The sequence below is a fragment of the Ambystoma mexicanum genome, chromosome 12 (genome assembly GCF_040938575.1).
Source record: "Ambystoma mexicanum isolate Mex_15411 chromosome 12, UKY_AmexF1_1, whole genome shotgun sequence".
NCBI classification, from domain to species: domain Eukaryota; kingdom Metazoa; phylum Chordata; class Amphibia; order Caudata; family Ambystomatidae; genus Ambystoma; species Ambystoma mexicanum.
Window position 1 is genome coordinate 1009471744 of NC_090936.1, and position 1153433 is coordinate 1010625176.

The window sequence follows — 1153433 nt, forward strand, 5'->3', positions numbered from 1 at the left end:
GCACTTAACTGATCTGGAATGTTCCAAGGCTATGAATGGTGAGATCCTTCCTTTTGGGGTGCTGAAAAGCGTCTGTATTCCCAGTTAGCGCCATATGAACTACTAATAAATACATATTTCCTGGGTCTGGAGATTGAATGCCTGCCAAGGCATCTCACCATTCAGCTATAGGCTTCCGAGTGCCCTCCATCTTGGAAAGTGAGGTGTACCTGGGATTGCGAGTGATGTATGTGTGATTGGACGCCTGAATGTCTCTGCACCGAACAATGGGAACTGATTTCCGGAATTTATGCTTGCAGCGATCTGAAGCAAAACAGCTCTTAGGAAAATAAATGCATGCATGAATAGATTGAGACTGCACAATGCTTGTGAAATTCATCTACAGCGTCTGTGCCCCTTTGGGACCATTGCATAAGGCAAACATGAAATATATACCTTGTGCGATTAAACACCCAGAGTCCAGCAGATTACCAGGCTAGTTTAGCGTGAAGCCTACAATATATCTGATTATTAATATAACAGAAGGGTCTGATGCATGGGCCTACTAAGCTATACGAAACCTGGTGAATAGGATACATCGGCTGCAAAGGGGTTCCATTAAATAGTAAAGTCCAATAGTAAAGGATTTACCTTGGTTTAAGCCAAGCTTGACCAGGCACAGAAATGATCACACATACTTTCTGCTGCAGATTGTAGGTGTGAAGAAAGGAAAATGCAGAGGGAAGATGCCAGCTCACATCTTGTGGCCTCATTCGTAGTTTCTGACGATGATTGATAAACAGTAAACTGGGAGCCCCCTCTTCTCCTCCATACACCCCCACACACAGTTTCTTGTAGAAAGCAACTAGTGTAGGTTGAACGTTTTAATTAGTCCAATTCATGGGACGACTTCACTATTAGATATCGGTATTGATATTTATTTTGTATCGTACTCGTACACAAGTGTTTCAGAGCGCAACAAGGCAAGGGGGGGCGGGGAGGGGAACAAGGGAGAACAAAAACAACGATCTTACTAGGCCCAGTGACATTGAGAACGCGCAAGTGCAGGGGAGAGGGCAAGGGGAAAAGTGCATGGGAGGGGGGAGAAGTGGCGAGTGTGGAGCAAAGGTAAAACGAGATAAATAATACAAATAAATACATAATAAAAGGCAAAAAATAGTAGTAGTGCATCCAGCAAGTGGCAAGTTCTGGGTTTAAGGCAGCAGACAGGGTATGTCTAATAAGTGCAGGAAAATTGACCTTTAAGTTCGTCCAGAGTTAGCAGCGCTTTGCTGATTGCACTCCTCACAAGGGATCGTCTCAAGGATCTCTCTGACTTCGGGTTACTAAGATGCTAAGACTCTATTTAGATTGGTGAAAACTCTGAGATGCCTACCCACAGTGGTCCTTGCAGGGGGCGACAGAGTCCTTCTGCCGCCGAAACGTACCCTTCCGAAGCTAATATACAGAGCAGTCCTAGGTCATGGTAGACGGCAGTTTCACACACCGGGATCTATGTCTAGGGCTCCCAAACGGCCGGAACACCTAGTACAGGGGATACCAACCTGTCACCATCCAAGTGTTTTTATCCTATAACTCTTATCAGCCTCAACCTGCTAATTCAGTAGTGAGGGACCATGGGAGTTGTAGGCCAAAACGTCCGGAGGGTGAAGATTGCCATCCCCTTTCCTTGGTGTCCCTACCTGTTGGGAGCCCTTGATGTAGATATCAGTTTGTGAGGCTGCCTTCCCTTGGCATACATCTCATTTGTGAGGCTTCTTTCACTAAGCATAGACCTCGGTTTGTGGGGCTACCTTCCCTTGGCATAGACCTCTGTTTGTGAGGCTGCCTTCCCTTGGTATAGACCTCAGTGTGTGAGGCTGCCTTCTCTTGGCATAGACCTCAATTTGTGAGGCTGCCTTCCCTTGGTATAGATCTCGGTTTGTGAGGCTGCCTTCCCTTGACATAGACCTCGGTTTGTGAGGTTGCCTTCCCTTGACATAGACCTCGGTTTGTGAGGCTGCCTTCCCTTGGCACAGACCCTGGTTTGTGAGGCAGCCTTCCCCTGACATAGACCTCGTTTGTGAGGCTGCCCTCCCTTGGTATAGACCTTGGTTTGTGAAGCTGCCTTCCCTTGGTATAGACCTCGGTTTGTGAGGCTGCCTTCCCTTGGCACAGACCCTGGTTTGTGAGGCAGCCTTCCCCTGACATAGACCTCGTTTGTGAGGCTACCCTCCCTTGGCAAAGACCTCTGTTTGTGAGGCTGCCTTCCCTTGGTATAGACCTCGTTTGTGAGGCTGCCCTCCCTTGGGATAGACCTCGGTTTGTGAGGCTGTCTTCCCTTGGTATAGACCTTGGTTTGTGAGGCTGTCTTCCCTTGGTATAGACTTTGGTTTGTGAGGCTGTCTTCCCTTGGTATAGACCTTGGTTTGTGAGGCTGCCCTCCCTTGGTATAGACCTTGGTTTGTGAAGCTGCCTTCCCTTGGTATAGACCTTGGTTTGTCAGGCTGTCTTCCCTTGGGATAGACCTTGGTTTGTGAGGCTGTCTTCCCTTGGTATAGACCTTGGTTTGTGAGGCTGTCTTCCCTTGGTATAGACCTTGGTTTGTGAGGCTGTCTTCCCTTGGTATAGACCTTGGTTTGTGAAGCTGCCTTCCCTTGGTATAGACCTTGGTTTGTGAGGCTGCCCTCCCTTGGGATAGACCTTGGTTTGTGAAGCTGCCTTCCCTTGGTATAGACCTTGGTTTGTGAGGCTGCCCTCCCTTGGGATAGACCTTGGTTTGTGAAGCTGCCTTCCTTTGGTATAGACCTTGGTTTGTGAGGCTGTCTTCCCTTGGTATAGACCTTGGTTTGTGAGGCTGTCTTCCCTTGGGATAGACCTTGGTTTGTGAGGCTGTCTTCCCTTGGTATAGACCTTGGTTTGTGAGGCTGTCTTCCCTTGGTATAGACCTTGGTTTGTGAGGCTGCCCTCCCTTGGTATAGACCTTGGTTTGTGAAGCTGCCTTCCCTTGGTATAGACCTTGGTTTGTGAGGCTGCCCTCCCTTGGTATAGACCTTGGTTTGTGAGGCTGTCTTCCCTTGGTATAGACCTTGGTTTGTGAGGCTGCCCTCCCTTGGTATAGACCTTGGTTTGTGAAGCTGCCTTCCCTTGGTATAGACCTTGGTTTGTGAGGCTGCCCTCCCTTGGTATAGACCTTGGTTTGTGAGGCTGCCCTCCCTTGGGATAGACCTTGGTTTGTGAAGCTGTCTTCCCTTGGTATAGACCTTGGCTTGTGAAGCTGCCTTCCCTTGGTATAGACCTTGGTTTGTGAGGCTGCCCTCCCTTGGTATAGACCTTGGTTTGTGAAGCTGCCTTCCCTTGGCACAGACCCTGGTTTGTGAGGCAGCCTTCCCCTGACATAGATCTCGTTTGTGAGGCTGCCCTCCCTTGGGATAGACCTCGGTTTGTGAGGCTGCCCTCCCTTGGGATAGACCTCGGTTTGTGAGGCTGTCTTCCCTTGGTATAGACCTTGGTTTGTGAGGCTGTCTTCCCTTGGTATAGACTTTGGTTTGTGAGGCTGTCTTCCCTTGGTATAGACCTTGGTTTGTGAGGCTGCCCTCCCTTGGTATAGACCTTGGTTTGTGAAGCTGCCTTCCCTTTGTATAGACCTTGGTTTGTGAGGCTGTCTTCCCTTGGGATAGACCTTGGTTTGTGAGGCTGTCTTCCCTTGGTATAGACCTTGGTTTGTGAGGCTGTCTTCCCTTGGTATAGACCTTGGTTTGTGAGGCTGCCCTCCCTTGGTATAGACCTTGGTTTGTGAAGCTGCCTTCCCTTGGTATAGACCTTGGTTTGTGAGGCTGCCCTCCCTTGGGATAGACCTTGGTTTGTGAAGCTGCCTTCCTTTGGTATTGACCTTGGTTTGTGAGGCTGTCTTCCCTTGGTATAGACCTTGGTTTGTGAGGCTGTCTTCCCTTGGGATAGACCTTGGTTTGTGAGGCTGTCTTCCCTTGGTATAGACCTTGGTTTGTGAGGCTGTCTTCCCTTGGTATAGACCTTGGTTTGTGAGGCTGCCCTCCCTTGGTATAGACCTTGGTTTGTGAAGCTGCCTTCCCTTGGTATAGACCTTGGTTTGTGAGGCTGCCCTCCCTTGGTATAGACCTTGGTTTGTGAGGCTGCCCTCCCTTGGGATAGACCTTGGTTTGTGAAGCTGTCTTCCCTTGGTATAGACCTTGGCTTGTGAAGCTGCCTTCCCTTGGTATAGACCTTGGTTTGTGAGGCTGCCCTCCCTTGGTATAGACCTTGGTTTGTGAGGCTGCCCTCCCTTGGGATAGACCTTGGTTTGTGAAGCTGTCTTCCCTTGGTATAGACCTTGGTTTGTGAAGCTGTCTTCCCTTGGTATAGACCTTGGTTTGTGAGGCTGCCCTCCCTTGGTATAGACCTTGGCTTGTGAAGCTGCCTTCCCTTGGTATAGACCTTGGTTTGTGAAGCTGCCTTCCCTTGGTATAGACCTTGGTTTGTGAGGCTGCCCTCCCTTGGTATAGACCTTGGTTTGTGAAGCTGCCTTCCCTTGGCACAGACCCTGGTTTGTGAGGCAGCCTTCCCCTGACATAGACCTCGTTTGTGAGGCTGCCCTCCCTTGGTATAGACCTTGGTTTGTGAGGCTGTCCTCCCTTGGTATAGACCTTGGTTTGTGAGGCTGCCTTCCCCTGGTATAGACCTTGGTTTGTGAGGCTGCCCTCCCTTGGTATAGACCTTGGTTTGTGAAGCTGCCTTCCCTTGGTATAGACCTTGGTTTGTGCAGCTGCCTTCCCTTGGTATAGACCTTGGTTTGTGAGGCTGTCTTCCCTTGGTATAGACCTTGGTTTGTGAGGCTGCCCTCCCTTGGTATAGACCTTGGTTTGTAAAGCTGCCTTCCCTTGGTATAGACCTTGGTTTGTGAGGCTGCCCTCCCTTGGTATAGACCTTGGTTTGTGAGGCTGTCTTCCCTTGGTATAGACCTTGGTTTGTGAGGCTGCCCTCCCTTGGTATAGACCTTGGTTTGTGAAGCTGCCTTCCCTTGGTATAGACCTTGGTTTGTGAGGCTGCCCTCCCTTGGTATAGACCTTGGTTTGTGAGGCTGCCCTCCCTTGGGATAGACCTTGGTTTGTGAAGCTGTCTTCCCTTGGCATAGACCTTGGTTTGTGAAGATGCTTTCCCTTGGTATAGACCTTGGTTTGTGAGGCTGCCCACCCTTGGTATAGACCTTGGTTTGTGAAGCTGCCTTCCCTTGGCACAGACCATGGTTTGTGAGGCAGCCTTCCCCTGAAATAGACCTCGTTTGTGAGGCGGCCCTCCCTTGGTATAGACCTTGGTTTGTGGGGCTGCCTTCCCTTGGTATAGACCTCGTTTGTGAGGCTGCCCTCCCTTGGGATAGACCTCGGTTTGTGAGGCTGTCTTCCCTTGGTATAGACCTTGGTTTGTGAGGCTGTCTTCACTTGGTATAGACTTTGGTTTGTGAGGCTGTCTTCCCTTGGTATAGACCTTGGTTTGTGAGGCTGCCCTCCCTTGGTATAGACCTTGGTTTGTGAAGCTGCCTTCCCTTGGTATAGACCTTGGTTTGTGAGGCTGCCTTCCCCTGGTATAGACCTTGGTTTGTGAGGCTGCCCTCCCTTGGTATAGACCTTGGTTTGTGAAGCTGCCTTCCCTTGGTATAGACCTTGGTTTGTGCAGCTGCCTTCCCTTGGTATAGACCTTGGTTTGTGAGGCTGTCTTCCCTTGGTATAGACCTTGGTTTGTGAGGCTGCCCTCCCTTGGTATAGACCTTGGTTTGTAAAGCTGCCTTCCCTTGGTATAGACCTTGGTTTGTGAGGCTGCCCTCCCTTGGTATAGACCTTGGTTTGTGAAGCTGCCTTCCCTTGGCACAGACCCTGGTTTGTGAGGCAGCCTTCCCCTGACATAGACCTCGTTTGTGAGGCTGCCCTCCCTTGGTATAGACCTTGGTTTGTGAGGCTGCCCTCCCTTGGGATAGACCTCGGTTTGTGAGGCTGTCTTCCCTTGGTATAGACCTTGGTTTGTGAGGCTGTCTTCCCTTGGTATAGACTTTGGTTTGTGAGGCTGTCTTCCCTTGGTATAGACCTTGGTTTGTGAGGCTGCCCTCCCTTGGTATAGACCTTGGTTTGTGAAGCTGCCTTCCCTTTGTATAGACCTTGGTTTGTGAGGCTGTCTTCCCTTGGGATAGACCTTGGTTTGTGAGGCTGTCTTCCCTTGGTATAGACCTTGGTTTGTGAGGCTGTCTTCCCTTGGTATAGACCTTGGTTTGTGAGGCTGCCCTCCCTTGGTATAGACCTTGGTTTGTGAAGCTGCCTTCCCTTGGTATAGACCTTGGTTTGTGAGGCTGCCCTCCCTTGGGATAGACCTTGGTTTGTGAAGCTGCCTCCCTTTGGTATTGACCTTGGTTTGTGAGGCTGTCTTCCCTTGGTATAGACCTTGGTTTGTGAGGCTGTCTTCCCTTGGGATAGACCTTGGTTTGTGAGGCTGTCTTCCCTTGGTATAGACCTTGGTTTGTGAGGCTGTCTTCCCTTGGTATAGACCTTGGTTTGTGAGGCTGCCCTCCCTTGGTATAGACCTTGGTTTGTGAAGCTGCCTTCCCTTGGTATAGACCTTGGTTTGTGAGGCTGCCCTCCCTTGGTATAGACCTTGGTTTGTGAGGCTGCCCTCCCTTGGGATAGACCTTGGTTTGTGAAGCTGTCTTCCCTTGGTATAGACCTTGGCTTGTGAAGCTGCCTTCCCTTGGTATAGACCTTGGTTTGTGAGGCTGCCCTCCCTTGGTATAGACCTTGGTTTGTGAAGCTGCCTTCCCTTGGCACAGACCCTGGTTTGTGAGGCAGCCTTCCCCTGACATAGACCTCGTTTGTGAGGCTGCCCTCCCTTGGTATAGACCTTGGTTTGTGAGGCTGTCCTCCCTTGGTATAGACCTTGGTTTGTGAGGCTGCCTTCCCCTGGTATAGACCTTGGTTTGTGAGGCTGCCCTCCCTTGGTATAGACCTTGGTTTGTGAAGCTGCCTTCCCTTGGTATAGACCTTGGTTTGTGAGGCTGTCTTCCCTTGGTATAGACCTTGGTTTGTGAGGCTGCCCTCCCTTGGGATAGACCTTGGTTTGTGAAGCTGCCTTCCTTTGGTATTGACCTTGGTTTGTGAGGCTGTCTTCCCTTGGTATAGACCTTGGTTTGTGAGGCTGTCTTCCCTTGGGATAGACCTTGGTTTGTGAGGCTGTCTTCCCTTGGTATAGACCTTGGTTTGTGAGGCTGTCTTCCCTTGGTATAGACCTTGGTTTGTGAGGCTGCCCTCCCTTGGTATAGACCTTGGTTTGTGAAGCTGCCTTCCCTTGGTATAGACCTTGGTTTGTGAGGCTGCCCTCCCTTGGTATAGACCTTGGTTTGTGAGGCTGCCCTCCCTTGGGATAGACCTTGGTTTGTGAAGCTGTCTTCCCTTGGTATAGACCTTGGCTTGTGAAGCTGCCTTCCCTTGGTATAGACCTTGGTTTGTGAGGCTGCCCTCCCTTGGTATAGACCTTGGTTTGTGAAGCTGCCTTCCCTTGGCACAGACCCTGGTTTGTGAGGCAGCCTTCCCCTGACATAGACCTCGTTTGTGAGGCTGCCCTCCCTTGGTATAGACCTTGGTTTGTGAGGCTGTCCTCCCTTGGTATAGACCTTGGTTTGTGAGGCTGCCTTCCCCTGGTATAGACCTTGGTTTGTGAGGCTGCCCTCCCTTGGTATAGACCTTGGTTTGTGAAGCTGCCTTCCCTTGGTATAGACCTTGGTTTGTGCAGCTGCCTTCCCTTGGTATAGACCTTGGTTTGTGAGGCTGTCTTCCCTTGGTATAGACCTTGGTTTGTGAGGCTGCCCTCCCTTGGTATAGACCTTGGTTTGTAAAGCTGCCTTCCCTTGGTATAGACCTTGGTTTGTGAGGCTGCCCTCCCTTGGTATAGACCTTGGTTTGTGAGGCTGTCTTCCCTTGGTATAGACCTTGGTTTGTGAGGCTGCCCTCCCTTGGTATAGACCTTGGTTTGTGAAGCTGCCTTCCCTTGGTATAGACCTTGGTTTGTGAGGCTGCCCTCCCTTGGTATAGACCTTGGTTTGTGAGGCTGCCCTCCCTTGGGATAGACCTTGGTTTGTGAAGCTGTCTTCCCTTGGCATAGACCTTGGTTTGTGAAGATGCTTTCCCTTGGTATAGACCTTGGTTTGTGAGGCTGCCCTCCCTTGGTATAGACCTTGGTTTGTGAAGCTGCCTTCCCTTGGCACAGACCATGGTTTGTGAGGCAGCCTTCCCCTGAAATAGACCTCGTTTGTGAGGCGGCCCTCCCTTGGTATAGACCTTGGTTTGTGGGGCTGCCTTCCCTTGGTATAGACCTCGTTTGTGAGGCTGCCCTCCCTTGGGATAGACCTCGGTTTGTGAGGCTGTCTTCCCTTGGTATAGACCTTGGTTTGTGAGGCTGTCTTCACTTGGTATAGACTTTGGTTTGTGAGGCTGTCTTCCCTTGGTATAGACCTTGGTTTGTGAGGCTGCCCTCCCTTGGTATAGACCTTGGTTTGTGAAGCTGCCTTCCCTTGGTATAGACCTTGGTTTGTGAGGCTGCCTTCCCCTGGTATAGACCTTGGTTTGTGAGGCTGCCCTCCCTTGGTATAGACCTTGGTTTGTGAAGCTGCCTTCCCTTGGTATAGACCTTGGTTTGTGCAGCTGCCTTCCCTTGGTATAGACCTTGGTTTGTGAGGCTGTCTTCCCTTGGTATAGACCTTGGTTTGTGAGGCTGCCCTCCCTTGGTATAGACCTTGGTTTGTAAAGCTGCCTTCCCTTGGTATAGACCTTGGTTTGTGAGGCTGCCCTCCCTTGGTATAGATCTTGGTTTGTGAGGCTGTCTTCCCTTGGTATAGACCTTGGTTTGTGAGGCTGCCCTCCCTTGGTATAGACCTTGGTTTGTGAAGCTGCCTTCCCTTGGTATAGACCTTGGTTTGTGAGGCTGCCCTCCCTTGGTATAGACCTTGGTTTGTGAGGCTGCCCTCCCTTGGGATAGACCTTGGTTTGTGAAGCTGTCTTCCCTTGGTATAGACCTTGGTTTGTGAAGCTGCCTTCCCTTGGTATAGACCTTGGTTTGTGAGGCTGCCCTCCCTTGGTATAGACCTTGGTTTGTGAAGCTGCCTTCCCTTGGCACAGACCATGGTTTGTGAGGCAGCCTTCCCCTGACATAGACCTCGTTTGTGAGGCGGCCCTCCCTTGGTATAGACCTTGGTTTGTGGGGCTGCCTTCCCTTGGTATAGACCTCGTTTGTGAGGCTGCCCTCCCTTGGGATAGACCTCGGTTTGTGAGGCTGTCTTCCCTTGGTATAGACCTTGGTTTGTGAGGCTGTCTTCCCTTGGTATAGACTTTGGTTTGTGAGGCTGTCTTCCCTTGGTATAGACCTTGGTTTGTGAGGCTGCCCTCCCTTGGTATAGACCTTGGTTTGTGAAGCTGCCTTCCCTTGGTATAGAGCTTGGTTGTGAGGCTGTCGTCCCTTGGGATAGACCTTGGTTTGTGAGGCTGTCTTCCCTTGGTATAGACCTTGGTTTGTGAGGCTGTCTTCCCTTGGTATAGACCTTGGTTTGTGAGGCTGCCCTCCCTTGGTTTGTGAAGCTGCCTTCCCTTGGTATAGACCTTGGTTTGTGAGGCTGCCCTCCCTTGGGATAGACCTTGGTTTGTGAAGCTGTCTTCCCTTGGTATAGACCTTGGTTTGTGAAGCTGCCTTCCCTTGGTATAGACCTTGGTTTGTGAGGCTGCCCTCCCTTGGTATAGACCTTGGTTTGTGAAGCTGCCTTCCCTTGGCACAGACCCTGGTTTGTGAGGCAGCCTTCCCCTGACATAGACCTCCTTTGTGAGGCTGCCCTCCCTTGGTATAGACCTTGGTTTGTGAGGCTGTCTTCCCTTGGTATAGACCTTGGTTTGTGAGGCTGCCTTCCCCTGGTATAGACCTTGGTTTGTGAGGCTGCCCTCCCTTGGTATAGACCTTGGTTTGTGAAGCTGCCTTCCCTTGGTATAGACCTTGGTTTGTGAAGCTACCTTCCCCTGGTATAGACCTTGGTTTGTGAGGCTGCCTTCCCTTGGTATAGACCTTGGTTTGTGAGGCTGCCCTCCCTTGGTATAGACCTTGGTTTGTAAAGCTGCCTTCCCTTGGTATAGACCTTGGTTTGTGAGGCTGCCCTCCCTTGGTATAGACCTTGGTTTGTGAGGCTGCCTTCCCTTGGTATAGACCTTGGTTTGTGAGGCTGCCCTCCCTTGGTATAGACCTTGGTTTGTGAAGCTGCCTTCCCTTGGTATAGACCTTGGTTTGTGAGGCTGCCCTCCCTTGGTATAGACCTTGGTTTGTGAGGCTGCCCTCCCTTGGGATAGACCTTGGTTTGTGAAGCTGTCTTCCCTTGGTATAGACCTTGGTTTGTGAAGCTGCCTTCCCTTGGTATAGACCTTGGTTTGTGAGGCTGCCCTCCCTTGGTATAGACCTTGGTTTGTGAAGCTGCCTTCCCTTGGCACAGACCATGGTTTGTGAGGCAGGCTTCCCCTGACATAGACCTCGTTTGTGAGGCGGCCCTCCGTTGGTATAGACCTTGGTTTGTGAGGCTACCTTCCCTTGGTATAGACCTTGGTTTGTGAGGCTGCCTTCCCTTGGTATAGACCTTGGTTTGTGAGGCTGTCTTCCCTTGGTATAGACCTTGGTTTGTGAGGCTGTCTTCCCTTGGGATAGACCTTGGTTTGTGAGGCTGTCTTCCCTTGGTATAGACCTTGGTTTGTGAGGCTGTCTTCCCCTGGTATAGACCTTGGTTTGTGAGGCTGTCTTCCCTTGGTATAGACCTTAGTTTGTGAGGCTGTCTTCCCTTGGTATAGACCTTGGTTTGTGAAGCTGCCTTCCCTTGGTATAGACCTTGGATTGTGAGGCTGCCCTCCCTTGGTATAGACCTTGGTTTGTGAAGCTGCCTTCCCTTGGTATAGACCTTGGTTTGTGAAGCTGCCTTCCCTTGGCACAGACCCTGGTTTGTGAGGCAGCCTTCCCCTGACATAGACCTCGTTTGTGAGGCTGCCCTCCCTTGGTATAGACCTTGGTTTGTGAGGCTGCCTTCCCTTGGTATAGACCTTGGTTTGTGAGGCTGTCTTCCCTTGGTATAGACCTTGGTTTGTGAGGCTGTCTTCCCTTGGGATAGACCTTGGTTTGTGAGGCTGTCTTCCCTTGGTATGGACCTTGGTTTGTGAGGCTGCCTTCCCTTGGTATAGACCTTGGTTTGTGAGGCTGCCTTCCCTTGGTATAGACCTTGGTTTGTGAGGCTGTCTTCCCTTGGTATAGACCTTGGTTTGTGAGGCTGTCTTCCCTTGGGATAGACCTTGGTTTGTGAGGCTGTCTTCCCTTGGTATAGACCTTGGTTTGTGAAGCTGCTTTCCCTTGGTATAGACCTTGGTTTGTGAGGCTGCCCTCCCTTGGTATAGACCTTGGTTTGTGAGGCTGTCTTCCCTTGGGATAGACCTTGGTTTGTGCGGCTGTCTTCCCTTGGGATAGACCTTGGTTTGTGAGGCTGTCTTCCCTTGGTATAGACCTTGGTTTGTGAGGCTGTCTTCCCTTGGTATAGACCTTGGTTTGTGAGGCTGTCTTCCCTTGGTATAGACCTTGCTTTGTGAGGCTGTCTTCCATTGGTATAGACCTTGGTTTGAGAGGCTGTTTTCGAGATGAGAAGAATAAAATCACTTCTCTCCGTCAGGGACTGGTATAAGCTTTGTCCCCTCCATCGAGCTTTTTCTGCAGTGAAGTCTTTAATGTGGGTAAGTCCTGGGGTCTTCGGAAGAAATCCAGGGTGTACCCTTGACACTACTTTCTCCATAAGGGAGATGGCTAACATAGTTAATTTAATTTGTGACATTAAGGGTTACAGTAGGCAACGTTCACTGTTTACCCTCCTTCCTTCTGGCTAGTGTGCGTGTGTGTTTTAGTTTTCTGTGCTATTACAGCGACGAGTGACTTGGCTAACATAGGCTATCCTGACTTCTTGGCCCAGTTTTCCACTGGCAAAGAGAGGATGTCAAACCACTATTCAAACTTCAGATTAATGAATAGCAGAGTTGTATGGTTGTCACTTAGTAGGGGCAGGCGAAATAAATTCAAGCAAAACGAAATTGGCCAATTTTACCTAACATTTCACTTTCAACATTTCTGATGTAGTAAAAGGATTTCACACAGCAAAACTATTAAATATTGCCAAATCACAAATAATTCATGAAAATGGGTGGAATTGGGAAGGTGGTTGAATTCGCTACACATTTCCACAAAAACTCCAAAGAGAAAATTCACAGGATGTAACCGACAGCTAGTTGTCAAGCAATGATAATAAATTCATGATTTTGGTTGGCTCGAGTGACTCACTCCTGTCTTCCTACAATCATCAGCAGCTCTCTAAATCAAGGTACCTTCCCCCCGACCTCCAACACCGGACAAATTCTCCCACTTCTCAAGAAAACAGAACTGGGTGTAGATGACCTCAGTAACTAGCGCCCCATCATCCATATTCCCTTCCTAGGTAATATCCTTGATAAAACAGTAGTCACGCAACTCCTCCAACACATGAAAGCCAACAACGTCCTTTAATCCTAGCAATTTGGCTTCAAACACAGATGCAGCACAGAAACGGCTACAATCAAGGTGATGAATGATGCCCTTAAAATTCTCGATGATGGCCCATCCTTGACCTCTGGTTCTCCTTGACCTCTCAGCAGTATTCAACACAGTAGACCACCAGACACTCACTGACTCAGCAATATCATCCTCCGCTGGTGCAAATCATACCTTGCTAATCGCCCCCACTTAGTTCAAACAGATTCCTCTAGATCACCAGCTTTACCCATCACCTGTGGAGTCCTGCAAGGATCCATCCTCTCCCCTGTGATCTTCAATCTTTACATGGAACCACTCGGAACCCTCCACACTTGACACAACGTCCACATCCACCAATGCGCTGATGACACACAGCTCTATCTCAAGATATCCTCCATTGAAGACATCCAGAGGCTCAAGGCCTGCCTCACATTGATCCAGTTGTGTATGTTCAGTGCTTACCTGAAGGTCAACCCCTGCCAGACTGAATTCATACTGTTGACCAACAACACAGGCTACCCCTACATTCAGACCCAACTCTGTGCTATAAACATTGAGGGCTTCTTATCCCAGCTGGCCACCAGCGCCAAGTCCCTTAGGTTCGACAACGCCAGACATAACTCCTTCAGACAGCACAAAGGAAGAAAGACAAACAGCTTTGCATCAGCTTTCTTTCCTGCAGACAATTAAGCCCTTCATCCCAGAAAACAACTTCAGATCTGCTGCCCAAGCCTAGGTCCTCTCCCACTTGGATGGTGGCAATGCCTGTTTGGAAGGTCTTCTAGCAACTATCCTGGCACCCCAGAGATGTATCCTGCATGCTAGAGCATGTCTCATCAAAAGACAATTTCAACCATATCACCCCGATTCTCATCAAACTGCACTGGCTCCTGATGCAAGCCGTATCATCTTAAATACCTGCTGCATCATCTACAAGACTGTCACCCTGAAGTCCCCAAGTTACCTCACAGAAAAATTTAGCATCTCGGGAGGCCGACAATCCACCAGAAGTATGGCATGCACAGACTTGAACTCTTCTGGTAAGGGAAGGAAAGAACCAAAAGACAGGCATACACTGTCTACACCCCAAGACTCTGGAACCACCTCCCCATCAACATCAGACTCAGCCCCTCGCTTCTACAGTTCCGGAAGGAACTCAAGACCTTCCTCTACAATGAATAACTCTTCCCTATCACCTAGGTCCACACACCCCCAATCGCTAACCTACCCGAGATTGGGTAATCTGTTCCCCTCGGTTTCCTCCCCTGATTGCTTGTAGATCCCTTGCTACCAAACTGCCTGCCCTCCCCTCCATTGTTAGATCCCCATTCCCTTGTGTCTCTGATTCCCTCACTATGTTCTTCTCCCTATGATTGTAAAGTCCTCTGTTGCATCCTGAAGTGAGATCTGTTCTCAATAAATGTCCTTATAATAATAAAATAATAATACAGACTGTCCCAGGGCACTGCTGACTTGGTCCCGACAGCTGCCTGTAAGCAAAGAGTACGACAAAGTGGTTTGGCTTCAAGGGGCACTGAAATATAATGCAATCGCAACGTTTGCTTATTCCCAAAACACAATATGATTTTATTGTTTGATTTGATTTTTTAAGTAACTGCCATGTATTTCCTTTATCTGCCCTTTCTGGATTGGATGTGAAAGGTCTGAGAGTGCTCTGTAAGGGGAGGCCAGTGACTTATAACTGAAAAAAACACTAGCCTGATGAAGTTGCATAAGTGTGTCGACTGTGATGGCACCAAGGGTGACATCGATGGCGAGAAAAAAGAAAATGTTGACGAGCCTGTTAGGAGTATTTTGATAGACCCTATGTGTAGAGTTCAGGACGATCCAGCCACTCCCAGGTTGCAGAACTTTCCTGCATATGCCAGACTCTCCAGGGCTAGTTGCAGCAAAGCAGACAATGCTATATTTTCAAGAGGGGGGTAAGGTGGTAAAAAGGTACAGGTAACACAGAATAACACACAATAAGGGAATGGAAACACAGTGTATGGGTTGAAATATACCCTTTGTAGATTCATTAGAAACTGATATGCAGTATGTTACAGGTGAGTAGCTTTATATGATAAAGTATTTAGGACAGCGACTAAGAAGTCACTAAACATACGTCAGGGTTCATAATTGAATGTTTTAGATAGAGTGCTTAGAACGGAGTGAAAACCTAATGTTATCCCATTGGATAAAAACAAGAAGAGGGCTGTGTTTATTGGGAAAAGGGGCTGTTATTGAGAGTCAACGTTTAAGTAGAGCCAGCACAAGTCGCAGTTGCACCCAACTTGTTCCTAGGGGTCAATGTTCTTCACTATAACAACTTTGAGAGTCAAACCACGAGTTGGAGAAAAATTGAGCCATCGAATTCACAATGTGAAGGAGCAGGGTGTGTAGTCAGCAGCCCCCAAGAAAGGAGGGCGGCACAAGGGCCCTGGACGATGTCGCTGGAGCCAAGAAAGCAGAGTCAGATTGTGGGGATCAGTGTTAGTATCCCAGTGGCCAATACTGCAGCCTCAGTGGACAAAGTGATGCAGTCAGATGGCCAGTAGTTCACAAAAGGTAAGATGAGGTGTGGGATGTTTTGACCCACTAGGCTCTGCCCTGCCATATCCCTGTGTGCTGATGGGGAAAGAATCATCAAAATGGCTGCAAAAGCCCTATGCGCACAAAACCTATGAAGATTGCGCTTTGAAACACGGAAAGATGGCTGCCAAATCTACTTTGCCTGTTGTCAGTAGTGGAAAGGAGACCTCACTTCTGAAACATGTTACTGGCTGCCTACCAAGAAGAAATGGAAACTGCATGAAAGGCAGTGCTTTACTGAGAGAAACCCAGAAATTGCTCTGAAATCCCCTTTTCTTAGTTGCTGAAAATACAAATTACCGGTCCAAAAGACCACAAAACATCCAATATCCTTGCTAGGTGTTAACCGCCACTTCATTTAAGGAATCAATATGAACACACAATGTCAGGAAAAGTGGAATCCATCATCAAAATAACCACAGTGTTAGGCAGAAACCTGTGCAGTTCCCTTGGGGAACACTGCAAAAGATTTAAGACTACAGGTATAGCAGTAAACCCCTTTGGTAGCAGTCCGCACCACCCAGATTTACCTGGTAGCTGTGGCTGAGCAGTCAGACTTCTCTCAAGAAGAGTTAGGTAGTATGCAAAGTATACACAATAGGTACCAAAACACAATAGCACAAGCAAACACTGACCAGAGCTTGGTTTCAAAAGAATATAGTTATTTATTTAAAAACACACATAAGTAAAAACACTCTAGCAAAGAATAGGGTAAAAACACTTCAACACAGTTATAATGAAAGTAGATTCAATCCTTTCTCCTATCTAGACAACTCTAGGTTAACACCACTTAATTAAAACAGAGGTGAGTGCTTAACGTTAGATGACACTCTAGTAGTTTCCAAGAAAGGGAGAGAAAAAGCAGAAATAGGTTAAACACACCACTCTAAGGTCCAGAACACTTGCAATAGGCTTAAAGAAGGATAAAGTCACAGGTGAGCAAAAGTCACTAGGCAGGGCCCACTCTTAGAGTAGCCGGAGCGAAAATGTGCCCAAGATCACACTGTTAGTTAGAGATTCAAAGTCTTGCAAAGAGTCAAAAAGAGTTTAGAGTGGCTCAGAAAGTTTAGCCAAAGTGTCCCAGGCACTCCCAGGTTCGAAAGCCGGGGACTCAATCTACCCCGTACAGTCGGTGGCAAGGGAAGCCAGGCGGAACACAGTACCTTAAGCGGAAAGGATCCTCCAGCGGGGGCAGTTGTTCCAGGCAGTGACAGCAAGGCTCGACGTCGGTCAGGGGAGAAGAATATCTCGCTGAAGAGCAGAAGAGAAAGGTCGTAGCACTGCCCGGGAAGAAACCAGCCGCGGAGTCCTCCGGTTAAAGGGTTGGTACCGACTTTCGCGGTATGGGGGTAAAGTGTGGTATTCCGGTTGCCGGGGTGCTTGGCACAGGCAAGGCGGCCACGAGATACCTCAAAGAACGGAAAGAAGGCGAAAACTGGTTGTCCCCACCAGTCAAGGGAAGGAGCCACTCCGTTAAGAGTTCTCCTCGGTCGTCGGGAAAAAGTGGTGAGACGGTTCAGCAGGGCTCCACCGGGTGGTGTCGTCGAAGCAGGTCGGCTCAGCTCTTCCCTCGTCGGATTCTTGGTCCTGTGGCGACTTCTGAAGTTCCAGTCCCCAAAGCCCTGCTTTTATGCAGCAAACCCCCATTCACCCAGCCTAGCTGTCACTCAAACATGCTAAGTGGTGAGCCGGGCGGCTCACCACTTGGGCCAATCAGGACGGAGTGCGACTTGAGTTACCAAGGTAACTCAGTCCAGGGTGCCTAAATCCCCCTCCACCCCTCCTAAGTACCCCAGACAGAGTGGCACCACTTTGGAGGGCTTCTGTGGAGAAGCCCGCCAAAAGTGGAACAAAGGGCTCCACTTTGGGTCAGAGTTACAGAGGCGAACACCAACGCCATTTTAGAATCAAGTTTTGGCAAAAAGTCCCAACCGGAGTTATAAAAATAAATATATAAACCGGCGGTATGTTTAAGGCTACCGTAAATAAATAATTAAATGTGTTAGCCTAAAACAATGGGAAATCCCATAGGAAAATATTCGCGGTCGAATATAAAACGTAGTTTCCACTGCCACCAGCCAAAACTCGATCAGGGGGGACGGAGACGTGCCCCCTCGACTAACAGACCCTGGGGCAATCGAATTGCCCCAGCCAGTACGTCCACAATATGATGGTTTGTACTGGTTCTGTTCAGGATTCAAGACTAGTAAAGTCTTTGGTGACTTTACATGCCCTGGGAGACAGTAGTCAGTCCCAGGGTATGGAGTCTATGTTGGGGAGTCCCTAGGACACCCCTGGGTCACGGCACAGAGGGTGCTGTGTAACCCACATCACAAAAATACATGAGGCCCTATGGAGTAAAAGACCCCATAGCCCATTCAACACAAGGTTTGTCCAAGATAACACAGTTCAACATGTCCAAGAGTGAGGGTAAAAGAGTCTCACTCTTGGCAGGAGAAAAAATTAAACCCCAGAAATCCAGCAAAGCTGCTGGGGGACTCACTAGGGAGGGAAATTCAGCCTAAACAGAGAATTCTCCCTAACACTCGCCCCCCCCAGACTAAGGGACAGGAGGATTTAATCCACTCCTGGATGAACCTCATACCTCTAGTCGATGATATACATCCTAGAGAGTCCATCAGCATTTTGATGGTGACACCCTGACCTGTGCTCAATGGTGAAATCAAACCCTTGCAGGCAGATTGACCATCTCAATAGTTTTGGATTTTCCCCTTTCATTTGCATTAACCATCTCAAGGGTTGGTGGTCAGTCTGAATAACAAAAGTAGAACCATACAAGTATGGCCTAAACTTCTTCAGTGCCCACACAATAGCAAAGCATTCTCTTTCGATAGTTGCCCACCTTGTCTCAGGATCCTTCAGTTTCCTACTGATGAAGCAAATGGGGTGCTCCCTACCCTTCTCATCCAGTTGGCTTAGAACTGCACCTATACCTACATTGGAAGCATCAGTTTGTACAATGAAAGGTTGGTGGTAGTCAGGAGCTCTCAATACTGGAGCTTGGCAAAGAGCTCTCTTCAGTTTTTCAAAGGCCTGATTGCACTCCTCATTCCATTTTACCTTTTTAGGGAATTTGGGAGAGGAGATTACATTCAGTGGAGAAGCTATGGTCCCATAGTTCTCAATGAAATTCCTGTAATATCCAGTGAGGCCTAGAAAAGCTCTCACTTGGGTTTGAGTAGTTGGTGTTGTCCAATTTTGCACAGCTTCAATCTTGCTGGGCAAAGGCCTTATTTCTCCACCTCCTACCTCATGTCCAAGGTAGACCACTTTACTTTGACCAATCTGGCACTTACTGGCTTTGATTGTCAAATGGGCCTGTTCCAGAGCCTGCAACACATGTCCTAGGTGGTTCACATGTTCTTCCCAGGAGTGGCTGAAGACTGCAATGTCATCCAAGTATGCCATGCAGAAATCTTCCATCCCAGCCAGAACTTGGTTCACCATCCTTTGGAATGTGGCAGGTGCATTTTTTAGTCCAAAAGGCATGACCTTAAACTGGTACAAGCCAACTGGGGTTGAAAATGCAGTTTTCTCCTTGGCATGGTCTGTCAGGGCTATTTGCCAATAGCCTGACGTCAGGTCAAATGTGCTGAGGTACTTGGCTGCACCAAGTTTATCCACCAACTCATCTGTCCTGGGCAAAGGGTGGGCATCAGTCTTGGTGACTGCATTTAGAGCTCTATAGTCCACACAGAATCTCAAGTCTTTGGATCCTGCCTTTGGTACTAACACAACTGGGCTAGACCATGGACTAGTAGAGGGCTCTATTACCCCGAGATCAAGCATCTTCTTGACCTCTCCTTTGATGTGGGCTCTGATATGTTCTGACATTCTGTATCCTCTGCTTTTGACTGGCAGACAGTCACCAGTGAGTATCTCATGCTGGCCCCAAGGGGTCAAGCCTGGTGACAGTGAGAACAGGGAGGCAAACTGATTTAACATAGATTTGCACTCCTCTTGTTGCTCAGGTGTCAGGTCTGAAGAGAGATTGACTCCTTCAACTTTTTCATCTAAAGGTACACCTCTGAGGAGATCAGGGAGAGATTCACTCTCTTCCTCCTCGGCAGCTGAAGCTAGAAGCAAGGCTCCTACATCAGGTCTGGAGATGTATGCTTTTAGTCGGTTGGTGTGGAAGACTCTAGGAGCTTCCCTGGGTCTGCCCAGATCCACCAGATAGTTGACCTCTCCAAGTTTTCCCACAACCTTGAAGGGTCCCATCCATTTGTCTTGCAAGGCCCTCTGCCTTGTTGGGAGCATAACTAGAACTAGCTGGTCTTGAGTAAACTCAACCATGTTAGCCTTCTGGTCGTGCCAATGTTTGACCAGGGCTTGACCAGCTTTCAAGTTGTCACTTGCTTCTGCCATCATGTGTGACATTCTCCTCCGGAGACCTATCACATAGTCAGTCACTCTGACTGGCTTGAGGGGAGGAGCACCTTCCAACCCCTCCTTAATCAGGGCCAATGGACCTCTGACTGGATGGCCATAGAGAAGCTCAAAGGGAGAATAACCTACTCCCTCCTGAGGGACTTCTCTATAAGCAAAGAGAAGGCATGGCAGTAGAAGGTCCCACTTTTTCTTAAGGGGTTCTTCCAAAGCACCTATCATGCTCTTCATGGTTCTGTTAAACCTTTCAACCAACCCGTTTGTCTGAGGGTGGTAGGCGGTTGAGAACTTGTAGGTAACTCCACAGGTTTTCCACATGGCCTTCATGTAGTGGGACATAAAGTTTGACCCCCTGTCAGAGATTACCTCCTTAGGAAACCCAACCCTGGTAAAAATACCAAGGAGGGCCTTAGCCACAGCCGGAGCTGTAACAGTCCTCATAGGAATGGCCTCAGGGTACCTAGTAGCATGGTCTACTACAACAAGGATAAACCTGTTGCCTGAGGAGGTTGGAGGATCAAGGGGACCAACAATGTCAATCCCTACCCTCTCAAATGGGACTCCCACAACTGGGAGAGGCACTAAAGGTGCCACATTCTTGGAACCAACCTTACCAGAAGTCTGGCAGGTATGGCAGCTCTTACAATATCTATCTACTTCAGCCCCCATTTTTGGCCAATAAAAGTAGAGTGAGAGCCTTTCCTTGGTCTTCTTGAAACTCAAGTGGCCAGCCAAAGGTATCTCATGGGCTAGTTGTAAGAACTGTTGTCTGTTTTCTTGTGGGACTACAAGGCGTTTGTAGTCTCCAGGTTCAGACTCAGTGGGTTCACTGTAGAAGAGGCCATCTTCCCAGTGCAACCTATACTTCCCAGGCTCTTGCCCATCAGCTTGAGAAGCTGCCTGGTGGCGGAGACCTTCCAGAGTTGGACATTCTCTTTGCCCCTTACGAAAAGCTGCCCTGCTAGGCCCACCTTCTGCCAGTAAAGACTGCAGCTCAGGATGGTCCTCAGGGTCCAAATCTCCAATAAGGTTGGGGCCTCCTTCTAGCTCTTCCTCAGAGTCTAGCTCAACCACACAGGGTTGTACCTCCCTCTCAGCCTCAGCTGGAGGTGGAGTTACAGGTGTAACTTTGGACAACCTAGGGGAAGTCCTTGTTGGAAGCACTGGAGTGCTTGCTGCTGGCTTTTTCCTAGGAGTCTTGGGTTGCCCCTTTGCTCCTGATCTGGTAGTTACTGCAGTAAGTTGCTCCAGTGGTAGAGGAGTGATTTCTGTCATCATCTCCTGAGATAACCCTCTCAGGGTTTTCTCCCTTGCAGGTTTTGTGAGTTCCTGGAACCTTTTGCTAGGAGGTCTGGGGGTATGAGATACAACTCCAAGAGTTTTGAGGTCATTACCCAACAGAACCCTACCTGGCACTTCACATTGTACACTGACAGGTATTTTTACAGCCATATCATTACATTGGATGAGAACTGGTAACTGGGGACACATCTGCACAGGCCCACCAGCTAACTTGGTGAGGCATTTGGGTGCCTTAGCAACATCCTCTGCCTTGAAAAATGATTCATCCACCACAGTTATGCTGGCTCCAGTGTCCCTAATGGCAGGAGTCTCCTGACCATTCACCTGGACACTGTCCTTATAATACTCTTTAGTATTATCTGGGATAGAGTTATAGACATCTAAATTCTGTTGCTCCCACAACCCCAGAGAGACTAAAGAAACACTAGCTGAGACTCCAGTGGGTTCATCAGCTAGTAATAGAAAGTTTCCACTTGCCATATGTACTTCCTCTTCTGGAGCGAAGGCTAAGGAGGCAAGCTGGACCCCTGAAGGTTTACCCTTACATCTGGGATCTCCTTTCACATGGTCAGTAGCCTTACAAACAAAGCATGAGCCAAAGGCTCGCTGGAATGGAGGCTTGTTCTGACCTCCTTCTGGTCTGGGACCAGAAGGTACACTAGCCTGATTTGGTTTCCCTTGTGGCTTACCCTTATAGTTTTGTTTGGGGCCCTCTTTGGAATTTGTAGTATTAGAATTCTCTTTGGAGTCCTTTTTAGACTGTTTTTCCCCATCCTTCTTCTGAGTTACCCCAGAATCCTTGTGAGTGGCCCTGTTGGCAACCCACAAGTCAGCAGCCTTAGCTAGCCTCCGGGAATCTAATTCCCTGGAATCAGCCAAGTGTTGTCTGAGCTCAGGAGAGCAGGCATCATAAATAGTCTCCAACATAAACAAATTCTTCATACCTTCATAAGTGTTCACCTTGTAACCCTTAATCCATCCCTCTAAGTTTCTCAAACATTCACTCACCCAGGTAGCCCAAGGGGTACCATCATGCTTTTTGAGGTTCCTAAACCTCTTAAGATACTGGGAAGGGGTCTTCCCAAACCTAGCTATCAAAGCTAGTTTCACACATTCATAGTCCTTCCTATCCTCCTCCCCCATCTCCATTACTACATCAGTTGCAACAGGGGGAAGCCTAGAGAACAACCAGGTGAGTAAGTCATTTCCTGTGATGTTCTGGAGCCCATGATTATATTCAAACAGAGACAACCAATCCAACACATCCAACTTAGGCTCATACATACCAACCAATTCTTTAGGCATCCGGGGTCTTTTAGGACTGGAACTTCTAGAGGAGCCAGAGAGAGAAACATTCTCAACAGATAATTTCTTCATTTCTAAGTCATACTTGAGCTCCATTTCCCTTAGCCTTAGTTCTTTGTCAGTTTGAGCATTAAGTTTCTTATACTCCAATTCTAGCTTCATTTTCTCCAGTTCAAAGTACTGAGGACTAAATGTGGGACCTGGTAAAGGTCCAGTAGGCACAGCAGGTAGAGCAGGCAGAGGCCTAGGGGGGATAGTTACAACAGCCTCACCCTCCTCTTCTGACTCTTCCTCAGAAACATCAACATTTTGCTCCATGTTAACTTCAACACTGTCATCTACAGTTGCTGGAGTGGTAGGTTCCTCTGAACCATCACCCAGACTTTGGTTAGCTAACAATCTTTCAATCAGCTCCATTTTCTTGCCCTTAGTCAGGAGATCCTTATGTTTACAGAGCACTCTTAAACAATCAGCAGTTTTGGCTGCAAGGGACTCTTGACTATAGCTTTCTATAACTGACATGTTAGAGGTTTTACTTTTTCAGTGCTAAGCTTTGTGGTTAGTTGCACTAAGGTATCTAAAGCACAATAAAATGTATACTCAATACAAATCCCACCGCTGTACACCAGTGTTAGGCAGAAACCTGTGCAGTTCCCTTGGGGAACACTGCAAAAGATTTAAGACTACAGGTATAGCAGTAAACCCCTTTGGTAGCAGTCCGCACCACCCAGATTTACCTGGTAGCTGTGGCTGAGCAGTCAGACTTCTCTCAAGAAGAGTTAGGTAGTATGCAAAGTATACACAATAGGTACCAAAACACAATAGCACAAGCAAACACTGACCAGAGCTTGGTTTCAAAAGAATATAGTTATTTATTTAAAAACACACATAAGTAAAAACACTCTAGCAAAGAATAGGGTAAAAACACTTCAACACAGTTATAATGAAAGTAGATTCAATCCTTTCTCCTATCTAGACAACTCTAGGTTAACACCACTTAATTAAAACAGAGGTGAGTGCTTAACGTTAGATGACACTCTAGTAGTTTCCAAGAAAGGGAGAGAAAAAGCAGAAATAGGTTAAACACACCACTCTAAGGTCCAGAACACTTGCAATAGGCTTAAAGAAGGATAAAGTCACAGGTGAGCAAAAGTCACTAGGCAGGGCCCACTCTTAGAGTAGCCGGAGCGAAAATGTGCCCAAGATCACACTGTTAGTTAGAGATTCAAAGTCTTGCAAAGAGTCAAAAAGAGTTTAGAGTGGCTCAGAAAGTTTAGCCAAAGTGTCCCAGGCACTCCCAGGTTCGAAAGCCGGGGACTCAATCTACCCCGTACAGTCGGTGGCAAGGGAAGCCAGGCGGAACACAGTACCTTAAGCGGAAAGGATCCTCCAGCGGGGGCAGTTGTTCCAGGCAGTGACAGCAAGGCTCGACGTCGGTCAGGGGAGAAGAATATCTCGCTGAAGAGCAGAAGAGAAAGGTCGTAGCACTGCCCGGGAAGAAACCAGCCGCGGAGTCCTCCGGTTAAAGGGTTGGTACCGACTTTCGCGGTATGGGGGTAAAGTGTGGTATTCCGGTTGCCGGGGTGCTTGGCACAGGCAAGGCGGCCACGAGATACCTCAAAGAACGGAAAGAAGGCGAAAACTGGTTGTCCCCACCAGTCAAGGGAAGGAGCCACTCCGTTAAGAGTTCTCCTCGGTCGTCGGGAAAAAGTGGTGAGACGGTTCAGCAGGGCTCCACCGGGTGGTGTCGTCGAAGCAGGTCGGCTCAGCTCTTCCCTCGTCGGATTCTTGGTCCTGTGGCGACTTCTGAAGTTCCAGTCCCCAAAGCCCTGCTTTTATGCAGCAAACCCCCATTCACCCAGCCTAGCTGTCACTCAAACATGCTAAGTGGTGAGCCGGGCGGCTCACCACTTGGGCCAATCAGGACGGAGTGCGACTTGAGTTACCAAGGTAACTCAGTCCAGGGTGCCTAAATCCCCCTCCACCCCTCCTAAGTACCCCAGACAGAGTGGCACCACTTTGGAGGGCTTCTGTGGAGAAGCCCGCCAAAAGTGGAACAAAGGGCTCCACTTTGGGTCAGAGTTACAGAGGCGAACACCAACGCCATTTTAGAATCAAGTTTTGGCAAAAAGTCCCAACCGGAGTTATAAAAATAAATATATAAACCGGCGGTATGTTTAAGGCTACCGTAAATAAATAATTAAATGTGTTAGCCTAAAACAATGGGAAATCCCATAGGAAAATATTCGCGGTCGAATATAAAACGTAGTTTCCACTGCCACCAGCCAAAACTCGATCAGGGGGGACGGAGACGTGCCCCCTCGACTAACAGACCCTGGGGCAATCGAATTGCCCCAGCCAGTACGTCCACAATATGATGGTTTGTACTGGTTCTGTTCAGGATTCAAGACTAGTAAAGTCTTTGGTGACTTTACATGCCCTGGGAGACAGTAGTCAGTCCCAGGGTATGGAGTCTATGTTGGGGAGTCCCTAGGACACCCCTGGGTCACGGCACAGAGGGTGCTGTGTAACCCACATCACAAAAATACATGAGGCCCTATGAAGTAAAAGACCCCATAGCCCATTCAACACAAGGTTTGTCCAAGATAACACAGTTCAACATGTCCAAGAGTGAGGGTAAAAGAGTCTCACTCTTGGCAGGAGAAAAAATTAAACCCCAGAAATCCAGCAAAGCTGCTGGGGGACTCACTAGGGAGGGAAATTCAGCCTAAACAGAGAATTCTCCCTAACACACAGTAAAAAGTGTGCTTGCCTGTGAAAATCTGTCAAAATATGGGCGCAGAACCAGCGGCCACCTGTATGACAGCTGTCAGTAATTGCATCAGAAGCTTAAACTTGTACAAGTGAAATCAAATGTTTGGAATTAAGTGACCTGTTATCAAAAGTAATATAGGTTGTAACTATTTAATCTTCATGGTTTAGAGATTGGAATTAGAGTTCTAGTTGCCTGATTAAAAATTGCAAGTTTTATATTAAACAAAGAAAAATGTAAGAAATTGACAGTGAATTTAAGCTGAACTCAGAGTCACCAAACCAGTTCCCCCCCAGCTTTCCCCAACAAAAGGTATCTCTCATGCTTCCCACCAAGGCCAGGAACTTATACCTTTGTGTTGATTAAATCAGGGGAGGAGATTTTGGGCTGCTCCTGGAAGAGACAATGGACCCTCCTTGGCTGAAAAGATATGCAGATTGTGAAGTGTCAAAAAGTGCCCTCTCCCAGAAGGAAGGGGGAGGATTGCTTCAGACCTGCCAGGAGGAAAGGAAGCGGGGATAGACATTTTGGTTGATTCTCAATGGACAGAAAGCATATTTTTGAAAAAGACTGATATAGGACTGTGCGAATTTGTAAAAATTATAGAATTAACAGCATTGTGAATGTGATTTCTGTGCACATTTTAAAAGGAGCCAGAACTCTGTGCGATGTTCTGGGAAGGTACAGTGAAAAATCGGGTTTTGTAGCAATTGTATTTACGTCAGAAGCATGAAACTTCATACGATTATGCCCAGATATCATGCTGCCATATGTACAACATTTTTTGACAAATTAGACATTGTGTCCCGGATAGAAAGTACGAAAATGTGTCAAATCCAGACCCAAGATCTAACAGCAACGAGGCTTGGAAGAGGGTGTGCGCCACAAAATATGTGATCTATGTATGTTATTGGTATAAAGATTGTACACATGTAAAGATGTATTATATCAAAAATAGATTTTATGTGCAAATGCAGAGGGGAGGATGTGTTGATTCATAAAACTGCATCATCATGATGACACACTGTTTTCTCCTCCAATCAAGGGAGAGAGCAGACTTTAGCCATTAGACTACCTAGGAGGTACGCCTAGGATAATTCAGCATACACACCCCTTTAGCAAACACAAAGAGAGACAGCTGAGGACCTAGGAGGACACACTGATCCACCCACCATCCCGAATTTGGCGAAGCACTCTGAAGGAGATCCATCCATACTCCTTGTTCCAGACTCCAAAAACTTTGCAAGCAGAAAGGCTCAGAGCATAGCTGAACCACTTTCAGCTGGGCCTTACTTCCCAGAACCCATTCCTCAACTTAAAGGGGAAACCAAAGAAGCTGCCAGGCTGTGCTGTAACTGCTTGCCTGCCAAAGAATCATCTTCATAACCAGAATGGCAGATTAAATCCCAATCTGGTGCCGTGCCGTGCTGTGCAGACCAGAGAGCCATTGCAGATCCAGTCCAGTCGTGCTGTGCAGTGTAGACCAGAGCGCCTTGCTGTCCAGTCCTGCCGTGCGGTGTCCAGAGCGCCTTGCTGATCGCTGAACCAGACCAGTCCAGTGTGCCCAGCAGACTGCCCCAGAAAGTATCCCTGACCAGAATCGCTGATGGTTCCATTCAAAACATTGGTAGTGAGTATCCATAGTATAGGATTGCCACTAGCCTATGTACTGTCCATAGTCATCCCTATCCAAATCAAATCTATCTTATATCCAGAACTGTATTGCTACAAATCCTTTTTTTGTCGTGCCTGAATTCTCTCTCTTATCCTATAGTCCTTCTGTAATAATATTGTTAAAATCATCTTTGCGTTGATATAGTTGATCTGAAGAAGGCAAGCGTCTCGGCGGGCAAAAACCTGATCAGAGACATCCTGGTCTGGTGGTTGTGCTGTCGTGTAGTTTGTTTCTTCATAGTCCATCCCTAGTGCAAAGAAATCTTGTGTCATTTTAAAGCGCATCCTTGTTTTCTCAAAATTGCCTCCATCTAAAAAACCGACCTCCACGAAAACATCCATAACTTCTTCATATGTTATGCTAGAAACGAAATTTAAGTGTCTGCTTGTAGCTAACATCCTACGCTTTCTACTGAACCCAACCCCTGTAGTTTTCCCACAATCACGTTTAACACACGTGGAAAAGTTTGCCGCAAACTTTTCATTTGGCTAAAATCTATAACGTGTAAAATAGATTTTCATTGCTCCTGACCTCAAAATTCAGTTTTCAACTTGCTTATTACTCTCAAATCATTGCTAGTGTTTGTCTGAAACCATACAAAGTGGCTCCCATTAGTATTTAAATCATTTCAGTGAAATAAATCCAGATTTAGTGTTTTATCAATTAATTCAAAGCCAACTTTAAAACCGTTTTTACAGTTTGCAATCATTCCTGTTTCTCTTTTGTGTTTGCTGGGGGGAAATTGGGATTGATATATTTGCTTGAATTCTGCATGCCTAAAACCTGTTCTATCTCTTTATATTGAATATTTGGGGGATTGAAGATTGTCCAGGGGGGAATAGTAATCACATTGCCATTCGACTGAACATACCCAAAGTATTATTTCTGTGCTGCATTGTTTTTTCCCATCATTACTCCTTGTGATTAAAGAGATTGTTTAGTGTGACATCACCCCATTGGTGATCATTGTATACCCATTAAAATAGTGGGATATATATTGTGCAATACATAAATAAATATTTTAACTTTGCAAACCAGCCCGATTCCTGTTTCAGTGTGACCGGGGAGCGGGAGGGGGGGAATTAAAAGAGAGGGGTGTGATATAAGTGGTACATTGTTCAGAATAAAAGAACTTATAGACACAAATAAATAATTAAGGGTTTCAGTTGTGCATCACACGCTAGGCATTGACTTAGGTGAAGTGCCGGATTGAAATCACTTACAAGCTTGGGGGCTCGTGCTGGGATTTCTGAATTAGACATACCACTTGTGACAGTCTAGTACAGCGTGCTAACTAACGGGGTACATAAACCCCGTTGGGCTACCACACTGTGCTACACTGTGAAAAGCAAACCTCAATTGGAACGCTCTAAGGAATTTAGCCTGTTTTGCAAAAATAAAATAACTCCTGTAAGTCAGAAAGGAAATTAATATTTCCGGAATGGCAACCTTGGTAGAAATCAATATGGCAAAAGAACACCTACTGCACAAACTATTTGTCAGGGGTGAATGGACAGAGCAGGATCAGAATGTTTGGTTGCAGGAAATCAAAGAACAGGCCACTGCTACAGGATTAAATATATGGCAGGATCAGGGTCCATTACATATGGCACTGAGTGAACTGTATATGGCCCCTAAGGTAAAATAAGAGCAAAGTAAGATTGCCAAAATAGCAGCATATCTGTACCTCCACATTGGAGCAATACAGGAGAAATATGCCGAGAACCTAGATCTGGCAAACAAGCAACTACAATCATTAGAAAAAGCCCAAACTGATCTGGGAGCTGCAGAGCTAAGGCTACAAAAGAGCCATGAATCAGAAAATGAAACCAGGCAGTACCTGATAAAAATAAAAGAAGATATGGATATCCTGCAGCAGGAGAAGGTAGAGCAGGATACCAAAGTGCTGGCGCTGCAGAAAGAGTGCCAAGAAAGTTTGGACTCTACTGCATAGCCAGAAAAAGCTGGAACAGCAAATATATTTTAACAGAGTATGCGCAGAACAGGTAGTCACCCTGCAAAACCACCTAGACCAAGAAAAACAAGAAAATAATAAATAATTTCTCAAAGACCTGGACACCCAGGCAGAATTTGATTAGGAGCGCCAGAAAGGTGGTGTACTCCAAAAACAAAGGGATGACCTGGCTGCACAGAGGGGTACTCTCATTCATCAAAGGAACACCTTAGGCCAGTTCTTTAAAAGATAAGATGGAAGAAAATCACCTGGCCCACCAGGGACTGGGTGAGCTCCAAAAAGATTACACATAACTGTTAGAGCACGCCAGAAGGATGGAAGATGCTCTTGCAAGGAAGGACCAGGCCAGTAAGGACAGGACTCAGGAGGTAACCCTCCTGCAACAAAGACTGGCCCAGTACTCTCAAATGACACAGGAAGCACAGAGAGACAATGAGGCTCTCTGTTAGAAAAATAACAGGCTCCACAGACATGTAGCTATGCAGGAACAACTGATAGAGACTAGCAAGGCCTTGATAGAAGAATAAAAAGGTCAGGTTCTTGCATGGAAACAGGGAGCAGGGGCTGAGTGAGAGTAGGTCCGCTGGGAAAGGGAAACACCTGAGCATAACCTCAGGAACCCTAGTACCAGAGGCCTTCATCTCTTCCACTCCATGGACTCTGCCACCCCCATGTCCACTAGCGCACATAAGCCAAGGGCCACAGGGATGGCAGACTTCAATCCAATGAGGATTATGGGGCTCATAGATCAGCACCTCCCAGGAATGGTTGGGCGGGCATCTGGGTATGGGTTCCCAAGTAAAAGGGCCATATTCTCTGATCAAGGAGACTCCAATGAGGGGAGGGTCAGAGAAATGGATTATCAAAAATACAATTTACCCAGAGACCAGATGGTAAAATTTAGTGGGGAACTCCATGAGAGTAGGCCCACTAAGGGCATCCTTAAAACCTCTGCCCAGCTAGGACAGTGGGTGCCGGGGGTACTCAGCAAATCCTGGGAGCAAGGAGGAATCAGAAGACTCCTCTGAGCACCACAGGACTCAAGAAACTAGGCCCCCACATTCTGTCAGCCATTCCCAAGGTTGCAGAATCTTGGAGAGCCTAGAAGACCAGACGGGCCCCTCTGGTAGCAGTGCCTCTGAGTCAGAGGATGAGTGGACCAGGGCCACCCGAACCAAAAAAGCCAACAAGGTCAAGAGGGCCTTGCTCAAGGATCCCCTAAAACAAAAAGGCCATTAGGAGCGTCATCACGCTCTATCATAAGAATGCAAAATATTCGGTTTGGGAGCACCTTGAGCTCTTTGAACAAATGATGGAGACTTGCCATTTGAAGGATAGCCAAAGCTGTATTCAATATGTAAAGTGGACCTTCTCTCCCGAGTACTCCAGCTTCTTTGCGGGGCTGGAGGATGACAATCATTCCAGATGGTCCACCTATATGGCGGCCATCTTGAAACATTTTTCTGTGCACAGGAATTCTCAGGAGGCTCTCAAGGCAGCCTATAACTTGCAATGTGGGGAAGATCAGGCCCCAGAAGAATTTGTTCAAGAGTTGAAACGTGCCTTTGTGCATACCACTAGAAGGGTGCGCACTGACAGAAAAGAGTTTGTAAATACGTTTCTTCCATGTTCTCCCCAAGGACATCATGACCCAGCTAGTAGAGACTTTCACGAGAAAAGATCACTAGACTGGGTCATTAAACAAGCCACGTGCATTAATGAGGTACAAAAACCAGTGCAAAACAAAAATAATCCAAAAAGCCCCAAAACAACCAACACCCCTGCTGCTGCCAAAGTAGCAGAGGTGAAGGTTGCCCCCATTTTAGATTTAGAGATGGGGGGGCCTAAAAACCTGCCTGCACAGAATCAAAACAACCCCAAAACCAGAAGGCCCTCGGGCCAATCACAAACAGGGAGCCAGGGAGGCAACCCCACCAATGGGATCCCTAACTCCCCTGACTACACCAGCCCATGCTACAAAGGCAATAGACCCATCCTGGTTATGTATGGATTCCTCCATCCCAAGGGGGTGGGGGATGCAACCAGACAGCAGCTAACCCAGGGAACTTCCCTCCTCACTTCCCCCAGGAGGGCAGTAATCCCCCAAATACTGGACAGAATTTCTTTCCAAGGTACACACCAAACTTTAACCCCCAAAACAAATGATCCTTCTTTCCCCACTTTCCTGAGCCCAGACAGCCCAATCCGGGAGAGGGGAGGCCAGGGGTGGAGGAGTACCCAAACTTTCCAAACCCGGGGTATTTTGGGAGAAGGGATAGCTACCCTTCCCGGGATCAGCCCAGGGGAGACATGAGGACTCTGTACCAGCCAGAGCGGGTGTCCCAACTAGAGCGCCAGGTCCAAAACATTTCACAGGATCTGGGTCGCATCCTGAGGGCTAAACAGAACCTTCAGATGAGCATGGCGGCGCAGAATGCCTCAAACCCAGGACCTGGTGCTCCAGAGCAATGGCGGGGTTCCCAGTTCCCAGGGAGGAGGCACAAGGGGAAGGGGGGTGGGGGGTGTAAAGCCTTGGAGGAAGCTTCCTTCCCAACTTGTAAAAATCCCCTGGAAACCCAGGAGCCGGAACCAAAATCTCCTGCCCCCCAAAGTCTGCCACCCAAGGAGCGGGGGGGGGGGGAGGCTACAGGAGAAATAAAGAGCCCAAAAAGACCCATTTTGAGGAGGAGGTACAAATCTTCCAGTTTGAAGGAGAGGAATCCTCAGAGGATCCTGGGAAAAGGATCTTCTCCTTCAGAGATGGGGGAACTCCTCCCAAAGAAAAATGGGTCCCAAAGGATCCAAATCTAGACTGGGTAGATGTGGGGACTGAGTTAGCACTGCCGTCATCAAACCCCAGAATCATCAGCTTGAAAAGCCGCTGGTTCAAACTGGTTCCCAAGACATCAAACAGAATCCTGCCCAAATCACCTTCCTGTCAGTGTCCAAAACCAAGAACCTAACCCACCAGTTGTCCAAAAATGTACATTATCTTTGCCCCCTTGAGGAAAGGGAGGGAAGATTTTATGCCACGGTCCAAATACAGGGGCAGTGTACAATTTTGCCACTGGTGGACACTGGATCCCAAGCTGCCCTTCTGTCAAAAAGGGCCTTTGACCAACTGAATTCGGGAAGGGGGGAGAAATACCAAATTCCTCTCACCCCTCTTCCTGGACAACTTCAGAACTTCGACGGGAAGGAAATTCCCGTCGAGGGGACTGCGGATTTGGTTATTAAAATTGGGCGACACAAGGTGGAGCACCCGGTCATAGGTGTGACTCCAGAGGGCACACCTTGTTTACTAGGGAATGACGTCCTGCGTAGGCTGTCACCCCTAATAGATTGTGTAAACAAGGTCCTCTGGACCCAGACTAACCGACCAATAAAATTGAAACATAGTGTCAACCATGTTAGTTTAAACTGCACATGCCACATGGTTGAACAAAAATCTGACCAAATAGAATTTCACTTCCAGAATAATCAAATCCCAGACGTGACAGTAATTGCAGTAGGACAACAAATTGGTGATGGGGGGTCCTCTCTATTTCTGAAATAAACCTTCCTTCCAGTCTAAGGTGGCATTTCACACTGGAAGGAAACACTCTGAAATTCTTTACAAACTCACAATCAGACAATCCCACTCCTATAGTCCAGAAAGATGAAAAATCAGCTTGAAGCTTGGCTGATATTCAGCAAATTGGGGAGCAGTTGTTCATCCCTATTCAGTTAAATGAAGGGAAGGACTCTGTTCTCGCCAGAGTATGTGTGAACAACAGTAAGAGCTTAATCAGCGAAGCCATGTTCCGCAAACTCCCAAAAGATCCAGCCATTCCCACATTTAAACTGACAGACAAATGGGAAATGGACCTGGAAACACCCAATTCCCAACATCTCCTGCTTAGCACGTGTATGCTCAAAATTTCCATAGGCAATAAGAGCATAGTCCATAATTGTTGGGTCGTGCAAGGTGTCCCTGCCACTTTCTACTTAGGCAGTGACATTCTCAATCGCTTTGCCATTAGTTTGAACATAATAAACTTCAAAGCTTGGTCCCGATTAGCAGGTAATCCCACGGGCTTTGAAGACCCAGAGAAAGCATTTAGGTCAGCTCAGCTGCTGCCTTATGCAGTTGAAATTCAGATTGGAGAGGAAGTCACCATCCCAGAAAGGACCCGACAATTCTCACTGGAAGTGAAAGTTAAAAGAGGACAGAAACTGAAAAACCCTGACGCCTATATTCATCTTAATGCTCACTTCCAACAGCAAAGGTTGGGGGTAAACCCAACACCACTAGTCATTATAGAACACAACACCATTCCAATAGAGGTGGATAACAGCGACTTAAAGAGGATCACTCTGGCCGCAGGCACCATTATTGGAATGGTGGTTGATGACCAACATTTTTCCATAGATTTAGGTAATGACTGTTAGGACCAATCCCCAAGGTCTGTTTTGACAGTGATAGTGACGATGACACAACACCAGACAGGATCTTCACCCAGCATGGGGGGAATTTCCGGGTGTACACTTCCTGCCCTTGTGGTAAGGAAGAGGTGACCTGTGACTTCAGGAGGGATGAGGTGATATTCCAAGTCCGTGAGGACTGCCTTCCCCACCTGAAGCCACCAGTCCAAATCAGCACTCTGACCAGGGACTTCTCCACCCAGCTGGAGGAGGCCGCTGAGATAGCAAAACCGGAAGTCTTTCCAGGCTTCAGGGAGATGGTTGAGGAGAGAGTCAACCTAGCTGATGCCTTTGAGACTCTGGAGCAAAAGCAAAAATTGAAACAAGTTTTCTTAGATTTTCAAGATCTCTTTGCTGTGGACTCATATGACTGTGGTCGCACCGACATCCACACAATAACAATTCCCACGGACCCTGGCATGACTCCAGTGTTTGTGAAGCAGTATCGGTTGCCTCTCGCATCAATGGAGTCCCTTACTGAAATAATTAAGAACCTTGAGTCCCGTGGGATAATTCGTCCAGTCCACAGCACCTTCAATAATCCGGTGCTGGGGATTTTGAAGCCAAAAGGCCAGTGGAGACTCTGTGCCGAACTAAGGGAGCTCAACAAACGTGTCCATACTTCCCGATGGCCTCTTCCCTACATTGACCAAGGGCTGGCCCAAATCCAGGGGTCAAGGGTATTCACTGCCATTGACCTGACCAATGGGTACTGGACTGTACCTGTCAGTAGGGATGACCAATACAAGCTGGCTTTCACCTTCGGGGGGCAGCAATACACATGGACCCGGACTCCCTTCGGATACATCAACTCTGGCAATGAATTCAACATTTTTCTACACAAGGCCATGCCCGACCTGGGTGAAAGGGGTAACCTGGCCTATGTAGATGATGTTCTCATCAAAAGCTCAACTGTGGAGGAACACATAGCAGAGATCCGTTATGTTTCGACACAGTTGAGGGCTGCTGGAGCAAAACTCTCCTTTCAAAAGGCACAGTGGTGCAGAACCCATGTCAATTTCTTGGGGCATGAGATTACTCCTCAGGGTCTCTGTCCCCAGGAAAAGAAAGTGGAAGCACTCCAGAAATTAAAAGACCCCACAACTCTGCGGGAACTAAGGAGCCTCCTTGGACTGACTAATTACAGCAGAAAGTTCATTGAGGACTACACAGAGATCAAAAGACCCCTGATCCATCTTTTGAAGGGGGGGGTCAAGTGGGAGTGGGGTCCAGAACAAGCCGAGGCAGTAAGACAACTCAAAAGAAGCCTCTCACAAGCACCTTGCCTAGCTTAGCCTGTCAAAAACAAGGAGTTCTTTTTGGAGATAGGGTTCTCAAATACATGCTTGACTCTAGTATTATATCAAAAGCATGACAAGGTCAATAAAGTAATCTCCTATGCGAGTAAGACTTTATCCTCTGTGGAGGAAAAATTGAACGATTGTGAGAAGGCACTCCTGGCAATGGTGTGGGCATTGAAGAATTACTGCCCGTTTATCCAGGGGGAACACATCATAGTGGAGACTCCACACCAGCCTCTGGAATATCTCTGGAGTGACAGAATCCGGCCCGGAAATGTGAGTAATTCCCAAATTACTTCCTGGATTCTGTCAATGCAAGGCTTTCCTGTGGAGGTCAGATATGCCCAAAACAAGAAGATTCCCCTCGCGCAAGGTCTGGCTGACTTGCATGATTGTGCCAGAGAAAACTGTCTCGAGGACGAAAGTCTTAAAATCAAGGACAACATGGAGGCATACCTCAATTCCCCACAGAAGGTCTTTGACGTAGGGAATGCATGGGTGAATGATGGCCCAGAACCCTCGGCTGGGTACAAAATCGGTCCCCGAAGTAGTCAAGTGTCAGAGTTGATGGCTCTGCCATCCTCACTGCTGTCCAACACCAATTCCACAAACTGGTCATAATCACTGATTCGGATTATGTACGGAACGGGTTTGTGGAGCACCTGGTTAACTGGAAAACCAGAGGCATGCTATGTGCGAATAACAAACCATTGAAACATGGGAAGTTAATTCAAAATATTGATGATCTGGTCACCTCGAATGGGATGACCATCTACTAGAAAAAGATGAAGGGCCATTCTAAAGTAGAGGGACCAGACAAAACTGGAAATGACCTAGCTGGCCAAAACCGGAGCCATCCAAGGGGATCTACTTGTGATCGAGTCCCTGTTGGGAGAAATCCAGGTCACTGCTATCACTAGGCCCCAGACAAATGCTCACAATGAACTCTCAACTGCACAAAGGAGTAGGGAGACCCCAGATGCTGATTTGATTATGGCTCAAAAAGGGGATCCGATAATTGGTAAGTTTTATCAACACATTGAGGAACCTGAGAACTTTCCCCTGACGGATACTGATTACATAGGGAAAGAGGACCTCAGAGTGTTGGTGAAATGTCCAAAAATGTTCCGAATCCAAGACGGTTTGTTGGTGAGGAGATCCCTAGCGGGCCATGATCAGTGGATGGTCCCTATCTCATTCCGAAGCCTGATGCTAAGTCACGCCCATGAGGCGGCCACAGCCGGTCATTGGGGGTTTCATACAACACTTGAAATCTTAAGAGAGGTTGCATACTGGCCACACATGGGGCAGGACCTCGACCAATACTTGAAGGGGTGTCTTGTGTGTGCACAATTTCAGCCAACATCCCTCACACACCGTGCGCCTCTCCAAAAGAGGGGGATGACACTGCCTTGGTCAGATTTACAAGTCGATTTTATCAGACCCGTGATTCGCTCCTCTAGGGGGAACAAGTACATGTTGACCGTGACATGCTTGTTCACTAAATGGGTGGAATGTCTCCTGGCCCCAAATTGCAAGGCAGAGACAGCAGCTGCCCTGATGATCAACCAAAATTTTCTCGTGTTTTGGACGACCCCAAAGGATCGAGTCAGACCGAGGTAGCCACTTCACTAGCGAAGTAATGACAAAGATGTGGGAGATACTTGGGGTCAAAAGGAAACTACTCATTGCCTACCGGCAAGCCTCTAGTGGTGGAGTTGAGAGATACACCAAGACAATTGTGAGCATATTAAAAAAGTTTGTGGCAGATTCTGGGCCAAGTTGGGACATTCGATTACCTCTTGTCCTGATGGCCATCAGATCTACCCCTTCTTCTGCAACTAAAATGTCACCGTTTGAGCTGATGACTGGACGAAGGATGGTGCTTCCCCAGCATCTGCTCTAGAGAACCCAAGAGCAGACCTTGATAAATGCCTCCACAACTCATGAGTATGTTGAAAATCTGAGAAAACACTTTTGCCTATGCTCAGCGAAATCTAGAAAGATCTGCAGACAGTATGAAGACCCGCTATTACCTTAAGACTACTAGAAAAGAATACCAAGTAGGAGACCGGGTCTACTTGTACAATTTCCAAAGGAACCAGGCCAAACAGCGCAAATTTCTTCCTAGCTGGCGGGGACCTTTTGAAATTGTAGACAAAATCTCACCAGTCGCCTACAAAATCGGTATCCCCAAAGGCAGTTTGGCAGAGTGGGAAGATAAGTGGGGAAGATAAGTGTTGCCATCCTAGGCACCCTCTGCAGCAACTAGAGGATTCATCTTGAAACCCAGAGGGGGGCACTCTGGATCCCTAGAATTCCAACTATGAAACTATTCCATCTGTTATAATTAGGAATAATTGCAAACAGAAAAGATTGTCATTGAATGTCAAATGTAGGTGTCTACCACACTACATGAATAGTGGTGGGGAAAGTTTCTACAAATATGCTCTGTTTTGTCAACCTAGAATTTGAAACCATGGTGCCTAAGTACCAAGGAGGACAACTCTGGGACCGGAAGGAAAGATCCAAGGGGCCTGGGGTATCGTTCCATACTGTCACCCGGAACCGGCAAGGAGAACCTGTCGATCCAGCACTGATGGGAGAAGCAGATGAATTTTTCCATTTGGACCAGAAAGAAAAAAACTGCACATCCCAGCTCCTGACTTCCCCCTGACAAGCGGTCAAGAGTGTCAAGACTTGATGGTCGTGTAGCCGATGAAACCTCCGTCCCCAAGTACCACTCGAGCAAACAAGAAATTACTGCCCGAGCGGTCCTTGAGGCCACAGGTGGTGATCTTCGTCAGCCGCAACCAGGAGTGCCTGAAGATGCCGGAAGGTGCCCCCTATGACCACTGTAAGGCAAACACGAAGTTAGGTCATAAACACAGAACCCCAGACTTGTATATGAATGTGTAATAAGTCTAGAATAAGGCTTACCCTTAGGAGTTAGTCGTGACTTAATAATGGTGTAAAGATGTTTGTCGGAGGCAGCCGGCAAGGGTGACGACCAGATGACAGGTTGGTAAAGCACTTAGTATGAATGAAGTCACCACCTTACGCAGAAGCCAGAAAACATAAGTCAATCAGTTGAAAAGTGCGTAATCCAAAAACTGTAGTTCCAAACAACGGTACCGTGAAGGAAGAAGCCAAAATCAGAGTCCAAGATCAATCCGAGGTCAGTGGTAGTAATCTGTAGTCCGTAATGCGCCCAACAGGATCAGCTGTGAAGCGCTGAAGGGCAGTCAGCGCGTCCCTTTTGAACACTGACTAATGATCACATGACTCTCATCATCCGTCACATGATCGAACGTGCTGAAGGAGGAGCTCTCAGGTGCCGGCAACAGAGACGACGTAGAATGCCCGTGGCGCGTCTCCATGGTAACTGCCAACGCCGGAATGGAAAACAACGCTGAGATGGCAAGAACCGGCGTCGCTGACCTTGTCCCATTCCTTGCCGGCAAGCCTGCAGGGGAGAGTGTGTTTTGGCATGTATTTTGGTGGAAATAGTGGGAGCTGTATTGTGAGATGTGTTAATGGAACGTAGGGGCGTGACAAGAGTCAAATCGCGAGGGGGGGCTTTGTGGGATGTTTTGACCCACTAGGCTCTGCCCTGCGATATCCCTGTGTGCTGATGGGGAAAGAATCATCAAAATGGCTGCAAAAGCCCTATGCGTGCCAAAACCTATGAAGATTGCGCTTTGAAACATGGAAAGATGGCTGCCAAATCTACCTTGCCTGTTGTCAGTAGTGAAAAGGAGACCTCACTGCTGAAACATGTTATTGGGCTGCCTACCAAGGAAAAATGGAAACTGCATGAAAGGCAGTGCTTTACTGAGAGAAACCCAGAAATTGCTCTGAAATCCCTTTTTCTTGGTTTCTGATAATACAAATTACCGGTCCAAAACACCACAAAACATCCAATATCCTTGCTTTGTCTTACCCGCCACTTCATTTAAGGAATCAATATGAACACACAATGTCAGGAAAAGTGGAATCCATCATCAAAATATCCATAGTAGAAAGTGTGCTTGCCTGTGAAAATCTGTCAAAATATGGGCGCAGTAGCAGCGGCCACCTGTATGACAGCTGTCAGTAATTGCATCAAAAGCTTAAACTTCTACAATTGAAATCAAATGTTTGGAATTAAGTGACCTGTTATCAAAAGTAATATAGGTTGTAACTATTTAATCTTCCTGGTTTAGTGATTGGAATTAGAGTTCTAGTTGCCTGATTAAAAATTGCAAGTTTTATTTTAAACAAAGAAAAATGTAAGAAATTGACAGTGAATTTAAACTGAACTCAGAGTCACCAAACCAGTTCCCCCCAGCTTTCCCCAACAAAAGGCATCTCTCATGCTTCCCACCAAGGCCAGGAACTTACACCTTTGTGTTGATTAAATCAGGGGAGGAGATTTTGGGCTGCTCCTGGAAGAGACAATGTACCCTCCTTGGCTGAAAGGATATGCAGATTATGAAGTGTCAAAAAGTGGCCTCTCCCAGAAGGAAGGGGGCGGATTGCTTCAGACCTGCCAGGAGGAAAGGAGGCAGGGATAGAAATTTTTGTTGATTCTCAATGGACAGAAAGCATATTTTTGAAAAAGACTGATAAAGGACTGTGCGAATTTGTAAAAACTATAGAATTAACAGCATTGCGAATGGGATTTTTGTGTACATTTTAAAAGGAGCCAGAACTCTGTGCGATGTCCTGGGAAGGCACAGTGAAAAATCGGGTTTTGTAGCAATTGTATTTACGTCAGAAGCATAAAACTTCATACGATTATGGCCAGATATCCTGCGCACATATGTACACAATTTTGGACAAATTAGACATTGTGTCCTGGATAAAAAGTGCGAAAATGTGTCAAATCCAGGCACAAGATCTCACAGCAACGAGGCTTGGAAGAGGGTTTGCTCCACAAAATATGTGATCTATGTATGTTATTGGTATAAAGATTGTACACATGTAAAGATGTATTATATCAAAAATAGATTTTATGTGCAAAAGGCAAAGGGGAGGATGTGTTGCCTCATAAAACCGCATCATCATGATGACACACTGTTTTCCCCTCCAATCAAGGGAGAGAGCAGACTTTAGCCAATAGACTACCTAGGGGGTGCGCCTAGGATAATTCAGCATACCCATCCCTTTATCAAACACATAAGTAGAGACAGCTGAGGACCTAGAAGGACACACTGATCCACCCACCATCCCGAATTTGGCAAAGCACTCTGAAGGAGATCCATCCATACTCCTTGTTGCAGACTCCAAAAACATTGCAAGCAGAAAGGCTCAGAGCATAGCTGAACCACTTTCAGCTGAGCCTAACTTCCAGAACTCATCCCTCAACTTAAAGGGGAAACCAAAGAAGCAGCCAGGCTGTGCTGTAACTGCTTGCCTGCCAAAGAATCATCTTCATAACCAGAAAGGCAGATTAAATCCCAATCTCGTGCTGTGCCGTGCTGCTCTCTTTCTATCTCTTTATATTGCATATTGGGGGGATTGAGAAGTGTGCAGGGGGAAATAGTAATCACATTGCCATTCGACTGAACATACCCAAAGTATTATTTCTGTGCTGCATTGTTTTTTTCCCATCATTATTCCTTATGATTTAAGAGATTGTTTAGTGTGACATCACTCCATTGGTGATCATTGTATGCCCATTAAAATAGTGCGATATATATTGTGCAATACATAAATAAATATTTTAACTTTGCAAACCAGCCTGATTCCTGGTTCAGTGTGACCGGGGGGGGGGAGGGGAGTCGGGGAGGAGGGGCTTAAAAGAGAGGGGCGTGATATAAGTGGTACATCGTTCAGAATAAAAGAATTTATAGACACAAATAAATAATTAAGGGTTTCAGTTGTGCATCCCACGCTAGGCATTGACTTAGGTGAAGTGCCAGATTGAAATCGCTTACAGATGTCTTCGGTAGTAGCAGGTCAGGGTTCTATCAATCACTATAATGTGCTATTCAATGGAACCCAGAGTACAGGAAAAATGTAAACGGACTGTAGCCACTGCGTCCAGGCAAGGGAGCACTGTTGTCCTTCGCTCATGTCTTGCATGGAGGCTTGCAGTGCGTGGAACCCAGCTCTGCGCTGCTATAAGATTGCAGTGTGCAGGAGAAGTGTCTCTCTTCCTTGGGTAAGTTGCTCATCCAGCCTCATTGGAACAGGTCCTACCGTAAAGTAATGGTGCAGATACAGCCGTCCTCATATAGTTCTTAAAGGCTAATCAGGCACACCGAACAGTTTTACCATTTGGCAGCCACCCAATCCGGTGTGGTCACAACACGCGAACCTTGCTGGGCTTTCTCCTGCGCAAACACTCAGGAAGTGGATTCAAGAGTGATGCCCTGTCAAGGGCTGCCTGAGCTCCCAACCTGTAGCCTCAAGGATAGCTAGGACCATATATGGAATGTGTTTGTTTCCATGCTTAGCAGGTAAATAGCTTCATTGTGGAGTCTCACTGGACTTGCAAAACTGGACCAGGTCTTCATTTTAATTGGGAACTACAGGGAACAAATACCTGTTGCTAAACGCTAAAAGTCTAAAACATATATGAAACCTCCAGAATCCATCAGATTTTGGGACCAGGTTAATGGGGTTGATCACAGATTATGGGATCGTTCGATCACTCCAATCCTCTGCATTTTCTCAACTTCCACTTAAATGAAGAACTTGACAGGGGTTGAGTAGCCAGTCGGGTTTTTGGCATACAGCCCTTCCTGGGGGTGTACAGATCCAATAACTGAGAACACTAGATTGCCCAGGGCTATTAGAAAGAATGTTCAGAAACCCAGCCAAACCTTCTTTTTGGAGTTTGATCAGACATCCAGGGATCTTTGGAATATCCTCTCTTTGTGGTATCCATAACTCTTCCTGGACTACTTCTTCGCTTGTTATATAAGCAAGGGTTGGCATTTTCCTCTCATTTTGGCAATGCCATCAGTCAGTTGACATGTTACAATTCATATTTCCCACAGTTTCTGTCACTCGATAGGGAGCATGCAATTGGGCAAGCAATTCGTTTTCACTGGAGAGCCATACGACCTGCACCAGATCTCCTAACTTGACGGAATGTAGGCTGTTCTTGTTAGACAGTGTTTGTATAATCCATTTCACGTCTCATAGAATTCAGTTATTCAATTACGTAATGTTTGTCAGTACGGAGAATTTCTCAGTCTCTCTTGAGACTTCGGAATTTAAGTCCCAGTGGTCCGCCTTTCACTATAAATCCAATTTTTCAGTGCCCTCAGTGGCTTTAGGAATTTGGACCACAACTTTCAACAAGCAGCACTTTTGGTTGCCCTCTATTTCTAGAAGGCTAGAGGAACCTCTCCTCCTGGCTCTAGCCTGCAGGCTCTCATCTCTCAAACTCTTTCTTCACATTCCTTACTGGGGACTTGGGTTCTGCTCACCTCATTCTGTTCTCCCGGTAAAGAAGTATTTACAGTGGTTCCACATGGGTGCAGTGTCCAAGGTTTCACCTGTACTTCACTCTCGGCTCTTCTTTGTGGTGACCCATTTGCAAGCTCTATCTGGCGGCTTCTCAGGATGTCGTCCAACCAATATTTCACCTTCTAAGGTACCCGTTTTCCTGCTTTGTAATGACTCTCTCTATGCATTTGCTAGGCCATGAGATAGCCGGTTGTGTCAGATGTCAATGCACGTGATAGAAAAAGACTGCATATTCTGCATTCGCCTCACTGTTGTCAAGTGCACTTTACCACAGTCCCCACAGTCCCCACATGCACGCCATAATTAAAGATTCCAGTTTCTGAAAGAACTGTTTTGAGACATAAATAGGCAAAAGCCAAATAGAAATCTGAGTACCACTGCTGTCTTGATGTGGTTTCCTTTTCTTGGACCTGTCAATAAATGATTTATGATACTGAGTCATTTTTCCGAACCACTGTGTCAGAATGAAGGTAGAAGGTGTGGCTGGGGTCATTACTGATTGTGAAACCTAATTATTGATTCTCCTAAGCCCAATTACGACCTAGAAACCGTATAAAACGAACTATGCAGAGTCATTTTATGGTGGAGTTCAGAAGGAGAGGTGGATAACCAGTGTAGCTGAGAAAGCAAGAGCACAGAGCCATTTCCTGAGTAGGGCACCTCAGTACTAGAAGTACCTTTCCGGGAGACTACTCAGTTTAGCCGGAGCCAGAAGTGCAAAAAAGAGGGGGAAGTTGATCATGGAACCCATTATGGACTATTGCTCTCAGACAGGGAGTCTAGGACGGAAGACACTGGCAGCAAACCTGCTGCCGGCTACAGCCAGAGGATCAGGATCAACCGTGCCTGTTGTGGGCTCAAGCCTAGGAAAGCAACACTTGGCTGATGGGTGGGAATAACTTGGCTGAAAAACACCAGGGTGCAGGGGGATTACTCCTGCAGCTTGCTATCGATTTGTGTATATCTTGGGGCAAAGGGAAATCACAAGTTCTTGCCGGGTAGGGGTGTACTGAGTTTACTTTCCCCTTTGGCCACGTATGCATTAATCCAATCTATCGTGGACCTCCTACCTGGTGTGTCAATTGCTGTGTTGGTCCACAAAGTAACAAAATTGTGTTAGGTGTGGGACCAATAAGATCGGACACAGAGGTCCAACCCAGAAAATTGCAGTTCTCTCTAAAAATAACCAGAATATCCCCAGAAGGCACGGATGTTTTCCAGCCACACCCTGAGGCTGTGGGACTCAACTTGTACAGTGCAGAGAATTGTCTGGCTCCATCCGGGGACTGTTATTGGTAAAACCAACCTTCAAACACACGTTGCCCGAGACACCTATGGATGAATTGCTCCTAAGATGGAGTTGGCAGCAAACCGCTGTGTCAGTGTGGTGATTGATTAACCATAGACCACATCCCTATCCGATACAGATATGGGATGCCATCCCCCAGTTAATCTGTGAGCTCATATTCATGATAGAGTGTCACCCATATGTGGAAGCAACAGAAGTGTGGGTCCACACACCCCAACTAGGCTCAGGTGAAATCCCCTCCACTTGAAGACTTGGAGGACTCCCCTGACTTTGCCATCTTGCAGCAGAATGACCCAGCTCTTCGGAGCACCTTTGTATGGGTCAAACTGGAGGCCACCGGAGGAGGCAAGATAGGGCCATTCTTATTGAAAGAAAGTGGTTACTTTATGATATGTGAGTAATGCAACTGTGGGTGGAAAACAGGGGTGTTGCTAGGTCTGGAAAAGATCTGGGGCTACACTAATGTCGGGACTCGGGCTAGCTAGCCTTTTGGTTGTAGCCCCTGAGCTTCTATCCAGGGTTACAACCAAAATACCCAGGGCCATAGCTCCTTCAGCCCCACCCCCTAGCAACGCCTCTGGTGAACAACAAGGTACGAGCTATTGGTCACCAAGACTTGAAAAGAGAATTATAGCGATGGCTAGTACCCCTTTGAGAGATGAACATCTGGTGAGGGCTAAGATTCAGGATATGCATTATCCCATTTCGTTTGGCTGGAGATTATATATATATATATATATATATATATATATATATATATATATATATATATATATATATATATATATATATATATGTATACACCATGAGTTCAAACAAACTATTGCACCACTTTCCCTCTCTGCCAAATGACCTCCCAGGCCCATATTCTGAGGGCACCCTTCCAAGCCTACCCTATTATAAACATTCCATTCTCCCATGCAGACATGGACATCTTAGGATCTTTGGAACCCTCCGAGTGAGGTGACCAATAGGTAGAGTCTTGATATATATTTGAGTGTGTCACTTGTTTCCCAGAGGTATTTGCCTTTAGAGCCATTAAAACGCCAGAGATTCTTAAACATTTGGTTCCTTACAGAGCAAGTGTCTAGTTTCATGTCAAAACCGACAGATGCATGTAAAGGCCCTCCTTTGCATTTAAACCCTGTACAAATCTATATATCGACACAAAACTGACAGTGAAGTTCAGAGGTTCAACCAAATTCTGAGGAACATATTTAGGAAGCTACTTGATAAAGGTAAGAACTGTAATGAGTTTGTCCTCTTGGCATTTTTTGCTGTCCCGAAATCCTGGCAGTCTTCTACATGCGACACCCCCTTTGTGAATATGAAGCCAAAAGGGAGCGCATGTAGCTGCGCTCTTAGTTAGCTATCGATGACTGCAGTCTTGCAGGGACCCCTTTCTCCCTACATAAGGTCATAAACTATAGTTCGAGGGATTGTGTCCTCCGACGTATTCCACATCTATGACAGATAATGTCCACAGCTGTGCTGCTTTGGAAACATTTTCGGCAGAGGACGTCCTGCGTCGATGGCGTTGATCCGTTGTCCCGCGAGGGCCTCTGTCGAGGGTCGATGTCACCAGATGTTTATATAGGATGCGCCGTCACCGGTCACTTTCCCCGTCCTCGTCGGAGTAGGACTCCTCGAGGCGGTTGACTTGTCCCACCAAGTCTTCATCGCCGGCCGAATGGGATGCATTCCGCCAGCAGATGATGGCGATTTTCGAATTGCAAGGCACAGCTCCGTCCGCGCCTTCGAAAGAAGCCAGCAGGGAACAGGCTTGGTCCACCACTCGCACGCCTTCGTGCTCAGGTGGTCGTTGCAATCATCGGGAGCCGTCGCGGTCCCGATCGGACAAGGATGATCGTCATAGCCGTCCTCGACGCCGTCGAGACCGTCGAAACCCGTGAAGCCTTTGAAGAAGGCGTCGACTCTATGGTCGCTGTGCCCGTCGAAGGACTCTCTCGGGGCTCCACCCTCAAAGAAGTCATTGACGCCGTCGGGGCCTCGGTCGACATCGATTCCATCGGTGCCCTCGACGCCGTTTGTGGATGTTTTGCCAGAGGTGCCCCTGAGGGCTGTGGAAGCTCTGAGGAAGGCTACCAGTAAGTCTACGAGGCCTGTTTTTGAGCCCTATATGGTTCCTCCTCCTAGATTGATGGACATCCTGGATCAAGGTCTTCCCACTGATCCGGTGTTGCCGTTTCACATGGCTTTGGAAAGGAGGGTGGCAGCCGCTTGGACTGCTCCGGAGAGTCTACCGGCAGTTAATAAGTTCCTCCCGAAAAAAAAATGCCCATCCAGTAGTGACCCCTGCTACTTATCAACGCACCCTACTCCAGAGAGTTTGGTGGTGCAGGCGGCTACGGCCACCTCGAAGCAGGCTGCGTACCCTACCATCCCTCCTGATAGGGACGATAAGCGCTTTGATGGTTGGGCGAAGAAGGTATTTTAGGCTGGGGGTATGGCGTTGAAGTCGGCCAACTCCACTTGTGCCTTAGCGAGATTTACACACACTCTGTGGAACTGTGCGTCCTTGGCGGCGGAGCATATTCCCAAAGGGGAAGAAAGGGATGGTTTTCTAGCCCTCGTGCAGGACGGCAAGGATGCAATGTTCGAATCCCTTCAGTCGGGTTTGATCACGGCAGACTGTGTCAACCGGTCCATGGGTGCGAGCACCGTGATACGCAGGTTTGCGTGGTTGTGGAAGTTGGGGTTTGCTCCTGATGTGCTCCTGATGTGCAATCCCGTCTTCTGAACATGCCCTTTGATGGTGTTCATCTGTTGGGCAGCAAGGCTGATGAGAGCCTTGTGAGGTTGCAGCAAAGTATTTGAGCGCTGCAGTACGTCAACCTCCGCCTTTTCGTCATAGTGGACAGCAATGGAGGGGAGGTTCCTTTCGGTACTACTCTTCCTTTGGTAGATCGAGAGGAGCTGCCAGTCAACGGGGCCACCGTAGGAGTACCCGGGATGGAAAGCAAGGTACTTGGGGTGTCCTCAGGCACTGCCGTCCGCTGAGTCATGAGGCCATGTCCAATGGTTCGCCGGTTGGGGGCAGACTTGCACAGCATCTTGGAGAATGGCGTGCCATTACTTCGGATGTGTGGGTTCTGGAGATCATAGCGCACGGTTACTGTCTTCCTTTCCGGCAGCAGCCTCACGACAATCCACCGGGGAAGCTCTCTTTAAAACGTCTGGATCCGCTCCTTGCACAGGAAATCCTATCCCTGCTGGAGAAAGGCACCATAGAACTGGTGCCTGTAGCGGAGAGGAACAAGGGATGGTATTCCCCTTATTTTTTGATCCCGAAAAAAGACGGGGGATTGAGACCCATCATGGACTTGCGTTGGTTGAACAAGCTCCTCAGGAAGGACAAGTTCAAGATGGTAACTCTTTCTCAAGCCCTGGATCACCTGGATCATCTGTCCTTCACCTGCCACTCCCTCCACAAGCTGGGCTTCCCCCTCAATTTAAAGAAGTCACATTTGACACCTACCTAGCGGCTCCAATACATCGGGGCAGTGTTCGCCTCCCCAGGTGAGGGCTCATCACATTCTGCAGATGGTGGACAAGTTTCAACGTGCCCAGAGTCTCCCCGGCGTTCGAATTCTTGAGGTTGCTCGGCCTCATGGCATCCCGCATTTTCCTGGTGCCAGAGGTCAGGCTGCGGATGAGATCCCTGCAGTGGGATCTCAAGATGCAGTGGTCGCAGTTCTCCGGCAGGATGTCGGATCCTGTTCAGATTCCGACCTCAGTCAGCCAGGATCTTCTATGGTGGGCCAACGAAGGCAATCTGATGAAGGGCGCACCATTTTGGCAACCATGGCCGAGGTGACGATCGTGACGGACGCATCCCTCACAGATTGGGGCGCCCATGCCAACGAGTTGACAGCCAGAGGACGTTAGTCTCTGTCGGAGTCCAGACTCCACATCAATCTGTTATAGCTGAGGACCATCAGGCTAGCCGTGAAGGCTTTTCTGCCATCTGTGCGGGTGAAGAATGTCCTGATTATGATGGACTATACAGTGACCATGCACTACCTCAACAAAAATGGGGGGGCATGGTCACTCCCGTTGTGCATGGAGGCGGTGCAGCTCTGGTTCTGGGACACCCAGCAGGAAATTTCGATCTCGGCAGTTCATCTGGCTGGAGACGAAAACGCGGCGGCGGAAGTTCTGAGCAGGCAGAGCACGGTCTCTCACGAGTGGGAGCTGGCTCAGGAAGTTCTTTTGGAGATCTTCGCCCTTTGGGGAACCCCACAAGTGGATCTCTTCGCCACCTGTATCAACTGGAAGTGCCAGAGATTCTGCTTGTGGGAATTTCCCCCAAAAGGAGCCATAGGGGACGCGTTCGTAGTGGAGTGGTCCTTCCCACTGCTCTATGCGTTTCCTCCAGTCCCAGTCATTCCGCAAGTGTTGCAGAGGTTCGGTTCCCGAATGATGCTCATTGCTCCGGCATGGGCCAGGAGAGAGTGGTACCCGGACCTTCTAGACATGTCCATCTGCCCTCCACGCCATCTTCCCTACCGTGACGATCTGCTCTCACGGGAGGGGAGTCGGGTTCTTCATCCAGAGTTCAAGTCTCTCAGCCTTCATGCTTGGTACCCGAAGATGTGATGGAGTTGTTGCTTTCAGCCAGAAGGCCCGCAACGAAATCCCTGTACCGTTGCCGTTGGAGAAAGTTCTGTGACTGGTGCAGGGTACAGAATGTGGATACTCGACAATGTTCCATTCCTTTGGTTTTGTCTTTTTTGCTTTCTTTAGCCCACAAGGGCTTGCAAGTGGGTACCATTAAGGGTTAACTGGCAGCGCGGTCTATATTTAAGTGCTCGTCTGAGGAATGTTCTTATTTTAAGATTCCTTTAATTTCCCAATTTCTGAAAGGGCTAACTAATGTGTTTCCACCTTCACCTTTCCAGGTGGCGGGTTGGGATTTGAATTTGGTTTTAAAGTTCCTAATGGGAGCTCCGTTTGAGCCCTTACATTTGTTTCCGTTGCGACTGTTGTCCTTTAAAACTGTGTTTTTAGTTGCGGTTACTTCCGCACGCAGAGTGAGTGAATTGCAGGCACTTTCCGCCAAGACACTCTTTACTGTTTTCCATAAGGACAGGGTTGTCCTGTGGGTATGGCCATCTTTTCTTCCGAAGGTTGTGTCGGAATTCCATTTGTGCCAGAAGTTGATTCTTCTGGCGTTTTATCCTCCTCCACATCCTGGTAAGGAAGAGGAGAGGCACCATAGGTTGGATCCTAGGAGAGCTTTAAGTTTCTATCTCTCACGGATGTCCATGGTCAGAGTGGACGATCAGCTCTTTGTTGGTTATGCTGGAAGGCACTTGGGTCAGGCTGTTTCCAAACAGACCTTGTCCAGATGGATCATTTTGACGATCTCTGAGTGTTACCGTTTGGCGGGAAAAGACCCTCCAGTAGGCTTACGGGCTCACTTTACTAGGGGTGTGGCTGCCTCCATAGGGGCGCCGCCAAGGGGTGGCCACGGCCACCCTTATAAAAATGCTGGCCCCCCTATCGGCCACCCCGGCGAAAAAGAAACCAAAAACATTTTTTTTTTTTTTTGCACTGAACTGTGTATTCTAGCGACCTGCACCCACTTGGAGATCAATGTGAGCCTGATGCACAAAGCATTTTTCAATGAGATATTCCCATTGCAAAACGCACTGTGAACCATCCCATCTGCTTAACGTATGTCACACATGCGGCGTACGCCTTTGAGCTAAAAGTATATACTGGCTGGACCAGCTCGAAGCGTTACTCTGTTAAAGTAAGAAATCTGCTTAGTGCAATGCAATGAACAGCATAAATCCGATCTGATGAATACACAGCAACCTTTGAAAGATGAGGGATGTTCAGGCAGTGTTATGTGGTATTCGACAGTCTCTGCTTCAATGCATTTTTCAGAAATGTGCCTTTCCCATGGAAGAGATGTGCAGAGTGCGCGGTTTCAAATGACCCTCCGCCGACCTTCAACGCAAGCGATGTATATGTTCCAAAAAGTGCAGCCACATGTGATCAGTTGCATCAAGCGTACAAGGAACACATTAAGCAGGTACTTCCCGATACTCGCGTATACTGGAGGCTGTATCCTTCCGGATGTCCATCGCTATGTCCAGACAATCAAGTAAAATGTGTTTTATTTTGGCGTGCTGTGCCCGGAGTGTGGGGGACAAAAGTGACGAGAGGGTCCTTACTATTCATACATACATTTTCTGATCTGCAGACCTGTCCGTAAACATCAAACTTACTTTTAGAAGCATAATTTAGGCTATCCTCAATAACGGACGGGTGTATTAAATGGTGCCACTTGCACCATAACATTCTTTTTGGGGAGTGTTCCCTGTAATAACGTGTAACATGTGCAGTGCTCGGATTACATATAGACTAAGTGGCAGCTCTGGCATGTTATTTAAATGTCCTGTTATGCTATGATATTGAGTCTTTCATTTCACACCATCAGCCATTTTCACACTTTCTACGAGCTTCAGAATCTGTAAGTAATAGGGTAGGGGGCTAATGCGGTAGGAGAGGGATCAGGCCAAGACTGCTTTGTTACAACATTGATGAGTGCAGATCTTAAAAGATATGGCTCTGTACGGTGACCATTTTAGATATTTTGTCAGCTGTGTGCAGCACTTGTTATGTGTGTTTCGGGTAGCTAAGGTACTTGTTTGTATGATTAACAGAAAATTGAAGCGTTTTGCTTCTTGGTTTTGCCACCAACTCACCAGAGAGCCAAAAACCAAAGGAGTGATGGACCAAAGGCGCACCTACAAGTGAGCCAAGGACCAAAGGAGAGTTCACCAGACCAACCAAGGACCAGAGGGGCAAATGACCAAAGAGGTTCACTTTTACCTTAGTTTTACTTCATTCTATTTTAAATTTTAGCTGTAAGCTGAAACTATTGGAATAGAGTACAATTAGGAAGAACAGGACTTGTGAGGAGGGACACTTGAGGGCGTTTTATTTTCCAGCCCACTGACTGCCCATGGCCATGCTAATTCCTATGGCCAATCCCACCCACTACCTGAAGAATAAGAGTATTCCTAAGAAAGTCTAACTTTTGAATGGCCTGGGTTTTTTTTATGCACACTGGCAGGTGGTGACTTTACCTGGTTTGTGTTCTCAGTGAAACTGAAAATAGTAAAGGAAAGATGTGTTGCTCAAACTTACAGGTAACATTCTGAAAACTAAATTGGGGATAGCAGAAGAGCTGCCATTTCAGAAACTGAAAATAAGCCTTTAGGTAGACCCTCATCTTACCATCAACCTGACTTCCCTAAGATTCTTTTGTGGCGACCAATGCGTAAAATGTACCATGGGGTGCATTCCCATCGTAAATGCAGTACAATGGCAAGATACATCTAGTATTCTATTCCTACATAAGTCAAACCCTGCTGAGTGCACCATATTCGATAGACATGTTCGCAATTAAAAACGTGTGAGTGAGGATTTAGAGGATTCTCTGGCTATGATATGATATTTTATTTGTATCGCGCCCATACACAAGTGTTTCAGAGCGCGACGAGGCACGGGAGGGGAACAAGGGAAGACCAAACAACGATCTTACTCGGCCCAGTGACATTGAGAATGTGCAAATGCAGGGGGGACGGAAGTGGGGAAAGTGTAAAGGAGAGGGGAAGGGGGGAAGTGCAAGGGAGAGGGGAAAAGTGGAAAGTGCTGAGCAAGGGGTACAACAATACAAAATATAGTGCAGCCAGCAAGGTGGCAAGCTCAGGTTTTGGGCGCAGACAAGGGGTGTCTGGTAAGTTCAGGTAAGGGGACTGTAGGGTAACAGATACAGACCCAAGTGCAGGTGTTGCCAGGGGCAGTGCGTGTGAGTGGCTGGGTGGGCATGGACCTGGGCCCGAAAGCAGTGGGAAACCAGGTGCTTTGTGCCAAAGCAGACAGATCAGCAGGGGAGAGGGGAAGCGAAGGTAGAAGCAAAGAGGAAGGTCTTGAGGTGCTGCCGGAACCAGAGATGGTTCGCCTCAAGTTTCAGAGTGGCAGGGAGGCTGTTCCAGAGGAAGGCCCCTGCTTAGGAAAGAGATCTGCCACAAACTCGTTGCTTGGAGAGGCAACAGACCCTGAGGGTGTTGGAGGTGGAGGAGCGAAGAGCTCAAGTGGGAAGGTATTTAAGGAAGGAAAGTTGAAGGTATTTTGGACCCAGGTCCAAGAAATTCAGTTATGTGTTTGTTTTGGTGTGCCACCCCAAAATTTCCTGTGGCCTCATCAGGCCACCCCTATAAATGATTTCTGGAGGCACCACTGTGCCTCCACTGCTCTACGGAGGGGCGTTCCTATTCGCAATATTTGCAAAGCAGCCACATGGGCCTCTTTCCATACTTTTGTGAGACACTATTCCTTGGACTCCATACATGGGCAGGATTTGGCCTTTGGTAAGGCAGTCCTCTATTCAGCCATTTGATTGGGCATTCTAAAATTGTAAATTCTTTTCCCACCTCCATTAGTTGGTACTCCTTTGGGAGTCTGTCATAGATGTGGAATACGTTGGTAACGTTCTTTCGATTGGATGTTCCTCCGATGTATTCCATATCGCCCTCCCAGCCTGCCCCTCTTCTGAATTTCCTATTCGATTGCAGCTTACGTTTCCGCAAGGTTTTCTGCAGTCATACTGGCAGGAGATTGGTGCCAAACGTTCTGGGAAAAAACTATAACTGAGGCTACAGGCGCCGTGCATGCTATATATAACATCCAGTGACATCGACCCTCGACGGAGGGCCTCGAAGGACAACGGATCGATGCAAGACGCCCTCTGTTGAAAATGTTCAGAAGCAGCACATCTGTGGACATTACCTGTCATAGATGTGGAATACGTCGGAGGAACATCCCATCGAAAGAACGTTACCAGATATGGTAAGTAACTTGTTCTTTTCAGTTTCACAATTGTGCCACTTCTTCATTGGTCTCTCTCCACAGGGGTTACAATTTGGCGAGATGTGGCACACAGCACTACTGCTCTTTCCCTCGCCAATACACCATTTCTCACAGGGAGGGCAAAGTTGGGTGGTGGCTCTCTACATTCGGCAACTTCATGCTCTTTGGAATACTGAGAAAGAGTTCATGAGCGTCTTGTGATTCCCATTGGGTTAAGTCATTGATCCCCCAGTTTTGACTTTTCTTTGTGGATGAGTGGTGGTTATTATGCAGCATGGAAATAACAGGACTCCTTTACATTTCATTGTTTGTACTCCAAGAGGAAGCCATTTAACTTTGTCAAATATATATAGCCAGTTTCTCATCTGGCAATTAAAAATGTCCTGTACTCCGAGGCGCTCCATTGGATAACATTTGCATATATAAACTATGTGACTACTTCCAGACGACAGATGACCAGCCTTACATAAACAGATGGGTGAGAGAGCTTGGAGTTCATATCTCAGTGCAGGATTTGTCCCAAATATGGCTGAGGGCCCATAAATCTTTCAAATGTCTAACAAATGTGTTACAATCAATTCATGGGCCTATAAAATATTCCATTAATCTTTATTCCTGCTCAAAGCAGGGTAAAATACAATATGATAAGAAGAATTAAAATACAATACAAATCAGTTACATAAATAGAGCATCATCAAGGGTACAACAAATCTTAGAGCCAGATGTAATGTAATGGACTGCGAATTCATTCATAAAAACAGTATGGATGACAAAATAACCATCTGAATTAAGAGGAGAGCATGCTCCCAGCCCCTGTTAGAACCTGTGGTTTTACAACATCCTTGGGTTGAAGCCGCCTTGCTATAAAGTGGTAATTGTGATGGAAGTTCTCTCCAATAGTTAAGTTCTAAGCAACCGAGCCCAATGAATAGATCGGCCTACGGCAAATACAACAGTTTCTGCAAAGTTTTAGGGCTTCAGACGTTAGCCGTATTCTAGAAGCTTTAAACAGAGGTCTTAAATAACAACGCTTTAGATCCCCTGGTTTTGGGCAAATGGACAGGAAATGGATACTAGTTTCCATCGGCATTCCAAAGAGGAGACAAGTTCCTGTGCTTCCTTGATTTGCTAAATAAATGCAAGTGTAAGTGTGCCCAGCCTAAATCTGATGTACAGGGATCTCTCATAAGGTGGATACATATTATCCAAGTAGTGTTCAAAGCGGAAAGTTGATTTGGTTCATGGTTTCTCCCTTCGCTTTCCATATTTTTGTTATTTCTAAAACTAATAAAGCTTGAGGGTTCAGGGGGAGGATGCGAGAAGCAGAACAGTAAGACCTTAACTCTGCCCAGTGGGTACAAATAAATAAGAGATAGGATGACTTTTGCCAGCGAGCTGAAACAACACGTGACTCCGGTCCAAAGCAAGTCAAACTGGTGGCATTAATGGAATGCCACATTAACACGGTTTTATGTTTTGGGATCAGGTGATGGAATTGTTACCCACCACTGTCAACATACTCCTAGCCCAACGGCATAACTCCTATGTAGGTTCTAGGCGATATCAACTACAAGGTTCAACAATCGTAACAATGGAAAAGTGTGCTCATTGTCACGTTACCTGGCCATGGAATGAAAATAGTAAACTCACTCATGGCCTCCACCATGAATGAAGATGCAGGTCATCCTCCTCTTAATGCAATCACTATGCTAGTGCCTGAAAACCTGCCACCCAACTAAAAGGGGTATCTACAAGATTTCCTGCAACACTTCCAAGATGTCTTCTCTCAGGTTAAATCGTTTCCTTCACCATGTTCACTGCACCCTTCCCCCCAGGGAAGTCCAACCATCTCAGGCCCTATACATTCCCAGAGGCATGCCACTGAAGAGTATAAAAAGAGATAAATAATACACTATATCCAAAAGCGATAGAAAGATCCTACACTCAGTGGCCACCTCCATTGGTAGTAGCGAGATAGCTGGATGGGAGTTGGCGTTCTGTATCGATTTTTATAAAAGTCAATATGCAATTCCAGTTTGACACATACTCATTGATAATTTGAAAGAGGAAAATAGGGTCCTCCGCCATCATTTCCACATTTTACAGCATAAAGGGATATTAGCAAGACAGACAGGCTCCTAAAGAAAAGGAGGATCATGCAGTTTCAACCCCTGATGGGCCATGGACTTCATCCTGAGGCCACCTATGGAGGTTTCAGGGGTTTAGATTGATGACATTGTGATCACGGGAGGAGCACACCCACCACTGATGCCCAGTCAGCCAAACCCTGTATCAGGCCAGGCTAACCTCAAGCCTGCACAATATCACCTGGGCCAGTACAGGTAAAGTACCTAGCATTCTGCTTAGGGGATCGTGTGGTCCAATCTCAAGCAAGAAAGGTAGAATCTCTCCAAACAATCCCTCACCTGTGCACCAAGAACGTGCTAAGGGCGTTCCTCAGTCTGACTGGAAATCACTAGAACGTTATCCCCAATTTCTCGACAGTAGCCACACCTCCCCACCACAGACAAACCTAAAACAACCCAACCCTCATACCCGACCTGGAACCTGCATGAAGTGGGGGGCTTGCCAGTCCTAACAGACTTCACTGCGCAGCCCCCCTTCCCTCTGCTCATCTTCCCAGGCATTTCACAACCCCTTTTACTACAATCCAATTCATCAAAGATTGTGCAAGAGGCAATGTTGTCACATGAACAACAAGGTCTCGAGCACCCCCTTTATATACGAGTTGGAAATGGCATGGAGTTATTCGATCAGCGAATTAGAGTGCTAAGCAATGAAACAAGACAGAGATGCCTTGAAGTACTAACTGACAAAACATATATTACGCCTGATAACAGACCATGGCCCACTGGCATGGCAGGCCCGTAACAAAGATAGCAACCATGAATCAAAGGATGTTTTAAGCTTGTAACACCAAGTATTTTCAGTGGAACACAGGGAAGGGAAACTCCAAACCAATGTCGACTTCCTTAGTAGATATCTCACCCCCTCCAATGACGTGCCAAGAGAGGGCAAGTTGGAAGCGGGAGGACCTGATGACGTCATTAGTGAGGGGTAGAAGAGGGGAGCCAAGGAGGCTCAGGGGCAAGGGGAAGCGGTCTGATGTGGGAAGTGAGCCCTGGGGTGGAATCTGGGGGATGCCCCATAGCCTCTCCTGCCACTACAAGGGATATCTACAGAACATGAGAAGCTCAGACATAGACCTGGTTTGAGACATCACACACAGACTAGGGCAGTTTGGGGGATGCACTGTATGGAAAGCACAGAACACAGACTACAGACATGAAGAACAGCACACAACGGCAAGTTCATGCCTGCTCTTATGCTACTACACTACTGCATTTTCATATGCAGAGTAGATCCTGAGAAGGGGAAGGGCTTGGAGACCACAGCCCACTCATCTGGAGCCAGTGTTCAGACAAGTGAACATCAGGGAGGAAGAACAGAGACTCACAGAAATGCCATGATGGGGATGACTGGCTTTAAAATGAGTGCCACTAGCTTTAAGCCCTGGACACACGATCTGGAAATGACCAATAAGAATGAGGGCCTCCTGAACCTGCGGGCAAATGGGTAAAAAGAGAGAACAAATGGGCAGATGGTGTGGTCAGGAGGCCAAAGTCAATCACAGTCACAAAGGTTAAGTTCCTGGTGATTGAGGAAGTCTGTGTCTCCCTCATTCGCAACTTGTTGGGAAGCTCCATAGATGGTGGATTAAAGGCAGCAATAGAACTCAAAATAGAGAATACGGGTACACAAACCGCCCCTTAAGCACCAAGGTACCTATGCTCCCCTGTATAAAGATCTGGTCGCCTACGCCTAAACGGACAGTTCAGAAAAAAAGCACTGGCATTCGCTTCAGGGGATGTGAGGCCGGAAGTTGTGAAGGAGGGAGAGCTACTGACAAAGAGTACCCAAATCAACATTAAGGTAATATTGTGTTACTCTTTCGTCCATTGGGTCTTTCTCCTTCCCAATTTGTTGGGAAACCATTAAACAGCAAAGCATGGATGGGGAGGAAGTGCAGCATATGACGAGAGTTTTTAAGCACAGAGGTTAGCAGCATCTTCAGACTGAATGAGCCATCTCACATGGAGGGTCCATCCAGAGACTAGTGCTTACATAACACATCGGGGGAGGGGTAAGGGATAGCCCTAATGGCGGTCCGACAGATCTCTCAGATGGGCACATGCCTCTGCAAAGCTACTAATGCTGTTTTAGATTTGGTGGAATGCACGAGGAGACTCTCTACAAGGGTGTACACCTTGGCCATGGATGACATTTCAACTTGCAACGGTGGCCTGGGCCACCTTGAGTCCAGGTGAAACCCCACCGTGAGTGATAAACGGATTATCTAAACTGAAAGATGTATATTTCTGCCCAAATAGAAGTTCAGAAATATGGCTGCATCCAGATTGTGGAGGGCTTCGTCAGCCAGAGACTCATGAGGAAGAGGCTAAAACACAGGCAACTAACTCTCCTGGTTCAAATGAAAATCAGAGAGGACTTTAGTGATTAAGACTGAACTGACCCAAGAACCCGCTTGTCTGCATGCAAGACCATGTGTGGCTGCTCACAGGATAGGGCCTGCCTCTTGCTCACCTTCCAAGCGCAGGTGACAGCAACTACAAAGTCAATGTTCCTGGAGCGGTGGTGAACATCGCAGAAAGTCATAGGCTCAAAGGGTTTCTTTATTAGAGAATCTGCGCCCAAGTTCAAGTCCCATTGAAGTGGAGAGTTTCTCACAAGGGGTAACGATGAAGGAGGTCATCCCAGTGCTGTCTAATGGCCTCATCCTGCAGTGAAACAAGCCCCCCTCCTCTCCTGTTCAAGTAGACGGCAATAGCAGAACGATAATCCTTGCAAGAATTAACGTTAATGCTTGTACCGACAGAGCACAACATAAAGGACATGCCTTTGTCTATGGATGGCGTCAGAGGATTAATGCTTTGCTCTAGAGCCTAATGACAGGTGCGCCTAAACCTGCATTTTCATTGATTCATTGTTCATCCTCACTGGCCTAGAATCCCAGGATAAGCTCCTCAGCCCCTTGGTGAGCAGGAGAAAAGGTTATTGCGCGAGTCTGGTATAGGACACATGAAGATCCTGTATGATAGATAGCAGCAGAAGATCTGGCCAGTTTGTGGAGATTAGAATCGGAGTCACATTCACACGCTGCCTGAACCTTTATAGTGCCTTGTGGATCAATTTTTTATTTTTTTTAATTTTATTATTGAATATAGTTGAAGTTATATCAACTTTTTCAATTTACAATTTATAAAAATAGAAAAATCCATAAACATCAAATCCAAGTAACACAAGTATTCATTAAGGTTTAAAAGATGCAAAAATATCAACAAGTAAAGAACTCTTAATTTCATTCCATGTTTAGGGCTTTTAAAAAGTTGATGGTTGCAATTCTTATACTCATACATTCAGTGGCTGCCATGGCGATCCATCTATTTCTTGGGTCAATTTGTGCAAAATACGCAAAGTGGTTAGCAAAGTGCAGTTTTCTCAAGGTACATAGCGCAGGACAGTTCAGTAACAAATGTTGTAGAGTTTCAACGATCGTTATATTTTTGCAAAACCTACACCAGTTCAGGTCAGAGGGAATTTGCTTTCTTTTTGTTTTAACCTCCCGAGTGGGCCAGATGTTAAGCCGCAACCGCAGAATGGCCATTCTTGTAGCAGCAGATGGTGCCAAACGTAAATACGCAGCTATATCCTTATAACGCTTGGGACCAAAGATTGCAGGATCAAAGTCTTTGTAGGTTAAGCACTGAGTTCTTGTATCAATCCAGTCTGTCATGTATACCTTTTTCTTGGCTTGCTCTGGGTGAAGTACCAGAAGTTCAAGTGATATATCAGCGTTCACCATAATAGATAATATTTTAGAAGACCAATGTCTCGGAAATTTTTCTGCAGAGCTAAGCAAATAGCTAGAAATAGAAGATAACGTGGAGTTATCACATGGGGCTAATATACATTTACGAAATAGGGCACATAGACGCCAGTTATATATGGCAGTTAGAGAGGTTAATCCCAATTCATAGCGTATCAGCACTCCAGGAATACACTGTGGAAGATGTAAAATTGCACGCCAAAACTTGGCTTCTAATACATTAAGAAAGCCTGAGGGAACAATTAATGTCTCTAAACCATAAAGGATAGTTGCCACAACATTCTGATTCCAGTATGTAATGGCAGCTTTGATAGAGAATTTGCCATATTTAGAAACAATTATTCGAGTTTGACAGATTGCCGTGACTAGCTTATGTTTAATTTTATTCAAATGTGAGTCTAGCGTTGGACAACCATCAAAAATTAGGCCCAAGTACACGTAATTTGGTACTATCATTATAGGCATTCCCTCAATTTGCCATTCTAACAAGTGTTTACGTAACCCCTTCGGGACGTATGTAACAATTTGTGTTTTTCCAGTGTTTACTACTAGTTCATTTTCTTTAAAATATGAGCATAGTGCTGCCAAAAGGTTACGTAAACCACTGGGAGTTTTAGACACTAAAACCAGATCATCTGCATACCATAAGGCACAAATTTTTACACCATTCAGTTTGGGAGCATCAGTTGTTATTTTGCTAAAGATCCAACGTACGTCGTTAATGAAAAAATTAAACAGGGCGGATGCTAAAATGCACCCCTGTTTCAATCCTCTAGATGTTGGAATTGGGGATGAAAGCAAGCCCTCAAAATTCAATCTCACATAGACTTTAGTGTGTGAATGAAGGGCAAAGATAATATCAATAAGAGTTGGAGGACACTCCGCTTTGCGTAATTTATCTATGAGTTTTGGTCTTGAGACCGAGTCAAAAGCGGAGTGAAGATCTATGAAAGCAAAATATCTGGCTTGTCTCTTATTAACTGCTTGTTGTCTTATAGCATTTAAAGTAATTAAATTAATGCCAGTACCTAATCCTGCAACAAAACCAGTTTGTGCTGGGTCACGTTGATATGCTTTATTTGACCAAGCATTAAAATCTCTTAATACCAACCTAGAGAATATTTTGCCTGGAACATCCAATAACGTTATTGGACGATAGCTCTTCGGGTCCATGCGATCACCCTTTTTATAGATCGGAATGATCACAGAAGAGCACCATGAGTCAGGAATATTTTTGGTTTGTATGATGTGATGGAAGGTATTGTTCAAGATTAGTGCCCATTCTGTTATATTTTGTTTGAGCATTAAATTAGTAAGGCCATCCAGACCCGCTGCTCTAGATGAGGAAGATGATTTGATAAAATCTTGAATAATAGATCTTGTGCAGTACAGGGCCCACCCGTTCCCAGAGCTACTGTTGTACCTATAACCATTCATCTTATAATCATCATATAGAGCAGCAAAATGTGTGACCCATACCGATTCAGATACTCCATTGAGTTGTGTATGCCCTTGAGGTGATGTATTACATTTGTTCAACAAATCCCAAACCAGTGCAGAATTTTTGTTACGACAGGCTACCAAGAAGTGTTCGCTGTCTATTTGATACATAGTTGCTCGCCTCAAACGCACCCAATTTCTATATCTCAATGCAGCAACTTTAACTGCCTTAATTTGATCAATCATGGGGAGTTTGCGACATTTTCTGATCTCTCTTCTGTAAGCCTTTTTTCTTTCGCAGAGAGCTATGTCAAACCTGTGCACATGACTTTTAGGAGATTTACTATGAGTGGGATTGAGATTCGCAAAGGTGCTTAACACGTCTATATACGAGCCAGTCTTATGTAGACGGTGGTTGTCTAGTATAGCTCCATTCAGGGCTAGTAATTTATTAACCGACCATTTGAAGCGGTTTTTACCTCTATTAACAAATACAGATTGATTATAATAAGATGCAGTTTTTAAATGATTTTCAATTTTGATCGTCCAAAATAGTGCTAAAAGATGGTGATCACTGGATGGCTGTTTTACTATGATAAATTTGGTGGTATTCATGAAAATGCTATTTGACATACAGATGTAGTCAATTATAGATTTTGAGTTGCCTCTCTCCCAGGTGTTCATTGGGGGTATATCACCTATAATTGCACCATTTGCCATCTTTAAATCGTGATCTTCCATAAAGGAGATCCATCTTGCACCCTCATGATTCAACTTTCTAGTGTGCGAATCAAAACAAGAAAGGTTCAGATCACCCATAAGTAGGGTTCCAGAGATATTTTTTTGTGCGGAAATATACTCGAAGAAAAGGGAAAGCGTATCATAAAAACAGTCATCATTAATTTCTGCCGGATTCCTGTAAAGGTTAATAAGTGCGTATGTGTGTGATTTAAGAGAGATTTTAACCAATTGCATAAATTTGTTTGGGGCTTTCCAAGGAGATATCTTTAAACCTCTACTCACTTTCACCGCAACCAAAAGTCCAGCTGTAGGTCTACCTTTATCAGCTTGAACTGCTGGTAGCAGAATAATCTCATGGTCATCCCATATAGGGGGATTTACTAGCCACGTTTCTTGTAATGCCACTATATCATAAGTGTTTAATTCGTTGTTTAAAGTCCACTGCAAATGAGAATGGCCTCTAGTATTCCAGCTAGCAAGCGAAAGATCAGTAGTGGGCGTGACTGCTCGTGGTTATGAAGGATAATTACAAGATGCTCTGGGGTCTGATGAAGAGTCTTTAGTGCAGAAATTGCAGACACAAGATGGTGCAAGGCTGGTACCTACGACAGATTTGTTATCACCAATCTCCTCAGATTGCTTACGTGCAGGATCAAGGGCTAATAAAAAGCCAAGATTGAATAGATCCATTCTGGCGTTCCACAAGGTATTACGGACAAGTCCAGACTTTATCCATAATCTAACAATGGAGAGATTTTTGTCACACAGAAACTCAACTTGATCCACATCAGTGGAAGAGATGGCCTCTAACCCCTCAATATCTCCAAATATATTTAGAACACTAGCACGACATAAGTCGTATTTCGGAAAGGAGCCATCACGACACTTCAAAATAAGAGTGTGGAATTGATTAAGTTTCTTTGAAAATGCAATATTCTCTTCATTTATGCAAGGTTTAGTATCATCATTACATACATCAGAGTATCTCTTAATGCTTTGTTTTGCACAAACTTGAGGCCAATTCCTTTTACAATGAGCAGATTTAGAATTCATGCAAGTGTCTGATCTACTTAAGAGTAGTGAAGCTTCGGTTTGGATAATTTGAGGGGGGTTATATATTTGAGAGGGTTGATCAATGGTATGTGAAGCTTCGGGCAACACCTCTGAGATTTTTTTTAGGAGATAGGAGTCTACCGCAGCTCTTAAGGAGCTTAAACGGTCTTCAACTCCCACTGTAGAAGCAACAGAGGGAGGTAAGCTTAAACGGTCTTCAACTCCCACTGTAGAAGCAACAGAGGGAAGTAACCTACTATCAGTTGTATTAATGACATCACAATGAGTAGGTAATGATGTTTGTGCAGCAGGAAGGGATTCTTTTATTTGTGTGTTATCAGGCTTAAATGTTAACAGATGTACCAACTCATTCAAGGGATCATACATAGGGGGTGACCTTGAAACTTTCTTTAAAGCAGATTGAGATGTTGGACAATTGTCTAACATAGCTTTAGCAACAGGAAGATTTTCGGCTGTAGTGGCTACTTCGCTATTCGTAACTACATCGCGACTATCCATAGGGGCAGTAACACTGTGAACATCAGTTTCCTTCACCGCCAAGGTTTTTTTATTTCTTTGTGTGGCTTTGAATGAGACAGAATTTGTCTTTTTGTTGTTCACTAGTGAAGACCCTATTTTTCGTAGGTTTTGATTAGCGCCACCCTTTTGTTTACCGGCGGCAAATTGAGCATCACTCTTCACAGGAGAATCCACACTAATCCAAGACTCATTATTTTTTGAGGACACAATTTCCTCCACGCATTCAATTGGGCGGATAATTTTAGGAAATGTTGGCAAAGCTGGGGGAATGGTCAAAGGATTTTGAATTAAATTTTCTAGATGTGAGAGACGTTGTGTAATGGGTACCCCAGAGTATTCCTTTGAACCTTGATGGGATAATATATGTGATTCTAGATGAATTACTCTTTGTTCTAGGTTTCCTAATGAAAGACTTTTAGCACATTTAAGTGAGGTGTCCTTCATCCAATCACTTATATGGTCTAGTTTAACAGATTGAACAGCTATCTTCTGATCTAAAGAGTTGAAAAGCTTAAATAACGTGGACATAGTAGTGTTAATGGGGGGAAAGGGCGCGGGGTGTTGGCGACCCGCTGCTGATTTCTTTGTCCCTGGAGGGACGCCGTACTCCTGGCCACGCCCCCTCACCTACTTCTGCCGCGGACCCCAGCCCGAACGGGTGAAGCCCGCGGGGAAAGGGCGCGGGGTGTTGGCGGCCCGCTGCTGATTTCTTTGTCCCTGGAGGGACGCCGTACTCCTGGCCACGCCCCCTCACCTACTTCTGCCGCGGACCCCAGCCCGAACGGGTGAAGCCCGCGGGGAAAGGGCGCGGGGTGTTGGCGGCTCCGCTCCGCGGGGGATCTGACCCACTAGACTGGACTGGACCAGCCTGGATTGGATTGGGCTTGGCTTTTGTGGTGAGTCTGCTGTTGGGGTGAGCCTTAGGTAGGCCTCAGCGTTGGGGGAGCTGCACAGCTACGAAACAAACTTTGAGTGCCTTGGAACTTTTCTGTTCTTCTTGGAGCGGTCACGCAGGGCTTTCCACTATTCAATTCACATGATGGTTGGCCCTCCTAGGGACCCCTCCCTAGGAGCTTCGGACGAAGGAGAAATCTCTTCCCCTTTCTCCCCCCACCATCTGCTTCAATCCACTCTTCTTTCGAGACTCCAGGGTACTCCGGTCCCTCAGGCAGATCGCAAACCTATTGTGGGAAGAAGAATGAAAAGGGGTTTGCAGTGCACGGCTCCGGGGGCTGTGCAGGGAAGCGGAGCGTGTAACGGGAGTCTCTGTGGGAGCGGAGCACCTTTGGACACTGCCTGTGGGATAAAGAGTGCCGTAGAAGGAGCCTTTGGGGAGCCTTTACCTTTATATGCCCCCATCCACAGCCTGTTGGCAGGCCCTCTATCTCGGCCCTTTGGGACTTGTGGCACCATGCTGCCCCCTCCCCCAACTATCAGCTCGGCATGTTCCGCCCGGGAGGGATCTGCTTCTCCCTTAAACCTGCTTACTCCCGGCGGGGGTTTTGACTGTGTGGCCTCTGCTGATCTTCTGAATAATCTGGCTAATGGCTGTAAGAGAATCTCAATGGGCATAATGAAGTTGACCAGTGGTCCTGCTGGTGGTCCTGCCCCTGTGCCGCTGAACCTGCTGACCCCACCCTTGGTCCCTTGCAGCATTCCCTTTTTGGAACTGGCCCCCCTTCATTCAACCTCTGGCCCAGGCCCTGATACCCAAGTTCTGCACCCGACACTGGTTTTTCCCGAAGTATACTCATGTCCGCCTCCCGTGCCCATGACTCTGGATGCCGGCGGTGTGGCTATTGATGGTTTGGGGCCGGGCGTGGAGGTGAAGCCCAGCTCTCCACCCTGCCCTGGGAGCCAGCATATGCGCGGGGCTAGCTCTCTGTCTTGTCTTAGCCCTCTTAGGTCTTCCAAACCCCCCTTGAAAGGAGTACACTCCCCTTCAGTTCCACCTTCCATCGACTCCACCAAGCCGCAAAGTTGTCCCTGTCACCTCCTGCTCCCTGAGCTGGCTGAGGTCAAAAACCTTCTTCTTGTCCTGATTAAGAGGTTGTTGGGGGACAAAGGGGAAGGAGGTGTGGGAAGGGAAGGAATGGGTTCTCCAGGGGTCGGCCCAGGCCGAACGACTCCTGGCTTTGCAAAAGGAAACCACTCCTCGTACCCTGGACTGCCCCATGCCTATGTGGTTAGGCCTCCCTCTACTTTGAGGAGCCGACCAGAGGCAGCCCTCTCCCTAGCACCCCCCGAACGAAGGGAGACCAGTGAATGCACCGGATGTACAGACTTGGGGACCGAGTCCACACCATTGCGGAAATCCGTTAGGAGAGCCCAGGGCTCTTCACGCCGAGCGGGGAGGGAGGCCGGTGCCACAACCCCTGGCCTCTTTAAGCCTCTGTCTGGGCACCATTTACGTAAAGGTTGCAGTAGTTATAGGCTGTTCCTCCATGGTGTCCCAAAACTATCCATCGATTCAAGAGAACCAAGGGATGCCCTTCGGAATAAATGTCTTCATTGGCTGTGGACAGTGGGGGAATGTGGGTTTGTGTCCGGGGGCTCTTTGTTGGAGTGTATCAGACTGCCCAACTCCTCAGGAAAGTTGGATACTGTTAAATTAGTCTTTGGGGACAGCCAAATGGCAAGGGCCGTCTTGGAAAAGTGTAATGGTCACAGGCAGTCTTGGAAAAGTGGCATTACAGCCAGTTTATCTCCCATTCACGCCCACGTGTGGCTCACCGTGGACACTCCTGGCAACAAGCCCCTCTCAGGGGCTAACCTGACCACCTTGGGTCTGAGGCGGTCTAGAAACCACCAGGGGTTAGGGGCGGGCGGGGCCTGACCACCTGTTTAGCAATCTGTTTGGGGCCTTTATTAGGGGGGCGGTCTTTTGCAATGCCAGAGGTGCCATGGGAAATGGTTGAAGTAAGGGGTTGGTGGGTTTAGACCATTGTCTCAAAGATCTGTCTAGGGTCTCTTTTGGAGGGGGTGGCATGTTCATATTGCCCTATTGTTTTCCTTAATGTTGTTTCCCTGTAACTCTGTTCCCGATTTGCATCTTTATTTCTAGAATTGTTTTTGCAGGATGTACTTTGATGGTCTTTTTTTTGGCCGAATAAAGGTGTTTGACTGACTGTTAATGGCCCCCAAGGTAATTTCCAATAAGGCAGGATTAGTCGATGTGGCATAAGATTGTTGATTTCTGTCATATGCCTGACAGCGGCGGGGGGTCGGATGCAAAAAGGACACCTCCTCGTCGAGTCTTATTGAGTCCGTGGCGCCTGGTTGTGCACAATCAGTCATTATAGAAGCTCTTGAGCTTTCTAAATCCCTGCAATTAGGAGAATTTTGACAGGGAGAAGGTGTGGATTTGTTTGGGCTGGCATATCCCACGTCTTCAATAATTACTGAGGGCAGCGAGACATTCCTGGTCAGGATATCACATGCTACATTATGGCTTTCAATTGTCGTGTCTTCTATACGAGAAGTCGACTCTTCTACTACAGTAGCAATGGATTGAACAGCTCTGATAGATTTAATAGGAAAATGAGGAACAGTTAATATAGTTTGATCCGAAATAGTAGAACTCAACGGGCAAATAGAAGCCTCGTTGTTAATGGAGGGATATTGATTTGGAGGTTCATTACCTGGACAACAATTCAGAGGCTGTGGATTCGTAGCAATCTTAACCAGAGATGCCAAGTTAATCGGATCAGACATTGCTATACCACCTGGCTTTAAGTCATAGAACTTGCGAATGTCAGGTTGAGTGGGAGTTTTATTAATAGGGGTTAAAACAATATTTTTCTTAGAAATACGAGTTCGACTTTTGGACTTTTCCTGTGATTTTGGGATATTTTGGTTGACTGGAGTCTTGGAAAGCAAGGCTAGATCCGATGAACTAGGCATAGAGCTTGGGGAAGTAACCATAGGGTCTCTGGTTATCTCCGATGGCATGCCTGTTTTTAAGGTATACATGTAATGATTTATTACAAAAGCGTTAAAAGCGATGTGATTTTCTCAATTACATGTAAAATAAAACAAGGCACCAACTCAATTAAAAATAAATGCTGATAAGATTCAACCGTACAGCTATTTGCGAAATAACCGATTAATGTTAGTAGGTGCAGCTGTAATACACAGTACCTGGGGGAGGATGGTGTTAAGCCACCATCCGCCAAACAGCCGCACAACAGCTGATGGGCTTTTCACCGTCGGGCTTAACGCCGCAAGGGTGGGTTGGGCGTAGTTTTCTGCTCGCGGCCAGTCACGTGATCACACACGTGGTCCGGGTGACTCCGCCCCCTCCAGGAAGCAGTCCGGGCCAGGCAAGAGTAGCACTCGCAGTGCCTGGATCCTGGCAGATAAATTGCAGATTCAGATGCAGTACTTCGCTGCTCACACGCTCCTTGATCCAACAGTAATGCGCCGCTCAGGCGGCTCGAGCGCAGTTTTCTGCTCGCGGCCAGTCACGTGATCACACACGTGGTCCGGGTGACTCCGCCCCCTCCAGGAAGCAGTCCGGGCCAGGCAAGAGTAGCACTCGCAGTGCCTGGATCCTGGCAGATAAATTGCAGATTCAGATGCAGTACTTCGCTGCTCACACGCTCCTTGATCCAACAGTAATGCGCCGCTCAGGCGGCTCGAGCGCAGTTTTCTGCTCGCGGCCAGTCACGTGATCACACACGTGGTCCGGGTGACTCCGCCCCCTCCAGGAAGCAGTCCGGGCCAGGCAAGAGTAGCACTCGCAGTGCCTGGATCCTGGCAGATAAATTGCAGATTCAGATGCAGTACTTCGCTGCTCACACGCTCCTTGATCCAACAGTAATGCGCCGCTCAGGCGGCTCGAGCGCAGTTTTCTGCTCGCGGCCAGTCACGTGATCACACACGTGGTCCGGGTGACTCCGCCCCCTCCAGGAAGCAGTCCGGGCCAGGCAAGAGTAGCACTCGCAGTGCCTGGATCCTGGCAGATAAATTGCAGATTCAGATGCAGTACTTCGCTGCTCACACGCTCCTTGATCCAACAGTAATGCGCCGCTCAGGCGGCTCGAGCGCAGTTTTCTGCTCGCGGCCAGTCACGTGATCACACACGTGGTCCGGGTGACTCCGCCCCCTCCAGGAAGCAGTCCGGGCCAGGCAAGAGTAGCACTCGCAGTGCCTGGATCCTGGCAGATAAATTGCAGATTCAGATGCAGTACTTCGCTGCTCACACGCTCCTTGATCCAACAGTAATGCGCCGCTCAGGCGGCTCGAGCGCAGTTTTCTGCTCGCGGCCAGTCACGTGATCACACACGTGGTCCGGGTGACTCCGCCCCCTCCAGGAAGCAGTCCGGGCCAGGCAAGAGTAGCACTCGCAGTGCCTGGATCCTGGCAGATAAATTGCAGATTCAGATGCAGTACTTCGCTGCTCACACGCTCCTTGATCCAACAGTAATGCGCCGCTCAGGCGGCTCGAGCGCAGTTTTCTGCTCGCGGCCAGTCACGTGATCACACACGTGGTCCGGGTGACTCCGCCCCCTCCAGGAAGCAGTCCGGGCCAGGCAAGAGTAGCACTCGCAGTGCCTGGATCCTGGCAGATAAATTGCAGATTCAGATGCAGTACTTCGCTGCTCACACGCTCCTTGGTCCAACAGTAATGCGCCGCTCAGGCGGCTCGAGCGCAGTTTTCTGCTCGCGGCCAGTCACGTGATCACACACGTGGTCCGGGTGACTCCGCCCCCTCCAGGAAGCAGTCCGGGCCAGGCAAGAGTAGCACTCGCAGTGCCTGGATCCTGGCAGATAAATTGCAGATTCAGATGCAGTACTTCGCTGCTCACACGCTCCTTGATCCAACAGTAATGCGCCGCTCAGGCGGCTCGAGCGCAGTTTTCTGCTCGCGGCCAGTCACGTGATCACACACGTGGTCCGGGTGACTCCGCCCCCTCCAGGAAGCAGTCCGGGCCAGGCAAGAGTAGCACTCGCAGTGCCTGGATCCTGGCAGATAAATTGCAGATTCAGATGCAGTACTTCGCTGCTCACACGCTCCTTGATCCAACAGTAATGTCAATAGCTTCTGTGGAAAGTCATAGAGAAGCTTGCTCGAAAAATCCAGATGAAAGGCGTCCCCATAGGGAATTCCAGCCTTTCATCATCCAGTGTGTAGGACTGACATTTGTGTGGAGTGAAAAGGTCTTCTTCAGTTTATTGAAAATGAAATAGACCGATTTAGAAAAAGCACACTAACCACTCATAGTGGTCTTTCTAAATCTGTCATGCCGCTGCCGCACACGAGTGCATGGAGGGGTTGTCAGACACGGCCTGCCCGGAAGACGGGAGATGCGGGTGAACACGCCATGTGGGGGGCATGTTTGTAGGTGGAAGGGAGTGGGTGGGGAGCATGTTTGTAGGTGGAAGGGACTGGGTGTGAGGCATGTTTGTAGGTGGAAGGGAGTGGCGGGGCTGAAAGGAAATGTAAGTGGGTTTGAGCGGTGGTGAGGAGTGTTTGTTGCATGGAAGGGAGGGGCAGGTGGGCGAGTAAGTGTGTGTTTTGTTTGTGTGTGTGCCTGTGAGGGCAGGGCAAGGGGTGGATAGAAATGGTAACGGCGGGGATGCGGCAGAGGGGCTAAATGGGTACTGGGGGGGGGTGAAACCCCACAAATTAAAAAGCAAGAGTTAGTGGGGTATCACTGGAGAGTGGGTTTGGTGGCGTAAAACCCCACCCCACCCCACCACGCCCGAAATAGAGATAAGTCCCAATATTAAAGGCTGCGCCAATTTGGCCATAATAAAATAGGTCTTTTTTTGGGCGGCCTTCAATAGCTGGAAAATCCCATAGAAACCAGACATTTCCTCTTGCGTCTTGCAGCAAGTAAGTCTAGCGGAAGAATGCCTTGCCACCGAAAAATATTCGGAGCCACTTCTTGGTGGTGTTTCCATCGTGAGGAGTGTGAAGCTATCTGAACTCGTCTGCTTCCTTGTCGATGTGGATGACACACCGAACATGAATAGCCAGTGGCAAAATACTGCAAGCTGTAGCCCCTGAGCCTAAGCTGCACCACGCACAGTGGGCCGATCACATAAGACACAGCAGTGGCATTGGCACTGTAAAAACAACCGGGCGCAGGCTTTCAAGGACAGAAGCACAGCCCTTCCAGTGCATTCATGTGGGTTTTCTTTCCTTGTGCAGGCCAAAGGCTGTGACCTGTACCGTGCCACAGTGGCCCTCCAACTAATGAAGCCCTGATGCCCCTTGTGATTTCACTAAAGTAGAGCATGAAGCAGCTTCTGCTGAGAGCCCCAGGGCGGATCCCACTACCTGCCCATCTAGAACTGAACCTCCTGCACCCCGAGCCACACAATGGGCAGCACATGGACACAACAGGCCACAAGGCCTAGGAACATTTAGACCCAGATCACTTGAAAAAGGTTCTTGACTGGACATTCTGATGGGGTCCTTGAGGGCGACAACCCTTTCCAACCAAGGAAATGCCCTCCCCAGTGAAGTGTCAAGAATTGCATAAAGGAAACAAATCCTCTGCACAGGAGGTTAGAAGAGGTAGAATTTGAGGCGGGACAGCCCATTTTGGAGCAAGACCAATCCTGATTTGCATATTGTCTTTACCTTCTGTAATGGCTTGGCAGGCTGAGAAAGTATGGTCTGCAGGGCTGCACAGACCTATGCCAGTGGTTATGATTGATTCAAAACCTTTCAGCCAACCCTTTTTGGTTTTGCTAAAGTCACCCTGAGTGGGGCGGGTATACCCAGACATGGGCCCTGAGCCTGCTGGGCTCAGCGACTCAAGCTACTCCTTGCTGTTGATGCCCAGCAATACCGAAACAGGTGGTCTCGTGCAGAAAGGATGTGATCTGGCAGTTCAGGCCGGACTGTCCTTTTTGGGGTGGGACCAAGCCTAATTTGCATATCTGTGAAACGTTGGCCTTTCTCCCACTCTCTAGGAATCTAAAGTCTAGGTGTGTTTTCTCATCGAGTGCCATTCTGTGAAGCTTGGGCATTTCTCCCACTATCTAGGACTCTCCAATCTAGATGGGCTTTTAAATCATAGATCTTGAGAAAGAAACACAAAGTTAAAGAGACAAGAAAAACCCACTAGCCCAACTCTAAAACCTCAACCTTCTGCATAAACTTCTCATACAGAAACTCACACAACCACTTCTCTGCACAGCAACCCACACATACTTCACCACATTGCAACAACAGAGAAACAACACATACCTCACCACAGCCGCACACTGGGACGTTGCACCAACACGATAAACCGCACTTCAGCTCAGCAAATGGTGCAAACTGAACTAAAGCTGCCAACAGGGCATCACATCTCTCACCTCCTTTTCCCACTACACCCTACTAACTCACCTCCTCCCCCCTCTTTCAGATCCAACAGAGCACCAGTGGACCACTCTGGTGGTGACAGTGCACGTGACAGATACCTTTAACATTAACATTAACACATGTTCTTTGCCCTTCTGCAATGGCTTGGAAGGCTGAAAGAAGATGGTCTGGGGAGTTTCCCAGAGCTGAGCCAGTGGTTATGATTAATTCACAACCTTCCAGCCATCACTTTTTGGTTTTCAAAGTGTCTAGACTCATAAGCCTTTAGGGCTTGTGAAGAATATGAAGAAGCCTTGTACATCTTCGTTGTCATGGACATAAGAGGACAGAGACCAAATATAAGTATTGGGCTCAGAACGCATCTTTCTGTCAAAACGAAGTCTTGGGACCTTTTCATGAACCTCAGATTTCAAATTAAAAGCATTTAAATATGCATGGTGCTGCATGACAACTCCGGGGGAAATGCCTCTGGCCACGAAGTCAATGTCACTTCCAACTGACATCAATGAAAGAACATTGCTCAGATGCTTCCTCGGGTTAAAGCAAGGGAGTGTGAAACCTAGGTGGCAGGTAATACCTAGGTCTGCAGAAACAAAAGCAGACTCGATGACAATGGCCTTGTATAACAACTGCCTCCATTTTAGAATACTTTTACTTTCTGTCCAAATATTTTAATAAGGCTTGCACCTAAAAAAGGGCTTTTTCCAAGAAGCCCCAGTTGACTCGAGCACAGAAACGTCGAAGGGAATAAACGTGGAGGACTCCCATGGCTGAAGGCCAAAGACTTCTTTCAGTGGGGGGGAGAGGCCTATGTCCCAGGCTCAGGCTCTCCTATGGGGCAATGCCAGAATTCCATGCCCAACATGCTAGTGTGGGTCCGTTTTTGTTTGGTCAAAATGGGACCATTTTATTGGCCAAAGTGGGCCTCTTTGATTAGGTAATGCACTATGCGGCTAGTAGTTTTGAACAGTTTTACTGAACACAAATCCTTAGAAATGCAGAAATTGCAACATATTTGGCCAAAAAACAGCGGTGCATCCAGACTCTTGACTGGGTGGCCCAGGTGTGGCACTGATTTATGAAGGGTGGCATGAAGTCCAAGCGCACACACAGATAATGATCATAGTTTAGGATAATGATGTGGCACCTCGGCTGGCCAATCAGATTCCAGGGGTAGCACATGCCACCCTAGGCCACACCTTGGACATACCTCTGCCGAAAAACGCACTGTGGGAACTACTCAGTCAGTCACAAAAGGAATGAATTGCTATGCACAACTGTGGGCCACTTTTTCCATTGGTGCACGGGGCCGTTTTGGGCCGCAGGCCGACCCTGCTTAGACTTCCAAGGTTTTAAACATAATGCCCCTGAACTCTCTCTTCGTTGGAAGGGGAGTGGGTGATGTAGGTAATATCAGTGCCGCAAAGAGGGTCTTCAGCTACAATTGGCACTAGAGAAGCTGGAGGAAGGTGTGGCAGAGTACCAATGGGCACAGACTCCTGAGAGTAGGCCTGGCAGGAAGGACACTGTCACTGTCCACAAGAGGTACAGAAACGTGTCCAAATACAGTAACTTCAACAAAGAAGCAGGCAAAGCACCCTGCCCTTTCCTCCAATGCCCTGCGGACGGCCATGTGCAAGCGGGAAATGTCCACCAACCGATGCTTAGGACTAGTAATTTACTTACGTCAGGACCTCTTGCTCCCCTGAAAATAAACCAGCTTTAACAACCCTGAAGTCCCCCACCGCCCCCACACAATTCCCACAATTGTTCTGGGTTTCTCAGAGCCTTCTCAATTGCTTCAGGATCTCATACCCCAAGTCTGTTACAGAGTCCCTGCACCGTTCTCAGTTCCTTCAGGGTTCTGCCTTTTATTTTACCAGTTACACTCTGCCTGGTCGCCTGGTGCCTTGTTTCCTGCTTCTTCCCTTCTTCCAAGGACTGTAGATACTGTTGGAACTTAGCCTGCAGGCTTCAGAAAAGTCAACTGGGGATTTTCACCACAGTACCCTCGGAGGATGGTGGTGTTGGAGCAGCACACTGGGCACAAGCTTGACCCAGTTCCTCTGCACCTTCCCCTAACACCTCATGCTGAACCCCCTTCCTCGTACAAGGGCCTTTTTTTCTGGCCTCCAGTTCTTACCCAGCTCCCATGCTCATCGTCCTGTCTCTTGATTTTCTCCTCCTCCTCTCTTACACCAACTCCTTCCTCTGATGTTACACTTCCACATGCTCCATTCTCTCGCCAACCTCCTTCGCTTGAATTTTCTTTCAGACCTCATTCCTATCGTCAACCTCCTATTCCCAATGCTTTTCTTCCAGCTTCTCCTTTCTCTCACCAACCTTCTTCGCTTGCTGCTTCCTTCCAACCTCCTCCATCCAATCACCAACTTCCTTCTACCACCTTCTGTATTGCATCAACCTCCTTAATCTGGTGTTAGTCTCCCACCAACTCCTGTATTTCACCAACCTTCCTTACACTGATCTTCTCCCACATACCATGCTATGGCTAGGTTCTCACATAGGTATCCAACTGTCAGTCTCCCCTGCAGAGCACTGCATCGTGGCTCTTCCATGACCATCTTCCTGGAGAGCTATAGTGAGTTGGTGGCAAACTGTTGTTAGGCCTGCGCATGTTGCTAGGCCAGACAGGTTTTCCGTCTAGTCCATGAACCATGACAAGTGGACATGGGCTTCCACTTTGTCCACTGTACATTCTATGTTGCTAAGGCTTGCACAGTAAATCGGTCCACCTGGGACTCTGGTCCATGGAGTGCTTATTGAGTTGTAACATTTTCGCCTGTGAATAATTTCCGGCTTCTGCGTCACATTCACCTTGCATAAGGGAGCGGGAGTTAATTGCAATATCTTGATTTTCTGCATGGCAACAGCTTGCAGATCTACAGCCATGGACCCGCGTGCTAGAATCAGTATCTCTTCTAGGGTCCTTGTTTTCTGTAATAACATTTTACGGAATGCAGAGGATTCACATCCTGCAATGTTTTGTGAGCAGAGGGCCTAATCATTTGAATAGTAGTCAAAGTCACAATTCTTTATTCTTATCTAGTGTTTCCACTTTTGTCTGAATGGTAGTGTGGAACACATGTCTTTCATAATCTATATTTCCATGAGGAGTGAAGTATTTATTCAGATAGTCTATCAGCCCTATGAATGTATTTGTAGCTTCCTTCCACATCTCATCCCTGGCATTTACTGGCCATGGGAAGGATGGGGACCTTAATTTGGTGGCATCTGTAGGTACACAACTCTTGAATCACCTTGTACGCCCTTTCTTTAAGAGGCCAGAATTTGAGGGTTTATGAGGTCGAGATCAAGTTATGGAAGGGGAAAGGACAATAAGGGATGGTAGGGGGAGGAATTCGACAATCTCGGAGGTCCCAAAGTTGTGGCTCCCTATTACTGTACCCTGCCCTGTGATGGGGACTCTGCAAGAGTCGCATTGGGGTCCTTCCCAAACCAACTTTGGGCTCATCATCCAGTAGTACGAGGGAAGCAACCAACCACCCTACCAAAGGTCCCCAGAGCCAGACACAGGACTTCATCACTGGACATATGCTAAATTCCTTGCATGCATGGTAAACACCTGTGCAGCTGCTTACCAATACGCAAAGAGGTGCCATCAGCCTGTGCCCCACACACCAAACTGAGCATGGCCACCTGCTCAAAGAAAGACTACAGCGCACCTTTGGAGTATCATGTCATGTGAGTCATAGCCACCACAAGGGCACAGTACGTGGAGTTACAACACCAACAAGGCAATGAATGTGGGAGGAAAACAAAGTCAGTCAACTAGTAGATCAATTAATTATTTTAGGTTATTAACCTAATGTCGCAGAGTAGGACTTTTGAACTAAAAGTAACTTAAATGTTTATTTTGGGCACAGCAATTGATATCTTGATTTTGATGAGTTAGGCATGCAGCTCCGCTAACATCCAGTGACTCAGCTGAAACAATGTTTGATAAAGTAGTTTTGGACTGGGCATGTGCATTTGGTCAGGTGATCAACATTTGGCAAAACTTTGATCTGTGCAAGTCTGGTGGTCGCTGTTACTGCATCCTGATATTAAGACTTTATTGAGAAATGCCTCAACACATCAAGCAGAGATCTGAGGTGACAGAAATTAACCCCAAAGTGGGCGTCTCTTGATCCTCAAAGGGTCTGACATTCTACACTTACAGCTACCCATGCAGTGGATGACTAATGCAACCATTTAACCCAAAGATATAGTTCTGACAAAGGCCATTCAGCTGAAGATGCTGCCACATAAACCGCAAGGAAACGCAGCTGGATTATATTTGTTGTCTATCTACATAACTGTAGTTCTTCCTCGTGAGTTTCAGCAATATCGACAACGCTGCCAGAGTGTGGACATGCTCTCAACAGTCCCCCTTACTTGGTAAACAACCATGTTGGCATTGAGTGGTGAACTCTGTCATACTTTTGGACAGTTGGCTGGCATTGGAAAGAAAATATGTATCCAAATTTAACAATGAGATTTTGTCTATAAATGCCAGATCTACTTTAGGTTTTATGTTCAGAAATATTATAAAGTTATGATGCTTGTTCTTGCCAGGATGGTAGAGTCAACCCAGTCTCCATTAGCTCATCTGTTAACAAGAACAATAGCTATGGCAGCTTATTATGGAATTTATGGTTAAAATCATATGGGATGCCACCAGTGCCTGATACTTTGTTATGAGTAGGGCTTTCAGCTAGTCTGTCATTTTGTTCTTCGACTGCCTTAGTTTCTAAGGAACCTTCTCCTGTCTGAGATAACATAGAGTTGAATCGCATGCAGATATTCCTGGGGTGTCTTCCAAGTACTCTTGTTCAACTTGATATCATTTCGGATAGATTTAATTTAAGGCTGTGATTATCTTTTCTGGCTTTGAACAGGCTTGACCCTGAATGTTCTTAACCTGCTTGAACTAAGCTTTGACCTCCATTTCCAGTGTCCAAAGGGCCAGTTCTTTGCCCATTTTTATCATCCCATTCATAAAGTGCATACTTACCACAGCAGTCATCAATTCTGATGTCTAGTGCGACTCATTTCTGCCTACAAAGTTTGCCTACTGCCTGTGCTTTTTGGGCTGTATTGTCATTTCTTTTAACAATAGCCATTAGCCAACCTTTTTTCACAGACCTTTATAGCTGTGTTAAGTGCATCCCAAATCATGAATGTTCTACTTATACTGCCCCTAATGAATTTACTTTTTTAATCATTAGCCTGGTTAAGCCATAACCTAATATCCATTTTTAAAAAAAAATGTTTAATTTAAAATGTTATAGTTTACATAGAAACTTTTCATTGGAGTTATCTTGTATTACTAATTCATTTTACAAAGTTAAGATATACATTTCAACTCATTCATCGAAGGAGATCTTCCATTCTATTCTAAATGTTTATGAATGTTCTGAATTCATTATCTTAGTCCAAAATTGGATCACGATAAATGCCAACTTTTTGTCCTGACCCAGCAGTATTGTTGCCAATCTATCTTTTGTACTGACATTTGCTGATATTAAAGAAGGTCTGACAAAGGTCTCGTTCTTGTTGTAAGTTTGGGCATATCATGAATCTATGAAAAAAAGTCTCAATGGTTTCTTCATTTTTGCAGAATCTGCAGTATTGTACTGTTGGATCATGTTGTTTCATTATTGCCAGTCTGGATCTGGTGGGCAAAATGTTGAGCCGTAGTCTCATAAAAAGCGACCTGAGTTGTCTGGAAAGATCTTCAGATATGTAGGCAGTTCATTAATTGCTCTTCTCGCCATGTCGCATGTTACATTTTCCTGATATCTAGCTTTCTCGTCCATAGTAGTTATCCAATCATTCCGCATTATTTTTTGTTTTGCGTTTTGGGGACAATTAATTAGTATTTCTGCTGTGATGTCCTCTTGATCGAGGAGTCGGGTCATCTGGTTTTTCCATGCTGTTAATACTGTGGCACAGATGGGGTTCAATTTAGGCCTTAATATGTCAATTGCCGGGATCTTCTCTTCTGAGATAATCTTTCGATAGAGGTCCAGTTTCCTCCATCTTATTATAGAGGCAAAAGATTAAATGGCCATCTCAAAACGGATTCTTGCTATAGGAAAAGACAGAGGGAGCAGCATTATTTTTCCCCAAAAGATCACTTCCAGTTTTGGCCAGATGGACACACGAAGGTTTATCAGCGTTTCACTTCCATACACCAGGCATGGAATTACTTTGCTCCTGTAGAATGTTACAATGGGGCTATATGAACATTTTCCACATTTTCCATGCAGAACATAACCTTGACCAAGCTTTTTTTGCAGCTGTAATGCCCATTCTTGCTCGGTGGGGGCTTGATTTATTCTGATGCCTAGGTATTTGAAAGACGATTCCACAGTTAGAGGAAAGTTGTTTATGCCGAACGCTGGAATCTTGGCTTTTTGATTCAGTCTTGTTATTGCCATAACTTTAGTTTTAAGTGTGTTAATCGTTAACTCGTTTTTGTCCATATATAAGCCCATCAGGTCCAGGGTCTGTTGGAGTCCTCGTGGGATTTTATCAAGAAGAATGATGTCTGCATACATCATTAACAGCAGTGTAGTTGAGTTAATTCTATGAGGGTTGGTTATGGGTGAAGACATTTCCAGGGCTAAATCGGCCATAAACAAGATAAAAAGCGTGGCAGCAATAGGACAGCCCTTCTTGAGGACGTTCCATGTCTCAATATAGGCAGTTTGCACTCCCTCTTCGGTAAGCCTTACTCGTATCTTCGTGTTTTAATAAAGTAGTTTGATTGGTTCCAATATGTGTGCTGGACATTTCCATTTGTGTAGTTTATTCCAGAGTAATTGGTGATTCACTGTATCAAAGGCTAAATGAAGATCAACAAAAGCAATCCAGACTGTTAATTTGTTTGCAATAGCTTCTTGTTTGATGATATTTAGGAGAAAAAGATTTATATTTGTTCCCACATTCTGGACAAAGCCTGTTTGTCTTTTTGGAAACCGGTTTCTGTAATTGCCCAGACAGTTAGATTTTTCATCAGCATTGCCGCAACAGTTTTCCCAAGGTGTTCTAGCAGAGCTCTGGGCCTGTAATATCCATTTAGTTTTGATCATAACGCTGTAAGACTTCGGGATAAGATATGCATTTGCCATGTGGTGAATAGCAGTTTACAAGAGGCAGCAAGAGCCAGGCTGTCATCAATACGGCAGTATTCCTTGTGGGCTTTTGAGAGAACATCTTACTGACTTGAGTCAATGTGTAGCATTCCCCAGATGTCCGTTAAAGGGAGTGTTTAACGGGCTCATGAGCATGCACCCCTGATCTATATACATTTCTGTTACTTTAGATGAAGTGTGGTGCCACCTCTAAGATCAGATCAAAGTCATTGGTATGAATTATAGGCCTGGGCCAATCTGTGAGTGAATCCAGCAGTTATTGGGATTCATTGGTACTTGGGATATAGAGTGAATGGGGCGGGTCCTTTGAGATAGATCTCTATGATTGCTGTGATGGCACAACTTCCCTGGCAACCGCACTTGCTAAAGCTCCAGTTATAGTTGCAAGACATACTGGTCTTTCCTCTTAACAGGGCAGATGGAGAGGTCATTTTCCGCTGAACCTCTCTGGGTTATTAGTTGGTAGTCTATCTTTATGGGTAAAGTGGGACTCCTGAATGCATGCAATACCTAGTTGCAACAGATTGTTTCATGGGGTAATTGTCTCTTCGATTTATTGCTCAGGTCATTGATTTTAAAACAAATGACTGTTCCCATTTTAAATGAAATAAGCTGCTACATGTAAACCTCTCACCTTTGTTTGTGCCTGTTCTCTCTCCCATTACATACCTTACAATCACATCTTCCCTCATTTCTTTTCTGTCTTTTACGTTTTTGATACCCTCCCTGCTCAGCCATCTCCCAGACCCACCTGTCATTCTAATCCCCTTATCCAAAACCCACCACTACCTTAGTAGCTGTTGTCTTCTATGGTGGCTGCTCCAAAACTCCTCTTCCGTCCCACTTGCTTGCATCCAGAAATGCACTATATCCTTTAAACCACCAGATAAAGCATTATAAAGAAATGTAACTATGGTCACAGACACTTGTGCTGAGAACGCTACATTTACAAGTGAAAAATAAAAAACTATGGGTTGTGACATTGAATCCACCATACGGGGCAGAAACGCATCAGCTGTGGGCAAACCAGATTATACTGAAGCGATGGAGCAATGCGCCCCAAGAGAATCACACCACGTTACTCAGTTGAGTTTTGCCTCAGAACGAACAGTATGCTCTCAGTGATGTAATCAAATGTAAGTGATATACAATAAGAGCACAACATAGCCTAAGTAAAGAAACAAAACACAAAGCATGGTATCGCACCTAGAAACACTTGTGCACAGGCGCGTTATAAATGACATCATATCATGGTGTAGTTTAAAACTCATCTCTTACTATTACACATCATGCATTCACGATTAGATGCAAATAAGTAATCTCGAGAATCCCCATCGCAGCCTGGATGCCCTCGACCTTGCCTCGTGTCAATTTAAAAAGAGTCAAGCATAACATACCTCTAACCTGACTTACAGCTTTAATTCAATTTAAAACACAGATCTTGTATTTGAAATCAAGAAGAAGCCTTCCATGAGATCTGAGATCCTTACCTGGATCTCTATGACTTAAGACAGACCTGAATATGTACTAAACAAGATATGTTATAAATTACCAATATTAATGTTTTCTACCACCCCTGGCGTCATCAGATCTGGTGAGCGGTTCACCAGACAACTCTTGTTTAAGGATGTTTGTATCAATGATGTGTACATCTGATTGACACCTTTAAGATGTTGACAATTTATGATTTCTATCATTGTAACAAATCATTCGACCCACGTGGTTCCCACCCTCCATCACTCTTTCTACTGGTTGACCAGGGCCCCATGGCTCAGGTTACCATTTCTTCTAATGTCAGTCCAAACTATGTTGCTGCTTGTGCTGACCCTCCACATCATAAGTAGTAGTACAGGATTATGTGGACCCACATGGCAAGTAGAAGTCTTTTGTTATATTTGTTTGTGGAATATTATTGCCTTAGTAGGAAAAGGTACTGTGAAAAGTTCAAGAAATATCCTTCTCATAGATTGAATTAGGGAGGAGAAGGGGATAGCATGTATGTAATATGTGTGTGACCGTGTTGGAAGACTTCTTTTTCAATGCCACTTGAGATCGACTCTACAGCAATTGTCTCTTTGCTCATTAATATAGCTGTCTTGGTGTAATTGTTATTGTTTTAATTGGGAATTCGACAAAAGAATTGTATTTTACACATGATTTATAGTAGATATATTGTGTGTCTACTTACCAGCGAAGCCGAACATCAGACCTAGACTGACACAAAAGAAAATGCATATCAAAGCAAAAGACCATTTGTGACTGGCCCAACTGCTACCTATAAAGTGAGATATCCACTATGTTGTGCCAGTCAAATAGATCTAGAATGGAAGCCAGATCATTTGGAAACACTCTAATTTGTTCATAAGGTTGTAGTTTACCTGTTCCTTTTGTGTTGGGTAATGCACGTTTTCTATTCAGCAGTCCGTTTGGTTGATCTTATGAATGAACATCGTACCAGACCAGGTATAGGGGTGGTGGTGTCTGGCAGCCATGACCAGGAGGACCAACCAGACATCCAGAGAAATTCTGTGCATACCCAGAAAAACACAGACAATGAAGATGTTCTCGATCACTGGAAAGTCTCAGACCGAGTCTTTAACCGAACCTAGGAAGAGAGAAGGACTGATGTGCAAGGTCCTAAAGATCATAGTTAGGGCAGTTTTTGTAAATAATCTCCCACACTATTATTTGTTTCACGACCTTACAAGAATAAAGAAGTTAGAGAACATAAACTTAGGGATGTATGGATTCTTTAGGAGCACATCAGAATTCACATTTCGCAAATAACTATCAAAAAGGGCTTTACCTTTTATTGAGCGTTAGCCTGCACAAGGCCAAATATGTTTCCTTCCGTCAAACCAGTGAAGCTAGCAAAATTGTAGCCTCAAACTGAAAGGAAGTGGGCAAAATTCCAGTGCTAGAAAGCAGATGATAAATTTTGGAGATTATAGGGGGCATTTCTTTCACAACACTTAATAGGGCGATTGGTTGGCACAGGCTATGGAGTTAAGGATTGCCCTAACGGGGGATTCTGATGTTAGACATGTCTACAGAGAGGCATATAGAACTATTTATATAATATTCTTGAAAGTGAGACACTTAATTGCCCTCAATTGGATTTTAGTTTTGCCGCCTACTTGCTTGGAATGGCACAGGCAGGTTTAGGGGATTATGGCAACGGAACATTTTCTTTATTTAAGTAATGATAGACAAAAGATGTTTAGAATATGGAGGGGGTGTTATGTCCAACCATGAGCAGCGTGTATCAGTGTAATTCCAAAACCAGGCAAGAACCAAACTAAGTGCAGTAAATATAGGCCGATTTTGCTTCTTAATGTGGATGCTAAAATCTTTACAATGGTTCCAACTAATCGGTTGGACGAATACATTAGTGGCTTGATTGATCACTCCCAGGTTGAGTTTATGCGGGAGATGACCACATCAGAACCATCATAAACATCTTGGGTCTCCCAAAGAATGAGGTGGAGAGATTCTATTAATGTTTATGGATGCAGAGAAAGCATTTGATCGTGTTAATTGAAACTTCTTAGACTATATATTAATCCAGATGGAGTTTGGAAAAAACACTCGAGTGGTTAGAGCCTTCCACTCATCAATCAGTGCCAGGGTATGGGTGAATGGGGCACTTTCAGCTCCCTTCCCTTTATCTAGGAGGTACTAGGCAGGGATGCCCACTTTCCCTCTTGCTCTTTAATCTGGAACTAGAACCCCTTGTGGCTTATATTAAAAAAAAAAGAACAGGGACTTCGAGGTCTAAGGGTGGGAGATGGTGAAATCAAAGTTCTGTGCTATGCGGATGACATGACCATAATTATGGCCAAACCGAAAGAGGGAGGGGGGGCGTTGGGGAGGGAGACTAAATAGCATGTTTGAGGAAGTAGGTCTCCCATCAAGCCACAAAATTAACTGGGAGAAGTCGGTGGTCTTTCCACTTGATACCTCGCATCCAGGTGGAGACTTGACTACTTGGAACCGTCAATGCGCTAATAAAAGTGTGAAGTACTTGGGAGTTTACCTTATCCGGGATCTGAAGAGGATAGTGGACTTTAATATAGTTAAATAGAGGTTCTTGTACAGGATGTGCAAAAATGGATTCGCTTAACAGTTGGGCAAAAATGTATGCAATTAAGATGGTGCTTTTACCCAAAGTTCCATACATTATTCCATTGCTCCCTTTGAGGTTGCCAAAGAAGGTGCTTCGACGTATTGCTAAAGTCTTTCAGAATTTCCTATGGGGAGAGAGCAAGAGGCCTGGGATTCCGCAATACGTTTTAATGCATACACAGTGCGATGGGGGGGTTGGGGTTTGGATATCCTAATCTGGAGCATTATTAACAAGGGGTTTATATTGAAAAAGACAGCACTTTATTTTACTGACAGGGATAATTACATGCCATTGTGGATGTGTAGAGAAAAAGCTAACTTTTCACCATATTCCTTGCAAGATGTATATTCTATGGGAAAAATGCCCAACTTAACCACAAAATTACCCACTACAGCGTCAGCTAGAGATGCACTTATTTCATGGATGGCAGGTTGTGGCGAGAATGTATGGATCCATTATGGAGCGCCCCAGTGGTACAACCCAGGACTACAAATTGAGAATAAGACTTTGTGCTGGTGGAGTTGGTTGATGAAAGGAGTTTTAAGAGTGTGTGATGTTTGGAATGAAGGGCGGATGATTCCCTTTGACTCTCTTATAATCAACTTTGGTCTAGGGAAGACGGAACTAAGGAGGTATACAGAGTTGGAGTTTCTTCTTACGCAGACACAGGGGATGCTGAACGGACCAATGCGGGACAAACCGATGACCTGTAATAAATTTAAATCACCACCTCGTATGGTTTCAACATTCCTGAAAATGATGCCTATGGAGGTTTCATGTACTGCCTCCTGGAAAAGATCGTGGTAAGCATGGATGAAAGAGCTAGGCAGGGACATAACTGTAAAGGAATGGGATATTATGTTAAGGCAGGTACGAGATCAAAGATGGATTTGAACCTGCAATTCATTCGTCAGAGGATTCTGTGTCATCTGTCTTGGACCCCAGTACGGATGCTGGATTAGGTATGACAAATGAGGAATCCTGCTGGGGATGTGGCCCGAAGGGGAGGTTCCCTGTTACACATCTTATGGGAATGCATGAGAATGATCAATTTTTAGGGGGGCTTGGGGAGTTCTGGACAGACTGGATACAATTTTGGGATTGGTGTTTCCTAGATCACCTTATCCAGTAATCCTGCTCTTAGATACTGGGAGTTGTAATGTGGCGCGAGACTATGGTAGCTGGATGAATAAGGCACTGGTGATGGCAACTAAACACATTTTTAGGGTTTGTAAAACAAGAAAAAAGCCAAAAGGTAGAGAGATGGTTGTCTGATTTGCAGACACTGTCCAGCTATGAGAAACTCATGCTGCAAAAATAGAAACGAGAGGACGAATATTTGGCGATATGGGGGGCCATTTAATGAACTGTATGTTTGAACCATTGCAACAGTTGGAAGAGTTGAGTCGAGTTCATGATTTGTGAAGATGTGTGATAACTGTGTGAGCGGAGTTGTGTTGTATTGTCTATAAATGTCTGTGTAAGTCTTTGTTTTGTATTGTTGTTTCTCTTTTTCATATCTAATAATATTGCATAGGGATAGTTGATGGTTCTATGATATATGACTTCAAAAAGAAGAATGGAACTATTCTACGTCTTTCCTCCTTGGGAAAGAATCATATGATTTGTTAGATGTAACCCACTGACCTTATTTTGATGTTTGTGATGTGTTCAATACTTTGGAATGACAAATAGTTACATTTCTTTAAAGAAGAATATGGTGAAATGTGGACAATTTATTTTTCTCAGAATGTAAACTCAGATATGTTGCTGGATTAAATATGCTATGGTCATTATTTGCTTTTGTACTATGTGAACACTCAAAAAGAAGTTGTTTAAAAAAAAATAATAAAGTAGCCCAATGTGATCTGTGATCACAGCTCATCAGGGAAAACCATTAAAGGAAAAAGTCAATACTTGCAGAGACAATGCCTTTCGCTGGCACCTTTTTTCTCACAGATCCCTCTAGCTCATGGTTTGGGAGACCACATCACAGAAAAGCAAAGCCACCTCCCCTGACATGACCAGCGTGCACTCACCTAACTCTTTTGTTGCTGTTAATGTATTGAAGTCTTGGATGCAGACAAGTCCTTTAATCTGCATAAAATATTTTTAAGACTAGCATGTTTGCCAGTGGTGCATCCTGGACACTACCTCCACCAGCTTGGGGCCCTGTCAATTTGAGCCTTTCCCACAACACGGCTCTTGTATATACACAATCATCACGGTGCTAGAACAGTTGCTGCTCTGTGCACTTGAGGACCGCTCTCTGTCAGCAGCCATGCCTTTGCTACGCTAAACCCGAGAGCCACTTTGCCTGAAATGGATGGCTAGCTACAGTAGGATAGGCTGTGCCTGATAAAGGATGCAACTACACTGACATTTACTAAAGACCAACTCATCTGTGAGGACATTCTTTCTAGCTATATTTTTGTACACATTTCAGAAACCGTAAGCTTGGCTTGAATACTATTTTGTTCTTGTTGTACACCTCTGCTATATTTTACCTCACAATGCGTACACAGATACTTAGGATATAAGACTGTCTGTTCAACCTCTCTACTCATGCACTTCAAGCTCCTAGTTAGACCTTAAATTAAGGGCAGAGAAGCTGAGTTGTCAGGGAAAAAAGAAAACAATTGGATTTTGAATGCATGTGCGGTCTAAGAATTCTTTAGGCCAGGTGCATGCTTCCATAAAAAGCCACTCAACTCGAAGAAAGAGGATCTGAAGTGTAGAATTGACAATAATAGCTTAGTCAAAGTTTATGTTTAGTTTAACCATTAGGCAGGAAAGTTTGCTACTACACATGCAGAACACATAAACCCAGGCTGAAAAGACCACAATTAAAGCCTGAATGTAATTACAAGCATGGAAGATATAGATTCTAATAGATTTATATTTTATGTCACTGAAAAACATTTGGTCATGAAGGTGGAGGCAAGACCACGAGGCGTGGCTTTACCAGCCTGTGCACCTACTCTTACTCTGACCAACTAAATTGTCAATTTACTTCAAGATCCACCTGCAGGTTGTACCCCTTATGCGTGGTCTTACACTTTTGTAAATGTAATTTCGCACTTACTGTAACAAGCGCCTAGATGCCTAAGGGTTTTGCACGCAGCTATGAATACAAACAAAAAAAATTGTTTTATTTCCGACTAAACATATAATGAAGCGTTAAGAGACTACCAGCTCTAAGTGTGGAAAGTGAATGGAGCCCAAGTTAAAGGTCCCGAGTCAAAGTCCCCTAGCAAGAACAAAGGTCAGCAACCACACGTTAGACCCCTGCCGGTAAGGTGTTTAACACTACTACACAATGTGCCATGAAAAAATAGGAGTCATTTAAAGCCACTTCAATTTAGCCCGGGCCATATGAGCCGCAACAGCAGTGGCGAAGGCCAAACAAACAAGTATGGCGATTGTGCGCTTCGTGTAAATATGGCTCCATGCCTGGCAACTATGGAGCGAGGCAGCACGCTATTGGCCGCCGAATGGAGGCGGGATGTACACAGCGAAATTGAAGCATTTTTGAGGAAAGAACAAAAGATGGGTGAAATCAACAGGGGGCAAGACCTGGCACAGAACAGCACAGCAGATCTGGGGGTGGAGTGTCGCTTTGAATGGGCCATGGAAATAAAAAGGCAGTGGAAGCGTGCTTCAAAGAACAAAGGGTAACTTGGAATGTGGGCTTTTACAAGTGGTTAAGGCCCTCATTGCTAGCTGCCTGACTGGCTGCGGTGCTGACTACATGCTCTAATACGCGCCGCCATTCAGTTATGGTTAGCAAAGGACGGTCCAAAGCATTAGTCGGCTCGACCCGCTGCACCTATCGGTATGCAGGCTGAATCTACTACTAAACGCCTGCGTTCCCAGTTCCACTGCTTTCTGTCCTTACTGACATTTCTGACCAAAGCTCTGCCGCCCTCACTGCCTCATCTGGTCTTGCTGTGTCGCCCTGATGGGTGTGCTGGTCTTCCAAGACTGGTGGAGCTGGGCACCCTCTCAACAGTATCCCCCTTTAATTTCCAGGTCTCCCTAACCTGTCCCTCTTTTTTGTTTTCATATATTCCATCATCATTGTTCCATACTTGACTCCTGCATGGCATCTGTGGGGCGGAGGCTACCTCTACACGCCGTGCACGTTACTTATGTCTCTCAGTCCCCATTGAAGGCCGAGCAAAGCAAGGGCCTATCAACACTCGTGTCTTCAGTTACTGGTTGGTACTGCCTCCTGTGATCACCGTTTTCGCCTTATACCCGTGTACATGCTTTGCAGTAAGTAACAGAGAGCAGGATCCTGCTTAATGTCTAAAAGCGGTAAGGCCAGCAGCCTTGCCATTTGGGTACTGCACACAAGCCGTGGGCTTTGGCCACATGCAGTGTATTAGATGGCCTCTGGATACTTTGCCCAGAGAATAAGTTGAGCCATGCTGCCGCTGTGGCAATGCTGCCGCTGTGGCAATCCTGCCCACTGTACTGATGACTGATGTCACTGGTATCAGAATTGAAGACATTGTGAACAATGTCAAAGGCAGTGCTTGGCAGTGAAGGGCTGGGGAAATACGGTGCCTTATCCAACTAGAATTGGTTATTTTCATTGTTCTTTTTAGGTTTTGGCTCATACCCAGAACAGACGTTCAACTTTCAGGGTTCAGGGACTTTGTAAGAATTGTGCACAGCAAAAGCAAATATGCCCGACAGTGGAAAGTCATTTATCCAAGTGGCAGGGACAGTTCGAGATCAAAAGGCCAGATAACAAAACTGCCTGGTTTATTTGCTAGGGTTATTGTCACTCAACCATCCAGGGGTTCAATTATCCAGCACCTTTTTAAAAAATAACGATTCAATTACTGGCCACAGGAGATGCCGGATAATAGAACATACTAGTTACTAAAGTGCTGGATAACAAAGCCTTGACTGTATGAGATTATTAAATCTTAGTAGATAACATAAATGACAGCTGTTCAAGTAAACAACGTTTTGTATTAACAATTTGCGACCATGTAGTCTTGCAAGAGGCACTCAGTACGGGTCCATGCTATAAGCATCTCACTGCAGTATCCCTTGGTACCATGGAAGGAGAATAGCAATGTCCTTGCTGCAGTGCCTCGTGGGTACTGCTCATGAAGTGAGACCTGCATTACATAGTGCCCACAGAACAGTGAGTGACCTTTACCACACTTGGCATTCTGTGGCTAGCTGGGGAGCTTTTAATGTGTCTTGAGGAGCATGGACCAGAACGGAGCTCTGCAGACTCTGTGGAGACATTTTCTAATCCAACTATAACTTCTGTAGGAGCCTAGACAAAAAATACAACTTCGGAGACAAGCCCACTCCCCCTCCTCCCTTTTGCCAAACTGCTCAAAAACGTCCCATGATGGAACTTCAGTAAATGTATAATTTTTCTAGAAGGTTCTGTACGAAGTAACAAAAGGCAACCAAAGATGTGAGCGATATGAAAACACTGCAGCAGGGATATTTGCTCCTTTGGATTAATGGACCCCGGTCCAGATGTGTGATCTCAGAACAGAATTTGCAATATTTGGTTTACTAGGAAAGAGTACTTTACATCCCTCTGTGAAGTCAGATTCCCAAATGTTTTTCCACAGCATGGTCTACAGACCCAGCGGTGCAGAGCCAACTTGGCTTCTGAATCTGCAATGTTTAGCTTCCCCCAGAGAATGGAATGACCAGCTCAGACTAAAATGTATGTATACAATATATGTGGATATATTTTTTCATTAAACGACTAGAAGGATTTTTACAAAATAATTTATAAAAACTATTTCTAATTGAAGTAATCACTATCATTTGATGCAAGTATGGGGTCGATCAGGTCAGCTATGATTGTGCGGTCGTAAAGCAAATCATTCCAGGCAGAGCTGAATGTGAAATTAAGCTTTTAGGGCGCCTGCCATAACTTTGTCCGCACTGCTTCACCCAAAATCGCACAACACGTTCCCAAAAAATTCACAGTGAATTGAAGAGTTTCAGGAAATGCTGGTTTTGATACATGATAAAGCACCAGGTTGTGTGTTTCAAATACCACTCTTTCAATGAGGCAGCAGATGAGAACATAACTACACACTTTGTATCACCAATTGTTCTACACTTGCTAACAGTACTTCACACGTTTTGATATGACCTGGATGTAGCAATATTGGTTAATAGATGGGCTCACAGGTCCCACAGCTGAGGGGGTCGGTGGTTAGGCAGGCAAAGAGGAATGTCATAGCTTGGCTGGGCAAAAGCAAGGATAGCACAGATCTGCAGCAGACACTCGGATGAAGCAACAAAGTAACCAGATGCCTAAACATGGATACAAAGCAAGCCAAGTGTTCAAAGGTTTGCGCTAAAACCATGCCAATAGTGGACCTCCCTGCAGGGTAAGCAGGAGCAAACCAGTTTTAAATGGAACAGCTCCAGAAAAGACATTTCTGATTCTGGCAATGCCACTGTGAGTCCCAGTAGATGGCATCAGTAAGAAAGCCTTTAGTCTGAAAATACTATCGTTTTTGTAAGGATAAATCCAAGCTTTCAAAGTGGGTTTAGCCGGAAGACAATACGAGCAACCTAAACATTTTTAGTTCGCCAATCTTTTTTGCCAGATTTCATTTACAAAAGCACATCATAAGTATTTAATAACATAATTTAGCTGGCCAATAGGTAAAAGCTTACGAAAAGTTATTCACATTGTAGTCACTGATCCAGTAATAAAAATATGAAAGAGTGTGTATATATATAATCTGCTGTTAGAAGATGAACAGAGTCAAGAACCTTAAGACATTGCAACATATGAGCAACACAAAAAAAAGTATACCATGTTGCGGTTTTACAAAAAGTAAAAAATATAGTATTTTATAAAAACGTAAGCATAATATATATATATACACAAATTGCACCACAAATCTGTCAATTGGATTAATAAATATAAAAAACTGCATAAAATGAAGCTGTCTGATACAGTACAATGTGTACGTTCCAAGAGAACAGTTTTGTGCAATCAGAGGTCACACTTGTTAGTCAGGCTAAAATGTGTCTTCTTCCTTAGACCTTTTTTTCACTAGTGGGCCTAGGACTGGAATGGACTTCCACCAAACGGAAGGCACGAATCACAATGGCAATCTGAAGGCTGACACTCTTCAGAACATCGATGAATGGGTAAGTGAGGTTCTGCAGGCTTCTCAAGATATTCTGAAGAAAGATCAGGATAGGCTGTAGCACACTGTTAAACAATGCCACCAAGAAGGGCTTAATAATATGATCTCCAATAACAGTCAGCAGTCCCACAGCCAGCACCTGTATAGACAAAAAACATGTTAAACAGGGTTATTGGACAGTAAACAAATAGTCAACTGGTCTGGGGCATGGTGGAAAGAAACTTGATTTGTGTCTTTACACGCAAATTAATAGCTGAAAAAGACCCTCCCTCCCCCAAAGCCAATCTACTCCCTCAATTTCCCTACCTATTACAACGCAGAGACCCTCCTGCAGATTTACTCCAGAATTTGCTGAACGCTTTCCTCACTCTGCACCCTCATTTTTTTAAAGTCCTTTTGTGCACTAAACACTATGAGAAGTTCCAATTATTTACAAAGGCTGCTTTCATTTTTCGACAGTTTCCCTTCAAGCAAATAAAGGTATGATGCCCTCTAAATGACTAGACGTACCATTACATTTACCTACGTGGTTACAACATCAGAATGATACATTGGATATGAAAACATTTACATGGGGAACAAGAGCCATATGAATTTTTGGGAATCCTCAAGTTTTCATTTTCTGATCGCCAGGGATTTTCAAAGAACGATAGTTTATGAAAGATCCAATGCTGGACAAGTTGCAATTACCTTTGGAATTTGCCAGGACTCTCAGAAGGAGACAGCCAGTGAATGTTCCTCTGCAACATTATCCTAGATAGTAAGTAGGGTGGTATTCGGTCACTAGTTTCCCACACTGGAGAACTATATGCCCAATTACTATTCACAAAAAGGTCAGGGAGATCACAGAAACAATCCTGCACACACTACTCTGAAAAGCAAAGGAAAAAAGCCCTCTGTTCAAGGAAACGTGTTCAAAAGACACTGCACAGAGAGAAAATGTGCCTACATATATCTCAACCTGGGACTACAGTCACACAGAACTATGATACAAATGCAGTACTGTAGGAGATGAGTTAACCTAAAAAAATGAAAAAAGACAATATTGTACAAAAGATGATAAAACAATAAAAAAGATGCATGTAATTGCAGGGTTGATGTAATTGCTTCACGATACAAAGTGAAGAAGAAGGATACATGACTGTGCTGCCGCACCAACAATATTTGCAACCCAGTGCAACTGAAGTTTGTAACATAAAAAAGTGTATTTATCGGTTTGACTCCCAAAAACACGTTGCACAGGACGACACAGGGATACATGCAAAGGACAGGGTGGTTGCCAGATTGCGCCAGGCAACGCCACTTATTCTATATAGATCCTAAAATGTTTATTTTTTTAGAGAGCTGCTCAACTAAGGGTAGGCCCACAACCAGTGGCCTTACTGTAAAGTTTAAGAACAATACCCGTTATGAGCACATCTCACAAACGTAAAGACAAATTCACAGTATTTCTTATCCAACCTTTTTGTATTAACACATTTAATACACGTTTTAGTGAGATGGAAAATCTGGTGCGTTAGTAAAATGGCGATTTCATATCCTGACAATTGTGACAAATATGCTAACTCTATGGCCATTAGTTTCGCCCGCTGGGCGTTTCCTAGGCAAATTGAATGAATTACATTGTTTGCTAGTTGTAAACAAGAAGAGAATGTTCAAAAGTGTTCCCTGCAAGCTAATCCGATAGCTAAAATGTAAAAGATCCTTATTCAATTATAAGATAAGCTCATAACTAAACACAATATTAATAAAATACAGTCTCTTCAAGAAATGAATCGTAGTGTTTAAAACAGCAATGCAAGGGATTCCAACATGGCGGCCGCGACAAACAGACGTGCGTAGGAGTGCTCCACCGGGCCGCGAATATAAAGCACCTAAAAATAAGCATTGGGAAATCTGAAGAGCAGTTTCCCCATACTCTCGGTAGCTGCTTGGCACGGAGACACCGAGTTCGAGTGGGGACATGGAATCAAGGGGTGAGCGCACTCCCCCCCCCCATCGGATCCCTGTCACCGGACAAACTCTGGGATACACTTGGTGCGCAACTCTGTCCAGAGACAACCTGTGGCCGGATCCCGAGGCATTTTACGGGATCGGAGGAAACACTGAGCCTGGGAGCAACAGGAGCCCCCGCCAATACGACTCCAGATACCCAGATACTGCAGAATCAGAGAGTCATCCATCCTCACAGGGATACAAATGGCAGGAAGGCAGCATAAGGCAGTAGCGTACGCGGATGATATGCTGGTTGCCCTTACAGACCCAGCATGCACCCTCCCCGAAGCAATACAAGAATAGGATAAATTCGGGGCAATTTACGAGGCATTTTACGGGATCGGAGGAAACACTGAGCCTGGGAGCAACAGGAGCCCCCGCCAATACGACTCCAGATACCCAGATACTGCAGAATCAGAGAGTCATCCATCCTCACAGGGATACAAATGGCAGGAAGGCAGCATAAGGCAGTAGCGTACGCGGATGATATGCTGGTTGCCCTTACAGATCCAGCATGCACCCTCCCCGAAGCAATACAAGAATAGGATAAATTCGGGGCAATTTACGGGCTGAAAATTAACAGACATAAATCGGAAATACTAATTTTGGCAGGGCATAAGAGGAGGCGAGATAAAACGTAAAGCGACCTCCCTAAATTTAAAGATAACAGATAAGGGGATAAAATATTTAGGCATAACCCTTACCGACAGGGTGGACCTCCTATTTGGGGAAAACTATCCAGAATTGTTGGCGAAAATTAAGAGGGACTTAGAGCGTTGGAACACCCTAGCGATATCATGCTGGGAACGCATTACATGGATAAAGATGACCATTCTACCTAGGTTGGTTTACTATTTTCAGGCTATCCCAATAAGTGTCCCCAAGTCCTTTTTCAGAGCACTGACAAAAGTTATTACTTCCTTCATGTGGAAAAAGAAACCCCCAAGGGTAGCTAGAACAGTACTAACAGCTCTGATTCAAGAGGGGGGAATGACTCTCCCATATTTTTATAAGCACGAGCAAGCAACGCAACTGTGTGTTTTAAAGGAATGGATGGTGGAGAACCAGCAACAAAAATCTGGCCGTTGCAGGGCAGGGCGAGATCCTCTCTGGCCGTGACTGTGGAAAGGGAAACAATTCAGACACCCTAATCTTTGAATTAGCGAAGTCTTGAGGGCTCCACTGGAAGCCTGGGACGAACAAACACAGAAGGACATCTTAACAGAAGAGTACGCCCCGTTCACACCCATGTTCAGGAACCCAGAATTCCTGCCAGGAATGGAGAAGGGGGCGTTCAATAAATGAGAGATAGCAGGGTGCACGAAAATTGGGGATATGATACAAGACCATGGCATTAGATCGTTTGAGGCCTGTAAAATACACCTGAACCTTAAGGAGTCGGACAGATACAAATATAAAGAGCTTAGGCACTGGCTAGCGACTCCGACCATCAAACTTGCTGCCACAAGGGATCTCACACCATTCGAAAAATTCACACTGCCTGAGGATACACGAAACTAGTTTCATCACTGTATAGGTTTATCAATCTGCAGAAAGAGGACCTCAGGTGGAGTTACATACTGAAATGGGAAAACACCCTGGGGGAAACCATCAGTAAACCACAGTGGGAGGAGCTCTGGAAAAACATTCCCAAACTGACACGTTCGGTCCAAATGAGGGAAATGTGGTTAAAAATCGTAACTCAATGTACCCGCACACATCCAAACTATGCTGGAGAGGCTGTTCGGGGGAGGGCAACTGGAGGCATATATGGTGGGACTGCCAAGGGATTCAGGGATTCTTGGCCGAAGTGAAGAAACAGATGCAGGGGATGTTTCCAAACACTGGCCAACTGGGAGAGAGGGTATGGTTATGTGGGTTAAAGGACCAGATCGCAAAGAAATTCTCAAAACCACAATGGAGAAGCTTTATCGGCCTAGTGATAGCAGTATGGTTAGCAAAAGCCGAGTATTGGAAACAACGGGACCCACCTTAGGTGTTTGGCTGGCTACAGAAGGTGTGGACATTAGTGACATTGGAAAGACTAACTCATACACACAGGGGGTTCTTCAGGAAGGAATGAGGTGCAGTGTTGGAATATCTCCAATCAGACTATATGGAACAATGGTGCCCAAATAAAATAAGAATATTGGACTTATTCACGGCATGAGAGATATCCGAATAGGAACCGAGGAGAGATCTTCCAGGCAGAGGGGAGATGGGAGGAGGGGTGGAAGTTGGGGCTGAGTTAATGTTTGATATTCATGTATGTGAAAACCATAAAAATGTATTTAAAAAAAATAGCAATGCAAATATTATATTGAAATCTTTTTTTCTAGAATCCATATTTATATCATTTTTCCCCATGTCGTATCAAGGTCTGAACTAATACGATCTTCTTTACACATATTATGGTTGCTTCTCGTATTAGGATCTGTGTTGTAGTCTGATTCGTTTCTTGAACTCATCTATGTCATTCCTGCAATAGTAATTCCCATTTTAGAAAAGCCCAGCACTTAGATCTTTGGATACTTCATGTGAACTAGGAGGGCTCAATCGAGCCGGTCCAGGGGGCCCGTTATCCATTTCACCTTATTATCGAAGGTGGGCAGATCTAATTGGGCGGGAGCTTCTTACCTCAACAGTGCGTCTTGTTTCGCTCGCAGTGTTTTTCAAATGGCAGTGGCATTCTGCTACTTCCTGTTGCCGCTTACATCTTGGCCCAGGCTTCTATTGCTCCATCCAATCCTGTGCCAGTTGACATCGGCACATTGCGTGTAGACTTAATTCGTTTACACATGACTGCGTGCCGGATGCAAATGCACCACGCTGCTCAGAATAAATGGATTCTTTATATAGATCTCGTCCTCTGCCACATATACCCTTTGTGGTTTTCATATAAAGATGTGCTCATAAGATCGTATGGCTTCTTACAAATATCCTTCTCTGCTATTTTCTAATAAAAATGTGCACTCATAATGGTATACGTGTGTGAGGGCACTTCCATTGTCACTAACTTAGGCTGGTGGATGGCAAGTTATTCCTTAGTTATAGTTATATAGTATAACATAGTTGTGTTTGTCCGGTGTGCAATCATAATAATTTGGTCGTTTCATCACACCCCCAGGGAGTTATGGGGGTCTTGTTAAGGAATATTCCTGCAATGGAACAGTTGTGGTCTGTAGGTGGTCTTTGAAATGACTAGGGTTGGGTTACCCAGGAGCAGTAGAGTTCTGTCCAGGGGCAATCTTATATGGGTTAAGATATTGTTCATTGGGTCTCTGGGTATATATGGGGTTCCTGCCTTTGGAAAAAGGCAGCATACCCAAAGTTTCAGAGAGTATGTGATCTCTCAGTCGGTACATTTTAGGTGAGGGTGGATAGCTCAGGGGCAATGCGTTTGACTTGGAAGCATGACAACGCAGGTTTGAATCCCGATCCTGCGCTTAGGAACCAATCTCTGGTATTAAGCATTGTATAAAAGAACAATTATAAGTTGGGGTTGTACTGGATCCTATTCAGTTTCCATCGGTCCTGTTTAGGTGAATGTGTTATGTGTTTACTAGTTAGGTGGTTGCAGTTAGAACCCTACTGTTTGTCTACTTGAAGGCTTATATGTTTGATCGTTATTGCCTCAAGCCGCACAAGCCATACCTAACTTTCCTCATATGCTATATTTATTTGTTGTTTGGCGCTTGTACAGCAAGTACATTCTTTTAAAGGCTCCCACAGGGCAACAGGGAGGGGGCATGGGAATGAGACGCATTAAAATACAAAGCATATTAAATACAGTAGCGGTGCAGAAGGGAGGGGGCATTGGGGGTAGGTGCTGAGGTGCTTAAGGTGAGCAACAGATGAAGTGCAAGGTATAGTAAGTGCGAGCCTCGAGGACGGAGGGTGTGCCAAGGCAAGTGTTGAGGATAGATAGAAGCTGGGGGCGATTCAGTGTGGGAGGTCAGGGACACAGGGATGCATAAGGGCCCTCGCCACCAATCAAAGCAACTGAGAATTAGCAGAGGAGGAGAAGCGGGGGGAAGGAAGGAAAGGTGATAAAGAGCAAAGTCTTGAGGAGCTTCTGGAATTTAAGAAAGCTCTGCTCAAGACGCAGAGGGAGGGGCTGTTCCATAGAAGAGAGCCAGCTGAGGAAAGCGATCTACCTCCTGCCCTCTGTTCAGCGAGAAACGCTTTGCACACACATTGTTGGCGCCAGAGGAACTCATAGGTCTAGAGGGAGAATTTTTAGTAAGAGTTGCAGATAGTGTGGTACCCGGCCACAGACAGCCTTGTGGATGATACAGAGGGATTTGAATTTAATCCGTGAAGCAACCGGGAGCCAGTCAAGACTTTTTAGGGCAGGAGAAATGCAGTGCCTGGGCTTGAGGCCAACGATAAGTCTTGCTGCCCTATTCTGGATTAGCTGAAGTGGTTGCAGAGTGAAAGAAGGTAGATTCAGGAGGAGGCTATTGTAATAGTCAAGCCTAGGGAGAACCAGGGCTTGGGTAAAATTGAGCTTCTGGGGGAAAGTGAGAAAAGGTAGAATTCCTTTGAGAAGGGCGAGCTGAAAGGGGGACTTCTTGGCAATGTCCCGAGTGTGAGTGAGGGAGGAAGGAAACAGAGGAGTCGAAGATGACTCCAAGTGGCTTCAGAAGACTAAGCAGGGGGAGAGCCCATGGAGGAAGACCAGAGTGAAGGGAAGAAGGCGGGAGCAAGGGTCCCAATGGGAAGTAGCTCGGTTTTGCTTGCATTGAGGCAGAGATCATTGGAAGTGCACCATGCCTGGATGGCAGATAGACAATCAGGGATGATGGAAGGTGCAAGAGGGTCAGGAGGAAGTTGAAAAAGAGTTGTGCGTCATCTGCATAACACTGGAAGTTGGGGGGAAGGAGGACATGAGGAGTGCCAGCTGAATAATGTAGATGGTAAAGAGCCAATGGGAGAGGATAGAACCCTGGAGGACACCACAGGTGTAGAAGGAAGTAGGAGAGGAGACTATGCCCAGGATAACCTGGGAAGGATAACCTGGGAAGAGTGGGCAGTTAGGAAGGTCAGCCAGTCCAGTGCCCGTTCCGAGATACCAAGGGTGTTGGGCGAGCCTTTGTATAAGGATTGAGTGGTTGACCGTGTCAAAGGCAGAGGAGAGTCAACTTGTACGAGGACAGCTGGGGAGTTGGAATCCTGGGATGCAAGCAGTTCTTCACGGGTGTTCAGAAGAGCAGTTTCAGTGCCTATGGAGGCTCAGAATCCAAGTTCATGGTCGTGGAGGCCACCAACAAGTTCAGTGTGAGAGTTGAGTTGGGGCAAGGCCAACTTCTCCAGCACGTTCCCCATGAAGGGGGTGATGGAACTAGGGCAGTAGTTGGCTGGTGCTTCTGGATGCTCGGCCATTTGTTGATCTCAAGCATATTTGCATTAGTGCTGTTATTTTGTCTCTAAGTGATACATTTCTAGTGGGGTGAGCGATTGTGCTGCCGAATTGCTGGTGCATGATAAGTCATAGGAATACCTGCAAGTCATCTTCCTTATTGAGACCTGTTAGGGTGCTTTATAGTTTGCAAATTATTCTTGCTTCCTCTGGTCTTAGGATGAGTTCCCGATTCCCAATTTGGACATCTTGTTGGATATGTTTGATCCCTGCAAGTTTGATTCAGTCTTTGTGGTCCATTGGTGTTTGCTTGCCCAGTATTCTTGCAAGAGGAGTTTCCTTTCTGTTGTGTTCATTTCATTCGTATTCAGATTTTCTTGTATTCTCATTCACAATTCTAGAATTGTCGCGCCCACATAAAGTTTGTCACACACACAGGCAACGGTGTACACAACAAATATTGTTCTACAGTTTATCAAATCTTCAATTACTAATTTCTTTCTTTCGTTTAAAATATTTTTATGTTAAGTGTGCGTTTACACATTGTACAGGTCATACATTTGTCGAAACACTTTAGTTGGCGTCCTTTTAGAACAGTGGATTGTACCTGTGTATTGGTTTCCCCTCATAAAACTTGGATTCGGCTTGGTCTTGAGTGTGGGTGCTTTGGTGTGCACAAAGTCTGGGCTTTTAGATATATAATCATTAGGGTCCTCATCTAAAAGTATCATGTGCCAGTATTTCTGGAAGATTTTCTGTATTTCCTGGTTGTTTCTGCCGTACCCGATGACCATACGTGTTCTGTTGTCAGATTGTGTCCATCTCTCTTTTGGGGTGAGTAATATGGACCTGTCCAGCTAGTCAACCTGCTTCCTAGCATCCCCTATGCATTTGGTGGACTACCCTCTCTCTGTGAATCGTTGTTCTACAATTTGTGCCTCTTCCCGATAGTTGATGTCCAAACTGTAATTTCTTCTTGCTCTAATCATTGCCTCTTTTGGGAAGTTGGTTAGTATAGTTTTATTGTGGCAGCTGGGTGAATGTAAAAAACTGTTGACCTCAGTTGGTTTTCTGAAGGTGCTTGTGACAATTTTGACCTCCATAATATCAATGTTAAGATATAGAAAGGTGATGTGTCTGTTCTTTTCTAACATCAATTCTAAGCCAAAAGCATTCTGGTTTAAGTACGGATTGAAACTGCATAATTCATCCACTGTACCCTTCCAGATCATGAATATATCTATGCATCTGATCCCGGTGTGGGTCTTGTCGAAAAAGCCAGGATAGGAAGAAACATGTTCTGCTTCATATACACCCATGAACAGGTTGGCAAGGGAGGGGCATAACTCACTCCCATTGCCACTCTGCTTGTCTGTACATGCCTGTATTGAATAGGAAGATATTTTTTTCCAGTGTGAATGCTAAGAATTCTTTCAGCATATCCATTTGTATTGCGAAGGAGGCGGATTTATTTCTAAAGTAGTAGTCAATTGTGGCCAGTGCCAGAGGGTAGTTGATGGAGGTGTACAGTGCTTTCACGTCCATGGTACATAGCGAGTAATTCTTGTCCCATACAATTTTGGTCAAGATGTCCAAGACATGCATTGTGTCTCTTAAATAGGACGGGATTTTGTAAACCTCTGGTCTTAACACTGTGTCTATGTATATGGACATATTCTTTGTTAGCCAGCCGTTCCAGCTAACAATAGGATGTACCTCTGGTAGGGTTTCATATTTTTTATGCACTTTTGGCAGAAAATATATGGTCAGAATCTAGGGACTTAAAGGCTCAAGAAGTCGTTTTCATCATCCGTGAACAATGCTGACCTAAGCCATTTAGCAATTGCTTTGGGCATTCTCTATTGACATAATTAGTAGTGTTCTTTTCGTAACAGTCTGGTAATGCCAGATGTCTCTCAGCATTAAGATGTAACCTGATTTGACTAGGACAACAATATTTCCCCCCCCCCTTGTCTGCTTATGTGATCATAATGTCGTCATACTTCTCGATTCGTTGTAGAGCGTTGCGTTCTTGGTAGTTAAGATTAGTGGTGTGGAATAGATTCTTACTGGAATACACTCTGCTGAGTTTGTGTAGGTCTTAACCATAGCCTGATGGACAGAATCTATCAAATTGTTCTGTGCTTGTGGTGGCATAAATGTGGGTTTCAAATTAGTCTCTCTCATGATTGTGCTCACTATACCAAGTTCATTGGTCAGTTGGCATTACTTGTCTGTTTTCCAATGACATAAGTAATCTGGTATCGTTAAAATCTGACAGAGGTGTGATTTCAGGATGAAATCTTTCATTCGGTCGTCTCCAGTTACTATTGCGGAAGAATGTTTTCAATTTTAATTTTCACAAATTTGTAAGTGTGTACTTGGGTGGTGTCATTCGCTATGGTTGGTGCAAAGGATAATCCCATCTAAAGGAATGCTAGCTCATGGATGCCCAATATCCTATTTGATAGATTAATGACCAAATTGGGTTGTTCCATGGTTGGCTTCATCTCCCTCTTCTGGTGTCTGCTCAGGTTATCATTCCTGTTCTTATGTCGTCTCCTCCAATTGGTGTTCCCCCTCCCCTTCTTATCTCTGGGGTGTTTCTTTGTCTTGTTAAATCTATTTGTTCAGGATCTTGGAAACGTATCTGTTTTGTTGTTGGCCGATTCCCTTTGCGGTACCTCAGTTTTTGGTTAAAAAAAACCTTTGCCTCCTGCTATTCAGGTGCTTCCTGTCAGTTGCGTGTTTAGGTGTCTTTCATTTTCATTATCTGCGTCTGAGCTAGCAGGGGAGTTTCCTGGTGTGCTCTCCCTTGAATGATTACTGTTTTTTTTCATCATATTTTGGCTGCTAGGTGTATACAATGTCCAGCCTGTAATCTTTGCAGTCTCGCAACACTTTCCTGGCTTTGCATAGTTTGACCTTGCCCTGGTGTCATTTGATTATTCTGTCCATGGTCTTCAACAAAAAGTGTTTGGTCGTTTCGGGAGCTTCCATGTCTTGAATCTCTTATTCTACTACTACTATCTTGCGCTCTACTCTCTTAAGTCCCCCTCTCTGCATGTTCTGATAAGGGTTCGATAATTTTTTTAGAGTTTAGATTTAGATTGATTTCCCACTGGTCGGCAAGACCTGAATCTTCCATGTTATTGAAGTTGAGAAAGGTCTGTATCCTAAGTCCCCTTGGAATTTGGTCTGTCTAGATAGTTCATCATTGTTGCTTTTTCGTAATATTTCTAACTTCTTTGAGCGATAGGCATTCCAATTTAACACATTTTTCTGTAAGTGTTTTGTCACTGGGCCTTCTGTTGACGAAGGGATTGGAGGCATCTCCTCCTAGGGTGAAGAGTGTTTTAGTGTCCTAGTCCCTATTGAGTCTATTTCTAGTCATGTTGAGGAGGTGGTCAGCAGTTACACCTTGGTTCTGTGGCCATCCTAAATTGAGTATTGGTGTTGCCAAGATGGTTGCGCCAACCCTTATGAGACTGTATTCATGTTGTGTTCTGCAATGGCTGCCCCACGTGGAGAGATGACTAACACCTTACCAGTCAGATAAACAAAGTACATGCAAACATTTATCTCCCCACAGTTGTGCCCTCAATACCTGTATTATTTCAAGAAAGGGTATACACTTGCTTATGTGTCACCAATTATTAGTTTAATGGTATCAATGCACCTGGAATATTGCGTTTTATTCTGTACTTTACAGACCTTATAGTATGTGACTTGGGTGACACAGTTTACAAGTTACATTCAATTAGTGTGAATGAGCCAACAATAACCTTTGGCGCACGTGTCTTGTTTCACCAATCAAATGGCTTCCTCTAGACTAAGTTACAGATTTCTGGTAAGTACAGCAATATTGATGTTTAAAACGTTGCTGAATTCAATCGGGTTACTCTAATAGTCTGGGGGGCAGGGGGACTTTAATGTGTCTATTGAACATAAGCTTAATTAAGTATCCAGTCATGGTATTATTTCATACATAAACCATCAACAAAGAAATGCAATGCTATTCCATCTGTAGAGGAGTAAAAAGCTCAGAACTATTCTTCAATTACAACCTCTTATAATTAGATTGCGAACTTATCAATGCTATATTCTTGAGCCTATGTTCATTGTGCTTCTTATGCAATAAGGTTCCTGATTGAAGATGCCATTGGTCCTTACAACTACTTAAAAGGCTATTTGCTTGATTTGATTATAGATTTGTTTTGTATACATTACTTCAAATTAATTTTGGTCTTTCAGCAAAACTCTCAAAGAGGAGTGCAGGGGGGGATATAAGAAAAGTTTGCATAAGAGCAGCTATTTCCAAATCAATCTCTCATTCAGTGAACCTAATTCAAAGCGGATAGTGCTAATCTGAATGCATTTAGGCAGTGATAATACATTTCTCCATATGTATCCTTCCAATACAGAGAGATCCAAATCATACAGAATGTGGTATATTTCTAAGTCATATATGAGAGCCAGAACTAGCTTTCCTTCATATAATTGTATTACTAGAAGGAGTGAACATGTTCGGTTATTTACTGTTAAAGTGTTTCATTTTACCCAAGAGTTGTATGGCTTTAGGTTTTTTACTAATCAATAACTTATTTTTATTTGGTTTATATATTTTTATGAATCCAAGGTATTTTACGTCATTCACAATCTCTAGCTTCTGTTTATTTAGCCAACCGCTGCAACTGATCATGTATCTGCTTGCTGAGAAGTGTATGATTTGGGATGTTTTACTATTTATTAGTAAGTCATTGGCAGATGTGTAAATCTGGGATGCCATCAACATTTTTTGGAGTCCAACACTAGCGCAATCCAATAAGATAAGATCATCTACATAGAAAATAAACAATAGCTTAGTTCCTTCTACTATAGGGGAAATTAATGCAGCCTTTTCTAGTGCACTGCACAGATCTGAAAGATATAAATTAAAAATAGTTATAAGGCCCTATCACTTAAAAAGTCCTTCCCTGCTAAAGGAGATGGGCCTTGCGCCTTAAAATTCACAAGTCCCAAAGTTAACCCTTTAGAGGGAGTTTGGAGTGTTAAGAAGGCTGAACAAGTGTTGGCAAAGTAGAAGACACTCAAAAGAGGGCGGTGTACACGCTAATAGGGATCTGCCCCAGCTCCAAAGTTTTATCATACTAGAAAATGTGCAGAGACCCTTTATGATTCAATTATGTGTAATACATCGCATACAATCATTCCAAAGGGTGGTGATGGTACAATTCTCTAAATTAGATGCCAGAGGTGCAGAAGGTAAGGGAGAAAAGAAGACAGAGCAGCAGCTAACTTGCCCTACTTTACCCCACCTGGCGCTAGGGGATGCTGGTGCGCTGGCTATCTAAAAGTGGATAGGTTTAGAAAAATCAAGGGACGACGAACGGTTTCCTCGACGATGTGTCTATATTACCTCATCATCTACTCTGTACCATCAATTCACCTCTTTTCAGCCTCACTCCCACGCTTTAAATCAGATTCAAATTTATGTTTGTGGGACCCAGAATTCTATCTATGGCAACTCCTTAAATTTAATGGCTGATAGTCTGGGGGGACAAGCTTCTTAAAACAATATTTCAATCTTGCAATTTAATTAATACTTAAAAAAGACCAGCTTGTCTGCTTGCAGAGTCTAGTGCACCTATCTCCCCAAGAGTTAAGTTTACTGTGAATCGTGGCTTTTATTCAGAGGCCATCACCAGAAATGTTGACCAGTTTCAGTGGGGTGATATTTCTTTCACCCTTTGGAATGATTGTATACAACTTTTTGCACATAATTTAAACATGAAGGGTCTCTGCCCAAGTGTTGGCAAAGCCAACATGTAGGTGTAAGTGTTCCAGGATTTGTAGAACAAGGCAAGCAAAAGTTATTTTTGGAGTCATCCCACCCCCTTAGGAAAATCCCACGAGGGAAATCCCTGGCCAGAATTCCACCGATCATGAACAGGCAAGGGAGAGGTAGGGTCCTCAGTGGGGAGACTTCGGGACAATGCATCAGCATCTATGTTGTCGACTCCTTGGCGGTATTCCAATTGGAAGTTGTACATGTACAAAGCTGCCAAACATCTATGACCGGTAGCGTCCAATTTGGCGGACTTGAGTATTGTTAGTGGATTGTTGTCTGTTCTTACGGTGAACGTAGCTCCGCACAGGTATTCATGCAGCTTTTCAGACACTGCCCACTTCAGTGCCAAAAACTCCAGCTTGTGGGTGGGGTAGTTCAATTCGCAGGGGTTCAGCCGCCTGCTGACGAAGGCCACAGGTCGGATAGTTCCCCGTTGCTCTTGATAGAGTACGGCACCCATCCCATCAGAGCTGGCATCCACAAGTAGAATGCAGGGTAGGTGTGGATCAGCGTACGGGTGCTGCGGTAAGAGTTTTTTTTTTTAACTGAGCAAAGGCTTGTTCACACTACTCACTCCATCACAGACCAAAGTTCTCTTTAGGATGGACTGATTTTCCTTGCCAGCCGCCGTCTTCTGCTGGGCTGGGCAACCCTTGGTCAATTCCGTGAGTCGCCGAGCTATGTTGGCAAAGCCGGGCACGAACCTTCGATAATAATTGCAGACCCCAGGAAACTTTTCATCCCTTGCAGGTTGTGCGGGCGGGGACAAGTCTCCACGGCTTCCCTCTTGGCTGGGTCCACCCTCGCTGCTTCAGCAGACACCACATGGCCAATATACTTCACACTGGTGCGGTAAAACTGGCATTTATCTAGTGATACCTCCAGCCTCTGTTGCTGGAGACGATCCAAAACATTCTGTAACATTTGGTGATGTTCTTCCAAGGACCTCCCAAATACGATCACATTGTCTAGGTAAACAAGCACCTCAAGTAGGTTTATGTCCCCACCTGTTCGTTCCATCAAACGTTGAAATGTGGCAGGCACTCCTGATATCCGCTGAGGCATTCGAGGAAACTGGTAGAATCCTAAAGGGCAGATGAAAGCAGTCTTCTCCTGATCCTCTGGGAACATGGGGATCTAGTAATACCCACTTTGGAGATACAATACAGAAAGGTACTGGCTCCCAACCAGACAGTCAAGGGCCTCTTCCACTCGGGGGTGGTATATTGGTCTGGCACAGTTCTGCTGTTAAGCCGCCGGTAGTCGCTGCACAGCCGCACATCCTGGTTCTTCTTTCACGCCACCACTATGGGGGTGGCATAAAGGTTTCGCGACTCCTGGATTATACCTGCCTGCAGCAATTCTTCAAGATGACGCCGGACATCCGCAAGTGCCAACCTTTGCAATCTTTCTCTAAAGGGGGTGGTATCGTTCAGGCAGATGTGGTTCTGCACTCTCTTGGCTTCCCCCAAATCACAATCACTGGTTGAAAACACATCTGCCCTCAGGGCCAGTTGGTCTTGTAGATTATTTTCTTTCACGCTCCGACAACGGAGAGTCCCCAAAGTTTATCTTTCCCACCTCCAGAGGCGGATAAGAGCTTTGGGTTCCGGCCGTCCGTGCCACTGAGTCAGCAATGTGAAACTGCGATTTTCAGGACTCCGGGTAGATGGAGTCATATCAGTTACATTAGTGATAGGGACTCTAATGTGGGTCACTCCTAGGCCAGTATCACTGATCAGCGTGTGCTGGACCAAAAGGCCTCCAGGCAGTTCTTCACCTTCAGGAGTCTCCATCCCTCATCTCCTTTAACGGTTTTGACCTTGGAGTTGTACATGGCCAGGCATCATGATCGTCTGACCAGGCAGTATGTCAAGATGACTGTGGTTAGTGGTTGTCACTCTTCCCACAGGCCCGTTGGGTGGCGCCGCCTTCTCCATACTTTTCTTAAGGTAGGCCTGTTGGCAAGCAGGGTGCATCGCCAAAGAATGTGCGAACTGCGGACCTGCCATCTCCATACACATCCTGGCTAGGGTACCAAACAAGGCAGAGTTGGTGCCCATGACCAGGGGTACCTCTGGATACAGGTTCTTGGTGGTGAACACTAATGCCAGGGCGGTCAATGTGGTACTTACTCCAGCCACCTTTTGATCTAGGTGTATCTTCACGCAAAAGTATCCCAGATATCGACAGGCGACATCTCCGACTCCCATCAGATTTAGCCCCCTCCAACAGTTCTAAGGGTAGATGAGACATATGTTGGCGATAGTATGGCTCAGACAATGGTGACCTGCGAGCCACTGTCCAGTAGTGATGTAGTCCTTCAAGTTCAACTGATTGTCATGGGTGGCCCAATCAGGCCTGCAGGAATGTCTCTGGGAAAAGGTGCATGAGTCCGTAGCCTGTTGCAGGTTGCTGGTGACATCTTTGAGTTGCAGAGCTCATGGACTAGATGGAGATGGTCAGGTGTGGGACCCCTCCTGAGCCTTAACTTGGTGCTTGGCAGCTGGTATGTCGGGATTTCGTGCCCTTATGGGTATACAGGAATTATTGCCAGAGGAGCTTACTCCTGTGCTCAAGGTTCTAGCTGCTCCTCCGCTACAACCTCCTGTGCGTTTCCCGGCAATGCTCGAGCTGGAGTTGGTTTCAGGGCAGTAAATCAAGCAGCTACACGGGCTTAGTCCTTGGTCACACAGACGAGTTGAGCAGCTGCCATCCCCACATCGATGGCAAAATCTCCATGGTGGTAGAGGTGCAGATGATTGGGTAACATATTTGAGGCTCTTGAGCTCGTCTAAATACCTGGTGTTCTCTTTCACGTGATGAGTGAAAAAAGTCTCTGCTTCGCTGTTGGTTTACATTCGGGTTTTCCCTGGGTAGTAACTGGGTCTGTAGTTTCCTTACCAGTTGTTGCAGCTCCTCAATCTGTTTCTGGTGAGAAATGTCATGGTTGGGAGCTGGGAACTTGCTTTGCACAGGGTGACTCTGGGCATTGACATCGCCGGTTTCCTCTTCCAAAGCTCTTATTGACCTAAGTAGATCTTCATAGAGGGAGGGGTGTCCAGTTTTTCACGCATTCTCAGTTGGAGGATGGGTATGGCAGCGTCTATGGCCCCTGTGAGTATCTGCTTCAAGTGAAAACGGTTCAATTGAGAAGTCTCTACTCCTCCTCTATGATGCGTCTGGTGCAAAATGTGTTCAATCCTCACCAGGAACTTGGATGACTTCTCCCCCGGCGTCAGAGAGGTGGCATGGAACCTCATTGTCAAATCTTCCCTGGGTTCGGTAGTGCCGAATGCTCCTTCCAGTGCGCCCATCACTTGCATGGAAGTCGGATCAGGGGTCATTGTTCGCAGGGAGTGTAATAATAATAATTTTAATGTCTGCAGTGCCGGTCCTCGAAATGACTCCATCACGCGTCTCCTCTCTTCTTGATCTGACACTTTCCAGTCGTGTAACATAAGTTGAGCGAGATCGGCCCATACTTCATAGCCCTCTTCTCCTTTGGGCACAGGTTTTTCACCTGAAAAGGGGCTCAAACGGGTGTAGGCTCCATGTTCGCTACTCGAGGGAGACAGTGTTTTGTGCTCCATTGTTACTCTAACTGCTTCCGCCACCGCAGCAGTAATGACAACGGCATCATTGGTGGAGGTCGTAGCTTCTGGGCAGAGAGGTATTCCGGGCCAAGCATCTAAGTGCCACACTGGGCAGGTAAACACTGGTCCCAGGCCTTGGATTTCTCTGGGCAGGGTTTTACCTGTAAGTGAAACTTCACCACAATATTCCATATAACATTTGGTATCTTGCCCAGGTATACGGCCCACACTTTTCACTTAACCAGTGAGATTTTCTAAGAGCCTAATCATGGCTAATAGTTCACCTATGATGAAACGGGCCTCGGGGCTAAGCCCTTCAGCTCGTATCCAGTGCAACACATATTCCTGCGCCATCTTGTCTATGTGTAAGTAACCACTAAGTTTAGTTTTTACCCTTTTCTTTTTTTTATTTTTTAACTCCTGTGTGTTCACCCCCCTGGGATCTCAGCAGTGCCTCCAAAAGTGTAAGGCGTTTCTCCCCTTTAGTCAGTAGGAATGAGTGAGTTGTAACCCGTAGGAGTCCTTACCATAGGAAAACAACACCTTACTGCACACATGTGCAAAATATGAACAACCCAGGGGAATGATAGATTGACCCTATGCGGGCCTAGAGTAGGTCAGCCCAGATGATTGACTGCGGTACTGCTGCCCATAATTAAAAACACAAACACAGTCTTACTTCTTTTTTTAACAAGCGTGAACCGCTTTTGGTTTACGTAATATAACTGACAAACCAATCCTCAGTACATAGTGCTCCTAGAAGAGGCTCCCTCAGCTAATACATGACAGGACTATACTTTACAGTTCTCATTCCATCCCTCTCCTTAGCATCTATGACACATTTGCTGCATAATGTTTAAGTCAGTCCTGTGGTGGTTCCTGAGAACCAGTATATTCACATTTGATAAATAACGAATCAATATATCAGTGGGATGACCTTAAAACGTGCGCATTCACACTTGTGAAATAAATAATCCAACACGTCAGTAGGATAACCTTAGACCGTGTGTATTCACATTTGATAAATAAATAGTCCGATATCTCTATAGGATTACATGAGGATGTGCACTTTCACATGTTATAAATAATCAGATATCTCTATGGGATTACCTGAGAATCTGCACACTCACATTTGATAAATATTTACTTTGATCCAACCAGCATCCCACTCACTACAGGTAGCTGCAGACTACCACAGGGACATACATTTATTTTTGTATTTTATTGAATTTATATAGCCCTTTACTCCAAAGTGCTTATCACAACCATCATACATCAATCACCCAGTCAGGCTACTGGGCTAATAAACACCACAGGACATGCTCTGCGAGGCCCCTCGGAATAGATCCCAGAGGGAATGCTCAACTTCCCCAGTAAGCTGGCGAAGTGCCTAACTCCGCTGGTTAATTCATGGTCCCGACCCAAATTGGGGATATAACCAAGAGGTCAGAGCGATCTTGAACATAAAAGGCAGGCCAGACTGGCCTCAGACGATAAAAGTAAACCTCCCCTACAAGGGTGATCCAACCCCCAGAGTCAGCCCAAACACACCTCAGAGGGGCTACTGCTTGTGTACCGCCCCTCGGTGTCCTTGGGACAGGGGAGGCTATTTCTTACCGTCCAGTCTTACACGGTCCACGTGGTAGCGGTATGATGGCACACACAGGGTGCTAACTTCCCTTTCTCACTCATTCCCTTTCCTACCTGGCGTTTGTTACTCAGTGAGTTTAACCGCTACTGCTCTATGTATCAGGAGTCAAGGCGGGCAGGGCCTGAGCTCCTTCAGCTCAACCTCTGCCCCACTCCCTCGACCCCGGGTGGGGGGGACTTCTGGCCTAGACAGGCAGACGGCCTACGGTTGGGGGCCATCCCTGACACTACAAAGGGCCTGGAGGCCCTCTGTGGAAGACTGGAGCTCCCTTTTCTCTCGTCTCACCCAGCGATCTCCCCCTATCTGAATCCCACAGGTGCTTATCCACCTGGGACATCTCCACTTGTTCCCAACAGCAGGGGGGGGATCGCGCCTGTCCTGAGGTGAAATCACCTCACAGACGGCACCGCTCCCCCTGCTGGTGGACAGTACCAATATTGCTTGGTCACACACATCACGCCAAAACCCTGCAACAAGGCGAACTGACAACAAAAAGGAAAACAAACATTCCCAACAAACAACATGACACATAGCCCCGTGCACACAAAATAAAAAACTCAGGCAATGCAGGTTTACACAAGAATCACCTGCAAACCCTAACTAGGTTGCCTGGAGGCTGCAGAACTATCATTATTGGTAACAATTACTTCTGTATTCTTGGTGTGAATTCTTACTAGCATGCAATTCCTTTTCTTTTTAGTAACTGAACTCACTCTGCTCTAGATCTACTACTGGCTTTCTACCAACATGTACCTGGTCGTAAGAAATCCTGAGCTTTCGTCATAAAATCTTCTGGTCACCAAGTTTTTGTTTCTTTTCATGTAGTTGTTAAAATATGTATTCTACTAATATTAATATCTACCTCCCAAAACACCTGGAACCTACCTAAATTCAATTTCCCTACTATTCCCAAATGTAAGAGATAATCAGACTACTGAAAGGCCTACACCACTTGAGGTGCCTAAAAATCCTATAGAAAACTATTTTAAAAAATGTAATCATTCTCAGCCACTATTCTGCCTTAGAGATCTGTTAATTTCACTCTGAAATCAAGCATTTATTTTTACACCAGCCTTAGTCTAAAAATGCTACTCCGGGCTAACCTGAGGGTAGAAATGCTGTGCATGATTAAAACCTGCCCACTTTCCTAAAGCGCTACAGATATGGAGACTAGCGGCTCGCGAATGGAACTTTGCATTGACTTAACTGCCAGAGATGCAGGGACACAGTGTGCCAGAAACTGGACTTACACTGTTGGGGGTTGCAGCCATGTAATTACGTAAGGACTTGAACAAGAAAACATGAGCCGAGGAATAATGCTTTTCAGAGGCTCTGGTTCCTGGGCCTACAGAGGATATGGACCAGATACGGATTAAAGCAGTGAGTTGGATGCTGCTACAGGGTAGGTGCGGACAGCATTTAGAACTTCGAAGCGGGATATCTGTAGTGTATTATTATTTATTTTATTTGTTTATTTGTATATTTGTATTGCGCCTGTAGCTCGCAAGCTTCGGGGCGCAGAGACATGAACACGAAGGACAAAAAATAGAAAATTTAGCAGAACATGTAACACAGGACATTAAAATAATAAAAAAGAGCAGAAAAAGAATGGATTCTTGGCTTTATTTAAAGATTGTATTTTCAATAGTTTGGGAAAACGTTGATAGTTTGATTCCAATCTTAACTGAACTGGGAGGTTGTTACATATGCCAGCCACTGAAAGGGGGAATGATTCACCTGCACCGTTTGTGTCTGAAAGGGGCCACAGCAATCAAGCCTTGATCCGCTGATCTTAGCTTTCTGATGGGCGCGTATGGAATGAGTTTGGATTTAAGGTATGCGGGGGTTTTACCATAAATGCATCTGTGTGTCAGTAAGAGATTTAAACTGGACCCTTTCCTCAATTTTTAACCAATGCAGTTCTTTTCTCGCTTCGTTGATATGCTGGTTTCTGGTTTTGTTTGATGATTCTTACTGCATTGTTTTGTAAAACCTGGTAGCTATGATAGCATTGTTTGTTGGAACCTAGGATGAGCGTGTTGCCGTAGTACAGGCAACATAAGATGGTGGCTCTTGCAATCGTTGCGCAGTTTTCTTCTGATAGGCAAGGTCTTATGGCTTTTAGTAGGTGGAGATGGTAAGAGCAAGTTTTTCTGATGTATTGGGTTTGGGCTTCAGGTCCCAGTGATGCTTCCAACATCATCCCAAGGGCTTTGACCTTGTTTAAAACTTGAATTTGGATATCTTTTATTGTGAAGGCGCTGTATGAGGGATGGAGCTTTGTTCTGGCTAGGTTAGTGCCAAAAACCATAAGCTCCGTTTTATTGCCATTGAGGCACATCCAGTTCGTGTCCATCCACTGCTCTACTGCATTGTATACCAGGCATAGTTTCTCGTTGTCTTTCTGATGGTCTCCGCTTAATTCAATTACCAGCTGAGTGTCATCAACATAATTGGTAAAGAATGTATCGATGTTATCCAGGAATGTACAGAGAAACCTTAGGTATAGATTGAAGAGGAGCTGGGACATACTAGCACCCTGTGGAACTCCACAGGTGATTTCTTTTTCTAGTGAGAACAGGTTTCCCCAGTGCACTCTAGAAGTTCTATTTTGGAGGAAGGACATAATCCACCCTATCGCTTCGTCTGAGCAATTTGCTGTTTTCTTTAGTGCTGTCTTGAGTAGATTATGGTCTAGTAGGTCGAAAGCTGCGCTCAGGTCTAGAAGGATGAGGAGACAAGCTTTCCCCTGATGTATGATGTTGAGCATCTTGGTCTGAAGATCCAGCATAGCCGTCTGTGCTGTGGGCTGGGCGAAAGCCTGACAGTTGGTGGTGAAGGGATTCTGAGCTTTCTACATTGTCTTGGTGTTGCATAGTGGCAATCTTATCCATGATTTTAAGCAAAAGGTTGCAGGTGGTAATGGGTCTAAGATTGTTTGGGTCCCTCTGATCAAGATTTTTTTTTTTTTTTTTTTTTTTTTTTTTTTTTACCAGTGGTGTGACTCTGACCCTCTATGCTTTTGGGCACCATTTGATCTCTGAAGGAGGTGTTAATCACTCTTGTCAGGGCTGGTGCGAAAATATCAGGATGGTCTAGAATAATGTTGGCTGGGAGTATATTTTTGGCACAGGAGGTAGGTTTATGGATGTAAGGGCTTTCATCATATCACTGGTAGTGATTGGCATGAACCTAAACTGGGTCATGGAATGAATAGGTTCCTCAGTTATTGTTGAGGGAGGCGACTTTGTCGCAGCTTGAGATTTAGCTATGATATCCCTGGCCTTGGCGATTTTGTTGAAGAAAGCTGTCCGAGTTGCATCGCACTCTTCTTGAGTAGGGGAGAAAATAGGGGTGATCCCTTTAGGTTTTTCAACTGATTTCAGTATGCTAAAACGTTTGCTAGTGGAGTTGGCTGCTGAGGAAATCTGTTTGTTGTAATAGTTCTTTTTTGCCTCAATTATCATATCTTTATCAGTTTTCTTGCTATTTTTCCAAAGTGTTTTGTTGTCTAGAGTAGGCTTTTTTTGTCACTCGTTTTCCCTTTTCCTCTTGTTTTTTTTTCTGTTCCAGGAGTTCCTCTGTGAACCACTGTTGTTTTTTTCCTATTGATCTAACAGTTTTAGTTGTGAGTGGTGCCTTCTGATCGACTAGTGTATGTAGGTGGTTAAGTAGGTTAGACAGGGTGGTCTCACATGTGTCTTCATTATTTCCCTTGATTTCGAAATCGTCTAGACTTTGTTTCAGGTGTTCTTTGCTAATATTTTTAAAATTCCACTGTGATATTTTGATTGGGAGGTTGGGAGATTTAGGTTTTTGTGTAGGTGGGGAGATATGGAAGGTGACGCTGTAGTGGTCCGACCAAATGCAAGGGTCAGTTTTGTAGTTTTGGGATACAAGGTTGTTGGTAACAACCCAATCCAGTAAATGTCCATTGTCCATAGTGGGTTTAGTATTCATCACCATGTAGTCGATGTTGTTAAAGAGTTTCTCCAGTTTAATGTCCTCTCTATCTTTGGGGTCTCCCTGCCAAAGATCTCCCAAGAATAGGGTGGCAGTGTTTGGTCCTTTGATCATGTTTAAAGGAATGGTTCGGTCAAAAATTTTTAATTGCCCCTACGGGTCGGCCATGTGTTTTTAAGCCTAAGTCACTTGATTTTGGAAAAATTTCCTATGGACCTTACCCGAGTTTTCGTCCATTAAACGCACGCGAAAAAAGGCATCAGGGATCTACCATTTTGTGATAATCCTATCATTTCCCCCATCGCCCTGGCTGACCTGCTTTTGCGGCACTAAATAATATCCCCCGCCCCTGAGCCTGTCATCAGCAGACGCGTACCGCCCATTTCACAACGCCAAAGCATGCCTCGTGTCAACATTCGCTGCGCTTCAGCTAATGATGTGTCGCCATGGAAATGGCAGGACGCCTCTTTCCTCAATAAGTATAAACAGACTGTTTCACAACACACAGCAGCAGATTTTTGATTCCATTCCTCCCTCTGTGTTACTTTGAGTATTCTGTGACTCGTTTCTGTGCTCTGGTCAGCTACCTTCATTGCTTGTAGCCCGTGTGAACAGATACCAGTACCACCGCTGTCAATTATTTTAGTTTGTTTAACACACAATGGCTACAATAATGCCCTACATGTACGAGCCCGAGTATACCGAGGAGGAACTACTGGAAATGGAAACGCGTGAAAACGATGGGTCTTCGGACGGCAGTTGGGAGGACGATTCAACAGTTGAAGAGCCTAGGACCTAGTTGCATGGACGGTGTTTCCACCTGGTGCACATGCAATCGGTGCAAGCTAATGCCAACCGAGGACGAGAACTGCTGCTGCTGTGAAAACTCGGGATGCGTGGCCTACATTTCGGAAAGGCGAGCCACGACCGCAATGCATCAGCGAGCTGCCAGACTTCAGGGCAGCCTGCCTCACACGGTCCGTGTTGAGGATAAGGATGGTGCTTCTGCACGAACTTCGCACAACTGTTCGTCCTCGTAATCCGAGTAACAAGTAAGTATACTCTGCATGTCATGCCACTCCTATTTCATGGTCTTCTACTATATCCAAAATTACATATACATATTGTAACGCACGAAAGTCTTTCAATAGTGTGCAGTATCTAGATAGCATTTTTCCGAGCAGAATGCCATTTGTTACAAGAATTGTCATTGACAACAAACGTTTATTAAACTTATCTTGGTCATTTAAAAACAGTTTGTTTCATTCCTTTTCACAGGTGGTACAGGCTGATGGCCTATCGTTCCTTTACATGGTGGCTTCATGGGAGGCTTGGACACCGCGTTCGAAGAGTGATACCCACCTGTGCCGTTCGTGCCATAAGCGAAACGTTCCCGAGTGACAGCGGTCAGTACAGGGGATTTTCTCTCGCTGTGCTGCAACCTGAACTGTACAATGTGTAAAGTTCTGTATTTTTGTGTCATCAAAATAAGATACAAAATAAAACACCACATATATTTTAACAACGGTTGTTTCAATTTTTTAAATCAATCAAGTGTGTCTCCATTCAAGGATGGACGTCGGACATCTGTGCTCGGAATGGGTGAAGTTCAGGTCGCTGTGAAGCGGGGTGGTCACTATCTAAGCTAACATAATATATTATCAATAATGCATGCACTAATTAACACTTGTTCAAAGTCTTTCAGTCGGTTATGTCTCTATAAAAGTCACACATATATCTATACTATCAATTAACATTGGATTATAAAGGCTTTAGGTCAATGGTCTTGACCACTATAATACACTGTTTGAAGTGTGGGTCTGTGCTCACAAGAATCTCTGGTATGTGGCATTTGTTATTGATAGGCAATGATATACTGCAGTAGGGGTCTAATGTTAGTTGGGGATCTGCTAGGTGGGCATCATGGTGTGGTCAGTGGGCTGGCACATGAAGAGAATAACTTGCAGGGACACAGGGTCAGAATGGCAGTAAGTTTCCACTGGCGAGGGTGCGTGGGCAAGGACACGTTTATGGAGATGAACGAGCCATGTGCTTGGTTCAGGCCGGTTCACATGCAGGACCGTGATCTCAGAGAGTGATGTGTTACATTCATTAGCTGCTGCAAATACCACTGGAGTTTTCCAGTCAAAGTGGGAACGAGGGTGTGGGCCACATGCTCTGCACGGTGTACTACCGCAGTGAGGCCTGGTCACCAAGATGGAGTGGAAAGGGGGTACAAAAAATGGATGCCCCGTGTCCTGCTCAGTGTTCCCATCTACGCGAATGTCATCCAAAGTTAACATCACATAAGGGCAAGGGGCGAACCCACTACTGGAGGCACTTGGTACAAGTTTCTACTGAGAAGTAAAGGATGAGAGGGGCCTGATGGCCCCTCGCTCCCACACACTTGCCTGCACGCCAAAAGGCGTTTCGCACCCGGGGATGAGCGACAGCATGTACACTTCAAAAGGTATCCCACGCCCAGGGGCCATCGCTCACATGGCCTCCTCAGACCCCGTGTCTCCAGGCAGGCCACCCCGAGGCAGGCCACCCCGAGACAGTCCGCCCCCCTGCAATAAACATAATACCACGACATACACATGTCATTCATTCACAAACACACCCCTGTTTCTAATACTTTATAAACCACTTGATATGTCTCATGAGAACATCTTTGCAAGTCAACTTCTGAACCTTCTACCTGAGAAGCACTGAGATCTATGCTAATCTGCTCGTCGCCGTGCTATCTGTGACCGCTTCGAGCAAACTCGTCAGTGTGCTACCTGTGGCCATCTACCTGTTCTCCTGCAACATACTGCTCGGCCTGCTGAATCCAACTGTTTGTTGGTCAAGGTAAGGCCATGTATCCTAGTCATATTTTGGTCAGTTTTACATTTCAATCTATTTGCTATTACAGTACCCAATAGAGCTGTGGTCATTGTTATCATTGCTATTGACTTGAGTTTCAATTGTTATGCTATCAATAGATCTATTTATTTTCATCTGTGTCAATTGTCATCGAATGGCATCCTTCGGGGGTCCAGTCTATAATGTAAGCATGTTTCATTTTCGTGCAAGACAGAACATCCAAGGGACGAGTCACATGTTCAGAGTTTAGTCACATAATTTAAAACATTTCTGTAACTTATGGAAATACTAAGCCGCACATGATGAACTGGTATGGTTCCGGCGACCAAAACAAACCTTGCATTGAGCATGGTATGGTTCATTTACTTTATGAAATTTTTATTCATCAAGGTTTTATAATAATCTTGATATTTAATTTTCAGAATTTTCAACAATGCCTGCCTGTTCGATTAGCGGTTGCCCTTCGAAGACCCATGCTAAATCTGAAGGCACTACAATGCATGTTTTCCCGAAAACTGTTGATCGAATAAGAGAATGGGTCAGACATTGCGGATATCCACTGGATGAGCTAGAAAGTAGAGTCCAACAAGTCTTTGAGGACAAGAGGGGTGATCGATACCGCATCTGCAGCCGGCACTTTCCCTCGAACATGTACACCACATCTTGGGTAACAAAGAAGAATAAACGGCGATCGACACGAAAATTGCTCGCAAATGCTATTCCCACTCTATTCGTCCACAATCCGTCACTGGTGAGTCAAGTGTCCGTTTTTAGCTTTAGGCCTTGCGGTAGTGTGTAGGTAGCCGAATGGTTTCATTGATATTTTAGGTATGGTTTCCAATTTGTAATACTTTTGACATTAATATGAGTGTATAGCTTTTTGAATAATGACATTTATCAATACATTATTTTTAGATTTCATAACGCACAAACGAAATCTATATATGGGCACAGACAACTGTGCTATATTGCACATTACTCAAGTATTCTGTCTCCTTACATGGCAATTTTAAATATTGGCATTTCATTATCAAACAATTTACCTTTACAACTTCTTGACTATCCCTTGAATCTGAAGCAAGAACATTCTACTTCCATCACGTGCTCGCAGTTATCAACCACTTCTAGCACGTATCAGGTAATCATACTTGGCTATTCCGCTACAGACTTGTTTTATGCATGTCAAGTAATAGTTTTTATGTATCGTGTGATTATTTTACCAATTGTTTGGTTTGTGCTTTCCAATTGATATACACCTTAGTTGTCATCCCCCAGTGTTTGTTTTCAGTTATAATTAGTGTTATCCATACGAATGCAAGTACTGTCTTTCAGGGAGATGCTGAAGCGTCCACCACATTGACAACAGCCCTAGATGTTCTTCAACAGCACGAGGTATGGATACTGACAGCTCCATCGACTGTGATCGTCAGGACTGGAACACTTGCCGTTTGATTGTTCTACACCATGTTTCATTTGTGGTTAGCCGTTGATATGTACCTGTGCGGTTGACCCCAAGCGTGTGTTGTGTTTTCAAAATTGTAATCCTTACTAATGCAAATACTATTTTTCAGGCAGTTGTTGAATCGTCAACCCACGCAGTTGATGCGGAGCCTGACATTCAAGTAATTCTGGTGGAAGCGGGAACATGCGGATACGAATCGGCGCAACAGCTTTCGGAAATGCGCACCACATTGACAACAGCCCTAGATATTCTTCAGCAGCACGAGGTATGGATACTGACAGCTCCATCGAGCGTGATCATATAACGCGACTCCATTTGCTATACTTTCTTCCCTATTAACGCAAGTACTGTGTTTCAGGGAGACGATGGAGCTTCCACTACAATCACAAGATCCCATTTAGATGATGCAGATGTTAAGAAATCGGAGAAATAAGTCGATTAAATCTGATCATATTTAAATATTCCTTGATTCTTTTAGACAATGCAACATTTGTGGTTATCTCTTTAGATGTACCTGGGCCGTCGACCCCAAGTGTGTGTTATGTTTACAATATTGAAAACCATGCTAACGCAAGTACTGTGCTTCAGGGAGTTGCTGATGCCTCTTCTTCAATATAATCATTCGTGGGAGTCCATTCAGAGCCAGAGGTATGGATACTGACAGCTCCATCGAACTAGGTCATCAGAGCTCGAATACTTGTCGTTTGATTGTTCCACACAATGTTTAAATCGTGTTTGGCTATTGAGATGTACATGTGTGTTCATCCTCACGTGCGTTTTATGCTAACAATATTTTGATACACAGTAATGAAAATACTATGTTTCAGGGAGTCGATGGAGCCTCATTCCGTGCTGTCTATGCGGATACAGAAAATATAGTTGTTGCAGCGCAAGAGGAAGGGGAGACATGCAGATACGTATCGGAGCAACAGCGTGCAGATGTTGAAGGTCGAGTCAAAAAAGTTGCAAAGAAAAGAAACAAAAATAAGGTTAGTTACAAACAGTTCATAACTTTAGAATTTATTTTGTGCTGGGGACTATTTTATGTTTTTTTCAAGTCAATTGTACTATACTTTATCTTGTGTTTAAACTGAACATCCCTTTTCCAATCTATCCTCCAGTTACCCGTGGGTGTCCGAACTATACATACACAGACATTGAAGCGAATGAGAGATGTTGCTTGCCAGACAATTTACACTATGGTGGAACTATTAATTCAGACGCCGCGTGTTGAGACTAGAGATGCTCATGTCCAATGGCCAGAACATGAAATGAATGTGTCCGGAGAATCCAGTAAAGTTGTAAAGGATCATTGCTACAGTACGACCGCACCACTGCAACAACATGATAATGGATGTATTGAAGATAGCTCTGAAGTAGTCGCAGATCAATTTACACAATCTACACCCGCCAAAAAATTGCCACCAAAAAAGCTGTCGACATTGTTGTGTTCTCCCATCAATGTTGAAGTAGCAGATGTTGAAATGACAGAATGAACCAGCAGCAGCATTCACCGATGCATCAGAACTTGATAGCAGCGATATTTCTTCCAAATGTGGCGAAATGTCCTCAACATCACAGGCCGAAACAACTTTGACGCAGGATGACAGTCTAATGAAAGAGGGCAAATACATAGCATTCGACAGTTGTTTGATGGATATTATAAGTATGCTGAAATGTGGGCATTCCGTCAGAGGGAAAGTATGTGGGAAGCCATTGATTCATGTGACTCGTCAAAAACAAGGCAGTAACGTCACAATACATGCCGCCTGTAGATTACATCATACGTTCTCATGGTCTGCACAACCGATGCTGGGGAAACTGCCAGCAGGCAATCTACTGTGTGCAGCTGCATCACTTTTTAGTGGCTCCAGTTTTAGAAAGTTAAAGTCTTTCAGTTTGTGGGACTCCATTTCATTTAAAAACGCAGTACTACAAATACCAACATAATTATCTGTTTCCGGCCATTAGTGATGCTTGGAAAATTGAACAATTGTCTCTAGCAAGTATATTCGAAGGCAAACGATCTGGCTAGCCGGCGATGGACAGTGCAACAGCACTGAATTTTCAGCCAAGTACTGCACCTACCACTTTCAGGACATGGATAGTAAGAAAATTGTGAGTTTGGTGGTCGTGCAGGTAACACAATGTACATCCTCAGCCATGGAGAAACTAGGATTTATAAAATCAGTGGAATATCTGCAATCGAGGGGAATGCACATCGACCTCATAGCCACGGACAGACATGTTTCAATTGCCAAGACAATGAGCGAGCAGTTCCCACATATTAAACATCAATTTGACGTATGGCATCTTGCTAAATCAATAAGGAAATCTCGGCTGCAGGGAAAAAAAAGGTTTGGAAAGTATTCCAGAGTGGTCCCAGTCTATCAGCAACCGTCTTTGGTGGAGCTCCAAAACTTGTGAAGGGTCAGTGGAAATACTACTTGAAAAATGGCGGTCATTGATGCACCACTGTACCAACGTGCACTGCTGGTCAGAAAACCTACATTTCCACCAATGTGAACATGGGCCTTTGTCCCCAGTCGAGGCACGGAAGAAGAAGTGGTTGAATCCATCTTCACCGACACACAAAGCCATTGAGAAGATTGTTTTCGATAAAACTCCATCAAGAGATTTGAGGGGACTGACAGCATTCTCTCACACAGGAGGTTTGGAGGTGTTCCACAATATGTGCCTGAAGTACAGGCCAAAGCGCTTGCATTTCAGCATACAGGGCATGAGACATAGGACTCTACTTGCCGTCTTGGCCCATAACGAGAATCTCGGCCGTGAACAATCTAGGACTACGGGCAATGTAAGGATGCCTTGCTACACTAAGGCCTTTTCAAAAAGAAGGAAGCAATGGATGATCAAACCAGTCTATGAGGAAATGGAGTTCGACTTTGTCAAAAGCCTTATTGTTGCTGTATTAGAGAAGAACAAGTTATTTCTTACCTGGTAACGTTCTTTCGATGGGATGGTCCGACGACATATTCCATATCTATGACAGGTAATGTCCACAGCTATGCTGCTCCAGAAAAATCTTTGGCGTCTGCGTCCTGCGTCGATGCGCCGTCCCCGAGGACCTCCTCCGACGGGCGACGTCACCCGATGTGATAAGTAGGACGCACGATGCCCATAGCCTCAGTTATAGTTTTTTCCCCAGAACGTGTGCCACCAGTTTTCTGCCAGTCAGACACACAAGGCCTTGCAGAACGCAAGCTGCAATCGCAAAAGAAATTCTGCAGCGGGGAAGGCAGGGAGGGAGCGATATGGAATACGTCGTCGGACCATCCCATCGAAAGAACGTTACCAGGTAAGAAAGTAACTTGTTCTTCGAGGGGATTGGGTCCTCCAACGTATTCCATATCTATGACAGACTCCCAAAGCAGTACCAAACAAGGAGGTGGGAAAGAATTTAGAATACAATTTTAGCATGCCCAATCAAATTGCGGAATAGAGAACTGCCTTGCCAAAGGCCAGATCTTGCCCTCTGATGGAATCGAGGGAGTAGTGACATACAAAAGTATGTACTGAAGCCCAGGTGGCTGCATCACAGATGTGACGAATAGGAACTCCCCTCTGCAGGGCAGTAGACGCAGCCACTCCCCTGGTAGAATGGGCCCGCAAGCCAGCCGGAGGATCCTTACCCGCCAAGCGGTAACAATCGGACATAGCTAAAATAATCCAACGAGACAAAGTTTGTTTCGTCACAGCTTGTCCCAAACGCTTTCCAGCATAACCAATGAAAAATTGATCGTCCACTCTGACCCGGGACATGCGCGAAATATAAAAGCTCAACGCTCTCCTAGGATCAAGCCTATGGAGCCGCTCCCCTTCCTTACCAGGATGTGGAGGAGGATAGAACGCCGGAAGAACCACCTTCTGGCTCAAATGAAATTCCGAAACCACCTTCAGAAGAAAAGACGGACGAACTCTAAGGACAACCCTGTCCTTATGAAACACAGTGAAGGGTGGCTTAACTGAAAGTGCCTGTAACTCACTCACACTGTGAGCAGAAGTAACCTGCAACCAAAAACACAGTTTTCAGAGTTAACAGCATCAAAGGGCAAGAATGTAAAGGCTCAAACGGAGCGCCCATAAGAAACTTAAGAACAAGGTTCAAATCCCACCCGGGCACCAGAAACGGTGACGGAGGGAACACATTAGTGAGCCCTTTCAAAAACTGCAAAATTAAAGGAATCTTAAAATAGGAACACTTCAGACGAGTGCATAAATATGGACAGTGCCGCCAGGTAACCTTTAATGGTCCCCACTTGCAAGCCCCTGTGGGCCAAGGAAAGCAAAAAAGACAGAACCATGGGAATGTCACATTCAAAAGGATCCACATTCTTAACTCTGCACCAGTCGCAGAACTTTCTCCAACGGCACAGAGACTTTGTTGCCGGCCGCCTGGCCGAGAGCAGCACCTCCATCACGTCTCCAGGGAGGTCCCAATCCTTATACCTCAACCTTTCAGAAGCCAAGCGTGAAGGTTGCGGGATCTGACCTCTGGATGGAGAACCTGACCCCCCCCCTCCCGTGAGAGCAGATCGTCTCGGTAGGGAAGACGACGTGGAGGTCAGATGGACAAGTCGAGAAGGTCCGGGTACCACGTCCTCCGGGCCCACGCCGGAGCAATGAGGATCATCCCGGAACCGAACCTCCGCAGCACTTGCGGGATGACGGGGACTGGAGGAAACGCGTACAGCAGTGGGAATGACCACTCCACCACGAACGCGTCTCCTAAGGTTCCTTTTGGAGGAAATTCCCGCAAGCAAAACTTTTCGCACTTCCGGTTGACACTGGAGGCGAAGAGATCCACTTGAGGGGTCCCCCAAAAGGCGAAGATCTCCAGGAGAATCTCCTGAGCCAGCTCCCACTTGTGAGAGAGCGTGCTCTGCCTGCTCAGAGAGTCCGCCGTCTCGTTGTCTCCGGCCAGATGAACAGCCGAGATCGAAACTTCCTGCTGGATGGCCCAGAACTCGAGCTGCATCGCCTCCCTGCACAGCGGAAGTGACCCTGCCCCCCCTTTTTGTTGAGGTAGTGCATGGCCACCGTGTTGTCTGTTAGAATCAGGACACTCTTTCCACGCACAGTTGGCAGAAAAGCCTTCAGGGCTAGCCTGACGGCCCTCAGCTCCAACAGATTGATATGGAGTCTGGACTCCGACAGAGACCAACGACCGCTGACTGTCAACTCTTTGGCATGAGCTCCCCATCCCGTGAGGGATGCGTCCGTCACGATCGTCACCTCTGGCCAGGGCAGCCAAAATGGGGCCCCCCTTCATCAGATTGCCCTCGACGGCCCACCACAGAAGGTCCCAGGCTACCGAGGGCGGCACCTGAACAGGGTCCGACTGCCTGCCGGAGGACAGACCACTGGAGCTTGAGTGCCCACTGCAAAGATCTTATCCGCAGACGAGCCTCTGGCACCAGAAGAATGCAGGATGCCATAAGGCCGAGCAGTCTCAAGAACTCGGACGCTGGGAGATCCTGGGCAAATTGAAACTTGTTCACCATCTGCTGAATGTGAAGAGCCCTCACCTGAGAAGGAAAACACTGCCCCAGGGACGTGTCGAGCACTGCTCCGATGTACTGGAGCCGCTGCGTTGAAATTGCGTTGAAATTGAGGGAGAAGCCCAGTCTGTGAAGGGAGTGGCAGGTGACGGACAGATGATCCAGGACTTGCTCGGGAGAGCTGCCCCTGATCAACCAATCGTCCAGGTAGGGGTAGACGTGAATCCCCCTTTCCTGAGATGCGCTGCCACCACCACCATGAGCTTGGTGAAAACCCTCGGGCGGAGGTCAATCCGAACGGCAGGACCCGAAACTGAAAGTGCGAGTTGCCAACTGCGAACCTCAGGTACTTCTTGTGCTTGGAATGGATCGGCACATGGAAGTAAGCATCCTTGAGGTCGAGAGACACCAACCAGTCCTGAAGTTCAAGGGCCTGGAGGACTTGAGAAAGAGTCACCATCTTGAACTTGTCCTTCCTGAGGAGTTTGTTCAAACCGCACAAGTCCATGATGGGTCTCAAACCCCGTCTTTCTTCGAAATCAAAAAATAAGGAGAATACCATCCCTCTCCGCTACAGGCACCAGTTCTATGGCGCCTTTCTCCAGCAGGGCTTGAATTTCCTGCGCAAGGAGCGGATCCGGACACTTCAAAGAGAGGTTCCCTGGTGGATTGTCGTGAGGCCTCTGCCGAAAAGGAAGACAGTAGCCGTGGGTTATGATCTCCAGAACCCACACATCCGAAGTAATGGCTTGCCACTCTACAAGATGCTGCGCCAGCCTTCCCCCAACCGGCGAACCATGGGACCTGGCCTCATGACTGAGTGGTAGCGGCTGCGGCGTTGCCTGAGGGCAAAGAGGCAACTGCCCGAGCGGCCTTGGCACCTCGAGTACCTTTGTTTCCACCTCTGGCACTCTTACGATGGCCTCTTTGACTGCTAGCTCCCCTCGCTTTACTGAAGGACAAGTAATAGCGAAAGGAACCTCCCCTCCATTGCTGTCCTCTAGGACAAAAAGGCAGAGGTTGGCGAACTGCAGCGCCCAACGACTTCGCTGCAGCTTTGGAGGTCTGCAACCTCTCAAGGCTCTCTCAAGGCTCTCGTCAGCCTTGCTGCCAAAAAGGTGTTCACCATCAAAGGGCACATTGAGAAGCCAGGACTGCACATCAGGAGCGAACCCAGACTTCTGCAACCACGCAAACCTGCGCATTACGATGCTTGCCGCCATGGACCGGCTGACACAATCTGACACAATCTGCCAAGTCCAAACCCGACTGAACGGCCTCACACATGGCATCCTTGCCATCCTGAACCATAGCAAGGAAACCCTCCCGTTCGTCCCCTTCGGGAATATGTTCAGCCGCTAATGCAACACAGTTCCACAGAGTGTGTGTGAAACGAGACAAAGCACATATGGAGTAGGCCGCCTGAAGCGCCATAACCCCCCGAAGAAAACACTTTCTTCGCCCAGCCGTCAAAACGTTTGTCGTCCCTATCCGGAGGGATGGTAGGATACGACACCTGCTTTGCCGGGGCCGTAGCCGCCTGCACCACCAAACTCTCCGGAGTGGGGTGCCTGGACAAGTAGCAGGGGTCGCTACTGGCTGGACGGTATTTTCGCGCACTGCCGGGAGACTCTCCGGAGCAGTCCAAGCCGCCGCCATCCTTCTCTGCAGAGCCATATGAAACGGCAAAACCGGGTCAGTAAACGAACACCCCTGGGGGAGCTGACCAACCCAAATACTCAGTGACCCGAGACATAAGGCGCCGATATGAAGAATCGGCATGAGTGCCAGGCTCTGGCCTACAAAACTCCACCTCCGGAGATGTGTCCAATCCACTGGCATCATGCAGTGACTGCCTCAGGTCATCAAACTGGCTATGGCCCGAGATAAGCTCATCTGGAACCGTAACCGGAACCAAGCCGACATCAGAGCCTTCATCACCCTCTGAAATGTACTCCAGGCGTGGAGAGGAAGACCTCTGGGGACCAAAGCAGTGCCTGACCTTAGCCAGAGCCTTTCTGGGGGCAAACCCCGTGCCACGGGGCCCCTCCGACACCACCGCCTCGAAAGGCGTCAAGGGCGCCGAACGAGTCAGCGCCGGTGTCGACAGAAAAGGCGCAGACGTCGAGCGAATCGGCGTTGACGTCAGCTGCAGCGCCGCCAGCATCGGCGGCGTCGACAAAGGCCTCGAAGCCGGAGCTCCGAGCGTGTCTCTCGACGACCCCCTCAGAGGCAGAGCCTCAAGAGAAATCGTCGACAACCTCGGCGCCACAGGTGTCGACGTCTTCTTTGAAGACGGCACAGGATCACGCGGTCTCGAGCGCGTCGAGGACCGGGACCTGGAACGGGCATGGCGAGAACGGCTACCCTTGTCCGAGCGGGACCTCTCCCGCGAGCCGTGCCGACCACCCGAGCCCGAAGGCGTACGAGCGGTGTCTCTCGACTGGTGCTGACCGACCCCACTCGGAGGCGCGGACGTACCGGTGCCCTGCGATTCAAGAATCGTTAACATTTGCTTCCCGAAGGAAGCCCATTCCTCCGGTGTCGCTTGCATGGAGGGATAAGCGACCCGCCGACAGGCGGAGTCCTCGGAAGAGGACGGGGAAGGCGACCTATGCCGGCGCTTCCAGGAATGCCTCGAAGAGGCGGAGGAGTGGTGAGACCGACTCCTGGAAGGAGACCCACTGGACTTCCGACGATGACGCGGAGAGTCGCCCCTCGAGTCATCCGTCGAACGCCCTGTAGACCTTGACTTCTGGGGCTTAGACACCCAGCCTACCGACAGCTTCTTCTTGCGTTCCCGCAAGGCCTTTGCCGTGAGCGACTGGCAGTCGACACATTCGTCCGTATCGTGGGCCTCCCCGAGGCACAAGAGGCAGGCGCTGTGCGAGTCCGTGACCGACATCTTGGACCCACAGTCCCCACATTTCTTGAAGCCCGGACGCGGGGTTGAAGACGAAGTAGACATCGCCACGAACAGGTCTTCACAAAAAACCGAACAGGTTCAACGAACCGAGAATTCGAAAACAGCAAACTCCAAAGAGTCGAGGCGTACCGAGATTCACGAAGTGAACACGTTCGCGGAAAAAACAGAACTGAGGCTATGGGCGTCGTGCGTCCTACTTATCACATCGGGTGAAGTCGGCCATCGGAGGAGGTCCTCAGGGACGGCGCATCAACGTCATCGATGCAGGACGCAGACGCCAAAGATTTTCCGGTGCAGCACAGCTGTGGACATTACCTGTCATAGATATGGAATACGTCGGAGGACCCAATCCCCTCGAAGCACAGATATGGAATTTTGAACGTTTCTGTGCAGAGCACTGATCCATTGCCACCCAACATTGCCACTGTGCCATGTCCACCCAAAGAAGAGCTGGTTGTGAAGTACAAATCCTGGTTTAAAAATTGTAATACGATTGTCTTTTTGTAAATAAATGTTATTGTACAGTGTGCATACAAAGTACGCTAACCCTAACCCCTACCTTCACCATCCTGAGTGCCGAACAACCTGGGTGTCATCTTTGAATTCTCTCTCTATTCACCTCATATTGCTGACCTTGTCTATATGTGTATGTATATATTTTTGTAGATGTAACTCATTTTTGCAATCTCTTCTAAATGCTGGGCACTGTTAACCGAGGGGAGGCTTGCGTATTGCAAATAATAAAACAAACAATAAATCTCACTTTCAACTCAACTCCTCAGGTACTTTATACTTTCCCTGACCTTCCCCAAAAAATTAAAAGTCTCAATAGTTATGGTTCTTTGGGGCTTCAAAGCTCGCAGACAACGAGGACAAAATTGGGGGCCTTAGAGCCGTTGCAGATGGGAGAGAAGCCAGTTCGCATTTGCACATTGAGGCGCACTACATAGATGGATTCGAAACTTCAAGTTCTCACAGATGGCTTTACTACGGGATGTTGCAAAGAAAGAATGTATGCTCATTTCTAGTGAAGGTCAGCGGCTTTGATTTTCAGCTCGCGCCCTGAAGAGGCCCACAACTCGCACTGGCAGTATAAGGTTCTATTGTTTTTTGACCTTGAGAGTTACAGGGACCATGCTGAAAGAACATCATTTGAAGGTGGTGTGGGGGATGCAATAACGTAAGAGACGATAAGGCAGAAAATTCTTAAACTAGACCGAGTTTCATGTTAGTTCAGTATACGAAAAATCATTGTCAAGAGCACATTGGAATTTACGGACTGCATTACGCAGAGACACAATGGAAATTGCAAATATAATGTAAGTAACTCTTTAGACGCTTTTATAACGGAATGAAGAATTAATGAATGGATGCATGAATAAATTAATGAATGAGGAGCTTTGAAAACGTTTGTGGGATCGTCCTTGTAGCGGGCACATGGGCATGCAGGTCCACATTCCACACGCATGTAGACAAAGTCGTTTCTCATTGTGTACTAACCTCGATTTATTTCTTTAGTTTTCGCATTGACTTTAGAGCCGAACATACTCCATTGCACTATCCTTGAAAGCAAATAGTTTCAGCCCGGCCGTAATAAATAAAATGAATAATATTAATAAAGATCGGCTGGCGAGACTAATTATAAATGTTATGTTTTCAAAACAGGTATATACTTCCCTTTTGCCACTGCCACCAGTTCCAGACCCCGGCAGATGGTTTCTTCAACTGCCAGCTACAGCTTAATACCGTGTTGCTGTTTGATTTTAAAGTACAGTTTCATATTCCGAATTGTGGCGCACTGTGTTGTGAGCTGATCTGTGTTGGTTTCCGGATTCTGTGTGAAGTCGCGTCGAAGACAACTGGGCACGTTTGCCTACGCAGCACAGAAACGTCACGGAGAGAGGTGGGGAATATGAATGTTTTGATAATGTCAGGCTCGTTGGCGGGGTATGTGATTTAGTGCCGCAAAAGCAGGTCAGCCAGGGCGATGGGGGAAATGATAGGATTATCACAAAATGGCAGCTCCCTGATGCCTGTTTTCGCGTGCGTTTAATGGACGAAAACTCGGGTAAGGTCCATAGGAAGTTTTTCTAAAATCGAGCGACTTAGGCTTAAAAACACATGGCCGACCCGTAGGGGCAATAACAAATTTTGACCGAACCATTCCTTTAACTGGTGGGTTATTTCCTCATTGAATTCAGGCATAATAGAAGGTGGCCTATAGACTACAATTATGTTTAGACTACTATTGTTAGTTTGAAGGTGTTTGAAAATGTAGGATTTCGGTGCCATTACATAGTATTTTAGAAGGGAACAGTTCTATGGTGTCTTTGGCAATTACTGCCATGCCACCCCCCTGTCCTGTTTCTCTATTTGTGTAATAGATGGTATAGCCCTCTGGAACTGCTAAGTCACATGTGGGACCGATTGGCTCTTTTAACCATGTCTCCGTGATGCACATGATGTCGATGTTTTCTGCGATTATCTTATCGTTGGTTCATATTATTATTACAGATCTTTAGGTCTGGAGTGGAATGTAGATGCACTTTCATCGTGTTTGAATTTTTTTTGCCCATCTCAGTCGTAAGTGTTTCTTTTATTGGACTTTTTTCAAGGCTAATTCTGTCAAGAATTGTGTCGCAAGCCGCTTTGGCTAAGTTAGCATTTTGGTAATTGCGTAAGGTGGAACATATAGTATCAATGGGTAGTAGCCCCATAGTTACCTTTTATTCTGCTGGTGCCGTTCGTTAAATTTCCGGGCAGCGTAGCGTGCCCCGGACGCCATGGACGGCGAGGACCGGCTTGACTCTGAAGCGCCTGACGTTTCGGAATATAGCCCGCAAGTGCTCTTGGGAAGTCTAGTTCCCGATTACAGAGTACAAACAAAGTAGGTCAAAATACGAGTGCTTACTCGTTGCCACTCTTAATCAAATTAACGTTAGATAATTACAACAGTAATTGCCAGCAGGCACCAGGAGCGCTGCCTCCAAGCTTTCACATCTCCTGCCACGTTCGTTTGTGTCCTGGGAACACAGCTCAATGACCAATCATTAGAACAGTTTTCAGTACAATTTACAATTTCACTAGTAATATCCATCTAGAGAGAGAGAAAGATAGAAAGAGAGAAGCGGGAGAGCAAGTGTATGAGAGGTAGAGAGAGGGGGCCAGAGAAGGAGAATGATAGAATCAGTGAAAACACTGAAAAGCATTAGTTGAGACAAGGTTAAGGTGAAACAATTTGTGGGACGTAGCTAGGAGCAGAGTGAGATGGCGGCACTGGGAGAGAGCTGTCCTTGAATCCTTAGGCCTTACAAAGCACGTCTGACCACAGCTTATTGCTCGGTCTGGTCTTCTGCCAATTAACTAGTAGGTATGTAGGACCTTAGGTAATGACCCAAGGAACAATTCGAACAATTTATCCCTTGAATACATTTATTTCAGCATCAGTGTGTGCACTCTACACCCCGGATGGCTGTAGAACCATATTAGCATGTCAATATTTAGGATTTCACCAGTACATCTCTACAAGTTGAAACCTCCTTTGATAGTTTAACAAATCAAAATGCTGATTTACTCACATACCGGAATTGGCCAGGACCACCAACGGTGAGGGTTCTGTGACTGGACAAAGTCTGTGGCGGCACATGGTCTGGATGTTGGTGGTTCGGATCCCAATTAAGAACAGCATGCCACCACTCTGGCATGAGAATAGGCGTGAAATAAACTGGGACATAGATCTGTGGGCGCAATTTTCCATGTCCAGGAAAGGTACCATGAAATATTAAACACAGATCGAGAGATATGAAAAAGAGGCACTCCAATACTGATGAGCTGCTTGTTAACAGGGGGGCCATCTTTGAAAGGATTCTGAGTCAACTTATATTACTTACACCTGTAACTGTACTACTTTGTATAATGCACCAACATGAACCAAACATTTTGTGTAAGGACCTCACAACTCACAGCAAACTAGCACCTTCCACTCCCCTTCCATGTTTTTCTCCCCGCCTGGTGTCCCGCCCCCTCACCTGATTGGCTACCGCCATCAACAACTTGAACGGGGACCTAGTCCTTTGCTGAGCCACCTGTACACACCACTTTGCTTCCTAGCAACGTTAAGGTGAGGCCCCCTGCACCCCTCTTGCAATCTATGTTCCGGCCCCCACCCGATTGGCTCATAGGATCCCATTAATAGTGTGTAGCAGCCCTGCGGCTAAGGATCCAAGGCAAAGGGTAGCTCCTACAGGGCAGCTCCATACTGTGTCTGCAGGTGTCAGCAGGGGAAGCAGCCACCCACTAACATTAAACAAGCCTATAGCAGAAACTAACCCCCAATGGCTTAACAATGCATATAACCAAACTGATCCACTGTGTCCCATCACCTAGCTCGTTCCCCACACTGAGCTCAAGGGAAAGGACCTGCGGTGCTGCCACCTGAGTCCCACTGTGCAATGTCAAACCCTACTGTTCCCTCTAACAGCTACCACACCCTCGCTGCAACCGCATTCAGCGAGGTGGTCCCAAAGGCATAATCTCACTTTCGAACAAGCAGCACCAACCAGCTGCAGTACCCAGATACGTCAAACATAGAACAGACTGCCATCAACCAGCACCAGTAAGGTAGGCCAATTTCTCGCACAATCAGACTAGTACCAATAGCCACTTTAGCATTCTCCCCACCATACAACACTACCAGCAGAATTAAGTGCACCAACCACTCACACCCATCACCTACAACGGGGAATCCACTGTAAAGAAATAATTAAAAAAACTATTGTATCGTGAAATTCAAGCCTCTCACAATTTACAGAATTCTCTAATCTAGATGCTGTATTACAGCCTGCTATTCTGTGAAACCCAGGCCTTTTTTCCCCCGTTATATAGGTGTCTCAAATCTAGGTGTATTTAATTTACTCCAATAAGCAAATAAATGGACCAGACACCTGTGTGCTGTGGATTCTTTTAATTAAAAAAGAAGACAGTAATGTTTTCATAATACACCCTCTATACAATGATCTTGTACAAATGTCAATTATGATGTACATTTATCCAAAAGAAACCCTTCGTCAAAATTTCCTTGACATAGCAAACAGCCCATGTTTGGTAAGATAAACAATAAGAACCACATATTCACCCAGACTGGATTCCTCTAAACAGAACACACCCAACAATAACTCATTGGACAGCACGTGACAATGTTTCCCCCTCCCAGGCTTTGTCTAAGTTGTTAGCATAACTCATTATTTACAGTAAATTACATATAACATTCCTCTGATAAATTAACCAGACGATTATCTAACTATCGTCATATCAGAATTCGTTATATTATCCAGATGGTTATATTGGAGAAATCGGGGAGAGAGTGAGAGAAAAAACTAAAGGAAAAAATATAAATAAGCATGCATTTAAAGTAATTACATCATTAAGCATGTTGTTACAAAAAGACCCCGCAAACACCCGAATATGTGTACGTCATATTTTAACATTACTAGTTGGATACATCTACCTTTACACTGTCATTTGCTTGTGAGGATCAAGGTTTGGACAGTAGCCCCAGGCCCATCTCCATCAACGGTTGCCCAGAGAGTAGGTTTATCCTAAGGTTTTGCCACCAATAGGATCGCCATTAGCAATCTATTTCTCAATAAGATGGCTCATATAATTAGGTTCTTACCTAGTACTCCTCCTATTAGAGTTCTCACTTGTAGGCTTATCTCAGTATGCCATTCAAGAACTTTCTGAACCTACACAAATAACTTATATTAAAGATATGGGCAATCCCAAACTTTTTTTGTGATGCATATTTAAGTGCTAAGTATATGTAAATTACCTCCATCTGTGGGTTTAGCACAGTATGGATAACTTTTCAAAATATTGTTTTTGTCAGTTGCTTCTTGGGGCGTTATGCTCCTTATCAGTTAGTATGTTGTATTCCCTAATCTGAGTAACTGCAACCAACAAAATCCAATGTAAGTATTCAGGGTAGATCCCCGATATCTAGTCTATCACATTGGTTTCTTACATAATGATTACCTGTCATTAACTGGTTTCAGTTTAACCAAAGGTTTTGTATCTGTAACAGTGTTTCTTCCACTCCAAATATTTAACATCCACTGAGTTAGTGTAATAATGCACTGTTCAGGCTGCTTTAAGTTGTTTCTTGATAAGTTTACTTCAGCTTTTAAGTTACAGTTGCAAGACTATCACATCAGGTATAAGACATAAATAACACCGGCACCCATCACCCAGGAAGGGAGGGCCCAACTGATTCAACATAGAACACTCACCACAGCATTCTCCCACATCAACATTCCACAGGCACTCCGGTGACATCATAAATCACATGACAAACCACATCAGACTAAACAAGCACTTCACAGCACATCTCCCTCCTTACCAAACCCACTCACAAACAAGTACTTCACAACAGTTAGTATTTCTCTTTTCTCCTGATTAGGATGGCTAAGAGAAATAAAATTGCTTGTACTTGCACGCATGTTTGGCCTTCAGGGGCAGGTCGCACACCCTTCCCTGTGCCTTGGTCTTCTCCGGCTTCTCCCGCAGCTTCTCTGGGTTAGCAGATTTCCTCTTCAAGGAGGAGCTGGAGTGATGACTGTAGATGAGGCAGATGGCGAAGATTAATGCGCACTGCCTGTCGCGGGTCCCGCTTGTGCGGCGACCCCCGACAGAAACAGACTTGCAGTGCACGGATGGAGCGCACTCAAAGGACTTAGAAGCCTGCTGTTTGGACCGGCGGGTCCTGGGTGCGGCATGCCCCTGCTTGCAAGGGGTAGAGGCCTTGGCGTTGAGCCACGCCACCAACCTACTGTGATGATACTGGACGGTGTGCTTGGAGAACCCAATGCAGATTTCACAATCCGCTTCCCTGTGGTCCGGATGGAGACAGTAGAGGCACTGGGAGTGTTAGTCCTGCACAAACACGTTCCTCAATCCGCAGCTGTAGCAGAGCGAGCTTCCTTCCTTCTCCTCCGACATGGTCCGATGTGCGGTGTAGGCTCGATGGCCTTTGGGAATCTTCGATGAAACTCGTGACGATTCTTGCCCTTGAGGGGTGTTAAAAGATGCCAACAAACTGATGCCTGCTTGCCGGTCAAAGGAACGAAAGAGCACACAGATTATTTGACAAAAATAGAAACCTTTTTTTATCGAAAATGCACAAACATGCAGAAAAGCTCTCAGAGCAAAACACGAGGACTCCCAACACTTGAATGTGCGAAAAAAATCTGAAGATGGCGGCCAGAGGAGGGGCTTAGGGAGAGGGCTATCATTGGCTGGGGGCACTATGACCCAGAGCTCAGTGATTGGTTTATATGAGAAATACAGTAAGTGAAAATGAAACAGTTTTTTCTTTTACCAAGTATTCCCGGTCTGACAACAGGGAATATTCATGAGCATGTGAATCCATGCCAGACCCCATGCTGGATAAGTGTGATTAGTCAAAAAAGAACTAATCCATTAAGCGCAGAGCCACCAAAGTCCAGATCAGAAAGGGAGAAGAGGAGAATTGTCGACCCTGTCAAAAGCAGCAAAGAGATCAAGTAAGACTAGAAGTAAGACTAGAAGTGAGGATTGCAGAGAAAAGCAAGCAGAAAGAAGAGCAGTTTCAGTAGATTGAAGAGGGCGAAAACCCGATTGGTAGATCGGGAGAAGAGGTGTTACCATAAGAAGAAATTTGAGAATAGACGATACATTCAAGGAGTTTAAAGAGAAAAGGTAGTAATGAAATAGGACGATAATTAGAGGGGAGAGATGGGTCAAGAGAGGGTTTCTTAAGAACTGGAAGAACAGAAGCATGTTTAACTATAGATAGAAAAGTAGATGACTGAAGAGAAAGATTAAAGAGAAAAGCCAAATAAGGAGAAAGGGAGGAATAGGCCTCATGAATAAGAGTGGAGGCAAGAGAATCTGAAGGAGAGGCTGTAGGATGTGCATTAAAAAGAAAGCAAGAAATATCCAAAGAGAAGAGAGGAAGAAAAGAGGTAAGCGAAGAGTAGGCAGGAGGACAAGTACACACTTTAGAAGAAAAGTAAGAGGCAAGATCCGATGCAGAAAGAGTGGATGAAATAGAAGAATAGTCAATTAAAGGAGAAAGAATACAGTTAAGAGTCTGAAATAAATTACGAGGGGAGGCTGAGAGAATCCAAAACGTTAGACAAGAAGTGTTTGGCCAAGATGTGAGCCACCACATAGTCCAAGTGAAGGCATTGATGCTGAACCAATTAGCCAATGAACTTGAGATTGTACCTGAAACGGAGAGTGATAAACTCCTTAAACTGGGTTAAAATTGTTATGCTTACTTGCTGGCTCAATGATCCCCATACTTTGTCCAAAAGTGGGAAAAATGTTAGTGTTCTTTGTGTTTGGCTTAACATTTTGCATGTCTGCAGGTTAGCCTTAAGCAACAGATTTTTGGAAGAACAAAACAAGCCTTTGACAGCATTCAGAAATTGAGGCCCAATTCAGAAACTTAGAGCCCATATGCCAATGCTATTGGGAATGCTGGACTGAGTGGGTCCAGAGTGCAATCTACTGAGGAACTGGAGAAGCGATGATGTTTCAAATGCACCTGTGCTAGCTGTTACAATAATAGTCAGAGGATAATTTGCTATTCTTGTGGAATTTGCTGAATCTGGAAAGCTAAGGCTAATGCATCTTGATGGCCTTATCAATGTGCACCCATAAGGGAGAGACTGTCCTCGTATAGGGAGAGACTGTCATTGTGTGTGGTAGTGGTGTCTAAAGCAAGCTTAGATTATGTTGCCAATATAGAAAGGCAATTGCTCAAGCATCTCTACAAGTGATCTCTAAATAATGACCTTCCGAGTGCTCAGACAACAGGTTCTAGGTACAACACTATGAAAATATTTCCCCATGAACTTTCACTCTATTCAAAAGTATTTTGTGAGACCATCTTAAAAACATGGAGAAGATATGGCTCATCTTGGAAACCCTTAGCCTATAGCTGAAGGACTTTTCAGTGTTGGATCATGTTGACAGTTCAGGACTCCCCCAGTGGGTGCGTCTTAACAGGGCACCCAATTAGGTATGAAAGGCACCATGAAGTAAGATATACATTTTGCTGGTCCAGCACATCAGGAAAGCCCTTGTGAAAAGGAGACGATTAATTCCATACACTGGTTCAGAGAACCCTTCTCGGACAACAGGACTTGTTTGGGAAACGCAAGACATCAGAAAGCAGGATGTTATCAAAAAGGTGTGCACTTTCCCAATGCAAAGACTTCAAATCCAGTGGGGAGGACAACTAAAGAAGCTTTCCCAGTGCTTCTGCCTGTTCAGAGCTTGAACTAAAGGAAAAGAAAAATGAATCGCAGAGTGGGGAAGTGAGCATGGGATACTTGGGGGTGGTGGGGAGCAAAGAAATCACAATCTTTATATCACATCTACTGTGAACTGTAGAAGCTGGTGACTGCGTTTTCCTGGACTCCCTTGAATGTTGCCAGTCAGGTAGGTTCTGAAGGACACAAGTGTACCCAGGTTCTAGAAGCAAATGCCCTCACAAAACACACCACGCAAACTATCCAAAAACATCCTTCCTTCTTGGCCTGAAAAACCTTAGCGGACATGTAAAATAGCAGGCATGTTAAGGGCCAAATGCAGGGCTAAGTATGTGTAGGACTTCCAATTACATTCTTTTTGGATGTCCAAAAAAAGAGCTCCGGTTTCTTGCCTATTTATGCTGGCATACCACGAGCCTGCCGGAAAGCGAATTGGAATATAAAATTCATAGGAAACAAAGACTATTTGGATAATTATAAAATGTGGGAGGGACTATAAAAACATGAAGAGTTCAATGGATTACATTATTACTTTGGAAAAACATACTGTTCTTGATAGAAAAGCAATTGCAGGTCATTAATCCTCCTGATCCATGTAACAGCACTAAGAAAGTTGTTGTTTCACAACACCCATTTAATATGAGTGTCATGGGTTTATATAGCTTGTGAATAGAAAGTAAAAACAAAATTAAAAATCCCAAACTGGTTTGCGTCTTGGAAAGGTTCAGGTTTAGTAGTCCATCAAAATGAGACCATCACAAGTGACTTGATATAAGTGTCAAATCAGCCAGATAAGATCTACAATACTTCACCTGAATACCTATGTTAGTAGGATGGGAGAATTTACATTTATCGGAAAGTCCAGTAAAGTCATCCAAGCCATTTTCTCCTATAGTGGCGTCTGGTACAGCTCTTACAGATGGCACTATACGAGATGGAAGAAACCTTGCACCTTTTGGACATCAAGAATCCCCACTGTGAAGCTTTGCATCCCTGATGACTAGAAGGAAAAGTGTTTGACGTCTCTTAACCTGGATCCAGCGGGAACGGATGTCTCAGTTGGCCTGAAGACATTGTGTCTCTCCAACTTCTAAGACTCACCTGTGCTTCTTGAAGCCCTGAAATTGAGCACTGCATCCTTATGAATTTGTAGCAAGACTGTTGCCTTTGGTGGGCCTCTGTTCAACACTTCGACAGGGTAGCAAGACATTGGTACTGTTCTTCCAACAGAGACCTCCAGTAGCAGACCCTGCTGCACACAAACTCCTATGATAACTGGCTAGGGTTGCTAGTGCTCCAATAAGCATCTCAAGTCCATGAGCCTATGCTTCCTCACCAGCATGTCTCCAGGGAGTCTCAATGACCTCCACTAGGCGTGCCAGTCCACTCCCAAGGTCCAGTGTCTTTTTTTGCTGACCATGACATCCTGATGGGCAACCACAACCATTCATGTTACTCCCCCAAGAATTCCACTCTGCAGGCTTCCCAATGGTGTGCACCAACTTCAGGTCTTCACTGCGATCCATTCTGGGGGGCAGGGTGCAGGGTAAGGTGGAGCGAGGCACCTTACCTCTGGGCATTGGTTCCATTCTACTGTGGCTCTAGGTCTCCTGTTAATCATGCCAGGCCAAAACTGAACAGCGAACGTCCCTACTAGTGACATTAATACTCACATCTACAATCTCTCATCCTGAAGAATGGGGAGTGAAATCATGACTGGACTTCACCTCCTCTGGGTCCTCACACACCACTGGAAGTCTTTTTTGGATCATTCTTGCCTGTGTGGATTGATGTTAAGACGTTCGACTTGCCTGCAGTTATCCTTGATGCATTGATTCCTTTTAGCACATACTATCTTTGGAACTTATTTATTCTAATTTTATATTTGAAACTTTTACAAAGCGCTGGCCCTACCCAGTGGATCTCGGAGTGCTTTACAAAGTTCAAAGGGAGGAAGTAAGAAAGAAGTTACTACTTTACAGTACGGGATATTGAGCTCAGGATAGACAAAGGCTAGCAGAGTAGAAGCTCTGACTGGATCAAGTGGGGTCACAGAGGATTCTGTGGAAAGTGGTGATGGAAGGGGCAGCACAGATGTTGGATGGGAGGGTGTTCCAGGCTTTGGGTGCCCATTAGGTGAAGGCCTGCAGGTTAGCTTGCAGTATGGACTATGTTGGGTTTGCTTGTTTCATGTTTGTGTGGGTGATAGGCTCAAATTTATTGTAGAGGAAGGATGAGGTTTTGTATTCAAAGCAGAATCCCACTGAAAGTAATTCTCTATGGTTTGGAGAAGCAGTAGGTCTGGGAGAGAGCTGAGATGATGTGTGAGTGCTTGGGTAAGTGTAGAGTGAGTATTGTTGCAGCATTCCGTATGGCTTGCAGTGGAGGGGGCAAGTGTTGGGAGGGGTGCATTGAGGATAGCATTAGTGTAGTCCAGCTTGGAGAGGACAAATGTCTGGAGTGCGGAGGGGAAGATGTGTCTTATCATGCATAGTATATGTAGCTGTAGGTTGCATGCTTTGGAGCTGGCAGTTAGGTGGTCTGTGAAAAATAGGCAGGGGTCTGTGGGGAAGCCTAGAGCCTTTACTGGTGTGGCGAGGGAAATGTGCAAGTGGTCTGTGATGGTCCAATGATCCAAGGGGGTTAGGATGGGTTTATGTCTGGAGAAGAAGGGACAGATGAGGAGGTATTCAGTTTTGGATGAGTTCAGTTTTAAGAAGTGGGTGGACACCCAGGTGACTATGGTGGAAAGAGTTGTTGATGGTGTGACATTCTGTGGGGGAAGGGATCTTGATGTATAGTTATGGGTCATCTACCTATTGGTAAACGTGGATGCTACGGCTGCTTAGAATCTGTCCAAGAAATTCAACATATAGGATGAACATGAGGAACATTGTGAACATCTTTTTGGTACACTATATTTGACTATGGTGGAGTTGATAAATAAGGGAGCACACAGAAAAGGTGTGTCCCGTCAGTAAAGGAGTAAAACCACTTGATAACAGTGCCTGAGAGTTTTATCTGCAGAGATGTCAAAGAGGACTAGATGTGCTGTCTGCCCTTTGTCAGTGATGTTATGATTGTTGTCCAAGATCTCACTGATGTGGCGAAAACCTGATTGGAATGGGACGAACCAGTGGTTTGCTGTGATGAGGTGTTTGAGAGGACTTGCTACAAAGTGTTCCATTATGGTATGGTGGTAGTATGATGGGATGATGCTGTTCAGGAAGTGTTGAGTCAAGGGCTGTTTCCTTCAGGAACGGGTAAGATTTGTCCCGTTTATAGTGCCAGGGTTATATTGCGATGTGAGAGATGAAGTTCATAATGACGAACAAGTGTGAAGCCAGGGTGGTGATGCAGCATGAAACAGCTTGAGATGGGCAGGAGTATTAGGGAGATTTATATTTTTATGCTTCATCCCCTCTCCTAGCGAGACCCGAGCCCTTTCGGTGGACTTCTGGACCTTTTTCTGAAGTCCTGAATGAGTGGAGCCTGTTTCCACTCATTCATTCCTACGGGCTCTGTCTTTTTTAACTCTATTCTTTATATTTTAGCTGTCCTATGGAGTCTATTTTAATCCATAACTCTTAAAGGCATCTGTATTTTACTACTGCAGCACACAGCTCCTTATGGACAGTGTTGCTGGGGACCCTCAGGGTCTTACTTTGAGAATAATTCCCTTATCCTAGAGTAACTACAGTTCTTAAGTATAGATATTTAGGATCTCTCCTAAAACTTTATAGTCTAAGAGATTGGAACACACCATCGTATGTGGAGTACCAAAAGGATACCTAGTTTCCCCTTCTCTCTGCTTCTGTGACAAACTCCTAGTTATGGCTGGTGGCAGTGGACGTGTTCTACCAACTAGTGTGTGATGTTTCTACCGCAGGCTAAGTGCATAGCCTCGGTAGTGCAAAATAGGGGCACCGAAGTACCACATTTTTCACCATTCCATGTGTGATTGTTCTTCGTTAGCCCTTCTTCTTCCATTCTGGGAGGGGGGAGGCCCGTGTGTGTGTATTTTGGCTTCGGCAGGAACCTTGGGTGCCCCTGCCTAGACTCCAGAGTGTCTGGGCAGGCAGGAAGTGGGGGAGCAGTTTTCCACCCCCTGTCCTTTGTCTGCCAGAGTTCTTGAATAGAACCAGCTCCCACTGAGGGTCTGGCTGTCTTCATTGGATAGCCAAACGCCCCTTTCTGTAAATTGCTTAGAGACATTGCAGAGGAGTGTATGCTGGAACTGTATAAAAGGTGTGGCTCCTGGAGTGAAAAGCAAGTTGACCACTGGAAGCTGAAGTAACTGAAAATGCCCGACGCCTGCAGAACCTTTGCAATACCGTGAAGCGACCACTGCTGTCCTGACCCAGTTTACTGTGTGACAAAGGAACTCTCAATAGGAGTACTCCTTCCCTTTGTCTGGTGGGAACAACCAGCGAAGCAAAGAAGATCAACCGAGCAAATCCTGTCCTTTGTTGGTGCTGCAGAAAAGGTGCCAAAACCACAGTGTGACCGAAGAAGTTGATGAAAGCCATGCCAAAGGTCCTCCCTCGAGACTGGTGCCGAGTGATCCCATCCATTGTCTTGCGTTTCGTCATCACACCAAAGAATCCGGAGGTCGGGCCCAGAGCTGCAACATTGTGGACATCCACCGCAAACTTTTTTTCAAACCTAAGGTACTGTGGGGAAAAGGGTATTGCTTACCTTATTCCAGAAAGTCGCTCCAAAGAATTGGAGTGCACGTAGAGGTGTTCAGGACAAACCCCTCTTAACGCAGACTCAAGCCGCTGCTTGTGTCCCTTTAACAAGTCCTTTCCCAGGGTCTCCAAACATTGGTTATGCCTTCTTGTATCTATCACCTACATGGCCCTCAAGGGCCTCTCCATCCTTCCAAAGACCCACTTGGAGTCAGACTTGGCGCTTGTGGCACCAGACACACTCACTCCCGTAGGATAACATTGGGGATTGGACTTGTAGTGCATTGATGGGGACAAGATGGATGCCCCCACATAGTTCGGTTCCCAGAACTGCATGTGCAGTCTAGTCTTTTGGGTGTGGTTCTGCCCATAGACACCTGGGATACCCAGAGACTATTTAAGCCACGCCCAGGCTGAGAAACATGCTTTGTGTTTTATGCACCTGCAGCGTGACACTCACCGTGTTCGGATCGGTCTCCAGTAGGCCTGCATCTTTCTTCTGCCCATCATTCATCGCTCCTTCTGTTCTGCAGGCATCTTCGGCGGTGTCATTCCCATCCCGGCACGCCGCTTCCTAAGGAAAAGGGAAAAGAACAGAAAAAAGGCATTAGTAAGCATTCAGCAAATCTTTGCTTATTTTTTAAAGACTGTACGAGCTTCAAATGCTTATCCCAGTCGCTCTGGGGGAACTCTGTCTCTGGAACTTCTTATCCATCTGCAAGAGGTAAAAGACACTCCAGGTTAGCGTGGAAACATCTAGAGGCCCCGCATACCGCGCTTACTCACCGCATTTCTTCTTCATAACCGGCATCCATGCTGAAAACGTCGCGGCACCTAAAAGACACAGAAAAAGAACTCAGTTCAATACAAATACAAATACAAAAGGGTCGCATCGCGCGCTCACTCACCTTCAGCGATACTCATCTCAGCAGCACGTCGCCATCCCCGGACACCGGCCATCATCTAAGGAAGGAAAGGAATGAAGTTAGAGAACTGTTCAAAAGACTCATACTTACCTGTCGGACTCTTGCCATTGAAGTAACTAGGCAGCAACGAGCATGCATCAATCAACGCGCCCCTGCGCTGAAAGCAGGACGGAGAGCACACTTTCTAAGAAAACAAGGTGAGCTGTGGATCAAGAAAGGGGTTGGACTGCAGGGAAGAAGGGGTTCAAGCACACAGACAATAGGGAGTTAAACTCTGCCAATCCTATGTTTCAGACCCAGTCTCCAGTCGAGTAGACTCCAGGGAAGGGTTTGAGGTCGTAAGAGGTCAGAACAGGCTGAGTGATGTCCCCGTGGATACCAGGTGAGCAATATACCCTGCCATGCTCATTCATATCCTCATTGTGCCTCAGCAAAACCAAGCATGAGCCCTGAATGACAGGCTCTATCAAACCAAATCTGAGGAAAATCAACAAAGAAACTTCATTTTCCGCTGCACGGGAAAAAGCTTCACTTTTAAGTTACAAAGTGTCAAGGATCAGTAATTCAAAGAAACTCCAGCTCTGGGCTATGTCAATTTCAGTGCATAGGTGGTTCAAATAAACTACTGCCTAAAAGAAAATAACTATAGCTGCAAAACAGTGCGGGAATCCAGATGGAAAGTCAAAAACCGAATTTAAAAGCAAAGTGCTAGCAGCTTGCTCCACATGTGTAGAAATGGGCTTTGCAAACTAAAGAAGAAAAATGCTTGTTTGAGAGTACCATGTTGAACAAAAACCTCTTCTTGCATAGCAACGTGAAAGGGGATTGTGCTGTGAAAATACAATGTATGAGAGGGTCCTATTCAGCATATTTTCTTCCAATTCAGAACAAAAATAAATACAAGTAAATGAAACTTCAATGGCTGCAACGGGGGAGGAATGAGCCCAAGACAGGTTTCTGCTGAGAGGATGACAGAAACAAAAGGGGCCTTCTCAGTAGATACTAACACCCGAGTGATAATTACTATGTTGGACAGAATCTGGGCTGAGCCCTCTACAATGGAATGTCCAGGACACGGATGTGTGAAGTGGAGAAGGGGCAATAAACCTTCACTCAAACATGGAAAGCCCCATCCTCCCTCTGGGGGAAGTAACAGTTGGTGGCAGCTGAAATGAAAAAAATGGGCCAGTGTAGGACAAAGGATGCCCATTTGTTTCAAAAGACTATTTTATTAAGAAACTTTGAAGACGGTTATCTTTGCAACAGGACTTTGGAAAAATGTAAAAATGTAGTAGTTTAAATGTGATTTTTGTGGCTTTCAAATAAGAGGTCTTGGCTATCAATAGCATGTATGGGACACGAACGCCAGAAGAATGCGAATCATGGGGAAAGGACACAAGATGGAATGTTACAAATTAACAGAAATAGGCCCCATGATAGTATGTACCCACGTGTAAAGTCACAGAATTTTAGGCCGAACATTTCACACTAAAAATGACCAAAGATTATTAAACGTACAAAACAATGTTTCACATATTGCAGAGTTGGACTGCAATGGTCTGCATAAAATATGTAACCTGTTTATGAAATTTGCTAAGAGACTTCAACTGTATAAATGTACCATTTGTGGCAACATCGGATTTTAGCTAAAGTAACCGTGGGAGGTTTTTGAACATTGTAAAACTCACATCATAAATCCGACATCCTGCCCTTGAAATCCAACCAGCTGAGAACGAGGTGAGGACTATCACCCCTGGCAAATCCAGTGTTTTAGAGGTGTGCTTAGCTAAGCCTGCCCAGCCATATACTTATAAGATGTCACGATGCATTATAAATAAGAGTCTTTGACAGGACTCTAGAGAGGAACACTCTTCTTGGAGTTCCTGCGCTGCTCCATTCATCTTGCTGATTCCAACTACAAGGCCAAAGCATTGCTGACCCTACTCCAGAGCCCACTGCAAAACCCAAGCATAGCCGATTCCTATCCCATCAAGGCCAGCGATCCAGAATCAACCCACTAATTTCCCATTAAAAAGGGGAAAGTTGTAGTACCTTTTGCATCCTGAAATCAGACCGGCTTTCTGCCCACTAACTGCTTGCCCGCTGACTGCATCCAGCGGTACCTGTGCCATCCAGTGACCCGAATTGCCCAGCTGTTCGCTACCCGGTGACCAGACCTTGACCAGCTGACTTTTGCCAGGCGCACCGCTGTGTGGTGACCAGACCCTGTTGACTGTCCAAAAATCCCAAAACCAAAAAGTGGACTGTGAGTATAATCCCTACCCCATAGAGACACATAGCCTATCTTGTCTTGCCTATGTCCTTATCCCACTCTCTAAGTAGTCATGTATACACCCTGGTAACTGGTTGAAACTGTTAGAATTATCCTTGTATCCTGTCCTTAATGTTTAAGTGCTAGCGCCATCTCTTTTCAATTTTGTCTGGTGTAAATTATAAGCCCTTAGTTATATTTGGAGTAATCAAACTAATTTCCATATATTTTATTGTTGTGATTGAGCACTGGGGTTGACCTCGCAAATCAACCTTGGAGCTTACTGTGTTCCTCCTTAACAATATAGCCTAGATCATTTAGTTTAAGTAACATTTTCCTTTCTTTCAAAACCAATTCTCTCTTTTAACTGCTCTATTTTCCTGAAAACAAACCTCACTACCTTCCAAATCACTCAATTCACCAGCTAGAGGCCTATTTTCACTTCTATATTGTCCCTGTGATATATATCTACTCCCCAGCCCAGAAACTGCACTACAAATCAGAGTTTTTCACCCGTTTTTATTAAAAACCGTTTGGGTAATTTAAAGCGGGAATTGACAAAATTGCAAGTTTTCCAACGTGTCATTTGACTGTAGCATGCTCTAAACTTTCCACTCATTTTCGAATTGTATGCCTTTTGCTGATCCATTGCTGTGTGATTGCCAGTGATATAACATACCTGCTATTGTAATAAAACATATGTATATTATGATTTAACTACACATTAATTATTTGTAAAATTCGAGGGTTATTTTAGGCCTTTGCTAAGGTTTTTGCCTCTTATTCTGTGAGGGAAGGTCAGATTGTGATTGTTATCTCCCTCTTATTCCGGACTACCTGCTGCTTCTTTCTATCCACTCAGAATACAATAATGTTTGGGTAGAGGGAACATTGCAGGGGGAAACCTTAACTTGGGTGCTATCTTTCCTAAATCAAAAAGTGTTCCTATTCAATTGTGCAGTGTATATGTTCTAGGAGAAGGTTAATTAAGTGCATTGCTTACATTTATATGTTAAGTATCACCCCATTGGTGATTGCTGCCCCATATTAAAATTGTCTGATTTCATTTCATTTTAAAAATAAATATTGCATTTTCACGAACCTGCCTGCTTCATGGTCCATTGTGACCCGGAGTATTTGAAAAAGGGGGTGTGATACGAGTTGTATACCATCTAAAATTGAATTTGCATAAAATAAAGAAAGGCATATCAATTGACGCTCCATCCTAGGCTGAGACCAAGGTGTACGTCGCCTGATTGAAATCCTTAAACTTATTTAAAGTTTACGCCAGGTGCCACATCCATTTGCTCGCTTTATTAAGGCTATCATTCTGGCACTGTTGGAAGTTAGACCCAATTATTGCTGTGTTGGCTGCAGCTGAGAATTGTAGGCCCATCCATTAAATACTAGATCAGGCGTACATTAGCAGAGACCTTGTGGCTCCATGCAGCAGTGCGGTATCTCTCACAGAGAAAGGGGCCTTGAAAGTAGAAGTACAGACCTTTACAAGTGTGGGGTTCGAACAAACAAAAGGAAAATACAATGTGACAAAAAGACATTTCAGGGCACAAATACACAGATTGGCAGGTATAGCAGATTTATGACTGATGATCTGAAGCCATTTTAGATGATTAAAGTAATTCCAGGTATATGGCTGCAAAAATGCTTTTGCAAGCTTGGGGGCTGGTCATTTTGAAATACGAGATTAAACGTCAAGGGACTTACTGACCGCATGAATCAAAGATTTAGAACAGGTTTAATTTACACACACTTTATTGTGAGTGGATTTTAAACATGTGAAAAAAGGATAAGAACAATGGGTTATCTGATAGGCTGTCATTTTATGACAGTACATAATTACCGTAAAGACCCACTGCAATTTATGCCATTTTGAACCTACCCAAGTCCACCTACCAACAAACATCCTACATGTATGACAGACAAATGAACCACTCTCAGGATTCTGAGCCGAGTTCAAGCTTTGTATTGAGCTGTTGCCCAGGACAATGTTATGAAAGGACGCCCTATTCGTAGGACCGCAGGTGTTGGGACGTAAACATCGAACTGTCAAAGCCACCTTTTTATTTAATGCTTTAGAGAATTCGGTCCAGGGCTTACCTGAAAAACTGTTTTGCTGAGAAAACTGATCAGCTCTATGAGAAAAACTGTCATCAGATTAGCGAAGATCCCAAGTAGGCCAAACACTTCCCTAAAGCCTCGTCGAATCAACTTCTCCGATCTATAAAAAAGGACAAACGTAGGTTAAGACTTCTCTCTGGACACCAGTGATTATCATTCAAAGACTTCAACTATGAAAGGAAGATGTTATCATCGGATGTGTTCAAGTTTCTTGGCAGCCATCAACTTCTAAATGCTTTTATATACAGACAACTTTGACAATTGTCTATGTGACCTCCATAATGAAAGAAGAGACTCTTTCAGACAGAGGAAAAAAGCACTTATACCGTCAAACCCTTAGCACTAAAATCAACTTCGTAATCCGAGTCTGCAACCGTTCCAGGTGCATGAACATTTATAAAAAAAAAAGTGAATTTACAGTCTTCAATGTGCCAGACAACAAGTGCCCTTTTGCATCAAAAGCACCTGAATTCAGACCAGAATCAGTTGTAGTGAACACATATACAACCTGAATCGATGGTTTCTTAATGGCTGTGAATTTTTAACTGACCAACGATTCTAAAACAGTTCTAAAAGCAGCTGCCCCTTCAATGACCTACAGAGCCATTCATTTCGATTTCCCCTCACTGGCAGAGCATTTGTCCGTAGCACTATTTTCTCACTCATCACCATTGTGCTTATTTATAGTCTTTGTGCGTATGCGAGTAAGCAAACAGTCCGTCTATGCTGAGAAAAGCAAGGTGGGGTACCTGTTAGGTTGTGCGCCAAGGTCCACAAAGTATGATACGACTGTGTTGGATGGGGGTTGAAGCAGCGGTTTGTAGGGAATAGTGGATACCCCAAACCCACTAACTTAAATGAACTTGAAAAGGCATTCCCCAGCCCGCGCTAAAAAACCACTCATGTAATTAGGACAAACTACACTCACTCAAAAGGGTTTGATGATGGGCAGTGTCAACATTTGTTAAACCTAGTAGTTATTAGGGACACAAAATTAGATAACCACCATTAGGCACTTCGTTCCACACTGGGGGGCGTGGCCTGATGTCCGAGGAGTGAGGACGCAGGCTCCCTGAGCTCCGGCTAACCCACGGCAGTCAGATCCTTTGCTGGGTGCCTTGGCCCACAGACATTACAGACACAGAGACCCACCGACAAACGAGGCGAAGAACTCTGCTTTCCGCCTTACTCCGACGAAAATCGGACCCCGAGAAGCCTCTGCCACGACTCGGCCCGGCTCCCCCTCCTCCCCGTGCGAGGCGCACAAGATGGCGGCCGCCTCGAGCTGACGGACCCGCCGCGCGCATCGGGGCCGGGGACTGGCGGGCGCAGACCCAGGCGGACCCGGGCTGCTCGCGAGTGCCCCCCTGCTGATGTCCCTCCCTGGGGGCACAGGGCGAACCCACGGCCTGACAGCCAGAGCCCGCTAAATCCCCATCAAGGACCGGTGGTGCCCCCTCCCCCCACGGCTTGGGTTCCCCGGGCGACCGCCGAGGACCGGCGCCACGCAAGATCTCTGTGCGAAGGGGACGCCCGGAGGCGCCGGAGCCGGTGGTGCCTAGGGCCCATTTCAGAGGAGCTGCACGACGCGGAGTGGCGCCGACCCACGCCGGAGGAGCTGCGCCTGCCGGCCCGTCTGGTGAGTGTTCTCACCGATCGTCGGGCCTGCTGTGCCCGCTGGAGGGGCGCTGCACTCCACTCCGGGGAGGTGTGCCGACTGACTCCGCCGGGGCCGCTTACCCCGCCACCCAATGGACACTCCAACATCGGGGGCCTGCTGCCCGGCTCCCCAACCCACAGCAGCATAATTCCGGACTCCCGGACAGCCACCTCGACATAGGGGGGCCGACCCCCTGCTCCCCGAAGCGGATCCTGCCTCGCCGACGGGGACCGGGTCATCACCCAACCACCCGGCCCCGCGACCCTACATTGTAGCCCATCCGTGGTGCTCACGGAAAATCCCCCCCAGGGGCTGGCGACCCAACCTTCCTCACCTATCAAGTGAGTCTACGGCCACACCACACTGGACGAATCAATCAATCGAACTCTGTCGATTCGCTCTGGGGAAGCCTCCACTACCGCTCCAGCCACATACCACACCACTTAAACGGTGCCATCTCAGGAGCCCCCTCAGAGGCCCTATCACATCATAGACCACCCCATGGTCCCAAGAGACGCTACCACTCCCTGAGGCCCAGAATATCAAGGTGAGCGGCGGAACCACACAGTGGTACACTGGGCTGAGACAGCCTCTGAGTGCCTACACAAGATATTTCCCTCAAGGGGAACCACAGACACGCTGCATCACTTGCTGAGACCAAGCTAAAAAGAGATGGCCGCTGCCAGGAACAAAGCCAAGAACGCCACACTAGACCCCTTCATGACACCCAAGCCTCTCCCCACTGCCCAATCCACCCCGAAGAACCCAACAAATCGCGATGGCCCAGAAGAGGAGGCCAGGCATAACCAACTGCTCGAGGCGATCGCAGCCCTGAGAACATTCATCGACACGAAAATAGGAGAGGTTAAGGCTGATATCCAACTCATAAGGCAAGATGCCCGCAACTTAACAGAGCGCCTAACCATCATTGAATCTTCCCAGAAAGACATCTCAGACGGGACATCGTCGTTACAGAAAGAGGTTGCAGACCTAAAACACAAAGTGAGCTTCCTGGAGGCAAGGTCCGAGGAAGCAGAAGGGCGGGCCAGATGAAATAATATCAGGATCCTGGGCATACCGGAAGGGACAGAGAACATCGACCCGACAGCCTACGTAGAAGCCCTAATACAGCAGGAAATAGGGGCATTGAACCTCTCACAGGGTTTTGCCATAGAGAGAGCCCACAGATCACTTCAGAAGAGGCCTCCTCCCGGATCCTATCCCCGCCCCATCATCGCTAAGGTTCTCAACTTCCGCGATCGTGAGGTGATCTTGAAATTCTCAAGAGACGGAGGAGAAATAGAGCGGGGCAATTCAAAGATCACCATATACCCCGACTACACCCAATCAGTACAGAGAGCAAGGAATTCCTTTGTTCCGATCAAGGCCAGGCTGAGGAAACTAAACCTGAAATATATGCTCCTATACCCCTCACGACTAAAAGTAATCCATAAAGGGCGTGCGATATTCTTAGAATCACCAGAGGCGGCCACCATGTGGATGGAACACAACAACATGGCTGAGATTCCTACAGAATCCGCACCTGAGAATCACAAAGAAAGCACCCAGGGTTGATCGCTTACTACCACGGCCGGGGCACCCAAGCCCCTCACATCGCACCCTAACCCAGAACGAAGCTACACTACCACTGAAGCAAAACTACCAAGAGAGAATGCTGAATGACTGCGGGACTTGCCTGGCCTCTCACCCATGGACACAGACCGCGCACCCACTGATGACCAGTGCAGGCCAGTTGCCTGCACGCACCCACTCGCGCCAGAGACCCGGATTAGGTCAGACAGCGCGAGAGCTCCCGAGCACTGCACTCCGGTGACAGAAGCTGGGCGCGTCAGTTACAGTTACTTTTTTCAAGTTATTATCGTTTCGACTGTCCTACCTCAGATGAACAATGACTGGCCTGGTCTGGACCCCGATCCAGGGGCTAGCTCCACCCAACCCACACAAGCGAGGCAACATGCATCTCACGATGCACCACATTCGACAAATGAGGAAGGGGAAGTGCTCCCCACAATGAGGAACCCACTCACGCAATGGCAGCAAAACTCAAGTTAATCACATGGAACGTCAGAGGGATGGGAACATACATACGGAGAAACCGAATATACTCATACCTGAAGAGGAAAAGAATATCCCTGGCCCTCCTTCAAGAAACACACCTAACCAAGGAGGACACAGACAAGATGGCGGACTACTGGGGGGGCCAGGGCAACGGCTCATCCTTCTCAAAATACGCAAGAGGAGTCTACACGTGGGTGAGTCCGGAAATACCTTTTCAACAAATGGGGGTTGAACTGGACAAGGAAGGAAGGTATGCAATAGTGTGGGGCATGCTCGAGAACTCCCCCCTATGCATAGTAAACTCGTACTTTCCTCATCACAGCATACCCTCTCACATCAAGGAACTATGCGCCAGACTGCTGCACTACAGAGAATACACGTTCATATGGGGGGGGGGACTTCAACTCCGTCATGAATGCTGAACTAGACAGATCAATAATCCCACGCACACCCAACAGCCCTTCCCCAGGGCCCCTCTCCAAGATGGTGGCAGACCTACACTTAACAGATATTTGGAGGGACCTCCACCCCTATGACAGATCATACTCATTCTATTCGGCTCCCCATAGCCTCCACACCAGGCTAGACTATTTCTTCATCGCCAATGAGCTAACCCCACAAGTAGAACTCGTGGAATACATGGGCAGATCAATATCGGACCACTCCCCCCTACTGCTACAGCTCTGCTTCAAGGGCCCTCGCCCACCCATCCCGATGTGGCGCATGCCAGTAGATGCCCTGACCGACCCAGCGTTCAAGGACACCCTAGGAGAAAAGTTGGAAGAATACTTACTGATAAACAATGGCTCAGTTGAGAAGTGGAGCACACTCTGGGAGGCGATGAAAGTGGTGACAAGGGGAGAGATAATCGCCGAAGCTGGCGGGGTCAGGAGACAACTACGCAGGGATCTAGAGGCAGTGGAGGAGAAAATTAAACAACTCGAAGGGGATGGTCCACTGACTACTGAAAAGGAATCGGAACTGAAACTGATCAGGGAAGACTGCAGAGAAGCATGGGAGAGACTCTCAAAGTTCGACTTTTCTGTCCGCACCCTGAAGGCCCACAGGGAAGCAGATAAGCCGGGCAGAATACTCGCATGGTTGTGTAGAAAGGAACACCCGAGACAAGTCCTCAAGGAGATCAAAGATAGCATGGATGTGACCCGCAGGACACAACAAGAGATCGACACCTTCACGGATTTCTATAATGACCTGTACGCTCACAAGATAGAGATTCCTGCGGCAGACATAAGAGACACCCTGGCTGAAGTAGGACTGCCCAGATTGAACCAAGAACAACGGGACAAACTGGGAGAAGCCATCACGATTGAGGACGTCACGGATGCGATCAGATCCCTATCCACAGGCAAGGCCCCCGGAACAGATGGCCTCATCCCAGAATTCTACAAGGCCTACGAGGAGACCTTGTCCCCTGTACTGCATGCAGTATACATGGAGGCATATGAGTTGGGCACTCTCCCCAACACCATGAGAGAAACTCTTATCGCCCCAATGCTTAAGCCAGGCAAACCAGCTGACAGGTGCGATTCGTATCGCCCACTGGCGCTCCTAAACTATGACGCCAAAATATTGACAACCATATTGGCTAAGAGGCTTTCGAGGGTGATTGGATCTCTGGTGCACGAGGACCAGAATGGCTTTGTTCCAGGACGAAACACCACTGCCAACCTCAGGAGGCTCCAACACATAATAGCACACACGACCGAAAGCGAGGAGGACCTAGCAGTACTTTCACTGGATGCCATAAAAGCCTTTGATTCTATTTATTGGGAATGGCTGATAGAGACCCTGAGGGAATTTGGACTCGGAGAGCACTTCATCCGCTGGATCAAGGTCCTCTACACCGACCCAGTAGCAAGAGTCAAAACAGGTACAATGGTATCTAGGGCCTGGCCCATCCAAAGGGGCACCAGGCAGGGATGCCCGCTCTCACCAATGCTGTATATCCTAGGACTGGAACCAGTGGCAATATACTTTAGGAAACAGTTCTTCGACGCTGGCATCAGCATTGGTGGGTCGGACAACATTATCTCCCTATACGCAGATGACGTCCTTCTATACCTGCGCGACCCCCTCGAAAATGCCCCGATAGTACTGAATGTTTTGGACAACTTCGCAAAATATTCGGGGATCAGATTCAGTAGACAGAAGTCATGCTCGTTCCCACTTGCAAGGCTAAAGGATAAACCTGTGGAAGAGCTTCCAGAGATCGGGATCCGTTGGCAGGTCGACACCTTTCGATATCTAGGCCTTGATATCACACACACACCAATAACCACCCACAAGTACAACACCGAGGCGACAATGACTGGAGTGCGTAGATCCATGCAATTCTGGTCGAAGCTCCCGCTCTCCATGATGGGCCGAGCTGCAATATCCAAAATGATAATTCTCCCCAGGTTCCTCTACTACTTCATCAACGTGATATACTACATCCCCCCACCTTTCTTCAAGAAGCTAGAATCCATGATGAGACTTTCTTTGGGGACGAGCCAGGCACAGACTCACTCTAAACGTCCTCACACTCGCCTATGCCGAAGGCGGTATCCAACTCCCCGATTTCCAAAGGTACTTCTTGGCGGCTCAATCGACACACCTAGCAAAATGGCTATCGGATGAACCCACAGCAGAGCTAAATCTGATATCCCAATCCTCCTCACCACTACACCCCAAAGAGCTAATTTGGAACACTCGAGCAGGGCCACCCAATCCACCCATGATACTGGAGGTGGGGAGACAGGTATGGAGCAAGGTGAAATCCATAGTCGGACTACATCACTCATACACACCCGACATTCCCATGCTGGCGGACACCTGTAAAACCTCCAGTGACCTAGCAACGATGAGAAGATGGGAGAGCTATGGCCTTTACACATGGGGGGACATGTTCCACGAGGGACTATTCAGGGACTTCGATTCACTCCAAGAAAGGGAGGGGCTTCCACCAGGCCAATTCCTCTGGTACCAAAGAGTGAAACATGCAGCCAAAGAGAAATGGGACGAATGGCCCGAGGAGCCAGAGACACACCCCCTCCTGAGAGAAATATACGAACTTCGTGATGGATGGAGACCGACATCCAGGCTGTACACCCAAATAAACAACAGACCCAGCCCAAAGAGCACAAAGCTGAAAGAAAAATGGGAGACAGACCTGGGAACTGAAATCACGGAGACCGAGTGGTCAAGAGCCCTGATATACCCAAAGGAGGTATCTAGAAATGCCAGGTTTAGACTGATCCAACTGAACATACTCTACAGAACATACATGACCCCGCACAGGATATCCACGTTCAACAACATAGCCGACCCAAAATGTCCCTGGTGCTCCTCAGACCCGGCAGACATGATCCACATGTTCTGGACCTGCCCCAAATCTCAGAAACTATGGCAAGCCGCCGAACAAACCTGCAGGAACGCTGGCCTAGAGACATAAGAGTGGACACCCAAGGAATGCCTACTGGGCACTTACCCAAGACTATCTAAAATCAAACACCTAACAAAGATCATGGATATGGCCTGCGTGCTAATCAAGAGGACAATTGCCATGGCCTGGAAATCCCCAGCAGGCCCCAGATATGAGCCCTGGATCAAAGAGATGGAGAGGTGGACCACGGCTGAGACCGAAGCCTATGGAGGAGGGGAACAGACGGGGAGGTGATGACGTGAGCAACACACTAGAGGCTTGGAGGGCCCTCCTCAGAAACATGATCTTTTCAACAACCTATAAACCTCCCTGAGCCTGTCCCCCCCCCCGAACCCCAGGAGACGACAGCCAGCAAAAAATGGCCCATCAAACCTAACTATCCAACTTTGTCCCCGCCCTGAGTGGACAAATACAGAGAACTGGCTCCAGACCCATGCCCCTAACCTAGAAATGATGAATACGAGCCCTTAATACACGGTGGGACAGTCAACGTTGTTGTTTTGTTGGTTTGTTTATTTGTTGTTGCATCGTTATAAGACTAATTGGCACACAACATATGCATCAGACGATATGACCCAGTGAAGTTGCTTAACAGATATTCTTTTCTTATGTATGTACATTTACAAATGCCAATAAAAACATTTAAAAATCAAAAATTAGTTCCACACTGACTCAAAAGGTAATGATACACTAATCTCAAGTTGACACAGTATACCAAGAAAACACAAGAAATGCTTATACAATTAGTTCTTCACATACTGGAAAGTGGTTTTAGACCCCATTGAATACTTTGTGTCGTACAGACTGCCATATATGGTACTCAATTCTCATATTGATGCATTATACCAAAGAAATCGTGAAAAGTGCCAACACGTGTTTCGAACTTCTATCGGGTCCTCCTCAGGGGATGCACTAAATAATAATTGTCTGAATACTGAAAGTGATTGAGCCAACAGATAACTTTATGCATTGTTAGAATATTGTTGCACAACTGTAACATTTGTATTGCTGCATCCAGAGATAATATGGTGCAACTAGACACACATTATATGAGCCCTTAGTTGAAAAAAATACCAAGTGTTGATTCTGATGAGATGTCAAAGAACAGGGAAAGAAGAGGGGAAGAAAAACCGTCTACAATGCCGTCTTCATAAGTCATCATTTGCACTACAAACAATCGAAACATGGTATGCCACTGATTTCTTAACTGTTTAAACCCCATAGAACTTCTCATCGGATAATAATTGATTCATGAAACAAAAACCATTCTAAGCTCGGGAATGCTCGAGACATTCTAAGTCAGACGCTGACACAATTTTTCTTCATTATGAGGCTGGGAACAGCAGATACAATGATCATTAGGATCCTCTCCCGACTCTCAGGCACATTGTCAACTAGCTCTAAACATTCCCATATTTAAACTTGCCCATATGGCTCAAATCCGCAGCCTCCTAAAAGATACAAAATCCTGCACTCCTGCATTCAGTAGGTCGGCTATAAAATGTTAGCACAGCGACTGAAGCAAAAGCTAAATATTTCCAAAAATAACAGTTTTCATTGAAGAAAAAGCAAATCCCATCAGGAACTCACTCCAGGGTTTCGTTTCCTAAACGGAGAAAAGGTATAAAGTGAATGATGCACCACCACCGTGCACTGCTAAGACTAACACCCAGGACATCAAAGATGACATCACAAATGTCATTGATGACATCACTGATGACATCACGTGTATGTACTTTTCATGAAATATGTGTACAAGGGATTCTTATTATAATGTTGCGAAACAAGTGTCAAGGATCATTGCAATAAATATCATACCCTAATTAGTGCATTGAACGATGCATTGATATAAATAGCATTCTATTATGGGGTTCTATCTAGTATACTAAGCCACTCATACAGAAACATAACATTGTGTGCAGCGTACAAGATGAAGGTATAATATTTGTAATGTTAATATGTTGAATAATGAAATGCTAATTGTTTTCTTAATAGATTTTTGTGTACTGTGAAATATGTAATATGTAGCTAACAAAACACATGTATTACATAATTGCATTACTATAGACAAAGACACAGACACAAGAACACATACCAATATGGGTATATACAGGGAAAGTGAAGTCAGCAAAAAAGCACAAGTAGGAGCAGAAACAATTCATAACTTAACTGATTATTTTCATGCAAATAAATGATTGCTCTGTTTCAAAGCTGCTATTTACCCTATGTATATGTATCACTTGATGTGATTGGACCCACAGGGAAAGTACAGCCATAAAAAAAAACAAATGAACTATCAGAAAGTGCTCATAAGTCTATTGATTATCTTTATGCACAAAAAGGATTGCTGTCTTTCAAGCTTGTGTCTTCCCGTATGTATAAGTTTCATATGATGCGACTTGACTCTAAGGAAATTACTGTAAGAACCTACTTGAAGGATACGTCTACAAATAAAATACAATTTTTAGTTTCTGACTGTTACTGAAGAAAACCATGTGGCTTAGATATGTCAGCAAAAGAAAAAAGAGTGAGCCATACATGTGATGTCATCAATGACATTTGTGATGTCATCTTTGATGTCCTGGGTGTTAGTCTTAGCAGTGCACGGTGGTGGCGCGAGTTATGGTTGCTTAGCTTACCATAACTGGCGAATTTCAAGGGTTTTTCGGTTTTACTTGGAACCACAACGTCCCTTTGACAAAGTTTTTTCACTGAATTTCATAGGTTTTTAGTAGCGCAACTTAACCATAACGTCCCTTTAACAAAGTTTTTTCACTGAATTTCATAGGTTTTTAGTAGCGCAACTTAACCATAACGTCCCTTTAACAAAGTTTTTTCACTGAATTTCATAGGTTTTTAGTAGCGCAACTTAACCATAACGTCCCTTTAACATTTTTTTTTTTACTACATTTTAAAGGTTTTTATTAGTGCAACGTCACCATAACATCCTTTTCAATAGATGAAGACCACTAACATCTTATGTCCTCAAAGTGGGAACGCCAGGTGGTAAAAAAAAAAACAAAGATTTTCCTTCCTACACCGGGACGCCTGTGGCATCCCGGTGTAGGAAGGAAAATCATTTACTAAGATGGCCACCATGGAAAGGGAAGGCGGGGTGTATAAAGAACACAACAGGGCATGAGCGGGGGGGGTGAGAGGAAACAGGGTACAAACGGGGCATGAGCAGGGGGTGGGGGGAACAGGAGAGACATGGGGCACGAGCGGGGGGGTGGAGGGGGTACAGGAGACAGACACGGGGCATGAGCAGGGGGTGGGGGGCAACAGGAGAGACACACGGGACATGAGCGGGTGGGGGGAACAGGAGACAGACACGGGGCATGAGCGGGGGTGGGGGCAACATGAGACACGGGGCATGAGCGGGGGGGTGGGGGAACAGGAGACACGGGGCATGAGCGGGGGGTGGGGGGAACAGGAGACACACGGGGCATGAGCGGGGGTGGGGGGGAACAACAGACACGGGGCATGAGCGGGGGCAACAGGAGACAGACACGGGGCATGAGTGGGGGGTGGGGGATACAGGAGACAGACATGGGGCATGAGCGGGGGGGCAACAGGAGAGAGACACGGGGCATGAACGGGGGGTGGGGGGCACAACAGACACGGGGCATGAGCAGGGGGTGCGGGGGACAACAGACACGGGGCATGAGCGGGGGGTGCGGGGGACAACAGACACGGGGCATGAGCGGGGGGTGGGGAGAACAGACACAGGGCATGAGCGGGGGGCAACAGGAGACAGACACGGGGCATGAGCGGGGGTGGGAGGAACAGGAGAGACAGACACGGGGCATGAGCGGGGGGTGGGAGGAGAACAGACAGGGCATGAGCGGGGGTGGGGGGCAACATGAGAGAGACACGGGGCATGAGCGGAGGGTGGGGGGAACAGGAGAGACAGACACGGGGCATGAGCGGGGGTGGGGGGAACAGGAGAGACAGACACGGGGCATGAGCGGGGGGTGGGGGAAGGGGAGAGACACATGGGGCATGGGTGGGGGGAGGGGGAGAGAGACACACGGGGTGGGCGGGAGGGGGAGAGACACACGGGGTGGGCGGGAGGGGGAGAGAGACACACGGGGTGGGCGGGAGGGGGAGAGAGACACACGGGGCGGGCGGGAGGGGGAGAGAGACACACGGGGCGGGCGGGAGGGGGAGAGAGACACGGGGTGGGCGGGAGGGGGAGAGAGACACGGGGTGGGCGGGAGGGGGAGAGAGAGAGACACGGGGGTGGACGGGAGGGGGAGAGACACGGGACATGAGCGGGGGTGGGCGGGAGGGGGAAAGAGACACGGGGCAAGAGCAGGGGTGGGCGGGAGGGGGAAAGAGACACGGGGCAAGAGCAGGGGTGGGCGGGAGGGGGAAAGAGACACGGGGCAAGAGCGGGGGTGGGCGGGAGGGGGAAAGAGACACGGGGCAAGAGCAGGGGTGGGCGGGAGGGGGAAAGAGACACGGGGCAAGAGCAGGGGTGGGCGGGAGAGGGAAAGAGACACGGGGCAAGAGCGGGAAAGAGACACGGGGCAAGAGCGGGAAAGAGACACGGGGCAAGAGCGGGGGTGGGCGGGAGGGGGGAAAGAGACACGGGGCAAGAGCGGGGGTGGGCGGGAGGGGGAAAGAGACACGGGGCAAGAGCGGGGGTGGGCGGGAGGGGGAAGAGACACGGGGCAAGAGCGGGGGTGGGCAGGAGGGGGAAGAAACACGGGGCAAGAGCGGGGGTGGGCGGGAGGGGGAAGAGACACGGGGCAAGAGCGGGGGAAGAGACACGGGGCAAGAGCGGGGGTGGGCGGGAGGGGGAAGAGACACGGGGCAAGAGCGGGGGTGGGCGGGAGGGGGAAAGACACGGGGCAAGAGCGGGGGTGGGCGGGAGGGGGAAAGACAAGGGGCAAGAGCGGGGGTGGGTGGGAGGGGGAAAGACACGGGGCAAGAGCGGGGGTGGGTGGGAGGGGGAAGACAGAGCAAGAGCGGGGGTGGGGGCAACAGGAGAGAGACACGGGGCATTAGCGGGGGGGTGGGGGGCACAGGAGACACACGGGGCATGAGCGGGGGGTGGGAGGAACAACAGACACGGGGCATGAGCGGGGGTGGGGAGAACAGACACAGGGCATGAGCGGGGGGTGGGGGGCAACAGGAGACAAACACAGGGCATGAGAGGGGGGCAACAGGAGACAGACACGGGGCATGAGCGGGGGGGCAACAAGAGAGATACACGGGGCATGAGCGGGGAGGGGGAAGACAGAGCAAGAGCGGGGGTGGGGGCAACAGGAGAGATACACGGGGCATGAGCGGGGGGTGGGGGGGAACAGGAGACACACAGGGCATGAGCGGGGGGTGGGAGGAACAGGAGAGAGGAGAGAGACACGGGGCATGAGCGGGGGGTGGGGGGAACAGGAGAGACAGACACGGGGCATGAGCGGGGGGTGGGGGGGAACAGGAGAGAGACACGGGGCACGAGCGGGGGGTGGGGGGGAACAACAGAGACAGACATGGGGCATGAGCGGGGGGTGGGGGGCAACAGGAGACAGACACGGAGCATGAGCAGGGGGTGGGGAGAACAGGAGACAGACACGGGGCATGAGCGGGGGGTGAGGGGAACAGGAGACACAGGGCATGAGCAGGGGGTCGGGGGAACAATAGACACGGGGCATGAGCGGGGGGTGGGGGAAGGGGAGAGAGAGACACTTGGCATGAGCGGGGGGTGGGGGGAGGGAGAGAGACACATGGGGCATGAGCGGGGGGCTGGAGGGGGAGAGAGACAGGGGGTGGACGGGAGGGGGAGAGAGACACGGGACGTGAGCGGGGGTGGGCGGGAGGGGGAAAGAGACACGGGGCAAGAGCGGGGGTGGGCGGGAGGGGGAAAGAGACACGGGGCAAGAGCGGGGGTGGGCGGGAGGGGGAAAGAGACACAGGGCAAGAGCGGGGGTGGGCGGGGGAAAGAGACACAGGGCAAGAGCGGGGGTGGGCGGGGGAAAGAGACACGGGGCAAGAGCGGGGGTGGGCGGGAGGGGGAAAGAGACACGGGGCAAGAGCGGGGGACTGTGCAGGCGGGATACAAAGCCTCTCATGCAAGGAACAAAGATGGCGGGCGTCTCTGAAGCCAGACGCACTGCACGCTTTCACCGCATCCAATGAAAGAGCACGTCAGATGTCCGCGGACATCACGCAAGCGGCTTGCCCAATCACCGTCCTGTCCGCGGAGCGAACAGGGAAGTGTGTCTGCGAAGCGAACACAGATATCACAAATTTTTTTCACTTACATTTTTGTCATTTTTTAAAAAACTACTGGACGGATTTACACCAAATAAAGCAAAGCACGCTTTCGGGACCAAGCCGCCGCTCCTGCCACAAATTTGGTGTAAATCCGTCCAGCGGTTTGGGCTGTAGGCATGAGCAAAGTTTTTTCCCATTATGTCTATGGGGAAAAAAAATAGTTTTGGGACCCCCCCCTATAACTTTGCCCCCCCTGGACGAATCCTCACCAAACTTTGCAAAAAAATTCAGAGTGACCCAAATACTTGTTTTGCAAAGTTTGGTGAGGGAGAGCGAAGTTATAAGCCGCCCAAAAAGTGCTCTTCCTATGGAAACAGCAACTTAACCATAACTACATGGCCACTAACGTGGCCATGTTATTTGATAGAACAGACCCGTTCCAAAATGGCCGACACGGTTTTCCGACAGATAGATTGGGTAGTCCTCTCTCTATGTCTGTCCCTCTACAATGTTTGGGTCACTAGTTGTGAACAAGCGGTCAGTGGACCGTGAAACGCCTAGACTCCATCTACTATGCGCCAGCTACCTTGGGAGGGCCACAATGTGTGGCTTGTGAAAACTTTCTCGCCACAAGGATGTGCAATGATTTTATGGATTCTTTTTTGATACTTCAATAAATGGCCTTATGAAGTTCAAATTTGAGGTGCAGTCATGATGGCTGCACAATGACTATATGCAGCTTGGAAGTTTTTGCATGGTAAACCCTCCTTGATTTCTACTAAGTTATCTGCAGATGTCTTCTTGCAGCTTTGCTGTGGCATAGGGGTCCGCTCCTGAGCTTTGTGTGCCATTGTTAAGAATGCTGCCGGTCTTTCCTCTGTACCAATACACTTGAGGGGGCTCCATTACTTACCCAGGACCGGATGGCAACATGCCAAAAGGGATGCCAAGGGAATGGGAGAGCAAGTGCACACTTTTCTTTTATCTGAACTACTTTTCAGAGGTTACATATGTCCCTCTCTCTTGCTCTTCACCCTGATGCAAGGGGTCACCGTCTCATCACATAACCCAATCATCTTGGTCCTAGGACAATTACAAATGCCTGATGGTCTTCCAGTAGACCACACTAACAGTCGTATATCAACATAATATGTCCGATGTCAGTCAGGAAGGGCAGGCTCTAAAGCTATCCATCTGATCGGTTGCACCGCCCTCCTCATTCACCTGCCACACTGGCTCCAGGATTGCACAACACCTTTATCCCCTCAACCGAAACCTCTGGAGGACAGCACAGCAATGATGAAAATGAGGACCCGCAAAGGAGTAAGCAAGTCATCACAACATCACTGGAAAAAACATTGAAGGGTACTCAATATTTCTTTTAACCCACTAAACATCCTTCCCAAAATATTTTAGGACTGGCGCAATTAGATAAACTCCAGTCCTAGAATATTTGGTGAAAGTGTTGTATAGTGGGTTAACAAATATAATGAGTACCCCCTCAAGAGGGCGCTAGTGAGCTCACCAAGATGGCGGCTCCTCTTTGAGCTCTGGGATGAGCTCCTATTAATCCTGAAATAATTGTCGTTTACAGTGGAAAAAGCATCCAACTGTCAGTGGAGAGTGGTGCAGCGCGACCCGCTGATCGCATCGGTGTGGGTGCTGTGCCGGATCGGACTGGCAGAGGAGGAGAGCCGGAGCGGCTGGGAGTGTGGAGGAGGAGGCCTTGCCGAGTCGCCCTCCGCGATCCCGCGCAATCACCCTCGAGCACATGGCAGGGCGGGCACACCGGGACGCCAACCCACCAGTGCACCAGACAAAAATCGGACATTGGTGACCTGACCTCCAGGGGGCGCGACTGCTGTGGGTCAGGGGGAGCGACTTGCCCCGCTATAAACGGTGGGGGCTGGAGGCTGTGGTCCGGCCCGGTTCCGGGCTTTCCGGAGCGCTCGGCCAGAGGCAGTGGCTGCGAGCATTGGAGTGGAAGCGTGGCGTCGTCCCTGCGAAGCGGGCACAGAGACCGAGGACAGTACCATTGCTGCCAGCTGAGGCGACGACCATCATGGCGGATGTCCCCAGCGCTGGGAGGTAGTGCGTGCTGTGGCGTCCTGGAAGCTGGAGGACGGGGGAGGCGTGTCAGCCGACAACTCGCGCTGCAACCATACCCCTTGGAGCGGGGCTGTGGTGTGTCGGTGACCTGCCCTGCGCTTCTACAAAACAACAACGCTGAGGGAGCGAGCTGAGATCAATCAACTCAACAGAGCTTTGCGAGTCCTGCAGCACCATCACCTATTTTGCGCATTGCAGGGTGGCTATACAGTGCTTCGGCGCACTGCATGCTTGAAAACAACCACAGCAGTCCCTTACAACCAGGCAAGATCAGGGGGAAGAGAACGCCACAAACAGCACAAAAAGGAAAGGGCCCAGAAGACAACTGTGTCCCCCAGGATATCAGCCCTGGCCTGCACACGTGGAACTTAAGCCCTGAGATTGTGTAAATGCTATAGTGGGGCACAACCGTAGGCAAGAGGCTGACGGCGGCTGTCGCGTCCTGCTCGGAGGGCTCCCTCGGGTGCAGCGCCGGCTGGGTCGCTCATTCGAGGGTCCCTCTGTGGGGCTCCTTCGCCCGACGACTAGATCCCTCACGCTCCCGGCGGTCGAGAATGGGGAAAACTGATAAAGCCCAGAGAAAGCGATCATTCGAGCCAGGCGTCGTGGCTAGGGCGCCGAAACAGCACCTACAGGCGATGGAACTCGAAGCGGAAGTGCCTCAGGCACCAGCTCTGGACATTCGGGAGATACTTCTAGAACTAAAGGCCGGCATTGGTAACCTCTATTCCAAACTGGACTCCCTTTCCTCTAAAGTCGACCTCTTACAGCATCGGCTCGACAAACACAGCGATAGACCCGACGCGGTGGAGCAAAGAGTCTCAGATCTTGATGACAGCAGTGTGTTGCTGGGAACCAGGGTGATGGCCCTGGAGAGTCAAATGAAAGTGATGAGCGCCAAAAATGAAGATCTTGAGGGCAGGGCTCGGAGCAAAAATATTAGGCTGATGGGGGTCAGAGATAAGCAGATCCCTGGCAAAATGGAGGACTTCATCGAGGGCCTTTGCAAGGAGATATTCGGAGCGACCGTTTTTTCCAGATTTTCGTTGTTGAAAGAGCCCACAGGGTGCCGTCCAGCACCACGGCCGATCATCGCCGGGATCCTCAATTTTAAGGACCGCAACCCGATACTGAAGTTAGCGAGTGACAAAGGTGAATTACATTATGATGGCAACAGCATTCAAATTTACCCTGACTTTTCTCAAACGGTCCAAGCATCTCGGAGATCCTTTTCAGTAGTGAAATGTTGACTACGAGACAGTGAAATTAAATACTCGATGTTATTCCCAGCTAAACTGAGAATTCGGCATGCCGAAACAACCAAGTTTTTCACAACACCGGAGAAAGATATGTTTCTGGACAGTATTGGCTGCAGATCTACACATAATAACAACCAGAGACCTCCTAGAAATGATTGTGCAAGGAGAATCCAGACCTGAAATCCTGGAAAATTGTCTTACCCACTCGCTGTGCTGGTGGAATCACTCCGCGTGAAGGGACGGCAAAAACGTTCTATCCTTAGGTGATGGGAGCGGTCGTCCTTGAGTGAGCACTGGTGCACCTAGCACAGCTTCTAGTTCAAGTTAATCGGTTGTAGTAACATGGGGAGGGATCCTTGACGGGCGGGTTGGGGGTGGCCCGTGTACTGGTGGGAAGAATAATGCTATGGCTGCGGCCCCGCCCAGAAGTGGTTGGTTGTTGGGTTCCAGGGCGCACCTGGCGAAACGAGACACCACAGGGAAACCTGGTAGAAAGTATTGCGAGAGTTTTAATGGTAAGGTGGCAACACCGACACTGAAGTTGGGGTTCTGTTCATTGTTAGAGAGGCAAGCTGGAAAAGGCACCACGGGTGAGATGGCCCACACTGTCCAGGGTCACACGGGGGGATCACAAACAACGACTCTAGCCTAATGCCAATTCAGATGGGCTGCAGAGTACACCATATCTACACCTGACCACTGGCCCATTCAAGGTAGCAACGTGGAATATTAGGGGTGGCAACAATCCCGCCAAAGCCTGTAGGGTGTCACAGTACCTCAGGAGGCATAAGACCGATGTAGCATTGATCCAAGGAACGCACCTCACCCCCTACCACCTCCAAAAGCAGATGGGCAACGGACTGGGGTTGCCATAGGTATTTATCCTCTTACTCGTCATACGCACGGGGGGGGTGGCCATCCTCATCAGTAAAAGGTAAAGGTTTAGGTTAAAATCAACTAAGAGCGACAGAGCAGGTAGGTCCCTTCTAGTATGTAGAACCCTGGAGGGAGTGGATGTGAACCTGATGAACTCCTACGGCCCGAATGTTGATGGGACTAACAGTTTTGACTGGGTCATGACTAATCTGGCAGGTACGGGACAACCACAATCATTTGGGTGGCGATTTGAATACCACGCTAAATCCGATCATTGATAAGTCACAGTCAATTGGCGCAGCGCATTCCAAAGCTAGTCTACAGATACATGACATCTGCAGGGTGTACAATCTTGAAGATGCGTGGAGGGTTAGGAACACCACAATGCGCGATTATACATTCCACTCATGGGTACACAACACCAGCTCCAGACTGGATTACCTCTTTGTGTCCAAACAATCCAACATATGGTGGGGTGACTGCCAAATACTTCCACAAACACTTTGACCATTCCCCGGTTACTCTTGAGGGCACTCCGGCGGGAATAGGGGCGACAGGCCTCCCTGGAGGTTTAAACATGGGGCCCTGCAAGATAAGGTGTTCGCTCAGGAGCTCCACGCTGAAATAACATCCTTTCTCGATACTAATATGAATTCTGTCGACTCAATGGGGACCCTGTGGGAAACACTTAAATGCTTTGTAAGGGGAGTATGCCTCGCCAAGGAGAATGTTTTACTAAAATTGATTAGATCGGAACTGGCAGCCACCGAAGCACGCTTGAAAGATCTTGAACGTGCTTATGACGCACAAAAAGACAACCTTACTCTTGCCTCCTTGAAAAAAGAACTCGATAAATTCAGGGCTGGCGCAGACCGGGAGGCCAAGTTTCTAGTACAGGGTCACAGGATACATCAGTATGGAGAGGGCCAAAAACTGGGAGCACTGCTGGCAAGGCTGTTGGTGGCAGATAGGAGCCCCCCCCCCCAGATAGAATACATTAGGAAACCCGATGGCAATCTGGTCTTCACCGAAGACGAAATAGTTGTGTCTTTCCGAACCTTCTATACAATTCAAAATGCGACTGCGGACGTGACTCCCTCATCCAGTACTTGGATCAGATAGAAAATCTTTGGACAGATCAAACACAGAGAGCCACTAAGCAACCCCATCTCTCTGGACGAGGTTAAAGAGGCCACAAAAACGCTTCCGAGCTCCAAAGCACATGGACCCGACAACCTGACAGGAGAGTTTTACAAATCGTTTGCCCAGATTGTGGCTCCCATCTTGCTGCTGGTCTTTCAAGAGGCGATTGAGAAGGGTTGTCTCCCTCCGACGATCCGGGAGGCAAACCTAATTCTCCTGCATAAGAATGGTAAACCCTCTCCCCCCCCGCACGAGGAATGCGGATCGTACAGGCCGATTTCCCTAATCAATTTAGATAATACAATTCTAGCAAAAATCCTCGCCACAAGGCACTCCCGCTAATGCCTGTGCTGGTGTTGGCCATCCAGGTGGGATTCGTCCCGGGGCGCAACGCAACCTATGGTACAAGATGCCTATTTGGCGCTATTGAAGCCGTTGACCAGTCGGCCCAAGCAGCAGCGATTTTTCTCAATGCCGAAAAGGCGTTAGATTCTGTTGAATGGCCCTACCTTTTCACAGTCTTGGAGAGAATGGGCCTGGGAAATCAATTCTTAAAATTAGTCGCACTCCTGTACGAAAAACCTGTGTCAAAGATACTAATGGGGAGGCTGAAGTCTGCGAGCATTACGCTACACAGAGGCACTAGACAGGGCTGCCCCCAGTCGGCCCTGCTATTTGCATTGGCTATGGAGCCCCTTGCGGCCAGTCTGCAGGCACAACAGCTGCACAGGGGTCTAAAGCTCGGCCCACATACGATGAGTCTCACACTATGCAGACGACGTGGCCCTTTTTATAAAAGACCCGTCTACGAATTTAAACCCTGTAATGCGTGAGGTGATCAGATTCGGGGAGCTCTCAGATGTCACCAGGGAATTTAGAGACGATTTTGGGCTCAAATGGTAGTGGTCGGGGGTGAGATACCTGGGCATCCTATGTCATGATCTCTGCTTCCAAAAGGTCAGGGTTTTCCCAACTCCCTTGGAAGCAGATCCATAACCCAGGTTCCGAGTGCCAACCAGTCCCAATTGGGACCTTTTGGACCCAGTCCTGGCACCAGGCTCATAAATATGCCCAGTCCCAGCGCTGGAAGCGCCGGGCTCATAATGCTTGGGTGGACTTACCTGCAGCAGACCATGCTGCTTACTTGCCTGCCAGTTGAGCCTCTGATCCTCTTCTGTTTGGAACTACTTTTCCTGTTGGGCGGGGCAGGAGCCACTCCCTAGATTCAGAACACTGGAACTCTTCTGGAAAGCAGGAACTCTTTTCTTACCTAGGCGTGGCTGTGGAAGGAGACACCTAAGCACTACAGGAGGCTATTTAAACCACACCCGATGGATGAATCTTGCTTTGCGTTATTCTGCATCCTCTGCAGCAGAACGCTCATTGTGTCTTCTGCATCTGATCCTGGGCCTAAGGAAAAAGGCTTACCATCCTGAATCCAGTCTTCAGCAACACCTATAAAGACAAGAAAGAACAGGATAGCATTACGGTCTTCAGTGACAGCTCTTCACTTACCTGGTCCATCGGCTGTCACCAACGCCTCGCGCTGCATTCCGGCATCTGAAAGACAAAGGCTTACCTACTCTTCGTGCGCTCCGGAGGTCTTCACACTGCATTCCGGCATCTGGAAGACAAAAGCTTACCAACTCTTCGCACGCTCCGGAGGCCTTCGGCGCTGCATCCGCATCTGAAAGACAAAACAAGGTGCGTTTAAAGACATTGGGGAACTTTAATACTCACGTGCCATTACTCATTTCCACATCTAACCCAGTGGGTATTCCGGCACCCTGCAGCCGCTCCGAACTTGTACCTGCAAAATAAAAAGACAGTTACAGCGCATCGTGAAGCAGGCAACAAGCGCTTACTTACGTGCTTCCAGGCGCTTCTATTCATCACACGAGCTCCATCTTCAACTCACTTCAGCCCGTCATCCGCCATCGCCGGAACCCTGCAAAACAAGAAACATCATTACTAAAGACTTTAAAGACATTAGAATTACTCGAAACTTACCGTTCGTGCAGTAAACGACGGACAGCAGTCCTCTGAAGTCAAGAGGCCTCCCCTTATCCAGTGAAGAAACTGGTTACAGCACCCCGCCCCGAGGCAGATGGAGAGCACGGCGTTCACTTACCTAAGGTGAGAGCGTTAACCTTTGGGGTTCTACAGGAGAAGAGAAAGGGAAGAAGGAAGAGACATTCAATAACCCAGTTCCTTAATCCCATATTTTCTATCTGCAGACATCTTACCCTTCAAGTCAGACATACAGTGCACAGAGGTCCAGCCCAAAGAGCCAGCCGTGTGTTACACATCACCTTTGAAGATACGGTATACGCCCAGTCAAGACCGGCGCCTCTACGGGAATCAGGTGAGCGTTACAGAACGCAAAGCCTACCACAAAACTCCCGTCCAGGCGCTATGGAAACCTCGGATACCGACCAGCTAGCCCAGTTACTTGGGGAACTAAGGGCAGAAGTGCATGCAGCCCGTCAGGAAACGAACGCTCTAAGAAGGGAACTGATTATTTCTAAGGAGCGAACAGATGATCTCGCTAGACAATTGCTACAGTCACAAGCCGGACAGACCCCGTTACCCGCATCTGGGGGAAATCTTCCTTCTACATCCTCTATGAATCCAGTGCAGATCAACCTACCTGGGAATGTACCTCTGGCTCCGCCCGAACGATTTTCTGGTGACCCAAAGAGGTTTGCAGTATTTATCAATCAGTGCCGGTTGCATTTCTTATGCCGGCCAGCAGCCTTTCCAACTGATCAAGCTAAAGTAGCTTTCGTGCTTTCGTACCTTAGTGGCAATGCGGCAGACTGGTCGATCCCTCTAGTAAATCAAGATGATCCGGTCCTCCATGATTTTCAAGCTTTTCAGCTCAGTATGCAAAAACTGTTCGCAAGACATTCACAGGGGCAGGCCTTGGACAATGAGCTTCTTTCGTTGCGACAAGGTAATCAAGACCTTTTGGCTTATATTTCGTCTTTCAACAGACTGATAGTGGAAACTCAATGGCCTGAGGACAAAAGGATTACGCTGTTTTATAGAGGTCTACGTGGAGAGCTCAAAGATGTGTTAGCCCAAGTAGTGAATCCCCCACAAGATTGTTCGGACTATAAGGACTTAGTCGTTCAAATAGATCACAGACTGCAGAACAGGAAGGCCGATCGTTCCAAGTTTGATGCTCGAGTATTTTCCAAACCGCCAACTCCTTCCAAAGGAGTAGACTCCGGGGAACCCATGCAAATAGGGGGTCTGAAAGGTCCTCTAACACAAAAGGAGCGGGAAAGGAGAAAACAGTTGCAATTATGCCTCTATTGCGGAAACTCAGGGCACTTTCTTCGAGACTGTCCGGTGAAACCTGCCAAGAAGGCAGTAGGAGCTGCAGTTACCAAAGTTACAAACTCTGAGCAGGGAAACGACCTTGCCCGACAAGAATAGAGGTCCTCTTGCCGAGCGTGAAAACCAGTTCCGTGACCTCGCATTTCGTGATACCTATGGTCCTCATTAGCCCTGATAATCCGGATCGATTACATGCAATTGAAGCTTACGTCGACAGCGGTGCCATCGGCAATTATGTGGATCATGAAATGGTTTTGAGGATGAATCTAACTCTTTGTCCCAAGGCTGTAAAGGACGTCATTACTACGGTGGATGGTACGGAGATAGCCTCCGGGCCAGTAACGCATACCACTCAAGAGGTGACGCTAGTAAGTCAAGATGGACACCATGAGAAGATCGTGTTCGATGTGATCAAGGCAGTTTCAGATTATTCTAGGAATACCTTGGTTAGAGAAACACAATCCTCTGATCGATTGGCGAGCAAGAACGGTCCATTTTCCAGAATGTGTCTCTACTTGTCACCCTCCACCTGGTGTTGCACTGGCAGCAATTTCTTCAGAGACTCCCCAGTTACCTCCCGAAAACCTAGAATACCAAGATGTTTTCCGGAAGGATCAGGCTAACTCTCTACCTCCTCATAGGTCTTATGACTGCCAGATAGACCTGATACCTGGATCTACTCCTCCTTGTAGTAGAATTTATGCCCTCACCGAGCCGGAGAACCTTCACCTTCGACAATACCTGGATCAATACCTGGCAAATGGGTTTATTCGTCCTTCCAAGTCCCCTGCTTCTTCAGCTTTGTTCTTCGTTCCAAAAAAGGAAGGAGACCTTAGAACTTGTATAGATTATCGCTCCCTGAACCAGATCACCGTTAAGAATAGATATCTGTTACCTTTGATCCCTGAACTCCTGGACCAAGTCAGAAAAGCATGCATATATACAAAGCTGGATCTTAGAGGAGCTTACCACTTGGTACGAGTAAAAGAGGGCGATGAATGGAAGACGGCCTTCCGCACCAAGTATGGGCTATTTGAATATCAGGTCATGCCCTTCGGACTTTGCAATGCCCCGGCCGCCTTTCAATATTTTATGAACGATGTCCTCAGAGAGCTCATAGATGTGTGTGTTGTTGGTTACATTGACGACATCCTCGTTTATTCTTCATCGGAATCTGAACATCGGAAACACGTGAAAATGGTCCTCGAAAGATTGCGTCAACACAAACTTTTCGCTAAGTTGGAAAAATGTGTTTTCAACGTGACTGAAGTTGAATTCTTGGGATTCATATCACCTGGCGGAGTGCGTATGGATTCAAAGAAGGTCGATGCAGTTCTCAAATGGCCATCACCATCCTCCGTAAAAGGTGTGCAAAGCATGTTAGGCTTCGCTAACTTTTACAGCAGGTTTATCCCCGAATTCTCTCGAATAGTCCAGCCCATCACTGCCTTGTTAAAGAAAAACAAACGTTTTGAATGGTCTACCGAGGTGGAACAAGCTTTCCAGGATTTGAAGACTAAATTTATCTCTGCACCAATCTTAAAACACCCTCGCCCCGAACTCCCCTACATGTGTCACACATCACCTTTGAAGATACGGTATACGCCCAGTCAAGACCGGCGCCTCTACGGGAATCAGGTGAGCGTTACATCCTAATAGCGAGAGATTACCACACTCTCCTACAAGACAACTACGGAAGTGGTTGCAACACTCCGGGACAAAAATCTCTAGATGGAAGCGGCTCCCTCTTACTCTCTAGGGACACGTTTCCATAGTCAAGATGATAGTCCTCCCCAGACTTCTTTATTTGTTCACGAATATTCCCATCATTCTTCCACAGAAATGTCTTCTTTCACTGTGCAGCATGATACTCAAATTGATTTGGGCCGACAAGCCCGCAAGAGTGGCTTTTACAACATTAATTCAACCAGTAGCGAAGGGGGGCATGGCACTTCCTGACCCAGAACGTCATTTTTGGGCGGCCCAGGCTTCGTTTTTAAGTCACTGGTATGCAACTCAGTTTGTCCGGCCCCATGTTCAGGTCGAACGAGCCCTAATGTCCCCTCACATGCTGCGCACTGCCATAATGGGCACGATACGGACTCTACCAAAAACACTGAACATAGTCCATTCCACGTACACTATATGGAAAAAAATGGCGGTGAAATACAAGATCGAAGTCCGCTACTCTCTGCTCATTCCTGCGAAATGTATTCCTGGGTACCACTCACCAACGAACAAGTTTACATTTGTTGGGCTAGTAAACTGCAAATTAACATGCTAGGAGATTTGTTCGTCGAGGGGTCCTTTATAACACTTCAGCAAGCCCACGACCGTGGGCCTGACACTGCGTTAGACATATTCATCTATTTCCGACTACGTCAGACTATGCAATCACTCTTCTCCACCTTCCCTACCCAACCACAGACGTGGCAACCACTAGACAGTGCGATCCAGGCTCAGGGAGAGGGCAAACTAGTGTCATGGTTATACAAATGCCTTCTCAACGATACCCTAGTTAATACTACGGTCCGAAAAAACTTAGATGGGAAAGATCCCTGGGGAAATACATCCCGGATGAGGATTGGGCATTTATTCTAGGACTAATCCAGAAAGTGGCGCTAAACTCACCATTTAAACAAATACATTTTAATTACATACATCAAACCTATGATACTCCGTCCAGGCTCCATGGACAACGGACTGAGATATCTGGAGCATGTGCGCAATGTGGTGCTCTCGATGCTGACTTCCTGCACCTGGCATGGAACTGTCCAGCGGTAAACAGCTACTGGGGAGAAACCTTGAAGAAGATATCAGAAATTGCGGGAGAGACAATCAAGCTGGACCCTATAACTGCACTCCTAAGCCTCACCAGCGGGGTCCCGACTCATGTACGGAAATTGGTGGGTCTCCTCCTGGTTCTTGCCAAGAGGAGAGTGGCGATGACTGACAATTTATTAAAACTCTACCACTCCATGCAAGACCACCCAACATATGGGGCCCCTATGTGAACTACTTAATCTCCTCCTCATCAGGAGTCTACTCACCTGCCTCGATTCATTAACTTATTCTCTTCCATTGCAGTATGTCCCTGTGACACTGGATAACGTGGTTCTCTATGTTTGTTAGTATATTTTATGCGGTAAAGATGACTCTGGGGGGGGAGGGGTCCACTTGGTGCACAGTTTGTTTCTCTTTTTCTTCTATATGTTAAATGAAAATGTTTAAATAAAGTTTTAAAAAATATATATAATGAGTGCCCCTCAATATTTTTATCAGCGACGAAATCACTGAGTACCCACACTGCCTTCCACTTGCTTCCTGCCATACCAACACACAAGACGATGACTATTTGGAATTGGAAACCCTGGTTACCAGGCCTCACGTTGCTCAAGCACATTCGCACAGGTTGCAAGGAATGAATAGGTGCGATTTCTTTTTAGATTCAACCACACATAAAAGGTACATACTTTCACAGGTTGGGGGTACAGGGGCAGTACATGGATAGCATCAGGTGAACACATACATGAAGCAAACGCTGGTTACCTGTCTGCTACCTTCATCATGTAGGCTTCTTCCACTTCTTCTCGAGCCTGGTAATAGTCCTTGTGCCCATAGTCAAACTGATACATGTGCCTGAAATATGCCCATGTAAACAATTGAGATATTAAAATAAGACTGGATTACACAGTAACAAAAGGGTACATACGTTTGCTTAATGAAAACATGAGCCATTAATGTCACTGGTGTGCCTATGAAGCAGCTCAATTTCTTCGGTTAATCTAGTTATTTAGGTGTAAAACAAACAGTTATTCAAAATATTGAAAATGAAAAATCAGGTTTGATGTGATAAGAAATGGAAAGGAGACAATTCTCAATTACAATAATATTGATATGATGTTATGGTATTTGATATTTGTATAACCCCTACTGCCATTGGTATGGCCTCAAAGCGCTGTGGTGGATGAACACCCTTCGGAAGACCGTGGTCTAAGCACACATGTAAATGACTGGAGCTGTACAATGAGAGCTAACATTTATTGCCAAAACAGTGATAAGCAGAGAGGACTACGAAAAGGAAATGTTTCCATGCAGCAAAGCTTGCAAAGGTATAAGGAAGAGTGGTGCATCAGTGACTACATAACAGCTGGACCAAATTCTTTGTGGGACTCCATTGTATTCCATGGGTTGCAGAGCGAGAGGGTGATGGTGATGTAAAAGCCTGTCAAACCCCAAGGCAACTGTTTACAGTTGAGGGCTCTGCTGTAGGTTATGTGCAGGACACCTGCTTCGATGGCCAACATGCAGTTGACATTCAAATTACATGCACAATTGTGAGATAAAACACAGATACCAACCAGCGCAAGTCCTGCTGTCTGCACTATCTTTGTAGAGTAAAAAAAACTAGGTTGGCTTCAAGCGTGTTGGTGATAATGTGTAGTCACCTAAGGATAATGGAGCTCATCCATACCATTGCCGTCTCCTGGAGTGCTCAGTCTTCTATAGAGACACCACTCGCTAATCCCCCTTCATCCCTCACCTACCTCAGTCCTGCGAGTGTCCAATTTCCTGCATGGGAGAGTTCTGAATGCCTAGTGCATATTGCTTGGTGAGGTAGAAAGGCAGATGGATGGGTTGTGTGGGGGCAGCACTGATCATTTGTAGGGTGGAAGAGGTAGACAGGGAGGTTGTTTGTTGTGTTGGGCAAGTGCCTCAGAGTACGTGGGTAGTGGGTAAGAGACAGGTTTTGAGAGCTTTCCTGAAGGCGAGGTGGTTCTCTCTGCGGCGGATGATTATAGGGAGACAGTTCCAAATTGTTGGTTCTTGTACGAAGATGAGGGGCCCATCACACGAGTTCATTGGGTCACTGGAAGTATAAAAGTAGAAGTGCTGAGACCAATCTGAGGTTTCCTTTCGGCCTGTAGCGAGTACATTTTTGCTGCAGGTATTCAGGTCCTTTGTTGTAGAAGTCTCAATGAGTGATGCACATCGCCTTGAGAGAGATCGCACATGAACCGGAAGCCAGTGGAGAACTCGGAGGGTGGAAGAGATTAGTTTCTCTAGGGACTAAAACTAAGAGGAGTCTTGTGGTAGGATTTTGCAATCCTAGTTTTCTCAAATGTGATGCGAGTGCTCCTAAGGATAGTGAGTTGGCATAATCTATGAGAAAAGAGGATGGGAAAGATAGCAGTGACTGTGTGCAAAGGATAGGAAAGTAAAGACGTGGCGAAGGATGCCTATGCGGAGAAAACAGCTTTTCATCACTGAGTTGATATGAAAGTGGCATTTCGGAGTCCATAATGCAACCAAGTTATTTACTGTGTTGAAGGTGGGAGGTGGGGGAGAGCCCCACACTCTTCTCAAACACACCTCTAACCCACGCCTCCTCCACTCCCTACAACTGCAGGTATCATCACCTCAGTATTTTTTTCACTCAGTCTAAACCAAAGCATACTCATAGCAGAGGTGGTGGGTTCATGAACTCAATCCAGGCGACTAAGATCTAGAGGCACAAGAGTACTATTTACTCCCATGAATGTCACCGTCCCCCAATCTTTTAAAGCATCCAAACATCCTGATGCAGGGGCAGTCAGTTGTAACAATCTCCAGATGTCTTTCCAAAAATGTTGTTCAATATGCTTTGACCAAACAGCTTCTAATTTGGAATTCGCATGCAAAGCATAATGCATAAAACGCAAACCCGGAAAATCCCGTATGGCCGATTTGCAGACCATGACCAGCTGAATGCTACCTGTGAATGCAACAGAAGTTACATTGAATTGGCAAGAACGGGGTGGGGGAGGTGTTCCCTATGATGCCATAAAATTGTGAAATAAAACACAATCTAGCATACATATTGTATAATTCGCTTTACACAAACCCTTTATTCATAGTTAATAAATATAAGAGAATTGATAGTACATATTTAAGTCTATTACATCACAACTCCATTCACATGGTTATACCAATGTCCTCAATAATTCCCAGAAGCCAGGAAATATACCCAAGTTCATTAGGTAGGCTTGTTTCAATATGGTTACAAGTATTCAAAAAGGCCAATATATGCAAATAAGGAGCCTGTACTATAGGTCATTATCATTCAAAACATTGGAGTTACGTTCCTATATATTCAAATACTTCACCCAAAATGAACCAATGGGCTAACATTCTAAAAGCATGTGCTGTAGAGTTTCAATGTATCTCTCTTCAGATTGAGGCGATATGTGGTTCTCCGTTTATTTTCATCCATGCACCTTCAATCTCAAAAGTGGGCATTATGGTGTACCTCATTCTTAAGCATTGTTGCAATTTTCCCCACATATGGGGAAATTGTTTATACAGGTATTTGTGGTTCCAAATTATGGATATACCCTAGAATCTGTATTTTACTTCAAATACTTCCAGTTGTTTTAACAATCTTGTTCTCTTAAGCTAGGTTTAGCTGCTGAAACGCACGTTGTTCCAACACTTCATTTTACCCAACATTCAATTTCTCCAAACCCTGGTAATTTCAGTTTCTTTTTTGGCTCGGGTACTTGTAGAACTTCCTTGATTAAACAAAGTAATGTGTTACATTCTGCATTCATAATATTAATTTAAAAATTCAGGACATGACATTTGGCCTTCTCCGCAAGCAATGTCAAGTCTAAACCTGCCTGTTCAAATTCTATTGATTTTGCCAACAGAAGGCCAAACTCCCATTTCCAGCATAGGCTTGTAATTAAAATGCAAGTTCAATGCAGTAAAATGGAACATACTTTTCAACTGCGAGAGTAGCACTGTAAAAGGGGAGGGGGCTCCTTCTCCACGGGTCTGACATAAAAACTATAAACAAATGAATATAGAAATGCAGTAGCACTGGTAAGTACAATTAAAACTAGTAGTAGGATGGAACACTGTAAATAAAAAGCTTGCTTTTGTAGAAAACGTATGTGAGCTTTTTAATGCGCGACAAAGTCAGAGAGGCTGGTAATGATTGCAAATTCCACAATCCCAGGCTAGCAGTGTATGAAGCAAACAAGTTTGTTACTTTTCGAGGTCACAGATTAGAGCTCACAGGTTTCGCTAGCAAACAAAGAATGCTTGACAGGATTATAATTCAAAATAACATGTAAAACGCGATTTTCTAATGGAGCCAAACATAACCACTGTGGTTTCAAATTGCTCTGTATTACATTTTACCTGGGAAAAGGGTTAGAGTGTCCGCAATACGCAACATCTTTATAACAATGAAACCGTGGTTTAAGGCTCTGGCGGGGACATGGTGAGTAGGTCTTCCCATGAGAATCAGGATGAGGCAACCAGGGCAGTTGAATAAAGATCTGCTGGTTGTCAGAAATGTGTCAATTAATTGATTTTGTGTTGTGGAAATTGGGGTGGATTGTGATGTCACATGATGTAATTGCGAGCAGTCTGGGAAGGATTGTGGATCCAATTATTAAATGTGTGCTTTTATACAGGGGTCCAATGTGTAGGAGCCAATCGGCTCGGTGTGGGGAGATTCATGTCACACGATTAAGAATACCAATTACTTTGCATTGTACAAAAATCCTAACTTTAGGGGCACCTTTTCATGCAGTTCTATTCCGTGTTCTGTTTGAATTTGCTGTCCCAGCTGCATCTGGGGCCCTGAATAAAACGGTGTTACTTCTTGCACCGATGTACACTGCTTTTTTGACTACTTTTGCAGTTCTTCTTGGTGGGCTACAAAGTGACACCCGATAAATTTTTGGAGGCCCCAGCGAGATCTCTGCTATTCGACCGAGGCATGGGAATTCCAGCCGTACTCGGAGAGTAGTGCGCGACAGCGTCCGTTGGCCAGTACAAAGAGCTCGAGCCAAGAGGTCCGTGGACACCCCTTCCCAAAAGTCTGCCTGGTCCAGTGCGGCCTTCACTCTGACTGAAGTGCATATATGGTATAGTTGCACCATTTTATTTTCCTTTGGGGAAGAATTGTTTTAAGGGCTATGCGCACACATGTTTTGTAAGTAGCAACAGTCTGTCTTGTGAGAAGTGATTGTATTATTTGTTTGATGTGGCTGTTGAAAATACGAGCAAGTGATGCAGTCGATCGAAGGGGGGGTAATGAATTTTTTTAACCTACTAACATAAGGCATTGTTCTTAATAGGGGTGTTGCTAGGTCTGGAAAAGATCTGGGACTATGCAATTTTGGGATTGTCGTGACTGGGGGCTAGCAAGCCTTTTTGGTTTTAACCCCGGAGCTTCTATCCAGGGCTACAACCAAAAGACCCGGGGTCTATAGCCCCCTCATCCTGACCTAGCAATGCCTCTGGTTGTTAAGGTGGTGGGCCTGGGGAGAAGGCCACTGTGTGCAATTACTGAGTGCAAGGTGTGAAAGCCTGGGGCCTGTGGAGAAGGCCGGAGTGAATGAAAATGGGGAGTTCGAGTGAAGTGGTAAGTAAAACATTGAGCAAGTGGGTTTCATTGAAGAAGTAAAAGTGTAAAAGTTTAAAATTAAAAAGAAAAAGAGGGAAAAGGGAGAGATAAATATTTTTAAAGGCAGGGACAATGACTTCCTAGCAGAAGGATGCCCCACTTAATCATGTGTTGCGAAAAACGCCCCAAGTACCATTTTCAATGGATGCACAACACAGTGGGAAAGTGCTATAAAGCATGGCCAGGAGAGGGAACATGTGATAAAGATTTTATCAAAAGTATGTATTCATGTTTGTCAGCTACATACAAAGGAGAAAAGCTCATAAATAAGCAGGACATTTTAGTGCTTTGAAAAGTGTACGAAGAAAAAGAAAAAAGACAGGTAAGGAGGAGGAGCGGGGAAGGCCAACACCCCCTTCCTATATGATATATCCATTGTTAAAACCAGCTGCAGGTTATACGAATCCTAAACGAGTGCCTCAAGATAAGGAAGGAACACATAAAAGTAAAGGAGGATAACACAGGCACTATTAGCAAGTATGAGAAGGAGAGGCGGAAATATTTAAACGACATTAAAAAGAGCACACAGCAGCAACTCGGCAGTGTGGTCAAGGAAGCAGAAAAGGCCATGGAAAGGGAGATGGAGGGAAAAGGAAAAGAAAACGAGAAGGGAGCAAATCAACAGGGGTGGACAGCCGGACGCATACAATTTAAAATAGACAATAGGGGACAGGACTTGAACAATAACCAAACTGACACGGCAGAAGAAGAGCACACCATATAAGATTGGGAAGACATTGTTAACAGTGATCAGGGGATGACGAAATAGATGCACACAATTTGATGAACAGGAGACGGGAAAGGGGGCAAAGTGAAAGAGAAGAGGAGGAAAGAAGAGTCACTGGGAGACTGGGGAAATAGGTTTTGGAGCAGGAAAACAAGGATAGCAGTGGCCAAACGTCCCCAAAGCGGTAATAAACGCAGAGCATGCACACAGGAAACAAGTTACTTACCTGTAACTACTGTTCTCCAGCATGGGTCTGGCATGGATTCACATGCTCATGAATATTGCCTGTCATCAGGCCGAGAATCCTCAGTAAAAGAAAAACCAGTTTCACTTTCACGTACAAACTGTCTTTCTCCTAGAAACCGAGCTCTGGGTCATACTGCCCCAGCCAATGACTGCCCTCTCCCTAAGCACCTCCTCTGGCAGCCATCTTCAGATTTGGTGGCACGTAAAGTGGCAGTATGACTCAGAAGAGCCACAGAGAGGCAGGAGGGAGGGTTCGCATGTGAATCCATGCCAGACCCATGCTGGAAAACAATAGTTACAGGTAAGTAAGAAACAAGTTACTTACCTTTAACTGTTGCTCTCCAGCATGGGTCTGGCATGGATTCACATGCTCATGAATATTCCCCGTCAGGCTGGGAATCCTCGGTAAAGAAAAAATCAATTTCAGTTTCATTTCTGAACAGTCTTTCTACTAATAACCAATCACTGGTCTCTGCGTCATACTGCCCCCAGCCAATGACTGCCCTCTACCTAAGCCCCTCCTCTGGCAGCCATCTTCAGATTTGGTACCACGTAAAGTGGCAGTAAGACCAATAGAAGAGCCGCAAAGGGGTAGGAGGGAGGGTTTGCATGTGAATCCATGCCAGACCCATGCTAGAGAACAACAGTTACAGGTAAGTAACTTATTCCTTCTCCAGCATGGTGTCTAGCATGGATTCACATGCTCATGAATACATAGCAGTACACACATGCACAACCGCAGGAGGTGGCAAGGCTGAATATTAAGCATTTCAACAACTCAACATTAAGCATCTCCTACCTCCTCACCAGGCTCACCTTCAAGCGAACAGGTTGCGCAGCACTGCCTGGCAAGCTCTGGACTCCTCACTGGAATCCCGGTCGACACAGTACAATCTCATGAAGGTGTGTGTCGACCTCCACGTAGCAGCCCTGCAGATGTTCAGCAGGGGCACACCAGACAGGAACGCCATAGTAGCAGCGATCGCTCTGGTCGAATGGGCTCTCGGGCGCCCGGGCAACGGTCGGTTTGCCAACCGGTACCAGTGCATGATGCAGACGGAGAGCCTTCCTTTGGTTCACAGGGCCAAAGTTTGCAAACAGCTGTGATGTCTTCCGAAAACTTTTTGTGCAGTCCACGTAGAACTTCAGCGCTCTAGCCACATCCTGCAATTGCAAAGTCCTCTCAGCCTGCGACAAACGCGACGAGAAGAAAACAGTTAACACCAAGGGCTCGTTGAGATGGAAGTCCAATGGCACCTTGGGCATGAAGGAGGGGTGTGTCCTCAGCACTACCCTCGGCTCGTGGAATGTCAGATGAACAAGTTACTCTCTTACCTGGTAACGTTCTTTCGATGGGATGGTCTGACGACATATTCCATATCTATGACAGATAATCACCACAGCTACACTGCTTTGGAAAATGTTCAATGTCTGCGTCAATGACCTCGATACACTGTCCTCGAGGGTCTCCGTCGAGCCGACGTCACCGGATGTTACAAGTAGGAAGTAGGACGCACGACGCATGTAGCCTCAGATGTAGTTTTTTCCCGGAACGTGTGGCACCAATCTTCTGCCAGTATGACCACAGAAAGCCTTGCGGAAACGTAAGCTGAAATCGCAAAAGAAATTCTGTAGCGGGGCAGGGAGCAATATGGAATAAGTCGTCAGACCATCCCATCGAAAGAATATTACCAGGTAAGAGAGTAACTTGTTCTTCGAGGGGATTGGGTCCTCTGACGTATTCCATATCTATGACAGACTCCCAAAGCAGTACCAACGTATGGAGGAGGGAAAAGAATTTAGAATTTAGAAATTTAGAATAGCCAATCAAATTGCAGAGTAAAGGACCGCCTTGCCAAAGGCCAGATCCTGGCCATGGATAGAATCTAGGGAGTAGTGTCTTACAAATGTATGGACCGAAGACCAAGTGGCTGCTTCACAGATGTTACGAATAGGAACACCCCTCTGCAGGGCAGTAGAGGCAGCCATACCCCTAGTAGAATGGGCCCGTAAGCCTACCGGAGGGACCTTACCCACCAAGCGGTAACATTCAGAAATTGCCAGGATCATCCATCTAGACAAAGTCTGCTTAGTAACAGCTTGTCTCAAACGCCTTCCAGCGTAACCTATGAAGAGCTGATCGTCCACTCTGACCCGGGACATGCCTGAAATGTAGAAACTTAAAGCTCTCCTAGGATCCAACCTATGGAGCCTCTCCTCTTCCTTACCAGGATGCGGAGGAGGATAAAATGCCGGAAGAATGACCTTCTGGCTTAAATTAAATTCCAACACCACTTTCAGAAGAAAGGAAGGAAAAACCCTCTGCGAGTGGAAGTAACTGCTACTAAAAATACAGTTTTAAGGGTCAACAGTCTAAAAGGACAGGAATGTAAAGGTTCAAATGGAGCACCCATCAGGAATTTTAGAACAAGGTTCAAATCCCAACCGGGCACCTGGAAACGTGACGGTGAAACACATTAGTGAGCCCTTTCGGAAAATGAGATATTAAAGGAATTTTGAAATAAGAACACTCCTCAGACGAGTGCTTAAATATGGACAGCGCCGCCAGGTAACCTTTAATGGTACCCACTTGCAGGCCCTTGTGGGCTAACGAAAGCAAAAATGACAGAACCACAGGAATGTCGCATGAAAAAGGATCCACATTCTTGACCCTGCACCAGTCGCAGAACTTTCTCCAATGGCAACGGTACAGGGACTTTGTTGCAGGCCGTCTGGCTGAAAGCAACACCTCCATCACGTCTTCAGGGAGGTCCCAATCCTTATACCTCTACCTTTCGGAAGCCAAGCGTGAAGGTTGAGGGATCTGACCTCAGGATGGAGAACCTGACCCCCCTCCTGTGAGAGCAGATCGTCTCGGTAGGGAAGACGGCGTGGAGGGCAGATGGACAAGTCAAGAAGGTCCGGGTACCACATTCTCCGGGCCCATGCCAAAGCAATGAGGAACATCCGGGAACCGAACCTCCGTAACCTCCGCAGCACTTGCGGCATGACCAGGACTGGAGGAAACGCGTACAGCAGTGGAAAGGACCACTCCACCATGAACGCGTCCCCTAAGGCTCCTCTTGGAGGAAATTCCAGCAAGCAGAACCTTTCGCACTTCCTGTTGATACTGGAGGCGAAGAGACCCACTTGTGGGGTGCCCCAAAAGGCGAAGATCTCCAGGAGAATCTCCTGAGCCAGCTCCCACTCGTAAGAGATCGCGCTCTGCCTCCTCAGAGCGTCCGCCGTCTCGTTTTCGTCTCCGGCCAGATGAACTCACGGGATCGAAATTTCACAGAGGAAGTGACCCTGCCTCCTACCCCCCCTTTTTTGTTGAGGTAGTGCATGGCCACTGTGTTGTCCGTCAGAATCAGGACATCCTTTTCTCGCACAGTCGGCAGAAAAGCCTTCAGGGCAAGCCTGACGGCCCTCAGCTCCAACAGATTGATATGGAATCTGGACTCAGACGGAGACCAACAACCACTGACTGTCAACTCGTTGGCATGAGCTCCCCATCCCGTGAAGGATGCATCCGTCACGATCGTCACCTCCGGCCAAGGTTGCCAAAATGGAGCCCCCCCCTCATCAGATTGCCTTCAACGGCCCTCCACAGAAGGTCCTGGGCGACCGAGGCCGGCACCTGAATGGGGTCAGACATCCTGCCGGAGGACTGTGCTCTGAATCTTGAGAGCCCATTGCAGAGATCGCATCCGCAACCTGGCCTCTGGCACCAGAAGAATGCAGGATGCCATGAGGCCAAGCAACCTCAAGAACTCGAACGCCGGGAGACTCTTGGCATGTTACAACTTGTGCACCATCTGCTGAATGTGATGAGCCCTCACCTGGGGACGGAAACACTGCCCCAGGGACGTGTTGAGCACTGCTCCGATGTACTGGAGCTGCTGAGTTGGCGTCAAGTGGGACTTCTCTAAGTTGAGGGAGAAGCCCAGCTTGTGAACGGAGTGGCAGGTGACTGACAGATGATCCAGTCCTTGCTCAGGAGAGTGCGCCCTGATCAACCAATCGTCCAGGTAGGGGTAGACGTGAATCCCCCCTTTCCTGAGATATGCTGCCACCACCACCACGAGCTTGGTGAAAACCCTCGGGGCGGAGGTCAATACGAACGGCAGGACCCGAAACTGAAAGTGCGAGTCGCCAACTGCGAACCTCAGGTACTTCTTGTGCTTGGGATGGATCGGCACATGAAAGTAAACGTCCTTGAGGTCGAGAGACACCAACCAGTCCTGAAGTTGAAGGGCCTGGAGGACTCGAGAGAGAGAGCAACCATTTGAACTTGTTCAAACCACGCTAGTCCATGATGGGTCTCAAACCTCCGTCTTTCTTCGAAATCAAAAAATAAGGGTTCTATGGTGCCTTTCTCCAGCAGGGATTGTATTTCCAGCGCAAGGAGCGGATCCAGACCCTTCAAAGAGAGATTCCCTGGTGGATTGTCGTGAGGCCTCTGCCGGAAAGCAAGACAGTAGCCGTGGGCTATGATCTCCAGAACCCACACATCTGAAGTAATGGCACGCCATCCTACAAGATGCTGTGCCAGCCTTCCCCCAACCGGCGAACCATGGGACATGGCCTCATGACTGAGCTGATGCGGCTGCGGCATTGCCTGAGGGTAAAGAGGCAACTGCCCGAGCGGCCTTGGCACTTTGAGTACCTGGTTTTCCACCTCTGGTACTCCTACGGTGGCCCCTTTGACTTGCAGCTCCTTTCGATCTACCAAAGGATGAGTAATATCGAAAGGAACCTCCCCTCCATTGCTGTCCCCTAGGACAAAAAGGCAGAGGTTGGCGAACTGCAACGCTCAACGACTTCGCTGCAGCTTTGGAGGTCTGCAACCTATCAAGGCTCTCGTCAGCCTTGCTGCCAAAAAGATGTTCACCATCAAAGGGCATGTTGAGAAGCCAGGCTTGTACATCAGGAGCAAACCCTGACTTCCTCAACCACGCAAATCTCCACATTACGGTGCTCGCTGCCATGGACCGGCTGACGCAATCTGCCATTTCCAGACCCGACCGAATGGGTTGACACATGGCATCCTTGCCATCTTGAACAAGAGCAAGAAAACCATCCCGTTCCTCCCCTTCGGGAATATGTTCAGCCGCCAAAGAGACAATTCCACAGAGTATGAGTGAAACGTGCTAAGGCACACACAGAGTTGGCTGCCTGTAAAGCCATACCCCCTGAAGAAAACACTTTCTTCGTCCAGCCATCAAAACGTTTGTCGTCCCTATCAGGAGGGATGGTAGGGTACGATGCCCATTTTGCCGGGGCCGTAGCCGCCTGCACCACCAAACTCTCCGGAGTGGGGTGCGTAGTCAAGTAGCTGGGGTCGCTACTGGCTGGACGGTATTTCTGCGGCAAAGACTTGCTCACTGCCGGGAGACTCTCCGGAGCAGTCCAAGCCGCTGCCACCCTTCTTTGCAAAGCCATATGGAATGGCAGTAGCGGGTCAGTTGGTGGATCTTGGTCAAGGATATCCATCAGGCATCCTGCAGAAAACCCACTGGTGGCGCAGACCACCCCAAGTATTCCGTCACCCTCGACATAAGGCGCTGGTATGAGGACTCAGCGTGCATGCCAGGCTCAGGCCTACCGAACTCAACCTCCGGCGAGGTGTCCAGACCACTGGCGTCATGCAAAGACTGATGCAGGTCTTCCAGCCGGCTATGACCAGACAAGAGTTCATCAGGAACCTCTACAGGAACCATACCTTCATCATACCCTTCATCCACCTCAGATGTAATCCAGAGGCTGGAACAAATCCCTGGATGAGGGCACTGAAAAAGGCTGAAATACACACCTCACTGACTTCTACAGGGCCTTTCTCGGAGATTCCACCGGTCTCCGGGGCACCTCCTCAAAAGGCGTTGAGGGCGTTGATGGCGAGCATGGCACAGATGGCTTCTACACAGGCCTCGAGGGCAGAGCCCCGAGCGTGTCCTTCAACAGCCTTGGCGCCGATGGCGTTGACGGCCTCCTCGGAGGCAGAGCCTCGAGGGAGTCCTTCGATGCCTCGGCGTGGAAGGCGTCGATGTCTTCTTTGAAGACCTCACAGGCTCTGACGGTCTCGAGGACCGGGACCTAGAGTGGGCATGGCTAGAGCGATCCACCTTGTCTGACCGGGACCTCGAAGGCGCCCGGTGATCGCGACGACTGCTCGAGCCCAAGGCATGCAAACAGCGTCTCTAGCACGTTCCCTGCCGGCGTCCTTCGACGGCGCGGACGAAACGGAGCCCTGTGATTGAAAAATCGCCATCATCTCCTTACGAAATATATCCCATTCCGCAGGAGTGGAATGCTTGTTGGGACACGCAACCTGCCGACGGGCGTAGTCCTCGCTTCCGTGAATGCCTCGAAGAGGCAGAGGAATGGCGGGACCCACTCCAGGACCGAGACCCCCTGGACTTATGCCGACGATGCAGAGAGTCGCCCCTCGAATCGTCAGTCGAAAGCCCAGTGGATTTCGACGTCTGAGGCTTGGCCACCTTACCAACAGAAAGCTTCTTCTTATGCTCCCGCAAGGCCTTCGATGTTAACGACTGGCACTCGTCACAATCGTCCGCGGCGTGGTCCTCACAGAGGCAGGCATCATGCGGGTCCATCAGCAACATCTTGGAACCGCAGTCCCAACACTACTTGAAACCCGGCCGCGGGGTAGAAGAAGACGAAGACATCATGGACATCTTCACAAACGAACAGGTTCGAAGAACCGAAAGAATAGAACTCAGAAGAACCGAGGTGCGCCGAGATCTCCGAAGCGAACACGTTCGCGGAAAAAACAGAACTGAGGCTACAGGCGTTGTGCATCCTACTTGCAACATCCGGTGACGTCTGCTCGATGGAGGCCCTCGAGGACAGCGTATCGACGCAGCACGCCGAAAATATTCCGAAGCAGCACAGCTGTGGTGATTATCTGTCATAGATATGGAATACGTCAGAGGACCCAATCCCCTCGAAATGGAGGTTTACGGAAGAGGGCAAGGATCGCTCCCACTCGTCGTGCGGAGGTGATGGCCACAAGAAATGCTGTCTTCCATGATAGAATCTTCAATGGTGCCGAATGCAGCGGCTCGAATGGCGGACACATGAGCCTGGTCAGCACCACGTTAAGCTCCCCCACCGGGGCCAGAGCCTTCACCGGCAGGAACGAGCAGAACAGTCCTTTCATGAACTCCTTCAGCTATGAGACCACAGCGACGACCGCCCCGGAGTTCTGGTGTAGCGGGAGATCGTTGCCAGATGGATTTTGATGGAGGCATGAGCCAGCCTCGCCTTGGCCAGCGACAGTAAGTACGGCAGCACTTGAGGCGCCGTGATCTGCAAAGGGATGATCCTGTGTGCACGGCACCAGACAGAGAACCTCTTCCATTTATGCCCATAGCATTTAAGAGTCGAGTACGCCCTGGCCTTTGCAAGCACCTCCTTGCAGTCCGCCAGGATATCGTACCCATGGAATTCTAGTGCTGCAGGTGCCAGGCCTGCAGGTTCAGCGATCCTTGGTCGTGATGTAGGATGGCGCCTCCTTCCCTGGCGAGAAGATCCGCATCCCTCAGTAGTTTGACTGGGGGGCAGAGGGGGGGGGGGGGACGCTGACATGTTCAGAAGGTCCGGGAACCAAATCTGCCTCAGCCACGCCGGTGCACCGGGACGGTCTGAGTTGACTGATGAGTCGCAGCAGCATCAGCAACGGCTGGAACGCATGCAGGAACAGGCCGTCCCAGAGGAATGAGAATGCTTTTTTTTTGTTATTATTTATTTGTTTTTGGTTTTACAAAGAAAACCTTTACAAAAATTAAAAGAAAGAAAAACGGTAACCCTTATTTGCCAGGAACAATACAAAAACAGAGTGTAAAGGACCACCCAAGTGACTAGGCAAGACAGGTCAAACTTATAAGTCATGCACACTGTGCCACATTTTAACTGTAGTTTTCTATTATCAAACATTTTTCCAGAACCTTTACGATTGCTGTAGTGAGCATGACTTCTTGGCCAGAAATAAGTCTGTCCCAGAAGGAGTCCTGTGTTAAACTCTCCTCTCCAGAAACAAATCTTCCAAGCAACTGCAGTCTTGTAATCCAGGTACCCTCGCACTCTAACAAGTGTCTAAGAGATTGTAGGTTCGGGGGATCGCAAGACCTGCAGAGCTTTGTTGCTTTGTCACCTTGGTTTCTTTGGAACAAAATTTCCCCAGTATGCGCGAGGTTTAATCTTAACCTAAGGAAATTATTTCTAATGTTTTGATCAGGGAACTTTTGGAGATAACGTGGCAGTGTGCCGACTTTTCTCTCTGCTTTCAGAAAGAGATTCGGTGGATTGAGAATCCTGACTCCTTCGATCGTTCGAATCCAGTCACACATTTCGAGTTGTTTTTTGACCTTCGAGGGATTGTGAATAAGTATTTCTGTTAAGTTCAACCTCAGCAGAATGTCTTCCACTTTTCCCTCCAGACCGAGATGTTGCTTTGATTTTGCCTTTTTGCAGTGTTCATTTACGTCGAAGTATAGAGTGGTCACTCTGGCTGTAATAATATCGCGATAAAGCGATGAGAGCTTCCAATCCGCACGATAACCCAGGGAAATCAGATGAGAATACGTCGCCCATGCTGCGCGGCTGGGGAAACCTGCTGGCGAATCTCTGGCACTTGGTGTTCGCCGCTGTCGCGAATAGATCGATATGGGGATTTCCCCATCGTCGGAATAGGAGATCCACCTGGTCCTGCTGAAGCTCCTACTCGTGGCAAGAGCGCAGCTCCCTGCTGAGTGAGTCTGTGATGGTGTTCTTTATTCCTGCCAGATGGAAGGGTATCAGGAACATCCCCTGGGCAACGGCCCAGTGCCACAGATCCTGCGCTTCCTTGGATAGGGCTGGGGATCTGGTGCCCCCCTGATTCCGGATGTAGAACATCGTGGTGGTGTTGTCGGTGAAGACCCTTACCACTTTGCCCTTGAGGGATGGAAGGAAAGACCTTAGGGCCCAGAACATGGCCCAGAGCTCCAGGACGTTGATGTGCAGGGACCTCTCCTCCGGGAGCCAAAGGCCTCTTGCGTGGAGATCTCTGGTATGCACTCCCCATCCCTCCAGGGAGGTGTCCGTCATGACAGTTTCCTGATGCGCTGTGGTCTGGAAGTCCATGTCCGCCGCGAGATGCGCACGGGTGCCCCACCACCAGATCGCTTGACGGAAAGTCTTGTTGAGGGAGATCTCGTCTTCGAAGATGCCCGCCGCTTGCATCCAACGGGCATCGAGGAACTCCTGCAGTGGCCGCATCCGCAACCTGCGCAGACGCACGAGGTAGATGCACAATGACATCATGCCGAGTAGGGACTTGATGGACCTCACCCTGGCCACTTCCATGGTCAACAGCCATTGTACCTTGCCCAGGATGGCCTTCGTCCTCTCCTCTGACGGTGAAGCCAACCTTGCCACTGTGTCGAGTCTGGCTCCCAGGAACAGGGCATCCTGCGACGGTACCAAGTGGGACTTTGCAAAGTTGATCAACAATCCCAGATCCATGAGCAGGCGGACAGTCTTCCCTGTGTGATCGACGGCGAGGTCTCGTGACTTTGCTCGATGAGCCAATCGTCCAAGAAGGGTTATACGTGGATCCCCTGCAGGCGCAACCAAGCTGCCACCGGTGCCAGGCACTTGAAGACCCGTGGCGCCGACTTCAACCCAAAGGGCAGGACCTTGAACTGGTAGTGCCGCTCTTGGACCACGAATCGTAGGAACTTTTGATGCCCCTTGTGTATGGGAATGTGTAAGTAGGCATCCGCCAAGTCCTGCACCGACAGGAAGTCGCCCTCCTCCAGTTGTCCCAGCACGTGCTGAATGGTGACCATCCAGAACTTCTGGGACTTGATTTATTTGTTGAGGCAGCGAAGGTCTAGGATGGGCCGCCAGTAGTCTTTCGGATGAGGAAGTACCACGAGTATACTCCGAAGCCCCGGAGCCTCCAATCCGCACGAAGCTCCAGAAGCAGCTGTGGCACGTGGTTTTCCTTCCTGGCCACAGGTGGTAAACGGGGACACTTTCTTTGGAACTCCAGAGTGTGCCCATGGGCCAGGGCATCTAGCACCCAACAGTCGGTGGAGATGGACTCCCACACGCTGATGAAATTCGCCAGCCGGCCTCCCGCTGGGGTGCTCGGATAGGGGCCCGACGTCACGGCCAGTTCAATCTTGTTTCGGCGAGGCCTTCCCACCTTGGCAACGACAACAGTGTCCTCCGGTATTGTTGCGGCCTCGGTAGGCTTCCTGCGACGAGGAGCAGGCCGCCTGGCGGTACGACGAGGAACTGCCGCTGAATCCTTTGGAGGCACCTTGAGACTTTCCTCCAGAGGTCCGAAAGGGCGGCCGTCGTTGATGAAGAGAACCCAAGGCCCGGGCTGTCTCGGTGTCCGCCTTGATGCCCTGCAGTGACTCGTCCACTGCCTTGCCGAACAGGTTGTTCCTGCCGAAGGGCATGTCCAGTACCCTTGTCTGCACGTCTTGATGGAAATCGGTGGCCCTGAGCCAACCGCACCGGTGAAGGCAAACGATGTTGCCCATCTGGCAAAAGCCGGTGTCGGCGATGTCCGTGGCCACCGTGATGGCGTGGTCCGAAGCCACCTCAGCTTCCTGCAGAATTTCAAGGGCCTCCGCTCTGTCTGGGAGGAAGTCTAGGAGTGGAGCGATCTTGAACCACAGCTCCCTGTCGTAGCATGCCACGATCTTGAGGGCTTTGGCCACCTTGATAGTGCCTGCCGACGAGATGACCCGTCGTCCCATGGCATCCAGCTTCTTCCCCTCGCCGTCAGGTTAGTCAGTGGAAGTTGATGCCGTCGTCCCTGCCAATTTCTTGTTGGCTGATGCGGAGACCACCGAATCCGGGGACGGCTGTGCCATGAGGCACATAGGAGCTGAGTCTGGGGCTCGGTACTTCTTCTCGTACCGGTCCCTCTTCGCAGGGGCCGTGGACGGGTTCTTCAGTAGGGACAGGCCTACGTCCCAGATGTCATCCAGTAACGGGACTGAGAGGACGGTCTTCCTCTTGGTCTCCCGTCGTTGGTAGAGCAAACCTTCCTTCTGCTCTTCAGGGCATAGCTGGAAAAGCTCAGATGCAATGCGATCATGGCGTGAAAGGACCCAATTTCGTCGGGAGGGGTGGCCTGGGGAGGGGGTGATGGGAGATCTATCCCGTCGTCACCACCGTCTTCCGTCCACGTTGTCGCAGACTCCGTTCCCGGGTTATCCCTCGGTGGAGGGGATGGAGGTGAGGGATGGAAGGGAGGGGGAGGCTGGATTCGCCTCTGCTTGCTCGGTGGGCTCCCCAACGGTCCAGGCGCCACTGGACCGTTTGCTGGGGGTAAGGGCAACCTTGTCCTTATCTCCGTAGACAGGGTCTGCAAAGCCATCAAGATTTCTCCTGAATTGTCCTGTGGCGTAGGCTTCAGTTGCAATGGGAGCGACGGCTGGGGTGCGGGGTCCTCCGTTTCCTCCAAGTCCTGCGGCTCCTCGTCGGCTCCACTGTTGCTCTCCACATCCACCTCGTCGGGATCCCTCCCATAGGCCTCAAACTTATCCAGGATAGCTTTGACGCCAGCCAGCTCATCCTCCCAGGTGGTATCTGTCTGTTATGGCTACCGTGCCCCCCCTTTTTCTCGTCCCGGGGTTTCACAGGGGTCTTCTCGATAGGCTGGAAAGATGATTCCCCCTCTGGGGTGGCAGGGAAACTCTAGGGCCGGAAGTAGTCTCCACTGGGGTAAGCCTCCACAGGCTTTGCCAGGGCTGCCACGACTCCTTCAATCGAGGCCTTCGCCGGGTGAATCAGGGCTTTCACGACCTCAGGCGCGTCTGAGGCCTTCACCTTAGGGGGAGGGTCACTGCGCCTCGCCCCCCACCCCCGCTGGCTTTCTCTGTCAGGATCGACCGGGGCTTCTCCCGAAGCTTACCCGGGTTCTCAGACTTCCTTTTCCCAGAGCCAGAGCGTAGGCTCGTGGACGATTGTTTCGGTGACATCGCACCCTGCCTGGCAGCCGAGGAGCCCAAACCAACAGTGCTCCCGGTGCCCGCGGACTCTCAGTGCTTTGCCTTTTGTTGGGCCCCCATTGCCCGAGCGCCCTCAAAGGTCTTAGAAGACAGAACTGACCTCTTCTCACCTGCTGCTGGGCTCTTCGCCTCCAGCCAGTCAGCGAGTCATTTACGACTGTCCGTCATGGTCCGGACGGACATGTTCTTGCAGAATGCACAGTCCTCCTCCACATGCAACTTGTCGGCGTGTAGGCAGTAGAGGCACCGGGAGTGCTCATCCTCCTTAAAGACGTTCTGTAGTACACATCCTGGGCAGTTCCTGAACAGTTTGGATCCAGTAGGTGTCGAATCTCCTTTGTCCTGGGTCATGTCCCAATCAGGGTAGGCCTCAAATGTCTTCCGGAATCCTCTAAGAAGTGTAATTCGACGAAAATCCTCCCTTGAGGGGCGAAAGACATTCCGAAACGGGTCCCCGTTGATCAGAAGAAGAATCGTTGGAGCTTGAGGCTCGAATTGACTGAAAAAATAAGAGTAAACTCTTTGAAAAAAAGCAATACGCAGTAAAAGCTCGAGAGCTACAGCACGAGAACTCCCAACACTTGAACGTGCGGTAAAAATCTGAAGCTGGTTGTCAGAGGAGGGGCTTAGATAGAGGCCAGTCATTGGCTGGGGGCAGTATGACCCAGAGATCAGTGATTGGTTATTAGTAGAAAGACAGTTCAGAAACAAAACTGAAACTGATTTTTTCTTTACCGAAGATTCCCAGCCTGACGACAGGGAATATTCATGAGCATGTGAATCCATGACAGACCCCATGCTGGAGAACTTGTTCCTTCTCAAGCATAGGGTCTGGCATGCATTCACATGCTCATGAATAAAGAATACATAGCAGTACAATATTACACAACCACGGGAGGTGGCAAGGCTAAACAGAAGCAAATACTCTTACCTCCGCAACAGGCTGGCCTTCAAGCGAACAGGTTGCATAGCACTGCTTGGGCGATCCTGGACTCTCTCTCTGGAATCCTTTTCGATGCAGTAGAATCATGTGACGGTGTGCGTGGACCTCCACGGAGCAGCCCTGCAGATGTCCAGTAGGCGCACACCACACAGCAACGCAGTCGCCGCAGCAGTCGGTTTGCAAAACGGTCACACTGTGATATGCAGCCAGAGAGCCACCTGGAGATGGAAGCCTTGGACATGGCCTTCTCATGGTTAACAGGAACAAAGTTCCCGAATAGTTGAGATGGCTTCCGGAAACTGTACGTGCCACATAGAACTTCAGTGCATGAGCCACATCCAGCGAGTGCAAAGTCCATTCAGCCGGCGACAAAGATTTGGAAAAAACACAGGCAACACCAAAGGCTCATTGAGATGGAATTCTGACGGAACCTTTGGCATGAAGGAGTGGTGCGTCCGCAGCACCACCCTTGTGTCGTGAAAAGTCAGATAAGGTTGCTTGCAGGAAAGAACCTGGATCTAACATATCTTCCTGGCAGATGAGAATGCCACGAGAAAAGCTATCTTCCACGAAAGGAACTTGAGAGGGGCCCGATACATAGGCTTGAAGGGAGCCCCCATGAGCCGCGTCAGCACCACGTTGAATTCCCACGCCGGGGCAGGGGCCGTCACCGACGGGAACAATCGAAACAGTCCTTTGAGGAACTCCTTGACTAGATGGTGGGATCAAAGAGAAGACTGTCGTGGTGACCTGGTGTAGCGGGAGATGGTCGCCAGATGCACCTTGATAGAGGCATGCACCAGCCACGTCTTGGCCAAGGACAAGTACGGAATAATCTGCAGAGCCAATACCCACGCAGGGTCGATCTTCTGCATCCGGCACCACGTTGCAAACGTTTCCACTTGTGCCCAGAGCACTGAAGAGTCGACGACGCTCTGGCAAGGACCTCCCTGCAATCCTCCAGCAGCTCATACCCTCGGAACTCTAAGGCTGCAGGAGCTAAGCCTTCAGGTTCAGCGATCCTGGGTCGCGATGTAGGATTGCGCCTCCTTCTCTGGCGAGCAGATCCGCGACCACCGGCAGCTTGACCGGGGGCAACGCTGACAGGCTGAGAAGATCTGGGTACCAAATCTGCCCCGGCCATGCCGGGGCCACGAGGATCATCCTCCATCGGCACCGTTGGAGTTGCTTGATGACTCGCAGCAGGAGAGGCAATGGGGGAGAACGCATACAGGAACAGGCCACAGGAAAGAAAACGCGTCCCCCATGCTACTTGGCTGGTGGAACCTGCTGGTGAATCTCTGGCATTTGGAATTCGTCACCATCGCAAACAGATCGATCTGGGGTCTGCCCCATTTGAGGAACAGGCTGTCCACTTGCTCCTGTCGAAGTTGAAGAGTGCAGCTGCCTGCGGAGGGAGTCAGCAATGGTGGTCTTGACTCCCGCCAGGTGAAAAGGAATGAGGAGCATCTCTTGGGCGATGGCCCAGTGCCACAGGTCCTGCACCTCCCTGGAGAGCACCGGGGATCCGCTACCCCCTTGCTTCCTGATGTAGAACATTGTGGTGGTATTGTCCGCGAAGACCCTCACCACCTTGCCCTTGAAGAACGGAAGGAATGACTTGGGGGCCCAGAACACTGTCTGCAGCTCCAGGACATTGATGTGGAGACCCCTCTCCTCTGGTAGCCACAGGCCTCTGGCGTGGAGATGTCTGTTGTGGGCTCTCCAGCCCTCCAGGGAAGCATCCATGGTGACCGTCTCCTAGTATATGGGGGGCTCTGGAAATCCGTATCACCAGCGATGCTGGAGCACACGCCCCACCACCTTATCGCTCAACGGAACTCCTCTTTGTGAACAATCTTGTCTGCTAAACTTCCGGACTCCTGGATCCACCGAGCGTCCAGGAATTCCTGAAGGGGCTGCATCCGCAACCTGCAGAGTCGGATCAGGTAAATGCACAGCGACATCATGCCGAGCAGCGACTTGATGGTCTGCACCGTGGGGGTCTTCAGTGCCAACAGCTGTTGCACCTTGCCCAGCATGGCCGCTATCCTCCCTTCCGAGGGGGCCGCCAGGCATGAGACCGTATTGAGCCTGGCCCCCAGGAACGGCGCGTTCTGCAATGGTATCAAGCAGGATTTTGGATTTTGATGGAGAACCCCAGATCCGTCAGCAGCCGGACAGTCATCTCGGTGTGTTCGACGGCTACTTCCCTGGACTTGGCGCGGATGAGCCAGTTGTCATGATACGGGTACAGAGGTATCCCTGCCGCCACTGGCACAGAGCACTTTGCGAACACCCTGGGCGCTGACTTCACTCAGAAGGGAAGGGCCTTGAACTGGGATTGCCTTCCATGTACCATGAAGCACAGGAACCTCAGATGCTTCGTGTGAATGGGGACGTGGAAGTATGCATCCTACAGATCCAGCGACGACAAGAAGTCTCCTTCCTCCAGTTGGCCGAGCATGTGATGCAACGTTTCCATCCTGAATTTTTGGGACTTGCAGTATTTGTTGAGGCGCTTCAGGTCTATAATGGGCCTCTGCTAGGGAGAATTCTCATTTCATGGCTAATTTCCCTTACCTAGTGAGTCCCTCAGCAGCTTTGCTGGATCTCTGGAGTTATTTCTTTCCACTTGGTAAGAGTGTGAGATTTTCTCCCACTCTTACCCAGGTTTGCTATGTGTCTTACCTGTTTTTAGGATTGTGGGTTCTGGAGTACACCATTTCAGTGGCCCGCTTCTTTCGTCTGTTACACAGCACCTTCAGTGCAGTGACACAGGGATGTCGTTCAGACTTCCCACCAACTCCATTTTCTGAGGATGACTACTGTCCCCCAGAAAAGAGTAAAGTTGCCATTAACTTTACTTAGTCAAATTAACCACAGATCCAGTACACCCTATCTTACATGGAGTACAGGAAGGGTCAACTCTTAGCCCTTTTTATCTGTACCTCCTTACCGAGCATAGTTTAGCTCTTTTAACCTTTAGAATTGGGTATCTACCCGAAACTTTTCTACTGCGGTTATCTTATATAAACGTGGTAGTATTGTAGGCTATTGTATTAGCCTCTGTATGGGAGGACTGGTCCAGGAGACCCCCCCTCCCCTGCCTCTTCTCCCCCGGTGAGGTTCATGGTTCATCAATTGTCCTCCCTGCCACCAGGGCCCAGGTGGTGGGTGGGGCACTGGCTGAAGACATTGACCAAACCTGCTCAATTTAGCTAGGCCCTGGAAGCCATTTTGTCTAAGAAAAATGGCTTGAGCCCTGTGCACCGCAGCGCAGCCCCCACCCATGGAGAGTGTCACTTATCCCTGTGGCCACAGCTCCCGGGCAGATCCGCTAAGAGCCCGTTCCCACGAACAGACGGACATGAGCTAGTGTTAGATACCGACACTGTAACATTTCACCTTCCGCAGTGTATCGCTGTTTCCAGCATGACCCGGCCAGCAGGGCTGAGTGGAAAAGAACTGTACAATGGTCCCCTGACAAAAGCAAAGTCCCCAAATACTAATGAGCAAACCACCTGTGATGAAAGCGTTCTCTCCACAACCTTTCTGTCTAAAAAACCTGTAAAATATATGAAAATGGCAGAATGGGTGCTCATATGACATTAAGGATGAAGCACCCACATCCCTGTAGTTATGCGCAAATGGTAAATGCGTCCCGGTGGCTTTTTATGTTATGTGTGTTATCGAGAAGACTGCACCCCACGGTCCCGCGCCAAAACTGAACTAATGCTGCTAGAGTGCAAAGGAAGACAAATGCAACCATATTGAGGGCTCATGCAAGGGGTGCACGAAAATGCACCATATGTGTGTCCAAGCCCACTATGTGCCACTGCTGCCAGTCTCAGTGGCGGGTTGTTCCTGCATGCTCCACCAACCTTACTACTACCTCACTTACCGTGTATGTATAAGCATATAACAAAATGTTGTAGTTGTTAAAAACGTAGTGTACAAGTAATATGCTCAAATTGGCCATATGGATGGCACCAGCAATGTCAAAAACGTGAGCTTTGGAAAGACTCAATGAGTATTGTATATTATGTGAATGTTTATGTCTCTTCCACCTAAAGTCTGCAACACACGAGGAAAATACCTTTGTGAGCACACGCAAGGCCATTTCCCCCTTCCTCCCAGTGAAGCCGGCCAGACGAAAAAGCAGAGGCCTGTGCTGCCCTGCTCCACCTCCCCCAACTCGGCTGGAGCCGCTTCAAGCATTCACATTCCCCCGCAGCACCCAAGGCCACGGCCTGCCACCTGAATTATTTACAACCCAGCAGTAAACCCCGGCCTTAAAACACAGATCCAGAGGCGCCCTTTCTTAGGCTCCACGACCCACCGGCTCACCTTAGGTTAATGGCCCCTGTAAAATTAGGACACCCAATATTATGGCAACATTACAGGAACACATCCATAATGACTTCTAACAAGACATGATAACACGGACCGCCTGTCCCATGCCCCGAGACCCAACCCCACGACCTCCGATACCCGGTCAACTGGACGATGGTAAACATGTATTGATGAATCGCCAACCGACCCCACTCTAGGTGCATTCCTCCTGTGTTGCGTTAACCTGTAGAATAACCTATTGGAAGATTTACCAGGAAAGATAATAATGCAATGTGTTACGCTCACCTGGTTCCCACGGGGGCGTCGACCGGAACCGGGCCGCTGTTTCCACCAGCGTGACGTGTAGCGCCGAGATGACTGACTGGACTGGCCCGCTCAGCCTAGTTTGTCTGGCTCGCAAGAATATTTTTCTGCAAAGGAGAAGAGGAATTAACCACCCGTGGAATTGAGTGTCAACCCACCTTCCCCACCCCCGTTGTTTTCCCACAGATCACTCTTGGTGTCCCCTCCTTAGTCTCACCTGATGGTTTGGAAGGATGAGCTCTCCAACCTGCGTCGACCGCAGGGGCGCGTTGATGACCAGTTACTTCACTGGCGTAGAGGAATTGGTGAGTTCCAGTATTGACTCTAAAGTCCAATTGTTCATAAGAGTTCAAATGTCTGATCTTCACTCTGTCCGATTCCTTGCAGGTTGCCGATTAATCCACTTGAAGATTTCCAAATGGCAATTGGTAAGATTCAGGTAAGTCTATTGTGGTTTTCCCCTTAGGGGCCGGGGTACGGCGATGAAGCAAAGTGGACTGTGCCGACCCGAGATGAGGTGAGACCCCTGTGGTAAATCAGGTAAGTTTTGTGGGGGGTAACTGGTATTGTCTTTGCTTTCTCCCCTTAGGGGCCAGGGTACGGCGATGAAGCAGAGTTGACTGCGCCGACACGAGATGAGGTGAGTACCTCCCGTGGTAATTCAGGTAAGTCCTTGGGGGTAGCTTGTATAGCCTTAGAGAGTCCCCTTGCTCACCTTGCTGTCTTTGTCTCCTTAGGTGTCGGAGGGCGGCCGCGAGATGGCGAGAGCGTGATGGAATGCTGAAGTACCGCCAAGCAGGTGAGTTCAGCGCGGACCGTATGAATGCGAAGCGATGCTTCAAAGACTTCCGTCTTTCAGCTCCGTGGCGAAATGGATCAGGATTCAGGTAAGGATTAAAGTTAAAACTCCTGTTCTAACCTTTATCCTTCTTTTCTAATTGTTTCAGGAGTCCCAGGACTGAAGCGGGCGTGGCTGAAGACTGGAGCTGCTGAAAACACGGTGACCGTTACGCTGCAGCAAGCAGAATAACGCAAAGCACGTGTGGCTGTCCGGGCGTGGTTTAAATAGCCTTGGAAGAAGATCCAGGTAAGTATTCTTCCACAGCCCCACCCAAGTAACAAAATAGTCCCTTCAGTAAAATAGTCCCTCCTAAGCCTCATTTGGCATGAGTCTTCATGCAGCATGGTCTGCCTCAGGTGAGTATGCAGCATGGTCTGCTTCAGGTAAGTTATCAATAATGAGCCTGGCACCCATGGCGCCAGGACTGACTATCTTTATGAGCCTGGCGCCATAGGTGCCAGGACTACACCCAAACAGCCCCTAACTGGGGCTTTTGGGCATGCTCCAAGTGGCATGATGCCTGCTTCCGGGGCAGCTGGGCCTGGTCTGGTCTTCCGGGGGCAGGCAGGCATGACACAATGTTGAATGACTGCGGTGTGCGTGGCCCTAGGGCAGAAAGTCAGGAAAGACATTCATCTCTGATACGGATCACGGTTGGCACAACAACACCGCCCGGATGAGCCCAGCTGACCTGCCAGGCCCAGCCCAACCCACGAGGGTAACCAGTGACATCCTCCAGCCGCGGCAAACCACATCGCAGCAGCACCTATAGCTAGTCGTCGCCACCCAATCCCCACAAACTTGTGCCCCCCATAGCATGTAGGTTCTTATGACGTTTTTTGTAAATATATACGCCTGTCTTTGCTATTGTCAGACAGAGCGCTCTCGGAGTTTGCAGAGTTCTTTGCATGCCCTGACTGATAAACTCCCATTTAAGCTCACCTGCACTTTGTCCTGGCCTTATTCCCATCCTGGAAGAGTCCATTATTGTCTCTCATTGTGGGGAGGATCGTGCTATCTGGGGACGCTTGCCTTCAGTGGTGACCCCGAAAGCGTGATTTTAACTTCTCTCCTAATACATATGTATCCCTACCGTCCCCTTTGGCACGAAAATCTCCGGTCGAAAAGGGATACGCACAATGCGCCGGCTCCGGGAGGCTGCCCGCCAACGGCGACCGGTACGCTCAGAAGTGCGCACTCACCAGAGAGAGGGTACGGGATCCCGGTTGAAAAATCCCCTTTGATTATCGCTCGCCGGAGCCGGGGCTGACCGTTGAGCAAACGGCAAAACTGCCTGGACGGACCCAGTTTCGGAGACTCTCGGTTCAAGACGGGCACGTGAGTATTGAGTGCGAGCGACCATAAAAGGAGAAGGGGAGGAAATATAGGACAGGGAACGAGGCTGGTTGAAAGGGGGCACTTTGGGTCTACTAAAGACCATCCTAAACTTTCTTTGCATATGGCCATTAGGATTAAGAGGTGAACAGAAATAAAGAGACGGGAACCTAGCTCCGCAAGGGGGTGGAAGGCGGCGCCGCATAGTGCTATCTTGACTAGTACTGGGAATATATGAAGAAGTGGAATATGAGATAAAGGTGTCTGGTAAAGGAAGACACGGAAAATACATTAGTGACTGCTACTATTTCTATTTTTCTCTCTGGGTTGACGGGAAAATAAAAGCGGGTTAGTACAAACAAAGATGTAATGCAAGTAGAAAAATAATTTTACATCAAAATTAGGAGACGAATATATATATATATATATCAGATCAAGACGGACAGGGACAGGTGGCAAGGGAGGAAAGGGAGGACAAACTGGGCTGTGAATAGAGTGCTGCTTATGAGTGTGCATGCATCGTATATGTCAGAACCTATTTGATATAATAAGTGTGTAAAGGTGGTTAGAAATACGTAATTGTGGTATGGTTACAGTAAGTGTGACCAGGGGAAATATCAGAAAGAAGAGTGTAATGTGGTAAAGTGAGTGTAAATTTCTTTGATCTGCTGGGTTCAATTGCCACAGTTATTGATGGTTTGCTCTTGTACGTGCCCCCTAAAGAGTATAGAATAGAGGCTGTGTGCAGCCATTCTCATACTGTACAGGTGGCGGGAAAACACGCCCATGCTCAATAAGACATAAGTGCGTGAATTCATATGGTGATACGTCCATATTAAGAGACAGACATACATCGAGAGGTACACTAGTATCCAGTAAGTACGAAGTATGGGGGCAGAAACACCCTTATCACATATTTGTTAGAGCCTACCTGGGTACGCAGAATGGATTAAGAAATATCATGACCAGTGGATCACAGAGTTGAAGGGGGAAGGATTACCTCAGATATGGCCCGAAAGGGGATCATTTGACAAGGGCGTCTTAGATATGGTAGCCACATGCATTTGTTTGAAATATAAGGGGAAGCAGCTACACAATAGGAGAGAAATATTAGACTTATGGAGACTGAGGAAATACCCCCACCTAAGAAAAGGGAATTAGATACTGACCTACCATCTACTACTGACAACCCATTACTGATACCAAAAGATGACAAGGTATTTCCAGAAGGGAAGCCACCGATAGAGGTAACTAGGCTGTACCCAATACTAAATAAACCAGTGCCCGCAGAGGGATATAGTGACCCAACTTATGTACCACCAACGACAACCACTACCACTCAAGGGCCAACTGCACCCCCACCATATGAGAGTCATAGGGAACGAGAGCAGGTAAGTACACCAAGGATGGATATTGAGAAATTGACAGGAGATCTAGAATCCAGACTCTCTATAGCCAAAGACGAGTTCTCGAGAATAAAAAGTACATGTGAGCGGACTGCAATCAATGCCGCTAGATCAGAGCCTTCATCAGGAGCGCAGAGTGAGAATAGGACATTTGGAGAAGGATGGAAAAAAGGAGAGATACTGTTTAGGATAGAAGAACCACCAACACGGATAATTGAACTAGGGGGAAGAGAGGGGTGTAGTGGTGATGAGGAAAGGACAGGAGGCAGAGAGGAGCTATTGTGTGATATAGGGGATGACTTAGAAGAAGGTAAAAGGCTAAGTGTGGCAATGGGTGGGGGAAGCGAGGAGTTGGATGGCGCATGCTCAATGAGAAAGATGGACGAGGAGTGGACAGGGCGACTAAGGAACAGGTTGGGAAAAATTGCGCCATTAGGAAAATCAGGAGTAAAGGTGAGTGCAGATACAACGGCAAAGGGGAGGTTACAACTCCCATTAATACATAGAGGAGGAGGGAGGCCGAATTACATACCCTGGGCTCAGATGGATAAGGCCAATTTGTTAAAATGATTGCCCCCGCTGTCAGGAGGGGCAAGCAAGTGGATATATGCCTTTGAGAAACACACAGCCGGGGTACCTCTAGCAATAGGCGACGTGAAGAGTTTGCTAGTATCAGCAGTTGGGGATCAAGCTGACAGAGTATGGGTAAAAGCTGGCTTCCCGGGAGTAACAGACTGCGATCGTCATGATGGTGCCTCTTTCAATACAGTACACGCCAGGGTGTGGGATGCCTTGCGGGAAAAGTTTCCAGATACCCCAGATTTGCAGTCAGTAATGCAATGTACAATGAATGACGGGGAAGATGCTATGGATTACATTTTTCGGGTCCAAGAGATGTGGAGAGCCGAAACGGGCACGCCCTGGTATCAATCAACATCATTATTCTACTTTATAATAAAGAGGGGGCTCCCAAAAGAGGTGCAAAAAGCACTTGACAAAATAGCAGGTATTGAAGCAAAAGGTTGGCCCGAAATTCAGAGCATAATAGTTCACCACTGCAAACGAATAAAAGAAAGGGAAAAGGAGGTGGCGCAGAGAAGATTGGCAGACAAAGCAAAACTAGTACAAACAAAGCTGGTGAAGGTCGCCGCAGTAGTAGCCGCGCTCCCACACAGCAGGGAGGGAGATGAGGAGGAGGGGCTGGTAGCAATACAAGGGAGGATGGCAACGAATTGGACAGGAGCAGGGCAGAGGCAGTGGAATGAGCAGGAACAGAGTGGAGGTCCGCAGTGGCAAGAGTGGGCCCCTCGAGGGGGGCGAGGTGGGTACAGGGGTCGAAGAGGGGGTGGACACAGGTATGGGGGAATGGGAGGAAACGGATGGCAGGGTCCCAGGGGTGCACAAGGAAGTTGTTGGAACTGCGGGAGGTGGGGGCACTTTTCCAGAGAGTGCAGGAGTAGACCAAACAACGGGTTTCCAGAGGTAGAACACTATGGCCATCCTCATCCGGGGAGCCCATATGGTCTCCCAATGGGACAACAACAAAGGGACCCAGGGCAGGGGTACCCTGAGCAACGGCCGGGACAACAATACAGAACACAGAATCACCCACAGAACAATGACACAATGCACTACACCCCAGGCAACCCTTTTGCGACAACAGCAAATGGAGCCCCAACACCAGCCCCCTATAGTGGGGTATCAGTAGTTTCAGGTAGCGTGTTCAACCGGGGGGGGGGGGGGAATGAGACACCCCGCATAGGACAGCCCACAGAGAACACTTGCGTGTCCTGTCCTATCTACCACCTATGATGCAGCAGAGGAACCATTGGTGGGGGCGCAGATAGGAGACAAGCAGTTCATATTCATGGTGGATTCGGGAGCGGAGAAATCATGCATTAGAGAGGGCCGGTTTCCGTTATCTAACCGGAAGTTAGAGACGCAAGGGTTCTCTGGGGCTGTAATTGAAGTTCCTTATACAGAAGCTTTGGATGTGACAGTGGGGGGTAAAACTGTAAAAACACCCTTACTGTATTACGAACAATCGCCAATAAACGTGCTAGGGAGGGACCTTCTTAGCAAGTTTAACATGACAATATCATTCACAGAAAGAGGAATAGTGTGTTCGACACCAGGAATATGTTCATTACGTGTAATGCTGGTAGTGCAGGCTCACACAACTGCTCCGGAAATACTCGGCCTTCCAGTGGACGAAAGAATGTTCATCGAGGGTTTGAAAACACTGGCCCAAGTAGTCCCTGAGCTAAAAAAGCTGAAGTGGAGAATACCGGCAGAATTCATCTTCCGCCCAATAGTACACCCAGACATAACACCAGGGTCAGTGGTATCCTTAGACTTACATGCTGTACAGGTGTCAGCGAAAAGGATTGCTGTAATTGGGATGGACATAGACGGGTGTGAATGGCGTACAGTCCTGTGCATCAACGCTAACATTGCCCTACGAAACCTATCTGATGAGGATCTTTTCTCTGATTCAGACAATGATGGTGAAATAATAATGGAAATAGTAGTGCCCTGTGACATTTTGATTCAGGCTAGGCAAATTCCCGTTCAGTTGATGGCAGTAGTGGGAACACCACCGTCATTCTTCGACGATGACATGCGACTGGTGCCAGGCAATCTGTGGACAACAGGCCCCTATGATGTGGGGTTGTTGCATGGAGTGACGCCAGTGGTCATAAAACTCAAACAAGGGGCAATCCTGCCCCGAGTAAAGCAATATCCATTGTCCCGTGAAGCTAAGGAAGGGATAAAAGAGACAATAAATGCATTATTAGCTCAGGGAATAATAGTGCCTTCAAACTCACCATGCAACACCTTTATCTACCCGATTAAAAAAGCAAAGGGAGGGGCCTGGGGGATGATCCAGGATTTACGCCACTTAGGGCGTAATATAGAAAGAGTTCCCTTTGGTCCCGAACCCTGCTTCAATATTATGCAGTACCCCAAAAACGGCATCACATTTTACAGTGGTCGATTTGAAAAACGCATTCTTCTCCATCCCCTTGGCTGAAGAAAGCATATACCTGACGGCATTCACATTAGGGGGAAAGAGATACGAACATTGCAGATTACCACAGGGATAGTGTGAGAGCCCAAGTATATTCAACCGCATATTACACGAAGACCTGGGTAATTTATCAGTTGAAAGCACAATCATTCAGTATGTAGACGATCTGCTCGTCTGCGCACAGAATGTAGAAACGTGCAGAAAAGACTCAGTAACACTCCTGTCACTGCTGGCAACCAAGGGGTACAAAGTGGACAAGGAAAAGCTACAATACTGTCAGGAAGAGGTCTTATACTTGGGACAGCTGATATCAAAAGACAGAAAGAGAATAATACCTGACAGGGTAGAAGCCATAAGATCAGTAAGAGAACCCACAACAGTGAAGGAGATGCAGAAATTCTTGGGAATGTGCAATTATTGCAGAGCATGGATATTAGATTATGCAGCCTACACGAGACCATTACTGCAAGCACTCAAGGAGGCACAACAAGAGAACAGGAAAATAGAATGGTCAGAAGAGATGAGGGACTCATTCAAGTCACTAAAATAATTGATTGAGTGCTCCAGTACTCGCCAACCCTGATTATGAACGCAAGTTTTCCTATTCTCACATTGTAAGGGAACACTCATGACAGCTGTACTGACGCAAAAGACTTTTCTAGGACACAAACCGCTGGCTTACTATAGTGGCACCTTGGATGCGGTGATGCAAGGACACTTCGCTTGCGAACAATCTCTCGCCGCCGCCGCGTTCGCCATTAAGAAAAGTGCCACAATAGTAATGGGATGCCCTGTCACATTGTTTGTGGAACACTCATTATTTGCAATACTTGAGAGATCAAAAAGTACACTGACCACACAGCAAGCAACTGCCTATGAGATAATATTGTCGAGCGCCAATATCCATGTGGTACGATGCAGGACAGTGAATCCGGCAACATTCATTACAGAAGCATGCACACTGGAGGACATGCAGGAACACAATTGTGCGACTTACACAGGGGAAACAGGGGAGGACACGGTGGTGTGCGAGAATGCCCTGAGCGAGGGGGAGGTGTACTTTGTGGATGGGTCAGCATCAATTGACATGGACACGGGAGAGAAACATGTGGGGTTGGCAGTGGTGAGGTTAGAAGAAGGTGAGTACGAGACACTGGTGCAGTATCGCCTTCCATCCCATTTCTCAGCACAGGCAGCGGAACTCATTGCCTTAATAGAAGCACTACATGCAGCTAAAGGTTGTGCAGTAACAATATACACAGATTCAGCTTACATGATGACAACAGTACATGGAGGTCTGGCAAGATGGGGGCGGAGGGGGTTTCGAAGAGCAGATGGGACTCCAGTGCAACATGCAGAATTGCTGAAGGAGTTAATTGAGGCGCTAAAAGACCCAACAGTGGTAGCAATAGTGAAGTGCCAAGCACATACGTCAAACACAGACGTTGTGTCTTTGGGGAACGCGGCAGCAGACGCTGCCGCCAAGGAAGCTTCATACTTTGAAAAACATGAAACAGGTGAGTACATGCTACAGCACAATACAAACGAAGAGCTCCCAGAAAGATATGTGTTGCCCATATCACAAATACTAGAGCTACAGGAAGGAGCAAGTGGCGATGAAAAGATGTGGGTAAAACGAGGGTGCAGCCAATCAACAACAGACTTACTATGGCGACAAAATAACTCAGGAAAAGTGGTAATGCCAGTAAAGCTATTAGAAATAGCGTTTCAGCAATTACACTTTCCAGCACACAACACCAAACAACACACTGCAGCAGAAATACAAGAGGACTGGTTCGTGCCCTGCCTCCAGGAGCACATATCAAGATTGACAATGGAGTGCACAACGTGCAGATATACAATTCTGGAATGACGTTACGTACAATCAGGGGAACAATTCCAAAACCAGTAGGACCCTTCAGGGAGTTGCATATTGACTACGCAGATATGGGAGAAAGGTGTAATGGGGCACGCTACATGATTATGGTTGTATGCCCATTCTCGAGGTGGGTGGAAGCAGGCCCATGTGTACGACCTGATGCTAAAAGCGCTGCAAAGTTACTAGTAAGGGAAGTATTCCCGCGCTGGGGAATTTGCGACGTAATTCGCTCAGACAACGGCACTCACTTCGTGAACGAGCTCTTCAAAGAAGTGATGACATTATTGGGAATAAAACATAAATTGTGCTCGATTTATCAACCTCAAAGTAATAGTGTGGTAGAAAAGATGAACGGACTGCTAAAAGGGAGATTGTCCAAATTGTGTTTCTCATTAAAGAAAAACTGGATTTACTGTCTGCCCCTTGTGCTGTTTGAGCTGAGGAATCAGCCAAGCAAGGACCACCATTTGTCCCCGCTCGAAATCGTGACCGGGAGACGAATGCACACAGCACACTCCCCACTGCGCCAACACTCAGACGTGCACAGAAGCGCCGCGATATTGGGAGATGAGTTCACAGAATACCTGAAAAAGCTAACTAGGGCAGCGCGCGCAATATCAAAGCAGCTCTCACCACCATTCACAAGGGAAGAAGGGAACACAACGGAGTCCCTTACGGAACCTGAAACACCGGTACAACTGATGCCGGGAGAGTTCATTTATGTCCGGAGCTTTGTGCACCGGTGGAATGCACCACGGTTCTACGGACCATATGAAGTGGTATTTTGCACCCCTACGGCTGTAAAAGTCAAGGGCCTCAAGTACTGGATACATTTGACGGATGTACGAAAAGCATATAATAGCGTGCAGGAAGAGGTGGACGAGGAGGCACAGACAACAGCAAACAATGCTAATGAAAAAGATGAGTGAATACAAAAATGTGTGTGGATGAAGTATACATGCCAGAGAAAATTGTTAACGAAAAACATTATAGGTTATCTATAATGATGAAGGATTGCAAAAAAAAAATAATAATAATAATGGGTTTATGTGTAAGATAATAATGTGAAGATTACGTATGTCGTATGCTCCCTTCTCTGTACATCCCAACCCCCCGCCCCTACCCAATCCTATTCCCCTTCCATGATATCTTGGCACTGGTAGTGCCAACAAAATGTTTACATGCATGCACTTAATGCACTTTTATATCTCAAACAGGAACTACCATGGCAACTAACGGGCGGCCTGCAACGGATAGATTTATTAGATATAGAGAGTTTTTAGCTGAGAGATGTAGATATTCGTATGAGTGTGGATTGTCTGTATGCATATGCAAATTAACAAGGGGGGTCCTAGGAGTCCCTCTGCCAGACCGTAGTCCTGGTTGCGAGACACTTACCCAGAGTCTTGAGCTCGCTATCTTTCACAGAGAAGAAATATCCTAAACATATCAGTCTTTGTCCTGACCTGGGGCAGTCCAGCACCGAAATGCTAGGCAATTCTCCTCTGAACAAGAGTACCAACAGCATCCCCAGACACGTGTTTCGGTATGCATTACATTATTTTTTACAATTATGTTTGGCCTGGTTACGTATTGGTTAATAGCGTTCATCTCTATCGAGATGAACGAGGGGGGAGGGATTAACGGGACTAATGTGACAAATGAAACAGCAATTGTAAATACTAAAGAAGGTGATTTTTTGGTATTGGATGGAACTAAACTGGTATGGGAATATTACACAACACCATCCAATGTTGCTATCAAGCAAAATGAAGATTTGAAGGAAAAAAGGCAAAACAGTACAACTCCCCCACCAAAAGTGTCCAATTACAATGCCCGCAGTCTGAATGATCGTAACCCCTCTGCTATATCCTGGTTATATAACACCCCCACCAGCCGGCCCGCTCCCGTAACCAAAAACACACTGATAGATAGCATAAAGAAAGAGAATGAAGACATGACAGCGAGATATGAAATATTATATGATAATTGGGCAAAGGGGGGCGAGAGGGAGAAAGGGGGGCCCACACTGACCATCGCCCATGAGGCCGGGAAATACCTTAGAAAAAGGAATAGCAGACGGAGAAGAGGAAATATGATGAATATTATGGGTTAGGATTAGACAAAATGGAAGACCCACGACACCCCCACCAGACAAATAAATGGTATGCGGACATGAGTGCAACGGCTAACCAAACAACAAATGAGAGCTGTTATGTCTGCTCCCTCATTCCCCATGCTTCAGGTACACCCAAAGTATTGTTACCGAAAGAGTTGCCTTTTGTCGATGCCCAGTGTCTCCTTCATCTCACCTTGTGCAGAATTAAGAACACCTTCCAGGCACATGAGGTAACTTTTAGGATGCTGCAGAGCGAAAAGACCGGTTACCAAAAGGCAGTAGGAGTGGTATGTTTGGAGGAGGCATTTTTTATAATACAAGGGACACTTTTTTCGGACAAGTGGAAATAATATAATAATGTGCAAGGCTGAAGCACTGCGGGGTGTGGCACCAGAGAAACTGCAATGGATAGAAAAGACATGCACACCCATATGGAAGGAACACATCTCAAAATTGACTTGGGTAAGGGCCATCGAAAAACCCTTCAAGCTGCGGAAAGAAATAAACTATGTACTGTGTTTCAAGGGAGACGGGAGAACCATCATGGGGGCAAACAAGAACTGTAACAAGACCCTCACCATCCCAGATATGAGAAAAGGGACAGCGGCCCTAATGGATACCTATTGGGTATGTGGCAACCAGGCATACCAACACCTCCCACAATCATGGGGTGGCAGTTGTTCATTGGCCACCCTGCACTCCGCGCTAATGGTAATCCCGGAAAGCCACATTGATGGGGGCAAGGAGACGCGAGGAAAATCTCAACAGAGTGGGGCCCAACCAACTGCAGAATCACAAGTATATGTCCAGGCACGAGCAAATGCAAAGTGGCTCCAAATCACACGTTGGGAACTGATCCAACTAGCAAATGATACTGAAGAAGGGTTTAACATAATAAAAGTGGAACTGCGAGCACTAGGGCTAATGACCATGCAGAACAGGTATGTCTTGGACCTGCTGACAGCAATGGACGGAGGTGTTTGCCGAAAAATCGGAAGTGCCTGCTGCACTTTCGTACCTTCTGAAGACGCAGATAACGGCTCCCTGTCCCATGTGATCGAAGCAGTACATAACCTAGGAGAAAGAATGAGAATGGAAGGTGGAGCAGAAGAAAGTACATGGTTCGACAAGATCTTCTCCTGGGTCCCATCATGGCTGGGAATGACTGTCAAGTTTTTGATGCCGGCTGTAGTGTTCCTCCTTTTCATTTTTTGCCTATGCCAGGTGGGTCTTCGATGTTGTGCCAACGCAGTGCCGAATGGCGCAATGATGATGGTGACAATGGGCAACGCCCCTGGTACAATACAAACTATGCAGGAAGCACAGGTACAAACGGGAACAGATTACACGTCAAGATTCCAGATGGTGCCCATGTACCACAACAATGATATAGTAGATAAGTTATGGCACACTACAATTAAAGAGCCCTGTGTACTTGAATGGTATGAGGAAGTGTGGGTGGACCTGCAAGTGGAGAGCGGTTGTATATACCGGACCTGTACCCCAGATGAATATGCTAGGAGAGGTGAAAGCCTGCGAGGGGTGTGCAGGGCATGGGTGCCCATAAAAGGCACCCCTGCATGGGATGACGCTATAGCTGACGAGGAAGAGTGCAGGAGGTTGGAGGATTTAAAGTATTTGTTACTTAAGTAATGAAAGGGGGGAAATGTATGGGAGGACTGGTCCAGGAGATCCCCCTCCCCTGCCTCTTCTCCCCCGGTGAGGTTCATGGTTCATCAATTGTCCTCCCTGCCACCAGGGCCCAGGTGGTGGGTGGGGGACTGGCTGAAGACATTGACCAAACCTGCTCAATTTAGCTAGGCCCTGGAAGCCATTTTGTCTAAGAAAAATGGCTTGAGCCCTGTGCACCGCAGCGCGGCCCCCACCCATGGAGAGTGTCACTTATCCCTGTGGCCACAGCTCCATGGCAGATCCGCTAAGAGCCCGTTCCCACGAACAGATGGACATCAGCTAGTGTTAGATACAACACTAACATTTCACCTTCCGCAGTGTATCGCTGTTTCCAGCATGACCTGGCCAGCAGGGCTGAGTGGAAAAGAACTGTACAATGGTCCCCTGACAAAAGCAAAGTCCCCAAATACTAATGAGCAAACCACCTGTGATGAAAGCGTTCTCTCCACAACCTTTCTGACTAAAAAAACCTGTAAAATATATGAAAATGGCAGAATGGGTGCTCATATGACATTAGGGATGAAGCACCCACATCCCTGTAGTTATGCGCAAATGGTAAATGTGTCCCGGTGGTTTTTTATGTTGTGTGTTATCGAGAAGACTGCACCCCACGGTCCCGCGCCAAAACTGAACTAATGCTGCTAGAGTGCAAAGGAAGACAAATGCAACCATATTGAGGGCTCATGTAAGGGGTGCACGAAAATGCACCATATGTGTGTCCAAGCCCACTATGTGCCACTGCCGCCAGTCTCAGTGGCGGGTTGTTCCTGCGTGCTCCACCAACCTTACTCCTACCTCTCTTACCGTGTATGTATAAGCATATAACAAAATGTTGTAGTTGTTAAAAACATAGTGTACAAGTAATATGCTCAAATTGGCCATATGGATGGCACCAGCAATGTCAAAAACGTGAGCTTTGGAAAGACTCAATGAGTATTGTATATTATGTGAATGTTTATGTCTCTTCCACCTAAAGTCTGCAACACACGAGGAAAATACTTTGTGAGCACACGCAAGGCCATTCCCCCTTCCTCCCAGTGAAGCCGGCCAGACGAAAAAGCAGAGGCCTGTGCTGCCCTGCTCCACCTCCCCCCAACTCGACTGGAGCCGCTTCAAGCATTCACATTCCCCCGCAGCACCCAAGGCCACGGCCTGCCACCTGAATTATTTACAACCCAGCAGTAAACCCCGGCCTTAAAACACAGATCCAAAGGCGCCCTTTCTTAGGCTCCACGACCCACCGGCTCACCTTAGGTTAATGGCCCCTGTAAAATTAGGACACCCAATATTATGGCAACATTACAGGAACACATCCATAATGACTTCTAACAAGAAATGATAACACGGACCGCCTGTCCCATGCCCAGAGACCCAACCCCACGACCTCCGATACCCGGTCAACAGGACGATGGTAAACATGTATTGATGAATAGCCAACAGACCCCACTCTAGGTGCATTCCTCCTGTGTTGCGTTAACATGTAGAATAACCTATTGGAAGATTTACCAGGGAAGATAATAATGCAATGTTGAATGACTGTGGTGTGCGTGGCCCTAGGGCAGAAAGTCAGGAAAGACATTCGTCTCTGACACTGATCACGGTTGGCACAACAACACCGCCCGGATGAGCCCAGCTGACCTGCCAGGCCCAGCCCAACCCACGAGGATAACCAGTGACGTCCTCCAGCCGCGGCAAACCACATTGCAGCAGCACCTATAGCTAGTCGTCACCACCCAATCCCCACGAACTTGTGCCCCCTATAGCATGTAGGTTCTTATGACGTTTTTTGTAAATATATACGCCTGTCTTTGCTATTGTCAGACAGAGCGCTCTCGGAGTTTGCAGAGTTCTTTGCATGCCCTATTTTGACTGATAAACTCATTTAAGCTCACCCGCACTTTGTCCTGGCCTTATCCCCATCCTGGGAGAGTCCATTATTGTCTCTCATTGTGGGGAGGATCGTGCTATCTGTGGACGCTTGCCTTCACCTCGAACTTAAACCCGCTTGACCAAATGCCTTTTCTTTTGGCTCCGGTGCGGTTTATTCACCATTTCTGTTAAATTCCTTGTGTTTTACTTTGCGCGGCAAACCAGGTTTGCCTTCTTTGTTCACTGTCTTTTGTCGGGGTTCTGCCAAGAAGCCCTCCTCTAGGCACCTGGGTGTCTAGGTGGGCTGAATATGAGGGAGGGGTGTAGTCAATCCCTGCACAGAGTATCCTAGGAAACCCAAGTCGTACTTTTTCATGATTGGCTGAGGTGGTTGTCCGGGCTGGACAACCCCCCTGCTGTGTGATGGACAGCCAGGTTGTGTGAATGGGGGATTTTTGCATAAAAGGCAGGTCTCTTGGGCCTGAAGTCAGAGAGTTGCCACTGGAACTACAAGGAACCGAAGAGAAGCGGGGGAGAGGCCGACTGTTGCAACTATCCCGTACCGGTGAAGCCATGCTGCAGTCCTGAGCCATCTACCCTTAAATGACTAAGAAGATCCAGTCTGGAGTCTTCTTAACTTGAGCCTGGTGGGGATAACCAGCTCGTCTTCTTCAGTCAGAGGAATCCCTTTTGCTGTCGAAATCGCTGCACACTGCTGTAGTGGTCCGGATAACCACCTGAAGAGCCTCTCCTGTTTTTAAGGAGTGCACCTTTTATTCATCGTCACTGCTGCCGGCCTCTTGCCTGTGTGGTGCAGACCCCCTCATCATCCTCCTTTGTGCTGAAGCTCCAAGAATCGTGGGTCTGCAGGAAACTACCAGGAACAACTGCCGTGGCACCAGCTTCATCCTTTGAGAAATGTACTGTGTCCTGCTTGATGAATTTGGGTGAATCCCCATTTCTCTTCCTTAAGGCTTGTCCTTACTTTTCCCTCCTTCTTATAACTTATGCTTCCGAACATTTGACAATATCGAAAGTACTCTTGGCAACTTTGAATCGCAAACTATCCGACGTGTGATCCCCGACACAGGAACCCGGTTCCACTTGACACTGGCTCCGGCCCCTCGACTCTTGCATTTCCTTCCATGAGTGTTCTTCGATTCTGCTTGCCTAACTAACATATTGCCTATGATTTTTGCCCCCAACTCTCTCTGGGTATCTCAGGTGCTAAGTGTGTTTTTGCCCTTGCACCATTTCTTGCCACGGATACGCGTTTATTTAGTAGACCGAACGGTCAAAAAGTGATCGCAATCGTATTCACGGTAACGCGTCTTGTTTCGGTCCCTTCAAACACAGGGTACTTACCTTGATTTATACCGTACAAGGTGAATTGGTTAGTTGTAGTGTATTTTACGTGTGGTTTTGAATTTAATAGAAGTGTTGTGTTGATAACAAATGTTTTAAAAATAAATGTACTTATATTTTTCTACCTGAACCCTTGAGTCAGTGTTTGCTTGAGTCACAGTAATTGTGGTCCCTTTGTGTAATCTCTTCTACTGCTCATATACTCTTGAGATAAGCTTGGCTGCTCCGCTACTACTACCACTTTAACATAGTAGTACAGGCTTGTACCAAAAGGTAAAACTTGTATTGCCACCTGTAGTCTTAATTGAGTGTAGTGGTCCCTAAGGGCACTGCACAGGATTCTGCCTAACAGCCTCCAGCCACCGGTCTTCTTTACCAAGAAGTATCTGGAGTAGACACTAGAGTCCCAGAGTCGCTTTGGAACCAGCTCTATCGCCCCCTTTTTTAACATTGCCCGTACTTCCTGCACGAGCTGAGGGATGTGCTGCAACTGCCGGGCCACCAGTGGTATCCGCTGACACTTCTGCTGGAACTAACGCGTGTCCGTGGACGAGAGCATCCAGCACCCATTGGTCGGTGGAGATCTTTTCCCACTCGCTGACGAAGCCCGCCATCTGGCCGCCCACCGGGGTGCCTGGGTGGGGGCCCGATGTCCTGACTGGTTCAAGCTAAATCCCTGTACAGTCAAAAGCTTTTGACCTAAGAACTATAACGGAGTAAGGGATGTGAATCCCTTGAACATTGAAAGTATAAGTGAATGTGAAATTGGCAAGAGTGAAGAGGGATGCTGACAAGAAGGGGGCAAGTCTAAGGCCACAAGAAACAGTGCGTTGACAAAAGTGAACCGGCTAAGAGATGTTCACAGGAACTGTTTAAAAAGACATTAAGATTTGTGAAGGAAGGAAAAATCCATAGTGAACCCGTGGAGGGAGGCTGAAAGTTAAGAGGGGTCTGCGCCCGGAAGAGGGGGACCCAGCGGTGAAGAACCCTCACCCTAAATGAAACCAAGAAACAAACTCATTTTGTTGAAGGAACTATTGCTTTGTTGTTTGTAAACATCAGGACCTCGAAGGCAAGAGACTTTCAAGGGAAACGAGACTTGGCCATCGAGGCTCCTGATAAACTGGAACAGAACGGTCGACTTGTGCTGAGGACGCTCAAGTGTGCACTGTGCTCCAAGATCCCACCTTCCCCCTGTGGTCAAAACGTGGGGAAGGGAGACCCAAACTACCGCATCCTGACAGATTTGTGAACACTTCATTTCCTTGAAAACTATCCCACACCACATTTGTGTATTAGTTGTAAGGTTTGGCAATAGGTTTCTTATTTATTTGAATTTATAAAACGCACAAAGCGTCCCTAGGGCATCGTGGCGCTGTTACAAGCGTACTTAGGTTACACAGACAAAGCGAAGAGCACCTGTGTGTGGTTCTTGGTTACATAGAACCTGCTGTCCGATAGGTGAGCAGTACAATGACAAAAGAGGGCAAAAAAAGTGTTGAAATACAGTCAATAAGATTGAGGTAACAGATCTAAAGATGGAGAGGGCAGAGTCTTGAAGAGTATGCTTTAACTGGAAGCCAGTGTGCTTTTCGTCTGGCGCTTGTAATGTGCTCTCTTTTGGGAATGCTGAGGGCAGCCCTTAGCGCATTGTTTTTAATGACTTGGAGTCTGTTCAAGTTTTTGGAAGGGGTGCGGGCAAATAAGATGTTACAGTAGTCTAATTTGGCTCCAATGGTGGCCCTGGCTGGGAGAGGCAGTTTATCTCTGACAAGTAAGGCTTGACCACATTTATTAGTTTAGTTGTGAAGGAGGCTAAGGACGCAATGGCACGGACTTGGCGTGTCATTAAGAGCGTGGAGTCAATGTACACCCCAAGGGTTTTGACTTCTGCTGAGACATGAATTAGGGAGTTGTCAATGCTAAAGGAGTTGTACTGTTTGTCAAGCTTGTTGAGCGTTTCCTTGGGGCCTACTAAGAGGAGCTCAGTTTTATCCCTGTTGAGGCATAATCCATTGGCTGCCATCCAGGTTTGGATAGTGGAGTAGATTTTGCATAGTGCTTCTGCATCGGTTTCATGAGAGTCAGTGAGGGGAAGGAGGACCTGGTATCGTCGGCATAGTTTGTGTATGCTATGCTGAGATTGTCCAGATCGTTGAAGAGCGGTAGAGTAAAGAGATTATACAGGGTAGGAGAAGTGGATGAGCCCTGTTGGACTCCACAAGTATAGTGGTGGGAGCTGACCAAACCTGCTCTGAGAATACCTTCATGGCTCTCCCTTCAAGGGAGGAGGTAACCCAGGCAGTAGCTTCCTGGGAGAATTGGGCTGAATTAATGAGTCGTCTGCAGAGTGTCGGATGGTCCACCAGGTAAAATGCTGCACACAGGTCGAGGAGGAGGAGAAGAGCAGGCTTTCCCTCATCTATTATTTTGCCTAGTTGGTTCTTAAGGTCCAGAAGGGTGGTATCAGTCCCGTGACCTGGGCGGAAACCTGATTGCCTCTTCCCTAGGATGTTGTTAGATTCCAGGAAGAGTTGGATTTTATTGTATGCAGCTTTATCAAGGATTTTTAACAGAAAGGGCGCGGTGGTGATGGATCTGTAGTTTGGCGAGGCCGGGTCTAGGGATGGTTTCTTAAGGAGAGGGCGAACCAGGCATGACGGGACAATGATGAAGGCGAAAGAGGCATTTATGAATGCTGTTATAAAGGGTGTTAGAATGTCTGCGCAATCTTTGATGAGATTGGCCGGGCAGACATCACCCTTACAATTGGATGGTTTTCTGTTTTTTAGGATGGCTAGTACTTCCGTTTCAGACACATCTCTGAAAATGAAGAGTCTTTCCTTCTGTGGAATGAGGGTTGTCAGATGGATTTTGGCAAGGCAGTGAAGTGGGATTTGATTTTGCTCTGTAGAGTTCAATTTTATTGAGCATGGCAGCCTAGATGCTTGAGCACCAGGATTCAACTATAACAAGATCTTGGATGCTAGTGTCTGGGGTAGCTAGTTCCTTAAAAATGGCAAATAGTTCTTTTGATTCAGATTTGGCATTAGTAATTCTAGAGTTATAAGAAGCAGATTTAGCTGATGTGATGTCTATTTTGTAATGGGCGGCAAGTTTCTTGTAAGCCAATAGGGTGCTGTCCTGTGGGTTAGCTTGCCAGTTGCTAAGAGCCATGCGTTTGAGGGAGCGTAGTTCTTTAAGTTCAGTCGTGAACCAGGAATTGGCGTGTCATTTTCTTTTAGATTTCTCTTTTTCCAAGAGGGGCAATAGCATCGATTGCTTCTTTGATTGTCCAATTGAAGAGTCCTGCCAAGGCAATGGGGTCCTTAGCGAACGGGGGCTTGAGGGCAGAGATCTCTAGGAAGGGCAGCATGTTTTTTGTCAGTTTACGCGCGCTTCTAGCTAAAGCAGATGGAAGGAGTGATAGGTGTAGCAGTTTTAGGGTTGGCGGGGATGGAGAAGTGGATAAGGTGGTGGTCTGTCCAGAGATAGGGGGTGTTGGAGCTGATGCCAGCGTTGCAGTTGTGATCCGCTACACAGTCTAGGGTGCGTCCTTTGGAGTGAGTGGGGCTAGAGATTTGTTGTACGAATCCCAGGTCCTGAAGCGCTTTGGACAGAGATTTTGCTCGTTTGTCCTTTGAGTCATTGAGGTCAAGGTTTAGGTCACCCAGTAGTAAGGATTTAGTGGTATTTTTCAGGTTGTTGCCTAGTAGATGGAGGTTTTCTTGAAAGTCAAGTAGGAGGCCGGGCAGCCGGTAGATGATGTGGATGGCAATCGTGCAGTTTGGCAATAGGGATAGTTTCACGGTCGAGGCTTCTGCATTGTCCCCTATTGGGGAGTTAATTTGTCTGATTGAAAGGGTATCCTTAACTATGAGAGCCACTCTCCCTCCTTTAGAGAGCAGTCTGTCCTGTCGGAGTAGGGAGTATCATGGGAGGGCTAGAGAGATAGCTGGCCCACTGCTTCATGGAGCCAAGATTCTGTGATAGCGAGGGCATCAAGATCTAAGTTTATGATTAGGTCACGGATCTCACAGACATGTGCAGTGAACGAGCGTACGTTTAAAAGGGCAAATTGGATGGAGATGGGCATGGTGTTATGTTTGGGCTTGTGTCGGGTGGTGGGGCAGGAGGGCAGAATGTCGCTGAATAGAACGATAAATGGGGTGAATAAGAAATGTGAATGTCTTAGGTATGAGCAGACAAAGGCGGTGATGTGAGCACAGGTAGGAAGAACGTGCTTAGTGGACGCCAGAGGCGGACCCCATACTTTAGGGGGTGCATTGCGTCCTAGGTATCAGGTAGAGTCTTGGCAGCGAGACTGTGCAGCGGAGGTAGGATCACTTCAAATCTGAATGAGTGCGGAATTTGGTGCGACACGTGGATATGCAGAAGCAGCGTTTGTCTGCAGTGCGTGGGGTGCCAGGAAGGTGCGAGTGGTCCGCGTAACAGTGCAGTCTGTTGTAGGCAGTAGGTTAGTATAAGCTGCACCAGAGTGAGTGCGCACAGATGGCACGTAGTTTAGAGGATGACGAGTTAAGATGCGAGGGCTCCGGGGTGATGGGAATACTTAATGAAGGGTTGCCCAGCAACATGAAGACGAGTGGAGACATACTTCAATGTGGTAGGGCGCGTGGTCAAGGCCTTACGTCTGCCACGGACAGCGACAGACAGTGAGGGGCCCCCCCAGTGTGAGCCTGCGTTTGCCGGCCGGCTCCTGATTGGTGGCTTTAAAACGGTCAGATGCCCAATAACAGCAGCTGCGAGGAGGAAGTAGGCCAGGCAACTCCAGTGCTGCATGCCTTTGCAGCCATTTATGGAAGATTTCCTAGTATAGTACCAGCGTCGGCACAGAAACGAAAGTAGAACAGTGAAAGGAATAGCCAGTTCTTTCAGTGAGCTAAATTCTACACGTCGTAGCGCACCTCTTGACTAGATGACAGTGCGGGTTGCAGCAAATTCTGCAAATAAGTCAATATCAGACATGGCACGATGGAAATAACACACGCAGCCCGAGTGAGTTTACATCGTGGCGAACTGGTGTGTGTTTTCTCTGGTGGCAAACCCTATCCCACATTCAGTGCTCTCATGAGGTTTCTCACCTGTACGTGCTTTCTGGTGTCTAGTAAGATGTCCCTTCTGAGCAAACCCTTTCCCACATTCAGTGCACTCATGGGGTTTTTCACCGGTATGGTTCTCTGGTGGGTAATAAGACATTCTAGACAATAAAAATGTTATCCTACAATGGAGTTACGTAGCCAATAAGTGTGGCAGAGATTGGATCATTTTAATAATTGATACAGCAACCGAAATGACTGAAAAAATCTTAATCGACTTAAAAACCCTCGAAGAGGAAATCCAAAAAGCTGTCCCCCTTGAACTCTATAAAAAGAGATTGGATACACTTTTACTAGAGATGACTAACTTTAAAGAGGAGACGCTAAGGGAAAGGGTTCGCAGAATGAATCGAGACCTAACAAACTTCACACATGAGAAGGCTTTTGCCTACACACAAGAGAATTATCACCAAACTGGACAGAATGATCCATCTACTGGAGGGACAAAAAAGGTCGCTTTTAAGAATACATCTTTCAGTTCAAGTGATGGTAACCCGAGTGGTGACGCAAATTTCACTCGAGGAAGCCCTAATAGACGCCCTGCGGAAAACGGAACTGTAGAGGCAGGAATATGCCTAACCGCGGTAACCAACATAACAGAGCCAACATGCCACAAAAACCTTTTTTAGAAAGGGGCCAGGACGAATGGGGCTTCGAACCACATGTGACGCGAAGCATGCAAGCATTGTGGTGAACCTTTCAGACTATTCACCCACACCGACAGAATGTACAATACTTGAAAAAGGAATGGGATTTGTATCGACGAATTATCATGATAGATTTGTCTTCCGTCAAGAATTTGCCCAGTTTATGAGAAAGATCCATTTGTTCCAACATTTCCAAGGAAGTGAATATGAACCTGAAGAATCTGACTCTGGGCTGCATAACAAATCAGTTTTCTGTGTACCAACTCAACTACAGAGTGCCGAGGCTAAAACATATGAGAATTGCATCTTACATGACATGGGTAAACTAGAACTTAACCTAAAAAACAGGAAAACCTATAACACCACCAGTAAGAAAGAAGACAAAGCTATGAGAAATCTCCTAAACGAACAGATTGTCATCCGCAAAGCAGACAAAGGGGGAGCAATTGTCCTACTAAATCGTGAAGATTACATAATTGAGTGTAATAGACAACTCCTGGACCTTAGTTGTTACAGACATCTTGACCAGGACCCGACTTCCACACTACAGAGGCTATTCAGCATCAAAGTCGAGAAAGCAGAATAAAGGGGATGGATTACGAAGAAAGAGGCCAACTTCCTGATAAAGGAAAAACCACATATACCACAATTCTACACACTCCCCAAAATACACAAATCAATGACTAAACCACCGGGCCGTCCAATTGTTTCAGGGGTGAATTCTGTACTAGAACCCCTGTCAAAATTTGCAGACGCTTTTCTCCAACCTATGGTTCGCAAAATGACATCGTTTGTCCAGGACACTACACAGATAATCAAGAAAATTGAAGGATTACCCTTTGATCCCACTACCAAAATTCTTTTAGGGTTAGTTGTGGTAGCGTTATACACAAGCATTCCGCAGAGAGCATCCATCGAAATATTGGAAGAAAAACTCCTCTCGGACCATCAAGATGGCTCTACACTGACCTCCTTCATCCTGTGATGTGCTGAAATGAGAATTCTTTCAACAGATGCACGGCACGGCTATGGGAGCCACTTTGGCCCCGAGTGTAGCAAACCTGTACATGGAAGCTTTTGAAACCAGCAAAATTATGCACATGTCCAATCCTTTTTTCAAATATGTGCGCACCTGGCGGAGGTATATTGATGATATTCTCATAATATGGAGCGGTCCAGAAACAGTACATGAAGAGTTCCTCGTCTGGATTAATACTCAAGACAGATATCTGAAATTCACATCTAATTACAGCACCATCAAACTGGAATTTCTAGATATTAAGATTATGGTAGATCCCACTAAGAAAAGCATCTTTGTGAAACCATACAATAAACCGACAGACAGGAACTCTTTGCTACACTACAGTAGCTCACACCCAAAAAAGGTAAGGGATAACCTCCCTTTGGGCCAATTTCTGAGGCTTAAAAGAAATAGCTCCAAGAAAGACGACGTCACTGAAGAAGCAGGCAAGATGCAGACTAAGTTACTCCAAAGAGGCTACCCGAAAAGAATAGTTAGGAAAGCACTCAAACGTGCCAATAACAACAATCGTGAGCCTCTATTGGAATATAAAGAACACTCAAACCAAAAAGATTCTAAATTGATTTTCGTAAATACTTTCAGTAATATGTCGAATGGCATTAAGAAAATGATCTTGAAGAATTGGCCAATCTTGGAAAAAGGAGAGGTACCAGTCCCCAGACAGGTCGTCGCGTTTAAACATAGCAAAAACCTAAAAGAACAAGTCACAAGGAATGACGTGATGTTAAAATCTCGATCAACAACGAGCTTGACTCAGATATGGGGCCTTCCAAAAATTGTGGGTCATTATCCATGTGGACAGTGTGTATATTGCAAATACACCACAAAGAGCACTGAACTAGGCATAGGCCTGCAATTCAAATGGCAACAAAGATTACACACCAACTGTAACTCAACCATGTTAATTTATGCAGTATGGTGCCCCTGTGACAAAATATATATTGGAAAAACAGACCGCAAAGTGAAACTCCGCATTGGGGAACACAAAAGCTGCCTTAAAAACCGGACCACAAATGCACCAATGGTTGAACACTGGGTGGAATACAACCACTCATGGGAAGATCTAAAATGGACTGTACTTTACAAACTAATACCGAGTATGGATACTAACAGAGACAGAACGATTTTATAGAGGAAAGAACAACTCATTTTCCTAACCAATAGCTCCAGGACTGGCCTTAATGAAAAAATTGATTGGAATTTGTAAACATACGAGTCCGTCCGTTGTTAAGCAACATGAAGAATAACGAAATTTAATTCAATAAGGTAAATAAACTTACACAGCATTGTACACGGCGTGCAATTTTGACCACAGTCCCCAACCCAGGTTGCTTCGTATTATTCCAGACATAGGATAAATAACAAACGGGAGTACTACACTACGAAACATCAGCTGACCGACTATGCGTTCATGTGACTCGTGCTCCAATCACAAGGCGCGCACGACGTCGAGAAATGCACGCATCAGCACATAAAAATCAGGTGACCACGGTAACATTTCAGCAACTGCACTGGAAGCATAGACGAAGGAGACTGGAGGACGCTACCCCGGTAAGACTAGGAACTGGAAAAGACAACACGTAACTATTAGAATTTCCTGCTGTCTCTGGCATCCGGACACGGGCACTCTTAACTTTAACTCAGTATCTTGCCACAGAGTTATAGAAATGTCTACTTTCCTCGCAAGACCGACACGGCCAATTTCGCATAGATTCGATCCAGACACGGTTTGCAATTGCGTGCGATATCGTATTTCCTTACTGACCCATTAATGTCACGTTTGCAAGTCAATCACCGAGAAATAGTCCGTGTGCACCCATGAGGAACTTAAATAGGGACTTTCGGACATCATGGGTTTACTTTTGTTAATCGTATCCCAACCTATTTGTACTCCCATACCACACAGGCCACGAATTAGCATCAGCAGCCCACCTGCAGCTAATATTAGCTCAAGGAGCACCACGGAGCGTCTAATCTGGATCCGTTCAATTATCAACCGAACAAGAGACGAACACGTCTGTGCGGAACGGGACGGCATTATACTGTCCTACCGACGATGGGCAGTTAAACGCATTAATAGTGGTAAGCAGCACAATCATAAACGATATGTAAACGCTCAATGAACACTAGACAGACATCTCAAGAGGTGATACGTTTTGTTCTCCTGTATACCCTCTAGGCTAAACAGCCAGTTGTATCTGGTTTGGTGCTAGACTGCAGCTATACAGGATCTAAGACCGTGAATTCTGGGAGATTGTACCTTGGAATACCTCGGGACCCAGTGGCGTACTACTCACCAAGCTCAAAAACACGCTTTGGCAAATGCACAATTTGGCCATTTCATTCATCCTTTTTGCTCTCTAGACCACATGGTGACGGTAATTTGGGCATTGAGTCTATCCCTTTACAGAATAGACAACAATAAGAAAAGTCACTGTTATCTTGTTAACCACTACAGTGATGCACCTACCAGTTAGGGTTGGTGCATTATTTTCTTAACCAGTATTTGAAGACAAGGTCATGTTAATGCTTATTCAATTCTATATGCAGAGAATGAATAATCAGGGCATCCTTTATTTATACCCTGATCTGTTCCCTTTTCAGATATGGAGTCCTTGGATGCCGTTGAGTCCCAAAACGAATCTTGGACCATTTAACGGACTTGTTAAGTTTGGACAATCCATTCGTATAAATCTGTGCGCTAAGCCCATGTAATTGTAATTTGGCTTCACTTTATTTGTTTTGCTTGTCGAATTCATAATATTCAAATTGTGGAAGACACTAGAATAATTGTACCCTGATAAGTACCATCATTAGGTTATTATTGGTTTGGTAGACAGCAGACTACCCCTGATGAATTTCTGTTTACCCTACCTACACACACGATCAGAAAGAAACATGTTGGCAATGTGATGAAAGAATGAGTATGCCTGAATGAGTATTGGTATGAATGTAGTGAGCGATTAAGTTTACTTTTGGTTACACTTGAACAACACTACCCCAGAGTGACCCCAATCCTGAATCACTTTTGGTTTATACACAACTCGGTAGTATTTGTTACATTTTGTGGTTTTCTGTTTATTCTGCTGGTTTACCGCCTAAGTTTTAGGGGTACATATTATTGGTATTTGCACTTTACTCCAAATGTCTGGGTAATGAAGTTTTTTGGCATTTGTTGACTTTGTGAACACATTTTTTAGCTTTTGCTGAACATAAAAAATAATAAATGATATATATTTTTGTAAATCTGTTTTTGAATCTCATTTGGAAGCGCTGATTGATGCCCTAGGCATCTGGAGGCATACTGAGAAGGGAACAAATAAGCCCGTTGGCACGGTTTTGTTTGCAATTCTAGGCTTCGCCTATAAATTTGAGGATGTGCTAAGAAGAGGGCTAATAATCCTCTTACCTCTCTTAAGATGTCTTTTGTGGGTAATAAGACATCCCTTACGAGCAAACCCTTTTCCACATTAAGTACACACGACATTTCTCACCTGTATGCGTTTTTTGGTGGCAGACGAGTGTATTGTAGTAGTCATTTATATCGCTCCTTTTCCCATTTGTATGGCCTCAACACACTTTGTGGTAGGAACGCACTCAGGGAGCGAACTCCAGGTAAATTTAAGGGAAAGTTCTAAGAGGAGGCTTAAGATAAGTGTGTATTTGGCCAGGATTAGGACTTAAGAGGGCTAGCTATGCTCCAATAAGCAACCCAAGAAGTCAGGCACGTGGGCGGGTGATGAGGGAGGTCACGACAGAGCGCTAGTGTAGGAGACTCGATATGTACCCAGCTAGACCGAATTTGAATGTGTAAGCTTTCTCATCAGTTAATTGTGTCAGATGCTTAATAAGAGGACACTTTCCACTGAATCTTTTCCCAAATTCAGAGCAAAAATGAGCTCTCTCGTGTGAAGATCATTTCTGGTGACAAACACGATTTTGCCTCTGAATGAAGCTTTCCAAATATTCAGTGCAAGGATACGCTTTATCCATTCACATTTACAAGTGTTTCACAAAATGCTTTCAAGAAACTACTTTTACATTCAGAATGCCAGATAACCCTCTACTCCAGGATTGACAGAAAGAACAAAACTTGGTTACTGGATGTTACCAGGAAGGAAATGCATGGACAGAAGGCATCTGGTATCAAATAAGCTTCTCAATCTCAGTTCCTGAATACTCTGAAAAGACAACTGGACCGCAAACTTGCACACTTCTAAAATGCTTAGAAATTGCATATTCTAATAATGATGCTTTTCACTGCATTAGTCCAGAGAACCTAACAATCACTGTTGTAGTTCTGGGGCATCAATCACCTTGGGTAGCTTTTTCTCCTTACTCTTTTCTGAACACGACCAAACACCAAAAATGTACTCAGGTCTACAGTAAATTATGTCATTATTGCTTGATCCTTTGGGAGCCGTCTTTCATTCAAAAATATAGGATTTGAGATGTAAACGAGCAGGAGACAGGGAAGGGATCCCAGGAACACAACCCCCACTGCTCAGAGCCTCAGAGTGACCGAGGATGGCTGATCTGTCAGTATTCTTAGTATAGGCCCTTTTGTTTGCCAGAACGCCACTAGGACTGCCTCCTTTTCATTTGATGGTCGACGCTTGCTCCCATCTTTGATTTAGGTTTAGTTTAGGCATTTTTCCACCCTGCAATCATTGTTCAATCAACACCCTTTGGCTGTGATCACTTATGTCTGTCTTTACTGTTGCCACCATGTATTCCTTACATATGTTATCGGGAGTGGGATGTGACTCAATTGAAATTGGGGAACCCTACAATTTCAAAAACTTAGTCAGAGAGCTTCTAACCCTTCCATCGCCACCAAGGAATCAATAGGGAGAAAAGAGGAACGATTCCTACAGACTTGGTTTTGATATCCTCTCCAGGGTGTTACATACAACTAGCCCCAAAATCTGGCTTAGCATGTACATTCGGGATAGATGTCTTAGTGGGTGTTATTGACCCCCCGACTTCAGGGGAGACGTGAAGGTTCTCTTACAGAATCATAGTGAAGTCCCTTCTGAGGTACGTCGGAGAGACCAAATTGTGCAGGGAATTTTGGAAAGAGCTTTGTTCCCCCCGTTCAAAGAAAGCGAATCAGATAAAACAGAAAGAGGTAGCTTAGGTTTTGGCAGAGCTGATAAATCTCTTAACATCGAAGAAAGGCAAGGAGAAGAACCCACCATCTATCCCGACCTAGCCTTTGCCCATCGAAATGATCCAGCCCTCGCTTAAGCTTTTTTACAAGCAATCCCAGAAGAGGAAGGCATAGAGAAGGGAAGTCCTTTTCTTCTTAAAACTTGGGTTTTGAAGAGAAACATCCCCAGAAGGTTTTCATAAAGACCCAACTAGTAATACCTAAAAGCCACTGAAAGGTTGTGCTAGAAATCGCACATTCCCAACTCACAGGAGGGCATTTTGGACACGTTAAAACCCAGGCACATATTAGTGGAAGGTTTTACTGGCCAGGTATCCACGCTGATCTAAAATCTTTCATACAAACCTGCGAAATATGTCAGAAGACCAGTCCGCACATCCTCAAAAAGATGGTCTAGTAGAAAGATTCAATAAGACCCTGAAACTAATTCTATGCAAATTGGGAGACAAGGACGGGAAAGACTGGGATCAAATGTCCCCATGGGCACCATTTGTCGTGAGGAAACCCCCCCCCCCCCCACCTTCTCCCAGGAGAGAAATGGTGTTCTCTCCATTTGAGCTACTCTATGGAAGAGAACCGAGAGATGTCCTGGACATGCTCCGGGAAACCTGGAAAGAACGAGAGGAGGCACCCATTACCATATCACAAACCGCCACTAGAATGCGAGAACACCTGAAGTTGGTTCGGGACTTAGTTTGTACTCATATAGGAAAGACCCAGAGCCAACAGAAGGCTAATTATGATAAAAACATAAATTTAAGATCTTTTTCTGTTGGACAGAAAGTACTAGTCCTCTTACCCACCACAGAAAACAAACTTGTTTCTAAGTGGCAAAGACCTTACGAGGTAATAGAACGAACAGGAACATGAAGATATAAAATAGCCCAACCAGACCGAAAACAGAAAGTCCACTTGTATCACATCAATATCTTAAAAGAGAGGAAGGAGAACCCGTCGGCGACCCATGCCAAAGTACTAGCCTGCATGGTTCCGGAAGATATAGATAACTGACTTAATTCCTTCAGAGTTATCGATCACACAACGAGAAGAACTAAAAGATGTAGTTGTCTCATTCCCTGATGTTTTCTCAGAAAAACCAGGAAGAGTAAAAAGGTACACACCATTATATTCGAACCCCTAAAGGCAAAGTGGTTCATCAAAAACCCCATCATCTACCAGAGACACGGAAACAGATAGTGATCGAGAAAGTTAACAAAATGTTGAAGGCCAATATCATTGAGCCTTCCTCAAGTCCATGGTCCTCTCCTATCGTGTTGGTCACTAAACCAGACTGTTCCTGGAGATTCTGCATAGATTTCCGTCAAGTGAATGCCATCTAAGACCTCGATGCCTATCCCATGCCACGCATCGATAACCTAATTAATAAACTCTGAACAGCCACCTTTCTATCCAACTTAGATTTAACTAAGTGGTACTGGCAAGTCCTCGTCTATGGGCCAGATAAGGAAAGAACTGTGTTTCCAACGCCTTTAGGATTATTCCAGTTTAAAGTCCTGCCTTTCGGCCTACACGGTGCACCAGCTACGTCCCAACGCCTCATGGATAACATCCTGCACCCCTATTCAGATTTCTGTGGAGCTTACATTAACAATATCGTCATTTATAGTAAAACCTGGGAGGACCATCTCTTCCATCTTTATACCATCATGAAAGTCCTCAGGAATGCTGGCCTAAGTGCTAATCCAGCTAAATGCAGATTGGCCCAATCAGCCGTGAAATATATTGGCTTTTTTCGTAGGGAATGGGACTGTACAACCCCAACATGAAAAAGGTAAAAGCCATCTTGGGTAGTCCAACTCCCAAGTCCAAAAGAGATCTTAGGGCTTTCCTTGGTCTAATAGGATATTACCATAGGTTTATCCCTAACTTTTTGGACAAAACGTGCTGGCCGACAGATCAACTTGAAAATGCCGAACCCTAGAAACTTCAGTGGATCTATGATGACGAGATATGCTATAACATCTTAAAGCAGATGTTATGTCAAAAACCCAATCCTAAAGGGAGTCTACTTCTCAAAGGAGTTTGTGTTACAGACAGACACATCTCTGAAAGGGTTAGGAGCCGTCCTGTCCCAAATTTGCGACGGACTAGAACACCCCATAAAATACACCAGCCGCAAGTTGTTCTCACGTGAAAATAATTACTCCGTGGTAGAATTAGAAGCCCTGGCCATCAAGTGGGACATTATCCATTTTATGTATTACCTATTGGGATGAAAGTTCACACGGATTACAGACCACTCACCATTAGTTTGGATTAGCCAACGCAAATAGTGCAACCATCGGTTCATGTGATGGTTTCTAAACCTACAACCCTATTGTTTCACAGTGGAACACCGGAAGGGAAAAGACCAGGGAAACGTGGATTTTCTTTCCCAGTTCCTCTGTGAAGCAAATGTGGATACATCGCATTAAGGAAGGGCATGTGAGAAACCTGAAGTGTCTCCCTAGCTAGTCCCCGGGGATCTGTCATCCAGATGGCCAGGACACAGCCATTGCTATTGGGTCCAGTTCCTGGGGGTGGACCAGTGATGGAGGATCACCTAGATGGGAGTTCCTCGGGGAGTGGGACACAGACGGCTGAGATGCTGTATCCCCCTTCCTTCAATACCTCTTCCCCATCCTACCACGTAGGACATTCGAAAACACTGTCCCCGCCCTTTCCTAACACGAACACTTGCGCACAACAGACTAACACCAGAGCCGTTTACCTGATATGTCCCAATACAAGGGTCAGGCAAAGTCAGACAATTGACGAGAATTATGCACACCTGATGGCCCTTTCCCTTCCCACAGGGATAAAAGGTGGAGCAAGCGAGCACAGTACGAGCAAGGCAGACCGCACAACGAGACAGCAATCCAGAACCGGCAGTTCAAGAGGAGGAGAAAGACGGCAAATATCGAAAGGCTGAGGAGAGCCACGACCTTGCCCTTTGACAAAACCTTGCAAACCTTCCGCCGAAAGAAACATAAGACCGAGGAATATAGCCCAAGTGTGCTGCAACAGGTGTCAACGGTACACAGAGCGTATCAACGCCGATAAGCCGGAGCGAGGGAGACTCCTGCTTCCGTTGTACTTGCCTCCAGTAAAGAGGAACACCAAGCGGTTCATCATAGCTGGTGAAGCGAGGGGAGAGCCAATAAGAACCGGGCTGTGGTGAATTAAGTCGCAAAGTGGCTAAGTGAAAGAAGTTTAAAAGAACTAACATTGTGAAGTGGAGACCAGCTGCAAAACGGGACCGGTACCACGGGGGTGCTGCTCCAGGAAACACTGGTCAATCCCAGTCTGAGGGAAACTGCAGATACCAGAAGGCCGTAGGAGAGCCGCCAAGATAGGTCAAAGCAGTGATACAGGTCAAGCAAAATCCCTGTACAGTCGAAAGCCTTACACCCACGAACGATAACGGAAGTAAGGGAAGTGAATCCTGCGAACATTGAAAGTATACGTGAATGTGAAGTTGGCAAGAGTGAACCCGGCCGATGGATGTCCACAGGACTGTTTAAAAAGACATTAAAGTTTGTAAAGGAAGGAAAAATCCATAGTGAACCCGGTGGAGGGAAGCTGAAAGTTAAGAGGGTGTCTTGGCCCAGAAGAGGGGGTCCCAGGGGTAAAGAACCCTCACCCTAAGTGAAACCAAGAAACTTTTGTTTTGTTATTTGAACACATCAGGCCCTTGAAGGCATGAGACTTTCAAGAGAAACAAGACTTGGCCATCGAGGCACCTGATAAATTGGAACAGAACTGTTGACTCATGCTGAGGAAGCTTGAGTGTGTGCTGTGCTTCAAGATCCCACCTTAACCCATGCTCAAAACGTGAAGAGGGGAGACCCAAGATACTGCATCCTGACATATTATTTGTGAACACTTCTTTCTTTTCTTGAAAACAATCCCACACCCCTTTTTTGTATTAGTTGTAAGGTTTGGCAATAAGCTTCTTAATATAGGCCCTTTTGTTTGACACAAAGCCACTAGGACTGCCTTATTTTGATTTGATGGTCGACACTTGCTCCCATCTTAGATTTAGGTTTAGTTGTTTTCCACTCTGCAATCATTGTTCAATAAACACCCTTGGACTGTGATCACTTGTGTCTGTCTTTACATAACCCAGAAAACATCTATGTGCCTTCTACTCCAATAGGGGAGGAAGGGTGGGCGCATGAGAATCTAAGCAGATACGAGCACCAGAAATACGATTACGGTGAATAATGTATCCCTTCTGGAGCTTATGGATCTGCTTAGATCACATGCTCTGCATAGATTAGCGAGCAATATCTGGAGAAGGAGGTGGGAGGTTAGAAGGTACAGTGGGAAAGATGTTTTGGGACAGCTTGTCCCACTTGTGAATCTGCTTTAGAGTGTGTCAATGCAATAATGCTGTGTGAACGTATGGATGAAACTCCATGTAGCAGCCTTGCAGATGGCGTGTAGAGGGACGTTTGCAATGAAAGCTAAGGTAGCTCCTGTTCCTCTGGTAGAGTGTGTCCTAGGGGTGAAAGGTAAGACTTTCCTGGCATGGGAATAGCAGAGCTGTATGCATTTGACAATCCATCTGGAGATGGCGTTTTTTTTTATATGTGATCACCCTCTCTACAAGGCGCTATAGAAACAGTTGGTAAGTTTTCCTTGGGGGCTTTGTTTTGTTCACATAGTACTAGACCACCCTCCGCACATCAAGTGTATGGAGGCTTCTTTCTGCTGAGTTTGATGGATTTTGAAAGAAGGTAGGAAGTTCTAAGGATTGGTTTACAAAGACTTTAAAATTAACTTAGGTGAGAACCTAGGATGTGTTCTGAAGACAACCTTGTCTTTGTGTATAATGAAAAAGGCAGACCTGTACAGACAAAGCCTATAGCTCACTGACTCGTTTTATGGAGGTGATAGCTACTAGGAATGCAGTCTTGTAAGTAAGATGTTTTAGGCTGGCCTTGTGCATAGGCTCGAAAGGATGGACCCATGAGGTTGGAGAGCACAACACTGAGATCCCAACCCGGAGTAGGGTTGGAAATTGGGGGGTATAGCCTCTTTACCCCTTCCATGAATGCCTAAATGACAGGGACTTTCCACCAGGACACCTTGTACTGTGAAGTGGTGTAAGCCAACAGCGCCGCCAGATGCACCTTTATGGAATGAAATACTAGGCCGGGCGGGGGCGCTAAAGAGCCCGAAGCCAAGATGGCTGCGTCTCTGTAAGCTCGTCACCACACCTGGAATGAGGGTAGGCCGAAACACGCCCATCGAAGACCCAGCTGATCCAGAATGTGTGGGAGCCTTGCTTAATTAACCGACACCCAGCAGTCAATATTTGGCGACCATCAAGGCGCTGTGAGAGCCGCACTAAAACAGCGATGAACATGGGTGAGAGGTTAGATCTGTAGCTTGGAACAAGTTGGCTCCACAGCAGCTACTGTGGCCTATAAGAGGAGGGGCATGGGCGATCTCCCATTGAATATTGGACACCCACCTGGTAGCTTGAGAAACACTGCGCATCTGTATTGATTTCTCTGCGCCCCACAAGAGCCCCATCCTCGGATGCGACACCCGGAGTGCGGACCCTTGTCTGCCCAGGACAACAGGGCTTTTCTTGGACTTTGCACAGAGACCTGGGGACTGGCTGCAACCCAGCCCAAGCCGGCACCGAAACAAACATAGCGGGGGACAACTGAAAGTGCTGTGACAGAGACCGGTCACCCAGTGTGTGACTGGGTCACCACCGAGAAGCCTAGGACACAGGCTCGGAAGGACTGGACCACCAACAAATCTGAATGGGCCTAGCTGACGACCTAAGGGTAACCATTGAGACATTTTGCACACATAAAGGACAAACTGTGCTGGCACGCAGAGGGGGAATCCAGTGGGAGCTGTTGCAGCAGTGGGGCAAGAACCATGAGGGCATGCAATAGCGTTTCAAGGGGAGGCTCAACCAGCAGGAATCGGTCACAGCTGTGCTAATATCCAACCCAAGTATAAGAACGTGAGAAGAGGCTCCCCCCAGCCTAGTCAACGCCCTAAAGAAGGTCAGAAGCCACCTGTGGGAGCGGAGGCAAATAGCCAGGTGGATAGGGGATGTCCACCCAGAGAATAATTATCATTGCACAGGACCCACGCTGAGAAGGCATAACAGAGATCCCCACAGAAAGCTAGATGGCTAAGGAAAATAGGTGCCAGTCCCGATTGCCATTCACCCAGAAAGAAGGACTGCACAGGGAGAGTGACAAGATGATGGCGCCCCGAGATGCGTCAGACAAGGCGTCCCCAGCAATTCAAGTGGAGTCACCGGCGGGGGAGAGTGTGAACGCTCCAACATTAGAGGTGGGTCAAGTCCTGGCTGAGATGAGGTTGGGCTTTGCATCCATCAATACTAAGCTAGATTGAATGGCATACAAAGTCGACAGGAGCGTATAGACACAGAGCAGTAGAACCTCCTAAATCGAGCTCCGGGTGAGCGCACTAGAGGATACCAGCAATGAGACAATGCAGGCAATCCGGGAGTTGCAGAGGGAGGTTAAAGACCAGAATGAAGACCTTGAGGCAAGGGCAAGGAGAAACAATATCCGGGTGGTGGGAGTTCCAGAGTCGATCTCCCAACAGTACATGGAGGTCTTCCATCAAGGAGGTGCTGCAAGGTCCCCTATTGTCCTCTCAATTTCTGGTGGAGAGGACGCACCATTTCTCACAGGTCGCACCAAGACCAGGCCAGAACCCCCGCTCGATAATTGCCTGAGCCCTAAACTATCGAGACCGAGACACTATACTCCAAAAAGGGTGCTTCGGGATCGTGGGATGCAGTACTCTATGATGTATCTGTCCAAACTACTTGTCCAACATGGGGGCCAAACACATTTCTTCACCGATCCCAGAGCAGTGCCCGACTTTCTTGAATCCTTGCCGAAGTGAACTGTTGGGATCTATGAACCTGGAACAGGCAGCGGGCTGGTGAAGGGGTATCACTCAACCTCTCAAAAACTGGGTCAACATGATTTATGATCATACTGATGTTGCGTGCATGGTCTCTCTGATGGGTTTTGAATCTGTTTGCTGAAAATGTAATGAATAAGACCAGGTGCGTGATAAAGAAATATTTTGAGGTCCTCCCCTCGAGGTCTGGAGTGGTGGAGGTCGCTTGAGTGGCGGTGTCCGGCGCCCCCGGTCTATGGCCCATAGTAGAGTGGTTGTTGGGGGAAGTTGAGTGGGGGTACAGGTCACTGCAAGTTTGGGGTGGGCAGTGTGGGTGGTGTGGGCGGAAGGGAAGGAGAGAGGGATGGGGAAGGTTGCCATTTGGGAGGTAGGCCTAAGTTGGTTCAAAAGGATTCACCTTTCATGGAACTGCATATTAGCTGCTGTATGATCAGGAGGAATGGATGGGCTAGATCTGCCTGCATTTATAGTCCACACCCCAGCAATGCCAAGTAAGGTGATCAGCTGGATCGTGCGGGGACTCAACAACCCGCGCAAGACCCGCAAAGAACGTCACGGTGCCAAAAGGTATTCTACTACAAAAAACCCACCTAGTGGGAAAAGGGAACAAGGGGGTAACCATAAGCTGGGGGACCTGTAAGCACTACACCTCATACTCTGCATATTCGCCAGGGGTAATGACGTTGATACACAAGTCAGTGGGATTCCGCACGAACGACACTGATTGACCGGCAAGGGAGATATGTCAGTCTCGGGATGCTGGTGTAACATGCTAATTACATTTGTCAACACATTGAGACCCTGGTGAATAGATGTCAAATACTTGAATACAAACATTGTGTGGGAGAGGGATCTCAATATAGTGCTCGACCCAGGGAGAGACCGATCGACTGGGGGAGGGAGACGGCGATCCAAAGCAGCAGAGGCAGTATGGGACAGCATGCGCGAGCTAGAGCTGGGGGATGTGTGGAGGTTGCTAAGGCCAGATGGGACGGAGTACGCACACCACTCGATGGTACATGGCACCTCATCCCAGCTAGACTATATCCTTGCTTGCCCCCACCTAGTGCACCGGACTGTCGAGCGTGTCCTGCTCCCGAGAACACTCTGACCACTCCCCAGTCCTATGGTCCCTAGGCATAGACTAGGAAAGGTCTCGTCCCTCCTTGAAGTTCAAATAGGCGGCAATGTCTGATATAGTGTTTAGGAGCGAGGTCCACAGCTTGGTCAAGGACTACTTATGTGAAAACATGGGCACAGTGCCCGAGATGAGCTCTATGTGGGAGGCGTTCAAGGTGGTTCTCAGGGAGAGGGTTTGGGGGGAGAGGCGTCTCTGGAACTGGAGTACTGAAGCAAATACAGAGGCAGTTGCAAGACACTAAGCTAGAAGAAGTTAAGAGATGGGAGTTGGAGGTGGAGGTGGATGGGGGGGACTCAGACCCGAGTGCTGAACTAAGGGAGGCTCTTGACCGCTTCAATGATTTAGCGAAATGGGAGGTCAAATACCTGACCCGACCGGCAATGGCCCGAAGGTACGGTGAGGAGGTCAGGCCAGGTAGACTCCTAGCTGCAATGGTAAGGCACGAAAGGGGCTGCAGGGAAATATCAGATGAGAACGGCTGAGGGGGAGGTTGCGGTTAAAACGGATACGATAACGGATGCCTTCCATCACTATTACGAGTCCTTATATGCCTCGCGGGGCCACTATATGGACTATATTGGAGAAGCAAACCTGCCAAAGCTTAGCGAGGAGGCAGTAGAGGCCCTGGCAAGGCATGTCACAGTTGATGAGATCCTCACTGCAGTGCAGGCCCAGCCATCTTCCAAAGCGCCAGGTACAGACGGGATCACTGCAGAATTTTATAAGGAGTGGGGCCCCGAAGTAGCCCAACATATGCTAGCGGTATGGGAAGAAGGGTTGAGGGTAGGGCCCCCCCCCCCCAACAATGATCGAGGCGGTAATGACGTTAATTCCTAAATCAGATAAGGACCCCCTCGACTGCTCCTTGTACCGCCCGATATCCTTGCTGAACTTTGACACAAAAATATTCGCCACGGTGCTGGTGGACCAGCTGCTCCTGCATTTCTCGCGTATTATAGATACAGACCAGTCCGAGTTTATCACAGGGAGGTCGACCTCATTAAATCTACGCCGGCTGTTGGCAATACTAGCTCAGATCGATCCCAAGGTACAAGCAGTGGCGGCACTGCTTGACATGGAAAAAGCATTTTACTCTGTAGAATGGCACTACCGATTTCGGGTATTGCATCAGTGGGCGGTCCCAGAGTATTCTCTCTGCGGTGTGGTTCCTGTACGCTGGGTCATGTGCCCAGATTGGCATTGGCGACACACAATCCTGCCTCTTCAGGCTAGGGCGTGGAGCCAGGTAGTGCTGCCCGCTCTCGCCGCTATTATTTGCCATGGCCATTGAGGTGATGGCAGCCGGGCTTCGCAGATTTCATGGAAATAGGGGACTGGGGATGGGGGGGTTAGCGAGCCGATATCGCTGTATGCGGATGACACAATCCTATATATCAAGGGCCTGTTACTAATCTGATCCCGCTGACGCAGGAGGTGGCGATGTTTGGCGAGGCCTCGGGCCTCGGGATCAACAGAACTAAATCCACTTTATTTCCCCTAAACACGGCCACTATGCAGCCTTTAAACAATGAAGGATATAGCTGGGAGCAGGTAGCAGGCACATAACCGGGGATGCAAATAAGCAGAGATGCCCGAACACTGCTAGAAGACAATCATGTTAAATATTATACCCGGAGGACAAATGTGGAACAGTGGTGTGGGCTCCCCTCTCACTATTGGGTAGGATTGCGGTTGCTAAAATGATAGTGATCCCCAAGCTTCTATATATTTTTCAGAATATCCCAGTGTGGCCGGGGATGGGTTACTTTACAGAGGTACGAGCCCTGCTGGTCAGACTAGCGTGGCACTGGAAAAGCCCTCGCATTAGCTGGGAGACACAGACACTGCCCAGGATAAAGGATCAGTGGGCGTCCGGACGTGGAACTATACTTTCTGGCGCCCCAGCTGTTCTTTGCATCACTGTGGAATACCGGGGCCCGGAAGCCCCCTCATGTGCGCATAGACCAGGGCTCAGTGTACCTCCAAGGGGTGTAAATTTCAGGCAAGGTAACAGACCAATGTAAATTCGACCCAGTCACCTGTACACTGCATGTCTGGAAAAGAGGCTTGAAGAGGCTGGGGGTGGACCGCCCCTTCGACCCGGGTATCTCACTCTGGAACATAGAGTCCCTGACCCCAACATGTGATGAAGCTATTATTCAGGACTGGCGGGAGGCGGGAATTCGCTTTATGGAGGATATGTATCCAGGTGGGATCTTTGTCATGCAGGAGAAATTTGCTGAAAAGATGGGAGGGGGATTTCAGCTAAGGTTACAGTACTTTAGAATGAGAGCTGTGTTCAGGGACTGGTCCCCCGAGTTCCCTGAAATCCCGCGCACTACCCTGCTGCTGAGATATATTAGGTGTTCCCCCGGGAGTAAGGGGGTTTGTATCTGCACTTTACAAGCTAATCCAGACAGAATCTCCTCGGGCGGCATTAAAGTGTAAACAGAAATGGGAGGAAGACGCAGAAGCACCCTTTACAGACAAACAGTGGGAGGTGCCATGCGCCAGTACACACAGTCGGGCATTCAACACCCGGCTACAACTGATTCAGTTCAAGACGCTGCACAGAGTGTACATGTCCCCGGCCTGCATACAGCAGTTTGACGACACTAGAGTCGCTACCTGTCAGAGATTCAAGGCACATGATATGGGCTTGTATCAAACTGCGTCCATTCTGGGAGGGAGTGGCAAATACCATGTCTGAAATGTTAGGGCAGGCTGTACCCCAAGAATTGCTGTGCTGTATGTTTGGGTGGCTCCCGGGGCTACCAACACAGTATTGTAAGCTACTCTCGACCTGTATGATTGCTGCCAGACAATGCCTTTTGATGAAGTGGACGAACACTTCCGCCCCAGGGTTGAACGTGTCGCTGAAGGACCTTGTCTGGTTTAGTGATACGGACAAGGAATATGCCAATCTATTTGGGCTGCAGAACCGGGCCAAAAATATCTGGAATCCTTTCACTGCCAATTTGTTGTCCGGGAATAATGATACAGACTAGAATATTGACCGGGCGGGAGGAAGGATACAGTCTGCTCATGGTGCTCTACGGGGGTGGGGGGTTAGATCCGATGAAATGGGAGGGCAGGGGAATCCCCATTGTGTTTACGGTGCTTTGCTGAACAATGTTTGTCCTCGAAATGTTCATAGGCTTAAATGTAACCTTTGCTTGACAATGTATGAGTCCTAAGGTCCCACCCATCAGGACTCCAATGATACACCATAGTGTATTTATGTTCGATTAATGTTGATGAAACATGAATCGTTCAATAAAGAGTTTATAAAAATAAAAAAAATACTAGGCCGGAGTCTAGTAGGTAAAGCATGTAGTGTAGAATGTTAGCTGGAGAACATTCTATTAGGTTTAGTGATTGTGATGTATACCATAGCACAAATCTCTTCCACTTATCAAAATAGCAGTGCCTGGTGTTAGGTTTCCATGCCTCCTTAAGGATAAGGCTGTCTCGACCACATAGGAGCAATCAGGATCAGAGTTACTTGTTCCTTGTGCATCTTGTGCAATATTTTGCTCAAGAGTGGTGAAGCGTAAGCACATTTCCCTTAACAGTTCATCCACAGGGCGTTCCCATTGGACCCTGGTTTGGGAAACCTGGACGCGAAGTCTGGACATTGTGCGTTTAGGTTTGTAGCGAACAAGTCTAGTCGGGGGGTGACCACATAGTGAGAATATTCTGCCTAGGATATCTGTTGAGTTGCCACCGTGCTCTTCTGGTAGAGGCTGTCTGCTTAGAGTGTCTGCCAGAGAATTGTGTGCCCTTAAAACATGTTAAGATGTTAAGAACATGTTCCGCTTCAGTACCCACTTCCATATTTTTTGGGGATATCTTGGACAGACAGTATGTGTGCCTCCTTGGTTGTTCAGATAGAACATGGCCGTGGTACTGTCTGTGAGGACCTGTACGTCTGGCCTTTGGAATATTGCTGAAAGGAGCGAGCCTTGAGGACTGCCAAGAGTTCTAGGAAGTTGATATGTCTTTGGGCAGTAGCATGTGCCCACTGGCAGTGCGCTGTGTGGTGGAGGTAGTGGGCCCCCAATCCAGTGTGTGAGGCGTCTGTAGTTAGGATTGCTTGTGCTGGTGGAGCGCAAAAAGGTTTTTCTTGGACCACCAGCGAAGAGCCTGAACCAGGGTTAGCAAAACCACTAGATTGTCCCACTGTCCGCTTGCCTGAGACCACTGTTTAGCTAACCATTCCTGCATTGGACGCAGGCACGCATGTGGAACCAAGTAAATGCAAGGGGCCAGCATCCTGAGCAAGCGCATTGTTTGCGTCCAGTTATCTGGCGACCAACCTTGTAGTGAGGTACCTGCAACAGCATATCTTGCACTCTCTCGTTTGAGGGGGAAAGCCAGCTCCTCCTTTGTGTTTAGGAAAGCCCCCCGCTAGAAATTGTTTTATTTGGCTGGGGACTAGACATTATTTCTTCTCGTTGATGGAGAAACCCAGATTGAAGAGAAGGTTTATGGTCTTTTGCTTATTTAATTTGCAAATTAGAGTAGATTCTCTGGTGATTAGCCAGTCATCCAGATAAGGGTATACTGAGATGGACTTTCTGCGCAGGTGTGAGCAGAAGCACCTTTGTGAATACTCTTGGTGCTGAGGCAATGCCGAATGGGAGCACTCTGAACTGGTAGTGTACTCCTGCCATCCTGAAACGCAGGTATTTTATGTGCACAGGGTGCATTGAAATATGAAAGTATGCCTCTTTCATATCCAACGTCACCATGTAGTCGCCCCGTTTCAGGAGTGGAATCACTACTTGGAGCGTGGTCATACGAAACGTTTGGGGTTTGACATATGTGTTTGCAGGGCGCAAATTTAGTGCTGGGCATATGGTAAGATCTTTCTTTGGCACAAGGAAGTACGTTGAATAGCAACCCTGGTTTACTTCGTTTGCCGTGGCGATCTCTATGGTGCCCTTCTCGAGCAGCGCCTTTCTTTCCTCCAGCAGTATGCTTTGTTCTTCTGCTGTCATTTTCTTCCGTCTCAGCAGGTGGTAAGGTGGTTTTCGTAGCAACTCGATACAATTTGAGCCTGTCATGGTGGACAACACCCACTTGTCGGACGTTATCCCCTCCCATGCGTGGGTGAAGTGAGAAATTTCGGCCTCCTACTGGAGTGGCATGGGAGGGGACCTGAAACGGCGTGTCATTGTTTGGGAGGGGTTGAGCCTTTCCCAGATGAGTTTCTGGCACTTTTATTTCCTCTTTAAAAATTGGACGAGGAACCTTGGCCTTGTGACTGGCTCCAAGACGAGGACTGTCCGCCTTGAGAGTAGTCCGAGGAACGTTGTGCACCCTGGCCCCGAAATCTCCTAGAGTTTGGGTAGCGCCGTTATGAATAGGGATTTAAGAGTGTTGTACACCTCCTTGGCACTATAGAGGGGGTCTTCTGCGGTCTTCCCAAATAACACATTTGGCACCACCAGCATGTTTAAGAGGGTTGCTCGAGTCTCTGCTTGAAGCCTGACTGTCTAAGCCAGGCATGGCGCTTGATGAGCGTTCCCCTCTGCTATGATGCGTCCTACATTATCTGCTGCATCAAGGTTATTCTTTAGGATGCAGGTTGAAATCTGCTTGCCTTCTGAGATGGTCTTCAGTAATTGAGCCTTTAGTGGTTCTGGGACAGCTTCTATTTGGTGTTCCAGATCATCCCATTTGTGGCAGCCGTAACTAGCTAACAGCGTAGTGTTAGCTATTCTGGTCTGGTATGCTGCATAGGAAGAAATCTTTCTCCCGCAAGTATACATCTTTCTGCTCTCCTTGTCTAGAGTGCCTGCCCTCTTACTGGTGGTGGTGACCACTAGGGAATCTGGTTTGAGCTGACCCCTAATATTGAGGGGGTCTGTGGCCGCGGGTCTGAATTGCTTCTCTATTCTAGGGTTCATCGCCCTCGATGAGACTAGCGCCAGTAGGGATGGTTGGCTATGTCTTTGGACAGACTGCAGGAGTGGTATAAACTGGGTGGCAGACCTTTTGTCCCCCAGAATATCGTCCACAAAGTCCTTGTCAACCTGTGCCTCCCGAGTGTCGATATTAAAATGCTGTGCCGCCTTTACTAGCAGTTCATTGTACTGAAGTTGATTGTCAATAGGCAAATCTGCTACCGGCTGGTCCTGGTGGTCTGGCGACTGGATCACGTAAATGTCATCGTAGTCATAAAACTGGTCCACCTCAGACCCTGGGTCTGCTTGGTCGTCATAAAACAAGTCCTGAGAGGGGTCTTGGTATGTCAAAGAGGTGTCTTGGAAAGTCAAGGCCGGAGTGCCTAGAGCAGAGGTGCCAGGCTGTGGCTCAAGATGCGCCTTTTTGGCATGCGGTGGCTGTGCTGATTTCCCGGGCTGTGAGGCATCCTTAAGAATTGTCAATTGGTCAGGATGTCTGTTAGGGAGAATTCTCTTATAAGGTTAATTTCCCAAACCTAGTGAGCCCCCCAGCAGCTTTGCTGGATTTTTGGGGTTTGTTTTTTTCTCCTGCTAAGGGTGAGACTCTTTTACTCCCACTCTTAGGCATGATTTGAGATATGTCTCTGACTATTTGTATGATTTTGGGCTATGGAGTTTTCTTTTTACTCCATAGGGTATCATCTACTTTTTATGTGTGTGTTACACAGCACCCTCAGTGCAGTAACACAGGGGTGACATAGTGACCCCCAAACATAGACTCCATACCCTGGGACTGATTACGGTCTCCCAGGGCATGTAAAGTGACCATTGACTTTACTACTCCTAAATTGTGAACAGAACCAGTACAAACCATCATATTGTGGAAGTACTGGAAGGGGTTAATTATATTGCCCCTGGGTCTGTTTTCAAGGAGGCACTGTCCAGTCCCCCCTTGTCGAGTTTCTGGCTGGTGGCAGTGGTTACCACGCAAAATATTCCACCAGAATATTTCCTATGGGATTTTCCCATTGATTTTAAATGCACCACTTTTTGGTGCAGTGTTAAAGATACCGCCGGTTTATTTATTTAATATTAAATCCACGGTTGGGTCTTTTTGCCGGAACTCTTTTCTAAAAGGGCGTTTGTGTCTGTCTCTGTAACTCTGACCAAGGTCGAGCCCTTTGTTCCACTTTTTGGCGGGCTTCTCCACAGAAGCCCTCCAAATGGTGCCACTCTGTCTGGGTTCCAGAGGATGTGTGGGGAGGGGAATTGGCACCCTGGACTGCGTTGCCTTAGCAACCCAAGTCACACTCTATTCCGATTGGCCCAGTGGTAGCATGTTTGAGTGACAGCTAGGCAGTTGAATGGGGGTTTTCTGCATAAAAGCAAGGCTTTTGGGACTGGAACTTCAGAAGTCGCCACAGGACCCAAGAATCCAAAGAGGGAAGAAGCTGAGCCATCTGCAACGACGACACCACCGGTGAAGTCCTGCTGCAACTACCTCACCACTTTCCGACAAGAGAAGATCTCATGCTGGACGAGTCTTCTTCCTCTGAGCTGGTGGGACCAACCAGTTCGCCCTTTTCGCCTTCCAAAGACGTCTCTTGGTCGAATTGCCCGTGCCAAGCACCCCGGCGGCTGGATAGCCAAGCTTCACCACTTTGACCGTGAATAAAACGAACGCACCTTTTATCGACAAACTCCGCGGCTGGTTTCATCCCTGTGCAGTGCAACGACTCCACGTTTCCTCCTCGACAAGATCCTCTCTTCCCCTGGTCGCAACAACAAACTGCAACCACTGCAAGGAACAACTGCCACCGCTGGAGCTTCCTCTCTGTTTAAGGTAGTGTCCTGCCTGGCCTCCCTTTCTTCGGGTTGGCCGAGGGTGACCCTTAAATCCTTGGCTTGCCATTTGGGTTGGCCCCAGACCTTCTAACATCACCTTCTTGAATCACCACAACCTGTTTTGAACATTCTGCAAAGACTTTTAGTGCATTTTAAAAAGTGTGATCCTGGGCACATTTCGCTTTGCTCCCTTTAAAGTGGGCCTGGCCTATGAACTTTGGCTCTACAGTATCTACTGCCTCTTATTCTCTTGCTGAGACCTCCTAAAAGTGTTGGGACCGGTTTTATTTCTATGCTCTGTCTTTTTCTCTCTTAAGAACTAAGAAACTGTACTTATCTGCATTTGTTAAATGAACTATTACTTGTACTCTACTGCGCGGGTAACTTATGAAAGAAAACAAATGTACGTTTATTTTTTCTCTCGGCTGTGTGTGCAGAAAATTATAGTAAAGTGTTTGTTTTGGATCGTGTAATTAAGATAGGATTATTTAGAACGCAATATTTAGTATTGTATTAGTTTAATATCTTTTGGATATCATACGCGTGTAATTCTAACTTCTATTCAGTAGTATTTATTAGATTGCACGCGCGTCTCTTTCATATTCGTTTTAATGTTGGAGTTCAGTTCGAGCAAAGGACCTCTTTGCGTAAGTTGCGTACGTCCCAATTTTAGTGTTCTTCACTTCCTGGTTTGGCGTACTAGCGTTTTCTAGTGGCGTTGTGTCGGAGTTCCGGCATTTTCTGTAAATTCGTTTCTTAAGTTTCCTAATGTGGAGCGGCTGAACGTCGTAACGTGTAACCAGTAACTTCCTGAGAGCGCGGTTCTATTTTTGCTTCGTGCCCCAGTTTTCAACTCCGTCCTGTTTGCGCGTAACGTCGCGTTCTACAGATCAGCTATTTTGTTTGCAGAGCGTCGAGTCATCAAATTCCTTCGGAGCATCGGAAGCCTACAGAATGGAACTAAATGTATATGCAGATACATTTTTTCCTTCAAAGGAATACAAATAAGTAAGAAAGCTGAAAGTAATTCTATCAGAAGAGCTTTTGTATTTAGTGACTTAGGAACTTTTATTTGAACAAATATTTTTCCATATTTTGTTTATCTGCAAAGAAAAGAAAAGTGAAAAGACTACAAGTGACTAAATAAAATCTTCATCAGAAGGTTATTAGAACTTAAATCTTCAAGCAAGTCAATTCTGAGTTACAGCAACATTTAAGCCAAGGGAAAACCAAAGTTTCCAAGAATATAAGAATATTGAATTACACTTAATAGATATTTATTTGAAGAAAAATAAGAAGAGTATCTTAAGACTATTAATGCCCATCAGCAATCAAGCATAGGTAGCAGGTACAAGATCATAGTTTGCAATCATATAAATAGAAGTAGTCTACATACATAATAGAGTAATTTTAATCGGAGTATTCTTGTGCTTAGATTTCACAGACACATCATACTGATGAAACTTCATCAATCCAGTTCCAGAGAGAGTAAACCATCTACTGAGTCTAATTATTCTGGGAGCCTGTGTCGTGTCTTGAGAACCAGTGAAGATCTTCAGTTATTTTCTCCTCCATTCCCCTTTCCCCTCGGGTTTGCCAGTGTGGTAGTTTTATTTTAAAAGATATTGAGCAGGCACATCAAGGGGGTCTGGTGGGCCAGCATCACTCCTGCAAGAAGATTCAAGACTGGACCCGACACCCTTTAACTGAACTATTGGAGTGCCATCAGGTTATGCGCTCACATCTGTTTAACAAATCGTGGTGTTTTAATCCCGACTTGTCGAATAGTTATTAAGGGAGGGATTTACGGGGGTGGCCTGGGAGGGAGTGACATCCTTGTGGTGCATAGCCCCTGAGAGTGTCCAAGGGAATGGAAAACCCTGTCTGTGTCTCTTTTGGGGCCAAGGGCATCGAAAAATATTTCGGCAACACCGCCTTAAGCAGAGAAGCACGAACGTGTTTCTTAATTAGTTCTTCAATTTTCGATGTTTGCTTGGGGGATGCCAAAACTCCTTTCGCTGCCAGTTTTTCTGCGCGCAAATGAGGACCTTTTTACGTGCAGTGTCCGCACCCACTTTCACTTTTGAGGAACTGTCATAAGCTAAAGCTTGCACAATGGCCCACAGGACAGTGAAAAACCTGAGGCTTTATCCCTGGACACCCCATGGGCCTTGACACTCGATGGTACAGTCGAGAGTCGGCCGTGGGTTATGTTTTTAGTGTGTTTGAGTGTGCCTTGGCCGCCGGGTGTCTTCTCCATCACCGAACCGCCGGCCTGCTTCTTGGAGTCGGGGGCCCATACCTGGGGTTCCGACGAACCCTACTCGCCCTCAGCATCATTCATGACCCCAATACTGCCCTTGCTGGAGTCGTCCGTCAAGTCGATGGAGGCCTTCAGCCAGCATGGCGTGAGCGACCCAGCGTTTGATCCGCCGATCCTTTAGGGTCTTAGGCCGAAAAAGTTTACAAGATTTACATTTGGCGTGATCCCTCAGAAGACAGTGATTGCACACTCTGAGTGTCCTTCCGCAGGGAGATGAGTGAGAAAAGAAAAAAATAAGGATGATGGAATAAGCATTCTATACAGAGATCAGTATGAAGAATCCCCCCTCTCCCTACTGTGATGGGCCAAAGCCCGAAGAGGCCCGTGAAGGCCACATCTGGTCGTCAGTCAGTCGTCGACGAGTAGAGTGTTCGTCGGGAGCCGTCAAGGTGAACAACCAAGGAAAGAAAGTCTATAAGTACAACTTTAGCTAATCAAAAGTATCCTGGAAGAGAACTCCACGTTTGCGACCGACTTTGATGGTGGAAAAACCAATCTAAGGGACCTCAACGCGTGAAGGACCGCGGGTACAGTACATGTCGCACTAGGGATAGTATTACTAAACACGCCCTGTCTACATTGAGTTTTGAAGCAAATCGTGTAATACTCTGCGACTTCCACAAATGTCGGACTATGCAGAGCATGTGATCTAAGCAGATCCGCAAGCTCAAGAAATATCATTACAGTTACAGCCTAAAACACAAAAAGGAACAATATGGTGAAGAAAAAGGACAGTTCCCAGAAGCAGCACTCTTTATCCGGGAGACAAGAATCTCATCAAGAACCACAAAGTGGAAAGAGAAACGCTTCATCGGCCCGCACACCGTCATCTATATAACACCAACAGCAGTAAAAGTCCAGGGCGGCGAGTATGGGTTCACATTACCGATGTCTGTAAAGACAAGAGCAAAGCCTCCACAAGCACAACATAAGGGAGAGCATTTCTGAGATTTTTCAATTTATTTTACAGCTTTCAGACTATATAAGAAACCAGCAAAGGAGGGTGATGAAGTTGTTAATGGCAAAAAGCATAACCAAGAAAAATAACACTTCAGTTTTTGGAAGCGTAATGATGTTAATATGTCTTAGTGCAGTACTAATAAAGGTTTATAAGCCGGTCAAGTGGCACAGCGAGTAGAGCGCTCACTTTGACATCCGTGCAGAGCCTGCTAACGCAGGTTCGAATCCCGGCAGGGCCAAACTCAGCCTTTCATCCTTCCGAGGTCGATAAATGGGCACCACACACCGTGGGTAATAAGCAGCAGCGCTCAGATATCCGAGGGTTCGTAGCGCTATATAAATGCCAAATTATTATTATTATTATTATTATTATTATTAATAGGTTGGTTGTATTTGATTTTTAAAGAAAAGAATGAAGCACACGTAAATGAAAAAAGAGATGGGGAAAAAGAAGTGTGATGAATGGGGAGGGCATTCAACATGGCACAGAGGAAGATCATAGTTCATTAACCGGTAATTGCTGGTACGAAGGAATGATGCGTGTGAGGAGCGTGAGAAGTAAATGGCACAGGGTGTGCATGGGTGGGGGAAGACAAATGGCTGGGAAGAGATTGGGGGAAGACATGACAAGACTAGAAAAAATATGGACCCATAAAGATGAAGTTGCTAAAAAGGAACGAAAGGCCCAAAAAGATTTAGTTATTAATAAATTAATAAAAGAGGGGAATAATGTAATAAAAATGCAAGTGCAACACAGTAAAATAGAATGTACGTTTCAGCTGGCAGAGAAGCACTGTAAAAGGGGAGGGGGCTGCTCCTCCACGGGTCTGACATAAAACCTATAACCAAATTAATATAGAGATGCAGTAGCACTGGTAAGTACAATGAAAACTAGTAGTAGGATGGTACGCGGTAAATGGGCCTTAAAAGCGTATTTTTGTCGAAAAACGTGGGTTAGCTTTTCAATGCGCGACAAAGCCTCAGAGGCTGGTAATGCATTGCAGATTCCATGATCCCAGGCTAGCAGTGTGTGAAGCGAACAAGATTGTTAATTTTCGAGGTCATAGATTAGAGCTCACGGGTTTCGCTAGCAAACAATGAATGAGTTGAAAACAACCACAGTGGTTCCAAATTGTCCTGTATAATATTTTGCCTGGGAAAAGGGTTCGAGCATCCCTGATATGCAACATCTTTGTAACAGTGCGTCCTAGGTTCAAGGCTCAGGCGGGGACATGGCGAGTAGCTCTTGCCATGAGAATCAGGATGAGGTGACCAGGGCAGTTGAATAAAGATCTGCTCGTTTCAAATGTTTCAATGATTTGATTTTGTGTTGTGGGAGTCGGGGGAGGGGTTAGGGGGTGGGCGCTGGGGGGATTGTGACATCACATGTCGTAATTGAGGGCGGTGTGGGAAGGATCGTGGTGCCAATTATTAAAAGAAAAGTATGCTTTTCTATAGGGGTCAAATGTGCGGGAACCAATCAGCTCTGTGTGGGGAGATTTTTTTCATGTCACACCTAATTACTTTGCATTGTATAAAAATCCTAACTTTAGGGCGTTTCTTTGACAGCGCCTTTTCATGCAGTTCTGTTCCGTGTTGTTTGAATTTTCTGTCCCAGCTGCGTCTGGGGCCCTGAATAAAACTTACTTCTTGCACCGGCATACACTCCTTTTTAGACTACTTTTGCAATTGTTCCTGGTGGGCTACGAGGCGACCCCCGATACAGGCTTTCCACTCTTTTAAGCCAATAATGATCTTTATGTTCCAGGGGATTAACGTGGCACTCCCCCGTTGGCCAATTTCTGAGCCATACGAGCAGGTCTGGCTGTGAAACCTCATATAGCCGGGAAATTGGTCAATAGAAAGCCCCACCATTCTCCCAGCTTGCCGTCAGTATGGCACCCTCTCTTATGATGGCAGCTCTGTGCTGCTAGGCATGCTGAGAGCGCAGCAGGTCTCTCAGCACAGTGCTCCCTCTCTTCACAGGAGCGTCTGACAGCCATGCTCGTCAGTGCTGCTCCCCTACTTGCCCAGGCTCCACCCGATGGACACAGCCCAGGCACCTAAATCTACTGTCCAATGCCCCTTTCCTGCTTAGGGTGGGGGCAGAGGCTCCCTTCCAGCGCTGCTCATCTCCTCACCAGGCCACACCTGATAGACGCTGCCCGGGCACATGAAATGCCGTGCCCCACTCTTTGCCCTTGCGCTGCCCCCCCAATTTTATTACAATTTACAAATGACACATTCACTTGCGGTTCTCATAAAACACTTGATACCAGGTTTCAAAGTTATTAGGGTATTTCTTTAGCGCGGTCCTGGCTTTGGTGAGCAACAGTGTGCTTTGTAAGTCATGGGGGAGGTGGGGTAGTTTCTTACCAGTAAGCAGAAATTGGACCAGTAGAACAAGGATGACAGGATAATGTATAATTATGATCAACTCTTAGCAATACAAAATATTTATTTCAAATTCTGAACATAATTCTTTTGCATCTTACAGCACGATAAAAAGGCTCAACAAAACTTTTGCCATCATTCACAATTCATTCATATCTCATATATACCATCTTCATACCAAACAAGTATTCCTGAACTGGTTATTTATTGTTCCCATGACATAATAAGAAACCATGAATTCAAACTCAAAACTCGTATAATTTATAGATCTATCTCTCTGTATGTGTTACAGGAATTGTATGTCTGTCAAAGGCCTGTAGTTTCTTACCAGCAACTCCATTTCTCCAGCGTTGGTAATCTTTCATAGATTCACATGCTGTGAATATTCCAAATTGTCAGGCTGGGAATCCCTGGTTACTTAGATTTTAATACCTTTCCTAAGGAAAAACTTGTGTCACCTTGAGTGTCCTACCCACATCGTTGTGGGTGCCTTTGGTCCATATGGTCCATACAAATAGGACAGCGAGTGTTTAGCTCCGCCCCAACTGCTTCCCCTCAGATTTTAACCACTCCTGCTGGAGGAATAACACATACAGATGGTGTTTGCCAGGAGGGGAAGGCTGGAGGGTGCATGTGACTCTGAAAGATACCAATGCTGAGAAATGGAGCTACAGGTAAGAAACGACTCCCTTCTCCAGCATTGGAGCTTTCATAGATTCACATGCTGTGAATAGATTTTATAGTAGTATACATGACAGGAGGAGAAAGACAGTAAAACAGATCAGATGTATGCCTCTGTAAGAAGTATACATACGCAAAGATAACCCCAGAAGTTGTGGGGCTTCGCTTATTGGAACAGCCGTTGAAGTACTGCCCATCGCATTTGTGCTTCCTTTGCATGCTGCTGCTGTAGGCAGTAGGGCCTTGTGAAGGTGTGGGGCACTGCCCACGTTGCTGCCTGACAAATGTCTTTGATGGGAAAGCCAAAGCACAGAGCTACTGAGGCCGCAGCGGCCCTTGTGGAATGTGCCCTGGCTGTTGTCTGCAGTAGCCGGTTGGCCTTTGCCTGGCACAAGGAGATGGTAGAGGATATCCACCTTGCGATACCCTGCTTCGTGATAGTTTTCCCTTTGTTTGAAGGTCCGAAAGCGATAAAGAGCTGTCTTGCTGCTCTGAAGGATTTGGTCCTGTCCATGTAATACTTCAGCACCCTTTTGACGTCCATGAAGTGTAATGTTCTCCCCGCTGGGGTGGTGGCATTTTGAAAGGAGGTGGCAATGTGATATTTGCGTTTTTTAGAAAAGCCAACTTCCAAGTGACAATCTTGATTTGAGCTGAGGAGAGGGGCTCAAATGGGGGCTTCATGAGGCCAGTTAGGAGCAGGTTTAAGCTCCATACCGGTGGTATCCTTTTCTTTGAGGGAAAGGAGCGGTAAAGTCCCTTTAGAAAATGTTTTAATAGTAGATGGGTGGTCTCCCTCTTTCTGGTGAACATGGAAATTGCTGCCAGATGTACTTTTATGGAGGAAATCGCAAGACCATCCAGCGCTAGCTTCACCGGGTCTGGAAGGACCGGTTGTGGTTGTATAGCCAGTGCTTGCAGGTTGGACTGTTGTGAACACCATGTGCAAAACCTTTTCCACTTTTGGTTGTACGGGCTGTTAGTGGAAGGGGCCCTAGGTCCCACCAGTATGCATTGGCATACCTGCGGGATGTCTAGGTGGCTGAATTCGGAGTGATCAGGAGCCCCGCTGTCAGCTTGAGGTAGTGTGGGTCGTGATGCAGGATTGCGCCATTGCTCTGCGACAGAAGATCGACCTGGGCTCCCAGGTTGATTGGGTTGTCCGCCGATAGCTGGAGGGGGTCAGAGAGCCAGGTTTGTCTTGGACAGTACGATGCCACTAAGATGATTTTGCAAGGGTATCTCCGGATCATCTGGATTGTTCTGATCAACAGTATGGGGGGAAATGCGTATGCGAAGACGTTGGTCCAAGGGAATCAGAATGCGCCCCCATGCGAGCTTGGCTGCGGGAGCCTGCTTGCACATTTGTTGCACTCTTTGTTGGATATTGTGGCGAAGAGGTCCAGTGGAGGCTGACCCCATGTTGTGAAGACTGATTTGGCTGCTGTGAAGCTGCCATTTGTGGGATTGCATAGTGTCTCTGCTGAGGCTGTCTGGCCGCTGGTTGTGTATCCCCGGCAGGTGGAACACTTGTAGAGTGATGATGTGAATGTCCCAATAGCAGATGGTTTGAGCCTCTTGAGACAGGGAGCTTGACCCGTTTCCTCCCTGTTTGCAGAGGTAAAACATTGTGGCGGTCTTGTCTGTGAGGCCAGCACTACTGAGTTTCGAATTAACCTAAGGAAGGATTTTAGGGCCCAATGCACCGCTCGCAGCTCCAGGATATTGATGTGCAGGGACGATTCGTTGGGAGTCCATAGGCCTTTGATTTGATGTTGGCCCAAGTGGTCACCCCATCCCGCCAAGGAGGCATCGGTCACCAGCGTGAACTGGTCAGCGTGAACTAGTCAGCTCGAGCTGTGGCATCCCACTTGAGGTGTTGCTGCGTATTGTCCACCATTGCAGTGAACGTGAGAGCGCAGGTGTAATGGTGATTTTGTCTCCCCAGGAGCCTTGGGATTCGGGACCATCTGGCTGCCAGGAACTGCTGGAACTGCTGTGCCTGTTGCATGTGCAGCCTGCAATAGTGTATTAATGGTATGCAAGATGACATGGTTCAGAGCAGTAGGAAGAGTGGAAAAGAGGTGGGCGCTACTATCAGTTCGGCTTGCCTCTATATCAGTTACTTCATATGTGTTTCTTAGTACACTGTTGCTTATATGTGGAGCTACCAGTTTGAGAATAGCCAAATGACACTAGGGCTACGTGCAAACTAATCAACCGAAAAACAGAGTGGAATCCACCCCGAGGAGTGAGCACTGGGTCTTACAGGGTGGATTCCACTCTGTTTTTCAGTTGAATGGTTCAGAGCAGTACCATGTATTTGCGCACTGGGAGCGGTTTGTTTGGGGTGAATGAGCATGCCAGAGACATTAACCTGTGAATTCTGTCGGCCGAGGGTTTGACCAGGCTTTGTGCCGTTGAGAATAGTGCCCCCAGGAACACCAAGCTTTTTGAGGGAATGACGCAGGATTTCGTGAAGTTAATTGTAAATCCTAACTGTTGGAGTAGAGTCTGTTTGCACTAGTGAGGCCGATGTTTCTTGGTGTGGTGGGCCCCATACCAACCAATCGTCTAGATATGGATAGATGTGGTGGCCTTGTTTTCTGAGGAATGCTAACACTGGAGCAAGGCATTTGGTGAAAGACTTGGGGGCTGATTTGAGGGCGAAAGTTATGACTCAAAATTGGTAATGTCTCTCCGCAGCCTTGAACCGGAAGTACTGCCGGTGAGTGGCGCCAGATGTTCATGAGGTTGAACTGCTTTTATGACGTCTTGTAGCGTGACCATTTTCAATTTGTGTTTGATGTTTTTGTTTAATTTCCTCAAGTCCAGCATGGGACGGCACTTTCCGTCGGGCTTCTTTACCACAAAGTACCTTGAGTATACTCCTTTTCCCACCAAGTGTGGTGGAACCCTTTCTATAGCTCTTTTGGCTAACATCTGACGCACCTCTTGTTGACAGATCCGTTGATGCAGATTTGACACAGTTACGGGAGGTATGGGTTTCTGTTTGCGCTTGAACTCTAACAGATGGCTGTGTTGGATGACATCTAACCCCCATCTGTCTTTGGTTATTGATCGCCACCCACCACCGTAAAGCGCTACATTTCTTCCCACTGGTGCACACTTGGGGCAGTCATTGTTGAGATTTGTTCAGCCTACCCCTTTGAGAGGTGACAGAGCAGAGTTTACATTGTGGTTGGCGTTAGTCTCTGGAGCGTTGGAATGACCGATAGTTCCTTTTATAGCACTCGGAGTAACAGCCGGATCTAGCATATTGGAGCCTTTAGTTGAAGAAAGGGACGAAAAGACGTTCTGACGTTCTGCCTTGTAAGGAAGTTAGTGACTGCGCGGTATCAGAATCTGCCTTCCTGGCCTTAAGAGCCACGTCGATTTTGTCACCAAAGACGTTTTCGCCCTCGAATAGCAGGTGCACGCACTTACGTTGCACCTCCTGCCTGAAGTCAATACAGAGTAGCCAGCCTTGTCTTCGTAGGACAAACCTGTCCCAGGGAGGTCCACAGCAATATTTATGCTATGGGTGGAGGTTTCTTCACCCTCATGTACAATTGTCATGGCTTCCTTCCATTGTTGCTCTGTCCATGGCAAGGATCTCCCTGCAGTCCGCCGGCAGCTCATACCCTCTGAACTCTAAAGCTGCAGGAGCCAACCTTCAGGTTCAGTGATACTGGGTTGTGATGCAGGATTGCGCCTCAAACCCTGGCGAGCAGATCTGTGACCACTGGTAGCTTGACCGCAGGTGACATTTACAAGCTACGGGTACCAAATCTGTCTCAGCCACGCCGGGGCGATGAGGATCATCCTGCATCGGCACCGTTTGAGTTGATTGATAACTCGCAGCAGGAGAGGCAACAGCGGGAACATGTACAGAAAGAGGCCTTCCCACAGGAAGGAAAACGCGCGCCCCCCATGCTCCTCGGCTGGTGGAACCTGCTGGAGAAGCTCTGGCATTCGGAATTCATCACCGTTGCAAACAGATCGATCTGGGGTCTGCCCCATTTCAGGAAGAGGCTGTCCACTTGATACTATCGAAGCTCCCACTCGTGGCAAGCGCGCAGCTCCGTGCTGAGGGAGTCGGCAATGGTGTTCTTGACTCCCGCCAGGTGGAATGGAATGAGGAACATTCCCTGGGCGATGGCCCAGTTCCACAAGTCCAGTGCCTCTCCGGAGAGCACTGGGGACCTGGTTCCTCCTACTTCCTGATGTAGAACATTGTGGTGCTATTGTCCCTGAAGACCCTCTCCACCTTGCGCTTGAGGGATGGAAGGAGCCTGCAGCTCCAGGACATTGATGTGCCAATCCCTCTCCTCCAGTAGCCATAGGCCTCTGGCATGGAGACGTCCAGTGTGGGCTCCCCAGCCGTCCAGGGAAGCGTCCGTGCTGACCGGCGACTAGTATGGGGGGGCTCTGGAAATAGATGCCTCTGGCGATGTTGGAGTGCACGCCCCACCACCTTATCGCTTGATGGAACTCCTCGTTGAGAACAATCTCGTCTGCGAAGCTTCCGGACACCTGGATCCACCGAGCATCCAGGAATTCCTGAAGTGGTTGCATCCGCAACCTGCCGAGTTGGATGAGGCAAATGCACAACGACATCATGCTGAGCAGCGACTTGATGGTCCGTAGCGTGACGGTCTTCAGTGCCAACATCTGTTGCACCTTGCCCAGCATGGCCGATATCCTTTACTCCAAAGGAGCCGCCAGGCAGGAGACCGTGTTGAACCTGGCCCCCAGGAGCCGCATGTTCTGCGATGGAATCAAGCAGGACTTTGGATAGTTCACAGAGAATCCCAAATCCGTCAGCAGCCGGACGGTCCTCCATGTGTGTTCGACAGCTACGTCTCTTGACTTTGCCCGGATGAGCCAGTCGTCGAGGTACGGGTACACATGTATCCCTTGTAGACGCAGATGGGCCGCCGCCGGAGCCAGGCACTTCGAGAACACCCTGGGCAATTACTTCAGTAGGAAGGGAAGGGCCTTGAATTGGTAGTGCCTTCCCTGCCCCACGAAGCACAGGAACATCTGATGCTTCTCGTGAATGGGGACGTGGAAATATGCGCCCTCCAGATCCAGCAACAAGACGACTCCTCCCTCCAGTTGGCCGAGCACGTGCTGCAACGTGACTATCCTGAATGTTTGGGCCTTTAGGTACTTGTTGAGGCGCTGCAGGTCTAGAATGTGCCTCCAGCCCCTAGTCTTCTTTATCAAGAAATATCTTGAGTATACTCCGGAGCCCCGGAGTCGTCCTGGGGCCAACTCTATTGCCACCTTTTTAGCATGGCCCGTACTTCCTGCAGGAGCTGAAGGATGTGCTGCTCCTGCCAGGCAACCGGTGGTATCTGCTGACACTTCTGCTGGGACTCTAGAGTGTGTCCGTGGGTGAGAGTCCACCACCCATCGGCCAGTGGAGATCTTTTCCCACTCGCTGACGAAGCCCGCCAGCCGTCCTCCCACTGGTGTGCAAGGGTGGGGGCCCGACATCCCGGCCAGTTCAATCTTGCTTCTGGGCTTGCATGCCACCTTGGGAGCGACGTCAGCCGCCTCTGAAAGCCTTGGAACGGCCCCTGTAAACCTCCTGGGTCGGGGAACGGAGGGCTGGTGGTATGATGATGATCCCCGCCGAATCCCTTCGACGACCTGCCGGATTTCCCTCCGGAGGCACGAAAGGAAGGCCAATGTTGCTGAAGTGTGCCATGGGCACGGGCTGTCTCAGTGTCGGCCTTAATGGCTTGCAACGATTGGTCGACGGCCTTTCCAAAGAGGTTGTCCCCGTCGAAGGGCATGTCCAGAACCCTCGTTTGGACCTCCTGCCGAAAGTTGGTGGCTTTCAACCAGCCATGACGACTGAGGCAGACAGTTCCCCATCTGTCAGAACCCTGTGTCCACGATGTCTAGGGCCACGGTGATTGCATGGTCCAATGCCACCTCGCCCTACTGGAGCATCTCAAGCACCTCGACCAGTTTGTCATTGGGGAGAAATTCCAGCAGCAGGGCCATCTTATACCACAGCTCCCTGTCATATCTGGCCAGGATCGCAAGCACATTCGCTGCCTTGGGTAGATCACCTTCCTACCCACAGCGTCCAACTTCTTCCCCTCGCTGCCCGGGGGAACGGAGGCTGAAGATGAGGGATTCGATTACTTCTTCCTCACAGCCACGGAGACCACAGAGTCTGGGGAGTGCTGCAACCGTAGGCACTCGAGTACGGACTCCGGCACCCAGTACTTCTTTTCCATCCTGTCCCTCTTCGCAGTGGCTGAGGCCAGGATTCTCATCAGAGCCAGGCCCTCATCCCAAACGACATCCAGGAGAGGCACCACCAGAATGGTCTTCCTCTTGGCTTCACATCGTTGATAAAGGAAACCTTCCTTCTTGGTCTCTTCTGGCATCAGCTGGAAGAGCTCAGATGCGCGGGTGACCATGGCGTGGAACGACCCCACTTTGTCCGGGGGAGAAACCCTCGGCAACGGAGACATGCTGACATTGTCCGTAGTCGCTGTGTCCGTCCCCGTATCCCTGGAGGTGGCTGGGGGTATTGGGGGTGAGTGGGGCATGTGCGGCGGTTGATGTTTTCTCTTCTTCGCCGGTGGCGGGTCCAGTGCCGGGGGTGTCGGCATCCTCTTCTGGATTTCCGACACCAGTGTGTGGAGAGTTGAAAGGATGTCCAGCGATACATCCCTGGGAGGTGTCAGGGGAGTAGGCTTGCTGGGCCCAGCGCCCACTTCGTCAACGGTGGCAGCATTCCCACTGTCGTCCCCCTCAGAGTTTGTCATCGTTCTCCATCTCCTTCGGCGTTCCCCACGTCCTCCGGGGCCGTGTGAACGGACATCAGGTCCTCCTCCTCCAAGGAAGAAATATCCGTGCCCTGGAGCACGGTTCAGCCCCCCCCCCCTTATTTGCGTCCTGAGGGGTCGGATTCAGGCTTAGAGATGGCATCCTCTTCTCCAGTGTTTTCTCCACTGGTTTGGCCAAGGCATCCCCGCCTCAGGGTAGGGCCCCTCTGGGTGCCGCTGAGGTCCCCTGGACCAGGTCAGGCCCTTTCGCCTTCAAGAGAGCAGCCGCCACCAGCTTGATCATCGAGGATGACTTTGTCTGGACCACCTGGGCCTTCAATGGCAGGGCAGCCTTGGTCTTCTCCGGTTTCTCCCGCAGCTTCCCTGGGTTAGCCGGTTTCCTCTTCGAGGAGGAGGTGGAGCAATGACTGGAGATGGAGACAGACTGAAGAAGAGCGCGCCCTGCCTGATGTGGGACGAGCTTGCGCGGCAGCCCCGACTGAAAACTGACTCGCAGTGCTTGGCCTTATCGTGGACCCCCCCTAGATGGAGCACCCTCAAAAAGGACTAAGAAGCCCGCTCCTCAGACAGGCCGGTCCTGGGTGAGGCATGCACCTGCTTGCCGCACGGGGTAGAGGCATTGGCGTTGAGCTATGCCGCCAACCTACTGTGACGATCCTTGACGGTGCGCTTGGAGAAACCCAGGCAAATTTCACAATCTGCTTCCCTGTGGTGGGGATGGAGACAGTAGAGGCACTGGGAGGGTTTGTCCTCCACAAACACGTTACTCAATCCGCAGCTGGAGCAGAGCTTGAAGAGGGATCCTCCTTCCTTCTCCTTCGACATGGTCCAGGGTGCGGTGTAGGCCCGATAATCTTCTGGAATCTTTGATGAAACTCACGACAATTCTTGCCCTTGAGGGGCATTGAAAGATGCTGACAAATGGATCCCTGCTTGCCGAGCAAAGGATGAAAGAGCACACAGGTTCTATTTGACAAAAATAGGAACTTTATCGAAAAAAGCACTAAAAATTTTAAAAAGCTCTCGGAGCGAAACACGAGGACTCCCGACACTTGAACATGCGGTAAAAATCTGAAGATGGCTGCCAAAGGAGGGTGTTAGGGAGGGGCCAGTCATTGGCTGGGGGCAGTAGGACCCAGAGCTTAGTGATTGGTTTATAGGAGAAAGAGAAACTATTTTTTTCTTTTACCGAGGATTCCTGGCCTGACAGGGAATATTCATGAGCATGTGAATCCATGCCAGACCCCATGCTTGAAAATGTTTATTACAGCAATGCAAATTCTAATATGGTACTCCCTTTATGTAGTAGAAGGTATAAGCTCTGGTGTTAGATTGGAACATTCTTACATCTAAACAATCTATCGTAAGTACAATTCAGAGCAGTGCTAACGACTGAACTAGGACAGTATGCCGGAAGTTAAAATTTGAGTCACCAAATTCTGCCTTATTTTCAGAGTCCAAAGGCCAAGCTTCTTGAGAAGGCAGGATTCAGTTGTCATAACAGTTCTATTGAGCTGTGTTACAATGAACAAAGAGAAGAACAACGGGAAAGCATACAGAGCACCTCTTACTCGTCTTGTGGTCATTAGTTGAATGAAAAAGCTCTAGCATCTTAGGGACTTTACAATAGGACCCCTCAGTAAGGTTCTGCAAGTCTTGTGATCGGTTGCATGGATCCGCCAGATCACAGATCGTGTTAGGTTCTCATGTGACCCCCCCACACCTCCCCATCTAAGGTCTACTCTCTTAAGCACCTAACACCATACTCCCAAGTCACTGGGCAAGTAGGAACCGGAATGGTAGATTCAGGGTTCATGTGGGTATACCGGATGGAGTCCTCTGGAACGAGGGACTGATGTCACCCGAATATTCTTGATGCTAAGGTGGTCGAAACACAGGTCACACAGCCACTGAGCTAATGATAGAAAACAGACCTAGTCTCCTATGGAACACCTGGTTGCCAGGATGCAAATACATCCATCCAATAATGAACCTTGATCCCAAGAAACTGACCTGTAAGGAAATCAAAAAAAAAAAAAAAAAAAAAAAAAAAAACACCTGCATGGGCTATTTACCTACTCTCACAAATCAGCTCCCCGCCAACCCTCCCACAACACATGTCAAAAGCACGACCAGCATAGCTCAATTAAAAGCTTTGGGGGTGAGGGGGGGTCTTGTAAAAAGGGAAACCACCCAGCACCATCACTCAGAGCATATTTGGTCTCCAATGTGCTTGTATACTGAAGAGCAAAGAAAAGTCCAGGACCTTATCTTAGTCAGGTTCTAAAATCACACAAAATACAGGTGTGGACACCTCTTATTGGGATACTGTGCAGAGATGGAACAGTGCATTAGCTGTAGCCTTCCCTTACAGACAGCCTCACAAGGCTTGCAATCCTGGAGTTCTCTTCGAACATTGACGGAGGACTTCATCGGTTCATTATAGCTGCTGACACGGCTGCGCAACTCAACCTTCTCAACATGAAGAAAATCTGTGACAATCTCGACCACCACTTGGCCAACATGCTAATGTCACTTTGGTGCTTAGCAAAGTTAATTATTGCTTGAGCGTACTCCTGTCTCCCCCTCTACTTTTTTCTCCCCATTAAGTCCTCAACTTCGCCACACACATTTTCTATAACATTATCTATTACCTAGCTCGAACCCACCCACTCCAACATACCATCACCTTGCTGGATGAAATAAAAAAATCCTTTACAGCCTTGAGTAAAGAAGTATTCCCTTGGCGACTGCTAATTTATGGTGTAAAACAAAATTAACCAAATGCACAATTCAGAGTGATTGTGCTAGGTTGTCAGCATGAGTCTTTCTCCAAAACTGTATGGCTGCTACACAGATGCAAATTAAGTAAAAAAACAAAAGGTTTAGAGAAAGTACTCACATGCGCCAACCTTATTCAAAAAATTGTTCAAAGGTGAGTCAGTTATGTCATTTTATTTTTCACAATTGGTAAAAGAATGTACAAACAAAAAGTATTCCAAATCAGTGTTTACTTCACACCATTTCTTTTTATATTTCTCAATTTGTTGATATCCACATAAAGTGCTCACAGATCCCTAGGCCAAACAAACGTGAAATGTCCACGTAAATTGTTAAATCCTTAATGCAACTTTAATATGAGGTGTTTCCTCTACCTTTTGTATAGTAGCTCTTCGAAAAAATGGATTGTATTATCCTTCGTTTAAGCTGATTTTCAATGCAACTTAATATGAGGTGTTTCCTCCACACCTTTTGTTTAGTAGCTCTTCAAAGAAAATGGTTTGTATTATCCTTAGTTTAAGCTGATTTTACTGTGTCTCTCAACACGTGTTTCCCCATTGTTACTAACAATGGTTCATCCGGAGAGGAAATGTATTTCTAAAAGAAAGAAAACACCAAAAATTGCACTTTAAAAATGATGCTACATCGCATATGTTAGAGTTAACTGTTTTTTTCATACCCAAAATGCATTTTTTAATGTTTGCCATGACTCACTCAATTTAAGATTTTAGCATTCATCCAACTTATCTTGACAGGTTTAAATGGATGAACAATGAAGCTTGGGGGGGCGTGGCTAGGAGGCCATTGACTAGGACGTGCTTGGTGCTGGGCTCCTGGAGATCCGACAGTGATTTGCTGAATTACGCTTGAAAAATGACATATGTGCCTGGAAACTGAAAGATCGAGCGTCGGAACACATACATTGTGTAAATCCTGAAGGGTGGATTATTCAAGCTCTTAGTTCAAATGATAAATGGACTTTTGCGAGGAGCGGCCGTGAAGATACTTTGTTGCCAAGATGGCGGCGAACAAAGGAAGAGTGGTCGCAACCGTGAAACGAAACTCATTTCCCTGAACTGCACGGAGCGTTCTCAGATGGCTGCCTATGGGGAAGTATCACATTACAGAATTGGACCGTGTTAACAGAGTAACACTCCCGGGCCCGTGTGACTGTAGTGGCCTGATACTGTTGCCGGACTGAAGAGATTAGACGGCTCGTGGCTGTATGCAGCAGCGGCCGGATCCTGCCGCTCAAGCGAAGTGAAGACGCCGGCTGCCAGCACTATTAAAGTGTGTCTCTGCCCTGAATTGACGAAGCGGCACTCCGGGAACCTGACACGGAGCGTTCCCAAACGAATACAGTAGAAGTGGAGGGACGCGAGGCGCAGGCGCGGCTCCCAGCTGCTCATTAGGGTAGCCGTGCCTGCGGTACGGAATACGAGACAAAGGAAGAGCGGGCTGTGGCGCCGAATGGAGGCTGGATGTGCGTGCGGGCAGAATGCCCTTGACAAAGCGGATGGCAGCGGATCACATTGAAGCGATCCGTGTGGACGCCGGGCCGCGCTGAGGACGCTAGAAGACGTCGGGCTCTGCAGAGAGCAGGCCAGTGTAGTGCGACCATAAGCTGGGACCCAGGGAGCGGGTCGGATTGCGTGGGGCGGGCGCCACTAGCCACGGAAGTACCCAGCTATAACATTAAATTGCACACGGAGAGCTGCTGTCAAGGGATAAGACCCACATTAGGCCCGCGCATGCATACTGCCATATGAGTCAGCTGGTAGATGCGCAGGGCACATAGCAAAAGACGGTGGTTAAGACAGATGTGGATGCAACTGAACACCTGCAGAAACACGACATGGGGGCCGTTAATGGCCTGTGTAGTGCAACGCTAACATACCCCTTACAGTGGCACATGGTGGCTACTGGGAGGGAACCAAGGAACGATAAATGAGTGTGCTTAAAACAACTGCATAAGGGCACCCAAACTCTGTGTACACTACAGGTGCCTAGGCAACCTGACCACAGGGGAAGGTGTCAGTGGACACGGGCGTCGACAAGAAGTATATGTGGAAAGTACAACGTGGGAGGCTACAATCCATCTGAATAACAACTTCAAGCGCCATAGCAAATGGGCGTTGGAAGATAGCAACCCCAACGACTGAAAGGACGGGGAGTGTCACAACAACAGCCCCGAGCCGGAGCTAGATACGTGTGAAAGGGGGCGCTATGTCGGTGAAAGGACTAAGAGCCAAGACCAAACAATCCTCAATGGAGGTCTTTGCGAAAACGCAGAGGACCCCTACAACATCGGCACAATGCACGGCCACGACTCCTGCGGAAGAGGCCCCAGAAGGAGACAAGCATCAGATCCTGGAGGCTATAGCGGACTTGAGCACCAAATGGTGCTCGGCAATGGCGGACCTACGTACTGCCCTAGAGAACAAAATTGATGCGGTAGGGACTGAACTTACCCTGCTACGACAAGACGTCAGGGCGCTGGCAGAGAGAACGAGTGGTCTGGAAAGCACAGTGAAGACCAATACAGATGTCAGCGCGAACAATGCAAAAGAGGTCCACGTGCTAAAACAGCAGGTTGCCAATCTCGAAAATCGGGTGGAAGAAGCGGAAGGAAGGGCAAGAAGAAATAACATACAGGAGAGGAGGGCCAGGATCCCACAAACTACGTGGAGAACATGATCCTCCAGGAGATAGGAGCAGACAAGCTCTGCCAGGGGTTCATGGTGGAGTGGGCACATCGCGCCCTAATGAGGAATCCGCGACCGCGGTCTCCGCCAAGACCGATCATCGCGAGGATCCTGAACTATAAAGACAGAGAAAATCCTGGAATATTTTCGTAAAGGCGGAACAATGAAAAGAGCATCCACCAATATAACTGCATACCCGGATTACACGATGCTGGTGCAGAGGCAGAGGTACAGCTACGTGGCCGTCAAGAGGAGGCTGCATACAGCAGGCATCAAGTACATGCTCCTGTACCCGGAGAGGCTGAAGGTGCTATATAAGAGCAGAGCGCTTTTCTTCGACACTTCGTCATGGCTGGACCTGCAGGGTTGCCCGGAACTTGAGGCGGACAGCGACCTAGCACGAGCATGACAATTGAAGAGTTGGTGTCATGGACATCGAGGGGGTAAGTGGGAGGTTGACCCTGGTTGTACTGCGAAAAGGTAGATCGGATGAACAATGCGTAGCTTTCGGGCCTTGTGCTCGGCATGGACTGGAATATAGTGGGTAAAATGCGAGTGGGAGCTGCATAGCATTGACAAAGTGTAATAAACTTGAAAATAGGAGCAACGGGATGGAAGCAACCCACCCCGAAATATTAGTAGCTGAGTGGCCATTAGGGCGGCTTCACCCTATTGGGCCCTGAGCATAGGCTTGTGCTAGACAGGGCTAGATGTGGGGGTGCCTGAGATCCAGGAATGGAGCTGGGCAACAGTTGGGAGGGGTGTTGTTGGGGAAGAGCTGGGAGGGGGGAGGGAGGGAGGACGAGAAGTTTGGGGTGTACATAGTTATGGGGAGTTTAAGTTCGAACATGAGCCTACATAGAAAATTCGGATGGTTGTATTTGCTTTGCGCGGGCGGAAGGGATCTGCTGAAGGTAGGGGAGAGGAGGATCAACGTGCCATGGAGGATCTTAAAATAATCTCGTGGAATGTCAGGGAACTTAACAGCTACTTGAAAAGGAATAAGGTCATGCTGTATCTAAGAAGGCAAAAGATAGATATTGCACTGTTGCAGGAGACGCATCTGACGCGGGAAAAGATGGAGTTGGTAAGGAAGAAATGGAGAGGGATAGTGGTGGGCTTGTCATACTCTGCCTATGCTAGAGGGGTGCTTATCTGGGTGGTGCCACAAGTCCTGTTCCAACTATTGCAGGAAGTGGTGGAGGCGGATGGGAGGATGGTTATAGTAAGGGGGCTGGTGGAGAATAAAGAGGTAAGCATCGTAAATACACATGCCCCCAACCAAAACACGGCGGCATACTTTAGAACTGTGTGCACCAACCTTAGTATGTGTGTAGGTAGCGCAGTGATCTGGGGCGGGGACTTTAATTGTGTGATAAACCCCAAGGTAGACAGATCAGATGGCAAGATTGAAAAGCCCACCCCAGCGTCCAAAGCACTAAAGACATTGTTAGATGATTTTGGCTTGGTAGATGTGTGGAGAACAAAATATCCCCAGGGGAAACAATAATCACACTACTCCGCCCCGCAGCAGCTGCATACAAGGCTTGATTACATCTTTGCCACGCCAGATGTGATGGCAGAGGCCATTCAGATAGAATATAAGGCGAGGGTCCTCTCGGATCACTCGCCTCAGGTCCTCGGGTGGCAATACTGCCCCCCCGAGGGCACAGATTCCACTATGCCGCCTCCGAGCAGAGGCGCTCAAAGACCCAGTTTTTAGAGAAGATATAAGAAGAGATTACTAATTATTTCGAGTTGAATACCGGTAGTGTTGATTTGGCGGGCACATTGTGGGAAGCCTTTAAGGTAGTGATGCGGGGTGGTGGCCATTGCTAAAACAAAGGGCCTGCAGGGTGGGGTCCTGGCGGACCTACAAAGAGCAGAAGAGGAACTGGAAAGAGCATTAAAAAGTGGAAGTGTAGACATGGAACTAGTACTTAAACTACAGCAGGAGTGCGCGGAACACTGGGAAAGGCTCTGCAACCTCAATTACAAGAAGTATATAGAGAGACAGCATTCGGGAGGGGACAAAACAGGGCGGCTTTTAGCGTGGCTATACAAGAGTGATACTCCCAGACCCCCGATCAGAACGATAAAGAGGGAAGATGGTGGGGTAGCGGAAACCCAAGAAGGAGTTAACAAGGAGTTTGCGGATTACTACAGGGTGCTATACGGGGATAAGGAGGGAAGCAGCCACGAAGAGATAGCTGAAACACTAGAAGGGAGTAGTTTCTTACCTGTAACTCCATTTCTCCAGCGTTGGTATCTTTCATGGATTCACATGCTTAGAATATTCCCCGTCGTCAGACTGGGAACCCTCGGTACACATATATAGTCGTTTCCAATAGGAAAAAACTTCCGACACTTGTGTGTCCTATCCCCGTCTACGTCCTCTCCGGGGCCGCCCACGCACGCCCCGTTGGACGCAATGGTATACAAGCCACGCCCCCGCGGGTCCCGTCAGATTTCAGCCCCTCCAAAGAGAAAAAGGGGGGGGGGCGGCTTACATACATATCTCGCACATTGCATTCCGGGGAGGCCGGTGGGCGCATGTGAATCCATGAAAGATACCAACGCTGGAGAAATGGAGTTACAGTTAAGAAACTACTCCCTTCTCCAGCATTGGATCTTTCATGGATTCACATGCTTAGACGTATCATCGAAGAAGGAGGTGAGAGTGCAATGTAATTTACATTCACAAAGAAAAAAAACACCCCCAGTTCAAATATGTATGTAAGCCGCAACTTATTTTCTGATATAAGCATTTCCAGAATACATAGTTATGCATCTATACACAATTATCCACCCATATATATATATATATATTAGGCAAAGTAAGCGACAACAGTTTCACCGTACTTGGCTTACCTCATTGAAACAGATGGCTTAGCACTGCCCGTCCCATCTGTACCTCATCCGCGTGCTGCCTTTCCAGGCAGTAATGGCGTGTAAACGTGTGTGGGACAGACCATGCCGCCTGGCAGATGTCTGTCAGAGGAATTCCTGCCCATAGAGCCGCGGAGGAGGCTGTCGATCTCGTGGAATGGGCTCTAGGGCGTCCTTGTAGGGGTCTCCCAGCCTTGGAGTGACTAAAAGTAATTGTCGAAGAGACCCAACGAGCCAGGCCTTGCTTGGAGATTGCCCTTCCTCTCGTCGACGGACCGTAGGCAATGAACAACTGTCTGGTAGTTCTGATATCTTGCGTCCTTTGCAGGTAAAATTTTAACGCCCTTTTGACGTCCAGAGTATGAAGGGCTTTTTCCGCCGTCGACGACGGGGACGCAAAGAAAGTAGGAAGGACCAGGGTCGAGTGCTTGTGATAGACTGTCGGTACTTTCGGGATGAAAGTAGGGTTAGTTGATAAAATTACTTTGTCCTTAAAGAATCTCATATATGGAGGATCTATGACCAATGCCTGTAATTCCGACATTCTTCTAGCCGATGTAATGGCAATTAAGAAAGCCAGTTTCCAAGATAGGAACTGCATGGATGAAGAGGACATTGGCTCAAATGGAGGCTTCATTAAGGCAGCCAACACCACATTTAAACTCCACGACGGTGGGAACCGTTTCGTAGGGGGGAAAGTTCTAAAGAGACCCCTCATGAAATGTTTCACCAGTCTGTCACTGAATAATGGTGAAGACTGTCTCCTCCTCGTAAACCTTGTAATGGCCGCCAAGTGCACTTTGATGGACGATGATGACAGCCCACTCTCAGCTAGGTGAAGAAGATACGGAAGAATTTGTTCAGGGGTTACTTCTAAAGGCTGAATTTCGTGCTGTGTTTGACACCACGTACAGAACCTTCGCCATTTGCATATGTATGATTTGTTAGTCGAAGGGGCCCTAGCCGCCTGCAGAATTCTCCGGCAATCCGACAAGACTTTCAAGCTGCCAAACTCTGAAAAGTCAGGAGCCATGCTGTTAAGTTGAGGCTGTCCGGATTGTGGTGCCACACCGTTTCCTTGTCCCTGGACAGTAGGTTCGGCACTTTCTGGAGAGTTATAGGCTGTTCCAACGACAGATGTAGGAGGTCGCAAAACCATGGTTTTTCTCGGTCAATACGGAGCCACAAGAATAACCCGGCATTTGTACCTGCGAATCCCCTGGATTGTCCTCCGTATAAGGGGGAACGGAGGGAAAGCGTACAGGAATTTGTCCGTCCAAGGAAACGAGAACGCTTCCCCCAGGGATCCTTTTTGAGGCCATCTGCTCGCGAACTGTTCGCATTTCCTGTTTTCTTTCGTTGCGAAGAGGTCGATTGAGGGGGTCCCCCACCTTTCGAAGATTATTTGTAGCTGACCGGTGTCCAGCTCCCACTCGTGTATTTGAGCCATTGTCCTGCTCAGGGAATCCGCTTACACATTCTTCACACACGGGAGATGGTAAGCCACTAAGGATATGTTGTGTTTCAACGCCCAGTGCCAGATCTTTTGAGCTTCCGCCGAAAGGGTCCTGGATCTGGTGCCGCCTTGCTTTATCAAGTAGAACATGGCTGTCGTGTTGTCTGTCAGCACTCTTATTTTTGATCCTTTGATATGTGTATGTGGAAGGAATGATTTCAAGGCCCATCTCACTGCCCTCAGTTCCAGCACGTTGATGTGTAGGTGCGATTCGGTCGAAGACCATCTGCCCTGGGTTTGATGATCGTTCATGTGTGCTCCCCAGCCCGTCAGGGAGGCATCCGTGATGATGGTGTTCTGAAATTCCGGCTCTTGTAGAGGAACCCCTCTGTCCAGGTTGTGAAAGATTTTCCACCATTGTAGGGATCTGATGACACCCTCGTCGTCGACGGTTATCCTGTCTAACCACCGGCCCGTGGCCTGCTTCCATCTGTTCGACAGGAACTCCTGTAGAGGCCTCATGAACAATCGGCAGTTTGCTACTAGGTGGATGCACGAAGCCATGGAACCCAGGATTGCCACATATTTTCTCACGGAAAATGTGCTCTGTAGGCGAAGTTGACTCGTCAGTTGTTCGATCTTCAATATTCTGTCTAGGGACGGTTTCACTATTCCCGAGTGGGTTTCGAATTGAGCTCCCAAGAACTTCAAGCTCCTTGAGGGCTTTAGAGAAGACTTTTCGAAGTTCACTGCGAACCCCAGTCGTTGCAGAAGTTGTAAGGTGGCTTGTACGCTGTCGTTGGTCGACGCTGGGGAGGATCCCCTCACAAGCCAGTCGTCGAGGTACGGGTATACATGATGCCCTCCCTTTCGCAGCCAGGCTGCCACAGGTGCCAAACATTTTGTAAACGTTCTTGGGGAGGACTTTAGACCAAATGGGAGCACTGCAAATTGGTAGTGTGTCTGACCTACCATGAACCTCAGAAACCTCCTGTGTTTTTGACACACCGGAATGTGGAAGTACGCGTCCTGTAGATCTAGTGACGCCAAAAAATCATCCCTTTGGACGGATCTGATCACCTCCTGCAGTGTAAGCATTTTGAATTTTTGACTCTGTAGGGTCTTGTTGAGGTCTCGCAGGTCGAGAATAGGGCGCCATTTTCCGCTTGGCTTCTTTACCACAAAACACCGTGAGTATACCCCTAGGCCTTTCTGCGATGCAGGGACTAATTCGATGGCGCCTTTCTGTAACATGAGTGTTACTTCCTGCCGCAAGATGTTTAGATGTGGCTGGGATAGGTGTATTGGTGGGCATTTTGGAGGTTTGCATTTGAATAGTAGGGAATGTCCGTACCTCACAGTGTCCAAAACCCACTGATCTGTTGTGATGGTCTCCCATTCCTCGATGTAGCTTGACACTCTTCCTCCCAGAACGGTACGCTTCCCGTCATTGCTGGTCTTTCTGTTTGCTCGTCGACGACGAATAAGTTGGTCGTCTCTTGGAAGACTGGAAGTTTCTGCGCCGGCTTGAGGTCTGAGAGGCGCGTCTATATCCTTGGGAAGGATACGCTGATCTACCAAAAGATCTATCCCTGGTTGCTGAGAATCTTGAGTTTCCAGATGCTCCTCTAAAGGGACGAAAAGAACAAAGGGCTTACCACTCTGGAGAGAACCCAACGAGCGTGCTGTATCTGAGTCCTCCTTCATGCCCTTCAAGGCCTCGTCCACCTTTTCTCCGAAAAGAAGATCACCTTCGAAGGGCATGTCCAAAACTTTATACTGTACTTCGGGTCTGAAGTTGGTGCACTTAAGCCAAGCCTGGCGTCTTAGAACAACTCCGTTATTTATTTGTTTAAAACCCCAATCTGCCAGGTCCACCGCTATGTTAATAGCATGATTCGATGCTTCTTCGCCTTCTCGAACCAGGGACATCGCCGTTCTTCTATGTTCTTCCGGGAGGTGGTCCAGGATAGGTGCCAGTCTGTGCCACATCTCCCTGTCATATCTGGCCACAATCGCCAGGGAGTTAGCTGCTTTCACCGTTGAGGCCCCCACAGAAAGAACCTTCTTACCAAACACGTCTTGGCGCCTCGCCTCATTATCTGGAGGGGTAGAGCATTTATGTTGGGCCTTTGCTTTTCTCGTCGCCGCCGACACCACCGAGTCCGGTGCAGGTTGAGCCGAAAGACACTTCGGTGTAGAGTCTGGTACTTTAAATTTCTTTTCAATGCGGCCTTTGACAGCCGGCTCAGAAAATGGGTGACGCATGGTTTGAACACCTTTCCAGACATGGTCTAAAATGGGTATTGAGAATATTGAGCGTCTACTCTTGCCCATATGGTCAAAAAGAAAACAGTCCTTTTTCTCCTCCTGTTGGACCAGGCCAAACTCCTTGCACGCTTTTTCCATCATAGAATGAAAGGCACCTATATCGTCCGGTGGTGACGGGTGAGTGGGACTCTTTGGTGTTTCCATTTCCACATCCGACACCCAGGATGGATCCCTAGATGGTGAGAGGGATATATCTGACGCTGACCCGTGGTCAGATAGGGAGTCCGAAAGCTCACCTTCCTCCTGGACTGCTGGAGTAGTTGGAACCCCGATCGATCTGGTCGGGCGGTGTGAAGGGCCGGGCTCGTCGACGGGGGGTGTCGACGGTACAGGTGAAAGCCTTTCGTCCAGCGATTTCAGCAGCGAGTGTAAGGAGGACAGTACCTCCATGGACAGGGTCGCCTGAGAGCTTGGAGGTTGGGTAAACACCTGAGAGCAGGTTGCTCCTGATGGAAACCTGGCTCGTAGACCGAGGTCCTCCGGGCTCACAATTCTGAAGCCGTCGTCTTCTTTCGAGGCAATTGACGCTGCCTGTTCCTGTAGCAATGTGTCAGGCAACCCCATATCAAATACTTCTGGTCTCCAGGCCAGAACTTCCGTCGACGAGGACATCGTCGCCGAGGTCGTCGCTGGGTTGATGACGGGTGAAATCGACTGCGTCAGCTGCAGTGAGGACACCGACTGGTTAGTCGTCGTCGACGTTGTGCCTGCAGGTGGTTTAGGCGGTCCCGCCTTCACAGCGCTCTCCCTGCGTTTATCCGAATCTCTACTCGTGGCTGATCTGTGTTGATCGCCCGAGGAGGATTTAGGCCTCTCCTTTCCTTTCTTCGACGAAGTTGTCTTTCTTGCAGAGTCTTTAGAAGAGTCCTTAGAAGAGTGACTTCGTGGAACGTCCTTTTCCGCAGGTCGTGACTTCTTAGCCGGAGGTTCCGACGAAGTTGAGCGTCGAGGGGCTCCTGATGTTTTCGCAGAGGCCACGCTGCGCACATAGCCCACCTCTGACTGAGGGTACGCTCCCGCACCGTCATTTACCCAGGATACCAGCCGTCGATTTCGATCCTTCAGGGTTTTCTGGGAAAAACCTTTACATATTTCACACTGGTCAGCCGAGTGGTGAGGGTGGAGGCAATAAATACAGTCTAAATGGCCGTCCCCCTCGTAAACCTTCTTCAATCCGCACGTGGCACACGGGCGAAATAGAGGTTTTCCCGACATTCCGATAAAATTAACAAACTCACAGGAGTTCGACAATTCGAAAAATCTAGCAGTAGAGACTACGCGAGGAGATCCCACTATCTTTGGAGACGGTTGAAATCTGACGGGACCCGCGGGGGCGTGGCTTGTATACCATTGCGTCCAACGGGGCGTGCGTGGGCGGCCCCGGAGAGGACGTTGACGGGGATAGGACACACAAGTGTCGGAAGTTTTTTCCTATTGGAAACGACTATATATGTGTACCGAGGGTTCCCAGTCTGACGACGGGGAATATTCTAAGCATGTGAATCCATGAAAGATCCAATGCTGGAGAAGATATAGGACTGCCCAAGATAAGTGAAGAGGAAAGAGAGGAGCTAGATGCACCAATCACTTTGGAAGAGTTAGAAGAAGTGGTGAGGCAGTTGCCTACTAGTAAGACCCTGGGGGAAGATGGGTTCCCTAGTGAATTTTATAAAGTATATGGAGAAGAAGTGCTCCCCCCAATGTTAGAAATGAAGCATCTGAGGTAGGAAGGCTGTCGGAATCGCTCAGAGAGGCGATTATAATACCGCTTCCCAAGCCCAACAAACCGGGGCATAGTTGTGGTTCCTACAGACCTTTGTCGATGCTGAACCAGGACAGTAAGATATTGACGGCTGTCCTGGCAAATAGATTGCGAAGAGTAATTAGCAAATTAATACACCCAGACCAAACTGGCTATGTCCCGAATAGGAACATAACTCACAACCACAGGCGGCTCCACCGGGTGGTCGAATGGGGTGGAAGGATTGAAGGCGAGATGGCGATTGTGTCTCTAGACGCAGTAAAAGCTTTTGACTCCGTCAAGTGGCCATGGCTGCTGGCGGCCCTGGGAGGGTATGGAGAGGGGCCCGGTTACATTAGGTGGGCGAAGATGCTATACAGTGAGCCACTAGCCAGAGTTCGAACAGGATCAGTGATATCTGAGAGATGGCAATTGAGTAGAATCACCAGGCAGGGGTGCCCTTGGTCCCCGATGCTTTACATTCTAGCGCTGGAGCCTCTGGCAATATACCTCAAGCAACAATATGATACAATAGGTATTGAGGTGGGGGGGAAACGACACCAGATATCCTTGTATGCGGATGATTTACTACTATACTTGAAATACCCGGAAGAAAATCTTCAGTATATCCTGGAAGTGATGGAGGTATGCGGGGCTGTCTGGGATAGCGGTGAATCCTCAAAAATCTAGCATTTTCCCTCTGGGTAGCTATAGGGGAACCCCTGAGGGAAGATTACCGGTGCTACAAATACCATGGGCGGTTGGTACTTTCCGTTACCTTGGAATAGACGTGTACCACACGGCAGAAGGGAAACATATGCATAGAAGTTGCCCCTAGCAATGATGGGAAGAGAGGCGATGCTTAAAATGGTGGTCCTGCCTAGGCTTTTACATTATTTTAGTAATATTCCATACATGATACCCAAGAAGTTCTTTGTTAAATTGAACAGTATGTGTAGGGACTTCCTGTGGCATGGTACCCGAAACAGAGTGGCACTATGGAAGTTGCAGAACTTCTATGAAAAGGGGGAATCAAACTGCCTAATTTCGAGGTTTATTATGTAGCGAGCCAGCTACAATATGTGGCCAAATGGCTCTCTGAGGAAGCGACCCCTGAACTAAGGTTGTTTGGGCATGATTGTACCCCGTTTTACTTGAGGGAAATTATCTGGCTGCCTGAGTCAGAAATGAATGAGCGCCCGAAGATGATGTTGCTTGGGTGGAAAATGTGGCGTCGAGCATGCCGGATGATGGAAGTTGTTCTGCTTTGCCAAAAATTCTCAAATTAGAAATGTCAAAATCTGGGTGATTTGTGATAATATGTACTGAGAAACCATACTATGATAGTTTAACACAAGTTAATAAAAAACAGAATTTATTCACATATAACATGTCTATGCGAAAATATTAACAGAGAAACACTAGTGAACCAGCTACAAAACAAAATCATTAGAAAAGTAACCTTTGTTTTTTTTTTATGTTTAACATCAAATCAACAAAGCAGAACAACTTCCAGGCAAAATGACCAACTTGTAATAATAACAAAAATAATCAATACTATCTGGAAGTAACAGTCAATTTTCAGGAAGGCTGGAGTTAAGTGGTAAATTTACCAATTTAAAATGGCCGCCGGCACGTAAAAACGTGTGCGATGACGCCATCGGGTCACGTTAAATCACGTGGACGTGGCGTGATGACGTCATCACAACACGATTGCGGCATAAATAGCAGGAATAAGCCAAAGAAAGCCATCCATTGAATCGGATGCTTATCATGGCAGAGGATCGCTGATTAAAGAACAAGGTAAGAGCACTAAATTTTGCAGACCTTTAAAAAACTAAGTAGTGTTAGGTAATTAATATTTAAACCGGCACCCTTTCTCCAAGCACGCTAACAGGAAATACCTTTTCCTCTTTGTTGTTTTTTCTTTACCTTCTTCCCTCCAGTTACAACATTGGACTTTATCCATAAATTGGGAAAAGAGGCAAACTCTATAAAAATATAACTATCAAGCTTAATTGTTCATCCATTTGAACCTGTCAAAATAAGTTGGATGAATGCTAAAATCTTAAATTGGGTGAGTCATGGCAAACATTTAAAAATGCATTTTCGGTATGAAAAAAACTGTTAACATGCGATATGGCATCATTTTTAAAATGCAATTTTTGGTGTTTTCTTTCTTTTAGGAATACATTTCATCTCCTGATGAACCATTGTTAGTAACAATGGGGAAACACGTGTTGAGAGACGCAGTAAAATCAGCTTAAACCAAGGATAATACAAACCATTTTTTTGAAGAGCTACTATACTATTTTCGGAGGGAATTGGTTAAAATGTATACTGGCTGAAACAAAGGTTGTCAATTATGTAAAAAAGTGTTTGCTAGTATATTTGGAGCGTAGAGAGAATAAAAGTTAGGCCAGTAAAACTTTTAGACTATCTCGGCATCACCTTTTCTAAAAACGGTTCATAAAACGTGCATAAACTAAGAGCTGTAAAAGTCCTACAACACCACAGATTGGATGCAAAGTATGACACCCAAATGATCATGAAGTGCATCAAGACTATAGAATTAAAGTTACGTCTGCCATGTTACATGAAGCAGAAATTTAAGAACAAACAAAACTAAATGATCTTTAAATGTTGCAGAACTCATTTTTGTTTATTAGTCCTGCGACTCTCCAATGGCACGCATGTGGTTTACATATGGAAATTGGGGTCGCCTGGTTGACGCACAGTTTTTTTTTAACAAACATCTAGATCATGCATATTAGACACCCGCATATTTATTAATATCGTGGTTAAGATTATGGGAAATATTTATTTATATGTATGGCACATATTGAGCGTGGACCTGGCTCCAGGAAGCAACTGAGCACTTTACAATCGTAGGGGGAATAACACTCGACTTGAGAGAGCTGTTGATAACTAAACAAAGCTCTTGTGCAGTCACTTCACCGACTGCTTTCAAGATTATTGCAGGGCATGATCATTGATAGAGACACAGGGTGTGCATTTCGCCATCACCTCCAGCAGGTTTGCTTGGCAAATCTGAGAAAAGACCGTACATTTCTCCCCCACAATTGTCGAATCCAGGCAACTCTCCCGCCTATCAGAAGATGGCGCCACAGAATTGGATTCCCAGAATTCTTCCTGGATTTTGTTGATCATGTCCAATTTCCCCCCACAAGAATGTTGGGAAGGCATCATTGGTTTTTGATGGCAGCAGGTTCACATAGTACATATATTGGGGCTCGAGAAGATCCGATAAGAATAATAACTCCTCTTTACTCTTCTAATCATTTTCTTATATGAAAAGAGTGCCCCTTTGTTATTCAATTTTAGCAATTTCTTCCTACTTTTTCTGCCAAATTCTCTCTTTGGCCCTTACTTTCTGTTTTTCAACCCTTAAACTAGAAAACCATTCTTTATTTTTGGCTCTGTTTTTCCTTTTCTTCAAAGAGGCCAGCGCCAGCTGCTCCACAGCCTTGGAGAGTTTAATAAAACTTCTCCAATAACACCCCTGTTTCTGCCAAGAACCCTACTTGACTTTCACCATCAGAAAATTGTCTAAGTTGCTCTATATAAAATCAAAGGGGGGGTCTGGGAGTCTCTATAACCCCTGGGAGAGACTCTACCAAGTCTTTAGCTCACTGTCCCTTTCACAGAGAAGAGATTTCCCTGCATATCAGCCTTTGTCCTGCCCTGGGGCAGTCCAGCGCCGAAATGCTAGGCAATTCTCCTCTGAACAAGAGTACCAACAATACATGTGTTTCAGCCTTGTTGGGCATCATTAGTGAGGTGAAACTGTGCCTCTCTAAGAACAGTGAGCAAGGGAGAGTTTCCCAGACCCCCCTCTGTTTTGCATACCAAGTAACTTTGGGTCTCACCCTAAGTTACAAGGGGAATCCAGACGTGGACCCCTTGCTCACTGCTCTTAGAGAGGCACAGCTTCACCTCACCGATGATGCCCAACTAGGCTGAAACACGTGTATGGGGTTGCTGTGGTACTCTTGTTCAGAGGAGAATTACTTAGCATTTCGGTGCTGGACTGCCCCTGGGCAGGACAAACACTGATATGTGGGGAAATGTCTTCTCGGTGAAAAGAGCAGTGAGCTAAAGACTTGGTTGAGACTCTCCCAGGGGCCATCCACCCAAGAACAAGTCAATGGGCTGTGTTTGTGCTGGTAGAGAGTTTCGCAGACACCCCTCTGTCTCTAGATCAATATTGTCCCAGTAATAAAATCCGTACAGCTCCCCTCCCACCCGTTCAGGTGCGGTGTCAGACTCCATTCGTATTGTAAAAAAAAAAATCCCAGCATGATCAGACCATAGGAGAGGCAACCACTACCGCATTTGAATTCAAAAATGCAGTCCAGTGTGTGGCCAGCTGAATGAGTTGGTCCCACCATCAATTGGAGCAACCCTAACATTTCAAGGGAGTCCAAAAAAGCCTGAGCCCGCACATTTTCCTCATCTTCAACCAAAATATTCAAGTCTCCCAGCACAATCAATCGTGGGCAGAGTGGAATTATTTGAGCCAACACATCCGCCAACTAATCTGTGAAAGGTACAGTGAGCAAAAAACGTGTGCTGCAAACTCATCTCAGAACAGGTTATCATGCCATGTTCTTTCTGGAGAGGAGCGCCTGCTACCTTTTTTGAAACATCTGCCAACTATAAATGAAATTATTGATTTGTCTCTGGAGGATGATATACCAATAAAACTTACACTTAAGAAGCAGTGACCAAACATTTTACATGTAAAAAGCTCTGAACCCTTGATGCCAATAATTTTCGTATCCAACATTTTAAAACCAGCTCTAGAAATTATTGCAACGCCTCCCCCTATGCTTGACGGGCGGATTCCGGCAACTGCAGAATAACCATGGGGCACTATGTCATTCAAGGCTGCCATGGTGTGGTCCCTACACCAGTTACTTGCATATTCTCCCAAACCCCATCCACAGCTACCCACGATAGACATATTAGTTCGAAGCCAAAGAGGGCTTAGGATCCTGGCTTCACAGTATAAACAAGACTCCAATGGTATGCAGTTATTCTTTAAATTTCCACTGCGATTGTAGCATTTCAGACCACACAAAAAGGACTTCAATATTTCTTTAACAAACCAAAAAAGGACAAGGCAAAAAAGATGGGGAAAGGGAGAAGGAGGGGACATGTCCTTACCGATCATCCTTGTAGCTGGCAAGATCAGTTGCAATTCTTACTTCAACAGGTTTCTTTTCCAAGTCTGCGTCTGGCTCGTAATACACTGGTTCCAAGTTAAATCCATAGTTCACATGGCCATACTGTCATAAATAAGAGAAACAGATCCTGAGTTAATGGGAAAGGTGACCAGAAGAGCAGATCAAATATTGGTTCCATTAAAACCGAAAGACAGTTTTGAACTATAAGGACGTAAACAGGACATAAAAAGGGAAGGTAAAAGGAGGCCACTTGATCGAGGACCAGCATTTGAAGTAATACGTTTGCATACAACACTCTGCCAGGATGGTGAATGAAGCCCATTCATACACCCTCTGGGTCAGTTAATACCTTCACGCAGTTGTTCCAGGACAGACAACAAATGATTATCCACTAATGGAGATTGTCCAACAAGTGTGTAATGAGCAAAGCTGTGTGCTTGGCATATCCACCTGTGCATGGTTGGGGGGTGTTTCAGGAAAAGTGTTCAAAGTAGCAAAAATAAATATATCCACAGTCCATTCAAAATAATCACTGTCAGACACCTTGAGTTTACTTTGGGTCAGAATCAGGGATTATGCATCAGTGGGCATAAACAACAATTACTTACCTGTTGCAACAGTTCTTGAAAAACACTCTCCCCTTCACCTCCATGTTTTCCTTGTTGAAACCGTACATTCTTCATCTCCAGCTGGATCCCATTTGGATTACAAAATGTTACAGCAGAAATAATACACAAATACTGCTTGCTTACAATAGCTTAGCCATAAGTACCTTCCCTTCACTATATGGCACAAAGGGCTGCATCAGCAGAATAAGATGGTTTGTATGCAGACTACTTCACATAGTTCCCTTCTGAATAGGCCAATGCTATGCAAAAGCCAATGAGCAGACACTGGAGAGATAAAACTGGATTATACATACCAACGGGTTAGGATAAACACTTTAATTACTTTAGGTAATAGTCATGTAGAAGCAAGGAATATCATATCCGTCGAAATCTATTAAGGGCTGATCAGCTTAAAAGTAAAAGTGTCACACCATGAATTATTATATTAATGTAAAAAGACGAAAGAATAAACTAAATTGTGGGTCATCTATAGGTCGTACCCATCTGTCCAGCAAGTGTGTGCAGGGGTTTGAAGGTATTTAGACTTGATCAGCTCCCCGCTTGCTTGCTCCCTATATATAAAATTCAGGCTATGTCAATAGAACCTGCCATATCGTACCAAAGTGTGGGATAGAGCTAGAGATGCCATGTCTGGTATGTGGATTGGCAAAGGAATCCATAATCCACTTCTTGTTCTTTTGCCCGGCCTACAGTGGGTCTAGGAATAAATATGTGAAGACGATCTGTAACACCCATGCAATACGTCGCACGAGTGAAGCCATTGTGCTGTTCGGGTGTTGTGATGATATAAATGTAATTTTTTTTGTAGCAAGCAATATTCATCAGGCCTGGCAAATAAGATCCAAAGCTCTAAAAGTCAGAGGCAGTAGGACCTAAACCCGGACCCCTACAAATAGTACTCATTTCTCCTATTGATTCTCAATTATGAAATTGTAATCATTGTAATATAGCTGAAAAAGCACTTTACTGATTTTCATATGTAATGATGCTGCTAGAAGAGTTGCAAATGCTTTTTTTCTAAAAACAAAAAACTGCACACACTAAGAGGTTAGATAATAAATATTTTAACATCTCTGCCGAACGATATACTTAGTAGGTTGGCGGAAAATTGTCAAAGCACTGATAGTTGTAGATGTCGTAATTAATTTGTACCATTTTTTATGAACAAGGATTAAACAATATAATGAAATTGATTTTAGATGCTGAAATGACTGTCCATTTTGTATGATCAAGTATGCACTTTATTGCCGTTTTGCACATCGCTATGTTGTTGGCTGCCAAATGAATGCACTTGTCGTAATACACAAGCATAGTACGACCTTACATCTTAAAAGACAGGTTTTATATAATTATATCAGGTCAGTTCTTTCTTAATTACTCTTTGGAAATGTGCCAGACCCATTAAAGCATACATTATTGGTATTGAGTTTTTATCTTGTATCCAAGTACTGAACTGTTCTTTTTTGTAACTACGCTTTTGGCAAATGACTAAATAGTCGAATAAAAGCTATATGTTGATGATGATTTAGCTAAGGTTTTTAGGAGGAGTGGAACTAAAGGGAATACAAAATTAAGCCCGTCACTAAACAGGGAGCCCGTTGAACAGGTTAGGAAATATGATTACCTGGGCATGCGTTTTATTGAAAATTGTAAATGGTCCTCCCAAGTGGCCATGGCGGAAGTCACTCTAAACCATTATGGTGGTGCTATTTCTAAGTTTACACGTGATTTTGGCAATGTGGTGGTGAAAGTTTCTTTGGAAGTATACTCGGCCCAGGCCAGACAAGCAGCTCTTTATTGAGCAGAGCGTTGGGGAGACCCCAATTGCGATCACCTTACTATCAGTGAAAATAAATTAGTAAAAAATCTGCTGGGACTCCCCAAAATCGATCTTCCTATTTTTACATAGAGGCTGACCATGGGAGGATTGGGTCTATTTGCAAATCCCTCTATGATATTGTATTAGGATTTGGTCTGCCCCAAGTTAATTGTGTATAGACTAGCTTTGGAAGACATCCCAAGAGGGTGGGCGCTCCTTACCTTGAATGAGGTATTTGAAGGAAACTTTCACCTCATTGAGATACTATGAAAGCTGGTCCGAACCTCTGCTTATTAATGCACATTTTAAAACGATCGTCAAAAAAAGTCCATCTTGCATAATGAAGTTTGCAGAGTTCTTGTTGATATTGCAAGTAGTGAGGGTGGAAGGTGATACTGCGAGTTGAAACATGGTTTCGGTTATGAAAGATACCTGGACGTTGTAGCTCCCAAAAATTCCAGAGCATTGCGCCTGAAGCTCCACCTAGGTATACTAGCACTTGCGTTATCAAGTAACTAGGGATAAGTATCTTAAGGTCTTATTTAGATGCAGAGCAGCGCGTAATGTGAAGCAAGCCTTGGCTGGGTGCACCAACTCCAAGGATGATCTTGCAATACATTGAACAGTTAACTATTTGGCTAGGGCTTGGAGGGTGAGATGCCATTGCATTGCTCAATGAGGCCTTCAGTAGTTCATTAGGGCCGGGTAGTAATCTGCCCACATTTATAACAATGAGCTCATTTTGATAGGTTGGCACCTTTTTTACGAAAATTACCATCAATTATATTAAGCATGACGTTTTTATATGAATTTTTATGAATGTTTTTAACATGTTATTTGTCTTTATATCAACTTTTATGACAGTGTGTGTTAACTATGCTGAACTATGTATATAGCTGAACTATGTATATAGTTTGTAATGTACCAAGTTATGAACTGTTTGTGAATGTGCTTCATTTGTGATATTACTTTTATGGTCTGACCGAAATAATTCAAATCGAATTAATTGTAAGCATGCATAATGCCGGCCATCCTTTCCTTTTAAGGAAAGTGCCAGGAGTAAATGCCTTTGCACTTATGCCTGTGTTAGGGAGAATTTTCATTTCTGTGCTAAATTCCCTTCAACCTTAGAGAACCCCAGCTCTTTTGCTGGACTTTGGGCTTGTGATTCTTTCCTCCTGAGCGAGTGGGACCTTTCTCATTCCCTCATGTATTTTTCCTGATTGGCCATTTTGTGTTTTACTGTCTTATGGAGTCGGACAAACTCTATAGGCATCTACTTTTTGTATAGTGACACACAGCACCTTAGGTGCAGTGCCACTTAGAAGTCCCTTGGACTTATCTAAATGTAGTACATTTTCTTGTTTGAACTACCGGTCCCAAGAATAGTAAGATGATCCCCGTCTTACTTACCTTTCTCTTTGTGGGACCAGCGCACACACTACCCTATGTGGAGTGGGGAGTTACTTAGTAATTCCCTCTCCCACTTCTCATGTAATGTTTTTTGTTACACTAACTTACTTTAAATGGCTGGTGGCAGTGATTTACTTTTACTACCAGTGTGCATTTTTACCGCAGGCTGAACCCTGAGCTGCAGTACAGCACCCATGGGTGTCCATTTTCCCAAGATGGCCCCAGTCTTATTTTTTCAGTATTTTCTGTTCGTTAATTTCTTCTGGGCTTTTACTCTGCTAGTTAAAACACGTTTGAGCCCTTTGTGCGTTTTTTTTTACCTTTGGCACGCTTCAGCACTAAAGCCCACCCAGGCTCCAGTGTTTCTGGAAAGGCAGGAAGTGGGGGAGGGTCCTGAAACGTCCCTGTGCTTTGTCTCTAGGTGTGCCTGAGTGAAACCAGTCCTGATTGGCCAGCTGGATGTCCTCAAAGGACAGCCACAATGCTGTGTGATTGACAGCCTAGGCTGTGAATGAATGGGAAATCCCATAAAAAGTAAGGTTTTTGGGACTAGAGGCAGAGTCGACCACTGGAGAGGAACATCCAAAGAAGAAGACGTGATGAGAGACCAACAGCTCCAACCTGGACCGTGTAGTGCCTGTTGAAGGAGAGTTTTCCTCCCTTGGGCTGGTGGGACCAACTAGCCTCAAGACAAGCTTCCATTTGGCAAATCTCCCGACTTGCGGTGCCTCACCAGAGTTGCAGAAGCCCAATGCAAGGGGTCCTGTGAACATTGACGAGTGCACCGTCTTGCGAAGTCCGAATCCATCCAGATAGTCATGGGCATCCAGAGGACCCTACAGGAGCTGGAAATCTTGATCCAGAGTCCCCTCACCAAAGTTCAGGACTGAGAGCGCAAGCTTCTTCCAACCAGAGTTTTCGTTCTTCATTTGCCACTTAGGAAAAGGCGCCAAAACACTGAAGTGTCGCTGAAACAAAGGAAATCCATTGCTGAGGAGTCCCTCTCCCGAGTACTGCTGCAGGAGCCCGCCAGACGTCCTTCCTTTCATCACCATGACCAAAGTCCAGGAACAAGTTTCTGAAAAGCTGTAGCCAGGAGGAATCCAGCTGGAAAAATCTTCTTCGAATCACAGGTACTGTGGGGCTTGCACCTTTTAGCCATAAGTTGTGCTTCCTATCTTGCAGAGTACTTTTTGGAGTTGATCTCAACTCACCTGCACTGGCCTAACAGCTTGTGCTCTCTACAAAGTAGTTCACTTGAGTTACTATGATTTCTTCTGAAATTACTTACTTTGTCGAGGCTTTATCTAAGAAGAAGTGCATCCGAACTATTGACTGTCCCAATGGCTGTTCCAGCTCCCAAAAGGCACTCATCTGAACCTACTGGCTTTGGCAGTACATGTTCCCACAGAGGTTATAATTGTGGACACTATTATTGCTGGGATACAAGTTTACTTGCCTCACTTTAGGAGATTGTAATTGTTTTACGAACTGCTAAAAGTATGCTCTAAATCTTATTCTAACATTTTCATCCTTAACTCAATAACTGAATTGGTAACTGAAAATAAGTGCAATACTGACCTTTACTGAAGTCATTCCGTGTGCTGGAAAATGTGTTCGTATAAGAAAAGTAATTACCTACTTTTGTTGTCTTTTAAAACTGAATCCAAAGGTGATTGATTATTTTTTTTTTTTAGAGAAACGGTTTTTATTTTTTGTTAAGATAACTAATTTGTGACAACACAACATTTCCAAATTAGAACTAGCCCTCCCGCCCCCTCCCCCAAACCACTTCTCAAAATTCAATCACTACACTTAAGCATTATGAATAGTATCACTTGGGCGCTCCATCACAAGGAGGGTCTGAGCCGTCTTCCTTGGCAGCATCGCCTTCGGCCTCTTCCCGAGACTCGGGTTCCTCCTCATCCTCCTCTTTCTCATTCTCCTCCTGCTCATCCTCCTCTACCATCTCCTCGTCCTCACCTTGGCCCTCGGTCTCCTCGTCCTCCTCCTCGAGGGCCTCGGTCTCGGCGAGGACCTCGGCCTCCTCGAGAATGTCCTTCTGCTGCGCCGTGGAGGCGGCCGGCCAGGACATTGGGGAGCTGCGCGACTTGATGGCTAAGAAGGCCAAGGATGAAGCGCAAATGGGAGAGTTAACCGAGGAGGAGCATCTCATGGTGGCCGAGGCCAGCGATGAGGAGGAGGGGCCCAAGGTCGCGGAGGCCAGCGACGAGGGCAGTCAAGAGGAGGACGAGGAGGAAGAGGAAGAGGAGGACGCCCAGATAGACACTGCACGAGGACGTCGAGGTCCTCGACGAGACCAAATGTTGATTGAATGTTACTAGTAGATAAAGCTTTTTAAAGAATGCTTATTTAAACCTTGCGTATATTATAAATAAATATGTATATATAACTTTAAGTGTGTAAGTGTTACTTGGCTACTTGTACTTACTGATTTCAATTGTACAGCTCTGCAGCCCACATCACCCCTCTTAAGGTAAGCCTGGCTGCTCAGTCAACACTACCAACGTGTGTAGTACAGGCCTATATTAAAAGGTTGGTTACCTAATACCAAGCAGATAAGTCTTGTGTAGTCCTCACCAGTTGGACTGCACTAATTGTTACCCAACAGCCTCGACAACTAAAAAAAAATGAAAACAGCGAGAATCCTTTCTTCGCCTCTATTGCCCTGCCTACATTTTCCTTCATCTATTCCAGAGACATAATCCTAAAGGTAAAAAATAAAGGAGAACATAGGCGGGCTGTGTAACAGAACAGCAGAAGTTACTTCAGCAATTAATATGCAAGTTCCAAAAATAGAAAACAGCAAAACCTACCTTTATTATGACTCGATACTCTCCTTTGGTTCCATCACATCCAAAGCTTTGGTTGCCAATTCTAGCCACCTAGACACAAGCACTTAAACTGCTTTTGAATGGTCCAATAGTAGGTGGAGGGCAGGGCGAGGCTAGATGAATGGGTCCCTATGCACAACTGTCCATACCTCAACCTGTAGATCCTTTGCACACCACCACAGTTCTAAATACTGCAAGAAGCAGGAAAACGTTAAGCCAAACAAGTGGGGACTGATGGTTCGGAGCTGTGATCATAAAAGGATGAGCAATGGAGTCAAAATGATAGCATCTACTTACTTTTGTATCAAGTATCTTAATATGACCAAATTTGTGAAACAATTGCCTAGAGATCGATAAGGAAGGAAATAGAATTGCTCAGAGCCAAGTTCAAGCAAACAAGTACCAGTTTGACCAAGGAGTCTGCTCTGGGCTATGAATCCTAAAGGTACACTGCAGTCCCACCACCAAGCAGTTACTCTGCAGATCTTGGAAAGAAGGCCTATGATGGCAAAGCTCTGGTAGCACCACTGTGATCTCCAGCAGCAGGATTAAACCCTCAGGTGTATAGCAAGACCTGCATGCCATATGTCAATGGAGGCCTTGGAGCCAGGAGAATGGACCCGGTAGGGGATGGCATTTGAAGGTTCTGTATGCATATTTTTGATGCAGTAGCAGCTCTGCTCTGTTTTGCTGGTTTAAAAAGATGTGGAAACTAAAGGAAAAGCAAAATGAGTGCAAAGCCACAATCATTTAGCCAAGGACTCGGAAAAAGAAAGATGTGGCATCTCACTAATAAATCTTGCACATATAATACTTCACTTTCAAAACACTTTATTCGGATCAAAAAGTCCATAAACCAGTACTCCTATCCAAATATGCGCAATCCATTGTGAAAATACGGTTTGCATAATCAATCTTGAAATAAGCAGAATTAAAAGTACACAGTCCATGCTAATAACATACAATTTGCCAAAAACGCTATAAAACGAGCAGTGGTATAAAGTATTGTATCTAGATAGAAGAAGATTAGCTTTTGAGATAAAGCAATTTGTTATAGGGCATCCACAATACACTTCCGGCTATTACATGCCTTCCTCAAATAGTCTGACAGGCCCCAGGCAACGATAAGTGGTTCGGCACATAGCAGAAACAGAAGTGGCGGGCGACACGAAGTAAAATGTGTTTCTCTCGAGAGTGGGGAGGCAGTCTGTTTCCTAATATCATGATAACATGGACAAAACAAAACTAAACGTTCTTCTGTACTATCCCTTGTTCTGCTCCTGCCATTTCTTCATAATATCCCTGAACATCAATAAATTAAAGCGCGCACTAGTAGGTGCCCATCGATCAGCCTGTTTGTTGCTGTGTGTCAAATATGGTTAAATGGTATCCCATTTCATGATGGACGAATGTTGCCTGTTGGACTTAAGAGCGAGGCCAATGGATTCACGTTTAATTATGGTGAGCGAGCAAAAAGCCCTCTTTTACGCATTCTTCTCTACTATTGCGAAAATGTGGGCCGGGCATTGTAACGATGGTGCATGCATCCGAGACAGGCAAACAAAAATGTGTTTCAGCCATGGTATTTTTTGCCTGTGGGAGCCCCGCAACATAGATCTAATGATGTTGTTTGTCAGGGTCGCTCTCAAATTTGACCAAATCCCCAACCAGTGCAGAAAAGGTGCTTTGTACCAATCACCAATGTGGGTAATGCCCAGGGTATCACTACATATTATCCACACCAAAAATATTGTCATATATATGGTCGTCATGAACGGCCATAGGTGAAATTTATGGGGGGGACAAATTTGGTTTTTTTTGGAGGGGGGGTATGGGGGTGTCCCCCGCTCCTTTAAAAATAATGCATGGGTTGCGGGGGTATCCCCCGCAGGTACCATGCCTTAATATCGCTGCAATAATATGGTGATATTTTTGTATGCCGATATTTTTGCGGGGATATGAACACATGGAACCATGCCCATTTCTATGTGCACGGCATAATTACGGGAGGAGCTTTGAAGGCCCAATAGTTTTTTTCAGAAAATGGTTCTCTGACTTCAATAGTCCATGTATTTTCCACCCCACACAGTGCTGCCCCGTAGTTGGTCACAGCCAATTGGAAAACAGCTTTCCAGGTAAGGAGATTTGAAGACCAAAAACTGAGCCAGGGCCAATTTGAAATCAGATGATTTATTGTAATGGGAACAGGTGGATGAAGGGTCTCCTTACATCCTTTAAGGTAATGCTGCATGTTTTACCACACACCTCAGTACAGGCATGTAAGTATTTACCACTCGATGCCAAGAGAATACCACCAGAGCAAAACGCATATTACAAAGGTGCATTTCAACTGGAAGAAAAAAAAAACATTTTATCTCCACCCCAGATACGGAGGTAACAACTGTAAGCCCCAGGAGACACACTTCCCTTCAATTCAGGGTAAAACATTTTTGGAATGGGAACACTGACAAGGGGATTAATGTTAATGTGGATGTGTGTGCATTTTAAAAGAATGCACAGTATTGGAATGAACCACTATGAACCAAACAAAATAAATAAATACTAACTGGATTGTCTGGAACACCACTGGAAGTATTCAATGAAAATCACTCCCATTTCCACCGTTTGTCCATCGCCACCCACGTTCAAAGACAATGATTTATCCACAATGGCAAACATGTGAAAGCCACGTATGATAAAGAGGCCAGGGACAGACTGCATAATCGAGATCTGATGGGGTCCATAGTAATGTGGACATATATGGTTGTCCCTGGTCCTGAAGAATTGGGATGATCCAGGATCGACATGAACATTTACCAAGTATGGCATGTTCTTTTACCCCTTTTTGATTTTTGCTTTGGATTGTCAACAATTTGTAGATTCAAATTAAAAACAGGTCTGATCATGGTAAGGAACACTTGCCCCACAGCAGCACTGTTCCATGAGCTGATAAATGACTGAAACAACTATTCCTGCTGAAACATGTTCAAGTCTGCAATTTCAGATTATCACTTTCAGATGATAACAGAGATCCCAGACACTGCAAACATATCATGGAAAGCACATCGTTTAAGAGACAAACGTTCAGGATGGCTTGAATGGATTGTATAGTGAAAAGGCCTCAACAACGTTGGACAAAAAGAAACCTTTAGAAGTACATTGCACACTAGTATGCATAGATTAATGTGAGAATTAAAATATAAAATACCACTAACTGTGCACATGTTTGTGTGTATTGAAATAGGATGTGCCCCAGGGGCACGAACTGGTAGCAGAGGCCCCTGTTCTGCCCTCCACTTCCTCATTTATGGAAACTGCACACATTTGTCACTATTTGTGCCAAGAACATTGTTTAGAGTCACTGCTATTTAGGAGGTGAAGGGTCAAATGAATTAAATGGACTGGCTGAAATGGATTTTAATTTCAGAAATATGGGATTTTAGAGTTGGGGTTTCTTTTGAAAGAGTGCGCGAAAATAGTTGCTTGAATGTTATTGTAAATAGGAATACACATGTTCTTCCTAAACATTAGCACCCCTTACTTAAATTAGCAACAAAAACATAACCGAAATCAAAAATCCATGTACATGGATCACAGTGCTTGGTCAAATTACATGAAACACAACCAAGGCTGACCATTGATGACAATGGACAACCATGGTTGGCCGTCCTTCTATACCCCTGTTAGCATGACAGAGACCATGGACATAATGACCATGATTCATGGACAAACCATGAACAAAAATACAATGGGCAAAATTCAGGGATGGAACAGGGATTACACGGTTACACCAGGACAACTCTGTTCATCGATAATTCCATAGACAACCAAAGAATGGATATGGCTGTACTTGGTTGGGACTACTCGGATCATCTCCAGGTGGTAGAGCTATTTTCCTACAGCTGATTTTCTGGACGACTACCTCCAAGGTGGTAACGAGGCCCTAAATAAGAAATGTATGGACCTAGAATTGACAAAGGCCTTTGTTGTGAGGGATTTCGCCTTTGCCCTGGGCAAGTACACGGAATACAGCACACAAGGATACATGTAGATAAGCCTCAGCCAGCTTCATGATGTGCATTATGTCCCCAAAAACAGCATCCCTCGTTTAGTAGCTTGGCGCTGACCATTCAGCTTTTCTCAGGAAGTGCAGGGGACCAATACGCACATTTAGTACCAGCCAATTAAGTGAAATACAATTATGTAATTAATATGGAAGTAAATACATTACAATAAAAATACATCCATAAAAATGTATCTACATGTAACGGTAACAGACTGATAGGGCTATGCACTGAGAAAAGAAAGCGACAGGTAACTAAACAAAAAGCACCAAGAACTTAAAGCAATCTTGCTAAGTTTAAAGTGTGTTAAAAGTTCTCGCTCACCAGTATCCGTGCATGAGCCATGAAAACAAACCCACAAACCCGGGCTCGCCCAGATGCTCCCACATAACATCACTCTTCAACACCCACCACATAATCAACAGACGAAAACAATGTTAACAAAAGGTTCGGTTTCTTTCAGTAAGCCCAAATACATTTTCCAATGTGATGCTCTCATTGAATAAACTGCTGCCGACGACTTGCAGACATCAAAGACCATAGGTGTGTTCTGGGCACTTCTGCACCAGGCTACAACAGCAATGCCTAGGACTATCCGTGGATCGTTCAGAGTGGCTGGAGCCCAAGACGTTACTTTCTGATGATTTGCGTTCTAGGGACATTTCTCCTGCCAGGGAAACAAGAAATAATGTCTTGCGGTTTTCTGCATTGGTCCATTTGGTTCCCTCAATGGAAATGCATAGAGGCTGACTGCACTATGGCTGTGCAATCCCTGACTCAATCTACCAACAGGAACCACAAACTGATTCAGCACCTTTGCATCTCAATGCTCTGTTCCAGCTCAAACGGCAAATGGAAACCAATATCTGGAGTGGACATGAGACCTCCATGGGGTATGGAGATTCCTGCATTCCTCTTGGAACAACATAGTTTTTACCAGTTCAGCGAAGGAGCCGGATCAGAGGAGGACAAACACCTGCCAGTGGGAAGCTTACAAATGAAGTAGTCATACCTTTCGTACAATGCTTAAGATTTCTTGAAGAACAGTAGCACAAACTCACATGATTTATGGGGGATCTAGGATACCAAATCTTTCGCTGGCCTCCTGGGGAGCCAGTACACAGTTCTTCAGCTGACAACACACTGTAATGAGCTTAAGAAATACGAAAGAATTGGGCATGCCCAGGGGAATGTAGTAACACGGAAGTCCAAAGGGGACAACAGGCAACTATGTACACGCATTTCAGACACGCTTCCTCTGCAATTGATCCACTTGCAGACGTTCTTAGGAAAATAACTTGATTCACACAATCTCTTGTGCTGACTGGACCCATTCTTTGCACAGTTAGCAATTTTGTGTATCGATATCACAATGCTGCTGTTGCAAACATAGTTAAGATTAAATGACACTTTATATAGGAAGCTAAGAAAACAAGTTCCTCTAACTTTTAAATAAGTCCATGACAGCTCACCATATTTAGCAAAAAAACGTGTTTTGCCACATACAAACATGCATGCCAGAAGATTTGGTGAACTTACGTTGGTGGTGTCAGGCACAAAAAACAATGTGAAAAATGCTTTTTTTAATTGGGATTCTAGGAGTAACAAAAACAACAGAAAATGCTTGTCGGATGCATACCACGAGATTATCTGCATTGACTTTCGAAATACAAGCTCTTACCTGGAACATGAGCATGCAGCAACAAATTGTAAAATCTGAACAGCAAAAGTTATTTACAACCGATGTGACGATCCACTAGGTCTCGTCACTTCTCCCTCGGGGGGATCCCTTTCCTCTGAGGCTAAAGAGGGGAGGGGCAATATTTCCCTTAGGGGTGGTTTAACGTGGGATGAACCTCAAGGGGAGGGACTCACCCTCTGAATATAAGGATGGTCACCTGGGATACAGCCTATTGAGTAGGGTCACTCAAGGACATTCCCTAGCCCTTCTCACTGTTCAGAACCATTTTATCAATAGTAAACCTGTGTATTGTTGTAACGCAGTGGATAAAAACAAAGTCAAAAGTACTAGGACGAAAAAGAGCACAGGAGACATGAAGGTCATGGACTGTGCTAGTACTGGTATTAAGTGACCCGAGGTTCCATGTGGATCAGTCGAAACAAAGGACTTTTACAATCCACCAGGGCGGGACTGGCAACATTGTAGACGTATAGACTGTGGACTAACAAGCTTATCAAACCCAGCCGAATGACGCAACGGGTGCGGAAACCAGCTGGAGTTCGAATGCTATGGGCTGACCAGAGTCAGAGAAGAGCAGAGGACGCCGGCGAAGCGTGGAAGGAGTTCTCCGAGGGCCCTGCTAAAGCAGACCCAAACGCGAAGCAGGAGAGAAGAGCCGATCAGCTTAACACAGAATGCAGAGCCACGCGGTGCTGTGGAAACCGAGGAGAGCCGCCTGGTGCATTTGAGAGAAGAACCCTAGTCCCAGGAAGTCCCAGTGGCGTGCCACAATCCCTCAGAAGATAATGGTAGGTGCAAGAGACCCAGAGGTGACACAGGAGTGGAAGATAAACGGGTCAGAGACCCTAACAACTTGTATACTCAGAATCCAAGGAGAGCCTCCTGGTCACATGAGATGAGTCAGAGACACTAACCAGTACAAAGCCCGCATCTGAGGAGAACTTCCTCATCGCAGTGGCAACAATAAGCCCACTGAATACCAGAGACGGGTCGGAAACCCCAGCGATTGTAAAATCAGCGTCAGAGGAGAGTTTCCTCATTGCAGCGGCGACAATAAGCCCACTGAACACCAGAGAAGGGTCTGGGACCCCAACAAAAGGGAACTGAGCAAGCAGGAGGAACTTCCAAGTCGCAGTGATGGCACTAAGCCCAGTGAACAACAAACAAAGATTTGGGACTTTGCTAACACCAAAACAGAGTGGCAAAGTGTACATCAAACTGAAAATTGCGAGAGAAAAATTTTTAGACACCAGGAGAAGGGAGTCATTCTCTTGGGGAAGGGCTAAAGCTCTTGGAACATACTATAAAGACTACAGGGGAAGGGAGCCATTCCCCCTGGTTTTATTGGAATCTGTATCGATCTACACCAGGAGAAGGGAGCCATTCTCTTGGACGTGTAATTTTATAAAGGCTGTGTGAAACCCGCAAGCCAAAGGAAGGGAGTAATTCCCCCTGGAATTTCTGTTGCAAGAGAGCATTCTTTCGAGCACAATCCGAGCATCAGATGAAGGGAGACAGTCTCCTGGAGAAGGAACCTTCAAGTAGGTTGTGACACAGGTTGGTGGAGTTTGTTTTGACAGACATTTTGACAGACCCTGTAGTATTAGTTTTGAGGCAGGGAAACCCCTGTTAGAAGATGGGGATAGTGAGGGGCCTTTTATGCACAAATAGAAGCCTATAACCACCACCATGCCCACCTTTGTGTCAGCTTCCTTCTTCAACACACTTACAACGCATACTTGTTGATTATGCATGCACATTCTCACTCCTTTACACGCACCACTAGAACCCCGGCAAGGCTGAATACACATGGATGCAAAAGCATTCATACACAATACACGCACACCATTGCTTTTTCGAAAAATTAGACTTTTTGAAAAATGACTGGTAGATGACTGCATTGAAGATGTACAACACTTTATAGACTTCTTTGATATGTGATTAAGTGGTGAAGACGCGAGGAAGCCTTTTCTTGAAAAATAATCACTGGGATAACAGTTATATTCATTCAGGATGAAAATCTGTCATTAGTCAAGAGGTACATACCAATACAGAATGTGTGATGTCATGTTTTTTTAAAATGGAGCACTATGCACTTTAGTCCACTGTATCATGGTGTACTCATTTGGCGTATTTTATTATGCACTGCACAGATTTCTGTTTATTCACATTTGTATTTTGAATAAAATGGTTGTACTGCTTGTGCAGCCTCCACTAAGCATCATTCATTCTTTAGTATACATGAACATTGATTGATTTGTGTTATAAAATCCCCAATTTCACTTTAAAAATACAGACGCACAGGTGAGAAAATACAAACTAACGGTAATTTTTAGATTTGTGAGGAGCTCACAGTTGAAGTCTGGAGCCAAAGAAAAAAGCGAGGACTTTTGTTACTTCACTATACTTGTGAGGATGCAGTTGATGCACAACCTAATAGGGAGAACAAAGGCATTCACTAAGCTATGAAAACCTTGGGCATGTGTCTGAGCATGGTGCATCTAATTTACCATTATCTACTTACTCTTCGGTGTGTGCATTAACTCTAGGGATCTTCTGGACCTAAAGACCTACCCAAGCTATACAAACCTTTTCGACAATGTTTTCAGTCAATGTTAAAGTCATGCTCTCAAAAATAGAGAAATGGCAGCATATTCCTGAACACACGCATAAACAGCACGAGAAACACACATCAAAAATACTCACAAACATTCACAAAAAGGAGGTAATTACATAAAAACTTTTTTTGAATAAACAAAATCAATTACACTTAAAAAAATAAACCCTGATGTGACAGGGCATTCCAGTCAGGTAATGGCCCCAGGCCCGAATTGCAAGCACGAGGTAGCGCAGTTGCCTCTTCTCAACTTAAAAACAAAAAATAATTGGCGCATGGACATGGGAGAATGGTAGTAAATGTAGTCCCATGGCCATCATTGCCTAGAAGTGAGCCTGAGGTTTGTCGTCTAGTGAGAGGTACATGGTTTATATTGGGTTTTAATATTAACTGTAACACTATGTCCAATGTTTGTAAACTTTGTATGTTATAGGCAATAACCTTAATTGTTCAAATATATGATCAGTGAAAAAAAATGCTTTAAAAAGGAAGTAAAGTAATAACCTGCAAAAATGTGACGCCTACAATGTTTGGCAAGGATGAGGAACTCTGTGGCTAGGGGAAGCCACCTGCTCCAGGATGCAACCCCTGGAACCGGCATAACGAACCCTAGCCATTTTCGGATTACATGAGGGATACAACCGATGCCTAAAGCAGAGAAAAGACCGCATTCCCTCAACCCCCCCCCCAGCCGTACCTCCCCGCCCCCGGCCTACATCCCTCCGAATTCAAATCAGACGGATGTTTACTTCATGGGTGGGGAATGCAAGGCAACGTCCTTAGTCCCAAATTCCATCCCAATGTCATCGGGGACAAATACCGAGGAAAAATCAATCATATAAACAGTGTTTTAAAATATACAGCATTAGCTATTGAATTTGCACATCTTTCAGTGCTCAACTTTGAGTACAGTAAGGTGTCATTGTTACTTGCTGGCACCATGCTTAGATTGGCACGGGACCATTGTTTTAACATCTTTTTTAGATTTTGACCTATATTGCCTAAATGGTTTTGATGGGGGATGGACAGATTGGTCTTGCAGCTCTGCATTTTGTTGCTGGACTCACTTTTCCAAAAGGTATGGACTGCCTGCCTTTTTGGGTGATTCTCCGCCTTTCCATTTTCTCCTGTTGTGTTTGGCTATCATATCATTTATTGTACTACTTCTTGGCGAAGGTGCTATAGATATAAACAAACAGAAGGCCAAGTAGGAGAAAAGGGGAGAGCGAGAACCTGCTTTGGCCAAGCCAAGAAGTCAACTAGAGTCGGGAGTGGGACAAGTGATTGGATAAACCAGCAGAGTCAGAGTTTAGAAGAAGGCAGGCTGAGGGGACAGAATATGAGAGGTCTGCTGAGAACCTAGGGCCAGACACTGGCAGCCCGTCCCACATAAGAATCCTGAAACAAGCAGAGGGAATTTAGCAGGGAGTCCTATCCCAGATCTTGGTGGGAGTTGCAAGACCACCAGCCCATATTAAGACACCTTGTTAACTATTTGGAAAACGGAATTCTCATCTCTTGGCATCTATTAGGCAGCCACATGGCTGACCCCTTTCTATTTTCAAACACCTTGCCCTTGATATTTCTCTAGGCAAGGAAATGACTTTTCGGTCATGGGGCACATTTTATGGCAGGGACCGTAGGTGCTGAAAAGCGTAAAGGAGGTTGCGTGCACAGAGATCCTACAAATTCTATTGTTGCTGTGGCCTTCCGTAGCAGTGACCAGTTGCCTGCGTGGTTCACCCGTCCTCCCCACACGCACACATGCAATGTTCTGTGTTAAAGGACATTGAGGATCCCACCAGCTTTGCTTTAGACCAGACAACCAATGAGAGAAGCGCAGCAGATCTAGTTTGTTTTCGAACCTCTGTGCACCTGGTCCACCTTAGACTCCCAGCAAGCAGCCTCCTCTGTTTGTGCACGAGGCAGACTAAGGGCCTCATTACGGGTCCGGCGGGTTGCCGCCAGACCCGTAATATTTTACCGGCACCTGACTTCCCGGTGCCATCGGTTCATTACGAGTCGGCTGGCCCGGGAAGTCAGGCGCCAGCACACTGTAAGCCCCATTCTCATAGAGTCCTATGGGACTGAGGACACTGAAGCACCGGCACTGCCAGGAACGGTGCCGGTGCTTCCGTGACCAGTGTGCCTACCGTGACATCTGCACCGGGCAGGGTCAGACCTGTCGGGCACAGAAGCCACGGCAAGCAGACACAGTTTGCCGATCCAGAAACAAGGGTGCCGGTGAGCTTACCGGGACCCTTGTTTCCGGACTGGCAAACTCTTAAGAGTCTTCTGCACCTTTATGCAGCCTCTAAAACTCAGTGCTTAATGGGGTGTGGGAATTCACATGGGGACAGGGAAGGGGTGACAGCCAGAAATGTCCTCTCTCTATTGCTGCTTAGAGAGGGGCTTTAGATGCAGTTGGGCCGCCGCAGTGAGGCATGTGCTCCCTCTTAAGTTCATGCTCTGTGGTACGGTGGCCTGTGGGGTGTGCGCATGTCGGTGCAGTCAGGAGTATCCTCATCCCTGTCACGGTGACCCGCAGGGTATGGTGAAAGCTCTTTACAGGACCTTGAACCAGAGAATGGTATGCCTGGCAGTTGCCAGGGGGATAGGGTCAATGCAACCCCTACCGCATGAGTGGTACCCCAGGCGGTGTCCCCCATGCAAGGTGCTCATGAGAATAAAAGTGCTGTGGTAAGTCGCAGATAGGAGACAGTCACAAAGGCATGATTCAATGGTCTTTATTGAGAAAACCGCAGCTATCCCTAGCTTGATGATGAAGGTTCCCTTAGTCTTAAAAAAGAAACAACAAGCGGGTGCTTATCAGGATGTCTCGTAGAAAGTCATCATCTGTCCAAAACCTATTCTCTCCTATGCTAGCCCTACCACAAAAACTAAACAAAGTAAATGGTCCAAGTAAGTTACTTTCACTATACTTTGGCTTGGATGGTTGGTTTCTGACCCCCACCCAGTTCTCTGGTTCTTCTCTTTCTCTCAGGCTCCCGACTGGTGTTAATGTCCATACCATAATGGACCATAATGGTCATACCATATCTTGTCTCTTTAACACTTGTCTCTGTACTTCTGTCTTTCCTACGGCCTTTAAACATGCAACTATCATCCCCATCTTGAGAAGAAAAAAAACACAGCAAATCCTTTTATTGTTTCTAATTTCCATTCCATCTCCCACCTACCCTACCTCTCTAAACTCTTAGAGAGTCTTGTATATTCTCAGATTTCATACTTTGTCACTGATCTATATTTCCTCGCTTTCAGTCTGGTTTTCGTCCTCTTCACTCGACTGAGACTGCTCGGATCTGTGTGCTTAACTCTCTTCTCACTATTCCAAACTCTCTTTTCTTATTCTTCTTGACGTATCTGCTGCTTTTGACACTGTGGATCATTCTTTGCTCTTGGAATCTCTCTTCCTTTGGTCTTGCAGGTTCTGTCCTTTCCTGGTTCTCCTCTTATCTGTCTAACAGAACTTTTTCCGTCTCTTAGACTGACAAGACCTTCTCGCCTTTCCCCCCTCGAGCATGGAGTTCTCCAAGGATCTGTCTTGGGTCCTTTTCTATTTGTACACTTCCCAACTTGCTGCCATGATCTCTTCTTTTGGTCTTTCTCATCACGCCTATGCTGATGATAAACAACTTTTTATATCCGTTTCGTCCTTCACTCACGAAATCCACCACACTCTTACAGCCTGTCTTTCCGCCATCAAATCCTGGATGGACTCTCACTTTCTCACTCTAAAGGCAGGGAAGACTGAGGTCTTATTCTTCCCTGCTAACACTCTTCCCCTGCATCCTCCACCCTCCTCTCATATCCTTTCCTCCCTCTACTCTCTCTATTCCTCCCACAACTTGCAATCTTGGCCTCTAATCTCTCTTTTGCTCACCACATTTCTCTTACCTCTCGTTCCTGTTGTTTCCATCTCTATAATATTCATAAAGTTCATCCTTTCCTCACTTTTCAAGCTACTAAACTTCTCATCTCTTCCCTAATCTTCTCTCGACTCTTTTACTGATCTACCACTCTTTTTGGTCTCCCAAGCTCTCGTCTTGCTCCCTTAATATCAAACTAATTCTTCTTTTCGTCTACTTTGTCTTCTCTCTTATCAAGACCATTTCCTCTTCACTTGGCGGGTTGCCCTTTCACTGGCAACTCAAATTTCATTTCCTTTGCTTAGTCTTTAAATCTCTCTATGGGCTCGCACCGGACGATCATTCTGTACTATTATCTTTCTATACTCCCTCCCATGTTCTCCACTCCTCTTGTCTCTTTAGACTGAACGTTACACATCCTCTATGCGCCCAGTCCTGTTTCCGATCTTTTCAGCTTCTTTCACCCTTACACTGGAATGCTCTCCCACTCTCTCTCGCTCTATCACTGTTTACTCACTCTCATCTCTCTGAAATCTTCTTCATTGCTCCCGATTCCTTGCTACCAGAATTGATTGATGTCTGATCTGTATTATTATTTTGTACCGTGCCCTGTTTTGAATTTTTGTAGCACTTTGGATTAAGGCACTATATAAAATACAAAACTACAAATGTTCAAGTTCAAAATTCGGTCCTTTGATTCTTTTCCCCCTCCCTGGGGAATGTTACTCAGGACACCCAGATAAATTGTCCCAAAAGTTTAACAAGTTCTGTTCTGCCGATAACTAGCTGGCACTTGCTACTTTGCTTACTTAGACACTCGGATTTCCCTCAGATAGAAAGGGAGATCTTGTTTCTCTCTCCTGGTTCTACGTGAGCTAACAGACCCTTCAAGCCAGTGGTTTCTTCTTCTTCCACACCCGTGAGAGGTGTTCTCACTCTCTGCTCCTCGTAGGCTTGTTGGCCTCTCTGGCCTAATTGTGCATTACTGGTATTCCCCCCGTCCTGGGATGTTCTTCTCCTTAGTCCCTCGCAGATGCTTTTTCTGTGTTTCAGTGTCCAGTGGGGTATTTTAACTCTCTGCCCCTTGTAGGTTTCTGGTTCTGTCCTCTATGCTTTCTGGTATATTTCTAATACCCACCACTCACTGGTTATGCTCATGTTCAGTTCCTCATTTGATATTCTCACTATCAGCCTCTCATGTGCTTCTTTGGGGTGCCCTCCTCCCCCTCCCCCGGTTGTGTACTTTTATTCCTGCAGTGGTTTGTGCCGGGGGAGCTGGTGGCTTCAGTTGCTGCGGAACCGCAATGCCAGACTTCCTCGCCGTCAGGTTTCCACGTTCGGTTCCTCTGGTCTCTCTGGGACTTTGGCTTCAAAATATGTACAGTCAGTTTCCGGTTTTACCCCTGCAGAAACCCACCAATATATCCAATACGGGTAAACCAGGCACTGGCTGCATAGTCAGGTTGATTTCCATACAGCTGGGCAGAAATAAACAGAAACCAGCAGAGTAACCCCGTCCCAGAAATGAGACCCCCAAATATAGAATTCCCTCGGGTATTATATGGTTTGACACCACAAGGTTCATACAGACAGAGCAATATATATTTAGTAGATTACATAAATGAGATTCCTAACAGAACATTCTCTGACCTTTAGGGGAATGGCTGAATAGCACCATGCTAAGCAAGTCTGCTTGTCCTAGCCAAGTGATGCAGTTTCTGCCTGCAGCGGATCCCATCATCACACACAATGCTCCTCGCTCGGGTGAGTATTACCCACGTGATACATTTTCAGGTTGTCGGGCACGTATCCCTCAACTTCATGTGTACCGTAGCATGCGTCACTGGGTGAGCCTGAACCTCGGGCAGCGACTCAGTCACAGGCCCACAGCCTTATGGGCTTGTCGATTTCTGTCAGCCAACTATGTTACTGTGTGGTTCTTGCCATGTCATAGTTCTAGTCATAGCTGCTTGATACGTGCATGGTCACTGCTGTTGAAAAAATAAAATCCTGTCAATTTATGCATCTCCCCCCAACCTCACCCCCGTCCAGATACCCTTTTTGTGATCTCAAGCACAACTTCATTCATATTTTAGTTTTCCCTTTAGATCTTCCCTCTTTGCAATCATACATTTCTCTTCCCTGAGAGCTGGGTCCGTTACTGTTAACTATTTCATTGTAGTATTACAATTATTTTCTTATAACATGTTAATGTATTAGGAAAGATTTGCTGTTTGCAACTTACCATCCATATATTTCTCAGGGACATCCTTTCTTTTTGATTCGTTTGAACCCAGTCCTGACTTACTTTTGGGTGGCTTTACTTCCCTTGCCTGCTTTGCTTATTCCTATGGGGAAACAGACTAGTCCCCAAGACCATCAGTACAGAGCATTTTCCAATGGGATAGCACCATTATGAAATGCTTCTGTGAATCAGGCCCTTTGCCTCTCTCTTTATAAATTCTTGTATTTTTTCTTTCAGTGAAGCGCAGTTAGGATACTTTTTATACTTGTATATTTGTATATAATGGCTTTTTAGTTACTTTTACAATGTGCCCAAGACAAGCTGTTGGCAGCTGTGAGGTTTTCATAATTTATTGTGTTATTTTACTGGTGCACTTTTGCATTTACAGCAAATGGCTACTAAAACGTGGCTAGTACACCAAGAGGTCTGTGCCACAAGATTTTCACGGGTTCTATGGCCATATTGTTCTTTGGCCTTCTTGGGTCAGAAAATGCCTTGTATGGAAATCCCCTTTCCAGGGAAAGCTGTGGCCTTCACAGGCCGGGGGGGGGGGGATTGGGGTGTGTGATATATATATATATGGAGCTGGGACTGTCTAGTCCCATCTCTGGTGCCTGAATGTCTGTTGCTCTGCATATGTGATGACCAGTTTCTATTCGTGATTGGACAGCCACTGGCTGTTTGAATGGTGCAGATCCTTACCATTGGTGGGCTGCCTCCCAGCCTAAATCTATTAAAATGAGGACTGCTGTGACTGTACGGCAGATCATCGTTGTAATCAAGACTTCTGCGAAGAACAGCCAACTGACGAAGAGAGGACTACCCCTGCAACTGACAAGCATCGACTGCAGTGTTGTCCCAGCGAAGCGCTGCTCCTCTGGCCTGGTCTCAATAAGGCCTTAGTTGTTGCTTCGACCCATGGACCAGTGGGAATAACCAGTCTCAACTCCTGCTTGAGGATCCATGCCTGCTGAGCCTTGGGAAGTATCCCTGGATCAACCAGTGCACTCAGCAGCTCTCTCCTGGGCTACCTCGCTGCAGCCATCTTCGTCCAAGCAGAGCCTTAAAACGTCAGTGATGCCACAAGTCACCTGCTCCTGCATTTTCAGCTGTCTCACTCCAAAGGAAGCTGTGCAGGGGCTGCTCCCATGTTCACAGCTGGAGCATCGCCTGTCGTCGCTTGATCGTGGCGCCCTTCATTGGATGTGGTGGTCTTCATGTCTCCGAGGTGTAACGTGGCCGTCTCTCCCACAGAAGTCATCACCAACTGGAAGCGGTCTGGGACCGATTTCTAAGTACCGCAGCTGGCCGAAACTAAATTCCACAAAACAAAGTATTTCCTCTGTCTAGACATCTAGACGACCCTCGTGGTAGACCCAGAGACAGAAGAACAAGCCAGGAACCAAGTCTGGAACCTCCACTCGTGGTATCCGAAGAATTCTAAGCCAGGTGGGTAACTCCACATATCTGTTGCATACCCCGTCCCATGTCTCCCACAGGGTAACTAGGGTGTAAAGTCTGGATCCTAACTCCCTATTACCCAACCCTTTTGTGGTGCAACCTGGGTTAAGGATCCTTCTGTAGGCCTCCCCTAGTGTGTTGGTATTGAGTAGAGTACTCATCTGAAGTTTACTTTGAACTTTATGTAACGTTGTGACTCTTTAATCACAACCACTGGCACTACCATACTTATATAAACTTACCTGAAGGAGTATATGCTTTGGAACTGGCGATTGTTAAGCACAAGGCCCCACCCATCTGAGGGCTAGACTTTATAGGAATTAGGGAGCCGTTTTGTGTTGATTCTAAATAGTACTGCCTATTCCTATGCATCTGAACTACTTACCTGTGTTCCACTGGTCATTGTATCAAATGCTAATCTATCTCTCCTAAGCGTGAATGTATTAATCTGTTTTATACCCGCTATTTATATCTGCTTAGTGTGTAAACTAAAGACCTAATAAATAATTTTATTTCCATGTACTTACCGGCCTTACTGGAATTACTGGTGTTGCTCTGTGTGGACTCATTGAAACCCTAGACCACTCTCACACCCTTCCCGAGACAAAGCCTTGACACTTTCTACCTTACATTGATTGAGTTTGGCTAACCTCTCAATGTCTTCCCTGTTCACCGTAATAGGATGGCCTCCCAAAATCTTCCACCAGGGCTGATTTTGAAAATGCATCTCAACAATGCGTATTAGTCATTAATTCCTGATTTGTTTAGGTGTAATGAAAGCAGCATTACATTTTGTATTTCATCTACTACAATTTCATCACTATCGACCTTTCCAAAACTTACATTTTCACACTAATTTTGTTAGCATTTTTACTGTAGCATGTTACTGTAGCATGTGAAGATTATTTTAACACCTTTTCGGACAGCAATACAAAAATAAGGCAATTGTGGTGACAAGAATTATGGCAATAAGTACTTTCCACATATAAGAGGCTTTAAAATTTAATAATGACATGACACATTAATCATCATGCAAAAATGCAACCTCTGTTGCACAGCGTATGACCACAATGATATCACTGATGGCATCACTGGTGACATCACGAATTACATCAGCGATGAGATCAATAATTGCATAAAATGTCACATTAAGTTTTTACTTCTTTATATATTTTACATTTTTTACACTTAATAACATGACATGGAACAATACACTAATACAGAAGCATGATATAATTACTTGTGGCGCATTCATTTGTAATACTTATCAAAATTATAAACTTCAAAATAAGAATATGTAACGTTATACAAATGGTTTACATTTCATGTATTAGTAAACAATTACAATACTTTATTGCAGGGAAAGTACCTGATTCTGGTAAATCTATTTCAGGTATTTCAAACATAATATAAGTATATGTAGTAGTAAAAAAACATAAGGATCGAAGTAAAATTGTTAATAAGTGTTATGAAAATACTACATGTCATGTTCACTTAAATGTACAATTCTCCTCACTGTAGTAACATTACATGAACACATTTTCTAAAAAATAATCACATATTTCATTTAATTGGATTTATAGAGCGCCTTTCGCTAAAGGTGCTGAACAAAATATATCAAGAAACAGCACAATCATGATAAAATGTAAACCGGGGTAAAAACAGAAGGGAAAGCAAGAGGATTAACAGACAAGAGAAGATAAATGATGGGTTTTAAGGTTTAATTGGAAAATACAGAGATGAGGCAGAACAAAGAGTAGAAGGGAGTTCCAATGTTTGGGAGCTAGTAAAGCAAAGGAACAGAAACTAGAAGCACAGGGAGGTTTGGGAAAAGTTAAAAGAAATACATTCTGTGATCTGAGAGGGTGAGATGGGACGTAGAACGAGAGTAAGGCAGAGAGATAGGGTGGGGGGGGCAGACCATGGGTACATTTGAAGACAATTGAGAGAAAGGGGTAGAGAAGACAGGATTCAAAAGGGAGTAGTGAAATAGAAAGTAGGGACAGTGTAACCGAAGACTGAGCGGGTAAAGAAAAAAAGACGAATCAAGGAATTATAAACAGAGTGAAGAGAAAGAAGATGGAGGTAGGAAGACCAAACAATAGAGATGAGCAGTAATCCATACAAGGAAAAAAAGGGAACAAAAGAAGACGTTTCGTGGCATGATAACAAAGATGGAGCGAGCACGATGGATGTTGAAAAGTGCATAACGACAAGAGCGAGCAATAGAAGAAATGTGAAAAGAAAACGAGAGAGGAGGATCAAAGATAACACCCAGGTTATGCGCGGATAGTGAGAAAGAGAAGATTAGGAAAAGAGAGACATAGGGGGAAGACTAGGGGGAATAGCCGAAGCAGCAAAGAACAGAGCCTCTGTTTTATAAGGGTTGAGATGTAAAATAAAATAAGACATCCTTCAGAAAGACAGTTTGAACAATAGAGTGGAGAGAAAAATCAAAGAAAGAAAAAGAGAAGATCTGACTGTCATCGGCGTACAGATGAAAAAAGAAAGATGGAAAGAGGAGATAAGAGTATAAAAAGGAGCAGTATAACGAGAGCAGAGAAGAGGACCAAGTACAGAGCCTTGAGGAACACCATATAAAAGAGGATGAGAAGAAGAGTGCCCAGCCCAAGTTACAAAGTAGGACCGTTGGGAGAGATCGGAGTGGAACCATTCAAGAACGACCCCGAGATGCCTGGAAAAAAGAAGGGGGACACATGTTGAGTGCCTGTGAGGACATGGAAGACTAGTTCTGAGCAGGAATCGGCGATCCGCCACTCTACCGAAGGAATTACCATTATTGGAAAATATTACTGTGAAATTATCCATGGAATAAGGAGTTCGAAAAAAAAGGCTTAGCATCTACAGTGCCTACATCTACTGGGCAGGGAGAAATGGGTGTTTGGTAACAAATTGATAGTGACACATGGCCAGCAGGCCCAAAAGAAAGATATTGGTGCAACATGTACAGAGGCTATAGCTAGTGAGACTGCAAGAAACTATGCAACATGTTCAGCCTTGGCCACTGGCCATTGCTAGAGGGCCTAAAAGAAAGCTATTGGAACAACATTTACAGTGGCCAGAGCAGAAGGCCATTGCTAGTGGGCCAGAAGGAAACTAAGGTAAAGCAAAAGCTTTGAAAGACTGTGAAAAACCATTTGTTAAGAGAGATTTAAGGTGATCAGATTTAATGCAACAAAACCCCTGAAATTCAGCTCTCGCATTTCAAGCAAGTCCACCTCGGAGAAGAACATTTATGACATGAACCAAACAGTGACGGGGGAACAGGGGGTGGGGGGTAATGGCCCGAAAAGGCCATGGAGAAAAAATGAAACTGAGGGGAGTGGGAGGACATTGGAAAGAGGAGGGGGGGGCACTTGGTGAGCGCGTGCGAGGACAGGGAAGAGTTTGGGATTTTCAAGAGTCATCGGGAGAATCCCACAGCCATAGGTAGGTCAATACCACTGTATGTGTAGTTTGTTGACATTATGAGGGGTATATTGGGGGAATCCCGCAGGAATGTGGAGTGAAATAAAAGAAATTAATTTTACACCTGCAGTGATCTCAGCTCCTAGGCAGGGGATAATGGGTCTCTGTGCCGAAGGTCATGGCTAGTGGGCCGCAAAGAAACCTATTGGTGCAACATGTACAGAGGCCACGGCCAAAAGCCTTGTCCACTGGCCACGGCCAAAGGCCATTGCTTGTGGGCCCCACAGAAACCTATTGCTGCAACATGTACAGTGGCATTGGCTAAAGTACCCCGAAGAAACTATAGTATAACAAAATCCTTGAAATTCAGTAAAAAAAAACTTTAGTTGGGAGCGTGTAGGTGATCAGTTTTAACGCAACAAAACCTCTGAAATTTAGAATTTGCGTTTGAACAAGTCCACCTTAACGATGGGCCCTCTGTTATGGAGCATATCACCACAATGACGACATCACTGGTGATCATCACTAATTTCAGTCAATCCATATACTTTTATTCGGGATGCGCCATTAAGTAGAACAAATTACATACATCCATTTACAAAGAATACAGAAACTACATAGCAGATACACAGATATAGCCAGCTACATACATAAAGAAATTGATACAAAGAAAGATCATTGTGAGTAGAAGCTAAAAAACTGTTGAATTTGTACTAAACAGTAGGCAATAAAAACACTGAGGGGAGCACTACTTGCAACCTCATAAAACAATAAAACCAAGGTGTTAAAAAAAATGTGGGTGTGTCTGCTGAATAAGATACACAGATATAGCCAGGTACACGAATAAAAAAGGGAATACAAAATTCATAGAGAATAAGAGCAAAAAAACTGTTGAGTTTGTACTGAACAGTAGCTAATAGAATCTACTGAGGAGAGCACTGCTCGCTACCTCAGGAAACAATTAGGCCATGATGTTAAAAATATGGGAATGTCTTCTTAATTAAAGGTATAAACAATACAGGGAAATATGTAGATTAATACCGCGAAACTAGGGTACTTTGTCCTTTCTGTTCTCTTCTTCAATATTAACACACAAAACAGAAATCGGAAAAAGCTTCTTTTGAGCTAGTTAGTTGAAAGCCCATCAATATGTGGCCCTAACACTCTCCTTAAACGGAAGAACACCCTTTCCCTTCATGGTGCTTACTGGCCCTAGAAAGCGCTGTAGCACCGCCTGCCTAAAAAGAGAGATGGAAGGAAACTCGCCCTACTCCTACAATGAATGGGATAACTTTAGGGCAAAATACTGGCACTTAGTTGTCCTTTTCAAAAACACCAATGCTGGCAACATTAGTTAAAAATTGCAGTTGGGATTTTGGTCTCCACAAAGCTGCATGCTTTGGTCAAACAGGCAGTTTGCGTGGGACTAGGTGTCACACAATGTACACTTTAATTGCCCTCTGCGAAGTAGGTCCGATCTTCTCAAAGGCAATAGTAATAAAACAATTAAGAATATAAATAACACTCAAATTGTTATACTACTCCTTTCTTAATTAAGGGTACACACAAACCAAACCTTTAGGTCTAATGTAGTGCCAGGGGGTGAGTTGCACTATCAGTTGCCCCCAATTTCAACCCTTTGTTCCTTGGAAGCCATGTTCTATGGATATAGCGCGCACACCCAAAACCACGAAAGGGTCTGGGCTCATTTTTAACAAAATCAGTGCATATCTTGCGACCCAAACCCCCATTTTCCGTAATACTGGCCTCAGGTACAATCGCCTAAGGTGTAAGGAATTTTGACACAATAACAAAATGTAAATTTGATTCTTTTGGATTCCCACACACCGGACATTGTGCTGTATTAGAGACATGCCATAATTGGGTCACAACTGCCACTGGTAAGGTGCCAGGTCTTAAGCATAGGTATAGCGACCTTTCAAACGCTGGTTGGATGTAATCCAAATAGGCTTTGTGGCCAAAGGGCGACATCGAGATATTCCAGGACCTTTTTTTGTTCTATGGCCAGATACAATATTCAGCTTGCGCTATATTAACCAAGGCCACTTTAATTCTTCTCTTGGCACCTACACATTGACTCAAGGTTGGACCACAGATCAATTTCGCAAGCTTCTTTCAAAACTTTAAATGACGAAGCCAAGCTATAGAGCTCCCACCGTCACTAATTGCATCAAACATGACACATGCATTGAGATCCATAATTACATGATATGTGACATTACTGACTAAATAAGTTAGAATATTTTTGTTGACCTCTTGATACATTTATTACACTTAATACCAACATGACATGGAACAATACACTGATACAGAAGTATGATATGGTTGGTGTGGCGGATACATTTGTAATACTTGTAGGGGAGGACTGGTCCAGGAGACCCCTCTCGCCTGCGTTTTCTCCCCAGGTGAGGGCTATGGCTCATTGGGCGTTCCCTCGTGCCACCCGGGCCCAGGTGGTGGAGGGCTCACCCGCTGGAGACATTGCCCACACGTATCGAGTGCCCACACGTATTGATTGCCACACAAATTTAGCCAGGCCCAGAAACCATTTTTTGCCCGGTAAAGATGGTGTGAGCTCAGCGCACTGTAGCGCGGCCCCCACCCTTGGAGAGTCGCATCCCTGTTGCCGCAGCACCCTGGTAGATCCGCTGCGAGCACGTTCCCACGAACAAGACGGACATGAGCTAGCGAAATACGCTGACATTGTAACAGTTCACCTCCCGCAGTGTATTATCACTATCAGCATGACCCGGCCAGCAGGCCTGAACAATGAGAAGAACGGTAACATGGTCATTTGATGGCAGACAGTCTTTATACATATGTATATATTAATGTGAAGACCACTTGCAAAGTATGCTTTCTTCCACAAAATCTCGTACATTACAAACGCCTGTAGAATGTATTAAAATGAGAGAGCATGCTCTCATGATATAAGCAATGACGAGCCCACACCACTGCAGGTGGATACTAATAATAAAGGCACTGGGCAACCTACCTCCCATGGTTTTGCGCCATAACTAAGCTAATGCTGCTAGAGTACACGAGAAAGCGAATGCAACTATACTATGAACTCATGTAAAGGATGCGCGAGAATGCACTTATCATGTGTGTATGTCTAAGCCCCTTATGTGCCACCACCGTCACGTACAGTGACGGGTCGTTTTCTATGTACTCCACCGACCCAACTACTACCTCATTTACTGCGAATGTATATGCATGTAACTAAAATACTGTAGCTGCTAGAACATAATATACAAATATGGTGCTCGGACTGGGTATAATCGAGACACATCCAGCAAAGTTAAATGCATGTTTTAAAGTGATTTTGAATAAGTATTATAGAAAGTGTTCAAATGTTTGTGATGTCTTTACCTACATTCGGCAACACACGAGGGAGATACCTTTGTGAATGCGTACAAGGCCATTCCCCCTCCCACCCTGCGAAGGCTGCCAAGACATGAGAACAGAGGCCGCTCTGCGCTACCCCACCTCCCCCGACTAGACTGGAGCCACTTCAAAGATTTGTAGCCCCCACTGCAGCACCCAAGGCCGCGGCCAGCCACCTGCATTATTTACAGCACAGCAGTAAACCTTTGTCTAAACTCAAGCGCCCCCTCGTAAACCCCACAACCCACCGGACCATCTTAGACTTATGGCCCTGTGCAATCAGGACACCCAACACTTTGACAACACGCAGCGGAACATCCATAACAACTTCTAACAAGGCAGAAAGACCTGTACCGCCCGTCCCAGGCCCCGAAGCTTAGCCCCTCGACCTATGGCCCCGGTCAACAGGACACGGGTAACCAGGCCTCGATATATTACCTCCAGACCCCTCACAAGGTGCATTCCTCCTGTGTTGCATTAACCTGTAAAATAATCTATTGGAAGATTTACTAAAGAGAATAACACTGTAAATGACTGAATGACTGCGGTGTGCATGGCCGAGGGCAAGTAAGTCAGGAAAGGCATTCATCTCTGCCACAGGCCGCATTGGCACACCAACACCGCCCGGATGAACTCAAGCCGACCTGCCAGGCCCAGCCCAACCCACAAGGGTGCCCAGTGACGTCCTTCAGCCAAGACCAACCACGCCGCAGCAGCACCTATAGTTAGTCGTCGCCACCCAATCCCAATGAACTTGTGCCCCCTATAGTATGTAGGTTTTGATGACGTTTTTTGTAAATATATACGCCTGTCTTTGCTATTGTCAGACAGAGCGCTCTCGGAGGTTGCAGAGTTCTTTGCATGCCCTATTCTGATTGATAAACTCCCATTTACGCTCACCCGCACTCTGTCTTGGCCTTATTCCCATCCTGGGAGAGTCCTTCATTGTCTCTCATTGCGGGGAGGATCGTGCTGTTTGGGGACGCTTGCTTTCAGTGGTGACCCCGACGTGATTTTTATTTCTTCCTAAACTCCTTATAACCGTCCCCTTTTGGCACGAGAATCTCCGGTCGAAAAGGGATACGCACGGTGAGCCGGCTCCGGGAGGCTGCCCGCCAACGGCGACCGGTACACTAAGAAGTGCGCACTCAATAGAGAGAGGGTACGGGATCCCGGTTGAAAAATCCCCTTTGAGTACCGCTCGCCGGAGCCGGGGCTGACTGTTGAGCTGACGGCGACACTGCCTGGACGGACCCAGTTTCGGAGACTATCGGTTCAAGACGGGCACGTGAGTACTGAGTGCGAGCGATTGTAAGGGGAGCGGGGAGAGAAGTGTAGGACAGGTAACGGAGAGGGGGGTACGCAGATCTACTAAGGATCATCTTGAACTTTCCTTGCTTTTTCTTTGCATATGGCCATTAGGATTACGAGGTGAATAAGAGATAAAAGTGACGGGAACCTAGCTCCGAAAGGGGGTGGAAGGCGGCGCCGCATAGTGCTATCTTGACTAGTACTGGGTATATATGAAGAAGTGGAATATAAAATAAAAGTGTTCAGCAAAAGGGGACACAGAGTACATTAGTGACCGCTATTACTTTTTTCCTTCTTTTTCTTTAAGGGTAGGGGGAGAATAAAGAACTGTGATTAGCACAAACTTAGGGAGACAGTAAGAGAAGAAGAGTCCTATTAGAAAGGGGGGAAAGCAGGTTAATATCTATATATATATGCGCATCCAGATATTCAAATAAGACGAACAGGGACAGCCGGCTAGGGAGGAAAGGGAGGGCAGCTTGAATGGTGAATTGAGTGGTGCCAAGAGGTGTGTGCACCTCGTATGTGCTAGAAGACATTTTGATGTTGTGAATGTGTGAAGCGGTTATAAATGTGTAATAATTAAATGGTCATGGTGAGTGTGGTCGGATAAAAGTTTTTTTTTTTTCTTTCCTTCTAAGACAACGTCAATATAGTGAAGTGAGTGAGTACCTTTTTGATTTCCAGGCCGACATTGTCAAAATAAAGGATGGGTTGCTCTTGTATGTGCCCCCCAAAGAGAACAGAATAGACATTGTGTACGGCCAGTTTTGTATTGTGCAGTGAGGGAGGAGGAAAGCCCAAAGGGAGCCAACATTGAATGTGAAGTAAAATATAAAGAATAACATTGATACTGCATTTACATTGTAGTTGCAAACACACGGAGACACACCAGCACTAGGAGGGCACAGAGATGGGGGCTGAAACACCCTTATCACATATTTGTAAGAATCTTCCGGGATACGTGGAGCGGATTAAAAAATATCACGACCAATGGGTGACCGAGCTAAAGGGGGAGGGGTTACCTCAGATTTGGCCCGAGGGAGGGTCATTTGATAAGTGTTCTGGATACGGTGGCCACATGCATTTTTCTAAAATATAAAGGAAAGCAGCTGCAGAATAGGAGGGAAATATTAGATCTTTGGAGGTTATTTGAAGAGATACCACCGCCTAAAACACCAGCATTAAATCCTGATCTCCCGTCCACCACTGACAATCCACTACTAATACAGAGAGATGTCAAAGAAGTGTCAAGTGTAGCGCCACCAGTAGAGGTAATAAGTTTGTACCCGATATTAATTACAGTGACCCCACTTACATACCTCCCCCAAAAGATACTACACCCCACCGGCCCACGGCACCTCCGCCATATGAAAGCACGAGGGAGCGAGCCCAGGCAGGCACACAAAGGGTAGATATAGAGAAGCTCACAGATGATTTAGAGTCAAGACTGTCGATAGCAAAAGATGAGCTCTCAAGGATAAAAGACATATGCGAACGAACAGCACTAGATGCAACTAGATCAGGGCGTACGTCCAGAGCACCAGGTGAACATAGAAAGCCCGAAGAAGGGTGGAAAAAGGGCGAGATCCTGTTCAGAATTGAGGAAGAACCAACGCGAATAATAGAAGTAGGGTCCCGAGAGGGAGATGTTGTAAACAAAGAAAGGCTTGGGGGAATTAGAGAGGAATTGCTGTGTGATATAAGGGACGAGTTAGAAGAAAGCGACAGGTTGAGTATGGCGATGGGAGGGGGAAGCGAGGGGGAGGAAGGTACGTGTTCAATGAGAACACTGGACGATGAATGGACGGGGCGATTAAGGAACAGAGTGGGGAAAATGGCATCACTGGGAACATCAGCAGCCAAAACGGGCCCGGATGGGACGACGAAAGGAAAGCTACAGCTCCCGTTGATACACAGGGGAGGAGGGAGGCCCAACTATATCCCATGGGCGCAGATGGATAAAGCCAATTTATTAAAGCTATTGCCCCCGTTATCAGGAGGGGCAAGTAAGTGGATATATGCCTTTGAGAAACATACTGCTGGGGTACCCCTAGCTATAGGAGATGTGAAAAGTCTGCTTGTGTCAGCAGTGGGCGATCAGGCTGAAAGAGTATGGGTAAAAGCCGGTTTCCCGGGAGTAACGTTAGACTGTGACCGCCATGATGGGGCATCCTTTAACACAGTGCGTGCCAGGGTGTGGGATGCCTTACGCGAAACATTCCCAGACACCCCGGACTTACAGTCAGTGATGCAGTGTACAATGAATGACGGGGAGGAGGCTATGGATTACATTTTTCGGGTCCAAGAGATGTGGAGAGCAGAAACGGGCACGCCCTGGTATCAATCGACATCTTTATTTTATTATAAAGAGAGGGCTCCCAAAGGAAGTGCAGAAGGCGCTTGACAAGATAGCAGGTATTGAAGCAAAGGGATGGCCAGAAATTCAGAGCATAATAGTACACCATTGTAAACGAATTAAGGAGAGGGAGAAGGAGGTGGCGCAGAAAAGATTGGCAGACGAGGCGAAGTTAGTACAGACAAAGTTAGTGAAGGTTGCAGCAGCAGTAGCCGCGCTCCCACACAGTAGGGAGGGAGATGATGAGGAGGAGGGGCTGATAGCACTCCAAGGAAGGGTGGCAACCAATTGGGCGGGAACAGCACAGCGGCAGTGGACTGAGCAGGAGCAAGGTGGAGGTCCGCAGTGGCAAGAGTGGACCCCTCGAGGGGGACGAGGTGGGTACAGGGGCCGGAGAGGAGGCGGACAAGGGTACGGGGGAATGGGAGGAAATGGATGGCAGGGTCCCAGGGGCCCCCAGGGGAGTTGCTGGAACTGTGGACGATGGGGGCATTACTCTAGGGAGTGTAGAAGTAGACAAAACAATGGGTTCCAAGAGGAGGAGAATTATGGCCATCCACACCCAGGGAGCCCATATGGTCTCCCAATGGGACAGCAGCAACTAAGAAACCCCGGCCAGGGTACCACGGGCCAGCAACAGGGACCCCAGTATAGGACACAGAACCACCCACAAAACAATGACAGTATGCAATACACACCAGGTAACCCTTTCGCGACAACAGCAAACGGGGCCCCCGCACCAGCACCTTACAGTGGCATGTCAGTGGTTTCAGGGAGTGTTTTTAATGAGGGAGGGGCGATGAGATACCCCGCATAGGACAGCCCACAGAGAACACTTGCGTGTCCAGTTCTATCCACCACCTACAATGCAGCAGAGGAACCATTGGTAGGGGCGCAGATAGGAGACAAGCAGTTTATATTCATGGTTGATTCGGGAGCGGAGAAATCATGTGTCAGAGAGGGCCGATTTCCGTTATCTAACAGGAAGTTAGAGACGCAGGGGTTCTCTGGGGCTGTAATTGAAGTTCCTTACACAGAAGCTTTGGATGTAACAGTGGGGGGTAAGACTGTGAAGGCACCCTTATTGTATTACGAACATTCCCCAATAAACTTGCTAGGGAGGGATCTTCTGAGCAAACTCAACATGACCATATCATTTACCGAGAGAGGAATAGTGTGCTCTACACCAGGGATATGCCCCTTGCGTGCGATGTTGGTAGTGCAAGCCTACACAACCACACAGGAAATACGAGGGCTGCCACAAAACGAGGAAATGTTTATCAAAGGGCTAAAGACTCTGGCCCTCATAATTCCCGAGCTAGGAGGCATGGACTGGAGGATTCCGGCGGAGTTCCTCTTCCGCCCCATAGTGTGTCCCAACACAGCACCGCGATCAGTGGTATCATTAGACTTGCACGCTGTACAAGTGTCAGCAAAAAGGATCGCTGTGATTGGAGTGGACGAGGAAGGGTGTGAGTGGCGCACAGTGCTGTGCACAAACGCCAACATCGCCCTACGAGAGGTAACCGATGAGGATCTCTTTTCAGACACGGAAGGGGATGGTGAGATAGTAATGGAAATAGCGATGCCCTGTGATATTTTAATACAAGCAAGGGAGACCCCCGTCCAATTGATGACAGTGGTAGGAGCACCACCGTCATTTTTTGATGACGACATGAGGCTCGTACCAAACAACTTATGGACAACAGGCCCCCATGATGTGGGACTGTTGCATGGAGTACAACCTGTGGTAATAAAACTAAAGCAAGGAGCAATTTTACCGCGAGTTAAACAGTATCCTTTGTCTCGTGAAGCTGAAGAAGGGATAAAAGAGACAATAAATGCCCTACTAGCACAAGGGATAATAGTGCCTTCAAACTCCCCATGTAACACCTGTATCTATCCAATCAAAAAAGCAAAAGGGGGGTCTTGGAGGATGATACAGGACTTACGCCCCCTCAATGATGTAATTCAGAAGGAGTTCCCTCTAGTCCCGAACCCTGCGTCAATACTATGCAGCATCCCGAAAGAGGCATCACATTTCACAGTAGTATACTTGAAGAACGCATTTTTCTCTATACCCCTGGCTGAAGAGAGTAGATACCTTACCGCCTTCACACTGGGGGGTAAAAGATATGAACATTGCAGATTACCACAGGGATACTGCGAGAGCCCAAGCATCTTCAACCGCGTATTACATGAAGACCTAGGAAACCTATCAGTTGAGAGCACCATTATTCAGTACGTAGACGATTTACTAGTATGCGCACAAAACGAAGAGAAATGCAGAACAGATTCCATAACATTACTGACTTTGCTGGCCAACAAGGGGTACAAAGTGGACAAGGGAAAGCTACAGTACTGTCTGACAGAGGTCCTGTACCTAGGACAGCTGATTTCAAGAGATGGGAAAAGAATAATACCAGACAGAGTAGAAGCCATAAGATCAGTAGGAGAACCCACAACAGTAAAAGACATGCAAAAATTCCTGGGAATGTGCAATTACTGCCGAGCATGGATATTAGATTATGCGGCATACACCAGGCCCCTATTACAAGCATTAAAGGTGGCCCAACAGGAGAACAGGAAGATGGAATGGACGGAAGAGATGAGCTCCTCTTTCCAAACATTAAAAGATTTGATTTCAAGCGCCCCAGTACTCGCAAACCCTGATTATGGACGCGAATTTTACCTATTCTCACACTGCAAGGAAACACTCATGACAGCAGTTCTGACACAAAAAACATCCTTAGGACACAAGCCATTGGCTTACTATAGTGGTACTTTAGATGCCGTGATGCAGGGCCATTTCGCGTGCGAGCAATCACTCGCTGCAGCCGCGTTCGCGATTGAGAAAAGTGCCACAATAGTAATGGGTTGCCCTGTGACATTGTTTGTGGAACATTCATTATTTGCAATACTCGAGAGATCAAAAAGCACACTGACCACGCAGCGGGCGACCGCCTACGAGATTATATTGTCCAGTGCCAACATCCATATAGTGAGATGCAAGACAGTGAACCCCGCCACATTCATTACAGAAGCGTGCACACTGGAAGACATGCAGAGCCACGATTGCGCAACCTACGCAGGAGAAAGAGGGGAGGAGACAGTGGTGTGTGAGAACGCTCTAAGCGAGGGGGAAGTGTACTTTGTGGATGGATCCGCATCAATTGATGTGGACACGGGAGAAAAACACGTTGGCATGGCAGTAGTGAGGTTAGACGACAGTGAGTATGAAACACTGGTACAATACCGCCTCCCATCACATTACTCCACACAGGCAGCAGAACTGATTGCGCTCATAGAAGCACTACATGCAGCAAAGGGTTGTGCAGTGACAATATACACAGACTCAGCTTACATGACAACTACAGTACATGGAGGCCTAGCAAGATGGGGGCGTAGGGGATTTAGGAGGGCAGACGGAACACCAGTACAGCATGCAGAATTGTTGAAAGAGTTAATTGAGGCCCTGCAAAACCCTACAGCAGTAGCAATAGTAAAGTGCCAAGCACATACATCCAACACAGATGTTGTGTCTTTAGGGAACGCGGCAGCGGACGCTGCCGCCAAGGAGGCTTCCTATTTTCAGAAAAATGACACAGGTGAATACATGCTTAAGCACAAGACGAACGAAGAGCCCCCAGAGGGATATAATATGATGCCCATACCACAAATAATAGAATTGCAGGAAGGAGCCAGTGCAGAGGAAAAACTAATGTGGACAAAGCGAGGGTGCAGCAAGTCAGGAACAGACCTGCTGTGGCGGCAAAATAACTCGGGGAAAGTGGTAATGCCAATACAGCTATTAGAGATTGCATTTCAACAGCTACACTTCCCTGCACATAACACCAAACAGCACATCGCAGCAGAAATACAGGAAGAATGGTTCGTGCCCTGTCTCCAGGAGCATGTGTCTCGATTGGCAATGGAATGTACAACATGCCAAATATACAATTCAGGAATGACATTACGCACTCTCCGGGGAACAATTCCTAAACCCATTGGCCCATTCAAGGAACTGCATATAGATTACGCAGACATGGGGGAAAGGTGTAATGGCGCACGGTACATGATCGTGGTTGTGTGCCCATTTTCAAGGTGGGTGGAAGCAGGACCTTGCGCACGACCTGATGCCAAGAGCGCCGCCAAGTTCCTAGTAAGGGAAGTGTTCCCGCGCTGGGGAATTTGTGACGTGATTCGCTCAGACAACGGCACTCATTTTGTGAATGAGCTTTTTAAGGAAGTCACTACATTATTGGGAATAAAACAAATTATGTTCAATTTATCATCCTCAAAGTAATGGCGTAGTGGAAAAGATGAACGGACTGTTGAAGGGCAGGTTATCAAAGCTATGCTTCTCATTAAAGAAGAATTGGATTTACTGCCTACCCCTTGCGCTATTTGAATTAAGAAATCAGCCAAGCAAAGACCACCATTTGTCCCCGCACGAGATCGTGACTGGGAGACGGATGAACACAGCACACTCGCCACTGCGCGAACACTCAGACGCTCACAGAAGCGCCGCGATATTGGGAGATGAGTTCACAGATTATTTAAGGAAATTGACAAGGGCAGCGCGCGTGATATCAAAGCAACTCTCCCCACCCTTCACTAGAGAAGAGGGAAATGTAACAGGCGCCGTCACGGAGCCAGGGCAACAGCTACAGCTAATGCCAGGCGACTGGATTTATGTCAGAAGCTTTGTGCGTCGGTGGAATGCACCACGATTCCATGGCCCATACGAAGTAATATTTTGCACGCCCACGGCAGTAAAGGTCAAAGGCTTGAGGTACTGGGTGCACTTGACCGACGTACGGAAGGCATATAGCAACGTACAAGAGGAGGTAGATGAGGAGGCACAGACAACAGCAAACGATGCAACTGAGCAGAATGTCTGAATATGAATTTGTGTGTGTGTGTGGTGGTACTGGACTTGAATAAGAGAATAACTGATAAGGATACTTAAATAAAAAAAAAAAAAATGTGTTCTCTTTTTATCTTGTTGATTTGTATATACTTAATGAAATGACCAAATTATGGCCTGTATAAACCCTTGTCTGTGGATACCCATCCCTGTATCCCCACCCGCTTCCATTCCCCGTCAAATATATATATTGGCACTGATGGTGCTAGCAAAATGTTTACATGCATGCACTTAATGCACTTTTATATCTCAAAACAGGAGCTTCCATGGCATCTAACGGGCAGCCTGCAACGGATAGAATTAGTAGAATGAGAGAATTAGTACATGAGAGATGCAGATATTCGTATGAGTGTGGATTATCTGTATGCATCACATTTTTTTATGCTAATGTTTGGTCTGGTTACATATTGGTTTGTAGCGTTCATCTCTATCGAGATGAACGAGGGGGGAGGGATTAACAGCACTAACTACAAGGGCCAATACAGGGGAAGGTGATTTTTTGAGATGGGACGGAACTAAACTTGTATGGGGGTATCATACCACACCATCCAGTGCTGTCATCATACAAAGAAAACAGCCACAAGGTGGAATACAGAACAACACAGTGTCTCCACCAGGGGTATCTAATTACAATGCCCACAGTTTAAATGACCGAAACCTGTCTGCCATATCGTGGTTGTATAACACCCCCACCAGCCAGCCTGCCCCCATACGCAACAACTACCTGCCAGATAACGTCAGGAAGGAAGAGGAAAAGCTGCTAGCCATACACGAAATATTATATGATGCATGGGCCAAGGGGGGCGGGAATGAGAAAGGGGGGTCTAGTTTGTCCCTTGCCCAGGGAGTTGGGAAGTATATGAGGAATAAGAACAACAGACGGAAGAGGGAAGCAGGGAGGAGGAAGTATGATGAGTACTATGGGCTAGGTCTAGATAAGATGGAAGACCCACGACACCCCCACCAAACAAATAAGTGGTATGCAGATATGAGTGCCACAGCTAAACAAACAACAAACGAGAGCTGTTATGTTTGCTCCCTCATCCCTCACGCATCAGGTACACCCAAAGTACTGTTACCCAAAGAGTTGCCAATTATAGATGCCCAATGTCTCCTTCATCTCATGTTATGCAGAATTAAAAACACCTTCCAGGCACATGAAGTGACTTTTCAAATGCTGCAGAACGAGAAAACGTGCTACCCAAAACCGTCAGGGGTTGTATGTCTGAAAGAACCATTTTTTATAATTGAAGGGACACTTTTTTCTGATAACAAGCGGAAGGATGAAGAAGTGGTGTGCAAAGCGGAAGCACTGAGAGGTGTGGCACCGGAAAAATTGCAGTGGATAGAAGAAACATGTACACCAGTATGGAAGGAACACATTTCAAAACTAACTTGGGTAACTGCCATCGAAAAACCTTTCAAACTACAGAGCGAAATGGACTATGAACTGTGTTTTAAAGGAGAAGGGAGGACCCCCATGGGAACAAACAAGAGCTGTAACAAGACCCTCACCATCCCAGATCTAAGAAAAGGGACTGCGGCCCTTATGGACACATACTGGGTATGCGGCAACCAGGCATACCTACACCTCCCCCCGTCATGGAGTGGCAGCTGCTCAATGGCCACTCTGCACTCAGCCCTAATGGTGATACCCGAAAGCCACATCGATGGGAGCAAAAGGACACAGGAAAGCATGCAGCAAAGTGTGGCTCAACCAACTTCAGAGTCACAAATGTATGTCCTGTCTTCCGGAAGCAAGGGAGAGGTGCTGACCCGTAACAGACTAGCATCAAATTATATATCAAAGGCATCATCAGAACTATTGGCTCAGATCCCAGACAAATATCGATTATTCAGCTCAGCAGAAACATTTTTTGCCTCGCTCGTATCAAGTGTCCAAGCAAGGGCTAACGCAAAATGGCTCCAGATAACCCGTTGGGAATTAATTCAGCTGGCAAACGACACTGAAGAAGGTTTTAACATAATAAAGGTCGAACTAAGAGCCTTGCGACTGATGACCATGCAAAACAGGTATGTCCTGGACCTGTTGACGGCGATAGACGGCGGTGTTTGCCGAAAAATAGGAAGTGCCTGCTGCACTTTCGTACCTTCTGAAGATGCAGAGAACGGCTCCCTGTCCCATGTGATCGAAGCAGTCCACAACCTAGGAGAAAAAATGAAGATGGAAGGCGGAGCAGAAGATAGTACATGGTTCGATAACATCTTTTCCTGGGTCCCCTCATGGCTTGGAACAACTGTGAAATTTTTGATGCCAGCTGTGGTGTTCCTCCTTTTAATTTTTTGCCTGTGCCAGGTGGGTCTTCGAGTCTGTGCTAACGCAGTGCCAAATGGTGCAATGATGGTGACAATGGGCAACTCACACGGTACAATAAAAACGATGCAAGAAGCACAAGTACAAACAGGGGTAGATAACACACCCAGGTACCAACTGGTGCCCATGTACCACGACAAGGATATTGTAGATAAGCTGTGGCACACCACCATCAAAGAGCCCCGCATACTAGAATGGTACGAGGAAGTTTGGGTAGATTTGGAGGGAGATGGTGGGTGTATATATCTCACGTGTACGCCAGATGAATACGCCAGGAGAGGTGAGAGCTTAAGGGGGGTGTGCAGAGCATGGATGCCTATCAAAGGAACTCCTGCATGGGATGAGGCGGTTATGGACGAAGCAGAATGTAGGAGGATAGAAGAGCTAAAGAATTCGTTACTTAAGTAACGAAAGGGGGGAAATGTAGGGGAGGACTGGTCCAGGAGACCCCTCTCGCCTGCGTTTTCTCCCCAGGTGAGGGCTATGGCTCATTGGGCGTTCCCTCGTGCCACCCGGGCCCAGGTGGTGGAGGGCTCACCCGCTGGAGACATTGCCCACACGTATCGAGTGCCCACACGTATTGATTGCCACACAAATTTAGCCAGGCCCAGAAACCATTTTTTGCCTGGTAAAGATGGTGTGAGCTCAGCGCACTGTAGCGCGGCCCCCACCCTTGGAGAGTCACATCCCTGTTGCCGCAGCACCCTGGTAGATCCGCTGCGAGCACGTTCCCACGAACAAGACGGACATGAGCTAGCGAAATACGCTGACATTGTAACAGTTCACCTCCCGCAGTGTATTATCACTATCAGCATGACCCGGCCAGCAGGCCTGAACAATGAGAAGAACGGTAAAATGGTCATTTGATGGCAGACAGTCTTTATACATATGTATATATTAATGTGAAGACCACTTGCAAAGTATGCTTTCTTCCACAAAATCTCGTACATTACAAACGCCTGTAGAATGTATTAAAATGAGAGAGCATGCTCTCATGATATAAGCAATGACGAGCCCACACCACTGCAGGTGGATACTAATAATAAAGGCACTAGGCAACCTACCTCCCATGGTTTTGCGCCATAACTAAGCTAATGCTGCTAGAGTACACGAGAAAGCGAATGCAACTATACTATGAACTCATGTAAAGGATGCGCGAGAATGCACTTATCATGTGTGTATGTCTAAGCCCCTTATGTGCCACCACCGTCACGTACAGTGACGGGTCGTTTTCTATGTACTCCACCGACCCAACTACTACCTCATTTACTGCGAATGTATATGCATGTAACTAAAATACTGTAGCTGCTAGAACATAATATACAAATATGGTGCTCGGACTGGGTATAATCGAGACACATCCAGCAAAGTTAAATGCATGTTTTAAAGTGATTTTGAATAAGTATTATAGAAAGTGTTCAAATGTTTGTGATGTCTTTACCTACATTCGGCAACACACGAGGGAGATACCTTTGTGAATGCGTACAAGGCCATTCCCCCTCCCACCCTGCGAAGGCTGCCAAGACATGAGAACAGAGGCCGCTCTGCACTACCCCACCTCCCCCGACTAGACTGGAGCCACTTCAAAGATTTGTAGCCCCCACTGCAGCACCCAAGGCCGCGGCCAGCCACCTGCATTATTTACAGCACAGCAGTAAACCTTTGTCTAAACTCAAGCGCCCCCTCGTAAACCCCACAACCCACCGGACCATCTTAGACTTATGGCCCTGTGCAATCAGGACACCCAACACTTTGACAACACGCAGCGGAACATCCATAACAACTTCTAACAAGGCAGAAAGACCTGTACCGCCCGTCCCAGGCCCCGAAGCTTAGCCCCTCGACCTATGGCCCCGGTCAACAGGACACGGGTAACCAGGCCTCGATATATTACCTCCAGACCCCTCACAAGGTGCATTCCTCCTGTGTTGCATTAACCTGTAAAATAACCTATTGGAAGATTTACTAAAGAGAATAACACTGTAAATGACTGAATGACTGCGGTGTGCATGGCCGAGGGCAAGTAAGTCAGGAAAGGCATTCATCTCTGCCACAGGCCGCATTGGCACACCAACACCGCCCGGATGAACTCAAGCCGACCTGCCAGGCCCAGCCCAACCCACAAGGGTGCCCAGTGACGTCCTTCAGCCAAGACCAACCACGCCGCAGCAGCACCTATAGTTAGTCGTCGCCACCCAATCCCAATGAACTTGTGCCCCCTATAGTATGTAGGTTTTGATGACGTTTTTTGTAAATATATACGCCTGTCTTTGCTATTGTCAGACAGAGCGCTCTCGGAGGTTGCAGAGTTCTTTGCATGCCCTATTCTGATTGATAAACTCCCATTTACGCTCACCCGCACTCTGTCTTGGCCTTATTCCCATCCTGGGAGAGTCCTTCATTGTCTCTCATTGCGGGGAGGATCGTGCTGTTTGGGGACGCTTGCTTTCATACTTCACATATAAACTTCAAAATAAAAATATTTAAAATTATACAAATGGTTTGAATTTCATGCATCATTGTGGTGAAACGCTGCGTAACAGGGGGTGTATAGTTAAGGTGGACTTGCTCGAAAATGAGTTTGCTGAATTTCAGGGGCTTTGTTGCATTAAATCTGAACACCTTAACTCCCTTAAACCGCACCTCGAGGTAAAACAGAGAAAACACCCAAGCCACTCGATCTATAATGTGCAAAAAGTGGCAATCTATTCAGGTTTTCTCAGGCATTCTGAGTATCACATTTTAAAACATGGACTTCCAAAAGAACATGATCCAGGAGCCAACGTTCCACAACAGGCGACCAGCTAATGCTATCCATGCAAGAAATGTATTGTTATTTGTAGTGAAGTTTTGTTTCTCTGTCTCTATAAATCAATGGTGGCACATCCTCGGATAGAGTGGAGTGACTAATGATCTAGGATCACGAGTGGTATTAATACATCATGCTAATTGAAATTGTATTAGTAGCATTTTATAGGATACATTAGCCCACTGAGGCTACACTCCAATACAGTAAATACAGCTAAGACAATTCCAATTTGTCAGCATCGCCCAGTATCAGTGAACCACGATCACTCGGGCGGAGAAACTAGAACAATGTTAATGCAAACCGAAAATATATTAGATGTAATCCATTAGATACATTAGCTCAATGGGGCGATATTTCGATACAGTTGTGAATTGTCAGCACTAGATGGTACCTCTGAGCTATGGTCACCCTTTTCGGTCTGCACCATGTCCTTGAACCAACCACTAGTAGCTGTACATGCATTAAGCATATGATTGATAGTGTTGAGAGCGATCTGTTCAGAATTTTCTTTTTTTAGGCTGATTTAAAATCACACATTTGTAGTTTTTACTATTGGTAAAAGGGAGGTGGATTGTAACACCACTCGACATTCTATTTGGAGTCCATGAGGTTATACTTTATAAGGAGTTTATGAGGATATAATCATTCAAAAATGGCACTAATAGTCCCATTTATTAAGTGACGGCCTATTTTGTTGATCACATGATCTGAATGAGAAATCCTGTGTAACCAACCGAACTCAGAGTATGCCTAACTTGTTTGAATGCATTTGACCTGACAACGTTTCTGAAGGGACGAAACGCGTGGTGTGGAGCGTTGGCTCCACAATCATGTTCTTTTGTAAACCCATGTTTTAAAATGTGCTACTCAAAATGACTGAAAACTTGAATAAATTGCAACTTTTAGCACATTATAGATCTAGTGCCATGGGTGTTTTCTCTTGTTACCTCGAGGTGTGTTCCATTCAGTTTAACTGCACTAAAGGAAAAAACTGGTTTGTTTTTGTATGTGTGGCTTTTTTTTCTCTAGTGTAAGAAGGCAATGTTATTGTAATTGTTTATTTGTAAAGCGCTTATACACAAGTGAAATGCTTCAAAGCGCTTCAAGGCAGGAGTGGAACAAGGGAAAAAGTAGACAATTCTTAGGCCTTTACGTTTCCGAATGATCTAACAAAATTATCAACAACATTAACTAGAATACTAGGCCAGTGGCATTTCTACTAGTGCATCATAGAAGGGAAGGAGAGAAAGGAGGGGGAAAAAGGGACGAGCATCAAAAAGCTGCTGTGCTAGGTCTAATGACTTGCCAGATAGTGCAAGTGCATAACAAGGAGTGTGGAGAGAAGGCGGGTGCGTTAGGAGGACAAGGACATACAGAACAATAAGCTACAGTGCAAGGCTTGGCGACGTTCATATTGAATGATCATCGTCAATAAAGCGCCTATGCACAAGTGTTTCAGGTGCAATCAAGCTAGGGAGGGAAGACAGAGACAGGACAGGACAAAACGATCTTGCTAGGCATAGTGCATTTAAGGTCGTGCAAGTGTGCAGACAGGAAGTGCAAGGGGGGGGGGGGGAACAAGCGCGCCCAATCCATCAGGGGCCTGGGTGAAGTGCAGCATAGGTTGCCTCTCACATGGAACGTGTTCAGAGTGCAGAAGTGTGAGGCAGAGTGCAGAGGCCCGGAGACAAGAGTAGGACTGGCGGGGGAGCCTGGGACCTGTGTGGCTCTGGAGGTGCACCAGGCGACCTGGCGACCAGTCAGCGAAACGGAGCAGATTTGGGGAGGAAGCAAGAGAGAGGAGAAAGGGGTTAGCAGGGGAGAGGGAGAGAGAAAGAGAAAGAGAAAGAGGAAGATAATGTCTTGAGGAGAGGCAGGGAGGCTGTTCCAGAGAGGCGCCTGCAGAGAATAAAGTTCTATCCCCAAATATCTGTTTGGAGAAACAGCTCACCCACAGAGAGTTGGAAGAGGCCACGCGCAGGACTCTAGAAGAGGAGTATTTAGGGAGAGAGAGTTGTAGGTAGTGCGGGCCCCGTCCCCAGAAAGCCTTGTGGGCTATTCAGAGGGACTTGAAATTGATCCGTGCAGCCACTGGGAGCCAGTGAAGAGATTTCAGCGCCAGAAAGATGCGGTCCGTGGGCTTGAGGCCAAGGATAAGTCTTACGGTTCTGTTCTGGATAAGCTGAAGAGGTTGGAGAGTAGAAGTAGGAAGATTGAGAGACTGCTGCAGTAGTCCAGTCTAGTGAGAACCAGGGCTCTGGAGAAGGTGAGCCTCTGGGGGAAGTGAGAAAAGGTAGAATGACTCTGATGAGGTGCATCTGTTAGTGGGACTTTTTAGAGATATCGGAGATGTGAGAAGAGAAGTAAAGAATGGAGTCGAAGATGACCATCAGATCTTTTGCCTCACTGGTGGTTGAAGGCATAGGACCAAGGGAGGCTGGCCAGAGTGCAAGTGGGAAAGCAGGGGTCACAATGAGGACGATCTTGGTCTCACTGGCATTAGGACAGAGATCATTGGCAGCACACCAGGACTGAATTGTGGACAGACAAGGATGAGCGAGGAATAAGCAGAGGGTGGCCTGAAAGAGAGCTGTGTGTCATATGCATAACACAAAGATGGAGGTGAAAGAAGAGATCATGTGGGCCAAAGGGGCCATGTAGACATTGAAGAACCAGGGGGATAGATTAGATCCCTGGGGAACACCACAAGTAGAGATAGTGATAGTGGTATCAATAGTAAAACAGACAAGTGAGCCTAGTTCAAGGGTGTTTATTGACCTTCGAAAAGGGCGTGATAAACACCCATCTAATCCTAAATCCGCTGATGGGAGCAAGCTACGACCATCAAATAATAATAATGTAGTCCTAGTGGAGTCTCGTCAAAATAAAAAGGGCCTATACTAAAACAAAACTATTGCCAATCCTTACTGCTAAATACAAATAGTGTGGGGGTAGTGTTCATAAAAAAAGAAATGTGTTCACAAAATGATATGCCGGAATGTTCAGGCCATTGGCTTCCCTTCCCCATGTTTTCAGCACGGGACAAGGCGGTTCACTCGAGCAAAGCACACTCTCTGGCTTCTTCGGCACGAGGATACAGTTCCCTTCCCAGCATCACGGCCTTCTGTGCCCAAGTCTCTTCATACATAAAAGTCTCTTCATTCAGAGGGCCTGATGTACCAAAACAAAAACACAAAGTTCCTTGCCTCTTCCTTTTATAGCACGCTTGTTACGGTGGACCCCCTCTTCCGGGCTCAATTCCTCTTTTTACAATGTTCAGAGAATATTCTTTCTCGGGTGACTCACAGTTCACCCTGGATCCCCCTCAGCTGGGCTCAGATCCTTCCTCTTACACAATTATTCTCCCTCAGCCGAGCTCAGAACAATATCAGTTCACTTTAAACTGTTGAAAACTTTCGAATGTGCACAGGGTTTACCTTGACCCGTTGCAGGACCACTTTGATCTCAAAATTCAAGTTCTTTTCACAGTTGCCAACCAGTTGGATACATAACGGACCTTTGAATGAGCACCCACGTGGTGCCGGACCACTGTCTAAGATATCTTTCTTGACTTCCAAAGTTAAACACTCCTCTGGTTTTCAATTATATTTGCGTTGTTCGTCACATACATTTCACACAATGTTCTCTTTAGATTTCTTCATACATTGTTGCCGCTTGCAACCTTGGTTCAAACACAGAGTGGTCTGGTATCGGCCTCTCCAACTCACTGGCTGTGCTGTCTTTACTGGTGCCGCTTTGTTGTAGGAGCCAAGGACAGTACCATAGCAGCAACCACTCCTCCCTGCCTGGGTTATCGAAGCAGGATAGCCCTGGGTACCTCCAACACACAATGCAGGTTTCTTCAGCTTTAGTCCCAGGTCTTAGGTTTCTTATTTTCCAAGGTTTGTAAAAGTAACAGTCTGAAAACGTCAAGTGCACTTCCCTCCTTGCAATCCTTTCTGGTCTCGCCGTCTTTCCCTTCGTATTAAACTGCCATCTTGGAACTGCTGCTTCTTTGTGGGCTTTGCCTTGCTCAGAGTGTGCTTTCATGGTCCGCCTTTTATCTGTGTGGGGAAGTGTGATGGAAGTCAGTTGTGTGTATTGATCAGTAATTGCCTGACCACTGTATTGGGACAGGTCAGGTATACGGCTCTGGTGTTAGTCCGTTTTCGCTCAGTGAGCAGTCCATGAGAAAGTGCGTGTCGGGAAAGGGGAGGAGGGGTTGAGTACCTCAGTATCCAACCTGGTAGGATGAGGAAAAGGTGTTACAGGGATGAGGGTTACCACGTCCCACTATCCGGTGTGTGAGAAACCTGACTATCTCAGCCGCTAGTCCCCGGGTATCCGTCATCCAGGTGGCCAGGACACACCCATCGCTTTTGGATCCAGTTGGTGGGGGTGGACCAGTGCGGAAAGATCACCTGGATGATGGGTCTTTGGGGAGTGGAAGTGGGGCGCCGGATGGGCCTCCATGGCCTTGTCCTGCACTCCCTTATGTGTGTTCTGTGTTGTTTTCTGTACAGGTCTCCATTTGGAACCCCTGGCAGTGCAGCTCTTCCTCTTTTTGGTCATGGTGAACAGAGACCCTTGGGATACCCCAATGGCACCCATGGGTGTAAAACTCTGTACCCCTAGTGTATGTTTTTGGACACCTGTGTGTTGCCCACAGTGCAGCGTATGGGCTGGTGGCAGCTTCATGCTGATATGACAGGAGCTCTGAGTATCATCCATGTTTGGATACCCAGGCCCTGCCATAGTAATCAGTGGATTCCTAATAGAAGCAAGATGGCCCCTGGGGCCTCTTGGTTTCTATTGTCCATTACCTTGAATTCCCAAAGTCCTGGGAAGCCCTGACTCGGTCCCTACCCCTGACTGGCTGTTGGGTAGAAGAACCATATACGGTATTGCAGGTAATTCCAGGCCAGACTGGCTGCAGCACTCCCAGTGACTATGTTGTGGGTACACCCTTGGGGTGGGACCTGTGTGAATAGTGTGTGTGACCAATATGCATTCTATGTTATGGGTGTCTGGTTTATGTGTGTGTGTGAAACAATGAATGAGACAGCCCTGCCTAAATCTGCCATGCATGCAGTGTGGTGTGCTGAAAGGCTGGGTGTTAGGGAGAATTCTCATTTTATGGCTAATTTCCCTCACCTAGCGAGTCCCCCAGCAGCTTTGCTGGATTTCTGGAGTTTACTTTTTCCACTTGGTAAGAGTGTGAGTTTTTTTCCCCACTCTTACATGCGTTGTGCCATGTGAATTTCTACTTTTTGTGCGATCGTGGGCTCTGGAGTACACCACTCCATGAACCCCACTTTTATGTGCGTTACACAGCACCTTCAGTGCAGTGACACAGGGTTGTCTTTGAGACTTCCCACTGACTCCATTTTTCTGGGGCTGACTACTGTCCCCCAGAAAACAGGTAAAGTTGCCATTTACTTTACGTAGTCATTTAAAACTTCAGACCCAGTCCACCCCATCTTGCATGGAGTACTGGAAAGGGTTAACGCCTATCCCTTTTTGTCTGTGCCTCTGAGCTTTGTTTTGCTCTTTTAACATTTAGACTTGGCTGGTGGCAGTGGTACCTACCCTAACTTTTCGACCGCGATTATACTATATATACGTGGTACTGTTCCAGGCTATTATATTAGCCTCGAACTTAAACCCACTTGACCAAATACTCTTTCTTTTGGCTCCGGTCGGGTTTATTCGCCATTTCTTTTTGTTAAAGTCCTTCTTGTTTTTACTTTGTGCGGAAAACCAGGTATGCCTTCTTCGTTCACCGTCTTTTGGCGGGCTTCTCCCAAGAAGCCCTCCTTTTGGCACCTGGCTGTCTAGGTGGGCTGAATTGTGAGGGAGGGGTGTAGTCACCCCCTGCACAGGGTATCCTTTGAAACCCAAGTTGCACTTTGTCGTGATTGGCTGAGGTGGTTGTCCAGGCCGGACAACCCCCCTGCTGTGTGATTGACAGCCAAGCTGTGTGAATGGGGGATTTTCGCATAAAAGGCAGGACTCTTGGGCTAGAAGTCAGAGTCGCCACTGGAACTGCAAGGAACCGAAGAGAAGCGGAGAAGAAGACTGCTGATGCAACTACCGGGTCCCGGTGTAGCCCTGCTACAGTCCTGAGCTATCTACCCTTCAACGAAAAGAGAAGATCCAGTCCAGAGTCTTCTTCGGATCAACCAGCTCATCTTCCACAGGCAGAGGATCCTCTTCTTGGTCGAAATCTCTGCACACAGCTGTAGTGGTCCAGATAGCCACCAGAAGAACCTCTCCTGTTTTAAAGGAGCGCACCTTTTATTCACCGTTGCTTTTGCTGCTGCTGGCTTCATCCCTGGGTAGTGCAGATAGCTCCAGACGTCGTCCTTGTTTCCACGACTGAAGCCACAGGAACCGTGAGTCTGCTGGAAATACCAGGCACAACTGCCGTAGCACCAGCTCTTCTTCACTTTGAATGAGGTACTGTGTCTGACCTCGAGGAACTGGGGTGAACCCCTTTCTCCTCACTAAAGGCTTGTCCTCATCTTCCTTCCCTCTTATAACCTTTCCTTCCTCTTTTGACAATATCTAAGTACTCCTGGCAATCTCGAATCATGAACTATGCTAACCGTGTGATCCACGACAACAGGAACCCTGTTCCACTTGACACTGGCGCAGGCCTATTGACTTTTATTAACTTGTAGGAAATTGTCCTCTGATTTTATCTGCCTTGACAAAAGTATTGCCTATGATTTTTATCCCCAACTCTCGTGTGTTGATTCATGTGCTAAGTGTGGTTTAACTCCGGTAACATTTCTTCCCATGGGTACGCGTATTTTTAGTAAGACCGAACTGTCATTACTGTCAAAAAGTGTTCGCATCTGTACCCCTGGTAACGTCTCTGTTTCACAACACAGGTCTGTCAAATCCAAAAGGTACTTACTTGAATTGTGCTGCACAAAGTGAATTGGTTGTGTGTAGTGTATTTTACGTGTGATTTTAAATTAATAGAAGTGAAGTGTTTTGCGAACAGATGGTCTAGAAATAAATGTACTTTTGCTTTTTAAACCAAAAACCTTGGGTCAGTGTTTGCTTGAGTCACAGTAATTGTAGTCCTTTGTGTAATCTCTACTACTGCTCATTTGCTCTTGAGTAAGTCTGGCTGCTCCGCTACTGTCACCACTTTAACAGTGTAGTACAGGCTTGTACCAAGAGTGTGTAGAGCGGACGGAACGGGTGACGTATGTGGATGGAACGGGTGAAATATGTGGATGGAACGGGTGAAATATGTGGATGGAATGGGTGAAATATGTGGAAGGTACTGGTGTAATATGTGAAAGGTACTGGTGTAATATGTGAAAGGTACCGGAAAGTATATGGATGGTACGGGTGAAATACGTGGATGGAGCGCTTAAAACAATGTACAATACACAGAACGGATCTGAATACATGGAACAGATTGGAGTGCGTGGAGCGGGCTGGAGTGCGTGGAGCGGGCCGAAATGCATGGAACGGACTGGAACGCATAGAATTGCGTGAATAGTTTGGAGTGCACGGAACGCTTGAAATAACATGTAACCCATCATATTACATCACCACGCTTACTCTATTCTTCACACCACCATTCAACTAGAACACAGAGATACTAGGACACCATTCGGTATAGCTGTTCTCATACAAACATCTGCCTCATACTCCCCATCACTCCCACTAAACATTGCTGGTTACACACCCCCCAGCTAGGTGTTCTCCTCAGGCTTAACGCAGCCACAATCGGTCTGGATAAATCCTGCCAGAACGAACACATACTCTATCTCTTAACCACCACACCTACCGCTAAGAAGCAGCTACTACATGAATGCCACACCAGCTGCACACATATCCGGTGCACACATGCACCTTTGACTCTTTACTCTCTCTACTGACTTGAACTTCGGTTCGCAAGGGCGTTCAAACTACCAGTGCCTTCAGACCATACCAATGGTATATAAGGCGCTATATAAATGCAAAGTAACATAACATAACAAAGGTGAACTTGTATTGCCACTTGTAGTCTTAATTGTGTGTAGTGGTCCCTAAGGGCACTGCACAGGATTCTGCCTAACACTGGGTACTTGCTCCAATCCACATTCCTTGATATGGGTGTCTGGGTGGAAGTGAATGTCCTGAATGCCTGTGATCCTGATTGGCTGCCTACCTGCATGAATGCCCTTCTGTGTGATTGGCTGACGGAGCTCAGAGTGAATGAGGGTCAGATGTGTATATCTGGGGGGACTCTCACTTACCAATTTGTTCAGAAGCTGAAGTTGAAACTTGAAGCTCATCCTTGAAGCTCAGCTGGAAGAAGAATTGGTGCTGCATTTCCTTCGATGAAATCTAAAAGCTGTTGAGTCTGTTGAGGACTGATCCGAGAGGACCTGGCTAGGAGACCTCTGCCCGAGCTACGAGGGACCATTGTGCAAAACCTGCTGTTCATCGAGGCACCCTGTAAGCCAGTCCCGAAAGGCTGTCAACTAGAGAAGGGATCCGTGGAGAATGCGAAAGAGTAGCGCCGGGATATCGAGGCCATCGAAGTCCATTGCCGTCAACCGGGGCTCATAAGATTTCCGTGACCGTTGGAAGCCAGTTGAAGCGTGTCGCCCAGAAGCGAGGACACCTTGACGCTGTGCTGCTCGACGAATGGAGCCGAGAAAGCTCCACCTTTGCCTAAGAACATTTGACAGAGGGCTCCCTTGCCATCACTGTTGACCACTTTGTCCCGCCGGAGAAAGTTGAGGTCGCCGGCTACCGAGGAAAGTCTGCCGGTGGGGTTCCTGCCACCCAAAGCCGACAAAGACATCCCAAGGACACTGACGGTGTGAAGATCCGAGGACCAGCCCGTGGTCGAGTCCTGATCGCTGAAGCTATCCCGAGGCAAGTGCTGTGGCTGTGGATGCCAGAGGACCGTCGAAGCAACTCCCGACGCCAGCTGCAAGGCCTACATCCATCACTGATACGATATATGAAATGATATTTTATTTATAGAGCGCCTAGACACAAGTGTTTCAAGGCACGGCGAGCAAGGGAGGGGAACATAGGGGACAAGACAACGATCTTACTAGGCCCAGTGACATTGAGATTGTGCAAGGGAAGGGGAGAGTACCAGGGGAAGGGGAGGAGGAGCAATTGCAAGACATAGGATCAAACATTGAAAACAAGAAGTGCAGCCAGCAGGTGGCAGTGCAGGGTTAAGTGCACAGAACAAGTGATTAAATAAGTACAGGTAGAGGGGTTGTAGGATTGCAGATACAGCCCAATTGCAGGGTTGCCAGGAGGCAGTGCAAGTCTGCGACTGGGAGGGCAGGGACCTGGGCCTGTGATTCAGTGGGTAGCCAGGTAACCAGTGCATTATCAGATAGAAGATCAGCAAGGTAGCGGAAAAGAGAAGGCAGAAGCAAAGAGGAAACTCTTGAGCTGCTTCCGGAACCGGAGGTGGTTCTGCTCAAGTTTCAGAGAGGCAGGGAGGCTGTTCCAGAGGGAGGTGCCAGCCGAAGAGAGAGATCTTCCCCCAACTCGTTGCCTGGAAAAGCGACTGACCCTCAAGGAGTTGGAGGAGCAAAGAGCTTGAGTAAGAAGATACTTCAGAAGAGAAGGCTGGAGATATTTTGGCCCCAGGCCCCAGAAGGCCTTGCGGACAATGCAAAGGGTCTTGAACTTGATCCTTGCAGCCAGAGGGAGCCAATGGAGAGATGTCAGTGCTGGAGAGATACTATCCATGTGCTTGAAGTCAAGGACTAGTCTCGCAGTCTTGTTCTGGATGAGTTGCAAAGGACGGAGAGTAGAGGCAGGCAGATTTATAAAGAGGCTGTTACAGTAGTCAAGCCTAGAGGGAACCAGAGCTCTAGATACAGTAAGCTTCTGGGGGAAGGAAGAATACCTCTGAGGAGGTGCAGTTGGTAGTTTGACTTTTAGAGACGTCGGAAATATGAGGAGAGAAGGAGAGTGAGTACTCAAAGATGGCCAAGGTTCTTAGCGACACAGGTGGGAGCAGGAGGAGGGCCAAGGGAGGCCAGGCAGAGAGTGGCAGGAAAGAGGGGTGCAGGTATGGCGATGAGGAGGATCTCGAGGCAAAACAAAATAAAAATCCAGGGACTCAGCATTCATCTTGGCAGCCCCTTTGAAGTGGCATTCGCTAGCACCTACACGGAGGATCACCTCTTCCACGGAATTATTTAAGAAGAGGCTGAAAACCGTACTTTTCGTATAAAATACTACTGCCTCACGCTTGTTCCTGTTCCCGATTGATTCCCTTCCGGAGTCAATCTCAGATTTAGTTCCGTTTTTTCTGGCTTTGTTCTGTTTGTCTGTTTTTACATTTTACAGCGCCCTTAAGCCTTAGAGTACCTGGTTGCGCTATATAAATGTTAAACATAAACAGAGATCAATGGCGGCACACCACTCCTGGATTGCGGACAGACAATCTGGGATGAGAGAGGGAGAAGAGGCGGCAGAGGGGAGCCTGAAAGCGAGGTGGGTGTCATCTGCATAGCACTGGAAGTTGGAGCAGAGAGCAGCAATGCGGTGAGCGAGAGGTGCCAGGTATTGGTTGAACAGCCAGGGAGAAAGGTTAGACACCTGGGGAATACTTCAAGTGGAGCGTGAAATAAAGGAGAGGAAGGAGTTGGACTTGGGAGGGTCGGTCAGCGAGGAAAGAAGTCAGCCAGGCCAGAGCCTGGTCAGTGATACACAGGTTATCACAGAGCCGGTTGAGCAGGATGGTGTTAGGGAGAATTCTCTGTTTAGGCTGAATTTCCCTACCTAGTGAGTCCCCCAGCAGCTTTGCTGGATTTCTGGGGTTTAATTTTTTTCTCCTGCCAAGAGTGAGACTCTTTTACCCTCACTCTTGGACATGTTGAAGTGTGTTTTCTTGGTTAAACCTTGTGTTGAATGGGCTATGGGGTCTTTTACTCCATAGGGCCTCATGTATTTTTGTGATGTGGGTCACACAGCACCCTCGGTGCCGTGACCCAGGGGTGTCCTAGGGACTCCCCAACATAGACTCCATACCCTGGGACTGACTACTGTCTCCCAGGGCATGTAAAGTCACCAAAGACTTTGCTAGTCTTGAATCCTGAACAGAACCAGTACAAACCATCATATTGTGGACGTACTGGCTGGGGCAATTCGATTGCCCCAGGGTCTGTTAGTCGAGGGGGCACGTCTCCGTCCCCCCTGATCGAGTTTTGGCTGGTGGCAGTGGAAACTACTTTTTATATTCGACCGCGAATATTTCCCTATGGGATTTCCCATTGTTTTAGGCTAACACATTTAATTATTTATTTACGGTAGCCTTAAACATACCGCCGGTTTATATATTTATTTTTATAACTCCGGTTGGGACTTTTTGCCAAAACTTGATTCTAAAATGGCGTTGGTGTTCGCCTCTGTAACTCTGACCCAAAGTGGAGCCCTTTGTTCCACTTTTGGCGGGCTTCTCCACAGAAGCCCTCCAAAGTGGTGCCACTCTGTCTGGGGTACTTAGGAGGGGTGGAGGGGGATTTAGGCACCCTGGACTGAGTTACCTTGGTAACTCAAGTCGCACTCCGTCCTGATTGGCCCAAGTGGTGAGCCGCCCGGCTCACCACTTAGCATGTTTGAGTGACAGCTAGGCTGGGTGAATGGGGGCTTGCTGCATAAAAGCAGGGCTTTGGGGACTGGGACTTCAGAAGTCGCCACAGGACCAAGAATCCGACGAGGGAAGAGCTGAGCCGACCTGCTTCGACGACACCACCCGGTGGAGCCCTGCTGAACCGTCTCACCACTTTTTCCCGACGACCGAGGAGAACTCTTAACGGAGTGGCTCCTTCCCTTGACTGGTGGGGACAACCAGTTTTCGCCTTCTTTCCGTTCTTTGAGGTATCTCGTGGCCGCCTTGCCTGTGCCAAGCACCCCGGCAACCGGAATACCACACTTTACCCCCATACCGCGAAAGTCGGTACCAACCCTTTAACCGGAGGACTCCGCGGCTGGTTTCTTCCCGGGCAGTGCAACGACCCTCCTCTTCTGCGCTTCAGCGAGAACTTCTTCTCCCCTGACCGACGTCGAGCCCTGCTGCCACTGCCTGGAACAACTGCCCCCGCTGGAGGATCCTTTCCGCTTAAGGTACTGTGTTCCGCCTGGCTTCCCTTGCTACCGACTGTACGGGGTAGATTTAGTCCCCGGCTTTCGAACCTGGGAGTGCCTGGGACACTTTTGCTAAACTTTCTGAGCCACTCTAAACTCTTTTTGACTCTTTGCAAGACTTTGAATCTCTAACTAACAGTGTGATCTTGAGCACATTTTCGCTCCGGCTACTCTAAGAGTGGGCCCTGCCTAGTGACTTTTGCTCACCTGTGACTTTGTGCTTCTTTAAGCCTATTGCAAGTGTTCTGGACCTGAGAGTGGTGTGTTTAACCCATTTCTGCTTTTTCTCTCCCTTTCTTGGAAACTACTAGAGTGTCATCTAACGTTAAGCACTCACCTCTGTTTTAATTAAGTGGTGTTAACCTAGAGTTGTCTAGATAGGAGAAAGGATTGAATCTACTTTCAGTATAACTGTGTTTGAAGTTTTTACTATATTTTTGCTAGAGTGTTTTTAACTTATGTGTATTTTAAATAAATAACTATATACTTTTGAAACCAAGCTCTGGTCAGTGTTTGCTTGTGCTATTGTATTTTGGTACATATTGTGTATACTTTACATACTGCCTAACTCTTCTTGAGAGAAGTCTGACTGCTCAGCCACAGCTACCAGGTAAATCTGGGTGGTACAGACTGCTACCAAAGGGGTTTACTGCTCTACCTGTAGTCTTAAATCTTTTGCAGTGTTCCCCAAGGGAACTGCACAGGTTTCTGCCTAACACTGGTGTACAGCGGTGGGATTTGTATTGAGTATACATTTTATTGTGCTTTAGATACCTTAGTGCAACTAACCACAAAGCTTAGCACTGAAAAAGTAAAACCTCTAACATGTCAGTTATAGAAAGCTATAGTCAAGAGTCCCTTGCAGCCAAAACTGCTGATTGTTTAAGAGTGCTCTGTAAACATAAGGATCTCCTGACTAAGGGCAAGAAAATGGAGCTGATTGAAAGATTGTTAGCTAACCAAAGTCTGGGTGATGGTTCAGAGGAACCTACCACTCCAGCAACTGTAGATGACAGTATTGAAGTTAACATGGAGCAAAATGTTGATGATTCTGAGGAAGAGTCAGAAGAGGAGGGTGAGGCTGTTGTAACTGTCCCCCCTAGACCTCTGCCTGCTCTACCTGCTGTACCTACTGGACCTTTACCAGGTCCCACATTTAGTCCTCAGTACTTTGAACTGGAGAAAATGAAGCTAGAATTAGAGTATAAGAAACTTAATGCTCAAACTGACAAAGAACTAAGGCTAAGGGAAATGGAGCTCAAGTATGACTTAGAAATGAAGAAATTATCTGTTGAGAATGTTTCTCTCTCTGGCTCCTCTAGAAGTTCCAGTCCTAAAAGACCCCGGATGCCTAAAGAATTGGTTGGTATGTATGAGCCTAAGTTGGATGTGTTGGATTGGTTGTCTCTGTTTGAATATAATCATGGGCTCCAGAACATCACAGGAAATGACTTACTCACCTGGTTGTTCTCTAGGCTTCCCCCTGTTGCAACTGATGTGGTAATGGAGATGGGGGAGGAGGATAGGAAGGACTATGAATGTGTGAAACTAGCTTTGATAGCTAGGTTTGGGAAGACCCCTTCCCAGTATCTTAAGAGGTTTAGGAGCCTCAAAAAGCATGATGGTACCCCTTGGGCTACCTGGGTGAATGAATGTTTGAAAAACTTAGAGGGATGGATTAAGGGTTACAAGGTGAACACTTATGAAGGTATGAAGAATTTGTTTATGTTGGAGACTATTTATGATGCCTGCTCTCCTGAGCTCAGACAACACTTGGCTGATTCCAGGGAATTGGATTCCCGGAAACTAGCTAAGGCTGCTGACTTGTGGGTTGCCAACAGGGCCACTCACAAGGATTCTGGGGTAACTCAGAAGAAGGATGGGGAAAAACAGTCTAAAAAGGACTCCAAAGAGAATTCTAATACTACAAATTCCAAAGAGGGCCCCAAACCAAACTATAAGGGTAAGCCACAAGGGAAACCAAATCAGGCTAGTGTACCTTCTGGTCCCAGACCAGAAGGAGGTCAGAACAAGCCTCCATTCCAGCGAGCCTTTGGCTCATGCTTTGTTTGTAAGGCTACTGACCATGTGAAAGGAGACCCCAGATGTAAGGGTAAACCTTCAGGGGTCCAGCTTGCCTCCTTAGCCTTCGCTCCAGAAGAGGAAGTACATATGGCAAGTGGAAACTTTCTATTACTAGCTGATGAACCCACTGGAGTCTCAGCTAGTGTTTCTTTAGTCTCTCTGGGGTTGTGGGAACAACAGAATTTAGATGTCTATAACTCTATCCCAGATAATACTAAAGAGTATTATAAGGACAGTGTCCAGGTGAATGGTCAGGAGACTCCTGCCATTAGGGACACTGGAGCCAGCATAACTGTGGTGGATGAATCATTTTTCAAGGCAGAGGATGTTGCTAAGGCACCCAAATGCCTCACCAAGTTAGCTGGTGGGCCTGTGCAGATGTGCCCCCAGTTACCAGTTCTCATCCAATGTAATGATATGGCTGTAAAAATACCTGTCAGTGTACAATGTGAAGTGCCAGGTAGGGTTCTGTTGGGTAATGACCTCAAAGCTCTTGGAGTTGTATCTCATACCCCCAGACCTCCTAGCAAAAGGTTTCAGGAACTCACAAAACCTGCAAGGGAGAAAACCCTGAGAGGGTTATCTCAGGAGATGATGACAGAAATCACTCCTCTACCACTGGAGCAACTTACTGCAGTAACTACCAGATCAGGAGCAAAGGGGCAACCCAAGACTCCTAGGAAAAAGCCAGCAGCAAGCACTCCAGTGCTTCCAACAAGGACTTCCCCTAGGTTGTCCAAAGTTACACCTGTAACTCCACCTCCAGCTGAGGCTGAGAGGGAGGTACAACCCTGTGTGGTTGAGCTAGACTCTGAGGAAGAGCTAGAAGGAGGCCCCAACCTTATTGGAGATTTGGACCCTGAGGACCATCCTGAGCTGCAGTCTTTACTGGCAGAAGGTGGGCCTAGCAGGGCAGCTTTTCGTAAGGGGCAAAGAGAATGTCCAACTCTGGAAGGTCTCCGCCACCAGGCAGCTTCTCAAGCTGATGGGCAAGAGCCTGGGAAGTATAGGTTGCACTGGGAAGATGGCCTCTTCTACAGTGAACCCACTGAGTCTGAACCTGGAGACTACAAACGCCTTGTAGTCCCACAAGAGAACAGACAACAGTTCTTACAACTAGCCCATGAGATACCTTTGGCTGGTCACTTGAGTTTCAAGAAGACCAAGGAAAGGCTCTCACTCTACTTTTATTGGCCAAAGATGGGGGCTGAAGTAGATAGATATTGTAAGAGCTGCCATACCTGCCAGACTTCTGGTAAGGTTGGTTCCAAGAATGTGGCACCTTTAGTGCCTCTCCCAGTTGTGGGAGTCCCATTTGAGAGGGTAGGGATTGACATTGTTGGTCCCCTTGATCCCCCAACCTCCTCAGGCAACAGGTTTATCCTTGTTGTAGTAGACCATGCTACTAGGTACCCTGAGGCAATTCCTATGAGGACTGTTACAGCTCCGGCTGTGGCTAAGGCCCTCCTTGGTATTTTTACCAGGGTTGGGTTTCCTAAGGAGGTAATCTCTGACAGGGGGTCAAACTTTATGTCCCACTACATGAAGGCCATGTGGAAAACCTGTGGAGTTACCTACAAGTTCTCAACCGCCTACCACCCTCAGACAAACGGGTTGGTTGAAAGGTTTAACAGAACCATGAAGAGCATGATAGGTGCTTTGGAAGAACCCCTTAAGAAAAAGTGGGACCTTCTACTGCCATGCCTTCTCTTTGCTTATAGAGAAGTCCCTCAGGAGGGAGTAGGTTATTCTCCCTTGGAGCTTCTCTATGGCCATCCAGTCAGAGGTCCATTGGCCCTGATTAAGGAGGGGTTGGAAGGTGCTCCTCCCCTCAAGCCAGTCAGAGTGACTGACTATGTGATAGGTCTCCGGAGGAGAATGTCACACATGATGGCAGAAGCAAGTGACAACTTGAAAGCTGGTCAAGCCCTGGTCAAACATTGGCACGACCAGAAGGCTAACATGGTTGAGTTTACTCAAGACCAGCTAGTTCTAGTTATGCTCCCAACAAGGCAGAGGGCCTTGCAAGACAAATGGATGGGACCCTTCAAGGTTGTGGGAAAACTTGGAGAGGTCAACTATCTGGTAGATCTGGGCAGACCCAGGGAAGCTCCTAGAGTCTTCCACACCAACCGACTAAAAGCATACATCTCCAGACCTGATGTAGGAGCCTTGCTTCTAGCTTCAGCTGCAGAGGAGGAAGAGAGTGAATCTCTCCCTGATCTCCTCAGAGGTGTGCCTTTAGATGAAAAAGTTGAAGGAGTCAATCTCTCTTCAGACCTGACACCTGAGCAACAAGAGGAGTGCAAATCTATGTTAAATCAGTTTGCCTCCCTGTTCTCACTGTCACCAGGCTTGACCCCTTGGGGCCAGCATGAGATACTCACTGGTGACTGTCTGCCAGTCAAAAGCAGAGGATACAGAATGTCAGAACATATCAGAGCCCACATCAAAGGAGAGGTCAAGAAGATGCTTGATCTCGGGGTAATAGAGCCCTCTACTAGTCCATGGTCTAGCCCAGTTGTGTTAGTACCAAAGGCAGGATCCAAAGACTTGAGATTCTGTGTGGACTATAGAGCTCTAAATGCAGTCACCAAGACTGATGCCCATCCTTTGCCCCGGACAGATGAGTTGGTGGATAAACTTGGTGCAGCCAAGTACCTCAGCACATTTGACCTGACGTCAGGCTATTGGCAAATAGCCCTGACAGACCATGCCAAGGAGAAAACTGCATTTTCAACCCCAGTTGGCTTGTACCAGTTTAAGGTCATGCCTTTTGGACTAAAAAATGCTCCTGCCACATTCCAAAGGATGGTGAACCAAGTTCTGGCTGGGATGGAAGATTTCTGCATGGCATACTTGGATGACATTGCAGTCTTCAGCCACTCCTGGGAAGAACATGTGAACCACCTAGGACATGTGTTGCAGGCTCTGAAACAGGCCCATTTGACAATCAAAGCCAGTAAGTGCCAGATTGGTCAAAGTAAAGTGGTCTACCTTGGACATGAGGTAGGAGGTGGAGAAATAAGGCCTTTGCCCAGCAAGATTGAAGCTGTGCAAAATTGGACAACACCAACTACTCAAACCCAAGTGAGAGCTTTTCTAGGCCTCACTGGGTATTACAGGAATTTCATTGAGAACTATGGGACCATAGCTTCTCCACTGAATGTAATCTCCTCTCCCAAATTCCCTAAAAAGGTAAAATGGAATGAGGAGTGCAATCAGGCCTTTGAAAAACTGAAGAGAGCTCTTTGCCAGGCTCCAGTATTGAGAGCTCCTGACTACCACCAACCTTTCATTGTACAAACTGATGCTTCCAATGTAGGTATAGGTGCAGTTCTAAGCCAACTGGATGAGAAGGGTAGGGAGCACCCCATTTGCTTCATCAGTAGGAAACTGAAGGATCCTGAGACAAGGTGGGCAACTATCGAAAGAGAATGCTTTGCTATTGTGTGGGCACTGAAGAAGTTTAGGCCATACTTGTATGGTTCTACTTTTGTTATTCAGACTGACCACCAACCCTTGAGATGGTTAATGCAAATGAAAGGGGAAAATCCAAAACTATTGAGATGGTCAATCTGCCTGCAAGGGTTTGATTTCACCATTGAGCACAGGTCAGGGTGTCACCATCAAAATGCTGATGGACTCTCTAGGATGTATATCATCGACTAGAGGTATGAGGTTCATCCAGGAGTGGATTAAATCCTCCTGTCCCTTAGTCTGGGGGGGGCGAGTGTTAGGGAGAATTCTCTGTTTAGGCTGAATTTCCCTACCTAGTGAGTCCCCCAGCAGCTTTGCTGGATTTCTGGGGTTTAATTTTTTTCTCCTGCCAAGAGTGAGACTCTTTTACCCTCACTCTTGGACATGTTGAAGTGTGTTTTCTTGGTTAAACCTTGTGTTGAATGGGCTATGGGGTCTTTTACTCCATAGGGCCTCATGTATTTTTGTGATGTGGGTCACACAGCACCCTCGGTGCCGTGACCCAGGGGTGTCCTAGGGACTCCCCAACATAGACTCCATACCCTGGGACTGACTACTGTCTCCCAGGGCATGTAAAGTCACCAAAGACTTTGCTAGTCTTGAATCCTGAACAGAACCAGTACAAACCATCATATTGTGGACGTACTGGCTGGGGCAATTCGATTGCCCCAGGGTCTGTTAGTCGAGGGGGCACGTCTCCGTCCCCCCTGATCGAGTTTTGGCTGGTGGCAGTGGAAACTACTTTTTATATTCGACCGCGAATATTTCCCTATGGGATTTCCCATTGTTTTAGGCTAACACATTTAATTATTTATTTACGGTAGCCTTAAACATACCGCCGGTTTATATATTTATTTTTATAACTCCGGTTGGGACTTTTTGCCAAAACTTGATTCTAAAATGGCGTTGGTGTTCGCCTCTGTAACTCTGACCCAAAGTGGAGCCCTTTGTTCCACTTTTGGCGGGCTTCTCCACAGAAGCCCTCCAAAGTGGTGCCACTCTGTCTGGGGTACTTAGGAGGGGTGGAGGGGGATTTAGGCACCCTGGACTGAGTTACCTTGGTAACTCAAGTCGCACTCCGTCCTGATTGGCCCAAGTGGTGAGCCGCCCGGCTCACCACTTAGCATGTTTGAGTGACAGCTAGGCTGGGTGAATGGGGGCTTGCTGCATAAAAGCAGGGCTTTGGGGACTGGGACTTCAGAAGTCGCCACAGGACCAAGAATCCGACGAGGGAAGAGCTGAGCCGACCTGCTTCGACGACACCACCCGGTGGAGCCCTGCTGAACCGTCTCACCACTTTTTCCCGACGACCGAGGAGAACTCTTAACGGAGTGGCTCCTTCCCTTGACTGGTGGGGACAACCAGTTTTCGCCTTCTTTCCGTTCTTTGAGGTATCTCGTGGCCGCCTTGCCTGTGCCAAGCACCCCGGCAACCGGAATACCACACTTTACCCCCATACCGCGAAAGTCGGTACCAACCCTTTAACCGGAGGACTCCGCGGCTGGTTTCTTCCCGGGCAGTGCAACGACCCTCCTCTTCTGCGCTTCAGCGAGAACTTCTTCTCCCCTGACCGACGTCGAGCCCTGCTGCCACTGCCTGGAACAACTGCCCCCGCTGGAGGATCCTTTCCGCTTAAGGTACTGTGTTCCGCCTGGCTTCCCTTGCTACCGACTGTACGGGGTAGATTTAGTCCCCGGCTTTCGAACCTGGGAGTGCCTGGGACACTTTTGCTAAACTTTCTGAGCCACTCTAAACTCTTTTTGACTCTTTGCAAGACTTTGAATCTCTAACTAACAGTGTGATCTTGAGCACATTTTCGCTCCGGCTACTCTAAGAGTGGGCCCTGCCTAGTGACTTTTGCTCACCTGTGACTTTGTGCTTCTTTAAGCCTATTGCAAGTGTTCTGGACCTGAGAGTGGTGTGTTTAACCCATTTCTGCTTTTTCTCTCCCTTTCTTGGAAACTACTAGAGTGTCATCTAACGTTAAGCACTCACCTCTGTTTTAATTAAGTGGTGTTAACCTAGAGTTGTCTAGATAGGAGAAAGGATTGAATCTACTTTCAGTATAACTGTGTTTGAAGTTTTTACTATATTTTTGCTAGAGTGTTTTTAACTTATGTGTATTTTAAATAAATAACTATATACTTTTGAAACCAAGCTCTGGTCAGTGTTTGCTTGTGCTATTGTATTTTGGTACATATTGTGTATACTTTACATACTGCCTAACTCTTCTTGAGAGAAGTCTGACTGCTCAGCCACAGCTACCAGGTAAATCTGGGTGGTACAGACTGCTACCAAAGGGGTTTACTGCTCTACCTGTAGTCTTAAATCTTTTGCAGTGTTCCCCAAGGGAACTGCACAGGTTTCTGCCTAACAGATGGCATGGTTGACCGTGTCGAAGGCAGGAGAGTAGTATGAGGACAGAGGGGAGATTAGCATAAAGGTTGGAGAGCAGGTCTTCACGGATGTTCAGGAGAGCAGTTTGTATTTATTATGTTTATATAGCGCTTTACTCCAAAACGCTAGTTTCCGTACTTTTGGCTACTCTGAAGCTAGACTGATGATCATGGAGACAACCAACAGATTCAGTGTGAAGATTAAGATGGGAGATGTGGCGATAGTAAGGATATCAGTGTGGTCCATGATGGTTTTGGAAGAACAGGGAAGAACCTGTTTTGATGAGGATTTCATAGACCGGACTGGTCTAGAAACCTCATCAGGGGAGAAGAGAGAAGGGGGGCACAGAGGGGCTGGGAGAAGAGGAGGGACTGAGGGGGAGGAGAAGCTGAGAGGGTGGACAGGTTGTCCTGGGTTTTACTGATAAGTGAGAAGCCAGGGCCGAACAGAGGACCTGGGAAGGGACAGGAGAGGTAGATACTGCGGCAGGATTGGCCAGCTCCTTGCAGATTTTAAAGAGTTTGGCTGAGATGTTAGATGCCGCAGAAACACAGGCTTGGGTGTGTGCTGTCTTCTTAGTGAGGACAAAGTCGGTATTGCGTTTGGAGCAGGCAGCAGGCCAGTTTTTCAGAGGATGTACAAGATGCTAACCATTTCCTCTCGGCCACTACACTTACGTTTGAGGGTGACTAGGTCTCAGTCGTACCAGGCGTTGCATTTAAATTTTAGGCTTCATGCGGATCCCCATGACAGGAGCAAGTACGTCGAGAGTATCTGAGAGACAGACTTCTTTTGCGGCACCGAACACTTTGCATCGAGGTGGACTGCACGCCTCATCGCCCCAGGACTTAGACAATTGAGGTGTTCCACTTTTTTTCGAGGATCTCAACGCCATGTGGTTCCCGCTTTGAAGTGAGTCCAAGAAACCCTTCCATCTCTTCTCATCCATCAGTGGGGTGGTTGAACTTTTGGACCAGTAAGCAAGACTTGTTAAACATTTATGGACTGGGCTTGTTAATACTTTTATTACTGGTTGCCCCGGGGTGAGGGGATCCTCACTGAGAATTGTGTCTGTATGGCTAAAGAAAGCATTCGGCCATTGTTTTACACTTAACCTGCCTGCCTTCATTCCTTGTGATCCATGTTGATACACCTTGCTGCATGATTTGAATGCTACATAATGACGGTCAGCAGTTGATGCATTTTAAAGGAATCTTAAGATGTGTGGTACCACATAGAAACTGTATATGTTTGTCATATTAGAATTACCAGAGCAAAGTGTGTTTTTGAATTGTGTATAGATCTCTGAACCTTAATTTTATATGAAGAACTGTGTTAGCACATAACAGTGTGTGGACATTGTGGGGGCTTGGGGACTCACTGTACTTAAGAACCAGCCTGCATCACCTCCTTAGAGTTTAAGCCTTGGCTGCTGGTCCATAGCTACCATATAGAGACCCTTGGTTGGGGTGCTCTGTGCCTCTACTCTGCCATATAGACGTGCGAGGTAAAGATGTGCCCCTCAAGTCTTAGATACCAAACTAGCTTGTGTTTGAACCAAGACAGCAAGCAGCAACATTTTATGAAGAAATCCAACGACAGTGTGTGAAGCACATGTTATGAGCGACGCAAATATAATTGGAAACCAAAAAGGAATTAATTAACTTTGGTAGGCCAAGTGAGATACCCATATACAGAGTGGTCTGGCGCCACATGGGTGCTCATTCAAAGGTCTCTGTTATGTATCCTGTTATGTAGCCAACGGAATTGCGACTGTATTGTGAAACAGAAGTTTGTATCGAAGTGGCCCTGCAACGCGTCAAGTTAAATCCTGTGCACATTCGAAAGTCTTTGATAAACCAAGGTGAACTACAACTGGTCCGAGCCCGGCTGAGGAAGACTAATTGAAAAGGGGAAGGATCTGAGCCGGGCTAAAAAGGATCCGGGGTGACCCGTGAGTCACTCGAGAAAACAAATATTCTCTAACTATGTAGCAATAGGTATCTGAGCCCGGAAGAGGGGGATCCAGGGTGAAGCAACCGAGTTGAATATGTGAACTGCGAAAAGAACGGTGTATCTTAATTTTGTGTACACTGAATCAAGAGACTTTGATGAGAAGAGAGACTTGGGCACAGAAGGCCCCGTTGCTGGAAATCGAACTGTATCCTTGTGTCAAAGAAGCCACAGTGTGTGCTTTGCTCGAGTGAACTGCTTTGCCCCATGCTGAAAACATAGGGAAGGGAGGCCAACGGCCCGAACATTCTGACATAACACTTTGTGAAAACTTCTTTCTCATGAACACTACCCCACCTTATTTGTAAATTAGTGGTAATGACGGGCAATAGTTTTTCTTAAAATATGCCATTTTACTTTGACAACACTCCACTAGGACTGCATTATTATTATTCATAGCTTGCTCCCATATGTAGATTTAGGTTTAGATAGGCGTTTATCTCAACCATGTGAAATTTCAATAAACACCCTTGAACTGTGGTTACTTGTGTCTGTTTTACTGTTGATACCATGCCTTCCTTACAAGTGTCCCACTCCCTGAAGACCCCTCATCCAGGTGACCCTCCCACACTGGTCCACGCCAGGAACAAGATCCAAAAGTGATGGCCGTGTCCTGGCCACCTGGATGACATATCCCCAGGGACTAGTGGGTGAGACACCTTCTGGCTTCTCGTACTAGCCACTCCAGAAGGAACTAGCTCAATAGAGGCAGAGCGCTGCAGTTTGCACATTATTGTAGGTAAGGAGTTAACCGTCATGTGGATTTTTAGTTACCACCCCCAATGTGTCATCTTGCATGGGTGTTGGGAAACTTTTCTTTTTGCTGTTTTCATTCCATAGACGTTCAGAGGAGACCCTTTCTTTTTGCTTTGTTTTGGATGCTGACAGTTAAGTAAAGTCTTAGGCTTTACTTCCATTGCTTTGTGCTCATTTGTATGGGGAAACTGACCAGTCCATAGGACTATCAGCACTGGGAGACTATGGGCCTCATTAGAATTGTGCTGGTCCGGAAACAGTGCCGGTAACCCTACCGACACCACTGTTTCCGGACCGGCACACTACAAATCTGCAGGCTGATGCCGTCCTGCTCGCCAGTGTCAGAACTGCCGGATGGGACGGCACCCACTCGCAGAGTTCTCACAGAATCACTGGCACTGTTAACGGTGCCGGTGCTCCCGTGTCCCCATTCCCTTAAGTGTCCTATGGGACTCCATGGGAATGGGGACTAACAAAATTTACCGGCACCTGACTTCCTGGCCACCAGACTTGGAATAGCCCAGCAGCAGTGGTAATTCATTACGGGTCCGGCAGCTACCTGACTGTTTTACCGGCACAGTAACCGCCGGACCCATAATGAGGCCTCATGTCTCCCTTAGTGAATTTCTTATGATTTTAAAGATGCACACATCCCCCTAACTCACCTCTACTCTGTATCCGTATACCTTTCTTTTGTAGGTTTTGACTTTTTACACCTAAACCTTTGCATTTTACCGCATAATGCCGTAAAGAGGATCATACTCCAAAATGCTATGCTTTCCAGGGCAAAGGAGCAGTCTTTGTGAGTGGCCGCATATGGAGGCTGGGACTGCCTGGTACCAGTCCACATCCGGGTCACACGAGGTTTCTTGCTGGGAAGAACGTGTGGCCAGTAGCTATTCATGATTGGATAACCACTGCCAGTTAAAATGGTGCAGATCTGTACCACTGGTGGACCTCCTGGTGACTCCAGTCCCAATCCTGGATAGAAAAGGACACATGGCGGAAGAATCAATACTTTAAACCCCGGGCTCTTAGAAACATCCATATCAGATAAAGGCAGCAGAAGATATGGCAAGGGTCTATCTCTTGGAACTGTTCAGGTTACAACCATGGTTTTGATTGGTTCAATTAATAAAAGGAAGGGGGAGCGGGTGGGGAGGAGGGGGGGAGGGGTGGGGAAAAGTATGAAGACACTACTAGACTCTACAAGAAAGTTCAAGGGAGTTGAATAAAAGGTTCATGTTGATAACAATGTTCTTAACATATGTTGTGACGAAAGCCCAACTATTGTCTTAAGTGAAAAAATGAAAATAAAGTTGGTTAAAAAAAAAAAAAGAAAAGGACACACGCAGCCATTCAATAAATCATTGTTGGAGCCAAGGCTCCTACAAAGAAGTGCAACCTGCTGAAGACCCGTGGACCACCATTGTAGCAGACCAGCATCAACTCCAGTGCAGTCTAGGTGAAGCCCTGCTGCTTTGTCTTGTAATCAAGGTAGCCCTTATCGCTGCTTCAACTCCTGGACCGGTGGGAACACAACCAGTCTCGACCCCTGCTCGAGGATACATGCCTGCTGAGCCTTCCGAAGTGTCGGTGTACAACCCGGTGGACTGACCAGCTCTCTCCTGCGCTACCTCGCTGCAGTCCGTGCTGTCCCTAGTGCATCCTTAGAACTTGGAAGATATTCAACTTGTGCTACAAGATGCCTGCTTCTGCAGTTCTAGCTTTCTAATCCAACAGTCACTGTGCAGGACCTTCTTTGTTCACCAACTGAAGATAGCCTGTCGCCGCCTGACTTTGGTGACTGTCACTGAATCAGTATTACCCAAACTGACCTTTTCAAATTGACCTTTTGTCCCAATTGACCCAATAATAGTGGTCCTAATTGACATTCTGCACAATTGACCTTTACCTGTATCTTAGTTCTTTTATATATGTGTGGGGTGGGTGGTTTTGCGGGGTTTCCCCCCCCACATTTATGTCCTAATTGACCTAATAAATTAGATCAAATTTCCCACGAGCAATTCTCCTACGATCAATTGCGATTAGAGAAATTTGTTTACATCCACTGAATCCAGTCTTCTTCGCTCCCTGGGGGTCTCTTGAGCTCCCCTGCTCCTCAGAAGTCTTCTCCTTTTCGTTGCAAAGGGGATCGGATGGACAGACCCTCGAACAGCAATAAAGGAACCGCATTCGACCAAAAGAAAATCCCGTTTCCAAAACAAACCTCTGCAAATGTGACCCTGGGTCTCCCTCAACCGGATCACGCACAGAATTACACATGGAATTACGTGGCCCCAATGGATTCCAGAACCCCTGAAGTGGTCTCTGGAAAAATCAAAGTAAGTTTTCATATCTGTTTTGCCCTCCCCACCATCCATAGAGTTACATAGGCGTGCTGGGCATAGATTGTGGTAGTCTTTGTCGAGGATCCTTCCCTGGGCATTGCCTAAGGTGGTGGGATTGAGAGAGAGACACTTACCTGAACTTTTGGGGCACTTAATCAAAACCACTGGCATTGCAAATCCAATAGTAAACCGACCTGAACAGTGATCTTGTGGAATTGGTGGCTTTAGGGCACTAGGCCCCATCCTATCTCAGGGATGTACATACTAATAGTTAATGGAACTAATTCAAGGTTTGATTTGCAGAATTGATTACTTACCTGTCTTTTACTCGTTTTGAATCAACTGTTTACAACAAAGAGTTACTGAGCATGCTCTGTGCGTGTCTCTCATTGTAGCCCTAGACTCGCACACCTCTCCCGAGTCCAAGCCTTGCTGCTTTGCTACCTACCATGGCTGAGCTTGGCTATACTGCAGTGCCTTTCCTGTTCACCAAAATCCAACCCACGTTTGATTTTAGAAATCCATTTTGCCAAAATGGATGTAAGATTTTTTTCAGATTAGGAGGTAATCTGAACTCTGCCACCCCTTTATTTAAGGTCAAGCGCTCTGCTTTAGGAGCTCCAAGCTAGAGGCAATGAACGAACTGAACTTTATTGAGTAAATCTTCCTTCTACATATATTGGTGCAAAAAGAGTGGTAGAGACCCAAATAACCAGTCTTCTAAGAGGGGATAAGGCCAAAATCACAAGCATATGAGGTTCCGCCGCTGGTGGAGCATGAAACTGAATAGATAAGCATCGATTAACCTAATTAGGTAGAGAGGGCACATCTCTGTAATTAGATCTTTGAAGAATTCCGTCATAATATGGAAGCTATACATGTTATGAGTATTTTCCCTATATCGGAAAGGACATTCTTTTATTAGTGCACAGAGCCCATCAGTCTACCCGTCCTGTGTCAGATAAGGCCACATGCCAGGAATAATGGAAATCCATGAAGGTTTCTTGTAGAAGATCAAAACAAGCAAGTCTGAGTGCTCTAGACATAGAGAGCTGGGACCAATTCAAAACACAGACAGTGGAATTACAGAGGATGGAGTAGTGGGTAATCCAGAAACTAAAAAGAAAGCTAGATGTCCGCCAGCCAATTCTCTGAGCGTGCTCTCAGGAGAGGTCTGAATAGATGCCACTTTGCTCAAGGTCTCCTCATCAAGGAATGTAGACATTTTGTTACAGCCATCCGACTCGCTATCAGCAGCATGCCAGCCAGGAAGAACTCTCTCTTAGGAACCTGAACGTATACACCACAACTTGAATGGCATGCCCTACCCTTGGTTGATACCACAGAGAAAGCAGAGGCCCACAAAAAGGAAGGAGTATTCTTAGACTGCAGCTGAGTTCCAGAAGAGACAGTGGCGCCATGACAAAGGAGCTACAGGGGGAAATAAAGTACCTATAGTGAGATCACCCCCTCCACACTAAGACCCCAATTAAAATGGGGCAAGTACATGGAGGATTACTGGCTTTGGCTTAAAACCAGCAATCTTGACATTTATGAATCAATAACGTTCTTCTAGCAGGAACTGGTTGTTTGCTAGAACTCGGCATCTCACTGCCTATTATCCTGGCCGCTTCCTGGTTATGGACCTGTGATGTTGTCAATGCACCTTCCTATTATGGCACTAAAGGGCTGTGTGATGAATCCCAGGCATGTGTCCCATCTCTCAAGGGGGAGCCACCCACTTTGGGATTAGGAAGGTGAGCCTGTTATGCAATACGCTCCCTAGGGGACATTGGGAATTGACAACGTTAACAATGTTCAGGACATCTTTACCACCTCCTGGAGAAACCGTTACCAATGGACTTCTCTCCTTTACTCCAGGGAAGAAGTTAAAACCAGTAGGAAACCAACTGATGGGGAGAGCATCCTCTGGAGAACACCCAGAGACAGGACGCAGTCCCTCTGACAAAGAGGGAGCCACGCAGAGGACATGGTGGGCAGAGATTGAGGGCTCTGCAATGAACACTGCCACTTTGAAGATGAGTAGGGGGTCACTGAGGCAAGAAGTGACCAGAGTAGCTCCCAGAAGTACCACCATCCCATTGCATAAATGCCAAAGTCCTGAACAGGAAGAAGAACCGAAAAACCGACTGCACATCCAAGAGGAAACTATGGTGCAGGTCCGCAGGACCCAGTGACGCTGATTCCAGTACAGAGTCCTGCCACTGGAAAGGAGGAATGTGGCTTCCATAGGGGACTGGTTGGATGTTGGAGAAACCAGAGACCATGCAAGACGAGGCCGTGGCCCAGTGTGGCTGGCAAACTGAAAACCCTGCGCCAGGGGGTAAAAGAGACAGATTAGCAGTGCTGAATGAGCCTGTAGCCCACCTGGGGCTGAGAAACCGAATACCCGCAAGGGGGTGAAAGAAAAATACGAAACAGGGCTGAACGTGCAATTTGCCTAATGTTGTTGAGGAACTGAAGACCTCACGAGGGGGTGAAAGTGATAGATTAAGCGGGGTTGAGCAAGCCCTTCGCCCAGCTGGGGCTGAGAAACAGAAGAACCTGTGAAGGGGTGAAAGAGTCGCATGGATCAGGGCAGAACAAGCACGTAGGGCTCAGAGATTAGAAACCCCATGAGGGGACGAGAGACAAAATAAAGCATGCAGGGTGGAACAGGTCCACAGCCCACCTGGTGCTCGCCATTGGAAACAGTACCAGAATGACAGTGTGTGAACTATTTTCTTTCGCTGTGAACAATTTTCTACCAAAGTCAGGAGAATATATCCCTGAAGGAGGGATAAGTGGGACACTTTTCAGAATACCAAACATTTGTATTAGCCAAAACCAAGACATCTATCTTATTTCTTTTCTTTAACTAGATTTCTTTGTAATTGGTCTACAAAACCAGAAGCTGGAAGAGACCAAGGACATTGTGGGTTGGGGGGGGGGGTCAGAAAATCAGCCAGCACTAATTTTCCAAAGACAGGTAATCTTGAGGATAAGCTGAGATTCTCGCTTTCTTGCTTTCTTTTCTTACTTTATTTTCTTTCCTTCCTTCCTTGTAGGGCAGAGATAGGTTAGCATAGCTTTAAAAGAGTAAAGTTACTTTTTGTAAGATTTCCTGACTAGCACTCGTTTATTGTTTTCTAGCATAGGGAATTTATCTTACGAACAGGGCCCAGAGTAGGCTTTAAGATGGCTAATAAAGTAATTTGTTCAACAATGTCCTCTTGTCCTTCTCCTTTGTCTGACTTAACACTTTTGTAGCATGGCCCAGCTGAAGAACAGGAGAGGATTCAGAGTGGATTGCACCTGTCTTAAGGGCCTCTGCCTGGGTGAGGAACAACAGTCCTGACTCTGGGTCCAGTAAGGCCTACACAGCTTTCCTTAGGAGGCTGTGTTGGCTGCTATACTGGAGCCCGGCAGGATACACATGCAGCCCTCCGCACCAGTCATGATCCCAGCTTGAGGTCAGAACGCCATGTTTCTAATGCCTGAACAAGGCTGTCAAACTCTTCACTCATGAATAGCCCATGCCAGTGCACCTTGGTAGATTCAATGGAACAGGGGGATTTCTTAAGATTTAACCACAGGATCAAATTATAAAATGTGTGCTGTGCCAACGGGATGCTCTTTATGGAATGATTGTGCCAAGGCATCTTTACTCTCTCTCTACAATTCCTTGCCCACATTTCTTGCACCAACGGGCCCCAAGTGTGCCCTAGGTTGATCTGAAGGGGCGGCCTCAAGTTCAGGCACACATACACACAGTATTAGTTGTGAGGAATTGGCAAAATAACTGTTAACCTCTCAGAGAATCAAAAGGCATGGACACTTAAGCCTCCATCTAGAGTGGACATGGGAGCACTTTGAAATGGTACCTGCTGTTAGGTTAAAACTGCACATTAAAGACCGTTCCATTGTTAGGTTACATTGGCATCCCAGGAACATTCCAAGTATTAGTGTTCTCCGGCACTTGGATTTACTACAGTGAAGGAAATTACTGAATGGTCTGCAATCTGACTGTGAACCCAACACAAGTGGCATGTCCAGTAATAGCAGGCCTGTGTGAAATAGCATGCTTCAAAATAGCATGCTTCAAAAATGTGCTGCAACAGTTGTAAGGAGCCATTCAAAGTGTTTCTTAGAAGTGATTCAGAAACACTCGAAGTGTTCGCAGAGCGATTAGACCCAAGATATCGCAAATTACAATCAAGCGTTCCCTCCCCTTGCTTAGCTTCAACCTTATGGGGAATCCGGAGGAAGCTGGAAGCCATTTATACATCTAACACAATCTCAATTGAAAGAAACACTTGCTTAAAAACACTGCAAGAGAGCTCACTTACAAGTGACTGTGCAAAGGGGCCTAGCTCTTTTGGCCTGGGTGGCATGACTATGTGGAAGGGAATCTGGGTTCAGAATGCATGTGTGGCTACAACCGCTGTACTGACTTTGAACGCTCAGAGAGGGTGCACAGTATCACTATAAACGGAGTGGGGAGGGGATGGTGAATGAAGGAATATACTCTTCTAATTTGTATCTTCCTCTGCAAACAAGGTATTTGTCAGGGTAAGATGGCCATATCAGGGCAGGCAAAGTGCTGGAAGACTGCCATAGGCTGGAAGAACAGAGAAGCTACTCATAAAACACTGTCAGGGCCTGGATTAGTGGAACTCGATTGATATTGTGAACCAGTGTGTGCGGTACAGACCCAATAAGGGGTCAGTGAGCAATTACCTCTTTCAGTTCCTCTTCATGTTCAGGAAATCCGGAAAACTTTACTTCTGTTTCATTCAGCACAAGACTAGAGTTCCTCTTTTTCGGCTGTAAACTGTTACCTTCACCGCCACCACCACTTGAAGTGCTAAGCAGCTGGGTTTGCTTTACAGGAGTCTCTAAACAAAACCATGCAAGAGAGGAAAAGTTTCAACCGTAGGTATTGCAAGCGACTAAAAAAGTCAGCAGCGTTAGAATGAAAAAGTCCCTTACCTGTAAAGCTAGTTCTCCAGGACTGCTGTCTTTCATAGATTCACCTGCTGCAACTACCCTCTAACGTCTGGCATGAATGCACCCAATGATGGAGGATTTTCAAAGCATGTTAATCGTTTAAAAAGTGCTGGAGAACTCCAGATATTAGGAGGGGGAAATCTCACGAGGCTGTTAAAATCGCTCCCAAGGACTAGCAACCAAGGACTAGCCTCTAAACTAACAACAACAAACAAAAACACCCATTACAGATCATTTAGTTGAGACCCAGAAATAAGAGAAATGTCTGCATCACGGGAGACTACATTTGCCTCTGGGGTACATATGAGCCTAACCTCACAACGTTTTAGGATGAACCACAGACCTTTGTTATAGCTCAGTCGGATTTACGTTAAAAGAAAGTATCCCAAAAGTTCCAATTACAAAATTACGGACCCCACTTGCCCGCATTTTGCAATTGGATCTTTTGGGATTTTAACCGTGTGTCCCATGCACTACCTTTAATGCATGCGGGGGGACACCCTGGCAATCCCTGCAGCCCATAATACCGGACTGGGGAGCAGGGACAACCCCCCCCCACCCGCAACCCTGCTCCCCTGTTCTATATTAAGGGCTTCAGTCTAATCTACTATGCCGAATGCACACTAAATGTGCATTAAGCATTTTAGATTCGATATTTTCTTCCATTTCCCCCATAGTCAGTATGGGCTCTAATCTCCTGAAGATGCAACTACGAGAACTAATTACAATACCCTGCATGTGGTCCCCACTAATGATGTGTATAGTTGTAACAACTTCTCCTTTTCGGTGGCTCTGCCTACACATTACAACATTCATTTTCCCTTGACTTTGGCATACTGTTTACTCGCTATGATGTTGGCAGACATGACAACTCCGAAAGGTCCTGCTCCTGTTTGACTACCTGGAACGTCACCACACATTTACTGCTAAGGGTATCTGCATCCTAAAATGCATGCATTGTTATGTGGTTGCATTAGGCCCCATTTCTGTTTTTGTTTTTCTACTTCAAATAGTATCCTTTAAGACTAGACAAGTATATAAAAGGTCACTGGTTTAGGTGCTAGGGATATTCATATCCTCTGCAAAGAGGTCTACCAAACAAACAGTTCCACTGTATTGTCACTTAGAAATCAATGGAACAGCATCGAACCAAGGGCCGAATATTGTGGCTTGCCTCTTGTCACTTCCTTGTTCTTGCAACAGACTGTTTACCAGCGCTCTCTGCAGCCCACCTAGGCAGTTTGTAATGCAGTTTTGTAGTGTGCATCCACACGAAAGCCTGTCACTTTTAATGTAATCTTTTTATTGAAAATACTTGCAACAACATGGCATATCAGTCAGGATCAAAATATTGTACAGTGTACACCAACGTATGTTCAGGGATTACAAAGCAATCAACCAGTGCCCTCCACCCCCAACAATCCCTCCCACCCATTAGTGCGAACTATCATCATTAAGATAAAGGAAAAACATGAAAGCATGCGACATGTTTAACATATCGACATGCTATTCATATGTTATGTTATTTGGAATTCATATAGCGCTCTATATATCATTGGTATGACCGCAAAGTGCTGGTAGGTTGAACGCCCTGGGGGGCCGTAGTCCAGATCAGTTTAGAGAATAAGGTGTTGTAGGTTGCTTGGGTACACCAGTTATGGGTGCAGGTGGTATAATTGCCTGATGGTAGCTACATCCTAGTATTTAGGTGTTGTGTTATTGATATCAGTTGAATGTGTGCAGTCTGGCGGGCTGACACCAAGACTGGGTTTTGGCTGCGTTTGGCCTGCTTATGTGTGCAGCTAGGCCGGTTTGTCATGGGATAACAGCTACGTTTTATTAGAATGATGAGGCGTTTATGGGGTAGTGTTCGTATATGAGCAGCTAGGCCAAATTTGATTGAGGGGTATAGCTGTACTCTAATGAGTGATGGTGTAAAGTAGAGAGTAAGCATAGTGATATAGGGGTGAGTTTGGGTCGAGTTCTGATCTAAACATAGGTAAGTAACTTCTAGAACTATCTCAGGCTGCCCTTTCTAGTTGCGAGTCGAGCAAGAGCAATTCTAATTGAGTAGCGCATGCAAGTGGGTCGCAGTGCTAACTCAGTGGTACTTCAATATGTGAGTTAAAGTTGCTTTCAAGAAGTGAATCAATCTAACAAGAACAGTTCCTAAGCGTGTTAATAATGACAGTATCACAGTGTGCATCCTCCAGATTTGAATCAATGTAGCGAGACCAATGTAAAAGGTTACAGTGTGTGTGACGCAGACTAGTAAATACACAGTTCTATCACAGTGGACACTTTCTAGGTTTGAGTCACGCGGGTTGATGTGAGCCAGAATTCACAGTTCCATCTAAATGTGGGAAAGGTTAACATTCACAATCCGGGCCTGGTAAGATGCAGGTCAATATTCACAGAACTGTCCAAGTGTAGCAGTGGCTTGTGTACATAATTATATCTAGTTGTGGCATTGGGTAACAATCACAGTTCTTACTAGGTGCAGGGCAAGCTAGCATCCACAATCTTGTCGGGAGGACACATTCTAACTAAATGTTGTCATTGCTATCATTCACAACTGCGTCTAGATGCGACGCAGGCCAATGTTCACAATTCCATCTCAAATGTGGCACCTGCCAGCATCCACAATTCCAAGTGTGGCACTTGCCATCACTCAGAAATCTGTCTAGGGGTGACAAAGGCTAATGCTTATAATTCTAACCAAATGTGGGCATTGCTATCATTCGTAATTCAGTCCAGATGCGACGCAGGCTAATGTTCACAATTCCACCGAGAAGCGACTCAGGCTAATGTTCAGAATTCCATCTAGGTGTGGCACATGCTAATAATTGTGATTCAATCCAAGTGTGGCACATGCTAATATTCACATTACTATCTAGATGCAACTCAGGCTAGTGTTCAGAATTCCATCTAGGTGTGGCACATGCTAATAATCACAATTCGATCTAGTCTGGTACCTACTACCCCTCAGAATTCTATGTAAGTGTGGAACTTGCTAACATGCACATATATGTCTAGATGCGACGTAAGGCAAAATTACAATCCTATCTCGAGTAGACGTAGGGAGACGGTCACAATTTTATCTGGGAATGAATGTTGTGGGTGATGTTTGCCTGGCAGTCTATGATTTTGGTAAGGTAACGTAGAGTGGCAGGGCTTTGTGGAGTAGAGTGGCAGGGCTTTGTGGAGTAGAGTGATTGCTCTACTCCCCACCCATGCCACACTTACTTTTTTAGTTGGTCGGTTGGCGGATGGCTTCACTAGCTTCCCCCTGCTGACACCTGCAGGCACGATATGGAGCCGCCTCTCTGGGAGCCGCCCTTTGCCTGGGGCCCTTAGCCGCAGGGGCTGTCCTGGGCGGAGGTATTAAGAGGGGGGGATAGGTCAATCAAGGGGAGGTGGGCGGGAAAGGAGAGGACATAGTGGGGATGCAGGAAGTGGGAAGAAAGTGTTAGCAAGGGGGAACAGAGCGCTATATTGATATGTTATGTTAGCAGAATTTGAAACGAGCATGTTCACCCGAGTGCATCTTGGCGCAAGGATACAAACGACAGGCTACAGCAGACAGTAATTTTAGCAAAAAGCAGCAGTTTTAAGCAGATGGCGGAAATGCAGATGATTCTCAGTCAATTTAAGTTTAAGCGGAAGGTCATTCCAAAGCTTGCCAGCCACCACAGAAAAGGCCCAACCACCAACTCTCTGAAGCCGGAATTTAGGGACCAAGACCAGGTGTTCATTTCCAAACGAAGGCTCTGACAAGGAACATAAAGGTTGGAACTTATCTCAGAGGAAGTCTGCCCCAATCTGATAATAGACCCGATGGACGAGATACTTGAAAACTATACGCTGTTTTACCGGCAGCCTATGCAAGCGACGCAGAACCGGAATGATATGGGAACCATAAGGTGTCTCAGTGGCAACCCGGGTAGCCCAGTTCTGCAGTAGTTGCAGCCGATGGATGAGACCCGCTGGCTGAACCAGGTAGATAGCGTTACAGTAGTCAAGCCTACTGGAAACAAGAGAAGCCACGACTAAAGGCCGAAGTGAAAGTTGGAGAAACGGTAGAATCTTGCGGAAGACTGTCAGCAGAAAGTGCCCCGCCTGGCATACTGCACTAACCTGCGAAGCCATACCCAAAGAATCAGTCAGATAAACCCCTATGTTTTTCACCTCCGTCACCGGAGTGGTGAACACACCCAGTGAAGGCGGCCAGAAGGAGACAAGGAGTCAGATACAAGGGGGGGGGGGGGCAACAATCAGGACCTCCGTCTTGCACCCATTAGGATTGAGCCAACTGGAGCCCATCCAGTCTCCCACGGCTGACAGGCAGTCACATATAGGAGTCTACCAAATCCCAAAACGTACTTCCTTGCTGGGTGTTTGCTAACTGTTAAAGGCTGCTTCTCTCTAGCACACCTAACTAAGATAGCATAGTTGTCTACTCATTTTTTGTAGTTTGATTTGGGGCTTTCCATTGTATCAAGATAATTTTTCTAGCTGCAAATAGCATGAGGTGCACAAGCTTTCTAGTCATTGCATCATCATGCCATTCTTCTGCCTCAGATCCAAACAGCATTGACAAAGGGGACAGTGAGACTTTAGACCCGTGTATATGTGAAATCTGCCTATGAACATTAGACCAGAAGGTGGTTATCTTGGGGCAAGTCCAGAATATGTGGCCCATCGTGCCGAGTCGTCCACATTTCCTCCAGCAAGCAGCGGTGTGAGCCAATTTCATAATATACAAGCGTGTAATGGTGAAATATACATGTAGGATCTTGTATTGTATCTATTGTGTATATTGAGCGAAACCTCTTTAACCTCTCCCCCCCCTGAGAAAAAGCCATACATATCCCCTGCATCTAAGGCGATATTTAAGTCTTCTGCCCAACAATTTGCTAATGTTGAGTTTCTGTTTGGGTCATTCGAAACGCAGAGTCCATAGAATGTTTTAATTTTAGGGTATGTTGTAAAATCTCGGCCGAATTCTGCTTTGCAGGCCATGGGTTCCAGACTACGTGGCTCAGCTGTAGTGTGTACATTGATAACTGATCGTAAGGACGCATATCAGAGTCAGTCCTTCTCTGCAAGACCTAGTACTTGTTTGCTTCATTGAGCCCAAAGGGTTCGGAATCCTCAAATGGATCCATGACCCGTATATATGCTGCCAATTTGAGATTTGGCTTTGGTGTAGTGTGTATTCTAAGCTGAACGATAATAGTGCTCTAATGCTAGTCCACAGCAGTGAAGTACACACATCAGTTCCCATCAGTGAACACATCCTGTGGCATTGGGTGAGAGTAGGTACTATAAGTGTTTTTTTTTTTTAAAGCCCTTGGTAGCTTAGATGGTGGAAAGGCTAACATTTCCTGCAGAGTATATGGTTGCAACGTATTCAGTTCCAGAGCTTGCCAGCACAATGTATCCTCTGCATTTAGCCAGCATTTAGCCAACAAACTTGTGCGGCATGGTAGTTGAGCTTCCAAGAGGGAAGCGCAAGGCCTCCATCTGCTTTAGTCGCCTGTAAAATAGATCTGTGAATGCGTGCCTTTTTCCCCTCACCATATGAACTTGGTGAAGCGTTTATGCAACTCACTAAACACTGATGTTGTTGGGGATGTAGGGTTCATGGAGGCTAGGTATGTTAGTTTGGGCATGCCGTTCATTTTGACAGTTCATATTGACCGTTTATGCTGCCACTAGTGAGTTCCATTTGGCCATCTACAGTTTGATTATTTATTTTTTTAAAGTCAAATGTTTATTCGGAAGTTGCACAGAAGGGGGGCGCTGTTGGATGCGTACAAGATGGCTTCCTGATATTGCGTCTCCGCAGCTTGCTGAACCTCCGCAGCAGATCAAACATCCTTCCTGGGCACGTATCCACTTGCTAACGACCTATAAAGATCCTGCTGAGACGCAGCATCCCTGCTACCGACGCCTGAGCCTGTGCGTTGTGTCTAGAGCATTGGATCCCAGTTTCCGTTCTGGACGGACTGTGTGGTGGCTGCTGTGACACGTCTGCCGGGTGCGGCCTTCTGCGGTCTGGACTGCTAGTGGTGGTGCCTGCAAAGCTTCTCCTTTGAACTGGTGGTGGGAGATCCCTAGGGACAGCATCCGCTGTCATTGTGCACCAGCACATTGTGTTGCGTACCTGGTGGCAGGTCCCATGTTGGGACTGCTTATCCTGGGCCACGCCCCCCAGGCGCCTGGGGACGGCACTGGCAGTGCCTCACTGCTGTGGTTCGTGGGCAGAGTGTGGCGACTCAGTGCCGGCTCCCCTTGTGGTGCGGATTGGAAGCTGGAGGTGTACCTACGCCAGACTGGAATCCGGCACGCTGGGGCTACCGGTTGGATGTGCCCCGACCTGTGCAAGGGTTCTTTTTCTGAGTTGGCCATCGGAGGAAGCAGCTATTGCCGCCCCTACACTGCATAGACTCGCACCCTGCGCTCTGGCCCCCTTGAGGTGGTCCTCCCCGCTGCTGGGTCTCAGGGGCTTAACTGGCTTGCGTGGACCCTGAGATCTGAGGGATTCACTTTTATGAGCCGTTGCTTCAGAGTGGCACTGGCGCTCTCGGGCTGTTAGTTGGTGGTCTGGGTGGACCCCGGGCCCCTCCTTTTCACTCCATCCGCCAAGCTGTGTTGAACATCACAGAACTGCCTGACTTACACCAATTACCATCCAGGCCCGGCCGAGTGCTGCAGGAGCGCCTAAGAGCGCGAGGTGAGGCTAAGACAGCACGGAAGAGGTCCCTGAGCTGGTACCGCGCATCCCCAATCTATACTTGCACCAGCTTGACTGGGGTATAGCGCGCCAGACATGCGATAGCCAACCTGGACAGTAGTAGATCGAGCCGTGGACACTTGACTGGAGTTAAGATAGTATTCGCTACAACTGGTGGCGAAACTGCTGTATGCTGGCTCCACTTGTTGTCCGACTGGGGTAAACCGGGCCGAGGTGGGGCCCTCACTCTGCTCATACTGGTGTCCGATTTGGATGCATGGGGTGTCCCGCTGCTGCTCTCTTGTGCGTGCTAGCTCCCGGAACGCTGCATGGTTCTTTCTGCCTTGACTTTTGGATGCAGATTTACTTGCTGAGCACCCAGATATCCTGCTTGCTCCCCCGCGGAGGAGCGCAACTGCCAGAGTAAGCCCCCTGTCCTTCCCCAAGCCAGAGGCACTTCTATCTCTCTGCCCTCAGGACACATGTGCTGTATGCTGCTGACCCCAGGCTGCTCTTGGTGGCTGTTGCATGGTGCTACAGCCCTGAATACTGGATTCTGTATACTGAATGACCAATGCACCCCATTGATATCCGCTGGTGGTAGTGGATTAGCCCAAGATACGACTGGGGTGTGACCCCCGCACACCAATACATAGTCGCCACAGCCTCCTTGGCTACGCGCTGCAGTGTGTTGGACTTGACCTCTCACTGCCGTCCCACTGCTCATTGCTTAACTTACCCTCTGCCTGGCTTGCTCTTGCACCGACAATCACTTCCTCCCTGATATTAATGGTACAGCCATGGCTAAAGGAGAAGGCAAAAAGCAAAGCTCCATAAACATGTTTGCAAAGACCAGTCCTAAGAACTCCGGGGACATAGGTTACACTGCCGCCCTCCCTTCCCCTCATTCCAGCGGCGAGCCCACGGAGCTACTGAAAATGATGGACTCACTAAACACAAAGCTAGATGACTTGAGTGGTACGATCAGTGCCAAAAAGGGCAGCATGGAGAAAACAGACACCTGGGTAACGGAGGTCGAGACCAGGGTCAGAGCTGCAGAGGACGACATGAGTGCACTAAGAACCTACCTGACTGCGCTCACAAGGCAAGTGCAAATTGTTAGCAAAAAGAATGAAGACTTGGCGTCTCGGTCAAGGCGTAATATACGCATTGTTGGGATCCCTCAGGACACTATCACTGGCCCCATGGAAAATTTTGTCGAGCGCACTCACCTCTCCCTGCTTGATGGTCCCAAGCTCTCACCCCACTTTGCGGTCGAGCGTGCCACCTATCACCGAACGTGCAGCCCAAACCTGTGGTTCCTCCCCGCCCAATCATCGCAAGGGTCCTGAACCACTGACAGGGACATGCAGCGAGGGCCAAGGGGGAGCTAATGCTGGGATAAAACAAAATCCATCTCTATCCAGACTTCTCCATCGCAGTACAGCAGGAGCGGAAATCCTTTCTTGCAGTGAAAAAGACTGAGACCTGGGGTCAACTATGCCATGCTGTTTCCCGCCAGACTCTGCGTGGAACCCTCTGTGAGGACCGACTTTTTCAAAATTCCTGAAGAGGCAAAGAAGTTCCTTGAACAACACTTCCCAGGATGATCTTCACTGCCCTACTGCTAAGTGCTTGTTGGTTAATATGGTCATAGTTAGGGCGCTGAGGCAGATGTTCGACTGCATTCTTGTAATGGGCCTTCATAGGCTGTTACTCTTCTATTCTCTGCCCCGGTGCAGCACATAGGTTATGGTGTCAGTCTACTACTACTGTAGCTAATACACCGTTGAGGACGGATGACTGCTCTCCTGTGGAATCCTTGAGAGGCCTCCAATTTCTGTCCTCTGTCTTGTTGTTCATGTTATATGGTGCCTATTACACTAGCTATACAGTTCACTGCGGTGTTGAGAAGAGGGCTGCTCGCGACAAACAGCCCCCCCCCCATGCTATGTTGCAATAGTTTGGTTCATCTACGTTTTGGGGTTTTCATCCCCCATGTTGGAAGGGGACTGGGAGTAGTGGGAGGCGAGCTGGGTTACGAGTTACTGAAAATGCTTGGCGAGGGTGGCGAGACTGTCGGATTGTATAGCTCCTTCATTGATTGCTTCATGGGGTGCCACTCCTGTGGTCTCCTTGTTCACGATGCCTTTTTTCCAAAGGTACTAGATGGGGGCTAACACACTAGGGTGCAGGAGCTGGAACATAATAGGGCAAGGCAATTATACTAAAAGGCAGAAGCTTCCGCTATATGCGGAGCAACACAAAGTCCGCATCCTCTTTCTGCAAGACACACTTGCTTGCAGCAGGCTGTGAAAAATTTGCTAAGAACTGGGGCCCGTAGCGCTACTACACACAATACTCGACCCAAAGTAGAGGCGTCATGACTTTGATTCACACATCTATCCAATTTGTACCGAAAGCCACACAGGTAGACCCCTTGGGGTGTTATGTGTAGATTCAAGGTGTTTTGACAGGCCTGGAGGTGGTGTTGCTTAATATATACGTGCCCAACATAGATGACCCGGATTTCGACATGCAGAATATGGACATGCTTGCATTGGATCCTCTTATTCTGATTCTGTGGGGGGTACTTTAATACTATTGTGGACCTCTGCATAGATAGATTCGGGAGCAGGGCCTATCAATTAACTAGAGCCGCACGGGTTATCTGTGATAAACAGGTGGGGTTGGTCATGGTGGATGCGTGGAGAACGTTACACCCGCAAGCACGCAACTAAACTTTTTTTGGGGAAAATCATATTTTATTGGCATTTTTAGGTCATCACATCATGCATTGTGTTTCAACATTATTCACCTTAAGAACATAACAATAACCCTTACCCACAGCCCTCCCCCCAACCCCACCCACAGCCATGGGTCGAGCACTGGTATCTTCGGCCAAACAGCTCACAGAGAACGTTTCAAGGCAGTCTATCAGTCCCTTGCACACTGGAGTCTTGGGCTCAGCTTTTTGCAGCGGCTCATGCATGTGGGGCATCATTCCCGATGGCCATTAATGTCTGGGTTGGTCCCCAGGTGTGCTTGACTACACATTTTACTCAAGTGTGCACGACTCACACTCCAGAATTAACCACTGGCTTGTGTCTGGGGCCCTGGTAAATCGCATGGGTGAGACTGGCATACTCCCACCGACGTATTCAGAACATTCCCCAGTTACACTGACCCTAATCTGGAACGATAGAAAATCCCCTGGGCGCTCATGGAGGCTCAAACCACAGGCACTCTTAGACCCTGTTTGGATTACATCACTGAGTACAATGTAGACAATGATATACAATGATGATTTCCTAATTAGGTAGAAGTCTCATTTCTAAGAAATCTGGTCTGAACATAGTGGAAGTATAGGTCTTGATTATGATTAAAAGTTGATTTCTTTATTCTGTCTAAAATCCTAAGTAGAGTGCAGAAATAAGGATAACCTTCCTGCCAAACGATGAGATCTTCTCTGTGATTACTCGAAACATTCATCAAAGATTCATCAAACTGAAACTCACTGTTGCCAGTACAGATGTGACATACGAGATGAATTATTTTGAGGTCATTAGTACTATCATCATATTCTATGAATTATTTTAATCTTTCCCAATGTGAAATGATGGTCACCAACGATAGGCCCAATTGATTTATCATCTACCGCCAGATGGCGTAGTACGCAATGGCATATGCCATACACAGAGACTTGCACGTGTAATTTCGACATCTAATATTGCTGATCTAAGAATGAGAACATCCTTTAATTTATAACAATGTGTATACCCACACACACTTCTACTCCCACAAAGCAGTGCCGCATACGCGAGCACGTTCCTTGATTAGACACGCCGCTCATCTGACGGCGGTCTCTTAGCAACCGACACTCGGCAAGACACGCCCGCGGCTGCAACGTGGAATTCGATCTCAGGAGTATATGCGGAACACAATCGTAAGTGAAGCCTTATTACTTTTCATGACGGAGTATTTAATGCAAATACAACAACCGATAATATATATAACAAATCACCTACTACACGCTAGTCCGTAAGTACTATTGTTCCACTGACTTACTTTTGTGCAACTCTCGCTACCGTAACGCCGGGCCGCACTCACACTAACTTTCACAAGCAGCAAACCAAAGACTATGCCGGGTTAATCCTCAATAACCAAGGTGTACGGATTGTGTTCTCCTGCCAGCCTCTAGCGGCCTTGCCAATGTGTTGCTAATGCCATGGTGTTCTCCTGCCAGCCTCTAGCGGCCTTGCCACTGTATTGCTAATGCCATGTGTTCTCCTGCGAGCCTCTAGCGGCCTTGCCACTGTGTTGCTAATGCCATTGTGTTCTCCTGCCAGCCTCTAGCGGCCTTGCCACTGTGTTGCCAATGCCATTGTGTTCTCCTGCCAGCCTCTAGCGGCCTTGCCACTGTGTTGCTAATGCCATTGTGTTCTCCTGCCAGCCTCTAGCAGCCTTGCCACTACGCACGCCACCACCAGCCCATAGCTGCCTGCCCTACCAGGGCCACTACACCACGACCAGCCCCTAGCACTAGCACTATACCGCATAGCACCATCCAGCTCAGTGCTCTAATGCATCCCCTTGCCACCCACCTCACAGCGCCCACTCCCCTCCTCTCCTTCTCTCCTTCTCCTCTATCTCGCTCATTACTCTCTCTGGGCCATTGGCAGCTTGCTGCCTGCTTACCCAGACCTCTCGCCTCCATCCTCCGCCATGCCTCTCTCCTCCCTATTCACTTCACCACACACCACTCTCAACCACTGCATTACCAACCCCCCCTGAACACCTTCTTAGGCGCTACAGACTAAGAACCCGCACTAAACCCTCATTTTTGCTCTGCAGCTCGCCACCGTCTACACACAGTAGGAACCAAAAGCTCAGCTATCGCACCCACATAACATCTTTACGCTCACACCCTCCAGTCCACACACATACCCACCACCTACATGTGCTCAAACATGCACCCCTCCCTCCATCACTCACAAGTGCTCCCACCACCTCGCTCCCACTGAACACCAGCGCTCATGACCCACTACCTACCAACCGCATCCTAAAAGGCGCACTCATTAATGCACGCTCCGTCCATGCCCATGCCATAGAGATCAATGACCTCATCACTACCCACAAACTAGACATATTAGCAGTATCCGAAACCTGGCTCCATGAGGCATCCAAACCCATCCATACACCTTGCCCTCCCCAAGATTACACCATCCTTAGACAGGACCGCAAAACCTCTAAAGGTGGGTGCGTCGCCCTCATCCATAGAAACTCACTTGCCATCAGGCAGTGTAACCAACACTGGCACAACAACGCTGACCTTCTCTACGCCAAACTAGCTCTCTCCCCTAATTGCACCATCAAACTCCTAGTCACATACAGACCACCAGGCTCCCCTCTGGACGTCCAAAAGCATATCCTCCAAATCATTAGTAACAATCTGAAAAGCTCCACCAAAACCATTCTACTTGGTGACCTGAACCTTGGCCTAGATGACCCCAAGGACAAATCTGCCACACACCTGGACAACGATCTTTCCAACATGGGATTCATCCACAAAATCAACAAACCTACTCACTCCAAAGGCCGGTCCATCGAATGGGTAGCAGATCATAACTGTTCATCATCCATCACCTCCATCTCAGCTCTCCCCTGGACAGATCACCATCTCATCCACCGCCAAAGTCAGAAGCTCCAAAAAGCTCACAGCGACCAATCTCGCCCCTCTTCTTGATATCCCTGAACTCAAGCATCCCTTCATCCAAGACCCCAGCTCTCTCGCTAACATCTACAACAACGCCCTCGCCCAAGCCACTGACTCTATTGCTCCGCTAGAAGACAAAAAAGGAAAAAAATCCATGCACTCCAATTCTTGGTTCTCAGAAGAACCATCTGTCTTGCGCACCTTGAAGCATAAAGCCCTAAACCAACTGGCAATCTACGCCCAACCAATCCTCTCTCAACGAGTTCAAAGAAATCTCATGGGCCTACAAAATTGCCATCTTCAAAGATAAATCCGATTCATACAATAACCAAGTCCAGCTCCAAAACCAGAGAAATATTCTCCATCTTTAAAGAACTCACCACTTCCGAGTCCAGCCCACACGAAATCATCAAGGCTGAAGCTTGGTGCACAGGCATCTAGACTGCCCTCCTAAATAAAGTCAAAACGCTTCAAGACAAAATTGCATCCCAACGTAAAGCACTCAATACCTCCGCCACGCCTCTCTCTCTCTCCCCCCTCACAATCTTAACCCGCAAACACCCCTCTTTGCCTTCAGAGAAGTCACAGAACTAGAAACCGCCGCTCTACTCAAAAACATCAAACCCTCCACTTGCAAGGGGGACATATGTCCTCCCACTATCATCAAAGAGTGCTCATAAACCCTCACCCCCATCATCACAGCTTTCATTAATGCTTCCTTCTCCTCAGGAAGCATACCTCAGTGCCTAAAAGAAGCCTGGGCTCGCCCACTCTTAAAAAAAACCCTCCTTAGATCCCACCTCCCCCAGCAACTATCGCCCCATCACCACCGTACCCTTCCTCCTCAAAATCCTCGATAAAGCAGCCCACAACCAAATTCAGCAATACATAGAGACACATGCTATCCTAGGCAGAAGACAATCGAGCTTTCGCAAAGGCCATGGGACCGAAATTGCCCTACTAGATTTAAAAAATCACCAAAATAATGGACACAGGCAAACCTGCTCTACTCCTGCTACTCGACCTCTCTGCAGCATTTGACCTAGTGGACCATGACATCCTCACATCTCACCTTTTCAATGCAGCACACTTCTCCCTTAAAGCAACCTCTTGGATCACCTCCTTTCTAGAAGGTCGAGCCATGAAGGTGTATTCTGACCAGGCCAATGCTCCTCCGACCACCATAAGCTGTGGAGTTCCACAAGGGTCATGCACTGCACCGACGCTATACAACCTCTTCACTAAACCCCTCTTCGACCTACTGGACTCCCTCGGCATAGCTTACACAAACTATGCCGATGACACACAAGTCCTCCTCCCCCTCACTGGAGACTATGCCCGAGACACAGAAGCCCTCCTTAACATTTACTCCACGATCCAAGCATGGATGGCGATCAATGGCCTCTGCCTTAACGGAGACAAAACAGAGATCATCATCCTGGCCCCCAGCGAAATCCTTTCCAAGCTCAGCCAAGACTACTCACACATAACCATTGACAACACCAACATAACTGTCTCCACTGCTGTGAAGACCCTAGGAGTATACTTAGACGCTACTCTCTCCATGACAAGACAACGCCATCTCCTCCTCCTCCTCCGCACTGACCACCAAACTCATCTTCGCCATAAAACCCTATCTTACCACTCCCAACTGCCTCTCCATCGCTAGAGCCACCATAGGAGCCAGGCTAGACTATTGCAACGTCCTCAGAGCCGGCACTTCAACAAAAAATCTAAACAAGCTCCAAACAGTGCAAAACCATGCGCTCCGCGCTGCCCTGCACATCCCCAAATTCGATCATGTGTCGCAGGCCAGAAGAAATGCTCACTGGCTCCCAGTTAAAGAAAGAATTAACTTCAAAGTACTCTCCCTTACACACAAATGCATCAATCACACACGCTCCCTCCTACCTAGCAGAAACCATCATCAGGAAATCCTCACTTCGTCCTATAAGAACCCCCCCCCCATGACAACCAACTCCGAGTTCCCACCATAAGAAGAGCTAAAGCTGAAGGCATTTGCTTCCCACACATAGCACCTAAGCTCAGGAACAAACTCCCTAACTCTGAGCGGAAACCTTGCTGCTTTCCTTTCGGAAATCCCTCAAAACCATGCTCTTCACATAACCACCTCCCACCCCCCCCCCCCATCCGACTTGAACGACACATATTCCCTGATGTCTGCACTGCTTATGTATGTAACTAAAACATGATACTGTAATTCTAAATGCCTTGTAAAAGTATTTATCTAAAACATGATACCGCAAATCAAAATGTCTGTAAACTTAACCTTCCTTCTGTAACCAGCCAAATGATTATATGTAACAGCGCCACGATGCCCACGGGCTGAGCGTGCGCTTTAAAAATACAAATAAATAACTATAAGGCTGCGAACACCAAGACATCATTGTCTTTACTAGATCGCGATCAGACACGTTGATTGACTGGATTCCAGCTCCATGAGTACACATTCTACAAATCAAACTCAGCCGCACACGCAGCACAAGCACAGAAGGTGAGCCATGAATGGTGGTAGCAACAGACAATCCCCAGTTCACACACACAGCACTGCAAATGTGCAACTTGTTTTCGTTTTCTAAATGAATACAGATCCACATCAAACATATCCTCTACCTGTATTGCAGGTCACAACCTACCCCAGATAGGGTGAAGTGCTCACAGACCACAAGTCTGATATTAACATATTCAAAGGATCGGTACATCAAGTACCGGACATCTATACTGGACATCTATTGAATCTACTACAGGTAAACAGTCACAGACCAATTACGAGATCTAGGTATTGTAAGTAATCTATTAAGTTAGGCATAGCAATAACTACATCTACATTATAATTTTAGGATATATTGGATGGCATCTGAGTAACCATCACTCCACACGGGGACCACACGTGACTGAGAAGCTAAGTTTGATCACTGATGTTATGAGTGAATAACATCTGCAGATTACACCACAGAAGAACTAATAGCACTTTGATTGTAAGATTGGACTTGAATTAGCTTGCTCCTGAAGAAGAGAGTTGATCTCTCGAAACGCATTGAGCTTTTTCTGTTATTTGATGGATTGTAATGAACCTGTGAAAATTCACACTTATAATTTTACTATTTTTAATTGTTGAACCCTGCATGAAACGGTTTTCACATAATTTCTTAATGAAATAATCCATGTATGAGACTAACACAGTGGATACAAAAAACCTTGATGAGTAACAGTTTTTTTCATGGGTTTTTCTCATGAATTAGACAGCCAAAGAAATTAGCAAAGCCAGTATGTACTGAACATATAAGCAACAAATACTGACTGGACATAATTGCCAGCACTAACAGGTGTCCAGGGGACGGGAAGACTCATGCCTTAAGGGTTCTCCATCTTTCTATGTCACTCTTAGACCCCGTGTACAGGTCCGAACTAGGTGAATGCTTGAGTGGTTACTTTGACATCAACACAGGCACAGTCGACTCCCCTGCCACATTTTGGGATGCCTTCAAAGCCTACATTAGGGGCACAGGCTTGGCCAAGGAAGCAGGGATCCTCAAAGCAATACGCAGGAACATTCGGAGTAGTGAGGCTTCTCTGAAATGCCTTGAAACAACATATGCTACAGGACCGTTCCCTGTAATCCTTGAAATAAAAGAGGCACTTGACGCATTTAGAGACGCAGCTGATAGAGAGCCAAAGTTTCTTGATAACCCATCAAGGACCTAATATACATAACAGCGAAAAGACGCATAGCCATGGGATGGAAAAGCATGAAAAATCCAAGTGTGACACAGTGGTGGGGACCTCCTGCGGTGGGTGACTGCCGAAACTGGAGTGTGGGAGACCGCGCTACAGGAACAGAGGCTGGACAACAGCGGAGATCTGCACCAATGGGTGACGCCAACGGTGCCTCTGCTCCATCCTGGTGGGGAAGACACTATCCCAGAGGACCCAGACAACCCTAACTCGAACGCTGGCACAGCAAGGTCTGATGCAGACTGTGGTCTTGGGGGGAGCAGGAGGGAAGGGAGGGAGAGAGGGAATTAATGATGGTTGCATTTGATTGAATGCACTGATATTACTGGATGTTTGTTTATATTGTTAAACCAATAAAGAAATTAAAAAAAAAAGTTGATAACCCAATAGCTGTGCATCAGTATGGTGAGGGTAAAAGGCTGGGCGGGTTGCTGGCTAGATTGGTCCGTCAGGAAGAGTGCAAGTGGCATATTCCATTAATCCAAGACCCCAATAGGTCCCTGGTGCATTGTTCCGCTCTTTCCCTTAGACTCTATACACCAATAATGACAAGGTGTCTGTCTCTGTTGAAGCGTTCCTCGATGGGATACAGTTGTCGGTGCTCTCGTCCAAGACTAAGGAGGTCCTGGACCTCATGCTCGGCGTTGGAGAAACAACATGTGCGATTGACACACTGCTGTCCGGGAAAGCCCCTGGCCCCAACGGGCTCCCCATGGACTTTTAAGTGTTACAAATCCATCCTATCACCCTGTTTGGCAGCCTTATGGGAAGAGTCCTGTGCTCGTATAGAGTTGCCCCCCACACTTAGGGAGGCAGTGATAACGGTCCTTCTTAAGCCTGGCAAGTCACCCGTTCATTGTGGTTCATATCGACCCCTATCATTAATTAATAGTGATGTCAAGATATTTGCTCTTCGACTTGCCCCATATATGACGGACTTGATACACACCGATAAATCCGGCTTTGTCCCCGGCCACTTTACCGCCCTAAATTTGAGACTATTTAACATCTCGTCTCAGGCCGACCCAGATGTGCAGGCGGTGGCTGCACTCTTAGATATACAAAAGGCATTCAACTCTGTGTCTTGGCAGTTCCTTTGGTCGGTACTTGAGAAATACAACTTCAGCCCCTGCTTTATCTCATGGATACAGCTACTCTATGCGCAGTCTGTAGCCGCCGTGTGCAGTCACGGCCGGCTCTCGCGGCCATTCGATATATGAAGAGGTACTAGGCAGGGTTGCCCACTTCCACAATAGCTATGGAGCCCATCGCGGATTGGCTTCTCAAAATTGTCTCATATGCCGATGACCCGCTTCTATACATCAGAGACCCAGAGCTTAACATTGAACCAGTCACCTATTTCAGTCAGTTGTCCGGCCTTCGGGTCAATCGTGCAAAATACAAACCTTCCCCCCCCCCCCCCCCCACGACGGACGCTAAAACAGCCCCTGCTGATCTCATAGCATTTGCCTAGGCTTCCACAGAAATAAAGTACCTCAGGGTCATGGTCACGAGGCACCGGGACTCGCTATATGAGCAGAACTATGGCTCCCACTTACTACAACTTGGGCCCAAGTTGCGCATATGGACGAAGCTGCCCATCACTCCTGTCGGCAAGGTGTCCCTGCTCAAGACGATCATATTGCCGCAATTGTTGTACTGCTTTCTGAACGTCCCTCTGTGGCCCGGTGCAACGATGTTCGCGGAGCTACGATCAGCGGTGAACAATTTCCTGTGGCACTCTGGTGCTGTAAAACTTAAATGGTCCACACTGGTCAGACCCTGCACCCAGGGGGGCCTAGTGGCCCCATGACTGAGAAGTACTGGCTTGCTGCGCAGACTCAGTATGCTGCATACTGGCTTACGGATGGTCCTCAATTACCGCATGTAAGAATTGAGTAGCATGCTCCGGGATCCAGAGATCTCAGCTCGTTGGTGCTGCCCCCGCTCTGGCTACTACTGCTCTGGCCTGGGACAAGATAAGCAGGCAAACCAGCAATTCTCACCCATTCTACAGGGACCTACCGCTGTGAAATATCATGCCAGGGTTCTCCATGGTGGTTAAGACTGCAACTGCTCTGTGGGCCGCGGACAACTTCTCTACTCTGGGACACATGTATGGGACTGGCTCCTTTGTGCCTTGGGCCGATCTGTGCAGCGGCCCTGGTGGCTACATCGAGCAGTTAAGCCGTAATGGCCTGGATTTCCCTCTCAGCCCCCCTGATGATCCACTACTAGCTTTTGTGATAGGAAGCACAGTACCTTCAGGAGCCGTTTCAGGCCTGTACAGACCACTGCAGAAGAGAATTAAACGAGCCACTTACCAAGCTCCATGAGGCGTGGGGTAGGGACCTTATGGTAAACATAACTGGCGAGAGTTGGGAGGCCATGTGTTTGCAGACCGACAGGTTTAACGCAAGATTTTGCTTGATCCAATTTAATGTACTTCACAGGTTTCATTATACCCCCGCCAGGCTCCATATCATGTCCCACGATTACACCTCACAATGCCCAAGATGCCACACTGAAAAAAGCAGACTACCTTCAGATGCTCTGGGCCTGCCCCGGAATTACCCAATACTGGGTGAATGTCTATGCTGCTATATCTACCATGCTAGAGCAAACGATTGATCCTGAATCCATGATTTGCTTATTCCATGAACTCCCGTCACTTGTAGGCAGCGCCCGTAAACTCGCTAGTCTATGTCTGCTCCTTGCAATGCGCTGCATATTACATTTTGGCTCAGACCCACCAGCCCCACCATAAAGCAATGGCTCAGGAATGTCACTTGGGCATCGGGCACTGAGGAACACTGAACTAGTCTGCACCCAGCAGGCTGTAGGCCTCGAGACATATGGACCCCCATCAGCGCATACTCACAAACATTGAATGCTGATCCTATAGATGGGCCACAGGCGTTGCCTCCTTCAAGCCTCTAATTGTCAGTCATCTTTTTTACAGATTGTAGCTGCACCATATCAAAGAGCTAGTACTGTCCATGTTGTACCATGTATCCATTGTTGTAGTCCATTCTGTACCTTCTAATGCCTTATCTGACTGTCGTGTTGCCTTGCCAAGCAAACAAAGTTTCAACAACAACAAAAAAAAGAAGGTGAACAGAAAATAACTTCAGAATACAGTTACAAACAAACATTTCTAGAGACCTGACCAAAGCTCAGATAATACCAGATAGGCAGCATCCAATTATTCTATATACACACTTGTTCAAAGTGCACCCACACCTCAAAGCCATCACAACTCTCATGCTCCGAGGAGAAAATAGAGACCAGGCCAAGTTGAAACCATAAAACAAAAATTCAAAAGGTTGCCAAAAAAACAACAGATCTCCTGAACTTTTTTTTTTAAAATAACCATTTTCCCTCCCCCCCGCTGTGATGGTTGAGCTAAAACATGGCGCTGGTGCGCAGTGCATTCTGGGAGCACTCAGAGCCATGATGGATATTTATCCATGCCTCAGTGGAAAGCTACACTTGCTTTGCGAAACAACATGTTTTCAACGTTATTTGCTGATGGGCTTGGAATGTAGGCCTTCCCAGCCAAGGACACGGCACTGGGAAAGCTAAGATCCGCAGGTGCCGGCTGGTACCTGATAGCGAAGTTTGTTTTGGGTTTGCTCGGCCTGTGCCAAGGTTTTGAGATGAGTTATGGAATTGTTTCCCGGGGCGTTTAGGAGAGAGAAGTGCTTTGCTCCTTGAGGTTACTGTCGGTTGATTCAGCTGGCAACCAACGGTCACCCATCAATGCGCAAGCGCACTGCCAGAAGGTTCGAGAAGTTGCCACCCCTTGTTGATTAGGGCATATATGCGGAAGCCCACAACAGTCAGGGGGATTAACAGCAAAGACTTCAGTCGGAGGGGAGACGCTTCGGTCCGACACTCCTGTGGGTTGTTGTGCTCTTGGCCTAGCTGTTATCGGGGTCTTTCAGCCGCTTCTGGCCAGAAGAAGTTCCATCAAGCTACGCCCACGGTGATGTATTTCTCTCTTTGACTTCTTTATGTTTTCTGTGATCTATGCCCATGTGAGTTGTATGAGCTATTTCTATGTACCTGTAAGCTTTGAATAAATAGCCGTTAAGAGCTGATTATCTTCTAAAGTGTGCGTGGCTGTGAATTATTGTGTCTGTTTTTGGGTTGAAGTATTTGCTCTATAATTGCACTGGTGATTTATGGTAGTTCCGTGCACTTTTCAGAGGAGAGCAATACATTTTTGGCAACGGTCAGACGGGATATGCACAAAGACCTCAGTCGGAGGGGGGATGCCCTGGTCCGATATACCTGTGGGCTGTTGTGCTCTTGGCCTGGCTGTTATCGGGGTCTTTCACCCGCTTCTGGCGAGATGAGGTTTTGTCAAGTTACGCCCATGGTGATGTATTCCTGCTAATTTCCTATGATTTATCTGATTTATGCTTGTATTGTATATATGCCTAACTACGAATAAATAGCCGTATAAGTGCTACTTACTCTCTAAGCGTGCGTGTGGTTGTAAGTTATTGCATTGTCTACCTGCGTTCAAAGTATTGGCTCTGCGGCTGCACTGGTGATGAATTACTGTCTGTGCACTATTGGCGAGCAATACATGTTTTGGCTCTGCGGCTGTACCGGTGATGAATTACTGTCCGTGCACTATTGGCGAGCAATACATGTTTTGGCTCTGCGGCTGTACTGGTGATAAATTGCTGTCCGTGCATTTGGCGAGCAATACACCCGCCCTTCCCCGGAGCACTCCCTCTTCCCCTCTCCCCCTCTCCCCCAATCATGCAAAACATGTTTACCGAATCCGCAAACAGAAACATATCCGTTATGTAGCATATCCATGCCATTCGAATGCTCTATTGCTTTATGCAGAGTGAATTGCTTTATACAGAGTGAAGGCTCTCTCGAAATGTATGTCACATACATACTTGTAGACAACATAATAAACCAGGGCCAATCAAGGGAGGGACATGGTCACATAGAACAATAAGATTTACAGACATCAAACCTCGCCCTGGGAGGACCCCGCCGAGGGTAACAGCTTCTGACGTTCATTGTAAGACAAAAAAGGGACCCATTCCATTTCCCTTGCATTATGTAATTTAGATGGTCACTTTAAGGCTCTCCATATCATAAATGATGGATGCCTTACGCAGCGAATCCTTATACGTGGGAAGGTGAAGTTGCTTCCAATACATCGTTCGTTGAACATGCTGTGATGGCCAAAACAGATTGGCTACTGCATGTTTTATTTTAGTACAAGCCACTCCATCATCTGACAATCCAAAAAGGAGTAACAAAGACCTCGCTATACCATCTACGGCCTTCACCCAAACCAGCACCTTCTTGCAGAAAGTCTGCATATACAGACAATCCCATCAGACATGCCAGTAAGTGTGAACACTACTACACCCCAGCCAACATAAAGGGCTAGCACCTGTAAACATCTTGGAGAGCCTTTCCAGCGAGAATTGCCATTGTTGCAATAATCTGTATCCAGGCAACTTCTATTGCATGGCTATTGAAGTCGACCATAGGGTTCAACACATGTATGGCCAGGGATCTCTCTCCTCTGGGAAGGGAATGTCATGTGCCCAATGTTGTCTGGCATCAGCGGGTGTTCTACTCCGGCTTCCAACAATCAAGCCCCTGGAACCCACATGAGTATCCAGCACTTGTTCAAAAACCATCAAAGAACGACCCAAGAGGTTATTCCAAGAATAATATGTGAGAAATCCCTTTAGCTGTAAATACATAAAATTTGACATTGGGCCCTCACCAATATCTCATCTAAAACAAGATAAAAGAGCCCTCCTTCCATAGCTGGCACACTCTTATCAACCCTCTCTCATAACATAGCAGAAATCAGAGAGGTTCATGATCTGGTCTCGAATCAGGGGAGCTCAAAGACAACTCAAGGGGGAAGGCCAAGTCGTTATACTTTGATGGCAGTGCAATTTTCCGCCATAATCCCCCACAAACTTGCGAGCACTGGGTGTTTCCTGACTCTCTGTGCAAGGTGATGTCCTAGGACCCACAACCTAGGACCCTATCGTGATCGGGGCCATCAAATCATTCTCAAGGGTAACCCACTGCTTATCACTAGAACCCCAAAAGGTGGTCTAGCAAAACCTGTAACCGAGCTTCCCAATAGTAGTTCCATAAAACCTGGAGGCCCACCTCGCCTCTCTTTCGGCTGTATCAATGTGGCACTCATGGTTTTGCAGAGTTACACACAAAATGCTTCGCCTCCACAAAAAACATTTGAGGGACCTCCATCGGTAGAGCTTGAAACAGAACCAATAGACGAGGGAGAATATTCATTTTAATGGTAGTGAGACACCCCGCCCAAGAACAAATACATTTTGTCCAGCTCCCCAAATCCGACTTAATGGTGGCCCATAAAGGCGAATAATTAGCTTTATAAACACTCGTCAAATCCCTAGTAAGAGTGACTCCAAAATAACGTAGTGGCTCTGACTGCAGGTGAAAACCGCGCTCGGTTATACAATGAAAAAGATTTGATGCAAGATCTGTCAGAGGCAACACCTCCGATGTATCATAATTTAATTTGAAGCCAGAGCACACTATGTAAACCCCTAGCACCTCTTTCAGTTCCATCTGCGAAGTCTCCGATTTTGTGACATACAGCAATATGTCATCAGCAAAAAGTGCTAATTTAGATTCCATGCCCCGCCCTGTTAGCCCACAAATGTTTCCATTTCTACGAATCCTGTCTTTGACTGGCTCCAGGTTGAAAGCAAAAAGCAGTGGGGAGAGATGGCAGCCCTGCCTGGTGCCCCTTTGCAATGGGAATAAATAAGATGAGACCATTCACAGACACCTGTGCCTTCAATGTCTTATACAAGGCCATAACACCTTCTCTCCTGCGAGAATTAAACCCCAACCTTGCCAAAACTACCCTGAGAAAAGGCCATTTGACGAGGCTATCTCTGCGTCCAGCGAAACTAAGAGCGGGTCCCTATCAGCAAAGTCAATGGATGCTATTAAATCAAGGGTTTCGCGAATATGGTCTGTATCCTGTCTACCACGCACAAAACTCACCTGGTCACTAAGTATCAGGTTAGGCAAGAACCTTCCCAGGCACTCTGCCAGGATACATTCAGAAGAGATATAGGGCAGTAAGAGCCACAATAAAGGCTGTCTGCCTTCTTTTTGGATCACGCCAATCCTAGCCTGGGCGAATGTTGGGTACCAATTATCCATCCATTATCCTATTGAACAGAGGATAAATACAGTGCTAACAAAGACTCAAATCTCTTGTAAAACACCCCTGTGCAACGGTGAGGGCCCGGAGCCGAGCCCAGTTTCGTTCTAGCAATAGCTTGCAAAACCTTCTTGGGTTCTATTGATGCATTCAAAGTATCTAAATCGGTAATCCCCACTCTAAGAAGGCTAGCATCTGCAAGTTATTCAACAATTATGTGGGCTGGGCGTTGCTAGAGTACATAACCCTGTAGTTCTGTCGTAGTCCGAATGTCACAACTGTGGATTCTGTCGTAGACCGAACCCCCAAGAAATGAGGATACGAGGCCTCCTACTATAGGGAGACATACCTCCTGAGAGCACAGTCCACCGTGATATAAACAACCGATGGACTAAGGGCTCAGGTGAAAAGCAGGCGCGTGGTCAAATGCCACAAAAAGCAACGCAAACCGTGCAAGTATATATTCGTGACACAAGTATAATAATCCTACACTTCCCCAATGTCCCCAGTCTACCTGAGATACATGCATGAATGGTAGTAAACCTATAGTAGACCCCTTCCACTATTGTGCGACTCAGTCTAGCAGTCAATGGCTTCAACACAGTCACCAATACAGGCGATAGGAAATCCAAACAATAGAAACTGATGGCACGAGGATGCACTGAGTTGTCTACACCCAGGCGGAACGAGGATGTGTCTAACAATGTATTTCCGAGTTCACACAAATCCAAAAGAAGCCAACAAGGGTCCATGAAAGTTCTTGAAACACAGTCTGATGGTTAATCCAAAAGTTACTCCAAGAAAAAGGAATGTTCCAATATACTGTTGAATAGGTCCAACAACGTGGGGGCAACCAAAATAGTACAGGGAGAACCGCAAACAATTTAGTATTCAGGGAAAACGCAGGTCCAGTAACCAGGAGATCAGTCCAGTATTATAAAGCGACCACCACCAAAAGGGTCAGGCAAAAGCAGTCCAAAGTAACATAGCAGAGGTTCGAAATCCAGAAATACCAACAAGAAGTGACAAAACAGCAAAATGTGCTCACCGTATAAGGTTTTCGGAGCACCAGTATCAGGGACTCTGTAGCTTCTTATGCTGGATTCGTAGAGACGAAGGACACAGCCTGCCGTGCACGTGTGGACGTCGCATGCTGCAGCGCTACACGGTATGGAAATCTGGGTAATGTAGTGCGATGTCTCAGGGGTTGAGAATGCCATTTTTCCCGCCTCCAGGGGAGTCGCCAGTCCAAACCCCTGAACAATGCTTTCAGAGGTCACCAATCTATCTCCCTGGGGGGCGGGGGGGGACTTATTTCTGTAACCGATCTTTACACCAGCTGCTTAGAGAGCCTTGCCACTAATAAGGTGTGTGCTTTATCCCCTTTCTGCACCCTTCCAAATTTCGTGTAATTCCGGTCTAAGGCCAGCAATCACTTTTCGATTCTCTTCCTGATCAGATAGTTGATCGTACACTGCAGTCTCCCAGGATCTAATCTGTTCCCTCAACTGAGCATAGCGCAAGGCCCGGATCCTCTTTTCCGACCCATCTGTTATAAGCAAACCTCGAAAAGTCAACTTTGCCGCCTCCCACACCATAAATTTACTAACCTCCCCTGTATCATTATTTTAAAAAAAGCTGACGAATTTCTCCCCGGATCCGGTCACAAAACAATACATCTTTAAACAATACATCATTGCAGGTACAACATTTATCAGCAAATGGCTGATGACCCAAACCTATTATCGCCAATGCAATGTCATAGCCCGTCCATGCCACTGCTCCGATAGAGAATCCTGATATATCTTGGGCCCTACTAGAATCCAAAAGGATGTAATCGATCAGAGTATAAGTTTTACATGGGGCTGAGTAAAAGGAGTGTGACCAGAGTTCTGGATGCAAAAACCTAAACATATCAATTAAGTGATAATTAAGAAAGAGGCCCCTCAATTATTGGCCGATGTCCTGGGCTTGTTGCCTCGCCCCCTTCCTCGAGGAAAACCTCTCTTGAAGAATCTGCTAACGCATAAGTCACCACCACAGATAGTAAGATGCCCTACTCCATTGCTCGAGCGAGGAAAAAGACTCCTCACAGAATGTCAGTTGTTGTTGGTTAGGGGCATATAACACACATAATGTTACTCTCTACCCCATTCAACTTGCCCCTAACAGCCAGAAAACGCGCTTCATAGATTTCTTTTCTCTGTAACATTTGGAAGCCAAGTGACTTCTTAAATAAGATCCCCACACCAGCCTAACGTCCCAAGCCAGATGCCCAAACCACCTCCCCATACCATTACCCCCAAAGGGAAACTCTTCAACACTTTTACATTTTATTTCCTGGGCAAACAGTATATCGACGGCAGATTGCCGAAACTCTCTCCCCAGCATGGACCTCTTTTGCAGCGAGTTGAGACCCTTAACATTAAGGGACCCAATCATCAAAGATGTTGCGCTTGCCATGAGTGTTCACAATAAGAGCAACCTTGAAACCAACAATACGAAATCTAATTATAGCCAGAGCATCACAGTTTCACATCACACTTCAACGGTATCCACTGTCAAACAGAAATGCATGGCCCAGACAGCTGGTTCATTTCTACAGGTTCCCTCCCCAGACTTCCCTCCGCTCGCACCCCACTCCCAACCTAACTCCCTCCAAATCCCCAAGGAGACTCATCCCACACCATGCAGGACCTTGCATGCAGGGTATTTCAGAGAGAAAATCATTAATGATCAAAAATATTAAAGGAATAATTCCTGGTTGTGCAGTTGAACATTACCAACAGTCCACACCAGGGCTTTAAAATCGAACACACTCCCTAGAGTCGGTATACAGACCAATAACCATTAATGACATAACCATTAATGACATATCACCTTCCTCTTTGTGACAATGGTTGACAAATGCTGGCAGTCGACGGCGGACCATTCAGAGGCTTAGCAGCACCCTCAACCGAAGATCCATTCCACAAATGTTCCAATGCACATTCCGCCTCGGCCAATGTAGTGATACAATAGTGCTCCTGACCAAGTTCAAAAGATGAGAAGGGAAAACCCCACATATACCCCACGCGATTCTCTCTGAGTCACTGTCAGCGGGTGGTACTCCTGCTTAGTCAAGCTGAGAGCCGAGAGATGTTGATATATTTGCAGAACAATCGTTTTCTGATCAAATTCGTGGCATTTGACCAGGAATGAATGTGGGCCTCCAGGGGCACCTTCTCCTCTATGCACTCTGTGCGAGGAACTCAAGGGCATCCTCACTTCCTTCTCCCCAATATCCTCTGCTCAGGTGGCCAGGGAAGGGCCATCACTTTTGGATCCTGTCCCTGGGGGTGGATATGCGAGGGTTAATCACCTGGGTACAGGAGACTTGAGGAATGGAAAGGGGATGTTCTTGGGTGCGAAGCAGTATCCCCATTTCCCTTCCATGACGAACCTCCAGTCCCAGCAGCCTTTATGCAATATTGTGACCCTTTTTTTCCTTCTAGTCTTACCCTAGGAAATGCCATTGATATAGTAACACTAGGAAGAGGGTGAATAGGTGGATGTCGAGGAGCATGCCAGGATGTCACCTTCTCCTTGTGAGAGCAAACCTTACCCTCCCGCTGCCTTTATAGGTTGCCGCCAATCACTTCCTTTCATTTTCCATCATGCATGCTACTCTAGTACTGGGACGAGGAAGAGGCGACTACACACTAACATGTCAATACACCACTCTGGTACTGTGATGAGGAAGAGGCCTGAAGACTGTTGTGAGGGCTAAGCATGTCCAGAGAACACCAGTAACTATGGTATGGCAAACAGACATACACCTGCAACCTATTAAGTGGTTGCAGGTGCATAAAAGGTGGTGCTGACAATCAGGAGGGGGAGTAAGCAGGAGAGAGGTTGTGCTGGGTCTTTCAAGGCTGCGAGGAGAGAAATCCTCGCAAGGAGGAGGCTGCCGAGGAGGGTCCTGCTTGGAGGCCAGGATGCTGGAAAATACCCAGGAGAGACTGCCATGCCGAGGCCCGAGCGGGCCGCGAACGGATCACTGTTACGGTTCAGAGGCTACTTATGCTCTGCAGGGTGCATACAGGCTCACACACTGCTATCCAAATTAAAAACAAAGGGTTACGCTCTCCCTTCCGATGCGGATTACAGCGCGTTTCAGCCCCTTACCTTAGGCATTGGAAATTGCCATGGAGACGGGCTGTTGAGTCTCCCCCATCAACTCGGACATCAACTCTGACTACAATTCCCATCACGCCCGTTCCACGTGTCTGGAGTAGCCAATGGCCGTCTAGAGCCTCGTTTCCATCATGACAAAAAGGTATGCGTATTGCAGAACGCTGCTTCCAATTAAGGTTGTTACCGGCATTCTAAGTCTCGCCTTCACTCCTTCTTACAAACCCTGAACTATCCCGTGTACCGAATTCCTGCATTTGCTCCCGGTCTGCTTTGAGATTACGTTCTGCTTTCTTTGAAATTTCTGTGTACCAATCTACTCCTCTTAACACGGACTGTGCTGAAATCTTTCTAATTTCTCTTTAACCTCCTCTGTACCATACCACGGCTACCTAACCTGATCCACAGTCCTCCTCTGGTGTTATTTTGGACACATCAAGATAACTGTAGCTTCTTCTACCCCAATCCTTTGCACCGCTACTGGAGGATTATTGCACTCACATGTGCACATTTGAACGCTCTGCTGTACGTGCAGCTCCCGGCACTAAAGTGCTCCTCGTGCCGCCCGGTTCATGTTTCCATACTAACCTTCCCTTTTTTGTTATTTTATCCTTTTGTTGTTGGTACTGTCACAACTCATGTACATTAACTTCAGCAGAAACACGGTAAGAACCCCTGTTCTTATTCTTGACTGTATCCAGTTAGCTCTATCTCTCCTTCTTGTCTTTCATAGAGAGAACCGGGGCTGTTTCTCCATAAAGAGAAAGGGAACTGATGGTACAGCTGGTTTTGTGGCGGTGTGTGGGTTTTGTGGCGGTGTGTGCTCCCTGCTTTTTTAGGGGATATGCCCCTTTGCTGGTCTAACCGGATCAGCAAAGGGGCACAGCATTGAAAAGAGTTCTTCCCTCAAAGGAGGAGGCGGCTCGAGTTTAGGCCTAACCCGGGCTCTACAATTAAGTCAGGACCGAAGCTCGAATCGGACTCCTGTACCACCCTTCATCCATCCGGTGAGTGACAGTCATAGATGATAAAGGCTTCTTGGTCGGGTGCCCACAGCCACAGCTGTGGAGCATGGAAGAGACACCAGTGCTGCAAGCTACCGGCAGCGTCCGCGATAGGAGAGAGGAGCTGCCGGCAACCCAGAGAGATGTCCAAAATGCGAGCACAGTTTAGGTAGGGATATACCACCTTAGCATAGGGAAAGTTAGGCCTTACACCATCCTGCCATTTTTTTTTAACCAACTTTATTTTCACTTTTACTGAAACAATAACTGGTCATTGGTTACAACTTGCATTATAAACCATTGCTACCCTCATAAAGCCCTTATTCATTGTGCTTGAAGCCTGTGCATTATCTCCAGTGATTGTCTTCTTGAACTTTCCCTTATCGTATTTTCTTTACGACCGCCCCCCCACCCTCTCCCACCCTACCCACCCTCCCTCCCTCCCTCCCTCGTTGTGGTCCTTACCAAAAAACCTTGGTTCATGACCAGTTCAGTTCCGTGAGCCAAACCACCTGCTGTAGTCCCTTCTGTCTTATCTGATGTGAATGTTTGAGGATACGTGGTTTGAAATAGTGAGCCTCTCTTTCTCCCACATAGTCCTGGAGGGGTTCCCATATAGCCAAGAATTTCAGATAGCTCCCAGACTTCGTGGCGCAGATGTTTTCCATTGCCATGAGTCCCCACACTTTAACACACCACCACGGTGCTGTGGGGCCCTCCACTGTCTTCCACCATTGGGCCACCGTCATTCTCGCTGCTGTCAATAGGTGGGTTATGAGGGCAGCTCTATTCCCTGAGGCTGCATATTTCCCTTCTGCTACTATACCTAGCAAAATTACTTTTGGCGACCATGGTAGGTCGGAGCCTGTTAGGTCTCTGATGTGGCCCAGGATTTCTTTCCAATACACTTTCATCTTTGGGCATGACCACCACATTTGAAACATGTCTCCTCTTTCCCCACACTGTCGCCAACATTCCGGGGGATACGTTGTATCATTGTGTGTAATTTATTCGGGGCATATACCAGCGCTAACAGAGTTTGTATGCCGATTCTTTGATTGCTGTGGATTTGGATATCTTATGTGCCCTCCTCCAGATTTGACTCCATTCTTCCTGCGTGATCTCCTCCCCTATGTCCCACTCCCAGTCCTTCATGTATTGGAGGATATCCTCTGTTTGCGCCCTGTCCAGGAGTTTGTATAGTCTGGTTATCCCCTTTGTGGGTGTCCCCTCCCGTATTGTTAATTCTAGGCCCTCTGGAGGTCTTAGCCCGGCCTTTTTTACCGCTGGATGTGAGATCCAATGGCACAGTTGTATGTATTCGAATCTGTGGTTTTCGCGAATGCCAAATATGAGGTTGCAATTTTCAAATGATATTGGGGCTCCATCCTGGTACATATCTTGTAAAGACACTGCGTCCTTACACCCTACCCAAAATGTTTTATGAAGTCCGGGTGAGAAGTCTGTGTTATGCACTATGGGGGATGGCGGACCCAGACCTTGTCTGACCTTACTGCCCCGGATTGCTCTATCCCAGCTATGTAGGGTCGTCTTAGTGGCCTCCAATAGGGACCCCCCCCCCTTTTCTCGGGCGCTTAGCTTTAGGAATTATCTGTCGCCGTTTGTTCCATTTTCCCCCATCCAGGAAGAGGATCCCTAAACCGCCTATTTCAACATTGGTGTCAGTTGGGCAGCTAATATATACCTCCCTACGTCTGGAACTCCCAGCCCTCCGAGAAGCATTGGTGCATCAGGATCCTTCTTTGAATACTCGGTTTCTTATTTCCCCAGATAAATTTGAACACTGCCCTCTGAAGTTCCTTAATTAGCTTTGGGGTATCTCCACCAGGATTGAGCTCACTACATACAGTAGCCTGGGAAGCAAGGTCATTTTTATTGCCGCTATTCTTGCGAACCATGATAGATCCTGAACATCCCACCTTTGCAAGTCTTCCTTGAGGCGCTTCCATAGAGGGGTGATGTTTGCCTTAAGTAAATTCTTTACTTCTCTGGTGATTTGAATCCCTAGATACTCCAGGGAGATTGCTTTCCCCACTTTAGGGGGTAGCATTCCTCCATGAGAGCTGTGTCCCCCCTTTTCTCTGTAATGTTCAGCGCTTTGGATTTTTGAGTAGTTTATTGTAAACCCTGATGTCTTTGCAAACCGCTATAGTTCGTTGATAATCCTGGGTAATGTGTGTGTGGTATCTACCATGTAGAGCATGACATCGTCTGCATAGAGCGCCATCTTATTTTGGGACTCCCCACTACATACCCCTTTAATACTTGGATCTTCCCTTATTCTAGTTGCAAATGGCTCCATTGCCATGGCAAATATGAGCGGGGAAAGAGGGCATCCCTGTCGAGTACCTCTCCTAATGACGATTCTTTCTGAGGTGTAGCCATTCACCAGACGTTGCGTGGACGGGTGTTGGTAGTTTGCCAATACCATCTTAATAAATGTCGGACCACAGCCAAACCCCTCCAGTAGCAGTCTTAGGTACTCCCAATCTATGCTATTGAATGCTCTCCTGGCATCCAGCGCTGCAATCGAGAATTTTTGGTTTCCTCTCACACCCCAATCGATGATGTCAATTACTCGCCTGACGTTATCCTGTGTGTGCCTCCCCTTACGAAGCCTGCTTGATCCTCATGTATTATCTCTGGCAGCACTGTTGCCATAAGATTTGCTAATATTTTTGCATTCAATTTTGCATCCATATTTAGGAGTACTATGGGGCGGTACCTAGTGCGTTCTACTGGGTCTTTTCCTGGTTTCAAGGGTAATATCGTGGCTGAGTGTCCCATATCCTTTGAGACTGACCCCCTGTCTCTGATCACATTAAAAAGCCGGGTGAGGGGGGCTAGCAACTGTGTGTGGAACATTTTGTAGTACCCATTTCCTAAACCATCTGGGCCCAGTGCCTTCCCTCTGGGTAGGGCTGCTATCGCATCGCTCACCTCCTGCGCTGTGATTCATTCTCCTAACATTGCTCTGTGTTGTTCTGTGATCTGTGGCAATTGTATTGCCGACATATAAGATGTCTGTTCTGCTGTGTTCAGGTTATCGTCAGTCTGCAGGTTCTTATGGAATTGGATCATTGTTTCTAATTTCTCTTCGTCCCCTGTTTGCAATTCCCCCCTGCTATTTCTGAGCCGGGTAATGTTGCGCGCCTTCTGTTTACGTAGTTTGGCTGCTAGAAATTTGTTCGCCGTCCCCCCCGTGTATGTAGTATGATTGTTTAGTGTTCAGTAATGCTTGCGCGGTTCTATCTACGGTGTGATTTTCTAATTTGGCTCTAGCCTACTTGAGTTCCCGCCAGGTTCTGGGCGTCTGACGAGACTTATGGAGTTTTTCAGCGTATGCCACTTCTACCTCAAGTTTATGTGTTATAAGGGATTTTTCCCTGTAATATTGCGTTGCTTGTGCAATAAATTCCCCTCCAACTACTACTTTCCCAGCGTCGCACAACACCCTCCAATCAACTTCACCGTTATCATTTTCCTGAAAATAATTTTTAATTACTTCCTCCATGTGTGCCCCAAGTGCGATATCCCTTAAGATTGTTTCATTTAGCCACCATTGTGGTCGGGGTCTGTTTTCGGTCCCTTTCAGTTCTATGTAGATCAAAACTGGGGCATGATCGGAGAGGTATTGGACTCCGATTTCTATCTTCTTGATGCAGGGGATTAATGTGGAGGAGACCAATATCATGTCTATTCTAGAATATCCCTTTTGCACTGCTAAGTAGTGTGTGTATTCCCGGTTTTCCCCTTGAAAAAAATCGCCACGTTTCCACCACCCCCAAATCTCTAAAGAGTTTTCCCAGGGCCTGTCTGTTCCTCTGATCCGCAGCAGTCGGGGGGGGGGGGGGGGGGGGGGGGAGTGTTTTATCCAATGTTGGGTCTGTCACACAATTGAAGTCCCCTCCCATAATCACCTGACCCTCACACCACCCTCCCACCTTCTGGAGCAATTTGGGGATGTACTGGTCTTGTTTTTTTCCGTTGGGGACAGACTGCTATGATTGTGTATGTTTGGCCTTTAATTGTACTCTTTACACCCACATATCTACCATCCTCATCCTTTATCATTTGTTGTTTGTGGAAGCCTAGGTCTCTGCTGCATAGAATTGCCACCCCTTTTGTTTTTGTCAGGCTTGAGGCAAAATATTGGCGAGGGTATGTTCTGCTTCACATCCTTTTTTCATCTTTCTGGAGGTGGTGCGTCTCCTGTAAGATTGCTATTGCCGCATGCATCGCCTCTAATCTGCCCAGGATCGCCCTTCTTTTAGCGGGGGGAGTTCAGACCCTGTACATTAATCAAGACAATGTTCACTTCCTCCATTGTACCCTGGGTTAGGGTTATCTACAGGTCTCACCCCTCGCTCTATTTGCTGGGTCTTTCTTCATTCTGATTTTGCTTCCGTTTTACCCCCTTGAAGTGTTGGCTCAACTTTCTTTGTGGTTTTTTGGTTCTTCGCTTTCCCTTCTCTCGTTCCATTTCCCGCCCCTACCAACCCCCTCCCCCATTTCTGGGAGTACATGAGGCCTGGGCTCCTGGAGAGCCCCCCGCTAGTCAAGAACGGGCTTTGGGCCCCTATATTTCCCCCCCAGTTCACCAACTGTCAGGAATTACCAGACTCTGCTTCCAAGATGTGTGACCTCCTACCTCTGTGCAGACGCTTCTACTCGTGCTGTGCGGTCTATTCAGGTGCGGCCGGCACTTCATGCATTGTCCATGTTATGGGACTTGTTCGGCAGCATTGTTCCTCTCCTTCCTCAGTCTTGGCTCTGTTGTGAGCTTCCAGCTTTTCCTCTCCTTCCCAGTCTTTGCTTTCTCTCTGTTGACCATTCCCATGGTCTGCTAGGTGGGCCTGCCATGTTGCGCCACAGGCGCACGGCTGCCTCTGGTTGATCTTCTTCGAGGTGTAGTAATGCTAGTCCCCCAGCACAGTTCCCAATTCTACCGTTTTCCTTCCCATGTAAATGATAGGCCAAATGGGTGCGTCCATCTGTATTGTATTTGCTGTGTTTGGAGGGCTTTCATTAGCCTTCTTGTTTTGGAGAGTGACCAGAGCCAGGTCCTGATATAGGTGTATGCAGGCGCCATTAATCGTAAGGTCCCCATGTGTTGTTGCTGCTCGTAGTATGTCTTCTTTCAGACAATATGATGTCATCACTATCAGGACATCCCTGGGTCTCGACCCTGGTTCATTTCGTTTTGGGCCCACTCAATGTATTCTGTCGAATCCGATCGCCTCAGGGTTAGGTATCGTTTAGCAAGTTGCTAAAGCAGTGTTGCATGGTGTCTTTTAGATCCTTGTCCAGCACTTACTCTACCAAACCTTTGAGCCTAATGTTGGATATTTTTGAGCGATTTTCAAGGTCCTCCGCCTGGAGATCCAGATTGTTTGTCGTGTTCGCCAACTGATCCAACAGCACACTGTTTTGATTGGTTTCTTCCGCCACGTTCGAAAGTCCGCTTCCGACGATGTCCACTCTTTCTCCTATCTCCGCCATTTCTTTGTTGACCTCCTGGAGGGAGGATTTCAGGTCCTCCTTCAGTTGTTCCATTTGGCTGTGGAAAGCTTTTGTCAATCTGGCATCCATTCCCTTTAAGCAATTCAGGAGTTCTTCTTTATCTGATGCCATTGTGCTCGGAGGAAGGTCTTCTGTTCCAATGGTCAGAGTTGGCGGGGGGGATGGTGATTCGACGTGTTTGGCGTCTCTGCCTCCAACACTTCTCCATTTGCCCTTCCTGAGCTCTCGCTGGGGTTCTTGCTCTTGTTGGGACAGTTTTGGATTTAGTGCCTGGCATCTGGGTCGCTCTGGCCATTGTCGGCTAGCGTTGTTCTGTGGTGTGAAGTGTATGCTACTGATGTTGCCAGCCCCACTTTTGCTGTGGTTTTAATGAACCCTGCTGTTGATTGCCTGTTGTGGTTTCCCAACTCTGGTCCCCTACTGCGGGGCGGTTTCCTTTCATTTTAGCCTTGTTTGGGCTATCGGGCTTCGTTCACCTCCTTGCTTTGGGACTGGGTGTCAGGCGGCAACACTCGCGTTGTATTTTCGTCTTGGGGGTCCCTTCTGCCAGCTCATATGTTTCTCGCTGTGTGGGCACTAGAAATCAGCCACCCTCTCGACCAGCTCTGTGCTCCCGAGCCAATGCTTTGTCCTTGCGGGGGACGGGGGGGTGTGGGGGAAGAGAGGGAGAGGAACACCCCAGAGGTATACCCCACCTCCGGTCCCCCCTCTACTGGGTATGTCCAGATGCCTTTGTGCGCTCCCATTTATGAAGTGAATTCTCCGTAGCTCCCCTCTTTACTGTTGGGCTTCACTGATGCAGGTCTTAAAATTTCAAACCATGTGCTATAGGTGTTCAGCCTTTCCTTTATATGCGAAGACTCCAGGATTATAAGATCTGGATCGACAGTTCTGAGTAGTTCACTTTATCCCCCGGCGGGAGGGAACATTTGTTAAGTGCTGGACCATGCGCGCCCCACCTGCCGGATCAGCTATACGCTTGTTGCCATTCTCGTGGGAGCTACGCGGGCCCTATGCCAGTATGTGTTTGCTGCAGCCTGCGGCTCACCAGAGGCCTGCCTCCTGCCTGGGATGGTCAGAGGGCCTTTGTAATACCCGTGTGGGTCTCTTTGGTTCAACTCACTGTTTCAGTACCGCAATAAGGCCATGACAGGCGGTCCGCCAGCCGATCCGCTTCTCCTCTCCTCATCCCCCAGGGTCCGGTATACTCCTGGGCTCTCCCCTCCGCACTTTCTTCCCGTTGTCCTGTGAGGTGTAGTTCTGCAGGAAGTGTCACGGCGTGTTGCTGGGAGGCTCCGCCTGGGCTCAATTGGGTGACTGGGGGGATGGCGGGCTCAGATCCGTCCCCCCCGGGATCCACCTCCCCTTGCGCTCGGAGCTCGGAATACTTTTGCACGTTTGTCGCTTGTTTCAGGACTTCGATCCGGGTGCATCTGCCCTTCACTTCTCCCTCTTCTCACGCTTTTGAGCCAGGTCGAATTTCACTTGTATATCGCCTCTTCGATTGTGTCCCGGATTGCGGCCAACACTCTGCTCACTCATGGCGTCTCCCACACGGCGCTCTTCTGGGCCTGTGGGGCGCATTGCAAATTCCGTCCCAGGGTCGGACTTCCCTGCCTATCCACTCCTTGGTCCGCCCCGGCCTGGGAAGTGTCTTTGCCCCAGTGGTCTGGGCCGGTTGTGCTTTTCCTACGGGCCGGTTTGCGTGGATCCCGCCTGGCCTTAGTAAATGTAAGGGCATCTGTACTTGCCAGCATTCAGGGTGAATCGGTTCGCTGTGCTCTCCTGAGGGCGGATCGAGTTACTTGCGCCCCAGCTGCTTGCATCGATACGGGTATAGTGTGTCTCCCTTTTGAGTCACTGACGCCGCCTCCGTAGTGTGCTCACCACCTCACGTAGGGGGTCTCCACGGTGTATGTAGGGTGCCTTCCTCGCTGCAGTCGATGACTGTGTCCGCTCTAGCTCCACCGCAGGGGTACAGTCCTATACCTGGGCACCCTCGACGTCCCACAGATGACGGGCATCAAGACACCTCGCTCGTACGTTGCGGCCCGCGTGGATTTCCGCCTGCAGCGCACTGTCCGCTCGGCATCTCCTGCCGGCTCCTGGTGGACCCGGCCAAGCCCCCTTCCCTCTGCCAGAGGAGCGCCAGGCCCTCAGCGGGATCCTCTGTACCCCGCGTGTCTTGGTTCTGCGAGGTGCGTAATGATGTTTCTGCAGTCTGGGAATGTCGGCTCCATTTGTTCCGGGTGCTATGAGCTGAACCAACGCAGGGATTAGACACTATTTCTGTACGCTTGGGCCGCTTGGTTGCTTCTTTCATGGCTGTCTGCACGGAGGACCCGAGATGTACCTCCTCAGAGTCCGGCGGCCATCTTGGAATCTGACCCATCCTGACATTTAAGTTAATAAATATTTTTATTTGAACTTTTAATCTGTTGTCTGTGTCAAGCTTCATGATGCCTTCACAACTGTCAAAAACAAAGTCTGGCAGGGCAGACCCTTCAAACAAGGAGGCTAACAGACGTCGCACAGTGTTTCAGAGAAGACATTGATTCTACTTGGTTTTCCCGTAGGCCCATTATTCGTAAAATACATCATCTCTCTCTAGTCTCATGGTAATCAATTGTTTTGGCCAAGTCCATCCCTCTGAATTCTAGGTCCCAGAGCCTCACATCTATCTTCATGTCAACGAGGGCCTCCATTCTGTTCTTCAATGTTACTACTCTCCCCTTCAATACAGTGATGCAGGCCTGGACCTCACTTCTCATAGATTTCATTTAATCTAACAATAGATGAATGCCAGTCTTGGTGGACCCTTGCTCCAAGCCATCAGATAGGTCACAAGGGCCTTCCATTGCCGTATGGAGGCTAGCAAAAGATTGCAACAATCTCAAAATTGCAGGGTGCGGGCAAAGCCCCGCCAGGATGACCACAAATAACCAAGGTGAGAAACTCCCAGTACTTCTCAATAGTAAAATTCCCAACTGCCCCCAAAATTACTACAATTATCCAAAAGCTTTTGTTGCTCGGTTTCGGCAGCAAAAATGCCAAGAAAATACACTGAACTGAGATGCTGTAGTGCGTGTGCAAAAATATTAGCTAAATAACATGGCACTGCTGCATGGCCATTTTGGACATTCACTTACAATGAAAGGAACAAGTTACTTACCTGTAACTGTTGTTCTCCAGCATGGGTCTGGCATGGATTCACATGCTCATGAATATTCCCCGTCGTCAGGCTGGGAATCCTCGGTAAAGAAAAAAACCAGTATCAGTTTCGTTTCTGATCTGTCTTTCGTAGTAATAACCAATCACTGGTCTCTGCGTCATACTGACCACAGCCAATGACTGCCCTCTACCTAAGCACCGCCTCTGGCAGCCATCTTCAGATTTGGAAGCACGTGAAGTGGCAGTATGACCAAGTGAAGAGCCGCAGAGGGGTAGGCGGGAGGGTTCGCATGTGAATCCATGCCAGACCCATGCTGGAGAACAACAGTTACAGGTAAGTAACTTGTTCCTTCTCCAGCATGGGGTCTGGCATGGATTCACATGCTCATGAATAAAGAATACATAGCAGTACACACATGCACAACCACGGGAGGTGGCAAAGGCTCAACATTAAGCATAGCATCAAACTCAACATTAAGCATCTTACCTCCTCACCAGGCTCACCTCAGGCGAACAGGTTGCGCAACACTGCTTGGCCGACCCTGGACTCCTCCCTGGAATCCCGATCGACGCAGTAGAACTTCGTGAAGGTGTGCGTCGACCTCCACGTAGCAGCCCTGCATATGTCCAGCAGGGGCACACCAGAAAGGAACGCCGTGGTAGCTGCGATCGCTCTGGTGGAATGGGCTCTCGGACGGCCGGGCAGAGGTCGGTTTGCCAACCGATGACAGTACATGATACAGCCGGAGAGCCATCTGGAAATGGAAGCCTTCGAGAGAGCCTTCCCCTGATTAACAGGTCCAAAGTTCACAAAGAGTTGTGACGTCTTCCGAAAACACTTCGTGCGGTCCACGTAGAACTTCAGCGCTCTAGCTACATCCAGCGAGTGCAAAGTCCTCTCAGCCGGCGACGAAGGCGACGGGAAGAATACAGGCAACACCAAGGGTTCGTTGAGATGGAATTCCGACGGTACCTTGGGCATGAAGGAGGGGTGCGTCCTGAGCACTACCCTTGTGTCGTGGAAAGTCAAGTACGGGGCCTTGCAGGAAAGGGCCTGGATCTCTCCCACTCGTCGTGCGGAGGTGCTGGCCACAAGAAAAGCAGTTTTCCACGATAGAAACTTCAACGGAGCCGAGTGCAGAGGCTCGAACGGAGGTCCCATGAGCTTGGTCAGCACCACGTTGAGCTCCCACGCCGGGGCCGGAGCCTTCACCGGCGGGAACGATCTGAACAGTCCCTTCAAAAAACGCGAAAAAATAGCACTAACGCTCGAGAGCAATAGCACGAGGATCCCAACACATGAACGTGCGGTAAAAATCTGAAGATGGCTGCCAGAGGCGGTGCTTAGGTAGAGGGCAGTCATTGGCTGTGGTCAGTATGACGCAGAGACCAGTGATTGGTTATTACTACGAAAGACAGATCAGAAACGAAACTGATACTGTTTTTTTTCTTTACCGAGGATTCCCAGCCTGACGACGGGGAATATTCATGAGCATGTGAATCCATGCCAGACCCCATGCTGGAGAAGTCCATGTTTCTGCGAGCTCAGTTAGAAGGCAAACAGGATTTCTGCAACGGTTGCAAAATTTTAATATGAAGCAAATGCGCTCATAGTGGAGGATCGTTTTCGCATTGTTCGCTCAAGGACAAGCAGAGAAGGGAGGCAGGGATGTGCAGGTGCAGTGATAAGGGGTGCTGAGAAAGAGCACAGGAGACGAGCTGGGCCCCTTCCCCCCCCCCCCCCCCCGTCTGGATTTTTCCACTCTTGCCCCCAATGCGTGCCGTCTTAAGAGGAGAGGGTCCCAATGAGGTGAAAGAATTGGAATCCCGGGTGTTGAAGTCTCGCTTAGAGTGAGGACGCTCTGCTCCAGACCCCGTTAGTTGATGCGTCATCTCTCTGCCTACCGGGCCTTGAGACTGGGTAGTGCTGTCGGTGCAGAGATGAAGTTTTGTCCTACAACTGCCCAACGGTGATGTCTAATTGTTATATTCGTCCTGTTTTATGTATTCAAATGTAATCCTTTGCATTTATTCTACAGTTACATGTATGTTTATGAAGTGTGAATAAAGGGCCTCTAAAGAGCCAATTATTTTCTAACTAATGGTCCAACTGTACATTCTTGCCTTCCTGGGTCCATGATTGCAGCTTTGAAGCTGGCTCTCCAGTCACTCATTGAACGGGAAATACCTTGCTCAGCAGCTGCTTTAAACAAGACACCAGAGGTAAACTTCTGCTTTTCCGCTCTGCAATTCTAACAAAGGCCACGCCTTAAACACTTGGGCAGATCTGTGGTCTTAAGCCACCTAGAAAGCTCAGGAGAAGCTTAAAAAACACTCCTGGACACATCATACTCCTTTATCCAAGGTGTAGGGGGTCACACATCGGGTCTGCAAGGGTCAATTTATCCCTATTCCTCAGCTGGGTGAAGAAGACAGGTTAACCAGCCATGTCGCCTGTGCTCCCTGGTGGTCTCCTCCCGTTTGATTTTTGAGAGGACCAGGGGATAGTTCAGGGTTAACAGGTCAGTCAGGTCTGCACCAATGAAAATTCCCATGTATTTAATATGCAGACTTTGAAGTCTGAATCGTGCAACACCCCTAGAGTCCCACGGGATGTCTGGCCGTAGGGGCATGCCGTCAGACTTATCCCAGATCCACTATACCCAGCTAAAGGATCGTATTCTCATAGTATTATATGGATGTGTGGGAGGGAACTGCGGCAATGGCTTATGTACAACAGAAGGTCATCTGCATAAAGCGAAACCCGGTGTTCCTGATCGCCTTTGATTATGCACGACCAGTTGGCGTCTCCTCAAGTTTTTGGGCTAGTGGATCGATAATCAGAGCATACAATAGGGCCGACAATGGACATCCCCTGTCTAGTTCCAGTGTAAAGAGTGGTGGTGTCAGACGTAATTAATGCGGCCTGGAGTTAATCGTATAGTAGACTTTATGAATTGGAGAACTTGCATTCAGAGACAAGATTTTTCTAGTACTGCATACATGTAATCCCACCTCACTTTGTTAAAAGCCTTTTCGGTGTCTAGAGAGAGGATTACATCCTCGAGTTTCTGCATTCCCTGTCACTATGTGAAGAAGCCGTGGCACATTGTCTTACGAGTGTCGATTCAAAACAAACCCAGTCGGGTCCTGGTGTATGACTAAGGGTAATAGCGTCTCCATTCCCCTAGCTAGGCATTTAGCAAGAATTATTGCATCCAAATTAATTAATGAAAACGGTCGATAAGAGCTACAATCTTGTCAGACTGCAACCGTCTTTGTGTTACACCACTACTTTGGTTGTCAGCATGGAATCCGGCAAGTGCCCTTTCTCGAATGCCTCCACAAATACCATCTCTAACGTAGACACCAATGGGTCGACCCAGCAACTTGTAAAGATCAAACGGTAGGCCGTAGGGACCAGCCGCTTTTCCGGCAGCCAATCCCATTATGGCCCTGGATACTTGGTGCTCTGTGAATTGAGCACTCAAAGTCTTAGTCTGTAGGCAATACCCGGGGGAGTTGTACAGACCAGAAAAAGGCATGGGCATGGGTCATGTCTCTGTTCGGGGGGGCGCATATAATCTTTCATAAAATTGTGCAAACCGACAGTTGATGGATATGTCCCCAAACAGCATAGAGCCATTTTTTGTCACACAGAGTCCAATTTATCTGGTTGCTTTGCTCATCCAGTGCTAGCGCTAGCATATGTGATGATCTATCGCCCTCATTATAGAAGGTCTGGGATCACCTGGTGACTGCTTTCTGCGCTCGTACAGTAGTGATGTGCACAATTTCTGAACTGATTTTAATGATCAGAGTGAGTCTTCGGATCGCGTGTTATTTTATGTGTCCGTTCAGGATCACGCAGATCCATGGTCAATTGTACTTCACAAGTGGCACATAATTTGCGCTTATGAGCTCAGCATGATATGCACTGCAGGCGCAAGAAGGCCTTCTATGCATTACAGCAGCTAGGAGCACCATAATCCCCTATCATATGGTCTTGGCAGAAGTTCATTGAGTCATGCGTGAGATTTTGCACAAGTCTGAATGTTTAAGCACCACCAGATTAAGTCGCCATGAAAGAGTTTGTTGGATTTATTTAATATGTGTAAGGCACCTATACAACAAATGGTATTTCAAGGCGCCATAATGCAAAAACAAAGCGGGGACAGGACAAGGGAAAAAGATAACAATAACGGTCAGTAACAAGAAATGCGAGAGAGAGAGGGAGGCTGCAGTTTGCCTGAAATGCATAGTGATAGGAAGGGGGGTGCAGGGCAAGCGGGGAGAGTGCAAGTGAGAGGGGGGCAAAGCATGGGGGGGCACAGGGCTAGGTGAGTACTAAGGAGAGGCCAGGTGGGCAAGTGCCAGGGATTGCATGGGATGCAGGGGATGAGGATTGTGAGAAACCAGAGGGTCTCTCACCCGCTAGTCCCTGGGGATTGATCTCCCAGGTGGCCAGGGCACAAGCCATCGTCTTTGGATCCAGACCCTGGGGGTGGACCAGTGCGGGAGGATCACCTGGCTGAGGTGTCTTCGGGGAGTGGGGGTGAGGGTGAGGCAGCCGATGGTGAGACACAGTATTCCCCCCTATTTTGTTTATCCAACCCATCCTATGTTTTAGGATGCTCCGAGGTCCGAACTATCCCCCACCCCCATTTTTACACAAACGCTGGGCGAAGGAAGAGGGTGACTGTTAGGGAGAATTCTCCGAAATGTGCCAATTCCCTCTACCTTAGGGACCCTCAGCAACTTTGCTGGATTTTGAGGACATCATTTTTTTAACCTGGAGAGAGCGAGACCTTTTTTTCCCCACTCTTGCATGTATTTTGATGTGATTTTGTACACTGTCAGACTCCACAACCTGTCCCTTTGTTTGTTTTGTCTTTGGCAGGCTTCACGAGTGAAACCCGCCTCTGGCTCCAGGGTGTCTGGGGTGGGCAGGAAGTGAGGGAGGTGCCCAAAACTCACTGTGCTTAGTCTCCTAGGAGACCCAAATGCACTCTGTAGTGATTGGCTGACTGACTGTCCAGCAAGGACAGCCACCCTGCTGGATAACTGACAGCCAGGCTGGAATGAATGGTAGAGCACTGGATAAAAGGTGAGGCTTATGGCTTGGAAGGCAGAGTCGGCCACTGGACAAAGGAACCGAAGAAGAACTTGAAGAGGACGCCTGCTGCAACTCCTGGACCATTGCTTTGCCCGGTAGAGCCCTGCTGCTGTGCTGAAACTCCAAATTTGTATCGACAGAGAACTCCAAAGAAAGCCACCTGGACATTCTCTGTGAGCTGGTTGAATTTCCACGGAGTTGCTGCTGGAAAATGAAACGCCAGGGAGAGGAACACCAGATTATGTGCGTTGCTTTTAAGCTGGCCAGCAGATCCAGGAAGATCCTCTGGACTCCCAGGAAGCAGGACTGACCGAGCCTGAGCCCCCTCAACAGAGTGCGGGACCCCAGAAGCAAATAACGCCCATCTGGAGAGCCAGGAACTGCAGTGTTGGTATTTGCACTAGACACGAGGAGCTGAAACACCGAACAGCCACTTGTTTGAAGAGTGCCGGTTGCGAGCAGTGATCGTCCCATTGCAGTGCAGGAGTCCCCAGAAGTCCTCCCTCTTGTCCCCACAACTGTGGCCCAGGAACAGCGAGATCCGCAGAGCTGCTCAGGAAATGGAGTCACCTGCTGCACTTTTTCTTCAATACAAAGGTACTGTAAAAGTCAGAGAACTTACCTCTTGCTGTAGAGTTGCTTGCACCTTCTACTACTCACAAGTCTAACAGCTTATGGCCCTACATTGATTCTTCTTTTTCTTCAAAGACTTCTCAAACATTGTGCAAATACTTTTCTTACTTACCTGTAAAGAAGTGCTTCAGCTCATATAGACTTTTGCCCATTGACTTTGGCTTAGCCTGTTCCACTGAATGACTCTTATTGGGGGGATCTGAAAGTAATTGCCTGCTTAAGAATGTTTGTGGTCTCTTGTATTTTCTAATAACCTTTCCCTTTGACTTACTCCTAAATGATTCTAAATACCACAGTGATATATTAATGTCCCCAGCACCCTAGCTATTGAAGTCACCCGAGGGTGTAGGTTGTGTCTGTGGGCCATCCCAAAAGGGTACTCACTAATTTAGAGATATTAAGAGTGTGTATTGTATGAAGTATATTTGAGTGTTACTGTTATATGGCTCCCTTCTGAAGAAGGCTTACTCTGACTAATGCATAAATTAATAATTGTTTATTCAAGAAACCTTGTGGGTAAGAGTTTATTTGAATACTTGTCACTGTGAATCTCTGTGCAACTCCCCTACAGGTCACATTGACCCCTCTTGAGGCCTGGCTGCTCAATCATGCTACCAACCTGTGTAGTACAGACGTCTGGTTGGGTTCCTATTACCAGGAGGTCAGGGTTGTTGTAGTGCACCCAAAGGGTACTGCATACAATCTTTCCTAAAAGTGACAGAGTAAAAACATTAACTTTCACACATCGTACTGGACAAGTCCCGCTAATCGGGTCAGGCAAAGTCAGGCACTTGACTCCAAGTGCATACACCTGATTCCAATTAGTTCTCCTCACAAAACCCCAAGAGTTCCCTACTGGAGGTCGTTGCTTTCCAACAGGCTGCGGAAAACATGTGGAGAAAGCCGGATCCCACAAGTGAAGACTGCATTGTGTTTCAAGGACGCCAGCAACCCTCCCAGGTGAACGGCATTGGGGAGGAGAGGCCAAGCCTGTGGTACTAACCTTGACTTGTGAATTGGAAATCGCAAAGCCAAGCAGAAGACGCACATAGCTGGTGAGTTTGCAAGCGACCTCAGAGACAGGTGTGTGTTGTAGTTTGAAGTAGCAACATTACATCGCAAGTGAAGGATGCACGCATGTGTTGAGACGCGAAGAAAGGCAGACCTGTGAATGAAATTTGAAGTGAGGACAGCTGCGAGATCAGCGATTCTAAGCAACGGAGTGGTCTGGAGAAAGGAAGTAGCCCACTCGAAAGTCTCAGTGAAAGGTACATTGTTTGAAGAGAATGAACAGCAAAAGTGAAGTAAAACAATGTTGACTCCTAGAAAAGGGGCGAGTGAACGTTAAATCGTGAACATTGAGTCGAAGTGGTCCTGCGAAGGTCTGTAAACAAAGCCATGCACATTCAAAAATCTTTGACGTCTGAAAATGGTCTGAGCCCGAAAAAGGGATACCCCAAGTATAGTAAGCTTGGGGAAGGGATCCCCCCTGCCCCCCTGCAGGTTTTGTTGAACTTTATCGTAAGAGGTCTGAGCCCGACAGAGGGGGACCATTGCAAACTTTTTGTTGAAACATTATTTTGGAAGTCAGGAAAAGAGACTTTAAACATGGAAGGGCTGGCGGGCCTCAATCCACGTCTTGGAACTGTTTGTGGCGTTGGAAGCCAAGCCAGAATGCGTCGTCCTGCCTACAGGGACCGCCTTACTCCATGAGGAGTAACGTGGGGAGGAGAGCTGGTTCAACCACATTTATTCTTTTGAGCACTGATTTTTCCTTTTGCATACATTTCTCCTTTTTACATGTACAAGAGATGGGGCAGGCATTAGGTTTTGTTAGCATAGGCCATTTGAATTTGATGAACTTCACTAGGACTCATTTATTTGATGGTCGAGACTACTCCCATTTTAGCTATAGGGCAAAGTAGGAGTTTCTCCAGCACCAACAATTTCAATCAAGATTTCACAAATTGTACCCATTGTGTCAGTGTCATACTTGTGATACCATGCCTCCCCTACAGGGTCAACATGCTAAGTGCGAGGAAGGGGGTAGACTGAGCAAGGGATGGGGGGGGGGCTGCTGGTGCCCTGCAGAACTCAGAAGACCAGGCAGCCAGTCACTGCGACAGACGGGGGCATTAGCGGGGGAGAAGGAAGAAGAGAAAAGGAGGGTCTTGAGGAGCTTCAGGAACTTAAGCCTCAGAGGGGCAGGGGGACCACTCCAGAGGAAGGCTCCTGCAGAGGAGAGAGAGATCCATCCCCACTCTCTGCTTGGAGAAGAGTCTCATCTACAGGGAGTTGGAGCTAGAAGGCCGAAGGACTGTAGCAGGGAGATATTTAGGAAGAGAGTTGGATGTAGCATGGTCCCAGGATCCAGAAAGCCTCATGGGTGATGCAGAGGGTCGTGAACTTGATCCTAGCAGCAACCAGGTGCCAGTGGAGAGATTTTAGGACTGGAGAGATGTAGTCCCTGAGCTGGATGCCAAGGATAAGTCTTGCAGTCTATTCTGGTTTAGTTGGAGGAGCCGAAGGGAGGATAAAGGAATATTGGGGAAGAGGATGTTGCAGTAGTCCAGCCTAAAGAGGACCAGAGCTCTGGAGCAAGATCTTCGACTGGAGCGCTGGCATCCTTGAAACACAATGCGATCTTCACTTGTGGGATCTGACCTTCTCCACGTGTCTTTTGCGGTCTGTCTGAGGCAATGACCTCCAGTAGAGAAACCTTGGGTTCCCCCTTGCTAAGAGGGTGTCTTTAGGCGTTGCCTTTTATTCGTGTGAGGAGAGCTAACTGGTCTCAGGTGTATGCACTTAGGGTAAAGTGCCTGACTTTGCCTGACCCGATTAACGGGACATGTCCAGTACGATGTGAGAGAGGTAGTCTGGTTACTCTCAGTCACCCTCTTCCTCGGCCCAGTGTTTGTGTAAAAAGTGTGTGGGGATGTGGGGTGGGGGGAGGAATTGGGACTTTGGAAAATCCTAAAAGATAGTATGGGTAAATTGACAGAAAGGGGGGGGGAGAGAATACCACGTCTCACCATTGGCTATCTCACCCCAACTCCCTGAAGACACCTCACCCAGGTGATCCTCCCGCACTGGTCCACCCCCAGGGTCTGGATCCAAAGGCGATGGATGTGCCCTGGCCACCTGAGCGCGCCCCGGGGACTAGCTGGTAAGACACCCTCTGGTTTCTCACAATACCCAGAGCAACTAACAGCTGAAGGCTCTGCATTGCATACATTTCCCACACCTGCACATGAGGTGAACATCACAGGCATATTACATACTAAATGGAACCCTGCATACGTAAATAGAGATACTAATTTCAGAGGGCACTTAGGGACCCGATGGGTGCATACCACACCCAGGTTTTCTGGTTTTATAGGGCAAGATCAAGTGTTAAAGCCCTAAAGACTGGTTGGCAAGACTAGGTACAAGAAAAAGAAGAAAAACATGCATGTTGTGTCCTGAAGCAGAGGGAACAGGATAAAGGGGAAGGTGTGATTATGTAGGAAGGAGCCATCCAGAACCGGTCACAGGGGTGAGGGAAGAAAGTGGGGGCTTTCTGGGTCAGATGTTTAAAAAAAGAAAAATGTAGGGCTAGACTTCAAGATGTCCTGAGACGGAGGAAGATTCATTTGAGGCACACAAAAGGGGATAATAGAATTACAATGGGTTTTGAGGGCAAAATAATGGGTAAAAGAAATATAGACAGGAGTGATAATGTTGAGGAGTGGCAAAAATGGTGGAGTAGAAGAGGGTGAGGATCAGTAAAGAGAGGAAAAGCATTGCTATAGGTACTGAGCATATGTGGATAATGTGATGGAAGAAACCACTACTCACAATTCTGGAGGACTGATGAACACTTTGTATTAGTATATAGAATATAATGGTATACAGTGACCTTAGGACAGGGGGGGCTGGGGTGGGGGACATAAATTGAGTATCCCTTATTACTTATTTTTTTCCTCCAGAATAATGTGTGCATAGACTGGAGCCAAATACGTAGCGAATAGTTGCCTTTTTAATACATAAAGTTAAGTAAACAAGAAAAGCACACTGTTAATTAAAAGCAAACGTTCAAATGTGTCTATGGAAAATGTTTGTGTGAACCATGAAAGGAATACATTATTAGAAAATAAACTGTTCAATAACAGCAAAGTTTGTATTTTTGTGCATTCATAGGCGTCACTTGTTGGGCAGGGCCCAAGTAACTAAGACCAGCCCAAAAGTATAACATGCATATATGCAATCACTGTGATGGAAGACTGGGATGTGTCCTGCCCATCTTTAGCCTTCTGGCTCGAGCAAGGCACTGAAAAACAAAAAGGAGCGATTACATCAATTAGCCCCCTGCTGATTTCTGAAGTGCTACTGAATACAAACCGTTGGGATGTTAAACCCATGCTTTCTAACTGTTGTACTGAGTAGGGATGAGGCATTTTAAAAATGTCTTTTCATGAACAGCATTTTTCTTTCTTTTTCGGGTGGGGTATGCACATTTTTTGGGGCATGGTACAAAGACAGACAAAAACAAAGGGAATGCAGAATCCTCCATGGTTCTCAGCTAGCATGTAGGGAAGGGACAGTGCTGATTTTCAAATCTTTCATTGGCACGTATATGTTTATAGTGCTTCTTGTTTCCCTTGTGAACCATTTAGTTCAGTTGTTTTTAAATTGAAAACTTTTAGCTCCTGGTCTTTATTACACAAATGGCCCTCTTTTTAACTCTAATGTTGGGAGGTATATGTCTGCTTCTACAGTCTGGGGCATTTTGATTTTAAAAAATATATCCCCGTTTTGAGTAACATCTGTCAGTTTTACTCATTTTAGCAACATGAGGAAAGTTGGAGGGCAGGAATTGCAACCTATGCTTCAATATTACAAGCACACCTCTGCCACAGGCACACTTCCCACTAAGCCATCTTACTTGCTTTAAAACCTTGGCCTGCAGGCATAATACAGTTCTTTGCTGCAAGCACACTACCTCCCGAGCTATTTTACTCATGGTTTGGAAATTACTGGGATCTCTGCAACAGCTATATTAATCCACTTAATGATATTATTTGGATTTGGTGGGATTGGTGCCTGTAACTTTCAGCTCTCACACAGGTCATCAACAAAATGAATAAGTGCCTAAAGAAAATATAATTTCCCAATAGCGACTTCATAAACTATTGTTCCAGCTCAATGGTTTTCAACTGTAAAAAAATACAGGGGAGAGCAGAGATGCATACAAAATATTGAGAGTTTTGCTTCAGCTCGTCCCTGCCCAGCAAATCACCAGATGAAAGCCTGTCCAGCACATGAAGGTCAGGATCATTATTGCGCTTTCACAAATCTGCTCTCTATACTGAATCCAAAAAAAAAAAAGAAAAAAAAAAAAAAAAAAAAAAAAAAGGACACCAGCATTTGTTTTATGATCCTTTTCAAAGGATAAATGTGACATGCCTGAATGATTCAAGGCACACAGTCAAAACAGTACTTCAAATATGTTGTAAGAGAAACTATTCGGCTTTGAGTGATGAAGTATTCAGCCGAAGCCGAATATCTCATTTTTTGCCGGAATTCAACATAATACCTACTTGAAGCAGAATTTCAGTACACCCCTAATCAGAAACACATGAAAATCACTTTGGGGTTACAGTCATTAGGGAGAAGCCAAAACTGCCTTCCCAAGTACCACATCCCGACCATTGAGGTGTCTATGTGGTTGCGAATGCGCGTCTCAATACCCCCATTCTAACCACACAGCATGAGATCCATATCCAAGTTGACCAATGACAACTCTGCCGTGATCTTTGCTTATTAGTGTACCACAGGTGAGCAAAGATAGTTCCAGATGTTTCAGGGGCCACCTCTTTGGAAAATGGACTGTGCCAAGCCCCCATAAGCCTAAAACCAACATATCCAAGGTGACACTTAAAATACTTTTTCATTCAATAATGCAATTTACTGTACTTTATCTGAACTACTTGAAACACATTTTATTGACCAACACCATTCCATTATTCAAAGTATTACCAAATTACACCACATTCTTATCCACCTTGCTTACTTGCTAAAAGCTTTGCCTCCAGTACTTGATCATCACTACCAATGGTGAGCCAACGGAAGCCTAGAAAATCCATTCCAGGGATCACTAATCTACTTGGCCAAATATCGGGCTCCAGAGAAAACGCCCAACGGATGCACATGTCCACCGCAGATCAGCAAACCCCAACAAGCAGGGACCTCAGAGGACCACAATCCTTGACATACCTGCCAGGCCACCCCTGAAGCAACAGGCTACTATGACACATATTTATTTATTGTTTGCTGGTTAGGCGCTTATACAATAAGAATATACCGTTTCAAAGCGCCCACAGGGAAGGGAGGGAGGAAGGTTGGGAAAGAAAAAACAATATGAAGAGCAGAGGGGGTAGAGGGACAACCTACTATACCATGTGAATATTCAGAACGGGGAAGTGCAAAAGAAGAAGGAAGAGGGGGTAAGTGCTGAGGAGTCCGAGCTAGAGGGTGAGCCATGGACAAAGTGCTAGGAATTCTGAGTGCTACACGGCCTGGGCCGTGGGAGGTGCAATTGCGAGTCTCCACGGCAGAGGGTGTGCAGATGCAAAGTGCTGTGGATAGAAAGGAGCTAGGGAGAGTTGGTGTGGGAGGTCCAGGCACCGAAGATGCAAAAGGGCCAAGGACATTAGCAGAGGAGAGACGGAGTAAGGGAGGAGGAAAAGAGGAAAGTCTTAAGGAGCATCTGGATTTTGAGAAGATCCTGCTCAAGGGCGCAGGGAGAGGGGGAGGCTATTCCAAAGGAGGGAGCAGGCAGAGGAAAGAGCGACCCAATGCCCTCGGTTTAGCAAACGTTTAGTATAGAACGTCTTTTATAAAAAAAAGCTCTTAAATCTAAAACCTAGTGCAGTGAATAAAAGGGAGTACCATGTGTGACAACATCATGAGTAACACCCCTTTGCTAAGACATGGTGAGGGTTAGGGGTACCGGGGGAATTTGCTATCTAAGATAAAAGACCTTAGTGATGGTATACAGTGGATTCTCCAGAGCCCCTGCACTGGGCCCACGCCTTCATCCTGCTTGGTCAGTAGCCTGGACAGTAGGGAGTTGGAACTCTCCTATAAAGGCAGCAAGAGGATTTCCTGTAACCCAAACCATTCCCAATAAAGGCCCATCGGAACCCTACGGCCTTTACTAGGAGTCAACCTTAGGTAAGACTTCTCCAAGACCATGTTCCGTGGAAGGAGAAGCCGCCGCCTAACAACTGCAATACCCAGCAGTAAGCAATTCTGTCGCTTTAGACTGAAACAACAAGCTACTCTCTACAGAGAAAAGAGGTGAGGTACACCAGACAGGGCAGAAGGAAAACACATCCCGACCCTTTCTTCGCACACACAAACGATGCCTGTCACTTGGAGCCAGAACAGTGCAAGGGAAACCTTCCCGTTAAGCAGCAGGGCTTGTATATACAAAGGATGTATTTAGCCTTTAAAGCACACAAAGAATCCCAATCCAAATTTCTTAATGAAAAGAGAAGCAAGGATGCCCCAGAAATTCAAAATTATGGGCATGAGGATTATACCCCTAAACAAAACAGAAAACCAGGGAGAGAGGGAAGTGAGCTGAAAATAAATTGCACACATGGCAAAGACTCAAAATGCCCACTAGCCTTTTTCAAGCTACCACTCACCTTCCCACAGTTCTGAGCTACCAAGATTCACTCCCAATTGGATCCATGTAAGGAACCACATGAACACCCAAGTCAATCAGGAAATACACACTGGTACAAGGGAGTATTAAAGAGCCTCTGTCTGGGTGGAAGAAAGCAGGCATGCCTTGCAGAGCAGTGGGAGCAGAGCCAGGCTTAAAAGAGACCACAGACACTAGGGTGCAATAAACCCTGCATGGTAAAAAGAGCAGCTTCTCCCTTGTACAGTGAGAGAGTTAAAGACCCTGGGAGAACTAAAGTTACTGTGAGAAACCTGAAAGCCTAGGTGAGGGATGTCACTCAGCTACAGGAGAAGACCAGCACCCCAGAAGGAGAAAACACCTTAGGCTGTGGATGTCTATACATCAAAACCATGACTGTAGTCAGAGAGCAAGGGGAGTTTACTAGAGGCTATATACAAGTCTATAGAGGGACTGACCAAAATGAGACTCCTGACTAGTGGGAGAGAATAACTTCAGCTTGACAGTAATCTTGGAAAGGGGAAGACATTCTTACTGCTGGGGGGTCCCACATTTCAGCTGGCAAGTATTTGCTGGTAGTCACTTGCAGCAACAAGAATCCTGGGGAAGGCAAGACACAGCTCAGGAGCACAAGTGCCAGAAGCTTGAGGAGAACCCATGAGTGTCAAGAAGACTGGGGGGGGGGGGGGGTTTGGGGGGTATAGCCCGGGACCAAGAGAGAGAACCTGCTTTTGTTCCACCAAGATCCTGACATTATTGTCCCATGTCGTCTTCCTTGATTTCTGTTGAAACCTATATGCATACACCCCAAATAGAGCTCAGAAGAAGCTAGAACCAGAGGACAGACTGGAAAGCTATACTAAAAGCGGGGTGGGTGGGTAAAGCCAGGAAATCCGAAATCAGTGAGTTACTAACCCCAACATCTTATTTCCCTTTTTCCTATAAACTGTTCTCATAGCAAGCTGGCTAGGCCATCCTTTTGTGTTCTCACGAAGTGGCCCTATAGCATTCATCCAACCCCACTGGTTGCACAATAAAGGTGTTCAACCTTACCCACTGCCTCGAGTGTTAATTTTGGCCACACATCACACGTAGTAACCAGATACAAATAGGTCAAGGAATCCCACAATAAAATGGGTATATACCTTACAGACAACAATTGATGTCAACCAAAAAAAAAAAAAAGAGCATACCATAAATCCATATGAAACTTCTAAACGTTGAAAAGGGAGATCAAAAGATCTCAGACATGCTAATCAGAAAAACGTTTCTTTAGGAACCGACATAAATCCCCCATATCAGATAAGATCTGGGAACTATTCAAGCAATATATCTAGACCTAGTATGTCCCACTCCCGGAATGCACCTGAAAGTACAACACACTTGAATACACCGTTTCACAGAGCTTGAAATGAACACCTGACTCAGAAACGAGAGTGCGTAATATATGAACTAAGCGTATTCGTTGCTATACACTCCCACAATGTACATAATATTGCACTTGTTGCCCTAGAGTAAATTAAACTAAACTACTGTGACCCTTGAAAACTAAATTGTACATGGCCTGGGATAAAGAGGATTAGCTGGCCCTTGCTGAACTGACCCCGACAGGGGTTTGTGGTTTTTCTGTTTTCTTCTACTTTCGGGGGATTAAGGGTAGCGAAAGGTAGGGATACAGATCTCCTTGGACTATTGCTGCGCTGCAACACATGGATGAACAAAAAACTGCTGAAGTTCAGTCAGTGTTCAAAATTCTGGTTTGGAATGCGGAGCAAAGCTTGAAACTTTAAAAAGGTGCACCATTCATTGTGTTCTTTGGACATTGTATTTTTTTTAATGAAAAACGTTTTGAAGTTTAATGTTTTAACCAAAGTGTTCTGGCATCTCCTCCGCATCAATGTTTTGTAATTAACACGTTGTTTGTGGGGTTAGGGGGTAAAAACTGTTGACATAATTCTCTAGATCAAAAGAAAGTTGTAAGAGAGCAAGAACGGTATCCAAACTAGCCAAAAAAACAACCTATGCTTGAACAAATCTACATAGGACATGAAATTTACAGAAAAGAACTTACAGTACATCCAACAGTGGAAACAAACACTAAAATAGCAGCAGGTGGACAGTGTTTTATCGATTTGGACATCAAAATGGCGCCTGCATACATTTCTTAGCCCAAAGCAGTCAGACTAAAATAACCACGTGGGTGGAGACAACCTTGTCTCCAATAATGAGAGGTGCAAAGGACTCCTCACTATACTTCAAACAGAACTCCCTTACCTTTAAGTTTCTTGTTCTTGACTTTGCTGGGTACAGGTGACGCTTCTAAGCTCTGAGCTTTGGCCTTGAACAGGGCCACTGTGCTATTATGCCTTTTCTGATTCGGGCTCTGTCCCATATTACCCAGTACTGTACTGGAAAAAGTAGACACATCTTCTACTGGAAAGCAAGAAGAGCAAGACTACATCAGACAAAAAAATGAAAGGAAATGTGTAGCAGAGTGGAATTCTGCTGCAATAATGCTACCAAAAACATACAAAATAAAAATACTGAATCAATCACCATTAGTCACAAATCTTTGTGCTTTGTCCCGCAAGCTTTTGAATCGACTTAGGTCTGTTGACAAAAGAGTTTCAACTCTCAAACAGCCTCCCTTGCACAATGAATAACCCAAACACTTACTCTGATACTGCCTTCTAGCTCAAGAGGTGTCTGGCCCATTTACAAAGGAGCGAGCATGCCCTGTAAAATCTTCACATCATAGTCGTTTGCCCGCATGATCTGGCATGGCTCCATGCAGGCTATAAGAGTCTGAAAAGGTCAGTCACAAAGGAATTCTGTTAACATGCATGAACATCTAGGTTGCCATCCATTTCACACTGTGAAATTATCTTCTCAGTTACAGTTAAGACCAATCCTTCGAGGACATAATTTTTAGGTTTGCAAGGGGTAGCATCTGCTATCCCTGGAAAATACTCAGATCCCTGGTTCTGGGATTAAAGAGATGGCACCAAACTGTTCCACACTATGAAATGATCTCCTCAGGTTATAGGCTTTGATAAGGGCCACCCTTCAAGGATGTCATTTGGGTGTCAGTGGTAGCATTTGCTACCCCTGGAGACACCAGTGACTCTTGGTTTATGGATTGCAGATGCAGCCCCAAATCGAAAGCAGAGAGGGCATTAGTGAACAGGTAAGGGGCATTTCATCCTTACAAGAGATGCTGGAGCGGACCCCAGTCGCCAATCGCACACCTAGCTAAATTAATTTCATATTCATTAGTCTTTCCCAGGAGTCTTCTGAGCAGAGTATTTATGTTGGGGGGGGGCAGACGCCCCAACCTCCTCAGTGTCAGAGGTCACGCACTTGCAGACCCATACATGTTTGGTGGCAGGGTCTGCCTCAGGGTCTACGCAAGGCTGTTCAGCAAACGGTAATAGTGCGTTCCTTCAGCCTTTGCAGTGGCCAGAAAGTGCAGAGTGCAGTAGTGACTCTGCATGATCTCCTGTGGGAACGCATGGGCAACTTTTTTTTTTTACGTTTCTTGCTTTTCCTGCATAAATGGGTATGCCTTCCACCAGTCCCAAGGCAGGTGGATGAGTCACAGAGGGATGTTTGCTACTCCTCGCTTTAAAGAGGACATTCCCGGGGCGTGGCTTGGAGCCATGATGGCTGGAGAGGCTCTCTAGGAGCTCCCGGCTCGCGCCACGCAACCGACAATGAAACGCTGGTGAAACAGCTCGGTCGAATCAGCAAAGGGGCGTCGCCGGTCCCCCATATGCAGGGGCACATTCGGGAGCACTTTCATCCTCCTACCACCCCGGAGCCTGCAGTGTAGCCAAAGCGAAAATCCACCAGTCGGCATAAACAAAACGGCGGTCCGCCGCAACCAAGGACCAAGGCCGAGGCCCCAGGGCTAGCACCAGCCCAGTGGTGGATGCAAAACCGTTCCCTCCCGCACAGGCGCAGGGTCATCCAGCCAAGGCAGAGCACCGACAGACCCAAGCAGAGCGGAATGCAGCGACTCCGATGAGCGAGTAGGCCCAGAGGCGCTGCGGACCCTTCCCTCCCCCGAGTAGCTGCCGGATCAGTGGCACTCTGGGTTTGAGGAGACAGCTCCCAGGCCCGGCTACTGAAGAGAACACAGGAATCTCTGGGCCACCAGGAGGGGCTCGAGGCACCCCGCAGCATTTGTCCTGCTCCTGGTCCCCCATCATCGAGCAGCCGAAGGTGGGTCAAATGTCCAGTGCGGACATGAGGGTCTGACTCAGGAGGCATGCCCCTCCCCCTCCCCCTCCCCCCCCCCCCCCCCCAAGAAGCAGCTTCCTCGGCGGGCCCTTGAGCATCCACAGCCAAGCCTTGGGGGCTGGTGCAGCTCCAAGGGTCCCAGGACTAGCCCTCCAGGATTCCAACTTTACATCCTCAGGGTACGCCCCACTAAACGCCTTGACGGCTCTCCAGCAACGAAACAAGAATCCCTCCCCTAGGCCCAGGTCAGACGGGAACCACAGGGGCATAAGTGGACCCTCCTCCGAGGCGCCACAGGAACTCTCTTTCTGCCCAATATGGCCAAGACACTGAAAGCCACAAAACAGATTGACATCTCGGCCCTGTTATCAACCCCGAGCGCAGACAAAGTCAAGAAAGGGGACCTCTCAGAGACACTAACGCAAGCACACACGCAGAGGCGGACCCGATCCCTATGGCGCAGGCAGTGACCAAACCGGATCTGCAGGAGCGGTTACAGGCCCTTACACAAAGGAATATCAGAAGGGCACAGAGGAGGTCATGAAAAAGATCACAGTCCTGGACAAACGAATGGGGGAAGTGGAGGCAAGAACAGAAGAGGTGGAGACGACCCTGTGAGAACACAGCCACGAGATCGGGGAAGGCGCGGACAGGATCACAGCACTCGAGGCCAGATGCGAAGCCCATGAGCTTCAACAGGAAGACGCTGAAAACCGCTCCCGTCGGAACAACATCCGCCTGAGAGTGATCCCAACAGCGGTCTCGGATGCAGAACTGGGCCCCTACGTCAACGACCTGTTTCGATTCATCCTGACCCCCCCAGACGAGGCTCCACTCCAACTGGACAGAGTGCACCGAACTAGAGCAAATACAGCCACTCCACCCGACGTCCCAGCCAGAGTACACTTTTACAAAGTTAAGGTGGAAATCATGCGGGAAGCTAGGGACTCACCCTGCATCTTCAGGGACGCCTCCATTTCCCTGTATCAGGACCTGACCCACCACCACACTTGCAAAGAGGAAGGTCCTGCGACCCATCACAGACTGGTTCAGGGGGAAGAAAACCACCTATCAATGGGCGTTCCCCACGGTCCTGGCTTTTACCTCGGAGGGCACACCTCGCCTCATCCGCACTCTACAGGAGGCTGAAAAACTCTTAAACCCGGAAACAGAAGAGGACGATCCCGACAAGGACACACCCTCCAGGTCGGCCCGAGCTGGGAATCCGAATCCAACCTGGACGCGCGTGGAGAGACGCCGTAGGCTCCGAGGACCACCGCCCAAAAGCAAACCGAATGGCACAGGCTGAGTGCACCTCACGCAGAAGGACCCAGACTAAACTCCGGCCAGGAGCCCACGACACAAACCACATCCCATGTGAAGCGCAGCACACGCAATTAGCAGAGAGGCACGGTGGGGTGCCAGAATATCAGACCCTGCTGTTTCACAACACATCAGTTGAGGCACTGTTGCCTCCAAGTTAGTCGGTTGCGTTGGCCCCGCCGGATACCCCGTTGGTCGAAGGCTGGCCCTAAAGACCTGGTTTGAGTTGGTGGGGGCAGGGGGGAGAGGAAACATGGACAGGGGATCAGGAACAGGAACTTGACAATCATCAGGGAAACTAGTTCACCGGAGAAGTTTCAGAAGAGACAATTAAAGGAATTCCTAAGCAGCACCTCCCCGGACTATGGAGACCGCTTAAGAACTCACCATGGTAACATGGAACGTGCAGGAGCTGAACTCACCCAGAAATAGGAAGTCTGTGGAACATAGACTGGCTCATCTGGAAGCAGATATAGTGTGCCTCCAAGAAACGCACCTTCTGGAACCGGATGAGAAGAGTGAACTTTCGACAATACCCCACGAAACTCTTCGCCTCATCGGACCAGAAGAAAAGGGGGGGGTAGCCATCCTCCTCAGCCACCAACACGAATCTCGGTCAAACGGGATCCGGTGGGGAGATACCTTTTGCTCAAGGGGATCCTGATCGAACTCCCAGTTACTATAGCCGTGATATATGCCCCGAATACCGAACAAGACCGCTTTCTCAGCAACATCCTCCCTGTGCTCACCTTCAAAGAAGGGCGCTTACTAATTGGAGGAGACTTCAATCTTACCCCGGACCCGAACCTCGACAAAACACTGCCGCCCTCCAGTGAGGACTTTTCCCGGGCGCTGGGAATGGCAGAGTTTTTGAGGGACACAGATGCCATTGATACCTGGAGACTAGCTCATAATGGAGACCGGGATTACACATTCTACTCCCACGTCCACAGAGGCTACTCGAGAATAGACCTTCTGCTGATGTCCAGCACACTCTTCCCGTGTATTTAGGATATACAAATCGGCCGCAGAGTGATATCCGACCATGCCGCAGTCATAGCCCACCTGCGAGTGGAAGGCCTCCCGGCACCTCCACAGTGGTCCTGGAAACTACAAGACTACATTCTGGCAGATATAGCATCCAGCAGCGAACTCCAGGATTCCCTCACAAATTACTTTACAGAGAATGCGGCAAGGGGCACTTCCAAAGCTATGGTCTGGGACGCGATGAAGCCAGTCATCAGAGGAGTGGCCATCAACTGCACAGCAGCACATAAGAGGAGGCATAAACTCCAACTCTCCAAGCTGGAGGCGGAGGTGGAGGAATTAGAATCCCAATTCAAAAAACACCAATACGTGAAGGTAGGCAGAGAATTCAAGAAAGCAAAGGCAACGCTCAAAATGCACTTGGCAGACCGGACGGCCCGGGCTCCAGCCTACACAAAGCAATACTATGTAAACAGCAACAAGGCCAACCGACTGCTAGTGCACAAACTGAAGAAGCTACACACCCGGAACAGGATATTAACCTTACAAGACCGGAGCGGCAAGCCCCGTTACATAGAAACTGGAAATCCTCACTGACCACCACAAGGAGATCATGTCCGACCCCGCCAAGAGCAAAGAAGCTCAATCCCAATACCTGCGATCAACCCAATGGGCCCTTCCGTTCCCACAGCTTGACACCCTAGAACTTCTATCTCTACGGAATAGGTGTCAGACACAATTCGATCCCTGAAGAACACAGCCCCAGGCCCCGTCGGATTAACGGCCCAGTTCTACAAAAAATTACGCCCACATCCTGGCCGTACACCTCGCATCGCTGTATAACTCTTTCCTAACCTCCGGCTCCAATACCCCCTCAATGGAGGATCCCTAACGGTTTTGATTCTGAAGCCAGGGAAGAATCCAGAGCTCTGTTCATCATACAGACCGATCACACTACTGAACAACAACGCCAAAGTCTTCAAAAATATTGGCACGCAGACTGGCAAATTTCCTACCAGAATTGATCCACCCAGACCAGACAGGGTTCAACCCAGGCCACAGCACCTTCGACAACATCAGGCGCACCCTAAACGTCATTGAATCGGTGGGCAGGACAGGGGAACAGATGGCAGTCCTATCACTCGATGCGCACAAGGCATTTGATATGCTGGACTGGGGATATATAGAAGCAACTTTAAAACACTTAGGCTTCGGCCCAAAGTTCCAGAAATGGACCCTGACCAGTTATCAGCACCCAACCACAATGCTGAGAATAAACGGCAACAAATTGCCCAGAATTCAGATCACCAGGGGCACGCGGCAGTGCTGCTCTCTATCCTCGCTCATTTTCGCTCTGTCTATGGAGCCGTTCGCCTGCAGAATCCGCCAAAACCCCCTCATAAACGGGCTGACCAAGCCCGAAACATCCCTGGAGGCCCTGTGGAGCGAACTGGCCAACTTTGGGGAAGCCTCTGGGTTTTCTGTCAATCTTGAAAAATCAACAGCTCTTGGGATCAACACTTCAAGAGTCTTGGTCGAGACACTAGCCACCAGGTACCCCATCCAATGGGCCGGCTCACACTTCAGCTACCTTGGGGTCCAGATCCCAAGCAAAATAGAGAAAGTGTATAGGTTAAACCTCCCCCCTCTACTCAAGGAGCTGCAGTCAGACCTGACTAGATGGCAAAAGCAAGAGGTGTCGTGGCTGGGAAGAATAACAGCAGTGAAAATGAACTTGGTGCCAAGACTTCTCTACCACTGCCAGGCCCTCCCTATCTCCATCCCCAGGAAAGACCTGCAGAAGCTCCAAGCAAACATCCTGAAGTTCATCTGGGGGTGGGCGGGGAAGAAGCCACGAATAGCCAGGAGGGTGATGCTCCGGAGTAGGGAAACAGGAGGCCTGGGGGCTCCAGAGGTTGTAGCCCAGCTCGCGCCAGCCTGCACCTGGAAGCTAAACACCAACAGACCGCGCTGGATGAAGCTGGAGGACGACTGGTGTGGCGGCCCCCTAGAACCACTCCCGCACATCATCATGCCTATTTTTTTTTATTATTTATTTATTTTACATTTTTAAAGCACTCACACAGCCTACAGGCATCGAGGCACTGTTACAGGAATTGTTTTTGTCTTTGATACATAATTGTTTTTTTTTTTTTTTAAAGTTCCATATTTATAACGCGCTTAAACACCCAGAGGTTTCTAAGCGCAGACCCGGCGATCAAACCTGTGTTGCTTCGTGTCGTTTTGCTTCCAAGGTGTTCACGTTGCCGCTGAGCTATTCTCCGGGGACCTAACGACCTCCCAAATGCGGCACTCCTAACCGCGACCAAGAATACTGTGGAAAACTTGAAGAAGGCAGCTAGACGATGGAACTGCAGTAGCACATTTGGCCCCCTATCTCCGATCTGGGATAACCCGGACTTCACCCCGGGTAAGGCGCCTAACAATTTCGACACCTGGAAGGTGGGAGGGCTGAAACATGTAGGGGACTTCTACGCAGAGGGAAACTCGCTAACATTCGAGGAATGCAAGAGCAAATTTGGGGTGCCTGAAACGGAAAGATTCCGTTACGAGCAGCTTCGACACTGGCTCTCACATGAGTCGATGAAATTGCATGACAGCAGAGAACTAACGGCACTGGAAAGAACACTCACAGCGCTGCCGCCCGCAGGGAAAATATCGACCCTGTATAGACTACTGGACAGAGGAGACCCCAACAAAAAGGAGGCCTATATGGAAAAATGGCAAAGGGACATTGGCAGAGCAATCGAGATAATCCTATTAGGCAGCAAAGGGAACGGCCAACTCCCGCTGACCGGCAGCTTGGCAAACCTGTGCACCCAACTCCTCACAGCGGCAAAGATAGCCATAGCTAGACTGTGGAAGCATCCGCAGGGCCCAGCAATGAACCTGTGGTGGGCCAAATGCTGGGACATCGCAGTGGCGGAAAAAATAACCGCCGTCCGCCTGGGAAAGAGGAACAAGTTCTTTGACACCTGGGCTCCCTTCTTGGACTACGTGGAGCAGTTCCCCGGAATGGCAAGGAAACCACCGTCCCTCCGCTGGCTGTCCAAATAGGACTAGTGGAATCCGAACCCCAACCAGAGGCCCTCATGGAACACACTCCCCCCTCCCCTGGCAACGCGTAGCAGGAGTACCAACGCTCAGCACGAACACACCGGGGCTACCCCAGAAGCTGACCAGCCAGATTTCCCTCTGGAAAATTAAGTTATCCCCATGATTTACAGCAGCCCTGCCCGATTTCCCCCCCCCTCCTGCTCCCACTGTCCCCCCTGTCCACACTTGGTTATGTTCTTAATTTGTTGGGCTTCATCTCTGTATTCATTTTGCGATGCTTGTTTTACTGTTTAAATCAAATAAAAAGATTAGTTGAAAAAAGGAAGAAAAAAAAAAAGGAAAAAGAAAAAAAAGACATTCCATCTCCTGGGAATGTGCCTGGTAAACAGTGGAGATTGCTGCACGGTAAGAAGAGTAATCTCTCCCGAACAGGCATGGGCTGTGACCAGGTCACTTGCGCAGTGAGGAGCAGGCTCCATCCTATGCCTTGGCTCTTTTGAAGCCTGCAGGAAGCAGGATGACAAGGGTGGGGAAAGGGTCTCTGGTCCTGCTCACGAGGGGAAAAAGTCATAAGGGAGTTCCCTGTTCAAGTTGCCCTCAAATAATGGTTCACTTGCCTTGGTCTTGCTCTTGTGGGGATTAACTCTTCTATCTGCCAGGCCGATGACTCACTGAATAAGGCCTGGTTAGGAAGAATTCTCAGAAATGTGCTAATTCCTCTCTACCTTAGAGACCCCCAGCACTTTTGCTGGACTCTAGGACTTAAATTTTTAACCTGGAGAGAGAGACCTTTTCCACACACTCATTTTACTGTGATTTAAACTCTGTTTCTTTTGGTTATTGAGTCTGACAAACTCCATAGGCATCATCTTTTTACATTGTGACATATAGCACCTTTAGTGCAGTGACACAGGGAAGTGTTTCACATTTCGCAAAGGTTTAAAAACCTTCTCTTGGATAAACTACTGTTTCCAAGAGCAGTGAAGTGAAATTGACTTTACTTACATTTGTAACTTTCTAGACCCATCACACACTATTTTACAATAGGCTGCTGGAGGAGTTACTTAGCATCCCCTTTGTCTAGTTTCTCATGTAACATTTATGTTACCCTTTCTACAATTAATGGCTGGTGGCAGTGGTTTACTTTTAACTACCAAAAGCGTGTGCTGCAAACTCTCATCTCAGAACAGGTTATCATGCCATGTTCTTTCTGGAGAGGAGCGCCTGCTACCTTTTTTAAAATACTTTTACTACCATTGGGAGTTTTTACTGCGTGCTGCGTTCGCAGCTGCAGTAAAGCACCCATGGGTGCCCATTTTGTCAAAATGGTCCTGGTCGTCTTTTTTCGCTATTTCTTGTTGGAAAGGCCTTCTTGAGATTTACTCTGCGTGCTAAACCTGGTTTGGTCCCTTTGTTCGTTTTGTCTTTGGCGGGATTCACGGGTGAAGCCCGCCTCTGGCTCCAGTATGTCTGGCAGGGGCAGGAAGTGAGGGCGGTGCCTGAAACTCCCTGTGCTTAATCCCCTTGGTTATAGGAATGCACCCAAAGGTGAGTGGCCGGCTGGCTGTCCAGCAAGGACAGCCACCCTGCTGTGTGATTGACAGCTAGGCTGGAATTAATGGGAGAAACCTGCATAAAAGGCGAGGCTGTTTGACTTGGAAGGCAGTGTCGACCACTGGATGAATGAATCCGAAGAAGAACTTGGAAGAGATGCCTACTATAACTCCTGGACTGCTGGTTTGCCCGGTGAAGCCCTGCTGCTGTGCGGAAGCTCCGAAATTGTTTTTAGACTTGAGAAGCCCTGCAAGGACGACTTCTCCCCTTGAGCTGATGGGACCAATCAACTCCAAAGTGAACTCGTTTGGACATCCTCTCGAAGCTGGCTGTACGTCCGCTGCTGCTGCAACCGAAGTGCCAGGGAGAGGAACACCAAATCGAGTGGATCGCTTTTAAGTCGGACGCAGGCACTAGGAAGATCCTCCAGACTTTCCTGATGCAGGACTGACCAAGCCTGAGCCACCTCAACAGAGTGCTGGACCCCAGAAGCAAAGAAAGTCTGAAGTGGTATCCGAGAACCGCAGTGTTGCTATTTGCGGTCAGACGCGAGGAGCTGAAATGCCGAAGTTCCACTGAATTGAAGTTTGCCTGTTGCTGTCACCGACCATCCCGTTGGGTTGTAAGAGTACCCACACGTCCTCCCTCTTGTCCCCACGACTTAGGCCCAGGAACAAAAGGTTCTGCAGAGCCACAGAGGAACAGAAGCCAGCTGGAACCATTTCCTCTAACCAAAGGTACTGTACAGTCTACGAACTTACCTCTTGTATTGTAGCGTTACTTGTTCACAGTTGAGACTTGTCTTGGTCGCTCCTGTAGAGTTGCTTGCATCTTCTGCACCCCACAAGCCTCCCAGTTTGTGGCCCTACTTGAGTCTACATTTTCTACAAAGACTTCTAAAACATTGTGCAAGACGTTTACTTACCTGCAAGAAGTGCTTCAGCTCACCTAGACTTTTGCCCAATTGACATAGGCTGGCCTGGCTCCCAGAATGACTTCTCTCTCCTCCAATTGTGTGTTTTACCTTCCTTCCAGGAAAGGGTTAACTTGCTTTGCATTTGGAGGTTCAAAAGTACTTACCTGCTTGAGAATATTTGTGTGATCTCTTGTTTTATTCTTAAACCCTTTTCCTTGACACCAACTTCAGTATGTACCAGTGATATATTCATGTCCACAGTGTCATAACTATTTAAGTCACCCGAGGGTGTAGGAAGTGTCTGTGTGCCATCCCAAATGGGTACTTGCTGATTTGGAGAAACTAAGAGTTTGTATTTTGGAGTGTTTGTGTGCTACTATTCTATTGCCCCTTCTGAAGAAGGCTTATCCAAACTTACTGTTAAATTAATAATTGTTTATTCAAGAAACCTTGTGTGTAAATGTTTATTTGGATACGTGTCACTGTGAATCTCTGTAACTCCCCTACTGCTCACATTGAATCCTCTTGAGATAAGCATGACTTCTCAGCCGCACTACCAACCTGTGTAGCACAGACTTATACCAAAGGTTGGGTTCCGATTGCCAGGAGGTCAAGGTTGTTGTAGTACACCCAAAGGGTACTGCTCCAAATCTTGCCTAACAGGCCTCGTCACCGTGCTCACATGCAAAGGAGAGTGAGGCCTGAAAAGGAGCCACACGCATTGCAGGACTGTCACAGTCTCATGGAAAACAGGCAAAGAATGTGAAGGTCGACCAGAGGAAAAGCTATGATGTCAACCCACAAAGCATTTAAAGCCGATGGGCACGAGACAGACATTTTCTGATGGATGTGCCTTCCACAGATTCATCATCAATGAAATTCGATCTGTAGCAGAGCTGATCTTATGAAACTTTGCTGCCACAAGGGGGGGCGCAGCACAGCTCCAAGTCAGCTCTTCCCGATGGCCTTATGCACTGGACAGTATATACTGAGTTGCCACAGCCGATGTCTTCAGTTTGGCATTGTCCTATAGATTTCTGTTGCTGAGGAGACGCAGACCTTTAAGAAAGTGAGCTTAGAGCCCTTTGAATAGCACACATGCAATGGATGGGATGCAGAATAACTCTGACACCAAATAATCAAACAACCTCAGGAAGATGGCAAAGGTTTTGGTTTTAATATTAATTGTCTAAAACAGGGAGTTACAACGGACATCAACGGACGTTCATTTGAGTCTCAGCACATATCACAAAATAATCACATCTTTATACTAAAAATGTGTCATACGTAACGTCATACTATGTGGCAAATAAAAACCTACGAGTAGTTGTGATAGGATCAAGGCGAACATCTAAGTATACTTTCTATAAGGGGTGAGGTTGTGATTGGGTGTCTACAGTCAGGTGGACAACCTATGCCTACCTCGCAAGTCATCTTCAACACCATTAGGTACGCAGTATATCATTGGCTCTAAAACTAGAAGGCTCTTCGTTATATGGCCCTCTACAATTGGTTGGCACGCTTGTGCCATGTCTGGAACATTCGGTTCATTTAGCAGCACGTAAGCTCATACCCAGGTGCCAGGAGGTGGACATGACTACCTCCCCACCCAATTAGCACAACATCCATCACCCATTCCTTCTGCCATGAAGATCGTCTTTGAACTTGGCCGTGCAGTGTATTCTTATCTCTGGGAATAGCAGGGAGTGCGAGCACACACTATCGTAGTCATGGAACTCCTGTCCATGCCCAACCTTATTTCCATCCTTGGCTCCCGTGACGGGAGACCACAATTCGGACCATTTTGCAGCATTTAAATGTGTTAATTGAATAAAACCTGGCACGCTTGGTGTTCTTTCTTTGCACCTTAACAAGGAATGATTCAGCTTCTCATGTTTGCCGCCTTTGAGAAGAGATAACCGGCCTTGGCTTGCTTCAACCTTGGTACCAGGCAATCTCAGCCAATTCTTTGCTGTCACACAGTTCTCAGCCTTTCTTCTAAATGGGTCTGAGCTTACTAAATTCATGACACCGATGTCCAGCTTCTATACAATGGTGGCTTCGCCTGCAGTCTAATCACTACATATAGCCAGCTTCTAAGATCACTTAATTTACTTGTGCTGCTGCGTCTGTGCAGTTATTGAACAGCTTGTATTTTCTGCAGTGGGTCTCAAAAAAAGTTTTCTCGATTCTTAACTTTGTCATTAGGTTCCATAAGGTCCATGCACTTTCTTCAGCCAATCTTATCTGGGCATCACACTTGTATCTTGTAACGTCACTAGCTCCTCTTTTGCTCCTTCTCATATTCCTTCGGGGAGTGCCTCCCTCAGATTGCCGTCTCCTCGGGAATACATTTGATAGGGCTTTCTCAGAGGATATCTTCTTTCAAATATTCTCAGTGGTATGGTCACAGCTGCTAGTGTCAAGCATGGCACGATCTCAGGCTTCCAACATACCGGAAATAGGGGGGGTGGGACTTTCTGGAGAGGCGTTCAGCTGCTCCTCTACAAAAGTGCATTAGAAATCCACCAAGTGAGACAGGTTGGTGGATTTTATCTTCTAATGGATTCCTTCCTCCCACAGATTCCTCATCTATGATAGATTCCCATAGCAGTCTGTGGATCTGGTGGAGGAAGGAGAGCAAGAGGACACCTACTAAGCAAGCAAATTCTGGAGAATCGCCCTGCTGAAAAATGTATCCTGCCCCAACGGGGAATTCAAGCAGTAATGTTTAGCAAACATGTGCAGAGAAACCCATGTAGCTGCTTCAAAAATGTCCAAGACAACTAACCCCACTCTGAGGCAAAGGTGGCTGCCAGACCTCTGGTAGAATAAGCTATGAGACACAGCCTGTTTGGTCATAGCCTTGCCAGCATGGGCACCAGCATAACCTACAAATAGCTGGTTATCTTTCAAATGGCCTTTATCCAAGAGAGGTAGTAGCAGAGATACCGCACCGGGCCTAGCAGATGGAACTCCTCCTCTGCCTTGGAAGGATGAGGCAGAAGAAAAAACACTAGAAGAGGGATCTTTTGAGCGGGATGTAAGTTCTAAACCACCATTGGAAGGAAGGAAGGTCTCACTCTCAACATCACCTTCTCTTTGCAGAGAATCCAAAGAGAAACCAAATAGGGAGGTTTCATATCAGATAACGCCGGGCGCTCGCTCCACGGTCTCGCAGAACTGATGGCAACCAGGAAAATCACCTTAAGCTTGAGCAATCTAAAACATGAAAGCAAGGGCTCAAACAGAGCAACCATGAGGAATGTCAACACTAAAATCAAATCTGACACCAGAACTCCAAACTGGCGTGGTGGAAACGAATTGTACAACCCCCACAAAAATTGCATAACAATGGTCCTTTTAAAGACTGAGATAGCGGGCCGGCACCCCTTCTCAGGGACGATCTGTACACCTATCCGGCCAAGGAGAGCAAAAACTCCAAAACAGAGGATATGGGACAGGATATAGGGTCCAGATCCTTCTCCTGGCAACAAGCCGAGAATGTACACCCTCCTCAAGCATAAATAGATTTTTAGTTCACAGAAGCACACCCAGGATGTCATCTGACAAGTCCCACTCCTTGCATCTCAACCTCTCAGCCCCTCTGATCCCCCGTGATGTCGCTGTGTGCCCCAGCCCTCTCTGGTCCCCCGTGACGTCGCTGTGTGCCCCCCCCAGCCTCTCTAGTCCCCTGTGTTGTGTGCCCCTTCTGGTCCCCCGTGAGGTCACTGTGTGCCCCCCAACACCCTCTGGTCCCCCGTGATGCTGCTGTGTGCCCCAGCCCCTTCTGGATCCCTGTGAGGTCGCTGTGTGCCCCTCAGCCCCCTGTGGTCCCCCGTGATGTCGCTATGTGCCCCCCAGCCCCATCTGGTCCCTGTGATGTTGCTGTGTGCCCCTGCCCCCTCTAGTCTGTCTCCCCCCTGCTTTCCCTGATCTCTCCCCCCACCTTCTCCCTTTCTTCCATTCCCCTTCCCTTTCATTGCAGGAGTTGTCTTGATTCACAAAGGGTTCACATCAATGACTTTTGCCAACGCTGGGATTTGACCTTTGGACACATTGACTCATGGTACTTCACCCCCTCTACTCTCATGATGGACCTCCCCTCACCGTGAATCCTCGTATACATTTTCTGATCCCTTGGAACATTATGTGTTTTACTGACCTCTGCAACTGTATTTGCTCTTCCCTCTGCTTCTCTGCTCTTTTCACCGTTTTATTCTCTGTTCTCTCCTCTCCCTTCCCACTTCGCTTTCTCTCTGTCCCCCCCCCTCCCTTACTTTTTCTCTGCAATCGCGCAGAATTGTCCCTGGTTGGACCTAGTATGATGGCTAAAATAGTTTGTCTCCTCTCCCCCACCACCTTACTTGTTAATCCCCCCCCCAACTCCGGCACTGTATGAGGTGTCAATCCGCCTAGTGCGATGGCCGCTTGTTTTGTTCCTCCCCCTCCTTTCTCCTCACCTCGTGCGATTCTCCGGCTCTGCCGGAGATGTCGTCAGGCCTAGTGCGGTAGTCGCCCGTCTGTCCCAGTTTCCTTCCTGTCTGTGTCCTGGCACTTACACTGTCTTGGGTGTCGCTGGGTCGAGTGCGATGGTTAATCCTCTCATTCCAGTTGTTCATGGCCTCTAGGAAGGTTTTTGTGTTTTCCCTTGTTCCCCCCTGGTCGTGTGGCGCTTTGAAATGCATTGTGTGCGCGCGCTATATGGACGAACTATCATATCATATCACTATACTTACTCTCTACTCTACACCATCACACAATTACAGTGCAGCTACACACCTCAATCAATTCGTCCTAGCTGCTCACATATGAACATTACCCCCATGAACACCATCATTCTAATAAAACCCAGATATATCCCACGACAAACCGGCCTAGCTGCACAGATAAGCGTCTCAGAGGCCTAGCGCAGCCAGAACCCATTCTTGGTGTCCACTCGCCAGACTGCACACACTGAACCGATATCAATACCACCACACCTAATGCTAGGATGCAGCTACCATCAGGCAATTACATCAGCTGCTCGCTTAACTGTTGCACCCAAGCACCCTTTGACACCCTACTCTCTCTACTGACCTGGACTACGGTCCCTGAGAGTGTTCAGCCTACCAGCGCTTTTGAGGTCATACAAATGATATATAGAGCGATTTATAAATGCCAAATAACAAGCATGAAGGTTACGACTGCTAATGGTTTGGGTGGCGAGCCAGCCCCTCAAACTGGGAGAGCAGATCCACTCTCTTTGGGAGGCGCCAGGGAGGGCAGATGGACATGTCCAGCAACTCAGAGTACCACGTTCTCTGAGCCCAGTCTGGAGCGATCAAAATAAACATGAGCTTGAAGATCCTCTTGAAAACCAGCGAATGACAGGATCACATAGCGAGTCCCCCAGAGCTCCCTGCCACAGAAATTCCCTGGAGCAAAACAACTTGTGCTTCCTGTTGACATTGGAAGCAAAAAAGGTCTACCTGAGTCTCCCCCCCCCCCCACCCAACCAATGGAGCAGAATTTCCTGGCAGAGCTCCCCCTTATGTGAGGCCAAGTTCTGTCTGCTCAAGGCATCACCTTGACATTCTTTGTTCCAGGAAGATAAGCTGCCATCAGAGACAGATCATTCTCCAGAGCCCAGAACCACAGTCACATTGCTTCTCAGCCTTGCTTGTTGAGGTAGTGAATTGCCACTGTGTTGTCCGTCAGGATCAGTGCACACTTGTCCTTTACAGAGGGGAGGAAGGCAACCACGTCCAGCCTGATCGCCCATAATTCCAGCAAGTTGATGTGCTCTCGACATCTCAGGAAAGACCATAGTCTGCTCACTGTCAGATCTGAGAATTGCACGCCCCCACCTTTCACAGACAGATTAGAGACCACGGTCATTTGAGGCCAGGGTTGCTTTAGCAACGCTCCCTTCAACAGGTTTGCTCACAGAGACCACCATGTAAGGTCTCAAGAAATTCATCCGGTGACTTGAAAAAGGTCCGACATGTTCCCCTGAAACAGAGCATTGAAAACAGGGGAGCCACTGAAGTGTTCTCATGCACAGTCTTGCACCATCCACGAGATGTTCACCACTCGATACTCGGGCAGAAAGCCACTGCCCAGGCGAGTATTCAGGACTGCCCTGATATACCAGGAAGGACTGGGACAGTGAAACCCGAAACCTTTTGAAGTTTAATGTAAAGCCCAACCTGTGCAACAGGCTGCACATGCAGAAGAGACGAGGATGGATGCCTTCCCGCTGGAGACGAAAAGCCACCACTGCCAACAGCTTGGTGAAAACCCTGGGTGCTGAAGGGAAGACCAAATGGCAGGTCTTTGAACCGATATTAGTGTTGGTCCACAATGAATAAAAGAAACGTCCATGTGCCTATTCATGTCAAGCACAGGAAGTAGGCATCCTAAAGATCCAGTAACACCAACCAATCCTGTAGATCAAGGGCTTGTAGGATCTGGGCTAGAGTTACCATCTTGATTTTATCCTTGGGCAGGTGCAAATTCAGAAGCCTTAGATCCAGGAAAGAGCACAAGCACCAGTCTTTCTTCAGACCAGAAAGCAAACTGAATGCCACCCTCTGCCTTGTTCAGAGTACTGTAAAAGGTTGATTGCACTTTTCACCAGAAGCTGACAGACCATCTCTGACAGAGGGTCTGGAGGCAAGAGGGCTTGAAGGAGGATGGTTTTGGGGGCGTTGAATGAAAGGGAGACAATAATCCTGGTGAACAACCTCTAAGGCCCAAGCCTCTAATGTGGTGCAGGATCATTCCAAGCGAACTGGGACATTTCCCCCCTCACTGGGGACTGGTGGAAGTGCCCTTCACAGTGGTTTTGCACATTGGGCAGCAGAGGGAACTGTGGAGGTGGAGATTCCGACACTGGGAGCCCCTTGCCCTTACCTGTGGGAAAACGGCATGGCTGCCTCACCCTCCCCCACCCCCCCCCCCCCAAGAGTGCCAGATCACGTCCACTGTGGGAATACGAGGTGGAGGGCCAAAATCCTCTACCTCTGCTGCACTGCCAGACCCAAGGACTTAAACAGTGGCCTTAGAGGACTGAAACCTCTGCAAAGAGTCGTCCTTGGGTTAGGCCAGCCAAAAGGCATATCCAAGAATTTTGTCTGCACGTCCTGAGCAAACCCTGAACTACTAATCCAGGAGTGCCTCCTTACCACTGTGTCCATAGCTATAGCTCATTCAACATAGTCAGCTGTGTCCAGCCCTCATTGAAATAATAGTCGATAAGCCTCTCTGCCATTTTGAACTGGGGTCACATCTCCATCTGCCAGTGGTATGCTGCCCCAGACGCTGACGACCAAAACAAAATTTGGCTAAGGCACAGAAAGAATTTATCGCTCTACGGCAGCGGCGAAAACATTTGTCTCCATGCATCCAACCTCTCGCTCACTCTGTCCGGAGGCAGTGAAGAGAATGTGGATGTTCCCAGGTTGGCAGTCGCAGCCTAAATCACCAAACTCTGAGGGGTGGTGTGGGTGGAAAGATAATCCATATCTGAAGGAGTTGGACAGTTTTTCCTTGCCAAGTCCCGGTCAACTGCGAGGCAGGTTTTTCCCAGGTTTCAAGCAGTGGGGCATCAACTGCCAGGTTAAAAAAAAAGGCAGTAATGTTTCCTTACAGGGCCCTTCATCCAGGATGTCCGTAAAGTCAAATTGAACATTCAACCTGGAAGGGCAGACAACCCCAGTGTGCCCACCACCTTGGCCATCAGGCACAGGAATGAGGCTTGGGGCTTCCCTGGAGACAGCGCTGGCAAGATGTCCAACTCTGGAAGTTTATACAAACCACTTGCCCCCTGCAAGTCGGAAGCCAGTTCCAACAATCCTTCAACTTGCCCATAAAACTCCTCTGGAAAGTCACTCACCTCTCAAGGGCATGGGGTTCCATAACAAAGGGAATGAGATCACCACCTTCTTCATTCAAGATTTCACTCATCTTTGACATAAATCCCCCCCAATGGAAGTATGGCATACTCCAGAGAAGCCCTGGCACTGATGACGCCAATGTAGAGTGGTTTGGCGCAGAGCCTTCGATGACCGAGAACGGAGCGTTTCAGCGCAGGAATGGGCTCTTGCCCATAGATAATGGGGCACAGCCATAGGCGTGCGGTTGCAGTCCTTCTTAGGGTCATTGCCAGTGTGTTATGTTGATTTGTACCGTGCACCGCTACCACAGAGGGGCAGTGTCCAGCCGCTCGCGTGGCTCTGCAAAAGAGGGGTGTGGTGTTTAGTGGGGAAAAGGGCGAGAGGATAGATTCAGAACCAGGAGGAACTAACGTCTCAGTGTTTTGCATGTGGTAATTTGTGAGAGGCCTCATGCATTGGGTTCTACGTTATTTCGCCGCAGTATTTTTCCTCGTGGGTTTTTTCATCGCCGTTTTTTTTTCTCCAAAAACTTTTTTTTGGGGGGTTACCCCCCCAAGCCGCCCCATTTTTTTTCTATTCCCTTACACCCACAACCATATATTTAATTTTTTAACCCCCCCCAAAAAAAATACGAGTTTTTTCGAAATAAAAACGCCGATGAAAAAACACGCGATGAAAAATACCGCGGTGAGATGCGTGTATACCATGCTTGTAACCTTATGGGTAAGAATCCGTGCCTTGGGTGTGTGGTAGTGTTTTGTTGGTATTGTGTGGTTACGATGGGTTGGTTGTGTGCACTGGTTAGATAGTGTCCATAAGGGATCCAGATTCACAGGTGATCGTCGCTTTCAGGTAATACAGCATCTTGGTGTGTAGCTGCATTGTTGATGGTTTTTGGGCTGTGTGGGTGATTCACTCTAGGTCTGTGCATAGTAATGGTTCTCCGTTTATTTATGTGGAGTGTGGCTAGTCCAATATCTGGTGTAAAGGCATCAGTTCTGTAGGAGGAGTTGGAAGGGAAAAAGGATTAACCCTTTAAGTGCCATGGGTATTTCTCCCCAGTGCCAGGGCCTTTTTTGGTGATTTTGGTATGTGGCCATTCAATGGCTTGTAACTTTTTTGTTACATGAGATATCTCGGCCAAATTTGGCTCCTTTTTTTCCCCCACGTGTAGGCGGTCGTAACGCCACCCAGGGATCCTAGGTTGATGTAGGGGGGTGAGAAAAAATAACCAAAAAGGGGGAACATTTTGTGTTTTTTCAAAACATGACAATAAAATAATGTACAAAGAAGCCTGTGGTTTTTTCCTTGTAAGAGCTAGGAACAAATGGTTTGCTGTGCTGAGTTCCCTTATTTCCTGGCTTTCAAGAACAGTGAGTGGAAACGAAAAAAAAATATTTTGATGTGGTTATCAACTGTTTTGTGAGAGGTAGGCGATTTTGGCCATTTTTGCCAATTGGACATGCATGGACGGAATGGGAGAAAAGGGTAGGAAAGCCGAATTGGAGGACAGATAGGCATATATTTCTGAAAAGTAGACAAAATTCCAAGTTTAGGAAGGGGTGATTTGCATAGGTCAGGCAAACACTAGGTAGGGGAAAATGCCATAGATTGGGGGGAAAGCGGGAAAATGACAGAAAAAAAGGTATGTGTTGGACATGGTTGGCTTGGTACGACAATGGCTTCTAAGAATTTTGAGAAAAGCAATGCTCCGCTACATTCCCCCCAGACTCTTGCAGTTAGGAAAGCACACATTTTTTGTAGTGTTTTACAAAACAAGCAATACCACAAGCCAAACACTGAGCCATGGTACACAGGAGTTTTACGCTCATGGCCTGAACAGATGCACTTTGCATGTGTAAATCGGGAAAACCAACGTGGTGAGGAACGGCAAGCACACATTTTTTGAAAGAGCACAGGCAGACCTTTTCAAGGGTAGGTGACTTGTGCAGGTTACAAAAGTGTATGGTGCCTAAAGCAGCGACTAATTGTAGGTCATATTTGGGAAATGAAAGGGTTGTGTGACAAAGGGCACCAGCAAATGGGTCAAAACGTCATGAAAACCACACAAACAACAAATGTTATACCTTCCCGCATTCCCACAGGTGTGCGGATGAAAACGGTACCTCGCCTGTGTGGGTGTACCTACCTGGGCGGCAAGGGGAAAACCTAAAACACAAGTAACCCCAAGTCTGTTTTCACACCTGAATTTCACACTTTCTTCAGACAAGCGCAACATATAGATATGGGCCTCGGTTGTCCAAGCCACCAAGGAAAACAGGGAACCCCATGCATTTCTGAAAAGGGGACACCCGTGGGAATCCACAGAGGTCTGCCTTGCGCAAATTGCCCCTGTTTTTATTAGCCACAAACCCCGACAAAGTATGATATTTGGTGGGGAAAAAACACAATGTTCACTTTGTCTGGGGTTCTGGGTAATAAATTCTGGGCCGCTTTGCGCAAGTCAGACCTCTGTGCATTCCGACGGGTGGCCTCTTTTGGGAAATGCATGGGATTCCCTGTTTTCCTTGCTGGCTTCGACACCCTAGGCCCACATCTGTTGGTTGCCCACATGAACAAATTGTGCTGTGGCGAAAGGCTTGGGGTTACCAGCGGGTTACCCTTTCCCTTTTGCGCCCCCAGTAGGTGCACCCACACGTGAGGTACCTTTTTCGTCGGGACACCTGTGGGAATGCGAGAAGGTATGACGTCTGTTGTTGGCGACGTGTTTCGGTGAGTGGACACAGGGAAATGTCTCTGAAATTGGCTGGAAATGAAGAAAATTCTCAGACATTTCACTCTGGCCACCCACCGAAACACACCGCCAACAACACATGGCCTACCTTCCCACGTCCCCACATGTGTCCCGATAAAAACAGTACCTCACATGTGTGGGTGCAAGTACAGTGGGCGCAAAAGGAAAACCCACTGTCTTGCATTCCTCCCTGGGCTCAGGCGTCCGTTCCTAGGAGCAGATATCTGGTCCCAGGGAGGGCTGCATGACATGGCACCCACTCCATTGCGGCTGGGGGGGGGAAGGGGTCAACGCCCATCCCATTAGAAAATTCCCAGACCCTTTGGGGTGCCCCTTTGGGGTGCCCCGCAGCACCCCCTAAAATGTGTTCCACCATTTTCACTTTTTTCCTTTGGTAACCCAACTCCCCTTGGCGCAGAGGGGCACATTGGTGTGCCAATCTGGCGCTGGGGTGCCCAAACCCTACTGCCCCATCTATTGGGGGGCCTGTCCCACCATTTGTGGTGGCCCTCTCCTCACCCACCCCGAACGGAGGGGGGGGGGCACATCATGCAGCCCTTCCTAGGAGGCTCAGGGCTGCATGAGGTGTCCCCCCCAGCCATTTGGGGTGGGGGGGGAAAGGGCCTCCACAAAAGGTGGGGCAGGACCCCAATGCATCCCTCCCTGGCGTCAGATAGGGGGGGCACCTCATGCATCCCTCCCTGGGGTCAGATGCCCCTTCCTAGGAGCAGATATCTGCCCCCAGGGAGGGTTGCATTAGGTGGGGCCCTCCATTTGGGGTGGGGGGGTGAGTGCCACCCCCCCGTTGCAGTACAACATTTTCTGGCAATGTAGGGTGTCCCTCAGCCCCCCCTAAAAAGCAGCCTACGATTTTGCATTTAATTTTTTTGTTTACCCAACTTCGCTTGGCGCAGATGGCCACATTAGTGTGCCAATCTGCCCCCAGGGTGCCCAAACCCTACTGCCCCATCTATTGGGGGGCCTGTCCCACCATTTGTGGTGGCCCTCTCCTCACCCAATCCGAACGGAGGGTGGGGAGCACATCATGCAGCCCTTCCTAGGAGGCTCAGGGAGGGCTGCATGAGGCGTCCCCCCCCCCAACCATTTGGGGTGGGGGGGAGAGGGCAACCACAAAAGGTGGGGAGGACCCCCAATGCATGGGGCAGCAGGGTTTGGGCACCCTGGGGGCAGATTGGCACACTAATGTGCCCATCTGCGCCAAGCGAAGTTGGGTAAACAAAGAAAATACAAAATCGTAGGCTGCTTTTTAGGGGGGCTGAGAGGCACCCTACATTGCCAGCAAATGTTCTACTGTAACGGGGGGTGGCCCTCTCCCCCTCACCCATACCCGCCTCAATCTCTGGCTTGAAATACAGCCGCAGATCGACGCAGAGCAAGAAGGGCACTCACCTTCTTTCTTCACCGCAGCAGCCGAAAATGGCTGCTGCAGTGAATTTACTTTCAGTTTCACGCCAACGTGCTTTAGGCATGCTGATGTGAAACTGAAGGTAATCCAGCCCCCTGGCAGTGAAGGGGGGACCTCCCCCTCACATAGCCCGGGGTTTGGATTACAGTTTTGAGCGATCCTTGCTCTGCAGGGATCGCTCAAAACAAGGTGCCAAAACCGACGAGTCGGCGGCAACCTGGAGCGGTTTCCACTGACGAGCCGGCTCGGAGGTGGCACTAAAGGGGTTAAAGTTGGTCCATTTGTTGTGGTCTCTCTGGGGCAGCCCTTGCAAGCCGCTTGACGGTATCTAGCCAGGTTCTTGTTTGTGGTTCTTTGGGCCATCTCGTCTCCTCTCTAGTTGTTTGTTTGTCTGCGGTGTTGTTGTTGTCGGTGTCCCTTTTAGGTTGTCATTGTCTGCTGTATAGCCAGGATTGAGCAGTTTCCTGAAGGTGATGTGATGGTCTGTGGTTTTAATTACTTTGGGCATGCTGTTCCAGATGTTGGCTATTAGATGTGAGAACACTGTTCTGCCGAATTTCCTTTTTTCGTAGTGTTTTGCCTTCATTTGTAGGTCGTTATTGGATCTTAGTTCCCTTCCTGGGCAATACCGTCTAATCTCGTCTTGGAGGAATTCCACTCCTTGTCTGTGCAAGGCTTTGTGGGCGATGCAGAGTGCTTTGAATTTGATGCGCTCTTTTACTGGTAACCAGTGTAGGCTTTTTAGTGCTGGAGTGATGGATGTGGTCTCTTCTGTTTAGTCTTAGTAGAAACCTGGCTGCTGTATTTTGAACCCTTTTCAGTTTCTTGGTATTTCAGGCATTCCTAGGTAGAGGCTGTTTGCGTAGTCAATTCTTATGAGCATCAGGGATATGATTGGGAGGGTTCTGTGGTGGAAAGAGAGATAGTGGAGTAATCCTCTGAGTAGTCGGAGGAAGAAGAACCATTTTTGTCGATTGCGCCGACTTGTGGTTCCAGAGATAATTCGTTGTCCATGAGTATTATTGGGTAATTTACTACATTACATTGTTAGTCTCTGGTTGCGTTACCATGCCAATAGGCCAGCCCAGTTGTGGGTTCCCTTTGTCGAATCCTGCGGGTGAGAGCATTATTGCCGGGTTGAATTTGAGGTGGTTCGTTGTCATCCAGTTGTAGATGTCTGTGAGGTAGTTGAGGTTATTTTGTTCCTGTGTTCTGTTTGTTTTCACAATCAGTTATGTGTCTGCGTAGTTGTAGACAGTAAGCCGATGGGATAGTTTCATCAGATGTTGAAAAGTATAAGGGGGAGGCTGGACTCCGCAGGATATATATTTGGTGTTTAAGGTGAATGGTGGTAGGTAGGTTCTTTCCGTTTGGTTAGTTAGGAATGAGGTAAGATACTTTAGTGCAGATTCCTGTATCAAACATTCAATCAATCTTTTTATTAGTGTTGCGTGACTGATTGTGTCAAAGGTCGGTGATATGTCCAATAGAATGAAGTCCAATTGGGTATCGTCTGCGTTCATTTTCAGGTTGTCATATCAATAGAAGTGCCGATTCTGTTCCTCTCATCGGTCTGAAGCCCTCTTGTGATCAGTCGAGTATTCCATTTGTTTCTATGTGTTTAAGAAGGATTTTGTAAACGTGGTTTTCCAGGATCTTCGCTGGGTAGGCCAGGTTAGATATCGGTCTGTAGTTGCTTGGGTCTTCTGCGCTTTGATTCCTTTTTTATCACTGGTTTGATGTATGCTGATTTGAAGGACGGTAATATTCCTCTTTTTTTATTTATTAATTGCATTGAAATTGTAAAAAAAACAAAAAAAGTAAATTTTGCAAGTTCGTCATAAATTCAGAATTAGACAAAACAATCAAAACCTAAAAGTAATAATAGCATAATGAATAACACTTTGAATAAATGTCAGAAATTTTAAATAAAAAGTTTTAAATAAAACGTCCTGTCAACTTAATGAAATTTCTCAGAGCCTGTTTCAAAAGAAATCTTGGCAAGAAAATGAACGAGGGCAATTACATTTTTTGTTTTGTGTCCCTGTATTAACAAATTCCACTACACTTCAGAATCGAAGGCTATGAAATCAGAAAAAAAAGGGGTGAAGGTACTTTGTGCGTAACTCTCTCAGGCCCCCGCACAGTGACACAATGTGTAGTAAGGACTCGATCATAGTTGGGTCCCTGCAAAAGCGTCAAAGGTTCCCTTGAGACAAACCCCAGATAGCTTGAATCTCCTTAGTTGGATAGAGATTCAGACGGGCCCGCTGTAATGCTCACCTGGTTCCCATGGAGGCGCTGGTCTGGTCTGGGTTGCTGTGGCCTCTTCAAGCGTGATGCGCAGAATTCGGACCACCGATTGAACAGGACCCCCAAATCTTGCTTGTCTGGCCCGTAGGAATATCCTTCTGCAGATGAGAAAGGGGATTAACTGTCTGCTGAATAGTGTGCTTGCTCCCCCCTTTCCCCCTTCATTCTTCTCCGACTTCCTCCAAAACCCCCGGTTTAAGCTCACCTTATGGTTTGGAAGGATGAACTCTCCATCCGGCTTCTGGTGCAGGGGCGCGCATTCGTCCAGTTACTTCACTGGTTTTCAGAATGGCGCTGGCAAATCCACTTGACTTTTCTGAGCGATACGTCGTAAGTATGAAGATGCAAAAGTTCAAGTGTGAGCCTCCTTTTATGTTGTTTTTCCTAACCTGTGATCTGTCCTTTCAGGTGCAGAACAAAGGCGATGCGTTGAGGGGTTAAATTGCCGGTGGTAAAATCAGGTGAGTTAGTGATGAGGGCGACCCCTCTAAATGTCTTTATAATTCCCCAGTAATGTCTTTTTCCTTTCCCCATAGGGGCCGGGGTGCGGTACCTGCCAAAGCTGCGGCGCCGACCCGAGATGTGGAATGGTTCACCAAGAAAAGCCAGCAAGTAATATGGCTGAAAATTCGGCTTTCCTCTTGTGTTCCCTTGCTCACCTTTTGTCTCTTCTTCTCTCCCCTAGGTGCAGAGATGTGGCGACCGGTGCTGAGAGCCGCGATGGAGCCGGGCGGCGTCTCGGGAACAGGCGAGTGAAGCACGGCGCTGCAGCGAGCAACGCAGTGCTTTTAAATGGAAGTCTTCCTTCAGGAATGCTGGCGTGAAGATTCCGGATGCGGGTAAGAAGGTTGAATAAGTTCTTGGTTTTCACCTTTCTCTTCTCTTCTTTCCTTACAGGTGTTCCAGGTTCGAGGCGGGCGTGGCTGGAGCAGACACGGTGAGCGTTCAGCTGCTGGGATGCAGAACAGCGCGAAGCACGTGTGGCTGTCCGGGCGTGGCTTAAATAGCCTTGGAAGAAGTTCCAGGTGAGTATTCTTCCACAGCCCCACCCAAGTAACAAAATAGCTCCTTCAGAAAAATAGTCCCTCCTAAGCCTCATTTGGCTTGGTTCTTCATGCAGCATGGTCTGCATCAGGTGAGTGTGCAGCATGGTCTGCTTCAGGTAAGTGCACCAAACACTTCCCCTTATGAGCCTGGCGCCAACGGCGCCAGGACAGAGTCCAAAGAGCCCCTATAAAGGGCCCCTGGGCTTTTACCCGGGGGCGGGATGCCTGCTCCCGGGGGTGCTGGGCCTGGCGCTCCGGGGGTAGGCATCATGACACCCGCAAGAATCGGCCTCTAATTATTTTATCCAGAAATTGTTTCAGGGACGGGCAGACAATATTCAGCTTGCGGCCTTCTGATGGTAGATGGGCTACTGAACGATAGCTTGCAGCAAGTTCTAAAGTATGAATCCAATCGAGGATCTTCAGTTTTGTTTTTACTCGTATTGGATTTGTCGCAAGTTGTTCCAGGCAACTATATCTTCCAGGCATGTCAACATTTCAGAGCGGCAGCCTTACAGAGATGGATTGGTATCCTGCATCATATCATTATAGATCAGTTCCAAGGTGGTTGGTCTGGGGGTAGAGCAGCATGTTCCAGATAACAATACACACCAGGAATGACAAACCCAGTTCTCTTAGAAGAATTGAAATTGGGGTAGATTGAGGAACATCCAACACCACCTTCCAAAAGACCCCTCTCAAGGCGGGCTCCAGAGGGGCGCCAAGATGGTAAACGTGGCATCAGCTCCGTAAGATACTGCTGGTATAACTTTAGCTTTGTAGAATCGGACAACCGGGAGGATGGAAAAGCGCCCGTATTTCCTATTTATTGTGCAAGCCTGGCTAGTTAACGATGGGAGCTTCTGATCTAAAATTACTTAGCCAGACACCTAAATATTTGAATGATTCTACATGTTCAATCTTCTCATCGCCGATCTGCCATGAGAAACGAGTCTTAGCTCTTTGTAGATGTCCCGAGGCTCATGGTCTTACTTTTTGCTTTGTTAATTTCAAGCCTATTGTTTATGATGTAAGCTTGGAGAGCTCTGTAGGCCAACCGGGGTCTGGTCAATAAGAACCACGTCATCAGCATATAACAAAATGTGATAGCTGGGAAACACCCACCTTGGGAGGAAAGGATCTTATATTTTCTAAAGCATCAGGAATACCCGCCAGAAAGAAATTGAAGAGGGCCGGGGCCATTGGACACCCCTGTTTCACACCTCTCAAATTTACAATTTCCTTCCGACAAAATCCCAGCTCTGCTCAACCTTACTCTTAATGTTGTTTCAGAGTGCATGGCTTTAATTGGATGCAGAATTACAAGGGGGCAATTCCTTTTTCTTCCAATTTGACCAGAGCAGGCCCCTGTCTACCCGGTCAAAGGCCTGGACTAGATCCACGAAGACTATATAGATATTAGTTTTCCGTCTCTGTGCTGTTTCCTTCAAGATGTGTAACAGAAGGATGTTAATGGCCGTACCCAAACCCTTCACAAAACCTGTTTGAAAAGGGTCAGAGGTCTTGGTAGACAGACACCAGCCATGAAAATGGTCCAGAAGAATTGTGCCATATAGTTTGCCAATAACATGGAGGTGAGCGCTAGGGGGATAGTTCTTCGGATCAGTGAGATTGCCTTTTTATGGATAGGAACCACCATCGCTCTCCTCCACGAACTAGGCACTTGGTGGCACGATGCAATTTGTTTAAATAGAGCCGCTATAAATACTGCCCACTCCTCCGGATACTCCCTCAACATGGAGCTTGTTAGCCTGTCAGGGCCAGGTGCTCTGGAGACCATTAGCCTCTTAATTCGGTCCACAATCTTGGTGGTGTCAGTATGCACAGCACTTAAGCCGGTACACCTTGAACAATCCTCAGCTGCTCCCAAGAGCATGCACATAGTGTAGAGCCTACGAAAATGGGCAATCCAGTTCTCGCTTACGAGATTAGCTTGATCCATCTTCGAAGAGGACTCATCCATCTTTATCAAAAATCAGAATTCTCGTGGATCTTTATCAGCCAAAGCATTCAGCATGGCCTCAGCGTCGTTCTGGTATGGTACCTTTGATATTTTGTTGTACAAAGCCAATTTCTATAACCAAATTGTGCCAGCCTGGCGTTAGCAAGCCCATAGGCAATTTTGATTGCTTGGCAACTCCGGTCAACTTTCGGAATAGTCTTCTCTTGGCCACCAGGACTGGGTCAAAAACATGTTAAGTATTCTTATCCAACGATCTTTTATGTTTTGGATATTAACTAAACTCCTCCAACAATGGCGGGTATTCAACCAGGGACTCAACTTCCTCAAAGTTGGATGTCAATGTTCTGATTTTATTAGCTAACATTCTGAGACAGAGACCCTTGTTTCATGAATCGACCGAAATAGGCATTCCTTTTTTGGTTGATGGATTCATTAGGTTCCGGAAGCGTTTTGCTGGGGCTCTGATGTTGAGGATTCCTTTGAAGACGTCCGGTGGACAGGAGTCCCTTGGAGATACTGCAAGGTTGGTGTCCTTTATCAGTGTGGCGAAGGTTTCCGCTGTGACTGATTCTAGGCAGATGAGTTTTGTTGCAATCTGTGCTTCGTCTGGTGTCTGTGGTCTGGCAGTTGTGGTTGTATTTGCCCGGGCTAGGTCGATGGTCTCCTCGATTGTGTATTTTTGCTCTCAGGTGGTTGGTGATGTCACAGAGTGTGTGTCAAGGTAATGGAATTATTGTAGGAAGAGTTTTTTTTTTTTTTTTTTTAATCTGAATATTTTGAAGAGTTCTTTCTTTGGTTTATTTGCCAATTCTATTTTTGTGGCATAGTAGAGTTTGTTTGCTTTGTGGACTGTTGCTTTATACAGTTTTGAGTTGTCTTTAGTATTTTATTTAGTCTTGTTGGGTGTATTGTTTTCTCCATTTTTGTTTCATTTTGCGGTTGTTTTTTTGTTTTTTCAGTTCTTCTGTGTACCATTTTGCTGCCAGTTTCTTTGGTGTTTTCAATGTTTTAGATGATGCTAATTGGTCAAGGGCCTTGGTGATCCAATTGTTGAGTGCGTCTTCTGCTATATCTATGCTTGTATCTGTGGGTTCTCTTTCGCTTGGGTTAGTTGAGCCTAGAAGGTTAATTAGGGCCTCTAGGTCCAGGTTCTTCCAGTTTCTGTTCTTCCTGGTTTGGAGTACTTCCATCCCGGCTGGTAGGCGGATTTGAGATGTGATGTTGAATGGTATATGTAGTAGTCGCTCCACACCATTGGTGTAGATGCACAGTTCTTGCCTGCAGAAAATTGCATCCAGGGTGTGTCCGATGTCATGGGTGGATCCATTTACTATTTTCCTGGAATGCAAAATTTCCGGGAGTGCACAGAGTGAGTTGGCTGTGGACACATTTTCTTTTTAGAACCATATGTTGAAGTCTCCCAGTATGATTAGGTTGTCGGGTTGATTGCAACAGAACTAGTGGACTAGGCTGCTATGCTAAGTTGGGGTTGTAAGAAGGTGGTCTGTAGATCAGGATGAATACTAAGTTGGAGTGGTCGTTGAGTTCTATTTTGAGGAGGCATTCATAGCCTTCTGCGTTGGTTGCGATGATTCGAGATGCTCGGAATTGTTCTTTGTGTATAATTGCGATTTTGCATCCTCTTCGGTTTTCTCTGTTGGCATATATTAATTCATAATTGTCGGGCATTGCTTCGTTCGTGATGGCTTAATAGTTGTCTGATAGCCAGGTTTGCGTGAGGAAGAGCATGTCTGTGCCTCTTTCACTTAGGAGTTCATGGATTTCTGTTGAAGGTTTTGCCATGGATCAAACGTTGAGGAGGCTATGCTGCAGTGTAGTTTGTTTGATTTTCCTTTCGGGTTGCTGTTGGCTTTGTTTGTTCCAGCCCGTGTTTGGGTTTCTGTTCCAGGTGGGTTTTCCCCAGTTGAACTTGTTGGGCAGAGTAGTTATTTGTTGGTTAGTTTCTTCGTTGTGAAGACCGATAAGGTTTATGATGAGGTTGGTTGGCTCTGGTTTGTTCCGGGTGGTAAATTGGGTCGCTACCCATCCGTTGTTCCAGTCTTTCGATATGGAGGGGGTGTGGAGAGTGATGGATTCCAACGTGTTCCTTGTTCTGGTTGGGGTATGGTCCATGGTGGAGACCGAATTAGGATGGTTTATTAGTTCTCGCGTTGTGTTTGGTGTCCTGGTGGGGTCTGTATTCGTGTCACTTGTTGACTGTCGTGTTACTTGCTGTTTTTGCTTGCCACAATATCGTATGTAGAGAGGTAGCGAGCAATGAAGTCTGTCTTTGCTCTGTTGGTTATATGTCTCCTTGGGCCATCTGGGATGTTTATTGTCAAGTTTTTGGGGGTTGTGGGATCATGCTAGTCGATGCCTTCCTGAGTGGTTTGGGTTTTCTTATTAGTTCTGTTGTCTGTTCTGGCTTCTTTGTCTTTCTTGTGGCGAAGCATGATGTTTGGGTTGTGTTGCTTTGAGTGAGCGTCCTGTTTTAATTAGTGTTTTTTCCTGGTCTTTCGGGTTTAGTCTTTGCCGTTTGTGGTTTGTTATTGCTTGTATTTGGTATACTGTGTATTAGTTTATACACTGCGCATAGTCCATCAATTTAACTGCAGGAGCTAGTAATCATCGTTCAAATTCCTTATTAGGTGGTTCATACAATATATAACATGAATCTTTCTTTTTCCAACAATTTTTTAATTTTCAAACAGTGATTAGCTCATTTGATGCCAACACGTGTTTCAATCCCTTCAACTACAGGTCTTCCTCAGGGCCAACAAATCACCTATCACGTTATAACAGACCTTTTATGAAAGGACAGTTGTCCAAGAATGGAGGGCAATCTTCCTTATATACTTGTGTCCACAATTCAGACAATTCCCACTGACTATTTAATTCCAGCATCCTTCCACAATACTGTAACTATATCTTGCTCTGGTTAGCAATTCACAAGTCTCTCACAAGTGTGCACCATGCATGATGCACACGCGAGTGTCATCCAGGTGGCCAGGACACGGCCATAGCTATTGGATCCAGTTCCTGGGGGTGGACGTGGAGAATCACCTGGATGGGGGTTGGGTGGATCTTCGTGGAGTGGAAGTGGGACACCTACGGGTGAGACACGGTACCCCCTTCTTATAACACCTTTTCCCCATCCTACCCCGTGGGATATTCAGAAGCTCGACCCCCAGTCCCCTTTCCGACACAAAAACTTTCTTACACCATGAAAGACAACAGACTAACACCAGAGCCTTTTGCCTGAAATGTCCCAACACAAGGGTAAGGCAGAGTCAGGCAACTGACAATAACTATGCACACCCGACGGCCGTTTCCCTTCTCCACAGGGATAAAAGGTGGAGCACAAGAGCACACTTTGAGCAAGGCAAAACGCACAAGGAGGTGGCTGTTCCAGTTCAAGAGGAGGAAAAAGGCGGCAAGACTGGAAAGGACGATAAGGAGGGAAGTGCCCTTGCCCTTTTCGACCTAGACCCACGAATCCTCCGAAAGTGGAATTATAAGACCTGCGCTACAGCTTGCGTGTGGTGTAACAGATGGTGCTCAGAGCCCACCCACACTGATGACTAATGCTGAGAGAGGTGCTTGCTACCGTGGAACCGTCCTGGACTCCGTAGATAAGAAACGCCAAGGAGTTCCTCCTCACTGGCTGCGCTGAAGAATCGATAATAGACCAAGCTGTGTTGAGCGAAGGTTGCAAACGGCAACATGATTTGAACAAAGAATGTATAGGTCACTGAACTTTTTAAAACGCAGGGAAAGACCAGCTGCAGAGTGGTCCAGCACCACGTGGGCACTTATTTGAAGGACTCTGGTTGGTCACCTTTTGTTTTGTTTTTTATCAAAGATTTTTATTGATTTTGCGACATAAGAGAACAAAACAACATTGCATTCATCTCTCCATCTTTCAGGGTGGGGAACAAGGAAACCTTCATACAATCAGTGTGTACAGGAGGGGGTAAGGAAAGAGAGAGAGAGAAACAGAACAAAGAACTAAAAAAAAAAACCATAACTTAATATCAGGGACTACCGTCCAACAGACCGTCACATTTGGCAAAACAAGGACAACTCATGGCACAGTCTATACATATTTAGCTTGCTCACTCAGCATCGCACAGCCCTTGACCCCCTCAGCGCCTGCAGTGCCGCATCTGCCAATTAACTGGCGTCCTCCCATCGACTCCATATTTTGTTCGCTTTTTGCGGACAGCCCCTCGCTGCGTATACCCGGTGTTCCAACCCAGCGCAGATGACCACATCTGTGACCCATTGTTCGTAGCGCGTTTCCGAGCCCCACGGTTGCGCTATGTTCCGGCGGAACACAGCAGTTGCAGTGGAGCAGAGTAGTTTTTCGTAGCGGGACAGGTCGGATTCACCGGAAATCCCCAGCAGAAGGTGTTTTGGGCATCTTTGTATTGTCTTGCCTATTACGCTGGACAGTTTGTCACAACATTTCCGCCAGAGTTGTTGAATTTTACTGCATTCCCACAGGATATGAAAGAAGGTACCTTCCTCGCGCTTGCAACTACATCAGGGCCTCAACCCAGTCTTCTGGCTGAAGCAGTCCAACATCCCGCTCCCACTTGGTTTTCAGACTGGTTAGTTCTAGTGTCGCAAAGGATGTTATCACATTGTACATGGTAGAGGTGACCTTCCGCACCACTCGGTGCAGTACTATATTGCGCTCTAACAGAGAGCTTTCCGGCATGTCTCGTGTGTTTCGTCCATGGGTGCTCCAGGCGTGTTGCAGTTACGTATAGTGGTACCTTTAGGTGGGTGGCAAGGAGAATTCCATCTGTAACGTTTCAAACGGTACCAGCTTGTCCTCCCGCACCACAACCCCAATGGTAGTGATTCCTCGCTGGAACCAATCGGGCTATCTAGGCAACTTTTGTAATTCTGGGAGGCAATAGTTGTTCCATAGGGGTTGGGCCAATGTCAGTTTCCCGTCCCACCTTAGGTATCGGTGTGCTTCTTTCCATATTCTCACGATGTGCGTGGCCATATCCGGTTTTGGTGTGCGACTCAGGCTACTGTAGAGATGCTCTAGTGGTGGTGCTGTATCGTGAGCGTAGATGGCTTTTATGTGTGGAAGGTCCCTGTCCCCGTGCAGCATGTCATTCACTACTGCCATCTGGCCAGCCCAGTAATATCTCTGCAGCCTGGGCAACCCAATCTCCCCCTTCCCAGATAGACCTCTGGAGAGTGGAAAGAGCGATCCGCGGGTGTGTCCCTCCACCCCCCCACACCATAACAGTTTTCAGAGGATGCAGTCGAGTTTGTGAAATTCTTGCTGTGGAATGTATAGCGGGGCGTTCTGCAGGATGTACAAGAATTTGGCAAGAGCGATCATTTTAAACAGCGCAGCTCTACCCATCAGCGGGTATCTTCTGCGAATCTCGTTACAAGGGGGGAGAGATTCAAGGATGTATTTTCTGCGAGGTCCTGCGCGATACGTATCCAAAGGTTTTTAACTGCTCCATTTCGATCCGATAGGGGCCGTTCGCCAGACTCGCCTCCGACACATCTCCTATGGGGAATAGGATGGATTTGGCCCAGTTCACACGTAGGCCACTAAATGCCCCATATCGCTCCAGCATGTGCGTGACTCTAGGGCAGGAATTGCCTGGGTCTTTCAGATAGATGAGCAGGTCATCAGCATAAAGCGATACTCTGTCCTCCCAGGTTTCGGACCAGCGGAAGCCCTCCCAGGTTGGTGTGTTTCGCAGGAAAATTGCCAGGGGTTCAATTGCGATCGCAAAGATCAGGGCCGATAGTGGGCAGCCCTGCCTCGTGCCTCTCCCCAGCCCAAAGGGGTCTGATTGTCAGCCGTTAACCCTAGTCCTGGCCATTGGGCATTTATATAGCAGACGCACCCAGCCCATGAAGCTCTTACCGAAGCCCATACGGTCCATTATGATCCAGATTGCCTCCCACCTCACTGAATCTAAGGCCTTTTCAAAGTCAATTGCTAGTAAGGCTAGAGGGCCTTGTATGCTGCCGGCTTTCCAGGGCTGAGAATAGTCTGTAGAGGTTCATGCGTGTTGACCTCTGTGGCATGAAGCCACACTGGTCCAGGTGGATCAGGGAGGGGATAACCTGTTGTAGGCGGTCTGCAAGTACTTTTGCCAGTATCTTTGTTTCGCTGTTGAGTGAAATAGGCCTGTAAGAACTGCAGTTTTCAGGGTTTGTCCGGTTTGGGTATTGCTATTACTGTTGCCTCTCGCAGGTCTGGTGGCAGAATGCCCCTTTCTCACGCATATTGATACATCTGTAACAGGTGTGGGGCGATCACATTGGTTCCCACCTTTCGCCATAGCTCGACCAGGAAGCCATTAGGGCCTGGGGACTTGCCGATTTGAAGACCAGCTATGACACTTAGAATCTCATCCTCTGTGATGTCCCTTTCCAGTAGCTCCTGTTGCGCCGCGTTTAAAGTGGGAATGTGGATTTCCTCCATAATCATAGTATCTATACGAGTCATGGGTTCCCTGTATAGCTCAGTATAGTATTCTGCGAAGCCTTGCGTTACGTCTCGATCTGTTACGCAGATGTTTGGCCCTCCTGTTCCTAGCTGCAAGACATAGCTGCGTCCTTGCTCCTTCTTTTCCAGCCATGCCAGCATTTTGCCGGCTTTGTCTCCGGTTCCGTAGATTCTCGCACGCATTACAGTATGTGCATGCCGTGCATTGTCAATTGCTGTACTTGAAGTTTTTTTTGTGCTAGGAGCAGCATGCGATTTGTATCCGACGTGTCCTCGCTTATGTGTCTTCCCTCCGCCTGCTTCACCTGCTGCTCCGCTTCGAGTATCATGCGCAGGTGCTTTCTCTTTTTTGCAGTCGTCCAGGATATTGGCTCGCCCCTTAGTACTGACTTGTAGGCCTCCCACAATATCTCAGGGTTTGAAGCAGACTGTGTGTTTAACTCAAAGTATGTGTTGGTGCTCTTCTGGAGCTTATCCACTAACTCGGGGTCGCCCAGATAGTAATTATTTAGCCGCCAGCTCGGCGGGGGGAGCGGCCTGGACGTTGTGATTTTTAATTCCAACGGGAATGATCGGAGATACCCCTGGGGAGCAGGTTTATTTCTTGTGCCCTGTGCAGATCGAGTGCTGGGATGAAAAAGTAATCCAGCCTAGATAGGGAGGCATGTACCCCTGAGTGGAAAGAGTATTCCCTAGTGTCTGGGTGGAGTTTTCTTCATGCATCACATAGGCCAAGTGCGTTGGCGAATGTAGCGAGTTTGGTGGGTATGTTGGGGTTGCTGTTACGCAGGTGCGATTGGTCCAGGGCTGCATTCATGACTTCATTGAAGTCTCCACTCAGTATCAGGAGGTCCTAGGTATCATTTGCGATCAGCGGGGCAATGTCTGTAAGTAGTGGGTCTAATAGGGTGGTGGTGCGTAGATGGCTAGCAATGCAATACTGTTCCCATAACGTGCCCGTTACATATAGATATCTACCACCGGTGTCTTGGGTCACCGTATTGAGGTGGAAAGGCAGATTTTTATGCATCAGGATCATGACCCCCCCCCCCCCCCCCCTTGAGCCCATTGTGAAACCTGAGTGGAGTGCTAACCGATAGTTTGTGCTTTTAAACAGAATGCATACTGTGCCTGCAAGGTGGGTCTCAGACAAAAGCACTATATCTGGTGCCTGCCTGTTTAGAAATTGCCGTACCAGGCGCCGCTTGACTGCGTTGCCGAGACCGTTGACGTTCCACGTCATGAGCCTGAGTGTTCTGGAAGCGTTAGTGATACTACTATGTGATGCCATGTTTGCTTGTGGTGTTGGAGGCGTGCGTTGCTTTTGGCAACGCTGCGCATCGGCCGAGCTTGAGCCCTTGAATAATGACCTTCTTGCCTTGCCCCTCTATGCCATATGTCCGATTGGTCCTAACAAACTCACTACCCCCCACCCCATACTCCTCCCAACTAGAAGCATCGGTCACCCGAACCTAAGAACCTGGGTTATCAACTGGACACCTTACATGCAGTAAACTCAATTCAGGTATAGGTGCTACTCCCTAGCGTTGTGCGATCAGGGGGGTGGCACCTCTTGAACTGTTCTGTAGTGCGTCTATGGGCGGGGGCCCCGTTCGACATGAGACCGAGTCATCCTCACGGCCGTAACTTAGGAAGTATATTAGCTTATATTAGTTGTTACAGTGTGTGGTTTGTGATTAGGTGGTGCATTGTGTATTCACTGATGTAGTGTGTGGCGCTATCAGGGGCGGTGCCAGGGGTCATCCGTCGCGGTCCTCTGGCCGGTCTTATTCCGGGGGCAGCCGGGGTGCACGTTGTTGGTCAGGGGGTGGTCCGTTATTTCTTTCCCTGCTGCCATGCAAGGTTGACCAGTCTCCCTCTATGTGCTGTTCCGCCCAGCGCCATGCCTCCTTTGGATCATTAAAGTGAACTGTTGTTCCTTTATGATAAAGCTGCGCCGGGAAAAGCAGGCCGTATTTGACCCCAAGTGATTGCAGGTGCTTTTTGAGTTGGTGAAAGGACTGCCTCGCCTTCTGCACCTCTCTCGTTTAGTCGGGGAAAAAAGCAATTTTGGAGCCGTTAAAGATAACCGGGCCCTTGGCCCGTGCTAGTTGCAGCAGAGCATCACGGTCCCTATAATTTAAGAATTTTGCAATCACTGTGCGTGGTGGCGCCCCTGGTGTCGGTCTACCCGTAGGTACTCTGTGTGCCCGCTCCACAGAAAAGAACTTGGAGAAAGAGCTCAGATCATACAAGTCTGTTAGCCATTATTCAAGGAAGATCCCAGTACAGGCACCTTCGGCTTTCTCAGGTATACCAAGTATACGCACATTATTGCGTCTCGAGCGTCCCTCTCAGTCTTCAATACGGTTTTCAAGCAGTTTAAGTTTCGATGTGACGCTTCTGAGTTGATGCTGCATGTCCCGTACTCCATCCTCTGTAGTTGAGATGCGCTGATCGGCTTCGCCTGTGCGTGCTGTTAGCTTTTGGAGATCATGTCTGAGGAGGGACACATCCAGGCTTATCCCGTCCATTTTCTGCTCCATTGACGAGCGGGAATCCGCTATAGCGGCCATGACATCCCTAGGGGGGATTGTGTGGTCAGGTTGCACTTCCTCTAGGGTGGTTGGGTGGGAGTCGGGGACCTGTGCTGGTAGGGTGGTATATTGGTCCATTCTGCTCTGTGTAGGGAGTCTCTTGGTTTTATCTTTCCCCATTCTCCCCGATATGTCTGGAGGTCGCTGTGATAGTTCAGTACTGTGTGTCGTGGTCAGGCACACACCCCCGGGTGCAGTCGCTCTGTTCCTCCAGAGTTCAGGCAATGTACGTACGCTGCAGCCCAGTTTGTACTAGTGCCTCCTGGAGTGTCTCGCAGTCTCACAGGGTGCTATCGCCGTGACCCGATGCTGGTCGCAGCTCGTGCTCAATCCTAGTATGCAGCGTGTTTATGATGGTTGTGCCTACTTGCTGACCCCGGTCTTCTGGCCCGGGGGTCTCGGTCCACCACACGGGTGCTTCTGTGCACTCTTCGGTCTGCGCTCCCAGTGCCAGCGTAGACTCAGGATTATGTCTTTGCTTGCGTGGGCCCAGCGCCTCCGCTGTCTCTCTCACAACCCGGCTGATGCTAGGTAGGTCTGGGCTCTTCCTCAAGCTGCGTGAGTCTTAGGGGGGTGACACCTACAGCATCCCCTCAGTGCTGCCACAATGGCAGTCCCACACGCACCTCGCGTACCTTACAGCACCGCGTTGCAGCACTTTCGCGCTGGTCTGCTCCCTCCGGATCTGCTCCCTCCTTCACCTGTTGTGGCTCTGCATATGTGTTCGGCCTGGGATACACAGGATGTCGCAGGCTCTGATGTGGGCGGCGCCCGTGGCTCTGCCGCCCCGCTCCAGGGCGCGCTCGCCGTCGCTCCCACGGCTAGACCGGCGCCACGTGGGCCAGGCTTCTACCCCTAGCCACGCGTATCATGGGGGAGCGGGACCCACAGCGTCCTCCCAGCGTTGGCTCACCGGCAGTCCTGTGCATGGCACGCATGTCATGCAGCGCCATGCTGAAGTTATGGAGCGCCGGTTTGCTCCCTCCAAGCCGCGCAGGTCGCCCTCCTTTGCGTGAGGTGACTTTGCGGGGTGTCACAGGCTCAGGCTCAGTTGGCAGCTCGGACGGCACCCGCAGGTGGAGCTCTGCTCTTCTCGTGGCTCCGCTGCTTCGTCCCAGGTCACACTTGGCTTGTGGAGCCGCCGAAGCCCGTCCCGAGCCGGGCTCTCAAACTGCTATTGCTGGGAGATGGGTAGCAGGAGGGATGCCGCTGTGTCCCCCCCCCCGTCCGGCGGCGGCCCTCGGGTGTGTGTGTTTTTTTGGGGGGGTTTTTCCACTCGGCGGCGGCGGCCCTCCTCTGGGCAGGCAGCCTGACAGGCCCTTGAAGTGTTCCGCACCTCAGATGATGGCGGGAAGGCCCGTTTCGCTCCAACTTCTCGTTCCTCCTTAGCACCATGGTGTCGCACACCCGTCAGGGTCGTTTGCAAAGTTTCAGGTGCCGTAACAGGATTTTGGACAGGATAAGTGTCAAGGTCGCGGGAGCTGGCGCTCTTCACGTCTTCTTCATGTCGCTGCTGGCCACGCCCCCGGTCCCCTTTTGTTAAAACTACAGAGACAAGGAGGCCTAGGAGGGGCCGACATACAAGGTCAAAGTGGTCATACAAGAGTCTAGTAAAACCCCTTGTACAGTCAGAAGTCTTTGACCCGTGACCAAGTGGAAAGTTAAGGGAAGTGAATGCCACATTGTGTTAAATAAAAGCTAACTGTGTAACTGGCAAATGTGAACACAGCTGAGGGATGCCTGCAAAGCGGGGTGAAGCATGATAACCCTGTGAACATTGTGTTGACAAGAGTGAACAAGGCTGAAGGATGTCCACAGCGAAAGGTTGTTTAAAAGGACATTGAGACTGGAGTACTACAGGTGAAGAGATTGTGAGTGAAAGGCTGGAGTGAACCAGACAGAGGGAGGCCAACATTCAACAGGATCGGAGCCCGGTTGAGGGGGATCCAGGTGTGAGGAGTCATCACCCAACACAAAGAGTACTGAAATTAACTTTTGTTTTGTTATTGTTGATATATCAGGCCTTTGGTGGCAAGAGACTTTGTAGAAAAGAGCTACCACCGAAGGTCCTGATATTGCTGAAAGGAAGTGTAACCACGTGCTGGAGAAGACCAGGAGTGTGCTGTGCTCTAGAGTCCCACCTTGTCCCGTGCTAAAAACGTGAACACTATCCCACACTCTTTTGTAACTTAGAGGTAAGGATTGGCAATATGTTATTTTAAGTATAGGCCCTTTTTATTTGACAAGACGCCACTTGGACTGCCTTATTTGATGGTTGTAGCTTGCTCCCACCTTAGATTTAGGTTTAGATTAGGCGTTCTTTCTCACCTATCCATACAGTTTATTAAACACCCTTACTGTTGCCACTGAGTTCCTTATAGGTCCCACAATCGCAATCCCCTGCACCTCACGCTAAAGAAGGCGAGGTGAGGTGCGATTACAAAGCGGGCAGAGCACGATATTGCAAGAAGGGGGATTGAGCCAATCAGGGTTGGGGGAGGGCCCAGAGGCGGGGAAGAGTTTTGCTAGGTTATATTTGATTTGTATAGCGCACCAGGTACCCTAGGGCTTTAAGGGCACTGTAACATAAAAAACAACTACCTTCCAACGAGGAACACAAAAAAAAGCAAGAAGTACAGGACAGTAAGTTCCAGAGAGGGCCAGATCGTTAGAGGCAAAGTCAGTGTTTAGGAAAATAGAGTAGTTTTTAGCCCTTTCTTAAAGACCTCAGTTGATGTAGTGACTCTTAATAGAGGAGTAAGAATTCCATGACTGAGATGCTGCAGATGCAAACGCAACATCCCTAGATTTCATGGTCTTAAAATGTGGAACAATGAGAGTATTTGACTCCTTTCTTGGGAATGATGATTTCTTTCAGATAGGCAGGCATCGTTCCATGCACACATTTATGTGTGATGAGAAGCAGTCTGAAAGACCCTCGCCTGATCAGGGAGCCAATGCAGGCTTCTTCGTGCTTCCAATACATGGTCTCTTTTCGCTAGACGTTTAACCACTCTTACAGCTCCATTTTCTATGACCTGGAGGCGATGGAGATCTGATAGGGGCATGCCAACCAAGAGGCTGCAACAATAATCTATCTTGGCAGCAATAATTTGCCATGGTTTCAGAAATTTTTTCGGATACAAAGGGTCTAAGACAGCGGAACAATTTGATAGAGTAAGATGCCGAAGAGATTAGGCTATTGACCTGTGCCTTCATATTTAGATTTTTATCCAAATAGATGCCTACAGTTTTTACTTTGCTCATGACGTCTATTTTACAGTTATCAATACTAAAGTTCTTATAGCTAGGGCCCAGCTTCTCAAGTTTGGTCTCTGACCCAACTAATAAAAGCTCGGTTTTGGAGCTGTTGATGGCTAGATCATTCGCCGCCATCCAATACTGGATTTTTTTTATATATTTTGTTGATGAAGATTTCATCCTCCAAGTGGGAACCTGAAATCAGAATAACACACCGAGTGTCGTCTGCATAGTTTGCGAATATGATCCCTTCCTTTTCCAGCATCTGGAAGAAAGGGATCAAAGATGTTATAAAAGCAAGGCGACACGCAGGCCCCCTGCGGAACACCATACATGAGTGTGAAGGGTTTTGCTTCGGCACTATCACTAGCCACTCTGACTTGCCTCCCCTCCAGAAAGGAAGTAATCCAATCTACTGTTGCTTGGGAGAATTTAGCATTATTCTTTAACCTGGTGGATAAGATGGAATGATCCACCAGGTCAAATGCTGCTTTCAAATCGAGAATCATAAGGAGCGATATGTGATCCCCCATCCATACTGTGAAGTAGATGGGACCTAAGAGCCAACAGAGCAGTCACGGTTCCATGGTTCATTCGGAAACCCGACTGATAATCATGATAAATATGATTCTGCTCCACAAAGGGAGAGATCTGGTTGTATGCCACTCTATCTAAAATCTTCCACAGGAAGGTGGTATTTGTGATGGGTCGATAATTCGATGCAGTCCGTGGATAGAGATTGGCCTTCTTAAGTAATGGAGTAATCCATGCATTCTTGATGTTATCTGGAACCTTATTAAGGGCAAAGGAAGAACTGACAAATTTCGTCAGAGCAGGGATAAGAATGGGAGAGCATTCTTTAATTATAATCGAGGAGCAGGTATCTCCTTTACAGCTGGTACTTTTTAATTGCGTGATGTCCTTGGCCGATTCTTGTTCCGATATTGGCTGAAAGCTAAAGGCGGGTTGGTCAGCGACTATTAGCAGCAGTATGTAAATTAGCTACTAAAACTTGTAGTGACATGTCAAGTTTTTTTCCCCCTCAATCCCTTGTCTAATTTTTTTTAGTTTATTGGACATGGCATGTTGAATTTCCATGCACCATAGTTCGTCTTTAAGAATGGTGTCATGCATGGGACTAGGTGTATGGGATTGCTCCTTCAGGATTTTAAAGAATTCTCTGCTATCCGATTTAGCATTCGATATTCTTGTGTCAAAAAATTCATTTTTGGTGGTGCAAATGGCTAATTTATATTCCGTTGAGGCTTGAAGCGGGTATGGATTGGGCGACCCAGCAAGCACACGGGTCAGCGGCCTGAGTGGAAATTCAGTTAGAGAACAAAATGGGGGCACTAGGGTCCTACTTGTCCAATCGTGTTGGGCCCAGGTGGCCCCGACGGTGCCAAACCTATGCAAAGATGTCGCTCTCATTCCTTCAGAGTGGAGTATTGTGTGAGAAACTACTTTTGGAGCCACTTCCGGTTAGTCTATAGAATGATAGTCTAATAGTCTTCAAAGAGGAAGAGTGATACCAAGAGGAGCTGTTTAGTGAATGAGGCCTCTTACAGTGCTCACTCCCCCTTGCAGAGCGGTCACAGTCTTCCAATCTTCCGTCTGCGCCCTCTGTGACCTCAAATCAGATCCTTGTCGCCTTTTTCTTTGTGAAAAAAGGTAAAGGAGTTGTGCCGCCCGCTCCCGAAGATCATTCAGAAGCATTGATTGTCACGACCCGCAGTCGTGGCGTTCCCCCAGGCAGTATAGACCAATCTTGCAGTGGGTCAGAGACTGACATTCATCAACCACAATCCGTGCAGGGCTGAAGCCTGAGGGTGAAGGCTTTTCGCAAAACTTTATAGCGGTGTTCCTGAAGTAAAGAAGTGCATAGTAAAAAGAAAAGGGGTTATGGGGAACAGCACCTCAATATATACTGGCCGACATGTCCAGTGGTGGGCACATAGGAGTGGCAGGCAGAACCAACCCAGAGCTGTGCTGAGCCCCATGGTGGCGGAAAAGTTTACTTTACACTGGGGATAGAATATCAGGAGGAACCCGTGGAAGGCACATCGAACAGAAAGAACCTTACCAAGAGGTATGTTATTTGTTCTTCAGTACAAATAGGACAGACAAAGTAAACAACTGCGGGAATAGGGTGGCAGCGCTAGTGGCTTTTTAAGGTAAGGAGATGATGGAAGGGTGACCCATTCTCCAGGTAGAAAGGAAACCACTGGCATTATAGAGAAAGTATTGTTAGATTATTGAATGTTGGTCTGGGAATCATGATTGGGGTTAGATTGCACTCTCAGGAATGTCATCAATTAGCTCACCTTGATCTTGAAAGGATGTTTCAGATGGAGACCTTCTCTTCTCTTGTGTTCTTTTATTTCCTTTAAAGGACTGTCATCTATCGAAGAGGAATGAGGCCACAGTGCCTGCCTAGATATATTCAAGGCAAAGAAAAATGGACCCCTGAATGAACAGCTTTCTGAGGGGAAAAGCTAGGTATTGTCAGAAAACACCCCAATAAGAATAGGATCCAAGCATTCGTATAGATCTTGACAGTGTTGTCTTGTTTGTAGAGCCGAATGATGAGATACAGATGAAAGCAGGAAATAGACCAGTATAATGGGACTTGTCCAAAGCAGATGTGAGCAGAAGGGAAGAAACAGCAGGCAAGGGAAAAAGATACAGCAAATATGCAATATGGAGAGCGCGGTGTAGATATCTGCATAGCTACGAGTGGATGCCGTAATCCGGTTGAATGAAACAATGAAGTTGAGAGAAGAAATAGAAACGGGCACGGCATTGAGCGGGTGCTGAAATTAGGTTTATTGAATTAATAAAGCAGTCTTCCGTAAAGAAAACCGGTACAAGGTTAGCAATAGCCGTAAAGAAAGGGAAAACAGCAGACAGGACTGGAATAAGACACAGAGGGTTGCAGGAGATTGATGCTGTAGGATATACAAAAAGGAGGAAAAAAACAGTAGAGAGATAAACTATCATCGTACCCAGTGTAAGTAGCAGGTTTGCAATGCAGAGAACCGCACGTCCTGTGGAAACTAGAAGGATGCACAGGCGCCATTTTGGAAAAGAGACTAAACCGATAATTTTGGTAGTCAAGAAAAACGTATCGACACATTCACGTGTGAAAATTTCCATCGGCGCCAGATGGCTCAACGCTGCGCCATTACATGTACTAGCTGGTAATATTAACCAATAGTTGAAAAAGATTGTGGACGAAAGACAGGCTGGGAGTGTCTTGCGCATGCCCAATCAGCCAAAAAAAAAAAGAAAAATGAAGCTACCCACACCATAGAAATAGAAAAGGGGCAAAGGACAGTGGCAGCCGGAGTCAGGCAATTAGGGAGCACGGGGCGTGTTGGAGAGGACGTCGGGGCAGGGAGGGATTATTGAGCTGGGATGGGGCCGCAGTGCCGACGGACCAAGGACCAAAATAAAAATAACGATGCCACACAGGGAAGGATCACAGATAGCTGGCAGCTTCTGCCTACATTTCCGGCCGTCAGATTGTCTGAGCGCCCTTCCTTGGGTGTGAATAGAGGTTTCCGCCCTTGCCTGCAAATAATGCTGGCTGTTTCCCATCTGGTGTAGACAGCCTCTTGTGAACAAAGGCAGGGTTCACCTCAAGTTAAAAGAACTTGCATACCAATCTAAGAGCCATATTGAACTGCTTTACTCAAAGCTATAGAGGATTAAGGCTTATTTATAGCTATTAAAGCTAATGCAGATAGATGGGAGAACTATATTCAGCTGCACCAAGACTTGCCACACCAAACTGGTTGTGACCACTCCCCATAGGCAGATGCCAGCGCCTTACCAATGTCTTCCCCCATCCCTCCCGGCCTACTTCTCATCCGATCTCACTGATTAAGTGCAATGGCTTTTTGCCCTCTACACGGTCTGCCTTCAGTCTAGCACAGTTGCACAGCAGAACTGCCGCTCGTTCCTGCCACGGGGACCACAGATCTGTTGATGCATGGATCATAGAGAGAACACCAAATTGTTCCACTAGAGTATCCTCTGTCTGCCAAACTGCTGCTCAATCCTGCTGATCTGTAAATGCTTTCACATGTTCCAATGGGAACTCTGGCAACAAGAAAAAAAAAATAACCTGCCTCTTAACCTTCAGATGATTTAACTTTTCCAGTTTTAGTAAGATCCCATGTGAATTTCAGCTTCACCCAATTACCCTAGACGCCCTCCTCCTGTGAGCACCCATCTGAATCACCAGCAGACCCACATATCAGTCCAGCCCTCAAATGAGCCCACTCCCCTGCACTGCCCTATTGGTATTAAATGCGGTGGGCAGCCTGCTCAGGCACTCGCTTCACACTTAAAGCATGTCCGCTCACTTGACCCGCCGGGCTGTGCACTCCCCAAACCGCAAAGCAGAGCAGCATCATATCACAGCTCTCAGTCCCAAGCAACCAGCTGGACCAAGTCAGCAACTGGTGCAAAGGTCCCCTGGGGCATGCAGGGTAGTCCAGCGTGCCCCATGGATGCAGGATGCACATCTCTGCCGGTTAACTGGACCCTGGTGGCCCGCAGCATTCTAGAAAGCTCCATAGTTTGCAATGCCACAAGGCCCACTCGCCAGACCGAATGGCGACCACTTTGCGCAAAAAGAAAGCAGCTTCCACCAAGCTCAGCCTTATACTTGGGCTACACCCCTGTCTAAGAAGTCCTAAAGCAGAGCATACCCAAAAACACAGAGGCACTCTACCAGCAAATGTTTTATGGGGAGCACAAAATTAAGCATATGAATCCCAAGATTTCATTTTTTCCCTTCAACCTACAAGCTTTTTGATTAACACAGAAAAAAAGGTTACTTACAGCACAGTGTATCCAAATGCCTGTATATGGTGAATACTTGGATACAAATACATTTTAAAAGTCCTACACCTGAGCCATTTTGTTTGTGGCTGCCTGTTTGGAAAAACTGCCACTCTCCCTACAAAAGGTTCTATTCAGATCCCACAGAGCCCTTCGTTTTTTTGGCATCAGTAGCAACTGGATAAGGATCTTCCAGACACTGCAAAACACCTGTCTGGGTGTGCCCTAGTGAATTGAGTTTGGCTGGCCAGACCAGATACGAGAACTGCCAAGAAAAAGCTTTTTTGTGGATACCTCTACATACTGGAAGAATCTTTCTGCAAGCTAGAAGCTCCATGTCTGCAGCCTCTGATACTCTTCTAGAAGACGTTCTATCCTCCGAGCATTTGTGGGAATTAAGCTGGGTGCCTCTCTGCTGCCTGGCTGGACGTCGAATGGATTTTTGATGCTCCGACCCAGCTCTGCTCTGTTGTGGGACAGCATAGATCACCTCCTGCAGCTGCTCTCCATAGTGAGATTCTTCCTGATGCCTTGGTGGATCCATTGTGCTCACCTAAGCCACCTTTGTCCTACTTGCTATATTCAATCTGTGCTCCTTTGTTGCAGTTGATGTTTCAGTGCCCTCCTCCTTGTGGGTTGTCTGCATAGAGTCCATCACTCTTGTTATTCCATAGCCTTGGCTCTGACATCTCCATGACCAGAGACCCCAATCCTTGTTCCCCGAGTATCCTATGCACCTGTACTTCCTGAGCCATTTGTGCCACATCCATCATCTTAGGTCACTGATGCGTGTCCTCTAACCCAGACTGGGTCACTGGTCCAGTTCTCCAGGGTCCCTGGTCTCCAGGTGCAGAGTGTGTTCTGTCCCACCTCCGACCCCCATACCAGACAATGCTTCTTGTGGGCTTCAGCCCCACCCTTCAGGTTTCCTTCTCTGTGCTTCTGGAGGCGGAACCTGGGTTCTAAACTCTTCTGGTGGGGTCCAGTCACCTCATCTGCTTGATCGTTGCTGCCTCCAGCGCAACTATGGACTTACAGTTTACTCCTACACACAAGTTTGTCTCGTTAAACCCTATGGATACAATTTCAGAAACGTCTAAAATTCCCTAAAACCATCATTAAGACTTCCATGCAACCTGCCAATGTGTCTATTGCCCTTGGAATTTCTTTTAAGCCTTCTTTCGATTTTTATCCCATTCGGGTCCGGAGAAAAGGAATTCCGGGTGAGAGAAAGCGAACGATGGGAAGCAGTCCCCTCGCAAGCACATCACAATAGCCACACAGTGAACCAGTGGGTCAGCCTAGACGCGTAGGGGGCCCCGGGACATGCGAACACGCTAAAAAGTATTTTGAAAGCATTTTTGAATATCGACCAAATAGAACTGAAAAGAGAAGGCAAACGTGGTACAATTCTCCTGACATGAGATGTTAGTTGGGGGAAACCTGGAACTAGCATTGCCATAAGCCAAGAGACATTGTGAAAGAAACAAGGAGGCAAGAGTTGTAGAAGTCTCCCGACATGAACGGTCAGTTGTGGGAAACTTAGAACAAGCATTACAAAGAGCCTAGAGAGACTGAAAGAAAGGTTGACTGACAGAGAACTTGAACAACCCCTCAACTATGGGATGTCAGTATGGTGGGAGATTGGCACAAGTAACAACTGAAGTTAACGTTCTGGTGTTGGCATACAATTGTGATACCTAAGGAAGATGTGAATGTTGCAGACAGGCCTGATCAGGTAGTGAACCTTTCTGGAAAGACACCTGGCAGGAGAGTACACAAGGGAATCTAAGCAAGCCAAAAGGGGGATATTCATGGCAAGAGAGTAAACCAGGCTATCAAAAGTTTTCAGTTGAGATGTTTCCTGGCAGGAGAGTGTACCAGGAAACTCACTTTGAACTGGTGTGTTGAAAAGAGACCTGGTTATATTATGTTGTTGTTTCAATTGAACAGGTCAACCAGAAACTTTGAAAAGACTTGCCTTTTGCCAAACTTGAATCACTACTGGAGAAAAGACATTTGTTTAGCCATCCTGAAGGACTAGGACAGACTTCCTATTTTCCATATTACAATCAGTACTGTGGAAGAAACATTTGTTTTTCAATCCTGTGGAGAGTATTTGGTAAAAGACATTTGCACTGCCTTTTAGAGACTGGTCTTGACACAGAACATTGTGAACAGTTTTCCTGAAATAATCCAGGTGAAGGGAATCGACCCCTGGACACAAGGATTGTTTTGGTTGAAGTTATATGTTTGAGCAAAATTCTGTTGAGTTGAACTTTGAAACACATTTACCTTGCACTTTTTTGCCTGTACATGTTAGTGTGAGGGTCAGATTTAGTTTGGACACAAGGTCAGTCTGCTTTTGTTTCATATGAAGGGACATTCAAGTTAGGATACGTAAAGTTAGGCCTTTATCCAAACCCCTTTGTGTCAATAAAATGGCTAATGTTAAGAATATTACCACTCTGTGTCTGCCCCTCATTTATGACCCCTCGCAAAATCAACATTTTCTTGATCTTTTCCCTTTCTGTGTTCCACAGAAAAGTAGAAAGGTTGAAGATCGAGGAACCAGCACATCCACATGGGGGTTTATGTGTTTCTGGATGCCCAACCAAGTGAGGCAGCGTGATCAGTGCCTAGATCGCCTTCCGTTTAGATATTATTTTAGAAATCCTACTGCCCACTTGATTGATAAATCAACTCTATAGAAGCATATTTAAGTTCCTGAGCAAACAGTTTTGAGGAAAAGTACAAGATTTGTATTCATTTATTTATTGGACATTTGTAAGGTGCCAGTACAACAAATGGTGTTTCAAGGCGCAATAAGACAAATGGGGGTGAGGGGAGGGACAAGGGAGAGAAATACAATAGCAGTCCTACTACATTTGAATCGTGCAAGTGCAGAACAAGAAGTACGGGTCAGAGCGATAGTGCAGTGGGAGGGGAAAGGGGAGGTGATTGGGGAGGGTGGGGGGGGGGGTGGGGGAGTGCAGGTGTTACGAGGAGCCCAAAGGGCAAGTGCCATGGAGAGCAGGTAAGCACGGGGAAATGAAAAGGAGGGGAGGGAGCGTGGGAGGACTGGACGGAAGGGGGCCTGGGGCCCTGTAGTACTCGGAGGGAACCAGGAAGCCAGTCAAAGGGGGGGAGTGAGGGGGGTTAGCAGGGGAGAGGGATAGAGAAGGAGGGAGAGAAAAGGAAGGTCTTGAGGATCTTCCGGAACTTAAGGAGATCAGGCTCAAGCCTGAGAAGGGCAGGAAAGCCATTCCAGAGGGAGGCACCTGCAGAAGGGAGACATCAACCCCCCCAAGCCCCTGATTTTGAGTAGAGAAGGAACAGATTTGAAGGGAGTTCGAGCTAGCAGACCAAAGGGATCTAGCAGGAAGGTAGATAGGGAGAGAAGGATGTAGCGGGGCCCCAGAAAGCCTTATGGATGATGCAGAGTTTGATCCTAGCAGCAACCGAGAGCCAGTGGAGAGAAATTAGGGCTGGAGAGATGAGGTCCCTGGGCTTGAGGCCAAGAACAAGTCTTACCATCCGATTCTGAATTAGTTGAAGGGGATAAAGAGGATGAAGGGTGATTAAGGAAGAGGCTGATACAGTAGTGAAGCCTAGAAAGGACCAGAACTCGAGAGGTTGAGTTTCTGGGGGAGGGTGAAGAAAGAGACAATATCTCCGAGGGGTTCAGTTGAAAGTGGGCCTTCTTGGCAAGGTCCGTAATGCGAGTAGAGAAGGAGAGAGAGGAATCAAAGATGACCCCAAGTTTTTTTGGCTCATAAGAGTGAGGGGAGGGGACCCATAGAGGGCAGCCAGAGGGAAGAAGGGCAGGTGGGAGCTGGGGTCCCAATGGAAAGGATCTCGGTCTTACTGGCATTCAGGTAGAGATGATTGGCAAAGCACCATGACTGAATAGCAGTCAAACAGACAGGGGTGAGAGAGAAGCTTGAAGGAGAGCTGTGGGTTGTCTGCATAACACTGGAAGTGAAGAGAGAAATAGGGGATCAGATTCGCCAAGGGGGCGAGGTAGATATGGATATGACGGCAAGAGGATTGAACCTTTGAGCGACTCTGCAGGTGGAGAGTGAGGTAGGGCAGAGAAAAGGGCCCAGTTGAATCTTGGAGGGTCTGTTGGAGAGGAAGGAGGTCAACCAGTCCCAAGCCAAATCCGTGATGCCAAGGGTGTCACAGAGCCGATTTATCAGGGTGGCATGGTTGACCATATCAAAGGCAGAGGAAAGATCGAGGATAAGAACGGAAAGAGAATTAGAGAGCAGGTCATCACAGTTGTTCAGTATAGCAGTTTCCGTGCCTCTGGCAGCTCAGAAGCCAGATTGATGGTCGTACCGACAGTCAGATTGTTGAGTCAGCTGGGAGACGGCAAGCTTCTCAAGGAGTTTGCTCAGGAAGGGGGTGATGAGTTAGGGTGATAGCAGGGCAGGAAGGCTGAAGAGGGCTTTTTAAGGAGGGGGTGAACAAGGGAGTGCTTGAGGGAAGGAGCCAGTGGCAAAAGAGTGGTTACAGAAATCTGCAAAGGATGTTCAATGCCTTCTTATTCCTGCAATAATACTGCCATAAATCGAACTTTCAACACATCGGTCTGTAGAAGGAACTCATTTCCGAAATTAGGAAAATACAGGTTCATTACACCAAATGGCTTTTATGGTGTCAAAACAGGCATGGTCTTCCTTTTGCCACTTTATCTTCTGGGGCTCCGTTTTTTAGTTGGTCTGTTAAAGGGGACGTAATGATAGAATAGTTGGGAATTCATATTCTGTAGTACCCTAACTAATCCTAAAAAGGCCCTCAAGTTTCTGTTTTTAGTACTTGAGTTTTCTGGATCTCCTGCACTTTTTTTGGCTTGCGGTTGGACTAAGCCATTTCCTACAAAGAACCCTAGATAATGTACTGCAGATTGGGGGAGATGGCACTTTTTGGGGTTCAGTGTGAGGTCTGCATGTCTCAGTGCTTGCATTACTTTATATAGGTGTACATGCCCCCCCCCACCCCAAGTTTTACTGTGGGTGGTCATGTCATCCAGGCAGGCACAGCAAAACTCAGAGAAAGGACAACGGATTTGGTCCATAAGCCTCTGAAAAGTAGCTGGGGATCCATGAAGTCCAAAAGGGAGGACTCTGAAATGAAATAAAACTCTAGGGGTGGAAACAGATGTATTTAACAGCACCTGCCAATAGCCCTTGGTGAGATATATCGTGGAGAGATATACTGCATTTCCCTGCTGATCGATTAGCTCATCTATCCTCGGCATGTGATAGTTGTCAAATTGAGATACTGTGTTGAGCTTTCTAAAGTCAATGCAGAATCTCCACAATTGATCTGGTTTAGCCACCAGGACTATTGCGATGACCAGGGACAGAGGGTTCAATGTTATCTGAAGACAACAGCTTTTCCACCTTCTGAAGGATTATTTATTTCCGGATTTCATGAATCCTATAGGGCTTTAAGTTAATAACCTTAACGGGAGGGGTACATCTGTAATGAAAAAAATGTGTTACTCTCCCTGGTTCCTCACTAAAGACATCAGGGAAGCCCTTCATAAGATCCTGTATGTCCTTTTGTAGAAAAGAAGGAAGCTCTGATGGCGCAAGACTGTAGTACTCCAGTTCTTCGGACAGAAGACTGGCAATTACAACAGTGGTTTGCTGTACGGGGTCCTTTCAATACTCAAATGTATGCAATATATCTGGGTCTTATTTCTACAGTCAGGTTGGGCAACGTGGTAATTACAAGGTCCCGTTGTTCTACCACTTCATATGGCCCATGACAATAAGATAGAATCTTATTATCTATAGTGGGAAGCAATACAGGGGACTTTCTGTCCAATAGAAAAGGCACAGACTACCGCTTTCTTACCATAATCAGTTTTTGTTGTTCTTGTGCTTTAGACAAATGAGAATGGACAATCTCCCTCACTAGTGTCACATGTTCATTGATACTTTGTGCCGTTTGGGAAAATGGCACATAGCTTCCTGTCTTTCCTCCCACGTCTCTTTGAACTTCTGTATGGAAGGAATCCACGTGACGTGTTGACATGTTAAAATGGGGAGAATCCCAGGGATGATTGTGGGACTTTTCTGATTGCAAAGAAGGCCCATGGGATCATCATGTCTCAAGTCTTACCATCTGCCTCTACAGCCTTTCTTAGACTGCTCCTAAAGGTCTTATTAAAGTGTTCTACTAAACCATCCATCTGTGGATGCTACACAGATGTTCGCATTTGCAGAATTTGTTTACCCTCTCCCATGAACTTACTTCTAAAAGTAGATCAGGGTGAACAAACAGAACAAACACACTCTAATGTTCATTGAGTCAGTCTTTCTTTTTGGTTAAACAAATCAGTTTTAGTTTCAACAAGTTTTTCAAACAGGTACGTTTGTGGTAGGACAAAATTCAACACGACAAACAGTGGTACAAAATGAGGTGCCCATACATCATGAGTGACATTTCAGTCCATACATTTTGAATTACACCGGCATACAAACAAAAAAGTCCCAGGTAACATTCTGGGATCAGACGATCCGGTTCATACAGAGCGGTATCGATGTAAATGAATTCACAATAGTGACAGTGTTTAAGTTGGACACTGGGTGGAATGTCGACACTGAAGGGTTTTTGCCAAATGGTAACTGCTCTATTGTGCTGAAAAATGGATGGCCTTCATCAGGACTGAAGATAGACTTATGGAGAAAAGTCATGTTTCTCCCTGTTAAAAAATTCAAAAGAAAATGTATAAGTGTGTGTATGTTCGTTCTGTGAATAATGAATCAATTTAACAGGGCTTTTAATGCTGATTGTCAGAAAAAAGGGCCCTCCCTGTCGAGTGATCATTTTTCTTACTATGTTCACATGGTTGCACACACCATTTTGTCAATAAAACCACTTGTGGCGACTGGTGGATAAAAGACTGGTTTTAGTCTTCTTATTTCCCAGGTCCCTAAAGAAGAGATAGGGAGAGTGATTTAGGTTGCCTGGCATCCTTATGCGAGAATTGGCAAATATATCTCTATCTTGGTCACACTTGTAAATGTGTGTGTCCAAAATCTTACCATATACCCCAGAGAAATACCGTTGACGATACAGCAAAAGACAAGGGCTAGGGAGGAATCTCTAGCCATTGTGATTCACTTTAAAGAAGTAAAAAATATGCCTTGCATGTCGGGTAGAGCCCATATTCCTGATCACACATACTCAATATTGTTCTATACCATGTGCCTGGTAACGCAGTGATGTTGGCCCATAAAAGATTATATATATATATATATATATATATATATATATATATATATATATATATATATATATATATATACACACATATATACATACATATATACATATATACATATATACATATATATATATGTGTGTAGTGCTGGAACCAGGGATGTGATCAATTTAAAATCTACCGGGTGCGCTAAGCAATGTCTTATGCAATGTGAATCACAGACCATCAAGTAAACCTCCATCTATCGTAATTTGCATAGCTGCGGATCAGTGAGCGCAAACACAAACTGCGTGTGATCAAGGCCAACGTGTGCCATGTGAATCCCACTGTGTAAAGTTGGGGTGAGTATGATATATAGACCCTTGATTGTTTGCTTAGAGTCCACTAGTTGGGAATGATCTCTTAGATATACACTTTTCTCTGCATTACCTTGTGTCGGGGACCTTTCTTTGTCCCGTCAATATGCCAGTCTCGTCGCACCTCTATCTTTATGCTGGGTTAGTCAGATGGCACTGTGGGGGCAATGGAAATGGGGCTGTGTTGGTCAAAACTTGCAAAGTATCAAGTAGTGTGCATCTATATCAGGAGGCTGCTGTTATTGTAAATGGTAAAAGGTTAATATCATCCATTATCTTTTGAATGGTATTCGTGCTGAATTGACTAAGTTTTGCTACACCTGTTGGGTCGTAGTGTCGCTGTATCCCTCTGTGCAGTATTCCAATGTTTTCTGTCATGCAGAAGTGACAGAAAAGAACACCATGTTGGTCGCGGACTGATTGATGCAGGGACGCGAGTGGTATGCTAAAAGCAGGTTGGGCTGCATAAATGAGGTGATCGGTTGTTATGCAGAGGATTTTTGTAATTACCTTCGGTGTCGAGCTTAAACAGGCGTTGCAGCTTCGATCGCCCCATTGTTTTCCCACTGCGTTTTAGTTAGCCGGACTGTTCTGATCACGCTACCTTAGTTGTAAATCAAGACGCTGACCGTCTGGTTACCGTGGAGACGTGGTGTGTCTCAGTCCCTCGTCGTGGTCGGCGGCTCGTTAGAGATGCAGGGCGCCATCTTGGAGTGGAGTGGAGTGTAGAGTATGCTCCGATAGTTTAGATAAATTTCAATCCAAATAAAAGGTGGTTGGTTTACCCTACTATGATGTTTCTCACAGACTAACGATTCCCCTGCAACAAAATGGTGGAGCACGGTAGCGCTAGTAATGCGACTGGAAGGCTATTTTTATACTTTTCTTGCAGTTAGCAACACAGGACCACGTAGCAGACCTACAAACAACTAAATACGGAAGATGTACGCCCCCCACAAGAGCCAGCCAAGGTAAACAACCATGGGTGTAGGTTCTGAGTTCATTAATAGAACCATTTAGAGAATGCAAGCTATTACAGCTCACGCTACTCCCCTTTCTTTTAACCGACAGTTTTAGCTCATTTTAACAAATACACCAGCCAGATATTTTGAATAGGAATTGATTTGGACGTATTCCCCTGAAGAATGTTCAGTACTCAACACCATAAGAACAGAAACCTGTTGAGATTGTGGGGCATAACTAACAACATACGACAATAACGTGAAATTGCGTTTGCCACATACACTTTGTTCATGAATAACGCCAACTAAAGGCTTTGTAGAATTCCTATAGATTATGTAAATAGCAGCACCCTATCTGCTAAAACGATGTGTTTGCAATCAATCGAATGTTGATTTAATCGTTTGTTTTAAACTTTTTGAGTATATAATAAAATAGTTTTTACCCTCACAGGCCATCCTAGGAAGTATAACCCGTCACATCCTCTCTATCTCAAAAGTACTAATGTTAAGATTTTAGACACACACATTTACAAGTGTGACCAAGATAGAGATATATTTGTTAATTCTCATATTAGGATGCCAGGTAACCCAAATCACTCTCCCGCTCTCTTTTTTAGAGACCTAGGAAATAAGGAGACTAAAACCACACAGTCTTTTATCCACCAGTCACCACAAGTGGATTTTCGGACAAAATACTGTGTGAAATCACATGAACACAGTAAGAAAAATGTACCCTTGACAAGGTGGGGCCCTTTTTTCTGACAATCAGCATTAAAAGCCCTGTTAAATTGATGAATTATTCACTGAACGAACATACACATACTTACATATTTTCTCCGTTTAATTTTTTAACAGAGAGAAACATTACTTTTCTCCATAATTCTTCTTCTGTCCTGATGAAGGCCATCCATTTTTCAGCACAATAGACCAGCTACCATTTGGCTGAAACACTTCAGTGTTGACATTCCACCCAGTGTCCAACTTAAAAACTGTCACTATTATAAATTAATTTACCTCAATACTGCTCTGTATGAACCAGATTGTCTGATCCCAGAATGTTACCTGGGGCTTTTTTGTTTGTATGCCTGTGTAATTCAAAATGTATGGAATCAAATGTCACTACTTGATCTATGGGCACTTCATATTGCACCACTGTTTGTCCTGTTGAATTTTGCCCTACCACAAATGTACCCGTTTGAAAAACGTGGTTGAAACAAAAATGTATGTGTTAACCAAAAAGAAAGACTAACTGTATGACTCAATGAACATTAGAGTGTGTTTGTTCTGTCACCCTGATCAATTTGTTTTTTTGATTACTTGACCTACCTGGGTAGATCAGGGTTTTGCCAGGAGCCCTTTGTTATTATTCTTATAAAAAGGAGAGCCTCGATCTGTTAGAATTTCCTTGGGGAATCCAACCCTGGATAGAAAAAGGGATGAGAGGATGTATTGTTGCGGATGAGGAACGCCTCAGGGTATCGGGTGGCATAATCAAGGAAGGCCAAAATATATGTATTCCCCAATCTAGAGGGTTCAAGTAGTCCTATAATGTCCATACCTATCCTAGAGAAGGGAATGTCTGATAGGTAAAGGCTATAAGGGAACCCGGGGAAGGACGGTGTGAGGCAGTTTTCTGGCAGATGGCACAAGATGCAATAAACCCTTTCACGTCTACATAAACTCAGGCCAATAAAACCTATTCACCACTTGACTGTATCTTAGCGTTGTCCAGAGGTAAGATGAGAGTGGGCAACCTCTAGTACAGCTAGTCAGGGACTTCTGGGAATACCAATTTATGACCGATTGACTGTCGAGTTGTTATCTCCTCTATATAATATTCCCTTTTTAACAAAGAAGAAGGGACCTTCTTTTCCTCTACCCTCCTCCTCTGTGATCACCTTTAGGAAGACCTCAGATAAAATTGGGTTGTTCCTCTATGCAAATGCTCGGTCTGGCATACTTTCGGTTATCTTCTATGTCAGGTATTCTGATAGTTTCAGGGTCTTGGACAGCCTCTGCAAATCCCTTGCTTCCTCGCTCAGTGTGGTCTTCTTTCCTCCACCTCTAGGAGTTTGGGAAAGATGACTCTCCAGGATCCCTTAAGGAATTTTCTCTCCCGTCTTTATAGAATATATATGTTTGACACTTATGAAGTAGCACCTTTACATCTGCCCTATAATCAGGATCTCCCACTCCAGCCATTGTATTGAGCCCATGCCTCCAGGCCAATCCTGACTTAGAAGCTAATTGAATGCATGTTCCTGGTAGAGCAATGAGTGTTAGGTCGGTAGGGACAAGTTTGTTTTGTCCAGGGTCCATTTTTACATCCAGTCTACTTCTGATGTCAAACCCTATAGACTTGGGAGTGGCAATGGTGGGGATAGAGGCTCAGTCACAAAGTCTAGTGAACTTAAGGGTCCTACCAGCTTTTATAAAAGGCGCTGGAGTCCACTCCTAACACCATACGTAAAGGTGCAGAAGTAGACTCTGGACACAAAGGTGGCATGCTTATTGGTATAGACGTTTATTGAACTGAAAATAAGTAAGAACTATACCTGTCCCTATGACTAAGAGGGGGTTTCCCTGCCTCAACCAAAACGAAGGATAATGTCACAATACCCGTCAAAAGTATAAAGTTCACTGTCCTGTGTCCTAAGCCTATTGAAGTCCCTTACACTCAACTACACCCTGCTTAAAACAGGATGACTCGCCTCTTTTGGATGCTTTAAGCAGTTCAACGTTCCAAGCTCCAAAACAGTATTCAGAAGGAGTCTCCCTTCCCCAAGCGTTCCTCAGTTCCTCTTCATTAATAGTCTCTTTATCACAGTTCTGTCTTCTGCCAAAGGAGAGTACTCCCTTCCTCTGGTCTTCTTGTGATTTGTGCCAAAAGGGTCTTTCTTTCCCCCTTGGGCTTTCCTTGACTTGTGCCAAAGGGTCTCTTCCCCCTGTCTTCTCTTTGCCTATGCCCAAGGTTTTCTTGCCCCTGATTTCTTGTGCTTTATGCCAAAGGTTGTTTTCCTCTGCACTCGTCTCGTTCTGTGAGTCCCAGACCCCTTGTTCAACTTCGTAATGCTTAACAGGGCCCAGTTCACTAGCCTGCCAAGCCTCTCTGTCAGTCTCTCTGGGGTGCCCCTTCATCCCCTCTGTTCTCAACTGGTCTCACTCGATGATTGGGTCCTTGACCCCCCCCCTCTTCCAGCTATGCAATCTCTTTGCCTGTGCACTCCCTCCCAACCACAGCCTCTGGGGAATCCCTGTGCCTTCCCAGTCCCCCTACATGTACCTTTGAACTTGGTCTGTGAGGGTTCCGGTCCTCAGAAACACCGGACAGCTTCTGCAGCTTTCACTGGGCTCTCACAGTCTTCGTTCGGTGTTTGGCAGCTGTACCGCGCTGGTTTATCTCTGCACTTCAGGTCTCGCCAGGACAACTCGGGTTTGCTTCTGCCACCAGATGCCAGATCCCACAAGAAGGTAAGTTGTGGCACTTGCCCACCTTCTCGTTCTCCACCCCTCCGTTTGGATTTGCCGCAGGACCTCTCCTCAGCGTGCCGCTCCCTGTGGGGAGCTGCTCTGGGGAAGGACATCCTCCGAGGGGAGTCCCTGATCAGTTTTTAGGTCTCGACTGCTTTCTAGCTTCCAATGGCTAGCATTTTCATATCAGTTCCGCATAGGGCTCTGCATCGCCCTGATCTTCCTCATGGCAGTGCTTTCAAGGTTATCCATATTCACTCAAACGTCTTACCAATTTCTTAAACATCCACAACCTTCGAGAACCCCATACATGCAGGTGGTTTCTGCTCCGATCACTCCACAGAAACTGCTCTAAAAAATGTGTCCAACTTCATTGCCTTTGCCAAGCACTCAAACCTATTCTCTATCCTAATTCTTCTTGACCTGTCTGCTGCCTTTGACACTGTCGATCACTCTGATCTCCTTAATACTCACTTTCTTCTTGGGATTTGCAATCAAGCCTTTGCCTGGATTGAATCCCACCTTGCCAATTCTCTGTCTCCTGGAGCAACAACACTGCTCAACTCACTCCTCTATTGGTGTTCCACAAGGCTCCGTCTTGGGTCTGCTCCGCTTTACACTCTATACTTCTGCTCTTGGGGCACTAATCTCCTCCTTTGGGTTCTCGTAACAAGTCTTTGCGGTTGACGCCCAAATCTTCTCTTTTTCCTGAACTCTCCTCTGATCTTTATCAAAACTTTCAACTGCTCCTCAGCCATTAAATGTTGGATGGCTTTGCACTCTGATGTTAAACTGAAACAAAACAAAGGTACTCTTCTTCCCAGACAAAAGTGATCTCTTGCGCGCTCGCTCCCTCTGTCGCTCCCTCTGCCTATCCAGTTTCCACCCGACACTCTCCCCTACTCTTCTTCAGTTAGTAACCTTGGCATCATCTATGACCCTTTTCACACCTTCTCTACTTTCATCTCAAAAACTGGAACAGCAGCTCGCCTCAACCTCCTAAATATTAGGAAAATCAGGTACCTCCTTCCTTTCAACATCGCCAAGCATTTCTTAAACCACTCTTGTCTTCTCTAAACTGGATTTCTGTGCCAGCATCCTCTTTGGTCTCCCCAACTATGCTTTCTGTCCTCTCGACAAGATTAACGTTGCTACCAGGACTCTTAACTCCCTTCACTACACACCTACTTCCTTGTCCCGTCACCAGGCTGGATGGCTGATGATGCAAAACAGGGCCAGATTTAAATGTTTTTTCCTGGTTCACATATCTATGCATGGTAAGGCATCACTGTATCCATCCAACTCTATAAGCCTTCTCGTAATCTCCGCTCTGCCTCCTCAACTATCCTTGTGGTTCCTTGTTTTCCCTGCGCTTCCTCTCGCTTCCGCTCTTTCCCTCTTCGTGCTCCACTTGCATGGAATTCTCTTTCCCCAGACATTCGAGAAACAGTCCAGACGGATTTGTTCAAAACCAAACTAAAAGCCTACCTCCTCACCTCTGAGCTGCCCTCTTTATCTTCTTCTCATCTGCCTGCTAGCTAACATTTTTCCCTCACCTCCAACCTGCCTCTGTATCTCACTTCCTCTGCCTTCATTCTAGCACTTCACCCATCATGGTCACATCCCGAGCACAGCTGGCCGTACCGCCTACCTGCACTTAAAAATGTCCAATGTTGGCTGTCCTTAATCTATGTATGTCCACGTATGTATTGTCTTCGCTGACTGTTCCATTTACTTCCCTCTGCAACCTGGTCAGACTGTCCCTCAAACTCACCAAATTAAGAATCAAACTGCTTCCCATCAAATCTGATTTCTTATTTATTTTGATCAAAAGAGCATTGTCCCTCCTGTATATATAAATAAAATAAAAAGATATTACATTGACCTCACTCTTCCTCATCGTAGTGTTATTTGCCTGATGAACACAATTACTATATATAATGAAATTAGTGGAAGCAAGAGGAGAAAGAGGATGGGGCTCTCCGAGTCCTACATACAGGGCTGGATGCCTCTTGTTTAACAACATGATGGTGGGTATACCGTGTGCCCGCTCAACAGTCCTCACTTCTCCCAGAGAGGGGGTCTCCACACATGCGATCCTTCCACCGAGTACCACCCCCAGGGGAACTATCAGGTAGCGGCCCTCACCTCCCTGACCCCATGGGAAGGATCCCTCTCCCAGGGAGAAGCGAGGTTGAGGGATTTGTCACAAAACCTTGACAATGAAGAGCCATAAACTATCCTGCTGTTATGTGCACAACCTCTTCAGCGGAGGTCCCTTTCCCTCTGGGCCATCTGCAATGCTTCTGGATGTCTCACATTTAAGACCAAAAAAAAGGAGCCACCTGCACATCACTGGTTTAATTGCAAGTGTTATTCAAGAAAGGAGGGAAAAGGAAAATAAATAAATAAATAAATAAAAAAGAGTGAAATTATTATACATAAAAGTGCCTCTCTCACTGCTGTACACAAAACTGACACCCTTTGAACCAGCCACGCCACAATTGCTTTGATCCCGAGGACGCAGAGAAAAGCGATAAATATTTGAACTGTCTAATAGATGTTAAAAGGAAGAAGCAAAAGAAGACAGTGTACTAGGTGTACAAGTGCTTGTTTGGTGACAGCCCCATGTACTTGCCCAACGCGGGCATCCTCCACAACATTCATGAACTAAGAATAATACCCTCACCAGGCTGGATACAATGAGGTTTATATTTGGTCCTTGATGTTTTGTTTTTTCATGAAAATCCAAATAAAAAATAAATAAATAAAAAGGCCTGTTTAGAAGTCTTCACAATAAAAACAAAATCTACCCTTTAAAATGTTGCACCACATGAGGAACCTATGTTTTAGAATTGCAGAGGATGTTGGAGGGCCCATTCCAAATTTGGGCAAGATACTCCAACTAGAGAACCACTCTGTTAAGTCACATGGGTGTTTTGACAATGCAGGGACTGCTTAAAGGTTCTTACTAGGTGGACTTTCATTTGTGCGGATCTTGTAAATTGTTTCCCGCTGGCTCTTTGCAGGAAGGGGAAAGGGTTTTGCCACAGTTTCTTCATCGGAGACCACTAACAGAGAAAAAGAAAAGGAAAACAAATACTTTAAAATGGCCCCAATCACATCTCTATACCATCATGCATTCATATATTACATGCACTACGAATTTTCAATTCTCTAAACCTTTGATCTCATACATTCTAGAATATAACCATTTATTTGACATCATAAATCCAGTGTACACTTATCAGGACAGAAGGCACCCATGTTTTCTCCAAAATAGTCTTCTCCCACTGCAACCCAGCCTTCTTTTTGTCAATTCCCTCGACCCCACACTCTTAGCTTTCACTGGTCCCTTTTCCTACGACAGATTTTGGATACCCCTGGGGGAGGGGGGATGGAGGAGGAATAATAAGACAACCGATAAGTCTAGGCTCTCTGGATTGCTCTGTGTGGTGGGGAGGTGTCGCAGTATAAAAGCCTGATAGCATTAGCAATATTATTAAAAGTTCCCAAATTGCAAACTCAGTTACATTATTCATATGAAAGTGATAAATGCCCTCAGCTAATCAGAGGCTAGGTGCACTGACAATCTGAAGGCAAACACAGTGATTTGTCATTTACATTATGCACAGAGGTGTAGCCATCTCTCAGACAAAGGGGCAGGTACCTCGAGTGTCTTGGGACAGCAGCATTGGTCCCCACACGCTGACTTTAAGCCAATTAATTGCATAGGAGGACCAAGTGTGTCCTTATTGAAAGGGATTCCAATACAGACCTTGATCTCAACTCCTGTTCTAATTGGGTTTAATAATTGCCACTTTACTTTTCTGAACAGTACTTTATGTTTAAAGTGTATTACACAATATATTATTTCTGCATGTATGTTGCATATACAGCGTCATAACATACTGTAACCATTGGTCATTTTCTAATTAAAGATCCTTTCTACATATCATACAAACATGAGAATAAATCTTATTCTATGTGCACCCATCATCGCACTCCAGCTTGTTGATAGGAGTTTTGACCAGGTATATTACATAATTTATCAACAAACACTGTGCCACGAAATCCTTAATTTACAAAAGGATATGGTGTGAAGAAGACATGAAAAGTGAGAGAAAGGATGAGTAATATGATGGCCTGAATGTAAGAAAGTTGTTAGGCTGTCTAGTAAAGACAGATTTTGAGAGCTTGAGTCAATTAAATATGTGGCAAAAAGCATCATCGTTTAAATCCTCCTAGAGGTTTGCATTGAGCCAGGTCATAATTTTCTAGTCAGCCTTTAGCTGGGTGCGCATAATAGGGGAGCCAGACTCCTCGAATAACAAAATCCATAGAGAGAGGGTTTAAAGTGTTAAAATGTTTTACAAGGATATCCAGACTGTTTCAATACAATTTTGATTTATTGCAATGAAACAGTACATATTTCAAATCAGCCCCTTTTTGGTCTTGCACTTCCAGTATAGATGACTCGCACATCCCCACCATGCACTGTACTGGGTGTCCAGAGCTTGATGAAATATAAACAGCTTAGGTGGGACTGGCTGACGTAGCAATAGAACTCCCCCATTTGTCCTGATTTCATCCAACTCAAAGGACAGGGCCAACTCCTCCACTTTCAGTTGCCTCATCAATGTCAGCCTGATGTGCAAGCCTCCTCAAATGTGTATGCATACAAGAAAAAGAAACATCTCACACAACATGCTACTTTTTACAACTTCTTACCAGATTAGGTTTGCCTAATATTTCAAATCATTCATATTGGTCTTGTTTGTTTAACTCACTTTTGGCACCAGAAATATAGAAGAGTTATTAACCCATTTATTTCATTGCTAAAACAAATGGCGCCTCAACGACTTTGCTAAATATTAAGAAAGGGGGCTGGTTATTAGGCCAAATTCAAGTTATCGATTCTAAGATGGATTCGGAGGAGCCGAAGGATAAAATTCAGTGTGCCCAATAGCTCAGTGAAAGGAGCAGACCAATTTGACTAAATCAGATTTACAACTAAACTGACCTGGAAGCTGCAAATTCTAAATAGCAGGGTCTCCCATTTCCAATGTTAAGTGACAATTCTTTACTTAAATAGGAAATGCGTCAGCTTGGATATTTCAATCTCACTGAAAGTAGTTTGGGAATAGGCTGTCAAAACTACACTGAATTGTGGGGTGGTGCAAACCAATAGTCTGAGCCTACAGAAATAAAAGTCTTCCACGCCATGCTACAGCTCCCCAATTGCACATCTTTGATTTGTATAGGGTTAGATTTGGAAGTTAGCCCCGTCATTGAGAGGGCAAAACTCACCCTCTACTCTTCTAGGTCTAGAAGAGTGAGGATGTCTTCTGATGCGCTTTAGAAGAAGTGTATTGCTTGAAAGCAGCTATTTGTACTCCTTGATTTAAATACGTGAAATAAATCTGCTTCGATATCTGCCTGCCAGACTTCACCCACATCAACTTAACGCACATCAATTATTTAGATGTTTTTTTAAAAACATTTTTTTTAAGGTTTTAAATCGTTAGGCTCGATAACAACAGCCTGATCTCATCGCCCATAACTACTAATCGGGGGATAAAACAGGGGTGCTCTCTTGCCCCCTCCCCTGTTATTTAACATCTACCTATCTGAACTCCCCAAGGCTCTGGAAGCGGCTCAAACTTGCCAACCTAAACTAATGGGGACTAAAGTTTCTTGCAAGTCATATGCAGACGACCTCATCATCTTTCATCACACTTTTGCAGGACTAAAAAGATCTATAGAAGTCCTGCTAAAATGCACTTTGTAACACAACCAGATACTAAATATTGATAAAACCAAGCTAATGCATTTCTCGCACAAAAGGGTGGCGATCCCAACAATGATAATTGACGGGAATGCATTGAGAGAGTGCACAGTTATAAAAATCTTGAGGTCGAATTTACTACCAAGGCCGACTACGCTGACCCAAAAAGAGGAAGCGTAAGGCGATTTCGAAAATGAACATGCTATATCGATGTGTCAGATCCGCCTCTGGGTTTACCCTTAATGGGGTATTGACAACATATACGCAATGCCTTTGTCCCTCCGTACTGTTTGGTTTGGATGTCATTGACATGAAAAATCTTGCATGGTTGGACATTCCGGAAGGAAAATGTTGGCGTAGAATGCTGTGGTTGTGCCCTAGCGTCCCCATGGAAATCTTCCATCTTGAGTAGAGCTTTACCTCTCTGTCCGCTAAGGCAATTAAAAGGCTTCTCTTTTTAAAGGCTCGTAAGGCTCCTGTTTGCCCCATACTAAACTTACTGTGACAACTTCCTTTGACTACTGAATATACCACCTTGCCCTCGCTTGTTGGTGCAGACTTTGGAAATATTTGCTGGAATCAAGTTTGGAATGACAGCCTTCTCAGATTGTCCAGGCAACTAGTAAGAAAACTAGAACAGTAGGATTGGTGCGAGAACTAGGCACATCTTGCAAAACTTTCCAGCCATCAGACTATTTTGGACTAAATCGTCCATAAATACAAATCCCCACAAGGCCATTTACTGCTCTGTCCTTGCCCTGAATTGGGAAGATTCTTGCTCCTAGTAAGAATTGGCAAACTTCCAGTCTTGGCCTCAGTCTGAGCAGGGTATACCTAAAGGTACAAGGAGCTGCCGCTTTTGTAGTATAGGGTCCAAACTGAAGTCTGCCCAACACGTACTGGCTAAATGCGAAGTATATGGTGATTTGTGGCTGGGACCTTTTGTACATGACTGTAATACCATCAAGTCTGAATCTTTTTGGGGCTACTGTATTAACTCTGGAACCAAGTCAATGCACATTATACTTTACAATATTCGGAAGGCAATCAAGTTGCACTAATACCTGCGAAAATGTGTGTCTGGGCCTTTCCATGTCTTCCATTTCAAACCCCACTTGACATTTGAATATGTTGTATTGATCTTTCATATGTTCTACTATGGAGCTATCACTGTATGTATAGATATTTGTTGTCAGCTTTTAACTGTTTTAGCATTAGTATGAATGTATCCGATTATCTTATATAATGATGAAATATTTTATCTCAATTCTTTTATCCACCTTTGGAACTAAATTGCAATTGAATTTGACCTTGATCATCTATTCATGTATTGTAACTTTTGCTATTTGTCTTTGTTAATTTGCTAATTGTTGTTCCTATTGTTTTTTTATATTATGATACAGCTCTTTGAGCTATAACATAATTATAGTAAATGTAATTAAAGGTTTTAAACATGGCAAAAGGAAAAGCAAGAAGCAACATCCAGGGCACAATAAAACAGACCACTTTTTTTTGCGTACTTTTCCCCCACCCAACCCACGCCACAGCAGCCCCCATAATTCAACAACATGGCATACAGTGGAAGTACAACAAAGTCTTCATATAGCTACAGGCCCATTTCAAAAGCAGCATACCCCTAAACTTCATGGGGATCTATACGGGTGGATGGGATATCAACTAGTATGAAAATAATGCGGGCCAAGGCATCAAAAACAACTCTTTCCAACCGCATGCATTTAGCAAGAGACTGCTCCCTCTTTCCCCCCGGTCTCCTCGACAACCCATTTACACAACTGCACTCCCACCATGCAGGTCACACTGATCTTCTCCATCAAATAGATGTCTTTAGCTTTTGACAGCCATTCACCATGTCCCGGCAACCTCTCCCACTTCCACTGGCTAGCCAAGCAGGTTCTGGCAGCCAACTGAAAATGTGCCAAGCTCCTACATTCACCATCCCTCTCTTCCAGCCCAAACACCAACATGGGGTACAAGGGGCTCAGTTTCCTCTCAACCTCCTTCACCCAACCAAACACCTCAGCCCAATACATCTACACTGTCACAGGCCCACCACATATGCCACTATGTGACACTACCCGCATCCACACCAACAATACAGGCTAATTCCGACAAACATATTAGAAAGGCGGCGGGGGGGCGTGGCTTGGAGCCGACGCGATGCAGTCGCTCCTCTAAAGCCGCCCGTGGACGGCCCGCTGCTTCAGCTAAAATTGCGCGGTTCCTGTGGCCTATACGATCCATCGACGCCAGCTATGTGGATCGGAACCGACGGGGCACTAGCGGCTCAAAGATGAAAGCTGGGAGAGGGGGCACTATGTCTGTACTCGTTGCCCGAATTCCGGTCCCCCCTCTCGGCTCGGAGAATCCAAGATGGCGGGCGCACGTATGATGGCGGCCACAATCAGGAGTCGGTGGCGATCCTCCCCGTACCACTCGAGCCGGAGGGGACGGACGGACATCCGGATATCCAGACAAATGGGGACTATTTTCATCGGCCGGCGAGGGCGGCCCGGGCCCCTCCCTGGAATCGGCGAAGAGCCCCGCATATATCGGCCCCGTTTTGTGCACCCTCTCCCTTTTCCTCCTGGGGCGCCCCGGCCCACGCCGCCTTACAGCTACACATCAAGCGGACAGCGATCTACGCGGCTGCGTTAGTGGCCCACCTGGATGCTCGGTGGGGCCTACCTTCCGGCTCATGGACATATGTAACGGCCCTAGAGGCGATTCAATTCCTGGAACGAAGATGGGAGACCCTCCCCCCCAACGGTTGGCGGCGGGAGCCTTCAGCGGGAGCCCCTTGAGAGATTTAAGGTAGGCCTAGCTTGCATGCGCTTCTCCCTGAGCTCTTCCTGGGGTGCACCGGCCCACGGTCCTGCTCCTCGTCACCGCTACATCGCTCCCGGCTGCCATTGTCCTGCCTCTAACTAGCGCGATGTCCAAGCAACAAAAGACCACCAAGTCTTCGGACATAGCAACTCTGCTGACCGCTTCTGACAAAGCTAAAAAACAAGATTCCTGCTCCTCTATCTCACGGGAATCCCTAGATAACAAGGGACCTTTGGCGACCAAAGAAGATATTCGTGAATTCATGGCGGATATCAAATCAGAATTTCGCTCTTGTATGGCAGAACTCACAACTAAACTGGAAAGCACAGACAAAAAGGTCTCGGAGGTTGAACAAAGAGCAGGAGTTGTTGAGGATCATATCCAAGACCATGCCTCTGCGCTAACTGAGGTCCAACGCTCAATCGGACTATTGCAGGACAAGTGCGACATCCTGGAATACAAGCAAGAGGACCACGAAAATAGGGCCCGGCGCAATAACCTCTGCATTCGGGGGGGTTCCCACCTCGATCCCGGACAAGGGGTTAGCTGAATATGTGGGCCTCTTTTTCCAATCTCTTCTCCCTGACCACGAAGATTCACTGCTTCTCCTAGTTCGCACCCACAGGCTGATCCCCGACGCGGAGTGGAATCGGATGGCCCCCCCCCGATGTCATTACTAGGGTGCACTTCTTTACTACGAAGGAAGCCATCTCGGCAATAAACCGCTCCAAAGACGAAATTACATTCCAAGGGACTTCTCTCCAGATCTTCCAGGACCTTTCTCCGCTTACTCTTCAATAGAGGCGAGCCCTTCGGCCTTTAACCGCTCTTCTTCAGGCTCAAAAAATCTGCTACAGATGGCTCTTTCCCACAACTTTGCAATTTTCCTACAAGGGCTCACTCAGGAAAATTAGCCACCTGGAAGATGCTACCGACATCCTGCACCCAGATGCTTCCAAACCCTCGTCTTTCCCGCCCTCCGAAGCAGCGGCTGATTCAAACCTGCTGGTGGCCTCCCCTAATCCCACACAAGACTCTTGGTCGAGGGTTCCCAGATTCCGGAGGAGGAACTAGCCAGATACAACCCCATGATGGAGCTTCCACCTCGATCCCGGCTCTCAGTCCGGCACCATGATCCGATCTGCACCCTCAGGAACACAGATAAGCTTTATTCTCCAAGCAGCGGGCATTATTCCATGGCCCATGCCCGGTTCCAAGGCACAATCCATCTAGGAGTCCTTGGAACAAACCACTAAGATTACTCATAAGGTTAGCCATGTTGGCTACACACTGTTCGATGGCCCCGTTGGCCAAGGGAGGCATTAGACCCGCAAAAGGTCAGCCACCCTCAGTTAAAACTCGGTCCCCCCGTTGGCGGCCCGAGAAACAACCCCAAAGGCAGGTTGGGGAATGGCTACACACTCGGCGACATGATGGCCGATTCCTCTACATCTCCCCCTCTCCCCCAGGACTCGACAACCTCCCCGGACCTGGTCCCGGAACATCGAACTCTGAGGTTTGTCTCCCTGAATGTCAAAGGACTAAATTCACCCGCCAAATGCAAGTCTATCCTACAGAAGCTTCAGAACGACGGTGCAGCTGTGGCTATGCTACAAGAACCCCATCTGCTGCCGGCAGACCACAGCCGCCTGCGCTCCCGAGACTTTCCGAAGCAACTTTTCGCGTCTGGGAACTCCAAGAGGGGTGGCACAGCTATCCTATTTGGGAGGGGTCTGAACCCTCAGATTCTAGACTCCATAAACTGCCCAGAGGGACGGTACATGGCGGTGAAATGCCTACTACTAGGACAACTCTATTCTATAATCTCTGTATACGCACCCAACTCAGGCCAGGCGCTGTTCTATGAATCCCCGAGTACAACTCTCTCCCCGTTTTTGGAAGGCCAGATAGTGATTGGAGGGGACTTCAATGGGGTCCCGGACCCCACGAAAGACAAGTCACACCCACCCAGTGCTGGAGACCTCACCATAGCCCTGGCTCTCCTACAACTATTTAGAACTTTGGGGGTGGTGGATTCATGGAGAGTACTCCACCCATCCGAAAGAGACTTTTCCTTTTTATGTCCACCGAACCTTCTCCAGGATAGATCTTCTAGTGTCCCCACAAATCTTCACGTTTACTAACAATGTGACAATTGGCTCCAGAATCTTGTCTGATCATGCTCCGGTGACCCTGGAAATCCGAGTGCAGGAACCAGCTAACCCCCAACAGCGCAGATGGACTCTATGAAGGCAGTAGTGCGGGGTGAACTGATTGCGCAAGGAGCGGCCTATCATAGACGCAAGCGTCAAACTCGCCAGGGCCTTGAGGAAGATCTTAAAAATGCAGAAAGGACCCATAAGGAGAAGGGCTGGACCCCTAAAACTCAGCGGGCCATCCGGATAGTACAGAAAAAGATCAATGCCCACTATGCTGAACACACTGCACACCAAATGGCAAAAGCAAAACAGTTTTATTATGCTAAAAACAACAAAGCAAATAAGCTACTAGTGGCCAAACTTGCCAAGACGAAGAGGAACAATACAATTGTGGGTCTGAGGGACCAACGAGGCAAGATCCATTACGCTGACCAGGACAAACTGCAGCTCGCTGCGGCCCACCTGACTCAGGTGATGACCGCTCCAGCGAGGGACATGGAGGAACAGAAGGAATACTTACGGGGTGCAGCGCTTCCCCGGCTAAAAAGAACAGCCTGCGACTCTCTGGAGGCGCCGATTACTGATGAAGAAGTGGACGAGGCAATAAAAGCTCTTAAATCCCAAGCCCCTGGCCCCGATGGCTATACAACCAGGTTCTACAAGATTTTCAAACCCCAACTATTAGCACCTTTGGTACAGTTGTTTAACTCGTTCAGGACCACGGGCACTGTAACCCCGTCCATGCAGGAGTCAATTACGGTCTTACTACCTAAACCTGGAGGCGATCCGAAGAACCCTGCATCATATAGACCCATTGCCCTGCTCAACATAGATGCGAATATTTACTCTAAAATCCTGGCATCTCGTCTGTCTGGATTCTTGCCGGAGATAATCAGTGCGGATCAGAGTGGCTTCCTCAGACATCGCTCCACGGTCAATAACATTCGAAGAGCCTTGGATCTGGTGGAACTCGCCTCCCGAGATTCCCGGGAGTTGGTGCTCTTGGCCCTGGATGCGACCAAGGCGTTTGACAAAGTGGATTGGACTTTCATGAGGCTCACCCTTGAGGCTTTTGGATTTGGCCCGGAGTTCTGCACTATGACGCTGGCAAATTACAAAGCCCCCAAAACCCTTCTCAGAGTTAACGGCACCCTCTCCTCCCCCCATCAACCTAACTTGCGGAACCCGACAGGGATGCCCGCTGTCGCCACTTCTCTTCGCTTTAATTATGGAACCGTTTGCCCAGCGGATCAGGTTGAATCCTGCAGTCGAAGGCTTCCAGTCAGGCCCGGCACAACACAAGCTGGCCCTCTATGCAGATGATGTCCTCCTGACTATCACGAAACCCCGCTCCTCCCTCCCTCAAGCCCTGGCTGAGATAACGAGCTATGGCAGGGTCACAGGCCTCACAGTCAACTACCGGAAATCAGTCGCCATGGGAGTGGGCTTGACCCGAGAAGCCCGAAAAGCCCTGGTTCCGCTGTGCCCAATACAGTGGACGACCAAAGGAATTAGATACTTGGGAGTTCAGATCCCGGCCAGTCCAAGCGAGACCCATCGGGCCAATTTTCCCCCATTATTTACAAACTTGGAGGCAGATTTGAGACGCTGGTCGACACAGGAGATATCGCTGATGGGCTGTATAACAGCCTGTAAGATGAACTTACTACCGATATTTCTGTATGCATGCTCCACACTCCCGGTGCCGGTTCCGGCGCCAGCCCTTCAACGCTTACAGAAGAAAATGCTGCAGTTTATTTGGAGGGGGAAAAAGCCCAGGATCCCTAAATCCACGATGCTGGGCAACACGAAATTGGGTGGGCTCGGGGTCCCTGACTTGCAGAAATACCAAATGGCGGCTCACCTGTCTTGTGGATACATCATTGCAAGTCCTCACCAACCGCCCTAGATGGGTGGACCTCGAACAAGCGCAGTTACCCCTCCCGCTACGCTTTCTCCCACATGTTACCCCTCCGGAACGGCGACAGTGGCGGAATCTCCTGGCATCCACCAAATGCACCATTTCGATGTGGGACAAGGCGTTGAAACAGAAGAGGATCCCGACGGGGCTCAGCCCCCTCTCCCCAGTGTTTATGACCCAGACCTTCTCTCCTGGTCTGTCTCCCTGGAATTTTAAGGCCTGGATTGCAGGAGGCCTAGAGACCCTGGGTCAACTTTTTGAAGGGGGCCAACCCTGCACCATTGAGCGATGCAAAGAACTCTTTAGGATCCAGGAACAAGATAGGTTCACATATACCCAGCTACGCCACTGTTGCACCCATCCACAGACTCGCCAGGCGGCTACTCGTCCCCCCCCCCACAGCCATCGAATTGACCCTTAATGAGCTTCCGCCCCGAGGAAGAATCTCCACTCTATACAAGCGCCTCCAAACGGACTTCCTAACCTCCAAGACCCGGTATATGGCCCTATGGGAGGCGGACCTGGGCCATCCGATTGAAGACCAACAGTGGGTTGACATCTGGTCCCGGGCTCACACCTCCTCATCATCATGCATCACGAGAGTGTGCCTACAAGATCCTCCTCCGGTGGTACTACCCTCCCCTAAGACTCCACCACATGAACTCCACGATCAACCCTCAATGCTGGAGGCAGTGCGGCCGAATAGGCTCCTTCTTCCACATGTGGTGGTCCTGCCCCAAGGCCCAAGCCTTTTGGAAACAATGCCTGGCGACGATAGCGGACATCGCTCAGGTGCGACTGCCCTTGGCCCCCGAACCTATCCTCCTTGGAGCACCGGTCCCCGGGATCTACCCCAGGTCTGGCCCCAAGGCCAAACTATTATCACAATGCCTACTTGCAGGCAGGAACATGATAGCCTGCACCTGGAAAAGGACGGAAGGCCCTCTCATGCCTTTCTGGTGGATGAAAGTCTGGGGCATCCTGATCGCCGAGAAGGTGACGGCTGCCGGGGCAGGCACCTTGCATCGCTTTCACAACATCTGGGGTCCGGTATTGGAGTTTGACCAAAGGTTCCCAGCCCTGACTTTCAAGCCCCAACTGGCCAGGAGAACTATTCAGGATGGAGACCCCCTACAGGGACGTGAAGAAGGAACTTGACACCGAAGGGTGGGGTGGGAGGAGCGTCAAATGGTATTACTGTATGCTACGTGTCGCAAGTGATTAAGCTTTGTATTGCTATAACCTGCCTGTTTAAAACAAACACGTTTAAAAAAAAAAAGAAAGGCGGCAGGGTCAGATTGACAGCGATGAAGAATGCTGTGGAGCTTATATTGGCACAATCCAGGTGTCTTTAACGCTCTATGGCACATCAGCTGCCACATCAGCTGCCACAACCCCTCATCAATCTCCTTGCCAAAATCCGTCTGCCATCTACCCCAGAGGACCTCCGTTCCACTAACAGAAGCCGCTGTACTAAGGGAGCCCCACCCGGCCCATAGAGTCGGGGGGCTGCCCTGCAGTACTTTAAGACGAGATAGCTGCACCTCAAGATGGATGGGGGTGCAGGGTCTCTTATTCCAACACCAATAAATAAGGACAACTCAATGGTTTGGCAAAGGGGAGTCAGTTTAATGACAAGAAACGGGGAAACATGGACATCAACAGCAGTGCGACAGCCCGTCTCGCTTTAACTCCCCAGTGCTTCACACAACACATAACTTTTATACTCAAAACGTGTCATAATCTGACGTGTAACACTCAAAAGTTAACATGCAATTCTATTGGTTGGAAAAAGGTAACTTTAATATAGGTGCTATATCTGTATATGGTAACGAAGTGAAGGGATTGGGTAAATGCTGTCAGGTGGGCATCTAAGCCCTTCCTTAAAAAATGACTACTGTAGACGTCACTAAAAGTACGACGTCTCATTGGTTCTACTAACTATAGGACCCTCGATTATTTGGTCCATTGTGATTGGGTTGGCATCAACCGCATGCATAACTTTCCACTTTTCCTAGCAGCACGCAGAATGGTCAACCAGGGGCAGGATGTCCCTTAGCTCACCCTGCCCTCCTCCAATCAATCATCACTTTATGAGCTAAGTGTCAATTAGTTCACTGTGGTTGGCTCTGAAATTGCATCTTCTTTCTGGAAAAAGTTTTGATATCTTTATCTGGGCAAGTGCCAGGTGTAGGTGTGAAACCGTGTCTCTCCTCGCTCAGCTGGTCACGTGCTAGCACACCCTGGATTTGCCTCGTTTCTCTCCATTTATGCATTTGATTTTCGTTTCACCCCGCCACCTGCATTCGCTTTCTTATCTCGATTCTTCAGAGGCAGGATATTCTGTTCTTAGCTTCAATTAAAAGTAGCTACTGTCTACAGCTTCTATCTACATGGCCTCGGCTTCCCTGGCACGAGCTGCCTCCGCCGAGTTTCGATTCAGCCTTTTTCCTCGTGATGCTAAAATATGAAGCTTCTTGCGTTTGACCTGGAATAACCTGGGATGGTTCTGCTTTTTATGCAAAGTGGATTCACACTTATAATATCGTGCTTTGTTTTGAGGTAGATTATGTACGATGGCGCTTGCTGCTCTATTATTCTACTAAGCATTGCAAGCCGCACTATTTTCTTCAGCTTCTTGCGGTTCCATGCATATGTACAGGCGTTAGTTGAACATATTCACCATGCTTTCAGCTTAAGCTCCCTTGTGTTTCAACAATGTTCTCTTCCTTTAGGTTCATGATATCTTTATTCATGGCGTTTCGTCTTTTTGTGTCATCCTTGGGTCGTCATATCTTTATCTGTGTGTTAGTTTTGGGCCTTTGTGACGTCACCATTCTCCCTTCATTAAGGATTTTCTGGCTTCTTCCTGTACAGTACTTAAGCAATCTTCATTTCGTTTCATTTGCTTGCAGGGTTTTCTCAATGGGTACCCCACTGGCCATGGTTTGGTTATTGGTACTTCAAGGTGTTTTTCTTCTAATAGGCACTGGGCAGAGCCCCACTGCGGCTCTCTGCTGGTTTATTTGCTCATCATACGTCACATATTTCGGTGTAAACGTTCCTGGTACTTCAAAATGGGTGACTGGAGTGCAGGCTATATTTTGGACCTCCTCTACAACGCTACCGGCACCCCATACAGGACCAAAATCAACCTACTTGTGTCTGAATATGTATCTAATATTTTCTCAGTCTGCGTCAACTCCCTCTGTATCTGCGATTTCCATTTGTCCGCCATACAGACCCCTTTGATCCGTAGGTAAGAGAATTTTGAAAGTCTTCCTATAAGCAGAGCTTCTTCGAGCTCCTTAATGGAGATAAATGTGCCTTCCCACCACAGTTGCTCCACTCTAGCCAGACCCCCCCCCCCCCTCGAACCAAGCCTCCTACACCCCCACCCCTTAAATCCAGGATCTCCTCCCTTACACTTGGTGCCCACAAATGGCTCATGGGTAACAGCCACGAAGTAACCCCCCCCCACATTCCCACTCATTACACCCAGATAGTGTATTCTCGGATCCTATGCAGTGTTTTGCCGCCTAGGAACCAACAAATACTCCACTACCATTGCAGGCTTCATGTGTTTTCCAAGAGCACCCACTGCCTCCCCTTATCCTCCCGTAGAGGAGGATACAAATAAATAAAATACAAATCCATCAACTGTGCCACTTTATAATATAGAAAAGGTTCTGGCAACCCCACCCCCCCCTCTCCTTGGGGGGCACCCAAGGCTTCCTCCCCTGCCACAGGAAACGCAGCATGCGCCCCTTAGCCTCCTGAAGCAATGCATCATGCACAAGTATCAGGAGCACCTGAAAGAGAAACAGGATCCTAGGGAGGAAGTTCATTTTTAGTTGTCCCATCCAGGAAATCTAACGTTTCTCCCACTTAGAGGGGCCGGAGGTAATTGGTGTCACATAAAACCCAGCCTGCGGGTGATAACCACTCCAAGGTAATGAAGAATCCCAAAACGCACATCCGTCCCCAGTTGTTCCAATACCCTTACATCCCTAGCTCTGTCCTCATCGAAGGGGAACAGGATAGATTTAGCCCTACTGATCTTAAACCCAGAGAGTTCACCATACTGACTAATTACATGTATTGCTGCCGGGATTGAGGTATGCGGGTTCCGCACGTGGAGCGGCACATAATTAGCGTACACTCCCAGCTAAAAAAACGGAAAGTCGCCAACCCAAATCCCTTCCACCTGAGGGGTATTCTTGAGCATCTTGGCCAATGGATCCATCGATAAGGCAAACAGTAAGGGCAAGAGCAGTCACCCCTGCCTAGTCCCTCTATGTAACGAAAAGGCCCTGGAATACCATCCACTGTCCGCTACTCTAGCGGACAGGCACGAGTACAGTGCCCAAATACATTTTGGGACATTCCCCAAACACACATTTCCCCAAAACCGCATAAAAGAAGGTCCAATCGACCCCATTAAAGGCCTTCTCCGCATCCAAGGCCATGATCATTGGATTCCCTCCCGTCCCACTGGCCATGTCCATCAAATGCAGGGTCTTCTGCAAGGTGTCTGCCCCCTGTATCTCCCTTACTAAACCCCACCTGATCAGTGGGGACCCAGCAAGGCATCAGATCCTTGAATATAGAGGCCAACATCAGAGTAAAAATCTTTGCATCCACGTTGTGCAGGCATATTGGCCGATAGGACATGACCTTGGATCACTTCCCACCCTCCCTGCTAGGAATCGCTGAAATCAAAACCTGACAAAAGGACTTGGGAGCCCTCCCAGTCACTAGGATATGGTTAAAGAATTTGACCAAATATGGAGAGACACCACGCAAAGTACTTCTAAAACCCTGGTGTAAACTCATCGTCCCCGGGAGCTTTCCCAGCTACAGCTTACGAATCGCAAGGAGGACCTCCTCTGGCCTAAATGGAGCATCCAGCGCCAATACCTCGTAGTCACTTAACCTAGGGAGCGCTAGATCCCTCAAATATAACTGCGTCTCCACAGTCAACCCGCTTCTCAGAGCCATACAGGCCCTCATAAAACGTTGCAAAGCTCTCTGCTATCCCCTACGCGGACATATCTACATGGCCTTCCCCACCTTCAATCCCATTCACCCATCTTCCAGCTCTCTGTCCGTGCAGACAAGCAGCCAAGAGCCCATCTGCTGTGTCCCCCTTTTAGTAATATCTCTGCCTCAGGAATTGCAGTGGTAGCACAACCTACCCAAGCTCAAGACTTTTCAATTCCTCCCTTTTAGTCTTTACCTCCTGTATTAACCTCTCCCTACCGTCAAAGCTGACCTGTTCGCTCTGCACCAAGGAGTCGATCTCACCTGGCAACGTAACCTGAAGAAGGTTTCTCTTTCTCATCCTTGCTCCCTCCCGAATCAACAATCCACGGCAGGTGGCCTTAGCTGCCTCACAAACAGTGCAATAATCCACCTCCCCATGTTGTTAAACCCCAAATCGGGAGGCTGGAGCTGTCTCCATACATCCAGCAATCCGTACCCATCTAAACATTCTTGGAGACCTACCTGTCTGATGTTCCGAACCTCCAATGGCCCTCCTGTCCAGCAGAGGGTATGCCCACATATTCAGGTCTCCCCCCAGTTTCACAAGTTCCCTAGCTTCCCCCAACAATTGGACCAACATCTCTGCAAAGAAAGGTTTCTGCCCTTGATTGCGGCAGTATATAATCAAGAAGAAAAAAAAAGGTCAAAAAAAGGTCAACCAGACAACACCGCTGGTGCCTGAATAATAAAAATGTGTGAGCAACCAGAAGGTCTTCCTACTTCCACTCCCCCGGGATCGTCTATGCAGGTGGCCTGGGAAAGGCCATCGCTTTTGGATTCTGCCCCTGGGGGCGGACAAGCAATAGGGGGGCGGGGGGGAAATCAACTGGGTGAGGGGTCTTGGGGGGCGGGGGGGGATTGGAAGAGAGATCCATGGATGAGATGCAGTATTCTCCATCTTCCTTTCCAAAAGCAATCCCTATACCAGAGAATGTTATGGGATATTGTTCATCCAGTCCCATGATGTCAGAGAACGGTAGAAAACAGTGTTACATTAGACGGGAACAAAGGAAGAGGACAGGTAAAAATAAGAAATGGTATCCCCCTTATTCTCAGGATAGCCAACCTGGTATTTTCCACAACCTTTATGGGTCATAGTAATTGTGTTCCATTTCGCTCTCCCTTTAAACTGTATGATAATACTGGGACAAAGAACAAACACCTAGGAGCAATGAAAATTACGTGCATTACCCATGCAAGTACTGGGATGAAGAAGAGGCCTGAAGGTCAGGCATGTCCCACTAATTCATCCAACTATGGTCGGGCAAGACTAACCCTCAACAATCCCCTTTATCCCATTAGCCCAACCCAGGTGCATTAGCCCAGCCCAGTACTTGCACCCTTGCTTCCCTCTCCCCCTCCCCCTTGCCCCCACACCCCCTTCTCTCCTATCACACCTGATGAGGTCACTAGAGTTGTCCGCTCCATGAATGTCTCCTCCAAACAGGTTTCCCCAGTGGACGGCTGTGAAACGGGACATGGAGAGATGGGCGGGGGCAAGGCTGTCCTGGATGGCGCGACTGAATTCTATAAAGATGGTGGTTCTCCCCAAATCTTTGTTCTTGTTTCAAATGTTGCCGATATCCATACCCACGTCTTTCCTAACCGAGGTGAAGAGGGTCTTGTTGCGATTCCTCTGGGCAGAGAAGAAACACTGGATAGCCTATGAGACACTAACTCGGCCAAGGGGGGTGGCAATTGGGGGCAGGGGGCGGGGGGAATTCCCAGATCTGGCAATATATCACAAGGCGACCCAGTTACGAGATTTGGTGGACCACTTCAACCCGGGTTCAGGGAAACAATGGGTGGCAATGGATAACTAGGTGCTCGCCCCGGTTACATTGGACGAGTGGTTGTGGGTTCTCAGGGCCCGCATACCAAACAGAATTTTGCACCACACCGTTCTGGAGGTTCTATGGTCACTCTGGAAGGGGAGAGGGGATAACGGGTGGCTTACAACGTGGCCATCACCTTTAAGTTGCATCTGGGCACCTCCACTTCAGGATGGGATTGAAGAGCCACTTGCGTTTCAATTATGGTATGAGGCGCGACTCAGCAGGGCAGGATAATTGCGGGTAGAGGAGGCTTTCATGTCTTTGAGGGAACCTGGAGGAAGCCCTGGGTTTGGGCAAACTATCACCCTTTCGTTTTCTACAATTAAAAGGGGGCCTGTCCGAGGAGAGGTGGGGGGAAAACCTCAGGAGGGAACTGACTTAGAGAGATTTATGATTACACAGAAGGGGTCTAGATGGCTGATAGCCGGATTGTACAAATTGCTTCTCTTGGCAATCCCGAGGGTACCTCCCCGCGAGAGTAAAATGGGGACAGGACCTGGGCAGAGATATCGAAGATGCATTGTGGGCTCGGATGTGCAGACAGGCCCAGTGCTCCACCACGTCCTTACAGTATCGGCATGAAGCCCTTAAAGTGTTACATAGGTGGCACTATCCCCCATTGATGATAGCCCGGATGAGAGATGGATACGACCCACACTTCTGGAAATGCCATAGTGAAAGGGGAGAATAAATTCATATGTGGTGGGGCTGTTCCAAGGTGCAAACATACTGGGGGAAGTCTTGTCATGGCTCAAGGGAGTAGATGGAATTCAGCTGGACCTCTCCCCATGGCTTGTTCTCTTTGGGTTGGTCACCGAGGAGGAATCTGAAATGTAACAGGGGCATATGTTTCAAATCATGTTGGTGGCAGCAAGATGTTGCCTGGCTCAATTGTGGAAGAATCCACAAATGCCTTTAGAGAAGGAATGGGTCGGCAAGACTAGCACCATATATGACATGGAATATTTAACTCACCTTTTGAATGAATCTAGGATTAACCTTGAAAGCGTTTGGCTCCCTTTCTTTGAAATTATGGGTGATACACCGGTCGGTGTTGAGGAGGGGGAGAAGAGGGCGGTGGCGGGAAAGGATGATCCCCTCACAGGGAAGTGACACTTCTGGACTGGGGACTCACGGTGGGGAACGGGAGAGACTCTCACGTGCCTTGGGTTCAGGCATACCTAAGGAGACAGCCCGAAGTTTTATTAATTATCCTATTTGTTTTGATGAAGATGGGGAGCAGGTGCAAGTGGATCTAGATCCCCTGCCCACCTGGCGCCTTCCAGGTTGCCGCTCTTTTTCCCTACTTAAGGAGCCCTCCAGCCTCTTTTAATAATAATAATAATAATTATTATTATTATTGCAGATGGAGAGCAGGTGCAAGTGGATCTAGGTCACCTGGCCTAAGCCACGCCCACCTGGCGCCTTCCAGGTTGTCACTTTTCCCCCACTTAGCAAGCCCATCCCATCTGGTGCCTTCCTGGTTGCCACTCTTTTTCCCCTACTTAAGGAGCCCTCCAGCCCCTTTTCTTTGCAGATGGAGAGCAGGTGCAAGTGGATCTAGGTCACCTGGCCTAAGCACCACCCATCTTCTTAGCCCTGCCTCTTCCTTCCTGCTCTTAACTCTTAGATCAAGGGCGTCTCTCGGCCAGGCGTCCAAAGTGAAGGGCAGATGAAAAGGGCAATTCCTGTTTGGACCAGGAGGATCCAGGGCCTGTACCCATGCTCGGACAGCAGGTAAGCATGCACCAACATGCGTTTACTCCCTCTGTCCCCACAGGCCATCCCCAGCCCCTCTGGTCCCCCTGTGAAGTTCCCATGTTCCCCCCCACCTTCTCCCACACAGGTATTGCCTGTTTTGCTTGATTCTTCTACCTTGCTCCCCCTGTGCCCCTAGCCGACTTCTGCAGGAGTCTGTCCTGATGTATTCTGGTTTGATCATCACCGTCTTGTGGCCAATGCTGGACTTGACTTTTATGGACTTCATTGTTTCACGGTGTGTCACCCTTTCTCAACTCTCATGCTGGACTTCCTTTGCATCTTGTATTCATGGTGGCTCTGAATCATGCTTCATCTTCATCTTGTAACATTATGTGTTACTACTGACTTCTGCAATTGTAATCACTCTCTGTTCTTGCTTCTCCACTCTTTTTGACTGCTTACTCTCTGTTCTCTCCTCTCCCTTTTCCCATCTCCTCCCCTTACTTTATTCTATGCACTTACTCCATCAGAATTGTCCCTGGACATAGTATGATAGTATCCTTGTCTGTCTCCTCCCCCTTCCATGCCCCCCACCCCGGCACTATCTGAAATGTCATCAGGCCTAGTACGATAGTCACTTGTTTTGTTCCTCCCCTCCCTTTCTGCACCCCTCTCCCTCACCTTTTGTTTTTGTCCGGCTCTACCAGAAATGTCGTGAGGCCTTATACGGTAGTCGCCCATCTGTTTCCATTTCCTTCCCACACACCCCCTCCCTTCCTCATCTATGTCTTAGCACTTGCACTAAATGAAATGTCGTCAAGCTGTGTACGATAGTTAATTTCACATCCTTACTGTTCATGGCCTGTAAGAAGGTCATTGTATTTTCCTGTGTTCCCTCCCTTGCCTTGAAGAGCTTTGAAACAGTTTATTTATATAGCGCCTATACACAATCATATCATAAGAATGAGTATCTGTGGCATGAGGGGTGGAAGGGGGGGTAAAGTTGGGACTACTAAGGAAAGTATTGATGGTGTTCCCTGTCGATATAACCTAAATGCAAATAAAAATGAATTAAAAAAATAAATAAAAAATTTTAAAAAAACAGGTTTCCCCCTGCTCTTCCAGAACCATTAAGGGCAATATGGTCTCTCTTGCCTCTGCATTTGCTGATCTCTCCAACCACTCTTTCTACTGGATCTTTCCCCTCCTCCCTCAAGCACACCCTTGTGCGCCCCCTCATGAAAAAACCTTCTGCAGACCCGTCTTGTCCAGCCAACTACCACCCATATCTATCACCCCCTTCCTTGGGAAAATCTTGGGAGAAGCTGGTCCTTCCCCAACTGACCAAACACACTGAACTTGTTGGTTGTCTACACAAGCATCAATCGGGATTCTGAGCATCCAGAGGCACGGAAACTGCCCTTCTGAACACCTGTGAGGAACTGCTTGCATCTCTTCGATTCCAACTCTCCAGCTGTTCTCATTCTACTCCATCTGTCCTCTGCATTTGATATTGTCAACCACTCCATTCTCATAAAACGGCTTCACGATACCCTAGGCATCTTGGAGCGGGCACTGGACTGGCTGACCTTCCTCAGCGACAGTCCTGCCCAGATAATTCTGGGCTGTTTCTCCTCCCCCACCTCCATCTCCATCTCCACCTAGGGCGTCCTCCAGGCCTCCATCCCTTCTCCTTGGCTCTTTAACAACCAACTTGCCCCGCGTGCACACCTCATTTCCACCTTCTCCTCAAACTTTGCGTTATGCAGATGAGACAATAATTCTTCAAACTTCCCTCTGATCCTCTCCCTTCATCTATCATCCCTGACTGTATCTTCCATCCAGTGCTGGTGTACTTCCAATGACATCTACCTCAACACAGATCCTTCCTTTAGGACTCCTGCTCCCTTTTTCTCTCCCTCACTCTGGCCATATTCTATAGGCTCTCCCCCCTTCTCCTTCATCTGAACCAGAAACTTTGGAGTCATCTTTGATTCTCTCTCTCCTTCATCCCTCACATTCTGGACCTTGCCAAGTAGTCCCAATTTCAACTCCACCTCCTCAAAGGAATTCTTCCTTTCCTCACTTTCCTCCAGAAGCTTAATGTCTCTACAGCTCTGGTCCTCTCTAGGCTAGACTACTGCTATAGCCTCTTCCTTAATCTACCCTCTTCCTCTCTACGACCCCTCCAGCTAATCCAGACTAGGGCTGCAAGACTTATCCTTGGCCTCAAGTCAAAGGACTGTATCTCTGCAGCCCTAAAAACTCTCCACTGGCTCCCGGTTGCTGCAAGGATAAAAATCAAATCCCTCTGCATCATCCACAAGGCGGTCTGGGCCAAGGGACCACGCTATCTGCAACTTGCTCTCACTAAATACTCTCCCTCCAAATCTTTACGTTCCTACGGCACCAACTCTGTGTGTTAAATGTTTCACTAAACAGCAAGCTGGTGGCCGATCTCTTTCCTCAGCAGGTTCCCTCCTATGGAACTGCCTCCCCCCCTTCCTCTCTGTCTTGAGCCGGATCGCCTCAAATTCCAGAAGCTCCTCAACACTTTCCTTTTTTTCCCTCCTCCTCCTCTTCCTTCTTCCCCGTTTCCCTCCCTCCCTCGTCTGCTAAACCTCACAGCTGCAGCGATTGGTGACAAGGGCCCTTGTGTCCTCCTGGGTCCAGGCCTCCACTCACACAATCGCCTACAGCCTCCACCCCTCCCAGCACTTTGCCTTGGCACCCACTGGCATGTGCCACCACAGACCTGCTCTTACCTATTTATTGGTGGTTGGCCACTCTACTTAGGCACTTGCAGCTGCTCACTCCCTAGCACTTCCCACTTGATACACCCGGCACTTACCCCCTGCTCCTCCACCCCTTCTCCCTCTCTGCACTTGCACGTTATGAATGCTCACAAGGCCCAGTAGGCCCACCTCTAGCTTACAATATTATATCTAATGAATCCCATGTTCCCTCACATTGCCCTGTGGGTGCTTTGAAACACAATTTACTTGGTGTATAAGTGCCTTACAAATACACAATAAAATAAAAAAATAAAAGCTGCGACAGCAGGCAGAACAGAGTATGGGTCAGAGCGAGAGTCGGCGGCAGAGCACGAGAACAAGTGTGGAATCCGAAGGAGAGGAAAAGCTGAGACGCCAGCATGCCAGAAGAAACCCTTGGGATCCCCGCTGGTCTGGGAGTGCAGGTCAGAGATCCCAACCTTGGCAAGGCGAGCAGCAGGTGCTGCATGCAGGCAGAGGTGAAGCTTCATCCATTAGCTGACTAGTGTGAAGAGAAGCGCCCGGCTATTTGGCAGTCCCCGGGAGGAAGAAACAAAGCGGAGGTGTTGTCGGGAATGGGTGTCTGATACACTTATAAGACCCAGGGTGCTCAAAGGAGGCTGTGCAGATACTAATGGTCTGTGTATTTATGAACAAGGCGCACAAACTGACTGAAAGTAAAATCCTGCACTGAATGAAAGTAACTTATTGAATAAAGAACTCAATGAAACAATGGAAAGTAACCAAAGTTACTCCAATTAAATACCGAACCGAATGAAACATGTAAGGTTGCATTTAATAAAGCAACCATAACCCTTATTGAATATCAAAGTTAAAGAAACAAGCGAAAGAGGGCCACATTGATTGTATTGAAGAGTGAATTGAATAAAACAAGGGAAATAACGCATGGAATGCCATAGTGACTGAATTGAATGAAAGTACATTTACTGAATTTTGTTTGGAGCAAAGCGGGTAGACTGATCTTTATTTTGAATACTGAACTGAAAGGCAGAAGCCAAAAGACATTTGATATATGAATACAATGGTATTGAAAAAACCTTAAATGAACATTGAAGTGAAAATCTAAAGGAAGCTAAATGAAACAAAGAAACTGGCTATTTAGTTTGATAGTGGCCTTTGAACGAAACCTGCGAGTTCCTAGATGTGTGGCCTGTGATGGGTGGACTGTGTGGTCGGAAACCTCGCATTGGCCAGAGAACTCCTACATGTCAACAAGGAAGCTTGCTGTCGTTAAAGCAGGAAAACAACCGTTGATAATCTTCAGACTTGGGAAAGAGAACCCAGAGTTGTGTAAGTCGAGTTCAAAAACATCAAGCTTCAAGATGAACAAGTTACTTTCTTACCTGGTAACGTTCTTTCGATGGGATGGTCCGACGACCTATTCCATATCTATGACAGGTAATGTCCACAGCTGTGCTGCCTCGGAAACTCTTCGGCGTCTGCGTCGATGATGTCAATGCGCCGTCCCCGAGGACCTCCTCCGACGGCCGACGTCACCCGATGTGATAAGTAGGACGCACGACGCCCATAGCCTCAGTTGTAGTTTTTTCCCCCAGAACGAGTGCCACGTTTTCTGCCAGTCAGAGACACAAGGCCTTGCGGAACGCAAGCTGCAAATCGCAAAGAAATTCTGCAGCGGGGAAGCTAGGGAGAGAGCGATATAGAACACGTCGTCGGACCATCCCATCGAAAGAACGTTACCAGGTAAGAAAGTAACTTGTTCTTCTAGGGGATTGGGTCCTCCGACGTATTCCATATCTATGACAGACTCCCAAAGCAGTACCAAGCAAGGAGGTGGGAAAAGAATTTAGAACACAAATTTAGCATGCCCAATCAAACTGCGGAATATAGGACTGCCTTGCCAAAGGCCAGATCCTGCCCTCTGATGGAATCAAGGGAGTAGTGACGTACAAAAGTATGTACTGAAGCCCAGGTGGCTGCATCACAGATGTGACAAATAGGAACACCCCTCTGAAGGGCAGTAGACGCAGCCACTCCCCTGGTTGAATGGGCCCGCAAGCCAGCCGGAGGGTCCTTACCCGCCAAGCGGTAACACTCGGAGATAGCTAAAATAATCCAACGAGACAGTCTGTTTCGTCACAGCTTTTCCCAAACGCTTTCCAGCGTAACCCATGAAAAGTTGATCGTCCACTCTGACCTGGGACATGCGCGAAATATAAAAGCTCAACGCTCTCCTAGGATCAAGCCTATGGAGCCTCTTCTCTTCCTTACCAGGATGTGGAGGAGGATAGAACGCCGGAAGAACAACCTTCTGGCTCAAATGAAATTCCGAAAGCACCTTTGGAAGAAAAGAAGGACGAACTCTAAGGACAACCCTGTCCTTATGAAACACAGTGAAGGGTGGCTTAACTGAAAGTGCCTGTAACTCACTCACTCTGCGAGCATAAGTAACCGCAAACAAAAACACAGTTTTCAGAGTTAGCCGTCTCAAAGGGCAAGAATGTAAAGGCTCAAACGGAGCACCCATAAGAAACTTAAGAACAAGGTTCAAATCCCAACCGGGCACCAGAAAAGGTGACGGAGGGAACACATTAGTGAGCCCTTTCAAAAACTGAGAAAATAAAGGACTCTTAAAATAGGAACATTCTTCAGACGAGCGCTCAAATATGGACAGCGCCGCCAGGTAACCTTTAATGGTCCCCACTTGCCAGCCCCTGTGGGCCAAGGAAAGCAAAAAAGACAGAACCATGGGAATGTCACATTCAAAAGGATTCACATTCTAAACTCTGCACCAGTCGCAGAACTTTCTCCAACGGCCACGGTACAGAGACTTTGGTTGCCGGCCGCCTGGCCGAGAGCAACACCTCCATCACGTCTTCAGGGAGGTCCCCATCCTTATACCTCAACCTTTCAGAAGCCAAGCGTGAAGGTTGAGGGATCTGACCTCTGGATGGAGAACCTGACCCCCCGCCCCGCCTGTGAGAGCAGATCGTCTCGGTAGGGAAGATGACGTGGAGGGCAGATGGACAAGTCGAGAAGGTCCGGGTACCACGTCCACCGGGCTCACGCCCGAGCAATGAGGATCATCCGGGAACCGAACCTCCGTAACCTCCGCAGTACTTGCGGGATGACGGGAACTGGAGGAAACGCGTACAGCAGTGGGAATGACCACTCCACCACAAACGCATCTCCCAAGGCTCCTTTTGGAGGAAATTCCCGCAAGCAGAACATTTGCACTTCCGGTTGACACTGGAGGCGAAGAGATCTACTTGAGGGGTCCCCCAAACGGCGAAGATCTCCAGGAGAATCTCCTGAGCCAGCTCCCACTCGTGAGAGATCATGCTCTGCCTGATCAGAGCGTCCGCCGTCTCGTTGTCGTCTCCGGCCAGATGAACAGCCGAGATCGAAACTTCCTGCTGGATGGCCCAGAACTCAAGCTGCATCGCCTCCCTGCACAGAGGAAGTGACCCTGCCCCCCCCCCCTTTTTGTTGAGGTAGTGCCTGGCCACTGTGTTGTCTGTTAGAATCAGGACACTCTTTCCTCGCACAGTTGGCAGAAAAGCCTTCAGGGCAAGCCTGACGGCCCTCAGCTCCAACAGATTGATATGGAGTCTGGACTCCGACAGAGACCAACGACCGCTGACTGTCAACTCGTTGGCATGAGCTCCCCATCCCGTGAGGGATGCGTCTGTCACGATCGTCACCTCCGGCCAGGGCAGCCAAAATGGGGCCCCATTCATCAGATTGCCTTCGACGGCCCACCACAGACGGTCCTGGGCGACCGAGGGCGGCACCTGAACGGGGTCCGACAGCCTGCCGGAGGACTGAGAGCACTGGAGCTTGAGTGCCCACTGCAAAGATCTCATACGCAGACGAGCCTCTGGCACCAGAAGAATGCAGGATGCCATGAGGCCGAACAGTCTATATTCCGGGCAAGTTGAAACTTGTGCACCATCTGCTGAATGTGAAGAGCCCTCACCCGGGGAGGAAAACACTGCCCCAGGGTTGTGTCGAGTACTGCTCCGATGTACTGGAGCCGCTGCGTTGGTGTCAAATGGGACTTCTTTCAATTGAGGGAGAAGCCCAGCTTGTGAAGGGCGTGGCAGGTGACGGACAGATGATCCAGGACTTGCTCGGGAGAGCTCCCCCTGATCAACCAATCGTCCAGGTAGGGGTAGACGTGAACCTCCCCTTTCCTGAGATGCGCTGCCACCACCACCATGAGCTTGGTGAAAACCCTCGGGCGGAGGTCAATCCGAACGGCAGGACCCGAAACTGAAAGTGCGAGTCGCCAACCGCGAACCTCAGGTACTTCTTGTGCTTGGGATGGATCGGCACATGAATACAAGCGTCCTTGAGGTCGAGAGACACCAACCAGTCCTGAAGTTGAAGGGTCTGGAGGACTTGAGAGAGAGTAACCATCTTGAACTTGTCCTTCCTGAGGAGTTTGTTCACCCGCACAAGTCCATGATGGATCTCAATCCCCAGTCTTTCTTCGAAATCAAAAACTAAGGGGAATACCATCCCTTGTTCCTCTCCGCTACAGGCACCAGTTCTATGGTGCCTTTCTCCAGCAGGGCTTGAATTTCCTGCGCAAGGAGCGGATCCGGACTCTTCAAAGAGAGGTTCCCAGGTGCATTGTTGTGAGGCCTCTGCCGAAAAGGAAGACAGTAGCCGTGGGTTGTGATCTCCAGAACCCACATATCTGAAGTAATGGCTCACCACTCTACAAGATGCTGCGCCAGCCTTCCCACAACCGGCGAACCATGGGACCTAGTCTCATGATTGAGTGGTAGCGGCTGTGGCGTTGCCCGAGGGCAAAGAGGTAACTGCCCGAGCGGCCTTGGCACCTCGAGTACCCTTGTTGCCACCTCTGGCACTCTTACGGTGGCCTCTGACTGCTAGCTCCTCTCGCTTTACTGAAGGACGAGTAATAGCGAAAGGAACCTCCCCTCCATTGCTGTCCCCTAGGACGAAAAGGCGGAGGTTGTCGAACTGCAGCCCCCAATGAATTCGCTGCAGCTTTGGAGGTCTGCAACCTCTCAAGGCTCTCGTCAGCCTTGCTGCCAAAAAGATATTCACCGTCAAAGGGCATGTTGAGGAGCCGGGACTGCACATCAGGAGCGAACCCAGACTTCCGCAACCACACAAACCTGCTTATTACGGTGCTCGCCGCCATGGACCGGCTGACACAATCTGCTATGTCCAAACCCGACTGAATGGCCTCACAAATGGCATCCTTGAAATCCTGAACCAGAGCAAGGAAACCATCCCGTTCGTCCCCTTCGGGAACATGTTCAGTCGCTAATGCAACACAGTTCCACAGAGTGTGTGAAACGAGACAAGGCACATATGGAGTTGGCCGCCTGAAGCGCCATACCCCCTGAAGAAAACACTTTCTTCACCCAGCCGTCAAAATGTTTGTCGTCCCTATCCAGAGGGATGGTAGGATACGACGCCTGCTTTGCCGGGGCCGTAGCCGCCTGCACCACCAAACTCTCAGGAGTGGGGTGCCTGGACAAGTAGCAGGGGTCGCTACTGCCTGGACGGTATTTTCACGACAAAGACTTGCCCACTGCCGGGAGACTCTCCGGAGCAGTCCAAGCCGCCGCCACCCTTCTCTGCAGAGCCATATGAAACGGCAATACCGGGTCAGTGGGGGGACCAAGATCAAGGATGTCCGCGAGATCATCCTGAACGAACTCCCCTGGGGGAGCCGACCAACCCAAGTACTCGGTGACCCGAGACATAAGGCGCCGATATGAAGAAATGAGTGCCAGGCTCTGGCCTACAAAACTCCACCTCCGGAGAGGTGTCCAGTCCACTGGCATCATGCAGTGACTGCCTCAGGTCATCAAACTGGGTATGGCCCAAGATAAGCTTATCTGGTACCGTAGCCGGAACCAAGACGTCATCAGAGCCTTCATCACCCTCTGAAATGTACTCCAGGCGGTGAGAGTAAGACATCTGGGGACCAAAGCGGTGCCTGACCTTAGCCAGAGCCTTTCTAGGGGCTAGCCCCGTGCCAGGGGGCCCCACCGACACCACCACCTCAAAAGGCGTCGAGGGCGCCGAACGAGTCGGCGCCAACAGAAACGGCGTCGACGTCAGCTGCAGCGCCGTCAGCATCGACGGCGTCGACACAGGCCTCGAAGGCGGAGCTCCGAGCATGTCTCTCGAGGACCTAGGTGCCAACAGAGTCGACGACCCCCACTCGGAGGCGGAGCCTCGAGAGAAATCGTCGACGACCATGGCGCCACAGGCGTCGACGTCTTCTTCGAAGAGGGCACAGGATCACTCAGTCTCGAGCGCGTCGAGGACCAGGACCTGGAGCAGGCATGGCGAGAACGGCTACCCTTGTCCGAGCGGGACCTCTCCCGCGAGCCGTGCCGACCACCCGAGCCCGGAGGCGTACGAGCAGTGTTACTCAACCGGTGCAGACCGACCCCACTCGGAGGCGCGGACGGACCGGTGCCCTGCGATTCAAGAATCGCTAGCATCTGCTTCCCGAAGGAAGCCCATTCCTCCGGTGTCGCTTGCATGGAGGGACAAGCGACGCGCCGACGGGCGGAGTCCTCGGAAGAGGACGGGGAAGGCGACCGATGCCAGCGCTTCCGGTAATGCCTCGAAGATGCGGAGGAGTGGCGAGACCGACTCCTGGAAGGAGACCCACTGGACTTCAGACGATGACGCGGAGAGTCGTCTCGCGAGTCATCCGTCGAAAGCCCTGCAGACCTCGACTTCCGGGGCTTAGACACCCGGCCTACCGACAGCTTCTTCTTGCGTTGCCGCAAGGCCTTTGCCGTGAGCGACTGGCAGTCGACACAGTCGTCCGTATCGTGGGCCTCCCCGAGGCACCAGAGGCAGACGTCGTGCAAGTCCGTGACCGACATCTTGGACCCACAGTCTCCGCATTTCTTGAAGCCCGGACGCGGGGTTGAAGACGAAGTAGACATCGCCACGAACAGGTCTTCACAAAAAAACGAACTGGTTCAACGAACCGAGAAGAAAACCGCAAACTCCAAAGAGTCGAGGAGTACTGAGATTCACGAAGCGAACACGTTCGCGGAAAAAACAGAACTGAGGCTATGGGCGTCGTGCGTTCTACTTATCACATCGGGTGACGTTGGCCGTCGGAGGAGGTCCTCGGGGACGGCGCATCGACGTCACTGACGCTGGCGCCGAAGATTTTCCGAGGCAGCACAGCTGTGGACATTACCCGTCATAGATATGGAATACGTCGGAGGACCCAATCCCCTCGAAATTTCCTTTTGATATTGGCACTAAGCTTGGGGGAAGGGAACCTTGAATTTTGTTGTACTGAAACTGGATTATCCTGGAACTGTGTTGAACTTGGGGAAGGGCACACTGTCTTTTATAGAACTGTATTTCCTCCAACATTCCAAGGAGGATTGATTGCCCTTTGTGGTGAACATATTTACATTTTGGAGATAAAGCTGATTAAAAAGCCAGAGCTTGAAGTAGCTCAGAACTTTGTTTGGAACACTATTTTAAGTTGTGATTCATGTCCCTACACATTGTTTTGTATTAGTTGTGAGGGCAAGTATAGGTTTAACACGGACTCTTCTGTAGAGGAGCAGCTGCATGCCTCTGCAAGAAACCCCGCCCTCCTACCTCACATATGTTGGAAGCCTGAGATTGTGCTGTGTTTGACACCAGTAATTGTGCCAATACTGCAAGGTATGTTAGAAAGAAGATACCCATTGAGACAACCCTATCGAATATATCCCTGAAGGGATGACAATTTGAGGGAGGAACACCATGAACGAATATGAGAAAAGAGCAAAGAAAGAAGCCTGTGACATCATAAGAGTATGAACGGCATCTCAGGATACTGGTTGAAGATGTATGTATCCTACAGAAACTAATGACGGAGAATCAAGTGAACTTTCAAATACGAAAAAAAAGATTACACATGCACAAAGTGCTACAGAAAATCAACCGTTCAATAATTGTACAGACACTGAAATGCAAGTAGACCAAGTCATCATAGAAGCTGGCTATATGTAGTGAATAGAATGCAGGCGAAGACGCCATTGTATAAAAGTTGGACATCGGTATCACAAATTTAGTAAGCCAGGACCCATGAAGAGGGAAGAGAAAAACTATGTTAGAGCAAGAATATGTTGACTCATGGAGCTGCATGGCAAGGCTGTCTGGCCTGAAGTCAAGATTGAAGCATCTGATCTGAGTGCATGGGCGAGCCCATTCGTTTTCCCTTCCTAGCTCTGCTTTCCCTCTAATCTTACTCAGTTTCCCTTCCACATACCGAGTTCCGTGTTACCTGCTGGCTCTGTCTCCCATCTTGGTTAACCCTCCGCTTCCACACCAGCCTTACAGGTGCAAAGAAAGAACACCAAGAGTGCCAAGTTCAATTCATTTAAGACACTCAAAAGCTGCAAAATGGACCAAATCGTGGTCTCCCCTCACGTGAGCCAAGGATGAAAATAGGGAAAGGAGGGTGGGGGGGGCGCTAGCAAGCCCACAGCCAAGATGGCCGCTTTTGTGTGAGCTCCTGAAAACCTTGGATGAGAGGAGGCAAATACTCAACCTAACGGTGTCGTTGCCAACTGAAACCTTTGGAGGATCCACTAGAACGGCTGGTGCGGTGGAGGGCCAAGCTTGATGGAGATTGCACCCCCAGAAAGATTGCTACAATGCGGAGCGGTGTAAGCAAGGGCAGGCCAGGAGCGCGGCTCAGCGTGCAGTTCACCCGAGTGCCTGTGCGCATCTTGGCTGGCGAACCCAACATGTTCAGCTGGGGTCTCCGGTGTTAACCTGGGCAGAAGCGATCCGGGAAGACCTAGCCCACATGAGACAAATGGATTTGTGGGAGCCTGCTAAAAAGCAGCGGACAACTGTAGGGACGGCCCAGTCAGCTGGAGGAGCACGAGCAGGACGAGAGGCAGAAGGCGTGAAACCAACGCCGGGGTACAGGGCGCACCATACGTGCAGTACCGAGCCGCGGAGAAGAACCCATCCAGCAGGGCAGCACCGCCACAGGCGGTGCGCCAGAACAAAGGGGCCAGCAAAATGACATGCCAGTGAAGAACGGAGAAGCAAAGAGGAGGAGGAACACTAGCACGATCGCATACACTACCAGTAGGCATAGAGGACTGAAGCAACATACAAGTAAGTCCCCTGGTCCCGCTGCGGCCCTGCGACGAGCACAGAACACTCCCGCTTTTGCTAGACAAGATTAACACAGGATTCCCCCCTACTGCCACCGTTGGAGGCAGTCCCCACGGCAAAATGGCTGGCAGCAGAGCTGGGGAAGCACCTGACGGCCCCAGAACAATCACAGGCAGGGGTGCCCAACTGAAGCGCAAACATAGCACAGGGCAGGCAGAACGCTATTACGACTGGGACCCACTGGGGTTGGAGAGATGCAGGCCAGCACTGCCGCCACAGAATTAAACAACCCAGAATATGGGGCCAAGACAGGCAATATCAGGCTCAGAGGAGGGGATACGTACATTTGGGGCGCACCCGCCAGATACAGACTGTGAGCCTGCAGGGGCGCCCGCTAAACAGGAAAGGCCCTCAATGGGCATGGGTGAGCAAATATCAACAGACCCACAACAGCGCTGGGGGAGATGGAGGTGCAGCAGGGTGGCAACTGCACGCCTCAAAGCATGCACACAGAGGCAGAGGAGGATAAAGGAGAAGCAGTGGGGCGAGTAAGCTTGTGGGAAGTTTGATGAAAGCATGCTGCACACCCAAGAACAAGTCAGGAGAGGAGTGGAGATCGCCAGCATCAGGGGATAGCAAGGCTGACCACCTCAAAGGCTGACTGCAAGAGAAATAAGTGAACAGCGACGACTGGTGTGCAGGGGAGTAAGCCAGGAGGCAGCTCCAGTTATAAGGAGAGTGCTAAACCCCCTTTCCCTACTGCGCCCAGCGTTGTGGCGAATAGTGGGGCCAAAGCGGTGTAAGTGCTCAAACCAGCAGTGCCGACGAGCGGTTAGGAGAACAAGCCACTGAAGCCAGAACCAAACGCAGACCCCCCGAGACAAGTGGCAGGGCTGGGGCCCAGGAGGAAGACGGTACATGGAGACTTTATGGCGAAGGGAGGTAAAAATCAGACCAGCCTATCATTTACTCTGAAGGAAGGGCCGCAGAGAAATCAAGATATCCCAGACACTACGCCTGGACACCCTACAATGGCGGCTACTTCCTCCCCAACGGGGGAGGCTGCAGGACCAAGCGGGGACCCTCCCACTTCGGAACGGAGCATGGTTCTCGCAGAAATGCGCTCCGGATTCGTCATCAACACAAAGTTGGATGGCCTAATGTACAAGGTGGACAGGATGCAGGAGCGCATAGATAAAGAGCAGTAGAACCTCTGAAGTGGAAACGAGAGTCAGCGTACTAGAGGACACCAGCAGTGAAACCGTACAGGCGGTACAAGAGCTCCGGAGGGAAACAAGGGCCATAAGAGACAAGAATGAAGAACTCGAAGCAAGATCACAAAGAAATAATATAAGGGTGGTGGGGGTCCCGCAACAGAACATGGAAGTATTCATGGAAACTTTTATTAAAGACGCACTGCAGGAACCAGCCCTCTCCTCCCAATTCCTGGTTGAAAGAGCACACAAGATATCACAGATAGCTCTGAGACCGGGCCAAAACCCGTGCCCAGTGATAACGAAAGTGCTAAACTACCGGGACCATGACGCTATACTTAGGAGAGTGAGGGAACTCAGCGACCTCATATTCGAGAACAGTAAGGTGTCCTACCCGGACTTCACCCCAGCCGTCCAAAAAGCCTGCATGTCCTTTGCAGCCGCGATGAGGGCACAGCGGGACCGAGCGCTACAGTATTCCATGCAATACCCCTCCAAACTAAGTGTTCAGCACAATGGAAGGGCGCACTTCTTTACCGACCCGGCGGCGGTACACAAATTCATTTACAAATCTGCCGAAATGATGTACCAGGCTCTGCAACATAAGAGACCAGGATCCCGCCGTTTAAGAAACTGGTAAAGACGCATCACACCGACAAGCACAGAAGACAACGACAGCCTTCGTAGGTGATGTGACGGACCGGAGCCCCGATGGGTCATGTTAAACCAGCGCTATAAATGTAATTAGTCGGTCCTGCTGCATTTACAAGTAGTCATGTGAAGTTAGACCTCCTCTGAGGTTCAGGAGTCGGAGGCCACTTGGATGGTGGCGACCGGCGCCCCGGGCTGTTGCCCATGCTGATGAATGTGTTGGGATGTTATGGAGGGAGTGGGGGGGCTATCCAGTGCAAGTTAGGGGTGGGCAGTGTGGAGGGGGGCAAAACACAGGGAGGAAGGGATAGAGTGGGTGGGAAGGGGGTGAATTGCCCAGTTGGCAGGGCTGGGGTACTTCAAAAAGGTTCACATCTTCTCAGTAAGACCACAAGGCAGTTTTAATATGGTTGGTAACGCAGGGACGACAAGTACTACATTTTGATCCTCACCCGAGCAATGGCATATAGTGTAATAAGATGGAATGTGCAGGGACTGAATTATCCACGTAAAGCCTGAACAGTGATACAATATTGCGAGAGACATGGGGCAAGGATAATCCTGCTACAGGAAACCCACCTCAAGAAGGGAAAGGGAATGAAGGGGTCGCCAAGAGCTGGGGTAACTGCAAGTATTACTCTGCATGAGTGAAGACGCTGGTGCATAAGTCGCTGGGGTTTCGGGTTCGTGACACCGCAATAGATCCCAGGGGGAGGTTTGTAATCATCTCAGGATGTGTGGGAAATAAAAAGCTGACCCTGGTCAACGTTTATGTGCCAAACGTGTACGACTCTGAATTTAATACCTTGCTTGGGCGATGCCAGAAATATTTAGACACCAACATACTATGGGCTGTAGATCTTAATGTGCTGCTGGACCCAAGCGTAGGCAGATCAGGGGGAGAGAGGAAGCGTACAAGGGCAGCCGAAGCAGTGCTGACCGCAATGGAGACACTGGACCTGGGAGAAATCTGGAGATTGCTACATCTGGGTGAAAGGGGTTTCTCACACCATTCTACGGTACAGAATACCTCTACCAGACTAGATTACATACTGGGGGGGTCCCCACTTGGTGCACTGCACGGAGGGCTGCGAGTTATTCCCGAGAACATTCTCGGACCACCCCCCGGTGTTATGGTCCATGCACCTAGATGCTGCTCCACCTCGCCCCCACTGGGGGTTCAAACCAGCGGCACTACTAGACAGTGTTCAAGAGTGAAATACATAGTTTGATCTAACACTATTTCCCGGAAAACCTGGGATCAGTTGCCAGGAGGGGTACCCTGTGGGAGGCGTTCAAGGGGTGCTGGGGGAGCGGGGGGAGGGGGGGACATGTCCACTAAAATGTGAGTAATAAAACGGATCCGTAGACAGTTGCAAGTGGCAGAACTCAAAGTAAAACACAGGGAAGGGGAGGCGGACAGGTTGAACACACTGAGCACGCTTGCCAAACTAAAAAGGAAGGGCTAGACCACTTCCAAGAACTAGCAGACCGGGAGATAAAATACTTTGCCCAACCTGCAATGGCCCGTAGATATGGGGAGGAGGGGAGGCCTGGCAGGCACCTGGTGGCACTGGTCAGACACGAACGCTGCTACAGTGATAACTGCAGTGAGAACACCGGAGGGGGTAGTGGTAGTGAAACCTAGCAAGATCGCGGAAGTATTCAGCGAGTACTATGAATCACTGTACGCGACGAGAGGCAGAAAACCCCAAATATAAGATGGGAAGTGCTAGTAATACCATGGGAAAGGGGGGGGGGATAGGTGCACCTGACGTTGAGGCATACTTTCTGGCAGCCCAATTGTCCTTTGCTGCGTTTTGGATGCCGGGGGTGCCGCCAAAACCCCACATGCGCATAGAACGGAGCTCAGTACACCCCCCACACACACTACAAGGAGTGCTAATATCTGCCAAGGTTGTGGACAACTGCAAAATAGACCCGGTGGCCTGCACAGTGCATGCATGGAGGAGGGCTATGAGAAGACTGGGAGTGGAGCAACCGTTTGAACCAAGCATTTCAATATGGCAGATAGAGGCCCTGGCTCCGACATGTGATATGTCCTTAGTGCGCGATTGGGAGGGGGGCGGGTATAGTACGACTGGAAGATATGTATCCAAATGGTAGGTGTGTAACCCAGGAAGAGTTTATTGACAAGATGGGGAGCGGATTCCAAGGCAGACTGCAGTATTTCAGGATGAAGGCAGCTTTTAGAGAGCAGTTCCCGGTATTCCCGGACATCACACAAACGACACTGTTATTGCAATATATTAGAAACTCTCCGGGGTGTAGAGGGGTGATATCAGCAATATACAAGATCATCCAGGCAGAATCATACCGCAACCCCTTCAGCTGCAAAAGCATGTGGGAGAGATTCCAAGATGGCCGCCGGCAGTGGAAGTCGCGTCTAGATCGCGCTCCCGCCAGGCCTAAACAAAAAAGCACATCAAACGTGCTTTTCCGACGGTTCCTGTACTGGAATCAGCACCGCAACACCCAAGAGACAGGGGACACGGTGGCGATCTGAGACAGCCCCGGCAACACAGCCCCCGGCGATCTTACCGCCGAGAGAAGCGACCGCCCCTCCCCCACCGAGGGAGTCCTCGGCAGCCTAGCGGAGGAGACAGCGCAGTGGCGGACCCACGAAAGAACAGAGTCCCGGGGAGAGAGCCGCCTACAGCCCCGACACAGAGAGAAGAGAAACGGGACCCGGCTCGGCACCAAGAAGAAATCGCGCACCACCATGGAGGTACAGCGCTGGGAGCAGTGCAGCCGCAGGAACACCGGGACACCATCCGCGTGGGGCGCGAGGGGCCCTCCCCAGCGACAGGGCCGGTGGGTGGCACGGCGCAGACAGGGTGAGACGGGCTGGCTGCGGACACACGACAAGGGAATACAACCACCAGCAGACGGATCGGCAGCAGCGAGGCACACTGGGACCGGCACTTCGGTGGTGAAGAGCGAGAGGAGGAGGAGGCACCATCCGGGCACTCATGGACACGGCACGGCAGGCATTGCTGGCACAGGAGAGGAGATCAAGAAACAGAGGTGAGCGCGCCCGCAGAAGCGCCCCCCCCTCTTTATACTCTCCCCGGCACATAAGGCCACGATCAGGCGGGGGCAATCTCAAGAGGCTGGCTCGGGCGCGGAGGAGTGCCCCTCCCCATAACAACATAGGCACAGAAACCAGTAGGGGGACATACTGGAGGGGGAATAAGCCCCCAATATAACTCAGGGCACCCCCACACCCAAGGAGGACATAGGAGTAGCAACAACACTCCCCCCCCCCCCCCCCCGATACAAAAGACCCTTGCACAAGGCTGCGCAGCACGATAAAAAGGGGCAGGTCCAGCAGACTAGCAGACTCGCTCGTGGGGGACCAAACATAGTCCTTCCACCACTGCCACCAGCCACTCCTACAATCAAGGAAGATGTCACGAGCAAAGGGGAAAGTGGGCCCCTCTCAACCCACACCGCAATCTCACAAACAGGACACAAGTCTGCTACAACTGTGGTCCTCAGATGCTCAGGCAGTCCCAAAAGACAGGCCAGGAGAAGAACTCTCTACCGACACATACCTCCCAAACCAGAGCGCTCTTACCCCGACGAAGGATGATATGAAGGCCTGGTTTGCGGAGCTCCAGGACAAGTTTATGTCCACAGTCCAGGACCAATTCGCCTCCATGAAAAACGAGATGAAGCAGGCGGTACAAGAGTTGAAAATAGATGCGGCCAAGCTGGAGGAAAGGACAGACACCGTAGAGAGAATCATACAAAACATAGAAGAGGAAACGAAACAGAACAGTGAAACACAAGAACACCTGATCCGGCTTACTCACAACCTGGAAATTCAATGTGAAGACCTGGAGAACCGTTCCCGCAGATCCAACATCCGTATAAAGAATGTGACCGAATCGGTGACGGACAAAGACCTCAAAACAGCGATACAAGAGGTGTTGAGATATAATCGAAGCACAAGAATTAGAGAACATTGGGATAGACCGAGTCCATAGGGTGGGTCCGAGAAGAACTGGCGCCCCAGGGGAGAGACCGAGGGACATATTAGCAGCACTCACGTCTTACCCACAAAAGGAACTGATCCTAAGGGAAGCGAGGCAGCTTGATCACATTAGGATGAATGGAGTCGAAATACAATTGTACCAAGATCTGGCCTCAGCAACACTCCTAAAAAGAAGGGAAATGGCCCCATTGGTGAGGGAATTGGTGGCGAAAGAAATCAGATACAAATGGACGTTCCCATTCGGCCTACTATTCGAGTGGGAGGGCAAGCAGAGAAGAGTGACTACTTGCGAGGAAGGCCTCAATATAATGGACAAGCAGATGGAGGAGACGGACACGAGGGATGGCAGGACGAAAGGGGAGACCTACAAAAGGCTGAGAGGATGGGAAGTGGTGAGACAAAAGAAGAAACCAAATGGATGGGGAAAAGCAGGGAAGCCAGCAGGAGACCATTAGAGATAATCAAACAGGGCCGCCAGCTCATCCTCCTTGAAGGGAGAGGGCGGAAGAAGATTAACCAGAAAACCTCGGATTACCAAGTAGAATGAGGCCCGGCGGGGGAACCGGAGGGACGTAACCCAGGTCTGAGAATGAAGCGGGTTTTAGGACCCCCCGCACAGTTAATCCCGAGCTATGAGAGGGCAGGGAGCGATAGGCGCAACGCCCTAGCAACCATAGAAGCCTGGGCCCTCCTCGGGATCGAAGTTGAATTCATGTTAATAGTTGGGGGGGGGGGGGGGAGTTGGGAAGTTGGGGGGGGGGAGCAGGGTGGGGGACAATCCGGAAGAGGGAAGGGATCACAGTATACGGGAATGATAATTGAACCAGCAGAGTAGAAGGGATGGGGAAGCTCAGAATATTTTCACAAAATGTAAGGGGGCTGAATTCACCGGTGAAAAGGAAAAAAATTGAGGCCCTGGTAAGAAGGGAAAAGGCGGACATTCTGCTCCTCCAGGAGACACACATTAAGGCCCAGGACAAAAAGAAAGTACACCTCAGAGGATATACGATCTGGGCGCAGGCGAATGCTGGGGGGAAAAAAAGAGCAGGAGTAAGCAGCGAAAGGGGGTCTGGTGGCAAACCTCATAGACACTCGAGTAGACAGGGAAGGGAGGTTCGCATTTGTTAATATCTCTTTAGAGGGCTACAGGCTCACCCTAGCGGCAATATACTCGCCGAACACTGGGCAGGATGGATTTCTCCGGGACACCCTGGGGAAACGAGAGGAATTTGCCAAGTGAGAGGTAATTCTGGGAGGAGACTTGAACTTGGCCTGGCAACCTCACATAGCTAGGAGTGCGGGGGAAACGCAGGCACATGGGACTCCATCCAAACAATTAAAGCTAAGTATGGAACAGATGGCACTACGAGATGCCTGGAGGGAAATAAAGGGGTAAGATGCAGGATTCACCTACTACTCGCACGTGCACAACACGATGTCGAGGATTGACTATTTCTGGGTGTCGGTGGGACTGGTGGGGAGGATCCAGGATATCGAAAAGGGAGCGATAGCGTTGTCAGATCACGCCCCGCTATGGATCGATGTACAGGTCCCGGAAGGGGAAGAGGTCTCTGGAGATGGAGAATGCCGTCCGACATTCTAACGGACCAGGTGCAGGGAGAGGAACTAAGGGACAAAATCAAGGAATACTTTGACCTAAACGACAATGGAGAAGTTCCACTGGAAACAGTATGGGAAGCCTTTAAGGCTGTAACCCGGGGACATGTCATAGCACAAAAGGCAGCCAAAGACAAACATCAAGAATGGGAAAGAACGCTCGAGAAGAAACTAACAGACATACAGGAGGAGCTAACACTCCATCCCACAAGAACCCTCAAGAAAGCATTGAAACACGTGCATGGTCAACTAGAGATGCTCTGCAACAAAAAAGCAGAGAGATCACTACTATATCTAAAACAGCGATACTATATTAAGGCCAACAAAGCGGACAAATATCTAGCAAGACAACTTAGAGAAAAACAAAGCAATGACGATCCTGAACGTCAAGGATGCGCATGGAATACCTCATACAAACTCAAAGGACATAGGGGGGCCTTTAAGGCTTTCTACCAAGATCTATATGCAACGGAGCACCCGGACGAAAAGAAACGAGACAAGTTCCTACAATCTATTCCCATACCGACAATAGCAGAAGAAGACAAACAGGCTTTAGAATCGAGGATTACAGAGGAAGAGGTCCACAGGGCAATAGCGGGCCTCCCTATGGCAAAGGCACCAGGCCCGGATGGCTTCACAGCTCAATTTTACAAAAAATATGCGGACACTTTAGTTCCATTCCCGACAAGGCTTTTAAACACATTCAAGGACAGTGGAAACGTAACTTCCTCCATGAATGAAGCAAAAGTCCTCGTGTTCCACAAAACAGGTAAAGAACCCCACTCTCCCGGCCTCATATCGCCCAATAGCCCTAATAAACCTAGATGCTAAAATCTACACTAGAGTACTGGCCGCCAGAGTTTTACCCCCTCCTCCCGACCCTAATAAACACATACCAATCAGGTTTCATCCCAGGTAGGCAAACACACGACAGCTTAAGAAGAGTCATTCACCTTATAGAAAATATAGGCATTACCCACACACCAGCAATCTTACTCTCACTAGACGCCGAGAAGGTCTTTGACCGGGTAGAATGGTCCTTCCTCCTTAAAACGTTGAAGCATATGGGGTTCGGAGATCAATTTATAAATATGGTTAAAGCCAATTACAACTTCCCATCGATAAGAATAGCAATAAACGGAGAGGTCACGGAGAGGGTGGAGATCTCGAGGGGTACGAAACAGGGATGCCCCCCATCACCTCTGCTATATGCTATATTTTTGGAGCCTCTCCTAATCAAGATAAGGGAATCGGAGGGATAAGGGGGAATCGAGATGGCGGGCAGGCAACATAAAGTTATTGCATATGCAGACGACATGCTATTGGCCCTGGAAGACCCTGTGAACTCCCTGACAAGATCCATAGAAATACTGGAGGAATTTGGGGAGATCTCAGGCCTGAAGATTAACAAGAATAAATCAGAGATCATGCTCCTTGCCGGAGACAAGGAGACAACAGAAACAGTGGCAGGCCTGCTAAATCTAAAAATAGTGGAGGAGGGTATCAAATACCTGGGGGTGACGTTAACACACAGAGTAGATAAGATCTATAAGAACAACTACACACATCTCCTGGCTAGAGTCAGGCAGGATCTAGAAAGATGGTTCCCGCTTAGGATCTCATGGTGGGGTAGAATTCAATCAGTACAAATGAACATACTCCCCAGGGTGCTCTACCATTTCCATGCCCTCCCAGTAACAGTCCCTAACTCCTTCTTCAAAGCACTCTCTAAAGCCATATCGCAATATGCGTGTGTGGAACAGGAAACACCCGAGGATCTCTAGAGCCATTCTCACGGCACCTATCAAGGCAGGCGGAATGTCCCTCCCTCACTTTAAAAAATATCATCAGGCAGCCCAACTCTGGATCCTCAAGGAATGGTTGGGGGAGGACCAACAGACGATCTGGGTAACACTAGACAGGGCGGTCGCCAGGACCCCCCTGGAGGACCTACTGTGGGAACATAAACAACACAGACACCTGAACCTTAGAGTTAGTGAGGTCATGAAAGCCACCCTCAACGAATGGGACGACCAAACCAGGAAGGGAATCATGACCACCCCACTGGCCCCCTTCACGCCAATCTGCCAAAATCCTCAGTTCCCACCGGGACAGGAATCCGGCGTCTTTGAAAAATGGGAAACAGCTGTATGCAGGAAAATAGGTGAAATGATCCAGGATAATGAAATACGATCTTTCGAGGAATGTAAAAACATGTGGAAACTAACAGAAGCCGATCGTTCTAGATACGAGCTAATAAAACACTGGCTAAGCACACCAGAGATCTTCCAGGCGGCCACAAGGGACCTTACACCATTTGAAAAGTACATAATATCCAATACATAATATCCAACCGAGGAGACAAAAAACTGGTGTCAACCCTTTATACCCTCATTAACACACAAGAAGAGGAAATAAAATGGACATACATGAGGAGATGGGAAACCACGCTGGGGGAATAAATAACCAGGCAGCAATGGGAAGAACTCTGGGCAGGCATCCCAAAACTCACCAGGGCAGTCCAAACCAGAGAAATGTGTTTGAAAATAATCACACAATGGCACTACACCCCAGAGAGGCTCAAATCAATGTACCCGGCAACGTCGGATCGCTGCTGGAGGGGGTGCCCTGACGCAGGAACCTGGAGGGATATCTGGTGGGACTGCCAGGGAGTACAGGGCTTCTGGAAGGAAGTGCGATTGGAAATCCTGTGGTTGTGCAGATTTAAAGACCCACAGGCCAAGAGACTACACAAAGCACAATGGAGGAGCTTCATGGGTTTAGTCATCGCGGCATGGGCAACAATAGCTCAAAGCTGGAAGAAACGAGACCCGCCGCTGGTATACACATGGCTGCAAAAAGTGTGGTCCCAAATGACCATGGAAAAGATTACGCACCATCTCCAGGACCAAAACAACACTTTCATGAAGGAATGGGGACAAGTGCTGGAATATTTGAAATCAAACTACATGGGACAATGGTGCCCACATAACATTAAAATACCAGACATGTATAGTACGTATAGTACGTAAACGTTCCAGAAGTGAAAAACTGATGAGGATCCACTCTTCCGGGGGGGGAGGGGGTGGGGGAGGGGGATTTGGGATGAAATAATTGTGTTAATGTTTATTTTTGTACCAGAAAACAATAAAAATATGTTTTTTTTAAAAAAAAGCATGTGGGAGAAAAACTCAGCGGAAAACTTCAGTGACAAACAGTGGGCAATGATATGTGGCATCACACACACACGGGCCTTCAGCTCGATGCTGCAATTAATCCAGCTGAAAACCCTACTTAGGGTTTATATCTCACCAGCACAAGTACAAAAGTATGGTAACACTAAACTAGCCAACTGCCCAAGGTGTAATGCAGACCCAGCGGATACTGTACATATGCTGTGGTCATGTACCAAGTTGCGGCCCTACTGGGAGGCAGTGAACAAGGTCATGTCAGGGATGCTGGGGCAGACCATTCCTTGTACAATGTGTGGCATGTTCGGGTGGTCACCGGGGGTACCAAAGAAATATAAACTGTTAGCGACCTGCATGATAACAGCCAGGAGATGCATTCTGATGGAAGTGGACTAACACCACCCCTGCAAGGGTGAACAAATGGATAAGGGACCTGGTCTGGCTGAGTGACACCGACAGACTATGCTGCGCTATGTGGGCAACAAAACAAGCCTAAATGCATATGGGGTCCTCCATCTATTAGCACGCAATGAGGTTTCATGTAAGAGGGGATTCAGAAGGGGGTGGTAAAAGGTTGCAAAGTACAGACCCACGGACAGATTTAACACTAGAAGGGTAGGGCAGGTCGGACTGGTAACCATGCCACAACCGTTGTTGCAATTGTAAACAGTGAAATGTGACAGTGAATTATTGTAATAATGTATGATACCAATGTGGTCCGAGGATGCAATGATGTGAACCGTTCAATAAATACATGTTTAAAAAAAAAAAAAGAAAAAAAAGATGAAAATAGAGTTTGAACTCGGAGTCCTAGAACAACGATAGTGATTGCCTGCACTCCTTCGTATTCTCTGAGACATGGATAATTTGCAAGGCGAAGTTCAAAGACAATCTTCATGGCAGAAGGCATGGACGATGAGATGTTCGGCTAATTGGGTGGGGATGTACAGTCAGGTCCACCTCCTTGCACCTGGGTCTGGGCTTACATGTTGCTAAGTGAACCGAAATGTCCATGCCAACCAATTGTAGAGGTCCATATAACGAAGGCTCTTATAGTTTGAGAAGCTAATGAGAAACTGTATACTTAATATTTTTGAAGATTACATGTTTTAGAGGAAGGCATATGTGGTCCACCTGACAGTGGGCAGCCAATTACAATCTCAGTTCCTACAACTAGTATACTTAGATGTTCCTTGTAAGCCTATGCCGATGCCCAGTAGGTCTTTCATTATTTGCCACGCATTTATGAAGTCACCTCTGATGTATTTTTAGTACAAAGTCTATGTTGTGTGAAAAGATCGCCGAGAGAAACAGAGCGCACGTCCGTTGATGTTCGTTTTAACTCCCCGTTTTAGATAATTGTTACTTTGCCATCTTCCCGAGGTGGTTCGGTTTTTTCGACTCAGTTATTCTGTGTGAACCCATATATTACATGCACGTTCCTCAAAAGGGCCCTAAACTCACTTCAGTTGAACATTTTGATACAGACTGACCTTAGTTTCATTAGGTAGGGAAAATCCCACATCAGTATAGGCCAATTCGGGCCTTTATCCATCCTGACATTTTCTTTAATAAAAGAGTGTTCAACTTTGAATCTGTTGTCCATCTCTCCTTCCATGATGCCAACCTCACAAGGGCCACTAGGCCAGTGTGCTTCCAGACCGCCCCCCCCCATCCTTGGCATGGGTTGGGGCCAACAATGCACCCCGACACAACCCCTGTGGGCAGGGATTGCAGTCCGCTCGCCTCCCGCTTCAAGAATTCAGCCTGAGGCAGCCCGGGGCACTGGCTCCTCACAGACGTGACCACCAGACCGAGGCACCTCATCACCCCACTCGCCTGTGATACAGTCGTATCCTGCTCTCACCAAGCCCCCCACCCCACTGCAAGGACGCTACCCTGCCTGTCCCACAGCCACAGGTCCGGCTCTCTCCTTCAAATTGGTCTGCAGTCCGAAACAGCACAATCCTCTGCCGTCCGAAGGCAGACTGTCCTCCGCTGCCTACTACAAGCCAATGGAGCATGGTTCGCTCAAAGTGGTGCCAGTCTCCCTCTATGAACCCCAGCACGAGTAGCGCGGCTCACAGGAAGCCTCACCCGGGACTGTTTGCCGGGCCGGCAACACCAGCCAAGAAGCATCTCGCCGCGATCTAGCTACGGTCACACATCCACACCTCTGCGGCAAGTCACACCAGGTCACAAACTGCAAAATGTGCATTGCATCTCTGTTGGGTCTACCCAGGGTTGGGGGAGGATGGAGCTCAATTAGAACGCGGCCATATCGGTTGACGCCACAGACATTTTAATAAACCTGATATTGCAGCCCTCATTGAGAAATTCGGGGCATGGTCAGAAGGCTTTACACTATCTAAGCTGTCAAGCCTTGCATCTGGCAACTTCTATATGGATACAACAAATGCTTAGGCAGCTAGTCTTATTGGATGTCATAGAATACAAGCCATTATTATTTTATCTGGCTACTATCTAACGGCCACCTGGTCAAATTTCCTCCTTCCTCTCTGAGTGGGCTGACCTCTCCTCCTCACTCCTGTCCTCAACCACTCAACTCTTTCTTGGTGACTTCAACATCCACCTGGATGCCTCCTGTCCCCCCCAATGGACTCTTTCGTGACCTCTGCGACTCTCTCTCACTCTCTATTCTCCCGTCTGGGCCTACTCACTCTGCAGGGCACACTCTTGATGCTCTGATCTCTTCTGAACTTCCCCTCTCCGTCCCGCTCTCCACTCCTCTCTCCTGGAGTGATCACTTTCTCCTATCCTACCACCTCACCCTCCCTACCCCACAGACAAAGCCACCCTCGTCACTGCCACCCACCCTCTCAGTCATCCGACCCATGAAGCGCGTGTCAGTTGAGGCTTTCGCTGCCACCTTCTTCCCCCCCCCCCACATCCCCCTTCGGCTGACACAGCCCTCTCCATGCTCCACTCTGCTATATCTGATACTCTTGATATCCTTGCCCCCGTCATGAGAATCCGCCTGAAGCCCAAAGCCAAATGTAACTCCTGGTATGACTCGGATCTCGTCACCCTAAAACACAAGTGCAGGGTGGCAGAGAGGAAATGGCGTACTTCATGTTCATCCTCTGACAAACTTGCCTGCCGCCTGCTCCAAAAGCAATGCCGGCTCTCCGTTCTCACCAAGAAGAGAGCCCTTATCCAAGCCCGCATCTCTGCGGCATCTAACAACTCGGCCGAACTCTTTAAAATCTGCAAGGAGCTGGCCAACCCTGCTGCAGTCTGTACCTCTCCTGTCCCCTCCCAGGCCCTCTGCACTGCACTGGCCTCTCACTTCATCTCTAAAACTCAGGACATCCTGTCCTCACTCTCCTCCCATCAGCTCCCTCCCTCTCTTCCCGGCTCTTCCTCTGGCACTACTGCAGCCACCCCTCCTCCCTCCTTCTCTGCCTTTCCCCTTTTTTCTGCTGACGAGGTTTCCAGACAAGTCCGATCTATGAAAGTCTCGTCTAAACAGGTTCACCCCTGTTCCTCCAAAACTATCAAGGACCACATCAACTCCCTGGCTCCTGCCCTGGCTGACTTTTGCAACCACTCCTTCGCCTCTGGAGTCTTCCCATCCCCCCTCAAGCACTCCCTTGTGCACCCTCTTCTCAAGAAACCCTCTTCAGACCCCTTCTGCCCGGCTAACTATCGCCCAATCTCCCTCACTCCCTTCCTGGGCAAGCTCCTGGAGAAACTGGCCATCTCCCAGCTTAACCTCCATGCTGAATCTGTTGGTAGTCTTCATGACCATCAATCTGGCTTCAGAGCTGTCAGAAGCACGGAAACTGCTCTCCTGAACATCCGTGAGGACCTGCTCTTGAGCCTCGACTCCAACACTCCGTGTGTTCTCATTCTGCTTGATCTCTCTTCTGCCTTCGACACCGTCAACCATGCCATCCTGCACCACCGTCTCCGTGATAACCTGGGTATCACTGTCAGGCTCTGGTGTGGCTGACCTCTTTCCTTTCCAATCGACCCTCCCAGGTCCAACTGGAGTCCTTCCTCTCTGACATCTTTTTCTCCACCTGTGGTGTCCCCCCCAGGGATCTAATCTCTGTCCCTGGCTGTTTAACCAGTATCTGGCACTCCTCGCCCACCCCATCGCCGCTCTCTGCCCCAACTTCCAGTGCTATGCGGACGATACCCAGCTCATTTTCAGGCTACCCTCGGCCTCTTCCTCTCCTTCCCTCATCTCTGACTGTCTGCTATCCAGGAATGGTGTGCCGCCAATGACCTCTGCCTTAATGCCAGTAAGACTGAAATCCTACTCATTGGCACACCCACTCCCTCCTTCCCTGCAGCTCTCTGGCCAGCCTCCCTTGGCCCCCTTCCTGCTCCTACCTGCAAGGCAAAAAACCTCGGGGTCATCTTCGACTCCACACTCTCCTTCTCTCCTCATATATCTGACGTCTCTAAGAAGTCACACTACCAGCTGCACCTCCTCAGAGGTATTCTTCCCTTCCTCTCCTTCCCCCAGAAGCTCACTGTCTCCCGAGCCCTGGCTCTCTCGAAGCTGGACTACTGTAACAGCCTTTATCTTAATCTGCCTGCCTCCACTCTCCGCCTCTGCAACTCATCCAGAACAGAACTGCGAGACTTGTCCTTGGCCTCAAGCCCAGGGACCGTATCTCTCCAGGACTGAAATCTCTACACTGGCTCCCAGTGGCTGCGAGGATTAAGTTCAAAACCCTCTGCATTGTCCACAAGGCCTTCTGGGGCCTGGGGCCTAAATACCTTCAACTCGCTCTTCCTAAATATCTTCCTTCCCGAGACCTTCGCTCATCCGTCTCCAACGCCCTCAGGGTCAGCCGCTTCTCGAAGCAACGAGCTGGGGGTAGATCTCTCTCTGCGGCAGGGGCCTCCCTCTGGAACAGCCTTCCTGCCTCCCTGAAACTTGAGGAGAACCATCTCCCGTTCCCGGAAGCACCTCAAAACCTTCCTCTTTGCTTCTGCTTTCTCTCTCACTCTCCCCTGCCAAATTCTTCACTGAAACTGCACTGAATCTGCAACTGGGCCACTCTCAGCAACCTCGGTCCTGGGCCCAGCCACTCTCCACTTGCACTGCCTCCCTGGCAACCCCTGCACTGCGGGACTGTCTCTGTATCCCTACAGCCCCCCCTTCCCAGCTCTTGTCTGCACTTACCTTGCACTTGCCACCAGCTGGCCCTATTTATTTATTTTTATTCTACTTACTTTGTACTGCACTTCCCCCCCCCCTCCCCTTCCCCCTGCACTTCTTACCTTCCCCCTACCCCTGCACTTGCGCGATCTGAATGACACCTGGCCTAGTAGGATCGTTGTCTGTCTTCCCCTTGTTCCCCCCTCCCTGCCTCGTCGCGCCTTGAAACACTTGTGTATAGGCGCGTTACAAATGCCATATATCATATCATGCAAAGTTTTGCTTAGGGGTCCTGGTACTAACCAATCTCACAGCCAAATGGTCCAGGGGAGAAAACAGCCTGTAGCTCTGTTTGTGTGGTCAAGTAGAGTATATTGGCCACTTTTATTCCTCTTCAGAGATTACTCAGATTTGAGGGGGAAATTGATATTGCCAATTCTCAAGCCAAAGCAGGTTGATGCAAAAGTCTTGGCACTTTTTATGTACAGAAATGTGGATCAGCCACAAGTACCATTTGGGGTTTGATAACATATTTGCCAGGGATCGAGCTGAAAATAAACTTGCCTCACACCTTATACGATCTATCCCCAGTAAGCACAGACATGCGTAAATATCTAGGCTTCCGATATATTTATGTGCTGCAAAGTGACTTTCACAATGAAACGTGTGACGAATACACAGAATTCGTCACATCTCCCCAAGAGGGAGCCACCACTTTCTGGACTAGGGAGGTGAGTCACTAAGCCAAACACCCCCCCCCCCCCCCAGGGGGCAGGGCAAGCGGGATCCCCAATCGGGCTGGCCCTCCTTTAGAAGACAGGGAATCCCCAAAAAGGGATACAAGTTCTCCCCCCTTAACCCTGATTACAATAGCTTTGTTTGCTATATGGCAGTTAAAGTGCATGATAATGTAAAACTTCCTGTGAGAATGCCCGCTATGGTTTCTGACCCTCTGTATTCACAGTCCTCGTCTAAAACAGTGGATCATCCCATCCCTCGGGTGAGTGGGAGATAAAGAACCAATCAGAACAGGAAATGAAGGCGAGAGACCGACATAGCTGGAGAAGCCCAGAGACATCTTCCTGAGGGGTGTGGTGAGAGCGCATGCCAAGAGTGGCAGACCCAGCCACGATCGAGCCCACGGAACACTCGACATCTGCTGGGCCAGAAGCAGGAAGTGCTGTGCCCAGAAGAGTACGAATTCTGCCGGGAGCCAGTAGGAATAGAGGTTAAGCTGCGCCCGACGTGGAACACCGTAGAGAAGCCCAAGTGGTGCCACCTCAAACAAACTCACCGGCTCTCACCAGGAGCACCACCTGGAAACCAGAAGTACGTGGTGGCTCTAAGAAACTGGGAGGAAGGCAGCAAGACACCAAGAAGTCCAAAGATGGGGTGAAAGTAACGTGTCCCAAATGGTGAGGTAAGAGGAACACGACCCCAAGGCAGGGTGAGAGCAGGGAAGCACCAAGGGGGGATAAAACCAAAGAAACCTCAAGGTGGGGTGACTAACAAAACTCCAAGGCGGGGAAAGATTCAAGAAGCCTCAACGCAGGGTTAATCCAAGGAAACCGCAAGGTAAGAACCATAAAAGCCCCATATGGGGAAAAGTCAAAGAAGCCCCAAGGTGGGAGAATCCGAAGAGTTCCCCAAGGAGCGCTGAGAGTAGGGAAACCCCAAGGAGCTGTAAAGGTAAGGAAGGCCTAAGTGGAGAAAGCACCAGAAGTCCCCTCGGTGGGGAATAGGAGAAAACCCTGGTTGGGTATATCAGCCAGGGATCCCCAAGTGGGAAAAGAGACCAGAGACGTAGATAAAAACCCTGGCAACCAGAAGCAAGACAGAGAAACCAAAGACGGACAACAGACCGGAGAAGAGAAGAGCAAAAAGACATTCAGTGAACTTATTTATGTATTTTTATTTATTTATTGCTAGCATACAGACCCGGGAGCTACAAGTTCAACTTATTCAAACTTGTTCCTGGGCAAGGAGACTCTTTTAATAGAGACACCAGGGTGGGGGTCAGAAACCAACCACCATTCCTTTGTTTGGGCAAGGGCCCCAATTGTACCTTTGTTGAATTTGCTTTTTTCTTTTGCAGTGGTAGGGACAGAACTCAGGTAACCACTGGACTCTGGACAGAGTTTTAGAAGACATCCTGACAAGCACACTTGTGTTTTCCTTTATAGGACGGGTTGAGAATCTTAGACTTGGGGGTAGCTGCGCCTTGGGTTTTATAATAAAGAAACATCAAGAAAACATGCCACTCTGTCCATCTCATTATTCTGACTTACCATAAATGCCATAGACAAATGGATAGTAAGGTCTACCTTGCTACTCCTATACGTTTCGATTTTATCAATGCATGGTATTTGAGGGACCCAAGTGATTAAGACAACCGTTATTAGGTTGCAGTCGATTTGTTTGACTCATTTTGAGTGACACTTAACATACTCAAGAGATCTAGCAGAATCAAAGTAATCATTGCTTTCATTATATAAATTCTCCACATTTTAAGAGTCACAGGGGTTTATTTGATGTTAAACATAACCCTTTCTGTGTACTCTTCTTGCTATCCTTCCTGGGGGCTTGTGGTTATTGCCAACACAGGTATGGAAGTAGAGCAGCTTCAAGTGCAGTAGAACTGCATGACACATTGGTTGTCTGCGAAAGTCCTAAACGCCAGCACGGCCCCAGAAAGAAAGACTCCAATTCAGTCCATCACCGGAGATAGCAAGACAAAACAATAGGTTCAGTATTAAACAAAAAGGAACACACATCTGAAGCAAATGCAAACCTTGGCGAGTGCTGCTTTTCAGAGCCTCCCTGAAGTCTTCAAATGGAGGGTTTTTTGCCTCAGATATTACTTTTGTAGGGGATTTTCTGGATGGCCTGTGGGCTTCATCGGACCGGTTAGACGGTCTGCGGCTGGGGTGCTCAATTTCAATCCACGATCTAGAGAATAGAATCACATTCAATTAGAGGAAGCAGATTCCTCAAATGCATACTGTTTTAAACCATAATAAAAGGATCCTAGACTTTATTAAATGAAATCAAATGGTGCTCAGCATTATAATATGTTTACATAGCCACCACAGGTTTGCCATTTCCTTGCACTGTGAAAAACAGATATTACCATTTGTCAAACCAATGGTATGCAATTCATCAACCTAAGCAGCAGAGGCAAGGTTGTTATTGCCTAGAGTGAAACCCATGGGCAGGAAGTTATACACAACTTTCACCAGTGAGAGCATAAATATCAACTACCTTGCTAAATGAAAATACAACACATTACCTTACTGGTGATTTTAGTGCTCCTAGTCCCTAGCTCTACCTCCTTCCTAATTTCTTGTGAAGTATGCTCCTGCATCTGGTCAAGTTGGAAAACTGCTTCGAGGACTTTGCGCAATGCAGGTACAAAATTGAGCATTTACAATCCCCAGAACATGAGCCTCCCCATCACGCGCCAGAGTGCTTTTATGAAGTATAGAATAGCCCTGAAGGGCACAACCACCATTTCCCAAGTTTTTATACAAACAGCAGTGTTGTTACAGAGATGCTGGCATTTGCCCAAGGTGACAGCTGTGTGGGAGTTCCAAAGGAAAGCGATCCAGGGCTCTCTCAATTACTGTAATGTTTGGTTACTCATATGTCTATCAACAAAAGGTCTGGGAGCCCCTCTACCGAGAAATAACCTGTTCTCTGGGAAGGTGCACACTCGGGAGGCTATACAACCACGTTTTACCTCACTGTACCTTTCAGAGGAGAAATATACATTTCTATATAAGCCTGGTCGGTCAGTCCTGCATCAAAATGCTAGGCAATTCTCCTCTGAACAAGGGTACCAACAGTAACCCCAGACACATGTTTCGGCCTAGTCTGGCCTCTTACGTCCACAACTATGTCCCTCCTTCCCAACTTGTTGGAACCTATTAGACAGTAAATAATTGAATGTGGAGAAGATTACAACAGTATGTTAGGTGGCAACAATAAATAGGTTACTATGTACCACCTAGCCAAAACATGAATCCTGTCTAGAACATACAGAACTTGTGGGGAGTAGCCCAAAGGACCACCTTACAGATCTCAATGATGAGCGCATGCCTTTGGAAAGATACTGATGCTGCCTTAAGACCAGGTGGAACATAGACAGTCTCTCTGGAACAGAAAGATCATATAAAAGTGTATTCCTTGAAGAATCAAAATGCAATCCATCTGCCAACGGTGCCCTTGGCCGCCTTAGGTCCAGGTAAAACAACATAAAAATAAGCAAGCCATCAAAGCGACAATTGATGCAAAGAAAAAAACAAACATTGTCATCTATGTAGATTGCAATTGCCAACTGATAATGTTCACATACTTAAATCTTGATGCCAATTCTGGCCAGATATAACATAAAAGACAAGACCTTTTCTATAGATGTTGTTAGAGGTTGACATTGTGATCCAGAGCCCAATAAGAGAAACACAGACATTTGTTTTTGTACTATGTCCTGGCTGAATCCTGTGCTCAACACAATCTGAACATTGGGTGCTGAAATCCTCTCCGGAGCGTAAACCAGCTCCCCCGGTACCAAGCTATCAAACCAAGCAATGGTAGGGTGGACCAGATGAACCCTTGCATTTTAGGGGAAAAAATGCTCTTTCCTCCATGGAGACAATAATAGACAATTTTAGTAGATTGTAAAATTCTGCGCACAGTTGTACTTCTGAAGTACGTTGTGACCGATGGGCATCTGTGAGGCAGGAATAGAGGAAGATGCCTGTCCAATCCAAAAGAAAGTCACCCCCCATTGAAAACATTCCCTTTCCCAGCCATGGCGCAACACTGACAAAATCAGTGTGTCTTCTAGTAAATACGTCCGCTGGATGCATAACCCACTTTGGAAAATGTTTCAAATGGCATCTTAATGGGGTTCTCAATCATGGAGCAGTGAAAAAGAATTTCGGAGTCTGTGGTGTTGTGATGACACCATGACCAGCAAAGGGAACATTTTGTTTCAATTGGCCAGTGCCACAGCAGAACTCCAAAAAGATAGCACAACTTGGCCCTTGTAACGTTCTTTCATTTGGATGTTCCTCATCTTATGATATTCGTATCCAGATCCAGCTTAATTCGGAAAATTGTTTTCTTCTTGGCAGAGGGCGCTGTGCGTCGACACCATCGACCCGATGTCCCTCGAGGGCCTCTGTCGAAGTCATGGTCGAGTACATATGGCACGTGCAGCGCCCGTTGGCTTAACTTTTGTTTCTACGCCACCCATATGCAGAATTGCCACCCTTATTTAGTGTCTTTAATTTATCAGACTCTAAAAGAGCATACAGTTTGCTGTCTGGAAATTCTACAGTGGGGTAGGTTGGGAGGGCCGATGAGGAATACGTGGGAGGAACATCCAATCGAAAGAACGTTAGCAGGGGTAAGTAACTTGTTCTTCGAATGGATTGTGTCCTCCCATTCCTCATTTTATGATAGAATCCCAAAGCAGTATTACATGTTTTGGATTAGGGTGTTGAATTTTATTACTTGTCAAGGATAGGGCATAGAACTGCCTTCCCGAACTTTCCCTCATTGTTAGAGACATCTGAACAATAATGTTTTGTAGACGTATAAATTGTAGACCAGTTGGCTGCCTCACCGATAAAAGTTATCGGAACTCCCCTCTGAAGAGAAGAGGAAGATGCCATGCCACTAGTGGAATGACCCCTTAAGCCTTCTGGGGGATCTTTCCCAGCTAGCCTGTAACATTCTGAAATGGCCAGTTTTATCCATATCAATAGAGTTTGTTTGGTAATCGATACACCTATTTTATGTCCTGTGTATCCAATAAACAGTTGGTCATGTCACAATTTTGACATTCTCGAAATATAGAAACTTAGAGGTCTTTTAGGATCGTGCCTATGAAGTCTTTCCTCTTCCTTGCTAGGGTGAGTTGGTGGAAAGAAAGTCAGATGCACAATCTTCTGGGCTAAATGGTCATTAGAAACAATTTTCTGTGGGAATAATAGGATATAGGATATATGATGTGGCATTTATAACACGCCTGTACACAAGTGTTTTTAGGCGCAACAAGACAAGGAGGCGGAAACAAAGGGCGGACAAAATAACAATCTCACTAGGCCTTGTGTCATTCAGATCGCGCATGTGTGGGGGAGAGGGAAGACCAGTTAACTTACAAGTGCAGCCAGCGGGTGGCTCATAAGTGCAGAGAGAAGGGACTGTAGAGTTGCAGATAGAGATCCTTAAGTGCTGGGGAACCCGGAGGCAGTGAGCGGGCAACTGAACAAGGAGGAGCCTGGGCCCGAGTTCAGAGGGTGGCCAGGTGACCAGTGCGCTGAGCAGTTAGGTGCATCAGCAGGTGAGAGGAAGAGAGAAAGCGGAAAAGAAAAGGAATGTCTTGAATTGCTTCCGGAACCAGAGGTGGTTCTGCTCAAGTTTGAGAGAGGCAGGGAGGCTGTTGCAGAGGGCGGCCGCAGCCAAAGAGATAGATCTGCCCCCAACTCTCTGCTTGGAGAAGCGTCTCACCCTCAGAGTTGGAGGTGGATGAGCAGAGAGCTCGAGAAGGAAGATGTTTTTGAAGAGAAGGTTGGAGGTAAAGCGGTCCCAGGCCACAGAAAACCTTGTGGACAATGCAGAGGGTCTTGAAGTTGATCCTTGCAGCCATGGAGAGCCACTGAAGAGATTTCAGAGCTGGCGAGATACGATCCCTGGGCTTGAGGTTAAGGACAAGTCTTGCAGTCCTGTTCTGGATGAGTTGTAAAGGTCGAAGAGTAGAGGCAGGAAGATTTAGAAAGAGGCTGTTGCAATAGTCCAGCCGAGAAAGCGAAAGCGAAAGAGAAAGAGACCCAATGGGGAGGATCTCAGTCTTACTGGCATTAAGTCAGAGATCCTTGGCGGCACACCATTCCTGAATGGTGGCCAGACAATCTGGTATGAGAGAAGACAAAGAGGTGGCTGAGGGGAGCCTGAAAGAGAGCAGAGTTTCATCCGCATAACATTGAAAATTGGAGCAGAAAGTAGCAATGCAGTGGGCAAGAGGTGCCAAGGGAGAGAGGTTAGAAAGAGAGGAAAGACCTCAGTTGGACCAGAGAGGATCGGTCGATGAGAAAGGAGGTCAACCAGGCCAGGGCCTGATCAGTAATATCAAGGTGGTCGCTGAGGTGATGGAGCGGGATTGCATGGTTGACGGTGTCAAAAGCAGAGGATAGATCGAGGAGAATGAGGACAGAAGAGAGATCGATAGTGATGTTGATATTTTATTTGTATCGCGGTCATACACTAGTGTTTCAGAGCGCGACGAGGCAAGGGAGGGGAACAAGAGAGAACAAAAACAACGATCTTACTAGGCCCTGTGACATTGAGAACACGCAAGTGCAGGTGAGAAAGAAGGGGGAAATGTGGGGGGAGGGGGAGTGGAAAGTGCCGAGCAGCAGAATAAAAAACAAGTAGTACAGCAAGCAAGTGGGAGGTGCTAGGTTGAGGAACAGACAGGGGGTGTCTGATAAGTGCAGAAAAAAGGGGGGGGGCTGTAGGATCACAGATACAGACCCAAGTGCAAGGGTTGCCAGGAGGCAGTGCAGGTGTGTGGCAGGATGGGCGAGTACCTGGGCCCAAAATCAGAGGGTAAACCAGGGGCACAATGCCGAAGCAGAAGAGATCAGCAGGGGAGAGGAGGAGAGAAGGCAGAAGCAAAGAGGAAGGTCTTGAGGTGCTTCCGGAACCAGAGATGGTTTTCAAGTGGCAGGGAGGCTGTTCCAGAGGGAGGCCCCAGGTGAAGACAGGGAACTACCCCCAGCTGGTTTCTTTGAGAAACGCCTGACCTTGAGGGAGTTGGAGGAGCATAGAGCTCGAGAGGGAAGGTATTTACGGAGGGAGAGTTGAAGGTATTTTGGACCGAGGCCCCAGAAAGACTTGTGGACAATGCAAAAGGTCTTGAACTTAATCCTTGCAGCCACTGGGAGTCAGTGAAGAGATTTCAGAGCTGGAGAGATACGATCCCAGGGCTTGAGTCCAAGGACAAATCTCACAATCTTGTTCTGGATGAGTTGCAAAGGGCGGATAGTAGAAGCAGGTAGATTTAGAAAGAGGCTGTTGTAATAATCCAACCTAGAGAGAACCAGGGCTCGAGAGACAGTGAGCTTCTGGGGTAAGGAGAGGAAAGGCAGAATACGTCTGAAGAGGTGCAGTTGGAAGTTTTACTTTTTAGAGACATATGTGGGCAGAAAAGGAAAGTGTGGAGTCGAAGATGACCCTGAGGTTCTTAGCCTCGCAGGTGGGGATAAGGAGGAGGGCCGAGAGAGGCCGGCCAGAGATGACAGGAAAGGAGGGTGACGGTGTGCTGATGAGGAGGATCTCCATCTTTCTCGCATTAAGGCAGAGATCATTGGCGGCACACTACTCATGAATAGCTGACAGGAAATCAGAGAGGAGAAGAGGCGGCCGAGGGAAGCCTGAAAATGAGGTGTGCCGATGAGGAGGATCTCCGTCTTGTAGGAATTAAGGCATAGATCATTGGCGGAACACTACTCATGAATAGCTGACAGGAAATCAGAGAGGAGAAGAGGCGGCCGAGGGAAGCCTGAAAATGAGTTGAGTGTCATCTGCATAGCACTGGAAATTGGAGCAGAGAGCGGCAATGCGATCGGTGAGAGTTGCCAAGTATTGGTTGAAGAGCCAGGGTGAGAGGTTAGACCCCTGGGGAACACCACAGGTAGAGAGGGAGATGGAGGAGAGGAAGGACCCAAGTTGGACCTGGGAGAGTCGATGAGACAGGAAAGAAGTCAGCCAGGCCAGAGCCTGATCAATGATACCCAGTTTGAGCAGGACGATATGGTTGACCATGTCGAAGGCAGCAGAGAGATCAGGCAGGAGGACAACAGAGGGGATTGTTTGAGTCAAGGTTGGAGAGTAGGTCATCAATGATGTTCAGGAGAGCAGTTTCCGTGCTTCTGGCAGCTCTAAAGCCAGACTAATGGTCGTGGAGACAACCAACAGAATCGGAGTGAAGGTTAGGCTGCGAGATGGCCAGCTTTTCCAGGAGTTTGCCCAGGAATGGAGTGATGGACATCGGGCGATAGGTTGCTGGGCAAGAAAGGTCCGCTGTGGGTTTCTTGAGAAGAGGGTGCACAAGAGAGTGCTTCAGAGGGGAGGGGAAGGCTCCAGAGGCAAAGGAGAGATTGCAGAAATCGGCCAGGGCAGGAGCAAGGGTGTCAACGTGGTCCTCGATGGTTTTGGAGGAACAGGGAAGAACCTGTTTTGACAATACTTTTAAATCGGACTGGTCTAGAAACCTCATCAGGGGAGAAAAGAGGAAAGGAAGATAAAGAGGGTGGGGGGTGGCTGCAGGAGGGCCAGAGTTTGCAGAGGTAGAAGGGAGAAGAGGGTGAGGGGATGAGAGGGTGGACAAGACGTCCTGGATTTTTGAGATGAAGGGAGAGGCAAGGGCCGTGCAAAGGTCCTGGAAAGCGAAAGGCAGTGTAGAGACTGCAGCAGGGTTGGCCAGCTCCTTGCAGATTATGAAGAGTTCGGCCGAGTTGTTAGATGCCGCAGAGACACAGGCTTGGATGTGGGCTCTTAGTATGGACAGAGAATCACTATTGCCTTTGGAGCAGGCGACGGAGAGGATAAAAAAGAAACCCTCCATTTCCTCTCAGCCACCCTACACTTCCGTTTAAGGGTAGCTAGGTCAGAGTCGTACCAAGACTTGCACTTGGCTTTGGGCTTCAAGCGGATCATCATGACAGGGGCAAGAACATCAAGAGTATCAGAGATAGAAGCGTGGAAAGGGCCGTGTCAGGATGTGAGTCAGCCAGAGGGAGTTTGGGGGGCGGGGAGAAGGTGGTGGCGAAAGCCTCAACCGACAACGCTTCATGGGCCGGATGTCGAGAAGGTAGATGGCAGTGTTGTGCTTGGCTTGGCCTGGGGGGTAGAGAGGGAGAGATGGGAGGAGAGGAGGGAGTGATCACTCCAGGAGAAAGGAGTGGTCAGAGGGATGGAGAGGAGGAGGTCAGAGGAGATCAAAACATCAAGCATGTTCCCTGCGCAGTGAGTCGGGCCAGAGGGGAGGGTAAAAAGGGAGAGGGAATCGCAGAGGTTGCGAAAGAGTACAGAAGAGGAACAGGGAGAATCTAGATGGATTTTGAGGTCAACAAAAAGGAGTTGAGTGGTTGAGGCCAGGAGGGAGGAGGAGTGGGGAGATCTGACCAGGAGGCCGATCGATAGCCACGGTAAGAGTGGCGAGAAAGAAAGCCTGCAGACAAGGCAATCGAAGGAGGAGTAAGTCTGCATGGGAATGATAGAGGCAGGAGACCACTCAGGGAAGATCAGGGCTTCACCCCCTCCGGATAGGGTGGATTTGGGTGCAGAGGGGATCTTGTAGCCATCAGGGAGGAGCGTGTCAAAGCTCGGGGCAGAGCTAGCTGTGAACCAAGTCTCAGTGAGACTTGAGGACATGGAGGTTGAATTCTTCGAGGAGGCGGCAGATGTCGGGAGTGTTTGACGCAGAACGAGAGTTGCGAGCGGCAAGATGAAGGTTGCCAGCGTTAAAGGACTTCCGGGGAGGGGTACAAATCATAGGTATGCCCTGCGGAGGTGACAAAGGAGCCCAAGCGGGGGGGAGGAGAAGGCAAGGTAGCCAGGTGAGGGGTGGTTGAGGGGGGAGACAGGGAAGCAGGAGGGGGGGTGGGAGAGAGGGGACAGCAGGAGATGAAAGGAAATTGATGAGGGGGAGAAGAGCCCATCAAAGAGGAGGAGATTGGCCCGAGGGCCTTGGACCATGACATTGACATTTAGGTAGACATTTAATGACCTTAGAGGAATCAAAACGGGGCCATGAGGGCTTCCCAGCAGGTGCCACCATTAATGGGAGGAGGAAAAAGGACAGAGCACAGAGAACATATGAAGAGTCCATAGATGTGGCGAAGGAACGACAAAGAATGTCAGCAAGGGTCTGTCTGGAGGAAGCACTGGAATAGGTGTCAACGATAGGGAGACCAGGGTTGGAGGCCAAGATATCCTTTTTGAACTTCTTCCTACCGGACTTAGTGAGAAGATAAGAGCAACAGAAAGTGCCATGGGTGAGGTAGAGAAGGGGGTGGTTGGGGGGGACAGCGGGTCAGAGTAGAACAAGTAGAACGGTGCAGTCACTGGGCCAGCAGGTTACAGAAAAAGCACGCAGTACAAGCAAAGGGCACAGCAAGTTTGATTTTAAGCTACAAGCAAAAACACAGCTAAATTGAAATTACAGCTAAATTAAGATGCTAGCAGTGGGTGTAAAACTTAATGCAATCAAGAGTGTAAACATGGGAGATAAGCAGAGAGGGAAGTGAAGTCAAGAGAAGGTAGGAGTGTGTGCAGAAGGAGGAAACTAACCCATAGTTAAGGAGGTGTGAATGTGTTACGTTCACCTGGTATCCACAGGGACGCCACCCAGCCAGTTGGTCGCTGATGCCCTTCTCAATGATTCCCTCGTGCGGTTCTCGGTGGAATTCCGCCTGGAAATGAAGACTATGTTTAGGATTGGACGACCAAGGTAAGCTTTCCCCCCACCTTCCTTGTGATTTCAGCCCCTCCCGGTTCTCTTCTCACCTTGTTATCGAACTTGGTGGGCTCTCCGTCCTGCTTTCTGGGCAGAGGTGCGTTGTCTTTCATGGGCGCGTGCAGTCCAGTTACTTCACTGACAGCGGCCCAAGTAATGTCTTTCAGGTAGGTCTTATTGCGATTTATGGCGTTGTTATTCTTGCATGCCTTTTCTATGTTCGATAATCTCTTTTTATTCTCCCTTAGGTGCACGGAGCGTCCGCTTGGCGAACTGGGTAGGCTGGTTTTCGCCAGTAAATGATGGCGCACAATAGCGCTATGATGCGGTAAGTAGGCGCTTTGCCCAGCGCGGCGATGTCTTGTCTTCACTGACCAGTGTTTTCTCCTTTTCATAGGTCGCGGTGTGCTCCCAGTGCGGGTGGAGTTCCGGAGCTATACCGGTCAAAAAACAACCAGCCAGGTAAGTCTCTAAGCGATTCGTGGTTGAAATGTCTCTACTACCTTCTTTAATGATGTCTGTCTTCCTTTCTCAGGTCTCCGATCTGGGCGGCGAATCCTCCAAACAGAGCTGCCCCGGAGCTGCGAGCAGGGAAGGATGGAGATTGCAGGTAAGATTCTGCTGCGAACAATGTTTTGTTTTTTCTGCAGGTCCGGATCTTGCCAGGCTCGTGAGAAGCTGGACACAGTGAGCGTCACGTTGCTAGTAGCAAAGTAACGCAAAGCGTGTTGTCTTGTTCGGGTGTGGTTTAAATAGCCTCTGCAAAGTAGTCGAGGTAAAGTAGTCCCTAGGCCACCACACCCAAAACACTATACCGCATAGCTTGGTTCTAGGAATCAAGCTATGTGGATGCCTCCATGTTGGCTGAAAGCCTAAATAAAGTAGTTCCTTAAGTAGATGTCTTTCCCAGTTTATGAGCATGGCGCCAAAGGCCCCAGGACTGGCCCCAAGAGGGCATGTGAAGCGGATGCCAGGCCTTATTTGCGATCCGAAGTCTGATTCCACCTGGCCAATGGGCTTGCCAGTGGGGATCAGGGCTGCGGGTTGTGACAGAATGTCATGGTAGTCGAATTATTTGAGGTAGCAGCATCATGGAAGCGCATGAGCAGGGGTGCTGGAAAATCCCAAGCAGCGTACTGGGAGCAGACCGGGGCCTTTGTCGTGGTCCTTGGTAGTTGGGGCCGGCTCCCGCCTCCTGGTTGCAATTATTGGCCTTTCAAGACCAATGGCGGCCAATGGGAGGAGGGAGTGAGGGATGGCCAGGGCAGTTCACTTAGTGGCAAAGAGTGCGGCCATCTTGTAAGGGCCGACACAATGAGATATGCTGGTAGAAAATGAATCAGTGAAAAAAGAAAAACCCCTGTAAAGGCTTTTCAGCCACAAGTAGAATGTAGTAAAGTGCAATCCCCGGGCTGCGAGCAGCAGATGGCACGATTTCGATGAAATTGTAAAATATTCAGCGCACCGTGCGCAATTGCAAAACAAAGATTTCTAGGGTTTACCCGAGCACAGCGTTGCTTCAAGCAGTTCAGAGCAGGCAGAATGATTAGCAGGCAGATAGTCAAGATTGGAGAGCAATTCTTCACAGGTGTTCAGTTTCAGTGCTTCCGGCAGCCCTGAAGCCACAGTGGTGGTCATGGAGGCAACCAACAGATTCAGTATGTAGATTAAGCTGGGAGATGGCTAGCTTTTCAAAGAGTTTGCCCAGGAAATGAGTGATAGAGAAGGGACAATAGTTAGCCGGAGAGGATGGATCGGCCAAGGGCTTCTTTAGAAGGGGCTGCACAAGAGAGTGCTTAAGGTGGAGGGGAAGTTCCAGTGGCAAAGGAGTGATTGCAGAAATCGGCCAAGGCTGGAGCAAGGTTGGCAATGTGGTCCTTGATGGTTCTGGATGAGCAGGGGAGGACCTGCTTCGATGAGACTTTCATAGATCAGACTTGTCTAGCAACATCGTCAGGGGTGAACAGGAGCAAGGAAGGAGGAGGGACGGACTCAGACAGGCCAGGACTGGTAGAAGAGGAGGAGGAGGTAGAGGAAGAGAGGTGGGACAGGATGACTGGAGTTTTAGTAGTGAAATGAGAGGCCAATGCCGTGCAGAGGGCCTGGGAGTGAACAGGAGAGATCGAGACTTCAGCAGGATTGGCCAGCTCCTTGCAGATTTTGAAACGTTCGGCCGAGTTAGATGCTGCAGAGATGCAGGCTTGGATCTAGGCTCTAGAGAGGACAGAGTCTGTATTGCCTTTGGAGCAGGTGGCAGGCCAGTTTATGAGTGGGTGTGCTTGATGCCCTCCACTTCCTCTCCGCCACCATACACTTGCATTTAAGGGTGGCGAGATTGGAATCGTACCAAGAGTTGCACTTGGATTTGGGCTTCAAGCGGATCCTCATGGCAGGGGCAAGGACATCCAGAGTGTTAGAGAGATGTAGGTTAGAGAGGGCTGCGTCAGGGTGTGAGTCAGCCAAAGGTGCATGAGGAGGAGAGAAAGTAGTGGCGAAAGCCTCAACTGACCAACACTTCATGGGTCGGATGACCGAGAAGGTAGGTGGCAGTGCTGGTCGGCTTGACCTGCAGGGAAGAGCGGTGGGAAGAAAGGAGGAAGTGATCATTCCAAGAGAGAGGAGTGGTGAGAGGGTTAGAGAAGGGGAGGTCTGAGGAGATCAGAACATCCACGGTCTGGGGAGGGAGGGAGAGAGAGAGAGAGAGAACTGAAGAAGAGCTGGTAGCATTCAGGTGGATGTTCAAGTCTCAGAGGAGGAGAAGTTGAGAGGTAGAGGCGAGGAGAGGTCAGCCCACTCAGAGGAAGAGGGCGACCTAGCCAGGTGGCCTGTAGATAGTGGCCCCAGTGAGAAACAGGCCAGGAGCGATAGTAAGCTATTACTGGTGGATTAGTGCTATAGAAGGATTAGTGCTGCATTGGAACGATAGAAGCAGGGACAGTTAGTTCTAGGTTGGGAGAGGATCTTGTAGCCATCGGGAAGGAGAGTGCCCAAACTCGTGACAGAGCTGGCAGTGAACCAAATCTCAGTGAGACAGAGTACATCCAAATCAAGCTCTTCCAGGAGACAGCAGGTGTCAGAGGAGTGTTTGGCAGCTGAACGAGAATTGAGAGTAGTGATCTGGAGCAGGTTGCCACATTTTAAGGACTGCCAGGGAGGGGTACAGGCAGAAGTGTTGGAGGTGCCCTAGGATAGGCAGAGGAGGAAGGAAGAGAAGGCAGGGTAGTCAGAGAGGGAGAATAGAGTGCCAGAGGGGTGGTAGAGGAGAAAGGCAACAAAAGTGGCCAGAGAAGCAGTAGGGGGTTTAGAAGAGGTGGCAGAAGAAGGTGGCAGCAGAGAAGCCAGAGAGGGGTAAGAAGGGATAGCAGGAGAGGAAAGCAAGTTGATAAGGAGCGCGAACCATCTATCAAAGAGGAGGAGATTGGCCCGAGGGCCCTGGACCAAGATGGTGCCATTTAAGTAGACATTAATGATGGTCTTAGAGGAGTGGAAGGGGGCCAGGAGGGCCTCTCACCGGGTGTCACCATTAATGGGAGAAGAGAAAAAAGGAGAGAACACATATGGTGGGGGGTCCATTAGCCTGGAGAGGGAACAATAGAGTATGTTGGTAAGGGTCTCTCTGTAGAAAGCACTGGTATAGGTATCATCGATACGGAGGCCTGTGTTGGAGACCAGGATGTTAGGGAGAATTCTCTGTAAAGGCTAATTTCCCAAACCTAGCGAGTCCCCCAGCAGCTTTGCTGGATTTTTGGGGTTTTATTTTTTCTCCTGCTAAGAGTGAGACTTTTTTCCTCCCACTCAGACATGATTTGAGGCGTTCCTTTGAATTTGTATGTGTTTTATGGGCTATGGGGTCCTTTACCCAATAGGGTTTCATGTGTTTTGATATGTGGGTTACACAGCACCCTCCGTGCAGTAACCCAGGGGTGTCGTAGCGACCCCCAAACAGACTGCATACTCTGGGACTAACTACTGTTGGGTCTGTTGTTCGAGGGGGCACTGTCCAGTCCCCCCCGACAGAGTTTTGGCTGGTGGCAGTGGATACTACTTTTTATATTCGACCGCGAATATATTCCTATCGGATTTTCCCATTGGTCGAGGCTACCACTTTTAAAATAGCCTCGAACTTACCGCCGGTTTATTAAATATAAATTCATCGGTTGGTATTTTTTTGCCGAAACTTGGTTCCAAAATGGCGTTTGTGTTCGCTTCTGTGACTCCAACCCAAGTCGAGCCCTTTGTTCCACTCTTTGGCGGGCTTCTCCACAGAAGCCTCCAAAAGTGGTGCCACTCCGTCTGGGTACCACAGGGTGTGTGGGAGGGGGTTTAGGCACCCTGGACTGAGTTGCCTCGGCAACTCAAGTCACACTCTTGTGTGATTGGCCCAAGTGATGAGCCGCCCGGCTCACCACTTAGCATGTTTGAGTGACAGCTAGGCTGAATGAATGGGGGTTTTCTGCATAAAAGCAGGGCTTTGAGGACTGGAACTTCAGAAGTCGCCACTGGACCTAAAGAATCCGAGGAGGGAGAAGCCGAGCCGACCTGCAACGACGACAGCACCGGTGGAGCCCTGCTGAACCATCTCACCACTTTTCCTGACGACAGAGGAGATCTCCAGCTCGGAGAGTCTTCTTCCTTTGACTGGTGGGGATAACCAGTTTGCCCGTCTTTTCGCCTTCCTGGACCATCTCGTGGCCGCCTTGCCCGTGCCAAGCACCCCGGCAACCGGAATACCACGGTTCACCACTACCGCGAAGAAAAGGGTGGTACCTTGTAACCGGGAAACTCTGCGGCTGGTTTCTTACCTGGTAGTGCAACGACCTTCAGCTTTCCTCCATGTCGAGACCTCCTCTTCCTCTGGACGAAACACCGACTTGCACCCGCTGCCAGGAACTGCCCCCGCTGGAGCGTTCTTCCCATTTTCAGGTACTGTGTCCCGCCTGGCTTCCCTTGCGACAGATCGTTCGGGGTGACAGTAAATCCTCGACTTTCTAACCTGGGTTAGCCTGTGGCCTGTTAACTAACATTTCCAGACTTGATCTCAATCTTTTGTGAACTATTTACAAAGACTCTTTGGGCATAGCCCCACTGTGTGATCCTGGACACATTTTGCTTGCTCTCTCTAAGAGTGGGCCTGGCATTTGAACTTCCTTGCTCTCCAGTAGACTTTGCCTAACCTGCCTCACTGTGGTTCTTTGAAAAGTATTGAGATTTGTGTGCTTTCATAACTGCCTTTTTCCCTCCTTTTTTAAAGATCTTATTAGAGTGCCATCTTATGTTAAGCGCTCACCTCTGTTTGAAAATAAGTGGTGTTTCTTATTAAGACTTGTCTAATAAGTAATCAGGGTTGTATATATAATAGGGACTCTGTGTTGAATTTACTTACCTCTTTTTGTGCTAGTGTAATTTACAAGTGTGTTTTCAAATAAATAATTATATACTTTTACAACAAAGCTCTGGTCAGTGTTTGCTTGTGCTACTGTATCTCTGTACCTATAGTGTATACTCTATATACTGCCTAACTCATCCTGAGAGAAGTCTGGCTGCTCAGATACAGCTACCAGGTAAATCTGGGTGGTACAGACTGCTAACAATTGGGTTTACTGCCAACCACCTGCAGTCTTAAATCTTTTGCAGTGGTCCCTAGGGGAACTGCACAGGTTTCTGCTTAACACAGGATGTCCCTTTTGAGCTTCTTCCAGCCAGACTTAGTGAGAGGGATAGGATAGTCGATAAAAAAGCAGTTAGAAAAGATAGGTGAGACAGGGCAACATAAGGAGTGCGGAGAGGAAAGAGGGGAGCCCAGGGAGGGGAGGGAAGGGGAGGTTGCCTTGCGGCCAAATGATGGTTTGACCTTTAGAACAATCATATCCTTATAAAAAAATGGTAAACTGAGTTTTACAGGTTAAGGCCTGCAACTCACTCACCCTGCGGGCTGAAATTACGGCCAAGAACAAAGTAATTACTAGCCGTAATGGACAGGAATGCAGTGGCTCGAAAGGAGCACACATCCGAAATGAAGACTAAATTAATGTCCCAGGTTAGTGCTTGGAAAGGAGTTGGTGAAAACACGTTAGTGAGTACCTTTAGAAACTGAATTAAGGGTATTTTGAAATATGAATCCTCAGAGGTGCGCCTGAATATGGAAAGCGCTGCTAGCTAACCTTGGATTGTTCCAATCTGGAGCCCTCGATTTGCCAAATATAATTAAAAAAACACATTTGATTTATTACATTGAAAAGAATCTACATCATTTTCCTTACAGCTGCTGCAGAATTTGTTCTAACGGTAGCAGTATAAGGACTAAAGCAAAATCTCCATCATGTCATCCGTGAGGTCCCAATCATTACATCTCAACCACTCACATACCATGCGTGAAGGTGGAGTTTCTGGGGGGGCATGGCTAGAGAGCCATGTAACAGGATGTGTTTCCACTGGGGCTCCTGCCGAACCAACAGAAATCTGAAAAAAAACCACATGGTGACAGATCCTTGGGCCGGAATTACTGCTCAAAAGGGCTTGTGAAGTGAAATGGCACAGCTGGACACTCCATTGCTCCGGAGCGGTTACGTGGTTCACGTAGAACAGCACCGAAAAGGAATCATGGATGACAAAGTGTGGCAGCCAAGATGGCAGCCGCTAAAGAACAAAGGGGCTGACCGAGGAGGCAAGCTGTTGTACCCGAGTTATGCAGAGGGTGAGCATTCGCCGGTGCGGGTGACCCTCTAAGCATTACTGCAGAGGTACCCTCCGGTGAAGTTAAGAAGGAGGAAAAAAGAAAGGAAAAAAATAAACGGATGACTCAGGAGAGCAGAGGCCCTGTAGGGCATAGGCGGGGCGATCACAGGGAGCGCAGAAGCGCATGGCTCAATCATCCGAAGACGGTTGGACTGCGACAACAACGGTTGCCAGTGGGAGGACCAGATGGAAGAAGCTTTGCCGGTGCGACAGCTGGGTCGGTCCATGGAACGTGTGTGGAGAGGCTGCAACACTGTATAAGGGTTGTTTCAAGTTCTGAGTACATCAAGGCTCCGCAGAACGAAAATGGTGAGGAAGCCAAGAAACGGCTACAAAGTATCATCGGTGGAACGGAGCCCTGCGGATGATGCCGCATGACAGCAGAGCAGGCCCCTGCAAGTAACGAAGAGTGGCAGACTCAACGCCACGATCAATACGGCAAGAAGAGCTACGGCGCCGTGTGAAAGCAGCAGAAGGCACGGCAAGAAGCCAGGAGACCCCAATTTAGAAGCACAGGCGAACTGCAGTTAAAGGGGTCGAAGGCGGATCGTGGGATATGCACACACAGGAGTAACACCAATGAGTGTTGGGCTGACATACCAAGCACAAATAAAATTGGGAAAATAAAAGCTAAATTCAAAAGCTGGATAAGAACTGGGATCACAAGGAGTGAAGGCACAGGGATGTAGTCACTCGGAGACATGGTGGGAAGTTGCTGCATGCTTCAAAATCTTGTATGTAGTGGGCCATAAAACAGAAGGTAGTATGCAGAGAGCTGGTGACTCCCCGCAAGACTAGACGCGGTAACTGTTGGCAAAGAGGCTTAACGACACCATCATTGGGATACCAGCCACAGTACAGGGACAGCCTGGAATAGACCCCATGAGCAGGGGAAAGGAATGAAAGATGCATGGGAGAGGAGAGCTAGACGGGGCACAATAGGTGCTGCATCAAGATAAAAGGCAGCTGTGTGTGGCAAATGGCATAAGAACGGATATCTGACCAAAGACCTCGGCGAACAGCACACTTGGAACGTAAGGGGCACGCCAAAGGCACAAGCACGCACTCAAAGTGAGGCCGAGACTAGGGAAGAGGCAGAGCTGGACTCGCTCCACTAGGGGGAGGCACATCCAAGGAGTCTTCCCCAAAAGGCCTGAGTGAGCAGTGGAGACCACACATAGTAGTGACGACACAGAGAAGGAGGGCATGGTGTCCAAGGTGGGGAAAACCAAAAAGGGAAACAGCCAAAGCTGGAGGACTTTGCCAAGTCATCTCTGATGATGGAAGGAGCGTAATCGAAGAAGCAGGACATGCAAGGAGAGGTGACCTCGACACTGAATGATCAACAGATCCTGGATGCCATAGCGGAGCTCAAGACATCATTGGCATGCAAGATGGACACAGCTATTGCGGAATTAAAAACCTCTCTGGAACAAAAAATAGACGCTGTCAGCATGGACATAAATCTTCTACGGCAAGATGTTAGGAAGCTAGCGGCGCGCACAGGCGAGCTGGAAAAGGAGGTGGAAGCCAATGCAATCACCTGCACGGCGAATGCCAAAGAAGTTGCTGTGTTACTGCAAATGTGTGCGCAACCTAGAGAACAGAGCTGAGGGGGCGGAAGGGCGAGCACGCAGAAATAATATTCGCATCATAGGTCTGCCGGAAGGGGTAAAGGGTTCAGATCCGACGAACTACGTCGAGAATATGCTGCTACAGGAGATAGATGGGGGAGCACTCACCCAGGGATTCGCTGTGGAGAGGGCGCACAGGGCCCTGACCAGACGACCGCAACCAGGGGCACTGCCCGGACCACTTATAGCCAAGATACTGAACTATGAAGACAGAGAAGATACTGGAGCACTTCCGCAAGGGAGGGACAATTAAACAGAGGATCCGCGACCATCACTGCGTACCCAGACTACACCTTACTGGTGCAGAAACAGAGGTTGAATTACATATCTGTAAAAACGAGGCTACGAGAAGCGGGATACAAATCTATGTTGCTGTATCCAGCAAAGCTGAAAGTGATGCATAACAACAAGGCGACAGCATGGTTGGACACAGAACTGCCCAGCAGGAGCGGAGGACCAGACGGAGAGCAGACTGGATAAGTGAACTTTGGGTTTCCCCATGTACTATTGTAAATTGAATAGGAGTGGAGCAGACGGTGACATGGCTAAAAAAGGGAGCAAAATGAAAGGCAAACAGCCGACAATGGACTTATTTGCCAAATCACAGCAGACCCCGACCACTCTGGTGCAAGACATGGCCACCACACCTGCAGACGCCACCTCGCTGAGAGATGACCACAGGATCCTAGCAGCCATCACGGAACTAAAATCCTTGTGGGGGTCAGCGATAGCGGATTTGAAAGCGGCACTGGAAACCAAAATTGACACATTAGGGATAGAGGTTAACCTATTGAGACAGGATGTGAGAGCGCTGGCAGAAAGAACGAGCGGCTTAGAAAGTGCTGTGAAAACCAACACAGACACCAGCACAAGTAATGCCAAGGAGTTCCACGTACTGAAACAGCAGGTGTCCAACCTGGAAAACCGGGCAGAGGACGCCAAAGGACGAGCAAGACAAAACATCTGCGCAGTCGGCCTACCGGAGGGAGAGGAAGGTCATGACCCTACGGACTACGTGGAGAACATGATCATCCAGGAAATAGGAGCGAGTAAGCTCTCCCAGGGATTTGCGATTGAACGTGAGGACAGGGCCCTGATGAGAAGGCCGAAACCAGGGGCTCCCCCTCATGTAATCATAGCCAAGATCCTGAACTACAGAGACAGGGAGAAGATCTTGGAAATTTTCCAGAAAGGCGGAACAATAACTAGGGCGTCGGCGACCATCACCGCAAACCCGGACTACACTATGGGGGTGCAGAGACAACGCTATAGCTATGTGACGGTCAAAAGAAGACACAGCCGGATGCAAATACATGCCACTGTACCCAGCAAAGCTTAAGGTCCTACACAAAGGCAGAGCACACTTTTTTGATACCCCCGAAGAGACAGCAAACTGGCTGGATGCCCCGGGTTGCCCAGAGCAGAGAGACGACCAGGAACGGGACGGACAGGATAAGTGACAGTGTTACGCATGATGTGGTAGGGTGGGACAGGATTGTAGTTGAGATATTGGATAGGAATGTAAAGAAGGCAGAGAAAAAAGCGAACATTGAGCATCGTCACACTTAGCATGTGGACTTGAAAATGGACGGTAACAATATAGATGTGCATGATAGGTGCGTTGCGCTTGATGGTTAATACAGGAGATATAGGACGGAGACGACCTACCCCGAGTAGGTAGAATGGTAGAAGCAGCATCTCCCTGCGGGGCCCAGAGTACGGGCAAGCGCCAAGAAAAGGGCCAGATGCGGGGGTGCCTGAGATCCAATGATGGGGCTGGGCAACAGTTGGGAGGGGGAGGGATAAGAGGGAGTTGGGGAACAAGTTGGCGCACGGAAGGGGGGAGGGAGGGGAGTTTGAGAAGTTGTAGGGCTAAGGGTAGTTTAAGTTTGGGAATGAGCCTACATATGCGAGCACATGAGCTTAAGGCAGGGATCAAGGCAACGCACAGGGGGGGCGGGAAACGGCTGAAATATGGGGGACCTTAAGATAATCTCTTGGAATGTCAGGGGTCTGAACAGTTATCTTAAAAGAAATAAGGTCATGATGTAATAAGGTCATGATGTATCTGAGAAGGCAGAAAATAGACATAGCCTTACTACAGGAGAATCACCTCACAAAAACCAAACTAGAGATGGTCCGGGGAAAATGGAAGGGGACTCTTATCGGGGCAACTTACTCGACCTATGCCAGGGGGGCGCTTACCTTGGGGCACTGCACGTCCCCTTTCAGTTGCTGCATTCTGTAGTGGAAGAGGATGGTGGAATGGTGGTAATCCGGGGACTAGTGGAAAATAAAGAAATATGCATTGCAAACACTTACGCCCCGAACCAAGATACAGTGACATATTTCAAGACCATGTATAAGAAACTATGCCCGTGTCTGGGAGGGACGATGATCTGGGGAGGGGATTTCAACTGCACACTTAATCCCTACTAGGCGGCTTAAAGCGGAAGCGTTAAAGGATGTAGTGTTCAGGGAGGACCTGAGGAGATTGTAAACTACTTCGATACCAATACTGGGAGCGTTGAGTCGACGGGAACGTTATGGGAAGCCTTCAAGGTGGTGGTGAGGGGAATAGCTGCTTGATTTGTGTAAAAGCGTTTCTTCAAACGCCAACGTTCTGCTGCCTAACTTTGTGCTCGAGTAGCACTGCAAGCCTCCTGCTCTTGCTACATTGGTGCCTGCTTCCTGGAGGAGGCGGGGCGCTGCAGCCTCACGTGACGAATCACGTGACATCCACCGGGCATTAAAACCAGCCCTAATCCAGCCGAGGGGTGTGTGCTGCTTGATTTGTGTAAAAGCGTTTCTTCAAACGCCAACGTTCTGCTGCCTAACTTTGCGCCCGAGTAGCACTGCGAGCCTCCTGCTCTTGCTACATTGGTGCCTGCTTCCTGGAGGAGGCGGGGCGCTGCAGCCTCACGTGACGAATCACGTGACATCCACCGGGCATTAAAACCAGCCCTAATCCAGCCGAGGGGTGTGTGCTGCTTGATTTGTGTAAAAGCGTTTCTTCAAACGCCAACGTTCTGCTGCCTAACTTTGCGCTCGAGTAGCACTGCGAGCCTCCTGCTCTTGCTACATTGGTGCCTGCTTCCTGGAGGAGGCGGGGCGCTGCAGCCTCACGTGACGAATCACGTGACATCCACCGGGCATTAAAACCAGCCCTAATCCAGCCGAGGGGTGTGTGCTGCTTGATTTGTGTAAAAGCGTTTCTTCAAACGCCAACGTTCTGCTGCCTAACTTTGCGCTCGAGTAGCACTGCGAGCCTCCTGCTCTTGCTACATTGGTGCCTGCTTCCTGGAGGAGGTGGGGCGCTGCAGCCTCACGTGACGAATCACGTGACATCCACCGGGCATTAAAACCAACCCTAAACCACGCTTGCGGCGTAAAGCCCTGTGGAGTTAAGCCCTCTGGCTGTTATACGGCTGTTGTGCGTGTTGTGCCGAAGTTGCCGAAGGAAGATTAATCTGCAGGATTCTAAGTAAGCTAACCAGCTATCTCAGTGTAATATTCATTGTTACCACCTGGCTGGGGGGGAGAGTCGGACTAAGGCCGCTCCTCAAGCTGTCGGGCGTTCCCTTTCCGGGTGGTTCGTTCGGATTGATACTCTGATATTACATTCATTGACATTTTAACTATTCTCCAACCATTCACTATTATATGATTTGTGATGATAATTTTAACCTAACAAATTATTTATTCTTCTTACGAAATTGTATTACTTTGGTTTTTATTCGCTCCCATTTTAACTGATGGTATTGGCTGCTCACTTTATAGTATTAGTATCTGCTGATCCCTGATATTAGCTTAATTTATCTGAGGGGCTGCGAAGGTTTCTTCTCCCCGGCTATTTCTGAGAAACGGAGTGTATATTAACTACTGAATTGATTAGGTCCTAGGTACATTTATTATAGATTTTTTGTGATAGAACTGTTTTGATTTCTGGGTGATTTGCCTCCTTAGGGATTAATAGGTAAACCTAAGCACTAATCCTCCATATTTTATTAATATATATCCCCCTTAACACTTTATTACCATGGCCCAAAGTCCATGCTCACACAATCAGATCTAAAAGGGGGAAGAAAAGTGTATCTACATCTAATATTAAATTAGGAACCGAGAAGCCTGGTAAAGGGAAAAAACAAAAAAAGGGAAGTAAGAGTGAGCCTATATGTGAGACTAAAGGAGTATTGGAACAACCTAAGATACCCAGCTTTTTTACTACAAAAGAAAAAGTATTGGCAACTGATAAGGGGGGGAGGGAGGGGGAATGCATTAATAGCTCGAAGATTGACAATTTGCTACCTTCCCCTCTTCCCGCTAATAGCTCTATGATTGATAATAATTCGCTTTTGACATTAGTACATAAATTCAGACGTCAATATATGGGAACAGGAACTAATCTGGAAATCTCTGTAGTTGAGGATACCGATATGAATAACATTATCGGTACAAATTTGTCAGCTTCTCCAGATTTGGATAAATTTGCCGAGAGAGAAGTGGAACTTAATTCGAGCGATGAGTCTTATAATTCTATGGGTAACCTCTCTGAAATTTCTGTTAACAGTGATAGAAGTAGGGTAATTGAATATTCACTTAAATCTGGTGAGAAATTGGATGCCCTTACTACCATGATGGATGTCGTCTTGACCATTTGCACTAAATTGCTTAAAGAACAGAGTGACACAAAATCATTGGTATTGCAGAATATTGATAATACAAGATCTCTTGGGATTATGATAGAAGATTGCTGTGGAAATGTTTTTAAAAAGGGGGAAAGGCATACTATGGGGTCTAATGAGGTGTTAGGAGATTTGAGTGAGTTGGTTTTGGCGGTTGAAAAAGAAAAAGAGAATACCACTGTACAAACTAATATCTCCCCCATGGAACAACTTAATCCAAGGGAAAACTCGGCTGATAAGACTATTATTAGTGTGAGAGAGGTAGAAATAAAGCCAACTCAAGGCTATAGGAGGCGCACTAGGTGAAATAGAAAAAAATAAAAAATCCACCCGTAAGAGGATGGCGATTGACAAGACCAAAACTACTAAGACTATTAAAAAAAACTCCCTGGCCCTAGCAAATACAGCACCTTTAGACTCTGAATGCGTAGAAGTGGGGAACCACTACGAAATTATTGAACACCAGCGGAAGTCGGATGGTGGGAAAAAAGTGGTAATTAAAAATAAGGGACTAGAAAACTGGCTAAAGGGTAAGGATAATACATTAGAGGAAAGGGAAAGTGAGGATATGGTATCCATAGAAAATAATTTTAAATATGTTGAAATTCCATATAACAACAATATTATGCCTCTCACTAAAAGGGAGAGGGAAATATATATCAAAGAGATGGAGCGATTGGCCATGCATAGTAACCAAAAAACAAGCATGGCAAAATCTGTGGGAATAATTGAAGAACCCCAACTTATAGTGGGGAAAAGTATTAAAATCATAGAAAAATCCACTTCGGATGAAAGCCCTTTTTTAAATCGGACTTGGCTACTGAATAAACTGTCACATATTCCACAGCTACAGAACATTAATACAGGGGATATTGAATCTATTATCCTGCCGGAATATGGAAGCTGGGATAATTGGGTCATTGTCCAATTTAGATCCGCAGTTTTTGTGGACCTCATTAGGGAATACTCTAATGGAATATGGGGCAATAAATATGAAATTGTGATATGCCACTCCGCAACTCATAATGATTTGAAAAACAAAAACACGAATTTGGTGGGAGCTTCACCTAATACTATGGAAGTAAGAAATAAAAATGCAGAAGTAAATTCTTTGGAAGGTAATACTACTATTCAAAATTGAGATGAGGTATGTACTAATGAATTCAATCTCCTCTCTTGGAATAGTAGAGGCTTTAATTCCCTATTACACAAGGATGGTATCCAATTGCTGATGGAGAGTGATGTTTTTGCCTTACAAGAAACTTGGGTAACTGGGGAAATTCTACTCGATGGATACAATATTTGGAGTAAAGCTGCTTCCAAAGGTGAAAAGGGACGGCCGTATGGAGGGCTTTGTATTGGGGTAAAAAACCATCTTTCATTTAAACCTTATGAGAAGCATGGGAGCCTACCTAATGTTATGTGTGCAATCATAGATAGGGGAAGACTATCAGGGAACCTCCTTCTTATTAACATCTACTCTCAACCAGGGGGGGATAATGTCTATGAGATTGGGGAGTTTATAAACCATACCATTGAAAGCTGGACTCTGGACTCCCCTCAGTCCGAAATCTGTATAGTGGGAGATTTTAACGCCCATTGTGACTCTGCTGTAAGGGAGATGAATAGGTGCAATGAATTGTGGGATGAAACGTTCATTACCGCATCATTGGTAACACAGGAGGGTAACCTGGTTGATGGACTAAATACCCATTCCGGGCAGGGATGTCGGTGGATGAACCTTATGTCTAGCTGGGGGTTAGAATATTTGGAACCTAATATAGGACCAGGCACCGGGGCAACCTGGACTAATGGGAAGGTATGCTATAGGCTAGACTATATGTTTGTAAATAAAAAACTAAGCCAATCTATGATCCATTTTGAACATATAGATATCTCCTTGAGTGACCACACACCCATTAGGGGCAAATTCTACAATGGCCCGATAAAGCAAAGCTGGGATGTGGGCAAAGTGATGGATATCCAATTTACTGCAGGTGGAAACACGATCACTTGGTCGGATAAAAATTTAATTATCTTTAATGAGCTGTTCGATCGCCTGATCATTGATGACCTAGATATTGCGCGACACGGCCTAAATTTGTTAACAAATTTGTTGGGAACAATACGGAGGACAAACAGCAACCTTATAGTGAAAAATAAAAAGGGAAAAAATCATTCCCACAAATTTGATCAAGTGATCTATGACAGGAAAAAAGAAATGATGGGTGAGATCCGTAAACTAAAACAGACATGTGACTCAGATGATGAAGAAAGAAATAAGAGAATCAGTAATATAAAGACACAATATAAAAACTGGCTAAAGGATTATAAGTACAGTACTAATAATGTCAATTGGAGGTGCTTATTTAAGATATGCAAAACCCATGACTCAAAAAAAATTTGGTACTTATACTGACAATTCCTGATGGAGGAAGATTGCAGGGAAAATACTAATGTTAGCCAGGAGGTTTGGAAACAGTATATTACTGATCTCTACTTCAAGATTAGTTATATGTCTGCTATCCCTACTGGTATAAATCCATATAGCTATAGTACATTTCCCTTTGGTATTCGAGATATAATTAAAATGATCTCTAAAATGAAAGCATCACGTGCCCCCGGCCCAGACGGGTTAGCTAATGCGGTCATAAAACAAAATCCCATGAAATGGGCAGTGATTCTGCACCAGCTATTTTCCGCTATATGGGAAACAGGCCGTATACCGGATAGCTGGAGGAAAGCTATAGTAGTCCCTATTTTTAAAAAAGGGGACAGAAAATTGCCCGATAATTATAGATTACTTGCTATGGCAGACAGCAGCTGTAAGATCTTCTGCTCATTGTTAGTTGACAGCTTAAATAACTGGATAGAGGAAAAGGGGCTTCTGTCTGCTCTACAAACTGGCTTCCGCAAAGGATACAGCACCCTCGATAATATATTAATGTTGAAACACATTATAGCAGGGGCTAAGGATAAGGGGGAAAAACTATATGTGTGCTTCGTTGATTATTCGAAAGCCTTTGACAGTGTTAATAGGGGGCTTTTGTGGAAGAAATTAAGAGAGAAAAAGATCTGTCCCAACATTCTGCATTTCTTGGAAGAAATGTATAGGGAAACTACTGTCTCCATATGCCTGGGTAAAGGAGGGATGTTATCACCTGAGATTGCTACGAATACTGGACTGAAGCAGGGATGTGTTACATCGCCTATATTGTATAACTTGTATGTTTCAGATATGTGGGAAAGCTTCACCACCATAAATAACTTTCCACCAATAGTGGCGGGGAAACCCATATGTGGCCTTTTGTATGCAGATGACACCGTCCTCCTGGATAAGACTCCAATAGGGTTACAAAGAATGTTGAATGGCCTACTAGCTTACTCTGAAAGGAATAACCTTAGTATTAATATTAATAAGACTAAGGTAATGGTATTCGGAGCCACAAAGTTAGAAAAGAAAAAAACTTTCCTCAAGATGGCAGATAAACTCTATTAAATTGGAGGTTGTTGATGCCTATCCATATTTGGGGATGCCCATTCTGAGCAATCCCTGTATAAATTTTTTCCAGGAGGCGGTTCATCTAAAAGTACTAAAGAAATGGAAAGTCATAAGGAAATATATGACTAGTAAAGGCGGCCACTCAATTGAAGGTTTACTTGAGATATACAAAAGCTGTATTATACCTGGTATTCTGTATGCACTAGAAACAGTAGAAAGTAAATATCTGAGTAAGCTACACTTACTTGAAGGGAAGATCTGGAGACCAGCCCTAGGACTCCCCAACTCAGTACCAATACAAGCTATAAGGTGTGAACTGGGTCTCATATCCCTCTCGACTCTGTGGAAAATCGAATGTTGCAAACTCTATTTTAGAATTATCTCAGGGGATGGGGATGAAGGAAGCCTGCTTAACCTTATAAGACAAAATAAAAGTGAAGGCAGATTTAAGAATTCCTATATGCTTAGCCTTCAAAAAACAGTTCTGTCTTTTTTAGAAGCCCTTGGCTATAACGAATGCATGGAAAAAGATAACAGAATGTGTACTAAGAAAAGTCTTAAAGATAAGGCTTTTATTTGGGATCTATGTGAAAATCAATCTTATCTCTATAATAAGTCTAGATACTCTGTTTATGCTCTACAAGGCCTCAAACCTGCCATCCCAAGACAATATCTGCTAAACACGGGAAGCAGAGCTCTGAGAAGATTTATCTTGCAGCTACGTCTTATTATTCTCCCGTGTAATGATATTATCGGGGCAAGAACAAATATTCCCCGTGCAGAAAGATTGTGCAGGCATTGTAATATAGAGGTGGAGACAGTAAGACATATTTTAACTTCATGTACCAAACTAAGGGAATGTTATTTTAAAGGGTATGCACAATTTGTAGATGACATGCAAAGGATTGAAACTGACCAATTCTGGTCAGCTATTTATGTGGAGAGATTAAGGTCTATATTGGGGCAGCCTTTTATATTTGGAAGCGAGTAATATGATGTATGCTTTTTGTATGTATAATATATGTATTTGTGTTTGGTTGATATAATATTTTTTGTAGTGTATAAGGTTTTAATTAACCAATAAACACTTTAATTAAATAAAAAATAAAAAAATAGCGATAGCCAAATCTAAAGGGCTGCAGGGAGGCATATTGATAGCATTACGGGAAGCCGAAATCAAGCCGAGAAAGCTCAGGAAAGGGGGGGCACCACGAAGGAGGACGCCGTAACTATAAGCCAACTCCAACAGAAATGTGCCGAATACTGGGAGAGATTATGTAACCTAAACTATAGGAAATATGTAGAGAGACGGCATGCGGGCGGAGACAAACCAGCAAGGATGCTGGCCTGGCTATATAAAAGGGAGACTCCCAGACCAACGATCAGAGTAATACAAGGGACAGACGGGCAGCTAATAGACACTCAAGAAGGGGTAAACCTAGAATTTCTTAACTAATACTGTGCCTTATATAGGGACATCGAAGGAGATGCAAGACACGCTATGAGGGTTGCCACAGATAAGCGTGTAAGAGCGAGAAGACCTAGATGCCCCAATCACCCTAGAAGAACTGGAGGAGGTGGTAACGCAACTGCCCACTAGTAAGACCCCAGGGGCCGACTATCTCCCCAGCGAATTTTACAAGATGTATAGGAAAGAAGTGCTACCCCCATTGCTGGGTATGCTAAACGAGGCATATAAGACGGGAAGGTTGCCGATATCCCTGAGAGAAGCAGTTATCATTCCACTCCCCAAGCATAATAAACCAGGAACGGATTGCGGATAATACAGACCGCTATCGATGTTAAATCAGGATAGTAAAATACTTACAGCGGTGTTAGCAAACAGAATGAAACTGATCATTAATAAATTAATACACCCTGACCAAACAGGCTGTGTGCCGCGTAGGAACCTAACGGATAACCTTGGGCGACTCCACCGAGTCAAAGAGCACACAAGAGGAGATTCTGGTGAGGTCGCGATTGTTTCACTAGACGCAATAAAAGCCTTTGACTCGGTCAAATGGCCCTGGCTGATGGCCGCTCTGGCCAACTACAGTATAGGATCAGGGTACCTTAAATGGGTCAAACTGCTATATAGCGCTCCGCTTGCCAGGGTGAAAACGGGAGCGATTATCTCTGAAAAATGGCAACTGAGTAGAGGAACCAGACAAGGGTGCCCTTGGTCTCCGATGTTATACATCCTAGCACTGGAGCCCCTGGCAATATATCTGAGGCAGCAATATGGGGGAATAGGGATTAGCACAAAAGGGGAGACGCATCTTGTCTCCCTATACGCAGACGGCATGCTGCTATACATAAGAACTTCCAATACATTCTGGAAGTGATGGAGAGGTTTGCGGTGCTGTCCGGTATAGCATTGAACCCCCGGAAATAATGTATATTCCTACTAGGGAGGTATGTAGGAGTCCCGCCAAACCAATTACCAATTACCAATCTTACAAATATCATGGGTGGCACAAATGTTCAGATACCTGGGAATAGACATTTATCATACGGTAGAGGCAGAACACCGATATAACACAGAGAAGGCAGTAAAGAGTATCGAAACCAGTATGAGGTTTTGGTCCAAACTCCCTCTGGCAATGATGGGGAAGAGGGTCGCTGCTGAAGATGGTCGTACTGCCTAAACTACTGCATTTTTTCGGGAATATCCCGCACCCGATACCAAGGCGATTTTTTATTAAACTGCAGAGCACATGTAGGGAATTCCTATGGCACGGGACCAGGAATAGGATAGCTCTGTGAAAGTTACAGAATACATATGATAAAGGGGGCATAAAACTCCCGAACTATGAGATCCATTATATAGCTAGTCAATTACAATACGTGGCTAAATGGTTATCAGAAGACATGACTTCATAATAGAGATTGCTAGGAATAGAGTGTGCCCCGTATTTCCTGAAAGAAATGATATGACTGCCCAAATCGGAAGTTAAAAAGCGTTCAAAGATGGTGTTACTAGGCTGGCAGATGTGTCGCAGAGCTTGTCAGGCCATGAAGAACCCGGCCCAGTGTTCCCCACAGGTACCGCTGGTGGCATCAATAGGAGGAGATGGGCAACTACTGATGGTGATTAGGAAGCATTGGAAGCCTGTGGGGATAGCGACGCTGGGGGACATATGGCAGAAGGGTCAAGACATTTGGGACGTTGGTGGATGAAACCGGGTTACATGGGGGGGCAATATATAACAGAATAGTACAGCGGATCAGAGATACATGGTCGGAAGTAACACTAGAAGAGCAACCTGATGCTGCCATAGAAACCATATATGATATAGCGGATGGAGGGCACGAGACATCCAGAATATATGAGTTACTGATGACCAAGGTGGGGAAGGAAGTGGCACTACTGAGATCGGACTGGGAGGATGAGGTTGGGATACCTATGAGTGATGGGGTGTGGGAACGAGCCCAACGTTACTATAAGTAAGTATCTAGGAACGCGAGGCTACACAAATACAGCTATACATAACCCACAGGGCATACATGACATCCCAGAGGATAGCTAGGTTTAAGAACGCAGACAGACAAATTTGCCTCAAATGTGGCAAGGAAAATGCAGGGATGATGCATATGTTTTGGGAAAGCCCCGAAATTGGGAAGTTCTGGCAAGAAGTAGCCCACCGGCTCAAGGAGAAAGGGATCAAAATAGATGTTGAATCCGTGTGGGCATTGGTAGGGGGATTCCCCAGGCCGCGTACATTAAAACATGTAAGCAAATAAAAGGACCTAGCATATATACTTGCAAAGCGTCAAATAGCTATGGGGTGGAAAGCATGTAACAGACCTAGCATCGAAGCCTGGTGGGGAGACCTTCAGAAATGGACCATGGCTGAGACAGCAGTATGGGAAGAAATGAGTCACAGAGGAGGGGAGGAAGAGGCAGACACCCTGATAGCCTGGAGACATTTAGTGGCCACATTGAACGGACCCACCCACGACTGGTCGAGTGACCAGGACTCAGCTGGAGACACCGGAAGGAAAACCCCTGGGGAAGAGGGAGATGCGGGAGGCGCAGTGCAGTATGCTCATATGGGGGGGAGGGATAAGGGTACGCAGTATACGTGCAATAATATGCCAATTTTGAATCATCAAGATGTATGCTGCAAAGTTTGATTGTATGTTTGAAAATCAATACATTTTTTTAAAAAAAAATTTGAGTGGGAGCTATCAGAGTTGATATTGACATTGATCTTGGACTAGAATATAAGGAACCTATTACATGGGGCTTAAAGTTAGATGTGCATAAATAGGCCCGTGGATGCGAAAGTATGTGGGGAACTGAAAGGTTAACGCGGGAGACACAGCGGGAACATGTCATTACCCTGAGTTAGTTAGTTTAGTCGGGACACCAGTAGGACGTTGTCCCCATGCGCAGTCCAGAGTATTGGCAAGGTCCGAGAAAAGGTCTAGATGCGGGGTAGCCTGAGATCCAAAGTTGGAGCTGGGCAACAGGTTGAGGGGTGGGGAAATGGGAGGAGGGGTAGTTGGAGAGATGCAGTTGGGGCTGGGGGGAGTTGAGGGATTTGGGAGAAAGGGGGGAGGGTATTGGGAGCAGTCCGAGAGCGAGTCTACACCTATAATTCACTGCGTATGAAGCAGCAGACAAGGGAGGACAGGGCTTGAATCGGGTATGGATGAGATGGGTGACCTTAAGATAGTAACCTGGAATGTCAGGGGGCTTAATTATTTGACAATGAATAAGGTCATGATGTATCTGAAGAGACAGAGAATTGATATTGCTTTGTTACAAGAAACTCACCTGACCAAAGAGAAACAGAGGGTGGGGCGGGAGGAAATGGAGCGGGACCACCCTTCCTGGGCAAGCTCCTGGAGAGACTGGCCATCTCCCAGCTTAATCTCCACACTGAATCTGTTGGTTGTCTTCATGATCATCAGTCTGGCTTCAGAGCTGCCAGAAGCACGGGAACTGCTCTCCTGAACATCCGTGAAGACCTGCTCTCCAACATTGACGCAAACACCCCCTGCGTCCTCATCCTGCTTGATCTCTCTTCTACATTTGACACTGTCAACCATGCCATCCTGCTCAACCGTCTCCATGATAACCTGGGCATCACTGGTCAGGCTCTCTGACTGACCCTCCCAGGTCCTACTTAGGTCCTTACTCTCTGCTATCTTTTTCTCTATCTGTGATGTCCCCCAGGGGTCTAACCTCTCTCCCTGACTGTTCAACCAATACCTTGCAATCCTTGCCCATTGCATCGCCGCTCTCTGCCCCAACTTTCAGTGCTATGCGGTTGACACCTAGCTCATTTTCAGGCTACCCTCGGTTTCCTCCTCTCCATCCCTTATCTCTGTGTCTGCTATCCATGAATGGTGTGCCGCCAATGAACTCTGCCTTAATGCCAGTAAGACTGAGATTCTCATCGGCACACCCGCCTCCCTCCTTTCCTCCAGCTCTCTGGCCGGCCTCTCTTGGCCCTCTTCCTGCTCCCACCTGCAAGGCAAAAAACCTCAGTGTCATCTTCGACTCCACACTCTCCTTCTCCCCTCACATCTCTGACGTCACTAAGAAATCACACTACCAGCTGCACCTCCTCAGAGGTATTCTTCCATTCCTCTCCTTCCCCCAGAAGCTCACTGTCTCCAGAGCTCTGGTTCTCTCGAGGCTGGACTATTGCAACAGCCTCGTTCTAAATCTGCCTGCTTCTACTCTCCGCCCTCTGCAACTTATCCAGAACAGGACTGCAAAACTTGTCCTTGGCCTCAAGCCCAGGGATTGTATCTCTCCAGGACTGAAATCTCTGCACTGGCTCCCAGTGGCTGCGAGGATGAAGTTCAAAACCCTGTGCATCGCCCACAAGGCCTGCTGGGGACTGGGGCCTCAATACCTTCAACTCGCTCTCCCTAAATATCTTCCTTCTCGAACTCTCCGCTCATCCGCCTCCAACTCCCTCAGGGTCATTCGCCTCTCCAAGCAACGAGTTGGTGGTAGATCCCTTTCCTCAGCTGGTGCCTCCCTCTGGAACAGCCTCCCTGCCTCCCTTAAACTTGAGGAGAACCATCTCTGGTTCCAGAAGCACCTCACAACCTTTCTCTTTGCTTCTGCTTTTTCTCCTCCTCTCCTCTGCTGACGTCCTGGCTGTAACCGGAACTGCACTGGCGCACTGGACACCCTCGGATCTCGGGCCCAGGTCTGACCCAGGTTAGTAGCCAGCATCACACACCTGCACTGCCCACCTGGCAACCCCTGCATGTGGGGCCTGTTTCTGTATCCCTACGATCCCCCCTACCAGCCCTTGATACCTGATGTCTGCACTTACCCATGCACTTGCCACTAGCTGGCCGTACTTATGTATTCTTATCTTTCCATTGTACTGCACTGTCCCTGCCCCCCACCCACGCACTTGCGCGATCCAAATGACACCTGGCCTAGTAGGATCACTGTCTGTCCTCCCTTGCCTCGTCGTACCTTGAAACACTTGTGTATAGGCGCGTTATAAATGCCATATCATATCATAGGAGCAACATACTCAGCATATGCCAGAGGGGTAATCACGTGGATAGCACTGCATGTCCCTTTTAAGTTATTACAGTCTTCCATAGAGCCAGATGGGAGGATGGTGCTAATAAGAGGGGTAGTGGAAAATAGGGAGCTGAGCATCATCAACACAAGCCCTGAATCAAGATGCTACCAGCCATTACCTAACTCTATACTATTAGATCAGCCTGTACATCGGGGGGGGGGCAGTTATATGGGGAGGGGACTTTAATTGTACACTAGATCCCAAAGTTGACAGATAAGACGAGAAGATGGAGAAGCCCACCCCAGTAGCTAAAGCTCTGAGGACTCTATTAAGTGATTTTCGACTAGTGGATGTATGGAGGATGCACCACCCACAGGACAGGGAATACTCCCACTACTCTGCCCCACAAAAGCTGCACACTCGGTTAGACTACATATTTTGTGCTCCAGAGTTGTTGGGTGAACTAGTGAAGTCGGAATTTAAAGCGAGGTTCCACTCAGACCACTCGCCATTGATCGTAGCATGGCAGTACTCACCGCCTAGAGCACGTATTCTGATGTGGAGACTTAGGGCTGAAGCCCTGAAAGACACAGTGTTTAGGGAGGACCCGAGGAAGGAAATAAGGGAATACTTTGAACACAACACTGGGAGCGTGGATTCGGCTGGTATACTATGGGAAACTTTTAAAGTGGTGGTGAGGGGGGGCAGCAATACTAAATCTAAAGGCCTACAAGGTGGAATAACACATGAGTTACACAAAGCAGAAAAGAAATCAAGAGACAATAATGCCTAAGGGCGGGCATTCCCCAGAGGAGGTTGAAACTATACAGCATTTACAACAAGATTGCAGACAGTATTGGGAGAGACTATGCAACCTGAACTATAACAAATATGTCGAAAGGGAGCACGCAGAGGAAGATAAGCCGGGCAGATTGTTAGCCTGGTTGTACAAGAACGAGAACCCCAGACAAACAATTACAGTGGTGCGGGGGATGGATGGTCAAACATTGGATACCCAGGAAGGAGTGAACAAAGGTTTATAGGAGTTTTACCAACAACTGTATACGGATTTCACTGAGGAAGAGGAGATTGATGTGATGGACACTGAAGGACATCGGCCTTCCCAAATTAGAAGCAGTGGAAAGGGCGAACTTGGAGGTCCCAATTACATTAGAGGAATTAGAAGCAGTGATCAAGCTCTTACCTACTAGCAAAGCCCCCGGGGCGAATGGACTCCCTAGCAAGTTCTACAAAACGTATAAGGCGGAGTTACTCCCCCCATTATTAGCAATGTTAACCGAGGCGTTAAATAGGGGAACGCTACCGGAGTCACTGAGGGAGGCAATCATTATCCCGCTCCTTAAACCTGATATACCAAGCATGGACTGCGGGTTATACAGACCGCTTTACATGCTTAACCAAGATGGTAAAATACTTACAGCAGTGCTGGCAAACAGGTTGAGACCGGTTAATCAATAAACTCATACATCCTGACAAGACCGGTTTTGTTCCGCACAGAAAAAATAAATAAAAAAAAAATAAAAAAAAGTTGAGTGTCTTGATGAAGAACCTGACCCTCCTCTCACGACAGAAAATCCTCTTTGTGGAAGACGTATTGGAGGGCAGATGGACATGTCCAATAGGTTTGTGTACCATGCCCTCCTGGACCAATCCAGAGCAGTTAGGATCATGGATTTCCTGAACTTTCTCAACATCCTGATACTTGAGGAATGGCGGGGACTGGACCTGTACAGCAGTGAAAACTTCAGTCCACTATGAACGCGTCTCCTAGAGCTACTCTTGGGAGAAATTTCCTGGAGCAGTACAGTGCGCACTTCCGGTTGACACTGGTCGCAAACAGATCCACTTGAGGGGTACTCTAAAGGGTGAAGATCTCGAAGGACTTCCTGAGCTAGTTCCCACTCCTGGGAGACCGTGCTCTGCCTGCTCAGAGCGTCTGCCGCCGTGTTCTCCTCTAGGTGAACAGCATAGAGTGACTGCATAGTAAAATAGTTCAAAGACTGGTTTCTAGCAAATGTTTGTCAGACAGTTTTTGTCGATTGTTTAATGTATCCGAGTGGCTGGGGCACATAAATGTTCACCTGTTAAATTATGAATATATAAGAAGGAATTTTCTATAGTTTACTCTAAGTATTAAGGGTATTTTTATATTGCAGAGCTCTTGCACTAATCGCAGATAAGCACGTGAACATTTAGGTGCCCAAACTACTCAGTTACATGAAATAATCTTTTAAGACTAGTGTTCTAGTCCTTATAGAACAATGCCGCAGACATGTTGTATCCATATAAATAAAGAGCAGAAAGGAGCAGCCACTTTTCTCAAAAGAAAATTAGTGCAGCAAATGTGAGCAGTTCAACCATTTGGTCATCTTTTGGACACTTTTTGTACTTCTTGAAATACATTTTCTCAAAGTTCATCACCCAGGCTATACACTTCCTGGCTCTCAGTCATAGAAATCAAAGAAAACTTGAAGCCAAATTGGAGCCCCTCTCCTGGGTGCTGTGAGGAACCCGAGGGCGTTCTCCCACCTACTCCCGTTGGATCTTCCTCTCAGGTGACCAGGGAAAGGCCATCGCTCTTGGATCCCGACTCTGGGGGTGGACATGCGAGGGAGGATCACCTAGGTAGAGGGACCTTGGGGGTAGGGAGAGGAGGTCTTTAGGTGAGGCACGATATCCCTCTTTCACCTGTCAGAATTAATCCTCCCCTCCCCCATACCTTAGTAGGCGTTTGTCAGTCTTTTCCTCGTTCACACACACAAACACTTTCCCATATTCATACTCCTTTAAGACTGGGAAGAGGAAGAGGCAACTGGGAGATATGCACATTTCCAGTCATTCACACCACGTTGGTACTGAGACAAGGAAGAGGACTATGGTATACCATTACAATGGCCAGGCATGTCCCACTAATAGAATTATGGTCAGGCAAAAGCTTGCACCTGCAACCAAGCTACCGGTGCATAAAAGGAGAGCCAATGAGAAAACTGCCTGGGGAGAAGGACTCAGCAACCCGACATGAAGCAGGCAGGAGAGGGACCGGTGAAAAGGACGCCGAACATTGCAGAGGGGTGAGAGACACGCAGGGATCCGAGTGGGCCACACGAGTGTCGAGACCATGGCAGTCCCCTGTGCCATGTGTCCACAGCCAGAGCTGTAGGACACAGAAGACTTGAGTGCGCCACAGACCACTGCAGCAGGTTCGAAGGAGGTGAACGCTGCTCGCTGGAGCTCCCGACAAACAAAGGGAGCGAGGGAAAGCCAGAGAAGAGCACGAACACGCCCGGAAGAGCAGCCGTACAACACTGAGTGAAAGCAAGGAAACTCATACAGGGGCGCTCCAGGGTCTGGAATTGGGCAGATGGAAATGCTGATCGAACAGAAACTTATAATGAATGGGTTTGAAGACCAAATGGAAGAATACTGAATACCAAACAAGCGGCAAATGCTTTTGAAATGCAACAAGTATTTTTCAAATACCAAACTAGAGAAAGGATATGCAAAGTATATGAAAATACTGCACGACTGAAAAGAAAGTGATGTGTATTTATGAATGCAGTAATAAGCATTGATGAACAATGTCAAATATGAGCAAAGTCAAAGCCGGTAATGAGCACTTATGAACCAATTGAAAAGCAAGTGATAAGTACAAATGGACAATATGAAAACAAGGTGGTGAAAAGGAATAAATACCACGAAGTGAGTTGTGTGAAAGTCACACTGTGGCATGATCAAGAGACTGCCAAGGAGAAACAGAATTGAATGTGGACTAATGACACAAGGTGAGAGAAAACCTGTGCTGGCAAGGAAGTCCAAAGGAAAGGCAAGAGCATAAAGTGCAAAGGGCTATCGGTTGCGTGAACTGTAGTGGGTGGACCATCTGGTCCGACAACTGCACCTAGACCAAGTAACCCCTACTTTGGAAGAACCAATGAAAGTCAAGATACAGAAGCGGTTTTGTTTAATAAATGTTGAAGTGGATTCCAAGATGGCCACCGACACAAGGTAAACGTGTCGACGGCTGCTCCCAAGCCCATGGTCAGTCTGTGGCGGTTCCACCAGCCCCCAACGGCTAAAGGAGAGGAGCAATTTGGTGGAGGACACCCCCTGAAGGGGAGAGATTGAACAAGGACCGTGGCAATACTGCATGGGCAAACGTCAAGAAGCTACATTCGGCGGGGAGCATAGACCGAGTTCCTTTACAGCGGCAGTGCCGGCTAGCAGGAGAAGGTGGAGCGGCACCCGCCAGGGAGGGAACAGCGGGGACCAGAGGGGGGCCCAATCCGGCACCAACTCAGTGAGGGGACGAGAGCAGAGCCGATGTCGGGGTGAGGAATGATACCAGTGCATCTGCAGAAGAGGGAGAGAGGAGCCCACAGACCCACGGCATATCGGAGGTCCGGAGAAGGTCGCAACACCAGTGTACAGGCAGAGAAAGGTGGCTGGCCAGCCCTGCGGGACCAGAGAGCTGCGCATCGGAAGCAGGAGTGTGGCAGACAGAGGGAGAGTTTAGTAAAACAGAAAGGTGATGGCTGGAAGGTTTTGAATTAATCATAACCACGGACAAAGCTCGTGCCAGTGGTTCACATTCATTCAAAACCTTCCACCCATCACTTTTGTGCTTACAGTTTGTCTCACTATGTGAGAGAGGGTATGCCCAGACGTGGGTCCCTTGCTCGCTGCACCATAGGGAACCAAGCTGCACCTCACTGAGGAGGCCCAACAAGGCCGAAACATGTCTGGGGTGGTTTGTGTTTCGGTGCAGAGGGGACCTGGCCTAGCAGTTCAGGCTGGGCTGCTACCATTGGTGGCAGTACCTGACTGATTTGCATATGGCTGGACCCCTTTTGCAATGGCGCAGACGGGCTAAAAAACAGTGGTGTGGAAGGTTGCCCAGAGCAATGCCAGTGGTTCAGATTCATTCAAAACCTTCCACCCATCACTATTGTGCTTACAGACCAAGGGAGAGACCAGAAGAGGAAGGACTGACTACCAACTACCACGCAAGTAAGAGAGGGAGCCGCGGAGGAGCGGAAGAGAAGGTGAATGCACAGCCTGGTAGTTAGCTGAGGGAGACCTCAATAATGAACACAAAGGCTGACCGCAGGGGAGCCACCAACAGGCCGGCAACAAGAGGGCTGGGGTGGAACAAAGCCTCGAGCAAGGGGCTAGTAGGCACGGCGGGGACCCCAGCTGGCCCACCAAATGGTCACCCGACCAATTGGGGGTTCAAGAGAAGAGGAGCAGCGGTACCCACAGGGAACGGGGGCTAGAGTAAGCCCAGTTCCCAACAGCAGAGACCCCCCCCCAAAGATAAGGGGATCGGAAGGATATTAGGCCCCCAAGAAACAAACAGGGGGGACTAAGGCCCACGTAAAGGTCCGTAAACAGAGGGAATGCCCAGGCCAGTTTGCAATGCACAAACAGATGAACTGGGGCCAGCACAGGAGGGCCAAGAGAGAGCACACCAGAGGGAAGAGGCCCACAGGAACGAGGAGGCAGGAGCACAGAGCAGAGACCACGGTCACTCAGGCCTTCAACAGCAGGCACCCAGGGAGAGGTTGTCAAGAACCACCACAGGATAAATTAGGGCCTGTAGAACCCGAGCCAGCGGATTACCCTACAGAGAGGCCCAACAAAGAAAGGGCTGTCAGCCCACAGGGCCATTGATGTCATCCAAGGTGAAGGGCAGACCCCCAAAGGTGCTGCCCACTCAGCCCCCCGACCCCCCCCAACACCCTGCCCCCCTTCACCCCCACAAGGTAAACACAGGGTACCCTTTCCACAATGTGGCCAACCCTGGAATCATTAAGAGACATGGGAAAGGGCAACCCAGATCGCACTGTGGAGAGGAAGGATCCCGAGGTGGAGGAGGCCACAGCACCACTGACAAGGCTGGACCTTCGGGGAGAAATGCAGTTGCTCCAGGAGACATTGGCTAAAACCTTTCAGGATCAATTCCAGTTACGCACTCCGACCTAAACTCGGCACTAGTGGAAATGAGACAGGAGTTAGGCCAGCTGGGGGAGAGGACGGATTTACGAGAGGTCTACAGGAGGTGGACAAAAAGAACACTGCGAACAGTGGGGCCATCGAATGCCTGAACGTAGCTACGCAAAATATGAAGCTGCAACTGGAGTACTTGGAAAACAGGTCCAGGAGAATCAATTTTAGAATAAAGCTCTTGCCGGATTCGGTGCAGGATTATGAGCTCATGGAGGGAACACAAAGGGTCTTTGCGGACCTATTGGGAAAACCAGACCCAGGGGTATTCGACCTGGACTGCATACATAGGGTGGGCCGTCAAAACAAAGGTCCCAACGCAAGGCCCAGGGACATCCTGGCGGCCTTTACAAGATATAGCCAGAAAGAAGCGGTCCTAAGGGCTGCAAGGACCCAGGAACTGATGTTGTATAAGGGGCTACAAATTGAGCTATATCAAGATTTGGCGAATATCATTTTGGTTAAGTGACATCACCTGGGCCCAATTGTCAAGGAACTAGCCAGGAGAAGCATCAAGTACAAATGGACCTTCCACTTTGAGTTGATGTTCAGTGGGAGGGAGCAAAAAAAAGAGGGTAACTACCCCGTGGGAAGCCACGGATATACTGCACCTGGACATAGGTGATGAGCGCCTGGGAGAGGGGCCCTCCCCACAGGAAGATAGAACGAGGCCCAGACCATGGGAGTGGTCGACGGTGGAAGAGATATGCAGGAGGAAGGCTACATTAAGAGGCCCATGCCCGAGGGGAGGCGAGCAGGCAGCCGGCCCGAGACCCAAAGAGGGTTAGCTGGGTGGACACACAACGTACAACTAAAAGAAGTAATGGGGGTGGTGGGCACAGAGCGACTAGGGGCACTGGGAGTTTAACATATTGGAACCAGGAAGGGCGGTAGAGTCGGGGGAGGGGGGGGGAAATCGAGGCGGGGAAGGAAAGTAGGGGGGGGAGCGAGGATAATGATAATGATGTTTTATTTATATAGCGCCTTAATCCAAAGCGCTCTACAGAGCACATATTTACATACAATATCACCCAACCGAAATTGGTACTCATTTATCGACCTGGGAAGGATGAAAGGCATAGTTGGCCTTGCCGGGATTCGAACCTGCGACCTGCAGATCACGATCAGGAGGAGGGGGGATAGCCTGAAGTTGGGGCCCGGGGTAAGAGGGCCTGGGAGGGCAAAGTGGGAGGTTGAGGGGGGGAAGCTATAGGGGCAGATCAGCAGGGGGAGAGGCAAGATCAAAAGGGAGGACCATGAGGGGGAGGCAACCGTACACGAAAGGGACTTAAGGCGAATGACCCAAGGGCATGGGGGAGCCAAAGAAGGGAAGAGAAAGAGCTGGACCAAGGGGAAGGGTCAAAAGGAAAGAAATGAAGATCAAACCCTGCGGGCTGGTGCATTCAAGTGAGACTCATAATGTGAGAGGGCTCAACACCCCTGTCAAAAGGAAAAAGCTAGAGAGATTTACGAGAGCAATAGGACCAGACTTCCTAGCTCTGAGGAAACTCGCCTTCTGAAAAGGGACCTAGGGCGACTTAAATTTAGGGCTTCTCCCAACTGTACCATGCGTCAGGCCCGACCAAATCGGTAGGTGTTGCGCTAGCAATCAAAACTAGCATGGACTTTAGAGTCTCAGGTATTGAAAGGGAAAAAGGCGGAATATACATTTTGGTGAAAGGAGATCATAAGGGAAGGGACTATACCTTAGCGTCGGTGTATGCACCAAACACTGGCCAGGAACACTTTTTTGAGTGATCTTCTGGAAGTACTGGAGGGCTTTGCGAAGGGTCAAATTATCCTGATGGAAGACCTCAACTTGGCTTGCTATAAGGGAGGGGACAGGATGTTCCAGGGTGGTATGGGTGGAGGAGCAACTATGGGAAAGGTTTGAAAACGCAGGACTAAGGGATGTCCGACGGGCCTTGAAGGGGGGAAAAGGAGGGAAAGACATTCCTATCTGGGGTGCATAGGTCACCGTCTAGCATCGACTACATATGGGTATCAGCGAACCTCTTAGGGAGAGTGGAGGAGACGGATGTTGGTCCCTTGGGGACAGCAGATCACAGGATTGTATCAATGCAAATGACTGTCCAGGGACGAACATCAGGGCTTTGGAAATGGAAGATCCCGGGGGAACTACTTAGAGACCCAGTGATACGGGAGGCACTGGGGGATAAGATTAAGGCTTATTATGAGATAAATAAAAGATTGGATATGAGCGATAGTATACACTGGGATGCATTTAAAGCAGCCATGAGGGGGGAATTCATGTCAGCAAAGGCCCACAGCGAGAAACAGTTGAGGGCCCTGGAGACCCAACTGGAAAGAGAAGTGGAAGAGGCGAGACTCGGTGCACGTAACAACCCCACAGGGGCAGCCCTTAAGGCATATAAGTGCGCAGTGGGGCAGCTAGAAGTCCTTAGAACAAAGAAGGCAGAGGGAGCATTGCTATTCGTTAGACAGAAATATTATGCTAAAGTCAACAAAGCGGACGCATTACTAGCACGGATGTTGAGGGGTGCGGAAGCCCGGAATACTATTTTAGCAATGAATGATGAAAAGGGAGAAAGGCACACCCGCACTGAAGAAATCCAGGACTGCTTGGCCATGTACTAGGAGTCTCTGTATACGCCCAAAACCCACTGACCCAATCGCAAATAGAGTACCTGAAGAAAATACAGCTGCCCAAGACGGACCCTGCGGTGCAGGACCTGTTGGGAAGGAAGATAATACAGGGGAAGGTGAGCAGAACAATAGCAAACGTGCCCCCAAATAAAGCCCTAAGCCCAGATGGCTACACAGCCGCCTTCTACAAAATGTACACAACACTACTAGTTCCCCAACTGACGCGGTTATAGAACACCTTAAAAATGACTGTCTGCATTACGCCTTTCATGGAAGAGGCCAAGATTACCCTTATACCTAAACCCAACAAGAACCCCTCGGAATGTGCATCATACAGGCCCATAGCACTAATAAACCTAGATTCGAAAATGTAAACTAAGATATTGGCAAAAAGACTAGAGGGCCATCTCCGGTCACTGATACACCAGGATCAATCAGGTTTTGTCGTGGGCAGACAGACAGCAGATAATATTAGAAGGGTGGCACACCTGGTAGAGAAGGTACACGAAACGGCTACACCTGCAGTTTTACTGGCACGGGATGTGGAGAAGGCATTCGACCGGGTTGAATGGCCTTTTCTGTTCAGGGTAATGGAGAAAATGGGCCTGGGAGGGGACTTCCTAAAAAATGGTGCAAGCCAACTACAGAACTCCGGTAACACGACTGTTGGTGAACGGTTCCATGTCTCGCCTAATCTATCTGGGAAGGGGTACGAAGCAGGGATGCCCGCTGTCGCCCTGCTGTATGCAATTTATTTAGAGCCACTCCTACAGTCTATACGAGAAGCAGATACGGTCCAGGGTATTTCCTTAGGGGCAGTCAACATAAGGTTGCAGCGTTCGCCAACGACATGCTCCTCGCCCTCAACAGGCCTAGAGACTCAGGAAGCATGTAGGGACCTGTTGGATAGATTTGGGGAGGTATCAGGGTTAAAGATCAACCTCAAGGTCTGAAATACCAAACCTAAGTGTGGAGCAAGAGGACATAGCAGAGCTCATGACAGTGTCACCTTTTCTATGGAAACTGGGTGGGGGAGATCAAATATCTGGGGGTTCAATTTACGCCAACATTGGCAGGTGGTACAAGGCAAATTATCCGCCTATACTAAAGGCAATAAAGAAGGACTTCCAAAAGTGAAAGAATCTTAGAGTGTCTTGGCTAGGAAGGATGGCAGCTGTGAAAATGGTCACACTTCTGCGTTCGCTGGGCCTCTTCCAGGCAATCCCTCTGGCAGTACCGCTATCCTTTAGAGAACTGGGGAAAGCGACCAGGGAATTTGGGAGGAGAAGAGGCCACGGATTAGCAGTCATCTGTTGAGGGCGCCAAAGAGGGAAGGGGGGCTAGCCCTTCCCAATTTCCAGCATTACTACGAAGCAGCCCAATTGCGAATGATCAGGGAATGGTTTTCAGGGGCTGAGGGGAATCAATGGGCTAAGATGGATAGAGAGGTTGCCCAACATGACTTGAAGGAGGTCTTGTGGTTGCCGAAGCACCTTAGACCGAAACATGTATATAAGAGTGTCATAACTAAAAAGTCTTGGCGAACACCAAGGATAAGGTAGTGGGGAAACTGAGTCACAACCTTCCCGACCCCATTCACACTGATCTTTGACAACAGAGAGTTTACTCCAGGATTGGAGAAGGGGGCCTCCGTGAAGTGGAAAGATGGGGGTTGTAGGAGGATTGGGGACAGGTTTCAGGGACAGAGGGTGTGCACCTTCCCCGAGTGTAAGCAGGCTTTCAGGGTGGAAGAAGGGGAAGAGACATAAGTACTTCCAAATAAAACAGTGGATAATGAATGGAGAAGTTAGGGAGGCAGCGACAAGACAGACCACCCCAATTGAAAGGTTCTTTCTGAACAATGATGGAACAAAGGACCTAATATCAAATTTATATAGAATATTGGAAGAGGCCTCTCCCCGGGCAAAATGGCCGTATATGGTGCACTGGGAGCAGATCATGGGACATGAAATTGGGAGGGAAGCGTGGGAAAGGCTCTGGAGACGAACACCCAAAGTAGCAAGGGCTACACAACTGCAAGAGGCATGGTACAAAATCTTGTATGGCTAGCACTATACCCCCTACTGTAAGCAGAGCAAATACTCGGATGCATCTAAGGAATGTTGGAGGGGATGTGGAGCAGAGGGAACGACAGCACACATGGTGGGGATGCCCCAAGATTAGGCCTTTCCGGAGGTAGGTGATGCAGGCACAAGCTCAAGCATTCAGAGAAAAGTCTAGCAGAGGTCCTCAGCTGGTTTTGTTGGGTATGAAAGAGGCAGGGGCAGTGGAAGAGAGCAGGGGTATGGAGAAGGCAAGAGCGGTCCTGACATTGGCAGCAAAGACCCTTATTGCCTAAAAATGGAAGGGGCCAAACATCCGAACGATGCACGAGTGTCTACATAAAGTGTGGGAGCTAGTGACGTTAGAATGGGCCACATACGCAATGAACAATAACCTACAAATGTTCACAACTGATTGGGACGAAAATCTGACTTTCTTGAAAGTGTTTTTTCAGGTACAATGGTGCCCCCAAATGGCTCAAGCTCTTGAAACTAACATAAGGGAACCACAACGGGGAAGCCCGTCCAAAGGGAGACTGCTGAACCTTCATGGGGGTAGGAGGAAGGAGGGAGGGGTAGAAGGTTTAATATGTTGTAAAATCAATTAAGAGAATACAAAAAAATAGGTGTTGAAGTGATTGAAGAAAGGAGCAATCTATGTGAACTATTGGAAAACCTAAAGGGTTACAAGGTTGAGCTGGAATCTTTGAAAGTGGAGAGATTTGAACTGACTGGTTTTGAAGCTGGAAGCGCTGCCTTCTTAGGGGAAGGGATCCCCGAAACTTTGTGAACTGTGTTGACACTTCTGGAGTTGTTTTGAACTTGGGGAAGGGAACCCCCGTCACCCCAGAGGCCTTTTTGGGACTGTTTGAAGTTGGGGAAAGGGAAGCTGAAAAGCAAGCCAGGAGCGGGAAGAAACTAAGAACGTGATGTTGAACACTTTCTTTTTTTATGCGGACATCCCTACACATTGTAATTGTGAGGGCAAGTATAGGTTTTGGACACAGATGGACTTTTGAGTTGAACTTAATGACACAGACTATCCTTTGTTTCTTTAGGTAGGGACATCTCACCTTAGCATAGGTCAGGTTAGGCCTTAATCCATCCTAACATAGAAGAAAAATAAACAATTTTCATAGAAATGCCAATCTGTTGTCTGTTCGTTACTTCATGATGCCTTCATAGTGCACAAAACGATCAATCAAAAGATACATTACAGTATCATTTGGCATAAACCCCTATGCTGTTCCTTCCCAGAAGACTCAGGCCGCAATAGTCTATACGCAACCAGTCTTCATTCTAGTACACTGAAATTGTGGGGGCTCTCTTGGAAAAAAAAGTCCAGTCCCTGCCTATGCCAATCTACAAGTTTGGTTTACAAAAATACAAAGGAGCGTGGGAACCCTTCTGTTGCAACGAACATGGGTCAAATGTTATGTTATGGAAATGTATAGCATGCACGTATCTTGGCACGAGGACCAGAGGGGAAAGGGAAATCAGAAAAGTAGAGTCTTGTGAGAATGCATGAAAGCAAGATGGTTCTCAGTGCCCTTAAGGGTTGGTGGCAGCTTGTTCCACAGTTTACCAGCTGTCACCGAGCATGCCCAACCACCAGTTCTAACCTGCCGAAAGTTACCTGGCCAGAGCTCCTCCTTCCGCTCTGAGTGGGCGGACCTCTCCTCTTCACTCCTAGCCTCAACCACTCAACTCCTCCTTCTGGGAGACTTCAACATCCACCTGGATGGCTCCTGTCCTCCCTCTGGACTCTTTCGCGACCTCTGCGACTCTCTCACTCGCTAGTCTCCCCTCTGGCCCAACTCACTCTGCAGGGCACACTCTTGATGTTCTGATCTCCTCAGACCTTCCCCTCTCTTTTCCTCTCTCCACTCTATCCTGGAGTGATCACTTTCTTCTCTCCTCCCACCTCACCCTCCCTAGCCCTCAGGCCAAGCCACTTCCATCACTGCCACCCACCTTCTCTGTCATCCGACACATGAAGCGTGTGTCAGCAGAGGCTTTCGCTGCCACCTTTTCACTCCCCCCCCTCCTCTACCCCTTTGGCTGACTCTTACCCTGACACAGCCCTCTCCACGCTCCACTCTGCTATCTCTGATACTCTTGATATCCTTGCCCCTGTCATGAGAATCCGCCTGGAGCCCAAAGCCAAGTGCAACTCCTGGTACGACTCGTCACCCTAAAAACGCAAGTGCAGGGTGGCCGAGAGCAAATGGCGTGCTTCATGTACATCCTCTGACAAACTGGCCTGCCGCCTGCTGCAAAGGGAATACCAGCTCTGTCCCAACCAAGAAGAGAGCTCATATCCAAGCCCGCGCCTCTGCGGCATCAAAAAAACTCAGCTGAACTCTTTATAATCTGCAAGGAACTGGCCAATCCTGCCGCTGTCTCTACCTCTCCTGTCCCTTCCTAGGCCCTCTGCATGGCACTGGCTTCTCACTTCCTCTCTAAAACTCAGGACATCCTGTCCTCACTCTCCTCCTATCCCCTCCCTCCCCATAACTCCCTGCTCTTCCTCTGGCCCTTCTGCAGCCACCCCTCCTCCCTCCTTCTCCGACTTTCCCCTGTTCTCCGCAGATGAGGTTTCTAGACAAGTCCAATCTATGAAAGTCTCGTCGAAAAAGGTTCAACCCTGTTCCTCCAAAACTATCAAGGACCACACCGACTCCCTGGCTCCTGCCCTGGCTAATTTCTGCAATCACTCCTTCGCCACTGGAGTCTTCCCTTCCCCCCTGAAGCACTCCCTTGTGCACCCTCTTAAGAAACCCTCTGCCGACCCCTCCTGCCTAGCTAACTATCGCCCATTCTCCATCACTCCCTTCCTGGGCAAGCTCCTGGAGAAACTGGCCATCTCCCAGCTTAATCTCCACAGTGAATCTGTTGGTTGTATTCATGACCATCAGTCTGGCTTCAGAGCTGCCAGAAGCACGGAAACTGCTCTCCTGAACATCCGTGAAGACCTGCTCTCCAACCTTGACTCCAACACTTAACTACCTCCTCTTCCCTCCCCTCCCCTTCCCTTCCCTTCCCTTCCCCCCACTTTAAGTAAATTAAGTAAATTGTTCAGCATAATGTATCACTGGTTTGTTTCATGTTTGTAAATATGCTTCTTTCATTATTTTACCTTGTTGTTATACTGTAAAGCGCTTTGGATTAAAGTGCTATATAAACTCAAACAAAAACACCCTTGCATCCTCAACTTGCTTGATCTCTCTTCTGCCTTTGACACGGTCAACCATGCCATCCTGCTCAACCGTCTCTCTGATAACCTGGGTATCACTGGTCAAGCTCTGGCATGGCTGACTTCTTTCCCCTCCGACCAACCCTCCGAGGTCCAACTTGGGTCCTTCATCTCTGCTATCTTTTTCTCTACCTGTGGTATCCTCCAGGGGTCTAACCTCTCTCCCTGGCTTTTCAACCAATACCTGGCACTCCTTGCCCACCGCATCGCAGCTCTCTGCCCCAACTTTCAGTGCTATGCGGATGACACCCAGCTCATTTTCAGGCTACCCTCGGCCTCCTCGTCTCCTTCCCTCATCTCCGACTGTCTGCTATCCAGGAGTGGAGTGCCGCCAATGACCTCGGCCTTAATGCCAGTAAGACAGATTCTCCTCATCGGCACACCCGCTCCCTCCTTTCCTGTTGCTCTCTGGTCGGCCTCTCTTGGTCCTCTTCCTGCTCCCACCTGCAAGGCCAAAAACCTCGGGGGTCATCTTCAACTCCACACTCTCCTCACATCTCTGACGTCTCCAAGAAGTCACACTACCAGCTGCACCTCCTCAGGGGTATTCTTCCTTTCCGCTCCTTCCCCCAGAAGCGCACTGTCTCCAGAGCTCTGGATCTCTATAGGCTGGACTACTGCAACAGCCTCTTTCTAAATCTGCCTGCTTCTACTCTCTGCCCTCTGCAACTCATCCAGAACAGGACTGCAAGACTTGTCCTTGGCCTCAAGCCCAGGGATCGTATCTCTCCAGGACTGAAATCTCTGCACTGGCTCCCAGTGGCTGCGAGGATTAAGTTAAAAACCCTCTGCATCATTGTGAGAATGGCCTTTAAGACAAGAATGACACTCAGAGCCAATACGTAGGTTGGTTGGATTACAACGAGAACCCAATTCTTTTATTAACTTAATATGTATTTTCTCTTTCTTTCTAGATACTGAAAAGGATACAATTTCTCTGGGTGGCTTCAAACTTCATGCAGGTGGATATTTTCATAGCAGATCAGGTAAGAGACTATAGTTCCTTCTTTTGGCAATTTCAAAATTCAGTTAAAGACATCTCACTCTCATTTAAGTTGTTCTTCTCTACCTTCTTTTGTTTTCTTGCTTTCTCACTCTTTATATCAAAACTCAATATTTTTTTAAGGTCACCAGTACTTAATATTCTTTGTTTTTGTCGCTAATATGTTCTGCTTTGAGTCATTCCTTTACTCTTCCCCATCCGCCGGACTAGTCTCTCATTCGTTAGTAACATCCATCTTCTCTTGTCTAATAGAGCGAGTTTTGCAGTATTTCAGTTTTAAAACTTCCAACACTGAGCTGCTCGTTGTTATGATGCAGTCCGTGTTTATTTTATCAGAGAAAATATATATATAACCAAAGGGTGGCACAACGGTGCTTAACTGTTATCAATCAATAAAATATAAATAGTATCTTTCGCCCCTCTGTCGACGCAACAGCGCTGTCTTTGTTCAACTTCACAGCGTTTCTCCACTTCTATTAATAACACATCCTTTCTCTTCGTTTTCACTCATTTCCGTACCTTTTATTTGATCCTTTCGGGTAATCGCGGAGAAACCTTACCATCAAGGCTTTTCTATGATACGGAGACAGCGGTCACCCGTACTGTTTTTAATGCTCCCTTCTTGATTCTTTCCGTCAAACAACTCTACGTCTGAGTTTACAGATGAGGCTTCGCTGTCGTCGCGGCTCTCCCTCCGCCTGTATTTTGTTCTTCTAACAGGTATTTTCATCGGCCTCACTTTCTTTCACCGCAGCTCTTCTTCTCTTCCCTCTCAATACGCCCAGGACAAACCGTCCTCCTCCTTCTCTTCCTCCCGCGCGCTCGTCTCCTAGGCGACCAAGAGAAAAGATTTTCAGGCATTAGAGGAAAGGCCATACAGTAGGGACTTCCTGGTCTTCTACTCGGTATGAACTTCGGTAAAACTTACATCAGAACGTCACACAACTCATCCAGAACAGGACTGCAAGACTTGTCCTTGGCCTCAAGCCCAGGGATCGTATCTCTCCAGGACTGAAATCTCTGCACTGGCTCCCAGTGGCTGCGAGGATTAAGTTAAAAACCCTCTGCATCATCCACAAGGCCTTCTGGGGTATGGGGCCTCAATACCTTCAACTCTCTCTTCCTAAATATCTTCCTTCTCGAGCTCTTGGCTCATCCACCTCCAACTCCCTCAGGGTCAGTCGCTGCCCGTTAATTTCATTATTATCTATTCCCATGTACTGCATTGTCCCCTCCCTCCCCTTCCCTTCCCTTCCCACGCACTTGGACGATCTGAATGACACCTGGCCTAGTAGGATCGCTGTCTGTCCTCCCTTTGTTCCCCTCCCTTGCCTCATCGCACCTTGAAACACTTGTGTATAGGCGTATTATAAATGCCATATCATATCTAGGGATAAATAGAAGATGAGCATTGCTGGTGCTAATGTAGAAATGTATCCTGTATATAGTCTGTGCCCTGGTGGAGCTCAGCGAACTAGACAAAGATTTGAATTTGATCCGTTTGGACACAGGGAGCCAGTGCAGGACCCTCAGCAGCGGGCTGATATGTGCACCATATAGAGTGGTTACCGGGTGGCCATATTCTGCAGAATCTGAAGCCGGTGAATCAGGCTCAGAAGTTGTGACAAATAAAGATTTGCAATAGTCGATCTGACTATTTATAAGGGAGGCCACTACCAGAGGACACAGGTGCTCGGGTAGAAAAAGCAGTATCTTACGAAGGGTTCTCAGAACGAAGTAACCTGTCTTACACACTGCACTAATCTGGGGGGCCAAGGATAGTGAGGCCAACAGAATGACTCACAAGTTCTTAACTTCCAACACCGAATCAGAGAAAGCACCCAGTGATAGAGGCCAGGAGGCAGGAGACCAAGAAATATGGTTTGCTGAAGAACCCACCACCAAAATCTGTCTTGTCTCCATTAAGTTTCAGCCAATTCTGGTCCATCCAGCCCTTCACGTCCTCCAAACAAATGCACATATCCGAGGACACCCAGCCCGATCAAGCCGGACCAGGATCTGGGTGTCATCAGCCTATGAATAGCACCAGGATCGTGAGAGCGGATCAGACTCAACAATGGCTGAACATAGATGTTAAACAAGATTGAGAGACAAGGTTGAGCCCTGCGGAACACCACAAGAAAGTGAATAGCATAGGGAGTGAAAAGAAGAAAGGAGGAGAGATTGGCCCCTCTCAATCAGGAAGGATGACAACCAGGCCAGGATGGGGCCAGAGAGGCCAGTTGCCGCGAGGCGGGATAGGAGGATGGAGTGAACAATTTGATTTGCCTAGCATTTCGGTGCTGGACGGCCCTTGTGGGTGGGACAAAGACTGATATGCAAATCGATATTTCTCCTCTGTGAAGGGGCAGTGAGCTAAAACTTGGTTGTAGACCCTCCCAAGTGGAAGAAATCCATAGAGTAGGGTATTTGACCCATGTTCCTTTTCAGTAGACGGACGCCCACGCTCCTTTGTTACAAGTTTGGTTTTACCTTGGGTGCTCCAAGTGTGATTTACATCTCCTGGAATCTGCGCCTCATGACATCTCTGTGGACCACCCATTCCCATTTACAATTCAACCAGATTCCTGGAGTCAAGCAGTAAGTCAGGGCCCATGTTCCTTAAACAAGTCCAAAGGCGGTGAACGAACATCCTGCTATTTTGACATCACAATGCCAGTTTCCATGCATGTCTCCTCTGCCACAATGATGCCGGTACTCCAGAATCTTCCTCGAGTGCTTGCAGCCAGGGTTGGTGGTTGACATCACATCAACGCGAGCTGGCTGTTCCGACAGTATTGAACTTCGCTGCATGCTACAGCCCACGTAATCTTCCAGCCTTCATCTCTGATGTTGGAAATGCGATTCCTTAGCACATTTTGTGTTATACTGCTCAAGTCTTCAATGAAATGTTTTCCCTAAGCTTTCATCTATGTTTGTCAACTGCATCCCCATTATAAGTCCCATTATCATCTGCAGTTCTAGTTCCTCCACATGTACACTTCCCCGGTATATGTTCCAAGCTGAATCTACAGAGTGTGACGACTCCACAAATGTCATCCCTTCTCCCCTAGGAGGAGCCCCTTTCCCATGGGGCCAGGGCAGTGCGGCCACAATCCAATAGTCCCCCTACAGTTCGTATATCGCGGGAGGATCACATGGGGAGGGAAAATCATTATGAGACGAGGGATGACAAGTTGGGTAGAACATGGTATCCACCGACCCCTTTGCAACCTCCATCGCCCTCTTACCTTACTACAAGGTAACCTAGTCCCCGATATGTTTACTCAGATGAAGAAGCGCAGAGTGCTGAAGAGCAACCCGCCGAACCAACAGGAGCGGACTAGCAAATATGGACAATCTATTGGGAAGACCGACCAAACATAAGATAAAGCCCTGGCAGGATGAACCGCAAGAAGCCAAGCAAGAAAGGAAGTAAAAGAGCAGACTGGGACATTCAGCCGGGAGCAGGAGGCTCTGAAGCCGATCCGGAGTGGCACGGCCACATACCAAGCTGGCAGAGTGTAGCTTCGAGTTCCTGAGTCTTTGGAAGAATGTGGAAAGAGAACCTGGTCACCCAAAGAAATGGGGAAGTCACAGAGCCACCACAGACAACGAGGCATCCCCAAGATCTGGATGAAGCCTGCGCCCACTCACAGATGCCCAGGAGAGGTCGGACCCAAGTGGATCAAGTCAAAAGGTACGCAGGTTACTGAACGGGCAAAGGGGAGCCAAGAAGAAGATATGTAGAAAGGATTGTCGAAAGCCAAGAAAGGAGGGCCTTGGAAGCAGAAAATAGTAGAAGCTACAAATCGCTGAGTGAAGCGATAGTGCCAGTGAGGATAGTGAAACAAGTCTATCGTGCGAACAGCCGGGGAAGGGAAGAAACCACAAATATACTTGCCAGGATAGTGAACAAGGTATTTCAAGAAACAAGAGAAGCACCATCCCTCTTCTTTGAGATATCACCAGCTTGCTTACAGTGCTTCTCCTTGGCTGACTTCACAATGTCTTTTGGTTTTCATAATTTGGGGCTCACTGGTCTAGGCGCAGTTGTCAGACCACACGGTCCACCCATTACAGGTTGCGCAACCAGGATCCCTAGACTCTTCAGCCCAAACAGGTTCTTCTGCACTTGCTCCTGTGTACAAAGTCACATTCACTTAGCTCCTCTTCGTCGGCCCTCTTGGCTTTCCCATATCGTGTCTCACACCTCCTGCCAGTCTTTGGTGTTGTTAGACTGCATACATTCATAAAATTCACTTTGTGGAACTATTATTCAGGACCATCTTTCTGTGGCACTCTTCCGATTGTACTCTTTTCTGTAAGTTATTTCACATGGGCACTTTCCTTTTGGTTGTCATCTTCCATTTTGTTTTGCCCATAACGTTTTATTCAATTCAATATTCAATGCCTTAATTTCAAGTTTTAATTTAGCTCAGTATTCAATATGCACAGTTCAGTTTCAAGGCTTGTAATTTTCCCCTCTTGTTCATGTTTAATTGATACAGGATACAAAGAAACACTCTTATTGTTCATGAAACTTTCACACGCGACTTGCTTCTCATTCACCAGGAGATTCCAACAATTGTACAATGGACTGTTACTTTGTTTCTGCCTGTGTACCTTCTGCCCGCATACCGGGCTCTTTAACGGCGATCAGTCCATTTTCCACTGTTACTGTTGCATTACAGATAAGGGTTTGCATGTAAAGAGCTCAGGTGTTTCTAGGATTACTGAAACTCACCGGCTTTCTTGAAGTGTTCCACTGACACAGTGTACCTGGAATGCAACTTCCACTGCTTTGCGCTTCACAGCGAGGATTCAGTCTGCTTCTCAGGCACTCTGAAATCTTCCCTCGCTTCGGAGTTAACGAGCCTTCCTCCGAGACTTTAGGAGAAGGGTCCAACACGGTACCACGTCCCGCTGTGCACCCGCTGGAGCCTGGAGCACGAGTCTCATCGCAAAACATGCCGTTTTCTGGTTCTCCTATTATACACTTGCAACCACTTTACAGGTTGCAGGTGAGGATTCTCAATTGTCTTTGCCAGCCTATGATTAAAGGTATATGCCTGACCCTCAGTACTCTGCAGGCATCTTCCTCATCCCAGTACTAGAGTCGTGAAAAGAGTGCATTCTGTCTCCTCTTCCACGTCCCAGTACTTTCAAATCTTAAATGTGGGGAAAAGAGGGGAGAGGCTCTGCAGTAGCCCATAAAGGTCAGGGAAGGGCTAGGCTGTAGGAAATGGGGAAAAATATGTCTCGCCTGTAGGCACCCCACTCTCAATCGCCCAAGGACCCATCACCCAGGTGATACTCTGTCGTTTATCCACCCTCAGGGTCGGGATTCAAGAACAATGGTCTTTCCCTGGCCACCTGACCAGAGGATCCAGGGGGATTAGGCAGGTTTCCTCTTTTGAACCAAATAAAAAGTTTATAGCAACCACTATGCCACCTTTGTGTCGGTCTCGTACTTCTGGACCCTTACAAGAGTCAACACCAACCCAGATCCTGTGCCCCAGACTTCACAGACCTTGCCCCCCACCCCCAATCAATCAGCATGCCCTGCAGCTGAGCCATTCTGATCGACACTCCTGTTGAAGAATTAAGAAGGGAGACGTCGAAAAGGCCACCAGGGGGCACGGAAAAGATGGCAGTCTGAGTGTCAAGCTCCCCACTCGCCAGGTCTTTAGGGGATCAGAGGCTCCTTAAAACAACTCCCCCAGTGAGAAACGTGGCAATACCTTCGTGGGAGCAGCACTGTAGAATTTCGGGTGTAACAACCCCCTGCAAGGGGTCGAACGGAGCAGATCCCAAATCCTGGGAAAGTGAGGAGGAATTGCCTGGGGCAGGCAGCCACCTACGAAAGCTGGGGCATGGCAGCTGTTTGGGCACACCGTGTGGTGTTCCTGTTGGTACCAGAGGAGAGCAGCCCAGTGAGGAGGGGGGGGGGAAGAGAGGGAGAGGGAGAGGGAGAGGGAGAGGGGGAGGGGGAGGGGGAGGGGGAGAGGGGGAGGGAGAGAGAAGCGCAGAGGAGACCAAGGAGGCCGGTGGCTGAACATCCTCGCCTCTCCTACCCCCTGTGGGGCATACAGGGCCGGAGGTGTGACACAAGCCCTGGGCCTGACAAGGCCTAGCGCTGCCCCCCCCTCTGGGCGGTGGTGTGGGGGCCAGTATTTAGCAGCCTGGAGATTGGAGCCACTGGGGGAGACGGAACAGCGAGGGGTCTGTCCAGAAGGCCAGTGAGAGGTGTGGGCCCCCCCGACTCAGGGGTGTGTGCCCACCTCCCCTGTGCCACGCCCGAGACCATTGAGAGATTGTCAGGAGCTGGCAGGGGCTTGCCACTGTGGCGGCCTAGCCCCACCCCACGAGAGGCATGGGAAAAAGAGCATCAGCCCTGGAGAGGCACAGGGTAGTAATACCTTGGGGACCAGGGGCCACCAGAGAAGACAACCCAGAGGTGAGGGACCCCCCATTAAGGGGCATGTGCCCACCTCGGGCAACACCACCACACACTCTAGGGCCATCAACATCTGCCCCCCAGAAAAGGAAAACAGCGGATTGGCAGTAGGAGGGACGCAGCTGCCTGGAGTTTGGAGCAACTGGGGGAGGAGGTCCAGTGCAGGGACAGTTCAAAAGGACAGGGAGGGGTGTAAACCCCCGACCCAGGGGCATGTGCCCACCTCCCCTGCACCTCACCCTGCGCCACTCGGGGAGCACCAGGGGCTGGAGCAGGGCTCACCGCGGTGGTGGTCTAACCCCACCCCACAGGAAGCAGAGGGGAAAGAACTGTAGCACTGTAGGGGCACAAGGAAGTAGAACAAGTATGGTTGTTCCCAAAAATTCTGTACAATAAAGAAAAGGATACTTTCACCAAAATCTTTGTTTCTTCAAAATACCTTGCTTGATTAAGAAAAATGGTTTATGTATTACAAAAAATGTTTGTCAAAATTACTGTTGGCCAAATTTTGCCTAAAAGAGTATGCTAAACAAAAAACTCCTTTGAGTTATTGATCTGATTTTTCAGATATTCGACAGTGTGCAGGGGACAGGAGTTCCCAAAGAATTATTGGGAACAACCATACTTGTTCTATTTTTCCAACCCAGATGCCAAGGTTGAGCCTTTCTCCCCCCGCACCTCAAATTCATCCTGAATTTCCCCACTTCATCTAACTAGTTTTGATGAGATAAACATCATAAACAGGTGTGCCTTTAGGTTCTATATATCTTGCACAAGGAAGTAGACCCAGGGGACCCGGGGGCCATCGGAGAAGACCACCCAGAGGTGAGGGACCCCTGAGGGGCGGGTGACCGCCTCCCAGAAACACAGACACATGAACATTGGAGCCCCAGAAACAGCAAAACAGCAGAGTGGTGGAAGGAGGACAACAGTGCTGGGCATGACGCAGTACCCCTACGAGGAGGTGGTCCTGGCGACATGGAAGTGCGAGGTGTGGGCCCCTGATTCAGAGGCATGGGTCTGCCTCCTTGAAATACCACCACACGCGGCAGGTAAACTAACATCAGTGCCCCAGAAAGGGCTAAACAGCTGACTGGCTGAAGGAGGACAACTGCACTGAACAGGGGGGGCTCCCTCCAGATCCCCATCTGTGGTGCCCGACGCAGTACCCTTACAGTGAGGTGGTCCTGGAGACAGGTGTAGGTGCGAGGTGTCAGCTGCTTGGGACCATAGGAGCCGCAGGGAGTCATCTGTAAGAGACCCAATTGTGGGCAGGCAAGCCCATTGGTGATGAGACCTCTTCTCTGACCCAGGTGGAGGTGAGCCGACCCACTGTGGTTGGGCACTTACGCACAAGGGACAACACACCCAACAGTCTGGGAAAGCTCATGGACATGAGATCCAAACTAGCAGGCTTTGGCTATACACAGAGGAAGAAACCGGGAGCGACGGCACACCCCTCCACTATGGCGTCCGGGGGCGGAGGGGGCTGAAATCGACGGCCACAAAGAAAGATGTGGCTGCACTGATGCAGGAGATCTGAAGCATGAGTGCTGATATAGGTGGAAGGGTCGACAGGATAACTCAGAGGATCGACAAGATGGAAGATAGACTCGAAGAATTGGCACACAATCAATCCTCTCGTGACGCTATGGAGGTTCAGATGGACGCAACAATGTCAGAAATGAAAAGGAGAGAGGGGGAGATCATATTGAAGATGGACGATAATTAGAACAGAGAGAGGCAGAATAACCGGAGGCTCTTTGGGATCCAGGATAATGGAGGGGGGTCACCGAGATGGACTGGAGGAGAATCCTCCACAAAGTCACCAAACTCATCTTTGAGGATGACACCATTGATGAGGCCAAAATCGAAAAGGATCTACAGGGCTGGAGGCCCAGATCGGTTCTTGCCCGATTCCATAATTACCCGGACAAGCACAAGATCCTGGAGAGGGCGAGAAAGAACGGGCCGGTGATGAATGGTAACGATCTTTCAGGACCTGTCCTCTCTGACGCTCGCAATGAGAGGTCTGTGTTCTCCCCTGACGAAGTGGATGCATGAGAAGGGAATCAGATACAGGGTTTCCAGTTCTCCCAAGTGGACGGAACTAAATTAAAATTGTTCAATGAGGAGGAGCTACAGAGGACCACGAGGGAACTATTTGGAGACGCTGGAGGCCCAGAGATGGGCAAGGAGCAGGAGGCCGGGGCGAACCGATGGAGCATTAAGGGGCCTAAAAGACAGAATGCCGGGGTTACGTAAATTCAGGAAGCTGAACACGTCCCCAGCAGCGGACACTGGTTGACGGAAGATATTGTATCTTTTAACATTGAGCTTGACAAGAAGGTGTGGGGGAGTTGGCAGGGGGTTTTGTCTGGTGAGAAATGTTCTACTGCTATCCACCTGGTAACGGGTGGCCATGGGGTCAGACTGTACCTGGTTGCAAGGGAATTTCGCAGGGTGGGGATGGACGTCATGTTCCTCCAGGAGACCAAATACTCTAAGGGGGAGGAAAGACCAGAGACCAAATCGAGATGTAACGAGTCCTTGTGGAAGGACCCGGTGTTCCGACAGGAAATTCTTCACCACTAATCACACAGGGGAAGAGAACATAAGGATGGTGTGGGAGGCGGGGAAAGGAGGGTGTATTGATTAGGGAAGGAGCGCGGAATAAAAGTGAGCTGGTCTGATTAAGAACAGACTACGGAAGAAGATGCATAACCTGGATACGCGGGCTCAGGCACAGGTGGAGGGAAGGGAGGAGGCCATTAGGGAGGCCATGGGAAAACGTGATGTACTGTGGCTCCTTGAGGAGGGGAAGATAGTATATAAACCTGCAATTTCTTAAACAGACATTTTACAAAAAGGGCGATAAAGCAGGCACACTCCTGGCGGCCAGATCAAGAGGGCAGAGAGATGGGTTGCAGAAATACAGGGAGGGGCGAGGCAACACACATCCACAGAGGGGATCCAGGACTCTTTTGCCATCTTCTATGAGACCCTATATAAAATTGGAGTGTACGCCGGGCGCAGAAGGGAGTGCGGGGTACCTGGCTAGACTTCCGAGATCAAAGGAGAAGGAAGCAGCCATATTGGAAGTCCCCATAACTCCAGAAAAGGTTCGGAGGGCGGTGGGGAAGACTCCCTGGGGAGGATGGGTACACCGCAGGATTTTATAAAGGCCTTTCTTGACGTCCTGCTCCATTTTATGGCTGAACTATTTACAGATATTATGAAGATGTGTAAAGCCCCGGAGTCCCTTTCCAGGGCATTAATTTCAGAAATACTAAAGGAGGGGAGGGACCCTAAGAAATGTGGTGCATATCGCCCAATCTCTCTTCTGAACGGAGATGCAAAAATGTACATCCGGGTACTAGTGGCAAGGCTGGAGGACTACATGCCACCTATGATCCATCCGGATCAGGTTGCAGGCAGGAAGTGGACACAGTGAGGAAGACTTTACACCTGATGCATGCTAGCCATGGTCGAGGGGACTCAGCCCTCATCTCAGCCGAGGCAGAAAAAACATTTGATCGGGTGGAATGGGAATTTCTGGAAACTGTACTAGTCAAATACGGTATAGGGGGTGGCTTTCCACGCAGTATAATGGCACTGTACACGTCCCCAAAGGCCTGTGTAGCAGTGAATAGGGGATACTCCAGATGGTTTGACTTGGGGAGAGGGACCAGGCAGGGCTGCCCTCTCTCCCCTTCGTTATATGCACTTTCTCCGGAACCCTTTATGCTGAGGATTAGGGAGGACAACAGAGTGGAAGGAATATATGTCAGAGGGGAAGAGTACAAGCTCACCCTGTGCGCAGATGATATGTTATTGCACATAGTGAACCCCCGACCCACCCCACCCCCCCCCCCCCCCCGACGTCCATACCGGCGGCGGTCCACCAGACAGAATCCTATGGCGCCCTTGCCGGTTTGAAGATAAATAAATCCAAATCCATTATCTGTCCACTGGGCAGGGACAGACAGGGGATGAGTGGAGCCTCTGGGGATGCAAGTTGGTGAGGGGGAAGTTAAGATACTTGGGAATTAACCTTACCAAGGACCTGGGGGAGCTCTTTGACGCCAATTACACTCCTCTGAAATCTACGATTGAGCAGGACCTGGTGAGATGGAGTACGCTCATGGTCTCATGGCTGGGGCGCCTCAACACAAAAAAAAAAAAAATGTTTGTCCTCCCAAGAATCTTGTATCCATTTCAGATGCTCCCCATCGGCATCCCTGACGTAGGCAGGGAAAGAAGGCCAGGATAGCACAGAAGGTACTCGTGCTCCAAGGGAAAAGAGGGGGGGAGGGGGCTGGAATGCCAGATGTCAAGAGGTACTATGAGGCAGCCCAACTCAGGGTTCTTATACCTCATTTCAGGACACAGAAGGGCCTCCAGTGGATCGCACTTGATAACCATCACCTGAGGCCAGCTACAGTTGGAGAATTCGTTATGGGTACCAAGAAACAGAATCCCCAGTAGAATTCTCTACCAGCCCATACTGGGGACCATATGGAACATCTGGAGGAAAGATTGGGACATGGGGGGGGGGGGGTGACAACGTGGCCTTCCCCACAGGAACACCTGTGGGTCCCAGGAGTCAGACGCGATCCCTAACCCGGAAAGATTTTAAACATGGTTTGGGGCCGGCTTGGAGAGGGCAGGCCAGTTACTGAGAGGGGACCAAATTTAAGACATACAGGAGTTGGAAGAAGCAACGGGTATAGGGAAACTTTCAGTATTCCTGTACCTACAACTGAAGAGGGGCCTTACCAAGAGGGCATTGAGTGAACAGCTACAGTGGGACTTGACTCCCTTTGAAAGAATTCTGGACACGAGAACGGCGATGAGGGGACTGATCTCAGCAATGTACGGAGCCCTCTTAGAATCTGGGGGGTCCACCGAGAACCTGAGGGTGAGATGAGAAAGGGATATGAAGGGGGTATTGATGCTGCACTATGGGGGCGTCTCTGTTGGGGTGCCTACCAGATCTCGGTATCAAGTCAATACAAACAGCATGGCATTAAGCTCCTACATAAGTGGCAACTTGACCAAGTTAGACAGGCTAAAATGTACCAAGATGCCAGCCCACTTTGCTGTCGGGGGTGTGGAAAGTAGGACGATTACTGGCATGTGTGATGGGGTTATCCATGGGTACGGTTTCATTGGGATGAAGTCCTGGGATGGATTAAGGAGGTGGAGGAGTTCACCCGAGCCAAGTCTCCCCTGTTAGTGTTGATTGGAGTGGGGGAGCGTGAAGAGGAATATGGTAGGATGCCTGGGATGGGCTCGGGCTTGCTTCTAGCAGCAAGAGAATGTCTGTCCGCAAAAGGGAGAAAAAAAATAAAACAGACTCCAGAAAAAAAGGAATTGTTAAGCGTTGCAAAGAACCTCTACGTGATGGAACGGATAACAGCTGGATTGCACGACCAGAGGGGTTCGTTGGAGAGAGGCTATGTCGATAAATATCTAAGGCCAGAGGAAGAACGGGATGTGGGTGAGGAAACGGAGAGAGTGAAAGTGCGGCATGGAGCAGTATGCATCAACAACCAGCCAGAGTGGCCAACAACAGTAAAGAAACAATGGAATAAAAGGTCCCCAGAAGGGAGAGCGAACGTCTATGGTCAATGGCGTTAACAGGTTTTAAGGGAAAAGCTGTTTGAAAAAGGTCAGGGGGGTTGCGAGAGAAGAGGGGGTAGTTTAGTGAAGATCTATATGAAAAGGAGGCTGAGGGCAAGTGCGCCATTGTGGAATGCAAAGCTGTTCAAATGTATGCCTCAAAAAGTCATGTTACTTGTTAAGAACATTTCAATAAAGACGAATATGAACAAAAGAAAAAGTGAGACGTCACTTGAAAGTTCAATATGAGCAAAACAAAATGCATTGAACAGACGGTGGCATTTACCACTCTCGTCTTGGATTGGGCCCATTATGCACCTTCGTATACCAAGACATATGTGGTTGTATTAGGGTTGCTTCCTTTGAGATCCTTAGCTTAGGTATGCGATGAAGTACTTGCTGGATTATTTAGCAAATATGAGTTCTTTTGAATGACAGTCTACACAGGCAGTGGACTTCATTGCCAATGTATTGTGCTTTCAAAGAGTTAGTTAAAACATTGTCCCTCCAGCAACTTCCATTCACTGAATGGCACAGAGTTGCCTGGTGCCACCATTATTTCCAACGTTTGGGTTAAAGAAATGCAAAAATACAGCTCACCTTTGAAACATTCACTTGACCACACTGGATCCTTTGTGATTGTGATGTTGCTGTCCGTCATACACTGTATGGCTTCCCTGAGTAGACATCCTGTGTCCGTAAAATACACTTATCGAAAGGAGTATGGATTTAGATAGGATTTCTAAATTGGTCTAGTTATCCCTTTTCCTGCACTTTCTTTGGCCCTTCTGCAATATACACCATTTCTTTCTGAATCGTTTACCTCTTTGCACACTCCAAATTAGGTGCTACCTTTGTCCCCATTTGTTGGTACCCTCTCCGGTAAACACTGCAGGGTGAGGGTATCGGTCCATAGATACACTCCTTCGCACCAGAACACGCATAGGCCATTCCCACATTCCCCAAGAAGCAGTCCCACAGTAGCCTCATTGCCAAACCATAACAAACAGTTTCTTCCACAACTAACAATATTTTATCTCAACGCCAGTTATTTACTGCACACTTTTCATACAGGTGGCTCTGCTAATCGAAGATTTGCCTCACCAAAGTCTTGATACAGTAAAGAAATAAAAGCAAGCAAACCAGTACCTACCAGTAAGATCAGGATTGACGGCTGTGGCATCAATCCAAGAGCCCACTGATGTACAGTGGCTGACATACGCCCAAGCGGGGACATTTCTGCAGCGTATTACCGTATAGGTAGTCAGCAAAAACTCTTATGACCCAGACCATCTTATTTCTAGGCAGCTCTTCCTTGGTGTCTTGCTTTAAACACAGAGTAACCTGGCCAAAACAAAAGAGATGGTGCTTCTGACCGTTTCAGGAGGGCCTCTTGCACATGCCGATAAACACATTTTATAAGTACTGTAAAATGTTAGTACATGTTAAGTACTGCATCATCTAACAACTGCACATTGGTTCAGTTTAAAGGCACGGATGACCCTCTGGCTAGTGAATCTCTCATGTGGACTCAAACCTGTAAATAAAAGCTATGCCATGCATGCACATTAGCGCTAGCAGTAGAGTGCGTGGACAGTACAAATCAGTTTCAGCACATACTTTTGCACTCTTATTTAATGATGCAGTTTTGTCTTTCGACCAACCCCGCTGACATGGGTGATCAAGACAATGGCGCTTCCGCTGTATATTTACGGTTTTGCACAGCTCCTACATTAGTTTCCTTCTGACGTGTGTGTCCCAAATCTAAGGAAAAAAATCAAAGATTAATACCAATCAATCCACTGTGATGAATCCGATGGAGTCATCACTTCTATTCTGGAGGTAGCCTCTCCCCCATGTGGCCTTTCACGGCAGTTGCTACCTGATCCTGACCCTATGGGTGGCTATATGACGGAGCAACACATGGGTGTATGCAGCCCTCATCAGGGTGTCATGACATTAGATGATACATGGTATCACCCTGTTTCTTTTGGGAATATGCCAACCATTCCCTGTACATTGATGGCTTGTTGTCAGATCTTCCCTCATCCACCTAGGAATGACACTGAAGACATTCCCTTTGACTCTATACATTCATCAAATGTGGATGGGCACCATTAGAAACACTCTTCCAGATTTTAAATCTAAATTGTCAAATTCAAACTAACAGTGCCATAAACCCAAGAAAACTGCGACGAGAAAGATGCACTGAGTAATTACTGAGAGCCCAAGCAAAACGCTGCGCTGTAGTGTTTGGGAAAGTCAACTTGAAGCTGGGAGATTTAAACCAGCGAACCAGAGGAGGAGTCAACCTTGCTGGCTGGGGAGCCCAACCTCTCTCGATGCAGAGCGAAAGACCAGAAGGGCATGTCGGAAAGCCTGTTAAAGGACAACCAACATAATTAAAGTAAATGAGAATAACAAGCAAGTTAAATACTAATAAGATGGCAAAAACGAAGTATGCAAAACAAGCTATCAAGTTTGTGACTGTATGTATTACATCAGTGTGAAAAGTCCTGGCAGGATAGTCGACAAGGCAAATTAGTGAAGTTAAAACAAATATGAAAGACTGAAGTTTGCGGGTGTGCGTCGAGCACACATAGGAAAGGTACTGGCAGGAGATGTAAGGAAGGCTTGTATCAAGAATAGACCTTCACAAGTGATCACAGTTCAAGGGTGTTTATTATACTGTATAGGTAGGTTGGAAAAACGCCTAATCTAAATCTAAGATGAGAGCAAGCTACGACCATCAAACCATAAAAAGGCAGTCGTAGTGGCGTCTTGTCAAAATAAAAAGGGCCTATACAAAAAAACAAAAAAAACTATTGCCAATCCTTACAACTAAATTACAAAAAGAGTGTGGGATGATGTTCACCAGAAAGAAAGAAGTGTTCACAAATGATAAATCAGGATGTGGTAGCCGGGGGTCTCCCTTCCCCATGTTTTGAGAACAGGACAAGGTGGGACTCCGGAGCACAGTACAGGCTCAAGCTTTCTCAGCACGAAACTACAGTTCCGTTCTCAGTTATCAGGTCCTACGGTGGTCAAGTCTCTTTTCTACAAAACGTCTCTTGCCTCAGAGGATCTGATGTGTTCCAAAATGATAAACAAAAGTTCCTTTTTGCTTGCACGTTGGGGGATGCCTTTTCACCCTTGGATACCCCTCTTCCGGGCTCAGACCTTCGGTAGTTGGTTCTCTTACTTCTGATAGATTCAAAATAAAAAGTTCCTTTTGGGTTAGCACTTGAGGTGATTATTCACCCATGGGTCCCCCTCTTATGGGATCAGACCCCTCTCTAATATCAGCCTCCCTCCCGTCGGGTTCACTCTGGCTTGTATTTAAAGAGGTTTTCTTGCTTGCCTTCACAGGTTGTTGGGGTGATGGCTGCTCACCCCTCGATCCCCCTCTTCTGGGCTCAGACCCTTTCTTAAATGTCAGCCTCCCTCCGTCTGGTTCACTACGGCTTTTCAGAACAATCTTTTCCCTGAAACATTCACAAGTCTTAATGTCTTTTTAAACAGTTCACGGTGAACACCACTCTGCCGGGTTCACTTTCGTCAGCACACCGTTCATTGGGACTTCAGGCTTCACCCCAATTTATTGGAATCCCTCCATTGGGTTCACTCTTGCCAAGTCTTTCCTTTCACACAATTCTTTCCACTTGAATTCACTATGCGGGATTCGTCTCCCTTAGCTTTCATTTACGTGCAGGTCAAAAGACTTCGACTGTACAGGGGTTTTTGCTAGACCCCAGTATGATCACTTTCACCGTTTCCTCTCGGCACTCCTAGGGCCTTCTGTTATCGATAGTGCAACAAATGCGAGATCAACCAGTCTCTCGAGTGAGCACCCACGTGGGGCCGGACCCCTCTGCATCTAGTTTTACCCTCAATGTTCACAGTTCTTTGTGCTTTTCTTAATTTGCCACTTTGCGACTTTCATTCAACACGGTTCGGTTTCTTATCGGTTCTCCCCTTGACTCACCGGCTGTGATGAACTGCTTGGCTTTACTTGTATTGGGAGCCAAGGCCAGTACCATGGTAGCAGGTCTCGCCCTCTGTCCTGCTCATCAGCATAGGCATGCTCCATGTACCATTGACATCTGCTGCAACACACTTGAACTATTGTTCGTGGTTTTACGATTCCTTCTGTGGCAGTTTCACAGGCCTGGCTTGGAAAGGGCAAGGTCACTTCTCTCCTCGTCACCCTCGGTTCACGCTGTCTTTCTCCTCCTCTTGTACTGCTGTGCTGAGTTAGCTCTCTCGTCGTGCAGTCTGCCTTGCTCATACTGTGCTCTCATGCTCCACCTTTTATCCCTGTGGGGGAAGGGAAAGGGCCATCAGGTGTGTGTGATTCTGGTCAATTGCCGGACCCTTCTATTGGGACATGTCAGGTATACGGCTCTAGTGTTGGTCAGTTGTCTTTCGCGGTGTGCGAAAGTATTCATGCGGAAAAACCGGGGGCAGGGGAATACCCTATGTGGTAGGATGGGGAAAAGGTGTTATAAGAAGGGGAGGGGGGCCACGTCTCACCCGTCGATAATAGTCCCACTTCCACTCCCCGAGGACCGGCCATCCAGGTGATCCTCCCTCACTGGTCCACCCCCAGGAACTGGATCAATTACTATGACTGTGTCTTGGCCACCTGGGCGACAGACCTCCGGGGACTAGTCAGAGGAGGCACCTTCAGGTTTCTCATAGAGAGTAAACCAGGCAAGTGCAAATTGCAAGTTTGTTCTTACCAGAAAACCCTGGCAGGAAAGCCTACCAGGCAGTGTTAAGTTAAACAGTGTATACTATACAAGCATCAAAAGACGTCCTGAGAAGGATATACATCAGGATTTGCAAAAGACTATGCAAAAATATTGAGAGAAAGCGTGGCAGGAGAGTATACCAGGTATCCGGACAAGACAAAGAACAGCAGACAAAGCATTGTTTGTACAAGTTGTGTTGTTGGGCAAGAGAACCCCTAAGGAACCGATATCCTTCAACATAAAGGAGAGTGGAAAGAAATATAGGGGAATGAAGCCGCCCTCTGAAACAAGGAACTCCAACTGGTTTTGGAGTTAGGTATTTTCTTTTGAACACTTATATACATCTCAAGGCCAAAGACATTACCCGTTTTCACCTTAAGTTAATTTATTAAAGTGTGAGGGTCAGAATAGAACTCTGGATACAGGACAGTTTTGCTTTGGACATTCTGACATCAGCAGACTCTTCGTTTTGGTTTTATTTGGGGAAACACCTCTAGAGCAGGGACAGAGGCATTAACTCACCCTCTTTAATTTTAAGTAAAAAGTCTTTGACCAAAACCATGGCCGAGTTGTGTCAGAGTTTCAATCCAGACTCCTCACACCAACTTTATTCGACATCAAGTCATCAGGTATATGCAATTATTTCAAAATCCTACAAAACGTCATCAACAAGGTACATTCAATGAATACATCAGTTAAAACGCATTACTCTTAATGCTAAAAATCATGTACAGTGCTTTACTACTGTACATGATTTTTAGCAGTGTAAGTATTGCCCAGAGTCAGCACAACAAATCACTTTACCCAATTAGCTCAAACAAAGCAATAGTTTCAATAATTAAAATCAACCTTTGTGCAATGCCACTTCATCCTTCTTCAATTAATTTGGACCCTAAAATTAATAGAAATCTGGGAATCTCAGAAAGGTAAAGATTTTTCGTTATTTACCTTACACAGCAAATTCTTCTCAGCCATGCCCGCTGGATGTACTTTGCCACAAAGAATACTACATTATTATACTGCATAGATTAACATATTAACATAGCATTATGCATGGTTCGTATATTGCGTTTTTTGGGAACTGGTAATGTGTAAAAAGCTCTAAGGTCTCTATAGGTAGGACATAAGAGGACAAAATGTTCACTGGATTTCTCTCTGTCACTGCAAGTAAAGCATAAGCTATCTTCAAAGCATTGCCAATTTCTTGTAAACCTTGCAACATTCAGGATTCCCAATCTAAATTTGGAGTATAGGGAACGTGCAAATGCAGGTTGTATAAAATCTAGTTATTCTTTGTATCCCAGATCCCTTTTACTAGGCCAATAAGATGGTCCTGCTGACAAATGCATGCATAGTGTCTCTGCTTTTATACTGTACATAGTAATGCACGTTTTTATCAGCCCCTTAGTTTCTGAGCTCATTTCAGCTGGTCTATGCCATATATGGGCCAGATTAAGTGACTTTGGCAATGATTTGATGTGCTGTAGCCAGGGCAAGGCCAGACCACCCTCTTGCACCATAATATTCAGTGCTTCCCTTTATTTGACGTGGTCCATGGATGTCCATAGACTTATCCAGTACAGCACGGGTTTAAGAATAAATTAATCTGTAATAGGTCTAACATCAGTTTCCAGATGAACTAAAGTTTTCAGGCTGCTTTGGGAAACTTGAAGTCGTTTAAGGAGTTGGTTGTCTGTAACGGATAAGTTTGGCACCTTGACACCAAATCTCAGCTCCGTAGGTTGTGGCAGTTGTAGCCTGTGCTTTGTGTAACTCAATAGCTGGTTTTACGGCTCAACTGTCATGTGTAAAGGCAAACCTTAATATGGCTCCACCATTTCTTTCCATCACCATTTGCTTTTACCAGCTCCTCTGCCCAACGGTAATCTTCTGTGAATGTGATATCGAGAGGCATAGGCTGCGACTTCTTCCAATATTTTCCCTCTCTAGAAATGAATCTATTCTGGAGCTCTTAGTGCATCTAGGGCAGAGCATTATGGCCCTCATTTGGTCAATATTTATTTCCAGACCCATTTCTTTACATTTATCATTGAAAATTGTCAATGTCCTCTTAAGGCCAGAGGGTCTTCACGCAAGCAGGATCTTGTCTTCAGATAATCTAGGGGGAATCAGGACTCAGGGTTGTGAGTACATCAATAATCTAATGCATTTATATACAAAAAAAGGTTGGCACAAGCACACATCCCTGCTTGCATTGGGGACGAGGGGGCTTTTTTTAAGTACTTCCCACAGGGCTCCCTTTCGGTACCCCGTCAAATACATTCCTTAAATCAATGAAGATGACATGCATGCAAACTTTCCTCACTGTGCCCCTCCCCACTTGAAAAGCCACCTGTAAATGACTTACAATATTATTGCTAGTTACCCATTCCTGTAACGATATGAATACCTTCACCACAGCTTGTAGATCTGCCTGATATGCTTCAAGATGTACAATGCCAGATTTTGGTGAGACAGACAAGGATTTAGTTTATGAATGGCAAAAGCCACTAAATGAAACTTATGTCAAGTTAATTCTAATTCTTAACACTCTTGCAAACATTTTCAATCATATTTTGAAAAAGAAATATGAAAACCACAAAAGTTCTTCCCGAATGAGAAACTGATTGACAACACAGCTTTCAAATGAAATACGATAATGTCGGAAGGAATAGGACAGAGACAACACTTGTGTGATGTATCATCTTCAAGTTCTGATTAGGGTTCAATTGAGAGGAACAATGAGAACCAGAAAAGGACTTGCAGGCCCATTACCACATAAAAAGTAACTTTTTTGGTCTGATCTAAAGATACAGAAAAGGCAATCACCAGAGAGCAACAAAACATGTCAGTTTCAATGAAAATGTAGTCAAAACCGTGAGAAATTGTAGAAGTAGAGGAAATAGAGAGGAGTAAAGGAGGGAGGAAACAGGTACAGTCCTAGTAGGCTTATGACCAGAGCCAGGAATAAAGACAAATAAAAACAGGGAATGGAAGTCAACCTAATAATTATGAACTACAGTGATAACAAAAGCAAAATAAAGTCTTAAAAAAGGACCCACATTTTTGCCGTTTCAGGACTGGAATCAATCAGAAGTATACACTGACAAAATCACTTGAAAACTAAACCCAAATGTTTTTTTTAATAAAATCAGATGCCTTTGAGAAATTACCAACTCAAAAACCAATGTTAAACTTTTCAAAATCAGATTTTACAGACATACAAACCTTACCTTCTTTAGGACATTGTTTAGAGGAACCCTTAGTAGTTATCCTTGCCAATCTCGACAAACTCATTTCACGTAAAAGATAGTGGGCTGGAAAAAAAGTATTCACCCCCACAATAACCAGGTGCTAATCTAATTGAAGTGCTTACTGACTAATCAACATTTTGAAGATAAAACACAGTACAAGTATAACCAAAAAAAGGAGAAAATTTAACAAACAAAATCTAACATGCCTTAGACGATAGATCTCCTATTCAGTCTAGGGTTCTCGATCAATGAGAAGAAATCCAAGCTAGACCCCAGCCAAGTCAAACAGTTTCTGGGGGCTCTAATTCGGACCAAAGACGGCCTCGCTTTTCCCTCCAACGAGAGGGTTCAGAACATGCTGTTCCAGATCCCTCGCTATGTAGCCTGTCACGAGGTGACTGTACGCAAGGCCATGCAACTGTTGGGGATGATGGCTTCTTGAATCTACCTAGTTCCTCACGCATGTCTGCGCATGCGCCCCATGCAGATGTGGCTCTCGAGCCAATGGTGTCAGGCCGCCGGACAATGGGAAGATCTAGTGCTTGTCTTGGCAGCCCTCGTTTAGGCTCTGCAGTGGTGATCAAGGGAAAACCTCTTGCAGGGGAAGATCTTCACCACCCCCGCAGTAGAAGCCACTCACCACAGACGCATCTGACTGGGTGGGGGGGCTCACCTCCTTCACCAGACGGTGCACAGCGTGTGGTCTCCAGTGGTAGCAAGCAAGCATATAAAACTGTTGGAATTGCTAGCAGTGTTCAAGTCCCTGAAGGCATTCCAAACAGCCCTCCAGGGGGAAGACAGTCCTAGTCCTCACAGACAGTACCACGGCTATGTATTACCTGAATAAACAAGGGGGCACTCGCTCTCCAGGGCTATCCAAACTGTCCGAGAAGATATGGAAGTTGGCTCTCAAACACAAGATGTTCCTCCTGTCACAACATGTTCCAGAGGAACTCCATCTTCTGGCAGAGACTTCCCACTACCCGTAGAGTATGAGTGGTGACTACACAAAGACATTGTTCTCAACATCTTCGTAGACTGGGGGTTCCCAGAGATCGACTTGTTTGCAGCTCTGGAGAACGCACAATGCCTAGATTATGCCTCCAGGTACCTGCAGAACTGCTCCAGGGGGAACAGACTCTGGATAACACAGTTAGGGAAATGTGTCTATGCTTTTCTCCAAACTTCCCTGCTCAACAAGATAGTGCACAAGATGCACCATGAGCCAGTCATGATGATCCTGGTAGCCCCGATGTTGGCCTGCCAACCTTGGTTCTCCCATCTCATGGCAATGTCAGTCTTCCCTCCCAGGAAGCTTCCATGCCCTTACAACATGCTATCGCAAGACAAGGGGGAAACACTACATCCATGCCCTCAAACTCTCAATTTAGCAGCCTGGCACCTGAGGTCGTAGAGTTCAGGCACCTCCAACTCCCTCAACGATGTATGGACATACTTAGGGAAGCACGGAAACCTAACACCAGACACTGCTATTCCAGCAAATGGAAACATTTTGTCATCTGGTGCAGTGGCAAGAGCATCATTGAATGCACACCAACTCATATTGCCATGTATATGACTCACCTGCTAGATTCAGGCCTGGTCTTCAATTCCCTAAAAGATCACTTAGCTGCACTTTCAGCATACACCATGTCCCTGAAGAAGGTTTTGTGGTAGAAGATTCCAGTAATCAAATCTTTTATGGAAGTGGTTAAAAGCCTACATCCCCTATTGCTAACCAAGTTCCTGGATGGGACATGAACGTGGTACTTACTAGACTAATGGGGCCTCCCTTTGAACCTATGCATAAGGCTAGCCTTAAAGCACTCAATTACAAAACTGCCTTCTTCGTGGCTATCGCATCAATAAGAAGAGTTAGTGAACTGCAAGCCCTCTCAGTTCAAGACCCATTTGTCATGATTCACAAAGATAATGTGATCCTGCGCATTCACCCACGTTTTGTGCCTAAATATATTTCAAAGTTCCATGTGAACCAATCAATAGAATTACCCACCTTTTTTTCCAGAACCCCACTAACGTGGCGGAAAGAAACCTCCACACACTTTGTGAGGAGATCAGTGATCTATTACCTGGAAAGAACAAGACAACTAAGGAACACTAACCAATTTTTTGTTTCAGTGGCAGCTGGTAGAGAAGGGGACCCGGTCCCTAAATCAGCAATTTCAAAGTGGATCGTACTTGCACTTGCCAAGAGAGATCTGCCCTTCAAGCCTAGAGCACACTGTACCCGGGGCACAGTGGCTTCCATGTCATTCATTGCAAATGTTCCCCTAGAGTCCATTTGCAAAGCAGCAACCTGGAGTTCTGTACACACCTTTACACAACACTACTGCCTAGATACACACTCTAGGTCTGACTCTCAGGCGGGACAAGTGGTGCCAAGACATCTCTTTGCAACTGTTCCTTCACACATCCCACCGCCATCTCTGGGTACTGCTCACTAGTCTATGCACAGCATATGAATCTAAACAGATTAACAAGCATCAGAAGACATGCATTACTTACTGTAATAGCATTTCTGAGGATTGCATCTGCTTAGATTCACATGCGCCCACCCTCCCTCCCCTCATGGAATAGAAGGAACATGGACATCTTACACATGCTCTCTTCTGTACTCACTCACGCTGACTATAAGGCTCCCTCATGGCAGAAAAAACACAATTGGAGAGCCCTCGACGCGTGGGCGATTTTGGGCATACTAAACGTCACGTTGGGAAGTGTTACAGTCACGCCCATGTCGATATCCCCAAATCATCAAAAGAAAGATGCAATACTCTGCAATTAACACTAGATGTCAGACTATTTGCACAGCATGCGATTCTAAAAAGATTAACAAGCATGAGAAATTGAAGATTACTTTATGCTCTGGAAAGGAACACTAAATGAATTAAAGAATCATAATGAAGACAATGGCAACTCCTTCAGCATATCGCAGATTAGGACAGACCAACATATCTTGATTTGGAATTTTATGTTAAGGAGTTTCTAAGTACAAACATTTTCAGGAAGAAATGTGATGCTAACAATTCTTGATGCAGATAGTGCACAACATATTTGTGGGTGGGAATCAGAAGATGAACTAGCAGTAGAAACAGTCATAATTATATGCCTAAATAGGGCACACAAATTCAATGCAGCACAACGAGCCAAAACAACCTAGAAATAAATAAAATACTTGAAAAGCAAACCAAGACTAGAGGAATACCAGAAAACGTTACATTTATTGTGAAGCCTTCCAGACACAGAGTTTAGAAAAACATTTTGTGAACATTCTGGCATGTACTGAAATAGAACAGAGTTACAAACTAATTATTCACAAACAAGGGAGATGCTACAGAATAATGTCAGCCCTAGCTTTCTCACAACTACGGAGCACAAAAAAGAAACATGGTTGAATAAACCGAAAAACTTTTACAAGTTTGGCATTTGGCAATTGTAAAAGTTGTCAACATACACTGGATAAAACTAAGACCTAACAAACAGAGTTGGAATTAGCTTGTTTATAAATCATACAATAAGTTTGTAATATACGCAATAAGTGGAAAATACCAAGGCGGTAGCAGTAGTGGCTGGTGATGTTTTTAATTAGAGGGGTGTAAAGGTTTCCTACATAAAGGCAGGAGCGGCTAAGTATTGCAAGGGAGCCTGAACCAAATCAGTGGGCACCCATCCTTCCCCTTTTTAAAATATTCTTGGTAAAATCGTGAATTTTACAGCACACTTTCTGTGACAGAAATGGGTAAAAGCCATAGTTTACAATCCATTCGTAGGTTAACTCATGAAAAAAGATGCAGTTCACCAATAGTGCGCATGAGCATTTTCCAACACATTTTCATGACGCCTCCCCCCCACCAAACTATGCCAGTTTAAAAAACATTTTCATGCAGGCTGTGCCCATACATGTCCGTGCTGGCTGCACCGATATAAGTTAGCATTCACATATAAGAATATACTCATGTTTGCTTTGTGCATAATGCCATACTGTAAGAAAAGGGGTCCATGCTGTATCTGCCAATATAGGCCAGTATCACCATGTAAGCAAAAACTCCATAGTCGTGTTGACTTTGCCAATAGAAAAGCCATGCAACAGTAAGGAAATATGCCCAGGCTGGCTGCACCAATGTAGGCCAGTATGGCCACGTAACACTCATCACATTGGCTTTGCCCTTAATACCGTCAAGTGGCGCTGGTGTCACGTACCTGCCTTTATTGATGTTGCAGCAGATCCAGGCTGGTCCACAGTGACGTCAGTCAAGTCTTCAGTGCTGATGGTAATTGGCACAGGAAACTAGCACAATGGCATAACCATGAAGTGGGGACGTGGTGAGGCCCCGACACAGTTTCCCTGCACCACGAGACAACAACCCAGGGATTTACATGGGCAGGAACAATGCAAGCACTGAACCAGGTTGTCACGATGACAATAGAGCACACAGGAAAGGCCTGGTGGAACAGGAGAGTCAGGTAAGTAGAAGAGAGAACTTGGAGGCAGGGCAGAGAGAGACAACTACAGGCAACTGGGAGCTCCAAGACCAGGAGACTGTGTAGCCTGGGTCATTCACAACCAGCGTTAAGACGCGCTGGGATCTAGGCTGCCACTGGTTATGTAGGGTGTGGCTGGAGGGAAGGCAGTGCCCCCGTTGCTACAGAACAGGATGTTCTACCGTGCGCATGCCCAGGGACATGCTGGAGGTCTCCCGTGCAAGCGCACTGAGCCCAGATGGTGGCTCCCACACACAGAGGACGCAGCCCGAGAATGCCACGGAGCGCCACTCGGGATGCCAGCAGCTACCCAATACTCACACCGTGGCTCATCCTGCACCACTGGCAATACCGGCTCCAGGACCCAGGTAAGGGCAGTCGGGAATGCCCCACACCGGAAGCCAGTGCTGCGTGCGACAGATGCCCAGAAGAAAATGCCATGCTGTGTCCTTCTGGCTGCTGTTCTCCCTGCCCCCTCAAAATCAGAGGCCTCCTCTCTGCCCGCCCCCCACACACACAACAGCATTCATTCACTCCCTCACTCCTCTTACATGTGCACCCATACAACATTCAAACACCATCTCATTCACAAGCGGATGTAAACAACACGCACTCTCATTCATGCATGCACTTCAACACAATCTCCCACATGCTTACACACATATATGCATTCTTTTCATATGTTCTTACCTGCAGACCAGCTCCAGACATCAGATGACTCAGCCTAACAATATCCTCTGCCGGAAGGCCTTCTGGCTCCTGCACAGCATTGAAAAAGAAGCTGGGAGCACGCCATGACCAAGCCTGTTGGAGCCAGACGCCATGAACAAGCCCATTGGAGCCAGAGTGCCTCCATCACATGGCCCCTGGGGCACTGAATGTCAGGGAGGCATAAGAGCACAACACGCTGTAGGCACATTAAGCCCTGTAGCAGCACAGCCTGCATCTCCAATAGGTCACGCAAGGCTGGAAAAGCAATACACCTCCAGCCCTGCATGGCCCATTGCGAATGCACACCAGGGTACTACACTGAACTGTCACAGGGAAGCCAGGTTTCCTTTTGACAGTTCAAGCCAACTGTGAGAATTCAGAGGATGTTCTCATGTTTACTTCTCGGAAATCCTTTGCCCAGGTAGCCAGGGAAGGGCCATCGCTACTGTATCCCAACCCTGGGGGGTGGACAAGTGAGGGACTATCATCTGGGTTGGGGATCCTTAGGAGGTGAGACGTGGTACAAAATACCTTCCAATCGGTAGAGGTATACTTTCCCCAAGATGTGTGGGGGGTGTCGCTACTATTATCCCATTAATTTGGGGAATGCCAAATGGTCACCCCAACCAAGATCGATAAGATATTACACAGTTAACACAAATAATTCCCCTCTTTTTAACCCTAAAACACCCTACTTTCCCCTCAGAGTTCATAGCGTATTACCAACCTTATACTGTCCCCCCCCTTTCACACCACTAGTCATTAATGAGACGAGGAAGAGACCTCTGCAAGCAATGCAGATTCCTTATGGAAAGCATACATTTAGTACTGAGACGAAGAAGGGAGATAGGGAGGAATACTATTGTCAGGACTGGCTGGGTTAGTAACAGGAAGAGTAACAGGATTAACATTGTGCTTTCAGAGCTGGCTGGGTTAGTTGTGCTTTCAGAGCTGGCTGAGTTAGTAACAGGAAGAGTTTGTACATAGAATTAACATTGTGCTTGCCCAAGTAAAGATGGAGAGAAAGAAACTTAATCTGATTGGTTAAAGGAACAATGATATGTTTGGTTTGCCCGATTGGTGGAAAGGACAATGGGTTTGATTGTTGGGAGGTGAGCAAGATTCTAAACTGCCTTTCATCCATAGAAATTCAGTGGCTGGTTGTACATTAGCTAAGCTACTTAAGTAAGGCCCTTTCAGAGCTCAGAAAATCTACCAAAGAAGTGGCTGATCCAGTATGAACAAGAAGATATCAGGTGGGATCGTTCTTTTAAAGATTTTAAGATTTTCACAGTGAACTTTCATTTTCTTTTATAAGAAAACTTAAAGAGTTAACAAGTTTCAAAATTATTTGAGAAAAGAGACATCTACAGAAAGTTATTATAAGGAAACAAGCTTGAAGATTGTGCGTAGAAGTTTAAAGTTAGTTAACTGCGTGTAATGTACTTCAAGACTGTTTAATGTGTGCGCGAGCTCGCGTGTCGTCGTTACGTGTTTTTGGAGGCACGCGGGTATTCAGAGCGATAGAGCGCGTGCCCAAATGAATTGCGCAAGTGAATTTTAGCGCGTGTACATTTTTAACGTGAAAGACGTTTCATGGGAAATCGCGTGTTGGGTTGCGATAGAGCGCGAGTCCATTTTGATTAAGCGCGAGTTGTTTTTAACGCGTGAACTATTTTACGTGAATTACGTTTCGTTTCTCCGCGAGTGTACGGTAGCGATAGAGCACGAGTCCATTTTAACTAGCGCGTGTTATTTTTATCGCGTTTACGTATTTTTTCACACGTGCGTGTTTGGTTAAGAATCGCTTGTGTATTTTTAACGCAAGAACAATTCTTCACGTCTTCTGATTTCACGTGTTTAATGCACACACGTATCAAGAAAGAAACTATATGTTTTATGTGTAAATAAGGAAACAATTCACACGCAGAAGGAAAGCAGCATTCCAGAAAGTTAAAGAGTATCTATTTAATGTAATTTATGTAAATGGAATTCAATACTTCAGAGAAAGACTGCATTTTATAAAAGCATTAAAAACTACATAGAGTGAAAAGAACTTTAAAGCAAGAAGAATATCTACGTCTGTAAGGTGTTTGCAAGGGCCATCACTTTAGGATTCTAAAGAGACTTGAGTGGCTTGAACTATCTGCACTAAACAAGATATTTACAAGATATTCCACACAGATTATTAGCCTCCAAGTCTTTTACTGAGGTTTAAGAGGTAAAGAGTTTAGAGTTTGTTTAGAATCATTTTAGAAAAGAAGTTTATATTATCATATAAGTAACCAGGTGTATTTGTTTACCACAGATACCAGAGCCTACCAGAAGGTTGCAGGGCTGCAGTGTCTCCATTGTTATTTTCTCCAAATTCCCCTTTCTTGGGGTTTTCAGCTCAGCTTATACTTAAGGGTTGAGAGGTGAACTCCTGGTGAGGGTCTGTGGGGCCAGCATCAGCTCCTGTGGAATTTAGTCAAGCCGGACCCTGACAACTATCGCCCAAGACAGCCATTTCCCACTAATAAGATCAGCCAAGGTCAGGAACGGGCAGGCAACCCATACCTTACACCTGCAACTTATTAGTGATTGGCACCTTATAAAGGAGGTTAACTCAAACAGGAAAAGAGTGGTCAAGGTGAGGAGCAAGCTGAGAGGCGAGAAGTACAAGCAGCTGAGACGCTGGGCTGGCCCAGGACAAGCTGGTGGGAACGGAATGCCAAAACAATGAAGTCTGCACAGTACGACGGCACCACGAAGAATAGCGAGGGAGCTGTGTCTCCAAAAAGCCAAAAAAGTCCTGAGAATAGAGCCAGGGCATGCTGAGACCTTTCACCCCGTTGCTGAGGTGTTGTAACGCTCACCTGACTCCCACGGAGGCGCTGGTCTGGTCTGGGTTGCTTTGGCCCCTTCAAGCGTGATGCGCAGAACTCGGAACACCGACTGAACAGGACCCTCAAATCTTGCTTGTCTGGCCCGTAGGAATATCCTTCTGCAGATGAGAAAGGGGATTAACAGTCTGCAGAATAGTGTGCTTGCTCCCCCCTTCGTTCTTCTCTAACTTCCTCCGAAATCCCCGGTTGAAGCTCACCTTATGGTTTGAAAGGATGAACTCTCCATCCTGCTTCTGGTGCAGGGGCGTGTGTTTGTCCAGTTACTTCACTGGTTTTCAGAATGGCACTGGCAAAATCCACTTGACTTTTCCGAGCGGAACGCAGTAAGTATGAAGATTACAAAAGTTCAAGTGTAGAGTCTCCTTTTCTGTTGCCTTCCTAACCTGTGATCTGTCCTTTATTTCAGGTGCAGAATGAAGGCGATGCGTTGAGGGATTGACTTGCCGATGGTAAACTCAGGTGAGTTAGCGATGGGGGCGATCCCTCTTAATGTCTTTATATTCCTCCAGTAATGTCTTTTGTCCTTTCCCCATAGGGGCCGGGGTGCGGTACCTGCCAACGAAGCGGCGCCGACCCGAAATGAGGAATGATCCACCAACAGAAGACCGGTAAGTGTTATGGCGGAAAATTTGGCTTTCCTCATATGTTCCTTCTGCTCGTCTTTTGTCTCTTCTCTCCCCTAGACGCAGAGATGTGGCGACCGGTGCAGACAGTCGCGGTGGAGCTAGAAGAACTCCCGAGGACAGGTGAGTGAAGCGCGGCGCTGCAGCGAGCAACGCGGTGCTTTTAAATGAAAGTCTTTTCTCAGGAACGTTGGCGTGAAGGTTCCGGATGCAGGTAAGAAGTTAAAATTCTTGGTTTTCACCTTTCTCTTCTCTTCTTTCCTTACAGGTTTTCCAGGATCGAGGCGGGTGTGGCTGGAGACCAGATGCAGGAGCAGACACGGTGAGCGTTCAGCTGCTTGGATGCAGAACAACGCGAAGCGTGAGCTACTGTCTGGGCGTGGCTTAAATAGCCCCCAAAGTAGTTCCAGGTAAGTATTCTTCCCTGGCCACGCCCGAGTGGCAAAATAGTCCCAATGAAAAAAATAGTCCCTTTCAGGTCTCAGGGAGGCCTGAATCTTGCAGCATGGTCTGCATCAGGTAAGTGCACAAAACACCTTCCTTTATGAGCCAGGCGCCTATGGCGCCAGGACTGATGTCCAACATGAGCCTGGCGCCAAAGGCGCCAGGACAGAGGCCAAAGAGCCCCTAAAAGGGGCCGCTGGGCTTTTACCCGGGGACATGATGCCTGCTCCCGGGGGTTCTGGGCCTGGCCTGGTGCTCCGGGGGTAGGCATCATGACAGGTGTTGAGTGTTCCCCTGGGTCGAGATGGGGTCTCAGGAGTGCCAAAAGGGGCAGGCAGTGAGCACTACCCTCAGAGGAGAAAAGACGCTAATAAGAAAAGCGAGAGAGAATTGAGAAGCACAACCGGTGAATTTCAGACGATGGGAAACCTGGTATGTGTTGAATGCAAGTGAATATATTGTAGCAGAGTGGTCGCGAGTAAAAGAATACTCATTGTCAAAAATTTCCGAACACTGTAGAAGAATGAACAGTGAGAAGTGAAGTGCCTAAAAAGCCTATGCAACAGAGGGACCGCGAATCACAGAAGATACATTTGTGAAAACAGTGATGAAAGAAGGCCCCTTTGGAAGAGGAGCTGTGTGCGAAAGCGAAGTGTGGGCAAAGGTCACAGGTTAAAAAGGGGCCCTGCACGAGCAGAGAAGTGTGAGCAAAATACCCCCAAGAAAGATTGAAGAAACTACAATTCATGTGTAAAGGAGTGTTCATGAGAATGTGAAAGTAACAAGGGGGCATAGCAAAAGCCCAGGACACCTTATTGCGTGACCTGTGCCGAGTGGACCATGCAGTCCAACAACTGCACCCAGACCATGGGAAATAAATTAACTTAGTGATAATTGTAAATCAAGCGGAAACTTAATTAGAATTGAAAAGTTAGTGAACATGGGGAAGGGAGCCCCAGAAGAAATATGTTGAATGTTTGTGAATCCAAAGGGCTTTGTGCTTGGGCAAAGGAAGCCTGAGAAGCCTGTTGAAATATTGAAAGTGGGGAAGGGAACCCCCCGGAAGAAACCAAATTAACTTTTGTGTTTGTTTAACTTCAGATAAAGGAATCCTAAGAAGGCCAACAAACTTTGTAAATCCAAGCACAGTGAACTAATAAATAAGTGAACTCTGAAAGAACTTTGATGCGAGGGCAAGCATAGGTTTATGACAGATATTAATTTTGGACTTACTGACTTAGACTTGTCATTACATCAGTTGAGGGGAAAACCCAAACTAGAGATAGGGTTGGTGTAACGTCCATCTAGTGTTTAAATAAAGGTTTTTGAACTGTTCTCCTTGTGTTGTGATCTCTTGATACCATGCTTGTCTCACACAGACCAGGAGCATTGCCAGAGTTGCTTGCTGCCACAGAGGGATGCTGCAGCAGACTGAGCACTGCGTTTTAACTGGGCTGGCTTGGCTTGTCCATAATGGGTGGCAGGTGGGTGCCCCATCACACATTATGGACGAACCTCCCCAGATATGCAGCACTATCAACAAACAAAGACTAAATCAATGAACACCTCAGAAGTATCTAAATACTCTTTCAAAATCAACATGTTCTGATTGAGCTTTTTATTACTGTACAACATTCATACAAACGTTGACTCACAAGCAATTGCTTCCTTTGGCCCTTTACACTATGAAGTGTCAAATCAAGCCTGAAAGAACTTGGTTTACCAACACCATCATTAAAACATTTGCCTCACACCGCCACAACACCAGTGAATGCACAATTAGAAAAACAGTAACCTGTTTGTAGCTCAAAGTCTCTGAGGTATCATATGATAGGTTATTTATAACATGCTTAATACCCAGAGGTTTCTAAGCGCGGACTCGAACCTGTGTTGATCCGTGTCGTCTTGCTTCCAAGACAAGCACGTTGCCACTACTATCCTCCCGGTACAATCAGCAATAGCTACACTTACTTAAAACAAAAGCCCCAATGTCAGAGTAGTCACTTTTCAAACTTTAGTATACCACCTTGCCCTAATTTCCTTTGGGTTTTACAACTGCATGCTTCCAAACATCCCATACCCAAAAATACTTTTTTTCCTTTTTGCTTGGATATAGATGAGGAGAGTTCTCATTCAAGAGGGGTGGGCAATTTTCTGCCAATGCTAAAGAACTGGCATTACACCAAAATATACTTTCTACCATATTGCATACACTAGCGATTTACATATTTACACTAGGTAAATAAGTGACCCTGTACAGGCATTTTCTATGCCCACATTGAGGACAGGTCTCAAAAGTAACAAAAGTGTACAGACTGCTTGCACACAGCCGTTTGTGGGTTTTCAAAAGAACTTACAGAAACATTCTGAGCCGAATAAGTTGCATTATCAAATTAGGTGAAAAAAGGTTCAAAAAGAAAGATCTCGTTTAGAGACATCAAAGGATTATTTGACCACTAAATACTTTGGCCAAATCCTAATAATATTGGAGATCCTTTAGAGCCTCAGTGCAGAAATCAAAGAAGTATTCAAAAGGAAATCCCAGAGAATATATCAAAGAGGAGAATGAGACACTGATTAACTTCCAGCATGAAAAGTGATAGAAAGTCAGAGCGGATAAAAAGCATAAAAGCATTCAAATTTCTCACTGAGCAAAAAAATAAACATTAAACGCAAAATGATTTAAAAATACAGCCCACACAATAAAAAAGGGCCAAATGAAGGAATCAAAACCAGAGAAAGCCCTTTTGGAACTTACAAGGAAAGCCATAATAATAATAATAATAATACTAAGTTAGAACAAAAGAGTGAAGACCGGTAAAGGGAGCAACAGTAGCCTGCCCTATGCCAGTATTGTGTAAGGCTGCTGCCACAGACTCTTCTCCCTCCGCTGTGCCTCAGTGTGAGACATGGCACGGAAAGCAGAAGAGGGATAATGGGTTCCCTGCAGAAAAGGACCTACCAACGATCCACTGCCAATTTAGTCTTTGGTGTGCAGCAGGTGCAAGAGGGAGCCTTGCTCCACTGCTAGCGGCTGCCACGGCTCAGAACTACCTATGCAGCTTAGGGACCTATGACAATTCATGGGGTCTCGCAGGGCATAAAATAAGCAGTGTCGCATAGCAATTTGCTATGCAATTCTGTAGGTTTGCTAAATTGACACTTATGTAGCAACGCTAGCTATTTAAGTTACCCTGTTCAATGAAAGCACAGCTCAACCTGCATTCCTCTCTTGGCCTCAGAGATCTCTTCATCCTCTTTTCTCGGTTCTCTGCAATTACAAAGGAGCGAATGGAGAAAGAGTACAGTGGGAGTGAAAGGCAAGAATTTCTTTTTCAAATAATTGCAAACCAGAAGTAATCAGGAAGATACTTTTATTAAGCAAACTATATCCTGCCTGGCAAAGACCAGTTTGTGTTAGCTTTTATTTCTTTTAAACCCAGTCATGCAATGCCATTCTTAAAATTTTAAGTTGTTATAATGCATAATTACAGTATTGTTTCTGTGCATCATCTCCATGCTCAACAGTTAAGTTTAGGTTAGTGCATCTAAAGGAAACATCCAAAAAGCCTGTAAATAAAAGCCTGAAAGGGAGATTTGGCAGAATGTTGGCATTTCGAAAATACTGAACGGCTGAAAGGTTCAACCAAATTCCCTATTCGGTGCTAAGGGCTGCAGGGGTGTCCCCCAGCACACTTGTTCACTACATTGTGTGCGGGCGTGTCCCCCGCAGCCAAGCCCAAAAACGTTTTTTTTTAAAAAAAAAGGAAACGACCCCGCAACGCTGATTCCCCATCACGGAAGTGAAAGGGAACAGGCACTGCAGGGACACAGCGAGTCGGCGGCATACAGCAAAGTTTGCCGCTGCAAGGTAAGTAGGGGGGTGTGGGTGGGGGCCAAGTCGGAAATGTTCAGGGGAGAACTATATAAATACCTAGAACGCAAATGGCAGAAAGACAAAGCCCAGGAGAGCAGGGCCACCTTTGCCCAACACCTTTATCAGTACAAGGCTCAAATCCGAAAAGCAAAAAAAGCCCACTACAACTCACGAATGCTAAATTGCAAAAGTCCGAGCAAAGAACTCCACAAAATCATCTCTGAATTCACCAACCCCGCTTGCACCAAGACCGTCCCAACCCCATCACAATCACTATGCGACTTGCTCTCCCTCCACTTTTACACCACAGCTCTCGAAAGAACAAATACTCTAGACACCAAAGTAGCTCTCCTACATCGACCAGACAATACTCCCCCGCCCCCTCTATTCCGACCAGCTGCAACCACTACGCAACCACCGTTTGAATCCTTTAGTCCAATATCACCAGAACAATTTCTCAAACTTCTATCTGCCCGCAAACCATCTGGCTCTCCGCTAGACTCTTGCCCAGCTGTTAGGGAGAATTCTCTGTTTAGGCTGAATTTCCTAACCTAGTGAGTCCCCCAGCAGCTTTGCTGGATTTTTGGGTTTTATTTTTTTCTCCTGCCAAGAGTGAGACTCTTTTACCCTCACTCTTGGGCATGATTTGAGTGTGTTTCTTTGAATCTAGATGTGTTTAATGGGCTATGGGGTCTTTTACCCCATAGGGCTTCATGTGTTTTTGTGATGTGTGTTGCACAGCACCCTCAGTGCAGTAACACAGGGGTGGCCTAATGACCCCCCAGTATAGACTCCATACCCTGGGACTGACTACTGTCTCCCAGGGCATGTAAAGTCACCATTGACTTTACTAGTCTTAAATTCTGAACAGAACCAGTACAAACCATAATATTGTGGACGTACTGGCTGGGGCAATTCAATTGCCCCAGGGTCTGTTAGTCGAGGGGGCACGTCTCCATCCCCCCCCTGATCGAGTTTTGGCTGGTGGCAGTGGATACTACTTTTTATATTCAACCGCGAATATTTTCCTATGGGATTTCCCATTGTTTTAGGCTATCATCTTTATTTAATTATTTACGGTAGCTCCGAACATACAGCCGGTTTATTTAATTAATATTAATTCTCCGGTTGGTATTTTTTGCCAAAACTTGATTCTAAAATGGCGTTTGTGTTCTCTTCTGTGACTCCAACCCAAGTCGAGCCCTTTGTTCCACTTTTTGGCGGGCTTCTCCACAGAAGCCCTCCAAAGTGGTGCCACTCTGTCTGGGGTACTTAGGAGGCGTGGAGGGGGATTTAGGCACCCTGGACGGAGTTGCCTAGGCAACTCAAGTCGCACTCAGTCCTGATTGGCCCAGGTGGTGAGCCGGCCGGCTCACCACTTAGCATGTTTGAGTGACAGCTAGGCTGAGTGAATGGGGGTTTTCTGCATAAAAGCAGGGCTTTGGGGACTGGAACTTCAGAAGTCGCCACAGGACCTAAGAATCCGACGAGGGAGAAGCTGAGCCGACCTGCCACGACGACACCACCGGTGGAGCCCTGCTGGACCGTCTCACCACTTTTCCCAACGACAGAGGAGATCTCCCGCCGGAGAGTCTTCTTCCTTTGACTAGTGGGGACAACCAGTTTCACCATCTTTTCGCCTTCCCGACGTATCTCGTGGCCGCCTTGCTTGTGCCAAGCACCCCGGCAACCGGGATACCACATTTTACCATGACCGCGAATTAAAGGGTACTACCTTTAACCGGAAAACTCTGCGGCTGGTTTCTTCGCTGGCAGTGCAACGACCTTCATCTTTCCTCCAAGTCGAGATCTTCTCTTCCCCCGGACGACGACACGACTTGCACCCACTGCCAGGAACAACTGCCACCGCTGGAGGATCCTTCCCACTTAAGGTACTGTGTCCCGCCTGGCTTCCCTTGCTACCGACTGTACGGGGTAGATTTAGTCCCCGGCTTTCGAACCTGGGTTAGCCTGGGACACCCTGGCTAAACTTTTCTTAGCCTCTCTAAACTCCTTTTGAACTCTCTGCAAGACTTTCTAAGCCTAGTGTAACTGTGTGATCTTGGGCGCATTTGTGCTCTGCTCTCTCCAAGAGTGGGCCCAGCCTTTGGACTTTGGCTCACCAGTGACTTTTGCTCTTCTGCCTTGCAAACAGTGTTCCTAAATCTTAGAGTGGTGTACCTTTGCATATTCTGTCTTTTTCCTCCCTTTTTCACAAACTTATTGAAGTGCCATCTAGTTAAGCGCTCACCTCTGTATGAAAATAAGTGGTGTTTTACTAAGACTCATCTGATAAGGAATAAGGAGTGTATATATTATAATAGTAACTGTGTTTAGAGTGTTTTACAATAAGAGTGCTGGAGTGTTTCAAGCAGTGTGTTTTTAAATAAATAATTATATACTTTGATACCAAAGCTCTGGTCAGTGTTTGCTTGTATTATTTTGTCCGAGTGCTTATTGTGTATACTTTGCATACTGCCTAACTCTTTTTGAGGGAAGTCCGACTGCTCAGCCACAGCTACCAGGTAAATCTGGGTGGTACAGACTGCTACCAAGTGGGTTTACTGCTAACACCTGTAGTCCTAAATCTTTTGCAGTGTTCCCTAAGAGAACTGCACAGGTTTCTGCCTAACACCAGCCACAACCCTGAAAGAAATGTTTTCTTCAACCTGCGCAGGAGAACACGCAAGATCCTTCATAAATGCCTCCCTTTCCTCCAGTATCTTTCCCGACGCATTCAAAACAGTTCATGTCAAACCTCTAAGTAAAAAACCTTCACTTGACCCTCTCGAGCCCAAAAGCTACCGCCCCATCTCAAACACCAGGTTCCTTGCCAAACTCATTGACCGAACTGCCTACTCCCAACTAAATGCCTTTGTCGAAGCCAACAACCTCCTAGACCCCGCACAATCAGGTTTCAGAGCCCATCACGGAACCAAAACCACCCCAACCTCAATCTGGGATGACCTTAAGATGACAGCAGACTCCGTGGGATGCGCCGCACTAATCCTTCTCGACCTATCCGCCGCCTTTGACACAGTCAATCACTCAATCCTCCTAGACCGCCTGCACTCCATAGGAATTTGTGGAACCGCTCTTAAATGGATAGCTTCATTCCTCAAAGATAGGCACCAAATAACGATACTCTCCACCTATACCTCCCAAGCCCGACCGGTCGACACGGGAGTCCCACAAGGAGCATGCCTATCTGCCCTCCTGTTCAATCTCTACCTGATCACCCTCCCACCAATAATTCATTCACACAACATCCTGTGTTACAACTACAAGATGACATTCAACTAATTCTTAAACTCCTGAACTCTAAACCGAACTCCCGACCGGACCTGGTATTCTGCCTCCTTGACATAGAACTCTGGATGACCCAAAGCCAGCTCTTGTTAAACCCCTCCAAAACGGAAATCATGGTTTGCGGCAACTCCGAACTTCTTCCGCACCCACTACCCTGGCCACCCGCCATGGGCAACTCACCGACCCCCCCTCCAACTCAGTGAAAAATCTTGGATGCACCCTTGACTCTGACCTAACACTCTCGCGCCAAGTCAACAATGTCTCAAAGTCCTGCCACTACCACCTTAAAACCCTTAGGCGCATCTTTCCATATCTCATTTCCCAACAGACTCTCCTCAGTCCAATGAATCGTTATATCAAGACTGGACTACGCAAACCCCCTATACCTTGGAATCCACGCCTACCAACTGAATAAGCTCCAAAGGGCACAAAACACGGTGGCCAAAATGCTACTTGCACTCGGTCCAAGAGACCACGTCTCCCCAGCCCTTAAAACACTGCACTGGCTTCCTGTAGCCCGTAGGGTGGCTTTCAAAACCTTATGCCTCGCCCATCGAGCACTGCATAAAACTGGACCTCAAAATCTTCAAGACAAACTAAAACCTCATCATCCCACTCGCATCCTAAGATCGAGCACAGCCGGCCTCCTAGTAATTCCTAAGACAAACTCAGTCAGGTTAGGCGGATCATCATTCTAAGCCCTGGCCCCAACCCTGTGGAACTCGCTCCCACCCTACATCCGCCTAACTGAGGATCTAGCGTCCTTCCGCAAACTACTGAAAACCTGGCTCTTCCCCTGAAACCAACCGGTTTCCAAACTAACAGCATCACAATGACACCTACCCAACAAACTACCGGATGCGAGAAATTGACAGCTAATAAACTTGAATGTAAACTAGAAAGACAAACCGAACTAAACGAGTAAAGTAGATCAAAACAATGAAGTAGATAATATGAATAAATCATTGGGAATGTAAGGAGATCTATACTGTGGAAATGGAGAGAATGATTGATAATGACAATGAACCTGCGTAGAACTGATGACTATACAGAACAAATGAATGTATAGACCGGATGGAGTGTGCAGAGCGGATGGAGTGTGCAGAGCGGATGGAGTGTGCAGAGCGGCTGAGTATTGGGAAATGGCTGAGCATAGAGTGGATGAGTGAAACGCCTGATCTCAAATGCCTGAAACGAATAAAGTGCACTGAACGGACTTGATCGCATAGAATTGCGTAACATACATAATATGCCTTGGAATACTAGGAACATTCGAAAGAGCATAAATCCCATCATACCACACCCCACGCTTACTCTCTTCTTTACATCACCACTCAACTAGAACACAGAGATACTATGACACCATTCAGTATACCTGTTCTCATATCAACATCTCCGGCTCACTCCCCATCACTCTATGTAAACACTGCTGGTTACACACCCCCCAGCCAGTGATCAACCCATGAGCTGCTCCTATACTCCTTGACATTCTATCTTATCACCCTGTTGCTTTATACCAGCTACTCTGAAAGTGAGATGGCCGCAAACTACCATCTTCCCTCTAGTTTGCCCCGTTCTTTTCCTGCTGTGCCATCCACTTGGCTTAGTCTCATACTCTTTCCTCTTACATATTGAATATACATGGCTAACTAGATGTTTAAGCAAAGTAGTGATCAATAGATCTATTCAATTTGTATATCTACAGACCTACTGCACTACCATATACTGCAATTAGCCTCTATAGCTCGCTTTTCTATACGATTACAATATGCATTAGTACCTGCAGGAGAGAAGTAGCCAAACTGTTTTCAGAGCCTTTTTTATCATCATAGTTTCAATTCATGCAGCTAACCTTTTACATACATTCATCCGGGGCTCACAGTCTTTTCGGCCACTCACATAGTCGAGTACATTTTATGAAGGGCGAGTGCCATTTGAAGGGGTTGTTTAAAACTTTTATTTAACATTTACTTTGTTTGCAGTGAATGTCAAATACATGTTTCCCTGTTCATGGCTGGCTTGCAGTGGTGTGCACCATTTTTTAGAAAGCACATTTAAATTTGTTGTCACCTGCATTTGTCTTAGGTCAAGTAGGTAAACTAAGTTACTCAACCTGCCAGTCTAGCGGAATAAAAAAATGTGCAAGGCCTGACTCCTCACTAATTTCTAACTCAAGTGGTACACAAAAGTGCTGTATTGTTGATCGTTTTATGTCTTGGGTACAAACAACTTCTGGTGACAAAAATATTAGTACATCTTTGCTAATCAAACAGGTTTTTGTTTGCTAATCAACAACATTTCAATTAGCAAACTCTGCTAATCAATTTTTGAAAACAAAAGTATGCCTTGGTTCTTGACACCCTCTCCCCTCACGCACCCCTCCACCCGAGGGGAGCCCTTCACTGTGAGGCTACGGGGGTGAGACCACCACAAAGAAAGCGGGACCTCCCAGGGAGAGACTCCCCTCCTAAGGATTCCCTTTCCATGAAGGAACTCCCTGACCATCTCCTCTTGCCCTTGAAACCATGAAACCTATAAAGGTCTGTAGAGAGTCAAACTGACAGCACTACCGTGTATTATTGCGATATTCCTCCCCTTCATACTCAAGATTTAACACCACCAAAATAAGGAAGAACAAAAGGGAACATACAGGCTAATTATGAAACATTACATCAAATTACTAAGAAGAAGACTAAGATTAGAGGAGTTGTACACAATACTCCATTGCCTAGTCTGACAGGTCAGGGTTCGAAATTAAGGTTAGATGAGCAGGAGCTAAAACCAGCTCCTGGATGTCACACATCACACAGAAAGCAGGAGCTACCACCGGGGAAGCAGCACCAAGTCCATGTAGCATTACAAATCTAACTTTTACATGAGGTGCACACTAACTCTTTGCCCATTATGGTTATATGTGTCCTAGATGTGTTCTATTTCTTCTTTATTAACATTCTCAAACAATCAATTTTGCATATGCATGCAAGGCACCAGCTTAACTGGGAGCCAAAAGCAGCTCTTGTTAACTGTTGGTTTTAAGCTAACCAGGCTTTCCTAGTGCAGAAGCAGGAGTTAAATAGCTCCCAGCTCCTAGCAATTTCAAACCCTGCAGGTACTGGGAAGAGGTGGCCCTGAGGAGGCATGAGGAATACACAGTCAAAACAAACAAAGAGCTATAGCACTCTGCTGGGATGGACCAAGCTATACAAAATAAACTTGGGTGTGAAGCCTGTAAACCCCAAAAAGTCTGAACCGGAAAGGGAAGAAGTGATCCTGAGAAAAGAGTACCCGGTCGAGACGACTCTGGAGAGCGGTCGCTGGAGCCCTTCGTTGTTCAGGAGGAGATCGACCTGTGCCAAAGCTAGAAGAAAGACCAACGTGGCGTGATCTCAGGGAGCTGGACCGTTCGGTCTACTATTGTGCCAGCAATCCGCAGAGCTGTAGCAGGGAATGCAGTAGGAGTCACAAACTTGCAGAGCAGGCAGCAAATGCTGAGAAGCAGCGAGGAAGATGCGTTTGGAGAGATAGGCGACCAAACATCCCAGGAAGAACCGGTAAGCCACCTGAAGCAAACGGAAGGGAATGGAAAGGGCTGGGGAAAATCCAGTAGGGGTTTAGAGCCAAGAGAAGAGTGCCTCAAGAGTAATATCCCTCGAGACTGGCCACCAGGGGGCGCAGAGATGAACACACTCTCTGCGTGAGCTCCGTCAGCATCACCCCGGAAGATGAGATGAGCCCCCTCTTCCTGGTACCCCCCCCCCCCGTGAAAATTCGACGAGATTGTGTTGGCGGCACACACCCCCATCGGCCTGGGAAAAATCCTGAGGAGAGACGGACCACCGCACCCCCTGAAACAGCCGGAGGAAGAAGAGCCCTCGAGACGACGCCACCACACGCGCAGGCAGCGTGCCAACGAGAGCCGAGGCCCCGCGGAGTCGCACTACGCCGACAGGGACCAGCTTCTGGCCCATACGAAGAGAAGGAGAGGGCCCACACCCTCGGTGCCCGGAGACATCATCCCCGAATGTTGCCACGCAGAAGATCTACCGGCCTCTGTAACACCATCCCCCCCCGACACGACGCCCCGGAGGGAAGCCACCGCGGAGCCGAATTACGCAGCGCGGAGATCGCCTTCCTCTGAACTCCAAGACACACAGGTACCGTCGCCAATCGCCACAGACCCCACTCCTCAACGATGAATGGGCTGAACCCGAGACTAATCGTGTAGAGGTCCGGGTGGACGCTTTCTGCCGGCCTCCCTCGCCCTCACAGGGACTGTCAACAGAGACCTGCGTTGTCCTCTGCCCTATCCCGGCACCTCAAGTGGAGCAGCGTGCACTTGCGCCCGGACCCTCAGGCCCGCACCCAGACACGAACAGGGGAGTTGGCCACAGTGTGGACCTTGGACGGTGCGGCAGACACCCACACCCAGGCCGGCTCACAACGTAACACGGACGAGGGAGCAGACCACGGTGGGAACCCACGACGACACGTGTAATCCAGCAACAGCGGTCTCCGACCTTCCGGCGACCTCTTAAGGGGACGCATTACTTCATTACGCCCTCACCATCGTACCTCCACTGGAAGAAGGTAGCCTTGGACACCGTTCTGCGAAAGAATCCTACGACGCTGGGGCTCGCTACGACGTACCAGTAGCAGAAGCCATTACCATCCTGTTCACCCCGCGCACTGCCCGTTCCACCCAGCCATTGGAAACGCCCATGACCGCTAAACACAGACTGTCACTTCGCCTACACCCCTGCTTCACCTGCACCTTCCGAGCCCCCAATGGCGAACAGCATCACCACAGCGAATGACCTAGCGGCTGCGACAAAAGGAGACATCGCTGCCCTTCTGGGTGAAATAAAGAACTTGGGCACTAACATAGGAGGCAAAATAGACAGGATTACGCAGCGGCTTGACAGCATGGAGGATACACTCGAAGGAGTGGAGAACAATCAAGCCTCCATTGATACTCTCGAAACACAGCTCGATCATAGGATGACGGAGTTAGAACGTCGAGAAGAGGACTTTAAGCTTAAGCTTGATGATCTAGAAAACAGAGAGAGACGTAACAATATCCGCATTTTTGGTATTCCGGAAAGAGAAGGGGAAACAGAAGCGGACCTCAAGGAAACTCTTCACAATATTATTAAGCTTCTCACAGCTGATGGTGAGGTGGACGAACCAATCACGGAACAAATTCACAGAGCGGGAGGCCCTTCGGGCGGACCACGATCAGCCCTGGCCCGATTCCATCGCTTTCAGGACAAGGCCCGAATCCTCGAAAAAGCCAGGAAAAGTGACATGATCACACTAGGAGGATCCCAGATTGCGATCTATCAGGACTTATCTTCACTGACGCTGGCTCTCAGAAGGATGTGTGGCCCCCTCACTAAGAAACTTAAGGAGAAAAATGTCAGATACAGGTGTGGTTACCCTTTCTCGCTAATGTTTGAATACGAAGGAACCAGACAGGCTAAGATCCGAAAAAGAGATAAAAGCATGCATCTGCGACCTTCTTGGCCACCCTGACGGCGATCCTAATCGAGACGAGAAACAAAGAGAAGATCGAGAATGGCATACTCAGGGCGCTCGGAGGAAGAGGGTGAAGGGATCACGGAAATTCCAAAGAGGCAACCTTTCCTCAGAGGGGGAAAACTGAAGATTTCACAATACCGGTAAGATCAAACCAATGCAGTGAACTATATTGCACATGTAATAAGTGTTGACATCGATACAACCCCGCGACCCTAATGACTACAATTAGGGGGGGGGGGGACCATGAAAGGGCTCAACTCAAACAATGTCGTCATATTTGGACAAGGGGCGCGATGTAACGGCCCCTACGGGTAGTCCGATACCGACTCGGTGTCCTTACCCGGGTACGATCGAACGCCACCAACCGGAAATGGGTAAAGAAAAGGGGAAATACAAGAAATGGTTAAAGAACTTTGTAATGGTCCATGCAGTACTCACCGTCTCGTGTACATACCAATGCAGCGTGGGATCTAGAGCAGACATGCATCAATGAGCAGTCAATAGCAGTCATCTTCCTTTGAACGCAATCAATGGCAGCAAACATCGATGCCGGGCATGCCACACCCCTGAGAGTAGGGACACTCAATGTTAAAGGCCTTAATTCTCCGACGAAAAGATCACTAGTGGCCAGAGAATTCCGCAGGGCACAGCTTGACATTCTTCTCCTGCAAGAAACCAAGTACATGAAAGGCGAGGAACGGCGAATCCTACCGAAACAGCTCGGAACAGAATTTTGGGGCTCCGGTCCATTACGAAAGGGGGGAGTCAGAATTCTCATCAGAATTTGAACTCACCAAGTCATGGTCCGATGTAGAGGACAGAGCACTTCTAGTGAGTGGCCACATTGGGAAAATAGATGTAAACATTGCGACCCTCTACTCCCCAAATACAGGTCAATCCAGATTCCTCACCAAGACTGTCCCGAAGATTCTACTCGAGGCGTCATGTCATTCTAGGTGGCGATTTCAATCAATGGGCCGATCCTGTCAGAGACCGTAAGCCCGGCAACCCCAATGTGAAACTCAACGACAGAACCGACCAAACCGGGCTTGCTGCCATGATGGAAACGTACAACATGTGGAGAGACCATCACCCAGACGAACAAGGCTTCACTTTCTACTCCGCCCCCCATAATACATACACCAGAATAGACTACCTATACGTAACTAACGAGCTCGCTGAGATGGTGTCACATTCAGAGATTACCCCGATCTCTTGGTCTGACCACGACATGGTCCGCACAGACATCCAATGGTCAAACTTACCTGTCAAGAGTGGAAAATGGCGATGCAATGAGACCCTCTGGAAAGACGTGGCCTTTAAGGCTGAGATGGAGTCTGAAATCACGCCGTTTTTCGACACTAACGACAATGGCGAAGTATCCAAGCAAACTGTATGGGAAGCCGCCAGAGCCACCTGGAGAGGGATCCTGATAAGGGAAGATGCGTCGAAAAAAGAGAGGAACATTATTGAACACAGGTTACGAACTGAAATCACTCAGCTAGAGTCTAACAACCGGGGAGAATCAGAATCCGACCGAGCAAAACTGAACCAAGCAAGGGGAAAAAGAAACTAACTGAAACTCTTAGAACACAAACAGATTGCATGCAAGCTGAGATTTTTGAAGCAAAAATTCTATGAGAAGGGAGACAAGGCAGACGCGCTTCTTGCCGCCATGCCCCGAGAACAAAGAGCCGAACGAAGGGTACTACATATATCCGACGACGCTTCCTCTGATTCACGCCCTTGCCCCACTATCCCAGAAAGGTTTGCCAAATTTTATGAAGCTTTATATTCCTCCGAGTCAGACCCCGACCAGCCAGAAATAGAATCTTACCTGTCTTCAATACACATGCCCCGCATCCCCTCCCTAGATGTCGAACTGCTGGAATCCCCCATAACTGATCTGGAAGTTCAGGCTGCTATAAAGAGGCTCACTTTAGGTAAGTCACCGGGAGAAGACTGCTACACACTACACAGCCGGATTCTACAAAACCTTTAGTTCTCTCCTCACCCCCTTCTTAACCGAACTTTTCATTTTCAACAAAATCATTGAAATTGGTAAACTCCCCCCCACCCCGACTCCTTTGTCAGGGCTCTCATTACAGTAATCCCCAAAGATGGGAGGGACCCGACAAAATGCAGCTCTTACCGTCCCATTTCACTACTCAATTTAGACGCAAAGATTTACGCAAGGGTACTGGCTATAAGGCTCGAAACACTAATGCCCCAACTTATACACTCTGACCAGGTGGGGTTCATACTGGGGAGAGAGGGGGCGACACAATGCGCAAGACCCTACATTTGATTTATGCATCCCAAACCATGGGCAACGACCCTACTCTCCTATCCATAGATGCAGAGAAAGCTTTCGATAGGGTCGAATGGGGATTCCTAAAAGCGGTGCTGCGTAAGGTCGGAATGGGCCCGAGGTTCAGAAGGGCAATACAAGCGGTATACACAGACCCTAGAGCGGCAATATTTGTGAATGGCGAGTACTCTAGATGGTTCAACCTGGAAAGAGGGACTCGTCAGGGGTGCCCCCCTCTCCGCGATCCTCTTCGCCCTCTCCCTAGAGCCCCTAGCAACGGTAATAAGGACTGACCCAACTGTGGAGGGTATTCACCTGGGGACGACAGAATATAAAGTGGCACTTTACGCGGATGATATCCTCCTCCACGTCACCAACCCTATGACCTCGGTCCCCCGGGCTCTCTTCCTACTGGATGAATATGGCAAGCTCTCGGGGCTCAAGGGGAATAAACAGAAATCTAACCTCTTCCCACTCCAAGGCCAAGAAGAGGCTAACACCAAATTTTCCACGCTGGGCCTCAATATTGAACACGCAAAACTGCGATACCTAGGGATATTGATCACTAAACATCTTGACGATCTTTATGAGGCGAACTTCCCTCCCTTATTAGAGCAGTTCCGGGCCGACCTGGTGAGATGGGAGAAGCTCACAATCTCATGGCTGGGTCGACAATGTGATCAAAATGGTGTCCCTTCCCCGATTCCTCTACCCTTTCCAAATGCTACCGATCAGAATCCCAGCCAGCTTCTTCGTTGACATTAAAAGGGCCATCCTTAAATTTCTCTGGCAAGGAAAGAAAGCAAGGGTCTCGTATAAGACTCTCACACTCCCAAAAGAAAAAGGAGGAGGTGTTGGCCCCCCCCAACCTGCAAAAATACTACAAAGCTTCCCAGTCCTGATCCCCCACTTACGCAACCTCACGAGCCTACAATGGGTCACCATGGATAATCATTACTTTGCACCAGCCACAGTGTCAGAATGGCTCTGGTCCCCCATACGGAGGATCTCCAGGAAGATCACAAATCACCCAATAATCAGTACCATATGGAACATTTGGACTCTGGGCAAGAATATGCTCAACATCACCACATGGCCCTCCCCTCTGAGCCACCTATGGTCACCCGGAATCAACGACCACATCCCGAATGTTGAAAGGTTCCAAACATGGTACGAAGCTGGGGTAGAGAGAGTTGGACAACTACAGAGAAAGGACTCTTTCATATCCCTTCCAGAACTAACTTAAGCCCTCGGAATTGGCCCCCTGCCCACATTCCACTACATCCAGATAAAAAGCGTTTTGACGAGACCGGGGTGGAAACAGTACCCGATGAGGGACCTCACACCCTTCGAGAAGTTATTGGACTCTAGAACTGAGATAAAAGGCCCAATATCAGCGATATATAAAGAATTGATAGAAAGTGAGGGGTGGGGGAACACTGACCTATTGAGAAGCAAATGGGGAAGAGACTTTGGTGAACAGTTCACCCCAGAGTTATGGGGAACCATATGCAAAGCAGCCACGCAAACTTCCATTGCGAACCAATACAGACTTCACGCCATCAAATTACTCCATAGGTGGCCATATGACCCCATCAAACTATCTAAGATGTTTGAAACTACCAGTCCCGAATGCTGCAGAGGATGTGGAGAAAACGCAGATTACTGGCACATGTGGTGGAGCTGCACTCATGTAACAGTCTTCTGGAACGAAGTCCTGGGCTGGATAAAAGAAATCGACGGCATCTCCAGAACGTTAGACCCCTATTTTATTCTATTTGGCCTGGACTAGAGTGAGAGACCTGTCCCCACAGTTACTGCTAGCAGCTCGAGCCATACTTGTTATGAAATGGAAATCAACTTCACTGCCCACCAAAAACGAATGGGCTAACGTCGCCACCAATATATGCATAATGGAGCATATCACACCATCGCTCCATGGTAGGATGGACTACAAAACCAAATATCTCCCCAACGGACTCTATCGAGGTCCACAATCGACCTCTCCCATGTAAACCTGAAAATAAAACTAGGGAGCGACCCGCCATGATGCATCACCCTACTCTCACTGATGAAGCTGCTACTTTGACAAATGAGAGACCATGACTGCCATTTGTAAAACGCTGCAATGATCGAACTGAATGCTGCATGACCAACTGGGGGTGGGACGGGGGAATGGTGAAGTCGGGTACTCATACAGAACTTAATCAGAGACAATGGGCTTGTCAATATGAACATCTGCTGTTATTGAGCTTCACTGATTTGTCTTGTATATCAATGCCTTAAAGTTTTCTTTTTTTCTGTTTTTTGTACCATGATTTCTGTTTGTAAACTAAATAAAGACAAATTATTTTTTTTTAAAAAAAGAGTAATATCCCTCGCTGCAGGACATTGGTAGTGAAGAGTGCCGCGAGAATCAAGTATTACTCTGGAAGTATCTCCCTCGTCAGAGTTATACCCAGAGAACCAAGAGTCGGGTGTTACTCAGGAGTGCTCTCCCTTGTCACAGTGATACCTGGCGCCTAGAAACACTTGTGTACAGGTACGTTATAAATGCCTTCTCATATCATACCAGGTGTTACTTGTGAGTGGTCTCCCTGTGTGATAACACAGTGATACACAAAAGAGTCCAGTATCCCTTGAAAATAAAAGCCGGCACAATGGTGCGGATAGTCAAGAAGGAAAAAGGCAAGAGACTCACAGGGATAGTCTCCCTAAAGACAGAGTGTATTTTCAAAGTAAAGAATCCATCAAGACTGAGCTTCCTTGTCACAGTGGTGGCAAATGTCCTAAATGTCAAGAGTGCCTCAGGAGTGAATTCCCTCATTGAAGTAGGTAATACAACTTGGAGGAAAGAGATAACAAGGACCAAGAGCAATCCCCCCTGTAGTCAAGATACAACTAGCCCAAAGAGACCATCAACAGTAAGCAGAATTGAGAAAAGATTAACCAAGTTTGTCATTAATCCTTCGTAGGAAGTGAAAGGACTTTTAAAAACATGTTCAAGAGAATATCAAGGGACAGTCTTGAAAACTTCCCCAAGCAGACCAGCTGAAGGGAGTCATTCTCCTCGTCCATATGATTTGGTAAAACAGACCCTTTCTCAAGAGACTGCTATCGAATCAACCAAGACTCGATGGTTTCACCAGGAGAAGGGAGTCATTTGTCAAACAGAACCTGGAACATTAAATGGTCTAGTTCTTAGTGGCAGGGGATAGAGAAGTTGGCTAGGACAGAGGAGGGTACCGTTCATTGGTGGTACCTTTTTGTTTTGACGAACATTCTGATGATCACCCAAGTTTTTTCTGTTGAGGCTGGGACAACCCCTCTAGAGATAGGGAAAGACAGGGTTACTTTCTTCGAATTATTAATAAAAGTCTATATCCAAAATAAGAACACCTCGTCAGCCTCCTTGCACCATCATGCCACTGACCACACCAATTAATGAATGCATAACCGTGATTTCTTTATTTCTTCAAATGAAGGAAGGTTTCTGCCATGTTCATTACCAATATGTTGACGTACCGGAGAAAGACTGAGGGGCCAGTACGAGTATGAGTTTGATTAACCATTCCAAATCTAGTAGCACTTTATGCATTTTCCTCATTGCAGTCCTCTTTAGGGGGTGGGTGTCGCCACCTCATTGAGAAGGACTGATACAGAAGAGAAGGAATTAATGTAACAATGATTAATGGGAAGAAATAGAATAGAAGCTATATATGGTTTGTTCCCTATTGTCAACAGCCCAAGAAAGAGAAATACGTGCGTTTACTGTCACCATGGCACAGCTCCCAAATCCCCTTTTTAGAGATTTTTCTTTCAAATCTTTTAAGATCACTGAAGAGAAAGATCAGACCCTCCCGATCTCCCTCCAGCACCTTCACTGGTTTGGTGGTGTGAGGGGTCAGAAACGAGAGCCGGACCCAAGGTTGTCATGTTTTTGTCAGTTATTTTTTAAATTAAAAAGGGTTGGGAAAATGCCTCGCTGACCTGACCCTATGGTAAAGAGGAGTTTCCCCTACCTATAAACCAAAAATGAGGGATCTGCCTGTGTCAGGATGTCAATAACTGAAAAGCCGTCCTTGTATCCAAAGCTCCCTTCCTGACCCGCACACTACAAACAAAACAATAAAAGTGTGCAAGGAAAATATCCAACTTGAAACTGGCAAAAAAAGTTCACAAATGAAGTAAGAATAATTCCAACCAAAATGTTCTCAGAGGTGGAAGCCCTTAGTTCTAGAGGATGGATCCCTTCCCCTGGATTCTCAAGTAGAGTGTAAAAAACAAAATCAGACTCTTTTACTAGCAGTTCCTTTGTTTCCTGCTTTGTTTCACATGGTTCCTGTTTAGGCAAACATTTCTTTAATTGTCTTTCTTTAATGCAACCTTCTCCTTGATTTGGAAAACACTGTTTCTTTAATATAACTTTCTGCTTGGTTCAAGCAACAACCCCTAATATCTCCTTGGTTCAGAAAATCACCACCAGTTTTTCCTTGGTTCAGAAAGCAAACCCCAATCTTTCCTTGGTTCAGAAAGCAAACACCAATCTTTCCTTAGTTCAGACAACACAATGCTTTAAAAATTTCTGGGGGCTTACAAATTGCCTGGTATACTCTCCTGCAAGTTTCTTTTAAGCAATACCCACTTCCTGGTGTACTCTCCTGCCAGGCCTCTTTCTGCAATGTCAACTGCCTGGTGTACTTGCCGGCCAGGACTTCACTTTATGGATTTCGTTTGCTTGGTACACTCTACTGCTAGGACTTTTCATATACATCTTAATTGCCTGGTATCTTGCTTGCCAGGGCCTCATGTGTTTTATAGTTTCTCTATGTTACCAATACTATATATATTGTTCTTGATTTTGTATACAAGTTTGTCTTATTTTTTGACCAACATTTGCACTTTAGGTATTAATAGTTCATTGGGGTTTCCGCTTTGCCTTTTCTGCATTCAAACAATTCTTTAATGGTGTTAGGTTAAAAATGCTGTTGGCGTGGTTGCCAGAACACCCTGGGGTCCCCACTGGCTTTGGGAAGACTCGCCGGCTTTCTCCAGAGTCTCTGTTCCGACTTGTGCTTCTGCTGCATGCTGCTTTCACCCGCTTTCCAAACTGGAGTGTGTAGACATTCTGCCAGCTTCCATCGTGGCTCTGCAGTCACACGCCTGCTTCCCTGCAGGTCCCGGAATGGGGGAACGCCACCTTCTTGACTTGCCGAATGGCCAGGATCTCTCTTGCGGCTCCCAGCGTCTCCACAGCACTTCTGTCTTTGGTACGGCGTCCTTCCCTCCAACGTGGTAGCCTCCTCTGCTCTGCCATACCAGTATGTGGTCTTTGAGCTTTAGGACAGGAGCCAGCGTCTCCTCCTGCACTGCCTCCGCTGCAGCCTGCACGGAAATCTCTCCCTGGCTTCCCTTTCCTGTAGTCAACTTTGGACTGTAGCAGCGTGCTGAGGCTAAGGGGTTCCCCTTCTTTCTGGAGGGGCCGGGTTGGTTCGCTTGGCTTCCTCAGCACTTTTCAGCTGCCCTTTGTTGGCAATTTAGATACAAGGGTTCCCCTCTCCTTTGGCCCAAACAGCAGTGCACAGTTCCTTCCTTCTCCACCCCCCCCCCCCCCCCCCCCCCCAAGTCTTTTTTCCTTTCTATATTGGCTCTAGCCAATAGGATTGGAGGAGAACTAGACGGCTGACAGTGGGAAGTGATCATCATTATTCCACTCCTCTTCTTCGTCCCAGTGGTGTGGGGATTGTGGCAACAATAGTCCCTTTTTGAGAATATTGTATAAATGTTTGCCATAGGTAACTGTTTGGAAGAAGAGTATGTGGAGCTGGGAAAAGTGTGTTTTCATCATGTTTTCATCATTTTACAAGGCCGGTTTGGTGACAGTTGGCTTTTGGAATGTGACCAAAGGTTTCCACTACTCTCCTACTCTCCATGAGGGAATTCATTCTGAAAGGGGAAATGAGGATACTCCATCTGAACCGATGGAGTCAGCATATCGCCTCAGAGGTAGTTTCCCCCCCATTTGATCCTCTGTCATACAGCCACCCCAGTGGTATGGATCAGATAGCTGCTGCCGTCCCCTGGCCACATGGAAGGAGGTCTCACCGGGGAAAACAGGGATGAGGCCATCAGATTCATCACAGTAGGTGGCACTGCCTTGCTACCAAGCATGCAACGTACTCTGCAGTCACTGCAAATTGAGAGGATTTACTTTTTTTTTTTTTTTTTTAACAGGACACCTCTGCCAATAAAGTTTTCTCTTGGGGAACAGTTTTAACATCGCTGGCTATGTCGGACTTGCAAGCACAGTAGTGCTATGAAATAGCATATCAAGGGCTTTGCATAGAATCCATGGTACAAAAGGAGACATTGTTAAAGATACCTTCTCAACATGTGTGACTTGTAGTAATTGGCACACAAGTACACGGCGTAGGTAAGTTACTTCTTTAATGGGACAACATTTCACAACGCCGCCATACTATGAACCATTTACAACATGACTATGCCCATAAAGATACCTTCTCAACATGTGTGACTATGCCCAATAGAAGCCACAATAACTTTACCAAATTCATGATTTGACTTTGTTGATCTACCGAGTGGACTAACAAGACTTTACCAAACTAAAACGTGCAATAAATTCATTCCAGATCCGTTAGTCCAGTTTTAGAAGTCCCTTGAAAAAACATGTTTGATACTTTTTTTTATTGGACTAACAATGCATTAGCTTTTCGAAATCCCATAAAATGTCATATTAGAAGGTGTAGATGTAATTTCACCCTGTACATCTGATAAAGAAGTCTATGGGACTTTGAAAGCCAATGCATTTTTCAAAACGAAAATCAAAGAATTAAGTCACACCTTGACGAAATGCCCAACAGCCTATACGTGCTGTACTTGATACAGGCCTGAACCTTTTACTTTTATTAAGTAGATTTTGTATTCCTTAATTTCTTTGGTAGGAGCCCCCCTCCATGATGGTATACCTGCCCTTTAACTCCCACCGACCCTACACCCCACAATCCAAGAGAAGAAAACCATGATAAAAAGGCACACCAAGAAACACCATACGCCGAACGAACATGGCAGATGCAGAGGACACTCTGCTGCACGAATCCTTTAAACTATTTCTTAAACGAAAGAGTTATTCACAAGAATGGGTGAACCATTGCACGCTTTGCACGTCATTGGACATTTCCAACAGCTAGCTAGGAGCATGTACAGATTTGAAGTTCATCAATTATGTGACATCACAATTCATGAACCAGGATGGAGCAGTTCTGCATGTGATGATAGGACTTAACTCAACATTGCTTTGAAAAAGCGAGAGTAGGCAAAACACATGGCTATATAGTTAGCGTTACTGCTTATGATACAAATATAACTAGCAATTATTTGATTTGCAAAAATACTTTTTTCACTTTACTAACCTTCACATAGGAAAAAATAAGGTTAAGAATTGTGGATGGCCATTATCAATGATTAAAATGATTTATTGTGAAATTCTATAATAGGTTTGACGCTTTGCTTTGCAACAAGTCTGCACTTTCTTCTTCTACTGTGATAAAAAAATATGCTTACATAAGCTTCATGGAAAAGTGGTTTGCAATGATTAGTTACAAATCATCTCCCCATAGGACAACACCCTGTACCCTTTTTAAAAAAATGTTTGGAGGTACCTCAAATGAGCCAGGTACTTTCAAAGATAACTTGAAACACTGCTGTGGGGTACAATAAGGCCTGAGCCACAGGTGCTGAAAAAGGATTTTCCAACACTGTGCCCGCTTCCTTACAATAAAATATGTAAGAGAAGCAGGGGCGCAATTGGTGATGCAAACTTCACCAGAAACACATCAGATTAACTAGCTCCTTATAGTAGGCAAGGTTCCTGAAAGTAGTGACTTCAGGATTTCCTCCCTCTACTTATGAGGAAAATAAAAAGCACTGTGCCATGGATTTTCAGTCAAATATGGTGCATCCTATATGCAAGGAAAATGTTCTATAAAACATTTCACTACCGTGCATTTTAAAGTGCAATGATCAGAATGGAGACCATAATAAGTGACTGCACATCAAGTCACTTTTCAGAGACACACAAGGAAGCTTTTGCCAAGTTGGGCAAATTGTAAAGAACTATAAAAGGTTCTTGGCCAAGGTAAGCGAAAGTCACTATCAGCACCAAGGGGCCACGCACAGGTGGAACGTTGCCCTTTACAAGTACCACATAAATAGCTACACAAATAAACGGCTTATAGTTTGATGCATTTTGGAAGCCTTACCCATTCCCTTTTTGAGCAGGATCCGAATTACCCAGAGAACCTTTCTTCTCTTCAACATAATCAACAGCAGCCCGAAGCGACTCGGGAACAGGACCCTTTGGAATTGAAAATAACAGAGATGGACAGGTGACTATAGAAAAAATGGTGCAACAATAAGCAGTTTATGATGGCGCTAAGAGAGATCTGTGCTAAATATTAAAAATAAAAGTATGATACACTGAATTTTGCCACACTTCTATCTTTGCTGTTTGAATAAAATCTAAGAAAACCAACTCTCCTAAACATGGTATCCACCGTATTATAAAACACTCTTTTCGGTCAACCATCCTACTATATCCCTTTTAGATCCAGATTGTAAGATTTAAAATAAGCAACAGGCACTAGTATTGACTAAAAGTTAAACATTTTCAGGAGATGCAATAACCCCATGCCATGCTGAAATATCTAAAAGAACCAAACACTTCTTGCTTACTCCATTCTCTGCTACAAATACCACAAGAGGACTAGTTGTATGGAGAGAAAGCCCTTCAAACAATAATCTCAAACAAAAAGTAGTCTTTGTTATGTGGGACCAATTAATCAAAATGCCTACAAAAAAAAAAAAAAAGAAATCACTTAATTTCATAAAGGGAGGGGAGTTCAAAATACTGCTTTACGTTTTTATCCTTCGAAGGTTATTCAGCAATGCAAAAGTCCCCAGACATGCTGAAACATCTAAAATAATAACCAAGCACAAATTTGATTCCTTGTGGAACACCATTGGAGGTGGGGAAATACCAGCACTGGAAAACATTGTTACAGGCAGAGCGTTCAAGTCTAATCTTCCATAAATTCAAATTACTCAAATGTGGAGCAGCTAGTGACCAACCAGTGGGCTGTGTGCTTCCACAGACATACCTTCACCTGAGCAAGTTTCTCAGGAGCGATTGAGCAGCCAGGGCCTTCGCACTAGAGCAAATTGTTAGAGCATTGCTTACAGAAGGTATGACACATTTCTATGTGGCTGCCTTGAAAACTTCCTCCATGAGATCTTCCATCCGTGTCTTCCAGAGTAAGCCTTACTAGTGATGAAAAGGGTCCATTACGTAACATCTGATGGAAGCATGTTGAAATATTGCAAGTTACTCGCCACGAACACGAATGCAAGTTCTTCACATGCACACAGTCCACAGTTTCTCACTTGCTACTAGTCGGTGGCTGTTAGCAAATCCTAATTTTGTTATCTGATGTACTGATGAGCTTTTTCTCCTCCTAAAATGGGCCTTCATGGGAGACCAAATAGTCTTCAATAGAAGAGTATCAAAAAGGTGAGAAACCCTTAACAGGATAATCAAAAGTATCATGTGTTTTGAAATTCACAGCATGCAGAATCTTCTAACTTGGAAAAATAATGCGCGTTTGTGGAAAATGCGTCAGCTTCAAACAGTTCTAAGAAACAAAATGCATTTTTAGACCATCAGCTTTTCTGAAGGCGATTTACTTCTTAAAATAGTGTAGAATTTCAGAAAAGGACAACCAAAGCGTTAGATACCTCTCCTCTCCCCAAGGTAGAGACTAAGTGAAGCATTTCAATCAATAAAAGGTCCTACAATGGTATTCTGCCTGCTCTTTGCTTTTTCCATGTTTTAATCTGAATGAAAAACAATATTTCTTAACTTAAAACACGTCAGCATTGCACATATACTGTGGAAGTTATATCACTGCTGGGCAACACCATCATACGTACAGTGTTCGTAGCACGAACGTCCTTCCTGTGTACTGGGTCACGTGCACTAGTCAGGGGGCTGTCCCAAGGGCTGCTCTCTTCATCACTGTGCTACAATAGAGAAGAAAATGAGTATGCAAAGGGCTGTGAATTTTGAGTTTTATTATCCGTCCTACTGGATGGTATTCAATGACAATTTTGGTACAGCACGATATTAAAAAGTAGCCATAGGAGAACTGAGTACTACTTGGAAATTGGCCTCCTCAGCATAGGGCAAACAACCCATTGTTAAGCTTGCATAGCCACCTGCACTCCTCACAGCTCTCTGCACCTACAATCACAACCAGCAATGCACCTTCACAGCAAGCCCCACTGTACTCAGACCAGTCCGCTCTACTACAAGCACTAGGAGGTCAAATTAAGAAGTTGAGACACTTCCTTAGAGCACAGGCAGCACAGGCTTCTGAACTCCTCGCCACAAGCCTATGGCCTCACCCATTATCATAGGCGCCAGGTACACAACTGCGTCCTCTATTAATTCTAAATGTAGCAGAAACACAACTTTGATTACAGTTTTGTTTTTTCTAAACAAACCAAATGACCCTGTAGGCACGGATGTTGCTGGAGATTACATACCATTGACTTAAGTAATTTACAGAAACTGCACTGTTGGTAATGCAGAGATACTGACCAATGTCACTAATGATCAATTTCTGAGTGACGTGTACTGAGGGGAAAAAGCCAGAAAAGAAGATCTGCAAGTTGAGTGACTGTTGCAGGGTTCTCAGATATCCTGTACTGCCTGTCTGAACTTGCGACAAATCCAAAGGTCCACCCACAACTACAATTTCTTAAGAACACAGTTGCTTTAAAATCCACCTCTTTGACTCATATTAAAGTGGGCTAAACGTGTGATATTAAGGTGGGTATTCATTCCTTCACAAAAAAAAAAAATGTACAGCCATGTCCATTGGTTACATCCAAATAGCACCTTCTCTGCAACCACTATACTTTCCTTTATCCCCAACACCTCCCTGAAAACCCAGAGCTGCTCAAATATCCCGCCCCCTATGTGTTTGCAACTCAAAGCTCCCTGTAACCACAATGTTCGCTACAACCCCTCACTAACAAACACTGCAAAAAACACCCCTAGAGAGGCCACCACATCGACCACCATACATGCACACTCTTCCCATTTTGTAAAAAAAATAAAAAGGTTTTCATTTGGTTTTCTTTCAGCGTTCTAAATGATCCCTTCTCCCAGTCGAAATCAACTTAATAATGCATTTCTCACAACTGTTGACACATATGCCCCACATAGTGCTAGGGGAGTTAGACGAGGTGTGGTGAGGACTTCTGTGCTCGTCCAAGTCCTTGCACCTTAGGGTTGGCGCACCTGTGCGGTTCCTCACACTCGCCGTGCAGCCTTCTCCTTTTGAAAGCAGTGGATGGTTGTGCGGTGGGAGAGGGGGGGGTGGCTGCAGTGTTTCTGTCTGGCAGCTAACAATGAGGCGGATGGGCCCTTTGTGAGTCGAACTTGTAACTTACCTTGTAATAAACCCGGTCGACACTTCAATTGGCTCTGGGTCCTCTTTGCCGCACAAGGCTCAAGCCAGTCTGGGCTCCAGCATGACTCAGGGTTCATGTCTGACCAAACGACAAGCAGAGTCTGCATGCACGCAGAAAATATATAAAATGTTGTTTGGCCCCCCTACTGGGATTTAAACCTGAATGCTGCAGATTACACTCCATTTTGTATCTTGCAGAGATACCTTGCAGTTACAGCTTTTGCTAGAGTGTATGGCAGTTACCTGTTTGGAAAATAAATGCAGCAGTAAACTACAGAGCCCAAAAATATCTGGAACCCTCAAATGTTAACGAGTCCTTTGCCCTAGTTGTAAATCCTGATATCTTGGTTCGCTCATGCAGATGATCCGATTTTATTTGATCACACACTGGTCGTTTGGCAGCAAAGGTCGGACTACACTATGGCCTTATACTGGTGTCAATACCTTAGACATTAGCATTCATAAATTTACTATGAGATTTTTTTAGGGCCAAAGTAAGGACTAGATCTTTTACAAGGCATATGAAGAGACATTGGAGGTGGCTTATCTTGGGCTAACGATAAGCAATAAGAAACCAAAGCGAAAAACGCTGAAAAAATTATTAATAAGATACGTCCAATGGTTGCTAAAATTAAGACACTTAATACAAAGCATGGGGCTTCTCTTTAGTTCCAAATCTATTATCGTCATTTGTAAAACAGCAAATTTTCCTGCTAATCCTACGTTTTAATTCATATGGGTTCATAAGCTCGGACATTATACATATAGATTTTTACTGGGTCTGCCTCAGTACGCTGCAATCTATAGGATACATGAGAAACTTGCATTGGCTTTGAAATTTGTCTGTGCCAGGATTAGGAAACTAGTTGTATGCTAAAATTAGATGTGTGCAACAAGACTCTTTAAGAGGTTCTAAGAGAAGTCACTCATAGTAAATCGATGAGGTGCCTCTGTTAAGTTTACGAGATGTGAAGAGTTTATGTCCAAAATAGTGTTCACATATGAAGCATATTCTGATGTTTATGCGTTTTGCTTAGATTTGAGAAAGAAACGTGTTAAATTGGAATAAGCATAACAACTTAGAATATTTGAATAACCTATCCAGAGTGTCTGAAAATGTAAGGTGCTTTTCAAAATGTGCTGTGGCTTACCCTCTATGTAAGGAGTTTTGACCGATTAGTATTTTTAGATGCTTCCTTTCAATTCATTACCCAGGTCTGAATTATTGGCAGCACGGACGAAGGTCTCTAGAGCATCTCATTACTAACAGTTTTGCTTTAATCTTCAGTTGTGCAGCCACTGAAACATATTTTTGGAATGCCCTCCACCGGAAATAATTTGCAAAAGAGTTTTAGTAAATTGATTTACCAAGTATTTGTAACTACACAAGAACGTTGGTTGTGCTTACTGAACTGTAAACACAGGGGTACAAACGTCAAGTTGAAAGCTACAAGCCAGATATAGAAAGTCACTCGCCACCTCAATTCTATACATACAGATATCTCATAATTTCTCACTCGCCAAGGTTCAATTATCACTAGCAAATGGGTAGCAGCAAGTGCATATTTTACACTCTGGTAAATAAATATCACAGTGCTGTTTTATTGGCACATGATTGCAAACTGCGTATGAAGTGACTATTAATTGTGTATTATGCATTACTATTTGAGCCATGTAATGAATGTGGACTTTGTTACATTTGTTAAACCAATTCACACAACAACAAAAAAACGCAGATTTGAAGCACACACTTCTGCCCAAAATGAACACACTTTTATACTGTATGTGACCGCATTATAACTCAATCATGTAAGTTACACAACAAAGGCAAGCAACACATGATTAAATGCGTCTCCGATTGCTAAACATTCTTCCAGTGATAACGTCAGAGGACAGTCCTGTTCGAAATTTGCGTAGGCCAGAAAGGTGGAGGTAGGATGCCAGGTAGGCGTGGGGGTGGTGCTAGGTATGGGCAACTTGAAATATTTATCTAGCTCTATGGCACACAGAACCGGACAGCCCTCACTCGCTACAGAGTTGTGATGAGAAGATCAGATGCTTGTGATAGGCATATTACCAGAAACCACTCTCCTGGAAATTCCGCAAGGCACCCCACCCATGAGTCCTCGCAAATACTTTAACATGGCTTTGTCATCGGCAGAGCATTAAAATGTAATGCTCATTAAAGTAACCGCTGTCTGATATAGGGGTGGATAGTCATGGTTAAGAAACGCGACAAGAGGCTTTTTCATCTGAAAACCCCCATAAAACATTGTTTCTTTTATCAATTGTCACCCAAGCCTTGAAAAGATTTGAAAATTCCAAAGAAGAGGTATTATGCTTTAGTCGCTTCAGACTTCCATTCAAAATAGGCAAAATAAAACTACAATCAAACTTTTACCTCAACACATTTCTATACGGACTTATATATTTGCCAGGATGGTTCATTATGCGTTTTGAGCACTTTTCACATCATCTTTGTTAAACCGAGTAATCTTAAACACGCACACCAACTACTTCCAGTCAACTAGAGCTGTGCAGATATACGATCAGTTGCAAACTGTGTTGAAATCCAGATTTCACCACTTAACTGAGGTGTGTGATCCGGGGAAAACAATGTTATCTCACAGTGTCTTACCTCCCAAAATTGGAAGTCTGCAGCAACAGATCAGTTCAGAGCGTAGGCCATTACAAAAATACCTTCCTAGTTCATTAGAATACAGTTTTGTCAAAATAGAATTAGAATAAAATCACAATGCGTAGAACTTAACCCACACAGTTATTTGGTTCTTGCCTTAATCATGGCAACTTCATATTATGCATATTCCCTTGCTACCCTCGAGTATCAGAGACTGATGAGAATCCCTGTGATGCAAGTTACATCGCATAACAATGCAGGTATGTCGAGACATATAAGAAGTCAACTTCAGCTATTGAATAAGAAGTAGTATAAGAAACTAACTTAAGCAAACTAAATGTGGGGGTCTCCACCCCCATTACCTCATCCTCGTCCTCGTCCCAGTCCTTACGGACTTAGGCTTCCATGCCTTGCAAGATAAATCGCTCGACAATTTCTAACCCAATCAGCTCCCCTGAATGGGGTGGACCTAGCCCCTCCCCTAAGGGGCGGTGGGAGGAATAAAAGGTCACCGCCCAGCCATCATTAGTCTGTTTTTTCCTGTCTCCCAACAGGTATAACGGATGGCTGGTCATTCTTTTTCTCTCCCTCTGCAGGTCGCTTTTTGCATGGTCAGGTTGTAGGAGGAGCAATATTAATCTCAGTGGAGTCCCAGTTAGAAGGGTCCTAGGTCAAAAGACATGTCTTTTTTCTGAATGCAACGATTTAGAAAGACCGCTACAGGACTGCACGGAGCAGTCACAAGTGTGCGCAAGGCCTTACAGGCTCAGTGTGACCCAGCGGACTTGACGCGTGAGTGACAGGTACGTTTAAAACTGTGTGTGCATGTATGCGTTTGTATAGAATGTGTGGGGAGAATGCGTGTTTATATGTGGAAAGGGGGTGGGGAAAGGGGTGGGGAAAGAGGGGTTCGGGGGAGTTAAACCTGATTAATGAGAATGAGCAGGAGAGAGGGAATTGGGCTTCTATGCAAGAATACTGCATTTTAAAGCCTTCACAAAAACGCCCATGTGTTCGGGTTTTAAAATGCGGTATTATGACATGGAAACGTTAGAAGTCCTCCTTGGCGGGGGCAATGCAGATCATACATTCCCCATTCCCAGTGAAGAGGCCTCAAGGAGGATCAATGCCAGATCGACGCCCTGAAGATAAGGGGGTGGGGCAGGGCAGGGCAGGGCAGGAAGGAAGTTGCGTGTGCGAGGGCCACCTCACGAGGACAACCTCTTACAGGAGAACCCCCAGGACTGTTGGCCTTGCCCAGGGCTGAGCACAGAACAGCAGAGATGTCTTTATTCATCTGTGTTAGAAGCAGAGCTCAGCGGCAGGATCACAGATGCAGCAATCGATGCACAGCTGCCTGTGCCTCAGACTGGGATATCCAGTGAGCATTTAATCAAGGAAAATGTGGCCACAGGGCGACATTTCCCCAAATATGCACCCTCAGTAAAATCAAACACTTTGCGCAAATATTCTAGGATTCTAGTTAATAATCCTAAATGACATCCCTCCTAGAATATTTGGGAAAGCATTTTAGGGGTCAGGAAAAGAAATGTGCGACGTTGATGCAATTTTTCAGGCGACATTCACATGGAACAGCCCCCTCCTGCTCCACTGCCCACTACTTTTCCTCTGCAGGACCTTCTCCCGCTGAACACTCCGTCTGACCCACCAGGGTTACCAGATAATGAGTGATGGCAGGTAAATTCTTGAGGAAGTAGATTGTGGATTAAGTGGCCAGACGTCTCCTACATAACCTGTAGCTATGAGAAGCTACAGGGGGGAGGGGGCGATACAAACTGTACCTCTTTCACGGTTTTAACCAAGAGTTTCCAGATGTCAAATACTGTAGATAGGGGCGTGGAGGTTGCCCTTAAGAGGGTCCATGGGGCTGCACACAGACTGTACATGGAGAGTAGTCATAGGAGACGCAGCAGCAAATCCCATATCAGTACCTCAAGGTTCCTGCCTCTCCCCGATGCTCTATAATGCGTACACCAAACTATTCTTTGCAGCACTAGATGCTATGGGAGTAATATAGATCAACTTGCCCGACCCTTCCTGGAGGAAATAGGAGGTGTATTACGAGGAGGGTGGCTCCGCCCCTTCCTGCTGCCGGAGGTGCATCCCTCCTCGTTAAATATCCACACCTTGGTGCACCTCCGCCGCGCACTGCGAAGTACGGACAAGTATTGTTAGCTGTTGCCGGAACGTCTGTCGCCTGAATCGTTAACCCAGTGCTGCATTCTGACAGCACACGGCAACCTTATAGAGCCAGGATCAGCTAGAGTGCCGTGTTACTGTTCCAATTCTGGAGGACGTCTTTAAAGAGAACACTCAACTTGCCTGACCCTTCCTGGAGAAAATAGGAGGGGATTGTGTGACTGTGTGCTTTCTACTCGGCCCAAACACACCCCCTGTGACTGTGTGCTTCCTACCCGGCCCAAACACACCCCCATTGCAATTATATGCTCCAGATGTTTTGAAATTATACGAGGTAGTTAACTGAAATCCTTTCTATCTCTATTGTTTAAGGTGTATTACGAGGAGGGTGGCTCCGCCCCTTCCTGCCATCTGACGTGCATCCCTCCTCGTTAAATATCCACACCTGCGCCGCGCACTGCAAAGTACGGACAAGTACTGTTAGCTGTTCGCAGTTCGTGGTGCGGCTTAGCGCCTTTCATCTCTAAATTAATAAATTCCTCCTTCAGATCTAGCACTGTACCCACTAGTCTTAAAGAATCCTGGGTGCTGCCTCTCCTGAAAAAACAGACCCTTGACCCAGCCATCCCAACTAATTATAGGCCCATTACTACGGTCCCATTTCTCCTTAAAATCATTGACAGAGTAGCTTACCTCCAGATCCAAAACTACCTGGAGACAAACCAACTACTAGGATCACGCCAATCTGGCTTCAGACCACTATATGGTACTTAAACGGCCCTAATCGACCTTAAGACTCAAATCGACGAGTTGAAGGATAAAGGTAAAACAGCTATGCTCCTCCTCCTTGACTTATCGGCGGCCTTCGACCTAGTGGACCACGCAGTGTTATGCAACCATCTAGCATCTGCCGCCCATTTCTCAAGTGGAGCTATAGCATGGGTACAATCCTTATTAGCTAACCGTACAATGAGAGTGTTCTCCCCCCATTAGCCTCAGCGGACCCAATACATATCACCTGTGGTGTCCCACAAGGTTCATATGTCTCCCCCACAATGTACAATATATTTACTAAGCCACTCTTTGACAAACTTGACAGATTGGGGGTAACTTACACCAACTACGCGGACGATACGCAGATCCTCATACCACTATCTGGCAACTTTGTTGAAGACACAGCTCTAGTAAATAAGATTTACCTCATCATTCAGGCATGGATGGCCTCACATGGCCTCTGCCTGAATGACGATAAAACAGAGATACTGATACTGGGTACCGACTCCAACCTTAAAAAACGTAGCCCTAACTACAGTGCCTTCAATATAGACAGTAATATAATCAGTGGCAACGGAGGTAAAAACACTTGACTCTACTTTATCTTTCAAAAAACAAGTTAACGCCTTGGCTTCCTCCACGGCCTACACTTGCAAATTAATCAGGGCCTGCAGACCTTACCTGTCCACAACCAATTGTATCACACTAGCCAATGCCCTAGTAATGTCCAAACTGGATTACTGTAATGCCCTTTATGCGGGCGCATTGCAAATATTGCAGAATAATGCTCTTAGAGCAGCCCTTGACATACCCCGCAGAGCACACATATCTAATATTAGGAAAGACAACCACTGGCTAAAAATCAATGACAGGGTTCTCCTTAAAACACTATCTCTCGCACATAAAGGAATGAACAACACTGCACCCCCTTACATCTCGGCTAGACTGACTAGAAAATCCTCTACTCAACATACCAGAGCCTCTATCCACTCCCTACTTGAAACTCCCAGATTTAGACTAACTAAAGCAGGCGGAGCTAGCTTCCCTGTTAGAGCGGCCTGCGCTTGGAATTCACTCCCCATGGCATTGAGAGCTAATCTACCCTACTCTAGTTTCAGGAGTAAGGTGAAAAGTTGGCTCTGGAGTAACGACAACGAACCCACTGAACCTGGCCCTATCATTGCGCATAACCACCTTTGACTCCCCCCGATACCAGACCTATGAGAGGGATTCACATTCCTGTATTTCTTGTATATTTGTATATTGGTTTTGTATATGTGTTAATAACTCATATAATGCATATTCTGTATGTATCCTTTTGTGTGTACGCAACCTTAAGCCTAAGTATTCTTGTAACTGCTGCGCCCGGCTACCCTTGGGTTTGGAGCGCATTATCAAATAATAAACTAAACTAAACTTCCTTAAAGCAGTGTCTATTGTTCCAGTCTTCATCATTACATATTGATGTCAAAAGGTACTGATTGTTTGAGAACAGGAATTATTGTGATCCCCCATTAAGTACTTGAATATGATGAATGTATGCATGTATCTGTAGGATCTTTATGACGTTAATGCGTACATCAATACGCAGATAGAAAGGCCGGATACAATTATCTGTATAAACTTGCTATATAAACGTGAAAAGTAGGGCTCTGTGCTACTAGGTTGAGGCGTAGTTTAGTCTATATGCTAACTTGCATTCTAAGGCAACCGCAAGTTCATAAGCCCACAAAACTTGACTGAACCATACCTAGTAACACAGCTACTTGATAACAGTTGAATTTGAAAATAAAGATGGAGATTACACTCCGTAATGGGAAAAAAATTAAGGACTCTTGTAAAAGAGTCCATAGGTACAATCCCTACCAGCACTAAAATCAACAATAGGTTTTCCTTTCAATGTCTATCCAACTTGCTGATAATACGGATTAAAGGAATTCTAATGTCGAGACTCAAGAAAAGACAGCACTATGCTCCTTGAAAGATGTAAACAAAGACATCACGCATGAGCCATTTACTGAAAAGGAAACCATAAAAAAAAAAAAAAAAAAAAAAACGACTTGCACAATCAAGATACGCAAGAAAATAGTTTCATTCCTGATGCGGACATTTCCATGTTAGCACCTGTAATTGTGGCCGACTTAGACAAAAGGGTACGCCTCTCTTTAGGCCCTTCAACGCCAGTATCCACTTTTGGAAAATTTCGAGAACATGTCCACTTTCATAAATTAAACAGGCAAGAACATAGGAACCTCTCACACAGCTTCTTCCAAAACGGTGAGGAATTTATCGACAAAGTGCCATATCAATCTACTAGCTCCCCAACTTCAATATTGGAACAAAAACAAATAACCTCATCAGAGAGGTAGCCACCAAGTAACACACAAACTTCGATCCCTGCGTTTAGTAACAGTCCCCTAGGGGACATACCGGTGCAAGTAGAAAGAAAGCTCTCAGAAGCATTTGAGAAAGAAATGCACGACTTCCCGGTAATAACCAGAATCCTTAACCTGTTAGACAAGGGACATGAACTCACACACATTTTACTGAAGGATATACAAAACAACATTTCGTTAGATTCTGAAAAATTAAGCAAAGTGGAAGGATATATCCTTGCGCAAGAAGCTTGCCATAAATTTCATTTAGAATGTCCTACAAGAACTGCCCTAATAATTAAACAAGAAGGCTTTACATCTAATACACTTGTGCAGAACTCTATGGGGACACAAACGTGTAATGATCTCTTACTACACCTTGGATCTCTGAAAACCTTTGCACACATGGCAAAAAAGAAGGCTAATACCACAGCCACGGATGTAAATGAAGAGCTGATAGACTTCATTGAAGTCGCCAAATCACAACATGAGCGACTGTTGCAGATTGAACAATTGCTGTATCATAATAATCCGCAACTACATCTCAGGAAATGCCTCAAACGGAGATACCAATAACATCAGAGCAAGACATACAGAATCCATTTCCTGATAGCCCCTCAGCTATTTTAGAAATTATTGAGAAGGATAGAGAATTGGTGAAAATTGTTAAAGAAGCTGAGAACACAATTACATCAGCTGAAGGGATCTATCATATTTCAAGAAGAGCAAAACCTTTTTATCAAAGAGCGTTAAAAAGAAGGCATAAGAAAAGAGCGGAGGTGACTGGAACTCAGCAAGGAGTGAAAAAACTCCAGGTGGTTGTTAAGAAAGGCAAAATACAGAAACAATTGCCCACATAAAATTCTGATGATCATGCTCTGAATTTAAGTCAGTTAAATGAAGAAAGCAAAATAGTATTGCAAATACATCCACAAGATGAAAAGGAGAAATGCGTTGGAGGAAAAAGAACAACCAATGGCCCATGAAGAACTCAAGGTTGTACAAGCAACACAAACAAAAATGAAGGCATACTTTCCAGAAACACAAACTAAAAAAACAACAAGTAACAAAAAAAAACGGAATGCCATGTGGAAAGTATAAAAGCACCTTCCAAAAATGTTATCACGAATACTGTGAATGTTGAGGCGGTACCAACCATAATGCCGAAACAAACTGACGGCTGCAACCCTGGTACAAACATGTGCTGAAATTCACGGTAGTCCAAGTGAACAACATGTACTTAACGCATCTGAAGTAATGATAAAAACCCAAATTTCTTCAAACGTAACCAATTTTTCTCAGAGCAAGGATGTCAACAACTTGGAAGCAAAATCTACATCTACTCAAAGTGAAAATATAAACAGTTCTACAATATCAGTAGTCCCACAAGAAGCACACAACAGAACTAAGAATTGTCAGGTGCATGAAAGTAAGTCTTTGTTAAACGATATTGTGTTGTAGGCAATGTTGCAAACTCTCAACCCTTGACCATCATTGATTCAACCCTTGTAGCATTCAACAATATTCCAGAGGTCATGAAAACAACCATTGGTTGGAAAAGTGATCCAATGATTAACGGGAAGGAACGGATCAACCGCTCCTTCCTAATGAAACCGCTCTATGAAATCCCTCCACTAAGAAATTTAGTCTCCAATGACATTGAAAGCACCCGGTTATCGAACACAAATAATAACCGTATGCCCTCGATCTTGCTCTCTCCCATCATCGCAAAACTACTTTGGGAACACAAATCTGATTTAATGATGTTGGGCCTAAAACTATATGCATTCACTGTAGCATAAGAGGCGATGGATTTTCTTGATTTTCAACCACGCAAACCAAGTTACCTCCAACATAGATACTTGGAAACAAATGATGGAACATCTAGCCTCGCTCACTACAGTACTCAATGGCTTATCCTGGTTGGAACCCCCGATAAAAACAGCATCATTAGTAAGCTCCACGCAAGCACCCTCATAACTGAAAGAACTAAAAATTATTACGTGGAACTGCTGTGGTTTTAACAAACTCAGAAAATGGTTGCGACATACTCCGGTTGATATGTTGCCTCATATATTTCTGATTCAAGAAACCATGTCCACGTTTGAATTACATTTTGATGGTTTTACCTCCATTGTTCAAGCATATGGAGAAGGTGGCAGCAGACCAGCAGGGGGATTGGCCATCCTTAATAATGTACTTTCTTTTAGGGTGAACTACATCTACCACTCAGATCTGTTACTCTTGGTAGATGTGACAATAGATTCACTTCACAACTTTAATGTTTTTTTTTATTACATTATACTGGAATCCATCTTGTATGTCACTTTTACAAGCTTGTGAAAAATTTTACGTAGTACTTCAGGAGGCATATGAAAAATCTCCCCAAGCAGAAATTCTGATTGGAGGAGATTTTAATGCTACGTTTCTATCTGTTTTGGAACTTAAACTCTAATCACAAATTGAAATCGTGCACTAGAAGTACTTATGAAAAAGGTGAAATGTGGGTCCAACATTTTGAAACTTTGTATCCTTGTATGATTTGTATCCTATTGCACCTGATGTTAGTCATGGGGCATATACATGGAAAAGAGGTCCATATTCCTCGGGGATTGATTACTTGGTAGGCTCCAAAACTTTGTCTGGATGGATGTCTCCCTCAAGCACGATAGATCCCACACTATGAGATCATTTAATGATTACCTCTTTAATGAGATGCAACTTTGCTAAATAAACATGCAATCCCACGCTATCTATGATTCAGAGCAACAGAACAAGGCTATCTATCAATTGGAATTTAAGTACTTGCAGAAAAATGTCTTTTCTGGTTAATCGAGATCTATGGATATGTAAGAATCAGATACCAAAGGAGATGGAATCTATTATGCAATGGAATCTAAAAATGATGGCATTTCATATAAATTCCATAGCCAGTATGCAAACATCCCTAGACCCTAATAAATACGCAAGTGCCCATGGCTCGCTGGATATTCTGGAGCTGAAATGCAAAAATAAATATAGAACTAAGGAAAATAAGAAAGACCCTTTCGCTTTACAAGTGCGAAAAAGAAAATAATTGTGCAATATAAAAATGATGTATCACGAATTCGGGCATCCATGCTACTGAAACAAAACCAAAACATGGTTACACTGTTATGTAAACGTAATATTAGAGATATATGGAAACAGCTTAGAGTTAGTAACAAAAATATACACTTAGAATTCAATTCAGCAATCGATGGAGCATCATGGGCCTCCTTTTTTCTACTTAAATATAGAATTCCAGCTGAATTCTCTCACCTAGTAAGAGCTCCAAAAAGTGTAATTATTTCAGACACCTGCCCCTGGGACATGCAAGATATTCTGTATGCTATAGACAAGCTAAAAACGTCTACGTCTAGATGTGCAGGGCCTGATGGCTTACCCCCATGTGTTATTACAAATGATCTGCTATTCTGGGCACAAGTTCTATTACAAAACTTTAAATCGATATTTAGAACCAAAAAAATTCCATCATCATGGCATAACTCGATCATTATACCAATACATAAAAAGGGACCTATAGATAACCCTAATAACTTTAGGCCTATAGCTTTAATGGATGTTTCTGCTAAAGTATTTTCCATACTGTTGTTGCAAGAAATAGAGATGGTGATTCGTAATACAGATTGCCGAAGTATAGCCCAAGTTGGCTTTCGGAAAGCAATGGGGACAACTCTAAACGCGAGCATTCTTGCTAATTTGATTGCATCTTGTAAAGCACCCGACAAAAGTCCCATCTTTGTTGCATCTCTTGACCTTAAAGCTGCATTTGACTGTGTTATCAGAGAAATCCTATGGAAAAAAATGTTAAGTGTTAAGTGTTAATTTTCCAATACACTTAGTAACTCTGATATCCATGCTGCATCACAAAACAAACTTTAGGGTAAGAATAACTCAAGAAAGAAGTCTAACAGAAGCCACCCCTAGCTGGATTGGGGTGAAGCAAGGTTGCAATTTGGCAGCTATTCTTTTCAATTTGAATATGGCTGATTTGGAGTGAAAAGGAACATTTTGCAGTGAGATTAGGAAATCTCAAGTTATCGTGGCTAGCCTATGCAGATGATATACTTTTGTTTGACAAAACCCATTCTGGATTACAGGCAAAGCTGGAGAGTTTCCTATTGTACTGCAATAACAATAATCTCAAAGTCAATCCCCAAAAATCTAACATCATGATTTTTGCAAATCGAAAGAAAATACGCCACTTTACGTGGAATATAGACACAACACAGATAAATGTGGCTTCAGAAATGCTCTACTTGGGTTTTAAGGTTTCAAATAACACATCCTTAAAAAAAGCTAAGGAGCAATTGATGGGAAAAATGCGACTCCTTAAAGGGCAAATGAAAATGATATATTATAAATTCTGTACCTTCTGCCTTATTCCTTTGTATGAATATTATAGTAAGAAAATTGAAGCGATCTTATTATATGGGGTCGAATTACATCTAGAAGATTTGGGACCCCTTCTCAATCGCATACAAGGAATTCTATGGAAGAATGCCCTAGGTTTGCCGCAGAGTCTTCTAAATGCTATTCTAAGACACAAATTAGGTGTAACTTCCTTAGCTGCACGTTATCATTGGCGTCTACTATCACTGTATTTTAAGATGTTCGACCCCCCGCGTAATTCGATTTATGCTGAATTTGCAAAAATGTTACTTCAGGATCATCCTGTATCTGTAATAAAATTTAAGGAGAGAATGGATACACTCCTAATGAAGATCAACTTACGAGCTGATGATCTAGATGTAAATACCGATAAAATGAAAAAAAACTGTTTGAGCATGACTGGGTTGAATGCATAACACAAGTTCAAACTTATTCATCCTTTGACGAATATGCAGGATTTATTCATCGGCAAAGTCCTCGATTGAATTACTTATTGATGTGTCCTGACAAAATGATTCAGAGAACTTACATGTTATTTCGAATGGATTGAATTCAAACCAAATTAAGAACAAGACATTGGAATAAAGATCAACTTGAGTTAGGTGATCAGTCTTGTAGATTCTGCAAAAAAAACATCAGAATCTTTAAAACATTTATTTCTATACTGTTCCTATTTTGAAAAAACACATGTACTTAGGATGAAAGAATTCACAAATGCTAATACGAGCTTCGCAAGAAACTGTATATGGAAGTACTGCATGCGGGGAGCGAGTAATACGGCCATAATAGCAACAGCCCGATGATTGTTTTGTGATTGAGTTCAAAAATAGATGTGATTAATTCTGAAGTGAAATTATGATTTTGAGAATGGTTGCCATCGAATGTTCTTTAATGTTTTTACATATGTTACAAAAAATGTTTTTTTAATGAAGTTCTTTGTAAAGGTGTTTTACACCAAAAACAAATATTTTTAAATATCGCAGATGACACCCCAATATCAGGCAATCTCGAGCAGGACACCATCTGTGTAAACAAAGTCTACTCAATCATCCAAAACTGGATGGCGGAAAATAGCCTCCGTCTTAACGGAGAAAAAAAACAGATCCTCATATTAGGCTCCCATGCCCGACTAAGCAAGCTTCACCCTCAATGCGCAGCTATAACTATTGACACCACCCCCATTACCATCTCCAACCAAGTTAAAACTCTAGGGGTCTACCTGGCCTCTAGCCTTCCCATGTGCAAACATATCAGTGCACTCGCCACATTTACAGCATACACGGCCAAACTTATTGCACTGAGTCGACCCTTCCTCACGCCCCAAAACTGCATCACTTTAGCCAGAAATGTTGATCTCTCACTATAATTTGTATGTGGATCTTCCAAGACAGTCTTATTTCTGAAGTTCGGTTCACAAAACGTTGTCTTGTGTGCACTGCTTGTGTGTGGTTGACCATTGTGTGGTGCACAATTCCTCCCCCCGCACCCCTGGCGTTACTCTGCATATTCTCATTTTGTAAGGACAGGGACGAGGAGGTAACGTACGGATTACTTACTGGTAATTCCATTACTTAAAGTCCTTCTCTTCCTTGCCCCAGTCCTAGAACCACTCCCCTCCTCTGGGGTCAACTATGGTGGTAGAATGATGGGATATTTAACAGGCAGAGGATTTGTGGGATGGCCTTTATCTAGCGTCAAGGTAGAGAGCGGGGGTCACCCATCCAAGGGTCCTGATTTGGTTAGAGATTTTGGAGGTTCCTGTGAGCCTCATTCTGTAAGGACTGGCATGGGGAAGATAAGTCCTCTGAGAAATGATTACCGGTAAGTAAATCAGAACTGGTCCTTGCAAATCCTTGCTGCACTGTATAGGGGTTTCCACTGTGGGGGTGTGGAGGCAAAACACCAGGGATGAGGTAGTGTTTTCTATGTAGGCAGTAAGGCAGGACAGGGGGTGTGTGTTGCGGGAAGCAAAGTTGGCAATTAGTAGGTTAGGGCTGTGGGCAGTGTGGGGTCCACCCAGGGACCTACTGCCTGCAAAGGGGGTAGAGTGCAGTGGCCCTCTAAAAGACTCTCTCCAGTGCCAAGGGCCATTCAGGCATGGCCGTGGCTCAGTATCAGGCACCTGAACACCCACAGAGAGGAAGCACACACCCAGGATGCATATCCAGTGCCTTAGGAGCCTGTGCACTCCTGGCCCCGCCTTTATCAATCATGGTGATACATCTAGAGCACTACAATGTGCACTGCCACTCCTTCTCTTTTCTCGACAAATACCGGTTCTCCCTCACTCACCAATCTTCTGGTTAATCAGTCACATATATAGTCTCATCTTTGCTGGTGCTCTCACCATTTTTCGGAGGCCTGCAGTGTGTGCCAACGTCACGCCTTGGAGTCATTCGTAGCTTGAGGATCATGATCATCATTGCTCCTACCCGCTTGGTCATCATTCACAGGATTCTCCTCCCCTGCTGTTCCTGGCTGCAGCATCGCTCTTGAATGTTCTTCTGGATGGTTTGTTAGTTATTTAAAATGAGAAACATTGCTGGTGAACGACCCTGACCCTCTGTGTCGTGACCATGCATCCTTCCCAGGGGATTACCTTCAGTGGAGACGGGCGAAACGGTAACACCAATTTGCACTGTGTTGTACTATTCTTCATGAGAACTATGTGTCCTACATCCAGTGTGTGCACTACAGCACCTCTCCATCTGCTCTCACGGTCGTTCATCCGTTTCCTCCTGGCTAGACATTCATCATTGTCCAGCTTCACTGGTTACCATTCGGGATGGTGGTAATCAGTGTGCATGGAGCTATTCCCATTAAAACCGTTGCAACTCCCGTCGCGTGGTGGGCAATTAACTATTTTTCTCTATGTGCGGAACTGGTTGGCTGTTGCGCGCACATTATTTTCCATGTGCGCAACTGACTAAAGGGGTAAGCCACTTTGTGAGCTACCGTTGCAGAGAGAGTTTTAAAAGGAATTTCCTCTTCCGAGCCACTGCAATTCTTTACATATCTTACAACACTTTTTCCAAACAAATAGGTTAAAATTAAATATGTCATATGTGATTATAGAGAAAACCCATTAACCAGTCCAAGACTGCAACATCTGCCACAGTACCTTGCAAACGTACTTCTGTGCAGAGAGAAATGTATGTTTTAGGTCACTGGAAAATCGCTCATGTGTATTACAAAACACAAATATCTCTTCACATAACTGATGTGGTTGTCAAGAAATTCAGACAGAATACATTATTTGCCGATGGATTAGTGGCAATTAAAAGCAATGTTTCAAAAAACATGCTGATAGGAGTTCAAGTGCCACTTTAATGAAGTAATTCACGGGCCAAGAGAACATGCTTTTAATAATTTGTGTACGGATGATAATTGCATCAGACTAACTGCCCCTCAGAATATGAAGATCAAAAATGTGTGGCCCAAGTAGAGCAGTGGCATAGGAAGGAACTCTAATGATATTAATACCCAATATCAAGAAGAATTTTAAGAGGAAGAACATCTTTTAATAAGCAGAAAGTATCCCTATTGACAAAGCTAAATACTTTTTTACTCCCTGAAAAATCATTTGACTCCAAGTAGGGAACAGAATCTGATTAGAGCTGTGCTTGTACCCCTACATAGGCAATGATAGGGCACATAATAAAGTGTATAGTTTAGCCCACCCACCCGCACCACAACCTAGATACAATTAAACAAGAGCCTTACTGAAGAAAATGACATATATATGTATGCATTTTAAGTTAACAGCATCACTTTATCACAGATACAACTATTGAGTGCCTTCTTCTGTAACTTGGGATCCCTCTTCTGTAATTCTTTGTGATCAGTTAAATATGATGCAGGGAGCTGCTAGAGATGATACACACAGAACACATGGTCATAATGAAAATCCCTGAGCAGCTGAGCATAGAAGGGAAGGTGCCGTTGTCTAGACGGGCACTAGAATGTCCTATCCTTTGGCAAACAAGCAACACATTTCCTTCAGTGTACTGACGAATCGTCTGCCTTGGTTTTTTAAATGCGCTGCTTTGTTCATACCTGTGCTCTCCAGCCCATAGACTTCCCCGGCCCCTGTGCTAGCCTCCAATACTAGTTGGTAGAGCACTGTAAAAAGGGAGGGATCGTAGTAGTAAACATTCACTGGGATATTTGCAGACCCACCATACTTTGCAAGCACAGCATATGCCTTAACATATTATGTGCATTTTAAGAACATTAAGACTCTGCATACACACAACTCCTCTGCAGTGCATACTAGATGGTTTGCAACGTACCCCACCCTTATATCATTGTGTACGGTTACACAAATGCTCAGTGAAACCATTTTTGTATGGAATGTGGGATGTTTTTACCCATGCATCCAAGCCCTACCTCAAAAACTGTACAGTACTGGCATTGAAAACATCATGATGGCCAGAGCTTCCCAGAAAATGCCCAGGGAAGTGCATGAAGAATAGGCTGCCACCCATTTTGCCGATGTTATGGGCACAGAAGGGCACTGCCTAAAACCACCATTGGACTACCCACACAGTAGTCTGAAACCATTGGGAATGGCAATGCTGACTGCCAAAAGCAACCTAGAATTGTGGGGAATTCATTTTCTTAAATCCCAAAAAGGGGTGCAGTACCAGTACTCACCACTATCAGAAAGCCGGCGTTTTAAAACCACCAGATTTTGTTTAAAACTGAATAAATGAACCCAAGGCAAGCCAAAGAAAGACTTACTGAGAGGTGGATACAATCTAAAGTTATATTCTGAAGTGACTTGAAGGTTTATAACAAGACTGGCTGAGCTGTGGATTTCAGCAGTTTAAGTAAATTTGGACTGAAAGACACTAAAAACCTAAATGTTTAAAAGAAATGAGTGACCTACTTTTGAGTGTCACATAGGTTGCAATTGTTTAAATGTCATAGTTTTAAACTTAGAATCAGCATCCTAGCTGCATATGTAAAAAATTGTCTTGACTTAAACTGGGGAACAAAAGTGACATTAGCTGGGGCCTGGCTTAAGGAACTGAATTCTGCCCACCAGCTACCCCCGACAGGAGTTGAGACTTGCACAACAGCTGTGTTCCCAGGCCTATCTGCCTTTTGCTGCTCCCACCAAAAGGGATATGACACTTCCCTGATTGAATTACCTGGGCTCTGCAGGAAATTGAACAAAGCCCTGTCCTGACTCAGGCAAATGTTTTATTATGGGGGCCATAAATGGCTTCTTCTTGAACAATGGGCCTTCCAGGGCCCAGGCAGATGGTTTATTGCAGGGGTAATAAAAAGTGGCTTCCTCCTGGAAGTAAAGGGGAGGAGCACTGCCTGTGAGAGCAAGCTGGCTTGGCAGAACTGGAAAAAACAGAAATTCAACCCCTGTAGCCAGAATATGGTTTTAGAAAAAGATGAATAACTCATAGAGCGGACTTGTGAAAATTATTTAAATGATACCATAATTCTTGTGATTTTTCTGCCCACATTTTAAGAGGTTTTTAGAACCGGTGGCATGATCTGGGGGCAAACTAGCAGTTAAGAGGGTATTACTTAAAAGGTATGCATGTTACAAATCTGACATTTCATCAATTAATGTCCATACTCCTTGCGCACATGTGTGTAAATTTGGGGTAAAATCCGATGTTGCGAAACCACTAAAAAACACAAAATATTGCCATTTCGGAATGCAAGCTCCCAGGAAGAGCAGAGTTGAACCGGGGCTACCATCAGTAAATGCATGATGGGTGCATGTAATTTTAAACAAATGTGTACCTGTGCAAATATGTCTTTTGGGTCAAAATATAGATTGTGTGTAATTTGACAGGGGTGGGTTCTCTGTACCATAAACAGACCTCATCATGATGACACTTCATTTCATTCCCCCAATCAAGGGGAAGAGGATGAAGTGGCCAATGACAAGTGGAGAGGGGCTGGCTAGTGATGCTGCTCACACACACCCATTTTCAAAACACATAAAAGCAGACAGTGAGGTCAGATAGGGACCTTCAAATCCATTTGCTGCGGGACGCTCTGCCGGGAAAATCCATACTTTACCTCCATCAATCTCTAGAGAAAGCTGTGCAGAAAGATCCAGACTTCAAATTTATCAATATCCAGAACCAGAGACCCAGACCAGACCAGCAGAGCAGAGCTGACCCAGATCACTGTGAAGTGCCGAGACCAGACCAGAGTCCAGTCTAAAACCTGACCAGATCCGTGGCGAGGCCCATTCTATTTCTAAATATATTGTGAGTACCTAGCAGGACTGTGCAGAACCAATCTCTTAGTTAAAATAATATAATTCAATCTATTTTAATCTAACCAGAACTGTCTCCTAGAAGTTGTCACCTGTCATTTGCAAAGCTGTCACTTGTCTTTTTGAACTTTAAAATTTCAAATCTGAAAAACGACCTTTACCATATCGCTCATATCTCCGTGACCGTTTGTCCTAGAGACTTGCAGTAACTTTCCTCTGAAAGCTTAGAAGCTCAGCTTTTCAACGAACCTAGAACCGCATTCCGATAGTTCCTATAGTTTTTCCGCAATCGCGAAAAACGCACTCGCGAATTTGCCGCGATTTGCAAATTTCTCCACGTGTGAAAACAGAAGCTTCCTTAGTTTCCTTGCTAAAAATTTGTTTGCCTCTTAAGAACCATCCCTGAATCATTGCTAGAGAGAGCCTGGACTAATATTAACTTGACACCACTCACCCTGAACCTCTAGAGGGAATTAAAAGCATTTTAGCATATTTTTCACTTCATTGCCAGCACATATAAAAGCATTTTGGGCCTGTGTTTCCAACATCTGTAGTGTAAGCTTGCTGGGGTGAACTGAATTACATTTGATTGCATTTCTGAGGACTGTGTGCTTTCCTTCCATTTCCTTGCATTGCATAAAGGGGGGAGGGGATTGCCAGAGAAAAGTGATTACGTTGTTTTGTTGAACGCATATTGAGTATTTTCTGTACTGCATTTTCATTCCACCTTGCATCCATTTGAAACCATAAAGTATTGTTGCTATCTTATCCATCCTATAACCACTCATCATTGATTATAAAGAAGTGTGCTAGTGCCAGACTATCCATTATTGATTACTGCTCAGATTCAGTGTGATATTCAATTATTAAATTATTATAAAGTGTGATATATATATCTATTGTTTAAATTATCAAATAAACCTTTTAAATTGCAAAACAGAACTACTTCTTGGCTCGGTGGGGTCAGGGGGATTCCTAGAGAGGGGTGTTATATAGGGGTAGTCATCCAGAACGCATGAACTGGACATAAAGATATATCAATAAGGGTTTCCATTCAGTATCCCAGACTAGGCATTGACTTAGCTGTAGTGTTGAATTGAATCCTCTTACAGGAAGCAAGTTACCATATAATGTGTGAAGGTCTATGCCCAAAGGAACTCTGAACACTTGGACACAATGCGGATTGTGTGAAAAGTAATCTGTCTGAATAGCCGGTGTCCTGATACTATTGACGATTAATCAGACATAGTCCATACCCATTATCCCATGTAGGCCAAGTAAATGATTTTGCAATGTTGCTCTCCACTTATAGGGTAATGTTAGCAATGCTAAAATAAGAGACGCTGAGCATTGTTAGGCAGAATCCTGCGCAGTTCCCTTAGGGAGCCCTACAGAAGATTAAGACTACAGGCATGAGCAATAAATCCCCTTTGGTATCAGTCTATACCACAAAGATTTAGTTGGTAGCTGTGGCTAAGCAGTCAGACTTATCTCAAGAGGGAGATGAGCAGTATTCAGGGTTTACACAATAGGACTACAGTACTATGGTACAAGGAAACACTGACCAAGCCTTTGTATTAAAAAGAATATATATATATTTATTTTACACACTTCTAGTTCAACACATTAAACACAGTTAAAAATCAGTCAAGAAAAGTATACACAACTCCCTGGTTAAATTGTAGACATGTTTGAGCAAGAGTGAAAACTGAGCAAAACGGCACAGTGAAACCCAAACACAAATGGCACTATCAATTTCTCACAAGGGAGGGAAAGAACAAGTTATACAGGAATATACTCTTAGGCACCCTAGCAACACTTCCCAATAAGTTTGTGAACAAGTTTAGGCAAGGCAGTACTTTAGCATGTATAATACTGAGGTGAAAACCGAGCAAAATGGCACTTCACAAGTTTTAAAAGTGGGGAGGAAAGGGTGGTTATAAGAGTTAGGTGCACCAACACATTTCTAGGTGAGAAGCAATCTAGAGAAGACAGTTCTAACAGATTCAGCCAGAGTCAATAAGCCTGTGCCAGAGTCAGTGGTATAGGGCAAAGAGCCCAGGAGCAAAATGTTCTTGTAGCTGCAGTCAAGTCTTTGTTAAACGATTCGAAAAGGTGGTTGCAGAAGGTGAAAGACAATGTTAGATGATAGGGGCGGCCAACCCAGCAGGTAGGTAAAGGATTTAAAACACCTTTAGCGCTACCAAACGAAAAGGGAGGCTTGGCGGAACAAAGTACCTTAAAATGTAGAAGAGGCTCCTGCGGTGGCGGTTGTTCCTGGCAGTTCGGGGGATCCAGCAGAGGAAGAGAGAATCTCTTCATGGAGGAAGGTTCGAGTTACTGCACTGCCCGGGGATGAAATCAGCCGTGGTACTGCCAAACGAAATAAAAGGTACACTCCTTTAAATCGCCGTCCGGGTGGACGGGTGCCTGGCTTTCCGGTCTCCAAGTGCAGGGCACTGGCAATTCAAGTAGCCTGCTTACTTACAGTCAGTATATTTGAGCTGGTAGTTTGATTATATAGTGTGGGTGATGCTTTTGGGCAGGCGCAATGAGTAACAGAAATGTTGGCGCATGAACGTTATTCATGTTACATCCACTTGTTTTATGTTTGTTGTAGGTACAAGTCTGCTAACCTTTCGCAGAGCCAAGAGAGAAAGAGTCAAGATTGTCCGTTAGTATCTTCATGTGTTCTGGGCCCGAAGTTAGAGCCATAAGGTAAAAGTGTGAAAGAGTCAGGTTTAGGAGTCACGGTTGGGGAGGGAACATTATTTGGTTAATTTATGCAGGCATATCGTGGTTAGATTCTTCTGTTCATGAAGCCAGTTTTTCATATTAGTTTTTAACCTCTTGTCTGTGTATTTTGCTGTTAGGGATTTTAGGTGTTTACGGTCACACTTGCATATTAGTGTAATGCAAATGAGAAGAATATCAAGACTAGTTGCTTAAATTAAAAGAAAGACAATTTCAGGTAATTGCTGTGGCTTGTGCCTTATTAAATCTTTTTGAATAGGTGAGAATTGTCTGTGTGCGCTGCTAAAAATCTTCTGAGCGGCACCCAGAAGGAAGCTGGGCAAGTGCACAGTTTAAAGGAAACATTAGTGGTGGGGTGACGGCCAATACTCTTAAGAACTGGTAAATAGCTATTTTGGTGTCAGCCTGCTCTTCTCGGGCAATCCACAGTCTTGTTCAAAGTCCTCATGAACCTCTCTGCGTCTCCGTTTGACACCCACCCTCTCCAGGAACACTTCATCAGACCCTTGGTACAGGGGCCCATTGTCCCACTTTAGGACAGCTGGCAGGCCATGTGTTGCAAGCTTTGGGATGGCAGCCAATGCTGCCGTTGAATCGATAATTTCTACCTTTGGTTAATGTGAAGGAATCATGAAGTAGACCGACAAATTCAAAATTGGTTCTCAAAAGTTGTATTAACTTAAAAGGCAGGATGGAGTAAGGCCTAGCTTGCCCTATGACAAGATGGGATTACACTACCTAAAACTAAGGAGAGTTTGTGTCAGGAAGCCAATATCAAATGTCTGTGTGTCCGAAACCTATACTTGCCCTCACAACTAACTGTGTAGGGATGTCTGTATCAAAATGATTAGTGTTCAAAGAAAGTTCAGAGCTTCTTCCGGCTCTTGGCTTATAAGCAGCTTCCCCAAGTTCAAAACAGTTTACAAGATATTGGGGTTCCCTTCCCCAAGAGTTCAAATATTCCAGTTTTCAAAAATACAATTCATTGGGACACTTCCTGGCTCTTTTTTGATACCAGTACTTTTAACCAATTCACATAGGCAGTTCCTGTTTCTTGACTTCAAAATCACATACAAGGTGATTGCAAAACACAAGTTTCTTTATGGTTACTTCCATTGGCTTTTCCATACAAGGGGGCACACAGTCTAGGCGCAGTTGTCGGACCACACTGTTCACGTATTTCGTGAAAATGCAACTGATTCCCCTTCTTGACTGCTTCCATCAAACATTGGCCACTGCCAATTTTGACAGTGATGTTTAGTCAATTACCCAGTGTTACAATTTTCCAACACTGTACCATGGCTTGGTTGGCCCCCCACGCACTTAGGTACACTTACATGTATTCATCTGGCTCTTGCCAACACAGGTTTCCTCTTAACCTGCAGTTACTGGAACCATTTTAGCTTTGTGCCAATACTTGGTTTCTCATCTCATAACCTTCTTGGTATTCTCTCGACTTTTCCAATACTTGTGTTGCCTACAATATATTCTGTGGTATCTGCTACATGCACCACCTTTTTTTTCACTCCACTCACAAGTGCTCAAATCTTTATTTACTCTGTTCGGCATACAAAGGTGCTCATAACTTTCAGTTCATTTAATATTCAAAAGTACTTGTTTCGGCATTCGAAAGTACTTTAAATGACTTTCAGCTCGTTCAGTATCCAAAACAACAATGTTAAATGCATATTCGCCTGCCAGCCCGGTGCTTCCTATGCACTCACTGGTCAGTGCTTACAGCACTGCAAAGTCTCTGCCGCTCCAGGTTCTCGCCTACCTGAGCAGGACCATGCTCTTCTCCCAGCACCTCTTCATGGCATTGCTCCCCAGCGATGCTCCATCTGCAGCCCAGGAATTCTGTGACAGTGTCACTTGGTCACGCCGGTCTCGCTCACACGGTCTGTTTCCAGCCTCCAGCTTTCCTTAGCTTCACTTCATGCTGCATAAACTCTGCATCAGTCATCGGGTCTGGAGTGGATTCCCCGGCTGCCGCTGGGCCTCCACAGCTGACTACATCCCACAGCTGCCTCCATTTCCAAACAGAGGCCGGTTTTTAAAGTGTACGCCACCATACTGAGTCCAGAAAAGACTAGACCGCTCACCATTAGAGCGGTAGCTCTGCCTTACTCGTGTTGTCGTCGTCCTCGTCCCAGTACACAGCCGAGGCTGATAAATGTCTGCATTAACAAAAAGAGGCTGGCTGACATGTATTTGTCTCAACCAAATAAGGATGGGTCTTCCTAGTTGGTCTTTTCCTCGTCCCAATGTTCATGTGGTGTTCCTGGGGGACAGATTGAAGGGAAGAAAAGAAAGGGCTGACAGTAGCCTACAAAGGCTTGAGGGTTCATTGTGAAAAGGGAAAGGGCAATGTCTCACATAAGGACGTGCTCTCCCCACTACCCAGGTTCAGTCCACCCAGGTGATCCTCCCTCGCATATCCACCCCCAGGGTTAGGATCCAAAAGCAATGGCCTTTCCCTGGCCACCTGAGAGGAGGATCCAGGGGGAAAAGCGAGGACGCCCTCAGGTTCGACCCAATGAGAGTATACATCTATGACCACTAGGATGCATCTTCTGTCCTGGAGGGGTCTGAAATCCGCACTCACCCCTTGGCATAGACACTGTAGCAGCTGGTGGTCCAGCCGGCCCAAACATCAGGCATGGGATGCATCTGAATACAATCATCTCCACAGCAGGTTCCAACCCTTGGAATCATACCTTCTCACTCAGGCGAGATTTCGTCTTCCGCACACCTTGGCGTACGACATGCGCCAACCCTACCACCTTGTCTGTCCGCTCCACTGGGATCACCACCCTCGAGTCTCAGAGCAGAAGCGCATCTGGGGAAAGCAACAGCTCTTCCCATTGTCAAAACAGACTCAGTAACCTCTTATGGGCCGATTCCGTCCTGTGATGATGCTCATGAAAAAATTCTTCCAGTGCCTGGATTTGAGAGCCTCCTTGATTGCGCCAAAACAACGCGCAGGGAGGCAGTGCGTACTTCCTCCAGTGCCAAAGCCATCGGCCAGTAATCCGAAGACACCAGGAGCACATGTTCCTCCAGGCAGTCAGCCAGTTTGGATTTTCTCATGGGCGTGGCCCTCAGGTGTTGAGATAGAAAATCAAATGGACTGCCTGTTCCAGGCCGATGCTCAATCACAAAGTCGTATTATTGCAGTTGGAGGATCAATCTTTCAATCCGTGGCGGTGGGCGTTTGGATGTGCATGAGACGATTGGGATCAGTGGCTTCTGGTCTGACGGCACCTTGAATGAAGGTCCATACAGGTAAAGATGGAAGTGGCGACATCCCCAAAGTATGGTGATCACCTCCTTTTCAATTTGGGAATATCGGGATTCAGGTTGAGTCCGCGTCCTGATGGTGTATGCTCTGGGAAGAACTACCCCTTTTGGTGTCTGTTGAGTCAGTACAGCCCATGGTGTCTGTTGAGTCATTATAGCCCAGAAACTGTGGGGGCTCAAATTCATTGCAAACTCAGTTGGCAGGGCATGGTCAAAGTAGGACATTGTGGCATTATCCACCAATGCATCTTTTGTCGCCTCAAACACCACCCGATGATCCCCACTCCGTGGCCAGGGCGTTTAAGCTTTTGTCAACCGTCATAGTGACTCCAATATAGACACCAAATGGGGGATGAATCGACTAAGATAGTTGACCATCCCTAAATAAATCTGTACTGCAGACTGGTCTTTGGGGGCGGTCGCTGGTTTAATGTCCTTCACTTTTTGTGGATCTGCTGGCTTGGTCTTTGTGGAATACAAACCCCAAAAAATCCAGACAGTCTATTTAGGTTGAGGCAGTTTTCTCAGATTCTCAGCAGGATTGTCTGCAACCGTGACACGTGTTCAATGACATTGGGAGCCAAGTAGATCATCGCTTACATGGACAACCCCAGGAATACCAGTCACAACTCCTTGCTTTGGTAGACCTCTGCAGTCGACGAACGCCAAAGCAGAGTCACTTGTACTTGTACATGCAACGAGAGGGTGGAAATATAGCATGACTCTTCGTGGAGCGGAAGCTGGTGGTATCCCATTTGCAGGTCAAGTTTGGTGAAGTATTGTGAGCTTTGAATGTCAGCCAGCAGATTGTCAATGGTGTGGGTGGAGTGCCTCTTCACTGCTTTATTGGGAAGGTGCATGCCTACGCAGATGCAGACTTCATGCAAGCTTTTTGGCTTCCGAGCCACGACGATGGGCGACATCTACGGTCTGGGCCCAAATGCCTTCACAATAGCAGCCTCTTCCAGAATGCGCAGTATTTGTTCCACCATAGGCCTTATGTGTAAAGGGACCCTGCAGTGTTTGAGCGCAACTGGTTGGACTGTAGGATTGATGTGGAGACATCTCATGCAATCGAAGGTAGCCTATCCCTTCATATATATCGTCAAATTCAACCAATAGACCTATATCCTCCACGCACACAGCAAAGGCTAATTTGACAAACAAGTTCTTCACCTGTGTCACAGCTCAACAAAGTGGCAGTGTCCATGTCAGTGATGAGGGCTTTCCCTCGAGTCGGCATGCTGGAACCTCATACTTGCGACTCCCTGTTGTGGTATTGGTGTGTCATTTCCATAAGAGAAAAATTCATACTCTGCTAGGACCAAAGGATGATCAATGATTCATGCCTCCGAACTGGCCTGCACTCATGACGTTGACCGAGGCCCTCATGTCAATAATGACAGGCATGGACTCCCCTTTAATACAAATTCTGCAGCGTGGCTGTCATCTCTTGGATTGTTTGCATCCCAATGCCGAAATGAAGACATCACAATCATCAACTGGGTCTTTTGGTTCAGGATTGTCTTCGGTGTCTACTTGCCGCACGTAAGCTGAGCAATTGAGTCCAATTCCTGGATGGTGTAGCCGACTTGCCTGCTTTGCATAGTTTAGCGAAATGTCCAATGTGGCCACATATGCTACACTCCGCTCTGCAGGCTGGGCGCCCACTGCAATGGGGCAGCATACCTCCTCAATGTTCGTAGGACCTCAAGGTAGGCACAGCAGACGGACGCGCTCCCTCCCTTACCCGCAAGTCTGGTTCGCTGGCTGGAGCGGACTCTCCCGGGGAGCTGTTTTGTGACAGCTTGCACCTTCTGGATGTACAGGGTCTAGAATGCTGCTTTCATCTTCCCAGCACTTCTGTCACTACATATGAGCAGCCCAGCTCCAGAATGCCGAGGTGGAATCCTGGGTTCCCACAGGATTTGGCACCAAAGTATGTTTGTGTGGCAGCCTTGAATTATCTGTTGTAGTCGCGCATGGAACGCATCAATCGGCTCCAGGGTTTCTGGCCATGTTTGTCATAGCTGGAATTGCTCCAAATCTGCATTCGCTTGTGGGTTGAAATAATCTGCCATGGCCCTTTTAGTGCGGTCATAGGAATCGTCATTAATGGGAAGAGTTTTGAAAAGGTTATTGTGACGTCGTCACACTGGAAGCGCTCCATCGTCACGTGCCGGCGAACAGGGAGTTGCGGGAAGGGGAGGAAGAGGGCAGTTCATGGTGAGAGTTGAAGAAATAAAGATGTGTTGTCTTATCCTCTCGTGTCCGTCTCCTCACTAGTGTGACCAGTGTGAGTGAGACTGTGTGGGCGCCTCAGGTGAGACAACTTTGGGAGACATTACACTGGCGACGGGGGGTTTCGATACCCACAACCTTGGCGGTCCCTCCTCGCAGCGGCACGAGTGGAGAGAAAGACTGAACAGTCTGCCGGAGGACGGGATCATCAACCCATCTCCGTATTAAGTGGGCGAGGGGCCCGAGCGGAGCTCCCTCATCTTGGCACCAGGGCATGGAGCACGGCTCCACACATACAAGCGTCCCAGCATACTGCTGGCACATGAGGCGCTGCAGCGCATGCAAAAGGCAGCACTGTCAGAAAAGGAAAACACGCCAGTCCGGAAACAAAGTGAACATTGAAATAAGTAAGGAGCGGAACAGAAGCGGTGCACAGCCTGCAGTGCCATTCAAGTCTGCAGTTTATGCGTAGTCAAGACCAGGTCAGATCACGCAGTTCGTGCAGCGCACGTGGGGCAGGAGAAAGAGCGTGCACCAGAACGCATGCAGCTCCACCATCAACTCAGTCTAATTTTCCTGCCCACGTCCTTGACAGACCCTGTAAAAACCACCAAAGCAAAGGCTCACCAAGGTCAGTGACACCAGCGCTGGGGGGGGGGGGGACGCACTACACACATCTCCTGGGAGTGGGGCTAACCATCTGCACAGAGCACAAGGGGGGAGCGCAGCCGAGCCAAGAGGTGTCAATGGAGGACACTCTCACAGTGCCCCTCACTATTGCAGCAACCCTACCCACAAGAAGGCAAGACAGCCTCATCACGCAGCTACCCACACACTTCGACCTGGCTGAATCCAGCAGCCTAGAGCCACGCTGGAAGAGGTGAATCAGAGACTGAAGTGTGCATCAAGGCGATTGGACCTGTAGATGAAGAAAGAAGCACAGCCTCCTCACGCTGTCCATCGGCCCAATGTCAGGGACATCGTGGATGAGCTCCCTGACGACGCAAAGGACACGTATGCAAACCTAGAATCAACCCTAACTGACTATTTCGCTCCACACACGAACATGGACTACGAGAGGCACGCATTTCACACGTCCAAGCAATCAAAGGGAAAGTCCATGGACGCCTTCATCATGCGACAGAGTAAAACTGAAACATTGCGACTTCAATAACTAATCAAACAACGAAGCACTGAGGTCACAAATCATAGCTGGTTGCGAATGTGCAGATTTTAGAAAAAGACTACTACAGAAACAACGCACGTTGGAGGAAATACTACGCCTCGCTCGCTCGGACGCAGCTTTGGTTTCCCAAGTATAAGATCTGGATGAACTCAAGATAACCCATGGCAAAAGCGAAAGCATCAACAAAGTAGACACGTCGCCCAGGGGCAACGGCAAACCGTTCTGTTACAGGTGCGGCTACGAGTTCCCACACGAGGGCCCATGCCCCGCCATCGGCCAACAGTGTTCAGCCTGCAGGGGAGACAATCACTTCAAAGCAGTATGCTGCGTGTATCGAAGTCAGATGCGGGGCAAAGGAAAACAGCCCTCTGGAAGGGACAGACCGGTGCAAAGCCCTCCCAGGGCATCCAACCAATCGTTCAAACCTTCCCCACGTAGACCCAAGGAAGAGAAATCCGAGAGAAGGCCACGTGACAGAGCGTTGAGTGAATGGCGGGATAGCAAACCAACACAGACAAGATCAAGAAGATGACCCAGGAGTTACATACGTTACCTAGTTGAGCACTCACAATCGGACAGCAGGTCAAGTGCATCACCCAGAGAAGAAACACAGGAGTGAAAAGCATCGAGAGGAACCAAGGGGAAAAAGGATTCCTGTACGCACTAAGTGACCCGGCAGCAAAGGAACAGAGCCCAACCCTTATCATTCAAGTAAACCAGACACCCGCTGAGTTCCTAGTTGACGCAGGAGCACCCGTCAACATCATTAGTGAGGAAGTGTACGTCAGCATACCACACGCCTCGCGACTCCAACCAGTAAAGATTCACATCTACCCATACGGATCAAAGACACTGCTACCTTGCAAGGGGTATTTTATGTCGTCATACACGTACAAAGGACAGTCAAAGGAAATCCCCATGCACGTGCTTGAGGCTGCCACAGAGAGTGGCTGCACCCTAGGCTACAAGGCAGCCATTGACATGGGCCTGATCCATTTACCATACAGACTGATGGTCCACAAATATCTGGACCCGACAGCGAAAATTGAACAACTCTTTCCAGCTCTGTTCAAGGGCCTTGGAAAACTAAAAGGATGGCTGATAGACCTGCACATCGACGCAAGAGTTCCACCAGTGGCTCAGCATTATTGAGGAATCCCGATCAACAAACAGAAACAAGTCGAAGAGGAACTCCTAAAACTCCTCAAAGCAGACATTATTGAACCAGCAGAGGACCCACCCTGTGGGTATCCCCCATTGTCCCTGGGCAGAAGAGGGACTCAACAAATATATGCATATGCGTGGACATGCGCAGGCCGAATGAAGCCATTCCGCGGGAACGACACCAAGCTCCACGCATCACTGACATGGTGCATTTGTTAAATGGTGCCACTACATTCTCCAAACTAGATCTCAGCAAGGGATATCATCAACTGGAACTAAGTAAAAACTCTAGATACATCACCACATTTACCACTCATTTGGGATTCTATAGGTATAAAAGGCTCAGCTTCAGGGTCTCATCGGCAGCGGAGATCTTCCAATCCGAAATTCACAAAGTAATAAAACATATACCAAACAGCTTGAATTATAGCGACAACATACTAGTATTCGGTCAAGACCAGGAGCAGCATGATAACACTCGTGCGGGTCTGCATGGCTGTAGGGGAAGCCAACCTCACTTTATATAAGGCCAAATGCAAACCCTCCAGTTCTTTGGACACATTCTCTTCAGAGGACACAACACCACACCCTGAAAAAGTGTCAGCGCTGAATGAGGCTGAGCCTCCCAAAAATGTATCGGACCTTTGCTCATTCCTCGGGCTTGCAAGCTACTGGACTCGCTACATACAAGATTTCACCTCCGTCGGTGAACCCCTCAGAGCTATCACAAAACAGAACACTGATTTCACATAGACGGAAGATCACCAGCGAGCACAACGCATATCGGACGCCAAGCACATGGCCTACTTCAATTCAAAGAGGGATACCGAGTTAGTGGAGGACGCTAGCCTGGTTAACCTAGATGGACACCAAGGACAGCACTGCAAGGCACATTGTATCCTATGCCGCAGGAGCCTCTCAAAGACGGAACAGGCCTACTTGCTACCGGAAAAGGAGCGACTAGCAGTAGTCTGGGCCTGTGAGCATTTCCACCTCTACTTGTATGGAAAACCATTTACAGTGGTGACTGACAATCAAGCACTGCTATTCCTCTATGGGAATCCGCAGGCCAAAATTCCACCAAGAATAGCCAGGTGGGCACCAAGACTGCAGGACTATAGTTTCAACATAGCGCATAGACCTGGAAAGGAGCACAACCCAATGGACTTCGTGTCGTGGCACCCATGCAAAGAACCTCAAAGCTCTCGTTCCATAGCAGATCAATACATCCACTACATCGTACAAGGCACTACACCAAAAAGGCTGGACCCTCACCAAATTGCACAGGAAACAGAATGACCAGGGTTTGCAGGTCATTATTCAATGCATCGAAACAGGACACTGGAAACAGGCTAAACAGGCATGAATCTATGTGGGACATCACCTGCCTGATGGCTGTTAAAATACGAACTGAGGAAGACAACCGAAGGACTCCTGCTAAAAGGAACCAAACTAGTAATACCGAGAGCACTACACCAAAAAGTGTTAGCCCTAGCTCATAAAGGCGACAGAGGCATAGTATCGACAAAATGGATGCTCAGAAAAAGAACTATGGTTTCCCCGGTTAGACACCCAGGTGGAAGACCTCCTACAAAACTGCCCCACCTGTGCAGTCATCAACCCACACACACGGCCAGAAACCCTGTGCATGACAGAACAACCGGAGAAAGCACAGGACGAAATCACAGTAGACTTTTTCGGACCATTGGAAGGGGGAAGAGCACATCCTTGTAGCCGTAGACTAATACTCTAGCTTCCCTGATCTCCAAATAGTGCCATCAACCTCTGCATACCACACCATCCCCGCTCTTGACAGGATGTTCGCAGCATATGGCATTCCACGCATCCTAAAATCAGACAACGGGCCTCCGTTCACAGGACAGGACTTCAAAACATTCTCCGAGTAAATGGGTTTCGTCCATCGCCGCATCATACCACTGTGGCCACAAGCGAACGGCACAGTGGAGCGCTTCATGAGCAATGTGAAGAGGAGCGTACAAATCGCCAGACTGACTGGGAAACCAGTGGAGGAACTAACTACTAGCTACAATGATATTATCGAAACACTGTGCAGAGCACCACGGGGAAGACACCCTTGGAAGTAATGTTTGGCCGCAACATAAGAACCTGATTGCCCCACACGACCAGCCCTGATGAATGCTACAAAGAAGATGCCGAAATGCGAGAGCAAGACTCAAGAAACAAATGAAGATGCAAGCCGATGGAGACAGGAGAGCTCGACCAAGTACCATGGAACCTTGAGGATTCGTCATAGTGCGTCAACCTCAAGAAAGGAAAGCAATGGCTGCATTCGATATATAGCCCCTGACGCATGTAAAGGGCTCCCTCATCACAGCTGAGGATGCGACAAAAGGCATCACCTGAAACTCCTTGCACTTCAGACGCATGCCAGGCATCATTCTGGACATCGCTCTGATGTCGCTACCACCGGGTGGGACTCATCCTATGAAGGAGATGGGAAGGACTCTTGCAATGAGCACACCCCTTTGTGTTCAGAAGACAAGGCAGTCCCTGGGCCCGTGAGACTTACGGGCCAACCTCAGCGAGCTCGTAATCGACCTTGGCGATTGATTGAGATGAACTAGGGACATCCTTATGTTAATAACGGGCGGGGTGACGTCGACACACTAAGCGCTCCCTCGTCACATGCCGGGGGACAGGGAATTGCGCGAGGAAGAGGGCAGTTCATGTTAAGAGTTGAAAAAATAAAGATGTGTCATTTTATCCTCTTGTGTCCATCTCCTCACTAGTGTGTCCAGTGTGAGACCATATCGGTGCCTCAGGTGAGGCAACTTTGGGAGACAGTACAATTATGCACACCTGTGCACACGTAAAAAAGCAGTGCAGGCATTTTCCATCTGTCATTGTCGAAATTATCAGTCGTATCAAAATAGAATTCTAATCTTTCGGACCAGGGGCCCAATCATGGATGGTGTTCCCCCGATCATCAAATTCATCAATGGGAATGGTCATGCTGCTATACTTTCTGGCCACACATGGCCTCAGGGAGGCTACAAGAGGAACGGGTTCCTCGTCTGATGCAGCCATTCTCGTTGCCAGTTGTGAGGTCCACCCAGGGCTTAACTGCCTGATAAGGTGGTAGAGTGCATTGGCTCTCTTCAAGACTCTCTCCATTGCCAAGGGCCCTTCAATCAGGGCCTTGGCTCAGTATCAGGCACCCACAACCCCACAGAAAGGAGGCACACACCCAGTGTATATCACTGGTGCATCTAAAGCCCATGCGCTCCTTGCGCCGCCTTTAATAATCGTGGTGACTCATGGCTGCGTGCATGCTGGTTGGTGCACGGCTCCCGTTCCATTGTAGAGAGCAACCACGCGCTCCTACAGGCAAGAACCAGTAAGCAGGTCTTTGGTCCCATGGATAACACCAAGCTCGGACTGGCCTATAGGGCAATAAGCCCACGCAGACCCAAAAACACAAAATGCTGGTGTGGGCCATTTTTAAGGGCCAAATTGGCCCACTTTTTTAGCCAATTTGGCCGAGATATTGGGTTAATTCATTCTGCAGCTAGTCGTTTTGACCAGTGTTGCTGAATAAATATTGTTTGTTTATTTGATATAGCGCAAGACCAAAACCCTCAACTTGCACAATTTGCATCACACTAACAAAAAACCCCTCCCTGGTTACTATTCAAACAGTGTCGGAAAAGGAATGAATAGCCATTTGCAACTGTGGGCCGCTTTTCCATTGGTGCCCGAGACAATTTTATGGCCAGTCCTACCTTGCATAACACTGACAATCTTTTGCTGCGTCTACTCATATTTAGTTTTAAAAAGACAAGACAGAAGCGGGCCCCGCCTCACCCAATCGCCCCTGGCTTGGCCCTATTCATTAATTCAATTGCCCCCCTGACACCAGCCCACTCTCTGCTACTACCCCAATGTTGTCTGCAACACTTAGAGGGCGTTGCAAACCCCTCAAATAACTGGACACATACAAACATATTATAACTTTACGATGTACCCAGCTCTCTGCCGCAACAGATGCATACAGCTCCACAGTTCTTCACATGACCCGTCATCCCCACATCCCCAGGGCTCTTCGTCACACGCCTCCCTGTAATCCCAGTGTCCCTGCAACTACTGCGAGAGGTACCTGCAAACCGCAGACCCCAACAGAGCTCTATTGCCTCATCTCTCTGGGTCATGCAAAGCTCCAGTCTCACGCTCACCAGGAATTCCACGCAGGTGCACGTACCATGATTATGGTGCATTCGGATTTCCGTGATGCATGTACACCGTCACACAAGGTCTGGCTTCTCCTTGCTCCCAGAGTACCCTCCGAAGTTCAGTCTCGGCTCCTCCTCTCCATCCCGCGTTCTGTTCAAACATCGGCGTCTTTGCCATGGAAACAACAGACCGACGTGACTAGTTTCCAACAGGAAGGAAGGCGTCTTCTTGGTCTAAACATGCAATACCATAGTATTGCCAGAAAAGGTATGGAAAGAGAAGAGGGACATGATACAAGCCGGCAATTGTGGTCGCCATCTTTGAATTGGAGGGTCTCCTTCCAGATACAGGCCACCCACACGGCGTCATTTAAAAAAATAAATGTCAATAATCACGTGTGATCTAAAAAAGGTAATATTCATTACTCCTAGTTCTATATCAAGACTGGAGGCTCGGATTATGCTTCGCTTCCATATTTTCTGTTCAGCAGCAAAGTACAACCAATAAAACATGAAAACGTGACACACAGTAAAACTACAATAACCATTGTTTTAGAGTCTTTGTAGTTCTGTTCTTATTGGTCCTCAAACTGACCATGTGATAACTTCAAACAATCATAGTATTCCTTGTTGATAAAGCACCCTGTCCTTCTACTATTCCTCCTCTTTCTTTGCTGCTTGACAGCAAGTTAAGTGCCCTTTTTCATTATTCATGTGAATCATACATGCCAACATTTCAACCTACCTGTGCAGGGAGATTACATCCGAAAAATCTGGAGACAAAGATTTCCCCATAGGAATGTATTGGGCAAAGATTTATTTTAGTCGGGAGAATGTGAAAAATAGCAATATTTATCACGGGAAAATCGGGATTCTCCCGCCTAAATCAGGAGGGTTGGCATGTCTGGTGAATGTATGTGTTGATGGTGTTTTATGAGGCAGACTAGCACGCACGCACGCATAATTAGGAATGTTGGCGGAGCATATTGTTCTGGTGTATACTTTTCTTTATACTTTTCTCATTACCATTAAAATGGTCATTTATACATCACATGTGGTCTTGACAAAACAGAGTAATTGTGATGTCATGTAACTCTTATGAGAATGTTTTGTTTCACTGTATGTTCTATTGCGGTCAGTTGGAGCCTGCCTCTGAAGGTGGTGTCTGCTGTCTGCGCGTATTGACTGATTAAAGAACTTATAAACTGTTTTCAGTCTGGACCTTGATCTTAACATTGGTGACGAGGATTGCTGACAACTCACCGTGGAATCCTGTATCTCCCGTGTGGGTGGCGCCGAACGACCCTGGCTCGCCTTCCCTAGAAGACAGGAGGCAGACGTGGGGAGGTGAGCACCAAACGCTGTTTGTGTGGTCTGGCGCTGCCGCGAATTGCGGTTCAATTTAAGTTGGGCGCTACTGCTAATCAAAACCTCTAAAGGGGCCCAGAGCCGCCGGGGAGCCTGCGTGAGCTGTTTCCATCGCGAGCCCCCAGCGCGGATGCCGGCGCGAGGTGCGCGAGCTGTTTCCTGCGCGAGCCCCCAGCGCGGACGCCGGCGCGAGGTTCTTCCCGGCGTTGTGCTACATGTGAGCTCCAGTGGGGAGCGGGGCATTGAGGAGGTCAGCGTGAGCCACAGCGTGAGCTCCCGAGCGAGCTTCACCTTCCAATGCGCGCCCCGAGACACACGCAGTAGAGGGCGTGCAGACCTCCAGGAACTCCGGTCCTCCCATTGTGACATTGGTTACTAAGCAACAGATCTTCCACGCCTCAGAGTGGAAGCAGAAGCATAGAACTTGATCTGCCAGGCGTGCAGACCTCCAGGAACCCCGGTCCTCCCATTGTGACGTTGGTTACCAAGCAACCGACCTTCCATGCCTCAGAGTGGAAGCAGAAGCACAGAACTTGATCTGCCAGACTGAGCAGACCCCGGATCTTCCATTGTGACACAGACACTGCCTATCAACAGTACATTCCCACGCCAGGGAGTACTTGATCCATTCATGCAGTAGGAAAAGGAGCCCATCATGACAAGACAACATGGCACAATATATTCATGGGAACCAGCAACATAAACATTTTTTTTTTGTCTCTGTTGCTCATTAGCACACTAGGAGGATAACCAACAGTCCTATCTTGGTGTACCCTTCTGCAGTTGCAAAAAAATGGCTACTTCCATTCCACCGCCTGTCCCCTTCCTGAGTGAACCGGGACAACCTCAAATTGCTTGGGATAGGTGGAGAGACATGTTTGAGAACTACCTGGTGGCCATGGGTAGGGAGAGATTTCCCTCTGCACGTAAGAGAGCCTTACTCCTTCACAACCTTGGCATAGCAGGACGCAGAATTTATGATGGACTCTCTAGGCATTGTGCTCCAGATGCTGATGACATGGATGAATACATGTTTGCTCTTAACCAACTTCGTGATCACTTTGAATCAAAGAAAAATATTAGTTTTGAGAGACACAAATTCTTCCAGAGGGCTCAAGAGAAGTCGGAATCTGTGGAATCATACATTGCTTTTCTCAGATCCCTGAGTTATACTTGCGAGTTTGAACATTTAACTGATTCTCTAATCAGAGATCAGCTTGTTAGATGCACTAACAATGTGAGAGTCCAGGAGAAACTTCTTGCAAAAGATATGAAATTGGATGAGGCTTTGGAATTAGCAAGAAGCATCGAGCAAACATCTGAGTATGTTATAGGATTGACAAACCTAATCTTACATCGGCCTCTGTATGTGTTGTTAATCAAAAGAAAAAAATTGGCTATTCCACAGTGAAGAGAGGAAGTGGCAATACAAAGAATATGTGTTCTCGTTGCGGCAGTTCAAGACATGGGGTGAATTATCCTTCATGCCCCGCCAAATATGCAGAATGTTTCAAGTGCAAGAATAAAGGGCATTTTGCCAACGTATGCAAGGGTAATGCTATCAATAGTGTAGAGTTCAAGCCAATGGACAATGGTGAAGATGGCATTGGAAAGGGGTATAACATTCATGAAGTATCCTGTACACAAGAATTCACACCAAGGCACATTTTTGAAATTTCAGAGATGTCTGGGATGACCAAAGGTCCTGTGGATAAGTTTCAAGTTGATGGTATTGAGCTTGTAATGAAAGTGGATACTTGTTCCCCTTGGACCATCATATCTCAAGACACGTTGATAAACATTTTGGGGAAGAACAATGCTGTTGTTCGCCCTACCAATGTCAGGGTGTGTGGATATGCAGATTCTGATATAAACATCCTGGGTGAATTTCTTGCCAAAATTACTTTTAAGGAAAGGGACTGCCAGGCACTCTCCTTGTGGCGGAAAAAGGGACATCTCTGTTAGGCTGGGAGGAGCAGAAGAAGTTGGGCTTAAGGGTACAGGCTAGTGCACCAGATCCGGTCACCATTGCCGAGGTGGGAGATTCCTGGACCATGGAATTTCCACAAGTGTTTTCTGAGAGTCTAGGAAGGTTGAAAGAGTTTGAGCATCACATTAAGCTTAAGATCAATGCCCAGCCTGTGCTACACAAGGTACGTCAAGTACCACTGAAAATGAGGGCACAACTTAAGGAGGAGCTTAATAGTTTGGTTGACAAAGGGGTAATTGAACCAGTTGTAGCTACTGAATGGTTGTCCCCAATTGTTCTGGTTACCAAGCCCAATGGTAAAATAAGGTTGTGTGTCGACCTATGCAGTCTCAATAAGAACATAGTGGTGGAGAGGCACCCGTTACCAAATATTTCAGAGGTTTTATCCACACTTATGAACCTAAGCTATTTTCCATCATTGATCTCTCTGCTGCATATCATCAGGTTCCGTTGTCTAAAGAGTGCCAACATCTGACTGCATTCATCACTCTTGAAGGTGTTTTCAAGTATAACTGAATGCCCTTTGGTTTGGCCTCTGCGGCATCAGTATTTCAGAGAGTAATGGAGACAGTACTCAAAGATCTTGAAAAAGTAACGGTGTTCCAAGATGACATTCTCATTTTTGCCAAGGATGGTCCTGAACATGATAGGATACTTAGATCAGTGTTGGTCAGGCTGAGGGATGCGGGTCTGACGGTACAAAGGGAGAAATGCAAGATTGCTGTCAGGGAAGTGGATTACTTGGGGCATAAGATATCCAGGGATGGTGTTTCTCCCAGGAAGTCGCTAGTTGATAGCATTGTGGGTACTCCCCAACCCCTGGATAAGGAACAGTTACGCTCGTTCATGGGGTTGGCGGAGTACTATCACAAGTTTGTTGATGGGTTTTCTACCATGTCGTCTCCTTTGAGAGATCTATTAAAAAGGGCACCAAATATGTGTGGTCGGAAGAATGTCAAACTGCCTTTAGTAAGATTAAAGATAGCATTGTGAAAGCACCTCATTAGGAGGGTTTGTTTCGGGTAGGCGAACTGTGCTGGCTGTAGACGCAAGTACATTAGGGCTTGGTGCCACTCTTTTTCAGTATGATGGTAACATTGAACACATTATAGCTTTTGCCTCCCGACCACTGAGGGGAGCAGAAAGCAATTATTCCGTGGTGGAGAGAGAGGCTCTAGCTGTGTCATGGGCCGTGTCTCATTTCAAATTTTTTCTATGGGGCCAGTCGTTTGTTGTAAAAACAGATCATAAACTGCTGGTCCAGTTATTGGGCAGTGCAGAGTGGGCTAAAGGTTCACCCAGAATATCTCGGTGGATGATTGATTTGCTGGCATATGATTTTAGAATGGTGTACATACCTGGGGGAGAAAATGTGGTAGCTGATTGTCTTTCTAGAATGCCTGCACAGAATGAGAGCTTTAAGGATGTGAGTGCGGAGTGTACTGTGGCATTTGCAAACTTTTACACAATGCTATAAGCAAAGAGGAATGGGAATCCACAGATGCTAATGATGAGGTCCTGGGGCAAGTCAAGTTGTGGACCAAAACAGGTTGGCCCAGGAAGGACCTCATTGAGAAGAAATATGATTCTTTTCATTGTGTTAAAGAGGAGTTGAGCATATCAGAGGATGGATTTCAACTCAGAAAAGGTATGAAGATTGTACCTCCCTGTGATATCAGGCCCAGATTAGTAGACATAGCTCACCAAGGCCATCTAGGTATGGGGGGTACCAAAAGGCATATCAGACAATCCTTTTGGTGGCCAGGGATTGATGGTCAGGTAGAGAGGTGTGTGAGGAGTTGTAAAGAATGTGAGAGAAGTGACAAAAGCAAGATGGTTAAAGAAGCCCCCTTAAGACCTGTCAGTGTTCCGGGAGAGCCATGGATACAATGAGCGGTGGATTTGATAGGGCCTATACAGGAACTGAGAGAAGACTTTAAATATTTTATTGTTCTGATAGATTATCACTCTAAATGGGTTGAGTGGAAGGCCATTAGAGAAGCAACCACTTCACAATTGATTACATTTTTTGAGGAAGCGTTCTACAGGGAGGGATTTCCCTCAGAGCTAGTTTCGGATAATGGAATACAATTCTGTTCGGACAGAATGGTGGGATTTCTTAATAGGTTTGGTATTAAACACTACAGGACAGCACTTTACCAGCCGAGACCGAATGGTCTTGTTGAGAGAGCCGACAGATTTCTAAAGGGAGGATTACAATTAGCCATGGCTTCTGGTCTAAGGTGGCAGACAGTTCTCAGGGAGATGGTATGGAACTACTGCGTGACGGCACACTCTGTCACCGGCATTTCACCTTTCATATCTCTCAAGGGAAGACAACCCAGTACAATGTTATATCCGGGCTGGTTGGACCTAGCAAAGAGTGTTAATGTAAATAGGGAAAAGGTCATGGATCTCATCAGAGAGGCCCAAGATGAGTATAAAGGGAGGTTTGATACAAAAAGGGGTGTCAAAGTGATGCCATGGTCAGTGGGAGACTGGGTTTATGTGAAAAATCCCAGGGTTTCACCCAAGTGTATTGAGAGTAAATTCATTGGACCTAAGAAGATTGCTGTGATCAGGGGGAATGTTGTTATCATGGAGGGCGGAGAATTTTGGTCAATGGCCAAACTGGTTAAGTGCAATAAGGTTGACGATGATGTTGGTGAGAGAGAGAGGGAAGAGCAGGTTTTGGGTGAGCATGGAAAGGATGAACATGGATTTGAACCAATTGAACCGAATGTGAGAACAGCGTTCAGTCACAACAACAATTTGAATGCAAACAGAGTCAAAAGAAAACCCGTCAGGTTGAATGATTATTACCTAGGCTAAATTGCCACTAATTAAAGGGAAGAGATGTGTTCAGGTGTATACTTTTCTTTATACTTTTCTCATTACCATTAAAATGGTCATTTATACATCACATGTGGTCTTGAGAAAACAGAGTAAATGTGATGTCATGTAATTCTTATGAGAATGTTTTGTTTCACTGTATGTTCTATTGCGGTCAGTTAGAGCCTGTCTCTGAAGGGGGTGCCTGCTGTCTGCGCGTATTGACTGATTAAAGAACTTATAAACTGTTTTCAGTCTGGACCTTGATCTTAACACATATCTGCGTCAGTGTTTGAGTGTTTGGAAGTTACGGTCGCGACAGGGCTGGTGCTCCGGCGACCGCAACTCCAAGGGAGAGACACAGAGGGCACTGTGGTCATGGAGGGGGGATCGCTCTGAGAACATACTTATATATATTATTATTTCGATAGTCTTAATCTACACGTTTCGCTTTCATAGCGCAACGTTCCATCAGAATCGAGCTGCGCGATCAGAGAGCACAGCGCCCCTGCAGGCCACAGTAAGGTACCGCAACACCCATACTGGCACAGTCCCAAATAAAACCTGATATATCTCATATATATATTATATGCATCAAAACAGGCCAGAGTCCGACTACATATATATATATTTTATACCTCTCAAACTCCAAGAGAGTATATAAGAAAGAGATCATAAAAACTCCTGGTATATTATTGAAATCCCCAGTGTTCTGTGCAGACATGAGCCCCTCTAGTGATGAGGGAAAGGCTAACATTATCCAGAAGAGGAGCCATACGGAGATGACTCAGGTCCTCAAAAAAGCCCTGGGGGCCTCGTTGGGACAAGGGCCACAGCAGATAGCTCTGATGGAGGACTGGCTCAAGTTCTCACAGGGCCTGAAGGAGATCAAAGGGCTAAAAGCACAGGGGTAAACAAAAGGGAGCAGAAAAGCAGCCTGTAGGGCAGAAGAAGACCACCCCCCACCACCAAATAAGAAGGGTGGTAAGATAAGGAGAGTAATAGTAAAGGTGGTGCCTAGCAGGGTGCAAGATAAATCCTCAGACACCTCTGATGAGGGCGAGGAGGACTGGGAGGAAGAATATTCGGAGAAAGAAAAGGTATATTCCATATCTTCCTCAGAAGAAGAAGGCCACGAAGCGCCAAAGAAAAAGAGGAAGGAGGAGACAGAGGAGGATGGTGCAGGTGATGATGATTTTGTTCCTGAAGCACTAATCCATGCAAGGTCTTCCGAATGGGAGCTGCCAGAAAGAATAGTGGCCTACATAAGAAAAGCGCCTGAGGGCGACCCTAGCTAAGGAGGCTAGGAATAAAATGAGGGCGGAATGCTCTAGGTCTCACCTCCCAGAGGGTGCAGCAGATACACCCGAGATCGATGACAAAATTATCCCATTCATGAATAAGTACACTAAGGACGTGAAGAAAGGTCTAGATAGGTCCTGGCGTTCATGCCAGGACAAAATGCCGGTCATGACAGGGCCCCTCACTAAGATTCTACAGATTGGCGAAGAGGCTAGAGAAAAGAGGGAGCCAGTGGACCAGACGATCCAGATCGGGTGGGCCCTAAGGGCAATATGTATGTTGGGCAACACCAACCACGCTATCACCACGGAGAGAAGGAGGTCTCTGCTGGTAAAGATAGACCAGAAACTAAGTGAACTAGCTTCTTCGGAGTCAGCGTTGACCGCGAAGGGAAAACTCTTCAGAGATTCCTTCATTAAAGAGTTAACTAAGTTCGCTAACTCCTATGCGGCACTGGACAAGGCACAGGCTTCTGTCAAGAGAATGTTTGGGAGACACATTTTTGGACGGGCCAGCAGAGGCAGGGGTCGCTCGGCTGCCCGATTCCACTTTAACAGATCCTACAAGAACAGAACCCAGCGGCGAGATCAGGAGGATCGAAGACAGACCCCCTTCTTTCCGTCAAGGGGCAGAGGAAGGGGCAGAAGCTGCCGACATGGAGAGTGTCAACAAAACAACTCAGGTGAAAGAGAACAACCCACGCTTAATTACCCCAGAGGTAGGGGGAAGAATAGCAAAGTTTGTACAAAATTGACTCACTATATATACTTGGATAATAGAAACCGTACAAGGTTTTGACATAGACTTTCTAGAGACACCTCCTCAGAAGAATTGGCCAAGGGGTTTTGAACTAAACAGGGAAGACAAATTATTGCTGGAAGAAGAGCTGAGAGGGCTAGAAAGCAAAAAGGCCATAAGACTAGTAACAGATTACTCAAAGGGATATATAAGCAACATGTTTCTCGTGAAAGGGAAACACAAGGTAAGACCAATTATAAACCTGAACGGTTTAAACAAATACGTGGTGTACAGGCACTTCGAGATGGAAGGGATACACCTATTAAGAGATACCTTAATTCAAGGGGATTGGCTAGCCAGAATAGATCCAAAGGGTGCATAGCTACCATACCCATAGCATAGGAACATTGCAGATTGCTAAGGTTCATCTGGGGAGAATCGACATGGGAGTTTCGATGTCTGCCCTTCGGCCTGGTATCTGCACCATGGTGTTTCACCAAGATGATGAAACCAGTGGTGATGCACCTCAGGAGTCAGGGAATAAGACTCATAATATATTTAGACGACATATGTCTGATGTGTGAGGAGAAAGAAACACTACTAGAACAGGTGCAGATGACAATAAAATTGTTAGAGGACCCAGAGTTCCTAATAAATTGGGAAAAATCCAAAATAGTAACGGAGCAGTCAATGGAATTTCTGGGGTTCATAGTGGACTCTATTCAGGGATCTCTCAGTCTACCCATTCCCAAGGTGAACAATATCAAAAAGCAGCTAAGACACATGCTAGCAGAGGGAGAACTGTCATTGAGGGACATTGCAAGGTTAGTGGGCCGCCTAGCGTCATCAACCCAAGCGATATTTCCAGGACCACTACATACAGGGCTCTCCAGAGGTTAAAGATCAGACACCTCAGGAGGGACGCTTCTTACGAAACAAAGGTTACCATCTCCCAAGAAGTGAGGGAAGAGTTGGCATGGTGGCTACACCACATGGATGCATGGAATGGAAGGGCCATATTTGGCTTATCCCCGGACCTGGTCATCAAATCAGACGCCAGCAGATGGGGCTGGGGAGCCCGATGCGGGAACATGTCGACGGAGGGCAGGTGGTCGGATCAGGAGACGACTCTCCATATCAACTGCTTGGAGTTGCTAGCAGGGTCCTTCATAGTGAAATGCTGGACTCAAGAGAAAGCACAATGTTGTGTCCTGCTAAAGATGGACAATGTCTCGGCAGTCAGGTACATAAACAGACTGGATGGGACAAGATCCAGACTACTGGCAGAACTGGCAAAAGATTTCTGGGAACTCTGTCTTCAGAGGGAAGTGTCAGTGACGGACGGAGTACCTGCCGGGCCATCCGAACGAGGTGGCCGATTGGAACTCCAGATACCTCAGGGATGCCAGCAATTGGAAGCTGGACAAGGAAGTGTTTCAAGATCTAATGACTCGATGGGGACCATGCCAGGTCGACTTATTTGCATCAAATCTAAACAAACAGTTACCTCGGTTGTTCAGCTGGAGACCAGACCCAGAGGCAGAGGTGACAGATGCCTTCCTACATCATGGGGCCACCAAACAAACTACGCGTTCCCTCCTTTCTCTATGATAGCGAGTACGCTAGCCCAGGTGAGGCACCAGAAAGCATCACTAGTACCAGTTACGCCGGACTGGAGGGGGCAAGTGTGGTTTCCCAGTCTACTGGAATTATCACACCACAACCCAGTGGCACTACCCAACAACAAATTAATTGTTCGAGACCCCAGGGATCTTAGCCATCCACTAGTGAGGTCAGGCAGACCCAACCTAATCACATGGGCGATTTCAGGTGATCTTGGGTTAGGCCAGGACTATCGAATGAGGCTGAAAACATCATTAGCGAATCCTGGGTCCCAGGAACACACAGGGTTTATAAATCCGCATGGGCTAGATGGATTAGCTGGTGTTTAGAGAGGAATATTCATCCGGCTGGAACGGATATAGTACAGGTAGCCAATTTCTTAGCACAGTTGGCAGCCCAGGGGAAGGCATACAGAACTATTAACACAGTCAGGTCCGCAATATCGGCAGGACACCCTAGGATCAAAGGCATAGCGATAGGTGAACATCCCTTGATCTGTAGGTTAGTAAAGGGAGTAAAAATGACTAGCGTCCTAGCAAAAAATACACTAAATTGTAGGATGTAGACACAGTTTTGAGATTATTTCTATCATGGCCAGATAATCAGGATCTATCCAGGAAGGCTATTTCAGGCAAACTAGCCATGCTACTATGTCTATTAGCTTGTAAGAGATAATCAGATGTTAGAGCACTAGAAATCAACAGGAAGAGTATCACCTAACGGAGTGACCTTGCTCATAACGAGAAGGAACAAGGCAGTTTTGAGATCCATATCTTACGAATCTTTTCCGGGACAACCAAAAGTATGCCCGGTCAGATGCTTAGCAGCATATGAGGATATGACAAGGGAAGTAAGACCCCCAGGAGTATCTCAATTACTGATAGCAATGTGTAAACCCTTTAAGGCCATAACACCGGCTACCATAGCCAGATGACTTAGATGGGTAATGGAACAGGCAGGCATTGACGTAGTATAATATGGAGCTCACTCAGCTAGAGGAGCGATGGCTACCAAGGCATTCAACATAGGGGCCAGAGTAGAGGACATTATGAGGTCGGCAGATTGGTCGAAGGAATTTACTTTTAAAACATTCTAATTTAAACCAACTGAAAGTGTGGCATCGTTAGTGGTGAGTAAGCTTTGAACAAGCATAATCCAAGCCTCCGGTCTTCACATAGAATTCAGATTTTCAACACATTCGTTCCAGAAAGTCATAATCCTATTAAATACACAGAGGCGAAGGATTATCCCACCCTATCAATCGTAATAATGTAATGGCATGTAAAAGTACTGAAATGTTTTACATGTTTCTGCAATTACTGAAAGGGTGCATTATGAATACATTAAAATGGTCCAGTTTTGTTAAATGCACAAAAGGTTAATGTATGTAAATTGTGGTTGGCTTTACGATTGTCCCACCCTCTTTTGGTTTATAGTCACCAATTACTTTATGTTTCTATAGGTATGGTGGCGGACAACAAACAACCTGGAAATTGAACTCTTATCAGCATGGAACGGACAGGACTGCAAAGTTCACTCGACGCATCCTCGGCTGGACAAAGAAAGAAGAGGAATAGTAGAAGGACAGGGTGATTTATGGACAAGGAATACTACGTTTGGTTGAAGTTATCACATGGTCAGTTTGAGGACCAACAAGAACAGAACTAGAAAGACTCTAAAGCAATGGTTATTGTAGTTTTACCGAGCTTTGTGTTTTCATGTTTTATTGGTTGTACTTTGCTGCTGAACAGTAAATATGGAAGAGAAGCATAATCCTTCGCCTCTGTGTCTTTAATAGAATTATGAATTTCTGGAACAAATGTGTTGAAAATCTGAATTCTTCTCTTCCTCGTCCCAGCACTTATCAATGAGGTGTGCCACCTCCAAACAGGAACCCTCTTTCTACTTCTAATTTCCTCAGGCCTCGCCGCCTCTGTCTCCCTCCTCGGGCATAACAGCCCACCTTCCCCAAGACCCAACAGTAAGTAACACTGCTAGGGTGACCAGAGGTCCCGGGTTTGCCAGACTGTCCCGGAAATTGGAGCACTGTCCCACTTTGTCAAGATTATGTTTACATCTGAAACTGCAGTGGTCCCGGTTTTTGGTAGTTGGTCTTAACTTTCAATAAAAATCAATTAACTTAAAAAAATCGGACAGGGCAACTACATAAAAGTAGGACGGACTCTTGAAAGTAGCTGTCAAGGCACTACACTTCAGTGGTGGTTGGAAGAGAAGGGGGTTTAAGTGTTTCTGTTCTGTGCAGGCACAGCTTGCACAGAAGAAATGCTGCATTTTACAACTTATGATAGTGTTAGTTTGTGATAAATTAATTATAGTATGTGTTTATTTGAACAGAAACACTTAAACCCCCTTCTCTTCCAACCACTACTGAAGTGTAGTGCCTTGACAGCTACTTTCAAGAGTCAGTCCTACTTTTATGTTAGTTGCCCTGTCCCATTTTTATTAAGTCAATTGATTTTTATTGAAAGTTAAGAATAATTAAGTAGACATTACAGCAAGGTGCATGGAAAGTGAGGTACAACATAGTTATTGTAATTGATGATGCTGTAGTTAACTACATACAATATCAGATATAATAAATGTCATAAAAATATTAAGTAAAACCATAGCATGGTTCAGGACAAACAGGGGAGGACAGACATGACACATTAAGGGAAGAATAGGGAGAGAGAAGAGCAAAAAAGGCAATAAAAGAAGCATTTTATGTTAAGTAATCACCAAAGGCATTCCCTTTGTTATGAAACTTTGGTAAAGTTTTTGTTGATAAGGCATACATTTTTTGTATTCTTCCTCGAAAAGAGCTAACACCATAAATTGGTCCCTATGGGGCCGAGTGGGGTGGGGACTCCCTTATTACTGGCACTCATGAATGGGCAATTACCGGGTCCGCCAAACTCAGCATGACCCGGTAATTGCCCATTCGCAGGTGCCGGAAAAAATGCAACTCTGGCGGCAGCCATTGTCATGTCACGCGGGAGACTGGGGTCTGCCGCTCCCATTTCCTCCTGGCGAGTCTACCCGCGCGTTCGCGTCTGGGGACTCGCCGGGAGGGGAGCGACGGGTAACGGGGCCGGCGGCCTTCGGCGCATGCGCGGAGGCCCTCTCTCTCGGTTCCGCGCATGCGCCGTGGGGGCTTGCCTCCCAAGCCTCGTTATGGGTTCGCCGGCGCCCGGAAACGGAACGGTTTGCGTTCCAGGCCTCTCGGGCGCCGGCGGCCCATAAAAGAGGCCGCGAGTCAAAGCGGGTCGCGTCTCAACGCGGTTCGCTTTGCTCACCTCGTTGTTCCTGCCCTGCCCTTACCTGTGGCCTGTCCTGGGCCTGCCTGCCTGCCTCCAGTCCTTACCTGTGGCCTGTCCTGGGCCTGCCTGCCTCCAGTCCTTACCTGTGGCCTGTCCTGGGCCTGCCTGCCTCCAGTCCTTACCTGTGGCCTGTCCTGGGCCTGCCTGCCTCCAGTCCTACCTGTGGCCTGTCCTGGGCCTGCCTGCCTCCAGTCCTTACCTGTGGCCTGTCCTGGGCCTGCCTGCCTCCAGTCCTACCTGTGGCCTGTCCTGGGCCTGCCTGCCTCCAGTCCTTACCTGTGGCCTGCCCTGGGCCAGCCTGACTCCAGTCCTTACCCGGGTCCTGTCCTGGGCCTGCCTGCCTCCAATCCTCACCGGGGTCCGGCCCTGGGCCAGCCAGCCTCCAGCTACTACCTGGGTTCTGCCCTGGGTCAGCCTTCCCTCAGCCCATTCCGGAGTTCTGTCCTGAGTCATCATTGTGTAGATGGGACTTATCCTACACTAGCCTGCATTCCCCTGTTCCATCTTGGGCACGTTCCTACAGTTCTCTATTTTGCCAGACAGCTAGCTCCAACTGACCTCACTCTTTCCTGTCTTGCCTGACTCCGAATCTCATCCTGTGTACCATTGGAACCATCTGCACCAGCCAAGCTCCTTTTGCCTACTGCGAATACCTTTTCTGCTACACTGGTCTATCTACCAACTGTCGCTGCACTGAGGTTCTTGGAAGATTCATGGTCTTGACAACAAGCTCCACCTGGACTATGGTTCCATCCATCTGAGCCTACAATCCTCTTGTCACGCTTACCTGGGAGAGTGCCTTCGTGACATTGGGCGTTGGTCCATCCTACACCCAGTTCCTCTTTTGGGTGGTGGAGAGGCTGATTCCTCGTGCCGCTATTTCATCAGTTCCCGGACTCCAGACTGGCGACCTCTGCGAGACCAACCACCAAGACTACAGGTACGCGGTCCTCTCGGGCCAATCAGCTTGACAGCCATACCTGTTTTACAGGCACGGCTACCGCCAGCGATATAATGAGGCCCAATGAGATAGAAGGCAATATATACCAGAAAATTAAATAAATCAGACGAAGTCATATGTGACATATAGGGATTTGCTACAGCTCCAAACATGACATTACATAATGTGAGAGGCTCCTGAAACGAAAAAAAATGTGTAAGCATTTCCATATACGAGTCCAAAACAAAAGAGGGCAGAAAAGCAGCCCATAGGGCAGAGGAAGCCCACACCCCCCCCCCCGGGCACACCACCAAAGAAGAAGGGTGGTAAGAGAAGGCGAGTAAGAGTAAAGGTGGGGCCCAGCAGGGGGCAGGATAAATCCTCAGACACCTCTGATGAGGGCGAGAAGGACTGGGAAGAAGAATACTCGGAGGAAGAAGAGGTATATTCCATATCTTCCTCAGAAGAAGAAGGCTACCAAGCGCAAAAGAAAAAGAGGGAGGAGGAGACAGAGGAGGATGGTGCAGGTGATGATGATTTTGATCCTGAAGCACGAATCCATGCAAGGTCTTCCGAATGGGAGCCACCAAAAAGAATAGCGGCCTACTTAAGAAAGCACCTGAGGGCGCCCCTAGCTAAGGAGGCTAGGAGTAAAATGAGGGCGGTATGCCCTAGACCTCACCTCCCAGAGGGTGCAGCAGATACACCCAAGATCGATGACAAAATGATCATATTCATGAGTAAGTACACTAAGGACGTGAGGAAAGGTCTAGATAGGTCCCGGCGTTCATGCCAGGACAAAATGCTGGACATGACAGGGCCCCTCACTAAGATTCTACAGATTGGCGAAGAGGCCAGAGAAAAGAGGGAGCCAGTGGACCAGACGATCCTGATTGGGTGGGCCCAAAGGGGAATATGTATGTTGGGCAATGCCAACCACGCGATCACCACGGAGAGAAGGAGGTCTCTGCTGGTAAAGATAGACCGAAACTAAGTGAACTAGCTACTTCGGAGTCAGCGTCGACCGCGAAGGGAAAACTCTTCGGAGATTCCTTCATTAAAGAGTTAACTAAGTTTGCTAACTCCTATGCAGTGCTGGACAAGGCACAGGCTTCTCTCAAGAGAATGTTTGGGAGACAAATTTTTGGACAGGCCAGCAGAGGCTGGGGTCCGCCAGCTGGCCGATTCCACTTTAACAGATCCTACCAGGACAGAACGCAGTGCGAGATCAGGAGGATCGAAGACAGACCCCCTTCTTCCCATCAAGGTGCAGAGGAAGGGGCAGAAGCTTGCGACATGGAGAGCGTCAAAGCGAACAACCCACGCTTAATTACCCCAGCAGTAGGGAGAAGAATAGCAGAGTTTATACAAAATGGACTCACTATATCGGGGGATACTTGGATAATAGAAACCGTACAAGGTTTTGATATAGACTTTCTAGAGACACCTCTTCAGAAGAATCGGCCAAGGGGTTTTGAACTAAAGAGGGAAGACAAATTATTGCTGGAAGAAGAGCTGAGAGGGCTAGAAAGCAAAAAGGCCATAAAACTAGTAACAGATTACTCAAAGGGATATATAAGCAACATGTTTCTCGTGAAAGGGAAACACAAGATAAGACCAATTATAAACTTGAAAGATTTAAAGAAATATGTGGTGTGCAGGCACTTCAAGATGGAAGGGATGCACCTGTTAAGAGATACCTTAATTCAAGGGGATCGGCTAGCCAGAATAGATCTAAAGAATGCATAGCTAACCATACCCATAGCATAGGAACATTGCAGATTCCTAAGGTTCATCTCGGGAGAAGCGACATGAGAGTTTCGATGTCTGCCCTTCGGACTGGCATCTGCACCATGGCGTTTCACCAAGATGATGAAACCAGTGGTGACGCACCTCAGGAGTCAGGGAATAAGACTCATAATATATTTAGACAACATATGACTGATGTGACAGGAGAAAGAAACACTACTAATACAGGTGCAGACGACAATAAAATTGTTAGAGGACCTGGGGTTCCTAATAAATTGGGAAAAAACCAAAATAGTACCGGAACAGTCAATGGAATTTCTGTGGTTCATAGTGGACTCTATTCAGGGATCTCTCAGTCTACCCATTCCCAAGGTGAACAATATCAAAAAGCAGCTAAGACACACGCTAGCGAAGGGAGAACTGTCACTGAGGGAGATTGCAAGGATAGTGGGCCACCTAGCGTCATCAATCGAAGCGATATTTCCAGGACCACTACATACAGGGAACTCCAGAGGTTAAAGATCAGACACCTCAGGAGGGTCCGACATTAGATGCTGGGCACCTGTAATGATGGTCGGTGAATGGCGCATCCTGTGGTCACAGGTTGCCAGGGAGAGACAGGGGCCTTACACCTAGGCCTAGGTTCCGGTTCGCTATTTGTTGCGGCCGGCAACAAATCGGGGCGCAACCTGGAGGAAAGTGGTTGCTCTGAGCTTCCAGCCTTGCCAGCCTGGTTGGAAAAAGTGGTGGCCATCTTTATATCGGTAGTCTGTCCATTGCTTGCATTGATCGCAGTCGATGCTGGAGCTAGAGCCTTGATGGGAATAGGCGTAGAATGTTCAAGCGGAGTGAAGATGTGAGAGATATTTGTTATTGTGCAAGTCAGACAATTTGTCTGTCTGGAGCATTACAGAGTATTTAGCAGTGGATCTGCTGTACACATGTACTGCGACAATCTGGGCTTTCATGTCTCAAACAAATACATTATGAAACTTGTACTAATGGGTTTGCTCATTTGAATACACAAAGTTATCTTACGTGAGGGGTCAGTAATGCGAGGCAGACAACTGCTTGTGTTTTTCTTGGCGTTAAACATTTTATTATAAAATCTTGCTAAACCTACTCTATCAAGGAATTCCCTACCTATTCTAAGGGCTAAGGGAATAACTCCTACCAAAAACAAAACTGAACCTCACAATAAACACAATATTCCAAGTAAATCATAAGCAACATAAAAGTGTAAATAACAAGTAATTTGGATGACCTTCACCTGTGCTGGGTAGATCCCTTCCTCAGGATTATCCAAAGTCAGTTTCCCCAAGAAATGTAAAGTCTTGAATTAGTTTGCGTAAGTTACAAATAAACCAAAAGTTCACCAAGCAAAAATCTACTGGTAACAGTTCTTCAGCCTTCAGTTGAAAAGTTCCCCTTGCAATTCCAGGCAAGGAAATGGCACCAATGGTAATCCTGGAGGTCTTCCTTCTGTGAAACAGGCATGGTATCAAGTGATGACAGACAACAGGGTGTAAATTCAACAATAGAATCAGGATGGGTGGAATGTCTAACTTGCCCTATAACTGTGGTGGGAATTGCCCTACCTAAATAGACTAAGGGAAGTCTGTGTCTATAAGTCCAAATCAAGAGTCTGTCTGCATCAAAACCCATGCTTGCCCTCACGTCTAATACAACAATATAATGTAGGGTTATTCTAACTTAACTAGTGTTCAAAGGAAAGTCTGGAGCAGCCTCTAGCTCCCTTTACAAATTCAAGATACAGTTCCAACAATGTCAGGTTTCAAATTTTCCTTCAAGACGTAGGGTTCCCTTCCCCAAGCTAAGAGTACTGGTTCACAGAACAAAGTTCCAAAAGAGATCAGGGCTCCTTCCCCAAACTTCAAGCACAGCTTCACAAAATCAATGTTACACACTCTTGCGTTTTATCTTGTTTCAGCATGTGTAAGGAAGGCATGGTACAAACAGTAAAACATACACAAGTGACCACAGTTCAAGGGTGTTTATTGAACTTCAACAAGGGTATGATAAACGCCGATCTAATCCTAAATCTACAGATGGGAGCAAGCTATGACCATAAAATAATAATAACGCAGTCCTAGTGGTGTCTTGTCAAAATAAAAGGGCCCATACTAAAAACATATTGCCAATCCTTCCCTCTAAATACAAATAGTGTGGGGGTAGTGTTTATGAAAAAGAAAGAAGTGTTCACAAAAGTGATATGCCAGGATGTTCCGGTCGTTGACCTCCCTTCCCCACATTTTCAGCACGGAAAATGGCGGTTCAATGTTCTTAATCAGATACTTTTGAACATGTACCGCTCTAACGTGACCACTCAGATATTGTGTTTCTACTAAAAGCCCTTTCAAAAGAATCTGAGTGATTTGCCTGTGGCTGAAAGTACCGCGGGCAAATCGTTCGCATTAGAAAGGTGCGAACTACCAAAAGGTTGCACCTTTCTCATGTGAACACACATACATTCTCACACCCACACACACACACACATAACACACCCATAACACACACCCCCACCCACACCCTCGGCCCACCCCCAACATAAACAAACCCCACTTCTTTATTTTTTTTTTTAAACAGAAGTCTGCGGGGGTGTCCCCCGCAATCCCTGCTCACTATACCATGAATTATAGTGAGCGGGGCGATGCGGGGGACACCCCAGCAGCCCCTGTTTTTTTTCAATGCTCCCACCAAAGGTTCAAACCTTTGGTGTTCGAACCTTTGGTGGTAGCATTTTTAGAACTTTTGGTCAATGCAACCTTTTTTTAGGTAATTTCGAACTAAACCTTTCAAAACACTTTCTTCCTTTCAGTTCATTCCCCTTCGTCAATCAGAGGCTTTTGAGAATGTGCGGATTGCACGCGACCACTCCGATACAATGTAACTCGGGCACATACGTTCACTGGGTTTCTCGCACTCCCACTGGTCGCATCGTCCTTCTCCTCGCTTTCTTCATTAGAATGATTTCTGGGACTTGATGTTTAGGTTTCGCCGCCTGCCCTTCAGACACCCTGGAATTGACACTTCCATTCAGGGAAACAATAATGTCCTGGCCATAGTGGAGGAAGCGCCACTTTCCACTGATCGCTTCTCCTGCTTCCTCGGGTCCTTGGAGACACAGATCCCTCTCCATACAATGACACTGCGTTGGGCTCTGCAGTCCTTCAGCGTCTCATTCTCCTCTGCTGTTTTGTTGGCTGGACTAGCCTTCCTGGTCTTCTCTCTCTGCTGCTTTCCTCTCCCTTTGTATACACCAGTAACCCACCAAGGGTATTCAGGGGTGCTTCTCGTGCTGGGTTTGCCTGACTATAATGAAGCCAAATACTGGGACATGCCTGACCTTCAGCTCTGTAATGTTCAAGCATCCTCTTCTTCGCCCCAGTACTATTGTGGTGTTTCCAATAGGAAGTGTGTATTACTCTTCGTTGTCTCTTCCTCGTCTCAGTACTTGAAGTAAGATTACAGGGAAAAATTGGAAAGGACTGACAATATCCAATAAAGACTGAGGGATGGTCTGAAAAGTCAGTGTTAGTGAAGGGGGGGATACCATGTCTCGTCTTTAGGTACCCTCTTTCCAATCCCCCAAGAACCCTCCACCTAGGTGATCCTCCCTCGCTAGTCCACGCTCAGGGTCGGGATCCAAAAGTGATGGCCCTTCCCTGACCACCTGAACAGAAGACCGTTGGGGAGTAGATGTGAGAGTACCTTCAGGTTTCTCACACTTCCAAGATTGTTTTGTCACAGTTCAAAGACTACATTAGCAACCTCTCCTTCTACAGCTCTACAAGTGTTCATAACCTCTGCAGTACATTTAGTATAATTGTCAAGATGGTTCTTCTCGGGTTGTGTCAAGGCATCATGAATGAGGACACAGACAACAGATTCAAAGTTCAAACAAACAGGTTTTATTAACTTAAATGTCAGGATGGTTCAACGCCTAACCTACCCTATGCTAAGGTGGTATTTCCCTACCAAAATAAAACTAATGAAAGTCTGAGTCAAAGAGTTCAAATTAGGAATCTATCTGAGTCCAAAACCTATGCTTGCCCTCACAACTATTTCTATACAATGTGTAGGGATGTCAGCAACCAAAAGAAACCAGTGTTCAATACAAAAGTCTGAATTCTTTCAGCTCCCTTCCCCAAGTGAAAAGCAGTTCCACAAAAAGTCTTAAAGTTACCTTCTTTAAATTCAAGAAGATATGGGGGCTGGCGGGGGTCATACCGAGTAAGCTGGTCCGGAACAAATGCTGGTAATACCATCGGTACAACCGGCTCTGGCATTGTTCCCAGACTGGCTTACTCCGAGTCTGCCAGTAGAGGCAGTGAACTACCTGCAGGTCAGGACTGCCAGTAGTTCAGACCCCTACCGGCAGACTTTTCACTGAAGCACTGGCACCTTTACTAACAGTGCCGGTGCTTCAGTGATCCCATTCCCATGGAATTCTACGGGACTCAATGGGAATGGGAATTTACCGTTCTGCCGCAACCTGTAATATTCTGGAATCACTGGGATATCGGGTGGCAGAAACGGTAAGGCGAGTTTGCCGGTGAGCCACCGGTCATACCAGCAGCTTACCAGCAAACTCCTAATGAGGGCCATATTCTTTTTTGTTCTTTAATGCCAGAACCAGAGTGCACATATTTCGGGCATTTCAGCTATATAATCATACATATAGATGGTACCACCGGAAAACAGGCTAAAATGTTTTACTTTTTGAAAAAACATAATGCAACATTTCAAATTCTCCCCGCGCCCCCTTTAAGACAGATGGGATGTTTCACTGTTACAATTCTGTATCAGTGGTTTCTGGAGGACTAGATAATACCGTAGAAGGGACGAACAAAGTTTCTGAAATCAGTGTTTCTTGGGCATCAACTTCATCAGTGTTTCTCGGGCATCAACTTCCTGTGGTGTTCTGACTCTACTCTGGGGTCTTTCCCTCTTCTGTTCCCTCCCTCTTTAATCTCTTTTAGCTGTATGCACTAAGGCAGGTTGCCAATTCCATTTCTCTTGAGGGTGATAGTTCATGTAGGGCCCCCGTAATATTCTCCATGTCAGATGTCTCTTGCCTTTTGGGTCCACATTCTTTCGGTGGGGAGCTTTTCACATTTCCACCCAATGGTGAGGCAAACCCTTGCAGCTAGTATAAGAAAGTGTGGCATGAGCTGGAGACATTCCCAGTGCCATTCCACCTGCTCCAAACCAAACAACATTAGCAACGGGTCACAGGTTCTTTCAATACCCTCCAAACTTTTTACCCATCCCAAGACCTCCGTCCAGAAGCTCTGGACTTGGGCATGAACACCACATGTGCCAGTAATCTGCTCTCTGGCCACACCCGCTCCAGCACACCGGGCTCGAACCCTGAAACATTTTGGAGAGGCGAACCGGATCATATTGCCACGTGTAGAGGAGCTTTAGTCCGCGCAATTCGTACTGGCAGGAGATGAATGTTCTATGGGCATTAGTGCAGAGACTCCTCCAGTGGCCACCATGAAGATCTCTACCCAGATTCCTTTTCCTGAGGGCTTCCCTTGCACCAGTTCCCTCTACAGCAGGGATCTATACATTTGCGAGATCAGTCCCTTGGAGGAAGTGGAGTTGCTCAGTATTCCTTCCATCACTGTTAACTCCCTTTGTAAATCCCACCACCCATTATGCTGACATCAGAACCCCCTTCAGCTGCAGCTAGTAAAAGAATGACATGGTTCCTATGTTAAGCCCTTCTTCCAGTGAAACGCAGGTGTCTCCTTTCACCATATGTCCAACCCTTTCCAGGCCCACCTCGAACACTCTTGGATGTTATCCCTGATCGGGGGGGGGGTAGTGACTCGTCAGGGAGGTCCATGTTGTAATTTGCTTCATCTCATGTTTGTCCACCATAGCTTCACGAGTGGACCGTGTATTCTGTGGTTAAGAACTTTTCACGGGACTGTTGATTTCGGGGCCCAAAACCACTCCTCTAGCGGCGTGGCCCTCAGAAGATGATTCTCTATCTCCACCCATTGTTTGACCCTCTCAAGTGTGGAACCAGCGCCCGGAACTGCTCCGCCCGGTAGTATGTGTACATGTCTGAAAGGCTCACACTCATCCTCCTCATTGGCATGTATTAGGGTGGGGTATGCTGCTCTGCGCTTCTTCCCCTGCCACAAGAACCTGTTGATTCTGCGCCTTAGTTCTATAAAGTGTTCCTCCAGCATGGCTATAGGTAGCATCTGGTAGAAGTAAAGGACCCTGGGAAGTAGCGTCATTTTGACTGTGTGGAGGTGTCCCAGCCAATACATAGTCAATCAGGACCACATGTCCAGGTCGGCAGTCAGGTCTTCCAAGAGTAGGGGGAAGTTTGCTGCGTAGAGATCACTGGTGTCCTCTGTGATGCATACCCCCAGGTATTTAAGTGCTATCTCAACCGGGATCCCCAGCTCTTGAAAATCGCTCCCCACATCCCTTTCCAGTCTGTAATATGGGAAGTGTTGATTTATCTATATTAACCTTGAGTACTTATGTCAATGCTTTTCTCCTGAATAGGCACCAATAAGGACACATCCGAGTCCTGGCAACAACTGACTACAGTGTTGAACGTCCCAACAGAACTGATGCAGGTAATTTACCACCTACTTAGGTCTCAAGCTCACACTACGAGCCAGCATAGAACTGTTGCCGTAATAGCTCATACTATTCATGTTTGTTTTTACCCGACAGGCCAAGAGTATTTACAAGAAACAGAACTTGTGATTGATTCCAAACACCACAGCGAACCAAATTCTTTTAAATCTTTGGGTGATGAAACTCGTGATGAATATTGAACGTTAATGTGTATATGAACTGAAACATGTTGAGATGACAACCTGCGATGTATTACACAGTGACAATAGACCAAGATGAGTAATAAACTCATGTATTACTTCCTGTTCTCATGTTCAGTGAACTAAGACAATCATCAAGAACTCCCTGGATGTTGTCCCATTGATTGTCATCCTCGCTGTCAGGGTTTTGTATATCACCTGCATGCCCCTCAGGAACCGCTCTCCAAACCCCTATTTCTTAAGTGCTGTGAAAATAAACCCCTATTCTACCCGATCAAAAGCTTTCTCCGAGTCGATACTAAGCAACACATGACCCCCTCCTCTTTCATCCTGGAATGTTCCATAATATCCAGCAGGGTTTTGCGCATTGCATCAGCCCCCCCAGTCTACCCTTCAGAAAGCCAACTTGGTCTGGGTGTATTAGGCAGGGCAGGATTCCCTCCAGTCGGGTAGCTAGCGTTCTGGTATACACTTTCACATCTGTATTTAGGAGGGAGATGGGCCGATATGATTTGCAATTGGCTGGGTCTTTGCCACTTTTCAGGATCACTACAATCAGGGCCCTTTCAAATGAGGCTTGGGCCAGCCCTGATTACCTTATGTGATATTGTAATATTGTAATTGTTGATTTATAACGCACTTAATACTCAGAGGTTTCTAAGCACGGAACCAGGGATTGGACCTGTGTTGCTCTGTGTCGTCTTGCTTCCAAGATGAGCACGTTGCCCCTGAGCTATCCTCCCGAGACAATAGTTTGACAATAATTGAATAGTTTGACCAGGTGGGGGGCCAGACTCCCCTCAAACCTCTTAGAGAATCCCATAGTGTAACCATCCTCCCCTGGGGCCCGCCCCGCAAGTAATCTAGCTATGGCCGCTCACACTTCTTCAGATGTTAAGGGGGCCTCTAGGAGCACACTTTCGTCTTGACGCAATTGTGCAATCTTTTCCCGTTCCAGATGTTGTTCCATCCCGGTCTGTTCTCCCTTTCCTTCACTTTCGTACAGCTCTTCATAGTAACCCGCAAAGTGGTTCGCCACTTCCTCCAGGGTCGTGGCCCAATGTTCCGCTACCCCCTGGATGCGTTCCACCCATCTGACCCTTCTCTGTTCCCTCAGCCTAGCTGCCAATAAGGCATCAGCTTTATCCCCTTTTTCATAGGGCTTTTGCTTTAGAAAATTCAGTTTCCCGATTGTGCCCCCCAGATCCATCTCCTCAGAATTCCCTTCTTAATGCAACCTGCCTTCCAGATCAACAATTTCCCTGTAAAGCCTCTCTTCCTGCAACATTCGTTCTCATTTCTTTCTGGCCCCTTTGCTTATCAAAAGGCTCCTCCAGGTGGCCTCACCCACTTCTCACATTGTGTTCTCCCCCACTTCCCAGTTATCGTTCACTCAGAAGTATTCTTCAAACGCACTCGCCAACTGCTGGGTAAAGAGCGGGTCCTTCCAAAGGAAGTCATTGCATCGCTACCTCATATCCATTTTATTCATACCCCCCTAGGTCAAATTCCATGGTAACCATGTCGTGGTCAGACCAGCGCAGTTTCTCACTCGTGATGTGCGTTACCTGTCCAGTAACAGGTAGTCTATTCTGGTGAAGGTTGCGTGCAATCCCGAAAAGAATGCGTAGACCTTTTGCCCCGGGTGTGTAATCCTCCACACATCTACTAAGCCCTGGATCTCTAGACATTTCTTAAACATGTTCACTCTCTCCCTTAAGGTTAAGGTCCCCTCCAAGTATGACTGTTCCCCATCTCTTGCCAGTATTGTTGATAATGCCTCCTCATTAAATGTTTTTTTGGCCATGGATGGGGTATATATACTGAGGCGAACATAAACCATGCCCCCTCCAACGATTCCATGGACCAATAGTAGCCTTCCCTCCATCACGGACATTTCTTCAGGATCGACCAGGCGGTGTGTCGCCTATGCAGCACTATGCACAGTCCTCCCTTTTTAAGTGGGCCAGCCATCCAATAGGATCGCCCCATCCCACGTCCTCTCAAGGGTCTTTCCTCCCCCACTCTTAATCTGGTCCCTTGCAAAAACCGTACATCCAGGGATGTCTTCCCAAATTCTAGAGCCACAAGAGACCTTTTGGCCGGGCTGTTAATCCCTTTAACGTTCAATGTGCCCACTCGCAGCAGGCTCTCTCTCCCGCCAGTTTTGTCACTTCTGTCATCCCTGGATTAGTTTGCTCCCGCTACCATCTCCTTCTCTTTACCTTTTTCCCTTATGTTCGCTCCCGTCCTCAAAACACCCTTTAATTCCCCCCTGTCCCTCCGTCCCCCCTCTCCCTACTGTAAAAATAAGCAAAACCCCATGAACTTTGGGTGAAACAACCTACATACACCCTAACGAGACTCCCTCCTGAAAATGTTTTCCAACCTCTTGCCCACCCCACCCAGCAAACCAACCACCATGGGCCTCAGGAAGCCCTTGCTTGGTGATCAAGTCTGCTTTGTCAGCGAGGGATCACACAGTTTCACATATTTTCTACCCACTTTGCTTCTTTTGTGCCGCGGAGGCCGGTCGTAAGATATGGTCTCTCTCCAAGTGCGTGGGCCGGACGGACCCGTCACCTCTCTTGTAACTGTCCTCGGTTCAGTGCTGCAAGACTTGCTTCACTTCTTCGGCCGTGGTGACTCTGTGGTCTTCCCCTCCATTCTCAAACAGCAATGCAAAGGGGTATGCCCATCTGTATCAGATCCCTTTGTCCATGAGCCCATGAGCTGCCGGCATTCCCTTCGTCGCCCTAATGTGAAGCCTGATAGGTCCTGAAACAGCCTCACTTTGGATCCTTGGTACTCTACTTCCTGCACCTGTTTTGCTTTCAATAGAACTTCTGCTTTCCCTTTGTAACAGAGAAATTTCACCACAATGGAGCATGCCCCATCACTGAACTATCTTCCTCCTCTGTGAGCTCGCTCTATCTGGACTGTTTTCCCTCCTTCCGCTTGGTAGAGAAGATTTAAAATGTCCTGTAGATTCTTTTCGACCACGACTGGTGTTTTTCCTTCAGTTTCGGCCAGGTCAACTATGCGTAGGTTGGTTCTGCACTCTCCATTTTCCAAGTCATCAAGTTTTAGGGCCACCTCTGCTTCTCGGAGTTCAATGTCAGTCATTCTGGCATTCAATCTCATCTCCACTAGGTCCGCATTCAGTTGGTTGTGCTCTAGGTTTTCCACCTTCCCCGCCATCTTCTACATTTTCCTACGTAGTTCAGAGATGGCTGTTTGGATAACCATGTAGAGAGCTTTTATTTCAGACATGATCCCTGCAATGTCCTCCTTGATTGCGGGATTCCCCCATAGTTAGTTTAGATTCTGGGGCTTCGGGTCTTTGACTATCCGTATCTCTTCTGAACTTCTGTAGGGCAGCAACCCCTCTTATTGATGTTCCCTACGGCCTTGTCAGTCTGCACTGTGGGCTCTGTGCCTACTCTGCAATTGCCCCGTCTGTTGGTCCCCGGTTCCAGTCCATCCACCCATGGCACTAGGTTGGGGCTGTCTGTGCTTCCTCTCAGCCACAGCGAGTTAACACTGTTCATCAGATGTCTCCGTGGGGGGGCAGAGGGGGAGCTCTCGCCTCCGTTAGTGTGCAGCACCTTACCATGATCTCGCCAACAGCCTGTTGTCCTGTGCTTGGTGAGACTGGGCTTGCAGCCCCTTTGCTTGTGCTGTTCCTGGTTCCGATTGAGGCCTCATGTGTCCCTGGTCTTCGCCCGCCTCCTCTGGGTCCTCGCATTCCTTGCGTGTCATGAATGGAACACCGTATTAGGTTAAACTCACCTGGATCATAAAAAGGATACAGGTCGTTTGAGCAGACCACGTTAAAGGATACAGGTTGTGTGGGCCATAGCCAGGTCCTTAATAGCCCCAATAGTGAACTCGGACAGGGTGTGTCTGGCCTGGTCAAGATAAGACCTTCCAATTGATGGCACTCTCTGACTAAATTGCAAATACAGCCAGAGTGAGTAATCAATGGAAAGGGCACAGATCACGAACAATCGGCAGGCTGTGTAACGAAAAATGAATATCAGTATGCACTCTTTATATAACGAGTTCCTTATCACAATATCCAAGATCACACTAACCTTTCGGCATCTGTAGAACCCAAAAGAATCCTGCGAAGAAGCACCAGGTAAATCCAATAGAAAACAACGACTGAATGGGAAGGTTAGTAACACGACTAATCCCGAACAGCACGAGGGTCGCACTAGTGCCGGGTTGGTGCACCCCTGGATAGCATCCACAATGTTCAGTGCACGTGTGTACAAAGTAAATAAGGGAAATAACACCTGGTTTAAATGTTCTTGAGCAGACCAACAAAACAGATCCAAAGCTATTGGAGGAAAAGTTAATGCACTAATTAAGCTGCCTGAGCAGCTAAGGAAGGTACTGCAGTGATTTAGTAGGGCGGTGCAGAGTGGAACTTGAACGTTATGAAGACCGGCAAAGGTAATGACAATACTGGCGTTGAGACAAGAATGTTCGTGTAACACGGGAATTAACAAGATCCGTCCTAGGAGGAGCTGGGATGCTCACCGTCTGATAACGACTGAGGTCCGTTCTAGGAGGAGCTGGAGCAGCATGCCGTCTGATGGCGCCTGATGAGACACAATAAGCCAAATCCCTCGCTCGAGGTGCGGCGAGATATAATCCAAGGTAGCAGTTGATAAATCCGCTTCACAGAGGAATAGTTGCTAGACAGCAACCACTGTCAAAGTACCTGGAAACAGAGAATGGAGAATGATTCAAAGGAACCGTAGCTTCGAACACTGGAACAATAATTAGAAGCAGTGAGCGTCATCCGACGTGCTGCTAAATACGCAGATCAGGGACACGTGATCGTTAGAAGCACATGATACACTAACGGCATCTTGGCTGCAAATGCCGCTTACCAGGAAGTGAATCGAAAAGTCTCCATCGCGTATAGAACGGTCTAGCGGTTCTGTATGCATAATGTGCCCTTTGAGGGCCAGTTGACACAGGTGGTACCTTAAAGCAGGGGGGAAGTGACTTAACAGGCGTGACATTGCGCGAGTCTTGCTGGAGGGCGCTGGGCCACCACCACCATCTTGCTGGCCGCATACTCTTCCCCCACCACGAGGCGCTGGCCCGGTGCGTGTCCTTCCCGGTCAGATTAACCAGGTCGTCCTCTCTGTGGATCCAGAGACAGCAGGTTTATCTCACTTGAGCCTCAGGGGCAGTTTCATCAACTTCTGCCATCCCTCGCTCTTCCACCGCGCACGGGCGTGAGCGTTGGGCTGCTCTTGTTGTGAGCGCCGGCACCTCCCTTACTGTGCCGGCCGTCCCTTGGTGGGCTCAATGGTAGATTCGAGACCCACCCCTTCCTCACCATTTCAGCCTCTGCTCTGCAAGTTTAGGGTCAGGGTGGGTGGCGATGGAAGCTCTTTCTCCTCTTGTTTTCCACCCAGCAGGTTATGGCACCGAGATTCAGGCAGCCATTACCATCGGCGCCCCCTGGTGGTCTGGGGCCATAGTTCTAACCAAGGCTCTGTATTCCCTTCCCCATGTGCCAAGCCACAAAACACAAGGGCACCTTGAGACTCCATCTTCACTTCAGCCAATGGGCCGCCACATTACAGGTTTGCTCGCGGGTCGAGGAAAGGAAGTCTGGTCCAGACCAGACAGCCTTACTGGCACCCGAGAGCAGACCAGGATGCTAACAACGGGCCCGTCATTAACGGGCCCGTTGTTAGCATCTGTCACGGCTCGCTCCCTTCGCTCCCGTTCCCACCACTTGGGGGCATGATTTGGGGTTTATCCCCTACTGGACTTTCCCTCCGAACCTTATGCTACAGTGCTGTGATGAATTGGGAGCGCTAAAACCTTATTTTCCAAGTTACTTCCCTTCCGGATCCATTCCAGGTTTTTGGCAGCCAGCATGCTACGTTAATCTAATGACTATGCTTCCCAGAATGCCTGGCTCTCTGCCTCACCTCCTCCCTTGCAGGACAAGGTTGGGTGGAGGATAGGCAACACCTGTGGCTGCAGGTGCAGCAGGTGGCACACCTGAGGGGTGTGCTCGTTAAGGAGCTTTAAAAGCCTCAGTTTACTTCAGTCCAGCGCTGGTCATTGTTGCAGTGTTCCTGTTGTGACTGGTTGTCATGCCGCCGTCTTTTGGTGGTCGCTGGCGGTTATGGAAGGCTTGGCGTTGGCGGCGCCATTAGAATTTCCGTGTGTTTTTTCTTTCGCTTCCTGGTTTGGCGGTCTAGTCTTTTTCTTCTGTGTGTCTTTCCTTTCACTTCCTGGTTTAACGGTCTAGCCTTTTCTCTTGTTTCCGTATTTAACCACGCCCCTCTCTGGGCTCTGTGCGTTGCAACTTTGTTTCTTTCGCTTTGTTGCCGTGCTACTGTGTTTCCAGTACTTTTGCCTGTTGCCTGATTTACTCAGTACCTAAAGCAGTATTCCTTTCTACTGCTTCTTCCCCTTCCTTTAATTTCCCTGTTTTTTCCGTTCTATCGATTCCCGTGCCTTTTGGGGCTCCTCTATCCCTTCCTGTTTTCCGGATCTCGTTCCGGTATCTGGCAGTGGTGTGTACTTCTATCCCGGTTCCTCGGGCTTCTCCTGCTCCAACTTCTACTATCCCGGACTTATACTACAGCTTTGACTTCATCGGAAAGACTTTCCTGTTTTCACCTGCATTCCGGACTCACCAGTCAACTCCTCCGGCACTAACAACAACATCCGGTGAGAGGTTTTTTTAAGCGGCTGCTTTTTTCCTCTCTTCCTGGCATCTTCGGGACAGGGGCCGGCTGCTTCCCTGTTTATCAGGGAATCAGGGTGGCTTCTTCCCGCGGACGACCGTATCTCTTCACAAAGAAGAAAAGACCAAAGGACAAGTCCTACAGACGAGGAAGTCTTCTGGAAGAGACAGGTGAGGAGAAAGGGGAGGTGGACATAGACTTATCTGATTTGGAGGATTCTCCGTTATATCCCAGCACTTGTGACAGTTTGCAACGCCCGAAGAGAACACAATGTCTATTTCGGAACAGGTTCAAGATTTGCTCACTGCAATGCAGAATGTGACATTAGAATTACAGGCTGTGAAAGCCGAAAACGCTGCTTTGAGGCAGCGTGTCGATCACTTCGAACAGTCCCGGAGTGATCTGCCTCCCATGCCCTTAGCCTGCGGTAAATACGATGGCTCTCCAGCTAGATTCAAAGAGTTCATGGAGGCATGCATAATCTATTTCACTTTCAGACCACAAACATATGCCTCAGACTCAGCCCGTATAGGTTTTCTAATTTCTAACCTTACGGGTAATGTGCTTTCTTGGGCTACCCCTCTGGTGACCAGTGCCAGCCCTTTACTCCAAGATTATGCCGGGTTCACCGCCCAATTCAAAATGGCTTTTGAAAGGCAAGAGTCTGCGGTAGTCGCCAGTGAACAGTTACTGGATATTCGACAAGGAAGTTCGGATCTTCTGTCATACATCTCCCGTTTTAAACGGGTGGCTGCTGACGCAGGCTGGCAAGAGAACGCTCAGTACACCATCTTTCGCAGAGGATTAAGGGAGGACCTTAAAGATGAATTAGCAAGGGTTAACCGACCAGCTACTTTAACCGACTTGTGGTCTACTGTTATTCAGCTGGACTTCCGCATCTCAGAACGACGGTCTGAACGTCGAAAACAGCGTGGATTTCCTGCGACACCTGATCCTGGGATTCCCTCTCCCTCTCCCACCTGTATGTCGAAAGAGGAACCAATGCAAATTGGGACTACCCGAGGGCCACTTACCTCGGAAGAAAGAAGAAGACGCAGAGAGAACAACCTGTGTATGTATTGTGGATCCAATCAACATATTCTTAGAGACTGTCCTAACGTGCCTCCAAGACGTTCGGGAAACGCCAGTCCACGGAACTAGTTGGGACAAGTTACCGAGGGGGATTTCCTGGTCCCTTCATCTCTTTATCAGTCACACCCACGCCGTCCACAGAAGACAACCGTCTTATGGTAGTTGGAGTAGAGTTATGCCTCTCTCAGCAGTCCTATGAGGTTTTGGCACTACTGGACTGTGGTGCTGCCAGTTGCTTTATGGATTTGGTTTGGGCGGAAAAGGTTGGCATTCGCCGTTTGCAAAAAGACGAGGATCAAAAGGTGGAGGGTGTAGATGGTAGACCACTCAGCTCGGGCCTTATCACTCATACTACACCTCCTATGCAGATGAAGATCCTACATCACAACGAAACCATTCAATTTGATCTCATCCGAGCAGCACATTTTCCATTAATCCTGGGAGTCTCGTGGCTTCGGAAGCATAATCCGACCATTGATTGGACAAAGAATCAACTGTCATTTACATCAGCTTTTTGTCGTAGTTCATGTTCCTCACAGACCCAACATACTTCGGTTCATGTTTTTCCGGAGTTAAATTCTAGTTCGGAGGTATTAAAGGTAAACAGCATCCCCAGAGAATATCTCCGCTACCAGGAGGTGTTTACGGACGATGGTCCTCAGAAGTTACCACCTCATAGACCAGAGGATTGTCAGATCGTTCTCCAGCCCAACGCTGTTGTACCTTTTGGAAGGATGTTTTCTCTTTCCCTTAAGGAAAAGAAGGCACTTAAAGAATACCTGGATGCTAATTCACATCATGGCCTGATCCGACCTTCGTTTTCTCCTACTGGGGCTTCACTTTTTTTTGTTCCAAAGAAAGGTTCCGATGAACTTCGCCCTTGCATTGATTATAGGGGTCTTAACCAAGTTACTCTCAGAAATAGGTATCCCATGCCACTGATCGGAGACATCCTGGAAGCTGTTCAAGGGGCGAAGATCTTCTCAAAGATTGATTTAAGAAGAGCCTACCACCTTTTGAGGATACGATCCGGTGATGAATGGAAGACGGCCTTTCGCACTCCCTTCGGACACTATGAATATTGTGTTATGCCGTTTGGTCTTGTCAATGCTCCATCTGTATTTCAAAGATTCATGGATCACATTTTTTCCGATCTACTTTTTCATTGTGCTATCGTCTATCTCGACGACATTTTGGTTTATTCTAAAGACGCTCAACTTCATGCTAAGCATCTCCACCAAGTCCTTCAAAGATTGCAAGACAATCTACTCAAGGCCAATGCTGACAAGTGCATTTTTCAAGTCTCCGAGGTCAACTATCTTGGCTTTATCCTGTCTTCAGAAGGTATCCGCATGGATCCCGCTAAGATCGACGCCATCTTGCAATGGCCAACACCTCATACCATCAGAGATGTCCAAAGGTTTTTAGGTTTAGCCAATTTTTATCGCAAATTCATCCAAGGATTTTCGGATCGAGTTCTACCCATTACAAGGTTGCTAAAGAAGTCATCCATGCCCTTTACCTGGTCTTCTGAGGCAGACCGGGCTTTCCAACTTCTCAAGGAGGAATTCTGCTCTGCCCCGGTACTTCATCAACCAGATCAGAATCTAAGATTCATTGTGGAAACTGACGCCTCTTCTGCAGCAATTGGGGCAGCTCTCCTACAGGAACATGAAGGGTTAGAATATCCCGTTGCCTACATGTCCAAAACACTGAATGACAGCCAGACACACTATTCGGTAATAGAAAAAGAACTACTGGCAATGAAATCCGCATGCGAAGAATGGCGACATCTCCTACAAGGAGCTAATCATCCTTTTGAAATCAGAACAGATCATAAGAATCTTAAAATCCTGCAAAAGATGGAATGCGTCAACTCACGTCAAGCTCGCTGGGCACATTTTTTCTCCCAATATGATTTCGTACTGACTTACTTACCAGGTTCCAAGAACATACTTGCTGATGCCCTGTCCAGAAGACCAGATCCAGACAGGGTTCTGAAGGAATTTCCCAGCCTCATGCTACCAGAAGTTAAAGTGATCTGTTCTGTGGAGTCATTCTTGGACAGAGTCCGTAAGGTCACGCGGTCCACTTACCCTCTCCCGAAGGATCTATCCATGGAAGATGGTTTATGTTTTCAACAACAACGATTATTTCTACCAGACAGTTTCACCCGTCAGTCGGCTTTAAAATGGTGCCATGATGATCCAACAGCAGGACACAGAGGTGTAAAGAACACTTTGGAGTTGCTTCTTCGCAGGTTCTGGTGGCCTGGGATGGCCAAAGAAGTTACAACCTACGTCAAGTCATGCCCGGTATGTTGTCGATCCAAGCACAGCACTCAAAAGGCAATTGGGTATCTCCAACAACAGGACCTTCCAAAGAGACCCTGGAGCGTTATTTCTACAGATTTCATTGTGGATCTGCCACCTTCAGAAGGTTGTTCATGCATCATGGTAACGGTCGACTGCTTCACTAAGATGGCACATTTCACTCCCTTGGCGGGTCTTCCTACTGCAGCTGAGATGGCGGCTGTATTTGCCAGAGAAATATTTCGCTTACATGGTACCCCGGACAAGATTATTTCTGACAGGGGATCTCAGTATACCTCGAAGTTCTGGAAGGAACTTTGTGAAAGACTGGGTATGGAACGTGCTTTGTCATCCGGTTTCCACCCACAGACCAATGGACAGACAGAAAGAACGAATGCCACTCTGGAGCAATATCTTCGATGCTTCACTAATGCCCAACAGGACAACTGGGTTAGTCTGTTGGTTACTGCGGAGTTTGCCTATAACAATGCGGAGCACAGTGCCACTGGTCTCAGTCCTTTCTTTTGTTCCTATGGTTTCCATCCCAACTTTATTCCTTCTCTCTCTTTTCCTCCTTCTACAACTCCATCTGTTGATGCCCTACTTACCAGTATCTCGGATGCTCACAAGTCTGCCACGATTTGCTTGCGAGCTAGCAGTCTCCGGTACCGATCTTACTGCAACCTTAAGCGCCAGCCGGTTCCGGCATGGCGTAAGGGTACCAAGATCTGGTTGTCTACTAGGTTTCTGCCTCGTTGGCTTCGCCCCTCTAAACTATCTCCCCGCTATCTGGGTCCTTTCCCTATACCTCGCCAGATCAATCCTGTGGCTTTTCGTCTCCAGTTGCCAAAACATATGCACCGTCTCCATCCGGTGTTTCATTCCTCTCTCCTAAGGGAATGCAAGGGTGATCCCTACCGTCGCACTTTGCCGCGAGATCCGGTTCCCAAGGTGGTTCCTTCTGATGAGTATGAGGTGGCCTCCATTCGGGACTCCCGCTATCATCGGGGTCGCTTGGAGTATCTCATCCACTGGAAAGGATATCCACACTCAGAGGACTCCTGGGAACCGGTGTCTCATGTTCACGCTCCGGCGTTGATTCAGCGGTTTCACCGTCTGTTCCCGGGTAAACCGGGGGGGGTGCCGCTTGGGAGGGGGCATACTGTCATGCCGCCGTCTTTTGGTGGTCGCTGGCGGTTATGGAAGGCTTGGCGTTGGCGGCGCCATTAGAATTTCCGTGTGTTTTTTCTTTCGCTTCCTGGTTTGGCGGTCTAGTCTTTTTCTTCTGTGTGTCTTTCCTTTCACTTCCTGGTTTAACGGTCTAGCCTTTTCTCTTGTTTCCGTATTTAACCACGCCCCTCTCTGGGCTCTGTGCGTTGCAACTTTGTTTCTTTCGCTTTGTTGCCGTGCTACTGTGTTTCCAGTACTTTTGCCTGTTGCCTGATTTACTCAGTACCTAAAGCAGTATTCCTTTCTACTGCTTCTTCCCCTTCCTTTAATTTCCCTGTTTTTTCCGTTCTATCGGTTCCCGTGCCTTTCGGGGCTCCTCTATCCCTTCCTGTTTTCCGGATCTCGTTCCGGTATCTGGCAGTGGTGTGTACTTCTATCCCGGTTCCTCGGGCTTCTCCTGCTCCAACTTCTACTATCCCGGACTGATACTACAGCTTTGACTTCATCGGAAAGACTTTCCTGTTTTCACCTGCATTCCGGACTCACCAGTCAACTCCTCCGGCACTAACAACAACATCCGGTGAGAGGTTTTTTTAAGCGGCTGCTTTTTTCCTCTCTTCCTGGCATCTTCGGGACAGGGGCCGGCTGCTTCCCTGTTTATCAGGGAATCAGGGTGGCTTCTTCCCGCGGACGACCGTATCTCTTCACAAAGAAGAAAAGACCAAAGGACAAGTTCTACAGACGAGGAAGTCTTCTGGAAGAGACAGGTGAGGAGAAAGGGGAGGTGGACATAGACTTATCTGATTTGGAGGATTCTCCGTTATATCCCAGCACTTGTGACACTGGTCCCTGTTCCTGGTTCCTAGTTTCTAGTTTTTGTGCCTGGTTCCTAGTTCCTGTTTCTTGTTCCTCTGCCCTGGATTTCTAATTTATGTGCTTAATTGATTTCTGTTTCCTAGATTTCCCTTTCTGTCTTCCTCTGTCTGCAGGCAGCCTTTCTCAGTGCTTTCCCCTTTGATGCAGCCCAATTTGCCTGTGTTCTCTTTTTCTTTGATTCTGTCCTTTGCTACTGAAAAGGTTGATGCCTTAGTCTTTCCCTTTATAGATTTAGCGTCCTGTCTTTATTCCTTGGAGGGGTGGGAGAAGTTTGCCTTTTGTCATATCGTTTTCCCTGCTCTTGCTCCTCATTTTCTATTGGAATCCATTCCATGTTTTCCCTTGCACTTCTGCATTTATTTCCATTGATTATTAGGTGTGGTGTACTGTTGTAGCTAGCTCCTGTGTGAATGCCTTTGTTTTCCTCACTATTCTATAATCACAATTCTTACTTGCCCCTTGTCTTGAGTCTGTAACGCTCACCTGATTCCCTCGGAGGCGCAGGTCTGGCTTCGAGTGCTGATGCTTCTTCAATGGTGAAGCGCAGGACTCTGAAGATGGACAGGAAGGGCCCTCTACTCTGGCTTCTCCGGCTCGCAGGAATATTCCCCTGTGTGTGAAAAGGGAGTATTACCTACTGACTGAGTTATGCTCAGGCCTCCCACTCTCTTCCAACCCTCCACGATACCCTTCCACGATTCCCCGTGAAGTCTCACCTTAGGGTCAGGAAGGATGAGCTCTCCATCTTGCTTCTGATGCAGGGGCACGTTGAAACCCAGTTACTTCACTGGATTGAGGATTGATGGGAGTTCAGGTAAGCTTGACTATTCAGGTAAGGCTCTGTAAAAGTTATGTTGCAAGTTCAAAAGTCCAAGCTTAATAATAATGTCCATTGTCTTTTTGCAGCAAGCGCTAATGCTTATGTCTTTTTTCCCCTTAGGGGCCGGGGTTCGGAATGCCGGAGATATGGCACCGACCCGAAGTGAAACGTGCAGTTCCAGTTCCAGTAAATGGCAGGTTAGTTCTGGATGAGCGCTCGGGAACTGTCTTTGCATACGCTCATTCAATGTCTTTGTCTTTTTTCCCCATAGGGGCCAGGGTCCGGAAAATGCCTGGAAGCGGCAAGACATGAAATGGGAATGACCCAACAGGTAAGTCTTATTCTCTTCCTTCTCTCACCTCTTATTCTTGTCTTTTTCTCTAGGCTCTGGGAAGTGGCTGTGTATCCGGATGATCGCTGCTGAAGATGGAGGAACCCAGGAAAGGTGAGTGAAATGCAGCGCTGCAGCGATCGTAACGAAATGCTTTTAAAAATAATGTCTTCCCTTTCAGGATCGTCGGTGATGTCTCCGTGGTGCAGATTTAGCTGGTAAGGTCTCTTGTCTCCCTTTGCAGGTGACCCAGGATGCTGACAGGCGTGGCTGAAGTCCAGATGCAGGAGCTGACACTGTGAGCGTCCAGCTGCGAGGAGCAGAACAACGCGAAGCGTGAGTTGCTGATCGGGAGTGGTTTAAATAGCTTTGGAAGAAGTCCCAAGTGTGTATCCTTCCTCCAATCAGGTATGTATCCTTCCCCGACCACACCCGGGTGGAAAGTAGTCCCACAGGTAAAGTAGTTCCATTCAGGCCTCAAGAGGGCCTGGATGTGGCAGCATGGTCTGCATCAGGTAAGTGCACATTAAAACACTTGAACACATTGATTATTAGGTGTGGTGTACTGTTGTAGCTAGCTCCTGTGTGAATGCCTTTGTTTTCCTCACTATTCTATAATCACAATTCTTACTTGCCCCTTGTCTTGAGTCTTATGTATTTAGTTATCCTCCACCCATTGCTGTTATAGCCTTCGGGGTCTCTGTTTGATCAACAGGGTTCGTGGGCTCACTGACATTCTAGTGGTATTTCCAGTCCTCGTGAGTACTGTTTTTAAGTTCTTTATTTCAATACCATCAAGAGTGTCAGCTCACAGATCCTATCCTTTCTTGCCCTCTACGTGGGTTCAGTGCTGTCAGTATCTGTAATAGCAAAGTGGGTAAGGAGTTTGCCGACTATCCTTTCAGTCATAAGGAGGTTCTAAGTGCTTACCCCACATCCCTTTTCATATATTTGTATTATTGTTTCACTCAATCTGCACTCCTGGGTTTAGTACACATGAGTCTTGGTTCTTGTGTGCACGTAGTTTGATTCAAGATTATTCACTGTGCGATTCTGTGCACATTTCCCTTGCCATATTCGCTGCCTTTGCACTCACCTGATTAATCCTGACAGCATCCTCCCCATTCCCATTGAGCCCTATGCAGGCTCAAATGGGAATGGGGATGTACCGGGTCCGGGTTCCTGGGAAAGGGAATTACCGGGCTCTCCAAGGTCGGAATGGCCCGGTAATTCCTCATTCCTGGAACCCGGACCCGGTAGCCGGCATGGCTACCTCCATACTCGTAATGAAGCCCAATGTCTCAGGTGTCAAGGGTTCCCTTCCCCAAGTGTAAAACAACACAGTTAATGTAAAGCTCCTTGCTCCCTTTTCTGGTTTCCAATTTTCATAAAGGTTCCTTTTGGTAGCTTGTACTTTTCATAAAGTTTAAGTTTTCAATACAAATTCAACTTCAGGGTGTATTTCTTTATTCTTCAGAGCTAAGTTCAATTTGAATCACTGCATGCAGTAAATTGCTTGTTCATTAAAGTTAAATTCACTGTAGAACTGTAATGGTTTACTTACATCTAGAGTTCAGGTTTTGAATGGGTATTCATTCTAGCTGTCCACAAAGCTTTAGTTTAGTATGGTATTCAATAATGGTGATCTTCACTTATAGTTTAGTTTTACATTGTTTATTTTTCAAGAAGCATTGTTCGTTCCACTTTAAATGCTTCTTTAATTATCTGATTTTCATTTGTTCTGTGTTAAGTGTTTTAATACGTTTTGCTTTAAGTGGATTACAGCATGTCCGTAGACCTTCAAAAATGTGTCTGATACTGCACACGACCACTATGATACTGCTGGTTTAGTGATTGAAGTTGTGAAAGAACAGAGACTTTTGAACACGTGATAGTGAGAGCCACGTGCCCACTCCGCTGCAAAATAACTCTTGATAATAAAGTGCATTCATTCGCGCACCGGGTTTTCAAGCCACAAGACACTCACTGGTCGCTCGGACAGGTCCTGTTGCAGCCCAGAGCACACAGTATGTGAAACCTAGGGGTATTCTCCCATGTAAGCCTCGAGAATCCTCTATCTAGGTGGTCTGGGGAGGGCCGTCGCTTTTGGATCCCAGCCCTGGGAGGTGGACAAGCAAGGGAGGATCACCTGGGCAGGGGAAACTGGGACTGCTCTCAGGAAAATGCCCTAGGGGAGACACGGTATTCCAATGGGACAATAGGTTATGCAGGCCCCATTATCCCTAACCTCAGAAATCATCGCACAGATTGTCCCTGATCAACCCTAGGAAAGGGAGGAAGCAAGGTAAGACAAAAATAGAATCCTAATTCCAACATTTCTTCATCTTTTTCCCCGTTCAGATCATAGGAGAGGTTATATAGGCCCATGCTCACATGTCTGGGGGGATAACATAGGGAGTAATCTAATACAAGAGGATTTGTCTCTTGTTTACTTAAGTAGGGCCAAGGGGTCTTCCCTTATTCTTTACCAATCACCTTGTAATGATCTAGCCTACCAATGTCAAGTTTAGTCTCACCCCGATATCCCCCTCCCCATCATCACCAAACACTAATACGAGGAAGAAGTAACTAAGATCAGTAAAGAGTACCCATAGGCATGACATGGGGGAAGTCTGGGAAACCTACCATAGAAACAAGTTGCCCTACTAATAAAGTCAGGCAGGGTCAGGCATTCAATAGTAACCATTCACACCTTACTCAACTTGACTGGTCTTTTCACTATAAAAGGTGTGGTCTGGTACACGTGTGAGAGCGAGCAGGAGCGCCAGCAGGAGGGAGAGCGAGCTGGGAGGAGAACTGAGATGCCAGAGAGTAAACTGATGTGTAAAAGGGCAGGTGCATGGCGAGGGAGCCATGTCTCCAGAGAGCCAAGAAAGGTCAGTTTGTGGGAATCGAGAGGCGGGCTGGTGCCCGCAAAGCCTGTGTATGTGAATGCTTGATCCCCTGGGCCGGTGAGACAGCCCAGGAATGTCCAACGGGAAGGTAGTGAGACCCTGACCTCAGAACGAAGAGCTGGTGTGAAGCGGCGGCGCAGTAGTCAGCCAAGTGAGCCTGAAAGCATTGCAGAGCAGGGTTGGGAAGGGTGCAATACAGATACAAGGTAAGGCCAGAAACGCGCAAGAAAGAGGGCCACGTTTGAATGGTAATGTTTGGTAGGGTAATGTTTATTTGTATCGCGCCTATGCACAGGCAAGTGTTTCAAAGTGCTCAAGGAGGGAAGGAACACAGGGAAAACAGTTGCTCAGAGCCCTTGAATTTCTGAGACGATAACGGTTTGCACAGGCAGATTAAGTGAACAATTATACATTTAACAGTTTAGATACACCAAATAGGCCTGCTGGCGATTCTGCAGTTTTTTTCAAGTGCACATTGAGGGGCGAAGACAAGGGAGAACAGACAGAACAATCTTCATGCAGGGCTGTATACAGATCGTGCTAGTGCAGGAGGGAAAGGGAGGGGCAGGGGACCAAGTGCGCCCAGTCAGTAGAGGCTGGTGAAGTGCAGAGAGAGAAGCTCAAGGTTTTATTACAAGTGCAGTGGGGTGTGGGGCCTTGCGGCAAGGGCACAAGGATGGGCAGGGGTGCTTGGGACCTGTGAGACTCTGAAGTACACCAGGCGGCCAGTCAATAAGCTGTATGGAAGGAGGGAGAGACGGAAGAGCAGAGGGCTAGGTTAGCAGGGTAGGGTGAGAGAGAAGGAAGAGGACAAGAGGAAGGTCTTGAGGAGTTTCCAGAACTTGAGAATTTCAGGCTCAAGACAGAGGGTGGCAGGGAGGCTGTTCCAGAGGGAGGCACCAGCTGAGGAAAGGGATCTCCCTCCAAATCTCTGCTTGGAGATCCGGCTCACACGCAGAAGGTTGGAGGTAGAAGAGCAGAGGGCTCGAGAGGGGCAGTATTTAGGAAGGCAACGTTGAAGGCAGGTAGGTCCCAGGCCCCTGAAAGCCTTGTGGATAATGCAGAGGGTCTTGAATTTGATCCTTGCAGCCATGGGGAGCCAGTGAAGGGATTCCAGCGCCAGAGAGATGCAGTCCCTGGGCTTGAGTCCAAGGAGAAGTCTCACGGTTCTGTTCTGGATGAGTTGAAGAGGGCGCAGAGCAGAAGCAGGGGGGTTGAGGAAGAGGCTGTTGCAGTAGTCAGCCTGGAGAGAACTAGAGCTCTGGAGACAGTGAGCCACTGAGAGAAAGTGAGAAAAGGTAAAGTGCTTCTAAGGAGGTGTAGTTGAGGAGAAGGAGAGAGTGGAGTCAAAGATGACCCAAAGGTTTTTGGCCTCACAGGTGGGGGTAGGCGCAGGGCCAAGGGAGGCCGGCCAGAGTGAAAGGGGGGGAAAAGCGGAATGAGCGTCCGTTTTGAAGCTGACGGGATGTCTTTAAAGATGCAAGTAACAGTGTAACCCTGTAAGCGCGAGACACACGTGTGTATTGGACAATGAAACGAGATGAAAGAGGGCCAAAATGTCATGATGCCTACCCCCGGGCATCCGGATCAAGCCCATCAGCCCCGGGAGCAGGCATCCAGACATTTACAAAAACCCCAGCAGCCCCAGCTAGGGGCTTTCTGGGTTCAGTCCTGGCGCCGTAGGCACCAGGCTCATAGACATTACTTACCTCATGCAGACCATGCTGCAAATAAATCCAAGCCAACGTGAGGCCTGGCTGGGACTATTTTACTACAGGGACAATTTTTTACTCGGGTGTGGTCCTGGGGAACTTCTTTCCTGGGACTACGTTGGAGGCTATTTAAACCACGCCCGAACAACAGCACATGCTTCGTGTTATTCTGCATCCAGCAGCGTGACTCTCACCGTGCCTGCAGCCAGCATCCAGTCTTCTGCCACGCCCGCCTCGAATCCGGAGCTCCTAGAATAAAGAGGAAGAAAAGGACAAGGTTAGAAAACGAACTTATTTCAAATTCCTCACCTGATTCCGGATCCATTTCATCTCCCGACCTGGAAAGTACATCACTCCTGCATGCGTCGCTTCGCCAGCTCCAGCACGGCGCCATACTCACCAGTTCTCACAGCATCTTTCGATCCGGCACTGTCGCCATCATTTCTTCGCGGTACTCTGGCACCTAGGGGCACAAGAATAACAAGGTGAGCCTAGGGAATCAACAAATACCTCTTACCACCATGGACTTACCCGATTTACCACCGGCGGTATTATTCTCCATATCTTCATATGGCGCATCTGTAAAGAGGGAGAGAAACAACAAGTTAACGCATGCAATAGTTACAGGACAGCGTTGGGTAACACAGACTCTTACCTGAACACCAGCAGCAGCTACGAGACCTTCTTCTCACGATCTCAGTTGCAATTTAAGGAAGGAAGGGGACAAGAGTGAACATCGGGCACATTGAACTCTTTGAACTTGATACTTACCAATCCCGCCTGGGACTTCAGAGTCAATGCTTACCGGAACTCTCCCAACGCCTTCAAACCAGTGAAGTAACTGGTATCTATGTGCCCCTGCAAGACACGCAGGATGGAGAGCTCATCTTTTACAAACATAAGGTGAGGTTACTAAGGGGATATCGGAGGTGATTAGTGGGGGAGAGCGAGAACAGTTGGGAGGCCATCACTAAAACCCACAGGTGGCTGGCTAATCCCTGTCTCCACTTGCAGGAAAATACTTCTTCGGGTCCAGCAGACAAGACTAGGCGGGCCAGTCCAGACAGTCATCTCTGCACTACGCATCACGTTGACGGAGACCGCAGCTGTACGGGTCCGATCGACACCCCTGTGTGGTCCAGGTGAGCGTAACACAAAAGGCTGTGGAGGTGCAAGAAGCTTGGAAGAGAAAGGATAGTATAAAAGAGGGTGCGAGAGACCCGAAAGAGGGCCAGAAGGCTGTGGAATAGGTGCAAGAGGCACGGAAGGAAACAACGGTATAAAAAGGGGTGTGAGTTACCCAAAAATAAAGAAACTAGTGCAAGAGTGCATGGAAGAAGAATGCAAATGGCACAACCAAGATAAAGAATAAAAGAGGGTGCAAGTGTGCACGGAAAAGGGGAAGGAATACAGAAAATGTTACAGGAAGCACCTGAAGATAAAAAGTGTAAAAAGGAAGTGAAAGAATTAAGAGAGGGGAAAAGGGTCAGAGTGGTCGCACTGTGGAAAAGCAAAGAGCCTTGCGTTTTCAAAAGCCTCTGACTCTAGCCCATAAGAAGGATGATATGCAGGAGGGAATGTTCATAAGAAAAAAGCACATCTTGACTTTGTTTTGAAAGCTGGAAAAGGCCTGAGCTTGGGGAAAAGGAACTCCGAGAGGCCTATTGAAGAAGCAAACTGTGTTTTGTATTGAAAGCTGAAAGTGAATAAGTTAAAGCTTGGGGAAGAGAACCCCAAGGAACGCAAGGACATTGAAGGTGTTTGAATTTATTATAAGGGCCCGTGGAGAAGATCTTATGAACAGCCCCGGTGAGTGATTTGTGACATTGACCAAAATTGCACCTGGTGAGAAGAACACTTGAAACCTTTGGTTTTGCCATTTTTGTTGACCCACTACTTTTCCTTTTCAAATGACTCCCCATCACATTTTTGACCAGCGTGAGGGCAAGCATAGGTTTAGACACAGACAGACTTATTTTGGACCATTAGATGACAGCAGCCATTAGAAACATCAGTAAAGGGACCCATCTTTTTAGAGTTAGGGCCAGTCAGGCACCGCACCACACCGGGAACCTTACTAAATAAAGGTTTTAAAACAAATGCTTTGAGCCAGTCTCTCTTGCTACCACGCCTGTCTCACAACAGTCTCTGATCTACAAGGCCCGGACTCCCTCAGGCACTCATTTGTGGGCCTCTCCACACAGGTGAATGAGCAATACAGACATGAGGGAAAGGTATAGCGTTTCCTTGCGGCTTCCCTCTCGTCGCTCCATCTGCTCCACTGAGTCCCAACTCATCGACCGCGCTTTCCTAGACCCTTTTCCTCCGTGGTCCACAGCGTCTTGGCGTTTTGTTCTGGGAAGGTTCTTCGTCACTTGCCTCGCTCTCCTTGCTCGATTTCCCTCTTGATCTATGGTGTCTCTTTGAGCTCCTTTCATACACCTGAAGCCCCTTGACAGGCTGCAAGTGCGAGCAGTCTATGAGCCCTGGCTGACCCTGGCAGCTGTTAGCAGGCATCTTCTTTGTCCCACTTCCAGAGTGGTAAAAGAGCCTGTTCTTCATTGCTCTTAGTTGTCTCTTTGTCCCAATACTGTCAAATGTCAATGATGAAGAAATGAGGGGAACTGGCTTGTAACAGCGTGGGAGAAAGGTTGGGTTGGCTGTCAATCGAAAAAGGGGATACCATGTCTTGCCCAAGGGCACCCCACTCCCAGGCCCCAAGGTCCCTCCACCCAGGTGATCCTCCCTCTGTCACGGTTCAATGTTGCCCCAAGACAACAATAGGAGCCCTGGCACCGTATGGGGGACATGGCCAGGTCATCAACTGCCTCAAGCATGGAAAAGGGCCCACCTGGCGCCAGGCTCATGAGACAGACAGACATATCATGTTAAAAGGGGCCCAAAATTTCCATCCCAGATACCTGGGACCGTATACCATCAAGGCAATTGTTAATCCAGTTGCAATGAAGCTGGCCTTCCCTCTGAATATGCGAATTCACCCGATATTCCATGTTTCCCTCTTAAAGCCAGTACAACTTGGAACTTGGGTCCAAATACCCCCTGCCCCAGTGATTGTGGATGGCGAACCCGAATACGAGGTTAAAGACATGCTGGACTCAAAAATCATCAGGAACAAGGTATTTTATCTTGTGGATTGGAAGGGATTCGGACCTCAAGACAGGTCCTGGGAACCCAGCGACCATATTCATGCACCACGGTTAATCAAGCGCTACCTCCACAATAGCCCATCCAAACCCGGGCAGAGAAGAGACCACCCTTGAAAGGGGCTTGGGGTGGGGGGTGGGTGGTGGTTGGGGTGCTGTCACGGTCCATTGTTGCCCCAAGACAACAATAGGAGCCATGGCAGGCTCATGAGAAATGCTCAGTTGCTTAAGTGTAGCTCTCTAGGTGATTCAACATGGCTGGGAGAAGTCAGAACCAGAACCCCTGTATGTGGCCCAGTGTTTAGGGTGTGGTTGTATCCTTGGACGGGGCTGCTATATAAGCCACGCCTTTCCAGCAACCCGTGCTTCGCGTTGTTCTGCTTCCAAGCAGCAGCATGCGCTCACCGGCGCTTAGCATCCAAGTGTTACGCTCACCTGGTTCCCACGGGGGCGTCGACCGGAACTGGGCCGCTGTTGTTTCCACCAGCGTGACGCGTAGCGCCGAGATGACTGACTGGACTGGCCCGCTCAGCCTAGTTTGTCTGGCTCGCAAGAATATTCTTCTGCAAAGGAGAAGAGGAATTAACCACCCATGGAATTGAGTGTCAACCCACCTTCCCCACTCCCGTTGTCTTCCCACAGATCACTCTTGATGTCCCCTCCTTAGTCTCACCTGATGGTTTGGAAGGATGAGCTCTCCATCCTGCGTTGACCGCAGGGGCGCGTTGATGACCAGTTACTTCACTGGCGTAGAGGAATTGGTGAGTTCCAGTATTGACTCTAAAGTCCAATTGTTCATAAGAGTTCAAATGTCTGATCTTCACTCTGTTCGATTCCTTGCAGGTTGCCGATTAATCCACTCGAAGATTTCCAAATGGCACTTGGTAAGATTCAGGTAAGTCTATTGTGGTTTTCCTCTTAGGGGCCGGGGTACAGCGATGAAGCAGAGTTGACTGCGCCGACCCGAGATGAGATGAGTACCTCCCGTGGTAAATCAGGTAAGTCCTTGGGGGTAGCTTGTATACCCTTAGAGAGTCCCCTTGCTCACCTTGCTGTCTTTGTCTCCTTAGGTGTCGGAGGGCAGCCGCGAGATGGAGAGAGCGTGATGGAATGCTGAAGTACCGCCAAGCAGGTGAGTTCAGCGCGGCGCTGTAGGAATGCGAAGCAATGCTTCAAAGACTTCTGTCTTTCAGTTCCGTGGCGAAATGGATCAGGATTCAGGTAAGGATTAAAGTTAAAACTCCTGTTCTAACCTTTATCCTTCTTTTCTTCTTGTTTCAGGAGTCCCAGGACTGAAGCGGGCGTGGCTGAAGACTGGAGCTGCTGAAAACACAGTGAGCGTTACGCTGCAGCAAGCAGAATGTGGCTGTCCGGGCGGGGTTTAAATAGCCTTGGAAGAAGATCCAGGTAAGTATTCTTCCACAGCCCCAACCAAGTAACAAAATAGTCCCTTCAGTAAAATAGTCCCCCCTAAGCCTCATTTCGCTTGAGTCTTCATGCAGCATGGTCTGCCACAGGTGAGTATGCAGCATGGTCTGCTTCAGGTAAGTTATCAATAATGAGCCTGGCGCCATAGGCGCCAGGACTGCACCCAAACAGCCCCTAACTGGGGCTTTTGGGCATGCTCCAAGTGGCATGATGCCTGCTTCCGTGGCTGCTGGGCCTGGTCTGGTCTTCCGGGGGCAGGCATTGTGACACCAAGACCCATCTGCATAACTCCGGACCAGCTCACGCTTACCTTTAATTCCCACTTCATCTCCGCTTACCTGGACCAGCTCATCCTTGTCTGCAACGGCCGCTGCAATGCCCGCTACATCTCCGCTTACCTGGACCAGCTCACCGTTACCTGCAGCGCCTGCTCCGTCACCGCTTACCTGGGGCAATTTACACTTACCTGCAAGGAAGGTCCTCGTCTGCCGCTCGCAGCCGGAATCTCACTGCATCCTTCCATACGTGCGGTCCGGCCCAGAACAGCGGCTACGCATCCAGCATCTGAAAAAACAAGATCAGTTAACATCTGAGCAGCGCCACCTTAAATTACCTGATAACGCTCGTGCTAGGAACAAATTACATGCTTACCTAACATTGAAGCCTCGAAACCCTCAGCGGTGCGCTTCGCATGTGTTGGAATTGGAGCTCACCCGATTCCGCAACTAAACAACTGTCAAAGGAAAGGAAAGAAGACATTAGTAATATAAATACAACGAAGGACTTCAAGAGAAAGACTTACTGAAAAAAGACTTGCAACTTAACAACAAGAGGAAGGAACGTAAGAGCGTTCAAGAGCAAGAGAAAGACGACAAAGGAAATACTTTATAACGAGAAAACAGACACATGAGAGGAGTCACAGCAGGTCTGGGCACCTCACACTGCACAAAGGACCAGTGAAGTAACTGGACATACAGCACCCCTGCTGAGTCAAGCAGGATGGAGAGTTCGCCAATACTATAAGGAAGGTAAGAAGAATTCCTGACAGCTAGAACCACACACAGGGGCACAGAGAACGTGGGGTCCAGGGCTACAGCAGTGTCTCGAACTTATTGTGACCCTCTCATTGCAGGCACACCTTCCTCTGCTAGGGAACCATAAGCAGCGCAAGTGAATTCCCGAACTACCCAGCAGAAGCCGCCCTCCCAACGGAATCAGCGCCCCCACGGAGACAAGGTGAGCATAACACCCTCGCTTCTCCGCCCCTAGGGTCGGGATCCAATAGCGATGGCCTTTCCCTGGCCACCGGCATAGAGGATCCAAGGGGTTCAGGAGTGAGAATACCCTTAGGTTTCTCACAGTTGTTGCTTTCCTCTGGACAACCACCCTTCTACAACTGTTAGACTCGTTGGTTGAAGTAGTGGCATACTCTGGAACCAAGTTCAATATGACATCTACTGACAGTATTATACAAAACCACAGTTATGGTATTTCTGCTTTGTCCAATTTAAAGACAAGACACTTTGACCTCTACAGGCCAGCCTCCCTACCTCTACTGTTTGCCTTACGGCCACAAGGGTAACTGCCCTACTTTCAGACTGGCCTCCCTCCTTTCAACTTTAACAGTCTTAGCATTACAGGTTATTGACACAATCTTCTTACAAGCACCTAGCCCCCTTACCCAGCTTTGTTCACACCTTCTTGGTTCCAGTAGCTATCCTGCAGCTGGATTGCCACACTTCCAACAATGTCACACTTGTATCAGAGGACACTGGACCTTCAACAACTTCGCTAGTTAGGTGGATCGATATAAACAGAGCTTTCTGTGAGAAACCTGAAGGGGTCTCCCTAGCTAGTCCATGGGGATCGGTCATCCAGGTGGCCAGGACACCGCCATCGCTACTGGATCCAGTTCCTGGGGCGGTGGACCAGTGAGGGATGTACACCTGGCGGCGGGGGAGGGGCGAGTCCTCGGGGAGTGGGACACTGATGGATGAGACGCAGTATCCCCCCTTCCTGTGACACCTTTTCCCCACCCTCTCCTGTAGGGCATTCCAAACCACTGCCCGCCACTTTTCCAACATAAATCACACAACACAGAGGACAACAGACTAACACCACAGCCGTTTGCCCTCTCTCTCTCTCTCTCTCTCTCTGTCTCTGTCTCTGTCTCTCTCTCTCTCTCTCTCTCTCTCTCTCTTTCTCTCTCTCCCTCCCCCCCCCACAGGGATAAAAGGTGAAGCCAGAGAGCACAGTACAAGCACGGCGGACAGCACGACGAGATGGCTAATCAGGGGCAGCAGTTCAAGCAAAGGGTTAAGGCGGCAGGAATCGAGAGGGTGGTGAGGAGAGAAGTGACCTTGTCCTTTTTGCCCCAGACCTGCATAACATGCATGCAAGGGTGCCTAAGACCGCGAACAATAGCACAAGTGTCTTGCCTCAGATGTCAACGGTACCCGGGGCAGCCTATGCAGATAAGCAGGAGTGAGCGAAGCTCCTGCAACTGTGGTTCTGGCCTTGACTCCAATGAAGAAGAAAAGCCAAACGGTTCATCGCAGCCGGTGAGTCGAAAGGGAAAAGGAGAAGAACCAAGCTTGTTGAGTAAGAATCGCAAAGTGGCAAGTTTTGAACCAAGTTCTATGAACTGTAACAAGTTCTAAAAGGGAAACCAGTTTGTAGTGTTACAGCTAAATATTAAATGAATAAAACTCTGAGTCCATGAGTAGTTTGTATGGATTACGAAGAGAACCCAATTCTTTTATTAACATAAATGTTTTCTTCCCTTTTAGGGATTTGGAAAAGGATACGCCTTCTCTCGATTTCTCCAGCTTCTGTAACAGGATGTCACTTGAGGATCAGTTCAGGTAAGAGTCAATATAGTTCTTTATTGTCTTCTCCTTACTCTGAGGTTCTTCTCCTTTTCTGTGCCTTTGCTTTTATCAGTTTCTAAAATTATCTCTCTCTTTTCCTGATACTTTCTCTGTTCCTTCCTTTATCTCTTTCTATGTCTCTGGTAATAGGTCTTTTGGTCTGTTCTCTCATTCCTTTAACATCTTGTTTCTTAAACAACTGTGTATAACAGCTGGATGTTGAGTCAGGTTGAAGCTTCCTAACAACTTCCCTGTTGACTGTGCTATTATGCACTTATAACACACAGGCTCCTTTCTTCATTGTAGACAAGAACTTGTTAATGGTTTCCTCTTTAAACCGCAACTGATTCTTCATTGATGTTATTCTTCTGTCTCAAGGTCAGCTTCCTGTTCACTGTTTAGGGTAGATTGCCTTCTTCCCACACACACATAGCTCGGTAGTGAATCAGAGCTTGTAGGTTATCCAGTAGCACAACAGCGCCGGGCAGAGTAATTCGTAGCGCAACGGCGCTTCCGTTTCAACTTCAGGCAGCAACAACGTTCGCCTTTTCCATATATATAACTTCCTTAACTAAAAGCGCAACGGCGCTGATTTACTTAAAGTCTTCACGGCGACAACGGTCGCCTGGTTCTCCTCACACGTCCCTCTTTCAAACGTAACGGCGCTGTTTTCTTTTTTCACACTCATCTAACAGCGGGCGTTCATCATACAGTTTATAGACGCCCGTCTTCAGATGACGGCAGGGCGCTTTCATTCAGTCTCCGGCGATAACGATCGCCTCATTACTTTAATAGCTCCCCATTACCTTTCAGGCTTTCTTGTGCGTGATCACGCGTCGAAAGCGCCAGCAACTTCACGACGAGAACGATCGCTGCAATTTACGATCTGTAACAACTTCTTCTCCGCGGCGCCTCTGTATCAACAGCCCGGCGGCAGAGATCTGTCAAACTCCTTCAAAACAACAGTTCCTTATTTGCCGCTCAGCTGTTCATCTTTCGTTCCCATCAATATGCCCAACTGTAACCGGCACACTCACCTTCCTCCGTGACCCCGGTTTCCTGGGCAACCGTAAGCAAAGAGAAAGACATTAGAGGAAAGTCCAAACATGCAGGACTTCCTGTATATGTGTATATATATATCTATATATATAGCCTAGGCATCTGTAATCCTATGCAAGTAGGTAGCTACATTGTCACACAGATGTCAACGGTACCCGGGGCAGCCTACGCAGATAAGCAGGAGTGAGCGTAGCTCCTGCAACTGTGGTCCCGGCCTTGACTCCAAAAAAGAAGAAAAGCCAAACGGTTCATCACAGCCGGTGAGTCGAAAGGGGAAACTAGCAGAACCGGGCTTGTTGAGTAAGAATTGCAAAGTGGCAAGATTTGAACCAAGTTCTAAGAACTGTAACAAGTTCTAAAAGGAAACCAGTTGCAGGAGGAAACCGGCACCATGTGGGTGATAACTCAAGTGACTCTGGTCGAGCCCCATATGAGTGAAACTACAGTTACCAGCAGGCCGAATGAGAGCCAGCGGAATATGTCAAAGTGGTCATACTGAGGGTCAAGCAAAATCCCTGTACAATCGAAAGACTTTTATCTACAAACTAAGTGAAAGAAAGGGAAGGGAACCCTGCAGTGAAAGTAAAGAAACAAAGGGAAGAGAAATCCTGCTAAAGAGAAGATAGGGGTCCAAGCCCGACCGAGGGAGATACAGGGGTGAAGCTGTAATGCTGGAAATGCATCGGAGGGACAGGGCCTCTGTTTCTTTGTCCTTTACTGCCTTTTATTGTGTGTTCTGTCGTGTTTTCCGCGCAGGAGTTCATGTGGGACTCCTGGCAGTGCAGCCCTCTCCTTTGGTTTTGGTGAACGGACCCATGGGATACCCTTATGGCACCCATGGGTGGGGGGTACAACCCTGTGCCCCTAGTGTATGTTTTTGGGCACCTGTTTGTGGCCCACAGAGCACGGTATGGGCTGGTGGCAGCTCCGTGCTGAATTGACTGGTGCCCTGGGCGTCCTCCATTTTGGGATGCCCAGGCCTTGTCATTGGAATCGGTAGATTCACGATGCAGACAAGATGACCCCCATGGCCTCTTGCCTTCCATCTCCTGTTACCTTGATCTTCCAGAAATCCCGGGAAGCCCTGACTGTCCCTTCCCCCTGACTGGCTGTTGGGTGGAAGTTCCATATATGGTAGTGTGGGGAAGTGCCAACCAGACTGGCTGGAGCCTTCCCAACAACCGTATGTTGTGGATACACCTGTGGGTGGGACGGTGAATGGAGTGTGTGACGAATATGCACTTCTTGATGTGGATGTCTGGTTTCTGGTGTTTGACACAATGACTGAGACAGCCCTGCCCGAAACTGATATGAATGCAGTGTGTAGTGTTGAATGGCGTGGTACTTGCCCGAATCCACATTTTGTGTTGTGAGTGTCTGGATGGAGAAGAATGGCCTGCACCTTGCGCCTGATTGGCTGACAGACTGTTGAATACCCTTCGTAGTGATTGGAGGCTTGAGTGCGACCCAGCGGAATGAATGGGAGATCAACAGTATATCTGGGAACCTCTCACTGCTAGGAATCGTGTTCAGAGCTGAAGTCCAAACTACGAAGAGTAACTGAAGTGAAACTGACGCTTGACCTTGGAGCCCTGCTGGAAGAGAAGAATTGCTGTTGCTCTCCTTCATCAATCTGAAAGCTGCGGTGTCTCCAAGGACTGACCCAGAGAGGACCTGGTAAGGCGCCCTCTTCCCGAGCTACGAGGGACCATCGTTCACCAGCTGACCTTTGCCAAAGCTCCCTGCTAGACAGACCTACGACATGCTGGCGACCGGAGACGGGGACCGCCGCGGGATCCCAAAGAGAAGCGGCCGGACTGTTGTCTGACGACCTGTGCCACCGTCCAGAGCTGCAGTGCTCCCGTTGCCTAAGAACGCTTGATCCAAGGATGCTCTCATCTGCATCATCGCTTGTCTGATCCCGCTGGAGAAGGCCAGGCCATCGACGCACCGAGGAGCATCCGCCGGTGGGTTTCCCATCACCCAAAGACCACAGAGACGCCGACGACTCAACGCCCTTGCTGGGCCACAGTTCTTCAAACTCTTTGCGATCCAAAACTATCAACATCGAGGTGCCCCGCATGCCTCTTCCTTGCAGGACGTTTACGCTTCTCCATCGACGAGCACCGATATGAAAGAAGCTCCCACTTCACCGCCGTGGTTCACCCTGTTCTCCGTCGGACGTTCAACGACCCATGACTCCTGCCTTAAAGGGAGGGCACTCAAGAAGGGCCGTTGATTCCCCGACAAGGAACGCTACAACGCCAGGTACTTTAGGGTTGCAGAACTATTGGAAAGTCTCTTGTGAACAATATATGGACTGGGCTTGTGATATATCTTTATTCTTCAGGTTGCCCAGGTGGGGGGGGGATCTCCACACAGAACTGTGTCTAGGTATCGGTGCCAATTGTTCTAACCAACTGCTTTCCTCTTATCTCTATCGCTGGTTTCCATTACAAACTGATTTGTGTGACATTTAACCGTACAGTTGATGCACTTTAAAGAGATCTAATAGTAATTGTGGTACCACGTAGAACTGTATATTTGCCATTATAGATAACCGAGTACAAAGTGAGTTATCGTGATATTGTACATAACCTTGAATATTAATTATATAAAGACTGCATTTTAACTAATACAGTGTGCAGACATTCCTTTTTGGGTGCTTAGGGACTACACTGTACTTAAGACCCAGCCCATATCACCTCCTGAGAAGCTAGGCCTTGATTGCTCGACCACGCACCAATAATAGAGAATCTTGGCAGGGGTCCTCTGTGCCTCTCCTCTACCATATAGAGAGCAGAAGTACAGACCCCCCCTTTGGTCCTTCACACAGGTGACAGTGGTGGGATGCTTATAGTTTTAAGAATCAGTGTATAACTGTGCCACTTACAAGGATATCTGCACTTTGTTAAATGAAGGTTTAGTTGTGTACAAGATAACTGCATTGCAAGCAATGGAATCTATTGTGAATGGTAAATTGACTCGGATGAGCTTAGAGGCTCTCCAGAGTGCTTGTGAAGCCAGAGAGTTAGACTTTGTGGATAAGTCTAGGGCTGAGCTGATAGCTGCCCTGGTGGACTACCAGACTGATTGTTTAACTCTTGAAAGGGGTGGGGGGTGCAACCAATTAGGAATCTACCCCGGGGGTTGTCGCTGAATCTGATTCTGGGAATGCCACCATTCCTGCTGCCTCTGTTCCGAACCCCAGCAATTCCTTGGACCTTCAGTTATTAAGGATGAAATTGGCCTTTGAATACCACAAGTTGGAAATAGATTCTGAGCTTAAGAAAGAGGAGTTGGCACAAGTGGAGCTCAAGAATAGAGATCTTGAACTCAAAGACAAGGACCTTGAACTCAAGAACAAGGACCCTGAATGTCAGAGAATCCAGCTATAGAAAGCTAGAGTGGAGACTTCAGCTAAACCCAGTGAGAGCGTCAGGTCCCCAGCCACCAGGTTTATGAAAGATTTGGTTGGTGTGTTTGTGGAGGATTCAGATATCCTCCAATGGATTGAAGCATTTGAAATGGTTTGTGCAATTCATGATGTTGATAAGAGAGATTGGGCTAAGTGTTTATTAAGCAGAGTGCCTCAGACTGGATATGACTGTATTCTGAAGCTGAGTGTGGATGAAAGGGGTCAGTATGAGTGCATGAAGTCAGCTTTGATTGCCAAGACACCTACCCAAAACCTTAAAAGGTTCAGGGAATTTAAGAAACAAGAGAATGTGTCTTGGGTTGACTGGGTGAGTGCTGCGCACATGAACATGATGGGGTGGATTGATGGTTACAAAGTGAAAACGTTTGTTGAATTATCCCACCTTTTGTTTTTTGAGCATTTTTCAGAAGCCTGTTCACCAGACCTGCGTCAGTATGTTGCTGACCAGAACATTTTGGACCCCTTTAAGCTGGCTAGGTTGGCTGACAAGTGGGTCTCCCACCGGGTGTCCCCTAAGGACTCCAGTGGGAAGGACAAGGACAAAGAAAAGGGGACCTCTCCGAAAGCTGAGGAGTCCCAAAAGCAGTCACAGTCGGGTAAACCAAAACCTTCCTCTCCTAAGACCCAAAAATCCAGTGGGGATAAGTCATCTGTGGGTGGGAATAAGAGTAGTGGTCCGCCTGCTGCAAAACAGGGTCCCAGTGGTTCCAGTACCGTACCTCGCACTGCCGGCACTTGTTGGGATTGCGGGGCTGTGGGTCACACAAGGGGTGACCCCAAGTGTAAGGGTAAGGCACTTGGAATTCAGGCTGTCAGCTTGACCTACCCCTACTCCGTACCTGAGGTGGAGGCCACTGTCCACCCCTCCTCTACTGGGATCACCTTCGGTGCTCCCGTAGAGATTTCCTTAGTGTCCCTTGGGGCCTGGGACCAGTACGCAAAAGTACTGGCGACTATCCCACAGAACACCCATAGGTTTTTGAGAAGTGTCCTCTTGAATGTCCAGCCTTCTACTGGTTTGAGAGACACTGGGGCAAGCATGACAGTGGTGGACAGGACCCTGCTCAAGCCAGAGGACTATGTAGGTGCTCCTCTGAAAACCACCAGGTTAGCTGGTGGACCTCCCAAATTATCGCCTGTAGCCTTAGTCGACATTACAATTGGAGACAAGACAACAAAGGTTCCGGTCCTGGTTCAGGACAACATGCCTGCAAACATGTTAGGCAACGAATTGGTCGAGTTGGGGATGATCACGGATGGTCTACCCATGGCTGCTGTGGTGGTCACCCAATTGCAGGCCACAAGGGTCTGGCTGCGAGCCCAGTACCCTCGCCGACGGGGAAACCCAAGGCACAAAGGAAACAAAAGAGTTAAAATGCCACCTGTGTGGGAGGAGCCCCTGCTCTTCCTGCTGTTCCGACAGCATGCATTGGGATCCATGCTCCGGACGGGCTGGATCCAGTGGTAAACCCCGTCTCAACTCCTGTGGGAGAAGAGCCAGAAGACTTTATTGTGGGAGAGGTACTCAACCCGGAGGACTACCCCGACCTTCAATGCTTGTTAGCTGAAGGGGGACCCTCCCGGGCGGACTTCTGTAAGGGGCAGAGAGAGTGCCACTCTCTCGAGGGTCTGAGAAAGCAGGCCCTGTCCCAAATATCCGCCTGTGCGTCATGGAAACGTCTGAAACTGACCAGTTAGCCGAACTATTGGGGAAGCTACGGGCCGAGGTGCATGCCTCAAGACAAGAGACTAATTCCCTGAGGGGAGACCTTGTTATAACCCGATAACGAACAAATGACCTGCAAGACAAATGCTTCAGGGCCACGCTGGGCAAGTCCCGTTACCCGGAATCGCACCAACTCCTTTGCCGCAGCCTTCACCACCAGTGCAGGTGATACTGCAAGGGGTGGTTCCACTTGCTCCACCCGAACGCTTTTTTGGCGACCCGAACAAATACGCTGTGTTCATGAATCAGTGCCGCCTCCACTTTTTGTGCCGACCAGGAGCCTTCCTAAATGACACTGTTAGGGTGACCTTTGTGCTTTCCTATTTGGGAGGCTGTGCAGCTGATTGGTCTATACCATTAGTGGCTCAAGATGACCCAATACTTCGGAACTTTGCAGAATTCCAACGGGATTTGGAAAAGCTGTTCGCCAGACATACTCAAGGGCAAGCATTTGACAACAAACTGCTATCTCTGAGACAAGGCAGCCACGACTTATTGACTTATATTGCTACCTTCAATCGCCTAGTGGCACAGACCAACTGGCCTGAGGAAAAAAGAATGACACTGTTTTACTGGGGGCTTCGTGGTGAGTTAAAGGACTGTTAGGGAGAATTCTCATTCTATGGCTATTCTCTTACCTATAAAGTCCCCCAGCAGCTTTGCTGGATTTGAAGGGTTGGTTTGTTTCTTTTTACCTGCTAAGAGTGAGACTATTTTTCCCACTCTTAGGCATTTTTGCTATGTGTGTTCTAGGCTATTTTTGTGTTTAATGCCTATGGGATCTTTCTCAACCCCATAGGAACCATCTTTATTCACATGTGTTACACAGCACCCTCAGTGCAGTGACACAGGGGTGTCGTAGCGACCCCCAAACATAGACTGCATACCCTGGGACTGACTGTCTCCCAGGGCATGTAAAGTCCCCATTGACTATACTAGTCAAACCCTATGAACTAAACCAGTACAACCCATTTTACTATGGAGGTACTGGAAGGGGTTAATAGTTTTCCCCCTATGTTCATTTCCGAGAGGGTACCCTACAGCCCCTCTCTCAAAAGTTTCTGGCTGGTGGCAGTGGTTACTACCATAAATATTCGACCGCAAATATTTCCCTATGGGATTTTCCCATTGTTCGAGGCTACCACTTTTTCTGACAGCCTCTAACATTCTGCTGGTGCATTTTAATATTAACTTTGCTCCTGTAGGTTTTATTTGCCAGAACTTTAATATAACTTCTTTTCTCATGTCTTTCTCTAAACTCCTAACCCAGGTCGGGGATCCTTTGTTCGTCCGTTTGGCGGGCTTCCACCAAGAAGCCCTCTTTTCAGCGCCACTGAGTCTGGGGTGGGTCCATTGTGTGGGAGGGGGAGTAGGACCCCTGGACAGGGTTGCCTCAGCAACCCATGTCGCTCTCTATCCTGATAGGCTGGAGGGTCTCCTGCCAAGATGACCACTCCACTGTGTAAGTGACAGCTAGGCTGTATGAATGGGGATCTTTTTGCATAAAAGCAGGGTCCTGAGGACTGGAAGGGCAAGACGTCGCCACTGGAACTAAGAAGCCAAAGAGGAGAGAAGCAAAAGACATCTGCAACGACTGAACCACTGGTGAAGCCCTGCTGGAGCGTCTCACCACTTTTCGCCACACGACAAGAGAAGATCTTCATCTGCAAGAGCCTTCTTCCCTTGAGCTGGTGGGGCCAACCAGTTTGCCAATTGCCTTCCCGGACCTGCCTTGGTCGAATCACCAGTACCCCCGGACCGCGATTTAAAGGAGCGTACCTTTTATTCGTCGGGCAGCACCGCGGCTGGTTTCATCCCTGGGTAGTGCAGTAACTCGAATCTTCCTCCACGACAAGAGCCTCTCTTCCTCTGCTGGATCACCCAAACTGCAGGAACTACCAGGAACAACCGCCACCGCAGGAGCCACTTCTTCATTTTAAGGTACATTGTTCCGCCATGCCGCCCTTTCTTCGCGGTAGCACTAAAAGTGTTTTAAATCCTTTACCTACCTGTTGGGTTGGCCGCCCCTCTCTCTTAACATTGTCTTTCGCCCTCTGCATCCACCTTTTCAAAATCGTTAACCAAAGACTTGACTGCAGCTACAAGAACATTTTGCTCCTGGGCCCTTGCCCTGTACCACTGACTCTGGCACAGGCCTACTGACTCTGGCTACATTTGTTAGATCTGCCTTCTCGAGATTGATTCTCCATTCGAACTCTGTGGTGCAACCCTTTCTTATAACTACTCTTTTCTTTCCATTGCTAAAACTTGTGAAATGCCATTTTGCTCAGTTTTCATTTAAGTATATGCTATACTAATGCACTGTCTAATTTAATCTGGTTGACAAATTTATGAGAAGTGTTGCTAGGGTGCGTAAGAAGCTATTTCTATATAACTTGTGCTTTCCCTCCCTTGTGAGAAATTGGTAGAGGATCCCTTGTGTGTAGTTTACACTGTGCCGTTTTGCTCAGTTTTCAATTTGGTTCACTTGGCTACAATTTAACTTGGGAGTGTGTATATTCTTTCCTTGACTTAATTTAACTTGCTTGATGACTGTGATAAGTGTGTTTTCTTAGAAGTGTATAAAATAAATATATAACTACTTTTTAATACAAAGCTTTGGTCAGCATTTCCTTGTGCCATAGCACAGCAGACCTATTGTGTAAACCCTGAATACTGCTCATCTCCCTCTTGAGATAAGTCTGACTGCTCAGCCACAGCTACCAACTAAATCTTTGTGGTACAGACTGATACCAAAGGGGATTTATTGCTCTCACCTGTAGTCCTAATCTTGCCTAGTGCTCCCTAAGGGAACTGCACAGGATTCTGCCTAATAAGGACGTACTAGCTCAAGTTGTTCATCCACCCGAATGCTGTGCAGACTACATTAATCTAACTGTGCAGTCAGATAACCGGTCACAAGACTGAAAAATGGATCGCACAAGGGCGGAAGGGAGATCAGTCTACATAAGGTCTCTGGGAAACTCAAGCTAGAGGTCATGAAACCCCTGAACCCATGCAATTAGGGGGACAACTAGCTCCCATTTCTAAGGCAGAACGAGGGAAAAGAAGGGAATAGAGGCTTTGTCTATATTGCGGAAAAAACGGACATTTCTTACGAGATTGCCCTACTAAACCCCCCCAAGAAGGTGGTAGGAGCCACGGATAACGAGAGCAAGGATAAAGAACAGAAGCTGGAAAATTCGGACGCCCGGCAAGTGTAGAGGTCCACTTGTCGAGCGGAATCAAGAATGTTGTAACGACCTCACACTTGGTCATTCCAGTATTGATAGTCCATCACCAACAACCATCAAAAGTATATGCTCTAGAAGCCTATATTGATAGTGGCGCGGTGGGAAATGACATTGATCAGGGGTTGGCAGCTCGAATAGGCCTTCCACTTCAGCAAAACCGCACTCGGAAAATGTCACAGCCGTGGATGGCTCTCAGCTGTCTTCTGGGCCAGTAACTCAACACACCAATGAGGTATTGCTGACATGCCAGGATGGCCATCGAGAAAGCATTTCATTTGATCTCATAGGTGCCCCCCAGTTCCAAATGATTCTAGGAATGCCATGGCTGGAATCCCATAACCCAAGGATCGACTGGCGCACCAGAAAGCTAACATTCTCACAGGAGTGCATCAAGAGCTGCTACCTTAAGGATGTGAGGAAATTGCACCACACGGAGAGGCCCATCTTAGGAATGTCGGGCTCATTGCCTCCTTAATATCAAGACTTTGCGGATGTATTCCAAAAGGAACAAGCCAACACACTACCACCACACAGAACCTACGATTGCCAAATCGATCTGGTCCCTGGAGCACAAGTTCCCTGCAGCAGAATCTATGCTCCCACTGAGCAGGAAAATCAGCATCTACAAACATATCTTGATCAGTAGTAGCTAATGGGTCCATTCGCCCATCCAAGTCTCCCGCTTCATCAGCTCTCTTATTCATATCAAAGAAGGAAGGGGACCTTTGGACCTGCATAGATTATAGGGCGTAAAACCAGATCACCGTAAAAGAATAGGTATCCCCTGCCACTCATTCCTGAACTACTCGACCAGGTAAAGAACGCTCAAATCTATACAAAGTTAGATCTGCAAGGAGCTTACCACCTGGTTAGAGTGAAAAAGGGCGACGAATGGAAGACAGCATTCAGAATCAAATATGGGCTTTTCGAGTACCAGGTCATGCCCTTTGGGCTATGCAACGCACCAGCAGCATTCCAGTTCTTTATGAACGACGTACTCCACGAACTGTTAGGTGTCTGCGTCCTTGTTTATATCGACAATTTCCTTATTTATTCAACATCCAAGGAGGAACACGTGGGCCATGTGAGAGCGTTTTTGGAAAAACTCTGTAAAAACCAATTATTCGCCAAACTAGAGAAATGTTTCTTCCAGGTTACAGAAGTCGAGTTTCTGGGCTTAATGCTTACCCTACGAGGGGTACAAATGGACACTCGTGAAGTGGAAGCAATCCTCCAATGGCCATCTCCGACATCAATCAAAGGAATGCAGAGTATACTCGGATTTGCTAATTTATACCGGCGGTTCATTCCAGGGTTTTCACAAATCGTCCACCCTATCACCTCTTTGTTAAGAAAGAATAAGAAGTTTTCTTGGACTCCTGAGGTTGAAAAAGCATTCCAGGAATTGAAACCGGCTTTCACTTCAGCCCCTGTTCTCCGGCATCCTCGTCCCGATTTACCTTATGTGGTGGAAACCAACGCTTCCAGCGTGGCCATGGGGGCGGTATTATCACAGAGAGATCCAGACACTGGACAGTTACATCAAATAGCATTTTGGTCCCGTAAGATTACAGCACCTGAAAAGAACTATGCTATAACTGACAAAGAACTGCTGGCAATCAAGAGAGCCCTTAAAAACTGGAGACACTATCTCCTGGGGGGTAGGCATACTGTCACCTTTATCACGGACCATCACAACCTGCAGTATTTAAAGACAGCCAAGGCCCAATCATCTCGTCAGCTTCGCTGGGCTCTCTTCTTCGCGGAGTATGATTTTATAATCACATTCTGACCAGGAATGCGTAACTGAAAAGCTGACGCCTTTGTACCATCAGTACCAGTACACATTATTCCAGATGAACGAATTCAGGGCCATATCGCGGTAACTGTCTGTTGGGAAGAATTAAATCCAACCTTAATCGCAAATGGATCAAACCACCCAACAGGAATGGTTGAATAAGGGACAACAGTACTCCGTCACTGGCAACTTACCCTATTTTCAAGGGAGACTATATATTAAGGATAAAGAAACCCAAGACAAAATAATCGCTAATTACCACAAATCATTAATGGAGACATCCCGGTATTACAAAAAACCTGGCCCAAAATCAGGAAGAATTATTGGTGGCCAACTTGGAGAAAGGATGTGGCCCAATTCACCGCGACTTGCGGAGTTTGCGCACAGCAGAAATCCCAAAAGACCAGCCCCGCAGGATTATTACGTCCCCTAAGCATACCGCCGGCCCCTTGGCATACTTTATCCATGAACTTCATTACAGACTTGCCTCCCTGTGCCGGCTTCAACACAATTCTGGTGGTGGTGGATTTATTCTCCAAGATGGCGCACTTTATTCCACTCAAAGGACTTCCTACTGCTGGCACCCTGGCCACCGTATTCCTAGAACAGGTAGTCAAATTACATTGCTTCCCCTCAGCACTGATCTCTGATCGGGGGACACAATTTGTTTCAGCCTTCTGGAGGAGTTACTGCAAGATAGCGCAAATCTACCTCCGCCTCTCTACCAGTCACCACCCCCAGACCGATGGCCACTGAAAGGACTAATCAGACGCTGGAGCAGTACCTGAGGTGCATGCTACAACAGACTGAAGGATCCTGGAAGGATCTTCTTTGGCTAACTGAATTTGCTTACAATAACTCTATCCACACTAGCACAGGGCAAACCCCATTCTATATCAAGAATGGTCGACACCCTCGGACATCTTCCTTTCACCCACTTGATGAGTTGGAAATGCCGGCAATCACCTCCCTACTTAAGACTATTACCCAAAACCTCAAGGAAGCAACCAAGAGCTTAACTAAAGCCAAAGAACAACAAAAGAAGTTCGCTGACCGGCATAGAAGGGAAGCCCCACAGTACCAAATCAGGGATAAAGTATGGTTGGCGGCCAGAAACATACCACTAAAAGGACCTCGGGTCTTCCGCCCCAGGTATCTTGGGCCTTATCCCATCAAAGCCATCATTAATCTAGCCGCGGTAAAGCTAGAGTTACCTGACAATATGCGAATCCATCCTATATTTCATGTTTCCCTCTTGAAACCTGTGAACCATGAGACTAGAATTAAAAAACCACCGGACCCTGAAATTATCAAAGGAGAACCCGAATATGAGGTTAAGGACGTCTTGAACTCTAAATTGGTACAGTCAAAACTGCACTACTTAATCGACTGGTAGGGTTATGGACCTCAAGATCGTACCTGGGAACCTGTGGAATTTGTCTATGCGCCTCGACTAATCAGGCGGTTCCATCGTAATAACCCCACCAAGCCCGGACCAGGAGGAAGATCGCCCGTGAGAGGGGCCTTGTGGGGGAGTGCTGTCATGGCCACTGGACAAGGCGCCAGTCCTTCCTCATCCCCCGGGTTCAATTGGACACAGTCTTGGCGCCTCTGGCGCCAGGCTCATGTAAAAGTGTCTTGCACACCCTGTGCCAAGAGCGTGTGCAGCTGGGCCGGGCGTGGCCATAGAACAGAATTGGAAGGCACGTGCCAAAGTCCCAGGGAAGAGCAAGGTGGAGTCAGTAGGCGGGGCTAAAGGGAGGGGCCTGAGCCAGCCTATATAAAATGAGCACATCCACGTGCCTTCACTTTGCATTATTCTGCTTCTAGCAGCTTAACGCTCTCCACTGTGCTTACCTACGCATCATCGGACTTCTGCAGCTCCATCCTGAGAACATCTTTGAGAGCGATCCTTACCTGCTGCTTGCCGCTATATCTCTGCACAAGCTAGTTACTCATCGCCGTGAGCGCAACTCACCTGCTGCCAGCCACTACATCTCTGTGCACGCATCTTACCTGCATCCCAGCGCGGCCGGAGTCGGAGACTTCATTTTACCTGCATCCCATTGCGGCCAGAGCCGGAGGCTTCATCTTACCTGCATCCCGTCACGGCCGACACGGAGTCTTCATCTTACCTACTCCAGGCGCCCAGTTACGCGGAACTTTGCCTCACCCCATTTTCTCAGCCGTAGCTTCACCCTGCAGCCGCAAATCTTCACCGAGCATCCGGAGGCTATTCTTCATTGTCGGTCTGCACCTACAAGGAAACAAAGAACACAACAGGTTAGAACTCATATGTATACGGAAGACTTGGCCATACCATACAAAAGACTAGAGTCTCCTTTTAAAGACCAACGTACCTGTCGCTGTTGAAACTCCATCAGCCTCCAGAGACCTCTGAACTCTTCTTGCCCCGATTCACTTCTCCGCACCTACAAAGATAGAAAGAGATATTGCAAGAGTTATTGACTAAATACAGGCAGTCTGAACAATTGTTATAATAAACACTTACCTTCTAGGTGGATTGGTCGCAGCTAATCTGGATCAACACTTCTACGGACCAGTGAAGTAACTCAGTCCGCTCTACATGCCCCTGCTTGGATAAGCAGGACAGATAGCTCAACGTTTCAAAACAAAAGGTGAGCTTGCATGGGAAAGCATTTGCACACTGTATTTTGGCACGAAAGGGTTGGGGAAGTCACGATACCTCCACTCCATTTTCATTGCCTCTCATCTTTACTCAGGGCAAGCACCCGTCTGTCGAACAACAGGCCCAGCAACCATCCGGAGGGGAAGGCAATTCCGAGAAGTCGAGTCAAGGGAGGGTTCCAACCGTGCCCCAACACCCCCGCAGAGACCACGTGAGCATAACAGAAATTGACACTGGTGACAGTGTGCCTGTCAAAAGCAGGTGCTACCGTATGTCAGATACAGTTAAGAACCACAGCCAGGCTGAGGTCGCCAAGATGTTGGATATGGGTGTTATTGAACCCTCAACCAGTCCCTGGTCCAGTCCAGTGGTCCTTGTCCCCAAGGCAAGTTCCCAGGCAGGTACCAAGGATTGGAGGTTCTGTGTGGACTACTGAGGAGTCAATGCCTTCACCAAAACTGACACACACCCATTGCCCAGGGCTGATGAGCTTGTGGACACCATAGGTGCTGCCAAATTTGTGAGCACCTTTGACCTTACCTCAGGCTATTAGCAAATAGCTCTGATGGACCATGCCAAGGAAAAGACGGCGTTTCAACACCTGAGGGACTCTACCAGTTTAGGGTCATGCCTTTTGGGTTGAAGAATGCCCCTGCCACCTTGCAGAGATTGTTCAATCATGCGCTCAGTGGGCTGGAGGCCTTTTGTGTGGCCTACTTAGATCTGACATTGCCATCTACAGTTCCACCTGGGAAGAGCATTTGACACATCTGGATAAGGTGTTGCAGGCCATGAAAAGGGCTAACCTCACTATCAAGGCCACAAAGTGCCAGATAGCTCAGGGGAATGTCTTGTATCTTGGTCATGAGGTAGGAGCGGGTCAAATCCAACCTCTCCCCAGTAAGGTACAGGATGTACATGACTGGGAGACTCCCACTACTCAAACCCAGGTGAGAGCCTTTTTGGGCCTCACTGGGTATTATCGCAATTTCATGGCGGACTATGGAACCATAGCTGCACCTCTGACAGCTCTGACTTCACTCAAACAACCTAGGAAGGTTAATTGGACTGTAGACTGTCAGAGGGCCTTTGATGGCTTGAAAGAAAGTCTGTGTAGGGCACCTGTGTTGTGTGCGCCTGACTACAGCCGACCCTTTATCGTCCAGACGGATGCCTGCGACACCGGAATTGGAGCTGTATTGTCCCAGTTAGATGACAAAGGGAGGGAACATCCTATCATATTCATCAGTAGACAACTCAAGGGTAGAGAACTTAGGTGGGCTACTGCTGAAAAGGAATGTTTTAGCATAGTTTGGAGCCTTAGGCGTTTTAGGCCCTACCTTACAGTGTCTGTCTTCAAGGTCCAAACAGATCATAAGCCCCTGAAGTGGCTTATGCAGATGAAGGGTGAAAACCCGAAACTGCTCAAGTGGTCCATTAGTCTGCAAAGGCTAGATTTCACCATACAGCATAGACCAGGGAAGAGTCACGATAATGCAGATGGCCTTTCCAGAAGGTATGTTGACCGTCTGGATGAGGGTGTCTATCTCATGGGAGATTAGGCATCCTAACCTCAGTCTGGGGGGGGGACGACTGTGATTCTGGAAATGCATTGGAGGGACAGGGCCTCTGTATCCTTGTCCTTTACTGCCTTTTATCGTGTGTTCTGTTGTGTTTTCCGCGCAGGAGTTCATGTGGGACTCCTGGCGGTGCAGCTCTCTCCTTTGGTTTTGGTGAATGGACCCATGGGATACCCTTATGGCACCCATGGGTGGGGGTACAACCCTGTGTCCCTAGTGTATGTTTTTGGGCACCTGTGTGTGGCCCACAGAGCAGAGTACGGACTGGTGGCAGCTCTGTGCTGAATTGACTGGTGCCCTGTGTGTCCTCCATTTTGGGATGCCCAGGCCCTGTCATTGGAATCGGTAGATTCCTGATGGAGACAAGATGGCCCCCGTGGCCTCTTGCCTTCCATCGCCTGTTACCTTGATCTTCCCGAAGTCCTGGGAAGCCCTGACTCTGTCCCTTCCCCCTGACTGGCTGTTGGGTGGAAGTTCCATATATGGTAGTGTGGGGAAGTGCCGAACAGACTGGCTGTACTGGCTGTACAGGTGTACCCACAACGACCATATGTTGTGGGTACACCTGTGGGTGGCACCTGGGTGAATGAGTGTGTGACGATTGTGCACTTTTTGTTGTGGATGTCTGGTTTCTGGTGTTTGTCACAATGACTGAGACAGCCCTGCCCAAAACTGGTATGAATGCAGTGTGTAGTGTTGAATGGCGTGGTACTTGTCTAAATCCCCATTCTGTGTTGCGAGTGTCTGGATGGAGAAGAATGGCCTGAATGCACCATGTGCCTGATTGGCTGACAGACTGCTGAATGCCCTTCGTAGTGATTCGATGCTCGAGTGTGACCCAGTGGAATGAATGGGAGATCAATAGTATATCTGGGGACCTCTCACTGCTAGGAACCATGTTCAGAAGTGTTCAGAGCTCAAGTCCAACCAACGAAGAGTAATTGGAGTGAAACTGACCTTGAAGCCCTGCTGGAAGAGAAGAATTGCTGTTGCTCCCCTTCATCAATCTGAAAGCTACTGCGTCTCCAAGGACTGACCCAGAGAGGACCTGGTAAGGCGCCCTCTTCCCGAGCTACGAGGGACCATTGTGCACCAGCTGACCTTTGCCAAAGCTCCCTGGTAGACAGACCTACAACAGGCTGCCGACCGGAGACGGGTACCGCCACTGAATCCCAAAGAGAAGCGCCCGGACTGTTGTCCGCCACTGTCGATGACTGCCATCGTCGACTGGAGATGCAGTGCTCCCATTGCCAAAGAACTCTTGATCCAAGGACGCTCTCGTCTGCATCATTGCCCGTCTGATCCCGCTGGAGAAGGCCAGGTCTTCTACGCGCCGAGGAACATCTGCCGGTGGGTTTCCCGCCACCCAAAGACCACAGAGACGCCGACGACTCGACGCCCTTGCTGGGCCACAGTTCTTCAAACTCTTTGTGTTCCAGAACTATCAACATCGAGGTGCCCCGCATGCCGCTTCCTTGCAGGACGTTTACGCTTCCCCGGCAACGAGCACCGCTAGGAAAGAAGCTGCCACTTCACCGCCGTGGTTCACCCGGTTCTCCGTCAGACGTTCGACGACCCGTGACTCCTGCCTTAAAGGGAGGGCACTCAAGAAGGGCCATTGATTCCCCGACGAGGAACGCTACAACGCCAGGTACTTTGGGGTTGCAGAACTATTGGAAAGTCTTTATGAACAATATATTGACTGGGCTTGTGATATATATTTATTCTACAGGTTGCCCAGGTGGGGGGGGATCTCCACACAGAACTGTGTCTAGGTATCGGTGCCAGTCTTCTGCCAATTGTTCTAACCAACTGCTTTCCTCTTATCTCTATTGTTGGTTTCCGTTATGAACTGATTTGTGTGATATTTATCCGTACAGTTGATGCACTTTAAAGAGATCTAATAGTAATTGTGGTACCACGTAGAACTGTATATTTGCCATTATAGATAACCAAGTACAAAGTGAGTTATCGTGATATTGTACATAACCTTGAATATTAATTATATAAAGACTGTGTTTTAACTAATACGGCGTGCGGAAATTCCTTTGTGGGTGCTTGGGAAATACACTGTACTTAATAACCAGCCCACATCACCTCCTGAGAAGGTAGGCCTTGATTGCTCGACCACGCACCAATAATAGAGAATCTTGGCAGGGGTCCTCTGTGCCTCTCCTCTACCATATAGAGAGCGGAAGTACAGACCCCCCCCCCCTCTGGTCATTCACAGAAGCCATCACCCAAAAGTTCACTGAGAAAAGAACGGCCATAATTTGTGAAATGAGATAGGTGAGAAGGGTCAGCGCCCAGAAGAGGGGGATCCAGGAGTGAAGCCATCATCCTACCTGAACTGTGGCTGGCAATTGAGAAGGGTCATCGCCCCAGAAGAGGGGCAACCAGGGGTGAACCATTATCACCCTAACAAAATTTGTTAAAGTAACGTTTGTTTTATTAGCTGAACATGCCAGGCCCTCGAAGGCAAGAGACTTTCAAGTGAGACGAGACTGGGCCATCGGCGGTCCTGAGAGCTGCCATTTGAACTGTCGTCTCGTGCTGGAGAAGCCAGAGACTGTACTGTGCTCCAAGATCCCACCTTACCATGTGCTCAAAACGTGGGGGGACCCAGGCTACCGCATCCTGACACATTATTTGAGAACACTTTCATTTCTTGAGAACTATCCCACACAATTTCTTTGTATTAGTTGTAAGGTTTGGCAAAGGTTTCTTAGCATAGGCCCTTTTATTTGATACAACGCCACTAGGACTGCCATTTTTTATTTGATGGTCGACGCTTGCTCTCATCTTAGATTTAGGTTTAGATTAGGCGTTTTTCCAACCTTCATACAGCATTAATTGTTCAATAAACACCCTCAAACTGTAATCACTTGTTTCTGTCTTACTTGTTGCCACCATGAGTACCTCACATTCCTTCAGTATAGAAAGGGTTTGCTTCTTGGCTTGGGTAATGCGTGTTCTTATTAACTACGTCTGGGTTTAAATAATGTTTGTTCTCAGTGTTACAAGGTTTAGTCTTCAAAAGGAAAACTGCATTTAGGTCTATGCGACCACTCTTTCAGGTAGATCTTCAACCATAAGTGTTTGCAATGGTTTGTATTTCCATGTATTAATGCAGAGATACATTCTACTACTGACCGGGAATCACAATTGGTCACACGTGAACTTCCTTTGAGGTCGTTAAGACTTGTAACAATTCTGAAAGTCAGCTTCAATGTTTTTGGAGTACTTTAGAAAGTGTTCCCCTTTTTATTGGGGACATGCAACCACTCTGGCAACATTTAAAATTCAACAATGGAAAAGAAGAAGCTTTCCTTCACACGCGAGCACCATTTCTTCACTAGAAGTGTGCGTGATACATTGGAATTGGAAAAGATAGCTGCCTCAATGACAGTTTTAACTTCTTATTCAAGCAACTTTTAAGCTAGTAACAGTTACCAGCAAAGGTTTATGAGTGAACCTGAACGCCAAGCCTCACTCACTGGCTCAAGGAACAGAGCGGTTGCAGGTTTCTTCAATTTCTTCTTCTACTATGGCTTTAGGCACCCTTGGGACCCACACCCCTCTCCAGCACAGGAGTCTCCGGTCCGGCCATGCCAACTTGGGAGTCTCCTTCACTTCTCTGTCCCTCAGCATACTTCTTGCTAAGGGCCTTGGGCTTCAGCGCGGTCACGGCTCTGCAATTACAGCCACAAGGCGCACCTGGGAAGACCTTCACTCTCAGCACGTCTCTCTCAGTGCAACCACGGCAAGGCAGGGTTTGTGAACACAGGACCCTCTCAGAACTTGCAGGTGAAATCTACTTTCTCCACATCCCGGCGTCCCTGAAGTATCACACTTCCTCATGAACTGCAAGCCTTGTGCTCTTCCTCTTCTCCTTCTACTACTACTACTACTACTACTTATATATACTACTGCCAGCCTTCCAGCTCCCGTCCCAGCTCTTTCCGCCCCTCTTGCTGCAGCCTTTTATGCCTCTTAGGTGGGGCAATTGATTTCAGGTGCGGGCCATTATTGTTAATTACCGGACTCTGGCAAAGGCTGTTAGGTCAAATTGCCTGTCCTCCACTTCTACATGCCTCCTTAGCCATGGGACTCTGGCACATGTAGTACACTTCGAAGTTAGGGGTTTCCTCCTTGTGTATATAATTTAAGGGTAGATTTAATTCTGTTAGTATTTTTAACAGAAGGGCTGTACGTTTTAACTCTATTAGAGAAAGAAGGTACAGAGAAGGCAACACTTTCACTATTCTTTGTAGTGTACTTTTGATATTGAGGAAGACCTTACAAAAAGGACTCTTTCTTTTAGTACAATAGGTTTAGCTGTTACATCTTTAGGGCTTACCACCTTAGTTTTAACAGAAGGTTGAGCGATATTAAAATGACAATAAGGCATAACCTCTTTTGGCATAGTGTTACAACTATCCCTTTCAGAGGAAAAATACTTTGTCTCATCCCACAGAATCGCCCCACTTCTCTGGACCCCGTCTCCACCCAGGTGACCCTCCCGCAGTACACCACCCCCATGGTTGGGTTCAGAAAGTGCCTGTCTTTCCCTGGCCACCTTGGAGGCGACTTTAGGTAGGGGTTTAGTGAGGGATATGCAGGATTCTTCACACTGAGCCGCAAACAAAGCTCTGTAGCTATGCATTTATGGCATTTATAAAGTGAACCAAGGTGGTAAGCAACAGAGTGGTGCACACATGGCATGCCCAAAGGGGGTACATGTGATGTATGGAGGAAGCAGAGGTTTACAGAAAGGTGATTTTATTACCATTATTTTTAAGATGCAACTCTATAATGAGGCCCCAGAAGCTGTCTTTGTTCCTTGGTTAAAATGTAAAATGATACTATGTACAACTGTTCGTATTATTAGTATTTAATTTTAAATTGTAAGCAAGCCATTTGTAGGGCATAACAGTTCACTTTCGAAAATTAAAAGCCATTTTCTTTTTTCAAATTAAAGTGATTTATTTGAACAATGCTGTGGTTATAAACGCACATACAAGCATATATATTGGTTTAAGAACAGCACACTATGCCACTGTGCACCAGGATTCATCTACAGTAACTTCGCAAAACTCTCGATTTACACCCTTGATGATTGCTTTGGGGAAGGGTCAGAAGAGCAGCATTGAGTATGCTGCTGGTCACATGACCAGTGTGAAGAATCCTCTGGATCGCTCACTGAAACCTTGCCTAAGTCTCCTCCCAGGTGGCCAGGGGAAGGCAGACACTTCCTGATCCCAACCCTGGGGTTTGCGTACTGCGTCAGGATCATCTGGGAGGAGATAGGGTCCAGGATGGTGAGGAGATTCCGTGGGATGAGAGACAGTATTATTTCATCTGACAGGAAGACACTTACCAATGTACATAAAATGGTAATGGTGTATTGTCATTTTAATGTCCCTAAACCTCACATTAGATCTAGGGTTTGGGCAATTGGCATTATGGAAGGAGACACAGACAGATTCAAAGTTGAACAATAATGTAGCAAAGAAAATGTCAGGATGGAGTAAGGCCTAGCTTGCCCTATGCTAAGGTGCAATTTCCATACCTAAAGAAACTAAGGAAAGTAAGTCTGTCAGTATGTCACAACTAATACAAAACACTGTGTAGGCATGTCAACCATAAACTAAACAGTGTTCCAAACAAAGTTATGAGCTACTTCCAGCCTGGTTTACTCTTCAGCTTCTTTTCCCCAATGTTAGTCACCACAATGTTCAAATTACCTTTGTTTGGATTTTGTAACAATACAGTTCCATTACTTTCGTTTGGATTCCACACTTTTGTGAAGGTCATGATGCCCTTCCCCAAGTGAAACAGTTTCAGGGCAATAAGTCTCAGGGTTCCCTTCCGCAAGTTTAATAACAACACCCAAAAGTATCTTGAAGCTGTATGCACTGTATTTCCCCAATTCTTTATAACTCAGGGGTCCCTTCCCAAGTCTGATATTCATCAATAGTTGTTTTCCTTCTTTCACCACAGCAAAACTTCCTTGTTGGCATATAGGGGTTCTCTGGTCTTGGCGCAGTTTCAAACCACACCGTCCACCCATTACAGCTCACACAACCAGGAACCTCCAGGTCTCCTTACGAAGTTCAATACTCAGCCAAACAAGCAGGTTCTTACCTACAGCTTCATGACTTCACCACATGATTGGCTTACAAATCTTGATCAGTTTCTTAAAAATATAGCTTCACAACTTTAGCACCAGTGGTTTCTCATTCTTGATTCTACTTTATTCAGTCTTTCATTCCACTTAACTTTTCCTTTCGGTTTCAATTCAAATGTTTATTAATTGCATTTTAGCATACTTCATCAGATTGAATGAGTTCAGCTTTCCATACATGTTGCTTTCACTTGAATGAATAATCTTTTGCTTATTTCATTCAATTTGGTATTCAATAAAGGTTGCTTTAGCTTGTTTCATTCAGTATGGTATTCAATAAAGTTACCTTTGCTTGTTTCATTCAGTTCGATATTCAAATACAAATAACTTTGCTTGTTTCATTCATTTCGTAAAGGTAGCTTTGCATATTTCATTCCGGTCAATATTCAAATGTATGTAACTTTGCTTGTTTTCTTGCTCGCAACTATATTCACCGTCTTCTTCGAGCGTACCAGTGAATTAAGTGCCTCTGTCACTCGACAGCTCCTTTCCCTTCAGTGGGAAAGCCAAATTGCTGGGCGCTCCACGTAACACTCGCCGGCTCTTGTGCGTAGGCCTGTCTTTGCTCTCCAGCAGCGCCTGCTGCCCACCTTTCCTTTAGGGATCTCCGTCCTGCATCAATCGTCCAGCAGGGATCCCAGGTTCTCGTTCGGCGTTCTGGAATCTCGGCTTTTCGCTCCTGCACCGCTCCTTCTGCTTCCATTTTCCTCTCTCCCCTCCGACTCAATGATCCACCCTTTATACACCTGTGGTCCGGTAACTGGCTACAGGTAGGTTTCATTCATTACTTTTGCCTGGCTTTCATTACCAGGACATGCCTGACCTCCATGCATCTTCCTCCTCCCAGTACCTGAGTGTGCAAAAGGTGCAATCTTCATAACTTCTAGTTGTTTCTTCCTCATCTCAGTACTGTTAAGCGTCTCAATGGGAACAGTCTTATAATTGCCCTTAAAAGGTCAGGGAAACAATCTGTTTATCCCGATGACCCAGGGGTTTCTGGGTTTTGTTCCAAGGTTTCTCATCCCCACTTTATCTCCTCCTCGGCTTGGCTTGTCTAGGGTGATAATATCTCCTACCCTTCTCAGAGACAAGGGAACAAGGTACACAATAGTCCATAACCACTTCTGGGATAGAGGTTCCTTTCTGAAAGGACGATGTGGAATACTGTGTCTCGCCAACGGCATCCCGCTTCCAATACCAAGCACCCTCAATTCAGGTGATCCTCGCTTGTCTACCGCCAGGGGCAGGATCCATAAGCAAAGGCCCTTCCCTAGCCACCTACATAGAGGATCCGAAGAGAGTAGCTGTGAGAACATCCCTAGGTTTCACACAGGTTGTGAGCTCTAAGGTTATAAAGTCTGAGCAAACTTTACTAAAGAACAGATCTTTTTGGGTATCCCAAACAAAACGCCTTCCTCAATCAATTCCAGTGCAATATAACCTGCGAGTGTTGAGAGTCCTGTTCCCCCAAAATCTGAAATGCAGAGGCTGCACAGCAGAAGACGTACAGAAGAAACATTTTTCCACATGTGAGCCTGATTGCTGGTCCCCAAGCTGTGGACGTGCAGGAGACTAAGGCAAGAAGCAAGTGGCAAGCAGAGGGTCTCAGGAGGAACAGGAATTCCTCCTGAGGCCAGCAGCACCTGTTCAGGAGAAGGGTGTGGATCCTGTGAGACAGACATGGTATCAAGAGAGGTGACACAGACAACGTAGTTCAAGTTTCTACAAACTCTATTAAAATGTCAGGATGGTGCAAGGCCTAACTTGTCCTATAACTAACGTATGGAGTTCCCCTACCTAGAGAAAACTAAGGGACGTATGTGTCTTAAGTCCAACTCAAAAGTCTGGCTGGGTCAAAACCTATGTTTGTCCTCAGATCTAGAGAAAAACATGGTGTGGGGTTTCTTCTTAACAAAAGTAGTGTTCGTTCTTCTTCATGGGCTTTCTATTTCAGGCTCAATACAGTTCCAATAGCTGTGTGTCTCACCAATGTTCAACCAGGCCTTGAGGCTCCCTTCCCCAAATTCAATATGGTCCAGTTCACACAAAGAGAGGTTCTTGAGGTTCCCTTACCCAAGATAATGCTCCTCAGTTCCTTCAATTCTCAGGGGTTCCTTCCCCAAGATTTGAATATAGCAATAACTTGTCACTTGTTCAATCTTCATAAATGCAAGAAAAACAGGTGCACTTGTTCTGCCTTCTAGCTTGGTTTATAAATTAGTGGCTTACTCACAATGTCTTTGGCTGTTCCTCATTTAGGGCTCTCTGGTCTGGGCGCAGTTGTCAGACCACACGATCCACTAATTACAGGTCATGCAACCACAAGGCTCCCTTTTAGGTTTATTTGGCCCCCTCACAGGTTCTTTTCCCTAGGGCTTTGGGTTTTCCACACTTGGCTCTCTTTTGGCTAATGCAACCCTTTTCTGCATTAGCCTCTTCTCTGCCACAGGTTCCCAATGCTCCTTTTATCATGTGCTTCAGTTCGGCTCACAATGTTGCTGATAAACAATTTGACATTCACAATGTGGGTTTCAATTTCAAATGTTAATCACTTGCTCTTGATGAATAGAAGTTTCCGTTCAGTTCGATATTCAATATACTGTGCTTTCTCTCCAATAGCAATTACCATTCATATTGGCATTCAATATTGCTTGTATTTGCTGTTTTTAAGGGACTGTTACTTGCCTGCGGTCCCGTGGGGGGCTCCAGTATTCCTGTGTCCCTCTGACACTCACCGGCTCTTGCGATTCCCAGAGGCATTCCCTACTGCTCCCACTCACTTCTTCCATAGTCGGGAAGCGCACTGCATATGTTCTGCTTGTTCGCTGGGCACGTCCTGGCACACACCAGTTTGCCAGTTCCTCGGAGAGAACACAGACTCTGCTCACTGTGCTCCGCTCCTCTCTGCAGGACAGCTGCTCAGCAGCTCCGTTTGACTGCCTTCCAATGTGAAGGCTCCCGGTCCTGTGAACGCCACGCAACCTTTCTTCGCGGGTCCTGCAGTTCCTCCTGGATCGTTGCCAGTCTCCAGACTTCCTAGTCTCACTCCAACGCCGGCGGTTCTCCATCTCCATGCACATGGTTGCCTCTTCTTTTATACACCTGTGCAATCTGAAAGGGCTTCAGGTGTGCTTTGTTAGTTTGAATTGCTTGGCTGTAATAAACCCAATTAGTGTGACATGCCTGACCTTCAGTACTGCTTACACCTCTCTTCTTCATCTCAGTACCCGAGTGGGGTCGGTGATAGAAGTGTGTATTGCTCCTAGTTGCCTCTTCCTCTTCTCAGTACTTGGTAGGCATTTAGAGGGAGGATAGGGCTTGAGTGGACGTAGCCCATGAAGGCGGCCGAGAGAAGGAAGGGCAAGTATATATCAGGAAAAGTGGCGGAAATACAATTTCTCGCCATCCAGCACCCTCTCCCCAAGGACCCTTGGTGATCCTCCCTCGCTTGTCCATCCTCAGAGTCGGGTTCCACTTGAGCAAAGCATCCCTGGGGAGTGGCAATAAAAGTGCCTTCTGGATTCTCAGTCTCCAGCGAGCCAGAAGCAGTGGAAGTTGTCGTGGAAGTCAGGGAAAGCAGTGCAACTCGCAGAGCAAGAGTCTTAGAAGCCGGTGAGTGAAGCACAGCATTCTAACACATTGCGCAAGCCTTGCCGGTAACTGTATCCAGCCCCTTGTTAACTTGCGTATGGCTTTATGCGAGTAGAAGTTGTTAATTGCATCTAAAATACAATGGAATTGTAGCACTTGCGTATCAAGTGAAAGACCCATTACTCTCGTTGTTATACTTAATGTTAATTACAATCTTCAGGCTCACGTAATCACTAGAAATCACCCACCTGTCTCTCTGGGGATCTGAGTTTACAGGACTGGATCTCCTTTCTTGGGACAAATTTAGAGCCCACCTGGTTGTCCCTCTGATCCCCTGCTCAAGACTTGGAAACAGAGAGACTTCTAGGGAAACCTCGAAGGGAAAAAAACCTGTGCAGGGCGGCTTGAGAGCGAAGATCCATATATTGGCTCCTGTTCTACTGGATGATTCACTCTGCACTCAGGCTGAAGTTGGAAGGTCGATGATAGGCGGTGTTCACTAGAGCACACAAGAATAGAAGGTTTAGGGTTGATATTTAGGGCTAGCACTGTACTAAAGAGTGAACCGATTCTACCCCCTCCCTCTACCTGCTTACCCTTGCTTACCCCTGCAAATGCGCGATAACAAAGTGTGGAATGCTTCAAAGGAATAACCGCACGGGTGGAAATAGAATCCCTGACAAAAGACAAATAGAAGAGTACAGTAGAGTACATTATCTCTAATAAGGAAATACCTCTGCGGAATCTATAGATCTGGAAATAAGATTACCGGTAGAGAATTGGTAAGCTCCTAGTTCGGGGAAGGATTCTTGTCGGAGCAAGATGCCGAGGATGCTACAAGCTGGGTCTGAAAGGATAGACAAAGCGCTAAGCACAGCGATCGGGAGTCACACACCGAATCCGGAACTGATCGTAAGATTAGAAGAAAGAACCTACTATTTGCGCGTGAGGCGTCAGAATCCCAGAAGGTAATCAGACTCGAAGAAAGAGGGTTCTACCATGTCTCCAAACTGGGAAATACCGAAATCTATAGGAAAGTAAGATAGAACAACAGAGGTAAAGGTTAGACTTGTAGTACAGTACAGTACAGAGGTTTAGAATGAGAGAGAGTTGCTTAAGTAATAAGCAGGTAACCAGCATAAATACTGCCTAACGAACCCACGGAGCGTCGTGGAACTCCTTGGAGAGTAGCAACGCGAAATGCACTGAATCCCGTCTGTGGATATACTCTTCCGGAAGTAGGCATTTCTTGACTGCATCTCGGTACTACTCTGAACTCCATATTGAAGGAAAACCACTTCAGGTAAAGCTCAGAAGCCGGGTTAAGAATGCCACTAGCGATATTCATGACACGCGTAAGAAGTATTGAAAACCATTGTTCCATTATAAAAGACTGTTTCTGCATAAGAGTGGCTGCATTTCCCCAATTAAGAAGAGGGAACGCTGCTAGGACCATTACGAATACTTAACCTTGACAATACACAAGTTACAATCTATAAAGTTGATACCTACATGCAAGATTGGTTGCGTATACCTAATTGTTATTCCCAAAGGGGAATGAACTCTATCCTGTCTCTACACAGGAATGCAATTATATATCCATCTTAAACCCTTGAAATCTACTTCAAAAGAGAGGTTGTGTGTGCCTAATTGTGTTTTCTACAGAAAGACTGCATCTTATAGTGTATCCTGAAGTGACATGCCTTTCATTCTTAGGAATTAAAGAGCATAAACTGTCCAATAGAAAAACACGCCTTACCAAAACCAAGAGGCACCCCTTATTAATAGTGAATGCAGTCTTTCTAAGTGTTAAAGAGCCATCCAGCTGCACTCTGAAGTTATTAACAATCAAGTGGCTTACGATACAAGTGTACCAGTGTTACCTGAAGCTAAGAGTGGCACCAACACAGGTTGTTATGGCAGATGGACAAGAGAGGCAAAGAGGCTGCCCCTTTAGAAGAAGGTTATTCAAAGGAAGAGTGCCTGGTCTACCTTAAGAGGTTAAAGTTCTTAGAATATATATATTGTCGAAGCCTTTCTAACAATTCCAAGTACTGAAGCTGTGGTGGTATATATGGCTGTCAGTGGATGCAACATTGCAGTAGTCTCAACCATGTAACGTACTGAGGGACAAAGGTGACCGCTCTCATAGTGAAAGCCAGTAGAAGTGGGGTTGTTGAAGTGGAAGCAGCAGCCCTAAGAAGTCGTCCCGAAAAATATACCAATGAAAATATTAAAACTAACTAAAGAAGTGCTGTTGATCAAGAACTGTGTATTATTGACAGTGGAGATATTACACCAACTGTGGCAACCATTTTGGAAGAAGAAACAAATAATCGTGACCAGGATTACCATTGGTGTCATTTGTCTTCTGAAAGTTGAATGTGGATCTTTCATCCAGGAACAAAGATTTGTTATTAGTGGAGCTGTGTTTGATGAACTTTTAGGAGCCGTTTCAAAACATCTTTCTTTGAACATTCTTGGGTTGACTTTGAATCCTGGGGAAGGGACATTGCCAAGTACTGGAGAAGGTAATTCAGACATTGCGCTACTATTGTTTGCTAAACTGTATTCCCATATATTTTCTTTGTGCGTTTGTTGTTTAGGGTGGGGGCCAGTTATCCTACGTTAGAGAATGTTCCCTTAGCTTTAGTTAGGCAGGTAATTCCTCAGCAGGGTAGGGATAGTGAGGCCTTTTAAAATATATTTTCTTTAATAAAATGGCATATTTTGATAAATCAACAAGCAGTCGCATTGTCCAGGCCCGGTCACTCAGCTGCTTCACCGAGCTACAGTTTATTTGCACCTTCCGAGTCTCAACTTAAGGACTGTAGGCCAACTCCAGGCAGATGACATGGAGTAGGCTGCTGGTCACGTGACCAGTCCCTGCCACTCTGTTGATCTGTCCACCTCCAGTTTTTGCGCCCTACAAGTCTCTCGTTAAGAACTGTAGGCCATGTGATGAATCCAATGGCGTCATCACATATTCCCTAGCGGTAGCCTCCTCCCATGTGGCCAGGGGACGGCAGCCACTGCCTGAACCGGACCTTGGGGCAGTTATATAAGAGAGGATCACATGAGAGGAGACAGCCTCCGGGGAGATGTTACGGCTTCATTGAATGAGGCATGGTATCCCGCCCACTTTCCCCCACATTTGCCGATGTAGAAATCCCCTTAATACCCAATATCCTAATGGCCTATTTGCCATGCATCTATACCCCCCCAATCCCCAAAAATATTTTCCCAAAACGCTTTAGGCCAAACTTTCATCCCTGGTCAAAAGAGTAAAAGCTCCAAGACTACCTTTTTCAGTTCGAATTATCCTCTATATAGAACTGGCTCATCATTTGGAACCATTAAAAGTGATTTGCCAAGTCATCTGCAACAGTCAACATCAATGGACTACATATCCAAAAATTACCGAAGTACTGGGATGAGGAGGAAGGGAACAATGCAGACCAGAAGGAGCCTCAAGCTCAATGAGTGTTCTAGTTGTTTTCAAAATTCACCTGTGTGCGGGACATTTAAATATAGAAAAACTGCAGGAGGCTGCTGCTGTTTGGGAGAAGTCGGTGCATCTACTGCAAGGCTTGTGGAACTGGGAAGACGTACCAGTGTGGTGAAGCCACGAGGCTCGCCAGCACGGAAGCAGAGGAACGCTGTGCGAGCAGGACATGCCGCAGACATGCCAGGAGCCAAGGAAAGATTCCTGGGCGTTCGGCAACCACAGAAAGCAGCATGTTACCTACCTAGACCTGAAGCAAGACAGGCGTGCTGAAGCGAAGCCAAAAGAGTAACCGGAACAACGTGAAAGCAGTGCAGAGAGGAAAGCAGGCAGCAAAGCCTTGCTGTGGAAGCGCGAACTGGACCAAAGACGTCACACAGAGACGGTGAGTCGGAACAAGCAAGTTGGGGAGCCTGGGGCGTTTCAGCGACCGCGTCAAATACAAACTGTAAACATTAAAGCCGAGCAAACAGACATTAAAGAGGCGGATTGCAAACTAAGGAGACATATTGAAAATAAAGACCCCAGCCATACATGAGTGCATGGAATGGAAATATGGGAGGAAACCCAGAGTGAATGTTGAACTAATCAGATCAAAAACACTCAAGAAGATATATGCAATTGTGGAAGCAAAAGAAGAACTGTTAGCCGAGACTATAAGAAGTCCTGGCAGGGGATTGTGAGGGGGTCGGAAATCTAAGGTGGACAACGTTGTAAAGGATTTTCATAAGCTGCCATTTTTATTAATTTAAAAGGGTATGATAAACGTCTCACTATCCGTACACTAAAGAGAATTTCCCTATGTAAGGAAAGCATGATATCAAACAGTGAAGATAGACACAAGTGATCACAGTTCAAGGGTGTTTATTGAACTTCAATGGGTTGGTGGAACGCCCATCGAACCCTAAATCTAAGGAAGGGAGCAAGCTATGCCCATCAATTAATAACGCAGTCCTAGTGGCGTCTGTCAAAATAAAAGGGCCTATACTAATAAACCTATTGCCAATCCTTACTTCTAAATACAAATGGTGTGGGACCATGTATGCAAAAAGAAAAAAGTGTTCAAGAAATGATATGTCGGGATAGTTTTGCAGTTGGCTTCCCTTCCCCACACTGTGAGCATGGGACAAGGCCACACGCTTGAGCTTTGCACACACTCTGGCTTCTCTGCCATGAGGATACAGTACAAAGCACATGTATCATGGCCTTCTGCCAAAGTCTCTTGCCCATTAACAGTCTCTTATTGCAGAGGGCCTGATTTAACAAACAAGCACCAAAGTTCCTTTCTTAACAGAATGTTCACATTTACAAGTTCTCAGGTCCACTGTTCACCATGGGTCTCCTCCTTCCTTCTGGTTCGGACCCCCTTTTAAACACAATGTTCACAATTGGTCTCCCTCGTTTGGGCTCGGACCCCGTTAGTACAATGTTCAGAATTTGTCTCCCTCATTCAGGATCAGACCAACAATCTCACTTTAAGCTTTCCGCTTCAAAAATTGAAGACTGGATTTTGCTTAAACCATCGCAGGACCGCTTTGATTCACTTCTTTTCTCATTCTCATCTTTTACTTTCGCTTCTGCCACTTCTTGGCTTGATACATCACATAGACCTTTGATTGAGCACACTTGCAGTGCCGGCCCACTCTTGTCACTGGTATTGTACACCTTTCTCTGTTAAAGTTCAAACATCCATCAGCAATTAAGTTTTGCTCGCGTCTTTCATCACATGCATAACCAATCTTAGTTCTTGCGCTCCTTATACAAAGTTGCCACTTGCAAACTTGACTTCAACACAGACCGGTTTTGCAATGGTCTCTCCAACTCAACTCACTGGTTGTGGTTATCTCTCTGGCGCTGCTTTGATCCTGGAGCCAAGGACGGTACCACAGCAGCTGCTGCTGCTCCCTCCCCGACTCGATTAACCATGCAGGAGGGCCCCAGGTATCTCAGACACACAATGCAGGATTCTTCAGTCTGGTTCCTGGCCTTACGCTTTTGAATCTGAATGATTGTGGAAAGTAACTGTTTCTTGCCATAAAGGTCAATGGCATCGCCATCCTTGAGCACCCTTCGTGGTTTACCGTCTTTCTTCCCTCGTTTAGCAGCTATCTGGAAAAAGCTGCTCCTTCGAGTGCTTTGCCTCCCTCAGAGTGTGCTCCACCTTTTATCTGTGGGGGCCAAGCTTAATGGAAGTCAGTTGTGAGTGGTTACCAGTAATTGCCTGACCCAGCATGACCATAGTAGTGGGACATGTCAGGTACAATGCTGGGGTGGGAGTTTGTTTTCTCCCAGAGCGAGCTGTCCATGTGAAAGTGTTGGTGCAGGGAAAGGGGGTGGGGGGAGGTAAAGTTCCCAAATATCCTACCGGGTAGGATGGGGTAAAGGTGTTACAGGGAGGGGGATACTGCGTCTCATCATCAGGTGTCCTACTCCCACTTCCTGAAGACCCCTCACCCAGGTGATCCTCCCGCACTGGTCCACCCCCAGGGTCTGGATCCAAAGGCAATGGCCATGCCCTGGACACCTGAGAGAGAGACCCCTGGGGACTAGCGGGTGAGACACCTTCTGGTTTCTCACACCTACTGTGAAAAATCCAAGGGTCTCCCCCCCCCTTTCTGCTGAGTGGAAGGCTCAGGGAAGAATGCCAAAAGGGGAGAACTCCATTAGGCGAGAGAGGGTGTTCCCCCTCCTCTATTCTAAAGTCCTTGCCCAATGTCCCTTCAGCTTTTGTAGGATGCCGTTACTCTACCTCAACCTCATCCCAACCATGTCCTTCTTTGAAATGTAAAGCCTTCCCCATCATACAATCTACCCAACCTCTGCCTATTGAAATAAACATCCACTAGAAGAGAGGAAGATCAAGGCAAGGGAGAAAAACATGAGATCCATGTATTTCGCAATATACCTTCCATAGTCTCTCTGATGCAACTACCTTTCTGTCTACTCAGGAATACTATAACACCTAGCATCCCAATCAATCTTCTCCCTGTCCCTCTATTATTTTCCGAACTCCCAGTCTGCTTTTATAAATCACTTTAGTTCCCACAATCCCAGTAAGCCGGTAAGATAGCTCAGCGGGTTGAGCGCGCACTGCTGCAATCTGAGCGTGATCTGCAGGTCGCTGGTTCGAATCCCGGCAAGGCCAACTCAGCCTTTCATCCTTCCAAGGTCGATAAATGAGTACCAATTTCGGTTGGGTGATATTGTATGTAAATATGTGCTCTGTAAAGCGATTTGGATAAAGGCGCTATATAAATAACACATCATTATCACTATCTCTTCAATCTTATCACTATCCCACCCACCCCCTATTCATTGCACAACCCAGAGACAAAGCTAAGAGAAATCCCTCTGGCTTTTTCCTGTGAGCCTGTCCCACTAATGAGATCAGGCAGTGTCAGGCAAGTACTGATCATTACACATCCCTGAAAAGCACACGAGGAAACAGCAGTTCCAAGATGGCAGTTTACTACACAGAGAAAGACAGCAAGACCAGAGAGGGGTGCAAGGAGGGAAGTGCCCTTGACCCTGAACGACTTACTTTCAAGAACCTTGGAAAGTAAGAATCCTAAGACCAGGAACTAAAGCTGAACAAACCTACACTGTGCATCGAAGGTACCCAGGGCTCTACCGCATCGATAACCAAGGCGGGGAGGAGAGCTTGCCGCCTTGGCTCCTACAACAAAGCAGCGCCAGTAAAGACAGCACAACCAGTGAGTCGGAGAGACTGATACCAAACCAGCTTGCATTTGAACAAAGGTTGCTGGCGGCAACATTGCATGAAGAAATCCAAAGAGGACAGTGTGTGAAACGCATGTGATGAGCGGCGCGAATATAAAAGGAGTGAATGATCTTTGGGAGGCCTAGTGAAATACTGTATACAGAGTGGTCCAGTACCACGTGGGTGCTCATTAGAAGGTTTCTGTTAGATATCCAACTGAATGTCTTGGGAGGATAGCTCAGGGGCAACACGTTTGTCTTGGAAGCAAGATGGCACAGAGCAACACGTTTGATACCTGGGTGCGCTCTCTGGGTATTAAGCGCGTTATTAATAACCCATTACAATGGCAACTGTATTGTGAAACACAAGTTTGTATTGAAGTGGTCCTGCAATGGGTCAATCCAAATCCCATGCACATTCGAAAGTCTGCGATTGGTGAAATACAAATTGGTCCAAGCCCGGCTGAGGGAGACTAATGGGAAAAGGGAAGGATCTGAGCCTGTCTGAGGGGGATCTGGCGTGAACTGCGAGTCACCCGGAAAAAAAAAATCTTTTGAACTTTGTAATACCAAGAATCTGAGCCCGGAAGAAGGGGGGGGGTGTCCAGGGTGAAGCACCAGAGTTGAATACTTGTGAGAAGAAAACTGTCTCTCTTATTTTTTGTACATCAGGCCCTCTAAGTCAAGAGACTGATGAGAAGAGAGACTTCGGCACAGAAGGCCCTGTTGCTTGAAAGAGAACTGTATCCTCATGTCGAAAAAGCCAGAGTGTTTGCTTTGCTCGAGTGAACCACCTTACCCCGTGCTGAAAATGTAGGCAAGGGAGGCTAATGGCCCGAACATCCCGACATATCATTTTGTGAACACTTCTTTCTTTTTCATAAACATTAAAGGAATAGTACGCTCAAAAAATTTTTTTTAAAAATTGTATTAAAAGATGGGCAATAATCAAAAACATATTAACATCTTTTTAAAGAAAGTTCCTATGTAAACTTTTGTTGAGCAAACGAGGCTCAAAGTGTTTACATCAGAGCATCCATTTTGTGATTTCAAGCAGCCTCCTCTGTTCATGTTAAGCTCTGCTCTGGCGGCACTAATCAAGCAGCAAAAGCCCCCTACTGGGAGCTTTTGCTTCCTGCAACCAGAGCAGAGCTGGACATGGAGAGGAGGCCTAGGGAAGCACAGAAAACGTAAAATGAAAGGCAGAGCAATTATAAATTCTTTGCCGGCTGTTTTTCATAATTGCTGCCACTCATTTAGTTTCCCGTGCGGTAAACGAGAAAAGAAAGTGGCAGCAATTATGAAAACTCTGCCGGAGGCCGGCGAAGTATTCATAATTTCCTGGACTTGCCTACAAGACGCTGCAATTATAAATACAACGTTGTTGTATTTAGGATTGCAGTGGCTTCAGCTTTGAGTCTCCTGGGCTCCCGTGGGCAGGGGAAGCCCAGGAGACGCAAAGCAAAAGCTGCTGTAGTGATAAATACAACATTGTTGTATTTATAAATGCTGTGGTTTTCTTTCTAGGTCTCCCAGGCTCCTCCGGCCCGGGAGAGCCCAGGAAACTTAAAAAAAGAAAACGCAGCATTTATAAATACAAAGTTGTATTTATAAATGCTGCTTCTTTTGCTTTTGAGTCTCCGGGCTCCCCCGGGTCGGGGGAGCCTGGGAAACTTTAAAAGAAAACCACAGCAATCATAAATACAACCCGGTTGTATTTATAATTGCAGTGATTTGTTAAGAAAAAAGAAATGAAAATAAGCACTTACCTGCATGCAGCTCACCATTTCACAAAATGGATGCCTCCTAGTGCTTGAAATTTTCAAGTTTGAACCTCATTTGCTCAAAACTTTACATAGGAAGTTTGTTTAAAAATATTTTTTATATTTATTTTTGATTATGGGCCATCTTTTTAGCCAATATAATTTTTGAGTGAACTACTCCTTTAATTAGCTGTAAGGATTGGCAATATTTTTTTTTTAGTATAGGCCCTTTTATTTTAACACGACTCCACTAGGACTGCGTTATTCTTAATTGATGGATGTAGCTTGCTCCCATCTGTAGACTTAGTTTCAGATAGGTGTTTCTCACACCCTTGTGACAGTTCAATAAACACCCTGGAACTGTGGTCACGTGTGCCTTGTCTTACTGTTGATACCATGCCTTCCTTACCCTACCTATCAAATAACTCAAGGAAACACTCTAACAAAAGGAATCTGTCCCTCCCACTTATACACACAAATATATGAAGGAAATATATATATGGCAATTCAAAACAGAACAAAATCTACTTATTTTTTTTTAAACAATTTTTATTTTATAACAACGCAGCAGACATTACAATAATTAGGACTTCCATATTCAGGTTTAACAGCATAACATTACAAACTGTAACAGTCCCACAAGCCTCCCACCCCCCTAACTTGTGCCAGTATGTGCATGTCATCAGCCTGTGCTTCTTCAGGCGGGTTTATCGTCATCTCATTATCCGTATCAGCATCACTCTGATCGAACTGGGGGGCCCCCTCATCATAGCCACCAGATGCCTCCATTCAATTAGGGGTCCTACCTCCTCCTCCCTTCCCCTACAAACTGCGTCAAACCAAGCAGCCGTTTCTGCCTCTGCCCATTTCAGGTGGTCCGCCCACCACAACTCTTATCCTTGGCCTCTGTGCTGCCTTCCAGCACATTGCTATCCTTCGTTTGGCCATGATGTAAATTGGTCTTTCATTTTGCTAATGTGCCTTAAGTTGCGTGGCCTAGGGAAACCCCCCAACATGCATGCCCAGTCCGACTCCACCTCCAGCATAATACTGTTTCCTGTTAAGCGGGTCTTCAGTTCTGACCAAAATCTTCCCACCTCCGGGCAGGCCCAGAACATGTGTCGCAACCCAGCCTCCACCTCCCCACACCTAGGGCATCTCTGAGTCGTCTGGCCACCAAACCTGGCGATCTTACTAGGGGTGAGGTATGCTCTATGTGTGACATACAATTGGATCTGCTGGAGCCTTGCGTTCCGGGACTCTTTTTTATGATATCTTTGGGCTCTATCGCAGAGCCCATCCGACATGGGCTCTCCCACCTCTTCTTCCCAAAGTTGTCTCAATTGGGACAATTCCCTCCCCACCTTAGATCCCAACAGCTCATATATACGGGATATCTTATGCCCACGCTCTGAAATGTCATATATCGTCTCCATGGGGTATCCGGTTGCTCAGTGAGCACCGCCGCTGGCCACTTCACTCGCACTGTTTTAACAATTCTGGTGTAGGTTATATACTTATGCACCCCGGTGTCTTCTATCAGTCTCTGGAACTCCAATGCCTCCCCTTCTTGCCATATGTCTCCCAGGGTGGCCAGGCCCATTGGTTCCCAGTACCTACGGACCCCTTGTATCAGTTGGGGATCTTCTCCACCTAGTGCTGCTAGCGGCACCTGCATAGAGAAAGGAGCCGCGTATCCCGCCATCTGCCATGCCCTATGCCACATCTCCCAGCTAAGTACCAACAGCCTCGCCATCTTTAGAACCTTTGGTTTGGACAGCCACATCACTTCTGAGGAAGAAGGGAGCCGGTTCCCTGCACAGCAGCCTGGTTTCTGCCATTGCCTCCTTGGACAGCCATCTCGCCACATACTGCAGCTGTCCTGCCAAATAGTATAGCTCAAAATTCGGCAGGTTTATTCCTCCCCTATCACACGAGTTCTGTAATTTCCAAAGGGCCACCCTGTTCCTGGAGCTGTTCCAAATAAAGCCCCTGCACAAACTGTGGAGACTAGCGAAAAAGCACCTCGGGATCACGTGCAGGATATTTACAAAGAAATGCAACAGTCTGGGCAAGACTACCATCTTGAGCAGAGCAGCTCTCCCCATCATAGCCAGGGGTAGCCTGGACCAAAATCCCATGCTATTTTTAATTCCTTCTACTGCCTTTACCGTATTGTGTGTATGTTCTTCTCCTGCCGTATGGTATATGTCAATTCCGAGGTATTGGAACGACTTGGTGCGCCAGGGTATTGGTAATATCTGTGAGCCCCTGGGTAGGACAAATCTGTATCTCCTCAGGGGGAACATGCTAGACTTCTTGGGGTTAACCGCTATGCCGGAAAGGGCGGCAAATTGCTCCATCACATCCAGAATGTATTGCATGTTTTGGAATTTATCCCTGGACTCGGTTGGGCTAACTTGCCTTAATGGTTACTATGATGCTACTCTTCCATCACGTCCCACTTGGCATAGAGGTCTTTCAGTGTAAACTATAGACTATGTCTTTGTAGACCACTCTTTGTCTTCTCTCTTGCCTAAGGTTGAGGTTTCTTTTAACCCATGGAGTGACCATGGGTCGTTGGTAGTTACTTTTCGCTCTCCCTTCCACATGAAGTTATTGCCCACTGGGGGCTCTTGTCATCTTAGATCAGTGGGACAAGGGACAGGGATACGTTGGTCACCTGCTAATATTAATCTTCTTAATTGTAAATTGATTTCCTCGTTTAACTATACTTCTCTTCCGTGGAAATTGGCAGTGTTTAACACTTTAAACTTTGACAGTTTTCTTGGTGCTCTCCATGGTAGTATCTCGGGTTCTCTTAGGAAATGTTTCCCTAAAAAATCCCACTCTCATAGGTTTGATCAGGAGTTGGCCTATGAAAAGGCGCTTACTAGGAAACATATTAGAGAGGTCCAAGTACTCAACATTGACTGGGATTATAGAAAAGCCAAAATTAAAACAATCCGCCAAAAATATGAAAATTATTGCAAATCTAGGAAATCTAGCCTGCTACAAAATGATGCGGAGTCTATGCTTAGAGTACTTGTTAAGAGAGATTTTAGGGCTTTCTGGGCCATTTTCTCTAGCCAAGATGATGTTATGGTGGCTGACCAGTTGAATGCCATTTCTGAGGATCAGTGGGTAGAGCACTATACTGAACTCTATGGCACAGGGGGAGAGGGGCTAGAACCTTGTACAACGGGGCAGAATTATTGAACTGTTCCTTGGGTCCCTCTCATTGATTATGAGATAATACTTGGTCTCATTGCCAGAGCTAAGACTTCAAGGGCCCCTGGGCCCAATGGTTTAACAAATAATACCTTTAAAGCGGAACCGGAAATTTGGACAAAACTTTTATGTTTGCTATTCCAAGATATTGTTGTCTCTGGCAATGTTCCAACCAGTTGGCAGACGGCACATATTGTCCCCATCTTTAAGAGAGGCCAACAAACTTTGGTCAAAAATTACAGACCAATCTCTCTTATTGATGCGGACTGTAAACTCTTTGCCTCTATGCTTCTCTCCCATCTGACTGTCTGGATTAAGGAAAACCATATTCTCCCGAAGCAACAAACAGGGTTCAGGGCTGGCCATTCTACCAATCCCAATGGTTTTATCCTATTTGCCTTCCAAACCTCAAGCTGGGGAAAATATGGTGCTTCTCTGTATGTTGCCTCAATTGATTTGTCAAATGCTTTTGACCTGGTAATTAGGTCAAGACTCTGGGGAAAGTTGTCAAAGTGGGGGATTCCCCCAGGTCTCTTATCCCTAATAATGGCACTGTATGAGAATTCAGGGGTCCATATTAGGATAGATCTTGAAGGAACTCTTTCCAGAAGGATTAGGACTCGTATCGGGGTTAGACAGGGCTGTTCTTTAGCCCATACCTTTTTATCCTCTATCTTGCTGATGTTGAGGAATTTCTTGGACATTCAGGCATGGTCAATGCTAAATTGGGGGATCTTAGGCTCTCATGGTTGGCATATGCCGACGATTTTCTTCTTTTCGAAAGTCGGCCTTCAGAGCCTTCAGAGGCTCATATGCAAATTTGAAGAATATGCCACCCTTAATGGTTTAAAAATCAACCCGTGTATAACTCGTACTATGGTCTTCTCAAGGGGGAGAGAGGGGAACAAAATAATCAGAGCACATAAAATTGTCTACTTGGGATTCCTTATTCTGGCTCAGCCATCAGCCATTGAATTAAGGCGTTCACTCAGACATAAGATGCTCCCGCTTATTTCCCAGTCGATTAAGCTGGATAATAAGTATGGTATGTTCTCATTTAAGCCTATTGTCGATTTTTTTAAGGGTAAGGTGACCCCAAAACTAATCTATGGAATGCAACTGCACTATCTAGCCCTTTTGACCTTTTGGGATACACTTGAGGGCATTTATTGGAGGAAAATTTTGAAATTACCTAATAGTGTCCCAATAGTAGCTATAAAATACGAAGTGGGCTTGGTCTCTCTGCGAGTTAGAATTCTCTGGAGAGTCTTAACCCTTTTCTCTGCCTTGCTCTCTCCGAAACAGGACACCCTATATGTTGATGTGGGTAAAACACTCTTTGTAAACGGATCTTCAGACCGTAATCCATATCTTTCTAGTTTTCGTGACCTCTGTGATAGGACGCTATCAGACCTCTCCACAGATAGGGATACCCTGTTAACAAATACCAATAAAGTCAAGGAATCCCTTTTCAGTGCTGATTGGAGTTACACGCTTGAAAAATTGCATGTCTATCCTTCTCTTAATGATTTACAATTTGACCATAAGAAGAGAGGTTGCCTGTCTTTTATATTGACTCAATTCCCTAATCGTCATTATCGCTCACTTCTTCTTAAGCTTAGATAGAATCTCCTCCCCACCAGGGAAGTCCTTCATAGAAGGAAGGAGATTAGTGATTCAGATCTTCTATGTCGGTTTTGCCATACTCCTGGGGTAATTGAATCTACTCGACATCTTTTTCTAGATTGTACTGCTTTGAAAGGTCCAAGGGATCTTTATCTAGGAAGATTCAATACCCTGGGTATTTTAGGGGCAGAAAATCTCATATGGTCTCGGTGTCTTGCCATTTCTAATATCAAAGATGGTCTTGCTGTGGCTGGATTTATCAAATTTTTAGATTTGTATGCGCCGCCCCTTTGATTTAACTGTCTGATAATCTGTTTTATGAAACTGTTGTAATCTCTGCTATTTCCTTAAGACTGATGTTATGTAAAGGGAAACTGAAAAATCATTTAACTTGCACTGAATTCTTTTATTTAAATGATTTGTTATGTGTTTCTCATTTTTTTTAAAAAAAAACAGATAATTGGGTCTCTAAGTATCTTTTTAATATATTGAAATGTTTGTTACTTAATGTATTTGTAAAGGTTTCTTTTTGTAAACCATATACAACAGAAAAAAAATGTATTGCATGTTCTCTTCTGTGTAGCGCAGATACAACAGTATGTCGTCAGCATATAAAGAAACAAGATGCAGACCACCCGCAGTACGGATACCCATCTCCTCGTATTGCTGTCTTAGACAGACGGCCAATGGTTCCAACGCTAGTATATATAACATAGGCGACCATGGTCAGCCCGGTCTAGTGCCATTGCTTAGTTGCCATTTATCTGATATGATAGCGCCCATTTTAACCCTAGCAATTGGAGAGCTGTATAACATTTTCACCCACCTGAGTTACCCCGGCCCCATTCCATAGCCTTCCAAAGTCGCAATCAGCCAGGGCCATCTTACTGAATCGAAGGCCTTGACCGCGTCTAGTGAAACTTTTGCCAATTCACCTGGGTCCTCCTTTGTTTGATCAAGAATATGATGCAATCTCCTGTGATTATCAGTTATGTTCTTACCCGGGACGTAGCCTGTTTGATCGGTATGTATCAGTTTACCAATGACTGTCGTAAGCCTATTTGCCAACACAGCAGTAAGGATTTTGCTGTCCTGGTTAAGCATCGATAGGGGTCTATATAACCCACAGCCCGTGCTAGGCTTATCCGGCTTTAAAAGCAAAATAATCACCGCCTCTTGTAGGGACTCTGGCAGCCTGCCTTGCTCGTACACCTCGTTAAACATAGCCAGCAGCGGGGGAAGCAGCTCCTGCGTATAAGTTTTGTAGAATTCACTCGGAAGCCCATCTGACCCAGGGGCCTTACAAGTGGGCAGGTGCTGAACCACTAGCCCAAGGTCTTCCATTGTATCAGGGGCATCCTGGTCTGCCCGTTCTAAATCATCTAGGGTGGGCACGCCTATATCCTCCAGCGTTTCCTGGATTTCATGGCCCCCGTGATCCGCCTGGGTCCTCATAGAGATGTTTATAGTATCTCAGGAACTCTTCATTCACCCCCTCCTGGGTATTCAGGGTCCGACCTCCCTCCACTTTAATTTCCGAGATCACCGGTCGCAGTGCCTCGCTCTTGTATAGCCAGGACAGCAACCTGCCCGGCTTATCTCCCCCTGCATGCGGTCTCTCCACATACTTTTTGTAGCTTATTTTACATAACCTGTCCCAGAGTTCACCACTAGCTTGTTGTAGCTGCCTCATCCTGACTCTCTCATCATTAGCAGGTGCCTCCCCTACGCATCATTTCCTCCAACTCCTCCTCAATTCCCCTCAGCTCCTGCTCTATGCCCCCCTGTAGCCCCCTAGATTTCGATATGGCAACCCCCCGCAAAACCACTTTAAATGCCTCCCACACGGTTCCCATAGAGCTAACACTGCCAGTATTGATCTCGAAGTACTCCGTGATCGCCTCTCTTAAGTCCTCCCGGAATCCCGGATCCTGCAGCGCCTCAGCTCTGAGCTTCCAAGTAGGAATCTGCGCGCTAGGAGGTTGGTTTCGCCACTCCAGGACCAGGGGGGAGTGGTCAGAGAGCACCCTTATATTCCACGCCTTCCATCTCTTCCACCCACTCTGCAGCAGCAAACACGTAGTCCAACCTAGTGTGCAGGTCATGTGGTGCCGCATAGTGCGAGTATTGCCTGTCTACTGGATGCAGCTGCCTCCAGACGTCAACTAGGTTGAAGTCTCTCAGGAGGGCCTGTAGCAAACAAAATCTACCTTACAACTGTTCCTCCATGTGACCTGGGTAATGTTCCATTCCTCAGATTCAATGCAGGAAATTGTAACATTTATAATTGCTGTGCCTTTCGTTTTAAGTCTCCCGGGCATCCCTGGCTCGGGAGACTTAAAACAAAAGGCACAGCAATTATAAATGTTCAAGGTTACTTGTACCGACCACGCACTATCACCACAAGTGGTCCCCTGGCAGATCTGAAAAAGGACGGTGTGAAACAGGGAGGCTGTGGGAGCGGTTAGTAGGGTGCAGTGGGAATATAAAAGTGAGATATGATGTTCTGTTAGCAGCTTCAGGTCTGTTTTTCCCCGTTTGCTGAGCTTAGGTGCCATTTGAGCCTGAGCGATTCCCATGCTCTGTTGTGCATGGTTGTGTTGTTTGCAGGTTGTATCACGGCATGCAGAAAGGTTATTACGATTGCCAGGACTTTCACTTTTAAATCTCCTGGGGAGCCCGGGATAGCAGGCAAAAGAAACAAAAAAAAGCACTCACCTGGAGCACAGGGCAGGGACTGACAGCATTCTCTGCTCTCCGGCTGTAATAAACAAGCTTTTGCTTTATTATTGCTGTGAGAGCAGAGCTTAACATAAGCATTGGAGGCTCATTCATTTCACAAAGATGGATTCCTCCTAGTGCTTAAAATGTCTGACTAGGCCTCATTGCCTTAAAACTTTACATAGGAACTTTCTTTAAAAATGTTTTTTATATACACATTTTTTAATATGGCCCATCTTTTTAAACAATAACATTTTTGATTGAACTGCCCCTTTAACACTTCCCACCGTGCAGCCTGTGCATACAAGATCCTCAGGGGGGGAAGCCTTCTGGAGCAACGCTTTCCGCCGCGCAATGTGAGGGGTCAGTAATGCAAGGCGGACAACTGCTCATCATTTTTTAAGGGCAGACATTTTATTAACGTACAATTTAAAAAATAAAGTCTTGCTTGCCCTACTCTATCAGGGAATTCACTACCTGGTCTAAAGGCTAAGAGAACAACTCATAACATCGGTAAACTGGTCTTCACACTAACCAACAAAACATTCAAAGATAATCATAAAACATAAGATAAGAATCAATAATTAAACAGTGACCTTCACCGGTCCTGCGTAAATCCCTTGCCCAGGGTTTCAAAGTCAATCTCCAAATGCGCAAATGAAAATGGAGTCTTGCACCAGTTCTTCAAAATGTTCAAAGGAAAAGTGTTAAACCAGTTCTTCTAAGTTCAAAGTGAAAACAAAAGTTCAAACCCACTGGTAGCAATTCTCCTTCGGTTGAAAAGATCCCCTTCCAATTCCAGTCAAGGAAATAACATCAATGGTAATCCTGGATATCTTCTTTCCAAGATTATTTGCTACAGTTCAAAGAATAGATTAAAAACCTTCTCCTTCTACAACTTTACAATTGGTTAGGACCTCTGCAGTACATTTGCTATAATTGTCAGGATGCTTCTTTTTGGGTTGCTGCTTCCCTCTTGTAGGAAGGCATGGTATCAAGTAATAGACACAGACACAATAGATACACGTTTGTGAAAATCTTTACTTAGTATTTTGGTTGGGTTGGTAGAATTTCTAATTGGCCCTAACTCTAGAATGGGAGTAGTCTCAACCAATCAACAAATAAACAAGTCCAAGTCAATCTAGTCAAAATAAAAAGGCCTATACTAAAAAGAAAACAAACCTTGCCCTCCTTCTCAAAATGACAGATGTAAGGGAATACAAAAAGGAAAATAGTGTCTCAAAAGGCATGTCATACTGGCTAAATAACACCTCCCTTCCCACGTTCAACACCACAGGCTCTAGAGAGTTTCTTTAAAAGGATAGGTGGATGGCACACTCTTGCACACTTTGGCTTACTGGAATAATTCAACAGTTCAGGCTTGGGCTTCAAGCTTCTGGTAGTTCAATCACTTCCTTAGGCTCCGTCTGCCTGGTCATAAATTCACAGTTCTACTTTTGACCTTTACTTTCACACAATTCAACACAGACTTCCCTCTGGCAGGCTGGAGCATGCCTCTCTTTTCACATTCCCTTTCTCACAGTTCTGCAGAGACTTCCTTCTACCGGGCTCGAGCCGGTCTTCCTCTTGGTGGGGTTTCCCCTTCCCCACGTTTTGTCTTGGGTGTCTTTTCACTGTCGAAGATCGAAACTGAAAGAATTTTACTTAAACCTCTGCATGGCCACTTCAACCTCTCTTTAAACAATTCTACAATCCACAATCTTCCTCATCTTACAACACCAATGCCTATTGGTACTTGTCGTTTCTTCTTCTCTTTTAGTTGGCCCTCTTTCAAAGGTCATATGCTTTGCCCTCTTGGCATATTCAGAGTTCACATACTTTGCTTTTCACTTATTCAACTTTCTTTCGGGATCGCGGTTACTTTCTTACCTTTGGTGCCCATTGTAATATACTTCAACTCAGAACATTTCCCAAAGACTTTCGAATGGTGATTTCACCTTACAGGACCACTCCTATTACTTTGTATCCATTACTTTTACACTTCAGCAATTGTCCTTTCCATTACGCGTTTTATCGGCACACATGCAACCTTCAACTTTTCAGTTATAGTTACTTTTTTTTTTTTATTCAATTTTTGTCAAACAACAGCATAGGTACGCAAATTACAAGATTTGGCAATCGCCCTTAACAAATCAAACTATAAGCCATTATTCCCTGAGTTTGTTCTCCCCTACCCCCTCCCACACACCCCACACAGTATCTCGAGCGCTGCTGTCTGCTTATAGAAATGATGCGGCATAGGGCAGCGTCAATCCGGGTTTTCTCCGCCAGTGGTCGACCGGCTTTCCAAGTTCCAAGGCCATTCGTTCCATATCGGGGCTTGTTTTTGGGCCGGGCCAAGGACACTTGAGGGTCTCAGGACGTGGCCTGTGTATTGCCAAACACCTCTTGAAATTGCAGCCAGTCTGTCTCTATTTGGGTGCTTGAACCATGTAAAGCCGCAGTAAGTCTTTCCATAAGGAATATGTCTTTGGCAATCATCACCCATTCTTTCTTCGAGGGGAGGGCGGGCCTCTTCCATGTTCTAGCGCAGGCTGCTCTGGCTGCCAACAGTAGGCAGTGCGAGAGGTCCGGCAATTTTTCCCAGTGGTCATCCTTATGCTGCAGGCCAAACAGTACCAACATCGGGTCCAGTGGGAGCACACCTTCTCCTGCCTCTTTCAGCCAGCTACGGACTTCGGCCCAATAGGTTTGAACCTTCCCGCATGTCCACCACATGTGCCAATAGTTTGCCCTTTCCCCGCACTCATGCCAGCAAAGGGGGATTACGTCTGGCAACATCCTAGAAAGTGTGATCGGGTCATACTGCCATCTGTGCAGGAGTTTGACAGCATGGGTTTTGTATTGGCAGGAGATCGAGGTCTTAAATGATCTACTACAGAGTTGCCCCCAGAGTCCGTCTCCAATCCTACAACCCAAGTCTCTTTCCCATTTCCCCCTGAGGCTTTTGGTGGTTCCCTCCCGGGGGGTTAAAAGGGCAGAGTAAAGGAGTGAGATGAGGCCTCTCATTTCTACGTGGGTATCTAAGATTTTTTTCAACTGGGGTGAGTTTTCTTTGTAATTTGGGCTTTAGTTTTGGTTTCATTAGGATTCCCTTAAGTCTCAGGTAGAGGAGTGGAGAGAGCCTACCTATTCCCAAGGATTCTTCAAGCTCCTGGATACTTATAAAGGACTCCTCTCTGACCAACTGACCAACTCTGCATAGGCCCGCGTCAAACCAGGGCTGATAGTGTTCATGGCCTGGGATTTCCTCTAAAACTGGTGTGGACCAGATGTGACTCATGGGGGAGGGCCAAGTGGTCACCTTCTCACTGTATCCCTTACCCTCCAACGCCTTCCACATTGTTACTAGTATTGGGTGGTCCCTGATTCTCCTTGGCAGCTTTTTCATCGGGACCCATAACCACTCACCCACTGTGACCGGGCTCAGGAGGGAGTTCTCAAGAAAGACCCATTGTTTGTTGGGGTCCTCTCTGAGGTGGGGGGCCAGGGTTCTGAGCTGGGCCGCTCTATGGTAAGTTTGTAAGTCTGGAAGGCCGACCCCCCCTCTATCCTTGGGGAGGGTGAGTGTTTCATAACCTATTCTGGGTCTCTGGCCTTGCCATATGAATCTCGTTATGCGTTTTTTGGCTTCTTTAAGAAGTGCTTCTGGGGCTTCCAAAGGGAGCATCTGGAAAACGTACAGGACCCTGGGGAGGAGGTTCATCTTTACAGCATTTATCCTTCCCATCCACGAGATTTGCCCCTTGCCCATGTCTCCATATCTTTAAATAAGTTGTCAAACAGCGGGGGGTAATTTGCCTGGCTTATATCTTCGTGGGGCCGGACGATGTTGATCCCCAGGTATTTAATCCCTTCGGTACGAATTTGGAACCCCAGGGGGTCAGTTCCGTGAGGTCCCTGTCTGCATCTGGGGCAAAGGGGAAGATCATTGACTTCCCTATGTTCATCCTGAAGCCTGGGAATTGGCCAAACCTTTCAATAACTCGAACGGCCGCCGGGACCGAGCTACTAGGTTCCCTCAGGTGGAGCACTATGTCATCTGCATAGAGGCCGAGCTTGAAGGTCCGACCTCCAACATCAATACCGCGAACCATCGGGGCACATCTGATGTACTCTGCAAGTATTTCCATGGTCGTGGCGAACAGGATTGGGGAGAGGGGGCAGCCCTGCCTCGTCCCTCTTTGAAGGCTGAATGTTCGTGAAAGGCGACCATTTACCGTGACTCTAGCCGAGGGGTCTGTGTATAAGGCCTTAATGGCTCGCCTGATTCCCTCGCCAAAACCCAGTTTGACAAGGACTCTCTGTAGAAACTCCCAGTCCACCCTGTCAAACGCCTTTTCGGCGTCGATGGCCACCAAGACAGGGTTGTCTCCCTTCGGGGCCGCTTCCCTCATCAGGTGCAGGGTTTTTCGGAGGGTATCCGCCCCCTGTCTCCCCTGTATAAAGCCCACCTGGTCGGAGTGGATGAGTACCGGCATATGGCTGTCTAGTCTCGTGGCTATGATCCTGGTGAACAGTTTAGCGTCCACATTCAGGAGGGAGATTGGTCTATATGACCGGCAGTCTGTTGGATCCTTGCCCTCCTTCGGAATCACTGTTATCAGTGCTTTGCCAAAAGACGGAGGCGCTCTCCCAGTCCTCATGATATTTGTGAATAGGCCCGCCAGAAACCCCGCTAGTTGGCCTCCGAAGGCCTTATAGAAGCCTGCGGTAAATCCGTCCTCCCCGGGGGCCCTGCCAGCTTAAGACCCGCTATTGCCTTGAGTACCTGCTCGCTCGTTATTGGGGCGTTTAAAGCTGATGCCTCTGGGCGGTCCATCACAGGTAATGTTACTCCTCCGAGGTATGCTCCCAGTGCCTCCGCCTCCACTTCTCCTTCCCCCCCGTAGAGAGTCTCATAGAACCCCGCAAATCCCTCCACTATTACCTCAGGATCCATTTTTGTCACCTCATCCCTGCATGAAATCCTTGACACCCATCTATCTCTCCGTTGGCCCCGGAGTTTGGCCGCCAGCATGGCGTCGGCCTTATCCCCTTTCTCATAATACCTTTGGCGCAGGTGTTGGAGGCCCGCTACAATTTTCCCCATCTCCAATGCTCTCAGCACTTGCCTTTTCTCTCTTGCATCCCCCAAGTCCCTTTCCCTCTCCTCATCCCTCTTCCCTTCAGATCCCTCCAATGCTATTATCTCCGCCCATAGCCTATGAGCCAGGAGAATCCTGGTCCTTTTTTTGGAAGCCCCCTCTCTAACCAGAACACCCCTCCAGGTCGCCTTTGCTGCCTCCCAGACTGTCTCTATGTTGACTTCACCCGTGTTATTCAGTTCAAAATATTCATTGATCGCCTTCTCCATCTCCTCCTTAAAAACCACATCCCTTAGCAGGAAGTCATTGCATTTCCACAGGGATTCTCTGGGTTTCAGACCCGATACACTAATATCTGCCCAGACCATATCATGGTCCGACCAGCTAACCGGGCGGATGATGCAGGACTCCACTCAGCTCATGTTCTGGTGCCCCATGAAAGGGTAATCTATTCTCGTTCTGGTGCCATGGACCGCTGAGTAGAAGGTGTATCCCTTTCCCTCCGGATGCAATTCCCTCCATGTGTCCACGAGCCCATAGCCCCACATCAGCTCCCGGAATTTCCCCTGGGGTCTACCCCCTCGGCTGCCTAGCGGGAAGGCCCCTCCACTATGATCTAGTTCCCGATTTGCCCACATGTTAAAGTCTCCACCCAGAATAAGGAGCCCCTCTGTCCTGGCCATTATCTCTCCCATCGCCTCTTTGAGAAATTCAACCTGGCCCACATTAGGACAGTAGATTGCTGCTAGGGAGACCCTGGAGTTGTGCAAGACACCTGATATAATCATGGCTCTACCGTCTTCCCTCCCCCACCTGGTTACCTCTGTGAGTCTCTGGTTTCTCTGCAGGATGATCCCGACTCCACTCCGTTTCGTTGGAGCGGATGCCCAGAAGGTCTGGCCCACGTGTGCTCCCGGGATGGCCCTCTCCTCTCCCGTGACCGTTCTAGTTTCCTGTACGAAGAGGATATCTATTTTAGCGTTCTTCATTTCCCTCCCCAAGAGGGAGCGCTTTGCTGGGGAGTTCAGACCCTTTACATTGAGTGAGCCAATTCTCAGTGACTCGGCCCGGCCCCTATTCTCATTGTCCGCCATTGGGTCCTTGTCTCGTATGTGCCGTCTTCCCGGATCTGTGCTTGCTGCCACCTTCCAATGTGGTTTTGAGACTGTGTGGGTCCCCAAAATCCCCAACCCCAACTCCCTCCCTTCTCCCACCTCCCCCTCTTTATCATGACGCCTGCCAACGGGCAAGCCACCAGGGTGAATGCAAGTCCATCCACCGCAGTCCCCTTGTTAAGCTCAGCGTCCCCGGCCGGGGCTGTTTGATTTGGTCTCTCAGTTTGAGTACCTGCAGCACTTGGGATGCCTCCTTGCCGCTGATTACTCTATAGTCCACTCCTGAGCGTTCGAAAGAGAAGGCGAATGGGAAGGACCACCTGTATCTTATGTCTTGGCTGGTGAGCCACTGGGTGAGTGGCCGGCACTCTCTTCTGCGGGTAAGAGTGAAAGCCGAGAGGTCCTGGTAAATCCTCACTGTGTCTCCTTCGAACAAAAAACTCTCCAGCCTTCTCGCTTTCTCGAATGACCTCCATTTTATCTCTGTAGCGGAGGAAGCGCACAACTATGGTCCTTGGGCCGCCCCTCGCTCCACCTCCCCCTCGGTGGGCTCTTTCCAGCTGGACTTCCTTGCCCCCCTTTAGTGTGAAGAGTTGGTTGATGAGGCCCTGAACCTTTCTCCCCACGTCTGCGGCCGTCTCGCATCTCTGTTGAGTCACACCCATAATGCGAAGGTTGTTTCGGCATTCTCTATTCTCTAGGTCGTCCATTTTCAGGGCTATGTCCTCCTCTCTGATTTCTAGGTCTGTTAGCCTCGCTTCGTATTTCATGTCTAACAGGTCCATTTGGAGGTGGTTGTTTTCCATTCCCTCCATTTTTTCCTCGAGCGTCTCCACTCTCCCCCTGAGATCAACTATAGAGGCTTGTATGTCCGTTCGAATCGCTTTTATCTCCTGGAGGATGTCCTTGAGGTCATCCTTCGTTAGCACTGCGGGTGGGGGGGGTCGGCACTTGAAGGCATGGTGACTCTGTGTGGATCACCGAGGGGTGCGTTGGACCGGCGGAAGCGTTGGAGGGAGCGGATTGCGCACATGGGCTGGTTTGGTTCCAGGGCTCCGGCCTCTGGGTGCCTTTTGGAGTTGCCTTAATGCCTTGAGGTTTCCTCTGGTCGTGATGGCTCCGGTCCTCTCGAGGGGGGCTAGGATTGTGATTGGGGCCTGTTTCCCCAGATGTGTCACGGCTGAAATGTTCCGGGGGGACCCCTGTACTCCAAGCGGGAAGGCTGTGCCAGCTTTTATGGGGTGAGTTGCGCTGGCACGTGCCCGGAGGGTGCCGGCGGGGGGGCCAAACCCAGCCCGCCGAGTATCAGTTCTCCCCCCTGCGCTGCTCACCTTCTTCGGGCCGTCGAGGGCCATCACACGTCCATTCACTGGGGGCTCCTTTTCAAGTAGGCCTCCGTGCGCGGGGGATGGGTCGGGGGGCTTGCGGAGTCCTGATTTGTTGCTAGTGGTCCGCACCGGGGCGGTTCTTTGTGGTGTGGGGCTCCCACCAGGACTCCCCACTCGTCCCCGGCCCCGTGCCATGTCCACACGCCACCGGGCCAGAGGTCCGGGGCCCGCTCAGCATCCGCGCACGGCGGGGGGCGTACTCCAGCGTCCTCCTCTCGGTGTTATGGGCGCAGGCCGCGGCTGCGGAGATGACGACCGGCTGCTCCGGGTTCCGCGGCAGGTCCGGCCGAGGCCTGGGGCACCGCGAGAGGTGATGCCCTCAGTAGCTCCGCTGCACGGCCTCCGAACAGGTGTCCTCTCTGTTGCTCGGCGAGCAGGGCCTCAGATCGGGGCCAGGCTATATCCACTTTCAGAGGAGCGCTCGATTCATTGGGCTGCTGCCGCGGGGGCGCATGTTAGCTGAGGGATTGGCTCAGAGTGCTAGACCCTGCGGTGGTGGAGGAGGAGCGCTGGTCTCACACGTCCAGCATGCTCCGTGCCCCCTGGCGGTCTCTCTACAGTTACTTTTAACACAAACCAGGCTTTTGTTGCCTTTGATAATTCACTGGTTGCGTTGAGTGGTCTTCTTCATCAATGCTTTTCATGCAGTAATCAAGGCCGTTACCAATGATTCCTCTGCTCCTCCCAAACTCACCGGTGAGGGTCGCAGGCCACTTTCATGCACCTCGAAGGATTCTTTCTTTCCGTTCAGTCATGTGGAATTCTCGCCTGGCTCTCTCTCGATCTTCGCAACTACCGATCCGCCCCTTGGCCTTTCAACTTCTATCGCCTGGTTCGCGTCAGCCCCGAAAGAGCTGTTCCTTCTCGTACCAAGCCTCGCTCGGAGTGTGCCGGTGCGCGCCACCTTTTATCCTGACAGAGTGTTAACAAGTGGCAGGTGTGTATAGTTAGGATTGTGTGTCCGGCTCTGCCTGGCCTCATTACAGGTACAGAGCCATTGTAAGTCAGTAGAGGTAATCTTTCTGGCATCATACCTCATCTTCCTCGGCTCAGTAGTGTTGCCAATGTAAGGTGTGGAGGAATTATGGGAGCTGTAGTTTCCCATAAAAATAAGCAGGGATAGGGGTTTGATGGGTAGTGGAAAAAAGGGGGATACCATGTCTCACCATCGGGTGCTTCTCTGCCACTCGCTGAGGTGCCCCTATCACTCTTAACAACCACCCTCCTACTGTTACTATGAGATTAGTCTCCTTTGTCCAATAGTATACTACTACTCCAGACCACTTCAATATGACATTCACTGACAGTTGTATGACATTAGCTGACAGTTTTACACCACCACAGTTCAGGTACTACTGCTTCAGTTTTAGGTTTAAAAGTTATTAGGCATAGAATGACAAGACACTTCGACCTCCACAGGAAGGCAAAGCACTCATCTTTCCTATGCTAGAGACGGGAAAATGGCAGCCTGGATGCCTCTTCTGCCTGCTTTACTGCCACAAGTATAACCTGCCCCCGCCCCAAAACAGACTTTCTCTCAGCTTCGAAATACAGGTTCAAGGCATACATTTGTTTTTCAAAATTCATCAGTCAAAAATTGCTACATAAATACATTTTGCTTAGCATTCCAACCTAAATGGTTAGCAATGTTTGTATCAATGTTTTCAATAGGAAAGGACGTTAAATGCAACAAGACCTCAATAAAAATTCAACAGTTTGTTTGTGCGTACAGTTTTTATTTTAATACAAAGATAGAACATTTGTCACTTTTGTCATGAAGGCATGCAGCGAGAAGCAATTGGTCGATTTAAAAATGAGGAACACATTTTAAAAGAAATCTCTGGCTGACACGTGTGCAATGAGTGCATTGCCTTGCTTTTTTCCTCCTATTGCCATGGGCTTGATGCTGCTGTTTTATATCTGGTTCCCAGGCATTATGCTGTTTGTGTTTATATTCCTCTGTGTACCATGTGTTGCCCCATCATAATTTCCTTCTCAGATTCTGTGCTTTATCACCGTAGAGGGGGAGGCTTACCACATCAAATAGCAGAGGAGAGTGATGATGCACTTGGCTCTCTCTCCTCGTCAGCCTGCATGACATATTCGTGTAAAGTGCCCAGCCATTTTCATATGAGCCATTCAAATTACTGGTTACGGCAGCTTGAATGTGTTTGGGAGTAATTCATTTTTGCTACACTCGCTTATGCCTCTACATTGTCTGTTGTACTGGGTGACTTTACTACTAGCTGAACAATGGGTTTAAATGGTTGTTCCAGTGGCAACATAGCAACATGACAATATGTAAATCACTATAGAATCACCTTGAGCCAAATGAATATTGTCCATATCCTGCATGGAAAACTACAAGACCCAGGATACAAAATAAAGCAACACACACTAAAATAAACTGTTAGGTTACCTGGGTATATAGACTGTCACAGATTTCTGCTTGCTGATGTTATGCATGTTAATAACATTTTACTAAACAGAAAATGTGTGCATGTCAAGCTGTTAAACATAGAAACAAATCTTTAAAGGAGAACTTCATTCCATTACTCACTTTAATTGTGCTGGAAGCAGACCGATTTGGGAGGAAATAGATGCTGTGAGGGTCTTTCACTTGCAAATGTCCTATTAAGTGGCTAATTACCTACTCATTCCCATGTGATAAATGCTGCCAAAAACAAAAGACATGTAACTGCGAAGCCATATTTATTTTTTTGCCTTCAGCAGCATCCCAAACACGTCGGAAGGCTGGGGAGGAGGTTGATTGATATTTTATTTCTATCGCGCACGTACACAAGTGTTTCAGAGCATGGCAAGGGAGGGGAACAGGGGAGAACAAAACAGCGATCTTACTAGGCCCAGTGACATTGAGAACGTGCAAGTGCATGGGAGAGGGGGAGGGGAAAAGTGCATGGAAGGGGGGAGAAGTGGAAAGTGCGAAGCAGAGGAGAAAGAGATAAATAACAATAAACAAAATAAATAATAAAGCCAAACAGTGGTAGTGCAGCCAGCAATTTGCAAGTGCTAGGTTTAAGGCAGCAGAAAGGGTAGGTCTGATAAGTGCAGGAAGAAAAAAAAAGGGGGGCTGTATGGATACAGATACAGACCCTAGTGCAAGGGGTGGCCCAGAGGCAGTGCAGGAGGGTGGCAGGGTGAGCAGGTACCTGGGCCCGGAGGATAGAGGGTGGCCATGTGCACAGTGCCAAGAGAGAACAGATCAGCAGAGGAGAGGGGGAGCAAAGGCAGAAGAAAAGAGGAAGGTCTTGAGGTTCTTACAGAACCGGAGATGGTTCTCCTTAAGTTTTAGAGTGGCAGGGAGGCTGTTCCAGGGGGAAGCCCCAGCCGAAGACAGATATCTACCCCCAGCTCGTTTCTTTGTGAAAACGGCTCACCCTGAGGGAGTTAGAGGAGCAAAGAGCTCGAGAGGGAAGGTATTTACAAATAGATAGCTGAAGGTATTTTGGACCCAGGCCCCAGAAAGCCATGTGGACAATGCAGGGGGTTTTGAATTTAATCCTTGCATCGACTGGGAGCCAATGGAGAGATTTCAGAGCTGGAGAGATACGATCCCAGGGCTTGAGGCCAAGGACAAGTCTAGCAGTCCTGTTCTGGATTAGTTGCGGAGAGTAGAGGCAGGTAGATTTAGAAAGAGGCTGTTACAGTAGTCCAAACTAGAGAGAACTAGAGCTTGGGAGACCATGAGCTTCTGGGGGAAGGACAGGAAAGACAAAGTACCTCTGAGGAGGTGCAGTAGGAAGGTTGAATTTTTAGAGACATCAGAGATGTGGGCAGAGAAGCAAAGTGTGGAGTCAAAGATGACCCAGAGGTTCTTAGCCTTGCAGATGGGGATAGGAGGAGGGCCAAGGGAAGCCGGCCAGAGAGTGAGGGGAAATGATGGTGAAGGTGTGCCGATGAGGAGGATCTCCGTCTTGCTGGCATTCAGACAGAGATAATTGGCGGCACACCAACCTTGAATGGCAGTTAGGCAATCAGAGATGGGAGAGGAGGTGGCTGAGGGCAGCCTGAAAATGAGTTGAGTGTCATCAGCATAGCACTGGAAATTTGAGCAGAAAATGGCTTTGCAGTGGGCGAGAGTTGCAAGGTATTGGTTGAAAAGCCAGGGCAAGAGGTTAGACCCCTGGGGAACACCACAGGTAGCGAGGAAGATAGATGATAGGAAGGACCGAAGTTGGACCTGGGAGGGTCGATCAGACAGGAAAGAGGTCAGCCAGGCCAGAGCCTGATCAGTGATACCCAGGTTTTCGCGGAGACGGTTGAGCAGGATGGCATGGTTAACTGTGTCAAAGGCAGAAGAGAGATCGAGGAGGATGAGGACAGAGGGAATGTTAGAGTCAAGGTTGGATAGCAGATCTTCACGGATGTTCAGGAGAGCAGTTTCCGTGCTTCTGGCAGCTCTGAAGCCAGACTGGTGGTCATGGAGACAGCCAACAGAATTTAAATGAAGGTTAAGCTGAGAGATGGCCACCTTTTCCAGGAGTTTGCCTAGAAAGGGAGTAATGGAAATTGGGCGATAGTTAGCTGCACAAGAAGGATCAGCTGAGGGTTTCTTGAGAAGAGGATGCAGACGGGAGTGCTTCAGAGGGAAGGGGCAGGATCCTGAGGCAAAGGAGTTGTTGCACAAATCAGCAAGGACCGAAGCAAGGGTGTCAATGTGGTCCTTGATGGTTTTAGAGGAACAGAGATGAACCTGTTTTGACGAGGCTTTCATAGATTGGACTTGTCTAGTGACCTCGTCAGGGAAGAAAAAAGGAAAGGAGGAAAAGGATGGTGGGGGTGGCTAAAGGAGGGTCAGCAAGCACAGATGGAGAGGAGGGGTTGCGGTGGAGAGGGTGGACAGGATGTCCTGGGTTTAAATGAAGTGAGAGGCAAGGGCATTGCAAAGTGCCTGGGAGGCAACAAGAGGGGGTAGAGACTGCAGCAGGGTTGGCCAGCTCCTTGCAGATTTTAACAGTTTTGCCGAGTTGCTAGATGCCGCAGAGACACGAGGTTGAATGTGGACTCTCTTCTTGGTAAGGACAGAGTCGGTATTGCCTTTGAAGCAGGCGACAGGCCAGTTTGTCAGAGGATGAACAAGAAGTCCTCCATTTCCTCTCAGCTGCTCTCCACTTACATTTAAGTGTAGCTAGGTCAAACGGACCCTCATGACAGGGGCAAGAGCATCAGAAATTGAAGAGTAGAGCAGAGTAGAGCAGAGCAGAGACAAAGCAGTGTCAGGATGTGAGACAGCCAGAGGTGGAGGGGGGTGGGCGAAAGTGGCGGTAAAAGCCTCAACTGACACACGCTTCATGGGCCGGATGTCCGAGAAGGTAGGTGGCAGTGTTGGGGTAGGCTTGGCTTGGGGGGGAAGAAAGGGAGAGAGGAGAGGAGGGAGTGATCGCTCCAGGAGAGAGGAGTGATCAAAGGGATGGAGAGGGGGAGGTCAGAGGAGATCAAGACATCAAGTGTGTGCCCTGCAGAGTGAGTCGGACCAGAGCGGAGGATGGACAGGGAGAGAGAGTCGCAGAGGTCACGGAAGAGTACATAGGAGGAACAAGGAGAGTCTAAATGCATATTGAGGTCACCGAGGAGGAGGAGTTGAGTGGTAGAGGCCAGGAGGGAGCAGGAGAGGTCCGCCCACTCAGAGAGAAATTAGGTGATTTGACCAGAAGGCCGGTAGATGGTAGCCACAGTAAGAGAATGGGTAGGCAAGAGAGAAAGCCTACAGACAAGGCATTCAAAAGAGGAGTAGGTCTGATTGGGAATGATAGAGGCAGGAATCCACTCAGGAAAGATCAGGGCCACCCCCCCAACGGACCGGGAGGATCTGGGTGCGGAGAGGATCTTGTAGCCATCAGGTAGGAGAGTGTCAAAGCTTGTGACAGACCTGGCCGTGAACCATGTCTCAGTAAGACCAAGGACATCAAGGTCTAGTTCTTCAAGGAGGTGAAAGATGTCAGAGGAGTGTTTGACAGCAGAGCGAGAGTTGAGAGTGGCAATATGAAGAAGGTGGCCAGCCTTAAATACCTTCCGGGGAGGGGTACAGATCAGAGGTACGCCCTATGGAGGAGAAAGAGCCCTAGGAGGGGCAGAGGAGGAGGAGAGAGAGGGCAAGGTAGCCAAGGGGGGAAGAGGAGGGGACAGCAGGAGATGAGAGGAAATTGATGTGGCGGGGGAAACGCCTATCAAAGAGGAGATTGGCCTGAGGCCATTGGACCATGACATTGCCATTTAGGTAGACATAAATGATGACTTCAGGAAGAGTCGAAGGAAGCCATGAGAACATCCGAGCGAGTGCCATTGGACCATGACATTGCCATTAAGGTAGACATAAATGATGACTTCAGGAGTCGTCGAAGGAAGCCATGAGAACATCCCAGCGAGTGCCACCAGTAATGGGAGAGGAGGAGATGGGGACAGAGCACAGAGAACATAGGAGGAGTCCATAGATCTGGCGAAGGAACGACAAAGAGGATGTCGGTGAGGGTCTGTCTGGAGAAGGCATTGGAGTAGGTGTCGGCGATAGGAGGACCAGGGTTAGAGGCCAAGATATCCTTTTTGAACTTCTTCCTACCAGACTTAGTGAGAAGGGAAGGATAGTCAATGGAGAAGCAGTTGCAAAAGATAGGAGAAACAGAAAGTGCCATGGGGGTGGATGCGAGGAGAGGATGGAGAAACTGGGGGTGGGGGGTCTAAGGCAGATAGGTGTGGGACAAAAGAGTGGTGAGGTCACTGGGCTAACAAGTTGCAGAGAAGCATCAGTACACAAGCAAAATACAGAGAATTTTGCAATGGGCAGCAAGGTGGAGATTAACGTCAATTAGTCTATGAATTGTGTTGGCCCTCCACATTTTTACCGACTGATCAGTGACTTAAATGGGTCATGCCATATATTGAAGTGCTTTTATATAGTCGCTATGTCTCCTGGTCCTAGCCTTGCAGTGGTTACTTGCTTGGAGCAGATACAGGTGGGCATCTTTTTATTAGCCAGACTCACGGCTGTCAGAACCGACTGCCTGCTTTCTTTCTAGCAGTTAACACGTACGTTTTTGTTTCATGTGGAAGTCCTAATAATTCTCATTTCTCATAGCTTCAGTAAATATGTAATAAAGGACATTCTATGCTCCAATGTCAGACCCATTACATTGTTGTTCCAGTCAGAGTTGTAACAAAAGCTCTGCAGTGCATGGTGCGATTGAGATCCCTGTCTCCTGTGTCTTAAAACACCCTCAACCCATGGAGTGATTACCACACAACCTGCATACAGAACTCCCTTTGGGCGCCATACCCCCACACAGCATGGTCAGTGACCCTCACCTAAGCAGCTAGAAAGGGAGCATGTCTATGCTGGGGCCTCAGTGAATTCGTCTGCCTGTCCTCTGCCCTCGAACTTACCAGGCCCACAAAGTAGAGCAGGGGGTGCATGAACGTCGGCATCTCCCATGCGCTCCTCTGTGAATGCTTTACTGTGCCAGCAGCCTTTGGCGTCCGGGTTGGGAACATGAATGGAAACAATGTTTCAGCCCAGCCCAAAGGGGGCCTCTTCCTCACCTGCACACTGTGGGCTCCAAATAGCACAACTTTACAATTAGTAATGCAGCCTAGCACTGGCTCTACAAATCATGTTGCACTCAAAGCGGCATGATAAGTCAATAAAACGCAAATCAGTGGTATTAAATAGCAAATTGCGATGCGATACCGCCCATTTTATGCCTTGCAGGTTATTTTCTTAGGCTTCTTTACAAGCACCCACCTCCATTCTCCTGCTTTATTCAAACCTTCTTGCTTCCAGTAACTACCCAGAAGCTGTATTGTCACTCTTCTAGCTTCAGGTAGCAATGTCACATTTGTATCAGAGGACACGTGACCTTTAACAACCTCAGAGATTAGATGAATGGGTCTGTACAGATCTTGCTTCACTATGGAAAGGGTGTGCCCATTGGCTTGGGTAATGCTTGTTCTCTTCTCTCAGTTTCAGTATAACATCTTCTGGAATTAAAGAGTAATTGTTCAGAATACTACAGGGTTCAGTCTTCAAAAGGGAGAACAGATTTAGACACACGCAGCCAAGCTAAGATAGATCTTTAACCTTAAAGGGTTGCAAGTGCATGTATTCGCGCGTACTATCACAGAGATGATTTCAAACTCCTTTCGGGAAACAATTGGTGACACGCAACCTTCCTTTTATGCTGTATTCAATAACTCTGCTGAAAGTCAATGTTAGATTTCAAAATGGTTTTATCGGGCTTCTATTTTCCAATTAAGGACACGCGACTACTCTGGTAATAGTAAAAAGTTCAACAATGGATGCAATTTTCTTTTACTTCCTATGCAAACACTCACTTTCACTATTAGTGCACATGATACATTTCCATTGTTAGAAATAGCTTTTCAAAATAACGAACAGTTTATTCTCGCTTTAAACCAGACGCAAGTTACTTTAGAGATGGTTACAGTTACCAGCAAGGCTTGCTGAGTGAACCTGAACTCAGAGCTTCACTCACCGGCTCCAGGAACACTGCAGTTGCGGGCTGCTTCACTTTCCCGACTTCAATTTCTACAACTTCTTTGGGCACACTTGGTACCCACACCCTTCTGCAGCACGGAAGACTCCTTCACTCCCCCATCCCTCTGCTTGCCATCTGCTACAGGCCTCAGGCTTCAGCATGGTCACAGCTCTGCAATCACAGTCGATGCACATGGGGAAAACTTCACTCTCAGCGACTCTTCCTCAGTGCAGCCACAGCAATGCAGGTTTTGAGAGCGCAGGGCCCTCTCAGTACTTGCAGATTTGTCTCGACGTTCCTGCTGTGCTCCCACTTCCTCAAGAATTGCCAGCCTCATGCTTCTCTTCTACTACTACTGTCAGCCTCCCAACTCCTACTCCAGCTCCTTCCTCCCCTGCTGCAGCCTTTTATGCCTCACAGGTTTGGCAATTGGCTTCAGCTGTGAGCCATTCGTTTTAATTGCCTGATACTACATCTACATGCCTTTTCAGCCTTCTTCCGCATCACAGTCCCTCTAGGATTCTGGGACATGTAGTTTGCTTCCTTAAAGTTAGGTTTTTCAATTGCTTGAATATTTTTAAGGGTAGATTTAATTCCTTTAATGTTAACATAGGGACGATAGATTTTAACCTTTCTGGAGGAAGATGGTTTAGAAAAAACATTTGTTATCCTTTGTAATACACCTTAGGAGGGCATTTAATGTTGGAAACCCAAAAGGTTTCCATCTATGGACATAATGTACTTTGATTTAACAACCTTAGGGTTTACAGTCTTAGACTTAATAGAAGGTTGAGAGACATTAAAATGACAATAAGCCATCAACTTGTTTGGCACAGTGTCAAGAGTCTCCCCTTCAGAGGATAGTGTCTCATCTCACAGAAGCTCCTCACTACCCTGGGCCCTGTCTCCACCTAGGTGATCATCCGCAGTGCACAGCCCTAGGGTTTGGGATCAGGAAGCATCTGCCGTCTCCAGACACAGCTCGAGCAAGGTATTGTCTTGGCAGGGGACACGCAATGGGCTCTGGAAAGGCAGCAGCGCTGAGTGGTCGGGGATTTACAGAGCGGTTTATTTATTTTACTTGCTTAGCCCTTCCCGACAAGTCTTAAAGAACGTGTGAGCCCTATTCCTAACAATTTCAAGGTTGCCTCCCTAATCCCTCACACCTCCCAAGTCAAAAAGGAAGATCTTCCTGGAATCATTCTTGAGTCATCTGGTGACTCCATCCTAGTCATCCATGGCTAGTTTAGGGGAATAATCTGAAAACATCCTGAAGTATGTGTATAGGCCAAAATATTTAAATGAGATGACTCTAGAGTTATCACAGAAACTACTCCAGGATGAGTTCTGATTACTTCCAGTGATGATCCGGTATTGCTCCAAGATGACGTAGGAGTAGTAAGAGGATCCAAATTGGGAGCCCTCCCGTCCCCTGCACACTTTGAAATGTTGTCAACAAGACATTCAGCAATTCATAATGGAATTTCTCATAAAGAACACGTTCAATTAGAGTCAATGATAATCTTCGTTTAGAAGTGGTACAAGTATTTAATTTAGAAGAAACAAAGCAAACATGTTATTCTTGTTACAATTGGTTATGAGTATAAGGGCATCAAATGCAAAAGGAAGGGAAAAAGATGGAAAGGAGACCGTAAAATCAATGTGCTTGGCTGACGCGTTTCAAGGTAGAATCCTCTTCTTCTTGAGCCTAAGAGCACTAGGACACATTCAAGCAAGGTATGGGACAAGGTAAAAATGGAGGGAAAAGAAAGGGGGGAAAAAAGGGTAAAGCCCATAAGTATGCTTAATCACAGTTATTCCCAATGAACATTATAAGACACAATAGGGGGGACATCCCTTAACGATAATAGTTAATTACTAAAAAGTACAGGGTGCTTGGGTCATTGTTATATGGCAAGACCATATGTTCATTGAACAATCATTGTGATGACCGGTTTCATTAGATATTCCAGTGTTTTACATACTATGCCTCATTTAGAGGGCAATTTAAGGGTACCCGCTGAGCACCAGTTTAAGTAAAGCATTAGTATACTGAAATCCTAAATAGGATTAGGCATAATACATTCTGTGTGATGAAGCCTGTTGAATAATAAAGTACTGTTGATAGAGTCTAAATGTTAATGTGGTAATCAAAAGCTAATAATCTATATTCTCGGTAGATTAAGGCTCATCACGCTGTTAGTGACATCAAGAATAAATGTAATAACTCACATGTAGAGGGAGGTAGTCAAAGATAACTCCTTCTTTGCATGTAGTTGGGAAACATGGGAAATGCCGAGGAATTGCATTCAGGTCGTCACATTATAATTCAATCAATCTGAGCGCTTAAAACAAGGGAAAGTACCCGCATCAAATAGTGTATTTAAAGTCACTGATAGACATATTCTATTAATGAATCATTCCAAGATGACCCATGACAACTTCAGGATGGGTGGGGATTACTCCAAGATTGTGCCACGACAACTTCAGGATGCATTTGGATTTGTGATCGATTATTGCATACAACTTCAGGAGGATTTATTTTATGTTGCTTCCAAATTATTTAGGAAAAGGGTTTAGATTCCTTGTGTGTAGGACGGGTGGCATTACTACAGGGTGAGTGTAGTTAGACTTATGGATAGTGTACTGGAAAACCTCAAGGGAATTTGCAGCAGTCACTTTCCACGTTTACCTTCTTTGCTAGTGCACTTAAATGTCATTAGCTAAGTTCTGTGATTTTGCATTCAAAACTACAAATCCAACCCACAGTGTCATCAACCAACCTGTAAACTCCCCAATTTCAGTTCTCACCTCTAGCTAACATGCATCACACCCAATAAACTCCCACAATTACAAATCACTGCACTAAAATACACACTTTGAGTGACCTAAACAGAATCCGTTAAAGGTCCACCTGCATCACTTCACCCAATATCTCTATGAGCAGCTAACTATTAGTTTCGACCATTCACCTCACCCAAGAAAACACTAGCTGACCCCCAACAGAAATCAATAGCACACAAACCTGTACCATTTACAAGTTGGCAAAAACCTACAAATTCACCTGATCAACTATACAGTTCTACACATAAGAGCACTTGCATCTTCAGTTTCACAGAGCAACGTGTGAGCTACAATTACGTTATCGATTAGTAGCAGGGGTTGACGTAGCAACCAAAGTCGGTTGCGGGAATAATCCAATTCCATTGTTTTTAAAGACCGTAATCTGAATGATTGAGCAGGTGGTGTGGGAATGTGTAGGTGTCACTTCACTGTCCAAACAGGCATGGCTGTCATACTGTAACAAGGACACACTGTTGAGAACACTGGGTGATAAGAGTTGAGCTTGTCAAATTAGATCTGGCCGACAAAACTTTTGTAGCAGACGATTGACTTACTTTATAGACCAATATTTTGTAGTTGTTGCGCAGCGACATCTTTGGGAACTGCCACATTACACTGAGACATCTGCCGATTTACCTCTGTCTCTTTCAATTGTCCAGGTGAAGTAACAGAGGCGGGTTCTGAGGAAGTTATTGGTATGTTAGTGTTTATTTATATAAACAATACGGTTTATAGTCATAATCTCGAATACAAATATGTCGAAAGTCAAAAAGTCGAAAAAAAAATGTCGAAAACAAAAATGTCGAATTTATTTTTTATGACGTTTTTTTTTCGAAATGGGGGGTCCCCCCAACCCGTTTTTTCTTTTTTTTTTTTGTTTTTACCTATTTTTTTTATATAAACTAGAGCCCCAAAAAAAATATCGAAAAAAAAAATAATTCAACATTTTTTTTTCGACATTTTTGATTCGACTTTTTTGCCATTCGAAATTTTGGATTCAATATTATGACTGGACACCAAACAATACCATACCAATAAGTAACAGAGGCGTGTTCTGAGGAAGGAATGAAGAACACTAGCCATCCCTGCCAAAAGACTAGGTTTTCCAGCTTTTATGAGCAGCCATTAATAAGTTTGGGAATATTCGGTTTCCACCAATCAGCTTTTACAAATCAATTCTCTTTTGTTTTTTTCACTGCATCTTCTTCTTGTAGTGCACGCAACGTTTTCCAGCGCTTCCCAGATTCCACCAGTAGCTGCTTTTTCTCCTCTGCTTTTCTTTTTAAAGCCTCAATTAGTCCCTCTGCATCACAATAGGTTTTAATTATTTTGTCAAATGTTTTCTGTGTCTTAATACACTGTTTCTCGGCTGCGGGTATGAAAAAGGCAAGTTGAAACTTAAAAATGCGACTATCAATACAATAAACGTTTTGCTTGAGCTGTACACTGGGGTAAGTGACTCCCCTTAGCGCAATCCTATCCGTTCCCTTGGTTTCATTTTTTCTTATTATTGCGCTCTTTGGCACTTCCCCCCCCCCATGCAGCTGCCACACCTGTCTAGCTGCACACATACTCTGACCTGGACTACGGTCCCCGAGGGCGTTAAACCCATAGAGCTTTGCCAATAACATAAGAGAAATCATGTAGACCATCCCACAGAAATCATGTAGACTTACCCAGTCTGCTGCCGTAAACACAGCACTTGCCACCTGCACTACCACTGTTTAGTGCCTCTATTACCTAGTTAGTTTTATTTATTTGTTATCCTCTGCTCCGCACTTTCCACCCCCCCTCCACGCAAGTTTCCCTTTTCCCTTTCCCATGCACTTGCACATTCTCAATGTCACAGGGCCTAGTAAGATCGTTGTTATGTTCTCCCCCATTCCCCTCCCTCGCCTTCTCGCACTCTGAAACAGCAGTGTATGAGCGAGTTAAAAATAAAATATCATTCATCTATACTTTAGAGAGTTACCCAAGAGGAAAGAGATGCTGTACGAGTGAAAAAGGGGAATGCTTCCACGTCGGGACGTCAAATGTACCCTCCTCCCCCAAACATCAAATAGATGAAGAAAAAATAAATACATTGCTTAACTGCTGACCACAAAAGCACTATTGCCTTGAAATCCTTTTCGTCACGTATTTCTCTTCTACTTTCATCAAGACCCTATCAGCCATTTACAATTAACTTCCCCAGAAATTGGCAAAGGCTCAAATTCCCCATCCTTTCAAATACAGAGAGAATTGTCCGGATGAAAGAAAAGCACATCAAAAAGTGCCATGATTGGATTTATTGCCTAAATGAAGAAATACAAAAAAAGTTAATTTAGTATGCTCCAAGCATTTATGAACCATGTCTGTATCCAAAACCATTAATTTATAGAAGGCTTGCTATGGATGTTCCTGCCTGATGTGTCCCTATTTGTGAGTGAAGAGTATCTTGGTGCTTGGTAACTTCCTCCAAGACTGTCACCCATTGTGGCTTCAACTAGTTGCATCTGGGTGTTCTGGAGAGGCAATAGCTATTGTACATAAAATACTGCTGTTGGGAGAATTTTCAGTTTAGTGCTACATTCCTCCCACCTTAGAGACCCCCAGCTCTTTTGCTGAACTTTGCACTTTTATTTCTATGTATTTTCTGTTTCTTTTGGTTGTGGAGTCTGACAAACGACATTGTCATCATCTTTTACATTGTGTCACATAGCACCTTTAGTGCAGTGACACGGACGTTTTTCAGATTTCCCATAGATTTAAATACCTTCTCTGGGATAAATTACTGTTTCCAAGAGCAGTAAAGTGAAATTCACTTTGCTTACATTGCTTACATTTGTCACTTTCTAGACCCAGCACACACTATCTTACAATAGAGTGCTGGTGGGGTTACCTAGTATCCCCTTCGTCTATCTTCTCATGTAACATTTTTATGTTACCCTTTCCTCACTGAATGGCTGGTGGCAGTGGTTTACTTTTTACTACCAGTATGGGATTTTACAGCGGGCTGCGATCGGTCTTCTTTTTTCGCCATTTCTTTGTGGAAAGGTCCTTCTTGAAATTTACTCTGGGCGCCAAACCAGGTTTGGTCCCTTTGTTTGTTTTATCTTTGGCAGGCTTCATGAGTGAACCCTGCCTCTGGTTCCAGGGTGTCTGGCGGGGGCAGGAAGCGAGGGAGTTGCCTGAAACTCCCTGTGCTTAGTCTCCTAGGAGACAGGAATGCACTCTTAGGTGATTGGCCGGCTGGCTGTCCGGGAAGGACAGCCACCCTTCTGGGTGACTGACAGCCAGGCTGGAATGAATGGGAGCAAGCTGCATAAAAGGCGAGTCTTTTTGGCTAGGAAGGCAGAGTTGACCACTGGACGAAGGAATCCGAAGAAGAACTTGAAGAGGACACCTGCTGCAACTCCTGGACCGTTGGTTTGCCCAGTGAAGCCCTGCTGCTGTGCTGAAACTCTAAATTCATATCGACAGAGAAGCTCCTGCAAGGACGACTACTTCCTTGCAGTTGGTGGGACCAATCAACTCCAAAGTAAGCCACCTGGACGTCCTCTCTGAGCTGGTTGAATTTCCACAGAGTTGCTGCTGGAAACCGAATAGCCAGGGAGAGGAACACCAGTTCGTGTGCGTTGCTTTTAAGCTGGCCAAGAGCTTCGGGAAGATCGTCCAAGCATGGGCCCCCTCAACAGAGTGCGATACCCCAGAAGAAAGGAAAGTCCACCTCGACAGCAAGGAACCACAGTGTTGCTATAGACGTGAGGAGCTGAAACACCAAACAGCCACTTGTTTGAAGATTGCTGGTTGCGAGCGGTGACCGTCCCATTGCAGTGCAGGAGTCCCCAGAAGTCATCCCTCTTGTCCCCACGATTGAGGCCCAGGAACATTGAGATCTGCACAAAAACAGAAGTCATCTGATGCACTTTTTCTTCAATACAAAAGGTACTGTAAAGTCTGAGAGAATTTACCTCTTGTTGTAGAGTTGCGTGCATCTTCTACCCCCCACAAGTACAGCTTGTGGCCCTACATTGATTCTTCTTTTTTTTCAAAGACTTCTAAGATATTGTGCAAAGACTTTTCTTACCTGCAATGAAGTGGTTCAGCTCATATAGACTAGTCCCAGCTTGCAGATAGCAACGTGTACAGGAAATGATAAGGGACCAGAAATAGGAGGGTGTGCAGGAACAGATCTTTACTGGGGGGAACAAAAAGTAAATATTACACCTTAGCAGGCAGGTCTTTGCTAATATGAGTTGGGCACTATCTTCCAGAAGTCTCCTCCTTCCCCCCCATAAGCATTGCTACTGTGCCATAAATTATGCACTACAGCTGAACTAATGCAGCGCTTGTGAGCAGTGCAAAATCCTGCAAAAAAGTAAACCAAGCCATGGGTACATTTTGCAGAGGCATGGTTTCTCATACATGCGCCAAGGCCCGATACATGTAGATAGCTTATTACTTAGAGGGTTAGGTGCACCTATCTGAGGAAGGCATGGACCTATTCAAGTGAAACATTGTGGAGGTATTGGAGTAGTAACAGCGTTAAAGCTAGAGAGAGGCAGCCAGTAGGAGCATGTATCCCCTACTTGGCAACGATTTGAAAGCGATCAGACTGATCTGTAGAACAGTCATTGTGTGGAACTGGGAAGGGAAGGAATGGTCCCACCCATGAAAAGGGGCCCTCTGTATGCTTAACAGCTAGGATGCCTTAAGGCAGTGGTCTTCAAACTGGGGGGCTTGAAGGATTATGGTGACTGTTTCTAATAGAAAATATAAGCATTTAATAGAAAATCTAAGCATTTGTGGCAGGGGGGAGGGGCCCAGAAACTATATCTTAACTCAGTTAGGGGGTAGTGGGGGGGCACTCAGCATAAAAAGGCTTGAAGGCCACTACCTTAAGGGAATACAAATCTTTTTTAGCAAACCAACCATGACCGTCAAAAGCCTTCAACCCAAATCATAATAAATTAACTAAAAAGATATTTTCTAAATTAATGACAGTGATCTCTAGCCCTGGCAAGCATTCAATAAATAGGTTATAAAGTTTACATGCAAACTATCTTCAATTGCAGCGGTGCAACGGTTGGAAAAACAAACCGCTTTGAAAGGGCAATAAAAAAACAGAACCTCATCAACCTTTATAAAGAATGTGACATAAGTATAAGTATAACTAGAACATGCAGTAATCCCGGCTCCCCCACGGCAGATAACTGGGTTTAGATCAGCCCTGTGTAATGTGAATCCAGGTGTGGTTTTCGTCGCCAATCTGTGGCCTAGTCCAGGACAATTCAAAATAAAATTTGAGGTAGGACTTCACGATCCGAACAGGGAGTCTTCTGAAACTTGTATCAACGTGGTGTTTTTTTTTAATCCAACCAGTATTTTGACCCATTTTGAGAGGGTTCACTCCCCCCCCCCCAAGCTGTTCACATGGTTCCTTTTGAGTCTTTGCATGTGGTGTTTGCCATTGTTTCAATCTTTTGGGGACTTTTAAAAAAAATGATTTCCCCCCAGCCTTTTCACATGGTTTATTTAAGATCTCTGCATGTGGTGTTTGCCATTTTAAACCTTTGTTTTTTAGGCATTTTGAATTTTTGAAAACTTGAAATGGTTTTAAAAAAACTAACGTGACATACACTAAAGTGGGGGTTTGCGATGTTTTCACAGATTCAGGCTCCATTTTTAAATGTATCGTTGGTACTAAGTGAAAAGATATTTCACTGTACCGATGGTGGAAAAAAGGTCGACTTAGAAGCCGTCTTTCTAAATCGAACTATCATACTTGTCAAACCCCTGCCGCACACGAGTGTGCACAGGGGCTGACAGGCTCTCTGAGCCCCAGCGGAGTCATCACAGGAGGCAGAGGTGAGTTGTGTACTGTATATGTGGGAAGGAGGCGTGTGTTGATGCTGGATGGGGAAATGGGATTTCACAGGGGGGGTTAAACATCCCCCCACGATTAACACATGAATGAGCGGGTGAGTACGAAGGGGGGCAGCATGCGATACTTCCACATTTTAAAGCATAAACAAAAACAGCCAGAAAAAAAAATATATATATATATATTTAAAAATTATCTTTTTTGTGTTCGGGCTTTAAAATGCAGAAATATCATATAGAACCGGATTCTTTCCTAGTGCCCAAATGGTAGGAATCTCAAACAAAAAGCAGAAGGAGGGGTGGAGCTAGACAAAAGAAATTCAAAAACACTGAAATATGGGGTCTCTTATTTGGACTTTGGGTTCACATGGATTGCAGTTGCTGGAGAAGTTAAGCCGCAGTGTGTGGTTTGTGGCGCTACATTATTAGCGAATGACAGCCTGAAGCCAAAACAATTAAGGCAGCATTTGGAAAACAAAACATGCCGATTTGGCAAAAAAGACCAGGGATTTCTTTGTACGGCAGCTGCAAGGCATAAAAAAGCAAATAGACACTTACAAATGTGCCCTACTTCCTAAGTTTCCACTGCCTAAAATGGGAGGCATGTTGGTATTTGAACAGATGATCCTCCTTCAATGTGTGGTGCTAGAGCTGGTTTAAAAGCAAAAGTGTAGGCAGTAGCTCCACATATATTGTGGACACACTACGCCATACACCGGGAAGCTTTACCTGTGCGCAATATGGGGAATGAACTCTGGGAGGTGCCAACTTCTGTTGTTCAGATTGTACATTTTATTAAGATGCACCCCACAAGAGCCCATTTGTTTGCCACATTATGTGCAGGAATGGGAGCTGAACATGATGCTTTGTTGTTACGGAGGTCTGGTGGCTCTCCAGGGGAAAGGTTTTAAATTGCGTTTATGAACTCAGGAACAAAGTGAGACACGTTCTGCTGGGTTTAGACCAGATGAAAGAGCCCGTGTGGGATTCCCACTGGCTTGTACTGTTAGCTTACAATGGCAACATCTTTGAAAAGCACATTTTTCTAAACCTCTCCCTGCAAGGCACAGAAACCACATCATTGGCTACGAACACAAAAATATCAGCATTCAAGAAGAAGCTGAAGCTTTGGAGGAGGGTTTATGTCAGCATTACTGACGCGTCGCCCTTATTACCAGTGCTTTATGTGGGTGGGGGGCCAAGCCCCAGCAGTCTCCAGAAAAGGCTTCCCTGCCAGGGCCCTCCCCCCCGACTAGCCCCAGCCATGCTGACACCCGAGGCAGCCTGTGTAGCGGCTGCATGGTTACACGAGCTGCCTGTAGGTGTCAGCACTTCGGATTAGAAGAAAAGAAAAGGCATAGCCTTTTCTTTTTTTCTAAACCAAAGGGCTGACACCTGCAAGCAGCAGGTGTAACCGTGCAGTGCAAGCTGCCAGATAGGTCTGTACTCTGAAACAGGAGGAGGGCTGGAATGCCACCCCTCCTCCTGTTTCTGAGTAAATAGCCATCACCCAGCATGAAGCGCCTGGGCTCCTCACACTGGCTAATGGCCATTTACTCTGAAACAAAAGGAGGGCTGGGCAGTCCAGCCGTCCTCTTGTTTCAGAGTACAGAGCCATCAGCAGCAGGCAGCACTTCCATTCAAGGAGCCCATTGTTAAAGTGTTGCACCACAGGGCTCCTTAAATGAAAAGACTGCCTCCTGGGGCACACTGGTGTCACACCTTTGGTGCACGCAGCCCCTTCTTTTGTTTAAAAGGAGGGGCTGGGCACATCAAGGGAAATAATGCCAGTGGGCTCCAGCTCAGATTCTTTTAGCAGCCCCCACCCCTTAGGCGAGGTGGGGCTAGTGAGGGCTATCTATAGAAGGCATGACCCAAGCAGACCTGTACCTAAACCACACGCCCTAACGAGAGCCCCCCCTCAATTTGTAATCCCACTTAAAGCACTGATTATTTGCAAATGCTCAAGACTGAGTATGATCTTTCAAGGGTTGCTGAACTAATAGGAAACCATCTCAAAACCAGTCTCAAAGTACTTTCCAGAGGGGGCAGGGGTGCTGCAACACAGATTGAAGACCTACCTACAGCATGGCTCGTTTTAAGGCAACATATCCAATTGTTGTGATCTTGCTGGCAAGACTACATGGGAGTCTGCATTTTCATTGTATACATGAACATGCAGGCATCTGGTCAGTGAGACAAGGCATGTAAATGAAGGAACTCTGTCCTATACAGACAGCGGAAGATATGTCCTGATGAGGGGGAGGGGGGGGGAGAAAAAAAGAAAGACACCTTGTGATACAAACAGACTCGCAGAAGGGCTCCGCAGCCCCGGAGGAATCCAAGCACGTGTGAGTCGGTGCAGCAGTGTAGAAAAAGAAGCAAAACGCGTTTGAGCCGGTCATGCTTTATTTCCAACTGGGTGAGTTCATTGCTGTTCTAACAGTGAAAGATGTATTGAGCAGATAAGGGTGAAGAGAGATGACGTATAATCCGGCTTGCTGCTGGCAGACGAATTTGGAAATAACAGCTGCACCGAAATGCCCTCGGTGTGCACTGCAAGGCTATAAATCACTTCTGTTAGGGGGACCCGGGGATAATACTTACCAGCCAAGAAGACACACAAAGATACGCTGCCGCCTGTTGCTGCAGCAAAAATGAGAAAAAAAAAACCCACCGGCAGCTAAATATAGGTGGGGCTTGGAAACACTCAGAGATGTATAAGCGCCTTATTAATACACAACATACAATTCCTGCCCGGAAACGGCTCGCAAACGGTACCCCTTCTAGCATGATTCTGTCCCTAAGCACGACCACGCCCTACAGGGGGAAGTCACGACGATTTAACAGAAAACGTGAAAGACGTCATGACGCTGTAAAGGCATTTTAAAAAGTATCGGCAAACTTTTAAACAAGCACAATGCTACGGGTCTCATTGGGACTTTAAATGTGTGATTGATAATGAAAGCAACATAAGTTCTTCCTTTACGAAACACTAGTTTCCTGGTTCCAGGCAGCCAGCAACAGGTGAGTACAGGATCCAGCTCTAGTAAAGCCGCTGGTCTCACTAACTTTGCTCAATTATTCCTTCCAGTATTTAGTTGATTTAGGGCACTCAAACTAAATATGTGTAAACTTGCCAGGCCCTCTGCATCTTCTTCAGCACAGTTCGGTACCGCCTTTGACAAAATGCTTCAGTCTGTCCTGGAACATATAGCAACAGAATATTATTTGTATATCCTATTTGCTGCATTGAATACTTCTGAAAGATTTAATTACACGTTGTTCGATAGGGACCCAGGTTTTAGTATCAATAATTTCGCCCAAATCTTTATAGCAGGTTGTGATGGATGTGGTTTAGGCGTGGTGGAGGCTGTCAGAAAGAGCATGTACATTGTTGGGGGATCAATCCCTTTGAATTGGGCGAAGTGAAGTGTATCATGGTTGTTATAATGTAAAGCGCTTTGGCATAACGCGCCATGTAAACAAAACTGTATACAAATACAAAACCCCTTTTTCAAAAGTGGTCACTGCTCTGGTAGCCTTCGGTTTCTTTGCGCAACCCAGTGCCGTAACTGGAAGTAGTGCATGCATTCAGGTTCATTCAAACCATATTCCAATTTGCAGCATTGACCTTTTCCTTGGAATATTGAATCAGCTGACCGTTTAAGAGAAAACTCGACCTAGAGCATTCAGCAAGCCAGAGATTCAATTCTCGGAAACAGCAGAGAAATTGCAGCTTCGACATTTCGTCTGTGCAGCAAGACCTTGTTTTCGGTGGGGAGAGGGGAGCTTGAGGTCAGGGGGGGCGGGTGGAGGGGCATCAAAAAGCTGCAGTCCTACACGACAGAAAGAAAGCCCCCACAAAACTGCCAGGAAACAGCGGTGATCCTCCGTAAGCATTAACGGCCTCCACCCCCTCGATCCGCACACTCTCACAGACTCACCTCAAACGTGGTCCGGGCGGAGTAGAAATGGTTGAAGTTTAGTCCCCTTTTTGGAAGATTTACTGCATCCAAAATATCCCGAGAGGGAAAGACGGGGCCAGATTGGCCAGGGAAAGGGAACCAATCCCCGCAGGGGGTGCGTTATACAAAATAGGCACAGGAAGTGTGGGTTACTTGGATGAGTTCAGAGGAGGTGGTGAGTAACAGACCAGCAGGGGGAAGGAAGGAGCAGCAAAGTGTGGAGGTGATTTTTGAGACATGTATGATGTGTAGGCTATTAAGGGGGTGTGGGACTGCAGTATGAGCTGGCATGTTTCTGTGGCAAGTTTGGTGAGATTAGTTACTATAAGGAGTGATTGTGACATGAAGGGCATCGAGTGGAAGGAGGGCGGCTGAGTAGTAGTATGGTGGAGGGAGGGTCAACATCAACCCAGAGGAAGAAACATCAAAGGGTGTAGGTGAGTGAGAGACATCGGAGGGGAAGCAGTAGGAGGGATGAGCGCAAGAAGTAGGAGGATATAGCAAGAGGGTAGCAGAAACAGGCAAAGGAGATGAGAACGTGAGAGTGTGATAGATTCGAACCAAGTGTCTGTAAGGCACAGTTCTGTTTCCCTATAGAACACTACCAGCTAGGTGGAGTAGGGACAGTTAGGGAGTGCTGCAGGGAGTTTAGGTAGCCAGAATTTACATTCTGGACCACTAACCAGGGGGATGAGAATGCCCGGGTCATAAGACGAGGGAGAGGGATGGCCCTAGGGTCAATTGAAGACTCAAAAATCCTCGCGTTGGAGTAATTCTTGGGCCTTCTGGCACAGGGGCTTATTTTCTTTGTGAGGGCAAATCCCTCCAGACACCCATTGTGCACCCTATGGCCAAACCAATGGCGACTGTGGGCTGCCAATCCACCCTATCTGGTCCCACGCTGGAAAAGGGGGACTCTGGGTCACCTGCTTGCTAAATGATCTGTTCTTCCCTGTGCGGCCATGTATCCTCCTCCTCCCTCCCACCCTCCACTTCCTCCCTCTGCTTCTATGACTGTGCTGCTACTGAACACATGGGTAAGCTCTCTCTCTGCAGGCGGGGTGTGTGTGTAGCTAGCCTCCCAGCTCACATGCTTGGTGAAACCCTATGCTTACCAGCTCTTGAGTAGGTTCCTCTTGACTGGGGGGGGGGGGGGGTGTGTGTGTGTGTGTCTGTGTGTGTGTCTGTCTGTGTCTGTGTGTCAGTGTGTCAGTGTCAGTCACAGACAAGTGGTGCTCTCAGTCCATATATGCTGTTCCAATTCATACCAGTGGGTCTGGGCCCAGGCACAACTTGCCTCCTCCAGTATTCATGAGGGATCTACCAAACCTACATTTGACCCGCTGGTGGAGCAAAGCGTCTGTATTTGTATTTTTATTTTATTTATAGAGCGCTTGTTAGGCAGAATTATATGCGGTACCCTTTGGGAACACCACACACAATTAAGACTACAAGTGACAGTACAAATTCACCTTTTGGTACAAGCCTGTACTACACAGTTAAAGTGATAGCGATGGCTGAGCAGCCAGACTTATCTCAAGAGTAAGTGAGCAGTATCAGATAGTTACACAAAGGACAGCAATTACTATGATTCAGGCAAACACTGATTCAAGGTTTTCAAGTAAAAGAATATACATGTATTTCACTCCTCAGTTGTATAACAGTACACTATTATAAGCAATCTAAAAATCACACTCTTAATACACCACACCACTTCCCTTAAATTCCAGACAAGTTAAGCTCACAAAATGAAGTGGGAGCAAAATGGCACTCCAGCAATTTAACAGGGAGGGAAAGACCAAGTTAATAGAAATTAAATCAACACAACAGGTAAGTACTCAGGGCAATTGAACAAGAGGAACTCAGAGATAGAATCAGGTAGAAAAGGCTTGGGGCCAAAGTCAATGGGTCAAAAGTCTTTTGCTCAAGATCACACAGTTCAGGGTAGTTCGTGGCACGGTTTCCGGACGAGGTTGGTTGATAAAAAAGTTAGTTCAAAGAGAAGAGAAGGACAAGCTCTCGGATTGGACAAAGATTTCAAACACTTTCACTGCAGTTGAACGAAACGAGGAACCGGATTTGCACAGTACCTTAAAACGGAGAGGACGCTGTAGCTGAGGCGGACGTTCCTGGTAGTTCCTGCAGGCTCACGGTTCCTGAAGCGACTGTCGGACTGACAAGAAGTAGGAAGACTGGAGGGTCCTGCACTACCAGGGAAGAAACCAGGAGCAGAGCAAAGCAACAAATAAAAGGTGCGCTCCTTAAAAACCCAAGCAGGGTCCGACCTTCCTGGCTATCCGGCCACTGTAGCTCTGTACAGCGAATTCGACCAGAGGAGGGGTCCTGGCTTGCAGTTTGGGCGAACTGGTTGGTCCAACCAGCTCAAAGGAAGAAGTTTCCTGGAGGATCTTCTGTGTCGTCCGATTCGGACCTGCAGCAGACAGTTCAGTCGTTGTAGGGGTCCTCTTCTGTCAGGTCCTTGTTGGTTCTTTCGTTCCAGTGGCGACTCTTCCTTTCCAGTCCCAGCTTTTTATGCAGTTTTCCCCCATTCATACAGCCTGGCTGTCAATCACACAGCAGGGTGGCTGTCCTGGCAAGGAAAGTCCCCCCCAGCCAATCAAACAGGAGTGTGACTTGGGTTACCAAGGGAACCCATGGCAGGGGTCTGAAGATCCCTCCCTCACATCCTGCCTACCCAGACTTTTAGGCGCCTTAAAGAGGGCATATGTGCAGAAGCCCGTGAAAAGACAGCGAACAAAGGAATTGTCCCCAGTTTGGTGCGGAGAGAAAAACACGAGAAAGACTTTAACAAAAAGAAATGGCGAATAAACCCAGCTTGAGCAAAAATAAAATGTATTTGGACAAGCGGGTTTATGTTTGAGGCTAATATAATAGCCTAAAACAATACCATGGTTATATAAGATAAGCGCAGTAGAAAAGTTAGGGTAGACACCACTGCCACCAGCCAAGTCTTGATGTAAAGGGAGCAAAACAATGCTCCAAGAGACACAGACATAAAGGGATAAGAATTAACCATTCCCAATACTCCATGTAAAATGGGGCGTACTGGGTCTGTGGTTTAAAGTGACTAAAGTAAAGTTAATGGCAACTTTACCCTTTTCTGGGGGACAGTAGTCAGCCCCATAAAATGGCGTTGGTGGGGAGTCTCAAAGACAACCCTGTGTCACTGCACTGAAGGTGTTGTGTAACACACATGAAAATATGAGGCCATGGACTAGGTGAGTTTCCAGCGCTCAAGATCACACAAAAAGTGAAACACACACAGCAAAACACATGCAAGAGTGGGAAAAAGGCTCACACTCTTACCAGGTGAGAAAAATGAATCCTAGAACTCCAGCAAAACTGCTGATGGACTCATTAGGTAAGGGAAATCGGCCATTTAAGCGCTTTACAAAAGTTAATTTGCACAGAACAATAGAAATGATAATGATGGCAAATCAAACAAATTCAGCTAGATAAAGAGAGAATGAAGATGGGTTGCTTTAAGCTGTGATTGAAAGATATGATGGGTAGATGAAGCACAAATAGAAAGGAAAGAGTGTTTCAGTGTTTGGGGGCAAGAAGCGAGAAAGAACCAAACCGGGAAGAAGCACAGGGTGGCTTAGGAACCGACAGAAGAAAAAGAGCTTCAGAGCAAGATACAAGGGAGCCAGGCCATGAAGGGCTTTGTGACGAAAGTGAACAATAAGAGATCTCAAAAGAGAGCATAGAAGCCAAATGAAGAGAAGGGGTTATAGAAGAACTGAAAAGGAAGTTGAAAAAACAAGCCAATAGCAGAATTGAAAACAGAGTGTAGAGGAGTAAGAAGAGTTTTAGGGAGATCTAATAAAAGACCTGAATGATAGTTTAAACGAGAACAAGGGAGTGGATCAAATGTTAAGTAGCCTGTAAGGATAGAAATGGCCAGGCACAGCAAAGATTGTACAAGTGGAAGAGAGCAGAGCGAGCAGAATTCGAAATATGTAGTAGGGAGAAAGAAAGAGAAGGGTCAAAGGTGACATCAAGATTTCGGGTAGAGGATTTGGAAAGAAATAAATGGTGGGAAAAAAAGACCAGAGGGAAGAGAGACAGGACTAGGGGAAGATGTAGGAAAGAAAAGAACTGCGCACCAAGCGGATGTACCTGTGAAGAACCTCTTGACCTCGCAGGCTGCCGGAGTGACCAGAGATTAACCGCGTTCAAATTGGACATTTCAGCAGTATGTTGGAGCGAAGCCTTATTACATATGATTAGAGACTTTTCCATCTCCTGCTTACATTCTATCTTGGTATAACATTTAACATTTTATTTGCCTTTAGAATTGGGTAAAAACAAGCTGCCGAACAGTGTTTCACCTGAGGCCATACCCACTTTTGGCATACGCCTATTTAAACATCCGGGCGCGCACCAAGCAGAAGTACCTCTTGACCTCTTTGCCTCAGGGTCGAGGGGTCCACAGGCTTCACGGTATCTTCCGCTCTCATCTGCCAGCAGGATGCAACTTCGTACCCTTAAAACTGGCATGCCCCTTCCGTCGGGCTCCCAGGTGGTCAGAGGCGAAAGAATCCTATTAAAGCCTGTGCCGTGGCAATGCGCAGCGAGCATGACATGCTCCACCCCTCGTTCGCGGAAGCCGAACGAAGGAGGTATGGCTTCACTGAACTTGGGGAATTATAAAGACATTCATACATTTTGGATAGGGGCCAGAGAAAAGACCATTGCTAACGCTGGCTTGGGGGCGGGACAGTTGCAAACTGAAAAAACAGGCTCGAGTGTCGCGCTCTGTACTATAACACCAAGCGCAACACAGAAAACATGCGAGTCAAACCAGCTTCCCCCAGACAGCTCAACACCCCCAATCTCTGAGCCCCAGGTTGTTCATATATCCCTTTCTGAAGGAACATCGAATTCAGATGGTGCACTGTTAACAGCGATCCCCTCGACAGCTAAACTGCCGCCAACAAATACAGAAATTTGCCTAAATTCAGATGTGGCAGTCATTGATTTAGATCCGGAAGGCACGGCCTTTTTAATACAAGTTCTCCCAGACAACCTGTCCAAATCCCCAGTGTTGTTCGATTTCCCCAGAAGAAGGAAACAGTAGTTCTGCTTTAAGTGTTTCTTTTATGCAACCCACATCTAAGAAACCTCTAAACTCGCTTCAAATGGGTATCGAGCACACTGGTGAAATGCAAAACGGAAAGTTACTTGAAGTGGCATTGCACGCCATGAACATGGCAATCCAGGCACTATGCCAAAGGTCTTCAATCTGTGGGGCGCGCGCCACCATGCCTGGGGGGGCGCGTGATGCCTGGCGAAGAAGACGAGTAACGCTTTTTTGTTTTTTATTTTTTTTAATTTTTTTTTCCCTGCTGCACTGTACTGAGCATGTGCAATGGGGAGCCACTGGCTCCCATGCACATGCTCAGCCAGTGCGATGTGCTGGGGGCGTGGCCATGAAACAGGAAATAAACGCAGCCTGGAGGCACGCATTCCTGCATTTGGATCGCGCGTCCAGGCTGCGTTGTGGTGTCCTGTGTTCCTTGCTCCTGCTGCCGCCGCCCGTGAGAGGTAAGTGACCCTTTTATTTACGACGCGGCTCCCCGTGGCAATCTGCCGCGTTATTAATACTGTACCGGTCCCCCCTTCGCCCCTCTCCCCCTGCGTCCCCCACATTAGGGGGCATGGAGAAGGAGGTGAGCGGGGGACCAAAACTGCTCTGCCGGTGCTGTATTAATGACGCAGCTCCCCCATGGCAGATTGCTGGGCTACAGCAATCTGCCTGGGGGAGCCGCGTTGTAAACAACACCGGCAGAGCAGTTTCGGTCCCCTGCTATATATTTCATTCAAATTTATCAGTGTGATGATTGTTACCCTCTCTGCTCTAATGATCCTTACCTCTTTCGAGAATTTACTCTGAAGAAGTATCCTAGTGTGCAGGGGACGGGAATATCTTTTACTCTTGGAGACCATTTCTTGTGACTTTTTTGTATTTACAATTTTTGTGCCAGGGATGTTGTCTTCTCCCCTGCACCTTTATACTTCTAAAATGTCTTTACCACCTTAAGCAATACTTTCATTTTTTCTTAACAAGTGGTGTGCAATTTGGACAACTAATTTTTTGCAGCTTCACTCTCCCACCCCATCCCCCATGGAGGAGAAGAGGCGAGCAGGGGACTGAAACTGCCCCGCCGGTGTTTTTTTACAACGCGGCTCCCCCATGGAGCCCACCAATCTTCCATGGGGGAGCCAGCACCAGTCCCCCCTGCGCCCCTCTCCCTCTGGAACCCCCAATAGTACTTGAGAAACAAATTGTTACAGCACTTGCATAGCAAATGTTACTACAGGACAGCACAGGACAGCAATATTGGGTGTTTTCGTTTTTGTGAAATATCCAATACCATTTTTAGTCGAGTCCTCTGTATTGTAGCAAAATCGGAATGCTTTGTTCACAAATATTTGTCCTCTAATCTGATTTAAATCATTGCAAGCGATGATTTTGAAGCAACGTGGTGTTTGGCATTCACTCCTTCGTTAGGGGCAGCATTCTACTCCAGCGCGCGATAACCATTCGCAACCGAGTACAATTTTGGAGTCCATGTTTATAGGGGGGGACCTGGGCCGGAGAAATTTTTCTTAGGGGGGGGTTCGGGGTCAAAAAGTTTGAAGACCACTGCACTAGGCAAACTGTATGAGTATATTGACTCTAAACTTGCTAAACACTCAATTAATATGGAAGACATATGCATTTGGCAGGCAACGTTTGAACAGCAACTCACTATCAGACTCCTGCCTCTGAATTCGGCAAAAAACCAAAAGTATCCGGGATAGCGGTTGCTTGCCAAACATCCAATATCAGTGAATCCCTAGTGCCTGGCAAGTTTAAAAAAGCAATTGCACTCCACCATATATCGAAAAAGTTATACTTGAGTTAACAGAGCCGTCCCAAGCCCCGCAAAACAAAAAACTAGCAGCAGAATCAGTAATTAGTGGCAATCAGGACGTTCCTTTGAAAATGGATTATACCATCTTCAATGCAGGTAAAGCGGGTATTTACCCAGAAAATGTTACAAACAAACTTGTCAAAAATTCAAAGAATGAAGAGGGGGGTGACAGCTAGCAGCAGGAAGTTTTTTAAGGCCATTAACCTACCTCAAAAAAGTGCAACCTCTGCTTCACGGGCTATAAAGAAAAATATAAACAACAAGTATTAGCAAAAGAGAATAAAAGTCTAATGAAAGTCCCGGTTAATCAGATGTCATATGCCCCATTAGATGACTTACTGCAGCACTTAGACAAAAGCAATTCAGAGTCTTGCTCTGAAACACTCAATTGAAAAAAAATGTAACATCCGACTGCCCTAAAGCGGGAGCGATAGCACTGGCACAAGCCCGAGACTTAGAAGCAATGAATCAACATAGACTGGAGATACGGAAAGCCGTGGATGCTTATATGGCCAGCCATGGAGCTCTGGAAGTCAATAAACGGGGTGAAGTGAGAGAACTGCATAAGCTAACTGCTGAGAGAGAGAAGCTCTGAACGATATTGCTTGCCAGCAGGGCCCACGAGGGTGAAGAAGAGCCTAGCCACAATACACATAATGGTGTAGAACCTCTAAACCCTCGTGACTCCCTCTTAGCTGTGGCGCCAGCATCAAATAAGCAACAGACCGCTAAAAAGGGGAACAATGACTGTAGCCAACAGTTCACACATGACTGCTGAAGTTTTACACAGAATTGAAGCAGCACTGAGATCTATTGAAGCTAGTCACAAACCTACAAGTTTGAACAAGCCTCAATTGGAGGAAAGGAAAAATGAAAGAAGTGAAAAACCAAACTCTGACCCTAAATTAGGACTGAAACGTTTGGCAACATATTCCCTGACATTAGCATGCCGTCCGCCCCCTGGAGTACAATATGATCTAAACAGGACATTGGTAATGGCTATTTTTTCAGAAATAACAGAGTTAGAGGACATAACATCATCCGACATTGACTGTATAATTTACCAAAGATGGAAAGCTCAACACGGTTCGACTCTGGCTAAACTCCCGAGTCGTTCAAAATGTAATATGGTCATCAAAAAAAGCACTACATAATTTGGGTTTTGTGTTAAGCCCAGCACTAACTACCAATATAAAGCAAAGTGTTGAATTGGATCAAGTGATTGATCATAGAAGAAATGCAGTTCAAGAGAAGGTGGAAAAAACAAGACAACAAATGCCCAACACCTGTCAATGCAATTGCCCCCAGAAGCCATGATAACTAGACAGATCAAATCAAAAAAACTTAGCCACACTTTCAAGTTGGAACACAAGAGGGTTTGCCCATTTACTCAACAATGATGATAGTAATTTGGGGACCATAGATATCATATTACTTCAAGAGACGTGGCTAACGTCAGTTCCGTTATGGGATAATCACGATATTTATCTAAACCCCATACTCAAACATTCTTCTGGAAGACCATCCTCGGGGCTTCTAATTGCCATCAAATCAACAAAGGTAACATCGTCAGAATTATGGGCAATGCCAAACAATCATATGCTCATGGTGAAGGTGGTTATCGGAGATATTGGATATTTCCATGCTCCTAAACATATATTGGAATAGCATGTCAATAACAGAAACTAAATTTTACCAAGATTTGACAATGCTTTTGGATTTAATTGAAACTGACCCTACGGTGTCCCATGTAGTAATGGCAAGGGATCTTAACATCAATTGTTGGGAGAGTAAAATCCAAAGTGATAAATTCAAAACACACAGATGGAAGTTGTTTACGAAACATCGAAATCTCCATATGCTTAATGGTGCATTCAAAACAGATCCGCCACCTTATGCCACTTGGAAACGAGGGTATAATCACTCCATAATTGATTACATATACGTAAATGAGAACTTACTTTCAGCTGTAGTACGCTTTGAGGTGTTGAAAAAAGTGACCATAATATTTTGGCAATGACTTGGGAGAATGAGTATCAAAAAACAATCTGTATTAATACACAGCAAGAAAACCATCTATGTGTTAATCCTGGGATGAATCGTCTTAGATGGTCTGAGGAGGGTTTGCAGCATTTCAACAAATTTCTGACAAATTCGCTCTCTAAGGAAGCGGGGAGTAGAGGTTATTTGGGAACGGAATATAGTAATGCAATGCAACTTTTCCAGCAGCCCAAACCAACATATGTCAAATCAATAGCCAAACCTCCTTTACATTCATTTGATTTGGAACTGAAATTGAGAAAAAAGGCATATCGAGCCGAAGTGAGGCACATAGCTCGTAACCCTCCGGATCAGAAGGCACTTCAACTCAGGAAGATTAAAAATCAATATGTAAATTGGGTAAAACAACATAGAGCCCAATTGTATCAAAATGATGGTGCAAACATGCTGAGCATTCTAGCCACCAAAAACACAGCGAAAATGTGGTCAATCATTAATCAAGTGACGGTTGGCTCACAGGTTGCAATTCGAAAGCAGTCGACGAACAAAAATTAGTACAGCACTTTACGCTGCTCCACAAGGTAGTGAATGTCCGGTGGGCAATAAGTCTGTGCAAAAATTCAACTTGGATTTTGATCAAGAGGATATATGGCTCTTGATTAAAACAGGAAGCAACTCAAAGGCGTCGGGCCCTGATGGGTTATCCAACTACTAGTTGAAGTTGCAACCGGAGCTTTGGGCCTCTATATTATATAAAATATTCACAGCTATAAATCAAGAGCAAGTTATCCCAAATAGCTGGACCCATGCCATAACTGTGCCCCTATTTAAAAAGGGAGACCGTCAACTGCCGACCAGTTACCGTCCCATTTCACTGCTTGATGTCCCTGGCAAAATCTATGGAAGACTTTTATTGAAAGAACAAAATAAATGGACCATGTCCCAGCATCTAAATGATCCATTCCAAGCAGGCTTCGTGTCAGGGTTGGGCACAACCCCAAACATTTTATGCCTAAACTTGCTAAAACAGCAATACGCAGAAAAGGGCCAACCATTATACTTGGCATTTATCGATTTTTTTTTATTTATTTATTTATTTTTTTTTTTTTTTTCAGGCAGCATTTGATTTGATTGACAGAACAATGTAATACAATAAATTGAAAAAACATAAGTGTCTTGTTTTCATATTAACCTTTGTTAGGCTACTCCACATGAACACTACGATGCAAGTACGTCTAACATATGGGGGCAACTTATCAGCAATGATGGCCACTAAGAGAGGTTTGAAACAAGGATGTCCTCTTGCATCATTTTTGTTTTAATTTTTTCATTCTGGACATGGGTGACATATTCACTAGTACAATCTGTGACGCACCGAGGCTAGGCAATCAAAAAATAAAATACTTACTCTATGCCGATGATTTGGTAATTATATGTCAAACCCCTAGTGGGCTGCAAAACATGTTACAAGCTTTAGATGTATACACCAAAAAGAATAACATGATCATAAATATCAATAAATCGCAGGTGGTAGTATGCAAGTCGAACATAACCCCAAAAAAAAGAAAACCAGAAGGCCCGTGGAGAAGTCAAAACACAATGACTGTGGTTGATCATTACAAATATCTAGGCATTGTGTTTTCCAATACAAATTACCAAATCCACCACAGATTTGAATTAGAATCTAAACTAGGAGCTTTGACATCACAAGCTAGAATATCAGCATATAGGTTTGGGAAATTTTCACTTAAGCATGTCCTATCATTTTATCAAATGAAAGTAACGCCAATCTTTATATATGGCATGGAGGCCTTTTGTGTTGTAAAAAAAGAGGAGTGGAATAAACTGGAAGCCAGTTTTTGGAGGAAAGTATTGAATGTACCCAACTGCACCCCTCTACCCTTGATCCAATACGAACTGGGGTCACTCTCTTTGTATTTTCAATTGTTATGGGAAATGTGTTCCTTGTTACGCAAATGCCTATTGTGCACTCAAATGCACAATGTATTGAGTATAGTAGCTAAAGATCTGCTATCAAACTGTAACACATTATCAAAATCCTGGTGTAAAAAAACATACAATGCTATGACGGAGGCATCTATTGATTTGGAATTGTTAATGAACAACCCTAGGTGAGCCAAAATTAAACTTTTCCGATCTGACTGGATTCAGAATGTGGAGACCTGTGCTCGATATAAAGACTTTGATACATCATTGTTTGGGGCAAAAAGGTATAGACAAATGGCTGAATAGCTGATTAAATGTCCCTCACCACACATTCGATGTCAGTATATGCATTTTAGGTTTAATTTGTGGCATACGCGTGATGTATTGGTGAGAAGGAAATTAATCCCTAAAAAGTTAATACATTGCCGGTATTGTTTAAATGAATGTGAACCTGAAACATTTATTGGTGCAATGATTGTAATTCGCAAACAATTCTTCCAAAGGGTGTTTGATTTTACAGTGTGCCAAGATCTACAGGAAACTTGGCAATTGGTTTTCTCATGTCCAAGAGTAGCGGTAAAAGTAGCAATTGTCCACTTTTTGGAAATCAGTGCCTGACCATAGTTAATGCAGGAAGGTTGAAATTGAATAATGATGCTTTAAATCTATTGCAATGTATTGATAAGTTATGTTTAAAGCATTTTTCCTCTTCTTTTTCCCTCCTTTTCTTTTAAGCTGATCTTGGATCACACATTTTTCGCAATTTTAAGATTGAACTTTAAGTGTCAATTTAATTGATAGTTTTATTTGTAAATGAAATTAATTGTAATGAAATGAATTTTATGTTTATGTATAAAAAATAATATTTGAAAAGTTGTTATGCAACTAAACAAATAATAAAAAAGGAAAAAAAAAAGAACCTTAGTTTTAGAGGGGTTAAGATGAAGAAATCAAGAGACCATGCAGGACTTGACCGCAAGCAGGCAGGAGGAAATGTGTTATCAAGAGAAGAAAAAGACGAGAAAGAGAAGATAATTTGTGAATCGTGTGCATAAAAAAGGCAAGACAGGTTACATGAGGAAATAAGGTCAGATAGAGGAATTGTATATAAAGAAAAGAGAAGAGGTCCAAGAAAAGAACCTTGTGGTACACCATGGAGATACGGGTAAGAAGAAGACTCGCCCACCCAAGAAACAGAATAAGTGCAGTCGGAAAGCTAGGATTTAAACCAGCTAAGCACAGCGCCTGATAAAGCAAGAGATTAGAGAGAAGAAAGCAGAATAATGTGATCAAAATCAGCTGAAAGTTCAAGTAGAATAAGAATGGAGGATTGTCATGCCTAGCAGACAGTAAACAGTTGGAGATGTGCAACAGAGCAGATTCAGTATAATGGCGAAAACAAGATTGGAGAGGAGAAAGAAGAAAGGAAGAAACTTGAGCATAGACAAGTCGCTTAGGTTTATATAGAGAAGGGAGCAGAAAAATAGGATGGAAATTTGAGGAAAGAAAAGGGTCCAAGGAAGGCTTTTTAAGATGGCATGTTTAAACAAGCATCGGAAAATAGCAGATCCAAGTGAGCAGTTAATTTGAACATCGAGATAAGGAATTCGAGGAAAGTAGATGGAGGAAGTTAAGGCAGAAGGAATGGGATCCAAAGGGGAAAGCGAGAAGTCTCAGGAGGACGAGGATGGAGCACAGTAATTGAATAAGATGTAGTCAATGGTGAGAAAGAATAAGAGCAGTATTGTTTCTTAACAGCAAGTAGAGAACATAGAGTAAGCAGGTCAGCAGGAGCACATGATTTCTTCCATCAATGTTCGGCCTTGTGCAGAACAGAACAGAGAGAGCAAAGTGCGGGAGAGAGCCAAAGTTGAAAAGGTTTTTTAGAAGGAGAAAATTGACAAGATGGGTAGAGATGGTGTGTCATACGTAAGGCTCAATCAAGATGAGTAGAGGTAGAATCAACGGAACGGGAAGATAATTGGTTAATGGGAGAAAGGGTAGAGGAAAGAGAGGAAGAAAAAGAAGTAGAATTGAAAGAACAAAGATCACAACCCGAAAGACAAATGGGAGGGAGTAGAAGGGGATGAAATGAAAGTAAGTGATCAGATAAATAAGTGGGATGAGATACCGCAGGGGTATCTGGAGAAAGAGGTGAAAATTAACCCAGATTATGAGATGGAGAGGTAGGAAGCTGAGCTAAATGGAATGAGGTGAGAAAGGCGAGGCAAAGAAGCAGGAGTAGTAGTAAAATGGAGATTATAGTCACCAAGAAGTATAAATCAAGAGGAAGAAGACGAGGAAAGGGGAGAATCAAGATCAGCTAGAAAGGATGAGAGAATTTGAGGGCGGTAAAGAATTAGAAAAGCAATTGGACATGGAGAAGAGAATTGAGCGAAGTGATGCTCAAATGAGGAAAATAGAGGAAGTGAGATTGGTGGTGCAAGAGACCATGTGGAATGGCAAAGAATATAGTGCCTCCCCCTTAACCATGACTACGGGTGGAGTGTGCAAAGTTTATAGAAGCCCTAAGGAAAGAGGCAGGAGTAACAGTATTATCAGGAGTAATCCATGTTTCAGTGAGGCAGAGAAACTGAAAATTGGAATGGAAAAACAATGTCCAGGATCAAATGAGATTTCTGACATGCTGAACATATGTTCAACAGGACAATCGATAATAGAACTAGTAGCAGATAAAGGAGGATAAGTAAATTAGTGGTATCACAAGTATGTGATGACAATAAGCAGCAGGTCGAGCAGAGAAATTGACAGGCCACAGTGTACACCAATCAATTGCAGGGGAAGAGGAACAAAAAATGGCAAATGGGTTAAAAAAACTGGACATAGCTAATATCTGGCAACATGACAAACGGGGGTCGAATTTACTGCTCGTCTTGAAGTGGATAAAGCAGGGAGACCCTGGAGCTCCACGATGAAACCACTATCTTGTGTGCAGCAAGCCATGCCTCCACCTCAAACAGGTTTAAGAAAAGCACAAGAAGCCGTGAAGAAGGAGACCCTTTTCTCCCCAGGAGCTTGCAGCCACTGATAAACAGATGGTACAACCTCCAGCAGTTTATTCTTCAGACAACCTTGTGAGCTTGATGAAAATAACCTGCTTCTTTAATTTTATTCAGTTTCTTCTTTGTGTGAGGAAGCCATGGTATGGAGCAGTAGACACAGACGCAATGGATAAAAGTTTCAAAAACGTTTATTTACGAATTGGGTTGGGATGGTAGAATTCCTTCCTGGCCTTAACTCTAAAATGGGAGTAATTGGGACCATTAAACAATGACAAATACTCCCAAGACAGTCTGGTCAAAATAAAAAGGCCTATACTAAGAAAACCTAACCTTGCCCTCCTTCTCCAGATAACTAAATGTGTTAAGGGATTACAAAAAGGAAAATGGTGTGTCAAAAAAATGTCAGAATGGAATCAGCATCAAATCCTTTCCCCAGGTTCAACACTGCAGGGTCTAGAGAGTCTCTTAATAAACAAAGGATAGGTGGATGGCCCAGTTCTGTCAGTCTTGCACACTTTGGCTTACTGGTACAGTTCAACAGTTCAATCTTTAGGCTTTCAGTTTCTGGTAGTTCGATCCTTTCATTAGTCTTCACAATACTCGGTTCATATGCTCTTAATGTCTCACAGTTCTGCACTGGCTTCCCTCTGCCGGGGACGAGCCTGTCTTGTTCTTTGTGGGGGTTCCCTTCCCCACGTTTTATCTTGGCTCTCTTTCACTGTTGAAGACCTTCGAAACGGCAAGGCATTTACATAGGCCTCTGCATGACCACTTGGAGCTCTCTTCCCATATTTCTTCTATTCATCATCCATACTCAACTTGTGACACCAATATTTCTTGGTACTCCCAATTCTCGTTCTTTGATCTGCCCTCTTGGCTTATTCAAAGGTTCATGTGTAACTCTAATACCGCTTGGTGTTTATTTTCCCCCAATGCCTCTTGGCACTTGTAGTTCTTAATCTCTTTTGTCTTTTCCAAAGTTCATATTCAGCACCAATACCTGTTGTTGTACTTCTTTTCCACCAATGCTTCTTGGTACTTGCAGTTCTTATAATTTTACCTTTTGCCCTCTTGGCATTTTCACAATTCACATCCTTTCTTGTAGCACCAATGCCTCTTGGTACTTGTGGTTCTTATATTTTACTTGTCTTTCTGGCCTTTTCCAAAGTGTGTATATTTCACTTTTATTTATCTTTCTTTGCTTGTAATATCTTTCAGAAAATAATTAGAACAAATCCAGTGACACTGCACCAAAAATTCCAAGGTTATAAGCTAAATCGCATAAAGTTTATTATGAAAGGGGTCAGCCTGACATGTGTTACGAGCAGACGCGCTCTTCCTCCGAGGAAGCTTGAACATTAAATGATATTTGTCATGCAGATCCATTGTGTATAAACATTATAAATAGTATGACCCAGGAACCAATCAAGGTGATACAAACAGGCAGTTGCACATATGTCAGAAACCATTCATCAATATGTTCCAACAAAAGATAAATAAAACCATCACAATAAGCATGAAGTCCAAATAATACAACCATGACGATAGGGAGAGGGAGAAAAAAGAAAACACATTTGGTTAGTAAACATTCAATAAGCTGAAATATTGGCACACTGGATGTGCGCCAATATATCAAATTAGCCTTAGTCAGGTCACAAATAGTTATATAGAGTACCTTTATCTTTCAGTCAGAGGTCTTTGAATGTCTCCATAAAGAAAGTCGTGTGCATGATAGTTAGATATTGATTGGAATTTGTGATTTAATATTGTTCCACAACTAGGCTGTTTAGCAAATTCAAGAAGACTAGGGAAAATAAAGGAAAACGAAACTCAAACTTACCAGACAGGTACTTGGGTGCTCAATAACTAAAATGGAAGAGAGGATATACCTGTTTCTGTCAAGCCATTCAGAATAATGCAGTCTCTGAAACTCTATCTCTCTTAAGAAGTATACATAAATAGACTGAAAGCGTACCAATCTCTTCGCAGTTGCGGAAGAATCTGTCAGATTCAAATCAGTTTGTAATTGAATGTCAAAAGTGCGTTGATGTAGTATCCAATATGGTTAAATTGTGCGCAATGTCCACAAATTTGTTGAAAAGACAAAGTAAATGCAATATAACCAGTCAGCGCTGTATATTATTGCAAAAGCGGACATTGAGCACCGCAATTGTGCGGAGGTCCAAGGGATCGTGTATGAAGAGTCTTACCTCTATAGTCTGTTCAGCCGGATTGTTGACAACCGCTTACAACCGTGGCTGCGCGGTAATGTGTATATGCATTGAGTCGTAGGCTAGCGAGTTGTGTACGCGAAATCACACTGTCTGAATTCACCGCCATCTTTGGTGTGTGAGAACGGTATGGATATACAGTTATTCCATATTAACTTGCTAAAGCCGCCTATTGATACCGCCGATACATAAAAACTGTATGCTGTCTAATGAATGTGAATATTCCAATACTAACTTTGGTCTGACGAAAATGACAAATATAAAATAGTCAGCCTAAATGTATGCCCAATTGACTCTGTTGTGACATGAGTCCGGCCGGTGCGCTCGGCCTGACGCGCAATCATCCACCATTTATTAAGGATTGACAATAACACGACATGAATGAATATTCCTCAGCAGATATAAATAATCACGTATGTAAGGCACTGGCAGAGTATTCCAAATCCATATTAACACTTGTAAAGTGAAATTAATGTGAGAAACAACAACAAAATGAAGGATCATTCGTAAAAAAAACTGCACATTTCTGGTCAGAATTAAAGCCAGAATAAACTGTCCTATATTTACAAATTAGTCTGGCTTCTAATTGTCTCAATTTTAGAATCAAATTGCCTCCTCTACGTGGTAGCGAGACGTTGGCCAATTTAATGTCCTGTTTGGTATCCATTTGATGTTCGCTTTGTCAATGACTGGCAAGTGGATATTTTGCTTCCTGACTGCCAATTGTAGGTAGATGTTCCCTGATTCTAATTTTCAGGGGTCTGATGGTACTCCCAATATAATGTAAACCGCATACACAGATAATGCAGTACACAACACATTTGGAGTTGCAGTTATAAAAGAATCAATATAGTGGTTTCCCAATGTTCCAAATTTGACAACTGATGTTTCCAGAGCATAAATGCACATCGAACAGCGAACAGCCCCCACATTTATGGAATCCCTTGTTCTGTGCCAGATGTAGCCATGTCTGATTCTGCTTGGGGTTACTCATAAAGGAGTAGCAAAGTATATTTTTCAGGGTCGTTCCCTTGCTGAAAATAAAGCAAGGAGTGGGATCTATCTATTTGCTCACATTCTTATCTAACTGTAGTAGATGCCAGTGTCTTAACAATTGTGTGAATTTTGTGACTATCCAAATTGTATCTCGTGATTAATCTAAGTTTGCTAGATGCAATGCCTAGGTTGAGTGTTTTGGGTACTAGCAAATCAACTCTCTTTAGTTTGTGAACTTCATTTTCAATGTTGGTGAGGTTATGTCTGTCATATCCTCTTTCTGTAAATCTTCGTTTAATTAATTGGCTTTCTGCCTGAAAATCTGCTGCTCCTGAGCAGTTCCTTCTAGCTCGAATAAATTCTCCCTTCATTATATTGGCAATCACTTGTTTCTTGTGGCAGCTCTTACCATGTAACAAAGCATTGACCGATTATATTCTTGCTTTTAGTTTAAAATCTATTCTCTGTAATTGTAATAGTTAAGTCCAAAATATCAATGCTAGTACCACTGTATATGTAAGTGAATTGGATTCCCCTGTCAATGTCATTAAGAAGACTAACAAAGTTCATCCACAGTACCTGACCAAATCATGATCACATTGTCTCTAAATCTTTTTCAAAGATGAATATATGGCTTAAACTGACTGTTGGTGAATACAAATTCTTGTTTGAATTGATGCATAATAAAATATTAGCCAACGCTGGCGCAAAACTAGCTCCCATTGCAATCCCAATTAGTTGTTTATAATAAACATTGTTGAATAAAAAAACATTATTTTTTGTAAGATGAACAGCAGAAATTCCTTGAGCATTTCGATATGTTCATAAAATGAAGCCGATGATTGGCGATAGATATAATTTACGTCGTCAATGGCTTTAGAGTGATCAAGCGAGGTATACAATGCCTTTACATCAAGGGTAACCAATAAAAGATTCTTGTTGAATTCCAAGTTTTCTAAAATCTGTAGATTCTGCATAGTGTCCCTAATGTATGTGGGCGTTTGAATAACAACAGGTAAGAGACATTGATTGATGTAAATGGAGATCGGTTCAGAACATACCACCACTTCCACTGACAATTGGCCTCCCTTCTGTAATATCTATGAAGGACTTATGTATTTTGAGCAAAAAAATATGCAGTGGGCATTGTGGGACCATCAACTACTTGGAATTGTTTTTCTACATCTGTGAGCGTACCTTTCAGATGCCATTCTTGAATCAATTGGTTAATTGAAGTTTTGATTTGGTTCAATGGATTATAAGGCAAGATCAAATAGCATCGTATTCAAATGTCTCGGGCCCATAGCGATATAGTCAGTCTTATTCATCACTATGACATTACCCCCTTTGTCGGCTTCTTTGATAATTAGATTTTGATTGTTAGCCATTCCTTGCATGGCTAAGTATTCTGATTTGTTTAAATTCAAGTTTTGCGGGGGTAAGTGTGTTGTGTGTGTGTGTGTGTGTGTGTGTGTGTTCATCCGCCAATTTGTGAATGTCTTTGGTTTCTGCCTCATGGAAAGTGTCTATAATGTTGTCAGGTGGAAAGACCGGCGTAAACTTGGGTTTTTAAATTTTGTTGTAAAATATTCGTCATTTAACAAATTCAAAATGCTTGGTTGTTGTTGATTGCAACCGTCCAATGACATTAATATGTTTGTATTCAGCATCGTTTGAAGCGAAATCTGAGATAAGGGTAGGAACACATTTTTAGGTGCATTTTAAGTTTCAGTTTACATGTAAACATATCAATCTGTGATAGTTTTGCCATCTTTTGTTGCAACATATTGATGATCAATTGATAGTTGTTTGTTAATTTGAATTTTTACCCTTGAATGCATGGCAAGCCTATGAACATATATGAATGGTTTCTGACGTATTTGTAACTGCCTGTTTGTATCACCTTGATTTAGTTCCTGGGTCATACTATTTATAATGTTTAAATGGACCTGCATGACAAATATCATTTAATGTTCAAGCTTCCTCGGAGGAAGAGCGCGTCTGCTCGACACACGTGTCATGCTGACTCCTTTCATAATAAACTTAATGCAATTTAGCTTACAACCTTGGAATTTTTGGCGCAGTGTCACTGGATTTGTTCTCATTGTGTACCTAAACTGTGGGGTATACAGGCAATATACCCACATTTTTCAGTAACCTGCAGCCTTTTCCACCCTGAATTACACTTGTGCAAGCGCTGTGAATTCGATTGACTATATAACCAGTACGATTGTTGCATCTTTCAGAAAAAGGTGATACTTTTCACAGACTTTCAAATGGGTGGCTTCCTTTTACAATTGCTTTCTTCACTCGCATTTTATCGGCACACACGTAACCTTCAACTTTCAAATCACAGTCACTTTCACTTTAACATCAACCGGAATTTTGTTGGGCTCGATAACTCACTGGTTGTGTTAAATGAATGTCTTTTTTAATCTTTTTCTCCCCACAGCGCACAGCCATTACTTACGCCTCCTCTGCTCCCCAACTCTGCCGTTCACCCGGAAGGATCACAGACCATTTCCTGGCACCTTGAAGGCTTCTATCCTCCACTTGCACAGCTCTGCCTTTTCGAACACTCACGGCTTCCTGAAAGCTTGGAAATCTTGTCTGGCTTTCTCTCGATCCTCACTTGCTGATCAGCCCGTTGGCCATCCAACTCGCACAGCCTGGTTTGCATCCGCCTTGGAAGAACTGTTCCTTCTCGTACCCATAAACATAAGAAAGGAGGGAAGCCAGGTAATTCTAGACTCTGGTCATACCTGGAGAGAACCAATGTGTATCGGAGTACAAAGAGACCGGAAACGTGTATGCTTCTGTCAGGTGAAGGATAAAGTCGCAATATAGTGATATACATAAATACACTTGAACAAGAAATATTTAGCAATACAGAGGAAGGTGAAAGAATTCAGTTCACATCTAGACCACACTATGTTGCAATGAATTTATTAACCCCATAAAAATTGTTTTATAAAAATCCAAACCTGGATTATAAAATTCAATTTGCCAATTAATAAGTGTAGATGTAAAAAAAGGGAAAAGAAAAAACTAATACCTAACACATTAATCACAAAATACACAATCAGATAATTCAAATATATGGTGCAGTAATGCATCAAATAAAGCAAACAGCAACCACACCTCTCAAAACCTCCATCCTCACTTCACTCATACCAGTTCACAAAACTCACACAATTACTACAGGCAACTATTCAAATACAGTGCAACAAACAAAATGTGACGCCACTATAATACAAAAAATGTTATAAATGATAAACATAAATTCAACAAACTCGACTCTAAGGGTATAAATACAGTTACTTACTCAAATAAGGGTGACTAAATCAGTTGGTCACTAGCTATTGCTGATAATTAATCGGCATCAATTTAATAAAATATGAAGACCCAACATGTTTCTTTCCCAATTCGTTATTGATTGACTTGGCAGAAATTCTTCAGGGGTTATAAGATGTGGCATCTTCAAGAGGAAGGCAATCCGTAATCATCGCCAATGCATTAGATGTCAGCTCTGAACTTTCACCTGTACAAGTAACGGAAGCATACAATGAATGAGCATGAGTAAACTTAATGTACCTCACTCATAATAAAGTGATTCAACTCTATTAATGGGTCGAGTTTAGACAAGTCTAAGTATCTGTCTACTATTTATTTTAAAATTTGTTTATTGGCATTTTTAGTAATATCTCTTACAAGTTTTGCAAAACGCGTCTTGTGCATAATCTTTTACAGTGCTTTTCGGTTTAGCCTTAACAATATAACAAACAACAAATAACAGGTAACAGTAACTGTCTCCTTGCCATGTCCGTGTGTTTCCGCTTCTTTTGTTTCAGGGAGGAGGGGATGTAGGGAAGTTGGGTAGCATACTCAGGGAGGGTGCAGGGGGGACACCTTCCCAGGACCATCCTCATTTCCAGTCGCACGTCTGGGCTTGCCCTTTCTTGTCTTGTAGGCGGGTTCGTTTCGGGTCATGGGTTCATGGGGGCTTGTCGTCCGAGGGGAGGAACATATGCCTAGTGAGTTCTTTCCATGCCTCGAGAGCTCTGCTGGACTCATCCGTAGATCTAGTGACACTTTCAACCCAGGCCTTGGTCTCGGCCGACACCCATCGCTCTGCTTCGCTATGCCATGCTTTGTATTGCGGACCTGCGGGTCGTTTCCAGGACATGGCTATGGTTCTTTTGGCCAGGATGCACGCTATGTCCATGAGTCTGACTGTGTGTTTCAGTTTAGCTAGCCTAGGATAGGTTCCGAGTAGGCATTCCTCAGGTGCCCATTTGTAGTTGGTCATGCCTGCTTTCTCACATGTCTGTTTTACCCTATCCCACAGTGTCCTGGACTTGGGGCATTCCCACATCATGTGGATTAGATCCGCTTCCTCCCTCATGCACCAGGTGCAGTGTGACTGCGATTGTTTGTTAAACTTAGCTATTCGTTTCGGGGTTAGGTAGGTTCGGTGCAGCACATTAATTTGTATTTGTCTGAATCTATGATTCCTGGACACCTCCTTGGGGAATGTAAGTGCCCTATTCCATTCCCCCTCTGTCATTTCTCTGCCTACGTCTGTTTCCCATTTTCCTTTCATTTCCGCGCTCCGGGGGTTGGGTATGTCGCTCAAGTGTCTATATATTTGAGATATTGGTCTACTGCCCTCCCCCATATTATATAACAGCGTGAGTAGTGGCTCCGGATCCGGTTCCTCCGGCCACGCTTCCCATTTGCTTCGTGCTGTGGAGCGGACCTTCTGGTACCAGAGGAACTGGCCCGTGTGGATGCCCTCCCTTTCTTGTAATATGGCGAATTCTTTAAAGGTGCCCTCTTCATAAAGATCTCCCCAGGTGTAAACCCCTCCGCTTTCCCACAATCTAATTTGTTTTAGATCAGTGACCGTTGTGTACAGGTCTGCGAGCAGGGGTATTTCAGGTGCGTAAGCGTTCTGTGTGCGGGTGAGTGTCCTTGTTCTGCGCCAGATCTCCCTCCCCAAGGTGACTATGTGGGGTGCCGTACCTAGCAGTTTCGTGGGTACCCAGACCAGTTCCTTCAGGGTGAATGGGAGGCTCATGGACTGTAGCAGGGGTGTTTCATCTGTGGGCTCATCGGATAACCATTTGAGTACAAAGCTAAGCTGTGCTGCTAGGTAGTACTTTTCTAGGTTTGGGAGTTGGATGCCACCTTGTGTGTATGGCAGGGTCAGTGTCGACAGCGCTATCTTATGTCTGTTTTCCCCCCAGATGAACTCTCTTATTAGCGTCTCGAGCAGCCGGAAGAGGGGTTTATTAATATAGTAGTGTACATTCTGGAACCCATATAGGAATCGCGGTAAAACAATCATCTTAATTATGGATGCCCTTCCCATCATAGACAAGGGGAGTCTCGACCAAAAGTTCATGGATCTGCGCAGGGCCGGGATCGCTGCTTTTGTGTTATGTTCGTGCATCAGTGCTGGGGTGTGCATTATTTGGATTCCTAGGTATCGGAATGTGGTGGTCTGCCATCTTATCCCTACCTCCGGGAGTGTTTCTGCGTCCTCATTTTTTAGGGCCGCTAGTGGGAACAAGCAGGATTTTGTCTTGCTAAATTGGATCCCAGAGACTCTGGAATAGTTGTCCAGGACTTCTAGTATGGTTGGCACGTTGATGTGTGGGTCCCTGACATATATAAGAACGTCATCTGCATAAAGCGAAATGATGTGGTCCACCCCTCCCAGTCTTATGCCGGCATCAAAAAACTGTTTCCGGAAATAAATAGCTATGGGTTCCAGCCCCAATACGTACAACATTGGGGATAATGGGCAGCCTTGTCTAGTCCCTCTTTGTATGTTCCAGGCGTCTGACACATGTTTCCCTGACTTTACTCTTGCGCTTGGTTTGGTGTATAGTATCTAGACCCATCTGATAAATCCAGGTCCGAAGCCAAATTCCTTGAGTACCGCCACAAGCCACTCCCAGTAAATGGAGTCGAAAGCTTTTATGGCATCGAGGGATAGTAATGCACTGGGGCTCTCGTCTTCACTAGTTTGCGCTATAATGTGTTGCAGCCTGCGCAGGTTCATTGACGTATTGCGCCCTGGTATAAATCCATTCTGATTGGGATGTATTATGTCGCCTATTATTTTAGATAGGCGCTTGGCCAGTATGGTGGTTAGAATTTTTACATCATAATTTAGCATTGCCAGCGGGCGATATGAGTCGCACAGGTCTGCCGGTTTGTTTGGCTTCAGGATTGGGACCACAAGTGTTTCTCTCATGCTTTCTGGTAATATCCCCCTCTCATATGCCTCTTGGTATACTTTATGTAGCAGGGGTGTGAGGGAGGATTCATAGGCTTTATAAAACTCTGAGGGCAACCCATCAGTGCCAGGTGCCTTACACGTGGCTAGGGACCTAATTGCTTCGGTTATGTCCTCGGGTGTGATTTCTGTATCTAGTGCCATGGCCTGTTCAGTTGACATTCTATTGAGTCCAATCTCATCCAGCGTGCCCATGATCAGTTCCTGGGGGACCTCCTCCACGTGTGAGTATAGGCATGTATAGTATTCTTTGAAGACTTCGTTGACGCCCTGCTGCGTGTGATGTATGTTCCCTGCTTCGTCTCGCAGTGATGTGGTGGGGTGTCTGGGGTGTTCCCTGCTGCATAGCCAGGCCAGTAGCCTGCCCGGTCTATCCGCTTCCGTATGTGATCTGTTCGTTTTGGCCGTGTGGTCAAACTTTTCTAGTCTGCGCCACGCTGTTTCATTCTCCCCCCTTAGCCTTCGAAGTTCTGGTTCCCTTTCCCGGGTGTCTATGGGGGCCGCTTCCAGTTCTCCGATCTCCCTTTCTAGTTGGTCTAAGTCCTTCCTGAGCAGTTTCCTGATTCCACCAGCCTTTGCAATGGTCTCCCCCCTTATCACCGTTTTTAGGGCATCCCATACCGTGCTACTGTGTTCCACGCTTCCCACGTTGATTTCTATGTAACTATCTATGGATTCTTGCAGTTCTTCTCTGAAGGCAGGGTCTTTAAGAGCCTCTGCCGGCATTTTCCACATGGGAATTGGGGGTCTGGGGCCTTTGTGGTTCCATGTTACTAGGAGCGGGGAGTGGTCAGAGATGGTCCTTCCTAGGTACTGCGCTCCCTCCACCTGAGGTAAGTGTTCCCTGCCGATGAGGATGTGATCTAACCTCGTGTATAGGTTGTGCGGGGATGAATAGTATGAGTATCCTCTTACGGCTGGGTGCATTTCTCGCCATATGTCTGCCAGGTCCAGTCTATCTATCATTGCAGTCAGAGCGGTTGTTGCTGCTGACGGACCTTTCGGGAGGGGGATGGATCTATCTAGGTTTGGGTCGCATATGCAATTGAGGTCGCCCCCCCAGATAAACAGACCGTCTCTGTGCTGTGCAATTTTGGGGTATAGCGAGTTCAAGTGGGCCGGTATGTTGCTATTAGGAAAGTAGGAGTTCAGGATGCACACCTCCGTCTGCTCTGTGTCCCCATAGCATTACATATCTGCCTTCCGGGTCTATTTCTGATTTGGTCAAGCGGAAGGGGAGCTGTGGGTGTATCCAGGTATATACTCCCCTAGCATATCTGGAATAAGCTGTGCCGAATCCCTGCCCTCCCCAGTGTGTTTGGAGTTTGGCCATTGATTCCGCGGAGCAGTGGGTCTCCAAGTATCTGTCTACTATATAGACTGATTCAGTGTATTCAACGTTAATCACAGTCAATAGGTTGGTAGCAATATCAATTTGATGCCTCCTTACCGCCCTGTGTCACTGGATATACCCACACCCGGAGGTTAAAGATAACCGTATAATCATTCACCATCAAGGAGTGGAAAACGTTCTCTCAAGCTGAGGATGGTTTCGTGCAACTCATAACAAACACTCAAAAGTCAGCACAACAGCATCTAAGAACAATGTACGCTCCATCGGTAATATGGTTAATCAAGGCAATAAGCCAAACCCAGTTGGCCCAAACTTGCCTTCAGAATGCCTCATTCCACCGTACGGAACCAGGCACTGCTATTAAAAAAGAGAGAAACAAAAAAGCGGCCGGTGCATACTTACACTGTGCGGTCTATGAAAGTAATTTGCAATACCCCGTTTCTTAATACGGGTTAGTTTTGTTTAATCAGCCCATCTACACGTGGCACACAAGAGGACCGTCGGATTTAGCAAATCTTTGATGGCACATCCAACTGTAATGACATGGAAGACTATCATGGGATTTCTATATCAAAAAAGGTTGGCATTAACCGATAACCAGATCTACCACACTCACTTGTGATTAGATGTCCAGATATAGGTCTCTAGCGTAAGGTCCGTACTACTCATTGTCGAAGTAGCCCACACGAATTGTAAGGTGCTTTCTTGTTATCACTACAAGTGAAATAGTAAACGGAAAATGTAAAGGCAAAAAGCTGCGGCGCTGCCCGGAATCTGGACTTGTATTGTATAGAGCAACGAAATACGGCTCACAATGTGTACACTTAGTTAGTATAGACCATCTGTTACCCAGATAATGCCGCCCTCCATCTCAGAAGACCTCCTTAGCTCTCCGCTAACTGCATTGCAAACTCTATGTGCCTCACTGTTCATATACATACACATTTCACAGATTAAATGTACGAACAGGAGTAAAGAGGAAGCACACACCCCCCCTTATTTTTTTTCAATTATATGTGTAATACAAACTCTGCACTGCTTACTGGCAGAAACGGGAATATGAACGCCAGCATCTTGCACTGCTCGATGTCCGTAGGTTAATGAAACGACGACTGGCTAATCACTAATTCTATTAAAAAAGTATGTTCTCAGACGTACGTCTTAATACGTACCCAACAAGGACGGCCATCTTTAAATGTCTAATGTCTCATATTGGAGGGGCAAGAAAAGCCACAATCATACAGCTTAAACCCCATCTTTAGAGTCATGTCAATGTACAAAATCATGTCGATGTAAAAGAATCCGTAGGAGGTACACATTCTCAGGTATACTCTATTTGAAAACAAATGGGTAGTAGTCTAAAAGAGACAGTTAAAGGTGTCTTAACACGGACTCTATAATAACTGGCCCGAGATCCATCAAAATGGTCCACTCCAACTGTTCATTAAGCCCTATATGGTGACTATCTGTCAAAAAGATTCATCTCATCTCTGCTCTAGATCAGGCCCTTTTGTTTGCATTAATGTTACTAGACATGCACACCTTCAATAGGACTCAGCAATAGAAGTTCTCACACCCTTCTCGTACCCAGCCTCGCTCAAAGTGTGTCTGTGTGAGTCACCTTTTATTTTCACCAGGGAAACTTAATAAGTGGCAGGTGTACATAATTAGAACTAAATGCCTGACTCTGCCTGGCCTCATTACAGGGACCAGACCAATGCAAGTCAGGGGAGGTAATCCTTTTGTCCTCATTCCTCACCTTTCTTGGTGCAGTACATCTGTCAAGACAAGGTCGGGCGGAATTATGAGAGTTAAAGTTTCCCATGAAATAAACAGGGATAAGGGTTAGATGGGTTGCGGAAAAAGTGGGATACCATGTCTCAACATTGGGTGCTTCTCCCCCCACTCCCCGAGGACCTCCTACCCAGGTATTCCTCCATTTCTCGTCCAGCCCCAGGGTTGCGGTCCGAAAGCGATGGCCACCTGAGTACTAGATTCCTGAGGAATAGGTTGTGAAACACCCTCTGGGTTTTCACATTCGGTAGAGAACTCGCTCAACCAAACATGGTACATTGATGGTAGGAGATAGTCGCAATATAATGCTTGATTAAAAACAATAAAATACATAGGGGGCAAAATGGTAGGGTAATAATAACCATGGTGAAAATCCAAAGAACAAGATAATCCATGGGAATGCCAGAGAATCATAGGCCCACTAGAAGAAAATGAGGAAACCAAGTCCTCCGGCTGAAGCGAGCACCAAACAGGTTCTTCTGAATTCCAAACTTGTGCATATTCCAGATGAGTTCTGTAGACTGATAAGCCAACAAGGCATCTTCAAAAGCTCACCCCTGGTGTCTGCGATGCCAGGCTGCATGAAGTGGCAGGCATGCTTTAGCCAGTCGTCTAGGTAAGGAGTGATTGTCACTCCTACCAAAGGTAGCATGAGAGTTTTCTCAGGATCTTGATCAATTGAAGGAAAGCCTTTGCGCTATTTTAACTTTCTTCCCATGGACAACCTTATGAGCAAGATGAACACTGGGGAACTGAATTGCTAGGAAAGACAGATTTTGTCCTTGATGAAGACTTCGAATAGTCCGAAATGCATTGGACTTCTCTTTTTTTCCTGGTCTTGACTCCTAATTAAACATAAAAGACTCCTATAATGAAAGCGACATAATTTAGCAGCGATCACTCGTAAGGGACCAGGCAGTTCTTGGGGCGGGGGGGGGGGGGGTTCGTTCCCTTGGTGTCAGGCTTTGATCTTTCTAAAAGGAAATGGATACCATAATACAAAAAGTAACTAACATAATCCATCCAGCAGAGAATCCATATCATACCACACTCTGGTGAAATGATCGATTTTAATTTAAATGATTTCCCTCCTAATAACTGCTCCCCGTTTTCCCACTGAACTATCAAATCCTCACAATTACCATAAGCTTGCAGATGATTTTAGTGTAGAGCAATTACTGCCTGGCATAAGATGTCTAGCGCTTTCCAATTGCTGCAGCTCACACAAGTCCTAAGCGCTCCATCTATTTTCATCCAAGTCCTAATTACTTAATATGTATGCACTGCATTACATTTTATCCTTGTATAGTCTACATGTTTGTGTTTGGGAAATATAATGCATAGTCCGTCAGAATTTGTTAATGGTCAGCCTCTGATATGAATGTAGCTCTTTAAGATGGTTTCACTGGCTTCACATGCTGGCGTTGCATCAATGTTTGACGTTATTGCTGCATTTTGGGCCATCATTCATGAATTGATCTATCACAGTGCCCCCATAGCATATGTTCCTAGCTGAATATCCTCTTACAATATGGCACATCAGTATATTGTAAAGGGCCTTCATGTATTTTCTATATAGATTAAATCATTGCTGTATGTTTTTAAATTCTACTGACACTATTCCAAATTTTGCTTGTAAATATTCTACCAGGACGTAGCTTGGTAGTCCAATAATATTTTTAAGGCAGTAATGTTCTAGTTAATTAATTTTACATGACCCCCATATTTCAGCTCTATATGTCACGGCAGGCCTAATTGTTAGCCTACATATATCTCAGGGTTTAATGGAGAATTATGTACCACAAACCTCCTAATGGTGGGAACACGTTGCCATGCCGATCACCAGGCATTCCCTAATTGGCTGTGTCATTTGAGTTACTGATAAATCACAACCCCCAGATAGTTTTAGTCTGTAAACCCCTCAACTTGTTGTTCATTCAGCATCCAATTGCACTGACTTCTGCTTCTGGTATTACTGTTGGAAAAGGTAATAATTTAAGTCTTGTTCATAGTAATGACTAAACTGTTCTTCGGGGCATAGGTTGATAATAATGCTAATTGCATTTGTTAGCCCTTAAGGGTAGTATCCAATTGTCATATCCCAACCATTGCAGTTTTTGTTTATGCCTAATCTTGGGGGAGGAAATGCTTCATCCGATTTGAGGTTTGTTGATAAATCTGCTAGATACAGGTTTAACAAGGTGGGGGCCAGAACGCAGCCCTGTTTGAGACCGGTATAGGTAGCGATAGTCACTTAGGCTTCCATTTGGATTTATTTTGACAATCACAGTAGTATTATTATGGAGGGCCATGAGCATTTTCAACAGTCCTCTAGGAATACCCCACCTGTCCAGTTTCTGTCATACTAGATTTTGATGCACCATATCAAGCACAGCAGTAAAATCAAAACACACAGCATATACAAGTTTCTTGTACGTGCGACCGGCCTGGTTTTCAGTGCCATTATGTTAGTCAGGCTACAGGAGCCCTTTCTGAATCCAGTCTGGTTGCTTGGTAGAATGCAATTCCCACCCATCCATTCTGTGAGCTCAAGACTCCACCAAAGATCTTGGCTGGAGCATCCAACATGGCAAGGATTCTATAACGTGTAGGTTCTCCGCATGGCCCCCGCTTGTGCACTGGCACAATATTCTTTTGCCACTTGAAGAAATGTTTTCTGTAATGCACTTTATTTTTAATAGCTCTTGTAGGATTCTTCTTTCCCCCCGCCCCCCTAATGATGGAGTCATTCTAAGGAGCGAATTACTTACTCCATCCTGTCTCATGGCCCGGGAAGCATTAATAGCACTGCTAGTCTCACAGATCTCATCCACCTTGCTGCAATATTCTGTCTATCATTCATCTGATCAAATATGTGCTGTTCGTTGATAATGGCTCCTACATTAGACACAATATAGTGTTCCCGGTCTTCTTTAGGGACTCCTCCACTATGTCTAACTCTTATATTACAACAAAGCCCTCAACATGTGCTGGGTGAAAGGAGTCTGGATAGAATTCCACACCCTCTTTTTTCCACTAGAGCTGGATCTTTAGCCTCCTTCCATTTGTGTTCTGAAAACCCTTTAATAGAAGGGCCAGATCCTTCCTATGGTTCCTGAGGAGAGTGGTCATGATAAAGCCCCCCCTGCTGACAGCAAGCCTCTAAACAGTAGACAGCACATAACTTGCTGTGTAACATGTCCACATCTGAGAAAGACAAAAAAATAGGTGTTTGGCGGGAAACCTGTGGCTCTGCATATGTCGTATTCAGGTGATCGGGCAACCTGCCATCAACAATTATGAAAAGTTAATTTGTTTCTAAGGTTATCGCTAGTTTTTCCTGCCTAAAATATTCACCCGATTAAAACCGGGAAGTTATCATAGATAATATAGTCTCTGGGCCAATGTTGGCTCTGAGTCTGGCAAAACCTTCTGCTTCAAGCCTGTTGCAGTGGGGACATTATTACAATATGAATTACACAATATACCTTTTCATATTATTTCAATAATCTTTTTCTTTTCTTTTCAAGACTGTCTACATATGTTGATTCCTTCCTACAATCAACTCTTGATCATACATTCAGGAAACAGGATTTTACTATAAGAATGCAGTAGCTCACGCAGTTGGGACAAAGTGTCAATCCTTCAAAGTGTATATAAATTTGTATCAGGAAGAGGGTATAACCATTATTAGGCATGCAGAAGTTTGTCATGAGATAAGTGGAGGAAATTATGAATTTGTGATTTCATTCTTGGGCATTATACTTAAACATTACTACGTTCAAAACAGTACTACTGCGAGATCAGACGCTGCTTAGGGCCTGACGAAAAGCACCTACATTTGCTGATTTACTTATGAGATACTTGGAAGATAGTCTGGATTGTCCACACTGACAACCACACATCGTATTTTGGTATTGCTTTATGAGCGATATTTGCTTGGACTGTAATGAACCGGAGAGCTTTTACATCATTCTGAATAATGTATGAATAACATGCAAATACCAATACCAATACCAATAACATTTACACTGACCATAAATAAGAAATACATTTCTTGAAAAGACCATTATTTTTTGATGTACATCAACTATAACTTCCGCCCCAAGGGTAGCATTGGAACTGCCACTATCCAGGTGGTGGATGATGCCCTCTGTGAGAAACCTGAAGGTGTCTGACTCACTAGTCCCCGGGGATCTGTCACCCAGGTGGCCAGGACACAGCCATCGCTATTGGATCCAGTTCCTGGGAGTGGACTAGTGAGGGAGGATCACCTGGATGGGGGGTCCTTGGGAGTGGAAATGGGACACCAACGGGTGAGACGCGGTATCCCCCTCTTATACCTTTTCCCCATCCTACCTTGTAGTATACTCAAACACTCTACACACACCCCTTTTCTGACACAAACACTTTCACCCATCGTGAAAGACGACTGACAAACGCCAAAGCCATGTACCTGACATGCCCCAATGCCAGGGTCACTTACACCTGACGGCCCTTTCCCTTCCCCACAGGGATAAAAGGTGGAGCACAATACGAGCAAGGCAGACCGCACGACGAGAGAGCTAACTCAGCACGGCAGCTTGAGGAGGAGAAAGATGGCACGAACAAAGAGACAAGGAGAGAAGCGGCCTTGCCCTTTCTGAGTCGGCCCCGTGAATCCTCCACAGACGGAATCGTAAGACCACGAACAAAAGCCAGCATTTGTTGCAGCAGGTGTCAACAGTACACAAGGCCCTCCTCTGCTGATAACCAAGACGAGGGGAGACGCTTGACCTCATGGTACTGGCCTTCACTCCAGAGAAAAGAAGAGCTGAGAGGTTCATCACAGCCAGTGAGTCGAGGGGAGAACCGTTAAGCAACCGAACTGTTGTGAACAAAAGTAGCAAGCGGCTGATTAAAGAAAGTACAAAGAGAACTGTTGATACACAAAGGGAAAGCCAGCTATAAAAAAGTCAAGCACCACATGGGTGCTCACTCAAGAAACTCTGGGCGATTACCCTGTTGTTGAAACTACCGTTACCAGTAGGCCTTGGGAGAAAGGCAAGAAGAGGGTCAACGTGGTCATACAGGAGTCTAGTAAAATCCTCTGTAAAGTCGTAAGCCATTGACTGACAAATGATTATAAAGCTAAGGGAAGCGTATCTCGCATCGTAAAGTTGGCAAGAGTGAACCTGATGGAGGGATGCCGATAAAGAAGGGGAGAAGCTAAAAGTCTGGATTAACAGTGTGTTGACAAGAGTGAACCCGGCAGAGGGATGTCCACAGTGAACTATTTAAAAAGACATTAAAGATTTCCAAAATGGATGTCACAGATGAAATTGTGTTGAAAGCCATAGTGTACCCGGCAGAGGGAGGCTAACAATTGAAAAGGGTCTGAGACCGGAAGAGGGGGATCCAGGGGTGAAGAGCTCACCCAAACACAAGAAGAGAAGAACTTTGGACTTTTTAATCATTTGGAGCCCATCAGACCCTCGGCAGTGAGAAGCTTGAACACCGAAGGGCCTGAGATTGCTAAGAACTTCTTGTGGATCTGAGCCAGGAAGAGGGGGACCCGGGGGTGAAAAGACATCACCCAACGTGCAAGCAGATAGGAACTGTTTATTATTTTGTTGAAGACATCAGGTCATCGCAGGCAAGGGACGTTTTGTAGAAAAGATACTTAACCACCGAAGGTCCTGATAAACTGAGAGCGGAAACTGTTAACTCGTGCTGGGAAAGCTCAAGCGTATGCTGTGCTCCAGAGTCCTACCTTATCCAATGCTCAAAACGTGGGGAAGGGAGACCCGACTACCACGTCCTGACTTATTATTTGTGAACATTTCTTCTTTACCTGTGAACTTTATCCTACACACTTTGTTTGTATTTAGCCTAAGTATTAGCAATACGTTTTTCTTAATATAGGCCCTTTTATTTGACAAGACGCCACTAGGACTGCCTTATTATTTGATGGTCGTAGCCTGCTCCCATCTTAGATCTAGGCTTAGACTAGACATTTTTGCAATCCACATACACAGTTTAATAAAGACCCTTGACTATCACTTGTCTGTTTTTTTTTTTCTGCTGCCACCATGAGTTCCTTATACCTCCAAATCATGGATTGGGGGACTCCTGCCTCTTTGACCTCTCTGCTGTATTGAACAAAGTCGACAACTGTATCCTCCTCTCCTTCCTCGCTGACCGGATGGCATTCTCTGGTACTGTGCTAACATGGTTTTACTCTTTCCTCTCGAGCAGACACTTTGTGTTCTAACTGACTCCCAGTCTCCTTTTCGGAGTCCCCCAAGGTTCCATCCACTCACGGATCCTTTTTAGCCTGTACATGGAGTCTCTGGACCACTTCGCAAGGATATCGATATATTCATCTACCAATACGTGGGTGATAATCAGTTGAGCATAAATGTAAAAGGGCCACAGGACATCCGTAATCTGTTATTACCCAGCCATCATCCAGTGCTGACATCGACTACCTACCTCAAACTTAATCAATCCAAGAAAGAATTCGTGCTCATTGGTCCACCGCTAAACAGCAACTTGTTCAACAATGGCTCAGTGATATGCACCTAGAAGGATTTCATCCACAGCTCCCAGATTCTGAAAAATACTCTGCTTCACCATTGACGGCAGCCTGTCCTTCAGAAACACATCTGCAAGAAGACCCAAATGGCCTGGATCCGAATCTCCACACTCGCCAAAATAAAATCCTTCTTCCCCCACAGGACTTCAACTGTAGTGCAGTGTTCTTGCACATCAATGGGAAAATATGCCCTCTTGTTGGGCTCCCAGCCGCTCACTTGGCTGCCCTAAAGGCAGTCCACCATGCTACAGCACCTCTTAGTACGGGTACTCATAAATTCAATTGAATCCCCCATGTCTATGTGAACTACATTGGCACCTCTCCAAGCCAGGATACTGTTAGATACTGAATATAGTTACAAAGCATTTACAAGTAAGCTCCCCATATCTGGTTGCACACACTCCACGTGCAGCAAATCGACCTAATGGCTCGAATCGCAACTCCTCCGCAAAGAGTGAACCCACAAATAATCATTCTCTTGTCATGCACCTACTCTCTGGAACACAAATCCTGGTATTGACTTGGAATGCTTCTGCAATTCTCCAGTCTTGCAAATATCTCAACTTGGCTTTTTCAACAACACCTGAACAAGGACTAATCCCAATGAACGCACAGACCACAACTCGCAGTACTGCACTACTGTTAAAAGATGTCGGCCCAAATGCTGGCTATCCACACCCTGCACAACGCTGTGCTGCTCTCAAGCTAAAACCGCGCTTTAAACGCAATAAAATCAAAATGAGTGCGATTTTAATCAAACAGCAAGGCTTGCTTCAGTTAAATACTTTTTCTTCCCCACCAACCCTCCTTAATTCTTCTGATAGCCATTGGGTAAGAGTCATGACAATCCGTATACCCATATTGTCTCAAAGAAGCTTAATGTCAACACCAGTTTGTTTTACAGCATTATAGATTAGATCACCAGCCTTTACCCCCCCCGCCCCCCTCAAGGACCCAGAGCTCTTGGGCATGGGAGCCAGCCATAATCATTGTTACAGTTCTAAACATGGTGGAAAGATTATCTTCATGTGTCAAAAGCATGATGTTCCTCCGATTTCTCACATCAATATATCCTACGTTCTCAAAATGCAGTTGTCTAGGTCCGGTATGTATGGTATGGCTAGAATCCTGCAATTGCTTTGCTACTATTCGCAACTTGGCTCACTGCATATCCATGCTACCTGTATACATCATTTAGGGGCATGCAAGATAGCACACTGTGGAATCCCTGGGTTTTGTTGGGACTGTCAGCCCAACCAATTCCTGAAAAATACCATCCCAGAATCTTACAAGTTTGTGACCATGCTACCAGATGTGGAACAAAGTGCCCTCTCCATGCATCTCCCGCAGCATAATCCTATATTTCCCCTAGCAAAGTGTTTGATCCACCCTAGTCGCACTGAACATGATGAATTTAAAGACTATAATATATATGCGTGTTCTCTATGTTGAGGGGAGATTTTACTATTCCTAAACTATAAATGTTTCTAGGTCTTGTAATCTAATATGGTCCCCCAGTTGGCATGCTATGCTTGCTGTGATGTTCTTAACAACTGTGTTTTTGGGAAGTTAATAGTTTTGTACAGTCTCGATTTAGTAGCCTCTGACAAACAATGGAATTTTCAGGCAATAATAAATGCATGTTACTATGAAATTTCCTTCGCTTGCAATGCATTATACTCATTGTATGTTCAGACTAAATGAAGCCTGCAGGGTTGCCCAACTCAAGCACTCAACAAGCGGAATCCTGGCAGGTCTTGAGGATATCCGTCATTAATATTCATCAGAAAAAATGTGCATACCATTGTATACAAATGTATCTCCTGAACATTAATATAGCAATTCTACCTTAACGATGGGCCCCTGGTGCAGTCTCCTCCTGATCCGGGCTGCCGGATCGGGTGGTATTGCTATTAGCACCCTGAGCTTTGAATCCAGAAACCGGGGTGCTGACAGCAATGCATTTTGTTTGTATGAATGGGATGGTTCGAGGCATCCCATCATTCAAACAAAATACTTACCTAAGATGGCCACCATGGCCCCATACGGAGCTCCTCTTCCATTTCCATGGAGGCCTGTGATGCTGGGGCAGCGGCGGGGAAATCGCCGCCACCAAATGAAATCTGGTAAGCAGGGTGGAATGCGGGGAGGGAAGGAAACTGCGACCGGAGGGAACGTTTGGAGTAAGATGGTGGGGCAGCAGCCTTCAGGGTGCTCAGAACATGGGTTTGGATCGTGGGATTCAGCCCGCGATCTGAGCTACTGGATTAGTTGGCCCCTCCCGGGTGCTAACAAGATTTTCATGCAGGGAAGGGCAGGGAGCAAGATAATCCGAGTCTTGTTGTTTTTATGGCGAGATAGAGTATCTCCGTTTACAGCTCATTCTTGCAAATGGGACGCAGTTGGAGGGCCTAGTACTATTTACATGTGCTGCTATGCCACAGCCTACACCCCACTTACGTAGAAAGTTGTTTTTCCCCCTTCAATGTTCACATGGGTTTTGTGCTACCCTATTCTTCTCCAGTGAGTGGAATCTAAACTTCAGATGAGCCTTAGGCAGCAGGTCCTGGTTGTAGGTAGGTTAGTGATTGAACCGCTTGTTTCTTCCCCCCTCTCCGCCCTGTGCGCACTTCAGAAAGTACATGCTGCCTTGTGCATCCATCACACCTTTGTGAGCCTGGCAGGGGGTGCAGCCAGTTTTGCGGGGGCTGGGTCGCATTTTTGAAAACAAGTAGTGGGTGGGACCATCAAACAACATTTTGCTGTCGACACCTGCCTGAGTCCCCCTCTGAGCTCAGGTGGCTGAATTGCTATTTTACTTTCCTTTGGCTGATTAAATGCAACATTCACCACAATTCAGATGCTATATCTGCTATATAGTTTCACAAAGATGCTAATCATTGGAGGCGTGGACCATCTAAAAGCTGAGCCCCGCAGGTTAAGGCTTTGGCTTAATTAAAGAGGGTCTATTGATAATGCTTGGGCAAGGAGGCTTTTGTCCTCTTCCACTGTACATTTGCTGGTGCTGCCATCATTATTGTGGTCTGGCAATGATTAACTGCACTGAGTAGTGTAGTGTAGTATGAAGCTTTTAATACCTAATAACCTCTATACAAGTAAAGGCAGTTATCGTCACTGCCTTGTAAAATAAAGTCTCTACAGGCAGCTTGAGGCTCAGCCAGTTCATTTGTTAATCTTGAACAGGGGGACTGTCGCGCATTTGACTGTTCACCTCTTGAGCTCCCTGTTCTCCGTCTCGGCTGAAGTCTACAAGAGTATGGCTGGAGCCGGTCTCGCTAGACTAGCACTTCAGTCTTGTTAATGATTGTTTAAATGTTAGTAAATGCACTGCTCTCTGAGGTGCGATATTTGACAGCCTTTTACCATTGGATCCACAGGCTGGCTGTCACAACAGAGGGCTGGTCTTCCCAGCAGAGTAATTCCTTCTAAATCAGTGGGAGGGACTAAACCCTCCCAAGCCAGGTGCTTGTGCTGCCAGTGGTGCCTGGGTGTTATTTTGAAAGAAGAAAGGACACATCTACCCCCACACAGTTCAGTCAATGTGAGAGTTGATGATCTCATCTCAGTGACCTGGACAAGAATAGCATGTATAACAGAAATATTGGGTCTTAAACATTTGCCATGGAGATTCGGCTCTGTCGTTTGCTTTACACCTGTCACTCCCACCTAAAATCTACCTTGTTTTTTTTTGTTTTTCCTCCCCAATAGTTAAATGTACTTTTCGTCCTTCATGGGTTTCCAAGCATGTCTGACACCCTCCATCGGAAAAGGAAACCCACAGCAGGCAAGCAAAGTACAGAAGAGGGCTAAATGTGGAAGCACGGACAGGTTGCCACCTTAGTTACTGGCATTGCAGTCACTCGCTCATCCACCCGAAGTAGACTGGAAGTTGGTTATGTGGTGAACTCTTAAAAAAAACCTTACAAATTACAGGTGAGGCAATCGCATGTACAGGATAACCCCTGAATTGTGAGATGCCTTCACCTGTAGGCCGGTACAGCAAATTTAGATATCCCATAGGGCCATTGACCGAGTCATAAGATTGTCGGTTATATCTGCTTCTGAATCACTTAACACCATTAGATCCCCTTCCTCCTCACCGGATTCTTCTGAAGAGTATTGTAGCTTCTTACCCTTCATTCTCTGATCTGACTTCTTCTTTGTGAAGAGATACGGCCTTCCCCGGATGGAAGCCACAATGTCGCCGTATTCGATATGACAGCCAATGGACCCCCGCTGGAGAAGACTATGCAAGAGGAAAAAGCCAACGATGGAAAACCTCTTGTAACACTGGTCGTGCGTAGATGTCCGTACGAAGAGTGAGCGGTGGAGCAGGTGAGTGTAGGTATCCATAGGAAGAACGAGCAATGGACCCAGTAACTCTCGGGGAACAGGAAGGCTGTAAGATGAGGAGTCCGCAATCCAGCTAAGCGTGCGGTAGTAAAGACTGCAAGGACAAAGGGCAACTGCTGCAGGTGAGTGTAAGCTGGTCCAAGGATGGAAGGTAGGCGGCAAGAGCGCCGGTATTAGCAGAGAGTGACAGGCTCCTGCTAGAAAACACAGAAAGAAAAGGAAAGAGTAAGATAAGGAAAAGCAAGCGTTTGCCGGGAAGACGGCAGATAGCTACAGAGAAAGTAACGAGTGGGCAGGACGAACTCAGGAAGCAACAGAGCGTCCTGTACCGTGGAACATGATCCGTAACGGAATCAAATAAAAGAAGAACGGAACAAAGCAAGCTAGAGGGGAGAAAACTGAGGAGGAAAGCAGCCAGAGGCTGAAAGCGGAAAACTAGCCCAAAGCAAAGTTAACTTGTGGGTTGCAACGCAAAGTGAAAGTAAGAGGTGGGGCCAAGTACTGGAGAGAGGACAAAAACACTAGTCATGCAAGCAGGCTGCGTGAACAATGTGATGGAGTATTCTATTGGCGGCAAAGCCTCCAAGAGTTCCATAGGCGCCAGGATGGCAGGCGCATGACAGTATGCCCCCTTCCTAGGTGTGGACCACCAGGTTTGCTTGGTTGCACGGTGGAACATGCAAAGCAGTCTCGGTGCGTGTACATGCAAAACAGGTTCTCAGCAGTCTTCAGAGTATGTATATCCTTTCCAGTGTACCAAATACTCCAAACACCCCTTCCTGTACCTAGAGTCCATAATCTGAGTGACTTTGTATTCTGCTGGTATGGTGTCCACGGGTAGTCGTCGGGAAGAAACAGAATGCTGTTACTGATCCCCTGGGTATTCTCTAAGCAATGGGGAATGAAACACCGGATGAATGCGTTTTAATCGCTGGGGTAATTCCAGCCTATAAGCAACCGGGTTAATTTGCTTCAAAACAGCAAAGGGCCCCAGGAAGTGGGGCGACAGCTTAGAGGGTCGCACCCAGCGTGGCAGTTACTTCGTAGAAAGCCAGGCCAATGCACCTTTAGACCAGTCAGGTGATTGTTGGCGATGAGGATTGGTTTGGGATAGAGTACGGGCTTGGCTGTCAAGTAGGCCTTCGCTGGTGATCTTGTGAGCCTCCTTTATGTTGGCTAGGATGTCATCTACCGATGGTACCGAAGTGGCCTTTAGATCTCTATGTAAGATATTCAAAGGGTGGAATCCGTAATTGCATTAGAAAGGACTTAAACCAGTGGCCGTGTGCTTAGCGTTGTTATAGGAAAACTCGGCCTTGGGTAATAGTAACACCCAATTGTCCTGTTGGTGAAGCACCGCAGGTATTGCTCCAGAGTGGCGTTTAAATGCTCAGTTTGCCCATTGGTCTGGGGGTGGAATCCTGAGGACAGTGCTCTCTCAATGGCCAGTTTGTTGCATAAAGCCTTCCAGAAGCGGGAATTATACTGGCTTCCCCGGTCGGAGATTCTTAGCAGGCAGTCCATGCAGCTGGAATATGTCTCTAGCGAATACGGCTGCCATCATAGAAGCCGTAGGAACGCCTGGGAGAGGGGAGAAATGGGCCATCTTAGAAAATGTTTCGACAGTGACCATGATGCAAGTGCAACCTTCAGAAGTGGAACGATCCACAATGAAGTCCGTAGTTAGGTTACTCCAAGGTCGTACAGGGATCTGGTCCTGATGAAGTAGCCCTAGAGGTCTTTGGGTGCGATTGTTTGTTCCGACAACAAGTAGGACACGTGGAAACGTATCTTCTGACCTAGTCAGAGAGACCCGGCCACCAAAACTGTCGCTTAAGGAGTTCAAAGGTGGATGCAATGTCTCTATGACCGTCGAGAATGCTGTCATGACACCACTTAAGGGCAAACCGCCTAGAGGCGGTATCCAGAAGATTCAAACAGTCATTAAAAAACAATAGCCTGTCTTGCCTGCAGTGAGTGTGTCCTGAGAAGAAACCCGAGGATCGGTAGAAGTGTTACCTGTAGATTCTATGACGGTCTGAAGAAAAGAAGAATCCTGGTACATGACTCTTCTTTGAGGAAGCATGTAATCTGGTCAGTGATCAGATGAGATGCCTGGCAAAGGAATCCGGGAGAGGGAATCCGCCAAGACGTTGCTGCTACCAGGCAGGTATGTTGAAGTCATATTGAGCAAAATAATGAGCCCATCTGGCCTGCCGGGAGTTGACACATTCCATTTGTTGTAGTACTTTGAGGTTTTTGTGATCAGTTCTTATCAGAAAAGGGTTTGTAGTACTTTGCAGCAGATGGGGCCATTCCTCGCTGGTGATCTTCATGGTCAATAGCTCCTTTTCTATGACTGAACAGTTCAGTTGACTTGGGTTGAGAGTTCTCGATGGGTAGGCCACGGGATGCTCCACTCCTTCATACTCTTGTAGTAAGACTGCCCCAATGGCAGCTGCCGAAGCCTCTGTTTCTACGATGAAGGGAAGATCCTGGTCTGGCTGGTGAAGGATTGGGGCAGAACAAAACTGCCTTTTCAAGTGCTTAAGTGCTTCTTCGGCCCTGTCAGTCCAAGAAAAAGGAGCAGCTGACATTTTTAGAAGGGCTGTTATAGGAAGAACCAGGTTCGAAAACCGTGTTATGAACCGCCCGAGAACGCCTATGCAAGAGGGAAAAAGCCAACGGCAGAAAAAACCTCTTGTAACACTGGTCGTGCGTAGATGTCCATAGGAAGGGTGATTGGTGGAGCAAGTGAGTGTAGGTATCCGTAGGAAGAACGAGCAATGGACCCAGTAACTCTCGGGGAACAGGAAGGCTGTAAGAAAAGGAAACCGCAATCTAGGTAAGCGTGCCGTAGTAAAGACTGCCAGGTCAAAGGGCAACTGTTCCAGGTGAGTGTAAGCTGGTCCAAGGGTGGAAGGTAGGCGGGGACAGTAAGACAGTAAGCTTCTGGCGGAAAGTGAGAAAAGGAAGAATAACTCTAAGGAGGTGCTGCTGGTAGTGTGATTTCTTAGAGATGTTGGAGCTTTCAGGAGAGAAGAAGAGGATGCTGTTGAAGATGATGCCAAGGTTCTTCGCCTCACAGGAAGGTGAGGGTAGAGGGCCTTGCTGTGCGGTCAGAGGGAAAGGGGGAAGGTGGGACCAGGGTTCCCAATGAGCAAAATCTCCATCTTACTGGCATTAAGTCAGAGATCATTGGAGGCACACCATTCCTGAATTTTGGCTAGACAGTCGGGTATGAGCGAGAGAGCAGAGGAGGCTGAGGGGAGCCTGAAGGAGAGTTGAGTGTCATCCGTATAAAACTGAAAGTTAGAACAGAAGGTAGAGATGAGGTGGGCCAGAGGTGGCAAGTAATGATGGAAGAGCCAGGGTGAGAGGTTACAGCCCTGGGGAACACCACATGTAGAGATGGAGCTGGTATAGGGAAAGGACCCAAGTTGGACCTGGGAGGGTCGATCAGAGAGAAAGGAGGTCAACCAGGCTAGGGCCTGACCCGTGATGCTTAGGTTGTCGCAGCAACGATTGGTCAGGCTGGCCTTGTTGACTGTATCGAAAGCAGAGGATAGATCAAGGAGAATAAGGACAGAAGGAAGGTTAGCATTGAGATTAGAGAGCAAGTCTTCACAGGTGTTCAGGAGAGCGGTTTCTGTGCTTCTGGCTGCTCTAAAGCCAGACTGGTGGTTATGGAGACAACCAACAGATTTGGTATGAAGAGTAAGCTGGGAGATGGCCAGCTTTTCCAGGAGTTTGCCCAGGAAAGGAGTTCTAGAGATGGGGCGTTAGTTTGCCGGAGAGATTGGATCGGCAGAGGGCTTCTTGAGGAGGGGGTGCACAAGGGAGTACTTTAGGGGGGGAAGGGAAGATTCCAGTGAACCTTTGAAATCCGTTTTTAATAACAAATTTGCATTTTAGAATGTATGCTGTTTTTAGAATGTATGCTGTTTTATTTGTGATGCTAGCCGATTGAAGCTACAGTAGTGTGCTAATTTCACTTGTGTCTGACGTTGCTTAAAAACGGATATATTGCTCCCTTTGTTTCAAGAGCAGTGCAGAACTACATTTCCCAAGGATCCTGTAGTTCTGCACGCCATTTCTTTTTCCTCAGGCGTGTCCGCACCAGCGCATCACGGAAGGCCGGTTTGTGTAACCGCGAGTGATATTGGCGCCCGCTTTTCACCTTCCACACTTTGATATCACTCCCCTACTGAGTTGATACTCTTTACCTATGTCTACACAGTGTGAGCTACTGTCTGTGACCCTAAGGAACTGCAGCGCTAGACTATTGGCCATGCCGGAAGACACTCTTCAAGACATTATTTTGGCTGGAGGGAAGCTTCCGAATGCATGGCTGCTCCTAACAAGTTTTCTTCACTTGATACACCATTTTCGGTCAGCATCAGTCAGAAGGCTGATATTAGTAAAGGCACTCAAGTTCTGCCTGCTATAACAGCCGATCATAGTAACTAATTGGGAATAACGCCTTTTGCACCATCAGCGTTACACTCACCTTAATGTGCACTATTAAATACACGGTCACTGGTGCAGTTGAAGTGGCCGACTTTATCTTGGAGTCCAATCTTGACAATTTAGCAGTTACCGAGACATGGCTCCATGAGGTGGCCTATTATGCTCTACAACTGGCCACTCCGGTTGGTTATTCAGCCCTTTATACTGCCCGTGTAGAGAAGAGAGGGGGGAGTGGCTATCATTTTTAGACAAATACATTTTTATGTTGCTGACTTGCCTACTTTTGATCACTGTGAGGCATTCTCTTAAAATTTAATATTAATTCTGTTACCACATTTATTGTTCTGTTACTATACAGACCACCCATGTCGACACCAAGGTTTAAGGAACAACTATTAGCCTATCTGGGTATTATCTCCAAACATCAAGTGACTCTTCTAGTTCTGGGCGATTATTATTTTTTTTTTTTTACTTGTGGGCTAATAATTCGTTACCAACAAAAAACAGGCGTGACGGGGATACCTGGTCTATCTTGGTTCTATGATCTAACCTGGAAAGAACCGTTCTATTTGTTTCAACATAAAAGATCATTGAATCCGTGTTTCTGTGGGTGACCTCAAAAGAAGTACACACGTCTATATGACCATTATCTCACCAATACAAACCATGAGGTAGCGTAGTGTCCAAATGCAAGAACCTATGAAGTGAATCAATTTAATTCACTTCACTGAACACATAGAAATATAAACATTTGTCACATTTTTCTAAAAATCATCAGTAGTGCCGACATCAATGCACTTTTAAAAAATGTCAGAGACAATTGACCTATCTAATTAAACACAATATTTTCATACTCTCCCAGAAAACATTCTCCAGGCATACCTCATTCACACTCAATCAGACAACCTAACATCACACTTGTTTCATCCAATTATAACATCTAAATCTCAAATTTGAAACAACACTCTAAAATACAATCTATGTTCATTACCATTAGGAACAAAAGTTCATCACAGGAAAGTGACAAACAAATAGTTAGAATAATCAGAACAACGCAAAACACTGTGGTTTACAATGCAACCTACAACAACATCAAATTCCCCAACCCAACATGTTTCTTTCTGTGCTAATTCCATTCAGCAGATATTCTTCAGGGGTAAGTAGGTTCGGTGTTTTCAAGGGAATATATATATGGAGTTACAAACGTGTGGACAACATCAGGAGCTCTACTGTAAATGTAAACACAGAAACGCACTCAATCGGGCTATGTGCAACATTCTACCGATCGACATATGCTACCACCGCGAAATCAATAAGCGGAGTGCAAAACGGGGCTACCAAGCCCCTGCTACATCCTTATCCAGCAAGGAGGTCCCATGTACCAGAAAAGTACAGTGGCTAGGAGACCATCTAATAATTTGTTGGACCATGATGCAGCATCTTTATTACACTCTCTTCATTCCGTTGGACTTTTTCTGCATATCAAATCTCCAACGCACATGGGTGGGAATACTCTGGATTGGATTCTATTGAAAAATAAAAAGGTGTCCTCAATATCAATGGATGATTGCATCTGGTCAGACCACCATTCTTTCATTTGAGATGTCTCTCCCTCAACTTCTTAATAAAAACCTACAGTTAAACAAAACACTGGTCTCCAGTAGGAACTGCAGAAAAGTGACACATTAGGCCTTTGATGCCTTAATCGCCCCACTATTACCATCATTGGAAGATACTATCCCCCTTGAGGTTAATTCATCTTTTTTAGAACAGGATCAAACCATGTTTTTGACATTCTAGCCCCAATGAGATCTGTGATTCAGAAGAAATCCAGAGCTGTGGTCCTCTCTGGGTTGGACTACTGCAACAGCCTCTTTCTAAATCTACCTGCTTCTACTCTGTCCTCTACAACTCCTCCAGAACAGGAGTGAGAGACTTGTCCTTGGCCTAAAGCCCAGAGATCGTATCTCCAGCACTGAAATATCTTCATTGGTTCCCAGTGGCGGCATGGATTAAGTTCAAGACCCTCTGCATCGTCCACAAGGCTTTCTGGGGCTGGAGACCGTAATACCTCCAACTCTCTCGACCAAGATATCTTCCTACTTGGGCCCTCTGCTCCTCCAACTCCCTGAGGGTCAGTCACTTCTCCAAGCAACAAGTTGGGGGCAGATCTTTCTTTGGCTGGTACCTCCCTCTGGAACAGCCTCCCTGTCTCTCTGAAAATTGAGAAGAACCATCTTTGTTTCTGGAAGCCCCTCAAGACCTTCCTCTTTGCTTCTGCCTTCTCTTTTCCTCTCCCCTGCTAATCTCCTGTCCGATCCATGCACTGGGCACCTGGCCACCCTCTGAATTCAGGTACAGGTCCCTGCCTGTCCTGCTGCAAACCCGCACTGCCTCTTGGCACCCCCCTGCACTTATGGTCTGTATCTGTAACCCTACAGTCCCCTCTCCTGCACTTAGGTGTCTGCACTTCTGAGCATCCGCACTTGCGACACATTGGCAGCACTATTTGTTTCTGTTTTCCTTGTCCTGCACTTTCCATCCTCCCAAGCCCCCCCCCCCCCCCCCTCCACTGGCACTTCTCCCCTCCACATTCCCTTGCACTTTCGTGATCTGAATTTCACTATGCCTAGTAAGATTGTTTTTGTCCTCCCACTGTTTACCCTCCCTTGCCTTGTCGCGTCTTGAAACACTTGTGTATAGGCGCGTTATCTATGTCATATCATATCAAACATAATCAATGGTATTCACCATATGTTCTAAGTGCCAGAACAGTTGAACGCAAAGCTTAACACTTGTGGGGGAAACCTCCATCTAATGCTAATTTTGCAACGTATAAATATGCAGCCAACCTCTTAAAGTCTACAATTTTTAAAGCAAAATAAATACATTTTAATGCCAGGATAGAAAAGGCAAAATCAAGACCTAAAGAACTGTTCTCAGTCCTACAGGAATTAAAGGGGATTATGGAAGAATCCCTGACTGTTGTTGACAATAATTGGTGCTTGCGCATTCATGATGGTTTTATCCAGAAAACAGAAAAACACCAACAAAACATTTTAGATCAAAAGAAGACGGTGCAGGTCACTGATGTAGTTTGATCTTCTGGTAACAAAATTAACCCTGGGACTTCTCAATTTATATTTAGGGAGGTATCAGAAAAGGAGGTTATGGATGCTGTACATGGAATGAAACCTACAACATGTAATGGGGACATTTCTCCCACCTTTTTTGTTCAAGGACTTCTTTAGGATCCTTGCACCATGGGTTACTAGATTTATCAACCGCTCCTTTCAAGAAGCCCTTGTCCCAGATAATATCAAAGAGGCTTGGATTACACCGTTGTTGAAAAAGGAAAATCTTGATCCAACTGATGTGGGAAATTATAGGCCTATTACAAATGTATTTTTACAAAGGTAGCGGGCGCCCCTCTCTCGCAAGAACAGACATGATAACCTGTTCAGTGGTTATTAACCACTTGAGAGTTCGCAGCCACTGCTTTTACTCACTGTGCCTTTCACAGATGGGAAATATCCATTTGCATATCAGTCTTTGTCCTGCCCAGGGGCAGTCCAGCACCGAAATACAATGGCAATTCCAATCTGAACGAGAGTACCACCAGCAACCCCATACACGTGTTTCACCCTTGTTGGGGATCATCAGTGAGGTGAATGTACTGTTTTGTGCTAAACATTCTTGATTACAATAGCACACAATCAATATCAAACATTTGTAGGGCAACAAGATATTCTTGCCTCAGAAAAGTCTGGGTTTCCTACCGCATTCTTGGATTTAAAATCCAGTATTGCAGGCATAATTGAGAAGGGCAGTATGGTACTACTTATTTTATTAGATCTTTCTGCTGCTTTTGATTTAGTCGATCACCTTCTTATGGTAGCCAGACTGATCAAAGTGGGGAAATGTGCCCCCTCTGCCGCCTCCTGGTTTAAATAATTTCTTGGACAGAGCACTGCCAAAGTGGTTAAAGGGGGAATGCTCAAATCATGAGCGATGCTTCTCACCTGTGGGGTCGCACAGGGCTCGTGTTCATCGCCTCTGCTTTTCACTTCTTGTCAAGACCTTTATGTGACCTTCTTACTTCCTTGGGGGTACAGTTTGCAAACTATGCGGACGATGCCCAGATTGTGATTGAGCTCTTTGGTTCCTATACTAAAGATTCAGAAAGAATCAATGAGGGTTTTTGGCCATACAGGCTTGGATGGATGCACACTCTTTGGCCTTGAATTACTCTTAGTTGCTTATCCTTGGCAAACAACAATAATTGAAAATACTTTTACCCTCATCTATCTTTTAAGAAACATATTAACTCTTTATGCTCCTGTTATCTTCAGCTGTTGTGGCTGTTGTGGCTGTTGTGGCAGATTCGCCCCTATCTCTGAGACAAATGGAGCCTTGTTTGCTGCTGCTATTGTCAATGTGAAATTAGACTACTGCAACAGCTTGTTGGTGGGTACCTCCCAAGCCAACATAGGAAAGTTGCAAGTAATGCAAAATGGAGCAGTACGGGCTGTCTGTGGTTTGAAGCATCAATCCCATGTGTTGAGGCCTGGAGGAAATTGCATTGGCTCCCAGTTGGTCTAAGAATTCAGTTTAACGATTAGTTATGGTTTTTAAGTGTCACAGGTGAAGCTCCTATCTATCATGCAGAGTCATTAAAACTCTGTTTAGACAAACGTTACGTTCTAACAACAACATCAGACTTCACCAACCTCGAGTTCTTCTTAAGAAAGTTGGTGGTCCTAACTTTGAAGCCTGGGCACCAGCTTTGTGGAATGCCCTTCCCCAGACCTCCGAGTATGTGCTTCAACTGTTCAATTTAGTAAACACCTATAGACATTTCTGTTTGACACAGATACAGGCTTAGCTCTTGGCTGTTTTCTCTTCCTGATCTACCAATGGCTGACTCCTCTTGTTTCTCGTTTGTTTTTCGTTCTGTGAGTGCCCCAAGGCCTTTGGGCTAATGGCGCAATATAAGAATTAGCAAGATGGATAGAGGCAAAATAGTAATTGCAGGAATCGTCCAAGGCTGGAGTGAGGGTGTCGATGTGGTCCTTGATGGTTGTGGGGGACCAGGGGAGCACCTGCTTTGATGAGACTTTCATAAATCGGACTTGTCTAGAAACTTCGTCAGGAGTGAACATGGAGAAGGAGGAGGAGAGATGGCCATAGAGGGGCCGGGAGTGGTAGAGGCAGTGGTAGAGGCAGTGGTAGAAGGAGAGAGTGGACAGGCTGTCATAGGTTTTAGTGGTGAAGTGAGAAGCCATTACCGTCCAAAGAGCCTAGGAGGGAACAGGAGAGGTGGAGACTGCAGCAGGATTGGCCAGCTCCTTGCAGATTTTGAAATGTTCGGCTGAGTTGTTAGACGCCGCAGGGACGCAGGCTTGGATGTATGCTCTCTTCTTGGACAGGACAGAGAGTCTATATTGCCTTTGGAGCAGGCAGCAGGCTAGTTTGTTGGAGGATGAGCCTGATGCCCTCCACTTCCTCTCAGCCACCCTACACTTGCGTTTAAGGGTGGCGAGGTAGGAATCGTACCAAGAGTTGCGCTTGGATGTGGGCTTCAGACGGATCCTCATGATGGGGGCAAGGACATCAAGAGTGTTAGAGATTAAGGGATGCAGGTTGGAGAGGTGTGTCAGAGTGTGAGTCCACCTCAGGAGGAGACAAAGAAGCGGCGAAATCCTCCACTGACACACGCTTCATGGGCCGGATCACTGAGAAGGGGGGGTGGCAGTGCTGGGGTCAGTTTTTCCTGGGGGGCAGAGAGCGGCTGGTGAGTTACGCTCACCTGGTATCCACAGGGAGGCCACCCAGCCAGGTTACTCGCTGGTATGCTTCTCAGCTTTGCCCAGATGTGGTCTGCGGGGAAGGTTCTGCCTGAAAATACAGGAGGACTGTGTTCAAGACTGACCGACCGGGGTAAGTATCCTCCCTCCACCCCCGTATGATTTCAGCCCCTCTGGCCCTCTCCTCACCTTGTGGTAGGGTTAGGCGTGCTCTCCGTCCTGCTTTCTTTGCAGGGGTGCATTGTCTTTCATGGGCGTGTGTGGTCCAGTTACTTCACTGACGTCGGCCCGTTTGATATTGTTCAGGTAGGTCTTATTGCTGTTCTTTAGTTTTGTTGCTATCCTGCATGCCTTTCTTTGTTTAAAATGTCTTTTTTTTCTCCCTTAGGTATGCAGAGCTTCAGCGCGGCGAACTGGCTTGGTTGAGACCCGCTGGTAAAAGATGGCGCATTAAGAGCGCTATGATGCGGTAAGTAAGCGCTATGCGCAGCGCTGCGAAGTCTTGCCTTTGCTAACCTGTGTTTTCCTTCCTTGTAGGTTGTGGTGTTCTTCAGCGCGAGTGGATTGTCCGGAGTGGTACCAGCTGTGAGGCGACCAGCCAGGAAAGCCTTTTGAGCAGTTCGTAATTTACAAATGTCTCTGCTGCTTTCTTTAATGTTGCCCCTATCTTCCTCTTTCAGGTCGTTCTGTCTGGGAGGCGTGCAGATTCGAGGAAGCTGTTCTCAGTAGCTGCGAGTGGTTAAAGATGAAGACTGCAGGTAAAATGCTGCTGCTAAAGATGTTCCTTTTGTCTCCTTGCAGGTTCTGCTTCTCCGAGGTTCAAGGGAATAGCTGGACACGGTGAGCGTCATGCTGCAAGCTGCAAAGTAACGCGAAGCGTGTTGTCTTGCTTGGGTGTGGTTTAAATAGCCCCAATAAAATAGTCCAGATAAAGTAGTCTCCAGGCTACCACACCCAAAACACTAGACCGCATAGCTTGGTTCCTGGGAACCAAGCTATGTGGATGCCTCCATGTTGGCTGACAACACAATAAGTAGTTCCCAAGCACATGTTATATGAGCCTGGCGCCATAGGCGTCAGGAGTGGCCCCAAGAGGGTTTTGGAAAAGGATGCCAGGCTCTAGAGGCCCAAGTCCTGACTCCACCTGGCCAATGGGTTTGCCAGAGGGGGGGGGGGAAGAGAAAGAGAGAGAGAGAGAGAGAGAGAGAGAAAGAGAGAGAGAGAGAGAGAAAGAGAGAAAGAGAGAAAGAGAGAAAGAGAGAAAGAGAGAAAGAGAGAAAGAGAGAGAGAGAGAGAGAGAGAGAGAGAGAGAGAGAGAAAAAATGAGAGAGAGAGAATATATCCAAGTGAGTTAGATAGATTATCACCAAAAAACTACCGACCTGTGGCGCTGCTGGATGTCTTGGGCAAGATTTATGCATCGTTGCTGGCTCAACTGGGCTACAACAGTAAAGAGAGTTGACGAAAGACAAGCGGGATTCGTAAAATTGGTCGGATGCTCATTGAACCTGCTGGTCCTAAACCTACTGAAGATGGAAGCCCTCCGATCAAACACGAAGGTGTACCTAGCTTTCGTCGATTTCTCCAGTGCCTTCGACATGATTGATCGCGAGAAGCTTTGGCAGAAAATGGAGGTGTGGGGTTGTCCAGTGGGTCTCTTAGCGGCGATTAAAGAGCTTCATACAGATACCTCCATTACAATTCGCCTAGATCAATCGGGCTCCTTGTCGGCACAAATCAAGACTCATAAGAGTGTCAAACATGGATGTCCGTTGGCAGCAGCAATTTTTAGTCTCTTCATCTCTGATATTGGTGAGGCTATCCATTCCGTGAGAGCGTTTCCACCTAAGCTCAATGCATCACAGATAAGTTGGCTGCTGTATGCCGACGATTTAGTAATTCTAGACTTAACCCCGATTGGCCTTCAACGGAAACTAGACGCAGTACAAAGTTATGTAAGCTCGAACAACCTCAAGATCAACGCAGCAAAGACGGAAATACTGGTGTTTGGGAACTTAAGAACGACTCAAACTGCAAATACGAAAAAATACGTGTGGAAACTAGCTCAAGTACAGCTAAAGGTTTCAAAAAGTGTGAAGTATCTAGCTATGATACTGAACTCTAGTATCTGTGATGAGTCCTGGGTAGTAGAATCCAAGAGGAAAGGTGGCCAGCTAGCTTGTCAGGGTCTAGTGATACACAGAAAGTTTGGGCGTTTTTCGATACACCCCCTGCGTAACTTTTATGAACCGAAAGCGGTACCTATCCTGATTTACAGTGCGGAAAATGCATTTGGATGTTCGCCAAAGCATTGGGCATCCTTGGAGCACATATTCTGGATGAAAGCGTTAAGTTTACCGATTGGGATCTCGACTGCTTGTATAAGATACGAACTTGCGTTAATATCACTGCATGCTCGAGTCAGCTGGAATCAGCTAACCTTATTTTGGAAATCCAGAATAGAGGAAGGGATCTTGCAATTCAAGATATTACACCAGGCTTCAGCAAAAGGGTGTGACATTCTATCTCAGTGGGTGAAACGTTGTGAAGATCTGTTGGCACTATACAACATCCGCATCGAAATGCTTCTAGCAAATCCAACGGCAGCAAAGGAGAAGCTCTGGCGTGCCGACTGGATTGCCACATGTAGTGAGCGAAAGTCGGCTAGCGCCATGAAAGACTCTCCGGTCGAAGCAAGAGCCTTCAACGTGCCTCAAAGGTATTTGAATTGCTTTCTAAATTCGAAAGCAAGAAGACTGTATATGTTATTCCGGTTAAATGCCTTCAAAACAAAGGAGAGGACCAGTCATTGGCCATGTAATGTAGGTGCTAATTCCACCTGTCGCCTTTGCGAAAAAGATCTGGGGTCACTTAAGCATCTTGTGCTTTTCTGTCCAGCCCTAAAAGACATAAGATCAATTCACATGAGCCGGTGGTATAATGTCCATCAGTCCATATGTGCGGAGGAATCATGGCAGATGATGTGTAATGGTTTGGATATGAAATTAATATTGCCCCTGACTTCCTTCTTGGCTGCAATTGAAGAGCGACTAAACGCTCTCGATAGGCTGTTAGCTAAAGAGGTTGTGTAAAGCCATGTTTGAAGTAGGATAATGTTGGAATCATGATTTCGTTTAAATTGTTGTTAAATGTTTGCCTTATGTGTTTGTTGTAATATTTTAAAGGTTTGATCTAAAAGCCAATAAAATAAAAAAAATAAAAAATAAAAAAAGAATATCCAAGTGGATATTGGGGTCTCTGAGGAGAAGTTAAGAGGTAGAGGCAAGGAGGGAGAAGTCGGCCCACTCCGAGAGGAAGAGGATGGTCTGGCCAGGTGGCCTGTAGATGGTGGCCAGGGTAAGAGGGAGGCTAGGAGAGAGGGCCTGCAGACCAGGCATTCTAAGGAGGAGTAGGCCTGCTTAGGCATGACCGAAGCAGAGATCCAGTTCAGGGCTACTCCACCCCCTGGACAGTTGGTTCTGGGTTCAGAGAGGATATTGTAGCCCTCAGGGAGGAGAGTGTCAAAACTCGTGACAGAGCTGGCTGTGAATCATGTCTCGGTGAGACTGAGGACATCCAGATCAAGATCTTCGAGGAGTCGGCAGATTTCAGAGGAGTGTTTGACAGCAGAGCGATAGTTAAGAGTAGCGATGTGGAGCAGATTGCTACATTTGAAAAACTTCCGCTGAGGGATACAGGCATGAGGTACGCCCTGCGCTGGTGTTAGAGGTGCCCGAGAGTGGGCAGAGGAAGAAGGCGAAGGCACAGTAGTCTGAGAGGTGGGGGAGGAAGGAGTTAGAGCAGCCAGAGAAGCTGAGTGGGTGGCGAGGGAGGGAGGGAAGGAAGGAAGGAAGGAGGGAAGGCATCCAGGGGAGTTGCTAGGTCTGGAAAAGACCCGGGGCTAAGCTGATGTCAGAACTGTTGGGACTGGGGGCTAGCTAGTCTTTTGGCTGTAGCTCCTGAGATTCTATCCGGGGCTACAACCAAAAGATCAGGGGCTAATGCCCCCTTAGCCAACCCCTAGCAACGTCACTGAAGGCATCTATTGAAAAGGAGTGGATTGGGCAGAAGGCCCTGGACCATGACAGTGCCATTCAGAAGACATTGATGGTCTTGGAGGAGTGGAAGGGGGCCAGGATGACCTTCCACAGAGTACCACCATTAACGGGAGAGGAGGAAACAGGAGAGAGAACCGACCATGGGCCTGGAGAGGGAACAACAAAGAGGATGTCAGTGAGGGTCTGTCTGGAGGAAGCACTAGTGTAGTTATCAGCGATGGGGAGGCCTGGGATGGAGACCAGAATGTTCCTTTTGAGCTTCTTCCTACCAGACTTAGTGAGATGGATAGGATAGGAGATAGAATAGCAGTTGGAGAAGATAGTGGAGACTGGGAGCACCATGGAGAGGTGCGAGGCAGAGAACAAAAGAGGAGGCGGCAGCCCAAGCAGAAGTGGGGTTGGCCATGGGAGGGGGGGGGGTTACACACTAGGGGCACACAAAGGGGAAGACACAAGAGGAGGACTGGTACAGTGAGTACAGTAATAATTGCAGTTAGTGGGGGAGAATCTAAAGAGAAGGAGACTGAGCAATAATGTGGGATGATACAATAGAGACCACTGAGGGGGGAGGCGAGAGTGAGAGGGGAAATGCAAATACAGTGCAGAACACTAGTAAACTTGGGGACCTAGAGGAGTAGGAAGTGAAATGCAAACAATGCAACAAATGAACAATAAATAGTCACAGCTAGGGGGGAAGGTTCTGGAGAGGCAAGGAAAGAGAAGGGAGAAAGACCGAAGGAGCGTGGGGAAGTGGAGCCTAAATAGCCAGGGGAATCGCATATTGAGATGGGTAGAGAGCGGAAGGACGCGCAAGGCTGGATGAAGCGGAGCCTAAATTGTGGGGAGCGCACATGGTGGCCGGCTGAGAGGGGGGAAGGATGCGCAAGGCCGGGAGAAGCGGAGGCTGAGTTGCTGGGGGGAGGGGAGCTCACATGGAGATGGGCATAAAGGCAGAGGAACTCTCAACAATATTAACTCAATTTCCCAATCGTTCTATCTTGCTTGCTGCTACTCAGGTTACGGTGAAACCTGTTTTTGACCAAAGAAATAATGTTTAGGAGAGGGCAGATTACAGAAAATGAGATGGGGTGCAAATTCTGCAGTTTAGTACCAGCGACAACAACGCACTTAGTACTCGACTGTGAGGCACTAACCATGCATAAAATATGTAACCTTTCTTAAATTCTAAAGAAGACTGCAGTGCTGACACTGTTTAGAAACGATGTTTAAATATCCAAAATGCACATGAGGGTTTGGCTCTAGCGCGCTTCCTAAAAAGCCCCTAACATTTAGTCAAATTGGCTCTGCGCAAATTCCCAATGAACGTAATTATTATTTCAATGCATGTTTCTTAATGACTTGAAGCTGGAGGAAGAAAGTTATCAAAGTTACCAAGTCTTTATTTCTTTAACTGTTAGATTTTATTTTCTTTCCTTTTCTTAGTATAATTAACGATCAGATTCACATATGAATATTTTAATAAGGGTTACTTTTTGATTGGGATCATGTGTTTATATATGCACATATCTTGTCTTAATCTATGATTGATGAAACTTGTTTCTCTAAATTGTTCAGTGTATATTTTTTTTTCTTTTTTCACTTCTACTTTTTACTTTTCTGCTATTTTTCTATGGAAAATGTGTAAAGGTTTAATTTAAACCAAACAAAATAAAAAACAAAACAAAATAAAAACGGTCTGATTCTTTTTCAGTCCCCTTTGGGTAAGGATCCATTTTAACATCCATTCTTTTTAACCAATAAATGGACCCTCTGAGCTTGTTAATTGAAAAATAATCAGTCGTTAGTATGCCGATGATGGCCTCAGATACATTACTATCAGATGGAAATTATGTTTGGCAACTGCGCGTGGGATTGCCTGCATAATTTAGAAGCTTGTATGACCTCCCGTTTTTTAAAACGGAATTGAGTAAAACTTTTTTTTTTTTTCATGCTGAGCACTCCTCTTCTGTTTTTAAATGGGTGGTGGATGAAAAGATGTTTGGAGTTTCTTCTGGTATGTCTCCTACTGGCAAATCTGTTTTTTGTTTTGCTTGATTCTAGGATATCTTTATTACTCATGTGAATACGATTGTGAAATATGCACATTTTCACCTCCTATCCTTACGATCTGTGAAACCTTTTTTTACCTGATGTTCATTTTAGAATTTTAGTATCAATGGTTTCATCAATAATTGATTTTGGAAATTTACTTTTTATTGGTCTTCCTCAATCTAAAAGCGATATTGCATGTGGTTGCCTGGTTGGGGTACCATGCCAGGAAGTTTGAGCTCATCACTCCGATTTTGTTTTCCCTAAACTGACTTTATTTACATGCTCTTATTGTATTGAAACTGCTGTGCAATTCATATGAGGCAATTAATTTTAATACTCCTTCGTCCCTGGCTGACAAATTTTGAAAATTTCTGGCGGCTCAAGAGGGCTTCAGAGTCACAAGTCATAGCAACTGGAGGCTTCCACATTTCGCCGCACTCTCTCTGCCAACCGTTCTTTTTCAGGTGCAGATGTTTTCCATTGGAACAGTCTACCTTCCAAATGACGAATGACACCAGACTATCTTAAGTTTTTAGCAGACACCTTCTAGCAGCATGGCAATTAATTCTTCTACTTTTAATAGCAGTTGGTCTGTTGAATGCTCTCCTGTCTTGACTCCATGAATGGTATTTTCTTCTTAAGATTTATTGTATTTTATCCTGGATTTGTCCGTAAATTTTAACTGTGATTGTTGTATTTTTCTATGAATGTTATTTTGTACAGTGTTCAGGCGCACTTGCTGCCTTGTTCACGATAAATAAAAACATTAATGCTCTCCTAACTCTGTTCCTCCTCTGTTAATGCGATTTGTGTTCTCTTCTATTATGAGCTGTTTAGTATTCAGTTGTAAGAGTGATGTCTTATTTCATTATGGCATCCTTGTTTGGTCACTTTCTTTCTGAAAATGATACCGGGCTCAGGGGAGAAAAACCAGTGCATGCCACGTGTGTACATGGGTTTCCTTACATGGAGCCCATTCTCAATTTAAGAAAGAAATCGTCCCAACAAGAATGGCATCTCCTAATAGAAGAGGACACGAGTAGTAGTAGGCAGCCGCACAGATAACTGTTATATCTGCCACTTTTGCTCTCTAAAAATAGGCAAATACTCTGACAAAATAAACATAGGGAGTAAAAATACTCCCGACAAAAATAGGAAACCGGCACTGTAGCCTGTCCTCTTGCCTTCATCCACACTTCTCCACGGATATGTCTGGCCCGGTAGTACATGGAATGCCACACAAAAACTCTACTATTACTGCCTGATCTAAAGCGGTAAAAATGTATATTTTAAACTTTGTTGCAAGCAAATATTTATGACAAAACATTACTGGTATACAGTTAAAAATATGTTTACTCGCTTATTAAATACTCCCATCGGGAATCCGACTTACTCTTTTATTCCCCTAAAAAAAAATAATTGTACACCCAACTTAAAAAAAAAAAAAAAATAGGGAGTAAAACACGAGTGATCACACAACTCCAACTGGGCCCCCGCCCTAAGGCATGGGGCAGTTATGGAAGAACTAATAACCCCACAGACGCTCATGACCACCAAGGTGACAGCCACAGGAGCACCCACACCCCTACTACAGACCTCCATAATACTAGCCACATGAGCACTCGCATGGCCCCCCTCGACAGGCAGGGGTGCAAGGGCCCTATCGGTTCGACTCCATTAGAGAGCCACTTTAGCTCCCTAGGGAGATCCAAAAACTCATCATAGGAAATGGAGATTTCCCCTTTAAGGAAACACGTTTGCAGAACTTCAAACACCCCAGTAAGCGAGGAAATTCATATCTCCTTATGCCGAAGTTCAGGAGGCCATGCATACTGCACACCTCAAACCTGCATTTCCCTCGGTACCATGCATATGGCCGCATATGATAATGCCACGCTGTAAATGTCAAGGGTTAGAAGGCAATGCCCACTTCTGACCTCAAACTTACATAGCCTTCTGTGCCAGAGCAAAGGGTCATAGGTCGAGGCACACGACAGACCTCCATCCTGCATGTCAGAGCTACAGGATGTTGTATCGTTTACTTGCAGGCTTTGTTAGCTGCTGGAAGTCTTGCGCCCTCTTTTTTTGCAGTAAGGTACACCGCAGTTGCCAATTTCCCATCATGTTTCCATTTGCACTTCTCTTACGGGGTCATTTCCTCGTACATTTGCACCCTACCGGTACTTACTGGACGTAAAGTACTTCGTTGCTTCCAAGCTCGATTTGCACTGCAGAAATCCGAAAAATACAGTGTGCACCAACATTTAATCTCCAACTTCCAAAAACACTGTTTTTATTTGTAGGGTTACGTCAAAGGGCTTCAAGCCGTTAGCTAAGGCTACATAACGCGCTTGGAAAAGGCACTTTCATAAAGGCCAAAGTATCTGACAAAATATAAAAAGATGATGACTGCATTTTCAATTTAAATAAAATGTGGCAGCTCCATTTAGGAGTTGGGTGCAGTGACATGTGCCACAATGTGTTAGTGACATGTGCCACAATGTGTTAGTTAAACTGCTGCGTGCCAGGTGCTAATTCGGGCCCAGAATGTGTTGCAGGCAGGGTTGTGAGCTCTGAAGTGTTGGTTGTTCTCGTCGCAAGTTCTTGCTTGACGCTCCCTGGCCTGAGCTGTGCTACTTGTGAATGAGAACCACAGGCTGCTGGCTCCTAGCCCACGGCGAGCACGGTTCACGCAGAGTGCGCAGCGACTAGGTGTGTAACGCACTCCCACGACCTGCCTGTCTCTACATGTCCTGCGATTTTCAGATCTTGAAGGTGGAACGCCCACTTCCTGCAAAACACCTGGCAGGCTTGCTAACCTGTGTGGTGAGACGAACGGGTTCGCGTTTATGGCATGTTGGTAAACTGTGCCTCTGCAACACGTCCCAACATGCACTCTCCAGGCGTGACGCACCTAAAAATACAATGAGTCAGGATCCCTCACCCCAATGGCTCTTGGCAAAAGACGGAGCACGAGCAGTGACAAACAGCCAAAAATAGCCCCTACTTGCAGAAACGATGACACTGGAGTGAGGCGGAAAGGGACTCGCACGTTGTGTAATTTGTTTCTACTGCAAACTGTACGCTTCCTTGCTTGTAAGTCGCATCCTGATTGCTTTCCGATGACCCTAGTGAACTTGGTTTCATCTGAGATCTTGCTGCAACCTGCAGGTTGAAATCCCAGGGGACTAAGCCGGTTTCTTTTGCTTCTAAGGTTGATCAAATTCGGATCCTCGGGAAGCCTTTATTATTATTATTTTTTTTGTCATGTGCAGCTGCAGTTACCAATGTCTGTTAAGATGTATTATGCATTTGTACTACTTCACTTTCAACCAGCAGCGAATTCATAACTTATTTTTTAATTTTATTTTTTAAACCAGACCATTTTTTTTCTTTTCGATCATGAACAGAAACAACCTTTTCCCCGAACTAACATACAGGACAGGGTCAAGTCGGAAAAGCCGTCCCACATAAATTGGGCTGTGCCAATGACTTACTCTCTTCTGAAGCTGCGATAGAACATCTGGCAACCAAAGCACTCCCCATATTAGAAAGGCGGTTCAGCCCCCCAGAGATCGAGGAGAGATGCTCACCACCACCACTAGACAACCACCACAAGGAAACGGGGTGTTTGGGAGGGATAATACTTACAAGAAACCCCCCCACTCGCAACAGCCTGTCCTTCGGTAGAATTCTCCATCTATTCTCCATCTAGAGATTCAACATCGGAAACATGCTAAATGGAGATAAGACCTAGGGAGAACCTCGCAAACAAATTGTTGTAATGTGCTGGATTCATTGTTCGGCCCTGATTGATGCAGATTTAAAGCAATATCGACATCCCAAAATGTTGACTAATTAGCCTCACGTGGTATTTTGATATGGCTGGATCGTAATCTTTTCTTGACCAGGAAATGCCTATCCATGTTTTAACTTTGACTAAACTAAATTAGTCTTGCAAAAATAAACCAGGAAACCAGGACATCACCACTTCTACAGGAGGAGTAGACCTGGAATTGATGTGCCCATTCAAGCACTAGTCTATCAACCACGATCTTGTAGATGGACATGAACAGTGGGTGGACCTGGCCCATGGTTCCGTGATGACCTGGAAAGCGTTTTCCAAAAGACATAGGGTCTGAAATCATCGGTCGAGAAGGTGACCTTGAATGACTCCGTTATGAAATTGGCCTCAAGGGTCTGTTAATACACGTGGAGGTAATGTTGGAAGTCTGTGGCGAAACACCACTAGTTTTTGAAGGTGAGGAAACCAAACCTGAGACTTCCAAAATGGGGTAAGCAGCACATGGGTTGCCGGTTGCCTACGAACTTGTGCTAGGACTTTATTCTGGAGCAGAGGAAGGCATACCCTTAGTGGGACCATGAAGGAACTCGTACAAACCTAAGACATTCATGTCTGGATGCCAGCTGAAGAATTGGAATAGGGAACAGTTGAGACATGGGGCAAAGAGTTGTCCATAGGACCCCAGAGAGATTGGACAGGCCATGGACCAGCTTCCAATTACTCCTCTCTTGTAAGTGGGTATGGAATTCCAATCTGCAACTGAATACCAGCCTAGAGAGAGTCCGTTTGTCATCAAAGAAAGAATGTATACAGCACTCGCTGGCAGTTCAATCTATCAAAATGTATTATTCTGAAGGGTGTTTGAGCAAGGGCATAAATAACATTGATAAGTCCATCTGGCCGCTACCTTTCACAACAGAGGTAGAACATGAATTACCTTGGTGTGGGCCCGGCACGATTATTTGACCAGTAATACCCATCCACCCTCTTGCGCTGTGGTCAGTTTCTCGGGTTAAAAAAATAAAAAGTAAAAAAAACAGAATGGCACGAAGAACTACTCCTAGACCCTTCTCAATTTCCATGGCAGCCATTTAGAAGGCTGGGCAGTGGAGGGCGAAGTGAACGGACGGTGTGGGAACCCAGTGGGATGTGTTGTAAGTGTATGCCTGTGGTGGGGGCATAGGCTTAAGGAGTAAGAGCAGAGGAAGGGGTTGACTAGAGGCTGGAGCAAGTTGCAGCCAACCTGCAGTTCAGGGGGCTCAGAACGCGGGCAACATCCTGAGATAAAGCACACCTGATTGGCTGGGAGGTCACCTGGGCGCCAATTACCAGTATTGTTTAGAATAAATAAGTGGTAACTTGCAGATTGATTCCTGCTCTCCCGTCCTAAACCTCAACAATGCACTCAATACATATTCTACCATGAGTGTCTACTTATTGATCAACGAATGATTGTGACTACTCTAAGAAAATGAGTTAAAAAGAAATAGAGTTTTTAGTGGCAGCTGGAATTCAGCTTCGATTCACACTGTGCTGATCGGCAGCAGGCATTGCGACCTCGTGAATAAACTAATGTAATAAAAGCGGTGATGTCATTTTCTTATTATGCTTAGTTATTCCATTACAATTGGCCTCTAATAACGTTATCAAGTAAGGCTTTTATACCAATATTGCAGGCTTCCCTGAATTACAACAACATTTACAGATTTCTGTACCCTATTATAGGCTTCCAAGTATATAAATAAAACTCTTACCTACATCTATATTGTAAGTGGATATATGAATACTAATTCCATCTGCCCTTATTGGGCTGGCTCTCTCCTGTAGGCCTTCGTTCATCACTTTCTGCCCTTTTTGTCCACAGGTCTGTTGCGGATACGAGAGTGACGCATGGATGTCAGGACACCGGCTTCAATGAACTGCCACCCACGGCGCATCCGTCTGAAGCCCTGGCTTATTTCCCAAGTGGACAGTGGGCAGTACATCGGCCTCCAGTGGGAGAATCAAGAGCGCAAACTGTTCCGCATACCCTGGCGCCACGCCACCAGGCACATCCCCATCCAGGATGATGAAAACACCATCTTCAAGGTAACCAGTTTTGCCCTTTCCCCTGTTTCATACATTCTAGGGGATTTAAATATGTGCACTTTCTATTCTGTTCCATCATCTTCTCTATACCTCCCCTCAACGTGTTTCTAATAATACATTCTGTCAAACAAAGGCTAGTCTTTTCAGTATTGCACACAGTGTGTTTTCCTATATCTGTAAAACATAGCACAGTGGTGTTTGGTTCATTTTTAGAACATTTGATCTCCTTTAATACAAAAAAAGGCAATGCTGTGAAAAATTGGCATACAGATGTTTGGTTTAGTTTCACGGTGGACAGCAGTTTTATGAGTGGTGTCTGCATGCTATGGTCTGTTCGAGTAATTTACTTGTGTAAACCTCCCTGTGGCATGAGCAGCAATCCGGATTCTTGAACTAGAAAGTGTGTCCCTCTCCTTGATGATGCCAGACAAGGGATGGAAGAATTAATTGCTTAAGAAAAACATTTCTGATTCAGAGGATGTTCAAAGGCAGTAATGGGCTCCATGACGAGTAGAAGACCAGAGTTCAGATGGCATAGTCAAATATCACATAAAGAGTACTCCTATTGTAACCCCTGCACTACTAGCCGATGAAATGTATGAGTATATCAATTGTAATGTGTATTTGGGAGCTACTGGAGCTGTCATGATCATAGAAGCACAAGAATGCATGTCTTTCGAGGGAAAGCAACCCTGGACAAACGCTGGGCAAAGTAATTTTTTTAAATTTAAATTATATGATCAAATAGGCAATAGAGGCCATGGATGCCAACTTTTCTAGAGTAGTTACACCATAGTTGACGAGAAACTATCAGATGGGCAGTTTGACTCTTACAGAATGTCACACCTTGTCCTAATCTTCATCCGATTTTCTCAATTTTGTCTTTCTGCCACTCGATATCTGCCCTTCCGATTCTAACTACTAATCTCTACTTTCTCTCATTTTTATTTTCCCTGCTGTTCCCCTCTTTCTCCCACTGCTTTTTTGTCGTTCAACAAGCTTAATATGTGCAAATGCTGTACTACTTCCTTTGTCACATTTTCCCCCAATCTCTCTCGCTCTCTCTCTCCACCCCCTTTCTTTGACTTTTCTTCGCTCTTGATTTCTCTCCAGACCTTTTTTTCCACTGTCATCAGCTCCTCCCTAGACTCCATCACCTCTTCCCCACCCCCCTTTCCATTCCTTTGTACAAATCATTGTGAATCATGTTTGCATGCGAGTATCTCAAAGACGCTCTTGGCATCTCCAGATTTGCTGCAGTTTTAGGCTTTGTGAATCCGGTGTAGGGTCATGGTTGCAAATCTGAGATGCTCACATGCATATCCACATTTGCTCCAGTTCACATCTTTGTGAATCCAGCCCACCGATGTTGGTGCAGAGCACAAATCTTGACGTTCTTCTAGGGAGAGAGAGAGAGAATCCTGATGTCAAAGCAGGCAGAACCAATATAACAGTATAGTGAGGAACAAAATGTGCTTTTGGATTTATATCAAATTGTATGAAGAGAACAAATCACTTGTGTGGCATAATCTTACCTTTAGATCAAAATACCTCTATCTTTTCAGGCCTGGGCTAAAGAGACGGGCAAGTACCAAGAGGGTGTGGATGAGCCAGATCCTGCAAAGTGGAAGGCGAACCTGCGCTGTGCCTTGAACAAGAGCCGTGAGTTCAAACTCCTGTATGATGGAACCAAGGAAACCCCAATGCAGCCCTTCAAGATCTACGAGGTGTGCGACATCCAGCAACCGAATGGAGGTACAGCACTTTGGATGATGTCAAAAAAGCCTGAGGGGAGGGCCATGAGCAAATGTAGCAAGTGGAGTGTGTGATGCATGAAGTGAGGAGAGTCATGGAATATTATCCTAAGATTAGTGAAACAAATGGGAAGTGATGAAAGAAGGAAAGAAAACAGACTTCATAATAACTACTGGGAATTCTTCTGGGCAGTTTTCCACTCCATCATCATGGGTACGCTTGGACCATTAGAGAAGTGGCAATATCATATGCAAATTAATCTTCGCCGCACAGTCCAGAGCCACAGGCACCTCCCACCTTTTAATCAATTTTGGAGAACGTTTGTTATCTTGAGTTTCCACCATCTTTCAGAGAGTTTGTTTTGAGTTTACGATTTGAGAAACCATTCATCACTGAATGTGCATGTTTATTTATGATACACTTCCTTTTCTGGCTCTATTTAAGTTGTCACTGCAGTAATTGGCCCCATTCGCTTGAGGTATTGACTGGATGTGATAATTGATTCCTTATGAAATGGCCTTATCAGGGGAGCCCCAAAAATGACAACTGTCTCACCAAACCTCACTTTATTTAATAACATTTGATTTGAGCATTAAGTAAATGCATACACTCTTTATGTTTGGTTCCAATATTGATCTTATTTTGGTCCCCCACAGTCCTATAAATTATATCTTTTATAATTTATATCATTGAATAGGTATATGCATATATTTCAGTGTTTATCTTCTATCCTTGGTGCATCTTCTTAACATAATCACTTGCCTCCCCTGTGTGCTGTACTCCTCTGATGGTTCTCTTGTCTGCAGGGGTTGTTGTCATCTTTGAATTTTAATGCATTCAGCACCCTCAGTGAAAGACTGCCAAGCCTTCTAGCCCTCTTGAGGACCGATTACCCGAGAGTTAGACTAGTACAACATGCACTGTACTCAGTTTCCATGATCTGTAACATTTGATGTATACATTTCATTAATGTCATGGTTAACACACAGTAAAGCTAAGGGAATCTACCTACAAGACCAACCACAGCCTTCCACTTATTGGAGGGTTTTGCAAAAAGGTGTTGGGACCCATATCCTCCCATTGTTTCTCCCTGCAAAACAGAAAGCACACACATACTTACTTGGATCTTTTGCCAAATTGTGTAAGGTAGCCTTAACTTACTTTTAGCCCATTTGTGTTAGTCAGCCATATCTCGCATTTAGCCTAATTGTGTAAGGTTTCACGCATACATCTAGCACTTAGATTGCCTGTGAAACATATCACTGCTCATTGTACATAGATGGAACCCAGGAAGTAGACGTTGTTTGTACAGCCAACCCTTTTCTCCTCTTGCACACTGCACCTTCACAACTTAGTGTAAGGCACAGGCACAGGCTCACTTCCATACACCCTGCACTCACATATAACGCAAACACTATTGCACATCACCTCTGCCATAAGAATGAAGCTACTTTAAAAAATATATATATTTTCTTTATTAGCGTTTATAAAAAAATATCCCTCCGACCCACTACATTTCCCCCCCCCTTCCACAGGGGACCGCACAACCAAGCCATACATCTTTGGAAACATACACAACAACAATTCAAACTAGCTTCTCTGAGGGGTCAGTAATGTTAATTTGTACCGGGCACTGTCACCATCAGAGTGGTCCCCTGGCACTCTGGCGGCTCTGAAAGAGGAAGTGAGGGGAGTTAGTGGGAGGAAGCTGGAAAAGTGCAAGAGAGCAGTGATGTGCTGTTGGCTGCCTCAGCCCGGTGGGTCCGTTCGCTGGGCCTGGGGTGTTTGCGGCCGGTAGTCGTCGTGTACTGTTGTGCGAGTCTGTGTGTTTTTGTTTTGTTGTTGCAATGTAGTGAAGTTTGTGCGGTTTGTTGTGCTGTAGGTTTGTGGTTGTGTTTGGTTTGGAGTTTGAGAGATGTATGTGGAGGGCGGAAATTGTTAGTGCAAATTGATTAGTTGGCATTTCTATCCTCACTTGAGGCGGTGGGCTTCAGCTTCTGTAGTCTCCCCGGATGGGTTTCGGGAGCACCCCAGCGCCTCTGTCCTGATCTGGGGCCGTCGGGCCTTGAAGGTCCCTTTTCAAATCTGCCCCCCCTCCTGCTTGTCTCCCTCGCAGCCCTACCTGCCTTCCCTTCCTAGTCATACGGCCAGTTCACCTGTTAATGTCCATAACTCAGTTGTTGTGATGTTTGATAATATCCCGACAATTTCACAACACTGTGGTACCTGGTGGGAACTAAGGGGCGAGTGCGGGTGTTGGGTGGGGTTAGGTGAGGTTGTTGAGTCCATCTCCATGTGTGCCGCCTGAGTTCCACTCTATGCTCGGCGTCACTCGTCCGGGTGCTGTCCGTGTCCACTTTTGTTAAGTCATCCCTATTCCTTTCTGTTTCGGTTTTCATTTTGAGTCTGTGGTGCTGAAAAGTCACATTTTTAGTAATTTCCTAAATTTTAGGTGATCTTTGGTGTTTCTTATTTCTTTTGGGATGTTGTTCCAGGTTTTTGCAGCTAAGTGGTAGAATGAGGTGCCTCCAAGTTTTTTCTTGAGGTATGGTTTTGGTTCCAGGCGGATGTCGTTGCTTGACCTGAGGGGTCTTGTTTGCTTGTAGATTATTTTCTTTTGTAAGAATTCTGCTCCTTGTCCGCTGATTGCCCTGTGCGTTATGCACGTTGTTTTGAAGGTGATGCAATGTTTTACTGGTAGCCAGTGTAGTATTTTTAGAGCAGGAGTGATGTGTTCTCTTCATGATAGTTTAAGGAGTAGTCTGGTTGCTGCATTTTGGATCCGCTGTCGTTTCTTCAGAAGGTATTCTGGTATTCCGAGGTAGAGGCAGTTTGCATAATCGATTCTTGACATGATGAGGGCAACGATAGTGAGTGTTTTGTGTGTGAAGGAGAGGAAAGGTGGGATTCTTCTTGCCGTGTGGAGGAGGAAAAAACATTTCTTGACTGTTGCATTTATTTGTGGTTCTAAGGTTAGGGTGTTGTCCATCATGACTCCCAGATTTTTTACTACCTTGGTTGGTGATGGTGCGGTTCCCAATTCCGTTGGCCACGGGATGGCGATTTCGTTCTGTTGGTCTTTGGATATGATAATGATTTCTGTCTTTCCTGGGTTGATTTTTAGGTTGTTGGCAGTCATCCAGTTGAAGACTTCTTTTAGACACTCGATTAGGGTTGAATGGTTGGCTTGGGTGTCTTTGATTTCGTAGATGATTTGAGTGTCATCTACGTAGTTGTAGCATGTAATGTTGTACTTTTTGAAGATTCTGATAACCGGAGTTTGATAGATGTTGAAGTACAGTGGTGATAGTGAAGATCCTTGTGGCACTCCACGGTCGTTGGCTCTTGGAGTGGATTTGAAGGGTTTAATTCATATGGCTTCTGTTCTAACTGCTAGGAATGATTTAGTCCAGAGAAGTGCTGTCTATTATGCCTATGTCTTCTAATCTTTTGGCTAGGGTGTCATGACTAACTGTGTCGAAGGCTGCTGAGAGGTCGAGTAGGATAAGGGCTGAGGTTGTGTTTGAGTCTGCGTTAGTTTTTAGGTCGTCCCAGATGGATAATAGTGCGGTTTCCATTCCGCTTGCGGGGTTGAAACCGACTTGAGCTTGTTGGTCTAGCAGGTGGTGTTTTTCTACGTGTTCTTGGGTTAGTTTATATACGTAGGTTTCCAGGAGTTTTGCCGGGTAGGGAATGTTTGAGATCGGTCTATAGTTGGAGAGGTCTTCTACGTCGCCACTTGTGTTTTTTAGAAGTGGTTTAATAAATGCTGATTTGAAGGTCCTCGGTACAGTTCCTGTTGCTAGTGATAGGTTGAGAAGGTTTCTGTAGTATTCTGCTGGCATTCCTTGTGCAAGGAGTGCTTTGTAGATGTCCGGGGGACAGGGATCCATGGGTGATCCAGCTTTCTTGCTGTGTTTTACCAGCATTGCGAATGCCTCTGCTGATATTTCCGGAAAGTTTTTGAGTTTCTGCTGAGGTTCTGTGATAGGTTCGCTTTGTAGTATGTTGTGGTCGGTTGGTAGGTTTTGTATGGTTTGACGGATGTCATGGATTCTTTTAAATTTTTGATTATTTTTTTTATTTTTTTTTTTAAGTCGTCTGCTAGGTCGTTGCATAGTTTTTCTGAGGGGCCTGGAGTGTTGTCACAGCCTGGTGGGTTTCTCATCTCTTTAATTATGTTAAACATTTCTTTTTGGGTGTTGGTGGCATTGGTGATTCTGTCATCATAATGCCTTCTCTTTGTCTTTTGTATTTCCTTCTTGTATGTGCGGATTCGTCTTTGGAACAGTGTTTTTTTGCCTGGGTTGTATTCTTTCCTCCATTCCAGTTCCATCTTTTTGTTTTCCTTTTTCATGGTGCTTAATAGTGGGGTGAACCATTTTGCTGTTGCACTTTTTTTTATGGGGTGAATGGTTTTTCTGGGGCGATCTTGTCAATTGTGTCTGCAATCCATTTGTGTAGTAGCTCTGCTTTCCCATCTAGGTCAGCTTGCTCTAGTTCTGTATTTGAAGGTTTGGTTAGCTCCAGTTGTTCAAATAGGTTGCTTTCTTTGACGTGTTTCCAGTTTCTTTTGGTGGTGGTTGTGAGTTTTGGAGGTTGGATGCAGACTTGAGTAGGCATAGTGATCACGAATGGGATGATGAGATGGTCGCTCCACAGTATTTATATTGGCGGTGCCGTGGTGATGAGTTCTTCCTTGGCGAAAATTGCGTCGAGTGTGTCCTGCCGAGTGTGTTGCCCCTTTGACTAGTTGTCGTAGTTTCATGGTTGTGAGTTGTTCAATTGGTGTGTTTTGAGAGTTGGCATGACTGTCTTCAAACCAGATGAAGTCCCCTAGGACGATTAGGTGTTCATGGTTTTTTTTGGTATATTTTTTATTGTTTTATGGACATAAACACATCACCAAAAGGTAGTTGACATTTAGTCACTACACATAACTCTTTAAGCATTTAAACATTTAAACATTCAACTATTTAAACATACAGGTATTCATTCCATCTCGGCATCTGGTCTACATTTGCATATATTGCAGCGGTGCTACATCTAGAGTTACTTGATAGCGTTTCAATGGCTTATTATAGTTCATTGAACGGCGCTCAGTGTCCCCTTGCCCATTCTTCGCTTGCCTTCAATTGTCCTCCCATTTACGCCATATCTAGGCCACTTTCTCTGGACATCCTCTTGTGGTGTACACTCTCGTCTCCATTGGGATGCACATGTCCACGTCAGCCACCCATTTGGTGTATTGTGGCGGTGTGGGCGAGCCCCACAGTTGGGCTATGTTTCTCTTTGCGAGACTCGTAGTCGTTGCAAACATAAGTTTTTCGTATCTGGATAACTCTATATCCGCATCTATTCCCAGTATCAGGAGTTTGGGGTCCATCGGTATTTCTCGGTTAAGTACGGTTGATAGCCTATCACAGCATTGTTGCCAAAAGTCCTGTACCTTCGGGCATTCCCACAGGATTTGGAAGAAGGTTCCTTTCAGACGGTGACATCTTAAGCAGTTTGGGTCCATCGCCCTTCCCCATTGATGCAAGGCCTCTCTAGGATAATAAATCCTATGTAGGATTTTTAGCTGCACCAGTCTGATTCTGGCTGAAATTGCTGATTCTCGTGGATGCATCAATGCCAATGTCCAGTCCTCTGCCTGTATTTGCCCCACATCTCTTTCCCATTTTTCTTTAAGGCCCGTGAGTTCTTTCGTGGCAAACAAATTGATGGCATTGTACATTGTGGATGTTATTTTGTGCCCAATTCGTTCCATCACTATGTTTCTCTCAATCGGTGTGCATTCTGGCACATTTGGGAGGTCTATTTCGCTTGTAGTGAGTGCATGCCTTATTTGCATGTAGTGAAAGTGTTCCGTGTTGGGAAGGTTGAATTCATCTTTCAGGGCTTGGAATGTCTTGATTTCGCCATCTTGTATCAGATCTTCTAGTGTTTTTATCCCCACCTCCTCCCAGGATGTCCATTTGGGAATGCCTTTAAGTTCCGGGAGGTTTTTATTCCACCATAAGGGTTGCTTCAGTGTGACCTTTCCCTCCCATCCTAGGTGTTTATGCGCATCTGTCCAGATCTGCGTTTTTTGAGCAGTCATTGTGGGTACAGCTTGTCAGGTTTTCTTTTGGTATAGACTTTCTAGCGGGGTGACTCCATGGTTCGTTTGGGCATCTGCTCTGTTGTGTGGTATCGTTGGATCAGCGTGCAGGCTATCATTCACCACCGACATTTGGGCAGCCCAGTAATACGTCTGCAGGTGTGGTAGTCCAATTCCTCCCTCCCATATTGAGCGCTGAAGGGTTCCGAGAGCAATTCGTGGGTGACCCCCTCCCCATAGGAGTTTCCTAAGTGATTCATTTATTTTGTGAAATTCTATTTGGGGTATATATATCGGTGTGTTCTGCAAGGCGTATAGAAACCGGGGTAGGGCCAACATCTTGAATAAAGCAGCTCTTCCCAGTAGGGTGAGCGGAAGGGCCATCCAGTGCCTGACATCATTTACGAATCTATCTCTTACTGGGTGTAGGTTTTTCCCTATGTACTGTTTTAGGTCTGTTGAGACTTGTATCCCCAGATATCGGAACTGCTCATTCTCTATCTTAAACGGGCTATCAGCTAAGGTCAGTGCATCGATACCCTTTATTGGAAAGATCAGGGATTTATCATAGTTTACTTTTAACCCGCTCAAGGCTCCATATGTGCTTAGTATATTGGTTACAATGGGCCAGGAGACCACTGGGTCACTGAGATAAATTAGGAGGTCGTCTGCATATAGGACACCTTGTCTTCCCAGTCCTGTGCCCAGTGGAACCCCTTCCAATCTAGGGACTCTCTTAGCATTATCGCCAATGGTTCAATCGCGAGTGCAAATAGCATTGCCGAGAGTGGACATCCCTGCCTGGTGCCCTTCCCAAGTTTTATGGTTCGTGAGGACCAACCGTTGACCCTGATTTCTGCTACTGGGGGCATTATATAGGAGCTTTACCCAGTTTGTGAATTGCTCTCCAAATCCCATCCTGCCCATGATGAGCCACAGGGCCTCCCAGTGTATTGAGTCGAAGGCTTTCTCAAAGTCAATAGCAAGTACTGCTAATGGGTCCTGTAGAGCGGCCGATCTTTCAATGGCGGAGTAAAGTCTGCGTATATTCATTCGTGTGGATCTTTGTGTCATAAAGCCGCATTGGTCCGGATGGACCAGGGAGGTTATCACCGTTTGCAATCTGTTAGCCAGTATTTTGGCCAATATTTTAGCTTCTGTGTTGATGAGAGATATTGGGCGGTACGAGCTGCATGCGTCTGGAGGTTTGCCTTCTTTATGTATTACTACTATGCTGGCTTTCCTTAGATCCGGTGGGAGGATGCCTTTCTCCTTTGCCTGCAGGAACATTTTGAGCATGTGCGGCGCTACCTCTAAGGTGCCAATTTTTTTCCTAATTTCCACTGGAAGGCCATTCGGCCCCAGAGTTTTCCCATTCTGTAGCTGAGATATGGCTGTCGTCAGTTCTTCCTCTGTTATTGCCGCTTCAAGATTCAGCCTCTGGGTTTCGTTTAGAGCTGGGATGGTCATTGGGTCCAAAATGGTGCCGTCCGGCATAGTCATCGGTGGGGCATATAGCGTTTCATAGTAGGCTGCAAAGGCCTCCGCTATGTCTGAGTCCGTTGAAGCCCAATCAGTGTTTGTGGTGTGTATCCGGCGCACTTGTGAGTGGTTCTCCTCTCTTCTCTCCAGCCATGCAAGCATCCTGCCGGCTTTGTCCCCTGTTTCATATATTCTGGCGCGTACAGTTCTGTGGGCTTGTTGCGCACATGTCAGTTCCACATTATATAGTTTCTTCTGTGCCACCTGTAAGGTAGTGGTATCTCTTAGCGCACCTGTGATTATGAAGTTTGCCTCCGCTCGTTTCACCTCTGCTTCTGCAGCTTCCACTTCTTGCTGATGTGCTTTTTTGTGTGCCGTTGTCCAGCTTAGGATTTCACCCCTCACAGTTGCCTTGTCTGCTTCCCACACTATCCCCGCATCATCCACTGTGTCTTGGTTCAATTCAAAGTATGTTGCAGTTGCTTCCTGGATTTTCTCTATCAGTTCCGGGAAGCCCAGGTAGTATGCGTTCATTCGCCATTTCGGTGGAGGCTGTGGTCTCTCTATCTCAAGCAGCATCGTGAGTGGGGAGTGATCTGAGATCCCACGGGGATGCAGAGTCGCTTCTATCACTTTGTCTGTGCTACCACTGGGGAGGAAGAAGTAGTCCAGTCTGGACATCGACGCATGTGCGCCCGAGTGGAAAGAGAATTTTCTCTGTTGGGTTAAGGTCCCTCCATGCATCCCTCAGACCCAGTGCCGATGCGAAGGTAGCAAGCTTGGTTGGCAGCGTCAGATTTCTGCCTCTAGTATGCTCGCGGTCCTCACTAATGTTCATGACCTCATTGAAGTCCCCGCCGATTACCAGTGTATCCGCTAGATTGTTGGCTATTATTGGTGTAATTTCCTCAATTAAGGCTTTCATGAGTGTCGGAGGTGAATAGATTGCCAGTATGGGTATTGTTTGGTTCCACAGTGTGCCTTGCACGAAGACAAATCGTCCTCCAGGGTCTTGGGTTACCTTGGTTATATCTATCGGTGTTCTTTTGTTTATCAATATAAGCACTCCTCACGAGCCGATGGAGAACCCCGCATGAATTGCTTACTTATATTTTGTTCTCTTAAAGAATTGGCAGTTTGTACCTGCCAGATGCGTTTCAGTGATTAATACTATGTCTGGGTCTTGCCGATTCACATATTGCATTATTAGTCTTCTCTTTATAGTGTTTCCCATGCCATTCACATTTCATGTCATGAATGCTAGTTTTCTTGCGTTATTTCTTGTTGTCGCCATCGTTCCCTGGATTCGGTGCTATTTGCGGATGTGGTCCTTTTGCAATCTTCATGTTTGCTATGGTTGCTGTAATCCTGTTGTGCCAGATGTCTGATGAATACCTGTGTAGCATCCAACTCCCCCTCCCTATACTCCATCCCCAACTGAAGCATCTGTCGCCCATTGAACAAAACATTTAACTAATCTAACTAATTTTTAGTGTGTTGCGTTCTTCGGTATTGGAATACCTCGATGTGCACTTGCTGCTGTGGGGGGGGCGTGTCCTGCTGGTTCGTGGGCTGCCAACATTCGTTTATCGGTTACATTGTACAGCAGGCTAAGTTCGTTTAGCTTCCTGCCGTGTCAGTTTTCGTTATTCAATCAGCTTTATATTCAGTCGTTTTCTTCTTGTGGCATAGCGTCCATTCCTGGATGTTGTGGCCTTTCTGGTGGTTCATTTAGTCGTGGTCTATTTCTTTTGGGTTCACGACGTTTGCGTGGATTCCAGTCTCCTTCCAGATTTCTCTCTGCCCAGGTCCATGCTTCTTTGGGGCCAGTGAAGTGTATGGTCGTGCCATTGTGGTATATCTTCAGCTGAGCTGGGAACAGTAGACCATATTTCACGTTCAGTGTTAGGAGCCGCTTTTTGAGAGGATCAAAGGATTGCCTCATTTTCTGCACTTCCCTAGTGAAGTCTGGGAAGAAGCCAATCCTGGAGCCATTGTATGTTATTTCACCCTTTGCCCTGGCCATCTGTAGTATTGCATCTCGATCCCTGTAGTTAAGGATCTTTGCTATCACTGTTCGGGGTTGTCCCCCAGGTGGCGGTTTGCCCGTTGGTACTCGGTGTGCTCTTTCTATTGAGAATAGTTTTGACAGGGTTTTGGGTTCAAATAGGTCGGCAAGCCATTGTTCCAAGAAGATTTCCATGCTTCCCCCCTCAGTCTTTTCGGGCAAGCCAAGAATGCGAATATTGTTTCTCCTTGATCTGCCTTCGCCCTCCTCCACTCTGGTCTCTAGTACCTTAATTCGTTCTAGCGCCCTGCTCATTTGCTGGCTCATTCCTCTCAAATTATCCTCTGCAACCGATATTCGGGTCTCAGCCTCTCCAGTGCGGGAGGAAATCTTCTGGAGATCGTGGCGCAGTAGGGAGACCTCTGCACCAATGCCATCCATTTTGACTTCCATGGACGCTCGCGAGTTGGAGATGGCATTCATCACATCTCTTAGGGATATATTCTCGTCTGGGTTTCGAGTTTCATCAGGCATGTTTGGCTCCGCTGTCTGAGCTGGGGTGGAGGTAGTATATTGCTTCATTGTGCTTTGATTGGTTGCTTTCTTAGCCCTTTCCTTGCCCATTTCAACAATTGTGTGTTGGTCCGTTACTGCTTCAAAGCACAGAGCTTGTCAGGGTTCAGAGCGCAAGTGTGATGCGCTCTGTGGTTTCTCAACTGTGTTGTTCTTTAGTATAATTGCATTCTTGTCTATTTGGGGTTCTGTTGTCCCCGAGTGATCTCGTTTGGCACGGCACACGTAGTTTGAGCAGCTCAGCCTGTGAGGTTGGTAACAAGACCGCAGTGCCTTCTTTTCCCGTCCCCTTGTGGACAGACTTGTTGCAGAGGGTTGCTTGTGGGGAGTGCATCAATCTTTCCTCTGGTGTGCTGATTATTTAACCTCCGTTGTCAGTGTTGGATGTACGCGCTGTCTTTTCCTGCCCCTGTGCCTCCTTCTGTTTCCGGCCTTTCAATTCCGGGCCTGTTGGCCAGCTTTGCACTCTCCGTGCCACAGCCTGGGTCTGGGTTTAGCTCTGCTTATCTGCTTTCCTGGAGCGTTTGTGGCTGTTGCTTGGTGGCTACTTTCTGTGGGACCTCCCTTGTCCTCTTCCCCTCACTGCGGCAGCCCTCTGCCTGGTATGTTAGTCCATGGGTTATGTCAGCCTAGTCTTTGGGGCGGGGGGGGCCCTGTTCCTTTCCCTCGTATCATTTAAGCCGCCCAATTCAGTGTCCGGTGCTCGTTTCCCCCCCTCTCTTTTTCCTTACCGGCTTGTTGTCGCACCTCCAGGTGTTTCTCAATTACAGCAGCTTTCCGGCAGTTCGCGGGCGCTCGGCGTTGTACGGAGCGCCCGCGATTGGATGTGTCTTGCCTGGATCACCTTCCACTTTGGAAATGCTCGATTCTCGGGTGCAGAGTGCGGCGTGATAGTCAGTTTATCCGTGTCCGCCTTCACCCCGTGTTGTTCCGTCTCACGTCGGAGCGCTGGCGCCTCTCCCTCGCTTTGCACCGTCCTTCTCAGGGACGTCCGGGCGTGGGAGGGTCCTTCTTTCGGCACCCGCTGGCCGTCTCAGCGATGCGGCAAAGGGGTCAGTGTGTTTCTGGGTTTGTTGATTTCTGAGGTGCTTGATTTCACTTCCTCACCTCCCGCATCAACAGCCGCTCGTCTGCGCAGCTTTCTCCCCTCCTTCTTGGTGCACGGCGGCCATCTTAGTTTAGCTGCAATGCCGGCCGCGATATTTTCTTCGTTGGATTCCTCCAGATCTGGTTGCTGATTCACTCTCTTACTTCAGCTATCTGCTGGAGGATATTCTCGCTTTCGGCAAAAGTCGTTTTATACTTGCATCCTCATAGTTTTGGGCAGGATTTAATCAGGATACTGCTGGCGGCCCGGGAGCACCGAGAGATCACGTCTCCATACTTCGTGTGTTGGCCACGCCCCCCTTGGCCACGCCCCCCAGGTGTTCATGGTTGATGGCAATGTTGGTGATGGCTTCTATGAAGTTATCGACGAAGGTTGCATCATATGTCGGTGGTCTGTACACCAGGATGAAAGTGACGTTGGTTTTTGGGCTTGCTGTTAGGTGTATTACCATGGTTTTGCAGTTGAGGATGTTAAGCGGTTCATCCGTTTTTATTTTCAGGTGGTGTTTGAATGCTATTACGATGCCTCCTCCTTTCTTGTTTTTCCTGTTTATTTGAAGGCACTTGCCATGGGAAGGCAGCTTTGGATTGTCATTTTGTAGTTGTCGTCCAGCCATGTTTCTGTGATGAACAGGGTGTCGATGCTGTTTTCATCGAGTAGGTCGAAGATTTCAGTTGAGTGTTTTGACATGGATCTTGCGTTTATAAGATTGCAGTGGAGTTTGGAGGTGTTGTTTTGGTTTGGACTTTCTTGTTGAGGTCCTCTTCTGATCGCAGTTGGGGTTTTCTTCCTGTTCGATCTCTTGTTGAGGTGTAGGGTTTGGGGTGTCAGTGCCATCAAAGAGTTCTTCTAGGTTCTGTCTTGTGTTTTTGTTTTCATCCGTTTCGTCTTGCATGAGTTGTGGTTGTCGATTGGAAGTTCTTCTTGCTTTGGTGATGTAAGGTGTTCGCATCGGTCTTGTGTTTGTTGTTTCTTGTGTTGTTCATCCTTCTTCTGCACGTTTGTGTTGGGTAGCTTGATGTTGTTGCTTCTAGCGTTGGGTTGGTTTGCTCTGGTGAGCCGTTGTCAGCGAGTTAAGTAGAGGGATTTGTCTCTTCTCTCTGTGTTAGTTCGATTCTTGTTCCTGAATGTAGGGGTGCGTTCTGTAGTTTTGGATATTTGTTGCTATTCCGGAGGGTTTGTTCTTTCTTCTCTTTTTCTTTCCCTTGGAATGGGTCGTTTGCTTTGCATTTTAAGATAGAGAGTAGTTTTAGTCTTTATTAATTTTTTGGCATCTAGTTGGTTCTTCTTTTGGTCTGGCTGTCTTGTGGTGTAGTAATGGGTGTGGAGGCTGTCCACTAGCAGTTAGAGTTTTGTCTGTAGGTGGTATTTCCGACTGACGAAGCCGACTCAATCAGTCGCTGTCTTGCAGGGGGTAGGGGTTGGTGGTTAGGGTTATATATTAGGGTTTTATTGGTGGCTCCCTATAAGTGGTCACTGTAATGAACAAGCAGTGTGGGTTTAGGAGGTTATCTACTAGTTGAGGGTTGCCTTGAGGGCCGCAGTTAGGGCTTGTGCCTTATGAGGCGTGAGACCCTAATCGGGGTGTCACTTAAGAGTAATTCACTGGTGGGTTATGTCGCACTTTAGGAGTGACTCATTCAGCGGGATTTGAGATGCCTTTCTAGGGGTCTATCAATGAGATCTGAGTATCATAATATACAGCCTGGAAATGGAATTCCTACTAGACTTGAGAGACCCCCTACCGAATTTGAGAGACCTGTATAGTCGTAGAGAGGCCTATCAAAGCGATCTGACACACTGGAAATAGAACCCCTTTTAGATTTGAGGGACCTGTATAGTGGGAGAGTGACCTATCAATGCTGTCTAAATATCACATAATGCAGCCTGCCTGGAAAAATAGAGCCCCCATTGGATTTGAGAGATCTGTATAGTGGGAGAGAGGCCTATCAATGCAATCTGTACGTCACACAATGCAGCCCGGAATAGAACCCCTATTAAATTGTGGAGACCTATATAGTGGGAGAGGGGCCTATGAATGCAATCTGAATGTCACACAGTGCAGTCCGGAAATAGAACCCCTACCAAATTTAAAAGGCCTGTATAGTAGCAGGGAGGCCTATCGATGCAATCTGTATGTCATACAATGCAGCCCGGAATAGAACCCCTATTAAATTGTAGAAACCTATATTGTGGGAGAGAGGCCTATCAATGTGATCTGAATAACACACAATGCAGCCTGGAAATAGAACCCCTATTAGATTTGAGAGACCTGTGTAGTGGGAGAGAGGCCTATCAATGTGATCTGAATAACACACAATGCAGCCAGGAAATAGAACCCCTATTACATTTGAGAGACCTCTATAGTGTGAGAGAGGCCAATTGATGCAATCTGAGTAACGCACAATGCAGCCTGGAAATAGAACCCCTATTAGATTTGAGAGGCCCATCAATGCAATCTGAACATCACGCAATGCAGCATGGAAACAGAACCCCTACCAAATTTGAGACCTGTATGGTGGTAGAGAGGCCCACCAGCGCAATCTGAATACCCGGCAATGCAACAAGTAGCCAGTTCTGGGGTGGAGTTGTAGCTCTTCCCTGAACCAGGCCACTCCTACCTTACTGGTCCTTGTAGTTGATGGTTGATGGCTGCTCATTGACTTCCCCTGTAGACACCCGCCGACACTTCCCGGAGCCGCCTCTGTCAGAGCGACCCATGGCTCTGGGGTCCCTAGGCGCAGGGCTGCCTGGCAGGGGGCTGCGTTGGAGGGTCCGCTGATATCTGGCTCGGCGGCCAAATAGCGCGGAGGGAGGCGAGCAGAAGTCTGGGTGAGCAGTGGGAGAGGCGCCTTCAGCGCAAGTCTCTTGGGCCAGCTGGCGAAGTCCCAGCCAATTGGGGCCGGTGTAGTGGGCCTCAGATTGCCATTCAGGGATTCAGGGATGCAGGGAGGCGGGCTGGGAGGTGAGGAAGGGTTGGGGCTATGGAACAGCACAATGGACTGGGGGGAAGCAGAGGAAGGTGGATTGGGCTGATCTAGGCCCGGAGGGTCTCTGTGGGGGATGCGCTTACCTGGAAGATGAACAGGCTCAAAGGGATCAAGTGAACCCAGAAAGGGCTCACAGGGGCCAATTTTTATTTATTTATTTTAATGTTTGTAACGCACCAACATGCCCGTGGGCCTCAGGGCGCACACCAAGACGAGACAAGGATAAACCAGCACAAAAAGGCAGAAGAGGGAAGAATCAGTGTTATTCCAGCTGTTTTTATGGCGTGTTTGAACACAGTATAGCTCTGGATCTGCCGTATCCGGGCTGGTAGTGTATTCCAAAGAAGGGGACCCTGAGAATCAAGAGTGGTACCTCCAAATTTGGCTGTCCTGAATCTGGGGTGTTTAAGGACAACCACGGTGGATGAGCGAAGATTCCTTTCATTTGGCTTGGTACTAATACGGGCTGACAGGTATGTAGGACTGCTGAGACTAAGGCATTTGTCCGCCGTAGTAAGCACCTTGTGTGTTATGCGATGTTTGACCGGAAGCCAATAAAGTTTTTTCCTAAAGGTGGAGATGTGTGTTCGATGAGATTGGTTGAAGATATTACGCACAGCATTATTCTGGGCCACTTGTAATGATTGGAGGCTGTGGTGCCAGCTAGGAGACTATTACAGTAGTCTAATCTGGAATTAATCAGTGCTGTGGACAGGAGAGCACAGTCCCTTCCGAGATAAATGGGCGAATGTATCCTATTCGCTTGTCTGAGACCGCAGCTAGATTTAATGCTAGACACGTGGGACTTCATGTATAGTTCTTCGTCCAGGACAACTCCTAGGGTCTTGACTTTCTTTTGGACGGTGATGATATTATCTGCGATAAGGAAGCTGGCGTAGTTGGAATCCAGTTTGGTCGGAATACTTTTAGATGACACTATGAGGAGTGCAGTCTTTTTATCATTCAGAGCAAGAGAGTTGCAGGCCATCCAGTCCTGTATGGCTTTGTATATATTATTGATGGTTACAACATCACTGCTGTAAGTGCCACTCAGCTGCATGACTACCTGAGTGTCGTCAGCGTAGTTTGTGTTTTGCACTCCTAATTTGCTTAGGAGGTCAGGAAGGGAACGGAAGTACAGATTAAAAAGCAAAGGCGACAAACGGGAGCCCTGAGGAACTCTGCATGTCTGAGAGATGGGGCAAGATTGACTGTTACCTACGCAAACCCTGACCATTCTGGGACCCAGAAAAGAGGCTATCCCTCTAGATGCTATTACGGAGCAGTTAGCGACCTCTCCGAGCCTTGACAAGTAAGCTGTGATCAACCAGGTCAAAGGCTGCGGAGAGGTCCAATAGCATAAGCAGTGCAGCGTGGTTTTTTATCAGCTATGCTAGCTAGGGTGGATTTAAGATCTAGCATAGCTGTCTCAGTCCCGTGACAAGCTCTATAACCTGACTGGCAGGTTCCGAAAATATTATGTTTTTAAACATGGGCCTGTAACTGCATGTAGGCAAGTTTATCTAGTATCTTGAGAATAAAAGGCACGTTTGTTATGGGCCTGTAATTGTAGTTGTTAGTAGGATCAAGATTTTCTTTTTTAATAAAGGTGTAATCCATGCCGATTTTAACAGGTCTGGCACCAGACCCTCGTCGAAGGACAAATTTACTAGTTTGGTGATCCATGGAACCAAGGTTTCAGTGGACTCCTTAAAGGATAGTTCCGGGACTTTTTTTTTATTGTTCCTATGGTTCGGCCATGTGTTTTTAAGCATAAATCGGTAGATCGTAGAAAACTTTCCTATGGACCTTACCCGACTTTTCGTCCATTAACGCACTCGAACACATCCGCCATTTTATGATAATCCTATCATTTCCCCCCATCGCCCTGGCTCACCTGCTTTTGCGGCACTAAATCAAATCCCCCGCCCCTGAGCCTGACATCAGCAGACGCGTACCGCCCATTTCCCGTTTCGTGTCAACAATCGCTGCGCCTCAGCTAATGAAGTGTCGCCATGGAAATGGCAGGACGCCTCTTTCCTCAATAAGTATAAACACACCGTTTCACAACACACAGCAGCAGACTTTCGAATCCATTCCTCTCTCTGTGTTACTTTGAGTATTCTGTGACTCGTTTCTGTGCTCTGGTCAGCTACCTTTGTTGATTGTAGCCCGTGTGAACAGATACCAGTACCACCGCTATAAATTATTTTACTTTCTTTACCACACAATGGCTACAATAATGCCGTATATGTACGAGCCCGAGTACACCGAGGAAGAACTACTGGAAAGGCAAGCATGCGAAAACGATGGGGATTCGGACGGCAGTTGGGAGGACCAGTCAACGGATGAAGAGCCTGGACCATGTCGCATGGACGGCGTCTCCACCTGGTGCACGTGCAATCGGTGCAAGCTAATGCCAACTGAGGAGGAGAACTGCTGCTGCCGAGAAAACTCGGGATGCCTGGCCTACATTTCGGAAGGCGAGCCAAGTCCGCAATGCATCACCGAGCTGCCAGAGTTCAGGGAAGCCTGCCTCTCACGGACCGTGTTTAGGATGATGATGGTGCTTATGCACGAACTTCGCGGCACTGTTCGTCCGCGTAATCCGAGTAACGAGTAAGTATACTCTGGTTGTGATGTCAGTGATGCCACTATGTCATGGTCGTCTCCCACATATAAAATTACATCTACATATCATTCGAATGCATGTAAATTTGTTCCATATTGTGCATTTTCTAGATAGAATTTTTTTCAAAGCAGAATGACATTTTTTACCTGAATCGACAGTGATAAGAAAGTTTTGTCATTTTAATACAGTTTGCATCTTTCATTTTCACAGGTGGTACAGGCTGGTGGCCTATCGTTGCTTCACTTGGTGGCTTCACGGGAGGCTCGGACACCGCGTTCGGAGCGTAATACCTGCCTGTGCGGTACTTGCCATTAGACAACATTTCCCCAGCGACAGTGGACAATACCGCGGATTTTCCCTGGATGTGCTGCAACCGCAAATTTACAATGTGTAATGTTTATTATTTATGTTCAATTGAAATTAAGATCTAAAATAAAACCCAACATATATTTTAACAATGGTTGTTTTGATTTGTTCACGCGTTGGCAATAAAAGGAAGGCCGTTGGATTTTATTGATACAAAACATGGTTATAGGTAAATATGGTTGATCATAATCATCCTTTTGGGCACCGGGTACAGAGATGACCACCTCTGGCCCGTGCCGCCTTGCCACCACAGGCCAGCCTGCTGCTGACTAACTGCCTAGGCATCCAGGGTCTCCAGGGTGAACTGCACCCATATATTCTCCTGGGAGGGTGAGGTATTTATAAACTCACCCCCCTGCCTTCCATGTACTAGATCCTGCAGCCAGCCTCTTACATGCAGTTAGATGGCCTCTCCTTGGTGAGGCCCTGCGGCAAACGAGTCTTGTCTGCACGACCACCGCCCTAATCCACCCCCCCCCTCCCTATCAAAGGCAGTTCGCACCGGGGTACTTGCGCTGGCAAGTGGAGCTGTCAGGGAGCGATAAAGGCCAAGAGGTGCCAAAGACCATGTACACTTCAAAGTGGTCTATAGAGCATGGGTTGTTGTTCCCATGTCTACCTCCAGACCCCGTGTCTCCTGCCAAGCATCCCCCTCACGCTGGACGGCCCCCTGCAATCCACATAAGTGTGTCTCCATTCACGAGTCTTCCTGTGTCTTGTCTGCACGACCACCGCCCCAATCCACCCCCCGCCCTATCAAAGGCAGTTCGCACCGGGGTACTTGTGCTGGCAACTGGAGCTGTCAGGGAGCGATAAAGAGCATGGGTTGTTGTTCCCATGTCTACCTCCAGACCCCGTGTCTCCTGCCAAGCATCCCCCCTCACGCTGGACGGCCCCCTGCAATCCACATAATGCCACGACATATACACGTCATTCATTCACAAACACACCCCTGTTTCGAATTCTTTATAACCCACTTCATATTTCTAATGAGCACTTCTTTGCGCTTTGCTAGTCAACCCGTGAAGGTGCTGGTTATCTGCTCTTCGTCTCTGTGAACTTCCGTGACCACTTCGAGGAAACTCGTCAGTTTGCAACCTGTGAACTGCTCCCTGTTCTACGACAAGAAACTACTCTGATCCCTGCATCTAACTGTTTGTTCGTCAAGGTAAGGCCATGTACCATAATCATTTTGCGTCCAATTTCTTTTCGTTCAAGACAGTACATGCAAGGAACTAGTCACATGTTCTGAGTTTACATTGGTATTCATAGAGAATTGTTGATCTTTACTTTTCAGAACTTTCCACAATGCCTGCCTGTTCCATTGGCGGTTGCCCTTCGAAGACCCATAATAAATCTGAAGGTACTATAATGCATGTTTTCCCTAAGACAATAGATCAGATAAGAGAATGGGTCCGATATTGCGGATATCCACCGTCTGAGCTTGAAAGTAGAGTCCTAGAGGTCTTTGCGGACAAGAGGGGTGATCGATACCGCATCTGCAGCAGGCACTTTACCTCTGACATGTACTCCACATCATTGCTAATAAAGAAGAACACACCGCGAGCGAGGCGAAAATTGCTCTCAACCGCTATTCCCACTCTATTCGTCCACATCCCTCTACTGGTGAGTCAAGTTTACGTATTTATCTCTCGGCCTTGCGGTAGTGTGTAGCATTAGCTAACAATAATTTCCCCATTTATGTATCCACTCAATATGAAGGCGGAAGATTCTCCATCCGTGTCGTTATTGCAGTCATCAGCCACTTCAAGCGCCTATCGTGTAATCTTACTTGGCTATTCTGCCACTGACTTGTTTTAGGCATGTAAATCAATAGTTTTAATTTATCGTGTAATTATTTTACCTAATGGTACACCCTTGTACTCGTCCTCTAGTCTTTGTTTTCAGTTATAATTATTGTTATCCAAAATAATGCAAGTACTGTCTTTCAGGGAGATGCTGAGGAGTCCAACGTATTGACTACTACCGTTGATGTCACTCAGATGCTCGAGGTACGTTTCAGGACAGTTCCGTCGCCCTCCTATGTGTCTTCTTTTTTCAATTTTGTGTTCATTACTAATGAAAGTCCTATGTTTCAGGGAGTCGATGGAGCATTAGTCCAAGAAGAAGGGGGAGCATGCAGTTACGGGTCGGCGCAACAGCTTGCAGAAGTGTGCACCGCAGTTACATCGTCCCTTGATGTTCTTATGCATTTCGAGGTATGGATACTGACAGTTCGATCAAGTAAAATCATATGACGTGATTACATCCGCTATACTTCCTTCTTTATTAACGCAAGTACTATGTTTCAGGGAGATGACGGAGCTTCTTCTACAAGAACATCACCCCTAGTAGTTGATGCAGATCTCTGGGTGGTGACACTTCCAACGATCAAGCAAATCGAATCATATTTACATATCCATTATTTATTTTAGACAACTGATCATTTGTGCAGGTCTATTTAGATGAGCCGTTCACGCCTGCACAAAGTTTCTGTTCTTTTTATCAAAATAGAAAACCATACTAATGCAATTACTGTGTTTCAGGGAGTCACTGAAGCATCATCTTCAATAATATCAATGGAAGTCTATGAGGAGCCCGAGGTATGGATCTTGACAGTTCCATCTAACTAGATCAACAATGCGTGAATAATTGTCGTTTGAATGTTCTACACAAAGCGTTCATTCGTGTTTTGCTATTGAGATGTACGTGGGTATTGGTCCCCAAGTACATTTTGTGTTTTCGATATTATTATATATACTAATGAAAGTTCTATGTTTCAGGGAGTCGATGGAGCGTCAGTGCGTGATGGATGTGCTTATCATGAAAATATAGTCGTTGCAGCGCAAGAGGAAGTGGAGACATGCACACACGAGTCGGAGCAACAGCGTCCTGATGTTGAAGTTCGAGGCAAGAAAGTTTCAAAGAAAAGAAAGCAAAAGAAGGTTAGTGTCCTGGTCACTATATTATGTTGTTTTTCACTGTTAATAGTTCAATACTGTAAGTTGTGTTTAAACTGAACATCCCTTTTCCAATCTGTCCTCTAGTTGCGAGTGGGTGTACGAACTAGATCTACACAGACAGTGAAGCGAACGAGAGATGTTGCTTGTCAAACCTTTTGGCAGGGACTTGAGACTGGAGATGCATCGTGCCAATGGGAAGAATATGAAGTGATTGACAACGGAGCTATACCACATGCAGCCATTGATAGTGAATGTCCTCCTGGTAGTTCGGATGCAGTCGGAGATAAATTCACAGAATCCACACCCGCAAAAACTATGACCGCGAGAAAGTTGAAGAAATTGTCCTATTCACCCATTGCCGGAGAAGGAACATATGTTGCAATGGAAGAGAATGAAGTGGACTACAATGAAACACCTTCAATATCACTGAACATAGCGGAAGACGATATCAGAGATTCTACCTTTCATGTGAGTGACATGTCCTCAACGTTACAGGCCGAACCAGCTGGGATGCAGAGTGACAGTATAAGGAAAGAGGCCAAATTCATTGTATTCGATAGTTGTTTGATTGATATTATTATTCGGTTGAAATGTGGGCATTCGGTAGGTGGGGAAGTATGTGGGGAGCCATTGATTAATGTGACTCGTGCAATTCGAGGCACTAACCTTAAAATACATGCCACCTGTACAAAATATCATCCTTTCTCATGGTCTGCACAACCCATGCTGGGACAACTGCCAGCAGGCAATCTACTTTGTGCAGCGGCTGCACTTTTTAGTGGTTCAAGTTTTAAAAAATTAGAGTATTTCTTTCAGTTTGTGGGAATCCATTTCATTGCGAAAACTCAGTTCTACAAATACCAAACCGATTATCTATTTCCAGCCATTAGCGAAGCTTGGAGAATGGAAAAAATGTCTATTGATAGTACATTCGCGGTCAAACGGTTCAGGCTAGCCGGTGATGGACAGTGCGACAGCCCAGGATTTTCAGCCAAGTACTGCACCTACCACTTTCAGGACATGGAAAGTAAGAAAATTGTGAGTTCGGTGGTCGTGCAGGTGTCACAAAGTACATCCTCAGTGGCCATGGAGAAAGTTGGCTTTGTAGCATCATTGCAAGAACTACAATCGCGGGGAATGGTGATCGACCTGATAGCCACGGACAGACACGTTTCAATTGCCAAGACAATGAGAGAAGAGTACAAAAATATAAATCACCAATTTGACGTTTGGCATCTTGCAAAAACAATCAATAAAAAATTGTCGGCTGCAGGTAAAAAAAAAGATATGCAAGGTATTTCACAGTGGTCCAAGTCCATCAGCAACCATCTTTGGTGGAGCTCAAAAACATGTGGAGGGTCGTTGGAAATTCTACTGGAAAAATGGCGGTCAGTAATGCTACACTGTACAAACGTGCACCGCTGGAACACGAACCAACATTTCCACAATTGTGAACATGGCCATTTGTCCACAGAGGAGGCACGGAAGAAGAAGTGGTTGATTCCTTCATCACCCACTCACAAAGCCATTGAAAAGATTGTATTTGATAAAACTATAACAAAAGCTCTGAGGGGACTCACGGAATTCTGCCACACAGGAGATTTGGAGGTGTTCCACAATATGTGCCTAAAGTACAGGCCAAAACGATTGCATTTTGGCATGGCGGGCATGATAAATCGGACTCTTTTAGCGGTCTTGGCACATAACCATAATGTTGGCCGTCAACAAAGTAGGACGACCGGAACTTTAGGGACGCTTCGCTACAATAAGGCCTTCACTAAAAGAAGTAAACAATGGGTGATCAAACCAGTGTTTGAGGATATGCAATATGAGTTTATTGAGAGACTTATTGTTGACGTCCTAGATAGGCACATAAATGGAGTTGTGAACGAACCTGTGCAGGGGACAACTGCATTGCCACCCAACATTGCCTCTGTTCCATGTCCACCTAAAGAAGAGCTCATTGAGAAATACACATCACGGTTTAAATGATTGTAATTTGATTGTCTGTTCTCTCGAGTCTCCTCATGTCGCAGGCCCATTGAATATGTTTATCTATCCAACATTGTTCATTTGCACATTAAATTAAACCAAACAGTAATATAAATCATTTTTCAAAAAATATAGAATGTCTCCGTATTTATGGTTCTGTGGGGCTGCAAAGCACGCAGACAAAATGCAAAGATGGAGTGTAAATTTCAAGTCCTGTAAGACGGCCTTACACTGAATGTAGCTAACTAGGAATGTGTGTTCGTTCAAAGTGAAGGTCAGCTGCTTTGATTTTTTCTCGGGTGCCAGAATGGCCCACGACTCAGTATAAGGTTCTATTGTTATTTGACCTTGACAGGCCGGGACCACGTAAGAAACGATAATGAATATAATTTCAGAAACGAAAGCCATTTCATGTTCGTTCATTAGAAGAAATAAAACGTCGGCATAGAAGGAGTGGTATTTCGGGGCTGCCCTACGCACAGACACAATGGAAAATACAAATATAATGTAAGTAACTCTTTAGATGAGTTTATACCGCAATTTAATTACTATACAGTAGCTTTAAAGACGGGTTAAGTTGTACTTGTTCATTCTATGTGGCATATTGTTTTGTACCGCGCACTATCTTGGGGAGAACCGTCTCCTTTTACGGAAGCACCTCAAAACCTTCCTCTTTGCTTCTGCTTTCTCTCTCCCTCTCCCCTGCTACAACTGGTCCACTGTCTGCGACCTCGGTCCTGGGCCCTTCCACTCTCCACCTGCACTCCCTGTCAACCCCTGCACTGGGGGACTGTCTCAGTATCCTACAGCCCCCCCTTGACATATAAAACCCAGTTGCACTGTCCTAGCTATGAAATAATTTCCAGACCTAATATATAAAATGAATAATTTTAATAAAGATCTGATGGTGAGACTAATTTCCTTTTTTTATGTTTTTCAAATAGATACATCGTCCATTATTGTCTGTGTCACGAGTACCAGACACCGGCGGATGGCTTCTATAATCGCCAATTGCTTCTCTGCGTGAACAACGTTAGCACCCTGACCATTTTGTGGGACGATCGCCAAGTACAAGTATGCCCTTACGCGGTACTAACGGCTAGATGCAACATACAGACCGTTGTGGTGGCCTAGTGCCTCGTTGTTGGAACAGCCATGCGATTATCAGTGCGACCGAAGAGCTTATTTTATCGTAAACCAACACCCTGTCTACTGCACACGAACATCGCTTGCCTCAAGACGAAATATTTTGGATCGAGAGCAAATAAAAATTCATTGATCTAAGACCCTGTGTACAGCAAAGGAACATCGTGTGCCTCGAAACGAACTTTTCGGAACGTGAGCAAATAAAAATGCAAATCGCTGAATATTCTCAAAACATTTGATGTCAAATAAATGTACTTTACCAAATTTACAATCTTGCGGTTTAATTTAAAAGTACAGTTTCATATTCCCAATTGTGGCGCGCTGTGTTGTGTGAGCTCATCTGTGTTGATTTCCTGGTTCTGTGTGGAGTCGCGTAGGAGACGCCTGGGCGCGTTTGCCTACGCAGCTCAGTCACGTCACGGATAGAGGCGGGGAATATGAATGTTTTGATCAAGTCTGTTTCAGGGGCGGGGGATTTGATTTAGTGCCGCAAAAGCAGGTGAGCCAGGGCGATGGGGGGAAATGATAGGATTATCATAAAATGGCGGATGTTTTCGAGTGCGTTAATGGACGAAAAGTCAGGTAAGGTCCATAGGAAAGTTTTCTACGATCTACCGATTTATGCTTAAAAGCACATGGCCGAACCATAGGAACAATAAAAAGTAAGTCCCGGAACTATCCTTTAAGAATGCTTGTGGGAAAGTCATCTGCAGGACAAGAAGTGGCTTTGAGGTCTTGTATGACTTTGGAGACTTCGTCTTCGGTGTAGTGCGTAAATGAGACTTGAGAGATGGTGTTTTCAATTTTATTTGAAGGAATAGTGTCTGTAGAAGTTTGTGCCGGTGCTACATTGCCAAGGGCTTTCTTTATTTTTTTTCTTTGTGTGAATCGATCGGATAGAAAGGCATCATGAATTCCCTGACACCACTTGTCATCCTTGATGATGTTATTAGTGGGAGGAGGCTGATTTTGAAAATCTGCTAGGATTTTAAATGGCTCACCAGTGTTGGATTGTGCATTCACAATTCTTTCATTATAGTGTTTGGCTTTGGCCTCAATAATGAGTTTTTTGTAGCTCGAGATGGATTTTATTTATAGTTTGTTAGGGTGTTGTCATTTGGATCCTGCCTCCAAGCTCTTTCGAGAGCTCTTTTTTAAAATTATTTATTTATTTATTTATTTTTTTATTTTGTCTGGCGTCAAGAATGTCTTTGGAGAAGCAAGTTTTTTTTATGGTTTCGGTCTTTATTGCCTTCATTTTCAATGGGGCAAGATCATTGACTGCTTCTTTAATATTAAGTGACAGATGGTTGATAAGTTCAGAGGAGTCAGCAAAGCTATCTAGGGATTGAAGCTTGGATGACAGCAACGTGGCTAGTTTAGGGGCTGTTCAATTTTTGAGGTTACATGACATTTTTTGTATGCGCGGATGGGTGTTAAGTTTAGGAGGGTAGTGAAATCTTGGCATGGATGAGAAAGTGGTCAGACCAAATGCATGGCGTGGCCGAGATGTCAGAGATGTTAATATTGTGTGATAAGAGCCAGTCCACGGTGTGACCCTTATTTTGCGTAGGAGACTTCATCCACTGACTAAGGCCAAAAGAAGTAATGGTGTCCATAAGGTTGGTGCCCGCTTTGTCCTGTTGGTCATTGCCCAATAATTGAAATCGCCCATGACAATAACGGGGCATTTAGTGGTGCAAATCTGAGCCAGCAAATCACTAAACTGCTCTTCAAAGAGGGGCATGACTCTAGGTGGGTGGTAGATTGTGAGTGTATTTAGAGTTGTATGTGGGGAAGTTTTTATTTTCACCCATAAAGTCTCACAACCTTCCAGAGAAATATGAGGAATTTCATAACATTGGAGGCTGGACTTGCACATCAGTGCAACTCTGCCACCTTTACCCTGCGAGCAATCTGCTCTAAAAAGGGTGTAATCATCAGGCGTGGAGAGTGTGGCTTGGGTAGGTAAGTCAGGATTGAGCCAGGTTTCGGTTATGCCGAAGAAATCTGGTTTGAGGTCATTGGTTAAATCCGCAATTTCCACACCGTGTTTGTATAACAAGCGTGTGTTGAGAAGGGAAAAATATCAGACCAAAAGTGGTGCAATCTTGGATCCTTTCGTGTTGGACCAGCTCAATGTTTTATTCAAGCACATGATGGAACAGAGCGTGTCCAACTTACTAAGAAAGAAGCAGCTAGCAAGCAGGAAAGTCACAAGCCCCGCAGAAGCGGGGATTAGCTGCGGCGATGACCGGTGAAGACCGGCGCAACCCAGAATAACCGGCGCTGAAGTGCCTGGACAATGATGAAATACCCCAGGTAGTAGTGGGAAGTGTAGTTTCAGAGAACTACTCACTGTTCCACACACATATATGAGAGTGCTTTGCTCTCAGCCACGCCTTCAATCAAACACACAATAAATCACAGAAAGCCAAGAGGGTCTACAGAGGGGCCGCCACTCACCTGCCTTGCACGATGGAAAGTGCAGGCAGGGGGAGCAGGATGGCATAGTGCCTACAAGGCTCTAGGAGGCAGAGCCAATCACCGGAGGGGGAGGACTGGGGAGGCGGGAGTAGGGAAGTAAGCTGGGGAGGGGGAGCACTGCACTTGGGCCGGGGAGGACAACTTTATTAAGGTTTTTCAACAGAATTAATTTTATTAACTCAAAAGGTTGGATAAATGCCTCACTATCGCCAGCCTGATTAGTTTATTTTAGTCAGGAAGATCCTCAAGGAAACACTCTAACAAAAGGTTTCTGTCGCTCGAATACACAACAAATTAATAAGGAAATATATGGCAGTTCAACAACAAATATAACAGTTGACTTCACATTGTAACAGCTGCTTCTTCTGATAACCTGGGCAAATGCCCCTTCCCCAGATCCAAGCAGACTCTTGTTTGATTGTACAAAAAGGATAAGGGAATCCTGTCTCATAAAATGTTCACTTTAGATCTTTTAATCCAGGTTGAAGTGCCAATTTGGAATCTACAGGTGATTCACAATTGTTTGACACAACGGATTCTTGTCATTAACAATGTCCATTTCAAATAATCAAAATTTCTCGTTGTGCACAAAGAATATTTCAACATCAAAGAATACTTCAAAGCTTAACTGATTTTAGAAAAATTGTCTTTGGGATATTTTGGCACCACTTTTGGTTTCAGTACTACTTCACCAAAACACTCAGGTGACTCTTCAAATGTTTTCTTCATAGGTTTTTACCCCACCACAGCACTTGCAACAACATTCCCCCTGCTTTACTCCCATGCCAGGTTTACAACTTCTACCGCTCTTCGTTCTGGTTTTCTCCAATGTCAGAACAGAACCAATTGTTAAAGTTCTTGGATCTGGTATCCTCTCTTGCCAGCAAAGACAAACTACTGCAGCTCTCTGCTTGGGAATACTCTCCTGCCGAAACGGGACCAATTGGTACAAGGTTCCATGGCCTGTTATACTCCATTGCCAGGCCAAACTACTAGCTTAAAGTATTTATGTGGTAAGGGTTAACTCCAAAGGTTTTACTATCATCTTCTGCTTCACAGTTAGATTTAAGGATTTCTTCAAGGGAAACGAGAATCACACTGGTGCTATGCACTACACATGTGTTCGCCACATGCAAAACGGGCAATGCTCTCCTCCTCCTGAGCCTCTTTTTATGAGAAGGGCAGCCTTCCTGCCACTCTTGTTTCACCTTTGCATCATTTACTAAATGCTGACAACAGTTCTTCTCCTTCACACTTATTTGTCTTTGGCAATGTTAGTTTAAACCACCTCTTAGTATAATATCGTTTTTCAAATGGACAACTACTTCTCTACACCTTTGAAGGCCCAATGATCTTCTTTTGGCTTGGGCAATACCGTTTGTCAATTGCCTTCTCATGAGTCTTTATTGGCTTTTGTAATAGTCGTTTACAATCTCTTTTAATATATTGACCCTTCAAGTGATTTACCTTTTAGTGTAACCCAATGTGTTATAATTACAGTGTTCAGCTCGGAGGTTTAAGTTGTTCTCTTGCCAATGCATCGATTTTAAATTGCCTTGGTATGTGTCCTGGATTTGGAATACATTTCTTTTATGTCAGAACAGTATTCAAAACAAAAGGACCAATAAGGTCTTGATATTATCAACAGGCACTCTGGAGTGCGCGGGGGTAGTGTTTTGGGTTCCCAGTTCTGCAGTGAACTCACTGGGTCTGGCGTGCGCATCTGGTTGCCCTGCTGTTTCCAGCTCCACTGCTTTGTTACGCCACAATGTCTCTGGTACAGCTTCCTGCAGCCCGCGTCCTTTGCTTTCAGAGCTTCCACAGGTCTCCCAGCATTCCGGGTCTCGTCTGCCACCAGCAAACTCTTCACATAGGGAGAAGCAAAAAGATGATGCGCTTCTTGCTGCGCACCGTCTGATAACGAAGCGCTCACAACTTTCCCAGCATTCAGGTGCTCTCCTGCCACCTGCAAATGCTTCACTGGGGGAAGAGTGAAAATAAGGTGCGCTTTTCGAAACGCAACCTCTGCAGCCGAAATCTTGAGCCCCAGAAACCCTCTCAGGACTGGCATTCACTTCTCTTGCCACTAGTGTCCCCGCTCCACCATGATTTCTTCCGCTGCAGCCTTGTGGAGCGTACACAACTCTTCCACCCACTACTACTGCCCTCCTGCTGCAAGAGTTTCTTGTTCCTCCATCTTGAACGTAATTTTGATCTGGATCCAATGGCCTGCACCTGAGGGAGTCTTATATGCCTCACAGCTACCCTCAGGTTTGGGTCATTAACATTAATGGGCTGCATTGCACACCTTTGTTCCTCTGCAGCCTTCTTTGTCTCTGTACTATGGTGATTCTGGGACTTGAAGTCCCTAATATGAAAATCACTTTGCACAATTATATTTTCATCCCAAAGGTATTTTCATCCCCTATGTAGATTCCTTAAAGGAGTGTCATGAGGGTTAAAGACTACATTTGGCTTAACAGTGTAATGAGGCTTTTCTGAATTTAAATTTGTATTAATGATATTCCCTTCTCTGAAGACAAATACTGCGTTTCATCCCACAAAGTCCTCTTGTCACCACAGGGCCCTGATCCTCCCGGCTAACATCGCCCCCAGGGTCAGTATCGGGAAGTGTCTGCCTCTCCCTGGCCACCTGAGAGGAGACTGTAGGTAGTGTTTTAGTAAGAACTCCGTAGGATTCATCACACATCCCACATAACTCTCAATCTCCCCCTTAGTCCAAAGTATACCTCCGCCCATACACTTTCCATTTAGACATGAGTGACGAGCAGGATCTTGGCCACCCTTGCATAACTTTAATGGCTGAAATGCACACACGCATAATAGCACCTCCAAAATTCTCCCAAATCTTTGGGCTCTGGTCCCTCCGATAGCATTCAACCACAAGCATGTTGGGTCCATAATTATGGTGAAAGGCGCTATAACAAATGACAGAATTAATGAATGAAAATATTACATGTTCATAAAACCAGCATTGGTCCAGGAGAGTTCTGTAAGTTTTAGGGCGAAGCCATGAATCTTGTCTGGCCTGGATGTCTTTTAAATTCTGAGGAGACTTGGCACCCCGACGTTCCCTGGGGCTATTTATTAATAAAGCTCAGCTAGAGCAAACAATGATGACTCTATCTTATGTAAATCAAAATGTAATTCACGGCAGTACTCTTCAATTATATCTGTGCTGATGGTCGCACTGTCTGGACGAACCAGGTTGTGCGCCATCCAGAGGATTTCTGCAGAGCAATTCCCTGAGGTGTCCCATCTTCTGAGCGATGTTGAAATATTTTCTGCTGATGAGACCCCATTTATACCCCAGTTGACCTATTCTGAAGGCTGTCCTGCTGACTCTTTGCTGACTTTTCCCAGCAGTTCTCTTTCGCTTGCATGTCCCAACACAAGAATCATTGTGTGAAAACTTTTGGGAATACACTGGCATGCATAGGCTCTTTGGTGCAACCATTTTGTGAAGCGCGGTATTTCATTACCATTTGTTTGAAGAGATGCATTCAATTTCTCCAGGCAGGTATTGGAGTCATTGGCTTTGTGAACAGAAGATGAATAGTCATTTTAGGCTGCTGTAGACCAAATGGGATATTATCTTGTTTACATCTGGAATAGATCCCATTTTTGATTTTGCAATGTGACTGGCAACCTGAACCCCTGCAAGTCCATTTGCAAACAGTTTCCAAGTTCATTAGCAATTTGTGCCACCTATACACCTTTTTTGAAATGCCTTTTTGTTTTCTTTTAACAACAACAAAACACATGACATACAAACAACCATAACATAAATGGTTTATTGGCACTTTGTACGGATCTTGCCCTTCTGCTGTAATTTCATAGTTTTCTCCAACGACCTTGTTAGTTCAGTCCGGACCTCCCGTTGGGTCGAACACCAGGTCTGGTACGCATAATGTTCTATTCTTGGGCTTCGTGCTTGGTCTTTCTATTTCGTCTATAGACACTCTGTTTCCGAGGGATCTTTGGAATTTCCCGCCTCTCCGTGGCCAAAGAGGTCTTGTTTTAGTGTGTTCCATGCAGTCAACTTGTGCGCAGTTTCACCTTCCCCTCTTGTCACTGCTCTCATCCAAACCACCGTCTCTGCCTGCGTCCACTTCTGAAGGTCTGACCACCATGCTTCTACGCACGGGCCCTCCCTTGACTTCCATGTCATTGCTATCCTTCTCTTGGCCAGTATACTTATTAAATCTTTCATTTTCCCTAATTGCAATTCGTGTTTACCCCCTCTCGAGAAGAGGCCCAGTAGGTAATTTTCGGGGTGTTCCTCCTGGATTTGAAGTCCACTTCTTGCTATCTTAAGTCTAATCCCGTCCCAGAACTCTTGTATCACTGGGCAGGACCAGAACATGTGTACCATGTCCGCTTCTTCCGACGAACAGCGGGGGCACCCGCTCTGGCCTCCCATCTGGACTTTATTCATCTTTTTGGGTGTGAGATACGCTATGTGCGTTACATATAGCCTGGCCTGCCTAAATCTTGCATTTCCGGATACTTGTTTTGGGTATCGTAGGGCCCTGGTCTATTCTTGGTCGCTGAGGGGTCTCCCCAACTCCTCCTCCCAATGCTGCCTCGTGTGTTGCTCCTGTGGGTTTTTAACTTTCAGTAGCTGTTCATATAACCTGGAGGTTGTGTGCGTTCCCTCAGCAATGTCATACCATACGTCTAATGTTGTCTATTCAACCTGGTCTTCCCAATCTGGCCACCTTCTCGTAATGTTTCTTATCATGCCGGTATATAGGATGAATTGACCCCCATGTATTTCATATTAGTCTACCATTTTGTGGAAGTCCGCCCACCTTCCCTCCCTTCTCAGGTCTCCAATTTGTGCTACACCTTTAGCCTCCCAATGTGCTCGATATGTTGCTAATGTGTTTGTGTTCCCTCCCAGGAGACCTGCTAGAGGGATTTGTGCAGACTGCGGATCTTTTGCCCCTTGGAGTTTCCACAAGTCCACTGCAATGTTGAGCATGTTCGGCAGGGTTCTGAGCAGGGGTCTGTCGAGCCATAGTATTTCCCTTAAATAATATTGTTTCAGTGCTGGTTCGAAAATGCGTGCGTCTATTGTTTCGTCTTCCCCCAGCCATTTTACTGCAAATTGCAGCTGCCCTGATGAGTAGTACCTCTCGAAGTCCGGTAGTCTAATACCCCCTTCTTCGTAGTCCTTCTGCAAGGTCCTTATTGCGATACTATTTCTCACCCCCCCCGCTCCCCATAGGAATGAACGCGTTATCGTGTTTAGTTTGGTGAAAAAGGCCCTGGGTATGCTGTATGGGATGTTCGTGAGGAAGTATAATAGGCGGGGCAGTACCACGATTTTCAGGAGGGCTGCTCTTCCCATCATGCCCAGTGGGAGTGTCCCCCAGAAGGTCTTATTTCTAAAGCAATGAGCGTGTTGGATGTATGGGTATCAGCGGTGTCATGATGTATCCCTATACCCAAATATTTGAAGGTGCGGGGCGCCCATGTCCGGCCCAGGTCCAGAAGACAATGTGGGGGGACGTGTTTTAGACCTGCCAAGGGGAAGAGGAGGGACTTCTCTTTATTAATCGCTATGCCCGAGAGCCTGGTGTACGTCCCGATCGCTTCTAGGAGGCAGGGTAGATTTGTGGTTGGCTTGCTTACGAATGGGAGCATATCATCCGCATATAGCGAGATTTGGTGGAGTAAGGCCAGGATATATAACATTGGCGATAGTGGGCACCCCTGCTTGGTTCCTCTATGTAACTTCCACTCCTTGGAAATGAATCGCCCAGTTTTCACCCTTGCTCTGGGTTCCTTATATAGTAATCTGATCCTTCGGAGGTACCCCTCCCCAATACCAAAATGGGCAAGTACACTCCCCAGCCATTTCCAGCGCAGAGTTGAAAGCTTTGACAGTGTCCAGAGACACTATTACGCTCTCGTCTTGTAGTCGATTTGTCTCATCTATCACGTGGTGAAGTCTGCGGAGGTTCCAGGACGTGTTCCTTCCCGGAACGTAGCCCGTTTGGTCCAGGTGAATCAGCGTGGGTATTACCTGTTTTAAGCGGTTGGCTAGGACTTCCGTTAGTATTTTGGCGTCCTAATTGATAAGGGATATCGGCCTATAGGAGGCACATTTACTGCGGGGACTTCCCTGGTTTAAGGATCGGGACGATTATTGATTCTGACAGGCTTGTCGGGAGACGCATGCTCTCCTATGCGTCTTGGAATGTCTCTAATAGTTTCGGGGCAATGGTGCTCTTGTACGTCTTGTAGAACTCTCCCGGGAGCCCATCCGGGCCCGGGGCTTTGCCAGTGGGAAGTTCTGTGATCAGTCTCTTATTTCTTCCACCGTGAGGGGTGCGTCCAATAGCTGGACCTGTTCTTCCGCTAGCCTCGGCAACCCTATTTCTACCAGTGCATCTGCTATGTCCTCTATTTCCAGATTCGGGGCGTACAGTTGCTCGTAGAAAAGCGCAAACAGAGTGTTAATGTGCTCTTGGTCCCTGATCTCTGTCGCAGTGTGGTCTTCTAGCACCGTTATGGGATCTTTTTTACTCTCCTGTCTGGTGAGCCAGGCCAGGAGCCTACTAGGTTTATGCCCTTCTGCGTGTAACCGCTGTAGGTACCTCCCATAGTTTAGTCTCCCCAGTTTTTTCCAGAGCAACATACATTTAGTCCGCAGCTCTTATCAGCTCTCCCGGTTCCTCCCCCTCTATACCCGCTCATTGTTTTCTCTATTCGATCTCCCTCTCGAGTTCATTCAACTCCCTCATGGCCGCTCCTGTCAATCCTCCCGTTTTGCCTATTGCCGCTCCCCTTATTACTACCTTAAATGCGTCCCATAGTACGGCACCACTCTCAACACTGCCCTCGTTCTGCTCGAAATAATCATCGATCACCTCCTGGAGGTGTTCCTCAAACTCACCCTCTCTCAGGGCCTCTGCTCGAAGTCGCCATGTTGGAATAGGGGCTTTCGTGTTGGTGTGTGCCCATGTCGCCACTATTGGGGCATGATCAGAAAGTGTGCGTGCTTTGATGGTGATTCCCGTGATATCTTGTAGTGATTCCCTGCCTGTGAATATATAGTCTATACGTGTGAACGTTCCATGTGGTGCGCTGTAGTGTGTATAACCCGTCCCCTCTCCATGTTACTGCCTCCATACGTCCTCTAGCTGTAGCTGCTCCAGGGTCCTATGCAGTTCTTTGGCTGGGGGTGCCGGCTTCTTGTGTTTATTATCAGACCTGTCGAGAAGGGGATTCAAGGTGCAGTTGAAGTCGCCGGCCCAGATGAACGTTGCCTCCCTATATTGCGCTAACTTGGGCGCTAGCTTTTTGAAGAAGTCTGTTGCATCATTATTCGGTGCGTAGATGTTGACCAGGCACACCTCTTTGTTTTCTAGCATGCCATGCACTAATACCAGCCCTCCTTCTGTGTCGGTCGCCTGTTTGAGTAGCTGGAACGGGACCCCCGGGCCAATCCATATTAGTACTCCTTGTGCGTAATTTGAGTATGTGGCACTGTATATCTGTCCTCCCCATTTCTTATCCACCTTGGCCTGTCTGTCTCTTGTGAGGTGTGTCCCTGTAACATCGCTATCTTGATTTTCATCCGGTTTAGCCAGGCATAAACCCTAAGTCACTTAACATATGCATTGAGTCCTCTCACATTCCAGGTAGCTATTGTCAATTCGTCTGGTCCCATGATCTTCTCTGTTTGCCTGGCTTCATTATCCCACTGCCGTGTCCTTGCACCCTGCCCTTTTGATCTCCTCGTACCTATCTCCCTCCATGTTCTGGTCCTGGATCCTTGCCTCTTGATGCAGCCACTGCTGCTGTTGCAGGGTTCCTGCCCCATGTTACTCCGGTCGCTTATTGTCTGTATTATTTTAATGTCATTTGCGGTAGTCCTTCCGTAGTTCGTGCCATGTGCCGCCCATTCACTCCATTCAACGTCCTTAACCTTAACAAAAACTGGAAAACTAACGCCCAGCTACCCTCACCCCTGCTCGGGCTCCGCCGCTTCTCTCGTCATGCTCCTTTGAGAGGGGCAGACTCGCCACAGCATGATGCCTTAGAACTGACATCCAAACTAGTAGTTCATTCTTCCCGGGGGCGCCGCTTCTCTCAGCCAACACAGCTAAAGTGGGGCTGATTGCTCCTCTATGCTTTCTTCTAGCTTCTTTTTACTTATGTAATGCTTATTTTCTTTGTTCCAGGTTGCCTTTGTTACTCCTCATCGGCGTCTATTTCCGACATTGCTAGCGTTTCTCTGCCTCAGCTGAGGGATGCCTTGTGAGTCCATCCAAGTGTGGGCCTGTTCGGTGGAGTCGAAAAAACATGTTTTGCCTTGGTGTATCACCTTGAGTTTAGCGGAAACTTTCACTCCAGCGACCCTGAGGCGTTCTTTTGTTGGGCCGAACTGTGCCCGTTGCCTCTGAACCATAGCCTTATAGTCCGGATACATTGTGATCTCGGAAGAGTTTCTGTTCATTTCTCCCCCTCCCGCCCTCCTTGAGAACGCTAGTATTTTCTCCCTGTCCTTGTAGTTCATGATCCTAGCAATCATCGCCCTCGGAGGGGGGGCGCACCTGGCTGGGGTCTTCCGGTCAGGGCTCTGTGTGCCCTTTCTACCACAAAGCCGTGGGATAGTACACCTGCTCCGACCTCCTGGAGAAGCATGTTTTCCATGTACTCGGTGGGGTCTTTGCCTACCTCACGTTCTGGAATTCCAATTATGCGGATGTTGTTCCTCCGCACTCTCCCCTCTGCATCTTCCGCTCTCCTTTCCAGAACCTTGATTCTCTATAAGACCTCTGACATCTGTGTCTGAATTACAGCAACCCCTGCCGTATTTTGCTGCACCTGCTGTTCCGTCACCGTCACTCTGTTAAGTTCCTTGCGTCCTGGCGGAGGGGGGGTCCACATCTACCATTACTGTATCCAGTTTATTTTCTAGAGGTGCTTTCAGAGCCCCTATTGCTGTGTCCATCTTGTTTTCGAGGAATGCTTGCATGGAGGCAATTGCCTCCTGTATCAGGCCTTTGTTAGCGGCTTCCCCTGGGTCTGAGGCGTCATCTGTGGCTGCTGCCTTGTCCGCTGATGGGGACTGTGCTTACTTGCTTGGTTTTCCCTTCTGTTTTCTTGTTTGGCATCGCGGGGGGTACCGTCCTTGGCCTGTGTTGCCAATACCAGTCTTGGCTGTGCCCCACGTGCTGTGGCCCCTGTTTCTTCCTCTGCCCTGCTCTCCCTACTCCTTGGTGTTTTCAGGTCTCTCTGGCGTATGTTTCTCGGGCACCTTCCACCTTGTGATAGGGTTGTTACACTTTTCCGGCAGGTATATGTATTGGGCCTTCGTATCCTTGACGCCCTCGTTGCCCCTGGGGCTTTTTGCTGTCGGATGTCGCCTCGGGCTCGGGCCTTTCCCGTGACTGCTGCGTGTGTCCATCCAGGTATGTGACTGGAAACATGGTTATTCTTGTTTTGCTTACTTTGCGTATGATCGCTCCGGGAGTCACCTCACCATATCAGGGGATAGGTTCACCGGCTGCGCGTGCACTGGGTTCGGCTTCAGTATTTATGTACAGGGGTTCTCTCTCCTTCAGCCTCACCACCAGTGCCCGCCTTCTCTGTGGTCCGGCTCCGTGTGCCTCTGACCCCCTCGCTGGGTTTCGCGGGCGGGGTTGGCCGTCCGGAGAATGTACGCTTCGATCCCCGTCCGTGTCCTTGGGTCTCCTCTTTTTTGCCGTCCTTCTTCCTCCGGCGGCGCTGGTCTCCGTAGGTTGTGTACTGCGGTCCCCGTCTACGCCTTCGGGCCTCCCCCGCTTCAGCGTCCCACTTCCACCAGTCGCGCTGGTCTCCACGTTGTGGGGTTGACTCAGGCTCTCTGAAGGCTGTGCGCTGCAGTCCCCGTCTGCGTCCTCGGGTCTTCCCTGCACTGGTTTCTGCGTTATGCGCGGCCGGTGTCCTTCTCGCCGATCGTGTAGATTCTCCGGCTCACTATATATTACGCGGCCGGGGTCCTCCCACAGCATGCGCGTCCGCCATTTTGATTTTGCGGGACGATTCCTCTCCGGCGGTCTATCTTCCTTTCTATCGCCCGATTTTTTTCCAGGGGCTTCGCCGGGTGGGCAGCAGGTGTTCCGGTCTCTGTGGAGAGACTTTGGCGGTCTTCTGGAACCAATTAATGCTAGTTCTGCTCCCCATTGAGGAATCCTCACCAAACTTTGCAAAAAAAAGCATATGGCCGGCTCAGAATTTTTTCGCAAGTTGGGTGAGGTTTCGTTCATGTGGGGGCCAAGTTATAGGGGGGGGGTCCCACTTTTTTTTTTTTTTTCTTCCCCCCCCATAGACTGAATGGTGAAAAACCTTGCGCACGGCTACAGGCCGAACGGCTAGATGGATTTTCACCAAATTTGCGGCAGGAGCGGGGGCATGGGTCAGAAAGCATGCTTTTGTGTGTTTGGTGGAAATCCGACCAGTACCTTTGTTGGAAAGGACTGAAATGCACGTCCCAAAAAATGAGTGATATCTGACTTCGTGGACAGAAGTGTCATTGGCTTGCGGTACAGCTTGCTGTCATAGAACTTTGGACGCGGCCGGTGGTTGGCTGAAGGGAAGCGTGCTGTGCGTCAACATTTTTGGGGAAACGCCGCCATGGTGTATCAGAGGACAGTGCGGCGGTGGAAGGGTCTGGAAAGTGTACCGTATGCCATGTGTTGGTGTCAAGAAGGGAGGGAACGGGTGGGAGAGTGTGAAGAGGTTCATGCGACATATGTACCTGGGTGGAAGAAGGGGTGCCTTCAGTGTTCGTGCGTATTGCGTCAATTTGCGGGTATCTAGACAGGCGAGTACTTTGTGTGTCGTAACGGCCCGATTGCTTCTGCCGCGACCTCTTTTCATGGTGAGCAGTGGCAGGTGAATTTTAGAAGGGGAGTGAATTTGCACATGACATAGATTGGGTGGGAGGGCAGGTGGCTGTGCTTTGCGGATGGAATGCGGTAGTTGGGCACATGGTGGCATGTATGGGTGAATGAAGTACCGGTGGTTCTGTGGAAGGGTTGTGTGCAGATTGGTTGGAGAAGGGCCAGTGTTGCAAACAGAATGTGGGTAGGTTGGCAGTGTTACAATACTTTGTGAATGGAAGTGGAAACGCCCATAGTATGTGAATGAAAGTGCACGGGGGTGCAGGAGAGTGTTTTCTGTCTACATTATGGTAACTGTTGCAATTTGTTGCTGCATAGCTCCATGGCAGTGCTCAGGTTGGGTAGGAGTGCTGGTTGCAGTGGTATATATGTGGATTGTCGTAGTTGGTTACATGGTGAAATGCAGGGTGCCATTACGTTGCAGTGGGTGTGTTCAGAGCCTAGATTATTGGGTGCATGGTCGAAGGCTATAGGCCATGCACCCAAGAGCCTAGGAATTGAGGACACTCACGGCAGTAATGCATTTTTGACTTCGCATCAGTTAGAGGGTGGTGACCTGTAAGGAATGGTTGTGGAGCTAATTGCGACCTGTTCGTGAATGGGTGTTTTATGGTGTGTGGGGGAGTTGGGGTAAAGTGCAGCTACCTACGTATGTTACATTTGTGCATAATGGTAGCTGCCCACATGGGCGCATGCACAGATCCACATTGTTGTGCTGGGTGTGGGCAAGGGTGGACTGTTGTGTGCATGTCCAAAGGTGTGCTGGGTGCGCCTCAGGATCTTTGTGGATGCTGAAATAGTACATCCTTTAGCAGAAGTTTCTGGTGGAGGGCCTTTAGAAGCAAAGGGACTGTGCACTGAGAGTATTTAACTGTAAATGTGGTGTCATGCGTGGTGGCATTACGTTGCCGTGGGTGTTTTCAAGGTCTAGACTATTGGGTGCATGGCCGAAGGCCGTAGGCCATGCACTCAAGAGCCTAGGACTTTAGGACACCCACGGCAGTAATGCATTTTTGACTTTGCATCAGTTAAAGGGTGGTGGCCTGTAAGGAATTGTTGTGGAGTACATTTCAGACGCCATAGAGCAGCAGAAGTGAGCTGCCATGTGTGGGTTTGGTTTTGCAGGTGAGGTCACTGTTACAACATGGTAACGTTTTTGATGTGTGGTTGGAGATGGTGCAGTGAAAAGTCATGCAGTGTAGGTACAAGGTGCACCATTTGCATACTGTCAGTATGGAAGAGGGTATGGTTGAAGTGCAGCTTATATGTGCTTGGTTACTGTGCTGCGTGCAGATTTGTTGAAGTAGGCCCAATGCTTTGAAAATGTTGTGCTAAGGTTGGCAATGACACAATACTTCGTGAATGGCTGTGGGTAGGGGTGGTGGAGGCCGTGTTATGTTTGTGGATTCTGATAATTGCGACCTGTTTTCGTGAAAGGGTGTTTTATGAGGTGGGGGAGTTGGGGTGAAGTGCCGCTACCTACATATGTTACGTTTGTGCATAATGGTAGCTGCCCACATGGGCGTATGCACGGAGTCCCTAGTGTTCTGCTGGGTGTGGGCAAGGGTGGAATGTTGTGTGCATGGCCAAAGGTGTGCTGGTTGCCTGTCATGATCTTTGTGGATGCTGAAATAGTGCATCCTTTAGCAGAAGTTTCTGGTGGAGGGGCTTTTGAAGGAAAGGAACTGTAAATCTGGAGTGGTGTACAGAAATTAGTGCAATGTAGCGGTTGAGTATGTGATTGGTGCATGCATGTTTGAAAATTTCACAGCAGCCAATGAGGGAGTGTTGGAAAAATGCCAGTGCAAAGGGAAGAAGTATTGTCTGCTTTACTGGGGCGTGGCCCACGCTGAAGGTGGGAAAGCGCACGTGCCACATCCTGCCCTTCTGAAACTGTGGGGATTCTCCAATGAGGTGTGGAGGGTGTGGTTCACAGGAGGGGCAGTGACCTATTTATCCAAACTTTGATGCATTGAGGTTGGAAAAGATGGATAGACGCTGAGTTCTGATAGTGGGTGATACCTTTGTGCGCAATCTGCATAGGCATACCGTGGCAAGAGGCTTTGATACTGACTTTCAGTTGGAAGGAGTGCAGGCTTTTTGGGGCACAGTGTATGAGTGGGGTTTCGGGTGCATGAATTTCCTTTGCACATGTGTGGCCTCTTTCGGTACTGTTGATGTGGTGGTCGTACATTTTGGAGCACTACATTTGGGGTACATATCGTGCTCCCGTTTACTTGTGCACCTAGGTGGCTAAACCTACGTGGCTAAACCTACGCTGACAACACTCAACTCATTTTCAGGCTGCCCTCGGCCACCTCCTCTCCCATCTGATTGCCTAACTGCCATGGTGTGCCACCAATGATCTTTGTCTGAAGGCCAGCAGGACGGTGATCCTCATCGGCGTACATTCACCATCCTTTCCCCTCACTATCTGGCCGGCTTCCCTTGGCCCTCCTACCCCCACCTGCGAGGCTAAGAACCTTGGGGTCATCTTTGACTCCACCTTTTCCTTCTCAGCCCACATTTCTGAGGTCTCTAGAAACTCAAACTTCCTACTGCACCTCCTCAGAGGTACTCTGCCTTTCCTCCCCTTCCCCCAGAAGCTCATGGTATCCCACGCTCTGGTTCTCTCTATGTTGGACTATTGTAACAGCCTCTTTCTAAATCTACCTGCCTCCACTCTCCGCCCTCTGCAACTAATCCAGAACAGGACTGCAAGACTTGCCTTTGGCCTTAAGCTCTGGGATCGTATCTCTCCAGCTCTGAAATCTCTCCATTGGCTCCCAGTGGATGCAAGGATTAAATTCAAAACCCTGTGCATTGTACAAAAGGCTTTCTGGGGCCTGGGTCCAAAATACCCTCAGCTATCCCTACGCAAATACCTCCCCTCTCGATCTCTTGGCTCCTCTACCTCTAACTCCCTTAGGGTCAGTCGTTTTTAAAAAAAAAAAAACAAGCTGGGGTAGATCTGTCTTCGGCTGGGGCCTCCCTCTGGAACAGCTTCCCTGCCACTCTAAAATTTGAGGAGAACCATCTCCAGTTCCGGAAGCACCTCAAGACCCTCCTCTTTTCTTCTGCCTTCGCTCCCCCTCTCTCCCGCTGATCTGTTCTCTCTGGGCACCATGCACCTGGCCACCCCCTGTCCTCCGGGCTCAGGTACCTGCTCACCCTGCCACCCTCCCGCACGGGCCACCCCTTGCACTGGGGTCTGTATCTGTACCCATACAGCCCCCCCTTTTTCTTCCTACACTTATTAGACCTACCCTGTCTGCTGCCTTAAACCTAGCAGTGGCAAATTGCTGGCTGCACTACCACTGTTTGTTGCCTTTATTATTTATTTGTTATTATTTATCTGTTTCTCCTCTGCTTCGCACTTTCCACTTCTCCCCCTTCCATGCACTTTTCACCCCTCTCCCATGCACTTGCATGTTCTCCATGTCACTGGGCCTAATAAGATCGCTGTTTTGTTCTCCCCTGTTCCTCTCCCTTGCCGCGCTCTGAAACACTTGTGTATGAGCGCGATAGAAATAAAATATCAATATCAAAATGAAGTTGATGACAGAAGGGATTCAGATGTTTCCCGCTGCCAAGGTGATTTTTCTCATCGATAACATCAAAAAGGAGCCTGGGACCATGCCGGTGTAATTTGTCCACAGCCAGAGGTCGGGAGATACTGGATAAACAGAAGCATGTGTGACTTTATGTGCAGTGCTGGGATATTCTGCACTGACTATGAAAGCATTAATAACCAGCAAGATTTCCAGTGGTTCCAAGGAAATTGTATTTTTATTTTTTTTACCTTCATTGGCAATGGTCTTTTGTTTGCAACTCTGCACGAAGCGTTGCAGAGAATCCTGTAGAAATGTAAGAGAGGCGTTCATCTTCCGTCGAGAGAAATGTCAGGAGGAGAAGCAAAGGGACAGTCGGGAAAAGAGAGAACACAAAAAAAAAATGTATGCACGCACGTAGATAACTAAAACGCGACAATCCCCCCTCACCCCAAAAATTAAGTGTTTTTAGAGACAGTACTAAAGACACAATCCACGACACTATTTTACATTTCCACCCCTTCGCCTCCTAGCACGGTAACTGCAGATTCCGTGGTACTTTGTGGATTAGACGTGCCATATCCGGATTCTTTTAGGATGGCAGCTATGGCATTGGCATTGTGGAGGCTAAGCCATTGCGCAATGTTGTTGCTGGTTGTGGTGTGTACACAAGCACTGTGGTAGAAGGTATGTTTGTACAGAGAAATGTAGGAGGCTGTGGTGAAGGGGTGCAAGGTAAGGGGCAGGCATCCTGTTTGTATGCATGCACTGCACGCACTTGTTTAATGTTGCTAACATACATTCCATGCTGCTCTTGTGGGATCACTTTTCCGACATTTGTAGTACATGCATTACAGTAGAAAGACCATTTTGTGCAGTCTACAAGATACGTGGCAGGCATCCTGTTATGAATGCGGTGTGTGCATTATATGATATGATGAGATTTGGTATTCTGTGGCATTTTTACGGCGCCTACAAAGAAGTGTGTGAAGGCGCAACGAGGAAAGGGAGGCGGAACAGAGGCCACACAGAGACATTGATCCCACTAGGCCAGGTGACACTGAGTGTGCAAGTGAATGGGAAGGGGGAGGGCAAAGTGGAGTACATGGGAACAACAAGAAATGGCAATACGTGCAACTATGGCCGGTGCTGGCAAGTGGAAGGATAAGTGTAGACATCAAGTGGTGGGTGGACTGTTAAGGTTGCAGAAAACAGTCCCCAAATGCGGGGGTTGGCAGAAAGCCTGTACAGGGGTGGAACTGTTGGGAGGGAGGTGGCTTGGATCACAGATTACAGGGTGGGTAGGAAACCAGTGCACAATCATTTTTAGGCAGGAAGTGAGCAGGGGAAAAAGAAGCACATGCAAAGGTTTTGAGGTGCTTTCAGACCCCAAGATGGGTCTCCTCAAGTTTTAGGGAGGCAGAGAGCCTGTTCCAGAGGGAGGCCCCAGCAGAAGAAAGACATCTACCACCAACTGGTTGTGTGCAAAAGCAACTGACCCTGAGGGAGTTGGAGGCAGATGAGGGAAGAGTTGGAACAAGCAGATATTTAGGAAGTAAGAGAAGGTATTGAGGTCCCACGGACCAGAAGGCCTTATGCATAATGCACAGGGCTTTTATTTTATTCTTCACAGCCACTTGGGAGCTATTGCAGACATTTTAGTCCAGAAGAGATACGATCTGTGGCGTTTAGGCCAAGGACAAGTTGCCCAGTCCTCTTATGGATGAGTTGCTGAGGGCAGTGGGTGGAAGCTGCCAGATTTTAAGAGGCTGTGGCAATAGTGCAGCGTACAAAGAATCACAGCCGTGCACACACTGACCTTTTGGGAACTGACTTTAGATTGGTAAGATACATTCAGTGGTGGCTTTGGTGCCACCTTTTTACGATTTATGTAGGAGGTGGGTTAGTTGGGAACACATTTTGTAGCATTGTTGGAAGGAAAGAAGAGTTCCTGTTTCGCTAATGCACTGTATGATATGGGTAAATGAAAACGTTGCAAGCAAATACCATTAAAATGCCACTTCATGTTAGGAGATGGGAAGAAACAACACGTAATGGACGCTTGGAGGAAGATATAGTGCGCCGAGGCGCTTATAGCAGAGTTGTAAACATAGTGCCAAAACAATGTTCATACCTTTTTTTTGTGGTGATGGATGCTCATGTGGATGAATGTGCATGCACAAATTGTGCAATGTTTGAGTGAACCTTACACTGGACGTGCATTCCAATAACAGCACACTTGCAGGCTGATTTTGTAACGGTACATATGAGGTCTTGTGGAGAACTGACTGTGTTAGAGGCTGACGTCGATGGCATTGGTGGATGCGTGTGTGACTACTTAACAATACCCAATAAGGGCGTGGTGGGAAGAGATTATTGGAAAGGGAAGAAGGAGTGTTTGTGCTTTACTGGGGCGCGGCCTAGTTTGGGAAGGGCACATGCCACAATCTGCTTTGCACCATGCTGGCCAATGGAAATGGCACTGTGGGGATTATCCAATCGGGTACTGAGGGTGTGGGTCACAGAAGGAGTGATAATACTGGTATTCATTAATCTGCCTAGTGAGGCTCTCTGACATGGAGAAACAGATGGTGTTTACGTTGGGTGATGCCTTTGTGATAGGTCTGCACAAGTATGCCCAGGAAAGAAACTTTCATGGCAATTTCCGTTTGGAAGCAGTGGATGCATTGTGGTGTGCTGTCGATGACTTCTGTTTAGCCGATATGCATGCACTTTGGAGACAACTGGCCAGTTCGCTACTGTGCATGCTGTCATCATGCACTGTGGCGGGTTGCAATTGGGTTACGTGTCTTGTTTACGTTTGCTACGTCGACTGAAGAGGCTGATGAATGCAGTGAAGATGCTTTTCAAACTTCCCAGGTGGTTTTATCCGCCATACCACCAACAGTATGGACCACTCTTATTGGCTGTTGTACCCAGCTAGAAGTTGGAAGATGTGTGATTAACAGAACCATGTCTGATTTTATGTCCGCTCGTGACATTTTTTTTGTAACAATGACGACATTAGTTCTGCAAATGCAGTTATTCCAATGAAATGGCATTTTGTTGTCGTCCATTGGTAATGCTGTTTTGTTTGCTCATCTCCAAGATGCACTCAAAAGTTTCCTGTCAGATTCTAAGGACGAATAATAAAAACACACAACTGTATGAAACCGAAAACGCGCTCTTTGTGTGAAAGACGATAATAAAAAATTAAAAAAACAAAAAAAAACACAATGGCTCCTTTCAGAGCCACCCTACAAACAAAAGCCCTTACCCTGGTTTACATTTCTTCCCCCACGCACGCACGCAGCACAAAAGCCTCATATGGGGATTTACAGGCCGGTGGCCATGGAAATGGGACCATGCAGGCTGAGGGATTGCGCAACAACGTTTCTGGGTGTGGTGTGTACGCAGGGGACTGTTGTACAGACGTGCTGTTGTTACACGGAGAGCGCACGTGCCACAATCTACGTTTCTCAGCATGCGGGCCAATGGAAATGCGACTGAAAATTGTCCAATGAGGTGGTCGGAGTGTGCGTCACAGGAAAGGGCGGCCATATTTTGTTTCATTACTCTGTATAGTGAGGCTGGCAGAGATGGCGAGACAGTTTTCATAGTGGGTGATCCCTTTGTGGTAGATCTGCTCCAGTATGCCATGGAAAGAGGCTTTAATGGCAATTTCAATTAGGAGGAAGTGGACGCTTTGCGGTGCGGTGTCGCTGTCCGTACTTTGGACCATTTGCTTGCAGAATGTCGCTGAGTGGCCACTTTCGCTACTGTACACGTTGTCGTCCTGCTCTATGGAGCACTGATTTTGGGTTCCATAGCAAGTGCAGTATACAACTATTCCAATGAATGTTGTTGGCAGCCAGAGGTCAGAAGGCATCTTATCAACAGAAGCATGTGTAACTTCTTGCATGCTGCTGGGATATACTCCTGTGAGAATTACAACATTGGTTATCGATATGGGCACCTTCTCAATGGAAATGGCATTTCATTGTCGAAGTTCATTGGTCAACGACTTCCCCAGAAGGTGGAAGGAAGCAGAGGTCATCCACCTTAAAGGGGCTGTGCATATTATTAAAAGGTTTGCTTCCCATGAAACCAACACATATAGAGCTCTTGGGAGAAAAGGGAGTTGGGATGTAACCCTGCCTTGGGCATTCCTTGTTCTCAGGGGCGAGTTGTCGCCCTCAGTGCGATTTTTTTTTTTTTTTTTTTTTTTTTTTTTTTATTTTTAAATTTTTTTATTTTTTTTTTTATTTTTTTTGCTAGAGAGGGCGTACTGATCTCACCTCCCTAGTTCCAAAGGGGGAGAAGGGATGAATTCCTGGATTCATCACATTATATTATGTGATGCGTTATTATGCTGTTTTACATTAATGTCTAATTTTCAACCCTAAAAAGCAGCCATAAGGTGGTGGGATGCACTACATAAAACACCCAATTAAATAAAAAACCCAGGTAGAAGGTAGACCTGGAAATGTAGTCTGGTAACCAGGCCCATTTTAACATAAGATTTGCATTTTGCCCTCAGTTAACAAGACCAGGTAAGTGCGGCTCAGGTCGAGACTGAAATGCAGATAAACTCCTATAAGAGCCCAACCTCCGCTTAAGAGGAGTTCAGCCACAGCCTAAGAGGATTCCTGCCTCACACCACTAATGTACAGAGGCAGATGTACACGCCATCTCTAGTGCCTGGCCTGCCCCCTCACCTATGTCATGTTGGAAGAATAACAGGAATGCATTGTGCATGACAGCAGGTATTGTCCCAATACTGCATCGAAGATATGAGAGGCGTTATGCACTCAGGAAGGATGTTTGCATACACCATTGTACATAGAAGAGCGATCAGTGAAATCTGATGAGAATAAAGTGATGTCATAAAGAGAAGATACGAGGACGCACTGAATCACTATGCGTATACTTGAAGAATGAAGATGTAACTGAAGTAACAAAGTGAACATTTATGCAAATACAGCGAAATCATAGACATTGACAAGATAGTTGAGAAGAGACGAAGTAGATGTGTATACGCAGAAATGCAAGGTAGATGAGGCATATAGAAGCTTGCTGCAGTAGAAAATATAACCTGGGCAAAGCAGCCATAATGAAAATATGGATGTCGACTATGTAAAAATAGTAAGCGAGAAGCCTGAAGGAGAGAGACCATGGCTGCAGAGCTGACAGGCGCTGGAAAACCGCTTCATTGAAGGAACAAATGGTATTTTGGCTGGATTAGGATCAAGGATGCCACAACAAGAAATAACTGCAAGGTACAAGAGGAGTTGAGGAGGATAAGCTACATATGCCCAACATATTTCTCTTAGAAGAAGTAAAGGAATTAACATCTGCAAGTGGCAAGTATTGAACAATCAAAGAGGCATCTGCAAGATGGAGCAACTAAGCCTCCAGAGGCCAAGAGGAGTAATAGCACTCGGTATAATTGAATTAAATGGCACTAAATAAAAGGTTAGGATGGACAAAATCATGGTCTCCTCACACGTGGTGCAAGACCAGAAAACCAGGCCTATTCATTAAGCTCCAGATTCACTCCCTTTAAAAGTCCAGAGGAAGAGAACAGTCAGCAAGGTCAACTACAAAGAAGAAGCCTTGGCTTAGGGCGTAACTGATGAGAAGATGGTAGGCTAAGTGGGCAGTGGTCTGACATTGTTCCCCGCACCCGGGTTTTGCTCACGTGCTGCTAATGACCCGAATGTCCAAGGTTGGGAGAGAATGCCAACCAATCATGAGGGCCTATGTAGCAATGCTCCATACATTGTTGCAAGGGCCAATCAGCTTCTGTTATTCTGCTATTAATCTGTATTATGGGTAGTTAAGAGGTAGTTCAAGGCGTACCTACCAGATAAGAGGCAGCCAATTATGTTACTAACACCTAAACTAAGTATAGGGATATATGTTCCCCTAACCAATCCCTCCCTTCGATAGGTTTTTACGGTTTGCCATGTAGGATGATGTCATAGCTGACGTACATCGAGGTATAAAGCTTTTGTGTAATCAAAGTATGTTCGAGAGTGATTGAGCTGGAATCTGTTTGTTCATCAGGTTTCCCTACTTTATTTGAGCTGAGAATAGCAGTATTTTGCCATATTCTTTGAGTCTGTCCGGTTATTTGGGCCTGAGATCGTTCATTGGTAATTCCATCTGGTGCTCGGAACCCTCCAGGTGCAACTGCACAATAACCATCCCCATAACGGTCCTAGCAGGCCTCAAGAATATCCTGGAAGCCTGGTTCAGGGCTTGGCACCCAGATGAGCCATGGTTAAACACAGACCCTCATTTAAATTTGCCCATATTTCCTTCCAGGCTTCCTCTCTACAGAACCTGGTTGCTTTGGCCTACGAGTGAAGTAGAGGGGCTTTCTCCAGTGTTTGCTTGGGCATGGTTTCAACATGCCCAGGCATGCAATTATACTCTGGCACTGTGAAAGGCTTAAAAGTCTGACCACGGCTGAGAAAAAGACTGTGTTAATGTCCTTCAATGTTTTGCACAAAAGGACAAGCCTAGGTTGCGCTGAGACTACTGGGGTGGTGAATTGGTGCAGTATACAGACTTTCACATTAAGGGCAAACAAAAGATGACAATTTTGCCTATTTTTCAGGGAGCTGCGAACATGGCAAATTTTCGTTTTGATCATGGAAGCGCTCCTGAATGTTTTTATTAAAAGTATAGACAGATGTACAAGGTGCCCAGATCACCATTTCGCATGCCTGTGAGTTCATATCTGGGCACATTCACTTCTGTTTCATGCTTGTTCTCTCCACTTTGGCTGACTTTCTGGCTGGTGGAGGGGCTCCCCAGCATTAATCCCTGGGTGCACTGGTGATTGCTTGTGTTGGATTGTGACCTGAACATGTCTCTCCCTGCTCCTCAGTCCTGTAAGGTGGTCCTAGTGTGGCATAAAGAACTGTATGAAGTGCATAGCCTTGTGTTAAATATTAAAGCATAGTAACACAACAGAAGGGTGCCAGTCTGGTACTGCATACAGAAGAACAGACATTTGGCCATTCTCTCCATACCTACCCTGTTTGGTTGTGCATCCACTTTTCCCATAATCTAATGAACACATCCTTGATAGGGAGCTCAGGCTATACTTTCTGTGACCAGGTAGGAGACCTGACCCGGTCAAGATGTGATGGGGATGCCTCCCAACCTGAGGCAGAAGACCTTGCAGGGTCTTTACTAGAGCCAGTCCTACCCCACAGGCAGGGTGTCAAAGCTGGGAGGTCCCCGGCCTCTGCCCCTTCTAGCTGTGCCTGGTTAAAGGAATAAATTACCACCTTTTTGCCATATACCCGTTATCCACAATGCTGGTCAGTTTCATTCTGTTTATCCCATAGGCGGTGGAGGAGGGGAGCAAGCAACCAACCTGGGAGAAAGCCTGCGAGGACCTGCAGGGCCACTTGTGATACCCATAGCAAACCTGCAATCCCAGCGCTCTACGCAACCTGGACATGTACTGGGAACTGATCAGAACTTCAGCTGGATCGCAGAGGGGTCTGCACATCAAACCAGCAATCCAGACACTCCAATCATTCCTGAGACGAACTTTGAAAATAACTACAATTTTATTGCATGGGCATTATCAAAAAGTGGATGGACATACAAACTTTCACATTGACTACACTTAAACATATCCAAATGCTGGCGAGCCGTGTACAAGGAGGGGGTGGGGCTTAAACACAGTTATGTGTTTTTGTATTTTTTACCCAGCCCTGGAGAGAATTAAGCCACTGGATGGGCCCTGGAGCCAGCTGAATGGAGAACCAATGGAAGGGGAAGGAGTTGGGATAAAAAGGGGCACAGCAGACCAGGCAGTGTGGGTTATTTGGTGAGATCAAGGGATGAGAAGGAGGACAAATGGACAAAGTGGAGGAAGCATGGTGCAGAGGAGCGTGGAGAAGTATTGCTAAGAGAGTATGAAATGTGTGGCATTGGTTGGTGGAAGAAAGTGGTACATGGGTGTGAGAATGCATGCAGGATGAGTGATACCAATAGAGGGAGATCAGGGGGGGTGTGAATGAGGGTGAATGGAATTGGGACTGGGAGAGTGAAAGGATGGGGACTAGAAGGTGTGGGAGGGTAGTGGAGTGTAGAAGAGGGAGGGTAGTGGAGTGTAGAAGAGGGAGGGCAGTGGAGTGTAGAAGAGGGAGGGCAGTGGAGTGTAGAAGAGGGAGGGCAGTGGAGTGTAGAAGAGGGAGGGCAGTGGAGTGTAGAAGAGGGAGGGCAGTGGAGTGTAGAAGAGGGAGGGCAGTGGAGTGTAGAAGAGGGAGGGCAGTGGAGTGTAGAAGAGGGAGGGCAGTGGAGTGTAAGAGAGGTGTGGGTAGTGGAGTGTAGGAGAGTGGGAGTAGTAGAGAGGATGGGAGAGTGGATGGAGTAGCAGAGAGGATGGGCGAGTAGGAGAGTGGATGGAGTAGCAGAGTGAAGTGAGCAGAGTGTTAGAGTAAAGCAATCGGAGAGTAGTAGACTGGGGAGGGGTAGTGGAGAGTCGTACAGTGGGGAGAGTATCTTGATCCCAGCGAGCACAGTGCCGATGGTGTATTGTAGGGAATGTTGTGTAGTGAGGGATCTAGATTGGAAGGTTGACTGATGGAGAGCCTACTGAAAGGACGGATCCTATCCTGCTGATGGGACTTCAGATGATACTTGAAGAATAAACTAAAGTTTGTGAAACCTTAAAAATCAAACTTAATCCTAATGAGGAAGAGTATGTGCTACAAGTTGACAAAGAAGAGTTACAGAATAAAATAATCGATGAAAAACCGGCTTGTCTGAAGGGATTTGTTGACGAGCTACGTCTTGTGCCAGATGCTGAACCAATTGTTCAAAAAGTAAGGACAATCCCTTTGGCTCAACAAGAAGTAAAAAATGAATTGAAGAAGTTGGAAGAAAACGGCATTCTAGAAAGAATTGAGTCATCAAGATGGGTTTCACCTCTTGTGGTTGTTACCAAACCCAATGGAAAATTGAGATTATGTGTAGACCTCTGTGCACTCGGTAGGTGCGTAATACTGGACTGCCACCGTTTTCCCAACATCTTGGAAACCTTATCAACCATGAATGGCGCAAACATATTCTCATCATTGGATCTAACGGCGGCCTACCAACTAGTCCAGTTATACCATGAATCAAAACAACTTACGGCATTTGTGACACCAGAAGGATTATTTCGGCATTTGTGACGCCAGAAGGATTATTTCAATTTGTGAAAATGCCCTTTGGCCTTGTCTCAGCCGCCTCAGTGTTTCAAAGGATCATGTATGATATCTTTAAGGTGTAGAGGGGGTGATATGTTTATCAAGATGACATCTTGATATTTGGAACAGACCAACGCACGCACAATCACAGGCTAGAGAAGGTGATGAAAATGCTGATCAAAATATGCCTAACACTCAGTAAGGAAAGATGCAAATTAATCCAACAAAGATTGATTATTCGGGACACACTCTGTCGGCTGATGGAGTTAATGTAAAGAAGAGACTTGCCAATAACACAAAGAATGCTGTTGAACCAAAGAATAAAGATTCAGTGTGTACATTCTTCTGCATGGCTGAGTATTATTTGAGATTTATTCCCAACTTTGCTAGCATGATTGTAAATATGAGGATGCTTCTTAACAATAACTCAATTCATATGGAGCGAGAAAATAAATAATTTCAATGAATGCCAGCGACACAGGACTAGGTGCAATGTTCATGCAGATCGAAGACAGCAAGGAGTTTGTCATTGCTTTTGCATCACGTTTGTAAAGAGGAGCAGAAGTAAATTACCCTACCATTGGAAAAACAACTTCTTGCTGTCAACAATTTAGAAGATTTCTACAGAGAACTGAATTTGTCATACAAACTGATCACAAGTCCTTGAGAGGGACATTACGGAAGAAGGTCTGGATGGTGTATCCTCACGTATAAGGAAATGGGTTATTGCACTGCAAGAATATCGCTTTGATGTACAATATGTACCAGGAAAGAAGAATATATGTCATGATCTCTGCTTCCAAAAGGTCAGGGTTTTCCCAACTCCCTTGGAAGCAGATCCATAACCCAGGTTCCGAATGCCAACCAGTCCCAATTGGGACCTTTTGGACCCAGTCCTGGTGCCAGTGGCACCAGGCTCATAAATATGCCCAGTCCCAGCGCTGGAAGCGCCGGGCTCATAATGCTTGGGTGGACTTACCTGCAGCAGACCATGCTGCTTACTTGCCTGCCAGTTGAGCCTCTGATCCTCTTCTGTTTGGAACTACTTTTCCTGTTGGGTGGGGCAGGAGCCACTCCCTAGGTTCAGAACACTGGAACTCTTCTGGAAAGCAGGAACTCTTTTCTTACCTAGGCGTGGCTGTGGAAGGAGACACCTAAGCACTACAGGAGGCTATTTAAACCACACCCGATGGATGAATCTTGCTTTGCGTTATTCTGCATCCTCTGCAGCAGAACGCTCATCGGGTCTTCTGCATCTGATCCTGGGCCTAAGGAAAAAGGCTTACCATCCTGAATCCAGTCTTCAGCAACACCTATAAAGACAAGAAAGAACAGGTTAGCATTACGGTCTTCAGTGACAGCTCTCCACTTACCTGGTCCATCGGCTGTCACCAACGCCTCGCGCTGCATTCCGGCATCTGAAAGACAAAGGCTTACCTACTCTTCGTGCGCTCCGGAGGTCTTCACACTGCATTCCGGCATCTGAAAGACAAAAGCTTACCAACTCTTTGCACGCTCCGGAGGCCTTCGGCGCTGCATCCCGCATCTGAAAGACAAAACAAGGTGCGTTTAAAGACATTGGGGAACTTTAATACTCACGTGCCATTACTCCTTTCCACATCTAACCCAGTGGGTATTCCGGCACCCTGCAGCCGCTCCGAACTTGTACCTGCAAAATAAAAAGACAGTTAGAGCGCATCGTGAAGCAGGCAACAAGCGCTTACTTACGTGCTTCCAGGCGCTTCTATTCATCACACGGGCTCCATCTTCAACTCACTTCAGCCCGTCATCCGCCATCGCCGGAACCCTGCAAAACAAGAGACATCATTACTAAAGACTTTAAAGACATTAGAATTACTCGAAACTTACCGTTCGTGCAGTAAACGACGGACAGCAGTCCTCTGAAGTCAAGAGGCCTGCTCCCCTTATCCAGTGAAGAAACTGGTTACAGCACCCTGCCCCGAGGCAGATGGAGAGCACGGCGTTCACTTACCTAAGACATCTTACCCTTCGAGTCAGACATACAGTGCACAGAGGTACAGCCCAAAGAGCCAGCCGTGTGTTACACATCACCTTTGAAGATACGGTATACGCCCAGTCAAGACTGGCGCCTCTACGGGAATCAGGTGAGCGTTACAATATACCAACCGACTGTTTTGTCTCGCATTGGAGTGGATGGAGAAGATGAAAATGAGTGCATGGAAGAGGATGAATGTGTGTTGTATGCTGAGCCCAAGAGAACTAGTGGGAAAGGAGTCTGGAAGGAGATAGCATTCTTAATAAAGTGAAAGACATTTTGGAGAGAGGTGAAGAAAGAGATGGTTGGTGGAACCAACTTAGAAGGACTTTGTCAAGTGAGTGAGGAACTGCATGTGGAAAGAGTTTGTCATGAGGATTCCACCCACTGACACGAGGAAAAGGATAATTGAAACAGCTCATGGGGGACACCAGGGTATTGCGAAAACCAAACAAGCGTTCAGAGCTGAATTCTGGTGGGCGGGTTGCGATTTAGAAGTAGAAAGGACAATAAGGGACTGTATACCAACCTGCTTAAGTAAAAAAAATCTTTTGCCAAGAGAAAGTCCCATGTGACTTGTTGGAGTTCCCCGCATGCCGTGGGAAAGAGTAGGCATAGATCTTGTTGGACCCATTCATGGCGAAGGTGTGGACAAATATTGCATTGTGTTGATTGGCGTATTATCCAAATGAGTAGAGGTGAATATCAGTCTAACGACTAGAAATGTTATCACTTTCATGGAAGATGTGTTTAGGAGAGAAGGGTACGCAATGGAATTGTTGACTGACAATGCCGTTCAATTTAAATCTAAAGAAATTAGTGATTATTTATTGAGAAATGGTATGCTACATAAGTTAACCGCAATTTATCATCCTCAAACTAATGGGGTGGCGGAATGCTTCAATAAAGTGATCAAAGACTGCATTAGATGTGCATGGGTGAATGGTGGAGATTGGGAGGTTGTTGTGATAAGCAGGATGGTGGTGCATAGATTCTATCCCCATGCCACGTCTGCAGTATCGCCATTTGAGGGAGAAAACCCAACTGCAAATTGAGTCCTTGTGAATGGGGTGTGCAAGATGAATGTGGGAGAGTGTGCAGCAGGTGATGGAGAGAATGAGAGAAAAGCAAATGAAGAACCAATGGAGGTACGATTAGAGGAAGTCGGTAAAAGAAAATTAGATAAAAGGAGACCATGTCGGGATTGAACTGCCTGGTCCATTGAGGCAAGGTCCTATGAAGTGGTCCTTGCCATGTGAGGTAGTGAACGTGTTGCATAATTCAGTGAGAACACATGATCTAAATTTTGGAACATGAACAGAGTTGTAAAAATGACATAAAAAGAGGATGGTAACTGAATGAGCAAGTGGACGAGAAAAAGGATTTCACAAGTGAAAATTGTCTAAGATGTGGCGCTGATGGGCCACACAGGATGATGATCAACCGGCCTGAGAGATTCAAACACTTTGTGTTATATTAATGTTGTGTTAATAGGAGGGAGGTGGGTGTGTAGCATCTTGATCCCAGCCACACAGTGCCTATAATGTAATGTAGGGAATGTTGAGTAGTGAGGGATCTAGATTGGAAGGTGGACTGATGGATAGAGAACCTACTGAAAGGAGGGACTCTGTGCTCCTGGTAGGACTTCAGATGATACCTGAAGAATAAATTAAAGTTTGTGAAACCTGCCTGGCTCCTGTATACTTCAAGTGTGCAATGTATGGTATTGTTTGGTGGGAGAACGTGGTACTTGGGTGTGAGAATGCATGTAGGATGAGTGAGTGAGTAAGACTTAGGACAAGCAGGTGGGTGAATGAGGGCGGATGGAATTGGGACTGGGAGAGTGAAAGGATGGTGACTGAGGCAGGTGTGGTTGGAGGGGAGTGTAGAAGGAAGAAGAGGAGGTGGGTAGGGGAGTGTAGGAGAGCTAAGGGTAGGGGAGTGTAGGAGAGCTAAGGGATAATAGAATGGATGGGGGAGTAGTAGAGTGAAGTGAGCAGAGAGTATTGGAGTAAAGCGTTGGTAGAGTGGTAGACTGGAGAGGGGGTAGGAGAGGTTGTAGAGTGGGGTGAGCAGTAGAGGGGTGAGCGGGGAGAGTAGTAGAGCGAGTAGATTAGGAGAGAGGATTGTAATGGCAGAGAGCATAGGAGTAAGAAAAATAATATTGGAGGGACAGGGGGACGAGAAAGAAAAAGGAGAGTGGGAGGAAGAGATGGGGAAGAGTAGAAGACCGGGAGAGGAAGGATAGAACACCAGGGTGAGGCATACAAGATTGTGCAAGTGAAGAATCAAGTCGGATCCGGGTGATGGAAAAGCACCTCTTCCTGTAAAGTTCATATTGTGGAGCCTAGTAGGATTCACCTAGATATGACAGCGCATGGGAGATATAGCCCTTAGGAGGATGAGGTCTGAAAGTGCACTCACTTTTATTTAAATTGAATAATTTAAGTGTTTTTCTCCTCAGTAAGGTACGCTGTGGTAAATAGATTTAGGTGCAACTTGTTTAGTCTGTGCTACCACAATTCTGTTGAATGCATCAATTTAGGAAGAAAAAGTAAATTATATAGAGAAATTATTGTCATGCACTTGAATGACTCCAGATTTATCTGATGATCTTGATAGGATTTTTAGTTCAATGTCCTGTTCAAGTTGGTTCTTCTATACAGAGACAACTCCTATTTTACATTACGCGTTTTGGGCTTTCTTACACCCCTCTTCAGATGTAGATAACCGATATGCTCAATGATTCATCTAAAGGTAATAGAAAATATTTTCCTGTTATTTCTTATGATTATTTCTCAGTCAAACATTTTAGTTTCGCTAATTTCTCAGTACCCATTAAGAACCAACCTTTTGATGTGTGTCTAACCAGTGACACAATATCTTGGGAGATTCCGTCTCATAAGTTCGTTTTTTTTGTGCTCTTTTACTGCTACAACTCGTGTCCATTGTGTGAACGAAGGACACTCTTTTAGTGGGGAGAAGTCTGTGGCTATAATGCTTCTCGGTATTGTATGTTATTGTGACATAAAGTGGGACCAGTCGCTGAAATAGCACTGGGTCCCACTATTATGTTACTTGTTTCTCGTTAGCGAACAAAGGTACTTTCTGTTCTATTCGTTTTTTTTTTGTTTTAAAAAGAACTCACCACAATGGCGTACCGTTCAGCATTCATGATACGTGATAGATGTAAGCTGCTTATCGGTTCGGAACACAGTTTCCGTTGTCATCCGTGCCAAGATGGCGGCATTATTGGGACTTGCATAGAGTACAGAGCAGCAATAGAAAATGGACTAGCTTCCTGGTTGCCTAGCGACCTGTAAAACAGTCACCGGAGAAAGCAGCAAACACGAAGGGAGACAGGATCGACAACAGAGGACAGCACGGGACCCACGGGTAAGAGCGCGTACAAGAAGTGAATATGAAATTTGGGATCCTTTACAACGTCCGACTAAAACCGAGATATATATGTCTCTGTAGGAAGGTTACATTATAAACCCGGCACAACCTCGCAGTGTTATCGACACAGATGACCACAGAAACTGTGAGTTCCAAACCGATAAGCAGCTTACATCTATCACGTATCGTGACTGCAGAATGGTAGGCCTATGTGGTGAGTTCTTTTAAAAAAAAAAAAAGAACAGAAAGTACCTTTTGTTCGCTAACGAGAAACAAGTGACATAATAGTGGGACCCAGCACTATTTCAGCGACTGGTCCCACTTTGTCACAATAAGATACAATACCAAGAAGCATTATAGCCACAGACTTCTCCCCGCTAGTGTACTTCGTTCACAGAATGGACACGAGTTGTAGCAGTAAAAGAGCAAAAAAAACGAACTTATGAGACAGAATCTCCTAAGACATTGTGTCACTGGTTAGACACACATCAAAAGGTTGGTTCTTAATGGCTGCTGAGAAATTAGCGAAACCAAAATGTTTGACTGAGAAATAATCATAAGAAGTAACAGGAAAATATTTTCTATTACCTTTTAGATGAATCATTGAGCATATCTGTTATTTACATCTGAAGAAGGATGTAAGAAAGCCCGAAACGCGTAATGTAAGATAGGAGTTGTCTCTGTATAGAAGAACCAACTTGAACAGGACATGGAACTAAAAATGTTATCAAGATATCAGATAAATCTGGACTCATTCAAGTGCATGACAATAATTTCTCTATATATTTACTTTTTCTTCCAAAATTGATGAACATTCAACAGAATTTTTCATATATTGTGTTAAAAGGAAAGCTATATACAATGTGATGATTGTTAATTACAAGGGTAATGTTTTATTGATTGTTTGAAAACCAAAAAGAACAGTTTCTTCTAAAATTAAATTTTGTTTAAAGCATAAAAAAAATCTTTCCTTGAAATGTATAAAAAAACAAGTAAATTCCTATTTGTATTTGAAACTTTTCTGATTAAATTGGACAAAAGTGTACTCTTGTCATCGCCTCTTGTGTACCACGGGAAGTCAGCCTTCTACAGATATAGCCCTTAGGTCATTACGACCAGTCAGTCAGTTACTAGACAGAAGGGGTTACGTATCACTAGGGGCCATTCTACGGTTTAGGGACACCTGGGCTAGGGTGGAAACCACCTAGTGGAGCCTGGATAGGGACGACTCTTATGGTGCTTCATTTATTTCAATAAAAACCCCATTGAACTGTCTTCGAGAGTTGCTGTGTTCTTGATGCACCCTGGGACATTTATCAGTGTAGAAGGCTAAGTATTACTGTACTTTGATCTGGCCCGACTCACTCTGCAGGGCACTCTTGATGTTCTGATCTCCTCAGAACTCCCCCTCTCTAACCACTCCTCTCCTGGAGTGACCGTTTTCTCCTCTCCGTGCATCTCCAAGCCAACTGCCGCCCACCTTCTCAGTTATTCGACCCATGAAGCGTGCATCAGTTGAGGCCTTCGCTGCATTTTCTCTTCCCACCTCCTGCAGCTCTGTCTGACACAGCCCTTTCCATGCTCCACTTTGCTATCTTTGATGCTCTCGATTTAATTGCCCCTGTTATGAGGATCTGCATGAAGCCTAAAACCAAGTGCAACCCCTGCTACGACTCTGACCTCATCACCCTCATAAGCAAGTGTAGGGTGGCTGAGAGTAAATGGTTGGCACCTGGTACACCCTCTGACAAACTGGCCTGTCGCCTGCTCCAAAGGCAATACCAACTGTCCTCACTAAGAAGAGAGCTCTCATTCAAACCCGCGTTTCTGCGGCATCTAACAACTCGGCTGAACTCTTTAAAATCTGCAAGGAGCTGGCAAATCCTGCCGCAGTCTCTACCTCTCCTGTCCCTTCACAGGCCCTCTGTGAGGCCCTGCCTTCTCACTTCATCTGTAAAACTCAGGACATCCTGTTCACCCTCTTCGCTTCTCCTCCCCCCCCCGCCCAAATCTCCCTCAGAGCCCCCTGCGGTCACCACCCCTCCCTGCTCTGCCTTTACTTTCCTTTCTTCTCCTCCTATGAGGTTTCTAGACAAGTCTGATCTATGAAAACCTCATCTAAACAGGTTCTTCCCTGTTCCTCCAAAACCATCAAGGACCACACCGACACCCTCGTCCCAGCCTTGGGTGACTTCTGCAACCACTCATTCGCCTCAGGCACCTTCCCCTCCCCTGTAGCACTCTCTTGTGCACCATCTTCTCAAGAAGCCCTCAGTCGACCCTCCCTTCCGGCTAATTATCACCCGATTTCTAGCCCTCCTTTCGGGGGCAAACACCTGGAGAAGCTGCTCATCTCCCAGCTGAATCATCACACTGAATCTGTTGGCTGTCTCCATGACCATCAGTCTGGTTTCAGAGCAGCTAGAAGCACGGAAACTGCTCTCCTGAACATCTGTGAAGATCTGCTCTTTATCCCTGATTCTAATCTCCCCTCTGTCCTCATCCTACTTCATCTCTCCTCTGCCTTTGATACGGTTAACCATCCCATCCTGCTTAACCGGCTCTGTGATAATCTGGGTATCACTGATCAGGTTCTGGCCTGGTTAAGTTCTTTCCTCTGACTGCCCCTCCCAGGTCCAACTTGTCTCCTTCCTCTCCTGTGTGTGTGTCTCTCTGTCTCCACCTGTGGTGTTCCCCAGGGGTCTAACCTTTCTCTCTGGTTGTTCAACCAATACGTGGCACCTCTCGCCCACTGCATTGCTGCTTTCTGCCCCAACCTAAGATGCTATGCAGATGACACCCAGCTCACTTTCAGCCTCTCCACTATCGCTTCTTCTCCCGCTCTCATCCCAGATTGTCTCTGCAATCCAAGAGTGGTGCGCCGCCAATGATCTCTGCCTGAATGGCAGCAAGACAGAGATACTCCTCTTTGGCACACCTGCACCCCTCTCTCCCCTCCCTTTCTGGCTGGCCTTCCTTGGCCCTCCTGCTGCCAGCTGCGAGGCTAAGAACCTCAGGGTTATCTTCGACTTCATACTCTCCTTCTCTCTTCACATCTCTGATGTCTCTAAGAAGTCACTACCAACTGCACCTGCTCGGAGGTATTCTCCCTCTCCTCTCATTCCCCCAGAAGCTCACTGTTTCTAGAGCTCTGGTTCTCTCTAGGCTTGGCTACTGTTACAGCCTCTTTTTAAATCTGCCTGCCTCTACCCTCTGTCCTCTGCAACTCATCCCCAACAGGACGGTGAGACTTGTCCTTGGCCTCAAACCCAGGGATCGTATCTCTCCAGAACTGAAATCCCTCCATTGACTCCCAGTGGCTGCAAGGATCAAATTCAAGACCCTTTGCATTGTCCACAAGGCCTTCTCTGGGGCCTGGTACCAAAATATCTCCAGCTTTCTCTTCTGAAGTATCTTCCTACTCAAGCCCTTTGCTCCTCCACCTCCAACTCCTTGAGGGTCAGACGCTTTTCCAAGCAATGAGTGGAGGGTAGACCTCTCTTTGACTGGTGCCTCCCTCTGGAACAGCCTCCCTGCCCCTTTCAAACTTGAGCAGAATAATCTCTGGTTCCGGAAGCAGCTCAAGACTTTCCTCTTTGCTTATGCCTTCTCTTTTCCTCTTCCCTGCTGATTGTGGATTTCCCTGATAAAACCACCCTAGATTGGAAGATGAACAATTTGAATCCCCATAAGATTCAGAGACTTATTGTGTCAGCGGTGTTGGATATTAGTTTAAAATCATAAAGAAGTGGCGCCAACATCAGACATACTCATTGTTATAATCTACAAATAAGACTGGCCAAAACGAATATGAGGAGAGATGTACGTAGAATCAAGCGGTCCAATCTGGATGACCCCACTAAGAAAATGAGCATCAAGCTAATTAAACAAAAATGTTAAAACCTCTGTAAAGCAATAAAAGAACCAGCTTTTGCAATAAGATGCTGAAGTCATGATGGGGATTCTAATCAAGGCCCAAGTCAGTGCTTTCTGGACATTGGTGAATGGACAAGACCCCAACTATGTGATTTCACAACTGAACCATATCTCAGAGCGGGAATGGACAGAGTTATTTGCCAAAAGGTTTGGGGCTCTGACAAATCCACAGGGGGAGGGGCATGAAGAAAATCTGTGATCAATGGGAATCCCCCTTCGAGATCAATACTGTTAAAACCCTAATAACTAAACGTAAAGGGTCACGCGTGTCATGTCCTAATAGTCTTACAAATAAAACCTTTGTCGGACCTAAATCTCTGGGCAAACCTTTTGTACTATGAATTTAAGGATATTTGTAAGACGGGTATTACTCCATCATCCTGGAGTACAGCACATGTGATTCCTATCTACAAGTGCGGGAGTACGTCGGACCCAAAAAAATCTCTTTAATAGATGCTGACTGCAAAATCTTTTCGGCATTACTATTAACGCACTTGGAGGAATGGGAAAAGCAGTCTTACCCTCTTAGTAAATTTCAGACGGGGTTTCGTAAGGGCCACGCAACAAACATCAATGGGCTTACCCTTAAATGTATACAAGAAGTTTCATGGAGGAAGGAAAAGGGCTGTAAATTTATGGCCTCAGTTGACCTCTCGGCCGCATTTGACTGCGTTGATCGCAGCAAATTATGGCATTAACTGGCTGCATGGGGCCTGCCACTGGGTCTTTTGAAACTTATGGAGGGTGTCTACAAGAACGGTGGGATCCAGGTGCGTCTAAGCCAGAAAGCTGATATGTTATATAGAGTGCGATCCCATCATGGGGTTAGACAGGGTTGTGTTCTAGCGCCCTGGATCTTCCATCAATATATGTTGTGTAATATATGTTCATCAGGCACTCTGCCACAGCTGTGGCAGAGTGCCTGATGAATGAAGAATAGGCCAATGTAAAATCATATGGCTGGCATATACGGATGACTTTCTGCTCTTTGATTGTACAAGGTTGGGTTTGCAGCGTCTTTTAGATACCTTTGCTAAATATGCTAAAGAAAATGGACTAAATATAAATCCAAGCGAAACAAAAATTCTCTCATTCACAAAAGCGGCACGGAAGAACTTGCACCCATTATGGCATATTGAAGGAACCTCAATGACTACTTCAACTAGTCTCACATATCTGGGCTTACATTTTGGGTCGCACAGGGGAATCGAAACCCATATTGGGAACCTTTTACATGAAGCAAAGCTTTTGGAATCCCAGATCGTGAAAGTTGACCGAAAATTTGGTAGGTTCTCGTTAAAACCTGCATTAATGTTTTTTGAGGGAAAGATTGTCCCTAAGCTAACATATGGTTTGGAATTGTACCCAGGCACGATAGCGAAAAAGCTAAATAAAATAGAGGGAAGTATTTGGAGACAGATCCCTGGTATCACTAATGCTGTACCTTTAGCAGAAATAAGGTATGAATTGGGGTATATCTCACTCTGGGCTCGAGTACAGTGGAGGCTGCTAACACTATATGTGAAGATCATGGCTCCTACCTCGTATGTGTTGGTAGGTAATAAAATAAGTTGTACCGGATCCCTACTGGAATTTAAAAATGCCTGTGAGACTATTCTTAAAAATGTAGACTCCAATCTGGAAACCTTGGTTGGTAACCCGATGCTAACTAAAAAAATGGTTGTTGGATCAAGATTGGAAACTTTCCATTCATATAGTTCATTGAGCCTTTTGGCCATGAACAAAAGAAATGAGGATCCCTCTCAAAAATCTTACTTCTATTTCCGAATCGGTATTGGGTTACTCCTGAGTGTGAGATGGAATATTCTACCAACAACGGATATCTTAATAAGAAGAAAACAAATATCCTTAAAGGAAAGTGACTGTAGGTTTTGTCATGTAGAATGTGAATCTGTGAAACACCTTCTACTGGAATGTGAAGCATTGAAAGATATAAGGAATTCTTTCTTAAGAACATTGAAGGACTACTATGCATGTTACTCCATGGACACAGTGTGGAAACGCTGCCTTAATATACAAAATGTACGGGAAGGGTTGGCCCTTTCAGGATTCCTCAAGGGTGTTAAGATGCTACAGACTGCAAAAGGAGAATTCTCGCTATAAGGCCTATAGGTGGCTGATTGAGCTACACTCTGTTTCTGCTAATATGATTTTGATTTTTCTATTCTTAGCATGATTAATAATTTAGGCGTAATGAATTGGTTGAAATGGTGTATGTGGATTGAATGATTGGTAATGGTATACATGAAATATGTTTACTGTTTGTTCTCTTATATTTCTTTTCTCTCCTCTCTAACGATGTATATAACCAAAGAAAATTATTGTAAATGTTTCTTTTTTTAAATGTTCCTTTGTAAATGTGACTAAAATTTTAATTTGTAAAGGTTTGATTAAACCAATTGCAATAAAAAAAAAGTTGGGTAACATTTTAATAGTTATGCTAAATCTTCCTGAACTGTGTCAATCCCAGAACTTTTTCCTTTACTGGTGGATTATTTTTCCTTATACCTCAGTGAATGGGAACCTTTTGCCACACCCAGTCTTTTAATCTTTTTATGGGTGTCATTCTTTAGACCCTCCATAGTGTCATTTTAATTCTATCCTCTTTGACAACTTTTGGCACATACTGCCTATTGTTGCTGGGTTGCCCTTTGGGCTCCCCTTTTGACTTTCTTTGGCTAACCTTGAGAGAACTACAGTGGTAGAACGGATCTTTGGATCCCTTTTTACCTTTTATTTGGTGAAACCAGCACACCCCACCTTATGTGGAGTGCTCGGGAGATACAATGTATCCTCTTTCACACAAAAACGGTAACAATTATGTTACAGGAACAAGCTTGCCTTTAATAATTAGTGGCAGTGATATCTTTTATGAATTTGATGCACCTTAACGCAAGCTGTGTGTACAACCCCGGTAAAGGCACCCATTGGTGCTGATTTTACCAAAGTGGCCTTGTTTTTTTCACCGTTTTGGTGTTCCTTGTCCTTTCTTGTTCCTTCCCCTGGCATTCAGAGTGGGAAATTCCTTTGTGTGATTTTTATCTTTGGCGGGAGTCCCGTGGACCCCTGCCTGGGCTCCAGTCTGTCTGTGAAGGCACAAAAGCGAGGGAAGAGTCGAAAACTCCACAGCCCTTTGTCTTCCTCCTTGCCTGAATAGGGACAAATCCCAGTGGGTGGCTGGCTGTCCTGAATGGACAATCAAACCGCCCGTGTTGTAAAATGCAGGGAGAGAATGCAGAAGTTGTGCTGTAGTTCCTATTAAATACTCCGAACCTGGAAGCTGAAGATCATTTGACCAATGGAACCAAAACCGAAGAGGATGATGAAAGAAAAGCGGCGGAGACGATTTCCAGTGACCAGAGAGCCTGCTGTGTAACCTGAGCCTGCTGTATGAAACCTGTCTTTCCAATCGACCTGGGTACTCCAGAAATGACGACCGAGAGACTGGTGAGACCCACTAGACTCAGGAAGACCTGAATTTCGAGCCAGGCCATGCCGTGCTGCGACCTTGTGGGGCTGCAAAACCCCAATACACTGGGACCTCGAGCCATTGTGCAGTGCACTGTCTTCCGATTGTCTAATCTCGTGGAAACTTCGTGACCATCCTGCTGGATCCCCAGAGACACGAATTTAGTCTGGAAAGTCCCCTCAACAGAGTGCTGGACCTTTGTAACAACGTGAATCTGGCCAGCGATATTATGTCGTCTTCTGTGCTCCTGAAAAAGGCGCCAAATCCACAGAGCCACATCCAGCCACAAGGAAACCCTTGCCTAGAGCCTTCTCCATTGATCCCTGCTGCAAAATCCCTTCCCAGGTCCCGTTTTCAGTCACCACGACAAGGAATCCACCGACCAGGTTTTTGGCTGCAGATCCAGAAGTCTTCCTGCTGCAAAATCTTCTGTGCGGAGGTACTTTGCTGGCTTGGGTATTTACTTACATTAAGTCTCTTGTGATTCTTGTCTAGTTTTGGGGCATTTACTATGATTGGGAGTCCCCTCGTCCAGTGCACCCAGGCCCACTGCTGGAATCCTCCTAGGGTGTCTTCTGTGAAGACCCTGAATTAACAAAAATACTCACCATTTTGAACAATCTTCCTTGGGAACCCTGACTTTTGCTACTTAAACTATCGGACGCTAGACCCTAATGACCCCCCATTCTGCCACTGACACTCGTCCTCCAAGAATAAGGGAAAGATTTTTAAAGGAATGGGGCCTTTTGCCTAGAAAAGTGAATACGTGTTTAACAGTTACTTTTAAAGTAGTTGGTTAGTAACTGTAACTCTGAGGGAAAGTTATTGATTACCTTAGAAATCTACTGCCATTCTGAAAAGTAGATACAGAGTTGTTTTAGTTACCTTGGAAATGTTGTGCCATTCTGAAAAGTATATGTAACCTCTTTCTTTCCTTAGAAACTGTTACACATTCTAACAGAAAGTAGATGTAAGGGTATATTACTTGCCTGTGATTTGGTTGTGCCTCTTCCCAAAAGTAATGCTGTTGGTTCCACTTCACTATTCCTGTTAGGATAATTGTACGAGTGGCCCCCAACTTGGTCTTGCTTCACCTGACTTGCTGTTAGCCTGTCCAGAATAGGTCTGCATTAGGTTTTACCTACCTAGAATAACATTGAGTCATTTATAAAGAGTAACACTGGGTTTTGCTTTCCCTGTTCTGTTTTAGACCGACACAAAAACAGTCTTAGGTTTATACCTTCCCCAGTTTGCTGATAGCTCCTTCAAAAAGTATATGGGTTTTACTTACCTTGAGTTAGCTGTGTGCAATCCTCCAATAAATTGGTTTCACTGATCTGAAAAACACCTGTAATTGAATATCACATCCTTAGGTTTTACTCACCTAGTATGACTGTGTGTTATCACAAAAGTAGTTACAGGTTTTTTACTGTACCTACAATAAGTGTTCCACTAATAACAACATATATTTTCCAGTTGACTGATTATGTGATTTGTTGCTGAGCATCACAGTACAACTGTTAGGGTCTACTATCCTGGTATAACTGAATGTAATCAGAAAGTAACCATTGGTTTTACTCCTCAAGAATAGGTGTGTCTTATACTGAGTGTGTTTAAAAATGGTTTGACTTCCCTAGAACTACTGTTAGGTGTTCCAAATTAGGTTGTGTGCTTTGGTCTGTGTGCCTTCAAGCATTGTGTTGTGTTTTTTTTAATAATGTGTTTGACTTTGACCAGTACTTACATCAACACTTAACTTGGCCTAATTGTATTTAAAATAAACCTTTATTTTTGTTATAATACTTCTGGTTGTCAGTGTTTCTATGGATTCATTTGTGTGTTATAGATTCTTTCTACCTGTCTACAGCCCTCTCTCCCTCCTAAAATAAGCCTGTCTGCTCTGTCTACGCTAGCATGAACTCAGGTGGTACAGCCTTATAGTAAGAGTGGAGTCTTGGGCTGTCTCAGTTGAATGTTTTTGATGAAGTTTGGTAGAACTTCAGAAAATCTGCTCTAACAACAACATGTAGAGCGGGCAGAAAGGGCCGGTTGATCCCTCTTCCACACACGTGGGAGAACCACCATCTTCAGAAGATGGGCATTACTCTGCATAGACCTGTTGGAGACGCATCTCGACTCCAAGTGTTGTCCGCAGCTCACAGATGACCATGGACAGCACAGTCAGTAGGAGAGACTGTTCGGTTTGATGGGGCAGAGACATTTGCCTGTGCTTCCTCTCTCCTCTGTGCCTCTGAAGTGTTCCAGAAAATCAAGAGTGACTAAAGAATGTTTTAGTGGTGATAGTGCTAAAATGACCCAACGAAGTCTGGTACTCAAACCTTCTACACCTGTCTGGCACAGCCTTTCATACCGCCACCAAAGTCCCACTTTCTGTATTGTTAAAAAGGGTCTTGCCCTCCAGCTTCACTCTGTTTGGCAGCCTGGTGCCTGAGGAATTAGTTTATAGATATCGGAGGATCGCCGAAGGCAAACTAAAGACCCTGTAAGCAGCTACAGAACTCTGCTAGTCTGCAATATACGGTTAAACAGATGTGATGCCAATATTGGTCTCTAGGACACAAGTGAAAGCCACTGCCATGCTCACTGTGTGTTCATTTTGTTTCTCATTTTATGGGCACAGGTATTCAGGTTCATTATTGCAAGTCCTATCTGGCAGACATAAGAACCTAAAGCCAAGACAGAGCGGGAACGTTCTTCCCCGCAGAATGCAGTGGTCAAATGGCATTTTGACTGACTGTTGAAGCTATTGATTCATGTTAAGACCCCCATCCCTAGCCCTATCATATGATCCAAATGTAATTCAGGCGGTCCTCAGGCACATTCTTCATTTAATATTTCCTTCTTATTTTTTACGCACTCCCCCTCGTAGGGGGAAAGTACGCTGCATCATTTGAGTGTCTGCAGAGCTTTATGACTATACATTGATCCAACCAAACATTCCAATCCCGCCGACTATGTGGTTGTGATGCTTGGCTTTCCTTTTCCATAGAAGCGGGCCTCCAAAGCATTGCTGACCCACTAGATGATCTCCTAAACCGTTGAAGATTGACATTTCCCTAAATCCCTTGCCAATGGATATTCATTCACACAATGAAAAAACAAAGGTGATGGCAATTCAACCATAGATGTGATCTGCAGGATCACTTCTAGGGACTAAAAATGCCTTTTCAACACATCAACCCCCCACCCCCCAGTTGAAGGTTTTATAATCTTTTTGGTCAGGTGATGCATAAAAACACGTTTGGGTAAATAGGCCACAATAGCTGCCATCCTCCCTTAGAAGGCTTCAGATTGCTGTGAGGGAGGAAGAGGTCTAGGAAAAAAGGGAACCGGACCCAGCAGTTAGTGCAGTTCCTTGCATTGGTAGTTGTTGCCTTCCCTGCGGACGCTCCACTCGCCATCCCTGTTCTCTAATTTCTGAAAAGAGTGGGATTAAGGTATGGAAGCAGGTATGCAAGCACGTGCATGCAGTAAGTGAGGAGATGGAGCCTGCTCGTGGGCAGAGCGATGGCTGAGGGGATGGGAGCCTGCACGTGGGCAGAGCGATGGCTGAGGGGATGGGAGCGTGCACATGGGCAGAGCGATGGCTGAGGGGATGGGAGCCTGCACGTGGGCAGAGCGATGGCTGAGGGAAATGGAGTCCGCACATAGTCCGAGCATGTACGCTTCTATTTTTAACTAAGCTTTGCAGGAAAAGCTCAGTTCTCAGTACCCAGACTTTGAATTCCCAGGAATCTGTAGGAAGGGGAACATTGGGATATTGGTACAAACCTTACTGTGATGAGTAACTTGCACTTGTTTCCTTAGCAGCATATTCTGCTAACAACACAAACAGAAATCGTGACTCTGTCCTAAAAGACCGTTAAAACAACGACTATAGAATGTGACCATGATTTTGGGAAATATGTAACTGGGTGTCGCCTTGGCCTCTTTGTTACAGACTCGTTTGCTGGTGATGAGTACATCTGCGGTCAAGAAGAAGAGGATGAGGTAAGATGCCACAAGGCCAGCAGCTGCTGCCTCTAGTCTAGCGAAATCACTGTATATTGAAAGAGGAAGTGTAGTAAGGTAGCGGATTCACTAGCTACTGCTTTGTGGGGGGACATGGGCAAAGAAATGTGTTTAAAAGGTGGTTGAAGCAGAGGGAATGGGGCGTGTCTGCTCATCATTGTTGCACATGCATTTTGCAAAGGGGAAAAATGTGAAAATTATGTCTGGTTCTGAATTGAGGGTGTTTTTGATTGGGAGCCTTAAAATATGCATGTGGCAAATTGTGCGGCTTGGCTGCCTTTTGCACACACATAGATATTTGATTTAATGGACAGGGGTGTAGCGTCCAACCAAAACAAGTCTTTGTGCGCAAGCGTGGCAATTCCCAGGCTGGAACAAGGTAAGGCTACTTCTTTTTTTGAAACCTTGCTCCCCTTAATTGCTTCTCTTTCCCAAATGTTTGACACCACTTTCAGATATCCATGTACAACATTTTTGTTCACTTTACCTTCAATGGCTAATTTTCTGTTTCAGGGACGTGCATCTGGTTATTTTAACTTTTATTGAGAATCAGATCCACTTTCCAAGATACAATCTTTTTGAACCACGCGCAAGAGCAATTTGTGTTTTTCGATACCACGAATGGAATTGTTTGTGAATCCGGCCTTTTTGTTTTCAGGCTCGTCATCACAAGGCCACAACTCAAAAGGTTTTGAAAGGGCCTTTGCAGATACAAAAGTGGGCGCAGGTCTACAGTGCAGTAGAGCTTTTACATAAAGACTTGGTGGGACATCCATAGGGAAACAAGTGAGCTGGCCGCCTTAGTCTGGTGACGCCGGTTGTCACAAATCCAGCCCTCGAGGGCCAGAATCATAAACAGGTTTTCAGGAAATCTCCCATTAATATTAATGAGGAAAAATGTCCATAAATGTAGAAACATTGTATGCAAATTTATCTCATGAATATCAGTGAGGGGTAGCATGAAAACCCCACATGGACCCAGCCGTGGACAACCCTGAAAGTCTATAGGTGGTTAGGTTGTAGTGACACAACATTGGCAAAACGAGGGATATGACACCAGTACATTTGTGGACTGTTGGAGGTAAAAGGGACCTGCATCTTCAAATAACCAGTAGTTGACTAATTTGTCAAATTCTGGCAAACTTTATAACCCATGCATGGCCTTTTCGGACATCAGAGTTTGTGATTAGTGCAGCCAAATAAAAATAATGGTTTAAGCAAATTGCTAATATTTTAAAAATGTACATGACATTTTTTTTATTTCAGTTCCTTATTTACCCTTACCTTAACTTGCGCAGCCATGAAAAGCCACCACAGGATTTCAGTACCTTGGAAATGCCATCCTAGCAAGTAGCCCCCTCATAGATCTTTACCCCCAGTGATCTGTTGTATTCACATAGGAATATAGTTGAGGTGCACTAATCAGCATTTTGTTAATATGGAAGGGCAAATATAAGTTAGGTGAAGCTGACGCTTGACAAGATGTGACCAAGTAAACATCCAGAGTTATGACATCAAAGAGTTCATCTTTAACCACTGGACCTAGAATCCTTGTGGCTTCCAGGGGTCGATGTGGGATCGAAGGAGATTTTTCTCTTTAGTTGTGTTTTTGGTTTTAACACTTTCACAAAAATATAATTACATTTTGCTGAATCTTTGAACCTATAAATGTTGACATCACTACTTAGTGACAAGATGGGCATTGCTCCACAATGACAATACTTATGAAAATCATTTCAACAGAGGATGCCCTGGTTACCTTATAGAACTACATCCCCCATCCCCACCTGGCTCTTGGGGTGTCCTCTTACTTTGCCACTTTCCAAACATTGTTTCCCTTGCCAGCCTATCCGATCACTGCTGGCTTCCCCCAACCCCACTTAACCTCTTCCTCCAACAGCCCCTTTTAGTCCATTCCACTCACTTATCTGCCCCCTTTTTTCCTCCTAATTGCCCGATACCTGCACCTGTCTGTCCCCCTAGTGTGTGTTCTATTTATCCCCTAGGCCAGATGGATAGCTAAGGGGCAACTCGTTTGTTTTGGAAGCAAGACCACACTGAGCAACACAGGTTCGAATCCCAGTCCTGCGCTTCAGGTCTTAATGCATCATAAAAGATTCATTTATTGATTTTACAACTTCTTGTGTGTCCGATCGTTCCCCCTGATCTTTCTCCTTGGATATCCAATCAATCCCATGGGTCCCAGTGCTCCCTACTCACTTGGCTGGAATTGTTCAATGGCTCTGCTCCTATTCACCTCGCTTACCAGTCCCTGCCTCTGTGTACTGCATTTTATGTAATGCAAACCTATATGTGAAACAGAGCACTGTACCCCAAGAAGATACATCTGGCCACAACAATATGGATACAATTCGAACAATCTACTTTTAAGGGTATTCTAGGAAGTACATGTAGAGAGGAAATATAGAGGTTTCCAGGCAGGGGGTATCACTGCTTTAAAATGATCTAGAAACTAGGCGACATAATGGATGTCCACACTTCACCACTTCCATTGGTATCACTTAAGCAGGCCTAAAAAGAATAGTGTCCCTTATGGATGGCAGGGACTGCAAACAGTTGGTACTTGCATGGAGGGAACTAGATTCGTATATTTCAAAGGGCCTTTAAAGGGGGTATGTGTTTAATTATGCTGGCAACAATAATCTTTTTAAACCAGTGTCTTTAACAGGAATTCTTAAAATGTAAATCTCTTCAATGTACACCTTATGCGGCTAACCAGCATATTCTCCTAACATTGTTAGGTTCTAGTTTCCCTGTAACCTTATCCGCACAGTGGGATGCAATTGAAAAGGAGTTTGTTCAAACTGCTGTCTGTGAAACACAATCTAACATTTCATATGCTCAATCCCTAGTGGTAGTGCATCCAGAAGATTTCTGTGCTCTGGTTCACATGTTGTGACCAAGTTTCAGGGGTTATTTTCAACTCCAATTCCTACTGTGCCATGTATGGTAGCTGCTGTTCTCCAGTGTTAAGATGCATTTCTAATATATTGAGTTGATTTTTGGAGCAGGGAGATGGAGTGGGGGCTTGCTCTCTCCACTCCACGCATCAACCTGGTGTTGCGGTACCTCCAGGACTGGTGCACTAAAAAAAAAAAAAAAAAAAATCTGACTAGGTTTCAGGTGGCCACCGTACTTTTAGCCAAACCCAATCAAGGTAAGGGTGGAGAGTGGTCAAGACTTAGTCTCAGGAGGGAGTGAGTGAGTGAGTGAGTGAGTGTGGTCAGGGGTCCACAATGAGTCCACACAGTGAAGCACACAATACTGCTTAGACAGGTATGTACAAACCTACTCAATTTATAATGGGCCCAAAACACACTAGAAAAAGGAATCAAGCAGGCAATATCACACAACACTCAGTTAGCAAAAATATACATGACATCGGGCCCAGGAATGTGGGTTGTCAGTCCATGCACCCGAAGTCCCTCTGGGAACAGGCAGCAGAATGTTTTACTTTGGTTCACAAGACAAGTGTGATGTTGCGTGGGCTCGTTGGCGGTCACGCAACCCAGAGCGTCGGTCTGAGAAAATGTCCCCTCGGTATATGGAAAAGCAGCACTGTAAGAGGTCCTGCTCTCCAGCGTGGATCCCCGCAGTGGGATTCTTCCTCCCTTTCCAAAAAAGAGCCACCGATCCAGAGGTTCTCCGAAGGGGAACATTTTCCTACTTACTCCATCCTCCACCCAGGAGGAATGGAAACATTTTGCGAATGGGTTCTTTACATCTTCGACAAGGCAGTGCCTGGTTTTTTTTCGGCATCAGCAGCTCCAGTGACTGCACTGTTGGCTTCGGCCCTGGCGCAACCCACTGCATCTTTGGCGATCATCGGGGTACCCCCTGTGGTCAGCTCATGCAAGCCTAAACACCTTCCCTGAGCAGGGTATTCTTACGTTCCCTCCAACCCCCTACTCTGGTAAGCCTCTGGCATCCTTTCAGAGGCTGATGGCCAGGGTGGCTGATACAGAACCTATATCATATCCTGGGGCTCACCACTCCGTCCATGCCGAAAATTCAGCGAGAATTAAGAGACATCCTGGACGAGGGTCCCAAGATGGAAACTCAACCCTTTAATATGGCAGTAGAGTCCCCCTTACGATAAGCATAGGAGAAACTGTGGTCGACAGGGAGCTGCAGATCCAGCTTTCCTATCAACTCCTATTTCCCCGGAAAGCTTGGTGGTGCAGGCCGCGATTGCAAATGTTAAGTCTTCTACCTGTCCTGCTCTACCACCCGACACCTGATTCCCTCCAGAGCACAGAAGATACCACATCTGGCCGTGATCAGTGATTTTATTTGTTTATTTATCCCTTCAATAGCGTTGTTTGCTCACAGCACACCGGGCCTCAGTCAGCCTTCTCTCCCCACTCCCACTCTCAAGAGCCCCACGTGACCAGAACACCAAAGAGGCTCAGATATCCTCTTTCACTGTTCCATGCACCCCATCTCCATTACCTCCAGAGCGCAGAGGATTCCTCACCTGTCCGGGAGTAGAATGGTGATTTCTTTATCCCTTCCCTGCCCTTCGATCGCATGGTGCGCTCCAAGCACACTTGGCCTCAGTCAGCCCAGGCCCTCCTCTCCCCACCCTCACCGCCCGCCCTCTGAGCTGGATTGGCTCTCAGGAACCCCATGTGACCGGAACATCAATACTTTATTGAGAGCTAAGGCAAAGGGCACCTCCATCGCCTGTTTGCCTGTTTGTCTTGGGCGCCCCTGCCATGCAACAACACTTGTCTGTTGCAGCAATCAGGCAGGGAATGACGATTTGTTATAGTGTCTAGTACTGTTGTATGCTGGTATTCTGAATCGAACTATATCTTTAATCTAGCTACTGTTTTGTGCCACTGCCTTGCATCTTTTTCCACAGGGATAGTGCAATGGGCCTGTTTGGCTCTGGCTGTATTTCGAATCTAGCTATTGTTTTGTGCCATTACTGTGTATCTTTTTTCACAAGGATGGTGTTGTAGGCTTGCACTTTGAAACTTGCTGCTGTTTTGTGCCACTACCCTGCATCTTTCCCACTGGCATATCCCCTGGTATGAATAGCACTCCATCTCAATGGAACATAGCCATATGCCGCCGGCGGCAAGGCCACTCACACGCATACATCTGAATCAATTCACTACTAGACTTTAAAATGCACATCACCTCTGCCATTATAATGCAGTTGAGTCCCACGACAAACATTTGGTCCATCTGGGCACATAATCGGTCTCCTTGGCTCGCCTACTCTCCTCAGTCTGTCATGGCACCCTTACACTAGCAGGATCGCCATGACTCGCTAGCAGGGATTTAGCCACACCTCCTTACCACAGTGCTGGCTAAAATGCAAACAGGCATTCTAAGAATCCTCCTGTCAGTTCTCATACTTCAAACTTTGGTCTCCAAGAGTGTTAGGGACAATTCTCAGACATGTGCTAATTCCCTCCACCTTAGAGACCCCCAGCATCTGGATTTTGAGGACTTGATTTTATTTTACCTGGAGAGAGTGAGACCCTTTTTCCCACTCTCTCATGTATTTTAATGTGATTTCTGAACTTTGTGTTTATTTTGGTTATGGAGCCTGACAAACTCCATAGGCATATTCTTTTACATTCTGTCACATAGTGGCACAGGGAAGTATTTCAGGTTTCCCAAGGTTTAAATTCCTTCTCTGGATAAACTGTTTCCCAGAGCAGTAAAGTGAAATTGACTTGACTTACATTTGTAACTTTCTAGACCCAGCACACACTATCTTACAATAGGGTGCTGGAGGGGTTACCTAGTATCCAAATGCACTCTGTAGTGATTGGCCGGCTGACTGTCCGGCAAGGACAGCCACCCCGCTGGGTGACTGACAGCTAGGCTGGAATGAATGGGAGAGAACTGAATAAAAGGCAAGGCTTTTGGCTTGGAAGGCAGAGTCGACCACTGGACGAAGGAACCAAACAAGAACTTGAAGAGGACGCCTGCTGCAACTCCTGGACTGTTGGTTTGCCCAGTGGAGCCAAATTCGTATCGACAGAGAAGCCCCTGCAAGGACGGCTTCTCTCCTTGAGTTGGTGGGACCAACTGGATATTCTCTGGGAGCTGGTTGCCTTTCCACAGAGTTGCTGCTGGAAACCGAAAACGCCAGGGAGAGGAACACCAGATTGTGTGCATTGCTTTTAAGCTGGCCAAGAGCTCCAGGAAGATCCTCCTGACTCCCAGGAAGCAGGACTGTCCGAGCCTGAGCCCCCTCAACAGAGTGCGGGACCCCAGAGGCAAGGAAAGTCCATTTCGACAGCCAGGAACTGTGGTGTTCTATTTGCGGTAGACAGGAGGAGCTGAATCAACGAACAGCCACTTGTTTGAAGATTGCCAGTTGCGAGCGGTGACCGTCCCATTGCAGTGCAGGAGTCCCCAGAAGTCCTCCCTCTTGTCCCCACGACTGAGGCCCTGGAACCGTGAGATCTGCAGAGCTGCTTAGGAGCAGAAGTCATCTGCTGCACTTTTTCTTCAGTACAAAGGTACTGTAAAAGTCTGAGAGAACTTACCTCTTGCTGTAGAGTTGCTTGCATCTTCTGCTACTCACAAGGCTAACGGCTTGTGGCCTACACTGATTCTTCTTTTTCTTCAAAGACTTCTGGTTAAGCCCTGAGGAGAGAAGGGCTGAGAGATCCCCGCTGTTTGGCTGTTACCCGGAGTAGAGAAGAGGAGGTGCGTGTGCCTTTAACCAACTCAGCTGACTCATCAGCTGACTATAAGTGGCCGCCTCCACCGCCCTTGCGGCGTTAAGCCCTGAGGAGAGAAGGGCTGAGATATCCCCGCTGTTGGGCTGTTTGGCGAGTTGTGGAGCCAGGACACATCAATCATGTCGGACTCCATTCCAACTCCCCTGAGAACAAGGGCGCAAACACGACACGAGGAGAAGGCGCTGCTTGAAACCACTCCGCGTACACCGGTAAGAAAAGAAAGCCGATTTTTTTTTTCTTTTTTTTTTTTTTCCATGTTCATCAAACTCTGCCTCTGTTGCTGATGAGCTGCTTTATGTTCGCCAAGAATCACCTGACGCCGGAGATTTCATTTGCACGTCCTCACTCAGACGTGGTGTCGGCTGATTTAAAACTCTGTGAAGTGGCGCGACCCCTATCACATGTGAACCCGTTGATTGAGAACGTGATCTGTGTCGAGGTCCCCTCTGTAGCTCCACAGGCGGGCCGGTTATCTGTGGGCACCAGCGTATGTGAAGGCGACATGTGCATTGCTGTTCAGGACGCGTGTATAACTCTTGAAAAACCGGTCGGCTTACCCGCTGCTGGGTTGTCCGATTCTCCGCTTCTGGATGAGGCGGGGGTGCAGGGCCCCGGAGCCGGCGATGTTGGCAGGCGAGCCGTCATTGCTCCTGCGGAGGTTCATCGGGGGGCGGGGCCTGTGGGAGGGCGCGCCCCCGACGGTTTGGGAGGTATGCGCGTTGCTGTATGCGCGAACCGGGCAGATAGCTGGAGTGACGGAGCATCTCTGTTGTCTGCAGTGACTCCTGGTGTGCTGCAGCAAGGTAGTAGCCCCGTCCAGCCTACTCCACTAAGTGCCAGTTCCCCCGTTCATCTGTCCCGCATGGCTCTGTGTCGCTCTTTCTCAACTGATGAGATTGCTCACTCGACACAGTCTGTGATGAGCTGGGGTCAGGACCGTGTCCAATGCCAATATGATCACCGCTCCGACAGACCTGTGTGTATGACACAAGTTGACCCAAGTGCTCCGTTCACTGAAAACAGGAAAAATTCCTTAAGTGTCGTGACAAAGGTTCTGGAAAATTCTTTAGTAATGAATAAAGAATGCCCTGCAAACACTAAGAAAGGTCCTACCTCTCCTACGTTGAAACCTGATAAACACACCACAAAAAGGCAAATATCACAACTAAGTGGCGCAAATGAAGACATAGGGTCTAAGGTGTGCTACAAACGCTTCAAAATCAACAATCAAACTCCAAGGAACTGTGATCCACACGAGGGACTCGAACACGTGTTGACCTCTCAGAAAAGGTTGAACACGCAACAACACCACCCTAATAGGTCCCTCTCGTCTTTTACCCATACCTCACAGCGCTCTGCCACCAATGAATGTTTGTCGGAAGACTCGCAAGACTCCTCGCTGATGGAACGTCCATTTCCGAAAATATGCCATACTAGAGAAAAGTCAGAAATGACCAATCGACTTCAGCCACCAGTGTTCAGTGCTGAAAACAGAGCCACTATGCATCAGACTGAGCTTCAAACTCTAATAATTTCATCTATGACGATGTCTATGGCCCCCTATATGAAACTATATGAAGCCACTAAGGACCTGACCACTGTCGTGGCTCTAATGCATTCGAAACTAATCCGGATTGAACAAGTCTGTGATCAGTCTTACAATGACCAACAAGAAGGTTTGAAAAGACTAGACGGATCATGTACGTTGTTAAAAGAGCAAAGGAAAAACGATGCAATTGACAATAAAACTCTTGGCTGAAGTAGCGAGAGAGGCGCTAGCTTTGTTCAAATACGATGGTTTAACTTCAAACCGGCTAAAGCAGCAAATCACTCAACCAACTGTGAGCATGACACCGACTCGATGTAATAAGTCCTTAAAGGAACGCTGTTTAGAGGATGTAAACCAAAACACTCAAGAGCCTTCAGACGTGATTGTAATCCAGGAAGATGCGCACCCTGGCCCGTCGGTCTCGACGGATCCTACACTGGGAAAGCTGGCAACTTCGCCAACCATAAGTGAGGTGATTCCCCCAAGTCGGATACACATAACGGAGAATCTGCCCACGCAAGACGCAGAACCCTTGCCCATAATAACAACATCTGAAGATATTACTTCTGACATTTCATTCAACACTGCTTTTGAACAGGCAAGGGGAAACTTGAACCAAGCTCTACGTGACTCCCAGGTGGCATCTTCCTCTCAGGGAGATCTGGGTGCTGAAGCTTCTACATCTATTCCCTCTGCAGTGACTTCAATACCCACTTATTCGGTCTTCAACACGGCGTCTCAACCTAAGGTGTCGACCTCAAAGCCCTTGGCTATTCCACCTGCAAAACAGGTGAAGAAACCGAAGAATCAAAAAGGTCTTAGAAACAAGGCACTGCATGGTGCACGGAAATTTCTACGTAACATAAACGTGGTCCAGAACGTGGCATGCAACATCAACAAGTGTCTAAAGGCAGCCTCCTCAATCAGTGGGAAATCGCAAAACACGAGTTATCAAGTGAGCTGTTGAACCTATCAACATACGACGAAGTAACACACGATATCCAGGATGTGGAGGCCACCTCTTCCCATGAGAACCAAGAGGGCGACGTCGTCCACACCTCGATAGACGTAGAGAACGCCAAACAAATTAACATCGATGCTCCAGCACATGGCCCTGGAAATGAACTTCCTGTTATCCAAACTGTTCCAAGTATCATCAATTCAAGCTCTTGTTCCGTGACTGGCACGCAAACGACTCCTAATGTATGGTCCTCTGCAAGAAGAACCTGTCAACTAATTAATGAAAAGGAAGTCCAGCAGGGGCAACTGAATTCGCTGAACAGTCCAGTGTTTATGACCCTACATGAAAAAAGGATGCGGGTCTCTATGGAACAGGGGTCGTCGGCCCCTGGAAATATTCAGATTAATCCGTATGTCCCCGCTAATCTGGCGGTATCAAGGCTACATAATGATACCGTAAAAATCTCAGATACGGATATGATTCTCCATGGTGAGTGTCAAGTTCGCAATTCAAAGGCTTCCCTGAATGACGTTCGATTGTTTCAGCCCAGTACGTCAGGAGGAGCCAGATTGAAGTGCCCTACCTACAAACTGGTCATTGACGGGCTAGATTCCTCCGATGATCTAATACTGAACCGAGGCAACATAATCAGGCTTTTACACCTTGTACCTGCCCTATGGGCCATAAGCTCAAACGATCTGATGATCGTGGAGTTTTTCAACGAAAAAAGGAACGATAAGGTGGGGCTTCACGTTTCGTCACCTATTGTTGCTTCAACAATACTGGACGCCAATATCGCCCTGTTTTCTCTTGGCTTTGAAGTCTATAAATACTCTGAATCGGCCCATAAAACATCCAATGGAACTGAGGTCCCATACACCCACAAAGCCGCAAGTAAGAAAGTGTGGGTGAGTATGCCGGAACCCATGGATCAGAGTGTCATCAACGTTTAAGCACCCCCTTGTTCATCAACTCAGAAGGCACCCTTGGATGGAACCAAACAGAACAAACTAGGTAATTCTTGCCACGACCAGATACTGGAGGTCTCTGAGAGGGAGCCACAAAAAGAGAGTATAGGAATCACTATACTCTGTAACGCCAAACAAGGTGGATCGAGTGTTTCTAGTAACCAATCCTTCAGCCCTAGTGGCGGTAAGCAAGAGTGGCAATGGTTGTCTGCAGCCTTGTGCAGCAAAAATCCCCAATAATGCCGGAATGAGGCCCCTGAAGCTCGGTGTAGATTGGCTTCGTGGAACACCTGCGGCTTTTCACACCTGTTCAATTCAAACTGGCTTGCAGCAATCGACATCGATATGCCGCCAGCCCCCACGTGGCATCGTGATGGGCAAAGGTCAACAATTGATTACATATTTGTATCAGAAGCCCTACACCCTCGGATAACCTCGCTGAAAATTATTGAAAAGACGGAAAGCGATTACAACATGCTAATAACTGAATTTACAACTACGACAAAACAGAAACCTGGGCTATGGCCCCATCAACTCCAGGTGGTTTCCAATAGAGTAAGACTGAGCCTCGAAACACAGGATGTGGAACATCTGGTAAATCTCTACTGCAAGACCTGCCCAAACGTCGACTGATAATCTTCTGATACACTATAAGCCCAAGCAAGCGGGCTTTGAAAATATGGCCTTTGTACGCCAACACTTCTTTGACCGGGAATTGCTGACACAAAAGCGTCTTATGCGTCAAGACATCCGAAGGCTGAAGTGTTCAAAGGACACAACTTACTTACGCGACGTAAAAGCGGTTAAGCAGAGATACAAAAACTGGCTAAAAGCTCACAAGCATGTAATGGCCCAAAACAATGCAGAACAGATGTTGATGGTATTAAAAAATAAGAACTCTAGAGACTCTTGGAGACTTATGAACAATCAGCACGCCCCCCAAAAAGCCATTCAAGTTTGCATGGTGTCTGAATCTGATTGGGTAATTCACTTCGAAGCTTTATACAAAGCACCTGTTTCAACCGACGGCCCTGTTAAACTAACACCTAAATCGTGGGCCTTGTCTTTTTCAAAAGATGAAATAGTGACCATCATTAAAAAAGCGAAAAATTCACGGGCACCTGGTCCAGATGGCCTGACAAATTTCACTATAAAACAACATCCAGAGCAATGGGCAGAGTTCTGTGTAACGTTGTTTAATCGAGTAAATTTAAGTGGCCAGACGCCAAAATCCTGGAAGACCGCGATAGTTGTACCTATCTTCAAAAAAGGCGACAGAGCAAACCCAAAGAACTATCGTCCAATTGCTCAATTAGACGTCCTGGGTAAGATCTACGCCACGATGCTCCAACAAAAACTCGTAGCCTGGTCACAAACTTCGAACCACGTGGATAAGCGCCAATCAGGTTTCGTGAAGCAGGTGGGATGCTCGCTGAATTTACTCCTGTTAAACATTATTAATATGGAAGCGATAAAGTCTAACACAAAGGTCTATCTAGCTTTTATAGACTTTTCATATGCTTTTGACACCATCAAAAGAGCGATCCTGTGGGAGAAGCTGAAGCGTTGGGGATGCCCGTCAGATTTAATAGTGGCAATCCGAGAACTGCACACAAACACCTCTATCCGTGTAAGGCTGGATCAATTAGGGCAACTATCCAAAGCAATAAACACCTTCAAAGGAGTCAAACAGGGGTGTCCGTTAGCTGCAGTACTATTCGGCCTTTTTATGTCTGACATAGACAAAGCAATTGGAGCAACAAAATCATTCCCGCCGAAAGTGGCCAAATCGCACTTAAATTGGCTACTATATGCTGATGATTTGATCATCCTGGACCAGACGCCTATTGGGCTGCAAAGAAAGCTAAATGCAGTTCGACAATACGTTATTTCTAATCAACTACTGATCAACACGAAAAAATGTGAAATACTGGTCCTGCAAAACCGCGCGGAAATGCACCCCAAACTGGACGCTAGGACACGAACCTTTGCAAATATCTGCCAGTGTTAAATACCTGGGAATGATCATAAGTTCATCAATAACGGATGGACCGTGGCAGGCTGACATAAAAAGAAAATGCAAACAACTAGCAAACCAGGCACTAATTATCCACAAAAGATATGGTAAATTCTCGTTAAAACCTGTGCTGGCCTTCTATCATCAGAAGGTTATCCCCGTACTGACATACGGGGGCTGAAAATGCTTTCGGCTGTTCTTATGAAATTTGGGACTCTTTAGAGAACTGCTTTTGGTCCAAAGTATTAACACTCCTGAAAGGCGTGAAGACTGCCTGTATAAGATATGAACTGTCGATAATATCGATTCATGCCAGGATCTGCTGGAGTCTACTAAACCTGTATCGTAAAACATGTTCTAGAGCACAAATTCCTCAATTTGACATCTTCTATGATGGTTCAGTTGGTAACTCCAATGTCATCACAATGTGGTCAAACAGGTGCGAAGAATTACTACAGAATTTCGACATCAAGAGCGAGTTGCTCCACGAAAATCCGGATGCGCCAAAGCTTAAAATCTGGCGCATCGACTGGGAGTTTACATGCACAAAGAGAGCGATGTCCAAATCGATGTGTGATGTGCCAATGGAAGCACGTGCCTTTAATACCCAGCAGCGTTACATTACTCTGTTTCCAGATCCACAAGCAAGAAAACTGTTTTTACTGTTCAGGCTAAATCTATACAAATCTACTGAACGTCTTCGCTTATGGAAGAACAATGAGCACTTAAAACCCGAATGTCAACTTTGTCTGTTGACAAAGAGTCACTCAAACATTTAGTGCTATTTTGCCCTAAGCTGAAATCTGAAAGATCAATCCACCTGGGCCCATGGAGTGTAATCCATCCATCCTTTTGTGCTGATGACTGGTGGAACCAGATGTACCAAGGAACTGACTTGAAACTGATACTTCCATTAACACTTTTTTGGAGCAAATTCAAAAATGTCTGATGATGGCACCAGTAGGAGAAACAAATTAGTAAAACCTGTCACGGTATAACCTGTACAATAACTTTGTGAATGGAACTCGCACAAAAGTCTACTACTGATGATTGTTTGTTTGTATGTCTAAGTGTTGCTTTGTTGTTTGTACATATGTCGTCACTTTTAAAGGTTTGAAAAAAACAATAAAATAAAAAAAGACTTCTGAAACATTGTGCAAATACTTTTCTTACTTGCCTGCAAAGAAGTGCTTCAGCTCATATAGACTTTTGCCCATTGAATTTGGCTTAGCCTGTTCCACTGAATATCTCTTATTGGGGGGATCTGAAAGTAATTGCCTGCTTAATATTTGTGGTCTCTTGTATTTTCTAATAACCTTTCCCTTTGACTTACTTCTAAATAATTCTAGATACAACAGTTTTATATTAATGTACCCAGCACCCTAGCTATTGAAGTCACCTGAGGGTGTAGGTTGTGTCTGTGGGCCATCCCAAAAGGGTACTCACTGATTTAGAGATATTAAGAGTGTGGATTTTGTGAGTATATTTGAGTGTTACTGTTATATTGCTCCCTTCTGAAGAAGGCTTAATCTAACTGACAAATTAATAATTGTTTATTCAAGAATCCTTGTGGGTAAGAGTTTATTTGAATACTTGTCACTGTGAATCTCTGTGCAACTCCCCTATAGCTCACATTGACCCCTCTTGAGATAAGCCTGGCTGCTCAATCACGCTACCAACTTGTGTAATACAGACATATACCAAAGGTGGGGTTCCTATTGCCAGGAGGTAAGGGTTGTTGCAGTGCACCCAAAGGGTACTGCATACAATCTTGCCTAACACTGGTGGCAGATGGTGAGGCTCTATTGTAGAGTTGTTACACTACAAATTGACTTTGCTTTTGTTCAACTAAAGACCTTCCAAGGCACGAGAAAAGCAATTGTAAAATGCCAGATATGGTTAACTTCAGGCAGGAAGCCCAGGACATTTTAACAGTAGAACAACTGAAAGAAATGTATAAAGTCAGGAATCTCCCTGCTAAAGGAAAGAAAAATGAACTGATTGCAAGATTGTTGAATAATCAAAGTCTGGGTAGTAGGCCTGTCACACCTACTAACCCAGGAAATGTGGAAAATTAGAATGAGGATGATAATTCAGAGTCGAACTCTAATATTTTTGAAGAGTCAGAGGAGTCTCAGGAAGAGAGCCCCTCTTTCCCTCAACAGGCCATTTTGCCTCAACGTGTATCCACAGGGACCCCACAATGTCCATCACTGAGTCTAGAATGTGTGTCTCTTTAGAAAATGAGACTTGAGTTAGAGTTCAAAAGATTACAAATCCAAGCTGAAACCAAACATCAGGACATCAAACTAAGGGAAATGGAAATGCAACATGCCCTTGAAATGAAGAAATTGTCTCTTGAAAATGTTTCTATCCCAGAGTCTTCTAGGTCTTTCAGTCCAAAGCGACTTTGCATGCCTAAAGAAGCAGTGAGTATGTATGATGTGAAACTTGATATTTTTGATTGGTTGGGTGCTTTTGAATAGAACTATGGGATTCAGGGTTTCACAGGAAATCAGTCATTGGCTTTTGTCTAGGCTCCCCCCAGGTTGCAACTGATGCTGTAATGGAGGTGGGGGAACATTTCAAAGATTGGAGTATGAAAATGTGAAGCTAGATTTGGGAAACTTTCTTCCCAGGACCTTAAGAGGTTTAGGACCTTCAAAAAGATGGTTGGTAACCCTTGGGCTACCTGGGTGTGTGAATGTAGATGGTTGGGTTAAGGGTTACAGAGTGAACTCCTTTGAAGGAATATGAGATCTATTTTTGTTGGAATCTATTTTTGATGCCGGCTCTCCTGAGCTGAGACAGCACTTGGCTGATCCAATAGATTGATCACAAGAAGCTAGCAACAGCTGCTAACTTGTGGCTTGCTAACAGGGCTACTCACAAGGATTCTGGGGTCACTCATAAAAAGGATGAGGGGAAGCAGCACAAGAAAAATGACAAAGGGAATTCTAAATCCTCCCACCCAAAAAAGGGCCACAAACATAAGAAGGGTAAGACATTTGGGAAACCAGGTCAGTCTAGTGAAACCTCTGGTGCCAAACCGGAGGGAGGACAGCAGAAGTCCCCATGTTATGCTTGTTGGTCAACCGGCCATGTGAAAGGGGTCCCAGGTGCAAGGATAAACCTTCAGGGGTCCACACTGCCTCCTTAGCCTTCATCCCTGAGGGAGAAGTACATGTGGCAAGTGGAAACCTTCAACTATTGGCTGAAGACCCCATTGGAGTCTCTGCCAGTGTTTCTTTAGTGTCCCTGGGTCTGTGGGAACAGCAGAATATAGATGTGTAGAACACTATACCAGATAACACCAAACAATACTACAAGGACAGTGTACTTGTAAATGGTCAGGAGACCCCTGCCATTGGAGACACTGGGGCCAGCATTACTGTGGTGGATGAAACCTTTTCCAAATCTGAGGATGTTGCTAAGGCACCAAAAGGCTGCATTAAGCTTACTGGAGGCCCTATCCAGATGGTTCCAATACTACCAGCTCTCATCCAGAGCAACAATATGACTGTAAGAATACCTGTCAGTGTACAAAGTGAGGTGCCTTGGAGAGTCCTTCTGGGGAATGACTTAAAAACTCTTGGAGTTGGATAAAGTACCCCCAGGCCTCCCAGTAAAAGAAAGCAGGTGCAGACTAGGAAGGCCAGAGAGCTCACTTTAAATGGATCTCAGTGGGTTGTTACAGAAGAACCTTTAACGCCCAGTCCACAGGAAGAGCCAACTTCTATTTCCAAGAAGCAAGAGCCAAAGGGGAAACCCAAGGTCTCAGGAAACAAGAAAGATAGCACTCCTGTGCATCAAACCAGGACATCCTGAGAGGACAGTCCAAAGTCACACCAGTGACTCCTCCACCAGCTAAGGCTGAGTGTGAGGTCCAACCAGGCGAGGTTGAGTCAGCTACTGATGACACAGATCTGGAAGAAGACCTTCCTCCTGTTGGAGATCTGGATCCTAAAGCCCATCCTGAGCTGCAGACTTTGCTTGCAGAAGGTGGCCCCTGTAGGGCAGACTTGAACAGAGGTCAAAGGGAGTGTTCTACTCTTGAAGGTCTTCGCCAACAGGCAGCTTGCCAGCTGGAAGGGCAAGAGCCAGGGAAGCACAGGATATACCGGGAGGATGGCCCCCTCTACAGTGAGCCCATTGAGTCTACCCTAGGGGACAACAGAAGACTTGTAGTACCTTAGGAGGTGAGACCTCAGTTCCTACAGTTAGCCCATGCGATTCCTTTAGCTGGTCACTTGAGCTTTAAGAAGACAAAGGAAAGGATGTCTCTTTATTTCTACTGGCCTAAGATGCAGTCTGATGTAGAGCAGTTCTGTAAGAGCTGACACACTTGTCAGACTTCTGGCAAGAGTGGAGCCAAGAATGTGGCACAGTTGGTGCCTCTCACAGTGGTGTGAGTCCCTTTTGAGGGGGTAGGAATCGACATTGTTGGTCCCTTTAGACCCTCCCACATCTTCACTTCAGGCAACTTGGTATTTTTACCAGAGTAGGTTTTCCCAAGGAGGTTCTCTCTGACAGGGGAATCCAACTTTAGGTCCCACTACATGCAAACCATGTGGAAATACTGTGGAGTGACCTACAAGTTCTCAACAGCCTGCCATCCCCAAACCAATGGGTTGGTAGAGAGGTTTAACAGAACTATGAAGAGCATGATGGGTGCCCCTTTGAAGAAAGTGGGACCTTCTACTGCCATGCCTTCTCTTTGCCTATAGAGAAGTCCCTCGGGAAGGGGTTGGTTTCAGTCACTTTGAGCTTCTCTATGGTCATCCAGTTAGTTTCATTGGCCCTAATCAAGAAGGGTTTGGAGAGTGCTCCTTCCCTCAAAATCCAGCAAATTGCTGGGGGTCTCTAAGGTAGAGGGAATTAGCACATTTCTGAGACTTCTCCCTAATAGATATATTGGTTGCATCCTTCGTTGTTTGATGTAATCATAATTTCCGTCTTAGCTGGGTTGAGTTTAGGTTATTAGTGTTCATCCATTGGTAGAGATCTTTGAGACAGTCTATTAGTGTTGTTCTCCTCTTGTTCATTGCCGGGTTTGTAGATATTTTGGGTACTGTCTGCGTAGTTGTAGCAAGTGAAGCTGCGTCTTTTGATGAGGTGGATTAGTGGCCACCTATAGATGTTGAAGAGGAGCTGGGATAACGAGTAACCTTGTGGTACTCCACATGTGTTGTCCCACGGTGCAGATTTGAATGGTTTAATCCATATTGTTTCTGTTCTTTCAGACAAGAAGGATTTGATCCAGAGCAGAGCTGTGTTGGTGATCCCGATTTCTTCTAATCTCTTTGAGGATTTTATGGTTGACTCAGTCAAATGCTACAGAGAGGTTGAGTAGTATCAGTGCTGAGTTTGTGTTGGTCTGCTTTGATTTTTAGGTCATCCCATATAGAGATAAATGCTGTCTCCGTCCCTCTTATGGGTCTGAAGCCCACTTGTGCCTGGTCCCGTAGCTGGTTGTTTTCTACATGTTCCGCTGTTTGTTCGTAGACCGAGGTCTCTAGTAGTTTTGCTGGATAGGGAATGCTTGAGATCAGTCTGTAGTTTGAGAGGTCTTTCACATCGCCCGTTGTGTCCTTGAGGAGTGATTTGATGTAGGCAGATTTGAATGCCCGCTGTAATTTCTCAGCTGAGAGTGAAGATGTTTAGATAGCATTCCGATGGTGTGCCCTGTGTAAGGATTGATTTATAGCTGTCTAGCGGGCAGAAGTCCATTGGGGAGCCTGCCTTGTTGCTTGTTTTCACCAGTTTGAGGAGTTTATCTCTGGCCATTTGTCCGAAACTGTTAGTCCTGTGGTTGCGCGATAGGTGGGGGAGGGTGCATGGTCTGGTTGATTGGTCTATTTTGTATGCTCTGGTTTATGTTGTTGTTTTTGTTCTTAAAGCGATCCACAAAATCATTGCATAGTTTTTGTGATGGCACTGATGTGTTATTGCATCCAGGGGGAATTCTTGTTGGTGGCTTTTGTGATCCGGTCGTCATAGTATTTCCTTTTTGCTTTAAGGATTTCCTTTTTTGTGTGCTCAGATTTGTTGTTGATAAATTTATTCTTATGGCTTGGTTGTAGTTTTTCCTCCATTCTTGTTCTAGTTTCCGGTTGTTCTTTTTCATCGTGTTGAGGTGGGGCGTGAACCATCTCTACACTGCTTTCTTGATGGCGGGAGGGTTTTTTCCGGGGTGATGCTGTTAATTCTTTTAGTGATCCATTTCTGGATTAGTGCCGTCTTTCCGTCTAGGTCAGTTGCTTCCAAGGTTGCGACCAATGGTTTTGAGGATTCCAGTTCTTCCAAGTTTCTGTTTTTGACAGAGTTCCAATTTCTTTTCCAGATCGGGGGGGAAGGGTACTTTAGGGGCTGTATGGATGGTTTTGATGGTAGTTGGATCACAAACGGTATAATGAGGTGGTTGCTCCATAGTATTCATTTTTTTGTTTGCAAAGATTGCATCAAGAGTGTGTCCTACCGGGTGTGTCGCTCCTTTTGCCATCTGTCAGTCTCATTGTCTCAAGCTGCTTAGTTTGTCATTTCAGTAAGTTTGCGTTTTCTTCTTCAAACCATATGTTAAAGTCCCCATGGATGATCAGGTGGTCCCGTTTGATGACCAGATTTGTGACGGCTTCTATGAAGGCGTCTGAGGTTTGCACCATAAATCGGTGGTTTATAGATGAATATGAATGTGAGGTTGGTTTGTGGATCTGATGTTGGGTGAAGGATGAGGGATTCACAGTTTTGGATGTTCAGCGGCTCTGTTTTTATTTGTAGGTGTTCTTTTGTAGGCTACTGCAACTCGTCCTCTTCTTTTTCCTTTTCTATTTACCTGTATGTATTTGAAGTTGTCAGGCAAACAGCTGTGTAGTGTGACTTTGCAGCTGTCATCTAGCCAGGTTTCTGCAACGAATAGGATGTTGATTCCACCATCGTTGAGTAGATCATAAATCTCCCTAGCGTGTTTGGACATGGATCTTGTATTGATTAGGTTGCAGTGTATTTTTTTCTTAAAGGGGTAGTTCGGTCAGAAATGATATTGGCCAGATGATCAGGCATGTATTTTAGATCATACATCGATCACTCTTAAAAATAATTCTAATGCAACTTACCTGAGTTTTTCTCACTTTAACACATGAGAAAACGATGGGTCGAGTAACGCCATCTTGTGCTAATCTTATCCATTGATCCGTCGCTTTAAGTTCAAGTGCCCTTCCGGCACTAATTCTGATCACCCGCCCCTAACGCTGAATCAACAGTGAGGTAAATAAAAATGTATTTGTTTGTATATAGTAAAGAAAAGAGGTTTCCCGTTAACTGCCTAAAATGAATTAACTCAGCAGTTGCTTGCATTTTGGACGAATGTCTTTACCAAACTGTATTTAAGCATCTGTCCTTGCAAACTTTAAAGTTTGAGCCTTTTAATTGTGTCTTTACACATATCTTTTCACAATGTGTTTTTGTAACATGGCTGTTTCTTCACTTGGCTTTCTTTAACGTTCAATGTTAATGGGAAACCGCTCTTCCTTACTGTATACAAACAACAATGTTTTTTATTTACCTCAGTGTTGATTCTGTGCTTCTTCACTATTCAGGAACTATGGCAACAATTAAGCCCTTCCAGTACAAGTTTGAATATTCGGAAGAGGACATCCTTAAAAGAGAAAAAAGTCGAGACGATGGTGTACCTGCCATCGTTGTGAGTTTATGCCTACTCCAGGGGAGAACTGCTGTTGCACAATAACTCTGCCTGCTTGGACTACATTGCTGAATAAGACGCACTACCGCTATGCGTTACCGAGCTGCATTACTTGAGAGCCGCCTGCCTTACACGATCTGTGTTTTGAATGATGATGGTCCGTACGTATGAACTTCGATCTACAGGTAGCGAGTAAGTTCACTCTATATATGTTGTATGTTTGACTGATACGGCTAACATAATATGTTGTTCCCCTACATCAATCTAACTTTGATGGATTGCTAACGAAATAACTTTTCTGTAAATTGAATAAATTACTCATTCCAACCTGAGACCAAAGTGTTAATCTTTAGATTTATCGTCCGAAAACGTACCTTTCTCTCACTTGGAAGTATCTCCCAAACTATTTTTGCTGGAATGTGCATTCACATTTCTAATTGTTCCCTACTTGAAATCACAAGTACTGTCAGTATTTTGCATGAAAAGGTACTTTTAAAGCATAACAATGCCTTACATTTTACAAGGTAGTGCAAACAAAAAAAGTGCAATTATTGGATACATTCAAGTAAACTATTTCTGTATCACTTACACAGGTAGCCCAGACTTGTGGAGTAGAGCAATTGCTCTACTCTGGAAGCCATGCCACATAACAAACCTATATACACTAGGATAGTACTGTGATTTAGCTTGTGCCTTCTAGGATAGCACTGTGATTATTAGACTGCCCGCACCATTAGAGATTACCATATACTGACTTGACTCACATCTAGAAAGCCTGTGTCTCTCTAGGATAGCACTGTGATTATTAGCTTGTGCCATCTAGAATAGCACTGTGATTCTTACCCTCTGTCTCTAGGATAGCACTGTGATTATTACCCTGTGTCTATCTAGGATAGCACTGTGATTCTTATCTTGTCTCTCTAGGATAGCACAGTGATTATTAGCTTGTGCCTTCTAGGATAGTACAGCGTATATTAGGCTGCGCTGCACCCTTGGAGATTATCACATACTGACTTGAATCACATCTAGAAAGCACCACAATAGAATAGTAATTTGATTGTTAGCCTGTGTCTCTAGTACTGTGATTATTAGCTTGTGCCTGCTAGGATAGTACTGTGATTAGTAACTTGTGCCTTCTAGGATAGCACTGTGATTCATACCCTATGTTTCGAGGGGATTGGGTCCTCCGACATATTCCATATCTATGACCTAAATCACCACAGCTGTGCTGCTTCGGAAAATCTTTCGGCGTCTGCGTCGATGATGTCGATACGCCGCCCTCGAGGACCTCCTCTGACGGCCGACGTCACCAGATGTTATAAGTAGCATGCACGACGCCCGTAGCCTCAGTTCCGTTTTTTCCGCGAACGTGTTCGCATAGGGAATCTCAGCGCGCCTAGACTCTTTGGAGTTTCTGTTGTTTCTCGGTTCTTCTAACCTGTTCGTTTTGTGAAGTTTCTTCTTCGTGAAGGATGTCTACCTCGTCTTCCACCCCGCGTCCGGGCTTTAAGACTGTAGGTCCAAGAGGTCGGTGACGGACTCGCACAACGCCAGCCTCTGGTGCCTCGGGGAGGCCCATGACACGGATGACTGTGTCGACTGCGAGTCGCTCACGTCCAAAGCCTTGCGGGAGCGCAAGAAGAAGTTGTCGGTAGGTAAGGTGTCCAAGCCACGGAAGTCGAGGTCTGCAGGGCTTTCGACGGACGTTTCGAGGGGCGACTCTCCACATCGTCGTCTAAGTCCAGTGGGTCTTGGTCCCGGAGTCGGTCTCGCCACTCCTCTGGCTCTTTGAGGCACTCCCAGAAGCACCGTCATCGGTTGCCTTCCCCGTCCTCATCCGAGGATTCCGCCCATCGGCGGGTTGCTTATCCCACCAAGCATGCGACGCCAGAGGAATGGGCTTCCTTCGGGAAGAAAATGTTAGCGATTCTCGAATCGCAGGGCACCGGTCCGTCTGCGCCTCCGAGTGGGGTCGGTCGTGATTGGTCGAGAGACACGGCTCGCATGCCTTCGGGCTCGGGTGGTTGGCACGATTTGCAGGAGAGGTCCCGCTCGGACAAGGAATCGTTCTTGTCATGCCCGGTTCAGGTCCCGGTCCTCGACGCGCTCAAGACCGTGTGAACCTATGGTGTATTCGAGGAAGACGTCGACGCCGGTGGCGCCGAGGTCATCGACAGACACTTTCGAGGCGCCGCCTCCGAAGAAGTCGTCGGCGCCCAGGCTGTCGAGGGGCACACTCGGGGCTCCGGCCTCGAGGCCTGTGTTGATGCCATCGATGCTGTCGGTGCAGCGTTCGGCGTTGACGCCAATTCACTCTATGCCTTTCAAGGCTGTGTCGACGGGAGTACCCTGGGGCTCGGTGGAACCCCCTAGAAAGGCTCTGGCCAAGGTCAAGCATGGCTTTGGTTCACATTCCGTGTCTTCTTACCGCCATCTTGTGTTTATTTCAGAGGTGGATGAGGGCTCCGATGATGGCATGGTGCCTGATACGGTGCCAGACGAGATTCTCTCGGGCCATAGCCAATTTGAGGACCTGCGGCAGTCCCTGCACGATGCCATTGGGCTGGACACCTCTCCGGAAGTGAAGTTTTGTAGGCCTGAGCCTGGCACTCAGGCCGACTCCTCGTACCGGCGCTTATGTCTAGGGTCACCGAGTACTTGGGATGGTCTGCTCCCTCAGGGGAGTTTCTTCAGGATGACCTTACGGATATCCTCGACCTAGGTCCACCAACTGACCCGGTACTGCCGTTCCATATGGCTCTACAGAGGAGGGTGGCAGTGGCTTGGACTGCTCTGGAGAGTCTCCCGGCAGTGGGCAAGTCTTTGCCGCGAAAATACCGCCCAGCCAGTAGCGACCCCTGCTACTTGTCCAAGCACCCCACTTCGGAGAGTTTGATGATGCAGGCGGCTACGGCCTCGGCAAAGCAGGCGTCGTATCCAACCATCCCTCCTGATAGGGACGACAAGCGTTTTGATGGCTGGGCAAAGAAAGTGTTTTCTGCAGGGGGTATGGCGCTTCAGGCGGCCAACTCCATATGTGCCTTGTCACGTTTCACGCACACTCTGTGGAACTGTTTCCTTAGCGGCTGAACATATTCCCTAAGGGGACGAACGGGATTGTTTCCTTGCCATGGTTCAGGATGGCAAGGAGGCCATGTGTGAGGCCGTTCAGTCGGGTTTGGACATGGCAGATTGCGTCAGCCGGTCCTGGCGGCGAGCACCGTTATATGCAGGTTTGCAGAAGTCAGGGTTTGCTCTTGATGCGCATGCCCGGCTCCTCAACATGCCCTTTGACGGGGAACATCTTTTTGGCAGCAAGGCTGACCAGAGCCTTGAGAGGTTGCAGACCGCCAAAGCTGCAGCGAAGTCGTTGGGCGCTGCTGTTCGACAACCTCTGCCTTTTCGTCCTAGGGGACAGCAATGGAGGGGAGGTTCCTTTCGTTATTACTCATGCTTTGGTAAAGCGAGAGGAGCTGCCAGTCAAAGGGGCCACCGTAGGAGGGCCAGAGGTGGAAAACAGGGTACTCGATGTGCCAAGGCCGCTCGGGCAGTTGCCTCTTTGCCCTCAGGCAATGCCGCAGCCGCTTCAGCTCAGTCATGAGGCCATGTCCCATGGTTCGCCGGTTGGGGAAGGCTGGCGCAGCATCTTGTAGAGTGGCATGACATTACTTCAGATGTGTGGGTTCTGGCGATCATAGCCCACGGCTACTGTCTTCCTCTCCGGCAGAGGCCTCACGACAATCCTTCAACTTCAGGACTGGTTGGTGTCTCTCGACCTCAAGGACGCTAATTTTCATGGGCCGATCCTTCCAAAGCACAAGAAGTACCTGAGGTTTGCGGTTGGCGACTCGCACTTTCAGTTTTGGGTCCTGCCGTTCGGATTGACCTACGCCCTGAGGGTCTTCACCAAGCTCATGGTAGTAGTGGCAGCGCATCTCAGGAAAGGGGGGATTCACGCCTACCCCTACCTGGACAATTGGTTGATCAGGGCGCGCTCTCCCGAGCAAGTCCTGGATCTGTCCGTCACCTGCCACTCTCTCCACAAGCTGGGCTTCTCCCTCAACTTGAAGTCCCATTTGACACCAACTCAGAGGCTCCAGTACATCGGACCAGTGCTTGACACGTCCCTGGGGCAGTGTTTTCCTCCCCAGGTGAGGGCTCCTCACATTCAGCAGATGGTGCACAAGTTTCAGCTTGCCCAGAGTCTCCCAGCATTAGAGTTCTTGAGATTGCTCGGCCTCATGGAATCCTGCATTCTTCTGGTGCCAGAGGCCAGGTTGCGGATGAGATCTTTGCAATGGGCACTCAAGCTCCCTGGCCGGAGGTGACGATCGTGACGAACGCATCCCTCACGGGATGGGGAGCTCATGCCAACGAGTTGACAGTCAGCGGTCGTTTATCTCCGTTGGAGTCCAGACTCCATATCATTCTGTTGGAGCTGAGGGCCGTCAGGCTAACCCTGCAGGCTTTTCTGCCGACTGTGCGAGGAAAGAATGTCCTGATCCTGACGGACAACACGGTGGCCATTCACTACCTCAACAAAAAGGGGGAGGGCGGGCAGGGTCACTTCCTCTGTACAGGGAGGCGATTCAGCTCTGGTTCTGGGCAATCCAGAAGGGAAGTTTCGATCTCGGCAGTTCGTCTGGCTGGAGACGAAAACGAGACAGCGGACGCTCTGAGCAGGCAGAGCGCGATCTCTCACGAGTGGGAGTTGGCTCAGGAGATTCTCCTGGAGATCTTCGCCTTTGGGGGACCCCTCAAGTGGATCTCTTCACCTCCAGTGCCAACCGGTAGTGCAAGAGGTTCTACTCGCGGGAATTTCCTCCAAAAGGAGCCTTAGGAGACCCGTTCGTGGTGGAGTGGTCATTACCACTGCTGTATGCGTTTCCTCCAGTCCCCGTCATCCCGCAAGTACTGCAGAGGTTACGGAGATTCGGTTCCCGGATGATCCTCATTGCTCCGGCGTGGGCCCGGAGGACGTGGTACCCGGACCTTCTCGACTTGTCCATCTGCCCTCCACGTCCTCTTCCCTACTGAGACAATCTGCTCTCACGGGAGGGGGGGGTCAGGTTCTCCATCCAGAGGTCAGATCCCTCAACCTTCACGCTTGGCTTCTGAAAGGTTGAGGTATAAGGATTGGGCCCTCCCTGAAGATGTGATGGAGGTGTTGCTAAAAGTCAGACGGCCAGCAACAAAGTCCCTGTACCGTCGCCGTTGGCGTAAATTCTGCGACTGGTGCAGGGTTAAGAATGTGGATCCTTTTGCATGTGACATTCCCATGGTTCTGTCTTTTTTGTTTTCTTTGGCCCACAGGGGCTTGCAAGTGGGCACCGTTAAAGGTTACCTGGCGGCGCTGTCCATATTTAAGCGCTCGCCTGAAGTGTTCCTATTTTAAAATTCCTTTTCATTCTCCGTTTCTGAAAGGGCTCACTAATGTGTTTTCCCCCGTCACCTTTCCAGGTGCCCGGTTGGGATTTGAGCCTTGTTCTCAAGTTGCTAATGGGTGCTCCGTTTGAGCCTTTGCATTCATGCCCTTTGAGACTGTTGACTCTAAAAACTGTATTTTTGGTTGCGGTCACGCTCGCAGAGTGATTGAGTTACAGGCACTTTCAGTTAAGCCACCCTTCACTGTGTTTCATAAGGACAGGGTTGTCCTTAGAGTTCGTCCTTCCTTTCTTCCGAAGGTGGTGTCGGAATTTCATTTAGGCCAGAAGGTTGTTCTTCCGGCGTTTTATCCTCCTCCACATCCTGGTAAGGAAGAGGAGAGGCTCCATAGGCTTGATCCTAGGAGAGCGTTAAGCTTTTATATTTCACGCATGTCCCGGGTCAGAGTGGACGATCAACTCATTGGTTACGCGGGAAAGCGTTTGGGACAAGCTGTGACGAAACAGACTTTGTCTCGCTGGATTATTTTGGCTATCTGAGTTACTGCTTGGCGGGTAAGGACCCACCGGTTGGCTTGCTGGCCCATTCTACCAGGGGTATGGCTGCCTCTACTGCCCTCCAGAGGGGTGTTCCTATTCGTAACATCTGTGATGCAGCCACCTGGGCTTCGGTACATACTTTTGTACGTCACTACTCCCTCGATTCCATCCGTGGGCAGGATCTGGCCTTTGCCAAGGCGGTCCTTTTCTCTGCAATTTGATTGGGCATTCTAAATTTGTTTTCTAAATTCTTTTCCGACCTCCTTGCATTGGTACTGCTTTGGGAGTCTGTCATAGATATGGAATACGTCAGAGGACCCAATCCCCTCGAAGAACAAGTTACTCTCTTACCTGGTAACGTTCTTTCGATGGGCTGGTCCGACGACGTATTCCATATCACTCCCTCCCTGCCTTCCCCGCTATTGAATTTCTTATGCGATTGCAGCTTACGTTTCTGCGAGGCTTTGTGTGTCAGACTGGCAGAGACTGGTACCACACGTCGTGCGTCCTACTTCTAACATCTGGTGCCGTCGGAGGAGGTCCTCGAGAGCAGCGTATCAACGTCATCGACGCAGGACGCAGACGCCGAAAGATTTTCCGAAGCAGCACAGCTGTGATGATTACTGTCATAGATATGGAATACGTCGTCGGACCATCCCATCGAAAGAACGTTACCAGGTAAGAGAGTAACTTGTTCTTCTCTAGGATAGCACTATGATCATTAGCTTGTGCCTTCTAGGATAGTACTGTGATTATTAGCGTGTGCCTTCCTAGGAGAGTACCGTCATTATTGGCCTGTGCCCATCTAGGATAGAACTGTGTTTATTAGACTGTGCCGCACCTGTAGAGATTAGCACATACTGACTTGAATCACATCTAGAAAGCGCCACAATAGAATAGTTTGTGATTACTAGCTTGTGCCTCTCTGGGATAGTACTGTGATTGGCCTCCTCAGCACCTATACATATTTGCGGATATTAATTTGAATCACATCTAGAAAACACCACAATAAGAATAATACTGGGATTGCTAGCCGGTGTCTCTCGATAATAGCAGTGATTATCGCCCTGTCCCACACTGGGATAGTTCCCTGACTATTACCCTGCACCACACTGGGATAGCACTGTGAATATTGGTCTACCTTACACCATTAGAGAATTGTTAAGAAGGCCTTTAAATCTCATCTAGAAAGTGCCACATTGGGATAGCACTGGAAGTATTTGCCCTGCCGCACCAAGATGGTATTGTGATTATTGGCCCTGACATTCTGAGACAGTGATGTAAACGGTAACCTGCGTCGCACCCCAGAGATTTACTTATTACTGTAAGCCTCGCCCAGGGAGAGCCACATTAGGGACAGCCACTGAAATAACCTAGCGATATAACCCCTAGTAGACCACCCCAACAGGACAGCCCAAAGCCTAAAACAGCAACTGAATTTCCCTAGTGATCTAACCGACTAGGCCCCCCTCCCCCACAGACCGAGCCCAAGCTTGTATCGGACAACTCCCTACACCCAGTCTCAACACCACAAAGCTAGACCCGACTCCTCAACAACGAATTGAACAAACCCAACCAGGAAAATGCGTCCAACCGTACGATCATAACAAAGCGAGCCAGCCAACAAAGCACTGCACCAGGGCTACCTCCAGCAACCGCAACCTCAAACCCCAAGGAAACCCAAAGGAAATACAAACCAAACACGTTACCAAGAACACGACCGCCAAATAACTCCAAATGCAGAGGAAACAAATTGGACCAAAGGAAAGACAAAGAGCAGAAAGAACAAATCCATCTGAACACCACCAAAGACTCGCAACTGCAGAACACACTCCCACTGACAAAAACGATAACAGAGCCAGAAGTGAGAGAAGAGAGAAATCCCTGTAATTAACCACCATACCTCGCAAATAACCACTCACTGGAACAAACCGACCCAACATATAAATCGAGAACGATCGACAACCAAACACATTCACGCAGAAAAACGGACATTTTCAACTCCCTAACCCCATGCATCACCTCAACAGCCACAAAATTTAGAAGAGGAACCTGATGATGACATAAACCCAAGACTGAACCTAGAAGAACTATTAGACAACACAGACACAACTGTACCAACACCTCAACTAGAGATCGACTTGGAAGGAAACCAAAACACTGGTCAGAAGACAATGCCGACAATAAAGCACAAAATAAACTATACCATAGAAATCCACTGCAACTTAATAAATGCAAGATCCATGTCAAAACACTCAACACAGATCTTCGACCTTCTCTGCGACAACAGTCTCAACCTCCTATTCATCACAGAAACATGGCTTGGCGACAACTACAAAATCACACTCCAAAGCTGCCTTCCCACCAACTTCAAATGCCTTCAGTTAAACAGAAAACATAAAAAAGAAGACCTTGCAATAGCTTTCAAAGAATACCTGAAAATCAAAACAGACCAACCTCTAAACATTGTGAACTGTGCATACGTATCAGCGAATCCAAAAACAAACATTAAATTCATACTGGTTTACAGACCACCGACATACGATGCAACCTTTTGTCGACAATTTCATAGAAACCATCACCAACATAGCCATTCAACACGAGCATCTGATAATCTATGGAGACTTCAACATTTGGTTTGAAGAAAAACACGCCAACTCTCAAAACTCACTAATTGGGCAGCTAACAACCATGAAACTACAACAGCCGATCAAAGGCGAAACACACACACACAGCAGGACACACCCTTGACACAATCTTCACTAAGAAAATATTTCACCACTTCACCACTGCACCACAGATACAAATATTTGGAGAAACCATCTCATCATTCTATTCGTGATCACACTACAAACCAAAGTCACCATCTAGCCCCCTCAAGCTCCAAATCACCACAATAAGAAACTGGAAAACCGTCAAAGCAAGCAACCCAATAGAACTGGAGTTGACCAAACCTTCAACGGCAGAACTGGAAAAGACAGACCTAGACTGGAAAATTGAGCTACTCCACAAATGGCTTGCTGATACAGTAGAAAACATCTCCCCGGAAAAACCATTCACCCCCTCAAAAAAAAAAACAATGGCAAAATGGTTCACCCCACTACTAAGCACCATGAAAAAGAGAAACAAGAAGCTGGACTTAGAATGGAGGAAAGAATACAACCAAGATAAGAAAACCCAGTTCCAGAGACAAATCCGATCGTATAAGAAGGAAATTCAAAAGGCAAAGAAAAGACATTTTGATGAATCACCAAAGCCACCAACACACAAAAAGAAATGTTCAACATCATAAATGAAATGAGAAACCCACCATGTTGCAGCAACACTCCAATACCCTCACAGAAACTATGCAACAGCCTGGGAGACCATTTCAAAAAGACCATTTCAAAAACAAAATCGACTACATCTGACAAATCATACAAAACAGACCGACCAACCCTAACACTTCACCAACCAGACCTGACGACAAGCCACAGCACAAGCTCCAAAACGTCCAGGAAATATCAGTAGAGCCATTTCAAGCAGGTAAAACACAGCAAGAAAGCACGATCACCCATGGATCCCTGCCCTCCTGAAATCTACAAATCAATTCTCGCACAAGGAACGCCATCAGAATATTACAGAAATCTCTTGAATCTGTCGATCACAACAGTGACTGTACCACAATCCTTCAAATTGCCATATATTAAACCACTTCACACAAGTGGCGAAGTTGAAGACCTCCAACTACAGACCGATTTCAAACATTCCCTGCCCGGCAAAACTCCTAGAAACCTACTGTAACGCTCATCTGGTTCCCACGGGGGCGCTGGTCTAGTCTGGATTGCTGTGGCCTCTTCTAGCGTGATGTGCAGGACCCGGAACACCGATTGGACAGGACCTCCAAATCGTGCTTGCCTGGCCCGTAGGAATATTCTTCTGCAGATGAGAAAGGGGATTAACAGTCTGCAGAATAGTGTGCTAGCTCCCCCCTTTCCCCCTTCGTTCCTCTCTAACTTCCTCCAAACCCCGGTTTAAGCTCACCTTATGGTTTGGAAGGATGAACTCTCCATCCTGCTTCTGGTGCAGGGGCACGCGTTCGTCCTGTTACTTCACTGGTTTTCAGAATGGCGCTGGCAAAATCCACTTGAGTTTCCTGAGCGATGCGCCGTAAGTATGAAAGTTCAAAGTTCAAGTGAGGCCCCCTTTATGTTGTCTTTCTAACCTGTGATCTGTCGTTTATTTCAGGTGCAGAATGAAGGCGATGCGTCGAGTGGTTAAACTGCCGAGGTGAGTAGTGATGAGGGCGATCCCTTTAAATGTCCTCATCATTCCCCAGAAAGGTCTCTTGTCCTTTCCCCATAGGGGCCGGGGTACGGTACCTGCCAACGGGGCGGCGCCGACCCGAAATGTGGAAGAAAAGCTGGTAAGTATTATGGCTGTTAATCAGGCTTTCCTTCTGTGTTCCTTCTGCTCACCTTTTGTTTCTTCCTCTCTCCCCTAGGTGCAGAGATGTGGCGTCCGATGCTGACAGCCGCGATGGAGCCAGGAGATGTCTCGAGGACAGGAGAGTGAAGCGTGGCGCAGCAGCGAGCAACGCAATGCTTTTAAATGGAAGTCTTTCTTCAGGGATGCTGGCGAGAAGATTCCGGATGCAGGTAAGAAGTTTGAAATAGTCCTTGGTTTTCACCTTTCTCTTCTCTTCCTTCCTTGCAGGTCTTCCAGGTTTGAGGCGGGCGTGGCTGGAGTCCAGGAGCAGGAGCAAACACGGTGAGCGTTAAGCTGCAGGAAGCAGAACAACGCGAAGCATGAGCTGCTCTCTGGGCGTGGCTTAAATAGCCTCCAAAGAAGTCCCAGGTATGTATCCTTCCCCAACTAGGTATGTATCCTTCCCTGGCCACGCCCGAGTGAAAAAATAGTCCCTATGAAAAAATAGTCCCTTTCAGGTCTCAGGGAGGCCTGAAGCGTGCAGCATGGTCTGCATCAGGTAAGTGCACAAAACACCTCCCTTTATGAGCCTGGCGCCTATGGCGCCAGGACTGATGTCCAGCATGAGCCTGGTGCCAAAGGCGCCAGGACTGAGTCCAAAGAGCCCCTATAAGGGGCCGCTGGGCTTTTACCCGAGGGCATGATGCCTGCTTCCGGGGGTGCTGGGCCTGGCCTGGTGCTCCGGGGGTAGGCATCATGACACCTACATATACAAACTAACCCAGGAACACATAGCAAAACACGAGCTGCTAGAACAAGCACAAGTCGGCTTCAGACCCGTAAGAGGAACGGATTTGGCACTCGTATCCATCTGGGACAACCTAAAAACAAATGCAGACTCCAACACAACCTCAGCCCTAATTCTGCTCGACTCTCAGCTGCTTTCGACACAGTAAGCCATGACACCCTAATCAAAAGATTAGAAGATAAAGGTATAATGGACATGGCGCTACTCTGTTGGCTAACAATGATTTAATCCAAAACGGAAACTGTAGGGATAAAACCCTTCAAATCTACCCCACGAGCTAACAACTGTGGAGTACCACAAGGATCCTCACTATCACCACTATACTTCAACATCTACCAAACTCTGATCAAGATTTTCAGTAAATGCAACATTACATGCTACAACTACGCAGACGACACTCCAATCCTCTACAAAATCGAAGATACACAAGCAGATCACTCAACCCTAGTATAATGTCTAAAAGAAATCTGACTGGATGAACGCCAACAACTTAAAAATCAACCCAGGAAAGACAGAAATCATGATTATATCCAAATGCCAAGCGACCGCCTACATTCCCTGGCCAACGGAACTGGGGACCGTGCCCACACCATCTAAGGTAGTAAAAAACCTGGGGGGGGTCCTAATGGACAACGCTCTAAGATTAGAACCACAAGTAAAAGTGATAATTAAAACATGCCTCTTTCTCCTTCACTCAACATGAAGAATCCTACCTTTTTATCTCCTTCACCCACAAAACACTGACAATCGTTGCCCTCATCATGTCAAGAATCGACTAGGTAGACAGCCTCTACCTCGGGATGCCGGAACACCTCCTAAAGAAATTACAACGCATCCAAAATGCAGCAGCTAGACTCCTCTTCAAACTATCCGGAAGAGACCACATCACTCCAGCGCTATAAATGCTACATTAGCTTCCAATCAAACATTACATCATGTTCAAAACAATGTGGATAACACACAGGGCATTCAGCGGACAGGGAGCAGAATTCCTACAAAAGAAAATAATCTACAAGCCAACAAGACTCCACAGATCAAGCAACCAAAACCATACGCCAGGAAAGAACTAGGGGTTTCCTCTTTCTCCCACCTAGCTGCAAAAACCTGGAATAACCTCCCGAAAGAAATAAGAAACACCAAAGACCACCTAAAATGTAGAAAACTTCTAAAAACCTGGCTCTTCAACACCTTGGAACCAGACGGAAACAACTGAAACAATCATACAGGGAACACAAAAGAACAGACTGACAGAATATATAACGACACAGACAATACTCGGGACCAACTGAGGGAATCTCCTACAAGAACAAGAGAGGTTTCTAGGCGGAACAGAACTCCAGCGACAACCCCACGAGGGCAGAACAATAGCAAACATGCCCAAAACAAAGGCATTACCACCAACCTTTGCCGGCCAGAAAGGGCGTAGAGTACAGGCGCAGGTCGCAAGTAAATCGATCCGAAAGGACTAGGTTGCATCCACGACAAACTGGGATATAGAGAATGGCCAATTACAAAGATAGAAACATAAAAAGAAGCATGCCTACAGATGAAATAGCCTCATCATGCTGAAACTTAATCACTGAAAGGAAGACAACCTTCTCTAAATCACGAGGGAGACATAATAGGAGTGTGCATTCTCCGGACAACAAAGCTACTAACCAACGCCAAAAAACGTCTAAAAAAACTCATCCCTCCTCACACACCTCTCTCACTCTAACCAAACACAACCACGCCTCTTAAAACTACAGCAACCCGCACGCACTTCACCACACTGCAGCAACAAACACACCACACAGACCCCCAGACAACGGACTCAGGCTCTGATACCACCCCAATAAACTCGGCGAACGGTGCTAACCGAACTGAAGCTGCCAACAGTACTTCGCAGCTCCCTTGCGTTTCTCCAAACTTTGTCCTACTAACACGCCTTAACCTACCCCCCTTTTTGTTACAGATCTGCCAGAGCACCAGGGGACCACTCCGGTGGTGGTAGTGCGCGGTACAAATATCCTTTAACATTAACATATTGTGCCTTTTATGTGGTGGATTCATAGAAGACTAGGATTTTGCGTTCGGTGAGTAATACCTGCCTGTGAGGTTCCAGCCATTCGTGATGAATTCTCCAGTGACCACGGACAATACCATGGATTTATGCAGACAGTACCTCGACTGCAGCAGTATCATTTGTAGTGTCAGTGCCATCCACTTTACCAAACTAAATGATTAAAAAAAAGAAATGTTAATCTGAACAGTTGTTAGACATGTTTTTACGTTCACAAAACGTCCAAACATCTAAGAGTATTGTAAAAGATAGGTGTGCTTTAGCAAGTTTACTAGCGTATCGCGCACCCCACATCCACATCCCCCACCCCCTCTGCTATCAATGGCTCTTTGCTCTATGAGCGTGCGCTCGCAAAGGGGGCTGGGAGGATGGGAACGTTCAAGGTGCTGAATACCATGTAGACCACAAAAGGGTTCTTTCGCATGGGTATCCATATCCACATGGCCATGCCAGACCCGATGTCTCCAGACTCCTCTTTGAAGACCCTGTCCATGCAATCAACCTATGTCTGTGTCCTTTGACTGTGTTCTGGGTCTATTGCACTCGTCTCATCCACATCCATCCCCCTCCGCTATGAATGACAGTTCACGCGTGTAGGCATACGCTTGCAAGGGGACTGCACTGGCGGGATTGAGGAGGTCAAACATTGTCATAGAGGACAGGTGGGTGCGTACTGTAAGGAACTCATGGTGGCAACAGTAAAGACGGACACAACTGATCACCGTTCAAGGGTGTTTATACTGTATAGGTAGGTTGGAAAAACGCCTAATTTAAACCTAAATCTAAGATGGGAGCAAGCTTTGACCATCAGTGGCGTTGTGTCAAAAAAAGGGCCTATACTAAAAAACATATTGCCATTCCTTATGCTAAATACAAAAAGTGCGGGATAATGTTCAAAAAGTGTGGGGAAAATGTTCATAAGAAAGAAGGAAGTGTTCACAAATAATAAGTCGGGATGCGGTAGTCAGGGGTCTCCCTTCCCCATGTCTTAAGCATGGGACAAGGTAGGATTCTAGAGCACAACACACGCTTGTGCTTTCCCAGAACGAGCCAACAGTTCTGCTCTCAGCAATCGGGGCCTTCGGTGGTTAAGTCTCTTTTCTACAAAAGTCTCTGGCCTCAGAGGGCCTGAAGGGTTTAAAATGATAACCAAAGTTCCTTTCTGTATTCACATTGCGTGATGCCCTTCACCCCTGGATCCCCCATTTCTGGGCTCAGACCCTTCTCTTATGGTAGCTTCCCTTCAACAGGTTCACTATGGCTTTAAATGCAATTTTTGTCTGCGACATTCAAAAATCTTAGTGTCTTTTTAAACATTTCACTGTGGACATCCCTCTGCCGGGTTCACTCTTGTAAACGCACTGTATATCTGGACTTTTAGACTTTGCCCCCTCTTTATCGGCATCCCTTCTTCAGGTTCACTCTTGTCATCTTTGTCATCAGTTTGTACGAGGCGGGATTCACTTCCCTTAGCTTCACAATCATCTGTTGGTCAAAGACTTTCAACTGTACAGAGGTATTTTACTGGACCCCTGTATGACCACTTTGACCCCTTTTTTCACGTTTCCCGAGGTCTTCTAGTAATGGTAGTTTCAACAATCCGTAATCCGCCAGAGTTTCCTGAGTGAGCACCCACGTGTTGCCAAACTCCTCTGTTGCTGGTTTCCCCCATTTTTGTATCAATGGTTCTTTGTACGTTCACAGTTGAATTAGCAGTTTGCTATTTTTCATTTGACACAGTTTGATTTCTTATCGGCTCTCCCCTCAACTCAGCGGCTGTGATAAACTGCTTGGCTTTTCTTCTCTCTGGAGTCCAGTATCTCTCCCCGGCTTGGTTATGAGCGGAGGAGGGTCCTATGTACCGTTCACATCTGCTGCAACACACGCTGGCTATTCTTAGCGGGTTTACGATACCTTCCGCAGAGGTTTCACAGGCCTTGGTCGCAAAGGGCATGGTTGCTTCTCTCCTTGTCACCCTTTCAGTTCGCACAGTCTCCCTTCCTCTTGAACTGCGGTGCTGAGTTAGCTCGCTCGACGTGCAGTCTGCCTGACTCGTACTGTGCTCTCTTGCTCCACCTTTTATCCCTGTGGGGAAGGGAAAGGGCCGTCGGGTGTGTGTGATCCTGGTCAGTTGCCTGACTTTGCCTGACTCTTGTGTTGGGACATGACAGGTAAATGGCTTGGGTTTTATTCAGTCGTACTTCGTTATATGCGAAAGTGTTTGTGTTGGAAAAGGGGGGGGGGATATTGTTTGCGTATCGTTCATGGTAGGTTGAGGAAAAGGTTCTACAAGAAGGGGGATACCGCGTCTCACCTGTCAGTGTCCCACTTCCACTACCAGAGAACCACCCGGCCCCCCATACAGGTGATCCTCCCTCATTGGTCCATCTGTAAGATCAACAATGGATATTGCTGAGTCGGCTCATCTGTTCTTCGAAGTATCGGTTAGTCAAATTTGACTTTTGTTTTCTGTATCAATCTCTTCTTGCCCACTTTCTATTCCTTTCTACTCAGTGAAATATCACACTCAGAAATAACCAAAGCATCTTCGCTACTGATTGACGATTGTGCTTGTGATGTGGACTTTGCGCTTCCTAGTGTTTAGGACTTATCCACCACCATGGAATCGCAAACCACTATACTTCTGGACGATTGGCTATTAAAGGAACCAAAATACATTGTATTCGACTGCTGCGGCATCGAGATTATTAAATGTGATCATACATTGCGTAGGAGGATTTGTGGGGAGCCATTGGTGAAGTTTACTCATAAAGTCAAAGGCGCCAACCTGAAGATCAAGGGTAGCTGTGTACGCCACCATAACTCATTTTCATGGTCTGCTCAACCTATACTTGGAAAAATGCATGCTGAAAATGTACTTTGTTAATCTGCTTTGTTGTTTAGGGGATCAACATACAGTACAATTTCAAGTTTTTCTAACTGTGTGGGAATCCAGTTCCTTTCAAAAACCTAGTACTAAAAATATCGGAAGGATTTCTTGTTGCCTGGCAGACACTCGCACAGATGTCAATTGGCAATGCTCTCGCTGCCCAAAGGCTCTGGCTTGCTAGTGATGGGCAGTGTGACAATCCAGGTTTTTCTGCTAAATACTGCACTTACCACTTCCATGACATGGCAACCAAAAAATGAGTTCAGTCGTCGTGCAAGTATCTGAATGTACATCTTCTGTTGCCATGGAAAAATATGGTTTATTAAATCCATTCAACTTCTGCAATCCAGAGGAATGCAAATAGACCTGATAGCCAATGACAGGCACGTTTCAATAGCCAAGGCCATGCAACAGCAGTTCCCAGACATAAAGCGTCAATATGATTTATGGCACGTTGCAAAATAAAGTTTGAAAAAATTACAGCTGTTGGGCGAAAAAAGGCAACAGAAAACATTTTACATTGGTCAGCCTATCAGCAACCATCTTTGGTGGAGCTCACAAACTTGTGATGGATCTCTAGTTATTCTGCTAGAAAAATTACGTTAATTGAAGCACGATTGTTCCAACATGCACTCTTGGGAAAAAAAAGGAAAATGTGCACATGGACCATTGAGCAAGGAGCAGGAGCATAAGAAAAGGTGGTTGGTTCCAGGCTTCCCTCCTCATACAGCACTTAAGAAGATTGTGTATGACAAAACTCTTTCAAGAGACATGAAGGGACTCTTTGTGTTCTGCCACACTGGAGATTTGGAGGTGTTCCATAACATGTGCCTAAAGTACAGGCCGAAAAAGGTTGCATTTTGGCATTGACGGTATGGTGGCCAGAACATGACTGGCTGTACTTGCACAAAACGAGAACGTTGGAAGGAAACAAGCAAAAACTGCAGGCATTTTCGAGATGCCTCGTTACAACAAGGATTTTACCAAAAGAAGAAAACCGTGGGTGGCAAAGCCATTCTTCCAGCAGATGGATTTTGAATTTGTGAAAGATGTGACATTGAATGTGCTGGCCATGCAAACGCATGGAATTGATCCAGATTTTGTTTTCAGGGCCCAGTCTATGCCACGGAACATTGCAAAAGAGGTTTGCCCTACAAAGCATGAACTTTAATGTGCGGCTCTCTTCAGTGTTGAACAAAGCCAGTTTCAAGCTTTTGTAGTGTTTGGAAACTGTTTTCATTGCACAATAAATGGAATAATATGTCACTTGAGATGTAATTGTTAAATTTATGTTTAAATAATTACTGTTTGTGATCTTATGTCACTATTAAAGGCCTTAGCATTTCTATTTTGTTTGATTTTTGTATGTACTACATCAATATAATTTATTTATATTACAACAATACATTTCAGTCTGATTATTTCACGTATGTGACTCAAATCAAATGTAGAGGAAACTGGTGAGCTTAAAAAACAACAATTACCAGGAGCTACTTGTGGCTCCCTGAACCAACTAATGTAATGCTATAAACTAGCTCTTTGTTCCCTAGTGGTAGCTCCTGGTGACTGGTTACTGTTGGACACCCAGGCACTGCTTGTAATTCCTGCTTATCCACTCCTAATTTCAAGCCATGTTTGTAATGAACTCCCCATAGTTCAAGAATCTAAGCAGAAAATCGGAGCAGCAGACCTACAGAAACGCATTGTCTCCAGATTTCTGGTCCTCTCCAGGCTGGACTACAGAAACAACCTTATCCTCAATCTATCTAAATCCTCCCGTTGCCCCCTTCAACTAATCCAGAATTGGACTGCAAGACTTATCCTTGACCTCAAGCCTGGAGACCGCATCTCTCAAGCCCAAACATATCTCCACTGGTTCCCAGTGGCTGCGAGGATCAAGTTTAAGACCGTCTGCATCATCCACAAGGCTTTCTGGAGACAGGGACCCCACTACATCAGACTCTTTACATAAATACTTTCCTCTTAGAGACCTTCGGTCATCTAGCTGAAATTCTCTGCATATCAAACGATATTCCAAACAGAGAGTGTGGGATAGATCTTTCCTCGGCAGAAGCACTACTCTGTAACGGCCTCGCTGTACCTCTCATGCTTCTGCCTGACCTCCTTAAGTTCCGGAAGATTCTCAAGACCCAAATTTTCTATTCTTCATTCCCTTCTGAGCTCCACAGGGCACCAGGCCTTCCTCGCTCTGTATGCCCCAGCCCCCTTTCTTCCTGTCCACTTCCCACCCACCCCCATAGCCTGCACTTGCCCTTCGGGGCCCCTTTCAAGCCTGTCAGTAGGGTGCAACTGAGCTTGGTCCATCCACCTCCTCGCGCTTTGAATGTGTTCCTCACTACCTGCTTCCCTTTACACTAGCGTACCGTGAAGTACACAGAAGTACTGTTGGCTGCGGGTGCCTTATTCTGTATTCTGCAGTGTTGGAGTGCCGCGAACATCTATAAAGACTGGAACGAGGGGCTTTATTAGGAAGTTATCAGGACATCTGATCCTGCTACACCGTTCTGCCTGACCTAACGGACTGTCATTCAAAGAAGGAAAAAGGTGTGTTTTCATTATGTCACCAAGCCTTAGGCGCGTGACTCCGCCTCGTGGGATGAATTAAATACTGTTACCCAGGCGCACCTGTGCTGCGCACCGTGAAGTACACGGAAGTACTGTTGGCTGCAGGTGCCGTATTCTGTGTTCTGCAGTGTTTGGAGTGCCGCGAACATCTGTAAAGACTGGAACAAGGGGCTTTATCAGGAAGTTATCAGGACGTCTGATCCTGCTACACTGTTCTACCTGACCTAACGGACTGTAATTCAAAGAAGGAAAAAGGTGTGTTTTCATTACGTGGCCCGCCTTAGGCGCGTGACTCCGCCTCGTGGGATGAATTAAATACTGTTACTCAGGCGCACCCGCGCCACGCACCGTGAAGTACACGGAAGTACTGTTGGCTGTTTGCTGTGTGCGGGTCTGATTTCAATATTGAAGGTTTGTTGTGGTGATCTTATTTGTGTGTTGTAAACCTATTAGTCAACAGGTAGACAAAGTTTCTTTGGTGGATAGGAAGCTTTCTGGGTGTCAGTACAAGATCGTTAGCTGGTCACCCTGATTTTTGCGAGCACTTAATAAAGCTTTTTTGGCACGCTTTATTTACTTTAAGTCTGTCGTATGAAGTTAGCTTTGAGAAATGCTAAAAAGCGGAAGGAGTGTCTGTCCAAAACAGTCCCTACTTTAGATTCCCCAAAAAATGTAAATAAAAAGAAAAAAAATAGTCCTGTTGCCTCCCTTAATGGGAAACCATCCTTATTAAATATGTCAAGCCATGTGGATGAAACGAAACCCATTGCTGAGATAAATGTTAAATTAGAAAATCAAGCGGCAGCAACGAGTACAAAGGAGCTATGTTCATTAAAAAAAGCAAATGATGACATTACAAATGATCCTTTTTCTACCGAGGATCACACATCTAATATTCAAAAAATAATTGTAGATATTCATGATAATAAATATCTTCCTATTTACGACATTTCAATGCTTGCTCCTGTAATTATGTCAGACTTGGACAAAAGAGTAAGACGATCGTTAGGGCCCTCCACACCTGTTTCTACTCAGAGTGCGCATGGAACATGTACATTTTCACAAACCAAGTGTTAAAGAGCCAGAGTATCAGGGCGCTGACTTAGAAAAAATAAGAGAAAAAACCTGTTCAAATACCTTCTACTAGCTCGCCTACGGCAAAATTTGTTGCCAATCTAAATACACAGAATTGTTTCCCTGAACAGAGGAGCCTAAATACATCGGTTCCGGTGTTTAATTTTTCTAATGTACCGGATTTGCCTCTAACACCAACTCTTGAGGAACTAATTGAGTAAAAGATGAATCTTAAACTTGCTAGACCATGGGCATGAATATTCACATCTCTTAATGTAAGAGTTAAAAAGGGATTTAGCAATAAATAACTCGCATTTAGCTAAAATTGAAGGATATATTTTGGCGCAAGAAGCTTGGCAGGGATATCATGCGACTTGTCAATTAAGCACAACTAACTACAAAAAATGAATTCCCACTCACTGATGTACAAAGTGAAAAAAAACATACGGGATCACAAACTGTTGATGAGCCTTTGTTGTCATATGGAGTTCTAGTGACATTTGCACAAATACTGCAGCGTAAAGATGAAGATGAAGGGGCTGTTATGACTTTGTCAGATGGAGACAAAATTGATTAAGTCTTTCATGTTGCAATTTTGCAACTTCTAGATAAACAAGTTGAAAACATCTTGGTTCAGATGAACGGTAAAGATAAATGTCTGGATATGATCATGGTGGCTCAAACCCCCACTTTGAGCGAAAATGTGGTGGAATCTACCCCCGATAGTTCGATTAATCTTATGGAAAAAGACGAGATCAATTAAGTACAACAAGAGGACGTAGACCTAAAAGCGAAATTCTATTTCACGTCAAGAAGAGCCAAGAAAAATCATTTAAAAGCACTAAAAAGACGACACAAGAACAAAGGAATCTCCATGAGGGGAGAGAAAATAATGCAAGAACTTTCTAGTGAAAAAACAGAATAAACAAATTCTATTCCATGTGCAATTCTTGTGGGCTCGGAGGAACAAAAATTAAATTTAAGTGAGCTAAACGAGGAGAGCAAAAATGCACTACAATTGAAGGCATGAACGCCGCTAAAATCTAGTTCGAAACAGCTGGTCAATCAGAAGAAAAAACAAACTCGAGCTTCCCCACCAGAGAACAGGTCGAAAGGCCAGGAAAAGGTCTAACGTTCACGGAAGCTATGTCTCAGCCTGATTCCATGGTGCAACCCCACTTAACCTCGTTCTTTACTGACATTACAACAAAAAAAACGGATTGTTTAATCGCAATCCAAAAGCAGAAATGTAGTGAAGGCAGTATTGGGGAGACATCGATTAGAGGGAGGCAATACGAAAAACGAACAAAGGCCGAACCATCCAAGGAAGTATTTGAAAAAATCGCGTTATTATTGGAATCAATCCCGAAAGAGGAAGGGGCTTGTATAGATATCCACATCAAGCAAGATCAACTGATTCAAAATAAACAGCAGACGAAGGAAAAGGTTACAACTCTAAAAACTCCATCTCTAACACCCCTGGTTGTGGATGTCGGTCCAGAGGAAATTGTACAAAATGAAATTTACAATCAAGAAAAGGATGAATCACCAAAATTGCAACAACAAGTAGGTGGTAGTGATCTAGATGGAAAGAAAGAGATTGCAGAAGAGGTAAATCAACAAGAGTGCGCTGGTGAAACTGGTTCGAAACGAACCCTCCTGCAGTTTTGTAATCTACCCGAAGATGTGAAGAACACCATTGGATGGATCAGCGACGTTAAAATCAACGGGACGGTTCGCATTAATAGATCATTCTTAATGAACACATTATATAAGATTCCATCACGAATGATAGAGTGGATCAGATTGCCAAATATGAATAATAACAGGATGTTGTCGAAAATGCTATCACCTATAATTGCTAAGTTGATCTGGGACCATCAGAGCGATCTATCGATTCTTGGATTGGAAATGATTGGCTTTCCCCAAATAAAAGCAGCCATGGTCTTTCTTGAATTGCAACCTCCCCCATTGAAACCGACTAAGGATTCTACAGATTCCACACTGGGACAAAATAGTTCCAATAAGCATATGATGGAACAACTATCTGCCCTCACAAACGCCCTAAATGGGCTCAAATGGCTGGAACCTCTCATTAATACAGCTGTTAACATGAACACACCTAGGGCCACATCATACATTCATGACCATGCCATAGTGTCATGGAATTGTTGTGGGCTCCTGAATCTAATGAAATGGAGAGAAAGGATAAAAACAGAATCTCTACCTAACATTTTATTGATTCAGGAGACCATGGCTGTAAAAAAATGTAGAAATTGATGGTTATGTCGTATTGTCACAGCATGCGAAGAAAGGGATAGAAGGTAGACCCATGGGCGGCCTAGCAATCTTGATTGATACCAGACTAATTTTCACCATCAATAATGTGTATAAATTGCATTTGTTCATTGCCTCTGCTCCAGAACCGTTAAAGGGCCAGCTGGCTCGGATCTCGGCAGAGGGGAGAGCCGTGTCTGGTTGCATTTTAAAAGCAACTTTCGACGCCGCTGACAACGCAGGGAGATTGATAGCAGAAGGTACTGTTATCAAGAGACATGCGTGGTTACGGCAGTCGGGATTCAAGACAGAAACCCAGGCTTCTTTAATAGACAAGCCAGTGGAACCCGAACTGTTGTTTGGGAAAGCGGTCGAAGACGCACTTAAAAATGCCAAAGATGAATATGAGACTCTCAAATCCCTTGGCCAGCTTACCAACAAACCCCCTAACCAGAGGGGGAACAATAATTTTCGTCGCCCACGCGGCCAAAATTCACAAAGAGGCAACTATGCCCAGGGACAAGGTACACAATGGAATAACAACCAGCAGTCTACCCAGAGTTACGGCAGGGGTAACAAGAGAGGTCGTGGAAGAGGCAGAGGCAGCCCCAACAAGGGCGGTGGCACGCCTCCACCAAAACAGTGACGCTCAGTTCAGGGTCCCTTGCCACGCAACCCCAGTAGGGGGACGCATTTCCACCTTCACCCAGGCTTGGGAAGGGATCACCTCAGACAGATGGGTGCTGTCAACAGTATCCGCAGGATATTGTATAGAACTACTGCAGCGTCCCCGGAATCATCCTCCACGACAAAGAGTGCACTCCCTAGAGCATCAAAGGATCCTTCTCGAGGAGATCGCCATTCTGCTAGAAAAGGACGCGATAGAACTCGTCCCAGGACACCAGGTAAACAAGGGTATCTATTCAACTTACTTCCTTGTGCCAAAGAAAGATTTGACAATGCGCCCAGTATTGGACTTACGGCCTGCCAACAAATATGTCAAGCCCCAAAAATTCCGTATGACCACGCTACAAGAGGTAATCCCCCTCCTAAAAAAGGGGGATTACATGGCAACCTTGGATATGAAAGATGCTTATTTTCATATTTCCATGCTCCCAGCGCACAAAAAGTACTTGCGCTTCAAGGTGGACAGTCGCCACTACCAATTCAAGGTACTGCCCTTCGGGATAGCTTCAGCACCAAGGGTATTCACCAAGGTACTGGCGGTGGCGGCTGCACACCTACGCAGGGAAGCAATCCCGGTGTACCCTTATCTGGACGACTGGCTCATAACGGGGGGAACCCCAGGAATTTGCAGGTCAAACATTCAGAGGACTATCGACCTCCTCCACGAATTAGGCTTCTCCATCAACGAGAAAAAGTCAAGTCTGGGGCCAAGCACCTCAAAACAGTTTCTAGGAGCTATCCTAGATACTCAGAAAGGATTGACCTTCCCTTCGGAAGAGAGAATTCGGAATATACTTCTGCAAATTCCGCATTATCAGTCAGGTCAACAGATAACAGTACGCAAAGCTATGCGGTTACTGGGCATGATGGCGTCATGCATTTACCTGGTCCCCCACGCGCGTCTGCGCATGCGTCCCATGCAGGAATGGTTGGCGAAACAGTGGTCTCAGGCAAGTGGTCATTGGGACGATCTAGTGGTCGTTTCGCCAACACTCGTACAGAGCCTACACTGGTGGACAAGAGAGAATCTCGCAAAGGGGAAACCCTTTTACGATCCCTAAGTACAAGCCGTGGTGACTACAGATGCATGCCTGACTGGGTGGGGAGCTCACCATCTCCACCACACAGCTCAGGGTCTCTGGTCTCACTCAGTAGCCAAGAACCACATCAATCTGCTAGAGCTTCTGGCAGTATTCCGAGCGCTAAGGGCGTTCGAGCCCCATCTACTGAACTTGTCGGTGCAGATCAGGACGGACAGCACGACAGCCATGTTCTATCTGAACAAGCAAGGGGGGACTCGTTCGCCAAATCTGTCCAAGCTTGCCCAGAAAATATGGATATGGGCACTCAGACGGAACATCTTCCTGTCATCGCAACATGTTCCAGGGGAGCTCAATTCCCTAGCGGATGCTCTAAGCAGAGACTCCCTCCCAGAAGAACACGAATGGGTCCTTCACAGAGACGTAGTAAGAAATCTCTTCTCTCAGTGGGGTTTCCCCACTATAGACCTATTCGCCACAAGCGAAAACAAACAATGCCCAGGATTTGCATCCAGGTTCCCCCAGCCGGACTCCCAAGGGAATGCCCTGTGGATGAACTGGTCAGGGATGTTTGCGTACGCTTTTCCACCAACTCCTCTCATCAGGAAGGTGGTGTACAAGATGAACAAGGAATCTATGACGCTCATCCTAGTTGCTCCCATGTGGGCGAGACAACCATGGTTTCCACACCTACGCAGGATGGCGGTGTGCGAACCCATCAGACTCCCAGCCTGGTACAACCTACTGTCCCAGCAACAGGGTCAAACAGTGCATCAGGAACCCAACTCTATGAACCTAGCAGCATGGCTCCTGAAGTCATAGAGTTTGGACATCTCAAATTACCACAGAGGTGTATGGACATTCTAAAGGAGTCCAGGAAACCAAATACAAGGCACTGTTACTTTGATAAGTGGAAAAGATTCGTTATCTGGTGCCAGAATAAACAAATCAACCCGGTTGATTGCACTCCTTCCAACGTTGTGACATACATGCTCCACCTGCTGGATGCAGGGTTGGTTTTTAACTCGCTGAAAGTACACCTGGCAGCCCTCTCGGCTTACACCACATCCCATAACAAGGTCTCGTGGTGGAAAGTACCAGTGGTTAAAGCCTTCATGGAAGGAGTAAAGAGACTTCACCCTCCTATTTCGAACCCACCGCCAGGATGGGACCTCAACGTGGTGCTAGCTAAGCTCATGGGACCCCCATTCGAACCCATGCATAAAAGTAGTCTCAAACACCTGACTTATAAAACGGCCTTCTTAGTAGCCATTACCTCCATAAGAAGGGTCAGTGAAATTCAGGCTCTGTCAGTGCAGGATCCTTTCTTTACTATCCACAAGGACAAACTGGTTTTACGCACACACCCTAGGTTCTCACCTAAATTCATATCCAAGTTCCATGTAAACCAGTCCATCGAGCTTCCGGCTTTCTTCCAGAACCCGCAAAGCTCGGCTGAGGTGAAACTACACACCCTAGATGTGCGTAGGGCGGTCCTATACTATGTAAATAAAACCAGACCGCTAAGGAAAACAGATCAACTGTTTGTCTCCGTAGCTACAGGCAGAGAGGGGGATCGCGTCTCTAAGGGCGCTATCTCGAAGTGGATTATCAACTGTATACAGCTGTGTTACTCTCTTTCTGACAAGACTCTGCCTTTTACGCCAAGGGCCCACTCTACTAGAGGCATTGGTGCCACTCTGGCTTTCATTGCAAATGTTCCCCTCGACACCATTTGCAAAGCGGCTACTTGGAGCTCTATTCACACTTTTACTCAGCATTACTGCATTGACACTCATTCCAAGACAGATACACAAGTGGGACAAGCGGTTCTAAGACACCTGTTTGCTCATGACCCTTCTCACATCCCACCTCCTTCTTCTGGTACTGCTCGCTAATCTATGCACAGCATGTGATCTAAGCAGATTCCACAAGCCTCAGAAGGGATACATTACTCACCGTAATCGTATTTCTGATGCTTGTATCTGCTTAGATTCACATGCGACCCACCCTTCCTCCCCTCCGAGAGAAGGCGCATGATTGCTTGTAGTCTTACCTTTTCTGTCTATCTGCTTGGATTATCTGTACTCACGCTACTCCTCATGCTTCCTCATGTCAGAAAAAATACAATCTGAGGATCCTACACGCGTGAGGGATCTTGGGTACAGTGGACGTCACACTAGGGATAGTATTACTGGCACGCCTGTGTCGACGCCCATTTTCGACTTTCGAAAAACAAACTGTAATACTCCGCAGCTTCCACTAGATGTCGGCCTATGCACAGCATGTGAATCTAAGCAGATACAAGCATCAGAAATACGATTACGGTGAGTAATGTATCCCATATTGGAATCCGAACAAATTTGAGATTGAAATGGCTTGTGAAATCTTGGGTGATGTCCTTAATGAAGCCTTTAGTAAAACCTCAAGTTCAGAAATCCTTATTGGAGGAGACTTCAACGCCTATTTAGGGTCTAAGGAGATCAATAGGGGCGTTAACTCTCTTTATTCTCAAGCCTCCATTCAGAAAGGAAATATATGGTGCAAGTTTTTAAAAGCTTGGAACATGTATCTGATAGACCATACAGATACTCCTAGTAAGGTTACATTTAAAAGGGGTAATGCCAAATCATGGATTGATCACATATTCTCCACGAAGTACCTATCTGGTTGTCTCACTAAAATCAATACCCTTAAAACCTACTTTGGGGACCACGTCATGATTACAACATCTATTCCGAAATACTTTGTTGTGTCCTCCGTTAGTCCAGCTGTCACTAATTCAATGGGTTGGACCATGTGGTTCGATCAATTGGTCATATGCTACATGTAGGAAATTGACTTCGCTAGTGAATAGAGATTTCTGGAAAGAGACAGTGAATAATTGCATGGATAATGCAATAATAACAAAATGGAATTGTGCCATGATCGCATTGCACTTGGAGAACATTGCATGGCTAAAGGCTGGAGAAGGTCCCAGCGTTATTAGAGGTGAATTTTGTGTTGAAGTTGCTGCTCTAAAAAAAGAAAAATGCTGAGCTTCGAAGGTTAAGGAGGTCCATGGCGAGTATTGGGGTGGAATATATTACATTTAAAAAAAAGAACTTACTAAAATATAAAAGGGCAGTAAAAGGGATTCATGCTGCAAATAAATTATATCTAAATCAAAAAATAGTAAAATTATTATGTAATCATAAAACTAAACATATATGGAGCATGATGAGCTCTATTGATAAAGGACCCTCTCGTGAATTTGATTCGGGTATTGATTGTGCAACATGGACTTCCTTTTTTCTTTCCAAATACGCAATGCCTGAAAATATTGGAGCGTTTGACACACCTCCGGATTGCCAACTACTCCCTAATGTCTGTCCATGGGGAAAGAAGGATATTCTTGAGACTATTATGAGACTAAAAATTTCTAAATGTGCAGGTCTGGAGGGTCTTCCCCCTCCCCCCCTGTCTAATTAAAGACGACCCACTGTTTTGGTCTTCTATTTTTCATAACACATTTCAAGAAATATTTTGCTCAAAAAGGATCCCTGTGTCTTGGCTTACATCAATCATCATCCCTCTTTATAAAAAAGGTTCAATTGAAGATCTGAATAACTATAGACTTGTTGCGATCATTGATGTCGCAGCAAAAATATTCGCCTCTTTGATTTTACAAGAGATTGAAAGGTTCGCCAGCAGTAATGATATTTTAAGTCCATCTCAATTTGGGTTTCGCAAAGGGATGGGGACACCTCTGAACGCGTGTCTGTTGGCTCACATCATTGCACATGCTACCTCCCCGAACAACAGTCCTATTTTTGTTGCTTCCCTTGACTTGAAAGCAGTCTTTGATGGGGTAATAAGAGGTATTCTGTGGGGAAGAATTGCGCAAAACTAAATCCCCCCCCTTTACCTCATTATACTCATTGAAATGTTGCATTTCAAAACAAATTTCAAGGTAAGAATCAATCGGGAAGGCTCTTTAACGCAGGCTGTTCCATCTTATACAGGGGTAAAACAAAGTTGTAACTTGGCAGCGATATTATTCAATCTTTATCTAGCTGACATTGAAGAGTTATGGAATGTAGATCTTTTGCAATTCGAATCAGAGCCTTTTCTCTATCATGGTTAGCGTACGCAGATGACATTCTGCTCTTTGATCGGACGCAAGCTGGTCTTCAAGCAAAACTTGAAAGTTTCATGCATTACTGTAAGACTAACAATCTTTGTGTTAACCCTCAAAAATCCAACATCATCATTTTTGCAAATAAGAAAAAAGTATGTCAATTTGTATGGAAAATTGGTTCTTCTCCCATTGCTATTTCCTTGAATTTACCCTATCTAGGGTTAATACTATCGAAGAATACCTCCTACAAAAAGTATGAAGGAACGCTTAACTATGAAAGTAATTTCACTAAAATGCCAAATGAAAATGTTGCTTCAGAAAATGTGTAAATTCTTGATGACGCCACTTTTTGAATTCTACCTGAAAAAAGTCGAAGCGATTTTGCTATACGGAGCTGACCTTTTCTTATAAGATTTGGGTCCCTTATTGGATCAATTACAAGGTCAGATCTGGAAATACACATTAGGTTTACCACCATCTCTGCCTAACGCTGTGATTAGACACGAGCTGGGTCTCAACTCGCTTGGGTCCAGATATAATTGGCGTTTATTACTAAATTTTGCAAAAATGTTATTTCCTTGTAAAAAATTCTTTATATATTGGGCTAAATAGAATGTTAGTAAATAACCCTCCTTCTATGGTTCAGTATAAAAAAAGAATGTTGTCATTGTTGGTCAAGAGTAATCTCCCAGTGGAAGATATGGAGCTCTTTCAAGTGAAAATTAAGAAAAAATTATTTCAATTTGACTGGGCTGAGACGTGTATGAAAATGGAAAGCTATTCATCATTTGCGGAATATCGCAAATCTATTCATAAGCAGACACCTTGCATGTCTTACCTAACACTATGCCCTTGTTCTAACGTCCGTCGAACATTTGTGTTTTCGACTTGACTTATTTCATATACAAATTAGAAAAAAATATTGGCAAAAAAATGAATTGGAACATGATAATGAAATATGTCGTTTTAGCAAGCAATCACGGGAGACTTTAAAACACCTGTTTCTTTACTGTATTTACTTTGAAAATTTGCGATGTACAGTTATAAACATGTTTGTGCAAGCCAATACAATCTCTGCTAGAGAATGGATATGGACAAAATGCATGTGGGGCTCCACGGACACTTCTATAATCAAAACAACAAAGCTTGCAAATATAATTGAGAATGAAATTGACAGAGCTCCTGAAATACATATAAGTATGCCATAATAGATATGGATTACTTTCTTCTTTTAAGAAACCTAAATGTGTGGTTGTTATTTTTTTAAATCAAAATTGTTATGGTGATAATGTTATGTTTAATCGTTTGTCTTGTGGTTATGTAACTGAGTGAAGATTTTATTGTACCACAAATTATTTGTAAAGGTCTTTTTTCTTTTGACTAAAAACAAATACAGTTTTATAAAAATAAAATTAAGAAAAACTTTCCCACTTGACCTCCCCAACGCACTTGCCCATCTCCATTGGCCCTCTTATTCCCCTCCTCATCCCCCTTGCACTTGTATACCTCCCCTTGCCTCTGACCTCCCTCCCACTCTAGCATTTTCCTTTCTGCCCGACCTACACCTCCCTCCTTCTTGTTACTGTACTTGCATGATCCAAATTGACACCCTAGTAGGACCGTTACTGTTGCATCCCACCTTTTTTGAAATGTGGCGCCTTGAAACACCATTTTCTTTTTGTATAGGTGCTTTACAAATAACCAATAAATGAAGTCTAACCTAGCTGGAAAGTAGATATCATAAGTGACTGCAGATTGCAATAGACCAAAGGCTTCTGTGCCACAGTGTTTGCCAACATTGAAATAACGAGCAAAGGAATGTCTTGCCAATGTGCACTGTGCACTATGAACATGCGCCTGTGGCCTTTGCAGAATGTACATCTTACTATGGAGGCCCACATGCGGAGGGCAACCAGGGGCGCTTGCATCAATGCAGAAATCAATATGAATGCTGAAATAGATATTCACAGAAGCCAGTAAGCCTTTCAAAACTGCACTCATTCGAGGCATGCTGGAATTTTAGTGATGTGAACTTTCTTTATTTTAATTGTTGCTCATTGCAAGTATTGCCCTGGTTGCAACAGTCCACCCAGCCTGGTTTGAAATCGCCCCCCACCACCCCTTCCCACTCTTTCAATGCCATCTCTGTATATTAACCCACTGTTTTTCATTCATCTATATCCATCAATCTGTATTTCATGTTGTAACCATCTTCATTGGTCAAGTGTGATTACTTAAAATAGTTTGTACGTTTTTAATCTGCACTGATGGTGGGTAGCGAATAGCTAGCTACTTAGCTAACAGTACATATCAGGAGCTGGGTACTAGGTGCATAGGGTACTGTTGAAATAGGTTGCACAGTCCCAACAGTGACATTATTTAACCAATTGACAGAAGAAGTCCTATTGGGCTCAAGATCCAAAAGCCTATTTTCTTGATGTGTATTGGAATTCTGTTTATTTCAGAAAAGAAGTGGCCCACTTTGGCCAAAAAAAACTGCCCAAGACTATTTTTATTTGGCTTTTCTTCAGGCATTTCCCTATTGAAGTATAGGGACATATGAGCCTGTGTGCACCTCACCTAGGTTCATCTTTGAAAGAATGTGTAAATGTTGTGGAAGCAGGCACGTTGATAGCATTCAAATGGAAGTAAATATTTTCATATGTGGGATACTTGAAATATTTCATTGTTTTTCACTGCACGGTTTGAGGGAGGCATGGTATCACAAGTAGACACTAACACGAGCTTCAAGTTTCAAAACCTTTGTTGATAGTTTAAAAGGGGTTGGAAAACTCCTATCTTGCCCTATAACTAAGAACTGAGTATTCTCCACCCTCAAACAAAACGGAAATGCAGTCCTAGTCGGTCATTACTCAAAATAAAATGGCCTATACTAATAAACCTAATGCCTGCCCTCTTTCTAATACAATAAATGTGCAAAGGGAATGTGTAATGGAAAAAGGAAAATCAGTGGTCAAAAGAAATGTCAGTATGGTGGAGTAAACTCCTTTCCCCACGGTCTTTAGCATGGGGTAAGGTAGCACACTTGGACCTTGCAACACACGCTTCGGACGCAAGGATGCAGTTTGTTTCGTGGACCATGGCCCGCTTAGCCTTCCACAAAAAGTCACTAGTTTATCTGCTGGATCTCTTGACTATAAATCACTCCAGCCCAAGTCACCTTTTAGCTTGTTCAACAAAAGTTTAGCAGTTCAACAAAATTTTGTTTCCTTCTGGTTACCACAATTCAGTACAGGTTCCCTCCGCCGGGGCCAAACAGTGCCCTTCCCCAAGCTTCACTCACACCTTCATAGGCTTCCCTCTATCAGGCTCAAGCCTCCTTTCACTTTCCTTGCGCTGCCGAAGACTTTAGAAACTGTGAGGCTTTTGCCCTTACCTCTGCATGACCACTTCGACCTTCTTTCCTCAAATGTCACTTTTTCTCTCCTGCACCAAGGCCACTTGGCAAATATAGTTTCAAGCATAGTGCTTATTTCAAAGTTCAAAGACATATCTCACGTCCAGCTTTCCCTCTGCGAGGATCAAACCTATGTGTCTCACCCACTAGTCCCTGGGGATCGGTCATCCAGGTGGCCACGACACGGCCATCGCTATTGGATCCAGTTCCTGGGGTGGACCAGTGTGGGAGGATCACCTGGATGGGGGGTCTTTGGGGAGTGGAAGTGGAACACCGAAGGGTGAGATGTGTTATACCCTTCCTTATAACACCTTTTTCCCATCCTGCACAGTGGGATACTGGGAAACTCTACCTGCTTTCCCCCACCTTTTTCCAACATGTTCACTTTCTCACTGTGTGAATGACAACAGACTAATATGCGAGACATTTACCTGACCTGTCATTTTTCTTCCCCGTAGGGATAAAAGGCAGAGCACAAGAGCACACTTTGAGCAAGGCCGAACGCACAAGGAATAATTCATTCCAGGACGGCAGTTCAAACGAAGGAGAAAGGTGGCGAGACCTGAAAGGACGTCAATGAGGGAGTGGCCCTTGCCCTTTTCAACCCAGACCTGCGAAGCCTCCGATGAAAGGAACATCAGAACAGAAGTCGCAGCTGGCAATTGGTCTGACGGATGTCAGCAGTACATGGCACACTCCCGCACTGATATACAGGTTAGGGAGACGTGGTTGCCATTGTGGTACAGTCCTTGACTCCAGCAACAAAGGAACCGCCAACGAGTTCAGCACATCCGGTGGTGAGTCGGAAGAACCGGATAGTCGACCAGCCTGTGTTAGGCTGTGTTAGGCTCAAGGTTGCACTAGCAACATTAAGAAGATAAGAGGTCCTTTGTGAACAAACATGGTACCAGAGATAGTGGTCTGGCGCCACGTGGGCTCTCAGTCGAAGGTCTCAGACTGGTACCCCTTTCCTGAACAAAGAGACTGTGTTGAACATTGCGAGTAAAGAAACTGCAAGTAGCAACAGGCCATAAGGAAGGCCGGTATAAGGTGTTGAGGTGGTCATAGACGGGTCAAGTCAAATCCCTCGTCCTTGACACATTGCAGACGTTTTGTTATTATAAAACAGGCGTTTGCACCCAGCTGAGGGGGAACGCTGTGCAAACGGTGATGGTATAAAGCCCCTTGTTTGACGACAGCTAACAGAGTGACCCAGCGAGACGAGATCACCCTTCAGAAGTCTGTTTAAATTGGTAAGTGCTCTGGTTGTTCTCAGCCTGACTGAGGGAGGCTGACGACAGAGAGAAGGATCGGAGCCCGGCTGAGGGTCGATCCAAGGTTAGGGGGTAATCACCCGACGCAAAGGTTAGCAGAATGAACTCTTATTTGGTTGTTTTGGTATATTGGGCCCTGATGCTGGGAAAAGGAACTGTAAGATCATGCCGGAGAAGCCCAGGTGCGTGCTGTACTTTCAGAGTAGCGCCTTGTCAGTGCTAAAAACGTTGGGAAGGGAGACCCCAGCCATAACATCCTGACTTATTATTTTGTGAACACTTCTTTCTTTTCTTGTGAACATTATCCCACACTCGTTTGCAGCATAGCGGTAAGGATTGGCAATATTTGTTTTAGAATAGGCCCCTTTTTTTTTTTTTTTTTTTACTAGACTCCACTAGGACTGTATTATTATTTGATGGTCGTAGCTTGCTCCCATTTTAGATTTAGATTAGGTGTTTATCTCGCCCATTTTACAGTTTAATAAACTCCCTTGAACTGTGATCACTTGTCTTACTTTGATGCCATGCCTTCCTTACACCTAACAGTTTAAAGACACATCCAGCTTTCCCTCTGCCGGGATCAAACCTAACAGCTCATATCTTGCATCTGTTTCTTTCTCTTCCCGCTCCTTCTATGGCATCAGACATTTCACAGAGACCTTCGATTGGGCAATCTTCTATCGCAAGACCACTCTGTTACTTTGTGTCTTTAATTTACAGTTCCTTACAATGCTTTGCTTTCTCTCGTTTCTTATCAGTACACGCACAACCTTCATTCGTCGGATACTGTTGCCATCAAGTTTCATTTAACACAGACCAGACTTTCATTGCTTTCATCAACTCACCGGCTGTGTTAATTAACCACAACTGCCCCTGCACCTCCCCAACTCTGCTGTTCACCCAGGAGGGTGGCTGGTATCCTTGAAACACAAAAGAGGTTTGTCTCTTCTATCTGGCTGGGTTTCCTTGCGCAACCTTCAAGGCCCTTCGGAAGTAACTATCTCTCGCCGGGGTGTCCAAGGTTTCGGCATACTTCAATTCCATCCCTCGGCCTGTCGCTCTGCTCCGCATGGTTCCACATCGCCCTGGAAGAACTGCACCTTGTCGTGCATCACCGTGTTCAAGTGTGTCTCGGTGTTACCCCTTTTAACCATGTGGGGGGGAGCTAATAGTTACCAGGTGTATGTAATTAAGATCAAGTGCCTGACCCGGCCTGATCTTATTAGTGGGCAGTGTGTTTGGGGGAAAACACAGTGGGGTGGAATTATGGGAGTTGTAGTGTTTCCGAGTGGTGGTAGGAAAATGATAAAAAATACTGTTAAGAGAAGGGGAATAATCTTGGTGCTGTAAAACATGGGATGTTATGTGTTTTCCTTTTCCTGGTTCTCCCATTGCCTCCCTTTTGTGTTGGTACCCGTTGGAATTGGGAATGGGACAACGGTATAGGATTCAAAATGGTGTTTGGTAGAAGAGGGAAAGGGGACACCATGTCTCACTTGGAACGCTTCCTCCCTCCATGGGCCACTCCCCGGGCCCATACCCAACAGCAATAACCCCTCCCTAGCCACCCCCGAAGAGGATACCAAGGCGGTTGATAGGGAAAAGCCCTTGGTTTTCTTTCTCAACAGCTTGCCATTAATATTCATTCTTGTGGCATGTGTTCCCCAAAATAAACCTCTCTGACATGCTGTGAACGCTTGATGAAGGGTTGCATTGTTATTTGACCTTCAATTCATTGCACTAACAATTTGAAGGACAAAATGTGTGGAGTATCCACAAAGAATTGATGAGATTCATTATATTGAGAACTAATGGAGAAAGGTTACATTTCTATTACTGAGATCTATCTTTCAAAGCGGTTGGTCATCCGTCACATGGGGAGAATTGAAACACAAGACACAGTGTAAGCAAAGTTTTAAATAATATTTATGCAAGTGAGGATGGCAAGTGTGCTGTATGCTACATTATTAACGTGACGGAAGAATGTTCAATTTGACTCAAAATATATTGTACGTATTAATTATAACTTAATTGATAGTTAACATAAACATGTACTGTGTATATAGAATTATAAATTGGGTACTAAAATATATTTTTTGGTTCTTGATTTTACATATACACCAATGTGTGCCTGTCATGGGTACAGTTTACCAGTTGACGGCTTCTTCAACCGTAATTGGACAATAATCAACAACGCATCTGTGATAACCATCCTCTGGGACGATCGCCAGACACCAATCTGTCCTTTTGCGGTTACAGGAGCAACATGGCAGCATATAGGTTCTGAAAACATGCAGATGTGTTGCATTTAAATTTAAACCACTCATTTCTTCTCTGTAATGGAATGCCATGTGTGTCAATCAGAAATTGGCGATGGAAGTTAATAACTTTCTGTGAACAATGCAAAGGCTGGGATTAATCGATCGATGAGGGAATCCCATTATAAGATCACTGTTCAGTTAAACAAAAAAAGAGATCCATGCAATGTTTGCTAGCTATAACCTCGATTTGAAAAACGTTTGCCATGTTTTCGTGGACCTAATTACCTCTTTTCAGCATTATGTCAAAATTAAAAGTACTTATTATGCTCCCGACTATTGTTGTTTTGGTAATTTTTGTTTAAAGAAAAAACACACAGCTACTAAAGACGCAAAACATGTATGTTGCTGGTTCTGAGTTAGATCATGTTATGGTTGGTGATGATCTGGTACATTTGGCTACGCGGCCCACTAACGTCATTAAAATAGATGGAGCTCTTTGTGGATGTCTCGTGATGTCAGCGCTGGGGGCGGGTGATCTGAATTAGTGCCGCAAGGGCACTTGAACTTAGGGTCAACGAATATGATTAGCACAAGATGGCGGTACCCGACCATTCGTCTTTGCATGTGTTAAAGTGAGAAAAACTCAGGTAAGTTGCATTGGAATTTATTTTTAAGAACGTTCGATGTGTGATCTAAAATGCATGCCCAAGCGATTGGATCAATAACATGTCTGACTGAACAACCCCTTTAATACTGACCTGCTTTCTTCTTTCACTAGTCTGTCTGTGCGGTGCCGGAATGGATTCCTCATTATTTTCATGATGTGGGATGTTTTTTGTTGGCTCTGATTCATCATTGAGTAGATCGGCTAGGTTTCGTTTTGGGTCCATACATTTTTCTGGCTCCTTTTCTGTGTCTAGTTACTGTTGCTGTAGATTCCCTTGGGTTCTGGTGATGTATGGGGTGATGGTGTAATTCCCCATTTTTCTCCTGTATGTTTCTGCTTTTTTCCTGCATGGTGCTGGTGTTCTGTTGATGTATCTAATACTTCCGACAGGTGTTTGCTACCCTAGAGTTGTCTGTAGCTAGGTATGGTGTTGGGTATAATTATTTTTGTCTTGTGTTTCAGTGTGTTCTGTTTTCTGCAGTACTCATCAGTGTGTACTCCCTCACTGTGTTGGTATTTGATGGCCTGTTGCGGTTCCATTTTGTTTAACCTTTCTTCAAGTTATCTCTTGCATCGTCCTGTTCTGTGGCGTGGCATATTCCGCTCTCTTAAAGTTTTCTTACTTTTTGAAGTTTATGTTGTGTTTTGGGTCGTATGGGCCCTTGCCCACCTCTGACACTTTTTCCGAGTTTGTGTTGGGGTTGTTTAAGTTTTTTAAAATGTTTTTGCTTGTTTAGTTTGGGGATCCTTTTTTAAAAGAAAATTGCTTTTCTTGGTGGATTCTGTTGTCTGTATATTACTTTTGGGTGGAGGGGGTGGGGATGAGTGTGGCTCGTTCGGTGTCTGTCAGGTTGCAGAGTGGGTTGGGGGAAGGTTCGAATGGGACAGGGCTGGGAGGAGTTTACTGAATGCACGCTATGGTGGACTAACATGAGTTGGAGAAACAGCAGTCGGAGAGACACCCAGAGTGGGATAAAACAGTCTAGGGATGAGGACCTGGACCTGAGCTACTAGAGGAATATGGGGGCCCTTAAGAAATTGGGACACTGTGTTGTGTAAGATCAGCTAGAAATGTAGAAATCATAAGATGGTAGAAAAGCCCAGAACTGTAATACAGCTGTAGTGGAGAGGTACTCGGAGCTGAACAGTGCTGGAGGGGATAACACCTAGAAGTGTAGGAAAAAAAATGGCAAATGGTGAGACCCTCGAAGTGCATCAGCTATAGACGTACTTCTAGATGTAACAGCAGGTAAAAAGACCCACTGATTTGAGAGACCTGGCAGGCAGAAAAAAACACCCAAGTTCGAGAATTCAACTGCTGATCTAAAGCGCACAGATTTGGGAGACCTGGCTAGTGGGAAAAAAATGCCTACATTAGAGACCCAGCAGTAAATAAAGAACCCACAACCCTTGGGGCACATGGGTGTTTGCAAAATTAGTTTCTAGCTGACATACCTGGGTGTGCTAGCTTTTATAGGGTAACGAGTGGTAGGGTTCCGATGGAGTGCAGTAATTGCTGTCCTTCTCACCCGGACTATGCCCACCTTATTAGTAGCTGCTGGTTGACAGCCGCAGGCTTCTCAAGCGAACATGGGCATGGAGTTGCTTCTCAGGAGCTGCCCTTTGCCTAGGCACCAGCAGGGTGGGGCGGAATGAGGGATTGTGGTGGGATAGGGAGGGGCTATTGTTCTCACACACCACTTAAGCATTTGTCTACTAGAAGATTAATCAAGAACACATAGAAAATTGCCCTGTTTCCAAAAATGTTGTAAGCAAAATGTAAAGGGTGCATACCTTTTAAACCGAAAAGGTTGTGCTTAAATATCTCCTGTAGAGTGTACTCTTAACACAGAGTTTCACAGTGATCCCTATCAGAGTATCAGTTGGTTGTGTGGAGAAGTATCACTGTTTGAATCCCGTCATCGACGCAGCTGCATAGTGACATAGTTTAAAGCAATCCGAATGCGTTAAAATAAGTGAGTGCAGATTGCCTGTATCTGGTAGCCGGGGAGACATTGTTTTGCTTTATCCTGGATCCCGGAAGAGACAGCCCAATGGCAGCACTTGTGCCCATTGTAGAGATGACTCAATTCCTTCCAAATCTGCATGTCTCATTCACATCATTCTCATCTTAAAGCGCAAGGCTCTTGCATCTCCATGCAATCATTGAGTTAACTTTGAACATAGCAAAAAAGGGCAATTAGTCTGGGCATTTGCCCTTCAATTTTACCCTTAAAATTGTTTGTTGAACAGTGAGTGATTGTTTCGCGATTTACTTGCATTTCTATAGAAATTCAATTTTTTTATAGTTTAAATATATTTTCTGTTAGCAGTTATCTACAGAAATGGATCCATAATACCTCTGCGTCTTTTTCAGAAACAAGACTTTCCTTTGAATTAGTTACAACAATCTGCATCATCACAAATGACGTTGCCAATAGCTGCCTGTTTAAATAAAAACCATAAAACATGTATCCGTAGGGTTTTTTTACAATGGACTCAGATTACCCCTTTTATTTACTACATGAGATATATATATAATGTTTAACAAAACGTGATTGATCACTGCTTATCAGAATTTGACTCTTTTCTTTCCCAATAGCTCCAGCAGATGTTGCCAAACCTGCGTTTGATTGGTGAGTTCTCCTGTTGTCTTTGTTTAGTTCTTCTGGGAGGATATTTGCTTATAGTCTAATGAATAAATCCCCACCATTTGGGTGAAGATTACAAGTACTGTTGCAACAGCTAGAAGAAGGGCACACGTAATGGCTTCCCCTTGTTCAAGTGGGTAGGTACCCCACAGCTTTGACGGTATGTGTGAAGGGTCGTTATCTGCATTGTATAGTTTTTGGTTTGCGTTTTCTGCAAACTGGAAGCTTAATGCTCCCTTTCCTGGTAGCTTTCTATTACTCTCGGTCAAAGAGGTCCAACCCTCAGGCTCTAATTGCCCCAGTAACCCTTGTTGGTGCCCAGATCGGCACACCTCAACTTAGATGTGGGTAGTCTCTTTGAACAGTTTGCTTTATAGCTCTGTCCAGTCCAGTCCATATATAGGTTATAGCTATAGTTTGTGATGGGTATCGCTTGGCCTGCTATTGCAGGTTGTAATTCCAAGAAGCTCGCCCATTGGTCGTCATTAGGCTAATAGGGAGGATGAGATCTGATGGTGATGTAAGGTACTCTGCACATGAACCTGTGTCTTCTTCACAGGAAGAGCCTTCTTCGTTTTTATAATGGTCAGGAGGTGTGGAGGGGTCATACAGGAATCTGGTGTTTCTTTCTAGAGCCTCTCTGAAAACGTGTCTGTACTCTGATTAAATGATGCTTTCTGCGTTAATGCAGGTTAATAATATCTCCAGAGCATAGATTGGTATCGCAGGACAACCTTGATTATTGTGAAGGACCCAGGGACTAAGAGATCGGGCGCAGAGGCGGGGAGTATGTAGACAATGGGATTGAGGGATTAGATGTGTACACCCTTGCTTAGTCAAAATGTGTGTTTTTGACATTGATTGATTACAGATATCTTGAAGTATGTCTTACTCCACTACTAAAAAAAAAACAAAGGCTAACTCATTCCAAAGAGGGGAACTCGCCACCTGCAACTCTACAGCGGGGAACATTTCCTTGCTTTATGACTGATCAGGCTGTCGGTAGTACATTGACCACGCTGGTAGAGCTGAAAGAGGATCTAGTAAGAGCCCTAGAGGAAGTCCGTACAGCGGCTCTGGTACCGCTAGACGTCTCTGCTGCTTGTGAAACGATTGCGATGGTGGCAGAAAATCTTTGGCTAAACAATTGGGGAGCTTAGCCCTATAGCATCCACAAAGGTAAAAACATCTTGTGCATCCTCATTGATTGAGAACTGTCTCTCCTCCCACAAATTGTACCAGCAGCACAAAACGTTTTTTCACTATGAAAACTTAGCATACAGTTGCTTTTTATCCCTCCCCTTGTAAAACCTGGACTACCTTAACAGTGGGTTTGTCGCAATTGGACTCTGCCAACCATATCTACTCGGGGAGACCCAGCTAGTAGATGGACAGCCTGTACACAATACAAAATGCAGAAGCATTGATTCTGGGGAGGTGGGGTATGTGTCTCAACAGCAATCTTCCCACTACTTTGGTTGCTGCTTGCTGTCAGAGTCTATTTTTAAGCTCTGCTGATCATAGGATCGGCCCCATCTTCATAGGAAATATGTTTTACCTCTAGCAACCATGCCGTCCCATGGGGTCTGCAAATTCCAACCTACTTGTTTGATAAAGTACAGGTGAGCGAGCAGGAGGCTGCCTATTCTCTTATTCAGCTGCCAAGTGGTGAGACTATTATTTTAGTCTTGGATTTCTAAGACTAAAACAGGAACACCTGGAAACCTTTGGATATACCAACTTTTGATCTTTGCTAGCAATATCCAGGACCTTTTAACAACTCAGCCAAGCCTACAAGCCCCTTCTTCTTTACCAAGCGGCCAAACTGTGTAGTAATAGCGCGCTGTACAAGACTTGTATGACACATGTAGACCCTACCATCCTGCTTCATTCCGTGCAAGAGCATGTGGGGATTGCTAGAGCTTCCCTGTCAAATATTTGACAAATGCACATTTTATTTGTTTCAAAATCCAAAGCCATAACCTGCTGAATCCCTGTGACAGAGTGACATTGCTGTCATAGTTACATGGACCTGGGAATGACATCCGCAGGTCCTTGATGCAAACTGAGGCCCAGAAAACTATAATCTCCAGCCTGGTCACTCCACCAGAGGTTATCTGGACCTGGCTGATGCCGAGAAGGACTACATTTCCCATAATTCCACTAATCCATAGATGGTAAACTCTAGACACTGGAAATGCACTAAGGGTTCTACAGCAAGGAGACTGTGGTGAGGACCTGAGCATAACATGGACGTGCTTTTCAATACCCCAAAAGAGGACGGTCAAAGGGAACTTGCACTTCTCTTGCGTTGCATGTAATACCCCAACTGGCAGGAGGCACAGCTTTCACCCAGGCAGACACCGAGAGAAGACTTTACTTCATCCCCACACTGAGGAGGGACCAGCAAAGGGGAAAGCTCATGTGTCACTCACAGCTGCATGCACGATCAACTAGAGAACACCAACACCGAGCCACATGTAGGGGGGAGTGGTTTTAGTCTCCCCACCCTTCAAAAGGAATGCTAAACGCCTGATGACGTGCTGTGTGCAAAAGGCAGCTTAGCCAAACTCCAGGGGAGGAACCTTTTAACAATAGGCAGTGATATAAAGTAGCAGTTGCAGCATGTCCAACAGAGAGAACAGCTGCCATCTTGAAACTCCTTCCAGAATGGTCTTTTTTTTAAGACTTCCTCCCAAGGGTTAGAACTACAAGGTATCCCAGTGACTGAGCATGCTCAGACAGGTCACATGGACTCTACAGACAATGAGGATGGAGCCATTCAACCCAAGGCCTATATATGGGTCATTTGTCAAGAGGTGGAAGGGAGTTCGGGAGGGCAGAGCTAATGAATAGCAAAGTGGGAGTTTGTATGTGGCAAGCGATGAGCAGAGACTGTAGGGGACAGCGGTGGTTGAGGAGGCAGAGGAGGAAGGCTGGAGATAAGTAGCTAAAAGAGAAAGGAGAAGAGTAGAGGGCTTGTTAAAGTGGAGGAAAGTGCTAAGGAGGGAGTTGGGAAAAGCATCATGTGGAACGCGTAGGAAGAACGGAGAGTTAAACAGGAGGTCGTGAGGGTTATTAAGGAGGGGGAGAGTACTATGAAGGAGGTTGGAGAAAGCATCAGCAGAGAGGAGGCAGATGGTCTTAAGATGAAGGTAGGAGCAGTGGGCAGGAGCGGTTGGGAGCAGTGGTCCTCCTTTTTTAAAATTAAGATTTACTGTTCCTATACTTCGATTTAAAAAGAAACCATTCTGGAATGGTTTTGTTTTAAAATAAGTGTGGGAAGCAGTTGAAACTTGCACTGCACTGAATGTTCCCTTAAATAGCAGGTGCATTTTTTTAGGGGTTTGTATGGTGCGTGGTGGTGGGGTTTGTAGGGAGCAGGGACAGGCCATCGGGGAACATAGTTCCACTTGTTTTTGTACACTTCGACCAATCGGTAGGAGAGACCATCAACGGAGGAGAAACAAAGTCTTAAGGATGGAGGGTAGAAAATAATGCGGAAGGATGGGAAGAGAGTGTTAAAAGGTTGGGTTGGAGAGGAGCAATAACCTTGGTGAGAACAGAGGAAGAAGCTTTAAGAAGCGACATATAAGAGTGGAGGAGATCAAACGGGCAAATCTAATGCATCTGGAGAGAAAGTAAGGGGGGAGGAGATTTGAGCATGTGGTGAAGTGTCAGAGGTCGCTCAGAAAGTAGAGCAGGAAAAGCAAGGTGGGGAGAACAGAATACTAGGTGCAGTTAAGGTCCCCTTTGGCACTAAACTGTTACGGTTATGAATAAGAGGAGGTAGATGAGGATGGGGTGTTGGGAGGTGATGAAAACAACTAAGTAAATCTAGAGAGACAGATTCCCTGCCTTCTGATGGTTGCTTTAGGGAGTCTGTTTAACATCACCAGCTTCCATAATCAACCTTTGCCTTGGCCTGCGGGAAAGTGCACCATGTGCCCAGGAGTCTCAGGAAGAAGGTATCCTTGGAGACGAGGACTAGAAGCAGAAAATCTGAGTCCACAATGCCAGGAGATGAGGGAAGTGTGGGGGACACTCAATCCTGAAGACAGAGTAACTGAGAATATGTCTTGGGAAGAGATCCCTTGATTTAGGATTATGAATCCCAAGATTCTTGTTGAACCCAGAGACTTCATTGGTTTGAACTTCAAGGAGAACATATAACCCATTGTAAAGTAAAATGTTCATGATTTCTGCCCATCCTGTAACTATCCCTAATGAGTTTGTTCTGTTAACATACACCTCAGTGTCTGCCTCATAATGGTCCACTTGGCTTTGACAGTCCATTAGGGCTCCATTCTGTCCCTCTTGATAGTTAATGTGCACATGTGACCACCATCCATCCTAAATGAGCAATACTTGGCGCATCTCCAGTTTTTGCAGGCAATACTCTATTTATATTCTGCATTGAAAAGGGACTGTACTAAAACCCCGACAAATTGACATGCTTACCTGAGGTGCATGAATAGAATGGAATGATGACGTATATCGCTCAGTGATTGTAAGGCAAAATCACTAGTGGTAGATAAAACAAGCCTATACAAACTACCAGTAAATGCAGCATGAAATGTGAGGGTTCTCTACTCTCACATATTAACTTTGCATTAGCTATGACTAAAGGAATCTGCTTAACAAAACTATTCATGGGAGGACAGCTCAGGGGCAACGTGCTCGCCTTGGAATGAAGACGTCACAGAGCACCACGGGGTCAATCCCTGGTGCCGCACTTAGAAACCTCTAAGTATTAAGCGCGTTATAAATACCTATCATTCCCATGGTCCTCTTCACCTACAAAGTGGAATTCAACTGCATAATAATCTTGTTGCGCTTGCATTACTGCAACAACGTATACATACTAATGAAGAAGCCTCTTTAAACAGGTGCAACTCGTAAAAATAACTAAACATGTATATAAACTAAAGTTCTGTTTACATTATTACTGGTCTACCATCCTTAGAAAGTCAAACACTGGTGGAAATACTCCCCTTCATGACGCTGTGTATAAATGATATATGTTCTATTGGTGATGAGGCTCCAAGGGCTTGTGCAGGCTCACCAACCCATGTAAAACCCACATAAAACAGCCTGGACATTCCTTATAGAAACCAGAAACCTCACCCTGCCTTCTTTCAACCAGAATCATTTCAGAGGCAAGGCCTTGATCATAGTTCGCCTCGTGGCCAGGGGAACAGGTAGAGCAAGTAGAGTCCAGCAACAAGGTTGCAACAGGAACCAGAATGTGTCCTTGTGCTTAGCTGCAATAGCCAGGGATATTTTCTCCCTGTGTTCCTTTGCTCTCCTCTTCTTGGCATTCTGAAGCACATTACAAGCCCAGTGACGCCTAAAAAAGTACCTGCAAGTAAATAACTAGGGGACTGCATGGATGCATGTTGGGCTATGGTGGGTAATTAGCATGGGTGGATTGAGGGATGCATGGGTGGGAGGGTAGTTAGAAGGATGGTTACATGGATTTATAAACATAGGGGGAGTGAGTGAGGGAGGTGGGAGGGTTGCTGTAAAGACAGTTTTCGGAGGGTTGATTATTCATTGTGTGAGTGAATGGGTGCCTGTCCAGGTGAGTGGATTAGAAGTATATACGGATAGATGGATGGGTGGATGGACAAATGGATATTTAGCTGCTTGGCTAGATGGATGGAGAAAGTGATTGGTGGGTATTTGGCTGCAAGGTTGGACGGACATGGTTTGATCGATGAGAAGACCGATGGGCATCAGTTTGGGCGGGTTTGTGGTTAGGTCTGAGTACTTGGCAGGGTGGGGAGATGGCTGAAATACAGGGCGGATGGGGGAATTGATGATTTGAAAGGGGGGATGGATGGAACCTCAAGTCTTCAGAAATATTGACTAATTGTGTTTATTTTGTATGTCTGGTCATGTTGCAGATAACCCCCCACTGTACAACTACACAAAGCAGGAAATGCCCTTTGGAATTTCTTGCTGCAATGGACCCTTTCCTCCAGAGAACCTGACCAATGTGGTCCCCACTCCTGCTCCCCCACTGAACCTTCCACGAGGCGAGCACCCATCACAGAATCTGGCTGGGCCAGCCAGGCACATTCAACTGACAGAACTCATCCCGACAGGAACCATCGAGAGTATCCCAGATGTCGGCCTGCCTCTCGTGAATGCACCACAGTTCATCCCGGACCTGCTCATCAGCCCGCACATGCTTCCACGTAAGATATCCTGTGCTGCACTTGCTGATGTTGTCTTTCTGCTCAGGATCCTTCCTGGCGGCCTCATAGGAAAGCCGGGACCGGGTTCTGAACTTTGGGGACTCTTCACATGCCTGAACAGTATTGCTTGGAGCCATCAAATTCCCTTTAGTCCAATCTGCCTCTGAATCCATTTAAGGTGTCTGATCAGCATAGAGTGACTGAGCCACTGCTCCATACGAAAAGTGAGGAAGCTGCATCCCTGTCTGTTGTTCTCTCCTATTCCTTTCCATAGTGGGGGCAACGGTTCCCTCCATGTATGTCCCCAAGAACATGCTGATTCCAAGCTTGCTTTTTTGCCTACAAGCCATTGGCCACCTCTTGTTGGAAAACCACTCCATTCTGCATATTTAAGTCATACCAAACGCTGCATGTCATTGAATCCTGCACACATTATTTTGGGTATAGGCTAGTTGCGATCTGAGCATTTTTATAAAGGTAAGAACACACAGCCTCTGCCTGAACACATCAAAGGCACATAAAAACATCTAGGAGAACAACCTATAGATATGCCAGGCCCATTGTCTTGTCCATTCTTGGCACAGGGAGCCTGCATGGTCTCTGGAATAGCCCTTGCTTCCTCAGTACGCTTTGTCCTCTGGATCAGCCTGAGGATTTCTTTTGCATTCTATTAATGTGATTGTGTTCAGACTCTGCTTGTTTAGAGACCGCACCCCTGGGTTCTTTAAGGGACATATTTTCATTTGACCATTCCACCTCTGCTTTCTTCTGAAAGTGGAGGTGGAATGGTCAAGGGAAAATGTATCTTCCAACTGTGTCATGCCATCTTTCACACAACATGGTCCCCATCCCAAGACCCAGATCCTACCTGCATTTTCCACCTTCCTTTCTGTCAAGTCAATCCATAACATAACACATAACAAGGGCCTAGTCTGCAAACCAACCCGGTCTGATTGTTAAGTTGATCTGAATGCGTGAAGACCTCCGTTCTGGCAACTGTCCAAAAATATCTTGTGATTCTGAGCAAATCGCTTATCCTCGTCGTGCCTCAATTTGTAAATCTGTAAAAACCTACTTCACAATGCTTTGCCAATCACTGCCCGGATGATGTATTCGCGAACACAATAGGTCTAGTTCTGACATTACTACTCACCTTTTAATAAAAAAATTACATCATTATTCAATTAAAATAACTTATTACAGTGTAGTTGTAATGTCTGGTGCCGAGCTAGAACAGTGCTAACTATCAGCACCTGTCGTATCCCAGTGATTGACTGTGGTACATGGTGCTTCCCTGCAAAGAACTACTCATTGGCAGAACTGAAAGCTCTGTTGAGAGAAGGGGAAAAGGGCAGCCCCAGAAATGATCATAGTTACTCAGATGAAGCTACCAGAATGTATAATGCCCTGCCATTGATGCCTATGAGGAGTCAAGCCACTCTCCTAAACCCAGGACAGTAGGATGGAAAAATCAGGCGCATGTGCAGGCAGCTGCTCCTACACTATCCTGTTTAGAGTAGGATGTGCCCTCAACAGCTCCCCATTGGTTTTCCTTCCCTGGTCAACGGCAAGCAGGATGCAAACCCTTTCCATAGCCCAAGGTTCACATCACTTGCTTATCTACACCATGCACAACATGCTGAAACATCAGTCATGCATACTTGTGGCCCCTCTGCAAAAGTCAAACTGGGGCAAAAAGACACAAGCACTAAATGAAAAGTGGCCCTAATTATCTTATTAATTTCGTGACTTTTCTTAATGAACTCTTTGAATTATATACTGAGTCCTTTTTTTGTATAAATACAATATAAATGCTGCATTTTAAGAAACACTGTGCCAGCAACATTGATAAAAAAGAAAAACGACCAGCAGCTTAGCTGAACTCACTGAACTTCCTTGTAGCCCACCATGGCAAAGGTATGTAGTTCAACACCATCGTGGCCCAGCCCCTTCCACCCTTCTACCATCATGGTCATTGGCTCCGACCCTTAAAAAGCTACATTGCAGCACAAGCCCATTTCCTGCAGACAAGGATCCCTTGTGGCCCCAAAGAATGGGCTGGTCCCACCCTTCCCCCACAAGCCTAACGGAGATTGATTGTTGCATCTAGTCTGATGATGGTGTGAGGCAGGGGCAGCCCTGGGCAACTGAAAAAAGCTGATCGAGAGTTCATGGAGAGAAAAAGGAAACCAGTATGCTAGAATGAGCAAGGACTGCTGACCCATGTTGATAGTGACCCATGAGGGACCTTGGAAGTCATGAAAAGAGTAGTGTGATATGCATTATATTCTTCTGGGTGGGTGAGTGCTCCTTTTTCACCAATCAATTTCTTGAGGGACATGACAAGCAGCTTGTACTGCCATGGTGAAGCTTAGCCTCCATCAGTAACCATCCATCCTGTATCACAATATTAAAGCCAAAGTGCTTAGAGGTGATTTAGGTGCATGTTACATGAAGAGTACATATTGTATAGGACCCCTTTCAATGTCTTGGGGACCGCAGAGTTGGCTCCTATCCTTCTTAATACATTGTGCACTAACATTTTACTTCATGCCCTCCTTAACATCTCAACACCCTGCAGTATCTGGAAATGTGATTGTGGTGGTGGTGGTGGTTGGCGGTTGCTTATATGGAGGATAGGTCATCTTAAGGCGAGTCTCCTTTCTCCCATTTGCTGGGGGGTTTCTTGCCTAACTGAGCCTCAAAGCTGTCTGTTGGCTCCATACATCTTATCTTCTCACAAGACATCAAGGCTGATCATATATTAAGTAAAATAGCTGTAAATCTTCAATCAAAGTTGAATCCCAAAGGATATAATGTAAACAAAAAGAGCATTTATAAGGACAATAAAAAGTAATGATTTAAAAGAAATTCTAAAACTGCCATGTATTGTTTTTTCAGGCACATTCTAGTTCAGCTAATCCTTACCCTCCTTAAAGCTACACTTTCTGCACTTTTTTAAACCAACATCTCCTTAAATGGGGGTTAGCCCCTTGTACATATTTACACTCATCTAACGCATACCAAGCAATGCTTTTCCTGTCTGCCTCACCACTCCTCCCCTTTCACTAAGCCACCTGATGTTAGTTTTAAAAGTCATTGTTTTTGTTTATTCTGCCTTTTTGGAAATGTATTTAGTTTGAGATTTTGTATTTGACTTTTTCAGCATTGTACCTTGTTCATTCTCTAATGGGAGTAGTTTCCACAGAGGCTCCCATTTCTTCCATCAGAGGGCAGGTCTACGACAGCCAGCACCCTTTTCCATCACTGTTGGCGACACTGTGACTTGTGATAATCCTGAATGGATATTTGGATGACCCATAAGCGGAAACAAGGGCCACGTTAATTATACAGTGAAACCTGCAAAGCAAGCAGTTGAAATCCCTCATTACCTTTAGGCCTGTAAGGGAACAATTGTACCTATGTGTCGGAAGGTTTATAGTTTTTCCATGCAATATTAGAGTTCAGGTGACATTTACAAAGTTTTCAACTTTGGTCTTGTGATTTATCGTGTCTGCATAACCATGTGGTGTGTTTCAGGACCAAAATCGGGTTAATTGCTGTATAGGTTTGTGCATATTCTGTAAAGCCTCCTCCCCCTCAACAACCTGCTTCAAGGTGCACAGCTGCACCTGTTCACTTTGACCAACTATTGCCAGTCGCCTCTAATGAATACAAGCGCAAAGCAAGAGGATCAGATTGGCATATTCTTGGTTCGGGATCTTCCATCCAACCGTTGACCCAGCAAAGAGGAGGTTCTGTTAAGAGAAGGGTTAAGGGGCAACCCTAGAAATTGGGAGTAGTTCCTAAGATTGAGCTTCCAGGATTGAGAGAGCCCCAATAGGAGTCACACAGAGCCAAGTGGCTCCCCCATACCCAGGACAGTTATTGGAATTGGTTATTTATAACACGCTTAATACCCAGAGGTTTCTAAGCGGGGACCTGGAGATCAAAACTGTGTTTTGCTCCATGTCGTCTTGTTTCCAAGGCGAGCGCGTTGCCCCTGAGCTATCCTCCAGTTTAATCAAGTGGGCTGTGCATGCCATGACTCTTGGCCTATTTCCTTCTCATCAGTAGGCTTTTCTTAGACTCAATAGCTTTGCAATGGTTTAACCACCACAGTCCATGGCAATCCAGATGCGGACGCTTTTGCTATCCCTGGCTTTACATCACCTAGTTAACAACACCATGCACAAGATGTGAAGCAGCAAGAATGCACACTTGTGGCCCCTCTTCCAAGGTGGTGGAGCTTTCACTTGGCTACTCATGCCAAGTAGGTAGGCCAACATATCTGCTAATGTACCCCCAGTTCAACATGGCTGAGATTCTTGGAGGTGGGTTGAACCTTGAGAGCAATGACCCCCATGAGGGAAGCAGTAACTGATACCCAGGCAGTCTTAAAAGAAGGCCAGCCTTAAAAGAAGGCATCAATGTGTTCAACCTGCCCAGCTTCCTGCTGCCCTTTAACGCTTGCAATGAAACCCAGAATCAAACTATATAGGTCAGAGCTTCTTTCCATGTTGTCTACAAAGGACAAAATACTAACAGAAGTGCCTTTCAGCTGTGTGGCCGCGCTACCTTCCTACAAGCGAGTAATCGTGCACATTTGCCATGTCTCCCCTTCCCCTGAAAGGTACTGCAGTCCATTTTCCCTAGACTTTTTTCATATTCTGAAGGATACTCAAATACAACAACTGTACAATGGATGTATCATTGAGGTATAGCAGATCATCTCTCTAAAATCTGCATCGTGTAGATTTAGGGGCATCCTTGTAGCATCTGATCCGGCCATTGCAGGACGAGACATGTCTTTTGTATGTTTGTTGCCCTGTTCCTGCAAAGGTAGAAGAAGGGTGTTGGAGAGGACCTAGCACCTTCCTGTACCTAACAAGCGCTTCACAATTAGGCAAGACTTCTCTAATCACTATAGCACTGCGAAAGCCTTTTTCATGCATATATAATCGCACATAGATGTGGCCAGGCACTAAATGAAGATAGTATTTAAATATAAGGTGCAAATGACCATTAGCGGAATACACTTGTAAATGTTATTCTATGTAGTTTTAAAATCTCAAAACACGGCAAAGAGCTCTGTACCAAATGGAATGCAGCCTGTGCTAAAAATAGACTACAGGCATTTTGTGGTGTTCTGCTAGCTCTGGCAGAGCACGCAAATTGTCCGAGCAGCTGTTTCCTGCCCATCAAAAGCCCATGCAGACTAAGAATAGAGGAGTAGCAAAATGATGATAAACAGGAGCTACAATGTGTTCTTGCAAAGGCAGCAGTATGCTAAGTAGTTTGTCCTAAATGGCAACTCGGCCATGCAAGGGGTACCCCAGTACAGTTAAGGGTTACCCCTGTAAATTGTGCTACCTTTCAGGGGGAATTGTTGCACTCGCATCTCTGTTAATAATCCAGAAAGCAATGAGAGGGCCTCACTCATCACAACTCGGCAATCCGACTTGCATCATTGCAGGTGGTCCAGTTAAGTGTGCCCTTAGTGTTCTCCCAGATGTATTGCGCAGATGCATTTATCCTCCAGTATGCCTGGCTCCATAAATATGTTATGTTAATTACACTTGTACCGCGCACGTTCACCCAAAGGCATCTTGGCGCTAAGACTAGATGAGCATGCTAGGTGGGACAGGAACTTGAATAGCAGGGTTTTGAACAAGCGTCGAAATTGCAAATGATTCACAGTACGCCTAAGTGCAATGGCCAATTAATTCCATAATTTGCCGCCTGCAACAGAGAAGGCTTGACTCCCCCCCCCTAACCCCCCATAGGTGAAATTTAGGAATTCCAACAAGCACGCCTCACCAGAATGGAGAAATTGGCTCAGAACATATGTCAGAAACTTGTCTTGAAGGAAATTCGCTCCCTGGTGATAGTATGCGGGGTGGACCTAACAAAGGGATTTAAACATAATCCTTTTAGCCACAGGGAGCCAAAGAAGGGAACAAAGTACCAGGCTAATGTGTGAGCCATAAGGAGTAGAAGTGGCAACCAGGGCAGTCGGGTTGCAATATACTGTCCAGCATTCTTTGCACCTGGAGTCCGGGCTGTTTGTCAGTAGTATCTTTATGCTTGGTGTGCTTCTGTGGAACAGGATCCGTCCTGTGGCCCTTGCAACTTCAAATACGTCCTCTGAAGACGCACATCATGTTTTAGAGGCTTGACAGCCATTGCAAACACTTGGTTGGCAGGCTCCTGCAGCTTTTTTCCATCCATTCCTTGGTCTCCAGGGGACTCACTGCAACTCTCCAAGCAAACCACTCATTCTTTCTCACCATGCCAATATGCATAACATTTTTCAGTCATTTGAATTGCATTGGTTTCTTTTACTCACAGCAAATGTTAGCCACCGCAAACTCCTTGACTATCCATCACCAGCGAGGCTGATCCTCTGCTCTCTGGCTTGGGTGACTCCTTTTAACTGTCTCCTCTGCTCATCACAATGGACACTGGCCTTTCATGGGTAATCTAGGGACCCAATGCTGCTAGTTTGAAGCCTTTAATTCCTCCCGTCATGCCAGGTGATGGGATATCAGGGACAGGCCCCTGCAATTCAACAAAATGCTGATTATTCTAAATTCAGTTCCAATCCAAGAAATGTCCATGAAAACAGCATATCCTTTTACATTTTATAAGCCTGCCCAATGGAGAATCCAACCGGGCATGTATAGGGAAGTGTGTAACTGATACTGTACCTATATACATATACCTTTAAAACGTGTTGTAAAGAAGAAACCGGTGACACACTGATGGTGTTGAATTAATACTTTACGTTTGCACGCGGGGAAGGTCGCTCAGCCAATCATGTGGCTGGAACAGCGGGTGAGAATACACAATCCCTGCCCACTGTCCCAGCCACCTGTTTTTCCCCCTTTTTTTTTATTGTGGGGAGGCCACAGGGAGTATCTCCCTGCGGCCTCCCCACCTCCTCCTCTTACCTGCGGACTGGAGCATTACGCTTCAGACACAGAGCTCCTCACGTATGGCCACCATAGACATGGAAAAGGGACTTGGTCCCTTTTCCATATGGCGGCGGCCATCTTTTTCTTTTCTTATTCATCGGGGTACCGGCAGCACTAGCAGTACAGATCTCCCAATGAAAAATTGTGAAGGCCTTTCGCACCCTGTGGATGCTTTGCTCGGGCCTGCTTTAGCTCGGGCTGGCGGGCAGTTAAAGGCCATGTCCACCCCAGCCCACCCCCACCCGGCATGTTTTCTTCTGTTTGGATGTGTGGAATCCAGACTCTAACCTCATCAGAATCCTGCATTTGTGCTTATCCTTTTTTCTTCTCACAGCGCTTTAGCCAATCAACAATCTTGGAATGGATGCTCTACCTGCCTGTAAAGGCTGCTTCCAAGATTTCCCCCTCTGCTCTGCCTGCCAAACACCCCCCCCCCCCCCCGGCTGCACAAGCTCTGATAATTAGTGAGCCTTTACCATTGGGTTCTGTTGTGTGCCTGGTGACCTTCGACATTGTTACAGGCCTTTCCTTCGTCTTGCATCCACTAACTTTGGCAACCATCACCTGCTATTCATTGGAGCCCTCAGGTGTGGCCTCTAAAACTTTAGAATTGAATAAACGCCTTCACTCTTAAGACAGAGAGAGAGTCGTCTGACTTTTATAATGCACATAGGACAAAGGTAGAGCCAAATTGTGCTGATGTGACGTCACTTGAAGTTTCTTGCTTCACTACATGACAAGCTGTGTTTCTGCATTCAGGTCCTGAGGCATACTTATCAGCCATTGTCTTTTGTTCCTTAGTGACTGACCTTGAAATCAAATTTCTGTACCGGGGGAGGACGGCAGGCTCGCTGACGGTCAGTAACCCCCATGGCTGCCGACTCTTCTACAGTAATCTGGAGCCTACTCCGGACCAGGTGGAGCTCTTCGGGCCCATGACGCTGGAGCAGGTGCGGTTCCCCAGCACAGACAACATTCCAAATGAGAAGCAACGCTTCTACACTAATCACTTGCTGGATGTCATGGACCGTGGCCTCATCCTGGAGCTCCAGGGCCAAGATATCTATGCCATCCGACTGTGCCAGTGCAAGGTGTTCTGGTCTGGACCCTGTGCTGAGCAGCGCCTGGGTCCCAACCCCATCGAGAGGGAGACCAGGACCAAGCTCTTCAGCCTGGAGACCTTTCTGAATGGTAAGACCACTAAGCAGGGGGTGGGGCTTTTCCTGTGAAATAGACTAATGAAGTGGGAAGTGGAGGAGATGTAGGGAGGAGTGCAGAAGGAAGAGAACTCCTCGGGAGAGAGGGACAGAGGAAGGATTTTGGGGTGGGGAGAAGGTGGATGTGTGGGAGTGGAGGCAGCATTAAGGTTTGGAGAGGGAGTGCTGGGAGTAGGGTGGCATCCATAGGAGAAAAGTTAATGGAGGGTGAAAGTAAGGAATAGAAGAAAGGAGAGAATTGCAGTGAAGAAATTTATGGAGAAAGGTCCAAGGGAGTGAGAGGTGAAGAAATACTGGTAAATAAAGGGTAGGAGAGATGCAGAATCAAGTGGGAGATTATGTTTTGTTTTGGTGAGAGTTCAGGGGCTGGAAGTCACGAAATGCGCCTTCTCTTGATGATTGGGTTGAGGGGATGTCTGCCCTTGCATCCATGGAAAGGATGGCTTACAAGCGGCAAGGGAAGTTGAGGTTGTACGGAAAGGTGTGGGATGACTTTCTGCGTATTTACTGATTTAGTGCAAGTTATGTATATATTATATTCTGTTATTCTGTGTATTTTTACGGAGTATTTTTTGTTCTGATTGTTTGATTACTCATGTGTAAACTTTATAAATAAACAAATAAAAAAAAAAGAATCAAGTGGGAGAGATCTGCGAAAGAATGGAGAGGTGTGGCATGAAAATGGTAGACTTTAAGGTAGTGAATGGTGAAGGAAGGCAACTTCTAGAGATCTTATAGAGTGAAAGCCATGGAGAGAAAAACCGTGGGAGTGATGAAATGGGGAACAAATGGTTAGAAGAAAGGGGGATTAATGGCATGATAGGAAGAGAGGAGAGGTAGTGTTTTGAGGAATGAGTTGATCTGTTTAAAAAGTTAAGATGAGAATGGAATCAGGGGTACATATGCCATGGTCTGACCTCTGTGAAGAATGATTTCAAGCTCAACCATGTTCAAGTTGGCTGGAGGAAATAAATGGATGTGGGCCATATCACCTTAATTTGCTGCTTTAAGAGCATCTTCCCAAAGAGCTAGCAGGCGGCTCGTTCACATGCTGAGGCAGAACACAGATTGACAAGGATTGAGATGCAATCTTTGAGACAAGCTGGAAATGTTCTAAGAATTAGGAAATCGAAAGGAACATAGGTACACAATGGGGCAATAGCTGCGTATCATTAAGGCATAAAAGGAAAGCTTCATGGTAATGGGAAGAAAATTGCCACGTTTGTAGTTTTCTGAGGATTCCCTTTTAAAATGAATATATATGGCATAAAAGATGGGACAGAGGGGGTCTGGACATTCACTATTCCGTGACTCTAAAATGGATGCAGTTATAGAGGTCTCGGTCGAAGGGAAAGTAGTGCCAAGAATTGTGTGCAGAAGTTGAGTGTATTGCACTGGTGAACCCTGGAGAGTTCTGACTTTGGTGCTTGTTTTCAGATGAGGTAATGCGTAACTAGTTGGACGATCTATTCATTCTAATGGTCTACAAGTTGGTTTATATGGCAACAGATGTGGCGTGAAATATCTTGGTGCTCAACCCTGTGCTGACCGTTACTATTTTGGTCTATAATTTTGATAGACATAAAGGTATGGGCAATGTAAAGGATTGATTGATTGATTGATCCTGCTCAGCACCACCAAGAAATTGTTGTCTTAAATAACATTTCATTCCTGGAGGGACTATTTCTTCAGTTTTTGTATTCCAGGTTACCCCAGTCCCTACCAGAGTTGGGGCTTCACCTCATGTCTTTATTAGTTTATGTTGGTATCACCTGCATTTGGATGCAGTTAAGTCTGTAAGAAGCACATAAAAAATTCACCAAATCGCTTCACCTTGCCTTCTGTAGGCCAGGTGCCCATTCTTGATCAGTCTAAAGGGATCAGATAGGGTAGGAGAGCATTAAGTCCCAAGTAGTAGTAGCTGGAAACTACAGTTGATCAACTGAAGACATGGAGAATGTGTTCTGGCTGACAGTCCACTCTTGCCAGCCCCCAATAATCTAAACTTAGCATACAAGAGTTTCATAGTACATGGAAGTAATTACTGCCCTCCTCTAAATAAATGTTTGCAATGGATCAAAAGTAGAACAATAAGTACTTGTTGAGATGGTGCAAATAAAAGGGAGTGGAACAATAAAACGCAGGCACTACATCAATGTGGTGAAACTCAGATGTACTGCCAGTAGCTTGTGACATAAAACAAATTCAAATGGATTTGAGTAACACCTTCCGGGCTCAATGTGAACCTAACGAGTCAGAAAATGTGGGGCGGAGTGGTATGCAGCTCATATGGCCAGAAGGAGTCCATCAGACAGCCAAGATTCAATGATTGAGGAATGCAAGTTGTGGTCTGCATTACCATCATGCACTTATTGGGCATATCTGACTGTGCATTGATAGTTAATGCACATTTTAACAGACTAAGTGAATCCTAAGTTTGAAACAGAGGATTCTTATTCATGGTAATACAGTAGGACATGATAGTCTCTGGGCAGTGGGGCCACACAACCTTTAAGAATGTACAGACAAGTCTATGAACACCATTAAGGATCCATTCAGTACAAACAGGCATGCCTTGGTTCATGCTTCCCATCATTCTGAAACCCTTTGTGATGGATAGGGGCACCGTGGGAGGACTGTCAATCGAACATGTTATAAAGGGCCTTAAATCTGCATAAAACACTGTGCTGACGTATTGTGATTTGGGTTCTCAACTTCCCTATTGTGTCAGAGGCTTCAGAATAAAGCGGGGTTTGAGCACATGAGGGTTGGGGCTCTGCTGTAGTTGAAAACGAGTGTTAATGTCCCACTGAAGGCATAAGGGTCATAGAGTAGACTCATGGTTATTTTCAAACCTACCCTTTCAAATAGTGGGGTAGGGCAATACACTCAAGCAAGAAACACATAAGATCTACGGACAGGTTCTGCCTGCCAAGTGGCCCAGGCTATTTTACATACCCAAACAAACAGACGCACTTGCAGGGTTTCATGTCCCTCACAGCCAGGTGACCAGACCCCATTCAATCAAAGGACATAAAAAGGAAGAGGATGCCATCACAAACTCAATTACTGGCCACTCCATTTGTTCACAACTGCGTACACCAGCTTTATGCAGTAGGACATGGTGAACACAGGACACCCTGGGATTCCATACCACTGCCACAAATGAGGAGGGCTACCTTGCAAATGGAGCATGTCAGGGGTCTGTTGGCGCAGCATGCGCTTTGTGAAGGAAGCTCTGGTTATTGTGGTCTAGTGTCACTATGGCTGTCCAGAGACACGTCCTAAAATAAGAACAAGCTCACACAGTGTGCAAAGGGAAACGGAACTGCTGCGCTCACACTGTGGATGCCTGACCTTAAATGAAGAAATTGTACAAAAATCAGTGGGCCCAATCACTATCGTGCCTATGGTGTGTGCTGCCAAGGCTAAGTATAGGATTTCTTATCAGCCCGCAAAAGTTTGGGAAGTTGGAGTATTTTCCAAAATCTTATTTGACAATGAAAATAAGATGATTTTTAGGGCGGAATATCGGAATTCCTTTTCCATATATGAGTATCATTTAGGTGTGCAACATATATAGTGTAACTCTAAAATGTATATTTTTGTTACATATATGTCTTCATGTGAATGAAAGATCCATTTTTACTTTTCCATGCTTCTGCTTTGCTGGTACCATTGATCACATATTTTTAGGGATCTAGGTGGGCAGTAGGTAGGCTCCAAAGTGCCTGTTGGTTTCCTATTTTGTTGGGAGTACTTTTACTCCCTTTTTTTGTTGCTGGCAGTATTTGCATGTTTTCCGATAGGAAAAGTAGCAGGTATGCTTCAGATCTATGGGGTTGAGCAGGATCATCAGAGACGCATTGTATTCAGAAAAACAGGGGCCTTTTTCAACTAAATTACTTTGCTGTTGTAGTTAAAGCAGGTCAACGCAAAGAAATCTCTGGATGGCGGTGGAGTTTTTGCGCAATGGTCCCTTATGGAAGCCAATCCCATTGCGGCTGGCGGGACTTGTATGAGTGTGATCGGGATTAAGCTATTCGAAGCGCTGCATTCTATATCATCTGCAGGAGAGCCGGTCTGACTCTGGTCCTTGTCAGTGTGATATGGAAAGAAGTGTCTATTAGTTTTCCCTAAGTCTGCTTCTCTTTGGGGTTATAGAGCTCATCATGTGTCAAAAAGGGCAGACCAGCACTGCACCCCCTTACGAGATCTTCTTCTGTTTTGGGGAGGACTGGCCAGACAAGAAACCCAAGGAGAAGAAACTGATCACTGTGCAGGTAAAGCGAACATTCCTTCTCAAGCTCACCTCCATCTCATGTTCTTTATACTGGCGTCCCTCCCAGGCCCTTCTGTGGCTCCCTTTCCGCCGCCTCTCTCCTAGGCTTGTTTGTTGCTCACCTTAATTTACACTGACCTATCTCCCAGGACCATGTGTTGCTTATCTTCCTCGAGCAGCATTTTCAAGCTGTCTTGCCCTTGCTCACCTTCCGACACTAACCTGTGTCTCAAGCCAACTTGTTGCTAACTTTCCTCGCAATGGACTCTCTCTTTGGCCACTTGTTTTTCACGTTCCTCGCTGTTTCTCACCCTCATTTGACTCTCCTTGATTTGCCCTAAATGAATCATCACTGATTTACTGTTCTTGTACTGGTCTCATGTATTGTCTCATCCTCTGCTTGCCTTCCTTAAACTGGCCACCATTGTAATCTTGCTCCCATGGTTTCATACTTTGCAGGCTCCTTACCCTTCTGAGAGGGTCTCTGCCTGTCATTTCTTGATCTCCTGCTGGACTAGCAGCTTTTCTCACCCACTGCTTCATCTTCCCAAAACTTCCTTCACTGTTGTTCTCACACTTTGATTACCTTCCTCACAACGGGCAAGCTTGCTTTTCTTCCAACTTTCTCACCTTCCTTGCACTGGGCTTGCCTGCTTACTCACTACTTAGTCATCTTAGTCTCACACTCCCTCTTTTCATACTTTCTATAGTGTCCTCCTTGCTTGAATTTCTTTTGTTAATTTCTTCTTGTGTTGTCTCACACCTGTTTTGATTTCCATTTGTCACTGTACATTCTTGATTAGTGTCAGTGACTCACTCTTATTATCTCGTATTCTTTCCTTTCGGTCCTTGGACCCTCTCCCCCCTATTCTTCTATACCTATTCTTCATCTGCATAACTTGTAATTGGTTTGGGATCTATCCAGTTTGTTTACTTCCTGTACTTCTCTATTACTTGTCTTCATCCCTATCTAACCTGCTTGCCTTCATACATGTGTACACCCTTCCTTTTCTCCCAGTTCACAGATTTTCTCATTTTGCTCTTTCTCTTCTCTCCTTTCTCTTCTCTCCTTTCTCTTCTCTCCTTTCTCTTCTCTCCTTTCTCTTCTCTCCTTTCTCTTCTCTCCTTTCTCTTCTCTCCTTTCTCTTCTCTCCTTTCTCTTCTCGCCTTTCTCTTCTCGCCTTTCTCTTCTCGCCTTTCTCTTCTCGCCTTTCTCTTCTCGCCTTTCTCTTTCTCTCTGTTCTCTCTCCTTGCTCGCTCTCTCTCCTTGCTCGCTCTCTCTCCTTGCTCGCTCTCTCTCTCCTTGCTCGCTCTCTCTCTCCTTGCTCGCTCTCTCTCTCCTTGCTCTCTCTCTCCTTGCTCTCTCTCTCTCTCCTTGCTCTCTCTCTCTCTCCTTGCTCTCTCTCTCTCTCCTTGCTCTCTCTCTCTCTCCTTGCTCTCTCTCTCTCTCCTTGCTCTCTCTCTCTCTCCTTGCTCTCTCTCTCTCTCCTTGCTCTCTCTCTCTCTCCTTTTGCTCTCTCTCTCTCTCCTTTTGCTCTCTCTCTCTCTCCTTTTGCTCTCTCTCTCTCCTTTTGCTCTCTCTCTCTCCTTTTGCTCTCTCTCTCTCCTTTTGCTCTCTCTCTCTCTCCTTTCGCTCTCTATCTCTCTCCTTTCGCTCTCTATCTCTCTCCTTTCGCTCTCTTTCTCTCTCCTTTCGCTCTCTCTCTCCCCTTTCGCTCTCTCTCTCCCCTTTCGCTCTCTCTCTCCCCTTTCGCTCTCTCTCTCCCCTTTCGCTCTCTCTCTCCCCTTTCGCTCTCTCTCTCCCCTTTCGCTCTCTCTCTCCCCTTTCGCTCTCTCTCTCCCCTTTCGCTCTCTCTCTCCCCTTTCGCTCTCTCTCTCCCCTTTCGCTCTCTCTCTCCCCTTTCGCTCTCTCTCTCCCCTTTCGCTCTCTCTCGCCCCTTTCGCTCTCTCTCGCCCCTTTCGCTCTCTCTCGCCCCTTTCGCTCTCTCTCGCCCCTTTCGCTCTCTCTCGCCCCTTTCGCTCTCTCTCCTTTGCTCTCTCTCTCCTTTGCTCTCTCTCTCCTTTGCTCTCTCTCTCCTTTGCTCTCTCTCTCCTTTGCTCTCTCTCTCCTTTGCTCTCTCTCTCCTTTGCTCTCTCTCTCCTTTGCTCTCTCTCTCCTTTGCTCTCTCTCTCTCCTTTGCTCTCTCTCTCTCCTTTGCTCTCTCTCTCCTTTGCTCTCTCTCTCCTTTGCTCTCTCTCTCCTTTGCTCTCTCTCTCCTTTGCTCTCTCTCTCCTTTGCTCTCTCTCACCTTTTCTCTTTCTCTCTCTACCTTCCTTCATGATTGCCCCACTCTTCCTCTTTAATCTTCATGATCCTTCCTCTCACTCTACCCATACAGAGTGGGGGCTAATCCCTCCTCTTATTCCTTACTGCAGGTCATACCAGTGGCTGCTCGCATCCTTTTGGAGATCTTCTCGGGAGAGGCAAACTCGTCCATCGACAGCATCCGCTTACAAATTTCTCACCCAGACATGAAGGACAAGATGGTGGAGCAGTTCAAGGAGCTCCATCAGATCTGGCAGAGCCAGCAGTCCATGCACAACGCCCCTCCCCCACCAGGCCTCGACACGGTGCACGGGCCAGAGACAGGAGTGGGACCCTGGCCCATGCAGTGAAGAACTCCATACCTCAAAGAACTGTTAAGATGGGTCTTTGAACAACCCCTAATGAGCACTTCAAGAGACTCCAGGAATCTGGCATTCAGTGATCACTTTTAATGGAGAGCCTCTTACAGGAAAAGGGAGAACTGACCTTAATGACGACCCACCGAAAAGGGGGCATAAGGAATGTACAGAACGTCCAGTGACTGGTACTAGTGGCCAAGACGTCTATAAATTAACCCAGCAAAGTACTGACTTAACCATGCACCATAACATGCTTTCTGTCTTCCCCCAGACAGCAAGGAGGACCACAGTGTACTGCCATCATTCATGTTTTGTTCTTGGCCACAAACATGGGAAGTTATTTGGTTGCAAGCATTGCCCCACCCCGTAAACGAAGCATGTCTTATGACTTTTTATACAGCAGCTCACCGTGCACTTCACTTTGAAAACAGAATAAGTGTTGTTTTTCTAATTTCACTTCATTGCTTGTTCTCTTCGAGACATTTATTGGGGCTCTGTTTGTTTCATGAGGGACGGTATGCTTCATCGGTTGCCTGTGCAGGTATGCTGTCGGCATCAGCGGATGGAGTCCTTTGTCAGTGGCCTGTGCAGGTGTGCTGTCAGCATCAGCGAATGGAGTGCTTCAGCAGTGGCCTGTGCAGGTGTGCTGTCAGCATCAGCGGCTGGAGTGCTTCATCAATGGCCTGTGCAGATGTGCTGTCGGCATCAGTGGATGGAGTGCTTCATCAGTGGCCTGTGCAGGTGTGCTTCGTCGGTGGCCTGTGCAGGTGTCCTGCCAGCATCAGTGGAAGGTTTGCTTCGTCGGTGGCCTCTGCAGATGAGCCACCAGCATCAGCGGATGGGGTGCTTCATTGGTAGCCTGTGCAGATGTGTTGTCCACATCAGTGGATGGGGTGCTTCGCTGGTAGCCTGTGCAGATGTGCTTTCGACATCAATGGATGGGGTGCTTCATTGGTAGCTTGTGCATATTTGCTGTCAGCATTAGCATCCTGCTCAATAGCTGCTTAGCAGAAAAGAGTTTGGCCAACCAGTGATGTTCTGTATTAATGTTGCTAGCTAAAGAGACTGTTGCTTACCCGGATATCTGCTGCTGTCTTGACGTGTATTCTCACGCACTTGGAGAAAAACTCCTTTTCTTCCCTCTACGTGCCAAATATTCAGTTTTTATCCAGCACTTAATATTGATGATTAATTTGTTTCTTAGTGGTTCCAACTTTGGTGGAACCGAGGCACAGGGAACTGAAGTAGTTCGCCCATGTTCCCACTGTTCAGGCAAGAGGGCCAGCAGGGATTAGAGCTCATGTGAGACTATTAATGATGTACAAGTGTCCAAACAAGCCCCTATAGAACTTAATACCATTTGAAGATTGCAAAGGCCCTACCAACCTGTGCAAACTGTTGCCGAAAGCGCTTTTTAAAAATTGTGACAGTTTAATAAACTTTTCACAACAATGAAAGTACAAAAATACAAATAAATATCTGTCAAAAGAAAATAAATAACACTGATTACATATAAATGAAACCACATTTTAACATGGGAAACTTGGGGAAAATTGGAAGCATACTTTTGGCGGAAGATACTGAGACTTCCAAATTGCTTGCAAACTGCCACAATTAGACATGAACTGAGGCTCCAATCCATGGCCTCCTGAGCCCTCTGGAAATCACTGTCTTTATATTGCAAATGTATCATTCAGAAACCGGTAAAAAATACATCAAATACTAAAGAGGAAAAAACTCTTGGGAGCATGGAAACAAAAATGTATAGATATACTACTATACAATGACATTGATATAGAAACCCTAAAAGGCAACCCAGATAAAGCTAAAAGACGCCTAAAGAAAAGAGACTGGCTCGAAACTGATACATTAAAAGCAGAGAACAGACATTGCTTGAACATTATCTGGGGGAAAAAAGCAGTAAATCATCTCCCAGTATATATGAAGAGATTTCCATCGCCCATTTTTCGTGATCTCCTCATGCGATGTAGACTGAACATATTACCATCGCGGGAAGTGCAATATCTGAGAAAGCGGATAACTGAGCAGGCAGCCCAATGTCGATTCTGTAAGAACTCTGAACTAATCGAAACTACAAGGCATTTAGCCCTCTCCGGTCCTGAACTCCAAACAGTAAGAAATGGATTTTTGAGAAAATCACTGGCACAGGTTGACTACATTGTCGAGGAGGAATGGTGGGAAAGACTAATGACAGTTCATAAAATTAGTCAGACATTGGATGTCCTTAAATTAGTAGAATGGATTTTCAAGGAAATGAGGGCAGATGATTAACACCTAGACAAATGAATACTAACAAACTGGGAGATTAATCTACACAAGGAGTTGAAACGCTACTTGACTATTTGTTAAAGGTTAATAAGGGATTAAGGTTTAACCAATTAAACAAAAAAAAAAGAAACCGCATTTTCAAGAATGCTTAATACCAGGGGATAGCTCTTCACCTAATAATTAATGGATAATAAAATACATAAAATCTGTGCAAAACACTTTAAACATCAATCAATACAAATATAAACTACTGCACAGTTGAGAATTGAGGAAAAGGGCTGGTGATCAATGCAGTACACCCTAATCAACTGTCCTTAAGTCCCAATTGAGAGTTCTACAACTTGCCGTTTTGTAAAACAACCATTCTTCCCAATGAATTTCATTTCAGATCTAGTACCCCCAGGTCTCCCTTGTTTAATGCCACAAATGTCCTTATTTTCTCTTTTTGTAGCGTGGGCAGTTGTGTCAATGCACCACAGTCCTGCGGGTAGTTTACAGAGAGAGATAGTTATGTAGTACTAGGACTGTGGAAAAAATGACTTGCCACATATAGTATGAGAGTCTTGTTTAACCAAATATTCCCTACCCTACGCAGCGACCAATCATAAGTCCTCTTCATCCCCACCTCTACTCCACGGAACCAATTAAATGCACGTTCAATATTGGGGCAGTTTGTATTTGTCGTGGCCTGGCGCGGGCATGCAGATTCTTCACTTGGTCACCTAGACTGTCATTGCCCAGTAGTTTTTACTCTGATCTTGGCACAAGATCTCCATTATCCTGTGGATGCCCCATTACAATTGCACAGCAGAATACGCTTTCAAGCTACACAATTTCTCCCCATTAGGACATCTCATGCTCACTGACATCTTGGCTGTCGTGCTATTGTGTTGGGCATCCTTTACCCAAATGCGATTGTCTGAACTAGGCATTGGATGTTCTGTGATGAATAAGAAATATCTTACATTTGCTACAAAAATCGATGGGCACCCTGAATGGCAGGATCAATCCCCCTGCAATACCCTCTAAGTGTTTCATTGTTCCAAGGAAGTTGGCCTAGGCATCATTAAGGGCCATGGTAATGCTGTGGTAAATAGGGCTATATAATAATCAACATGTTATAATTAGGACAAGGTCTAGAATGAAGGCACAGTCCCCGTATCCTGAGAAGAGTATGCTGGACACTAAGTGACATGCACAGGGAGACACCATCTTCAAGAGGTATATACATGGAGACTCAATGTGGGTTCCTATGTCATGGTTTGTGTGCCACGCTAGGTTCCTGGGTTTAAGATGGACCCCTCCCACTGAAATGAGGGTAAAGGAAGTGATGGTATGTCTCTGGATAGCTCAAGAGTGCAGAAGTGGGCCAGCCTTAAAATAATTTCCTATGCAATTCAGGACCAACATGCAACAGTTTTAAAATGCTGCGGGTCCTGTGGCATTCCATCAGCAGGATTATTTTCACTGAGTTTTTTACCTGCTGATTTTTAGCTGAAAAAACCCATTGACATTTTTTATTAGGGCGGATCACCCCAATCCCTGCCCCTCATATTTTCCGATGAGTCCTTTTGGGCAGTAATCAGCAGCAAAAAACTCAGCCCAAAAAAACCCTGGTGGTGAATGAACATCTTACCGAGCTGTGGTACTCATTAAAGGAAGGGTAACGTGGCGTTTCCCACCACCTACAGCGTGTTAGTACACTAGAAGTTTAGACATTTCCTTGAGGAGTTCCCTAAGCTAACTACTCCTACTGGCTAACATGCTTCAAGTTAAAAAGTGCTTACAGGATCATTCACACTTTAGAAAGGCCGTTGAAGGCCTATATCATGGGGAGGGTCGCAGTGTTGTTGCTCACTCTGTAATCAAACCACCATCATAAGAAAGCTTTGACCAACTTGCTCAGCTTTCTAGGGACATGCCGGGATCCCGCTCTTCACAAAATGCTAAAATAGGCCGGTGGTTTCAGCGTAATGTACAGGGCACACGTTATGCTCCTGGTATGGCCAATGCACCTTTCATAAATCCAGCTTTCATTCAGCTAAGTACCATTAAATTATTGAAAATGCTTAATTAATATCTATGGCACAATTTAGTTTGTGGTCTATGCTGTTTAAATAGCCAATAGGTCACAGGAGCGACCTACTACAACCTTTACTAATGGTAACGTTTTGCATCCAAAGCCTTGTTCTTAACAAATGTCTCCTCTCTAAAACTGTATTTATTGTATTTAGTGTTAATCTACGGAGTAGACCAGACATATTGGTGGTAAAACACTATACAGCAATTAAGAAATATATATATCCTAAAATTGGAAATACAGCAGTGAAGCATCTTAAGTAGACCATGCTTAAAGCTATGTCAGCAGGCAAGATATTTTGAAAGCCAAACCTGCAGTAGCACAAAGATAGACTGGAGACAATCTGAGGAGAAAAACAAAGATGGTGCAAGATCTTCAGAAAGTGTCTGGGAGGCAAAGTCTTAAGGATGTATAGTATGAGTAATAGGACAGATATTTAAATACATTGGGACTTTAAACACATTAAAGGTGGGAGTGTTTTCCAGCCAAATTGATGCTCCAAAACAGAAGATCAAGGAACTAATTAAAAGCTGAAATGCCATTGAGACCTAAACAACTGAAAAATATCTGAGACAGATATGCGGGAAGGAGGGGGTTGCTGGGCAGTTCAGACTGTACCTTGACAGAAAGAACATTGGAAAGGGTGGTACGACTGTGTAAGTCCCTGTCCCACGCAATTGACTTTTCAATGGTCTCCCTGCCTTTCAGAGGTAGGCCTAATCTTTGACTGGCACATCCAGGCTCATGGGAGTTCTAGTCCAAAACATCTGAAAGCTGTAGGTTGCCGACTGGTGGTATAGATTTAATTGGGAAATAGGTAGAAATGGTGACAGCCAGCACAGTCTGTATAATATAAAATGAATCCTGAAGGAGGCAGTAAGATTCTTTGCATGTGTCCTTGGTAGTTATCAGCAATTGGGGAGCAAGTCAATTTCTGGATGCATAATGTATTCAATGTAGTCATGTTGGGAAAGACTCCAGTTTTTTAATATTAGAAATTTGCAACAGTTCATAAGTTTTTCATGCCTTAACAGATGGCCCTTCCTCAGGACTGTGTTTTAGGCACAGTGCTTGTGTCTCCAGGATCAAATGTGCAATATTGGGAACCTGCTGAGCAATACTGATTCTCACCTGTCTTCTGGAAACACCAGATGTCACATCAGACAGAGCTTGGTCATGGAAACATGCTCTGATGGACCAGGAATCATTGTGACCTGCAGAAGAGACATGATCAGTGTGCAAGCATAACAAGTATTCCCTCTTTGCAGGGGCAGCACCAACAATGTGGGTAGATCCAAGTAGGCTCCATTTGCTTAGTCAATCCAGAACAGTAGCCGTGCCAGCCATGTACAGATGCACTATGGGAACATTAGATGGGGGAAGACTGTTTTCATGTTTAAGATATAAAATACGATTTCACCTGTCTAGGCTTTAAGATGGTGATCTTTATACTATAAGAACCCAAAATGCCTCACCACTTTAGTTGGACTGTGACTGCAGCGCCGTTCGAAATGTTTGTGTTTGGCTGCTGTGCAGCAATTTCTTATTTCAACATGGATTTGCAGGATATGTGGGAAGCTATATGCTGACCGTCAAGCCACCTCTAAACTGTACGTTTTGAAGTGTATGTAAGTTATTGCTTTTCCTCCCCAATCTCTTTGTTTATGACTTATAACAGTTTTGGGCATCGCCCCCCCCCCTCGCCCTCCTGTGTCAGCATGATGATGCCCTCATCAATCTCAGATATGTTGATGTTGCTTTCGTGGTCCTACAGCCATGCCTCTTACCATACTTGGACCCCTTACATTTTCAGTACAATATAAAAACCTAAAACAAAGAAAAATCAATGGTGGGCTCACAAAATAAATCAGAACTGTGCAGAGAACAGAAACGACAACAATACTAGGAAACAGAGGGATGCTTTGGACACATCCATAATAAAGCTATAAAATGAGCTTGCAATGAAAGAATTCCATGTTTCTGGATGTTGTCAGTGCTTGTGTTCACAGTCTGCACTTGTAGATTCATTGCATAAAGGCCTATCGCTGGCCTCTGATACCATAACATTAATAGATAGGTCACAGCTACTTTCCAAAGGCCACCTGAAGAGAAGCATAAAAAGGACTTATGACAGAGGAGATACCAAATCGCATTCATCTTTGCCTAAGCAGCAATCACTGTTATCCTTGTATGTATGAGGGCGGAAACAAGTAATTTACCTGTAATTCCTGTTCTCCAGCATTGGCATCTTTCATGGATTCACAGGCTCATGAATATTCCTTGTCATCAGGCTGGGAATCCTCGGTAATAATAAAGCAGTTTTGCTTTAAACTTTAAAAAACTGCTTGGTACTTGTATACCCTGTTGCTGTCACGTTTGATCATTCTGCACCAGTCTATGACAGTGGTCCTCCTTAGCTCTATTTCTGGTGGCCATCTTCAGATTTAAAAGTGCACGTAATATGGCAGTAAGAACGAATGAAGAGCCATAGAGGGGTAGGCAGGAGGGTTGTGTGTGAATCCATGAAAGCTACCAATGTTGGAGAACAGGAGTTACAGGTAAATAACCTGTTCCTGCTCCAGCATTGGATCTTTCATGGATTCACATGGTCATGAATACAATTATATAGCAGTCCATGGATAACAACCAATGGGAGGCGGTACAGGTCTCAACAGAAGCAATGGAAACTCACCCCTGGAGCACTCACCTCAAGCAGAAACGTTGCGAAGCACTACCTGGCTAACAGGGGACTCCTCCCTGGAATCCCTGTCAAAGCAGTAGAATTTTGTGAAGGTATGGGTAAACCCCCATGTAGCAATCTTGCAAATATTGAGCAGGGTAACACCAGCCAGGAACGCCGTAGTAGAGGTTTTGTACGATCGGACCGAAAAAAAGGTCAGACCGTACAAAACAACCAAAAAATGCTACCGCCAAAGGTTCGAACACCAAAAGTTCGAACCTTTGGTGGTAGCACTGCAGGTAAATAAAAAAAAAAAAGATTGCGGGGGTGTTCCCCGCAAAACCCCGATCACTATACTGTGTGGCATAGTGAGCGGGGTGTTGCGGGGAATAGTCCCGCAGCACACCCGCAAAAAATAAAGAAAAAAAATGTGGGCTGCAGGGGTTTCCCCCGCAACACCCGCTCACTATACTTTACAGTATAGTGAGCGGGTGTTGCGGGGGAACCCCTGCAGCCCCTGTAGTATGTAAGTGTGTTCGCATGAGAAAGGTGCAAACTTTTGGTAGGTCGCACCTTTTTAATGCGAACATTCCAGCCGCAGAAAAATCAGCCACGGTCGGATCACTTAGAATCATAGTAAAAGCCACGTCTCTGATGAAATGCGCCCTAGGCCTACTTGGCAGTGGTCTGTTCGCCAGCCAATTACAGTAGGACATGCAGGCAGATAGCCATCTGGAAATGGAAGACTTTGACAGGGCCCTTCCTTGTTCAACAGGTCCAAATGTTGCAAAAAGTTTTGAAGTTTTGCAAAAGTCTTTTGTGCGTGCAATATAAAACTTGAATCCACAGGCAATGTCCAGTGAATTGAATGCCCTCTCTGCCAGAGAGGTGGGAGAGACAAAGAACACAGGTAGGACCAGCGGCTTGGTCAGGTGAAGTAAATGAGGGATGAGTGCACAGCACCACCCTGGATTGATGAAAGTCAAATATGGTGGCTTGCAGAAGAGAGCTTTCAACTGCCCAACATGTCTGGCAGGTGTAATAGCCACCAGAAAAACAGTCTTCCATGAGAGAAACTTTAGAGGGGCTCGATGTAGAGGGTCAAAAGGCAGTCCCATGAGTTTGGCGATTACTGCATTGAGCTTCCATTCTGGATCTTTTACTGGAGGGAATGTCTGCCACAGACCCGTGAGGAACTCCTTGACCAGCCTATGAGACCACAGGGAAGGTTTGCCCACGGTGTGCTTATAATGCGAGATAGCCACGAGATGGGACCTTTATGGATGTGTATGCCAGCTGTGCCTTTGCCAACGATGGAAGATATGGTAGTATTTGATTAGCCTTGATTTGAAGAGTGCCGAACCCTTGTGAATGACACCATATAGGGAAATGTTTCCACTTGTGCTTGTAGCCGGAGAGAGTGGACGGAGGTCTAGCCTTTGCTAGGGTTTTCCTGCAGTCTAAAGGCAATGTGAAGTGTCCAAATTCTAGGGCTGCAGGAGGAAAGCCGTCACCTTTAGGGAAGCTGGGTCATGGTGCAGAACGGACCCTCCTTCTCTGGATAACAGGTCTGGGTGAAGAGGCAGCCTGATGCAAGGTGCTACCAACAGTGTTATGAGGGCTCATCTTAGATGATCCCTGTGGCATAGATGGTGTAGGGTTGCTTTCTTGTCTTTTCCTACTCCCAAGATGGCTTCCCGTGTTCCATGTGCGCTTCCAGCCTTTCGGATGCTTCCTAGTCGGTTGGCCCCGCCCCCAGCTTCCGAGATGCTTCTTTTACCTGCATCTCGAGAAGCACTCTGCATTGCTTTTGTCCGTAATCAATGCACGTAAGTTCGCTAGTCTTTCTATCCTTTACTTTCCCCTCATCCGTCTCTATTTGCTAACATCTCCTTGTCACTTTCAGAACGCGGGATCCGTACCAGTCCATAGATTTCAAATCCTGTATCAGTCCATTTAACCGTGATCACACGTCCTTGTATGCAGAGCCCCCAAAGATCCACGTATAATCGTCAAAAGCCACGAACATTAAGGAACCTTCTCGCTCTTCAGGGTAGGTTACATCCCGGTTGCATAGCAACCGACACTTGCTTGATTCTAAACTGTGGGTAACGCTCTTTCATACTTCCTTTCTTCAGAACGACACTTAAAGCCCATCCTCTACTAAAATCCAGAGGGCATCTAAACCTCATTATCAAGGTATTGACTTTAATCCGGCCCATCAAGATATATTATATCCTTCCGCATTTGTGGTTGTTCCCTTGGCAACTGGGGACACCAACGTGTAGTGAAAACAGACTTCTGTATAACCTCTTGCTCTCGCTTTGTCTACCTTTCAGCCATTCCTTGCTACTATTCTCCCTTCCGATACCAGATCTCTCCAACCCTGACAACCCTGTAGATCAGGTAACCCATCCTGGGATATTATTAGAGTTTACTCTCAGCCTGTGTTTGTTAATCACTTACCATTGTCCTCTTTACTTCAGTATTGGCAATAGGGGGCAGCCATCATACGACCACCTTCCAGTGAAGAACTTTCGACACCTGCAGAAAGTGCTAAGAACCTTCCCCGACTACGACATCCCAGGTTTCTCCCCCCCGAGGGTTTCCCGGGGTTCTCTGTGCCTTCCGTCCCGTATACTGGGTCAGGGGGGGGGAGTAGAGTGGCCCAGGGGATTTTCCTTACTTCAAATAGCCGCACAGGATCCAGGTTAGTGGAAATCTATTGTCAACCGTTATTGTTCCTGTTAATTGTGAGCTGCTAAATCCATGAATAACAAACAGATGTAGAAGGTCGGAATACCAAATCTGTCGTGGCCACGCCGAAGCGATGAGGATCATCTTGCATCGGCTTTGAGTGCATTGATTACTCGTAGAAGAAAAGGAATTGTAAGGAATGCGTATAGGAACTGGCTGTCCCAGGGCATGGAGAATGTGTCCCCCAGATTAATCCCTTGCAGGTACCTGCTGCCAAGCTGGTCGCACTTGGAGTTGGCTGCTGTGGTGAAGAAATTGATCTGTGGGCAACCCCACCTTGAGAAAAGACAACAAACTTGATCTTGATGGAGTTCCCATTTGTGGCAGGATGGCAGTTCTCTGCTGAGGGAATCTGCAATCGTTTTGTGGATCCTTGCTAGGTGAAAGGGAATGAGGAACATGCCCTGAGATAGTACACAGTGCTACAGTGTCTTTGCCTCCTTGGACAGAACGGGAGAGCGGGTAGCTCCCTGCTTACTGATGTAGAACATTGTGGTGGTGTCTGAAAATGCAAACCACCTTGCCTTGGAACTGGGGTTGGAAGGTCTTGAGAGCCCAGAACACAGCTTGGAGCTACAACACATCGATATGTAGTAGCTTCTTTTCCGGCTGGCAGAGTCCTCTGGTGTGGATCCTTCCAGTGGGTGCCCTCCAGCGAGGTGTCTGTTGTCACAGTAGCCTGATGTGCCAGTGGTCAAATGGCGGCGGCTTGCGTGAGGTGCTGTAGACTAGTCCACCAATGCAGAGCCTGGCAAAACACTCAGTTGTGTGAGATCTTGTCATTCCAGGAACCTGACACCTGTTGCCACCTAGTATCTAGGAATTCTTGGAGAGGTCTCATATGCAGTCTGCAATGAGGTAGTAGAGGGATGTATGCGGACATCATACCAATTAATGATTTGATTGAGTGAACCGTAGTCTGTGGGAGAGAGGACCGCTGCTGAATCTTGCCAAGTATGACCTTGACCCTCCCCTCTGAGGGGGTAGCCAGACACTGCAGCATGTTGAGTTGTGAGCCCAAGAACAGAGCCTTCTGAGATGGCGACACACATGACTTTGGAAAGTTTATGGAGAATCCCAGTGAAGTCAGGCATTAGATGGTTTGCTCAGTGTGTTGCAGGGCTAGTGGGAGAGTCTGCGTGCGGATTAGCCAGTCGTCCAGGTAAGGGTAAACTTGGATGCCTGTGCGGCGCAGATGGGCAGCTACTGGTGCTATGCACTTAGTGAATACTGTTGGTGCCGACTTTAGTCCAAACAGCAGGGCCTTGAATTGATAATGCTTCTCCTGCACCACGAAGCAAAGGAAATGCCTGTGCTTCTGATGGATGGGTATGTGGAAATTTGCAACCTCCAAATCTTGGGACGAGAGGCAATCCCCTGGTTCCAATTGTTCTAGTACGTGCAGAAGCATGGCCATGCAGAACCTTTGCAATTTTAGAAACTTGTTAAGTTCTCTGAGGTCCAGGATGGGTCTTCACCCACCAGACTTTTTTCTCACCAGGAAGTATCTGGAGCATACTCCAGGGCCCCGAAGGTGCGATTGAACAGCCTCTATGGCCCCTTTTTGTAGCAGGGACTGAACCTCTTATAGGAGGAGTGGCAGATGTTCCTGCATTCGTAGTGGAGGAATAGAGGGGCATTTGTCTAGACATTCCAGCATGTGACCGTGCTGGACGATGTTGAGTACCCATTTGTTGGTGGTGATGTTCAGTCATTGCTCGTTAATCTGCGATAGACGGCCTCCCACTGGGGTGCTGAAGTGGGGGCTCGAGACTGACACTGGGGTCAGGCTTGTTTCAGGGACTGTGTGTGGGTGGAAGCACTGCGTCGCCTCTGCGTTCCTCTATACCTTGCAACGCTCCTCTGTACGCGTCTTGCGAGCTGGTGTGGGATGGTTAACAAAAGGCATGTCGATAATCTCTGGAGGTCTTGGAGAATCTGCCCTTCCCCGACTAAAAGGGCTGTCTGCTCTGCTCCAGGGTACTCAGGGACCGAGCAATATCTGTGTCAGTTTTGATGGCTAACAGTGCCTCGTTGACCTTTTTCCCAAAAGAGGTCCACCCCATCAAAAGGCATGTCTATAACCTTCGACTGTACCTCAGGGTGAAAAGTTTGTAGCTCTTAGCCACCCCTAGCCCCTTAAAACTGCTGCGTTGCCCATCTGGCGAAAGCCTGTGTCAGCAATGTCCAGAGCCACAGTGATGGCATGATCTGAGACCACTTCCCCCTCGTGCAGCAAAGCAAGAGCCTCATCCCATTTGTTAGCAGGCAGGAAGTCCGAGATGGGGCTGCCTTGCTGGTGTTTGTGGCTGTGGTAATTGTGGGCTTTCCAAAAGTATCTAGCTGCTTGCCGACATTGTCCGGGGCCACTATACAAGGGGAGGTTGAGTTGGCCGACCGCTTTCTTGCGGCAGCGGATACCACAGAGCCAGGCCCTCGCTGAATACAATTATATTTTGGAGCGTAATCTGTAACTTGATATTTTTTTCTCCAGTCGGTCTATCTTTGGCGGTGCTGAGGAAGCATTCTTCATAACTAGCAGGCCATCCTCCCAGCAGTTGTCGTCAAGCTTTTGGACGCCAATTACAGATTTTGTGGAGGCTTCTGAAAAAGGAACCCCTCCTCTCTGGAACAACGTTAAAAAGCTTCACCGCTTGCGGGAGCAGAGCATGGAAAGAGACAATTTAGTCCAGGGGCAGCAAATTTCTAGAAGGCATATCTGGTGGCTCCCCATCAGCCGATATCAGGTCGTCCTACTAGTCAGTTGTAGTATGCGTGTCAGCAGATGCGTCCATATATGGGCCAGTATCCGGGTCTGTGAGCGTAGCTGCGTGGGCAGTAAACAACTGAGGAGTTGGTATTGGAGGTCATGGTGGCAGAGCCACTGCATCATGTGAAGGCCCGGGAGGAGGAACTCTATATGGCCTACTTGGGCCACCTTGGGCACCTTGCAGGATTGGAGGAGGTAGGAACTGCTGCAATTCAGTGATTATAGGTTGTGGAGTAGACAGAATGTCTACAGAAAGGTCTATGGGTGCCGCTGGCATTCCCACAGGTACTGTAGGTGCAGCCACTGCTGGAACAGGTACTGGTGGTGTAATAGCCACTGGTGGCCTGGGTGCTGGCACAATTGGGGCCAGTTCTTCCTCCATTTTCTCATGCTCAGAGAATAAAGCCTCCAGAGGTTCTTCATCTCCTGAGAACACACTCTCTTGCATCAACTGGGCAGGAGGTTGCAGTGGCACCAGGGTGAAGAGTGGTTTGGTTTTAGTTGGACGCGGTAGGAAAGTGAGAGGGGGGCTATCTCCTTGTGCTCCCCGGAAATGAAGCGAGCACTGGTGTTTGTGGAGTCGACAAGTCGACAGCAATGCCGTAGATGCCAATAGTGCAGATGCTGGCCTTGGAGGAAGAGCAATCTTGGACACCATCGCAGTTGTTGTGAAAGTCGTCAATGAAGTGATCGTGGATGGAGTGGTCGTCGACGAGGTGGTAGATTTTTGTCGATGGACCGTTGACTGGGTCGTGGACGAAGTAACTGGCTTCGACGACTATGTTCGGCTCGTAGACTGGGTAGGTATCGTGGTCGTCGACAGGGTAAAGAATGGAGGTGGGGTATCTGTATTTCTGCCCACTATATGGTTGGAGAAGAGGCACAGAGCACCCCAGCCAATGTTCTCTAATGGTAGCTATGTACGAGAAACCAAGGCTGAGACTGAAGGGAGGTGATGCAGGCTGGTTCTAAAATACAGTTCATCCCCAAGCGCCCTAGAATGGAATGACCGCACAGTATGTTTGGTGATAACACAGTCCTTTTATTAAAGGCTAAAACGTCAGGTAGATATTACACGGCCCGCGGTAGTGGTTGTGTAGTTATGATTAAGTTGCTAAACCCATAGGAAGACCACTTTTTGGGCATTTTATAACTTCGCTCCCCCTGGAGAAATCCTCACCAAACTTTGTAAAGAATGTATATGGCCCGCTCTGACTTTTTTCGGCAAGTTTGGTGAGGTTTCGTGCAGGGGGTCAAAGTTATAGGGGGGGTCCCAAATATTTTTTTTTCCATAGACTGAATAGGCAAAAACTTTGCGCATGGCTACAGCCCAAACGGCTGGACGGATTTTAACCAAATGTGTGCCAGGAGCGGGGGCTTGGTTCTGAAAGCGTGCTTTTATGTCTGCAGGAAATGCGACCAGTACTTTTGTTGCAAAGAACTGAATTGTACGTCTCAAAATTAGTGATCTCTGGCTCCGCTCCGTGGAACCATTTCCCTGTTCGCTTCGCGGACAAAATTCTCATTGGCTTGCAGTATGCCGTGATGTTGGAGAATATTGGACGCGTACCGTGGATGGCTGGAAGAAAGCGTGCTGTGCACCAACATTTTTGGGAAACGCTGCCATGGTGTGTTGGAGGATAGTCCCGCGCCGGATGGGGTTGCAAAATGTGGTTTGCAGGATCGGGTGGGTGAAAGAGGGGATGAAAAGTTTGGGGGAGTGAAAAGCAGAAAATATTATATATTTGTTTAGGTCAAAGAAGATAGTGGTGAAAGAGGGGTGTATGCGAGCAATCCAGCAATTTGCAGGTAGCTCCTCAGGCGACAACCTTCTGTGGCGACTGCATGGACGCTCCATTAGGAATGGGGATTGCATTGCAGATGATGCTAAGAAATTGACAATGTGTTGTGCTGTTCGCTAGGGGTGTCAGTGATTATTTTGTCTTTGTGGGTTTCCATTGTGTTGTGGTGGTGGGTAGGGGTGTCGGTGGCAGTGGTACGTTTTGAAAGTATGGTACATGGCCAAATGTTCCCATGCATGCCTCCATTGCCTTGTAGTGGTTGTGGGCAAGGCCTATAGCTTTTGGGTGCATGGGTGCCTCCGCTTGTACCCAAGAGCCTAGGGTTTGGGCATCACCCCCGCAATGCAATGCCTCCATGCATGGGAGAGCAGTGAGGCAATTTGCAGGTAGCTCATCAGGCGACTACCTTCTGTGACAACTGTATGGACTCTCCCTTGGGAATGGGGACTGCATTGCAGATGATGCAAAGAAATTGACAATGTGTTGTGCTGTTGGGTAGTGCTGCCGGTGGTTATGTTGACTTTGTGGGTTCCCATTGTGTCGTGGCGGTGGGTAGAGGTGTCAGCGGCTGTGGTACGTTTGTAAAGTATGGTATGTGGCCACAGTTCCCATGCATGCCTCCATTGCCTTGTACTGGTTGTGGGCAAGACCTAGGCTTTTGGGTGCATGGGCGGAGGCATGTACCCAAGAGCCTAGGGCTTGGGCACAGCCTTGCTTCAGGGAGCGCAGTAAGACATTGCCAGATGAAAGGATTTTTTTACCATCACACTTTTGCAATATGGACCATTTGTACCCAAGAGCCTAGAGCTTGGGCACCACACCTGCAATGCAATGCCGCCATGCATGGGAGAGCAGTGAGGCAATTTGCAAGTAGCTCATCCGGCGACTACCTTCTGTGGCGATTGCATGGAGCTTCATTGGGAATGGGGACTACATTGCAGATGATGCAAAGAAATTGAGAATGTGTTGTGCTGTTGGCTAGGGGTGCCGGTGGTTATGTTGACTTTGTGGGTTTCCATTGTGTTGTGGCGGTGGGTAGTGGGGTCGGTGGCTGTGGTACGTTTGCCAAGTATGGTACATGGCCACATGTTCCCATGCATGCCTCCATTGCCTTGTAGTGGTTGTGGGCAAGGCCTAGGCTTTTGGGTGCATGTGCGGAGGCCGCATGTGCCCAAGAGGCTAGGACTTGGGCACAGCCTTGCTGCAGGGAGAGCAGTAAGACATTGCCACATGAAAGGAATTTTTTTCCATCACACGTTTGCCATATGGACCATTTACGCAACTATTCACATGTACTGAATAAAATGGTTCGGGAGAGTGTCTTGTGCTCAAAGTCCAAATCTTATTCAAATGGTACTTGAATCCATCCTATAAAAGCTCAGAAGTTCTACTTAGTGATGAATTATGTTTATTCTTGCAAATTTGGCAAAGCTTACAGAAAACAGCCAACACGTGTTTCGATCTCTGGTCCTTGTCTAGGCTGTACAAATACAAAGTATGCAAAGTATATGTAATTCCAAAATAGTCAAACCCATTGGTAATATGAAATTCAAAGCAAATGTTCAGGTAGTCAAGACATAATAAGAGCATTGTTGCAATAAAACGTTAATAGACCATACCCTGTTGTAGTCAGATGTCAGGCAAGGGTTGGAGAGATATCATCAATTGTAGATGAAAATTCAAGAGAAATAACAAAGAAAAACAAAAAATGATACACACCCATTAATTCAGTATTTGCGAATACTATAGATTGTAACTTGAACAGAGTAGTTCTTAAATGATGAATCATAGTTATGATACTGAAAACACCCGGTGCAAAAAGTGCTCTAATACCCCCCTCAGGGGTTGTAAGTGGGAGAGTCCCTCTTCATATACCTTGCATGTGACCATGAGTGAACACGCACACCACTAACCCCTAGGCAATACTACATAATATAAATAAAAAATGTGATTGGATTGGCCTATCATGGCTCCACACGAGTGAAATGTCTTTGAAACGTTGCCACCAGACGCACCTCTCATGTGTTTCCTTTTTATAAAAAATGACAGTGCTGGCGAGTGTTGTTAGAACCACGGCACAATGTTTCTGTGTGTGTCGAAAGGAAAAAAAGAACCCTCATGGGGGTCCCCTCGGATTGTGGGAGAATGCAGGAGCTGTTTTACTTAAAAATGCAACATTGAAATGTGACCTGTTGATGTTTGTGTGCCAGTTGACTGCTGCTTGCACCTCTGAACATTTGCTTTGAATTGTATATGCCCAATGGGTTTGACTATTTTGGAATTGCATATACTTTGCATATTTGTACAGCCTTGACAACGACCAGGGGTCGAAACATGTGTCGTCTGTTTTTAATTTGGAAGAATAAACATAATTCATCACTAAGTAGAACTTCTAAGGTTTTATAGGATGGATTCAAGTACTATTTGAATAAGATATGGACTTTGAGCGCTAGACACTCTCCTGAGCCATTTTATTCAATTATCTAATTTCACAGGCCTTGTGGGAAGCTTGAGGGATTTGTTTGTTTCTCGCTGCCAAGGAACTCAAATAATATTTGGAATTTGCATGTGTAATCATAGAGTGGTGACTAGCGCACCTCCAGTGATCGATCCCATAATCTAAATTTCGTACTACTCACATATACTTCATTGGCGGGTAGCTGCACAGGCGACTATCATTTTTTGGTGAATGCAGGCCGCCTCCATTGGGGATGGGGAGTGCATTGGAGACAATATGAGGAGATTTCCAGTCGGTGTACTATGTTGGGTTGTGCCTGCAAAGCACCTACTGCCTTGTGTTCATGGCTGGGGCCCTTGGACCTAACAGTCTGACCACTGGTTGGAAGTAGGTTTCAGAATGTTGTCTTGTTTGGGTCCGTTGCTATACCCATACGTACCTGTAGTCAGGAAAGCTACGTGGCCACATGTTCCCATGCATGGCTCTATTGTCTTGTAGTCGGTGTGCCCAAGGAATAGGCCTAGACATTGGACACAACCCCCGCAACACAATGCGGCCATGTATGAGACTACTGTGATATTGGTATGTGTATTGCACACATGTATAAAGAGTGCATTCCCTTTGCCTTAGCTCATTTGGATAAGCTATCATAACCATATCTTCTTACATCCCACAGACTTAAGTTTGCAGAATCATTGTGGAGGGCATGTTAGACTTCCTACAACAGCAGTGGTGATACATGCCACTATTTGCCTTTGGAATGGTGTGGACGTGAACAGAGCCCTTGGAACTAACAGTCTGGCCACTGGTTGGAAGTAGGTTTCAGAATGTTGCCTTATTTGGGTCTGTTCCTATACTGATAAGTAACGACAATGTACACTCTTGAAAGTATGCATTTCTCCTGTGGGTTGTCATCATTACAGAATGGTTGTGGAGGACATTTTGCAGTTGGAACAAGTGTCTGCACTTGCATATGGTGTACGTCATTGGGCTTATTGCCGTTCACAGACTGACATGCCGCCATTTCTGTTTGGTATGGTGGGCCCCTGATAATACCCTGTGATTTGAGAGTGAAGAAAGATATTGTGACATGACACGAGTTACTAAGTATCACACATTTAAAGTATGGATAATCTAGAGACCGACCCACATACATTTGCATCGGACAAAACCATCTACGCCGTTCAGTCCCGATATATACAGGACGACAGGCCATCTGACTGTTAGCTTTCTTTTGCGTATTTGTTGAGATGGCCAACGAACGTGGTTGGCATTCCTATTGTGTGCAAATCTAATGTGTGCATCGCTTCCATTACCTATACGTGTGGGCGCGATACATCATCGCAACAGTCACAGGTATAGCTGACTTTAGCTGTGGAGAGTCGCTGCTCACTGCGTGCACTCCAGGTGAGTACCTAGCTCCAGAAAGGAACAACATAAACCTAAACAAAAGCAGAGATGCGCACACAGAGCATATGGTTCCAGAACATTCCCATACTCTATGAACAACACTGTGAATTGTTGCAAGAGCTTTATTTTGCTACAGAATGATCACGAGAATGTGTAAGGTGGCTGCAATCACCGGTCTTTTATTTCGCAAACAGAATCCAGTGTGCAATGCTGTCTGCACTTCTGTACTTTTTTGTCATCTGGCAAAGGGGAAAAAGGATACATTTATGGTCCTTGGTGGGCCGTGTGGAAGAATGCATTTTATCTGCAAGGTAGACAAGGTAGCCGCTGTTGTCTCTGTGATGCTTTACATCATAAATGTTTGCAGGTTGGTTCATATTGCCGGAACCGCAAATGGACATACAGGCCCATATTGGTCAGCCCAGATAACGACAGAAAACACATCGCTTATGGTAATCTTGCTATGCTTGGTCCACCACCCGTCTGTTGGAGTGTGGAAGGAGTGACACGCGCAGTAAGGTGCAAGGTATCTGAGAAAAACGGGAATACGAATAGATGTAAGTAGCTGTTATTAGTAGCAGCGCACAGGACAAGCGTTTGCAGGAAGGATGTCGTACTAGGTGGCTGCCTCATGTACCCTGTTCTGTGTGTTATTGAGTAGCATCATATGTTAACCCACTGTCTTGCTCTCTGATTTGTAGGTGATACTGTCCTTGTACGGCTCCACACGAGTGAAATGTCTTTGAAACATTGCCACCAGACGCACCTTTCATGTGTTTCCTTTTTATAAAAAATGACAGTGCTGGCGGGTGTTGTTAGAACCACGGCACAATGTTTCTGTGTGTGCCAAAAGGAAACAAAAAAAAAAGAACCCTCATGGGTGACCCCTCGGATTGCGGGAGAATGCAGGAGCTGTTTTACTTAAAAATGCAACATTGAAATGTGACCTGTCGATGTTTGTGTGCCAGTTGACTGCTGCTTGCACCTCTGGCTGTTAATACTTTCAATACAATGAGGGTGCGTAGAACTGGTAATTGTTTGAAAAGGCATAGTAAGGGCAAAACAGGGAATGTAGCACTGCATGAGCGAGCATAAGGTGTGTTGTTTCATTGCACGAATTGTGATCCCTTTTCGTCTTGTCCTTTATGTCTGGATTTCCTGGGGCTGGGGAAGAATGGCAACACAATTAAGTACAATCACAGGTGCAATGTACAGGGAATGATGAAAACATGGCACTGTAACGGCACGTGATTACTGCCATCACAAACCTCCGTACAATGCACACAGAGAAAGTGTGCGGTAAAGTAAATTCATAATTATGCATACAGAACTACAGCCTAATACATTTGAATCCTAATACACATGTCATGTAAGGTTGTACTTACATAACTTCGGCAAATTCCATGCTTGTATTGGGTGGACAACAAATTGCGGTGTACAGCATATTCAATCGTTGCAGACTACCTTTGGGTCACATGTGCAGAGCAACTGTACTGTAAGTTATCTTTACTTTTTTTTCTACAATTACATAGAATGTCTGCCCTTGGAGCTAATCATGCTTCCCACTCAAGGCTGTTTTACAATGAGCATTTGTCCTGTTGTAGGAGAGGTATGTTAGGTTTTGCTTTCCGGAGATGATGCTGGGAAAAAAGGATCCAGGCGGCAACATGTTTCGATTGTACCATGCATTTCTGAATGTTGGTAGTGTCAATACGATGAAGTTAGTACAACGTATAAGGAGAGATGATGGTGCCGTACACATGCTGCACTGAATGCACAGATGGCAACATACATAAAATGTGCATTTACAGAACATTTATATGCGCAGTGTGTTACGAGGCAACGGTGGACGATGGCAAACTGTGTGTGCGCTGGATCAGCATGTGTGGGTGGCTGGGCCATCGTACGCAGTTTGGTGTCTTGCAGCATGAACATGTTTGAGGCTGTCGCTGACCAAAGAGAACAAATTACTTCGTACCTTCTTCAAACGTAAGGTGGGTATGGTGTTCAGATGGTGTTTCTATTACACAATAAGAAAAGGAATCAGAAGTTTGAAAGTTTAAGGAATAATGCGATGTTTGCAATAAGGCTGCTGAGCTATGTATGTACCATGTGCTCCAGTGAAATCTGTGTTGTATACCTTCTTTTGAAATGGTGTACATAACAATGAAGATGACCTAAAGCCCTAAACGGTGCTAGTGGAATGTGAGGAGGCAAATGTTGCAGCAGTTAGGACAGTTAAGTAAGACAAATGGATGCATTGTTCAGTTTGCATTGTTGTGATTGTGCAGATTATCGGGTATGTTACTGTACTGTTGTATATTCAGTGTGTCCACTTATTATAGGCTTAGGTGAACAGTGTACGTAGGAAACAGGTTATCTTTTTTTTTTTTATTCTTGTTTTTAATCATTTATGATTTTTACAAGACTGTTATAAATACCATTTTTACACAATTACTAAAAAAATGCATTAATTTACACAGAGTTAGATAAAAAAGTATATATTTCCTGTTAACAAGTAAATTCATCAAGTGCCCCTTCGTGCTATTTGATTATCATTGTGTGCAAAAACTAGTTAATTATCTGCTATCACAGATAAACAGAGATTATTTACAAAATTTGCACAGGCAATAAGTAAACTCATATTAGTTGAGTTTAGTAAACAAGACCTTCTCAGGTTAGGTTGGACATTAGCAACAATAGATAGATGTTTTTTGTACATGTTATTTCTTTTTGAACATAGTGCAGAGCATTCAACGATTAGATGTTCTAAGGTTTCCTTTTGTAACGTATTGTTACAAAATCTGCAAAAATTTTCTGAAATAACAATTTGCTTTCGCTGGGCTAAGATATCTCTTGTGGGCCACAAATTAAAACGCAATCTCATAATCGCAATACGAATTTGTGGTGAAGGTGATTTAATCAGGTAACTTGCTACTGTTCCCATTTTTTTATCCGGGAATATTTGGCTGTTAAAATTTTTATAACTTAAACAGAGGTCGCGATTAAGTAGCCAATCTTGAAGAAAAATCTTTTTCTTAGCTCGTTCCAGATTTTGGATTAAAGTTTCAACATCTACATCTGCTGTAGCCAGAATTCGATACACATTGGTGGTCCATTTTACAACAAAACAGTGATTAGTTGATAATTGGATAAAACGGATATAACAGTATCAGCAGCTATATTTACTAAGCATTTTCTAAATAATGCACAAAGTTGCCATTGGTATTTGGCGTTGAGTGACGTAAGTCCCAATTCATAGCGAATGCATGAAATCGGGGTTGATTGAGGTAAATGCAATAAGCTTCTCCAATATTTAGCTTCCAATTTATCTAGGTTTTTAGCGTCAGTGATATCTCGAGCTTCAAGTCCATATAGAAGTGTAGGAGTCACTTTTTGTAACCAATAGTACAGAGCAGGCTTGATGGAAAATTTACTGTATTTATATAGAATTACCTTTGATTGGGCAATTGCAACCATCAGTTTATTTTGTTGTAACTGCAGATGTTCAATAGGCATTGAATTTGATTCAAACTGAGTTCCCAAATATTTGTAGTTAGTGACAATGTCTAGGGTAATATCTTTAACCATCCATACAAACTTTGATCTTGATGAGCATTTTGGGATGTCGACTAATATGAGATTTTTTGATGTTCATAGAAAGCTCATTTTCTTCAAAGTAGGTTGACAGTGCAGAAATTAATCTTTGAAGGCCTATGGGTGTTTTGGATATTAGGACTAAATCGTCCGCATACCACAGCGCTTGTATTACTGTGGCATTCATTTTAGGTGAATCTGTTAAGATGGACATGAATACTTCTTGGACATCGTGAATAAAGAAGTTAAACAATGCCAATGCCAAAATACAGCCTTGTTTCAGGCCTCTTGTTGTTTTAATTATTGTGGATAAAGGCCGATGGTAGATAGTCAAACTCGTATGGAAGTACCTGAATGTAAAGCATGTATTATGTCCAATATGTCTGGTGGACAGTTAGCTCTAGTTAGCTTTTGAAACAATTTAACGCGGGAGACAGAATCGAATGCAGCGTTTAAATCGACAAAAGCAAAGAATAGAGAGGTATTGGTATATCGTGCTTGAGCTTTTAAAGAATTGAGAATCATGAGGTTGATTGACGTCCCCAACCCTCGGACAAATCCAGTTTGATTTTGGTCTCAGCATTTGGTTTCTTGTGTCCAGTTATTAAATGCTGATAGTACCAATCAAGTGAAAGTTTTTCCCGGAGCGTCCAATAGCGCTATTGGACGATAGTTCGATGGTATGGTACGATCTCCTTTTTTAAATATCGGCACTATGATAGAAGTACGCCAGGAGTTTGGAATTCTCCGGGTTTGTAATACCTGACGGAATATATTTTTCAAAATTTTTACCCAGTGCCATGGATGTTGTTTCAGCATAAAGTTGGTAATACCATCTGGGCCTGCAGCTCTTGATGATGATGATTTAATAATAAGTTCTTCAATGATGTCTTCAGAACAATCCAAGTTCCAGGACAATGAGCTCTGACCTTCATGTTCATGTACTTGAGAGGATTTATCTGTATATAGGTTGGAGAAGTGCAATACCCACTGATTCTCAGATACTCCATTTAATTGTGCCATTTGATTGTTTACATGTGATGTTGAATTAAGTAAATGCCAGATTTGCGCTGAGTTTTTGTTTGTTATAGCACTCAGGAAGGATTCCCCATCTTTTTGAAATAATTGTTCTTTATGGGAACGTACCCAGTTTTTGTAGCGAGATTTTATCAATTTGAAAGCAGCAGACTTTTCGGACCAAGGGAGTTGTCTTGCAGATCTTAATTCTTTTCTGTGTTCTTTTTTTTTTTTGAGACAATAAATGATGGTACGTATGGACCGGAACGCGATCTGAAGGGGTAAAGAATGTTCTATAGTTAGACAACAATTCTACATATGATGTTACATTCCGTGAATCCATTTGTTGTAGCAAATTGTTATTTTGATCTAATAATTTCGTTGGGTGCCACTTAAAACGTGATTTGGCATTGTTTACTATCAACTTTTGTGACATCCATTGACAGTTGGTTTCTACTTCTACTCTATCTCTCGACCAAGTGAGTAGAAGCATATGATGATCACTGCTAGTTTGTTTCACTATCTTAAATTCTTTTGATGTCATATATTTCTTATTTGATAAATATAGATAATCAATGGTACTTGCTGAGGAACCTCTTTGCCATGTAGCTTGTGGAGGGATATCTCCAGGGAGAGAACCATTGACCAATCACATGCCAAATTGCTTCATAAAATCACTCCATTTGTTGAATTCTTGTTTTCTTCACAGCGTCACATTTAAAGGCATTTAGATTAAGATCCCCTGCTAATACTACATCTGTTATTTCTTTCGTTTTACCAATAAGTTCAAACATCTTTGATAGAGCATTATAGAAACAGTCATCCGTAATTGCTACTGGGTTTCTGTAGACATTTATTATTGCCAGCGTTTCTTGATCATAGGATATTTTTACCATTTGAATAAACTTATTGGGGTTATTCCACGCATGAAGTGTCATTTTGGATCCCAGTTTGACGGCAACCATAAGCCCTGCCATTGGCCGTCCTTTTTGAGCTGTGATGGCTGGATTAATCACAATTTCGTGGTTGTCCCATACTGGTATAGTGGATATCCAAGTTTCTTGTAGTAATATAACATCTGCATCTTCTAAGATTGGATTGGAATTTGTAAGTAAATGAGAATGTCCTCTCGAATTCCAACTTATTAATTTTATAGAATCTGGCCTTTTCTCTATATTCTCTTGGAGCAATGATGGTTATAAATGAGAGGAAAAAGGGTATTCAATCCCACATACAGGCAAGTTACAGTTAGAACAGTGACAAACAGTGTTAATAGGATTAGGAGTGACTGGTGTTTCGTTTTTAATGTCTACATTTTTCCTTTCCGGATCTTGAGCTAATAGAAATCCCATTGAGAACAATTTTAGTCGTACTTGCCACAATGAGATCATAACAAGCCCCGATTTCATCCATAATCGGACAATTCCTAGGTTTGCGTCACAAATAAATTCGACTTGGTCAATGTCTAATGATGTTAAATCACCTAGCTCCGGCACATCACTGAAGATGTTAAGTACGCTAGCGCGTGATAGGTCATATTGTGGGTGAGGAGCAGCGCGACATTTCAGTATTAAAGTATGATAGCTTGCGAGTTTCTTTTTACGTTGTTGCTCCATTTCGCATGACTTCATTAAAGGGTCTTCAATGTTAGAGGAATTCTTATGACCAAGTTCACTAGTCATTCTTTTTGTTTTTTGGAATTGTTTGTTATTTTACTGTAATTCAGGTTGCTCAGCAAATGTGACTCTCGCCTGATTTTCTGTCGTGATGTTTGGAGATTTTACTGATGACTCCAAGCGAGTTGCCAGATATGTTTCGATTATCAATTTGATCTTATCATCTTGTTCATTGCAAAGGCCCACTGCATTAGAGGTTTTTGTTAGGGTGGCATTCCTGGCGTCTTTGCAGGTGTTGGCACTCTATTGTCAGGTTGATTCAAACAATGATTCTCTATATCATAAACATTTTGTTGATCTCGATTTAAAACAGGTTGCACATTTAAATTCTGCGTGCATAGTTTGGATGCCAGATCTTTTATCTCGGATGTTCGGTGAAGAATATAAGAGTCAACTGCACATCTTAGTTGATCAACTTGAGATGTGTCAGTTATAGACAGATTTGGTTGTGTATTTACTACAGGCTGTGGAGTTACTTTAGGTCTTGAGTAAGCATCATGATCGGAAGGTGCATTTGTTTGACCATGTACGGTTAAAGAGACATTGTCCAGAACTGAAACCAATTGACTCAGAGGAGACGGTTGTCTTAACGGTGTGGGATGAGTTGGTACTGGTGTTCCACTCATTATCACTTGATCCGTAGTTAGATTGACCACAGATTTCTGAGGTGCAGTTAGGTCAACTATTTGTGATCGTTCAATACGATTAATTGGTTTATTATTCCGTTTCGATGGTTGGAATGGTTTGGTCATAAGATGTCTGACTCGTCCTTTGTTTCTTGAGTGGTTATTAAATAGGTCATATTGAGTTCTATTACTTTTCTGCGTCAGTGATTTAGGGGATTGTTCAACGCTTATCCATGAGGAGTTTTGCTGAATTTGTTGTAGACCTTCCTCTTCGATGGGACGAATTATATGCTCGAATGCAGGAAGACTTGAATGTAATGAAGCTGGTATAGTCATGATTTCTACATTTTTTGATAAGTCATTTATGACTTCTTCATGTTGACATACGTTCTCTGTATTGGTTGGATAAGATTTAATCCATGTGGATATTTGATCTATCTTGATTGACTGTGAATTAATTTTGCATTCGGGAGATTCATATAATTTAAACAAACTCTGAATCATTTGGTTGACAGCTGCAAGAGTAACCTCCAAAAGTCCAGCCTTAATGCTGGTCCTTTCTTTTCCTCTGGATGATTCTCGCTGTCAAGGGGTTGGTAGTATGTATGAGACGTCTTCAGAGATTGTTGAATCCATAGAGCAGCGTCGATGGAAGTCAATCGGCGACCTGCTAGATGGTATGTTCTCTTTTCTAGCTGTTTGTTGTAAGTCCGCAGGAAGAACATCTTCATTGTTATTTTCTGGAATTTGATCTAATAGTACTTTTGGAGGCTTGATTTGCTCAGTTTGTTTTGTCGATTGTATCATGGTATTATCTGATATTGGCAAATTGTATGAGTTTCCAGATTCAGGATTTATCAATTCATTAGATTTATTGTTGGTATAACAATCAAACTTGACGAGCTTTTGCCAGTATGTTTTTGTCCACACTGCGCTAAAGAACTTCCTAAAGAGTCTGGTCCTGCAGGCCAGTGGATCTTCCAGCACAAATTGCGCTGATTGGACAGGCAGTGCAGTAGGGAGGTCATCAGTTGCCTTGTCCACGTCTTTTTTTTGAGATGTAGGAGAGGCCGTTATTGGCAAAGAGTTTTTCACAACAGGACAAAAGTCTCTAATTTCTTTACTAGCAAGCTGAGTTTTAGCTCGCGTTTTAATACGTGGTGTTAGTGTAATTGACGTAGAGGATGACGAGGAAGTTTTTTTGAGATTACTTTTTAGTCTTGATGATATGCCATCTGATGGAGTATTGCCATTCAGAACCGCTGGAGCCAAATTAGTTTTGCACGATTGAGGTATTGAGCTCATATTTAATCTATAATAATAGATACTAATAGGCACAGGTTATGTTAGAAAGGGCACCTAATCGTGTTAGGTTGAAGTCAAAATGTGGGAGTGTGGTGTCAAATTTAAAACTTTTATGTAATATGAGTAAATAAAAATGAATCTGATTACCTATTTGTGCACACTGATAGTTCGAACCCTCACGTGATGCGCGGATTGGGCTGGTAACCAAGAGGGATCAAAGAGGGAATTCCTCCGCAGTCTCCCTCAATGCGCCACCAGCGCTAAACAGCCGTAAAACAGTCGGCGCCCTTCACCCCTCACGGGCTTAACGCCGCAAGGGCGGCTCGAGCTAGTTAATATCCTCGAGTAAGGTCACGTGATTGGTCACGTGAAGCCAATCGGTCCCGCCTCCTCCAGGAAGCAGAGCGCTGGAAACGAAGAAGCTTTCCCAGCAAGAGCAACGCTCGCAGTGCTGTGGAAAAGCAAGAAGCAGGTATGCGTCCCAATATGCAAACACTCCTTAACTTTCAGTTCAGAACACACCGTAAGGGCGGCTCGAGCGAGTTAATATCCTCGAGTAAGGTCACGTGATTGGTCACATGCAGCCAATCGGTCCCGCCTCCTCCAGGAAGCAGGGCGCTGGAAACGAAGAAGCTTTCCCAGCAAGAGCAACGCTCGCAGTGCTGTGGAAAAGCAAGAAGCAGGTATGCGTCCCAATATGCAAACACTCCTTAACTTTCAGTTCAGAACACAGGTTATCTATTGTGTGGAAGAAATGCCAGGCAATGTCAACTGCAGTGGCTAAGGGGTAGGTGGCTGTGTTATGTGTGGAGTTTCTGGTAAATGGATAGATTTTGTATGCATAGTTGTACAGTGCAGCGGTAGTTGTGGGCAGGGTCTACAATATTGAGTGCATGGCTGGAGCCCGTACACTGTAATGGGTGTAGTGAAGCATGTAGTAGTGAAGCATGTAGGGCGTAGGCACAAGCTACATAGTGTAATGTAGGTGTACATTGCAAATTGTGGCATTGATATGTGCATTGCAGAAATAAGTGCACGCATTGCACTGTGAACATTATAGAGAAAAATGATACCAATAATGTCATACTTACTGTTTGGATTGTGGAGTACCTGTGCTGTTTTTTGTGTATGGAATGTGAAATGTTATAGTAAGCGTTGATGCATTATCTGTGGTAAAAGAGAACAGAACATGTTAAAGCAGGTATTTTGTTACTTTGCAGTCCACAACATTGCATATATTTATTTACTTTGTGGACCCTCATAGCTAGTACTATAAAAAGGTACTATGCTTTGAACCAGTGTATTTTGCAATATGCGCAGCTCCTGTGTTTCTTTGCATAATCATTGGGTCTGTGGGGAAAAAAAATCCTGGATAAACAAAAACTCTTCCAAATTATTTTGCTGCTATAGTGCACACTGAATTACAGTAACGTTTGCAGTGGTTATAGCAATTTTTAAGGTGTGCTCTTGAAGTAGGACTACATGTAATGGTTTACAATTTGTGGCCTAAACATGTTGGTAGGATTGGTGGCGTTGTATACCAGATAGTGTTTTATAAATGTTTACCTGCTTCCTTTTTGTAGCAATGTTTCTTTATGTGTTTGGTTGCTGCTGGTGTTTTCCAATTATTGTGGCATTGTATTGTGCTACTGCAGAATTGTGACGGTAGTTACGTACCTGTTGGCGTACTGAAACTGCTCATACTTTGGAAGTGTTTGAGGATATGTTTGTAGCACAGTGGTTGTTGAAGGTTGAGTTGGGATGTTGTAATGCTACATATAACATTGTAGTATTCTGGTTGCAGTTAGATACCAGGTGGCGTATTCTAACTATTTACAGTGTATGGTGGTGTATACTCTGATCTCCATTGCAATACACGCATCCACGTCTGGCACCCATTGCTCATATTGTCGAGCAAGATTTGAGCCCCACAGTTGTGCCAAGTTCCTTTTAGCGAGTCGCGTGACCATTGAGAATAAGAGTCTTTCGAAGCGGGGCATCTCCGTGTCTACGTCTACTCCCATTATCAACAGTTTTGGGTCCATGGGTACTACTCGGCCAATGACCGTCAAGATTCTGTCACAGCATTTCTGCCAAAAGAGTTGGATTTGTGGACATTCCCACAGGATATGAAAGAAGGTTCCTCTCTCTTGGCGACATCTCAGACAGTTGGGGTCTGTTGTTTTCCCCCCATTAGTATAGCGCCTTTCTTGGGAGTATATCCTATGCAGTATTTTGAGTTGAACCAGTCTGATTCTAGCAGAGATGACTGTTTCCCTGGGGTACATTAGGACTGTGGTCCAGTCCTCTGGTTGCAATGGTCGCACGTCTTTTTCCCACTTGATTTTTAGGCCGCTGAGCTCTGGTGTTGCGAATGAGGAAATTGCATTATACATTGTGGAGGTAATTTTGGCATCAATTCGGTCTAGTACAATATTTCTTTCAATTGGTGTACATTCAGCCATATCGGATAGGTCTGTCACATGTGTTGTGAGTGCGTGCAGCATTTGCCTATAGTGGGAGTGTTATGTCAAAGGTAGGCCGAATCTATTCCTTGGGGTCTCAAAGGACTCTATTTTACCATCTTGTGTCGCATCCCTGATCCTGGTTACCCCAGCTGCTTCCCAGCTTGCCCACTTTGGAAGCTTGTTGAGCTCTGGTAGATGTCTATTTCTCCACAGGAACTGTGCTGGTGTAATCTTCCCCTCCCAGCCGATGTGTTTATGTGCGTCCCTCCATATCTGTGCTCCATGAGCAGTTGTTGTGCTAGGGGTTGGGCGCGCTATGGTCTGATACAGACTCTCCAGTGGGGAGAGCCCTTGTCCTACACATGTATCCGTACGGATGTGTGGGAGTTCGGCATTGTTGTGTAGGATATCATTTACCACTGCCATCTGGGAGGCCCAATAATATGTTTGCAGGTGGGAGAGTCCGATACCTCCTTCCCAGATGGAACGTTGCAAGGTGCTTAGGGCAATCCACGGCTGTCTGCCTCCCCATAGCAGTTTCCTGAGTATCCTGTCCATCTTGCAGAATTCTGTCTTGGGTATGTGTAGTGGTGCATTCTGTAGAGTGTATAGGAACCACGGGAGGACCAGCATCTTAAACAACGCTACTCTCCCTAGTAGAGTAAGGGGAAGAGCCATCCAGTGACTCACATCATTCGCAAATCTATCAATGATTGGATGCAGGTTCTTGGGCACATATTCCATGAGGTCAGTCGTGACCTGTACGCCGAGGTAGCGGAATTGTTCGGTTTCCCCTCGTCACAGGCAGATATCTGGGGTCATGTTGCTTATCCCTTTTATCGGGAATAGTATTAATTTTTTCCAATTTACCCTCAACCCGCTAAACAACCCGTACCTCTTCAATATTTGTGTGACAACGGGACAGGATTCCGACAGGTTACTTAGGTAAATCAGCAAGTCGTCGGCATATAGGGAAACCCTATCCTCCCAGTTGTGAGCCCAGTGAAAACCCCTCCACGATTGCGTGTCCCTTAGTAGTATTGCCAGGGGTTCAATCATGAGCGCGAACAACATTGCAGACAGGGGGCTTCCTTGTCTTGTCCCCTTGCCCAATCTAATGCTTCGCGAGGACCATTCATTTACTCCAACCTTGGCTGTTGGGGCACTATACAGGAGCTTAACCCAGCTCATAAATTGGTCACCAAATCTCATTCTACTCGTTATTATCCACAGGACCTCCCAATAGACCGAGTCAAATGCCTTCTCAAAATCAATGGTGAGGGGTGCAAGTGACTCCTGTAGTGCTGGTGCCTTCTCAATGGCCACGTGAAGCCTATGGATATTCATCCGTGTGGACCTCTGGGGCATAAAGCCACACTGGTCTGGGTGGATGAGAGAAGTTATTACCTTTTGCAGTCTATTAGTTAGGATCTTCGCTAGGACTTTGGCCTCTGTATTTATGAGCGAGATCAACCGGTTGGAACTGCATATATCTGGTGGTTTGCCATCCTTATGGATCACCACTATACTAGCCTTTCGCAGTTCCTGGGGGGAGGATTCCCTTTTCTTTGGAGTGGAGAAACATATTAAGCATGTGTGGTGCTACTTCACTACTCCCAATGTTTTTCCATGTTTCTACTGGGAATCCATGTGGGCCCAGGGTTTTCCCAGTTTGGAATTGGGATATAGCAGCTACTAGTTCTTCTTCTGAGATCTCTCTTTCTAGGTTCATCCTTTGTGTATCATCTAGGGACGGAAGGGTAGCTCCGTCTAGTATGGCAGGATCTATAGGATCAATGGGGGCAGCGTACAGTGTCTCATAATAGGCCGCAAAGCCCTCTGCAATGTCTCGGTCAGTCGAGACCCACCCTAGATTTTCGATTATTATGTTTCTAACTTGCTGATGTCCTTCATCCCTCTTTTCCAACCATGCTAACATCTTACTGGCTTTGTCCCCAGTCTCATATAGCCTAAACAGCATTGTTCTGTGTGCTTGCTTAGCATAGTTCAGCGTTACATTTTGTAGCTTCTTTTGTGCCAGGAGTAGGGCTCTGTTATCCTCAAGTGCTCTTGTGTTTGCTTTAAGTGTCTCAGCTCTCTGCACCTCGATTTCAGCATCATCCACATCTTTTCTGTGCGATTTGTTTGTGTGCTGCTGTCCACCCCATGATTTCACCCCTCAGTATTGCCTTATACGCCTCCCATAGTATCACATTGTCATCAATCGATTCAGCTCAAAATATGAGGATGTGGTTTTTTGGATGTTCTCCACCAAATCCAGGAAACCTAGATAATAGCTATTTAACCGCCAGGTTGGTGGGGGCTGGGGTTTTCCTGTTTCAAGTAGTATCATTAGCGGTGAATGGTCTGACATACCTCGGGGAAGTAGGGTTGCCTCTGTTACATTATGTATGTTTTCAGCATGAGTGAAGAAATAGTCCAGCCTGGATAGTCACGCATGTGCACCGGAGTGGAACGAGTATTCCCGCCACACGTCCCTCAGCCCCAGTGCAGATGGGAAGGTAGCCAGTCTGGTCTGTATTGCTGGGTTTCTGCCCCTTATATGTGTGCGGTCTTCCTTGACATTCATTACTTCGTTGAAGTCCCCTCCTACTATTAGGGTGTGTGCTACATTGTTAGCTATTATGGGTGTTATATCTTCCAATAAGTCGGACATGAGCGTAGGAGGTGAGTAGACCACTAGTGTGGCAAAAGTCTGATTCCTCATTGTATGATGTATGAAAGCAAACCTTCCCCCTGTGTCTTGGATTATGTTTGAGATCTCAATGGGAGTTTTTTTTATGGATTAATATCAGTACTCCTCTCGAGCCCATGGAGAATCCTGCATGTATTGCTGTACAGTATTTAGTTCTCTTGAAGAGTTGGCATGTTGTGCCCATCAGATGGGTTTCTGTGAGGAGTACTATATCTGGGAGATGTCTGTTTAGAAACTGTGTCACCAACCTTCTTTTAATACTATTACCTAGGCCGTTCACGTTCCAAGTTAGGAGACAAAGCTTTTTGGTGTTAGGTCCAGTGTAATGCCCACCTGACTCCCACGGAGACGCTGACCAGGTCTGGACTGCTGTGGCCTCTTCTAAGGTGATGCGCAGAACTCGGAAAACCGACTGGACAGGACTCCCAAATCTCACTTGTCTGACACGCAGGAGAATCCTTCTGCAGATGGAGAAAGAGGATTAACTACCTGCGGAGTAGCGCGTTGGCCTCCCACTTCCCTCGTTCACTCTCCTCAGACCACCTCCGAAATTCTCCGTTAACTCTCACCTTATGTTTTGAAAGGACGAGCTCTCCATCCTGCTTCTGGTGCAGGGGTGCGATTATATCCAGTTACTTCACTGGTGTTCGGATTGGTGAGGATCCAAGCTTACTTGACTTTCCTGGCAAGGTGCCGTAAGTATACTGTTGTAAAAGTTCAAGAGTTGGCCTCCTTTTCTATTTGCCTTTATATTCAGTAGTCCGTCTCTTATCCCTTTTTTTCACAGGTGTTGAGTGAAGATTTTGCTTAGAGGAAACAATTCGCCGAAGGTAAACTCAGGTGAGTTTATGATGGGTGGTTCCTTTAATGTCCTTATATTCACCCACTAACGTGTGTCTTTTTTCCCCATAGGGGCCGGGGTACGGTACTGCCTAAGAAGCAGCGCCAACCCGAGATGAGGAAAGATTCTCCCAACAATAATCAGGTAAGTCTTATGGCGAAAATCTGGCTTTCCTCAATATGTTCCTTTTGCTCACCTTTTGTTCTTCTCTTCCCCCTTAGGCGCCGGTATGCGGCGGATCGTGCAGATGGTCGCTAAGGAGCACGGAGATGCCTCGTGAACAGGTGAGTGGAACGCGGCGCTGCAGCGAGCAACGCGATGCGTCTTTAAAATAAATGTCTTTCCTTAGGATCGCCGGCGTGATGACTCCAGACTCCGGGTAGAAGCAGGTAATGTTCTTCTGTTCACCTTTTCCCTTCTCTTCTTTCCTTTCAGGTGTTCCAGGATGGAGGCAAGTGTGGCTGGAGTCAGGATGCAGGGGCAGACATGGTGAGCGTCCAGCTGCTAGGTGCAGAACAACGCGAAGCGTGAGCTGCTGTCTGGGCGTGGCTTAAATAGCCCCAAAGTAGTTCCAGGTACGTATTCTTCCCCGGCCACGCCCGAGTGGCAAAATAGTCCCACATGTAAAATAGTCCCTTTCAGGCCTCAAAGAGGTCTGGATCTGGCAGCACGGTCTGCATCAGGTAAGTTCACATTAACACTCCCTTTATGAGCCTGGTGCCTATGGCGCCAGGACTGAGGTCCAAAATGAGCCTGGCGCCAAAGGCGCCAGGACAGTGCCCAAAGGGCCCCTACTAGGGGTTGCTGGTCTTTTCCCCGGGAACATGATGTCTGCTTCCGGGGACGCTGGTCCTGGACTGGTTCTCCGGGAGTAGGCATCATGACATCCACCTAGAGTCATTGTGTGGTTCACAGCCATCGACTTTTATGCTGTCACAGCCTCTGTACGAGGTGTTCTTTGCTTTTTGATCTGGGGTACCCTGTTACATTCTGTGTTTGGAGTGAACAATCGAGCCGTGCATGCCATGCTAAGAACTTCCCCAATTACCACCTCCCCATACTCCATCCCAAACTGAAGCATCTCTCGCCCTAACAAATTAAACATAAATTAACCAATCAACTCCCTATTTTCAACATCACCTAACCTGCAAAATCAGGTATACAACAGTTAATTAAAGAGTGTTACCTATCCCAATATCATGGCAACTTTTAGCGGGGGTTTGTGCGGTCTGGGGCCGCCAGCCATTCTGAAGTCATATGCATTTCGATGACTCGAATTTGGATTTCATGAAGCAGCTAAAAATCCACCTCGCTGTTTGACTCTTCGCATAACATTCGCCGCCGGGGTCCCTGTGGTTTGAGCCACTGGCTGTTGGCGATAGGTTCAGCAGCAGCATCAACAGACTGTTGCGTGGTCGTGTCTCGGTGTCGTATCCTAATGCATTTCTTATTGCTACATCCTCGTTGTGCATGTGTCATTCATTATCTTCGTTCGCGATTGCTTCGGGTTCTAGTCATGGGTGCACAGGAGATGCTCTCTCCGGCCGTGGTCTGTTCCTGCCATTTTCTTGCCTTCAGTTTGGCCTCCAGTCACCCTCCAGATGGTTCTCTGCCCAGTTCCATGCTTCCCTGGGGTCTGTGAAGTGTACAGTTGTTCCATTATGATATATTTTTAAGTCTGCTGGGAACAAGAGCCCATATTTTACATTAAGGGACTGCAGTTTCCTCTTAAGTGGATCGAAGGATTGACTCGCCTTTTGTACCTCCATGGTGAAATCGGGGAAGAAGGCAATTCTGAATCCATTGTATGTTACGGAGCCTTTGGTTCTGGCCATTTGGAGTATGGCATCTCGATCCCTATAATTGAGGAGTTTTGCGATCACTGTGCGCTGGGGTGCTGCGGGGACTTGTCTGCCCGCTGGGATACGGTGGGCGCGTTTGATTGAGAAAGATTTTGATAGGGCTTTGGGAGCGAATAGATCAGCAAGCCATTGCTCAAGAAATAACTCCATGCTCGGATCCTCTGATTATTCTGGGAGTCAGAGAATTCGGATGTTGTTCCGTCTCGCTCTTCCCTCTCCCTCCTCCACTCGTTCCTCCAATGTTTTGAGACGCGCCTGTGCCCCTGAGTCATGGTTCTCAGGCCGTCTTCCGTTTCAGATATGCGGCCCTCAGCCTCTACCGTACGAGCAGTAAGCTTCTGTAGATCGTGGCGCAGAAGTGAAACCTCTGTGCCTTTGCCATCCATCTTTTTTTCCATAGAGGTTCTTGAGTTGGCTATGGCATTCATAACATCCTTCATAGACAGTTGGTTTTCAGCGTTCCCCATTGCCTCGCCAGGGTTGCTTTGTTCCTGTGTGGGAGTTTGGGCAGGGGTTGTGTACTGTTCCATTTTACTCTGCATGCACTGCCCTTTCTTTCCCCATGGTGGCGTTGCTGATGTTGCCTCAGTTGAGTACTTTTGATGCTGCACAGGGCCCACTGGGGGGTGTTTCCCCCGTAAAGTGGGCAACCCACAGCGCTGTGTGTCATGTCAGCGAGCGGTATTTGCGCAGGACGCTGTCTTGGCTTTATTTGTTGCTCTTTCTGCTGCTGTATCACGTCTTCCAATGACAGTTTAGTACATTTTGTAATCTGCACTTTAGTTTTGATGCGACAGTGTGTGTGTGTGTGTGTGTCCCTCTCCCCTTTAGTAGTGGTTAGTACAGCGCCACCTTCTATATCTCGCTTCGTAGCCCTCCTTCTTATTATGGAGCCATGTGTATTCACTCTCAGTGTAGCGCCGTAGTGGTGCCGGAGCATTGTGTCCACCTTATGCCAAGCCCAAGTGGAAGCCGGCTGTTGTAGTAGTTGGGCAGCTCTCCTCTTTCACGTGTCGGCGAGGGCTTGCGTTCGGGGCTGGTAATGCCTAAGATGTTGTGCAGTCGCGTTTATGCTCCCAGCATAACAATGTCGGCTGTGTCCCTTTGGCGAGCTGCGTGGTGATCTAGCCAAATGTACTGGTTTATGGTTTTGTCTGGATTCTCGTGTCTCTTTTGCTTATCTCCAGGCTGGAAGGCCTCTACTATGTCCTGCAGTGTCCGCTTGCTTCTGTTAGTGCCTCTCTATTTGGGAGCCCAGTTCCACCCAGGCGGGCAGTACCAACCACTGTGTGTTAGTTAACTGTTTGGTTGTTTCCCGTAGGGTGGCTATCCTTGGCGGTATTCATTAAGGGATCTTTCATACATTCGGTTCATGTTTTCTGTGGTGGTTTAGTGTCCTGCAGGGTCAACACTTCGACTACAGTGCTCCGACGTGTGTCACTTCCTTCCCTCAGGCAGATTGCCTCATATTTCAGGCTTGTATGCTTGCCACCCACGTAGCTGGAGACTAGCGTCTATTGTGTTCCATAGGCACCGCTTTGTTTCGGCTTCTGCGGCTCTTTTGTGTGCTTATGTATCCCCTTAGGTGAGGCAGCGTGTGTTGGTAGGGATGGTGCAGTATTTATACTTTGCACCATGTATTGGATATCCCACTGTTTTATTGTAGTTTCCACTATGCACAAAATTCTGCTCACCGCTGGGGCCGCTGCCAATTCGGCGAGTGCGTACCTTCAGTTCACCCGCTGCTGTGCTGTGGTCAAATATCGTCGTCCCTTGCTTCCTCTTCAGGTGGCAGCGGGGGGAGCAGAGAGAGAGAGCCGCCGGCTCCCCTAGCAGGTCTCCGTTGCACGGCGCCCGCATGCGTTCACTGGTCCACACTGTGCCTCGGACCGTAGTGCCAGCGTGTTCCGCTAAGCACAGGACATGCAGCAGTCCAAGGGGGCAGGCTGTAACAGTCTCAGGGAGTATGCATAGGACTCTTCTTTAACTGGGTCCCCAAATGCAGGCATGCATTACCTGTTATCGCTGACCAACGCTGGCACTGGCAGACTGCTCCGCAGTTCTCGGCTGGTGGGCGTCCCCGTCAAGGCCCAACTCCGCTGGTGTCTGTATCGCCAGTTATGTTGTCACCTCCCATTGTTCTTGGTGTATGGGTCCGATGGTGTTGAGAAGACTCAGTGTCCGTGCGCCGGTCCTCCAGCAGCCCCTCACAGTATGCCTACACCAAGTCTCCACATCAGCGCTGTCCCAGGAGGTGAGGTCACTGGGTAACTACCTCTGCGTATTCTCGTCTCTTGCATTACGATCCGTCTTGCAGTCGCGTCGGCCATCTTGGGCAGTCCTTGCAGTTTACAGGTACGGCACTTCCACTGCGTAGATCTTCGGTTCCAGCTCCCGTTCCAACCATGTTCTGCTGCATATATGCGTTGTTTTTGGCAGAGTAGTAGCCCATTTTGCAGGATTTAAAGAGGATATCGCAAGCGGCCTCAGGAGCACCGATGGATCACGTCCACATCACGTGCTCATTGTAATGCATTTCTTGAATACTTGCTGTATGCTAAGTTCCTTTAGGTTCACAGTGTGGAAGGAAATTTCTTTTTTGGTGTAATTACGAATGTACTGGTGGGTGCTGGGGAGTAGGGTATAGCAGGTTTGTACATCAATGACTCAATTTTGGCTTCAAGAACATTAAGTAGGCATTTGCAAGATTTGCAGGTAATCTCTGCTTTTGAATGATGGAAGTATCATTGCATTCCCACCATGACAATTGCATTCTAATGTATGCGGTATAGTGGACTGCACTGGTTGTGTCACCTGTGTGATAGATTATAGCTACTGTTGTGAAGGTTTTCTTGCCAGGTGATACCTGCCCATGTGTAAAGACAGCCAGTTTACAGTTGTTTTTGGTTTCATCTGCATTGTATTTTAAGAGCATTGACTATGTGAGTCTATATGTAGCGTCAAACAATTATCAGAATTGCATGACGTACACAATATGCTATGGTTGGCATTTTGCACCAGTTGCCGAAATGGAATGGAATCACAGTTCGGTATTGATACATACACAAAGCATTTGTTAGGGACTTGTTCCTGAATGGCATGGTTGCAGAGACTGCATGTATGTTTCCACATGTAGGAAATAGGAAAGATTTAATTTATTAATATATTTTTCCTTTCCAGTATTTGTAGTAAGTACATTAGAAATTCCTGTGGATCTTCTTGTCTGTTTAACTTGAGTTTCACCATTCCAGCACACTAGTCCAATTCTTGCCTTACTACTGAGAGACACTGTAAATGTTGTCAGGATTAGTTACTGCATTTCTGTGAAGGACAAGCGTTTGTAAACACAACTGGTCTGCGCCATTTAAATACATATTTTCAACAATTGCTGGCATTTGAAATAGAACATTAATTGTTACATTTGCATAGCAATTAACACCTGTTGTATTAGAACATTTGAATGGACCAGGTACTTATGTGTCTGAGTACTTTGATGGAAGGGCACGTGGTTTGTTTGAAGAGGCACTTATATTGTGTGTGGAGCTGGGTATGTCTTGTCTTTTTTAGTCCTTTTGTCTGTGCATTTGGTAGTTGGAGTGTGAGCTGATTTCAATTTCTTTGGTGGTACTGTTGGCAAATCATTTAGAACTTCTGATTGAATGAGCTTTCTTTTGAAACCTTTGGGTTTCTGAGGAATAGGGTACATGTTCAGATGGGGTGTGTAGAGTTCACGTAGTCTATTGTACTCTATGATGCAAGGAATGTCTGCGCTGACTGCAATTGCATCAAAATTCACTAGATAGTCCTTCCAGTGTATGTAGCCGTGACAGTGCTACATAACTCATGCCTTCTTTAAAGACTGTGCTGCCAATATCAGTAAGTGCTTGATCTAAGATTAGACATTGCGATTTATGAATAGTTACTGCATAAGAAGGAATCATGCTGTTGTGCGTCCTATTTTTTTTAACTTCTGAAAGTTTGTCAAAGTGGATGTTGACAAACTGAATGCTGTTGTCCCGTGGGTTTGTCTGGAAGCCAAAGTCTGTACCAAGTGCTCCATTAACTAAACCTTGCTCTATGTCAAGGTTGTGCTTTAGCATTACTCTACAGTTTACACATAATGTTAACATTTTCTCCAAACCAGCTGTGTTGGAGATAGTTTTCTAAGGAATTTAGTCGTGCTATGGCTTGTTGACACATAGGTATTGTCATACTGTGTACGTCCAGTTTGTCTGTGGCGTGAATTTCCACTAGTGGTTGTTTTTCTTTTTTCAGCATTGTTGCATTGAATTGTGCACAGCTTGCTAGAGTTGGCATTAAGGACATACAGGTGACATTTTTGAGAGCTAATTTTTCCATGACATCAGCAGCACATGTGTTATGCCCGTACAGCTCATGGATGCATCTAGTATTGAGGGTAGTTTGCGCCTCCTTTGATAGTACACCAATCCGTAGGTTTTTTTAAAATGTTGGTGTAGGTGAGGTCTGCAGACTGACACATGTTTTGAGTTAGTTCTCTGTATTGGAAATGTTGCCAGAGATTTCCATTCCTGATGCTTCCAAGACTTTTACGGCACACTTTGTGTCCTAAGGTTTTGAAGATAGGTTCACCTTTCACTGGTGTTAATTGAAGGAGATCTCTGAAAACAATGACATGTTTTCCTCCAAACAGTTCTTCGTAGTCAGTTTTGAGGACCTCTTGCAATCTGAGGTGAATTAAAGCTAACATTAGTTTAGAAACCATCCTCACCTCATCTATTAGGAGTATTTTCATTTCTTTCAAAACTCTGCGTAGCTCCATAGCAGCTTCTGCTGAAAGTTTATAGCACTCCAATTTGTTTTGGTGTTCTACTGGAAGGAGTAGCAATCAGTGTAGAGTGACTCCACCTATGTTGTAGGCAGCTAAACCTGTAGGGGCGATTACAACAGCTGAAAGGTTGTTGTTTGTTAATTGTTGGAGGTATTTACTGATCATTTTTATTAAGAATGTTTTCCTGGACCCAGCTTCACCATTTACATAAAGCAGTATAGGGTTGTAGTTGTAACAGGTACAAGTTTTACTTTCATGCTGTTTACCATGTTCAATTTTTTCACTTCTAGAAATATGGTACGGTGCTCATTGTTTAGTTGGGATTTCAGTACAGCCAACTCTTCTGCAGATTGCCCATACTGAAACATGGTGGTGGTTACTTCCGTCATGGCTTATTCTGCCTCATTTGCTATGAGTGGCTGTCCAAGTGGTTCCTGGCTGCCTGTTAGAGAAGGTTCACTGCTTCTTCATCTTGTTGGCGTTCATTGTCCAATATGGTTTTGTACCGTGTAAAGTTTCCATATGTAATTGTACTTTCACTTGCATTGAAAGCATCTTCATAGGAGATGTGAGTGCCTAATAAATCTTCTTTTCTCATTGGTTTGAAAAGTTGCAGTAGGGCCATGTAGTACAGTTCTTTGTGTTGAGGAGTTTTTAATGACAATTTCATATGATTAATTAGGCTGTGTTTGGTGGGTTTCACCAGGCTGCCTGCACAACTTTCCACTCTGTATCTACCTTTTTTCTCATTTGGTTTAATGTTATTTTTGTATGAGACATTTTGGGCTATCTGGTACAGGCACATGGCTTCTAAAGTAATACTCCTGTTCGGGTAATATGGGTCAAATACGTTGTTCTTCAAAATGTTCTGGCTGTTTGGATCATTTTTGGCTATTGTTTGTATGTTTTCATATGATTTCAGTACTATTTTTCTGGATGCAGCAGGACCAAGGCTTAGCCACACTCTGTTGTCCGATTTCCCATATAAGGTGGTGCGGTTAAACAGTCTGTGGCTTCTTAGCAGCCACATTCTCTATGGGACAGCATTTTTATGCCAAAGCTGTACAATTTTTGTGCCATTATTCTGTCAGATGATATGTCATCCGCGAGGTCTTTGAGCTCTGTTTTCTCTGCTTTGGTTAAGTAGGCTGTGACATATCATGCAACTGCACTGGAATTGTCTGAAATGTACTGTACATCAAGATTAGCATTCCATAGGAGGGCAATTATTGCATTGTAATCATTGATGTACTTTGATGCTTTGCTCATTTTTATGCAGTATGTGTTCTTAGGAGATTTCCCTTTCACATTGTGTCGAACCGAAGACATGATGCTGTTTACTTGCCCTGTTGCTGAAACTGGTCTAGTAGTATTTGCCTCTGTTATTAAATTTGCGCAGACAATACTTCACACATGTGTCTTTGGAATTGCAAAATGTGTGCGTGTAGGTCACTATGTGTACTTTCTGAAGGGATTTCGCAAGTGAAATATTTGTGAATTAACTGCAAAACAGTTTCATCACTCTCCTCACCAAATTTAGGAGCATTTTTAATCCACAAAAGCATGTGGATGTGTGGAGCTCCCCTGGCTTGATATTCTTTTCTCCAAAAGAAGTGTTCCACTTCTCTGAGGGGAGGAAGTGCTTTATTGCAAATGAAGTGTAGCATGGCAAGGAAGTGATGATGGAAGTACTGTGAAACATTTACAGGATCAAGAGAGCAAAGGTCTCCCTGTGTTTTCATGCCTACATCTGTTTTGTTTTGTTTGCTATGCGTAGGAAAGTGTGCAAGTTTTCCCATGTATACTCTGCACAACTTAAAATGACAAACCATGTGGGTGCAGCAAAGTTGCGTAGCATAGACCGAATATCTGCATGCCGTCGGAACCAGTATTCTTTTGTACCATGCATGTTTGCCAAGAGATTTGTAATACTTGACTGTAAAACTTTGTCCTTGTCTTGTACCTTTTGAAGTAGCTGTGTAGCAGACATGTTTTGAAAATGGAAACCTGTTTTCAATGTGTGTGCAACTCCATAAGATAGCGTTGCCAGTTCACTTTCAAAGAGGAGGTGGAATATGTACTCCACTTTCTGTCTAAATCTAGGGTCTTCAGAATACATTCGTAAAAAGCGGTATTCTGATGCTGTTATTTGTGTTCATTTTTCATCATATCTTCCACCTTTTCCAGTCGGGAAGAGTAGGGGAAAGGCTTGTGCTTCCACACTTTTTTCCCATGTACTGATTAGCGCTCCTTTGGCTTGCCGCATTTGATATGTTTCTAGTGCATCGTCTACAGTGTCTTTGGAGTGCAGTGGGTAAATTGTATAGTGATCTAAAATATTGGAGGCTGTAGTAGGATCTAGATGTTCAAATTGACCAGTTGTTGCAGAGTCCTGAATTATTTTGGTGGTTCCTCCTAGGTTTTCTTTAACGTTTATTTCCCTGTAGTATTCATTGTTTTTTTTTAAGGTATTGTAAGGCTTCCCTTACTTTGTTTAAGTTCACTAGTTGCTGCCAAATTGTTTTGTCTTTTGTAGGTACACCAGTAATTCCGGACAGGACAGAAAGCCTGTCAGGAACGCCAGGGCCCTACAGGAGCCACTGTTTAATACAGGACAAGCGACTCACACCTTTCAACCACGACCCCACAGGGGGCACCACTTCTGAACCAATAGCCTTGATAAAGACCTACGGGTCGTAACACGTGTCGGCTGACTACTTGGGGATATAAGAGCCCCAGATGTACTGTATTTGTACTATGAATTCAAGAAGAACTGACCTAATTCACAAATAAAAGTGACATAATATCACAGCAAACCGCGTGGAAGAATACTTTCTTTGAAGCACAAAAAGCAAGATAACCAGGAACAAACCCCCCTACCCTCCTTTTTCCACACACATACTTGGTTTGGCATTTCAGCAGATGTGCTTTTGAACTTTTGAATTTCTTTTTTGTATGTGTGACATAAAAAGTTGACATCTGCAATGTTGTCAGTACTGTTGTCTGAAAATGCTGGAGTGTGTAAGTGCTCTCCAGTTCCACAATATTTCCTTTGGATGTGCTCTATTTCTTCGAGAACTTATTTGGCTGTACCGTGTAAGCGAATATCATTTAAATGTTGCAGTGCTAAAGCTGGACTTTTTTGCATAGTACAGTTTGTAAACTAGATTTCTAACAGTTTAATGGTGAGTTGCTAACATTTTGATATGGTGGAAGGTGCTTTTGCAAGCAGGTCTAAAAATACAGGCTAAAGAATGTCCTCGTATTCCTGTGTGGTTGCGCACTGGACAGGAGTCCATAGTTTGTAGTATTTTCAATTTTCTTTTCTCGTTGCCTTTCACATAGTGATTGAGGAACTGCTGCAAAGATTTGATTAAGCATTGGCGAACGTTACACATTGCTGTGATAGGCCATTTGTAGGTGAGGCGTGGTGGTTTGGCGGAATGGAAAGTGACATCTAAGTTTGATGGGGATATTTCTGAAAGCAGTGTTTCTTCTTCCATTATGGTACTGTGTATCTTTTCATACCCTCGTCCACTCCGATGTAAGGGAATTTGGTTTGTTTGCTCTTGTTTGTATGATTCTTCATTGAAGTATGGCTCTGTGTTGGTGGTGTGACTCCACTCACTTGTACAGATGTGGCCAAAGGTATCTATGCTGATATTGCGTTTGTTTCAAAGTACTGCTTGTAGTTTACCAAATAATGCTGTTAGCAGTTTCATTCTGTTTAAAATAACTATAAACAATTTCCGTTTCACAATAATTGCAATCTACAAGAGCTTCCAGGATTACTTTTCTGCTGTAGGTTTTGGGGTTGAGCGTGATTTCTCCCCTCTATTCATAAGGTTCTGAAGGACTCTGTTGTGGAACATTTTTTTGTAAAAGTAATTTTTTGGAATGCTTGCTTGTGGTTATATGAGCATTTGTACGTGGTCTGTTAGTAGTAGTGGGAGTGGCACTCTTTAGTGTTTTTCTTTTCATTGTCACATTTTGACAGATGAATTACACTTTCTTTACTGGTAGGTGCATCTATTTTGGTTAATGACTGTATTAGCTCTTCTCTTTCAACTTTCTGTAGAAGTTCTGCTTGCAGTGGATGGCTTCTTTCTATGCTTTGAGGTTGTGGGGCTCTATTTGTGCGTTGCTTTCTACAGAGTTGCAGTTTGGTAGGCATTGTGTAGTAGCTGTTGGAGAAGAAAGGGAAGTGTGTAAGTGCAGATGTTCACGTGTATATGTGTATAATGTGCATGAGTGGTTCAATATGAGGGTAGGCATATAAATGGCATGCCACTGTGTATTGGCCTCTAACTTTCGGTTGGGGACAGTATCTTGCTTGGTGCGAGTAGGTTTATTGCAGTTGTATTTTGAAGTGCACACGCCAGTGGCTTTTAGGAGAAAGGTGGGTATTGCACCTATATAAGAAGATGGTAAGAACATATGTTGGCTAATGGCCTAGTCATTGCATTTGTACAATACATTCTTTAAAAGTGTAGGGGGATGTCTTGGAAGGAAGAGAAAATGTGTGTGTGTAAATGGATGGCTTAGTATATGAATGGGGACTTGGGATCATAAGCATGTTTGTTGAAGGGTTAGGTGGATTATTTGCAAGTATATTGTATGACGTCCTATTTAGCAAGTGTGTGTATTAGTGTAAGACTAATCATTTTGAGAATGGAGTACTTCTCATTGTGGAAGGATGTCAAAAAGGTTCGGAAAGATGTACAGACTGCAAAGCAGAATATTTTTGTCTGTGCATTTGCATGTACCTATATGCTTGCTACATGAGTGGAGTAATTTTTTCCGTTCTTTAATTTCATTATGCGCATTTATGAATGTTACTGTTGTCAATGCAAACATAAAAGAATTTCTTTTTCAAGAAATGTTGCAAACTATAAAGTGTGAAAGGTAAGTGGCAGAAAATTGTTGTTATGCATGCAATGTATGGACTTGGCTTAGTTTGGTGGGATACGCTGACTGATCCTTTTCTGTGTGATTTTTACAAATTTCATAGGAGGTGCATTAATGGGGGAAAGCATCGTAAAATTGACGGCACAAAAGAACAGAGTAACCGTTTCCATATACCAATGGCTGCTATGGGCAAATGCCAACTTTGCCAGCACCTACCACTGTAGGAGCCATTTCATGGTAGGTGATGGGAGAAATAACAGTATGTATTTTCAGTACATTATGGCGATTCAATGCCAGGTACCGTGTTGCGGCGGACGTATAAAACAGTTGCAAATGAACTGTACAAAAAGTAGTGATACCTGCAGGGTGTGGTGCTGGGTGGTGATGCCGATGAATGTGGATGCACAACTCATAGATCGTTTTACAATACTTTCCAGTGCAGGTGCTTTTGATTCACCGAACACTTAAACTCTGTGTGTTTAACGGTTAGTATGGATTGTTCAACAGAGATGATAGCGTTAAGTGCAGAATTCTTGTATGTAATTGGTGGATGCGTATGTCACCGTTTAACAGTAGCCAATGCTTCAGTGCTCGGGAAAGATCACTGGAAACGGAAGAAGGACTGCCCCTGCTTTACTGGGGCACGGTCCCCGTGGTAGTTGGGGAAAGCGCACATGCTACATGATGTCCTTCTTAATATGCTTTCCATGGAAATGGGACTACGGATTATAAAATCAGGTGTATGTCTGCTTTTCTGCTCCATGCTGGATGTTCTTCTGTGCCCATGAGAACCTTAGTGCTTCTAGTGTGACGTTTGTCAGTGGAGCTGATATTTTTTTTACCCCTATTGAAAGTAGTCTTCTGTTCCACAATGTAAAATGTAGTTTGCAGAAACTCGAGCAATAATGTAAGGAGGAAAAGCAGAGAGCGATCCCCAACAACTACCAAACAAAAAGGTGTTTCTTTACATGTCGCTTTACAAAAATAAAATCAAACACTTTTCACAACTACCAACACAGAGGGCATTCTCTATCCTGCTTCCAATGTGTTTGCGCACCCCCTGCCCCACACAGGACAATATGTTTGCGAAACCGCAGCATTTGGAGGTGCGCACATGCTGCATCCGGGTCTTTTCAGGGTGGCTGGCATGGAAAATGGGACTGTGTAAGAGTTGGGATTGGTCAATACGATTTCCTGGGTGTGGTGTGTAACAACAGATTATGCCAGAACATGTGTTTGCAAATAGGAGTGGAGATGGCTACGGGTTTGGTTGTGCTGTTCAGTAGGCGGACTATATGACTTTTGTGCGACTCCTGGATACATTGGGTAAAGGGTTACTTCAAATGCTGTGCACTGGCTGCACACATTGGGTTCCATAATGTCGATGCCCACTGGTACGGAATACGTAGGATGAAGTGGCTCCATGTGGGTCCTCTTTGTGCCAGTTTGGTGACGCATGCTCATCCAGACATTATTATTGTTCATTGTGGAGGGAACAGTTTAGGACATGTTAGCGGCATCTCATTACAGTTTGCGATGAAGGAGACATTTCGGCAACTCGTGCAAATGTTTCCAAAGTCGCACATCATTTTTTCTCACATTGCCCAGAGACAGATGTGGCTGCGTTCTTCCCAGTGTGGGCTACAAATGGAGAAAGCGCTGCCCAATGTGAACAAGGCTGTTTGCGCTTTTTTGCGAGGTGTTGGCATGTTCTCCTTCCACAATGAAAACATTACGTTTCGTAGTAGCAACATTTTTCGTTCAGTGCAGCACTTCCTGCAAGTTTAGCAAGAATTTCTCATGTGGGTGTTCACCACTTCGAACGTTACAAACACAAACATCAAAAAAGGCTCTTTTCAGAGCCACCACTTTGTTTTGAGAATGCGTACAATGTTTTTCGCGGAGTCCTGACACCCATTGTTCACCACCCTGTATGCGGCACTCATAGCCTGCAGGACTGCTTGCATGCTTTCATTCAAATTCTATTTTTGAACAGTGCAAGGCGACTCTGAAAAGAGCCTTTTTGTCTCCCCCCCCACCCCTTCTAGTTGTGTTGCATTTTTCCTGTTCTTATGAGACACACCATAGAAAGACAGGAATGGAAGGGAGGTTTGGCAAAGGGTAACAACCACAGGGATAAGAAATTGCACGTGGAGAGCAGAAGATGTTGGGTGGACCTTACTTGGATAGGGGGCACTCTTTGTCATGCTCCCGGACCGAAGCCTCGAAAGCACTTCGAAATTGTTCCCCCTGCACAGTACTGCGTCGCAGTACATGCACAATACAGTGACCTTTGAAAAGGCATGGGTCTGCTGCAGTGCGTATGGCCTGCAAGTCTGGTTGTGGGACGCGCTGGCCCACTGGAGTGTCCCTAGTGGTGGCAGGAGCAGATGCAGAGGATGCTGCAGAGGAAAGTAACCTACTGCTTTCTTGGAAGGGGACAACCCTCCGAACAGCTGCCTTGTGGTTTGATTTCAGGTGCCACCGCATGGAGGTGGTGCTTTAGCTGTACGAGCCAGGTTTTCCGCAACTGTTGCACTCAGTGCATTTTACCTGGTTTGCACGAGATTTGGGCACATCTCCAACGGTGGTAAATAGTTTCCACACCCACGACTTATGCTGGCTTCAGGCAATGGGGATTCCCTCTACTTTATCCTTGTTTCCTTTTTGATGTCCATCTACATGATCACGCCTGTTCCCTTGCTAAGGCCCTTCAGAAGGAGGAGGTGGTGGTGGTGAGGGTGTGGGTGCTCCTGAGTCAGAGGTAGTAGCAGAAGCCCTGGTGGCCATTACTTGGAAAGGTACTTTCCAGGCACAGAATTGGTTGGAACGCAATTTCTGCATGAAGCAATGTGCACCACTTCTCTGCTCTGGAAAGCCAAACACAGATTGCAGCGCAGCTGTGGGGTGTGCTCTTTTATAGGACTGTTGTGGAGCATGTGCAACCGGAAAGGTAGATGCAGAAGGGAGAGTGTAGGACCTCTGTAAAGGTGCACGTTCACTGTAAGACTCCATACATTGCAGAAAATAGTACTTTTTTGATGTGCACAGGCCTGGATCGTGTCCGCCAAATAAGGACCCACGCACAGCGCGGTTCCGTTCCCATGATGGCGTCGCCATTGTTCTCCATTTGGACGGCTGTCCGTGGGACGCGCAGTGGCCGGAATACTTTGTACACATGTGGATAGCTCTCCTATGGTTACACTTGGGATCACCAGACTACTTAAATGTACAGCGCTTGTGCACTGAACATTTCTAAATAAGCTGGGTGTGTGAACGGTACAATAGGTGGGATGTTCACGTGCAAAGGTACCAGCAGGACATGGGTGAGCGCTTCCACTAAAAGTACATCACACATATCTTCACATATGTTGGCCAGGGGCAGTGTTACCAGGTGTCACAGAAAGAGATATGCATGTGCGAAGTTGTGCGACCGACAAATTTACAGTCCTACAACTACGTACAGGTGTTTCTGTGGATGCAAACATGCGGCCCGTAGTGGCAGCCTACGGATGCTTCCATTCTGATTGCGCATAGACCAGCAGGTGCTGCGGTCGTACGGCTCCTCCAATTCCCTCAATTACGATCATCCCCACCAGTGCTGTGCCTTTCAGAGTTACAATGGCATTCTTAAAACAAAGGAAAGGGCACATATAAATTCAGTAACAATTCATATATCAACCTTTATTAGCACACATTCATAGCCACTATTCAGAAAGGGAAGGGGGGAACAGAAACAGATACATATACTGGGGATTTCGTCATTTCTACAAGTTGATGGTGAGGGGAGGAAGGGATTGAGGTCTCATCGAAGCGTCCCTCATGACATGCAATTTGCAGGGATGGGGGGCTGGGAAATGGGGAAGGAGCCAGGTGGGGCAGTGGTATTTTATTTTCTCCATAATATGTTCTTGTACAAAATTTTTCAAGGTGCCAAAATTGTTCAGCAATTCATCCATTTTGGCGTCCAGGCGGTCTACTTTCATATTTACAGCGTTTCCTTCAGTTTCTGTGGCCGTATGTTGCTGTGGAAGAGGTGCCGCTTCTGGTGTACTCCTTTGTGTTCCCGTATGTTCTGTTAGAGAAAAACAAATGTGTTTAGTATACATGAAGCAATATATTGTAATTGTGTTACTTTTTACACTGCGTTCCCTACCTATGGGGTTACTATGGTCACTCATTTCGTCATGCAGGAAATTCTGCTCCAACCATTCTCGAGTGCTTGCATTTGCAGTGATTATTTCCCTTTTCACACTGCGGTGCCTACCAGTGGGGTTATCGTCCTCATTAATTTCTTCATGCAGAAAATTCTCTTCCAGCCATTCTTGGGTGGTTGCCATTGTTGCACACAAAAAGAAAACATTATGCTTTCCTACTATTGTACCTTACAGGGCCTGTACAATTATAACATAAACTTTAGTGTACTTACCACATTGAAGTGACGTTCTGTTCTCAGTAGTTGGGGTCCCTAACTGTGCCTCTTCGCCCTTTGTTAGAATGTGAAGCAGGTGTGCGGTAAGATTGTTGAAGGCAGACATTACTTGTCTTGTTGGTGCATTCCATTACGCTGCATACCCTATGCCTTTGCGCTGTTTGTTTTGAAAGTACAGACTTTGTACACTTACTGCATTTTCCCTTCCCATTCACGCACTTGCTGCTGTTTGTATATGTTTCTTGTCTGCTTCATGGTACCACTTTGTAAGACCAAACCTCCCTTTCTCGGCAGGTTGGACGCCATGCGATGTCCGCGAAAAGACGTATGGAGCCACTGGCTTCAGTATCTATACAGTACATCTATACAAAATAAGAGTAGCCTGCTAAAGCCCTATGAAATTCAGTGAAAAAACATTGTTAAATGGACGTTCTGGTTAAGTTGGGCTACTACAACCCTATCACCTTCACTGAACAAACTATGATAAAGGAACGTTACGATTACGGTGTCCTATTGAAAACCTATGAAATTCACTGCCAAAAAACATTGTTCAAGGGACGTTATGGTTCAGTTGCTCTAAGAAAAACCTATCAAATTCATTGCAACAAGTACATGAAAGGAACATTATACTTAGTTTGCACTAATAACAACATATCTATAAACCCCCAGAAATTAGTCAGTTATGGTAAGCTAAGCAAACATAACTCGCGCCACCACTCTGCACTGCTAAGACTAACACCCATCACATGAAAGATGATATCATAAATGTCATTGATGACATCACTAATGACATCACATGTGCATTTAGTTTTAATGAAAAGCCTCCACAAGGAACTGTCATAATGTTGGCAGAAAACTATCAGAGGTCATTGGAAGAACTATCATGACATACATAGTTCATTACGTAATGCATTGCTATAAACACCATTGTATTACAGAGCTCTTTCCAGTACATCAACTTACTCATGTGGAAACGTAGGCATTGTCTGCAGCATGCACTGTAGAGGGGACATTTTCAAAATCTTGCCATGTTGGATAGGAAAATGATGAAGGTACCTTTTCAATTTTTAGTGCCTGATTGTCCGTGAGCAAAACCACCTGGCCTAGATATGTCAGTGAACAAAAATAGAGGAACGCGCACATGTGATGTCATCAGTGATGTCATCAATGACATTTGTGATGTCAGCTTTCATGTCAAGGGTGTTAGTCTTATTTGTGCACAGTGGTGGCACGAGTTATTGTTGCTTAGCTTACTATATTGGCGAATTTGTGGGGGTTTTCGGATTTACTTGTAACCATAATATGGATAGGTTGTTATTAGTGCACCCTAAGTATAATGTTCCTTTCATGTAATTGTTGCAATAAATTTGATAGGTTTTTCTCAGGGCAACTGAACCATAACGTCCCTGTAACAAGGTTTTTTGTTAGTGAATATAAAAATAAATAAGACTCACTTCATAACGTCCCTGTAACAAGTTTTTTTGTTAGTGAATATAAAAATAAATAAGACTCACTTTGTACTAGAAATCTAATCAGGAAACTTTAATATAAATAAAAAGCATTTAAATAATTAGGCAATGGTTAACCTCATATAATTACTGTAGAAAGACAGGGTAAAATTAGAACATATGCAGAATGCTTTCTTTAGTCTAAAAAGACAATACTGTGTGAGAACCCCCCACTACCCCTCCCCTACTTTGGCAACCTGTAAGGAAGGTTAAGGTGTTCTTTATGTTGTATGTTACAGCCCAGTCCAAATATGTTAATTAATAGTCTGCTTCTGTTTTTACAGATCCCACTACTCCAAAGTACCAGGGAAGCCATAGGAGAACAGAATCCAAGACGAATCTGGGACCCCTGGATAAATCCTGAGGGTGGAGGATACTTTTCCTCATTATAGTACATTGGGTGCCTTGGAAGGCGAAGTGGCAGAGTTTCTCTGCTTCACTCAATGATGCCCCTCGAGGATGGACACCACTTGGAAGAAGGAGTCAAGTCGGAGAAGGGATCCAAGCAGTGTTGGAAAGGCAGCAATTCAGGTCTGTGGTGATGGTCTCTGTTGTTGGGTTGCTACGCCGGCTGTGGATGTCCCACAAAGATTAAACTTGCTGTGCACGTAGACAAGGCTTGGATGAAGAAGATAAATCCCTTGGTGGTCATCTATGAGTTTCGGTGGCAACGGGTGTAGTGCCAGTAGTAGGTATCGAGTTTCAGTACTTCAAGGTTGTCTGTCTTTGGATTCTTTGGTGCTGCATCACAGATGGCAGGGTGGCTTATAACAACTGGGACTCGAGCACTGGATGGTGCTGTAGACCTTCACCAAGTCTGGACCTCCTGGATGTTTTCTTTGGTGTTTGGTGGTGGGAACCCAGCAGCTGGCACTCCTCTGCAGGTGGTGACCCTGGATCTTCCACAGCGCGGAAAAGTGGACAGATGTTATAGCTATAGTGCCACTTGAAGATTTCTTGTGTTACTTGGAACCTTGACAGCTCCGGGCGTCGAGCAGCACTATGCCGGGGTACCCCCTTTTTTGGGCAATAAACGACAACTTGGCTTCCACTGGTCACAAACACTCCTCTGGACCCTTGATGAGATAGATGGACTTCTAGGGCTCAAGATGTCCAGGTGCTCCTTTTCTGGACCCACGAAAGCACCTCTTTGGCATGGCATTTAAGCTTCTTGAGACTTCAGCTTCTGCTTTGACTTTCAACTTCTTGCCACTACCAATCATGCTCACAGGTACTCGGGCCATTCACTCAAAACCAGACACCCATAACACAGAATGTGAATTGGAGGCAACTCCCAGCCTTTCAGGGCATTCACTGCATTCACTCAGTTTCAGTCTGGGCAGGCCCAGGCAGGACCCCAGGCATTGTGTCACACAACCAAAACCAGACACCAACAGCACAGATTGTGATTTCTCCCTTCCCTCCATTTAGATAGGTCCGACCCCTCGGGTGTGCCCACAACAGCAATCCCTGGGAAGGCTCCTACTAGTCTAGCAGGGGCAGCCCCAGTTCCGTATATACGCCCCTCACACTTCCAACATACCAACAAAGAACAAGGTTTACCTCAACTCTGGACCAGAGAAAAACTCAAAGGCAATTTTGAATGTGGGACCTGCAGTATCTGCCAATTTTCCTCTGACAACAAGAAAACTATCAAATTACTAAATGGCAAAAGCTACACCATTTGTAACTTCATCAATTGCAATACTAAATTGACAGTATATGGCATAACCTGCTCTTGCGAGAAGTTATACATAGGAAGCACCATTAGGAAGCTTAAACACAGAATAACTGAACATCTTCATGCTGTGAAAAATCGAGACATGATTTTGCCTCTGGCACATCACTTTTACAACACACACCCACAGACACCAATAGAATCTATCCATTTTTTTGGCATTGAAAAAGTTAATAAGCCCCCTAGAGGGGGTAACTGGGAACGCCTACTGCAGCAACAAGAGGCTAAATGGATCTGCTTAATGGACTGTTGCCATACAGGACTCAATTCAGAAAATGAGAGGATCAATTTCCTGTAATCCAGTACTGACCTTTAAAGCATCTATCTCAGTAAATTGTAACTACTTCAAGTCCCACATTGGGCCTCATTACGACCCAGGCGTTAAGGGCGCCGTAAAAGGTTGCTGCCCCGTTAACGCCTTACTACGAGGTCCCTTTGTGGGTCCCGACCTTAACGGCTGGTCTGTACCAGCCGTTAAGTCAGGGACCCGCAAAGGGACCTTGAAGGTAATTACGGTACCGCAATTTGCTGTACCGTAATTACCGACTTCCCCATTACCGTTGAGCCCTATGGGGCAAGAATGGGGAAGGGCCAATGGTAAATGGGGAATTACCGCCCCGCCAACCTTGGACTGGGGCGGTAATTCCCCATTTACCATTGGTGAATCGGTAAAATACAGGCGGCAACCATGACGCAACTAGCGCCATGGTTACCGCCTGGGTCGTAATGACCCCCATTATCTATATATTTGTACTGAATGGGCCTCATTACGACCCAGGCGTTAAGGGGTTAAGGGCGCCGTAAAAGGTTGCTGCCCCGTTAACGCCTTACTACAAGGTCGCTTTGCGGGTCCCGACCTTAACGGCTGGTCTGTACCAGCCGTTAAGGTAGGGACCCGCGAAGGGACCTTGAAGGTAATTACGGTACCGCAATTTGCGGTACTGTAATTACTGCCTTCCCCATTCCCATTGAGCCCTATGGCGCAAAAATGGGAATGGGGAAGGGCCAATGGTAAATGGGGAATTACCGCCCCACCAACCCTGGAATGGGGTGGTAATTTCCCATTTACCATTGGCGGAATCAGTAAAATACCGGCGGCAACCATGGCGCAACTAGCGCCATGGTTACCGCCTGGGTCGTAATGACCCCAATATCAGAAAATCTGACATTACAATATTCCTTCATCTAAAATACATACTCACACTCCTCTCTCAATACTCAACTTCTCTTAAAAATTCCTATTTCACCTTTCTGTCATCCACCAAAGAGATCTACCTATTTTCGCTTTAAATGATGTAACAACCATCATAGATACGCAGAGTATATTATCCACTCATCAACAATGACCCAAATAACGTTACCACATCTCTACACTTTTCTTACTCATTAATAACTCCACATTTCTATTTTCAACCGTAAGGCCTATTCGATCTTAATTGATTACAGTTTACTCTTTATTAAAACATTGTACCAACCATCACAGCAATGCCTAGTAGATTACCTAACTCCATTCCAAAATGGCAACGAATACGCCACAATACGTCCTCATTACATAAAAAAGTACCGCACACGTGATCACGGCGCACACAAGCATCATCACGATTTATAAACAAACTACGCATGTCTGCATAATGGCGATCCCGATCCAGTTAGACGCTCGGCTACTATATCGTGTCCTTTTGAAACTGCTGAGTTAATACGCTCGAAGGTAAGCCGCTGCCCACTCGACCGCAATATCTATAGACACGTTCTGCCACTTGAAAATGTAGTACCAAAGCGGACATGCTTCGAAGCTAGTAATTTTTTACACTCTTTCTCTCCACTAATAGGAATCAATACCTGTATTCAAAAAACCTGAGATTATTAATGTATTTCTCCCTAATGACAATTCATAGGTAAGTGAGACCCCTATTTGGGTCACTTACACCCAATGAATGCATGATCACTATCAGTTACCTTAACAATTTTCTTTTTTGACTATGCTGTACTAAACTCACATCCATGTTCTAACCTGTACCAGAGAATGCTGTACCTATATCCCACTAACTCACTGGGATAAAATATGATACTACCAAACGTTAGCACCTGCTTCGCATTATCCTCTCTACTGCCTATAAAGTTAAATGTCAATGTGGTATACAATCCTTCAAATAACTATTCCAGCCTCTTAACAGACACTATTTTTTTTTCACAAGCATGACAAAACACTGGCTTTCAAACTATGTTATTGCAAACAAAATACTGTTACCTTACTTTTTCCCACTTTAAACCCATACAGTGTGACCAAATGTAATAAACCCTCCTGAAGAACCAATACTAAAGTGTTCGAGAAACACGTGTTGAGGGAACCTATACATGAGGGAATCATGTGTACAAAGCAATCTCAATCTACTCTGATAAGCTGTCCAAGACTATCCAGGATATACACCTCAAATAAAGTCTCCATCTATAGAAACTTCAGAGTCTTCAATTAAGGACTGTACGGATTAACAAGACAACAAATCTTAAACTCTGGACCAACAAGGGACCAACAAGAAAGCGAATGTAACAAATTCCTCACTGTGAATTTAACAGTAAGGCAAACCAATCAATAAGGAAACTCTTGCTCCCAAAGTGCAAGAAAATAAAAGCAACTAAATTCCTCACTGTGAATATAACAGTAAGGCAATTCAATCATTAAGGAAACTTTTGCTTTCAAAGTACTCTCAAAAACGGATGCAATTTACAACAAAACCATCCCTTTTGGGAAATTTAACATTAGGGTTCAAGTTCACTCTCTTATTTCTCTTTATGACTTAAGTTCAGTCTTAATTGGACTTTTATTAAATACTTTAACCTGTGCAATTCTCATGCTTTTTGTTTGTTATTCATAGTGTTTTGCTCAATTTTAGTTTGATGGTGCAACTGAGGTAATATAATCCTTTTCTATTTTTCTAGTCTCTTTCCATCCATTGGGCAGCCTCAATGGTAGTATTACTCTGCAGCCACAGACAATTTAACTCACAAGAATTCTAGCCAACATTCACAAGCTCGCTGTCAAGATTGCAATCAGGCTGCATCTGTTATATTTACTTTCTTCATTCAGCAATCCAAGCAGAGCCAGGCTATCCAAGAATATTTCCAATCTATAACCCAAGATGTCAGAAATGTTCCAGAAGACACTCAAAGAGGCTGAAGAACTGTTCTCTAGCACACAAAATAAACGAGATCCCAACAAACAAACTAACGGAACTTCACTCAAATCTCTTTTTGAACATTTGGAACAACTCTCCAAAAACGAAATCTCAAGATGGTGCGAAATAGCAACATTAGAAAAATATTTACAATTTAATCGAATCCCACGAGGACTCAGAATGTGTATCTTTCCCTCCTTCGAAGAGGATGAAATTGATGAACTAAAAGAATGGGAAACACTACTAGTCAACACCTCAAAAGAAATGATGTATAGAGTCATCAAACAGGGAAAGAAAGTACATCAAGCAACTCTCAAGGAAATAGAAACAACCAAAAATTTAATAGAAGACCTCAATGCCCCAGAAGCAACCTTTAAGAATTACCAGATTCTGCATAATTTCCTTACAATCTACACTAACAAATTAGAAATCAAGAAACAACGTAAATTCTATATGGATGAACTAGACTACAAATTCAAAACGGTTTACTCGTTCCAAAAACAACCAGCTAAACCATTTATTAAATCTACAACCAAACCACCAACCAAACCCACAAGCAAACCATCTAAAACTAAGCAACACACACCAGTCTCCTAAGAAGTAGAAACAGAGAGCGAAGGTGAAATGGATAAAGCTCCAGACAACCCTATGAGGGAAGAAGATCCCTTTCCTTTTTTTAGAAGAGTACCAGAGGTACCGGTTAGCCAGAATATATCCAATATTCAAACCTCTTTATTCCCAAACAACAAGCCAACCAGGTACCTCCCTAAATGGAAACCAACAAGAAGAGGAAGAAGAGGAAGTGGGCGCCTCCGGTGCAAACAGAAACACCCAAGGAGTGTTCACCCGCTCCAAAAAAACGAAACCCAGGAAGACTTAGTGGTTAACCTCAGCAACACACTGCTCTCAAAAGACCTTATCACAGCCTTAAACAAAGGATTCTCCTTTTGTCCAACTAACCAACTAGGTTTTTCCAAGTAAATTTGGATCTCTACAAATTCTGTAGAGTGCTGAAATTGAAAACAATCTTCAACAAACAAATCAAGAAACAAGTAACCCCGCCTCAAGAACAACCCTCACCTCTCTCAGAACGAATTGTAGAGAGTACAATTAGCCTTATGAATATTGAAGAACCTGAGAACATACATACCATCCCTACGTTTGCGGAAGAGATGAACATCTCACTCTATCTCACTCCACCTACCCAGCATAAACCGAAATCAAAATTCAATCCTTTTTTCTCTGCAGACAATGCCATAGACATCGTTCAACAACTAGTGACTAATGACCTTCGGAAGAACAATTTTCAAGGTGTCAAATCATCCAAGCACCACTCAAACCTTTCCAACAAAGAAAATAAAGCTATCAGAGATTTGAAAAACAATCCAGACTTTACTCTAAAACAAGCAGACAAGGGGGCAAAATTGTTCTCATCAACACAGAAGACTACCGACAAATGGCATCAATTCACTTATCAGACACCCAATGTTATGCCAAATTAACCAACAATCCACTGTCTGACCTAGTTAAAGAATGGCAAATTCTAAACAATCATTGGCTGGAAATGGGCCTTCTAACAGAGGACGAAAATGTTTTTTTTGAATACATCCGCCCCAGTACTTGCCACCATTTACTTCATTTCGAAAATTCATAAGCCTTTCAATAAATTGCCACCAACTAGACCAATACTTAACGGAATAGACTCACTAACTGAACCCATCTCTGCATTCATTGACACACATCTACAACCTTTAGCTAGAAGCATGGCATCATTCATTCAAGATTCAAAACATGTAATCCAACAGCTCACATCAGTCAACTGGGAACGGAACTTCCACCATGTAACATCCCTCTATACTGGGTATACTCCACAATAAAGGAATGGAAACCACCCATCATTTTCTTAAAACTAGATCTATCTCATACCACCAACAGAACCTTATGCTCCTGGAGATGCTTAATTTTACTCTGAACAACAACATTTTTACTTTCAATAATCAAATTTACAGGCAAACCCAGGGCACAGCCATGGGGGCCAAAATTTGCTACCTCGTATGCAAACATCTATATGGGTCATTATGAAATCTATCATGCATGGAAACACACCTTGTTCACTGACCACAATTGTTTAGTTTATTGGGGACGCTACATAGATGATATTTTGGTAATATGGAATGGTACACATGCACAATTGGATGAATACCACCAATAACTCAACAAGAACAAGTACAGCCTCAAATTGACAATGAATGTAAGCACAACCAAAATTCAATTCCTGGATTTAGAGCTCTATGTACAAAATGATCAGATCTTCACTACCCTTTTTGTCAAATATACTACAGGAAACAGCATCCTTCATGCAAGTAGTAACCATCCAACACACATCATTAACAATATGCTATATGGAGAATACTTCAGAATCAAAAGGAACTTACGCTAGAATCGGAGTTCGTCTAACATGCCACAGAGGCCGAACAAAAATTCAAAATAAGAGGTTACAATAAACAACTGCTCAATAAAGCACATGCCAATACATTACAGAGATCACGATCAGATCTTCTCCTAAATAAAGTTACCATCAAGGATTCCAAACCTCGCCAACCAAGATTCATAACTACCTATAATAGCGAAGTCTCAACATTAAGGAAAATCCTCTTACGCCACTGGGACATCCTTAAAGCAGATGAAGACCTATTAGACCATCCAACTGAAAAACCTAACCTTACATTTAGGAGAGCTCCAAACTTGAAGAACATCCTTTGCCCCTCACACTTCCAACATACCAACAAAGAACAAGGTTTACCTCAACTCTGGACCAGAGAAAAACTCAAAGGCAATTTTAAATCTGGGACCTGCAGTATCTGCCAATTTTCCTCGGACAACAAGAAAAATATCAAATTACCAAATGGCAAAAGCTACACAATTCGTAACTTCATCAATTGCAATACTAAATTTACAGTATATGGCATAACCTGCTCTTGCGAGAAGTTATACATAGGAAGCACCATTAGGAACCTTAAACACAGAATAACTGAAAATCTTTGCACTGTGAAAAATCGAGACATTATTTCGCCTCTGGCACATCACTTTTACAACACACACCCACAAACACCAATAGAATCTATCCAATTTTTTGGCATTGAATAAGTTAATAAGCCCCTTAGAGGGGGAAACTGGGAACGCCTACTTCGACAACAAGAGGCTAAATGGATCTGCTTAATGGACTGTTGCCATACAGGACTCAACTCGTTCAATGAGATGATCCATTTCCTGTAATCCAGTACTGACCTTTAAATCATCTATCTCAGTAAATTGTAACTACTTCAAGTCCCACATTATCTATATATTTGTACTCAATATCAGAAAATATGACATTACAATATTCCTTCATCTAAAATACATACTCACACTCATCTCTCAAAACTCAACTTCTCTTAAAAATTCCTATTTCACCTTTCTGTCATCCACCAAAGAGATCTACCTATTTTCGCTTTAAATGATGTAACAACCATCATGGATATGTAGAGTATGTTATCCACTCATCAACGATTACCCAAATACCGTCACTACATCTCTACACTTTTCTTACTCATTAATAACTCCCCATTTCTATTTTCAACTGTAAGGCCTATTCGATCTTAATTGATTACAGTTAACTCTTTATTAAAACGCTGTACCAATGATTAAGGCGATGCCTAGTAGATTACCTAACTCCCAATCCAAAATGGCGACGAATACGCCACAATACATCCTCATTACGCAAAGTACCGCACACGTGATCACGGCGCACACAGGCGTCATCACGATTTATAAACAAACTAGGCATGTCCTCCTAATGGCGATCCCAATCCAGTTAGACACTGGGCTACTATACCGTGTCCTTTTGAAACTGCTGAGTTAATATGCTCGAAGGTAAACCGCTGCCCACTCGACCGCAATATCTATAAACACGTTATGCCACTTGAAAATGTAGTACCAGAGCGGACATGCTTCAAAGCTAGTAATATTTTACGCTCTTTCTCTCCACTACAAGGAATCAATACCTGTATTCAAAGAACCTGCGATTATTAATGTATATCTCCCTAATGACAATTCATAGGTAAGTGAGACCCCTATTTGGGCCACTTACACCCAATGAATGCATGATCGCTATCAGTTACCTTTACAATTTTCTTTTTTTGCCTATGCTCTACTAAACTCACATCCATGTTGTAACCTGTACCAGAGAATGCCGTACCTATATCCCACTAACTCACTGGGATAAAATTTGATACTACCAAACGTTAGCACCTGCTTCACATTATCCTCTCTACTGCCTATAAAGGTAAATGTCAATGAGGTATACAATCCTTCAAATAACTATTTCAGCCTCTTAACAGACACTATTTTTCGAGTAGTTAAACAAGCACCTCTTTGGTTTACCCCTGACCTTTCAAACACAAGCATGCCAAAACACTGGCTTTCAAACTATGTTATTGCAAACAAAATCCTGTTACCTTACTTTTTCCTACTTTAAACCCATACAGTGTGACCAAATGTAACAAACCCTCCTGAAGAACCAATACTAAAGTGTTGAAGAAACACGTGTTGAGGGAACCTATACATGAGGGAATCATGTGTACAAAGCAATCTCAATCTACTCTAATACACTGACCAAGACTATCAAGGATATACACCTCAAATAAAGTGTCCATCTACAGAAACTTCAGAGTCTTCAATTAAGGACCGTACGGATTAACAAGAAAACAAATCTTAAACTCTGGACTAACAAGGGAACAACAAGAAAGCGAAAGTAACACATTCCTCACTGTGAATTTAACAGTAAGGCAAACCAATCATTAAGGAAACTCTTGCTCCCAAAGTGCAAGAAAACGAAAGCAACAAAATTCCTCACTGTGAATATTACAGTAAGGCAATTCAATCATTAAGGAAACTTTTGCTTTCAAAGTACTCTCAAAATCTGATGCAATTTACAACAAAACCATCCCTTTTGTGAAATTTAACGTTAGGGTTCATGTTCACTCTCTTATTTCTCTTTATGACTTAAGTTCAGTCTTAATTGGACTTTTATTAAATACTTTAACTTGTGCATTGTTATTCATAGTGCTTTGCTCAATTTTAGTTTGATGGCGCAACTGAGGTAATATAATCTTTTTCTATTTTTCCAGTTCCGTATATGGTCCATCAACCCACCCCAGTCAGGGGAAGGGTACAGAGACAGGGTTTCTCAGCACTTTGAGATACAATGGGAAAGACAAAGGAAACCAAGAGGCCACCAGTGGCCATCTTGCCTTTGTCCAGGCATCCATTGATTCCTATGGCAGGGCTGGATGTCCCAAAAGGGAGGACACCCAGAGCCACAGTCAAGTCAGCATGTAGCTGCCACCAGCCTGTATCCTGCTCTGTGGGCAACACACATGTGCCCAAAAACACACACTAGCGGTAAAAACGTGCACCCCTACCCCTGGGTGCCCTAAGGGTATCCCAGGGGTCTTTGTCCAACAAGAACAAAAATGAAGAGCTGCACTGCTATGGGTCCTAACTGGACTCATGTTCAGCAAATAAGCAGAAAACACATTAGAAGGAAGAATGTTTTCTGTTACCATAGTCATGATCGTAGCTGATGAGGTCGTAGACAGGGCCGGAGATCAGCTGCTGCTGATGTCGATGGGGAGGCAGTCGAAACTTGTGACTTATGCCCTCTTTTAGGTTCTTCCCCCAGAAGTGTCCTCATGGGATCTCAACCTCTTTGTCGCAGGAGTCCAATCTGTGGGTCTTTTTAACCATGGCAGAGGGATTACTTCGGACCGAGGCAGTGACCCTTGCTCCCTCTTCCAGCCAAGCCACCAACCTTCTATGGCGATGCTTCAGAGTCTTTGTGAAGAAGGCTTGGCAAATGGTTCAGACGTCCACCTTGTGTGGGTGCAGGCAATAGATGCATTTCTCATGTCGATGGTTCACAAAAATGTTCTTGAGGCGACACTTAGAGCAGTGCCTGAAAACGTACTCACTGCTGTGTAAGGACTGGAGGGGGGTATGTGTAGTCTATATGGTTGGGGCAGAGGCACTAAGCACTCCAGCCAAGGTTCTCTATATGGTAGCTTGGACAAGCAACCAAGGCTTAAGCTCTCAGGAGGTGATGGAGGCTGGTTCTTAAGTACAGTGAGTGCCCATGACCTCCCCCAAAGGAATGTCCAAACACTATGTTAGGTGATAACACATCTTTATATAAAATAAGGTTCAGTAAAATATATACATATACATATAAGTTATAACACTTGGTACTTTGTCAATTCTATTCAAATAATGGCAATATGATATATCCCCTATGTGATGCTACACAAGACTTAGATTCATAAAAAATGCACCAACTGCTCCGTCTTTTAAAAGCATGTGAATTACAAAGCAAGGTGTAAATGCATAGATCAAGGGAGAAAGGCAGATTAGTTTCAGAACAGAAGCAGTATACTTTCTTTAGACTTAAATAGTGATACTGTGGGGGGGGAATAGTGATACTGTGTGAGGTTTTCCCCCCACCTGGGCAACCTGCAAAGGAAAGGTCAAGGTGTACAGCCCAGTCCAAATAAGTTCAATAATGCTCTGCTTTTCTTTTTATAGGTTCCACCACCCCAACGTACCTGAGATGCCACAGGAGAGCAGAACCCACAACAAATCTGGGACCCCTGGATGATTCCTGATGCTGGAAGGCGTTCTTCCTCAACACAGTACCTTTGGTACCTTGGCAGGCAAAGTGGTGGAGTTTCTTGACTCTACTCGATGGGACCACTGAAGGATGGACCCCCCCTTGCAAGAACGAGTTGCTGGAATGCCAAGGCTAAGAGAAAAAAAGGAACCAGACAGAGTTGGAAAGGCAGCACTTTCAAACTTTGTGGTGGTCTCTGTTGGGGGTTTAGGGGGCGGGTTGCTCCTCCGGCTGTGGAGGCCCACAAAGGTGAAATTTGCTGTGAACTCTGAAAAGGCCTGGCTAAAGAAGATAACACCCCAGGAAACCTTGGATGACTTTCAGTGGTGACGGTTGGAGTGGCAGAAGTAGCTGTTGGATTTCAGGACTTTGCGGTTTACCAACCTTTGGTTCTTCAGTGCTGCAGCCACAGCATGAACCAATGGTGAAATGCATATTGATACATTGAGTGCCACAATGGTTCAGAAGTTAGCTCAGTGTGTGAAGCACCCATTGCAGAGATATGTGTTCATATGCAAAATTAGAATATCACATTCCGGCAAGGCTGGCTGAGCCTTTCCTATGTCTGAAGTTTATAAACCTGCCTGCATATGTACTTGGTTTTGCATAACAACATCTGCTATTATCAGCAATGTACCTGCACCAGATAGGGGTTGCTATAAAAACGAACATATCCACTAAGGTCTAGAAATTGGTTTGTTCAGATGGGGTGTTGTAAAACATAGGCAATCAAGCAGGTTTATAAACTTCAGACATAGGAAAGGCTCAGCCAGCCTTGCTGGAATGTGATATTCTAACTTTGCATATGAACACATATCTCTCCAACCATGCAATAAACTGTTAGTCCAAGAGGTGAATAAGTATCCAAATTCAAGATTATTGAACAAAAGCGTTCATGCTTGTATCCTGGATTTGTCAGCAGACGATCTAGTGATCCTGGTCAAATCATCTAATATATCTTACATTACTGTGCTGTCTTGTGTGAGGTTTGCCTTCTTGCATGCTGCTGGTATCGTTTAGCCCATTACTTGATCTTTCTTCTTATGTAGGACATTGCGGTGGAAGGGACGGTAGACAGAAAAGAGTGGACCATATGTTGCAGGCCTCAGGCAAGCATATTTTAAAGTCTGCTTTTTTGACACAAAAAAACGGTTTGCTTTTTGGTAAAAGTCAAAGGTTTTTATACACGTTTATAAATGAAATTGTCGCAAGACATTATTTTGGAAGTATTTAAAGCTTTAAAATACAAAAGACAAACTCAGATTAAATTTGTTAAATAACATCGATTGGTATGCTAGTTCTTATATAAGTCCGTTGATGATGGAGAGAATGAAGCTAGAATCATTTACATTTTGCATAAAATCCTTCTATAATATTTTGTTTAAAAATGGTCATGTTTGTTAATGTGATCTGTGTACTTTCCAATTCATTTTTTTAATAAAATTAGATTGTTTTACTTCATGGTAAGAACTGGAAAAGAAAGCGTTCAAATGCAGAAATTGCAGAGTTGGCACACATCCCAGCTTCAGCCCTTAACCAATGTGTGATCCTGGGCATCTAATTTAATCTGGTATTGCTAACCTCTCAATATTGCCAGTCCCTAACCTTTCAAAATTGTCAGCCCTTTAGAGTCATTTCCTTCTCATGGTATGATCTTCATAAAAGCCTTATTCATGGTTTCACTGTGTTAATAGTGAGCATATTTATATTGCACACCACAAGCATTTGTTCCTTTGATATCTAATGGCAACACCATTTGAAAACCATATCCCACTTCTAATCTCAGTCTGTCTGGATCAAGACACCTTCCTGGTAGCTTCTAATCTGCCTCCACTATTCAAGCTATTGTATGTGTAGAGTCCGCCTTCCATCCAATTGGTGGTCTGTATCCGTGCATGAGGACCTTTGCATTCTGTGAGGCAGCTAATGTGAGTTCTCTGTCTGTTATTACTAGAACAGTAGCCTCTTCGTAGACTGCTAATGTTGGTCTTCAAATGCTACTTGTTTATCATTTTGAATGAAGCGGCTAAGGGGACTTAAAAGGAGTTAACATGCTTATTGTGCTGCGAGACAGCATATCAACCTGATATTGTGAGCGCGACGGGTGGGGGATGCAACCAGTGCTCTTCATCCCTTCATTTCTTGCGTTTGGTTAAGGGGGACCCCAAAGGTGTCCATGTCCAGGGCCCCAAAAGTGCTTAAAATGGCCATGTGGCAGGGCATGGGTCTCAATCTTCCTAACTACTCTTTGCCCCCTGCATCCAATCCAGAACAGGACTGGGAGACTTATCCTTGGGCTCAAGCCCAGGGACCACATCTTTCTGCCCTGAAATCTCTCCACTGGCTCCTGGTGGCAGCAAGGATCGAGTTCAAGACCCTCTACATGGTTCACAAGGCTTTCTGGGGCCAGGGCCCACACTATATCTAACTCTGCCTTAATACCTTCCTTATAGAGCCCTTCGCTCAGCTACCTCTCTGAGGGTCAGATGCTTCTTCAAGCAGAGATTGGGGGGTAGATCTCTCTCCTCTGCAAGTGCCTCCCTCTGCAACAACCTCCCTGCCCCTCTCAGACTTGAGTCGGACCACCTGAAGCAGCTCAAGACCTTCCTTTTCTCTGCCTTCTCTCTTGCATCCTTGCTAACCTACCTGTATGTGGCGCGGACTGGTTGGCAGGTACCCTCAGAGTCTCACTGGGTACCAGGCTCCTCCTTGACCAGTCTACCCTGCACTGCCTTCTGCGCACGTATGGGCTGTAACTGTAACCCATACAGCCCCCCTGCCTCCTTGCACTTACCCAGAGCTGCGCTGCCCTGGCTGCACTTACTCAGAGCCAAGCTCGCTGCTGATTGCGTTTCCCTCTACACTTTCCCCCCTGCCTTCCTCCTGCACTTCTCGTTGTTGCATTTGCACGATCTCAATGTCACAAGGCCTAGTAGCATTGTTGTCTTGTCTCCACTCTGTTCGCCCCTCCCTTGTCTTGTGGTGCCTTGAAACACTTGTGTACAGGCTTGTTCCAAATATATCTTTTTTTTAATTTAATTTTTAATTTAAAAGTTGTTTTTAGTTTGTACCAAAAATTATTCTTCAAACTTTTACAACAACAATTCTCAAAGTTAGAGCTCCACATTCACATAAATAACAATTATTTTAAGATTCAATGACTGACAAAACATTTTTAGAATATGATTAACATAGAACCTCTCAAATGACCTTACTATACAAATTTTACATTTTAGCAATCAAAAACACGCAAAGCCACTATTTCAATAAACAATATGTAAAAGCATTGGCAGTTCAATTCGGTAGTGACATCTTACAGTGTGATTCGAACTCCCAATAATGCGACCTTGGATTACCATTCTTTCCAGCACCCTCAACTGAGGTTAGGATGGACATTGAGCCAAAGCACATTCCATGACTTCCTCATACATGAACATATTATTTAGGTTGTCTATTGCATTAATCTAAATTCACACTTCATTTAGATGTCAAAGTTGTTTTCTTTTGTTAAAGCTTGTTCGATTTTAAATAGAACTCGTGATAGTGCCAATATAAGACATATACAATTACCAACTACACATCTTTCCCAAAATGTAACCCTTGCTATTATATATATATAGGCTTTATTTAGATCTAACGTTATAGACCAATCCAGGTGATATAAGTTACGCTTAACTTTAGGTAGACCCAACTGTAGATCTTCAATAGACGAATCAATACTATATAGAATTTTGTTAATTTGAACTTTACATTTCTCCATGGATGGCAAAGAGCCCTCCATCAGGATTGTATTTAAGTCGCAGAAGAGTGAGTTGTGTGGAGGTGATTATATTTTTTGCGTATCTTACTAGCTTCCGCCATGTCCACCTCGCAGCGAAAGAGGGAAGCCCCATTTCTTGGCGTACTATTGAGTTCGGAACTGATGTAGCCAGACCCAATGTCCTCTTCCAAAGGATACCCTGAATCCTATTTAATATAGTATCCAATGTCCAAGCCAAATAATAGTATTGGTTCTACCTTTAGTGTATACACATTCAAAAAGAGGAAGCAAAGAAAATGTGCAATATTTCCTGAGAATAACCTTCATCATAGATGCCGAAGATCTTGCTTTCGTTTTTAGCCATGCCTCCCAGGATTTAAGTGTACTTACATCTGCTGGATGATACCCAAGGTAGCGGATGGTGCTTGCGCGCTCTATTCTATCGCCCGTCATGTTCCAAGAATAAGATTTTACTCGTTTGTTATTGTAAAATATAATAATTTGAGATTTCAGAGAATTTGCCACCAAATTATGTTCCCTCGCATATTCAAAAAATGCATTTCATTTATTTGTAAACCATATGGAGTTCTATCGAACAGGACGATATCGTCAGCAAATCATAACTATTGTATTTTTAAACCCGCCAGTTTGGCAGGATACGTCTTGGTCCCATCCCATAGATGAACCATATCACAAAGATATAAACTAAATAAAGTCACAGCGAGGTTACATCCCTGTTTAATGCCAGTTATGGTGCGGATCAGTGAGGTAAGTGCCCCTGATTTAGTAACTCTCACCTGAAAAGTAGTGTGAGAGTGTAACCAAGCGATCAACTGCACCAACCTCTTCAGAAAACCTAGGGCTAACAATTTTGTCCATAGCAATTCTCTAGTTATTGAGTCGAAAGCGCTTGTGAGATCTGCAATATAAATTGGCCCAATATTGGGATTCCTGGATTTGGCAAAAATATGAGCTATTATCATGGCATTCAATGAGGTCCCCATGCATCCATTAAGGCTATCGGCTGAAAGTTAGCTTGATTAATTGGATCCCCCTATTTAAATATAGGGATAATTATCACATTGAGCCATGATTTGGGCATGGTATAAGATGACAAAATATTTGCAAATTTAGTATGCAGTATAGCAGCCCAAAAATTAGGATCATCCTTAAGGGTACATGCCAGCAAACCATCCGGTCCCAGCACCCTCGAGGATTTGAGCTCCTGGATCACCAGTACTATATCGTCTAGTGAGAATGATATATTGTGCACACAACTCAGTCACAGGATTCCCGAATCGACATGTTGAAATGTGTCCGATAACTTAAACTTTTCACCAATAAAAGTTTGCCAGGACTCTGCAGAGACCGAAGTTCCTAGAACCTGAGACTCTGCTTGATGCTTGCCATTAAATATCACCCATATACTTCGAGTGTTTCTCTTAATTAAAAGGCCTATCATCTGTTGGTTATCCAACAGATTATGGATGTGGATTGATTTGATCATATTTCTATATTTCAAGCACAAATTTCTATTTATCGTACTCATAGGCAGATAGATTTAATCGCATTATAGCTCTCAGAGTACAATTCCTCTCTCGTTTAAGATTGGCAATTTTGGAATTAAAAGAGATTGCGTTGGTATTAGCTTGTGGCATTGAACGCTTCAGCAATGAATGAATGTGATTTTTTTATTACCAAAGCGTTCCATTCCTCTCTCTGATTGGCCTCACAACCAATGAGACTTTCCCCATATACACGCCATACGTCCCTGTGACCAAATATGTCAGTTCCCTAAATATCCTAGGATGCCATCTAATCGAAATATGCATACAATCCTATTTTATAAGTGCTAAAATAGGATCAGTAAATAGGGGTTCAATCTTCTGGCATAAGAACATCTTGATTGGCGCATGATCACTAAATGGAGTTTCCATGATAACTACATTATCCACCGTTCCAGTAAACAAGTTGAGACAAAAAAGTAATAGATATAAGATGTAGCATCGCCTCTTGCCCACGTGCCTGAATGCGTACCAGCTTAATATTCTACCCAGTGGATATTCCATTTCTTAAAGTAGCGATTCCAGCTATTGCCCCTAAAGTACGTTTTCGAACTAGCCTAAGGTTTCTCATACCCAAGGATGTTTGTTCTATACATACTGAATTAAAATCACCCCCTATTATAAATACACTTTCCGGGTTACTTAGCAATGTTTCTTCAAAGACCATATCCAAGTGGTCTAAAGTTGCATCAAGAGTGGTTAAAGCAGGATTAAAATATATACATACCAATATGTAGGAGCGAGGCAACACACTATCTGGTTTGTATTCAATTGTTAGGATACCATTAGTTGTTAGAACTACATGTGATTCGTAATTATGGGCATTGCTAATCAGGATAGCTATCCCGCCTGCAGGCCGACCAGCACTACCCTGCACCGCAGGAACACAAAAACTCAAGTAACCCTCCACCGCCACGTGGTTCACACACATGGTTTCCTGCAATAGATATATTACCAGACTCCTCGATGTTTCAATAAGGGTAAGCCAAGATTTAAAAAATTTGATCCCACAACTATTCCATGATATCAAGGGGCAGTCCTTCTGGCTAAGACTGCTTATTTTTCGATTGCAATTCTAAAATAGAGGTCAGCAGTGGTGCCAGCCATGTAATATTTGAGGCTGCCCCCACTAGGACTGACATCTGATTTATAAATTCTGCTGTCTGCATTGGCATCGGATGAGAACTCGGGTCACTTGGTGGATTCACCTAAAGGTTCGGGACCTGTTCATCCAAGAATTGATCCGCCTCCTCAAGGGACTGAAATAGTTCCAATGAGAGTCCTCGTAATTCAAAGTCCTCCCTATGATCCCACAACAACTTTAGTATGATAACCGATTGCGGTGCACATATCATACGCAGGTTGTTGTGATTTGCCAAGCTTATCCAGTCTATATTATCTGAATGAAGTGTTCTCAACTGCGGGCTACCTTTAAATACATTAAACAAAAAAGATCTATTCAGTCTCTGTTGCCCATTAATCTTAGGGTCACTTCGCCACACCAAGAAACATCTAGTGTCCCTTGAAAAAATACATTCTTCTCTCTCCAACTCAGAATCTCCTCGCAACTTATTTGTTCCACCCATATATGACATATCGTCATTTGAACTATTCAGGGGAAACATTTCCCCCTGGGCAGGTGGTAAGTCTGTTCTAGCCGTATCAGTAGTGGGCTTCCTATCAAGGGACAACAATTTTGGTGCATCCTGAGTTAGCTCGACATTCCCCACATTTGTTCAGTTCTCACCTTCTGAGCGTGTGAACATTGATCAGATACTGGGGGCAGGCTAATATGGAGAGGTCCATCATTGCTTCGCCCATTTTGTAAGGAAGCCCCCCTTTCCTCTTGTCACTTCTGTATTCCCTCCAGCCACAACACCAGTTAATTTGTTTGCAGCCAGGGGGTAAAATGCAGATAGGCGACCTTGCTTTTGTGATCCTGCTACCTGTGAGTCACTGTCATCGGCGATGGGATACCTCATTTCCCTTACGTATCACTTTTATATTATTTGCTACCCGCTGGTGGTTCGGGAAAGCTAAGTTAAGCACCGCTTTGGATTCTTCATTAAGTTGTGTCAGATCAATTACCAATTCATTGCCCGATACATCAGTAGAAATGTTTACATGTTTGTTGGGCACCCCACTTTCCAGAGTAGCTTTCCCTTTTATTTTTTGGTTCTTATTTTTCTGGTTTACCAGACTTTCTTTGTCTTGTTTTTTTAACTGCTTTTTTTTCATTTTTCATTGCCTTGGCATATGCACGTTTCTTTTTTCGTGAGTAAAATATTGTGTCAGCATCATGTGATTCATTAACATCATTGAGAGCACTCGTCTCCTCATCACCTTTAATCCCCAATTCTTGTTGCCTCTTGGCACTTTCCAGGGAGTCGGCTTGAAGGGCCGCTGCGCTCTCAATGATTTTAATCAGAGGAGATGGACTATTAGGGGACGTGTAGGAATTTCCCATCAGGGATTGCTCTGTTTCAGCTAACACAGTGCCCTTTTCACCTCCCGCTGGCATCCTTGACTGTAGGGTTATAAGATATCGAAAAACATCATCTAATTTTAGTGAATTTAGCTGAATTGCATCTAGTAGGGGGGACGATGTTGACACTGGGGGAGAAACAGAGGACTTCTCACCATCAGCCACCACATTTGCATCTGAGCAGCGAACGGTGGTTTCCATCTCCTGAGCATCCACTGCTTGAGAACCTTTGTCATTGCCCCCAGGTTTCACAGGATGTAACATTTTCAAAAGGCATGAGTCCAACAAACCCCATTTCTCTGATTGTCCAGTAACCTGCGCCAGCATAAATCCCTCAAGTTTGCATATTTTCTCTGACATGCCTATCATCATTTCTTTTACAGAGTTCAAGTGTTCAAGTGTATATGTGTTAGTTCATGGCCTTTATCTAGTAAATTCAGCAATGAGGTTACTACAGGAAATGTCATATTTTCCTCATTCACATTTGAGGGGTGATCCATATATTCATATGTCATTTCAGCTGTTTAATTCCTCGTTCCTTTAGCATAACGAACACTATTTTCAAGGGTGGACAATTCATTGGCCTGACTCTTTGCTGAAAAGTCCCCCCCCCGCCCCCGTATCTGTACCCATTGGCCTTGCATCGTAGTGATTACCATGTACCAAACCCAACTCAGAGAAGGTGACTCCCTGGGGATTATACAGTGAGATTCTCTCTACCTCGGAGGGCAGATAGACTGCAGGTGATGCAGGGCCTACGGAAATCCGACAACGTTTTTCCCATTCATTTGTTAACGTAGGGGCCATGCTTGAAACATCATTCATGCAGTTAAACGTTTCCATACCTCTCATGTGTGTCTGGTGAAGAGCTTCCCCCAAGGGCAAGTCATCAAATGCATGTGTTGGCTGAGAGGTATGACTCTTGCCAAACAATGCCCCTAGTTTAGGTTTTACTTTGGGTAAACGCAATTGATCATTTTCAGTGTCATTCGGTTCAATTGCCAAAGGTTGCTTATTATAGGGGACTGTATTTGCGTCCATGGCCCATTCGCCATGAGGGAAGCCTGTAAAATAGGTGCAATATGGTCCGCACTAGAGTCGAGCAATTGAATGGGTGCTGTTATATTTAGCCCTGTGTGTAGGTTTGTATACATTAGGCTCTTACCACTGCGTAGGCTCCTCACCATGATCTTTCATTATTAACCCAATTTAAATATTCAAATTAGAACACGTATGAGTTAGGCGCCTTACCTTATTCCCATGCACCGTATCCACACTTTGTTAATTATTGTATACTAGCCCACATTCAATTTTAAGAACAACTACAACTCCCAATAGACACGACTTTAACTGTTTTATCAGTTACAGGGCGAATTCAGTATTTTACACACAGTTTGGTCACCCGCAAAACCGTCGCCACCCAGCCAAACAGTCCAACAGTCCTACACTTCAGCACACTTCCGGATGTGCGCGTCGATGCGCATGCACCAGAGTTTTATGGGACTGGCTGCGTGACGGTGGGCGGGTAACAGGGCGGAGATGCCATCAAGGGAGAGTAAAATCACAATACGGCAGACAAAGTTGCAGCAGCACTCTGCACGCTGCGCCAGCACAAGTTCCCAAGTCCACAAGCACAAGTCCCCGCCGTGCACTATATTTACTTTGATGATTGAAGCAAACTCGTTAGGCAACGTTTCTACGGACGTAAACTTCCTCTCACAGACGGCCCGCTTCAGGTCCAAATGCAAAGTTGAGCAAAGAGTCCAGGGAGTCCAGCCCAACAGTCCTACACTTCAGCACACTTTCGATAAATATAATCATATCATAGGTGTCCCAAAAAATGGAGGACACTTAGAGCCACTGTCAAGTCAGCATGTAGCTGCCATCAGCCCATACCCTGCTCTGTGGGCAACACAGGTGCACAAAAACACACACACAAGGTACAAGGGTGTATCCCCACCCATGGGTGTCATAAATGTATCCCATGGGGGTTGTTAACCAAAATGGAAAATGAAGAGCTGCACTACCAGAGGTCCAAGTTGGACCTCAGAGGCAGGAAACATACAGAAAACACACACAGATAAGTGGCAGGACAATGACTAGGAGGCCCTGTCCCGCCAAAAGGCATTTCCATCATCACAACCGCCATGCCTGCGTGGCGAGGGTCTGAAAATTGAGAAGAGCGCATCTCTGAAGATCGTCAGATGTCCAGAAGATTGTCGGATGTTCAGATCTACACCGGCAACGGATCACTGCTACTGGCACATCAGTGATAGATTATGAAGAAAAAAGTTGGAAAACGTTCTCAAAAGTAGATGAAAAAGTCGAAATTTCAAGGAGCAAAACAACGGGGACTCACAACACTTAAACATGCGTTTCATATCTGAAGATGGCCACCAGCGGTGGAGCTATGGAAGAGCTCTGTCATTGGCTGGGGCAGTATGACGCCAAGTTATAGCTATAGGCTATACAAGTGTAACACTGCTTTATTATTACTGAGAATTCCCAGCCTGACAAACGGAATTTTCACAAGCATGAAAGATCCACTGCTGGAGAACCACACTGATGATCTCAATGAGCGTAAAACGTGTATGTAGTTGTCTTGTCTGCACCCTTGAGAGCTGTTTGTTTTGGGTTGATAAAGCTTTGTCTAAAGTATTGCAGTCCTTTAAAACAATGGGCCTCATTACAAGGTTGGCGGTGCAGGAAAAAAGTGGTGGTAATTCCATTGCCGCCACTTTTCCTGCACTGCCAAATTAATATTTTTGGCGGATTTACCGCCTAGTAAGTCTGCCAATGTTCAGAAGAAAGTCGAGGATTCAGCTTTAGCTTGTTACTGTGTGGTAATGTTGCTGGCGGTAATTCCGCCAAAAATCCACCATAGAGTCCTATGTACTGCAGAAATGAGGAATTACCACCACTTGTAATCCCATGGTAACTCCACAGTACCAAGTGGCAGTTACAGTAATGCCATTTGGTGATATTTTGGTGAATTTACCACCAAAATACCTCCAAACTTATAATGAGGGAATGAGTTCTATTTCACATGGAGATAAAAAATAAAATCACTTTTTTCAGCTAATGTGCATACCACAATAAATTTCTTATTGGCTCTGAAGTGCACACACTATTTCAGTGATGGCTACTAGGGGGTGCATTGGCATGTTTGGCTTGTTAACTGAAATGGCTTATTCTACTCGGTTATCCTTGGAGCATGCTGCCCCTTACTGTCCTTCACGCATCACCACAAGAGGGAGAGTGGCTTAGGGACCTTGCATGTTAAATGCTGCAAAACTGTACATCATATTACATGAAACGATAAACCATAGATTGGCACTTAACTTGTTTTGATGGAGTGTCCTTTGTTTTCTCCAGGATGTGCCTTTTCTTAGCGTGCACAGGGCTGCAAGAAAGGAACCATTAGTGTGTGTTCCCATGTTATGCCTTGGCATTACATGCATTAAAATAATGTTAGTGAGTTAAGTACACAACGCATGCACTGCATGTTCTTTTCCGTGCAAAACATATATGTCATTTATAACACTCCTGTACACAAGTGTTTCAAGGCGCGACAAGACAAAGGAGGGATTACAGAGGGAGGACAAGACAAAGGATTTTACTAAGCCTTGTGAAATTCTGATTGTGCAAGTGCGACAACGCAAAGTGCAGTGGGAAGGGAGAGGGGGACGTGCCAGGGAGAGCAATGAGGGCAGCATTGTTCTGAGTAAGTGCAACCAGGGCAGCGCGAATCCGGGCTAAGTGCAATGATGCAGGAGACTGTAGAGGTTACAGTTACAGCCCCTAAGTGCGCCGTGTTAGGCAAGATTGCATGCAGTACCCTTTGGGTGCACTACAACAACCCTGACCTCCTGGCAATAGGAATCCAACCTTTGGTATAAGTCTGTACTACACAGGTTGGTAGCGTGTTGAGCAGCCAGACTTATCTCAAGAGGGGTCAATGTGAGCTGTAGGGAAGTTACACAGAGATTCACAGTGACAAGTATTCAAATAAACTCTTACACACATGATTTCTTGATAAACAATTATTAATTTATTTAACAGTCAGTTTGAGTAAGCCTTCTTCAGAAGGGGCAATATAATAGTAACACACAAATACACTAGTTTCGTTTCTCTAAATCAGCAAGTACCCGTTTGGGATGGCACACAGACACTTCCTACACCCTCAGGTGAGTTAAATAGCTAGGACACTGTGGACATTAATGTATCACTGTTGTATTTAGAGCATTAGTTAGGAGTATGTCAAAGAAAAAGATTATTACAACAAAACAAGAGATCTCACAGATATTCTGAAGCAGGTAAGTACTTTTGGTAACCCCCCCCAATGCAAAGCAAGTTAACCCCTTCCTGGAAGGAAGATAGAAACACACAGTCAGAGGGAAGAAGAGTCATTCAGGGAGCCAGGCCAGGCCACAGTCAACTGGACAAAAATCTTGGTGAGCTGAAGTAATTCTTGCAGGTAGGTAAAAGTCTTGCTCAATGTTTTAGAAGTCTTTGTAGAAAAGAAGAAATCAAAGCAGGGCCACACGCTGATTAGGCTTGTGAGGTAAAGAATCTGTTAGCAACTCTACAGACGCAACCACGACAAGTCTCAACTGAGAACAAGTGAGGTTACATAAGAAGAGGTAAGTTCTCTTAGACTTTACAGTACCTTTGGTTAGAAGAAAAAGGCTTTGGCTGGCTTCTGTTCCTGTGCAGCTCTGCAGATCCTGTGTTCCTGGGCCTCAGTAGTGGGGACAAGAGGGAGGTCGTCTGGAGGACTCCTGCACTGCAACAGAAAGATCTTAGACAGAAAAGGACCAACTTCTATTCAGTGGCACTTTGCGGTTTTAGCTCCTCGCGTCTAAGCAAATGGCAACACCGCAGACTCTTGGCTGTTGAGATGGGCTTTCCTTGCATCTGGGGTCCAGCATTCTGTTGAGGTGGTTCAGGCTGAGTCAGTCCTTGTCATGCACCTCACATCTCGCATGCACTCCACAACACGCACACGTTCCATTGCTAGCAGCCCTGGGGTTCCATTGGCCCGTCCCTGCCCTACATCCTTCCCACACTCCCTGCATGTGTTACGGGACTCACGTGTACAGCGAGCTGCCCCTAATGTTTGAGTGTGGGTTGCCACTAGTAATATTGTGCATTCCCGATTGCACCCGTTTAGTCATTGGCAGCTTCCATGGCGACTGAGAGACAGAAGAAGCACTCGGATGCTTCCGTGTCGCGTGATCGCAGAATCCCGCTCACGTGACTTTGGAACCCGATCACGTGATGCAGTTACGCATCATGTGATCAGGAAGTAGCCCGATTTAAACGCTGCGCTTCCGTGCGAACGCCGTTGCAGAGCTGTTCCTCGTAACTCTGTTTGGCGTCACGTACCTGTTTCTTGGAATTTTGTATTACTCGACCTCGGCTTTGCTTTCACAGACTTCTTTCGGATTAGCCTTGCTGGCTACTGACACTTTGATTGATCTACTGGTGCTTGATCACGGACTGCTCCTGGACTGCTTTTGGATTACCTTGCCATTAGAACCTTGTTCTTCTGATTCCTGGGGAACCGCTCCACGGTTCCGTTCTACAGTTACCTGGCTTTGGTCTCTTGCCAGGTGGGACCAGTTCATCCTACTCCGTGGGTTCCTACCATCACTTACCACAGCGCTGGGACCGCTGCCCACGTGAGTCCCGGAACCCTGACCCCCAAGAGTTAGCAGCACCCACCCTGCCCTTTCCTGGTAAGCCCTATTTCTGGTTCTTTCTGTATTCGTGTCAACTGTTATTGCCTGGTGTTTAACCACTCTTTCCTTTGCAGCGGTTCTTTGGGATCTCCAGAGGTTCGGGGTTACGGAGTCATCTTCTCCCACCTGTGGCCTCAAGGACTGCACAGAGAGTGATTTCGGTTCTCCCTGTGCGGTACTTGGGGACGGAGGCCTCTTCGGTCTACACAACATTCAAGTCATGACAGTCCTGCTTCCTCAGAGTCCAGAGGATCTTCCTGGAGCTCTTGGGCAACTTAAAAGCAACGCACACAATCTGGTGTTACTCTCCCTGGCTCTTCGGTTCCAGCACCAACTGCAGTGAAAATACAACTAGCTTCGAGAGGAATGTCCAGGTGGCTTACTTTGGAGTTGATTGGTCACACCAACTCAAGGGGAGAAGTCGTCCTTGCAGGGCTTCTCTAGTCAAGGCGAATCCAGAGCTTCAGCACAGCAGCAGGGCTTCACCAGGCAAACCAATGGTCTAGGAGTTGCAGCAAGCATCTCTTCCAAGTTCTTCTTTCGGATTCCTTCGTCCAGTGGTCGACTCTGCCTTCCAAGCCAAAAAGCCTTGACAAGGGCCATTTTGACAAAAATTGTACCCTTGGGTGCAAAACCATTATATTAAAAAAAGACAGTCACAAGGGGGCACTATTTCAGGCACTCGAAAATGTTCTGGTCTCCCTTGTTGAAAAATGTGAATCAATAGAAAATAAACTAGCAATCCATTCTCTCCTGCTTTTCCGATATCAGTAAAAGAAGAAAACAGAAACTCTGTGATAGTACCAACACTGACAATAGAATAAATTTGGAGATAGAATTATCTAAGCCCAAAACGAATATTAGCACTGTGAATAGTGATAGGAATAAATTGAATGAACTAGTTGAAAATGATAACGACTATAACATTACAGAGGATGTCATGATTGAGAGAGATATCAGATCAGGAGGGCGCTCTAAAGCTAAACAATCAACGAAACAGAAAATTAATAATAAGAAAAAAGGATATGGACAAGCAGCAATGTACAATACAAACAAGAAAAAAAGTTTCCAAGAATGGGTGGATAGCTGACACTGCAGCTGCGAACGCAGCCCGCGGTAAAAGCACACCACGGTAGTTAAAAGTAACCACTGTCACCAGCCATTCATCGAGGAAAGGGTAACATAAAAATGTTACATGAGAAGCTAGACAAAGGGGATACTAAGTAACCCCTCCAGCACCCTGTTGTAAGATAGTGTGTGCTGAGTCTAGAAAGTTACAAATGTAAGTAAAGTCAATTTCACTTCACTGCTCTTGGAAAAAGGAAGTAACAGAAAGTGACTGTTGACGGGGACACTCTGCTCGTAAACAGAAGAAGAATTTCGAGCCGGAGGAAGGATTTTGGTTTAACACACACCGTGAGAAGGACCTGCCTCTCCAATGCCCCGCTATTGGTTTAGTGTTTGAAAGCACACCCACTTGGAAGAACGCTGAAATACCCAGTATCCAGCGCACCAGTGCGTGCACCAGGAAGTAACAGAAAGTGACTGTTGACTGGGACACTCTGCTCGTAAACAGAAGAAGAATTTCAAGCCGGAGGAAGGATTTTGGTGTAACACACACTGTGAGAAGGACCTGCTTCTCCAAGTAACCATTCCTTTTAGATAGTCTCTTAGTACCTGCACGCCTATCAACGTGTAACACTCCCCTCCCAGCGCACCTCCCTCCCTGGTGCCCTGTGCTCCTCCCCTGACTGCATGCCCTGTGCCCCTCCCATTCCGCAGAAAAGTAGATATTGACATATCCCACTCTGACACTGCGGACCTAACGCCTGTGTACCCGTGTTTTTTGTTGTAGTGCCCCGCTATTGGTTTAGTGTTTGAAAGCTCGCCCCCGCCCACTTGTAAGAATGCTGAAATACCCACTATCCAGTGCACCATTGCGCGCACCAGGAAGTAACAGAAAGTGACTGTTCACTGGTCGCGGCGCAGGGTGCACTGACTGTGCTAAGGCTCCCTGATTCCCTGTGGATATCCCAGACACCTCCATCCTATCAATTAGCCAATATCGTTGAGTGGTAGAGTTGCGTGGATCACACGCGCTCCTCCGGGCGGTATGGAACTACGCTCTAATAAGATGCCCTCAGCAGGTGGATGTGAAGCAGTAACACATAAAGAGACACAGGGAGTGTGTGCTATAAATAAAAAAGCGCACAATGTTAGAGCCAGTCTGGCATGTAAAAGAAAAATCATTACGCAGCCCGGGCTGCTGACAGAAGGTAAGCTTGCCAAAATGACATCATTTTTTTATAAAATCGAAAATACCCACACAAAATCCTCTGTGCCTCTTGAGTCTAGTATGTCGAGAAATGAGGTTGATAGTTGTGTAACTGAAATTATGGATGATTTATCATCCGCCTTTCCCTGTATCAGCAGTAAGCTGCTTACACGCATTTTAATGCCTACAACATCTGACCAAGACTATTTTATAGATGTGGATCTAAGTGAAACGTATGGATAAAAAATATCTGATTCAGTACTGTATGAAAGGCCACAAGCAAATGACAAAAGGATTGAGCAAATAAAAGACTGCTGCCCCTTATTAAGCTATGATGCTGTATGGAAAGAGACGGTTAGTACACCAATTGCAAGTATGACACAAGAAAAGGTAAACGAAAATGATGAGCTGCTTAATCCAGGAGAGCGGTTTGAAATAGATCCCGCATCCGGATTAATAGTTATAAGAAAAGCACACCTAGCAATTGATAATATTACAAAGGACAACTTGATAGTGCCTCTGATAGGAAATAACCCCAGTGCTCCCACCCAGGATAGCTCTAATGATATTAGCTACAAAACCATTATATTAAAAAAAGACAGTCACAAGGGGGCACTATTTCAGGCACTCGAAAATGTTCTGGTCTCCCTTGTTGAAAAATGTGAATCAATAGAAAATAAACTAGCAATCCATTCTCTCCTGCTTTTCCGATATCAGTAAAAGAAGAAAACAGAAACTCTGTGATAGTAGTACCAACACTGACAATAGAATACATTTGGAGATAGAATTATCTAAGCCCAAAACGAATATTAGCACTGTGAATAGTGATAGGAATAAATTGAATGAACTAGTTGAAAATGATAACGACTATAACATTACAGAGGATGTCATGATTGAGAGAGATATCAGATCAGGAGGGCGCTCTAAAGCTAAACAATCAACGAAACAGAAAATTAATAATAAGAAAAAAGGATATGGACAAGCAGCAATGTACAATACAAACAAGAAAAAAAGTTTCCAAGAATGGGTGGATAGCTGACACTGCAGCTGCGAACGCAGCCCGCGGTAAAAGCACACCACGGTAGTTAAAAGTAACCACTGTCACCAGCCATTCATCGAGGAAAGGGTAACATAAAAATGTTACATGAGAAGCTAGACAAAGGGGATACTAAGTAACCCCTCCAGCACCCTGTTGTAAGATAGTGTGTGCTGAGTCTAGAAAGTTACAAATGTAAGTAAAGTCAATTTCACTTCACTGCTCTTGGAAAAAGGAAGTAACAGAAAGTGACTGTTGACGGGGACACTCTGCTCGTAAACAGAAGAAGAATTTCGAGCCGGAGGAAGGATTTTGGTTTAACACACACCGTGAGAAGGACCTGCCTCTCCAATGCCCCGCTATTGGTTTAGTGTTTGAAAGCACACCCACTTGGAAGAACGCTGAAATACCCAGTATCCAGCGCACCAGTGCGTGCACCAGGAAGTAACAGAAAGTGACTGTTGACTGGGACACTCTGCTCGTAAACAGAAGAAGAATTTCAAGCCGGAGGAAGGATTTTGGTGTAACACACACTGTGAGAAGGACCTGCTTCTCCAAGTAACCATTCCTTTTAGATAGTCTCTTAGTACCTGCACGCCTATCAACGTGTAACACTCCCCTCCCAGCGCACCTCCCTCCCTGGTGCCCTGTGCTCCTCCCCTGACTGCATGCCCTGTGCCCCTCCCATTCCGCAGAAAAGTAGATATTGACATATCCCACTCTGACACTGCGGACCTAACGCCTGTGTACCCGTGTTTTTTGTTGTAGTGCCCCGCTATTGGTTTAGTGTTTGAAAGCTCGCCCCCGCCCACTTGTAAGAATGCTGAAATACCCACTATCCAGTGCACCATTGCGCGCACCAGGAAGTAACAGAAAGTGACTGTTCACTGGTCGCGGCGCAGGGTGCACTGACTGTGCTAAGGCTCCCTGATTCCCTGTGGATATCCCAGACACCTCCATCCTATCAATTAGCCAATATCATTGAGTGGTAGAGTTGCGTGGATCACACGCGCTCCTCCGGGCGGTATGGAACTACGCTCTAATAAGATGCCCTCAGCAGGTGGATGTGAAGCAGTAACACATAAAGAGACACAGGGAGTGTGTGCTATAAATAAAAAAGCGCACAATGTTAGAGCCAGTCTGGCATGTAAAAGAAAAATCATTACGCAGCCCGGGCTGCTGACAGAAGGTAAGCTTGCCAAAATGACATCATTTTTTTATAAAATCGAAAATACCCACACAAAATCCTCTGTGCCTCTTGAGTCTAGTATGTCGAGAAATGAGGTTGATAGTTGTGTAACTGAAATTATGGATGATTTATCATCCGCCTTTCCCTGTATCAGCAGTAAGCTGCTTACACGCATTTTAATGCCTACAACATCTGACCAAGACTATTTTATAGATGTGGATCTAAGTGAAACGTATGGATAAAAAATATCTGATTCAGTACTGTATGAAAGGCCACAAGCAAATGACAAAAGGATTGAGCAAATAAAAGACTGCTGCCCCTTATTAAGCTATGATGCTGTATGGAAAGAGACGGTTAGTACACCAATTGCAAGTATGACACAAGAAAAGGTAAACGAAAATGATGAGCTGCTTAATCCAGGAGAGCGTTTTGAAATAGATCCCGCATCCGGATTAATAGTTATAAGAAAAGCACACCTAGCAATTGATAATATTACAAAGGACAACTTGATAGTGCCTCTGATAGGAAATAACCCCAGTGCTCCCACCCAGGATAGCTCTAATGATATTAGCTACAAAACCATTATATTAAAAAAAGACAGTCACAAGGGGGCACTATTTCAGGCACTCGAAAATGTTCTGGTCTCCCTTGTTGAAAAATGTGAATCAATAGAAAATAAACTAGCAATCCATTCTCTCCTGCTTTTCCGATATCAGTAAAAGAAGAAAACAGAAACTCTGTGATAGTAGTACCAACACTGACAATAGAATACATTTGGAGATAGAATTATCTAAGCCCAAAACGAATATTAGCACTGTGAATAGTGATAGGAATAAATTGAATGAACTAGTTGAAAATGATAACGACTATAACATTACAGAGGATGTCATGATTGAGAGAGATATCAGATCAGGAGGGCGCTCTAAAGCTAAACAATCAACGAAACAGAAAATTAATAATAAGAAAAAAGGATATGGACAAGCAGCAATGTACAATACAAACAAGAAAAAAAGTTTCCAAGAATGGGTGGATAGCTGACACTGCAGCTGCGAACGCAGCCCGCGGTAAAAGCACACCACGGTAGTTAAAAGTAACCACTGTCACCAGCCATTCATCGAGGAAAGGGTAACATAAAAATGTTACATGAGAAGCTAGACAAAGGGGATACTAAGTAACCCCTCCAGCACCCTGTTGTAAGATAGTGTGTGCTGAGTCTAGAAAGTTACAAATGTAAGTAAAGTCAATTTCACTTCACTGCTCTTGGAAAAAGGAAGTAACAGAAAGTGACTGTTGACGGGGACACTCTGCTCGTAAACAGAAGAAGAATTTCGAGCCGGAGGAAGGATTTTGGTTTAACACACACCGTGAGAAGGACCTGCCTCTCCAATGCCCCGCTATTGGTTTAGTGTTTGAAAGCACACCCACTTGGAAGAACGCTGAAATACCCAGTATCCAGCGCACCAGTGCGTGCACCAGGAAGTAACAGAAAGTGACTGTTGACTGGGACACTCTGCTCGTAAACAGAAGAAGAATTTCAAGCCGGAGGAAGGATTTTGGTGTAACACACACTGTGAGAAGGACCTGCTTCTCCAAGTAACCATTCCTTTTAGATAGTCTCTTAGTACCTGCACGCCTATCAACGTGTAACACTCCCCTCCCAGCGCACCTCCCTCCCTGGTGCCCTGTGCTCCTCCCCTGACTGCATGCCCTGTGCCCCTCCCATTCCGCAGAAAAGTAGATATTGACATATCCCACTCTGACACTGCGGACCTAACGCCTGTGTACCCGTGTTTTTTGTTGTAGTGCCCCGCTATTGGTTTAGTGTTTGAAAGCTCGCCCCCGCCCACTTGTAAGAATGCTGAAATACCCACTATCCAGTGCACCATTGCGCGCACCAGGAAGTAACAGAAAGTGACTGTTCACTGGTCGCGGCGCAGGGTGCACTGACTGTGCTAAGGCTCCCTGATTCCCTGTGGATATCCCAGACACCTCCATCCTATCAATTAGCCAATATCGTTGAGTGGTAGAGTTGCGTGGATCACACGCGCTCCTCCGGGCGGTATGGAACTACGCTCTAATAAGATGCCCTCAGCAGGTGGATGTGAAGCAGTAACACATAAAGAGACACAGGGAGTGTGTGCTATAAATAAAAAAGCGCACAATGTTAGAGCCAGTCTGGCATGTAAAAGAAAAATCATTACGAAGCCCGGGCTGCTGACAGAAGGTAAGCTTGCCAAAATGACATCATTTTTTTATAAAATCGAAAATACCCACACAAAATCCTCTGTGCCTCTTGAGTCTAGTATGTCGAGAAATGAGGTTGATAGTTGTGTAACTGAAATTATGGATGATTTATCATCCGCCTTTCCCTGTATCAGCAGTAAGCTGCTTACACGCATTTTAATGCCTACAACATCTGACCAAGACTATTTTATAGATGTGGATCTAAGTGAAACGTATGGATAAAAAATATCTGATTCAGTACTGTATGAAAGGCCACAAGCAAATGACAAAAGGATTGAGCAAATAAAAGACTGCTGCCCCTTATTAAGCTATGATGCTGTATGGAAAGAGACGGTTAGTACACCAATTGCAAGTATGACACAAGAAAAGGTAAACGAAAATGATGAGCTGCTTAATCCAGGAGAGCGGTTTGAAATAGATCCCGCATCCGGATTAATAGTTATAAGAAAAGCACACCTAGCAATTGATAATATTACAAAGGACAACTTGATAGTGCCTCTGATAGGAAATAACCCCAGTGCTCCCACCCAGGATAGCTCTAATGATATTAGCTACAAAACCATTATATTAAAAAAAGACAGTCACAAGGGGGCACTATTTCAGGCACTCGAAAATGTTCTGGTCTCCCTTGTTGAAAAATGTGAATCAATAGAAAATAAACTAGCAATCCATTCTCTCCTGCTTTTCCGATATCAGTAAAAGAAGAAAACAGAAACTCTGTGATAGTAGTACCAACACTGACAATAGAATACATTTGGAGATAGAATTATCTAAGCCCAAAACGAATATTAGCACTGTGAATAGTGATAGGAATAAATTGAATGAACTAGTTGAAAATGATAACGACTATAACATTACAGAGGATGTCATGATTGAGAGAGATATCAGATCAGGAGGGCGCTCTAAAGCTAAACAATCAACGAAACAGAAAATTAATAATAAGAAAAAAGGATATGGACAAGCAGCAATGTACAATACAAACAAGAAAAAAAGTTTCCAAGAATGGGTGGATAGCTGACACTGCAGCTGCGAACGCAGCCCGCGGTAAAAGCACACCACGGTAGTTAAAAGTAACCACTGTCACCAGCCATTCATCGAGGAAAGGGTAACATAAAAATGTTACATGAGAAGCTAGACAAAGGGGATACTAAGTAACCCCTCCAGCACCCTGTTGTAAGATAGTGTGTGCTGAGTCTAGAAAGTTACAAATGTAAGTAAAGTCAATTTCACTTCACTGCTCTTGGAAAAAGGAAGTAACAGAAAGTGACTGTTGACGGGGACACTCTGCTCGTAAACAGAAGAAGAATTTCGAGCCGGAGGAAGGATTTTGGTTTAACACACACCGTGAGAAGGACCTGCCTCTCCAATGCCCCGCTATTGGTTTAGTGTTTGAAAGCACACCCACTTGGAAGAACGCTGAAATACCCAGTATCCAGCGCACCAGTGCGTGCACCAGGAAGTAACAGAAAGTGACTGTTGACTGGGACACTCTGCTCGTAAACAGAAGAAGAATTTCAAGCCGGAGGAAGGATTTTGGTGTAACACACACTGTGAGAAGGACCTGCTTCTCCAAGTAACCATTCCTTTTAGATAGTCTCTTAGTACCTGCACGCCTATCAACGTGTAACACTCCCCTCCCAGCGCACCTCCCTCCCTGGTGCCCTGTGCTCCTCCCCTGACTGCATGCCCTGTGCCCCTCCCATTCCGCAGAAAAGTAGATATTGACATATCCCACTCTGACACTGCGGACCTAACGCCTGTGTACCCGTGTTTTTTGTTGTAGTGCCCCGCTATTGGTTTAGTGTTTGAAAGCTCGCCCCCGCCCACTTGTAAGAATGCTGAAATACCCACTATCCAGTGCACCATTGCGCGCACCAGGAAGTAACAGAAAGTGACTGTTCACTGGTCGCGGCGCAGGGTGCACTGACTGTGCTAAGGCTCCCTGATTCCCTGTGGATATCCCAGACACCTCCATCCTATCAATTAGCCAATATCGTTGAGTGGTAGAGTTGCGTGGATCACACGCGCTCCTCCGGGCGGTATGGAACTACGCTCTAATAAGATGCCCTCAGCAGGTGGATGTGAAGCAGTAACACATAAAGAGACACAGGGAGTGTGTGCTATAAATAAAAAAGCGCACAATGTTAGAGCCAGTCTGGCATGTAAAAGAAAAATCATTACGCAGCCCGGGCTGCTGACAGAAGGTAAGCTTGCCAAAATGACATCATTTTTTTATAAAATCGAAAATACCCACACAAAATCCTCTGTGCCTCTTGAGTCTAGTATGTCGAGAAATGAGGTTGATAGTTGTGTAACTGAAATTATGGATGATTTATCATCCGCCTTTCCCTGTATCAGAAGTAAGCTGCTTACACGCATTTTAATGCCTACAACATCTGACCAAGACTATTTTATAGATGTGGATCTAAGTGAAACGTATGGATAAAAAATATCTGATTCAGTACTGTATGAAAGGCCACAAGCAAATGACAAAAGGATTGAGCAAATAAAAGACTGCTGCCCCTTATTAAGCTATGATGCTGTATGGAAAGAGACGGTTAGTACACCAATTGCAGGTATGACACAAGAAAAGGTAAACGAAAATGATGAGCTGCTTAATCCAGGAGAGCGGTTTGAAATAGATCCCGCATCCGGATTAATAGTTATAAGAAAAGCACACCTAGCAATTGATAATATTACAAAGGACAACTTGATAGTGCCTCTGATAGGAAATAACCCCAGTGCTCCCACCCAGGATAGCTCTAATGATATTAGCTACAAAACCATTATATTAAAAAAAGACAGTCACAAGGGGGCACTATTTCAGGCACTCGAAAATGTTCTGGTCTCCCTTGTTGAAAAATGTGAATCAATAGAAAATAAACTAGCAATCCATTCTCTCCTGCTTTTCCGATATCAGTAAAAGAAGAAAACAGAAACTCTGTGATAGTAGTACCAACACTGACAATAGAATACATTTGGAGATAGAATTATCTAAGCCCAAAACGAATATTAGCACTGTGAATAGTGATAGGAATAAATTGAATGAACTAGTTGAAAATGATAACGACTATAACATTACAGAGGATGTCATGATTGAGAGAGATATCAGATCAGGAGGGCGCTCTAAAGCTAAACAATCAACGAAACAGAAAATTAATAATAAGAAAAAAGGATATGGACAAGCAGCAATGTACAATACAAACAAGAAAAAAAGTTTCCAAGAATGGGTGGATAGCTGACACTGCAGCTGCGAACGCAGCCCGCGGTAAAAGCACACCACGGTAGTTAAAAGTAACCACTGTCACCAGCCATTCATCGAGGAAAGGGTAACATAAAAATGTTACATGAGAAGCTAGACAAAGGGGATACTAAGTAACCCCTCCAGCACCCTGTTGTAAGATAGTGTGTGCTGAGTCTAGAAAGTTACAAATGTAAGTAAAGTCAATTTCACTTCACTGCTCTTGGAAAAAGGAAGTAACAGAAAGTGACTGTTGACGGGGACACTCTGCTCGTAAACAGAAGAAGAATTTCGAGCCGGAGGAAGGATTTTGGTTTAACACACACCGTGAGAAGGACCTGCCTCTCCAATGCCCCGCTATTGGTTTAGTGTTTGAAAGCACACCCACTTGGAAGAACGCTGAAATACCCAGTATCCAGCGCACCAGTGCGTGCACCAGGAAGTAACAGAAAGTGACTGTTGACTGGGACACTCTGCTCGTAAACAGAAGAAGAATTTCAAGCCGGAGGAAGGATTTTGGTGTAACACACACTGTGAGAAGGACCTGCTTCTCCAAGTAACCATTCCTTTTAGATAGTCTCTTAGTACCTGCACGCCTATCAACGTGTAACACTCCCCTCCCAGCGCACCTCCCTCCCTGGTGCCCTGTGCTCCTCCCCTGACTGCATGCCCTGTGCCCCTCCCATTCCGCAGAAAAGTAGATATTGACATATCCCACTCTGACACTGCGGACCTAACGCCTGTGTACCCGTGTTTTTTGTTGTAGTGCCCCGCTATTGGTTTAGTGTTTGAAAGCTCGCCCCCGCCCACTTGTAAGAATGCTGAAATACCCACTATCCAGTGCACCATTGCGCGCACCAGGAAGTAACAGAAAGTGACTGTTCACTGGTCGCGGCGCAGGGTGCACTGACTGTGCTAAGGCTCCCTGATTCCCTGTGGATATCCCAGACACCTCCATCCTATCAATTAGCCAATATCGTTGAGTGGTAGAGTTGCGTGGATCACACGCGCTCCTCCGGGCGGTATGGAACTACGCTCTAATAAGATGCCCTCAGCAGGTGGATGTGAAGCAGTAACACATAAAGAGACACAGGGAGTGTGTGCTATAAATAAAAAAGCGCACAATGTTAGAGCCAGTCTGGCATGTAAAAGAAAAATCATTACGCAGCCCGGGCTGCTGACAGAAGGTAAGCTTGCCAAAATGACATCATTTTTTTATAAAATCGAAAATACCCACACAAAATCCTCTGTGCCTCTTGAGTCTAGTATGTCGAGAAATGAGGTTGATAGTTGTGTAACTGAAATTATGGATGATTTATCATCCGCCTTTCCCTGTATCAGCAGTAAGCTGCTTACACGCATTTTAATGCCTACAACATCTGACCAAGACTATTTTATAGATGTGGATCTAAGTGAAACGTATGGATAAAAAATATCTGATTCAGTACTGTATGAAAGGCCACAAGCAAATGACAAAAGGATTGAGCAAATAAAAGACTGCTGCCCCTTATTAAGCTATGATGCTGTATGGAAAGAGACGGTTAGTACACCAATTGCAAGTATGACACAAGAAAAGGTAAACGAAAATGATGAGCTGCTTAATCCAGGAGAGCGGTTTGAAATAGATCCCGCATCCGGATTAATAGTTATAAGAAAAGCACACCTAGCAATTGATAATATTACAAAGGACAACTTGATAGTGCCTCTGATAGGAAATAACCCCAGTGCTCCCACCCAGGATAGCTCTAATGATATTAGCTACAAAACCATTATATTAAAAAAAGACAGTCACAAGGGGGCACTATTTCAGGCACTCGAAAATGTTCTGGTCTCCCTTGTTGAAAAATGTGAATCAATAGAAAATAAACTAGCAATCCATTCTCTCCTGCTTTTCCGATATCAGTAAAAGAAGAAAACAGCAACTCTGTGATAGTAGTACCAACACTGACAATAGAATACATTTGGAGATAGAATTATCTAAGCCCAAAACGAATATTAGCACTGTGAATAGTGATAGGAATAAATTGAATGAACTAGTTGAAAATGATAACGACTATAACATTACAGAGGATGTCATGATTGAGAGAGATATCAGATCAGGAGGGCGCTCTAAAGCTAAACAATCAACGAAACAGAAAATTAATAATAAGAAAAAAGGATATGGACAAGCAGCAATGTACAATACAAACAAGAAAAAAAGTTTCCAAGAATGGGTGGATAGCTGACACTAAAAAATTGCCCGAATTAAAAAAGATACGAACCGCTGAGCTGGGCAAAAGTACACAAGTGAAGAGCACTGAACGTAAAAGTATATCGATGTACAAAGAAGCCAACTATGTTGAAACCCATCAAGCAGTCATACATGAAACACTTGCTAAAAGTGGTAGTAGACAAACAAATAAGAAGCAAGGTAAGATCTCCGGTACTGATATAAGAGATTTCCTAATTAATCCAGCTCAGACGGAGCCCTTTAAGTTTAGTGAAGGGTGGCAAGGCACGAAGAAGCTAATTAAGAAGCGGTATAAGACAAATAAAAAGAGTCTGATAAATACAGATGAGATTCTGGTAAATGTACATGTGCTCTATGAGAACACATAGAGCCAAGATAGAGGTAGTGCATGTTCTGGAAAAACAACATGTAACAAAGTGGTTAAGAGTAGTAAAAACACCAATGAGACGCCACTGATGAGAGAAAGTATACGTGAAAACGATACAGACAATAATAATGAAATAACATCCAATATGAGGGATACAATAAGGTCTTTGCAAATAGAAAAAATAGATTCAACTAAGATGATGGTGCTTAATAGAAGTCGTATGCTGTGCGTCTATAGTGCCACTGTGGATGATTGTCTCTGACGACTTCAAAATTGTCGACCAAGTAGTAAGCTCCACTAAAAGTATTACTAACCTATGGTGCTATGATAGGACAATTCAAGAATGTATACTTAGGCACAGAAATCTGTTTGAGAGCATAGGATACACGTGCAAAGAAATACGCATGTCAAAAGATAGGTACGAGAAAAAAAGGCCTAAAGAAGCCGATGCCAGTAAGAAGTCACTGAGTAAGTCCAATGATAAAATTAATCTAAAAAATAAGAAACCATCTTGTGACATGCCAGAGAGACCTACTAACCAAGAGATAGCTGACGGCTATTGGCAGTGGCTACCATCAGCCTTTAAACCCCACTTCGAAATAAGTTCCTGATGCCCCTGATATTATTCTCTCTTGAAACACCTGAGGCAACTCGCATTATGGCAGCAACGATGGGCTAATGGATAACATGAAGAAATTAAGGGGCTGATTAATGGAATTTGTGCGCCGAAAAACGGGGATTTGTGCGCCATTCTGCCCGCAAATCCCTGTTTAACAAATGGGGATTTACGGGCAGAATGGTGCACAAATCCCCGTTTTTTGGTGCGCAAATTCCATGAATCAGCCCCTTAGAGTCATAGCCCTACAGGAAACGTGGCTGACTGTAGAATGTGAAATAGATGGGCATAGTAACCATGTTAGCACTGCTATGGAAGGAATTAGGATTCGACCTAAAGGCAGCCTTCTAATCTCCATTAAACAACCATGGAGTGGGATTATGCATATGGAATCTTCTAAAATGGTGTTAGCTGTGACGGTCACATGTATGATGTCAACAATAGATACATTTGTACATGTCAACATATACAATCCACCTGATGCAAAGTGCAATAAAGAAAATATAGCTACGTTAACTAAAATTCTTGTGGAAATTGGTAATACCATGCCGTTGATTATCGTAGGCGACTTCAATGCGAGAATCAATTTTATGTCTGAGGTTACTATAGGGGAAAATATATCCGAACCAATATGTAAAAACACCAACAAGAAAGATGCCAAAGAATTGGTGAGGTTTTTAAATACATTTTTGCTAATAGTTCTGAATGGAAACACGCCTGGTGACTGTGAGATGAATGCCACTCGGATTTCTGGAACTAGTACTATGAGTACTATGGACTATATGATTGTAAACAAAAGAGCCCATTCTTTTGTGCATGATATGGCAGTGGGATGCAGAGAAGAAAGTGATCATCTCCCACTATATTTACTGCTGATTACTAAAATGACAGTGAGGGATGAACACCAATAAAATGGAGCCATCAGTGTTAACTCTGCAGGGAATAGCATAAAATGGAACCTTAGGAATATAGAGAAAGGTAATAACATCGCCCAACCTCTGTTGGAACATTTTATTGAAACATTTGACTCAGGTGAAATGCATGATGCATGCAATATAATTATAATTATGTTTGAACAAATGACTGAGCAGATAAAAGATGCAATTAGTATAAAACCAGGGTATAAGTCACCGAATGAAAGATGGAATATAGAACATCACAAGAAATTTGATAAAGCGATACAACTAAAAAGAAAAACTCTTAGGAAGAATATTCAAAACTGTATTAAAGAGAATGACTTATTGGTCATAGATAAAAGACACCGATGTAAAATTGAATATAGAAGATGGCTGGAAAATCATTTGAAGAAAAAAAAAGAAGAAATATGGCTCATGCTGGCCCATGCATCAAGTAATAAGAATAGCCAAATTATGTGGGATATTATCCATGAGAGAAAAAAAAAGACGATCCCTATTAATTTTGTGCTAGAGAACAGGTGGATTGCCCATGTCATAAATACAATAGGAACCCTTGGGAGTGATGGTACCATCAGTATAAAATAACAATATGGAAGAGTAATTATGCTGTGGACTCCCTTACCAATATAATAAAAAAACTATCAAGTCTAGAGCTGCCGGACCAAATAGTACCTGTAATGCCCTATTACATCAGTCTCGTGAAAAATGGGCTAAGGTCCTAAACATTGTTTTTCAGTGGATAGGAGCGAATGGGAAGATACCCGATACGTGGAGGAAGAGTATCATATTACCCATCTACAAAAAAGGAGATTGTAAAGATCCGGCCAACTACAGGTTGCTTGCTATGCTGGATATTCCTGCAGAAGTTTTTGCTAAAATATTGCTGATTGAATTGAATCAGTGGCTATCCAGCTGTGGGATTTTACCAGAATATCAATTTGGTTTCAGAAGTGGGTCCTCAACTTCCCATTATATAGCCATTTTGGTAAGTGCTATTGGTAAGTGCTATTGAGTACTCTTGGAAGAATCGGGGGCTGCCAGTATATGTAACATACATTCATTTTTCGGCTGCCTTCGATATCATCGCGCAAAAGCAAATTATGGCCTAAATTAGAACTGGGGAATACCTGGTGGGTTGCTATATATGATACAGCTGCTCTACCAAGAAACTTCAGTGAGAATACGCCTGGACATAGAGGAGAGAATGTATGAAAATATCCAGATGTCACATGGGGTAAAACAAGGGTGCACATTGGCTGCCATCCTGTTTAACTCATATCTGGCAGACTTTCTTAGAAATGTGACTAATGCTCAAATGAACGACATTAAGATAGGTAAACTAATGTTAAGGTGGCTGGGATACGCAGACAACCACCTGTTATTAGATTATACACCCAAGGGTCTACAGGCAAAGCTGGATGATTTACAAAAGTTTGCCATAACAAACAATCTTGTTATCAACATTGGGAAAACTAAAATTGTAAGGTTTGAGATGAAACAGCTCAATAAGAAAAGGTATAATGGCGGATGGACAATTAATAAACAGCAGATCGAAGGAGTCAATGAATAGAAATATCTAAGGGTTATACTGGACAATAAACACACATGGAAAAAACACTGGACTGAGACTAAGAGAAAATGCATGACTGTAACAATGGCATTAAGTAAGTTTGTTGGAAGTCAGGGCAGTTTTTCTGTAGAAACGGTTCTAAAATTGTACTCTGCTAAAATTGTCTCCTGCTTGATATATGCGCTGAAATCTGGGGAAATCAATTTAGAAATGAGCTGGACAAATTTGAGGCAAAAATGCTGAGGATACTGATGCGGATGCCTAACATTCTTCCTCACGAATATATATTATTAGAATGTGAGCTAACTAGTATAAGTAGTAGAGTGCAACTGCTAACAGCCATGCTATATGCCAAATTGACTCGATTAGCTAACAATACTTTTATGGTGCGGATAATGGAGAAATATGGCGTGATTGACACCAAAACTGATTTTGCAATGATACACAGATGGCGACTGATCTACCTTAAATGGATTAACAATGAGACCTTTGGCTGGTTGTTATATTCTGTGGCTCAGATAAACGTAAACTGAAAACACTGATATATGATGCAGATCGTGAACAAAAAATAGTGAATCTGGCAACTAAATCCAATAGTGGAGCATTTATAGATCACTTGGCAGTGAGAGAGACTAAACCTAAATATCAATTGGCGTATCCTGATTGCTCCACTATCCGTTGGTATTTGTTGTTTAAATTTAATTCTTGTGACGTCATGGAAATATTAGGGCCAAAAGTGGGCATTCAGCAAGATACCAGGTTTTGTCGTTCCTACGGAGTAAATATTTTAGAATCAGCATACCACATAATATGCAAGTGTGAAAGTCTTGATAAACTATGCAAAAAATATCTGATGGCTTATGAGAATTCAACATATAACTGTAATATGTGTAATATGTCAAGAAAGATGTTTTGTGGGAATGATTTGAATTACATTTTTTAAGGAAATTTTATGTGATGATTTTAGAAATCTTAAAAGAGTTATCAAAAGATATTTTTTATGCTATCAAATGAGAGTGGATTTTATGAGTCGTTTTTAAGATGGAAATGTCTACGTTGTGATGTGCTTAAATATGTAAAACTTTTATTGTTGTATGCATATTATAAATAAATAAATAACAGTATTTAAACCTTTGATAAATCTGAAAGACTTCCTTGTGCCACTGCACTGAAGGTGCTGTGTGAACAACGTAAAAGAGATGCCTATGGAGTTTGTCAGACTCCACAACCAAAAGAAACACAGTGTTCAAATCATAGCAAAAATACATGAGAGAGTGAGAAAAAGGGTTTCACTCTCTCCAGGTTAAAAATTCAAGTCCTGAAAATCCAGCAAAGTTGCTGGGAGTCTCTAAGGTAGAGAGGAATTTGCACATGTCTGAGAATTCTCCCTAGCACGCGGTAAGCCGGGAGGCAGTGCAGGGGGGACTCATCATGGAGGGTCCTTGTACGGGTGAGACTCTGAGGGTACCAAGCAACCAGTCAATGCAGCAGACAAGAAAGATCAGAAGGGAAGGGAGAGAGAGAAAGCAGAGGAGAAAAGGAAGGTCTTGAGCCTCTTCCGGAACTTCGGGTTGTCCAGGTCAAGTTTGAGAGGGGCTGAAAGATTTACCACTCACTCTCTGCCCGGAGAAGAGTCTGACCCTCAGGGGGTTGAAGGTAACTGAGCCAAGGGCTCAACAAGGAAGGCATTTTGGTAGAGAGTTGGATGTAGTGCGGGCCCCAGCCCCAGAAAGCCTTAGTACGATGCAGAGGGTCTTGAACTTGATCCCTGCAGCCACTGGTAGCCAGTGGAGAGATTTCAGGGCTGGAGAGATACAGTATCTGAGCTTGAGGCCAAGGGTAAGTCTTGCTGTCCTGTACTGGATCAGTTGCATATTCTGGACTAGTTGCAGATGGCGGAGAGTAGGGGAAGGCAGATTGAGAAAGAGGCTGTTGCATTAGCCCAGCCTAGAGAGAATCAGGGCTCTGGAGACGAATGAGCTTCTGAGGGAAAGTGAGAAAAGGAAGAATACCTCTGAGAAGGTGCAGCTGGTAGTGGGGCTTCTTGGCAAGGTATGAGATGTGAGGAGAGACAAAGGTAGTGGAGTCAAAAATTACACCAAGGTTTTTTTGCCTCACAGGAAGGTGAAAGAAGAGGCCCCAAGGAGGGCAGCCAGAGTGAGAGAGGGAAAGCGGGAGCAGGGGTCCCAATGAGAAGGATCTCCATTTTACTGGCATTAAGGCTGAGATCGTTGGAAGTGCACCAATCCTGAATCGTGGATAGACAGTCAGGAATGAGCGGCAGAAGAGAGGAAGCTGAGGGGAGCCTGAAAGAGAACTGAGTGTCATTCGCATAGTACTGGAAGTTAGAGAAGAAGGTAGAGATCAGGTGGTCCAAAGGGGACAGGGGGACATTGAAGAGCCGGGGTGAGAGCATAGAGCCCTGGGGAACACCACATGGGGAGAGAGGTGGTGGAGAGAAAGGATCCAAGTTGGACCTGGTTGTGTCGGTCTAGGATGAAGGAGTTCAACCACTCCAGGGCCTGATCCGTGATGCCCAGGTTCTCACTGAGTTGATTGATCAGGATGGCATGATTGACCATGTCAAAAGCAGAAGAAAGGTTGAGGAGGATGAGAACAGAAGGAGAGCTGGAGTCAAGATTAAAGAGCATATCTTCAGGGGTGTCCAGGAGAGCAATTTCCGTGCCTCTGACTGCTCTGAAGCCAGACTGATGGTCATGGAGACAACCAACAGATTCAGTGTGGAGAGTAAGCTGGGAGATGGCCAGCTTTTCCAGGAGTTTGCTCTGGAAAGGAGTGATAGAGATCGGGCAATAGTTTGCCAGACAGGTAGGATCAGCAAAAGGCTTTTTAAGGAGGGGGTGCACATGGGATTGCTTGAGGGGAAAGGGGAAAGATCCAGTGTCAAAAGAGTGATTGCAGAAATCGGCTACGGCTGGAGCGAGGGTGTCAATGTGGTCCTCGATGGTTCTGGAGGAGCAGGGGAGCACCTGTTTGATGACACTCATGTATCAGACTTGTCTAAACACATCATCAGGTGTTGTCAGAGAGTAAGAGAAGAAAGGAGGTGCAGAGGGAGAAGCGGCCAGAGGAGGGCAGAGAGTGGGTGAGGAAAAGGAGAGAGACGAAGAGGAGAGCAAGGACAGGATGCCTCGGGTTTTAGTGGTGAAGTGAGAAGCCAGAGCCGTACAGAGATCCTGGGAGGGAACAGGAGAGGTGGAGACTGCAGAATGATTGGCCAACTCCTTGCAGATTTTAAAGAGTTTGGCCGTGTTGTTAGAGGCCGCAGAGACACAGGCTTGGATGTGGACTCTCTTCTCGGACAGAACAGAGAGTCTGTATTGACTTGGAAGCAGGCGGCAGGCCAGTTTGTCAGAGGATGTGCCCGAAACCCTCCACTTCCTCTTAGCCACCTTGCACTTGTGTTTCAGGGCGGCGAGGTCGGAGTCATACCAAGAGTTCCACTTGGTGGTAGGCTTCAGACGGAGTCTCATGACAGGGGCAAGGATGTCCAGCGTGTTGGAGATAGAAAGATGCAGGTTATAGAGGGCTGTGTCAGAGTATGAGTTATACGTAGGAGTAGGAGGAGAAGAGAAAGTAGAGGCAATGGTATCCACTGACATGCGCTTCATGTGCCCAAAGATTGAGAAGGTAGGTGGCAGTGATGGGGTGGGCTTCAGGTGAGAGGAAAGCAGAAAGTGGTCAGTCCAAAAGAGAGGAGTGGAGGAGACGGTTTGAGAGGGGGACGTCTGAGGAGATGAGAACATCCAAGGTGTGTCTGGCAGAATGTGTTGGACCAAAGGGTAGAATGGAGAGAGAGAGAGTGTTTCAGAGGTTGCGGAAGAGCCCAGAAGAGGGATTTGAAGCATCCAGGTGGATGTTGAGGTCTCTGGGGAGTAGAGGTTGAGAGGCAAGGAGAGAAGAGGAGAGGTCAGTCCATTCTTAGAGGAAGAGGGCAACCTGGCCATGTGACCTTTAGATGATGGCCAAATTCAGAGAGGGGCCAGGAGAGATGGAGAGCCTGCAGACCAGGCATTCAAAGGAGGAGTAGGCCTGCATAGGAATGACAGAAGCCAGGATCCACACCAGAAAGATCAGAACTACTCTGCCTCCGGGCCGGTTGGTTCTGCGCTCAGAGAGAATCTTGTAGCCATCAGGGAGGAGAGTGTCAAAACTCGTGACAGAGCTGGCCGTGAACCATGTCTCGGTCAGAACGAGGACATCCAGGTCAAGTTTCTTGAGCAGGTGGCAGATGTCAGCAGAGGAGTATTTGACAGCAGAACGAGAATTAAGAGTAGCTATGTGGAGCAGGTTGCCACATTTGAAAGACTTCTGGGGTGGGTACAGGCTTGAGGTACACCCAGCGGAGGTGGTAGAGGGGAGTGGGCAGAGATGGTAGCAGGAGGTGGCAAAGTAGCCAGAGAGGAGGAGGAAGGTGCCAGAGAGGCAGCGGAAGGAGAAGGTGGCAGAGGAGCCTGTGGGGTGTTAGTAGGAGTGGCGGGAGGAGGAAGGAAGTTGATAAGATTCGAAGAGACGCCTGTCAAAAAGCAGGAGATTGGAATGAGGGCCCTGGGCCAGGACAGTGCCATTCAGATAGGCATTAATGATGGTCTTGGAGGAGTGGTAGGAGGCCAAGAGAATCTCCAACCGAGTGCCAGCATGAATGGGCGAGGAAGAGATAGGAGAGAGAGCCAAGACCTAATGAGGGGTCCACAGGTCTGGAGAGGGAACGACAAAGAGGATGTTGGTTATGGTCTGTCTGGAGGAAGCACTGGTGTGGGTATCAGCGATAGACAGGCCAGGGTGGGAGACCAGAATATCCCACTTGAACTTGTTCCTACCAGACTTAGTGAGAGGGATAGGATAGAAGATAGTGTAGCCATTTGAGAAGATGGGAAAGATTGAGAGCACCATAGAGGGTGCGAGACTGCAAGAAGGGAGAGTAAGAGAGGAAAGAAGCACAGCTGAAAGCCGAGCTCCACAGGAGACAACAGAGGGGAAGATTTACACAGAAGGATGCACGCAGGAAGCAACAAGCAGGCAATCACAGGGGAATGCAGGAGCAGTGTGGACAGAAGACAGGGAGAAAGCGCACTGTAAAGCACTGAGATTCGACATTCCTAAAAAGAAGGAAAAAAGCCTAGTTTCAACACAAACAGCAATGTAAAACGCTCAGATTCGACCTTCCTAAAAACAGGGAAAAAGGCCCAGTTTCAACACAAACAGCAATGTAAAAATAGTCTGATTCGACTTTCCTAACAAGAGAAAAAGGCCTAGTTTAACACAAACAGCAATGTACAAATGAGAGCGAACTTTCCTAGAATGCAGTTCAATATATTACAATATGAACAATAGAATAATTAGAGGGGTGGGTCAGTTTAGTGGGGTGCAGTGATTGCTGCCTCCCCTGACCACATCTACCTGGTCAGTTGCAGCAGGATGACGGCTGCAGGCTTCTTGCTACACTCGCAGACACCATCTGGAGCTGCTTCAAGGGAGCTATCCTTTTCCCCTGGGTCCTTCCTTCGCTACATAGGGGCTCCAACAGGCAGTGGGGCTGCCCTCGGAGCAAGAACTTAGTAGGGCCTAGGGCCCAATCAGGACCGGGGCGGGCAGAGGGAGGGTGCATGGGAGGAATAAGGGGAGGGGAAGGGAAAGCAAAGAACGAGGCTGTGAGGTGGCAAAAAGTTACACAATCAAAACTTTTGAAATGTAAATCCAGTTTGAAATTTAGAATATATGTTATGGAGATATATTTCTCCAATTCATGCAAGATCAAGATGGCGAAGATTTTTGCGGCAGCATCGATTAAGGAAATAGGACGGTAGTTGTCAGGATTTGCATGGTCGCCTTTTTTATATATGGGTACTATTATCGAGGTGCCCCATGTCTCTGGGATATTAGAGGTCAAAAAGATTAGATCAAATTTGGTTTTAAGAATTTGGGCCCATAGCGTTGGATCGGCTTTGTATACACAGGGCGGGAAGCCATCTGGGCCTGGTGCTTTCGAGTGAGTTAACTTACCAATTGCCCACTCAATATCGTGAATGGCCCAGTTTAGAGATTGAGTGACCGGACACTGAGTCAACTGATAGTTGAGAGCTGAAAAAGGTGCAGGAAATTGGTACGTCTTTGCAATGTGCATTTTCCAAACGTCAGCCGGTATTATATTAGCCGAACATTCCTTGCTACAGGAATTCGGCTGTGGAATCACTGCCCAGATAGATCTTGTGTCATGATTGCAAATTTATCTAATTAGTTCACAATTCACTCTATTGAAACTCAGGATCTGGAGTGCTCCAAGTTTATTCTTGTAGGTTTGCAAAATACGTGTTTTCACATACGAATACTGTAAGTTGCTCACTTGATCGTTTTTCAATCTTCTCAGTTCATTGTTCTTTATGCATTTGAGCAGCTTTACACTGTGATCATACGTCACTTGTAACTGAGTTTTCTGCTTGGTAAGCATAAATGCTAGAGCTGTCCTAACAATAGACAGTTGTTGCTGTTATGAATTGATACAGCAACAACTTCTATTCCACAAACCCTTTCCATAAATTGGCATGTCATCCCCAGTTCTTCAGGTTATTGCTTAGACAGCCATGTGGGATTCACATATATCTGGATGTTTAAATGCATGGTGTCTGGGATTCTGCCCACAGCAGATTGGAGGGACTGCTTGGTGCTCCTGGCCCCATTCATTTGCCTGGATTTTATTTTGCAGTGTTTGTTTTCATTTTCCCCTTCTGGATTCTTAGACCCTTTAAAAAAACATGTTTATTGGTTTTCCACACCTTTTCTTAACACATTGGTTATAAAACAGTCTTAAACTCCCCCCCCCAACCCATTCCCTTGATGGAGAATTCCAGACACTCTGGTGAGTCTATTATTCAGTGTGTTATGTCCATTATTTTGATGTTATTTGGGCCCCATTGTTGCATATAGTCACGTTGGAGGTGTACCAGCAGGTATCCCCAGTCTCTCGTGAATGTGTCTTGGGCACCTTGCAGCTTATATATCACCCATTCTAGGGAGACAAAGTTCTACACTTGTTGTAGACATTCGTGGGTTGAGGGTGGTGTGCTTCACTTCCAGTGCTGAGCTATCCCGAGCCAATCTGCTATAATAAGCATCATAAAGCCCCTTTTCTGTGGCATAGCGAGGTTTCTCAGGCCAGGTTCCCACATCCCCGCCATCCAGACCCTTGCCTTAGGTTTTTCTGAACCTCTCACCATCTTGCCCGCCTGCTCTTTTACCCCTTCACAAGAGTGTTGTATCACCGGGCAGCTCCGCCAAATGTGTTTCCATTCCCCCTTTACTGCACACCTCCTCCAGCATTTATCGGATGCAATCGGGAACATTGCATGGAGCCTTTCCGATGTGTAATTCCATTGGAGCAGTACTTCTTGCCACATATCTCTGACTTGTATGGATCGCGTTAGCTTGAGGACAGTTCCCCATATGTACTCCAATTGCTTCCTGGTAATTACCTCACCCAGAGTCTTTTCTCATTTCGCCATTTGTAATTCCACCTGATCTACTCCCCCTGGGTGTTTAGGAATATATAAAGGCTCGAGACTAGCTTACTCAAACTCGTGCTTGTCGTTAGGTACTGCTCAAATGATGACAAGTGTCTCATGGCGGCCTGCCTTATGTGTGGGGCAGAGAGCTAATGCTTGAGTTGTGTATATTTTAATATGTCTTTACTTGTTAGTCTCAGGGTCTGTTTGCAATCTTGGAAAGCCAGTAAGTCTTGTCCCTGGTACATATCCCTTATAGTCTTGCATCCTGCTTTTGTCCACTTTTAAAATGTTGTTGTGGCCATCTCTGGTTGGAATTCTGGGTTCGCAAACATCGGAAGGTAGGTGTAGGAGGAGGGCTTAGTCGACAGGGCCCCTCTCTTTATTGCTGTATCCCATGCCTCCACGATCGCCCCCATCATCTCACAGATCCTAATATTCGAGTGTCTATGTTGTCCCTTTAACCATAATAGGCCCTGAAGTGGGGCCACCACCCTGTCTTGTTTTGCCCATATACGAGTTGGGGTGTCTGCTACCCATTGTTTCACTACCCTTAATTGAGCCGCTTCGTAATATTTGCAGAAGTGGGGGAGCGATAAACCTCCTTGACTTCTGGGTGCCGTCAGCGTTAGCATTGCAACTCTTGGTGGTTTGTGTTTCCATAAACATAGGTTTATTCAGAGATTTGAAGAACGTTTTTGGAATTCAAACTGGTAATGCCTGGAAGTGGTACAAGAGTTTTGGCAGGACCACCATTTTAGTTGCTACCATGGGCACGTACCAGGATGTCATTAGTGGGTTCCATTTCCTAATGTCTGCTTTGATTTTTTCCATTAGGGTCGGGAAATTAGCTTTATACATCGTGTGCCTTGATGGTGTTAATGTTACCCCTAGATAGGTTATCCCCTGTTTTGCCACCTGCAGATGTACATTTTGGGGTTAATATCTCTATTGTGTCGTGGTTTGCTGATATGTTTAGCACCTCTTTCTTCTGTCTATTGATCTTAAGACCGGAAATTTCCCCCAACCGTTCCAGTTCTTTCATAAGTTGGTAGGGAGTTTACTGAGGTTGTCACCAACATGTCGTCCACAAAAGCCATGGTTTTATGCTCCTGTCCTGCCATCTATTTACTCTTTATCCCTCTGCCGCTCTTATTTTGGCCAGTAGTGACTCCAAAAAGATTGTGTACAGTCCATCCCTGCTTTGTCACCCTCCCCAAGGTTACTGGACCCGAGACTATTCCGTTGAGGGACACCCACAAAAGAGGTGATCTGTAGTTGGCCCTAGCCATTTTGAGGAAATTCTGTCCAAACCCCATTCATTCCATAGTAGGGAACAATAGTGTCCACTGTACCCTATCAAACTCTTTCTGTGCTTCTAATGCGACTAATATGGCCGGTTTTTCGTTATTTCAATTTTTTCTATTAGATGACAGACTCTACGTGCGTTATGAAATGTCTGCCTTGTCGGTACAAAGCCGATTGGTCTGGAGCCATGAGTGATGGGAGTAGGTGCGAGATCCACTCTGCCAGGATCCTCGTGTACAGCTTTGCATCTAAGTTTTTTAGGGCTATCGGCAGTATGAACCTGGGAGTTCTGGGTTTTTACATTGTTTTGGCAAGACTACCAGTTTTGCCTCATTCATCGTTTGGGTAATATTGCCTTGTGCCTTAAATCTATTAAATAGCGTTGTTAATCTAGGGGCCAGAATATCTTGACATTTCCTGTAAAAGCTGTCTGGGTATGCGCCCGGCTCTGGTGCTTTATTTCTCGGTAGGTTCCTAATTACTTTTGTTACTTCTTCCACCGTTATGTTACCTTCCAGGGATTCTTTTTCCTCCTATGAAATCCGGGGGAGGGGAGATTCTCGAGGTATTCATCCTGGCTTTCCTTTTTAGGGTTGTAAGAAGTGTACAGCGTTTGGTAATATTCCCTTAGGATCTCCCTCATGTCTTCGTCCTTCGTCTTGAGCTGTCCGTCTTTGTACCTGAGTTTTATTATGGTTCTATTCCAATCCCTAGATTTGAGCTGTCGAGCCAGGAGTTTATCTGCCCTGTTAGCAGTGTTTCAGGGATAGGAGTGATTTTTCTGCCGTCTTAGTGCAGAGGACACTCTTGGTTTCCTGGAGAGTTCTCCTTGGATCTCTCTCAGCTTCCCTTCCAATTCCTCCTCCCACTTGTGTTTCTGTTTATCCTTACCCGCTTTTAGCGCTATTAGGTCTCCAATTCCAAGGGGAAGTTCCACTTCCACAGGCCCCCCTTGCTGTGCCCCCAGTTGAGGTGATGGACCCTAGATCTATGTCCGTAACTTTCCCCACCAAACCTGTGGCGGCCCAGATGTAATCTATTCTAGATTGGGAGGTGTGGATGTGGGAGTAAAGAGTGAATCCTTGTGCTTGTCCCCTGATCTCCTTCCATGTGTCATGCAGTGCTAACATTTCCATTTTCTGTTTCAATGCTTTTGAAGGTCCCGGTGTCCCTGAGCATGTGCTGTTGCTTCTTTCCTGTAGTGGGTCCCAAGCTAGGTTGAAATCCCCTGTTAAGACCACGTCGGCCGTGGTGAAACCTTCTAATCATGAGAGAGTCCCCCTCAGAAATCCGCCTTGCCCCCTATTGGGGGCATATATCGTGGCTAGCGTTATTTTCCGGTTGCCATATGTAGCATTCAAAAAGAGGTACCGACCTTCCCCATCGACTAGGGTCTCCTGAACCTGAAATCCTAGTCTATCCTGTACCCCTATCGGCACATTGGCCCTTTTCTCCCTTGCATTTGCTTGGTAAATCTGAGAGAACCCTCTTATCTTCAGGAGTTTTTTTGTCTACTACCCTGATATGAGTTTCCTGATACGTTATAATGTTCACCTTCATCCTCCTAGTGAGCTGTTCAAATTTGTTCCTCTTTATTGGGGTATTTAGCCCCCTCACGTTATATGTTAGTTTTTTTTTATGGTGGCATCCTATCTACTTGGAGATAATGGGCCCCATTCAGAGTTTGCCGGTCCCGAAACAATGGTGGCGGTAAACTCGCTGCCACCGTTGTCTCCGGACTGGCAAACTACGAGTTCTGCAGGCAGGTGGCATACTCCCATGGGAACTACTAAACACGACTGTATGTTCCATCTCCCAACTCACCCCCCATGGGCCGCCTTCTCTTGCACGGTTACTGTCTGCGTTTCCTCACTGTAGTGCTTTATGTTAACATACCCCTTCTTATTTGACTTCCTTGTGTTCTAGTGTTCTCAGACTCCGGCGTCCTTGTCCTTTCATTTCTTGTTGGGCGTTTTGCCGCTAGTTGAGACCTTTTTCCATTCCCACAGTTTCCTGTAGGGCCTTTCTCCTCTCCATGGGCCCTCGCTTGTCCCTTGGACGTCTCCCTGCAGGTTAAGAATGTGGAGTGCCTTCTCACATGTGGTGATTCTGTGCTAAGTTCCTTCCCACATGAAGAGCATCCCAAAGGGGAAAGTCCATCTGTAACGTACTTGCTTTGATGTTAAAAAGCGCACTATAGGGCCAATCTGTCTTCTCTCTTGCTCGGTGACCTGTGCTAAATCCTGATAGAGCTGGACTTCCTCCCCATTGATTCGGACTTGGCCTGAAAACCTCGCCCTGTGAAGGATTTGTTCGTACGAGATGACCGCCACCAGAACATCTCGGGGGCGTGCCCTCACCTGCTGTGTGGGCCCACTCTATGTATCCTGTCGATTTGAAACCCTGGTGGTAAGTCTGTCACTAGGATCTCTGCGAAGAGTTGTTGGGCTGTGCTTTTCAGGTCCTTGTCTTTGACTTTTTCTGAGAGGCTCTTAATTCTGACATTGGACCTCGATGACCGATTTTCGAGGTACTTGTATTGTAACTCCAAGTTTTGTGTTAGTGGCGCAAGGTGTTCCAAGGTTTCATCATTTTTCCTGGAGCCCTCTTCCAGCTCTTAGACGGCCCTCTCCACTGTTTCCATCCTTTCTTCCAGTTTGGCCACGTCGACTTTCAGTTCCTGTACAGTTTGTTTTATTTCTGTTCTCAATGATTGAAATTGCGTTTGGAAGGAGGCCATAAATTGGTCTTGTAACTCCTTAAGCAATCTTCTTTCCGGATTGCCATGTTAACGTCTGGGCTGGTATCATGGTGTTTTGAGCTCTGGGTGTTAGCAACGCCTCTTGAGCTTGTTGGTGGGTCTGTGCCCCACCAATCCTTTAAGCTCGAGGCCTGTTTTGCGAGGGGTGTATGTTGTAGCGGCGCCGCTATCGTTTTCCCTCTGGTCTTTGACATGAGGCTATTTGTTTTGTAGCGTTTTCAATGTCTTGGGTGTTCTCTAGTTGCTAGCCTGTCCTCACTTGTAGCTTGTTCTCCGTGGGGGTTGTCATACTCCCGGGTTCGAGTCCCTTGAGTGTACCGTAATGCTCTTCCAGATCTCTGTCCGTTCTTTGGAGGGGGCTTCTCCTCCTAAAACTGTGGCCTTTTTGCTAGTACTCCTTGTTGCAGGTGTCCATTATTGGATCTCCATGTTATGTAGCCTACCAGGCTGCATTTCACTCTTCAGGGCTTGTTCTCACCTGTGTCTCCTGGTGGTTTTCCTTTCCTGGCGTGCCCTCGCTTCTGATTGAGAGCCTGCGTCCCCGCTGTTGCTGGAATGTTCTCCCCTGGTTTCTATTGAAGGTTCCTTGTGCCATTGCTCCTCCAGTCCTTGGTTGGTTTGGGTCTGGACTGGGGGCTGTGCCTCCCCTGCTGGTGAGTGGCTCCCAGTCTTGAACTAGATGTTTTGTCTCCTTTCTAGGTACATTAGCTAAACTGAGCTATATGGTCCTCTTTTTAGGGGCCGTGTGGGTGAGGACTGTAAACTATCACAATAAACAAAATCCCACTGAGAACGGCTTCCCTTCAGATGTATAGGCAAACACACAAGACCTTTTAAAAAATAATGCATATTTTAATGTCTATCATAAAAAACTATAAAACACAAGTGATACATATAAAAAGAACCCTAATGGTTCACTCAAAAAACAGCTGTTTTCCCAATCATTTAAGTATGCATCTGAACATCACCTGTTAGATTATGTGCAATCAAAACACACTCTATGGACACACTATAATTGTATGTTCTTATCAAACACATTTTTTCCTTTCTTCCTTGGGAAAAATAAATGTGTAGGTACTCCTGCAGTGTTTCAATTGGCTTTGTCCTCACTGCCTAGCCGTCCGCTTTCCTTGCCATTGTCCCAATGCCTGCAGCGGTCCACCATGGGTCAGCTTAATCAAATTAACCCGATCTGATGTTGCCCCTTGCGTTGTGTAACTGCCATACCAGCTATGTTATTGGGAGTCTGCACCTTCTCCGTGAGGGAGGAGTGTATCGCTCCCCTTTATGCATATGTTTCCTCCATGGCGGGCAGCAGGCCGCTATCCCAGATATTTGCCCGGCTTGGGTCGTGAATGCTGCTGGAGCATTGGGGTGGTCACTTCTCACCAAGGACCCCCGCTCCTGATTGTGTGGTGTCTCTCGCGTGGCTGTCCTATCCCTTGTTGCTGTCTCTTGGTGCGCCGCCCCGTCCCTCACTGTGGGTCACGTTGGTTGCTCTTCCCCCTGTGCGTTTCCTCCGTGGCAGGCTCTTATACAATGACAAGTGAAATGGCAACTAATGAATTAACTCTAGTAAGCACACAGATGAAAGGAAGTGTGTTACATGACTCTAGGCACCTAAGTAACAATATGGCTGATTCTGTTAATATAAAAAATAACATGTGGAATCGACACATGAGCCGAGTGGGAAGAGAGACGACTACCTCTAGAGTATTCATATCTCAAGTACCTGAACCCAGAGCACATTGTCTGTTACGTCTTCCACTGTGCCTGACAAGAGGACAATTCGAAGGACAATCAACCATTATAAAAGTTGTGAATTCAGCTGACTTCCCATACGTAGATTACCAAATAAAGGAGAAACACATGATAGATAATGTTGAAGTATGACTGATAGATAAAGCACCACCAAGCAAGGTGCTAAAATATATCCTAACCAGTCCAAAAACAGGAGAGGTCCAGATAGAGCCTCATGAATGTTTAAAATGCAGGGATGCCCAGGGAAAACAGATAAGTTCCTGTTTTAACAGACCACAATTGCAAATAACTGGAAATGTATTCTACCCGGAAGCATGTGTCGACGAGGTAGTGGGATGTAGAGCAGAGGCAGTAGTGTCTGCCTCCATGAATACAATAAGAAATGCAAAGTATGCCGAGTAGAATGGAAAGAAACTGCCAAACTCTTAAGATGGCTAGAGGATGAAGCAAGCCTGTTACCAATAATACCCATAAAAAAATGCTACATTATGTTTTAAAAACAATGGCCCAGTGAAAGTTGGTGAAAATGAAGGATGCAAACGCATCATGGGTATACCAGGTATGAAATCTGGCACCACCATATCTGGACCTGTGGTTTAAGAGCCTACATGCAGCTCCCACCAATTGGGGAGGGTTGTGTTCTCTGGCAGTAATAGGTGCACCAGCTCTAGTAATACCTCAGGTGTGCATCCATTCGTGGGAAGGTACCAATCTGTACTTCACTCTAAGAAACAAAAGGTCCCTTATCCTTAAATGCAGTAAAAGGGAAACCTCTTTTTTCGCTAAATCAGTAGACACCTATGATAACATACCAGATGAACATAAATTGTTCAGTATGACTGCAGTATTCTTTACATCCTTCTTTACTCACAGTTTGCAGGCATCCATGAGTGCAAAATTGTTCCAAATAACCAGATGGGAGTTAATGCAAACAATAAACTGTGTGAACGGCTTTAATGCTATAAAGGAGGAGCTAAGGGCCATCAGGCTTATGACCCATCAGAACAGGTAGGTAGGTTCTAGATTTAATAACAGACATCAAGGGTGGCATGTACCTACAAATTGGGCCTTCTTGCTGTACATATATATATACCCTGTGAAAACAAGAGGGGGGGGGTCCTTGGAGTCCCTCTACCAGCCATTCATCCTGGATATTTCTCCTCTGTGAAAGAGATAGTGAGCTAAAGAATTTGGGTAAGACTCTCGAAACTGGGACTTATTGGCCGGAAGAGGGACTCTCAAAACCCCCCTCGTTTCTGCATAATTAAAGTAACTTTTGGTCTCACACTAAGTGCCTGGGATAATCCAGATGTGGACCACTTGCTCACTGCTCTTAGAGAGGCACAGCTCCACCCTACTGTTGAGGCCCAACGAGGCTGAAACACGTGTCTGGAGTTGCTATTGATACTCTTGTTCAGAGGAGAATTGCCTGGCATTTCGGTGCTGGATGGCCCAAGGGCACGACAAAGACTGATATGTTATAGATATTTCTCCTCTGTAAATGAGATAGTGAGCTTAAGAATCTGGTTAAGGCTCTCGAAACCAGGACTTATTGGCCGGCAGACGAACTCCCAGGACCACCCTTGTTTTTGCATAATTAAAGGAACCTTGGGTCTCACCCTAAGTTACTAGGGTAATCCAGATGTGGACCCCTTGCTCACTGCTCTTAGAGAGGCACAGCTTCACCCTACTGATGATGCTCAACAAGGCTGGAACGTGTGTCTGGGATTGCTGTTGGTACTCTTGTTCAGAGGAGAATTGCATGGCATTTCAGTGCTGGACGGCCCAAGGGCACGACAAAGACTGATATGTTATGGATATTTCTCCTCTGTGAATGAGATAGTGAGCTAAAAAACCTGGGTAAGACTTTTGAAACCGGGACTTATTGGCTGGCAGAGGGACTCCCAGGACCCCCCCCCCACCCCTTGTTTTTGCATAATTAAAGTAACTTTGGGTCTCACCCTAAGCTGCTAGGGTAATCCAGACGTGGACCCCTTGCTCACTGCTCTTAGAGAGGCACAGCTCCACCCTACTGATGATGCCCAACGAGGCCGAAACATGTGTCTGGGATTGCTGTTGGTACTCTTGTTTAGAAGAGAATTGCCTGGCATTTCGGTGCTGGACTGCCATAGGACAGGACAAAGACTGATATGTTATGGATATTTCTTCTCTGTGAAAGAGATAGTGAGCTAAAGAATCTGGGCAAGACTCTTGAAACCGGGACTTATTGGCCGGTTGAGGGACTCCCAGGACCACCCCTTGTTTTTGCATAATTAAAGTAACTTTGGGTCTCACCGTAATTTACTAGGGTAATCCAGATGTGGACGCTCTGTTCACTGCTCTTAGAGAGGCACAGCTCCACCCTACTGATGAAGCCCAACAAGGCTGAAACACGTGTCTGGCGTCGCTGTCATTACTCTTGTGCAAAGGAGAATTGCCTGCCATTTCGGTCCTGGACTGCCCCAGGGCAGGACAAAGACAGATATGTTATGGATATTGATCCTCTGTGAATGAGATAGTGAGCTAAAGAATCTGGGTAAGACTCTCGAAACCAGGATTTATTGGCCGGCAGAGGGACTCCCGGGACCCCCTTTTTTTTGCATATATATACCCTCCCACAATGTGGATAATGGAACCCTCACAGAGACCATCATCACCTTAAAAGAACTATACACAAAAATGATGGAAGAGATTGAAAATTATGACTGGTTTAGCAACCTGTATTCATGGATACCCACATGGTTGGCTAACACATTAAAAATGTTATTGCCCATTCTAGTACTAGTACTATTTGACTTCTGCATTTTAAGAATTGCAATAAATGGTTGCAAAAAGGCTGCCAGAGGGGCATTGGATGAAAATAGTAATACATGTGGATGCTCACATGCATGAGTTTACCCAAAACAGATTACCTGCTTCATACACAGGCAATGGAAAGTACTATCGCCCCTCCACGATCAATGTTTACTTGTCCTCAGGACTCTCACAATTACACCAAGCATTGGGGAATGCTGCTATATGACCTGCAGTGTGGACGAACATGTCAGACATACAGGCACCCTGAGGGAGGTGACTGAAGTAGGGATACCCAAAGAGCACTTTACAGGGGAGGGCATGAAGGAGGGTGTGGTCGAGGACTCAACCAGAGGGGGGGAATGCTGAGAGACAGATGAATACGTCATCCATAGCTACTGCCCCTCCCCATGTCCACTATCGCCCAGTTGAGAAGGGTTACTCACTAAGGCAACCGTATCGCCCTTATCCCAGGCATGTACAACTGGAGATGAACACAAAATAAGCTGAAGATGGCACGAGTAAAACCAAACTAACGTTTTGACATTACATGTGCATGCATTAGACATGAAGTATATATGCACACAACATGAAGAACGCGAACACTATGTAATATATGCATTTATACATGAAGAAAATTCACATGACATCCATAAAAGAATTTATAAGCTGAATGCAGCATGAATGACACATGCATATAGCACACTAATATAAAAATGCAACAGTAATGAGCAGCCATCTTTTCCAAAATGGAAGCCACAACACGCTTCTAAGTAAACAAAAGGCCTTAAGGCTTCATGAGGATTCAAGATGCTGGAATAACAAAATACAGATCCATGTAGAGCCCAGACAGTAGCTGGTAATCAGAGTCAAGGTTACTGAGAATTTAGGGAGGGTCGGAACATTGCAGTAAAAGCACAATATAATAAATCCCAGCACCAGAAGAATGCCCCCCATCTAATTAAAGTCTGCAAGAGCATAGCCGACCATTGTAAACCAGGTGCGGGTGATCTATAACCTAAGAAGACTCCTTGAAGAATAACCCAAGAGTGTCCCCAGTGGTAAAAGGAACTATAACATTCACAGTAATATTAGTGTTGGAATGCACGTTCAGCACCCATGTCCTCCCAAACAATTTAGGTTGCAGAAAATATATTTGTGCACAAGAAAACTAATGCGTGCAGGCCGCAAAAGGGTGGAAACTGCAAGCGGGAAGAACAAATGCATTCATCTTAATGGTAGTTATAGAAGCATAGGTAGGCCCAGGTATAGGGCATGGTTGATGTTGTGTAGCACTAGTATAATATGATGTACAACAATGCCAGTGGGAACATAGGGCCATGGTCCAGGAAATACTGAAGCATCGCCATATTTGAAATGAGGCCTGGCCCTTTGCATTCTCTGTTGAAAGTATAGCAGCGTGGCAATGAGAGGCTTGATCCATTTCCCCTCTCCCATGTCCCAGTAAAGCTGGGAATAAGGTCTGCTGAACAGATAGGGCCTCATTACAACTCAGGCGGTAAGGGGTTTACGGCGCCGTAAACAGCGCCGACCCTTACCGCCCGAGTACGAGGTCCCTTAGCGCCATGGCGGATTTAACACCTGCTTTTAGCAGGTGTTAAAATCCATGGCGCTAAGGGACCATGGAGTTAATTACGCCACCGTAATTTACGGTGGCATAATTAACGCCTTCCCCACTCCCATTATGCCCTATGGGGCAAAAATGGGAATGGGGAAGGGTAAATGGGGATTGGGGACTTACCGCCCCGCCAAACTCGGAATGGGGCGGTAAGTCCGCCAACCACCATGGCGTAAACGTAGTTTACGCCATGGTGGTAAAGTCACGGCCCAGGCGGTAACTTACCGCCTGGGTCGTAATGAGGCCCATAGTGTTTTAATTGTATCGAGCTCTAGGCCTGCTAAACTAGAATGGAATGTGAATGGACAAGCCCAGGCAGGGCTGACAATCTCATAGGAGCTTCGGGAGAGGTCATTAGCCCTCAAAATGAAGGCAAAATGTCTGGCCTAGATTTAGAGAACTAACGCCCCCAGAATAATGGCGATCCCATTTGAACTTCCAGATGACCATAAAATAAAATACATTAATTCATCAGAACCTGGTTGATTAGGGTGGTCCTCGAGAGGCCCAGGTGAAGCTCTGGGGAGGGGCAGCTGATAAGGGGGAGCAAGGAATGAAACGTCTTGTGATAGAAGGAGCAAGAGGTGATGCCAACAAATGCAGTCCTGTGACGGGGAGGCACGGTGTGGGCGCCTGCATGTCTGGTAACAAGAGAAGCGCACCATTATTCTAAGGGGTCAATCTGACCCTGGAGTTATCCACTCAGCTCATGTTAACGACCAGGTGCACACCACGTGACTAAGACAATTGGGAGGGTAATATTATTTTGGACATTTTTGTAACACCCAGACCCAAGGGTATCACAGTGTTTTTTGTACAAGAGCAGATACAATACATGACAAGAATAACAGGTGAAACAAGAATGTAAATACACTTACTCAAATTTATGGAAGAGCCAGGTCTTCACGAGTTTCTTGAAAGTAGGGAATTACTGTTTGTTTCAGATGTGGGCAAGTAAGGATTTCCAGAGTGTAGGAGCTGTGACTCAGAAGCTGACACCACCAGCTCTTTTACACTTGAAGTGCGGGGTTGTCAAGAGTGTGCTGGCACTTGATCTGAGTGCATGTGCTGGGACACATTTGGTGATACAGCTGTTTAGGTAAGAGGGGGCTTCTAACTGGATGCACGTGTGAGCGATTGCCAATGTTTTGAAGGCAACACGTGCTTTGATCTGGAGCCAGTGTGATTCTTGTCTGATAGCTGAAATGTGGTCAGAGCATTTTAGGCCAAGGGTGGCACAAAGTGTTTTATTCTGGGGAAGCTGGAGTTTAGAAAGGTTAGTTGATGTTGTGCCCATAAACAAAACATACAATAGTCCAATTTGGAGAGGATCAGAGCATGGGCCATGGTGAGGCAGTTGTTTGAAGAAAGGAGTTGCCTGCTAAGACAAATGAGTCTAGCAGTGTGAGCAGTCGAGGAAGCAAGATCATTTTGCTGTCTTGTCATTGCTAGGTCAGCTTCGAGATGGACTCCCAGTGTTTTTATGTTTCTGAGGATAGGTATGTAGGATCCGTCGATGCAGGTAGAAGACAAGGATTGGTCAAGTGGTTTGATTCGGTGGGATGAGCCAATGATGAGAAGTTCGTTTTCTTCATTATTTAGGCATAGGTTATGATCAGCCATCCAGTTTTGGATAGTGCTATAGACAGCACTGATGGGGACAGTGTCTCTGGTGAGGTCTGGGGATGAGAAATTGGGTGTCGTCAGCGTAGTTTGTGTAAATGGTCTTCCAGGCGTCATGTAGGTCAAAGAGGGGTGTAGTAATATGTGTTATAGAGTGTAGGAGAGAGGCAAGATCCTTGGGGTACTCCCAATGGGGCAGGCATGGGGTTGGCAGCAGCTTCCCCGATGAACACATGTGTGGTGCGGTCACTCAAAACAGATTTGATCCAGGCACAGGCATCAGGGGAGAAGTGGACGTGCTGGAGAAGGTGGAGAGAAAGGATGTCATGATCAACAAGATTGAATACGGCAGAGAGGTCTAGAAGCAGAAGGATAGCAAGGTTGCTCGAGTCACGAATGAAGTCCATTCGGATTTTTAGGCCCAGCCGGGCAGTTTCTGTGCTTTGCTTGGGGCGGAAGCCCGATTGCCTATTGTTAATTTTAATGTTAAAGGATATTTGTACCGCGCACTATCACCACCAGAGTGGTCCGCTGGCGCTCTGGCGGCTCTAAAAAAGGGAAGGAGGGAGGGGTGAGTTAGTGGGAATAAGCTGGAGAAGTGCAGGAGAGCAGCGATGTGCTGTTGGCGGCCTCAGCCCGGTGGGTCCGTTGGCTGGGCTTGGGGTGCTTTCCATTCGGTAGCCATTGTGTACTGTTGTGCAAGTCTATGTGTGTTTGTTGTTTTAGTGTAGTGAAGTTTGTGCGGTTTGTTGTGTTATAGAGTTGTGGTTGTGTTTGTTTAGAGTTTGAGAGGTGTATGCAGAAGGGTGCAATTGTTAGTGAGTAGGTTATTGATTCATGATTGCACGCTTGTTCCAGGCTTGGCCGGCGAATCGTATGTCAATCATTGAATCACATTACTATCTAGATGCAACGCAGGCTAAACTAAGGAATTCCATCTATGTGCGGCACATGCTAACATTTACAATTCCATCTAGATGCGACACAGGCTAGGTTGAGGATGCTAAGTGTAACAGATGCTAACATTTACAATTCTATCTAGATGCGATGCAGGCTAAACTTAAGAATTTACATCTAAGTGTGGTAAACGCTACCATTTACAATTCTATCTTGACGCAACGCAGACTAAACTTGAGAATTACATCTAGGTGTGGCATATGCTAACAATCACATTTCTGTCTAGATGAAACGCAGGTTAATCTTCATAGTTCGCTTTGGATATGGTACCAGTTGCCGAGCAAATGTTTATGTTCAAGAAATTGTTGGACTTGGTTGTAGGTGAGGTGATCGATCTAAGATTTTGAGCAGAAAGGGGACAGTAGTGATGGCAGGATCAAGGGAGCTTTTTTTTTTAGCAGGGGTGCTATCCAAGCACATTATTCATAAACGAGACATTCGCAAACTTGGAAATGATGGGTGCAAGTGTAGAAGTGCAGAGCTGGGCAAGGGTTGTCTTTGCAGTGGGAAGGTTTCCGCGTTTTAATGGTGTTGATGACTTGTTCATGTATGACAGAAGAGAAAGCAAAAGTAAGGACATTGGGGTTCTGGCACTTAGTGGCAGGGACAGCAAGCTCAGGATGGGATTTTTTGCCAGCCAGGAGGGCTTTTTGCATTGATTTTGGCACTGATGCCTCAATTTGGCCTGAGAGGGCATCTTGAATCGTGGTGCACAAAGCTTTGTCGGTGCATGTGGCAGCAAGGCAGGTATAGGAGTCTCTAGCTCTCTGTGGATGGAAACATGTTCTGTACTGTTGGAGGAAGCATTAAGGCTATTAACTTTGCTTGTGATAACTGCTTTTTTATAAGTACAGGCGAGAGTGGTGAGAGCAGTGCAGTTGTTGTCAGAAGACGGTTTCTTACAAATGTGTTCTAGCAATCTCTTCTCTCTGTGGAGGCAGACTAAATCATCTGAAAAACAGATATTGTTGGGTTTATGAGGCTTGGACATTTTGGATTTGATCGGGGCAATCTGATGAAGGGCCTGAAGTAGGCAAGAGTGATAGTTATTTTGGTGAGGTCATGTGCTGATGCATTAAGATCAAAGTGGTGGGAGCTTAGAGATGCTAAAAGAGCGGGCATAAGGTCCTCATGTTTTAGTGTGTGAGTGTTGCAGACTTGAATTGGAATGGGCGCTGCAGCAGGGAGTTTGCACTGTTTGGTCAATGACAGGTTGAAATGGATAAGGGAGTGGTCTGACCGGGGAACTGGGTTGATGTCAGAAATGTTAATAGTGACATTGGTAGTGAGGATCCAGTCCAGAGTGCGACCTTTTAGGTGTGAGTGTACGTGTTGGGAGAAATTAATGTCAGTGAGGGCAGAGGCTAGAGCTGAAGCTTTGATGTTGGTGGAATCACATTAGGCCCCAAGTTGAGATCTCCCAGAATGATGCACTTACTAGAGGGTTTCAGAAGGGGTGTGATGAGCAGGGGTATGCCGAAGTCAGGGGAACTAGTTCCATTAGGGTGTCTGTAGATGAGGATTAGGTAAACAGTGGTTTGACGGTTTGTGGTGAGCTTTAAGAACAGCATTGCTTAGCCTGGGGTAGTGGGTAGTGTGCACTGTCTAATTAAGAGGAAGGATTTGGCTATATGAGCTACTCCACCTCCAATGGCATTGAGGCGATCAGATCTGAATATGGTGTAGTCTGGTGGGATGCAAATGAGAGTAGAGGGCCAGAGGCGTCAGGAAACCAAGATTCAGTAATGGCTAGTATGTCTAGATGGGTACCGAGGATGGTGTCATGCATTTCAATGGCGTGTGTACCTAAGGATCTGGCATTGATTAGAGCGCATGTGAGCGAGTCTACATGTTTAGGGGTGATAGTGCTGGTGTGGTGTGGAGCAGACTCTGCTGATCAGTCTGGGATGGAAGGGCGAGAGAATGGATGCTGAGTCTAGCTAGTCTGGTTGGCTCGTAGGAGAGGGCAATGCATGTTGGCGGATGTTCTGGAACGTAGACTAAAACGGCGTGAAGTACCTAAAACAGGTGATGTCTTGTTGAGGGAGTCATAAGAGAAGGTCTGCCTTTGGCTGTGTGTATCTGGAGTGAGCGTGGTATGGGGGTGGCTGTGGCAAAAGGTGAGGCAGTATTTATTTATTTATTTATTTATTTATTAGATATACATCTAGCAACACATGAAACATACAACAATTACATATAATCATACAAAAACTAAAATCAGTTTACAATTCTAAAATATAACATCAATACACTTTAAAATACATCATTCAATACATTTTAAAATCGCCACAATCTTTACATAAAATATTACAAAGTAGTAGATGAGGTTAACATCATTACCTCTCATAAAACACATCCACAAATCTGTTGTATTCATCATGTCAATTGCATTATTAAAAGATTTCGTTCTAATCTCTGTCAAACTTTCACATTTCATAATAAGGTGGAAGAGTGATTCAGTAACATTATTGCCACATAAGCAGCATTTCCTCATTTCATGTGGGATTCCAATTATGTCGCCTTGAGGCAGTATTGCAGGATGTGAGTCTCACAGAGGGACAAGATGGTAGACAGGGAGCAGCGTCAGCGTGTAGAAGCAATTGGAGAGGGGTCTCCTGTTGTGCAGTGGTAGAACAAAGGAGCTCGGCAGGTAGAAATGGTGTAGGGGATGGGAGGGGGTAGCTTGAGTATGTGGCAGGACCCCAAATGCACGGGTGGTGCTTTGCGGTAGAGTGAAGCCCAGCCGCAGAGGTAAGAAGGAGGTGGGAGAGGGGAAGGAGCTATGGGATGTGGGAGTCAGGCCAGGAGACTTGAGAGGTGTAAGGTGAGGAGAAAGAGTCTGTTTAGAAGTAGGAGCAGAGAGTATGGGTAGAGAAGCATGCACATGTAATGGGGCATGGCTCATGGGGCATAGTCTCCGGATGGAGAGTGGTCTCATTGAGACTACAAGGTGAAGGCAGCATGCCATTGTTTATCTGACAGGCAAAAATAGGTGCAGTTGATGGGGCAATAGGCAAAGGTACAGTGTGGGACGCGTTGCGAGCAAGACATGTTGTTTCAGGCAATACGATGGCATTGATAGGTAGTAATGCTAGGCCCTGAAGACCCTCCGCATATGGAAACAAGGCATAATCACCATACACTAGTGATATGACAGACCAGAGGTTCGATTTCCAAGTACTAGGGTTTATTGCAAAGCAAATATATTCTCAGTAGGCGACTGGGTCTAACGTCTCGCAACGTGTGTCACCCAGACCTTGTGAGACGCAAGAGAGAGAACATTTTACAACAGTCTCATATATAAGAAAAGACAATCATACAATCTCTTTGTGACAGATCAAAAACCGCCCATAATGTATCTTCTTCAGCTAGGGTTCGGTGATTGACAATTATGACAAATATGACACATTTCTTACCCAATCTATATTATTCGTTTTAGCAACAGCTACAATTAGCAGTATGCAGAAATAATTATTTGCTATGAGGAACACAAGGCACTTGTTCAGCGAGGATACTGTGTTCGTAGGAGAGACACATTCCAAAGCGTGTTATCTACCGGTTTCTATTTGTGCACTAAAGGTCAGCCTTATCTAAGGAGGACCCCCGGTGGGGGGCCGCTAGGAAAGTATAATTCATGCTTTAACAGCCTGTTTCTACAGCTTCTGCAAGACCGGCCGGCACCTGGCCGCTGATTAAATGCCTTTCTGCTCGCCTTCAAGGACTTGTGAGGGAGGAAAACAATGTATTTCTGTACTGTTTGGCATTTCTGTCTGGGCCGGTCTCTCAACATGTAATACTGTGGCCTTGCTCCGTGCATGAGCCTCCAAAATAAAATACATTTTGCACAGCATTGAACAGAAAGGAAACCAAAGCAAATGGCGGATGTTACAGTACAAAATGGACGCCCTCTGGTTATGCTGACGATTCCCTATTGGTGATGTAGGACATATGATGCGGTCGGTTTTCGGCCAACATAATATACCTTCTATGCTTCTATGCCTTTGTAGGGTAGGTTCTAGACTTACAGTAAGTGCATAACGGTGGGCACAGAAACATTAGCCCAGGAATAGCAGAGGGGCATTTTACAACGAGAACATGTTTTAGTAAGTGGCAAGTCAGGATTGGTACAGTTGGCACAGTAAGTGGCAAGCAGAGAGATATTGTCAGCAGTGGTTGCTTAGAGCGGAGCATAGAGTCATGATCAAGAGTTATTTCTGGCGAAATGACCAGTGTAGTGCTGCGCACCAAAGGAGATTGACGAAAGGTGAGGGCAGCATGTGGGAGGGCTGTGGTAGCCCAAGCCCAAGAGGGGAGGAGCAGGGCAAGACAGTGGCAGCATGGTCAGTAGTAAGCCGTGCCATCGTAATGTTGTGGCTGGAGGCAGGCAGCAGCGGCAGAGGTGGTGCTCTGTGGGAGGCTTGCAGGACCAAGGTAGAATGACGAACGGCTTCCATAGCGGCATGTAGTACAGGAAGAGGCGCTGCAGCGCAGCTTTGGCAAAGAGCAGGTAGGAATGTATTGGGGTGGGGAGTGCAACTAACGGAGGCAGGATGGGAACAACTACAAGGGCGTTAGCGCACAGGCTAGACACAGCGCTTGGTGGCACGGGGTGATAGAGGTGGCAGTCGGCCTAAGGAGGTGGATGCAGGCCAGGATGCAGGCCAGGAGAAAGGCTGGGCATGAATGGGGGACAACCATATTATATTTTACTTTCTACTATATGTGTTTTATAAACTCCCATGATTGTAATAAGCACAAAATGTGCAAAACATTAAAGAATCCATCATAAATATATATGTACGTGAATGTGAACTAAGTGCATTATTAACGTGATAGAGGAATCTTGAGAACACACGCCACAATAGCTTTTATTTTCTTAATCAACATGCGGTATAAGTGTTCACCATATTGGAGGCCATTACGTGTGCCCTTCATTACAGTTAACTGGTTTTGAAGGCAAACATGAGCGCCTTTTGGGAGGGACAGCAAAGAAACGTTTACTCCCGTCAGATGTGCTGTTAAGAAGCGCTGAAGGGCACAGTTACTTGCTGGTATTGCGTGGCAGGAAAGGGATCAAAGCACACAAATCTAGTGGAGATGCAGGAATGGCTAGAAAACCCAGAGATCCCACGCTTTTCCCCAGAGACTCAGAGAAGAGCTTAAAACCCTGAGTCTCGCGACCACTAGGGGGCACGGATGGCAATGGCTGCCTGAACCGCAGCTCCCTGGATCAGAGGGAGAAAGAGATGTTAAAGGAGCGTTTCAAGTCACAGTAACCAAATGAAAAAGTAGGCACAGTGGTGAGAAGAGTTGGTGAAGGACCCATATTACCCTCCTCTTAAGGCGAGATCGGGCACCTCCCACTGAGGCCTGCGCGAGGGGAACAAACTGCAGCAGGCGTGAACTACAAGGAGTGTGGGGAAGGTGCGTAGCCGCAACCCGCGTGGCAGAAGCCACGGCCCAGCAGAAAGAGATTCCCAGAAGGAGAGAGGCGGAATCACCCCATCTGACTGCAGGGTTGGCCTGCTCCCGGTGCGGAGTACCGAGAAGGAGCAGCAGCAGGGACGTGGAGAGGCAAAAGGAGACCCCCGCCGGAACCTACCAACAGCTTCCAGGGCTCTCCGTCACTGCGAGAGCCTCCCTGTAAGAGGGCCAGCGTTCCAGGCAAAGACGGTGATCGAAAAGGAGGAGTGAGGCCCCAGCAGAGCAAGGAATAGAGAACCCAGGAGGGGATCACGGGAAAGGTGAGTTGAGTCCCGGGCCCCGGCCTGAGCAGGTGCCAGCATATAGAGAGGGAAAGCGTGTCCGCTACGGTGCCGGTGCCCCTGCCACTCCCCCTGATCTGCTTTAAGGAGGGGGGCACCCACAAGACGAGGTGCTAAGAGGCAGGAAATATAATAACCCCCCAACACACCATCCATCATGGGCTGTGCATCCCAATGGGGAGGCCAACAGACTGGAAGAGAGGCATGCTACTGTCTGCGCCTGCAAAGAGCCATACTGGTGTAATAGACAAACAGTCATAACAAAATCACACAAAGCGAGTGCCAGACACCCTGGGCAACCCCCCACCACCCCACAATCCACAGGACAATAGAGGAGCCCCAACCTCGAGGGCCCTGAGAAACCTTAAATCAGGAAGAGGGAGAAAGACAATACAGAAAGAGCCAAGTGCAGGAAGTGGGGGGGAAAGGAGCGAGCCATAAACCACTTGAGGACCCCCAGGACTGATCACTGTAAGCGAATCCTGCATGGGAGAAAGAAGCCTCACCTTGCCACAGAAGGGGGCCACCCCCGAGATAACAAGACCCCAACCTAGCGGTGGGGGGGATAGGAGGTTAGAGAGCAACACCGAAAGTGGGACCCAGCACCACCAAAAAGGAAGGTGCAAGGGGCAGGTACACAAGGCGCCCGCCAAGGGATAGCGCCAAGAGACAGCACCAAAGGCAGAACCCCAGGAAATCTCACCACTAAGCTCCCTGAGCAGACGTGCTAGCAGCCCCATCCATCAGACAGACAGAACGGACTTGGGAAACACTACCCCACCGGAACAAAGAACACACCTAGACAGACGGGACCCAAAAGGTAGAGAATCTAGAACACAATCAGGTCAATATTGACATAATGGAAATCAAGCTAAACGCTAGAATGACAGACATTGAACTGAAAGAAGAAGAACTCACATTGGACGATCTAGAAAATAGAGAAAGGAGATTGAACATAAGGATTGTGGGACTGGAAGAAGAGGACAGAGAAACCTCGGACCAGGTCGAAAAGGAAGTGCAGGACATGGTGAATCTTCTATTTCAAGCAGAGGGAGGTAGGGAGGGAGTTCAGCGGCAGCCTGCGCTCTGTGGTGGTGACATTTCTCCAGTTTAAAGAAAAAACAAAATCCTCCCCAGGGCCAAGCAAGCCCAAGTGATCGATTACCAAGGCTCCAGGGTGAAGATGTTCCAGGACCTTTCAGGCTTCACCCTGGGATGTAGAAGGGTCTGTAGAGCGCTCACCGCGTGGCTCACAGAACAAGACCTACGATACAGGTGGGGATTTTATTAAATAAATAAATAAGATACCCCTTTGCATTAACCTTTGAGATCAAGGGACAAGACTATCGATTGACCACACCCGAGGAAGCGAAACAAGTTCTGCATCACTTAACAGAGAACGTGGAAGCAAGGGGTCCGACAGCCCTCAAGGAGCCCACTCGCCCAGGGCATCGCAAACAGGAATGCTGCTGCAAAGGCGCAAATGAAGCAAAGCAGGAAGGAAATATCTGAAGCTAAACTCCCCTTTGCCATCCAAACCACCATGACCCGGAGGGGGAGATCAACTCAACTCCACAAGGCCACGAAAGGAAGACAGGAATAAATAAATAAAATGAAAAAGAAGGACAGGAAACAAATTGAAAATCCCTCTGATTGGGGAAAACCAATTACCTAGTGGCCCTCAGTTTTAGGAGGTCATCTCTTTACAAGACTCCACGGGTTGGGTTTGCAACCGTGGATATGTTTCGTTATCAAGGTTCTCATTTATTAAGGGGGGGAAGGGGAGACTCATGGGATCATGGACAAAAAGGAGAGCAATCGTGCGGACTCAAGGAAGGAGAAGGAAGGGGCAAATAAAGGGGAACATATGGAGAAATTCCCCATCCCACCAATGGTAGAGCCAGACACTCAGGGGGCAGAAACATGCTCCATAAGGGTGGGATCCCTACATTTCAAGGCCCTAAACTCCCCAAATAAAAGGTCGCTGGTGGCCCGTGAATTTTTGAGGGCAGCGTTGGACATCCTCATCATCTAAGAAACCAGAGTCAAAGCAGGGGAAGAGAAGTCACTGAGGGGCAGGGGACTGGGCCAAACGTTCTGGGCCTCTTCAGCTGAGAAAAAAGGAGGAGTGGGGTTAATAATAAATAAGCAAATCAAACTGATGAGCCTTAAGGTCCAATCGCTGATGGATGGCAGGCTCCTAGTGGTACAAGGAACATGGGAAGAGGCATGGGTCACACTAGCAGGAGTGTACTCCCCGAACCAGGGGCAAAACACCTTCAATGAGGAGGCCCTCAAAATCTCCTCCTATTATGGTGAGCCCTTTACTGTTCGCTAGCATGGTTGTAACAGGTGAGCCAACCCCCACCTCGACAGACAGGCAACGCAGCCACAGCTCATGGGAGTGCCAGTGGGGGAGGAGACACATTTAAGGAAAACCTGACAGACAGGGGCCTGTTAGACATTTGGAGGACGCAGCACCCAGACAGAAGGGGATATACTTTCTGGTCGAGTGTACACGCAACTTTCACCAGAATTGACTACCTCCTAATCGCCAGAGAACATCGCTCACGTGTAAGGGATAGTGCAATACATGCAGTGGGATGGTCGGACCATGACATGGTGACGATGACGATGGAAACAGAGGGCATAGGGGGATGCGAAACCAGGTGGCGCTGCAATGAACACCTTTGGCGAGACAAGCTCTTTGCTGGGGAGCTCAAGGCAGCAATAGGAGAGTATTTCCAAATCAATGATAACTGAGAAGTGGGAAACATAACACTGTGGGAAGCAGGAAAACCCACATGGAGAAGCATAATGATAAGGGAGGGCGGAAGGAAGAAACGGGAAAGGAGATTACAGGAGGACAAACTGGGGAAAGAAATTAGCAATTTAGAGAAGACCCTACATGCGGGGGGTCCTACCGGGAGGATCATATGTTAACCCTGAAACAGAAAAGAGCTGAATTAAAGGCACAAAGGGTGGAAGACACAATACGCAAGGCACATTTCTAAAGCAATACTTTTATGAAAAGGGGGCCAAAGCGGACAAAATGCTAGCGGCCAGGCTGAGAGCCCAAAGGGCCGAGCGTTGGGTTGAGCAAATCAAGGAAGACGGGAGTGACTGGGTGACAGCCCCAAGCAGCATAGCAAATCGGTTTGCAGAATATTACGAGAACCTCTACAGATTGGAAGGTTTCCCGGGGACATGATAGGGATGCAGGAATATATAGCTGAAACAGGGATGACGCGATTAACCCAAGCTGAGTGGTCTTCTCTGGAATCCCCCTTCACACCTGAAGAAGTAAAGATGCCTATAAAAAGGCTCCCCACCGGGAGTGCCCCCTGGGAGGACGGTTACACAATGGGCTTTTAAAGCATTTAGCAGAACACTGGTATAGTACCCCTTCCTTCACGAAAGCCCAAATAGTGGTTATTCCTAAAGCGTAAAAAAACCCGCCAATTGTAAATCATACCGCACAACTTAATTATTGAACCCCGACGGGAAGATTTATACCAATGCGCTGGCAACCCGCATGGAAGATATCATGCCCCGCCTGGTCCACCTGGACCAGGTGGGTTTTATAAGAGGGAGGCAGGGGGCTGACTCCATGCGCAACATCCTAGGTTTTATGGAACACTCAAGGGGGAAATGGGAAGAGCATGCACTGCTAAGCCTCGACTCAGAAAAGGCATTTGACTGGGTGGAGTGGGACTCCCTCTGGGCTACCCTGACCACCATGGGATTTGGGGAGAGGTTCTTGAAAGGGGTTAAGGCGCTATACAATACCCCCATGGGAAGGGTGGTGATAAATGGCAAAGTATCAAGGGAATTTGGCCTCATGAGGAGCACCAGACAGGGGTGCCCGCTCTCCCTCCTCCTATATGCCCTCTCCATGGAACCCCTGGGGAACATGATAAGAAAAGACCCGGTCATCGAAGGGATCAAGGTTGGGGAAGCAGAATATAAACTGACTATGTTTGTGGACGACCTACTCCCCTACTTGGCTAAACCCACAGCCTCCATACCAAGAATCCTCCATGCCATAAAAGAATATGGGAAGTGGGCAGGATTAAAGGTTAACATGGATAAATCGATCCTTTTCCCATATAATACCCCACTAGGTGCCTCTGAGGAAGCCCTGTCCATCCAAGGAATCCCCATCGCCCCTCAAACTCTGAAGTACCTAGGTATAAGCATTACGAGAGAAGCAGGGGATCTCTACGAGGCCAACTTTCCCCCACTCATGATAGAGATAAAGAGGGAACTGGATAAATGGGAGAAGCTGACAATATCCTGGCTAGGCCCTCTCAATGCAATTAAAATGATGATCCTCTCCAAGCTCCTCTACCTGTATCAGATGCTCCCAATAGAAATTCTAAGCATACACTTCCTCGATTTTAAAGCCAAAATCACTAAATTCCTGTGGCAAGGAAAGAAACAACGAATCTCCTACAGCACCTTAATACAAAACCAGGAGGATGGGGGAGTGGGCCTCCTGGAAAGCTGCACCTACTACCAAGCAGCCCAATTTAGGGCTGTGATCCCCCATCTGAGAGGAGATAAAAACAAACAATGGGTTGGGATAGAAAACTACATGCTACGGCCAGTCACAATGGGGGAATGGCGCTGGGCCCCGAAATCATCATTCTGAATCAAGGTAATTAGCCACAAAATGTTGGGGCCACTGCTGAAGCTACAATGAAATGAAGGCTCTGATGAGCTGGCCCTCGCCCTTGAGCCACTTATGGGCTCTTCTCATCAGAAACAAAATTCAAGAGCCACTACGCTTCCAAACATGGTACGAAGCTGGCCTGGAAAGAGTAGGTCAATTGCTAAAGAAAGACTTTTACATACATTTCTCTCCAGGATCTAGAAGAGGGAATACAAACCAAGCCCATAACACCACTCCAATTCCTACAACTGAAGGGAGTCCTGACAGCTCTGAAATGGAAAGACAAATTACAAAGAGATCTGACGCCATTTACATTTTTTCAAGTGAGACCACAGCCTCGAGAGGCCGCATCTATACAAAGTACGATTGGGCTCCCAAGTCAACAGGAATGATGCCCTACGGAAAAGATGGGAGAAAGACCTGGACCAACCACTGAGCAAAAATCAATGGAAAAGTTTGTGCTCCTGCGCCCACAAAACCTCCTTATCCGCACAATACAAGCTACATGGCCTGAAACTCCTCCACAGGTGGCACTACGAACCCAAGCACTTACCAAAGATGTTCCAGCAATCCAGCCTGCTGTGCTGGAGAGGCTGCGCCGAACAGGCGGACTACTGGCACATGTGGTGGGCCTGCCCTAAAGTCCAGGATTACTGGAAAGAAGTCCCGGCATGGATTAAACAGCTAGATGGGTTGGAACGAGAATGTGACCCTAGGCTGATCCTATTCGGACTTGAAGAGCAACAGGACCACTGGACGAAACTCCCGCACATGCCACACTTTCTTCTAATGGCAGCCAGGGTCTGCATAACAATAAAATGGAAATCGCTCACCCTTCTGTCACAAACCTCCTGGGCCCAGAAGCCCAGGGAACTATACGAGATGGAAAACATTAAGGGAGCCCTACACAACCTCACCCCAAGCAGGGAAATGGAATGGCTACCTTTCCTCAACATGTATAAATAGTCCCTGAAACTGATCGCCCAAAGACTTCAATGAAACTCACACATGACAATTTACATTTTGATCCCATTAAGTCACCAATCAAGTAGTAGAGAACCACGTGTTAGAGGGCAGGGGATGTGGCCAATCAGTCAAGGGACTAATACTATGGGGACCAGTAGTATGTATATAGGTGGTAGCCAATGAAGGTGAGGGGATAAAACTTATTTTGCTTACGTCACAAGGGACCCTTTGTTCCCTTAAAAACTTGTGTTTGCTTTGAAATAACAAAGAACGCCATTGCAGTTTGGTTCTATGGGACCTTCTGTCACCATTTTTCCTTTTTGTATACAAAATAAATTGTATTTTTCTTGCAAAGAGGTGCACCGAGCCTTTTTCCTTAGAGGAATGTTTTTTCCTTGTCTGGACGTCTGCATTACATTAGCAAAAATCCCAATAAATGCTGTGTGTAATAATGCCAAACGTGGTCTCACCACATGTGACCCATAACTAAAGAACACTGTCTATTCATTAGTAATGAACACAGATGGGACACCTGCCTCACTCCTCACGCATATCCCACAGGAGACGCTGTACAAGGCCAACTACAAAGAGATCCCCCTGGCTAATGGCCTAGGAATAAGATATGGTATTTTCTTTAATTGAAGGGGAAGCAGCCCATGGACCTCATTCCCCCTACTCCTGTCTGGCTCATGTCTTGACGACCTGTCAGTTGCTCAAGGTTGGCCAGTAGAAAGGCAACCACTCAAAACCCTCAATGTTAGGCCACCCCCAGCCAATGGTTTATTGTAGAGATGATGTGTTTTTACTATTAATATAGAGGTGGTCACAGGAGGAGCCATCAAATTGTTGTTACCCAATCAGAGGTTTAACCGTTATAGAATATATATGTAGTCAATCCGTTTAAGAGCATTAGAAGAATAGGCCTTTCAAAAGGCTAAAGGAATAAATTATGGGAAGCGCCTAGTGTAGCTTTTCAGTGCACAGCATTAACGTTGCATGGTGAGGCCCATGAAGTGGGATCCACTTAACTGTTTTCCTGCGGCAAAGACCTAGCATGCAAGCGACGAAAAGCCCCTCATATTCTAAAATAGACATTAGGAAGTGCTTGTAAACGCATGATCTTGTAAGCCAAGGTTTCAGTTCTGCATTAGAGCACTCCTCAAGGGGGGAAATGCAGAAGTGAAGCATCAAAATGCAAGATGTTCTGAAAGCACACTACAGCATCATGTGCCAATTTTGGCACCCCTCTTAGTTTGTGCGTGCTTGGCAGAGGTTTTAGTTCTGCGCTGCGATGGCAGCAACCTTTTAAAGGCCTGTATTGTAGAGGTAAAAATGTCCAGTTGCAAGATAATAGCCAGCCGTAAAAAGTCACTCACTGCCTGAATTCTACACATACACAAAACACACCATTTCTTACTCGGCAAAAGTCAATTATCACCAGCCAGTGGCAAGTGGCGAGTGCACATTTTGCACCCTGCTTGCATTCTATTGGTGTCACGTATTGTCATACAGGGAGGATCATCTGTGTCTATATGTGTCTAAAGTAAAACGATGATCCAAAGACCTGGAGGATGACAAGTCGGCTATCAATGCCTGAAGCCACTGTATGTTCAATTCCAACTCAGAAAGAGGGCCAGACTTGGGGACCTACCTACTCCTCAAGATCAGCCAGGTGGATTGAGTGTCAGAATGTGCTGCTGGCATTCAGAGCAACCAGCTATACATGAAAAACGTTCACCATTCAGGGATGGGGGCTCATTTAGCCCCAATCATGCCCCTTTAAAATGTGTTGTGTTGTAACCTTGAGGTGTGCTGCATTTTTCTGCATTTAAAAAAAAATTATTGGTTATTTATAATGCACTTAATACCGAAGAGGTTTCTAAGCGCGGACCCGGGGTTCCAACCAGTGTTGCTCTGCTTTGCGTTGCCACTGAGCTATACTACCCAAGATAGTATAGCATTGCACAACACATCATGGGCATACTAGCGTAAAACTATCTTAAGGATTTTGTACAAATCATTAAAAATGTAACATTGGTAAAAACACATTTCCTAACGGGATTCCTGGGTTAGGTGGCTCTCCACGGAGAGACTGCATGAGCGCAAATCAAATTTCAGTCATGATGTCTGCTTCCATAAACAAAATGCCCACATAGTATAAAAAACAGTATAACCTAAACTAACAGGCATTTCAGAGCTATGGGCACAAAGGGGCAGGATGGCCCTTGCATGGAATCATTTTTTTTAGCTTCTGAATCTTTTACATTTTGTAAAGGTTTGTTTATAAACAAATAAAAAAGAATTGATTACATTTTAATCAAACATAGCAGAATATCACAACTAAATAAAACTATTAACTCCCTTCCTTCCCTCCTTCCCTCTGGTACAGGAGAGCCGATGTTCTGCCTCACACCAGAGTAAGCACTCCTTTCATGGCCGCATACTCAGTGCACCAGGGCCTCCCAAAATATTTATCATAATCCCGGCCCTCATTGCAACCATGTGCGGTGTAAACATATTTCATCAGAGTTCCTCTGCTCCTCGGCTATATTGTGAGTCACTCGGAATGGTTGCTGTGCCCCCTGGGCGGTACCTTTGTAGGAATGGCACCCCTTCCAATTCCCTTGAATGTTGAGACTCGCGTAATGTTCACCATCTCAAATATGTTGCCTGCTTTAAGAAACCCATTGTTGCTTGTTTGGGAGGGGCTCATTTTACCACCAAGCAGTCCTCCCATCTTTCCAAACCAAATAGAACTAACATTGGGTTCAATTCCCTATGGATCCCATCCAGCTCCCTGATCCAAACCAGGAGTTCCTTCCAAAAGCATTGCACTCTGCTACAAGACCCCCATATATGCCAATATTCCTCCAACAAAAAGGTCTTACAAAGAGAACATCCTTGAGAGTTTAACAGGGTCATATTGCCATCTATGGAATAATATGATACTGGGCCTCATTACACGGATGGTGGTAGGGATTTACCGGTACCGGTAAAATACCGGTACCGGTAAATCCCTACCGCCTTACTACGAGGTCCCTTTGCGGGTTGGGGGATTTAACGCCTGCTTTTTGCAGGCGTTAAAATCCAACCCGCTAAGGGACCTCGGAGCTAATTACGGCACCGCAAAATTGCGGTGCCGTAATTAGCGCCTTCCCCATTCCCATAGAGCCCTATGGGGCAGAAATGGGAATGGGGAAGGGCAATGGCGGAAGGGGGATTTACCGCCCCTCCAACCTTGGAATGGGGCGGTAAATCCCCTTTCCGCCAAGGCGATGTCGGTATTTTACCGGCATGAGCCATGGCGCTAATAGCGCCATGGCTCACCGCCTACCGTGTAATGAGGCCCACTGTGTACCTTGTACTGGAAAGTTATTGACGTCTTGTGGGCTCTCTCGCTCAGCCGATCCTCTATTTCCATACCCAGATCGTTTTCCCATATGTTCCTCAAATAGCCCTGTCCCCTAGACTTCAGCAGTAATTAAGGTATTGTACAGGCTTGAAATAAGACCTCTCGCACTGTTATATGTATTCAATCGTTTTTCCCTCAGAGTTAAATCTCTTGCCTTCCATTTTTTCGCTATGATCACCGCCCTTTAGTCGTAAATAACGAGATATGGGCAGTTTCTCTATGTTGAGGCCCTCGTCTATCTGCTGTATTAAGATAAACCTGTTCCCCGACCATAACTGTCCTACCCTCGACAAACCAGCCTTGAACCACGCTTGAAACCTCTGTGGATTTGGGAATTCATCTCTGATAGGCAGAGCCCATATTATAGGCCAGCGATAGCCACCCTATAGTTAAGGTGTGTCGGCCTCCCACAGGAACCCCTCAAAATGTTATCGTTAATAACTTCATTTGAGTCTTAGTCTTGGCTGAAATATCCAAAAGTGATTAAAAACCCACAGGCCCCTACAGACTACAAAGGTTTGTAAAGATGCATTACAAAATGTAAAAGTTATTAAGCGGTAAAAAATATTTTCCCATTCATTTTTCCATAGACATACAGGGACAATTTTTGCCAAAGTACACAGCTCAACGCCCTTTCACCAAGTGTTGACTCGCGATCCATGACTCGTTTGGGGTTATTCCGTGCAGTTGTTTTTTAAATATTTGACACAGAAGGGGTGCCCCTACCCAAAAATAGATAGAGGTATCTCAGGTATTTACCCAAAACTGTTTTTTTTTAGAAATGAAACAACCGCCATCTTGTTTTTTCTCTCAATGCGAGAGATATCCGCTGCTATAGCCGAGAATATGGGAAAATGAAAGGCAAGAAAAAAGGTATCTGCAGGTAAAAAACCTGCAAATGCCATCAGGCTCTAGGGCACCAAGTGAAATTTGGGAGTTGGAGGGAGTCTACGGACTGAGTTTGCAACACAAAGCTTTCCATAGCCTCGAATATCTGACATCTCAAAGCAAACCACAGAAACAGCGTGTGTTGTGGGTGTGAAGAGAGAGGGGAGGTGGAGGCCATCTGGGAAGTGGGGGGAGCTGGCACAGATGAGGGAGTCACTTGGTGAAGGCCTGGGGTGGCAGGAAAGCATTTCTTCCCAGCCGTTTTGTCGATATTCGTGGCTATAAAGGACTACGGAAGCCAAGGGAATGTGTAGGTCAGTACCCATGGTTACAGGTTTTTTTTGTGGGGGTTTTGAAAGGTATCTTTACAGTTATAGTGACGTCGGGGGTGAAACATCTCTGGCCATGGCCAGTGACATGATTACCATCCAGGTCTCCCATCCATGCAGTAACCAGGATAGACCCTGCTTAGCTTCAAAGTGAGGAAGGGGCTAGCTTTCTCAGGCCATGTTGCCAGATAAATGAGCCACAGTTACAAGACCACTTAGAGAAACCAGCCAACCCTTTCCTTGCTTCGAAGCTAAGCAGGGTCAGTTCCCCCTTTGAAGCTAAGCAGGGTCAGTCCCGGTTACTGCATGGATGGGCAACCGAATGGGCATCTGAATTATTGCTTCAACACAGACCGGTCTTTTATCGGTCTTCCCAACTCACCGGCTGCGTGGATTTCACTGACGTTGCTTTGTTGTTGGAGCCAAGGACAGTACCATGGCAGCTGGTGATTTTCCCCGCCTGGATTATCGACGCCTTTTATCCGTGTGGGGAAGTCTAATGGAAGTCAGGTGTGTGTGATGGTCAGTAATTTCCTGACCTTGCCTGACCATTGTATTGGGACACGTCAGGCTCGGATGTTATTCTGTTTTCTCTCATAGCGGGTTGTTTGTGAGAAAGTGTTTGTGTTGTAAAGGGGGGGGGTCAGTTCCCAAATATCCTACCCGATAGGATGGGGTAAAGATGTTACATGAAAGGGATACCGCATCTCACCATTCAGTGTCCCACTCCCACTCCCCGAAGACCTCCTCCAGATGATCCTCCTGCACTGGTCCACCCCTAGGAACTGGATCCAAAAGCGATGGCTGTGTCCTGGTCACCTGGATGACAGATCCCCCGGGACTAGTGGGTGAGAAACCTTCTGGTGTCTCACATGACGCTTACTCACAAGACAACAAGCACTTGTTTCGTATTGGGATTTAGTTTTCTAGGGAATATTTCAAGACAGATTGCTGGGTTTAGAAGGTGAGCACCTTTCATACTTTGTCAGCATATTTATTGGAACATTTCCTCTCTCAGGTTATTTTTCTGGTGTTCATTACTTTTTTTAAAAGTCCAATGCTATTTTGTCTTGCGCACTTTTGTCTAAGGAGTAGGTCTATTGAACTACATTTGTATATTTCATTTTAAGATATATGTTCACTTTCTCTGCATATATTCACGGGGGCCAGCTTTTGATTTTTGCTCTGGGAGCAAAGGTTCCTGGGCATATCTTATTTTTGCAGCTGCTCATTTTCTTCCCTTTTACATGCTGCTTAAATGCTGTTATTTGGGGTTGAGCAATGTATGACAACAGTCACCAAGAGACCGACCTTAAAACAAGGGGCTTGTAGCACGCTGCTTAACCAAATTGTGTGATCCCCAGGAAATAATTTAATCGAACAGGGCATTAACTAAAATCATTGGGAGTTCTCAAAGCCTGCAATCTTTTAAACATAATAAAAAAAAATAGATATTTTGACAGCTACAGTGACATCGAGGGTGAAAATTCACTGGTGACCCGGGTCGCCCATCCAGGCAGTTAGCAGGAACGACCCTGCTTAGATTCAAATTGAAGAAAAGGCCATCCTCCTTAGGCCATGGTGCCGAAAAGGGGTGTACCACTTGAAGCATGCTGCTTAACCAAAGTGTGTGTTCTGTGGCAAATAATTTAATCTCACTGTGCATTTCCTAAAAACATTGTTATTTCTCATAATCTGCAATCCGAAGGCCATGGCTAGTGGTCTGGTAGCATTTTAAAATGAACAGTGGGCATGGCCAAAGGCTGTGCCCACTGACCCTGGCCAAAGACCATGCTAGTGGTTTGGAAGCATTCTACAAATCTATGGAATAACAAAACCCTAGCAATTCAAGGAAAAAACTTTAGTTGCAGGGGACGTTAAGGTGAGAACCAGGGGAGCCGATTTATGAATTTCCCGGGGGGTGCCCAAATATAGGAAGTGACATCACCAGCGGTTATATGACCGCATTTGCACGTAGTCGCCAACTTGGTGCGAGGGGGCTTTGGGGGGCACTGAACAGGGGAAACATTGGCTAGCATGTACTGCATATACTAAAGTCAAGTAAGAAGGAGGTTTAAACCTCCCAGTTGCATTCCAGTGGGCCATCACTGCCCCTACTCCACCCCTCTATAATCATCCAGGTTGTAGTAGCCATCAAAAGGCAGAGCAACACAACTAGGATGGGAGAACGAAATGCCATCCCATCCTGAGAGTGTGTCAAACCTCAGAGCAAAGACTGTGCGTGTGCCTCCTACCTTGCAGCACAATCTACCTAATTTGGTGCAAATCTCGCAAGTGGGTGCATGGGAATCCCATGCGTGTGTGTGGGCTGCAGACCCCGAATCACATGCTCACTTCAGTGTTAACCTCTGGCCAAGGCTCTTTGGGCAAGCATTCAGGATGGGTCTCACACCTTTAAACAGTGTGATATATTGAGTGGGCACCCCACTCCTTGGAGCATAGTATACCCGTTGCTGGTAATCTCACTACTGAACGTACAGTTTCACTCTTGGTCATCTCAGTGACCCCATGTATATTAATGGAGACAGTCTCCCATCTGGGAACACAATTATATTTCTTTTAAACCACTCTGAATTCTCACTCCAGTTTTCTCGATCTATAGATCCATACCATATTCATTCATTGTGTGTGCAGGGGTGAGAACTTGTATCTGAGAGAGCTCATTCTTTCATTTAGGAGAGATAGAGGGGTAAAACCCCCTGTATGTGGGATCAGGCTCATTTTTCCCCATGGCCCTCCACTCCAGAATGAGTGAGCAGGTTTAAGACCCTGCTGATTCTGCTATCCTACCGGCTCGAGCCTTCCATCCCTTGCCCTATCACGGCTTCCAACATCCTGAGTGTCAGCTTATGTACAGCAGGCAGCTCGGGACATGCCTGTTACCAATTGAATGTAGCCAGATCTACTATTTAGACACTGGGAGAGTGCCATGAACCCACATTGGTGATGAAGAAGAACTCAACATACAGAACACAATGTTATAGTGTTGAGGTCCTGCTGAGAAATGACAATGTGTTCTGTTTAAATGTAAAGCAGAGTGGCTGAGAAGAACACGCACTGTGCCATTAAAAATAAAGCAGCTGTGGTAGGTCGAAGTGCTGCTTCGGTGGCATCAAGAGTATGCAATTCCCTGCGGGGTAGTGTTGGTCATTTCCTATTGAAGTATAGCAGCCCTATTGAGAAGTGCCATTAAAAGGTAAGCTGTCCAGTAGGCTGGATCAGTGCTGCCCCATAAAATGTGAAGAAGCCTCTGTGAGAAGTGGCAGTACTGTCCCAACGGTGAGAAGTGCAGTATTTTCACATTAACTATGCTTAGGCACTTTGGGTTATTGAACAGTGCTGCTAAATTCTGAGTAATTCCATCCCTTTAAATATATTAGCTCTTGTATAACCACGACAGTGTTGAGTTATTTTGATGATGATGAAGATGATGTTAGACTTGCTCAATAGTTCTGGTTCTGTATCATTAAATGTACTTCAGATCTTCAGAGTCTCGGGAGGATAGCTCAGGGGCAACATGCTCACCTTAGAAGCAAGACAACCTGGAGCAACACAGTTTTGATCCTTCGGTCCGCGCAACACAGGTTCGATCCCTCGGTCTGCGCTTAGAAACCTCTGGGTATTCCGTGCATTATAAATAACCAATTAAAATTAAAATAAATAAATCTGCTGAGAAGTGCTGGGGCCTTGTCAATAAGAGTGTAGCAGCTCAACTGACAAGTGCTGATGTTGTCCCATCAAAAGTACAGCAGCCCCAATAAGATGAACTAGCATTGCCTCAACAAAAGCATAGCAGCCCCACTAAGATGAACTAGCATTGCCTCAACAAAAGCATACTATTACAATTATAGAAGCCCTGTCGCCAAGAGGGTTGCATAGATGTACAAATACATCCAACCTAAAAAGATTTTTTAGAAATTGAGGGACAGACTTGCTTTGCATCTGTGCCTCTATTTCTAAAAATCGATTTGGGTTGGGTGTACCTCTACATCTGTGCACCCCTCTTGCTAACAGGGGTGCACAGATGTACAAATACACCCAACCCAAAACGATTTTTAGAAATTGAGGGACAGACTTGCTTTTCATCTGTGCCTCCATTTCTAAAAATCGCTTTGGGTTGGTTGTACCTCTACATCCGTGCACATGGGTGCACAGATGTAGAAGTATACCCAAACCAACAAACCAAAACGACTTTTAGAAATTGAGGGACAGATGTAAAACAAGAGCCTCTTGCTTTGCATCCGTCCCTCAATTTTTAAACATCGTTTTTTACCCGGCTTTCACCCGGGCAGCCAGAGAAAGACACAGTATGGATGGAACAAAGGGCCATCCATACTGCTTCTCTCCGGCCGGGGGGGGTGCCCGGGCCCCGCAGCACCCACGTACTCGGCGCCCTTGGCGAGAACTTAATGCAACAAAACCGCTGAAATTCAGCTAAAGCCACATTCACTTCATGCCCCTTGTAGTGCAGCCTATGACAACAATGATGACATCACAGATCACATCACTGATGACATCACTAATTACATGTTGTATGAGAACACTGATGACATTACAAATCACATCACTGATGCCATCACTGGTGACAACACTAATTACATTGTATATAACTGATTATATCAATAATGGAATTAGATATACCATGATTTATAAGTTAGCTCATGAAAACTTTGATTATCTTAATTACAATTTAAGCTGTGGACTTGGCCATGTCAATGGCCAGCACCACAGGCTGTAGCTAGTAGTCAGCTAGTGTTCAAAAATACCAATGTGCATGGTTAAAAGTCATGCCTAGTAGCCCATCACGGTTTTAAAATATACAGTGGGCAACGTTGAAAGATGTAGTCAGTGGCCATGGCAAAAGGCCATAGCTAGTGCCCATTAATATGTTAGGATATACAGTTTGCACAGCCAAAGGCTGTAGCCAACGGCTAGTATTGTGTTGAAGACCATGGCTAGTGGCTGGTTTATGTATATAATATACAGTGGGCATGGCCGAAGGCCATAGCTCATGGCTGGTTAGTGTTGTATAATACACAGTGGGCACGGCCAAAGACCATTGCGTATTGCATTTTATTATTTTAAAAGAAACAGTGGACATGGCCAAAAGATGTACAAACTGCTCAAGGCCAAAGGCCATGGCTAGTGGCCCATTTATATGTTCGAATATATAGTGGGCACAGCCAAAGATTGTGGCCAATGGCCAGTATTGTGCTAAAGTCCATGGCTAGTTCCTGATCAGTGTATATAATATACAGTGGGCACGGTTGAAAGCTGTATCCACTGGTAAAGGCCAAAATCTATGATTGGTAGCCTATTAGTGTTTTAAAATATTCAGTGCACATGGGTGAAGGTTGTGGCCACTGTCCATAACTGAAGACCATGACTAGTATCCATTCATGTTTTAACATTTATTTGGCCTAGCACACTGACCATGGCTGAAGGTCATGCTTAATGCCAGTTACTGTTGTAGTGTAATTAGTGATGACAGCAGCGGTGTGATCTGTGATGTCATAATTGTGGGCATAGGCTACGCAACAGGGGGGAACAAAATTAAATTGGCTTTAGCTGAATTTCAGGGGTTTTGTTGCATTAAGTTCTCATCTTAACGTCCCTACAACTAACGTTTTTTCCTTGCTATATATATATCTAAGTGGCGAGGGCCAAATTGTAATCTTTTTCATGTTTTTCTGCTTCTTCCAAATGACCCAGATCATTCCTTTTATGGTGTGTCTTCTAATTCTTTATGGAGTTTTCCCAAATGGGACCCGGAGCCACTCCCCCACTGTAACTGGTCTCATCCAGTGGTTTTCAAGATAAACCAATAGTTTTTCCTCATCAGTCCACAGGTGGATGCTCAGAGCTCTCATTTGGGAAGCCCTATAGTAACATTCCAGATTTGGTAACTGTAGCATCTGTACTGCGTTCCTGCTCTGCCAGCATTCTCTACTTGGAGCATGTTGCGGACTCCTGCTGCGTGTCAGAATCAGAACGCAGTTTGAATGACAACAGCTGAGAACCACGGCGGCTCGACGGACGCTTACTCCCTCCTTCTTGTATTTCCCTTATGTTAATATACTGTCTTTTATAATAAATACAGTTAGCCTCGTACAGCCCCGTCTCTGTATTTATTCCTTGACAAACAGTACAATTGGCGACGAGGACCGGCCCACTAACGTGTGCGACAAACACTTCAGCTCACCTGTGAGGCCGCTCTGCTCACGCCCGAGCGTTGCAGCGGCCCCAGACAAAGACTCTCCCAGCGGTAATGTACTTTTCTTTGTTGTGCCTGGGCTCCACTCAATCCGAGCGGTTACACTGCTGAATTATCACGCCGCTTTCACTTCCTTCTTCGGAATCATGCGCATGCGTGTTTCTTTATATGCATACTATTACTGATTTACTCAGAGCAACGGAGGTCTTAAAACTGTACACACGCATTGATGTCAATGGGGTAGCACGCACTGAGCAATCAATGCAATAATACCAAATCAGTTATGGATAGTGGATCAGCACATCATAATTTGTAACAATCAACATTCCATTGCCATATGTTTCTTTGCCAGGAAAGGACATTGATTAATCCTTTTGCTTACGAATGTAACATGAGCAAACACATTGCAGTTTGATGTTGGAACGCCACAGCAAGCATATTAACATTGCTACACCGTGACACTGTGTACAGAAATTGTATCTCTTTATTAACATTATACCTAGCAATGGCGTTCAGCAGCGTTCCTCCGCCAGTCTTCTTTATGCCTGATGCCAGTGAACCCATCATACCCTGGAAGAGGTGGATTCGATCCTTTGAACACTATGCAGGTGTGGTTTGTGGTCCGAACTGTAGTGCAGAAAAGAGGAAATCGCTGTTATTGCACTGTTTGGGTCCAGCTGGTCAAGAAAAGTACGAGTCTTTACCAGAACTTCCAGCTGATGAAGATGTAGACATCAATGAATATGAACGCACAGTCAAAAAGATAAATAATCATTATGAGAAGAAAGTGAGCATCATTTTAGAGAGATATAAGTTTGGCAAGAGGACACAGGAGGAGGGAGAAAGTGTTGAAAAATGTATTACTGCTTTGAGAAAACTTGCCAAAACATGCAATTTTAATGACCAAGTGGATGAAAGACTAAGAGACCAGTTTATGCTGGAGTGCAGGAGTGCAAAAGTAAGAGAAAAACTTTGGTCAAAGAATGATCTCTCAATTACTATTGTGCTGAGAGTAGCAAAAGAAGTAGAACACACGGAAGAATGCGTGAAGGAATTAGAGAACAAGATGAAATCTGTCCAGATAGAAGCTCATAACATGAGAACTGCAAAAATAACGTGCAATACGTCTGAAGATAATGAATCTATTTCCATGGTTAACAATGCCTCTGTCAGAAGAAAAACATCTGGCAGATCATATCAACCACCACAAAATGACAGAGGAAGGTACAGAATCAACCAAAAAGGTAATCTCAATAATTACACTAGGAGAGACAGTCCAAATGAGCGACCCATGAACTCAAGAAAGAAACGTCAAGGGAGATGTTGTTACAGGTGTGACAGCATCAATCATTGGGCTGATGATCCGGAATGTCCAGCAATAAAAATCATATGCAGCAGATGCAAAGGGAAAGGCCATTATTCTAAGTGCTGCAGATTTCGCAATACATCCACTAATTGGAAAGGGGAAATTCAGACAGTGATCACAGTTACAGAGATGAAGGTGAAGAATGTGTTTTCATCATAATGGATGATGATGATGAAAAAGTCCTAGAGAGCCGTAAAGCCACAATTTCGGTTAACGGAGTAGAAATGAACATGATGATTGACACGTGTGCGAAATATACATTGGTACCGCAGCAACTGTGGGATAGGAAGAAGCATGAGTATTTACACAAAACAGATATCAAACCCAGAGCCTATGGTGGTGTAAAGATAGACACGATAGGTTGGTTCTGGGGAAGGTTAAAATTCAAGGAGAGGAAAGCTAAAGGAAAGGTTTACATCACCAGTTCAGGTAAGACACCTCTTTTGAGCTGGACTCACCAGAGCAAACTACAAGTAAAAATAGACTCGGTTGCAGAGGAATCTGTTCTTGCAATCGATAATGATGTGAACAGACGTGACAATGATCTCAAGGTAACTAAGTGCTTCATCAACGATGTCATGGAAGCGGCTTTCCGTAATGGTTCCGGATGTCTTCGTGGTTATGTGCATGAAATACAATTGAAACCTAATCATACTCCAGTGGCCCAGAAGTTAAGGAGTGTACCTTTATCTATGCGAGATGAAGTCAGGAAAGAGATCAAACTGATGGAAAGTCAAGGAATTATTGAAGGCATAGATGCTAGTGAATGGGTCTCGCCACTAGTAGTTCTCAGAAAAAAAATCAGGAAAACTCTGACTTTGTGTGGATATGCGGGAGCTGAACAAGTGTGTTGTTCCTGATAGACATCCTCTTCCCAACATACAGGAGTTGATTTCCACTATTGGGCCATCAAGTTTCTTTTCCACTCTCAATTTAATATCAGCCTATCATCAAGTCAAATCACACAGACGTTCCAGACATTTTACTGCTTTTATTACGCCAGATGGATTATACCAATTCAAGAGGATGCCTTTTGGATTGGTGTCCGCGGCATTAGTTTTTCAAAATATAATGCATAATCTTTTTGAGAGAGTGCCAGGAGTAATATGCTTTCAAGACGATATCTTGATATATGCTGAGAGCCAAAAAGTTCATGATGAGAGATTGAGATATGTGTATGGAAAATTATACAGAGCTGGAATGACTCTGAGCAAAGACAAATGTAAAATCAATTGTTCAGAGATTGAATATCTAGGACACAAGATTTATGCAAACGGCATATCACCTAAAGCACAATTAGTGGATACTATAAAGAAAATGCCCAGGCCATGCAATAAAGAAGAAATACACACATTCATAGGTATGGCAGAATACTATTCTAAATTTGTTCGTGATTTCGCTGTACACACTGTTCCTTTACGCAAATTACTCAAGAAGACAAGTTTCGAATGGAATGATGAATGCAAGGAAGAATTTGAGTTTATAAAAACTGCAATAGACAAAGCCTGGCATTGAGAAATTTCAGTAGCGATAGGAAAATCATCATCACCACCGATGCCAGTAATATTGGTCTGGGAGCTGTCATCACGCAAGAACATAAAGGTTGTGAAGTAGTGATTGCGTTTGCATCTAGACTACTCAAGGGGGCTGAAAAATCGTATGCCGCTATTGAAAAGGAGGCTTTGGCGATTAAGTGGGCGGCGGAAAAATTCAGAAGTTTCAATTGGGGTAAGGTCCATGGAGTAAAGCAATATTTGGAAAAGCAAACCTTTTAGACTATTGGTTGGTTGCTGATGAATTACATCTACATAATAATATCATCATGAGATGAGACAAAATAATCCCACCTTCGGGCTTACGCCAAAGAGTAATTGAACTCAGCCATGAGGGTCACCAGGGAATAGTAAAAACTAAACAGAGAATAAGGAATGACTTCTTGTGGACTGGATGTGATTTGCAAATAGAACGTTACATCAGGGATTGTATCCTTTGCAGTAATGGTGAAAAAAGTTGTGTGGGTGTGAAACAACCTATGGTGGTGACCGAAATTCCAAGCAAAGCATGGAAAGATCTTGGCATGGATGCGTTGGGCCCAGTGTACAGTAATGGTGTACAAAAGTGGTGTTTAGTGGTAATTGACCACCTCATCAGATGGGTTGAAGTGCTCATTGCACCAAGGATCATAGGGAAAAATGTGGTTGAGTTTCTGTCTGAAATTTGTGAGAGAGAGGGTTATCCTGGAGGTATCATGACAGACAATGGTATCCAATTCAGATCTAAAGAAATGGTGGATTTTTGCAGTAAACACTCCATTATATACAAAAAAGCACCATTTACCACCCACAGACTAATGGTACTGTAGAACGCTTTAACAAAGTGTTAAAGCAGACCATTAGGTTGGCATGGTCCAATGGCATAAACTGGGAAAAAGCTGTTAAGGAGAGAATAGTGGCACATTGTTTCACACCACATTCCACCACTGGTCTTTCTCCTTTTGAGTTAAGCAGAGGGAGGAAGGCGAGCACCAAATTGGCACCACTGTGGTTAGATAACAAAAATAATGGAGTGAGTAAGGATTTTGGGGATTGTGTGTAGTAAAATCAGAGATACCCAATTGAGGAACAAATCTGTTTATGATGAGAAAAGGCCCATGAGCAAGTTTGACAAAGATACAGTAGTGGGAAAAATGGTTAGAGTTAATCTTCCCCCTGCCCTCAGAGAAGGCCCGTGTAAATGGTCAAGACCTATCAGTGTTGTGGAAGCATTCAAACACTCTGTCAGAACGGAGGACGGAAGAATTTAGAATGTTGAGTTTGGGTATGTAGTGATGGTAAACGTTCAGTTGTCAGTAGAGGTGAGGATGTTGCAAGATGTTTGAACGAAACCAATGAGGGAGATATGTGTCAAGGAAAGGTATCAAGGGGAAAAATTGTGCAGAAAGACACTTCTTACAAATCTGAAGTAATTTCCTTGCCAGCCTACATCCGAGACACGAACTGCAAGTCCAGGTGGGGAAGAGTATATCGTAGACCAAGACATATGGAGGACTACATGTGAATTCACCTTGGAGAACTATTTGTGAATTTTATTCTTTTTCTCGACTTTTGATAGTTAAGTTTTTTTGTTTTTTTGTTGTTACATTATAAAGGAAGGGAGCTGTGCAGCATCTGTACTGCGTTCCTGCTCTGCCAGCATTCTCTACTTGGAGCGTGTTGCGGACTCCTGCTGCGTGTCGGAATCAGAACGCAGTTTGAATGACAACAGCTGAGAACCACGGCGGCTCGACAGACGCTTACTCCCGCCTTCTTGTATTTCCCTTATGTTAATATACTGTCTTTTTTAATAAATACAGTTAGCCTTGTATAGCCCCGTCTCCGTATTCATTCCTTGCCAGACAGTACAGTAACCCCAAACCTCCTAAACTCTTCAGAAGAATCAGAGTACCATAAACAATCCTCTACTTCTTACCCCCACCCTAAAGTAATCACAGGATCCTACCCTTAGCTTCCTTAAACAACAACTCAGGAACCCTGATCGGTATCATCTGAAACAAATATAGGATCCTTGATAGTATATTCATTTTGAGTAAGTTCAACCTACCCATCCATGACAGTGTGATTTTCGCCCATTCATCCAGATCCCTTTGTGAGTAATGGTGGGAAGTTTGCCTCAACTAAACCCTCCAGTGTCTTAGTTAATACTAACCCCACATATCTAATGTTGTTTGTCTGGATCTCGACTGGCAGAGCCTATAAGCTACTTATATCTCCATCTCGCTCCCTGTTGAACATGAACAATACAGATTTCTTAATATTCACTTTAAAACCATAAAGATATCTGTAATTCTTGATCATCAGCAGCGCTTTTTGTATAGAGGCATGAGGGTTCGCCAGGTGTAACAATGTCATTGGCATACATTGAGAGTTTAAATTCCCTTTCTCCTACTCTCATCCCCTGTAACTAGAATGTAAGTCGAATATTTTCTGCAAGAGGCTCCAGTGATAATACAAGAACCAGAGGGGGTAGGTGGCAGCCCAGCCAGGTACCCATCTGTAAGCTTAACTGATAAAACTTCCTCCCATTTACCACCATCCATGCTTTAGGCTCGGAACAGGCTGTGATTCTGTTTAGGGTCCTCCTTCCGAACCCACATTTTTCCCAACACCCCATAAAGGAACTCCCGGTCGAAGGCTTTCTTGGCGTCAAGCACCAGGAGCACTTGGTACCCTTCCATCCACCTGGAGAGCCCTATCAGGTTAAGAGTTTTCCTCAGTGTGCCAGTGCCTTGTCTCCTTGGAATAAAATCAACCTGATCAGAGTTCACTAACCTAGGCATCAGCTCGTCGAGCCTCAAGGCAAACTTTCTCATAAACATGTTCGTGTCCAAATTTAAGGGGGGGATATTGGTCTATGAAAAATTGACTTTTATGGGTCTTTCCCTTCTTTGTGTATCACCAAGACCAGTACCTGCCATAATGAAGGTCTGGCCATTCCCCTATCATGAATACTATTTTTAATTTTTTTATTTGTGCAATTGGTTATAGACAAACGTTTACACATATTATACATATTCAACAGTACACATGTCAATGAGCACAAATAATTAGTAACATATCCATATATATATATCTCATGTCAAGACATAGAAGAGAATGTTATTGACAGGAAAATCTAATAAATATTCATCACTTTATAAAAGACAATAATATTCAATCTAAAATGAAAACTAAAATCAAGTAAAGGATGTTATGTTATGTTAAAAGCATTTATAATGCGCACGGTAGCCCGGAGGCATCATGACGTGAGGAAACACAAAGTATTATGGCCACCGCAGGACTTTAAAAAAGCCAGGTCTTAAGTAGCTGATGAAAACTCAGATGGTTCTCAACCTGTCTAAGGGGAGTAGGCAGATCATTCCAAAGTTTAGCCACCGAGATGGACAAAGCCTGTCCCCCAATTCTCAGACGATGAAACCCAGGAATGGCCACGAGGAGAGTGTCGGAGGCCGTCGATAGATCTAACAGTATTAGCGCACCCACTCCACCGTGGTCAACCAGCATGGTCAGATCGTCAACCACCGAAACCAGGACACTCTCTGTCCCATGACCCGGGCGGAAGCCCGACTGAAAGGCATCAAAAAAGAGAAAGACTCCAAGAAAGAAGAAAGCAAAGGTGACACCAATTATTTAAAAAATTTCATCAGAAAAAAGAGGAGAGAAATAGGCTGGTAGTTAACCAGAACTGAGGCATCCAGTGATGGTTTCTTAAGAAGCGGAATAACAACCACTTGCTTAAGATTGGTGAGAATAATATCTGAATGGAGACAGAAATGCATTCTCAGAGGGCCAAGAGCTATAAGCTCAGAAATGGCCAATCCTCTAGCGTACACGAAAGTGAGTGGGAAGAGCTTCCTGCCGCCGATGTGTGTCGGTGAGAGAAAGTAAAAGAGGACTGCAGCGGAGTCGAGCCTCAGGGTCCCAGGAGGCCAGGCACCCTCTGAGACCAGTGCATCCAATGGCTTCAAGGAAATACAACAAACAAACAAGTAGCTAACTAAAATAAAGTAAAAATTAAACACCAGAATTGGCATGCTAGCAGGATATGAGACGCCCAGTCACCCGCCAAGGAGGGGAGTAGAACCCCACCCTAAAAGGAAATAAAATGTTCAGATACGCTAAATACAAATCTCTAAGCTCATAAAAGCGCACCGGGGGCCAAGTCATACTGTGTACATACAAATTAGTGATAAATATAAGTCTTAGGGTGAAGAAATCAATAAAAAAGCTTCTCTCCAGAAATGAAATGCTGCAGCAGTGATTACAATAGACTGCACAATAAATGGCACTGGCAATAAATAATTGATCACTGGCAATACACTCAATGTTGGCAACAAATTTGAAATAGCGTTTAGCATAATTAGGTTGCAATTTCTTGCATTGCGTAAGAAGATGCCGGGCAGACTCGATATCCAGCTTGCACAATCAACATATCCTTTAATTTCTAGGCAAATGAGTCCACCTCCCTGTATGCTCCAACGTGGGCATTATATTAAATCGAAGATATACAATGAATCTTTGTATTTGAATTGAATACTTTTGAAACATTTCACCAAGTAAGGTGTCGTTGAATAGGCATATATTTTTTGGAATCCTAGTGTAAACCTATCTCCCCCGGGGCTTTCCCTGCTGGCATTCTCCGGATGGCTGCTTTGATCTCCTCTCCCATAATCTTTGACTACAATTGGGACCCTTTTGCCACTGTTATTTTAAGGAGCGAGATCTTATTTAGATATTCCCTCACAGATTCGATAGATACACCTTCTCATATAGCTTTGTGTAAAACATTGCAAATCTATCTGCAATTTTCACTGGTGCGGAGTGAACTTTCCCATCTCCCCCCCCTTATCTCATCAACCCGCCTCTTCACCCTCTGATCTGTGCTGCGAGCATCAAATCTGCCTTATCACCTTTTTCATAAAACCTTTGCTCAAGGAATCTCAGTTTTCTCAACGTCTCCCATGTCGCCATGATTTTACTTCCTGTCTCTTCCGTCTCAGTTTTAACAGAGCGTCCTGAAGGTACTCCCCACTCCCCTGCACTGTTTCCTCCAATGCACTTATTTCACTCCTCAGGTTGCCTTCTCATAGACGGCTCTCCCTTTTTTTCCTTTCGCCTTCACGTATGAGTAAACTCATTTGTCGCTTCCCACACTGTATCTACCCCACCTGTGTAATTTAGTTCGAAGTATTCTGTTATCTCCTTGCCCAGTTCTTCTGCAAAGACCCAATCCTTCCAAAGAGTATCGTTACACCTCCATGTGGGAACCCCCTTGTGCAGGCCGGCCACATCTACTTCCATAGTGACTAAATCATGATCCATCCACCCCACAGGCTGTATTTCTCAACTCAAAACTCTCCCCTTTGTCCCCTCATCCATCAATATGTAATTGATTCTAGTGTGTGTATCATGTGGGAGTGAGGAGAAGGTAAATCACCTCATCTCTGGATTCTTAAACCTCCAGATATCAACCAACCCCCGGATGCTGATGATCTGCACTAAACCAGTGCTTCCTTGAAGCGCATGGATTTTCTCTTCCTTCCTTAGAGACTTATCTCTGCCCGGGTCCACCCACATATTAAAATCCTCCCATTGGGGGGTGTGGCCTGGAGTGACATCGATGAGGCTGCTCCTCTAATGGCCTCTGTGTGAAGCCCGCATTGCGAGCCAGAAGAACTAACGTTTGCAGGTCGGAATGCCTGGGGCACCCCGAGCAGAAGACTGAGCTCCCAACGCTCATTATCTCTCCTGAATGAAGCTGCTTCCTAGCATGCCCCGCTCACGAGGCATTCCAAAATGGCTGGCGGCCATCTAGATCCAGAGGAACAGTGGCAGCGCGACCGTAGTCCACTGACCTGGCACGAAGAGACCTGAGGAGCTGCTTCCCTTCACCAGCGATCTGCGCCTCCACCGATCACTCGCCCAGTCCAGCTGGAAAGCGCGGAAAGCGCTGTTAGTGGGGCTATCGGTTGGGGGCAGAATATTTTATAAAATCTTGTTGTGTACCCGTCTGGGCCCAGCGCTCTGGGTTTGAGGGACTTGATGGCTACGTCTATCCCCTCACCTGAGATCGGGGCGTCAAGGCACTCCCTGACAGAGTCCTTGAGTGTGGTACTCCAATTGGTTTTCCTGGTTTCCTGGAAAGGACCTGAAGGCTCATGTGGCTCTCATACGTAGGAGAAGACTCCTCGTCACCCGATGGCAAGTTAAAATACTCCCCGTGGCTCCTAGACACACCGCACAGCTGAGGCCGTGACCAATGCACTACCTCAGGTCCCGGGCCCCATGAAAAACAACAGATGAAGGCTGTGTCGTTGCTGGCCTGCATACGCCTTATATCTTCACGGCGGGTGAGGCGTGGATGGCGGAGACATGAACGGTGAGCCCCCGCACCTTAAAGAGGGATAGATATCAGTCCATGGACATGCTTAGGGACTGAGACCAATATCGCCTAAGCTCCACTGGACTGTGATCCAGATGCCTCCTCCTCAATAATACCCCCAGACTTTACATCAGAGCTCATGCTCTGGCCACTTCACAGCCGCGCACTCACACGCTGTCACAGGCTGGGGAGGGAGCCTCCAACACTCCAACACGCAGTGCCCAATCGAGGAGCTGCCACTGCTCCCTGAACGTGCCTCCAGCAGGATACACCAGCATTTCTTCACTACAGGGAGCTGGCGCTACCTCAAATCAACTAAGTGAAGCAAACAAGTAGGGCAGGGGGACCCCTGATATCGGCCTGGGGAAGGTACTACGCGGTCCTGCTGGTAACACTGCAACTGCTCTAAGTAACTACTCTGAGTCTTGGGGAGAGGAGCCCTTCGCCACTGATCTGAATATCTAGGTCTCTGGCCACTTCCCTTACCCACCCCCCCCTACGGTGCCCTGAAGCCACATGTGACACTGCACCTAAGACTAGCTGGCAGGACTGTTTAACTCCCCGAACTTGCCTGTCCTGCACCTCCACCTCAGAAGTGTTGGGGGAGACGACCGCCTCCACTCTGAGTTCCAGGCGGTCCCCATCCATTGCGCCTCGACGACTACAGGTGTGTCCTGCCAGGACCCTGCGAAAATGTCCAGACACATCAAACCCCCCAAAAACACTGCCATCGCCACCATGCTACTTCCGGCTGATAAGGGGAAGAAAACTGAAATTTTTAAATCCTCACTTCAATCCCCTTCCGAGGGCTCACATCAGCTAGCGACCAAAGGGGACATACAGGCTTTCATGATGGACATCAAGGGTGAATTCAGATCTTGCCTGATGAAACTCACCACTAAAATAGAGCAGACGGAGCAAAGAGTCATGGAGGTGGAACAGAGACTGGAGGAAGTAGAGCGCCTTACCCAGGAACACTCAGCTACTCTCCTAGAACTGCAACGCTCGATCCAGACTTTGAACGACAAAAACGAGATCTTGGATTTCAAACAGGAAGACTTTGAAAATACAGCCCAATGGAACAACCTGCGGATCCGAGGAGTGCCCTCCTCAATCCAGTATAAAAATCTCACAGAATACGTGAGCAACCTCTTTCAGTCCCTACTCCCTCACCTGGACAAAGCACAGCTGATGCTGGACCGCACTCATTGACTCCGGGCCCGCGTGGGGTGGATTCGGACTCCCCCCCGGATGTAATCACCCAAGTGCACTTCTACTCAACCAAAGAGGCCATCATGGCAATGGGACACTCTCAGGATGAACTGACATTTCAAGGTTCCCCCCCTTTAAATCTACCATGGTGACAATACAGAAACAGAGAGCTTTGAGGCCCCTAACACTATTCCTCTGGGACCAACACATCAGGTATCGATGGCTATTCCCTACCGTGCTTCAATTTTCCTATAAGGGAGTGCCCTGCAAGATAGCGAATCTGGAGGATGCAGCGTCAATCCTACACCCTAATTCGCCTGGGGGAAGTGAAGCCGCCTCACCTAACGTTCCTGGGGAGGGGCCGGAGAATCGCTCCCCAAACAGAAACGCTCAACCTGGGCGAAGGTGCAGAGCGGACGGAGCGTAAGAATACCCCCGCCTGGGACTCAAAGGCCAAAGGATCGATTTTGCTGAGCGTAGAAGGCAATGGAACACAAAGATACTATACTGTGATTGCAGGCTACACACGGCCCATGCCCAACTCCGAGGTGAATGACACCAGAACCCTCTTGGAGTAGGATACAGGAAAATACTCTACAATTTGTTCTAGCCCCGTTGGCTATGGGAAACACCAATGAAGAGAAATCAGCTTCCCACGTTTTTGTAGTTTCGGCCTCGCGTTGGCAGTTGAGGGTAAAACCCTAGTTGCAGGATGACGTCAAGATAACTAAGTTCTCAGAGGATGGCTGAGCCAAGCTTGGCCCAGACCCCACTCCCAGGACACTCGGAGGCCCAGGACTCAACCCCCCGTCCACATCAAAAACTGAGGTTCATCTCGCTGAATATTAGAGGTTTAAATTCCCCGCTAAAAGGAAATCTACACTGCAGCGACTATATGACGGAGAAAACACAGTGGTTTTCCTACAAGAAACACACCTAATCCCAGCGGATTTCACACGTCTCTGCAGCAGACATTTCCAGATTCAATTCCTGGCTTCCAATGGCACCAAAAAAGTGGGTACAGCGATCCTCTTTGCAAAATGGGTGAGACCACAGATACTGGAGACCATACGTTGTCCGGACGGCCGCTGTGTGGCAGTAAAATGCCTTATATTGGTGCAGCTTTACTCCCTCGTCACGATCTATGCCCCAAATGATGGGCAGAAAGGGTTCTATAGAACACTGGGCAAAGCCCTTCTCCCATTCCCCAAAGGCCAAATCATTGTGGGAGATTTCAATGTGGTCTCTGACCACGCAAAGGACAGATCGCACCCCCAGCCCCAGAGACTTTAAACTGGCTATGAGCCTCCTTCAGATATTCTGAACCTTAAAGGTAGTGGATACGTGGAGAGTGCTTCACCCCAGCGAGAGGGACTTAACTTTCTATTGCACAGAACTTTCTTCCGGATTGGCCTCCTGTTGGCTGCCCCGCAGACTCTGGCTTTCGTTGATGATGTAACCATCGCATCAAGGGTACTATCTGACCATGCTCGGTAACTCTGATGCTCCGGGTTCATGATCCGGACCCGCCGCCTCGACGCCGATTGAACCTCTATGATGCCATCCTTAATGATATGCCTTTAAGGAACTCTATAGCTAAAGCGATCAAAAATATTTTTAGGAAAAACCTGAACGAAGACACCTCTCCAGCTATGGGAGCCATAGTGTGGGGAGAACTAATTGCACATGGGATGGCTTGCACAAACGCAAACGACTAATCCTAATGGATCTCGAAAAAAAGAGGTCCAGAAAGCTGAAGCTGACCACAAACACAAAGGCTGGTCCCCAAAGTCCCAACAAGCTCTACAAGCAGCCCGGAAAAAGCTGGAGGCCCACTATGCGGAGGACACAATGCATCTGTTGGCTAAATCCAAGAAGGGCTACTATGCCAAAAACAAAAAAGCAAGTAAACTATTAGTGGAAAAGCTAGCCAAGGCGAAGAAAAGAAATACTATATTGGGACCTTGCAAACCCCAGGGCAGGGTCCAATATGCAGAACAAGATAAACTGCGGCTGGTGGCGGCCCACCTATCTGAGGTAATGTCGGCATCATCGCGGAACCAGGAAAACCAATTGGAGTACCTACAAAGTGCCACACTTCCTCGTCTCAAGGACTCTGTCAGGGAGAGCCTTGACGCCCCGATCTCAGGAGAGGGGATAGACGAAGCCATCATGTTCCTCGAAACCCAGAGCGCTGGGCCCGGACGGGTACACAACAAGATTTTATAAAATATTCTGCCCACAACCGATAGCCCCACTAACAGCACTTTTCAACTCCTTTGGTGTGATGGGATCCATTACCCCCTCCATGCATAAATCTGTCACTGTCCTCGTACTCAAACCGGGCAAGGACCCTAGGGATAATAGTTTATTTAGGCCTATTTGCCTACTAAATATCGATGCTAACATCTATTCGAAAATACTGGCGAACCGTTAAGCAAGCACCTTACCCAACATTAAAAACCTGGATCAGACGGGCTTTATAATGCATAGGTCGACTGGGGATAATATCCGTAGAGCCCTGAGCCTAATAGATGTCGCAATACAAGATTCACAGAAGTTAGCACTGTTAGCTTTGGACGCGACCAAAGCATTTGATAAAGTGGACTGGGCCTTCCTGCGACTTACCCTGGAGGCCTTTCCATAAAGTCCACATTTTCAAAAATTCGTCCTAGCAAACTATCAGTCCCCAAAGACCCTTCTTAGGGTCAATGGCTCCCTATCAGAACCAATCCCTTTAACCTGCGGAACAAGACAGGGATGCCCCCTATCCCCTCTCTTATTTGCCCCGATTATGGAGCCCTTTGCCCAACACATTCGGATAGACCTAAAGATCAAAGGCCTACAAATTGCCGCCTCCCAGCAAAAAATTGTACTCTACGCTGACTACGTGATGCTATCTATCACTGACTCATACTATCTATCACTATCACTCATCGCTGATGCCAGCCCGCACCAAGATTTGCAGATTTGGGGAGGTAGCGGGCTTTACTATTAACTTTTGGAAGTCAGCTGCCCTTGGGATTTGTCTAGAACCGAGGGAGCAGGAGTCCCTGGAAACACTATGGGCCTCATCATGAGTCTGGCGGTAACCCTTAAATGCGGCGGTAGCGCTATTACCACTGCATTTAAGGGTCCACCAGATCATAGCCTTGGCGGATTTCCCCCCCAGCTCTGAGCTGGGGGGAAAACCGCGGCAAATTTGCCGATTTTCGGCGCTATTTAAATCCGCCGGCGGTAATAGCGTGAAATGTACCCATTGGGCCCAATGGGGAATGAGGAATTCCGGAATGGGCCCAATGGGGAATTCCGCAAAATCCGTGATCCGGCGCAATAGCGCTGGGGGGTTTGGCGGTAGGGCTAATACCGCCGGCGTTACCGCCCAATTCGTGATGAGGCCCTATGTCTGGTTCGATGGAGCGAGAAAGCTATTCCCTACCTGGGGGTCCAGATCCCTGCTGGCCCTGGAGATGTCTTTCGGATGAACGTCCCCCCACTCTTTGAAGAGCTGGAGAGTGATCTTGATTGATGGCTCATACAAGATATCTCACTCATTGGGCATATTACCACCTGCAAAATGAATCTCCTGCCACAGTTCTTATATGCTTGTTCCTCCCTGCACACCACACCTCAGCCGGGCCTGGGAGACCTATAATCATCGTCTCCCCTAATTGTATTCTCATTCTATGTTTCCTGTACCTAACCATATGGCACATTGCACTTACTAACAAGTTGTTTGCTAAATATACAATCTGATGGTTTACACTACAAATTACCTGTAAATATGTTTCATTGAACTTTCCAACATAATCATTTGTGTGTTCATTACAACTGTCATCATGTACTATCATGTATATATATATAAATACTTTAACATTGTGAAAAAGAAAAAAAGCATCAGCCAATGAATAATAAAAAGCTGACACTTTTCACATGTGTAAGAGATGTGAGTTTACCAGCAGCGAGCGTGCTGTTTCTAACAATGGTTGCCCTAATTGCACGGGCATCCATAATGGTCTAAAACCTGTTTGCACTTTAAATTAATGGTGCATTCTTTTGAATCACAGAGGGAAGGACAACCCCCTAGTTATATGCTCCTCCCTGCACACCACGATCCTGATACCCCCTCTTCGACGGTTACAGAGGAAAATGCTTCGGTTCATTTGGAGGAGTAGGAAGCCAATGGTTTCCCAGAAAGTGATGATGGGCAGCGCCAGATTGGGAGGGCTAGGGGTCTCCGACTTGCACAAATATCAGGTAGCAGCACAGCTGACACACATACGGGCATGGGTAATGACATCTGGATGCCCGAAATGGGTGGAGGTAGAGCAATCTCGTTTGCCACTCCCCCAGCGCTTCCTTCCGGACATCTCGCCCCCACTGCGCCGAACTTGGACTGGGACTCTGACCTCTACTAAACACACTCTCAAAACATGGGATTGGACTTTGAAACATAAGGGCATCCTGAGGGGGTTGAGTCCCTCCTTCCCAATATTCCATAATCCGTTTTATTTGCCGGGATGCCACCCGCTGACTTTCAAAAACAGGATCGCAGTGGGGGTGGGGGCTCGAATCCCTGGTACAACTCTTTGAAGGGGATCAGCCACGCCCCTTTGAACAATGCAAAACAGCCTTTCAGCTATCAGAAACGGATAGGTTTCCCTATTTGCAATTGCGACACTGGTACTCTCACCCCTTAACCTGTCAAGCTGCACTTCACGCCTATAGCCCTCTTGAGTTTACCTTAAAGGAACCTCTGCTCCAAAAGAAAATCTCCACGCTCTACAAATTACTGCAGGAAGATATACTTACTACAAGGGCCCCCTATATGGCACAGTGGGAGGAGGACCTAGGGCACCCTGTGGAAGACCAAGCGTGGGTGGACATTTGGTCACGTGCGCACTCGTCATCCTTTTGCATCACCAATTGGGAATGCGCCCACAAACTGCTCCTGTGGTGGTACTACCCCATGCTTCGCCTGCATCACTTTAACAGGGTCTTGGATCCCCAATGCTGGCACAGATGTGGACAGCTGGGACCAAACTTTCATATGTGGTGGTCATGCCCAATTGTAAAAGATTTCTGGACACAATGTGTTGCCACAATAGAAGACATTACCCAGGTGGCGATCCCCATGGAACCAGAATCCATCCTGCTGGGGGTACCAATTCCAGGGGTCTACCCAAGATCCGGGAAAATGGCCAAATTGTTGACACAATTCCTTCTGGCCGGGAAGATTACAGTGGCCCGCACATGGAAGGCAGCCGAAGACACCTCAATTATTTTTTTGTGGATAAAAATCGGGGACATAGTGATCGCAGAGAAAGTCACGGCAGCCAAAGCTGGCCTTTTACATTGCTTTTTGAACATATGGGCGCCATTCCTAGACTATACCAAAACTTTCCAGCATTGACCCACAAAACTCAGCTGCCCAAGAGGGCCCTTTGTTTGGGCGGCGACCCGATTGCGGCTTCGCTCGCCCAGCCAGACCAGGAGGAAGACTGACTCATGAGGGGAAGGTGGAGGAAGGGGTGGGGTGGGGCTCTGTTTCATTTGAACTCTGCTTGCTCAGTCACATCTCCTTGAAATGAGGTTATGATATGTCTCTGATTTGCTTGTATCGCTTTCATCTGTGCGCTGGCTCTAAAATAAACATGTAAAATAAACTAAAAAATGAAAATCCCCCCATTTCGAGTAAGCCGTCTGCTACCGCCATTATGAGGTCCATCATTCGTTGGCAGAAGGCTGTTTGACCTTGATTTGAGCAAAATAAAAATATCACAAAATCTTGTTTTCCCACCATGTCCCTTGTACGGGGAGCACTCGACCTTCCATGGGTATATTTTTGACACTTGGAGAGCCAACGCCCTGTGGAAGATGACCCCACACCACCTCTTTCCGAGATTCCAGAGACCAGGTCAGACCTAGAATTCTAAGTTCTTTTGCCTCGTTTCTTATAGCAGAACATCAAGCCCCGTTTTTCTAAATTCCCTAACCATCAGGGTCCTTTTAGCTGGAGAGTTCATCGCCTTGATGTTTAGGGTGCCCATCTTGATGCACCCTTTCTCCATTCTCATGTAACTCCCCTCACTACTGGGTCAAATAGCCCATTTTGTCTTTCAGCTAACTCAAATAATCTGCGGGCATCATAGATAGCTATAGCATTAGCCGCCTTCATGGTATTTGTGGCAGTGGAGATAATACGCTTCTCGAAGGAGTGTGGCCGTTTCTCCTTCTTGTCAGGAGGCACTGAACAAGGCAAGGAAAGATTTTCAGAATGCTTCCGGGCTGCCACTAACACTGCAGAGCCTAGTCTGGATGGCGTTGACAGATATGGCAACCACAGACTTTCTTGTCTGTTCCTGTCGCTGGGACGAAATCAAACAATTTAGCAGTCCTAGACATGAGGGCGTCGGAGGAACCAATCTCATCAGGGGGAGAATCTCTGAGTGTTGAGTCCTCCTGTTCATTATCCCCTGCTACGACATCATAAAACTCGTCTGTGGTATTAGTTTGAGTGAACACACCACTTTAGGGGACGCCATCTTCTGACTCAGGATCCATGAGTGTGGCAGGAGGAGAAAGAGCAGGTGTGTGGGCACGTGAGGGGTGCCCAGTAGGATGCAGAGGTGCAGGCAACTGGCTGGCAGGAAGCTGCTGACGTGGCAGCAGAGATGGAGCAGGAAGCCTAGACCAGATTATGTAGCGTGAATAGAATGTTCCTAGACCAGTCACGACGCTCCTGTTGAGTGCGGTAGAGCCTTGGGGATGGCCCAGGAGGAGCCGAAATCGCCCTTGCTGGTGGCAAAATCGCGGATGCCCCCGCTGGAATAGATGATAGTACCTCTGTCGTCGCCATCAGAAAAGACAACTTCCTGCCCCTCCAAATTTGCTTCACATGGTAGAAGGCGCTTGCTTCACATGGTAGAAGGCGCATGCGGGCCAGCATGAAAAGCGCATGGGTAAGCGTAGGCCTTGGTAATGCCAAAAGCACAGAGGGAGAACCCCCAGCTTGATAGATGGCTTGCGGAGCCGTGGACAATAAGGAGAGCACCCATATCGTGAACACGGTGTTGTAGTAGTCTCAGACATGGGGGCCAGTACACCCGGTCAAAGGGGGCAGCTGCCCTCGTTCTCTTTGAACAATGGGTTCAGGAGTGTCATTTTGCCCAAGTGGACATTTTCTATGTCCACGGGGATCTGTATGGGATGTGTGTAAGTGCGACCAGAAACGAAAATAACAAAGCATCCGCATCCAGCGAAGGCAGTCACAAAAGGCAAGCAAGTTGTGACTGTCAACGCGCTCACTGGGCCCAGCAGGGCTTTTGGCTCCTCTCCTGCTGCGGTGCGGAGTGTTGGTGAAGTGTTAGCATGCATCTTGCAAAATTAGCAAGTGCTGCTCACTTCAAAGTGAGAAGGCCGCCTCGTCATCACCTCAACATTGATTATGGCGGCAGTGGACTTGCGCTCTTTGTTCTCCTTTTGCTATTTCTTACTTGTTTCCATTTAATTTGTTTTATTGTTCTTGCTTTGATTTTTTGCATTTACCTTTACTTCCATTCTTTATTTCCGGACATTCTCCTTCTTTCTGAAGCTTTTTTCGGCCACCTCACCTGTGAACCCTCCCTTTTTCTTACTTTCTTTCTTCTGTCTCCGATGCTGCTGTCTCTGTTTCCCTCTCTTAAGTTGTGAGTCAGTCACCACCGGCTAATGGGGTCACATGTCCATGACTGTTTTAAACCATAGGCCACCCATTCAAACTGATTATGATAGCTCAGCATGTTAATGCACATGCCGTGGAACACTGTGTGCAAACAGTGTCCAGCTGCTTAAGAGACTGGCAGAGAGGAATGGAAGAGATGGAATTAACGAGAGAAGGAGGGGAAGAAAGGTGAGAGAGGGAGGAAGGTAGGTGAAAACCTGGAGACAAAGGCAGGGATTGATGTAGAGATTGAAATGTGGGGAGTAAAGGAGGGAGGGAAGTGTGAGAGATGAGGAAGAGCATAGTTAACGAGATTTGTGAATGGGCGAGCAAAGAAGGAAGAATGAGCCGGGAGTAAAATGTGCAGAGAGTGAAGCCAAGATGAGAGGGAGACTGAGGGAGTGTGAGTTGGAGAGATGCAATGAGTAAAGGGAAAAAAGCATTTGAGGTTGGAGAAAGGGAGTGCAAGAAGATGGAGTGACAGATGGGAAAAGATCCAGGGAGAGGGAGTAGAGGATAGGCAGTGGGAGGATGGTGGGATATTAGAAGGAGGAGTGAGATGGGAAGGGTTATAGGAATGCAAGTGTGGAGGGGCAGAAACCTCGGACCCCAGGCATTTACACACAGACACAAACCCTGAGAAACAACAGGTACAACACAGAAAAATAATCATCACCGCTGCAGAAGCCGCACAGATCCAGGTAGAGATTTAACACCCTCCAGGTAGTGCATCAGACCCACAGGCCTTCTGAAGTGCAAGGCCACTCTGAGGCCCTTCTTCTAACAGGACTGAGGAAAGTCCAACCAATAATTTTGGTGTTGACCCCACTTCGCAAATGTTACTCTGACCGCCAGCGATTCTTGTAAATTTCCCAGGGACAGCATCAGGGCCTTTCAACTTTTTCAGTTGCAATGAGCCCTGATCCCCTTGGGGGAGGGGGCAGGGGGATGTTGGCAGCCTTATGACATAGCAACATGAACTTTCATTTCAGGAGATAAAATGTGTGCTTTGCAGTGCACACATTACAGGTTGCCTTTGCTGGTGCCTTCAGGCCATCACCTCCCTCAGGCCTCTTGCAGTTTCCTCTAAATGAGCACCCTGCTGTCAAATAGCGAGTGATAGCTTTTCACCGGGCATTTTGTGTTTCAGCTCCCCACTGGTTGTCTGTCCATGATAATCTGCAGCTATTAACCCCTTTGCTGCTGTATTCTTTTGACTGCTATATAATTTGAGCACTCCACGAGTGATTTGGACTGTTTTTTCCTTTTTTAGGTAAGGGGCCTCTGAAACATCTTTTTGAAATGGGCCCCCACCAGCCCTAACACATTTTCAGATGCTCTAAAGTTTTCTATTGATATGATATTTTATTTGTATCGTGCTCGTACACAAGTGTTTCAGAGCGCGACTAGGCAAGGGAGGGGAACAGGGGCGAACACAACAACAACAACGATCTTACTAGGCCCAGTGACATTGAGAACGTGCAAAGTGCATGGGAATGGGAAAAGGGAAAAAGTGCATGGAAGGGGGAGAGAGGAAAGTGCGGAGCACAGATAAATAATAATAAATAAAACATAAATAGAAAATGGGGGCAATAAACAGTGGTAGTGCAGCCAGCAAGTGGCAAGTGCTGTGTTTAAGGCAGCAGACTGGGTAAGTCTGATAAGTGCAGAAAAAGAGGGGGGCTGTAAAGGTACAGATACAGTCCCCAGTGCAAGGAGTGGCCGGGAGGCAGTGCAGGAGGGTGGCAGGGTGAGCAGGTACCTGGGCCCAGGGGACAGAGGGTGGCCAGGTGCACAGTGCCAAGAGAGAGCAGATCAGCAGGGGAGAGGAGGAGCGAAGGCGGAAGCAAAGAGGAAAGTCTTGAGGTTCTTCCGGAACCGGAGATGGTTTTCCTCAAGTTTTAGATTGGCAGGGAGGCAGTTCCAGAGGGCGGCCCCAGCCGAAGATAGAGATCTACCCCCAGCTCATTTCTTTGAAAAACGATTGACGCGGAGAGAGGTAGAGGAGCGAAGAGCTCAAGAGGGGAGGTATTTACGGAGAGATAACTGAAGGTATTTTGGACCCAGGCCCCAGAAAGCCTTGTGGACAGTGCAGAGGGTTTTGAATTTAATCCTTGCATCCACTGGGAGCCAATGGAGAGATTTCAGGGCTGGAGAGAAACGATCCCAGGGCTTGAGGCCAAGGACAAGTCTTGCAGTCCTGTTCTGGATAAGTTGCAGTGGGCGAAGAGTAGAGGCAGGTAGATTTAGAAAGAGGCTGTTACAATAGTCCACCCTAGAGAGAACCAGAGCTTGGGAGACAGTGAGCTTCTGAGGGAAGGAGAGGAAAGACAGAGTACCTCTGAAGAGGTGCAGTAAGAAGTTTGACTTTTTAGAGACCTCAGAGATATGGGCGGAGAAGGAAAGTGTGGAGTCAAAGATGACACCGAGGTTCTTAGCCTCGCAGGTAGGGGTAGGAGGAGGGCCATGGGAGGCCGGCCAGAGGGTGAGGGAGAAGGATGGAGATGGTGTGCCAATGAGGAGGATCTCCGTCTTGCTGGCATTCAGACAAAGATCATTGGCGGCACACCAATCTTGGATGGCAGTAAGGCAGTCAGAGATGAGAGATGGAGAGGAGGTGGCCGAGGGCAGCCGGAAAATGAGTTGAGTGTCAGCGTAGCACTGGAAATTTGAGCAGAAAATGGCAATACAGTGGGCGAGAGTTGCCAGGTATTGATTGAAGAGCCAGGGTGAGAGGTTAGACCCCTGGTGACCCCCTCAGGTAGAGAGTAAGATACATGATAGGAAGGACCCCAGTTGTACCTGGGAGGGTCAGTCAGAGAGGAAAGAGGTCAGCCAGGCCAGAGCCTGATCAGTGATGCCCAGGTTTTCACGGAGATGTTTGAGCAGGATTGTCACTGGTTTTACTCTAATTTAAGCAGGTATCGATCAAAACTCAGGAAATGGTTCCGTGTGTGACACAAGTTTCCATTCTCAGCGGGTAGGCCTGTGCTTTACATTGAATCACAGAACATGTGTGCAGAGCGAAACCTCATTGTTTGCTGTCTCAGCTGGGAAGCAGTGGCTGAATGGGCATGCATTACGGGTTACCTCACGCCCCTTTTTTAGGCAGATTTTGGATTGTCAGCATTTCTTGATTTAAAATTGTAATTGTGATATACTAGACCTTTGAGACATGGACACCATTATGGAGGAATGTATCAGATGGCAACTGTACGTGAAAACACATTAGCATGGAAAGATTGCCTGTAATAGTGGTAACTAATGATCTGTGTTTTAAATTCAGAATGCTTTGTTTGTACTAGTCTCGTGAACAAACGCAAAGCATTATGCTTTGCTCGTTTAGATATCCCATTTTTTAACCAACGGTTTAAAGTTGTTTATAACTTGTTGGTGCAAATTGTAATAACTTTCGCAGGATTAGGGTTAAGGATTCAGTAAGTGCAAAATAAAAAAATCTCGGCTTCGTAATGAAAATGAAAATTCGGCACCCGTGGTCACAGATGTTGCTAGAGGTCCTCGACAGGCCAGAAGGCGCTGGAGTCGACAAATACTCCTGCTTCTTGGCAGAAGACGAGTGTAGACCAGCAGAAGACGACAACGAAGCAGTCTTAGTTGATGGGGCCATCGCAGACAGGATCGTAGATGACATCAACGCTGGTTTGCATGACCCTTCTTAGCTCTCTTCCCACAGAAAGAGTCGCCATGGGACCTGGACCTCTTGGATGAGGAGGTGTGCTCCGACGGTCTGCTCTGCCTGAGGGAAGCATGTTTACGGACAGAGACTGTATCAGAGGCTCCAGCACAATCGTATAACCAAGTCACAAACCTTCAGAGACGGTTTCAAAGCATCTTGCTGGCAGGTGGTAAAGTCACTGATCTCATGGCCAGGATAGAGACATTAGAGGCAGTCGTGGTGAAGATCCTCCGCATAAACATTCTTCAAATGACAACACGGGCCTTGAAAAGGTCTCTTCTTTCTAGTGTCATACATAGCTTCACAGACAGATCCAAGGCATCAACAAAAGTGAACCGAACGGTACCTCTGGAGGCACCAAGAAGCTGGAACAGCACCAAGGACGGCCGCAGGAAGTTGCAAGCGCGATGAAGAGTTGAAGAAATAGTCAAAAAAATAAAGAAAGAAATGATAAAGTATTGAAGAATGATGAGATTTATTTGAGGACTCCCCACACTGAATGTGCAGTAAGACATCTGAAGATGGTCTCTGGGGGTGCAGCTAATGGAGAACTGTCGATTGGCTGTCCGGCAAGATGACCCAAAATGACTAATAAAGCACTAAAAAGACAGTTTTAGGTGGTTTACTGTTGCCGTGCATTCGCAGCCTGGCAACTGGGAATATTCAAGCAGCATGTGAATCTATGAAAGATCGAATACTGGAGCATCTATGTTTGTCCTGTTTTAATAAGTGTGCCTGTTCTAGAAGATGTCTAAATAGTGATCTTTTGTTTGGGGCATTCGGCCCTCATATTTAATTACATTACCTTTGGGTTGGTAGAGAGCTTACGATGGTTCCTGCTCATTGTGTTTCTCGTTGTTCTTGTTTCCCATCAAGTTGTCCGGTTGAGTGGCTGCGGCCCCTTTTCCGATATAAGTGATTATTTAAATCATGTTTCGTCCCTTGATATTCCCGACCCCTTTCTCCTCTATATGCTTTAAAAGTCAGGTTCCTGTATTCTCAGTGTTAAGTGTTGCAGATTGCTTGCTTCTCCCCTTTCCCACCCTAATAACCGAGTAAAGCCTTCATCGCCACTCATTAGACGTGTGGTTCCACTCCATCCCAGGCTACGGATTACCACATTGTGCCCTAACACAGTCTAAGGAACTTGAGCCCTGCAGATCTGCTTCCTAACCAAAGTCGCTTCTGTAGATACAAATCAGGGGCAACCTGTTGCAGGGAATGTTCTGACCAAAAAGATGTAGGATTTTTCAAGTTTCAAAAATAATGCTGACATCACAGGAAAATACAAACATACATTGCTGGTAGGCAACATTTGCAACTGCTCTGTAGCAGCAGCCTGGGAATACATACTTATTCCTGCAGTGCAAGTTGAACCCTGAACGACAGACTGAGACCCTCCTCTGTCTGATAGGCAGGTGCTGTGTTATGGTGGTACTCTCTGCCACTTGTCTTCACTGGTGGTTCACCGAAAGTCTGTCCCGGCAAGAGTGCAGGGCAGAGTCACATAGCTGTCTGGGTAATGGATTGATCTGAGCCGATCACTCAAAGTAATCACTTACCCGCTCACCGCACAGACATATAAATTAATGTGTTGCATGCTTTTGTCCTAGGCCCGGTCTCAAGCAGCCTGCATTAGAGCCACATAAATTACCTGCCACTGGAAAAAGCAGTAGGATTTTTCACCCAAATCTGTAGGCGGTAGGCCTGCATAATAAGCAGTATCCTACTACCTAAAACAATAGAGTTGGAAAGTATGCAGAGAGCCACCCCCACTAGGTCTCCTTTTGCTCCTCATGGATCTTGCAGGACTCCATAGTTGGCGTCCAATTCATTGCAGGTCAAGCTGCCGAGCATGGGAGAAGCCAGCAGAAGCAAATCCCGTCTTTCCTGAGTTTGTCAGCGATTGGTTTGAGCACTTTTCTGCATTATAACGTTGAACATGATACATCTTGGAATAATTGTATTCTGGAATTGCCAAAGTCTGAGCGCTTTGAAGAGGCATCTCAGGATAGGCCCCTGGTAATTTCCTTCGGACCCCTCCTTCAGGATCTTCAGCCGAATGTTCCCTCTGAAGGACCGGTTCTCGAGATCCTTGCATCCGAGGGCCAGCACTTCAGTCAGGCTGAGTAAAGAGGCCCGTTCGGGTTGTACCTTGGGATGGTCTGTGTGTTCCGTTGGCTCCAACCTGTTTCCTATGGCAGCAAACTTCCTGCTGTATCTCCATTATATTTTTCCCAATCTCCTTTTTCAGGTTTGAGAGTTCTTGTTTTAATTAATCTTCCAGGCCATTCATTGATTTCAACAGGTCTTCCTTAGTGAATGTTTTCTCTCATGTTCGCTTCTGATCTGGCGCGTCCCTTTAAGGTTTCTTTGTTCTGGGGTTCAAGAAAAGCATCCAAGCCCCCCTTCGTGACTTTCTTGCTCTGCATATTCTTGGGGACCTTCTGGGCTGTTAGCCTGGGATCTTTGTATTTCTCTTATTCAGATTCTCTTTGTGGAGTGTCCCCTTATGGGCGGCCTGACCTCCTTATGCAGATGGTCTTTGTGGAGTGTCCCCTTGTGGGCGGCCTCACCTCCTTATGCAGAATGTCTTTGTGGAGTGTCCCCTTGTGTTTATGGTAAGGTCACCATTTGATCCAGGACCAACTGAGTGTATATTGGCAAAGAAGAGGCAATTGTCTTTTCCCCTGTTGAGGGGTGATAAGGCACCCAGGGGCCAAGTCAGCAGTCCATAGCCAACTGAATGCGCAGATTTGTGGGCACCTGTCTTTAGACACTAAGCCCTCTATCGAGATCGTCAATTTAGGTTGCCTCCATTAAGCACTCTGCTTCACCCGGTGGGGGGTGGCGGGAGCATTCCGTTTCCACACTGCGTGGAGGTTTCAGATTCTATGTCAAGACCAAAGGCTTCATATTGTGACGTCAGTAGACAACCCGAGGGAGAGCCAACCTCATGTGACAAGGGACAGGATAAAGGAAATAAAGCAGGGAATGCCCGGAAGGGAATTACTCAATAGTACCGAATCTTGGCTGGTTGTACTTTTGCTGCGTAAGAACGGTGCGACAGGGAGTGTGTGAGTGCGACCCCGACCTCCTGAAAACAACCAGGGGTCGGAACCAATTCATTATCACACTGGCGACGAGGTCGATGTGCCCCAACGTGCATTTTTGCTAGCTCTGCGGTGGCTCCCGCAGCCACCTATCGGCGCCTCACATGCCATCCAGAGGGAGTGCGCAACCGAAACACTGCGCAGGAGACAGCAAAGGGCGAGAGGCGTTAGAACATTCCCCACTCACGCAGCAACACCGAAGTGGGAGCGTGGAAGGGGAGGGGTGCATATCCTCCTGGCAAGTGGAGAAGAGAAAGCAAAGTAAAAGTAACGCTGTGAACGCACGCAGCACACACACACACACTTCATACCCATGGCGAGCCCTCAGAACAGCCCAACAAGGCAGAGCAGCAGAGGCCCCAGAGGCAGCTCATTGAGACTAGAAGGCCTCAGCCCAGAAGCAACACAGGCAACGTTTATGCGGCCTTTTGATTGTCTCGGGAGGATATCTCAGGGGCAATGTGCTCGCCTTGGAAGCAACACTACACGGAACAGTACAGGTTCGAACCCCGGGTCCGCGCTTAGAAACCTCTGGATATTAAGCATGTTATAAATAACCAATCATATCATATGCCTTGGGAGCAGCCCTAAGGTGGGAATATGGCTCCAGCAGTTCGAGCGCAACATGCAAGCCAGAAAAATAACAGAAGGGGAAAAAAACAGTGCACACTATTACTGTTAATCATCGGCGCTGTTACGCTAAGGCTATTCAGCACCCTGCCTGCCAACCAGAGGGACGATGTAGAAAAACTAGCACTAAACAACAAACTCAAACCCGAATTAAACCCATCTCCAGGCAAAAGAAAACAATGATGGCTTCCACGCTCGACTCAGGGAACTGGCGTTAAGCTGCGAATTCCCAGATGAAGAGTTTGCTATCCGCCTGCAGATCATCAATGGAATGTCGTCATACTACGCAGGGCAGTGCTTTTGATTTTATTTTATTTTATTTATAAAGCGCAAAAAACCAGGCCCAGGGGCAACCGGGCGCATACTTGTAAACATGTTACAAAAAACAGTAGTTACAGAAGTTAAAAAAATATACAGCATATATACATGTACATACTCTTAAACATGTTACAAAAAGCAGTAGTTACAGTGAGTTACAAAAATATATAGCATATATACATGTACCGAAGGGTACCATTAAAAGCGTGTAATACAGGGACAGAGCAGAGAGAAAATGTATATTCAGTCCTGTACCCCACATGGAGTCTGGACTGTGTCAAGGTCTCATGAGTCTTGGGAGAGCAGCCATGTTTTAACATTGTTCTTGAAGGAGTTGAATGATGGTTCAATTCTGATAGGTGTGGGCAAGGTGTTCCAGAGTTTGGAGGCCAGGACGGGGAAGCTCACCCCACCAGCTTTTTGGAGTTTGCATCTAGGCACGATGAGGCTGTGAGTTTGGGCTGCTCTGGTAGGTCGAGTGGAGGGGTGGCGTGAGAAGCGAGCGGACAGGTAAGGTGGGGCGTTGTTGCTCAGACATTTGTGAGTCAAAGCTAGGGTTTTCAGGGCAATTATCTGTTTTACCGGGAGCCAGCGTAAGTCTGATCTGACGGAGGAGATATGAGAGCGTCTCGGGATGTTTAAGGCTGCCCTTAAGGCATTATTTTGTACAGTTTGCAATTTATTAAGGTTAGACTGACTGGTCCCTAGGTAGAGAGCGCTACAGTAGTCGAATTTGGCCATAACAAGAGTTCTGGCGAGTGTGATACAGTTGGTGGAATTTAGGAAGGGTCTACAGGCAGTGATAAGTTTGCCGGTATAGGCCGAAGCTGAACTAACTGCATTTATTTGTCTGTTCAGAGAAAGCGAGGAGTCAAGATAGACCCCTAACGTCTTAGTATCTTTGGAGACTTTAATGTCATTGCCGTCAATATTGAAGGACTTGTAGGTTTGGTCTAGTTTGTTGAGCCGATGATTTGATCCTAAAAGTAAGAGCTCAGTCTTATCATCGTTAAGACAAAGTTCGTGCTGTGCCATCCAGGCCTGGATGACCGAGTAAACATCGTTAAGGGCTTTGGTGTCAGCTGTGTAGTCTCCTGTGATAGGGATGAGTATCTGGGTGTCGTCCGCGTAGTTAGTGTAGGAGACACCCAGATAGTTAAGCACATCGAAGAGGGGCTTGGTGAATACGTTATACAACGTAGGGGCTATCGGAGAAGAACATCCCCCTAGACGTACGACCAAGTAGCCGCCATGGAAGCCGCCATGCAACGGCTTCTGCTCGACAACCTCCAGAAAGATGAAGAGATTGCTGCAGTCGGAGGGAAACCAGAAGGGAGACGACCCACTAATACTGCGTCTGGGCGAGCACCAAAACGACAATAATCCTGCAAGTGGTGTGGAGGGGCTGGCGCAGAGGAGAAACATGACCATCCCTAGGGGTTACCTGCAGAAAGTGCAAGAGAGTAAACCACTTCGCAGCAGTTTGCCTCAACCCGCCCCCTCTGAAGGAAACAGAACAACCAGAGACATCGAACCACAGACGGAAAGGCAAAGAAAAGGCAAAGGCCGTCGCTGAGGCACAAAGATCACCCAGCAGCAGGAACAGAGGACACCTCGGAGGAAGAAGCATCCCAGAAAGATGCTGCAGTCGACAAAAAAAGAACAGTGAATGGGTCCACATGATTCCTGCCATCAAGCCAATGAAGAACAGTCAAAAGGGAAAGGCATTGCGATGACCCTCCTGCACCATCCTAGCAGATGGGACACCCACCAAAGTTGTCAGACACAGGAGAAACAGTGAATATCATGGCCCTGCTAGGATTCAAGAAAATGTAACCGAGGCCACACCTCAAAGACAAACTAGTGAAACTATTTGTGTATGGATGCAAAAAGCCGCTACCCATAGCAGGGTCATTCCGCTCCAACCTATCGCATAACGGAACAACATGTTGGGTGAGGATATATCTGGTAGACGCAGGTCTGGAGATGCTGGTAAGCTGCTGCACAGCAGAAAGACCGAAGCTAGTCCACTTTGCGTTCAGCATTAACACACCTGATATCGTCAATCTCCTAACAAAACATAGCCAAGTATTCCAAGGAATCGGATGCCTCATAGGAAGAACGGTTAAGCTACACATTGACCCAAAAATTGAGCCCAAAGCAGTGAGACACAACAGAGTCCCCTTCCACATGCGTGAACCAGTCGAGATAGAACTAGAAAAAATGGAGAAACCAGGAATAATCGAAATTACATCAAGACAAACACCATGGGTATCACCAATGGTCGTAGCACAGAAACCACGTCAACCCAACGCTGTGAGAATCTGCATCGATATACGGTTACCCAATGTGACCATCGGCCAGCGGTATTCAAACTCTGCGGAGCGACCCCACAGGGGTCCGCGGCTGCATCCATCGGGGGCCCTGAGAGCTCAGCATGAAATATTAAAAAAAAGAAGAAATGGGCAGGGATGGCTCACATGGTCGTGCTGAAGCATGAAACTGTCTCAGGCAACAATGAAAAAATGGCACGCAGTTGTAAATGGATATTCATTCCTTTAGTCACAGACTGGGCCTCATTACAACTATGGCGGTACATTAACAACGGTGCCGGTAAGTTACCGGCACCGTTGCTAACGTACTGCCATAGTAAGAGTTGTGCTTGCGGGTGCCTGAAAGCCTGCCAGGTCTGATCTGGCAAGCTGTGCAGCACCCGCGAGCGCAGCTCGTCGGATGCACCGGCACCGTTATTAACGGTGCCGGTGCATCCAAGCTCCCCATTCCCATTGAGCCCTATGGGGCTCAATGGGAATGGGGATCTACCGGTACCTGCACCCGCGAAAGGGCAATTATCAGGTCTGCCTAACTCGGCATGACCCGGTAATTGCCCATTCGCGGGTGCCGGACCTGGATGCAACTCAGGCGGCAGCCGTGCCGGTTTTACCGGCACAGCTACCACCAGGGTTGTCATGAGGCCCACTGTTTCAATAGTACCAAAGGGGGTGCTTTTTGTTAAAATGTAATTAAATTGTGATATATTCAGCAACAATGGTCAAAATTACTAACTGCATAGTTAAGTAACATCAAACTGGTCCACATTGGCCAAAATGGTGGCCCATTTTGACTGGCCAACACTAGCATTTTACATTTTTGGTACAGGCATTGCCCTACAGGCCAGTCCGAGCCTGGCGGCTCTTCCATGATGGCGAGGGAGCGCCCACCCAGTGGCCCCTCAGCCATCATGGAGGAGCTAAGGAGCTAGCCCAGTGAAACAGTGAGCACTCCCTCAGCTGCTTTTTCCAGCTGATGGAGTGCTCCTGGGCTGGCTGAACTGTCAGAGGGAAACACTGTTTCCCTTTGACAGTTCAGTTTAGTTCCCCAGCCGCACATGCTCAGTGAGCTATGCAAGTGCTGGGGCATTTTGCTTCGCCAGCATTGCATAGCTCATTGGAAATGCTGGCTAGGGCACTGCATGTCTGTATGTCCGAGGGGGAGCTCCTGCGCCTCCTCGCACATACGGACAGAGCATCCTGGAGCAGGGGGCGTTTCAGCACCCACACGCAGGCCAATGCAGAAGGTACGTTTATGTTAATTATTTTTATTTAAACATGTGTATGGATGCGTGTATGCTTAAGTGAGTGTATGGTGATGGATGCTCGTGTGAATTATAGAGTGATTGCTGTGTGAATGTGCAGCGCCTTGCATACACACATAATCATGTTGATTGTGTTAGGCCCAGTGGGGCCCGGGGGACAGGGATGGTATCTTTTTACTGGACATCTATCATAGATATCCAGTAAAAAATGTCGTGCCTGCCCCCTGGGCCCCACCCAGCACCAATTGCAAACTGTTTGGCTATTTACCAATTTTTTTGTTAAAAGTATGCTCTACAATGCAACATTTTAACCCATTATTTTAAAAAAATTCACAGGGGGAAACTCCCCCCCCCCCCCGAACAGCCCTTTATTGGTTCGGGCTCCCTCACTATGCTCGGTTGCTATGGCATTTTTGGGGGGGAATAGTTATGCCCCTCTACTTAAAAAAATCACCAGCCGCAACTGGCCCTCAGACTGTGTTGGGAACGGGATGGGGGAACCCAGGGACTATGGTGGGAGCACAATAGGCAGGAACCATGGGATAGTGGTGGGAGCAGAGTGGGGAGAGCCCAGGGTGTGTGATGGGGTGGGGAGAGACCAGGGACTAGGTAGGAGTGGGATGAGGGAGCCCAGCGAGTGTGATGGGAGCAGGTGACGGCGCACAATATATACTGTCAATTTGGCATTTCTGGGGGGTCCCGACCTGCCCAAATTTTGCTAAAGGGGACCCCAGCCAAAAAAGTTTGAAGACCACTGCCATAGGCCGAGAATGCCATGTGACTCCGACAATAGACAAGCTGATTGTGAATCTCACAGGGGAGAAGACATTCAGTAAGTTAGACTTACGGTCCGGCTATCATCAGATACGCCTGGCCTGAGAGTCACGCTACATAACAACATTCTCTTCCCACCTGGGTCTCAGGAGGTACAAGAGACTTATCTTGGGGATATAATCAGCTGCGAACGTTTTTCAAAACGAGATATGAAGAGTATTGAATGGTCTAGCGGGTACCACCAACATCAGTGATGATATCGTAGTATACAGAACAACTACAGAAGAAGACCACGAACGGCTAGCAGCAATCCTACAATGCCTAGAAGAGTCCGGCCTCACTTTACATGCCGAAAAGTGTGAGTTTGGCAATGGTGAACTGAACTTCTTCGGAAATGTGTTCAATGCAGGAGGGGTATCAACTGACCCTGCTAAAGTGTCAGACATTAAAGAAGCCAAACCCCCAACATCAGCATCAGAAGTAAGGAGCTTCATGGGGATGGCTACCTACTGTACCAGATTCATCCCAGACCTGGCCACCATCGCAGAACCTCTAAGAAGGCTAACCCAGAAAGAAACACAGTGGGAATGGTTCGAACAACACCAGGATGCCTTCCAGCAAGTCAAAGACTACCTATCAAGCACCACCAGGATGGCGTTTTTTGACACAAACCGCACCACAGAACTGCTAGTGGACGCATGTCCAGTAGGACTCGGGGTGGTATTAACTCAAATCGACTGAGAATGCACAGTGTAACTGGCCGAATTTGCCAGCCGGGAACTCACTAAAGCAGAACTGAACTATGCCCACATAGAGAAGGAGGCTCTAGGGATAGTGTGGGTGTGCCACCATTTTCAAGTCTACCTCCTGGGCCAACCAGCGAAGGTATTCACGGATCGTAAACCCCTGGTACCAATCTTCAAAGGCTCTACTCTACACCCTCCAGCACGCCTGGAAAAGTGGATTCTGCAGCTGCAACCATTCAACATGGAAGTTCTTTACTGAGCCGGTATGGAAAGCCCTGCGGACTACCTATCCCACCACCCTCAACCGGCCACCATCCAAGAGAAAGAACACGCCACTGAAACAGAGGAGCATCTGTAGCATGTGGCAGCGTGTGCCTGGCCGAAGGCAATGATCTTACAGGAAATAGCGGAAGCGACTGAGACAGATGCCTGCCTACAATGCACGAAACACACCATTCAATCAGGAGATTGGCAACACTTTCTATCAGCAGTGGCACATCGCACGGCAGCGGCACAGGAGAAGTTACAAACCCTGTATGGAATCAGAAATGAGTTCACTGTATAAGAAGGAGTCATAGAAAGGGCCCTACGGCTGGCACAGGAAGGGCACCAAGGCGTCGTAAAAGCATAGGCTTATCTGAAGTCCAGAGTGTGGATGCAGAAAATACCCAACAGGGTGACAGAGCTGGTAGAGAGCTGCATATTGTGTCAGTCCTCGAGGAGACAAGTAGCGCCCGAAACCCATCAAAAGGGCACCCAGAAGCAACATAAGATGGGAATCAGTTAGTGTAGACTTCTGCTCCAAGCTGACGAGCTCCTCTTTGCTGCTGATGCCACAAGTTAAGTTTCACATCCTTTTCATCAGTGTAACTGTATTCAGTGACTTTATCATATCTGTACACTCTTGTTACAGTGTAAGATATTGAAGTTATTTTGTTTCATAGTTGCTCGCAGGGTGTTCCCTGGGGGGTCAGGGTTTAGCATTCCCCTCAGAGATACCACCGCTGGCAGTAGTAGGTCTTGCGCTTAATGCGCGTGTTGTCCTGTGTTTCCTTCACAGCTTGTCGGGCGGCTTTAGCCTCGCAGCAGTGCTAGTGTTTGAACGGACCGTGCTTTGGTCCGGGCACTGCCTCCACTGAGCTTTTCCCCGTTTCCACCCCCGTCATTGCTGAGGTGCTCTTTGTTTCTCTATTTCTGTCAGGCAACTTTCCGCCTGTGTGCCTGCACTGCAAAATAAGACTTTTGGCCTCAAGGGAATGCAAGGTTTGTTCCTTGCAGACGGGCGAACAGGTTGCGGCCCTCACACCAAGCAAGAGTGCATGTAGGCAGGGTTTCCTCACACGACACCTCAGTGTTACCTGGAACCACGCCTCAGCTCCACAGCCGTTACACTGTGTCGCAGCACTGTCTAGTTTTCATACACTTTGTGATCAAATTTGTGTTCCTATTGTTCCATAGTTTATTTTGTTTAATTTCTTTCCTTTATTATTAGTGATGGCAGCCACTAAAGGGGTTGACGGGCCACCCATCCGCAGATGCAAGTACTCAGGTTAGGCCTTCAAAGAATAGTGACAGAGCAGTAGAGGGTTTTGTCACAGATGATATCCCTCTCAGGGGGTTGGAGGAGGCTTCCAGCCCCTGCATTGGTAACTAGAGAAATTCAGGATACCGTGGATTCTGCTCTGCAGGAAGAGAACTCCACTGTAGCCTCAGCTTTTGATAGGCTTATCAATAAAATAGCAGATTTTCACTCTCATGCAGTCCCCGACCCCTCGCCCCCTGCTCAGACTCCACAAAAATGTGCGGCCAAGTCCAAGCATTTAGTAGTTCAAGAAGATCAGGATCCTGATTCCCCAGCCAGGGAATCTCCCCTAGAAGGGCTTTAATATGCAAATTCGTAGAAAAAGGACCCACTCATAACCTTCCCTCTTGGTCAAGTCAGCCTACAGAAGGTGGGGGCTAGGAGGTGTTGGGCTTCAGATATCACCTCCGAAGATTCTGACTCCCTGCCAAAGCGGCTTAAAAAGAAGGTAGTGCCGTTCGATCCATCCCAGGGTAAGGATACCCCCCTTTTAGATGACAGTGGTTTACCTTTCATTTGACTCTTTGTTCAGTCAGCACCCCAGGTCAGCTGAATGGAACCCGTCGGGGCAGTCAAAAAAAGGAGGCCTTTGCCAAAGGAGGACAGAAACAAGCTCTGGTCAGAGTGCCCCCAGGCCAATCCTCCCCGATATTTACCCCGGAAATAAATCAGTCTATGGTGGACTTCCGCGTTCACTTTACTTCCGCGTTCGTGATGGAGAGACCTCCAGGCAGTGACAAGCTTCTGCTGCAGAGATTAAACTTTTGATGGTGACACTGAGCAGAGGTGATCAAGCCCCCTCGAAGAATGAACACATCCACAAGCAGGCTCCCTATGTTTAACTATAACACAAAAACCCCACAAGACTCTTTTCCTGCTTCTTCTGGGTCTTGAAAGAAGCAAGCCTGCGTCCAGTCTCGGATAGATGCGACTTCGTTCTAAACTATTTTGTTCGCCATCTATGAAATCGTATAAGAATGTGCACATCTTCATAGTACAATCAAGCCCAGAAGTGACAACTTCACCTTCGAGCATACGTCTGCTCACTTATGCAACAAACGTGAACGACTTTTGTGGAGATTGACACTCAAAACACCATCTCTTTAATAAAACCACTTATGAACATCAACTTGGGGTATAGTTGAATTACCGACTATATTGAAGAAATTTTGTCCTGAAGATGGCCTAAAAATTTAGAAAAAAGACACTAGGTATAGTGACTAATGTTAAATAAGGCCAAAACATGTTGACAATCAGACACCAACAAGAACAATTTTGGGTTCTCTTTACACAAAGTAGTCACTAATTATATGTGCTGTTTTGTTCACCCCGGTTCAAATTTGTGAATTTTGTCTTTTGTATTTTTTTGCGTACATTGTTTGAGAAAAGATTTTTACTTGTGTTAATCATGACAAAAATTGAATTCAAATGTTTGTTATGATGCACTGCATTTTATCTACTTTTTGATAATTAATAAATCAGTCTTTTTAATATAAGTCTTTGTTGAGTCCAATCATATGTTTGGTCTGTGGAATGAATTATTAGCCCTACATATGTTTAGTCTGTAAGCATTATCACTCTAATTGCTTGGCGGCGTAAAGAGGGGTAATCAATCTTGCATCTGCACATTTATTTTTCGTTTAAAGTTCCCTTTTGAGTACTGATCCCCCATTAACAAAAAAGTGGGAACTTACCTGATTGAGGTAAGATTTCGCAGAAAGAGACAGATTCTACAAAATGAGTGGATAAAACCAAAAGGAGTTATCAAAACAAGTTGCTTGATGTCTTAGGTGCCCTTACACATATTTCTGAGATGGCTGTGGACGCTGCATTCTTTGGCACTCCCCTAGATGTGCATGCCCAGCGGGGCTGGGTGCAAAGAATGGTTTGCCTGTGCCACTCATGAGAATCAACACCAAACTGTCCGACATGGCGTAGGGAGAGGCAGGTCCAAAACCTCAAGGACATCTTTTTGGTGAAAGATTTATCAAAGACTTGTCCGCCTACGTCCATACATTCACTGCCTTGGACAAGGTGCAATCAAATATCCTCAACATTTTTGCCCCAACATTTTTTGACACGGTACAGCCTGCTCCTCTAGTCGTCTCTCCCAGGGTTCATCCTGTCCCAGGCAATATGCGCCCAGGGGACGCACAACTCCTCCTTCACAAGAGGTGCTCAAGATGCATTTTTCCCCAGAGAGACATCCAATGGAGAGGACATGCCAACAGAGGCTTTGAGAGAGCAAGAGAAGCTCCAGGTAATGCCACATGTTTTAAATGTTTCTTCCTGCAGAGGTTTGGGGGGGATGTTGTCCTGGTTTCTTCCACAGTGGGAGGCTCTCACATCAGACACTTGGGTTCTCTAGACAGTAAGAGGGTTTCACATAGAGTTATACTCCCCTACATGCCAGTTAGCCAGTCCCGATCCCCCTCTCCTTCGCCAAGTCCAAGCAAAAGGCAGTCAACTCTGAGGTCCAGGATTTCATTCACAAGGGTGCAGTTGTTCCCACCACCTTCAGGGCCTCTCACTTCCTGAGCACGATTTTCTTGGTTCCCAAACCAGAGGAGGGGTTTCGACCGGTCATGAACCTCAAAGCTCTCAACTCCCTTGTAGTGCATCATCATTCAAAATGGAGGGCATTCACCTTTAAGGGATACTCTGTTGCCTTCCAACTTGATGGTCAAGATAGACCTCAACGACGTGTACTTGGTAGTCCCAGTGTTTCCCCCACCAAGAGTTTCCCCAGTTTCAGTGGAAGGGTCACACTTAGCAGTTTGGCTCTCTCCTGTTCGGTCTCTCCTTCGCCCCTTGGTGTTTCACCAAGATAATGAGGCCTGTTATGGGCCACCTCAGGTCCAGGGGGATAATTTATCTGGACAACATGCTTCTGATGGATCAGAGCTTCCGGACGCTTCAGACGCATCTAGCAATCAGTCTCTCTCTTACAAGCATTGGGGTTTGTCATAAATGCAAAGAAGTCTATCTTCCAGCCTACCAAATGTATCCAATTTCTGGGCTTCAGTATAGATTCCAAGCAGTGCATCGACCTGCTTCCAGACAGAAACCTGTCCAAAATCTGGAAGGAGATTCGACTACTCCTTGCAAAGGGAAGGTTTCCCTCAGGCACTTAGCCAGGGTAGTGACTATGCTATCAGCGTCCATTCAAGCTATCTTTCCAGCCCCGCTTCATTACAGAGCCTTGCAGCGTCTGAAAGCCAGGCATCTCCACAAGAATCTGTCATACTCCCAGCTGATAGACCTCTTTTTCAAAGCCAAGATCGAGCTTCTTTTGTAGCTCAAGCACATCGACTCTTGGAATGGCATGGTGATTATTGGTTCATCTCTGGATGTGATCCTGGAGTCAGATGCCAGCAAGGGGAACTGGGGGCTAGGATAGGACAGGTGTCATAGATCTCTTTGTGTCCAGGCTCAATTGTCAAGTGCCTAATTTCTACAGTCGGAGGCCAAATTCCAGCACACTTGTAGCAGACGCTTTCCTTCCGAACTGGTTGAGTGTGATGGCTTACGCTTTCCCGCTGTTCTCTATGATAACAAAGGTCCTAGTATAGGTTTGCAGGCAGGCTGCAACGTTGATAGTAATAACTTCATTTTGGCCCTCCCAGGTATGGTTTCCAGCCCTCTTGGAGTTGGCGGTAGAAATTCCCTTTCTTCTTCGTCTTCATCCTCACATCATCACAGATCTTGCGGGTTTCCCTCACAATCTGGTCCTTCAGGGGCATCTCTACATTTTGGCATTGAATATTTCAGCTCTCCCTGGTGCTTCCAAGGACTTTTGCAGGACGCTTTGTGTCATCAGGGACTTGTGGGAATCCTCCACCAGATCTGGTTACTCCTCAGCATGAAACCGGTGGGTGGACTGTTGCGTGGCTCAACACATCAATCCCGTTCCTGCCTCTGCTGTAGGGGTGGTTAATTTTCTAGTTACATTAGTCAAGGAAGGAAAAAGCCTACAGAACAATCAATGGGTTCAGGTCAGTCATTTCCACAGGATATGTCTTAGTGAAATGGGAGCCCATTGGAAGACATTTTTTGTTACGCTAAGCTCTCAAGTCCATTCGCATCAAGGTCCCTCCTATGGCTAAATATTCTTTTGTGTGGGATGTTAATTTGATTTTAAAGTTGTTTTAGTCCTGGCCAAACAATGGCGACTTAACTTTACAATAGCTGTTCTCTAAGCTTGCCATGTTGATATGCCTCATTTCTATCAAGAGAGTATCAGATGTTAGAACATTGGATGTGGACAATACAATGTACTGCTCTCAAGGGCTTACTTTCTTTGTCACTAGGAGAACAAAATGTATGACTTCCTCAGTTTTTTATCCTTCGTTTCCAGAGGATCACAAACTGTGTGTGGTTCCATGTTTAAAATGTTTTGAACAAAACACTGTGGGGCTTACAGCTCCAAGTTCCTCTCAGATGCTAATTTCTTATTGAAAACCCCATGAGCCAGTGTCCCCGGATAGTTTAGCCAGATGGATTAGGTGGTTCATGAAAGAGGCTGGTGTTGATGTTTCCCTGTTGAGTGTTCATGCAGTAAAGGGTGCCATGGCCTCTAAACCGTTTTTTCTGGGGGGAAATTTGGAACACATCTTGAAAGCAGCTGATTGGTTTTACTGTAACCATATTCAGCATGTTGCTCTTGATGTTATGCAAGGGCTTTAAACTTCCATAGTACGAAGCCTCTATTCTTGACATATAATGAATAACCCCCCTCACTAGCATGAGAGGAGGGTTTTAGATTCTATTTAAGACATTGAGGCAAGTATTATCCCTCCCATCCACCCGTTTTGTTTTCTGTTTCATGCCGCTTTGGGGTGAGGTGCTGTCCTGGAAAGCGAGGTTCAGGAGTTTGGAGGACTACTGTCGTGCAAGCAAATCCCTAGATTCTGGTTCTACATGGTTTTCCATTTGGGTGTGCTTATTCCTCAGGATGGTGGATGTTGTATGGCAACTGCAGAAGAGGTCATCAGCATAGAGGAAAGGACTTCTATGGTGGGGGTCCTAGCCTATTGGTTGTTGCCAGGTCATGACCCTACTCTATCTTGGATTGGGGTCAACCCCATAACATAACGGTGGTGTTTGGAATTTATTTTTAAAACAAAACTTCTTTCCTTGTTAAGTATGTATTCTTTGCTGCTGGTGTTAGTAGTAAAGAAGTATGCTGCATAATACTCACATCTGTGTCTTTAATAGAATCTAAACCTCCTCTCACTGTAGTGAAGGGGATTATTCACTGCTTCCAGAGATGAGCCAATCTGCTGTGAGTGAGCCTCCCTTCATCCCCCATGGCGGTCGCCACTGTCAGACTCCGATTACCGCTCACTCCCGCCAGCTGCTACTCTACAGTTCCCTGCCGGACTTCACAGCGCACCGTGCTCGCCATCAGTCAGCTCTTTTATTGGATATGTCTTTAGACCAATCCTCATGGACCCTGTTAGCCAGCACCCCCTCTGTGGACCACTGCCGGCACTGCCCCATTCCCCACTTGTGCTCTTGAAACAGCAGCTTGATGAGATTGTCTGAGAGACAGTTGTGCACTCCCAGCATGTGTTGGGCTTGAATGGACACTTGGTAGTGTATGCACCATCACCATATTTGTTGAGCCTGAAGTGTCAGTGAGTCTATTTTTCACCATAGCTGTTTTGTTAAGACTCTTTTGTTGTGTGTAATGTGTGCAAAAACTGTGTATAGCCAGTTCAATGGCCAGCAGTTCTAACATGTTTAGGGGCAGGGATTTCCCAAGGGAGATACCCCGCCCCCTGAAACTCTCTTGATTGGTTCAGGCTCCTTCACTACGTTCGGTCACTATGGCATATCTGGGGGAAATATTTATGCCCCTCAACTTTAAAAATTCACCAGCCACCACTGGCCCTGGGACTGTACTGGGAGCTGGGTGTGGGGGAGCCCAGGGACTGTGGTGGGAGCAGGATGGGGGCCATGGGATAGTGCTGGGAGCAGGCTGGTGAGAGCCGAGGGACGTTGGTAGGAGCAGGGTGGGGAGAGCCTAGGGTATGTGGTGGGGTGGAGTGGGGGGAGACCAGGGACTGGGCTAGGAGTGGGATGAGGGAGTCCAGAGACTGTGATGGGAGTAGGTACGGGAGCCCAGGGGCTATACTGGGAGCAGGGTGAGGCGACAGTGCACAGATGTTCATAGCCATTTGAACTTACTGTCCATTTGGCACTTTTGGGGGGGGGGGTTGGCCTGCCCACATTTTTCTCAGTGGTGTACAGGCCAAAAAAATGTTTGAAGACCACTGCTGTAGGGGTATGCCTGTGCCCTGCACTGTGAGAGCTCTCTATATTGTTCTCCCCACCCCATCTTAGATGCATCTGTTGTTACTGTCACTTGCACCAATTAACTCACAAAAGGTTTTCCTTTTAACATGTTTCAGTCCATCACTTTAACGCTATTCTCATCTTTTGAAAAACAACCACTAGATTGCCTTTTGTCGCTTCATAGTCCACCCGCTTCTCTTGCGGATTTCCTCTTTGGCACAGACAAGTGTTTTAGATCATCACCTCGCTAGGCGAGACGACTTCAGCATGTAGAATTAGCATCATGTGAGAAATGTAGTCATACTTGAAGACGCTGACTTGCTAGAAATGTATCTGAGAATGTCTGATGCATGTTGCAAAAGTGTACTTGTCAAGGTATGAGAACTGAATTGATGCTCATAGATTGTAAGTTGAAGCCACCTGTAACATCATATACTGTTGCCTTTGTAAGATGCATTATTCACCCCTTCCATAGAAGACCTGTGTGGGTTGATAGTATTGTTAAGATTGGGCCAAATACACAAATAAAAGAAAATACTCAATAATGGAGTAACTCCAAGTGCACAAGAAACCCCAGCTTTATTCCAATGCCAACAACCGCTGGGAGAGCGTACAAAAGACAATCTCAAAATGGTGTTAGGAACAACAGGTTTTTGAACAAATTGTCATAGCTGACATCACAGTTAATACAATTATAAAAAACATCCATTTGCAGTTTTAATTTGATGGTACAATATAGAACATAGTTATCTTTAAAGGAACTATTTACTATTGGTTCATCTACAACTAATAACTCCTCCAAGATACATCCTCCCAAACATGATACATTTCAATCTATCATACTAATGGTTGGCATGCTACTACACTAGTCAATAAGAGGAACATAATTTAGTTGGCTATTCACTCATCCGACCTCGAACACCTTTGGCGGTGCAAAGTTACGTGATGGAGAAGGAGAGATGGCCGAAGCGCTATGATCCTGTTTAATGAAGTAACTCCATTCCCGTTCCCGGTCCTGAGGTCTTATCTGCCAGTCTTGTTTGTGGCCTTGGCTGTTGTCTCTGTGTCTGGATAGGCCAACGAAGTGACAGGTGCACTATCTAGTTGGCCCTGGGATGAATGGCTATTGGTGGGATCACATGGTCGAGGACGACTATTCAGTGCTCAATTTAATCTATTTATTGGGTTTTCGGCTATATTGGCGTGTGTTCTTTCCTTTGGAATTTAATTTTAACTACATGGCTCTTAGTGTTTTGCTAACAGCTTTCTGAACATTTCTCTGCTTATACGTTTGTTCGTGATTGGGAACAGGTGGGGCCATTGGGAGCATGGCCAGCACTGGTGCAACTCTCATCTCCATTACCATACTCCCCCCTCTACTCAATTTATTGACCACATCAACATTTAGCTCCATCTTGTCATACCCATATCTAGGTATCCATATTTTACACATACCCCTCAAGCTGCCTCCTTGCTCTATGTATTCTTCCGGCCCACATGTCATGAAGCAGCACTCCCCATCACCTTTTCAATCAACTGCTCAATATAGTTTTCAGGGTTCAGAGGGGGCTCAAACCTAGTGCCTGGGGCCATATTGCTCTTTCAATGATGTGCATTTCATGTGGTTCATCCGTTTGGCTGTGGATGTGCACCACATTATCTTTACCCAATATCACTGTCATGATGTGCTGCTCTACAATCTTTTTCCTACACTGTGCTAATATTATTTGCAAGCCACAGAGGCCTGTTAGTACCAGTAGTAGGACTGCTATTAGTATTTTGAACACATTACTTAGCGAGGTAGGCACCCATAACAAAAGAGCTGTAAACCAATCCTCATCTTCAGCTTCAATAGTTTCCTGGACCATTTCCGTGTGCAAATTTCACAGGGACCCGATTGCTTCCATCAAGCTTCCATTTTGCTCATTGTGTGCATGTCTAAATGTGCAGCAACTTGAGCCCATTTATGCACACATGCTGCCCTCTATGACAGGGAGGAGCTAAAGAACATACCTGTTCTGGAGACTCAACAATCTGATAGCTCTCAACTCCTCCTTAATTCCATTTAACCCCTTTCCTGTCGCATTTATGGCCTTTAGTAACTACCATTGTGTTATCTGAAACCACTTGGCATTTGCTGCCATTTGCAAGCCAGGGGCGAGGAGAGACACAAAAAATATAGATGCCCTACTAAACAGCCTGTGTTCAGATTGGATATTGTCTAGTGCGCAGAACGATGCCTTAAAAAAATAATTGTCTTGATTCATGCATTGTGATGTTTTCGCTTTCTGGTCACTTTCTTTCCATGGGGTAGTCTAGTATTTGAACCACATCACTTTGAGGCACTAAATCCTGAGGTGGAGGAGGTGGTGTTGGTTGGTGCCTTAGACCAGCAGGTCCCTTTGTCTTGTTTTTGTGGATAGAAGGACCTCCGGGAAGCAGCCTTTTAGGACTTCCAGACAGAACAGGTCCCAGTGTAGGCAGCAGTCTTTGCTGAATTTCTGATACCAGCCTGTGCAGCGTGGTCAGAATGTTCAACAAAACGTCCCTGGAGGGGGCGCTCCGAGCTGGTATGCCCCTTCTGGAGAGTAGGCGATAGGGATCACCCCGCGGCGACCCATCTGTCAACAAGGATCCCTGGCCCCCTTCATGGTCTGAATAGTAGCCCTTGGGCAGGTAGTCACGCTCCTCAGAGCTAGTATAAACGTACCCTGGCACACTCGGTTTAGCTCCTTGTTCTTTACCCTCCCTTCCAAGGGATCGTTGGAGCCCTACTCCCTCCCTCTCGTGAGACTTCTAGGGGGAGGAGGCTGCTGTCCCCATCCCGGGGGTCTTTGCCGAAGCCATGGCAGTTACCTTGCGTTGTGCTGGTAAGGATGCTGTGACTGTGGGTAACACCTTCGTGGTCAGCCCTCCTTTTGAAGTAGTAGTCGTCGAGGCCGTCAACGGGGTGGCAACAGCAGCCGTCGATGTGGCCGTTGATGACTTAGTTGATGATGGTATTGTCTTGGCTGGTTGAAACACTGATAGATGCAGAGAAGTGCCCACCTTGGATTGCTCCTTTGTCGCCTTGTCTGCCGATGGCAAGCAGAGTTTCAAAGGAGTGAAGGACTTTCTCTGAGTACACAACCTTTGCCGGCAGGCTCACCGTGGATGTGGTTGGTAATGGCGATTTTGACCTCCCCGAGCCGGGACACGCAGCAGCGGCGAACCCAGTGGGACCCATGGCGAGCAGCCTTGCCTTCTTTATGACCACGCAGGTGGGGCATCCTCAAAGGAACTCAACCTCTTATCTGAGGGAGTTGGCTCGTGGCACCGGCTGGTCCTGGGGGCAGGGTGGGAGCATGAACACGCCCAGGGGCCGAGTCAGAGGCCTTACCTGATTTCAACCACCAACAAGCCTGCTGTAGAAGTCCTTCTCTGCCTTTTTCGAAAAACCACAGCAGACCTCTCATCCCTCCTCATCATGGTCCGGATGCAGGCAGTAAAGACAACTGTGGTGTCGATCCTCCACGAAAACGTTTCTTAGACCACATATCGAGCAGAGTTTGGAGAGGCATCTCTTCTCCTCGGTCATGAGGAAAAAGGTGCGAAGAAGGCCCAAACCTAGGCCTTCCGATGAAAGATCTTTGTTGTAGTTTTATCTTCACTGATCCCTGCTGCAGATAGTCTACCTCCATTCAAACGATAAATCCAAAAATCGGTCAAAACCTTCACATTTTACCCAAAAAAATCAAAATATTGGAGAAAAAAGCTCAGAGAGCTCTAAGAGGGGCAGTATTACCCAGAGGACAGCGATTGGTTTAGAGGAGGAATACAGTTTAAAAAGTATATATATTTATTTAATCAAACCAGTGAGCATGTACATATTCCGCCAAAGGAATTCTTCTCACACCCCAAAACATTACCAGTACCTCCCAGCCAGTTTGCATTTTGACTTTTTGTTTCCAACCAAAATTAGAACAATAATCCCTGCTATAACTCTACCCCCTTCCCTCCCCTAGACAGATGGATACTCTCAAATGAATGCGTAGGAGTCATTGTTCAGGCTACTTTCCTCCCCTTGACCATGGCAGGCTCTAGTGTGATCTAGAGGCAGGAGGTCACTTCTTCTCTGCTGGGGCGACCATTCATTCTAGGTTTGTCTTCCTGTAGGGAAGTCAGTGCCTCTCCCGACCACTGTTTGATTGTATTTCCACTCCCTTGTGGGCCGCAATTCATGTAAAGCCCCTGTGATATTTTCCATTTAAAAAATTTCCCCAGCTTTTCAGGTCCACTCTTTTTCAGTAGGGAGGCTTGCACCTCATGGTGAGATAAACCCTTGAGGCCAGCAACAAGGAGTGCGGCATACATCTCCATTCCCCTCCCACATCCTCCAAACCAAGCAACACTGTGAATGGACTGCTGGGTCTTTCAATATCTTCCAGGTCTTTCACCCACCCCAACACCTTCTTCCAAAAAGTCTACACCCTTGGGCAGGCCCAGGACATATGGCAATCAGCTTTCCCACCACATCCCCTCCAGGACATTGGGCTGGATCCCTGATACATTTTGGAGTCAGACCGGCTCGGACTGTCACCTATAGAGCAGCTTCAGACCGTGCAACTTGTACTGGCAAGAGACCGATGTTCTATGGGCACCACTGCACAACTGCTGCCATTCCTTCTCCTCGAGCTCCCTTCCAAAGTCTGTTTCCCACCTCTTCTTCTGGGCATCCCCCGTCATCCCTCTGGCTTCTATCCAAGCACCATAGATCCCGGAGATCAATCCTTTAGCCCATTCTGCTGTACTCAAAATGTTCTGTAGCGCCGTCATGTCCCTCTGTAGGCTTTCCTTCCATTTATCCGACAGCAGAATCCCTTTTAATTGCAAATACTGGAACACCGACAATGCTCTGATTCCCAGGCCCACCTACAACTTTTTCAGCGGCACGCAGACGTTCCCCTTCAGTTTCTGTACCACCCTCTTCAAGCCCACCACTTTTGGAAGCACAATGGTTCCTGTATGTTATCCCCAACTGGGGGCGCCCAAATATGACTTAATGGAGATGTCCAGGTAGTAACGCTCTTCATCTCGCGCTTGGTCCATCAGAGTTCCAGAAGTGGACACAGTATCATGTGGTCAAGCACTTTCTGCGGAATTGCCGTTTTCCGGGTCCACAACCATTCGCCCAGGGTCACTGGTCGCAGTAGTTGGTTCTCCATCTCCACCCACTGTTTATTTAGATCTTCCCGCAAGTGCAGAACCAAGACTCTAAACTGGGCCGCTCGAAAGTAGGTGTACATATCTGGGAGATTCACTGCCCCTTCACTCTTGGGTCTTACCACATTGGAATAGGCTACTCTTTGCTTCTTACCTCTTGCCCACTGCATTGCTACTTTCTGCTCCAATTTTCAATGTTATGCGAATGACACTCAGCTCCCTTTCAGGCTCCCCTCAGCCATCTCTACTTCTTATCTCATACCAGACCGTCTTGCCGCAATTCAGGAATGGTGTGCCGCCAATGATCTCTGCTTTAATGCCATTAAAACTGAGATCCTCCTCTTTGGGACACGCACTCGCTCATTTCCTCTCCCTCTCTGGCTTCCCACTCTGGGCCCTCTTCCTGCTCTTTCCTGTGAGGCTAAGAACATTGGTGTCATCCTCGACTCCACCCTCCTTCTCTCCTCACATCTGACGTTTCTAAGAAGTCAAACTATCACCTGCACCTCCTCAGAGGTATTCTTTCTTTTCTCACTTTCCCCCAGAAGCTCACAGTCTCCAGAGCTCTGGTCCTCTCTAGGCTGGACTATTGCAACAGCCTCTTTCTAAATCTTCCTGCCTCTACTCTTCAACCTTTACAATTTATCCAGAACAGGACTGTGAGGCTTGTCCTTAGCCCAGAGATCGTATCTTTCCAGCTCTGAAATCTCCTCACTGGCTCCTCATGGCTGCATGGATCAACTTCAAGACCCTCTGCATCACCCGCAAGGTTTTCTGGGGCATGGGACTGCTCTATCTCCAACTTTCTCTTCCAAAACATCTTCCTTCTCATCCACCTCCAACTCTGAGGTTTAGACGCTTCTCCAAGAAGAGTGTTGGGGGCAGATGATCTCGGCTGGGGCCTCCCTCTGTAACAGCGTTCCTGCCTCTCTCAAACTTGAGCAGAACCACCTTCGGTTCCAGAAGCAACTCAAGACCTTCTTTTTCACTTCCGTTTTCCCTCTTCCTCTCCCTTGCTGATGCACCTGACTGCTCTATCCACTGGTCACTGTCTAAACTCGGGCCCAAGCTTAAGGGTCTGTATCTGCAATCCTACTGTCCCTTCTCTCTGCACTTCTGAGCCACATGCTGGCTGCAGTTGTGAGTTAACTGCACTTCTCCCCTTCCCTCTAGCCCGCACTTGCGTGATCTGAATGACACAAGGCCTAGTAAGATTGTTATTTTGTCCTCCTTTGTTTCCCACTCCTTTTCTTGTCGCGCCTAGAAACAATTGTGTACAGGCGCGTTATAAATGCCATATCATATCATACCCTCACAGAGGAACCAATTTATTCTACATTCTAGATCTAGGAAGTGCTCGCCTGGCATGTCTATGGGCAACATTTGGTAGATGTATTGCACCCTGGGGAGTAACGTCATCTTAACAGCGTTCAAACGTCCCAACCAAGACATCGTTAGCACCGCCCATCTATCTAAATCCACAAAGAGCCTTTCCAGGAGCGGGGGAAAGTTTGCTGCATAGAGGTCTTTCGTTTCCTTGGTGATCTTTATTCCCGGATATTTAAACGCCACCCGTCATATTGGGATTCCAAACTCTTGCAGCCCTCTCTCATATTCTACTTCTGCCCTGCAGTATGGGAAAAGGATCGACTTCTCTGTGTTAACTTTAAGGCCCACCCACTACCCGTATTCTCTAATTACCTGTAACACCTCTGGAACAGAAGTGGCTGGGCTCCCCCAGATACATCTTCAGCCGACCTGTCTGCTCCACTCCGCGAGGCAGCATGGGTCTGCTTACCATCATGGAGTCCTCAGGTGATCCCTGCTAGGCTTGTGGGCTTTTTTGTTGCATTTCATCGAGCGCAGCGAGTAGTGCTGCATATTTGCCCCACTTGACCTACCTGGCTTTACTTTGTTGGGGATGCCTTCCACCACCATCTTGCCTCTTGCTCATGCAGTGCATTGAGACCGGCACCTCCAACATGGCGGAATGTTTTTTTCCTCCGCTTCGGAGTGCTGCATTCAAATCCCTGCCCACCTTCCGATTGGCCAGCCATTCATTCTTCACTGCCAATAGAGAGCCGGTAGGCGATGCCGGCCCGACCCAAAGGCCCCTGTCTGGCCTCCCTCTGCCTCACTCTCCTGCTCATCTTCAGCTGACCTGGATGCTCTGCTCCACGAGGCAGCATGTTATGCAAATTTATTGAGCGCATAAACGTGAGCAGAATAGATTATCACCAGAACCTAAAACACAAATGTTTTCAGCAGATGTCACAAGGCAAGGTGGTCCACAGTCTCACGTAATGCGAGAGGGAGAGCATTCCAAGCCTTAGCGGCCGCTACCGAAAGCGCCTGTCCGTGTCAATCTGAATCGGGGAACCACAACAAGAGATGCGGACTGGGATCGGAGACACCGAGTTGGAGTACAATGAGTACATTTATCCTGGATGTATTCAGCCCCTAGGCCATAGAAGGCATGGTGCACCATACACACGGATTTAAACAGAATCTGCTTTTCCACTGGAAGCCAGGGGAGCTGTCTCAGTAGTGGAGTCACGTGGGTTCCAAAAGGGGGACTTAGAATGCCTCTAGCAGCAGCAACCTGCAACAGCTGGAGATGATCTATCAGATAGCATGGCTGGGCTAAATACAGCGAGTTGCAATAATCTAAGCCACTCATAACAAGCGCAGCGACCACACGGGCCTGACAGTTTGCAGGGACGAATGGAAGAACTTTCCTAAGTATGCAAACTTTAAAATGACCATTCTTGCATACTGCCGCAACCGGACCATACATGGCAAGGGAAGAAGAAATGATGACCCCCAGATTCCTGACCGATAGAACCGGCACTGGAAGAGGACCTAAAGATGAAGGCCAACAGTCAGTGGTCCAGAAAAGAAGAGGAGAGGTAGTGCCAACAACCAACACCTCAGTCTTACTGCCATGGGTCTGCTTACCATCACAGAGATCTCAGGTGATGCCTGCCACACTCGTGAGCCTTTTTGTTGCATTTTACTGAGCGCGGCGAGTAACACTGCATATTTGCTCCACTTGACCTATCTGGCTTCACTTTTGTTGGGATGCCTTCCACCACCATCTTCATGCCTGGGGTCATGCTGCTGCCACCACCATCTTGCCTCCGGCTCTCACACACACAGTGCATTGAGACCAGCACCTCCAACATGGTGGCAGGTTTTTTCCTCAGCATTGGAGTGCTACCTTCAAAGCCCTGCCCACCTTCTGATAGGCCATCCATTAATTCTTCTCTGCCAATAGAGATCCGGCAGGCGATGCCGGCCCTGACCCAAAGGCCCGCTCAAAGGCCCCTGTCTGACCCTGTCCGGCAATGGAAGGCACCCTTCCGACATTCTTCACTGCCGTACTCAGACCCTACTGATGCTACTTCAACTGATGTTGCCCCATTAAGAGCTACAATCCAGTGAGTGCCGCCGGGCTCCCCTTCTTCCTACTCTTCCCTCTCAGACGCGATGACGCTGCCACATACTGAACCATATACTTACTGTTATGCTGTGATGCTGAAGCAGACTTGGACTACCACCTTGCACTCTCTGCCCTTCTGACTGGTTCCGTTTGTTATCCATATATATTGCATCTGGCCACCTCACCATGCTGTTTCTGCATCATCTGGCAATTCCAATCATGGGCTGTTCCCATCATGCACCTTGCCTGATCAGCTGTGTCTGCCTGTTAGATGACTCAATTCTCAGGCCTCCAGTGCCCTCTCCATCCCATCTCTAGTAACCAGGATGCTCCTCCCTCTCCCTCCTATCCCTCTGTTCCTACTCCATGTCTCATGCACTTCACGATCAGGAATGATGTCAGGCGCGTACAATAGTCTTATTGTTAATGTTAATGGATATTTGTACCGTGCACTATCACCACAGGAGTGGTCCCCTGGCGCTCTGGAAAAAAACGGATGGGTGGGGGGATGGGGGTTGGGAGTTAGTGGGATGAGCTGGAGAAGTGCAAGAGAGCAGTGATGTGCTGTTGGCGGCCTCAGCCTGGAATTCCATTGGCTGGGCTTGGGGTGTTATACTGTCTGAAGATGTTGTGTTCTGTTGTACGGGTCCATGTGTGCTTTGTTTTGTTGTTGCAGTGTAGTGAAGTTAGTGTGGATTGTTGTGTTGTAGGTTTGTGGTTGTGCTTGGTTAGAATTTGAGGTGTATGCAGAGGGTGAAGTTGTTAGTGGGTTGGTTAATTGGCATTGCTGTCTTGAAGAGAGGCGCTACATTTCCGTATCTCTAATTAGGTGGGGTGTGTGGGCGTCACCGTGTCTGCGTCCAGATCAGGGCTGTATGACACTCACGGTCCCTTTCCCATATGGCATCCGTTCATATGCCTAACCTTGCCCAACTTCTGTACCGGCTGCCTACATGGCCCCGGTTTGTATGCGGGGCGGGCAGGCATGTGTGCGTCCCTTGCAGTCTAGCCCAGAGAGCATTCCCAATCTAGGCTAGCAGAAAGGTGGCATCGTTAAGCCCAGGTTTGCTCCCTCCATGGGTTGGGCTGCTCGGCATTCATCCTCTTATTTGGTTGCTCATTCATGTTACCGCTCCTACCCCCTTTGGAATGTGGCAAGGCTAACGCTTGCAATTATGTCTAGGTGCAGCGCCTGCCTTCATTCACGACTCTTCGGTCCATGCCCCTGCCAATATCCACAGCTTAGTGTGGCAGGTGCTACTGTATACAAGTGCAAAAGTGATATATAAATGCCAATACTGTTGTTAGGGAGAATTCTCATTCTCTGGCTAATTTCCCTTACCTAGTGAGTCCCTCAGCAGCTTTGCTGGATTTCTGGAGTTTATTTTTTCCCCTTGGTAAGAGTGTGAGCTTTTCGCCCATTCTTACCTGTGTTTGTGTTTTGCCATGTGTATTTCATCTGTTTTTGTGATTGTGGACTCTGGAGTACATCACTTCAGTAGTCCCACTCTTTTTGTGTGTTACACAGCACCTTCAGTGCAGTGACACAGGGTTGTCTTTTATACTTCCCACCGACTCCATTTCTGGGGCTGACTACTTTCCCCCAGAAAAGGGTAAAGTTGGCATTAACTTTACATAGTCCTTTAACCACAGATCCAGTACACCCCATCTTACATGGAGTATTGGAAAGTGTTAATTCTTAGCCCTTTTTATCTGTACCTCATGGAGTATTGTTTCGCTCCCTTAACATTAAGACTTGGCTGGTGGCAGTGGTATCTACCCGAATTTTCGTACCGCGATTATATTGCATAACGTGGTATTGTTTTAGGCTATTTTAGTAGCCTCAAACTTTAAACCCGCTAGCCCAAATACTTTTTATTTCGGCTCCAGTTGGGTTTAATCACCATTTCTTTTTGTTAACATCCTTCTTGGGGCTTTCTTTGTGCAGCAAACCAAGTTTGCCTCCTTTGTTCGCCGACCTTTGGCGGGCTACTGACCAGAAGCTCTCCTTTGGCATCTGGGTGTCTAGGTGGGCTGAATGTGAGGGAGGGGTGTAGTCACCCCCTGCGCAGGGTCTCCTTGGAGACCCAAGTCGCTCTTTGTGTTGATTGGCTGAGGTGGTTGTCGGGGCTGGACAACCCCTCTGCTGAGTGATTGACAGTCAGGCTGTATGAATGGGGGATTTTGGCATAAAAGGCAGGTCGCGTCTGGAACTACAAGGAACCAAAGAGAAGCGGAGAAGAAGACGACTGCTGCAACCCCGAGTCCCGGTGAAGCCCTGCTGCAGTCCTAAGTTATCTACCCCTTCAATGACTAAGAGGAGATCCAGTCCGGAGTCTTCTTCCCCTGAGCCTGGTGGGATCAACCAGCTTGTCTTTTCTTCAGTCAGAGAATCCTCTCCTGGGTCGAAATCACTGCTGTGCTGTAGTGGTCCGGATAGCCATCAGAAGAGCCCTCTTCTGATTTAAAGGAGTGCACCTTTTACTCATCGTTGTCTTTTTCGCTGCTGCTGGCCTCATCCCTGGGTAGTGTAGATCGCTCCAGATGTCCTCCTTCTTGTCCCCACAACTGAAGACACAGGAACCGTGAGTCTGCAAGAACTACCAGGAACAACTGCCGTGGCACCAGCTTTTCTCCAATGGAATAAGGTACTGTGCACATTTGGTCATTCTCTCCGTCTGACCAGCCGGAATCGGGGTGAACCCTTTTCCTCCATGAAGATTTGTTATTTCTTCCCTCCCTCTTATAACTTTTCCTTCCATTTTACAATCTTTATGAACTCTGGGCATCTCGAATCTCAAACTGTTCAATGTGTGATCCTCGGCAACTGAGCATCTGCTCCATCGACACTGGTGCAGGCCTATTGACTTTAATCTGTATCTTTGAATAAGTCCTCAAGTCTCCTTGCCTTGAAAAAGTATTGCCTATGATTTTTATTCACTTTTCCCTTGTTTGAAATTCTTAAGTACAAAGTGTGTTTTAACTTCGTGAGCATTTCTATCTGCGGGTACACGTTAGTATCGCAACACCGTTCTGTCAAATCCTAATGTACTTACCTTGAATTTACTGAAGCAAGTAGAATTGGTTGTGTGTGGTGTACTTTACGTGTGGTTTTTGAATTTATAGAAGTGTTGTGTTTTAGAACAGATGGTTTAAAAATAAATGTACTTATATTTTTTACCTGAAACCTTGAGTCAGTGTTTGCTTGAGTCACAGTAATTGTGGCCCTTTGTGTAATCTCTATTAATGCTCATTTACTCTTGAGATAAGTCTGGCTGCTCCGCTACTGCTACTAATTTAACAGTGTAGTACAGGCTTGTACCAAAGGTGAACTTGTATTACCACTTGTAGTCTTAATTGTGTGTAGTGGTTCCTAAAGGCACTGCACAGGATTCTGCCTAATACCTGTCCTAGTAATTGAAGTCACCTCAGGGTACAGGAAGTGTGTATGAAGCATCTCTAACGAATATCTACTTGCTTATCTTGATTCCGACAACGTGTTATGAAGTTTATTTCTATTGTTGCACATTGGCCCTTCTAAAGACTGCTTATTTAAAAACGACCATTTGCTGGACTTTGGGAGTGATTTTATTTTAACCTGGAAAGAGAGCTGTTATGCAAGATCGTACGCAGTACCCAAAGGGTGTACTACAACAACCCTGACTTCCTGGCAGTAGTAACCCAACCTTTTAGTATAAGTCTGTACTACACAGGTTGGTAGTGTGGGATGAGTAGCCAGGCCTATCTCAAGAGGGGTCAATGTGAGCTGTAGGGGAGTTACACAGAGGTTCACAATGAAAAGTACTCAAGCAAACACTTACTGACAGGGTTTCTTGATAAACAATTATTAATTTATTTACTAGTCAGTTAATGTAAGCCTTCTTCAGAAGGGAGCACTGTTAAACACCACACAAATACACTTCAAAATTACACAATCTCTTAGTTCAGAATCAGTAAATACCCATTTGGGATGGCACACAGCAGAGACGTAAAAAGGTAAAGATTATTAGAGCAAACAAGTTACCACAAATATAAGCAGGCAAATACTTTCAGATCCTCCAATAAGAGTCATTCAGTTAAAACAGGCTAAGCCAAAGTCAATAGGCAAGAGTCTAGATAGGCTGAAATACTTCTTTGAAGGTAATTAGAAAAGTCTTTGCACAATGTTTCAGAAGTCTTTGAAGAAAAAGATGAATCAATGTAGGGCCACAAGCTGTTAGACTTGTGAGTAGTAGAAGATGCAAGCAACTCTACAGCAAGAGGTAAGTTCTCTTTAAAATGAAGAAAAGATGCAGCAGATGACTGTACCTGTGCAGCCCTGCAGATCTCACTGTTCCTGGGCCTCAGTCATGGGGACAAGAGGGAGGACGTCAGGGGACTCCTGCACTGGGACGGTCGAAACTTGCAACCTAAAGAGGTTGCTGCTTTAGGCATTGGCGCTTTTGTAACCTGCACAAGTCAACAACATTTCAAAAGGTCTGCTAGTGCCTCTTTCCAAAAATGTATGCTTGCCATTCCTCACCACTTTTGTTTTCTTTATTTACACATGCTAAGTACGTCTGTTTAGGCCGTCAGCATAAAAATCCTGTGTACCATGTCTCAGTTTCTGGCTTGTGGTATTGCTCGTTTTGTGAAACATTACAAAAAATGTGTGAATTCCTAACTAAGAGTCAGGGGAATGTAGCGGGGCACTGGTTTTCTCAATATTCACAGAAACCATTACCTGACAGGTATCTTTTTTATCTGTAATTTTTCAATTTTCCCCCCAAACTCTGGGAATTTTCCCCACATAGTTGTTGCCTGACCTGTGCAAATGATCCTTTCGTAAACTTGGAATTTTGTCCACTTTTCAGAAATGTATGCCTTTCTGTTTTCCCATTCAGCTTTCTTACCCTCCTCTTCCATTCCATCCACACATGTCCCACTGGGGGAAAAAAAGCTTAAAATCGCCAACCTCTCACAAAACTGATTGTAACCAGTGGTCGAAGTTAGCGGGAGCGGTGCTCCTATACTTTTTTAAATTACCTCTTACAGCTCCTATACTTTTATTTTAAAAAGAAACCATTCCGGAATGGTTTCATTTTAAAATAAAAGTGTAGGAAGTAGTTGAAACTTGCACTTTCAGTGCACTGCACTGAACGTTCTCTTGAACCTCAGGTGCAAGTGTTTGGGGGTGTGCATTGTGTGCGGAAGGGGACGTGGTGATGGGGTTTGTGGGAAGTGGGTGCAGGCCAGCAGGGAACATAGCTCCACTACTTCTTTTCGTACACTTCGACCACTGATGGTAACCTTATAAAAATATGTTTATTTGGTTTCCACTCAACCTGTTCTTGAAGCCCTGGGAAATGGCGAATTCAGCACAGCAAACCATTTGTTCCTAGCTCTTAAAAGTAAAAAACCACAGGCTTCTTTGTACATCATTTTATTGGCATTTTCTGAAACTTAAAACGTGCTCCCTGTTTGGTTATTTTCTCTCACCCCCATATAGCAAACTAGGATTCCCTGGTGGCATTATGACCGCCTACATGTGGGAAGAAAAGGGGCCAAAATTTGCCAAGGTATCACATGTAACAAAAACGTTACAAGGGATCGATTGGCGACATACCGAAACCACCAAAAAAGGGCTTGGCATGGGGGAATAGGGGGTAGCCGACCATTGGCAGTTAAGGGGTTAATGGAACTTATATTGGCATTTTCTGGACTACAAAAAGCTTTACTGAGAACTGCCTTTATTAGAGGGGTCCACTATCCCTTGCCCCCACCCTATAAGAGAAAATCATCATCACACAATCTTTGATTAAAATCCCTCCCCTACCCCACCACATCCCACTCCTCCCAGACACTTTCCACTTCCACCATGTTTCAGAAACAGAAGTGGCCGCCATCCTCAAAAACCTCAAGCCATCCAGATGTAAATTTGGCATATGCCCAGCACCTATTGTAAAGGATTGCGCAGAAGCGCTCACTCCCTTTTTATCATCAGTTTCATCAACCAGACTATCCTCAGGCATTGTCGCTTCCTCTCTGAAAGAAGCCTGGGTTCACCCATTAATCAGGAAAGCTATGCTGGACCCGACTATCCCCAGCAATAACCATCCCATTACCACTGTCCTGTTTTTGCTAAAAATCCTAGACAGTGCTGCCTATATCCAAATACATTACCTGGAAACCAACCACAGTTTAGGACTGCGCCACTCTGGCTTCCGACCAAGCCATGAAACAGAATCAGCCTTGCTGGACCTAATAAAAATAAATGGATGCTCTAAGGGATGAAGGAAAGCCGGCCCTTCTCCTCAAACTAGACCCATCTGCCGCCTTTGACCTGGTGGACCACGGAATTCTCTGCCACCACCACACATCGGCTGCCAACTTCTCACCGAAGGCACCTCATGGGTAGCATCCTATCTGGCTGATAGGTCAATCAGAGTCTTTTCGGATATCGCCTGCGTCCCTCCCTCCCCCATGATATGATATGGCATTTGTAACGCGCCTATACACAAGTGTTTCAAGGCGCAACGAGGTGGGGGGGGGGAACAAAGGGAGACAGACAACGATCCTACTAGGCCAGGTGTCATTCAGACTGCGCAAGTGCAAGGGTAGAGGGGACTGGGAAAAGTGCAAGGGGAAGGGGAGAGGGGGAAAGTGCTGTACATGGTTAGTAGAATACAAGATAACTAATAGGGCCAGCTGGTGGCAAGTGCAAGGAAAGTGCAATACGTGGTTAGTAGAATACAAGATAAATAATAGGGCCAGCTGGTGGCAAGTGCAAGGTAAGTGCCGGGAGAAGGGGCTGTGGGATACAGAGACAGTCCCGTAGTGCAGGTAGGCAGTGCAGGGAAGAGAGGCTTGGCCAAGGACCGAGATTGGTGAGTGGCCCAGTAGCAGATTCGGTGCAGGTTCAGTGATTTAAGCAGGGGAGAGAGAGCGGAGGGAAAGAGGAAGTTTTTGAGGTGCTTCCGGAACCGGAGATGGTTCTCCTCAAGTTTCAGGGAGGCAGGGAGGCTGTTCCAGAGAGAGGCCCCTGCTGCGGAGAGAGATCTATCCTCAGGTCGTTGCTTGGAGAAGCAGCGGACTCTGAGGTAGTTGGAGGTGGATGAGCGAAGAGCTTGAGAAGGAAGATATTTAGGAAGAGAGAGTTGAAGGTATTTTGGCCCAAGGCCCCAGAAGGCCTTGTGGACAATGCAGAGGGTTT

The 1153433-nt window shown here is 46.5% G+C and overlaps 2 protein-coding genes and 1 pseudogene across 5 annotated transcripts; 2 read left to right on the forward strand and 1 right to left on the reverse strand.

Annotated features, from left to right (window-relative positions):
* Positions 1 to 88033: 88033 nt before the first annotated feature.
* LOC138514207 (uncharacterized) lies at positions 88034 to 639164 on the reverse strand. Of its 2 annotated transcripts, XM_069629547.1 has the most exons (11): positions 638963 to 639164; positions 603894 to 603983; positions 602168 to 602262; positions 502817 to 502974; positions 453958 to 454056; positions 394516 to 394674; positions 341205 to 341362; positions 267946 to 268067; positions 168796 to 168885; positions 143091 to 143211; positions 88034 to 88709 (listed from the first exon to the last, which is right to left on the reverse strand). In XM_069629547.1, the coding sequence occupies exons 1-11, from the start codon at positions 638963 to 638965 to the stop codon at positions 88458 to 88460; spliced, it is 1347 nt and encodes a 448-aa protein (XP_069485648.1). In that variant the 5' UTR covers positions 638966 to 639164; the 3' UTR covers positions 88034 to 88457. The 2 variants fall into 2 exon arrangements, with proteins under 2 accessions (XP_069485648.1, XP_069485649.1); XM_069629548.1 differs by lacking the exon at positions 394516 to 394674.
* Positions 639165 to 756137: 116973 nt separating this feature from the next.
* On the forward strand, positions 756138 to 971834 carry IRF5 (interferon regulatory factor 5). 3 transcript variants are annotated; one of them, XM_069629550.1, is made up of 10 exons: positions 756704 to 756762; positions 777298 to 777584; positions 817308 to 817531; positions 819097 to 819286; positions 885637 to 885686; positions 943733 to 943766; positions 949691 to 949984; positions 957763 to 958152; positions 962343 to 962461; positions 964876 to 971834. In XM_069629550.1, the coding sequence occupies exons 3-10, from the start codon at positions 817334 to 817336 to the stop codon at positions 965113 to 965115; spliced, it is 1515 nt and encodes a 504-aa protein (XP_069485651.1). In that variant the 5' UTR covers positions 756704 to 756762; positions 777298 to 777584; positions 817308 to 817333; the 3' UTR covers positions 965116 to 971834. The 3 variants fall into 3 exon arrangements, with proteins under 3 accessions (XP_069485652.1, XP_069485650.1, XP_069485651.1); XM_069629551.1 differs by lacking the exons at positions 756704 to 756762; positions 777298 to 777584 and adding an exon at positions 756138 to 756157; XM_069629549.1 differs by lacking the exon at positions 777298 to 777584 and having other exon boundaries at positions 756645 to 756762.
* Positions 888657 to 888819, forward strand: LOC138514792 (U2 spliceosomal RNA; annotated as a pseudogene).
* Positions 971835 to 1153433: the final 181599 nt, after the last annotated feature.

Excerpts from the sequence above, each read along its gene's own strand:
- IRF5 (XM_069629551.1), top strand. The coding sequence starts at position 817,334 with ATGGATGTCAGGACACCGGCTTCAATGAACTGCCACCCACGGCGCATC. Across the intron at positions 819,287-885,636 it reads CATCCAGCAACCGAATGGAG|ACTCGTTTGCTGGTGATGAG; the intron begins GTACAGCACTTT and ends TCTTTGTTACAG. Across the intron at positions 958,153-962,342 it reads CCTGGAGACCTTTCTGAATG|AGCTCATCATGTGTCAAAAA; the intron begins GTAAGACCACTA and ends TTGGGGTTATAG.
- LOC138514207 (XM_069629547.1), bottom strand. Across the intron at positions 602,263-603,893 it reads ACGTTCGTGCTACGAACACT|GGTCCTGTTCCCGAGTCGCT; the intron begins GTACGTATGATG and ends TCAATTCCAAAG. Across the intron at positions 88,710-143,090 it reads TCAGCAAAACAGTTTTTCAG|GTGCTGGCTGTGGGACTGCT; the intron begins GTAAGCCCTGGA and ends TTGTCTATACAG.